Source organism: Tenrec ecaudatus, chromosome 2 (genome assembly GCF_050624435.1).
Source record: "Tenrec ecaudatus isolate mTenEca1 chromosome 2, mTenEca1.hap1, whole genome shotgun sequence".
Taxonomy (NCBI): Eukaryota; Metazoa; Chordata; class Mammalia; order Afrosoricida; family Tenrecidae; genus Tenrec; species Tenrec ecaudatus.
Window position 1 is genome coordinate 166565857 of NC_134531.1, and position 1140042 is coordinate 167705898.

A 1140042-nucleotide genomic window follows, 5' to 3' on the forward strand; every position below is an offset into this window, starting at 1 on the left:
AGGATCAGAAAAAGAGAAACCATCTAGTTAAATTCTCTCATTTAATAGATGTGAATACGATGGCCCGGAAAGTTCAAGGGGCTTTCACAAAATTACAAACTGGAAAACAGAAGTTCTGTCCCCTCATTCCTCTCTCCGTCCTTTAAAACACTATTGTCTGCTTGTATGTAAGACGCAACTATGTGAAGGAGGAAGACAGTGACCAAACAGACAGAAAGCATAGCAGTCACCGAGGCTAACACGCTGTAATGGATTCCTTGCTCGCTCTATTCTCAATGTCGCCGAGCCAATTGGCAAGGCCACTTGGTCTCTTATATCAGTGATGGCAGCCAAGGAAACAACCTTAATGCATGGCACCTTCCTTGGTGACATTCTACCAGGAGAAAAGTGGGTCTCAATAACCCAAATGCACAGCTGGTGTATGATGATGTACCCTAGGGACAGTTTTGACACACTACCCTGGCCTTCTTTAAGTATGCCTTGCCAATTTTTAACAGGTCCTTTTTCCAATTCTACTCCTCACACTTGAAAAAACACCATTTATCTCCACAAAAGACTCCAGCCAAGCTGAAAAATGCCTTCTTTTGTTTTGTCTGCTAGCTACTTACAGGTGAAGTATGGGGCAGGAAGGAATGTGCAGGTGTTTCTTTTCAGGGTTTTGAACAAGCGCGTGACCACTTCTGGAACACAGGCCCGCGACATTGGCTCTGCAGTCTGTCTCTCTTCTGAGGAGCCTTCTTCTGTCACTCCAGCATTTCACCAAGCAGCAAAAATGAGATCTGGACTCATGCAAACTAGGTGAGGAGGCAGTAACTCGTTCATAAAATCAGGTCATGAGATCGGGAGTGAAAGCAACCTGGGGTCAAATGCCAACTTCACCACACACTGATTTGTGCATATCACTCAATATTCCTCATTCTCAACTTTGCATCTCTAAGAGAGAGCTTGTCATACTTTGTTTGTAAAACGGTATATTTCTTTTTTTCTTTAAAGATTTTACTGTGGTAAATATACACACATATATGGAATGAAACTTTTTGCCAATTCAACAATTTTTCCCAGTGGACTTCAGTGATGTTGATCATGCTTATCATGTGATACGATCATCGCCACTTGTTCATTTTCACAGGATTCTACCACCAGCAACAGAATTTCAGAACCCCTGTCAATGACTTTCTTGCTTCCCCACCTTCCCACCCTTGGTTTTACCTAATAAACTTGATCTCTATGCATTCTTGCTTTTCTTCTTGGTAGAACTTACTGCTAATTATTATGTATTGGGTAATTTGACTAATCGAGGGAATGGAATGGGGGACACCCCTCACCCCATCTGGCTGCACAAAGGAATAGGAGACCCCAATGCCACTCCAGCCCAAAGCTTATTGCCACAAGTCCGAGGTATGATTGGCCTTTAGTCCCACTTCCTGTATATTATTCTGACACCAGCGTTCCTCCCACAGCATAGCATTTTCCCCAGACTCTACTTTTCTGCTGAGTTCGCTAACCTCTTGCAATGACAACAGAGAACTCAGGCAACAGTCATGAATATAGAGGTTTATTAGGGAGGTTAGTAGGTTACCACCAGACTGGATCAGAGAGCACTAAAGATACACTCTTTTGTCCACAGCAAAGCCTCTTCTCAGTCAGCAATCAACTCCCCCTCTGGCCTCTCTCTCAACAAAGTGGTGCCTTGCTATGCGGGCCAGCAAGCCCTCCACAATGCCTCCTAGCCTCAGCAGTGTTGCTCTGCTCTGTCTTCTGGTCTCAGTGGTGTGGCCTCTGCTGCATCAGACAGAAATCTCACACACACTCTATGAGTGACTCTTCTTTTGTGACGGTCATGGGATTCTCTCTCTTTGAGATGGCTCTCATATCCAGAGGAATGGCAACACTGACCCATCCTCACTGTGAGTGTCTCATGCACTCTTTGTTTGGTCTCAACCAATAATTTGGTGGGATTTACAAAGACATGGATCTATAATTCTCTGCTATCAAATTGATGCTGACTATAAGACAGGGTAGACCTGCACATGTGGATTTCCAAGACCATGACCCTGTACAGGATTAGAAAGCCTCATCTTTCTCCCACCAAACAGCTCGTGGTTTTGAGCTGCTGACCTTCTTGCTAACAGCCCACTGCATCACCACGATGCCGTCAGGATTACTAAGGCGTGGATCCCATCAAGCTAAACTCCCTATGATCAACTTGATGGCAGCTCACAGTAAACTATAGGACTGGGTTGAACCGATCCTGTCAGCTTTCAAGACTATAACTATTTATGAGTAGACATTCCCATGTCTCTCCTGAGGAAAATATGGTAGTTTTGAACTGCAGACCTTGTGGATCACAGCCCCGATGTGTAATCACTATGCCACCAGGTCTCCTCCAAGACATGGATAGAAGAGCCATATTTAAGCTATTTTACTTCACCACGTTGACCAACTCTCCCCCTTTTCCTAAGGAGTCTCATAGATTAGCTGAGCTTATTGGCTCACCTTAGATTATTCCGGGAAATTTAGGAAACAATTCCCTTACTGTATGGTGTGCATCCTGAGGGCACTGACTCATTCTCTCTTGTTCTAAGTGCCTTAACCATAGTAATATGCACTCAGTAATTATTTGTTGAATAAATATAAGATCCACATAAAAGTAAATGAATTAAAATGTCCAGTACAGAGCATAGAATATTGTGTTTTAGACATGTAAGCAAGTCTTGTTTTCTGTATGAACAATCTCTAATCTCACACATTTTATTATTAATATTTATTTTATTTTACCATCTTTGCATGTTTCACTATGTATAATAAGGTAATTATCAGGATGTAATGGCTATTCTTTTATTTCATGAATTGAAGCACTTCAAAGAATTTTGTTCTAAGGTGTTTCTTAAACATTTCCCTTGAAAGTTTTACTCTTTGCTTTTTTACTTTGAAATGCTAATGTAACTATTCCTTGTTCTCTTTTACATCTTTTAATTTGGGATTGACTTCTACCATCTCTCAGTGCAATTTAAACTTTCTACCCACACTTCAGCAGAGTGGTTAATGTATGTGAATTTATGATCCAGGTCAGAGGACTGGGTGGCTATCTGGAAACTGAAATGAAGCATGCTTGCATGGAGCTGATTCTGACTCACGGTGACCTCCTTGTGGTTTCCAGAGAACTCTGCTCTTGAGGGTTTTAAATGGAAACTTTCTCCGAAGTGCATTGCCACATCTCACTTTGAGGTGGTCTTGGTGGATTTTTGCTGCCAAACTTACTGTGATCAGCTGAGAGTGACCTGTGTGCCCCTCCTCCCACTGGTAGCCCAGGGAAAATGGATTATAAAATGACTTCTTATTTATTTGCTAATATACATTGGACATGTACTCTTGTGAATATTAATAAATGCATCTTCATTCTTACATTAATAATATAAATGGAATTCAGAATGTATGTCTTGAAGTGTTGAGACATTGATGAGGAACATAGCAAAATGGTATCTAAGCATTGTTATGTGTGACGTTGATTCATTACTGGCTCATAGTGACCCTGTAGGACAGAGTGGAGAGCCCCTCAGGGTTTCCTAGGCCGAAATCATTATAATAACAAATTATTAGCACTCTTCTCCTTTGACTTGGCTGGATGATTTGAATTGTCCACCTTTCAGCTAAGCCATCACACACTCAATGATGACACTACTAGGGCTCCCAAATGATATTTAGGGATAGGGATATTATAGTATAGAAACTTGTCTCTCAACTCTTATGAAATGCCTAGAAAGATACCGTGCACACAGTACTCACCAGACACTGTTATGTGCCTTTGCCTGCCGTCTTGTTCCGCTCTCGTAGAGCTGCATCTTCATGCTGCGCTATTACCACCATGGCTAAGAGCCTCGGTTAGTTATCCGCGCTCACAGAGAGCTAATTACAGAGCGGATGTTTGAACGCAAATGTGTGGGGCTTTGCAACGTGTGGTTCGTCTCCTCCTGCCGCATCATGTTGCAGTCATTTGCTTACTCCGGCTAGGCATTTCACCAAAGAGCCCCAGATCAAAGGACACACTGGCCCTTGTACCATAGACACTTCTATGGAGTGCCAAACAGTTCAGAAACTCATATTGAACTCTCGGTATCTCAGGATCTCTGAAACTTTGTTCTGAAGTATAAATGAGGAGTTTTGTGCTTGGCACGCAGAGAGAGTACCAACCAGTTGCTGGCACCATGATAATTGATAAATTGTAACACAGCTATTTAATCATAAATGTTAAATGTTCTGAAGGAAGAGCGCATGCCATTATGGGGACATAGGAAGGAGAAGCTGGTGTACTGTATGAGCTGGGTGAAGGCTGTCGTGAGGCAGGGAAAACTAAGGGGAGGACAGAGCCAGCTGGGCAGAGGGAAAGCACTTGCAAAGGCTCCACGGCACAACCGAGCACTTTGCGCTCCAGGACAAGAAACAACTGTGCTGAAGCCTGCCAGCAGCACCATGACCAGACTTTCCAACTCGGGATGTCCCAGACCTAGAGACTTTTTCAAGTGTTTGAATTCCATCAAATGCATTTTTAAAGCATTCATTTCACCATTCCCAAATAATTTTGCCACCATTTTAATTTTCCTGGACCACTTACTTAGAGACATAATCTTAGTGCACACAGAAGTTTTCCTTCTGTTGTGTTCCATCTTTACAGGTCCCGACTTTAGGTAGCATGTTGATGGGCATGATTTAACACGGGGAGACAGATTTATCTTCAATGGCAAAGGTAATTGGAATGAGTCACTGTCTTTGTAGAGAGCAAGCAGTGAGGTCTAGAAACTTGCAGACACCGTCTTGTGTGTCAATCCCACCAATGCAGACCGACAAGGCTACCTAGCAAGAGATTCCTTGGGGGAAGCAGTGTAGCAGAGTGTGGGAATAATTATGTTAAAAAGAAAGAAAGAGAACACTTATGTGAAAGGTAATGCTTATGTCATTATAGACCTGCTGCATCTGTAGTGGCTTCAAATTGCCAAAAAATGGGATTGGAGGGAGAATGCAAGAAAACAAATTGAACAAATATGTTTAAATAATGAAGTGCCTTAAAAAAATACAAAAACTGGATAGGGATTTACATAGGACTTCATGGGACTGTCATATATTAAGATTCTTTTCAATTGTATGTAGATTATTCTGGAGCTGGTAGAGCAAAGGGAAGGATAGGGACTGGAGAAATGGGTTTATTTTTAGAGGTTGGAGCTAGTAAGGAAGTAAAAATCACATGACCAAATCAGCACGTGAAAAATGCTTACCATCATTTGTCATTCTCAATGTCTCCGTCAGGTTAATTTATACTCTAGTGATCCTACATGGGATTGCCAAGGCTCTACAGTTTTATGGGGCAGATAATCTCACATTTCTCCCTCAGAGCTGCTGGTGGGTTTGAAATACTGACCTCGGAGTTATTAGTCCAGTGCTTACCCAAGAGAACCACAGGGACTCCATCCGTTAATCATTAGGAAATACAAATGGAAATCACAATGAGATGCCAATAAATAGCCACGATGCTTGTGATTATCAAAAACTTAAACAACAACTGTTAGCAAGAATATGGAAAATTGGAACCTTTGTCCATTACTGGTAGGAATATAAATTAGTATAGAAATGTAGAAATAGTTTGGTGGTCCTCAAAATATCAAACATAGAATTACCGATAGCCAAACTTATAAGCATACTTGTATACCCCAAATAATAGAAGCAGAAACTCCCAATAGATTCTTGCATGCCAATGTTAGTTTAGCCTTATTCATGATAGCCGAAAAATGGACACCAGCCATAAATCCAGTGACATATGAGTGGAAAAACCCAATGTGTTGGATAGCCAATATAATGGATTAAATGAATATCATATGATCCTACTTATAGGAAAATTTAGACCAGAGGTTACCAGATGTTGAGGTGTAGAGAAAGGTACAGGTGAGTGCTTACGGTGTACAGACTTTCTATTTGTAATGATAGGGCATTTTGAAAGTTGCTGATTGTGATGGTTACATAATTTGTGAACCTGTAAGATGTTGCTAATTTGTACATTTAAAAATGACCCCTCAAAATCATGCTAACAAAAAATGAAGTTTAAAAGATTAACCAATGTTTTACTGACTTTATACTTAGAACATAGGTTCCCAAATGAATTTTTCCAACTGCCTCCTTTTCAGGAAAAAAAAGTTTTTCAGGGTTCCTTGGCAACTAAGCATCTTTCTCTTTAGCTCATCATCCAGTATGAAGTGTAGGTTTCTGATTTTGCAATACCCGCATTTCCAGCACCAACAGGGACGGTATTGCCCTTTTAGGGAATACTATTGTTTTAAGAAGAATATTTTTCTTTTAAATAAGAAAATTGAATTCTGATCCATCTTTGTTTATAGTTAAATATTTTTAAAAGTCTAAACTTAAAATAGAAGTGAATGTAATCTAAAAATAAGCACACAAAAACCCAAACCAAAATCTGCACACAAAAAGCAAATCCCCAAACATTACATGAGAATTGAAAAGACCAGATAATCCCTGTAGTGTTACTCATCACATTCTATCCCCAGTCTAATCATGAAGCAGTATCCGATAAATCCTGACATGAGAGACATTCTACAAAACACCAGAAGAGTAACTTTCAGAAGTTGCAAGGTCTTGTAAGTGAAGGAAGGGTGGTGAGGGAGTGGAGGTGATTTGGGAAGACTAAAGATGCAAGGTTGACCCCTCCATCGCTTGTTGGCACAGCAAAAGAACGTGAGTGGAAAAACTGCTGAAACCTTAAATAAAGCCTGTACTTTAGTGAACAGTACTATACCATTGTTAATTTCCTACTTTTGATAAGTATACCATGGGCATAAGATGCTAATTGTCGGAGAAGGTGGGTCAGGTACATATAGGAACTCTCTACTGGCAACTTCACTATAACCTAAAATTAATATTCTTTTCATTAACAAAACACAAAAAGAGCCTGCATACAAAAACACATCTGCCCCAGACTTTCACTTTTCTTGTAATAAACTCCAGACTCCGATAGCATGCCCGTCCAGAGCATTTCCCTTGGACTTCCCGTGCTTGGCAAGGGGTTGCTGGAGACGAATAACTTGTTCCCATCCTAGAGAAGAATTATGTGTCTGGATTCCTACGAAAGGCTGGGGGAATCCACAAATGGCTCTGTTTACCATAGCAGGCATTGAAATAGTCGACAGCTTCCTGCCTAACGTAAAATGATTTATGTTCAAATACGTGCGCATTAGGCAAAAGTCACAGCCTTACAACAAAGCAGTTGGTTGCCCTTGAGTCAATGCTTAGTGACCCCAGCCAGGTGTGGGCGTGTAACACACTCGAAAGGGTTTTCAGTGGCTGGTTTTAATTTGTATTTTCTATTGTGAGTTGGATGATGGCTTACCAAGCAAATAACCAGATTTACTCTCCATACGTATGCGCATTTGATTCCAGCTTGCCTATTGCAGTCTGTCTTCCCAGCGCTTCATCACTTCTCCCACTTTCTCGCTGGGTCTCCAGGTTCCACTCCACCTTCCAAGCCCTCTGAAGCTTGTCCTTGGGGAATACTGCCTTTTTTATCTTAAGTGGCTCATTTTTCTAACATAGACTTGACAGCTGAGAAGTTTTACTACTTACCAACCAGGAACAAGCCTTTTAATGACTTCATCTCAGATGCACCTTCTCGATCTGTCACCCAGCCATCTATGTCTTTGCTCACCCCATCAAGAAGGCCTAGCACTTTCCTGCCTCAGGATCTCTTACCTGTCTGAAGAGCAGCAACCCCTTCCACAGACACACACAAACAAACATACACGGACACTTCATTTACCCAAATTTCAGTGTCAAATGGCAAAGTCATGCTTGCTGAAAGCAAAGCGAACTTGAAGCGATTACTGATGAACACTAAAAACTACTATCTGTAGTATGGATTAAAGGCTCAATTTAAAAAAAGAACTCATAACTGTATCAGTAAGTAACGTGATGAATAGAGAAATATTGGCATTATGAAGAATGTCATTTTATTCGAATCCACAATTAATACCCCTGGAAGTAACAGTAAATTAAGTGGCAGATTTCAGTGGGCAAATCCAGTATTAAAGTATTAAAAAGCCAGCTGGGTTTCTTGAAGACTGAGATGTGCCTGACCTGAGCGCATAGTAGGTTTAGTTGCCTCATATGCAACTAATAACTTAATGCTAAACAAAGGAGAAAGAATGTAGAAGAAGGACAGGTTTTCTTTTCAGGAAGGAGAGGTAGTTTCCCCCTCTGTGTCAGGATCCTGAAAGAGAAGGAAGGAGAATTATTTGCAGGAAAGCTTCAGTTGACTCCTGTCATGACTCCAGTCAGGTAGGGATGGGGAGGGGTGGGTGGAATGCAGTAGAAACTTTTCAAATGCTCTGGAAATGAAAGTGATTGAAGTGCAGTCCCTCCAAATTCTTCTAAATGCTACACCGTGAAGCTAAGTTAGAGTGAGTGGCAGGCTATTTGTAAGAGCAGCAGGTTCCAGACAAGGGGTTATGTTGGAAGAGCGTAGAAGAGAGCGGAGCTACATCCGTAGAATTGAAGCTCACAGAGGGCATTTTCCGGGGCTACTGATATGACTTTGCTCTGGCTAAGGGCAAGAGTTTGAAATGATGTGCAAGCATGCTCTTTATATGCCATTATCTTCATCCTTGTTTTTATTTCTCCAATTTTTATAAACACTCAACAGGCACTGACCAGAAGACTTTAGTAGGGCGAGTATGATTGTGGTGTGCCCCAGGAGGATTTGCTGAGAAGCAAAGGATGCATTTCCCTTAGTGTCTCTGATTTCCAGGGACCTTTTCAACCACACTTAAAGCCATTTGTAAACTATTTCTTAAAAAGTGGCTTTCCAGGTTGTATAAGCTTAAGATCCATAAAACCTGGATCTGCCCCTGATTTTTACTTTTCTGATCAAGGACCTTAAACAGAAATACTAGCATCAAGGACAGTGCAAGCTAGGTGGCATGTGTTTTATGCCCCAAGGAACCCACTATTAGTATGTTGCATGCTGAGTAGAAAGTTATCAGATCTTTGTTGAATTAAAACCAAACCCTGTGGAAAGCCCCCAATTTACATTCTGATTTTACAGTTGGGACACATGAATTCAAAGAGTACATGGGGGAGGAGGGTGTTAACATGCTCAGGAACTCTGATTGTGCTGTTTGTGATAACCCCACTCCCTCAGTCTAACCTCCACTATGCGTGTCAGCAGATGCAAACCCTCATTTCCATTTAGATAATGTTTGCAGTCTCTTGTAGTGAGGCATCTTGGTACTACATCAGATTATTTTCTACTTTTAACATTCTTGACTGAGTCAAGCACCGACCTGGTAGAGCTGGTTCCAATGATTAAACCTCAAAGTTAGGGGAGTGCACTGGACTGAAGCTCAAGCTGATTTTATAGTATCTTATTAATAAAACATATCATATTTAGAATCTTAACTCAAGGAAGGGATGTAGCTCATGGGATGTGCAAACTGCAGTGTGGTACATATTTTTGAATGATCATATTTTGAACTATTGGTTTCTTGGCAGCATTAACTTAATGCTAGGACATGTCAAATAACATGAGACGTGTGTTCTGGGTCAGAGAACACCCACCTGCCTCTTATAAATTATGGACCAATGACAAAGTAGGCACAGGCGTCATTAGGAAATTACTTTAGGCTCAACTTATGCAGGGCAGAACTGCTCTTAGGGTTTTGACTGCTGTGACCTTTCAGAACAGTTTACCAGGTCTGTCTTCCCACAATCCTCGGGGTATGTTCAGCTCACCAACCTTTCACTTAATACTAGAGCCCTTTAGAGCACTTGAACATACTTGGATCATTTACAAACCTCCCTGATGAGACTGGGTCAACCCTCATCATTTGTGTATGAGTAGAATGGAGGGGGTAAGTTGAAATAACAGAAACCAGTGAGGTTGGAGATAGGGAGATGGATGTTTCTAATGTGCAGACTAAGTTTTAAAATTGAGTCAAAGATATAAAAAAAAAACAAAAAATGAGGCAAAGATATAATTTTACTTATGCATTTATTTACTCAGTAGTCCATCATTTAGTGAGCTTATACATTTTTATTAAGGTCGAGACCTAAGTATCTTTTATATTTTTCTAAGTGTGAAAGATTCATACTTGCAGAATGTATGCTCTCTATAAAAAAGATAAATCATTGAGAATTTAAGCATGTGTTACTAGGGATGGAAAATGTGTGTAAAAATTATCATAATCAAAACTAGATGGAAGTAAACATGAAGGAAAAGCACTATCTTAAGTGTGGTGAGGCATTTCAGGATCGATAGGTGGTTCTGACGTGGAAAGTGATGGGATTCTGCTATTTGAGAATGGCAGTCAAGGATGTGGTAGGTGTGGGGTATGAAACAGGTGAGATGGCAAAAGTTTAACCAAAATGACGACTAATGATCATTAGTTGGAATATTGAAATAGGGGGACTCCAAGAATCTCGGATTTAGGTATCTGGATCTAGATTTATGGACTTATTTCTATTGTTTTCTAACATTCTCTAGTTCAACCATTTCCTCTGAAGCTGGAAATTTGATGTAATCACAATATTGAACTAAAAACATTTAGTATAGTTATATTGGTCACATATAAAGCAGAAAACAATAGAACCTTCATTTTGAAAGCGTATGGCCAGACATCCTCAGAATGCCACTTGCCTTGCCCAATTGTCACAATAATATTTTGTGGTATCCCTATTGTACTGTTGTTCAGTTCACAAATAAACTGGGAAACAGAAATGCTAAGGCACTTTCCCAAGTCCACATAGATAATATTTCATAGAAAAAGGAGTTTAACCAAACTCTGTTTGATAACTAATCAAAGGATTATTAATAATTAAATTCATGATCAGAGGAGGGGACTGTATGTGAGCCTACATACTGAACACTCAGTTTGCAGAAGGCTATGAATAACAACGGAGGCCCTGAATCCATTTACAGAGTGGCCACATGGATTAAGTCTCCTCTGAATTCTTCCTGATCGTTATTTAGGGATGTGAATCTTATTGCTGTCAGGCAGAGTGTGTTGAAAAATAGATTACCATCACCTCACATTGAGCCCAGGGAGGGGCAGTTTCTTTTAGGGCCTTGCCTAGGTGAATTCTTGATGGAGACTGCTCTACTGGGGTTAAAAAATTGTGAGGCGTGCCCTGACTGCCTTGGCCAGGAGACCCTGAAACAACCTTGTAGCTCTTCTACATAATGGATATATCTCAATTATAGTACAGTTCCTGTTTCCGTGGTCCCACCGGTAACTGTGATGTATTAATCTGCCTCTAATCATGCTTTGTGACAGTTTCCTTGGCTCTCCCGTGTTCTTTTTGTTTGTTTGATTGTTTATTTATTATTTTTAATCCTTTTATTGGGGGGCTCATACAACTCATCACTGCATGCATACATTCATTGTGTCGAGCACATTTATACATTTGTTGCCATTATCGTTCTCAAAATATTTCCTTTCTACTTGAGCCCTTGGTAACAGCTCCTCATTTTCCCTCCCTCCCTTCCTCCCTCCCTCACGAACCCTTGATAATTTATAAAATACTATTATTTTTTCCATGTCTTCCACGGCCCGATGTCTCCCTTCACCTACTTTTCTGTTGTCAGTCCCCAGAGAGAGGGTTATATGTAGATCATTATGATCGGTTCCCCTTTCTCCCCCACTCTCTCCTTCCCCTCCTGGTACGTTCTTTTAAAGTTAGTGAGTTTCAGCAAACGTTGGACACCATCATGACCTCTTGCTGATGGTCTCTAATATTCCAATGGTGTGCCTTTGTCTTTGTCCTGTGAACTCACTGTCACCGAGTCAATGCCAACTCAGATTAACCCTGTGGAACAAGTTAGGACTGCCCCTGTGTTTCCAATACTGTGACTTTAGAAAGACTGGCATTTCCACCCAGGAGCATTCAGCCCCTATACCATAGGGGCTCCTCTTGTCCAGCATAAGATGTAATAAATGTTATCCTTAGATCATATTGGAGATTTGTGGTTTCTTTTGTACTATACTACATGTATCTTATTTTAATCATGTCTAGTTGCTGCTGCACAGCAGAGTAGCCAAAACTTCGCATACTCTCCGTGTCTGTCTGGAAGAACAATGGAGACATGCACATCCTCCCATGTTCTAATTGTATGCTCAGACCAGGGAACAGTGTGATCTTGCTGTCAATGTGCATTGCCTAAAGAAAATGCGAATGGGTGGCACATGGCTCTCCAGCTCCGTCACACAAACCCGGCCCAACTGTTTCCCCTTGATTTGCTTCCCCCTCAAACAGATGGCACATTGGGCAATTCCTCAATTAAATGTCACCAACCCTCTTGTATCCCCAGGAAAAAATGCATCCTTTCTCAAGGGTTTGGCAAAAATTCACATTTCTAGTATCTCATTTTCCTGGCTCAGCCCTGAAACAATGGGGACAAAGAAACAGCATTTATTCTGGCTGTTGCTTGCTTAAGACATCCTCTCAGAACAGAAAGACCCGTTTCATTGCTCAGAAAAGCTGCTCTCTAGTCACCTGGTGCATGACTGTGCAAATCTCCAGTTCTCATTAAGCATCTCAACCCAGCTGGCACCAACTGGAAGGAAGAGATTTCTTCTTTTTCTCATAAATTAACAAATCAGCCTTATGCCTTTTTAGAGCCAGTTAAAAAACAGTAAAATCCAATGCTGTTTATTAAAGGGTTTAGTACCTTGTTAAGAGACCAAGAATTGGCATCCATTTCAATAAATATTAACTATATGCTAACAAAGTTGGTGCTAGACTTTTGGACCAAGGGAAAGACAAGTTCCTTATCTGTCAGTTCATCAACTAGAATTATTCAGTGTTTACCAACTGTGAACATTCTGTGGTGGGCACCAGACATTTTTTAAAATTCTATAGTCCATCTCAGAGGGGGTTGGTGGACAGTGTTTGGGCATAAATCAAATAATGATTCTTAGAGAACTTGCAATTAGACCAGGGTCGCTAAAAATAAGTAAAACTCAGAAACTGAAGAATGGGACATTTAACACAGGAGAAAGTGAATAGAATAAAGCCCCACATCAGATTTTAATGATGCCGTGTACCCCATGTCTGAAGTTTTCTTGAATATTTTGATTGCAGGCCAGAAGATGGCCTCATTTAATATTTAAGGATATATTTTCATGTTGTTGCTGTTTGGCACCATCTGGTTGTGGCTGACTCAGAATTCCTGTGCACAGCAGGAGGACACACTGCCTGATCTTTGGGCCTCCTCAGAACTGTTCCCCTGCTTGAGCACATTGGTGTCACTGTGCTTATCCGTCTTATGGAGAAATGTCCTCTTTTCTGCTGCTTCCCTGCTTTCCACAGCATAATGTCCTTCTCCAGGGACTGCTTTCTCCTCACCAACTGTCCAATATATGTGAGGTGACATCTCACCCTTCGGCACTCTAAGGCATATTCTTGCTCTGATTATTCCAAAACAGATTGGTTTGGTTTGTTGAAAGTCGGTGGTACTGTCACTATTATTTGCCGGAACTATTATTCAAATGTAGTGATTCCTCTTCAGTCTTCCTTATTCAGTGTCCGACTCTCACATGCACATGACACTATTGAAAATACCCTGACTTGGATCAAGTGCACCGTAATCCTCAAAGTAATCTCCTTGCTTCTCAACACTTTAAAGAAGTCTTCTGCAGTAGATTTACTCAACAAAATATGCCATTTGATCTCTCGACTGCTGCTTTCAAAGAAGGGGTTATGGAGCCAACCAAGACAAAATGCATGCCGACTTCAGCCTTTTCTCCATCATCATGACGTTACCTATTGGTCCAGGTATGAGGATTTTTGTTTTCTTTTCATTTAATTCCAATCCATTAGAAGACAGCAACCCTTGGTCTTCATCAGGAAGTGCTTGAAGCCCTCCTCACTTTCAGCAAGCAAGGTGAGCTGTTTGCATATTGCTGGTGGTTCATAAACCTTCTTATAATCCTGATGCTGCAGTTGTCTTCATATAATCCAGCTTCTCTGATGATTTGTTCTGTATTTTCCTGAGAATGAATTAATTTACCCAGGAAGTTTGCATTTGAGTTATATTGAATATTGGGTTGATTCAATCACAAATGAAGGGAAGCTTGCAGTCTAATAGATCATTGAAGCTTTCTATCTCTACTATTTCATAAGGTAGAATGTCCATGAGCAGGCGTTCTTGCTAAAAGCTAGTTGATAGTAATTGTTGGGACATTAGCGTACAGATGGACCAGTGTGAATGATTCAATGCTAGGCATTAAAGATAATGAGAAGCATCTCACAAATGCACAGATATACAAATGTCCCCCTTGATGTGACCTTTACATACTTTACATACATTTTAAAAATAATAAATTATTTCTATGACAGCAAGGTAATGTGTTGTTAGGTGATGTCCTGTTTGCAAAAGAAGTAAATGCTGCCTATTCCTGACCATTCTTCATAATTGTTACTATGGTTGAGCCATTGTTGCAGCCACTATGTCAATCCATGTATTGTGGGTCTTCCTTTTTCTTATTGACCCTCTACCTTGCCAAGCATGATGTTATTTTCCATGGACTAGCTCCTCTATGTCCAAGGCACATGAGACAAATCCTCTGCATATTCGCTTCTAAAGAGAACTCTTGCTGTACTTCTTCCAAGACACATTTCCTTGTTCTTCTGTCAAGTGCATGACACTCACTCTCCAGGAACGTGATTCATTCGCATCAATTCCTCTGCAGTCTTTGTTCATTGTCCAACTTTCACATACATTTGAGGTGATTAAAAGTTCTATGACTTGGTTCAGGAACACATTAGTCCCCAGAGTGACATCCTTGCTCCTCAACATTTTAAAGAGGTCTTTTTCAGCAGGTGTACTCAATGCAGTACATCATTTCAGTTCTAGACTGCCACTTCCAGGAGACTTGAGTACGGATCCCAGAGAAGTGTAGTCCTTGACGATTTCAAGCTTTTCTCTGTCTTTCAAGATGCTGTCTCTTATTCCAGTTGTGATGATTTAGGGGTTCTTTACATTGAGCTGTAATTCTTACTAAGGGCTGAAGTCCTTGATTTTCATCAAGAAGTTCTACAAGGTATTCTCACTTTCAGAAATTAATGCTATATAACCTGCTTTTTTTGTGATCCAAGTGAATTTAATGAGAGTTAAAAGAAGCTTCAGGTTTTACGCGGCACCCATAGGATTCCTCTGACCCTGCGGCCTGGCAGAGACTGCCCCAGGTCACGCAAGGATCTCTTCCCTCCCACAAAGACGACCAGACCGTACATGCAAGCCAAGACCATAACCTGCTTCTATAGGTAAGGTATAGAACATTAGTGTAAGGTATAGAAAGTTAGTGAATACAAACAAGTAAAATTAACCACAGATCACATTCATACTACAGAAAAATCAACATTCCATGGGTTGGATCTCTCTCTCTCTTTCACACACACACACACACACACACACGTGTACATATACACATGCATCGATTCTCCTTTAGTCTTCTTTAATCAGTGTTGAACTTTTACATTTCTATGAGGCCATAAAAATACAATGACTTGGTTCAGATGCACCTTATTACTCAAAGTCACATCTTTGTTTTTCAACACTTTATAGAGGTCTTATGCAACAGAATTCCCCAATGCAATGCATCACTTGATCTCTTGAATGCTGCTTCCATGAGCATTGATTGTGAATCTTAGCAAGACAAAATATTTGAAAACTTCTGTCTTTACTGTTTATCATGATGCTACCTATGGTCCACTGTGAAGATTCTTTTTTTCTTTAAATTGTGCGGCAAAAACCCGTATTGAAGGCTTTAATCGTCCTTGGTCTTCACCAACAAGTGCTTCAAGTCCTAGTGACCTTTATCAAGCACGGTTGTGTCATCTGCATAGCTGAAGTTCTTAATAAGCCCTCCTGCAATCCTAGTGCTGTACTCTTCTCCATGTAAATCCAGCTTCTCTGTTTAGTTCCTCAGCTGAATAAGCGTGATGAGACTATTCCACCCTGATCCATATTGTTCCTTATTTTAAATCATGCATCATTCCACTGCCCTGTTCTCGCCATTGCCTCTTCATGCATTTACAAGTTCTCCATGAGCACAAGATGCTCTGGAATTTTTTCTCTTCTCATAGTTTGTAAAGATCCACACAGTCAAGTGCCTTGACCTAGTCAAAAAAACAACATACATAAGTAAACCTCTTTCTAGTAGTCTCTGATTTCACAAGCCAAGATCCATTTGCTATCAGTAATGATATCCTTTATTCCAGGTCCTCCTCTGTGTCTGGCTTGAACCTCTGACAGGCCCCTGTCAATATACTGCTGCAATCATTGTTGGATGATTTTCTGAAAAAGTTTACTTACATGTGATAATATATGTGTTCTTCTATAAGTTGAGTATTCTGGTAAAATAATTGATGGATTTGAATTATTGTGCTGGTGAAGAATATTAAAAGTACCAAAGACTGACAGAAGGAAAAAAAAAGAAAGAAAAAGAAAAAAAGCCCAAGAAACAAACATGTGTTTTGGAAGAAGTCCAGCTAGGATGCTACTCAAGAGCCAGGTGATGAGACTTCACCTCATGTCCTTTGAACATGTCAGGAGAGCTCAGTGTCTGCAGAAGAACCTCATGCTTATTGGATGGGGCAAGGAAAGAGGAAGGACTTCAGCAAGTTGGATTGACACTGTATCCACAACAATGGGCTCAAATATAAGCCCGAGTTTTACCTTTTTTCTTTAAGTACCCAGTATGATATTTTTGTTGTTTATGCCCTGTATTGCACTAAGATACTTGAATCCAAATGTTTACGAAAGGGATACAGAATATTAATATTTTGAATAAATGTTGCATGAATCTAATCCTAAGTGTAGATCACTTATCATATACCAGCTGAGGAGACAGCAGTGTAGCTCACATGTACTGAGTTTTGTTTTTATCCATCCTGATATTCAGCAGCACTGATGACACAATGGGTAAGCACTCTGCTGCCATCTGAAAGGCTGGCAGTCCAAGCTCACTCAGAAGCTCCGCAGGAGCAAGGCCTGGTGATCTGTTCCCATGAAGATTGCAGAGGAGAAAAACGATGCGACTTCTCTATTCTAACAATAGTTGCCTCAATAACACCAAACAGCAACATGCTGCTGCTTTGCCTACATGCCTGAGCTGGCTCTCTCATTGCACCCACGTCCACAGAGTCCATTTGGACACACTCCCTTGTAGGAGTCCCAGACTGTACACTTTTATGGGACCTAACAGTCTCTATTTAGCTCTCTTTAAACTCTTTTGTATTTAGTGCTATTTAAACTCTTTTTCTACTGCTGATGTAACAAAATACCATATATGTATTGGTGTGAAATAGCGCTGATTTATTACCTTATACTTTGAGAAGTCAGAAGTCCTAAAATCAAAGAATTAATGCCTTTTGAGATCCAGGGGAAATTTTTCCCCCCCATAACGTTCTGAGCATTGAGGGCCACAAAGCTCTTGCTTCCCTTACATGCCCACGCCCCCTCTTCAAACCTAAGCTTGATGTCCCCCCAGGCTCGCCATCTGACTCTGATGCTCTGCCTCTCCTATAAATGTCCCTGTGATTATATTGGGTCTATCTGGATTAGAGTCTTACTTTACTCATTTTAGCATAGCCATTTTTTACATCTATGTTAATATATTATCTTTTTCCATGAATAAGGTGGGGTAGGAAGTGGCCAAGCTGCACTCGGTCAGGAAAATCCAGCTAGCTCCATCAAGCTCCAAATCGCAGGTTTCAGTATGTATTCACATTCCCTGGGAATAAAGGCATAAACATCTTTGAGAAGAGTGGACCAGCTTTCAACTTAACATATACACTTTTGTTGGAAACCAAAAAGAAAGAAAGAATATATAGCTTACATAAGTATTGGACATTTCCTTAAAAGATTTTTTATTATTTTCTTAAGCCATATTATGAGACATGAAGAATTATTATGAGCTGTTACTGAAAAGAAAAAAACAATAAAGAAATGGACAGAGGCACAAAGGATAAAAAAGGAAGCAGAAAAATGTACTTAAATGAGAAGTTTGGTTTATAAACATATACCCTATATAATTTCCCATTTATCATAAAATTCACTTACGCTTTTCAGAAGAGCACTGCATTTTATTTCTTCTACATAAGACTCACTGAGAGTTGAAAAATTGATATGCAAACTTCTATCTGACTACAAGGAGAGAGATAAGAGCTATCTTCTTGGTATCAAATTCCATAACTGTACGTAATTACTCAGAATACCAGTGTACCAAGTCTCCAAATTTATATGAAATACAGTACATGAAATATCATAATGAGTATTTATTTAACAACTAATTAGTGATCACTCTGTGTGAGGCCCTCGTTAGGCAAATAATTGAGTTGGTTAATAAAAGACGTGCTTATCCTTATGAAACAAATAAGCTAGGGAAGAAGGCAGACAGAACACAAAACAAAACAAAATCCACCAAATAAATGTATGAATCAGGTAAAGTTGCATAAGGGAAATGACACTGTATAGTAAAAATATTTACAAGGGAGGTCTGGGAGGTTCTTACTGAGGTTAGACCTGCAGAGTGAAGAGTGTGTGGAGGGATAGGGGTGAGGAAATCAAAGGGAATCATATTGTAGTGCAGGCAGAGGCTGGTGGATGCAAAGTTTGATGTGTTAATTTGTGACCAGGGGTGTGAGGGGCGATGCTGGGAGAGTAGAGGGAGAGTGGGTTGGAAAGGGGAAACCAATTACAAGGATCTACATGTGACCTCTTCCGTGGGGGACAGACAACAGAGAAGGGGGTGAAGCCAGATGCCAGATAGGGCAAGATATGACAAAATAATAATCTATAAATTATCAAGGGTTCATGAGGGAGGGGGAAGTGGGGAGGGAGGGGGGAAAAAGAGGACCTGATGCAAAGGGCTTAAGTGGAGAGCAAATGCTTTGAAAATGATGAGGGCAAAGAATGTACAGATGTGCTTTACACAATTGATGTATGTATATGTATGGATTGTGACACGAGTTGTATGAGCCCCTAATAAAATGTTAAAAAAAACAAAAGAAAAAGAAGTCATTGTGGCTGAATATTCTAGATGAGAGAAGGTAGATGTTAACCAAGAGTGGATCACATCTTGCCCTACAGGTCATGAGAAGGTCTTTGAATTTCATCTTATTGGGAAACCTTGGGGCTTAAGAGTTCTCTGAGCATTTCAAAATGAGAGAAAGGATCATCTTTGAACCAAAACTCCAAGATTCCAATGCATGTGCCATTGCCCATCAGCCTTCCAGTATACACATTAACACTTCAAGATGGCAAGTAAAGAGCCGTCAACTATGACTGAAGAGTCCTTCTGAATCTGGGCCCTCGGGAGCCACGTTGTTGGCATTTCCCCATCTAGTTGTCCTGAAACCCACCTTTCTAAAGTAAGGAATTTGGTACATATTGCTGCCGTTTGCTGAGATGGATAAAGGATGCAGGCAATTCATTCTGCAAGAGAAAGTCAGGTCTTCATTCTGACCATACTAACTTCCAAATGCTTTTTCGTTTATCTGGAGAAGACAACAAGCTGGAAATTGAGTATGTATGATTTGAGTTTAGAGAACTTCTGGAGATTTTGAAATGTGACCGTGATGTCTATTATGTCGCCCAAAAGTACATTGAGCACATGTTTGCTTTCTAGATAAACAAGAATTTCTCTATTACTTAGATATCTCAAATCAATTTTCATAAACTTTTTATTGCTTTACTACATTAATGCGTTTTCTGGATTCTTTCATTTCCATAAACTTGCCTGCACTCATATTCCCAAGTCCATGTTGTCTCAGATTTCCAAATAGTATTTGCGTTGGTCACAATACTATTCCGCTAATACAAATTCCTGATTCATTTCAGATCGCAGTGTATATGATTCTATCTGCTGTTGTGCTTTCTTCGTATGATAGACTAAACATTCAGAGGTTGGCCACATCCTCTGCACAGAAATATTGTTTAAACTAGAAAACTCTTACCAACATGCTCATGATTTTAACCCCGACACTCTGAGTTTATTGAAGAGGTTCAAAACGAAGCAATTTTGGACACTCTGTTCCTCCCCTTGTTGTATAGGAGGGGAGGGAGAGGTCAAAAAATAACTGAAAGTCAGATCTATGCCCTCAAAGGAGCTGCAAGATGCGTGCCTTCAGGTCACGTGTGATAAAACCCTTCTCCAATATGCCCCCAGAGCAGTGCCGGTTTCCATTATTTAGCTCTCCCCAAGGGAGAGATTCAACCACTAGGCCATTTTCTTTACTTTTCTTTACTCGAAAGCAGTGGTTCTCAAACTTCCTAATGCCGAGACCCTTTATTACAGTTCCTCATGTTGTGGCGATTCCCCCAACCATAAAATTATTTTCATTGCTACTTCAGCACTGTCATTTTGCTACTGTTATGAATGGGGCAACCCCAGTGAAAGGGTTGTTCGACCCCACCCCCCAAAGGGGTCACGACCCACAGGTTGAGAACCCCTACTCTACAGGATCAAATGCAATGATGTCCAATAAACTAGATGCAGGTGCAGATATTATATGTACACACATTATATGCATTATGTATATTACATACACCTATATCATTAAAATAGCATTTGTGTCTTTGGCATTGATTCAGTGTACTTCTAAATGATGTGCTTCCAAATGAAGTCAGAGAATATTAGAAGTGTGTCTATTGAATGCCCAGTGTTACTATTCTGGAGTTCCTTTAACCATCATGCTGTAGGTAAGCCACTGGGATCATGTCGGACAGGACAAGATATGACAAAATAATAATTTATAAATTATCAAGGGTTCATGAGGAAGGGGGAAGCAGGGAGGGAGGGGGAAAAAAGAGGACCTGATGCAAAGGGCTTAAGTGGAGAGCAAATGCTTTGAAAATGATGAGGGCAATGAATGTATAGATGTGCTTTATACAATTGATGCATGTATATGTATGGATTGTGATAAGAGTTGTATGAGCCCCTAATAAACTGTTTAAGAAAAAGAAAATATGATCAAGTTTATATCGGTCCTTGCAGATGAACATAAGACTTAATGATGACTGCTTTGAGTTCAAATAGACACAGTGACCTAGTTTTAAAGAAACGCTCTACAGTATTACGTGGTAAGGGAAACATGGTTCAGGGCACAATTTTTAGATGATGTGTTTTCATGGTAACTTTGTCCTCTAACAAACCTAATTTATCTAAAAATTAGGTTTGAGCTGGCGCGGTGTCTTGTAAATAAGAGACAGTCAGTAAATATTTGTAGGACTTAAATTGGGCATGAATATTTCCTATACGCAGAGCTATATTCTAGTTCAACAGCCAGAAGGGAGTTTGAAAAGTTAATTCAGCATGCAGGTAATGAAACTCATCGCGAATAAGGCATAATATTAGGTGCTAAGTGGGAAAATAATAGTGATAATAAAAGAATATGTAAGTAGAGTAATAGTCTTGACTTGTAAGAACAAAAACAACACTAATGCCCCAATGTGTTTTTTAGAACTACGTTATTTTTTAAATGGAAGGGGAAAAATAGAATTAGGTTATTTTGAAGATGCTGATCCACTCCCTTTGCTTTTACAAACAGGACAATGAGGCCTAGCCACTCAGGCTGAGTCAACTGCAGAATTAAGACTAGAATGATGCATCAAGTGCAGATTCATTAATTGTATTTTCGTTGAAAGTCTTTATGAGGGTCATCATGGTTCAATATACATAGAATATTTAGTGTAATCTAAATAACACCTAATTAGTGCAAGAGTTTATTCAAATCTGTTATCAAGCTTAAATGGATACTAGTCTACAGTCAATCGGGCCTGAATCAGTCAGACCTAGTGTTCTACCTAGCTGACTAGTCATTCAAATATTTGAATATGCACTACATAGAAAACTGTTTGGATGCCCAGTAATAAGGGAAAAATTAAACTAAAAATCTCATGGCCATAAAAAAATGACAAGAATATTATGTAATTATATATGCCGCTTTCAATATCATACCTTTGATAGATGTATTGCCAATCATTGGATATACCAATTACTTTTTCAAATGTGTACCAAAGACACACATGCAAAACTGTGCCAGGTGCCATGTAAGAGTCTGTTTACCACAGCACTGGTTGCAGTTGCAGAAGTCTGGAAGCACCTACGACTCTGTCATTGGGGACCATTGAGGAATCATGCTGGTGCAGCTGAGAAATGAAAAGGGGCAGTGAGAGAGTTTGTAGAAAATCCGGGTAGCTCTGATTTTGATTATAAGCATGTATTTGCACTTAAGGTGGCTCTATCACACATGTATGTAGTCCATGTATCCTCTGGAAAGGGCTGTGGGGAAAAGACCACCTGAAACTACCTGGGCTCCTTGGGAAATGACTGATCCAAGTCTAGTGCAGAAAATATCTGTGCTGAGCCTGGGACATATTACCCCAGCCGAACACAGGGTCGGGATCAAGAGCTACTGAAGGCTGGTCAACAGGCTGAGGGGGTAACTTAAACTTAACCATTTATTGCCTAAATTACTTTGTGTTTTGATATGTTTATTGCTATCATGTTTGTTCAGCAATGGGAGGTAAGCTAAAATTGGGTAGAGCAGCACCAATTTTGAGGTGAAAATGAATTTTGACACAATTACGTGGGATTCAAGTGTCTCTAATAGACTTTGGTGGTAGAACCTAGTGGGGTGAGCCACAATTCATAGTCATCAGGGTCCTGCCAAGAGGCAACACTTAATAAGCTGGAATTGTCCCTTCTTAAGAAGGAGAGCCACATTAGAATATATAACCCTTAATGAAATCCTAGATCCACCGCGTGATCATGAATGGCAACCAAAACACACTTCACACAAAAGAAGAGGTAACCAGACTCTACGCACTGGCTGATTTCCAATGCATTCTTGCCTCCAAATCAATCCTGATTCTGATCAGGCCTTTACTTCTAATTTTCACTCTATGCTAAACACAAGAGTTTCGGAGTACAGTAACATGTTAACAGCGATAGTATCTTGTCTACACTGTGTGAAACTCCATGTTTATTCTAAAACTGTTGTATAAGGAAGAAAAACGGAGGTAACATGGAATGAGAACCTGTAGAGGAAACGAGCCACAAGCTGTGTGTTCTGTAGCTGTCCAGTGATGGGAATCACCTGGGGACCCTGTAGAGCTACGATTGTTAACTCAATTGGTGGGAGGGGCATGGCTTTAGCAGCTCTCGCCAACTCCCAGGTAAGAAAATGCTGCTAGCCCGCTGACTACACTCTGAGTAGTTAAGGGTCAAGAAAAACACTTCCCAGTGCCGTGTGTGAGCCAACAGTCATCTTAATTTAAACAATCCCAAACTATGAGATAAGTGAAACGATGTGCCTACTGGAAGTGCAATGATAATGATGAACTGTTAAACGTGTGGATGAAACACTGTGTGCAGTTGAAATGATATGCCTGAGATCACTTGAAAATAACCTGCAAAGCCATAGAGATGAAACCAACTTGACCACAGGAGAAGGGTGGGGCTCTCTATCCCCACAAAGAGTTACCGTCTGTGAAACATCAGGGGCAATGCTACCCTGTCCCATAGGGTTGCTATGAGTCAGCATCTGCTTGATGGCAGTGAGAAGAGAGATATGAAAAAGAACCTACAATATTACAATAGTAAAAATTTTAACAGTGCTTTGATATGCATATTTTTTTCTTCTTGGTACTTTTCTGTTCTCTCAAAGCCCTCATGTATATTCCTTTTATAATCAAGAAAATGTTGGGTATTTCTGGTTTTGATGTTGAGAGAACCAATGATTAATGAGTCATCTCAGCTGGGAGTAGCCCGCTGCATAAATGGGTGACGAGGTTTCACAGGCAAAACCCAACCTGGAATAGAGGAATACGCGTTGATTTAATAAGGTTGTTGCAGAAGAAGAAAGAAATGAGCTTAGAGAGAAAGTTGCTGCTTAGCACGTTCCCCTACTGAGGTGATTGGTTTTACGTGTGGAGTCATTGCTGGACTTTTACCAAGGATGGAGGATGTAATTTAAGAATTCAGGACTTGAGGGTTGGGAGAGAATCCTTTGAGAAATCTGAGTTATTCAAGTTTAGTCTTTATCTAAAAGAGTACGTCAATCAGCGTGAGGCTCTGCTAGGTTGGCTCCGTGGCATGGGAATGGTAAGGACAATACTGCGATTAAGCTCAGATACTTTAGCGGCATTGCAGTTTGGATCCTGATTCTGCGCCTATCTGCTGGGTGGCCTTGTGTTAGTTACATAATCTGGTGTCACCTGTGGAGAGGTGGAGTCTAGTCTGTCAATCAGGTCGCAGCTTGATGGCCTCATTTGGAGGTGCGAAGGAGATAAATAGCTCTCTGGAGGCAGGACACAGGCTCACCCCCTGGAAGAAATTAATGACAACTAGCATGATGGAGCTGCACTGATGGAACTGGAGCCCTGGAGCTGGAGGAGCCACATGGAGACCCACGCCAGTGCTGAGATGCGTCCACCACCACTCGATCCACAAGACTTTCCGGCCACTGACTGTGATTGTCTTGCATTCAGCACCATTCCATGTATTTCACGAGTCTCCAGAGGGGTTAATAGATTGGCTCAGACATATGGGTTAATATCGAACTTATCGACTTGATCTGGACTGGGCTGGGATGTTTTCTCAATTTTCAGTTGCTCTTATATATAAAGCTCTTGAATTTGTTTCTCTAGTCTGCCCAGACTAACACAGGGGTTGACAATATAATTTGCCTTCTTTGAGGTCTCCACTGGTAAAATGGGGAAACAACAGGGCTGTTTCTCAGTCTTAATAGCTAGTACCTGTAAATAATACACATGTAATACCTGGAAGCTCGTTGTGCGGCTATTACCAGTAGAATATAGACTATGTACACCTCTTATTTAAACCATTCTCTGAACTATTTCCCAGTTCACTGATTTTTTATTTTTCTATTTCTCCTTTTTAGCTGCTAATGGACCTCAGCCTTGAATGATCTCCCCAAAGGAGTGCTGAGTTGTTCTCAGACAATCAGTTATTGTAATGCGTATGGTGGTCACAAGATTGTTTGGTCAAATGTTCTCCCAGGATGCTTCTAAGTTAGTGAACAGAACCATGTAAAACAGAAAACTCTTGCTACAGAATTATTAGCCTGAAATATTAGTCTGGGATTTCTTTTTTTACATTATTTTAAGACATATTTTTCAAGCACCAAATAGTCAAATTGCCCACTTAATTCACTCCCTGGCATATAAGGAACCTGTCAAAACTGAGTATGAGGATGGATGGTGGATCTGAGGCCAAGTCCTGGGGAAACATTGATCTCATGCTAAGAAGTATGATCTCTATTCAATATCCAGTGAGGCACACGTCAACATGGTTTGAGCAGGAATATTACTGGATAAAAGTGACTTGGTGGTTTGGCTGATGAGGACGTGGAAAAGGTTTGGAAGAACTAAGGAGGGTCATTTGCTCTTTGAGGTCTAAATGCCTAAAACCCTTCAAATATCTAGTGTAATTTTTAAAATGAAATGTTAAGAGAGGACAATTTAGGGAGCTGAACTGACATACCAATATATTTCATTGGAGCAATTGCTTAAGCGATATTGTAAAACTTAGTTTAAAGGTCTAAAATTTTAGGGAATGGACTAACTAAGGTCTAGGTTAGAAGAGGCTTTCAGGAACATTTTCTGGAGGAGAGGGCACTCTGCCTAGTCTTGAAGGGAAAATAAGATTAAATAAATAAAGAACAAAGGCTATTTTAACAGAGGTTGCGATGAAAATGAGGAACAGTAAAAGGATGATAGGACAGCAGACTGATAGATGTTCTTCATGGCCTGGCTAGCTGGCATTATCTGGTTGCTATAACTGTTTACTTGTTGCCTGTCTTCTGCAAGCACAAGGTAAAATTACACAAGTGGCAGTGATTTGGAGGTATATCACACAAGCTTAGTCCAACTGGCTGGCATCTTGTACACAGGAGATTTTGTGCTGTGGGTGAAAGATTAAATTGATGGAGGTTATAGGGATTAGGTTGGATTATTAATTTAGAGTCAAATTGAGGGAACCAAATTACCAGGCTCCAAGGTTTAGAATTTGCCTTAATGAAAAGTTTTTTAATAGGTGAACAAGTACTGCTGATAATGATAATGCGACAAAGAATCCCTGCATGGTGTAAGCAGTTAAGGCACTTGGCCAATAACCAGATCTTGGTGGCTTCAGTCTACCCAGAAGCACATCAATAGAGACGCCTAGATGTCCACTTTTATAAGTCAGTTATTGAAGACTCTCTGTAGCACCGTTCTACACTGTCACACACAGGCTCCCCGAGTCAGAATGGACTAGGCGGTAATTGGCACTGGTTCGATCACAAGGGGATTCCTGGTAGATGTAGGTGGGTAGAAAGGAAAATATTAGTCAGTGAAGGTTGGTGAAAAGCCTTTTGTCACATCCGAGGATAATCAAGAGGATTCAGACAGGGCAGCTTGGCTCGAAGAAGCCCTGGTGGTGCCGTGATTCGGTCCAAAATATGGGTTGTTCAGGCCCACCATCAACCCCCTGGGCCAAAGAGGTGGTAGTTTGGTTTCCTAAAAATTATAGCCTTAGAAACCGTGTGGGGCCATTCCGCTCTGCCGTACTAGATCGCAGGCAGTGGGCTTGGGTTCTTCGTGTTTGCTTTCAGTGCTGTTGTGGTTAGGGAAGCAGAGCGAACAGAAAATCTCCCAGAGGCAGGAGTTAAGGAGATTTCAGTGACTGGCCTGAAGTAGTTAAAGAATCAATTGGGTCTTTTTCATGTTTTCCATTTTCAACCTGCATCATCTCTCCATCTCTCAGCTGCTGACTGTGGTAACAATCAAGGTAGCACTTCAAAACCTGTTTTAGGCTTTGGGACTTCCACCAAGATGGAATCCCACCCTAGTCCACACTGGTTCAAAACCTGGAACCTTTCCCAGATTTGCTCTTTGGATGCGTAAAATAACACAGACTATTTTGGAGTTTATTTTGGATTCAGGTGCTTGTTTCAGAGTAAGTTTTACGACTTGGCGGGAATACATTTTGTTGTTGTTATGAGTACGCTGAAATGGGGAAAGAAATTGGATCCCTTGGGGAAGCAAAGTGGGTCAGTGCTCTGACAATTCGATTTGTTTTGGTTGTTTCCAGATGTACAGGTGTTCTCTGTATGCACACTCCTTCTCTCCACGTGTCTTCATCTTGATATAATAGGAGACCTCCCTCCCTGCCCAGCCCTGGGTTTGTTCCTGGTTTTGTTTCTTTAGATAACAGCTCCTGGGCAAACACACTTCTGCTCATTCTAGTCTTACAAAGGGGTGCTTTCTATCATTTCATATAATGTGTTAAACGTTTACCACCTCATTCAATTCAAACTTAAACCCCTCAAAACAAAGGGAGAATTCACAGATTTTCTAAGAAATTTGCAGAGGGTGAAAGTGAGGGAAATAAATACACTTTGTGCTGAAACAGTGCCAAACTGGGAAACTTTTCCCTAGATTTCCTTAAAATTTCTTAAAATTTTGGTGTTTAGTATTTCTTGATGATGTCACTTAGATATTAGTTCAGCAATAAGGAAATAATCTCATTCTTACCCCAATGTCTTCTCTCCTTCCTTCATGGAATTTTTATTTTTATTCAAATTTTTATAAGTTTTACAGAGCTACTTTGGATTTAGAAATTCTGTGTCCAGGTAATAAGCTACAAATGGAAATTGTCAGTTGTATCGTAACCTCAAAATGGGCATTTGTTAGGGTCATTTTGTGATATGAGTCTGAATACTTCATACAAAATGTCTAGTAACTATATAAAGGGACCAGTAGATGAAATCCATCTTCCATCGAATTTTTCCCATAAGCTCAGCCATGGGCTAATGGCATGTGGCATGTAGCATCTCTTTTAATATTCCCAAGATTCCGTGGAGGAAATTATGATGGTTAATTTCATTTTCCTTTGGGGAAAAATCAGATGTAGTCCAGCAAAATGAATAGTTCAAGGTCAGACAACTAGTTTTTTTTGGTTTGGGCTCTCTTGAAAGCAGCACCAAGACACAAGCTTCCTTATGAAAATGTCTTGAAATAATAATTATGTTTCTATAACAGGAGCAGAGTGGTGGAGAGTGAGGGAGAGAGCCTGTACATGGGTATTTTATTGAGTTGATGTCACTAAGCAGTACTGCTGTCAATGCCATGAGGATTTCAAGGAACATCAGGAAGGGCAACTAGGGACTGGCCACCTGCTATAGTAAAGGGGAGCCTTTACAATCAACTTCTGTCTTACATTGGCTTCCAGTCTAGACGTACGTATCTGAGGACCAGTATTACAGAGGAACCTCATAACCCTTCACTTCTCTCATCTTCTTCCCAGACTGAGCTGCTGGCACCCTAATTGAACCTTTCTAAAACCTTGTTATTGCAAAATATTATATATAAGTGGGAATGGTGGTAGCAAAAGGTTAAGGGAAAAGGGGAGAAAGGAAGAGAGAAAGGGGGTACCGATCACAATGATCGACACATAACCATACACCTCTTTACAGGGGGAAGAACAACAGGAAACATGGGGGCAGGGAGACAGCAGTTGGCGTGAGAGATGAAAAATAACAATGTACAATCAGGGCATTATGAGGGAGGTGGGGAGGGAAGTAAGGGAAAAGAGCTGATACGAAGGGCTCAATAGAAAGTAAATGTATCGAAAAAATGAAGACCGCATCTGTGCAAACATGCCTGGTTCAATTGATGTATGGATTGTGATAAGAGTTGTACATGTCCCCATTATAATGTATATATAATATATAAATTGAATCATAAAGTTAAGAATCCTTTTGGAATTGGCCCTTTTAGTCTGAGAATCATTCCCAGAGATTCACCCAAGTAGTCTTGTATCTTCCTATGTTGTTTGTTCCTTTTTAATTAAGGAATAGAACTGAAGAAGTATGGCCAGAGTGCTCCTTCGTGGTACAGACAGCAAGATTTCGTCTTAAGTAGTCGCTGGAGAAGGGCGTCACGCGGGGTGAAGTGGAGGGGCAGCAGAGGAGGGCAGGCCCTCCAGGAAACGGGTTGACACAATGACTGCTTCAGGGGACTCAGATCTAGGAACAATTGTGAGGGTGGCACGGGACGTGCATTGTTTCGTTCTGTTGTGCACATAGTCGCCATGAGTTGGAACCCACTCGACACCAGTGTGTGAAGTCCTCCTATGGAGGACAGCTAGGCTGATCCCAGTTGTTAGCTACTGTAGTTAAAGCTGTGCCCCTTCATGGACAGGCATCTATATGGTCATGGTTTCACTTCTCTGGTAGACGTGCCTAGGAGTTCAATTACCAAGCCATATGATTGAAGTTTTTAAGAGAAGAAAACCCTTTTTGATTTTTTTTTTCAAAAGAGGCTCTGCTACTTTATATTTCCACAGCAAGGAATCAGTGACTCTGTTTTTCGGCAACTTTGGCAGTAATTTGTGCTCTCACTTTTTTCTTTTTTAATACATTACAGGCATGACAAGAGTGGTTTTGTCCGCTCTCACTGGGCTCTTTTATTTACAACACGTGAAGGGGGTAGTTTGGACGTGGCTAAAGCTATGTGGATCTGACGTCCTCTGGCTTCCCTCTTGCCACAAAGCACAAATCAAAGATTCCCCTATCCTCCATCCGTCTTGAACTATTCTGAAACCAATTATCCCACCCAAAGCACAGTACTTTTCTGCTGCGTTCACTAATTCAGTACAGTGGACACAAAACACGTAGACAATATTCAAAATACAGGGGGGAGGGGTGCTATTCGGGAAGTCGACAAGTTGCTGCAAGTCAGGAGTGGCAAGGCAGGTAGCATTTATTTGGTCCGCAGCAGCGCCTCTCTGCGGCTAGTAGCCGTCTCTCTCTCTGGTCCTAAGCCTCTTCGCCGCATGGCCCCTTGTCTTCCACCTCAGTTGTCCAGGAAGGCCGCTTGCTGCTCTGCTTCGATGTCTTAGTTAAGCTCAGCTCATTTGTTCTGTCTCATGGTCTCCTTTCCTCAGCCACTACTTTTATTCGGACCCCTTTGCTTCATCCCTTGGTCTCTGCATGCTATGGCCTCCGGTGCCTCTGGTCTCAAACAGAGATCTCAAACGTGCTTTCTTGGTGACCCTGGGATGTACCTCTTGGGTTTCCAAGATGGCTCATACAGAGGAATGGTTTTGGTGGTAGCATGTTATTATCTTATTTTTTTTTTTTTTTGTCATTCAGCGGGTTACACCCCAAGGAAGCAAAAGACATCACTTGACTCATCTTCTCTACTAAAGTGGAGACTTAATCCCACTTCAATCCTGTCTATTATCATACCAAATAGTTCCTTATAAAAGAGGATTGTAGCCCCTGGCATGTAGACCAGGGTTTATAATACATCCCATAAGGGATTATGCCTAGAAAGGCCATATTAATTGGCACTACCATAAACATTCTGGAGAGGCACAAATTTTATTGCTTTTACATGTACTTTGGGTTTGGGGAAACACAGAGTCTAAAAGTATAAACTCAGGGCCATGGGGTGAGTGGGGTACATTTCTCAGTGAAATCCTCAAAGATCACCTGCCCTGCTGGCCTTGAGGAATGAGTGGTTGTGTTGTCACGGTGGGGAGACATGTACTGTAGAAAGCTTTCCTGCCCAATTGACAAGTACCTGAAAACTTACCTGTTTACTTCTGTAATTAGTCTATGTCCTTCAAGATCACCTGCCTGTCCAGATTATTCCTAGGAGTCCACCCCTGTCATCACCTCCAGCACTATCACCCCCACCCCCACCACACACCCACACACCTGGCAACTTACCCTTCTGAGCTGACTTCTCTGCTTTGAATTTAAGTAACTCAGACAATCTCCGCAAAAGTCACTGTTTTAATTGACTATGTCAGGCCAGGTGGACTAGAGAAACAAATCTAGTGACACTCATATATGTGTCAGTAAAAACTTTATATTAGGAACTCATTATATATTGAGAGAACATAGTAACCCTGTCCAACTCAAGTCCATAAGTCTGATACTAAGCCATAGTCCCTATTCAGATATATGCAGCCGCATGCCATGATGCAGAATGCAGGAATATCAGAGGCCAGGGCGTGCAAAGTCTTGTGGATCCAATGGTGGTGGTCGCATATCCAGGGATCTGGCAGGTCCCTGAGTGGTTTGCCAGCAGGAAGGTGAAGCAGAGGGTGAGAGAGAAAAAGAGGGGCTGGCCTCCAGAGAATAATTCATCTCACTTGCATGTCCAAAGGAGGCCATCAAGCTGCCACCTGATTAACAGGCTAAACTCCATGCATACATTGTTACAGGGCCCACGTTGGCACAAAAAACCTATCACGTGGAAAATTTTTTTGGTTTTGCTTCTGAAACTCACCTGTATGACATTACCAAAAAACAAAAACAAATTCACTTCCATCAAGTCAATCTTGAGTCATGGCAACCCTAAAGGACAGCGTCAGGTGCCCCTCTAGGTGTCTAAGACCGCAGCTCTTTAAGGGAGTCAAAAAGCCTCATCTTTCCCATGCAGTGACTGGTGGTTTCAAACGACTCACCTGGTAGCAGCCCAAGATGCAATCACTATATTACCAGGGATCTGAATGTTACTAAGACAACTGAAAACCAAACCAAGTCACTGCCATTGTGTCGATGCTGATTTTCCGGGACTGGAACTGTTTACAGGAGTAGAAAGCCCAGTTTATTTCTAAGAAAGCTGCCGTCAGCCAACTACCACTTGCAGAGACACACTTAAACCTGTTTTCTTTGGAATACATCTGTCATGCCTGAAGTAGACCCTAAGTTGCAGTACTTTTGGATTGACTGTCTCATAGTTTGCTCATTTTCAAAATGTCTTTGTTGTTGTAATTTCATGTCAAATAAATTTTAATTGATTTGTTTTAATTACTGAGTTTATAAGTTTTTGCATATAGTATGTGTACAAATCTTTTCTCACATTTTTATTTTATACATATTTGCTCATATATCACCTGTCTCATCACCCTCATAGGGAATTTCATAGAGTTAAATATTTGAAACTTGATAAGATTAAATTTTTCAATTTTTCCTCTCTTGATTTATGTTTATGATATCAAATATATAAAACCCTTAGCCATGCCCCAGACTTCACAGATACCGTTTTTTGAAAAATGGTATAGTGATTTGCTATACATTTAATTCGAGAATCCATTTTAGTTCATTTTTAATATAAGGCATGATAGTTTTACCAAGATTGTTTATCTTTTGCATTGATTTTGCTTTTGGCTATCTGGCTGCTCCAGTAGTATTTGCTGAAATGACAGCTCTTCCTCTGTGAAACTGCCTTTGCAGTTGTTTCAAAAGTCAACCAAACACATTTGGGTCAATCAATTCCTTTGTTCTCTATTCTATTCCATTGATCTTCCAATAATATTTGTATGTCTTTAATTCATATAACACTGTGCTGTTATCATAATGCTGTGCTAAATCTAGGTCATTGCATGGCAGAAACGCCTTATACGCAGCTATCCCCAAAATGCTGGCTATTCAAATCCACCTTCTGGTAGCACAATAGAAGGCCCGCCATCCTACTTCTCGAACCTTACAGTCACTGAACACTCTGTGTCGTCCAGCTCTGCTCTGACCCATGTGCAGTGGTCATGCGTTGGGATCAACTCTCTGGCAGCAGGTAATCATTCCCTGCCATTAGGCTGATGCCAAGTCACAGTGATCCTGTAGGACGGGGAATACTGGCCTCTTTGAGTTTCTGAAACTGTAACATCTTTCAGGAGTAGAAAGCTCTGTCTTTAACCTGAGCAAGAGATAGTAGTAAGCCTTTTATCAGGTAGACATTTTACCTACTATTTTCTGTGAAGATTTTTTTAGCTATGCCAGACTTGTGCCTTTTAATTACATTTCAAAATGAGCTTCTTTATAAATGTTGCTCATTTAAACTTATGGAGCAATTTGGGAAGAGTAGACATTTTGACTATGGTGAGATTTCCCGCCAATTTGCATTGTGTATTCCTCCATTTGCTTAAGTCTTCCTTGACTCTTTTTAATATAATTTTTATTATTCAGATACTAAATATACATTGTGCCTAAATATTTTGTTTGTTTTCCTTGGAGCAAATAAAATAAACCTACATTTTTGTATTTTCATGTGGATTGTTAAAATGTAGAAATGTGATTGATTTTTTTATGGAAACAACCCAAATGTTCATCCACTCAAAAATAGATTTTAAAATGTAATTATATATCCATGTAATAAAATTTTATTTGATCATAGGAACAAATGATATACATACATATGTATGTATTAATATATATGTATTTCTAAAATATATGCGCTACAGCAAGGATGAACTTTGAAACCATTTATGGTAAATAAAAGAAAACCTGAAACACGGTGTCTACACAGTTGATTCATACCCATAGTGGGTAGATAGAGTATAGGGTTTCCAAGAATATCAGTCTTTATGGGAAGAGTCAGTCTTCTCCCTTCCCCCTTCTCCAGTTCAGCAGCTGGAGCTTTTGGAAAGCCAGTCTAAAAGACCACATATTGTATAATGTCATTTTTGTAAAATTTTCTATGTGGAAAAATCTATATAGAAAGTATACTAGCAGTTGCCTTGGTATAGGAAATATGGGGAATTGGGAACTGATGTCAAAGAAAGATCCATATTTCATTTTGTGGCAAGAAAATGTTCTAATATTGATTATGGTGATTGATACATGCTTTCTGACTGTAGAAGCAGCCATAGACTTGTATACTTTGAAAGTGTGAATTTTATGATATGTGATTTATATCTCATTAAAGTTAAAATAAATACATAAAGCATTTTAATTGATAGGGTAAGGCTTAAGTAGGCCATTTATATATTTTTTCAGTGGCTCCTTTTTTTCTGATTATCTTTTCTTGCAGTCCTGCATGTTAACAATGTCAATAATTTCATCTTTCACCTTTTGAAACTGCTTCAAAGCTATGCTTAAGGCTTTCGGTGATTTCTGTCTCCAAAGTGGGCAGCTGTGTCCTTCTTCTTGTCTGTCCTTAGTCTGGAAGCTCCATGAAAAACTGTTCCCTCTGGGGGACCCTGCTGGCATCCGAAACAGCAGTGACATAGCTGCCAGCATCGCAGCAACACACAAGTCACCACAGCCAAACAAACTGAAAGACAAGGAGTGTGTTTTTAATAACCTATCACATATGAATGGCAGAACCTCACTTCCTGAAAGTGAGAAAGCTTTTTGATGAAAACCAAGGGTTGAAGCCTTCAGTATGGATTTCAACTCAAGGTAAAGAAGACCGAAGTCCTCACAACTGGACCAATGGATACAATCATAATTAATGGGGAAAATGTTGAAGTTGATAAGGATTTTGTCTAAAGCTCATAGAGAAACAGTCAAGCGAGCAAAAGACATATGGCGTTAGGTAAACCTGTTGAACAAGACCTCCTGTAGCCCAGGTGGGGACAGAGCATGGTAGTAGGGCAGGAGGAATGTCAAGGGAGATGGAGGAAAGAGCTAGGAGTCAAGGGGCATTTATGGAGGTCTAGACTAAGACGTACATGCAAATATATATATGAGGATGGGGAAATAGATCTATTTGTCTATATTTATAGGTTTAGTATTAAGGTGGCGGAAGGACCTTGGGCCTCTACTCAAGCACTCCCTCAATACATGAATACTTTCTTTTATTAAATTCTGCAATGCTCAGCCTCCTGACACAACTGCTTGAAGCCAAAGCGGGTGAACAAGTAAATGTGGTGAAGAAAGCTGATGGTACCCGGCTATCAAAAGAGATAGTGTCTGGAGTCTTAAAGGCTTGAAGATAAACAAGCGGCCATCTAGCTCAGAAGCAACAAAGCCCACATGGAAGAACACACCAACCTGTGTGATCGCGTGGTCCCGAAGGGATCAGTTATCAGGCATCAAAGAAACAAAAATCATATCAGTGGCTGCACACCTCCATGATACAATCACTGAAGACAAACGGGTGCATAAGCAAATGTGGCGAAGAAAGCTGATGGTGCCCGGCTATCGAAAGAGATAGTGTCTGGGGTCTTAAAGCCTTCAAGGTGAACAAGCTGCCGTCTAGCTCAGAAGCAATAAAGCCCACATGGAAGAAGCACACCAGCCTGTGTGATCACGAGGTGCCAAAGGAACCAGGTATAAGGCATCATGATTTATATATATATATGAAGGGGGAAGTGCAGATTGGAGACCCAAGGCCCATTTGTCGGCTACTGGAGATCCCCTCATAGAGGGGTTTAGGAAAGGAGATGGGTCAATCAGGGTGCGAGGTAGTACCGATGAAGAACACAGCTTTCCCCCAGATGCTAGATGCTTCCTCCCCCCAACTACCATGATCCGAATTCTACCTTGCAGGACTGGATAGGGCAGAGGTTGTACACTTGTGCATATGAGAGCTGGAGGCACAGGGAATCCAGGGTGGACGATACCTTCAGGACCAGGGGTGTGAGGGGCGATGCTGAGAGAGTAGAGGGTGAGTGGGTTGGAAAGGGGAAACGGATTACAAGAATCCACATGTGACCTCCTCCCTGGGAGATGGACGGCAGAGAAGTGGGGGAAGGGAGACTCTGGATAGGGAAACATATGACAAAATAACAATCTATAAATTATCAAGGGCTCATGAGGGAGGTGGGTGTGGGGAGGGAGGAGAAAAAAAGAGGACCTGATGCAGAGGGTTTAAGTGGAGAGCAAATGCTTTGAAAATGATTAGGGCAAAGAATGTGCAGATGTGCTTTATACAATTGATGAATGTATATGTATGGATTGTGATAAGAGTTGTATGAGCCCCTAATAAAATGTTTTAAAAAAAAGACTTCCTTATAGTATTGAGGAGCAAGCCTGTTACTTTGAGGACTAAGGTGCACCTGACCCAAGTCCTGGGATTCTCTATGGCATCATATGTATATGAAAATTGGACATTGAATAAGGAAAACTGAAGAAAAGTAGATGTATTTGAATTGTGCTGCTGCTGAATCATATTGAAAGTCCAATGGACTGCTACAAGGACTAACTGATCTGTATTGGAAGAAGTAAGGCCATGGTGCTGCTTAGAGACAAGGATGGCAAGACTTCGGCTTACCTGCTTTCCTCTATGTTGTCAGGAAAGACCATTCCTGCAGGAGGACATCATGTTTGGTCACGTGGAGGGTGGTGAAAAAGAGGAAGACTTTCGAGGAGAAGGATCGGCACAGTGACGGCATCAACGGGCGCAGACATGGGTGTGGGCTTTTAGTTCTATTTAGAGCCCACTGCATTTTTCATTTTTAAATATCATCGGAGGAAGAGGTGGTTATGCAGATTTTTCAATCATAAAATATAACTTATAAAACTTCTAAGGATGCGATCTGTTCTTTCCCTTTCCTTCTTCTTACTGCGGTTTCAAGATTACTTCTCTTATTCTTTAATTTCTATTTGGAAAACTTCCTTCAGTATCTATGGGTACCTCAGTTAAAGACCAAATATTTTTGTTTTTCTTCATCTGCGAAGGTTTTTGCTTTAATTTGTCTTTCATTCCTAACAGTTGACTTCTTTATATGTTATTACATTTCTTTTTTTTAGCATTTGAAGCATTTTGTGCCATTTCCTCCTGGCCTCCGTAGTTTCAGATGGGAACCTGCTGTCATCTGAATTGGTGTTCCGCTGTAGCCACTGTGTGCTCTTTGTTAAATGTTGCTGTCAACCTTTTTCTTCATGTGCAGTTTTCAGGAGTTTTGATTATCTTCTTATTCTTATTTATCTTGGTGTATATTAGCGTTCCTTCGGCTTCTTAGGTCTGTGAATTCATTTTTTGCCTCATCTTTCAGCAGTCGTAATTTTTCAGAATACTTTTTTTAACCCTTCTCTTTTCTTTCTGCAACATGAATGATACAAATGTTGGAACTTTTTTAGTGTCCTTTCACTCTTTGATACTGAGCTTCCTGTATTTTATTTTTTAGTCTATTCTTTCTGTTTTTCAGATTGATTAAAATTTCCCTGCAGGTTCACTGATTTTATCATCTTTCACTCTTCCATTCAACTATTGTGTCCCTTAGCAATTTCTTCATCTCTTCTGTATATTTCCCTATACCATAGTGGATTCCATTTGAGCTGTTTATATATATAAAACTTTCATAACTTCTATTACTTTTATAATATTGTTTATTCACTTTTCTTAGAGAATTTATCATTTATTTTGGATATTTTTGAGAACTGTTTTAAGCTCTTTGACAGAGCATTTCAAAAGCTGATAAATCTCAGAATTGATAGTAGTTGATTCCCTTTTTTTGTATTCTAGTTGTGATTTTTTTTTTATTTGTGAAATGTATGTTTATTTTTCCAGTATATCCTGGATACTTTGTTTATTATGTTATAAGAATAAATTCTCTTAACATTTTATTTTTATTTAGCATAAAGTAATTTGTCAGCTTAGAACAGAGGCCTTGGCCTACTGTGGGGTTTTATTGTAAATGGGCATTTACTTTTCAGAGCCTATGTGGCCCTTTGGCCTGGTGGTTCTATCTGATGTGATAAGACTACTACCCATTTCTGATTATGCTGCATTCTGTGTTTCCTCAGGCAAGGTTCCTGGCATTTCTCCATGGAGAGGAGTCTAACTCTATTTGGGATTCCCTAATTGAGGCCTGCCATGTCATTATCCAAGTAGGGGAAGGAATCTTGGCCCTGCTTGGACAAGTAGCTTCTCAGTATCCGAAAGTATGGTTCTGACTGATCTGGGCCATTGACTGAGAATAAGAATGGAGAATTACAGGCTCTGTTTACAAAAAAAAAAAAAAAGTGTCTTGTTCCATGACAGGAGTTGAGTCTCGACTGCCAGTACTTCCCACCTGTCTTTCATCTCTTGGCAGTTAAGGGGAAGATCGGAGCCTTCAATGGACAGTGTCTGTTATGGCTGCATATTTCAAGCTTGGCTCTCCATTGATCTGCCTTGGTGGCGGTGGTAGTGGTTTGCCTGATGTTTGTAGAGAGAGTCTCATTTGATCCTAGGAATAAGTTAGTCCAATGCCGCCTCCTCCTTTTCCAGGTCAGAGGATAGCTTCTTCTGTTGGATTGGGGGGCATAAGATGCTTGCCTGCTATCCTCTTTCTCCTTTCACAGAATCCTGAACCAGGTGATCATGTTGATCTTTTCTCTAGGAATTCTCCTTTGATTGCCTCTTGTATGGTTTTCAAGGTTTATAGTTGTGGTTAGTGAGGAATGGCAGGGGTAAAATTGGCTTATGATATCGTGTTTCATCTCTATATTATAGTTTTAATTGATTACTTGTTTATGTGAAACTCCTTCCTCTAAATGCATATCTCATAAAGAGATATATTAACTAATAAGTTTTCTGCCATCATTTTTTCTATTATCTAACAAAGTTCTGAACAATAGTAGATTTAGACTCTTTATGTTCCCTGTAAAATAATCTACAATAGAAATGGCAAAAAAAAAAAAAATAAGAAACAGGTATGCCTGTGCAGCCAGTGTCAGGTTATATGCTTGAGTAAATCCTGCCTGCTGAACCTGCCTACAATTTTGCCAAGTGAGCTAGTGCCTACACCTTAGAGAATACTATGTTCATTAAGTGCTGATTAAAATCTAAAATACCTAAGCAAAATTTGTAGTGAGAAAGAGAAGTGAGTTGCTTCCTACTCCGCTTTTTAAAAATTTCACAAAATTTATGTGAGAATTACTTTTGAATCACCTGATCTCTATATTCCTGGAACTACTGAGTCATTTCTGTAGAACTTTTTAAAGAAAGTATACTTGAATTTGCATCTCTGTGTAATATGGAACCTTAGTAAGTTCAAAAAGTAACATCAACCTAATTAAATGTCCTGCCAGAAGTTCTCCTCACTAGGCTATATGATATATGATTATCTCCATTTCCTGGGTCTAAAGAGGAGAAGACTAGAACAGAGGGAGTCATTTGAAAAGATTAATTACCATATATACTCGATTATAAGCCGACCTGAATATCAGCCAAGGGACTTAATTTTGCCACAAAAATTGCATTAAAAATGTGCTGAAAAACTTGGCTTATACACGAGTATACACAGTGTCAATGGTAACTGCTATGTGATTATTTATGAAACTAAAGAAATCTTATTTGTAACCAATGGGGAAGGATGTTTATTATATGATTGATTTTTGGAGCCCCTGCATAGATTGTGGCTCAGAGTGACCCAGTGTGAAAGAGTGAAACACAGTTTTGTAGACTTTAGTCATTATGAGAGCAGAGCACAGTGTAGTTCTACAGAGTTGGTGGGTGGATTGAACTACAAACCTTTCATTTATCAGCAGAGCACTTAAGCATTATGTCACTAGGAATTCTTGGTTGTGATGCATTGAGTGGAGGGGAAAGAGTTGCCAAAGCACATACAGACAAATGAAATGCTCTCTGAATGTACATGCCCACTGTGACATGAGATGCCTCTACTGTTCCTCGTCTCATTATGTTCTTCGCATCCGAGGGCAATCCTGACCCTTTGAGTTCTCCTAGCTGAATGGCTTAGTTCTAACCAATAGTGCGTCACTAACGTGTGGGAGGTTTATAACTGATCACAATCTGAGAGATGGTGACTTTGTTCTTGCTAGCCAGCTCTAGCTCGTGCCAGTCTTCATTGCTGGCAAAAAGAAGTTGAAGAAAGCAGCAACTGTTTCTGCAAATCTGTGATGGTGTGAATGTTGTTCTGTTAAGGATTGGATAGGTTAGCATGCTGTTCAGTTTTAGAGTAAAAATAACCCCACACATTCTTCCTGGTGCTTTCAGGATGCCAACAAAGAATAGGATTGGCTTACAACAGAAAAAAATGACTTAGAGTATGAAATTTATTAAAAATTTATTAAATTTTGTCTCCTGGGAATTTCAAAACTTTGTTCACTTTTATGGCTATTCTAAACAGTATGTTCAACATCTCAACAGGTGCACAAGCATATATGTGTTTTGTACTTTATGTCTTTAACATAGAGTAATGGCCACTGGGCATCTTGCCTTTGGCTCTTGTAAAGAATGATACCTTTGTTTAGATATTCAGGTCAAGTTGTCATCTGCTATCTCATTATTTATTATCATTATTTATGCCTATGGGGATTGCGATTTACTTTAATCATAACTATTAGATCAAAATCCTATTTTTTCTAAATAAATACACATGCACATATAAACTCACTGACATCAAGTCAATGCTGATTCATAGTAACCCTGTAGGAAAGTCACCCTTAGAGTTTCTGAAACTGTAACTTTTCCTGGAAGTAGAAAACCTCAACTTTCTCCTGTGGAGCACCTGGTGGTTTTGAACTTCGGACCTTGTGGATACCAGCCCAATGCATAACTGCACCACATATAACTACGCCATTAGGCTTACACATACACACACACACACACACACACAGCCCTTTTCCTCTTCAACCATTTTCATTGTATCATTTATGAACATTAATTATGTTTACCCTGCTGGACAATAGCCTCCAGCACTCATTTCGAATTTTTTTTTCATCACCCTTAATTTGAATCTGACTCCTAAGCATAAAAATTGATTGAATGGTACTGGATTTTTGAAGAGGTTTCAGGAACGCTGTACCCCTTGAGAAGTAACTCCCCTTTTCCTCATCTGCCTCTAATAAATTTGTGTTCTGTGCCTTGCATCTGCCTGTAATAGATATTTAATATTAATGGGCATATAAAACTTTTGCCCATTTGCTTTGGATTAATTTCACTCGGCATAATGTTTTAAAAGTTTGTCTATATTGTCGCATGTATCAAGATTTCATTTTTGTGGTTGAATAATATCACATTATATGTGTACCACATTTTGTTTGTTTATCTGGATATAGGTTTAGTTTGTGCTACCTGTTGGGTGTTGTGAATAGTGCTACAATAAAAATGGAAAATTCCAAGTGTTTGAAAAGGTAAGTTAGAGAGAGGTGAATCCTTTTTAGCATGTATTCATTATTTAACCTGCTGTATGCTGGAGTCTCAGGTGTGAGCTCTGCTGAGTGCTCCTTATTGGCAAACCGATTTTCAAATCTCTGAGTAGTGTAGTTCAAAGAGATGTGTATACTAATTGATAAGCCAAAACTGCCACAATGTACCTTGATTTTAGAGACAAACCACAGAAAACTCCAACTACTATTCAGATAAGTGAAATTAAAGTGATGGAATCGCCTTCTGGGGATTCAGCTTGACATTTTCCAGCTAATTAGTTTGATGCAGGATGAGCTCTATATGGTCTATGCAGTGAAATCTGAAATGTTGCATATACTCATGACATTGCTTAAATGGACAAGTGAAAAATCTCAGAGAATTATAGATTAGGTAGAGGGAACATTATTACTTAACACATAAATGACATACTACGTTTAGGAATATGCTTTTGTCTAATCTAGAGAAATTCTTGCTGTTGAATTCTTATTCCTCTACTGAGTTATCTATAGATGTATATGGCTTTCACATACGAATTTTACATGATTGCCAACGTGCCGTTTCTGAGTCTGTCCTTTTATTACTCCATTTTCCCTTAATTTTTCTTTGATTTATTTGCTATAAGCCATCATTGGTTTCTGTTTCTATATTAAATTACAAGAGAGTTTTAGACTTTTGAGATTTTTAGCAAGTCAAATTTTAAAAGAAAAGGGCAGGGAGATAGATGAAAAAGATCCAAAGTAATCCTACAGTGGACTATAAAATATTTATTTGACTAAATTGCAGATTTGTAAATGTCCCAGAGAGTTTAAACATGAGTGGCTCCACACCTCTCATCTTGAGAGATGCCTTGTGTGAGTCAGTGTTGTATATAGTACAAGCAACAAGAGTTTACACTGTCATAGGAGTTTACTTCCCTTAATTATACTCATAGGCCTCTTATCAGCACTGTATTGCATCGTTTTAATACCATGTTCAATACATTGTGTGGAATAAATTCCACAGATAGAAAATTTCTGATTTTTTTAGATATTGTATTTCTGGAAGCAGGAAAAAAAAGTATCTTTTCAGATCTTTTGAGCTGGTACCTGTTATGAATTAAACTGTGTCATCCCAAAACATTTACTGAAACCCTAATCCTGGTACTAATGAATGTAACTTGGATTAGAAAGGTTTTCCTTTTTATGCTAATGAGGCCGTAGGAGGTAGAGTGGGTCCTAAACCTGCTATCTTGAGAGTGATGTTTTATATACTGGAAACCAGACCAGGAGAGTTGAGCATACAGGAGAAGGAGATAATGCCAGGAAAGGTCTCTAAACCTGGAAAATGTGGGTTATCAACATGGAGGGTGGGCCTCCTTCAGAGTTGATGCCTTGGTATGGACTTCTAGCTTCCCAAACTGTGAGACAATACTCAAACAGGGGTGTGTGTTTGAATTAAAAGTAGAGGAATGCTAATGCATCAAAATATTTATCCCAAATAATTTCCCTTGATGGAGTCCTGGTAACATAAGGAGGAAACTACTGGGCTGCTACCAGACTGTTAGCAGTTTGAATCTACTAGCCCTTCCTGGAGAAAACAAAGAGGCAATCTGCTTTTGAAAATATTTATAGCACTAGAAACTCTGTGGAGCAGTTCCACTCCGTTCCCCCGATTCCTCTGGGTAGGAATCCTCTGGAAAACATGGGTTGGATTATCGGTTCCGTTGTCATTGACTAACCTGTTATCGCTTTATGCAATGAGATATTTGCCCTTCTAATGCAAATAAAGATTTCATGGCTATTGTTTCATGTGAAAGAAGACGTAGTTTGTTGGAAAGGAAATGGTTTATTTGACTGTCTAGAGTTCACGGACATTTCTGGAGGATTTCTGCATAATGTCCCTTTCCTTCTTTAGCGGAGGTGCCTGTTATTGAAATGCATTCAATGGAAGAGTCCAGTGCCCTTGAGAAGTTTTTGTCTCAAGCAAAGGTTTGAACTGGTTCATCCTTGTGTGATCACCCTACTAAGAATTTTCATTTCCAACACAAATGTATACAATCAGTGTCTGGGCGTTGACAGGCTTCCCCAGGTGATTCTGGCTAGCATCTGATTCAGTATACCTGGCATGGAAATGCAGATTCTGAGGGATTGAACCAGAAGGAATTAGTTCAAAGCTTTCCTCTCAAGTTAGCTGTTGAATTCTTTCAGATTACAACAGTTTCTGAGAAATTTTTCAGAAGTCACCCGTGTCAAGCAATATTGGTGCTTGTTTGCTTCGCATCGCTTGCGTCTGATGCTGGATCCTGCACAGTGCTGGTTCTTTGTTGACAAAAGTCATCGTGTATTCTATTTCTTGCTCAGAAAGAATTTTTAGTTGGCACAGAGTCTTAGAAAAGCTTTGGAACATCAGTTCCTTGAGAACACAGTGAGAGAGAGGCCACCTTTGAATATGTTTAATTTTCTTCCTCTTTTATATTTTCTCTTCCTCTTCAAAAAACAAAACGAAAACAAATTCCCTCTTACCCATGGTTACAGTTCAAAAGAAGCAAAACCATATTAGATGAAGTGCAAATTTTCTACCAATGTTCAATCAACATCTTTTAAGGATCACAATATGATTAAGTAGCTCATCCAAAGGTCATATCTATTACATTAGCTGTAATTGATTACTAGGATTTTGTGCAATTATTAATGGTAATAATCATGTACAATTTATTAATTAGATAAGATTTTCTAGATTTGCTAAGTTTTAATTACTTCTAGTTGAAGGTCAATGTGTATGATGCTATTTCAAACTCAGAATATCATGACATTAGATAAGTTAGGAGAATTCAATAAGAAGTAATGTCCACCCTCCCACTCTCATTCCAAAGGTCATAAATGAAAATAGAAGATTAGCCCATAGGATGTCATGCCCAGTTCAGATGTGGAAAGATGTTCTTCTGCCGTGCGAGATAGAAATGAATTATTGTTAAAGGACAAGGAACTTTTCATGAGCAATCTCATGGTTTTGAAAACATTGTTAATAGTACAGCACTGGTAATGCAGTGATCTAGTACTTCGGTGCTGACAGAAAGGTATTGCTTTTGAACCCAGCAGCTGTTCTACTGGAGTAAGGTGTGGCAATCTGCTCCCTTAAAGATTCCAGCCTGCACGGCCCTGCGGGACAGCTCACTCTCCCTGACAAGGCTGGTGTGAGTCTAATTCAACCCAGTCAATGCGTTTGGTGTGTGTAGTAGGTAGTCGTCCTGGATTAAGTGCTGTATGGATTGACTCGTGCTTTTATTTTCTTTCAGTCTAACATACCTAAAAATGTTTAAATTTTGATGATAGAACGGACATAAAATATATATTATCCTTTTCTGTTTTTGGAAGGGCCCTTTATCACATGTAACATCACGTTGTTTAATTTACAGTCATAAAATAGATCAACTGTAATTTAGAATTAGTCAGTTTGTGTTAGCTCCCCACCCAGCACACAGAAAACCTCCACCATAATCAATAATGAATGTTATATGCAGTTTTCCATGGTTATCTAAGAATATAACATTATGCTATATTATAGTTGGAACTACTATAAAAACAACCTCTAAAATTTTCATGGCACATTTGGAAATGTTTCTAGGAGTTCATCTAAGGTGGACTATTGTTTTACTTCCCAGTAGATTTACAGGCATATGAATTCTAATTTAAATCTCTCTTTAAAAATGCAGAAACTTGCTTTTCATTGCATATTATTGCAACCCTAATTGCTCTGTAACCATTAGCAATATAGTTGTATTATTTAATGTGTGCATGAATAAATACATGCTAAAAATTTTGGTTTTTCCTGTGTATAGGATGCTGGTTTAAAATATTAATGGATACAGTGACCCAAGACCTTTTGAAAGCATTCTTATTTGTGAATGCTTTACTGAGAGTTAATTAAAGAATTCTCGTTAAGAACACAGATTCATGGATTTTTCCTATGCATCAGATACTGACGGCATTTTGAATCATTTTATAGCCTTTTTTTAAAGCCCATTTCACATTTGACGAACCTATTATTGTCATGAGTAGTAACACAGACATTTAAATCTCAATTCTCTAAACCTCTCTATTCCCAGCATTGACATTAAGAAGTACTTGCTTAAAATTGGATACCTCTTTAAAGATAAGGCTTAAGTATATTAGTTGAATTTTTCCTTTTATTATTCTTTATTGAGATATTTAAAACCAACCCCACCCCAACCCCTGCCTCCAGGGGACCAAGACTGAGCAACCTACACAGGGTTTCCCAGATGGAATCTTCGCAGGGGGAGATTGCCTCCTCCTTCTCCCTTGAAGGGGCTGCTTAGCAGCCCGAAGCCACGCGCAGGTGTACCTAGGAGGCTATGGTCCAGAGGCATCTCTGAAATCCATACTTTCAAGTGTATTCTTTACGTCTTTTGCTCCCTCTTCCCTTTTTTAATGCTAAGCGAACGATGCAAATAGGGATTCTTAATGACATGTGGATTATAGAATTTGATTTAGACAGTAAAGCAAATCTTCTGCTTAGGAAATCCTAATGAGTCAGTAAGTGTCAAATTTGCTGTGAATTGTAGACACTCAAACCAGTATCCTATCAAGGCGAAGCTCTTTGTTGTTTCTAGAGCAAGACTGGGTCTGATTGATGGTTCAGCTTCTTGCCTTGGCAAATGATTTAATTTTTGTAAACCCCTTTTCTCACCTCTAAAATGTATATAATGCTGGTTATTTTATTAAGGTGTTGTGAGGTTAAATGGCATAATCCATGCAAAAAATGAGGCTGTGCAATCATCAATGTTAGCCACTCATTTTTTTCTTTCAAAAAATGTCTTAACCTAGAAAGAAGAAAGGTGGAGAGTCAAATAGATGAAGAACGTATTTTACACACATTGCCGTCTAATCCAGTAAGAAACAAGCACCCTCCCCATACAAATCAGTGAACAAACTTGTTTCTAAGTTTTTGGCAGACTTATGCTGCCAATTAGCTTGTTAATATATATTCAACTTTAATGGGCAAGTAAATAATTAATGTTATTGCCTTTGTAAATTTAGCCTTTTGCTTCTAAATTAACATAATTAAAAGAGTAATGCTTCGTATGCATTGTACTAGCCAAATTTAAACCAAACAATTAAACTGTACGTTTCCACACCAAATGAGCTTAGCTCATAATGACAGAGCCGACAGACGTAAATCTGTGTTTTCTTGGTTAGGTTCATTATAAAAAACACGAAGAAAAACGCTTGCAGTACGTGGAATCAAGTGAATTCCCCCAAGCACCACTTACATGTTTTTAAATTACTGAGTATCACTTTATTATACGAACATAACACAATCTGGCTAGGTTATCCATTTTTCCATTGATAAACATTTGAATTCGTTCTATTTTTTGACATATTTGAGAAAAGTTGTTCAAAACATTCTTGTAAGTATCTTCTTTGAACATGTATCTGGTGATTTGTTTTTTTTTCTTTTTAAATCATTTTTTTAGGGCTCATACAACTCTTTTCGCAATCCATACATACATCAATTGTATAAAGCACATTTGTACATTTATTGCCCCCATCATTCTCAAAACATTTGCTCTCCTCTGAAGCCCCTGGTATAAGCTCCTCATTTTTTCCCTCCCTCCCCACTCTCTTCCCTCATGAACCCTTGATAATTTGCAAATTATTATTTTGTCATATCTTGCACTGTCTGACATCTCCCTTCACCCACTTTTCTGTTATCCATGCCCCAGGGAGGAGGTCACATGTAGATCCTTGTAAATCAGGTCCCCCTTTCAATCCCACCTTCACTGCACCCTCACAGTATCGCCACTCTCACCACTGGTCCTGAAGGGATCATCCACCCTGAATTCCCTGTTTCTAGTTCCTATCTGTACCAGTGTACATCCTCTGGTCTAGCCATATTTGTAAGGTAGAATTAGGATCATGATAGTGTGTGCTTGTGGGGGGGGTAGTCTTTAGGAACTAGAGGACAGTTGTATGTTTCATCATTGCCACACTGCATCCTGACTGACGTGTCTCCTCCCTGTAACCCTTATGTAAGGGGCTGTCCAGTTGCCTATAGATGGGCTTTGGGTCTCCACTCCACACTCCCCCTCATTCACAATGTGAATTTTTTGTTCTGATGATACCTGATACCTGATTCCTTCGATACCTTGTGATCGCAAAGGCTAATGTGCTTCTTCCATTTCGACTTTGTTGCTTCTGAACTAGGTGGCCGCTTGTTTACCTTCGAGCCTTTAAGACCCCAGATGCTGTATCTTTTGATAGCCAGGCACCATCAGCTTTCTTCACCACATTTGCTTATGCACACGTTTGTCTTCAGCAATCGTATCAGGGAGGTGAGCACACAATGATATGATTTTTTGTTCTTTGATGCCTGATAACTGATCCCTTCAGCAACTGGTGGGCACACAGGCTGGTGTGTTCTTCCATGTGGACTTTGTTGCTTCTGGGCTAGATGGCTGCTTGTTTACCTTCAAGCATTTAAGACCCCAGACACTATATCTTTTGATAGTTGGGCACCATCAGCTTTCTTCACATTTGCTTATTCCCCTGTGTTGTCTTCAGCGATTGTGTTGGAAGGTGAGCATCATGGAATGCCAGTTTAGTAGAAAAAAAGTATTCTTGCATTGAGGCTGTACTTGAGTGCACCACTAACCTTTTTAAGGACACTTTGTTGGTCCCATATGAAATTCAGAACGTACACACTGTCACATTTTCGTCCCTCCTGATGTGTGAGCGCTCCTTGCTGAGGAGCACTTGGGTCTCATCAGGGTGAGATGATGCTGGTAGGGATGCGAGACAATCCACATCCTTCAAGATGATCTACGTAATTCCTAGTACCTCCACCTCTAAACCAGAGTTGAGGTTCTTTTAAGAGAAAGCTTAGCAATTTTGCCTGGTTTCAATTTGAAGGTGAGCTGGGTAGACATTGGCATTGTGATGGTAGTGATGTACAGAAGGCAATGTGTATGTATGTGTGGAGTGGGGTAGGTGTGGTCTGATTTACTTGAATTCCCATGAATATACACAGGTTCAAAGCAGTAGTTTGTATTCTCCCAGAACTGTGTAGTGTGCTTTTGTTTGTGTTTTTTTCCGTTGAAATTAACATCATGGATTACTTTCCAATAAAATTTAATCTAAAATAATATATATTTTGTTCCAAGTTGAATGGGTAGAAAATGAGCTCTTCTGCATGTGAATAATCAACTGAATATTTTGTTGTATCTTCAAGAAATGATGGTATGTAATTAAACATGCACTAAGGATCTAGATTTAACTGATCCCCACTTTGAAGTAGAACTTCAGAGGACACTAGGATGTGCACATGCCTCATATCAATGTCATCGAGGAAAGAAAGACAAAAATGCTTCCCTCTCTTGTCCAGTGCAATGCCCACACAGCCATCCCCTCCTGCATGGTGTGCTGATTAAATGGAATCGCAATACTTAGACATGTACTTTTAATTTGTTTTCCCCCGAGGGATGCGTTCTTTTGGCAGCTCCAGCAGCTTCAATATGAAAGACTTTTTTTTTTAACCCCAGAGAGGCTCACTTTAAGACAGTGTCTATTACAGTGCTTACTTTCCCTCAGGTTTGCAAAAGTAATCTTTTCACCCAGACTGTGATCGCCAGGTTAAATGGGTCTAATTGTTGGGTTAGTTCCAATTAAGAGGTTTTCTAAACATTATATATGGTCACCCTTTTTAATTTTCTCAGCATTGTTTTCCTTCATTCCAGAGGTACTGTCAATGACTTTTAATACCGAAAACCCCAAACCAAACTTACTATATTCTGATCAATTATGATTCATAAAGACACTGTCAAAATGAGGAGGTTTTTCAGTCTTATCAAGATTCACAGCGTCAGAAGCCCATGGAGCCAGTTCTACTCTGTCCTAGAGGATTGCTAACAATTATGTTTGATAGTGGTTAAGACTACTTAAAAGTAAGCTGGGAATCAAGACTAACTTATCATATTTCTAATTGTGGGGAAGAAGCAGGAGAAATACCATTAATACATTAATTTATCGTGGCACAAGTCTATTGGTCAAGGGTTTTAAAGTATTTTGGATTAGAAGCTATCATCCATATGTATAGAAAATCCAAGTGACACATTTTGCATAAATCACAGAGAGTTTATAGAACCTTTACCATCTATCTATGGCCTCAGATTAAAACCTTGTTGTAATTAAAGTTACTTGGATTTAGTAGTACCCCATTATTCTGTTGCCAGTCAATAGCCTCTTCTACTTTTTGTCCTATTCTTGGGTAGCTTAAACCAATAGTCTATATTTAGTGACACTCATTTAAATTTTATTCTTCTTTCCAAATACTACTCATTTCCAAAGATTAAACCAAGTAGTACCTCTCTGTTTTTGCAAGCATCCCATAAATCAACTGAGAGTAATTTTTCTTTGTCTCTCTGTCATCCTGCTCTCAATTCCTATGGTGCATTAGAGATGTATCTTTCTCAGAAGGTGATATTTTCTGCCATTTTATGCATTTGATATTCTACCAGTCTTACTCTGTTTATTCTCCATGGATGGAAATTCTGTCTGTTTACTTTTTATCCACACATTTTATTGATTTGCATCATGTGTAATATAAATATTTCAGAAATATGTGCTTTTACACAATTACAAACCAGAAAAACAGAAGTAGGTTTGGGAACAAATGCAATCGTTTCTTGGTTTGTGTGCATTTCCACTGATCAGGCTGGCCCTCTGTGAGCTGTAGGAGAGTGCTCCAAGTGTCTCAGCACTCTATGGCCACTCGTTAGTATCCCTGAAAAAAAAGGTGAAGAGCATTATTTCATTCAGTGAGTTGCTATACTGTGCATTATTTACAGTATTATGGTTTCTATTACATTAAGAAAAAGTTAAACTTTTTATCCTGTTGTTGTTGTTTGAGTTTTGGATGCTGAAGGCATTTTTCTTGTTAAGTTTCTGGAAAACTAAAGGACAATAACATCTACTTATTAGGAAAGTGTATTGAACAGGTCAAGACTTTAGCAGAAAAAAATGTCCAGGACAGGACTTCACCAGAGAGTCCTTGTCCACCAGGACACTGCTCCCACCTATTTCTCTCATCAAACAAGGAGAATTCTGGGGAAATTTTCATGGGAAATCGTTAGGCATCCATCTCACAGTTCTGATCTGTCTCCTTCTGATTTTTTGTGTGCATCTTTTGATATTTTTTAAGGGTCACCTTTTTTTTTCTTTTAGTTAATAATGTTAAAACAAACTGACTGAATTGACGGCTTAAATTCCCCTTACTCTCGGGTCTTTATAAATGGACTAAAGGGCTCGTATTATTGCTAACAAAAGTACCTTGACATTGATGCATCTTCTACTGTGATCAAGTGGATTTTGACTTACAGTAATCCCATAGGACAGGACAGAAGTGCCGCTTTGGGTTTCTGAGGCTGTAAATCTTTACAAAAGGAGAAAGTCTCTCTTTTGTGGTAGCTGGTGAGTTAGAGCTACTTATTTTGTAGTTTGTAGTCCAATACTTTACCCAATATGCTATCAGGGGCTCACTTAAGGAGTTTAGCTTGCAAAATAAAGTTGATATCTTTTAATTATATTTCTCCATGAACTTGAAATACCCGCATACCATCATCCCTCATACCATGCCTTCCCATCCTCCCTCCAATATAATATTCTGTCCTGGATTCCTTGTGTTGTGGGCTCTTATCTGTAGCAGTTTGCATGCACTGGTAAAATCTGATTTGTAAGGAAGAATTGAAGTCATGACAGTGGGGGGAAAGAAGCTCTGAAGAACTAGAGGAAAGTTGTCTGTTTCATCGGTGTTAAACTGCACTCTGACTAGCAACTCTCTTCCCGGTGGCCCCTCTGTGAGAGATGTCCAATTGTCTACAGACAGGGACTGGGTCTCCACTCCGTGATAGCACCGCCCCCATTTACATTGGGTCTGTTTTTGTTCTGAGTCTTAGGTGCCTGATACCTGATCCCATCAACACCTATGACCACACAGGCTGATGTGCTTCTTCTAGGTGGACTTTGTTCTTTCTCAGCTAGATGGCTGCTTGTTTATCTTCAAGCCTGCAAGACCAAGATGCTATGTCTTTTGATAGCCAGGCACCATCAGCTTTCTTCACCACATTTGCTTATTCACCCATTTTGTCTTCAATTTCGGGAAGGTGAGTATCACAGAATGCCAGATTATTAGAACAAAGTGGTCTTGTGTTGAGAGAGTACTTGAGTCAAGGTCCAATGTCCATCTGCAACCTTAATTCTTAACATATAGATATGAATACATAGTTCTACTCCCTTCTTGTTACACACACACACACACACACACACATTTACCTGTATTTAGACCTCTAGAAATGTCCGTTGCCTTCTGGTTCTTTCCTGTATTTCCTTTTACTTTCCTCTTGTCCCAACATCATGTTCCACCTTAATTCATGTTTAGTAATTCCTTACTGCTACATGGCCCCTGATTAAGTCCCACTACGCATACTACACCCTTCTCTCCATTGATTTTAGTTCACTTGTTGTTCTCTTGTCCCTGGGTTGGTCAGGGCCAGCAATGAGAATAGGGATTAGAGGAGGGTGGGTAGAGAAAGGGGGAATCTATCCCAAGGATCAAACTGTAAGCCTCTACCAGGGGAATGAACAATGTAAAAGTGGGTGAGGGACGATGATGTAAGATATGAAAATAATAATCTATAACTTATAGGGTTCATGAGGAAGGGTAGGTGGGGGAGGGAGGAAGAAATGGGGAGCTGATATTAGAGACTCAAATGGGAAGAGAATGCTTTGAAAATGATGGCAGCATATGTGCAAATGTGCTTGACACAATGGATGAATGTATGGCTTGTGATAAGAGATGTAAGAGCCCCCAATAAGAGGAGTTAATAAAAAAATAACTCACAGAAGGGCAGGCTCTATTAAAATGATCACATCTTGACTATTTCCTCGTGTCTTGCAATCTTGCTATCAGAAATTTTTTTTTTCAATTCATGTATGAATAAAGTGAGTCCCTGGTGGGATCATGTTGCATCTCTTTAAAAAAATAAATAAATAAACGCTATTCATGGACTTCCACCTGTACAAAGTAATAAAAGTGCCTCCAACTGAGTGCAGCTTCACACTCCATAAAAAAAGGATATTCTGCCTGAAATTCTTCCAAGATACATTTGTTTATTCTTCTGGTAGTTTGTAATAATTTAATCTCACTTGCTAATATGATATTCAAATATATCAATTCTTTGTCACTCTTCCTTATTCCTTGTCCAACTTTCATATGCATATGAGGTGATTTTAAATACCCTGGCATGGGTCAGAAACATTTTAATCTTCAAAGTAACATGTTTGCTCTTTAAAGATGCTTTTTCATTCTGTTTATCCAACATCTCTTTAATTTGACTGCTACTTCCATGAACATTGAGTGTGGATCCAAATTAAATAAAATCAACTTTTTTCTCCAATTATGATACTGTCTACTGTGAGAACTTTTTGTGTTCTTTAAATTAAGATGAAAGCCATATTGAATACTGTAGTCTTTAATTTTCCCCAGCAAGTCCTTCTAGTCCTTAAATTTCTGCTTGAATGTGTCATCTGCACATTGCAGATTGTTAATGAGTTTCCTTTAATTTTGTTGCAGCATTCATCTTTTTATAATCTTGGATTATCTATTCAGTATACAGATTTAGTAAGAATGATGATAAGATAGAATCCTTGGCACACACCTTTCCTGATTTTACATCTAGTATTCCCTTTTTCTGTTAGAAGGACTTAATCTATCTGTTGGTTTCTCATGAACATAATTGTTATTTTTGTAACGTTGAAAGTTTTGTAATGCTGTCTATAATATATTGTCAATATGGTTGATTGTCTTGCATGGTCAATATAACACATCCAATCACTCACTCACTGCCATCAAATCAGTGGTGACTTTATGCATCCTTATAGACCAGGGAAGAACTTCTCCTTTGAGTTTCTGAGACTGAAACTATTTACAGGGATATGAAACCTTTTCTTTGTCCTACAGACTCGTTGGTAGCTTTGAACTGAGGACCTTGTGGATTCTCACCCAATTCGTAACCACTACACACCACCAGGGCTCCTCATAAATAATTTTCTGATATTTCCTGCTTTCTCCCAAGATCCATATGACATAAACAATTATCTTCTCCATTGCATGTCCTTATTAGAATTTGGCTTTAATTCCTGATGTTCTTTGTTGTTGAAAGGCTGCAGATGTTTTTAAATTATCCACAGAAAAAGTTCAGTTGTGTGTGATAGTAAAGATATTATTTGATCTTATATTTTGCCTTTCATTGAGCCGCCTCTCTTTGGAATGGGCACATGTGATAATTACATAATCTGGTGTCAACTTAAAGAGGGGTAGAGTCTAGCCTGTCAAGCAGGTTGCAGCTTGATGACCTCATTTGAAGGCGCAAAAGAGAAAAACAGCTCACTGGAGGACAGACTCTCTGCTTCTTCTCCCTGTGAGACATTCCTGTTGATAAGCCAAATGGAGGGACATTGATGGAGCCCGAGCCCTGGAGCTGGAGGAACCACATGGAGACCCACACCAGGAATGAGATACTTCCACTGCCACTGAATCTGAAAGACTTTCCACCCACTGGCCTCTGATCTTCCTGCATTCAGCATTATTGTATTGCTGTGTGAGTCTAAAGAGGAATTTATGGATTAACATTGGATAGATGGGCTAATATTGAACTTATGGACTTGATCCGGACTGGGGTGGGATATTTTCTTAATATACAATTACTCTTTGATATAAAGCTCTTTCTTATACACATATGAGTGTCTATGAATTTGTTTCTCTAGTCTATCTAAACTAACTCAGCACATGTATGTATCACTTTTAGTCTTCTAAATTTCTTTTGCATCAGTACAGGGACCATGTACAGGGACCATTCATCATCCAAACAGGAGAATTTTGGCACTGCAAAAAAGTTTCCAATAATTATGCAAAAAAGAAAAGGAATAAGCCATGCTGCATGTATTTTAGTTGATATTATTAATGTTTAATTTTAGTAAAACTAATTTTCAATTTTGTAAATTAAATCATTTTACTAGTACATGCCCTACTGAATTGGTATTATATTTGCAATATTGTTAGGTTTAGGATGTACTTGTTTTTGCTATGGAGTCAGTGACTGGGAACTTTTTCCTTTTAATGAACATGTAACTTTGGGTCAGCAATTTATCCTGGAAGTCTGGATATTCTCAACTGTAAATTGAAGATAATAGTTGATGCCTAATGTAATTTAGCACACTGGACACATGGGACACACAAGCCACCCAGTCATCACGGTGATTCTGGCTCAGAGGAACCCAGTGTCTGAGGAGACTTGTATTTCCTGGTGTTCCCTGGCTGATTTTTCAGAAGTAGATCTCTCGGTCTGCCTTCCAAGGTCTGTCTGTGTAGACTCAGTTACCTAGTTTTTCAGTTAGTAGCTGTTTACACCACCCAAGCACTCTTCACATTTGCTAGCAAATCCGGCTGACTCACGGTGAACCATGTGTGTCAAGTAAACGTCTCTGGTACACACAGCAATCATTAAATGAATATAATGCTATAAATATCAATAACTAAATGTACTGGGGACACATTTTTAAATGTTGCATCAACTATACATATCTTTATAACATGTTCTTAATGTTTATTTTATTTCTTTATTTTACTCATAAATTACGAGTTTTAGTTCTATTTATTTTTTACATGTTTTCTATCATTGATGTTGTTATTCATCTCATTAGGGGCATGTTAGGAGTCATTAATAAAACTTCTACCAAGTCTGATTGTCTTTCCTGAGAAAATATATTGCTTTCCCCCCCATAGATTTTTTGGAACTATATATCTAAGTAGAGGGATGAGTGGTTAAAAGGTATGATTAGCTAAATAGCAAAGACAAAAAAAAAAGAGAGAAAAATCCACCGCCATCATGTGAACTCTGACTCATAGCTACTCTATGTAGGAATCCCAAGGCTCTAAATCTGTACAGGGACAGACGTCTTCACCTCTCTTCCATGGTGGATTTGAACCGTTAACCTTGAAGTTAGCAATTAAGCACTTGTGTGACAGTGCCCCTAACTTCATGAAGTATGACAAAGAGATGTGAGAAAGTCCAGCTTAGCTTTGATATAAATGGGCCAAGCCAGTGCAGGGGAGGAGGGGAAATAAACTGCTCAGCAGTTAGGCATGAATTCAAGCTTTTCTCACATATTTAAAGACTAAGAAAGCATGTCAGAAATAATCCCTTTGTGTTATTTCATGTATCTCCTTCCAACACCAAATCTGCTGTGAGTTTAGGTAGCAGTGAAATAGTAAGCTAGCTTTCAGCTTTCTAAAAAGCATCTGCTTTATAGTGTTTTCTAATTTCCATGCTGTATTGGTGGTGCTGTAGGATAAGCAATGAACTCTACTAAGTTCAATATTAGAGGTTCAAAGCCACCAGCTACCCCGTAGGGAAAAGATGAGCATGTCTGCACTAGTATAGCTTTACAGCCTCAGAAAGTCTGTGCAGAGATGTTAGTACTGAGAAGAAACTCAGTGGCAGTGGATTAATACCACTAGCATGGCTTATTTCACATTACCCAAAACAACCTAAAGCATTTCCTGTGACTTAAGACCCGATTCATGAAATTCTTGAAAACTTAGAAAGAAACCCTCAGCTAGCTGGCTTGTGTGCCATGCTCTGATGGGTCCCTTGGTCATCAGCATTGCCTACCTTACTGCCTGCTGTTTGCTAAGTGCATTCTCTTTGGGGACATAGCATTCTTCTTGCTACGGGCCTTCTCGTCTCAGCTTAGGCATGGTTTAGTCATTGGGTGCTTTCCCAGTCTTGTGTGGTAGGAGTAGTGTAGTAGGGTGTGCAATGGGGATTCAGGAGGAAACCGTTCTATCAAGAATTTCCATTCTATCAAGAATTCCTTGTTCATCCTCAATGCTCAAATGATGTAGCCAGCAGGTGTCTGTGTCATTGCACCCCATTTATATTTTAATGTTTACCCTTTAAAATGCTATATCCTCAGTATTTTCTTATCTTCCTTCCACATAAGACATCTTGAAGTTTCTTAAGAATGTATTGTTGTTATTAGGTACCTTTGAGTCTGTTCTTGCTCATAGCAACTAGCTGAAAACATAGCAACTAGATGCATGCATTTTAATTGATATTATTAACTGTTGGTGTCAGCTGATGCCACTGTCTTCAAAATTGTTCTCGTCCTGAAGCCCTTTGCTGTAGCCACGGTGTTAATCCATTCTGCCAAGGGCCATCCTCTTTTTCCATACCCCTCTACTTTACCAAGCCTGATGTCCTTTTCCAGAGCCTAGTCTCTCCTGATAACATGTCCAAAGGGTGAGAGGTCATATTTTAATATCCTTGGCTCCAAGAGCATTTTAATTGTACTTTTTCTAAGACAGGTTTATTTTTAATTCTTTTGAAAAGCCATGGTACTTCCAATGTTCTCCACTTGAACCGTAATTCGAATGCATCCATTCTTCTTCAGTCTTCCTTATTCAATGTCCAACTTTTAAATGCTGAAATTATAAATATCATGCCTTAGTACTCAAAGTAAAATCCTTGATTTTTTTAACACGTTAAAGAGATATTGTGCAGCATATTGATCCAGTAAATGCATCATTTGATCTCCTGACTGATGCTTCCATGAGAATTGATTGTGTATCCAAACATGATGAAATCCTACACAACATCACCCTTTTTCAGGTACACCGTGATGCTACTGGTCCAGGTGTGAGGATGTGGGTCTTCTATACATGCAGCTGTAATCCACACTGAAGGCTGTAATCTTTGACCTTCGTCAAGTGCTTCACATTTTCCTCGCTTTTGCTTGTAAGGTTGTGTTATCTGCATGTTGAAGGTTTTAATAAGCCTTCCTTCGCAGCATCCTTTTTCATTAAATCCAGCTTCCCTTATATTTCCTCAACATACAGATTGAACAAGGAGGGTGAGAGGATGCAACCCAGGCACACACCCTTATTGGTTTTAAACGCTGTTTGCAAAACTGCCTCTTGATCCATATGCAGGTTCTGCAAGAGCACAAGAAAACGTTCAGAAATTCTCGTTCTTCGCAAGGCTATCCATAGTCATGGTCCTCGTAGTGTTTACATAGCCAATGAAATAGAAGTAAACATCTTTCTGGTAGTCTCTGCTTTCAGCCAAGATCCATGTGGCATCAGAAATGAGATGCATTGTTTATTCTACATTCTCTTCTGAATCTGACCTGAATTAGTGGCAGATACTTGTAAATGAACTGTTGCAAACAATGTTGAATGATTCAGCAAAATTTTACTTGCATATGATACTAATGATATCATTCTAAACTTTGCAAATTCTGTTGGGTTACCTTTCTTTGGAATGAGTACGGTTGGGCAGGTAACCCTCATCCAGATTTCATGACATAGACAACTGAGTGTTTCCAAATACTTTAGCATCACGTTGGAACATTTTGATTGCTATTCCTTCAATTCCTGGAGCCTTGTTTTTGGCTAATGCTTTCAGTTTACCTTGAAAATCTTCCTTCCATATCATTTATTCTTGATCATATACTCTCTCTTGATCTGGCTAAATGTCAACTAGTTATTTTTGTATACTTATTATGTGTCTCATTTCTATCTTCTTTTGATGTTTCTTGAGTTAGTAAATATTCTGCCAATAAAATCTTCCAATATTGCAGCTCAAGGCTTAATTTTTTCCTTCGTTCTCTCAGTTTAAGATATGCTGAGCATGTTCTTTCCTTTCGGGTTTCTAACTCTAGGTTCTTGCACATTTCATTATAATATTTCACTTTGTGTTCTCGAATTACCTTTTTACATTTTCTGCTCAGCTCTTTGTCGCAATCATTTGTTCCATTTGCCTGCAACTGAGAGCAGGTTCCAGAGTCTTTTTTGACATCCATGCTGTGCTGAGTGCTTCTAATTCCTGCGATGTCCCAAAATTCAGATGAGGTATCCGAAAGGTCATATTTTAACTCTTGTGGATTTGTTTAAATTTTCTTCTACCTAAAACTCAACCCTCAGATGAGCATTTGATGGTTGTTTCACAGTCGGCTGCTGGCCTAGTTTGAGTTAATTATGTTGAGCTTCACTGCCATCTCTTCCCATCGATGTAGTACATTTGGTGTGCTGTATCTAGAGATGTCTACGTGTATGATCAACTTTTTGTGTTATTGAAAAAAAGATATTTGTGATGAAGAAGTCATTGGTCATGTAAAATTATATCATGTAGTCTCTGGTTTCTTTTCGATCACTGAGGCTATATTTTCACAACTATTTTTCCCTCCTTTTGGTTTCCAGGTTCTTTTTATTCCAATTGCCAATAATTACTAATGTATATTGGTTACATGTTTAATCAATTTAGACTGAAGACCCGAGTAAAATGCTTCAGTTTTGGTATCACCAGTTTAATGGTTGGTTCATAAATTTGAATAATAATTATATTAACTAAATTTCCATTTTATCGTATCAAAAATAGCATTGTTCATCAAAAAAGATCTTGAAGTATCCTTTTTGATGATGAGTGCAATTCCATTTTTCTTGAATCTGCCATTCCCATCATAGTAAACCATGTAACTGCTTGATTCATAATGGACCAATACTTGACCATTGCAGCTCACTAAGGGCTAGAATATCAATCTTTTTGTGTACCATTTAATTTTATAACTTCTATTTTCCTGGATTTGTATTTCATAATTCCAATATCCAATTATTAGATTTCTGCAGCTAATTATGAGTCGCACCCAACCAGCAAATGAAGGTCCTAAAAGATTAACTCCTGAAGAATGTACTCAGTTCAGCTCACTGTGCTCCACTCTACTTAGGAAAATACAGCTCTTCCTCCGTCATATTTTGAGTGCCTTCTAAGCCTGGCCCTTAGCTTCTTGCACTACTTCTTGACAATATTCTGGTGCTGTTAAATATCTAACTATTTTCTCCTGTTATCCACAAGCTTTTCAGTGACTAATTCCTCTGAGGTAAACACCGATTCCTACTTCTACTCTGGAAATTGTGTTCACTTTGGATGACCCTGCTGGTATTGGAGAGTGACAGAGTTCCCAGCATCAAATCAACACAGCCCTCACAGTGGGGCAAATTGACAGACAAGGACTGGCTTGAAAGCAGACTTAATTTTTAAAAAATCATTTTATTGGGGGCTCATACAACTCTTATCACAATCCATTCATACATCAGTTGTGTCAAGCACATTGGTACATTCATTGCCATCATCATTCTCCAAACATTTGTTCTCCACCTAAGCCCCTGGCTTCAGCTCCTCATGTTTTCTCCTCCCTCCTCACTTCTTATTCCCTAATTAACCCTTGATAATTTATAAATTATTACTTTGTCAAATCTTACACTCTCTGCCATATCCCTTCACCCACTTTTTTGTTGTCCCTCCCCCAGGGAAGGAGCTATATGTAGATTTTTGTGATCAGTTCCTTCTTTCTACCCTACCTTCCCTCCACCCTCCTGGTATCGCCACTCTCACCCTGGTCCTGGAGAGATCATCTGTCCTGGATTCCCTGTGTTTCCAGTTCCTATCTGTACCAGTGTCCATCCTCTGGTCTAGCCAGATTTGTAAGGTAGAACTGTCATCATGATAGTTGGGGGCTGAGTGGAAGGGGTGGGAAACATTTAGGAACTAGAGGAAAGTTGTATGCTTCATCATTGTTACACTGCACCCTGACTGGTTCGTCTCCTTCCAACAGCCCTTCCAGAAGAGGGTGTCCAGTTTTCTACAGATGGGCTTTGTATCCCCACTCTACCTCATTCACAATGATATGATATTTTATTATTTGATGCCTGATACCTCATCCCTTTGACACATCATGATCACACAAGCTGGTGTGCTTCTTCCGTGTGGGCTTTGTTGCTTCTCAGCTAGATGACTGCTTGTTTACCTTCAAGTTTTAAGACCCTAGATGCTATATTTTTTGATATAGGCACCCGCTTTGTCTTCAGCGATTGTGTCGGGAAGGTGAGCATCATGGAATGCCAGTTTAATAGAACAAAGTGTTCTTGCAGTGAGGGAGTACTTGAGTCCATCTGCTACCTTAATACCAGACCTATAGCTATATGCACATAGATCTATTTCCACATCCTCATATATAAATGTATTTATACATGTACATGCCTTTATTTAGACTCTATACATGCCCTTTTATAAAGGCAAAGGACTTATCTCTTTTTAATGAAGTTTGTTCTACCAGAATGTTCTTTAACACCACTGTACCTTTAATAAAAACTTTCCTACAGCTTTCCCCTCTTTACTCTGGTATCTAATGATAACCACCTCTTTGTTGCCCCAATGTGGGCTGCTTCTTCATTTTGACCTCACAAGTTCTGGTATCCTTTGTGTGGCACCAGTAATCACGCACTAGCTGATTTATTTGTCAAGAATGTGACATGTCTTTCAAATGTGCTTTACATGCATTTGTGCAGTTGGGTACCATGTCTTAGTAAGACAACCTGACTAGAAGTTAGGAGATCTTGTATCATTTGGGAAAGTTAGAAGATCTTTAGAATTTAATTGATCTCACTTATACAATATTTTGTGAGTCTATAACTGAACTGCTAGGAGCTACTAATTCATGTGTGTTTCGAGAAGTAGTGGCCAAATAGAAAATATTTCTGTGTATCTGTTTTTCTTTTAGACATGGGAAACAGGATCAGACCAGGTTTATGAATGTTGTACTCTGGGGACAAATTACCTCGATTTAAGTCTTAGAATTGCTGTTTTGGGCAAGTGGCTCATTTTTGCCATATATGAAGTGGGATCATAATGAAACACTTCTTATAGAGTTTCAAGAGGGAAGAAATCAATCAACCTATATGAATAAGACTCAAGATTCATTATTACTTTAATACTTTATTTTCTTCTGTTTCACTGACTGCTACAAAGCTTTGTAGTTCCTCTTTGCAATTATAATAGATATTTTCTGATTTGAATTTATTATCACGAGTCCTTATCTCAAGGAATACTGAATGCCCTAGGGACAGAGTAGTTTCCAGTTGGGCTGCAATCCACATGATCTGAGGTTTAAATCCACCAGCCATTTCTTGGGAGAAAGACAGGGCTTCCTACTTCTGTAAAGTCTCTGAAACTCAGGGACAATCCTGTAGGGTCAGTACATATCACCATCAAACTCAACAGCAGTGAGTTTTCAGTCACCTAAACTAGTCTTCCTGACTTCTGTCGATATCTTTCCGACAATTTCATCGAGGTTTCTGTGAGACACTGAAGTGCTGGGTTGGTTATTAGCATCAGGATAAAGAATTTCAGAAAGCATGAAACGTTTTTTATTTTTTTATTTCCTCTAGCAATGAGATTTCCCATGTATGCTGGTAATATTTTTTCAAAAAGTATATTTTCAGAAATGTACTCTTTCCCTCATATTTAAGATAACATTTCACATTAATTGGTTCCATTCTAAAGGGGTAATTATCTGTAATGTTTTAGTGTCAGAGTAATATCCACTAATTTTCAGAGGCTGGAGCTTGTCATAAAATCATTGAAAGATAAGTAATGTTCTTCCAGCTACTGCAGGAGGGGAGCCCAATTGGTTCCACTGCTACTCAAGAAGTGAGTTTGTGTCTACATTTTCAGGTTACATATTTTGTGAAGGTAAATATGCTACTCTGTGTCTGAGATCTTGGGGTTTGTGAAGTAAACAAATAAGGGATGAGGAGAGAGATAAGAATACTTAAGTGAAAATTATTCCTTTGGAAATGTGTTTCCAGCAAATATAATTTATTCTGTCGTCGCAAAAGGAAAAAATAACACTCAAAATATGTTCTGTCAATCTTTAAGCCAATGGATCTAACCTCTTTCTGAATGAGAAAAAGGGATCAAGTTATTCCTAAATCATTGCAAACATTTTCTATTTCTAAACCTTTTTTTGAGAACATATTTTCACCACACTCAAGAACCTTAGACCAGAGTTAGTGTGTCACATGATGGTCATACAGAGGAGTCAAATATGGCAGCCACACAATGCGCGACAAAGTGGAGGTGCTACAACATGAGGCAGATGAAGGAGTTGGAGGCCAGGTCTCAGATGACTACGTAAGTCACGTTTTCAGTTTATAATCTTCTATTAAGAGTATTCCTTTGAGGTCTTTCAGACTGAGAGCTGGGAATGGTTTCTTTGTGGAGGCTTACTTAGCTAAAAGTACAGAATGAATTTTAATGAGCTGCAGATGATTTATTTGGTAAGAGAATAGTTTCCATGGCTGTTGACTGATTTTGACTCAGCAATCCTACAATTGTGTCAGACAGAGTAAAATTGTTCTCTAGAGTTTCCAAGATGATTGTTGGAAAAACAAATAGCCACACCTTTGTCCCAAGGAGAGGCTTGTGGATTTGAACTGCTGATCTTTCAATTAGTAGCTGAGCAGTTAACCACCGCAGCCCAGGGGTCCACAGAGACAAGTAAGAAGGTGCATATAAGAAAAACAAACCAAAAAATTAAGACCGGAGTTGCAATATTGAAAAATTCTACGGGCAAAATACTGAATTATGGAAGAATCATCAAAAGAAAATGGACATCATGGTGGGAAAAGTCAAGGGCAGAGAAAAAGAGGAAAACCCTGACAGGATGAATTGACACAGTGGCTGCACCAAGTGGGTCCAAACTGAACAACAGTGAGGTTGACATGGGACCTGGTAGCAGTTTGTTCTCCTGCATGATTTGCTATGTTTTGGAGGTGCCTCGCTGGCATCTAAAAAGAACATGTATCAAGTTAAACTCTTGACTGTCCACAGAATGTGTCAAAGGGTCTCAAATCAGACTTTTTTTTTCCATTTCTCCCTAAGAAGTATACTTATATAGTGTTTTCCATTGAGAACTGCCTTTTCTATTTCTCAAAATGCTTTGAAGGAACAAATAGTGTACACAGGGCTACGTGAACCTGTATTTTCCTTCCCTTATTGAGTTTAAATGATAGAAGGAATTTTTTGGTCTGAAAAAGGATAACAATAAATAGCATTGCTCTCCACCGCGTCCCACCCCTGGCCTGGACTAAGTTGAAAATAAAACAGACAGCCAAAAAAAAAAAAAAAGAAGGTGCATATACTCAGAGACATGTCAGAGTGCTGTTGTAATAATAATAATCTGTGGCTTTGTTTGGGGAGAAGAGAAGCCATGAGAGATACAGAACTTTATAGGAGAGGCTTTGGAAACAAGTCACTGGTGGACAGCTTGGGTTGCTGCTTAGAAAGATGGCGTGTTACTCCTCACGAGAAAGGACTGTGAGAGGAGAGCAACAACATGCTATCTTTCACAATGTTGATTCCACCTGTGTGTGTGTGTGTGTGTGTGTGTGTGTGTGTGCGCGTGTTTGCCAATGAAACAGACTTCCACTTTCATCGATTACTATAACTACAGCACACTGGCATGTTTCTATGTACATGTGCTTGAATGACAGAGATAGAGCTTATTGATTATTATTGGTTGATAAGGGTACCGTTTTTAGAAATATTCTTCCTGTGTAAATGTGAATAAGTTCAAGGATCTGCCCATTTGTTTTCTTTTTTTTATAAGCCATTTTCTTCTTTTGGAAATTTCTCAACTTGGAACTTTCAGTAAGTGAGATGTAAAATTAAGATAGACACTTTTGGATTTTTACCAAATGGTTCATGTAAGTTCGTGAACATCACTTGGAGCCAGATGGCTAAGAACAATTATCAAGCATTTCTTTAGACTTTAAGGTTCTGAGAGAACTTTATGATCAGTGACTAATTTAGCTTCACATTTGCCTGGTAAGAAGGGTGTGGGCAAATAATAGCCAGCTATCGAAGCCACATATGTTATGTATTTTGTTTGGAAGACTGTGGATTCTTAATAAAAACAGAACATTCACTTGCACTGTGGATGGGAAGCATAAAGCTCAGGGAAGGTTTAGACGCATAATGGTATGAAGACTAAAATAAGTTCTCAGTACTTCATACCTAGAGTTAGAGATTCATTATTAGGGCCACTTCATTTTGTGAGCTGAGAGCCAAGGCTTTCAGCAACCACATAGAGTAGACACTATTGTGCCCCTTTTAGAGTTTATGAAACAGGCAAGATGGTTAGGGGATTTGCAGAGTGCCTGAAGTGTTTGAAGGTCAGACATTTTGTTCAGTGGTTTGAATGAGTCCATAGTCCTTGCTTTGAAGTTAGAGGAGAACTTTCCACTCCTAGTTGAGATGAGGATACTGTTTTGTTCCCTACCCAGAAGCTTTGCTGGCCTATAATGAGTGTGTTGTTTTATAAACTTTCTGTAATCTACCTCTTGATGGGGCTAAATATGTTTCCAAATCTAATTTAATCTTTCTCATTTCTAATGTGATTTCAATGAAAGCTTATTTCCCATGCAATGGTTTTGCAATTATAGTGGAGTCTCAGCTTACGTTCACATACTTCATATAAATTCAACTGCATGTGCGTGGCAAATACAGACAGAACTCTTTAAACAGTGCAGAGGCTCCTGTCCCTGTCCCACACAATGAGCACATGACCCAGAATAAGAAAAATGACTGAATTCTGCTTCCGTAAGAAACGCGGTCTTTTCATACCTCTTGCAGCGTGAAGACTTTACCTACCTAAGTGGGCTCCTACTGCTGAGCAATGTTGAATTTACACAACATGGCCCCGAAAGATGAGTTTCCAGTTTACTGTTCAACCAAAGAATTCTTTCCTACAAGTGGTGAGGAATGTTTTGTTTTGTTTGGATTTTTCCATTTATTTAAAGAACATTTAGTGAGGAGTTGGTGGCATAGTGGCTGGGGTGCTATATGCAAGGTTGACAGAATCCATCTGCTCTGGTAAACAGCTACATCTCGGAAACTCAAAGGAGCAGACCTACCCTGTCCTAAGTCCTGTTTACCGATGTCAGCATCGACCCAGTGAGGATGAGTTGAGACTGTGTGCGTGTGTGGTTCTTGGCACTGGGCGTAACTTCGGGAACACGATGCGCTATGAAAAGCACTTCTTACCTTACTGAGCGCTGGCTTAATAAACGAGATACAGAATGTCAGCCCCAGCATGTGGTCTTTCTGAGGAATTTTCAAGGTGAGTATTGGTTGTGTGCAATTGATACTTGGCTTCTGGGTTTTAAAATTAAGCTCTTTCTCCCCACCACAAGGATTCTTCCACAGGAAACAGTGCCCCCTGTGTAGTGTGTTTACTTAATCATTTTTCTGATAATATATGAAAATGTGGATTTCTAGTCTTTTTTCAGAACTATAAAAGCATTTTAATATGTCTTATTGCTTTGAAATATGGGTTTTGGGCATTAGAGACCCAGGTATTGGCTAACATCTGAGCCATACTAGTTCTGTGACTTGGTCATCCATTCTCTCCTCTCATTTGTTTAAAAAACAAACAAACAAAAACAGCAGCAACAACAACAACAGCAGCAGCAGGAAGGCATTCAACAGTGTGATCCCTATGGCCCTGTGTATTTCTCTGCCATATTTTTTACTTGGATGATTAAGAATTATTTCCTAATTGTTTAACAATATTATATAAAATTCCTCCAAAAGCATGAGTAATAAGACATGTTTTATTTCATTGGAAGTAAAAACACTTAAAAATACCTAGACTGCTTACTGTCCTTTTGGGGGCCCTCATGGCTCAGTGGTAGAATCCTGTCCTCCCGTGTAGGAGGTTTGTGTTTATTTCCTGTCGGATGCACTTCATGGCGCTACTCATTTGTCACTGGCGGTGTGTGTTGTCAGGTGGATGGTCTAGCAAACATGACATCTTCTTAGAAAAATGAGGCCATGGCAGCCCTATGAGTCAGCACTACCTAATGTGTATCTCATTATGGTGATGATACGGCACCAGAGAGTGTGTTGTCCCATTTGGGGGGAGTTGAGGCCCAGCTTAATGGCTCTCCTAACAGAAATTACCCTTTTGACTTTCTCCATTGGGAAGATTCCTGGTGTCTCGAATATAACCCATTGGAAATAGTTGCAAGAATGTTTTTTACTGGTTTTAATGTGGATAATCTAAATTTTAAGTACTTTGTCATATTTTTTAGGGTTTATTTGGAAATATTTTTTCTGAATTTTATGCATTATGTTATAAATTGGTACCCTTTAAAATCAAGCAAAATTATATAATGAGCACTTGCATGCCTACTGCCCAGCATAAGCATATCTTACCAGTTCACAGTACCTGCTTCCAAAATATTTAAGCCATGAAACATTCCTGATATTTGAAGCCTCCTGTGGGGGAAAAATGTGTTTTTGCAAAAACTCTCCCTTTTCTATTTGTAAATCTGTTATATACGCTCGTTGAGGAAAAACATTGGTATGTGAAAAAGGTTAAAAACATATCATCCTAACACCCAGAGATGCTTTAAACATTTTCCTGAATTTCCTTTGTTTTATAACTAATATGTGCATTTGAATCTGGAAAAGAGATCTTTTCAATCTAAATTTACTTGGAAAAACATGAAGCTACATGTTAAGACAGTGAGAACAGCATATTTATGCCCTACATGCACATAAGCCAACTTCAAGAGTTACCAGTCCGTGACTCCGTCTTGCTTAGCACTCCTCTCAATTATTGTGGGAGAACTTTCCACACATAATAAAATGTTGTACTTAAGTGGTTCAATATTCATATCTAAAGGGTAATGCTCCTTTATAAATATCACAATGCTGCTTTATCACAAAGACGTTACTAACCCTTTGTTTGAAGAGCGGTCTGAAAATTCACGGAAAAGGAAATTCAAAGATGGTGGCGCTTTCCCACACACTTTCGGAGCCCCCTCATGCCATTAAATGCCCACTTTAATAATTATTGGTTATATATTTTTTCTTATTAATTCATATCCAAGTAAGTTCCAGCCATTAAAATTGGCTTTCAATCCAGCTATTTTCTGTTACTCTTTATGATTTTCCTTGTAATTTATTTGCTAAAGCAAATGGTCTCATTTGCCACATGGACAGGCCCACAGACTCACTGGAGTGGATTGCATCCTGTAACATGATGTTAACCAGATTGCTCAGTCCCCTGCAGTTCTGGTAAGCATGTAATTGTAGCTACCAGCTTGATTGGATTCGGGCTCGATGTTTCTAGCTAGACAATTACATAGGTAGCGCTGTATTCTTGTGTTGTCTTTCATTTTCAATGCCACAGTTTGGATAATCAGTGTCTACATCCAGGTTTCATAGTGGTGGTGGTGGTCAGTTAACTAGTGGGTCATCTCCTCCTACTCAGGATGCCCTCTTGTGTGCAGAGTAGAATATCTCTATAAGCTTTCCAAGGCTGGTTGTCCAATGCACTTCATGGACAGGGGCTGTTCATTTGTCCCTGGTGTTGTGTTGTCATACACAGACCAGCAGTTCTATTTTTCAAGGCACCTCTGAGTGGATCCAAACCACTAATCTTATGTTCATTTGGGTGCTTAATCATTTGTGCCAATCATTGATAATTGTTGCCATTACTACTATTTTATTAGGGCTTATAAAATATTGTTATTCAAATTTTTCGAATTCTTCCTTCATTTCTGGTGGAATCTATTACAAGGAGATACTTTCTTTTAATCAGTGTTAGTTTACAAGTCATGTAGAAAACCGTTACTTGGTTTTCACAATAATGAGTTGATTCTCTACCATTTTCCACTGGCGACCAGAGAGGTATTCTGATGTTGTTTTTCCCATGAGAATAATTATTAATTCATAGACTTAAATGCATCTGAAATGGCTTAAACCTTTGTGGTTATTATTCTCAAGAAGGTTCTAATTTTCCTTTCCTTAATTTGCATTTCTCTTATTATAAGTGATACTGAATTCATATCCCCTTCTTTTTCTTTGAACTTTCTGTTTATATCCTTTTCCTACTTTTCTAGAACTTTGTTGATTTTTTTGTGAGTGATTTTTTCTTTTTCATATCTTTAGAAGATCCTTACTAATAGGAATATTATTTTTTGGCTCATATTGAATTAAACATTTTCTCTTTACAAAATTCCTAAAACAATGTCAGAAGGCAATTTACAAACAGGAAAGCATGTCTAAATTATTTATCAAAAACAAAGATGACTTCATGATTCAACAGGAAGGAGCATGCAACACAGTGGTTGGAAGTCCACATTCTAAACTCAGAATTTTTTACATTACAATTCGGTCCCTACTTTAGTATTCAGGTCCTTCAAATTCCTTAGGTGCAAAAGAGGAATCCTAATAGTATAACTTCATTAGCTTATGAGAGAATTCCTTGGGAAATATATATGTATATATAAGCTCCACATGATGCCGTCACATTTAAGCTCCTTTGGTTTTAGCCTTTGTGATTCTTCTTTATCACCAGTGAACATGATGCCGACAATTTTCACTAACAGCTGGGAGATGAGTACTTCAACCACTCTGAGTTTATCCAAAAGATTCTTTGAATTTACCTGATATATCATTTGGGTAGAAGATATGTTGCCTGTAAGCCAGCATTGCTTCTTGCCACCCCAGATAGCAAGGAAATATAACACAGTCTCTTTCAGATATCAATTAGTGAAGGATACCATGCATGCAGTTATGTCTAAGTACAGTTACTGTCAGTGTTTTACAGTGTCTTTATTGCATTCTTACTGTGTTATCCTGGTTGACTAGAGAGGCATATCCAGAAACATTCATATGTGTATAAGAAAGAGCTTTAGAGGTAAGTGCAATTGAATATAGAGAAACATTCCAGTCCAGTCCAGATCAATTTCCTAAGTCTGATATCAGCCCATATGTTTGATACCAATCTATAAATTCCCCTTCAGAGTCATGAAACACATGCAATGATGCCAAATGCAGGAAGATCACAGGACAGGGGGTGGAAAGTCTTGTGGATCCAGTAGCAGTGTAGGCATCTCAGCACTGGCAGGGTCTCCATGTGGTTCCTTCAGCTCCAGGCCACTAGAGTAGCTCCATGTGTCTTGTCCACAAGGAAGTGAAGCATGTGTCCCACCTTCAGCGAGGTATTTATCTTCTTAGTGCCTCCAAATGAGGTCATCAAGCTGCGACCTGATTGACAGGCTATACTCCACCCCTTCACTCTTAAGTCTCAAATTTACAACAGATTATGTAACTACCACACTTACCTATTAGTAAACCATGGAACATAAAGCGCTATGATGTTCAAAAAGACTTAGTCTAGTATGTGAGACAAGAATACGTGTGATCATACATACCTAGCAGGTGAAATACCATGATCACAAATGTGGTTTTCCCAGCACGAGGCTCATCTATATTACATTCAGGATATGCTGACGCCTGTGATAGCCCCCATGTGGGAAACGCAATTGCATGATTTGTGGTAGTGGGGGACTGCATCGGCACTCTGCCTTGCAGTTAAAAACAAGAGAATACATGATCATATAAATGACCATTTTTCATTCTCAAAATGGATAAGTTAGTTGCTATTATGTCCATTTTATAAGTAATAAATGAAGAACAACTTTGGAACCATTGCCAGAATTGAAGTTGAAGGCCCGGATAGATTTATAGGAGCCCTGGGGGTGTACTCAGTACATATTGGACTGCTCACTGCAAGGTCAGCAATTCGAAACCACCAGTGGCTTTCTACCCCACAGAGTTGCAGCCAGGGAACTCACAGGGCAGTTCTGCCTTTCCCTATAGCGTCACTATGGACTTGATTTCATGGCAGTGTGTTCAAGGTTTGGGGGTAAAGTTACTTGGGACCCCTGATGTAGAGTGGTTAAGTACTTGACCGCTCACTGTTAGATCAGCGGTTGAAACCACCAGTCTCCCGCAGGAGGAAAGGCCTATAGATCTCCTTCCCTCAAGCTTAGAAACCTGAAAGCCATTTAAGGAAAGTTGTACTTGGGGCATGTTTAACCCAAAAGGAGAATTCTGAGTCAGCCCTCGATGACTCTTAATAACAAAAGAAGTTACTGCGCACATTTAAGACCCACCACTCTCAACTACATATTTCTAGCTCTTGAGAGATTTGATGCCCTACTTGGATAAGTCTTTATTCATTTTTTAATGTTTATTTCTTTCTATAGCAGATAAACGGACATATTTTGCTTTAAAGGAAAATAACAAACATTAGAGCAAAAATATCAACCAGATTTTTATGTTCTGAACAGAAATTACTTGCATACTTACTGGTTGCTGGACCCTATTCTAAACACTTTAAAATTAATCTATTTATTTCTCACAAAACCCCTTGGAGGTAGGTGTTATTATTATTTTTTTTTTTTTACAGCTGAGACAGTGACAGAGACTACAGATTACTGAAGGACACATGTACAGGTAGCTCAGACAGAAAACATACACATATGTGATGTGATACCCTGAAATACCATTGCTCTTTTATTTTATGCTGTCAAGCTACAGAGTGCTCACTGGTGGCTACCCATAGTCATGCAGCTTTCCCCTGGACAGTCTTCCTCCATGTCATTGTAGCGTAATAACGACCATGCGGCGCCAAGAATAGGAGATCAGAGGATCGTATTGTAGAATACCTTCTGTTATCTCTAATAGCAGTAAAGCTAATCAATTCCTTTGTTGTATTGAGCATTTTATCAGTTCCCTAGAGAATTCATTTTAAAAATTCTACAAGCCGGGTGATTTCAAACAACACATTTATTCTTTCATGGGTCTAGAAGTCTGAAGTCCAAACTCTAGGCAATCAAGGCGGTTGGCTCCTGCTAAGGCTCTCATTGGATCATCTATTCACGCCTTACACAAATGTCGCCATCAGTCCTTGGCATTGCTTGGCTCACAGATGCATCCTGCCAGTCTCTGTCTCCCACTTTACCTGACATTCTTTCTGTGTGTCTGTGTCTCTGTGCCTCTCCTTTTCATAAGGTTAACAGTCATGTTTTATTAGACCTGATGGTATTCCATTATAACCTCATGCTAACTTAAATAATTACATCTTCAAAATGTTGTTTTGAAATAAAGTCACTTTTATAGATATTGAGGGTTAAAATTTAAAATTGTCTTGGGGATGTAAATCAATCACAACTAAAAACCATAGAAATAAACACACTGCCCCTGAGTTGATTCCAACACATGACTCCTATAAGACAGTGCCTAAGTGCTGCCTAAGGTTTCTGAGACCAAAACACTATAAGAACAAACAGCCTCATGTTTTTCCCTTGGAGTGGCTGGTGGCTTTGAATTGCTCTTCTTGTGGTTATCAGCCAAATGCCTGACCACAGGCCACCAGGGCTTCCCAATCCATAATCAAATCACTATACAAAAGGGTGTGTTCAAAACTGACCCTTCTTAATTTATTCTCTGGTCAACCTTGCCATGCGAGCTAACTTTCTCTTTGGGTTACCAAGAAAGGACGCATAGTAAAGTGAGCTGTTATCTACGCTTGTAGAAACACAGACTGTCCAATACCTGGGATTGAGGACAGGTAGAATCACATGCTGTCACTGCAAATGTTGTTGGTATCTCTGTGGTATGTTGATGCACAAGCATGTACAGAAGTGTATGTGGGATTGTGACAGAATAGGTATATATAATGCAAAGAGCAATGTATTTACAGAACACATACTCTTAAGCCAAGTTCAGTGTCATTGAGTCAGTTCTAACTCATAGTGACCCTATATAACAGGGTAGAACTACCACTGTGGGTTTCTGAGACTAACCCTTACAGGACTAAAAAACCTCATCTTTCTCCTGAAGAGCAGCTTGTAGTTTTGAACTGATGACCTTGTGATTTCTAGCCTTACACTGAACCTCTACGTCACCAGGGCTTCCCTGAACCCATACGAGGGGTTTCAAAACATTCTTGGACAAATGGATAATGGAATGTGTATAGAACCCATTAGCATACTGGCTTTTAGGTTAGGAAACCGGGCTGTTTCTCTGGTGACAAAAGCCATTGTTCTAAATCAAAGCAAAGGCCTATATCCACATATCCCAAATAGTAAGTTTCAGAACATATAGGGTGTTGGGTAGGTAGGTGCATAAGAGGAAAGTGAGACTGGGGCATCTATCCCATGCAAGGAAACCTGGCTTAATTGCTCAGCTGCTAACTGAACAGTTGGCGGGCTGACCCACTAGCCTCTCCTCGGGATAAAGATGTGGTCATCTGCTTCTATAACTATTCAAAACCAAACCAAAACCCATTGCCAACTAACTCATTATAATTCATAAGCTAGGTTCTTATGCAGTTCTGCTCTGTGTTCTAGGTTTGTTATTAATCAGAGTCAATTGCAACAGGGTCCTGGTATGCACACTCGATTTGAAAGGAACATTCTCTCAACCACTTCTGTTACTACGTACAAATTCCCAGCGTTTGACCTAATTCATGACATAAAGATGTTGCTGTTGGGTGCCGTCGAGTGTGGTCCAACCCATGGGGACCCTCTGAACAATAGATCCCAGCACAGCATCCTCACAATTGTTCCATTGAGGGAAACCATATGAAGTCAGAAAGATAAGCCCAGGTGCCAATGCCTTTCCTTCCGGTGTCTTTTTAAAATTCCATCCTTTGATTCCAGACGCTAGCCTGGTAAGCCCATCGATGTTCATGCATTGCTAAGTGGTCAGGATGTTTTCTATAACCCTCAAGATCCAGTGGGACAGGATTTTTTTTTTTTAATCAGACTAGGACTAAACAGAAGGAAAAACGAAAATCTCACTGTCATTGAGTTGATTCTGACTCAGAGTGCCTCTGCCAGACAGACTAGTGCCCCTTATGGGTTTCTGAGATTAAATCTTTGGGGGACTAGAAAACGCCATCTTTATCCTGTGGAGTGCCTGCTGGATTCAAAGTACTAACCTTGCAATTAGCAGCTCACATTGCAATCACCAAACCACCAGGGTTCTGGAAAAAAAAAATCCATAATCGTTAGCCAGAAAGTAGTGATTTCCGTTACAGTTAATTGCTTGACTCTGAATGTATGTTAAGAATTATAGACCCAGCTTTGTTTCAGTGCTGTCAGCTGCTTGCAAGTGCGATGACTATTCGCTCAGGAAGTCTCAGCTCTACTGCATGGTGGCCTCTCTGTGGCTTTGAAGGCTTGACCCCTCTACGATCATGTTGCTTTCACCCACCTCTTCAGAGATTGATCTCGCCGAACTTTTACATTTAGATTTCCGTATATACTCATGTATAAGCCGAGGTTTCCAGCACATTTTTTATGCAGTTTTTGTGGTAAAATTAGGTGCCTGGGCTGATATTTGAGTCGGATTATACTCGAGTCTATATGCTATTAGGAGACTGACTTGCTCACAGTTAGGTATGTGGAAACTTGACTTAACCAGAAATAAAATGGAAGGGGAAAATAAAACCCCATGATTTTCAGCATATGAAGGGAAAGGAATCTGTTGCTGTGTACTAGATTCAGACTCACCCTGATTCCCCATAGTAGAGAATAGGGGCTTCTCGCCTGTATCTTAAGACCACAAGGCCTTTCCTTGGTTGTGCCCCTGAGTTGACGTGAACCACCAACTTTTGGGGTAGTGAGTGTGAATGCAAACCACTTGAGGGCCGTAGAGAAATTAACACCACTGTACTCTGGGCCAGGTGTGAGTCCGAATGCTGACTGTTTCACTTTCTAATTACATGGTTTTAGGTAAATAAGATTCTACCTGAAAGTGTGAGTTACTGTGCACAGAGTGAGAGGGCGGCTTTCCTGTGGACATGAATGTTACACGTAGGTATGTCAACACCACCCTCTATGCCTCTGTGGTACAGATAAAAGCTCTGCTCCTTTAGAAATTACGTCCCTGTGACAGTGTTTCCCCAGGTCCCTGCTGGTTTGTGTCGTTACATCTAAATTCACAGGTCAGTCTTTCCCTTGTTCTCAAACTCCGATGTGATGTTCTTGAGGCTGTACTTCGGCGCTTGTTTAATTTTATTTCTAAAGTGTTATCCTGAACTTCTAAATGAGCAATTGGTGGTTGGTTCCAACGTCAGGCCCTGGCCCCGTTTTACTGCTGATGTTGAACTTCTCTGTCATCTCTTCTTGCAGCGTTAGTCCATTTGATTTGCGTATGCAGTAGGACCGCGGTCCACACGCTGAGCTGTTCTAGGAATTCTGATGTGGGTGCAGTCGAGGTCTGAATCTATTTTTCCCATAAGAAATAACTGAAAATGGTTTAATCCATTCTCATCCACCAATGTTTCACCCTAACCTTGCCATTTTATAAAAACCATAACACAGAAATTTCACAGTAAATAAGTTCAGAGTTAAATAATATATTTTAGATAAGAAACAACATTAAAATTTTCTTTAACAACTACGCTATGGCCCAGACCTTGAGATTGATGAGGATCTGGATCTGCAGAAGCGGATGTGAAGAGGAGGAATGCAGCAAGAGAGAGTCATTGTTTGGAAGGGAATCCCTGTCCATGAAATCAACTGGTAGCTTCTATTCAAGAGTTTTTTCCCTTCTTTGCAGTTTTTCCCTAGGAGCTGGCTAGCCTTCTGTAAAAAAAAAAAAAAAAAAAAAAAGGCTGTCTAATGTGGTCAACTGTTGGTGTTTCCTTTACCTTTTTCTAAAAGGGCTTACTAAATTATCATCTAGAGTATCGATAACACAATTAACCAGTTCCTTATCACACTGACTCTTTACATAAAAACTCTTTCTTAGGACCCATTTTTTATCTAAAACAGTACCCAAAAAACACAAAAGCTAAGAAAATTATAGAAAAATGCTTAGAACACAGCCCCAAAAGGTTTAAACAACGCGTACTAACAAATCCAATTAACGATGTGTGACTGAAACACAGACTGCTTTTGTTTACAAAAATAACATGTCGGGCTGGATTCCGATGTTTTGCTCTAGTTCTGGTGCAAAATGTTCTCGACATTTCCCATGAAAATCTGAAGGGGATGGAGCACTGATGCGGGAGGACTGGAGTTCTACTGACATGCATCTGGAGAATCCCACACCTATAATCACTTTTTGAGTTGTAAAAAGGTGGTTGTGATGAAGTCATTGGTTTTACAAAATTCTGTCATGCAATATCCAGTTCCATTTCTATCACCAAGACTGTATTTTCTAACTATTAGTTTTTCCTTTTTGTTTCTGACTTTTGCGTTCCAATTTCTAATAATAATCAATGCATCTTGATTGCATGTTAGAACAACTTCTTACTAAACATGTTGGTAGAATTCTTCAATTTCTTCTTTGTATTTGGATAGAAACACAAAGCATGATATTTCAAAATAGATCTTGCAGTGATACTTCAGACAGCATGATACTTCAAAATAGATCTTGCAATGTCCTTTTGAATGATGAATTGAATGCCATTCCTTTTGATTGTGTCAGCCTTGACACAGTAAACTGTATGGTTTGCTGATTCAAAAATGTTCAATACCAACTGATTTGACCTCACTCATAGTGAGAATATTGATATTTATGTTTCATTTTGCTTTTAATTACTTCCAATTTTTATAGATTCATGCTTCATCCATTTCAAATTCAATTTATTAATTGATATTTGCAGTTGTTTCTTCTAATTTGGAGTGCTGCCCCATCAGCAAATGAAGGTACCAAGGCTTCACTCTCCCATGGCTTCACCTGTGCCATCATGGTCCAATCTACTCTGAGGAGGCAATTCTTCCTCGCTCACAGTTTTGAGTGCCTTTGCCCCTGAGGGGCTCACCTTCCGGGATGATCTATGACAGTGTTCTGCTTCGACGTGTGAGATTTTCAGTGATGGACAGCTTTTCAGTGTTATTCCTAGGGTATCCAGTAGCAGAGTCCTCTGAAGTGGACAGCCTAGTCCTTCTTTGCAGTCTGTTCTTTGTCTGGCAGTCTACACAAACTTGTTTCCTTTGGGTGCCCCTGCTGGTATTTGAAATGTCCGTTACATAGCCTTCATCACAGATACACACAAACCACCACAGCACAACAAACTGACAATTGGTGCAAACATCTTTCTAGCGACCCATTTTTTTAGAACACAGTACAATAACGTTGTACAAGGGGCCTTCATGCCACAGTGGTCAAGCGCTGGGCTGCCAACGGAAAGGTGAGCTGTTCAAACCTACGAGCTGCTCCCTGGTAGAAAGATGTAGCCATCTGCTCCCGTGATGACTGCAGCGTTGGAAACACCCCGGGGACGTTCTGCTCTGCCCTACGTGGATTTGAATCAAATGGATGGCAGTGCTATTTGGATTGGGATTACCCTTGCGTACCTCTCCCCTTCTCTATATTCTGTCTTCGTTAAATATCTGCTTATCTGGATACTAACATGTCTGTGGTTAGTGCCTGTGTGTGCTGTAAGCTCACAGGAATAATTTCTTTTGTGTTGTTTTTGTTTTTTAAAAATCATTGTATCGGGTGCTCAGACAATTCTTATCACAATCCATACATTCACCCGTGTGTCAAGCACATTTGCACATGTGTTGCCCTCATCATTCTCAAAACATTTGCTTTCTACTTGAGCCCTTGATATCAACTCCTCATTTTTTCTCCTCCCTCCCCGCCCCACCAAACCCTTGATAATTTATAAATTATTATTATTTTGTCATGTCTTACACTGTCTGACATCTCCCTTCACCCACTTTTCTGTTGTCCATCACCCAGGGAGGAGGTTATATGTAGATCCTTGTAATCCATTCCCCCTTTCTATGCCCCCTCCATCCTTCCGGTATCACCACTCTTACCACTGGTCCTGAGGGGTTCATCTATCCTGGATTCCCCATATTTCCAGTTCCTAGCTGTACCAGTGTCCATGCTCTGGCCTCGCCGGATTTGTAAAGTAGAACTGGGATCATGAGAGTGGGGGAAGCACTCAGGAACGAGGGGGAAGTTGTGTTTTCTTCTCCAGGGTAGCAGTCCCACTGCTAGAGTTAGCGCTCTGTCATTGGAGAAGCACATAATGGATCCCTCCGGAAAATGACATGCCCCTGGAGGATCGAAGCCTGAGCTTGTCTCTGACGGGCCAGGCTGCTACCCACCTCCGCGATTTGAAGTCTTACCCACGTGCCTCTGGAACTTTCAGATGGGAGCTGATTCTGTCTTGATATGGCTCCCTTTGATAATAATACTGGCATGTGTGTGTGTATTATACAGGTATATATCTATAGAGAGATATTTACATACACATACACACATATCCTGCTATATATAGGTAATCCTCTATTTACATATATTTATAAACCTTATACACACACGTGTGTGTATTTCAACTATTATATAACTACATTAATCTATTTCTATTTCTAAAGATTTCAAGCAAATTTCTGGAAACTTCGAGCTTGTTGCCAAATGTTCTCTTTATATTATGTTGCTATCATTTCACTTGTACCCAAAAATAATCTACTTACAGGGATTGGCTATTTTAGGCACGGCTTTATGATGGGGGAAGCACGAAGTGAATGCTAGGGCCATGCGAGAGCCGAGTTCTCCACACTGTACCATTTTGCCTAACTTTCTATTGTGTTAATGGATACTGTCTTTATGTGTTACTTGATTTTTTTTCTCGTTGTTGGAATAGACAACTAATTTATGATCAATTTAGAAGGTATTTGTGTCAGTGTTGAGACCCAAACAAAGGCAAGGAGGCAGTCATTCTCCTGAGAAAAAACAAGTGTTCCGGTTTTGTCTCTACACATGAAACATAAATGAGGACACTTGAGTTAGCAGACCCCATGTCACTACCAACAACAATTTTGTGGGAGTTTTTTCCCTGCCTCTCACATTCAGATATGTGTTAGGAAATTGCAGATTATGGACAAAAACTGAGCAAACAAAAATCATCATGAGGGTAGGAATATATTCTTTCTTATTTCCCACCATATCTATAATCCTTAAAGTGTACAGAAAATAAATGAACCCAGTAAATAATCCATTGAGTAAATGCATTTCTGGGCATGCCCTTGAGTGACTTAGAATGGATTGTAAGTTGCTTTGCCCTAAGGCATCTTAACTTTTATTAGGCTGTGTTATAGCCAAACCTGAAAGGTAGGTGACTATTTTTATGTTGCCACTCCTGAAGTATAGACGGTTTTTAAATATAAGTTAGGAGAGAGACATAGAGAGACAGAGAAGGGGGTGTGAGAGAGAGAGATATGTGGATAGACTTGAGGTCTGAATTCTCAAAGCAGCCAGCACAATGTATTTAATAACATCATATATCATTGTGCTGAATTGCAGCGTTGTTTGCTTCCCAAGTTGTGTCTCTTGGCTTAGAATGCAGGAATAATTGTGGACTGTGGCTTGGTAATTATCAGTCTGCTCTAATAGTAGGACCAATATCATCCTCAAATTGTTGGGCATTAGCATAAGGACAAGAAATGGACTAGAAAACTTGAGTATTCCACATTACAAAACCCGACCATCTGCCCCGGAGTATGGGGACAGTTGGGGTAACTGCATACATCTGAGCTGGGAAAAGTTGGCTTAAAGTCATAAAGGGACAAAGAAAATGAAAGGAAAACTCCCGTCAGCGATAGGGAGTGCGATCCAGGTAGATGAAACCACATAATATCCTGGAGAGGGTAAGCCTGCAACACTCATCATGAAAAATTAATATGAAGAGCAGCAATCATTTATCGAGTGTGTTTATGCCATGCAGAGTAATGAATTATTTACCCTGGGAATCCAATTTCATCTTCATCAACACCCTAAAGGGATAGATATTGCTCTCATTTTGATTTCACCAAATAGTAATTTGATCCTTAGGTCAAATGTCTTAGTCAGGTTTTCATAATGGTAGAATTAGGACTATCCCAAAGCCTTGTCCTAAAACATCGAATCATATTCCCTAAGGATATTATAAGCCACTGACAATAGTAGGGGATCAATAAGAAAAGACAGACCTTCAGGAAGATAGATTGACCCAGATTCTCCAACAATGGGCTCAAACCACTTGTGAGAATGATGTAGGACTAGGACGTGTTTGGTTCCTGTACATGGTGCTACTCTGAGTCAGAGCTAACCGGATGTCATTTTCCAACCATGCTACTGAAAAGAAGAGGTCATTTATTAATTAAAGAGGAACATCAACATTAATTGAATTTGAAAGGCTCTTTGAAGACCACACATTTGAGCCGAAAGAGAAATCAGACTGACAGAGAGGGGAAGGGACAGAGCAAATTGCTGATACATCTTGGATCCAGATTCCTAGGATTACTGCCCCACACATTTTCAATATACATCTACTTCCTTAACCTTGTCTGACCTTTGGTCTCTCTCCCTCATATATGCCTCATGACATCAGTGACAAACCTGAGAAGGAAAATTAACAAAGGCATGGAGGAAAAGAGAGAAATGGACAATCTGAGAGTGAAAATCAGATTGCAGTATGTCGATATAAGCAGTCCTTGCACATATGCAATACATGCTCTTTCACCATTTCCAGGAGAGTTTGGGACTTTTCATTCGTTAGAGTCATAACTATGTACATGACATGACACATCTTCTGGGCCACATGCCAGACTGCACTGGACCTTTTTGTAACCCCAGCACTAAAAGAAATTCCTGAGCTAGGAGAAAAGCTCTATAGAAAGAATACATTTGGTTCTAACCTGTCTGTGTCAGTCTGGGTAGACTAGAGAATCAAATCCATGGCACTCATATGTGTATAAGAGAGAGTTTTATATAAAGTGTAATTGTACATTAAGAAAGCATCCCAACCCAGTCCAGTCCAAGCCCCTATACCAATTCATAAAGACCTCTTCAGACTCAGGAAACACATGCAATGATGCCGAATGCAGGACGAACAAAGGCCAGCATGTAGACAGTCTTTGGATCCGGTTGCATCTTAAACAACTCAGCATGGGTGGGGTCTCTACGTGGCTTCTCAGGCTTCAGAGGTCCGGTTGTCTCAGTGCAGGTCCATGTGACTTCTCCAGCTCCCAGGGCACAGCACCATGTGTCTTGTCAGCAGAGTGTCACCTCAGGGAGTGAGCAGACAGAGAGATAGTGTCTCCTGCCTCCAAGAAGGAATACCAGATTTCCCAGAATTCTCAGGAGAAGGCCATGCCCACACAGAGTGCTCACTGGCTATGACCGGATTGACAGACTAGACGCCACCCCTTTTCTAATAATCCTCCCAAATTGACCCCAGATTGTGTAACTCCACACTGGCTCAGCCACTCGTTAGTGGAGTGACCTTTAGAAAGTTACCAAGTTTCTTCTTTTGCATTCTAAAATATTTATATAGTTCTGCTTTTGTAATAGATTGTGATCTATGTGCTTTGGCTACAAGGCTACCAGAAATCCAGTCCTTTGTCCCCATGGGGAGCTTTATTTTCCTTTAGTGGAGGGGGACATTTAGTAGGTAATGTGATGGGCAGCTTGCCTCAATATCAGGCTTCTGCTCAGGAGAAAGACCCACCTTTCCACTCCTGTAGATAGTTAAAATTGCAGAAACCCCGTGGGACAGTCGTACCCAACTCTTTAGGGTTTCTTTGAACCAGCATTGAATCCATGGCAGTGGGTTTGGTCTGAGTTATGTAGTATAATAGAAGAGCTTTATCAAGTTTGAAGCAAACGAGGGGAATGTGGAGGCAGGGTGAGGATTTAGAGTTTGAAATTGGGTGATTTAAAGAAGACGTAGCGAAAAGGTATCGTTTGAGAAAAGACAACAAAAGAGTAAGGAGTAAAACTCCCCAGGTCAAAACACAGCAGTCTCCGTAGAGTGTGATTGGCACATCGGAGGAAGAGCAAGGGTAGCAGTCTCACTAGAGAGGAGTTGATAATGTGAGAGGACTGGGAGACAGATGCCAAGGTCAGCAGGCTTCATTCTGCAGCCTTTTTCTGACGAGATCTCTTGTGCGACTCTGTGTGAGGTTGGAAATTGTGAGAAGAGGGTCATTCCCTTAAATGAGGTCTAGTTGAAAGTCACAACCACAAGTCGGCAGGTCTGCAGTATAGCTGTGGCTCATGATGCCTTTGACCAACCAGGGCCAATGGAAAGGAGGTGGTAAGAAGTAGTCAGCCGCTGGACTGATTCTGTAGCTAGAGCCCCCTGAGTTTGCTGGTGTGATAGCTATGGGACACATGGGAAAGAGAAGAGTTGAGCTTGGCCTTAAGTCTTGACCATTTTGATGGATGAAGTTGCTGTAACAGAGAAGGGGAACACTAGTAAGCATTATTTTCCTTTATTGAGGGGAGGGAAGGGATTGTATGATGGAAGCCAGCGGAGGAAAGTATTTCAAGATGGAATGAATTATTGTACCAAATACTGCTTGCAGACTAAGGTTACATTAAAGTACATGGCATTTCCCTTGATTTACTTTAGTTTAGTTTATAGTGTTAGACACGCTGTTTATATTTAATTTGCTTGCTTCACTAATTGAAATATGCTACATGTAATGAATGACTCATCATAGGAAAGAAAATCACTTTCCCTCACCCTTCCTGAGGTTTCTTATCAGTGAAACAAGTGAATTTGGCCAGACAGTTTCCAGAAAACCTTCTATACTTGGAAGCTTCCCACCTGTAAATGTTTCTTTGGGGGGTGGTGTGGTGTGTGGGTGAGTGTGTGTGTGATATTTTTATTCAATTCAAGAATGAATCCATTGGAATATTAGACATTTTAAGGACAATCAGAATTATAATGTAACTTCTGTTTGGTCTCTCTAAAACAAGTGGGCTTGAATTTAATATCATTTTTTCTTGTTTTGTTTATCTTTCTGGATATCTTCCTTCCTCCTGTGGCTTTCAAGACCAGTAAGAAACTTCTATCTTCTGGAACCTGGCGAAGGTTATACTGGAGCTTGCTTGGAACTTAGCTCGATAGTCTTTGGTGGCGGCCTGAGGAGATTCTCAACCCCAATGTTGCCCTGAAATTTGTGTCCAAGTTTCAAGAAGATTACGACTCCTAAGGTATGGGCTGGCGCCTTCGATGCATATGTGACAGAGCTGAGCATAATCGTTTTCACACATTTCCCTCCTCCCTTTTTTCAATTCCCTTCTTTTCTCTTTTCAAGGAAGACTCCTTCTGCTTTCAGTGTGTGGGATGTGGGGGGATGAATAAAAACACAGTGGTAGAATAATTTGGAGAGGGATAGCAATGATGGTTGTACAACATGCAAAGTACAACCAATGGCACTGAATTTATACATATAGATGTGGTTGAATTGGTGACGGTTTTGTAGTGCATATTTTTGCCAAAATTGGAAAAAAAAAGAATGAATAACCATGAGCATTGGGAAAAAAATGTTCTAAAAATGATTGTGATAATGATTTTTCAACTCTTCTTGATATAGTTGAACTATGGAATTATTTGTTATGTCGATAAAGTGCCAAAACTGTGTATGTGTGTGTGTCTGTGTGTGTGTCTGTGTGTGCGCACGTGTGTGCATGCGTGTGTGTGTGCGTGTGTTGGGAGTAATTAAAGGAAGCCTCAGTGGCTACAACAATAGAGACGTGGCCAGTGAAACAATCAGAAGTAAAACACAGTGTGGGCACCTGGATAGAGATTTGTTCCCTCAGCAATGAAATAGAAACTAGTGAAAATGAGCTATATATTCAAAGATCAAACCTTTGGAAAGACAGAAAAGAAAGTAATGTTGCTGTGTGCTCTCTTGTTTATTCCTATCCTCAATATCATTGGGAGACTTTTTACAAAAAGTTTTTTATTTATTAATGTTTTAGGGGATAGTCTTTTGAATACATACCCATGTTGGGTAAATACTGAGTTTCAAGGAAGAGGTTTTTTAAATTGTGGTTACACTAATAGTTACTGTGGTTACTATAACTAGGCACCACACACACACTTATGCTTATATAATTATATTCATACACAACCATACATCCATTATGTATACCCACTTAGGGAGTAGGTGATGAAGAGAGGAGGCAGAAAACAGTGCACGACTACCAGTCATGGACTGATTATTGTGAGTCCTAAAAAAATTACAGATGTAAACTGTAGTAATCATCAGGAATAAAAATGTTTGCACTGTGAAGCCAGCCAAGTGAGGAGTCATGAAGGTCTTCTACTGCAATATGGCAACCAAGGGACAGGAACCAGACTTATTCTCAGACTTCTCAGAGCTCTGCCTACTGCTCTATATGAGTGACTTCAACTACTGTTTAGAAACATTGGGTGGAAATATTTAACTGCGTAGGACCATATGACATGCCAGGAGAGATGATTAGGTGCTCTCTGACAATTCTGTTAATAAATATTATGATGCCCTTTTACTCTTGTTTAATATATATATGTATATATATAGTCTCATATGATAAAGGAATTCTGGGAAATAAGCGTGCAGAATTGATATGGTATTGAGGTGACTCTCTTCGCATGGAGCCATGGGCTTTCTGTCTATCTAAAATGTGTGCAAGGCAGAGAGGCCCAGAGTTAGTGAAAATCCACTTGAGGATCGTCATAGGCCTACCCACAATGTATCACTGTGATTCTCACTGCTGCAGTCAGGGTGTGGGTCTGTTTGGAATATATGTTCTGTTGAGGATGAAGTGCACCCATTTTCTCTCCAGTACTAGGAAAATCCCCCAAATGCCACTGCAGAAATGATTTGCTCTGCTGTTCACATTGCTTTGAGTAACTCTGAAAGAATATTAAGAGATTTGCGAGAACAAGGGGAGCTTTATAAGCAAGCGCTCCTCCTTTCTCTATTCAGGTGTGCTGTTTTATGGAGAACATGTAAATTGTTTTTCCCTTTTGTATCAAAGGCATTTTCAAAATACTTCAAATACAAACATTAATTAAGAATTTGTTGTCCATTAACATTATTTTGAAGGTTAAATGGATAATTTGGAAACAATCAAAAACCCCAAACCAGAAATGCTACACCTTTTTGTTGTGTGTGTCTACGCCTTTTATGAGTCCTGAAAGAAGTATAAACATTCTACATAATAGAAGTTGAGTTGTGATTATGATCTCTGCTCACACAGCCTGGATCTACGGGGATGAAAAGCTATAAAGCTCATCTCTGCTTGGCCTAAAAAAACAAACAAAACCCTGTAAGAGCCTAGAGCTTTAGATTGGCATTGTGATGACTGAGTTCTATACTTCGAGAGTGTTGACCTTTAATTCACAATGTTTGCGTTCTGTCAAGAATATTCACCTACATGCCAATTATCTAAACTATAAATTCCAGGAAGAAATGTTTACAGGATTTTACCATAACATTTTTTCTAGTTAAAAGACTAATCAATCCATAAAGGGACAATAAACTTCTCTTTGACTGTTGGCAAGAGATTCCAGGGTTACTTTGCAATACATGTCCACTGGCAGTGCCTGCATTATGTGCATACCCCTGCTCACAAAGCAAAACCCAATGACCAGGACAAGAAAGAAGGAAATGAGACGGTGTGGGTGCCATCAATCTAGTACCATGTTTTCTGGCTCCTATTGTTCTAGTTTATTGAGCTTATTTTTTCATGTGCCACTCTAAGTGAGCCTAGTAGACTGTAATTTGTGGTTAAAAGCCCAGACTGTAGAAAAAGGCAAATCAATGTTCCAATCAAAGTTCTGTGTGAACATTAGAAAAGTCATTTACTTCTTATAGGCCAGTGATGCCCAAAGTGTGAGTTGGTTTGGAATGAAGATGCTCAGAATCTATCCCAGATTAACTGCATCAGAATGCCTGATCCCACACACCAGGAATCTGTGTATAAACAAATTCCCCAGGTAATTCATATGCTTTCTGAAAGTTTGAGAGCTACGACTGAGCCTCAAGAGATGACTACAGTAGGCTAAAATGATAAACATGACTTGAATGGTTAAAACCTTGTTATCTGAACTCCCTGTTGGGTTTCTCTCTCTTGTATTGTGTTACTATTGGTAGCATCCTTGACTCTTTGTTGTGCATGTTTACGTGTGTTTTGGTGTATGAACCCAGTTTGGGTGAATCTACAGAGACGACAATTAGAAGTATGCCCGGAGGGTATGGCAGGGGAGAGGGTGCAAGAAGGAGCTGATATCAAATAATACAAGAAAGGAGAATATGGTTTGAAAATGACTGTCACAGCACTGCTTGAGATGAGTGAAGTATTGACTCATATGATGTCTGGATTATGAGGGAATACCCCCCAAAACAAATTAATTTTTTTCAAAGCGATGTATTTGCATTTTTTTTTTTACAAAACAACCTCATCACCTTTAAAGTACTCTGCATTACACTTAATCTATTTGTCAAATCTGTGATTCCCTTTTTGGAAACATTTTTCAAATGTTTGGATGCGTGACAGAACCTCCCTCATTTTTCCTTCACCTTTTCTACGTAATCAAATTGCCGACTTTTCATGTTCCTCCGCATTTGTGGAGACAAAAACAGTTGCACAGAGTGGGGTCAGGTGAGTAAGGTGCACAGGGCAAGAGGCATGCTGTTTTTTTGCCAAACACTAGTAGTACACGGAGATGACTGCGCGAGCAGGTACACTGTCACAGTGGCAAAGGCATTCCCCATCTGCCACAAATCAGGCCTTTTTGTCCCATACTGTATGCTATCTTTTCAGAACCTCTAAACAGAAAGCTTGATTAACTGTCTGACCTAGTAGAATGAACTCCAAATTCACTAGGAATTGAAATTCATATCTGCTCACGAAGCTGACAGATGTCCGGAACAAGGTTTGTCCTCAATCGACATTTCATTTGTTTTGAAACAATAAAGCTACTCACACACTTGAGTTTTCCCCATAGTGCTGTACTTGTAAGGTGAGCTGAACATCACAACAATGTCTGTGGCCTTTTCCCCCAGCAGGAAACAAAATCTCACAGCCACACCCTAGTCTCTTAAATCAGCCTTCACAAAAAAAACGAGGTTCTAGTGAAACTGCTTTTACAAAAAAATGCATTGTGAGCAGGTGGAACCTTCCCAGGCAAGGCCACTGGGTGCACTAATTTAGGGAAAGTTGTCTATGGTCGCCGAGTGGGAAAGATGCATACAAAGAAAGCTACACTTTCTAGAGCCTTCCTTTTCTGTTTTTCAGGGGAAAATAATAGAAATCTGAAGAAGATAGTTTATAAAAATCTCTCATGCTCATAAGGCTAGAGATATCTGAGAATATTACTGATTTATATACCCTCCTTTTTTGTACACATAGAAATGGAAAGGAAAACATTTTCCAATCCCTGTAGACAACGTCCCTGAGGGTCAAACATAGGCATGATTATGAGGATAGCATGGATTAGCCAGTGTTTGGCTCTTTTATACATAAGGCTACATTTCCACTCTTGTACGTTAATTGTACTTTTCATCAACTACAACCTGAACTTGCCCATGAGTGAGCAGTTGATGGGCTTGTTCATAGTCTGCCCCTAGCCCTGTTTGGGCTGATTCTAATGTGCTTCTCTGGAGTCGCTTTCCATTGATGAAGTCCAATGGACTCCTGTCCATTCTATCTAGCAAGGTACTCAAGTATACGCACCATGTATGTTTGAAAAGTGGTATTTGCAGTGAAGGTGTTGGTCTTATGAAATTCTACCATGCCATTTCCAGCTTCATTTTTATCACCAAGACCATAATTTTAAAATATTGTGTTTTTATACATTAACATTCCATTCACTACTAATTGTCAAATTAATTATGATAGCAAGTTTGATCAATGTCTTACTTTAGAAGTTGTAGAAGTCTTCGGTTTTTATCACCTGCTTTAGTGTTAGAGTGTAAATCTGAGTAGTATTTATATTAATTGCATTTCCTTCTTTGTGAAAATATATAACACACAGCCCTGTACATAAAGATAAATCCTGGCATGTTCTTTTTGAGAAAGAATAAAACACCATACCCCTAGAATTGTTATTGCCAACATACTAAACCACATAATTGTGTGATCTAAATGGTCAATAGTAGTTCATTGCAGCTCACTAATTCCTTCATGCATTTCATGTCAGTTTAACCAATTCCAGTTTTCTTGGCTTCAAACTTCATCCATTGCTTATTCTGATGGTTAATGGTCGGTTGTAGCTATTTATTCTTATTTTCAGTCGGGCTCCCTCAGCAAATGAAGGTCCGTAAGCTCTGTTCATCCATGTCATTTAGGCTCGCTCACTTTGAGGGAGCAGTCATCCTATGACTGTCTTCCAGTCTCTGAGGTTTATCCTCTGACACTAGCTCAGACCATGTTCTGCTTTTCATAAGACTTTCAGGGGCTAATGCCTTCAAAGTGGCCTGCCTATTCTTTCTTTATTGGCTGTTCTTACCCTGGAAAGTCCACTGAAAACTTTTCATCCCGGTAGACCCTGCTGTTGTTGAAATGCCTGTGACAGCTTCTACCACCACAGCAACTTGCAATCCACTTAAGTACAACAAAATTACAGGCAAAGGGGCAATTTGGGGAGGTACAAGTTAATATCAAAGATTACTCTTGGTCTCCAGGAACATTGAGTTAAAGCAAAGTAAGATACATCTTTGCAGTGCGATCTTTTTGACCATGACCTATGACCTATGTCAAGAGAGACCAGTCCCTGGAGAAGGGCATCACACTTGGTCAAGTAGAATGGCAACAAGCAGGCCCCCCACTCCGGTGCGACGGATTGACACAGCAACTGCCACGATGGGCTCACGTGCATCAACAATTGTGAGGATAGTACGGGACTGGGTGATGAGCCCTTCTGTAGTGGATAAGACCACTGTGTGTCAAAACCGCCTCCGTGGTGCCTAACAATAGCAGCCTAGGGCATGTGTGTCCGGATTATCTTGATTTGAAAATTAGAAGTCACTATATATGACTAGCAGAAACAAATCCTAATAAGAAATATGATAGTTCCCTGGTGGTGTTGTCAGTTAAGTGTTTGACTATTAACAAAGATCACTAGTTTAAAGCCCCGGACTACTCTGGTCCACAAGAAAACCCGAGTTTGTCTGTCCTGTAAAGGATCATAAGGAATTAAAACCCCTCTATCGAGTCATTCTGAGTCAGAATGAACTTAATGAAAGTGGGTATAATTCCCTGGGTGTTGTAAGTTGTTTGTGATTGGCTTCTATCTAAAGATTAGAGGTTTGAATGCAGCCTTTGGCACGTTGGAGGAAAAGCCTCATAAACTACTTCTGTAAAGAATACAACCAAGGAAGTCCAATGAAACTCAATTCTACTCTGCAACACAGGGTCACCGTGAATCAGAATTGACTTTGGTTTGCTTGGTTGCTTGTTTGTTTGGGGTCAGACTGGCTTGGTTCAAGTCTACTTTATGAGCCTATAATCAATAGCAAATCTTTGAACTACTCTAAGCCAATTTCTTCAGAGGTGGTATGATGTTAATTCTTATTCCTACCTGATATTAAAAATAAAGTGTGTTTCTCTTAATCCCTCCATAGATATTAAGTTACTCTGGTTTTAGCGAGTCTGCACATTATGAGATTCCTAAGGGAATACTACCTCATTCGCTGCAGCATTTGAGTTTGTTTGCATTGACTTAGCACTGCCTCAGAGCAAAATGCCATCGTTTTCAGAAAGTAGTATTGGGGTCATCGTGATAATTTGGAAATTTGACTGAAGTTGATATTGCCCTCCCACCCCCAAATAAATTAATAAATAGGAAATTGTGTTGAGGGAAAACTGTCCTTAAATGCCGATGTTACATTTTTTCTGCCCAGAGTGATTGGAAAAGAGCCTGAATGTACTTAGCACATTCAACAGTCACTAACAAGGTTAATTGGCTGGAGAACATTGAGGAGAGGAATTCTTCCACGTGGCTCTCTGATTAAGGTTACTGCCCGATCAGGGTTCATGCGCTTTCAGTATAAATCTTTATTTTAGCTGTGCTTCTCTAAAGTCCCAAGTTCCACAGGGCAATTTTACAAGCCAGAAAAATTACAAATATGTTCAAGATAACAGGACTTTTCCTGTATCGACAGATTACTCAGTTTATTACCAAACTGCTATAGAAGTAGAACATCTCTACCTGCCTTTAAGAAGCATTCCCGAAGGGTCATTGAAAGCTGAGTTGACATCTGGTGATTGTCACCATTTCTGATGGTCGTCACCAAAGGCAGTGAGGTGGGTGGCTGGGGGGAGAACACTGATGACACAGGTACACAGTTGTGTGCAGGGCCAACACTGACGTGTGTTTTCTCTTAGGAGATTTTTGTCGTCAGTATAATCGGCTGCTGGTTTGATTGACTTGGTAGTACTCAAGCAGCTTGCTTTTGCACTTGTCTCTTCCCGTTGGATGTGGAAATGATGCTTTTTCCCTATTTTCTGTGCCTCATAGCACATCAGCCAAACTGCAGCTAACTTATCAAGCCATCTGACGGCTTTTCTCACATGGTTTTCGTCAGCCTTCACTGAATTCCCCCTGAAATGCATCATGCATCAGAATTTCATCTCAGATAATAAATAGCTTAGTGTCAAACAAGAGCATATCAGCAAAACCGAGTCACACATGCGAGAAGAGTCTGACTAGGGAGTACAGACCTTTGTTTTGGACAACTAGCTTTCTTTCTTTATTCAACCAGTTTATCCTAAGCTCAGACTCTCTCTCCCCCTCCCTCCCTCCCTAGCTCTCTCTCTCCCTCTCTAACTCTCTCTCTCTATCTATCTATCTCCCTCTCTCTCTCTTGCTCTCCTTGTCTCTGTCTCTCTCTCTCTCTCTCCCTCCCTCCCTCCTTCTCTGCCTTTGAGAGAGAGTCCTCTGAGGGAACCCTATCAGACAATGCAGGAATGCCTCTGTGGGTTTTCAAGAATGTAGCTCTTCACAGCAGGAGATAGCCTTGTCTTTCTCCCTCAGAGTGGCTGGTGGTTTCAAACTGCTGACCTTTCTATTAGTTGCGCTACCACTAGTATATGCTGACACCTTCCTATTCTTTTAAGTCTTAATTTCCCCACTTGAAGAATGGAAGTTGGGATGAGAAAATATGACTACGTCAAACAAATGTGTAAATAATTTAATATTTAGTGATGATATAGCCAACAGTCTTTGTGCATATGTGATAAATATCTGTAAAGATGATTCACATATCACGCCTTAAAGTCCAAGCAAATTGAGCTGATGAAATGATATGAACTCTCTTACAAGATTTCTCCTTGAATAGTAACTCTAACCTTGTGTAGCAAAAGCTAGGAATTTCACTCATAAAGTATCATTGAGAGCATTGTCTCTTTTTTATAACCCATATTCAGAGGACCTTTGATGGTGCTGTGGGGTAAGCATTGGGCTCCTAAACACAAGTTTGAGCAGTTCAATCCCAGTAGCCACTCTGTAAGTGGAAGTCCGACTCTTGGTGCCTATGATTACAGCCTCAGAAACTCTGGGGCCCTATCTGGTCACTATGAATCAGAATGGACTCAATTGTTATAATAGTTACATATTTTAGAAGTCTTGTCTGTCACCTTCTTTCTACCTCCAAAGCTGACCAATTTAAAGATGAGTAAATTAAGGCTCAGTAAGGGTAAGTAATTTTCTTAAGCGTCATCCAGACCAGATCCTAAGTTTGGGCCCCTAAAATGTACCTCATGGGCCAGCCCTATTCTCTGAATTCTTTTGTTCTGACCTGCGAAAGGACATCTGCTTTTGTGTTCTTTATTTCAGCTTCTGAAAAAACGGTAGCATCCCTTGCCTTTACTGTTTGGGTTTCTAATTCAAATAGCTACCATTTTAGGAAATGTTTCCTGTTGACAGTTACTGAAGAAAAGATTTGTGTTTTTCCCCTTGGCATTGTGTTTTGCAGTCTGTTTGTTTACTTGGACTGAATTTTACCCAAGGCCTTTGAAACTTAACAAAATCTGAGTTGCTGCTATGGATAAAATCTTGTACAAATGTAGGTCTTATTTGCTAGGCTAAAGCCCATGCGCACACACTATGACCTTTCCACTTTTCTATTCATCTGCAATTTGACATATGTTGTATTCCCCAGTGGAAAAATATACCATGGTTTCAAAAGCTCAACACTGCAAATTCTCATCCTAGGAGTGATCCCCCTGGGGCTAGGGGCTGGGGACTGGGGACTGGGGGCTGGGGCTGGGGGCTGGGGGCTGGGACTGGGGGCTGGGGACTGGGGGCTGGGTCTGGGGGCTGGGACTGGGGCTGGGGTCTGGGACTGGGGGCTGGGGACTGGGGGCTGGGGACTGGGGGCTGGGACTGGGGGCTGGGACTGGGGACTGGGGGCTGGGGACTGGGGGATGGGGGTTGGGGGCTGGGAATAGATATACTCAAATGCATATTCCCTTCTTTGGCTGTTAAACTTACTCTACTTTACTTTTTCATGAGCCTTGGCCAGAGGCCCACAGGAGCAGTGTGCTCATGTAAGTAGTTAGCTTGGGTCGTCCAGCTATGACTGCCTTGTGTATTTCTTGTTGCAAAGACGAAATAGAGATAAACATGAGAAACGTCTTGGGGGCATTTATCCAACCTCCTGCCCCTGTTTCCTAAAGAGCTGGCCGCCTGAATGAGGGATTCATTCTCCTCCTGTTTATTCTCCCTCTTTCAGCAGTTGTTTCTCTGCCCTCTCCCCACCCCTTAGCCCACTTGTGCCTTCCCCAGCCAAAATAACTGAAAATTACCTCGTGTGGTTGAGTTTATTCTGACTCAAAGCAGCCCCATGGGATAGAGTAGAACTTCCTCACACGCTTTTCAAGGCTGGACTTTGATGGTGGCAGATTGCCAGTTCTATTCTTTGGGAACCTGGGTGGGTTTGAACCACCAACATGTCAGTTAGCAGTCCAGCACTAGAGCTCCTTTCCCTAGCCGAGAGACAGGGCATCTCTCCATTTTCTTGAAAGATACCAAGACCTTATATCACCATATCATTGAATCCTTTGTCTGTAGTTCCCCAAACACTATTCCAAACATCTACTTCATGGAAAGGCTTAGGTCATTTATTTTCCTTTTTTTTAACCCATTGCAATTTTTCTCAGAACTGTACTTTAACTCTTAGTATGGCAAAAGGGCATTCTAATCATGTTTATGAGTAATATTCTTCAATAGAATCCCAACTTTTCAAGGTTGATATTATAGTTTTTATAAACATATCTTCTAATTCTCAACTCTGCCTGATAAATGCTGAGTATTATCACAATAAGCAGGGAAAAATAGGACTCTCAAACACAGTGTCAAGGATTGGATTTTGCCTTCCTCAAAAATAAATGTCGACTTGGAAGGGCAGTGATACTCAGCGGATTGGGAATTTTGATACTGTGATTTGGAAGTTTTATTTATTATTTTTTAAATCACTTTATTGGGGCTCATACAACTCTTATCACAATCCATACATACATCAATTGTATAAAGCATACTTATACATCCGTTGCCCTCATCATTCTCAATGTTCACTTTCAGCTTGGGTTCCTGGAATCAACTCATTTCCCTTTTTTCCTTCCCCCTCCCTCCCCGCTACCTCCTCCTTCATGAACCCTTAATAATTTATATATTATTATATTATCTTATCTTAAACTGCCCGGCAGGCATCTCCCTTCACCCACCTTTCTGTTGCCCATCCCCCAGAGAGGAGGTTATATGTAGATCCTTGTGATCCATTCCCCCTTTCTACCTCCCCTTCCCTCCCAGTATTGCCACTCTCACCACTGGTCCTGAGGGGTTCATCTGTCCTAGATTCCCTGTGTTGCCAGTAAATTGGAAGTTTTATAATAGTGTAATCCTGCCTCGTGATGGGAGGCTGATGAAACCAATCAATGCGTTGTTAGGAGATGCAAGTGGACGGCCGTAATTAGGTGCCATTGAGTTGGTTCTGCCCCATAGGAACCAAATGAAACAGTGCCTGGTCCTGTACCATCCTGAAAATCACTGGATCAGTCTTTCTCATCAATGTTAATACCCACTTACTTCTGTAAGACTATTAAATAATATTTTAGATTCCAGAAATGGGAGTCCAGTCCTGAAGGGTAAATTCAGTAATCTTCTGTTGTGTTTTCTGACATATTTTCTCTTATATACAAGTAATATTTTGATGTTATTATTGCTGTTTATTATTATTTTTTAATTTAGCATTAGAAACTCACAAATACTCCTTTCCCCAGAAATAAAATATATAATCCATTCATTGTGGTCAAAATTTTTCTGGCATATTACTTCATCACATTACTGAATCTATAGGTGTACCTTCCAGAAAAGACCACAACATGTAAATAAACAGGATAAGTAGGATACAGCACCACTGCCCAGGGGTGTTTCCAAGGCTGGAATTTCTAAGGAGATCTCCTCTCCTCCCCCACAGAAGGGTTATTTGCATTCAGATAGTCAACCTTTTGCTGATCCATCAAGGGCTCTATCTACTATCAGTCAAGGGCTCTATCACCAGCATTCCTTTTCTTTTATATCCTTAATGGTTAATCCTTAAATGGTGGAAGGCATAGGAGGACAATAAACAATGAGAAGATTTTAAAACTTCTTCAGAAGATATATTGAGGAGATAGCCATTTTTGATAGCTAAAACATTACTCAGTACAGAAGTCAGAGAAAACCACTCAGCACAGGCCCTAAGGTTAGGAAATATGTCAAAGTAAAGGCATCAAAGGAGAGGAGCACAAAGAAGCGATTAATTGAACGTCTATCCATGGTGTGAATGATGGTTCTTTCTCCTCTCCATTGCTACTCTTTAACAAAGCAAGTGCGAACATTTCACCCTAGCTAAAGACTGTGGAAAGCCTTTGATTGAATACACTTTGACTAAGTGAATAAAGGAGAATACTCACTTGGAAGGTGGGGTGTCCATTTGAGACCCTTTCATAGAAAGATTTTTTGGACAGGTAGACTGGGCCAGCATTCTTGGTAGTTTGGCCTTAGAGACCACCCTCATTATATAATCTAACATAATGTAATCATTTCCCTGTCGGAATTTGCTGTGAACAGCCAAGCAATTGTGGAAAGATTATGGTGGAATGCTATGGCTTTAATCAAATCAAAGCCCTGATGAAATTGGAAGGAACTTTTATTGGCAGGGAAGGTATGTGCATATGTGGCTTACTCTTATTTGAGCAGAATCTGTGAAAAGGCTGATCTCTTCTTGCAGGTCTGCATCCTGCATCAATCTCATCAACTCTTGATTCTTTGGACTTTAGCTAACTACTTGCCATATTGCCTACCCACTCTTGGAGCTGTTGGCCGGTTGTACTTCCTGCCAACCTTGGCTTCACTTGACTGTGTACCCACTATCATAATATGCTCACCTGGGCGTCATTGGCCACCGTGGCCTTCCTGCTTCCATTTTATCTTCCTACTTCATAATTCATCAGTCATGGTAGCTCCATCAATCAAGAAAAGTTTCCTGCTTAATATCTGACCCACAGACTTCAACCAGACTGGATTTAACCCCTTCTACTTTGAACTGTGAACTACTTTCTTGGCATACATTTCTTTCTCTACATACATATATAAGCATCACCGGTTGCTTCTCTATAGAATTCACTTAAACAAAGACCCTTATTTTTTTTCTCACAATTAAAAAATTTGGGAATAAAAGGAGTTTATTTAAGATAATAAAATTTATGTCCAATAATTTAAGCCACTTATTAACCCCTCAATAGCGTACCCTACTCTGATAACTTATTTCTCTTGTCCCTCCCTGGTTACTATTTCCCCCTTTCGTGCAAGTTATTACCTCTCTACCCTCTAGCCATTGCTTAATATTATTCCCCTTGCCCTCGCCCCAACATGGTAACCTTCAAAGCGTGTTACCGTTGGTATGAAAATCACTGTCTTACTTTTATTTCCTTTATAACACTGTTTTCATGTAATCCTGGTCTTTTCATGATTGACTAACTTCACTCAGCATATTGTTGTCCAAGTCAGTTCATGATATGAGATGCTTCCTGGCTTCCTCATTGTTTTAAGTGGTACATAGCATTCTATTGTTTGACTGTCCTAAAGTTTCTTTTTCCAGTCTTTTACAGGTAGACATTTAGCTTATTTCTATCTTTTTGTAATGGTGAACAGTATGTCTATGCTATGATTCTTACCTGTTTTGTATATATACCCTGCAGAGGGATTTCTGTGTTGTATGGAATTTCCATTCCTAGATGTTTGACATAGTACCATATTGTTTTCACAGTGGTTGCACATTTTCCCACATGCACCCAAAGTGTATAAATGTTCCACTGGCTCTGCATGCTACCCAGCATTAACACAGGTCTTCTCCCTCATGTCCTTCAGGACTATCAGAACTCTCGAGCTAGTTTCTTGTGTGCTCAGTCTTGAGGAAAGCCAGCACTGTCAAACACACCAGCAGCCATCACATTCATTAAAGAAAAGAGTAGAAATCTGATCTGCATATATGAATGTTGTGTATTGTGTATATTTAACTTATTTCAATTCAGCTATATGTGATAGGATAGGAACTTGAGAAAATAAATGAAGTACCTGCCATTCTACTCAATAGGAAACATATTCCAGATAGACAATGGAATTGCAAGCATAGATGTGGTAATTTAGTAGGTCTCAGTACCTTCATGTTTTTTATAATGTGATCATCTCACTAATTGAATGTGATTTTAATAATTAAAATATGCTAAGAATTATGTGATTAGATTTTAAAATAATATGTAGTGTAGGTACTTTTTGTAGTGTTTAATTTCTGTTGTAGAGCAATACTGTAAAATATTAAGACAGTTTTCTAGGGATTTTTCAAGATTGATTTTGAATGTATATGCATTTTGTCTCATTTGCAATAAGTTACATCGCCTGACCTTCAAATAATATTATTTCACTATAAAAGAGCAAATGAAATATTACCTGAAACAACAGAATAGTTAATTCACTTGCCCTCTGTGTCAGTCTAGGTGCTTTAGAGAAACAAAGCACAGAAACTCATGTATAAGAGAGAGTTTTCTATAAAGGGTAAGTTCACATCAAGAAAAACACCCCAATCCACTGTTGCCCAAGCCTACAAGTACAATATTAACCCATTAACTCATATGTCCAATATCAATCCACAAAGTCCTCCTCCATCTCACAAAACAGATGCAATGATGCCAACTGCAGGAGGAAAGCCAAATCAGTAAATATGTAAGCATCTCAGCACTGGACGGGGTCTCAGCACAGCTGCTCTAGCACCAAGGGCTGCATTGGGATAGGTCCATGTGGCTTCTCCTCAGGGATGTCTTGCAGGAAGTGAGCCTTGCCAGCTAAAGCAGGGAACTGGCTAAGGCAGTTGCACCCTGGTCTGACCATCACAAAGCAAGAGACCTGAGAACTAAAAAGCTGAGGCTCACTGAGCCATTTATCCCTTTGCCATTAAATTAAACCCATGTGTTTATCAGCCAGATTGACACAAAAAAACCAACTATACCTTACCCTCACTTGGATTTACTTAGCATTATTCAATTGTCTACATGCAATGAAAATAGTTTAAGCCCCAAACCAAGAACCCATACCTGTTGAGTCAAATCTGACTCAGAGTAGCCTTATAGGATGAAGCATAACTTCCCCGTGGGATTGCCAACACTATAAATCTTTGCTTTGGTAAAGTGCTGCATCTTTTTCCTGTGAGAGACTGGTGGAGTTAAACTGTCCACTGTTTATTTAGTGATAAGAGCAGTAATCTCTGTACCAACAGGAATCCAGGTATCTTAAGTATAGTTGTTAATTTATATATTACACACACACACACACACATATACTCACCCACCACAGTAATAAATGTAGAACATTTCCATCACCACAGTACCCACTATTGTACCTTTAATATTTCAATGTGTTTTTGTGGTTTTTCAGTTCTTGTGAGTATCTGTAGATCATTTATGTTTATTTTTATCATTGTCATTGAATTAATAAATCATAATTATTTTCGGAAATCTCCTTCACCATGCACCTGGCTTATTTTTTGATTCGTACTGTTAAGAATCATGGTATCATGAACAAGTTTTGTGTGAATATCTATGGTTTTTTTGGAATTGTTGGGTCATATGATAGGTGTAAATTTCTTGCTATAACAAAGTGCCAAACTATTCTTCAATGTATTTTAATTCTATTTTATACACTTAAAAGCAATGCTTGAGAGAAATAATTATAATACTTTTGTCTATAATTGGTATTATTTGTCTTTCTAATATAAACCCACAGTTTCTCAAAGTGATTAATGCTACCACTCTGGGTGGGGTGGTCATGAACTAGAATAATACAGGAGGCCTGTAAAAACAGATACCTACACCTTATCATAGAGTGTGGGATGTAATACAAAAGTTAATTTCCAGGGGGACTTTAATTATTTTTTCCAAATAGAGGGCAGTAGGCCAAATAAATTTTGAAACTTATAATTTAAACGTATTCTTATAAATGTGACCACACCTAGTCCATCCTTTCTTATTGTGGTGGCTTGGAAGTTGCTGCAGTGCTTGAAGCTATTCTGCCAGTATTTGAAATACAAGAAAGATTGGTAATGGTGGATTAGTTTAAGCAGAGTTTCCAGGATGAAACAGACTAGAAAGAAGAAATAGACTGACCATTTTGGAAAAGTTAGCCTTTGTAAACCTTATGAATGACATCTGATGTAATGACGGGCATTTAATAGCTGCCTTGGAAAGAGCTGCCCCTTTAGTCGAGTGCTTGGTGCAAAGCTTTGTGGACCATCATTTGCTGATATGGCAGGATTAAAAATGAGAATACATACCTGCATACATACATAAATTATCAGAATATTGAATTTATTAAATATGAATATAAGATAATTAGAAATCACCAAAAATGAATAAAATTAAAAGATTAATATCCTAGAAATTAATTAGTTAACTGAAATGGACTGATATTGGCTATTTCGAATCAGATAATCATGTGGTTTATTATGTTGGAACTGAAACTTTAAAGCAGAATGGGATTACTCATTAAGTCAAAATTAACTTTTCAATAATTACCTTGAAATGCAATGCTGTATGTGCTAGTATAATATTTATATGCCCCCAGGAAGACTGATAAATAGGGATATTATTCAAATTTACTCACCAACCACAAATTCCAATGATTAAGAAATTAAAGTATTCCCCCTCAGAAGAATTTATTTCAGAGGATGACACTGAATCTTCAGTTCCAGGAGAGGGACATTTCTGATCAGAGCACATGGGAGCAGATGAAGGGGGAGGAGGAGAGACTGGAGCACATCCTGGCCCACCAGGCCTTGAGGATGATGTTCCCAATTAGAGCAGCCAGTCCACAGAGAGGACCACATGGCCTGCCCCACTATGACACACGACGTTCCTCACTGACCCCTAGCCCTACAGGGGACAACACTGGAGACACAGTGTAGGAATTGCACCTGATTTGATCCGGCCACACTGAGGCAAAACACTGAGGGGGTGCAGCAGAACAGCGAGGGAATGGGGCGGTGAGGTCCCCAGGGAATGCTGAAGGTGGGCGTTGGGGCCAGGGCTTGGTGCCCTAACAGACTGGATTGGAAAACACTCCTAAAGGTCATCAAACAGTCCTTGAACTAACTATAAAAAAGAAATTAAGGTATTATTTCAATATCTTCAGTCTGACATTGATAAACATGCAAACAAAATGCATTGATAATTACTGGGAATTGAGGTTGGCTACTTTGAAACAAAGAGAAAAGACCAGTAGTTAGGAAATATGCCATAGTGATAGACATTAAGTTGCAGATCTCAAGACCAATGACTTATTCTTTGTAGATTTACATTTTTAATGGAATAAAGAATGATTATAAATGTGGACCTCACTTGATGGATTACACTAGAAACAAATTTACTACATCTGTAGTAAGAGACAATAAAGAAACAATATCATCAGGCAAAACAAGACCAGGGACTGACTATGGAAGATTGTCAATTGTTAACATGCTAGTTAAGGTTGAAGCTTAAAAAAAAGAACAACAACAACAAAAAACAACTACCAAAACTCCACGAGAGTCCAAATATAAACTTGTGTATATGTCACATATGTTTAGAAAATATCTCAAGGAAAGCCTTGCTCATTGAGTACTGACGATCAAATATAGACCATAGGGGATGACATCGAGAACAGTAGACACAATGAAAGCAGAAGATCATAAAAAAGAAACAAAACAAAGGCCAAGATGGATGCCAGGAGTCTGAAACTTATTCTTGAGAGAAACTAAAGCAAAAAAGGGAAAATATGAAGTGAAAGACCTGAATGGATAACTTCCAAGAGGAAAAACAAACCTAAAAATGAATAAGGAAGGACACACTGAGCATTTTTCAAGCTGAAATAACAGGAAAACTTCAAGTCTCGAGTTACAGTGTTGAAGGGCTCTTTGGGAAAACATAGGCAGCATCAGCTGCAGATGAAACTAATACGCCAAATCACCGATTCCGGGCCATTCAGGGCCAGAAAGGATTGGACACGATTCAGCTATTTCAAAAGGTTACATGGTGTCAACATATTGACAATGAAATTGAAAAATGTCCAATCTTCATGAAGATATTGAACACAGACAAAGCTACACTAATTGAAGGAATACCAGCCTGGAGTGATTTTTTGATTTGTAGCTTAATATCTACCTGTGTTATTGGAAAGAATGCCCTTCTGGTCATTCAAAAGCAATGCTAACTTCAGGTTCTTTTAAGAGAAACATTTCTTTATGTTCATTGAGAGTACTTTGAATATCTCACTTAAAGAGAAAATAGAATGTTCCCAGGTTGTTGTTATTCACAAAATTTACTGTTATTTGCAGTTGAAAAGGCTCTCCAAACAAGTTTAACACTCGATGGACAATATATGTAAATATACTTGAAAAACCACATTGGAAAGGGAAACAAAAATAGACTTTGCAAGTCTATATACAAAAGGCTTTATTAAAAGTTAAATGTTTAAGGTAAAACAAAATAAAAGTAAATACAAAATTAAAATGTTCTGGAAACTAATGATGTTCACTCATGAAATTTGGAAGACTGGTACCTGACCAAAAATTAAAGGTGATGCCCAAACTAGTGCTATTATTAAAGAATACCTGAATTATATGCAAGTAAAATTTTCCTGAAGAAAAAGAAAATGCAGAAGTACTTCAAAAAAGTACCCAAAATTTAAGCCTGATTAAGAAGTTATAGAATGAAGGATATCATTGTGACTGTCAGATAGATCTTATCTGGAAGAGGAGAATAGTAGAAATATGTTTACTTGTGTACTGTTGACTATTCAAAACATTAAACTGTAAGGATATAAGAAACAAAGTACAACATTGAAAAGCTTGAGAATTCTAGAGCTTTTCATTGAACTCGGACAGAACCTGAATGTAGACCAAGTTAGTCATTTGAACAGAATAAGAGGATAACAAAGTACTTAAAATCAACTTTGTGCTAAATTCAGATCCTTCCACCATAATTATTCAATATGTGTTCTGAATGAATAATCCAATAATATTGGCTGGATGAAGAAGAACATGGCATCAGGATTGGAGGAAGCCTCGTTAGTAAACTGTGGTTTGCAGTGGACACAACTCTGCTTGCTACAAGTGAAGAGGAGTTGTGCTTACTGATGTAGGTCAAAGACTATAGCCTTCAGTAGGGATTACAGTTTGGAAGCAACAATCAGGAAATCAAATGATAAATGTCATTGGTAAAATCTGCAAAAGAAATCTTTAAATGTTAAACAGCAAAGATGTCATTTTTAGGCCTAAAATATATCTAGCTCAAGAGGAAAACTGGACAATAATTGGGAAAGTAGAGAAAAAAGTGATGCATTTTCCCTCATGTTGGTGAAGAATGTTGAATATAGCAGGGGCCATCAGAGGAATGAACAAATCTGTTTGAAAAGAAGTCCAGTCAGAATACCCTGCAGGAGGGAGGACACAGAGACTTCCTCTCAAATGCTTTGGCTAGGCTCTCTAGAGTGAGTTTTACCCACAGAAGGGCCTCATACGTGGTAAAGGAGATCAGCAGAAAAAAGAGAGGCGCTCAAGAAAAAGGATCAACTAATGGCCGTGTGTCATTTTACTGTGCATAGGGTGCCCTGAGTCAGAATGGTTTGAAGGCACCTAACAACAAGCTGAAGAAGCACTGGAAACACTCACTCACCTGTGGCAGAAAATTGGGAAGAGAGATACTTGACCAATTGTGGACCATCTGACTGGACAAGATCCATATTTGTACTCATTCCAAAGAAAAGTGACCCAACAGAATTTGAAAATTATAGAAAAATAGCACGGCAATCCTAGATCAATAAAATGTTGCTTTCGATCATCCAACAATAGTTGCAGCAGTACATTGACGTAGACTGGTAAGAGGTTCAGACTGGACTCAGAAGAGCATGTGAATAAAGGGATCTCATTGCTGATGTCGTATCTTGGCTCACATCAGAGAATACCAGAAAGATGATAGTTTGTGTTTTATTGACTGGGTCAAGGTATTGCAATATATAGATCCTAACAAGTTATGGACAATTTGAGAAGAATGAGAACTCCAGGACCCTTTTTTTGTGCTCATGGAATTTGTATCAGGAACCAGGCAGGTGTATGCAGAGAACAAAGATTACTGCATGGTTTGAAACCTGAAAAGGTATGCAACAGTATTGCATGACGGCACCATAATTATTTGATCTGTATGCTGAGTAGATTATTGGAGAATCTGGCTTATGTGAAGAAGTATTTGGCATCAGTATCAATGGAAGGTTTATCAAAAACCTGTATCATGCAGATGACACAACCTTGCTTGCTGAAAGTGAGGACTTAAAGCACTTGCTGATGAAGATCAAGGATTACAGGCTTCAGCATGGATTGCAATCAATGTAAAGAAAACCAAAATTCTCAAACTGGACCAATAGGTAACATCATGATAAATGGAGAACAAGTTCAAGTTGTCGAGAATTCTGTCTTGCTTGGATCCACAATCAATCCTCATGGAAGCCGCAACCAAGAGATCAAAAGACATTAGGGATATGAGTTACATAAGACCTCTTAGTAGTATGGAAAGGCAAAGGCATTACTTTTACGACTAAGGTTTGCCTGACCCATCATGGTCTTTTCAGTTGCCTCATGTGCATGTGAAAGTTGTACATTGAATAAAGAAGCCTGAAGACGAATGGATGCGTTTGAATTGTGGTGCTTGCTGATGAAGACTGTTGAAAGCAACATGGGCTGCTGACACACAAACCAATTTGTCTCAGAAGGATGGCCACAGAGTTCTTTCGAGGCAAAGATGGCGAGACAAAGACCATATTGTCAGGGGCGACTGGGGAGAACATCTGTTAGGTAAAGTGGAGGGACAGCAAAGGAGAGGAACACTCTGGAGATGGATTGACACTGTCCTTGCAACAATAGCTCAAGCACAGGAAGAAGTGTGAGGGTAGCACAGGCCAAGGACGCGTCTCCTTGGCTTGGGTATGAGGTTGCGATGGGTTGGAACCAACTCAATGGCACCTAACAACACAACAAAGCAACAACAAAAGTAAACGTGAATATAATGTACATTTGGATTACACTCTATCTTGAGTTTATATTTGTGTTTGAAACCTTTCTGATTTCAAAATCAATGTGATAACTTTCAAGTTCATCAAATGTTTATCTCTATGCACCCAGTCTAAGCAAATTTTGAACAAGTCTTTGGTGGGATTATTCCCATTGAAGGCTTCACCCAAACCCCAGGTGTGAGACCATCTTCCGTATTCTGCTCACTAAGAAAAGGCGTGTCTGTCTTTAGTGTGAATATTTTAGACTTGGATTTATATTTCTATTTGCAAAATAGATGTTACGTGACTAATATAAACATGATTCATGTTGGATCAGAGAGTACCTTTAAAGCGCTGTACTTTGTGGTCTCAGTGATAGTGAAAAGGGCTCATCGACCCACTGAAACAGTATGTAAGCCACAGAGAAGGGAGAGCTGTAGAATAAGAGATATATCTTATAAATGCATTATAATGTTTACAATTAATATGGGTTGAAAAATTCAAAATCTATTACATGAGAAAATATTTAGTAAGAATAAAACTGAAATAAATATAGTATATCAATGTCAGGTTTTTTTATTTCTTTAAACAGAAGTTCAAAGATACAGATTTAAAAGGATGAGGGTTTATGAAAGACATTTTCAATGCAGTGAAATGGATAAGAAAGTGTGATCGGTAGGTTTATTGTGCCAACCTGGCCAATAGGAACATGGGGAATTAATCAGGTCACAGTTTGATTGGAGGGCAAACAGATAAAAGCTTCCACAAGGCAGCCCCCTCTCTCTTGCTTTCTAGTGATTGGACCAGTGGGGGGCTGCTGTAGCTAGTTCTCTGCCTCAGTTTGTGAGCTATACTCCCTGTGGGACAAGTCAACCCATGGATCATGTAGCTAGAGCTTGGAATTCTTTCTAAACCTGCTTTGCCATGCTACTGGTCTATACATTGCTTGGGCTTGAGGCTGGTGGATTCTGTCATCTTGCATTGCTTGAGTTCAGTATTCCATCCAGGACTGCTTATCTAAGCTCCTGAGCTGCTGACTGTTGGTGACGTGCCCTGCTGTTTGTTGTCTGTGGGCAGACTCTGCCTGAATTGTTCTAGGGAAGCGGAGTCTTCCTTAATATTGGACCACAGCCCTCTGGAGTTGAAGGACTTCCAGTATATTAACTGTCCAGGGAAGTGAGTTGAACTGAGTCCTCTGTACTGCTGTGTGGACTATTAGCTGTCATATTCCTTCATGTTATAAAACATATATGTGTGTTTATATAATCATAACTGTCCTCGTTTTGTTTCTCTAGAGGACCATGCCTAATAGAGAAGGTCTCTAGATTGAATTTACACAGCAAGACCAAAAAGAAATCACTTAAGAGAGAGACCGTGGGTGTTTTTTATGCTTCATCTTTAATTTTCACCAATCTAAGAATAAAAGAAACTTATATGCTTCTAGGAGGAGAAAAGAAAAATTTGGGTATCAAGAAATTAATTTTAAATTTGTATTAACCTTCCACTAGCTACACTAGAAGTATGAAGGGAGACGGAAGATTGCCTTGTGTAATTAAAACAACACAAAACTATTCTGACCCTTTAATTCAGTGTCTGAGTTTTTAATTCAACCCTTCTGGGAATTATAAAACAATAGTAATATTTAAGCCAAACATAAGCTGAAATAAGATAAATAGATTTTAAAATATGTAAGTATCCAGACCTCTCTTAATATCTTTCTAATTTTGAAAATTGAGAATGGAAGTCAATAAAAGATTATTTAAAAAATCATTTTATTGGGGGCTCATACAACTCTTATCACAATCCATCTATCCATCCATTGTGTCAAGCACATTTGTATATTTGTTACCATCATCATTTTTAAAACATTTTCTTTCTACTTGAGCCCTTGCTATCAGCCTCTCATTTTTTCCCTTCCCTCCCTGCTCCCTCTCCCTCATTAACCCTGGATAATTTATAAATAATAATAATTATTTCATGTCTTACACTTATTGATGTCTCCCTTCACCCACTTTTATATTGTCCATCGCCCTGGGAGGGGGTTATGATTAGATTATTGTGATCAGTCCCCCTATATCCCCCCACCTTCCCCTTACCTTCCTAGTATGGCTACTCTCAATATTGCTCCTGAAACTCTTTATCTGTCCTGGATTCCCTATGTTTCCAGCTCTTATCTGTACCTGTGTCCACACTATGGTGTAGTCAGATTTGTAAGGTATAATTGGGATCATCATAGTTGGTGGGGGGAGGAAGCATTAAAGAAGGCGCGGAAAGTTCTGTTTCATTGGTGCTATGCTGTACCTTGATTGGCTCATCTCCTCCCCAAAACTTTTCTGTAAGGGGACGTCCAGCAACAGATGGGCTTTGGGTCTCCACTCTGTACTCCCCCTCATTAACAATAGGATGTTTTGTTCTGGGTCTGTGATGCCTGTTTTCTGATCCTATTGACACCTCATGATCACACAGGCTGGTGTGCTTCTTCAATGCTGGCTTTGTTACTTCTCAGCCAAATGGCCGCTTGTTTACCTTCAAACCTTTAAGAGCCCAGATGCTATATCTTTTGATAGCCTGCACCATCAGCTTTCTTCACCACATATTCTTATACAACCACTTTGTCTTCAGCGATTGTGTCAGGAAGATCAGCATCATGGAATGCCAGGTTATTAGAACAAAGCGTTCTTACATTTAGGGAGTACTTGAGTAGAGGCCCAATGATCATCTGCTACCTTAATACTAAACCTATAACTGTATGTACATTGATCTATTTCCCTATCATCATTTATAAATATATTTACATATGTACATGCCTGTATTTAGACCTCACTAAATGCCCTTTGCCTCCTGGTTCATTCTTCTATTTCCGTTTACTTTCCTCTTGTGCCGGTATCATGTTCATCCTTCATTTAGGCTTCAGTGATTCCTCTCAGTTACATTGCCCTTGATTAAGCCCTTAGGCCTCCTACACCCGCCTCACCATTGATTTTAAAGATACCAAGAAATGATGAAATTAATGAGGAGCCTAAGAAAATATTCATGATGATGAATGTGCAGTAAGTCGGGGAATCATTTGGTTGGCTCCAATTAGTGGAGATGCCTGAAACATCAAGAAAGACATCTCGAAGAAGATAAAGGAGCCCAGTTACTGTCAATAGAAAGATTGGTCAGTGACCCAGTGATATGAGGTAAACAGCTGTCCTTTCTAAGCAAGAAAGAAACAAGATAATTAGAAATTATAGAACGAACATCAACTATAGAAGTAGCACATGTCCAACTAGGAAACATAACAAAATTAGTCAGGAGAATGAGGAAGGAGGTAGTATTGAAAGGAAACAAAGAGAGTATCTCAGTTATTGTGGTTTACAAGTTGTGCCATTGTAGTTAAGAGAACTAAATAAGCTCTTACTTAAGTACCTGGCTACCCACTGAACCATTTATATACCATGGTAAGAACTCTACCAACTTTAAAGTTAACCTTCAAGCAAACCTGCGGGCAGTGCTATAAGGTTGTCGGTGAAAGCAAGGGCATGGCTGACAGAGGATGGCAGATAAACTCCAAGGGAAAGAGAGTGGATGGCATGAAGATCTTTAGCATAATTTCAACAATGACATTCTTTGTGTTTTCTTTTTTTAAAGTCAATAACAAAAAGCTGTAAGGTCTCTCTCTCTGGGCTAGATTTCAGCCTCGGTCCTTGGCTCCCCATGAGAAAGATTTCACGCCGAAGCCGGGTTCGTGATCCAAGTAAATCTAACGAGAGTTCAAAGAAGCATCAGGTTTTACGCGGCACCCATAGGATTCCTTTGACCATGCGGCCTGGCAGAGGCTGCTCAGGGTCACTCAAGGATCTCTCTCCTCCCAGGAAGATGACCAGACCAGCCCCTCTCCCTTCCGGTCCCTGCCTTTTCAAGGGTTCCCGGGGAAGGCGTGGTGAACGACCCCAGGTCGATCCCATTGGCTGAATTGCAATCACCTGGCCCAGGTGGGCTGCTCCAGGTGTAACGCCCATCCACGCCCACCGGCGGGAAAATCCACCTTTGTCCTATGCTGGCTCTCCTGGGCATGTGTAAATGGACTTCCCAATTCCCTAGGCTAAGCTGCCTAACAAAGACAACAATTTAGATACACAATTTTAAAGTTAGAAACATAACCAAAGGATAAAATAAACCTAAGAAGGGTAAATGTTTTTGTATGTAAATTAAATCTTCAGATTTCACCCAAACGAAAAACCACAACAAGCTCACTTCTGTGAAGTCCATTCTAACTTAAATTAACCCTATAGGGCAGGGTAGAGCTGCCCCTGTGGGTTTCCAATATTGTAATTCTTCATGGAGTGGAAAGCTTCATTCAGAGTACCTTAATATATAATTTTATGAAAAGGTAAACTCAGAAAGACTATTTAAGAAAGGATAGTTAGCAAGCAATCCACAAGGGCATGAAGTACAGAAATGTTTGAAAACAGCTGTTTGTAGAGATCAAGCCCAGGCATGGAAAGCGAAGGACCAGCTGTTACATTTCAATACTACTCTGCTGTACAGTGTGTTCTTTTGAGGGGAAATGAACATCCAGAAGGAGGGGCCCACCTGACTTTTATGGTGGACTCCAACTTACCCTTAACATTTGAATTTTACCAAAATATAATCAAAACATAAATTGGACATTTACATCTCAAATATTTTAATCCACTCAATAGCTAATGAGGATAATGGAAAGAAGCTAAAGCTAACATAACAGCTCACTTAAAGGAGCAGCATAACTATTTACATCTCAACAAAAGAATTTTAGGATAAATTTTAATTAAACATACAATGGATTCATGTCCTAAACTTCAACTTTTAAAGTTAACTTTTTCTATGGGAAATGAACAGCCCTATTAACAAGTAGCTTCTCAAAGATGAACTAGTAAATGAAAAGTCAAACTGGTGAATTTTTCTACAGAGTTAAATAGCAAAGCCCACTATTTTTTTCCCCTTTGTGTCTTGATTTGTAGGCTTGTTTCTGGGTAATTTAGGGCACTGATTTTGAAAATTCCACTGGATATACTGCAGACGCTATACTTTCTTAGATATGGTGTTCCATTATATTTTCCTCTATTAAGGTAGACTAATTTATAAATTTTTCATCGTGGTTTAAATATGAAAAGAATTCTGATCCATAAATTACAGGATAAGACAAAAATAAGATGTATTTTTAAAAGAATTAAGTATTAAGGGACATCCAAGGAGAGTTAGATGTGGACCCATATAAAGTTTGTTTGTTACATGTTACACTGCAAATAGAAGGTCAGAGGTTCGAACCCAGCAGTGATCCGGCAGCCTTTAAAATATTTAAATGTTTGGAAACCCAAAAAGGCAGTTCTTCTTTTTCCTAAAGGGTCGCTATGAGTTTGAATGGATTCGATGGCAGTAGATTATTTTCTTTTTGGGATGAGGAAATGTGTTCCATTTACAGAGACTATAAGTTAGATTCTGCAAAGCCAGAACACAGCTTGAGAAGAGTGGAAAAATTTTTAAAAGAAAATAGAAAAGGTACATATATAGAAGATAAGTGGGAAATTTAGAATGCTAAAAAGTTAAGACTGCATAGAAATTATCATACATTTTGAAGCTCTAAATGTTTCTTAAAGCATGCAGTAAACATATTTTAATATATTCAAGTAAACATATTTTAATTTCTTGAGAACAAAGTTTAATATGTTCAAGTCAATGGATAAGTCATATATTTCAGAGGTGAGGTTGGTTCCAAGTTTCATTACAAGAAAAGTTCTAATTTTCTTGTAAGAGTTTCTGTGCTCCGGTGGAGAAGTTATACATCTTTTAACATGACCGGAACGGACAGTCCCATGTTTGGTTTCATAACATTTGAATTTCTATATATTGTGTCAAACTTGCTACCAGTCAGTCGATTATGACTCAGAGTAACCCTCTAGAGCAGTATGAACTTCTGTGGCTTTTAGATGCTGTAAAACTTTACGGAACATCAGAACTCTCATGGCAGACCATCAGAACTGTCATGGCAGAGTGGCTGGTGGACTCAGTAGCTGACCTTGTGGTTAGGAGTCATCAAACATGATCCACTGCTCCATCAGGGCTCCATATTGATTTTACAGTAAGGCCTATTTTGGGTACCCTTTTAAGATAGCAAATTGGAACTGCCTTTTACTCAGTTCCTAATAAAAGTGATGGGATACTTGGGGAAAATTTCTGAGTTCATGTAATTTAAACTGTTCAATTAAATCTTTGGATCACAGAACGCCACATAAAGAATAGCTTGCCCGAACTACATTTGGTATAAAACAAACTATTTTAAATACAACCAGTGGGCATTTCCTCCATCTCAGGCTAGCTAACACTGAGTCAAAATACCCTGGCTTTTCCTAGACAGGAAGCATGAAGAGTGGAATATGACATATGCTCTATATCTCAACAATGAGAGCTGGCCGAGGGCAGTTGGGGCAATTGTTGGAATCAGCAGGTCAGCTATCCCCAGAAACAAGTCTAACCTTTGAACCACCAAAATATCTGCTGGGTGGATTTCATAAACACTGGCCCCATCTGACATTGTGAGGCCGTTTGAACTGTCTTAAATAGTTTTACTATATTGGCCGAGTAACTTGCTTCAAAAAGAGCTCAAATAATATCTGAATCAGGTTTCCTGATTCTTTCAAGGAAAGCATTTGCTTTTCCTTCCACCTGTGTGCATTTCCACAGCGTGTCTCCATGACAACCACCACCACTGTTAGTGACAGTGTTCATGCTTTCTTGCTGGGCTCACTCTTCCACTGAAAGGCCAGTTTTCTGTGCACAGACTACTGGATAGAAAGTTCTCAGGCTGTTTGTGGAATTGATGACTTTACTTTAAAAGTTATTGGCTGCATTTATCAGGCAAACATACAGAAAGTAAGGAGAGCTCAGGAAAAAGAAAGATCAGTAAATGAATAGCTGGAAGGGAATAAAAACTTTACCTCTTTTAAAAATCTGTTGATGTGGCAGTTTTCAAGTTGTCCATAAATAGCTGGGAGAAATTCTGCTGTCTTTTAATACAGCTACATTCAGATGTTAAAGGAAAAGGAATTCACCTAGAGCTACTGCCAGGCTAAATGGCTTATGGAAGTCTGTTCTCTCCCTTAGATCTTTTATAATCCTTTCATCTTGATGCCAAACATGCTCCTGATTGAAATGAAAAGGAAGATTTCTGGGAGAAATGCCCTTGTCTTTATTGAACACCTGGCGCGAGGAAATGGTCCCGCTGTAGACACCCTGGGTTACTACTCTTAGAGTGATCCAGGAGATTGCCAGTGGCACAGTGGCTAAAGCACCTGATGGTAATAAAAAAGTCAGCTGTTCAAATCCACTAGCTACTATATAGGGGAAAGCTGTGCTAGTCTGTTTCCATAAAATTTAACCTGTGGAATCCCAAACTTCCCAGAAGTGTGAAATGGGATTCACAACACAGTATTTCATATTTTATTAGGATCCACCCAATTGAATGCTTTCCCATAGTCAATAAAGTTACAGTAAAAATCTTTCTGGTGTTCCTTTTGTTCCCTCTCCTCTTCTGAATTACCTTGAGGTCGTAGGATTCCTTGGATTGTGGTAGCCATTTTTCAATGATCCTCTACAAAATTTTACTTGAATGTGACATTAAAGATATAATTTTTTATAATTTCCATATTTTGTTTGGTCACCTTTATTTGGATGTGACACAGACATAGATCTCTTCCAGATAAGAGGCTAGATGCCTGTCTAATTGAGCTCATTGTTATAGACGCTATAGGGATTAGACAAGCACAGAGAGACAGCATGCAATTACAGTAGTGTAACACATCGGAAAGGAAGGGTTAGTGTTTGTAGGTCATCACAGGGGATAACCAGGGTCATGGAGTTGGTTCTGACTCAGAGGGACCCTATAGCACAGGGTAAAGCTGCCCTGGTGGGTTTCTGGTACCATAACTCTTTATAGGAGCTAGGACAGGTCATAGCTTACTTTATATACCTGTCACTTGTTTGTTTTCCCCTTCAGGCATTTGTGACCCTTAACCAGAATGATAAGGAGAAGATAAACATGACATTTATGAACTAAGGTGAAAGAATGTGTCTTTCAGAGTCATTGGCTTATATTGACAGCACTGCAATTAGAACGGTTGTATCAACAACTGTTTAGAAGACAAATCAAAGATGATAATTTTCCAAAAGAGATTTGATGTTATGAACTCTCTGTGTGATGCAAAAGCTTCACACATTTTACTCCTAACCAATAAGTCGGAGGTCTAGTCCAGCCAGAAATACCTGAGTAAATAGGCTTTAGGATCAGTTTCTGGGAAAAAACAGCCTTTTGGGAGTCCTGGAATCCGGTGTTCTCATGAGTGATAGTCAACTTGATACTAATGTACTTGGTTTTTGGAACATTGTTGGGTAAAATAGAACTTGAGTTTGGATTTGAATTGTATTTTGTTTGCTCATTTTTCCTTTGATAATACATGGCTCTAACATGTATTACCTTATCTAGAAGGAAATTTTAACTATTCTTATCTAAATGATTACCATAAATAGTTACAGTTTTGGAAACCCACAGCAGCAGTACCACCTTGTCCTATGGGGTATCTATGAGCTAGATTCAAGTCGACAGTCAGATTTTTTTTTAAGACCTTTTAATGGGAACCAATCACAATGATCGACATATAACCACAACTTTTCCCCCTCCAGGGGATGAACAACAGAAACCTTGGGGAAAGGGAGCTAGTGGTGCAGGTTAAAATAGTTGTAAGATATGAAAATAATAATTTATCAAGGGGTCACAAGGGTAGGGGAGAGGGAGGCAAAAAGGAGCCGATACCAAGGGCCCAATAGAAAGTAAAAGTCTAGAAAATAATGATGGCAACATATGTACAAATATGCTTGATACAATTCATGTGTGGGTTGTTATAAGAGCTGTAAGAACCCCAATAAAATGATCTTTTAATAATGATAAAAAAGACTATGGTCATCATATACAGTGAAATAAGCCTATCACAAAAGGGCAAACAGTAGATGATCCCATTTATATGAACTAGATAAATATATAGAAACCAAACATTTTCAATGGTTTCCAAAAAGAGGGAGCATTTTTGCCTAGGGAGCACTGAGTTTCTTCAATGACAGTTAAATTATTTGAAAACAGAAAGTAGTGATAGTTGCACATCAGGATTGTTGTGAGCACCAACGGCACTGAATGGTATGTATGATATAACTGAAAGTGCAAATGTTTTGATATACGTGTGTAAGTGAAAGTATATTTTTACCGTAATGAAATCATTTTTAACTAATCAAAAGATCTATCACGAGTCATATGCAAATAATCTCTTGCAGGGACCCTCCTTGCGAGTGCATCAACAATTGGTTTTCCTGCTTTCAGGCGTGGGACTGCGGCTCGCTGGAGTGACCGTGTAAGGGCAGCCTGGCTGTGATTGTATTTGTTCTTGGTTTTCTTTCTTCCTGCGGACTTTGGTTTCATAAAACACTTTTGAAGCCCCATTTACATTTTATTTTACAATTTCTGTGAGGGAAAATTATTAGAAATGGTGTCTTCGAGAAAATATGCCAACATCACTGTCATTCTTTAGTGATTTGGACTCTCCTTTAAGTCTCCTCCAGGGATTGATGTTTTCATTTTCATATGCTTCTCTGCTTTGAGTACACGGAGAACACATGAGTTGGTGACCCGAGTCTTGTTTGGACTGGTGTTTTCATTAGAAATACAACAAAGACAAGAAGCTTTTAATTATATCTCGCTTAGTTTCTGCTCCTTGGCACTTGTTCAGGTGTCAGCAAGTTGGCTCACCCTCGTGGCAGCAGAACCAGTTATTTCCCGATCCTGTTCCATCCATGAGAGCTGCGCTCTTTGACTCCACTGTTGTGGTTTTTGTATCAATGCATCTCCCTGATGGTTGCCCTTGATTTAGCTGATCCTCTACAAGCATGATGTCCTTGTCTAGTGACTGGTCTTTCCTGACAACATGTCAAATTAAGTGGGGCACAGTCTATCCTCCCTTATAAGGTGCATTCTGGTCAGGTATTTTATGTAATGCTAATTCTTCCTTCTTCTGGAAGGCCACGGTATAGTCATTATTCCTCTCCAACTCTATAGCAATTCATTTAGAAACAGGATGGAAGGATCTGGCTAGAGTCCGGGGCAAGGATTTCAATACCACCATTATTTGGAAATCAACTTCCAAAAGAATTTGCAGACTTGCCTGTCCAAGGCCACGCCTAAAACCAACTAAATAAATCTTTGGGTAAGTCCACCCTAGTGTATGAAAATTCCTCAGGGTGGCTCCAGTATATGTCAGTATATGAGAAGCACTGCTTTAAAAATGATCTATTTAGTCATCAAAAGCACTTGGAAGAAATACACACACACACACACACACATCCTTAAGAACTACACTGTCTTCAAAAAGCAAGATTGGGTTAGTGTTAAGGACATCCTATAGCACAGTGGCTCTCAATCTTCCTAATGCCTGGATACTTCAATACAGTTCCTCAAGTTGTGGTGACGCCCCAGCCATACAATGGTTTTTGTTTCTCCTTCATAACTGTAATTTTGCAGCTGTTATGAATCAGGCGACCCCTGTGAAAGGGTCACTCGGCACCCAATGGGGTCACGATCCACCTGTTGAGAACGGTTGCTCTAGCCCATTCTTTGTACCTTATTCCTGTATGATCTCAAAGGTTCTTTCGTGAAACCATAGGGATTCCTTGAAACACTGGCTGATGACCGGAGATCTGGTCTTAAATCTTTCCTTCCCACTCTGAGGCTCATCCTCTTCAATAGCTTGCCTAAGGGCATAGCCTTATCTTCTCTAATTTTCTCTCTGCGTTCTCCACCTTCTCCCACTCCCACCTATACATGTCCTGGATTTGAATAGCAATTTTCCCTCTCAGTCACCACTCTTTCACTTTTGACTTAAGACAACTTTGACACAATGAGAAAACTAGGTTAGAACTCGTGAGCACACATATTATTAGTGGACTAGATAACGAGTGTCTGACAGATACATGTGGCACTGTATTTCATTTTTATACAGATGTATTTATAATTAATGGGCAAAAATCATTTTAAATTGACAATGTATACATACTAGGTTTTGGTCATTATGCATTTTATCAATCTATAACAGTAATATTAACAACCCATATTGAGGATTTCCTCTGAGCCAGCTTCTATATTTAGTGTTTTACATGTATATTATATTTGAGCATAATAAGAACTCTAGGAAGTAAGAATTGTTTATTATATCCATATAGAAACAGAAGAACTGAGGGGTTAAATACATGGGCCATTTTTAATATAAATAAGGCTGTCTGACTTTAAAGACTTTCTGCCATTTCTCAACAGATACTAGAGTAGAATTTTATTTTTGTCGCTTCATTAGATTGTGCCTCTGTTCTTTTTCATACTTAAAAAAAAATCCTTTTTTTCCAGAGAGCAAGAAATCACTGCTTTGAAATGTCTAGTTCCTTAGTGAGGGCTAGACATTAATGAAAGAATGACAAAGTCAATGGCCACAGGAATAAGACAATAATGTTAAGGAATGAAATGGTTCAGGTTTGTGTCTTCAGCATGTGAGTAAATTGTGTGGTGTCGTAAAATAACGCATGATCTTTATTTTTCTATCTCTGGACCCAAATCTTCTTCTTCTTCTGGCTGTACTAGATATGTAGAAACCAAAGTATTTTCTACATTCTTCTCTCTCTCACACACACATCTGTCTTGTCTGTCCATCTAGCTAGTTGTAATAGCCATCAAAGTTTATCTATTATAGTCTATCTATCTATCTACTATTATCTAGCTCAGGATTAAGGTAATAAATGGCCATAGACATTACATTTTAGTGTCAGGGAGACAATAGAGAGTAGTGGAGCTAAGGGAGTTTAAATAATATACCTTCCTTCTAAATGGGACAGCCAATAAATTATTTCTACAATTGTGGCTGGTCTTGTATTTCCAGACCTCTAGTGTTTGTTGTTTATTTTTCAAAAGCATCTGGAAAATTGAATTGTCATATGAACTATTCCAATTACTCAATGTCATCTTAAATGATGTAAAAACGCAGGGAGCACATGAATTAATGTCTTCAATCTATATGAAAAAGAATGGCAAGGAGGCCACTTCTGACTTCTGACTACACAAGGAAGGAGAATCCATCTCCACTTCTTCCCAAGGTTGAATATCATGAGACAGAGATCTGACGTGCCTCCACCCTTCTTTCTTTTACTCTATTCTGGCATCAACAGTTCCTCTCAAGGAAATCTACTTTTCTGTGGTGTTCAATAATCTGTTGCCATGGCCACACAGAACTCACAGGCAAAAATCACAAATATTAGGGTATCTTAAGGAAGTTAACAGGATAAGCCTGGATCGATAATAAGTAAAAATACAGCCATTTTTTCCCCAGTAGTGCCTCAACTCAGTCAGTAGACACGTTTCTCTCTCTGGCCCTCAGCCTCTAAGCCAAGTGATCCCTTGGCTTCTTCTGCTGTGCGCCAGAAAACCAGCCTGCTGCTGACTCTCCCTGTCGCACAGTCTCAGGTGTGCACCCCGTCTGCTCTGTCTTGGTGAGGCTCCTTTGCTCTGTTCCATGACAGAGCAAAGCCTTGGTCTTTGTGCCACAGCTTCTGGAGCCTCTGGTCGTGATTGCCCACAGTTTAGGTGGGGATCTTGAACTTGAGTTGGTTTTATTTTTTGTGGTTGCTCCCAGGAGCCTTTATTTCTGTTTCTGAAATGCCTCATTCTCATACCCACTAATTCTTCCTAGTGTTTCACACACCCTGTTTGTATGTTTATACCCAATAACTCCAGCACTTCTCTGACAGTTTGTCATCTGTTGTGAGTCAGGTGTTGCTGTAAAGCTAAACTCTGTCCCTGGTATTTCAAATGCAAGCAAGCTCACCCACAGTGAACAAGTTTTAGGGACCTCCCAGTCTAAAAAGGAGACAACAAAGAAGCGCTCAGCTCCCCATTTCCGAGGAAGGAACTGCTGAAAACCTTGTGCACAGTTTTGAAACATTGTCGGACAGTGAGGGGCCTAATGAGCAGAAGCAGAGATCCTCCCAGGACGGACCCCTCAGGTCCGAGTCACTGAATGTGACTGAGAAGGAACTGGTTGACCTTGGTGACATGGGGAAAGCCTGTGGGAGGGGAGCCTTTGGGAGCTTCATTTCCTGATGAGAAATGACTCAAGATAAAGAGAAACAGCCGCACAAACAATCTGCTAATGATGGGGACTTGAAATGTGTGAATCTAGGAAAAGTAGAAGTGCTCAAGAACTAAAGGGCACAGAGAGATCAATATCCTAGACATTAGTGAGCTAAGATGGACTGTAACTGCATATCTTGAATCAGAAAACACGATTGACAGTGCCGGCAATAACAAAATCAAGAGGAATCGCGTGGCATTAATTGGCGAAAAGGAGATTGTAAAATCAACCATGAAATGCAATGCTGTCTGTGATATGATTATATTTATTCACCTTTGAAGAAATCAAAATAATATAATTATTTTTCAAACTTATGCACCAACCATGAAAACTAGTGATAAAGACATTGAAGAATTCTACCAAAGACTTCAATCAGAAACTGCTCAGACATGCACTCAGGAGGCATTGCCAATTATTGGTGATTGAAATGCAAAAAGCTGGAAATGAAGAGGAAGGAATAATAGAAAAATCTGACTTAATATTAGACTTGAAACTGGAAATCATATGATAGAAGTTTGCAGAGCCAGCAACTTGTTCATAGCAAATACCTCTTTTCAATACCAATAATTTAAGAACAGAAATAAAATTAGCTGCATCTGTGAGAGGAAGCCCTGGAGCTTCTTCATACAGCAGCTAAAAGCAGGCAAGGATCTGACTGTTGAATAACCTACCAATTGCTCAAATGTAAGTTCAGGATAAAAGTGCTGAAAATTAAAACCAGTCCAAGAGAGCTGCAATAGGAACTTGAGCCCATCCCACCTGAATTACAAGAACATCTCAATAACAATTACATCAATACATTAAATATATTAAACACTAATGGGAGAAGACCTGATGAGCTATGGGAGGACACAAAGAATATCATTCATGAAGAGAGCAAAAGAGTCATTAACAAGACAAGATAGAAGAAACAGATCAAAGTGCATGTCAGAGGAGACTCTGAAACTTGCTCTTAATTGTAGACTAACTAAAGCAAAATGGAAGAAAGGATGAAGTCAAAGGGCTGAATAGAAAATTTCAAAGGGCAGCTCGAGATGACAAAGCTAAAAGGCATACTGAAATGTGCAAGACCCAGAATTAGAAAGCCCAAAGGGAAGAACACCCTCAGCATATCTGAAACAAAAGATCCAAAGAAAAAATTCAAGCCTCAAGTTGCAATCTTAAAAGATTCCATGGATAAAATAGTGAATGATATAGGAAATGACAAAAGAAGGTGGGAAGTTGCTCAGAGCAGCCCATGCACAGGGCAGACCCTAGGGCCGGCCCCCTGGGAAACAGAACCTCCCCTCGCTGACCCAGAGCACTACAGGGGACAGCACTGGAGACACTGTGCACGAAGTGTGCTCAGTCTGCCCCCCCCCACCCCAACACACACAGCAGGGCGAAACCCAAAGGGAGTGCAACAGGGAAGCTAGGGGAACAAAGTAGCCAAGTCCCTGAGGAATCCTGAAAATAGACTTCTGACTTGGGGGACAAGGCTTGGCATCTCATCAGACTTGATCAGAAAACATTCATAAGGGTCAGCAGACAGACCTAGAACTAGCATGTTTTTGTTTGTTTGTTTGTTTGTTACTTTAATTTTTTTGTCCTATGTCTATCTACATAAGGTAGGCAGGATGAACAATCCTGAGCAGAAAACAGCAGCACCAGCAGTTCTATGGGTGACAGGGGAGAGGAGGGGTGGGGGTGGGGAGCCAACAAACTCAGGAATGAGGGAAAAACAAGATGGCAAGGAGGTCGTATGATGCAGAGGGGAGGGTAGGGGGAGGGATGGAAATGGGGTTAATCAAGTGCAATGTATCTGAGAGGAATTACTGAGACCTGAATGGAGGGTAAGCATGATAGTGGGATAGGAGGGAGTTGAAAGGAAATAGAGGAACGAAATAGGTGGCAAAAGCTATTTATAGAGGTATAGCTATAGATATATATGTAAATATACTAATTTATAATGAAATAGAGAGACAAATATACATATATTTATATGTTAAGTATTAAGATAGCAGATGGACTTTGGACCTCTACTCAGACCTCTTTTAACACAAGAACACTTGGTTAATAACCTGGCACTCTTTGATAATTACTTTCCTTACAAGATTGCTGAAGACAAAACAGATGCACAAGCAATTGTAGTGAAAAGAGTGGATGGTGCTCGACTATCAAAAGATATAATGCCTGGGGTCTTAAAGACTTGAAGTTAAACAAGCAGCCAGCAGTGAAGCAAATAAGCCCACATGGAAGAAGCACGCCAGCCTATGTGATCATCAGGTGTCTACAGGATCAGGTATCAGGTATCCCTAACAAACAACAATAGCAATGCGAATGAGGAATTTTGGAGTAGAGACCCAAAGCCCATCTCTAGAAAAGTGGATATCCCCCCACAGAAGGCTTATAAGGAAGGGATGATTCAACCAAGGTGCAATATAGTACCCATGAAACACACATCATTCCTTCCCCCCACCCGCAATATCATGGCCCAGTTCTATCTTACAAATCTAGATAGACTGGAGAAAGAACGTTGGTATAGATAAGAGCTCTGGACACATGGAATTCAAGACAAATAAACCCCTTAGGAACAGTAATTGGAGTACTGATATCATAAGGGAAGGAGGATGTTCGGGGAGGGGGAAGGGAGAGAAAGGGAGGACCCATCACAAGGTTGGATATATTGCCCCCCAAGGAGGATGAATATCAGAAATGTGAGTGAAAGACAATAGACAGTATAAGATACAAAATAATAGCAATATTTAATTGATCAAGGACTCGTTGGGGTGGGGGGAGAGAGGGAAAGAGGAGCTTATACCAAGGGCTCAAGTAGAAAATGTTTTGGAAATGATGATAGCAACTTATATACAAATATGATTGATACAATTGACATATGGAATAGTATGAGTTGTAAAAGCCCCAACAAATTGATTTTTTTGTGTGTGAAAAAAGAATGGGGGAATACCGAGAATCACTGTACCAAAAAGAACGAGTCGAGATTCCACCATGTCAGGAAGATGTAATGAGCAAGTTACAATGGTGCTGAAGAAAGAAGTTTAAGATGTACTGTCAGTATTAACCAAAAACAGGTCACTGGGAATCGATGGAAGACCAGTGGAGCTGTGTCAACAGGCTGATGAAGCACTGGTAGCACTCTTTCATCTGTGCCAAGAACATTTGAAAATAACTGTTTGGCCAACTGACTGGAAGAGATCCATATTTGTCCTCATTCCAAAGAAAAGGTGACCCAACAGAATGCTCCAATTATATAACAAGATCATGAATATTTCATGCAAGTAAACTTTTGCTTAAGATCATTTAACAAGTATTATAGCAGAACACTGACTAGGAATTGCCAGAGGTTCAGGACCGATTCAGGAGAGCATATTATTTCTGATGTCAGATGGGCATTGGCTTAAATCAGAGAATACCAGAAAAATATCTACTTGTGTTTTATTGATTGTGACAAAGCATCTGTCTCTGTATATCCTAACAAAGTATAGATAAACTTGAGAACAATGGGGATGCCAGAACATGTCATCGAGCTCATGCAGAACTTACACATAGATCAAGAGGCAGTTGTGGGGATGGAACAAGGGAATGCTGCAAGACTTAAAATCAGAAAATGCGTACCACAGGATTGTCTCCTTCACCAGACTTATTCCATCTGTATGCTGAGAAAACTATTCAAGAAGCTGGCTTATACGAAGAAGATGGTGGTATCATGACTGGAGGAAGGTTAATGAACAACCTGTGATATACAGATGGCATAACCTTGCTTGAGGAGGGTGAAGAAGATTTGAAAAACTTCTTAAAGAGTAAGAATTACAACCTTCAGTGTGGATTACAACTCAGCGCAAAGAAAACCCAAATCCTCACAACTGGACCAAAAGATTACATCATGATAAATTGAGAAAATGTTTAAATTATCAAGGATTTTGTTATGCTCGGAGCCACAATCAGTCTTCATGGAAGCAGGAGTCAGGAGACCACACGCGAGTTGCATTAGATTAGGTTAATCTGTTGCACAAGACCTCTTCAGAGAATTGAATAGCAAAGATATTACTTTGAAGACTAAGATGTGTCTGACCTAAGCCATGGTATTTCCTTTCTCATGCCTGTGAAAGTTTGACATGGAATCAGAAAGACAGGAGAAGAATCCCTGCATTTGAATTGTGGTGCTGGAGAAAAATATATAAAGTCCCATGGGCTGCTGAAAGAGAAAACCAAATAGTCTTAGAAGAAACACAACCAGAATGATCCTTAGAGACAACACTGATGAAAGTTCATGTTACATAATTTGAAAACGTTGTCAGAATGGGCGAGGCCTTGGAGAATGCCATCATGTTTGGTAGAGTAGAGGGCAGGAAAAAATCAGAAGGTCCGTAAGGAGATGGATTAGCGCCACGGCTTCCACAAAGGCTCAAGAATAGGTACGCTTACGAGGTTGACTTCTTGTTGTTGTATGTAAGGCCCATATGGATCTCAACTGACCGGATGGTACCTAACAACAACAACCGAATCATGTGTTGGGAGTCACAAAGTCGGGGGCAGATGAGCTATTTTTAACAAATTTACTTCAGCATAATGGTCTTGGATATTGAGCTTCCAGATCAGTGTTTGGAATAGGAAAACCTAAAACCCAACCAACAGCTACCCAGTCAATTCTGACTTATGGCACTCTAGAAAAGAGTAGAACTCCCTAGGATTTCCACGCTATAAATCTTTGTAGGAAGAGATAGCTTAATCTTTCTCCTGTGGAGCAGCTAGTGGATTTGAACAGCTGACTCTGTTGTTAGCAACCCAAACATAACCAACTATGACACCAGGACTCCTTAAATGCAGAAACAACATAGCAAAAGGGATAGATTGGATCTTTGCCTAGAGTATAACATGCTCAGGTTTACCTAGTGGGTAATTCATTCTTCCAGTGTGGTGGCTGATTGGCTGGTCTTTGTCAGTGTCAATGAGGGCAGATGGAGCCCAGTAGCTCTCCTCCCTCTTAGACAGCAGGCTTGTTATCTTCTCTTGCTTAGGACCAGCAGGGTTGAGGTGGCAGTGGGGTTCCTGCCAGAGTTCAGCTTCTCATTAACGTTAGCTCCATCAACATTTTAGTACGCAGGAGCCTGGCAGCTTTGCTGCAAAAGCAATACACCTCAGATGTAAAAGAAAAGAGAAAGGTCGGATAGCGTTTGACTTCATATGGCAAGAAGGCCACCCAGAGGGTTATCAAAATTCAATTGACCTGCCAAAATTCCACCTGATAAGCCAAGTGTACATTGACCTTTTCTGTATTTACCAGGGAAATTTCCTCCCTTTCTCGCTATTTCTATTTATTTTAGCTCTTCTTTTCACACAGAGGAGCACTGGTAGTACCGTGAGTTGTGTGTTGGGATGGAAACCAAAAGGTCAGCAGTTTGAAATCTACAGGTGCTCTGCAGGAGAAAGGTGAGGCTTTATACTCTTGTAAAGATTTGTAATCTTGGAAACCTGAAGAGGCAATTCTATCCTGTTTTAGAGAGGCACTGTGAATTGGAATGGGCTCTATGGCAGTGAGTTTAGTTTGGATTTTTTAGACTTGTACCAATCAAGTAATACTGGCAAGAGCTCAGAATATCTGATTCAAGTTGAGTTCTTAAATATTCTATATGTCACCCCTTTCATACTGCATAAAAATGTGAAGTGAGGCCTATAAAGGAGAAAGGCATTGTACAAGTACACTGTGCAGTGTGCCAGATGGGAACCCTGGGTCCCTGTCTCATAATCCATTAGTGAGGAATTCCCAAAGCTGGTTATGCAGCAGAACATCATGGAGATCATGAAGGCGCATATGGCTACCAAGGACCTAAATAAACCCAAACAAAACACATGTGGCAGTTGATTCTGTTTCATGGAAACCTGTGTGTCATTAAATAGAACTGCTCAAAAGAATTTTCTTGGCTCTAATCATTAGAAGTAGATCACACGACTTTTCTTCCAAAGAGCCCCTGAGCAGGTATGGACCTCTTTTTTAAAAATCATTTTAATAGGGGCCCACACAACTCTTATCACAATCCATACATGCATCACTTGTATATTCATTGCCCTCATCATTCTTAAACCATTTGCTCTCCACTTAAGCCCCTGGCATCAGCTCATCCCTCGCTCCTCCCTCATGAACTCTAGATAATTTATAAATTTTTTTGTCATATCTTAAACTGTCCAACATCTCCCTTAACCCATTTTTCTGTTTTCCATCCTCCAGGGAGGAGGTTATATGTAGATCCTTGTAATCAGTTCCCCCTTTCAGCCCACCCTCCCTCCACCTTCCCCGTATCGCCACACTCACAATTGGTCCTAAGGTATCATCTGCCCTGGATTCCCTGTGTTTCCAGTTCCTATCTGTACCAGTGTACATTCTGTGGTCTAGCCAAATTTGTAAGGTAGAATTTGGATCATGATAGTGGGGGAGGTACGGAAAGCACTTAAGAACCCGAGGAAAGTTGTATGTTTCATCATTGCTACACTCCACCCTGACTGGTTTGTTTCCTCCCCGTGACCCTTCTGTAAGTGGATGTCCAATTGCCTACAGAGGAACTTTGGGTCTCCACTCCACAATGATATGAATTTTTTTGTCTGATGATGCCTGATTCCTGATTGCCTCAACACCTCGTGATCACACAGGCTAGTGTGCTTCTTCCATGTGGGCTTCGTTGCTTCTGAGCTAGAGGGCCGCTTGTTTACCTTCAAGCCTTTAAGACCCCAGATGCTATATCTTTTGATAGCTGGGCACCATCAGCTTTCTTCACCATGTTTGCTTATTCACCCACTTTTTCTTCAGCGATTTTGTCGGGAAGGTGAGCATCATGTTATGCCAGTTTAATAGAACCAAGTATTCTCTTATTGAGGGAGTACTTGAATGGAAGGAGGCCCAATATCCATCTGCTATCTTAATACTATATATATATATATATATAGTTCTACATCCTCATATAAAAATATATTTACATATGTACATGCCTGTATTTAGACCTCTATAAATGCCACTTACCTCTGAGCTCTTTCCTCTGTTTCCTTGTACTTTCCTCTTGTCTGACTGTAATGTTCAGTCTTCATTAGGGTTTCAGTAATTCCTCTCAGTTACATTACCCCTTTTCACACACTGCCAGGCCTCCCCTACCCTGCTCATCACTGATTTGGATCATTTGTTATTCCCTTGTCCCTGGGTTTGTTAACACCACTACCTTTCCCCCCACCTCCCTGTCTCCCATGTTCCCCCGAACTGCCAGTCTCGTTGTTTTCTCCTCCATGTTGTTCATCCAGCCTATCTTATTTAGACAGACCTGCAAAGATAATAACATGCACAAAAACAAGACAGAGCAAAACCAAACAACACAATAAAACAAAGCAACAACAAACCAATGACAAAAAAACACAAAACACCTTTAAAAAAAAGGAATAGCTTGTCATTAGTTCAAGAACTGTTGGCCTTTAGATGTATTTTCCAGTCAAGTCTGTTTGGGCGCCAAGCCCTAGGCCCAAAGTTTATTTTTGCTATTCCCTGGGACCACATTCCCCTTGCTGTCTGTTCCATGCCCTTAGTGTTTTGCCTCGGTGTGGTGGGATCAGATCAGGTGGAATTCCCACACTGTGTCTCCAGTGTTGTCCCCTGTAGGGTTATGGGTCAGTGAGGGATGTCGTGTCTCATAGTGGGGCTAGCCATGTGGTCTTCTCTGTGGATTGGCTGCTCTGAGCAGGAATATCATCCTCAAGGCTTAGTGGGTCAGGATGTGCTCCACTCTTGCTTCCTCCCCGTTCAATTGCTCTCATGTGCTCTGATCAGACATGTCCCTCTCCCGGAGCTGCAGATTCAGTGTGTCCTCTGAAATAAATTTTTCTGGGGGGAGGGGCAAGTGTCTACATAGTTGGGATTGGGACTGGCCCCTCAGACATCTCCACTGGTTCCCTACTCCACGCTAGCATGTTGCATTCACATTTTGGAGTGCAGGTGTGGACCTCTTATGGAAACTTATGACCTAAGTTAATAATGGAACATGACAGAAACAGTTGTGCCTCCCAGGGAATTCAGCATATCCAGGCCTGCTTCTAATGTGGACTGGTGAGAACCAGGAATGTGCAGTTTATGTGATCTTTAAGGCAGTCCTTTGTTGGACAGGTGGTTGGAAATCACCGACGTTTACTTGTGGGACCCCACCTAGATTTGTCACAGCAGAATTCTAGTAAGGCATTCTTAGTAGAACACTTTACATTTCTTGTGGATATTTGATTCTCAGGTAGAATGGCTTCCTTTTGCCTTCTGAGACAAAGCAAAGAACGCAGAAATGGCCATTCCCTGTATGGAAATTGTTGTCCTGTAGGTCTCTGGCGTTAGAGGAACTTTAGTTAAAACATGCTTATAGGTTATTGCATTTCAGATTCTGAATGATGATGTGAACCACATTTCTAGGCTCTCACTAAGGCACACAGGATGAGATGATAGTAAAATTGGTAGGAAACATATTATTGATAATATTCTTATCTTTACTCACTGAAGTCTTTAATGCCTGTCATCATTGTAGTTAATTAAAACAGTCAATATAATATACTCCGTAGTGACTGTGAGTTTGGGGATTAGACTAAATGTTTTACATATGTTTTAGTCAACATGAGTACTGTAAGGCATGGGTGTTTTCTTTACCACTTGGAACCAAAGACTGAAGCTCAGATTAGAAGACTTGCTGAGGAAACATAATTAAGGATTCAAAGCGCCAGACTGTGTTGGAAAGCTGGACCGTAAGCCTCTGCCCAGTTCGAATAGGTGATTACGCACTCAATGTTCCTTCCGCCTCATCTGCTCAAATCTTCATTTTACATTCCATTTCCTCGCCCTTCAAGTTGCTATCGACCCTAGACATATTTTGTAATTGTCACCCGCAGGTGACATCGAGTTGGTGCTGACCCATTGTGACTTCATGCACATCAGAACAAAACAACGTTTGGGTTTGTGCCGGCTCATGATTGGTCCTGTGCTTGAGCCATTGATTCACCCATTGTATCAATCCATCTCCTTGAGGGCTCTCTCTTTTTGGGGGTCCCCTCTACTTTACCAATCATGATGACTTTCTCCAGGAACTGGTCTCTCCTGACATGTCCAATACATGTGAGATGAAGTCTTACCATCTAGCCTCTAATGAGCACTCTGGCCATCCTTCTTCCAAGATGGATCTGTTGGCCCTTTTAGTGATCTGTGGTACTTTCAGCATTCTTTTGCAGCACAATTCAAGCACACCCATTCTTCTTCCATCTTCTTTATTCAATGGGTCTACCTTTGGTTTTAGTTACAGGCTAGGGGTAACTTTCCCCTCTAGCTATCTAATCTCAAACTCACTGGCGTTGACTCAGTGAGGACTCATGGTGACCCCCTATGGGTTTCCAAGACTTTAACCCTTTTACCAGACTGGAAGGCCCAGTATTTCTCCCGTGAAGCTGCTGGTGGTTTTAAACTGTTGACCAAGCTGACCTCAGGCCAACAATTAACCACTATAGCACCAGGGCTCCTCCCCCTAAATATACAATTGTAAACACAAAGCAGGTTTCATTAGTTTGTAAATAAAAAGACATTTGTCAATCTGGGTCACTTTTCTTCTTTGTCAGGGTTAAAAAAATAAAAAGCCATGCTTTGTAGCTTTGTTTCAGCAGCATGTGCACACTCTCGAGGCAGCAATGTAGTGGAGAGGAGGAGTGAAATGTTATTTACAGGAAGAGGAACTATGATTAGTAAAGCCGTTGAGTGCTTGGAATGGGTTCCAACGTTGTGTTAACTTACCACTCCTAGAAGATATGATATTACAGTGTTTACTACACCAGTTTTGTGATTTTAAAATAAGGTGATATCAAAATATTAACTTTGAAATTCAGGCTCAAATTGCTAACCATTATGAATCCATCAAGCTATCATTCCACAATAAATGAATAGCATTGAAGTAGCTGATCCAAATGAATAGGGGCTTGTTTGTTATGTATTTATTATGGTTACAGTTGAATCATTAAGCTAAAAATATCTCGTCCTTAATTGTGAGATTTACTTGTGATGGTTAGGTTTTAGTTATAATTTCATGAAGGCTACAGATAGACACCACTCTCTGGACATGTTATTAATTATACACATAACTTATGAGGTATTTTTGGTAAGCTTTTCGGTCCCCAGGGATAGTGAGGCCTATTCATCGGATACTGGAGTTTCACATACGACAGCAAATCACTTCGGGTGATACATACTTCTACTGTACAATTGCTATGCCTATAGAACAAAGGAATTGAATTTTATAGGGTGATCTCAGAGGCTCATCCTTTCCTTAATCCTCTATGAATCGTATGAGTATCAATTCTAAATACTGTTCATCAACCCCATTTTGAGAAAGAACATCTTTTATTCTGTGAAGTTGCAAGAGAAGGATGACTCTCATTTGTTTTTCCATATTACCCATTAGGAAACAGATGGCAATTTTAACCTCAGAGTGCTGGAGAGTCTGTATAAATAAACTGTGGGTTGTGGCCTACCATTTTCCTGAGGAAGACCATCAGTTACCAGAACCACCCAGCAAGGAAGGAGAGAGGAGTAGGTGATGTGCTCCATTCTATTCTTGTTTTTGGATCTCTTTCTGATTACTAAACCCAGAGCAAATGTTGAAGACCAGGGAGTCTATTTATGCAACGAATTGGGCCCAGCCTTTCAGGACACTGGCACCACAGCGAAGGGAAGGCTAAACTTGAAAGAACAAAGCTCAGTAGAGTTCCATTTTCTCTGCTGTCTATGAATGTATGAGCAGATGCATAGAATCCTGAAACAAGTTGGGATTTCACAAATGTAAACATTCACAGAGTTGCTATAATCAGCAGTGACTCCATGGCAGTGAGTGAGTGCGATTTGGGAGACAGTGCCAATCACACAGCACACTAACATGATAGTTGTTATTATAGGAACTTACACTAACATGATAGTTATGATAGGAACTTACACTAACGTGATAGTTATGATGGGAGCTTACACTAACATGATAGTTATGATAGGAGCTTACACTAATGTGATAGTTATGATGGGAGTTTACACTAACGTGAGAGTTATGATAGTTATGATACATCCACATGTAGCAACTCTCATTACATTTCACATCATTTTTATTACATTAATTTAAAGGGGGCACTTTTTCATTAATAGTTTGTCATGTTCTTTTTGTTATTAGCCTTCAACACATCAAATCTATTATTTTAATATTCTTTAAAGCCATGGTATTTTCAGTATCCTCATATGCATGTGAAAGTTGGATAATGAGTAAGAAAGACCACAGACGAATTGATACATTTGAATTATGGTTCTGGAGAAGAGTTTTGAAAATGGGCTGACAGGATAATAAACAAACCCGTCTTGATATCAGTACAGCCAGAATACTTATTAGAAGCATTGATGGCTTCTAAGTAATATAGGGATTCATTTTACATAGTTTGGATCTCATATCATTTGACATCCAATCCTGGAAAAAGATATCATGCTTGGTAAAGTAGGAGGTACGAGAAAAGAGGACCTTCATGGAGATGGATTGACACAGTTGCCAACGAGTGGGGGCTGAAACATAAAACATTTGAGGATGGTACAGCTGTGGGCAGGGCTTCGTTCTGTGAATACGCATCTGCTCCGCGTTCAACTTGTCAGCACCCAATAATGAAAACGCGCTATGTTTATGATTTTATATGACAACACTGTTTTGAAAGAAAATGGATTTGAAGTTTCCGTCCTACAGTTTTGACTGGCTTTTATGTGACTTCAAGCCTCTCTGTTCGGGTCTGTGGAATGGAAATTTCTGTCTTTCCTATTTAATGGGATTATTTTACAGATAAACTAATCTTAGACACATACAATATAAAGTACTCTATATAAAAATGACTAATCATCAGAATATATTCAGAAATAAAAGCCACCAATTATCCTTGGAGACTTACAGTATGTATGCTTTTTTGGATATACAATATATACTCATATAAGCCGAGTTTTTCAGCACAGAAAATGTGCTGAAAAACTGGGGTTTGGCTTATACACGGGTCAGTGGTACACCAGGGAGGTGTAACATCTCACGGGTGATTGCCGTTCCTCCGCTGTTCATTCAAAGCCCCGCTGACACTGCAGGGCTTTGAATGTTTGCTTACTCACATCTAACCAATCAGAGCCATCCTATGACATGGACGGCTCCAATTCGCAGAAGCACCCGTAGTGATTCACTTACACCTGTAGCTGAACTGGTACGGATGTGTCTGTGGCTGCGCTCAGTCTCTCCCCTCTGGTCTCTGTGTTAATTCACATCCTGCATTTCCCACCCTAGGCTTATACTCGAGTCAATCAGTGTTTCTGGTTTCCCAGGTAATAATTAGGTGCCTCGGCTTATACGCGGGTCAGCTTATATTCAAGTACATACGGTGATTTGAAAGTCAGGCAAATACTTGGAGTAATTGAACTGTGAATTCAGAATATATTATTAATTTTTAATTATTAAATTTTTGATATTAAGGCTCAGGTAGGTTGAAAGAAAAGTCTAACAATATACACAAAAAATATCGAATCCTAAGCACCACATTTATTTTGTACATTCTATTTCAACTACAATGTTTAAAAATAAAACATCATAGCACTGGATTCAGACAGGTTATAGTTTGTAAAGTTAACATAAAGTAACCAATTGTGTTATATTCAAAAACTATTTATAAAATGTTTAATGTCATTCACTTCCTTTGTTAACTACAGAAGGAATATGCATGTAATAAATATAATTTGTAAAATAAAAAATCCAAAAGAAAACAAAAATCCCTCATAACCTTCCAACCCCAGGGGAAATTTTTTCCTATTTCCTAAAGATCAGTTTAGATTCTCCCTTTGGCAGTTACAGTCCATTTTTCTAGTGTTTCCAGGTAACATGCTATTAACATGTTTTCCATGTCATTAAACATTTAAACTTAATTTTAATAGTTATATTACATCAATTTAAGTGTTTTTAAAAATTCCACATTTGGATTTTTTTGAAAAGTGATATTATTTTCAAGAATAGATGACTTCTTTATTTATTAATTACTCATATTAGAATGGTATCAGCAATAATTGACAATTGCATTTTCTCTTAAAATGCATTAAATTCTTTAGTTATTTAGTTTTCTATAATCATTTGAGTCAATATGGGTCATTTCATTAAATCAGTTCAGATGTTTATAACAGTTCATTAAAATTTTTCACTAGCACTAATAAATTTTTTTCACTAGCGCTCTACAATGATACAATAGTTATATAAAGAATAAAATTATCATGAAAAGAAAATATATCATCTAAAATAAGCTAAATAGAAAAAATATACACTACACACAAGAAGAAACAAATATATTTATCTTTACAAAAGATCAATGCACAGATAAATTTCTATCATCAATCTTACAAATACTAATTTTGAGATTCACTTATTTAACTGATTTCTTTACAAAACTAACTTTTTTAATTCGATTATAAAATAAAACTGTACTTCCCCTTTTATATTACTTCAGTGTATTTATTAAAATAATAAAGTGAAAATGCCCCAGAATCATATATTATTTACTCTCAAGTGGTTCTACAAAAATATAAACCAACAGCCAAAGAACATTAAATCCAATTACTATTCATTTAGTTTATATGAGGCAATCTCTTACCTATACACACCTCCTTTAGCTAAATTTCCTAAAAATTTTCAACATTTTAATTTTAAATCTTAAGAGATGCTTCTGCATTCTTGGTTTCAATATTTAGTCTTAAGTCGCATTGATGCATTTAATCTTTTGCTAACATTGTGCTTGAATTAAGTTGATTATTTTTCTGTCTCTTCTTTATTTACATTCATCCACACATAATAAATATTAGCTTATCATTTGAAGCAATCTGACTAGACATTTTCCAAGTCTTTCCTTGCAAATTCTCTTTCTCTTGGCTCTTGGTGAATTTCTTCTATTACATACGGCAGCTTCACACTTTTCTTGTAAAGAAGCAGATAGTGGATATCTTAGGATTTTAAGGCGATCAATTCTCCAGTGCAACTCGTATTGCAAAAGCAGCCACAGACTGAATGTAAAGGAGTGGGCCTGCCTGTGTGCCAGTGAGCATCACTTAGGCATCAGACAGTTTTCTGGATTGCACCCTTGTGCTTGTGTCTTTGATGTTGATACTTGTTTATCATGTTTTTAATGAATACCTTTCTTTCCAGGTACTTGCCATTAATGTTTTTAAAATTAAGAGATCGATACTTAAACATCTCATAGATTAGGAGTTACTATTTTATAGTAAAACAATTTTATTTTCTATTTTCATAAAAGCAAAATCAAATTATGGCACAGTGGTTTGGCATTGGGCTGTGACCTGGAAGGTCAGCAGTTCCATAACCACCAGCCCTTTTCTGCCCTCTTTCTACTCTCATTAAGAGGTACAGTCTTGGAGACTCATAGAAGCAGTTCTGCCCTGTCCTGTCGGGTTGTTATGAGTTGACATGGACTCAATGGCAGAGCAAGAGAGAGTATGCTTACTGGTCAGACTGAAACTGAAAAGACTCCCAAAGACCCCAAATCCAAACCATCCTCACTGCCCCTGCATCGATTCTGATTCACAGTGACCCCAGAGGATGGAGTAGAACTGCTCCTGTGGGTCTCTTTACAGGAGCAGAAAGCCTCGTCTTTTTTCTACAAAGCAGCTAGTGGGTTTGAATTCCTGTTCTAGCAGTCAGCAGCCCAGCATGTAACCCACGATCACTCCAGGGTTCTAGTCACCCCCAAGCCTCCCTCGAACTGAACTCACATGTGTAGTTTGCCTTTTTAGCAAAATAATAGACGGGCTTTAAGGTGAACAAACCTTGGTGGTGTAGTGCTTATGCTGTGAACTGAAATCTATGTGGTTGGAAGTTCAAAACCACTAGGATGTCCAAGGACAAAGACTGATTTTCTACTCCTTTGAACAGTTAGAGTCTTGAAAACCCACAGGGAGTCGCTATGAGGCAGCATTGACTCAATAGCATCGAGTTGGAGAACGTTAACAAAAACATACGGCAGAAGAACCCACCATATGAGATGAAAAGAGTAGTATTTGCCCAGGAACAAAGCTCAGAGAGCAGAAAGGGATGGGAAGGAAGGAGGAAAGAATGTGGGGTCAGAAGGAAGTGGAAAGAGTGGCGTTAAACTGTAGGGATACAATCAGTGTCACAAAACAACATATATATGAATTAATTGTTCAATGCAAAAGCAATTTATTCTGAAAATTCTTACCTAAATTACCCCCCTCAAAAAAAGCATTATCCAGATGGTTCAGAGTAAAACTGTCCCATTGTGTTCCCAAGTTTGTAACTTTTATGCAACATCCTTCTCCCATGGACAGGCTGTTGGATTTGGACCAACACTACTTCAGTTCAAAGTTGAGTGCTTAACCACTGAGCTACCAGCGCTCCTACTGTAGCAGCCGGGGAGGGAACCTGACAAGAAGGGTGGAGAATGATAGAATAGATGCTCCATTCTAATTCGGTAAGAATGTGTTCTTAGTTGAGAAAGGAATCATTGCATCTCAGTGATTAAGCACCTCCCTGGAAAGAGAAAGGTCAAAGATTTTGACCAACAGCACAACGCTCTTTGGGAGAAAGATGTGGCAGTCTTCTTGCATGTGAATACAATTTGAGAATCCCTACGGAGCAGTTCTACTCTGCCCTGTGGGATCACTAGCAATCACAATCACCTTGAAGGCCACAGCTTGTGAGTTGTCAGATTTAATTCTGACTTCACTGTTACTCTTGACAACTCTGTGTACTAAAGAGTGACCTGCTGATTCGACCCATGCTGTCTACAGGATCACTGTTTATTTTGAAAGCCTGATTCTAACCATTTTCATATAATGGAGTTTTCTTTAAGTGGTTAAAGTCATCAAGTTTCACCCAAAACATCCCTTGGTGATGATAATTCTAAAACCATTCAAACCTAGAAACAGTTGTCCTCCAGTGTCCTCAGCCTCCTGGTCAGTCCATGTGTGTCCAAGTAGAACCGTGTCCCTTATGGCTTCCACCTGGTATCAGGAGTGCTTCTAGAGAAATAAACTATAAATATGGATTTTTTAAATTGGTTTTCCAACCTATTTAGTCTTGACGTGGATACGTCTACTACCCTTACTAATCCATGGTGTGAAATAGCAAAGATAATACCTAAAGTAGCACCTAAAGTAGATGACGTGCTAGAAAAAGGAGACTAGCTCTCATGTAGGTAGGGTGCCAGAACCGTGGGCTCAGAAGGGCAGAGGGATAAATGGCTCGGTGAGCCTCTCCTTGTTTGTTCTGTGCCTCAGTTTAAAGGGGTACACTACCTGGGGGATGCCTAGCCTGTGGACTGTGTCGCTGTAAGGTGAGGTCCCTTCAAGCCCACACGATTGGAATGTTCATCTCTGGAGCTGGGGACCAACAGTTGATGACAGTTGGGGAACTGTCTTGATGTTTGCTGCCTGGATATATATTGCCCAGCTCTCTCTACAGAAGGGGACTGGAAATTGGCAGCTCTCAAGCCTTAAAGGACTGCTAGTGTCTCACTGCTTTATAATTTAACTGTTAATTTCTTGTATTATCTATCTGTTTATAATTTAACGGTTCATTTCTTGAATTATATATCTATCTTTATAAATATATTTATATATCATTACTAGAAATCTGGTTTGTCTCTCTAAAGAACCCTGTCCAATACACAGACACAGAGCACCGGGGCTTTTGCTGAATTATCTCGGGTGGAGCTTGACCTCCCAACTTTTCGCTCACAGTGAATACTCAACTGTCTTCTGGATCCAGGTACTCCGAAATACGAATCACAAGTCATATTAAGAGCTTATTACTATGGAGTGCAGGCTTTGTGTTCCCAACTGGTCCCAGATTGATTTGTTCTGTGTCCCTTTATGAATAAGAAGACTAAAGGTTCAGTAATTATCCAAAGGCTCACAGCTGGTGGATTGAAGGCCTAGGACTGACTGGAATGCGTCAGACACCAGAAATTCTGCTCTTAACTGTTGCCTTAACTTCTTAGCTACTGATTACGGTGCTGATTCACCTGTAAAGCTGGAGTGAATGGCACAGGAAAACTGAATGTTTTCCGTTTTGATCAGAGCCTTTTGCTGCCCTCTTCTTTTTTGGGTACTTATGAAATTATCTTTAATTTTGAGTCATGTGTTTTAAGCCTTTAGACAAAGGATTTTCATGAAATTAAAATTTTTTAAATCTTACTAGGTTGTCACAGTGGTTTAGTTGTTTCTCATCCCAATTCATATCCACTCGATGGTAGTGGGGGGGGCAATACGTCTCCATGAAGCTCCATAAAGTGGGGGGGCAATACGTCTCTATGAAAATAGGCAGCCTCATCTTTCTCCTGTTAAGGGGCATGTGTGCTATACTGCTGACCCTCCTGTTGGCAACCTGACACTTGACGGTGCCACATGCTCCATTTTCAGTGGATAGCAACTGTCATATTTAGAAGTCAAAAAGCCAGGTGATTTAAAATGCAACTTCCTTTTTCTGTTATCTAAATTTTTCTATAGGTGTCCTCATTTAGTTAGGATTATTACACTCAGACTAAACTATCCCTTCGGTAATTTTAGGTCAAGTTTAGGATTCTTCCTCTTTTTATTTCTTCCTGGTGTAAATCTTCAACTATAGGGAATTTAACTGAGATTCTCCAGGAAACAGAACAGGAGGCGTTTATATCCTGACCACTTAGTCCACTGAAAATGGGGGGAGAAAAAGGTGAAGTGATACAGGGAAGTCAGTAAAAAATAAAAGCTGGAGCCTTACAGAGCTGACTACAATTTCTCAAATAAACACACTTGGTTCTCTCTCACTGGCGGAGGCCTGCTCTCCATGGGTGGGTTTTGTCAAGTAGCCTGTGTAAGCAGCTAATAGCTTTCGATCCTGTCTAATGCCTAGCATCTGATCAGAATCAGGGAAGAAGACAAATCCTCTGAGTTCTTGGGATGAGAGGTTTCTTCAGAGATGTTCTCCCTTTGATAGGCCGATGTGATGGGGGCTTTGCTACAGCCTAACCCACACCTGAGTGAGACGGCACGTGACATTAGCATGAGGCGATGCTGGTTTGAGCCATAGCTCTCCATTGAGCAAGTGATCAAAGTTAAGAAAGACTGAGTGAATCTAAGGAGGTCAATGAAATGGTTCTTTTTAACTAGCTTAATATGTAGAGGAATTTAGCGCTGCCTGATTAGTTTTGGCTTTGCTTTTTTTCTGGTTTCTGCTGATGTGTCCAGTTATCCTCTGGAGTCCTAATATGTTACCCATCATCTGTCCTCATCCACTCTAGCTCCCATGTTCATTTTACCATCTTAGAGACTCACAGGGGCAGCTCTATCCTGTTCAATAGAGTTACCATGAGTCAGAATTGAGTGGTTTTTATTTTTATTGGTTTGATTGAATTTCCAGGTTAGTCTCTCAACTGATGCTTCCCACTCCTGATCAGAAATGGAAGTTTTAGTGTTATTCCAGGTCTATAGAAAATGATTCATATATAAATTAAAGCATTAGCTTAGAACATACCCCCTACACATATCCTTATAAAGAATATGGGCCATAATCTCCCACTGTTCTGTAATCATTAAACCTAAGTTGAGTCCTATAGTCACCACCCACACTGAGCCTATGGGAGGGACGAAGGCAGAAGTTCAACATCATTACCACATCAACATCTATTTGTCTTGATTTTTATTTCACTTCCTCTCTTTCACCCTAGATAACAGGCTCCCTTTTCCAAAATGCGTTGGTAGAGGTTGAGCAGTTAGTCATGTAGCCTGACATCTTTATGAACTTTATTTCCCATGGTAGTTTGCAGAAATTTTAAAACTTACTAGCCAATTATTTTAATGCTTTTTTTCTTCTCATGATCTGTGATAAATTTCCTCTCAGTTGGAGAAAGATAGATTCTGCTTTCCTGAGTGGAGGATCATCTAGAGATGCTCAGTTTATGGGCATTGCAGGGTTGTATCTCATTACTTGTTATGGTGAGGTCAAAATTTTTAAGATGGTTCCTTGATTCATGTCTCTCTAGTTTCCTCTAAATGACTGTATGGGACCATGAAATTAGGGTGTTTGAAAGACCAATAGAGGGGATTGGTCAATTTTAATGACCAATAAAAATAGAATGCATACCTTATTCCTATTGCCAAGGATCTTATCTACTTTGGCAAGGACACTGGGATTGCTACATGTTTTTAGTAGAGACAAGACCTTGGAGAAGGACATCGTGTTTGGTGAAGTAGAAGGGCAGGTAGCAATCCCAGTAGCCTTGCCAAAGTAGATAAGATCCTTGAACCAACTCAGGAGCAGGAACAGAGATAATTTCTGAGACCATCAAGGGAAAAGTGCCTATAGCAGAACATGATCAAAATTCCTCTCTGCTTGACATGGAGGAGAAATAGAGTCCATGCCAAACCAGCACCAGAGGCTGAGGCAGGAGCGCCAGGAAACGGCACAGAAAAACAGTGACAAGCCTATGAAATCATGAGTGTGATTCCTGGTGCACGGGGGCAGTGGTCATGGCCCATGTTGCTATGATGCTATATCCTTAATGTTTTCTGATCATAGCTTGTGGGCAACCTGCTCAGATTTATCATAACTCCCTTCTAGCACGTCCATTCTTACTGATAGTGACCTTTTAGGACAGGGTAGAATTTCCTTATTGATTTCCTGGACTGTAACCCCTTACAAGAATAGGAGAACTCATCTTGCTCCCAAACTGCTCGATTAACCCCCCTCTCCCCCTTAATTGTCAGTTCTGTGTCAACTGTATGGCTTAGTAAACACAGCAGAGTGGTAGAGTACCATGGGAGGAATGGTCAGTGGCAGAAGAGGGTGAGTGGAGGCATGTCTGAACAAGTCCATACATTGGACGGCTGAGGAGCTGAATTCTCTTCTCTCTTGTGTAGCCAGAAGTCAGATATGTCCTCTGATTTTACACTTCTGTAGGACATTAAAGGGTGAGGCAATCAGTAATGAACTCCTCTTTGGGAAACACAGTCTGAAGGAACCAGTTAGGGGTCAGTGTGTCTGCAGGAACCAATAGAAACTCACAAAGTAGTCTTACAGCTTGGCAGTAACCCTTAACGTCTCGCTCAAAATCCATGAACAGATACCTGCATGAATCGCACAGATTTCCCTGCAGAGAGAGAAACAGAGGGAGAAAGTCATATCCAGTCCCCAGCTTTGCTCATTAAGCTTCCTCTACTCCACCTACAAGGCCATTTTGTCAGAGACACTATACAATAGAGCCCCTAAAATAGTTTTGTGATTTCTGACCTGGGGTCCGATGTACACTGCCTCCTCTGGTTGAAATGTTGTCCTTGGTCACCAAGCCATGACCAAACAGCATTCGACAAGTTCTCAGAAACAAGCCCGAGCTGATTTCTGGATGCTGAGTCTACCAGAGCTGTTAACCAAAGAAATCATTTACATTTCTTGCACGTGTGAACTTTGTGGTTCTTGGAAAATGTCAAGGAAGGAAAGCTAATGCAATTTGATAAAAAGGCTAAAATGAGTCTATTTACAGTCTTGCTGCTTTTAGAGCTGAGGATTTAAATATAGCCACAGAGTCCCCCATAAATATAAATGTGTGTGGATTTGGGTAGACAATGCGAGCTAAGAGTCATTTTGGGACTTGAGGTTCAATTTTTCCCCAGAATAAATATAGAAGCTTAGGTGGACTGCATGGAAAACTCTATCACGTATTACACCAGGCTTCTTATTCTTCTCTCATTGGAGTTTCAATCCACAGAATGTGACTATCTGACCACCTCCCCACCCCCACATCTCTTTCTTTTCTGCCTTTTCAGCCTGTTCCCCTCTCGTGCCTTCACAGTTCCCTTCCTGAAATGGCACTGAACCCTGGTGTCAGCATCATTGTTTTTACAATGAGGGATCTGGCTTTCCTTACTATTTCCGCTGTGCTCCCGCCCATGTGAGAAATACCAAAAGACTGGCAGGCATGGAAATGTTTCCCATTTATATTCATTTGGTATTTGGTTTTAGTTCCTAATATGAATGGGTCTTGAATTTTATTTCCAAGTCAATATTGAACTCAAATGTCAGTCATTTGTAGAGAGTACATTTTTTTTCTCCTCCTAAACATTACGTGTCTGGTCTTTTCAATATGAAATCAAACCACATTGGCATATTGAGAACACATTGTGTTCACGGCACTGTGCTGTAAGTTTTCCAACACAGAACCTCCTGATGCTGGTACCAGCTCTGAAAGGTCTCAACACAGGATGAGGTACCGATGCCAGGCAACCTTTTCGTGACTATGAAGAAGATAATCCCCTTATTTTTCTTCTCTGGGAAATGGAGATGAGAATGCTTTCTATTTCATAGATTTATTGTGCTTCTTAAAATTGTGGAAACACATAATGGCATTTCAAAAGGTTCAAAATATAGAAAGTGCTCAATGCATGATAAACCAGACGCAAACCAAGCCCACAGCCCTTGCGTGGTTTCAGATTCCTGGAAACCTCATGTATTACAGGGTTGAATGCACCATAGTTTTGTGTGGGGTGGGCGGTTAAGGTGGGTTGTTGGCTATCCTCCTCAGGGAAGCACATCAATGAGCTTCCTTCTCTGGGATCACTAAGATGATTAAAACCCCCAACTTTTTGGTTAGCAGACAAGCCCAAGCTGCTTGTGCTATTTAGGGAGATTTCAATATTACACAGCACTATGGAGATTCAATACATTTGTGGGAAAAAAACTCGTTATTTTTCAATTCCATTTTCCATGAGCTTTCTGAAGCCCCCTAATGTGTGTATACATATATGTACACTCAGACATATATGTATTACAGAGGGTTCAAAAAGTTCCTGGAAATAGTGAATGAACTAATTATTATTTTCCTTGGATTTTTGGAACTTTCTTTGAGTGTGTGTATATATATATATATATTACATACATATGTATGTATATACCTATACATGTATGCAAACCTAAACACAAACATCTAAGCACATAGATGTATACATGTGCTTATTGTTTCCCTGTTTTAAGTGCATGAGATCTCACAAGATAGGACAGGGTTCAAAGGCAGGGTGATGATAGCAAGGACAGCAGGGATTCAAGTGAGAAGGGGACTTGAAGGGTGAGGTTAGTAGAAGTTTCATGGAGGTAATAGGGATTCATGAATGTCATGTGCGAGCAAATCAATTCCAACTCATAGCACCACCGGGCAACAAAGTAGAATTTCCCTGTCAGGCTTTTCTTGGAGGTAACTTTTCCTGAAATCGGTCTTTCCCTTGTCCAGGCTCTGGCTAGACCCTCACTCCTAACCAGCCCTTTGCTTAGCAGCCAACAACGTTTCCATTGTGTCACCGGAGCTCCTACTGGAGATTGAATTCCTCCCCCCCACTATCATGACCCCAATTTTACCCTACAAATCCGGCCAGACCAGAGCATGTACACTGGTACAGATAAGAGCTGGAAACACAGGGAATCCAGCACAGGTAAACCCCTGAGGACCAATAATGAGAGTAGCAATACCAGGAGGGTAAGGGAAAGGTGCGGGGAGAGGTAAGGGGAAGGGGAAACCTATCACAATGATTTACATATGACCTCCTCCCTGGGGGACAGACAACAGAAAAGTGGGTGAAGGGAGACATCGGACAGAGTAAGACATGAAAATAAATGATAAATTATCAAAGATTCATGAAGGAGGGAGGGGAAAAATTGAGGAGCTGATACCAAGGGCTCAAGTAGAAAGCAAATGTTTTGAAAATGATGATGGCAACAAATGTGCAAATGTGCTTGACAAAATTGATGGATGGACAGATTGTGATAAGAATTGTAGTAGCCCCCAGTAAAATGACTTAAAAATAAAAGAAAAGAGATCTGTTGCAGCAGATTTGCCTGATATAATAAAAAGACGAAGAAGAAGAAGAAGAAATAAAAAGAATGGTTGGCAATAAGGAAGGGCAGACAAGAAGATTTCCCCAGGGTCCTTCAAAGTGGTAACACAATATCTCCTTAAATTCCATCTGCTATCTATTGCAGCTCAACATTTCATGTGAAAGAAACACTTTCTGAAAAATTAGGACAAAAAAAGGATTAAGAGATTGAATCTCATTCAGAGATTAGATCATAGTAAGGAAATTGCTCAGCGGAGATCTTTGAGCGAGCTGATGAATTCCATTTTGTGTTGCCTGCAACATCGGGCAACCCTTTCATTTCATTCTGCACAGCACTCTGCTGGGAACAGGGGCATTTCCTTGTTGCTGTTGACTCTGGAGTCTGCAGCTGGAGGAACTTATAAGGGTGTCCTGGTCCTGCATGATGTTGACAGTTGTCTTCGGCTTTTATTTGTGGGATTTTCAGTGACTTTGAAATGCCATTTTGTATTCCGGTTTACCTATTGCTTTTAGCCTCAAGTGCCTTTTGTATACAAAAATTTAGAATGAGTTGTTTTTTCAAAGGAAGGTTGTGACAATTTAAGAAAATAGGAAAACCACGTTTGAGCGGGTTATTTAAATATGACAAGGCACTGTTTCTGTTCATCCTTGACTGAACTTTGTGAAAGAAAAAAAGTCCCATTGTAGCTGCCCTTGGCAGCTTTTTACTCCCCTGGGTTTCATTTTCTCTTCTTTCTTTACGTTACTATTTTTATTCCCTTTCTTTGACTTACCAGAAGACATTAGATGGAATTATTGTTTTCCTCTTGTTGTTATATGCAGCTCTTTCTTTTGATATGTTAATGAAGTGTATGCCTCTTTAATGTGTCTTTTAAAAATAATGACTAACCCTCTCCTTAAGGGACATAAAGCCAACTGCTAAAAGGAACTCCAGGCTGTATTGATGAAGCATCATTAATCCTCAACCACCATAGAACAGAACTGTCATATTAGTCTTTTTGACTGAACAAAGATTTATGCCAAAAATGTCACTTGATTTAAGAAATACATTGTATGTGAAGTTTCAGGGTAGAATTTTACCATACATTACTCAAGCTTGTTACACTAAACTAAATAATTCAATCACACAAGTAATTTTTCCTTGTTATTTTCCCCATTTCTATAACTTAGAAACAGTTTGCACACCTGGGGAAGGTAATTCCATCCCACAGTGGCCTAACAATTGTAAAACATTTTTCTGATGAGTGCGCCCTCTGATTTCCCAGCATGTTTCTCTACTCCCCTTTCACTTCTGGTTTCTTCCCCCTCATTCTTAGGCCTCGCTCTTTCTTCAACGTGGCATCTTCATAAACTTTTGACTCAATTGAACGTTCTTTGCCTCAACAGGCCCTGGTAATCCTTATTTGATCTCTGATCATTGTCTTTTACAAGACCAAATATTTTGTTGTTGGGATTCACCCTGGAGCCCTGGACTATAGGGGGCCCATTCACAATGGCATCCAACCATGAATTTCATAGGATTTCCATTGAATGATTTTTCTAAAGTAAATACCCAAACTTATTTTCCTCCTCAGTTTTCATCTGGATAATTCTATTGAAACCTTATCAGTATCATAGCACTTCGTAAGCCTCCACGGACAGAACGGGGTCATTGTGCACTGGTGGCTTGGCCTGTGATTAAACCCTGGTGTCCTACACGGAAGGGGAGAATTCTGCCACTGAACCATCCATGTCTTTCGGTGTTCTCCCGTGGCTGTTAGTTGCCATCAAATAAATGGTTTCAACTCATGGAGACGCCATGGGACATTGTGTTAGTCCAGGTAGACTAGAAAAAGAAATTCAAAGACACTCATCTGTATGTCTGAAAGAGTTTAATATAAAAGAGCAATTGAATATTAAGAAAACATTCCAGCCCAGTCCAGATTAAATTAATAAGTCCAATATTAGCCCATATTTCCAATACCAAATTATAAATTCCTCTTCAGACTCATGCAACACCTGCATTGACGCCGAATGCAGGAAATCACAGGTCAGTGGGTGGAGAATCATGTGGATCCAGTGTCAGTGTAAGCATCTCAATGCTGCCAGGTGTCTCCACATGACTCCTTCAGCTTCAGGGCTCTAGCATATCTCCATGTGTGTTGTCAACAAGGGAGTGAGTGTGTGTTCCATCTCCAGCAAGCTATTTATCTCCTTAGTGCCTTCAAATGAGGTCATCAAGCTGCAACCTGATTGGCAGGCTAACCTTCACGTCTTCACTCTGATGGCTCAAATTGACAACAGATTATATAACTAACATAGACATATTAGACTGCTTTCAAGACTGACCTTTCAGAAGCAGATTGTCAAGCCTGTCTTCTAAGGTGTCTCTTGGTAGATTCAAATCACTAATCTTCTGGATAGCAGTTGAGTAAGTATGTAATTGTTTGTGACACCCAGGGATTTCATGTTTTGTGTGTGTGTATGTGTTCATACTTGAGTTACTACCTGTTTAATGCTATTATCCTAGACTAGATTTCCATCTCTCTGTCCTTTTCTTCTCCTGCGTGATTTTCCAGGAGGTACTAGTTGCATAAAGCATTGTGTAAATATTTGTTGCATGGATGGATGAATGAATGAATGAATGATTCATCTTTGTTGATTTCAAGGAAGCATGTAGTGTGTGTTTGTCACAGTGCATGGGTTTGATTAACAACTTCATCTCTTAAATGCTCCCTGTACAAGGAGCTTAAATGCTTGGAGCCTCAGATAAATGGGGGAAAATCATGCATAGCAGCATGATTTTAAGAAACAAAGGAGATAACCCATATGAAGAAGCCTTTAAGACAGAGCCTAATGCAGAGTGGGCTCTCAAACAGTAATTTAAATAATGGGAAGACGTTGGCCATGTTATCAAGAGGAATCGTCCCTGGAAAGGGACATCATGCTTGGAAAAGTAGGAGGTCAATGCCAACGAGAAAGCCTCTCAGTGAGAGATTCATTGACACCGAGGCTGCAGCCAGGGCTCAAATCTCAACCAGTATGATTATGAGGCAAGACTGGCAGCAGCTCGTTCTGCTAAACCTAGGGCTTGTAGGAGGTGGAGCCAGCTCAAAGGTACCTAACAGCAACAACTTAAATAAAGGTATCATTTCTTCCTATAATAAATACGAGATCGACAAATTCTACTACTGGTATTTCCTGATTTGCACGATCTTGTCCCCTGGGGTGGGGATGGGGATGGAAGGATGCAGGAAAGCTAAAGCTTCACAAGCAGGTACCAACACTTTATTCTGGATTATGGGCTGTTGTGCGAACCTTTTCAATTGGTGGGTGGAGGGGGACAAGGGCTCCAGAGTCTTTTTTATGTTTTTTTTTTCCTGAAAAGGGTGTGGTAAACCAAATAAGTATGAGAGCCTATGTACTAGACTAATGCAAGGCAGTATTATTAATTCCTCTGTGTGTGAGATGAGATTGAAAAATTTAGAATAATTGTTAACTCTTCATGTGAATGTAGAATCTAATGTCCTTTGGCAATATGGTCAACCTTTATCATTCATTCATTCTTGATTTATTTAACAAGTAGCTTGACGCTTTTACATCTCCCAAACTGTCCTCCAGGACCAGTGATGAAAGCGTGCACAGCCGCGTAGTTTGAGAGTGGAAGACGGCCCCTGCCTGTGGTGTGTGGCGCTAAGGAAAGCTTCCCTTTGATTTCACTTGTTCATCATCAGAGCCCTTGTACAGGGCGCCCCTATCGCCCATGACAGATAAGAGAGTCAGGCCTGCGCTGATTAAGCGACCTGCCCATTCCATTTAGCAGCGGTGGATTGAACATCTCTTCTGTGCCAGGTGCTCCGGGAGATAGAGGAGGAGGCCTTGCGCTCAGCTCTCAAGGAGTTGGGGTTCTGAATCCGGAAGTACACGTGAGGGACCAGCAGTCCCTGGACCGCTTAGCTGGGGCCATGCCACCAACCTTGGGCCTGGCCCGAGTGTGAGGAGCAGGCTCACGGAGGAAGGGAAACTGAGGGCATCATTCCCTGGAAGGAGGAACTTGCGACCTCTGATAGGAAGCCTAAAAGAAAAAGAAAAAATGCCCAAGCACGGCGGCAACCCTAAAATGCGTAATCTTTTCTGCTTCTCGCTGTCAAAACAGCGCAACGAATTGCCCCCAGGCTCCTTGATATCGGCAACACAGCTGCTGCCCTGACCGCTGGAAAAATGAGCAGGCCTCCCCGAAGGAGGCTTGTTTGAGGAAGCGGCAGAATCATCATCGCTGCTTTGTCACCGGCCTGCTTACTGTGCCCCCGCGGCCTCCTGGGTCCCCAGACGTGGTGCTCCCTGCCCTCTCCCGCAGTCGGCACGTAGACTTGTTACTGCAACCCCTGCTTTACACGATCACATATTCAGTAACTTTTCTGTCTCTCTAGAGAGAGAACGACAGCTATCCTCAAAGTGCAGCCCCGCAAGTCATTTAACGTCACTGAACTTCATGTCCGCACCTGGCCCGACAGCAGCTAACAAGAGCAGCCACTCTGGAGAGTGTTTGCTGCCCGGGAAGCACAATTGGCCGTTTGAACATCTGCACTGATGGGATTTATAACCTCATTGGGAAGACGAACTACAAACAAATAAAAAAGCAGATAAGATGAAAGATGATGTGAAGAAAAGTGGACCAAGGAGAGGCTGGAGGGGACAGGTGGGTTCTAAAGAAGGGAGGGTCGAAGTCAATCCCAAACGAAGACATTGCCCGGCAACTCGAAAGTGAGTTTTGGAAGGCTATGTTGGAGCCCGTCTAAAAGGTCAAGAGCATTTGCAAAGCCTTCCAAGGTTCCAGTGGGTTGACTGGCAGAACAAGCACAGGTGGCCCATGCCGTGGTAGCTGAACGCGAAAGGGGAGTTATAATCCGTTAGTCTTTGTGGGAGCAACGGTCAGATCACAGAAAGCCTTTTGGAGCTCTGCGTGAGGGGTTCAATCCAGGGCCAAATGGAGAGGTGCGAAGACGCTTAGCAGGGCTCTGACCCAATCTGATCGGCACTATAAAAGGCTGACTCTGTTGGGTTTGCTGAAGAGGGGCAATGGTCCAGGGAGAGCCGTTTGTATGTGTGAGCTGGGTATGACATTTCTGCGATACTAAACTCATGGGAATACAGAATTTCAAAGGTGGTTCATTCAGGAGCCAGTGATGGACTAATGTGCTGCATCTTCAGTTGCTGTCGATAAGAAAGTGGAGATATCTTGAAATACTGTGCGGTTACCTAAACTTACCCATTCCTCTCCCAGAATCAGGATGTTTAGGAATGGGCCATAGGAACATGGTGAGTTCTATTGTGGAGAATTAAAAACAAAACAAAAAATACATTTTCCCCACTTCTGGGTTGTAATGGGTACATTTTTAGGTCACCTTTGAATAGTGTTGTGTAGGCAGAATCGATGCTCATTCAACGTTATCGTGGTTCGTGCAGCAGTAATGAGAGAAAGCAGTGGCTGGGAGATGCCGCTACTGGGTTAGTGCTCCCTCCCGGGCCCCGGGGCTCCTGTGGGGCCTGAATTTCCAACATTAAGTCTCACCGGTGCCCTTTTCCTCCGATGTGAAACAACCAAGTGGAGCCAGAAGTCAACTCACTGTCTGTTTGGTTATTCTTCAGTGGAAAGATGGGGTTAGGTAAAAGAAATGAAGAGGAAGGAGGCAGTAGGAATCATGTGGCACCTCCTGGAGCTTATTCCTTACCAGAGTCATGGCTGAAATCCGGGCTGTGATCCCATTCCCCTCTATTTCCCCAGAAACTCCAGCTCTTCACAAGTGCTACGCGTGGAACAGACACGTAGAAGAACACCATCTATTAGGCAGCTGCCACGCTTAAATCTCCTTGTAGCTTTGGAAAAATGGCTTCCTTCCTCTATGCATGAGAAGCCCTTGTTAGGATCTGATTTCTGTTGGTGAGAGACTTCTCTTCTAAGTTAAATCTTAGATGTTTGTGACTTTGGCCTTAGCAATGTAGGCCAGCCCAAGTGAAAGATGGTTACCAAAGCACCTGATGAAAGGTGCTCATGTTTGCCTTTCTCTCATGAATGTGCCAAGCTTTACCTTCAGTGCAAAAGGCACCATGCCTCATCTGTATTATAGTAAACGGGTCTTGTAAGAACCAATGGCATTTCAATTGAAGTGGTTGGTGGAGTGACAATGCAACTCTATGCCGCTCATTATAACAAGGAAGTGGATCCACCCAGAGAACTACTGCTAGGATATATTATGTCCCTCCTTCCCCCTCTCCGACCAATGGTCTCTAGTTACCTGTGATCGCCTTCATTTTGATTAATATCTCTAAATATTCTTAATTAGCCTAATTTGCAGTCATTGAACTAAATGCACTGTGGTATCCTGCACTTTCTCCTGGAACAGAAGAAGAATGTTAGCAGAGGAGACTGAGGAGCCTGAAATTAGTTCTGTTGTGAAGAGGATTGTGAGAATGGTTGTGCCTTCAGTTTATTAAATGTAGCAGGATCATATGATGTTAACACGAAGGGAAGCTAAGCAATGGGCTTAAAGGAACACATTGTATTATTTTCACAACTCTTTTTAAATATCTAACATTACCTAAAAAGAGAAGTAAGAAATAGGCACAAGGATAAGGGAGATTCTTTGGGGATCCTCTGTGAGCTTTGCAAATCTAGGCGCAGACTCAAAACCCCTGTGTCCATGCAGTTCTGTGAAAAACAAATATGACTGAGTTATGATGACAGGGATAGCGGAAAGGGATGAAGCTGGAGCTATATAAACCCACACAGAAGGAGAGATGGCGGGGCAGTGGTTAAGATCGTGGCTTCTAAGCAAAATCTGGGTGGTTGGACGTCACCCATGAAGCTTGGTAACATGGTCGGTCGTACATTAGGCTGCTAACCACAAGGTCCACGGTTCAAATTCACTAGCCACTCCTAGGGAGAAAGATGAGGATTTGTATTCCTGTGAAGAATTACAGTCCTGGGTACCAACCTACAAGGGCAGTTCTACTCTGAATTACGGGGTTGCTGTGAGTCAGCATCAACCAGATGGCAGTGAGTTTTGAGTGGTTCTATGGAAGAAAGACTTGCTGATCTGCTTCTGTCACAATGACAGCCTACACAACCCTGAGGAGGCCGGTCTACTCTGTCAGATTGATTCAGAAATCAACTCCAGGGAATCTAACCGCAGCATATCTGTGCAATAAACCTAATTGAACTCTCACTGGTGTGCAAGAGGTGCCTCTGGCTTAGCGATCGGAAGTCGTGCCTCCAGAATCAATGGTGGTGAAGTCAGAACTCCATTTCTGACATGATTTCACAGCTCCTTGATTCCATAGCCCTGCTCCTCACCAGGCAGCAAAGCAGTGTTCATCTCAGCTAGGTCCCTGACCTTTACCAACTGTGACCTTGGCAAATCCCTATACCTCTCTGCTTCTCACTTTCTTCATTTATAAAAGAAAGAGATTGGATTAAATGGCCCTAAGGCTTCTTCCGGTTTGAAGTCCTTTGACTTGGTGACCGACATACAAAGTATATATTAATTGAAATGTTGCCATTGAACTTTTCCATCAAGTGAAATCCCTTTAAGACTTAGGGAAAATACCCCTTGATCTGAAGGGGGCTTATGCGGCATGCGAGTTCCCGTCTACGTTCATTTCTTTTTATCTTGAATGATACTGCTAACTTCTTATTCAGTTGCTCATTCTGGGAAAGTGAGTAGTTGTTCAGAGCCTATTATCACCAATAGTTGATGATAAGTGTTAAAACACTGGCTTTGTTTAGCACTCTTTTAAAATCTCACCCGCATCAGATAAGTAGTGATTGACAGGGATAAAGTATCTTGAAAGTAATTACATATTAGTGGTATGCATCTAAGAAAAAAACTCACCATCAATTTACCAAAATTTAACTATGAAACAAATAGAAAATTACTTTCTAATCCATAGGATAACAGAGTTTGATAAGATTTATTGGAGTTCAAATACCACATTAATAACCTATTAGCTATTTTAAATAACACTCGTATCAATCGATCAATATTAATAAAAATAGGATCAACAGGTAAGAAGAAAGATGATTTATAATTCCTAGAGGAAATTAAGCCAATATGAATGGATTTGTAAATTTAAATACTGCTTGAAAACAAAATTTTGTTATATCAAGTCCAATTTAGTGGTTAAAAGAAAAAGAGTCATGTGCATTTGCCAAACGATATTTTCCTGGTATGCAACATAAAATTATACTAAGTGTTTTTCTGCTTGCCTCCTTCTCCAGCTACTGATGGTAGCTCTAGTACTTCAATGAATTGGTGCATGCACAAATACACAAACACCCACATTAATGACATTTCTATTCTTGATGGTGTAAAATGAAAATACAACTGCATAGTTATTCAACTGAAAGGAATAAAATTGAAAAGGAAAATAATTGGCATTTCGCTAAATGCTGTTATATCTCAGAGAAAAACAAGGGGTAAACTTAGTAAGTACACACACTTTTGCATCCACTTTAATAAATCGGGTTAAATGAATATCTTTATATGTTCCTTTAGTGTATTATTTCCCACATTTCAATGCCCTTTTCAATAATTGTGATGCTGAAAAAAAATCTTATTAAAATCCTAAAATTTTCCCAGGCATACTAAATATCTAAATTTATTTCCATTTTCTCTTAGATATTAAAATAGTAATTTATTTTATAGTTAAATTGACCTTTAATACTTATCCCTTTGATAGTAAATTAGGTTAAAAACACACACTGTGTCTGAGGGCTTTTTTTAATGATCAATCACGTGGAAAATTAAGTTCTTTGTGTCGCACCGCAATTACTAGTTGTCTGACTTTACAAAGTCAAGAAAACCTGTTCAGTCGCCGTTTTCTTATGCATGATACGAATCTAATCTTGCTGAACTTATATGACAGACTTAATTCCAAATCACCTTGTAAAGTATACAAGGCCAACTTCTAGCAGTAAAAACAGTTCCATCATTCAATATGTACCGAGTGCTTATTAGATGCCAGGTGCTACATAGAACAAAGTAAAACTATCTCAGCGTTCATGTAGTTGGTATTTGATCTAGGGTGACAGCCAATGAGAAATCATATAAGGTGTTTTGAGATAGAAATTTAAAAATACATAATAAATTATAGAGAGTAATGAGTTTTCAACGAGAGAAGGCTGACGTCCTTAAGTTCCGGTAAGACGCGGTTGCAAGGAAGCAGGAGTAGGGGAGCTAATGACAGGTCATCCCAAAGGAGGAACAAGCTAAGATTCTTTAAGGAAAAAAAAATAGCAATGTGGATGGAGCATGGTGAATGTGGAAAGACGTGGTACAAGATTATGTCAGAGTTCTAGGCAGGGACGAGATCATGCTACATCCTCTACCCCATGCTGCTTTGGGATGTTAGGTAAGCTTTCTCTTGTAAAGAATGGAGATTTTCCATGTAAGTTCTTTAAAATACAGAGATGATCACCAAATGAAGCAAGAGGCACTCTTGCTTTGTGAAGAATTAAGTTCTATTGACAGTTCACTTCTCAATAGCTATGGCTTTTGTCAGGACTGAAAGCAGAATGTTCCAAGGACAGCATCTGACATTTGTCTAGACTCCTTCCTCGTGGTGCTGGGTGCCGTAGAGAGGGCTCTCCCGTAGCCGTCCCATGTGTTACTGCCTGGGGCTCAGCCAGTTTCACAGTCGTTGTATGTTTGAAACCATTATTACAGTCCATCTCACTGAAGGGCTTTCTCTTTGACACCGACACGCGATACTTTACTAAGCATGATGTCCTTTTTCCGGGAACTGGTCTGCTAACAAGTGTGTCTAAAGTATGTGAAACAAAGTCTCACCATCCTCTCTCTGAGGACTACTCTGACTGTACTTCTTTGAAGACACTTTTTTCATTCTTTTGGAAATCTGTGGTACATTTTCTGATATAGACCAGTGTAGCATTTTCAATTTATGTCCATTTAACGGTACCTCTTTGGAAGTGGGGATAAAATCCAACCTGTCAATCAGGTCACCACCACTTGGTGAGGCCTCTTTGGGAGGGGTGGGAGGAGGGGACATTGTAAAAGAGAAAAATTGTGAATTTTTCCTCCTCTCTGGTCCATCACCCTTCCTATTTGCTGGGAATCTGTATCTGCTTCCAGGGCTGACCCCCCATGGGTCAATGACCCTGCTAATCCACTCAGGAGTTCATGGCACCCTGCTTTGTTTTTTGTGGACCTTGCTTCCATACAACTCAACACCCATTGGCCTGTGATCTCCCGTATCCTGAGTCACCTTTCTGCTTCCGGCTGACATCGGATTCAAGGACTTGAGTTGCTCAGGGCTGAGATGCTTTCTTGATGTGAAATTCCTTCTTGATATAAAGTTCTCACTTACACATATATGAGTGGTACTGGTTTTGTTTCTCTAGACAACCCAGCCTAATACAACCACTATTTCTACCTCCCCGGTATATGTTGCATCCATCTCATTTTCTTTCTTCCAATTGCCAGTATTTAAATCTGGCCAAACTTTTTTTTCTCCTGGTCCAATGAGCCAGACTCCAAAATTGTTCTAGTAATCTATCCGGACGGACTCTTAAGCATTAGTTTCTGGGGCAAAACTTGACCCTGGCCCATTCTCCCATTCCCACTGATGAAAGCCTCATCGTTAATGAAAATCCAATTCCTCCTGGTGATGAATGAGGGCCTTCATTATTTTTTTCTTTCAACTTCGCACTCATCACCACTAATCCTTAGATGTATCGCATGGCATCTGTGTATGCCTCCTTAAATAGCATGTCCCTACCACCCTCTCGTATACCCCTGTTCATGTTTTTCGTTCTTAGAATAGTTTGCAAATATTCATTGAACCCTCAAAACTCAGGTTCTCTCAGTTTTCCATAGAATCAGAAATCCCATGTGGCAACCGTGAGAATACTGTTGTTGGTTGGTAACCATTTGTTTCCCAAGGTCTTTAGGTAGTTCACATGATTTACACTTGACAATAAGCTGAAGCGGGACACGGCGGTATAGTGCTTACATGTGGGCTGCAATTCACAAAGTCCACAGCTCGAAACCACTAGCCACTGCACAGAAGAAAGAAGGGGCTTTCTACTCCCATAAATAGTTACAATCTCAGAACCCCATGGGGGAATTCCTCCCCTGTCTGATATGGACACAATGAGCATCAACTCAGTGGTAGTGAATTTTGGTTTGGAAATTAACCTAAAATTGGAGGTTACAACCTACCCAACCACATCGTGGAAGAAACTTTTGGAGACTGATTCTGTACACTCAAATACCAAATTGGTATCAGCTCCTCGTTTTTTTTCCCTCCTTCCTCCAAACCCTCTCCTTCACGAACCCTTGATCATTTATAAATTATTATTATTTTCATCTCTTATACAACCGCTGTCTCCATTACCCATGGTTCTGTTATTTGTCCCCTTGGTGGGGAGTGGGGGGGTGAGTAGTTATATATCAATCATTGTGATCAGTTCCCTCTTTCTCCCTACATCTTAGTCTTAGTCATATAATCCTGAAATGTTATCATTTTTATATATGAGAACTCATTACAGACTACATGGCAGCATGTTCTGAATACAGCAAAAATGAATAGTAAACTAAGGAGTTAAACCAAAGCAATAGACTACAAAATGTACCAAAAATGTACTAATTCATCTGGAGGGAATTCTGTGCACAAAAACAAAATTTTTTTATCGCTTTAATATTTGCCATCAAGTCAATTCTTGGTCATGGTGATCCCAGATATTGCAGAGTAGAAGTGCTACAGAAGGGTGTCTTGTCTGTAGTTCTTATGGAAGCAGATCTCTGAGTCTCTGTTCTCCTGTGCCTCTGAGTGGGTTAGTACTTGAGAACAAACCATTCATGTCACCCAGCGTCTGTCTGCACCCTCTTGTTGTGAGATGCCATCACATTGTGTCACACTCATAACTACCCGCAGTTCAACACAACGGAACACTGTTCCATCCAGAAACATCCCCACAATATTTCTATGCCTGAGCTCACTATTTCAATCCATCTCATTAAGGGTTCTGAATCCTAATACCTTTGAAATAGGTAGCTATTCTAAGATTTTACTACCAATATACTTTTATTTCTATAGTGCACTCATTCCATGTTTTCAACAATCATATTATTTTTCTCCTGCAAAGATGATTACCCAAAGATATGAAATTTAGTCTAGTGAAATGAATTGTTTTAAGAAACTATGTCTCAATGGAAAATAAAATACTATAAAGAGTTTATTTCAATTTATCCTTATAATAAAATGAGCTAGTAGTTATTTGTGCATGAAGAAAAAAATATGCCGAATAAATTCACTTGGAAGACATATTCTTGGAAAGATAAGTTGTTATTTAGATTTCCTTCAAAGGTCAGTTAATATAATTTTGATAGTACTAATCAATAATGAGGAAAGTGAATTAGATTATAGTTTAAGAAAACAAAATTACTGTGGCCTCAATTAATCTGAAGATTAAACATTTGTGCTCATCTCAAATGGGTGCATTCTTTCTTTTCAAAGCAGTGTCAAGGCAATTTTCCGGTGGATCATTTATCTTACATTTTTGAATAGGTAGAAGAATTCCCTTGTCCATCATACTATGGGTAGAATTATTATCCCCTGTCAAATTAATCACATTCAGAAAGGTAACTGAAATCCTTTTAATTCCTCCAGGTTTTCACCTCGTATGGTGGCATATGGGTGATGCAGATAGTTACTGTGCTAATTTGCTAATCAGAAGATTGAAGGTGGGGCAGCGAATGTACAAATGTGCTTTATACAATTGATGTATGTATGGATTGTGATAAGAGTTGTATGAGCCCCCAATAAAATGATTGAAAAAAAATGATGGAAGGTGTGAGTCTACCTGGAGGCATCTGAGAAGAAAGGCCTAGAACAAAATCTACTTGTGAAAAATCAGCCCTTCTCTGGAGCACATGGAACACAGTAATTGGTATTCTGGTTCTATTTAGTGGTGGTGTCTGGGCTTCACTTTGGTGTGTGTGTGTGTGTGTGTGTGTGTGTTTTAGTGGTTGAGGTAGGCTCAACATTTTATAATAAAATGACTAAATCTACTGAGTTAATAGACTTGAAATACCATTGGGTAGTTTCCTATTTTATCAACTTAAGCCAGGCAAAACTACCTACTATCTTATTTTAATATGTTGGAGTAAATTCTAATGACAAAGTACATTGACTTATTTATTTATTTTTTTGTCCTAGTATCAATATATGACAGATAAGAACAAGAAGGAAAATAGGCTAGAAACATCTCTTAGGGAAAATTATATGCCATCATTTTTTATGTGCCAAAGATAGATAATCTTAAAAAGGTTAAAAGAGAGAATTTTCACTCTGTTCTATTGCATGTCGTGTTCTATTTTCAAGCTCCTAATTTCAGTCTGGTTCTTGTATTTTATTGTGATTATTGCTGTTTAAACTTTTATGTGTGGTTGGATGGTATTATTAAATTTATCCTTTCAGACAAAGGAGTATTTCACTAATAATATAGAGTAACAATACTCTTTTTTTCACAGGCATTTAGAGTCTGAGGTTTGGTTTTATCATATCATTAATTTCTAAATGATTTTTAGCAATATTTTCAGAAGTATACTTGAAAAACTTTTGGTAAACTATGAGTTTTTCAATTTAAATATGTCTGCCTCATCCATTTTCTGCTTTCTCATTCTGGTTTGAATATAGTTTGGGATAATCACAGGTGGCAAATTGACTAGGACAATTTGAAAATGTAATATGGGTGATTTTACAATTCGTCATTTTTCCTTAACATTACATAGTATCCTATGGTGTGTTCCAAAGGTGATGTTTCCATTAGTCCCCGGGTGGACATTTAAGTTGCTTCCCTCTATTTGGAAAGCAAGTAGTTCTGAGATGGACATTTTGTTATTGTTTTAGGTTCCATAAGATTTGGTTCCAACCCATCGCCACGTTATGCCCAGTGGAATAAATCGCTGCCCAGTCCTGTGCCATCCTCTCAATCGTTCCTATATGTGAGCCCCTTGTGGCAGCCACTGTGTTAATCTACCTCCTTGGGCACCTTCCTCACCCTTGCTGCCCTTCCACTTTACCAAACACGTTGTGCCTTCTGACTGCATGTCCAAAGTATGTGAGAAGTCTCACCATCCTTGCCTCTAAGGAGCACTCTGGCCATACTTCTTGCAAGACAGATCAGTTTGTCCTTAAGTAGTCCATGGCACTTTCGTTTTCAGCACCACAACTGAACCGCATCAATTCTTCTTCGCTCTTCCTTACTCAATGTCCACCTTTCACATGTATATGAGGCAATTGAAAATATCAGGTTTGGGTGAGTCAGGCCCACCTTGATCCTCAAGATAATATCTTGGTTTCAGTACTCTGAACAGACACAGTGGTTAGGCATTGGGCTGTAATCCACAAGGCCCAGGTGGAAACTACTAGGTACTCCATTAGAGAAAGATGAAGCTTTCTATGGATGGATGGATGGATGGATGGATGGATGGATGGATGGATGGATGGATGGATGAGAGAGAGAGAGAGAGAGAGACAGAGAAAGACAGAATAACTTCACGCAGGAGGATCTTCTCTAGGTTCTCAGAGGAAAGGATCAGAGTGACTGAGAGTAGGAAGGAGCGGTGGTCAATCATGCTCGCCACAGTGCACATGCGAGTGTGGCCTAAGTGTCGCCCAAATGGAACTCCTGTTGGTTCCCCCTAGCAGGGACAAGAAGGACAAGATCCCTTCTTGAGGGCTGTTGGTCTACCCACCTTTCGCATCCAGGGAGGCCTGGGGTTCCAGGGCAAGGCTGGCGGGGTTGTGGTGCACGCCACAGGGGCAGTTCTGCTCTGTCCTATAGGGTCGCCATGAATCATTACTGACTCAATGGCAGTGAGTTTAAAGAGGTCTTGTTCAGCAGATAAACCTCTAACGCAATGCGTCTTTTGTTCTCAAGACTGCTGCTTCCATGAGCATTGATTGTGAATCCAAGCAAGACAAAATCCTTGACAGCTTCCACCCATTTCCATTGATGATGATATTATATTTTGGTCCTATTATGAACATGAATGCACATATATTTCTCATGGTCCAGCTCTTATTTCTCTGTGATATATACCAAAAAGGGGAAATGCAGACTAACATGGTATTTCTATTGCCAACTTTTTGAGAAAGTGTTATATCACTTTACACAGTGCCTATTTCATTTTTGTTAATCATTGTATTGGGGACTCATACAACTCTTTATCACAATCGATACATATATCCATAGTGTCAAGCACATTTGTACATTTGTTGCCATCTTCATTCTCAAAACATTTTTTTTCTTGAGCCCTTGGTATCCATTCCTCATTTTTCCCCTTCCTCCATACCCCCCTCTCTCACAAACTCTTGACAATTTACAAATTATCAGTTGTTTCATTTTAAAGCCTCACAAGCAGTGTCTGAGGTGTATGCATGGAGGGGCAGGGGGGAAAGGAGAGTCTCAAAGAGATGGATTGACATAGCAGCTGCAGCACAGGAACGGGTGTCAGGATGGTGCAGGGTCATATAATGCTTCCTTCTGTTGTGCATAAGGGCGCTACGGGTTGGAACATACTCTGTTGCACCTAACAGCAACGAGAAAAATAACATTTTTCTGGTTGTGTATTTAAGTATTTAATTTTTCTATACATTTTAGAGATTGGTCCCGTGTCCAATATGGCACTGCCCTGCAGTTTTTCCATTCCAGAATGTTTTTATTCTTGGGGAAATCTTTTCCTGCACATGAGTGTCTAAAATTTTTGAGGTGTTGGTTTTTAGTTGCTTTTCTATACATGTAATTTTTTAATTATACTGCATTGTATATTTATCCCATGCATTGGGATCCTGCATTTGTCTCATTTTTTTCTCCAATTGATGATTGCTATCTTGTGCTGTGTTATATCCCGGTCTTTGATCCATTTTGTTCTTGTATGTGTTGTAAGCTATGGGCCCGGTTTCATTCTTCTGCAGGTCGATATCCAGTTTTTAGAGAAGGATTTGTTTAGAAACTATCCCCCACCCCCCACCCCTCTTTTGTGTTTCAGGTCTTTGTCAAAGATCAGCTCTCTGGAGGTGGGTTCTCAATTCAATTATACTGGTCTGTGTATATTTAGGACCCCTGGTGGTGTGGTCGTTATGATTTGGGCTGTTAACCACAGGTCAGCAGTTTGAAAACACCAGTTGCTTCTTAGAAGAAACACAGGACTTTCTACTTTCAAAGAGTTACAGCCTCTAAAATTCAGATCAATTCTACCCTTTCTTATAAGGACTGTGAGTCAGCATCGACTCAATGGCAATGAGTGTGCATTTCATTTATTTATTGATTGGTGTCCGTATAGTTGTGCCAGTACTCATCTGTTTGATTACTCTGGTTATATACTAAGTTTTGAGATTGGAAAGTGAGAGGGAGGCCTCTTACTTGTTCATAATCTTTAGTAAGTGCTTTGCATGTCTTGGATCTCTTCCCTTTCTATATAAAAAATTGGTAATTAGTTTCTCCATCTCCTTTATATACATAGTATAAATTATATATCCTTTCTTCAAAATAGAAAGGGTCTTGGTAGCAGAATGCTAATTTCTTAACTGCTAATCAGAAGGTCAGAGATTCATAGCCACCAGCTCTTCATGGGAAAAAATGTGACAATCTGCTTCCCTAGAGACTAGAACTTTGGAAACTATATGGGGCAGTCAGTTTTCCTTCAGAATCTACTCTATGGATGTGGTCTTTTGGGGATCTATGTAGTAGCTAAAGGGAATGCTGTTTTGATAATGTTTCAAATGCCTCATTCTGGATGTATATTAACCTGACCTGCTGTATGATAATTTAACAGCCACTGGCATGTCTAGGGTTTACTTAGTTCTCTAAATGTACTTTCTGACCAGGAAGAGATGAATATGTGAAAATAGGTGCACAAATCCTTTTACAAATTAGAGTTAATTTTTTATAAATTAGAGTTTATACATGCAGGTCTCATCGACTTTCTGTATGTGTTACAAATGTTCTAAATGAATTTCTTAATATAATTATATTTGTGCAGATAAATGATAAATGTTAACAATTAGAGTCTTAGATTTTTGTCAGCTACGCAATTATGGGAATAGCTAATATGAATAAAATACTTATTAATATATGGCGTATACATGCTTAGTAACTGGTAATCATTATGATGCTTTGGTGGCACCACAGAAGAGATGAGAAGACACATTTTATTGAATTCATTGATTGTCAATAGGTAAGGTTTGAGTTCCTAACCATGTCTGAGTATTTCAGATAACTAATATTTCTCCATCGCATCAAATGTTCAATCATTGTTCTCAGAATGGGTACTTTAAGAAAGGGTGTAGTTCTGTATTAGGCTCATAAATGACAATTTTAAAAAAATGAAAATAGTGAAAGGCAGCTTACATGGGGGAGGTAATATGGTTTCCTGCTATCGTCATTGCTCCTCAGAGTGCCACCATTAACATGGACATTAAGGGTATGTGTTTAGATATTTTGCATAGTTTATTAGATATTACATGTTAACATTTTATATGTACTCTTACATTATATAGACACATTTAAAGAAAAATATATTTCATGTAATTTTTAATTCAAACTTTAGTATGAGTTAGATGGTTTTGCATTGGCTACCTGAAATGCACAGACAAAGTTCATGAGGAAAGAATTTCTTTAGAAAGTCAACAACTCACAGTGCCAGAGAAAAATGCTCAAGGTTGAGTGGCTTATCAGGACACGTCACGAAGGTCTCTGTGGTTGGCAAGTAAATGACCAAAGGGACATACCACTCTGTCCTAAGCCTTAACCCACAGGCATTGAGGTCAAGCCCAGTGGTTCAGCCAATAGTTACCTGAGTTAAGTCTCCAGAGGCACCTCACTCCAGGTCACCTCTGAGCTACACTTCCGTAGGCCAGCAAATTCCGCTTCCCCAAGTAAAGGCTCAGGAGCACCCAACTTTGCAAGCCAGCCTCGTGTACCAAAGCACTCAGTTTACTTGTTCTGTAGGTTCGGAAGCCCGTCACTCTGCTCCATGTTCTGGCTCCCGGTTCTGCGGCCGCTCCCCTGAGGGCATAGTTGTCTGCTGGATCCAGGAGCCTCACTGCGTCGGGAGGGGTTTGAGGGCCAGAGGATGTGTGCCCATTCCTATCTCTGTGGGTAATGAAATCCCTCCTCATTTTATACACAATAGGAGGCATTACAGGCAATACTTGCATAAAGAAAGCCCAAGTAGAAGCACTGCATTTGAATTACGTTGCTGGCAAAGAAATCACCATGAACTTCCCAAAATGAAAACATATCACCCTTGGTACTACTGCCCCTAAGCTCCTTAAAAGTAAAGATGACAAGACCTTGTCTCATTTGCTTTGGGCATGTTTTAGGAAAGATCAGTCCCTGGAAAAGGACACCGTTCTTGTGAAATATAAAGACTTCCAAAAAGAGGAAGATCCTTGACAAGATGTGCTGACCCAGTCCCTGCAACCATGAGCTCAAACGGGCAAGGGTTGGGGGCTGGTGCAGGACAGGAGGGCTTCCTTCTAGTGCATCGGGGATTGCTAGAGCTTTGAACTGACTTGAGAGCAGTTAACAAAAACATACGTTGACAGTCCATTTTTGCCCTTGATCAAAAATAATTGCCGGAATGTTATCTGACTTTCACAAATTAACTTGAACTTAAAGAGAATCTAACTTTCCTCAAAGGAAACTTGCTAGAACTGTGATTCATGTTTTTAGCAAATTTCACAAAGGCCCTCTCTGGCGAGGCCTGGACCAGTGTCTCTTCCATTGTAAGGCATTTAAGAAGCCAGCAATGTGTTATTTTTAAAAACAAACACATCGCCCCCTGTGACTTCTTTATTGCAATCATTACTACCGTGTGCAGAACTCATTTAGGGTTTTGATCTATATCACACATCTGTGATTAGATAATGAACTGTGATGGATGCACAAACTTCTAAATTCTTCTAATTGGTCTCTCTGATAACGACTCAGGCCATTGGAAGTGTTTTTGTTGTTTGGTTTTCAGAAAGTAGCTATTTTCAAATGTGTGGGATTATCTCTACATGATTCTAATTAATTTAACAAATACTTTTTGAACACTTCCATGCTAAGGCTTGGACTCTGAAGGAGAAAACAATCATGGGAAACATTTTGATGGCCATTTAAAGTAAAGCATAACTGTTAGATGAATTGTAGTGCTCAAAGACATCAGTGTTGTAGCTGTTAAGGAGCTGGTGAGAAAAATGGCATAACCATGAGCTGTGTTGATACTGGTCGTGGTGCTCTGGTTCTCATGTAGTTTCTAGCCCTTGGAAGACACCGGCCCATCCTTTATCCCTATAGTTCAAGTCCAGCATTTCCCATACATTCCTAAATTACAGCCCGATTGCTATATTTGGTTGCAAAACCTTCTGTGACTTTCTCTAAGACTGCATGTATTTTGTACTACTCTTGGATAAATCACTTGATCCATCACTCTGCTTTGGACTCAGATTCTGGTGCTGCTGGAAAAAACATGTGCAGAATAGATTTTCATTGGATTCTGCTGCTTCTTGGTGCTTGACCTTGGACTTAACATACAATAAAGGTACTCTATACTGTCTCGTCTCCCCAAACATAAGTTAGCCTCATCTGCTATATTTTCAGTGAGTCCCTCTTTTTTTTTTTTCTAGAACCTAGAAGTATCTGTTTATTCTTGAAGCCACTATAAATTTTCATCCCAGAAGGGGCTTGCAACCAATTTGGTGTGTAGTTTGGGGAACCAGTCAGGTAACTTTTGCCTTTATGAATCAAAACATTTTCCAAAAGAGTGATCTTTGCTCATTCATAATTTCGTTTCCTCCTAGGAGAATCTGCAAGGCCAAGAATTTACTTTTTTTGCAGAGAAAACTTAACAGTAGATTTAAAAGTGCTCGGTACAAGTTTAGCCCTTCGTCTTAGAACTTAGATTTTAGGAGGGTCTTGCCGCTCCTTAAGATGAGAGTGGTTCACTCTGCATACAGCATTTATAGAAATGATATTGTTTATGTTGAACACATGCATAGCTTCTAGAAGTGTGGAAAGTTTGTGTGTGCAAAGTAGACTTTACTAATGTAACCAGTCCCCCCCCACACACACATACACCCCACACTCCACCCCTCTCCATGAGTACTGAACCTCTAATGAGCATATTTGGTAGTAGCACATCACATGTGGTAATAGAACTTGTTTGTAACTGGGGAGTTCAGTTTTGTGTCACTACAATAAGAAAGGACTCTTGAAAGCTAGCACCTGGTGTCCACTTGGCTTTACCTTACACACTTTTCCTTTCCTTTTGCTTTATATTCTTCCACTGTTATGAACCGTGACTCAGCACATGACTAATGACAAACCCCAAACCGAACTAACTGCCATTGAGTACATTCTTACTTACGGCCTTTACAGGACATGGTAGAAGTGCTCCTGCGGCTTTCTGAGACTGTCACTCTATGGCATGGAAAACCTCATCTTTTCCTGTGGAGAGGCTGGTAGAACTGCTGACGTTGTAGTTCCTAGCCCCGCCCATAACTACTAATCCATCAGAGCATCCTCCAAACACTTGGGGATCTCTCCTTGTCTATTCCTCCTAGGATCCAGCTTCAATGGCAGTTGGATGGGGTCTTAGGCACTCCAAAGTCTGCGGCTTTTCTCTCTTGGTTTTCTCTCTTCAGAGTGTAGAATCTCTGGGTCACTACATTAACAACTGAAAGGGCCAGGAGGGCAAAGGAACTAGGATATGGTAATTATCATTGCTGTGGTGGGGTGCTCTATTCGGTGGGTTCAAACTCACTGTGACTCCAACAGAGGGACACTGCCTGGTCCTGGGCCGGCACAATGGTTAGGTTTGAGCCCATTGTTGCTACTACATGTCAATTGGTTTTGTTAGATTTTCCTTTTTTTCACTGTCCTTTTACTTTACTGGGTTTGATGTCCTTTTCCAGGCCCTGAACTTTCCTGACAACACGTTCACAGTGCATGAAACGAAGTCTTGCCATACTCAGTTCCAGTACACATTCTGGCTGTACTTCTTCCAAGATTGTTTGTTTGTTTGTTCTTCGGGAAGTCAATGGTACTTCCAATCGTCTTGACTAGCAAAATAATTAAAGTATATCAGTTCTTCTTCAGTTATCCTTGTACATTGTCTAACTTCTACATGCATTGGATGCAATAAAAAATACCATGGGTTGGGTTAGGATGGATATTTCTACAGCAAAGTTTAATACAGATATAATAGAGAAATGGAATCAAACAATAACAATAATGATAAAGCTGCTTCATTCTAGAATTTGAAGATGGCTTCATAGAGGAAATAGAATTCTGCTTTAATAATGGCGTAAGGATGTGAGTTTCATTTAAAAATAATCTGTTGGATTAGTAACTAGGAAAAAATACATAAGAGAGAAGAGCCAACTAAAGAGAAGTCTAACAAGATCTAGGAATTTATTGAAATCTTCTTTTGAGCCGGAAAATTGAGAAAAGTCTGTGACAGTGGTTCAGACCAGCCTGTGGAAGCAGGCCATCCATCTTTGCCTCCTACATCTACTTTACTTGCAGTGTAATCATAGGTGAATTCTTTAACCATGCTGTGCCTCATTTTCACATATGTAAACAGAAGTACTAATAATTCTTACCTTATCGGTTTATGTGATGACAGGGTACACTATATAAAGTGTTAATGCAGAGAATAAGGTAGAGAAAGCACTGTGTAACTGTTAGCTTCTGCTCGGTAGGAAGAAGAGGTGCAAAACTAAGCCATGGAAAAAAGGTTGTGACAAACCCTGAATAAGATTAAAAATGAACTAGATTGAAAAGATAGATGGGACATTTATCAGGAGTGTTCTTTAAATCTAATTCTCAGCAACAATTCTTAAGTACGGCTGTGGATAAGATGGCCTAAGAGAGTAAGCCGAGTAAACACTTTCTTAAATGTTGCCCTCTGTACGTCTCCCTTACCTCACCCTGGTCTGGGCTCTAAATTTCAGACACCAATGGAAGAAGAAACCATTCATTTAGTCACCACGGTTACTGAGTGCCAGGCATTATTTCAGATGCCGGAGATAAATTGTCTAACATAATATACGTCAAAACTTGCCCTTGTAGAACTTAACATTTTGGCAGGTGGGGCAGAAAACAGGAATGCTAAGTTTTAAAAAAGGAAAACTGTTAGAAGTCAAAACACGTTCTAGGAGGTGGGAGGAAAACAGGCGGGGGGCGGGGCTGGGGGGGCCAGCTGGTCCAATATGTCGGCTCTGATTCAGAGATGCCCTGTGTGAAAGAAGCACTCTAACAGCTGGAAATGTCTCCCAGCCCTCTGCCAACTCCGGACCGAGGAATGGCGATTGGAGAACTCTTATTCTATGTGGGGACTTTGCAATAACTTCCTCCTGCAACAGGAAGTGCGTTTTATGACCTCTTAGCAGTGTCTGCCTTGAGATCAGTTAGGGAGAAGATCATTATTCCTATCAGTTTCCCTCCTCTGACAAACAGACATTAAAAGTTTTAGCTCTTGGGGGACATGAGGAATCAACATCAATATGTTAGAGAAGGGGGAGGGGGATAAGCTCCCAAATCGATTGTAAAGATGATTGCACATACCTTCTTGATATGATTAAACCATTGAATTATATGATATAGTAATTATAATTCACTTTTAAAAAGAAAATATTTAAAAAAGTTTTACGTTTTTCAGCTACCTCCCTCAACAGTTGTCACCAAGTTGATTCCCATTCAGGACGCCCCCATGTGTGTCAGCTTAGGACTGTGTGTCAAGTTCTCACCAGCTTATTTATAGGAAAGAGATCAGCAGAACTTCTAGATAGTCTTGAACCGTGGACATTTCAGCTAGCAGCTGAATGTGTTTGTATGACCGAGGGACGCTAGCCTTGCTGATACCTGACATTAGAGTGACTATAGAGAATGCTCGCCAGTAGCACAGATGTTCTGCTTTTTGGGAAAGTCAAAACTCTCTTGTAGTTAGAAATGATTCTGTGAGAAAAATCTAAAGGCGAAATGACTGTAAAATATCACCAAAATGAGAAAGCAAGCTATGATGCTGAAACAAAATTAGAGAAAAGAAATACATATCACGGCTCCCTTAATATTTGTCATTCACAAATGTCATTGAATTTTAGAATTGTGTGGAGACCTTGGCAATCAGCTATCAAAGCAGATATGAAATTAGATTTAGGAAATGTTGAGTGCAAAGATAATTTAATTAAGAAAATCTCCTTCGTAAAAGAATTATAAAAGGAGAGAACCTCTGTTACTAAAACCCGGGGATCAGGGGGCTATCCATTAGAACACATGACAATTAGATGTTTGGAGACAGAAAGCAGAGGAGAAGAAGGGCATGGAAAGATAGGAATAAATCAAGAAAATAAATGAGACAGAGAACAGTGCTGAAAATTACTAGGGATTTGCAGTGTGTTAGGTTCTGGTTTATGCCTTTTGCTACTAGGCAAACAGAGGAGCCTGTCTTTGAGTGCAGGGCATCTTAGAGTGCCTCATGACAGCCATTTGTTTGAACACTACATTAAGTAAATGAGCCACAATTAGCAGCCACAGATTCCGTGGTCTGGAGCAGATAATGCCGTTTACTCGTTGCTTCAACAATTGGGCATCAGGAAGCAATTTTCTCTCCTTTAAATATATTCATACTATATACAGAACAGGAACTATAAGCTGGGTAGCCTTGTTTATAGTTTAATTTTTCCTGATGCTTATGACAAGCCTGTACAAAGCCCTGGTCAGCAAGAGCCACTCCACAAGAGAAATAGGGGCTTTCTGCTCTTGAAGATGTCTGTCATCTGGGAAACCCACCGGGGCTGTTCCATCTGCCCTATAGAGTTAGCCCACGAGTCAGAGTTAGCTGGAGGGCAGTGAGTTGGTGGGGGGGGGGGGGGGAGAGGAGGGGAGGGAGAAGGAAGAGTTGCAGCTGGGCTTTTGCTTCATTCTATTACCTAGAGGGAGCTTGAGCTATGGAAGCATTGGATGGTCTAGTGCGTTCAGTTCTTTATCCATTTGGTCACATGGATCAGAAAGTTTTGTTTGATGATAGACATCTGCTCTGTAAAAGTTGCAGTCTGTTCCGCTCACACGGAGAAACATCATCATACAGGAACTCATCTATATAAGTGCCTAGGACACAGTAGGCACTCAATAAAATGTAAGCAACTCAAGGGTTGGTGACACATCTATCACCTATTACATACAGTGCCAAAGGAATTATGTATGTGGAAGAAAGTCTACCAGCCGCTCTATAAATGGTCATTTGTTCACACATCAGTAGTGTAAGACCTTAGGTAAAGGAGAGTTTTTATATTTTAGTCCCTATGACTTATTTACATATTTGGGGGTAGATAAAAAAGTGTCCAAAACAATAGTATCTGCTTTTTCTGCTATGTTCCTGGTACTAATCAGGTGCTTTGAATAGGTCCATGAACATAATACACAATGATGTTTGACTTTGTTGAGCATATATTTTAGCAGGGGAGACAGAATAAACACAGCAATTCAGTCAATAATATGCTAAATTGGTATTGCTGTGGAAGAAAGCATAGAGGAAGACAAATGTGGCTGCTGATAGGTTGAGCTCCCCTCTTATGAAAAGAGAACCCAAGCTCAGTTTTAAGAGGTTTGGTGTCTCAAATTCATCAGGAGTAATTGCCTCCTATGGTATTATATTCTTTAAACTATGGAACCTGTTAGGAGATTTAGCTCTTGAATATTTTTCCCTTAAGTAATACTACCTTGAATATGTATGATTTTAAGATTTTTAATATAGGTATTATGCACAAAATAAAGGATTGATTCTCACAACTATTCTGTGAGTTAAAGGGGCATGTCAAAGGGTGAGTTCATCTTTATTTAATAAATGGGAGCTAAGTGATGGATATTTATGTTAGAGAGTAAGTAATGTCTAGAATAATAACTTAAGATCACCTGATCCCTGGTCTAATAATTAGAACTGTACTACAGAATGGTGACAAAGAAAAATATCACAAACTAATGAGGAGATGATATCACTGTTGTGAGTTTGAAGAAATCAAGATCTGATCTGAGTTTCTTGCATCCAGATACTGTATTTTTGTCAGTTAACCAACTAGTGATTGAGCCTCACATAATAAGTTTCCCCCTGTCAGGATTAGAAAAGGTAGCTCATTAAGAGGAATTTTAGTTTATTAATAATTTCACTATATATTTATCATTTCTAAAATATGTGAATCTATATTGCAAGATATTCTCTCCCTCAGTCTCTAAAATATGGTTCAAAGTATGTTAGGTACATTGTTAAGACTGAACCCCAAGGTCCACAGATGTTAATTGCATCTGCCTGAGATTTTGTTCTTTATGTTTAGTCGTTTCTTTCTTCTAAGGATCCTTTCCTCCTCCCATCCATTTCCATAAGAGAACACCAGGAAAACAAAACTGTGAGATATGGCTCATGGTTCTTTCATTCGGATGTATAATGATGCTGTATAGGTGTATTGCTAAAGACAAGCAATCATAGGCAAAAAGTTCAAAGGGTGGGAGAGAGAGAGAGAGAGAGAGAGAGAGAGAGAGAGAGAGAGAGAGAGAGAGAGAGAGAGAGAGAGAGAGAGAATGAGAGAATGTCCATCAGGATCACAGCTCTGCAGGAACCAGACAATCCCCTTAACAACTCAACTGCAGGAGAACCTGGCTGGCAGTTAGGGGTTTGGGGGTTCCCTGATTAAGTTCCATCTGTCTCTCCTTCAGACTGCTACAAAAATAAAGCGAATGCTATGCTTTGATGCACTTTTATAAGCTATCATAGCCAACGAGGCCATTGTCAGGTGACACAAACAGACAAGGGTGACTGGGACGACTCCAGAAGAAGATGCTGGGGCCCTTGTGTAAGACGGCATATTTTGGAGGAGGTTGTGATCATTTTAGCATAATTGTTCTATCTTATAATTCTGATAGCAATGCATTTGGTCACTTAGCAGGTGAATTGAAGGTAATATTCTAATATTTTGTCATTTTCATTCATAAAACTCTAATCTGGGAATGCATCTACAAGGAGCTCTACTGCTTTGGCTAACCTAAGATTAAACAAGATTATTAGTTTCTGTGATGAGCTAGAAAATACACATTTTGGTTTTTTTTGGACAAAGAGCCTCTATTGTAAGTACTGCCTTGTTGTAGAACAACAACAACAACAACAAAACACCAGCAGACAGTATGTAAACTAAGGAGCCTGGCTGAGCACAAATACAATGTGATGTATAGATATTGAAATTTGAATTTTATCTAACTTCCATGTGTCATGAAATAATTTTGTTATTGTTTTTAACCATCTGAAAATGTTATTGTTTTTAACCATCTGAACACCATTTTTGGGTGTTCAGATTTAGTTTCTTAATCCCTGTCTAACAGAAGCAAATGAATACAATCAACAGTTTTTCATTCTATAGTCAAATCTTAATTACCAAACATAGTAATGTAGATAAAATACTTTTATACTTAAAGCTTATTTAAAGAGCTTTATCAAGCAACTACTGTAATTACTAGACTTACCACTACTCTTGATATTCTGGCTTTTCAGGAATACATGTCTTCTCTCTCTTGTCCTGTAGCAAAGCCGAGGTCGTCTTAAGCAACACACAGGAGCCAATATCTTCTCCAATTTTTCTTATTTTATAAAAGTGGATAATCCTACTCTTAACATAATTTGTATATTTTGAATGTAATGATTCCATAAACTACTTTCCTTGCCTCTGAAGGGTACAGGTCAGCCATATTTCTCTGGCTCACTCAGTGTGTCCAGCATGTCTAGCCATCTTACATAGCCCACTTAAGAGAAAAGAGCTCAAAAAGAGAATATAGTATTTGTTTAAGCACCAACAGAAGCCTAATTTCCAAGCCTTGTCACAAAATCTTATTCTTGACCATACTGATGTCAAGGATTTCCACTCTATTTAAAGGAGAATCAATCTTGTGCCTACAAAAACGAAAAATGAACAACCTCTCTACCATTGATTCTGTTGAAATCCAGGGAACCCATGTAGGGTTTGTAGGACTACAGATATGTACAGGAACAGAAAAGCTCATTTTTCTCCTGGAGAGTGCTGGTAGGTTTGGGTCACTGACCTTGTGATTAGAAGCTCGCCATCTAGCCCACAGTCCTACCAACGGTCCTCCATGTATCAACAATGATGGGGTTTACTCTGTAAATTGAACAATTAGAAGTTCTATCTTTTGGGCTAATTCTGATTAATCAGTACTGCTATTTTGGAACATGGTTTTGCAGGTTGACACATTTTTTAAGGTCGTAAATGGGTCCCATGGAAATTAGTTCAGTGATTGATTTTGATGGCTGCTACAACAGCAGGGTACAGAATGATAGAGCTCATGGGAGGCAACCCAGTCCTAATCACTTCTACATCAACTTCTTCCAGTGTAGACTGTGAAGGATGTTGCGCGCTCCTTGAAAGAACAGAGTCTAAAGGCCAAGTAGTCTATAGCGTGTTCCCTGGGTCACAAATATCTATATAGAAACTAGGTCAATGAAGTCCATTTAGGAACATAATACCAGGCATATTCTCCCCTTTGGTTCTATGCATTATTAAGCTTTATCCCCTAAATGGGGAGTTAGTTATCTCTGTTTTCCTACATGCAAAAATTTACTCGCCTTCTCTTGAACATACATGCTCCCCTCCCCCTCTCTTGACTTGATTTTCCAGTAAGAGTGTATTTATCAATCTGGTATGAGTGTCTGTTAATTGGGGCTGACCTTAGAACAATTTTGTATGATAGCAATTGAATGGTCATCTCCTTCTCCCCAAATCTTGAATAACTGACCCCAGCTGAAGTGAGAGCTCCTCTGTCAAAGTGGTTTCTAAGATATACATATAGAGGAGGTAATATATGGTGCATGGGTTCTAGGTATAATTTCTACCATGTTTCCTGGCAGAACAGGTTAGAAAATTGAAGGACCTGGTAACAGAGGTTTGCCTTCATCTTGATGTTCAACCTCATAATATTGGACTAATACAAATACTCTTTTCATGATCGACTAACTTCGCTCAACATAATGGTTTCCAGATTCTTCTATGTCATGATATGTACAATGGTGTCATCACTAACCAACCCCCGATGGATGCATACTGTTACATTGTGTATATGTTTCAGAGTTTCTGTGTATGTATCCGAGCTTCATTATCCATTTCTCTACTGATGGGTACTTGGGCTGTTTCCACTCTCTTGCTGTTGAACGATGCAGGGCGCATCACAAGAACATGGAAGGAATACAAAGAATTACCGCACCAAGAAGAAGTAGTCAACATCCCGCCATTTCAGGAGGGAGTACATGAACAAGAACCAGTGACGCTTACAGAAGAAGTGTGAGCAACACTGAATGCATTATCCCAAAACACGGCTCCAGGAACTGATGGACTAGCAATCGAAATGTTTCAACAGGCTGATGAAGCACTGGAAGCACTCACTTGCCCATGCCAGGAAATTTGGAAGACGGGTACTTGAGTCAAGAGGTCCAAACTGGAAGAGATCTATATTTGTACCTATTTCTAAGAAAGGTGGCCTAACAGAATCCTCAAATTATATAACAGTGCCATTTATATCATATGCAAGTAAATGTTTACTGGAGATCATCCAACAGCAGTGCATCAATGCGTTGGCAGGGAACTTCCAGAGGTTCAGATTGGATTCAGAAGAGGATGTGGAATGGAACAAGGGATATCAGTACTGAAGTCAGATGGATCTTGACTCAAATTGGCACTATCAGAAATATATTTACTTGTATTCTATTGACTATCCCAAGGAATTTGACTGTGTGGATTGTAACTGGGGATAATGTTGAGAAGAATGGGAATCGAGAACACTGCATTGTGCTATTGCAAAAAGTGTACATGGATCAAGAGGTAGTTGTGTGAACAGAGCAAAGGAATACTGCATGGGTTAACATCAGGAAAGATGAGGTGAATGACAGGTAAACATAATAGTGGGATAGGAGGAAAGTGAAAAGAAAAGAGGAAAGAAAATGTGTACATAAATACAAGTGTATTTGTTTATGTATTTATGTATATATGCAAATGAAACAAGGAAACAGGTGGACTTTGGGCCTTAACTTAAATCTTACCTCAGTTCAAGAATGGTTTGCTCTCATAATGCAGCATTGTGTGATGCCTTCCTGACACAATTGCCGAAGACACAATGGGTGTAGAAGCAAATTGTTGAAGAAAGGTGATGGTGCCTGGCTATTAAAAGATAGAACATCTGGAGTCTTACAGGCTTGTACTTAAACAAGCATCCACCAAACAAGAAGCACACTATCCTATGTGATCATGAGGTGTCAATGGAAAGTGGTATCAGTAGTTCAAAAACAAGCAATCAAATCAATATAAAAGGATGTAGATGCAGTAGAGACCCAAAACCCACCTGTAAGATAATTGGACAGTCCCTCTCAGAAGAGCCACATGGAAGGGATGAAAAATCCAGGGGGCAGTATAGCATTGATGAACCGCATAACTATCCACTAGTTCTATATTTCCTCCCCTTACTGTTGTGGTTTTAATTTTTTTACCTCATTAATCATGTTATATTTACCTATGTTCAATTTGTATATTTAAGATAATTTGGTACATGAAAACCAGGTTAGATAACTGTGTTAGTCTGGGTTGACTTGACAAACAAATCCAGAGAGACTCATACATGTATAAGAAATAGCTTTATATACAAAAGCAATTGAATATTGAAAAAACATCCCAGCCTAGTCCAGATCAATTCCATAAGTCCAATATTAGCCCATATGTCTGATACCAATCTATAAAGTCCTCTTCAGACTCAGGAAACACATGCAATGACGTCAAATGCAGGAAGATCACAGGCCAGTCGGTGGGAAGTCTTGTGGGTCCAGTGGCATTATAAGCATCTCAGTGCTAGCAGGGGTCTCCACATGGCTTCTCTGGATCCAGTCATGTGGCATCATCAGCCTCTCTCCATGTATCTTCTCCATAGGGGTGTCTCACAGGGAGTGAGCCAGTGTCCCACCTCCAGTGAACTATTTATCTCCTTAGATCATCAAGCTACAACCTGATTGACAGACGACTCCACCCTTTCACTCTCAATCCTCAAATTGATAACAGATTATGTAACTACCGCAATAACCCTTCAGAAACTGTAACAGGAGTAATGGTTCCCTAGGGGACAAGAAGAGGGGGGGGTAGCAGGAGGGAAATAAGGAACTGATTGCCTTGATGACTGTGTAACTCCAGTCACTAGCACCAAAGAGGAGAATTGTATGTGAAGGGGTATATAGGATTGTGTAAGATATGGGAACAAAACAATTATAGGAAAATAATAATCAGTGTTCCTGGAGGGTAGAGTCTGAGGGGAGAATAAAGGGGGCTGATATCAAGGAGTTCAAGAAGAAAGAAAAAAATTTAAAAACGGATTGTGGTAGCAATTGTACAATACTGCTTGATGTGATTGAACTAAGGATCATTATGCTATCTGCAACAGCTCCCAATAAAATGATTAAAATTTAAAAATAATAATAATAAATCAGGAAAGGTGTGTGACAGGGTTTTATCCTCTCACCATGCTTTTTAAACCTGTATTTTGAGCAAGTAATCCTAGAGGCTGGATTATATGAAGGAAATGTGGCATCAGGAGTGGAAGAAGGTTTATGAACCACCTGCAACATACAGATAACTCTATCTGGCTTTGCTGAAAGGGAGGAGGACTTGAAGACTTTGCCGATGAAGATCAAGATTCCAGCCGTCAGTAGAGATTGCAATTCAATGTAAGAAGATCTAAATCCGTACAACTGCACCAATAGATTACATCGTGCTAAATGGAGAAAAAGTTGAAGTGCAGGGTTTTGTAGTGCGTGGATCCACAATCAATTCTCATAGAAGTAACAGTCAAGATCAAAAGATAAGTTTCACTAGGTAAATCAGTTATACAAAACCTCTTTAGAGTATTGAAAAGCAAAGATGTTCCTTTGAGGACTAGTGTGCACCTGCAGGTGAAATTTGGACTTTGACTGAAGGAGACAGGAGAATAATTGATGTGTTTGAATTACGGTGCTGGAGAAGAGGACCGCAAGTGCCGTGGACTTCTAAAAGGACAAAGTGATCTGTCTTAGAAGAAGTATGCCCAGAATGCTCCCTAGAGGCTAGGATGGCATGACGTCATCTTAGATACTGTACACATGTTGTCAGGAGGGACCCATCACTAGAGGAGGACATCCTATTTGGTAAAGAAGAGGGGCAGCAAAAAGAGGCAGGCCTTCAAGGAACTGGATTGATCGCATGGCTGCAGAATGGGATCAACTAGTGAGGAACAATTGTGAGGATGGCCAGGACCAGGCAGTGTTTCAGTCTGTTGTGTGTAAGGTTTCTGTTGGTTGAAACAAACTCAGTTGCACCTACGAACAAAAAGAAGACCATACTTCCATTGCCAGTTGTTTTCGATATCACCATATGGCTTTCCCCAATGGTTGTACACACCCACCAGCATTGTTCCAGAGTTCCAACCTCTCCACACCCTCTCCAATATTTGTTGCTCCATTTTTAAATTGGACTAGCATTGTGGCATTGTAGTATAAGATGATATCTCACTGTCATTTTAATCTGTGTCTTCTTGATGTTTAGCGATCATGAACATTTTCTCGTGTTTATTAGTCATTCAAGTGTTCTCTTTTGTGAATTTCATATTCATGTTTTACATACCTTTAATTGATTTATTTGTTTTATTGATATATTGCAGGCTTACGTAGATTTTAGTTATTAGCATTTGTATATTATGTATGTCATTGCTAATTTTTTTCTTAATCTGCAGGTTGTTTTATTCTTTTGATGAAGTCTTTTGATGTGCATAAATGCTTGCTTTTTAATAGGTCCCGTTTATCTATTTTGTCTTCTGTGTGTTTTCTTTATTATCCGTGTATCCACTGAAAAATGGCTTTTAAATTTATCTTAATTTTCTCATTGATGATCTTGATAGCTCTACAATTTCCATTTATTTCTCTAAACAATCTTGAGTTTGTTTTTGTGCGTGGGGTGAGGTATGTTTCATTCTTCTGAAGATGGAAAGCCTACTTTACCAATACCATTTATTAAAAAGGGTGTCCCCTTCTCACTAAATGTTGTGGGGCCTTTACTGAAAATCAAATAAGTGGATGCTTTAATTCTGCATTTTATCTCCTTTTTCATTGGTCTAAACATCTATCATTATACCAGTACCAGGCTGTTTTGACAATTGTGACTATTAATAGATTTGGGGGTTGGGAAATGTAAAACTTATTTTTTAAGTGTTTGTGTATCCAGGACCTCCTCTTTATATGTAACTGGTACTTTGTTTTCACATTTCTGTAAAGAATCGGTTTGGGGTTCAGGTGGGGATTGAATGTATGTGTAGGCTTGCATCTTTAGTTTCTAGTGACATTTTCACATTGTCTTCCAATCCATGAACAAAGGATATTCTTCCATTTGGTTAGGTCATTTTTCCTTCTTTTTAGAACGGCTTGTACTTTTCTTTGTACAGGTCTTTCTGTGTGTGTGTGTGTGTGTGTGTGTGTGTGTGTGTGTGTGTGCTGTAAATTAGATTGTGTTCTTGATGTCTTCTCTGCTGTTACCTTTGCTGGTATATGGCAATCTGATATATTTATGTTTGCTAATCTTGGCTCCTGCTACTTTACTATATTCCTCAATTGTTTCTGGTGATCTTATTGTTTAGTGAACTTAGACAAGATAGTTATATCACTTATGGTTCAATTGGTTAAACTAAAAAAGGGTGATGAGAGCATAAGTCCTTTGCATTGCTGTGAGGAGTAAGTGGGTCAACATATAGCAGCTACGGAGCACACAGGAAGTGCTTAGCAAATGATAGCAATAGTGACAGTAGGGTGGTAATGGTTATTATGACAATAATTGTAATCATCAGGTTTGAGGAAAACTGAAGAAAGCCATAGAAACGGAGATAACGTTCATTGCTGCTAAGTCACAATGTTTATTATGAAATATTTTTCTAATCACCATTTCATTTTATGTTACAGTTTTCATGGTAATTGTTTTTGCCAAAATTATTAACCAGCTGGTTAAGATTTCATTTTAACCTGGTAGCCTTAAATGCTCCCTGTGTCAGGTCATTTCACAAAGCCATTAACACATTTAGGCAGAGAAGGCTGTTGATTTGTCATCCAATATGCTTCCATATGCTTCACATTAATCACTGCTTAGCTGGGTAAACAGAGGTTTGCATTTTATTCTTGATGCCATTAGGGAAATTAGTGTAAATGAGAAATTTCATTCCAAAAACAATACAAATACACTAGAGGCTTTCATATTCAAATGTTAGATGATATCATTTAATATTGTTTTAATCAGAAGTCAACTTTTGTGTATGATATTAGAATATGGTGACTTATTTTTGTGAGAGATTAACTAGAAAATATAAAACTGCATCAAGAAAATTAATTGATCTATATAATCTCTCATTATTGAGATATAATCACTGTTAACATTTAGACTCTGTATCAGCTGGAAGAATGGATATTTCTGATCATAGGAATATGCTGCCTGTCATAGAATTTTGCTTGCATTGGCAATATTTTCACACAAAGATGTTTTCAACTTCTTAATAGTATGTGAAATTGGTCCTTCTTTTATAAAACTGAAAGAAAAGAGAAACTAGGGAAGGGGTTCATAATAAAAGTATAGTTGTGATGATAATACTAATTTAATTTAGAGATCAGAAAAGTGAAGGAGATGTATGTTTCATCTCAAGGCGATATTTGTCCTTGAGTCAGTCAACACTTTTATTTTAGTATAAAGGGAAAGAGCAAGTATAACAAGGCATAATAATAGATGCTAGAAATAAATCTTCAAAGACTATGTTCAAAACCTAGTTCTAATGAGGCTTATAATAAATAAATATTTTCTCTTTCTGGGAATAAGATATACCTAACTATGCCAAGTTAGTTGTGGTTAAATTGCCCCATTTAAAAAAATTAAAGTGATACATAGAATAGGTGATGTTTTATGTCCTGCTTTATCAATTAATCTAGGACCCCTGTTGGGCTAGTGGTTATGTGTTGGGCCACTGACTGCAAGGTCAGCAGTTCAAACCCGCCAACCGTTCCAAAGGAGAATGATGGGACTTTCTACTCTCGTTAGGAGTTTTATTCTCAGAAACCCACAGGAGCAATTCTCCTCTGTCTTACAGGGGTGCTATGAGTTGGCATCTACTTGATGGTTGTGAGGTTAGCAATTAATCTATTTTGAAAACATTTACATGTCATTCATTATTTTTCCACAAAATTATTCTGAATGTTCATTTAATTATTTAAAATCTCCCATTGCTGGCTATTTATTTTCTAGTTATATAATATAAAACTTTCTAAGAGATAGACATTCTTAATCATTACCATAGTAAATTTACACTAATGATGAAACTGAGGGGTCAGAAGACACAGGAATATTTTACCCATAATTTCCTTCACCAATGGTATCCCATTGACCACTAGAATGAGGATGAATGTTTTCCTAATTCTCATTTGAAACAACACCATAAAGAATTTGAAATATTTTCTTCATTGAATGTATAGTACTTTTCTGACTTAGCATATCTTAATATATTTTATCTGTTCACTGAAGATGTGTGTGTGCTAAAGCAAAGTATGGTGAAGAACAAAGATGATACCCAGCTATAATTTTTTTAATAAAAGGTCTGTGATCTTAAAGCTTGTCTTAAAGCAAACAGCAATATAAGGCAAACATTGGCTCAGTTCACATAGAAAAAGCACACCTGCGTGTATGATTCAAGATATGTAACTAATGAAATCCAAACTCAGAAGAGATAACAGTATTAGAGCTTAAATTCTGAACACCTGGTTTGTAAAAAGCTACAGATGACAGTGAAAGTTCAAAACCCATTCTTAGGATCCCCCATGTGGATTAAGCCTCTGGTGAATTCCTGTCTGACTGGACCAGACATGGGAAAGGCTTTGTGGCCATAGTCCTCGGTAGAGTATATCACTGCAATGGTAGTTAGGTCAAAGTATGACACCTTGTCATCGATGCCCCTCTTTATCCTATTATAATTACTCCTGTTTTTAATATTTTCTATTTTGTCTTTGATTGAGATTTTGCTCTATTTCATTCTGTCATTGTGGTTGGGTCTGATGTTTGTCTTTTTTCTTGGTTTTATATGTTTTTATGTATATGATAGAGATAATGACTGATCTGACCGGGGAGGCTGGCGGTAGGTGGCGAACTGACAACAACAAGTACAAGGAAGAAGACGTTTCCTGCAATGGCTTATGGGGCTGGCTGCACAACTCTCATGCGTGTGATTGAACCATCCATATGCATTGTACACTATGTGAGATGCACTGTATTACATGCAGTATGTTTCAGTGAAAAGGTTAAAAGTAAACTAATTTAAAAATAAAAATAAACTAATTCACCTTTTGATTTACTATGCTCAGATATTAAGTGTTCATTAATTATTTTCACTTGAATAATTTTCTCTCTTCCCCCCTCACCCTTCTTTCTTTTTTTGGTAGATAAAACTTTTATAGTTGTACAAGGATTGAAAGAGAGCCAAAGAAAGAAAATAATGAAAAGGAAAAGTAGAAAACAATTTAAGATCAATTGAAAGGCTGAAGCATAGAATTGTTCACTGGATTTTCAGCCAAGAGCCACGAGGCTTCCTTGTTCTTTTACATAGACCTCAATTCTTTTTTTTAAAATCATTTTGTTGTGGCTCATACAACTCTTATCACAGCCATAATACACCCGTTGTGTCAAGCACATTTGTACATGTGTTGCCATCGTCATTCTCAAAGCATTTCTTTTCTATCTGAGTCCTAGGTATCAGCTTCTCATTTCCCGCCCTTCCTCCTCACTCCCCCTTCCCTCACGAACCCTTGATAATTTATAAATTATTGTTATGTTGTCATGTCTTACACTGTCTGACGTCTCCCTTCACCCACTTTACCCTTGTCCACCCCCCGGGGGGAGGGGGGTGGGTGTTATGTAGATCCTTTACCCTCGTTGGCAGTCTTATTTATCTCAACCTGCTGGTTCCTTTCTCTCTGAACTTGCCTTTCTCCTTGGTTCATTCTGAACTAATAGTCCTGTTGTGGTGGTGGTTGCTGTTGCCAGTCACCACTGGGTACATTTCAATTCTTGGTGACACCAGGATGCAGAGAGTAGAGCTGCTCCATAAGGTTGCCAAGACTGTCACAGTTCTGAAGCAAATCGCCAGGTCTGTCTCCCAAGGTCCATCTGGGTCTGTTTGAAAGATCAAACTTTTGACTAGGAGGCCAGTGATTAACCCCAGGACTCCTAGGCAACAAGAAGTCTCAAACAATGAAGAAAATAGAGAAAAATTTATCCAATTTTCTAAACCCCAAACACACTGGCTTATACTTTCTCCCCCTCACTCTCTCCACCTCTTTCCCTTCCATCCCTTGTAAAAATAGTGGGGATATTAGTAGTCAAGTAAATGCTTTTTCAAGTTGAGAGTCACCAACATCTGTTCTATATAATTTTATTCCTTCTCAGGGTGCTATGTGTGAATGAACAAAACATAATCTTTACCTATTAGGAGAAGTATAGAGGATATGTTAATAGGCTCAATGTTTTTAAAACAGGCCCAAGTAAAAACGTGGCCTTCTACAAATTATATTGGGGGAGTGTGTGTGTACAATTGCCTAAAAAATAAAAAGCAACATTAATTTATTTTGTATTGATAATTTACCAAGTGCTGGCAATGTGAGTTAGACACACATATTATGGATTCATTTAAAATTTGCAACAGTCTAATTATCGAGGCATAGAAAGCTCCCTGCTTGAAGCTGAACTCTGGAGGAGTCAGGTGACTTCGTGAGTAAATGGCATTCAGCCTGGGTCTTGCATCTGCAGTGTTTGTCTCTTCACTCAGTAGCCTCTGAGAAATATGTTGTGCACTATGGATCTGTGAAAGTACTGATCATTTATTCCTGATAATTTATTAAGTACTCAAACAACACAAATCATTTCTTACTGGGATCTTAATAGCTATCCTATAGGAATCTCTCACACAACAACCACAAGAAAACTATTTAGTCGTGACAGAATCCCCCTTTTGTACCCTTTTCCCCCAGAGAGTTACAGACTTGAGACACACTGAACATGCTATCTTTAGAATCAAGGTTTTCTAACCCATGTGTGTTTTAATAATAACCTACTGAAACAGTGGTACTGCTGTTCTGACAAATTCAAACACTCCGTTCCCATCCCAATGGAAGTCCCTATCAATCTGTACTGTCTCCCTGCACAGCCGGGAGATGGCTATTTAGATCACCTTGTCATTTTAGTGGCTTGAAGACAGGATTAAAAACTGACTCATCCTCACGTCCTCAAAATAACAGCAAATTGAGGCCAAAGAGATTCTTGACTGACTGACTTTGGTTGCAAGCTTTAAAGAAGCCTTTGGCAACCTGTAAGAAGAGAGGGGATGTCTAAGGCCAGATTTATAAGTCAAATGAGCTATGCAAAGCTCTGTACATAGAACCCTCCACTTCGGCCCAGTCGGCTTTCAGGAAATCCAACCGATAAGATAAATTGTTGGCCTACCCTCCCCCAACGCCACTGTTGGCAAGAGTAGCAGTCAAGGTAGCGATAAAAGGAAGAAAGGAGGGAAGAAAAGCACAGGGGCAGAGAGTGAGAGTTCTAATTCTGGCGGTCACTTTTTGGTCTTCTTACTATTTTCAAGTGATCTCTCTATGCATTAATTTCTTTGGATCAGTTCTTTTAAAAAAAGTTCGGATCATTCATCTACCCAACATTTGTACATTTCAATTTCGCAACAGTATTCCCAGTGCCAAGTTTATACTAAAATAAAACTAAATTAACAAAACCCCACTACTGCTAAGTCAACTCCAATCGATAAGGTGGAGAACCAGGGTTCCCGAGGACCCAGAGGGCACTGAAGCAGAAGCGTGCGTCTCTCCCAGGGAGCGGCTGGATTCTGAACCACCCACTCTTCATTTGGTGGCCAAGTGCTTAACCAGCAGGGCCTTTCAGACTCGTGGGAGATACTTGCATTTTGAGTGAGAAAAGGACTCCTCAATCAATGTTACCAGTCTTTCTCTCCTCTCTCAATGGCGACAGACAAGGGGAAAAAAAGGCTATGTCGGGGCTTCATGGCACTCCCCTAGGTAACTAGGCCTCAGGCTAAGTAACCTATTGGCTATAAATATTATCTTAATGTTAATGTTCTAGAGATCTAAAGACTAAATTGAAGTGGTCAGGTGGAACATGTTACACCATGCGCCACACAATAAATATCAGCAAGTTGTGATTATTTTTAAAATGGTACATTTGATATTTTGAGAGAGAAGGGGGAAAAAACAAGGAACAGCACGTATCGTCTTTCTGCAAGCTGTGGGCCGGAACATCGTCTTCATAAACATGTTGACTTGCCCGCTTCCCTCCCACTAGAGCAGTGAGCAAGGTTCTAATCAACATGCAATGCCAAGAAGTCTCACAGTGATATTAAAGCATAGCCATAGGAGGTTCGGGTTGGAAGCACACAGTTTGACAGGGAAGCCACAGTCTGTTGGTCCAGTTGCCAACAGCATGGTAATTGCAAATGAGTCCGGTCTGGTAGGTAATGTGATGGGCGCTTTCTAAGGGTGAACTGTGTTATGACGGTCTATCGAAGGCCCCGTGCTGTACGAGGGAAGGGGACATGCACATACTGTCCAAGGCTTGTTTGTTTTGTTTTAAATCTAATAAGCACTTTATCACTTGCAGTTTTCTCAGCCACAAGCTAAGGGTATTTGGGAGTTATTAGGAGATTTGAAAGAATGCTGCATTTTTGATCTAGTCAGGATGGAAAGTGCTTTATAAATGTCAGAGTTGGTGTGTGGGAATCTAGGACACAGCTCTGGTGTGTACCTTGGGAGAAGCAGCTAATGAGGCCACAGGAGAGCAGCCATCTGAGCGACTCCTGTCGTGGTCCTGACTTCTAAAACAACTCTTTGGGACTACTTGCAAAAGGCATTCGGAGTTGTTGCTGTTGCTGATTTATAAGCAAATGTGTATGTTTAAATTAAATCATGTTAACACACCTTGAGGACACTTAGATTTCCCAGAAGGTCCTTTATGTGAGCGAGGACGTCACAAAGATACTTCTTTCTTGGTCCTTACTGCTAACATTATTGCTCTAAACTGTGTGTGACGCCATTCAAAGTTGCGGCCCTCTGGATAGTTTCCTTGTACCCTATCACCGTGCTTTCATTCCCCAGAACCAAGAGTACCATGTGCCCTAGCTCCGTGCTATGCCTAACACATGGCCCATTGCCTCAGAGTCAATCTGACTCATAGCAACCCCATAGGACAAAGTAAAACGACCCTCAAGGGATTGCAGCAGAGCCCTGGCGGTGCACTGGTTACACGCTGGCCTATGATCCGCAGTCCCAAACCACCAGCGGATGAGAAAAACTGGGCTTTCTACTCTGGGAAGCAGCTACAGTCTTGGGAACCCACAAAGGGTCACTATGAGCCAGCACTGACTCAATGGCAGTGAGTGAGGGATCATATTTGCAAGGATGTGAGTCTTTCTAGAAGTGGGCTGCTGCAGGCTGGGTTCTAAGCACTGGCCTTTGGATGAGCAGATGAGTGCTTCACTGCAGAGCCACCAGGGCTCCTTATGCTCAGCAAGTAGTAGGCTTAAAATGAATAATTTGCTCAGTGAATGAAAAGGAGCCAAACTGGTTTATAAAATCAGCACTAGATGCTGTTGTTACTTGTATGGCCTATGGTTAAATGGGTCTGGCCTATTGTTAAATGGGTCTGGCCTATGGTTAAATGAGGCTGCTCTTCATGGTCTTGTGGCTTAATTGGAAGTGGTACAGTGTTTATGATGAACTGCTGTAGTTTGTTTTTAGCACTGATATTTTTTGACCCTCAGTAATCAAATAAGATAAGGCCAGAAACATTCATATTGGAAGACACTTTTAAAGTGGCTTGTGTAGCATCTCAGAAAGGAAGTGCCTGGTCCTAACTAGGATCGCAGGTGTCAGGTCTTGAAGATGTATATCAACTGATGGTTGTGAGGGGTTAATACTGAGGTACAGTGGCCATTACTCACTGTGTTCATGGGAAGGACAGTAGGATCGAAGAGTTTGTTTTGAATGATAAGTTCTACCATTTGAAACTGATTAGGGTTTATACAATTGTACATAGCAAGGATGTAGCTCCTATTTTTCTCTATGTCTCGGACTCAGGCTCAGTGCTACTCAAAGTAAGTACTAGGAACATAGTTTAAAATATTTAAATTGATATGTTCTGTGAAAATTGGAATTCTCTGTGCAATAATTGGACATTTGACAAATATTGGATCTAAAAAGGAAGGCATCACAACATCTTAATATGTTTATGTGCTTTTTATTATCTCCCAAAGTCCCAAAGATTTTAATCATAATAAAAAATCCTTTTGTCTATTGAGAATTTTACAGAATTAGTGTGTTAGTCTGAGTACAATAATGAAACAAATCCACAGAAACTTGTATGTATAAGAGAGAGTTTTATATAAAGGGTAAGTGCACATCAAGAAAACATCCCAACCCAGTACTGCCCACGTCCACAAGTCCAACATTAGCTCATATGTGCGACACCAATCCACAAAGTCCTCCTCCATCTCATATAACAGAGGCAATGACACCGACCACAGGAGGAAAGCTGAATCAGTGAATGTGTAAGCATCTCAGCTCTGGCAGGAGACTCCACATGGGTGCTCCAGCACCCATGGCTCCATCAGGGAAGGTCCATGTGGCTTCTCCTCAGGAATGTCTTGCAGGAAGGGAGCCTTGCCAGTTGAAGCAGGGGAGTGCCTAAGGTAGCTGCACCTTGGTTCCACTATCAAAAAGCAAGAGACTTGAGAACTAGAAAGGAGAGCCTCACAGAGCCATTTATCTCTCCATCCTTCAATGAACCCCGCATGTGTTTATCAGCCAGGTTGGCACAATAAACTTTAACTATCTCAATTAGTGTTTATAAAACACATCTGGATCAACTAAACACTAGAAGTATGAGTTTACAATTACATATACTTATTGTGAGCTTGTGTAATTTGCTTTGGCATTCCCTCTACTTTTTTCCAATTGCCGTATGTCTGAATCCTTTAGTTATTGTCTATACCTAATTGAAAATCAAACCTGTATTACTGGTACTTAAATTTGTGTTTAACAGTTTTATTGGCACTTTATCCACATAACATACAATTTAATAATTAAATTGGTATTTAAATTTTAAATTCTTATAGATTACTAGGAAAAAAAGATTGAACACAATAAAATCATCCACTGGTCACACAAATATGTAACTGCGAAGGACTAGTTTTCGTGTAGTTTGTATTGTGAGATCATAGGGCTCTAAGTACTTAGGAATAAAAACAGGTCTTTAATGGCTGCGTACCTTTTTACGTTCTCATTTACTATGTTGTAAGGTGCCTAGGTGCCATCAGGTTGATTCAAACTCCAGCGTTCCTATGCACAACAGAATGACACTGTGACTTGACCTGAACCCTCCTGACCGTGTTCCTTATGCTGTAGGCCATTGTTGCAGCCCTTGTCTCAATCCATCTTCTGGAGAACAATCCTCTTTTCACTCCCCCTCTACTCTGAATTATGATGTTCTTCTCCAGGGACTCGTCTCTCTTAACATCAAGTCCAGAGTATGTGAGGCAAATTCTCATTGGCATCTCTGTCTCTAAGGAGCATTCTAGCTATACTTCTTCCGTTTGATGTATACCCAATATTTATGAAATATGTTCTGTGTTTCTCTTGTTATGGTGTATACAAGGTAAATTAAAATAGATAAAGCTTGGCCCCGTCCCCATATGATTCTTGACTTCCAGTGTGTGTGTTTGTCATTCATGGAGGTTTCTAGTTAGAATAGAGCTCTCCATTCCTATGGCCCAAATTTCTCAATTTTGTGCATCTCATTTTATGCAAACTGAAATATAAAGTAATGACATATCTTGCCAAATATTACGTAGGTGACTACTGATGGTGTAGAAAGAAGAATGTATATTATTGAGTTACATAGTCTACTGCTTCCTCTAGTATTGAATGTTATGACATATCTATAAGTGGGTAATTTTTTTAAAAAACATTGATTTTATTTGTATGACTAAAATAGAAAGGCTTCAAAGTTGGTAAAAATCAAATCACAAAGTTCTCAAGATACAATTTTACTAGTTCATTGGATTATGTGCCTTTCATGTGGTAAATACTGTACAGCTTTGAAAACAATATCATCATTGAATTTGTATTATAGATTTTTCCATAGTGCTTACCGTTATGGACTTTATTTAAAATCATTACTATTTGGTTTGCTTAGTGAGTGTTTGAATTCCCTCATTGGACGCAACAGACCCTAATTAAACACAGATTACATTTGAAGCAGAAGAACTGTTAGCATGAAAGCAAATAAATGAAAAATTACATGGCACAGTGACTAGACCACGCTAAAGAAAGTCTGACTGCATGCGATGGTCACTGACGACTGAAGAATAGCAGAAGATAAGGCTAATATATTTGAATGGAGGTAGGCAGGGGAGCAAGTTAAAAGACGCTTTGGAGAAACAATCGACAAGGAGCATATTCAAAGCTGTGTTATCAATGAGCTATGTGAACATGGAACAGTGCGTAAACAACTCTTTTGCTGTTGTTGTTGTTGCTGTTAGATGCCATAGAGCCCATTCTGACTCACAGCGACCCTCTGTACAAGAGAACAAAGCACTTCCAAGCCTGCACTGTCCTACAGTTGTCCTCATGGTTGAGCCGACTATTGTAGCTCTTGTGTCAGTCCATCTTGTCAAAGGCCTTACTCCTTCACACTGCTCCTCTACTTTACCAAGCGTGGTGTCCCATTTCAAGGATTTGTCTTTCGTTATAATGTGTCCTGAGATAGGTAAGGTTTATTGTGCCAACCTGGTTGATAAACATATGTGGGGTTAATTAAAGGGTGGAGGGATAAATGGCTCGGTGAGCCTCTCCTTTCTAGTTCTCTGGTCTCTTGTTCTATGATGGTCAGACCAGTGTGCGGCTGCCTTAGCTGGCAAGGCTCACTTCCTATGAGACATCCATGAGGAGAAGCCACATGGACCTACCCTGGTGTAGCCCTGGGTGCTGGAGAAGCTGCATGGAGACCCCTGCCAGTGCTGAGATGCTTACACAGCCACTGGATTAGAAGACTTTCTATCCACTGGCCTGTGATCCTCCTGAATTCCACGTCATTGTGTGTATTTTGTGAGTTTGAGGAGGACTTTGTAGATTAGCGTTGGACATGTGAGCTAAGTCAGATTCATGGCCATGGACTGGACTGGGTTGGGATGCTTTCTGAATGTACACTTACCCTATATATAAAACTCTCTCGTATACATATATGAGTTTTTGTGGATTTGTTTCTCTAGTTTTCCCAGACCAGCACATGTCCAAAATATATGACAAAATCTTGACAAGTTGGTCTCTAAGGAGCTTTTGGGCTCTATTTGTTCCAAGAGACATCTGTTTCTTTCCCTTTTTTTTTTTTGACATTCCATTGTACTTTGAATATTCTTCATCAAACCATAGTTCAAACGCATGGATTCATCTTCAGTCTCCATTATCAATGTCAAGCTTTCACATGCATATGAAGCACCTGAACATATCATGGTTTATTATGCTCCCAATAGGCCATATTGGTCTGAGTTTCTGTACATCCCCTGAGGACCCAGGCCATGTGCCATAGAACACTGAGACATTGAACCCTGGATCTTCAAAGCGCAGAACATGATCCAAAGGCCACACCAGGCTTGTGCAATGTGGAAACCACCGAAGGTATACTAGGTTCTACCACAAACACAACTGTAACCTGAGGGTTTGAGACTGAAACTACAAGGTGTGTGAATAAGAAGAAAACAGTTAGACCAAGAGTATTGAATGTGGGTAAGCAGACTAACATTTATTTCCTACTTCATGTAAGATTTTATTGATATGTATTATTCTGGCAGACATGTATTTGACATTGTCAATTGATATTATTGTAAGATTTGTTTATCAACTCCCATTGTTTATGCAAACAGTTTCCAATCATGTAAGGATTTATTCTGTACAAGTGAATAATTTATGTTTTGTGATATGTAGTTTGCTGACACTTACTCAGTCTCCCTCTGTCAATGGTGTTTTAAAAATTAGTACCACGGACTAATAAATGATATTAGACACAAAAGGTCCTTATCAGCAAGGGATATGATTGATAAGATTCTTCACCATAAATTAACAAGTATGGCTCTGAGGTGAACCAGAGGCAGGCAAAAAAATAAATTCAGCAATGGATTTGGGGCTCGCACTTAATCCCAGCTCCAATCTTAGAACAATTTGTTGTTATCATATAGCCCTGCCCACACTCACCCTAGGAAGGAAGAATTGAATATATTGGTGCTATAGCAAAATTTGGGTAAAGAAATTAGATGGTGCCTGGCTATCAGATAGAATACTACATAGGTCTTAAAGGCTTGTTTCCACACAAGCAGCCCTCTAAGTGACATGCCACCTAAGCCAACACAGAAGAAGCACACCAACATTGTGATCCTAGGATTGTAATGTATACAATTCAAATCCAAAGGAGGGAATAAAGACAGAGCTTAAATTATGAGATTCTAGTGTGCAGACGGGTATGGATGACAGTGGAAGCCCTAAATGAATTTGCAGGATCTACGCAAGGAATGCAAGGAAGCCTCTGAAGATTTCCCTGTAACCATAATTGACGGATGGGAATAACCTGGTTATCAGAGAGAGAGTATTGGAGACACAACTATCATCGATTAAAATGATAAATCTGACTGGAACAATTAAAACCTTGTCATTTGATATCCCTTGTGATAGATTTTGGGCTTGATCTGGTTTTTAATGTTGTCTTTGATATTTATCTCTGTTGTATTTTATCATTGTTGGTAGCTTGCTTAACTCTGTTACGTGTTTTTCTGTAATTTTCAGTATCTGAAACCCAGGACAGGCGGCTCTATAGAATCAACAACTACAGTAAAGGTTCCTAGGCCTAGGGTAGGGGAGGTGGGAGAGAGAGTGAGAGGAGCCAATATCAAGGAATTCAAGAAGGAAGAAAAGGTATTAAAACGGATTTTGGTAGCAGTTGTACAGCACTGCTTGATATGTTTGAACTATCAAATGGTATGCTCTCTGAATTATCTTTAATAAAATGTTTAGAAACAAATACCGTGGCTTGCATCAGGCATACCTTAGTGTACAAAGCAACCCCCTTGCTTTTCAACACTTCAAAGAGGACCCAATGCAGTGAGTCATTGATCCGCTGACTGCTGCTTCCATGAGCATTGACTGTGGATCCCAGCAAGATGAAATCCTTGCCAACTTCAATCTTTTCTCCATATATAATGATGTTACTTATTCAACCAGTTGTGAGGATTTGGGTCTTCTTTACATTGAGTTGTCATCCATATAGAAGGAAATCATTGATCTTCAGCAACAAGTGCTTCAAATCCTCCTCACTTTTAGCAAGCAAGGTTTTGTCATCTACTCTCCACAAAGGTTGTTAATAAACATCCCTCGGATTCTGATGCCACATTCTTCTTCAGGTAAAGCAGCTTCCCCCATTGTTGGCTCAGCATACAAGTTGAATAAATATGGTGTTAGGATACAACCCTGATGCACATCATGATTGTAAACCCAGCAGCATCCCCTATTTCTGTTCCCCAAACTGCCTCTTGATCCAGAGATACCTCTACTTTGTCAATTGTTCAAGCTCAATACAATTCAGGCTCTATTGTAATGATTGACAATTTCTCTCTAGATAGATATATGGATAAATAGATATAATGTACATATGTTCATTTTGTTTATGGATTTCCTTACCAATATATGATTCCATGGATATCTGTTACCTATGCCTCATTTAGCATAGGAATGACTATCATGTCATTTTATATAAACGTATATCCATATTATAGAATCAGAAGGTATAACCTGTCCCACAGACATCTAAAGAGCTCTGGTAATACAGTGGTTAATTACACAGCTCTTTCAGGAAATGAGCTACAAACCCAACAGTCAGCCCCAGAGGAAAAAATGAGGCAGTCTGCCTCTTAGAAATCTACATCCTTGGGAACCCTATGGTGTATTGTATAGCTACTCTTTCCTCTATGGTCACTATGTGTCGGAACGCAGTCAGTGGTATTGAGGTAACAACTGTGTGTGTGTGTGTGTGTGTGTGTGTGTGTGTGATCATTTTCAGAAACAGACTGCAGCTTTATTCAAACTGCTCACCCTGTGAGCAGGTGAACACTTAACCACTGGGTCGTCAGGGCTGCTTCAGATGTTTGTAAAGTAGTCTGCCCCATCTGCGACTGTAACTCAGGTACACTTATCCACGAAATGGCATGGGAGTCACTTCGCCTTCCCAGAACTGTGAGGGACTGGTAACACTTTTAAAGGTTCCCGTGTCTTGTCAGATGCAATATATTCTAATCATTCTCTGAGTGGAGTAGGTTGTATCCTATGAGGGAAAAACAATGTGCAAGGTAATAGTTAGAACCACAGGAAAATAATCTTAGCTCCAGTGCATGCGCCTTGCGAATATTGACTACTTCTTCCTCACGTCTAGGCCTCTGTTTTATCCATTGCTCCTTGGAGATGATATGTTGGGTAGAGTTATTGTGAAGGACATTGAATATGTAAATTCAACCCTTTGGAGATCCCTAAGAGATCCTTCTATGTACATATGTGTTGGTCATACATTTGTGAAGTGATTTCGATACATGTACCATGATTTATCAATATGATTGGAGCATTTGGGGGAACTTAAGCTCATGGTTTACAAACTATTGATTATGTTATCGGATCCAAATATTTGGTTCCAGTAGCATTTTATTTGACAATAAAGCAACAAAACATGACATCTAGTATTTGGTACCTAGTTACTGGCAGAGAAATGACAGGACTTTCTACTTCTGGTCTGAGTTAAAATCTCACAAACTCACAGGTATAGATCTACCCTGTCCAAAAGAGTCATTATGAGTTGGCATAGACCGGATGGCAGTGAGGTTTTTTATTAACTGTCTGTGGGAGCACTGATTGTGTAATAGTTATACACAGGCCTGCTGACCACAAAGTTGGCAATTTGAAACCACCAGCTTCTCCTTGGGAGAAAGACGAGGTTTACTATTGCCATACGGCTGCAGAATTGACCCTGGCAATGTGTCAGTAGTCACCGCCTTTGGGGTTAACATTACACTGCTCACCACAAGGAGGATGCTCTTGTGTTTGTCATGGACTTTCCCCATTAGCAAGCATGATGTCCTCTTCCAGGTGCTAGTCTTTCTTGATGACACATCCAAAGTGCATAAGAAGATGCTTCTCAATTGTCACTTCTAAGGACATTCTGGTTATACTTCTAATAAAAATTTGTTGGCTCTTCTGGCAGACCATGGTATTTTAAATATTCTTTTATAATACTCTAAGTCAAAATAATCAAATATTTTGTGATCTTCCTTATTCATTGTCTGACTGTCATGGGCATATGAGGTGATTGAAAATACCATGAATTTGGCCAGGCACACCTTAGTATTTAAAGTGACATCTTTGCTTTTTAACATTTAAATAAATCTTTTGTAGAAGGTGCCCCTAATGTAATGAGGTTTTTTTTGTTTCTTGACTGTTTCTTCCAGGAGCATTGACTGTAGACCCAAGCAAAACAAAATCTTTGACAACTTCTATCTTTTAACTTCAGAGAGAGAGAGAGAGAGAGAGAGAGAGAGAGAGTATTAGTTTCAAATCTTAATGAAAATACTTTTTTACTAGACCTCATGATAAAGTTATTTTTGACAGTGAAATCTGGCAACAATGTCATAGAAAACTAGTTGAAAACACTATAGTGTATCCACACAGTGAAATATTATCTAGTTATACTAAAGAATTTTTAAAACCTTCATGTACCAGTATGGACATTTTCTAAGATATACTGCTCGGTAAAAATCTATTCTGAATGCAAAACAAAATAAGAATAAATCTTAAACTTCTCTTAGCATGAAAAATTAAAAAGAAATTTAAAATATCCATAGTATAGATTTTCTCTAGACCTAAATTATAAATCTGAGTTTTTATGTATGGTATCTAGGTGTGTATACACACACATATGCATATACAACAGGGAAATTAGTTGCAGTTTATATAAATATATATAAATATAATTTGTAAATCATATATATATGACATTTATATATATGACATTTTAGAAATTAAATTTTTGCCAACGCAGTGTAGGGCACCTTAGCAATTAACGGGAGAGTGTGATTATTATTATGTACTTTAGTGTTGCCAGAAGGGGTTGTTTTGCTCATTTGAAGCTATCTTTCCTTTGGTTCTTAGTTTTTCCTTAGACTAATTTATGACAGAGGGAATATATAGATACATATCCAAAAGAAATGATCATTTTGTATATTAAATCACTTCATATTATTCAAAGGTGACTCCCCAGGCTCCTGATGAGACTGATAAGTTTTTTTCCATGTGCTCAACCACGTGTTTACAGACTCCATTATCAGGATACTTCCATGATAAAACCTAAATTGAAATGTTTATTTTATCAAAAAGTTCTTTTATTGGTGAACATGCCCCTTGTACCTTGCCAGCCATGGATTATTTGACAGGCATTTAGAAAGGAGGCATTCTATCAGAGAAGCAACTGCCTTTGGAGGATTTCTCACCGTCTCAAGCAATGGGCACGAAATCAATGAAATGGGCAGGTCGCTGGTTCTATTCTTCATAGGGATGTATTGCACCAGCAAGCTAATTTTATGTAGACGGCGACTTGATTAGACGGATGTGTTAAAGTGACATGTTGTGGAAGGACAAAAATGAGTGAAAGAGCAGGGAAGTACAAAGTGCATTTTTGACCCATCACAGGGTAAATATGTCACCCAACGACACCCATTTAGCATTTCATCAACCTTTCCACATCCAAAATCTGAAGAGTTTGGACTAGATGATCTTTAATAGTTTTATAGTTTTATAGTTTAATTTAAATTCTATCAGTAATCCCTTCTACATTTAATTAGCCTATAGTTAGCCACTTCTTAGGAACAACAACTCTTTCCTAAACATATTTGATACCAGTTACATGTAATCGATTATGATCTATTAGTTACTATGTACCACAAAGTTTGAAACGTTTTTTTTATAAAGAGACTAACATTTTCCAAAAAGGAACCAGTGGTAAATGGATGTGTTTGCATGTTACGATGCATTTGTCACTCTAGTAACTGGTCACTTCAATATACTTCACTTTTCTGAATAAGAAAATCACAAAGTGAGTTGAGAGGCAGAAGTGGTTGGTATGTTCACTGATGCTCTTTTATTCATTAAATCAGAATTTAGAGAAACATATTAAAGCATGATTTTAGATAAAATAGACATAGCACTCAGCATTAGCAATGTGTCATAATTTAACTGTAAAATGTAGCACAAATGAGTTCAGAACATAAGAAGTAGCTACAGCATCGTTAAAATAAACAGCTGATTTAAAACAATTTTTTAAAGTGGAGTATATAGTGGGAGCTGCAGACAAAAGGTACAGAAATATCTACCTCCATACTTTTAAATACATTCATGTGTGCTGGTGTAAATGATCAGTGTCAGGCCAAAGACGCAGAGAAAACCCTTTCTGAGCCAGGCATTCCATGCCTGTATGAACCTAAAAAGTATAATCATTGTGTTGGGACTATTTAGAATAAAGTCGAGCAATCCAAGAACGTTTCCTTTTTTATGAGAATAACTTTTGTGCAAAGTTTGAACATGCAGCTCGAAACCCCATTTTATCTCTCAAATCCTTAATGGAAATGCAGTGTTTCCCAAGTAGTTGATAATGCCCCCTGGAGGATAATGGAATAACCCAGGGAGGTGTATTAAAACATCTGGCTAATTCTGTACCCTGGAGTATGGGCTATCGTACAAAAAATATATAATTGCCAGCGGTCACTAAATTACATTTTTTGGGGGGACAGTATGCCAAATAAATTTCAGAATGTGTAAAGTTATCATGTGACCCTAAAGAAAGCATGTGCGTTGGACTTTGGTTTTTATTATGTAGCTATTATAAATTTCATGGGAAAGGACTACTGAAACAGTATTATTGGGTGATTTAGATACCCACAATTTTTTTCTCTGCAACTTTTAATTTGGAGGTTGAATGAAATAAATCAGCTTTTTGATACTTCATAGGAATGATGAGACTGACTTGTGGTTCAGGACCTTGGAGAGCGTCACATGAGCCGTGTGTGTGTGTGTGTGTGTGTGTGTGTGTGTGTGTGTGTGTGTGTGTGTGTGTGTTTACTAGCTGTACAGAACACCTGGGTGGATAAGGTTCATTTGAAAATGATGAGCAAGTTGCCTGAAAGAGAAGCGTGACCTCTCTTGGCTTCCTGTACCAGAAATGGCATAATTCTCAATATCTAAACTGGTGACCAATTTATAAGCTATTTCCTTCTTAATATGTGAGACAATTTGAACATATTTGCAACATGCATGCCAGATGATGTACTGAACCCAATGAGGTCTAGGTTAGATTCTGACTGCCAAGGTGTAGATAATATGCCATAGTATTAGGCTTTCAGAAGTGGAGGAAAACATTGATTTAAAATGATCTAGTACAACATGTAATTTAGAGATTAGAGATTTCACCTGAAGCAGAGAAGGGCAGCTAGGTTCAGACTTAACTAGAGTAGTTTTAGAAAGGTCATTGCATTTTATATATCCAATTCCTCATCTTTGAAATGGAGTAAAATAAAACATCTGGCTCACCAAAATTGTCCTCATAATTTCAAACTGTATTTAGTATATTTCAAGTATATAGAAAATATTTCCTAGCTTAAGTAAAAACTAAATTTATCATTAAATTGTTTACCAGTGAAAAAAATAATCAAGGATGCACAAAGTATAGAAAATGACATTAGCAAAGGTAAGAGGAAGTGGAAACAAAAATGTGTTTTGGGGCAATAGCAAAATTAATTTGTGCATGTGTGCACACTGTAATACAGTGCATATCAATATATAGAACAATTTGTCATGCATTCTATGCAACTTCCTTTATTCTGTTTGATTAATAAAAAATAATAGGCTATATTATTTTGAGATTGGCTCTTTTAATATGTCATTTTTTTCCAGATAAAATTTCTATATATGGTTTATTCTCTTTATTGTTTAATATTATATAATTTATATATTCGACAGAGGACATTTGATTTAACTTAACAACTAGAATACCTTATGATAGCATTATGATAGCAGTAATATCATAAAAATGGAAACAAGGTTGATAACCTACAGTATAGTTTGTTTGGTTTAAGCCCAACAGAGACCTAAAGTGACGACGAAAATAAATCACTAAAATCCAAAAGGTAATTAGTCATCTTGGGACAAAAGAGGATCCTAGTTGTTTTATCCTTGAAAGTATAATAGAAAGAAGAGTGACTATAGTATTGTTATTGTATAGTACAGTACAGTATAATATAATATAGTATAGTGTAGTATGAACTTTAAAAACATTTTTAAAGGCTTGGTATATACTGGGAGCTGCTGACATAAGGTGGGAGGACCAACCCAGAGACAAGGAAACAACGAGTGAACTAAAATCAATAAAAGGATGGTCCTAGAATGCCTAGTAGGGCTCATTCAAGGGCAATGCTAACAGCGAAGAATTACTAAACTCAGTGAAGGCCACACATGATAGTGGGAAAAGAGGGAAACAATTAATAAAATAAGACTTGCATATGACCCAGGTCCTGGAAATTTTACACAGGAAGTTTGAAATAATATGATAAATATAGGAAAGAAACTGGTAGGTGGAAAAAAGGCAACATATGTGATCAGATGGGGAATTTCAGCAAAGAAATGTGCTCTGTGAAAATGGGCTTAAACATTACATTGTGATGAACAATATTTCAGGAATATTATCTGAATATTAGACACATCAAAAGAAGATCCAGGTTATCAAAACTGAAACAAAAGAGCAAGCATAGATCAAAACCTATGGGAGCATTCAAATGTGCCCTCTCATAATGGGTTACATCCCAGGCTGCTTACCGCAAGGTCAGCAGTTTGAAACCACCAGTTTCTCTGCTGGAGAAGGAGGACTTCTTTCTACTCCCATAGAAATTTACAGTCTGGGAAGCTTTATAGGGCAGTTCTACTGTTCCCTATAAGGTATTTATAAGTCTGAATTAACTCAATAGCAGTGAGATTGGTTTGGGGAATAGCAATGTAATTTGGGACCAAGAAGGAAAATAAACAGAATCTTTTATAAGAAATATTTAAATATATTAGGAGTAAGAAGAGTACAAGATTAATGAAAGTTTTCAGCTAACGTTGTTAAAAATATTTTTTTGAAACTTGAGGGAAAAGAATACTGTAATGTGAGCTTTGGAAAAAGTAACATGGATGTAAGAAAATGAATTTAACCTCCATTATAAAGGGTTCTATGACAAAGCAATGTTCGATGAAAAACGAAATGATTCCTTAGAACAAAGATATTTCTGAAACAATCTAGCTCTGATCATTAGCTTTCCGTTAGATATCTTAGTGTCAAGCTTAATATGTCCAATCATGGAAAATAACTTTAGCTTTGTCTTTGATAGTGTATGAAACATATTTAGGCTGTAAATGCTATGTCAAAATCTATTCTGAATCTTTTATTAAAATACTCTATCATACTTTGAAATGTCAACAGTAAGTATTGTTTGGCATGGGTTTTATGAATAAAAGGAGGTGTGATGCTCCAGGGTGTGAAGCATCAACATGTTAACTGCGAGTATGGCTTTCGAACCCACCAGCCACTCCATGCAAGGAAGACGAGACCACCTTCTTGCCTGATGATTTACAGTCTGGGAAACACTAGGCAGCTGTCCTACTCAGCCCTATAGGTTCACTGTGAGTCAGAATTGTCTCCACAACAGTGCATTTATAAAGCAAACATACCTTTTCTTCATTTTGGGGAGCTTACTTTATATTGTTGAATTTTAAGTACATACAATTGATGTTAGTAACCTTGTGAGTGATTTTACATTTCCTTCATTTTAATTTAAATTGAATTATCTATAGATAAATATATGTTCTTATTCATTTCTCTTTTGCTTAGGTAAAGAGCTAAGAATATTTTAAGCCGAAGATACATGGCTTTGATAAAACTTCAACTGCCACAAATATTTTAAATATGACAGGGTCTAACTACACTAGAAATAAAGATATTAATCTTTTGACCCACATATATTAGTTGTTACAAAATGAGCACAACTTTAAAGATGCATGGAAAGAGTGTGTGTACATGATAAGTGTAAGACTGTTTTATATTAATTGTACATTTAATTTGTTTATTATCTATTATCCAACAATGGGCTAACACTTTGGAATGATCCATTAATAAAAAATTAACACAAATAGCAATTTTGTAAATACTGAGATTATTTCAATATTGTCATTCAAACAATTCAAATGTCAAGATATAAGTTACTCCAATAAGAAAACAAGACAATATGAACAAAGAAAAGACCAAAGAGGCCAAATGCCTTAAATTCATATCAAGGTTGGCAAGAATGAAAATTGTTCTATATTTACTGGATATTGTGGAAGATAGCAACAGTTAAATAGAATTTAATGTAATCATATTTTAAAGCCAAACTGGAATGATATCGAGACCAGCATTGATGAAATTTAATTTGGCCCAATTGCATTTTCTAAATATGATTTTTACTGAGATCACTCGTACCGCTCGCACTCTCCTCTGAAGTCTTGATGAGGCCTTCTGCGAGAATGGCTGTAATCACGGGTTGGATGTCATTGCTCTATTCCCAGTTAAAATCGATGCAATTATACCCGGCCTTCTATCTGCAACCCCTTTGACTTTGTTTACCAGTGAGCTGAAAGCATAGCTTAATGCTATTCTCTGCATGTGGATTATATGTACAGAATCTGTCTGATGGCATAAAGAGTAAATGCATTCAGATATTGAATATGATTGCCCTGCTTATTATCTGTAGGAAATAAATTTTCTTGAAAACAACTATACCCTATTTATATGTAATCATTCTCGTTGCCATCCTTTTTAAGCAAATAGTATGTTTTCCATGTAGTAAATTGACTCATTTACTCACTCATTCACTAGCCTGTCAGTTACCTAATAATTGACCTGTCACTCCATAGTTACACTGATAATTGACACATGATTGAAAGAGTAAGGTCATTCATAAGGAAGGATGATACATTAGTTGTGTAAATGTTTCTGGGCAGTTACATACTGTACTCTTTGTAACCGTGTTTAATTGAGTTTAAATACTATGGATTTAAAAAATACAATGTATTACTTGGTGAGCCTGAAAAATTCAGTTAACCCTCATGTCGTCAGTATATTTATCTTTAAGGGCCTCTCATATTTGTTCAACTTTCCCTATAACAAAATTGTAAGGATGAGATGAAGGAGAAAATCAGGTAAATGCTCTTGAAAAATAGATTTTTTAAAAAAATGTTCATTTATTTGGGTTAAATCTCCAGAGTAGCATATATGGGTTATTTATATTTGGTAGGATTTCCTAAATTAAGGCAGAATTATTAGCCTAGTAGTCAGATTATTAATTATACTGTTCTAAAGTTTCATGGATGCACTCGGAAGTGATTTTTAAAATATAATTCATACATGAAGAAAAAAAAGGAAATATTTCTACTTGCTTCAGGATCACCAATTCTGTTGAAATGAGACCTTGTGATTTGAATAGCTGAAGCTTCATGGAGAAGTGGCTATAACTGTATAATACTTTATTGAGGTCAAACTCAAAATAGAAGCCAAAGCCTTATTTATATTGCTATCTCTTGGTGCCATAGCTGCAAATGCCATTGCTGCTGTCGAGACCTGAGCTGATTCAGTGACAGCTGAGGCCAGCCATAGATTTAGAAATTGTTGGATACAGTTGATAAGCAGATGTGCATCTGTGTAGATTCAAATATCAGTCCATAATGGAGATGCGTTTTAGATCAAAATAAACAAAAGTACAATTTACAGACATGTCAAATAATTAATGTATATTTTACATTGGTAGCAACAATGGCAATTTAGAATATCATCTTTGTATTTACATTCCCCATATTTAATATAATAGGCTATCTCAACTTCTCTAAAGATTTTGGAGGAGACGGGATAGGAAGCAAGGAGTGACAGGGGTGGAGGGAGGAGGGGAGGGAAAGGCAGGAAGGCAGGCAGGAAGAAAAGAAGGCAAAGAGAGGGGGCAAGAGAGATAGATAACATCTATCCATTCATCCAAAACCAAACCCAGTGCTGCTGAGTCCATCCTGACTGTTATGATCTTATATGGGGCTTCTGAGCCTGTCAGTCTTGATAAGATCAGATACTCACATATTTCTCCTATTTGGTGGCTAGTAGTTTTGAACTACTGACCTTGTCATTAGCAGTGCAACATCTACCTTACAGTGACAGCAAAGCATAGGCAATATAGACATAGATACGCTACTGCCTTTACTTAAAACCAGATATATTTTTTTAATATTTGAGAATTCAAACATGTAGGAACTTCCTTCATAATGCAAGTTCTGGGGAAGGAGTTTTTCCAGCTTATTTGGTATTTGCTTTAAAAAAGGCTGCTTTTATTAGTAGGTTTTTCTGGGGTTTTGTTGCTATTGAAGTGTTACTCCTCAGGTTTTTCACTTACACTTCAGAGTTGTAGTATTTTACTTAGAAATCTATTCTACTTTATTGTTGTGGTTTGTGTGTGTGTGTTTGTGTGTGTATGAATGTTTGTGTGTGCTTAGAACATAACATTCTGATGACATGAGACTGTAAATCATATACCCCATAGTCCATTAATTAAATGTTTCCATGATGCTATCACTGTAAATAAAAAAACTTGAGATCCAAGAATGGGATTTTTGTTGAAAATTATCCAAAATAAACCAAGAGAAAATTATAAATGGAAAGCACTAGTAAATTGTGGTATGAATGATTATTAGCCAACTATATAGATAAAAGTTCACAAGAGGAACTCACGTCCCATGGTTTGATTCATTCCTACTGTAAAACAAGGATAGTCCTAGGACAGTCATGTACACTGAACCCTCCAGGAATAAATACTAGACAGTTTTCTGACCACTGGTAAGACAAATTTCTCCACTCACCTGTAAATTTGTTCTGCTCTGGGGGCTTCTGTGTTGTTGTGTTTCTGGAGCTATGCACTCAGTGTTTCAATGCCAGCGAGATCACCGTGGTGCGCAGGTTTCATCAGCGCACCCATCAGAAGTAAGGAAGGGAAGGTCCATGTGTAGCCACTGAAAACCACGAAGAGCAGAAGAACTTTATTGTTTTATTGTGCACATTAATGATCGCCTCAGTTTGAAATACACGCAAAATATGAGTGGGAATGACCTACATCTTCAGAGTAGAGTTGACTGTTTTTCTAATCATTTTATCGGGAGCTCATACAACTCTTATCACAATCCATACGTCCATCTGTTGTGTCAAGCACATGTATACATTTGTTGCCATCATCGTTTTCAAAACATTTTCTTTCTACTTGAGCCCTTGGTATCAGCTTATATTATTATTATTTTTCATGTTTTACACTGACTGCTGTCTTCTTTCACCCACTTATGTAGATCATTGTGTTTGGTTCCCCCTTTATCCTCTCACCTTCCCCTTACCCTCCAGGCAGTGCTTCTAGTAGAGCTGACTTTTATGATGTGGGTAGAGCAGGGCTGTCAAGACCTTCTTTTGCTGATGGGGCATAATTCAAAATGAGAAGAAATGCTAACAACATGCATTATTAATCAGATTTTGAACTGTGCAAATATGCATGTAAGACTATTAAAAGCCATCACAATAGAGTGAATATATAAAGAGAGATATTCTAGGAGTGAGTGAGCTAAAATGGACTTTATGTTAGACAATTATGTGATTCACCATGGCAGGGACGACAAATTCAATTGAAACAGTATCACATTCAAAGTCAAATAGAAGATTTCAAGAGCTATTTTGAAATACAATGCTCTCTGTGCTCGGACAATATCAACACACCTACAAGAAATTCAGTTAATACAATAATAATCATATATGCACATCAAATATTGAAGACAATGATGAATACATTGAATAATAGTACTAACTTTTTCTATCTAAAATAAAATGTAAATTATAATGTATTAAAGATCTAGGAAGCAAAGGTTTGGATAGAGGTATAAACATAGGTGTGCACATGTATAACTATATTAATTCATAAAAATTGAGGTTTGGGACTGTATATTCATATATATATGGCAATACATTGAGGTAGTGGATGGACCTCAGGTCTCTGCTCAAGCCATGCCTCAACACAAGAATAGTTTGTTCTAACAACCTTGCATGCTGTAATGTTCACCCCCCCGGCATGATCACTGAAGACAAAATGGGTGCATAAGTAAATGTGTTGAAGAAAGCAGATGATGCCTGACTATCCAAAGCTAAGCAAGCAGCTGTCTTGCAGAGAAGCAACAAACCCACATGAAAGAAGCGCATCAGCCTGTGCGATCGATCATGAGTTGTCAATGGGATTGGTAACTGGCATCAGAAAAAATCAAAACAAGCAACATAAAATATATTGTTCAGAATGAGGTAGATCAGAGCAGAGACCCCAAAACCCATTTTTAGACAATGGGACATCCCTTACAGAAGGGTCCCAAGGAAAGGATGGGTCAACCAGGGCGCAGTATAGCACCAATGAAACACACAATATTCCTCTGTTCCATGAAGCTTCCTCACCCCCCCCCCACCATCTTGACCCCAATCTTGCCTTTCACTGCAGACTAGGCTGGAGCATGTAGACAGGTACAGATAAGAGCTCCTGACACACGGACTCTAGGTCAGTAAAACCTCCCTGCAACATAAGTGGGTGTAGAGATATCAGGAGGGTGGGGGAAAGATGGGGGGAGGAGGAGAATAAGGGGGGGATATTTCAATGATCAACACATAACCACACCACTCACACCCCTGAGGGGAATGAACAACAGAAACCATGGGGGGAAGGGAGACAGCAGTTGGTGTAAGATATGAAAATAATGATTTATAATTTATCAAGGGGACACAAGGGTAGGAAGGACGGAAACAGGAAAAGGGAGCTAATACCAAGGGCACAAATAGAAAGCAAATGTTTAGAAAATAATGATGGCAACATATGTACAAATATGCTTAATGCATTTGATGTATGGATTTTTATAAGAGCTTTAAGAGTCCCCAATAAAATGGGCATTAAAAAAATTAGTAGTGACTTGAATGAGAAAGTTGGAAACAAAGAGAAATCAATAATTTGAAAATATGCCTTCATGATGGACAAAAAGCTAGAAATGATAGAATGTTTAAGACCAATTGTGTTTCTGCAGCACAAATAGCAGCTGTATACATCGACTCCAACAGATGGGATGCATGTGCATTCCTCTGTGGGAAGAGATGATGAAAAAAGTTCAGCATTGTCAGCCAAAAGAAGAGCAGAGGCCAACTATCAAACAGATCACAAATTACTCATGCTAATTACTCAAGGTAGAGCTGAAGAAAATTAAACTTAGTCCATGAGAGCCAACAAGACAACCTTGGGCACCTTCTACTTGACGTTAGAGAGCGTCTCACGTCAAGGGAAAGAATGATGACGTGAAAGCTGCACGCAGATTTCAAAGGGCCGCTTGCGAGGACACGGGAGAGCCTTATAATGACGCGTGCGCAGACGTGAAGTTAGGAAAGGGGGAGAACGCTCAGCATGTCTCCTTAATTATGCTCATGTGACAGCTATACATACACCAAAGACAAGGAGGTTTCACTCGGATTGAAATTAGAAGGTGTTCATTAGGGTTATGATCTAGCTCGTATACTGCACATATGGTCAAGAAAACTGGACTGTTTGAAGAAATACAGTGCATCAGTCTTAGGAAGAGGCTCACTTCCAACTTGTGATGCGCGGATGGCACAATGGTTTTTTGAATGTGAAGATGATCGAAAACTCTTAGCGATGAAGAATTCAGTCTTAAGTGTGGATTAAAGGTCAGCATGAAGAGACAAAAGTCCTCCCAGATAAACCAATAAGAAATAACATGATCAAGTGAACAATGAGTAAAATTCTCAAGGATTCCATTTGACTTGGATTCAATCTAATCACCCTGGAGGCAGAATTCAAAACATATAGGATATGTTGTTTTGGACAGATCTGCTGCAAAATACCTCGTTAAATGTTAAAACGGAAAGATGTTGATTCTTGGGTTAAATGATGCCTGTGTCCTGCCTTGATATTTTAAATGTGCTTGCATGATGTGAGTGAAGGAGCCGTGGTGACTGTGTGGTTACCAGTTGTCTCCTGACTGTAAGGTTAGCAGTTGGAAACCACAGTTGCTCCAAGGGAGGAGGAGGAGGAGGTGGAGCAGGAGGAGGAGAAGGTGGAGGAAGAGGAGGAGGAGGAGGGGAGGAGGAAGAAGAGGAGGAGGAGGAGGAGAAAGAGGAGGAGGAGGAAAAGGCTCACTCCAGTTTCAGAAACATCCAAGGGAGTTCTCACATTTCCTGTAGGATCTCTGTGATTCAACATGGACTCAAGGGCAGTGACTTTGGTTATTTATTTGGATGTGAAAACTAATCAATGAGTAAAGAAGTCTAAGGACTAATTGGTGTCCTTGAATTGTGGTATTGGTGGAGAATATTAAAGCGACTGGAGCCCTAGAAGAGCAATTTAATCTCTTCTGGAAAAAGTGGGGCCCAAGTTTTCCTTAGGAGTAAAGATCTTGAGGATTCATCTCCCATATTGTTCCATGTGACTTATCATTAAAATAATCATGCTTTTTGGGAACAGTTCACATAGCAAATAAAATTCATTTTCTATAATTTCCACACAATTTGATGAAGGGCATTACTTGCATTATTTTTTTTAATTTACATGGTGACTTAGCTACCTAGTCTGTGATCTTGCTGGAAGTCCTGAAAATGTTCTCAAGAATCGCCACACCTTTGGAAGGACAGGATGATTGGTAGAGGGTCGTGGAAAATGGGAAGACTGTAATGAGATGAATTGGCACAGGAGCTGAAAAGTGGGATCACACATAGCAATGACTGGCAGACGGAGCAGCAGCAGACACTGTTTCCTTCTCTTACTATGAATCTGACGTAATTCAGTGGAACCTAACGACAGCAGAAAAGCTTTAGGAAACACAGATGTACTTTGATGACTAAGGTACATTTGTTCATATCCATCTGTACTTACTATCACCTAGGACTGTCAACGTACTAAGCTTCCTTGAGGCATTTCTTTGAAATGAAGATAACACCAACTGCCCAAAGAAAGAAACAAATTGTCATGAAAGAAGTACAGCTACAATGTTCCTTAGATGTAAGGATAATGATACTTTGTTTAGCTTACTTCCAGTACGTTAACTGGAAGGCCAGTCCCTGGAAAAATGATATCATACTTGGTAAAGCATAAGATTAAAAAAAAACAAGAAGATCCTCAATTTATAGATTGACGCAGTGGCTTTAATAAGGCATTTGAGAATGGTGCAGGCCAAGGCAGTGTTTCTGTAGTGTAGAGGTCCCAGTGAGTCACCACAGAACAGCATCTTCGGACTTTGCTTGAATGTTGGTTGAGGTAAACATACGCACGCATAAGACAAAGACTGGATGCTAATAGGAACGTTTCATTTCTACAACTTCCTATTTTGTTAAAATTAGATGATCTAACTCAGCTTCAGGAGCTACCTTCTTTCCTTGCAATAAGTGTTCCTTTCGGTAATTACACAAAAACAACTGTGCAGGGACCCCAGCTCTCAGGAAAATTTGTACTACTTAATGAAACCCTCATATTCACTCTACTTTTAGCAAAACCTCCTGAATTGTACCCCTGATGATAGGCAAGAAATAAGGAAGGCTGAGGTACTTATCCACAAAAGGATTTAAGTTAAATTAGGAACTAAAATTTAGAATTAAGTATAGTAATTAACAACATGAACTTTACAGTCAGACAAGATTCCAGCTTAGCTTTATGACTTCTTGGATAAAGCTTGGATAAGTTGTTCAGCCTCTTAGAACCTCAATTTTCCCATCGATATGTGGAGAATAATACCTACCTGGTGTAGTTGTGAGAAGCACATAAAAAGAGAAAGACCTTGACAAGATGAATTGACGCCATGTTTCCCAATGTCCTCAGACGGAAGAGCAATTCTGAAGACGGCACAGGGCTGGGCAGTGTTTCTGGTGCACATCGGGTCACAGTGTTTCAGGATTGATCTGGTGGGACCTAGCAACAACATGGGCTGCTGGGAGAATCTAAAGGGGGAAAAAGTCCAGCAAGCACTCTTATAACAACTGCAATCACCTCCATAATAATAGCGATAATGATGGCGGCAGAAGCAATAGTATTTGTGTTATGATTAAATTTGTTAGGTTGCTAGGAGTGGCATCTATAGAAACAATAGTGTACAATAATAATAACAGCAATGATTTTTGAGAAATAAATGCATGTGAGTAATGTCTGCTAAGCAAGCACATTATGTAACAATACTTCTTAACTTTGAATTAAATAGTATTTCTTGGAAATTCTGCTATGCCCACACAGTTGCTGTGAGTGGGAATCACTTTGATGGTACTTGGATTGAGGTCAGTGACCTTATCACAAGGACATGCTACTAACACAGAACAGTGCTGGATATCCAAAACTAAATCATTCTGATTGTGAAGCACACACTTCTAACTCATGGTTGCAGTTCTTAGAAAAGGTTAAACCAACTGGTAGCCAAGGGAATGTGTGCATTGTAGAAAGTGGAATATTTGAGAAGACGTCATGCTGAAATAGTCAAGCTTATTTAGTGTGGTTTCATGTGGCACGAATCACTAGGAACAATGGGAAGATGTTGTAAAAAGGAATAAAAGTTCTTCTCTTCCTTGAATACATGTTTCAAAAACTCTTTCTAAAAGTTGTGATCACCTTGTCCTTGAAATAATTGATCTTAGATATCTAGATGGGGTTACCCTATAACACAGAGATATTGTTCTAAAAAGCTTCTTAAATTTGCATCCAATGCTAATATTTTATATTTCAGATTTCAACCATTTGTAAGTAATGATTAGTGGAGGCAAACGGAAAACTATCTACAGTTCCTACCTACATTCTGAGAATTAAATATATAGGCTTTTCTTTATACCAGTGGATGTTCTGTCACTCAAAGAGCATTCTCTACATTCATGTTGTGGTTTTAGGAGGCATCAGGTCAGCTCAGACCCACAGCTCCCTATGAACCACAGCATGAAACAAGTCACAGACCCACAACTCCCCATGAACCCCAGCATGAAACACTTCATGGTCCTGTGCCCTCCTCACAATTAATTGTTCCTTTGCTTGAACCAATTGAGGTAGCCACTGTGTCAATTCATCTCATTGAGGACTTTCCTCTTTTTCACAGCCATCCCCCTTTCCCAAACATTAGTCCCCACTCCAGGGCCAGGTGGCACATGACAATATGTCCAAGGGAGGTCAGAGGAAGTCTTGTGATCCTTGTCTGGAAGGGGCACTCTGGCCTTGTTTCTTCCAACACAGAAGGATTTGTCCTTGTAGCAGTGCAAGGCACTCTCAAAGTTCTCCTCCAGCACCACAGCACAATGCATCTATTCTTCTATGGTCTTTATTCAATATCCAACTTTAACAAGCATATGATACCATGGAGACTATTATGGCTTGTATTAGTCACAACTTAGTCCTCCAAGTACATCCCTTACTCTTCAATACTCTAAAGAGGTCTTGTGCATCAGATTTAAATAATGCAACTCATCTTTGCATCTCTTGGCTGCTGCTTCTCTGAGCATTGATTATGCATCCAAGGAAGACAAAATCCTTGACGATTTCAACCTTTTCTCCAATTATGATGTTAGTAATTGGTCCCATTGTGAGGATTTTGGTCTTCCTTAACCTGAGTTGTCAATCCATATTGAAGGTTACAACCTTTGATCTTCATCAGCACATTCTCCATGCACAGTTGTGTCATTCGCATATTACAGGTTATTAATAAGCCTTCCCCCAACCTGATGCTACATTCTTCTTCGTGTAACCCAGTTGCTATGAGGATTGCGCAGTGTACAGTTTGAATAAATATAGTGAGAGGGTAAACCTGGCACACGCTTTTCCTGATTTTGAACTACGTACTTTTCCCTTGTTCTGTTCACACAACTGCCTCTTGGTCAAAGTACAAGTTCTGAATAAGAACAATGAAGTACCCCGGAATTCCCATTTCTTCAAAGTTATCAACAGTTTATTAATGTCCATACAGTCAAATGCAATTGCATAGTAAATAAAACACAAGTAAACATCTTTCTGGTATTCTCTGTTTTGTTCCAAGATTCATCTGATACCACCAATGACATAGCTTGTTCCATGTCATCTTTGAATCCAGCCTGAACTTCTGGAAGTTACCAGTCAACGTGTTCCTGCAGTTGCTTCTGAATGATCTTAAGGGAAATGTTAAGGGTGTGTGATATTGATGATACTATTCTGTAGTTTGAGCATTATGTTGAGTCGCCTTTGTTTGTAATGGGCACAGTTATTATCTCTTCCAGTCAGTTGTCCATGTAGCTCTCTACCAAATTTCCTGGACTAGATCAGTGAATGTGTCCTGTGCTTTTTCAGCTTATTGAAATGTTTCGATGGACAGTCCATCACTTATTGGAGCCTTGTTTTTGTTTAATGCATTCAGTGCAGTTTGAACTTCTTTTAGCACCATTGATTCTTGCTCTTTTGCTACATCTTGAAATGGTGGAATGTCAACTAGTTCTTTTTGGTACAACTTGTTCTACTTTCATTTCTAGGTATTAATATTCTGTGCGACAGTCACACAGAACTCAGAGATAATATTAATGACTATGGGGTTAATTAAGGATGTTAATAGGGTGAATTGCAAGTGAGAAATGCTCAGGATACACTTGTTCATCAGGACATATTACAAAGCATTTCAGGGCTGCTAAACAAACAAACAAAAACCACCGAAAGGGTATGCCACTCTGCTATAAGCCTCCACTGGAAGGCATCCCGTTCATCCTCCTGGCGTCAGAAAACCCTATTTCCTGAATTAACTCCCAAGAGACACATCACTACTGTAAACCTGTCCTGCAACCCTCAGACTGAAGGCACTCATCTCTATCTCTCTGGTTCAGCAAGCCAAGCCTACAAAATCAAGTACCCACAGACAGGCCAGTCTGCAAGCCAGCCTCCTGCCCTAAAGCATTTGTCTTTACCTGTTCCATGTGCGAGGCTGCCCACCACCCTCTTTCACACTCCGGCTCTTGTCTCTGCTGCTGCTCAGTTGATGTCATAGCTGTCTTCCGGAAATAGGGGTTGCCGGGCATGGGAATCTAGGAATCCAGAGGATGTGCTCAGCTCATGGATTTTATGGGTAGTGAGATCCCCTCTCTTGCGTCTCAGAGGGCTCATTTTATACCCAGCAAGATGCAATTCAAATAAATCCTATTTACAGTTACTCACAGATGAATCCTTTCAGTGTCTTTCCCCACCATCTTACCCAGACCTATGAAGGATATGATGGTTTAGTGGAAATGAGGTACTTGGGATGGAAGAGCCACATTAAATAAACTTCTGCTCCTGAAACAAGTTATCCCACTGATTTTTCTTTAATTTAAAATTAAATGGTGACAAATAAGTACATTTTGTAAGTTGGTATTGGAGATTAATTCGCAAGTAATGAGAGACATTTGCACTTTTGGTGATAGAAAATGATAGAAATGTCAAGAAGCATTAAAGAACTCTTGAATTTAAAAAAAGTTGTTACTTTTCGAATGAGATTTGTTCTGAATTAGTTTTTCCACATTTTATAAGTTCAGTATCTTCATGAAAAGTAGCATAAAAAAAATCAATGCCCGTGTCTAATGTTAAATAAAGTTTAAGCATAAATTATGCACAACATAAATCAGGAAGAAGAAGAAAGTAGAATTTATTTGATTTTGAAAGATGCAAAACACTTAAAATTTTGGATTGAATCATTTCATTGGAAACCATGTGGCCTGTCCATTTGTCCAAATTCTTTTTTTGTACATAGTATGAAAGACAAAGCAATGTGCAGGTTATCTTGCATGTCAATCGTGTTTTAATTTCAAAATAAAAATAGATTTTCTCTCACTTGGAAATTCTAATGTACCAACCCTGCCCCATCTCCCACATACTATTGTTTTCAATTCAATATAAATAACAAAGTATTTGTGATACACCTGAAAGTAAGATTTTCATCTAGAACATTCTAAAGGGAATGCATGATTAGCAGTGGGTAGTTTTCTTCTGGCTTGAATGAATTAGTTTATCAAATGGAGAAAACACAGTGGTAGTACAGAACTTTGGTGCCATTTGAATAAATTAAAAGTAGTCAATAAATTGATGACAAAAGATTGTGAAAATTCTGATACAGTTGGATAGATTGACTCCAAAGTAATTACATTTTAGTGGATCATCAGTGGATGATGCAGGTAGTCAGAATGATAGGCACATCTGGAAACTGGACTTTACTAGAAGTTGTTAACCCAGAATGAAACACCCACACATACACCCCAAAAATAAAGCAACATAAAAGAGCCTGGCTTTTGTTATCAAGTAATTTAGTAATTCAAACCACAGTCATTCCTCGGGAGAAAGATGAAGTTATCTGCTCATGTAAAGATTTAAAGTCCTGAAAATCCTCTAAAGGGTTACCGAAGGAAGTTTGTTTGTTTTTGCAATATATATAAGCAAATCCAGCTACATTGACTTATTGTAACAAGGGAGAACGGTCAACAACAATTTCAAAATGAAACTTTTAGGGGAAGTAAACACATGTTTCTAGTGCTTGTTGTTTGGTTTTGGAAGTTTCTTAAGACAGAATTTCAGATTGCTCATCTAACTCTGAATAAGTTGATCACTTTAAGAGGTAGTTGATGCAAGTACGGCGGATTTGTGGGAAGCGGGTCAGATTTGTCGGGAGTGGGGATGACAAGGTCCAGAATGATGCATTGCTAGAATGGAGAGCATGAGGCTGACATTAATACTGCCGTGGAAGCAACAGGGTACTGTGACAGATTGAAAACCGAAGGGGACGTTGATGGCATTACTGCCCTCTTGGCTGCCTGGAAAACATAACAGCAGGCTGTAGACTGGGTTACAATTGCTTTCTGTCCAAGGACAACCACAAATAGAACAGTGGTCACAATGGGGCATATTTCTCTAAATAAATCTACATATGTGATGATAAAGCATGTATGCCATAAAGGTAAAATTAAAATTGGACCATACTTTAATGAGTCCAATTATGATCTCTATCTTATTTTGATGTCTGCTTGGCCACTGTAACAATTGTCAGCATAGAAAAAGCATGGATTGTGTTAATTGTAACAACAACCCCTAGTTATTGTTTGCTCATTTGCTGTATTACTGGTATGGTTTTATGCTTCATTTTATTTAGTCTGAAAATGTACATGTTTTTCCAAAATAGAGGCAATACTGAGACTCAACTGCCTGCTGTTGAGTGGATTTCAACTCACAGAAGCCATGAAAGACAGTGTAGAACTGTCCCTGCAGGTCTCAGAGGCTATCAATTTTCAGGAGAGTGTATGGCCTCCTCTTTCTCCCACGGAGAAGCTGGTGGGTTTTCACTGCTGACCTTTCGGTTCACAGTTCAAAGGGTAGCCCACTATGCTATTAGGGCTCCTATATTGAGACTTAATGAGGTAAAACCTTACCCAAAATTATGCAGTCCATAAATAATAGAGAAATTATTGAAGACTAATATTTCAGACCCAGAAACAATTTTTTTAAATATTTGACTTCATGCCTTGTTATTAGCTTTCTGGTCACCACCTACCCTGGAGGTAAAATCATTATATCTCCATTAGCCTTAGAAATAGACAAGGCATGAAAGGGAGGCCCTAAATGAACAGGGAAGATAGTCTAGTAAAAATGACATAGAAACAAAAGGCTCAAAAGATTTTTAGTGTTCCAACCTACATCATCATTACCAACAACATCATACCTACCACATCATTCCCATGGTTACACAATGAGATGTATTTCCAAATTATATTTCAGACCTAGATTGGTGACATTTTATTTGGACATTTTCAGTTTTTATAGGATCTCTTAAATTCTTAAATGTCCATTGTTAAATGACCCCCAAAAAATCACAATGGGGAGAAGGATTATAATCAAGAAAGTAGTCTTAACAACATCAGAAAGTTGCTGCATGTATTTTTAGAAATTAAGTGTGGGTTTGGCATTTCTTAATGAGCTATAATTCAAACTAGGAAAAAATGACAATCACATAGTCTCTACACATAATAATCTATAAGTTATCAAGGGTTCATGAGAGATGGTGGGTGGGGGAGGGAGAGGGATGAGGGATATTAAGGGCTCAAGTAGAAAGAAGACGCTTCGAAAATGATGATGGCAGCATATGTACAAATGTGCTTGACACAATGGATGAATGTACAGATTGTGATAAGAGTTATAAGAACCCCAATAAAAGTATTTAATAGTAATTTTTAAAATCCGGAGCAAAAGCAAAGATTTGTAAGCTATTGTCCCAAGTATTAAACTTCTTGATTGAGTAATAGTTGACCCCCTTTCTTGACTCAACCATGCATAATTTTTCTTCCTGTTCATTTTGTATAAGATAGAAAGATTCTTTTTCAACTACATTTTAAATAAATTTGGGTGAATATATTTTATGAAAATAAGTATTCATTATAAATCATACACTTTATATATGAGTTATGTTTTACAAATTGTACACAGGTCTCCTAACTTCTTTGTGCCTTTGTTGTTAGATGCAACCGAGTTGGCTCTGATATATGGAAACTCCATGCACAACAGAACAAAACACTGCACCATCCAGTGCCATCTCACAGTTGTTCCTGTGCTTGGGCTCATTGAAGCAACAACTGTGACAATTCATCTCACTGAAGACTGTCCTCTTCTTTCCAAGTCATTCCACTTTACCAAACTTGATGTCCCCCTCTAGGAGCTGGTCCCTCCTGAAAATATGTCCAAATCATGTAAGCAGTTTTGCCATCCTTGTTTTTAAAGAGACCTCTGATCTTACTTCATCCAAAACAGATTGGTTTCCCCTTTAATAGTGCATGGTACTTTCAGTATTCTTTGTCCAGCAGCACAATTCAAATGTATCTATTCTTCTCCGGTCTTCCTTATTTAGTATCTACCATAACTTTCACATGTATATGATGCAATGGAGAACACCGTGGCTTGGGTGTAATGTTCCTTAACCCTTAATGTAACATCCTTGTTCTTCAATACTCTAAAGATATCGTGTGCATAAGAATTGCCTAATGCAATATATTTTATGAACTTTGAGTGCTACTTCCAAGATAATATATTGTGGATTCAAGCAAGACAAAATCCTTGACAAACCCATCCTGTTTCTCCGTTTATCATGATTGTACCTATTGGTTCAGTTGTAAAGGTTCTGGTCTTTCTAACATTAAGTTGTAATCCATACTACAGGCTACAAATTTTTATTTGCATCAGAATGTGTCATTCAATTCCTATTCACTTTCAGCAAGCAAATTGTGTCATCTACATACCATCTACAATACATGTCATCTACATACCATCTACAATACATGTCATCTACATACCATCTACAATACATGTCATCTACATACCATCTACAATACATGTCATCTACATACCATCTACAATACGTGTCATCTACACACCATCTACAATACGTGTCATCTACACACCATCTACAATACGTGTCATCTACACACCATCTACAATACGTGTCATCTACACACCATCTACAATACATGTCATCTACATACCATCTACAATACATGTCATCTACACACCATCTACAATACGTGTCATCTACACACCATCTACAATACGTGTCATCTACACACCATCTACAATACGTGTCATCTACATACCATCTACAATACATGTCATCTACACACCATCTACAATACGTGTCATCTACACACCATCTACAATACGTGTCATCTACACACCATCTACAATACGTGTCATCTATACACCATCTACAATACATGTCATCTATACACCATCTACAATACGTGTCATCTACATACCATCTACAATACATGTCATCTACACACCATCTACAATACGTGTCATCTACACACCATCTACAATACATGTCATCTACACACCATCTACAATACGTGTCATCTACACACCATCTACAATACATGTCATCTACACACCATCTACAATACGTGTCATCTACACACCATCTACAATACGTGTCATCTACACACCATCTACAATACGTGTCATCTATACACCATCTACAATACATGTCATCTATACACCATCTACAATACGTGTCATCTACACACCATCTACAATACGTGTCATCTACATACCATCTACAATACATGTCATCTACACACCATCTACAATACGTGTCATCTACACACCATCTACAATACATGTCATCTACACACCATCTACAATACGTGTCATCTACATACCATCTACAATACATGTCATCTACATACCATCTACAATACATGTCATCTACATACCATCTACAATACGTGTCATCTACACACCATCTACAATACGTGTCATCTACACACCATCTACAATACGTGTCATCTACACACCATCTACAATACATGTCATCTATACACCATCTACAATACATGTCATCTACATACCATCTACAATACGTGTCATCTACACACCATCTACAATACGTGTCATCTACACACCATCTACAATACATGTCATCTACATACCATCTACAATACATGTCATCTACATACCATCTACAATACATGTCATCTACATACCATCTACAATACGTGTCATCTACACACCATCTACAATACGTGTCATCTACACACCATCTACAATACATGTCATCTATACACCATCTACAATACATGTCATCTACATACCATCTACAATACATGTCATCTACACACCATCTACAATACGTGTCATCTACACACCATCTACAATACATGTCATCTACATACCATCTACAATACATGTCATCTACATACCATCTACAATACGTGTCATCTACACACCATCTACAATACATGTCATCTACATACCATCTACAATACATGTCATCTACATACCATCTACAATACATGCCATCTACACACCATCTACAATACATGTCATCTACAATACTGATGCCACACTTTTCTTCACACAGCCTGACTTCTCTGATGACTTGCTCAGCATACAGATTGAACAAGTATGGTGAGAGTCATGACACAAGCCTGACACACCGCTTTCCTGATTTTAAACCATGCCTTACTCCCTTGTTTGCTTGGAACAACTGACTCTTGATCCATGTACAGGCTCCACCTGAGCACAGTGAAGTGTTCTGGAATTCACATTCATCTCGAGGTTTGTTTGTTATGATTCACATATTAGAATGTCTTGATATTGTCAATGAAACACAAGCAAAACTTTTTTTCTGGTATTCTCTGCTTCGAGCCACGATCCATCTGACACAGCAATGACATCCTTTTCCCACCTTTTCTTCCAAGGCATTCAGTGCAGTCAGAACTTCTTCCTTTCAATGCCACTGGTTCCTGCTCATGTGCGACCTCCTGAATAGTGAAATGTCAACTAGTTCTTTTTGGTATTGTATCTCTGTGTATTCTTTCAATCTTCGCTTCATGTTTTCTGCACCATTTAATAGTTTGCCAGTAAAATCTTTGAAAATTATGACTCCAGGCTTGAAATTTTTCTTGAGTTCTTTCAACTTCAAATATACCGAACTTTTTCTTCCCTTTTGGCTTACTCTATGTCCTTGTGTATTTTCTTATGATATTTGGCATTGCCATCTCAAACTGCCCTTTGAAATCCTCTATTCAGTGCTGTGACCTTGCCATTTATCCCATTTGCTTTAGCTCCTCTACCTTTATGAGCAACTCTCAGAGTCTCTTCTGACATTCACTTTGATATTTTCTTTCTTTTCTGTCTTTTTAGTGATCTTTTGCTTTCTTCACAAATGATGGTCTTGATGTTCTCCCACGACTAATTATCTTTTAGGTGGGAAGGATAATATCTTTAATAAATGTCAATTCACAACTTGAAACCAAGGCAACATTGCCTAGCTTTCTTCAGTAATGTTGTTTAATGAATTTCTTCTGTCTCTTGGTGGCTCAGTTATTTGAATATTAGTATCCATTAAAATAAAAGACTTACTTTTGGATTGAAAACATTTCTTGATGTTAAGAACTATCACTCTTGATCTATCTTGAAATATTAGTTTATACACATAAAGTAATTGGCATTCAAAGATAATAGGATGTTTATCAAACACATGAAACCATGCACAGAACCCATTTTTAGATGAACAATTATGCTAATAAATGAAAATCTTATTATATTGTAATTGCAGTATTATATTACATTAAGATATTAAATATGCACCTATATGGTAATCTAAAGTAGAAGAATATATAAAACCATTCATTGGAATTCTTCCGCAATTGTGTCTCAAGGCCACTTGCACGACATGCTGAAGTGCCTGCTGATGGTACTAGCTCAGAAATAAAAAAGTGGTTAACACAATGAATTCCAAGTTTGTGCGTACTTGCCAAATTTCAATTTGTTTTTAGTGTATATCGACCATATCTTTAAAACCTCTACCCAATTAAAGGCAATGAAAATTAGTATTTACTAACATATTAATTGGAACTGAGAGAAACATTTGGGTTTAAAAACAGAGATAAAGCATAAATGATACAAGGAGAATTGAAACCAGGAGAAATTAATTTATCTTTTTACTTAAATTTGTTTCAATTTTGCAAAATTGTAGCAACATGTATAACATAGAAGATATGCAATTATATGATATCTACATTTGTCAGGAAAATATATGAAAAGATGTTTTGTTTTTTTAAAAAAAGGTATTTTTATATAGGGAATTTATTTGCATCACTTTCTATGCAAGTATTGGAATCATGGTATAATTACCACTACTCACTGTGTCCCCTGTGCCTCTCAGAGTTCTGACAATGTAATAAATACTGAATATATATATATATATATATGTCACTTATGAGAGAAAATTTTTGCTTTATTTTTATAATTATAGATGTTATAGATTCAAAATGTGATACTTAGAATACATACTAATATAAAATGAAGAAAAGAAAAACTAACCCCAATTCAAGTAGCCCAATAATTGGTGACTATGTTTTTTCCACCCGAAGGTATTATCTCCCTATCATCATTAAGAATGACATTCCGAGACTTCAGAAGAGGATTCTAATCAATTTTCCACATTTGAATTAGGATTGAGTGCTGTTTGATATGTTTCTTGGTCTTGATCAACTTGATGAAACTGTGACAGATATCTGCTGTCACTGGTCTACGTTTAGTAACAATTCAAAATAAATGAGTTGAAGTTTATCACTTTCTTGGCAGGTACACTGAGTCGATCGTCCACATACCATTACTTTCATTCCCCTGTATTATCAGGTATTTCATAGTATGTGCATTTATTTCTCATGGACCATAAACACTCCATTGACGAAGTCTCTGGAACTTCAAGTGAATGTGAATGATTTGAGAAGTTGCATTTTCATTTTTAATAAGATCTTGAGAGCTCCATTTTTTGGGTCAACTTTATATCAGAGACATTGTGAGACCGTGAACACCTCCAGGAAACCATTTTGAGCAGAATAATGTGATAGTGCAATGAGCCTTTTGGCTGTGCATTTCTCCTTCAGGAAATTATCAAAAGCCGTCAGAAGGAAGCATTCACTTTTAGTAGACACTGCGCCATGAAGCATATTTCTCTCCTCTCTGTATGAATGTGCAAATAGATTTGATGCTCTTAACACCAGCATGTTTGGGAGACCCTTATGGATACCCTCTTCTCTAGAAGCTTCTTTAGAGTCCATCTTTAATTTCAGGTTTTTTGCACTATAAACTCCCAGGTGGGGTTTGGTATATGTCAGCACAAATTAGGTTTAGTGCTTAACAGGAGGTATAGCAGATAATGAAGTATGTTCAAATTTTTCTGTCCCTAAAATGACCTCATGCATTTGGATTGACAAGGTTTGGTGATTTCATTATTTATATTCTTTGATGTGATCTTAATAATACAATTTTAATAGGCAAATGGATCAGTTCAGTAGGCCATCACTAGTATCACCATCACCATAACTGATCATCACCTATACCAGTACGATACATAAAGATAATACACAAGCAAACTGAGAGAGAGAGAGAGAGAGAGAGAGAGAGAGAGAGAGAGAGAGAGCAGTATCCTGGTCTGCCAAACCCCGAGGATGACATTTGTGCTCAGAGCACCCAAGGCACAGAGGACCAGCCCTGCCATGAGACACTACATCCCCTCACTGACCCATAGCACTACAGGGGGCAACATTGGAGACACAGTGCAGGAGTTGTACCAGGTCTGACCCCACCACACCCACACCGGGATGAAACTTGAAGGGAGTGCGACAGAGCACTAAGTGTAGAGAAGCAATGAAGTCCCTGAGATATCCTGAAAAGAGACTTCAGACTTGGGGGCAGGGCTTGGCACCTTATCGGACTCCATGAGAACACATTCACATGAGTCAGCAGAAAGAACTGGGACTATGTATAGGTCTCCTTCTCCTCCTCCTCCTCCTCCTCCTTATCCCCATGCTATCTATATAAGATAGTTAGGATAGGAGGAGAAAACAATGGGACTGACAGTTCTGGGAAGACATGAGAGGCGGGAGGTGGGGGAAAGGAAGGGGAAGTCAACCATCCCAGGGACAAGGGAACAACAAGTGATCTAAAATCAATGGTTAGGATGCCTGGTGGGGTTTGATCAAGTGCAATGTAGCTGAAAGGAATTACTGAGAGCTGAATGAAGATCAAAAACAATAGTGGGAAAGGCAAGAGGAAAGTAAAAAGAAATAGAGGAAATAACTAGGAGGCAAAATTAATTTATAGGCACATACATATGTAATTATATTTATATATAACAATGGGAATATAGGACTATGTACAAATATTTATATGTTAAGTATTACAGTATCAGTATGAAGTATTAAGGACATTGAGCCTCCACTCAAGTACTCTCTCAATTCCCTCAAGTAAGAACACTTTGTTGTAACCTGGCATTTTGTGATGCTCACCTTTCCAACATGATCACAGAAGACAAATGGGTGCATAAGCAAATATGCTGAAGAAAACTGATGGTGCTCAGCTATTAAAAGATAGAGCATATGGGGTCTTAAAGGCTTGCAGTTAACCTAGCAGGGAAGCAACAAAGTCTACATGGAAGAGGCTCACCAGCCTGGTGGTCAAGAGGTGTTGAGAGGAACAGATATCAGGAATCAGAAGATCACAAACAAGCATATCCATGTGAACAAGGGGCCCAGAGTGGAGATCCATAGCCCATCTGTAGACAATTGGACATCCCATCACAGAAGGGTCACAAGAAAGAGACAAGTCAGTCAGAGTACAGTATAGCACCAACAAAACACACAACATGCCTCTAGTTCTTTAATGCCCCCCTCCATACTATCATGATGCCATTTCTGCCTTACAAATCCAGCTATACCAGTGCATGTACACTGCTATAGAGAAGAACTCTCAACACATGGTATCCAAAACAGATAAACCCCTCAGGAACAGTAATGGGAGTAGTGATACCATGAGGGTAGGGGAAAGGTCAGGGGGAAAGAGGGATAAGGGTGAACGGACTGCAATGATCTAAGTATAATCCTACCCCACCCCACCAAGGGGGAAAAACAACAGATACATGGGTGAAGGGAGACAGTGGATGGTGAAAGATATGAAAATAATAATAATTTATCAAGGGTTTATAAGGATTGGGAGGGTGGGGAAGGGAGGGATGAAAGAAGAGGTGATAATCAAGGGCTCAAGTAGAAAGAAAACGTTTTGAAAATGATGTTGGCAACATATATACAAATGTGTGATATAATTGATGTATGGACTGTTATAAGAGTTGTTAGAGCTCCCATTAAAATTAATTATAAGGGGGAAATGGGGGAAGATTATACACAATATGTGGATGGTTAATTATTCCCTAAAGTAAAAGTATTTGCTTCTTACAATCCATTGCATACATATAATCAGACAATGACAGTGCCCCTCACTAACGCAGAAAATCAGGAAAAAGGAAGTTAACACAGCTGAATTTGAAATTTCCCACATGAGTAACATGTAAAAAAAAACTGTCAGAAGAGTTGTGGAAGGGATGGAGTAAGAGGGAAAAATGGATGCTGAATTGCATTTTGCCTATAATGAGTTTTAGATGCCAGTATGCTATCCAAGGTTGAAAATGCTGCAGGTCAGATTAATCCACTTGACAGAGCCTGGACCCCTTCCTTGGAAATGGCCCTGTGCACCTCACTGACAGAGTGCCACATGAGGTACTACAACAAAACAGGAGCTTCCCGTCTGCATGCAGGCACCGCAGAAGAAAGGCTTGCTATTGGAAAGCTTGTACCAGAGATTTTCTCATATACATAAAAAGTCCACGTGAGTTAACTTGCTTCCAGGGAGGGGATGTCAACTCATAGCAACCCTACAGGACAGGGTGGAACTGCCCCTGAGAGGGTCTGACATAGTAACTGTTCTTGGGAGTAGAAGAAGCATAAGTCAACCAACCAACCAAACAAACAAACAAGCAAACAAACAAAACACACACTTGTTATACCTTGTTGAAAGGTGTGCTGTAGCAACATATTTATATAGGTGACTGCAAGGTGACTCTGTAAAAGTTTGTTTGACCAGAGGATCTATTGAGAGAGGTTAAGCCACTCAGGCCTGATCATTTTGACGAAGGTTTAGAAACTCGAGCCACAGCATGGAGCCATAGCACCCCAGGCTTATATAAAGTTGCAAGGTTGATACGACATGACCCAAACTGTAGATTATGTATTTCTGTTTAGTGGGTGCAGATCTCGTGTACCATATAAAAGTACCAATCAGGGAGAAGAGAATGCTTTAAAATATGACTTTTCTTCCTTCCAGATCTTTATGGATTCCCCAAACTCAACTTCCTGCCCAGGACATTTCTGAGATATCACTGCCATTTTTTAAGTGGATTAAATCACTAGAACAGCATCGGTTAAAAATTTATTCTTACTACTTTTAGAGCAGTAGATTGAGGAACTGAAATAATATATTCAGGGACCATGGCTAATAGTAAGCTGAGTGATCCAAATGATTCTATCAATGAGAAAGAAAATCGAGTATAGCCTAAATTTCCCTTAAAACCTACATGTTGTCATTGTTTGCTGCTGTCAAGATGGTGCTGACTTAGAGCAATCCTGTGGAGAACAAAGCAAAATATTTCCCATTCCCAAACCACACTCACAGTTGTTATGTTTGAACCAATTTGGGTTCAAACCAAAATTGAGTCAGTGAGTAACCCATTTCTTTGAAAATCTTCTCTTTCTCTTTTTATTTTTTTTCCCGACCTTCTACCAAGCATGATGTCTCTCTCCAGCGCTTAGTTATCATTGGTAACATGTTGAAAGTACATGAGACAAGATTTGTTTGCTCTTTATACAGTCCATGGTAGATTGAGTATTCTTCACCAATATGATAATCCAAAGGCATCCAATATGTTTGTCTTTATTCACTGCTCATAGTTTGCATTTATCTTAGGGGATTGGACATACCATGACTTGGGGCAGGTTCACCTTAGTTCTCAACACAATCTTTTTTTGTTTGTTTGTTTAATCCTTATAGTGCTCTTGGGCAGCAGATTTGTTCAATACAAAATGTCAGTTGATTTATTGACTTATTTAATATCCTTAGGATTTATATAGTTGCTTTCAGTTTTTAAATTAACCATGATCTGGCTTATCACTCTCTTAGATTAAGCATCCCACTGAGGGAAACCTTCCAGCATCCCTGCAGAAACATAGATGCTTGGACACGTCCACCATTTGCTTCTCAATATAAACCTTTTCATCCTCAGATAACAATAATAACAGAACAAAAGCCCTTCCTATCAGGTCAGTTCCAACACATGACAACATAGAAGTATCCCTTTGGGGTTCCAAGGTTCTAAATATTTATGGAAACATAGATTCTCATCTTTCTCCTGCTGAGAAACTGGTTGATTCAAACAGCTGAGTTTGCAGCTAAAAGTTTAAGTCATAACCCATAACAGACCTATAGGGTATTTGCAACTTAAATTTAATGAGAACAGACAGCCTCTTCGTTCTCCTAAAACTTAGCTAATGAGTTTGATTCACTAATGTTGTCATTATCAGCTTAACACCTAACTCATAGCACCAACAAATACTGGACACACACAGACACACACACACATTTGCTTTCAACTCAGTTACTCCCTGAGCGTCTGAACTTTTCTCCATAGGAATTTCAATGGCTCCGGTTTCTGAAGTAGATCACCATAGCTTTATTCCATGTACTTTTGGGTAGACAGACCCAAACAAATAACTTTTCATTAGCTGTCCATTATGTTAACACAGAGTTGCCTAACTGTTGGGCAGTTGCTGAATACTCAGACAATTCTTCCTTCTGTTTTACTCACCCATGAATCCTTTGTCTACCCCCTAAAGAATCTGAACAAACAGTCTAAAGGCTCATCATATAATTGTCTTTAATATTCTGTCTGATACCTTGGCTCTCAGTTATGTTTCTTGGCTCTTAGTTTTGTTTCTTTGCAAAACTGTTTATAAATTATCAGTAAGCTGTGTTTCCTTAATTTACATACACAGCACTGTGACCGACATATAGAGCATGTGTCATTAGACTCCACATACTTCAAACCTGGAATATTTGGCAGACCGTGAAATCTTACTGGAATTGTAACCCCCTCTGACTATATTAGCACATCTGTTAGTGGCTCCTGAAATAAACGTGTCACATGTATTTTAAGCAGTTCTGGATCTCTGACTTGCCATTATTCACAATTCACTCCATGTATACTTATTGAGTAATGTTATCTGGAGTTCCTTCTGTACATTGCCTTAGCGCCCAAGTCCTTTCCTCCCATTAAAAGGACCATTCATCCCAACACAAAAGAATTGAGACAATGACATAGGAATTTTCTTTGTACATAAACAAAACAAATACCTTTCAGCACATCTCTGATGTGAGGTGGCTGAAGAGAAAAAGCTACCACGGGATTGGCTGGAAGGATATATTTGATGCACTGATTTTCCTTTTTGGATTACAATATGTGTATTTTATTCACAGCCCCAAACTCGGGGAAGCTAGCTAAAATAGAGTCTATTTTTGAATCTTCTAATAGAGCCATGATGAAATTTGTAGCCAAATAGAAATATATTGCATAAGAAAAATGAACGTAGGCTATAGTCATGAACTATGTAAAAGATCAAGATTTGCTCCAGACTTTATCCAGAGAAAGATGATTATTTGTACAATGCATTTGCAATAAAGTACAATAAAATAAAGTAATAAACGCTGTATTTGAAAGCGGCTGTAACTTCTAGTAATTAAGCATTATAACTGGAATGTTCTAACCCCAACTTGCCTGACGAGTCTACGTGTGGATTCTCAATTCCTTCAGCTAAATAATGTGTTGATGAACAAGGCTGTGTCCAAGAGGCAAACACTAAATTCTGTGACATTTAGTACTAGTAGAGGCAAAAAATAGGTTCACGGGGCCTTTAAATGTACTTCTAAGACCATTCGTTTGTCTTAGAACTAGCTAGAGCTGTGACAGATGCAGAGAAATTTGGGGGAGGAAGAAGGTAGAGACACTGATCATATAGTAGCCACATTAGATACCCACCATTTACATATGCAACAGAGGGGAATGGGATAATGCTGCCCCAAAGTTGTTTACAAGTCAGTACATTTCCAGAAGAACAGGAGGTTCTCCCTTCCAAAAATTTTGTCATCAGTTTAATGAATGAAATTCAATCGTGTAGTTTAAATGCACATCTTAGAGTAAAGAACAAGCACACATGGAAGACTTGAGTGTCCCTCCAATAATACCACCCCCATTGCTTTCAGATGGACTCAATAGAATTCAGGACTCTGCTGTACATTTGACAATTTGTAATCCTACCATTTCTGCAAGCACTGATCAGGAAAGTCAAAGTATCAGAATCAACATGTATCAAGAGATGTATTTCAAGGAGATAGTTAATGTGGTTGTAGAGACTAACAAGTTGCAACTCCAAGGTTGGACAACAGGCTTTTGGCTCCTTGTGACTTACATAGCTCTAGGTGAGATGGCATATGGCAGACACCCAGTCTCTGGCTCTCCAACAACAGAGATGGAGGAATCTAAAGATCTGTAAGAAAGAGCAGTAGATGGTTATGAGTTAGATGCAAGAATGTCTATATTTCTACTAAATATGGACCACCTATCTGAGGACACTCTCCATATAACGAATAGGCTTATCACATAATGGGACATGATTATTTAACTGCCAATTTACATCGTTACATCAAAATGAAAATAATCATGAAGCATGGCCCAACCAGGTTTGTCTATACCCTTAACCATCCTAGGTTCTAATATTTGTAAGTGCGCTTGTAATACCTTTCAAATAAGATACCTTAATTCTTGGTTTCTTTGTGAATTAAACAGGTATCTTGATGGCATGATGGGTCACAAGTTGGGATTGCATTAAGGGCAGTAGTTGAAAGCCACCAGTTGCTCTGCAGGAAGAAGATGAGGCTTTCTACAGCAGTTAAGAGAGAGGTTTTGATCCCAGAGGTGCAGTTCTACTCTGTCCTGTAAGGCGGTCTTGACTCAGAATCAGCTCAATGGCTGTGAGTTCGATGTAAATGAAAGGAACCTGGGTTTCCCTGTGTAGTAAGCACTCTGCTGCTAACCAGAAGTTCGGTGTTCAAAGCCTCTAACCACTCCAGGAGATAAAATTGAGGCTGTATGCTCCATTAAAGATGTATAGCCTCAGAACCCTTATATAAGGTGGCTATGAGTAGTAATCAATTTAGTGATAATGGATCCTTTTGTATTTGAACATTCTTGACTTCTCCTCTGGTTACTCAGTGACCTCGCCACAAATTTGACCCCATATCCCTCCACTGCTCTTTATTATAAGGACTTGATTACTTCAGCACTGATCTTTAGAGAAGATATTTCTTTCTTCATGCTTACCAAAACTTCAGTGTTTAAGTCCACTTTGAAACAATAATTTTCTTAATAAATTAAGAAAATTACAAAGGTGCATGTGGTGTAACCGAGTAAGTGTTGGATTAAGACTTGCAAGCTCTGTGGTATGAATTCACCAGACATTCAATGAAATAAGAAATTATTTGTTCCCGTAAGATTTATACACCCAGAACTCAATACAGGATTGCAACGAAAGTGTTTTTTGTTTGTTTGGTTGGCTGGTTGGTTTTGTTGGTTTGTTTGGTTGGTTGGTTGGTTATCCCTAACAGCAAAGGGATTTAACTGTATGGACTATTGAAAACTTGTGGTATCCTTGAGGAAAATAGGACATCCAGAACACTTAATCATGTTCATGCAGAACCTGTACGTGGGCGAGGGACAATTGTAGAAAGGACAAGGGAGTACTGCATCCATTAAAATCAAGGAGGATGCAGGTCCAGGTTTTGTCCCCGTGCTACACGTGTTCACTCTGTATGCTGAGTGCATAATCAGAGACGCTGGAGTAGATGAGAAGAATGTAGCCTCAATATTGCGGGAAGAGTTACTAAAAAATATGATATCTAAAGATGACACAGCCTTGCTTGCGGAAAATGAGGAGGACTTAATGGACTTGCTAATTTCAGCCATCAGTGTGAATTACAACTCACTATAAAGAAACCAAAACCCTCACAACTGGACAATAGGCAACATCAGGAAAACAGAGAACAGACTGAAGTCACAAAAGATTTAATCTTACTTGGATCCACAATCAATGTCCATGAAGCAGAAGTCAAGAGATCAAATGACGCATTGCATTGGGCAAATCTGCTGCACATAACACTTTAAATTGCCAACCCAGGTCATGGTATTTTCAATTGCCTGTATGTATATGAAAGTTGGCTATGGAATAAGGGATACCAAAGAAAGATTAATGCATTTGAATGATGGTGCTCATGAAGAATATGGGAAGTGCCATGGATTTAGAAAAGAACAAGTAAATGCATCTTGGAAGAAGTACAGCCAGAGTTCAAGGCTTCATCATACATTCTGTGGACATATCAGGAGCAACCGGTCCCTCAAGGAAGACATCATGCTTGGTAAAGTAGCAGCACAGCAAACATGAGGAAGGTCTTGGAGGGGATGGACTGAAGCAGCGCCTACCACTCTGGACTCGGGCACAGGAACAATTGTGAGGATGGCGCAGAACTGGGCAGTGGTCCATTCTGCTGTGTATCATGCCATGCTATGGGTCAGAACCAGCTCAATGTCACCTATCAACAACTATGAGCTGGAGTGGCCCACCAAGGTTCATTAGAGCATTGGATTTTAGTGGGTTTGTCTTTCGGTGATGCTAGAAGCTATGTCCTGGTATTTTAATGACCAGCAGCGTCACCAATAGTTAACAGAATTCAGCTGAGCTCCAAATGAAGAGCAAATATAAATGTCTGCCCATTTCTGAGCGATTGTTTTTCATTGCTGTGGAGTCAGATCTGACTCATAGGGGTTCAAAGTCTAACAGAACCAACGGGTTCCCAGTCCCGCATCATCCTTACTGACTTTTCCTGTCCACAGGCATTTGTTTGCATATGGAAATGTCAATCATGGCTAATCCTTAAACTTTTGCAGGAAACCCTGTCAGAACTCACACTTCTCTGATGGCTTGAGACCTATGAAAAAAGTATTGCAGTGCTTCTGGAAGCCAAAGTATTATCATATGAAATTATCATACCAACGTAGAGAGTAACAGAGCCTAGATACAGAGGAACTATATACGGTAATCATCACCCAAAGCCAAGGCAAACATGCTGGATGTAAGATCTATACCCTGGCTTTTGTCCACTGCAATCTAAATATCCCTAACTAATATGCCCAGGTCTTAGAGATTGTGGATCTAAAGAGAAATTCTGATAATACTAGTGAGAACTGTTTATGCATTAAGGTTTAGGACTTGAGAATGTAGGATGTTCTCCTTGCTAACTTTCTGATAAATAGAAGGGAAAACAGTTTCACTGAGTAGGAATCACAGTAAGCATAGTGATAAAAGATACATTTTGAAATAAATGATGTGGGTCACTGTTGAAAATCACCTGGGTTAGCTACAGGTTTGAACTAGTTGACGTGGGCTCTATGTTTCCATCTAAGGCAAAAAGATCAATCCTTGCCACGTGACATTTGGATCATTTGTGTTCGTTATTGTTAGGTGTGAGTATGAAGCAAATTCTGATCCTTACCCCTGTACAACGGAGTAAGACACTGCCCAGCTCCATCCCAAGCTCAAAGTTGTTTCTGTGCTTGAGCCCATGGTTGTAGCTGCTGCGTCGGTCCGTCTCATTGAGGGCCTTCCTCTGTCTCACTGACCCTCTACCCTGTGAAGCATGGTGTCCTTCTGCAGGACGGAGTGTTCCTGATAGCATAGCCAATGTTTGTGAGATGAAGTCTCCCTACCTTCATTTCCGAGGAAATTCATGGCTGTCATATGTATTAGAGTGAGGATAAAATTAACAATCCAATGCACATCTTTGTCATTTCTTACAAACAGATTTTGTCTTTTGGATTTGACTTGACATGCTCAAAAACAACTTGTCAAAAATATATAAGGGAAGATGAAACCAGAGATATGAGCAGAAAGTGATAGGCTTCCATCACCCAAATGTAAACATATCTTTGGTGAGTACAATGTAGTTCAGAATTTGTCACAAATAAATAGACTTTTTGTATTGATTATAAATTAACTTTATTAATAAAAGAGGCAACTCTTCTCTTCTTTGTTTTACAGATAATTTATGTTAAAATACAACCAGGTCTGGTTTATGATCAAAACACTGCAATTAAATAAATCAAAATCTTAAAATTTGTATTAATGTGAATCTGTTATATAAAAGTTTGTTAGAAATTTGGGTATGCTTCAAACAACAGAGTGAAAATTGGATGTTTTATTTCGTGTGTGATTTTCTTTCATTTTTTTCTTTCTCTTTATTGTATCAGAGAGTTTAGTGGTCTCACCTCTCTCTCTTTCTCTTATGGAACTTGGTAAATCTAGAAACCAGGAAAGACACAGAGTGCCATAAAATCAGTCTGATTACTGAAGTAAACCAATGCAATTTAGTGAATGAGGTGTACATATGTTGGTAGGATTTTTCTCTACTTTTGAAAAATTACAGGTATGCTAAATATATATGCCTTACATACTTCGGACATGTTGTCAGGAGAAACTCGTCCCTTGAGGTGGGCACCCTGTTTGATAAAGTAGAGGGGCAGCAAAAAAGAGGCAACACCCACCCTCTCGAGGATGACTGACACAGTAGCTGCAACAGTGGGCTCAAGCACAGGGACAATGGTCAGCAGGGCTCTGGACCAGGCAGTGTTTGTTCTGTTGTGCACAGGCTTACTATGCGTCAGAACCAACTAGATGCCCCTAACAATAACAATCATTTACAGAGATATAGATAGATAGATCTCCACATGCCTATATCTACATCTACATACATATATAGTGATTGATTGTGCTTGAGATCCTCTTGATACTCTTTATGGATAAACTTACTCTTCCTCCAGTTCCACTACCCACACTAGCATCACCGTCAGTGTAGAGGGAAACAAATCACCAAGCAATGAAAAGATGTTTTGTTTGGGGGATTTTTTCCCCACAGAATGTTTCACAGAATGTTGGGCAGTAGCTCAGGAACACTGTACTCCCATTCCTCACTTATCATCATGTATAGGATTCAAAGTCTAGATCATTATGCAAAAATCTGCATTATGCAAAAATGGAGCTCACACATTGAAGAATTACTATATCATTGTTTACTATTAAACCACAGAGAACCATGGTCCAGCCAAGCAGAATTATAATATTATAGTGCTAACCATCACAACCAGTGTCAGCCTAGTCCATAGGTTCACAAAGTTATTTGGCCTATGGTCCCCCTTTCAGAAAATACTATTCAACACTACCCTTCACTCCCCGCCCCCAGCCCCTGAAACACAAACCAGAACAAGAGCCCTTTTATGCGGTAGCGCATAAGGAAGGCTCCAGTGTGTGGTTATCTGCTTCTGCAGCACCCCTGGATCAATCTAGCGCCCTCATGGGAGCAGTGTCGCCCAATTTGGGAATCAGTGCTCTAGACAGACATATGTTGTTAATGTGCAAAACAGTTGGATAGTAGAGTTTTCACTGTGGGTGTAAGTGTGTAATGTCAGATGAAGAGATAGTGAATAAGTCCATGTGCCCTATTTTACACCACGCCTAGCATAACTGAGCTTGCAGCATTGGTCCTTTGAGTTTCCCATTCCAGAGCAGTGAATTCAGTTCTAGTGAGCTCTCCCTTTGTTCCAGTTAACTTTGCTATGACCTGAAGTTAAGAGTATTGACCAGACGCTTTATACATACAATGGCTTACTAATAAGCCAAAGACCAAATTTGTTGCTGTATAATCAAGTTCAATTTCTAGTGCCCATATATGGCAAAGAACTGTCCCTTAGGGTTTCCAATGCTGTAATCTCTATGGAAGCAGACTCCCACATCTTTCTCTCAAAAGGCAGCAAGTGGATTTGAACCGAAAACCTTTCAGTTAGCAACCAAATGCTTTACAATTCAGAGCACCTCCAAGGCTCCTGATACACCAGTGGATGCTACTGATTTTATGTGTTTATTTTAATGCTCTTCCCTCTAGCACTAAAGAAAAAAGATTGTGAGCAGGAAGATAACATCGCAGCAGAGTCAGAGCAGCAAAGAAACAAACAGTAAGATCCAATGAGCGTGTTTTACCTTGAAGAGAGCACCTGAGCAGGGAGATCAAATAGGGGCGGAAAGCTGGTGCTCTGAGAGGGCTCACTGCAGTCCTGCTGAAAGCACTGCTTGCATTCTCACGGTTCTCCTGGCATCTTGTGTGCATCTCCTTTCAGCTAATGAATCTGTAATTCATAAAACAAGCAGGGAAGCTTTTTGGAGTGGAAGAGGGTGCTGTTAATAAATACACCAGACCATCTGGCATATATTAGAGTGGACTTGGCAAAACAGACCATGTGTCCACTCGAATGATAATATATTAATCTTTGTCATCAAGGATACCTATTGAATACCAGGGGAGTTGTGGTAGGAGAGTGAGTTATGCATTGGGTTGCTTATCACAAGGTCTGTATTTCAGATCCATCTAAAGGAATAAATTGTGGCTTTTTAATCCTGTGAAGATGCATAATCTCAGAAATCCACAAGAGCAATTCTACTCTGTTGTACATGGTCACGGGGAGTCTGAGTCAGCTCAGCGGTGGGGCGTTCCTGTTGTTGATTTGAGTTTGGTTGAACACCTGTTTGGTACAAAGTATCACTTTCAACCCAACAGTCATTTTCCCTGCCTTCAAGGTAACTATGGTTAGATGGGGAAATGCACAGGCAAGAAATTTGCCAAAGCTGTTAAGAAACTCCAATAAACATTAAGATGACATATTTCACCTTTTGATTGTGCATGTGCAATGCTATGTTTTTATTCATTTTTAATGTGAATGTCATAAACTTCAGCCTTCTGTAGTAGGCACCTTTAGATTATCCTGACTGAGCAGGATATCCACCTGCTGACACGACTGTCCCGAGTCTCTAAACAATCCCATTTGAATATTGGAATTACATGTCACTACCCCATTGGGGAAGAATGACTCCAGACCCCTCCCTGTGAATTAGGCCACGGTTTATGTTTATTGATGTATATGACTCTTGAATGAATAAAATATGGCTGTAAGCTGAGGATTCCGTTTTATTTAGCTTGAAGGTAAATGACACGTGCAGAGGCAGGTGTTTCCGGTGGTTATAGCATCCCTCAGAGTTTTTATTTCAGACCAAGGCTCAACATCAGCCCCATTGCTCATGTGCTATGATCCCCGCACCGCAGCACTGTGCAGCTTCCTCTACACAGTTACCAGTGGACGTGTGGAAAAGCTTCCTTCGCTCTCGTAGTTGCTCCTGGAAGAATCCCCCATCCAGTTTTACGCAGGAAATTCAGAGGGAGTCTCTAGAGTTGGTCCAAGACCACGGATTGGAAAACTTTTGAGATGGAAGAGCCAGTCCTCACAGCAATTTATACATTACACAAGCACCATAAATATATTTTACAAACAAGTGAAATCATCATTCTTTGAATAAAATCCTTCAAATTTTCAGTTTTCCTTCAGTGCCACATACACGTACCGAGAGCACTGCCTATGGCTCTAGTGCCACAGTTTGCCGACCCGGGTGGAGAACAAACCCAAACCTCGGTACCATTGAGTAGATTCTAACTCACAGCCATCAATAGGGTGGAGCTGCCCCTTGTGTGTAGGATAGAACTGCCCCTTTGGGCAGTCCCATGATTGTACCTTTTACAGGAGTAGAAAGCCTCGTCTTTCTCCTGTGGAAAAGCTGGTGGTTTTGAACTGCTGCCCTTGTGGTGAGCAACACAACATGTAGCCCACTACACCACCAGGCCTCCTCAGGAAGCTGGCATTGCATTGCTTGGCAGAATAGCATTTGAACATTTGAACGGTGGCTTCACATTGTAAACGTGTGAAGCCTCCTGTGAAGTCTTCATATATTTCTAGGGTGATTCCACTTTGAGTCTGGGCCCACGGGGACATCTTTGATTTGGATATAAGCCATGGAATTTGATATAAGACAAAATTGGGGATGAGAAAAGCTTAAAAACAAATGAACAATCTATTAACTAAAGAAAAATCCCTTATTGCAGATGGACTGGGAAAGTTGAGAACATAAATATGAAAATAGATTTTCTTCACTGGAGAAGAAAGAAAGAAAGAGAAAAGAAACAAAGAAGGAAAGGAAGAAAGAAAGAAAGAAGGAAGGAAGGAAGGAAGGAAACCTTTTTTCCATCGCAAAGAACTTAGAAAATGCTTAGGAAATTAAACCACTGAAATCAGGGTTCAGGTGTACTATTTAGAGGCTTGGCTTTAAGTTTGGTTTTTCTACATACTTGCTGTGGAGCCTGTGGTATTTACTTATCACCGCCCCCCCCAGGCCTCAGTTTCTCTCTCAAAAACCCTCTCAAAAACCCTCTAATACTTTCTATTTGACCTCTCTTCAATGGTTTTGTGAAACTCAAAAGAGCTAACAAGGCATTTTTATGGCTCCTTGATTTGTCGTGGGAACTTATTCTCTTGCAACTAACTGTTTGTTGGATAGCATTAGTGCTTTCGTTTATTGTTGCTGTTCAGAGGGCATTGACCTTGACTTTAGTAATCTAGACTAGTGATTGCCATTTCAAAAGTCTAATGATCCTGGGCCACGAACTTCAGGACCTGGGAAGAACTGCAGTTGGTTCCCCACTTAAAAGGCACAGCCTTACTCAGCTTCAGCACCAGTGCAAATGTGGCCCAAGGGTGCCAGTTTTGTTTGCTTCATTGCTTCTTTTTCCCTTTTAATATATTAAAGACTTACCTCCACAACATGGTGGCGGGGAAGCAAGAAAAGCTCACTATTGTCCATATCAAGTGGGAGGACCATCAGCTTGCAACTTCTGCTCCCTTCTGAAAATGGTTTCAGTGTAGACTGCAAGAAGGGAAACACATGGAGGAGGGTGTCAGTGGAATAAGAGAAGCTGTTTTCAGATAATTAATACAAATCCATTCAATGCCACCAGACTGAAAACTTTCGGGAAGGCTGACAAAATCAAAAACATCATCTTTGTTCTGAAAGAAATGCCTATGCAAAGAGTCTTGAAGGATGTTCAAGAGCTGAGATGTAATCAAGTGTGAGGTGGGGCCACAGAGGCTGTTGCCATGCAAAGTGTGCTCTGCTGACTGGTACCCAACGGTGCTGTTTGCTACTGGACGGTGATGAGATGAGAGGAGGTGCTTAGGACCTGTCCGAGTCATGTAACAGAGGACTCAGTGTCTGCTGAAGGTAAAAGAAAAGTGGATGCAATATTCTAGAGGTCTTCGTGTCTGTTTTGTTTTTCCATGTCCTTTATATTGGGGTTTAAGCTAGTGTGGATTGCTTGCAGACTTGGAGGATCGGGGTACTTACCCTTCTGAACAGATACGTTGAGAAGTACTACTTAAAAACAAACCTGTTGCAATCCATTCAATTCTGGCTCATGGTGATCTCATGAGCTATAGGTTAGAAATGCTCAATAGGATTTTTTGTAGGCGTGACCTTTCTAGAAAGAAATAAAGGTGCCTAGCCTTTTGGCTGCAGTGTAGCTAAAGTTGGTGCTGCTCTTAAGGCTGCTGCTATTATTAGGTGCCATTGAGCTGGTTTCAACTTAGAGCGGCCCCATCAGGACAGAATGAAGCCCTGTCAGTCCCGCACCATCCTCCACATCATGCTTCTGTTTAGCCCATTGTTGCAGCCCCTGGGTCAGACCCTCTTATTGAAAGACTTATTTTTCACACCCCCCTCTACTTCACCAAGCAGGATGTCCTTCTCCAAGAACTGGCTTCTCTTCACAATATGTGGATGACATTTCACCATCCTTCCTCTTAGTGGGGCTGGGTGGGTTGAAACCACTCATTTGTAGTTAGTTGCAGAGGGGAAAACCTTTGACCATCAAAGGACCTCTTGAAGCATTGGTGAACAGTGGTATTTGAGAAGTGGGAAGACAGAAAATGTACTATGAGGTGGGTCTTGTTAGTTCTACATTAATGACTAACCGACTTTTTTTTTTAACTCTCAGAAAAAACTCCTTAACTGTGTTTTAGACAATTCAGATAAAGCTATTGCCTTATGAGAGTTCAAGCAGAAGCTGAAAAAACTATAGAAGACAGTAAGCTGTATGTAAGGAAAAAATGTATCCAATTGCTGAGAAACCATTGCGAATTTAAGGTCAGAGTCTGAACTTTGAAACATGTGGTCAGTTGACATTCAGCGGAGCTGCTCTGGCAATTCCAAAGCTAAATAGCCATAGGAAGGTCATCCTTGGACCAGCATTTTGGGAAGAGAGTTTTAGTTTATTTTGCCAGTTAATAGTATGGGGAAAAAATGATCATTCTGCAGAATATTTTCCAGTGAATCAACTTAATTCCAAAATGAGAGGAAACTTTGTTGAGGCAGTTGCCAAGAAAATTAATTTCTGTCCAGTTTGGCATGGAGGGTGGACTCCCAGAAGATAATCAATCCCTTAATGCCATGTATTGTCAGTAGGAGGAAGCAATTAGGATGGAAGGGTTTGCTGGTTCTAGGCTTCTCGGTCCATATTTTTCCATCATACTTTTCCATTCCTTCTCCTTATTTTGGGTGCCATGTGTTTTTATTCTTCCATGAGGACTTCATATTAACTAATTACTAGATTGAGAACTATCTTCTCTGTTGCCTTTGGAAGAAAATTCACTTGTGGTTCTTCCATCAGAGATAGCTATTGAGTGCCTACTTGGTACAAGTCCCTGTGCAGAGAGGAGTCGTAGGAACAATAGGCAGGACTACCTTGAAATTTCTTCCCCAAATGCTTGTCTCACAGTGTTTGCAGTCATTTAAGCCCTTTTACGTTTACCTGTTGAACTGCTCCAGCCTATCATCTGTGAGGCAGGGCAGAACAAAGAAGATATCAGGTTTGGAGGAGAAGAGGTAGATCAGGGCGGTTACAGGACCCCATGTAGATGATGATGCTGAAATAGAGAGAGGAGAGCAGACTGGGACAGGATGGAGTAGCCATGTATATCATTGATACAGAAAGCTTTTATATAAATGATCATAGCGTCTTTGTTCATAATGGCTCCGAACTGAGACCAACCCAGCTGCTTTCAGTTGGTGACTGGTTGAGCAGTGGCACCTACATATCCTGGAATACTAACCCCAAATCCCACTTCCATCAAATGTATTCTGAGTCATAGTGATTACATATTGGGTTTCGGACAGTAAATCTCGATAGGAGGAGACAGCCTTGTTTGTATCCCACAGAGCAGCTGGTGAGTTTGAACCCATGACCTTATGATTAGTTGCTCAATTCCTAACCCACACCACCACCAGGGTTCCATCATGGAATATTTTTCAGCAATGCAAAGGAGCACACTATTGATGCAACCACAAGGAAGATAGATTTCTCGGGAGTTAGGCTGAGGAAAAATAGCCAAGATCCAAGAGCCACTTGTATAACATCCTTTAAACGATACTGTTATAGTGGCCTGAAGAACCAATTAGTAGGTGCCAGGGAGTGAGTCGTAGGGAGGGTGCAGAAGGAAGGTGTGTGTGGTAATAAAAGGACAGCCAGAAAGATATTTTGTCATTTGGGAACTGTTCTGTATCTTAACACTTTTGATCAAATGAAGCCAAACTCGCCACCATCAAGTCAATTCTGACATATACCAACCTTATAGGACACGGTAGAATTTTCCAGTGAGTTGCTGAGGCTGCAGTTCTTTATGAGAGTAGAAAGCCCCATCATCCCCCTGCAGACTGGTGGTTTCAAACAGTTGACCTTGTAGTTAGCGCAGCCCAGCTCAATACCACTATGCCACCAGGGTCCTCAACTGCACATGAACAAATTCACCGAACTAAGCACACAGACACACACGAGAGTGTGCAGCACAAGGGGAATCTGCATGGATGAGTTCCATTAATGTCTGTGTCCTGGTTCTGATATTGTATTATTAATTGTAATATGTCACTGAGAGAAACAGCATAAAGATAAGATTATAAAGGACTTTTCAATATTAGGTCTTATAATTGTACATACAGATTTGTAGTTACCTCAAAATGAAAGTTTTAAATTAAACTAACAAACATAATAACAACAATAACAACAGGAAAATGCAGCCAAGCAGAGTGAGGATATTCATGGAGAAGGACCACCAGTACAGGGTTTCAGCATCGACATCGCATCAAGTACAAAGGGAGAAAAGCCGTCTTCACTAGGTCGAGTTGAACCTAGTAACAAAGGTAGGATTAAAAGTGAAAAAGAAATGAAAATCAAAGATTGCAGCCTTCGGTAAGGATTATATATTAACATAAAGAAAACCAAAAAGAAAGGGAGATGTCAGACAGTGCAAGATATGACAAAATAATAATTTATAAATGATCAAGGGTTCATGATGGAGGGGAGATCAGGGAGGGAGGGGGGAAATGAGGAGCTGATGCTAGGGGCTTAAGTGGCATACAAATGTTTTGAGAATGATGGGGGAAATGAATGTACAAATGTGCTTTACATAATTGATGTTTGTATGGATTGTGATAAGAGTTGTATGAGCCCCTGATAAAACGATTAACAAATAAACAAATAAAGCTTGCCTTGGTTTCTAACCTAAAAGAAAACAAAACCCTCACACAACTGTACAAATGGATGACATCATGATAAAGGGAGAAAATATGATTTTGTTTTATTTAAATTGATAATCCATGCCCACGGGAGCAGCAATCAAGAAATCAAATGATATGCCATTGCATGAGCAGATGTCCTATAAAATATCTCTATGTTGTTAAAAAGAAAACGATACAGTCACTCGAGGACTAACGTGTGCCTGGTGCCTGGTCCAAGACCTGATATTCTCAGTCATCTCACACGTTTGCACAAGCTGGACAATGAATAAGGAAGATCAAAGAAGAAATGATACATCTGAATTATGATATTGGTGAAGAATATCCAATACCAGGAACTTCCAGAAGAACAGACAAATCTGGGTTGGAAGATGTAGAACTAGAATATTCCTCAATGGTGAGGCTGGTGAGACTTCCTCCCAATTACTTTGGACATGTTATCAAGAGGGATCAGTCCCTGGAGAAGGACAGTGTGTCAGTAAAAATGAAGAAGACCTTCCACAAGCTGGACTGGCCTCCTGGCTGCAATAATGTACTTATATATAAGGACAACGGTGAGGATGGCACAGATTATTCTGTTGTACTTTGGGTTGCTGTAAGTTGGAACCAAATCAAAGGTCCGTAAAAAGAACTAACATAACAGGTTTTGGGTGTGTGTAGGGTGCATAGAAGCATATGTGAAAATACATGCATTTCCTGCCTAGGTCTACTGGGATGGCCTGGGAGCAAGGACACAGCAATAGAAATATACATGCGTAACACTCAAGGTCAAGGTTTGCACCGACCATTATCTGCTACAAGGAACTAGAGCTTCTGTTATAAATGACTGATTCTAAAGCAGGGACAAGAATGTACCGGAAAGGCGGCATCTAAAACGTTTTAGTTTGTCAAAGGAAGCAAGAAAACACTCATAATTGTAAGGACAGGATGCAACAATAGAACTATCTGGAAATACCTTATACAGGATACATCTAGAACATGAACAATAAAATGAATGGCAGTTATAGATGGTAGCTTCTTCACCAAGAAACAAAACCGTGGTTCTATATCAATGTAAATAACATGTGAATGTCAAGATCGTTTCAAAGTGCCTCTCCCTGGATTACTCACTGAGTGTAAGCAACTGGCTTATGTTGGAAAAGTTTCACAGAATCTCCCTAATTTAAGTGTTCAAGGTCATCAAAAGGTAGTTGTATGAGCCCCTGTAAAATGATTTTTTTTAAAAAAAGGTCATGTTGACAGTTTTACAAAAAAATAAAAAGTAGTAACAGGATAAATGTTGGAAAAGGGATGTAAAGGTTGTTTCCATGAATTTAAACCTAGTTGAATGTTTAAACAAAGTAAAACAACTTTAAATAAATATAATAGCTCAATTCTTAGATAATGGGGATTATAAATATTAGCATAAAGAAAGTTTTGCATTGTAGCTGGTTATCTGAAATATAATGTACTGTTGTATGTAACACAATCTTATTTCAAGTTGTTTTTCAATCATGAGTATATGAATCATCTCACCTCTGCCTTCAAGCCAGCTCTGCCGCGTGGTGACCGACAGGGCAGAGCAGGCCTGTTCCCTTGTGTCTCTGAAGCTGTCAATCTTAATCGGAGCAGACAATGTAATCTTTCTTCAGCAAATTTCAGTAATAAAGATTGAGCCTCTGTGTCCCTCTCATTCAATTGTAATAGTCATCAGACATGGCCATGCTTGTTTTCTCTAGACCTCTTGCTTTCCCGTAAAGGATGATTTGGTCTCTGAAGGCACCAAGGTTACAGGGTTCCGCTGCTGTGGGAAAGGTGTGCAGTCTGAACCCCTTAGCCAAGAGAAAGGTGTGGAAACTTCTGTACATTTCTATCTGACATTACATCTGCACTGGACTTGTCATATGTAATCATAATCTCATAATATGTCATCACAATACTGCTATCACGTCTCCATTTCTTGCAGTGAGAGTAATTTACCAGCAACCTCAGAGAATAGTAGATAAGCTTTTCCATTGCTCATATAAACACATTTCACAATTCCCCTATTCAAAATAAATAATAATGAAGTTTAAACACGCACCTGGCTAGTACTTATCCATTGCTTACATTTTTAACTTATAATTGTTTCCCACTTCTTCCTCCATTTTTCCTTCTTTCTTTTTGGGGATGGGTGGGAGGTGAAGTGGGGATGTGAGAGAGTTCCTCACGTTCTGGGATTTTTCTTCCTTAAAGTATCAATTTGAGGCGTTCCTTTACTGTATTTATGTACATTCTCCTTTCCATTCAGGGATTTATCAGATTCAGGTTAAAGTTTCTGGCTTATTTTGGAAGTAATTTCCAACTTCTCATTGGTTTTACATTAGGACGTACAGAATATTCAATTGTCTTACTTTTTATTAAATCAATCATTGGATTCCTGTACTCACTCTAGCCCATCATTATAAAATTTCTTATAGATTTTCAGTTTATAGTGTGTTAATAAATTTATTATTATTTTCTGGATGCATGATTTCATCACTGTTTTTGCACACTGTCGAGTCACCAAATGGTGACGTTCAAATTCTACCATTCCTCCCTTATTTATTAGCTGGAGTTCTGTAAAGCATAGCTTTCCCTCAGCAAATATTTTATTACTCTGAACTGCAGTTCAAGAAAAACAAATACAGAACAAGTGTGTGACTTTCCTTTATTTGATATCATCAGGTTTTTCGAGGTACTATAATGATAGGGCAGTTGCTAGGACAGATGTGGGCAGGGGTGGGGGAAGAGAATGGGGGGAATCAGAAGACTGCAAATAGGTGACTGGTACCTTTTTCAGGGATCTCTGTTCTCTAACCAGCCTTCTAGTACACGCTTGTTCCATGCAGCCCTCTCACTCTACCCACCTCTTACCAGGCCATACCTCCAGATGTTACCAATTGGCTTCTGCTCTCACTGAACATATGGGTTGAAATACAGGTACTTTTACCATCTCCTTAAAGGAAAGAATCTGTATCCAAGATTGCTAAGTTCAATACTCATTGTCTTCACTGATGTGAAACACAAGGAACACTGGGCAATGAGACTCGGGGTGGGGGGAGTGCAACCCACACTTGCACCCACAAAGGCTGATTTGAATTGCAGTATGTTTACACCTGAGAGATAGGAAACGAGAGAGACCACAGTGCGGAATAAGACCGTCCAGTTGTCAGGATTCCAGTTATTCTGCACTGTGGTTTCCCTCTTCTCTCCTGCAAGACCCTGGGAGGGTTGATTACCAGCTCCTTACTGTGGATAGTCCATCCACTAAGCATAATTCATCCCCACCATCAAAATCGCTCTTCATGTTTCTGCGATCTAAATATTTTATACTGCTTACATTTGTTTGCTTTGCTTCTGTGGAGAGCTCTCTTGTCAATTGTGTTGCATCAAATCAGCACATTTTCATCTCTGCCTCACTGAGCGTGGCTGAGAGAGATTGTGTGTGGGGGGGGAGGGGGCTCTTAAAACATTCAAATTCTATTGAAAAAGTCGATACTTTGTTTTATGTTTGGGAAAAAATGTGTGTGTAGATTCCCCCTTTCAACACAGAGTATTGATAGATTCCATTAAAGCCCACGAGAAACGTGATTCCTAATGGAGCTGTTCTTTCACATGTGCTGAGCGGATTGAGTGAGGTTCTTAGTCACACCAGTTGGGAACAAGTGTGGAAACTGCTTCAGATACACAAGGAATGGGCTAGAGCAAGGGGGCACTGGTTGAAACCAAGAGTAAATGATGTAAGATCACTCTATTCCAATAGAGGAGAATATATTTTGCATAAAAGCATGGCTGTGGAGAGTTAAAAGATAACCCCGGTAGCCTCGTGGTTCAAGAGGCCACTCCTCGCCACAATCTGACAGTTTGAACCTCCCAGTTTTTCTCCTAGAAGAAAGTAAAGAGACAAGAGGAGCCCCTCTGTTTCTGCAAAGATCTGCAGCCTCAGAAACCCGACGGAGCCACTCTGCTCTGCCCGGTGAGATCGCTCCGCATCGTTATGCACTTGACGGTGGCTTTGCGGTTTGTGTGTATACTCAAACTCAGTTTGATTCAACAAAAATTCACTGCCAGCCAGTTAATAGCAGCCCACAGTGACTCTGCAGGGCAGAGGTGTAGGGTTTGTGAGATGTCACTCTTTACAGAAGTAGAGAGCCTTCTCTGTCTTCTACAGAAGAGCTGGTGGTTTTGAGCTGCTGACTTTGGGGTTAGTAAACCAACATGTAACAACAATGCCACCAGAGCTCTTTTTAGGTACTGAAATGACACTTTAGGTAGTAAAATACCACTATGTAACTCAACACACCTTTCCACCAAGTCTAACCGCACCCTAGAGTTTTGCCATGCCAGATCGCAGAAACACTGCAAACAGGATCTAACCCATTGATACTGGCTGCTCACTGCTCACATTGTACTAATGGCCACTTTTAACATACAACTAAGCCCAGAGCATCTCAGGGAGGAGTATTGCTAAGTGCTTAGTAACTGATAGACTATTGACCTAATTAGCACTAAACCAACTACACACACACACACACACACACACACACACCACTTAGACTAGCCCTCTGGGACACTAGTGAGCCCCTATTCATTTGTCGTGCTCCAAGTGCAGTTTTGGGAAGAGAAAGAAAGATAATGAAGATTATTTCCCAGTCACTCTGTTAGCTTTAGGACAGAAAAGAATAAGAAACCAGAGGGTTGGCTGACTTTCATATGAATTCTGAAAGTCATAACATGTGAAATTGCTATGAATCCAGCAGCCTTATGTGTAGGCTCAGCCATCAGAAGCCATTTCTGAGACCTGCTTGAGCTGCTCCTACTTGGTGAAGATCAGGCTGAGGCTCAGTGTAAGAAGCGCTGGACTGTCCTTAATGAGGAAGCTCTTGAGAAACTTCCTTCAAGGCGGGAAAGATGATTACATTTAAGACCATATTTTAGACTAGGGTTTTGGTAAAATACAGAACATCAGCATTTATTCACTAATTTCATAATAGTTGTTAAGACGCATGTGACCACCATTACAGGTCCTTGACCTCAATATGTTGGCATTCTTGTCCAAGTTTATAAAGAGAACTAACTGAATTAAACAATCCCAGGTGATGCTTAAAGTTTCCAAAGTAGTCACAGATGATAGAAACAGGAAGATTTTTCAAAATTATTCAATGGTTTTCAACAGGAGAGTGAAATGAACTAGTTTACACACTGTACATTGTCGCTCTGGCTTCTGTTTAGCAAAAGGATTCGAGGAAGACAAAGAACAAATTTCAAAGTTGCTAACAAGAATAAGAAGTAAGAAAAACTAGGATGTGTGTTGGTGGTAAAAGCAATATGACCAGCTAATGTAGGGAAAGACAGGAACAAAGATGATTCCAAGACTTCTACCATAGACCACATAATAGATGATGTTTTCAGTAAAAACAATAAAAAAGAAGTCAGTTATTTTCAGAATGCTATTGGAAACAATGGATTTTCTAATAGTGTTGCCCTGTTCTCCCTTACTCTCAAGCCAGGCCCTCTTTGGTGCAGGGCTTCATGTTTATCCCCAGTGCCTTGTATTGCCATAGGCCGTGGGGACATGGGCATTACTTCAAGGTGTAAATGGACATTAAGCAAGCACACACACACACACACACACACACACACACACACACACACATACACACACGGGACATACTGGATAAATGTCCGCCGGAACAGAGCCTTGTCCTCTGGAGCAGGTGATAGACGTGTCTCTGGTATGTATGTACACGGTTGTGTGAAATGGCTTCTTCCAGGTAGTGTGTCTTGAGCTCCAGCGGGAAGATAGAAACAGAAGCTGAGTGTGGGTTATGTATGTTCATGAACAAATGCGAGAGAGAACAGGAGAGTTCTGGCAGTGGAGAGGGATGAGATATTCCAGGTAGAAGGAACAGAATCTGCGAAGCCCCTTTGTCCAAAGGAAGCAAAATTCTAGAAATTAAAATCATGGTTAATGAATTCCACAGAACAAGGAGTACGCAATGAAACGCTGTGTCCCAAAGTGGGCAATGCCGCCCCCTGGAGGATACGGGAGCAACACACAGAAATAAACAAAAGGCAATTGTGTAACGCTTTATCCTGGATTACAGGCTAGTACAGAAAGTTTTCATTGGCAGAAAGGTACTGAGTTTGGGTTTTTTTTTTTAAGGTGGGTGGTCTGCCAAGTAAGTTTAGGAACACGTGCTAAGGGAAAGCAGTTCATGTTAGGTCTTGTAGCACAATGATATCGATTTAGCCTCTTATCCTGAGATTATATGTGAAATGGAGAAAGAGAATCCTGGCCACTGTATGAGAAGTGGATTGGGACAATGCTGAGAGAGCATTTTGGGGGGAAAGAAGGTACCCCTGCAAAAAGGGTTGATGGTTTTATCAAGTATGGCAGCAATAGAGGGGGGACCTGATCTTGATTAAAACCTGCTGTAGACGGGACTATTTTTATTGTGGTGGCGGGGTGGTGAGAGTCTGACAAGCAGATGTCCGAGGTGATTACAGGTTTTTGGACTTAATGTGTAACTAAATATGAGAATGTCTGGGATAGTTCATGAGAAAATTCCATTATCGTTTAATACCATTTTTCCATTAAGTTTTAAAGCCGCCTTAGAGAATGAAGTTGCTACTCACAGAATTACGAAAAGTGAAGATGAATGGGTTTGGAGAAGGTACATATACCATATTCTTTAGGAGGTTTTGAGTACCTTGGAGACACTGAACTGAAGATGTTGTAGAAGCCTTCGAACATCTCCCCTTAGAGTCTGGGGAGGATATTCTTGATGCGTTCCTGTGGGTAGGGGAATTTTAATTTACTGGTGTGAGTGGTAAAAGGATAGAGTCAGCAAAGACCAGTGGCTGAGATGCCAGGAGTCCCAGGATTTAGGACTTGAGGAAAAGATAAGCTTGTAATGGCAAGAAAGAAGGAGAAAGTGAACTCCCAAATGGGAAGTAAACAGCACAGTGAGATGCTATGGTTGTCAAGATGAGATCGTGTTTGGAAAAGGAGAGAGAAATACTATTAATCACCACTGAGAGATCAAGCGAATGAGGATTAAAAATGGTTAAGATGATCAATAAGTAAATTGGGGTTCTGATGGGAATGGATGTTTAATTAGAAAGCATTATATATTATCCTTTTGGTTTGTTACTTTCACATACTTTTATTTAACACTCCATGGGGGCATTCTTTTATTTTAAAATTTTCTAGCATTTTTATTGACATAATTCATATGTCAAACAAGTCAATTATTTACAGATATTAAAAATAATTGTGCAATCATCACTATAGTTAATTATGTAATTTTTTTCTTTATTGTACTCAAAATGCTTACTCGTTTTCCCCAAATCTTCCTTTAACATAGCCCCGAGAATGTGTTAATCTAGTTACTGTCTTTATAGATTTATTTATCCTGGATTTCTTATAAAGAAAAGCATACCAAAAACGTACACAATAACAAAACAAAACAGAGAAAAAAAATCTCAATCCAAAAGAAAATAGAAAGTAATAACAACCAGAACAAATTTAAAATGAGTCTAAACGGAGAAGAAATGAGGAGATGGTAAATTTTAATCTAGTTGCATCTGCATGAGTCCACTTTCCAGTTCACTCTGTCTGGTAGCCAGGTTACTCACATCCCTGGCCAATGATCAGAGGGGGGTCACCTGAGGCTCGCTCCATGTGGACAACCTGCAAATTGATTTGAGGAGTTCACTATCATCCACAACCTTCTGCAAGCCAGATAGATGCTCAGAATTTAAGCCCTAATTTCATTCCATCCTAAATTCTTAGATTTTATTATTTACAATGCATCAGTCACACAGACTGATGTGCTACTTCTGGGTAGACTTAGCTCACACTTCACTTAGATGGCTGTTTGTTTTATAAAAAGCCTTTAAAACCCTATTTGCTATTCTTTCTGATAGCTGGTCAACATCTGATTTCTTCACCACACTTTGCAATAGTGCCCATCTTTTCAGTGATCTCCTCATGAGAGCAGGTATCAAGAAGGGTCCTGTTATAAGAATTCATGATTCTTGGATTAGGGCTATGATTATGTAAGTATGAGTTCAAAATTCAGACACACATCTATGTATGTATGTCTATATAGATGCATACATAGATGTGTGTATGTATATATACATACATATATATAACCCTGGTTCACTTTAGAGACAGCTTCATCATTTTATTGGGGAACATTATAAATCATCCCCATGGGACATATGATAATTCCATTGATAGAATAATTGATTTAGCCAATGGTCTACAATTTGAAATACTGTGTACAAAAGGGGAGCATGCATCTTTTTAGACTAAAATACATGGATTGATGGCTTGTACAGAAAGAAACTCAAGCGACAGGACTATATACACAAACAATGAGGGTTGGAGATATATCAAACCTTTCAATAACACATTCGCAAAGGCAGAATGATAGCTGACAGACATATATGAAAAAGTAAAATATATGAAAATAAGAAAGACATGATGATCTTGAATTGCCATTGATTCAGTACTCTCCACACAGGAGATATAAACCGAAGTCCAGTCATCACGTCCATAACCTTAGGATAGGACTCATCGGCTTCTTCTCACACTGGGGCATTTCAGCCTTCTCTCCAAAGGAGGATTTCAGTCCCGCCAATCTACTACAGATGTGTTGAAGGTACAGTGTAGCTCGCTTAGTGGGGTTTCCACATTGGTTTCTTCTGGTGTGCCCTGTGAAGGCTGGTCTGCAACCCTAAAGGACAGAATCATTAGACCCAGCGGGTGGCCCGGGTCACCAAGAGCTCGTATGTATTGTAATTGATAGAAGGTATAAAGCTACCCAAGAACTGGGTAGAAACTAGGTCAAACGTGCTTAATTAGGAACAAAATACTGGTTATATTCTCCCCTTTGGGATCTATATAAATAATAATTTCCAGTGGTAGATTGCCCCGCTGGTTGACCCCTCAACAGAAGGGAAATCTTCTCCAAGACGATATGCTCCCCATTCCTTGCCCCACTTTCTGGGTTTCAATTGCCCCTTCAGATTCACTGAGCACCCTTGGAGTAGGTTCTATTGAGTAATCATTTTATTGGGAGCTGATATTTGCCAAGGGAGCGCTGGTGCCATAGAGGTTACATGCTAGGCTATGATCCATATGGTCCATAGTTTGAACCCTCTGGTGCTCCTCGGGAGAAAGCCATGGATTTCTACTCCCATAGTTGCAGTCTTGGAAACACACAGGGATAATTACACCCTGTTCTATAGGGTCTCTGTGAGACAGGTTGACATGATGGGAGCGGGTGGGATAATTGCCAAACTCCTAGGACCTTTGATTTTTCCCTGTGTTCGGAAAGTGACAAGTTCTAAGACAATCAAGGATACATAGTAAAAAGTTTTAGACCTGATGGCTGCTGTTATTGGGATGCCCCATCAAGTTAGCTCCAACTCATAACAGCCCTATGCAGAAGTGACCCAAATATGGCACGGTCCCGCATCATCCTCAACATGGTTCTTACGTGTCAGCCCATTTTTGCATCCACCATGCCAATCCAGCTCTCTGAGGAGCGTCCTCTTTCTTAGCTTCCCCTCTACTTTAGTAAGCCTAATGTCTTTCTCCAGGGTCCGGTCTCTCCTGACAACATGTCTGAAGCATGTAAGCCAAGTCTTGCCATCCTTGCCTCCAAGGAGCATTCTAGTTGTCCTTTTTCCAAGACAGACCTAGTTGTTCTTTGGGCAGTCCCTGGCTTTTGCTACTCCTCACCAACACCACGTTCAAGTGCATCAGTTCTTCCCTTGATCTTGCTTATTCAATGTCCTACTTTCATATGCATATGAGACTATTGAAAAGACCAAGGTACACCTTAGCCCTCAAAGTAATATCCTTGGTTTTGCAATATTTTAGAAAGATCTTGTACAGCAGATTTACCAATGGAGTGTGTCATTTGACCTCTTGACGGTTGCTTCTGTTCGCCTTGATTTTGGCTTTGAGAAAGATGAAATCCTTGACAACTTCCATTTTTTTCTCTGTTTATCATGGTACCTCTTGGTCCAGTTGTGTGCATCTGGGTTTTCTTTACAGAGTTGTAATCTGTACTGACGGCTACAATTCTTGATCATCATCAGCAAGTATTTCCAATACTCCTCACTTTCAGCAAGAGAAGTTGTATCACTAGCTTATCACAGGCTGTTAATAAGGTTGTTAATGAGCCTTTCTCCATTCCATAATTCCTGAGGACCTGATGGCAGAAATCTGTATTTCTAATCTTGGTACCTCTGCTTATGACCTCAAACTAAAAAATGAAAATACCCCCAAAACGTATTGCTATCAATGCAATTCTGGCTCATAGCAGGGGTGACAAACTGGTGGCCCACGGGCTGCATGCAGCCCCCCAGGTAATTATTTTATGGCCTGTGATGCTTGGACACAAAAGGAAAATAGAAAAAAATTGTTATGAAGAAAACAGCATTTAGGGGAGATCGAGGCAATGCCATATGCACAATTCCCTCATTAACCCTTTTAACTACTGAAGATGAGCATACACATGGCCCAGTGCCTTTCCTGGGGACCCATGGACATGTATAAATGCACTGACTCAGTTCTGGCGACATTTGAAAGTGATATGTCTGCCACTCTCAATGTCATGTAATGTAAACAGATCCCAATATTGAAAAGGTTAAAAAGAGCACTCTGGGTTGTGCTGTTATGAATTATACCGAGCACCAGCACTAGTTAACATTTTTAGAGGGAAGCCATTATGATTGTGCATCACATTTGTTGGCTGTCTAACATTTTGTGTTTTTTATTAGTTACTTTGCTATATTTTCTGATCACAACATAAGAGGTAAGTGAAAACAAGTTAGAGGAAAGTGCTGGCAAGCTTCGGGTAAAAAAGAATAATTTTAGTTGTATAATACATTAATTAAATAAATGTGTTTTTTAAGGATTTATTTTTTAAACATTTTATTAGGGGCTCATACAACTCTTATCACAATCCATACATACATCAATTGTGTAAAGCACATCTGTACATTCATTGCCCTCATCATTCTCAAAGCATTTGCTCTCCACTTAAGCCCTTTGCATCAGGTCCTCTTTTATTTTCCCCTCCCTCCCGCTCCTCCCTCCCTCATGCACCCTTGATAATTTATAAATTATTATTTTGTCATATCTTGCTCTGTCCGACGTCTCCCTTCACCCCCTTTTCTGTTGCCCGTCCCCCAGGGAGGAGGCCACATGTGGATCCTTTTAATTGGTTCCCTCTTTAGTGTTTTAATTATCCTATCCATATTCCTGAATCCTCACTTCAAAATATAAATTTAACAAAATATTTAAATATGATGTGGCCCGTGTGAATATTGCCTTTTGTACCAAAGGGCCCACGTTTAAATTGAGTTTGACCCCCTGCCCTATAGGATACAGTAGAACTGCTATTGTGGGTTTCTGAGGCTGGGAACCTTGACAGAGGCCCACAGGCTCACCTTTCTTGCATGGAGCTGCAGGTGGGTGTACTACTGACCTTAAGCAAATAATTTCAATTTCTCTCTCTATCTCTCTGCCTTGATTATATCATCTGCATAAATTAGTATAAAATAATTATTTTGTAATGTATTTAATAAAACAGGTAATATGTGCATTTATTCGAATGCCTAGTGCCTATGAAAAATTCAGTCTACACATATATGTAATATACATAAATATTTCCCCTTACATTTCAAATTTTATTAAAAATACTAATATTGCCTTACTTAGAGAAAAGGTAAAATCAGAAACTGTAATTTTAAAATAACAAGTATAGTAATACAATATTTGAAACATCTGGCTGTACAGTGGATAAGAACCACTCCCTTGGCAAGTGCTTACATAAGTTTGAAAGTACATGCACATAGAAGCTGCACATTAAAATATTATAAGAAAAAGAATGGTTTTATGTGATGTAGCTGCCTCTTAACTCTTCTGCACTCTTTAACTATAATGAGCATTGAAACTTTGATTGATTTTCTTGCTTAGGGATTCTTTTGTGCCCATAAAAATCAACACAGTCAATGTTTCCTCTTTTCTAGCATTAACTTTGAAGGCAGACATAATTTATAGAGAAACATGGAAAAGTACTTTTTGTCACCACGAATATTTCCAAAGATTGTGAGGCACCTTTATTAAACAAAAAGGGATTTTTACACAAAGCAGAAGTGATAGTTACTCATCTTATGAACAATATGGAAACGCTGTGAAATTCATAAGGATCTTTGGGGGGGACATGAGGCTTCAATTTAAAGATGTCAAAATCTTATATGTAAACCCCCAAATAATTTGCTGTACTCACAATGCTGTCACAGCCTGAAGAGCAGAGGGAGAACCGTGGGGACGTGGCATCTAGTGCCCGCCCTACGACTAATAGAGTCTGAGAGCCGGGACACGTCTCCAGGGGGCTTCAGTACAGTTGGCCCTGGGAATGAAAACAGGTAAGTAGAATAATTAAAGAAAAAAAGTAGAGCTGATGTTCCTTTTTTTCTATAATATTCACCAATTCTAAGATTTCATAATGAAATCCCAACATCCTTTTAAGGGAGGCTCAGCTAGTACATTTTAGTGGTGTTTTTAAAGCAACAACAGATTACTAAGTGCTTGACACAAACCTGGAAATCGGGAGTGGGCAATCTGGGAAAAGTCAAGCCCTTCGTTTGGCAACCATGCCAACATAAGACGACTCTAGACAGCAAAGAACGGATATCTAAAATGCCATGGGAGCCGATGGGAAAGTAATGGCAGTAAAGAGCCGGCCAAGTAGCTTGTTGCTCTTTTTATAGACACTTCCCCAAGAGCTTGGAAACAGACAATACCCTGGAGATAGTTTAATGCTTCCTTTTGCTTTAGTTTATTGAAGTTAGCTCAGTTTTATGGCTTGCCAAATTACTTTTATCAGGAAACTTAGGTTAAAATGTTATTAAAATATAAACATTTTGCATTAATAAAATTTTAGTGGAAATTAGAATGCAAATCATTAAAGGATCTCTCAATATTTTTAAAGGCAACTTTATATCATATTTATTTAGCTTTCGCTTGTGTGTTGTAAGTACCCAGATCATCCTTTATATCTCTATATTTATATATATAAAGTGTTAGCATTGCCCAGAGCAGATCTGAAAACTGTGGTTGGTGATTGTTCACTAAGTGTTTATGAAAGGGAAAACCATGCTTATACATAGGGAATGTATGATCATAGTAGACCTCGTGTCTTCTTTTTTCTTGTCACTACAAAATAATTAGAATTTTATTAAACAAAAATATGAAAAGGTAAAAATAAAGAATGTTAAGCTATTATTTCTTTACATAGTCTCCATCTAAGTGTATGTACTTAAAATATCATTTTATTGGGGCTTTGTACAACTCTTATCACAATACATACATACATCCATTGTGTCAAGCACATTTGTTTCCCTCATCATTCTCAAAACATTTGCTTACTGCTTGAGCCCTTGATATCAGCTCCTCATTTTGGCTTCAGTATCTTAATTCCCTTCTACATCCTAGTATTCCTACACTTAAATTAATCCTTCCTTTTCCCAACATTTTCTATGGATTTTACACATATGGAAAATGTATGCAATTATTTTTAAATTTGTACTTTAAACAAATTATTTTTACATAAATACAAGCATAATTTAAAAAATTTATTTTCAATTCCATAGTAAATGTTCTGGATCTACCAATAAGATTGACTTATACTGCTCAACTACTGTATAGTACTCATTCAACCATATTTTGCTTCCCATCTCCTCTAAGGAAAATCTTTGAAGGTTTTATTTTAACACTCAAGTTTTACTTTAAAATTATAGCCTGCCAGGAGGAAAGTTAAGGGAAATAGAGGGAAGAGCTAGGAGTCAAAGGGCAACTATAGAGGTCTAGACAAAGACATGTACATGTGCAAATATATGCGGATGGGGAAATAGATCTATGTGCCTCTATTTATAGGTTTAGTATTAAGGTGGGGGAAGGACCTTGGGCCTCTATTCAAGCACTCCCTCAATGCATAAATACTTTCTTCTATTAAATTGGCATTCTATGATGCTCACCCTCCTGACACAACTGCTGAAGCCAAAGCTGGTGAACAAGCAAATGTGGTGAAGAAAGTTGATGGTGCCCAGTTATCAAAAAAGATAGTGTCTGGGGTCTTAACGGTTTGAAGGTGAACAGACAGCCATCTAGCTCAGAAGCAACAAAGCCCGCATGGAAGAAGCACACCAGCCTGTGCAATCGCGAGGTGTTGAAGGGATCAGGTATAAGGCATCATCAGAAAAAAAAAATCTTACCATAGTGAATGAAGGGGGGAGTGCAGAGTGGAGACCCAAAGCCCATTTGTTGGCTGCTGGAGATCCCCTCACAGAGGGATCTAGGGGAGGAGCTGAGTCAATCAGGGTGCAATGTAGCACCAATGAAGAATACAGCTTTCCACCGGTTCCTAAATGCTTCCTCCCCCCCAACTACCATGATCCAAATTCTACCTTGCAAGTCTGGATAGAGCAGGCACAGGGAATCCAGGGCGGATGATACCTTCAGGACCAGGGGTGTGAGGGGCGATACTGGGAGGGTAGAGGGTGAGTGGGTTGGAAAGAGGGAACCGATTGCAAGGATCTACATGTGACCTCCTCCCTGGGGGGATGGACAACAGAAAAGGGGGTGAAGGAAGATGCTGAACAAGGCAAGATATAACAAAATAATAATTTATAAATTATCAAGGGCTCATGAGGGAGAGGGGAGCGGGGAGGGAGGGGAAAAAAGAGGACTTGATGCAAAGGGCTTAAGTGGAGAGCAAATGCTTTGAAAATGATGAGGACAAAGAATGTACAGATGTGCTTTATACAATTGATGTATGTATGGATTGTGATGAGTTATATTAGTCCCTAATAAAATGTTTTAAAAAAAGGTTACATTTTGTTCCCTGAAAAAATTATAGCCTGCAACCTTCTTAAAGTTGTTATTGTAACATTCCCTGTGATAGTAGTATCCCAGATGCAGTAGTAGGGGTGCAGTACCATCCCTGGTGAGACAGTGTTCACACCTTCGGGCTGCTAACCAGCAGGTCAGCGGTTCAAACCCACCGGTGATTCCTTGGAAGAAAAGTGAGTCTGTCTACTGGACGGAGTCACAGTTTCTGAAACCCAGGAGTAGTTTTGCTTTTCCCTCTGGGGTCACTGTGAGTTAGAGTTTTGAGTAGGAAGGTGCGAGACCCTGTGTGATGCAATGAGTACTGGACTACTAATACAAAGTTTGATCATTTAAACCCATTATAACAGTACCTTGGGAGACAGGTCTAAATTCATAACCTTGTAAATCCTGTGGAGCAGTTCTATTCTGCATACATGGGATAGCCATTGGTCAGCGCCAATGATGTAATTGAAAAACTATGACTCTGGAGTCCCAGGGCAGTCACAAGGAGCCCTGGTGGTGTGGTGGGTTGTGCATTCCTGGCTGCTAACTGCAAGGCCATTTGTTTAAAGCCACCTGCTGTTCCATGGAAGAAAGATAAGGTTTCTGCTCCCGTAAAGACGTGAAGCCTCAGAAACCCACAGAGGTCATTCTACTCTGTCCTTTAGGGTCACTATGAGTCATGGTTGACTTCATGATAGTGAGTTTTTGAGTTTGGGTGTTGAAATGTTCAACACACTCAGCTGCTAACCAAGTGGTAAAAGGTTTGAATATACTCAGTGGTGTCTCAAAAGAAAGGTTTGGTGATTTACTCATAAAAAATCAGCCATTGAAAATTCTTGGTAAGACAACTCTACTCTGACACACATGGGATTTTGTAGGTCAGAGCCAACACACTGGCATTGGAGTTTCATGTAAGCATATGTCATGGAAGACAGCAAATAATAAGGATTGTTACCCCATGCTTGCATTTGCCTCCAGATTATTTCTGTCCTTTCCCCTTTTTCAAATAAAATAACTGCCAAAAATGAGCATAAATTTTAAATGTTGGGAAATAGCATTACTTTTTGGACTATTCCTATTATTAATATTTTAATATGTGAACATTACTCAAACTTTTGTTCTAAAGAAACCCTAATGGCAGAGAAAAGCAGTAGGGGACCCCAGAGACTCATATTTAACCTCAAACAATCTTCCAGCAAGCAGGAAATTTCTTTGAAGTCTAGTATTTTATCTTGAATATTCATATAATGTCTTAGTTTAATAATAAGAAGAATATTTAAATTAATAAGTATCTAGTAAATTTTATAGTCCAGGAATCTAAAGCACCTTTATCTTATGCTGTTGCTTAAACCTTATTCAATTCACTTCCATGGAGTCAATGCTGACTCATAGTGACTCTGTGGTACAGACTAGTATTGCCTCTGTGAGTTTCCAAAACTGTGACTGTTTACAGGAGTAGATAGTCTTGTCTTTCTCCCATGAAGTGACTGGTGGTTTCGAACTCCCAACCTTGTGGATCACAGTCCAACATGTAACCACGAGGGCTCCTAGCCTTTGCTTACTAGAGTACTATTGGAAGCCATTCGAAGTCATAGCAGTTGCAGACTAACACAAAATTATACCTATATGTGATATTACTATTTCAAAGTCTCTAGCAAAGCATTAGGAACTCCTGGGATGTGCAAATAGTTATTATATTGAGTGGCTAACAGAAAGGTTGGTTGTTTAAGTATACTTTGGGGGGAACCGATCATAATGATTTACATATAACCCCCTCCCTGGGGGACAGACAACAGAAAAGTGGATGAAGGGAGACATTGGTCAGTGTAAGATATGAAAAAATAAATAATTTATAAATTACCAGTGGTTTGGGAGGGAGAGAAAAATGAGGAGCTGATACCAAGGATGCAAGTAGAAAGAAAATGTTTTCAGAATTATGGTGGTAACAAATGCACAAATGTGCTTGACACAATGGGTGTGTGTATATATTGTGATAATAGATGTATGAGCCCCCAATAAAATGATTACATATAGAAAAAGCATACCTTGGAAGAAAGCCTGACATTCTCTTTTGGGGAGAAAAAAACAAACAGATATTGAAAACCCATTAAAGCACAATTCTTCTCTGATACCCAGAGATCACCATGAGTAGGGACTGACTCATTAGCAACTGGTTAGCAGAGTCAATAATACCTGTTTTTTGTTGTTAGTTTTGCCTTGTTGATGAAAGTATACACTCATTCAGCAGTTTTTACATACACAGTTCATTGATCATGGTTCTATATTTCACATGTCTCTATTCTCACTATTTCTGCCCGTATGGTTTCATCGCCATTAACTTGGGCTCTGTGGCCCTTAATATTCTCATCTGGGCTTTAGGGTTTCTGTTGCCAGTGTGGTCTCCTGTGGGTTATTATTTTAAAAGGTACAGTGCTCAAGGCAAAGATTATGTACTGGGCTACACTGTTATTTAAAGATGGTATAATATTGTCTTAAAGTTCAAGGGAAAAGATACAGGGTTTCCTAGTGTCCTGTCAGAATGTCAAGTCACATTTCTAAGTTTTCCTTCTTTGGATGAAGACCTACCGATTATTTTCCTAATCAAAATGTTCACTAATGGTAGCCTGGCACATCCACTTCTAGTAGCCCACTAGTGAGGGAGCTAATAAGCTATGGGCTTTCTGCTGCAATGTCACTGGACTCCCACTTCCTGTCATTCAGCGAGCAGCCTGTGCTCTGTTAGGCCCCTCAGATAAGAGAAATAAACCCAGAAAGCTAAGTCAAAGAACTAACAGGGCTTGGTTATCCCAGATCTGTCATGTTGTGTTCGGAACAGAATACGCCAATAATCATCCTTTCATTGGAAGACGTTTGCAAGCAAGAAAAAAAAACAGATTTTTATAACTCAAAGTATAAGCGTTCTTTATGTTTCAGCCAATTGTACCAAGATAAGTGGTCACAATTGATGAGTAAAAATGAATCTGATGACAATGCGAATGGCAATCTAATGGCCAATAATCTATAGATATATATGTTTGCCATAACAAAATGAAATGAAACAAATATAGTCACAGTTTAAAAATAATAAACAATGATGAGAGAAAAAGAATGTTCTTTTAAAAAGAGTGAATCAGAATACTTCAGAAGACACAATTTAGAGAATGCAAGAGTAAACCCTGGAGAGAAGGATGTAATTCTCAATACATTTAAACAACAAAAGGCTTATATTCCCTGTATATAAAGAGTTCCTAAAACTCAAAGAAAAAACAAAACAACAACTAGGCAAACTAAGAGAAACAGGGGCAAAAATAATGTAACAGGTTTTTAACAAGAAGCTTTCTAAATGAGGACTGGATATTGTTAACATAGCCAATATTAAAATACATAACAGAAACAAAATCTCAAACCACAATGAAAGAACACAAGATACCCCAAATTTAAGACTACCGTTCCAAACATTGACAAGTTAAAGCCTGTGAGAGTGCTCGTATATTGCTAGTGTGAGTGTAAGTAGCATTACAGTGTGACAATATCAATTGTAGCATCACTCGGCCACGCCTGCACCAGAAAGTGCCACTTCCTCTGTGGCTTTGTAGGGATCCACCCTCCTGCACGGCCCTTAGTAAGCCTGCAGAGGGAGCCACACACATGTAGATCTGGCACTGGATGTAGCACCCCCAACCCACTCCCAAGTCAGGAGGCAGATGAACTGTCTCAATAAGCCGGTAAATGTTTACTTCCAGGTTCCTGGTCATCCATGTTCTGCAACAACTCTTCTGCTCCTGGGTGCCCCCTGGCCTCAAACTAGTTCCTTCTAGGAACAAGGATTTTGACATCAACCACCAACTGAGCTCATATGAAGGACTTCTAAACTGGGTACCCAGACCCCAGACAGCAGGTTGGCTGGCAGGCATTCCATCCAGAACTGAAGGTCCCCAGTACCACCCACCTCCCCAACCCTGCCAGCCCATGAACTACTTGGAATTCACAGGATACCAACCCATACCTCATGCTCTGAGATACAGAAGTTTTCCATCTCTAAATCCTGCCCCCGCTCTAATTTTCTCCTGTGTTTCTTTTCTTGCCTTCCACTAATTTTCATAGCTTTATTCTGTTTTCCACATTTCAAACAAGAATGAAACAAAAAATACCAAAACCTTTGGGATGCAACTAAAGCATAACTCAGAGGTTGCTTGAAAACAATAAATACACACATCAAAATTAATAAAAGACCAGAATCAACACCTTAACCCAACATTTTTTTTATAAATCATCTCATTAGGGCTCATACAACTCTTATCACAATCCATACATACATCAATTGAGTAAAGTACCCTTATACAGTCGTTGCCCTCATCATTCTCAAAATTCGCCTTCAATGCAACATTTCTAACAATTATGGAAAAACTATCAAAAGAAAGAAATGATAGCACAATTAGAACTGAAACAAATGAAAGAATAAAGCAATAGAATGAATCAACAAGACAACAAATTGGTTCATTGAAAGGATCAATAAAATTGAAAACTCTGACAACTATAAGGAAAATAAGATAGAAATAATAAAAGAAATTAAATAGGCAGCACAACAAAACCAGTGAAACCAAAATCTACAATATGAGAGTACTAAGACAAATTGTTCTCCACCAAATTTGAAAACCCAGAAAGATGGGGAAAAATCCTAACAGCACCCTGCCACCCTAAACTAACACGGACTAAAGTATAAAATGTTTAAACAAAAAATTCAATACTCCAATTAGAGAGCAGAAAATATGATATTGAGGTAGCTAACAAACATAGGAAAAATGGTCAATGAAGAGGAACAATGCAAAACATCTATGAAACATTGTATCAAGCCAGAATTAATAGCAAAGCTCAAAAGATGTTGTCAAGGGTGTGGATAGACCCAAACCTTAATACACTGCTGATAGACTGCAAATTGTGCAACAGAACTGTACACCATAAGGCACAGGAATTTGTCGACTCAATATGTATCACAGGAAAAGAGAATAGAGCATGGATATTGCATAGCAACAGTCATTGCAACACTGTTTACAAAAGCAAAAAGTTAGAAACAACAATAAGTACACATTAATGGGGAAATGAGTGAACTTTGGTACATAGATACAATGGAATATTATGAAATGTTAAAGAATGACTGTGGCAGTTACATAACATCCTGTCAACTTGAGTGAAGGGGTGGAGTCTAGCCTGCTAATAAGATCAAAACCAATGATGCCTTTTTGTGGGCATGGACTTCTCTTGAGGATTCTGGGAACTCCTGTCTTCCTCCCTAGAAGAGGAACACTCTCTCTCTCTGCTTTACCTTCCTGTTGACAAGCCACATGGAGCCATACTGATGGTAGCCAAAGCCTTTGAGGAATTTCCACCGACTGGTCACGTGATCTTCCTGCATTCGGCATCATTGCATGTGATGTGTGAGTCTGAACAGAAATCCATGGGCTAATATTGAACTTAGAGATTTGATCTGGACTGGGCTGGCCTGTTTTACTGGTGCAGAATTACTTCTTGACATAAACTTCTCACTGACATATATATGAGTGTTTCCGTATTTGTTTCTCTAGTCTACCCACCCTAACATATAGTGCCTTGGGAGTGGGGTACTAGAGGAGCAAATCGTGAAGATGCATAATGGGTGCTTGTTTGACCTCTACCTCATGATAGTTGCTCTTCTTTGTCTAGCCAGAGGTCAGATATGACCATGCAGTTTACTGAGTTGTTTTCTAGAAAGAAAATGGGAAGTTAAATTTTGATTATTTTCTTTGGTTATTCCTTTTTGAAATGGTGAAAATAAATGATGAATGTATACTTTTGAGTTCAGGGGGCAAAATGGCTGACAGAAGGTTAAAATGACTGACAGAAGGCCCCACCCTTGTGACCCCTACGGGGGGTCAAATGACCCTTTCACAGGGGTCACCTAAGACCATCAGAAAGCACATATTTCTGATGGTCTTAGGAATGGAGATACTGCTCCACTATCCTTCTCCAGGTGGGTCTTCCCACATGCATATACGCCCACATATGTCAACCCCATCACATATAACTTGTACAAATACAGGTGCATGTGACAGGATTGGCGCCATAATGTATTTATGCAGACCATTCACACATGTGTAGAGAGCAGCTATTGTGTGGAAAGCAGCTGTTGTGTTCAAAGCAGCTACTCTAATAAAAGAAGCTACTGTGTTGAAAGCAGCAGTATTGGAGGTAAAACAACCGTCATGAATTATAATTACTGAGTAAATGTAAGATCAGGTACTGTAAAATCATCAACTGCAAAAAAATCTGTACAATGGGAACTTAATCTGGATGCTGATCAGTCTTTTTATATTTAACTGTGGTTGATGCGACTACTGCCCCCTTTTGATAGTAACAGGTATGTAAAAAACAATACAGAATGGTAAATCATAGGAAACTTTAATGAACTGTATTGTCTGAACTATGCTTGCATCATCTTTTATATTATTAAAGCTATTTTTATATATTATTTTCATTAGCAAACCATCACATGACAATGGATCATTTGTTTTGGTTGTTTTGTTGTCTGGTTGTATACTGTTGCTTTGTGTTCCTCTGTCTAGTTTTCGTGCATGTTAGTGACTCCACAGGTCTGTCTGAATAGGACAGGCTGGATGAACTATCTGGATGAAAAACAACGGGACCGACAGTTCCGGGGGGACTTGGGGTGGGGGGTAGGGGGGGGTAAGGAAGTGGTGTTAACAAACCCAGGGACAAGGGAAAAACATGGGACCCCAAAGGGTAGAGAAGGGGGAGTGGCAGGCCTGGTGGGAAATGATCAAGGGTAAGGTTGCTTAGAGAAGAGGTATACTCTAGCCCAGGTGGCAATGAAGCATGGTAGTAGGGCAGGAGGAAGGTCAAGGGAGATGGAGGAAAGAGCTAGGAGTCAAAGGGCATTCATGGAGGTCTAGACAAAGACATGTACATGCAAATATATATAGGAGGTTGGGGAAATAGATCTTTGTGTCTATATTTATAGGTCAAGTATTAAGGTGGCGGAAGGACCTTGGGCCTCTACTCAAACACTCCCTCTATGCATGAATACCTTCTTTTATTAAATTGGAACTCTATGATGCTCACTCTCCCGACACAACAGCTGGAGCCAAAATGGGTGAACAAGTAAATGTGGTGAAGAAAGCTGATGGTGCCCGGCTATCAAAAGAGATAGTGACTGGGGTCTTAAAGGCTTGAAGATAAACAAGCGGCCATCTAGCTCAGAAGCAACAAAGTCCACATGGAAGAACACACCAGCCTGTGTGATCGAGTGGTCCCAAAGGGATCAGTTACCAGGCATCAAAGAACAAAAAATCATATCATTGACTGCACACCTCCATGATAGGATCGCTGAAGACAAATGGGTGCACAAGCAAATGTGGTGAAGAAAGCTGATGGTGCCCGGCTATCAAAAGAGATAGTGTTTGGGGTCTTAAAGGCTTGAAGGTGAACAAGCGGCCATCTCGCTCAGAAACAAATAAGCCCACATGGAAGAAGCACACCGGCCAGTGCGATCACGAGGTGCCCAAGGGACCAGATATAAGGCATCATGCAAAAAAAAAATAGATATAAGTGTGTGTATGTATGTGTATTTATGTGTATATGTATATATGTATGCGTATATATATATTATATTAAATGAAGGGGGAAGTGCAGAGTGGAGACCCAAGGCCCAAGTGTCGGCCAATGGAGATCTCCTCATAGAGGGGCTTAGGAAAGGAGATGGGTTAATTAAGGTGTGAGGTAGTATCGATGAAGAACACAGCTTTCCCCCAGATCCTGGATGCTTCCTCCCCCCAACTACCATGATCCGAATTCTACCTTGCAGGGCTGGATAGGACAGAGGCTGTGCACTGGTACATATGAGGGTTGGAGATACAGGGAATCCAGGGTGGATGATACCTCCAGGACCAAGGGCGTGAGGGACGATGCTGGGAGAGTGGAGGGTGAGTGGGTTGGAAAGGGGGAACTGATTACAAGGAGCCACATGTGACCTCTTCCCTGGGAGAGGGACAGCAGAGAAGGGGGGAAGGGAGACCCCGAATAGGGCAAGATATGACAAAATAACGAGGTATAAATTACCAAGGGCATATGAGGGAGGGGGGAAAAGGGAGGGAGGGGGGGAAAAAAAAAGAGGACCTGATGCAAGGGGCTTAAGTGAAGAGCAAATGCCTTGAGAATGATTGGGACAGGGAATGTATGGGTGTGCTTTATACAATTGATGTATGTATATGTATGGATTGTGGTAAGAGTTGTTGGAGTCCCTAATAAAATGTAAAAGAAGAAAAGAGGAGAAAAAAATGATTAGGGCAAAGACTGTACAGATGTGCTTTATACAACTGATGTATGTATATGTATGAACTGTGAAAAGAATTGTATCAGCCCCAATAATTTGTTAAAAAATAAAAAATAATTAAAAAAAAAAAAGAAAGAAAATGATTAGGGCAAAGAATGTACAGATGTGTTTTATACAATTGATGTATGTATATGTATGGATTGTGATAAGAGTTGTATGATCTCCTAATAAAATGTTTTTAAAAAAAAAAAAAAAGAAAAGAAAATATAGTGAGGATTTTTTACAATACGATTATACCTCAATAATTTCAGCAGGAATTGAGAAACCTCAATGTGTTATTTGTTGTGAAGTTCTATCAGCCAAATCTATGAAGCTGAACAAACTAAAACGCATCTGTGCTTTGCCAGCAAGGATACCAAGTATTTTAGAAGCAAAGCAGATGGACTCAAGAAAGCCAGACTTGACACTGGTGGCAAATACCACAAACAAAATATAGCAGCCATTGAAGCTTCACATTTGATAGCACTCAGAATCACCAAAACTACAAAACGTCACTCCATTGATGAGGGCACTGGCCCAAGACATTGTTCGAGTTATGACTGGAGACGAATTTGTTATGAAATTTAGTGCAATTTCCTTATTTAATGACACTGTTAACAGAAGAATAGATGACATATGTACTGATACTCTTGATCAGGTAATCCAGGAAATTAAATCTGCTCCACCTCCAATATTTGTCATCCAGTTGGTGAATCTACAGACATTGCAAACTGTTCACAATTACTGGTTTATGTGAGGCATATTATTGATGGTGACTTTAAAGATGAGTTTCTTTTTTGCAAACCTTTTGAAATGACAACTACTGAACGTGATACAGTTGACACAGTGGTTCATTTCTGAGAAAACATAAGATCTCTTGGGAAAAAGTTTGTGGTGTTTGCACAATTGGTGCTCCAGCTATGCTAGGATGTCGTTCTGGATTTCACCATTTGGTACTGAATGAGTTACCAAAAGTCATCAGAATTCACTATATGATTCATTAGCAAATATTAGCAATAAAGACGCTGCCACAAGAGTTACAAAAGTACTGAAAAGCATCATACATTCTGTCAATTATGTAAAGATGAGCACTTTAAACAGTCAACTTGTTTTCAACACTGTGCAACAAGTTGGATGTGCTGAATAATGCTCTGCTATTTCACACTGAAGTGAGATGGGTATCGAGAGAAAAAGTTTTAAAATGTGTTTTAGGGCTCCGTGATGAACTCGAAACATTGTTTAATTGGAAAGCAAGGTCACAGTTTGAAGTACTTTACAGCAATAAAAGTGAACTCCAGAAAATAACTTACGTGGTTGACATCTGTGCCTTCTTGAGTGAGTTAAATTTATCACTGCAAGGACCAAATGCAACCAAATGCCTCGATTTGTCTGAAAAGATCTGATCGTTCTAAATGAAACTTCAGTTTTAGCCAAAAATATTGGATTAAAATAAAATTTACATACTGCCTACCTTATCTGCTTTCTTTGAGGAACATGACATTGAACCAGACAAAAGGATTATTATAATTTCTGTGAAAGAATACTTGCACATGTTTGCAGACCAAATTTCATCTTACTTTCCAAATCTATCTGACACCTCCTTTGCACTTGCCAGAAGCCTATTCACAATCAAAGTTGAAGATGTACCTGAGACTGCACAAGAGGAATTCATTGAACTTAGTAACAGCGATTCAGCGAGAACTGATTTCTCTACGATGCCAGTTATAAAATTCTGGGTCAAGTGTTTGTAGTCATATCATGTTCTGTCTGAAACTCTGTTGTGCCTTCTTCCATTTCTAGCAACATATCTTTGAGAAACAGGGTTTTGCAGCTTGTTGGTTATCATGTCTAAATGCAGAAGTAGGCTTGTTGTAGAAGATGATCTTTGTTGTGCTCTGGCAAAGAATGCCCTGACAATTTCTGATCCAGTGAGAAAAAATTTATCTCAATCTTGGCACTGACTTTGGCTTTTTATGCATACTGTGGCAAAATGTAGCAATGTTTTTTACTGTTGTTATATTAAGACTGTTACCCATGCTATACCATGCTTCCAGACAAAAATTCATTTATTTTTAATTAGAAATAAATATTTCACAATATATAATTACATATTGTTTTTATAATTAATCACTATGATTTAATTCTGTTCAATTTACAACAATGAAAATACATCCTGCATATCAGATATGTACATTACTATTCTTAACAGTAGCAAAATTACAGTTATGAAGTAGCAACGAAAATAATTTTATGGGTGGAGGTCACCACAACATGAGGAACGATATTGTGTTAGTCTGGGTACTTTAGAGAAACAAACCCACAGAAACTCATACATAAGAGGGAGTTTTATATAAAGGTTAAGTGCACATCAAGAAAACATCCCAACCCAGTGCTGCCCAAGGCCACAGGTCCAACATTAACCCATATGTCTTACACCAATCCACTAAGTCCTCCTCCATCTCACAAAACACACACAATGACTCCAACTGCAGGAGGAAAGCCAAATCAGTGAACATGTAAGCAGTTCATTGTTGGCAGGGGTCTCCACATGGGTGCTGCAGCACCCAGGGCTGCATCAGGGTAGGCCCATGTGGTTTCTCCTCAGGGACATATTGCAGGAAGTCAGCCTTGCCAGCTAAAGCAGGGAACTGGCTAAGGCAGCTGCACCCTGTTCCGACCATCACAAAGCAAGAAACCTGAGAACTCGAAAGGCGAGTCTCACAGCCATTTATCCCTCTGCCCTTCAATTAACCCCACATGTGTTTATCAGCCAGGTTGGCACAATAAACTAACTACCTCATGTATCAAAGGGTCACAGCATTAGGAAGGTTGAGAACCACTGCTGGAGAGGCCTCAGGCCATGTTCTGTATCAATGAAATAGTTTAGATAAGAATTACTGTGTATACTTGAGTATAAGCCTACCCGAATATCAGCCGAGGAACCTAATTTTACCACAAAAACTATTTAAAAATGTGCTGAAAAACAGCTTATACACGAGTATGTATGGCAAGATAAAGATAGATAAGAATTGAACTTGACTGTTTTAAGAATTGAGTTTCAGATATGGCTGTACACGGTTTATACTGTTTTTGTTTGACTACCGTTATTGATATAACGATTGGTAGAAATGGTCACTGAGAACTATAGAGAGTTTGTAAGCTCACTGTTTCAGTCACAAATTGGAATCTTTAAATAGTTGTAGAACACACCTGCAGAGAAGGCTCTGAAAAGCTAAGCTCTTTGCTCAGGACAATTGAAGGTGAAGAGACTTGCCTAGGGAGCTATAACAGATTGCAGGGAAGTGGGGGGGAGCTCAAAAAAAATTTTTTTTGAACTAGTGGTTTGTGTCAGAAGTTAGAAAAGAAATTGGAGCCAGGAAGAAACACTCCTCTGTAGGAGTAAATGCTAAAAGGAGCCTGTGGCATCCTGAAGTGCTTGCTAGGTGATCCCCTGGATCCACCTGTTGAGTGGAAGTGGGAGAAAAGCAGCAATAGAGAGACATGTTGAGTGTCCACTGTGGCCACTGACACCCATGGACATGGTTTACAGGGACTACAGGAGAAGACAAGAGCGATTGACTGGTCTGAAGTTCATGACCTAGCCCAAGGGGGCTAGGCTTGTTGAGAATTTGTGATTGGGTCTATGGTCTAAAGGTGATGCAGCTACTGGACCCCCTGATGAGGCTGAGTGGGGCAGCCCACATTGAGCTGACCAGAACCTCATCAGGTGAAGAGATTTTTGAGCCCAAGGATTGGTGCATGTGGCTGCTTACTGTATGACAGCCTCTCCAGACTTGACTTTGCTTATGGATGTGAAGACTCTTTAAATCAAAGAACATAATTGTCTTCTCAGAGCACTGGGTTGATGTAAGTGGGCAGAATAGAAATTGGATACCCAAAATTATGTAGATAATTACATGAAGTGTTTGGCATACAAACTTTCATTGGTTGGGGAATATATTCATAGAATTAAGATGTAGATATCCACTTAACTGCAACTGTTAGGCATAGGATATTGTTGTTTTGTTCACTGTTATAGAATATTATGCTTAAATGAGGCTGTCACATATTGAATTGTATAGTTTTAGTTTTATCCTGTTAGGTACAGATATGCTTTTATTATTTTTTTGTTTAAAATTGTATATGGCTAAAGAGTTGTGTAAGAGTGTCACGTTGACAAGGAATGGTATGTGGTAGTTACATAATCTCCTGTCAATTTGAGCAAAGGGGTGGAGTCTACCCTGTCAATCTGGTCATAGCCAATGATGTCTCTTTGTGGACATGGCCTTCTCCTGAGAATTCTGGGAACTCCTGTCTTCCTCCCTGGAGGCAGGACACACTCTCTCTCTCTGCTTCACCTCCCTCTTAACAAGCCACATGAAGCCATCTGATGGTATACAGAGCCCTGGAGGTACATCCACTGACATTGGACCCACCAGATTTCCACCCACTGACCTGTGATTTTCCTGAATTCAGCATCACTGCATGTGATGTATGAGTCTGAAGAGGAATTCATCAGCTAAAATTGTACTATGGGCTAATATTGAACTTATGGACTTGAGTTGGAGTGGACTGGATATTTTATTGGTATAGAATTACTTCTTTAGATAAAGCTCTCTCTTGCATATATATGAGTGTCTGAATGTGCTTCTCTAGTCTACCTAGACTAACACAATAATGATGAATCTTCTAAATATTCATAGCATGAATGAACCTACAGGACATTATACTGATTGAAATTATTTAATTACAAATGGACAAATTTGTATGTAATCACTGTTGTAAAATATATTAAAAATGAACACTAAAGAAACATGTTATGGTTACCAGTGGTATGAAGTAAAAGGAGAGGAAGTCACTACTGAGAGGGTAGTTCTGTGTAATTTGAGTGAAGGGGACAGTAATTTAAAATAAGATGGAGATTGGGGATAAAAATGATTAAGGTAGGACAAGATACCGGGAAAATTATAAGAGTTAATAATATGCACATCTCTGTAAGTCTGTCTAGATAAGACAGACTGTAAAAACAATCAGGAAAATAAAACAATGCGACCTACACTTTCAGGGGGATGTGGGAGAAGCAGAGGTGAGGGAAAGGAAGTGGTGTTAACAAACTCAGGGACAAGGAAACAAGTGATCCCAAATCAGTGGCAAGGAGGGTGTAAGAGGCCTGATAGGGCTTGATCAAGGGCAATGTAATGGAGAAGAATTATTGAAACCCAAATGAAGGCCAAGCATAGCAGTGGGACAAGAGGAAACTAAAAGGAAATAGAGGAAAGAACTAGGAGACAAAGGGTTTTTATAGAGGTCTAAATACAGGCATGTACATATGTAAATATATTTATATATAAGGAAGGGGAAATAGATCCCTATGCATATATTTATAGGTTTAGTTTAAGGTAGTGGATGAACATTGGGCCTCCACTCAAGAACTCCCTCAATTCAAGAATACCTTGTTCTATTAAACTGGCATTTCATGATGCTCATCTTCCCATCACAGTCACTGAAGATAAAGCGGTGCATAAGCAAAATGTGGTGAAGAAAGCTGATGGTGCCCGGCTACCAAAAGATATAGCATCTGGGGTCTTAGAGGCTTGAATGTAAACAAGTGGCCATCTAGCTGAGAAGCAACAAAGCCCACATGGAAAAAGCACACCAGCCTGTGTGATCACGAGGTGTTGAAGGGATGAGGTATTAGGAATCAAAGAACAAAATATCCTATCATTGAGAATGAGGGGCAGTGCAGAGTGGGGACCCAAAGCCCATCTGTAAGCAACTGGACATCCCCATACAGAAGGTTCGCTAGCAGGAGGTGAGTCAATCAGGGTACAGGGCAGCAATGATGAAGCATACAACTTTCCGCTAGTTCTTAAATACTTCCTCTCCCCACTATCATGATACCAATTCTACCTTACAAATCTGGCTAGACCAGAGGACGTACACTGGTACAGATAGGAACTGGAAACACGGGGAATCCAGGTCAAATGAACCCCTCAGGACCAGTGGTGAGAGTGGTGATACCAGGAGGATGGAGGGAAGGTGGGATGGAAAGGGGGAACCAATTACAAGGATCTACATATAGCCACCTTCCTAGGGGAAGGACAACAGAAAAGTGGGTGAAGGGAGACACTGGACAGTGTAAGACATGACAAATAATAATAAGTTATAAATTATCAAGGGTTCATGAGGAAGGGGGGTGCAGGGAGGGAAATGAAAAAATGAGGAGCTGATACCAAGGCCTCAAGCAGAAAGCAAATGTTTTCAGAATGATGATGGTAAAAATTGTACAAATGTGCTTGACACAATGGATGTATGTGTGGATTGTACTAAGAGTTGTACGAGCCCCCAATAAATGATTTTTTTAAATGCAAGAGTTAAATGCATAGATAAACATATAACCTGAACAGATGTAAGAGGGAAAGTGGGAGAATACATATACATGTTTGTTTATTTTACAGAGGATATTTGCTTAAATGTATTTATCTTAGATGGAAATGTATCCATGAGTGTGGTGGAGCATACAGTGAACACTGCTATGAAACTTCTTAGGTAAAACAAAAACACCTTGCGGGAATGAGTCACTGGACCAGAGGCTCAGGACCACAGGCTTGGGGGACACCACAGTCAATTGTATTACAGTTCACAAGCACCTTGTTCTACACCCTATTTGGTGAGAAATTACAGAAAATGTAAGCCCAGGAGTGCCATTCAAGGTACAAATATCGGTCTCTTAATATCTGGAGGAAAGAAGATTGATGGAAATGAAATGGCAAATGGGAACAATTAGCCCATTCAAGCACACAACCACCAGCCTCCACAACCCTGAGACTAGAATACATCAAAGATTCCTGGCTACCGCTATGAACGACTCTGAAGGGAATCACAGTGGAAGATCCTGATGGAGTGAGAAAAAAAATGGAACAAAACTCAAACTTCTAAACGGCAGGTTTATTGGTAGAACAGAACTGATAGAACTCCCAGGACTCTGACCCTTGGTCACCTCTTTGGACCGGAGCTGGAATTGCCCGCATAGCTCCATTTCAGCCAACAATCGATTCGTAAGAGGACTAGCCACTCGGCAGCGCTGTCTGTTCTGGAAACTGAGAGGGCCATTCTCCCCTGTCGGATAGGATGACCAGGAGTCTACATTGACGTGATGGCCGTGAGTTTGGCGCAGAGTTTTTTTTTTTAGTTTATTTTCTATAAGGGAACAGTAACACTAGTATGTAGAGATCCCTCAGAGCAATCAAGCATGTCTGATGAAAAGGGCAGCATTTAACCACCACGAAGTTCAGATAGTTAAGAAAGGAGGAGAATGGATAAGGAAAGAGAGCAAGGATGAGGAATAAGTGATGTGAAGTTGAAGAGAGAACAATGAATTATCTAAGGCAAAATATATTGAATTTAAAACTGTTTCTATGCTCTGTAGAACCAACCAATTCACAATACAAATTTTATCTTTTCTTTAAAAAACAGCCAAACACGTACAATTGTACTGTCCCCACTGCTATCCAGTGGTTTCAGAATCATCGTGACTGTTCAGGCTATTCAAGGCTGCAAATCTTGAAGGGTGTACCTCGCTCCCACTTTCTCCTGGAGGGAAGTTCTGGGATTTAAACTCGGGCCTGCTCGTTAGCCGTCTAACCGCTTGTTCAACAGCACATGCAGGACTTCTCAGTTGATACATATGCACCAGAAATGTGCACATAGATTTGTTTCTGAAATCACTTCAGAATGTGAATAGCATTCCTCTTCACAGTAACTCATAACTGGAAACACCCAAGTGGTCATCCACACAGTAGAATGAATAAATGAAGTGCGGTCTATTCATATAATGGAATACTACATAATAATGAAAATTAACGGTGTACAACTATTCACAATTACATAGATGTAGCCGCATGATGTTGAGCATGTTGAGTGAAAATAACCAGACATATAACCATTTCATTATTGGTCATTTCAGTTGGTTTGTCTTAACTGTAATGCAATATCCATTGTGTAAATGTACCACAACCTAATCATTTGTGTCCTAGTAGTGCACATTTGGATCGTTTCATGAATTTTGAGAAGAGAGTGAGCCATTCTACATTGTCTGGTACTTATATGTGGATACATGTAAGGGAGAAATTCTGTTTGGTACAAATTTAGTTTGTTACTTGCTGATTTTGAGATATATTTTGATGACTATAAGCATGTTTTAGTTTTTATTATAATATAGTAAAATTTTACAATATTTTAAAATGTATTTTAAAGTTTTATATAATTTAAAGATTTTGCCTTAAGTTTTCTTACTCTAAGTTGCCTGCAGATTTTTAAGTGTTCTGTATGTAGCAAGGAACTCTGGAGGCACTCTGCTTTAGGCTGAGAGCCCCAAAGTTGTTAGTTCAAACCCACGAGCTACTCCAAGGAAGAATCATCTAAAGCTGATTTTTATAGGTGGTATGAGTGAAGGATCCATTATGTTTTTTCTTGTTCAGATAACAATATTTATATTCATTTTCAGAAGAAATTATCCAATTCTTATTAATCATACTATCTCTGTGATATGCCAGAATTTCACAAATGGATGGATTGGTTCTGGTTTCTATCTTTACTTCCTAGATCGGTGTTTCTCTACCTACTAAACACTTCATTTTAGTTTATGCTATTTAGCTCTGGTATTTTATAGACGGAGTGAGTCCTCAGAGTGTTCACCACTCTCATTTTTCTTTCAGAACATCTTGGTTATTTTGGGCTCTCTCCGTCCCAGTGTAACTATTGATGAATTCTTTCATCAAATTCCATAAAGAATCCTGTTGTGATTTTCATTCTGGTTTGTCTATAAAAGTAGAATAACTGCTGTTATTGTGATATTAAACCTTTACATTCATCATGGTCTTTTTTATCTATTTGATTCTTTAATATTTCATCTTTAAAGTTTTATCATTTTCCTCAGAGAACACATATTTTGTCAGATATGTTCAAATATACTTGATGGTTTCTGATAAAAATTGTAAATCTTCTCATGGCTTATGTAGTGTATTAATATTAGTTATCTGTCTCTTTCATTCAATGTTTCTATCACTTAATGATTTGACTATATATTTAAGGGAAAAGAGTTTTATATAAGTAACCACATAATCTTCAAATTTCAGCATTATTCTCTTTTTGTCAGTTCTTTCACAGCTAGCTGTTTAATAACCAGTATTTCTGTAGATTTGTTGAATAATTGGTATTTGAATAATGTTGAGTAATCATATTTGGCATCTTCTTTCAGATTATAAAATGAATACTTAATATATTTCATCATTTTAGGTGATGTTTGCTCTAATTGTTGTTTTTAGTAAGTAGAGTTTATCAGATTAAGGAATTTTCTTTGTTCTTCATTGAATAAAAATTGGTCTAGTATTTTGTATTTTGTGTAATTTCCACAAATGTATAAAAAGTCCTATAATTTCCTGGTGTCAGTCAAGATGATATGTTTTGGGGTGTTTTTTTTAACTAAAAAGATATTTATTTATGAAACACAATTATTAATGTTTACTAATAAAACATTCTTGTAAAATTGAGAGTAACCTGTATCAGTGAATTATATGATTTACATTCCATAAGTTGCCTTTGTTGCTACGAAGCGCTATGGAGTCCATTCCAGCACATAGTGCTCCTTTGTGCAGCAGAACACGAGACCTGCAGGACCTGCACGTCCTCACAATGGCTCTCACGCTTGAGCCCATTGTTGATTTGCAGTCATTGTTCCAGTTCATCTGTTGGGGCTCTTCCTCCGTTTAGGTGCTCTCTACATTACCAAGGAAGATGTTCTTTTCCAGGACATCTCTTCTGGAAACATGCTCAAAGTACATGAAACAAAGCTTTACCATCCTTGCTTCTAAGGATAATTCTTCCTGTACTTCTTCCAAGACAGATTTGTTTGTTCTTTCGGCAGTTCATGGTACTTTCAATATCCTTCACCAGCACCATGATTCAAATGCATTGATTCTTCTTTGGTCTTTTTTATTCAAGGTCCAACATTTACATGTATTTGAGATGATTGAAAGTACCACGGCTTGTGTTCGGTGCCCCTTAGTCCTCAAAGTAACATCCTTTCTTTTAAACACCTTAGTGTGGTTTTGTGGAGATTTACCTGATGTAATGTGTCCTTTGACCTCTGACTTCAATCTCAGGTGTAATCCATTCTGAAGGCTGTAATCCTTGATGATCATTACGTGCTTCATGCCCTTACTTTCAGCAAGCAGCGTCGCATTACCTGCATACAAGATTGTGCCATTTGCATATCCCAGGTGGTTAATAATCTTCCTTTAGTCCTGGTGCCACATTCTTCTTGACATGATTCAGTGTCTCTGATTATTCACCAGCATCGAGTTGAATGCATACTGTGAGAGAAGTAGCACCTTGCTTGATGTTAAACCTTCAAGTATTCCCTTGCTCTACTCACACCGCTCTTGCTCCTGATAGTGTTTCCGTATGAGCACAACGGAATATTGAATTTCCATTCTTCTCACGGACATCTACCATTTATTAGAGTTCACACATCAAATGCCTTTTCACACTCATGGAAAACACATGTAAACATCATCCTGGTATTCTCTGCTTTGAGCCAGGAGTCCTCTGACATCAGCAATGGCATTATGTGTTCCATATCTTCTTCTGAATTTGACCTGAGGCTCTGGCAGTGCCCTGGCAGTGCACTTCTGTAATCGTTGCTTGATGATCTGGAGCAAAATTGTGTGTGCATTTTATATTAATTTTATTGTGCTATGTTTGAATTTGAATGTTCTGTTGGGTCACCTTTCTTTGAGATGGGCAAAGATATGGATCTCTTCCAGTCACTTAGCAAGGTCTTCCGAATTTCCTGGCATGGACAAGTGACTGCTTCCAGTGTTTGTTTTTTTCAGGTTTCTGAAACATTTCAATCAGTATCCCATCAATCCTGGTGCCTTGGTTTTGGCTCATGCATTCAGTGCAGCTTGAACTTCTTCCTTCAACACCATTGGTTCTTGCTCATATGCTACTTCCTAGCATGGGCTGTTAAAGAGTTCTGGTATAGAGACTGTGCATTCGTTCCATTTCTTCTTGATATCTCCCATATCGTTAAATATTTTGCCCATAGAATCATTCAAAATTACATTTCAAGGCTTGAGATTGTTTCTTGGGTTCTTTCAGTTTCAAATATGTTGAGCATATTGGTTTTCTAATCCTAGGTCCTGGCACATTTTGTTGTAATACTTGGCTTTGTCTTCTTGTGCTGCCCTTTGAAAAATCTATTTAGCTCCTTGACTCATATTTTAAATCTAAGAGTATGTTATAGTTTCTATTTTAAAACTGAACCTGTGTGTGTGTGTGTGTGTGTGTGTGTGTGTGTGTGTGTGTGTGTGTGTAGCTTTTTATTTGCCAAGGAGAGCCATCTTTGGAAGCTACTTTTGGAAACAGACCACGATCCATGGGGCATGTTCCAGAGCACATGATGGATTCCTGCCCTCCCCTTGCTCACGGACTAAAGTTAGCTCACCAAATACAGCAGCAGCTCAGGACATGCTTGACAACAGGTGCTGTGGGTAAGCCCTACACTTGACACCACTCTCTCGATGGGACACCTCCAAGCCCAATTCCTCACTCCAGTAAAGGAATGCTACTCTTGGCAACATCTGTCATAAAACTATGCCCAAACGGGGAAGGTACAAGGAATACAATGTACATTTTTTGCTAAATCTCTTTTAGCAGATGCAAAATTTCATTTGGTTTAGAATTGTCTATTCCAGCGAGCGTCCTGTGGAGGTCCTGTGCTAAGTTTCCCAATTAGAGGACCATCCGCAGAAACACACAAACTCAGAGCTTCAGAGCAGAGGAGGCCTTTAGCTCCGGTAAAGAGCTGTGCTCGGTTCCTGCTAACCACTTTCTGTTTCTTAGGAGTAGAGTGTTTGTTTGCTTGCTGTTTGTTTTTAATGTTCACAAATCAAGAGGGAATCAAGCCAATCACCTTCTGGAGCAAAAGGAGAAAATCTTCAGTCCTCAGTCCACATGCTCTCTGCAACCTATTTTTGTAAATGGATTTGGTTGAGGTCTTTGTTTTAAACATCGCCAGGCCGGTGTTTATGTATCCTCTAAGCCTGCTTTTGTGCACTACATTAACAAAGTAGAGTAGTTGAAAGAAGACAATCTTGTTTGCAAATCCAAAAAAGCTTTTAATCCCTGACCATTTGCACAAAGTTTGCTGGCCCGGGTGGAGAGTGTGTAAAATTGCACCGAGGCAACTGCAGTTGTTATCTCTTCATGCTCTTCCACGATCCGTCTCTGGGGTGACACGAGAGGCGTGCTGGTGGTAGGAAGCCTGGAGGTCAGTGGGGAGGGCTGGGGACCACAGGGACACACCATAGTCCATGATTATGTCTTCTTTCCTCAGCGTTCCCTGAACTTGACAGAAGTGGATACAAATTATTGAGAATGTTTGTCGTGCTTATTTATAGCCTATCTTGTCTCACGTAAAGAAAAAAGAACAAAACCCCCAGCAGGCTGATTTGAACTAATTTTTCTGGCGAGTCAGTAGGAAGTAATGCCAAGATTAGTGATAGGGAAAGATTCTGACAAAATGGAAATTTGGCTCACAGCATCGTGTTAGCTCCCTGCCACGCCTGTGACTTCTCTCACTTCAGATCAATAGAGCCGTCCTGCCACCAGCACAGTTTTTCAATCGGGCCCTGGTGTAACTCTGTGATGAGATCTTTCCTTCTAGTGTGGGAGCTAAATTTATTTCTCCCCTGACCTTTCAGAGTGCCTAATCATCTGGAATAAAAGAATGTTTAGCACCCTTTGTGCCAGGGGAGAAGAGCAATCTCAACTATTTGAGTTTGGAATTTTTTAAAGTGGGTAAGTAGTCATGCTGGGAAGTAGAAATGAGTCAAATGGAGTTATCACAGGATCCCAGAATGGTGAGAAACTTAGATTTAAAAAAACCTTAAAGAAAAAAAAATCAGTCACTAAAATCAGTGGTAAAAGAGCCGTGACTGCATCTGTCATTTCCTTGTTGGGAGTGCGGGAAACTGACAGGTCAAATTATGTCCTCAGTAAGAACGAGGTAAATGCCATGGATACAGAATGATGGGGCTAGTCAATCAGGCTGGTGAACCTCACTGCTGCCTGAGTGCCCACTGGACCCCTTTGGCACTAGCTTCCTATGGAGCACTGCTCAGTCCTGAGAGTGGATGACTTACCGTCCCCTTGTCCTGAGCAAGACCTAAGTGTACCTCCATCAATGGACCCCAGGGCACTAGAGGGGAGGCACAACGTCAGGGACAGGGAGGAGAAAAGACACTATTGGCACAAAATTTAAGGAGACATAAAAAAAAATCAACCCTCAGTTGACCGTGCATTATGTTTCTGTTTCTCATGACTGTACAGTTGGCAATGTAGATGAGTGATGCTTACACAACACAATGAATTCGTGTCACTAAATTATATAGGTTGGGAGCTTGAATTCACAAATGATGTGTTATATGAAGGGATTTCACAGCTCATGGAACATATCCATTATTTTTAATTCCATGTTTCCACCAACTACTTGAGGTCCCTTTACAACACATTTTTAAAACTCAACCTTCAAGGTGACTAGTATTTTAAGGACTTATATGCAACTATCAAAATTAATACAAGATGTCTATAATTTTAAAATACCAAAATTAAAAATAATACCAGATACTGTGTATTGAGAAGAGTTATTTCTAATTAGCCCTGGCTTCTAGGTCCGTAGGTGAACTGTGCATGCCCCCATGGGTTGAGCAGGAATAACAGTGGCCCACGAGTGAATTGGGTAATGCGAGGATTTGTATACAGTCATGTGCTTAATTATAAATAGGTTATTGACCTTGCGTTTTCTTGGTTCTAAACATGAGATATTTTTTCTTAAGTATTTATAACAAGTTAGTGACAAGTTGATTCAATCCCATGTATGTCCGAGGATTAGTGTACTTCACAGCATCTCTAGTGACAGTCATCTTTCAGAAGCTGGACACTAGAACTTTCTTCTGAGGCGTACAGTTAAGAAATAGACTTTGATGTTTACTGGGGAGTGTGGGGGTAGAAATTCACAACAATAGGCTGGGTAATTGGGTGTTAGCTAGTGTGATAAGGAAGATAATGGTCTACAAGAGGAAGATTTTAAAAGGGTGGAATAAGGCAGGGTATTAGGAGGTTGGAAAACGGTTTGGCTTTTTGCATATATAAATGATTATCTAAAACAGCCATTCTCAACCTGTGGGCTGTGACTCCTTTGGGGGTCGAATAACCCTTTCACAAGGGTCACCTACTACATCCTGCATATCAGATATTTACATTATGATTCATAACAGTAACAAATGACTGTTATGAAGTTGCAATGAAGATAATTTTATGGTTGGGGGTCACCACCACACGAGGACCTGTCTGTATTAAAGGGTTGTGGCATTAGGAAGGTGATCAAAAATATCAACCCCCACCTAATTTATAATAAAGGCTTTTTTGTAAGTTCACGTTCTTTTCTTCATTGTCAGTAAGTGTCAAGTTACAGAGGGAGAGGTGTGAGAACTTAGAGTGATAATATATTCCATCCAGACGACATTTTATTTTATAGATATAAAAATAGGTTGTAAAGAGCCAACAGTATCTTCTCATGTTTCCCCTTTGTTGAGAAATATCTGAGATTATTGAAACTTCATGTTAGTCCCATCAATGGCTAGAAACTGAAGCAACTCTAAATGAATACTCAGGTCATAGATTCTTATCAGGGCCTCAGATAAAATGATGTCACTCCCATTTACTGAATACTTACCATGTGTCAGACACTGTAATTGTCTATGAAGATGTTCACTTAATTCAGAAAATGAGTTGCTGTCAATTTGAAGTATGATGTCCTTTCTGTGAAGTGGTAACATTGAGCCTCATAAGGAGAAAGTGATTTTTCCAAGGTCCTATAGCTACAACGAGTGATTTTGATCAGAATCTCAAATGCATACTCATAACCCTTGTGCTCTATAGATTCTTAGCACACTGGTACACATCATTAGGTAGACGACAGGTAGCCATAGTCTCTGTGCATAGAGGATGGTGGCACACACACTGGATGTGTGTAGTTATTTTAACACACACCATAGTGTCATCGTTGAGTAGTGAAGAGATTACCCAGAGGCTGGTCAAAATTACAAACAAGTAGGCTCTGGCAATATTTATTGGCTTTATTCAAGGCTTTGCATTTAAACCTCCCCTGCTCCCCCCCCCCACCGCCCATGGTTCGTAAGTTTCCATCATGGTAGAAGCGTTCACTCTGAGGATCTGAGACCAATTGGCGCTCAGCGTCAGTCTTCCCTCGAATGTGCTCTCCAGCACTGCATAGGCTGGGAAGCTGAAAACTGTGCTTTCCCAACCATTATGCATCACCTACCCTTGTTTTATTTGTTTTACAAAAAAAAGAACAATTTAAAAATCCTTCATCTATCAGTTTATGTGGATTTGTGTTTATAAAGTGGTTACAGGGGGTGCAAGGAGCCCTGGTGGAGCAATGACTAAGTGCTTGCTTGGCTGTTCCCGAAAGCTTGGAGGACCAACTCACCCAGGGGCTTGTGGCAAAAAAGCTTCCAGCAGATGACGGTTGATAGAAAACCTTGTGGGCAGTTCTTCCTGTGTGGATTTCATTTGAAAGTTGAACTTAACAACCCTCAGTGCCAACAATAGGCCATATTAATTCTTCATGCACTCAAACAATCTTCATTGTGAGTCTATTAGGTCGTCCACATGATTCTAGACACCAGGTCTCTGCCATCGCGGCTCTTACACGCTGATAATGAAAAGATAAAATTAGTACACCTGGACATGTGCAGTGCAATGTTGTAAAACGCTTACTTCCATCAAGTTGATCTGACTCATAGCAACCCTATAGGGCAGGGTAGAAGTTCTCCATTAGGTTTCTGACACTGCCTTTTTGTGGGCGTAGAAAGGCTTGTCTTTCTCCCTCAGAGCGACTGCTGGTGTCCAATGATCAATCTGGGGTTAGCAGCCCAAAGCATAATCACTCTGCCACCAGTACAATGTAAATGAAAGGTAATTTAAGCATTAAATTAATAAATAATATAAGTTTTAATGTTAACACTTTTACTGACCTAATTCATATATCAGACAAATCAATGGTTTAAACATATTAATAAGAGCTGTGCGATCATCAGCACAATTTTAGAACTTTTTTCTTATGCTCATTATTAGCTCCTCATTACCCCTTAATCTCTGCACCATAACCCCAAGAATCCATTTACTGTAATTATACATTTACCTATCCTACATCTCATATAACGAAAACATGAACATTCTTCTTAATGAGCCCCTTTCTGCCAGTGGTGGCAGCTGTTGAGAAGGAGAGCCAGATTCCCAGGCAAGCCCTGTGAGTTTCCCTTCTGCCAGTGGGGCCTAGTTCCACTGCCTGTGAGACATTTCTGTTAAAAACAACAACAACAACAACAACAGCAAATGAACAAAAAAGAGAAAAGCCTCAATTGAAACAAAAACAAACTTGGAAGAATAGCATAAAATAAAGACTAGAGCAGATTTAGAAAGGACCAAAGGGAGGACAAACGATAAAGTATTAACTTTTAACCTGACTACATCTGTGCATTAGTCCACTGTCCAATGCGCTCTGTGTGATAGCAAGGTCAATGGTCACATCCCGGTCAATGGTCAGAGGATAGGAGGCTTTATCTGAATGGCGACGCCATGTTCCCTCCTCAAGTCTTGGATTTTGCAATCCAAGACAATCCATGTGACTCCGCATTTAGTTGGCTGCTTCTTTTCAGACAAAAGAGTATTTTTAAGAGGCAGAAACCACGCAGTCAACTCATGACCTGTGCATCAGGGCAGAGCTCTGCTTCACGAGATTTTCCATAGCTCGTTTTTCAGAAGCCGATCACCCAGACTTCCTGGGGCTCGTAAGAGTCCTCTAACTTTTGCATAGCAGCTAAACATCCTGTAATGATGAGACTTTAATTGTAGTCATATGTTTTGTATTAAACGACAAAGCTATGATCACCCTTTGAACTGCCTCTTTATTTTTTCCTTATCTAAATTTTTTGTCATGAAAGAATTTTGACGTTGCAGAATTCTGGGCTTTATTATTTGTCCAATGTTCTTAAATGCCTATGGTTGCTTAGAATATGAAATGCGAAACCCCGCAGGCGGTGAACCTTTTCTAAAAGTTATTTGATGGTTCAGTGGTAGAATTTTCACCTTCCTTGTGGGAGATCTAGATTTGAGTCCTGGTCAGTCACCTAGTAGGTTGCTACCCATCAGTGAGAGGAGGTTTGAGTGTAGATGTGATGACAGGGTTCAGGGGAGCGTCCAGGCTAAAATGGGCTAGGGAGAGAGGTCTGGAGTGGCCTAAAGTCAGCCACTGTAAAAACTGGTTCACAATGGATCCTGGTGATGCTGTCGGTCTCAGGAGCGTGTTGTTTTTGTTCCGCGTGGAGTAACTGTGAGCTTGGAGATAGCTTGCTGGAAACTGACAACAACAATACCACTGTTAAAGATTTCTGGCCAGAGTTTAAGAGATAGAAATTAAGGTGTATTCCAATGGAAGGTGGGGGCTGGGGGTAGTGTTACGGGAAGTGTCTGGCTGTTTTCATTTCTACCAGGGAGTTGATTCCAAGTCATGGTTACCCAATAGGACTGGGTACAACTGTCCCCATTGGTTTCAGAGACTGTAATTTTTTATTGGAGTAGAAAGTCTCATTTTTCTCCCACAGGTCTGGCTAGCCTTTTCTGTCCATTCTCCCTGGGATGATGTCCTTGCTGAGTTCAAGCCATCTTGTATCCTTTCTAACACTTTCCTCGGCCTCCTCTCTGCTCCCTCTCAACAAGCACTGCAATTAAAGGTGTCTGGCTCCAGTACAAGCAATGTTATTGTTACCTCTCTTGACCCTTGTCATATCTTATTCTGAGCCTGAGATTTTGCCAATTGTTAGCAGCTAACAGGTATAAAAATAGCCTACTTGTTGTAATGATGGACCAAAAAATGCCAAGAGAGCTGTGGGCTCTTTGGGCTGGCCTGTGGAGCTTTGCAGGATTTGCTGGGGAGTACTGAACACGGCCTGTTAAAAGGTGGGTGAGCAAAGCAGCAGCAGAAGAGAACACTTCAGAGACACGTAATAGGTCAGTTCCACCCTGTGAAGGGGTAGCAAAGACCCCACATGATTTTATGATCAAGCACGCTATCCTAGATTCTCCTGCCTCTGTCTTGGAAAAGCTCAAACTAGAACATTAATTTTCATTTGGATAATTAAATTAACGAGCCTGAGTGAAGGACAGGTTGAAAAGCAAGGGAGCCTTTACTATTTGTTTAAGACAGATGAGGGAAATGGAAGAGGCATTGATCATTCATCTCTCTAACTAACTTTAACGGGCGTCTTCTCGGGTATGGCACCATATTGTTACCATACCCAACCAAGACAGATTGGTCCCTGACCTCATGGAACCTTCAGTCTGATCTGAGACATGAGTGTTAGTAAATGAAGTATTGGATCAGGTTAGGTGTTATGTTATGAAGTCGCCGACTGTGAATGCAAGTGTTATTCTAGTACTCTCAGTGTTTGCTTCAGAAATGAGACGACTTAGAAAAGTTCATGGTAAATGGAAATAAAAGATTATGGAACAAAGTAGATAAAGTCTCTTATTGTGAGGGGGCTGGGGGGTGGGGGCAGGCTCTGAGGTTGAATATGTTATGCATAAAGGTCTGAATGGTCATTATGTCTTCTTGAGAAATTGCCCCTTTAATAAGTTTATGATTTGCCTGTTATAACAAATCATATTTTGACTTAAAATCTGTGTTTGCATGGTATCAACATGACCATCCTTATTCTATACTGATTACCATTTGTGTGGGTTTTTCCTTTCATTTTGCTTGTATCTTCTAGTTGGAGATACAGGGGTAAATCAAAACACACTACTACTAGGGTTTCAATCAGATATGTGGGAGTTTATTCCAAACAAAACTTGTTTATATAAGTCTCTGTAATCAGTAGATGATTGCAGGCAAGTTCTTTCGATTTATTTATCTTAGTTTCATAAAGGCGTCTTCAGAAATAGAGTGGCTTCTGCGGAGAACCGCTGAGCCAGTCTCATTCGTGGTAGAGAGGCCAGTTTAGAAGGTTGTAGCAACTGAATTATTATTCTTTATTTAGTTACTTTTAGCGGGGGAAAGGGCGACCCAAACAGGCAACCTTGAAAGATTTTCAGGAATTACATGGGATAACCATGGAGGCATATTCCGACAGGATTTTCAGAAAAATTTGTGAGAAAAAGTTTAGAAAATGTGTTTTTTGTCTATTTGTTTCATCATGGCTGTAGTAGTTAGATGATTTTATGTCCACTAGACACTCCTGACTAGGTATGGAGTCAAGATACTTCCTTGGGGGTGTGGCCTTTTGAGTAAGAGGGAGGGGCTTAGAGCACTTGCCCCTCTCTCTGTCCTTCCTCTTTCCTTCCTGCTGCACCTTTTCTTGCCTCTGGAACTCTGCCACTTGGGTCCACCCAGCCCTAAAAACTGCTCGTGCCCTGTTAGGTCGCATGGACCTTGGATACATACATGTGATTCTACACCCACCAGCCTGCTAGCTCCCTGCATTCCATACGGCCTTTCTGAATCATCACCTACAGATACATGAGTGTGAAGACAGACTTAAGGAGTTGCATTGGACTGATGGACTTGAGTTGGACTGAGTTGGGATACTTTCTTGATATACAATTACTCTTGCTATAAAGTTCATTCATATGCATAGATGAGTGTCACTGGATTTGTTTCTCTAGACAACTCTGCCCAACACAATGGCAATGCACCTCCTCATTCTTCAAAGATAAGAGCTAGGAAGACGGAAGCACTGCCTTCAGAACTATGTACACCCAGGTGGACGATGCATAAAGAAGCATTAACTTCACTTTTGGATAGTTTTGTGTAATAAAAGTTTCTATGAATTTGTACCAATATTTTTCAGCCTACCTTCGTAAACATTAGTTCAGAAAGCGGTGTCTGGGCTTTTTAGGAGATAAATGTGATAAGGATAAATATAGGTTGGAGGGAAAGCAGCAGGCTGGAAAGTCGGACAAGGCAATGCTTATGGAGAGACATAAGGACGAGATGGAGTCAGTCCTGACAAGACTAGAAGGTCAAGCATTTGTTGCTGGCTAGGGAAAGGGCATATGTTAATGTTCTGAGATGGAAAAAGAAGTGAACGAAGGTTATTGTGACTGACAGTAAGCAAGGGAGAAAGCGGCCAAGAACACTGAGACTGCAGTTAGTTGGTGCCCTTACCTGCATAGCATTTGAACCATGGCGAGGGTCTTAGGCTTACTCTCCTGCCATGCGTGCCATTGAAGAGTTTCAGGCACAGGGCTAACACGAATGGAATTACATCCTCTCAAGGTTACTCGGGTTGTCCTTGCTTGCATAGATTGGAGGGGCACAAAGATGGATATGAGGGCAGTGTTTAGGAAAATAATAGATGACGGCGGCTCAGTCCAGAGGAAGATGATATGGGGGAAAATGATCGACTCGAATACAGGTTTTCAGGCTGAATCAAGGGGTCCTGATGACAGACTAGAAACCTGATCTGAATATGAGAGAGATTGTGGGATACAGGACTTGTATCACTGTTATTTTAGTGAAGGAATGCATGATATAGTCATGCGGTGGCAGTTACACAACTACCTTTCAAACCCATCTTCTAAGAAATTGTACATTACTCTTTGATTTACTTTTTCCAACTGTGTAATATGGTTAACTTTTCTAAAGTTACCTGTAATATCTCACTGCCATCGAGTCAATGCTGACTCATGGCTACCCCCTGCGGCTTTCTGAGACTGTAACTGGTCACCGGAGTAGGAAGCCCACTCTTTCTCTTGAGGAGCTGCCCGTGGTTTCTAACTGCCACCCATGCAATCTCAGGCCAACTCATAAACACTACACCACCATAGAACCAGCAATCTCCCCCAGTTTCCTTTCCATGGTCAAGTTGCTTGTCTTAATATTTCTGTTTCATTTGGAGAAAAGTTTTATGTGGCAGGTAATGTTTTTTTCATTTTCAAGTTTATCAAATATTTTGAATCCACTTTAAAAAGTGGACCAGCTGTTCATAACTGGAGGTGACTTTCGGCCCTCAAGCATGATCGACAATGGGTCTGGAGACATTTCAGTTGTCACATCTGAGCACTAATCTGAGCACCGAGCAGGTAGACGGACAGGAGCGTTCTTACGCATCTTTCCGTGCCAAGAATAGTCATGCTCACAAAAAATTACTTGGTCAAGGTCAAGATTGCTGTGGCTGTGGAAACTTCAACGGGAAGGTTTACTGACTATATATGGTTCTGTATTAGCTAAAGAGAGTTGAACTTGCTTCTGTGGTTATAGTCTGTGGTGGACAGGACAGAAACACCAAACTCACTGCCATTGAGTCAATGTCAATCCATGATGCTACAGGATAGGCTCGAACTGCCCTTGGGGGTTTCCTAGCCTGCAGTGCTTACAGGAGTTGAAAACCTTATCTTTCTCCCTTGGAGCAGTTATTGGTTTGGAATTGAAGACCTTGCATTTAACACAGAACCCATTTTGCCAACAGGACTCGTATATAAAAATGACAGAGGGACCCGAAATATTTCTAATCTTCAGCAACTTACAATTCCACAGAGCATTGACTACATAAATAAAAATATTGGCTGGGGAAATGAGTGGAGAGCGGTTGTAGCTATTCACAACAATGGAAATATATCACTGGTAGTTCATATTTCCAATTTCGACCATGTGGTTGCAAATATAATGCTTAGAGCTTACATCTAACAGCTATGTCAAAGTTCTCCTAAATTAGACCTTACTTTGTCCATACTGACAGATACTGCTCCATGAGAACTACTTTCAGAGCACTATCCAACAGAGAAATGGACTAAGCATGAATGGAAGGTGCAGGGGGAGTGGGGGCGGCACGTATCGAGAGCTCCAATAATCAGAAATGCAAACTCGGCTAACTTCTGCATAACAAATTCACCTAAATTTTAGGAAGAAAGAAAACATACAGGGATCAGAGGAGGACTTGAAGGGTAGGCAACATTTGCTTCCCCTGCCTACCAAAATTCTCTTCTCTTTCTTTTGGAAATTGTGGCCATGAAAAGGCTTGGAATAGTACAAGCATGCTCAGCTGTACCCCCGCCTCCCCTCTCGTGGGGAAGGTTCGAGGAAGGGTTCTTCCTTGTTATCTTCAGTCTTCTTGTTACCAGGGCGAGAGGAGATAAGAAGTGATGAAAGCAAAGAGAAACCTCTTCTTCCCACATTACCCCTACACATCAGACATCTCCCAAAGAAGCTGTAGAGAGGACTGTGCAGGCACAAGGGAAGGCGGAAGTGATGGCCACAGATAAAACCACGCTGTGCTAATCTATTGGGCAAGAATCCCACAGACATCTACTGACCTCTGAAATCACTGCAGCCTACATTATGCATGATCCTTACTCTTGCACTGCTTAAATAATAGGCTTTTGGTGTGTGTTTGTTTTTCATTTTTAAATACTCTTGCAAAAGTGGAGTGTTCTTTATAGGCCTTGTTGAGTCTTCTTGTGTTTTCCTTAAAGATAAAAATGATGAGAAAGGATGGTGACTGATAAGCACCAACTTGTGCACATGTTTCATTGAGAATGGCGTGGGGCGGGAGGGATAACCCCCATTGGCCGGCAAGGTTTTCCACAGTTCTGTGTTAACAGGCATCTGCTGTCATTCCACTGGAAGCCCATGCTGTAGAGTGTGTCTGATTCGGCGAGAAGCGCTCACACCACAATGTGCCGTTAGCACGGAAACTGAGAACACTCACCTGCAGGTTCAAGGTAGAAAGTAACAAGCGGTTTCATGAGTTCTTCCTGAACCACAGAGACTTTTGAGCAGTTTATGTTTCAGATGACCACCCACCCCCCACTGGTGTCTTTATTTCCTGGTTCTTGAATTGGTCTAATGGGAAACCAGGTTTTAGGAAACATTCCTTCTCTATTTGGATTCTGCAGTTATACTGGGAACAGAAGAAACAATTTTAATGCTCCAGTGGATATTTACAGGCGGATGATATTTTCCTTGTGTGAGGGCTGCATATACCCCGGTGTGTGTGCTGTTTTGGAAATCAGAGATGCATTTACATAGTTACCACAAGCACAGGCAATCCACAGAGGGGGCACACTTCAGAGCTGAGATTAAAAAAAATTAAGAATACAGTTTCTGCCAGCAATACTTTGGGCCAAAACTGTTCCTCCTTCTTTCCCTTTAATGCAGAGACCTGTTTACAGTGAAATGGTTTTCCCACTGCATTGTATTAATTGGAATCAAAAGTCATTATTAGAGCCAACCCATGGAGCAAGACTGCTTAATTAGGAGGCTGTTCTCAGAATTAAAGACATAGGCATTAGTGAAAACTCAATGTAGTGTTACAAAGTGGAAATTTAACCTATTAATTTATATCTATTCAACATTCATTAGACATGTATTAAGTGCAGACCTAATCCTGCAACTATTTAGGTGATGTTGATATGAAAATAGTGAGGCGGAGAAGAAGGGGAGTTTTTAGGTCATAAGGAAATAGAAATGTTGAGATTTCATTTCAGTCCATTTATTTAAAGATTGGAGGTTATTGAGCTACTAATTGAACATGTATTAAACGCTATTTTCTATAGGGCAATTCTACCCTGTCCTAGAGGGTTGCTGTGAATCGACATTGACTTGATGGCAATAAGTTTGGTTTGAGTTTAGTTTTCTTTAAGATTAAAATAGTCGTATGCAACTATTGACTTCTTAGGTATCTCACTCTCTTTAATGTGGTTGAAATATATATGACATATACAACCTAATCAATCTCTTTTTGAGAATGGAGATTAAGAGATTATGTAAAAATAAATTTATAGCTGCAATAAAAGGAACAATAATATGAAAGTAAGTTAGGGCCCAATAGCAGGATCCATGAGAGGGCATCATCGATGCAGATAGCTGCTGGAAAAGGGTGGCGGTAGTAGTGGAAAGACACATTCAGGATAAAATGGTGCTTATTTATACTTTCAACAAATAATCACTAATGATTGTTATGTACTAGACTCTATGAACTTTATATTACAATTAAGGGGCGTCCTGGCAACAAATGAATATGTAAAACATATGGAATGTGTGGTAAAATAAAATAAATCAAGGAGAGCGAGAAGGATTTTACTTATGTGACGTTGCCATTCTTATTTAAATCTAAAGCATAACTTAACTACAGGCATGGTTAGACCAGAAAATGCAACAACATATAACATTCCATCTTGTGCTTCATTTCTCATTCCACCATAGGATCTTTCACTATTTTAATAACGAAAATCTAAAAACCAAATTAATGGTCATCAAGCAATGCTGACTCAGAGCCCTGGAGGCAGATTGGCTATGAACTGGCCTCTTGGAAACCACCACCTTCTCTGCAGGAGAAAGACAGGGCGTCCGGCTTCTACAGAGTTAGTCTCAGAAATGAGCAAGGGCAGTCAGGGTTGCTTTGAACTGCCAAGTGAGCCCAGATGGTGTAATGGTTATGCATTGGGCTGTGATCCTCAAAGTCTGTAGTTCGAAACCACCAACCACTCCTCATGAGAAGAACAAGACTTACAGTCTTGGCCACTCAGAGGGGCAGTTCTATTCTGCCTATGTCGTTATGAGTTGACATAGACTCAATGACAGTGAGTTTGGGTTGGTTTATGAACTCTCAAGATTTATCCCACAAAAGTAGCAATTTCGTCCACTAAAATTTGTTTACTAGAAATTTTAACAAAATCTCAGTGTGAGCCTCTGACTGGTAGGGTCATACTCCCAACACAAACGAATTGCTATGACTGATGGACAGAATAGTTGATAGGCTAGGCCAGGGTCAGGTGATCATTCCGGGTACTAAAAGGTAGTGTAAGTTCCCCACCATAAACCACAAAAGTTGGAAATATGGAAGGGCTGTTCATTAGGGAAAATGAGGATTCTGTTCTTAGAGGAAGAAGAAATGCATGTTTTGAAGACAAAAAAAATCTACTGCAATTAGTGCTTGCTTACTAAAGCTACCCCTATTAAAAAAAAGAGCTACACTGTTTGCCACCCTTACCCCACTATTAGCACAATCTCGGAGATGTGGCAGGAACTCAAGAACCTGTACTTTCTGAATGAGCAAATACATACATGAATGAGTTGGATACAGACTACTTTCTATCATTTGGTAGCACAATAAACTTGTAAGGCACTAGTGTATATTTCACTGCCTTATGGAGTGAAACACCTCCTCCCCACCCAAAAAGTCAATTAGTTATAATGTGGTTGGGTGCTGTTAGAAACCTAATTGAATAATTATTGCTTCGAGCCAAGGATATTTTTATCCTTTCCTCTAATTTTCTGATTTTCCTCTCTCTGGTTTTTGGACATTCTCTAAACCTCTTTTTATTAAGAAAAGGATAGAGAATTCCCTTCTTTAAAAGGGAAACCAACATACTTTGTATAGTTCTTCATCGTCTGAGACATTCACTTGAGCATGTACGATGTGTAGTGTCTATTTACTATTAATCAAGTATATTGACTGATTAATATCTTCAGTGAAAAGATAATAAATAGATTGATTTTTAAAAGCTCTATAACTGATAGCACTGCCAGAAAAATGTTAGTCCGATCTGAACTTCCAAAGGATCCCGTGGTTAAATGGCTGCTACTAAAAAGCTGAAAGGAACACTTCCCTTGTGTCCAGTAACGAACCACAGGTGGCATTCCTTAATTTATTGACTTCAGAAAATACTAGGAACATGCTACTATCTATAAGCAAATTCACAGAGGGGGCTCCTAAGGGAGGGTGGTCTAGGGTGTGTCCAGGATTATATAATCTTTTAACAAAAAGGTGATTAAATATTGGTTCTAAGGAAATAGCTGAAGCATTTCATTCACAAATAATATTTGGAAATATAGTTATTGTACTTTGTCCCCAAATGGGCTCTACTCGAACTCACCTTATGTACTGATAGCCTCAGGAGAATTATCAAATGGAGCTCTATTTTTTAACTGCAATGAAAATATACATCTCACAAAACATATACTGGCTCAACAGTTTCTGTATGTACAGTTCAGTGACAGTGGATCCTTTATAACCTTCATAATATACAGTTATTTTGCTTTCCAAAGCGTTCCTCCATTATTGCCATCAATCCATTACCTATCAACAAACCCCCCCGTCTTCATTAAGAATTCTGATGATCCCCATTCCTGGCAACCCAACCAGACAGAGAACAATCTGGGGTTTCCTAAATGGAAAACCATTCAAGAAACAGACTGTCACTTACGTTTTCAGTGGAGTGGGTTTGAACTGCCGAGATGTATGTGAACAGCCTAGTGCTTACACACTGGGCCACTAGGACTCCCTACATTCTTCATATGAGAAATCATTTTTCTTTTCATGGTAGCACATTGTCCTGACCCAGTGGTTATATGTGGTGCAGATTCACGGGGGGAGGGGGCGGTGTGTGAAACAAATAGGTGGCCCTTCTTCACAATTGCTCACTCCAAGGTCTCAGTGAGACAGCAGTTTGAATTTCGATTAAATTCAGTGATACTGATGATGGGTACCACACTTTCCAAATTGTTGCTGAGCCACAAAAATAGTAAAAGATTATAATTTAAAACTGTGCTTTGTGTTATAAAAGAAGGGTTTGATTTTGAATGAGAAGTGTGACTTCCATCCCAGTTTATTCAGTTATGGAATATATAATTCATTTCACTATTATGAGCTTTAGTTTTCTGAATTGTTCATGTATCTCACAGAAAATTTGTAGGGATTAAATTGTATCCCAGCAAGAGATATGTTGGAGTTCAAATTCTTGTAGAGCTTTTGAATGCACCCTTGTTTGGAAGTAGGATCTTTGAAAATGTTACATTTCACATGGGGTTATAGTGGATAGAAAAACTCCTGAGTCAGTATGTTGTTGTTAGGTGCCATTGAGCCCATTCCAATGCATAACAACCCTGGGGAGCACAGAATGAAACACTGCCTCCTCCGGGGCTCTCCTTGCCATTGTTCTAAAGTTTAATCCATTGTTGCAGCCATTGTGTCATCAATTTTGTTGTGGGCCTTCTTTTTTTAATTTTATTTTGCTATCACACTGCCAAGAATGATGTTATTTTCCAGGGACTGTTCTCTGCTGATCCCGTGTTCCAAGCATGTAAATGAAGTCTCGCCATCCTTGTCTCTAAGTCACATTCGGGTGGTGTTTCTGCCACGACAGATGCTTGTACTGTTGGAGGTCCACGGTACTTTTAACCTTCTTCACTAGTACCGTAATTCAAACATATCAATTATTCTCCAGTCTTCCTACTCAATGCTCAACCTCCCTACGAGGCAATTAAAATACCATGGCTTGGGTCAGGCACACCTTAGTCCTCAGTGTAACATTTGTGCTTTTTAACACTTCAAAGCAGCGTTGTGCAGCAGCTTTCCCCAATGCAATGCATCCTTTCATCTCTTGACTGTGACGTCCATAAACATGGATTGGGAATCCAAGCGAGGCCAATGCCTCCACAGCTTCAATCCATTCTCTGTTTAGCATGATGTTACCTGTTCTACTTGTGAGGGTTCGGCGTTCTTTTCATGGAGTGGTGACCCAAACTAGGGCTGCAATCTTTGATTTTCATCCACCAGCGCTCCGAGTTCTCCTGACTTTCAGAAAGCAATAGTCAAGTCCATCTAGCGGGTCCTAGACGAATACATGGAAGGAGCCCTGGTTGCATAGTGGTGATGCTTTGGCCTGCGATGTGTACGGTCAGCAGTTCCAAACCGCCAGCAGCTCTCTGAGAGCAAGAGGGGACTTGAACACCTGTAAAGAGTTACAGTGTCAGAAACTCACAGGGGCTGTTCTGTCACATCCTATGAGGGTCACTAAGAGTTGGCATCCACTCGCAGGCAGTGAGTTTTAGAGAAACCAAGCTAGAAGGAGCCCAGGTGGTGTAGTGCATAAAGGGTCAGGATGGTAGTGCAAGGCCAATCATTCAAACCACCAGTGGCTTTGAGGAAGGAAGATGAGGCATTCTGATCCTGTGAAGAGGTGCAGTGTTGGAGTTCACGGGGAGCTTCTCTGTCCTGTCGGGTCGCCGAGTCAGCAGCAAATCAATTGCAGTGATTTCGCTTAGTTCTTGAAACCAATTTTTAAAAAAGCCCAATACAGTGGATTTCACTGTGACCCCTAGTGACTTTATAGGGCAGAGTAGGGCTTTGAAGGATTTTCAATCTTCATGGGAGGAGATGTCCTCCCTTTTCACCTGAAAAGCAACTGGTAGGTTGAAATTTCTGGTCTTTTGATGAACACTCCAATATTTAATCCATTGCACCACCAGCACTTCTTTCAATATCTATCTATCTCTATCTATATCTATCTATCCAGAGAGATAGAGAGAGAGAGAGAGAATGCACTGTGAAGACATAGATCCAGAGCAAACGGGGCCATATGAACCTTCAAGCAAAGATTAGACGTATACTTCAAAAAACCAAGGACTTACTGAGGTTACAGAATGTGGGAAAGACCAGGAAAGACCCTCCTCCATGGCTTTAGAGAGAGCACACTCCTGCCTGTGCCCTGAATCCATATTTCTAGCCTCCAGAGTAGACTATAATGAATTTACGTTTTTGTAAGTCACTTAATTTGTGGTACTCTGCTGTGACAGTCCGGGTGATTTCTGTAGCCATTTTGTGAGACTTAGAGTCAAGGAAGGTATGAAATGCTCTGGAGAACTACGGGTACTACACAGAAGCAGGGTGGCAGGAGGGAAGTAATTAATCGAGCATTTAGAGTGCTGAGACAGGACTGGGCACCTGTGTTTTGCGGTGCTGGTCACGAGAAGACCGGTTAGGTGTAGAATGATGCCTGTTCATTTATTCAACCAAATTCACAAAGGGAGATCTATTCTGCCCTACAGGCACACTGAGTTGGCATCAACTCAATCGTAGGGAGTTTGGTTTTTCATTTATGCGGCCCGCAAAAGGAGCCCTGGTGGCACAGAGGGTTAGGTGTTGGGCTGCTGAGGCAGAGATTAAAACACTGTCCCAGCCAGCATTGTGTCTTCAAATGAAAGGTGCAGACCCAGGAAAGCCACGTCATGCTCTTCATTTCTGTGCAAAGTCAGGCAGTTTCACAATGGTTATACATGGTTCCCCATCAGTTAACCTGGTTTGGGGTTAGTGCCAACTCGATGGCAGTGAGTTTTAAGGGACTTACTTTTCAGTCAGCTAGAGGGTTGGACAGCTACATACAAGGTCAGCAGTTTGAAATCACCAGCTGCTCTGCAGGATAAATGACAGGCTTTCTACTCTAAAACTTTACAGATTGGGAAACCCATAGGGTTGCTATGAGTCTCAGTCAACCTGAGGGCAGTGCTTGATTTGTTTTGGGGTGCTCCCAGCAACTTTCTCTTAGAAACGTGTACAGATGGCTGGGGAATCTTGGTTCCAGTGCTACTTCACCACTTACCCAGCCACTCAGACTTTGCAAGGAGCCGTGATGACACAGGGCATTGGCCCAGAGATCATCAGTTTGAGCATACCAAGTGCTCCAAGGGAGAAAGAAGAGGCAAAAGCTCTTGACTGGAATCCAGAAGACAAACAATAACAAGTGTTAATTAGGACATAGAGAAATTAAAATCCTCATGTTCTGAGAAAGGTTATATTCAAAGGAGTGAAGTCATCGTTGAAAATAGTCTGGCAAATAATTAAACACAAAATTTCCAAAAGACTCAGCTGTTCTATTCCTATTATCTTAACAAGAAAAATGTAAATGTCTTGCAACAAATAAAAATATTATATGTATGTACACACACACAAAGATGTATGAGCTCAGAACCCATGTGGCAAAGTTATACATTGTCCTATACTATTTCTCTGAATAAGACTTGTCTACCCCAGTGGGTTTTAGTTATGTTTTCTAAGCCTTAGTGTTCTCAAGGACAGTGCAGGACCTTTCAGTACCTTACTAAATCCAGCCTTTATAAGAATTAGATGAATCATTATTCTTTACCTTTGATAAATATACCTCTTCTTTATCTGTGTGATCCTCCTTTCTCTTTTTAATAGGTTATTGAGATGAACAAAGAATATAAAAATTAGATTAAATAAAAATATGCCTGGAATGATTTCTCCAAGAAGTCCTCACATTTAGTTCTGTCCACTTATTTGGAATGTGGAGTGACAAAGCTTTCCATAAAGAGTCAGACAGAAAGTTTTTTAGATTTTTAGATCAGATTACAATTATTCAATGTACTATTATTGGCAAAAACAGCCATAATTACGTGTAAAGAAATGGGCATGATTGATTGTGTTTTGATTTGGTTAAAATTTAAACAATAAACAAGCACCAGGAAAGATTTGACCCACAAACCTTAGTTTGCCAACTCTTGATTTAGAATAATAAACTTTTTAGCTACCATAAGGTAATCAAAACAGCTCGGTATTGGTACAAAGGCAGATATATAGACTAATGGATTAGAACTGAAAACTCAGATACAACCATGCATCTACAAACACTGACCTTTGACAAAATACATTAAGTGGGGAAGAGATAAGCTTTTCAATAAATGGTATTAGAAAATTTGGATCTTCATCGGTGAAGAATGAAACGGGACCCATCTCATATACCAGGTACTAGAAGGAACTCAAGATGGAGTGAAAACCTGAATATAAACCCTAGAACAATCAATGAAAAAACAGGAACAAATTTTAGGGACCTAATACAAGGCATTAGTACACCCCCAAGTACAATGAAAAATAACCACACTGCAGAGGACAAAATAGAGAGCTGGGACCTTCTTGAAATATGGCCCGTACATCAACAGACTTCATCAAAAGAGAACCCACAAACTGGGGAAATAACATTTTGCAATTATATATCAGATCATGAGCTATTCAAAAGTTTATAGGAAATAAAGTTTATAGAAAACTATAAGACCTTAATAAGAGAAGTACAAAGAATCCAATTGAAAATGAACATAAGACATGAACAGACGACTTACTAAAGACAGTATCCACGCAGCCAACAATATGAAGAAATGTTCACATTCATTAGCCTTAACAGAAATATAAATTAAAACAACAACGAGATAGCACCTCACACTGACACTCTTAGCAAAATTTAAAAGCAGACAAAGAAACCAGAAAATAATAAATGTGAACAGCATGTGGAGAGATTGGAACACTCATACATTGCTGGTGAGATTGCTGAATTGTACAATCACTATAGAAATCAATATGACACTTCTTTAAACAAATAAAAATACAAATACCTTATGATCTTGCAATCTCTCTACTTGGTGTATGCCTTAAAGAAATAAAAAACAACACATGAACAGACCTATGCACACCCATGTTTATTGCAGCAATTTCTATAATAGGAAAAAGAAAGAATAAAACATCCTGTCTGTAGAGGAATACATAAACTCTAGTATGGACTCACAGTGTAAAATATACATCCTTAAAAAATAACAATGAGTCTATGAAAAATTAACAGAATAGAGTACATTATGCTCATCAATGTTAGTCAATCTCATAAACATAAATATTTCATGACACCAAAAGGGAAAAATATTTTTTACACCATGTTAGAGACTGTGAAGACTATACTAGGACAGGCGTAGAAGGAAGGGAACATGGAAGGAACAGGAAGGCAGAGAGAAGGAGGTGGCGGGAAGAGGGAGGGCGAATAGAACAACAAAACGCCCTCACATACACAGGGAGCATCGTGGTGTACTTTCCCTGTTTCATTGACATGGACTATGCAGTTACATATCATACGATAGAGTCCACATACAAAAAGGGGAAAATAATAAGTAAAGTTAAAATTTCAAGAGAGAAGGGTCACAACCTTAAAAATCCTCCTGATTCCTTACGCACCTTACCCACCTGTGTGAGTCTGGGAACATTAGAGAAACAAATCCACAGAAACCGTATGTATCAGAGAGAGATTTAGATGAAGGGTAGAGTACATTAGGAAAGCATCCCAACCCAGTGTTGCCCAACTCCTTAAGCCGACTGCTGGAGGAAAGCCAAATCAGTGAATGAGTGAGCATCTCAGTGCTGGCAGGGGTCTCCACATGGATGCGCCAGCACCCAGGGCTGCATCAGGGTAGGTTCATGTCACTTCTCCTCAGGGATGTCTTACAGGAAGTGAGCCTTACCAGCTGAAACAGGGAACTGGCTAAGGCAGCTGCTTCCTGGTCTGACCATCAGAAAGCAAGAGACCCAAGAATTAGAAAGGCGAGGCTCACTGAGCCATTTATCTCTTTGCCCTTCAATTAACCCCACATAGGTTTATCAGTCAGATTGGCACAATAAACCTTAACTATCTCACCACCAGACCTAAATGCTGACCTGAGTGGTTGTAAAAGGAGAAAAATTCAAAGTGAAACTGACTTCTGGGACAGACAAGCTAATTTTAAATGAACAATGAAGAATAAGAGTAGATTTTTATTTAAAATGCACACATCATTATTAAGTCATTCATTCATGTTTTCCATTGGTTTTTTGAAATTGTTATTCCAAGGACCCAGTAGATGATCCCTGGTTAGGTACTGGTTATGCTTTGGATGGTAATCACAAGATCAGCGGGTTGAAACCACCAGCTGCTCTGAATGAGAAATATGAGGCTTTGTACTCCTGTGAAGAGGTACAATCTCAGAAACTCACAGGGGTAGTGCTACCCTGCTCTACAGAGTTGCCACGAGTCCCCATCGACTCGATGATAGTAGCACAGTAGGTTAAGCATTTGGATTGCTAACTGCAAGGTCAGATGTTGGGCCCCTTGCTGTTATATAGAAGAAAGATGAGGATGTCTGCTTCCATAAAGATTTATAATCTCAAAAGCCCTTTGGACCAGTTCTACTCTATCCTACAGGGTCTCCATGCATTGGAAGACAGGGGTATTGCAATTCTAATGAGCCCCACTTGCCAAATGTGAATCATGATTTACTAAAAAGCAGTAGTTTGGATTCCATTTAATGATCCTGATTCAGAAAGACTTGTTGATCTAATTCCATATAGAATAGAGTCAAGAGCCTTCCCTTCTGGGTTACTAAGAGCTGGAGTTGAGTTGATGACAATTAACAATAACAAAAACACTTTCATATACAAAAGAGCCATAGGGTGCTTAAAATGCACATAGCAGGTGCACATTAGCATTAAGTGGCCAGAAACTGATTCCTATTGGTGCTGCGCTATATAATTGGCCGTGGTAAAAAGAAGTAGGCAGTGTGTGCAGGAAAGAGAACACATCTGCAAAAATTACAATGCAGGAATGAAACTTAGGAGCTAATTACAAATTTTATCCTAATTCATGGAGTTATTTTTAAAGTAGATGAAATTTGGGGTTGAGAGGTATAAAAATCATTAAAGGTTATACTAAAAGTATGGTGGCTTTCTCTAAGAAGTACTTTCTCTCCAACTCCCTGCTTCTGTGAGGCTGGGTTGTCCAGAGAGACAAGCAGTCAGATTCATCTATGTACAAGAAAGAACTTGATATCGAGTTGCAACGTTATATCAAGAAGGCAGCCCAACCCAGTTTAAGTCTAGTCCACAGGTTCAATGTTGGCTAGGGCCCTCTTCAGACTCAGGTAACTGCAGGCTGATGGTGGCGAGAGATGGACCAGGATGCTAGAAAATCACAAGCCGGTGAGTGCAGTCATGGAGATCCAAGGTCACTGAAAAGGAGGCGGGGTCTTGACAGCTCTCAGAGTTGGGTGGTCCACATGAGGCTGCGCCCAGAAGCGGACAAAGTATCCTAGTGAAAGGCTGGTGAGGAGGAAGGCGAACTGGCAGAGAGAAATTGCCTCTGTTCAATCTTGCTCATATACAAAAGGCCACACCTCCCAGGAGGCGGCATCAAGCTTCCACTTAATTGACAGGTTTGATGATCTCTAATCAGCACACTGCTTGGAAATTGATTCACTGCTGTCTAAAAGTCAGTCCTTTGATAGGAGGCTGCAGAGCACTGGTCCATGAGCTGGGCTGCTATAAGTAGGGTCTTAATGTGTCAATGTGCCTGTTCAGCCAGGACAGGGTGTTCACTTGATCAGGTACCACAGCTCTTTGGGCAACTCTGTTTTGTTTGTTAGATGTCAGTGAAATGTATGCACTTTATTGTTTAAAAATTCAATTGGTTTAATAAAAGGATATAAATTAATAGAAGAAAATTTCTTTTCCCCAAATGATAATCCAATAGGCCCCAAATTATATATCTATTAATACAACTGGATATATCAGTATAGAACATGAGTTCTGGAAAGGACCCTAGGAAATGACCCAACCAGACCGCTCCTTCAGAAGCGTTTTAGAGCACTCCCCAGAAGGGAAGTGTGCGTGTGTAGGCAGAATACCTGAACCTGCTCGACCCAGCACATATGCCATTGTTTCAGGGTTCGGTATTTTAGCTCCACACAGTTTAAACTTCATCAAAATAAGAACAACTAGCTTCTCTTGAAACAAGTAATTGAATAACTTGCTATGATCTAATACTTTTACTCCTGGGTGTGAACACTTACTGATGAGCATTGATGCCGCCCCTTTCCTTCTAGCCCCGCTTCTGTTATTTGAAAGGAGCAAATGCCACAAACACCTGTCAACATCCAGCCCACTTCTCTGAGCCAGGTTATCAACCTGTGGCTACACATGAATGCAAAGTTTCAGTTTCCTGTCGCAGCTGACTGACAGCAGTGCTGGGGAAAAAAGCTGGATTTCCTAACCCTGATTTCAGGGCTATCTCTGAGACAGGCTGCATGTCCACAGGCAGGGCAAGGAAATTCACATTTCCCAGAGGGGCTCACTGAGGTTGAATAGTTTTATTCTACAAATTTTTTTTAAACCCTTATAATTCTATCCTCATTTATCAAGCAATATACACAGGTTTAAAAAGGTTTATTCTCTAAAGGCATCCATTTAAATTTTCATGAACTTTTGAACCTCCTAATATATTTATATGTATGTTTGTATGTATTAAATACATACAAATAAAGGGGCTTCAATATGTTCCTGAAAAAATTCTACTCTCTTTTAATTATAGTTTACATGAATTTATGTGTTTATATGTATATAAAATATATATGTGTATTTTGTTTATATGAGTATACATAAGAACATATATGCATATATGTATATGAAGTATGAATCAAGAGAAATTGAAGTAATCAAAAATTAAATGAAACACATAAACATCTATGTCCTAAGTATAGTGAGCTGGACCATTTTGAATCAGACAATCTTATGGTTTACTAAGCCAGTGATGACAAATTTAAGAGGAATAGCATCACATTCATCATCAGAAAGGACATTTCAAGATCTATTGTGAAATACAATGGTTTCTTCAACAGGGAATCTATGTGCATACCAAGAAATTGAATCGATACAACTAATATAAAAATTACAAGCCAATCACTAAACTAGCAATTAGGAAATTGAAGAATTCTACAATTCTTTCAGTATTAAATTGATCAACTGTGCAATCAAGATAAATTGACAATTATCAGTGACTGGAATGTAGAAGTTGGAAACAAAGAAAGGAGTAGTAGATAGAAAATTGATGGTAAAAACAAAGTTGGAGGTGACGTGATAGAATTTTGGAAGACCAACAGCTTCTTCATTGCAAATACCTTTTCAACAACATAGATGGTGACTATACACATTACCTTCTCCAAATAAAATATGTAGAAATCATAAAGACTACATATGTGGGAACAGATGATGGAGAAGCTTGATATCAGCAGCCAAAATGAGGCCAGAGATGGAGTGAGGGATAAACTATCAATTACATATATCTAAGTGAAGTTGAAGAAACAGGAAACATGTCCACAGAGCCAAAATATGCCATTAAATATATCCCACCTGGATTTTCAAAACATCTCAAGAATAGATTTGACTCATTGAACAGTAATAAGAAAACCTGACAAGTTCTGGAATGGCATGGAGAACCGTATACACGAAGAAACCGAGAGGTAATTTTCAGTTGCCTCATGTGCATGATCAAATTGGACATTTAATAAGGAAAACTGGAGAGGAATGTGTGCATCCAAATGAATGATTTGAATGATGATATAGGTGAAGAATATGGAAAGTACCATGGGCTGTCACAAATGCAACATCTGACTTGGTAGAGGTACCAGAACAGTCCTTACAGGCATGGATGGTGAGACATTGTCTCATGTACTTAATACATGCTTCAGAAGAGACTATTCCTGGAAAGGGACCTTAGCCTTGAGAAAGTAGAAGGGCAGTGAAAAAAGAGGAACATGGATGGACAATCCAACAACATGGATTAACACAGTGGTTGTAACAATGGGCTCAAACATATCAACAATCGTGAGGATTTAGTATAACCCAGCAAGCAGTGTTTTGTTCTGTGGTATTCAGGGTTTCTGTGATCCAGCACTAACTTGAGGGAACCCAAAACTCTGTGTGTGTGTGTGTGTGTGTGTGTGTGTGTGTGTGTGTGTGTGTGTGCGCGTGCGCTCTTACTCATCTGTCACTGTGGTGGTTCACATATTGCTGTGATGCTCACAGGTATGCTCTGTGTGTTTCAAATGCTAGCAGGGTCACACATGAAGAACACATTTCAGTGGCGCTTCCAGACTAAGAACAGATAAGAATGAAGGACAAGCTACTCTAGTTCTGAGGAATTAGCCACCGAGAACCTTATGAAATGCAATGGAGCATTAACACGAGTCCATCAGGTTTCAAGGCAGCCAAAATACATCTGGGGAAGAGCTGCCTCCTTAAAGTAGACTAGGTGTTAAGGATGTAGATCTAAAACAACTTTGAGGACATTTATTTGCTGATGAGGCATGACTCAAAATGAAAAGAAATAGCTGCAAATATCTAATAATAATCAAAGCATGGCACATACAAAGTCTAAATCTAAGAAAATTAGAAGTTGCCAAAATGAAATGAATAAAGATGGATACCCTACACATCAGTGGGTTAATATGGACTGGTACCGATCATTCTGAATGAAATGATCATATGATTTACTATGTGAAGAATGGCAAATTCAAAAGAAATGGTATCACACTTATTCTCCAAAAGACAATCTCAATATTTATCTTGGAGTACAATGATATCTGTGAAAAGATAATATCTGTGCTTAAAATGAATACCAGTTAATACAACTATAATTGAAATTTATACAGAAACTACTAAAGCCATTAATGAGGACATTGAAGAATACTATTAATTTCTTCAGTCTGAGATTGATCAAACATACAATCAAGATTCATGGGAGATTATTGGTGTTTGCAAAGTGAAAGTTGGAAGCCAAGAGGAAGGTCTACTAGTTGGAAAATATGTCCTGGTGATAGAAACAAAGCTGAAAGATCACATGAAAGGGTTTTAGAAGACCAATGGCTTCTTTATTGTAAATTTCTCTTTCAATAACTTAAAGAGCAACTATATTTGCAGACCTGGTCAGAAGGAATACACAGGAATCAAATTGGCTACTTCAGTGGGAAGGGACAATTGAAAGCTTAGTATATCACCCAAAAGTAGATCAGGCCTGAAGGTGACGCAGATTGTCAATTGATAATGGATAAGTTCAAGTTGAAGCTAAAGAAAATTAAAGCAGGTCCATGAAAGTCAAATCACAACCTAAGAATATCTCAACTGAACTCCAAGAACCTCTAAAGAACAGATCAGAAGCATTGAACTAATGAGTAAAGATGACATGACTTGTGGGATGAAATCGAGAACACCATATACAAAGAAAGTAAAGGTCATTAAAAAGAAAGGAAAGAAGAAAAAGACAAAAGTGGATGTCAGAACAGACTCTAAAACTTGCTTTTGATTAAAGAGTAGCTAAAGTTAATGGAAGTAATGATGAAATTAAAAAGGAAACAGAAAATCTCAAAAAGTACTTTAAAAAGACAAATTAAAAGATTATAAAGAAAGCCCAAAGGAAAGAACACAGTGCATCTCAAGCTAAAAGATGAAGAAAAATTGTCTTGAGTTGTAATCTAGAAGAATTCTAAGGGCAAAATATCTACTGATACAGGAAGCGTCAAAGGAAGCCAGAAGGAACACAGCAAGTTCCCGCACCCAAAAGAATGGGTTAATAGAGTTAGCATAAGATCGACAATACAATATTCAAAGAAGAAGTACAAGTTAAACCAATGGGCTTAACAAAAAACAAGGCTCCAGAAATTGACCAGGTATCAATCAGAATGTTTCCACAGATTGATGCAATGCTGGAAGCGCTCATCAGGCTATGATGTAGAATTTGGAAAACAACCTGTTCAAACAGTTGGAAGAAGTCTATATCTGTGCACAACACCCCAAAGGTTACTCTAGAGAATGCTGAAAATATTCAACAACATCATTAATACCACACGCAAGTGAAATGTTGCTGCAGATCATTCAAGAATCGTTGAGGCAGAACATTAACATGGACGTTCCAGAAATTCAAGCTGGATTCCAGAGAGGATTTAGAACCAGAAACAGATCATTGTTGATGTCACATGGATATTGGTTGAAAGTAAAGAATATTAGAAAGATGTTTGTATTTTGAATGCCAGGAAGATTGTTATGCTTATTTTATTGGCTATGCAAAAGCTTTTATACTGTGGGTCATAAGAAACTATGTGTGGCATTGAGAAGAATGGGAATGCTAGAATACTTGATAGTTTTCAGGCACAACCTGTACAAAACCAAGAAACAGTTGTTTGAACAGAACCAGGAAATGGCACATGGGTTCAAAATAGGAAAGGTGTGTGTCAGGGTTGTAGCCTTCCACCATATTTCAGTCTTTATGCTGACCTGATCATCTAGGAAGCTGGACTACATGACTGTGACACAACCTTCTTTGCTGGAGTGGAGAAGACTTGAAGTACTTAGCAATGACCATCAATGAGTGCAGCCTTTGATACGGCTTACACCTCAAGTTAAATCAAACAACAATCCTCACAGCTGAATCAGTAGGCAATATCATGTGAAGAAGAGAAAACACTGAAGTTGTCAAGGATTTAATTTTTCTTGGAACCAAAATTAATGTTTATGGAAAGAGCAGCCCCAAATCATATGATTCATTCAATGGTAAAATCTGCTACATAAGACCTCTTTAGAATGTGAAAGGGCAAAAATGCCACTTGGAGAACTAAGGCTTAGCCTGAGCCTTGGTGCTTTCTCTTGCCTCATAAACATCTGAAGGCGGAAACAATATGAATACCGGAGGAAAATCGATGCATCTGAATTGGAGTGCTAATGACACGTATTGAAAATGGCAGCAATTGTTAGAAAAATAAATAACTCTGACTGGCAAGAAGTACAGCCAGAATTCTCCTAAGACCCAAGGATGGAGAGACTTCATCTCACATGCTCTGGACATGTTAGAAATCATGCTTAGTAAAGTTGAGGGTTCACGATCGGTGCATAGGCTCAGGCATAATAAATGTTTATGAACATAGTACAGGACAGGGCAATGTTTGCTTCCATATGTGGGCATTGCTCAGAGTTGGCACCTAATTATAGATGTGTGCATATTCTCATCCATCAACAGCTTTTAGTCCTACGACCTTGAACAAGTCATTTACCTTCTTCAAATATACATACAAGTGTTTTTAAGCCAGTATCATACATGGGTATTACAACGCAAATAAAATTGCGTGTGAATGCATTTCAAAGTACTATTAAAATTGCATTAGTCCGTTGTGCATGTAAAATATTAAAACGTGGCACCTGTCTACTTCTAGTTCATATTTATTATTAGAAAGGAGAGGCAGTTTTGCATAGCAATTAAAGACTCAGACTTCATCATCATCAAGGCCTAAGTTGAATCTTATTTTTATTTTTTACCCATTATATGATTTGGGGTAATTACTTAATATCTGCGTACATGTTCCCTATTTATTAAGTGGAGATACGTCTAGCACCTAATTCATAGTCTTATTATAAAATTTAAATAATACATGAAAAGCACTTAATAGAATGCTAGATGAAGCTTTAACTTTAAAGGGAAAATTGATTATTATTGTCACTTACCTATCTAAGATGTTCATATCATTTCCTAACTTCCCTTATCCCACAGATATTGAACTAGTCTTCTTTACACTCAAGTCAAGGTTAATTTGTTTAGGAAGCCTTATCAGCTTTTACTTTCAAGCAATGTTTATGTTATACTTTTCTGATTTTCTTTAACTTCCTAACTCTGCCAAGCATCCTAAACTTACAGATCAATTCTAAGTCATTTTGGCCCTCCTGTCAGAGGCATCCTTCTCTTTCCTTGCTCTACTCCCGCTTCCTCAAATCTTTGAAAATGCATTGATTGTCTTTGTACCAAATTAACAGATATTAAGTCATGATGCTAGAAGTTTCTGATTGGAAATAAAACACATCACTTTCACCTTGGAATCTGTAAAGAGGTTTATTTTTAAATCTGCAGATTTAAAGATAATTCCAAAATGGAGCATGATTTATATTCAGTTTACCCTATTTTGTCCTTCTAACCATTTAAAAAACATTTTTATCACTTTCCTTTAAGAAGTTGGTTTCAATAGTCTTGAGTTTTACAAGAAGAAAGAAATAAAGGGAAGGAGGAAGGGAGGAAGAAAGGAAGTAAGGCAGGAAATAGTGTTGATCACTAAGCCAACATCAAACACACTGCCATCAAGTTGATGTCCACTCATGGTGATCCCTTAGGGCAGAGTAGAATTGCCCGCCCCCCACCCCCCTAGTTTTCAAAACTGTAACTCTTTGTGGGAATATAAAACCTCGTCTTTCTCCCCCATGGCAGCATGTATAAATAAAATAGATAGTAATATGAAAACAAAGTTGTTTGTATTTTAAAACTACTGAGTAAATACGAGCCTAATTTATTCATTCTGATTTGTCAAAATAACTATTCATCCTAGTGGGGTAAAAAAGTCCATTGAAGATAATATACTCTTTGGTTGAATTTAGCATTACTGAAGTAAAATCATATCAACTGAGGCATAATCCATTGTGTGTCAACTCAACTTTGACCTTGGCTACAGGAAGATTGGAATATTAACCATAACACAGATAGAGGCCCAGGAGTCAAAAGCAGACAGAGCTTTTGAATCAGAATTGGCTCTGTGCTTCTTTCTAGCAATTGGATTTCTCTGGGCTTCCTTGCCCAGAAATACATGATTGTAGAGGAGTTAGTAATGTATGGCTCCTATAGGTCACATCTGGGCTGCCCCCCAGTTTTGTATGACCTGTAAGATAAGGATGTCTGCATACACAAACACACGCACACACACACACATATACATGCATGCCTATATAATTGAAAAGAAATAATAGAAGAGTATCTGGTGGCACATGAAACATATGTGCCATTCAAATTTCATTGTCCAGAACAAAGCGGAACAAGACACCAATTTCTGTAGGTATATTCGATAGCTGTAACACCTGGATGTGTAACCTGAACTACCTTTGAAGAAAGGTGTAGGGATCAAATACTGAAAACTCAGCCACAAAAATTTCCTTAGAGCATACTTCTACTTTGACACCATGGATCTGTCATGCATCAGAATCAGCTCAATGGCAACTGCCTTGCCTGTGACTGCTACAAGGGCGGAATTGAGTGCTTACAACAGACTGTGCAGCTCAGAGAGCCAAGAATGTTTACTATGTGACTCTATTCAGTGAAAGCATGCCGATCCCAGAGAGCGTACTAACCACGCAGGGGTTCAGGTGATGAAGATAGATCCTGCCGTTAAAGCACCTGGCTAACAGTGGGGTCTCAATACAGGGTGGCTGCTATGGTTCTAGTTAAATACTGTCTTCATGTAAACACAGTTCCTTTGTCCTCTCCAGTTCTAGTTACAAACAGGGTTCAATAACATCATGTTTCCGGAAGTAAAACTCAGAATGCTGGTGGAGTGATGGTTATGTGTTGGGCTAATGGTTAGTTGTTTGAAACCACAACACTGCTGAGAGAAAGATGAGGCTTTGTATTACTGTAAAGAATTACAGGCTCATAGACCCATGGAGGCAGTTCTACCCTATCATTTAGGGTCACTAAGAGCCAGAGTGGACTCAATGGCAGGGAGTACCTTACTTCTCAATGGCTATGTGAAATAAGATTTACGTTGCAAAGCCACCTGAGTTAGAGGGGTAAAGGAAAATTTTTAAGTTGTTGTCATTTTGGGTTCATAACAGTGTAGGGTACTGGGCCATAGTTTGTTAAGTTCATAGCTACCTTCATTAAATAAATCCCATTAAGAGTTCTTTGCATGTTTAAGTGTAAACTCCCCATCAGATTTATGTTTCCTTGCTAATAGAACTCATTCTTGAATTTGTAATTGCTGCTCAGTTTGGCTTCTGTGAAAATATGCATATGAAATGAAGCACAGGGCAAGCCTTCTTGGTATTTTTCTATTAAATATTTAGACATCTGTTATGATTTTTGCCTTTTTGTATTTCCTACAAACCTTGCTCCAGAGTTCCTGAAACTCTTCAAAAATTACAATTCCGTAAACATTGAGTTGGTGATAAGAGGTCTGAAGTTCCCCATAATTAAATACAACCATGAGTTCTTAGGAGGAAAGGCAATTTAATCAAATAATATAAAATTAATTAAACATAAACCAAAGGCTAAATATAGAGGAAGGTTACTGGCTTGGTGAGGAGTTTATTCTGGTTGGACTTCAAGGATGGGATGAAGCTATTTCCTCATGTTAATTAAGACAGCAGCTTAACAGTTTATTTTCTGAAACTAAGTTTGCAAAGACTAAACTAAAGATTCCATTTATATGGAAGTTTCATTGGTCAGTAAATACTTTCAGTGTGAGAATAAGCACAAAATCAATTTTAAGACTGCTCATGATGAATTGAAATTAATATATATTATTCAAACATACATATGTTACATGGGTGCATTGTTGTTGATATTTTATTATTATCATAAAGCTTTTCTGCCCCACTAGTACCTTCATTACCAATTTCACTAAACAAATCTGCACTCGTTTCAGCCCTGCTTTTGTCCTTTTTCCCTTACCTCCTCCCTCTGTCATTCCCTCCTCCCTTTCATCCTCCGACAAACAAGGCAGTGCCTCCTCTGGCCAAGACCATGTACTAGGCTCTGGTGAACAAGACAGAGAAAAACACATTCTCAAGAGGTGACCATCTAGTTCAGTATTTAGACAAGTCTAGAAGCCATGGAGAAGGCAAATAATGTGAAAAGAAAAATGCAAAGAATTTTGAGTAGTACATAACAGAGGTCGTGTGATAGAGCAGGGGAAGGAGGCAACGAGTTTCCTGGAAGAAGGCATATGTAAGATCAAGTTCAGCCTTGTAATCCAGGTTAGGAAGATTGCATTCTATTTCAAGGAAAAGGAGAGGCCTTTAAAAACAAATCAAAGGAAACCCCTTTCCATTTATAGAACCCCTTTTTAGTGTTTCCGAGACTAAATCTTTATAGAAGTAGCTAGCCTCATCTTCTCCTTCAGAGTACCTGGTGTGTTTGAACCACTAACTTTGAAGTTAATGGCCCAATACCTAACCCATAGCACCACCAGGGCACCTTTGATAATGGTATATTTCATACCAAACTATGGATAACATTGTAGAGAATGGAAATTCCAGAATACTACAGGGTGCTCCTTCAGAAACTGAACACAGACCAAGAGCTTATAAGTGTACCCTGTACGGTACAGGGAGAAAATAATCTGATTGACTGAACTACATGAATACGAGCACAGTGTCAGGACTGGGGAGCTCTGGTGGTGTAGTGGTCATGAATGGACGGCAGTTGGAAACCATCAGCAGCAGCTCAAGGGAGGAAGACAAGGCCTTCTACTCCGGTCAATAGTTTCAGTCTTGGAAACCCACAGAGGGAGTCACTGTAAATCAGCATTGACTCAATGTCAGTGAGTTTGGAATTTGGATAAGTATTAGAAGAAGGATTATTAATTACCTGTAATACAAATGACACAATCTAACTTCCTAAATGCAAGGAAGAGTTCAAAGCACTTGGTGATGAGAGTGCCATCTTCAGAATGGATTGCATTTCAATGGATTGTAGTTAAAAAAAACTACAATCCCCCAACCAGACCGATATTCAACATCATGACAAATGGAAAGAAGATTGGCATTGTTAGAGATTTTACATGGATCCATAATCACTCCTTATATAAGCAGCAGTCAAGAAATCAAATTATGTGTTGCATCAGGCCATTCTGCTACAAAAGACCTCTTCAAAGTTTTAAGAAACAAAGATGATCCCTTTTAGGACTATGGTATTCCCAGCCACACTGTGATGTTGTCAGTTGCCTCAGAATCATGTGCAAGTCGGTCAATGAATAAGGAAGACCTCAGAAGAATTGATGCATTTGAATTAGAGTCTTGACAAAGAAAATTGAAAATGTCAGAAGGAGCCCTGGTGCTGTAGTAGTTAAAAACTGAGCTAATAGCTACCAGGTCAGCAGGTTGAAACCACCAGATGCTCCAGGGGAGAAAGACTAGATGTTCTACTTCTGTAAAAAGTTTCAGTATCAGAAACCCACAGGGGAAGTTCTACCCTTTCTGATATGGTCACTATGAGTCTGAGTGTGATGGACCGTCAGAAGAACAGATAACTCTGTCTTGGAAGAAGTACAGAAAACCTGCTCCTTAGAAGCATGACTTGGGAGACTCCATTTCACTTGCTTTGGACACGTTATCTGGATAGACTAGCCCCTGGAAAAGAACATCATGCTTGGTAAAGTAGAGGAGGAAGAACCTCAATAAGTTTGGTTGATAAAGTGGCTGTAGCATGGCCTCAAACCAAATGATTATGAGGATAGTACAGGACCAAGCAATGGTTAGTTTTGTTTGTATAGAGTGCCCCAGACAGGGGTCTTCAGACGTCTTGGAGGGCCAGACTATAGTTTAAAAAACAAAACAAAACTATGAACAAATTCCTATGCACACTGCACATGTCTTATTTTGAAGTAAAAAAAACAAATGGGCAAAAACACCCGGCTGGCCAGATAAATGTCCTCTGCGGGCTGCACGTGACCCGTGTGCTGTGACTTAGGGTGCCTGCTCTAAGAGTTGGAGTCAACTTGAAGGTAGCTAATGACAAAACTCCGGCGAGGATGGGCTTTTTTTTTTTTTTTTTTTTTGCGAAGGACCATTTGAATATTTATAACATCATCTGCAGGCCAGACTAATCACACATTTCATAACGTCATCCCTAATGTGATGGCTGGAACAGCTTCCATTTGGTGAGGCACGTGATGTGAGCTGATATTGATGATTTTGTGGGCCTTGTACAGCCCACAAGGGGGACATACCCCACCCTTGCTTTAGTGAACCATTCCTTCAAGCATTGGCTCCAGAACTCCATTTTTACTCATCTGAGCTTTGCCAATTACTTCAGCTTTCTCTAGCCTCCTGTTAGTCCTTCATAAGTAAAATAGGCTTACATAATTTTGCTATGTATATGTAGAGCAATGAGTCTGGCGCTGTATGTGTATCAAAACAAACAAAATCCATGCTGTTGAGTTGATTACAACCACAACCCATGGCTTTATTGGACAAAGTAGAACTATCCCTTAGTAGTGACCGACTCTCAACTTTTTAAAAAATAAATTTATTGGGGGCTCGTACAACTCCTATCATAATCCATAAATCCATCCATTGTGTCAAGCACATTTGTTCATATATTGCCATCATCGTTCTCAAAACATTTGCTTTCTACTTGCGCCCTTTGTATCAGCTTCTCATTTCCCCCCTCCCTCCCTGCTCCCCCTTCCTCCATGAACCATTGATACCTTATAAATTATTATTTTGTCATATCTTACACCATCCGGCGTCTCCCTTCATTGACTCTCATCTTTATTAAGTTAGACTGCCACATCTTTCTCTTCAGAGCAGCTAGTGGGTTTCAATATTAAGCAGTCAATGCTTGACCAATGCAATGCCTTCTGTAAATGGATCGGCCTAAAAACAACAACATGATTTTATTTGTTCAGTAAGAAAATTTCACTTCTCAGTGGCAGAATCACTAGCCGAACCCATGAGATTGATGTCTAAGATTGGAATACCAATCCCTAAATTTATGAAAGAACTATTAAAATGATCAAGTAATACTTAAATTGCAATAATTAAGTTATAATAATATCAGTGAATAATTAAATGATAAAAAATAATGATCTTGGATCATGCTGAATCTAAACTCCTGCTACTAAGACATACCTATTTTCTCCATGTACAAAAATATTAAAATGTGAGATGGCTCAAAATTCATAATCATGATACAGAGTTTAGTAATATCAACTAATAAATAGTTGAGCTCTTACTATGTAGCTGTACAGTAAGCCCACACTGCATGATAGCTATTGAATATTTATAAAAGCTACTTTTATCCAAAATTCTTTTGTTAAATTCTTGTACAAGTACAACCTTAGCACACAGCTACTATGATCCCCACTGCACAGAAATCTCCGGGATCAGAAAATGAAAGAGTCAGTGACCATCTTTCTCTGGCGAGGCTTATGCAACTCAGGGACGATAATCCAGGTCTGTCCAATTCTGCCCCAGAACAAAAATATTCTAACCCTCATGAATCACAGCTGTGGCGGTTGCTGTGAAACTCGATCCACACAGTGTCCCAAAGCGGAGTGCCAGGAATACGTTCAAATTTACAGTATTAAACTTCAAAGGCCACAGTTTCAAAATCAAGGAGGAGTTTTGAAATGCAGTGAGTGTTGAAAAATCTTTCCAGAAGTTCAATTATATACAATTTGAGAACATTTTGTGTTTCATATTTGACTCGTAAAATGTACATTTTTATACTGATTATATCACTGAAACACACCACTGACTTCACTTTCCCACTGAGCCTCAATACTTTTGTAGTTGTTCTAATGGCGGAAGTTGTCATTGTGTCTGTAGTGAAAATATTGATACAGGATTATATGTTTGGAATAGAAGATGGAATAAAGTAGCTCCATTCCCATTATCTTTTATACATGTGTTAAATGGAGTGGTTAAAAAATTACCCCATTTCTTCGGCTTGCCAATTCATTATTCTGCATCCTAGGTCTAGAAATTTATAAACATGACAGTGATTATTATGAAGACGTCTCCTACCCTCGAATCCTCACACAATGTCTTTTCTAACCTCAGTGAACAAGCTTTGAAAGCGGATTTTATCAGCAAAAGGAGTTCCATCTCTCAAGAGCAGCCTCACAGTGAGAGTGATGTCTAAGTGAGCCAAATCAATTTAAAAATGTACAGTAAAATATGCATATTGCATGGACAGAGACAGCTACAAATTCTGTCTCTAGGTATAGTAACACAGGAAGAGGAAACAATGAGAAGGTTATTTAATGTATTTGAAGTCAGAAGGAGAGTTAGTAGTTCGAGGTCTGTTTGTTGGCCTTTAGGAGTGTTTTCTAAATGACATGTTCCTATGTGCCACTGGGGTGCTGTCAAAACCATCTGCATTTGTATGCACATATTACTATATCTGCAGGTCCACCTAGATAAGATAGGCTGGACAAACAATGTGAGAAGAAAACAACGGGAGTGAATGTCCTGGAGGGACATGAGAGAGTGGGAGGTAGGGGAAGGGAGGAGGTGTCACCCAACAAGGGACATGGGAACAGTGAGTGGTTCAAAACCAGAGCCAGGGAGGGGGTGGGATGACTGGTAGGGAGTGACCAAGGGCAAGGTAACTGAGAGGAATTACTGAAACCAGAATGAAGGCTGAACATGGTAGTGGGACAGGAGGAAAGCGTAAGGAAATAGAGGAAAGGAGTAGGAAGCAAAGGGCATACATAGAAGCCTAAATACAAACATGTACATATGTAAACATATTTATGATTATGGGGGAAATAGACCTATGGGCATATATTTATAGGTTCAGTAGTAGAGTAGCAGGTGGGCATTGGGCCTCCTCTTGCACACCCCCTCAATACAATACCACCTTGTTCAGCTAAACGGTCATTCCATGATACCCCACCTTCCCGACATGATGACTGAAGACAGACATGTGCATAAGCAAACATGGTGAAGAAAGCTGATGTCTGGCTATCAAAAAGATATAGCGTCTGGGATCTAAAAGGCTTGAAGGCAAACAAGCGGCCAGAGAGAAGAAGCACAGAGAGAAGCCCAGAGAGAAGCCCAGAGAGAAGAAGCACACAGCCTAAGCGAATACAAGGTGTTGAACGGACCAGGTAGCAGACACCAAAGAACAAAAACCATCATTGTGTGATCACCTTCCCCACATAAACACTGAAGACGAATGTGTGCATAAGTAAGTGTGGTGAAGAAGGCTGATGGTGCCCGGCTATCGAGAGATACAGCATCTGGGGACTTAAAGGCTTGAAAGTAAACAAGCAGCCATCTTGCCCAGAAGCAACAAAGCCAAGGAGCACACCAACATGTGTGATCATGAAGGGCCGAGGGGACCAGGTTTCAAACAACAAAGGCGGGGGGAAAAATCATATCACCTTGAATGAGGTGAGTGCATGATGGGGACCCAATGCCCATCTGTAGACAGCTGGACATCCTTTGTAGAGGAGTAGTGAGGAGGAGATGAGTCACTCAGGGTTTAGTGTAGCAACAATGAAAATTAAGACCTTCCTCTAGTTCTTGAATGCTTTTTCTCCCCCCCACCCCAATTTTCATGATCCCAATTCTACCTTGCAGACCTGGTTAGACCAGAGGATACACAGCGGTGCAGTAGGGATCTGGAAGCACACAGAATCTGGGACGGATGAACCCCTCAGGACCAGCCCTGAGAGTGGTGACACCGGGAGGAAGGGGGTGTAGAAGGGAGAACAGGTCTGGGGGATCTACATGTAACCTCCTCTCTGGGGGATGGGCAACAGGAAGGTGGGTGAGGGGAGACGCTGGGCAGCATAAGATAAGATAAAATAATAATTTGTAAATTATTAAGGGTTCATGAGGGAGGGGCAGCCGGGAGGGAAGGGGAGGGAAAAAAAGGAAAATGAGCTGATTCCAGGAACCCAAGTGGAAGGCAGGTTTTGAGAATGATCAGGGAAATGAATGTATAGGGGTGCTTTATTCAATTGATGTATGTATGGATTATGATAAGAGTTGTATGAGCCCCAATAAAATGATGTATTAAAAATTAATAAAATAAAATAGAAATAAAAAAGGAGAGTTAAATTAACAGAATTCCTCAATGACATTGAACAAAGCCAGCACAATGGATAACTCTTGGCAATGATCCCAGACACATTCATGTTTCCCACAAAGATTGTAAGTACCCTGAGGTTAGGGGCCCTAGCCAATGAGACCACTCAAAATATGAGAAGTGTTCATGGTTTAAGACCCTTTCCTTCAGTGCTTCAGTGCACCCTGCCAGTTGTCCCTTTCGATGATCCCCTTTCTTATGTGCTAGCATGGATGATCATTTAATGGCAACATGTGTCAATAGGAATGCCAGTGCGGTCCAATTAGAGTTGCATACGCTGACGGCCAGCTGATCTGTCTTTATAGTACCTTGATAATTTTTTGCTCTCGTCTTTTTGGTATTTATGCTGCTTCTTACTTTGAAGAGTGTGGAGTCCCTGGTACTATAGCGGCGTGTTAGGCTGGGTTGTCTAAAGAAACAAAACCATATATATCCATATATGAAAGAACTCTAGATCAACCAGTAACTAGATTAAAATGCTGTCCCAACTCAGCCCTCCACAGGGGCAATGCCAGCCAGAGCCCTCTGCAGACTCACGGAGCAGCAGGCTGATGAAAGAAAGAGGTAAAACTGGAAGCAGGGAGATCACCATCTGGAGAGTCCGAGTCTTAGGCACACACATTTGGTGGGAGCCTGGCAGGGTGCCCACAGCTCGGAGTTGACAGCCTACACCGTGCCACCCTGGAGATAGACACAGCATTCAAGAAAGGGGGAAGAGAGTAAAGAGCACAACCGAGAAAGGTTCTTGCTGTCTCTCTTATAAAAAGGCCACGCCCCCAGGGAGATATCCACTTGATTGACACATTGAGCTCTACGCCTACTTCCATACAGACACCTTGAAGTTGGCATAAAACCTGATCACCACAAGCACTTAGTACAGTTTTACACCGTCATTTTTATGAATCAATTCTATTAACCCTTAATCTAAGCCTATGAGCCAGATTGTCTCAGTCTGTTGAATCTAACAGTTTCTCCTAATTAGAGAGAAAAGGCTCAGGATATTAAGACTTTGTTAAAGTAGATCAAGATGGAAGACTTGGGGAAAATCAGCTGAGCTCTGAACCAAACAGTTCATTGAAGACCCGCTAATGTTTCCCGTCAGTTCCGGCCAGCAGATACTTCATGTGAGCTCACTCATGTTAAATGTGAAGTTATAGGAATATAAAGCAATAATGTATTCACTTATACAACTATTCAAGTATTCACTCATTTTTAATTCACCATTTAATATAGGTTTTTAGCAGCCTTAACTACGGATCTCTTGATGCTAAGAGTAAGCATGTAGAGTTGGGTGAGTAGGCAATATATTTGGAATACCAATTGTATTCAGGAAGTGAATTTCCAATAGAAAGTACCAAAGTGAAGAAGTGATACCATGAAACATCTCTTAGCATGTGATGGGGCCAGGAAACAACTAGATCTGAAAAAAACGGAATCTTATTTCTCAGTTATAAAGAGACATACTGTCTTCTTTCATGCTATCACATGGATGAATTTTAAAAACATTGTTGTAAAATAAATCTGACACAACAGAACAACTATTGTATGATTTCATTTATATGAAACATATGAACTAGGCAAGTGCATAGAGACCAAAGTTTCTTGGTGATCACATGTTTCATCTCCTAACAGTCCTGCATACAAATGAAGAAAACAGTGTATGATCCTGCACTCACAATCATGCCTCTATTAAGTCCATTACAGCCATGGTATCATTCTGTGTCCTTCAGGGTCTTCCTTTTTTTTTTTTTTGCTGACACTGTGCCTTACCAAGCATAATGTCTTTCTCCAGGGATGGGTCCCACTTGATGAAGTGCAGAGGGGGACAAAAAGAGAGGTGGTGATGGCAGGAACCTGGCAGAACTGCTAACTCAGAGAGAAGTGGAGCCGTTTCCACACATACCTCTCCAGCACAAAGGAAGGTGAAGGGCAGATAAGACATATGTTCTTATCAATGTTCGTGAAAAGGCTGCTTGGAACTGTTCACACAATGACAAAATAGACTCTTGGGTTTTGGGTCTGGAGGCAAGGGTAGAGCATGAAGTCTGAGGGGCTGGACAGCAGGGAGTCACCTGGAAAGAGGAGGCACAGCACAGTGGACCAGCTGATCATAGAGTCAGCCAGTGGTTGGAGGTCCGCCATTGGCCAAATAAAAAGTCCAGCCCTGCATGACTGCCAGGCCTTTGAAACTAGCAAAGGGCCCTTTGGACTTCTTTTCAATAAACTCACCCTTTTGTTTCAATCCTTTTCTGACTCTGGTCTGAATTTTGTCCCTCGCCTAATATTGTTCTTGCTTGTAGGACAAGAATGGAGACGTGTGGAAGCGCAAACCCTTAAGCCAGCCCTAACTCTCCCTCCACGCCCCTAACAATGTGCATGTGAGGCAAGTCTCACCACCCTTGTTCCTAAGGGGCATTCTGCCTTTACTTCTGCCAAGGGAGAGGTTTCTTCTTTTGGCAGCACTTAGCATGTTTAGGAGCTCTGGTGGTATGCTGGTTATTATGCCTTGGGCTGCTAACCACAAGGTTAGCAGTTCGAAACCACCTGCCCTTCCACGGGAGAAACTTCAGAAGTTCTGCTCCGGAATGTGAAACCCACAGGGACAGTTTTAATCTCTCCTATAGCGTCACTATGAGCTGGAATCAACTCAGTGGCAGTTTGTTTTTAGTGTGGTAGATTTAATATTCCTCACCAATATCATATCATTCAAATGCATCAGTTCTTCTTTGGGCTTCCTCCTTTATTATCCACACCTGCATATGAGGCCAGAGAAAGTACCATGGTTTGGGGCTGGTTCTCTAAGTCTTCAAAGTTACCTTATATTGTCTGTTGTTGTTTTTTAACATTTTAAAGAATTTGTTTTTGTTTATATCAGCAGATTTACCCATTAATGCAATACTTTTTTTGAATTCTTGATTACTATTTCCATGAGCATTGATTGGAGATACAAGTAAAATCAAATCCTTGACAACGTCAATATTTCCTCAGCTTAACATGGAGTTGCTTAGTGGCTCAGTTGTGAGGGTTTTTGTTTTCTCTATGTTGAGATGTAATCCATCTAGACCAGCGGTTCTCAACCTGTGGGTCCCGACCCCTTTGGGGGTTGCATGACCCTTTCACAGGGGTTGCCCAATATATAGCAGTAGCAAAATTACAGTTCTGATGTTGCAATGAAACTAATTTTATGGTTGGGGGTCACCACACAGAAGGAACTGTATTAAAGGGTCACCAAATTTGGAAGGTTGAGAACCAATTCTAGGTTGTGTCTTTGATCATCATTAAGTAAGTCAAGGTCTCGCCACTCCTAGCAAGCAAGGTTGTACCAGCTGCAAAACAGAAGTGTAAAGGAGCCTTCCTCCAATCCGATGCTGCATTCTATTAATAGAGTTTGGCTTCTCAGAGTACTTGCTCAGCATACAGGTTGAATCCTATGGTGAAAGGATACAACCTGACACATACCTTTTCTGCTTAGGGTCATGAAAACATTTAGAAACAACTAGTGGTATAATTGTACAACATGGTGATTGCAGCAATGTCACTGAATCATACACTTAAGAATTATTTAAATGGTAAATATTTTGTTATCTAAATTTTATCATAATTTTAAAAACCTAAATGTCAAGAACATTTTGTCTAAATCATCCATTGCCCATTTGCATGACTGAGCAGGTGACTTCCTTTCTTCAACGCTCCTTTTTCTCCTTTAAATAATGAAATAGTTAGACATGGTGACTGATAAGTTCCTTTTGTACAGAATATGATACATCCCACAATTTGTGAGCTTTAAATGCTATTTGACATTCTTTGGTTTGCAATCTACTATAAAAGTCATCTAGTCCTCCACCCCCGCCTTTCTTTTCCTTCCAGCCATTAAGTTGGTTGTATGTCACCAAAGCAAGCCTGTCTCAGTCCTATACCATATCCATGACGATTGTGGTGCTTGACTCTGTCATTGTGGCCATTCTTTCAACACAAACTAGCCGTGATCACCCTCACTTTCAAGGACTCTCTTCCCATTACACCCAACACGGTCTCTTTCCTCAGTGATGAGTTGTACTTGAAGGTATACTGTAGACATCTTGGACAATATTCTGTGATCCAGACAACTTTCATTGACTGAGTTTCCAAAGTAGAATACCAAGCCTTCCTTCCTAGTCTGTCATAGACTGGACGTTCTGTTTAAACCTTTTTACAATTGGTGACCCTATTGTGTTTAAATAATAGTGGCATAAATTGTAGCCATGTAGCAACATAAAAGCCATCATAGCATGATTAACTGACATCCAGGTGATGGATTAGAAAAGTAATAAACATTTATTAAGCAATCATTATGTGCCCATCACATGGTGATCTACATCATGAATTGTAGATGTACCCACCTTAGTATGTCTCTTCCACATATTTAAATGAGTTCCTTATAAGTATCCAAAACTTAAGCCCTTTAATGTTGACATTTCTTTATGTGGCAGTTCTTGATATTTTGGTGTCTGACTATGCCATTGATGATGGATTCTAGAGGTTAGACTTTGGTTTTAAATAGTCCATCTCATTCAGGGAGCTCATAATTAGCTTAGAATGCATGCACCGGACACTTACCGCTTACGGAATAAGGATGGCAACTCATTTGAACACTAGTATGGTTATGAAAATTAATCGTTTTGGAAGGAATATGACAACACTGGTCCCAGTGATATGGAGGTTAAAGCTGTTCAAATGGGCAGCTTTCCAAAATGCTATATTGCTCCATGATCTCTGATATCACTCACCTTCCCCAAGCATTCTGCCTTAGACCCCAGGGTTGCAGAGTTTACCACAATGCACAGACTTCCAAAAGAAATGGTTTGCAAGTCCCATCTCTATATTCCAAACTTTGATCTAGAAGTTTCTTCTCACTCGCCGCAAAGCTGACCAGGCAAAGGCAGGCACCAAGATGTCTCCCCAAGTTCAGGGGAAGGTGCCTTTTTAGGGTGGTAACCCTTATCTGACAAGTGTTCATAAGATTAATTTAACTTCAGTCTTCTGCAGCACTCAGTGGAGACGGACGTGTCTGCCCATGTCTGGAGCACTGGTGCTGTTAGGTGCTGTCAAGTCAGTTCCAACTCATATCATGCATGTGCAACAGAATGAAACACAGCTGGATTCTTCACCATCCTCACAATCGATTTTATGTTTGAGGCCATTGGTGCAGCTAGTGAGGCAATCCATCTCATCAAGGGTCTTCCTTTTTTCACTGTCCCTATATTGTATCAAGCATGATGGCCTTCTCCAGGGACTGATCTCTCCTTATAATATGCCTAACGTACATGAGACAAAGTCATGCAGGCTTGTCTCCTCAAGTATTCTGGCTGTACTTTCTTTCTTATGAGACCAATTTCTTTGTTCTTTGGCAGTCCACAGAACTTCCACTATTCATCATAGTCCAAATGTATCAGTTCTCCTGCACTGTTCTTTATCCAATGTCCAATTTGCACATGCACAGGGCGCTCCTGAAAATACAAAGCTTGGGTCCAGCACACCTTAGTTCTTAAACAACATTTTTGTTTTCCAACATTCTAAAGAAGTCTTGTACAGCAGAGTTACCCAAGGTAATGAATCCTTTGATTTTCTGAATGCTGGTTCCATGAACATTGGCTGTGGATTTTAAGGAAGACAAAATTGTTGACAACTTCAAATTTTCTCCATTTATCATGATGTTTCTTATTGGTTCAGTTTTGAGGATTCTGGCCTTCTTTACATTGAATTTTAATCCACACTTAAGTCTGAAATCCTTGATCTTCATTAGCAAGTATACAAGTCCTTATTTTCAGGAAGCGAGACCATGTCATCTGCATATGACTGATTGTTGATAAGCCTTCCACCAGTCCTGATGCTACATTCTTCTTCATATAATCCAGTTTTTCTGATGACTTGCTCAATAGACAGATTGAACAAGTATGGTGAGAAGAGACCACTATTATGCTCCCCTTTACTGATTTAAACCATGCAGTATTCCCTTTTGCTGTTTGCACAACTGCTACTTGATCTATGGACAGATTCTCACGAGCTCAATGCCGTTATCTGGAATTCCCGTTCTTTCCAAAGCTACCCATAGTTTTTATGATCCACACAATCTAATGTCATAGTTAATGAAACACAAGAAAATGTCATCAAGTTATCTCTGCTTTCAGCCAAGATCTTTCTGACCTTAGCAAGGATATCCTTTCTTCCTCGTTCTCTTCTGAATCTGGCCTGACCATCTGTAAGCTCCCTGTCAATGTACTACTGCAACCATTTTACTTGCTTATGATATTGCAATGATCTTGTTCTCTAACTGGAGCATTCTGTTGGAGCAGTATTCATTGAAATGGATATAAATATGGATCTTTTCCAGTTAGTTGCCCAAATAGCTGTGTTCCAGAGACAAGTGAGTGTGTCTATTGCTTCATCAGCTTGTTGAAACAGTTCAATTGGCATTCCATCAATTCCATGAGTCTGTTTTGGGCTAATGTTTTCAGTGCAGCGTGCACTTCTTCCTTCCACTTCATTATTTCTTGATCATACATTACCTATTGAAATGACTGAATGCTGACTAGTTCTTTCTGGTACCATGACCACCTTCCCATCTTCTTTCTATGTCCTGCCTTGTTCAATATTTTACCCATAGAATCTTTCAATATGGCAACTCGAGACTTGGATTTTAATTATAATAAAATTCATTATATTTTTTCTTCTTGAGCTGACCATTGTAATTTTCTGTTCAGCTCCTTGAATTCATCATTTCTTCTGTTTGCTTTAGCTAATCTATAATGCAGAGTGTTTCAGAGTGCCCTCTGATACTCACTTCGAAATTTTCCTTCTTATGTTTTCATTGACCTTTTGCTTTCTTCATATATTTGACATTACCAACTGCTCATCAGGTCTTCTGCCATTAGTGTTAAATATATCAAATCTGTTGCTGAAATATTCTCAAAAATTTAGGTGGGATAGACTCAAGGTCAAATTTACCCTTGTGAAATTGTTTTAATTTCTTCAGGGTCATAACTTACAGCTGAGCAATTGATGGTCTTTCCCACTGTGAGACCCTAGCCTTGTTTTGGAAGATGATATTAATCATTTCCTTCTTATCTTCCACAGATACAGTCAATTTAATCTCTATGTATTCCATCTGGACAATTCCACATGTATAGTTACCACATGTGTTGTTGGAAAAAGGTAATTGCAATGAAGACGCCATTGGTCTTGGAAGAGGCAACCATGTAATCTCCCGCTTCATTTTTATCATGTAGGGCACATTTCCAAATACTTTCCCTCCTCTTTATTTCCAATTTTTGGAATTTAGTTGCCATTAATTATCAATGCGTTTTGATTGCTTGTTTGATTAATATGAGACTGAAGATGTTGGTAGAGTTCTTCAATTTCTGCATAACTAGCTCCAGTGGTCGGTGCATAAATTTGAATAAGAAATGTAGAATGGAGTTCCTTGTATGTGGAGAGACATTATCCTGTCACAGACAGAATTGTTCTTCAACTAGATCTTGAAGCATCCTGTTTTGACAGTGGATACAATGCTATTCCTCTTTAACCTGTAATTCCCGGCATTGAAAACCAGATGCTTTTCCTCATTCAGAATTATCAATACTAGCTTACTTAAGCTCATTCACCTAGCATATTGATCTTTAGCCATTCAATTTTTCTAGTTTTTCTGGGTTTGTATTTTTTACAGTCTAAGTTCCAACTATTAATATATATTTGCATGTATCTTCTCATTTCAAGTCATGCCCCATCAGCAAAGGAAGTTCAGGAAGCCCTTATTACTGCAAGATTTATGCCATCAAAGTCATATGGTCAACTCTACTTGGAGAAGGCAGTTCTTCTTAAGTCATATTTTGAGTGTCTTCTAGCCTAAGGGACTGATCTGGTACTGTCTTCCATAGTGTTCTGGTGCTGGTCGTTAACTTTGCAGTGTTTTGCTGCTGTCCATAATGTTCCCAATGGTTAATTCTCCTGAAACCAAGAGCCTATTCCTTCTTTGAAGTCTATTCTTAGTCTAGTAGCTTTGCTGAAACCTATTAACTTTGGGTGACCCTCCTGGTATTTGAAATACCAGTGACGTAGTTTACAGCATCACAGTAACAAGGCACTGAAGTACAACAAACTGATATACAAGAGGTGGGCGGCCTTGGCAGAGGTTTGGATTTGCCTTCTGATGTCAAACATTTCAATAGAGGACATACCAATCACTTCCACACACATTTGCCTTGCCAGGTCTAGTATCAGCCAGTTCTGCAGCCCAGGTTTTCTACTTCCTCAAATCAAGTAGGAAGGGTTTATCTATTAAGAAAATAACTTAAAGGAGGAGATTATTTCTTGTTTTAACATTCTTTATAGAGCACACCACTAAAGGAACTAAAGGTGGTTACTTTGGCACAGTGACTTATACAGTGGACTGATAACCTCAAGGTCAGGAGTTTGAAACCATCAACCCCTCCACAAGAAGAAGACAAGGCTTTCTATACCCAGGAAGACTTACCGTCTTGGAAACTCATAAAGACAGTTCAACCCTGTCCTCTAGGGAAGCTCTGAGTTGGAATCAGCTTGACGACAGTGAAGTTTTGTTTTGTTTTGGTGTAGTAAGGTGGGGACTTAAGAAATATTTCACCGTAATCCAGCCTTTTTGGCATAACAGGCAAAAAATTCCAAAATAGGACTATAATTATAGGTATAAAGCCAAGATTGATAATACATTAAAAAATAGATTACACTGGCTAGAAGGATCATACTAAATAATTAACTATACCACTGGGATTATGAAAATAAATATCAATGACACTATGCTTTTTTCCCCAGAAACAGGCCTTGTTTATTTCTACCTCCTCAGTGCCTAGCCTAGAGTCTGGACCATTTTTAGTGATCATCAAATTTTATTTCGAAATTGAAATGTGATATATTAAAGTTTTTAACTTCAAAAAGCAATAGTACAATGAGAAATCATGGATCAGAAAAGATTACAAAGATACTGATCAATATTTTGCACCGATCTCAAATGATTGTGTTCAGGAATACATACATTGCTCGTGTTATCGTTCACCAGTGCAGACTCTCTGTTGTTTGGCAGAAGATTGTGCCTAAGGGATGAGTCCATCTTCAGTCCAATGACAACATTCAGAGACAGGAAAGGGTGGGAAGAAAGGGAGACATTGGAAATACGGGGAAGAACTAGAGTAACTGGTATGATATTACCTTGCAGGCATTGCAATCGGTGCTATGAAATCAGAGATGTAGGAATTGTTGAATGGAAAACTGGTTTGCACCACAAACCTTCACCCAACCCACAATAAAAGTTTAAAAGAACATGTTTTCTTTTCTCTTTTTTTAGCATTTTATTGGGGGCTTGTACAATTCTTATCACAATCCATACATACTTCCATTGTGTCAAGCACATGTGTACATTTGTTGCCATCATCATTCTCAAAACATTTGCCTTCTACTTGAGCCCTTAATATCGGCTGCTCATTTTCTCCCTCTCTCCCCCCTCCCTCATGAACCCTTCATAATTTATAACTTATTATTATTTTGTCATATGTTGCACTGTCTGATGTTTCCCCCCACCCTCTTAACTGCTGTCCATCCCCCAGGGAGGAGGATATAAGTAGATTCTTATAATCGGTTTCCCCTTTCTACCCCACATTCCCTCCACTCTCCAGGCATCACCACTCTCACCACTGGTCCTGAAGGAGTCATCTGTCCTGGATTCCCTGTGTTTCCAGTTGCTATCTGTACCAGTGTACATCCTCTGGTCTAGCCAGATTTGTAAGGTAGAATTGGGATCATGATAGTGCGGGTGGGGGGTTGTAGTATTTAAGAACTAGAGGAAAGTTATATGTTTCATCATTGCAACCCTGCACCCTGACTGGTTCATCTCCTCCCCATAACCCTTTCAATGATATGATTTTTTGTTCTTTGATGCTTGATACATGATCCCCTCGACAGGTTGGTGTGCTTCTTCCATGTGGGCTTTGTTGCTTCTGAGCTAGATGGTTGCTTGTTTATCTTCAAGCCTTTAAGGCACCATCAGCTTTCTTCACCACTTTTGCTCATGCAACTTTTGTCTTCAGTGATCGTATCAAGAAGGTGGGCACCTACTGATATGATTTTTAATTCTTTGATATCTGATAACTGGTCCTTCTACACCTTGTGGTCAGACAGGCTGGTGTGCTTCTTCCATGTGGGCTTTGATGTTTCTCAGCTAGATGGCCACTTGTTTATCTTCAAGCCTTTAAGACCCCAGACGCTATATCTTTTGATAGCCGGGCACCATCAGCTTTCTTCACCACTTTTGCTCATGCAACTTTTGTCTTCAGTGATCGTATCAAGAAGGTGGGCACCTACTGATATGATTTTTAATTCTTTGATATCTGATAACTGGTCCTTCTACACCTTGTGGTCAGACAGGCTGGTGTGCTTCTTCCATGTGGGCTTTGATGTTTCTCAGCTAGATGGCCACTTGTTTATCTTCAAGCCTTTAAGACCCCAGACGCTATATCTTTTGATATCCGGGCACCATCAGCTTTCTTCACCACATTTGCTTATGCACACATTTTTATTCAGCAATCGTGTCGGGAAGGTGTGCATGCTGGAATGCCAATTTAATAGAACAATGTGTTTAAAACAGCATGTTTTCCATAAAAAGGAAAGACTGCATGGGGTCAAGCTAACTAAATATAGAAGTGACTATTTCATCTAGTTCAGTTAATTTTGTTTTTAAGAAAGGTGTATTTTAATATGTTTGTTACAGTTATATTATTATCAAATATATTAATTCCTTCTCCTAATGGCTGAGTGAGAATCCTTTCTTGTACATCATGCATATATTTGAATTTCCAAAACAGAGAATGACTTCAGTTTAAAAACTGCATCTGGCCAATGGAGACAGATGTTTGGGTCATTGACTTGTCATGGAGACAAACTTCCCTTTCTAGAGTCCCTCCACAGAAAGCTCTCTTCAAAGTCAACCAGACAATTTTGCCCTTGGCCCTTGAAAAGCGGCAGTCAATCTTCTCCATTTGGGAGAGCCAAAGCAGGGGAGTGTCATTTCCCTTTAGGTGTTCGTCATGAAAATGAACCCTCAAATGGAAGGATGGCTTAATGTCCCTGTGTAATTATCTCCCATTAGTTTAACTCTAATTCAATTGTCTGGGGTCTAGATAAAATAAATACCTTTTCAGTCTGTTAATTAAATATGATGTCATACTATTTCTTAAAGGACCATTCTTGGACAAAATGATATAGTATGTTGTCAGTGCCCCGCCATCCATATAGTAGACAAGGGGCGAGTGTCTGCCTACCACTCTTTCTCAATCCCTTCATAAGCCTACTCAGTCCATGTGACACAAGTAGAGCAGACTGCTTTTCTTTTGTCTCTAGAGTGTCCTATGCACCCAACATGCCCAACCTGAGAATTCCATCCCCCTAGAGATTGTTTTGGGATGAGCATGTTACTACTTCATTTTTTGTTGTTAGGCATCATCAACTTGGTTTCAAGTTTGAGTAACCTTATGCGCAACAGAAGGAAATCCTGCCCAGCCCTGTGCTACTCTCACAATTACGTTTGGCCCATTCTCACAGCCATGGTGTCAATCTGTCTTCTCAAGGGTCTTCCTTTTTTTGGTGCCTCATCATTTTACCAGTCACGATGTCTTTTTCCCAAGGACTAATCTCCCTAATAACATGTCCAAAGTACATGAGAAAAAGTCGCATTCTGGTTGTACTTCTTCCTAGACAGATTTGTTTGTTCTTCTGGCAATCCACAATATTTCCCATATATTTCATATAAATGAGATCGTACATTATTTGTCCTTTTTGTGGCTCTTTTGTTTTACAACCTAATGTTTTCAAAGTTCCTCTATGTCCTAACATGTATCAGCACATACTTTCCCTTGACGGATGAATAACATTAAGACTTCTGGGCTTTGGGGGGCTTTTTTGATACTCTGCTATGGTTGTGGGTTATATACCAGATTTCTAACCTCAGGACTAGTGGTTTTGTGTAGTTTAGTTGATTACCAACAACATTGTAAAGAACTAGGAATCAAGAAGGACTTTTTGTTTCTCTCTAAGATGAAGTTGGACACAGGCATAATTAATAAATAGTTGTTGGAACAATTGCAACAAATAGTTAAACAGTTTTCTCAGCACTTCATTCATATATAATATAATTCAGTAGTTCAGTCATATCAAGAAGAGTACAAAAAAAAGCAACCCAATTAAGAAGTTGGAAAAAGACATGAACAGACAGTTCACCAAAAATGAAGTACAAATGGCTAACAGACACATGAAAAAATGCTCATGATCAGTAGCTATCTGGGAGATACAAATTACAACCATAACGAGATGCCACCTCCTACCCACAATGCTCTTCTAGTTCACAAGGAAAAAAGAAAGCAACAAGTTCTAGAGAGGTTGTAGAGCAAATGGAACTTGTGTACACTGCTGGTGGACTTGTAAATACTTCAAACCACCATGGGAAATAATATGATGATACTTAAAGCAACAGAATTGAAAACCCATACGACCCAGCAATACTGCTATTAGGCAAATACTTAAAAGAAATGGGACGCAACATGAGTGGAGGTGTGTTGGCCTGTGCTCACAGCAGCGCAGTTCACAACATCAAGGAACTGGAAGCAGCCCAAATACCCAGCAGTGGAAAAATAGATAAAGAAACGGTGGTACAATTAGTTTTAAGGCAAAGACTGTGAAGCCCCAGATAGGAAGGTGTTCCATTAGAACATGTAGCCGCTCTACTCTCAGTAAGATTTTCTTCTTAATGTGAGACTGTTATTGTTGTATTGTTTGTGTGTGGGAGAAAGATGAGGCAGCATGCTTCCATAAAAACTTATGCAATGCTACTGGACCCTACTGGTCAGAGTGCTCCTGAGAGGCAAGGATGACGAGATTTATATACCTTGAACATGTTGTCCCTGGAGAAGCAGAGCATGCATGCCAACGCAGAGGGGCAGTGAAAGAGAGGAGAGACATCCAGGAGATGGATTGACATGGTGGCTGCAACAATGGGCTCTAGCATAGGAACAATTGTGCGGCCGCGTGGAGGACCAGGCCGAGTTTTCCTCTGCTGTGCCGAGGGTCGTTGGTGGTCAGAACTGACTGGTGGCACCCAGCAGCAGCAAGAATACCTGGGTCCCAGGAGGGAGGTGTGCCTTGAGGGCAGTAGGTTTTGAGTGGTGCTTTGTGCTCACTTAGGACCTTTTAAATTGAAACATGGTGCAGGATGGGACAGTGTCAGGTTCTGTTGCACATAGAAGCACTATGAGTCACAACCCACTCAATGACACCTAATGGGAAGAGCAGCTTCTAAACATAGGAATTGAAATTATTCATGGTGTTTCATTTTCAGAATGGTAATGTTGAGCTTTTATGGCATGGGATGTCCAGTTCTTTGGAGATGGTATGTAGTTCAGTCTCACAGAAGTGACTACTAGTTTCTTCTCAACCGTTTTTCTTTCCTGTGTGTCAATCTTGAGGAAAGTGTCACATTTAGGGACAAACAACCAGGAGCTGTTTGGTTGGTTTAATGTTCGAAAAAGGGATTAAAATGGGTTCCTGTGTTTAAAGGGATAGGGACCTATTACCTATAAAAAGATAAAGTAGCAGAAAAGTTAACTAGGGAAATAAAATTGTTTATACTTAGAACTCACACTAAATGTGAAATTCAGTTTTGCTTTTAAGTAGGAAAAAATCTGATTGTTGCTCAATTAAAACAAAACAAATGCTGACATTTGATGAACACTGATAAGGTTGCTGTGACTCAGAAGCAGCGCACTGGTAGTTGTTAGGCGCCCTCAAATTGTTCCGGATTCATAGTGGCCTTATGAACAATGTGCAGCCACTGTGTCAGTCCCTCTTGCTAAAGGCCTTCCTCTTTTTCACTCTCCCCTTCTTGTATCTAGCATAGTGTCCTTCTTCAGGGCCTGGCATGACCAAAGCATGTGAGACAAAGCCTTGCCACCCTTGCCTCTAATAACCTTTCTGGTTATACTTCTTCCAAGATGGTAGTAGGTTTGATATATTTGGTATCCTGCTAGGGCCTGTAATAAACACACTACTTGTGGATTATTTTACCAAATTCTCAATAATTTTATAATATAGATTTTGCTGTATAGATTTCATTCTCATATACAAATGAGGAAACTGAGGTTGAGGCACATTATACAAGATCTACAATAAATGATAGTGTTCAGTTTAACCCCAGGCCAACCTATCTATTTTCAAAAAGAATTCACCCTGGAAAACCCTCTGGAAGAATGTTCTACTGTGACATACATGAAGTCAATCAAAGCATTGGCTCTTTGGCGACTGGCTTTTTCTGATGAGAAACAGTACTCTCATGGTGGTTGCATGATACCACATGATGCTGGGCTAGAGATTGCTCAAGCACAAGTGCAAGAGTCCAATTTTCTTGCCTCTGTTCTGGTATTAACTGTTCTGTAACTCTGGATGTCTTTGGTCTGAGCCTCCGTTTTCCTTTGTATAATGAAAGGTAGAGACAGTTTAGATCAGATAGTCCCTGGGGTTCTTTTCTACTCTAAGGTTCTCTGACTCTATAATTACATCCTGGCCTAAGACTTACACACACACACACACACACACACACACACACACACACACACACACCCTACTCCTCATCCCAAGGTTACCCTTTAATCCCACTGAAAATGCTCCTTGCAACTTGACCCCACCAATCCTAATATTTACATTATAACAGACTCTCAGGCACATAACATAATAACATGTACCACTTCGAAAATCTGACAAGCCAACTCTTTTGAATAAACTGCTAATGGGGTGTGATTTTTGGAAGTAAAATGTTAGTACAAAAGGGGAAAAAAAGAGAGAGCGGGAGGGGAAGAGAAACTCCACACAAATGCTGCTCTCTCTTTAAATCATTCTGTTCTACAGTGTTACCTTGACAACTTAGCTTTGGCTCTTTAGCAGGGGGGTTTTCAGTGTGGGAAAAGAGGGGTGTTCTCCTGTCTTCTGAGGTTTCCTCTTTGTGGAGAGACGCAGTGTCAAAGGCAGACCCCCAAACTCAGGAGAATGCACACATGAGTTCGTGGTGGAGTGTCATCCAGAAAGAGCCACAGGTTCACAGAATTCGGGAACCAACTCATTAAAGGGACACTGCCTTTTGCTTGCTGCTCCTCATCGCTATGATGCGGATGCCAACAGCCTGTGAGATGTTACCTTTGGGACCCGCATAGCGAGAGGGGCACCCAGCAACAAAAGTATCTGAAAAATAATTGCATTGTTTTTAGTTGCAGCAGCGACAGATGTACCTATCAGGATGAGGGGACAATTCTGAAATGCTGAACCAGTCTGAAAATGCTAAAAATATTGTTCCCCCTCTGGCCATTGAAATTTCCAGTAAAGACAGGCAACAGCAGGTAGGGAGATCAAATTAGAATCCCTATCTCTCAGCTGTCATAGGCTCCTTATCAGGACTGGCAAGAACTCCGGGGACCAGGGGGTCAGTCTGGGGCTCAGAGTGGAAGGAGCATTTTACAAAGGAGCAGTGTTGAGTATCAGCAGAGCCTGTGTGGAGCATGGCTGAAACATCCTCCTGGTTTCTAGAAGCGGTTGCCTTTCTGGTTGTGCTTGTGAGCCCAGCCGCCCCACAGGCGCTGGTGCTGGGGAGCGAGCCTGGCGTGGACACATGTGTTTCCCATTGAGAGCTGGAGGCGGCCCAGTAGCTGCGAGTTGGGCGGACAAAGCCCACTGAAGGAGAGAGTGCAGTTTCAAAGCCATCAGCAAAGGACCAGGAATGCCGCGCAGGAAATGCTTCAGGCATGGGCAGGGCCTTGGCTGTGTTTTGGCACTTGGAAAATGTGACGGGGGCAGCTGGTGAGCACGCGCTGGGCCTGCTCGCTCTCCGCCCGCCCGGGGCCACCGCCCGCCCGGCTCAGAGCAGGGCCAGGAGCCCCGACTGCGCGCTCCGCTCAGGCAGCCGACTCCAGAGGTAGGGACCGGCCTCTCGCTCTGGCGTTTCCCTGCCGCGCCCCGCTTTAGAAGCCGCCTACCTGCCATTGTTTGCAAGAGGTCCAGGGTGTGTTTGGGAGCTGGGTGGGGAGGGTGCCTGGAAAGGGGGGGGGGGGCTGTGCGCGGGGGAGCTGGGGCAGGCATTCATGAAAAACTCATGAATATTTGGTGTGATGTTACAATCTTCTTCGCACCCCTTCCTTCGGATCTGATTTTCCCCGGGAAAGAGGCACTTTTAAAAGTTTTAGCAAGTCCGGCAACACTGAGGTGAAAGGGGGGAAAGTGTGAGAACTCCTAGGATTGGGACCCTGCTGCAATCTTCCATAACTTCTCTTTGCTGCGTGGAAGGACCGACTTCATTGGCCGAAAGATAATTTTAGATGCCGTGTCTGTGTTCTTTGCTTCAGAGCGTTGCGAGAGGAGGTTTTAGCAGACAATGACTCTCTTTTTAGGAGGAAATCAGAGTTTGCAGTTTCTAGTTTGGATCACACTTAGGAGTGAGGGAGAGTGAGTCCCAGGCATCCTGTATTATGAGACTGGATTTTGACTGTTAAGGAGCCCCGTGATATATTTACCCAGCAAGATGCTGGATCTACTCTTGTCTTTCTGTCTCCATAGGCATTTTCGGTTTTCATCACTTGACGAAGTAACGTGCAATAGTGGACTCAAAACTTACTTCTGTATTTTACAAAGCGACATAGCAGAAAAACAGTGATAGGAAATGATAATAGTCTAACTAATTGTTTTAAAATGGAGAGAAAATGCTTTGTTTTATTTTGATGGATAATTAGATGCAGTACTAAAAAGAGCACTTTAAAAAAGCCACCTGGAATTTAAAACATGGTAAATCCCATAAAAGGCAGATCTTAGTTTTCTTTTTCTGATTGTGGTAGGCACTCTTTTTGCCAGTGTCTGTCGGCTGAAATGGAATGTAGACACCTTCCCAGGGGCTATAGTGTATTCATTGTGCGTGGGGTGGCCGTGAGTCACAAGCAGACATGACAACATTCTCTGTATTGCATTGTTGGTAAGGATGTGATATAGTATCGTTGCATGTATACATATACATGTAAAACACTGATTCAACTCAGATGAAACAGAACTAAGCCTCACTATTGTTTTCTGATAACTGCTAGAAACTAATGGTCCTTTTCCGAAGGAGGATTGGTCCAGGGTCTGATTGGAGAGACTGGTGAATACAGACTTGTTGAATAGTCAAAAAGCGACTCAAACGGAAAACCTAAATCACTACCATTAAGTTGAGTCTGATTCATAGCACCCCTATAGGACAGGGTGAACTGGCCCTGTGTTTTACCAAGACTGGAACTCTTTATAGGAGTAGAAAAGCTTTGTCTTTTATATTTCCCCCCACTCCCGCCCCACCCCGAACTACCCCACAGAGCAGATAGTGGATTTGAACTGCTGACCTTGTGGTTAACAGACTAAAGCATAATCATTACACCACCAAGACTCAGTTTGGGAGGCAACTTTTAAAATTAAATCTTCATGAGAACGGGTGTGTGCATACTTCAGCCTTTTCTAATCTTTAAATAAGTAGCTAAACAGAAAGTAAGGTGAATGAAGAGAGAAGGACTCAGACTGAGCACCCCAAATAATCTAACCCAAACTCACTGCCATCAAGTTGACTCTGACTCACTGCAACCCCCAGGACAGGGTGGGTTTCCCAGACTCTAAATCGTTACAAGAGTAGAGAGCCTCTTTGTTCTGCAGAGCAGCTGGTGATTTTGAACCGCTGACCTTGCAGTTAGCTGCCCACTGTGCCACTAACCACTGGGCCACTAGCACTCCTCATAGGATGGATAGAAGCACAGGTTAAGTCGGCGGTGGCAGAGATCCTGCCCTCTTGATGGAAGCTCATGAGGTCCAGCTGACAATTGGATCCTCTTCCTTCTTTACACTCAACAGGGAATATAGCGAGGTGGACATGATGGCAGCAGGTTTTCTCATTCTAAGATCTAGTTCACCTTTCTTTTCTTTCTAACCAGTCTCACATTTGTGCTGTTTGGGGTGGAGAAGCATTTGGGAATTGCAGGACTGGGACAAAGAAGAGTGCAGTGGGAAGTCACGATGGCCAGTGACTAAATTTTGTTCTTTTTTTATCTTTATTTTTTCCGAAATGCCTACTGAGTGAGCGAAATGCCACGACCGATCAGGAACCTCCACCAAGCCTAGCCAAGCTTACCGCCAGTGAAAAAAGAGACTCCACTGAGATCAAATGTGATACTCCTCTAAATTTAGTGTGCTTCAAGCGTGCAGCAGGAGAGGCATGAAATAGAAACTTCAGGTTGGAGGATTATGAAGAGCAGGGCCTAAAACTTGGGCGTCCGTCCAGAGGTTCTCTCTTTAGAAACAAGAGAGAGAAGGATCAAGGCTCCCGTGGTGGCATTTGACTGGGGTAGAGCTAATTCAGGGCAGAGTGTAGGCAGTAAGGAGAGAGGAGGGACTATCTACAAAACCGGACAGTAGAGGGTAGAGAGAACAGAGATCTGTGCTCAGGAACAAAATACACATATTGGAGACACTGTAGAAATCACCAGACCCTGCTGTGTTCAGCTGCATAGATGTGGAGGAACTGGGACCTCAGAGAACTTTTATTTTACCTTCCTGATAATAGGAGACCTCATGGCCAGTCTGTCCTGCCATGCCTTCTAGAAGTGATCAGATAGCACATTTTGTAAGAATGGCAGCACTGAGGGTTCAAGTTTCCTCAGCAGGGAGAGGCAGGCCCTTAAGATTTTATTTTTAACCCATATTTGTTCCTTCCAGAGATAATTCCTGCTGGGGCTGCTGAGTGAAGGGACCAGGTGGAAATGGGTACGTGAGCACAACAGTGAATAAAGTTTACCCAAAGTCCTGCCCATGGGCATTTTACTATTAAGACACATTTTGTAATGGGATAAAAAAATGTTGCCTGTTCTTTATTTTAGTGAACAAAACATTTCTCTAATTATTTTATTTCTAAAGAAGATCCCAGAGTAAAATCCACATTTTTGGTGAAACTATTTATTTAATACTAGCTCCATCAGATTTGCTGGTTCATGGAATTTGGGGGTTGACCATCTTGAAATGACCAATTCTCTAGTTTAGTTTTTCTTCATTTTGAGTTAAATCATGGTTGCTTTTTGTATAACAGAAGCAAGCATTGTCTTGTCTTGAATAATCTTCATGGTCATTATATAAGGGGATTCAAATAGTTTGAAGGAAAAATATAAAATTGACAGATAATGCAATGACCTCTTTTCAAGACTCGTATGTTTTGCACATATTGATGTAGGGACTGTGTCAATCTATCTCATTGTGGGAATCTTTAATATTTGCTAACCCTCTATTTAGTAATGAACCCTGGTAGGTGGCATAGTGGATTACACAATGAACTATTAACTATGAGGTAAGTAGTTCAAACCCACCAGCTACTCCATGGGAGAAAGATGAGGCTTTCTCTCCTGTAAAGATTTGAAGCCTCAGAAACACAGAAGGAAGTTCATTTCACCCTATAGACTCACCACGAACCATAAGTGACTTATGGCAGTAAAGTTGGTTTCTTTGAGTTTTCTCTTCAGGAAACTTGATGTCCTGGTCACATACAGATCCCTTTTCATCAGGGATAAAAAAACAAAACAAAAAACATGGCCTTGTAGTTATTTGTGCTATAATAGTATTATGATACATTTTGTTCTAATGCTTAGTATGTACAAAACAAAAAAGGTGTTTTTAATTGCCTCTTTATTTAATTATTATCAAGCAAATATGACTCAAAAATTCACAAAGGACGTTTTTAAAAATCTGAGTTTGGAGAAGAGTGAGCAAAAAGTCCCCATGAACTACACCTTCAGGAATACAAGTGCCATGAACTGCATTGCCTGGCCCGGACCACCTCTGAAAATACCCCCCCCCCAAAAAAAAAAGTAATGAGCCCTACCTAATTTAGAGGATGTTATACTAGAATCAAATAAGCTTCACAATGTAAACATGGCATTGACAGTTGTCTAGAGGTTACCTTTAATACCATATCCATTCTGCTGTACTCTACACAGGCACTTGTTTATTATACTACTGTTGTCTTGTCCGCCCTACTTCCCTTTACTTGAGAGCTATTATACCATTCTTTGACCTGCATCTAGAAAGAATATTTTTTGGTGATATTTCACACTCTCTTTTCATTCTTTATGATCATTAGAATGGGACCGCTTGTTGCCTTGATGAAATCATGGGTCCAGTGAATGCAGTGGCAGACACTAAAGACAATGGAAGACTGGCTCAGAGAAGACCTCTGTCGGCATTTCTACTGTAGCCCAGCCATTTCTTGGTCCCAGAAGGGGGGGGGGGGGATTCTGCAGGAAATGGGATTTGAAACTAGTATTGTAATGTTTTATCAGTGAGGAATCTATTTGGCTGCAAGTAAGAGAAACTCAGGTCCTTGTTCCCAAGCCTGATGTTCAGTGCATATTAGAGGAAGACCCTGGCTGCATAATCACTGCTGAGTGTTATTGGGAAGCATGCTAAAGAAAGTAATAATATAACAGTGTCTTTGTGTTGAAAGGTCCCTCAGAAATTACATACTTGCATGGCTTCCCAAAACTTACTGAACTTAAATCTCTCAGATTACAGCTGGAGACTCTCTGTATTTGAAAATCCTCCTACCCTCCACTCAAGTGATTCAGTTGCAGCCAAGCAGACACTGATGCGCAGAACTGAGCCTGTTAGATACTGTGGTGATTGACTCTTCCATCCACCTCAGGAATTCCATCTGCAGCCTTCCTGACAGATGCCAGCCAGATGTAATGTAGATGCCTCCAGTGATGGAGAACCCCAGTACACTGTGAGACAGCTGGGCTTGCTCTTTCTCATCTCAAGTATCCTTAGTGTGAGCCAAAGTTGCCCCTGTGTATGTTCTGAACTTGGCCATTGTCATGGGATGCATGCAGGATGAGGGGGGGTTGTGGGGCAGGCGGTGGTGGGGCCAGGGGAGGAGTAATGATGGCGGTGGTTAGAATATTGATATAAGCCTTGGTTCTGTTCATCTCTAGAATTTTATTTTTCCATCTGTAAAATGGGATCTGGCACCTCTAAACTGTTTCATATTGTTTATGATCTGTGATTTAAGAATTTGGCATCAAGATTGGAGGCAGGCTTGTTAACAACCTGCAGTGACATACCTTGTTAGCTAAAAGTGAGCACCCCTTGAGGTACTTGCTGATGAAGATCAAGGATTATAACCTTCAATATGGATTATAATTCAATATAAAGAAGACCAACCTCCTCACACCTGGGCCAATAAGAAACATCCTGACAAACAGTGAAAAAATGTAGTTGTCAAGGATTTCATCTTTCTTGGTTCCACAATCAGTGCTCATGGAAGCAGCAGTCACGAGATCAAATGAAACATTGCATTGGGTAAGTCTGCTGCAGAAGACCCCTAAAATGTTGTAAAGTAAGAATATTACTTTAAGGACTAAGATGTGCTGGACTGTGGTAGTTACGTAATCTGTTGTCAATTTAAGACTTAAGAGTGAAGAGGTTGAGTCTAGCCTGTCAATCAGGTTGCAGCTTGATGACTTCATTTGGAGGCGTTATGGAGATTAATAGCTCACTGGAGGCAGGACACACACTTACTCCTTGCAAGACAATCTTGTGGAGAAGACACATGGAGTTATACTAGAGCCCTAGAGCTGAAGGATCCACATGGAGACCCCTGCCAGCACTGAGATGCTTCTACCTCCGTTGGATCCACAAGACTTTCCATACTCACTGGCATGTGATCTTCCTGCATTCAGCATCATTGCATGTGTTTCATGAGTCTGAAGAGGAATTTTTAGATTGGTATTGGAAATATGGGCTTATATTGGACTTATGGACTAGATCTAGACTGGGCTGGAATGTTTTCTCAATATTTATTTTCACTTGTATATAAAGCTCTTATACAAGTGTCTCTGGATTTGTTTCTCTAGTCTCTACCCAGACTAATACACCCACCCAAGTCGTAGTATTTTAATTGCCTGTTAAGTTTGGGCACTGAATAAGGAAGACATAAAGAAGGATTGGTGCATATAAAGTTATGGTCTTGATAAAGAATATTGAAAGTACCTTTAACTACCAAAAGAACAAACAAACTGTCTTGGAAGAAATGCAGCCAGAATGCTCCTTAGAGACAAGGATGTTGAGACTTCATCTCATGTACTTTGGGCATGTTATCAGGCAAGACAAGCTCTGCAGAAGGACATAATGAATCATGCTGAGTAAAGTGGAGGGGCAGTGGAAAAGAGGAAGACCTTCAATGAGATGGATTGACACAGTGGCTGCAACGATGGGCTCAAACAAGGACAATTGTGAGATGGTACAGAACCAGGCAATGTTTTGATCTTTTGTATAGAAGGGTTCTATGAGACTGGATGGCACCTAACAACATGATTTTTGTAGTTCTGTATTTATGTTTCTTTAAGAATGATTCTTGGGCCCTCTTACCCAAATCTGGACATCTCAAGTTACTTGACCGATTCTTTATCTTTTTGATATACTTTCAGTTTTTTCTATACTATTCAAAACAAATTTCAGTTAAGATGCTCCTAGAAAAAGTATGTCATCAGACATTTATATAGGACATGAGGACAAGAGGGAGATCATAAAGATGAGAAAACCCACCAAGACGTGGGATGATCTGGCAGCACAAGAGAGATTGCACATGATTACCTCAGAGCTATTGCTGGTTCCATTCCACATCACTACTATGAAGTGAATATCACAAGAAAGCAAGCCATATGGACAAAAGCTGTGCATGTGCGATATGATAGCTATTCAATATGCACTAGCGCGATGGAGAAGTTCAGAACTTGTGAGAATTACCAAAATGGGACATTGAAACATGAAGTGTCTTTTGGAAAAATGGCTCTGATAGTCTTGCTTGAGATAGGGTAGCCACAAACATTCCCTCGGTCAAAGACATGCCATCTATGATGTGCAAACAAGAGAAGCACGGTACAATACGGTAAGCCTGAATCTGGAACTTCACAAAAACACAGGCTCCAAGACATGCAGACTTAAGTTGGAACCTGACTTAAGAGTTGGCCCATCTTCTCTATGTGCCCCATTTCCCCGGCTTTACAATGGGCACGATATAAAGGTATAAGCTTGTGCACATAAGATGTTTACTATATTGAACCCCAAAAACATGTACATACATTTGTTGTTAGCTACAGTTGAGTCAGTCAACCACATATAAGTCAAGTCAACCATGCAAAGGGTATTAAACCATTGTGTCTAAGGGGTTTTCACTGGCTGATTTTCAAAGGCCATGAGGCCCTTCTTCCATTCTAGGCTCCCCTTATATGGTGAGTGGTGACTATGCGTCACATTCATTAGCTGCGTGTCAAATCTATCGCTCCCACTTGGGAGGCAAGACTGGTACCAAGCAAAATAAACCCATTGTAATCAAGTGGATTCAGATGTTGAGTGACCCTATAGAACAGAGTAGAACTGTTCCATAAGGTTTCTAAGCTTATACTTCTTATGAAAACAAACTGCCAAATTCCCTGCCCTCCCCCTCCTCCCCACTCCCCAGCAGCTGGTGGGTTCTTTGCAGCCAAAGAATTGAATCCTTGTCCCTTCATGGCACAAAACTGAATCACCACTGCCTTTGAACCCATCAACTGCCATTGAGATGACTTTAACCCGTAGAGACCCTATAGAACAGAATAGAACTGCTCCCAAAAGGTTTCCAAAGTTATCAATCTGTACAGAAACTGTCTGACTCATATTTCCTCCTCAGAATAGCTGGTGGTTCAAACTGCTGCCAATCCTCCAGTTAGCATCCAGATGCTTTAACCACTGTGTCACTTGGTCTACTTAGGAAACTGCCTCTGCTTCTTAATTCTATACTTTAGTCGTCAATCATTAATGTCACCTGTGCAATAGCACTGGGCAAGCTTATTTTTTTTAAAAACCATGAAGATAAAATGAGAAGACAAGCAACAAAAGAAGTGGAAATGTTGTACACTGAATAGTTCAGGCTGCCTTTCCTAGATGGTTCATGCTTCTCTGCAGATCCCATTAGCCCTTTTACTTCCTCTTTGCTTCAACTCAGGGACTTGATGGTCTTCATTTTTGTTTCACATTCCTGTTGCAAACTGTGAACTGCCTGGAGTAAAGCAGGCCATGTAAGCTGAGGCCCTGACCTGCTGTTCAGACTGGTCCATGGGGCTCTGGGAGGACTGTGTCACCACGGGTCACTGGTATCTAAACGCTGCACGCAAGGTTTCATTGCTTTGCTCTGAAAGTGATGCTGGGGGTGGTACTAATGGAGTTCCACTGTGTCCAGGTAGACACCAAAGCCTGCAATTAATTCTTCTCTTATACCAGATAAAGCAATGGCACCTATTAAAGCAAGCACCAGTCACTGATAAAAACTGTTTTCCCAGGGATTAGTGCTCCCTCCCCCCGCCCCTCTGCTCCTTCAGCCCACTTTCCTTTGCCTGTGAGCACCCTGACTTCCAAGCAATGCAGTTCTGAATGGCTGCAAATCACACAGATATCTGCCAGGGTTGAACTATTCAGCCACCAACCCAGCTATTCCTTAAACTCCTACTTACTGGTAATAATTACCAGGGCTGGCTCCTCTCTGCAAGCAAATGGATTAAACCCCTTGCTGGATTAAATCTGATTCGAGTTCTGGGACTGGGCGTAGTGTGTTCAATGACGAGGAGACCGGAGTGAGGAGCAGAACCATGCTATGCTTCAATTGCATGCTACACGCCGCTTCAGACACATGTTGGTCTTTCCCCATCCTGCTTGCTCTTGTTCTCACTCTCACCCTTCCTTTCTTTGCCCTGTTCCTTCTTCACATTGCCCCCTCTTTGCTCTCTCCTCATGTGCATTTGCCATGGGTATAGCCTGAATATAGATAGGATGATACCGACATACTAGGAAATCCAATTGATAAAACCATTCTTGATGCACCATCCACTAGAGGTGGTGTTACAGAACTTGAGACATTCTAATGTCTTCATCGTGCAGTTGATCATACATGCAGGCAAATGAAATAATAATTATTGCTGATTGGAATGCAAAAGTTATAAATAAAGAGTAAGGAACAAGAGTTGGAAAATATGACCTTGGGGATAGAAATAAATCTAGAGAGTACATGATAGAATTTTGAAAGATCAATGAAATGTTTATTTCTTTCAAAAAAAGTAAAAGTTGACTATACACATGGACTTCGCAAGAAGGAATACACAGAAATTTACTACATTGAATTGCCTGCACTTTTGGAAGAGACTGTGGAGAATCTCATTATCACCAGCTAAAACAAGGCCAGGGGTCAACTGTGGAACAGACCATCCATTGTGCATATGTAAATTTAGGTTGCAGTAAAATTAAAACAAGCTAATGAGATCCAAAATAGGACCTTGAGGATATCATACCTGAAGTTCAAGAACATCTCAATAATAGATTTGATGCATTAAACACTAGTGACACAAGACCCGATGAGCTGTGGGATGACATCAAGGACATCATACATGAAGATGCAAAAGGTTATTTAAAAGACAGGAAAGAAAACAAAGATCAAAGCAGATGTCAGAAGAGACTCTGAAACTTGATGTTAATCATAAAGTAGCTAAGGAAAATGACAAAATGATGATGTCAAAGAGCTGACCAGAAATTTTCAAGGAACAGCTTGAGAAGACAAAGTAAAATATTATAAGGAAATGTGAAAAGGCCCAGATTTAGAAAACCAAAAAGGATGTACATACTCTGTATCTTAAACTAAAAGAATTATAGAAAAATTTCAATCCTCCCGTTACAATCTTGAGAGATTCTATGGGCAAAAAGTTCAATGATACAAGAATCATCAAAAGAAGATGGAAAGATTATACAGTCACTGTAACAACAACAACAACAACAACAACAGAACCCCAGAAAACAAAAACAAAAAGTTAACATTCAATGATTTCAAGATGTAGCATATAAGAAAGAACCAATGGGACTGAAGGAAGAAATCCAAGCCACACTGAAAGCATCAACCTACAACAAGGCTGCAGGAATTGAGGAATTACCAAGCGAAGTGTTTCAACAAGCTGCTGAAGCCCTGGAAGTACTCAGAGGTCTATGCCAGGAAGTTTGGAAGACAAATTTGGAAGAAAAACTCAATCTGTATTTTGATCAAATTATGAGAGATGCTGGATTATATGAAGAATACAGCATTAAGATTGAAGGAAGGTTTATTAGCAACCTGTGATATGCAGATGACACAGCCTTGCTTGCTACAAGAGAAGAGGACTTGAGTCACTTGCTGATGAAGAAAAAGGATTGTAACATTCACTATGGATTACAACTCAACGTAAGGAAGACCAAAATCGTCACAACTGGACCAATAGGTAACATCATGATAAATGTAGAAAAGCCTGAAGCTGTGAAGAATTTTGTCATGCTTGCTTCCATGATCAATGCTCGTAGAAGCAGCTGTCAAGAAGCGAAGGGTTGCACTAGGTAAATCTGTTGCCAAGAACACTGTAAATTTCTAAGAAGCAAAGATGCTACTTGAGGACTAAGGTGTGCCTGACCCAAGCCATGGTATTTTCAGTTGCCTCACATAGATATAAACAACGGACACTGAATAAGGAAGACCAAGAAGAATCGATGCACTTAAACTATATTGGTGTCAAAGAATACTCAAAGTACCATAGAATCCCAAAAAGAACAACCAGACGTGCTTTGGCAGAATGACAGTTTCACCTACTTTGGACATTTGTCAGGAGAGACCAGGCCTGTTGGGTAAAATGGTGAGGTGGTGCAAAAGAGGAAGCCCCTCATTATTGATTGACCCAGTGGCTGAAACAATGGCCGACACAGAAGAGCAATTGTGTGGCTGCTGCAGGAGCAGGTGGTGTTTTGCTCTGCAGTACATACGGTCGGTATGCGTCGGAACTGACTCGACAACACCTAACACCTATAACATGGCCTGCCTTGCTCAGGGACCAGGACAGCAATGCTTTTCCAGTCATCACATGGCAAACACGAACATTGAATTAGCAGTGATCTTATGAATTCTGTGCTCCATTTCTGTCTCTAGCAAGGCCAAGTATCCAAACAACGGGTTACACACCAGCATCTTGAGGAATGGCCTTTGTGTGTGTTGTGTCTCAGGATATGTTCTTTAAAATATTGACTCAGCTACAAAGCAGTTAAGCATTGGGGATGAGACCTAAAAGTCTCCATACTTAGATTCTGTTGGAAATGTCCAGGAGCTGTGTCACAAGGCTGCTTTCACAGCAGGTTGCAGGTCACAGTGAGGTCTAGCACGTCATGTGCCGATGCATGCATTGACTCCCCTTCCCGATCGCCGTGCATGCTCACAGCAGTCAGCTTGGTCTTTCTCAGCAAGGTGTTCCCCCTGTCCCCTAGGAACACAGAAAATGATATGAATGGCATGCTCAGGTCGCAGGGATAGAACACACAGTATAATCCTGTAGGCCCGGGAGAGAAGAGAGGTCATCATGGCTCTGCGCTGTCAGAAGCCCCGTGGAAATGGCAAAGCCCCCAGGAGAAGAGATATGATAGCATTGTATGGTGGCCGTGAGCACAATTCTCAGAAATTAAACATGTCTTAGACTCACCACCTCACTGGGCTAGGGAAAGGATTTAAACTATTAAATGTGATACAGATCAGAACAGTGATTGCCTCTGGGGAAGAAGGTTGCTTAGGAAGGGGAACAAGGTAAGATTCTAAGGAGGGGAAGTTCCTTATCTTTTTCTTGAATGTTTACTGGGAAGAGATAGTTGCTGAGAGTGTACTGACCTGTTTGGTTAAGATCTATGTATTCTACAGAGAGTAAATTATATTTCAGTAGCCACGCATGCATACCCTGTTTGCAGGCACACATGCATGGTGATTTTCAAAATCCCTGGTGCTTAGTAAGGACATAACTTTTAATGGTGTCTGTCTTTATGCTTATTCTGGAGATATTTGAATTTAGAAAAGCCAGAAACAAGCATATCGCATGACTAAAAAATATGAAATTTTCCTTTAGACTACAGTTAGTATTACAAGCATTTGAGAACACAGATGATAGCTAAAGACCTTCACCAAGCAAAGTTATCAAGGGAGAATCTACTGGATCAATGATCATTATATGGATGTATTGAATCACTATAAAGGGATGTGTCTCATTTGTTGTTACTAGGATTTCATGGTGCTGTAAAAATACAAGAGTTTCAGAGACATCAAAAAATGACTTAGTTGTGTTAGGGAAAATTCCAACACTTGAGTAACACACGCCCTGCCAAAAGGAATGATCATTCAGTAATCAACTGGATTCAACTCACTTTAACTGAAAATTAATAACCATGTTGTGAAATTTGAGCTATAATGATTATAAAAATGTTTTAAATTAGTACCATACTGTTCTCTCCAAGTATCCATATATGTCCTGAGCTTTTAACATGTTAGTTTAGTATTAAAAGGGAGATTTAGCAGCCAGGTACCCTTGGTTCAAAATCGTTTTGTGTGTTTAGCAAGCTGAGTGATTTGTGAAAGATAATTTAACATTTTGTGGTTATGCATTGAGCTTCTAACCTTGAGGTCAGCAGTTTGAATCTACCAAACACTCCTTGGGAGAAAAATGGGAAAAGGGTAGGGCTTTCTGTAACTCTCAAGAGTTGCAGTCTCAGAAACTCACAGGGGCAGTTCTGTCCTGTCCTATAAGGTCGCTAGAGGATCACTGTGAGTTAGAATTGACTCGGTAGCAGCGAGTGTGGTTTTGGTTTGATGCCACATTGGTGCAAGTCTAGAATAGTGATAATAAGTGTGCCTACCTTGTAGTCATCTAACAGTAAGGGATAACTAAACCGGGCCTGTAGAACGGTGATGGCCATGTTTTGTTTCTTGAAGTCAGAACTGCCTTGAGGGCAATGCACGCACACATCCTGCATGTGCACCCAGACCCATATGCAAGTGTTTGTATGGTTTCTTTATGCTGGCTGGGAACCTGGTGATTTTATTGTGATTTAACTCTGATACTTACTCTAAAACCAGATATAAGGAGTGAGATGAAATGATATAAAATAAAAGTTCAAGTCGAAAAGGCTGAAGGCTGGAATTTGTAGAAAACGTACTCCTTTTCCAGTTGTCAGACTGATTTTTCCACTTCACTGTGACTTTGGTTCCCTTTCACCTATCTGAATCTGGTCTTATCATGTTTTGGGGAGCATTTGGACTTCATATTGTCCACCTTCCTTTCAACTGATGTGTCTGATTTTCTGATCTTAAATGTTTGTGTCATGTTCCTTATTAGTTGATCACTGAGCTAGATATCTGTTTCCCAAAATAGCTATGGAGTTTTTGTTTTGTTTTGCTTTTTTCCCTGCTGTAATTGGCATTGTCTGGTTTTATCGAGAGTCACCTGTAGAAAAGTGTAAAGCTCTTGATTTGTCCAACACATGGTAGCACATTTACTGCTCAGGATCATCTGCCCCTTCAGAAACAAGCACCAGAGACATAGCCAATGAACATTGTGAGGGAACATTAATAAGTCTGTAGTCAGGTGTTTGAGATGGTTTTTCTCATTCAAGAATGCTGTTCACTTGACACATTCTTATCTAATTCTCAACTTACAGCATCAGGGACCATATTTTAAATACTCTAGGAACATTATAAAAGCGAAAACCTCCATCTCCTCTGAGATCCTTCAAGTCTTTGCTCAAGTATCACTTTCTTATGACATCAACCCTCCCCACGCTTTTAAAATGGAAACCGAGTCCTTCCTTTCCCCTAGCATTCCTGGTACCACATTTATTATCTTTTAACATTTCTTTCTCCTCATACAACTCACCCCTTTCGGACATTACTATAGTGTTCTTTTACTTTTATATTGTTGTGTGTCTTTCGCAAAACCACCCCCCACTGCTGCCATGAAGCTATGGAGCTTGGTTTCGCTATTTCATGATCCCCAAACACCTCCAACAATGCCATGGGCAAGACTGAGAGCAGACACGTGTTTGCAGGTGGTGGCAGTGTTTCAGTGCTTTTAAAAGCATCCCTCGTTAATACACCTGCATGGCTATGTCTCTGGTGCTTGTTTTTGAAGGGGCAGATGATCCTGAGCAGTAAATGTGCTACCATGTGTTGGACAAATCAAGTGTTTTACACATTTCTACAGGTAACTCTCGATAAAACCAGACAATGCCAATTACAGCAGGGAAAAAAAGCAAATCAAGACAAATGCAGCAGAGTACATGTGGGTGATGCTGAGTCTTTGCCTTGTTCTCTGTGTGATGAAAGAAAATCACTCCTAAACTTGGTTTCATTCTTTCTTAGACTTACTAGTGAAGAAGCGTTGAGAAAATCTCCTTATTCTTTAGGGCCTCCGTTGCTTTCATTATAATATATTTTAATAATATAAAGGATCTTATTGGCTAAACTAATGTTATTGTCAATAAAGTCACCTTATGTTCCAGGGAGGCTATTAGAATGTTCTCAAGTAAAATGATAATGGTGTTTTTAAAATGAATGAGAGCTTTATATAAACCACAGATATATGAATGGATTTGGGGCTCACACTTAATTGTAGCCCTAATCTAAGACAATCGATTCTTATGACATGTCTCTACTTGATACTGCTCTCATGGAGAGATCACTGAAGATCTGGACACTACAGCAAAGTGTGGTGAAGAAATGAAATGGTGCTGGGCTATCCGAAAGAATAGTGTGTGAGGCATAAAGGCTTGTCTTTAGCCATTATCTAACTCAGTCCACAAAGAAGAAGCACACTAGGCTGTATGACCAAGGATTATAAATAATAAAGTCCAAATCTGGAGTAAGGAATGACATAAGCTCTTAAAATGTGAACACTCCATTTACAGAAGAATATGGATGAGAGTGGAAGCCGCAATCCATTTGCAGAGTCCCTATGTGGATCAGTCTCAGGTAAGTCACCTCTGACAGTAGGCCAAAGAGGTGAATAGCGTTACTGTAAGGCAGAGCGCGTTGTAAAGTTGATTAGGGCAGATAAAGTTCGGTAAAATGTAGCACCTTATCATTTGATCTCCTTTTGAACCCATTTTAAATTTGTTCCAGTCTTTAATATTTTTTGTTTCTTTTCCATTGAGTTTTTTTCTGTTTTATTTTGTTATTGTGGGTATTGTTTGTTTCTTGACTGCTTTGCATATTTTTTCTGTATATGAAATCTAGGATGAGTGAATCAATAGAAATGGTAACTTTATTAATAATTACCAAAGGACGATGGCAGGATATGTTGGAATCAGTGAGGAGCTATCAACAATAACCATAAGACAAAAGAATATGTTCTAATTATGTGAATGATCACTATAAAGCTCTTCTTAACATGATTGAACTATTGAATGGTATCACCTGTGAATTATATACTAAGAAAAATAAGTGGGTTCTTAAAAAAATTTGTGGAAAAAATGGAGTTACAGAATAAAAAATCAAAACATATATATACTTGCTTTTTCAACATTAATGCCATCAAGTTCAAAACGCTTTTGTAAGTGATAATACTAGCCATTTATTCTTTGCCTAAAAGAATTGTGGATCCCGGTGTGTTCGTCTGAGTCGAGTAGAGAAACAAATTCATAGGCACTCATGTGGAAAGAGTGCTATAGAACGAGTAATTATACATTAGTAAAACATCCAGCCCAGATCAAGTCCATAAGTCCAATTATAGCCATATGTCCAACACTAGTTCATGAATTCCTCTTTAGACTCATGCAGCCATGCAATAATGCTGAATGCAGGAAGATCACAGGCCAGTGGTGGAAAGTCTTTTGGATCCAGGGGCAGTAGAAACATCACAACACTGACAGGAGTCTCCATGTGGTTCCTCCAGTACTGAGGGCTCTGGCTATATCAGCATAGCAACATCAGGTTCATTATCAGAAATGTCCCGCAAGGAGTGAGTCAGTATCCTGCCTCCAATGAGCTATTTATCTTATTAGGACCTCCAAATGAGGTCATCAAACTATGACCTGATTGACAGGCTAAACTCCACCCCTTCACTCTTAAGTCTCATATTGACAACGGTTTATGGAACTATCACACTTGTGTATATAGCGATGCCAATACAATTTTTATTATATCATCAACTGAAGCAAAATCCCTTTAAAGAAATTATTCTTTTTAAGATTGGGAAATAACAAGAAAATTCAATTTTGTAAGGTGGCTCCCTAGTGATTTAGAATAGGAACTTTCATCAAACTGCCATTGTTCTATGAAAAGAATGAGTGGGAGCATTGTGATGGGGGAAGGACTCATGGTGAAGCTTTCTGGGCATTTTTCTGCTAAAGCTTTGGCTAATTCAAAACACTCTCCTAATAAGCAGCTGTTGACCTTCTTTGGCCCTCCAGAACATCAACAAACACCCCCCCCAAGCCCCCACCAAAAAAAGTCCAACAAAAATATGTCCCCATGATTCTGTTCTTGGCCAGTGCCATTTGAACTTGACTGGACAACTTCCACCTCTTGGTGGCCACCGCTTGGATTGTGCTTTGTTTTCAGGATCCTTTTGGCAAAGCCAGGCTTCATATTTCTGCAAAGAAGTGCTTCCGCAATTTGATCCCATTTGCTTAAAATCTCCATTGAAATCTCTATTCTTGCCTGTAGCTTATGAGCTCCAAAGTTGTGCCATCCATGAAGTATGAAGTTCACTTGACATTAATATTTTCAGTCAGAATTGTGTAAGCTAAGTCAATAGAGATGGTATTGGCTCTTGTTTCTCCTGTTAATTGTTGGTCTCGTCCATGATGAACACGGACAAGATTTTCCTCACAAATTGATATGGGTGGTTTGCCACTGTAGGCTTCATTTCCACTGTTATCTCAACCTTTCTAAACACCATTTCCCTGTTTATCAACTCTGATTCCCTTGGTGCATCGTCACACACTTTCCATAAAGCAGCAGGAATTTCATCATGCTTCCACCCTTGTTTCACTGTAACATTGATGTTGGTTCTTGCATCAATATTTTCAGAATTCATGTTGTTCTGGTAGCAATTCTTTTCAAACTAAGGTCTTCCCGATCTTAGTGCCTAAAACTAGATCCAGTTCAGACATGTTAGTAAGAGTTTATTTTAGTACAAAAAACAAGAAGTACGTATGGAGTTTTTTCATGTATTTTCCATGAATGTTTTGAAGATCCCCTTTAGATTGCTCGATGAGAAGGTTGAAGAGAATGTTGTACAAGCTCACCTACGTGACAATACGTAGTATAATTATATGTGTATGTTCCACGATAAAACTTATGTCTGTAACTACTTCAGCTAGTTACTTCACACAATAAATATTGAGGTTCAGATTGATATACTAAAGTATATTTTTGTATATCTGAAAAATATTTTTATATATAATCCTATTGCACTTAGAGTATTTTTTTAAAAAAACTTTAAGAATGTACAGATGTGCTTTATACAATTGATGTATGTATATGCGTGGATTGTGATAAGAGTTGTATGAACCCCTAATAAAATGTTTTAAAAAAAGAAATAAATATTTTACAATATAAAAAAATATATCACAAGCTCTGAATTACATTATAAAGAATGGGAATTCCAAAACATTTAATTCTGCTCATGTAGAACTTATAAATGGTTGTTTGAACAAAGTAAGGGAAAACTGGGAAGGGTGTGCATTGAATGCACCAAAGCTGTATCTTTTTACCATACTTATTCAATCTGTAATAATTTGAGAAGCTGGATTATATGAAGAAGAAAGAGGCATCAGTGTTGGAGGGGGTGGGTATAATAACTTGTGACATATAAATGGTAAACCTTGCTTGCTGAAAGCCAGGAGGATTTGAGAAAGAACTTGATGAAAATCAAAGGCTAGCATTCAACGTAGATGTAAAGATACATAAAGAAAACCAAAATCCTCACAGATTAACCAAAGGAGAACACCACTGTCAATGCAGAAAATACTAACATTGTCAAGGAGTTCATTTTACTTGGATCCACAATTAATGCCCCGGAAAGAGCTGTAAAGAAATCAAACAACACATCGCATTGGACAGAACTGCTGCACAAGCCCTCTTTAAAAGATAAGATCAAAGATGTCCCTCTAAGGCCCCTGGTGCTCCTGACCCAAGCCATGGTATTTTTAGTCACTTTAGATGCGTAGGAAAGCTGGATTCTAAGGAAGACTGGAGAAAGCTTGATGCACTCAGATTATGATGTTGGTGAATGATGTTGAAAGTACCTTGGACCTCCAGAAGAAAAACTCAATCTTTCTCGGAGGACGTACAACCAGAGAAATGGTGGACAGGAGAGACCAGATCCTAGAAAAGAACATTGAAACAGAGGAAGACCGACATGGACAAGGGTTCATAGAGTGGCTGTAACCGTGGGCTCAAACGTAACAGATGCGAGGATGGCTCAGGGCTGGGTAGTGTCTTGTTCTATGGGGCATAGGGTCTCTATGATTTGTAGATGACAACAAATCCTAACAACAACATAAAAAATAACTACACATGCCCTGACCTAACCATTTGGTTTGTAGGACTCATCTGACACATATATTTGCATGTATGTGCCACATGTCTGCTCCGTTCCCTTTGCTTTATTTGTTTTCAGTCATTTTACTGGGAGCTCTTATAGTGATCTTCCATTCCACAGCTCAGTCACAGTAAGCAGGATTGTACAATTGCTGCCACAATTAGTTTCAAAACCTTTTCTTTCTTCTTAAACTCCTTGATATCAGCTCCCCCTTGTCCCCTTCCTTCCCCACCCTACCCCCTCTGGAACCTTTATTAATATATTTATTTTTCAAAATAGTGTTTCTTTTGCCATTTCTTATAAAATCCAATATATCCATTTACATACAAGTCTCTTCTATCCCATCACGTGGGCTTATACGGTCATCAATGATCTCAGCTCCCCCCTTTGCTTTAAATGATCCTTGTATATGGAAGGCTTAAATATTTTCATCTGTAGCTCAAGCCTTTCCACTGAATATCAGACTTATTTTTAAGGGCCTTTGTGACACCACCATTTGAGTTAGTGTGTGAATTTCAAAGTTAAGGTAAATAAATAGAACTTTCTACCTGAGTCCACACACTGCCTATGATTGCCCTTACATCTCTCATCATAATTTACCTAGCTTTAGGTATTAGAAAACTTGTCCTTCACCTCCTCTCCTGTTCTGTTCTTTCACTCCATACCTGTCTATTAGTGAACTATTACCTCTATTTTCCAATTTATTTCCAACACAGCTGTCTTTCATTTTCTCACCAGCATCTACCCTAGTCTGGATTAGTCTTCTCTCTCTGGATACATGTACCAGTCTAGAATTGGCAACCCTACTTCCATTCTCATACCCAGCAGACTCTCTTCTCACAGAACAGAAAGAGTGATCCTGATTGACAGTCAGATGCATTCACACCTCAGGCCTCAGTTGTTTCCTAGTATAAGTCATTTTTCTCTGTAGTTGCTAAGGCTCGATGGAGCCCAAAGGTCATACAAATGGTTAGGGGCAGGGTTAGTGACGCAAAAGTCAGCTCATACCTATCTAGAAAGAATAAAACCCCAAACTCACCGCCATCCAAATGATGCTGACTCATAGCCACTCTACAAGACAGGGTAAAACCGGCCCTGTGGGTTGCCCAACCTGTACTCTTTAAGGGAGTAGGAAGCTCGGTCTTTCTCCAGCAGTGGTTGGTGGTTTCCATCTGCCAGTCTTTGAAGTTAGCAGCCCAACCCATAACCACTATGTCACCAGGCCTCCTTAGACCTATTTATAGACACCTCAAAATTAAGGCATAGCAGGCCGCTTCTGAAAAGCCCGGCCATGGAAGACATGTGGGTTGCAGTTTTACTCCGAGCATGAGGGGTTGCCCTGAGTGGACATTAATTGTACAGCAACCAACCACAGCTACGGAGGCCCCTGCTCCTGCTGCAGTCTGCTTCTGAGCTTCTCTGCGCCAGGCCTTGTTCCACTCTGATCCGGCCACACTACTTTTCTGCAAACATGCTTCTGTCGCAGGTCTTTTTGCGGATGCTCGTGTGCTCTAAAGGAGAGAGATTGACATTGCAGCTGCAGCAGCAGCACCACCCCCCAAGAAAATCCTACTTCATATGTGTAAATTAAAGTTTATTACAGCATTATTCATAGTAACCCCAAAATGGAAATAACCTAAATGTCCATCAGCAGATGAATAGCTCAAGGATATGTGACACTTGTCTACAAAGGACAATTACCCAGTCATGGAAATGGCATTTGTACAGGTGTTATAACATGGATGAGTAACATACGCCAGACATGAAGGGGCAAATATTGTATAATTATATGTAAAATATAAAATAGACAAATGCAGAGAGATTAAAATAGACTGGTGCTTTACAGAGTGAGAGGGGGGCGGAGAATGGGGACTCACTATGTAGTAGGTCCTGGGCTCTGTTTGGGGTAATCCAAAGCTACTGCTTCCATAGCCCACAAGTCCCGGTCAGTGAGATGTCACCGGCTCATCCCCTCTCTCTGAGCCAATGCCAGGTCAGCCCTCCTCTTTGACTTGGACCCGTGTTCCAGGCTTTAGTGCTTGCTGCATCTCTGCCCAGAACGATTTCCACCCTTGGAACTCGCTGCGTCAACTTCTCAGATGGTCTTTCCTTGTATGCTGTACCACAGATACCCCCAAAGCCACTAAGTTGGTTCCAACACATGGCAGTATAGAAGCCAGAATAGAACCAGTCCACTGGGTTGCCAGTGCTGCGCCTCTTTACAGGGCAAGTAGTCTCCTCTTTCTCTGTAGAGCATGTGGTGGATTCAAACCAGCTACCTTTTGATGAGCAATCCAACACTCAACTTGGACTCCTTCTTTTCCCCTGTCACTTAATGCTAGCACGCAGGCTTCATTCCTTTACTTATTTCCTGTCTCTCCTATTAAGATGCAAGTATATGTTTCAGGAGAATGGGGATATGCTCAGTCGCATCCTTTTGTAGACCTCGTTGGAGCTCCAGAACTACATGTGTGTCTTCCCTAACAAGGTGGCCAAAGCTGTTTCTTTTACTTTTGAAAAAGTGTTAAGACAACATAAACTAGGAAAATAATGAAGTTTCCTTGAAGACCTCTGAGTGTGTATGTTTCTTTCTCCCATAATCTGTAACAATTAAGGAGAGACTGCACTCAGCAGAATTCCTATAAATCCCTTCACAACCAAATATTATGAAGCCTGGGAAGCAGACTCCAACAAATAGTAGAAACATTCCTAAAAATACCTCCGTCTTCCCATTCCCACCTTATTAGCAGAACCAACCCTTGCCCATAAAACATTACAGGCCCCAAAGAAAAATTACCACGGAAGGTGATGGAATTAATATGTATTTAGCAAGTGTTTTCAAAATCGTCTCTGAAGCCATAGTTCATTCTTGCACAGCAGATTCATAATGAAGATACTGTAACTCTGTTCCAGGTCTCGTGCGTGTGTGTGTGTGTGTGTGTGTGTGTGTGTACCGGTGTTTGGTGGGGCCAGGTAATAACACAACAATAAAACATTTTATCTACCCTCAAAACAAGAGCCCTGGTGACCTCGTGCTTTACAAAGTGGGCTGCAGTTCTGCTGCTGTCCATAATACAGACATGGAAACCCACACGGGCGGCTCTGCCCTGCCCTGCAGGGCCCCTGTGGATTGGAATGGACTCCCTGGCAGTGAGCTTCATTCAGTCTTCTCTTGAAACCAACCAAACAACAAACATGATACACATTGAAATCAAAAGGAAAGGGCTAGCTTTAATTCAATAGTGTAAAACTAGAATACAAAAGAGCTTTAAAAAGTTCATGGAAAAATGCAATTAAGCAGTAATGTGATTTTTCCATGGACTTTTTCCCCATAGCCCTCTTTTACATCTTTAAACATACAAAATATGCTATCTCAATTTAAGTTTCTGCCCTAATGCCTTATTTCCTTTGCGGATATAGAGGAAGCCACACAGTAAAAGATGGACTTTGTCGTAGTTACTTGTAACTTAACCGATTTAGTTGGAAGCATCAACAAGATGCAGACTTCATGACAGCTTGATCATAGTCAGGCCAGATAACTCGTGCGACGACAAAGACTGCAGGAAGTGTGGAGTCACCCCTTGGGAAGCTCAGTGTAACTGAATATAAGCTGGACATAGAGTGTAGTTTCATAATTATCAGGGATGACAGCTCTGGGTTCACAATTCATATAGTTGAAGCCTCTTGTGACTGATGTTGAACTTTTTGAAGCGCATCCAAAATAAGCAGTATGGGTAGCCAGAAGTCACCAAGGCATTGTCGTGACTACACAGGGAGAAATGAAACAGGACCACACAGCCTTGACTCATCAGCTCCAGTCCTCAAAATGAATGCCTCCCTCACGGTAGTCACATACAGTTAGTATCAGGTCTTGATTCTGCATCTTTTGTGACCCCGAGCAGGAATGTCTGCCTGCGTGAAACCATGCAGTCAGAACACACAAATCCAAGCAAAACCTGTGGCCACTCAGAAGAACCTTTTTTGGAAACACCACATTGATTATAGTTGGCTTTTCTTTAATTAAAACTAAAAAGTGCACTGCCATTGAATAATTTCTGACACATAACAGCCCTATAGGACAGGGTAGACCTGTTCTTATGCGTTTTCAAGAACTGCACCTCTTTTTTATAAAATCATTTTATTGGGGGCTCATGCAACTCTTATCACAATCCATACATGCATCAATTGTGTACAGCATATTTGTACATTTGTTGCCCTCATCATTCTCAAAACATTTGCTCTTCACTTAAGCCCCTGGAATCAGCTCCTTATTTTACCCCCTCCTTCCCCTTCCCGCCTCTCTCCTGAACCTTTGATAATTTATAAATTATTATTTTGTCATATATTACACTGTCTGAAGTCTCCCTTCACCCAATTTTCTGTTCTCCATCCCCCAGGGAGGAGGTCATATGTAGATCCCTCTAATCGGTTCCCCCTTTCCACCCCTCCCTCCCTCCACCTTCCCAGTATCGCCACTCTCACCACTGGTCCTGAAGGGACCATCCATCCTGGATCCCCTGTGTTTCCAGTTCGTTATGAGAATAGCAAACCTCATTTTTCTCCTGTGGAGTGACTGGGTAGTTTCGAACCGCTGATCTGTGGTAAGCAGCCCAATGCTTAACTATCTCATGGTTTTATATGGTTATTAAGTTATGACACTACTTTAAATCTTTGAACTCCCATGCTATCCAATGTTAAACTAACTACACATTTTCACTTAATGCACTCCTTCTCTGGTAGATATAAATTCATTGCATTTTATGTGTGAGAAATAAATTATCTTGAAATCACCTGGATTTGTTCATAAACAGGTGAACTCTTAAGATGGCCACATGGGGAAGTAACGTGAGCTTTGGTCACGTATCTCTTTGTTGTTGGGGGTCATTTTTTGTAGTGACTGTATGTATGACAGTAGACCTTCCCTACAGACCTTCCTAGTCTATCATCTTCATGGAAGCAGATTATTTGTTCTGATAATGCCTGAAACCTGATCCTTTCAACGCCTTGTGAACGCACAGGCTGGTGTGCTTCTTTGTTGCTTCTGAGCTAGATGACCACTTGTTTGCCTTCAAGCCTGTAAGACCCCAGATGCTATATCTTGTGATAGCCGGACACCATCAGCTTTCTTCACCACATTGCTTATTCACCTGCTTTGTCTTCAGCGGTTGTGTCGGGAAGGTGAGCATCATAGAATGCCAATTTAATAGAAGAAAGTATTCTTGCATTGAGAGAGTACTTGAGTGGAGGCCCAATGTCCTGCTGCTACCTTAATACTAAATCTGTAAATATATGCACATAGATCTATTTCCCCATCCTCATATATAAATACATTTGCATATGTACATGCCTCTATCATCATCCTCACTTTTAAGGAAAATTCTGGTGTACTTCTTCAAGTTTGTTTGTTCTTTTGGTAGTCTGTGGAACTTTTAGTGTTCGTTCCCAGTGATTATACTTTTTCAGTCTTCTGTATTCAGTGTTCTTCTTTCACATGCTTACAAGGATATTGGAAATGCCATTGGTTGGGTCAGGTTCACCCTTGTCCTCAAAGTAGCCTCCTTGATTTTCAACACATTAAACTATACTTGTACAGCAGATTTAAATAGTGCAATGCATCATTTGATTGCTTGAGAATTGCTTCCATGACCATTGATTGTAGATCCCAGCAAGAAGAAATATTTCAAACCTCAGTCTTTTCTTCATTTATCCTGATATTATCTCTTGGCTCAGTTCTGAAAACTTTGGTATTCTTTCCACTGTAATCCATATGAATGGCTGCAAGCCTGGGTCATCAGCAAATGATTCCGGTCCTCATCACATTCAGTAGTTAGGTTTTGTCATCTATGTTGTGTTAGTCTGGGCACTTTAGAGAAACAAAGCCCCAGAAACTCATGTATAAGAGAGAGCTTTATGTAAAGGTTAAGTGCGCATCAAGAAAACATCCCAACCCAGTGCTGCCCACGCCCACAAGACTAACATTAACCCATATGTCCTTCACCAATCGACAAAGTCATCCTCCATCTCACAAAAGACAAGCAATGGTGCTGACTACAGTAGGAAAGCCGAATCAGTGAATATGTAAGCTTTTCAGTACTGGCAGGGGTCTCCAGTGTCCAGGACTGCATCAGGGTAGGTCCATGTGGCTTCTCCTTGCAGATGTCTTGCAAGAAATGAGCCTTGCCAGCTGAAGCAGGGAAATGTTAAAGGCAGCTTCACCCTGGTCTGACCATCACAAAGCAAGAAACCCGAGAACTACAAAGGCAACGCTCACTGAGCCATTTATCCCTCTGCCATTCAGCTAACCCCACATGTGTTTTTTGGCCAGGTTAGCACAATAAACTACCTTATACATATTGCAGGTTGTTAATAAACCTTCATCCATTCCAGTTATGAAATTGTTCCTCACATTGTCCATATTCTTTGATTATTTACTCAGCATACAGGCTGACTATGGTGAATGTGATTCACATTTTTCCTGATTTTAAACTATGTAGTATTACATTACCCTGGTGAATCTCTTGATTCCACACGAAGTGTTCACGGGCTCTTATTCTTCTCAATGCTATCGATAGTTTGTTATGATCCACACAGTAGAATACTTGTGCATAGTGCTTATTTCACCACTTAGCACGGACTAATTATGTATGCCTTTGTAAAGGGTGGTAGGAGCCCGGGTGGTGCGAAGGCTTAAGTCCTGGGCTGCTGACTCAAAGGTTGGTGGTCCAAACCCACAAGCCACACCATGGAAGAAATGCGAGTCCGTCTGCTTCCATAAAGATTTGTATCTGTGAAAGGTCTAGGGGCAGTTGTGCTCTCTCCATTTGGGTTGCTCTAAGATGGAATCGACTTGTCGGCAGTGGGTGTTTTGTGTGTTTAGTTTGGTTTGGCGGTGTGTTTCTGTGTGAGTGTGTGTGTTTTCCAGAAGAGGAGTCTAGTTGTGCAAATTGTCACTTTTATTATTAGAGGATTTGCTTTTCTATTTATTTATTTTTAACCATTTTATTGGAGTCTCATGCAGCTCTTATCACAATCCATCCATGCCTCCATTGTATCAAGCATATTTGTACATTTGTTACCATCATCATTTTCAAAACAGCTTCTTTCTACTTGAGCCTTTGGTATCAGATCCTCATTTTTTCCCCTACTCGCCCCCCACTCCCCCTCCCTCACGAACCCTTGACAATTTATTAATTATTTTTTTCATGTTTGCTTTTCTCTTTAGTGTTAACTTGAATTTTATTCTTTTATTCATTGTACAAAGCAGTCATGTGCTACTCAGCCTCTGTCCCAGCAGTGAGTAACTACATCTCTGGCCTGGGTCCCAGCCCCTGTACAATCTGTGGTGTTAAAAGTCTGTGCTACAGATGAGAGTAAGTCTAAAGGTTTTGCTGCAGAATCAATCAGCTCCTCTTCAGTCGCACCTCGAGTGCCCTCAGATCAGAGGAGCCCACCTTCCAGCAGCGTCTCCAGTAATGTTCTGCTTCCACTGATTAAGCCTTCGATCTCTGGCAAATGATTCCAATCCATGCACACAGCCCTTAGCAGCAACCTCCTCTGAAGTGAAGAACCGCATCCTTCTTATTGTCCCGTCTTCGTCTGGAAGGGCTGCGGAAATGTGTTCACTTGGGTGACTTGCTGGTGCTTGAAACACCAGTGACATAGCTTTCAGCATTCCAGCAACACACACGTCCCCACAGTACGACAAACTGACAGACAGGTTGTGGACAAAATAATAGAAACCATTAATTAACGAAACTATCAACATGCGAGTTATTTTTCCTCCACATATCCTCAGACTAGTTCTCTATATTTCTGAAGGCAATGTGTCCATCCCTCCAATTCTTCCTCGAAGAATTCGGATTGGTACTTGTTGTTGTGAGGGTGCGGCCATCAAGTTTGGTTCTGACTCATGGTGACCTTACGCACAACAGAACGCCATGCTGCACAGCCCTCCCAGTCTTTCCCACACCGCACCCATTGTCTAGGCGCTGTGCACACCCATCTTGCTGAGGGCCTTCCCCTTCTTCACAGCTCCCCACTCTACCACACATGTTGTCCTGCTCCAGGGACTGGTCTCTCCCAACAGCATGTCCAAAGCATTTAAGATGAAGTCTTGCCATTCTTGCCTTTAAGGAGCACTCTGGCCATACTTCCTCCCAGACAGGTTGGTCTGTCCTTTCAGCAGTTCATCATACTTTTAATAGCCTTCTTCTGCACCACAAGTCATATGTGAATGTTGGCAATCATGATCAGACAACAAATATTTATTCACCACCTATTGTGGTTCACACACGCCTCTCCTTTTCAAAATTAGAAATCAGATTTAACTCCTTTTTCCTTCAAAATGCCCCATTTCAACATCTGACCTTCTTATTATGGCCCCGAATGCCTAGCTTTGTCTAATTCTAACCAACTTCAATCCACCCATCTCACGCTATCCTCTACCTCACTTGTTGTGAATCATTGTACTGACTTCGTCCACATAGGGCCTTTGCTTTTACTTTCTCTCATCTGCCTAGATGCCCTTTCCCCCGGATCCTGGATGCTTCCTCCCCCCAACTACCATGATCCGAATTCTACCTTGCAGGGCTGGATAGGACAGAGGCTGTACACTGGTGCATATGAGGGTTGGAGGTACAGGGAATCCAGGGTGGATGATACCTTCAGGACCAAGGGTGTGAGGGACGATGCTGGGAGAGTGGAGGGTGAGTGGGTTGGAAAGGGGGAACTGATTACAAGGATCCACATGTGACCTCTTCCCTGGGAGAGGGACAGCAGAGAAGGGGGGAAGGGAGACTCCGGATAGGGCAAGATATGACAAAACAACGATGTATAAATTACCAAGGGCATATGAGGGAGGGGGGAATGGGGAGGGAGGAGGGGAAAAAAAAGAGGACCTGATGCAAGGGGCTTAAGTGGAGAGCAAATGCCTTGAGAATGATTGGGGCAGGGAATGTATGGATGTGCTTTATACAATTGATGTATGTATATGTATGGATTGTGGTAAGAGTTGTATGAGTCCCTAATAAAATGTAAAAGAAGAAAAAAAAATAATATTAGACTAATAATAGAAACCAATACCTTATTCAATATATTACTTGTAAATTTACCAACATTCCCAAATAAAAAGTGAAAAATGTTTCTAAGAAAAAAAAAATGTTTAAGTCCCAGCCGTCACCAAAATGTTTTTTTTTCTTCTCTGTCATGTTTCAATTTAAATGTAATATCTCTCTTCCTTGGTGATTCTATGTAAACAGTCTTGCCCCCTCAGATAGTTTCTCTACTATTACTAGATACATATTTAACTCAAGGCATTTAACACTGTTAACTGTTAGTTAGTTAGTTAGTTAGTTAGTTCGTTTTTAAGTCGTGTACTGTGTTGCCCCTCACCATCCATACTGTTAATTTAATAAAAGCACGGGCTTAGTAACTCTTGTTGTATATGGCTATAAGAACATAGGATATTAAGTAGCATTGATCAGCCCTCAGTAACGTTCATGAGGGAGCAGATGGATTAAAGATGTTAGAGAGGTTCAATTTGAGGTGGAAATTAGAGACGCAGTGCTAACTGCATCCCTACATCTCAAACTCTCACTGCCATCAAGCAAATTCCAACTTACAGATACTCTGTAGGCAAAGTAGAACATCCCCTGTGGGTTGTCAAGAATATAAATCTTTATGGGAGTAGGAAACCTCACCTTTCTCCTGAGTTGCTGTTGGTGGTTTCAAACTGCTGGTCTTACAGCTAGCAGGCTGTGCTCCCAGGGTCCCATAGAAGTACAAAATGAAAGCATGTCATTGAACATTGTCTCTGAACTGAAGGAGAGATAACACTAATCCCTAACATGGACTTAGAAGACAGAAGCAGAAGGAGAATTGAGAAAGACAGGATTTAGAGATAGAGAAGAACCGTGTGATCCCAATTTGCTCCAGAAGGACAGACTTCCACATGACAGGCGAAGTTGGCATAACTGAATGCCTTAGGACAGCGGTTCTCAACCTGTAGGTCAAGACCCCTTTAGGGGTCATACTACCCTTTCACAGGGTCACGAGATTCATAACAGTAGCAATATTACAGTGATGAAGTAGCAATGAAAATAATTTTATGGTTATGGGGGTGGGGTTCACCACAACATGAGGAACTGTATGAAAGGGTCCGGGCTTTAGGAAAGGTGAGAACCACTGCCTTAGGGGTCCAAAGAAATTGGACATCCTGATAAAGACATTGTGTTTTGTAATCAGCAATATCACTGATAGCTTTTGAATGGTCTGTTTCACCAAACTGTTGATAAGATGAGATTTCCAGAACTGGGAGGGGAAAACTGGGCATTAGCAAGAGCAGCATAGAGCAACACTTAGAGAAGTCAAAAGAAGGGAAGCTGAGGTTTATTTTTCTTCACGTCCGGCAATGTGTGTGTATTTAAAGGCCAAGTAGCTGAAGGCTACAAAGTGTGCAGCCCTGCATGCATTCCTGAAGGGTGGGAAGTGAACTGTGCATTCTAGCAAAGTAAGAAAGCAAAAATAGGATGGATGCAACATGTATCTTTGAGAGATGGAAGAAATACAGGTGAAACACTAGTAGAGGCAAAAACGGACCTAAAATGTGTGTCTATGTAGAATCTAAATTAATCTTTTAGAAACATGGTCTGTTGGCCATTTGACAGTGCTTTGAAGCTATGAATCAGGTTTTCAGGGGCTTCTTCCTCCAAATATTGAAAGCACCAGGGACCGCTAAAAGGACAAAGTGACGTGTATTCGAAGATGTAGGGTCAGAGTGCTCCTTAGAGGCAAAGATGGCAAGACTTCATCTTACATACGTTGGGCATGTTGTCAGGAGAGACCAGTCCCTGGAGCAGGACGTCATGTGTGGTAGAGTGGAAGGGTGGAGAAAAAGAAGAAAACCCTCAACACCATGGACTGACACAGTGGATGGAACAGTGGGCTCAAGCACAGGAACAATTGTGAGGATGGCGCAGACCTTTTGCATAAGGTCTCTGAAGGTCAGGGCATATTCAATAACACTGAAAAACAATGGGTCATTATGTTTATGCTTTTAAAAATACAGACTCATAGAATGACCCTAGACTCGTGGAATTAGACTCAGTGAGTGTGAGACATAGGCTTTGTGCTAACCTTTCATATATGCAGCATAAACAAGCATGCCTTCAGAGTGCACCTTGGCGTAGTGCCTGCGATGCTCTTGCACTGCTCTTGGTCTACACCTGGGGTCCTTGAAAGGAACAGAGCAGAAAGATTCAAGATGTTTTGAGATCTGAAACTTAATGAACTAGGATGACAGTTTTAAGGAAAATAAACTGAAAATTGGGAATGCCAATAAGTTAAAACACTTTTTTGAATGGGAAAGTAAAATTAAATCACCAATTTTAAGAAGGTGAGAGTGCAAAACTGCAAAAAGTAATTTGGTAAGCTCTGAACTCTCTGACATACTTCCCCAATGTTTTACTCTCCCCAATGACTTCTTTATGTGACGGACGTTTTGTACTATAACTATATGTAAAGACGACAGAAAGATCATTGTTTTACCTACAGTAGTTTTGATGCTTGAATGCTGCATAAAGCAAGCACATTTACATTTAGTCCCTTATAATGTAAATGCCCTCCAAACACAAGAATTCTGATTAATCCTGTTTCCGTGATTTCTACGAAAAATGGAAAATATTGGAAGCATCTATGAACTGAGTATGTTCCTACCAAGAGAGGATTTCTGTTTTGAGTACAAGTCAACAAGAATTGAATCCCCCATATGATGATAAGAAAATCACATTCATAGAAGGACTGTTAGCTCCTACACTAGCCACATATTTCTGGAGTTCACGATCATTGGCTATGTTGATCTGGCATTGTGACTTTTGGTTTTGTACATTTGTGTCCCCACAATTGGAGTGTTGGCACCATGGGTGGGAGAGTATTTGTTGAAAGTACTTCCCTATCAGGAGAGCTATCAGGAAAGTACATCCACATGAACGTGCCAACATGCTTCTGTCAGTATTGTGCTGTGGTGACTTATGTGTTGCTTTTTTGATTGAGGTTAGGCTAGTATTGTTTCAAGTACAAATAGCAGCACCCACGGTAGACAAGGTTCAGTAGTATTTCCAGGCTAAAGCAGACTAGGAAGAAAGTCATGGAGTTCTACTTTTGAGAATTAGCCAGTGAGATGATAAGGATTTTTCCAAAAGAATATTGTCCACTCGTGCTGGAAAAAGCCCCCGAGATCAAAAGCTACTGAAAACACAGTGGCTGCCACAATGGCCTTGACTGTACCAAAGATTGTGAAGATAACACAGGCCCAGGCATTGTTTTGTTCTATGGTACTTGGCTTTGAGTTGCCTCTCCGCTTCCTCTTAAAGCCAACAATAATAAAAGACAAGAGTGACTGCAAATTATAGAAATATCTTCCACTGTACCTAAATTATGTGAACCCTTACTTTCCAAAGACACTCAAAGTGAAAGGAAACTAGAGTCAGGAAAATAGACTGGATGCTGCTTGCAGTGAACACATCTTGCTTCAGTTTTACAGAACAGTCTTCCCTCCTGCATGTATCCCCAGGGCTCCTTCCAAGCTATTAGAAGGGAAAGGTTACCAGGGAAGGCTCTCTAGTTTCAACATCATCACTTTCTCTCTCCTGCTCTCTCTTTCTGGGAAGGAACAAGAAGAGTGAGAGACCAAACTTTGCTCTCAAATATCATTTTGGCATGTTTTAAGGTTTGACCAGGAAATTATAGCATAACTAAAATATCCCCTCTGTTGAAGGATTATTGGTAACAGATGTATACTTCATCTTATGTTTGGCTAGCAAAGGCTTCCTGTTACAATTGTTTGGACTAAATTGTTCACTACACTCTTATTTCTTATTTTACTGTTATGACAGAGTTGGAGACAAGGGCCTCTTTAAGATGGGTGGGGGAGGAGGTAGTGGAGATCCAGGGATCTCACAGCAAACTATGTTGACCAAACCCTGTAGCAGAGGATCTGAGTTCTAATGTTATTCAGCTTCTAATTTACTGTGTGACTTGTAAAGAAACACATTCCCCTTTCTGATCTCGGTCTCAGGTGCATAAGGGTACTGGGCAAAATGAGTGGATCTGAAGAGGCCAAGGGCTCTGTAGAGTTCCTTAAGGGCAGTCAAGCATAACCGTCTTATTTTAAGTAGAGTAGTTCTGCTTTTTTAACTTCCTATTTCACATGCTGTTTCTTGTAGTAAAGTTACACTTCTGAAGGAGCCCTGCTGGTATTAGAGTTAGGTGTTGGGTTGCTAACAGCCTGGGGAGCAAACTAAAATCAAGGTCTGCTCCATCTGATTTGGTTTGGAATTTATTACACCTCCAGGCTGCAGCAAAGATAAAATTGTTCATTGTTTCCTTATTTATGCAATTGATATTTTCAATCCCCCTCCCCTCATTTGCTGAACATGCACACACATGTAAACACATGTCCATGTTAGATTACTGATTTTGGTTCTTGGCCTTGTTTTCCATGAGCTAGAGATCATGTGATCTTCAAGGAGCATGTTACAGGAGCATGCGTTTCAAATAGAATTCTCCTGACTTCCTCACAACCATGCATTCTTTGGGGATATTTGAAGTAAATGTGTACATTTTGTGGTTACTTAAAAACCATATGATAAGCATATCTTAAACCATCTAGAAGATAGCCAAATAACCAAGAATGTGATTTTCAGGCACAAATATCGATTTGTCAGTTTGGTCATTTTGGTAGCACGTTAATTTTTGCTGACTAAGAAGGGAATTCTTCCACTTGTCTGACAGTTTGTCATCATGTGGTGGCTTGTGTGTTGCTGTGATGCTGAAAGCTATGTCACTGGTATTTCAAACACCAGCAGAGTCATCCAACACGAACAGATTTTAGCAGAGCTTCCAAACGGAGTACAGACTATGAAAGAGGAACGGGCTATCCACTGGAGAGGAAGTAGCCACTGAAATCTCTATGGATAGCATCAAAGCATCTCATTTGCTGATAATCTAATGAGTTGAAGCAGAACATTGTCAGAGACAGCACCAGAAGATGAGCCCCTTTCTTAACGTAGAGTGAAACGCAATACTGTGTATTTAATAAAGTCTATGTGAATAAAGCTTCACGGTCTTTATTTCCTCATAGGGCATGATTCAAAATGAGAAGAAACAGTTGCAAGCATCAGTTAAGAATTGAACCTTGTCATGTACCCAGTATGAATCTAAGAAATGGAATGCACAATGATCATTATTCTAGGCATTGGTAGTGGTATTGTTAGGTGCCATTGAGTCAGTTCTAACCATAGGCACAACAGAACAAAAGACTGCCCGGTCCTGTGCCATCCTCACAAGTATTCCTGTGGTTGGACCCATGGTTGAGCCACTTTGTCAACCCATCTCGCTGAGGACCTTCCTCTTATTTGCCGCTTCTCTATTTTACCAAACCTGATGCAAGACAGGTCTTACATCAAAGACAGGTCTCCAGACAGTATGTTTAAAGTATATAAGACAAAATCTTTCCATCCTAACCTCCAAGAGCACTTCAGTCTTACTTCTTCCAAGACAGATTGATTTGTCCTTTTAAATTATAATTTGAATATTTCTCTCCACCACCATAATTCAATTACACCAATTCTTCTTCAGTCTTCTTTACTAATCGTTGAACTTTCACATGCATGTGAGGCAATTGAAAATAGCATGAGTTGGGTCAGACCCACCTTAGTACTCTAAGTAACATCTTTATATTGTTAATCCTCAAAAGAGGTGTTCTGCCTCATATTTAACCAATGCAATGATTCTAGATGTTAGTGAGCTTCATTGGACTTATATTAGAAATTTCGAATCAGAAAATCATACGGTTTACAATGCTGAGAATGACAATCAAAAGGAATGGTCTTGCATTCATCTTCAAAAAGGTATTTCTTGAAGTACAATGCTGTCTGTCATAAGATAATGTCCATCTGCATACAAGGAAATCAAATCAATACAACTATTATTCAAATTTATGCACCAACCAACCACTGCAGCTAGTGTTGCAGCAATTAAAGTATTCTACCAATATCTCCAGACTGAAATCCATCAAGCATGAGATCAAGTTGCAATGATAATTCTTGACAATTGGAATACAAAAGTTGGAAACAAGAAGGATGGGTAGTTGGAAAATGTGGTCTTCCTGATAGAAATGAAACTGGCGATCATATGATAGAATTTTGGTAGAACAACAACTTGTTCATACTTGTTTTGAACAACATAAAGTCAACTATACATGTGGACTTATTGAGTTGAAATGCACAGAAATCCAAGTGATGGCATCTATGGGAAGAGGCAAAAGAGAACTTTAATATCAGCATCTAAAACCAGGCCAGAAAGCAACTGTGGAACAGTCCATTGATTGCTCAAAAATTCAGGTTAAAGTTCAAGTTGAAGCTGAAGAAAATTAAAACAAGTCAAGTAGAACCCAATTAAGACCTTGAGACTAACCCACCCCCATTTCAAGAACAGATTTGACACATTAAAAATAATAACAGACTACATGGTGAGTTATGGGATGACATCAAGGATATCATTCCTAAAGAAAGCAAAAAGACATTGAAAAGGAAAGGAAGGAACCCCATAGAGGATGACCGAAGAGTCTCTGAAACGTGCTCTTAGATGGAGAGGAGCTAAGGCAAGTGGAAGAAAGGATGACATCAAAGACCTGACCAGGGGATTTCAAAGGACACCTTGAGAAGGAAAAGTAAAATATTATAATGAAATGTTCAAAGGCCTAGAGTTAGAAAACCAAAGAGAAAGAACACACTCAGCCTATGTTAAACTGAGAGCTAAAGAAAAACATCAAGCCTCGTATTGCAATCTTGAATGATTCTATGTGCAAAATATTGAATGATTCTAGAAGCAGCCAAAGAAGATGGAAAGAATATACAGAATCACAATATAAAAAAAAATAGTTAAGGTTGAACCATTCCAAGGGGTAACATATGAACAAGAACCAGTGCTACTGAAGGAGTAAGTCTCACCAGCACTGAAAGCATCCGCCAAAATAAAACCTCATGGAATTGGTGGAACACCAATTTAAATATTTCAAAAAGCTCAGTAAGCAAGGGAAGCACTCATTCATCTGTGACAGGAAATTTGGAAGATAGCTACTTGGCCAACTGGCTGGAAAGAGATCCTTATTTCTACCTCATCCAAAGAAAGGTGACCTATTCGAATGCTCAAATTATAAGACAGTATCATTGTTATTATATGCAAATACAATTTTGCTGAAGATCTTTCAACTATTATTGCAGCAATATCTTGACATGAAACTGCCAAAGTTCAGCCAGGACTCAGAAGAGGACATGAAACAAGGAATATCATTGCTAACATCAGATGATCTTGACTGAAAGTAGAGAATGCCAGAAATATGTTTGCTTGTATTTCACTGAATATGAACAGACGTTTGTGTGGATCATCAAAAACTAGGACAGTCTTAGGAAGAATGGAATATCCAGAATACTTCAGCGTGTTCATGTAGAACCTGTACATGGATCAAAAGGCCGTTGTGTGACCAGAACAAGGGGGCACTGCATAGTTTAAGATCAGGAATGATATGGGTGGGCTGTATCCTCTAGCACCATACTTACTCAGTCTGTATGCTGAACAAATAATTCAGAGAAGCTAGATTATATGAAGAAGAATATGGCATCAGCATTTGAAGAAGGCTTATTAACAACCAGTGGTATACGGATGACATAATCTTGCATGCCTGCAGTGAGGAGGACTTGAAGCACTTATTGATGGAGGTCAAGAATTGCATCCTTCAATATGGATTGTATTTCAATGTAAAGGAAACAACAATCTTAACAAATGGATTAATAGTTAACATCATAATAAATGGAAAAAAATGAAAGTTGTTAAAGACTAAAGGATTTAATCTTGCTTGACTCCATAAGTAATACTCATGGAAGCAGCAGTCAAGAGATTAAAGGACACATTGCATTGGGTAAATCTGTTGCAGAAGACCTCTTTAAATTGTTGAAAAGCAAGGGTGTTACTCTGAGGCCTACGGTATTAGGCCTCAATTCATGATATTTTCATTTGCTTTATTTGAAAGTTGTGCACATTATATAAAAATGAAGATTAAAACAAAGTTGATGTATTTCAACTATTTCTTTGGCAAAGGATCTTGAAAGCCCGTGGACTGCCGAAAGATAATACAGCTCTGTCTCGGAAGAAGTGCAGTGGGCACATTCCTTAAATACGAAGATGGGTAGACTGTGTTTCACATGCTTTGGCTATATTGTGAGAGACTCATCTCTGGAGAAGGACATCTGCTTGGTAAAGTGGGACTAAAGCACACCAAACTAATTGTCTGTGCGTTGATGTTGACTTCCAGTGACCCACGAGGACTGTGTAGGAATTTCTGAGGCTGTAACCCTTCAGGGAGTAGAAAGTCTCATCTTTTTCCTGAGGAGTCGCTGGAGTTTCAAACTGCAGACTTGCAGATCACAGCCCAATATATAGCCCTCGTAACACCACGTGCTGGTAGCGTGCAAGGGGGCGGAGAAGTGGAAAACCTTTGAGGAGATTGATTGAAACAGCGGTTGCAGCAGTGGCTTAAACATGGGAGTTAAGAAGACGCCATCGACTGGGCTGTGTTCCTTTGGTTGTACATAAGGTTTCTATGAAGTGCAACCAACTGGATGACACCCAACAACAACCAGCCTATTGGGGTATTGGTATTTTAGTGGCAGAATTCCCACTTGCCTGTGAAGGAGACCTGGGCATTATTCCTGACTCATACACCTCCTGCACAGCCCATCAATGTCTGCCATGGGAGGTCGCAATGTTGCTATGATACTGAAGTGGTTTCCGGGGCACTTTCAGCACAGCCAAACTTAGGTTTGAGGACTGTCAACTTTTAAAAGCATCCAGTCAATGCAAAAGCCCTGTGGATTATAATTATCTCATCCCATTCCTTATGGGCCTCTTAGGGGTCAAGCAGCAGCTCAACAGCACATAGCAACCGCAGTATCACCCTAGGCAATAAATAGGGGAAAGCCTTATTTGTTCAGCACTCAGTCTGTCTACACACAAACCAAATGAAATTAGAATGTTCAAATTAAGGTTATGCAGTAGTCTGAGCATTCCAAAGTAATAGCTGACCATGATGGTACATAATGTGACAGAGTAGGGATGCTACTCTTAGAAGGCCTTGTGTCATAACAGATGGTACCACTCTCTTGCAATTTAGTTTCAGCAAAGTGCTTTCATTTGGAGTACTCAGTTACATTCTTTTTGTGTGTGTGGCATGGGTTTTGTAGCATGGTTTTCCATTGTTTCAAATTTTTCTTGGTTTTATAATTTTAAAGAAATTATAAAAATCAGTGTTAAAATATTTTTTCTCTCTTTTTATGATCTGACAAATATCACGAACACGTGCTCATCTCTTACTTGACTCTGGTCTTCATTTATGTTGATTAATTGAAATGTGTCACGGTATATAGATAGTACTTCCTATCCAAACTCTCCCTAGGACCGCCTCAGACAGTAGTGAGTTCTCTGCCAGAAAGGCATGCTGTCATGCGCTCTCACTCGGTGTAGAATCTCAGACAAAAGAAACTCAGGATCTGTCCACTGAGATCCCTTTTAACTCTGGAAGAAAAGGCTGACACAGTTTTTTTTTTTTATCTGTCTGAAAATCCACAATGATTGAATTCCAAATTTTAATTTTTAGCTTCACAATAAATTATAAAAACAGCATTGTGAGTCCCCAAAATTAACTTCCAAATGGGCTTAATTTCTTTTCCAAGTTAAATTCCAAGTTTTGGTCCTCAGGCCTTTGAGAGTTGTTGTTTTTTTAGATGCTCTCTACCACAGATGTTGGTGTTCTTAAAGTCAAGTGGAAAATGGCATCCTCCGCTCATTGATCTGTGCACATGTGGATGCACGGATAATTCCTCAGAGTGAGGGCAGTATAGAAGGAGGGGGCTAAGGTGAGCATCTGTAAGAACCATAGTTAGTTTTTCAGGGGACTCAGAGTTTGATATTCGTCAGGAGGGTGGAAACAAGCAGCCAGCAGCTAGCCATATCTCTTCATCAGTTGATGTTTCCTCTCTCTCTCTCTCTCTCTTTCTCTCTCTCTCTCTCCATTTAAATGTGATGCTTTCCTCTCGCCTTGTTTATTTCAGATGCCTCAGGAACAGTACACACACCACCGGAGCACCATGCCCAGCTCGGAGGGGCCACAGGTATACAAAGTGGGGATTTATGGCTGGCGGAAGAGATGCCTGTACTTCTTCGTCCTTCTCCTGATGATCTTAATACTGGTGAACTTGGCCATGACTATCTGGATTCTCAAAGTCATGAACTTCACAATTGTAAGTAAAGCTGCACATATGTTTCTTTAGTTCTTGTTTTGAGAACTCCGGGAAGATGGAGCAAGAGGAAGGACTATCAAAGAGTGACGGGAGTTGAATTCAACCTGGAATTTTGCTTCAAACGTGGGTCTGTTCTGATCAAATGCAGGGTTGGCCTTCTATCTACTCTCACGGTTTGGTTGTCTCCTAAGTCCTTTTACAAACATGTCCTTCTTCGGGCTCTCTGGTATCATTCCCCTCTTTTTGGTTATCAGCATTTCTGTATTCTGTAGCTTAACTATTTTGAGTCAATGATGAAAGGATCAATTCAAGAAATTTCATTTTCTCAACCTTGTGTGGTGATGGGGAAAGATTTTGTGAGGCTGGGGGCTGAAACTTTTGAATAAAATGAGACTGTGGGGATTCTCAGGGCATGTGAAATATACTCTGTATACCTGGTAAGCCACCCCCGTAGTTCATTGAGAGCCTCCTTGATTTTCTGGAGAGCAATTTGACTTTGCTGCTGCATGCTTTAAATTGCACCCCTTTGTGCTCATTTTTGTGTTTACCCATCTGTGAAGAATATTTTGCTATTTGATGTTTGAGGGCCACTGTACAGGCTGGGCATTTATTTTGTGAAGTGAAAATATAAAGACAATTTTGGCCAAATGACTTCTACATTTAAGTTTGAGGTTTTTTGTTTTTGTTTTGTGTTTTTCTTGGAGGTTCCTGGTCTAAAGCAGAAATACCCGCAATTGAATTTCAAAAGGCAGAGGCAGCAAATAGCCAGTGGTTTGCAGCCCTGAGAGTATGTTCTTGATTTGCTCCGGTGTCAAAAGTACATTAATAGTTTGCCAATAAAAACAAGTCCCCTTTGATATAGGTATGTGACCATAACTGAGCAGTAAGCTTTTCGTGTGAAAAATCCAAACTGGGATGGTGAAGTTATGCCATTTCAGAGCGATCAAGTGATCGAGGCCTCAGCAGCCTAGACATAAGTCACACTTGTGAGGCCTGACTCCGACCCTTTCTTCTGCTGGAGCTATGTGTCTCTGGCTCTTCTGCCTGGGAAAGCTCCCATTACTTCCCCTCTAGCTCCACTTATGTACCGATTATTATACTTCACACCCCCTGATCATCATTTTTGACAAGCATTTCCCATACATACTGAACACTGGAAGGACAGGGGCTGCCCTGCATCCATGGTTTCTGGTTCCAAGTTTCTGGCCAGGGACGTGGTCACATAGCAGTGACTATAAAGGCAGGTTGAGTCTGTGGCTCTCCTATCAGACTATCCCTGGAATGTGGGCACTTCCCCAGCCCCAGGTCTGAGGATATGTTTGTTGTAAGGTTGTAATTGTATATAGTTTGGAACAAGGTAAAGGTTTAGAATCTGGAAACTTCCTAGGCACGAAAGCTGCCGAATTTGAGCTGAAACTCTGATAACAGCAACATGATACAAACACAGCTTCTGCAGTGTGTGTCTGTGTCTAGCAAGCTAACTAGTAGGGAGTGTGTGTGAAAGTAAGTCCCTGTAGACAGAGTGACAATTCCCTCTGTATGCAAGCTGGGGAGCAATATGACCTCAAGGTAATAATCTATACAGAATCAGCGATTTCCTGTGGTTAACTAAATTGATTGCCGTAGTTGAAAGTCCTTAAAGCTTTACCAAACCAAGTACTTACTGAGGTGAAAATAATGCCGTCATTAGCCATAATTGGCGCTTTATAACAGTAATGCATTTGAGCAAATAGAGCTGAAGTGTTAGAAAATTGGTCTTGCCCTGAAAGTTAAAAGCATATTTTCCCATCAATCATAGTATAAAACATATTCTTTTAGAATTATAATTCTATTGCATAAATAATAATTTACTGACATCAAAGATCTGGATTAAGAATAAGATTAACCAACTAAGTCTTATACCAGAGAACTGGGGGAATTGAAATGGCAAAAATCCCATTGCCATTGAGTAGATTTCTACTCACCGTGACCTTGTGGGCCAGAGTAGATTTGCCCCCTCGGGTTTCTTAGGCTATAAACATACCAGAAGAAGACTGCCGCATCTTTCTCCCCACAGTGCGCCAGAGGAGGGTGTGGAAGCAATGAGATGCCAAGTAATCATTTTATGTGAGGGTTTATGCATGTGGTCTGCAGGAGTGAGTGCTGGAGTTTTCCGCTCAGATTGCTCAGGAATTTGAGATTTGGGGAAGTGACATTGCGTTCACGGTCTGGGTGTAATCGTGGACCCTGGGCGTGGTGTCACCTGCCACTGTTTCTGAGGACTGGAAATCCACCGTGGTGCTTTACTGTCAGGCTTGCGTTCCGTGCCATCCCATGGATAGGTGCTGGAAGAGTTCTTTCAGGACAGCAATCTGGACAAATATCCAACCATGTTTTCTTTGTCCTAGATATAAATCAGGAGAAAAATGATGTTGTTCCCCTTTGCTTTAGCAGGATCTCCTGGTGTTCATCCCTGGGTTGAGGAGTTTGGTTACAGTTTACTCGCCAACTTTCCTGATATTTACCTGGGCTCTTATTCCCCAAATTCCTAGCCCACCCAATCCTAGAGTATCAGGTGGTATGTTCTATGAAGGAGCAGATAATTAGTGTACTCTGTGCTAGTCTCCTTTCTTGGTACTTAAAATCTACCTTATTTAATTTGCAAAACAACTCTACATTTAGCAATGGCATACTTGCTAGGTGCTGACAAGGCTGGGTTCGCTCATATGTGACATACGACCCTACGTGCTGGGGTACACCTGCCCAATAGGTTTTCTGGGCTGTGATGTTTCTGGGAACAGATAGCCTGGTCTTTCCTCTCACAGAGCATTGGGTAGGTTTGAACTGCATACGTTTTGGTTAGCAGTTGAATGCTTCATGATTGAACTAGTGGGCCATTTTCAGTCGGAATCCTCCTTGTAGTAGAAGGAAACCCCAGGCTCAGTGAAGGGAATTGACTTACGTAAAAGACACACAGTAAGTAATAGAGGTGGCCGTTGTCTAAAGACCCAAGCCCTGCCACCATACTGCGTGGCTTCCCAGTGGCTGCAGCAAGCTGGCTCTTCTGTAGCAAAAATGTGAAGTTGGTGAAGTGGTTCAAGAAGTTTGTTACCCATCCTGTGTTGTCATCTTACACATTTCCTCCCCTTTTGAGCCACCAAGTGGCCCGATCTCTTTATAATAGCAGCCTGGTAGTGCTGACTGTTCCTGAGTCTATCTCATCTAGTTGAGGGCCCTCATCCTCCTCCACCTCCACCTCCACCTCCACCATCTCCACCTCCACCTCCACCTCCACCTCCACCACTACCTCCACCACCTCCACCTCCACCTCCACCTCCACCTCCACCTCCACCTCCACCTCCACCACCACCTCCACCACCTCCACCTCCACCTCCACCTCCACCTCCACCTCCACCACCACCTCCACCACCTCCACCTCCACCACCACCTCCACCTCCACCTCCACTTTGATTATTTCTTCATTGGATGGATACACCACAAGTCAATTAACTGACAGCCGCCATGCCCGGTCCATAGGAAGCACTAAAGACTGGCAGCGCTGAGTCCTGAGAGGCCCTACATAATGATATCATGATAAGGACCACAGGCTCCTCAGACAGCTGGCACAAGTACAAATCTGAGTCCTGCCATTCACTGTGGAATCTTTGGAAATACCACAACTTCTCCGTATTGTGATGTTCTGGTCATGACAACAGTACTCACCTCATGGGGTGGATAAGAAAAGGATCAAGGTGAGGCATCTGACCCCCAAAGCCATGTCATTTTCACTCATCTCACGTGGCATGCCAACGCTGGACAATAAATAAAGAAGACAGAAGAAGCATTGATGCCTTTGAAGTCCAGTGTCAGAAAAGAATATGGACTAGAACATGACTTCTAGAGGAGCAAACACGTCTTTCTGTGAGGATGCAAAGCCAGAATACTACTTAGAAGCAAGGATGGTGAGACTTTGTTTCACGAACTTTGGTCATGTTTTCAGGAGGAAACAGTACCTGGAGCAGAGCATCTTGCTTGATAGAGTGAAAGAGAGGAAGATTCTTAACAAGATGAATTAACAGAGTGGCTACAAAAATGGGCTCAAAGGTAGGAAAGATTATGAAGGTGATGCAAACACTGGCAATGTGGCATTCTGTCCTATGTAGTCACTATGAATCAGAACAGACTGGAGGGCGTCTAAACAATAGCACTGCTCATAAACAGAAAGGACTGGATGGAACAGAGGTTGGCCTATAGAAAGCACTTTATATACGTTGTTGCTATTAGTATTGATATTTATTGAAGATTTATTTTATGGCATACATTATGCTGTTATAATTTTCATATGTTATCAAACAATCCTTTTGAGGTTTGATATTAGTAGAATCATGGGGGATGGTGCAAGACCAGGCAGCATTTCTGTTCCATTATGCATAGTGTCACTGCGAGTTGAGGGCTAACTCAACCACACCTGGCAACAACAAAAATAGAAACTTTAATTTTACAAGTATGGGGAGAAGCTCAATAACTTCATTGGGGATCACAAAGTTATAAAGTAGCAGAACAAAGATTTGAATCCAATATCTATGGAGCCAAGTCTACTGGCCACCATGTTCGAGTTCTCTTTCTCTCTCTCTCTCTCTCTCTCTCTCTCTCTCTCTCTCTCTCTCTCTCTCTCTCTCCTTCTCCCTCTCCCTCTCCCTCTCTCTCTCTCCCTCCCTCTCCCCCTCCCTCTCTCCCTCCCTCTCCCTCTCCCTCTCTCCCTCCCTCTCCCTCTCCCTCTCCCTCCCTCCCTCCCCCATCAAGTCAATGCCAACTCATAGTGACCCTATAGGACAGGATGCCCCTATGAGTTTCAGAGACAGCAACTGTGGAAGTAGAAGGCCAAATCTTCATCCTGCAAAGAAGCTGGTGGTTTCAAACTGCATGCCTTGCAGATCACAGCCCAACACATACCCACTGCACCACCAGGGCATAGTAACTGCTATGTTATGGAGCAGTGTAAAAGGCCTGACTTCAGTGTGAAGGGACTGGGTGTTATGCCCTAACAGTTTATGAATCATATCATAGAGGTCTCTGAGACTTTAAATAAAAATAACTAGGTTGAGCTAGATACCTCCTAAGGTATCCTCCTGCTGGAACACTATGATTTTGTCTTTTTATGTCTCCCTTAGCTTTGTGAAATCTTACTCCGTTGGGGGGGGTATTACTTCTACCAATGTCGTTTATCTAGCAGCTCAGTCCAAATAACCTGGTCTCAAAGACCTTTCAATATACTGTAGGCATTGATCTTCACTGTCATTTAGCGGATGTGGCTATTAAGTGGCAGAACTTAAGAGCCTGGGGCTTGACCATCAATGATTTGATCTCCAGCCTATTGTGTATTGTTGAATGAAGTAGAAACCTTTGGAGTCACCTCATCAAACATCCTCATTTTATAGACGATGAAACCAAAATGGGGGTCATGGTTTTCGGAACCAGCTAGCCCAGGAACTTCTCAAGAGCAGGGGTTATGCCCTCTTCTTCTTTGTGGCACCAGCCCAGTGCCTGGCATACAATCAGGATCCAATCTTCTTTGCTTTTTAGTTGTCAAAGGGCCTTTTTCAGAACACGCAAATGAGAAAATGGATGTCAAGTGCTTGGTCGGGCACGTGGCCAGTTCTCAATAAATTACAGCTATTTATAACTGTGGGAAGTAGACCTCCTAACTTCAAGTTCAATGCTCTTTTCACTTGTGGTCATTGTTAGCTGCTATTGATTTGACCTGGACTATCATGATCCCAATTCAAAGTGACCTATCATCAATGAAAGAAAATGCTGCCCAGTCTTGTGCCATGTCCGTGCTCCATTTCAAATGGGCCCCTGGGGGCCCATCGTGCTCTCATTGGTTGGTGGAATGCTAGGTCTTTTTAGTTCGTATGCCTTGATCTGGAAGCTCCACTGAAATCAGTTCTCCGTGAGAGAAACCAGCAAGTGTCCACTGACAGGGGCGGGTGGCAGTCCGTGTGATGCACTGGCCAAGAAATCCAACTCTGGTCTCATGCATGGCGAGGAGGCTTCCGCGGACCCATCAATGCTCCCTTCTATTCAGCAGGATTACAAAATCAAAACCATTGTCATTTAGGAACATGGAAAAAGAAATCTCCAGTAGTTTAAGATAGTTACATAGCACATACATTAAATCCCTAGGGTACAATCGATAATTGTACACCCATATTCACTGCCACATTATTCCCAAGAGCTCAGAAGCAGAAGTATCCTACAAGTCTGTCACTAGATGAATGGATGAAAAAATATGCTATATCCATGCAGAAAATTCAGCCAGAATTAGTAAAATTCAAAACGGAATTAAGTTCTGATATGTGCAACATTGATGAATTTTGAAAACATAATACTTATATATGAGCTATCTAACATAGGCAAATCCATAGCTTGAGAGGGTGGATTGGAAGTTGCCAAAGGCATGGAAAATGGGGAGTTATTACTCAATAGGTACTGAGTTTTTGTTTGGAGTGATGAAAAGGTTTTGGAAATGGAAACCGCTGATGGCTGTACAACATGTTGAATATAATTAGTATCACTGAAAGGTATCCTTAGGAACAATTAATGTGGCATATTTTATGGTGGATGTATTTTCCTCCAATTAAGAACTAGAGATGAAGCAGGCAATGTCCGTATCCATGTTTCATAGTTGAGGAAACGGACTTCTCTGAATTGAAGACAGTCGCCCAAGGGCAGGCAGCAGAGAGCAGTGCAACAGGTCTGGGTCACGGTGGATCTGGCACGGCAGCCAGTGTTCTTCATCAGTACAGGATGCTGTCCATCTTCCAAGGGTTATTTTTCATGAAGACAAATTGAATTTGCTCAGTGCAATGTCTGAAACATGATTTATTGACCCTAAAGTAAGATAAAGATCCACTGAGGGTCAGAGGAAAGCATTCTAATACTTGTAAATTAGATACATTGTAAAAGAGTAAAAGGCAGAGACAATGTCCAATAGACTCTATAACTCAGGATGCTGGCTCAACCTCTACTTAGAGAAGGCCCCAGAAACTGAGGCTCCGTCAAACTAAGATAGGAATGCAGGCAGCCATGAATTGTACACAGAACCCCAGGATGTACAGGTGAACGTGGGTAGGTCTTACAGCCAAGGGACCTAAAATGCAGTATGAAACAGAGGTCATGTTAGCAATGTCCTCCACCTAGCTTCTCTAGACCACTTGGCAGCAGTACTGCCTTACAAGCTTAACTTCTCAATCTAGGCTAGTTCAAAACCACCAGCCTCTCCAAAGTAGAAAGGTCTTTCTACTCTATGAAAGATCTATAGTCTCTAAAACCCACACGAACAGTTGTACCCTGTGCTGATATGGTCATGAGGAGTTGGAATCAACTCAATGAGTTGGAATCAATTGGGTTTGGCTATTTTGTGTCTCTCCCTTTTCTTTTGCACCCATTAACTTTCTGAATGTATTCATCTTTTCTGCTTCTTTTCACCTTCATCTTGTATCTGACTGCCCCTCTCTGTACAGTGCCGTCCCCTTTCAACCCCAATCCCTGCTGGTCACAATCTCTTAGTGATGCTGTTCTTTGTTGCCATCCAGTCGGCTGACACATGGTGGCCTTATGGATAACAGAACAAAACATTGCGCCATCACGATCCATCTTTGTTGCCCACTGGTGTGCCTAGGCTCATTATTGCAGTGAATATGCCAGTCCATCTCATTTAAGGATGATCCCACTGTGGAGCATCTACTTGGTATTAACAGAACAAATCCGAGGGAAGCAACTTCATGGGCCCAGGTATATTTTCACATCAGATCCACAAGTAGTTTGCTCACACCATTCACAGCCTGACTCTAGGCCGACTGAGGGCAAACTCGTAGGGGAATCAGAATCTACTATCCAAGCCTCCTGATGCATTAGAGAGGTTGAGTCACTTGAAAATCTTAGGGATGAAACTCACACATTTGTTCTGGAAACTTTAATGTTGATAAGCTTTTCTCTGGCCTCTTATTTATTTTCTGGAACGGTCCATTGGAGCTGACTATTTCCTCCTTTGTTATCGCCGACACCTGTGTTAGGCAGCGGGGAGGGAGGGGGGAGGAAGCACTGCATTTATTGATTATCCTGCCACCCCTACTGGACTGTGAGCTCCAGGAGATAGGAACCTTAAACAATTTATCTTTGTATCCACAGATTTAAGTACCCTTCCTAGCACTCGGCAGCCACTTAGACCGTGTTTATTGACTAAATGAATAGAGGGGGAAATTATGAATAGGCAGTCACTTTAAATTAAAATGTATAAAGATGGGTTAATAGAGCTTTATATGACTTTTAAAATGAAAAATGACTTGATTTATTAAGGTAGACACATTATAAATGAGATGAGTGCTTAAATAGTATTATGAGAAGGTATTTTTAATACAGACACTCCCTCTTGTGCATCAACTTCCTGCTACATTTTAATTACATGAGACGAGAAGGATAATAATGGAGTGTGAAATAGAAGCAAGAGGTTTCATCCTCGCTAATACACAGATTTGCTCAGCAAATGAGAGAAAATGATATTATTGGTTTTAGTTGTACTTTTCATTTAACACTGCTAATGAATATGTAGTGTGTGCCAGCAGCATCCACTGAGTACTAATGTCACTTTCACATGCCGGTTTGGACTTTGAAAGGCTTCTTGCATGTGAGTAGCATGCTTCCATCTCTCACCGCTTTGAATTTTGTGGTTCCCTCTAAACCATTATTTCACATTCATCAACCTGAACAATTGCCAAGGTGTTCTTTTTCTCAGCAGTATGAAAATTGGAAAGCATGGAAAATGAAAGTGAGAGTGAGCGTGAGTGTGAGAGACAAACAAAAATGTACTCTATTCCACTAATCAGTGCGAGACTATCGCTTTGTAATGTCCCATTTGGTGTAAACCTTGCCAAATTCCATGTGTTTCCAAGAATATAAATCATCGAGGAAGATTTTGGTCAGTGTAATTGTTGCAAACTCCTTCACCAACCATTCTATGCATTTATACAATATATTGGATATATTTGTTTCAATTCAATCCATATTTTAAGCATATAGTACACTGTTCTTAGTGTGGACAAGGGAGGTGTATAATAAACATAAGCATATGCTTTAATTGCTCCTAGGTTACTAGGCAGAAAAGAACACAGAGGTTATCCTGATAAGTATTTCCAGGAAGCCTGCAAGAGGAGATCAGTTGCATCTACAATGCACTAAAAGGCATCTTGAGTTGAGTCCTTGTGAAGGGATGAGCCTTTACTGAGAGGCATGTAGAGCAGGAAGAACAGTAGGATTGAAGCCTGGACACAGATTCACACAGACTGAGTGGGATACTTCTGACACTGCCGTTCTGAGCTGGAAGATGAACCACTGGGGAGGACGGAAAGAACTGGAGAACGCGCTTGGAGGAGCTCTGAGTGGACATGTTGAGCAGCAGTAGTTTAGTGGAACACTCAAGAGGTCAGAACAAAATTCTTAAATTTAAATTGTAAACATATTAGTGCATAATTGTATCCTTTTATTTGGTTAATACTTAAGCCGTTGATTGGGAGAAGGATGGGCTTTCTACTCCCATAAAGAGTTACAGTCTCAGAAGTTCACATGGGAGTTTCTACCCTGTCCTACAGGGTCGTCATAAATCAGAATTGACTCTATGACAGTGAGTTTGGTTTTAATTTTACCATTTCCTAGATTTTCAGATATTCCAAACCTAATTTTATCATGCCCTTAAAATTGAGGAAACAAGAAAAATGTCAGAAAATCTCCCTGGAACTGTTTCTATCTGCCTAGATCTCATGCAGCTGCTCACACATGGGATGTTAACTGCGGGGCGGTCATTTGGCTGTGAATGTTGGAGCGCTCTCAGAAATCCGAGGTCATGACCACATCTCAGAGCTCTCTTCACTTTCACGGAAGCAGTAAGTAATTGTGGGAGGGAAGTTCTAGTCCCAAGAGGTACTGTATGTTACCAGGGAGAATCAAGGGTCAGTCCTTCCCCAGCAGATGGCTGCAGGGGTGGCAGCTGGTTACTCACACAGTGCAATGAAGCGCAATGCATTGGAAAGGGCTTCAGAACAGTTGGGTTGCCTGAGTCATGAGTTAGGATTTTTTTGGCGTGCTTCCTCTGACTAGAACCGCATTGTTCAACATGGAACCAGAATGAAATAAAACTTACAATTCCTCTTGCCCCCTTGCTTAATTGCTCACTACCATGGAGTCGATGCCAAATCAGAACAACCATATAGGCCAGAATAGAATTGTCCCAGCAAGTTTCAGAGAATGTAACTCTTTAGAGGCGTAGAAAACCTTGTTCATCTCCCTTTGTCACCTCAGTCGCCTGGCAAATGCTCCTGGCACATGTAGCCTGTGTGGCCACCTTCTTTTAGAGGAAAAATAAGGAATTTACCATCATTGCAGAAGGTTCTCAGCCACAGGTCTAACCTGGCATCTACTTCCCTATCACTCAATTAGGCCTGGGGAGGCCATGCTAAGTGACTCAGTTCTTGTTGCTGCAAGGTAAAACTCTCAATCCAAGAAATACTTTGTTACTTATCACAGCAGAGTGTTGGCTTTTTGTTTTCTGTGTACTGCACACTTTTTTAAGATCTGGAGACTAAGATGAAATTAGAAAGATGAAGAAACCCACAATGACAACTCAGTGCCATCGAGCCATGCCGACTCTTAGCGGCCTTGTAGGAGGGGTTCTGACACCCCTGTAAGTTTCTGAGAGTGAAACTCTTTATAGGAGTAGAAAGTCCTGTCTTTCTCCTGAGCGGCAACTTGTGTTTTCCAACTGTTGACCTTTCAAACCCCAGCCCAGCATGCAACCACCACACCAGCAGCGATGTGAGGAGGCGCGGGGTGGAGTGGGGCTATCAAAACAATTTCCTGTAACAGAAAGATGCAAAGAAAGCAACATTTTTAATGACAAAAAAACTGTTTATAGGACAAAAATAACTCCTTTTAGTGTCTTTTCCATACCCCCATTTTCTATTTCTTTCCATCTCCTCTCAGTCTTCCTAATTGAGAAGGTCGTGAGACTTTCAGAGACTTTCTACCTTGCCTTGTAAGGGCCAAGGTGGACTTTTGCTTGGTGAGAAGCTCAATTGCAGTGGGAGGTTCAGGGGCTCTTCTGTGGTCTTCCCTCAATCTGAGAAAACACCTCTACAGTGCTCTTAATTTGTATCTACTTATTGAGCTACGCAAAGAGCTATGACATCTTATTTTTCCTGTAAAGGTAAGCACACGAGTCTGTGTGCTTGCTATTATTGGCATTTGTTACACTCCTTTTGGCCACACTGGGCTCTAACATGCTAGGTACCATGTTCTTCTTGTATGGGTATCTTCTATTTTTAACTTTATATGTCTTCTAACTTCTATTTTAACTTTTATATGTCTTCTAACTTCTATTTTAACATTGATGAATCTCAGTCATGATAGTTGGGGGAGAGAGTGGAGGAAGCATTAAAGAGCTAGAGGAAAGTTGTATGTTTCATTGGTGCTATACTACACCCTGGCTGGCTCATCTCTTCCCTGTGACCCTTCTGTAAGAGGATGTCCAATTGTTTACGGATGTTTATAAGCCACAAATTTAGTGGCAGCTTATCATACCAGTCACAGAAAACAAATACTGAAATATCATTGTGGTTGTCATTGAAATGCAATCTTGCCAGAATCATAGCACCAGTAGGAAATGAGGGCATGCCAGCAAATACTGGTCAGTAGCCGGGCGTCCGGCAAGTACCACCACATTACTCTCAATGACAGGGAAGGCGTTGCCTCCTGGGATGATGACAAAGGGAACTTTCGCTAGTTATAATACTGGTTTAAATACTGGTTTCTCATGTAGCTGTATACTGCACAAATATTTTATAGTGTCATACTAACTATGAGCACGACTGGACAATGACAGCGTGATAAAGGTCTTGGCTGGCTTGTTTACCTAATTCCCTCTCTACCTCCTGTCTTTTTTTTTTCCCTTTTAAATTTTATTGTGGTAAAATATTTAAGCCATAAAAGTTTTCATTTGAGCCACTGTTAATTTTACAACTCAGTGGCCTTCCATGTGATCACAGTGCTGTTCACGACCTCTCTGACCCCTCCCCACAGAACCTCACTACATACTAAGCAATGACTCCCCACTTCCTCCAACCCTGGCCCCGGGCTAATGCCTATTTCTGCTCTTTCTCTTCTGAATGAGTCTATCTGAATACGTCCTACCAGTATTTTCCTTTTATATCTGACTAATTCCACTTAATGTAAAATTTTAATATGTTCCAGCTTCATTTATATGATAGCATGTATGGAAACTTTGCTTGACTGCTGTTTATACGTATTTTTCTGCTTTTAATAAAGTACATATGAGTAACAAAACTACTCATAACTTTTTACGTACAGAGTTAAAGTATAGGAAAAGATTTCTATATAAGAGAGAAGACTTACTATTCTTTTGTCAGAAAGTTTCTAAGTGGAACGTATGTCTGCATAAATTATGCATGCATTTTGGCCAGGTTTTCAATCTCAGCCATCTCTGTTCATGGAGAACATTTCAATATATCTGAATATTTATTTTGCTAGTGGTAAAAGCTGCACAAAATGCATGTTATCAAAATGATCAGTTAGTGAATGCAATTTGTCATCATTTAAAACCTTTTCAGGACGATAGAGTATTGATCCACTTAATATACACTTTTTTGGCTAGTGTAGTGGTTGACCACTTAACTGTTAACCAATAGGTCAGTAGGTCAAATCCACTAGCCATTCTGTGGGAGAAGGATATGGCATCTGGTTCTGGAAAGATTTAGTGCTGCTCTATTCTGACCTATAATATCTCTATGAGTCAGGATTTATTGTATAGCAATCTTTTTGTTTCTTCTTTTCTTTTTTAATGACACCGATATGGAACCCTAACCTGCCATTCCCTTAACTAACGACTAACCATCAAAATACCCATGAAATCATTAGCAACACCATGTTAGCATGATCGCCCTTTAACTTTGACAAATATGTTTAGGTTAGCCACTATTCTCCAAGGGACATGATTGAGAAAAAAGACCCTTCTTCTGCCTTCATCACATACTTCACACTTGTCAGAGCTTTCAGACCTTAGAAAGCCTCACACGTCTACTACAGGCTGGGATGCTTTGCAGACTCCCTCTGGCAGGGATCATGTCATTTTACCCTGAAGATCATGAGGCCAGCCAAGGCTCATTGACCTGCTTGCGGTTGCATTCCTAATAAATAGCATGGTCAACCTACAACTTTAGTTTAAATAAAATGAGCAATGGGCAGTAGAACTTGGCAGCATTTGCCTTTTGCCAACTCAGGCTGCTCACAGAGCTGGGGTCTATGGGTAAGCCCATTCATACATCCTGGCTGGACATCAAGTTAGGGTGGGCCATTTATCAGGGATTATCAATGCATCTGACTGCAGTTCAAACTGTTGAAGCATTTTGCTTTCTCTAGACATTTTCTTAATTTATGAGGTTAAAAACAAAGGACACACCATCCCTAAAGCTCAATGATAGAGGGAAATGATCATTCGGGTCAATTGTTTGCTCCCTGGGTTAATTAACTTCGTGCCATACATAGGCAATTGCTATCTAAGCTTAGAATGCTTTTGACTCCACATTAGCAATTTTCTGCAGTCTCTGTTGAAACCTGCATTGCAATTCTTGGCAAAGAAAGTGTTTTGAAAACAGGAAGAAGTTGCCTTGTTCATTCACTAGTAAAATGCCTTGTGCTTCTTTTTGAAAGGATTTCCTCCGCTCGGTCAGGTGAACCATTTGTACTTGAAATGCCCAACTCTTCTGCTTCCTTATAACATCCACGCAGGAGCCAGGAACCAGAACTGACTGCATGGTACAAACAAGGTTTTGTGAGGTGCCACCTAGTTAGCACAGACTCACAGTGACCACGTTCACAGCAGAACAAAGCACGGCACCAGCCCCACAGTTGTCCTATTCGATTCTGTTGTTGCAGCTGCAGTGTCGATCCACCTCCTTAAGCATCTTCCTTTGCCACTGACCGTCCACTTTACCAAACAGGAAGTCCCTTTTCAGGGACTGGTCTCCCCTGATGATGTGTCCAAAGTACATGAGACAAAAGGCTCACCTTCCTTGGTTCTAAAATCCCTTTCTTTCTAAGTGTACTTCCTCCCAGATAGATGTGTTTGTTCTTTGACTCCTTCTCAAAGTGACCTCTTTGCTCTTCCCACTCCAGCATATTTTTCCAGTGGTGTCAGCATAGATGATGAGTCAATTTACATAAATAAAGGTGGGGCTTTCAAGACAAGATGATTGGACAGATGTCAAAGTGGAAGCTGCACAAGGGAAGCAAAAAGAAACATAGCAACATATAGGTGGATTCCTAGAAAACCTGCTGGCCGGGGGTCCCTCTGAGGAAAGCAGCTGAGCGGGGAGGAAGGTGGGAGAGGACAGAAGAAGGAGACTCTCCTTCCTTGTCCTCCCTTTGTGCAAGTGGCAATGACTTGCTGACGTGATACACGCGGGGTTCAAGAGAACGAAAAGAAGCTGAAAGGACAAAGAAGAGCACTCCTAAATAAACAGAGAAGAAATAAGGATAGGTGTTAGCGTTCTTCAGGGGTCAGTTTATTGAACTGGAAACCTTGCATCTAAAGAGAAATGTAGACCGCCATTCCCTGCACTCAGGACAATCACTTTGTGCATTCGCAAAGGAAGCTGGGATGCAACAAGTCTTGTGTAGGGGGGTGGGGGGCGGGGGTGATTTAAGGGAAAGTTTTCAGAGCAAATTGCGTTTCCATTGAACAATTCATACACATTTGGCTTTGTGACATTGATTGCAACTCCCACAAATTTCCCATTTCCTCTAGCTACTTAGCATCTCCCTTCATTCTTTCCTAGCCCTCCCTGCCTTCTGAGTTTCATTCCCAGACAAACGCTGCTCTTCTTTGCTCCAAATGGGAGGAGACCAATATTGTACCTCAGATGGTCACCCACAAGCTTTAGAACAGTGGTTCTCAACCTGTGGGTCAAGACCCTTTTGGGGGTCGAACGACCCTTTCATGGGGGTTGCCCGATTCATAAAAGTAGCAAAAGTATAGTTATGAAATAGCAACAAAAATAATTTTGTGGTTAGGGGGCGTCACCACACATGAGGAATTGTATGAAAGGGCCAGGGTATTAGGAAGGTGGGGAACCAGTGCTTTAGATGATGCCAGTTCCTGTTCATCAGAGTAAGCTGTAGACCATTGTCTTGGTGGATTATGTTGTGCCAGGTGGCATGTCTTCCTTGAGTGTATGGTCCTGACCCCAGACCCAGTGACTCATATTTTCAAGGTGCTTGCTTGTGGCTGAGAAGGTTGCGTAACTTTGACAGAGGGTATCTCCATATAATTTTAGATGTCCCGCAAATATATTCATGAATACGGTAGCGAGTACAGAATATAGTCCAGCAGGTCATTTTATGTCCTAGTTGGTGCACAAACAGTATGTGACTGTCACGAGTTCATTGTCCACTGAATTTGAAAACAGATGACTGTAGTTTACAGGGCAGCGTGTTTTGAGAGCTTCTCTGTGTCAACTATGGTACTGAGCACTACGTATGTAAATCCTATGAAAATTCTAGTAATTATCCTATATGTATCCTCCTTTCCCAGATGAAGTACTTGAGGCTTTGAATGGCAGAGCAGAGAGATGGAGCCAGTCTGAACGGCTTCGCTTATCTTCCCAGTCCCGTTCTGTCGGAGAAGTCACTGTCTTCATTCTTCATCACCCGCAGTTCCCGTGCTCGTGGAATTGCTGCCTTATCTCACAAAGTCAACAACCCGACAACGTGCAGGGCATGCTGATGGTCTGCCGTAGCCCTCAGATGCATTTATTTCTAGAACCTTCTTAATGCCCACACATTAGAACGAATACTTCTTATCCCCCGATGATGGGATACCTTCTACGTAGTTTATTGAAAAATGGTCTTCCCTGTGTTTGTAATGGCTCTTATTGATTCTCTTCTCTCATATTGAATCTTGAGAGGTTAAGAGGCCTCCCAACCAGAAGACTTAATTATCCTGAAACAGATCCTCTGCTGTCCAGACTGGCCAGCATCTCGGCTCATTTTCCATCACACGTTCATTGTCCAGTGTTCCTCTTACACTGTGGTGCGAATGGATGCTTTGCAGAGGGACTACTTTGGGAAAATGTGGTCTTGGAGAGGTGCACTGGAGCTTCACCAGCTTCACAACTGACGTGCTTGGGCCCAAACCTCCGCTGTGATGTTGATGATTGGAGGGATATTGAAGAGGAGCAGAACTTCTTGGAGCTACTCTTTCTTCATTTGTGGAAGTGGTAGGAATTCAAACTACTTGGCAGGGTTCCCTAGATTGGTAGCCAAGTAAAATGTGTTAGACAACTCAGTAAGCCCAAACTCTTGGGCGACTGCTACGTAAAAGGGAGAGGGGCCCTGCTCAGCTGCTAAAATTCAGCACAGGTCATAAGCTGCCTTTTAAAGGAATGAAGAAGAGAGTCGTAAAAGCATATGGAGTGCAGGCATTGCTGCAAGTTCTCATTGCTGCAAGAATGACAGTCATGCCAGTAGTTGTCTTTAATGCACAAATCACTGCAGAGTCAACTGGAAATGGAGCTGAAAACAGCTGGAACTATTGGAGTGGGTGTGAAAGTCTACAAAGAAGCAAATGGCTAAAGAAAAGCATTCTTGGTTGTGAGAGGGGTCATTGGGCATGCCTTTCTGGAGTGGTGAGTTTTTCTAGAGACTTGAAGCAGGAGATGGTGCCACACCACGGGAAAAGGTGAGAGTCCAGACAGAGGACTTGAATGGAGACAATGGCTGGAAAGGAGTTTTTGAATAGTGACAAGAAGAGGAAGAAAGAGGAAGGACTAAGTCATTTGGAGACTGTCGATTGTAGGGACACCTTTCCTAGGTAAGAGGCAATGGATGGAACAGCAGACATACGGTGTCACTCACTCATTAATGAGAGCTCATTTGATTCCCCATGGTTTACTTCTGCTTTGTACAAAGGGGCACTTAATACCAACCAGTTCAAAATTCACTGCTCTCTCTGACCCTCAAGAGGTGCTGCGGCTTGTTTTTGCAAGTTGATTACCAGGCTTTTCCTCGTAATTTGTCCTCACCTGGGTGCTCCTGTCCATTCAGCATCATTGGAGCCTAACAGCCTCCACTGATATATGGGCTTTGGCTGTGCATGAGGTGCATTGATCAGCAATCCTGCCAGGCTCTCCCCGATGAGAGAAGTGCACTTTACTACTGGACCGACGCCGCCTCCACAGCTAACACATTCAAAGCTGACATCCATACATGTCCAGAGGATTGACTTTCCAGATGTCCTAGAAATAGGGGTCTTATCATGACCCCTTTGAGCTAGCGTTACTGTGAAAATCTTTTCCATTGAAGGATGCATTGGAGAGCGTTGTGTAAATATACATACCATTTGGTTTTTCTCAGAGTCCATAGCCACCCTTTAGTATCATAAATGGGCTGCACCACTTAACTAGAGTACTATAGCACTCTATTAATTGCTATTTTCTATAATTTGCATTTAATTAAGGGGTACTTTTGAGAAAATGAAGGATGGAATAACCTCAAAATATACATTTTCATCTTAGATAATTGACTATAATTTTTGCCTTTGCAGCTTTCTCTAAACTGTTTATTTCTCCAGATGGTTCCTAAAAACTATGATTTTACCTCTGTTCTTTTAATGGATGAGCAGAGGTTTCTGATAAAACTTATATAGTTTAAACTTGCAAACACAGATGTTCTGCGTGCACACCCGAGCATACTCCAAGATCGGGTCTCTGGGTGTGAAAGCTCAGGGGCACAGTGCTGTGGGACAACTCATTCAATTGGTACAGCCGCTTGCAAAGGTCATGGTCCGTATTCTAATGAAATAAGTGTTCTCTCGAGGTCTTCTAAAAGCTTCTGAGGTGCAACACTGGTCTCTACTGTCCAGCAGCTAAACAGTAAGAAGGTGTCTTAAAAGCTCAGGGAAAAAAACAAGTTTATATAAATGATGATTTCCATCTACCTTCAGACCAAAAGAACTAGATGGTTCCTGGCTACCAGCACTAGCTGTCACAATAGATGGCCTGAGAGAAAACATGAAAATGTGTAACACAACTCAAATTCTTATTACCGCCCCCCAGACACACCTACCCACCCCCCGCCCCCCTAAAAAACACAAACCTGGAGAAGTAGAGAACAGAGGACTCCCTTGCTGGGACTATTTCCAATAGACATGTATTAACCTGTACATGCAGCTCATCCCCTGGCTTTTTAGTGATAGAGCAGAGTTGTTCACAAAATAAAGTAGCTATTACTCATTAGATCAATGCCAAGCTTTAAAATCATCTATATAAAAGAAAAAGACCGATTAATCAAAAACGAAGATGAGAAGGTAAAAAGGCAGAGATATGAGAGTGTTGAAAATGGAACAAACAACACAAAGAATGTTGACAAGTGAGAAGTGCAGTAGCTAATATCACCAAACAATTGGTCCAGAAATTGTCAAATGGAAACTCAACTTGCTATATAAAGTCTCACCAAATATTCAATAAATACTTATTTAAAACGTGTGTATGGAATCGTTTTGTAAATTAAATTAAAATTTAATTAGTCAAGAATCCATACCTTTGATATGCTTATGAAATTTATATAAGCATAATTAATTGCACAGATAGTTTGCAAATGACCACCTTTTACTACTGACCTCCAAGCATTGGATTTCAATTTATATACTTTTCTAGCCTTCTGTGATAATGTTAAATCATCTCACATAATTAGAAAAGTATTTATTACACTTTCCTTTGATTTATTACTCTTGTCATGTGGAGTCCATGTCTGCAGCCCATGTTTCATGTTTTGAAATACAATGAAAACATCATGAAAGAATAGTGTGGCTTTTGTTTGGTTAGAAGCAAAAAAAAGTAATTCGAGATATGATTTGAGATATTCCCTTAAATTTAATACTTCTGATATAGTAACCAAGGCTTTTTTCAGTCGTTTTGAATGACAGTCAAATTACATTGATTAGTTGACTGTCAAAAAGAACAGTTTTCTTTTAAGTCTCTTGATAGCCTCCACATTTTGGTTCCTTAGAAGAATGGTGGCTTTACCATATACTGGGCCTCATGCTCCTGTTGCATGAACTGCTTGTTCCCTTTGAAAAATTCCTCAGAAAGCCATATTTAATCCTAAGACTGTCTCACAGTGAAACAGTAAGACATGGGGCAGTTCAATCATCCTTACACGCATAGTGTTTCAGGTTGTGCAAACATGCTGTGACTCTTGCTAAAGGATTTCACACCGTTACCATAAGCCCAGTGTTGTCAGCAGAAGGTCTCCTTCTGCCTCCCTGCCACGCTTGATAGCCATGGACACTTCCTGATTGCTAAATAGGAGGGAGCTTTCACAAGTGTGTGGGAAAATTCCATTATCTTTTAGTTTGCTTTTTCAGGAAAATTTTAAAATCTTATATTTGCTTTTTTCATGTAAGTGAGATTTGATAGTATTATGACATCCTTGTACAACTGACTTATTTTTCTCAGCAGGTTGCTTTCCCAATGAATCTTGCTGTGATATGCATCTGGACTTCGTTCATTTTCATGACTCAGTAATATTCCACCATGTGTATATATCACATTTTCTTTATCCACTCATCTTTCCATAGTCAGTTGCTTTCTCACTCTGACTGTGGTGACAGGCGCTGCAGAGGACACAGTAAACAGGAGGAATTATCCTTTCAAAGCTTGTCTTTACATTGTTATTGTTCTAAATCCCAAGAGGCCTCATTAAAAATACTTAGATATGAAGATTTTTATTTTTGATAAATCCTCCTTTTACACAAATAATTCACATACCATGCAATTACATGGTTTAAATATATTTAAAAAGAGTTATACAATCATCACCCCCAAAATTTTAGAACATTTTCTTCATTTTTTTCCTCATTATTGGTTCTCATTTCTCTCCAACCTCCCCTACCACAACCCTAAGAGGAAATTAATCTAATAACTAGCTCTGTATAGTCACCTATCCTGGATTTCATATCTTAAAAAACCATACAAGAATACCCCAATGACAATAACACACACACAAAGCAATCCAAAAGAAAGCCAAAAATAATAAAAATTATAACAAATCTAAAATGGGTGAAAATAGAAAAGAAAGGATAAGATGTTTTATTTTAACTGTGAGTACATTCGTTTAGTTTCGGATTCACTCTGCATGAGGTCAAGACTATTCGTATTCCTGGTCAGTGGTTCTGAGAGGCTCAATGGAGGCTCAATGCATGAGGCTTTCACTGTATCTACAGCCTTCTCCACACCAGATGCTCATGTTCTCCAATCTTGGATTTTATTATTTATAATTGTTGAATTACACTGGTGTATGTGCTTCTTCTTTGTGGGCTTAGCTGACACCTCACTTAAATGGCTGCTTATTTTAAGTCAATCTTGTAAGGCCCTAGATCAACAGTACTCAACCTGTGGGTTGCGACTCCTTTGGGGTTCAAACTACCCTTTCACAGGGGTCTCCCAGTTCATCATGGTAGCAAAATGACAGTGATGAAGTAGCAATGAAAATAATGTTAGGGTGGGGGCTCCCCACCACATGAGGACCTGTATGAATTGCTCCAGATGCTCTGCTTTCTGACCGACGGGCTCCAGCTGATTTATTCTGGAGCTCATGTCTTCATTAAGCTCTTCATAAAGGTCCATATTGAACACGGCCATACCCTAAGAACTGATTGCTATGTATGAGCTCAAAGATCCTTTCAAAACAGTTTATTTAGATCTTTTTTCTACTTTAGTGAAGCATGCCCTTCTAGTTAATTAACTATTAAAGTGTATTATTTATTTCCTCATCATTTCCTTATAGATCTTACAAATAGATTGAGGCTGTGTAATTCCCCCTTTGCCTTTCTTCCTTTGTTCTTATTCTAGAGAAGAGAGGAAGTAACATCAAAAAGTTTTTTAGGAGAGTTTTTGTTATTCTTAGGTCCTATAGAGCTTGTTCTGACATAGAACAGTCCTATACACAACTGAATCATGCACCACACACACACACACACACACACACACACACACACACACACGAGCACCTCACCAACTATGTCACTATTCTGAATATAGTCACATACCGTATGTCCAGAACCACAGCTTGTGGGTTGTGCAGGGGAGATATAGTGAGAAGAATAAAATTGAACTGCAGATTGTGTGGTGAAGGGCCTGATGAGAAGCCATCACGTCTCCGTCTCACTGAACTGAAGTTAATGTGCTATACTAAGATTGCACCCGCAGAAGCCTGGGGAACCTTTTGACTTTAGAGTGACTTTGTCTTCAAGATGGTCAGTGTATGTGACTGTGACTCTGAAAAGGGCTCTTCCTTACAATATTTCTCCAAGGTTCATTAACAACCAGTATTATAGAATCAATTCAAGAGGAACATGTTTTCAGCGCCTATCTTATTATTAGCTTCGGGGCTACATTTTTTTAATGCATAATGAAATCCCTGGAATATTTAGAAAGAATGTGGTACTTTGTAAAATTGGCTTTGGGGGCCGTACTTGGCTTACAGTTGGAAGGAAAAGTGTTTGGAATTTCAGGTATTGAAAAACCTTTGGTCCGTCTCTAGGCTGCAGTTATTGATTGAAAAAAAGAGAAATCCCATATATATGTGACTTTCAAAGTTCTGTAAGGTTCAGTACCTTTTCTGTCTTGTACACATACTATAGGAGGGTCACCCCCCACTAACCCGATGGAAGAAGTCAGCCTCCCTTGTCTTGGAGTGTTTGTTCATTTTGGAGGATAAGAAATGGGGCCTTGCTATTGTTACTGACAGGACAGTGCTTCAAGAACAATGAGAGGTGCTCCTCCATCTCCCCAGGGATTGCTGAAACAGAAGTACACTCAGACCGAGTAGCTTTTTTAAAAAGCTGTCCTTACCATTTCCTCCCCAGAACCTTGCACACCCGCATCAGCATGAAAGTCAGGACATACAAGTTGTGGCCTGGACTTTGCTGGTAGTTGTGGGACCTTGGACACGGGGTCCCTGTTGATAAAACGGAAAGTTGCAAAGTTAGACCAAACCAAATTACCTACCAGGTAGCATTACTCCCTAAATACACCTACATTTTGCAATGAAGAGATGTCAAAATGGGACTGCTGGTTTAAAATGACACCTTGCTCTAATACCCAGAAGTGTATCGATCCAGCTGTTGAAGATAAAATAGAGAGTGAGAAAGAACTAGGCCTCCTACAGCTGAGACTGGCAATCCACCCTTTGCCAGACTTTGGGAATAACTGTTATGACCCTTTACAGTGAATGAAACTGCCTTGAAAGACACCGTTAAAGTTATGATGTGGTATACCGTTAGACACGGAGAATTCCTCCCAGCCCCAGGAGGAACTGAGAGAATGCGTTAGTTATCCTTTGACTTTGGGGGATCACTGTGCGGTGCTCCTTCTCTTCCTCCTCCCAACAGAAAGCCGGAGAATAGAGAGCTGCCAGGTCCACCTTATTTACTTGTTTTGTCTTTTCAAAGTTTTCCCATTTACTCCAGTTCATTTGTAACCCCCCAAACCAATACTCCTGGAACTTTCGCCGTCACCTGCAGACACATAATACTCAGAGGGTTGAAAAATTTGAGCTGCTTGATGTACCCATCCTCAGTTGAGGTCAAACAAGTCTGGTTCAAAATTTGGCTAATGAAGTGTTGGGGGAACCTTATAGGACATGACTAATCATGAGAAGCACAAACTGAATGCGTGGATACACTCACATATCCACTAGTGTGGCAGTTGGGAGGCTTTATGTCAACGGGATAATCACCGCAAGGGATAGATCCAAACCTTCAATCAAGTGGTAGCTTGATGATACCTCCTTGTAGTGTGGCTGTTTTCCTAAGAGTGAGGGGGTTGCTCTGGGAACTGCGACTCTCTCTGGCCCTTCCCCTTCCTGTGTGCTGGAATTTGCCTACCTGGAGAGGTGGTGCCATGTGGACCACTCACACCTGAGAGCTGTGGGCACCCTTCCAGGTTCCCGCCACCCTTAGATCCATGCAACAGTTCACTCCGCAGTTCACCCAGCAGCCTGTGATCTTCGTGCTCCCTGGTTCACGGCTCTGCATCCCCGGTATGCGGCTTGTGAGTCTGCAGAGAGACTATGGACTGGCATCAGCCTCACAGACTCGGATTGGACTTACTGGGATGCCTCCTTGATATATAATTACTTCTTGATATAAAGTGCTTTCTTATTTAGAATGAGAGTCGCTGGATTTGTTTCTCTAGACATCCCAGTCGAACACAATTAGATAGAAGCTGTAAGCCTTCCAAAGTAGCTGAACCAGAACTAACATACAGCCTGCCAATAACATCTCGTATCTTAGAAAATGTCTCTCTATATAAAGCAAGAAAAGCCACCAGAAGATGTGAGCAGCCATGCATTATACACAATGGTGCTCTTCAAGATTGACACCTGTCAGATCCTAATTCAGAAGGATGGGAAGCGTAGACTAGAACTCAAACCCACATGGAAGAGGACTCCTGCGATCCAGTGGTGTTGCCCGTAGAGAACGCCCAGGATGTCCATCACTGTTTTAGCCAATGCTAGAGACCAGATTGATTGGAGAAACTGACTTCTGCAGGGAATTAGTGGGATTTGGTCCCTCCAGAATGGTTTGAAAGTCTCAGTGAAAATTAAACAAGTTGTATACCCTAAACTATGTGGCAAGTTCAAAGAGATGTTTAACAGGTTTGTTAAAATGAACAAAGATATCCAAGCAATGGGACAAAAGAGGCATCCTTGTGCCTGTCACTCCCTGACCTCAGGCTCCATAGCTGATCTAAATGGCCTTGCTTGCCTAGAAGATTTGTTCTACACCACTTGCAGAATTAGAACATCCTTACGGATTACATTTAAAGAGGATGTTTTTTAACAATAAATTGGGATGGTTACATTTTGGGTGTTAGCAAACTGCTAACAGACTAGATCCCAAATTATTTGCATTTCCAGTATTTGATTAAACTTGGGCTAGGAGAGAAGGACAAATGGAAATGATAAACAAGGAGGAAGTGGGAAAATATTGTTAGATTGTGCGGATTGTAATCCTGGTCACAAATCAAAATGCATATGAACTATTGAGTGGAACATCAATTTTGCTTTGGAAACTTTTACCTAAATCATATATATGTATGACAAAAAACACTAACCAATGAAACAAGCACGAAGGATGTTCTGATTAAGTTAGAAGGCACACTCTCGTGATTTGCCTATGCTAATATGAAACAATCATGCATGGTCATGGCATATTTGAATACACAGAAAAGCACTTAGTTCTAGAAGGCTCGATGGGGAAAGGAGGTTTAGGTATTCTGCACTCCTCCCTCACACAGTACAGGGAAGGTTGGGGATGTGCGTGACAACGCGGCCGGGCTGGGGATTTGAACTCACCATAACCAAGCTGCGAGTGAACTGCAGGCCTGACTGTTGCCTTCTCTTTGCACTCGGCGGGGGTTCCTGCTGTGAGCATTTCTGGTAGTGCCACAAAGGCCACATGATGTAGCCTGGGCAGTGGCCCGGAGACACATGCATACGTAGCTACGTTGAAATGCCGTGGAATCTGTGTTGTTTTGTGTTAACCATTGTCCATGGTTCTTTGCCTCTGAAAATTTCCCAGAAAGTGCTGAGGCCCATTCCAGCCAATCTTAACCCTTGGGTTTCACTTCAGTGTCTTCGTCACGCAAAGTCTGTATGTATGAATGAGCACTTGATTCTTGCTATCACGTTCTACAGAAAAGCTCTGCCCTAAACGACAGGAAGAGAGTTATTTCTTACAGTCCAGCTCTTCCTCTTCGAGCATCATTTCTAAAAGAGGTCATGGCAGCACTGTGTGCCTGAAGACTAGATGTTTCTCGGAAGTTCTTTTCCGCTCTGGGATCGCAAGGTGTTTGGATGTATGAGAAAAGGGGTGGCTACATCCTTCAGGGTGAAGGTTATACAGGGACAATTTCTCTACCCACCTGTGGGCTTAGCACTGACTGGGAAATGTAACTGATGCTCCTCAGACTTGTCTCTGGGATGTTGCACTCTCTCAAGTCACGTTATGTTCCGGGAGGAAACCTCAGAGGAAAATGAGAGATGTATATTAGAATTCAAGAGATCCCACCGCAAATCTGTATCTATCTTGTATTTGGCCAAATACGATCCACATAGATTTCACAACTGCTCATTTATAAAATGAAGTAACTAGCAGGGTTAGTTCACTGATTATCACTGGTAATTGGTGAAACCTGTTAGCCGATGTGTCTTCTTAGGTCTATAGTCTAGTGGTTCGCAACTTGTGCGTCACGACCCCTTTGGGGGCTGAACGATCCTTTCACAGGGGTTGCCCGTTTTGTAGCAAGATCACAGTGATGAAGCAGCAACGGAAATAATTTTATGGTTGGGGGGGTCACCACAACATGAGGAACTGTATGAAAGAGTCAAGGCATTAGGAAGGTTGAGAACCACTGCTTTAGAGGTTTAAAACTATTTGACTAATTAGAACAGACCGATGTGGAGGGTGGGGGGAAGAAAGTCAACCTGAAAAGGCACACACACCCAAGAAATTCCAAATGGGGTTTCAAACGGAAATAGAAAGCTGAATCAGTCTGCTTGTTTCCAGGTGCTTTCTCTCCACAGTCATTAGTTTGGCCTGAACTGCACCAAAAGGGCCCTAATGGTCCCAGTCGCAGCGCTATCACAGGTTGTCTGACTTGGTTAAATTCTTTTCTGCTTTAAATTGTTAATGATTCAGCATTTCATGGCTTGAGTCAGGTGCTCTCCGAGGGCGCCTTCCTTAAAGGTCAGCCACTCTCCCGAAATCAGCATCCAAGATTAAGATTGCAGGTTTTGTTCAGTGACCTTGGGAGAATAATGATTTATTAGACCGCTGGCCTCAGAAGGCACGGCTCTGTGGCAGAGATGCCTGGTTGGCAATGCCACCAACAGCCCAGAGGCTGGAGATAAAGACAGGGGCTAGGAGCGAGGCTTGATGGCTGGAGGACTGCCCTTCAGCCCGGGATTCTTACTGCTAATGAAGAGGCTGGAAAAGCCCCCCTAAACTAAATGCTCTTAAACACTTCCACATGTCTAATCCCTGCCATCCTCACTAGGAGCCCTGTTAGCATAGGAGTGAAGTGCTTGCCTGCTAAGTTAGCAACAGGAGTCCGGGAGATCCTGTATGGAGAAAGAGAGGATCTTCGGCATTGACGACCCCATGAGGCAGTTCCCCGCTGCCCTATGAGTCACAATTCAACAGGTTTTTGTTTTGCATTTGACCCTGTAGGACAAGGTGGAACTGAGAGGTAGGACCTAGGGTAGATCCCGTGAGTTTCTGAGACTGTAGCTCTATATGGGAATAGAAAACCTCCTCTTTCTCACTGGGAGTGGCTTGTGTTTTCAAGCTGCTGCCCTGACAGGAGCCCAGTGTGTAAGCACTAAAAGAACACAGCTGGCGCAATGGTGAATTGCCTGACCGATGAACAAAAGGTGGGTGATCCCAGCCCACCATCCACTCCACAGGAACAAAGACCTGACAAGAGGCTCTAGGAAACACCCCAGAGCAGTTCGACTTGGACGTGAAGAGTGATGAGGTGTCTGATTCGGTGGCAAATGTCAACGATGAGCACAGGGATCCAGCAAGTAAAAAGAAGGTGCAAGATGAGAGGCAGTCCCTCAATGGTGGTAGCAGGTAGCCAGTTTGGCTACTAACCAGAAGTTTGGCGGCTGGAGCCCACCTAAGGTGCCTTGGAAGAAAGGCCTGATGATCCAGTCTCAAGAAATCAGCCCTGGCGAAATCCATGGGGCAGTCACATGGCATCACCAGGCGTTGGAATCCACTGGGCAGCTGCTCGCCTAACAGGTGAGGAACTTCAGCTTTGCAGTGTTACCATGGCCTGCTTGGGCAAGAACTTTTTCAGGGTTTGTGGAATATTTTATGAAGTACACATTGCAATTCTCTGCACACTAGTGACTGATGGATGATTCATGCATTTTATTCACTTATTACTATCTTACAATGTCTGAATTTAAGCTTCCAGTAGGTGTTGACAGAGAACTATTTTGTCGCCTGTAACCCCTGTACACTCTTAAGATAACATTGTGGATGCATACCACCTATTATTACTGTTGGGTTGCAAGAATATGTTAGCGATCATTTCATGATATCACTAGATGCCATTTGGTTGTTGGATACCATTTCATTTCCTCTAGTTCAGAGCAGTCCACTGGACAACAGAATAAGGCCCCGCCCGGCCCAGTGACCTCCTCACAATTGTTGATATACGGCAGCTGATGGCTGCAGCCACTCTGTCACCTTGTCCTGTATGGGCCTTTCTCTTCCTCTGGCCCTCTCCTTGACTAAGCATAAGGGCCCTCTCCAGGGACTGCTCCCTCCTGATTACATGTCCAAAGTATGTGAGATGGAGTCTCACCACCCCAGCTTCTATTGATGACATTGAGAGGAATCCAAAAATGGGGAGGGGAATTGTTAACCAGAAGAAGAATGGTGAGGAAGTAGAATATTAATTTAGTCAGCAAAGCAATGTGCAGTTAAAAATAATTGCCCTCTGATTCCCAAGATTTTGTGGGAGTCTGATAGAGGAATTTATTATTATTATTATTTTCCTACTTATAAACCAGTAAGTAGATGACTCATGACTCAACTGGAGGGAGGGGGGGCGAGAATGGCTTCCCCCACCACCACATGAGCTTACCAATTTAAGTTTCTATTTTTACCAATAGTCTCTGTGCATGTTTTCCCCTTATTTAGGAAACCTACAACTACAAATATGTTGAATTTATTTTCTTACCATCCTCCTCGGTCTAGAGAACAATGCATATATTTTCATGCCTAGGGATTATTTTAAACAGGATTGAGACCTATTTAAATAGGAAGTTCTTTAGTGTTTGCATTGTGCAACCCAGGTGTTTGTTTGTTTTTTAATTCACATATTCTAGAATGAAGAAGCCTAGTAGTGCATCAGTTAAGCACTTGGCTGCTAACAGAAAGACTGAAGATCAAATCCTCCTCTTGACCCCTTGGTAAAAAGGCCCATTGAACTATTTCAGGAAAGGTAGCAGCCAAAAAAATGCTCGGGAGCAGTCTGACTCTGTCACATGGGGTAAGAAGGATCACAGTGGACTCCGCCACACCCAACACGACAAGAGCGACTCTGGAAAGTGTCTGTCCCTAAGGAAAACTGCCTGATATGGAAACGGAAGAAAAGAATCTGTAAGGTTCAACAGTTTCTATGAGGCTTGTGTGCAAAGACTGAATTCTCCTGCCTTCCAGCTAACTGCTTGGCGTTTGGCATTTCCAACCAATTGTCCCACCCTTCCGCTCCCATTGAGGTGTGCACGCTCCCTTGAATGAGCTCCTTTTGATCTGGAGGTCTTTGCCCCTGATGCTTACAGTACATTTTTGACTTTCTGATATCACAACATATAGGTCTTCTTAACTGCCTCGGCCTGCCTTTCATGTGCTGGATTTCAACCTGAGGGCAGCACTTGGCCAGCACGTCCAAGTAGTGCATAGTCATTGCCTATCCTGGTCTTCAGGGCAGAGCAGCAGGGTTGGTGCCACACTTTTTAAAATGGGCTTCGCTTTCCTTGGCCCTCTCTCATTTCTATGGATATGGAATATTTAATAATTTAATGTAATGAACCTAAAAACAATTTATTAATAATTTGTTGCTTATTTTATTTTTCAACTATTTTATTGAAATATACTCGGATATAACCCAGGGGTATTAATAGATTGGAAAGAATCGTCACTGAGGCAAATGGGGTATGCGTAGGTGTGCAGACAGTGGTGACATGTGTTCTCTGCCAGAGACTCTACCTTGCACCAAAAAAAAAATTGAACATGTGCAGGGATTATGGAAAGGAATGTGATGGAATGCAAGAAATTTGTTCTTGAAGGTGGCACTGAAGTTCTGGCATAATCGGATGTATGTTTGTGATATCTTTTGGATGCACTAATCCATTATCTGATTGGCATCACATGCTCTGCTTTTTTTCCCCTTTTCCTAATGAAATGCAATCAGAAAAGATCATCTGTATAAATCAATGATGGGCATCTTTTACTGGTATTCCCTCCAGTTAACTCTCACCTCTCTTTAGTCCTTTAAGAAGCCACCAGTCAAAAAGTTGGCTTTGGTTGCTTGAAGTTTTCCTTTGACCCTCTCTGTGTTGCCTATGGTCACACTTCACATTTTACTTGTTGGTCATTTTGTATCTGTTCTTACCTGGGGAACCCAGGTAGTAATCCCTGGAAGGCAAGCTGAATGATTTACCCACAAAGGAATCTTTGGGAGTCCATAGGGCTGTTTCGTAGAGTTACTTCAAACTGGAGAGGGAGGGTGTTGCCTCCCGTGAATCAGACATTTTGAAGCCTTTAAAACAGCATTCAGCGTTCTTTCTGGCTGCTGGTTCACATCTGGTGTTACATTTTAGTTTGTTTATTCTGTGTCTCTTTCAAGCTTAAGGAGCTGCGGCTGGAAGGATAGTTGAAACACTCATTAGCAGTACTACTCTCACAGAGTCACTGTGAGATGGAGGCAACTTGATGGTCTGGGTTTGATTTTGGTTTGCATTTGACTTTGTGGTTCTTTCTAAGGTTTCTGAGATTTCAGTCATGCATCACTCCTTTACCCTCAGGGTTTTCAACTCGAGACACACTCATGAATACAGCATCCTATGAAGTGCAGGGAACCACAGTAATGTCCATCTCTTCCTGTACTATCCAGAAGGATGGAAGAAGGATGTTTGATCCTTAAGAGGTGTGTGATGTTTAAAGGCACAGTTAACAGTCTGTTAACGGGCACACACACAGAGTTACTAGACCATTAATTAACTGTCTGAGCATTAAAAGTGCTAATGTTCATGTCTTCAGATAATTTATAGGAGAACAGTATTTTCTTTCTTTCTTTAATCCTTTTACTGGGGGCTCTTACATCTCTTATCGCAATCCATACGTTCATCCAGCATGTCTAGCACATTTGCACATATGCCAGCAGCATCATTTTCAAAGCATTCTTTTCCCACTTAAGCCTCTGATATCAGCTCCCCATTTCTTCCCCCTCCCTCCCTCACCTGCCCTCCCTCACGAACCCTTGATAAGTTATAGATTATTTTTTCCATATCTTATCTATATGGGAGGATACTTGCCAAATCATTTACATTTCCAATTTCTCATTTCTTCTTTTATAACCTCCAATAGTGTTGTTAGACTTTTAAAGGAAGACACACAAATAATATTTTTAGATCTCTCCTCCATTACTGCTAACTTTACTTTCCATGTTCCTTCTCTGGTGTCTCTTCAGCTATGGGTGTGATAAGACTTACCTTTAATCACTTAAAAGTGAGTAATGCATTAGGACCCCCAAAGCTTAGACTATACTTTTGGGGGGAAATCACTCCTTTTGAGAATTAATTTAACAAGCATCTATTGTACCTTGTACATCAGAAATTCCCTGTTGTTTCTATCTCTGTGAAACCATACATTATCCAAAAGTTATGGTGCTTAGGTTGGGAGAACGCCACAGTGAGCAAAAGGTTTGTACATTTCCAGAAACTGCCAGGACTCAGAAAATAATAATCATCTTCATGGTTTACAGGATTTTAGCGCCAAAAGGAAGCGCATGGCTGGCAATTGTATTCAGAATACCTCCACCCCCATCAGACATGCTAAACCAATTGCACAGTGGAATGAGGAGCGCAAAGGGAGCTGTTTCATGTAGGCTGAGAGTGTGCCCTGACTTTGTAGAAATTGTTGTGTGAGCTTATTTTATGTTTATAACTGTCAAGAACGGTGTATCTGCGTGGGGGAGGGAGGTGTTGAAGGTCCAATTAGGCGATGTCGTGGAGGTGTTGCCATAGAAACAAAGACCTTAAATGTCCCTTTTCAAAAAGTTTGGCTGGAAAGAGAAGAGAAGCAATTGAACAGTAGGTAAAAGTAGCCTGGACTCAAGGGGCTTTATGTTTTTATTGAAGATAACCGGTCGCTATGGTGGAAGCAATTCACTGTGTAGAGAAATTCATAAAGCAAAACAGGGAAATTCATAAAGCCAAACAAAAGCAAGGAGAGTGTTCAAAAGACAAAAATAGCTACCAGTATCCTTGGTGTTGAAATTATTCTTTCTGTTCTCGAGTCGGACATCACGATACGTCTAAAGGGGCTTCTTTACCCAGAAGTTGTCTGAGCAGCAAGTATGTCCACGCTTTGCTCAAAACAGTAACTGGAATCTCTGGACCTTCAAAGCTACAGAGGAAATAGCAAAACACCCCGGCAGCACAATGCCAAAGCAATCCCAGGACCGCCCAGAGACCCTTTCCCAAGAGCTGTTGGTGGTTTTCCCCATTGGTTGTCATTCCCACTGTGGCCTTCTCTCCCCACCCGCTCTCCTTGGCCCCTTTGCTGCCTTCTCCTTTTTCCTATCCTTCCTCTTTTATATATACTTTGTTGTTTGGCCATTTGTGAATAAGTTGGAGATAGCATATCCCTTAACCATTGAAGATTTCAAAGGACATGTTTTAGTTAAAGAATATTTTCTTATATATATAGCCAAGCATAATAATTAAATAACCACACAAAACTAAACCTACTGAAATCAATTCATAGTGTCCTTGTGTATTATTTCCAGGGCTGTAAATCTTCATAGGAGCGGTTCTTGTCCATGTTCCTCCCCAGGTAGCAGCTGGTAGGTTTGAACCACCAACTCCACAACTCCATGGTTAGCAGACCAAAACTTACCCGACAGCAGCATCTGGGCTCTTCGATTAAACATCAGGGCACCTACAATTGATATAATCCTATTATCTAATCCAGGGTCAGTAATGGCTTATAGCTGCATCCCCAGCTCACCCCCCCCCCATACTTTAGCACTCATTAAAGTTTTATTAATGTGGCCTGTGATCTCCTAACCTAACTCTTGTAAAGACATTGACAGGCTTTGAGAGTGAGCAGAATGGTTACTCTTGTGTAATATTAATCTCAGGGATATGGATATGCTGAATCAGTATGTCCTCAGTGTGCGCCACAATACACAGGCTTCAGGAAATGCTATGAAAAATGGAGACATAGAGGCCAAATTTGGGTAGTAGTTTTACAATCTCACACCGAACACCTCCACACATTCATTCACTGCTTAAAAGTTGTCAGTGTGCACTGACACCCTACCACCCACCACCACCCACCCTCTGCCACAAACCAAACCAAATAAAAACAACTCCCTGCCATCAAGTCTGCTTACTCACAGTGACCTTATTAGACAAGGTAGAACTGCCCCTGCAAGTCTGTGAGAGTATAACTCTTTAGAGGAGAAGCAAGCCCCTTCTTTCTCCTGAAGAGTAGTTAGTGGTTTCAAACTGCTGACCTTGTAGTTAGCAGCCCAACATATAACTGCTTCGCCACTAGGAACCCCCCCCCCCACACACATATACAAAAATATTCTACCCAGTTACAGTTATTCCATGAGAATACCTTATTATTTATTTAACCCTGAATTTCTCTAACTCCCTTGACCATAGGGCACCCACCTGACATACCCATCTCTATGGCTCAAGGTGAGACATGTTTGTTTTGGTTTTAGAAATACTGATGTTACTTTAAAAATTCATTTTGCTCTTAATATTTGTTCCTAATTGTGAGAAAATCAACACCTTTTGCCTTGGAAGGAGGATATTGCAAATATTTAAAATAACTAGTATTTAATAGCACACAGTTTAAGATCTGTGCCTACAATATTTTCGACATCTCCATACGCAGTTGTAACTGTATCTCCCGGGACTTGGCAGCAGTGCTGTGCTTTAGGAGCAAGGCAGCAGCGCAGAGCAGTAGCTTCTGTAACAGATAAGCACGAGGTCAGGAGCTCCACAACCTCAAGGTAGTTCCTCACTTACACGGAGTACAGTGCTGGCCATCAGTCTCCTTTTTGCTTCTCAATTCCTCAAAAACCCAAGCTACAGAAAGTTCTGCCATTTTGCTGGGCTCGTAATATCACCTGATCTGTTTTTTATCTAATATCGCCTTATCTAATCCCTATGCCTGTGGATGCCACCCCGTGAGGGAACAGGGTTTCTTTGTTACATTAATGATGCCATGAGAGTGTGTTGTGCTTGTTAGCCAGTGGGTTTTGCGATCTAGAAAGAGCAGCATGAATACAGATAGAGGAGGATGGAGGCCAAGCCCCCTGAACATGACCAAGGAACCAAGGAACAGAAGCTGGAAAGATGCTGACATTTCTTAAGAACCCAAAGAAAGAGAAAGCCGTCCCCAGAGCTTTCAGTTCAGACTTCCAGCCTCTTAAATGCTTAGGCAATAGATTTCCGTTTATTAATGACATGGTATTCTCTACTAGCAGCATTAGGTAAGGGTGGCTCTCTCTACATTATCTACTAAGACAGTAGTCAACATCCAGTCATTAGCACAGAGTGAGCACAGAACATGGAGAATGGTGGAGACGGTTGTGATGGGACCGGCCTGTATCCTTTACCCAGGGCATCCCATCAGCATGACTTCAGCCACAAGGCCCTGTGTGGTGAAAGAGGAGCTCTGAAAGGTGGTTCCCTACTGGCTAGTTTCTGCCTAGTGACTGCACAACATGAAAGAGGGCACAAATCTGTGGTAAATAACTCTCTAGAAATCTGGGTAGAAAAAAAAAAAGAAATCTTGGTAGATGTACAAAGCGCTTGCAGGTTTCTTGCTTTACTGTTTGTGTGAAGGTATGATGTTATTAGAGCCTTAATGACAACTCTCTCTGAATCAGAAAAACAGGGATGAGCGTTTTCCAAATGGAACAGCTAATGTTCAAGTTAAGTGATAGGCATACACAGATTTCAATGTGCTAGATTTTAATCTTGAGGTTCCTTATTGTTTTGAAAAGTTTTTTCTATTTTTAGTGTGAATTGTGCCCTGACTGGGAGGAGCTAGTGAATTTTCTAGTTTCCTGAGAAGTTATCATCAAACAATGATGCAAGCTACTCTCTAGTGGAATAGTTCAACTACAGTTTTTTTTATTTATTTAATATTTAAAGAGTTTCTGCTTCTTTGGGGGCACAGCTGGCTGGTTAGCAGATCAAAGCCCAAAGGGCACATCAGGGAACAAGAATGGTGACAGGTCAAAGTGAAAGCATACCTCCTCAACAGTTTCAAATAAGAGATACATATTCTACAATCATTCAAATAGAGATGCATATTCTACAATGATTCAATAGAGATGCATATTCTACAATCATTCAAAGAGAAAATACAAGAAGATAGAAGAAAACCATGTAAAATCACACATGTATCTTTAAAATTGTTATGCTATGTTGTTAATAAACTTAATATCTACTATTTAATTAAAGGTGGAGTTAATTTAGTTAATTCATCTAATGAATATTTTAATATTGCCAGCATTATTTTAAATCACCTGTAGTATAGTTGTGAAATCTGGAGGGAAGATTTTTTTTTAATAATTAAATCATTTTATTGGGGGTTTGTTCAACTCTTATCACAATCCACACATACATCCATTGTGTCAAGCACTCCTGTACATTTGTGTCCTTCATCATTCTAAAACATTTGCTTTTGACTTAAGCCCTTGGCATCAGCTTCTCATTTTTTACTGCCCCCTCTACTCCCCCTCCCCCATTAACCCTTGATAATTTAGAAATTATTATTTTGTCATATCTTACTCTGTCTGACATCTCCCTTCACCCACTTCACTGTTGTCCATCCCCCAGGGAAGAGGTTATATGTAGATCCTTATAATCTGTTCCCCTTTTCTACCCAACTTTCCCTCCACCCTCCCGGTATTGCTATCCTCACCAATGGTCCTGAAGGGACCATCTGCCCTGGATTCCCTGTGTTTTCAGTTCCTATCTGTACCAGTGTACATCCTCTGGTCTAGCCAGATTTGTAAGGTAGAATAGGGATCATGAGAGTTGGGGTGGGGGAGAGGAAGCATTAAGAACTAGAGGAAAGTTGTGTTTCATCGTTGCTACACTGCACCCTGACTGGCTCGTCTCCTCCCCGCTACCAGAATATATTAACGATAGTCAACTTTGGTTGTTTATATAGCAAAGTAGTTTTGATGTTTTCATAGGTTCACAACTCCCTTTACTTTAAAGATTTACCCTCATTCTTTCTGAAGCCACTCTGCACCCGCACCTCCCAGGGCAGCCGTAGCGCATTATAGGTTAGTTTATGTATTATAGCCACAAAGGAACGATTGATTATAGTATGATTTATGCTTGTATAAATCATCAATACATCTTCTCTAAGTGAAGCAAGAATTGTTTCTATCGTGGTCATTGTGTACATTTTCAGAGTCTAGTTAATGGTAGAGATACTACCAATTGGAAAAGGACATCATGCTTGGTAGATTAGCAGGGCAGCAAAACTGAGCAAGACTCTTGACAATATGGCTCAACTTAGAGGCTCCATCAGTGAGGGCAAAGGTGACAACAATCGTGAGGACGGCTCGGGATTAAGTAGTGTCTCCTTCTGTTGTACTTAGGGCTCTTATGAATCAGAAGTAACTTAGGGAAATGTGAAAGTTGGACAATGAATCAGGAAGACCCAAGAGAACCCGATGCCTTTAAATGGTGGTGCTGGCAAAAAAAGATCGCAAGTCCCATGGACCACCAGAAGACCAAACAAGCCAGAATGTTTCTTAAACCCGAGGATGACAAGATTGTCTCACATACGTCAGACATGTTCTCAGGAGAGACTGGCCCTGGCAGAAGGACCTCATGCTTGGTAAAATAGAAGGGCAGTGAAAAAGAAGAAGACGCTCAACTAGATGGACTGACAGTTGCTGCAGGGTTGGGCTTGAACATTACAAGAATTGTGAGGGTGGCAAAGGACGGAGCAGTGTTTCCTTCTGTTGTACCAGGTTTCGCTGTGTGTCAGACTGCACTGGAAAGCACCCAACAGCAACAGTGGGTAGCAAAAGCCCCTCCGTGGTACATCTGGCTCATACTGGTCTGCTAATGTGAGAGTTGGCTATCTAAACTCAGCAACACCATACCAGGCCTGGTAACCTGCTTCTATAAATATAGCCACCAATGCCCATGCAGCAAGTCTCGCCATGCCACAGAGTGCCATTAGGTGAGGTAAGGAAATAAAAAGATCCAGGAATGACTGTTTCATTCAAAGGAAGCAGTGATGTTTGGGATGAGGACCATATGTTCCATAGTGTTCTGATATTCAGGCCCAGTGAAGTACAGACTGAAGTACCCACCCCTCTCCAGTGATGCCCATGGAGGACTCGTATCTTTGTTTAAGTAAATAGCCCTGGGTGGCACAAACTAACTGCTAGACAACCTTTGGTCCTTTAAACCAACAGAGCAGCCTTGGCACAGGGGCCTAGTGATCTGCTTATTGGAGCCCACAGCCTTGCAAACCCCTAGGAGCAATTTGACACTGCAACATAGGGTCGCCATGATTTATAATTAACTCAATGGCACCTAACAGCAGCATTAATTTAGACAGACACACCAACAACAACAACAAAAAACCTACCATTTATCATCTTATGCCCGGTGATATATTAATTTCATCCCAAGTCTAGTTCTACCACCCATAACACCTCCAGCACCATGTACCAACCATCTCCCCCTTCACATTACCTACCACATCACCACCAATGAAATACTGGTGCGTATTCCAATCTAAGCCATACTCTGTGCCCTGGCCAGAAATAAAGGTTTTAGTGGTTAATTTTTGTTCAGAATTGTACTATCTTTTTCTAATTTATAGTCTGTCTTATTTTGGAAGCTCCACTGAAAACTGTTGACAAGTGTTGTCCCTGCTGGTATTTGAAATACTGGTGTCATACCTTCCAATAGGAGAGTAACACATAAGTCACCACAGTATGAAAACAGGACAGATGGGTGGTGGACATCTATGTACCTACTTGTAAACCTATATATTAATTGCTTGTTCAGCCATTCTTTATGCTTAATTATTTATAGATTTGTGTACTCTTCTATCTTTTGAAGGTGTGAAAGAATCACAATGCAAAACAATTTTCTAATAAAGCTTTCACTCTAGTGTGGTGTCAGATAGTCAACAAAATGAAAAGTGAAATACATAGTATTTTTTAAAATTTATTTTTTCAATCATTTTATTGGGGGCTCATACAGCTCTTATCACATTCCATATGTACATCCATTGCATCAAGCACATTTCTACATTTGTTGCCAGCATCATTTTCAAAACATTTGCTTTCTACTTCAGCCCTTGGTATCAGCTCCTCTTTTTTCCTCTCCTTCCCCCACCCTCCCTCCCTCATGAACCCTTGATAATTTATAAATTGTTATTGTTTTTTCATGTCGTGCACGGACCAATGTCTCCCTCCACCCACATTTCTGTTGTCCGTCCCCCATGTAGGGGGTTATATGTAGATCATAGTGATCCATTCCTTTTTTCTCCCCACACCTTCCCCTTCCCCTCCTGGTATTGCTACTCATGAATGGTCTTGAGGGGGCTTATCTTTCCTGGATTCCCTGTGTTTCCAGATCTTTTCTGTACCCATGTGCGTGCTCTGGTTTAGCTAGATTTGTAAGGTAGAATTGGGGTTATGATAGTGGAAAGGGGGAAGCATGTAAGAACCAGAGGAAAGTTGTATGTTTCATCAGTGCTATACTACACTCTGATGCAGTAAGTGGGTATCCAATTGTCTACTTATGGGCTTTGGGTCTCCACTCCACACTCCCCCTCATTCAAATTGATTTGATTTTTTGTTCTGGGTCTTTGATGCCTGATACCTGATCCCATCGACATCTCATGATCACACAGGCTGGTGTGCTTCTTCTATGTAGGCTTTGTTGTTTCTCAGCTAGATGGTCGCTTGTTTATCTTCAAACCTTTAAGACCCCGGGTGCTGGATAATTTGATAGCTAGGCAGCATCAACCTTCTTCACCACATTTGCTTATGCACCCATTTTGTCTTTAGTGATTGTGCAGGGAAGGTGAGCATAATGGAATGCAGGTGTTAAGAACAAAGTGTTCTTGCATTGAGAGGGTACTTGAGTAGAGAACAATGTCTGACTGTTAACCTTGATACTTAACCTATAGATATATGTACATAGATCCATTTCCCTATCATTATATAGAAATATATTTTCATATGCACATGCCTGTATTTAGACCTCTATAAATGCCCTTTGCCTCCTAGCTATTTCCTCTATTTCCTTTTACTTTCCTCTTTTTCTACTATCATGTTCAGCCTTCATTTGCATTTCAGTAGTTCCTCTTGGTTACATTGCTCTTGAACAAGCCCCACCACTCATCTTTGGATGATGATAATTGCTAAGGAAGAAAAATAAACCATACATGGAAATGTCATCAGAGCTTTGCAGTTGAAACTTTATATAGTCCACAAAAAAACTTCATTTAGGTTACTGTGAGTAAAGATCTTCAGTAAGTGAGAGAATTAGCCAAGTAGATGTCTGGGCAAAGAGTATTCCCCGCAGAGGGACCAGCACATTCAAAGGCCCTGGTGGAAGTGTGGATGCCCTTTTTCAGAGTGTGTTCCAGTGTGACAGAGACAGTCGTGATGGAGAAGGTAGTAGAAACAAGACCAGGGAGTTAGCAGCGCCATATCATGAAGATCAGAACAAGGCTAGTGCTGTTATACTGAGTGACAATAGGCAGCCTTCCATGAGCTCTAGGCAGGAGAGAATCTATTGGATTTAAATATATATATGTATATATATACATATATATATTTCACTTTGGCTTCCATGATGAGAATCTGATGCAAAATTTCAAGGAAGAAAGTCTAACAAATTAGGGACTATTATGGTCATCCAAGCACAGATGAATATTGGCTTGGAATGAAGTGATGACAAAACCATCCACTCACTGCCTTGTTCTGACTCATTATGGCCACATAGGACAGAGGGGCAGAACTGTCCTTGTGACTTTCTGAGATGGTAACTTTTGGGGGGAGTAGAGAGACCTGAGGAGCTGGTGATTTTGAGCTGCTGACCTTGCAGCTCACCGCCCACTGCATAACTACTGTGCCGCCGAGCTCCCGTGATGACAAAATAAGAAGGGATCTCATTTAAAGGTAGAGCTGATAGACTTTGCTGCTGGATAGGACACCAGTCTCGGGAAGAAGGAGAGGAATCCAGAATGTCGACAACTCTTTCCTTTGCATGTCTTTTCAGAATAGTTTCAGAACTGTATTTTTTGGAGAAGGGGTGGGGGGCGGGGAGCCAAAGTCATATGTATCTGCTGTTAAGGAGTGATTTTCGGTTTGAACAGAAGCAAAGAGTTTCTAGTTTGAACCCCCATGAGCAGAGCGCATACATGCCACCGCATATATGGTCTTGCGTGTTCCTTGCGGGTTTTGGTGGCTGGCTGTTGAGCCTCACCCTTTAATTTTCTGGTCTCCGTGGAGGGCGAACATCTGCTTTAGATAATTTTGCCAGGTCACTGTGAGCTCACTTGGGCTCCCTCTGGATCTCAAAGGGAATTGCTGTGGTAATAAAGAATTGACTGTTCTACACAGACTTCACCAAATCCAAACCCAGGCATTCAAAATAAAACTATCCCATTTACCACATCTGAAAGAATCCTAACTTGATTGAGACAATTCATATTTTCATGTTTTTCTTCAGTCTTCCTCCTCGAACCTACAATAACAGGGCTCACCCAGTCTGAAATCATAGGAGCTGAAGCACCAGACCTTCAGGCACCTCATTTTCCCCTTGTCCACCCGCAGACCCACCCACAGAAACTCGTACCCAAACAGCCATTCTGACATAGAACGCTAGAAGACTTTTTGTTTCGTTGTTTTGACGACGGTGGCAGACACCCAAAAGCAGACATTTAGAACAAGCTTCTGGACGTTAAGACTATTGTGGATTAAAAACGAGTTCAACCACATCCTAGCCATATGCCAGTGACTCTCTGAGCGTCTCTGAGCTCCCCATCCATCATCTGCACTGGGGATAGTAGCGCTCATCGCACAAGCTGGTTGGAGAAAACTACTGCATCATTATAGGAATTTGTGGAGTACAGAACTGGGATATAGCTTGCTTCAAAAGTTCATGAAAAAAATGGACTTAAAAGATAATAGATTTTTTCCAAAATGTTTTGAAGCCCCTTTGCATCTAGGAAGGTGGTGGTTTTACTGAACCTTGACCTAGATGAGAAAGAGCCCCAGCCTGCGAAGGTAGGGCCGCTGTGGTGGTGCCTTCTCTCTGTGCAGTAGGAGCAGTATGTGATTTCAAGAAGCGCTGGGTGAAATTACTGGTGTTGGGGATAATGATTCAACCGCTTCAGTAACAGAATAACTTGAGAGTAAATGATAAGCATTTCTTCTCCTCTTCCCCACACCAGCTCAAAGTAATGGCGTTTTAGAAATCACAAACACAAAAATCTCAAGAAGGATTGAGGTGGAGGAGTCCAAAGAAACGCAGGTGGAGACCCAGGTAACCAGGTTTGAGAACTGGCTGCAACTTTGCCGCGATTGGAGGGCCTCTAAATAAAGTAACGAGACTAAGAAGGGAAAAAACCAGCGCAATGCACAGCAGAGCCTTCTGGAGTATGTCTCACACCGTTATGTAATCGGCTCGGGAGCGGGAAGAAAAATCTCCTGGAAAAAAGGACACTGATGTCTGCTGATGCGTAGAATGGGGTGGCCTTTGCGAATTTTAATCACAGCAGAGCATCATTTTTCACTCTTTGAGGAAGAAAAATCAATCTTCAGCTTTTACACAGATTATGAACATCCATCTCTACCCTGGGGAAGGCTCATGGGGGAAGGGTACTGGGCCATGGCAGAAATGTTTTATTATAATCCACCCATAAGCATTAGGTTCCCATATAAGAGCATTTTTGCTAAGATTGATATGGGCTCTCATGTAAGCAAAGATGAGGAGGCTTCATAAAGATTGCGGGGGGGAGTAGAATTAAAGATTAATGGACTTCCTTCACAAACTTTATGAAGCCCCCTCATATAAGCTTAGACAGGGCATATACTTGTAATGTATTTTTATACAAATAACACATGTTATACTTCTGTGGGGGGTTCAAACCAAGCACCCCTTTCATACATTGGTATCCTATGTACACTATGTAATATTATTACCTATGTACATATTATTTATGTGGTCATATTGTTTCCTTTAAACTACACCTCTGATTTTTAGACGTGATAAACTTTGTAGACCTTTCTTGTGTGCTACAGTAGTTACGTCATCTGCTTCTGTGTTGATAGCTATATTTGGTTATAGACTTCATGGAAGCATCTCAGTTTCGGGTTGAAAGGGATCTGCAAAGGCTTTGGCACGTAACATCCATGGTTGTGGACTCAGAAGGCAATCTCCTTGAACTGGGATCCCAACTCCACTATTTAACCCTCTGATTTAGTGGCAGAGTGGGTTTCACATTGAGTCGTTAACCACAAGGTCAGTGGTTCAAATCCATCAGTTGTTCCATGAGAGAAAGATGAGGCTGTGCACTCCCATAATTATTTAAGGTCTCAGAAACCCACAGGGGCAGTTCTGCTCTGTTCTGTGGACTCTCCGGTGAGTCCAAATAGACTCTATGGCATTGTTTGTTGTTGTTGTTGTCTTTGGAAAGTCAAATAAATCCTCAGTTTTCTCAATCAAAGAGTAGTAAACTATGTTTCGTTTTCAGGAGATTTGCACCATATAATTTCCATAAAACAGTTAGCACCTAATAAGAGCTCAATATGTTTTTCTATTAATGTAAACACCCCTTTTAGTCTTCTTAAAGTATGTACTGAGTTCATTCTTGTTTTGTAGCCACAATAACCAAGCTCAGGAATGTTAATTGTATCAGTAATTATTGTGGCAACAGGAATCAAATCCAAGTGTGTCTCACTCTGAGGCCTCCCCACTGGTGCACTTTAGTCCTCACTGGTCAGTCTCCAAGTATTCAGTCCACGCGTCTGCAGTGTTCTGGCTCCTCTCTTCTGTGCCCTTCTCCACCCTGAACTGTCCCCTGCCCAAGCAATGAGAAAAGTAATGGGGAAAAAAATGTTTTGCAGGCTTCAGAGGCTTGTAGGAAGTCATGTTGCTGTAAGTGACAAACAAGAGTAAAAATTCTACCACGATACTTGCAATTGGTATTGCCAGGGAGCATCCAACGTCAGCCCTCAGCAGACCCCAGGGAGTTTCCTAAGCTGAGGTCTTTTCGGAAGCATGGGTTCAAATTGCCAAACTGTCGAAGAGTCAGCTTTAGGGGCCTTCCAGATAGAGAAAAGGAACGAAGAGAAGAGCCCACTTATGTCTTTGTTTCTATGTAGATCGAGGCTTATTAACAATTCTGTCTCATTTCATTCCAATTCCAATAGGTTGTTTCTCAAAACTTAAACATCAATATTATGGTTTTTCAAGAGCCTTGTGAGAAAATTGAAGACAAAAAGTAGTAATAGCTGGGACCTCTCCTTCCACTTAGCCTAATGATATTAGCAGGAGCGTCACATGTTCTAAATTCGTTTAGGGAGGTATTGCCACTGGCATCTAGTTTGTCAGCTTTTCCAAAATCTGCTCACTGAAACAGGTAAACAAAATAAATTTCTCTCATCTAATTCGAGGTTACTGGCACTGGTGATTTACATAACTTTCAAAGACTAGAGCACACGTTCAGGGGGAGGGAAAATACCTATTAGATTTTAAGCTAGTGGGTAAGGGCACTGTAGCAACCAAAACTAAGGCTTTCCATTCACAGTGAAATCTCTATTGAGTATAATTGATTGTCTCCTTAACCACCATGCTCATTCTTGCATCTAACAAGCCCACCAGGTATTTCTGATTGCAGTGATTATGGAGTCGGCAGTTATCGATGCGCACGAGCCGGTTTAACAGACTGGTATTGCAATGAGAAGTCTGACGTGAGTCAGGAAGGCTAACCCTAATGCTGCAGTGCGGCTCCAGCCTGGCATCTAGGAGTTATTCTGTGGTCATCAATACCCGTAGTGCTTACTCCCATGAGGAGTGCGATGCTGGGAGAGAAAGAGAGACAAAGATTATTGAATGGAAAGACTGGATTCCTACAAGTGCTCCACGTCTGACCCACTGTGGAACTTGCACTTGACATTCTTCCTCTGACTATCTTGTGGGGAACTCGGAACCTTTCATTGAAGTCCAGAGTTGATCCACTGCCCATAAGGTAAAATGCAGACGTGTTTAAGATGACCCTTGGTTTCCTATAAGGGAGGGAGGTGCTACATTGGGAAACTACACATCCTCTCTCCAGAAGTCTGACACAGCCTAGTACTGTTTACTGGAACAGAACGTGGTGCCTTTGACTGAGCACCAGGTGCCAAGTGGAGTAGTGGGTGCATGCTTAGGAGAAATCACATGGGAGAAAAAAAGTATCAAAAATACCAGTATGAAACCAAGGTAGCAAGACACGCTGAGTGTGAGAAATATGTGTAGTCTGAGATGGACTGGTTATCAAACCTCCATTCATGCCACTTTGAAGCATAAACTGTCTATATGAAGAAAATTAAGTGTGTAGAAATGGCTTAGGAAGCGCAACATTCCACATGAAAGTTCTATCCAGTGTTGGGGGGGTGGGGCTCAAGTCGGACTGCTCTGCAGGATTGTCCTTCTTCTGGGAATAGCCCAAACCGGTTCAGACTCATCCCGATCCAGATGCTCTTTTGAAAGTTTGAAAGACCTACATTGGTACCTTTAATTCAATAATACAAGTAATCTGAAGAGGACTATGGCTTTTTCCAACAACAATGAAAAGCAAAACTAGCATTTACGGTGTGTATTTGGCAGGGATCCATCGAAGAGGCTGCGTGTTCCCCGGGCAGCGAGGCTGGTGTGACCAGCGCCTTCCCCGGGGCTACACTCAGCACTTGAGCCTCAGTCTGCCACTGCTGGGGACTGTGTCCGTGGGCGCTGGATGCTCGCGTTAGTTCAGGGCTAGTGTGCTCTTTGGTTTGACTTGGTAAACAGTGTTTCAGCTCTGGGAACACTCAACAATGCTTCCCATATAAAGTAATAGAGATCTCTGCTTCATCGTTTGCCACTTTGGCTTATGAAGTTTTCATCGGAACATGCTGCTTTCTGAGAGTATTCGAAACCCGTACTTCAAACATTTTAGCACTGTCGAAGTGTTTCTAAATGGGTAGCTAAATTAGGATGTGTTTACCCCTGGCTGCTTCTTTCCATCGTGTTTTGTGTGGAGGAAACACACCCTTTCCAAGTGTCCTCAGCATTTCGTCAGAATGGCCACTCCAGACCCACTCTGGGATGGCTCAGTGCTGGCGAGCCGGCTCGCATAGACGGTCCCATCAAGCAGGCCTTTGGGAGTGAGCTTCAGGTTCTCCCGGGCTCTTGTTCACACTCAGGAATAAATGGTTTCTTTGTGACGTGAGTAACACAAAAGCATGTGAGTCTCATGGGTTTGGCTGTGTGACAGTTCCAAATGGTGTTGCTTAAAAGAGCGTGCTGTGTTTAATCACAAGTATAATCGATATGCGGTGACATTTTAAGGTTGTGGGAATTCAGATTCCACTTCCATGTGTGATATTAAACACTGGATACAGAAACAACTGTTGTCTCTATTGTTCTACACCCTGCCAGATGATTAATGTGCTCTTCGTTTAAATAATGGGGAGGGGTGGCACCTCAGGGAATGCTAAACATATTTTTAATTGCTATATAAATATGTCATTTCCTTGCCAATGCAAGTTATGCATGGGAGGTTATATAATACCAGAGGGCCTCTAGGCATGATGTACTGCACCTCTAAGATGAGCCAAAGGACTAACAGGGCCCAGTTGAAGGTAAAATATTCTTTGCTAACTCCGCACAAATGAAGACTTAGATGTGGAAGGATGACATTGCTTTATAAGAGCAATGTTTGGCATAGACTATGGTCTCTAAATAACTTTGTGAAATGTTGGCAAGAAAAAGCCTTTACAGAAGAAGAAGGGGGAGGGGGAGTGCTCAAGAACAATCCCAAGAAAATATCCTTATTTAGGAGAATTTACGGGTTGGAAGAAAAGTGAGCATTGTCTTTGTTTGGCATGAAGTAAAATATACAAGATTGTGAAGGATGCTTGCCTTTCTTCATCCACATTCATAACAGAGTACTACAGCTGAGCTCATGGGTTCTGCTATCTCTGAAAGCACAATGTCATTTGACTTCAGTTTTGTGTGCTTTACCCTTATTTCATCCCAATGCCTCATCTAGAGAGAGGGTCCTCATCTTAGATGGAGAGATGAGAAAGAGAGAGAGATAGAGGAGAGGAGAGGAGAGGAGAGGAGGGGAGTGGAGAGAGGGGAGAGAGAGGAAGATTGTAAATAAAACTCTATAGCTCTGAACTTGTTGCACTCATCTTGTCAGGCTTAGTGGGTACTGAGTGGACGTCCAGCCAAAGCAGTTAGACTCCTCTGACTGCAAAGCATCACGTTAAAAGTGCAGAGTGAGTGTACTGCACTGACGCCACTACCCACCTCTTCCTCTGGATAACCACTGGAAACAAAAGTGCGATCAAGTTGTAATTGAGAAATTCAAGGTGTGAATACAAGAATGTTATGCTTGTTCTTTAGAGAAACCTCTCTTTTGCAGTGAACCCCGCTCCATTAACAGAGAGACCATTGTTTCTTTAAATATAGAAGGCAGATCAGTACGACGACTGGGTGCCAAGCAAATGGCAATCTTTGGCAAAACCAGTAGCCTGATAATGGACAGCAATCAAATTGCTATCAGATGTGTCCAATCAGTGATCATTAGTTCATTCGCCAGGCTCTGAAGGTGTCCTTTAATTTAAAGAAGAATGGAATCAGATATCAATTAATGACTGATTGCTGTTTCTCTTACAGCAATAGATTTTAGGATTGGCAGCCTAGAGACCCCACTGTGCCAGAATCTCCACGTGGGCAGCACCAAAGTAAAAACAAGAGCTTGGGTAAACTAAGCCGGCCGATTCCCCCAACACAGGGGTTCTCCACCTTCCTCACGCCGCCACCCTTTCATACAGTTCCTCATGTTGTGGTGACCCCCCCAACCATAAAATTATTTTTGTTGCTACTCCATAACTGTAATGTTGCTACTGTTATGAATCAGGTGACCCCTGTGAACGGGTCATTTGAACCCCAAGGGGGTCGCGACCCACAGGTCGAGAACCGCTGCTATAACACCTTCAGTGAACTTCTGGTTCTTTTTAGCCAAATCAGATCAAACTTCTAAAATATCTTCACTTCCTCCTCTTGTTAAGTTTCCATCATGCTGTTAATTTATACCTTTTAACAAAATGAAAGGCATGATGGCGATCCTGTTGTGTTTTAAATGCCTCCCTAAGCATTTGTGGAGGTAAAAATAGAGATATGATTTTGAAATCTAGAACAAATGAAATCAGGAGCCCCAATGCTAGCCCTATAAAATCTGTGCTGTTTGTACAACCTACAAACCTTTCCACATGTAGTACACATGTGACATGTTAGTTGGATTATCCAAAATGCATGATCCTTATCTAGTGTGAGCCTGATACCTACTTGTGTGTCCCTTCCCATTATGTGTCCATGTCCACATGCATGTGCTGAAACACTTGAAGAAGCAGACTTCTGAAGCTTGCCTTTCCCAGCCTTCTTGAAAAGGTGTTTCCTTTATGTCCCCTTCCCAGAGACTACCTTTGAGATACTTAAACTTATGAAGGATCCTTTCCTGAAGCTCGCAGAGAGGAGAGGTGACATCAATAGAGGCTTAATAAAATCTTCCTCCCATCCATAAGACATCCCATTGTGTTAGCCTCGGAAAGAGCTTTATAGACAAGAGGAGTTGAAAATTGAGAAAACATCCCAGCCCAGTCCAGATCAAGTTCATAAATCCAACATTAGCCCATATGTCTGATACCAATCTATAAAGTCCTCTTCAGACTCACAAAACACATACTGTGACGCTGAATGCAGGTTGATCACAGGCAAGTGGGTGCAAAGTCTTGTGGATCCAGTGGCGGTAGAAGCATCTCAGTGCTGGCAGGGGTCTCCACATGGCTCCTCAAGTTCCCAGGGCATGGGGTCTGTCAGTGTCGTTCCATGTATCTTCTCAGTAGAGCGCCTCTCAGGGAATATAGAGAGAGAGCCTGCTGCCTCCAAGAAGGAAATAAAGGAATTCCCAGAATCCTCAGGAGAAACCCATGCCCACACAAAGGCCTCATTGGCTATGATCTGATTAACAGACTAGATTCCACCCCTTCACTCTTAATCCTTCCAAGTCCCAGATTGACACCAGGTTACGTAACTACCACACCCACTTGAAATGGTGCCAAGGAGGATTTGTCCGAAGTTGAGGAGATAATAGGGATCCCTGATACTTTGTTGTTCCACTGTTCAGGGGAGACATTCAGGTGGACCCAAATTAGCCTTGGTCATGCCTCTACTCATACAGAGAGACCAGACGGCCCTTCCAAAGATCCACTAAGAAGGTAAGAGCTCTGGCTCCTGATAACAGAGCCTGACTCCAAAAGAGCCTCACCCTAATGACATCGAGGTATTTTTTGTTTGGTCAACAGTTGTATAGCATAATAATTTGAGCAGTAGTTCTAGAACCATACTGTTATCACTTTTTAACTCGGGATAAGGTTTTATTTCATTTATTTACTTTCCTTTACCTCAATTTTCTTATAATAGTTCCAACACAAGGATTATGTGGCCGAGTGAATTGATATACACAAATCACCTATAATAGTGCTAGGAACTGAGTATATTTGTATATATGTGTCTGTATGTCTGTGTATATGTATATGTATAAATATATGTAACAATGAATGTGTGTGTGTGAGAGAGAGAGGTAGATTTCAAAAAATTTGTGGATAAATTCTATAAGCTTTTCATTCTATTTTTCCATGAACTATTTGAAGCCCCACACTTACCCATATCTCTGTATATGCATAAGGAGCCCTGGTGGCACTGTTGGGTAAATGTTGAACTGCTAACTTCAAGGTCACCAGTTCAAACCTACTCGCAGCTCCATGGAGGAAAGTTAAAACGATTTGTTCCCATAAGAATTTTAAAGCCTTGGAAACACTGTCCATATGGTTGGTATGAATCAGAAGTAGAGCAAGAATGTTCCTTCGAAGCAAGGATGGCAAAACTTCATCTCATGTACTTTGGAAATGTTACCAAGAGAGATCATTCTCTGTAAAAAGAACATCATGCTTGGGGTAGAGTAGAGAGGAAGCTAAAAATGGCCCCTCAACAGGATGGACTGATCAGCGGCTGTCCCCATGAGCCTGATCATTTGATGCCAGCAACAGGAGTCAGAATGGCCTTGAAGGCAGTGGTTTGTGGAGAGAGAGATTGAAAGAGAGAGCTGGTCTCATTATCTGAGATTACTTGAAGGGACAAAGAGGTGTTGCAACCAGCTTCTGTTTTCGACTTTGGTTGGTTTATGCTCATACACTCCGTGTGCTCAGAGATATTTCTCAAATGCAAGGAAATATCAGGTCACACTGATAAGAAGACCTTGTTTTTTAAGGAAGGTTCTTGTCTCGGGTGCTGAGATGTTCTCTGTCTTACAGCATTATTGTTATTTTGATCTAAAAGCATATTGATAGAGTTGCAACAAAACACAACTAAGAGCTCACAGACTCACTTTTCCCAGCCAGCCATTCACCAGGCATGTATCAAGGTCCTGGTGTCAGGATCAAGTGCTGAGGAGCATACAAGCTCTTCAACCTCATACAGTCTACAGCCTGGCTGCTCGGGGCCTTGAACCCGTGTCAATGAGGTGCTCTAACATTCAGGAAAAGACAGAGGATGATGGTGGAACTTGAAGAAGGTAGTCAATACCCCTGGTTTGTACATGGGAAAAACACTGAATGGAGATATGTTCTTTTTGCATGTCCTCCACAGCAAGAAAAAATATTAAAATACATTTTAAAGGGTGAGGGCAGTACTAAAAATATTGTAAGTCCTGGGCCCGGTGTGGCTTGAACTGAAGGCAGGGGAAGCCTGCACTGTCTTTGACCCATTCACAAAGTTAAGGATCAAACAAAGTAGGTAAATTCGCTGAAGAAGAGTAAGCACTACAAGCATGGAGTCTTGTTGTGTGTTTGCTTTTAGAAATCATCTTGCACAGATCAGGCTGCAGGAACCCTCCTCTGTCTTTGCTTTCTTTGCTTCCTTTGCCCTCAGCTTTATCCAGGCGCTGAGAAGCCCAGCTGCGCTCTCAAGGGTCCGACTCCCTCTGGCTGCACAGGTGGCAGAGTGTGGGTTCTCAGGCCGGGGAAGAGGGGGTGTCTGAAAGTTTGTGGAAAGTGGAATGAGTCCATGAGCGCTTTTGAAGTCCCCTCATCCACTTACTCTTTCCAAGCTTTGTACTCTGCATGCTCTTGATAGCCCTCTCCATTTCATCTGCCTTCTCCCCTCAGTGGCAAAAAGTGTGCTAGCACCTATAGAGAAGGCCCCTTCGGAACCTTCAGGTGATTGGTGAGCCTGGGCAGAGCCTAGGTTCGATCGAGGGCACGCCAGTTTCCAAGGGCTGAACCAGCATGTGTGAATGACTAAGGGATGGCTTCCTCGCTTTCAATGCGAGGCATCAGCTAACATAATCTCTGCAATCCCTTCTAGGGCAAACTCACCGACTGAAAAGCTTAACTCAAGTCTCCCTTCTCAGTTACATCCCTAGAGGAAGATTCCCTTCTAGAACAAGTGTTTCCTGCCTCCTGAAGACGCCAGTGTTTTCCTTTAGTTGTACCCACCGTGTCTTGAGCGAGTTCCTGTTTCTGCACCTAGAACTTGAAGAACTCCTAGGAACTGAAGTCAGCGTTCCACACCAAGAAGCGAACCGTTCCATGCAGCGAGAGCCCTGAAGGAGTTCAACTCTCCCACTTCCCCTGCCACTGCACGCTGCTTTCCCCGGAACAATTTAATTCCATGCACACAGAGAGATTGGGCGTGGGCGGAGAGAATGCACTATCATGTCATTCAGTCATGTCTGCGATTTCTCAGCCTCTCCCCGGTGCTGTAGAAATGATTAATTCCTCAGGAAGGAAGCCAAGGAAATCATGAAAATAGCAAAAATATTTCGACTGCGATTGTAGAGCACGTAAACTTGTCACTGGAGTGGGGAGAAAACTGGTGGTTGCCTCTCATTAGCAGCACGTATATTTTACTTACACAGGCGGCTTGCATGTGTTTCATTGTTGCAGTACAGAGGGGATTGGGGGATTCTGGACTTCGGTAAGTAAGCAGAGAGCTGGCACGGAATGCAAGGAAAGTGTTTCCTGTCCTGTTCGGGCTTCTCAGCCGAGGGATGCTGAGCCTTTTGCTGGCATTGCTGATTGGTTACTATGCACCGAGTGCCCCTGGTGTGGCACATGGAGGGCGCCCTACAACGTGTGACATGGTGACCTGTGGGCAGTGTTGAGGCTGTTTCAGAGACAAGCAGATGTGAAAGGCAGAAAAATCGAGTGTGTTCTTCCAGTCACAAGGGAAGCTTGCATTGATTGACATCTGATGGGCGAGGCTTTCTGCTAAATGCTTTCCATGCTTTACTTCAGTGCACCTTCGCTGCAACCCCCACCAAGGACAAGATGCTGCTGGCGGCTCCCATAGAAATGTACGGCCTTTGAACCCCTGAGAAGCAATGCTTTGGCCTATCAAGTCTCTCTGGATTGGGATGGAGTCAACTGCAGAGTTGTTTTCCTTTTGTTTCAGTGGGTTCTTGTTTGTTTGGTAACCTTCGAAGTAGACACTATCATGATTCTTATGAGGAAGCCATTGAGGCTCAGAGAAGATAAATCCTTAAAGAAAACAGCTGCCATCAAGTCAATACTGACTTTTGACAATTCCACTTGTGCCAGGATAGAACTGCCACAAGCGCCTGGCTTTCCAGTGCCTGGTCTTTTTTTTTATATATATGCAAAGCTCCCCAGGCCTTTCTTTGGGGTCCCCCTGTCCAGAATTCAACGCCTAAGTCTATATTTATTAGCAACAGAGCACAGTAAACTTCTGTTAGAGTCAGACTCAACTTGGCGCTCCTGGGTTTACCGATATTGTGAACTGAATGTCCAGGGACCCAAGGGATTTCCTGGAGAATAAGGAGCTGATCAGGCTTCCAACCCTGTGTCATCCGAGCAGCCTAGCAGTTGAATTCTGCATATTGTATGTCGACTCCGTGTGCAATCTCCTTTAGAGGGAGGCACGGGTCTGAGCAGAGTGGGAAGGGAACAAGTTTGCTATGCATATATACATGCATATATGCACCTGCAGATACACACAAACATATATTTTGAAAACCTTTTCTGGTGAATTTGGTGAAGGTTTGCAGATAATCAGTTGTGCATTCCACAATATAGACACATTTTGTTTCAACTTACCCATTATATTTGGTCAATATAATGCTAAAACATCATCTTTCCAATGTTTCCTGTTCCCATTCCTCCTCCTTACCTAATCCGCTGAACGTAGTCCTTGGGTAAATGTTGCCCTTTTCATCTGAAATGCTGAATTATTCTAACACGGTTCCAAACCTGGAGCGTGACTACAGGAGTCCCAGCGGTTTCTCACCAACCAGTATTCCCCCCCACTTCCATGGATATCTAGGCAGTAAAGGTATCTAATACCCAATATCAAACCTATATCCATCAGTACTGGTATATTCCTACCCTCCCTCCCATGCCTGTTCAATGTGTGTGTGTGTGTGTGTGTGTGTGTGTGTGTGTGTGAAAGAGAGAGAGAGAGAGAGAGAGAGAGAGAGAGAGAGAGAGAGAGAGAGAGAGAGAGAGAGAGAGAGAGAGAGAGAGAGGAGTTTAGCAATGCAGTAAGTCACTTGGAAGTGAGGTTATATCTGACTTCTCTGGCTTTCCTATTGCTACAGGGCAGAGGTCAGACAAGCCTCCACGTTCCATCCTCCTTAACCCTATTCAGATACCCGCTGCAGCTCCCATGGCACCTTACTGCCATGCTGGGTTCAATAGTTCCTTACAGTGGCCACACAGAACGCAAAGACAATACTTGTGATTAAAGGGATTTATCAGGGAGTTTACACAAGGCAGGATCAGTAAATAGTAAAGACAGTCATAGTCCACAGCAGCATCCCTCCTCATCCAGAAGCCGAGTCTCTCCCTCCAGGCCTCCGCCTCTCAACCTAGTGGTCCCTTGGCCCCTGTTTGCAGGAAGCCAGCCTGCTGCTCTGCCACTTCAGAGAGAGCTTTTGAACGTGTCCTTCTTCCAATGGTTCCAGGGGTTCTCTTTGTGTCTGAAATGGCCCTGATAGAGGGAGGATTGGCTTTGATGGAGATGTAGTTTTTGTCTTTTAGCAGATCATACCTGAAAGGAAGCACAAGGTTTGACTTGATTCACACCCTTTACTAAGTCAGGACTTAACCTCACCCTAATCCTGCCCATTACTTTATCAGAGAACACCATACAAAATGGGATTATAGCCACAGGCAGGGTCCAATTATAATACACCACACAAGGAATTGTGGCTAGCAGGGCCATATTCATTGGCTGTAACTGAAGTAGGAATCTGGAAACTCTTTCTGTAAAAGGCCAAATAATAAAATATTGTTTAGGCTGTATGGGATACATGTGATCTTTGTTACATTATTTTTATTCCCATTTTGTTTTGTATTTTATTAAATTCTAAGGAAGTAAAATGCATTCTTCAATTCCAGATTACACCAAAGTAGACTCGGTTTGGCCTGTAGAGTCTTAATCTTGTTTCCAGCGATAAATTTCAAAGCTCAGAAGTGACTTTCCTAAGTCACACAGCAGTAGCCAGTCCACAATACACAGGTAGGCTTTGTGAACACTGCCGTGCTTACTGGGCGCTGTGGCATATTATCCAAGAAGTGCTCAAGAAATGTGTGGAGTAAACACCTCTGCCTCCCCCAGCAGTTGAGTGTCTGTGAAGGGAAAAGACTCGAACCCATTAGCCGAGTAGCATACTCCCACTGTGGTACTAACTGATTGCTAGGACTGCCTGTGGCCAGTTACATTCTGAATTCCTCGGAAGAGCGACCTCTGCAGGCAGAATGGTTTTGACAGCTCCTAATCACAGGCGAAGAGCAAACTAGGTTTCTGGACATTCACCGTGGCTCTCTGTCTCCTCTTACCTACTGGATCGTCCCTGAAGTTGCCGGAGAAGGGATTTACCACCAGAGGATCCTGTGCTTTAAGACCAACGTCCACATCTTTTAAACCCTTTTTGGCAAGTGTTTCAGGGACTTTGAACACTGCCTATCTTAAGAAGATGAATATATTTCCCAAGGCCTTACCTTAAGTTTCCCAATGGGCAATTCCTTCGACTCAGACCTTAAAGTCCTTAGTTTGATGTACAACTACATCCATGTCTGGGGCACCAGACAGTATCAAGTGTAAGACTGTGGGTATTCTTATTCACAGGAAATTTTGATCAGAGTAATGCCTCTTGCCAGCCAAGCTCTAAGAGAATGTGTCATTAAGTCTCATTTGAAGACAATGGGAGGAAGAAATCTGGAGAGAAGACTGCCTGAGGGAGACCTGCCTCCCTGGTGGTGACTGGAGGAGTGCATTTAGAAGCAGACAGGCCCTTTACTGGGAAAGTTCCAGCAGGGACTGCCTAAATACCCAGTGACCACTGGGATGCAATGATCTCACAATCTATCCAGTGCTAATATTCCATAAACAAAAGGCACTGCCATCGAGCCATTGACCATGCACAGCAATGCCCTGGGGATTTCCATGACTCTAACGGTTTATGGGAATAGAAAGTCCAAACTTTCTCGCTTGGAACTTCTGGTGGTTTCAAACTAACGGAGTATAAATGTAAAGAATTTGCCACTTATAGGCTAGGCTTATAAAATTTCCCCTCCCGTATTTCTCACTGCTCGCCTCTTCCAGCTGAACAGAGAGAGACCATTTCACACACTGTTTGCTCCTTGATCGCCATACAGAGAGGATGGCAGAGCTCCCTTAACCCAGATCCTAAAGCCTCCGTGCTGCTCTCTTACTGCACAGCCCTCGGGAGCTATTTAAATATTTTAAAATTAAAACTCCCTGCCCTAACCACATTAAAGATACTTCATAGCTACAGATCACTCATGCCTATCATACTGCAGTGTGTAGGCAGAGAATATATTCCTCATTGCAAAAATCTCTACTCGATTTTCTTTTTTTTAAACTCAAAAGAGTTTCCATTTAGCCAGCTCTAACTGGTGTTATGGCAATCCCACGTGTCAGTCAGAGGAGAACTGTGCGCCATAGGGTTTCAATGGCTACATTTTTAGGAGACGAGAGCCAGGCCTTGGTTTGGAGGTGCCTAAGGATGAACTATACTCTCCAATTTTTGTTTAGCAGCTGAAAGAGCTAACCGCTGTACCACTCAGAGACTTCCTCTGCTCTATATTGGATTTGACCTCTTAGACATTTTTCAACCATTGTATTGGCATATAATTCACATATTAAACAATTCAATGGTTCAGTCCCATCAAGAAGAGCTAAGGAATCATCATCACAATCAATTTTAGAACATTTTCTTTATTCTTGTCCTCGTGGTTATTAGCTCCCCATTTCCTCCCAGCCTCCCCTGCCAGAACCTCAAGGAACCATTTAGGTATCTTTTCTCTATAGAGCCTTCACCACCACTTTTAGGGACCTTGAAACAACTTGTTTTACCACTTGGAGCTATTGAGGTGCAGTGTGTAAGCACTAGTCTGTCGACTAGCAAGTTGGCAGTTCGAGTCCACAGCCCACTTCACAGAAGAAAGATAGCTTATAGTTTGGAAATCCTGTGAAGCAGTTCTACTTTGTCCTCAGGATCACTAAGTTGTCTAAGATGACTAAGAAGTCAGCTCAGTGGAAGTTCACATGCGTGCGTGTTTGTGTGTGTGTATGTGTGTGTGTGTGTGTGTGTGTGTGTATGTGTTTGGTGAGGGTTTTGCCAGCTAGTTTATCCTTACTCATATAAGGCCAAAAAAAGACTGATAAGGAGAATTAGATGAGCCATACAATACAAATATTTGTTGAATTCCTCCTATGCATCAGGCATTGTTCTACAATACCTCAGGAATCACAATAAACAATTCCCTGTCCTAATTGAGTTGACATTGTGACTTGACTTTAAGATATTTCAAGGCATAACTCCTGGCTTGTGCTTTTATCTACAGCAGTAATGTTATTCTCTTTGATCAGTTTCTCACCCCAAACATTTTCCTACTGGTAGGCAATAAAGCCAGAGGCCCAGTCCAGAGATCCACATGGTTGGATAGGAGAGCGTGACCTCAGAGAACACAGGCTTGTTGGGCTGAGTGTGCAGTGCAGGTGTGCTGGCCAGCCATGACCATCACATTCCCAAAGCCCTTGTCCTTGGGGTTTCCTGGAAGTGTGTCTGAACAGCGTACTCAGTTTACCTCTGCCAGATGCTTGTTCTTTATTCCCTTGGCCAAAGCAATGAAGGCAAAAGAATGAGTCTAACATGCAAAGCAGATTAATGATGCTAGTCATGCTCAATGTCCTCATGTGCTCCACCATCTTCACAAAGAGCCTTCTTCATGTCATTGTTACTCTACAACTTGAGGAGGAAAGGATTCTGTCTGTGAGGTTTATATGGTATTCCCAGGCTCTGGAAAGTAGTACGATGCAATAATTATCTGTGACCATATATTGCCAGTCACAGAAAATGTTGCATTTTCATAATCTGCTGCAGTGATTTCTGATGTGCAGCCCATAAACCATCAACCCCATGGGGCACAAGTAGCCGTTTCATGGACAAGATGTGTAGGGTCAACTGTGCTTGACTAATGCTCCCTTACACAAGCATGCTTTGTTCCTGCAGGACCTGTCAGGACCATAAACAGGGTCAGAGAGCCTCATTAGAAAAAGCACCAGACCCACTGGTGACTTGCTGACACACAGTGAGAATCAGTGGGCGGGGGGGGGGGGGAACGGTGCTTATGACTTTATGAGAAAAGATGCACACGGTTTCCACTGTTTCTTCAAAGGTTTTGCTAAAGGGCTCCTGAAATCTAGTTTCTGTGTTACCTTAGTACATGCCGACCTAGTTTATACCAAGATGCCAATGAATTATAAATTAATGTATCCACATTTTAAAGGGGTCACTATTTGAAACAAGCACACAAAATTGTGCTTTTAGCAACCTTGAGATATAATTCCAAAATTATTTCGACAAAATTTTGGGTGGTGTGGTCAAAGACAGATTAAAAAAAGATCACTCTTCAGAGATAAAAAATGGAACTGATCACAAACTATACCTCAAATCATTGATATTCCTGTTGTTGAAAGCTATGCTGCAGCTTTGTATACACAGCTGGTCTAGTTTAAACACACATTGCTGGGCCCTGACAACATGCAGCTTTTTGCTTCCTGGACTCACTTATGATTTGAAATGAGGGTTTCATGAGTCTGTGGAATTCCAAGTGTTCGAAAGAACAGATGTGGACCTCGAGGAATAATCAGCTCTTGCTTACATTCCTCCAGAAAGCAATAGATGTATATTTGCATTCAAGTGAAGGGCTGTTTGAGGGCCTTTCTATTGTGAGATGATGGGATAGTAAATGGTGGTCATAGGAAAAATCAGAGCTATAGGCCGCTTTATGGTCAAAGTTGAACTCTGTGTGTGTGTGTGTGTGTGTGTCTGTGTGTGTGTGTGTGTTTGGTGGGGGTGACTGAAGTTTTTTGTTTTGTTTTTTAAGAAATCAATCATCAGGCTTTTCTTCCTAGTGCTTGTGTATAGAATAGAACCTCAAACCTTATGGTTAGCAGCCAGAGTCATTACCAGTTTTCACCACCCAGGTTGGCAGTTCAAACCCACCATCCTGGAAGAAAGATAAGATTTTCTGCTCCAATAAAAACGTAGTTCTGTTCTCTGCTTTAGCATCCTTTCTTTCAAGATGCCCTGAGTGGATTCAGACTACCGACCTTTCAATTAGTGACCAGCCACTTAATGTTCTGTGCAACCCAGAGCCTCCTAGAGCCCATGGTAGACCTCCTGCTCAGATCTCAAAAGAGTAGGGCCTGAGAACAAACCATCTAGTTTTATTTGATGACCATGCAGAACTACAATCCCCTAAAATAGAAGTACAATTTTTATTGTAATCCTTGAGGTGCTATAAGCAAGTCTGGGTTTTGCTATTGATTGATGCTGCTAGTGATCGCAAGGTCAGTGACTGAACCCCACCAGCTGTTCCCTGGAGAAAAATGAGACTATCTTCTCATAGAGATTACCGTCTCGGAGACACAGGTGACGTAGGGGGCTACACGCAGGGCTGCTAACCACCAGATCAGTGGGTTGAACCCACCCATTGTTCCTTGGGAGAGAGAGGAGACCGTGTGTGACCCTACAGAGTCAATGTATCAGCAACTCCGGAAGGATGGTTTCTGTTCTATCTTACAGCATCTCTGAGTTGGATGGACACAATGGCAGTCAGGTTGAAGTTTGAGTTTGTGCGTGGCAAGAGATGCAATGGCAGTAGTTTTGTTTGTGTGGGTTTGCGGTGGTGCTGTGTTTGTACCATTGCTGTAAGGTCTTAGCTCAGATGACGTACTCTGTGTATACATGGTCTGCAGCAGAGCGCCTACACTGGCAATCCTGCTCCTTTTCTGGTAGATGGGATGGAAAGGTAGAGAAGTCAAGCAGAGCCCTGGTAAGCTCCGCTTCAGAGATATGCCTGACGAGAAGGCTCTCCAAGTAGAGCCAAGAGACCATCAGCGAATTGTCAAAACACAAAGCACGATGGCGAAGGAAGTCACAGATCATCGTGCTCAACACACTTTGGCCCAGGCCAATTCCCTTTCTTAATAAATCTTCATTGAGAACTGACCATGTGGTCCAACCCTGTGCAAAGCACCAGGACCCAGATAAAAACACAGCCCTACCTTTGTACATCCTACAGTTAAGGTACATCAGCCAGAGAATAGGAGGTTCATGCCTGTAAGAGTTATGTCTATGTCAGTCATAAAAATTTCACAACCATCGAGCTTGGCTACTTTGGAGTAAAACTGTCCCCCAGGCCTCACCCTCCTCTTGCCTTCACCTATTTTTTGCATGCATCGTCCCTGGTGTGGAAGAGCCACAGGACTGCCGCTCCACTTTCTGAGCAAGAAACTGAGACCAAAGACTTGAAGCCACGGGTCAGGTGGCCTCTAGCAGAGCCCTGGGTACCACAGCTCTTCCATCTCTGCGACGTGCTCTGCAATCCTGAGACCTGGCCCCAGAGGAACAGCTGCTGGTTTTAAAGCATGTGGGCTCTGTTCAGGTTGAGCTCCAAGGCCTGGGGCAGAGACACTGGGGAGTTCTACTCTCAGCCTTGCTCCAGATTGTATGGTAGCCGCAGGCAGGTCATTTAACCTCCACAATTCCTCATACTTTCCGGCTCACTGAGAGGATTGTAATGACCTCCCTCCAGAGTTAGCGGTAAGAAACAGGGAATAACAGACCAGGGGTTGTGCCGAGCCCTTTGCAAGGTGTGTACTTGGCTACTAAAGTCTCTGACTCTCTGGCTTCTCTATGTCTCTACCTTTCGAATTGTGGTCCACAAAGGGTAGCCACAGCATCACTCTCAGCAAACTCCTTTTCCTCCGCAAAGGGGAGTAACCTGTATGCCAGGTCAGTGAATTATTAAAAGTGGCTCTTCTGGCCAAATTCCATAACTCTCACCAAATGATCTCTCCCCTCATGGGTCTGGTAAGACGTTGTGGTAGAAAGGGAGATCCTGACAGGATCGACCTATGAATAATTATAAACAGGATTTCCTGAATGTCTTCCTATTGTGTATACAATGAGCCCTCTGAGAAGGAAAAGGAGGGGTCTCATATGAGCAAGAGTGGAGTGTATCCTCTGGACCCAAGCTTCCTGCACAGGGAACCTCCTGTATCCAAAAGACAGCGACACCATCAGGGGATAGCAGCAGAGCCTGGAGCAGAGTGATGGGCGTCCCAGCCCAGGGAGCATGCAGAGCTGAGTGCTTCTGTGCAGGAGACTGTCTTGTGAAGTGGTGTGCCTCTGGGAACTTTGTTGGGGGTAGTTGGTTTTTGTAAGCCACAGAAGTGAGGGTGAGTGTGTGCCTTTGGGCTGGGACTTACTAGTGTTGGGGTGCTTCTGGGCATTTAATTCAGGCAGCTGGGTTTGCTAACCCATGGAGCTTGAGCTAAGTGCCTTTGGGTTCAGGTTACAGCACAGTGGTAGGCCCCTTTGGGCATTTATTAGCAGATCTGACACAACATTGTAAGATGTCCTAATAAACAACTCATCCCTGAGTATGTCTCACTGACATCACAGCTTGCTAACTTCCTGAATAAACACTTTAATCATGAATTTTGCCTGTGAGTTCTATGTAACCATTCAACAGATATTAAAACCTAGAAACTAGGCAACAAAGGGCATTTTAGAGGTCTAAATACAGGCATGTACATATGTAATTATGTTTATAGATGATGATGGGGAAATAGATGTAATGGCATATATTTATAGGTCTAGTTCTAAGGTAGCATTGGACATTGGACCTCTACTCTAGTACTCCCTCAATGCAAGAACACTTTGTTCTATTAAGCTGGCATTCCATGATGCTCACCTTCCCAACAGGATCGCTGAAGACAAAATGGGTGCATAAGCAAATGTGGTAAAGAAGGCTGATGGTGCCCGACTATCAAAAGATATAGCCTGAGGTCTTAAAGGCTTGAAGATAAGCAAGTGGCCATCTAGTTGAGAAGAAACAAAGACCACATGGAAGAAGCACACCAGCCTGTATGATTATGAGGTGTCAATGGGATCAGGTATCAGGCATCAAAGAAAAAAAATCATATCATTGTGAATGAGGAGGGGTATGGAGTGGGGACTCACAGTTCACTTGTAGACACCTGGACATCCCCTTACAGAAAGATCGTGGGGAGGAGATGAGCTAGTCAGGGTACAGTGTAGCAACGACAAAACATACAACTTTCCTCTAGTTCTTAAATGCTTCCCCCCCCCCCCCCCGACTATCATGATCCCAAGTCTACCTTACAAATCTGGCTAGACCAGAGGATATAAACTGGTATGGATAGGAACTGGAAACACAGGGAATCTGGGACCGATGAATCCCTCAGGTCCAGTGGTGAGAATGGCTATATCAGGAGCGTGGAAGGAAGGTAGGGTAGAAAGGGGGAACTGATTACAAGGATCTACATATAATACTCACTTTAGGGGATGGACAACAGAAAATTGGGTGAAGGGAGACATCAGACAGTATAAGACATGAACAAATAATAATTTATAAATTATCAAAGGTTTGGGTTGTGGGAAGGGAGGGCTAAAATGAGAAGCTGATACCAAGGGGTGAAGTAGTAAGCAAATGTTTTGAGAATGATGAGGGCAAAAATTTTTAAATGTGCTTGACACCTGGATGCATGTATGAATTGTGATAAGAGTTGTGCGAGCTCCCAATAAAGTGTGTTTTTCAAAATTAAATAAAACCAAGAAATTACCTCAAGCATACTAGTGTAAATACACAACAAGGACTAGTGCAGACAACACATTCCCTGAAACGGACATCTCTGAGGGGCAGGTCCTGCTCATTTGCAGTGAAACAGCCCATCCATGAAGGTGCTTTTCTCCCAGATTTTTGAGAAGATGGAACTGCACCTCAAAGAGAGTGACTCAATATCTCTTGGTATCGCTCATATCATCTAGAGCATTTACAACTGGGTACCAGTAATATTTAGAGTGTTGTCTCCACTTTCCTCTTCCTCACCTTTATGTGTATAAGGGGCCCTGGCTACACATTAATTGCAAGGACAGCAGTTGAACACCACCAGCAACTACAAGGGCAAAGATGAGACTTTCTCCTCCCACAAAGAGTGAGTTTGAAAAGCCATAAGGGCAGTTCTCCACTGTCCTGTAGGGTCTTGGTGAGTTGCAGTTGACTCGCTGGCAGAGAGAAGATGACCTGCACGTGTCTGCAGTGTCACTGTGGTCCCATACACTCCCTGTGTGTCCGAGAACTCAGCGCGTGTTCGCATTTAGCAGGAAAGTGACAGGCATACGGAAGACAGTAGAAAGGAATGCCCCTTCTCCTGAAGATTCCTTAGGGACACTGGAGTAAAGGGCTTGTCATAAAAATTCTCATCTCCCAGAGAAAAGACCTCAAATCTCATCTCTATGTCTTCTCTTCTAAGTCCATCTTTCCCTCTTGATCACTTTGGGGTCACCGTGCCTCTGACTTCATGCCCAAGTACATCCAGGACCTCATTTGTAGTTTTCCCCTTTATCCTTCTATCTCTTTAATTTCAAAGAAATCGAGCAATTCAGCTGTCTCAGGTTCTAGGTCAGCAGGCCTTTGCATTCGCATCCTTTCTCAGAAAGCAATGCTAAATAAAGCATTATGTAAACTTTTGTATATTGAATAAGTTTCGGGGATCATTTTCCAGTGTTCATAATATTTGGAGATTTACTTTTGAAACATTGTGGCATGCTTTGGCACTTCTTTCCTGTGGAAGGTATATGTCGTGGCAGGCAAAATTTTAATGAGGGTTCTCTAAGATAGTTCCACTCCTCAATGATTGTACCTGGAATAATGTCCTACCTGGGAGTATGGGAGAAAATTGGGATGTTGACAAGATAGCTACTGTGATTATATTGTGCTACTATTGTAAGAGATTTTGTATATCTAATTAAGGCTGCTAATTAATTGTCTCTGAGTTCATCAAAGGGAAATTCTATGGGTGGGCCTGAAATAATCATATGAGCTGTGTCCATTTGGGCCTCAAGGACAGCACAAGTGGCCAGGAAGTAGAAGCATAGACACATGGAAGAGGCCATGCGAGAAAGTCCTTCTGATAACTGAGAGCAACCCTGAGCCTTCAGACAGCAAAGAACAGGTGCTTCCGGTCCTTGCATTCTGCCAACAAAGTACTCTACTCGAAATCCCCAGACTAATGTAGTCGAAACCGTCCAGGAAAGGTTGCGTCCCAGCTGAACCCTTCACTGCAGTCTTGTGAATTCCTAAGCAGAGTTTTCAACTCAACATGCTTGTGCTTCACAAGTGGCGAAACAATGGGTGTTGATTTAAACTGCTAACCCATCGTCTGGAAATAAAGCTGTCATTTGGAAATGAGAAATGAATCCCTACACTTTATTCCGTGCTTGTTTTCTTCCCAATTTAGATGTTGGCATCTTCTTTCCTTTAGGACACAGGGGTGATAGTAGAACACAAGTTGTTGCTCTTCCCCCCCCCCCTTCTTCCTGTTTTTAATAAAATGTACTCGCCTTGACATATAAACAGTTCACAAGTCCGTGTAAATGTTCACCTGCCATTTAAGATTTGTTTGAAAATTTTTGTAAACATTAACATTTCCAAGTCTGGAAATCATGAGTTGAGAATATCCTATCTCCCCTTCAGCCATTTAAATTTCCACCATATCAAAAATGCCATCAATCTTTTTCACAAGGCCTTCTAAATATTTCCTGCCCTGGAGAAATCGTAATCAACACAGAATCCCTCTCCCACCCCTCAGGAAGTCCTGCTGGGCAATAATGGCCCTATGGGATAGAGTAGAACTTCTCCATAGGATCCTATGGCTGTGGCTCATTATGAAAGCACTCCACCACACCCCCCTCTAGAGCTTGGCTAGTCCTTCAGCAGTCAAGCACGTAACCATGTGTGCCCCAGGGCTGCAGTCTAAGCCTGGATGATAACTTCCATTTTGTTCTCAAGCTGGTTTTACATTCTGTGTAGGTGAATGTCCCCACGTTTTCTCCTGCCTCCACAGCTGAGGCTCTTAAGGCAGAACGACAACATCTAGTTTTCTATTCTGCATGGAGCCTAACTGCATGACTGTTGGTGCTCTCTTATACTTTGGGGTTGAATGTTTTGTATGTCTCAAGCCTAGGACCAATAATCCCCGCTAAGCAGAGCCAATGGACTCACCTGTCAAGACTTCCTCAAGAAACCTCCTGCAGTATTTGGTCCTACTTTGACTAAAGGGGCCAAATACCTCTGGATATAACCCCTTCTTTCTGAGAAAAGTAACTTTAGAAGCAGCTGGTCATGGCACTAAAATGGAATGACCTCCATGTATTCAGACTATGGTCCTTTTGTTCGGACTTCTGTGTAATGTCAGAAATGATGCAGGAGCCCTAGAGCCTGGGACTGAGGAGCTAGGAGAGAAGAGGGGTGACCTCTCCAGAGGTGGCAGGTTATGATCCTGGACCATGAGCATGGACATATTTTCATGGCTTCTCATTAGTTGCAGGAAACTTCCAACGTTTCTGTGTAATGTTTTAGGTTCTTTCCATCAAGTCTCACCTTCTTCTGTTCCTATGTAAGTTTGGGATCTGCTTTTATTCACTACTTGTAACTCTCTGCACCCCTGAACTTCCTCTGCTCCAAACCTAGTACCTACGGTTGATGGCCTGTGAGATAGTTTATTGTGCCAGCCTGACCGATAAACACAAGTAGGATTAATTGAAGGGCGGAGAGATAAATGGCTCGGTGAGCCTCGCCTTGCTAGTTCTGTGCCTCAATTTAAAGGGTACACTCTCGAACACAGCCTGTTCAGGAGAACTTTCCTACAGCCTGATCCCCAATCCCAGTCATCCAGTGGTATCTATATTTATCCATCAAGACTCCGCTCAGATATCCCCAACCCCAGAATCTTCTCTAACATTCCAAGGGAGGAGACTTTTCACGGACATTTATTTATTACTTGTGTGGTTGTTAAGCACCTTGTACATTTTATCTCACTGAATGCTCCCAAGAGCCCATTGAGGTGGATGTTTTTATAGAGGATGAAGTCAAGGTTTAAGCAGGTTAGTTTACCTGCCCACATATTTATCACTGCAAAGTCAGAATATATAAACCCTGGGATGTCTTAGTCCAAAAATCATGCTTATAATGCCAAGGTCATTTTAAAACTAATTAATCTATTTAAATTACCATTTTACACACTCAAAATTTAAAAATTCAAACTTGCTTCCATTGAGTTGATTCTGACTCATAGAGATCCCACAGGACAAAATAGAACAGATCCTTTGGGTTTCCAAAACTGAATGTTTTAGATATATGTATCATTTTATTGGGGGCTCTTACAACTCTTATAATATCAATTATATCAAGCACATTTGTACATATGTTGCCATCATCATTTTCATAACATTTTCTTTCTATTTGAGTCCTTAGTATCAGCTCTTCTTTTTTCCCTCCCTCCCCCGCCCTCCCACCTCGTGAACGCTTGATCATTTATAAATTATTATTTTCATATCTTAAATCATCCACTGCCTCCCTTCACTCATGTTTCTGTTGTTCATCCCCCTTTGGGTTGAGTGGTGGTTGTTATATGTGGATCATTGTGACCAGTCCCTGCTTTCTCCCCCTTCTCCCCTAATCTTCCTCCTATCCTCATACCTGTTCCTAAGGGGGTTATCTATCTTGGATTCCATTTTTGAGAGCTCTTATCTGCACCAGTAAACATGCCATGGTCTAGCATGTGGATTTGTAAGGCAGAGCTGGGGTCATGATAATGGTGGGGAAGAAACATTAAAGAACTAGAGGAATGTTGTGCGTTTCATTGGTACTACACTGCACCCTGGCTGACTCATTCCTTCCTTGTGACCCTTCTGTGAGGGGATGTCCAATTGTCTACAGATAGGGTTTGGGACAAAATTGGTGCATAAGCCAGTGTGGTGAAGAAAGCTGATAGTGTCCGGCTAAAAGATATAGTGCCTGGGGTCTTAAAGGCTTTAAGTTAAACAAGAGGCCATCTAGAAGGGAAACAACAAAGCCTACATGGAAGAAGCACACCAGCCTGTGTGATCATGAGGTGCCGACAGGATCAGTTATCGGATATCAGAAGACCAAAAGCAAATAAGTATATCAATGTGAACAAGGGAGGCTGGAGTGAAGACCCTAAACTGATTTTTTTTAATCATTTTATTGGGAGTTCGTACAACTCTTGTCACAATCTATACATACATCCATTGTGTCAAGCACATTTGAATATTTGTTGCCTCCATCATTCTCTTGGAATCAGCTCCTCATATTTTGCCCCTCCCTCCCCGCTCCCCTTGCTTCATAAACCCTTGATGATTTATATATTTTTTGATATCTTACATGGCAAACGTCTCCCTTCACTCATTTTACCGTTGTCCACCCCCCAGGGAAGAGGTTATATGTAGATCCTTGTAATCGGTTCTCCCTTTTTACCCTACCCTCCCGTATGGCTACTCTCACCACTGGTCCTGAGGGGTTCATCTCTCCTGGATTCCCTGTGTTTCCAGTTCCTGTAGACACCAGTGTGCATCCTCTGATCTAGCCAGGTTTGTAAGATAGAATTTGGATCATGATAGTGGGGGGTAGGAGACATTGAAGAACCAGAGGAAATTTGTGTGATTCATTGATGCTACACTGCACCCTGGGTGACTCGTCTCCTCCCCGCTACCCTTCTGCAAAGGGATGTCCAGTTGCCTACAGATGGGCCTTGGGTCGCCACCCCACACTCCCTCTCATTCATGATATCATTTTTTGTTCTTTGGTGCCTGATACCTGATCCCTTTGCCATCTTGTGATCACACAGGTTGGTATCCTTCTTCCATGTGGGTTTTGTTGCTTCTGGACTAGAAGGCCGCTTGTTTACCTTCAAGCCTTTAAATTGAAGTTTTATAGGAAGAAGCAGCTTCATTTTTCTTCTGCAAAGGGTATAGTGGGCTCAAATCACTTACCTTGTGATTACCAGTTCAATGTATGGAAAAGCAAGGATGTTACTTTGAGGACTATGGTGGACGTTAATCAACCCAGGGTGTGTTCCATTCTGCTGCTGAAGATTGGATGCATTTGACTTGTGGTGCTGGAGAAGACTCGTGAAAGCATTGAACACCACGGAAAGGACAAGCCAGTCTGTCTTGGAGGAAGTATGGAAACAAGGACTATGAGACCGTCTTGCATATTTTGGACTGCTGCCAGGAGAAAGCGTCCGTGGAGAAGATCACGTTGGGTAAAGTAGAGGGGCAGTGAAGGAGAGCAAGCCGTCAAGGAGTTGGATTGACACCGTGGTTGCAACAATAGGCTCACACATAGGAGCAGTTGTGGGGATGGCATCGACCCTGGCAGTGTTTTATTCTTTTGTGCGGAGTCTTTGTAGTCCTTAGAAACATAGGCTCTTATAATTCTTAAAACTAGACTGATAAGACAAGATCATGACAAATGGATGACATTGTCTAGGATTTTAACTTTGTTTAGATCCACAGAATCTAAAAATCTGTATACTTCTACCATGATCTATGGAAGAAGAAATCAATTTCTCTTGGAAGAAATACAACCCCAAAGAGAAGCTGATACCAAGGACTCAAATAGAAGGAAAATGCTTTGAAAATGATGATGGCAATATATGCACAAATGTAATTGATGTATGGATTGTTAAAAGAGCTGTAAGAGTCTCAATAAAATGGTTTTTTTTAAAGAAAAGAAATACAACCAGAATGCTCCTTGGAAATGAGAATGACTGATCTTCATGTCATCCTTTGGGAATCCTACCAGAGGAGACCAAATAAAATAACAAAAACTAAAACAGTTCCGCCTCAGAGTGATCCTATTGGTCGTGGTAAAGTCCACTGATAGGTTTCCAAAACGGCAGGTATTTACACGAGTAGAAAGCCTCGTCTTTCTTTATCCTGTGGATCAGCCAGTGCTTCTGAACTGCTTCCCTTGCAGTGAGCAGCACACCACATACCCACTCTGTCACTAGGGCTCCCGCCGGAGAGACCAGCCCCTGGAGACAATGCTTGGTAGAGAGTCAGTGATAAACGTGACATTGCGTGAAGTGGATGAACACAGCGGCTGCGACAAGTGGTTCGCACATAACAGCTGTGACGATGACACAGATCAGGCAGGCACTGTTCCATTCTTTCGTCGATAGTATCATCATGAGTCAGCATCGCCCTGATGGCACCTATGCCCAGCAACAAAAATACGTTCATTAGTTGATTCTTATCCATCCCGCCCCCTCTACTGACCCACACAAGCACCTGTCTGCCTTATTTTTCTATGGGTTTACCTATTCTGGATGTTTCATAAAAATAGAATCACATAGGATGTGAACTTTTGTATCTGAGTTCTTTCATTTAGCGTGATACCTGTCAGGTGCAACCGTGTAACGTGTGTCAGCGTGTCATTCCTTTTATCATGGCTGGATAAACGAAGAGAGCCTTATCTTTTAAAGGGAAATAGAATTTCTTAGACTCTGGCATACTTTAAGACAGTATCTTTCTTTCTCTACTTTGCCTATATAGTAAGATAATAAACCTTTTTAGCTGTCTTCATGACCCTAATACCCATTTATTCACTTCTTAACCCCTTCGAACACTCCCTTCATTAATTTTGTAATTTATTTTTCCTTTCAAATTGTTTCCAGGTGGGTCATGAATGATGCTATTTCCAAACCCCATAGCCTTGTTTCACGGTCACTTCTCCTCGATATCTGTGCAGTAGTTTGCATTGTGATGGTCCAATTCCTCTCTTTTAAAGCATTGTGATCATTTTTTCTCTTTATTCAGTCCACATGGGAACCTCCTCCCTATTTTCCTTAGAGCTGACACAATTACTGTGCTTCCCCAAGCTTCAGACTGTGGCACAAACATGAACTTCCCATGTGTTTCCTTGGCTCAGTGCCAAACAAGCACAGTGCCCGGCCGGGTCCGTCTGTGCAATGCTTTCCCCAGGTGGCTCCTTTTATATTTTCCATCCTCTCTCACAGGTCAGGTGTGTTCAAATCTCTACTTGGAGTCCTACTTTTTTGTTGCCTTCCACAAGTTATGTTACTTATCTCAGCTTGAGTTTCCTCATATGTATAGGTATAACAATAGTAATATTCTTTAACACAGAGTGTTACCATAAAGATTAACATTATATTAAATAATCCTCCTATCAATACATACACTTAACAGTCACATTAGTTAACGTCATCCCCATCCGGCTTCAATCCCCTGGTTAGGCCGTTTTCACTGGAGCAATGCGGTTCCCAAGCCTTTAAATAATTGCAGGAGCCAACAGTTTAGTCCTCAGCTACTGTCAGGTATATCGCCTGGTTTGATGCTTATTATATTATACCTTTGTCCAACCCTCCCCCCAAATAATAGCCTAAATTCCATGTGAAAATACTAGAACAGTTGTACTTCTGCTAAATTGTGAAGGTGTAGAAAGTGATGCATTCTTGTAACGGGACTATAGAATTATGAACTTTAAGTGTTGGTTTGAATCTTGATTCTGCAACTTAATAGCTGGGAAACTTTGGACTGGCTTCTTAATCTGCATTTGAACACCTCATCTTTATGTTACAGAGAGCATTGCCTCATGCAAGGATGATGTGGGAATTAAAGATATAAAGCGGTTAACATAGTGCCCTTATGCTTGTGAAAATAGAGGGTCAGAGAAAACGAGGGAGACTGAATTAGAGAGATTGACACCGTGGTGGCAATGATGGGTCCCGGGATCGTGAGGATGGTAGGATGGTGCTGGACTGGTCAGAGTTCGGTTCTATCTCTGAGACAGCACCAACTTGACAGCACTCAGGAACAACGCATCATGGGTGCCTTGCTTGTACAGTGGTCACATCCAGTAAATGGTAACAGCTGATATTATATTGATCCACTGCCCACATACCAAAGACTCTTTAGCACAAGGAACAAAGTCCTAAGTGCCTCCTTTCAGTTCCCCTTGCTGCCCTATTTCCTAGGATCACCTTACGTGAGCTGCACGGCCCATATGGACGACCTCACTTTTATAAGCCTCTGCCCTTTTCCTTTCCCTCTCTTTTCTGTCTGGAATCCCAATCTCTTCTCCCACCCAATTCCCAACCTTCTTATTACCCAAAAAGCAGATCAACTGATACTCTTCAAAAGAAAACGTTAGCAATTTGGGGTGGTACTTTACCATGCCAGTCTGTATCTGGAATCTTTTCACATTTAATGTGTAAGCAAATCACATTACAATATTACTGTTTAGTAAGCTTTATTTTGCTTTATAACCTTACCTCTGCTGACTTTGTTTCACCCATAATGCTCAGGTAGGTGTTGAACAGATACATAAACATACTCACACACACAAAGTGATTTTCTCTAGGTTGATTTTCCTGGGATGTGCAATTTTTATAGCATCTGACCCTTAGATTGTACTATTTATTTTTTGGCCCCTGCACAGAACCTTGTTCACCAAGAAGTTCCATCTGTTTTTCAAAAATTAGCTCATGAGTCATTCCCTTTTAAAATCTTTCTTATAAATTGCAAAAGCAGTGGGAGAGTCCCCAGTGGTAACTTTAAGTCGGGGTCAGATGGAGCACTCGAGAGTTAGAAGTAAGCTCAAGTTTGTCCAATCCTGCTCCAGGTTAATTATCCCCAAGACACCTTGGGAAATTAGGCAGCTTCAGTGCTGTTCAGCGGAAAGAGCAGAGTGTGCTGGCACGAGACAGGACTGGGCTCGGATACTGGTTTTGACTCATCAGTACTTCGAGATCTTTGGCAAGTCACTTACCCTCTCTGAATCAACCTGGCTCAGTCCATAGAATGGGAACATCACCCCCTGCCTACCAGTTGCTGGCGAAGTAGAGAGGTTGGAGGGCGGCCCCTAAGCCATCCCTGGCACAGAGTAGGCACTTAATGCCATTCTTCCTTTGCCCCAGAGATCTTTGGGTGCCTTCGCAGATCACACTGCAGAAGTGATTATGTTTATACCAAGTGATCTCGCGGTTAAATAACTTCCCACTCGCCTTCAGGCCTGCTCTACAATCCATTTTAAAAGCTGATTACTCTGCTGTTCTGTCTTAGCGGGAGGGGAACTTGACAAAGTACTGATGTACATTATGGCTGTTATTGTTAATGGCTACCTGACAGCCAGAAAGACCCATCTGGAAATTACCTTTCTCCCTCTGTGGTGACTTTTCCAGGGCTGATCAATTTTTGAGTTCCCTGAAGAGTAGAATTCCATAAGCCGGGCTGCAATTTGGCAGACATGTTAGAGCGGTGCGTGCTGAAGCGGAAGCCGAGAGCATGTTTGCTCCACGTTACGTGGTTTCGGTTTGCCCCTTGAATGCGCCTCTGAGAAAGTGCACTTTGAAAAGCTGGAATGGGTCGGGTCAGGGCAGCACTGGCCACGCGCAAAGTCCTACTGGGTGCCACGCACTGGGGCTGTGGCCTTCATCTCTTCCTCTGAAAAGGGATGTGAATAGCCTCAGCTCACCACAGGCACCAGCATTCCCCAGTGTCAAGGCAGACCATGTATGTAGGGTGGCTCTGGAAATGGGAGTTCCGTATGAATACAACCAGCAAAACGGACAGTGGTTTTCTCTCCTCACTTGTAAAATGGACAATAACGTTGCCCCGAAGAAGCAACTAAAGGTAGATGAACTTTTTCTTAGAGGAGATTCTTGTGCTTCGTTCATTAGCCAATGAAGGCCTCAAAGAAGTTGCTTCCCCTTGTACAAATACGGATAAGGCAGGCACAGAGAAATGAAATTCCTCCCAACAAAGCTCTGAACAGCTGGTCAGTAGAGGTGCCGGTCTTCCACCGGGCAAGGGGCCTCTAGAGATAACACATTCACGGCCATTCGGAGAAGGCCCTCCTCCCTGGGCTCTCCTCGTCCTTCATCCAGCTGGCATGCGGTAGTCAACTGTAATGGGTCAGGTGATGGGGCTCCCAAGAAACACCAGCATCAATCCAGAAGGCATAGTTCTTATGCTCGGAGTTCATAGCCTCATGGGGTAAACAGATGGAAAGAAACATGTGAAAGAGGAAATAGAAGCATTGAACAGGTGGTAGCTAAAACTAGCAGGTGAGATGAAGAGCCAAGGGTCAGGGGAGAGGCCTTTGGGAGGTCAGATGTGCACCGTAGGTGTCTTGGAAAGGGTGGCTTTTAAACTATGGTCTCATCGCCCTGAAGGAGGAGGCAGCCCCAGAGCACATGGAACAGCACATGGAAGATGTCACAGTAGTTGCTAGATTATATACCATGGAGTCAATTCTGACCTTAGCAACTCTATTGGACATGGTGGAACTGCACCCAGGGATTTCCAAGACTGTAACTGTTTACAAGAGTTGAAAGCCTCATCTTTCTCCCCAGGAGTGGCTGGTAGGTTTGAACTGCGGACCTGACGTAGCAGCCCAATGTGTAACCCCTACACTACCAGGGCTCCTAGAGGGAGGACAGAGCAGATGAAACCAACCACAGTGCTTTTGACCAAGACGAAATTGCACCTCTCAAATCTAGCAGGGGAGAGCCGAGTACCTTACAGACTGAGGGAGGAGTCCTGTCTTGTCACTGAAATGTCAACCCTCTTACAGTCCCGTCACTAGTCTTTGTCTGGTTCTTCACTCTCCTTGACACGTAAAACGAATTTTGGTTTGGAAGTTAAGACATTCTAAATGGATTTCTAATAGGTTAGCATCCTGCAACTGATGCTGGAAAATTGGGGAAATGGAGCCTTTTTAAGAGAAGCCTGGTCCTTCGTGAAACACTGGGAATGAGTCCATGGAGAGCCAAGTACTTGAACTAGCTTCTTGAAGATGGTGGGATGTGAGAGCAATAATGAATTCATTTGAATCTCCAAATCCCAAACTCACTACCATCAAGTCAATTACAATCAAAGTGACTTAGTAAGGCAGACAAGAACTGCCCCCTGTGGGTTTCCGAAACTGTAAGTCTTCACAGGTACAGAATGCTACATCTTTTTCCTGAGGAGCCAGCTAGGGGTCTTTTGAACTGCTAAACTTGAATTTAGAAGCCCAGTGTGTAACCCACTATGCCACCAGGACTCCATTCATCTGCATTTTGTTAACAGGAAATATCTGAGCTTTCAGGAAGACGGAGTTTTTAACTTAGTGTTGCTAACTGTTTCCTCTGAAAGAGCCTAATATGGTGTCCTGGAAATCCCTTTCTCTACTCCCAGGATTTCTAGAACATGTAAAACACTTAAAGTAATATTTCGCATAAAACTGCTCATAAACACTGGAGAGAAAGCCCATTCTCAAATGGTTCTTCAGAACTTGTATAGCCATTTCCTCGTGAAAGTGTCTTGTGGACCTCTACTGAACACCACCTTTGGAAGTCCCAGAAATTCCCTCTTTTACTTGAAAGTTAGAAAATCAGCTGTTATAAATAACTTAGAATATCTATTGCTAGATAACAGTGGAATTATAAACATTCCACACAATTCTGTAACTTGAAGCGTGTATAGAGAAGGAGAGTAGATATAGATAACACTCTCTTGAAAAGTTAGTCTTGATACCATACTGTTGGCAGGAAATAATAAAAGATGATAGAGAATGGGGGGGGGCATATTTTTTGTTTATCTATAAAGGGCCAGATAGGTAAACATCTTATGTTTTGTGGGCCATATGAAGGTAACTTCAAAAATTTCATGGAAAATCCCACTATGTTTCAATTCTATTTTCCTATAAACTTACTGCCTCCACCTCCACCTCACATCCTTAGATGGCAAAATGAATAATTAGCATGTGTGGCTGCTTCCAACAGGTGAATGATTCAGATGCACCCAGAGGTGCCTCAGAAGAAGACCTGTCAATCTTCTTCAAGGAGATCACAGCCTTAGAAAACCCTGTTGATGGAGTTCTATTTCAAAACACCCATGGTTGCCAGCAGTTGGAATCAACTCTATAGCCACTGCTTTTGTTTGTTGGTTGGTGGAACGTATGGCCTCTGGTGCAGCGATCTGCTGTTTAAGCGTAAAAGCAGCCAGAGTCTTTACCTGAACAATTGAGCCTGGCGGTGTTCTAATAAACTTATCTTTACAAAAACAGACCCAGGAGCCACAAGCCATTAGTATGCTGATCCCTACTCTAGAGTATTTGGGGTGTGAAATACGTTGTTATTAAACAACAATTACATATTTAGAAGAAGGTGTTCCAAATTACTAAATTTTACAGGTAGAAGAATGAGGGAATTTTACCAACATCTGATGTCCTACAATAAGCAATGATTGCTTTCATTATCAGCAAGGAAACGGAGATACTAAAATTTTAAAGGGAGGGAGAAAGTGAGGCTGTGCAAGAATTCTGGGTAGCTTAGACCAAACAAGTAAAGCTTAATTGTATTTTTACTATCTCTTCAGAGTACATGCTGGAGTTTTATTCTTTGGCGGCAGCAACCACAAGCGTAGACTCTAATTAAGTTTCCACAAGAGCAGAGTGTCATTACCCTAACTTGTGGGGAAGTTTTCAAAGTCTTGAGTTATCGAATCTCCAGATATGTAAAGAAAGTCTCTATCATTAGTTATACTCTGCTCGCACATCACTGGGGAAGATGAAACCTGATACAAGTCACTTAGGGAACATAAATTTTAAAATACAATAACACTTGATAACAGGAACTGGTCTGGGGTTTTCCTGCAATCTGAGATGTGCGTTTTTGCATTATTGCCCTTCTTTTGCAGGACATCGCCCTAGATTAGAATATGGCCTTTTCTACCATGCCTTCTTGGATGGCAGTCATAGAATCGATCAGAAGGAAAAAGCAGGCTCTCTTCATGGTTAGTGACTTGACTCAAGGACAATGTGGAAAACAGCATGTGAGTGCTGATCACATGTGTGTAACTCCGCAGGCCCCTAGGAGTCCTGATGGCATAATGGTGGTGTGTTGGGTGCTAACTGCAAGGTCAACAGTTCAAAACCATCCACTACTCTGTGGGGTCAAGGGCAACAGGGCTTGCTATTCCCATAAACAGTTATAGTCTTGATAACTCGGGGGGCAGTTGATCCTGCCCTCCTAGATGGTCAACAGGGGTCAGCATCAGTTCACGGGCAGTGCATTTGGTTTCTGGTTGGGTCTGCAGATCCCTAGTGAACCCAAGGTTCTCTGATTTCATAAAGGACCAGACTACATGTTTTGCGGGGGTCAAGTCCTTGATTGGTCTTGAGATGATGTGGATAAATGTAATTGGGTATTTATGATTCAATGTCTAGGTCAAGTGGACAGGATAAGAAAATGGCAATATAGTTCAGAAGAGGGCTTCTTTTAATGAAAATGGAAGCAGAAAGTAAACGCTCAGCATTGTGCTCTGTGACGGACTGACAGTCTGACTATAGAATGCCAGCCAAGCAACCCCCTACCTGGTGACAGATCTCTATCAGTGAAGCCTGCATGCATTCAATGGCTTTCAAAAAGTAGTTAAATGCAGCAGAGCTCTGGTTTCTCATGTGCTTCTAATTAAAGACATCCTCCTTAAAATGTATGACTAAAATATGGTTTTTGTTTTGAAATGCAGAACCAAGGGCTGGCACTTTATATGTTTAGTTAATGAATGGTTAACTGTTAAGTTCCTAGGAAAAGAAATTAGTTAAGGCATTTACTTACTTTATGGCAGTTGTTCCATTATGTTTTCACAATGATGATGGACTCTCCAATAAACATTGCTGCATATGTCAGTGTGTTCTCTTTCTCCCCAGCCCAGGGAAGCTGGCAGGAGGGGAGCCCAGTACTCTAGAACCTAGATGTGTTTCTCAGTTCATACGCCGGCGTTTGATGAGGTTGTCTTATCCCACAAGGTAACAAGCCCTGTGTTATGTGTTGCAGATTTAGGACTCATGAACTTGCTGCTGTCCTTCAAGTGGCCACTTCCTTCACGTCTGTGGTCTCTTGGGCATAGTGACCTCCGAAGAAAATCATGTAAAAGTGCTCACAACCCCAGGAAGGTCCTAGCACTTCACATTGGCGAGTTGCTCTCTGAAAGTTTGGCACACCATCCCGTTGCTTTCTACAGTCTTGGCATACACAAATTGAATCTTCGTATTCCCCAGAGGACTTTGTTCCCATTTAAAACGTGTCGTCATGTAAATGAGTGAAATTCAGCACCTGCTTGTTTTGCCTTTTTTTCTTTTTCATCACTCCTTTCTTTTTAATATTACCAATAAGCTTTAAAATGCACGGCTTTGAGTCTAAGTCAAATACACCTTCGACTCCGGACCATGTTCTTAGTTTCCTTACAGGGACAATGCTTTTGTAGTGGCAGGAGGTAGAAGAAAGGGCAGGGAACAACGGCACTTTTTAAAACCCATTTTATGGGAAGGGACTGAGACGACTATTTCCACGACACATTGCACATTGATAATGCAGCGATGCTTCAAATGCTTTGATTGAATTACTTCATCTCATTCTCCAGGGAATATCCTCAAATGAGTCTGCCCCCCCCACCTTATCCAAAACACCACTTGCTATTGTCCACCCCCTACTTTCCCTTTGGGAGATAATACCCCTAGCAACCAGGCAGTGGCAACCCTCCATAACAAGTAATAAGTGATTGTGTGTGCTGTGGAGGGAAAAACACTATGTCAATGCTCTACAGTACTGATGACAGGACCCCCTTGCAGGCAAGCGGAGAAAGTAAAATGAAATATTTGACATCTAGTTAGTCCCTGTGAGCAATTTTTAGGCAAAAGTCCTGAGTGTATGCATAGGAATCAAGTGATGTCCTAACTCAAGCTCAGGGGCCGATTTGACACATCTCCTTCTTGCCTCTGCTCCTTGTCGCAGTTGGCTCATGAGTATCTGCAATGTTTTCGGACTTCTTCCCTCTGAGAAGCATGGGATGGATGAAAATAGTCAAGACAGAATTGAGGTAACTTCTGCCCACTGCTGGGACAGCCATCAAAGGCAGCTGTGAGGGTATATCAAGACCATAGCCTCATAGACTCAAACATCATCTAGACCGGAAGTTCCCAAACTTATTTGGCCTACCACTCTCTTTTCAGGGGATAAAAACAATTGCTACATGCCCCTCTGGCAATTACACACTTTAGCACTTCAGTCCATAATCCAGGATACAGTGTAACTATCTGTTTTTGTCTCCTCCTGGATTGTCCCAGGAGAAAGCCAGGGCTTTCTACTCCATTAACTAATATGGACAATTTTACTTTGGAAGTTTTACTTAGTTTACTATGGAAACAAATAGGGGCAGTCCCATCTTGTCCGACATAGGGTCTCTATGCATCAGAATTGACTTGACGGCAGTGAATTTGAGTTTGGATCCGTTCAGCCCCGCCCCCTCCCCCAGTGAACAGTATCACCCATTTTGGGAAGCACGGATTGAGACATGACACTGTTGTGAGCTCCCATGAAGCTGTCCCTGGACCTTGGCAGCCCTGTAAATGATGGCGGTGCCTGTGCCATCCCCACGTTCACCTGAAGATCGAACCATTGTGACCGAGGTCATGTTCACTGCTGTCACTCAGTATCAGACCTCTGGACCTTCCTTCTTAGTCGGTCGTAGACTGGAAGCCCTGCTAGAACTTTCTCAGCATTATAGCTGCATGCAGTTCTGCACTGACAGAGGAGTGGGAGCCGTTTGTGCTACTTCTCAGTTGAATCCATTGTCACGGAATCAAACTAGATCTCTTCCATGGAAGACGAAAATTCTACCACTGAACTCCCAATGCCTCCGGTCAAGAATTATGCTCAAGTTTTCAGACGGATAACAAAGGTTCTGCGTGATGAGATGCCTTGACATCCTCATTTTGGTAGTCATTTACCTCTATGACCCTGGAAGACTCCTAGCTCCCGTTAAAGTGTTCACTATGGGAACGGATATGGTTGTGCCTTCAAATGGTGCATCTCATAGAAATTAGAATCAGCTTCATGGACTTAGTCTTGAGATCAGTTATGATAGCTGTGGTTGCAACACTGTAAATTGACTCATGCCAGCGTCGGTGACCAAAGGAAAGACTGGACTTGGTGAGGAGATAGGGACCCTGGCGGCTCCATCCGGCCATAGAGCAGTGTTGCCCAAAGTGGGTCTTACCACCCCTGAAAAGAACCAAGGGGCTCATGAAAGCAGATACCTACACTTTATCCTAGATTATAGGCTATTGTACAAAAGCTTTTTAATTGCCATTGGTAGGGAGAACACTGTGAAATTGTGTGTGTGTGTGTGTGTGTGTGTGTGTGTGTGTTTCAGAAAAGATGACATTTGTCCTAATAAATTTGGGAACCTATGCCTAGCATAAGCAGTACCACGGATGCCATTTTACAGGCTACCATGGAACTGCTGGAGGGGCAGGATGCCACCACCATCGCCTGTAGGAATTAAAACCAACCCTTTAACAAAAGAAGGTGCTCAGCCACTCTATTCTAGATCATGCACTTATGTTTCCTGCGTAGGCATCAAAGGGGAGGGTCTGACCCCTACAACTTCTGCAGGGGAATGTGGACCCCATCACTTCATGCAAATGGGAGATAGATCCTCTCAAATAATAAGTTAGCTGCAAGATAGTTCAACAACCGCACAAAGTCAAAACAAACCTGCCAGTCTCCAGCAGAAGAGCGACTGTGGGACTTTTTATAGTTCAAGAAACAGCTGGTTCGTGCTAAGATGATTTGAAGTTCATTTTTCTCCCTGCTCTCTGGTCTAGTCCTAGTGCCTTAGTTTTTCAGTGCGCCTGTAGCATGCGTAGCACAAGTGGGTGGGTGGCTTTAACAAACTGAAATTTAGTTTCTCACAATTTAGGAGACTAGAAGTCTAGAATTTTGGCCCCCAGCAGTAGGGGAAGGTTTTCTGTTACTGTCAGTGCTGGGGCCACGACGTTTGTCTCTTTCAGTCTCTCTTCACCGGCTACTTAGTTAGCATCACCTCATGACATCCACCTTTGCCCACCTGTGCATCGGTGCTTCCTCTGCTCCTTTTACATTTAAAAGTGAATCGACTTAAAATAAAGCCTACCCTACACGGATAGGGTTTTCCTGGCTATAATATTTTTAATGGAGCAAAGCGTGGTCTTTTCTCCTGAAGAGGGGCCCCTGGAGGTACCCCCACAGTTCTGTCCTGAAAATATGGGGGTTAGATTTTGTGACATGTATTTTGGGGGAATACAATTGAATCCCAAACAACTTGTGTGCATTTAATATGACCATTTATTCCCCCCCCCATGTCCTTCCCATTCACAATGACATCCAGTGCTGGGTTTTCTTCTACCCTAAGTGCTGATTTTAAACTTTTACTCCCATTGAGACCCTAGAGATAGATATGAAGCCACTAGGCTGTTTCAGACTAGAAGTCAACATTCTTACCCTACCTTATTAATGTGCTACAGAGTTTAAAAGGAAAACTCTCAGTGTACTCTTGGGGGTGCTTTGCCATTCACCTACAGAAATCTGACAAAGGTGTTCATTAGTGGTCTGGCTACCAAAAACAGCTGTATACACATCTTACTGTTTGACCAGATGGCTTCATTTCCTCACTTGTAGATTGGGATAAAACAGAAGTAACCAGCTTCATCACCCACCACTTATAAATGCAAAGATGTGTTCATCTTAACAGAAAGAAGAGGGATTGGTTATGGTCCCCAAGGATATCCCTACCAAGTACTTTTGGTACCCTACTGCACCTAATCCTGAGAGCATAGCCAACCAAAGGGAGTCAGGCGTAGGTGTCCTGCAGAGAGAGACTGTTGGATTTTCACTTATTCCCTACCATCTTCATCATTGGCGTTCTTAGGATAAGATTTATAGTTTCTGCAGAATAGGCATGCTGCTACTCAGAATGACCTGGCCGCTTACTCTTGGATCAATTTAATAGTGGCCTGCGCTTGCCCTTCTCAGTACATGCAGTCAGCGAGGGAAGAGACTGGGACACTAGTCTTCAGGAGGCAAGGGAGTGTAGGAATAGGGAGCCATCTGTCTTAGGCTGAGCTGACTAGAAACAAATCCAAGGGCACTCACGTATGTGTAGGGAAGAGCTTTATATCAAGAGGTCATTATTTATAAGGAAATCATCCCAACCCAATCCAAATCAAGTCCACATGTCCAATACTAGTCCATAAGTCCCTGTTAAGACTCACAAAGTCGCCACATGCACTGATGCAGAATGCAGAAACATCACCCATTGGTATAGGCAAAGTCCCCGGAATCCTGCTCTCTGAGTGACTAGATAGCAGAAAGGTGAAGGCATAAAGAGGGGGAAGGTCCCCAGGACCCTCCTTATGAGGAGGTATGGTCACAAAGAGGCACCATCAGACTATGACCTGATTGACAGGCTAGACTCCACCCATACATTTCAAGTTGGCACGGAATTATGTAATATCACACCCTCATTTGCACCATTGCTTGTTTTTACAAATGGACAAGAAAAAACAGAGGGCTGTCTTGATGCATATTCTGGATCTTTTACTGCAATATTTCACACACATCTTTTTGGAGTAAGATCTATTTTCCTTTGCATAATTGGACAACAGAAAACACGTGCCATCTTGGTAAATGATCCATGCCAAACTAAGTGTTACTTACCCTAAACATCTAGATGAACATGTCTACCAATACACTGGGGCCATTTTCCCATGCAATTTCATGACAGCAAATAGCTGAAACTAACAGATCTCTAATGGCTTGGTTTGGTCCCCCTCCTTCACCTGAAAGGCTTTAGGATAATGCAGTCGCAATGGCATCTTTTGCATTTGTTTTCTCATTCTCTTCCCAAGGTCACCTTGAAGAAAAGAAAAGGAGTTACACTTGACGTCAACTGTTTCTTTTTCTTGATAGCACCTAACATCTCCTCCCAGAGTATTACCAGTGCCCTGTATTACTCCCTGTCCACGGCACCCGTGGCCCTGTCATTGTGGATTATGTGTAGTTAAACTAAGAATAAATGTCCAGTGAGTCACCGTCATGTGACTTGACATCCCCAAATGTTGGTTAGTTCACACATGCGAGGGAGGCTATTCCACAGGTGGAACACATAATCTATATGCGAAACATGAGGGAAACAGCGAATGGAATTTGTTCTTGGGGCATGCTTACTAAGCCAATCCCATTAGGAGCCTAGAGAATATTGAAAGAATTCTCTATAATGTGCCAAATAACTCAGGTTCCTAATTCTTTGTGAATTTCACAGGGCTGTGAATTTCTTTGCCTGGTATTTCTGTACAATTTACATAAAAATCCATCTCAACGGAAGCCAGATTCTAATTTCAATTCCGACTTCACAAAGACACTTCAGCTGCTTCTCTCTGTCGGTGCACTGGGGCAGCAGGGCTGGGGTTTTTGCTGAGATAAGAGATCACCGTGATATCTCCTTCATGGCTTTTGAAAGATAGTCTTTGCTGTGTAATTGCCAAGACAATTAGCTGCAAGCTACAGCTTCTGTCTCATAGAAATGAAGGCCGCTTCCCTGTGGAAGAATGGTGCTGCTCCTCAGTAGTGGCAGCGACAAGATGAAGAGCTGTTTGGGCGGTAGTGATTCTGAAATGGCTATCTCTCGGTGATCCATGCTTCAATGGGGTTATGATTCAACTGACATCTATGGCTTTTTGGACCTGGATGGTGGCTTTCAATTCAGCTTAGTCAGGTGCATCTGTTAAATGTAAGTTTCCTGATAATGTCTTTCTTTCAAGCCTGTGACTCCCCTTAAATCAGATGCTTAGTTCAGCAGGGCCTGGAAACAACACCACCACACACAACCACCACGCGCATCTAAATGTTTTCAATGGGACACTTTACAGAAAACTATTATGAAAAGATACTCAAGAACCTGTGCGTAGGGATTTAGACTAGAAATGGCCCAATTTCTCTCTGGCTCTCTAAACTGTCATTAATAGATAACGTGATCATTCAGACTAGATTGGACTGTGTATTCCAGGGTTTTATACTAGATCAGCTAGGTTGCCAGTATCAGAACTAGGACACAGAACTTTCCGTGCATGAGGGAAAGAACAACGTCTCCACATCCTGGACAGGCTTCCAACTCTGAGCTTACTCTAATGCCGCGACGATGTTGCTGAACTGATATCAGCATTGATTTCTTCATCTGTGAACTGGGGAAACTGAGGCTCTTATTTGGCAGGCTGAGGTGCATCTGAGCCAGACCAGGGCATTTTTCAGTTGCCACATATGCATGTGAAGTTGGACATTGAATAAGGAAGACGGAAGGAGATTTGAGGCTAGTGGTATGAGAGAAGAATATTGACAATATGGTGGACTGCTAAGAGAACAAACAAATCTGTCTTGGAAGAAGAACAGCCAGGCTACTCCATAGAGGAAAGGCTGGTGAGACTTCATCTTTCACACTGGGGGTGTGTTACCAGCCAAGATCTCCTTGGTCTCTAGAAAAGGACATCATGCTGGGTGAATTAAAAGGACAGCAGGAAAAGGGGAAGGCCATCAAGAAGAGGGATGGGCACAGTGGCAGCAACAATGGGCTCAACCATAAACACAATTGTGAGGATAGTGCAGGATGGGAGAGAGGTTTCATTCTGGGGAATGTAGGTTCCTGTGAGTCAGAACTGACTCCATGGTAACTCCCACTAACAACAACCTTAGGTGAGCAAGCCTTTCATCCAAACTCACATATCTAGTGAGGCTCTCTTTGTTCCTGCACACCTAGCAGTGTTTCATTCTCAGGTGGTTTGTGTGCAACTCCACTCGGGAAGCTTTGCCACTGGAATTCCAAAGATTGACAGGGAAGGTGGGCAAGTTTCAGCAGAGCTTCCAGGTGAAGGCAGTCTAGAAAGAGAGGCCTGACAATCTACTTTCAAAATAGTAGCCAATTGTAAACCTTATGAATCATAACAGGACATTGTTTGACTCACTGGCTTCGAACACTTCATGAGGAAGGATCAATTGCTGGAGAAGGATGTTGTCTTTGGTGAAGGGGAAGGCTGCCATGGAGGGCTAGGGAGACCCTCAGTGAGATTCATTGGCACAATGGCCACAGCTGTGAACTTGAACTTGCCATTGATTGTGAGGACGACACCAGACTGGGCGGCATTTCATATTGTTCTACATAAGGTCACTATGAATCAGTGTTGAATCAACACCAGCTAACTAGCTGTCGGAGTGCTTTGCTATATCACTCTCTTCTTTTATCTACTATCTGTGTGTCTGTCTGTCTATCATATAACTGGCACAGCAAAAATCATTAGTGATTTAGGTAAAACAACAAACACCAAAATTAGGCCAGTCTTGGTGTGTTCTTGATGAAAGTGTGTAACAAGAGGGCCCACGGTCATGGCCATGCCCTGACTACCTCAGGGAAGCTGCAGGACCAGCATTGTAAGTTCCTCTCTGTAACATAATGCATGTGTCACAATCATGGCCCTGATCTGGCTCTGAGAGTCCCACCAGTAACTAGGTTATATTTATCTGCCATCAATCATATGTATGTGACAGCTTTCTCTGACTGCCCATATCCTTTTGAAAGCCAATCCTCACGCATCTTTATGACAGCATGCAAACTGTCTCCCTCATACAGATGATATGTTTCTGTAGTTGTCTTAGCCTTGTCCCATTTAAGATTTAACAAAGGTTCTATTTATTAAAAATAAATAAATAGAAGGTCAGGTCTTTGTTCTTGTGAAGCTGATCTTCTAAAATCTTAATAAGAATCAATATTATTATTGTATCCCAGCTATCTGCTGTTGCCAACTGCCCCTTGAAGGTTTAATTTAAATAGACTTAAACTTCCTAAGCCATATCCTCCTGAAATTCTGTGTCCTTTTTGCTATCAACAGGAGTGATTTAGGAAAGAAACATATGATGAGATGTATATGTGTTTAACTTCTGACTCTGGATTCTTGCTTTTATTGTATTAGTGAGGTCCATGAGGCTTCTCACTGATCAATGCACATGAATCATATTTTGTACAGTGGACACAATACAAATCATCAACACTGTGACACACATCCTGGCACCGAAGTTCCACTAGCAGAAATCTGGGAAAAGTTGTTCTCACAGAGGGACATCACACATTGCTTAGAACGTGAGAGCGGATGTTACCATACTGGTACTCAAGTCCATGAGGCATTTCTTGCTTCCCTCTCTCGGCAGGGCCTGCCTCCACCATGTAACTTTACTAAGGCCCTCCTTCGCGTTCAGTCCATGCACTTGAACTCTATTGTATCACATGCTCCTGGTCAGAGGAACTCCGATACTCGTTGTTAAAGTATTTGTATTTGGCCCTCAAACAATTTGTGTTTTATGCTATAGCTGCCAACAGCTTTGTTCCTGATAGTCAATGCATTGGACCAACATAGGTCAGCAGGGCATTCCCTGTGACTCGGCCACGTGTGTGATTTGCAGCCTCCTGGCACTGTCCTCAGAGTCAAACCACTGGGGGTGGGGGTGGAGGAGTAAGTATGCAGTATGTCACCTGACACTGCAAGAGTGGGAGACCCCAAGAGCTACAGGGCACATCTCAATAGCCATAGAATCGAATGGATAAAATGGCCCTTAAGCAAATGAGAGCTTTGAGGAGTACTTGAGATTCTCAGCTGTAGCCTGAAGAGGCTCAGTATGAAATCACAGATGGCATTTATAAAGCCCGGGGAATTCCTTCCCTTACTCCTTATTGCATTTAGAAATTTCTCTGATTGAGCTCTGGTTTAAGTACAAATCCTAATAGGAAATCAGCCAGTCTTTTGTTAGCCTGGCACTGGGGACCAATGTGAAACGACAGCATGTGCCCTGCGGAAATTAGAGAGAGAACTGCAGCCTGGTTTTCTGCTGGGCTTGAGAGTCTGCGGAGTACTGTTTGAAACATACACCTTCCACCCAACGGCTCAAAGTGTTTTATCAGCACTTTACTAATGTGGTTTCCAATCAAGGTCAGAAAGTTAAACTTATCCCCCGGTAGCCAGGGTTGATAGTTCAGATCCTGATCTTATCAGTGAGCTTCTTGTTCCCGCTCCAATTGCTTTTTGAGGGCTTAGAACTGCGCACTTGGGGGAAATGCTTGCAGCAAGCAGAAGCTCAAGTAAAAATAAAGATCAAGTGGCATAAGGAAGAAACAAAACCTTCTAAACAATCTCTCCACCATTTGCCCCCAAACATGGGGTCTGACCCACGCATGCCTAGCACAATGATGTAGCCCGAGAACAAAAATAAGAAACTCACTGGAGGAAACATACTGAAGAAGTGCCACCGGATTTTGAGCAGGTGTATAGTAGAGGACCCACCCCCACCCCCCACCCCCGCTCCTTATTTAGTTATTTCGTCTGGCTTTCCTCCCCTTCCATTCCAGCGTAATTGATGGCAGTATCACTTTTACAGGGATCCACCTGTTGACATATTGTCAGGCATGATGAGCCCTTGGAGAAGGACCCCATGCATGGGAAAGTGGAGGGGCAGCGAAAAAGAGGAAGGTGCCCAATGAGATGGACTGACAGAGTGGCCACAACAATAGGCTCAGGCGTGGGAACAATTGTAAGGATGGTGCAGGGTACTGTAGTGTGTCGTTCTGTTGTGCACAGGGTCACTATGTGACGGCATCTAGCAACAACAGCGCTCAGAATGGGTGGGGCAATGCTTAAGGGCTTGGCTGTTAACCAAAAGGTTGGCAGTTTCAACTCCAAGTAGAGGCCTCGGTCTCTGCGGGAGAAAGGCCTGGCACTTTGCTGCTATACACATGACAGCCCTGGGAACCCCGGGGGCGGGGCGGGGGGGAATCTGCTCTGTATAGGGTATCCCAAGGAGTCGGAACTTAGAACCGATAGGACACCGGACTCAGACTGGAGATGGATTCACAGAGCCAGAACATTTGGGTAGATCCTTGACACTCACGAACAAGATTACCCGACACCTTGTCCCATTTCCGAACCCATGAATGCCGTAGTACAGTTTTCTCAGTTCCTTATTTACAAAGCATGGATTCAGTTACAGCACCGTTCTTCTTCGTTGTGGGGGTCACCCTGCTCATTAGCAGCACCCCCTTCCACCCCCATTGCAAGCTGTTGCTATAAAGTGAGGCTCCTGCCTCCTCCGGCGGGGTGCCAGTGGGGTGAAAGAAATTTTGGACGAGATGAGACCAAGAAATCTGGGAATGCTAGGGGGGCCTCCCAAGTTTATTCCCAACCTGAGGGAGTCATTCCGATATTAGGACTCGTGGTTTGAGGTTGGTCTTTGAAAGGGTGCATGGTGCTTCATTTCACAAGGGCCCCTCGATGCAGCTAACAAGGGCAATGTAAGATCAGCCAAGGCCACACATGCACCGCAGTCCTTGGCATCTGGATATGAAGATGTGCTTGGTATCATACATCCCTTCTCCTTGGAGTATCACGATTTGGATGGTGAGAAATGGTAATGCTATCTTTCTAAGATAAAAGTGCCCAGCACTTAGTAGGTGGTCAGTATATGTTAAACAGAGGGAAGTAGGAGAGCCCCACGACCCGGTCATAGAGGCAAGACTGTGTCTGCAAACCGTGCCACCTTGGGAAAGTTACTTGACTGCTTTGTGCCTCAACTTGACGATCTGCCAGGTGATGTAATAAGAGTACAAGTCTCCCAGACAGACGGGGTTCTTCTATGAGGATAAAATGAAGTCGCGTACCTGGCCCAGTAGATGTGCCGCTCACTTTATTCTGCCCTGAGTGCTTTGGGGGTTCCTAGCTGGTGCACACTGTTACCAGGCTCAGGTGCTGCTTGATCGGCTGGGCACTGAAATCCGCTGCGAGGCATCTTCGAAGACAGGCCTGGTGATGTGCTTCTGACACAGCCATGGAGAGCCCTGTGTTCAACTCTGACACAGCTGGGGTCGCCCCTTAATGGCAACTATCTGGATTAATATACTTACTGTCCTCACCACCATCCTGCTATCAGTATAAACTAAAATCATTAAAAACAGTTCCACTGCAGTCAAGTCGATTTTGACTCACAGCCACCAGACACTGGGTTTCCAAGAGGGCCTCCTCTTCCCTTAAACTGGCGGGTGGGGCTGCATCCTGGCCTATCAGTGAGCGGCCCAACACCTGATATACAGCTTCTACAGTGCTGCTTGTCATTCGTACAGTGAGGAAAGAAACATTTTCAAAGACCTCAGCTAAAGATTGGCAAGTTATTAAGAATCTTCCCTTTGTGGCAGATTTGAATTATTAATCTGTACAAGGCTCTCCTCTTACCATGTGTACTCATGGATAAGCCAAGTTTTCCAGCACATTTTTAATGTCGTTTTTGTAGTAAAATTAGGTGCCTTGACTGATATTCGGGTCAGCTTATACTTGAGTAACTACACTATTTAAAACCCATGCTCCTTTATTTCCTTTTATCTCCACGCTCTATTCTCATTTTTTTCCTTTGTCCCTAGAAAGTGACTCAAACATTGTCAGTATCTTTTTGTTTGGATGTGTCCTTAGAAAATGTGTGTTGTGTGAGAGTTGTGGTTGGTTCTGAACAAAGATGGCAGGGTCACCGTACGGTCGTACTAGAAAAGGGGAAACAAACATCCAGAATGGAAGGCCTAATAATATTGACATTGTGAAATGCCGAACCACTGTGACTTAACAATCTGTGTCGCACTTGTTAAGTGAGAACATCATTTGCTTTGTCAACGTTCACCAAAACCACTTTTTTCTCACTGCAAAAAAAAAAAAAAAAGAGCATTGTATGGACATAACTCGATGGTCACCAGTTGATAAACAAACACCTCAGTGGCTTTGAACTCCACAGAGAGTAGTCTAACCACCCCAGTAGTCTCAGTCTTAGCCCCATGAGCTACACGTGAAGATTCATTTGAGAGATGGCATTTTCACACATTCCTGTCACAAAGCTGAAGGAGGAAGCCATTGCAAAATGTCCGTCTCCCCATCCATAGAACTCTTGTGTATAGCGTCATTCAGAGCAATGTCATCAAGAAGCGGATGCTGGCTCCCTCCGATGATGTCTGCCCGTGTTGTAGGCTAGTGTTGTGACAGACACGTTACCTGGTGCGGTCTTGACATCTCCCTCAGACTCACTATTTCCCTGGACGGGCACACACGAGTCAGCTGATAGTTCTGGTCATGGCTACGGCTCAGTGCGGAACAGAAAGACCACCGAGCACAGTCAGTCAGCACAGGAAGGAGGCCCGGGCCCCGTCTGCAGGAAGCCAGGTGCCGGCTTCCAGACTCCTCTTCCCCTGCAGTCACAGAGGAAGTGCTCAATTGTCCCAGCAGCGCGTTGTGACAGCATGTGTGAAATAGTGCAGTCAAGGAAGCTCCTTAGAGACTGGGGACTCAGGATTTTTGTTGGGTCTCCTCCCGTGGGTAGCCTCCACCTGGCACATAACAAAACGTCTGGCTCCCAGGGGGCAAGCAAGTGCTCAGCATAATCCACGTAGTGTTTGTCAAAATTGTTTAGGTACCTTAAGGGACTCAGATCAGTTAGGGAATGGTAGGAACTTTTCTAAATCCAAGTCCCCAGATGCCAACCCAGAGCCGAGCTTGTGCTGACCTTTCAAAAGACATCAGTCAGGACTGCTCTCTGCACACTTGGTGCACATTTTTCTATCATTTCTGTCATGCACACATGGCCCAGGAAAGCAGCCGATCATATTCTCATTTAAAAATGAGGAAACGACGGCTGAGGGTGGTTCAGGGACGTGCCCCAGATCTCTGAGGGAAGAAGAGAAAGATGGACTTGCTCTTCCGGATCACCACGCTGCCTAGAAACCAGCAGCTTTGTTGAAACTGCCTTCACAAATGAACCATTCTCTTCCATCTCCTTAGGCCGATCCCTGAGAATTTCACATAGGAACTTTGAAAGCGCGTCTTCCCTGGCTGAAAGTAGCCTGATCCTATCACTCCCTTACTTAGGAAGCAGTGTCTGGGAACAAATATCAGCCAATTAAATGGACCCACCTGCTGGATGTGGTCATTGTTACAGTCAGTCCTGAGCAAGGCCACTTGTCTGACAGTAGACTCACTGCCATTGAGTCGATGCCGACTCATAGTGACCCTGTAGGACAGGGGAGTACTGCCCCTGTGGGTTTCTGAGACTAACTCTTGATGGCAACAGAAATTGCCATCTTTCTCCCTCAGAGCAGCGGGCAGTTTCCAACTGCTGACATGTAGTTAGCAGCCCAGAGTGTAACCACTGAGTCACCAGGGCTCCCTTTAAATGCCTTAGACCAGGGGTCCTCAAACTTTTTAGACAGGGGCTCAGTTCACTGTCCCTCAGACACATTGGAGGGCTAGATTATAGTTTAAAATAAAACTATAAACAAATTCCTATGCACACTGCATATATCTTATTTTGGAGTTAAAAAAAAAACAAACGGGGCAAAAACCCGGCAGGCCGGATAAATGTCCTCGGCCGGCCGCATGTGGCCTGCGGGTGTCGTTTGAGGGCACCTGGCTTAAACCGTGGGTATTTAGAACCACCAAGAGCAAAGCACAACTCTTGCTATTCACAGCAATACAGCGTTAGGTGGATTCTGAAATCACAAACAACGTAAAACATACAGTTTTTTTTTTCCTGAACGCTTTTCTGTGCGGAAGAACTACTTTCCGTGTGCCAAGTACTCTCTTTACGTTAGCATTATCCCCATTACAGATGTGGAACCCAAGCTTAAGGCTGTGACATTTGCCAAATATCATGTAGTCTAGAACAGAGTAGGGCAGGAATTTGAGCTAGGCTTATGCTGAGGTACAGCTAAACTACGTACTCAACTGCCATCCACAACCACTTCTTTTTCTATCTTTTAATAAATCATTCACTGGGGACTCTTACAGCTCTTATATCAGCCCGTATATCAATTGGATCAAGCATATGTGTAATATGTTGCCATCATTGTTTTCAAAACATTTTCTTTCTACTTGAGCCTTGGTATCAGATTCTCTTTTTTCCCTCCCTCCCCCACCCTCCCACCTTCATGAACCCTTGATAATTTATAAATTATTTTTATATTCATATTTTACACCATCTGCTCTCTCCATAGACCCATGTTTCTGTTATTTGTCGTGAGGGGGTTATCTGTCCTGCATTCTGTGTGTTGAGAGCTCTTATCTGTACCCGTGTACATGTTCTGGTCTAGCCAGATTTGTAAGGTAGAACTGGGGTCTTGATAGTTGGGGGTGTAGCATTAAAGAACTAGAGGAATGTTGAGTGTTTTGTTGGTGCTACATTGCACCCTGGCTGACTCCTTTCCCTGTGACTCTTCTGTGAGGGAATGTCCAATTGTCTACAGATGGGCTTTGGATCTCCATTACAACCCCCTCATTTGCATTGAAATGGTTGTTTGTTTGGGGTCTTCTGATTCCTGATACCTGCTTCCATTGACACCATGTGACCACATGGGTTAATGTCCTACTTTCATGTGGGCTCTGTTGCTTCCCTGCTGGAAGGCTGCTTGTTTAAGTACAAGCCTTTAAAACACAAGATGCTATATGATGTAATAGCCAGGCACCATCTGCTTTCCTCACTACATTAGCTCATGTACCCATTTTGACGTCAGCAATCATGTCAGAAAGGTGAGCACCACAGAATGAGAGTTTATTAAAGCAAAGTGTTCTTGCATTGGGGGAGAACATGAGTAGAGGACCAGTGTCTGTCTGCTGCTTTAATACTTAACCTGTACATATATGTACACAGACCTATATACTTACTGTTATATTTTAATATATTTACTTATGTACATGCTATGTTTATACCTCTATAAATGTATTTTGCCTCCTAGTTCTTTCCTCTGTTTCCTTTTACCTTCCTCCTGTCCCACTTTCATGTTCGACCTTCATTCAGCTCTCTGTACATCTTCTCAGCAACATTATACTTGATCGAACCCTGCCAGGCATTTTATGCACTCCTCGCCATCAATTTTGTATCTCTCGTTGTTCCCTTGCCCTGGGTTTTGGCTCCCCTCTCCTTTCTCCAACCTCCTCCTCTCCCCTTTCCCCCTGGAACCATCAGTCCTATTGTTTTCTCCTTGGGATTGCGTGTCCTGCCTATCTTATATAGATAGACCCAAAAAATTTTTAAATAGCCTATGAATAGTTCCAGATCTGTCTGCTGACCCTTATCAATGTTTTCTGAATGGGTATGATGCAGTCCCAAGCCCTGCTCCCCGAATCCAAAGTCTATTTCCAGAATTCCTCAGGGACTTTGTTGCTTTGCTCCCCTTGCTGCTCTGTTGTGCTCCCTTCATGTTATGCCCTGGTTTTGGTGTGTGAGGGTGGGGGTAGGGTCAGAAGAGGCACAATTCTTCACTGTGTCTCTGATGCTACCACCATAGCGCTGTGGGTCAGTTAGGGGACATTGTGTCTTGTGGTGAGGCTGACCCTACAGTCTTCTCTGTTACATTGGCTGCTCAGTGGAATGTCAATCTCAAAGCTTGGAAGGCCAGGATACTGTTCTCTCTCTCTCTCTCTCTCTCTCTCTCTCTCTCTCTCTCTCTCTCTCTCTCTCTCTCTCTCTCTCTCTGTTTGCTCCTGTGTGGTCTGGGCAGACCTGTCACTCTCTCTGGACTGTGTCTTCAGTGCTGTCCTCCATAGTGCACTCTTCTGGGGAGGGGAGGTCGAGGTAGCTGGGTTAGGCGGGGCCCAGCTTGGCTCCACAGACCTCTCTGTTAGTTCAGTGCTTCATGATGGTATATGTTGCCCTCAATGCTTGGCACACCAAGTTAAGGTCTGGTCCCCCTCTCCCTTTCCTGTGGAGACATAAGCAGTACCCTCCCCATGGTGAATCAGTGCCTTATTCCTCCCATTGGGGTTGACATAAATTAGAGAAACAAGCCAGATGAAGCAGTGGAACAAAGTGCAAATGGATAGCTGAGTCTACGTGAAGCAACCCCGTGTAATGTGTGGGTGAGTGCTAGCAATCTCTGTACCCTAGTCCCCTTGTTTCTGAAGTGAGCGACACAGTTTCTCCTCTCCCCACAGCATGGGGGTGGTGGCGGCATCCTTAAGTACTGTCAAATCAGACTTGACTCCTAGCCACCAGATGTCAAACCGAAGGGAGTACTTCCCAAGCCTACACTCTCCTCAAAATTGTTGCTGTGTTTGAACCCATAACAACCACTGTGTCAGTCCAAAACCTGGAGAGCCTTCCTCTTTTTCATTGCCCTTCGACTTTCCCAAGGATGTTGTCCTTCTCCAGGGACTGGTCTCTCTTGAGAACATGTCCAACGTACATGAGCGAGAAATCTTGCCGCCCTAACCTCTAAGAAGCACTCTGGCTGTGCTTCCAAGACAGAGCTGTCTGCGGACATCAGAAAGACAAAACACAACCTGTCCTTCTCAGGTCAATGCTAACTCGTGCTGGCTCTACTTGGATGAGCTTTCCAAGCTTTGACCTTTTGAAAACAGATCACTAGATCCTTCTCTTAAGGGATTCCTGGGTGGGTTCAAACTTGAACTTTCAGTTAGTAGCTTGACATTTAACATCTTATGCCACCCAAGGACCATGGCGATCTTAGAGGATGGTATTTTTTAAAGTGTTTCTAGTGACTAGAAAGAGTTATATCAGTTACTACTCTTTTAATTGTTTGTGTCTTTTAGTCAAAAGATCATGTATCATGGCATAAAACTGTAAATTCTGGCATTCTGCCTGTCAGCATACAAGGCGAGCTACAAGAACTGAATTAAAACTCAACATAGCTTCTTTTCTCATAGGTACTTTTATTGCTATCCAGTTTTCAAGGTCTATTTTTCTTCATGTTAGAGCCTTCTAGCAAAAGTAACTTTCCTTGGGTTAAAAGGTACAGTTTCAATTAATCCATTACCCTCTTGAAGGTAGGAGCTGCTGTCTTCACGGCTCAACCTGAAATCCCCAGAGTTAGTTTTCACTACCAGTGATTGGCCTCAGTTGGACCACATTCTCAGTGATAGACCAAGCGCTGTACTAAGAGATGTCAAATACTGATGGGGTAGGCCAGCTGCCACATGCCATCTGTCTTAGTTATATATTGCTGCTGTATCAGAGAGACCATCAGCAGATGCCTTTAACAACAGAGAAGCCAGAGATCCAAATTTGAGAAGATTTTCACTCTGGGGCAAAGTCCTTTGTCTCCTTTCAAGTCTCTGTGGGCCTGGCATTCCTTAGAGATGTCCAAGTGTCCTTGGCATCAATCTAGGAGATGCTCAGTGCAGGGATCCTCGGCTTCAAAGAGGCACCCATGTCCCAGTTCTTCTCTCTTGGTGGCAATCAAGTCTTTCTGCTCTCCACTCCATCGTTTACTCTCTTTTAAGTCTCAGAAAATATTGACTCAGGGTACACTCTAATTTGTATATTTCATCCTGCCTTACTAACAACACTCTCGGCAGCCCTGCCTTATGAACATCGTGAAGATGAGGATTGATAATACACCAATAATGACATCAACAATTATTTTTTTAAATCATAAAAATGGAGGGTAGCTATGTAACTGCGAGAATCATGGCCTCGCCACGTTGACACAGATTTTTGAGGGCTGAGGTGCCAACCATTCCACCGTGCCTATAGCTGAGGGTCCAGAGGCCGCTGGGAAGTGTGTGTCCCTCAGGTCAGGAGGAGGCTCGTTGTATTGCTAAGGACGATTCAGGGGTGTCCTTGTAATGTTACATGTGCATCACAGACACTGTCATTGAGATGATCTATGTCTATAGAGTAATCTTACCAAATAGCATACACTAATGAAAGCAGCGTCTTCTATTACCTGGCTGGTGTGTTACCTGTAAGTGAGGGTGAGGAGGGAGGGGCAGCTCCCTACGGACGCACACCGTTTACTAAACATGCAGGGGAGAAATGCAAGTCAGTAATCCACACCCTCCCTCTCTAACCTCACTTAGGCTTTCCTTTTCAGCCCTTGTCATATTGGCCCACTTGGGGAAGGGTAACTATATAAGGTAATTACAAAGATAGTGTTTAATTAGTTTTGGTTTCAAATCAAGGTATTTGCTGCAAACCTGGCCAGCAATGCTGATGGACATTAATGAATGAAACGGTGTGATTAAAACGTCTGTCACTGTCAAACAGGATCTATCAGGGTGGGGATTGGCCATCCCTGGGAATGTGATGATGGCCACAGAAGGCAAATTAGACAGACTTAATGTTCCCCTAATCATTAGACGATTCAGCTGACAGTGATTGGTCGCAAACATGCACCGATGAGCAGTAATGAAGTTGCTAGCAGATCATTTCAGCATAGGTTTTTCAGGCTAATTAGCTAGACAAAAATGTTAATTTAATCAAAGAAACATGTATTCATTAAAGGTGTGTAAGAGAGCTGGAGGAGAAAATTGGCTCAGTCATTGAAGAGGTAAAATTATAGCTGCCAAGCAAGTCATCTCCTCGTCACAAAATCATTCCTCAATTTACAGTATCTCTCAGAAATCACTCTGGTTACACTTCAGCAGGCCACGTGCTCTTTTTCTTCTCTGGATCGGTGTATTGCACAGAGGAGACAGCTCCAGAGCAAAGTAGAATCAAAGTAGATGCTAATCTCATTTTCTCCCTGAAGGACTCATTCCTTCCTTTCGGAATGTGTTTCTTCTTTGATTCGTGGAATGTTGGAATAGAAAGCATGCTCCTGGTTAATCTACTTCACGTAGTTCTGTTTACAGGAAGCGAATGAGGCACAGAGAGGCCATAGCCCTTGTTCAAAGCCACAGAGCTACCACATTTTCTTTCTTTCTTTCCTGTTTTGTTTTTGCCTTGGACACAGGGCCCTCCTGTGTCGCCAGTAAAGTAAAATGTGTGAGTTAGGAATTATAAATGGTAATTCCCCCATTTTATCACTGTTCTGAGGGCATTTTCAAACATTGTTACAGCAACATTTATCTCAAAAGATATGATCTAGCTACACGTGTAATTGGGAAGGAAATGGAAAAATCTATATGATGGACAAATGCAATTTGACGGTTTCCTTCTGGGCCTGGGATAATACATGTGAGAGTGCTGGAAGTAATGAGTACTATCTCAACTGTTGACACATCAAGAATGGAACGATTTTCTGCTTGTACTCTTGAACACTCCTTTGGCAAGTGATGCAGAGATAGAGGTGTGCCTTTACAAGGTCCGAATCCTGTTACCACCATACAAGACGGCTTCAAGAAAGATCCATTTTTCCACTGCGGTGTTTACCCACTTCATTAAGTAATCCATGCACGTTCTTATTAGCTCAATAATAGGAGTTGGTAAAGAACCTGGCTCCATCGGGAGAGTCCTGTACTGGGATCGGGAGACTTTGGACACCCAGTGTTCCCTAGGATATTTTTGCTACTTCAAATAAAGATCATTCTAAATCTCATTCAAATAAACCTCACTAACTCAAGTTAGTGCAATTCTCCTCATCTTTCGATAGCCACCAAAGACCATCTTTCCTAGAAGTATCTACGACTAGAACTTGGACCAGGGAGGGGCCCCGTTAAACTCCAGCCTTTTCAACCTGTATTGATCTCGGGAGCTCTCTTTCAGATTGAAAACAGACTGCTGCTTCCCTTTGCTGTTACTTCCAGGGCACTGTTGGCCATGTTTTGGACTGCTCAAATGCACCAGCCACTTTTGGGGAGAAAAGTAAAAATCTATCTGCTCCTGTAAATAGGTCTAGCTTCAGAGACCCTGTATTAGGGTCTCCGTGAGTTGGAATCAACTCAATGGGAGTGGGTTCCCTCCCTCAGGATTCACTGGGTGGGGCAAGCATTGAACGCCGTGCTCTGTCAAGTCATTTAAGTCAACTCACAAGGACGTTGGGGAGACAAAAGTCTGCTGATCTGTTTCCTAAAAATCAGCCCTTGAAGAGCCTGTGGAACATAATCCTAAACAGCTTGCTTGACTGTCTTACTAAAGCATAGTTCCTCAAATGACAGCCGATGCACCACCCACCTCAAAAATCACCTGACGTGTGTGTTAAAAATGCAAACACCTGGTACCTTAGGAACCTAGTGCTGTGATAACAGAATTACCACAAGTAGATGGCTTTAACCAGCAGAAATGTGTTCTTACAGTTGAGGAGGTAAAAAGTCTAAGTTCAGAGCCCTGGGTCTAGAGAAAGGTGCTCTGTCTTTGTGTCTCCTGTTTCTTGGAGGTTCCCAGCCCAGGTCCCCCAGGTTCAAAGGAAGTGTTCTGCTCCTGCATCTTCTTTCTTTGTAATAATAGGTTCCTCTCATCTTCTATCTTCTCTTTCTTTGGCTCTCTTGTACGATGAAAGATGATGTAGACCCCCCCCCCCACCCAATGGATGACCCTCTTATACCCTTAGTTAGGATGTGGCATCCCACCTTAATCCTCTTAGAGCAGGCTTCTCAACCTGTGGGTCGTGACCTCTTTGGGAGTCGAAACGACCCTTTCACAGGGGTCACTTGATTCATAACAGTAGCAAAATTATAATTATGAACTAGTAACAAACATAATTGTATGGTTGGGGGGTCACCACAACATGAGGAACTGTATTAAAGGTTCACAGCATTAGGAAGGTAGAGAACCACTGTAATGAGGGTATGAACCTCATTACACACTTGATGATTATCTCATTCTATACCTACCACAGTACATTTTTAACCAACTGCTCGACCACTTGGAATCATGGCCCTCCCTAAGTTAACACATGTATTGTGTGTAGGTGGGGGGGGTGGCACAAACTCATGACATTTGTCTCTACCCCAGTGTCATGATTACCTTGTGGTGCCATAACAAAAGATATCACAAACGGGTGACATTTAAAGAACAGAAGTGTATTTTCTCAGTGTTCTAGATGGATCTCTCTGGTCTTTTGACAAACAATTCTGACACTTATTTACTTGTAGACAGACTTTCACAGAGTTCCAATCATCCCTGTTGTGTGTATCTGTGTTTATTCTGCTGTCTTTGTAAGAGAGTGCAAGAGTGATTAGGTTTAGGACCCATCTACTTTGTCTGACATAAACGAATTTAATGCAACAAAAGAAAACCCATTCCCAAACAGACTCACACAGTCAGAGATATGGAGGTTCAGACTTTTATATTAGGGTGGGTGGAGAGACAATTCAATACATAATACCCAGACTTCCTTGATCGTCCACCTCTTGGAGAAACAGGTATAAACTCAAATTTAACAGGTTTCTTAGGTGAGCCTTTGCACCCAAGATTTGAAAACATGCTCTTCAAATCTCTCAACTACCTAAGTGGGGTCTAGTATATATAGGAAGCACTCGGCACATACACTCTCTAAATAATGAGTAAATTACTTTTTATTACACAATGATCACTCATCAGATCCTAAAGCATTCCCAAAGTTTTGGGGTTTTGCTTGTTTGTTTTGTAGCTTTGCGAGTATAGATGCTGATTTCATATCTCAGGTGCTACAGAAGCTTAGAGACAATATAATTTTGGAATGTAAAGGAATTCTTGATGATCCTTTACTCCACCCCTTGTCTGAGGTAAACAGATGGAAAGAGACTTGCCTAAGGTCACAGAGAACATTAACAACAAAGACTGAATCGGAAGCCATATTGTCATATGGGTCCCTTGCCTTTCCTACTGTACCCTGCTCCTGCTGTGGCAATTCTACAGAGCAGAGGAAGGAGAAATTATTTTTGCTACTGTGTCTTTCCAGAAAAAGACCCAAATCATCTCTTGTTTTACACAGAATTAGAAATGAATCCACCATTTTTTGACAGTTCCCATACAACTAACACCTGCCCTTCCCAGAGACTCATCCCTTAAGCTAAGCAACTCAGTAAAGCATAATGTTCAGAGAGGTCCATCAGGATGCCCCAATGCTGATTATTTCACTGTTAGTAACAATGAGGAAGTGTGGCCTCCTGGCATTGTGGCACTTGTGGCTAGAAAGTACCCTGGCTTCTACTCCATCTCAGATAGGATTCATTTCAATCTTTGCAGTTATTTCTATATACAAGTACCTAACCCTTTTGTTCGAATGAATTTAAATACATATATATTTGATGCATACAGAATAGCATTCTTTATTACTCTTGGGTTTAATGGCTATTTTCCCCTAATATATATTTCAAAATATTATATTGTTTGCCATTCTTGTTCTATTTTAGATGCAATTAATGATAACCCTATTCTGCTTTGGGATCCAACTTTCCATTGACAGAATAGGGATGATGTTGTTTTGTGCAGTCATGAGTCATAATAACTTATCTGTCAAGGTTAGGCTGCACCATAGGGTTATTTGATTTTAATCTTAATAGAAGCAGATCACCAAGTAAGTCTCTCTCTTGTAGAGACATTGTGTTGGAACATCTGGCCTGAATGCATAACTGTTTCACTACCTGGGCTCCATAGAATGGAGGTTACAACTTATATTTTTAATTGGATTCCAAAATCTGTGTATTGGGCAAATCTGAAAAAGATCCCTTTAAAGTGTAAAAGATCAAAACCTTACTTTGAGAACTACGGCACACCTGACCGAAGCCCTGGTATTTTCCATTGCCTCCTCTGCATGTGATTGTTGGGCATTGACTAAGGAAACCCAGCAAAGAACTGATGCATTTCAATTATAGTGCTTGAGAAGAATATTGAAATAACCATGGACTGCCATAAGAACAAACCAATCAGTCCAGGAAGGTGTACAATCAGAATGTTCCTTAGAAGCTAAGATAGTAAGACTTCATCTCATGTACTTTGGACATGTTATCAGGAGAGACCAGTCCCTGGAAAATGACATCGTGACTGGCAAAGCAGAGGGTCACTGGAAAAGAGAAGGCCCTCAATGAGATGGATTGACACAGTGGCCGCAACAACGAGTTCAAATGGAAGAACAATTGTGAGAACGGTGCAGATGCAGACAGGATTTAGATCATCATGAGTCGGAACCAATGAGACAGCATCTAACAAAAACAGCATAATCTTTGCATATGTACCCAAAGAAGTGTCCATTAGGTTTAGGAAAGAATGTTTTATGGGCTAAAATAATCGAAAAGAAAGATACTATCCATGGAGTCATCCTAATTCCTCTGGCAAGCCACAGTTGACAATCTTCTACTTCAGCACTGTGCCCAGAGCCACTGGGTTATTTTTAAAGAACGACAGATGGCACAGGGGTTGCTAAGGTAGAAACTCAGGTTTCTTTTATGTCTGGCAAATTTTACAGCCTATAAAAGTGGTTTCATTTGTATGATTAAACAATGAATATAGTGTTGCATTAACATATAAATATCACATCATTTTCAAGAAATCAGAGTCCTACTAACACTTGGAAATGATTGATATTTGTACAGCAACTAAGGGGAGTCAGAGTGTGACTGCTGGGGTTAAATCTGAGCCAGAGAGAGAGGTGCCGTCTCAGGGAAATTGAGAGAGCTGACATCATTCTCTCGGAAGAGAACGAAACGATCTATGTGAGGTGGCTTTTTAAAGTTCTAGCAAAAAAATGTCTTTTTAACTTTTAATTTCCCCATGAACTTTCAGAAACCACTCCTCTAAACTGTCATAACTTTGGGAAATGTAAGCCCAGGACAAGTTTGGGAATCCCCATTTTGGACACATTAGGAGGGGGTGTTTGAGCACTTCAAATCTCTCTGTGTTGCACATTTGCTCGGTTTGCACACAGAAGCTCTGAGAATCCTGACAACCTAAAAAAACCAACACATTTACTGGGATGGAAAGCTTATGGCTAAGTGTGTACTGTGCACATACATAGGAAGGCTGGGTTTGCAGCCTTGAAATGGCACCACAATCAATTGGGAGTTTAAAAATCTCCATGGAGTCTTCGAATTAGGAGAGCATATTTGTCACATTTGAGGACAGTAGGAAATCGAGCATTTTTGGAAAACCATAAATGAGTTAATGTAGTGTTCAGGACAAGCTGTGCGTTGGCCTCTCTAAGGAGGTTTGTAGTAATAACCTGCTATAAAGCTTACCCCGCCTCTCTGGCAGACTTCACCAGATGCCAGCGCCCCAGGAGCTGGCAGTTCCTAGCAGTCACTCTCGCTTAAGGACCTCTTGTTCTGTGAGGTGGGCCTTGGCTCCATTTTCAATGTGCTTTCTGGTGGGCAATTTGCAAGCAGGAAGGAAGACCTGTGAGAAGTTAAGTAAAAATGGACGAATCCTTGTCAAAGGTTGTTTTCTTGTGCAGCAGCAAGAAGAACATAGCAAAGAGAGGTGTTTCTGTTTCCAAATGATAAAAAGAGCCTCCACCACAATCCCTGCCTCCTGCTTTCTTAAGCTGGACAGGCTCATGCAGCTCCCTCCTCTTTATACAGTTTCATTGTGTAGGAAGTGCCTTGGTTACGTTCAAAACCGTGCCTAACGATGTCTTTAAGTCAAATTTGTAGGTACGTTAGATCCAATAAGTAGAGATTTTATCCCACCTTAACCATAGTGCAAGGAAGAGCTCACAGCCTTTTGATGGTTTAAAATCTGGAAGTGTGACAAGTGAAGGTGATGGTGATAACTGTGGATGGTGCTGATGCCTTCTGTCCTTTCAACCAACTCTTACAGAGTTGACTCCAACCTATACTGGCACTGCATAGGGTTTGTGAGGGTGTCAATCTTTCTGGGAGCTACTGCTCATCCTTCTACCTTTGCAGAGCGGCTAGTGAATTTGAATGACTGACTTTGGAGTTTGCAGCCCAAACTCCGCTATGTCACCAAGGCTCCTTACGCCTTTAAAAGTTATGGCAAATTTACATAATATTAATGAGAAAGTAGAAGTCGCCCTGTTAGGGACAACTAGTGGTATAGTGTGGGAGCCCTACTGGCACAGTAGTTACACGGTGGGCTGCTAACCTCAAGGGCAGTAGTTCATATCCACCAATTGCTCTGCAAGGGGGAAAAAAATGAAGCTTTCTACTCTCATTAAGAGTTACACTCTCTAAAAACCCTGTCCTGGAGGGTTGCCACGAGTCACACTTCTGGTCGTGAGTTCGGTTCTGTTTTTGGAGGAGTTGACAGTAAGTCTGAGAATCTTAACCTGGACACTGCCTGTGCCTGTCATCTCCATGGAAGATGGAGCAGCTAGTCATCTCATATTATTCCTTGGCTCTTTCCTGTCCCTCACAGGGAAAGCTAACTAAATGGTGTCCTATTTTCCACATCTTTTAAGATCCCTGTTATACCATTTATAGCATCCAGTTTAATTATGACTGTCAGATTGACTTGTAATAATAGCTACTCTAATAATGTGGTAATAATGGTCATCACAACTTACATTTGTTAAATGCATTTTAGGCAGTGGGAGGAATTGAAGCTTGTCTGTGAATTAGCTCTTTTTATTTTTCAACAATATTAAGAAAGTTAATATTATTTGCTTTATTTGAAATGTTACAGAAGCACTAAAAGTGACAAGTGTTAAATTACTGACCCAAAGTCAAAGGGAATACTCAAGACCAGACAGACTGTCTTCCAAGCGCCCATTTTAACTGGCTGGTCTTTCTTTCCACAACCCAAAATAAGCAAACAAACAAACCTAAAACACCTCATTGCCATCAAGTCAATTCTGACTCATAGTGACTGTACAGGACAGACCAGACCTGCCCCTGAGGTTTTCAGTGACTGTAGCTGTTAACAGGAGTAGAAAGCCCCATCTTTCTCACAAGGAACAGCTGCTGGCTTTGAACTACTAGCTTCACAATTGGAAGTTCACGGTGGGACTACTAAGCCACCAGGGAAACGTCTTTTTCAGGGAGGGAAAAATAAATAATAGCAACTAACAATGCTTCAGGAATACTAACAATGCTAAGTACTAGATATTTTCTATTTCCATTTTTTCCTTTTCATTGGATAAAGTATTGAATAGGGGAAGCTTTTATTAATACCCTTGGCCACAGACCTGAAGGTTAGGTGTTAGAATTCTCCAGTTTTCACTTGGAAGAGAGACTGGGTGATCAGGTAGCCATTGAAGACCTTGTGGAGCAGAGTTTTACTCTGAAACATTGGGGATTGCCATGACTTGACTCAGCACTCTGTTTTAGAGGAAAATCAGGTCTAGAGAGCATGTAACTTGTCCCAGGTTATGTAGCTAGAGCAGATCTCATTGGCCACCCTCCATGGCAGCATTCTCTAGCACCTACTTGGTATTTACCTGGGTGGTAAACAAGTCCTATTTACTTGAAGATTCCTCCTTAAGAAAACTTAGCTCATGTCTCAAGATATTTGGATGGTTTCCAGTTTTCTTTGTCTTTGTAGGGTGGTGTTCCAGAATCCCTTAATGATTATTGCATCCTATATAAGGAGTCTTTTTGAGGCAATTTTTTCCATCCTCTTTCCATGCACACTTATTTTTAAAACGTATATCCCAACTGAATTTACAAACCATCTCAAGAGTAAATTTGAGATCATCAACACAAATGACTGAAGACCACATGCACTGTAGGATGGCACCAAGACACATGGGGGTGGGGGACTTGCTAAAAATATAAGGGAAATAAAAGAAAAGACCAAAGTGGATCTCAGAAGACCCTGAAACTTGCTTTGGAATATAGAGCAGCTAAAGCAAAAAGAAGAAACAATGAAGTAAAACAGCAGAACAGAAAATGCTGAAGGGTAGCTTGAGAAGACCAAGTATTCTCATTCAATGTGACAAGAACCCAATTGGAAATGAGGGTCAGCAGACAGATCTGGAGCTATAGATTGTTTGTTTTCTGCAGCCTATGGCTATCTATATAAGATGGGCAGAGCAAGCAATCCTGAGGAGAAAACAATGGGACCAGCATGTCCCTGGGGGATGTGGGAGAAGAGGGAGGGCCAGGAGCTAACAAACTCGGGGATAAGGGAACAACAAGAGATCTAAAACTGATGGTGAGGAGATCATGTAATGGCTGGTGGGGTTTAATCAAGTGCAATGTATCCAAGAGGAATTACTGAGACTAAAAAGAAGATGAGCGTGATATTGGGACAGGAGGAAGGTAAAAGGAAATACAGGAAAGAAGAAGAAAAAGCTATTTATAGAAGTATAGCTATAAGCGTGTGTATATGTAAATATATTAATTTTAATAAAAGGGAAAGAGGTCAATGTACATATATTTATATGTTAAGTATTAAGATAGCAGAAAGACTTTGGACTTCTACTCAAGGCCTCCCTAAACACAAGAACACTTTAACACTTTGTTCTAATAACCTGGCACTCTTTGGCACAATTGCTAAAGACAAAATGGATGCATAAGCAAATGTGATGAAGAAAAAGGATGATGTCCAGCTATCAAAAGATGTAGCATCTGGAGTCTTAAAGGCTTGAAGTTAAACAAGCAGCCATCGAGCAGGGAAGCAAATAAGCTACATGGAAGAAACACACCAACCTGTGTGATCATGAGGTGTCAACGGGATCAGATATCAGGTATCAAACGATCCAAAACAAACAATTATGTCGATGTGAAAGAGGGGGCTTGGAGTGTAGACCCAAAGCCAATCTATAGACAGTTGGACATCTCTCGACCAAAGGGCTATAAGGAAGGGACAATCCAACCAGGGTGCCATTATGGCACCGATGAAGCGCACATCATTCCTCCAGTTCCTGAATGCTTCCTCCCCTGCACTGCCATGACCCTGCACTGCCATGACCCTGCACTACCATGACCCTGCACTACCTGACAAATATGGTTAGACTGGAGCGCACACATTAAGGTAAGAGCTTACAGATAAGAGCTCTGGACACATGGGATTTGACACAGATAAAACCCTTAAGAACAGTAGTGGGCATAGCAATATCAAGAGGGTAGGGGGATGGTGGGAGCCTAGGGGTAGGGCAAAGGGGGAGGAAGGGGAAACCCATCACAAGGTTGAATATACAGCCCACCCCCAAAGGATCAGGACAAATAACAGAAATGTGGAAGAAGGGAGAAAACGGATGGTGTAAAACATGCAACAACAGTAATACGATATAATTGGTCAAGGATTCATGAGGGTGGGAGGGTAGGGAGGGAAGGGGGAAAAGAGAGGAGCTGATACCAAGGACTCAAGTAGAAAGCAAATGTTTTGGAAATGTTGACGGCAACATATGCATGAGTGTGCTTAATACAATTGAATGAAGGCTTGTTAAAAGATTTGTACGAGCCCCCAAGAATATGATTCTTTAAGAAAAGAAAGAAATGTCCCAAGACCCGAAGCTAGATACCCAAAATGGAAGAACATGCTCAGCATTTATTAAAAGCTGAAAGAACTGAGGAAAAATTTTGAGTCTCAAATTATAATATTGAGGTATTCTATGGACAAATATTAAACTACACAAGAACTACTAAAAAATGGAAGGAACGCACAAAGCCACTGTGCCAAAACATATTGGTCAACACCCAACCATCTCAAGAGCTAGCATATAATCAAGAACTGAAGGTATTGAAGGGAAATGTTTAAACTGCACCGAAAGCATTGGCGAAAAATAACGCTCCAGAAAGGGACAAGATGTTAAGATGTTTCAAAGAAGGAGTGCAGCTCACTGCTGTACAGCAAGCAATGTGCAAGGCAGCTATCTAGACTACCGATTGCTAGAATGAAGAAAAAGCCTTTGTTTTCGTGTAACACCTGCAAGATAAAGAGGAGCCCAGTAAACTCCCCTCAAAAGCACATAGGCTAAAGACAGAACAACCAAAAAGACCTCGGTTTTTCACCCACACCTCCACTCAGTGTCTCAGGGACACCCCCCACCCAACCCCCCACCCACCACCAGTGGTTTGATGCAACCTAAAACTCTGATGATCTGTTCAAAAGAAGGGCTTCCCTCAGGTCCCTGGGAGTGGGAACGAAGTCGAGGCACCCAAGAACAATGGTTACTCTGCACTCTCCACTGCAACCGCGACCACCATCTCATTCCAGAGCGCGTGTGTCATCCGCACAGGATCCTTGTGTTCATTAGCACCCAATTCTCCTTTCCTCCTGCCTGTAGCCCCTAGCAGCCGCTACCTTGTCTTTCTATGAATTTTCATGTTCTGGCAATTTGATATAACCAGGAGCATGACACACAGACTTTCGTATCTGACTCCTTCCACTGAGTGGGTTTGCACTAATCATCCATGTTGCATCACATATCAGCAGTGCATGCCTTTGTTTTAACTTGTGGATATGCCACATTTTGTTTAACCAGTCTTCAATTAATGGAGGCATAATTAATGCTATCATGATCAATGCTGTGATAATAAAGACTAGGCAAGCTTTGTTTTCCATGATCTTGGATAATTGTTGGATCCTAGACACTATGCTGCTAACCACAAGGACAGCAGTTCAAATCCACCAGCTGTTCCAAAGGAGAGAGGTGTAATTTTGTACCCATGTGAACAATTATGTGCTGGGAAGCCTACAGAGGCATTTTATCCCATTCTATTGGGTTGCTGAGTCAGAATGGACTAGACGTCATTGAGGTTGTTTTTTGTTTTGGTTTTTTTTGTTTGTTTGGTAACTCTATGCTTAATTTTTTAAGAAACTATGAAACTTTTTCCCAAATTGGCTGCCCAATTTTCCATCCCTCCAAGCAATGCGTGAAGTTCCAGTGTACATACATGCTATGCCAACATGTATATTGATTTGTTTTTATCACACCCATCGTAGTTCTTATAAAGTGGTATTGTGGCTTGGATTTGCATCCCTCTAATGACTACTGTGCAGTCCTGGTGACAACACTGGTTAAACATTCAGTGACTAGCCAAAAGGTCCGCCTATCGACCCACCAGCTGCTCCATGGATGGAAGATGCCGCGGCTGGTTCAGTGAGCACCATAAGTCTGGAAGCCATCGAGAGCCCTTCGAGATCGCCCTCTGTGGTCACTCCCGCTGAGCAGGAATGGACTCCATGGCAACGAGTTTGTTTTTGCTTGAGTTTCATGAAGAGTGAGTTGATTATCTTTTCAAATGCATTTTTATCCTATGTATGTCTTCTTTGGAGAATGGCTATTTAAATCCATTGTCTATTTTTAATTGGGTTATATGGGTTTTTGTGTTTTCTTTATTATTACTTGCAATTAAGTCATGTGAGATTTTATATATATATATATATATATATATATATATATATATATATATATATATATATATATATATCCTAAGTGAAAATCCTGTATTTTGATATATGTATGCAACTATGTTCCCATGCTGTGTGTTGTCTTTATGGGTGGTGTTCTTTTGGGGGGATAAAAAAATTGTTTTAAATTTTGGTGAAGTCGTTTGCCACTTATGGTCTTAGTATTGTCTCAAAAGCATCCTCATTTCAAGGGGATACCTGCAGCTATGAAACCCATAGCCCAAAGGCTGTGAGTTCTGGCCTTAGAGAGAGGGATGAGTTATGGCCAATTTTGGTGTAGAGTCTTTGTCTCAATGACCTCAGACTTTTCATTAGCCACATATTCTAAACTTAAAGTATGTCATGCTTATGCCATAGTCCTGCTTGAAAAGTATCATTCTGCTATATGATCACAGGGTATGAAATATCAAAAATAAACCCAACTCACTGTCATTGAGTCAGTGTCTATGCAATATGACCCCACAGGACAGGATAAAATGGCTCCTTTGAGTTTCTAAGACTGTAATTCTTGAAGGAAGTTGAAAAAGCTCCTGGGGAGTAGCTAGTGGTTTTGAACTGCTGACCTTGCAGTTAGCAGCCCAACTCAAAATGACTACACCACCAGGACTCCTATACAATTTCTGGTACATAGCATGAATGTAACCTGCCTTAAGAGATAGAGGGATATAACCATAGAGCAAGTGTAGCACGTGATCCACAGGCATAGCTTTGGAACCAACTGGACTGGGTTAACTTGTTTGCTGGGTGTGTGCCCTTGAACAAGGGAATGAATCTGTTTTGGTGTGCTTATTCTGTGAAGGGCGAATGAGAATACCGCCCTTCCGGGGTGTTCTGTGAATAGGTGAACATAGTGTGTGGTACTTAGCACATCCTTGACCATGTGGCTGTTCTTCTCCATTATTATCAACAATTATTGCTTTATTCTTCACTAGTCATTACACATGTTAGAAAATGAAAAAAATGCATTGTCCACATTCAGTGGTTCCACATTATCAATGCAAGACTTCCTCTCTTTTAGTGTGACTAATTGAAAGTGATTGCACAGATAAACCCTCTGTATTTGGAATCAAAATTCACCATTGCCATGTCACTCGCTTCCCCCTTTCCCCATGGGTTTTATAATGAGAGCCATTTGGTCACCTGTAGAAGAGCAGATAACGTTTGCTGGGAACGTGCATAGAATCCTGCCAACGCTGTTTCTTTCCCTCAACTCTGAGATTTAGTCTGGGGACGTCATCAGGCCGTGGGGTTAATGCCATGCACTTCCTGAGTGCTACAAATGGGTACATTGCTTGCAGCCACCGAAGTTGGAAATAGCTGATTTGGATGGAAGAGATGGCTTGAGTTCTGTCATAAGAGCACTTTCTTCCCGATGAAATTAGCTCCTTATGAAGTTATGGAGGAAGCAGGTTGCTGCTTGAGAATCAGAGGCTTGGAAATGTGGCAGGCCACTTGGGCGCCAAACGATGCGCATTGGCGTGGTGCTGTCACGATTTAGCAGGCTTTGAAACACAGGAGACTTTGCTCAGAATGTGGCATCAGGGCATCCCTCCGCCCCCGAGGGGTTGGGGTGATGGAAAGTAATTCTTTTTCTACAGAATGGGGCAATGTTTTTCTTTATTCTCTCGGTTGATGCAATGCGTTCAAAATGCTGTGAACGTTCTGTAGATGTCACGGAGCGCTGTGAGGAGGACTGCGAGCATGTTCAGAGGTGTAGAAGGCCGCGTAGAGATGAGGAGGAGCACGGATTGACAATGGGAAACCCGACTTGAACTTCAGCTCTCCTAATCTCCGCCACCGGCCCTCCTCATCCCTGGAACTCAGTTTCCTCAAATACGTGATGAGAACACCAGAGAGAAAAAAGTTCCCTTGATGAGTTTAAAAGTATTTCTTGTTCAAAAGTTAATCCATACACATTGCTTGGTAATCCATGCACAATCCATACACATTGCTTGGTAATCCATGCACAATCCATGCACATTGCATGGTAATCCATGCACAATCCATACACATTGCATGGTAATAATGCACAATCCATACGCATTGCATAAAATGAAATGCAACTGGACAAAAGCATTTTTTTCAGCTCGACATACACTTTTTTTACCTGCTCTTTTCACTTTCCACTACAACATGAGCATCCCCCAAAGTTCCCAAACCATCTTTATAGTGATCATTTACCGTGTGCCTAGGAAGCTCTATTCTTTAGCATTCATCTAGGTTAGTGGTTCGCAACCTTCCTAAGACTGCCACTCGTTCATACAGTTCCTCAGGTTGTGGTGACCCCCCCCCAACCATACAATCATTTTAATTGCTACTTCATAACTGTCATTTGCTACTGTTATGAATCGGGCGACCCCTGTGAAAGGGTGGGGTCGTGACCCACAGATTGAGAACTGTGATCTAGGTCAAGCCATTTTTTTTCTATTGGAAATCACTTGAAACTTTTTCTCTCTCCATTATATAAACTAATGTATCTATTGCTTTGGCTTTTGTAATGACCCAGACACCATGCAAGATGTTGAGGGTTTGGTAGTCTTTAGGTGGACATGGTCCCTGCCACATGGAGCATGTGTTCTAATGGGGTGACAGATGACAAACAGGAGATCAGATGAAATGAACCCAGATGGTGCTGGCACTGGGGAGGTAGTGGAGAATCTTGATAGAGCAGAAGAGGGAGAAGGGGGACTTCTGAGCAGGTGCATGCTCCCATGTATCCTTCTTAACATTTAGTGGACGCTTTGAAAATATCTTCAAATGTGATCCTCGCATTTCAAACGTTATTAATGATCCCACAAGCTCTTGTTCAGGCACAATTGTAGTATCCTGAATCAGCCAGAGCAATCGGTCCCTGCCCTCTGTAACCAAGGGTGAGTCGCCTTTGTTGATGTTCCAGACTGGGAGTAATGGAAGTTTGACTGAACCAACATTGAATTCCACATCCTGTCATTCAGTTGCATTTACAGATATCTGCTGTACTACACTCTGGTTCACTGCTGATGTGTCATCTAAAGAATCCAGGCCTAGGAGGTGAGAACACATCGATTCCATTTCAGTGTTTGGCATTAACTTATATCACTCAAACTCTTCAGGAATCAGTTTTTCCACTATAAAAATGAGGGGATTGTATGGCAAAGTTTCATCAAAAAGTTAGCAGAAAAATCCCATTTTCTTTAATCTCTCCCCTTTTTTCTTGAATTTTAGAAATCCCCATTGTATTTGGTACTCTATACCATCTAGATTCCATTCATGTGCTATTGATAGCAAGGGACATTGTGGGGATGCTCAGTGAGAAAGAGGTCCACTGTGAATTGGTTATGTCTCCTATGGGCAAGGGATAAAAGGGAGCTGGGATAACTTTGACTTGCATTTATAAACTGTAGTGCCTCATCAAACCATATAAATCAGCCATCTTTATAAATAAGAGTCTTAGGTCATTGAGATTTCTTGCACTCTAAAAACCAGCCTGAACGAAGGCATACTGGCTGCTGTGGGAAATCCCCACAGGTTTTCAAGACGTTTCCCCCACTGTCTGTGTGTTTGTTGTTTCCTTTAACCTGCAGCTGTCAACTAATCATCATGAGAGGAACGGCTGTAACCATCTGGCTTTGTGTAGCCCCTTGAGCTCCATGGCGCCCTCCTCCGAAAAGAACGTGTCCATCCTTGGGGCTGGACAGGCTGCCTTTGCAGAAATGCCTGCCTTAGATGCTGGTTAGGCTTGCAAATGGTGGAGACACAGGAGCTGGTTCTCACTTTCCAAGCAGGGCCTCTAACAATGCTGCTTGAAGGTGCACAGGTGGCTTGAGGTGTTTAGAGGCTTCTATTCTGTAGAGATATGCTTCTGTTGAAAAGAGCGACAGTCCTGAGCACATGACTCTCTCTGTGCCTCGCCTACCTCCTCTCGCACCTCTAGAGCTCTATGCCATCCACAGAAGCACCCAAATTGGAGGGGGAAATGGTCTTCTCCAACCGCCATAAATAGCTTTTCCTTTCTTTAGAGCTCATGGCTAATTTCATTACCCAGTATAATGAATGAAGGACACTCTGCGCAAAAATGTATCCATTTACTGTAATTACAGCAACATTGTTAAGCTGGGGGGAAAAAGTGTCAGAAAAAGAACTCATTTTGCATCTATAACTAAGAATACGCCATGTGTTTTTACAAGAGGATAATAAAGACATAAATGGGATGGATGGGGCTAAGTAGTTTTACAGATGGTGGTTGCATATTAAAGATTAAATTGCTGTCTATAAATAAAACCACTTTTACAGTAACTAGGTTACTGCTTTATCTTAATTTAGGTGTAATTGAGAGCATTAGCATTCTTCATAATAGCCCGGTGAATGTTCCTGAAGACTGTAAACAGGACTCCATGGAATGGTAACTGATAGATTCTCTTTGCCACAGAGAGGCCTGACCTTAAAGGTTACATGGCAGGCTTTCTAATCCTTACCTTTGACTTCTCTGATCCAGAGGATTTTAGGAAGATTTTGTGGGGCTCCACAGGAAGACAGAAATAACTCAGTTTATATTGTGCCATGTGTATGATTGAGTGTGTGTGCGTGTGTGTGTGTGTTTTTGAGACAGAGATACTGATGTGGTTTTTATCTCTGATACAGTATTAACCTTATTGCCTGATTTCTCTGTTTTATCAAAGTTGGTGAAAGCTAAAGATCTATAAAGCTCTTGACCAATATGTCATGTTGATCAAGAGAGACACATATATATTAAAATAGTTCAAAACAAAATAGAGTTTGTTCAATTTGAAACTGAGGACTTTTGGATGATAAAGGGAGGGACTGAAAACTTAACTTTCCAGCTTTAATACCTTGCCCCTCCCTCTCTGGTGCTCATGATCAAGACAGAAATAATGTCACACTGGGGTCTTAAAGGCTTGAAGGTGAACAAGCGGCCATCTAGCTCAGAAGCAAAAAAGCCCACATGGAAGAAGCACACCAGCCGGTGCGATCACAAGGTGCCAAAGGGACCAGGTATAAGGTATCGTGCAAAAAAAAAAAAGAATATATATATGTGTGTGTGTATGTATATATATGTGTGTATATATGTATATATGTGTATATATGTGTGTGTATATATATACCATAGTGAATGAAGAGGGAAGTGCAGAGTGGAGACCCGAGGCCCAAATGTTGACCACTGGAGATCCCCTCAGAGAAGGGTTTAGGAGAGGAGACGGGTCAGTCAGGGTGCGATGTAGTACCGATGAAGAACACAGCTTTCCCCCAGATCCTGGATGCTTCCTTCCCCAACTACCATGATCCGAATTCTACCTTGCAGGACTGGATAGGGCAGAGGTTGTACACTGGTACATATGAGGGCTGGAGGCACAGGGAATCCAGGGTGGATGATACCTTCAGGACCAAGGGTGTGAGGGGCGATGCTGGGAGAGTGGAGGGTGAGTGGGTTGGAAAGGGGGAACTGATTACAAGGATCCACATGTGACCTCCTCCCTGGGAGAGGGACGGCAGAGAAGCGGGGGAAGGGAGACTCCGGATAGGGCAAGATATGACAAAATAACAATCTGTGGTTTATCAAGGGCTCATGAGGGAGGGGGTAGCGGGGAGGGAGGGGGAAAAAAAGAGGACCTGATGCGGAGGGCTTAAGTGGAGAGCAAATGCTTTGAGAGTGATTAGGGCAAAGAATGTACGGATGTGCTTTATACAATTGATGTATGTATATGTGTGGATTGTGATAAGAGTTGTATGAGCCCCTTATAAAATGTAAAAAATAAAAGAAAAAATAATAATAATCTAGAAAGATCTAGACTAAAAAAAAAGAAAGAAAGAATGTCACAGAGTGATCAACCTGTGATCTAAGGAGCCAAGCTTCCTGAGTTTCGGCATTCTCCCATACTCAGCATTCCTCATTCTGTGACCCTGGGCAATTCAATAAATCTCTCCCACTTTGGTTAACTTCTTTTTAAACCAGGCATCATAAAAGAATCCATCATATGTAGTGTCTGGGATCTTAAACGCTTGAAGATAAACAAGTGGCCATCTAGTTGGGAAGCAATAAAGCCCACATAGAAGAAACACATCAGCCTGTGTGATCATGATGTGTGGACGGGATCCAGTATCAGGCATCAGAAGACCCAAACAAACAACCATTTTGATGTAAATGAGGGTGAATGGAGTGGAGACCCAAAGCCCATGTGTAGACAGTTGGACATACCCTCACTAGGAGTCAGAAGGAAGGAATTAGTCAGCCAGGGTGCAGGATAGCACCAAGGAAATACACAATGTTCCTCTAGTTCCTTAATACCCCCCCCCACCCTTCCACTATCATGACCAGAGTTCTATCATACCAATCCGGCTAGACCAGAGCATGTCCACTGCTACAGATACGTGCTTTCAAAACACAGAATCCAGGACAGATAAACCCCTCAGGAACAGTGATGGGAGTAGTGATACCATGAGGGTAGGGAGAGAAAGGAAGAATGGGGGAAGCAATCGCCATGATCAACATATAACTCCCCCTACCCAGGGTGATGAACAACAGAAACATAAGTGAATGGAGACAGTGGATGTTGTAAGATATGAAAATAATAATAATTTATAATTTATCAAGGATTCATGAGGGTGGGAGGAAGAAAAAGGTGAGGTAGAAAGAAAATATTTTGAAAAGGATGATGGCAACATATGTACAAATGTGCTTGACACCATGGATGTATGAATTGGTATGAGCTATAAGAGCCCCAATAAAATGATTTTTACAGTATCAATCATATAAGATTGTTGTAAGAATTAAAGGCATTAACCTCATCAACCCTTTAAGAAGCAGTCCTGGCAAATAGTGATGACTCAGTAATCATGCAGACACACATACACACACATGTACCCTTGATCTTCATCCATTCTTCTTTCATGAACTCGTGGGTGGATATATGATTTATACTATAATCCATATGATGTATTGTTTTCCTGGTAAGGATAGAAAAACAGCAAATCCACAGTCTCCAATCTCCAGGAGTTCCCAAAATGGTATCAGCTCAAGAAAAGCAGATTCTTGCCATTCTAGTCCCGTGTCGTCAGTGGCAGGCACATAGAAGGCACGCAAAGGCTGCTTGTGGAATAGAGGAATTTGGACAGCCCAGGTCCTGAGCTCTGCTCCCAAGTTGACAGGAAACACTCCCAGAGGATGTTTGCCCAGACCAAAAGCAGCTGGCTTTTGTTAAAAGAAGGCAAAATAAGTGCTGAGCAGCAAAAATAATTTTACAGGATAGCACATATGTCTAACTACCAGAAGGTCACAGCCTCTGCAATACTTGGGGTCACCATGAGTCAGAATGGACTCGATGACAGGTGCTTTTTAACTTGATTTTAGTGGAATGACAAGTCAGTCACAAAAGCAGACATAGTGGTATAGGAGGTAAGAGATGTTTTGCTGAAAATGTGAACAATTCCAATAGACCTTAGACGTGGGGAAGTTTCTGATGACTGTAGGGGACTAGGGCAACACTCGTATTGTAAAGCCAAGGGCAGCCTAGATGTTTAACTAGCCATCAGAGTGGTATTATAGAGGAAAACAAATCTTCAAAATTCTCTTTTTATTTTATGGTTTCACGTCTATTATGTGATTCCTCCCAACAGGTTTACTCTCCTAATTACATTTGAGCTAATACAACCATTCAGAAACCCAGTACATACTGAAGAGACAGATGGCCAGAGTTCTGTCTCCTGTCCCTGGCCCATCCAGGAGCCAAATCCAGAAAAGGCTGGCTGGGTAGGAATGATAATTGTGTAAATTAGCCCTTGGTGAGATTCCTGGAATGGAACAATTTCACTAAGAAGGAATAATAAAGGATACGTCCTCTAACCATGGTCCTTTGGCACAAGAACACAAGTATTTTGTTACATTGTTGTCACCAGGGACATCAAGTCTGTTCCAAGTGATAGTGACCCTCTATTCCACCCAGTCCTGCCCCGTCCCTACCAAGATTGCTGTACTTGAGGCCATTGTTGCAGTACCACTGAAAAGTCATCTGGCTAAGGGCCTTCCTTTTTCTGCACCAAGATTGAATAGACGTCAGTAATGATATGCTTCCTTCCATGACTTCTTCTGAATCTAACTTGAGTTCCTGATGTTGCCCCTGGGGTGAGCTATTACAATTGTTTCGGAATTTGCTTCAGTGTAATTTTACTTCTCTATGGTGTTAATGATATTGTTTGATCCACTGTTTGTTGGATCAACTTTTTGGTGATAGAATCATAAAATTTTAAAATCAAAAGAGTTTTAGGAAATCTCTTGCTTTGCATGTACAGAGGCCTGGATATGTGAATTCTACAAGGTTATCAGCAAGTGGTGGCAGAACTAGGTTTTTAGGCCAACCATCCACAAGAATAGAGACCGTATCTACTGTGCTTAGAACAAGAGCAGTTGAAGTTGAATCAGTTCTGACACTGGAAAGCTTATATGTATCAGAATTGAGCTGTGTTCATAGAGTTCTCAGTGAATGATGTTTTTGTAAGTAGATCGCCAGGCCATTCCACTGAGGAACCTGCTGCAGGTGTGCTTGAACTTCTAACCTACCAATTAACAGTCAAGTACATTAGACAAGGAACAGGCTTCTAGATGTGATGAAGTCACTGTGTTAGTCTGGGTAAACTAGGGAAACAAATCCCCAGAAACTCATAAAAGAGAGAGTTTTATATAAAGGGTAAGTATGCATTAAGAATGCTTCCCCGGGGAGAGAGGGAAAAAAAAAAAAGAGGACCTGATGCAAAGGGCTTAAGTGGAGAGCAAATGCTTTGAGAATGATTGGGGCAGGGAATGTATGGATGTGCTTTATACAATTGATGTATGTATATGTATGGATTGTGATAAGAGTTGTTTGAGCCCCTAATAAAATGTAAAAAAAGAAAAAAGGAGAAAAAAAAGAAAATGATTAGAGCAAAGAATGTACAGGTGTGCTTTATACAATTGATGTATGTATATGTATGGATTGTGATAAGAGTTGTATGAGCCCCTAATAAAATGTTTTTAAAAAAATGTTTAAAAAAAAAAAAGGTCAACAGACTGACCTGGAATTAATATGTTAAAAAAAAAAAAAAAGAATTCTTCCCAACCCAGTGCTGTCCAAGCCCATAAGTCCAACACTAGCCCACATGTCCAACACCAATCTACAAAGTCCTCCTCCATCTCACAAAACACACACAATGACACCAACTTCAGGAGGAAAGGCAAATCAGTGAGCGGGTAAGCATCTCAGCGCTGGAAGGGGTCTCCACGCAGCTGCTCCAGCACCCAGGACAGGGTGCTATCTCGGTAACATCTTTGAACAATCCAAAGAAAAATGCATATTGTTTTATTGGGAGTATTTAAGAATGGGAGAAATAATAATGTGAAATTAACTTATACTGCTTCTACTCATCATCAAAAATTTCCTTAAACCGGATGGGATTGGTATGATTTAGGGTGTATTGTCCCTCTGTGAGGTATACTATATAAAATTGCTGATATTTGATCATTTTGTACATATAAAATTAAAACTTCTCTCAAATACTCTCTACTATAATATTCATATAAAATAATATATATGACATTCTAAATACATTGAAGTGTTACTAAGAATAATTAACATTTACTGGACTCCCTCACCAAGTTTTCTGGTCTTTTTATGGTCGTATCACCTTACTCAAAATTTGTCTTCCTCCTATAATTTTGGAAAATCTCAAAAAATCTAGATAATCCCAAGGGGCAACCTGGATGTGGCTTTATTTATAACTCTGAAAAAGTAATGATAATCACTGACTGCCTACCCTATGCTAGGGAGTCCTGGTGCCATAACTGGGACACAATAGTCTGCTAACTATAAGGCCTTCCATTTGAAACCATCAATGACTCTGTGGTGCAAAGACTGAACTTTCTACTCCTGTAAAGAATTATAGTCTCAAAGACTCACAAGGGCACTTCTACCCTGTCCGTTGGGCTGTAATAAGTCTGAATCACCTTGAAGGCAGTGAACTCATATAGGTTTTTGGACCATATGCTGGTACCATGCTAAATGTTCCATCTACGTGACTGTATTTCGTTCTTACTACTATCCTATGAGATATATATATATATATATATATATGTATGTATGTATTTTAAAGCAAACTCATTGCCATTGAGTCTCTGTCAACTCATGTAACCCTATAAGACAGGAGAGAGCTGATCCTGTGAGTAGGAAGTTCCTCTTTCAAAGGAGTAGAAAGTTCCTCTTTCCCTTATGGAACAGTTGCTGTTTTTGAACTACAGCCCTTGTGGATCACAGCCCAATGTGTAACCACTGCACCACCGGGCTCAGTACATTCTATGAAGTATAGACACCATTATTTAAATCAATATAATAAGAAGAATTTAGAAGAAAGAGTATTTAAAGGGATTAAGCAATTTTCACAATGCTAGATCTGTTTTCATACTCAGATGACAGCATGCAGACCAGGTATTCTTGAATCTAGGACCAGACTCAAAGTCTGCTGTGTTCTACCTATGTAAAGTCCTACCCAACAGTGTCTTCAATGTTAGTCATCATTTCCCTGTATGAAGCCACTTTGTGGCTTTGAACTGAGCACTCCCTGAAGCACAGCTACATCATGGGATGGCTTCAGCTACCCAACAGTTCATCCTAATCTCATCCCCAGATGCTTCCCATTCACTTTCCAGCTCTGTGCACTGGCATTGACTGAATGCTGTGTTATACTTGTTACATAATATGTCAGTTTCAGTGTGACCACCTGCTTGGATTTGCACAAGGTAAATTGAGATCACGTTCATTAGAACACTCTATTGGGGATGAACTGTATTGATTTCCCAATCAGAGCACGACAATGGAAAGCAGTTCTTTAATTTCCTTATTTGCGTGGTTTGGGAGACAATGTTAAGTGGCAACAAGGCCTCCGTGGGAATCCTTTCTCTTTATGGAGTGAAGCATGACAAGGTTGAAATAGCTTCATTTTGCCTGTGAGTTAATTCTCAGGACATTTCTGCTTGCGGACAAATTTAATGTCCTGGTAGTTGCCTAACCAAAATATAGGCAGCTGCCCTTGAAGGTGTATATGCTCACAGACAAAGGAGTGCTTGAAAGTGTGTGTTACATAATCGCCTGTCAACTTGCAAAAGGGTGGTGTCTAGCCTGTCAATCAGGTTGCAGCCTGATGAGCTCATTTGGATGTGTAAAGGAGATAAATAACTCACTGGAGGTGGGACACAGACAATCTCTGCTTCGCCTTCCTGTTGACAAGACAAAAGTAGCTATGCTGATGGGACCAGAACCCTGCAGGAGGGGGAGCCACGTGGAGACCCATGCCAGCGTTGAGATGCTTCCACCGCCACTGGATCCACAAGACTTTCCACCCACTGGCCTGTGAACTTCCATTGTATGTGTTGCATGAGTCTGAAGTGGACTTTATAGATTGGTATCAAACACATTGGCTAATATCAGACTTATGAACTTGATATGGACTGGGCTTGGATGTTTTCTTAATATACAATTACTCTTTCATATAAGGCTCTTTCTTATACACATATGAGTGTCCTGGTTTCTCTAGTCAACTTGGACTAACAGGGAGTGTGAAAAGTTTCAAGTTCACCGTTTCACTTTCCTGGAAAAGCCTTTCAAAATACCTTGAAACATGTTTTCTACCCATTCTTTTTGACTACCACGGCATCCACTGAAGTATACTCATAAAGATTATCTCCATAAAGCTGAATAGATATTACTCTTAGAAAAAATGTTCCTGGGGTCAATTAAGTTTATTAAACAACATTAAATAGGTTTCTTTATCTCACCTTGAAATTTACTTTCATTTGCCATTTATTTGGTTCATGTTTGTCTCACAGTAGGCTTTATTCTTTGTAAGGACAGATTTGCTCACCATTGAACGTGTGGTATACAAAACCCAAACCCGACCTGTTTCTGCTAAATCACTTCTAACTCAGGGTTAACCCTCTGGGTTTTCTCCTCTGTAATCTTTAGGGAAGTGTATCACCAGGTTTTTCTTCTATGGTGTTTCTGGGTAAGTTTGAACCACCAACCTTTCAATTGGTAGGCAAGCACTTAAGTGTTTGTGCTACCCAGGGATTTACCTGGTACACAAAACCTATTACCTTAGAGTCCACTCAGAGTTTTAGCAAAGCTATGGCGTAGAGTAGACCTGCCCTACGGAGGTTCTAAGGCCACAGTCTTTATGGTGGAACCTTCATGACAGTGGGTCAAGCATTCTGCTGCTAATTGGTAAGTTTGGGCTTTTAAGCCACTAGCTCCTCCATGGGAGAAAAACAGTGTTGGTGTCTATGGAAACACACAGATTCTATAGCCCTGTAGAGGGTTTTTGCTTGACATTGTTGGGTCCCTGTGAGTCTGAATCGACTCAGCAGCCATGGGCTCGGTTTGGTTTTAATCTTTATGGATGCAAACTGCAACATCTCTCCCTGGCAGGTGGGCTGGCTGGCAGGTTTGAACCGGCAACCTTTTTGCTTAGTAGTCAAGCTCTTAAACACTACCACGGGTAACTGATATATGAGCCCTTGCCATCAAGTCAATTCCAACTTATAACCGTCCTATAGAACATCATAGAACTCCTCCCTAAGGTTTTCTAGACTGTAACTCTTTAGTGGAGCTGACAGCATCATTTTTCAGCCACCAAATGGCTGGTGGATTTGAATTGACGACTTGGGGGTTAGCAGCCCAACTCACTATGACACCAGGGCTCCTCTCCGGGCATGTGGAAACACCTTAAGTACCAGATCTGTCTGCTAACTGAATGAACTGACGGGAGTACGGCAAGCAGGTATAGGGAGGTGGCCTAAGAAAGGTACCCCAAAGAGCGACATCAGAAAATGAGAAGAACACAAAGAAACTTGGCCTTCAGACTTTCTCCTGAGCTGGTTCTGTTACGAACTCCATGAGTCCAAGGAAGGTTGGATCTGTTTGGCTTCCATAAGATGGATAGGTATATTTATTTTTAGTTTCTGGAAGTATGAAACTGTGTATCCTCCAGATGGGAAGGAATGTGCATGCATCTGGGAAAATCCTATTGTGAGACCCTCCTTACAGTACCCTCCACAGCCAGGCAGCTTGTCGGGTGAGCCCCATTTACAGTTACTAGTCTATTTCAATATTGTTCTGTCTTAGTCTGCCCAGGAAGCTCCAGTTGGCTGTGATTTGAATGGCCCATTTTTCCTGAAGATTGGATTTTCCACCTTTGCTGGCAGCTTGGCTGATACGATTGCCCCAAACAGTCCATTTTTCATGTCCACACCGTCACTAGGAGCCCAGGTGCCGAGCAAGGAAATGCGGGCAGGTGTTTCGAGGCTGCCGAGCTCCTGTTCACTGCCCTGTGCACGCAGGATGGCACAGCGGGATGAGAACCAAGCTGCCCCAGGCAGGGATTTAGTGCAGAGAGTTCCTTAAAGCACTGTTCAAAAGTCCCCCCCAAACTCAGCATTTGTCCTGAAAATGAAAACGAATCGGATGCAAGAACAGAGTGCAAACACTGAAATAATCATCACAGACCCTTTGGATGAACTGTCTTCAGAGCCAGCGGCCTGCTAGTTTTCTGCTGTTCTTGTGGTGCATCCACTATCAGTCAGAAACCACGCATGTTCATGATCCAAACTAAAGAATGTAAAGCACGTCTAGAAGTTCAATTACTTTTCAAATGAAAACTAATTAAGAGGAGGGTGGCTGGAACTTAAATCAATAATAAAAACAAATTAATGGAGTGAATTAATAGGCCATGGGGGGCCTTTCTTTTCATGTTAAGGCAATATAGACATATGTATGAAGTTTGACAGTCAGTTTAGGGAAAACAAATGACCCAGAATGCCATCGTCCCTGAAGTAACATTTGTCAGTTAAGCTTAACAGCTTATTACTTACAGGCTTGCCTGTGTGTGTTGCATTGTGGGTTATCATCTTCCCATACAGTCTCCCATTTGCGCTAACAAATGCTGGGCTTTGATTAGTATATCAGTTTAGCCCCATCGATGTGTTGGGTCTGGTTGTACTGAAGCATTTGACCAAGTCCCTTAATACATCCTTGCAGAAACGATGGAAAAATATTGTCTAGATGGCAGGACAATTAGGTGAGTTCACAGCTGGCTGCACAGTTGTACCCAAAGGGTCTTGATTAATGCATTGGTGTCAACCCACAGGGAGGTCCCAGGTGGTGTTTGTAAGAGTATGTTTAGCAGATATTATGCTTAGACACAACCCGGGAATATGCTCAGTTAAGGCATTTTTAAAGACGTTCTGATCTGTCCACCTGGGATACCAAAATGTTCACAGCAGGTTTCAATCAAAATCTATGAGCTAATGATGGAACAGTTTTCCCAAAACAGAAACATGGAAATAGAGCCAGGGACACACAGAGACATGCTCTCTAACATTGGTGATACAGAATCTGAAATAGTGTTCATGACTGATAGTATTTCCAAGAAGACAGAGACTGAAAATTTAGCTAAATCCATAGTATCTTCCTGTTTATTGTACTGTGGTGGCCTGCGTGGTGCTGGCATGCTGGACACTCTAGCAATGGCACTTCTAACTCCAGCAGAGACACCTGTGGTGAACAGGTTTCAACAGACATCCCAGGCCGAAATGGAGGAGGAAGAAAGCCCTGGTTATCTACTTTAGAACATTTTCCAATAGAAATTATATAGATCACAACGGACTACTATACAATATATCACGGGAAGATGAACCTGCTAGGCTGGAAAGCACTGTAAATCCATAGTCATCGCAATCAGGCACAGATGTAGAGAGGGTGCAGGACTGAGCAATGTTTCTTTCTGTTGTAAGGAGCCAACGAGGTGGAAGCTAGCATCGTCAATACTCCTGAATGAACTACCAAACCCCAACCAAACTTGCTGTCATCATCAAGTCAATGCTGACTTGCAGTGACCCTAAAGGACAGGGTAGAACTGCCCCTGTGAGTTTCTGATAGTTATTCTTTGTGTGGACTATACTATTGTCAGACTGCTTCAGACCAAATCACCTTCCCCAGGCTTCATCTCATGCTCAGGCTCATCTGGGCTTCAGGGACTGCTCCTATAAGTCACCCTCTGTCAGCTGAATGCAGAAGTCATGGTCCAGGTTCAACTTGCTCATTGAATTTTCTGCCTAAGGCTTACTCTTTGCATAACACAAGGTACGGATCTCTAGTTTTCTATCTGACCACATTCTCCACCGGTCACACCATTTTCCCCAATGGGGCTACCCCAGGTAACAGGCTTTTCAAAGGGAAAAAAGCAAGTTCCCCTTTTTGAGGGTGTGAAACCTGAGGCCTCATTTGGCAGAAATCAAATGTGCTATGATATTTCCCAGGTAACCTTAATAATTCCCTTCCCCCTCCAGCCACTAGAGTTTACCAAAAACATACTAGATGTAGCCAAACCTGTACCCACAAACAGATTTGCTTTCTCCTCATCCCCAACGTCTGCTCTATCAACAAGATCACAGATCACGTGGAGAAGTATGGAATTGTGTATTTGTGCCTCCTCCTGAAGAGTTGTAGGAGAGGAGGCTAAATGAGACACCAATGACAACAATTGGTGCTCATTGTAAAGGACCGGTGACAGGGTAACTCAAGCCTAAGTTCACTGCAAACCAACTCGGTCTGAAACTACCTTGAGGGGGAATGCTGTTTTTGTCAGTAGAGTCTGCCCAGTCACCTCTGGCTCATGGGGACCCTTGTGAAAATCTTTTACTTTATAAGGACAGGTGCTCATCCTTCTCCCCCTTCTATTTATAAAGGGCGTCTGAACTGTTCATTATGTTTCAAATATCGCATTCTAAAAGTGTCCTTGCCAACTTTTAGTGTGCTCGAGAGAAGGAAAACAGAAAAGTGTGGCTTGAGAACCTGTGCTATCTGAAGGAACGTGGAGCCTAATAATTCTGGAAAAATAAAAGTCTAGCAGTTAAAGAACTCCCATAAAAAAGAGGAAGCAAATTATTATATGTTGCTCTACTACAGAGCAAGTAGATGATGTTCCCTTCATGTGGGGAATTTTCTCACCGTTGTAGCCTATACTCACAGAACAAATGGCTTTACCAAGCAGCAAGCCTCCGCCATGAGAAGAGTTCATGAGATGCTGGAAAATAGGACATCTGGGCTGCTATAAAAGGCTGATTAGCAGGTATTGATTAAATATGCAGTCGTTATTTGTATGAATTTTTTTAGATATTTTATAACTCAGAACCATAATTAAGACCTAAAGAAACTGTGCCAGTAGAAAACACAAATCAGAAAATATTTTAAACTTTCCTTCTAGAATGGATCATGCATCACATCCCTAGATGGATCCATCAAATATTTTGGAATACATCTACTCCTCACTTGTTGACTACCTAGTTCTCTGACATTTTGCATTTATAGTATCTTAGAAAAAATAGCAGGATGTGTCTCTGATTGTCTGAGCCTCATGTGGGGCTATGGCCAGTCCTGGGTGCTCACTAAGGGCCGTCGTGGCAACAGCCAGGCCTCACATGGAGACTGATTGGCTATGAGAAGTCTTACTCTGTTCATGGGTGGTGGCCTGGTCCCCAGGGAGAGCACAAGGGGTAGAACAATACAAGATCACACAGACAGGAGGGAAGGCATGAGTAGGCCAAATGGAGACCCAATGGTGTTGAGGAGGTCAGAGGGAAGGAAGGCAAACAATGGGTATGAGGCCAGAGGACCAGGGTAAACAGAAGACAGACAGAGTTCTCCATATGGGATGGGCATTAGGAGACAGTAGGTAAAGGACAAGTGATGTCCCACTTAGCATGAGTGGTCAGCAGCCCATCTTCACTCCTCACAGCCCCCATAGACTCTGAGATTAGAGGGGAGACATTGTGGTGAGGTAGTGCTGGTAAAGGGAACTTCTGTGCCACCCACGTTTTGAGGTGCTTAGGGGATACCCGAGAGACAGCCATCAACAGGAAGCTTATATGTGGGGGCTCTGAAGATGGGTGTGGCCCCTGATCTTTGGAGCTTAAGTGTCAATAGGTGAGGACTGGGTATTCATTAAGGCACTCAAAGTATGCCGTTATTTTGGTTCATATTAAGAAAACCACAGAGATAGAACTCCTACAATGTCTCCCCCTTTTGTGTCATTTGGTACAAGGATGGGGAGACTTTGCCTTACATATTTTGGACATGTTGTTAGGAGAGAAAGTCCCTGGAGACATCAGGTTGGTAAAGTAGAGGGGCAGCGAACAAGAGGACGGCCCTCAAGGAGATGGACTGACACCGTGGCTGCACCAAGGGCTCGGGCATAGGAGCGATTGTGAGGATGGCGTGCGGCCACATTATGCTTCCTTCTGTTGTGCATGAAGTTGCTATGGGTTGGAGCCACTTGGTAGCAGTTAACAACAACAAATTTTTCCCGGGTATCATTTCTGCACAAAACCCTTGGGCTACAGTGGTTAAGCATGTGGCTTAACACCTTTCTTCTGTGAAATAAAGGTCTAGATGTTTACTTCTGTAAAGATTTACAGCCATGGGAACACACAGGTCACAGGATAAGCTTATTGGCAAAAAGGTTATCCTTTCTACCTTTACCTCAACTCTCCCTGTGTTTGGTGTCTGATTTTAATGCACACTGAGTACCTTCCGTTCAAAAGCCAAGTCCTGTATCCCTCTTAATGCATAGACACCAGCTAAACACCACATAGTAGCCCCATGTGTGTTAGAGTAAAACTGTGCACTAGAGAGTTTGATAGCTGATTTCTCAGAAATAGACTGTCAGGCCTTTCTTCCAAGGCACCCGATGTAGACACGCCCTCTAATCGTTCAGTGAGCAGCAAAATAAGTTAACTATTTGTACCCCCAGGGACTTCCCAGGTAAGGATGAACCCCAAACTAAATCCACTGCCATCAGGTCAACTCTACATAGGGTTTCTAGGGTTGTAGATCTTTACTGGAGTCAACAGCATCGTCTTTTTCCAGCAGAGCATCTAGTGGGTTTGAACTGCCAACCTTATGGTTAGTGGCTTCTTGTTTAACCTTTGTTTATGGTTGATTAGAGACTTTCCTTTCTAATCCTTGTTTTGGAGTTTAGGTGCTGAGAGGGCATTTGACATCTCCCCCCTCCCTTTTTTTTGGTTATGTGTGGTACTTATGAACACGTGGTGGGCACAAAAAACTGGGGACCAGCCCAGGCTCTTCTCTAATCTAGGAGAGTGACTTTGAGTAGGTTGATCCACTTCTGTAAACCTCAGATTGTAAAAAGGAAAAATATAACCTTGAGTTCATGCAGATGTTATGGGGTAATTCAGATAAATGATCAACTCGAAGCCATCACATTGTAAAAGCCTAAACATCACAATGAACAGCACCTGAACATTAGGAGCAGTGGTGATTTAACCTAGTGGGTATTATGATGAGTATCACATGAAGTGCACTTCTATAACGATGTATGTACCAGTGACTGGTACATAGTAGATGTTCATTATATTTTCATTTCTTTTTTTCCCATCCACACATAAAATGAAAATATCCATATCATCAGGGGATTCTCAGAAGCTAAAAGTAGTTTTGTTTGCAGGGCAGTGAAATGGAATCTTCAAGAATAAAGTAAAATGATCTAGAGAATATTGAGACTACCTTATTTCTCTGTAATAGATGCTGTATCAAAGAATTGGAAACTGTTAATTGGATACTAAAGTTAGAGAAAACTTGAGCTCTAGAGGAGAGAATCTATGATTGACTCATTTTCTCTAGATCCTGTTTGATTTTCCCTCCTTCCTCCCTTCACCTTCCAAGTACATATTGGGTGCACACTATGTGGCCAACGTTATTCTCAATGCCGGGGCATAGAGATAAGGTAGATAGGTTTCCTGCAGAACAAAGCTTACAACATGAGTGGAGAGTTATAATCTATTTGAGTCCCCTAGACATGCTAATACTTTAAGATGGTCTTTCTCAAAGTTGACAGTGTTCAAAAGTATTTTTAGTCATGAGCTTTTGGAAAACACATGTTTTTGTTTTGTTTGTTGGTTAATAAGAAATTTTGGACTTGCCTCTTTCTGAATATCTGAGCCTTGAAGAACCAGCCAGGGCCAAAGACTGGGCACAAGAAAGAAGGAAGGGTGGAGGTGCAGTGTGCAGTTCCCAAAGTGAAGGGTCCCACTCTTCTGCCTGGCATCATCTTTCAGGTGAAAATTGCAAAGAGGGAATAAGACTACACTTGAACCCCGTGTGATGTGGTAGCACACAAATGGGGATATTCAATGTGTCTAAACTTCTCACTACCAAGGAGAAGGTGACCTCTATCTCTCACTTTCTCTCTCTCTCTCTCTCTCTCTCTCTCTCTCTCTCTCTCTCTCTATATATATATATATATATATATATATATATATATATATATATATATATATATATATATATATATATATATATATATATATATTTTATTTTAAAAATCATTTTGTTGGGGGCTCATACAACTCTTATCACAATCCATATATACATCGATTGTGTCAAGAACATTTGTACATTTGTTGCCATCATCATTTCAAAATATTTTCTTTCTACTTAAGTGCTTAGTATCAGCTTCTCATTTCCCGCCCCCCTCCCTCATGAACCCTTGATAACTTATAAATTATTTTTTTCATGTCTTACACTGACTAATGTTTCTCATCACCCACGTTTATGTGGTCTTTCCCCCTGGGAGGGGGTTATATGTAGATTATTGGGATTGGTTCCCCCCACTCCTTACCCTTACCCTCCTAGTATTGCTACTCTCATTATTGTTCCTGAGGGGTTTATCTGTCCTGGATTCCCTGTGTTTTCATATCCTAGCTGTACCTGTGTATATGCTCTGGTCTAGCTGGATTTGTTAGGTAGAATCGGGGTCATGATAGTGGGGGGTGGGAAGCATTAAAGAACTAGAGGAAAGGTGTATATTTCAATGGTGCACCATGACTGGCTCATCTCCTCCGAGTCACCCTTCTGTAAAGGGATTTCCAATTGCCTACAGATGGGCTTTGGGTCTCCACTCCGCACTTCCCCTCATTCATGATGATATGATTTTTTGTTCTGGGTCTTTTATGCCTGATACCTGATCCTATCCACTCTTCATGATCACACAGGCTGGTGTGATCTTCCATGTGGGTTTTGTTGCTTCTCAGTTAGATGGCCGCTTGTTTATCTTCAAGACTTTAAGATCCCAAACACTATATCTTTTGATAGCCAAGTACCATCAGCTTTCTTTACCACATTTGCTTGCACTTAGTCTTCACTGATCATGTTGGGAAAAGGTGGGCATCATCGAATGCTAGGTTATTAGAACAAAGTGTTCTTGTATTGAGGGAGTACTTCAATAGCTGCCCAATGTCTATCTGTTACCTTAATACTGAACCTATAAATATATGTACATATATTCATTTCCCCATCATCACCTATAAATATATTTACATATGTACATGCCTGTCTGTATTTATACTTTTTTATTTTGTTTTAGTCATTTTATTGGGGGCTCATATAATTCGTATCACAATCCATACATATATCCATTGTGTCGAGCACATATGTACATTTGTTGCCATCATCATTCTCAAAACATTTGCTTTCTACTTGAGCCCTTAATATCGACTGCTCATTTTCCCCTTCCCTCCCCACTCCCCCTTACCTCATGAACCCTTGATAATTCATAAATTATTATTATTTTGTCATATGTTACACTCTGTGACATGTATTTAGATGTCTTAAAATGCCCTTTGCCTTCTAGTTATTTCCTCTATTCCCTTGTACTTTCCCATGTCCCACTATTATGTTCATACTTCATTTGGGTTTCAGTAATTCCTCTCAATTACATTGCCCTTGATCAAGCCCTACCAGGCCTCCTACACCATCCTAGCCATCAATTTTAGATCACTTGTTGTTCCCTTTCCCTGTTAACACCTACTTCCTTTCCCCCACCTCCCCCTCTCCCATGTCCCCCCAGAATCATTGGTCCTGTTGTTTTCTCCTCCAGATTTTTTATCCCGCCTATCTTATGTAGATCAACATGCAGAGACAATAATAAGCACAAAAAGAAGACAGAATAAAACAAAGCAATAAAACAAACAAAAACAACAAAAAAAGAAAAGCCTATAAATAGTTCAAGGTCTATTTGTTGATCTTTAGGAGTGTTTTCTGGTAGAGTCTGGGGGTGCGTGCTGTGCCTTGGTCGCACAGTCTATTTTTGGTAATCCTCAGGGACTTTGCTCCCCTTGCTGCTCTGTTGCACACCCTTAGCGTTTCACCCCAGTGAAGTGGGGCAGATGGAGCACTATTCCCACATTGTGAATCTGGTGTACTCCCCTGTAGTACTATGGGTCGTTAAGGGAGAATATGTCTTGTGGTGGAGCCAGCCCTATGGTTATCCCTCACTTTCCAGGGCTAGAAGATCATAGATTTAGGGTGTGGTAGAGAAGCCAGATACTTAAGTGGGAGTAGGGGAAGCCATGTCCAAGTCAATCAATCAAGCATACAAATACACATACATGCATGTATTGGACTAAATGAGAGCTGAGGTGTTAACAAGTAGGCCCCATTGTGCCAGTGAGTGTTTGGAAGAATTATTTTGCTTTGCTGGGTTCACAAAATCCTAGGCTAAATCCATGTTGTTTACTTTTAAAGAAACTTAAGAAGGGGTACCCCCCAAAAAAGGAAATTATTTTCAAAGCTATATATTTAATTTTTTTTGCACAACAAACTTCTCACCTTCAAAGTGCTCTCTATTACACTTAATACATCTTTCAAATCTGAGATTCCATTCTTGGAAACATTTTTCAAACTCATTTGTTTGGATGGCTAACAGCACCTCCCTCATTTTTTTCTTCATCTCTTCTAAGTGGTGAAATCCCTGGCCTTTCATGTTCCTCTTCATCCGAGGAAACAAAAAGAAGTTGCACTGAGTGAGATCAGGTGAGTAAGGTACATGGGGCAAAGAGGTATGCTGGTGTTTTGCCAAAAACTGTTGCACATTGAGCAACTTCATTCTCATGGTGGCAAAATCAGTCCCCCATCTGCCACAAATCAGACCTTTTATGTCACACGTTATTACACAATCTTTACAGAACCTCTAAATAGAAACCTTGAGTAACAGTCTGACCTGATGGAACAAACTCCAAATACACTATTGCCCTTCATATCAAAAAATCAAATGAGCATTTTCTTGATCTTTGATTTCGCTTGATGAGCTTTTTTTTGGGGGGGGGGGGGAGCAAGATGACAATGGTGTCTTCCACTGCCTTGATTGATGTTTGCTTTCAGTTGTGAGAATAGCAACATGCCTCCTCACCAGTATTGACCATGGGGAAAAGAAAGTCCCGGTCTCTTCAGAACTGTGCCTTCAAAGCACGGCATTTTCCCACTGGATGCTCTTTTTCACGGTCAGTCAGAACCTGAGGCACAAATTTTGCAGTGACCTTGTCATTCCTAAATCTTCCTTTAAAATTCTCTGAACTGAGCTCCAATATGGTCCAGATAACTTACCCACTTCTGCAATAGTCCGTCATTGGTCTTTGAGCCCAAGTGCTTGGATTTTATTGACATCTTCATCCATTTGGGAAGGTGACAGCCATCTAGAATGAGGTTTGTCATCAATTGACATTTCAGATTTTCTGAAGTTAGAAAACCACGCGTACACTTGAGTTTTTCCCATAACACTGCCCATGTAAGCCATTCAACATCAAAACAGTTCTGCAGCAGTTTTCTCAAGCAGAAACAAAATTTAACAGCCACATGCTTTTCTCCAAAATCAGCCATCATTTTAAAAAATGAGGTTTTAGTAAAACTGTTTTTATAAAAAAATTCACTTTGACCAGAGAGAACCTTCCCAGGGGACCCCACTGTGTGCACTCACTCAGGGCAAGTTACAGAAGCTTGCCTAGTGGAAAAAATGCATACTACGGAAGCTCTGCCTAGCAGAGCCTTTTTTTGGTCTTGTTTTACGGTTTTGCTTCAGGAGTATCCCATCATATAGCTTTAAACTTTCTCTCTTTCTCATGTCTCTCCCAGTAATCTCTTGGTAAGTGTGTGTCATCTTTGATAAATACCTGATGGCATGAGAAGAAGGATAATACATTTAACATATCATCACCACACTGAAAATTGAAAATGATCAACTGATATCTTCAAGTATTTTTTATGAATTCATCAAATGGATTTTGAAAGTCCCAGGAGCCCTGGTGTAAGCTTACCTATAGAGTAAGCACTGCACTGCTACCTACAAGGTCAGCGATTCAAACCCACCAATTGCTCCTTGAGGAAAAACGATGAGGCTTTCTGCTCCTGTAAAGACTTACAGTCCCGAAGATCAAGTATAGGATGCTTGGGAGTAGGAATTGACTCAGTTCTAGTGGTTTGGAGGTGGTGGTGCAAACGGACCGTCTGTATTTAGCGTCTTTTGTTGTCCTGTGTGTGCAAGCTAGGATTTCCCCTCTATGTTCCCTGCTAGTTTGAATTCAAGCAAGAGACAAGTATTCATGTGAAAGTTTCCCTGTTCATTTACTGGGAAACCTTTGTTACACACACCCCACAGCCACTATCAACTCGGGCTATTGAAACATTTTTCTTTATTGCATATGGCATCATTGTAATGAAACCAAAGGCAACGGTAATGGATTGATACCATCAATAACGCTTTTGTGAGGTTGAGGTCTTTTCTTTCAAACCTGAGCTGAAGGTCAATTAGAGCAATGATGGGAGGCAGTTAATTTCCTGTTTATAACTACAGAGTAGGATGCAGTATTGATTGCAACATTTCAAGGAAAGGATTGCTTCCCTCTACGGCAGGCAGTGCAGGAGGTGGTCATTTATAAGGCCAGGGAGTAAGTGCAATGTTGCTGCATTTATAAAGGCAACAATGATTTATTGGGTCCAAGACTGCAATAAGCCTATGAGTCTAAAGTATATAAAATATAGCCCCTGACTGTTAAGGGCTTAAAACCATAAGTGGCAAATGAAGACTTAGGAATAGTAAAAGTCATTATCAAAATTGGGAGTAAATACTTTTTGGCGTTAAAAGAAGAAAAGGATACATAAGATAATAGGCATTTCAGTAGAATGAGAAAGTTGAGTCTCAGTACCATGTGCCAAAGACAGAGAATAAGGGGCTGACAATGAAGAATGTACACATGGTATCTGCCCCAGTTGTCATTGAATGAATGAATAATGTTCTGAATTGGTTACTTATAAGCCCATTCATTCTATTTCCAGAAATGATTTAAAATAAGGTATTACTCAACCTAGGATACATCAACCCTAGCTGAATGCTGTGGAAACCTAAGAAAGAGCAATATTTTCTGAACTATACTTTATAGGATGTTAAAAAATGAGCTGACCTTGCTCAATATAGTTTCCCAAACACTATATTAAACAGGTCATGCTTGACTATAGGTGGCTCAGAATTTTGCTACTGTGACTTGTCACATTCTCAGTAGTTAGTAGCATATGTAGCAGCCCCCAAGTTACTTGTCCGCAGAATGAAAGAAATTCATTAACTGTGTGTGTGTTCATGCACATGGATCCGTGTTCAAGGCTTTGAGAGCACTCCACACCACCACTTACCTTTCTCTTGGTCTTTGCAACACTCATTAGGCCCCTCGATGTCAGCTTTTAGTTACATCCAGACTTTCCTTTTCTTATGAAACTTATCCTCTTCATAACATCAACTCTAAGTAACCCCCAAAATGTCAGATTATGGGTGTGAGATATGCATGGCATTCTCAAGAACATGTTTTATTTTAAAATTTGCATTGAGAATTCAGTGTAGGCCTACAGAGTAAATCAATGCTCCATTTAAAATTCACACACATTTTGTTTCAGCTCATTAATTACCACCCTACAAGGTAACATCATTTCTCCCACTTCTTTCCTCTGTTTTCTGGTTCTATTTCTCCTTCTTCCTAACCTTCTGAACTTTGTTCTTTTGATTTCAGGGAGTTCTTGGTTCTAAGATACTTTTACCTCTTTAGTATTATTGTTCCTCTAATCCAAACCAAACTTACTGCCCTCCCATGGATTCCGACTCATGGTGAACCCATAGTAGAACCTCCCCTGAGGTTTCTGAGATTGTAACTATTCACAGGAGTAGAAAGGCTCATCTTTCTCCTATGAATTGGCTGGTGGTATCAGCCCAATGCACAACCACTATGCCACCAGATTTCCTACTGTATAATGTCTGGGTCATGTCTATTAACTGTGCAAAAATGTGGTTTATTATATATTGATTTATGGTTATACATGCAGCATACTTTGAAGATATTACGGATTTGGTTCTAGGCCACCACAATAAAGCGAATATCACAATTAAGTGTCGTAGATAATTTTGGTTTCCTAATGCATATAAGTTATGTTTATACTATGAGTTTATTAGGTATGTGATGTGACATCATTATGAAATGTTTGAAATATCATGAAAAGTATTAAAATGTGTCACACGGGTTTGAAGTGAGCCCTTGTTGGACAAATGGCAGTCATAAACTTACTCTACAGAGCGAAACTTCCATTTGTCAGAGGTACATCTGAAAAGCACAATGATGTGAAACGCAATCCAAAGAGCTACGCCTGTGTGCTCTCATGCCTATAGCTGCACATCCAGTACTCACTGTGCCTTCCTACATACATACGTGCATGCATGCTTACCTATGTAAGCACACATATTTCTGTTTGCTATACTCATTGTGAAATTGTGTAAAACAGCATTTTCTTAAATTTTCTTTTTTTGTTGCATCTTTCTTCATGTCTTCATTGACATTGGCCAAGCTGTGAAGACTTCACCCGCAGCATTGAGCCTTGCTTTTCACGTCATCAAAAATAACAGATTTGTATGCTCTAGAAAGGCATTGCCCTTCTATCTCTGGTAACCGCCATGGAGCTTTCATTTCTGTGTATAAACCTGTTCTTGACTTTTTTTTTAATAAGCGTGGCATCAGACAATATTTTATCATTTCTATTTTAATTCATTCAGGAGAAAAGTTACCCATGAAGCAAACTTGTTTCTCTCCGCTTCCACCCCCACCCCCAGCCCCTCCCTGGCATTCTTCTCCACATTGGGAGTGGCCACGGTGACCCTGGGAAAGAATGAACAGCTTATGAAAAAGGGAGAACGTGCATTAAAAGAGCAAAGAAAAGGTGTCAAATTTCCCCAAATCCTCTGTATGGATCACACATGCAAATCTTGGCCTTGGAGCCAGTGGAAGGTTTATAAGGAAGCTCTATAGCAATAAGGCTTTGAGCTACATTTCTGACCTACACTGTACTCATATAGTCCCTTGAATGAATTAACATAGAGCCCGTTGGGTTTGTGCTGAGTCAGTGTGGATACACTGAGCTAAAGGCAACTGGTAGGAAGGTACAGGGCCTTGCACGTGTCACTGAACTTCTCAGAGTCTCAGTGACCCTACCAACATGGGCATACTAAAATCTGCCGGGCTGATGGTGGCGGCAATGATAATTACGGCCGTGTTAACTCTGCACCATTTATATGCCTAATACCTTCTCTAGGCCATCTTAAATAGAGCACAACAACCTATGAAACAGCTACCTCTTAAAGTTCCATTTTTTAGATGAGGAAACTGAGACTCAAATCATACAACTTGCCCCAAATCACACTCCTACTAAGTGAAATAACACAGATTTTTATCTCTATTCTTAATCACCACTTACTCTAGGGAAGCGTTTTGAGAAAAGGGCACAGTCGGAGATGCAGGGAACTGGTCATGTGGCATTCTCAAAGGCACTTGTTCAAATCAAAGCAACGACAAGAGCGCTTGAGTCCCCAAATCTTTTTGGATTTTATTTTGAGAAACATACTGGAGATCATGTTTTAACTTCCCCTTAAGCCGTCTTTCCCCCTGAACAAAAACAGCTTGTTCAACATGCCCCAGTTCATGAATGTTCCATGTTCCATTTGTCCAATAATGTAATGACATTTAGGATTGTACAGATTGTAGCAGAAGTGTGTCGGCCCCCAAATAATTGAAAAACTTTTGTATTGCTATTGATTTTTTTTAAAGTACAAACTTCCAACGCTGTCCTGGCTCTCACATTAATTACAGCAGTTTCCCCCTGCAGTTGAACTGAAAGGTAACTCTTGCTTTACCCGAAGTAAAATAAGCCCCAAATTCTGCTGTGGGGTTGATTCTGGCTCAAAGCGAGCCTATAGGACAGAGGAGAACTCTTCCAAAGGGTTTCCAAGGTTGTCAGTCTCTTCTTTGTTTCCGGTTGGTTAGAACAAGCGAGGTTGTCAGTCCTTAGAGAAGCAGACTGCCTCATCGTTCGTCCGACGAGTGGCTGTGGGTCCAAACCGCTAACCTTACGGTTAGTAGAGGAGAGCTTCAACCAATGTTGTCACGGGACTTCTTATTGTAAAACAAGGATGATTACATTAAATACCCTCTTTGGTCTCCAGTTATAAAGTTACAAATGTTGTGAATTTGGCTGAGAAGCATCTTAAGTAGGGAAAGGTATCAAAAATCAACTGAAATGCAACACTCTTTGTAGCAAAGTCACAGTTTCAACTTGAGGATAAATTAGATGTCACTGGGAACGCCGCTCTGAGCCCACAGAGGTGCGTGCTTACCAGAGAGGGTCAGTGTCTCCCCTTCTGGGATCCTCTGCAATAAATCACCCAGCTACATCTTAACAAGTCCCTGCATCCCATGCTGTGATATACGTAGCAATCATTGGGGCTAAAACTGGTTAAAATAAAGATTGAAATTCAGTAGGTCTAGAAGGGAGCCTTTACCAAATCTTTTCATAATGCTTGATAAAGCAGAGGGTCCGTGAAAACCAGATAGACCCTCAATGAGATGGACTGTCATGGCAGCCGCAAAAATAGGCTCATACATAATAATAATAGTAATAATAATAGGAGGTACATGACTGGCAGTGTTTTGTTCTATTGTTCTTTGGGTCAGTATGAGTCAGAGGCAATGTGATGACACTTAACAACCACAGCAATGACAGGGTGGATCCTGAGTGACTTAGAGAGTTCCGTAGATGCTGCTGCCACCACTGATCCCCGACCAGAATCCTTGTTGTTAATCACTGAGTAGATTCCAGCTCGTGGTGAGCCCATGGATACAGTGGTTTCAAGCATGTGTTCTTCCAGAAACAGCTTTCTCCATCTGTCTCCCAAAATGCCTGGGGGAGGGGTAGAGGGGGTAAGTTGCTTGTGCCACCAAATAAAGACTTGTGGATCTTTGGGAAAAGAATGGGCGTAGGACGTCTACTGGGAGTAGATGCATCTTTGGACTACTTCTTACAATCCAGTTTAAGGTTCGTGGGAGCGTTGGAAAACTTTAATATAGAATGTCCCCTAAATGCACACATACACACACCTCATCTTTCCTTGTGTAACACTCACGCCAACCCATGCTGTCCGCCTCCTCCTTTGGTTGTTCCCCTCTGCCTTAAGTAGGCTCTGCCCCTCTAAAAGAGGCCCTGTCACTCTCTTCATCCTTTCTGGACTTCCTGAGTGGGGTAAAGTCTAAGTGCTTTCAAAGCTCCAAGTTTCTGTCCACTAGAAATGCCCCGGGAAAAGAAAAACACGTGATCCTCTTCCGAAGAACCAACTTTGAAAGCTTAATAGTACACAGGCCGACTCCCGCCCAGAGGAAGTGCCGTGAGTCAGAAGTGATGACTCTGAGGTAACCCTCCTTTTCTTAACCCACCTCACACGCTCTCCCGGGACTTTCACTCAAATGTTCATCCAAGCTGGTGCCAATCCAATCAAGCCAAGCCTTTATTTCAAAGCAAACCAGTGGGAGGATGGGCAAGCGAATGTGGGACGCAGAGAAGCCCTGGAGCCCTGCAGAGCATGCCACACCGTGGTGGTTACTGCTCTTACAGACAGGGCTCACTCTGCAGTCACGCTCTCCTTGGCTGACAGTTCCTTGGCTTGTTCCCTTCTAGCCTCTACCAGGCTTCCCAGTTACCAGATATTTTATTTTTGTTTCAGCAGTTCTTAGTTAGGCCGTGTTTGGGAAGAAAAAGAAAGTAATATGCTTACACCTTCCCCTCTGGGACAATGTCTTCCAAATCTCTCATTTCTGTGCAGCCTCCTGAGCTCTCTGCAGCCGGCAATGTCATCTACAAGTGGGAGATAACACCAGAAGGCAGCTTCAATTATTTTTCAATATATTCTGGGAGTGAAAACGCCAAGTCATATATTTTACCGAACAGATGCAACTATACAAATGCAGCGTTTCTTTAACTGGAGAACTGGAGAAGAGGACTCGGTGACAGTGGAAGTCATTTCATCTCTGCTCTGAGTAAAAGCTTCCACAGACTCAGGGGAGTGAAGAGCAGTCTGAGAAGCACACCAGTTAACCCTTGTGCCCAACTATTTAGTCTGAAAACACTTTGAAAACAACTAATTAAACTACCTGCCAACTTGAAAAATAATAGGGACCACAAGGCACTCACTTAGCCCTGCTGCCTTAATGGAGAATTGTTCCTTCTACTTCTGGTGGCTCTTTATTCTTTTGCCCAGTTATCTCTCGGGTCACTTCAAGAGTCACAAAAGGGCTAGGATAATGTATGTAAACGATTTTGCATAAGGCCGGTACCTGGGAATCATGTAACAGTGAAACTAGAGGCTGGTGAACACTTTTTGTAAAGGACCACATAGTAAATATTTCACATGTTGCCAGCCATAGTCTCTGCTGCAGTTACTCAGCTCTGCCCCTGGAGTGCGAAAGCAGCCGCAGCCGGGCTGCAAGCACAGAGGTGCGACTGAGTGCTGCCGTCATGACAGGATACCATAGTAGGTGGTTTTACGGAACAGAAATTTAGTTTCTTGCAGTTCTGGAAGCTTCAAGTTTAAATCAGGGTGTCTGCAGCGTCAAATCCTCTTGTGGGCCTCTCTCTTTGTTGTGGATACTTGCTTGCAATCCTTGTTATTTCTTTGCTTGAAGGTGGATTCTCAAATTCTCACATGCCTTCTACCTGCATCTATCTCTGGATCTACTCAACTGTCCTTATACATTTGTATAATTCAGAGGTGATTGAGGATAAGGCCCATTTTACCTGCTATGGAGCTCAGGCGGCATAATGGACACACCGTGGCCTGTGACCCCCAGGGTCCACACTGAGTTTGGTTTTGCTCTGGTATGGCCTCATTAACATAAAATACAATTGTCCGCAAATAGAGCGGCCAGCACCTTTGTTGCAGGGGATTCCATTCCTCCCCTAAAAGCTGTCTTTCAATAAAACTTTATTTTCCAGAGCAGGCAACAGCGAGATTGGGTTCATTGACCTTAGTTTTCTGACTCCTTCCTTAAACCAATATTCTTGTTAATGCAATTACTGAAGGTAATTTTAATCTCAATGATCCCCAAGAGAATGTGAGCAACCTGGGAAGATATAAAGGCTATAAGAGCCAAAACATAAGAGCCTCATTAAAACCTCAGTTATTCAGGACTTACCTAGCTTGAATAAGCCATCAAACATGTCTGTGCCAGTGCTCCAGGAAGAAGTCAAGTGTAAGATACCATAATACAATGGTCGCACTTCAGTGTTCCCAGAGACCACTTTGAAGGAAAGTCAAGCACTCAGAAATGCCAACAATCTGTGTTCAAGATAAAAGCGGTATTTATACAAATGCACCAGCAGACTGCACATGCAGCATATCCAGCCCTCCCCTGGACTCGCTATTGTAATTCGAGTCAGTGAAATGTTTTCTGTGTGATTATTCTGGCAGGTCAAACAGTGGATCTGTGATCATTGGGTAGGTGAGGCTGCTGGGTCGTTTCTGCTTGCTAAACATCAATTACTCTAAGAAGCTATGAGCCCCTGAGATAATGATCATGAGCCCAAATGTCAAAGGAATGTGGTCGAAGTGAAAATCTTCATTTTCATCAAATTTGATCTAAACAAATCTTTGTTCTCATCAACTTTGAGCTTAACAAGTAGCTCAACTTGTTGGTAATATGTAAAACTAGTGGTGATTATTAAAAGTAGATGGAAAGAAGAGTACATAGGTATAGGAGTGGATTTCTACTTGAAACTAAGATCTGCTACTTGCTTTCTGGGTGGAGTACACGCTATCTCCCTCACCACCAATTGCCATGTCAACTCTGTGCATGGCGGAGAATAGCTGGGTTTCGTGGGGTTTTCAATGGTAATTCTCAGAAGTACATCGCCAGACATTTATCCAAGGCACCTTTCCAAAAGCATGAAGCGTCTGCACCACCCAGAGACTGTGGTTTGCATGTAGGCTACAAAACCTCAAAATGCAAATAGACAACTGTCCAGTCAGTGCCTCCTTCCTGCGACCTGGAGGGCAGGGCAGAACAGCCCTGTGCATCGCCGAGACCCTGAATCTGCACAGCTTTCTCCCTGGAGCAGCTGGTAGTTTCAAGCTGCTGACCTGGTAGTTAGCAGCCCAGGGCATCACCAGCACACCAACAGGGATCTGTTATTTTAATCTAAATATCAGTGATTTTAGCTATAAAATGGAGTCAAGAATATCTAATTTATACATTGTTCCTACCAAATGATATTAGCATGGTAAAGTGCCTATATAATTAATTTGCATGAACACCACACTCAAAAAATAGTTCCATTTGGGTTACTAGAGGCATTGTCAGTCACTGCTGGAACATGTGGCAGCAGAGGAAAGAGAATACAGGCAGAAATGCTATAAATTGGTGCTCCGGGATTCCGTTGTTTTCTAGGTGTGTTGTGCCACTCATCTTCCTGTGTTTCTTATCTTGAATCTCATCATCTAAACTAGAATAAAAAGCAAACATCCCTCATAGAGCTGTTTGCAAGAATGGCAAGACTTGATCTCGTGTAGTTTGTCCATATGACTAGGAAGACCAGTCCCAGGAGCAGGACTTCAGACTTGGCAAAGAGAGGATCGGGAGACACACAGTGGCTGCAACAGTGGACCCAAACATACCAACGATTGTGGGGGTGGCATAGGACCAGGAAGTGTTCCATGTTGTACAGAGATGGTTGTGAGTCAGAACCCACTTGGTGGCACATACAACGAGAACAGAGGCTGTTAGGAACAGTAAAGATGATGCACGATGACAAATCCTGTTGCAAAATTCTTAGCACATGAAATATGTACCGCCTCCCCTCAGTACCATTCCACCTCAAAGAGATGGATTGACACAGCCTCAGAAGCAATGGGCTTAGGCAAAGGAACACGTTTAAGGATGGCACAGCACGGCACAGGGTCTGTCCTGCTGTGCCTGGGCTTGTTATAGGTCAGAACTGACTTGAAGGCTCCTAAAAACAACAACAACAGTATCGCCATTTTTTTTCCAAATGCATTGTGGCTTTTGGTGGCACCTGAATCCACTGAGAACTGTGTACACCAGAGTTTTTGCTTGTTTGCTTGTTTATACATTTTCATATAGTTCTATAATTCTCATCTACTTTTCAGATGGAGGTATGCCCCAAACACATTAAGAATTGTATCATTAGAGCAAACAGACTACAGTGTCCGGAGGGCATTTACAATAACTTCTTTTATAATTGCTTAGACTGATAACCCAAGCTTTCAATATAGTATTCTCTTTTACTCCATTCAAGGAGATACCTAAAGATGCATACTAATACATTTAGTACTTATTTATATGTGATGGATACAATTCATCAAATGGTGTGAATCTTAGTATTTTGGACAACCAATTTAAGATTCTGAATTAATGCTACATTGTTTTTAAAAGTGCCATAGCCGGTATGTCCATGGCATTGTGCAGATTCTTTCCCCCCTGTTATGGGAGAGCAATTTGAGGATATTGTACCATTTATTCCTTGCAGCAACCGAGGATATTTCACAATCATTTTAGGTTTCCTGATGGACATCATTCATGTAAGGGTTTGTATCAGTTTAGAGTCCTAGATCGAAAGCAACTGCAAAATCAAAGCGATTGCAGCAGCTATTGTTAGTAATGACTGCTTGCCTGGACTTGCTGTGAAAGAGATATTGTGAAGACCTGAGCTGTGTGCGGGTTGAAAATGCATTCAGAGAGGTGTTGACATGGACCGGCTCAAGCTCAGTTCTCTAGTGATGCCGGTTCTGTGCCTTCCAAATTCATAGTGGCTTACTAAGTTCACAAAATGTGCTGGCCATACAGAGGAGCACATTTTCTGAAGCGATATGCCTCTGTGAGTACATGATCTATAACTTACCGGCAATATTTCCAAACTCCAGGGACCTACCTCAAGCCTTTGGGGGGGGCGGGGGGAAATGTTTCTTATATGAGGAAATAGCCTCTTTATAGAGGTGAGCAGACTCTTGCTAAATTCAAATTATTCCTTGAGAACCTTGGAGAAAAGGATTTCTATTTGAAAATACTTGTACATTCCCTATGTGTTTCGTAGCTTGTTTCTGGGATATGATCTAAAAAGCATATTAAAGCAGAAGCATTATGCCACAGGCTGCACTCTAGTTCACCATGCGTGATTGCGATGATTCATGAAGTTGTTGATGCTTTAACATTATCTCGGCCCCTCTATTCCCTTTGTTCTGAACTGTCTCTAGAAGTCTTTTTTCCACCTCAAGCTACAAATTTATACCATATTAAGAAACTTAAAAACTAGTTAAGATAGATTATTTCAAGAGCCATCTTAAAGGGTTAAATTTTTTAAACAATTTATTGGGGCTCATACAATTCTTATCACAGTTCATACATATACATACATCAATTGTATAAAGCACATCTGTACAGTCTTTGCCTTAATCATTTTTTTCTCCTCTTTAAAGGGTTAACTTGATTCAAGTTGTTTAATCTGAAGTAATGTTAATGCTGCTATAATTACATAACATTATATGATATATAATGTTAAAATTATATAATATTAATTATATATAATTTTAAATTTATCTTACAATTCCATGATTCTCATCTACTTTTCAGATGGATCTATGACTCATGTCATAATGTACATTATATTACATATAATGTTAAAATTATAATGTGATATGATATATATAGATGTATTAGAGGTTTTAGTTACAAGCAGGGATTTGTCTTCTATGAGGAAGTATTTAGAAGGTTACTGATGACTCTTAAATTAAAAAACAAAAGCTTAAAAAACAAAGCAAAGCCAGAAGAATCATTGCAATCCAAGTGATCTGGACCTGAAGTGACCCCATAACCCAGGGAAGAACAGCCCCATGAAGTGTCTCAGGCTGTAAGTTTTTATGGAAGCACTGTCATATCTGTCTCTACAGAGAGGTTGATGAGTTCGAATCTCCAATCTTTAGATTATCTCCTGAGCACTTTTATCATTGCACCACTAAGGCCCCTAAATAACTAAATCTATCGAAATATAGGCATTAGATGATCTCTCAGGAAATCACTCAAAATATCAAAACTATTTATTTTGGATACTGAATCTGAACACTTTAGTTCTTTATCAGTTAAATTCCCAAATGTGTGGCATAGTTGGCTGATTTCTTACTGTTTGCTCCCTGATGAGTATCATCAAAAGGGATAAATCCAGCCATACTATGGAATAGGAAGAAGGAAATCCTCCAGAAGGGAAATGAAGGGATACAGAAAGAAATGAGTATATACACTGTGGTGGTTATATAATTGTCAATTTAAGGAATAACGTGTAGGGTGGAGTCTAGCCTGAAAGTTAGGTCATAGCCAGTGAGGCTTGTTTGTAGGCATAGCCTACCCTAAGGATTCTGGGAATTTGGTATTTCCTCCTTGGAGGTGGGAGACTCTCTTCTCACACCCCGGGAGACATAGCAGCTGACAAGACATATAGACCTACCCTGATGCAGCTCTGGGTGATAGAGAAACCATACAGAGACCCCTGCCAGCACTGAGATGTTTCCAATGCCACTTGATCCAAAGGCTTTCTACCCACTGGCCTGTGATCTTCTACATTCGGTGTCATTGCATGTGTTTTGCGACTCTGAAGAGGATTTATATATATATATATATATATATATATATATATATTTTATATATATATATATATCAGACATATGGGCAAAATTGGACTTATGGATTTGATATGGACTGGGCTGGGATGCTTTCTCAATGTTCAATTGATCTTGTATATAAATCTCTTTCATATACACATATGTGTGTGCATGGATTTGTTTCTATAGTCTATCCAGGCTAACACATATACTGTAGTCATAAGCTAGAAATATCAGTATAGCTATGATGACATTTCTCTTCAGATTTATCCACAGGTTTTACAAAATGGCACAAAAGAGTGTGCTTCTGTGTCTATAGATTTGAAGAAGAGTTTTAAGTAGTCTCTGTGATAGAAATCAGAACAACGTTTGTCTGTGGTAGGTAGTCAGGCATGGCCTGGAAAAGGGACCCACGGGGACATTGTCGAGTGGTGGTATTGATTGAGGTGGTGGTTTCATGGGTGTGAGTTACACATGTATAATCTATGCATTCCACTATACTCATTTATCAAATGTCCTGCAATTAAAATAAAACAAAACAAAAACCCAAAATGAAATGGCAGGTGGGATTCCAATCCTGTAAACCAACCTTCCCTGGTAGTGAAGCAGTTACCATGTCGGGTGGCTAAGGGAAGGCTGCTAGTTAGACTGCACCCTGAGGTCCCTCTGGACAGCTTCTGGCAGAGCAGCGTTGGAAAAGCCTGCATGTCACAGCTCGACTCTCATGCTCACATGGCGGCTCTTGCTTTGGTTTTGTTTCTGATTTTGATATAGCCCATCGATCACGTATCCTGCAAATTCTACCTGGAGTCTCATTGCTGACTTGACTATTTCATCCACTGTCTACCTTTTCAGCAACTGTGCAAAAATCTGCCTTAAAGACATAAAGCTTTTGGTCTTTTTTCAACGGTTGACTCTGTTTCCACAGAGATGGGAAATTCTCTAGGAGATTCTCTATAGCAGTGGCTCTCTGCACTATGCACAGGAATTACTTGGGAGCTCACTAAGGTGCCGATTTTTCCAGACTCACGCTGCAGCTATTCGATTTGGCATTGAGCCAAGGGATCGACTTATAATCAGCATCCAAGGAAATGGCTGCTGACCCAAGTTGTTTACATAAGAGCCACAGAGTATGAGTCCGATATACTAATAAGTGATGTGTTCCGCAAACTAAACCTTTGAATCATTCTGACATCAGTTTTCACCTGCAACTACAGTTTTGTTTTGCTTTTGTATGGCACGACTAGAAGCTTCAGCCATTCTCACAAGAAGGGAGAATTCCTGGATAACTCCTCGGTCCCTTCTTGGGACCATTGTAGAAACGGAAGCTATCCACACAATATTCATTTGTGTACTCATCCTGCCGCTAACTCTGAAGCCTGGTTTCAAGCATCTCTGCCCTGAACTAGTTGGCTTGACTCTCCTATGGGCATCTGGGACTGACTCCTTAGTGTTTCATGGAGCTCATCCGTCTCTGGCAAAGCATCTGCCAGCGACAGGGCAGGGACCTGTACCCCAGCCTTGCTGACAGCTCCCTGGTGAGGGAGGAGAAGCTCCAGCTGGTAGCGGGGAGAGCCAGCCAGCTGGGTTTGAAAGGAAACACATTTCATGCTGTTCCTGCTTCAAGCAGAAGCTGGTTTAGAGATGCTCCCTCTCTGATTTGGGATTCCTAAGAGGATAATTGGGGTAATGAGTAGAAAAGAAAGCTGATAACTCAGGCTGTAGGGGAGGGTAGATGGTTAGTGTGTGCTGAGAGTACATTTTGGGCCATGATGTCCATAAAGGGTGAACTTGACTGATGTAGGTTGTGTCTCAGTGGGTCAAGACTTCCTAGTTCTGTGACCTTGTGGTGAATTACTAAGCTGCTCTCAGCTCTGGTCTCCCCACTTCCTAACTGGTGAGCATCACAGTAACAAGACACTGTTGTGAAGACAGGGATGCACATAGAGAAAGGTTGTAGCGTAGCGACTCAATGCAACAAATAACAAATGAGAACGATTGTTTTCCTACATCACTACCTTCCAAGAAATGTCAGACTCCACCTACCTCTGGCGTTTCAGTAAGTCAGCCTCCTTTTCCTTAGTATACCAACAGTCTGTTGGCCCATGATCGTCCTACCTTATACTGTGCATTAGGCTTCCCCCGCTTCCCCCCTCCCCCCACGCTTCGGATTGTATCCATTTGTTATTTCTAACTATCCACAGAAGGCTCTCATAAACCAGTTTCCAGGTGTAGTCACCCTGTTTAGTTTTCTGTAACAAAATGACGACTGCAAGTGGGTGACTTTGGACAAACAACTGTTTAGGAGACTAGAAGGTCGAATCCCGAGAGCTGGCTCTAGGAAAGGCCCATGTCTCTTCAACTCATTGCTGGTTTCTTGAAGATCTCAATGTAGCTTGACCTTAATCTTCTCCCATCTCTATTGTGCTCACAATTTAAAACTCTTTGTATCTCAAAAGAAATTGACTCTACCCAAATCTGGTCTCCTTAATACAACAAAGATGGTCCGTTCCCAAATGGGCTTATACCAGTAGGTGGAAACCCACTGCCCTCCAGGAAATGGACACGTTATAGGGTTTCTAAAGCTGTCAATCTTTATGAGGGTAGAGAGCCTCATATTTCTCCCAAGGAATGGCTAATGGCAACGTCTCCTCCTTTGAGCACCCTCCCCTGCCCACCCAACTGCCCCTTCCCTACTACAGCATGCCTTGAGAATACCAAAGTTCATGTTACATGTTCTCTCACAGCTGATCATGTTGGAGAGGCCAGACCAGACTAGACACATGCACAAGAGGAAGAAAAGCCTCTTGTGTCCCTCTGCCTTCTGATGCCGATGGCCCACATAGAAGTGCGCCTCTTTTTGGAAGTTTGTATGCGCCAGTTGTTTCAAAGTCCCGTCAAAGAGCCTTCAATCTACACATAATATACAGGGTCGCAACTCCATGACTCCAGGACCTCAGATTGACTAATGTCGTCCATTCCCTTCTGTCAGCCAGTGCTTCGAGGAAGCGCTCTCAGAACTACTGAGCAGCCCTGAAGGGTCCTGCAGCTGCACTGAATTCTACACGGCGCTTGGTGGTTCTGTGTAGCATCCCAACCCTCCATGCAAGAGATGTAGGTTTGATTCAGTGTACCTCGTGTACAGCCACTGCTGGTTTGTCAGACTAAGATGGACTATGTAGAAAAGTGGCTAGTGGTCTACTTCTGAAAAGCAATACTGAAACCCCTATGAATCATACTAGCCCTTCCTGCGGTGCATTGTGGGGATGGCAAGGGACTGAGCAGCAGCCCTTTGGTCCATTGTACTTGGGGTCTCCGTGAGTTGGAGGCTGACGCCACACACAGTTGAGTCCCAAAGTCTGGGGGCAGAAGCACAAGAAGGGAAGCTGTCAGGTTCTCACTGGAGAAGGTGGGCGGCCAAAGAAGAAAAAGGCAGGAAGGAGAACATAAGATGCAGAGAGAGGCAGCAGAGTCACCAGAGCGGGTGCCACAGGGCTTGAAGGGTTAAGTTCCTAAGGAGCACAGAGTGACCTCTCCCTCACAGCAAACACCTGAGCAGGGCTGGCTTACCCAGACTTCCACATGGTTTGGCATCAAACCCAGCCAAGAACTGGACAGTTTTGGAGGAGCGTCCTGAAAAACTATTTCTTGAACTTGAGATAGAGGAGGATAGTCCAGAGATGTGGGGAAGATCACACATCTGTGTTACTGTTGACACTTCACTTGCCATGATCAAGGTTGCATTTTAACCAATAAATCTATGATTTTTTTTCAGTTTGTCTATGAAAAATTAGCAGTGTTTCTAAAAAAGAACAGTGATTAAAGTACTCAACGTTTAGTTAAAACTTCTGCTTCCAGCCCGCTAGCCACACTGAGGGAGAAAAGTGTGGTAGGGTCCTTCAGGACAGACTTTCCGTCTTGGGAATCAGTTCTCCTCCATGCTACCTGGTCTCTGTGAGTCAGAATCGACTTGATGGCAGTGGGTTTTGGTTGTGAACATCTAGAATGGCCAAATTCAAGTGTAGCTATAATTTTGAAACGTGGCCATTAGCATATGGTTTCTTTTAAAGATAGGTATTTAAAATTGCTTTTGAGTTCAGGTTGTACATGAACTGTATCTGCAACTGGAGTAAAGAAAATAAAAACACCTTCAAGAAAACAGGACAGTGTATGAGACGTGAACAGCTAAATGTTGAATATCAGTGAATTGAAACACAGTGAATGGTACATCCTGAACTCTTTCAGCAGCATCATTGTGGAGGAAAATTGTCACCCCGGGGAGGAACCCATGCAGGCAGCTCCAGCTTTTACAATGACTCTGAAAAGTCTAATCAGATGTCTCTTGACAGGTAAAGAAAGTCCTTGCACCTTAAATATACACACCCAGAGCATCCCATATGGCCAATCTAAGTCAAAGGTGTGTCCCCAAATAGATCCTAGCTCTGTGATCCCGGCACGGATTTCCTTTTTAGAGAACAATATTTTATGGGCCTAGAAGCTTTGTGGAGGCTCCCAATGTCCAGAACTGCAAGGGAAAGCAATTATGGACACCGAGTGTCAATTCAGTATAGTTAAGGTGGAAAAAAGAAAGGAAGAGTGACAGAAAGAAAAAGGCAGGAAGTCATACAATTGTCGGTGCTGCATGAACTGAAGAGCGCCTGGAGAAATCATTCCAGACTCCGTTCTCTCCATGTTCTGCTTTTACGTGTAAGGATACCCTCAGTGGTACTGAGCTCCACCCAGTGGAATGGTACCAACAAAATGCACTATTTGTTTAGGCGGAGCTATGCTTTTTATCTACTACTGTAATGGGACCAGTGCACTCAAGTGCGATGTAGAGCATTGCCTCCCAAGACCGCATATCCCACTGAGACCCCTCGAGACACTCAGCTTGGTCCTGTGGTTGCATGGAATGGTGGGCTGGCCAGTGACTTTCTTGGTCTCTTCCAAATAATGAAAAATCATCTCAATACTTTAAATTCCTAAAACAGGCTCATTTCTTTAATTTCAGAAGGAAGGGGAGAAAGGACAGAGCATTTTTCCTCAATCAGAACTCTTGTAGCTAGTTCTAGAGGGCCCTGGCCTTGGTGACCAATCGGGGACTTTGTGGGGTTCTCTCACTAGCTGCTGCCTCAATATTGACAACTTCTTCTCTCAGAATGATTGCTCTGCCTCCCTCACCCTTCAAAGGGGGGAAGTGTTCGCAGGGCCCGTTTCTGCTAAGAAGGACCTTCTTCTCCAGGTGGACCTCTCAGGTAGGACCCAAAGCCAGATACTCTCCACCTCAAGCATGATCCCCATTTGGTTATTGGAAACCTGTACACACGCCACAGCTCTTTGTTGTTGTTGTTGCTTTTTGCCAAAGGTTATATAGCCAATTTCTCAACAATGATCCTTTTCTTCCTGCCCCCCACCCTCCACCCCCCTGCAGCTGTGTCAAATGTTTTCCTTCTACAATCCCCACACTGAAAAATATACCTTCAAGAATGCCTAATGTCACTAAAGCCCTCTCAGAGTCTTCCCAGTGAGAAACAAGTATTCCTTATCTTACTTTATCCATCAGACTAGGGAACGAAAGGGACATCTTGGCACTCTTGTACCCGAACAATGTTTACTCCTAATTGCTCTCTTCCTTCTTTCAAGACGCACCGTCACTGGATTGATTCCAGCTCACAGGGACTTTACGTTGTGCTTCCCAGGCTGAAAATCTTTACACAGGAGACACCATTATCTTTCGCCTTCAGATGGTGGGTGGGTTTGACCCAAGGACTTTGTAGTTAACAGCCCAACACATAACCCTCAGCGCCACCAGGGCTGTTTCCCTCTCTCAGCTTCTCTGATTTCTTTTGTAGGCTATAGTTAAGAGATGATGCAAGAATCACAAAAACTCATTTTCTACCACCTTCTCTGCAAAGTATTCACCTCTCCTTGAAATGTGAGATTCTTATAAAATATCTTTTGCTTCCAACATTTTAGACAAAGGTTGAGAAACTTGCTTAAGATGACCAAGTTATTTAATAGTAATTACTTCAGACACCACAATTCTGATGTAACACAAAAGCAACTTTAATACTATATGTAAACAAAGCAACTGTTGTGAAGAAAGCTGATGCTGCCTGGCTATCAAAAGATATAGTATCTGGGGTCTTAAAGGCTTGAAGGTCAACAAGCAGCCATCTGGCAGAGAAGCAACAAGCCCACATAGAAGAAGCACACCAGCCTGTGTGATTATGAGGTGTTGAAGGTAACTGGCACCAGATCAGGTAACCCTTATGGCCTAACAAAACAAAAAACATATTGTTGAGGACAAGGGTAGTCAAAGCAGAGACCCCAAACCCATCTGTGTGATACCAGTCTATTAATTTCTCTTCAAACTCACGCACATCATGAAATGACACTGAGTGTAGGAAGATCACAGGCCAGTGGATGGGAAGTCTCGTGGATCCAGTGGTGGTAGAAGGATCTCAGTGCTGGTGTGGGTCTCCACGTGGCTCCTCCAGTTTCAGGACTCTGGCTGCCATCAGCATGGCTCCCTGAGACTTGTCAACAGGAAAGTCTCAGAGGGAAATAAGCAGAATTTCTGTGTGTATCTGGCCCCCAGTGAACTATGTATCTCCTTGGTACCTCCAAATGAGGAAATCAAGCTGCAAACTGATTGACAGGCTAGACTCCACCCCTTCACAAGTTGACACCAGATTATGTAACTACTATACCTTGTTTACAGAGGAAAAGCCCCTTTCCATTGGAGGACTAGTCTCTTTTGTAATGCAAGTCCTTGTCAAATTTAGAAAATGAGAGTTTGGAATTTGATGGGACAAAAGGTAAACTTTCTGAGAAAAGTTAAGTCAAATTGAGAATGACATTGATGGGTTGCATCTGTGGAAACTAAGAACTGTGACTTTTAAAACTCAAGTTTTATTAGAGTATAATAATTTTTTTTCAAAACACATATTTTATTTTTGATGATTGTATTACATGGCCACTACAACCTACAAGGAATTCTGTAAAATGGGGAATTTGTGGATGGATTGAATGGATTTTCTTATTCTAAGAAATAAGAAAACACTTGTCAACAATCACAACATACTAAAAGTATCAATAGTAGTCGATTTTAAAAGCAAATGAAGAAAAATCATTTCCTAACTATGGAAATTTGAACATTAGAATCAAATCCAATAAAGAGACACAGTAGTTAAAACTATGACCCCAATGAATCATCTCTGTTCCATGTACACGTTTTTTTTAAAACAATTTATTAGGGGCTCATACAACTCTTATCACAGTCCATACATATACATACATCAATTGTATAAAGCACATCCATACATTCCCTGCCCCAATCATTCTCAAAGCATTTGCTCTCCACTTAAGCCCTTTGCATCAGGTCCTCTTTTTTTCCCCTCCCTCCCCGCTCCCCCCTCCCTCATGTGCCCTTTGTAATTTATACATCGTTATTTTGTCAAATCTTGCCCTATCCAGAGTCTCCTCTCCCCCCCTTCTCTGCCGTCCCTCTCCCAGGGAGGAGGTCACATGTGGATCCTTGTAATCAGTTCCCCCTTTCCAATCCACTCACCCTCCACTCTCCCAGCATCGCCCCTCACACCCTTGGTCCTGAAGGTATCATCCACCCTGGATTCCCTGTGCCTCCAGCCCTCATATGTACCAGTGTACAACCTCTGCCCTATCCAGCCCTGCAAGGTAGAATTCGGATCATGGTAGTTGAGGGTAGAAAGCATCCAGGATCTGGGGGAAAGCTGTGTTCTTCATCGGTACTACCTTGTATAATAATTTTTATGAAGCCGTAAGTAATATTTCATAATCTGATAAAGCATTTTTGTGAAGTGAAGTTCTGGTGACACAACCTTTTGATTCAGGATCTAATAACAAATATAGTCTAAATATACTTCAGAATAGGAAAAAGTTACATCAAACCCATAGCTACTTCATACACATTTTATTTTAATAGCTGAACTAATATTAAATCCCCAAACCCAGCTTACTACGCCTAAATTGATGTTAACTAATAGTAACTCTATCTGTAGAACTCCCCCATGGTGTTTCTTTCCAAGGCTATAAATCTTGCCAACAGTAGTAAATCTTTGCGAAATAGTGTGCTGTATCTTTCTCTCAAGGCTGGTGGGTTAAGCCACTGCCCTTTGGGTTGGAAGGCACACACTTTAAGCCCTGGGCCACCAGCTACTCTCTAGAACCAATAATCATCTAAGCAAAATGGGCAGCCAAATTTAACCTTTAATCAATTACTTTCTGAATCATTAATTGCATAATGTATCATTTCTCAAAATATGTTCAGTGGAACACTTTCATTACACAGATGATTAACATATAGTGGAGAAAAATTTTAATCAGATACTTTTGAAATCTTTGGATCAGATTTCCATCCCGTTGCAAGTAGCACAAGAAGTAATAAAGGAAGGGAAACGTCGGAGGAGTGCACAGGGAGGCAGGGGGATGGGCAAGGACCAGGGGCAGGCAGGATGCAGGATGCAGGTGCACCCTCCAGGTGCAGTAACTATGTGAACTGTGGAAGGTATGTTGTACTTCTAATCCTTAATTTCCCCATCTATAGAGTGGGAAGAAGGTTTCTGGGAAACATAAACTGTTTGTGCTTGACTATTCATGGAAAGTTTGATAAATCCAGGTAGACACGTTAGAACTCTCTTCTCTCAGTACATAAAACGTCTGAGCTTAGTTGTGGTCAGACTACCTAATCAAATGAACCAGGCGGTTTTAAGTCCATCAAGTTTTTCCTCAGAGCTGGAAGGAATCCTACCCACTCCAATTGCATACTTACTACTGCGTGTGGTCCCTGGGTGACACGTGCACTATTAGCTTATTTGCTTCACTGGATTCTATGGTGAAGCAAATGAACGTTCTTTCAAAGCACACTGTGTTCAGAAATAATCATAGGAACTTTATCTACCCTTAATTGCTACTACTGAAATTGAATTGTGCTTTCTCAGAAAAATCTGGAAGCTAAATTTTATGGAGTTGAGAACTTGCTCAAGGACTTTCGAGACCCCTTAGACAGTAAGACGGATTGTATTGCCTCCCAAGGCCATCCCTATAGAGCATCAAGTAAAAGGTCACTAATAAAAAGGCCACTGGGTGAAGAGAAGGAAGACCATGTGGGGAGCTAAACCCAGTCCATCTCTAACAATGTTACCTTTACTAGACCTCTAAATGGTTAGGAGTATAGTTTTCTCACTTACAAATACAAAACATAATAATGGGACAAAGGACATCATTTGGGGCAGATTAGAGTAGCACGTACTGATTCAAAGGACGGAAGAGGTAGCAAGGGGAGCACAGTAGCCAAGTCCCTGGGGAGTCCTGACAATAGACTTCTGACTTGGGGGTCAGGGCTTGACAGCTCATCAGACTTGATCAGAAAACATACATAAAGGTTAGCAGACAGACCTGGAACTATCTACTTTTTTGTTTGTCTTGTTTTCTGTTTTTGTCTGTTTGTTTTCATTTTTCCCTGCCTGCAGTATGAATAATCCCGAGGAGAAAACAACAGGACCTGCAGTTCTGGGGGGACATGGGAAAGGAGAGGGTAGGGAGGGAGAGTGGGGAGCCATCCCTGTTCCCAGGGATAGGGGAACAAAAAGAGATCTAAAATTGATGATGAAGAGGGTGTACAATGCCTGATGGGGTTTAATCAAGTGCAGTGTATCAGAGAGGAATTACTAAGAGCTGCATGGAGGTGAGCATGAGAGTGGGATAGGAGGAAGGGGAAAGGAAACAGAGGAAAGAAATAGGAGGCAAAAGCTATTTATAGAGGTATAGCTATGGGCATGTATATATGTAAATATACTAATTTATAATGAAAGGGATTGAGGCCAATGTACATATATCCGTATGGAAAGTATTAAGAGAGCAGACAGATTTTTGGACCTGTACTCAAGGCCTCCTTTAACCCAAGAACATTTTGTTCTAATAACCTTGTACTCTTTGATACTCACCTTCCTGACATGATCAGTGAAGACAAAATGGGTGCGTAAGCTAATGTGGTGAAGAGACCAGATGGTGCCCGGCTATCAAAAGATATAGTGTCTGGGGTCTTAATGGCTTGAAGTTAAACAAGCATCCATCTAGCATGGAAGCAAATAAGCCCACATGGAAGAAGCACACCAGCCTGTATGATCATGAGGGGTCAATGGGGTCAGGTATCAGGTATCAAAAGATCCCAAACAAACACCTATAGTGTTTCAAAGGAGGGAGTTTGCAGTGGAGACCCAAAGCCCATCTGTGGACAATTAGATACCCCCACAGAGGGTCATAAGGAAGGCATGATTCAACCAAGGTGCAGTATAGCACTGATGAAACACACATCACCCCTATAGTTCCTGAATGCTTCCTCACCCCCACTACCATGACCCAGTTCTACCTAACAAATCTGGCTGGACCAGAGAACACACATTGGTACAGATAAGAGCTCTGGACACAAAAGACCTCAGGACAGATAAACCCCTCTGGAACAGTAGTAGGAGTAGCAATATCATGAGGGTAGGTGAATGGTCGGAGAGGGGGAAGGTAGGGAGAGGGGGAAACCATCACAAGGTTGGATATATAGCCCCCCTTCTCCCTCTCCCGCCCTCTCTCTCTCACCCCCTCCCTCTCTCCCTCCCTCTTAGTTAGCACTGGTGAAACTCTCACTCTTTATGGGAGTAGAAAGCCTCATCTTTCAAACTGCTGACCTTGCTGTTAGCAGATCAGTGCATACCCCACTGTATCGCCATGGCCCATTGGGTTCATAGATACTGTTCATACATTCAGAGGACAGAATATTTTGTGATAGCATCCCTTACCTACCCCCAGATTCTCTAGATCCAAAGCCAGGTACAGTAATTTCAGAAACATTGGTTCACATTTTGCTTTGTCTTGTCTGTTCTTTGTCAAGTCTTAGTGGATCGAGGTTTTTCATTTGTTCACCTCTCCCCGGCTGAAAGATTAATTTCATAAAATGAGAGATCATCATTTGAGCCATAGGTTCAGCCTGAACCTTTAGCCTGGGGTCACTTTTTAGGCTGTTTGTTTTGGCGGGACTTGGGGGTGCCTTTGCATTTGGTTTGAGCTGTTAGCATATCCAGTGTTTTGCTTAAATTCCCAGCTTTGTGAGTTGTATTTGTGCAATTTACCTAATTTCCGTTCCTTTTACACCCCTCCTACAGGTGTTTTATTTGTCCCTTCCATCCACTTTTTTATTGGCCCATCCGACAATATAGTATTGTGTTTATTACTCTAGATCAGCTTGTAGGGAATGAGCCCAGGGCCTATAGCCCCATAGTAAACACTCATTGGGGTTGGGGGGCATTGCTTCTGACCCAATTGTGTTTCCATGCTATCTGAAACAAACAAGCAAACAAACAAACAAAGAAATTTTTTGTTCAGTTTTCAGAGAGAACAGGAAGGACATCATCTCGGAAGTTTGTTTCTTTGATGCCAGTTGCCCTTGGCTTCCTTGGTTCGCTGCTCTGCTAGTAGGTCCGTCTAGCTTGATTAGAATGGTATGATATCTCTGAAAGCGCGTTGGGACTCAGAGTCCCAGGTAGTTGGGACCACTTGTACAAAGTAATATAAAACTGTGTGTGTTAGGGCGGAGGTCTTGCATCTTCGTTTTAACCGGCTGTTTATACTGCGAGAGTAGCCCTCGAAGCCTGATTTCATCATCGGCAAAATTGGCGAAGTGTACTTCATGATTCCTAGGTGGCCTCCCAGGTCGCGAATAAATTCTAAATAACTCTGGGAACATTGTGGTTCATGAGTATCTGGGGCAACCTTACCAATAGATTCTACAAAGCACAGTTCTGCAGTGTGAGGCAAGGCCTATGTTTGAGTTCAGTTACCTGACATTTTGTGTTGCTGTGTTCCTGGCTAACTTTGAAACGGTCTCGCTGGATGGTTTGAGCATTCTTCTGCACACTAGCAGAATAGTCACATGGAAAGAGCACTGGGTGGAGAGTCAGGAGCCTAAACACGGGCCCAAGTTCTGCCCCTCATGACTTGTGTGACTCTGGGCAAGCACTCCCGGGCCCTGAGCTCGAATTTACCTTCTTATTAGATGGCAAAGTTGGGTTATAGGATCTCTAAACTCATTCTTCCTTTAGAACTGTAGTTTCATGCCAAAGCATACATTCGGTCTATTGCTGATCCAATCTGTCATCATAAAATAGAATTCCAGGCAGGAGTGCATGTTGAATGCAGGCTTGCCTATATTTATTATGGATTGTACGAATTGTGAGAGGTCAGTGTGATTGTAGTTATGGGCTGCCATGGAGTCGGCTCTGACACATGGAAACCTCCTCTCTCCATCACACAACAAGGTGCCACCCAGCCCTGCATCTGGTGCATGGTCACTGGCCTGCTTGAGTCCACTGTTGCCTTCTAACTGATAAGCTCATCTTCCACTACTTTTGTCAGGCAATATTCTTGTGAACGCTCGGGCTTTCATTGGTTAATTTTCAAAAGTAGAATTCTGGACCGTTTTGTAGTCTTCCTCAGTCTAGAAGTTCCACTGAAACTGGCCACCTTGGAGTCCCTAGCGTTCAGCATCATAGCAACACGCCAGTCACCAGAGCACGGCAAACTGGCAATGTGATGAGAGACATGCGCATCCTGTTGAATAAGGTCTTCCTGTCGGATGGCCAGTTTGGGTGAGAGGACTCACTCAGAGACGGATATGCTGTCACTGCTGAGTAAACCCAGTTACTCCTGCCATTTCTCTCCCTTTCTGTTGAACCTGCCACAATCTCTGGGTCTTGTCCTATCATGTCCTATCTAGCCGTAATCATGTTAAATGCTAAGGGCCAGGCATTTCCCTTTCTACCTCTGGCCAGATAAGCATAGTTATTTAGCAGACTTGGGGGTGACTTCTGATCCTGAACATGTGATTTGACCAAGGATTTAACTTGAGCCTCTGAATTGTATCTCAGTCTACGCCCTCTTTGGGATGTTTGTGGTGACGGGTTTGAGGCACTGGTTTGTTACTCTATCCACTATTTTGTCTTAATTCTCAGCTTCCTGACTCAGAACTTTACTCTTAGGCCCATCTCCTTTTTCTTCTTCTTTTAACCCCTAGTATAGACATTGTATTGCTTCATCCATCCACATTTCTATTTTCCATTCAGCAAGAGTCTGTTAAGTGTCTTCAGGTTTAAGGGAGAGAGATAAATAATTAAAACAATATCAGGGGTTTATTTCCTCACAGACAGGTTGATAAATCAAGCCAAAGCCTCAAGATCCATTGTTGCCTGGGGCTCACATAGTGACCAATATTTTATATGCATTTTATAGTTTGTCAAGTGGGTTTTTTAACTATTCTAATTTTCATGTAAAGTTTAGCTTTGGTAGCTTTGGTTTTACCCTTATTTCAACTTGTAGATAGACAAAAAAGATGCTCGGCTTTAGTGATTAGCCTCTTGGCTAAAAACACATGTATTTTTTAAAGCTGTTCATTGATCTGTTATATTTTGAGCATTTTTTTCCAGCAGCAAGCAAAGCAATATCCCTCTTTCCATGGAACTACATTCTTTTGAAAAATCTCAATCATTTGCCATTAAATAAAAATGAATGGTCAGATGCAAAGCAATCTAAGAAAAGAGATGAGTCTAGGGGTGCTCCTTTATATAGCACTGTCAGGGGTGGCCGGAACGAGGAGGCAATCTTTCAACAGAACTGAATGGAGCGAGGACCCAGTGAGACCGAGTTAGGGAGCAAGTTCCAGAGACAACAATGAGTACAAAGGACCTGGGGTTAGGGCCTGCTCAGTGTGTCCAGAGGACAGGCAAGGCCAGTGTATCTGGGGCAGAGATGTGTTAGTTAGAGTTTGCTTCCCAGCCCCTAGGACTTTGGGATTGGCTTAAAGAATTCCTATCTTTCTTCTGTGCACACTTGATATTTAATAAGCCTCAGATCGTGACATTTGTAGAAGACAACAAATCTTAGCTGTCCGATTGTGAAGCAGAAAGGAGCCATCGAAAGGTTGGGGAGAGAGAATTGATACAAATTTCAGTTGACACAGCATGTCCATCTTAAAGGCTCGCTGGCTCCAGCTACCTGCACACATGCAGGGGCTGCCTCTTGTCTGTTTCCATGCTCAAGCAAACAAACGGAGTGGGAATGCGGAAATGTCGGCATTCTGAAGTTTCATTTGTCTATGTGTAGCCACCCTGGGAGGAAATCCAGGCCCCCAGTGTTTTTCGCCTGTGTTTTTTTTATCTCTCTTCTGAGAGCAGTAACTGTACTACATAGACCGGTGCCTTGTGCCTGCTGTGTGTTGAGTGAAGTTGGCCATTCTGATGCCCAACCTAAACGCTGAATGCATCTTTATCCACGTAAATGCTCCTGTTAGTCTGGCAGTTGCACTCAGTTGTTGAAAATGTCTGGTTTTGATTTCTTTTTTAGGCATATGTAACTGATACAACAAGCCCATTTCCTGGCACTGAATTCAGGTAAATATGACGGTGCCTCATTATAACGCCTCTTTTCCAAGTGTGCAAAGTTGATATCACCAAGGTTGTCAGGGCCAGCTGTTGGGCATCCTCATTGTCATTCTTACCAACTTTCGAACAGGGCTCAACGAAAGCCTCAAACTCGCTTACCTGGGCTTTGCTATGAAATCCAGGCGGGACAGGGAATGGCCTGATGTCACTTAGAACGTCCATCTCTGACAGGATAATGTGTGTTTTAGGATTTGAAGCTTGAATCTACAGCAACAAAAAGAAACGTCATGTATCCGTCTACCAGTCTGAAATTGACATCCCAGAAGCCAGGTCTTTCTCACAAGACAGAAACTAACTCAGATATATCCCACCAGTCAGACCTTGACCTAAGGGAAATCAGTCTTTGGGCTTCTGTCTAGGTCCACTAAAGAACCCATACTCCAGTACAGGACGTTATGAAAGAAAATGGAAAACTGAAGTAAAACTAACCTCGAGAGCCTACACTCTGAATAGGGTCTTTGTCTGTAAAGGGAGAGCATTGTAAAGCTATATCTCTATTTTCTAACTGGAAAAATGAAAGGAACATTTATGTTGTGCTTGTGGTGTGCCCTTTCCTGTGGTCGCTCCAAACTCTTGGCCATGGAGTCCAGGATGAGCCACGGGGACCCTGTAGGACAGGGCAGAACCGTCCCTGTGAACTTCTGAGGCCGTAATTCTTTACTGGAGTAGAAATCCCCATCTATCTCCAGTGGTTTCAAACTGCTGACCTTGCAGTTAGCAGCCCAATGAATAGCTACCATGACACCAGGGCTCCTCCTTCCCGTACTCGGTGACTTAAACACATTAAATGCTTGCATACATTCATCTAGAGGATGTTAAATGCCGTTGACATGGCTCCAACTCATGGCAGACATTATATACCAGAATGAAACACGGCCCACTTCTACATCATCTTCCTAAATGTCGCTATGTTTCAGGACATTGTTTCAGCCATGGCGCCAGTCTTTCTCATTGAAGAGTGCCTCCCCATCCCCCACCCCAACTGACTCATTATTTCACCAAGCACGATGTTCTTTCTAGTGATGTGTCCAAAGTTGTTGCCATTGTTAGATGTCATCAAAACAGCTCCCAAAGTGATCTTTGCACATCTTCACAATAGTTCCTGTGCTCACTCTTTGTGGCAGCCACAGTGCCAATCCATGTGGTTGAGCGCATTCCTCTCCTTCGCTGCCCTTTTCCTTTACCAATCATGATGTCCTTCTCCAGGGACTGCTTTCTCCCAACCTCATGTTCAAAGTACGTAAGATGAAGCCTCACCATCTTTGTTTCTAAGGAGAATTTGGGCAGAACTTCGTCCAACATAGACCAGCCTGTCCTTTTAGCAGTCCATGTTCCTTTCAATATTTTTCTCCAGCACCATAATTCAAATGCATGAAGTCTTCTTCAGTCATCTTTATTCAAATCCAACTTTCACATGCATATGTGGCATGGGAAATACCATCGTTTGGGTTGGGCACAACTTAGTCCTCAAAGTAACATCCTTGCTTTTCAGTACGCTAAAGAGGTCTGTGCAGCAGATTGACCTCATACAACCCGTGTTTTTATCTCTTGACTGCTGCTTCTTAGAACATTCATTGTGGATCTAAGCATTTATGATGATGTGACCTATTGGTTGAGTAGTGAGGATGGGGTGTTTTTCACAGTGAGGTGTAATCCATACTGCAGTCTGCTCTCCTTGAACTTTATCAGAAAAAGTGGCTCATTTCCCCTCCCTTTCAGCAAGCATATTTGTGTCATCTGCATATTGCAGTTTATTATGAAGCCCCGGGCTTCTTCATATAAGCCAGCTTCTCTGGCTGTTTTCTCAGCATCTGGATTGTATCAGTCTAGTGAGAGGATATGGCCCTGCCTCTCAGCTTTCCTGATTTTGTGTCATGCAGTATTCCCTGGTTCTGGTTGCACAACTGCCTCTTAATCCATGGACAAATTCTTAATGAGCACAATGAAGTCTTTCAATTGAGCAGAATTCCAGTTCTTCTCATGTTTGGTTAATATTCACCGTCGAATGCCTTTGCATAGTAAATGAAACTCAAAAAGCATCTTTCCGGTATGCTTTGCTTTGAGACAAGATTCATCTGACTTCAGCAATGCCACCCCTTGTTCCACATCATCTTTTGAACCTCTGGCAGCTCCCTATCAGTATTTTTCTGCAGCGGTTGTTGGATGAAATTCAGGAAAAAACTTACTAGCATTTAATATAAGTGATATTGTCTTATAGTTTTAGCATTCTGTTGGGTCACCTTTCTATGGAATGGGTACAAATATGGATCTCTTCCAATCAGTTGATAAGTAGCTGTCTACCACATTTCCTGACATGGGCCAGTAAGTACATGCACTACTTCATCAGTTTGTGGAAGTATTTTAATTGATATTTCATCAATTTCTAGAGCCTTGTTTTGGGATAATGCTTTCAGTGCAGCTTGATCTTCTTCCTTTGGCTCCATTGGTTCTTGCTCATATACTGCCAGGGGAAGCCAGCCCCTAACACATCATTGCGGGTCCAGTAGGTGCAATTGTACAGCGATAATAAGTAAAGATTATAGTAAAGTCATAGAGAGCATGAGAGATAGAAGAGAAATATTGAAATAAAAGGAGTCAGACACATTTTATGGTAGCATGCTCACCTCAGCCCCGCTTGGTGGTCCACATGGAGTGGGAGAGAAACTTTAATGCAAGCCAAGGCTTTTATATTCTCTGGGGACATGCAAGCCCCCTAATTACAAGTGAAGACATAAATCACAGGAAGGGGTTGTGCTATAGGTAATACAGTAATAGGAGGGGTGATCTAGGGGTATCCACGTAATAGGAAGAGGAGGTTTTGGGGATATACATGTGGCAAGATGGGCGGATCCTAGATACAGGATGGCAGCCAAACTTTGGATGTCACAGAACTAGTTTGGCCTGCCTCCTGGCTCAAATGATAGAGACCATTATGGGTAGGGTGTGAACTCCACCAATAGGAAACAAGCTAATAGTGGAGGCCTCAGTGAGAAGTAATCCATTGTCCCCAGCAGCAGGGAGCAGACCCACCCCTGTGGTGTGGGGAGACAGCAGTCTGGCAGTGACTGCCTTCAGGAAAGATGTCCCTAAGCATCTGACCTCCCCCCATACATATACAACCTCCTAAAAAGGTGGGATGTTGACTAATTCTCTTTGATACAGTGGCTGTGTTTTCTTGCCCTCTTCACTTGCTGCTTCGTGTATCAATCAATATTTTTCCCAAAGACTCTTTCAAGATTACAACTGGCGGCTAGAATTTTTGACTTCTTTGTGTTTCAGATACACTTTGAGCTTGTACTTCCTTTTTAGTTTTCTGACTCTAAATCTTTGCACATTTCATTATTTTACATATATTGACTCTCATAGACTTGTTCCAGTTTTCTTCAGCTTTAACCTGAGTTTCCATGTGAGCAGTTGATGGTCTATTCAAAGTAAGCAAATGACTGTGATTTGTCCAAAGTAAGCAAGGCAAGATCTCACCATCCCTTACATCTAAGGAACATTCTGATTGTACTAATTGCAGGACTGGTTTGGTTTTTCTTTTGAATAGTTATTTAATATCCTTGTCAGCACCTCAGTTTGAAGGCATCAATTTGTCTTTCTATATTCCTTGTTATTACCCAACTTTCACATGAATAGAAGACAATTGAACAAATCCAACGCTTGAGCCAGGAGCCCTTAGCCATGCAAAGTAATATCTCTGGTTTTTGACACTTTAAAGAGGAGTCTGTTGCAGCAGATTTGCCCAATGCACGAGTTTCATTTCCCAACTGCTGCTTCTATTGCCTTTGAGTCTTGGTCCAAGTGTAATGAATTTACTGATAACTTTTATGTCTTCTCCAATCCACTTAGTAGCTCACATTTTGTTGATAAAGATACTGAGATTTGAAATAATGCAATTTGTCCAAGGTCCTAGAGTTAATAAATAGCAGAGAGGCCTTTGAGAACTAGGTCTTTTGAATAATCCAGCTGATCTTCCATTGCTCTGTAAAAAAAAAGGGGGGGGGTTAAATTTAAAGTTAATGAGGAAAAATAGTTTTGTGTTATTCACTAAGTTAATATCTTTATTGTACAATCGTTTGTTAAAGTATGCGTTTTACAAGCTATTCATAGTCTCCTCTTAGTCGGCCGCTCTGAAATGACTTCCTTTGTGTCCCCAGACCTGGCTTCATTCTCTCACAAGTATCCAGTTTGGTAACAGGTAAGTTTTTGCAGCCTGGCCATTGCAAGCCATTGTAGGACCAGAAAGCCGGCTTGGATGATAAAAAGTTATTGGAAAGTTTTCCCTGCACTCGCTGGAAGGGATGAATAACACATGGTCATTTACATTGAAGAGTTCCCTTTTACAGGTGCTTGGTAATTTCCAGAGGTCATCTGGTTAAATTATATTTAATTCTGAAATATTCTTGCTGGAAATGTTCCCACTGGCCAATTCCTATTTCCAGAATAAGAGGATTTGGGCCAAAATTGAAAGTGCTAGTGAAGTAAATGAGCAATGTCTGCCATGTAACCTTTGGGAACACATTTCCTTTAACATGAAGAGCTTTACAAGTCTATGGAGACATAATTATAACGCATGTTCCTGACATTGCTGACAGGCAGAGGGGCTCCTCGGAGGAGGATTTTCCAGTTAGCGGAAGGCTCCCCTTGCCCAATGTGAATGTGGAGTTAGAATTTCTTTGGTCTAATAAAGAGAATTTATGCTGACTACTTGTATACAGCTCCAGACAGTGGATTAAACATTGGGCTGCTAACAGAGAGGTTGGCTGTTCAAACTTACCAGCCACTCTCTGGTGGGAAGAAGTACCAGCCTACTCCGGTCAAGATTTTGAGCCTTGAAAGCCCTTTGGGGCCATTTCACTGTGTTCTCGTCGGTGGCTATGAGTCAGAGGTTTTGCTTTCTGCGATACAGTGAATGGAAGAAAGGGAGGAGGCTGGCTTTTGAGTCTCTCTGAAATACCCATGCTATGCAAAATGCACAGGGGGTAAAAAAAGCCTCGCTTATCCCCAGAATAGAGTCGTTAAAATAGGAGAGAATCCCCAAGACCCTTCTATAAGGGTCATAACTTACCTAAGACAATAAAGTTAAAACAGTTGCCTCTTTGTATTTTTCAGAAAAACAATAGTTTTCAGTAAAAACAGGCAGCAAACAAGAGCTCTCAGAAAAAAATAGACAAAAGCAGAAGCAGCAGCAAACATAGTTTCCACAAGTCAATTCTTGTGTGCCATTGCTTAACTGCGCTTTAGGTTTTTCAATGGCTGATTTTTTTCTAAAGTGGTTCACCAGACTTTTCTTCTGAGGCACCTCTAGTGGACCAACCTTGTGGTTACCAACTGAGGAAGCACCTCAAAGTTTCACCCATTTAGGGATAGCATAGCTCCCTTAGCTATATGGTAATCTAAAACCTGATAGCCATTCTGGGAGAAGGCCCAGGCCAAGGAATGCCATCATATAAGGGGACTTGCTCTTCGTGGCTGTAGAGGTGACTAGGGTTGTGATCATTGCGACTACTGCTTTCGAGGAAGGTCTAGTTCTTGTGTCCTCTTTGAGAGACAGCTTAGTTGTTGTTGTACTTCTTTAAAGAGGCGTGGTAGGCATGGATTGGTGCTCAAGTATGAGTATTTTTTTTAAGTTTCTTTTAATTCTGAATCACACTTCCTTTATTGCTCTTGCTTTAACACACACACACACATACACACACACACACACACACACACACACCACACTTGTCTTCCTATGAATTGAATCTGGGGATAAACTGCTCTATTTTTATCTCAAAGAAAGTGAGTAGTTTGTTACAATTGGATTCCTTCAGGATTTGTATTACTTCTTTTTGTATGGTATAATATGCACTTTGTATGGTATAATATGCACAGCATACATGTTTATATTTGAACCATTTTCCAATATACGATCAGTGGCATTTGTCATGCCCATGGTGTGCTCCTCACTAATATTTGTTACCCAAACTTTTTCAGTATCCCACAACAGAAATACAGTATATATTAAGCAATGCCTCTCCATTCCCTTTGCCTCACGCCGTAGAGAGCTCTGATTTGTCTGTTTTAGAGACTTCAGATAAATGAGCTCTCACACAGTTTCTTCTTTCTTGTCTCGGTTATTTTACGTAGCATAATGCTATCAAGATTTATCCATGTCATAGCATGTAACATAACTTCATTCCTACAGACTAATGTTTTATTGTATGACTACACCACATTTTGCTTACCCATTCATAAGTTGATGACTATTTAGGTTGTTTTACTTAGGGGATGTTGGGAATGACGCAGTGGTGACCATTTTTGTATGTTTGTTAATTATGGATTTTTAAATCTCCACTGCTGTCCATCCTTATTGTCCAGAGAATTACCAAAGCAGCGCACCTCTGAAACTGTATTTAAAAATCACTTAAAAAACAAAACTGAGGGCAGAGTGAAGAGCAGGGCCAGAATAATTGCCCCCGATCTTACCAACAACTCCTCCTTGCTCTGTAGTGCAGGCCTGCAAACCTGCCCTGGCGTGGCTGATGAACGAAAGAGGACCCGACCGGAAGCTGTGTAATTTGTGTGGTTCTCCAGGGTGACCAGAATGAGGAAGATTATGGTTTGGACCCTGGTATGGGAGACTCAGAAGAGAAATAGCAAACCCTTTCAGGAGCTTATGAGGTGAAACTAAATTGCTGGCAAGATTCTAGATAACATTATATATTCAAAGCGGCACTTTCTCTGAAGGAGACGCTGCCAGCTGGGAAGTCCAGCTTGAAGTACATGTCGCTTTCCTTCCTCGGGGTGAAATAAGGGAGCTGACGCCTACTCACAACAACTTCTTCACCACAATCAACTTCACTTGCTGTGTCCTCGGCCTCTAAGTCATAGACCGCCCTTCAAGCTTTCCCTGCATGATGAAAATCCGCTAAACAAGAGCTGCGTACACCTGTGCCAAGTGGGCCCAAACCCACTGCCTTCTAGTAGATTCTGACTCACACAACCCTTTAGGACGCAGAAGAACTACTTCCATAGGGTTTCCTCTACTGTCACTCTGTAAGAAAACAGACTGCCTCATCTTTCTCCAGAACAGCAGTTAATGGGTTTGAACTGCCAACCATTTGGTTATTAGCCAAGCACTTTACTTCACCACCAGAGACTGTCTAGAAAAGGTAAACAGAGAGGGAGCTCATCCTCCATTTTGGCAGATCCTAAGATCCCCATGTCATTCAGTCTAGACTTCCAACTTTGTAAGACTCGGTGAGTTCTACTCCCTTCACTTGCTCCAGGAACCAGGTCACACTTTCTTGCAAAATCCTTTTTACATCTTCAGACATGGCCTTTACCACCCTCCTTCCCATTCTCTCAACGCTGGCAGTTTCATTATGGACGCTCATTCGCTTTCCTGTTACACAAGCCTCTCTGAGCGCATCAAATCAAGTACATGCTGAATGAGGGTGACGGAGTGTAACTACTAGAGCAGGTAATCAGAAAATGGGGCAAGAAGATGTGAGGGTGCAGGAAGGGGATAGATGGGACCTTAGAAAGCTGCCATTTAATATTAATGTGTTCCGGGCCCCATGCTTAGTTAAATGCACATACGATTTAAAAGGAGAAGAGCTATAATCCTCGTGGTACCAACGAAACCAAGATTCAGGGAGATATAGTAAAATTTCCTAGGCCTTATGAGTAGTCGATCCTGGATTCAAAAATGGGTCTTTTTGATCCTAAAACCTATGCTCTGGAGCACCGTACTGTGTGGATTTGCTCAGGTAAAAGGAAGCAAGAAATAGATTCAAATGACACACACACATGGAGACTTCAAAATGTACCTGCAAAAAGAGAATGAAGAGATAATATAATTTGTCCATGAACTTTGATATACTATTTTTTGTTCATATAAGCATAATGTATGTTTTCTGAACAGTCTTTGAGAAAATTATGTTTGGAATTACTTTCAAAATAAAATCGCAAAAAGGTTTGTTTTTTATAGGGGTCGTGTTGGATCTCCTCACCCTTTTGCTAATCAGCTCCCGGTGGCATCAGATCAGAGGAGGGATAGCTAGCCCCCTTAGCAATCTTCTCCAAGAGACTTTATTGAGAGGGTCCTTTGCTGCTCTCTGAATTCATATCCCTCTGCTCTCTGCCTCACACACTCCGTTCTAAGCTCGCATTAGTTTTCTCGGTGTTTCTCCAAAATGCCAAAGTCATTCCACCTTTCCCCAGTGTTCCCAAGGCCTAGCTTGAGTTTCACTTGAGTTGCTTGGATGCCCTCCATCATCATATAAAGTATATCCCATCATGCCTTTCATGTTTCATCCTTTCATCCTGCCTGGTTTTTCATCATAGTAGTTCATCGGTATGGATGTGGAATTTTCTAGGTTCAAGAATCAAGGTCATGTCTGTGTTAACTGACAAGGCAGGGTTCTACCTGCATTCAGTGATTTCTTAAGCCATGTCCAGCTGTTCTACTATTTGAAAACTGCACGTATGAAATATGGGAAGAATATAAGGTTTAGCAGTACAAGCCAGGGAAATTTCAATAGACTACACTTTCAGTGAACTCTCTTATCTCTTTAGTGTGAGACTAAGCGTGATGGTGGAAATGAGAAATGTACCTGAAAGACCTCAAGTTCATCTGTTACAATACTTTGGAAGTCCAATTTGGACATCAAAACTCGAGCAGCTGGTCCAAATTAATAGGCAAGATAACTCTAGTGTGGAGGCTGTAAGTATTGCCCTTCCTGTTTCTCAGATAGTTTATCACTGGAAATATTTCTCACAAGGATCAAAAGCCTCTGGGCCTTTTGAAGCTGCAACTTGAAGTCTCATAAAAGACTCCATCATGTAAAACTGACAACTTTTCCTAATGAAAATAGAAAAGAGGCAGGACAGGTGGTTCCCTCGGGATGCATCCCCATCAGATCATCTATTTGGGGAAGGATTTTCACAGTGTGCATTTGGAATATTACCCAGGCCAGCGTCTTCATTGGGATTTACTGGTGGGGCAAGCTCACCCAGCAGCCGGGATTGCCACAGTAGGAATTTAATCTGAACACTTGGCATCAGCCTAATCATATTTCACTTATTTTCTTTTATGTGTCTGCCTAAGATAAATAGGTCCCCTCCTTTATCAACAATAGCTCAAGATTCATAAGTTCACATTTTTCACCAGGGACAGGGAATGTAGCAACTTACACTTGATTATCCATCTCTCATTTTCTTCCCTTCAAACAACTGATAAATTTTCCACCAACGTCTCTTTTCAAAGGTGCTTACAAGTTTCCGTTTCAGAACAATGTGCTGCATTAGTTTTTATACCCGAGTCTTCCCTGAATCATGGTGTGGAGGCAAGTGGAGCCCTTTGCAGGACTTTTACAAGAATGGCTTGGTTGAAGTGACATGTTACTCGATGTGACTTAATTGTAGTCCCTCTGAACCATGAGCACTGCTTTCCAGTGGTATCTGGTATTTGTTACTGCCCCAGGAACATTCACTTCTTTGATTCATAGATAAGTCCTTTAGCTATCCTTAATGGAGAAGATGTTAATGTCTCTACTACCCAACTACCCCAAAGCCTCCTCTTCTCTCTGGGAGACCTAAGACTGACTCCAGGCCAAGTCACCATATACATAAACGTGTTGTTGTTCTGATGCTGTGCGGGAGGTCACTGGAATGTCTAGGCTAAGAGGATCTAGGAATGAAAGTCTTGGCTTGCTTCTAAAGGGCACCTGTAAACCCCCATGGGTGAAAATGAGCTAATCTGAAATGACCCAAGAATGCACCCTGTTTTGTTTCATTGTCCCCAGGAGTCAGGACAATAGATGGCAGCTAACAACAGCAGCAGCCCCTGCTGGTAGGTGAGAGAATAGATTTAAAGGGGCTTTGTTATTATTAGTTGCTTTCAAGAGAGTTCTGAGTCCTGGTGACCCCATACATGCAAAGGAGAACTGCATTCCAGGGGGTTTTCAAGGCTGCGATCCTTTAGGGAAGATTGCCCGACCTGTCTTCCTAGCTGCCCCTGCGTGGGTTCAAACTGCCAACCTAGGAATAAAAGGGAGTTGATGTCAAGGAGTTCAAGAGGGAAAAGAATGTTCTGAAACAGATTGGGTTAGCAATTGTAAAATACTGCTTGATGTGATTGAATTATGGAATGATGTGATATCTGCCTTAACTTCTAATAAAATGGTTTTGAATAAACAACAACAACAATCCTGCCAACCTAAGTGAGTAGTTGATCACTTAACTGTTTGTTACCCCCTAAAGACTCCTTAGAGAGCTTAGACCGTTGAAGTTTACATAGATGACTAGTGGAATAGCCAAGGCCAGAGACCCAGTGTGTGTCTTCCATGCTTCCAGAAAATGCTATTACATTTCCTTGGAAGTACTCTTTAAGGACAATCTTTCCGTAAACAATTGTTTCCAATTCATTCAGCTGTTTTCCCAAATGGACAGCAAGCACAGTGCTGATGTGCAGCAGTGCTGCCGAGAACATGTTGATTTTTAAGCTAGAATGAGCTTCGCTGGAAGTTTCATTAAAGCTTCTTTCTAGCTGAAGAAGAATTTTTATTCAGTCGGTCAAAAGTCTTTTCTACTCTGTGCCAGCAATTAGGATTGGTGATTTGATGCAAGATAGCTGAAATACTTGTAAGAGCGAGAGAGAGAGAAATAATAGAGAAGTAGAGCCCTAGTTAATATCAATGGAAAGTGTGAGTAGTCGGAAAACTCACTGCCATCGAGCTGATTCCTAAGCATAGAAAATATTGAAGTTGAAAGGATTTCATTTTACTCCAATCCCCAAACAACACTGATGGAAGTAGAAGTCAAGAAATCCAAAGGATCACAAGGATCTACATATAACCTCCTCTCTCGGGGATGGGCAGCAGAAAGGTGGGTGAAGGAAGATGCCAGGCAGTGTAATATAAGGTAAAATAATAATTTATAAATTATTAAGGGTTCATGAGGGAGGGGAGAGCGGGAATGGAGGGGAAGAGAAAAAAGGAAAATGAAGAGCTGATTCCAGGAACCTAAGCGGAAAGCAAACTTTGAGAATGATGAGGGCAGTGAATGTATAAGTTTGCTTTATACAATTGATGTATGTATGGATTCTGGTAAGAGTTGTATGAACCCCAATAAAATGATTAAAAAAAGAAATCAAAAGACATGTTGCATTAGGCAAATCTACTTCACAAGACTGATTTAAAATGTTAAAGAGTAAAGATGTTGCTTTAGGGACTAAAATGCACCTGAATACAGTAGTTTCAGCTGCTCCATATGCATATGGAAGATGTTCGATAAATAAAGAAGAATTGATATATATGAATTATGGTGTTGACAAAGAATATTGAAAATGCCACAGACTTCCAGAAGAATCAACAAATCCGCCTTGAAGGAAGTATAGCCAAACTGCTCCTTAGAAGTGAGATGGTGAGGCTTGACCTCGCATGCTTTGTTATCCCGGGAGTCACGGGCCTGGAAGAGGGCATTGTGCCTGCTACAGAGTCTGTCAAAAGAGGAAGGCCTTCAGTGATGTGGATGGACATGACGGCTGCAACAATGGGCTCAGGCATAACAATGATTGTAGGAGCGATACAGGACCCGACAGTGAGTTCTTCTGTGTACATGAGGTCACTATGACAGGGAGCCCACTGGATGTCACCAAGCAACAAAAGTTTATAGAATGATATGCTTGTCATTAGGACTATTTACAAATACCTGCACTCTCTGAGTCTTTGGGCATGGAGGATGGCAATTCCCCGCCTTCTTGGGCTTGCCTTGGTCGTGACCTAAGCTCTAGCAAATGAAAGCTGAGCATCTGTTCAGTGAACAGGTGCATTGAGAATTAAGCACGCTTTGCCATGGTCTTCTTTCCCCTGTGAGGGCACCAGCAGAGGCTGATGGCAGCTGCTGGTCATCCGTTCTTCCCTGAGTGACTACAATGGCGGAGTCTCTCACCAACTCTGTGGACCTGAAGTTCACTGTGAGGCAAATCCTTGTTGTTTGAAGCCATTGAGAGTTTTGCTCTCTATTATAATAGTTATAATTTAACCTCTTTTTACTGATATATATGGAGTGGCTGATTTAATCCTCAGTTGAAAGGATGTTACTATCAAAGTATTCATGTAAAGAGCTTATGACTTAGAAAGGATACCAGTAAGTGATTGAAACAGCATTCTGAACTATGAAGTCTGATTATATTGGGTACATTCGAAGCCATTACACCACAATTCTGTGGTGTGTATGCGTGTGTGTGCACACATGTGTGTGATCCAGTAGTTGATAAAAGAATTGTTGCTACATTGTTAAGGTGAATCAATAAACTATTCCCAAAGAAAGTGATACCCGTGTATTAAATAGTGAGCAAGAAATGTGCATTTTGAAAAACAGAGAGAGTGCCCTCTTTGGGATTGAATCATACCCAGGAAAAATATAGCACATAGTGTCTATTGATACATTATTATTGGCAATTAGGACATGCAAAATGCTTCAAATTCCATGGCCTTGACCCATAAATAATTAAAATCAATTTTGTGTGATTATTTTACAAGTGAAAAATCACAATCAACTTACTGAGGCACCGAAACAATAGAACTTTGTTACTCTCTCTTGTTCTACCATACAAAGATACCATTCAAATAGATAAATGCTCAAAGCTTTATAATTAGAGGAAAGAAAACTCAATATAAAAGATTGACATCACTGGTAAAATAAGAAAACATAAATGACATTGAAATTAAAAAAAAACAAATGACCAAAAATAAAATCAGATGTCGTAGTTCATATACCCAAAGGCTAGCGGAATCCCTTCCTTCCTGTTGAATGACTCACCCACCAGTGGATCTAGAAACTGCAGCGCTCCCTCAAAAGGAACGTCAGTCTCTATCTTTGTCAACTGGTCTCAGAATTGAATGTCCTTCATCACACTACCTTTCCTACATGCAAGCAGCTCTATCTTGCGTACCTTTAGACACCCTTCCTCGAGTTTGGTCCTGGATGGGATCAGAACACTTCACAAAATATTCCTTTTAGAACTCCACCCACGCGTAGGCAAATACAAAATCATCTCTCACCTCTTTCCTCCCTAATCTACTACTTCTCCAGAACAGGCCTCTAAAATAGTTCTTTTACTGATACGGGGAATTCCAAAACATGGAAGTCCATGTTTTCTGACTGAACTGGATTAATCTCTTTTGGTGACTATCATTTGAACTGTGTTATTGTGTTTTTTTTCCTTTTATGCTATTGTCCTTTTTTTTAATGGTTTTATTAGGGCTCATACAACTCTTAACACAATCCATACATACATCAATAATGTAAAGCATATTTGTACATTCATTGCCCTCATCATTCTCAAAACATCTGCTTTCCACCCACGCTCCTGGCATCAGGTCCTCATTTTTCCCCTCCCTCTCCTCTTCCCCCACCCTCATGAACCCTTGAAAATTTACAAATTATTATTTTGTCATATCTTGCCCTGTCCGACATCTCTCTTCACCCACTTTTCTGTTGTCTGTCCCCAAGGGAGGTTGTTATATGTAGAGCCCTGTAATCGGTTTCCCCTTTCCAACCTACCCTCCCTCCACCCTCCCAGTATCGCCACTCACACCACTGGTCCTGAAGGGATTATCCACCCTGGATTCCCTGTGTTTCTAGTTCCTGTCTGTACCAGTGTACATCCTCTGGTCTAGCCAGATTTGTAAGGTAGAATTGGGATCATGATAGTGGGGGGTGGGGTGGGGGAAGGAGCATTTAGGAACTAGAGGAAAGTTGTATTTTTCATCATTGCTACATAGCACCCTGACTGGCTCATCTCCTTCCCGAGACCCTTCTGTAAGGGGATGTCCAGTGGCCTACAAATGGGCTTTGGGTCTCCACTCCGTACTCCCCCACCTCATTCACTGTGGTAAGATTTTTTGTTCTGATGATGCCTGATACCTGATCCCTTCAACACCTCGTGATCACACAGGCTTTTGTGCTTCTTCCATGTGGGCTTTGTTGCTTCTGAGCTAGACAGCCGTTTGTTTACCTTCAAGTCTGGCTATCAAAAGATATAGCATCTGGGGCTATTTTTTTTAAGACAAGTCTATTAAGTTTAAATTTACACAACTATACAGTTCACTAATCTTAAGTCTATCATTCAGTGATTTTTCTTAAACTTTTAGAATTGTGCTGCTATCATCACAATCTAATTTTGGGACATTTCCATCCCTTCCATGAGCTCATTTACAATCACTCCTTCTTTCATCCTCAGCCTCAATAATTTACTTTCTGTCTCTGTAGATTTGCCATTTTGTACACTTTTACGGAAGTGTAGTCATATAATGTGTGATCCTTTGTGTCAAGATTCTCTCACTTAGCATAATGTTTCTGATGTTAATTCATGCCATAGCATATGCAAGTATACTGCATCCTCAATTAATAGTTTGTTGAGGGAGATTGCACATTTACAACAATAATTTAAACATCTTCCTATTTCACACTTTAAGGAGGTGCTTCTAGCAGTAATGAATGCTGGGGGGCATGGCGAGAGGAATCCTGGACGTGATGGCCAAGGTGATATGTCAGCTTGACTAAGGAGCGATTCTCAGTGACCTGGCAGTTTTATAATGACGTAACATGGGAGATGTACAATGAGGTCACCCTCCAGTTTGTGATCTGATATAGTGACCCTCCATTTTCCTGTAACACTTGTTCAATCACATGAAGCAGAATTATAGTTGCTACCACAATCCATTTCCAAACATTCTTTTCTACATGGCCTCCTTGATATCATCTCCCTTTTACCCACCACCACCATCACCACCACTGTACCCGCCGCCCCCGAGCCCCTTCTACGTGCTGTCCCCGTAGGTTCACCAATCCTGGGTTTGCCCTTTACCTGTACCGCCATCTTTCGATGACTGGGGTCCTGTGATGATGACTCAATGGTAGAAGAGCCCATCGATAGACTTAAGAGAAGGAAAATCAGAGCATTTAAAAAATGAGAACACACCACAATAGTTTTATGCATTATTATTTATTATTATCTGTGACTATCTTTCCTCTTCCCCACATACCCAGGGGAAATTTGGGGTCATTTTTTTCTTTAATTTTTCCTCCCATTAATGTTTAATACCATAGGTAGACTCTAGATAAACTATTAAACTATTCCTATATAGCTGTGCTTTCTCCCTATAAACAGGATAATTTTTCACTTAGTGACCAGATTTGATACCCTATGTGTTTCCTATCTATGGTTGGGAATATATATTGTAAAGGATGGTAATCTGTTGTCAGAATAGCTTTCAACTTTTATGTAATAACCATAAGCCAAAAAATCAAACCCACCGCCAAGAAGTCAGCGTTAACCCACAGTGACTCTACATGGCAGGGTAGAGATGCCCCTGTGTGCTTCCCAGGCTTTGAGTGTTTAAGAGAGTAGCTAGCCCTGTCTTTCTCCTGGGTGACTGCTGCTGCTTTGGAACTGCTGACCTTGCAGTTCAGCGCCTAGAGTGTAACCACTACACCACCCGGGCTCCCTTGTAATAACGTAACTTCTTTTAAAATGCAACGCTTTCGAATGAATGTGTTTCCCCGTCGTCGTCAGGTATTTGCTGCGCACCTACTTTGTGCTAAGCAACAGTTTGAAAGCTGAGAATACATGCATGAAGGGCACCTCTCTCGGAAACCCAGTCCTCGGGAAGTTTGCGTTTGAATGCAATTTTTGGTATAGATTCTATAGATAGAATTGCTTCAATTCTGTGAAGGAGATTAAACAATGCCTGCCATTAAAATTGCTCCCCCGAGCAATGGTCTTGAGACTGACTGAAGCAGGGCCTGGCAGGCTTCAAGCACGGGAATGTGCTGACGGAACCAAAACCTGGCTGATGCTGAGGCCGCAGGAAATTCAGAGGAGCAAGAAATAACACTTTCCTTAAATCAACCTAATACAGATTTCCAGGCCTCATCCCCTAAGATCCAGTAGGACATTTAGCCTCACTTGTGGATGTCCCGTGTCTTTGCTGTGATCAGTGCATAGTCCCTTGGGACCACCAATCCATTCCACTCACCCCACCACCCCATGCCTCCCCAACCCTGGCTGTAGCTGCGGGAGCCAGGATCCCATTCACGTGGGCCCTTTGGTCTGACCGTTCTGCTGCATCTCTGCCTCTCCTGGAAAAGGGACTCTCTTCGTGGCTGGAGCTGAGTAGCCTTTGCCACAAAAGTCTCTATTCTGAGGACATTGGAAAGACAATGGCGAATGGGACTCAGATGTGGGCGTGTCCTCTCCTTTCCTCCTGCCTTTGATTCCAGCACAGCCGCCATAGTCCATTCAGGAGTTGTCCCTTTCACAGGTGACAGCAAAGCCTTTTCTTTCACTCCGCTTCTGTTTTCTTGAGCTGAAAACCGCCAAGCCAAGTAATTGCAAATCCTGGCAGCCTGTTTGAAAGGATGATGAAAGGGGTTAGTGGTCAGCACAAGAAATGTGAGGAAGGAGACAAATTAATTTTTCAGTCTATTATGCTGCTCTCTGAAATCTCTTATACATTCATCTCATACAAAATTTCTGCTAAAAACAGTAACAACAACACACCCAACCAACCAATCAGAACTCAATAAGAACTGAAACTCAAGTGTCGCCATCCGTGACCAGCTATGAAGATGGGGTCTGTGGGTGTCAACGAAGTGAGTCGCAAACAGGAAGACCAGGAAGCAAATATAACGTGGTACTAGCAGGTCCGAGGAGGAAACCACAGCTTGCCTTGACTCAAGGAAACAAGAGTTGGTTCTAAAGGAGACAGTGACAAGTTAGACTTATGGGAAAGGAGTTATGTATGGTAAGCAGGGTGGGGGGTCCCAGGTTATTGTATACTGTATTTTGATGGGTCAGTTAAAAATGTTGTAATGAATGGACGTTTCCATCATGGGAACCCATAGGGGTCTGGCTTAGAGAGGCAAGGCGGAACTACAGCTATTGACAAAGTTCCTTGTAAGATAAGAACAAGGTCCAGTCACAGGAAAGCATGGGGCTTCAAGCCAATAAGGGTCAGGTAGCGATCACTGGCATTGAGGGAGGTTGTGGGATTAAATAGTAGTGGCTGAGTCAGAAACTAGATGAAAGGACAGAAGGAGAGATGAATGCACAACAGCAGAAGCAAACTTTGTAGGCTGAAAACTGGCAGTACAACGCCAGCCCAAAGGGAGATCCCAGAACCCACCCACCTCTGCCCTGCCCCCGCCATAGATCTTCTGAAAGACCTGACTGGAATCACAGCGTGTGATCAGTCCATTTTTAACTCATAGCAAATCTACAGGTCAGGGGCAGATGGCCCCTGTGGGTTGTAGAGAGCGCACAGCAGAACCCTCGACGCTAATCTGTTCTAGAAGGAGCGTCGAGATGCCACGCAGCTGAGTTCTGCACCATTTTTTCCCAAAGGAAATAACTGAAAATGGATTAATCAATTCTCGGCCGCCAAGTGTTTACCCTAACCTTGCCTTTTTATGCAAAACATTACACAAAAATTTAAAAGTAAATAAGTGCAGAGTTAAATAATATATTTTAAGTAAGAAACACAACATTAGGAAGTTTTTAACAACTGCAGTATGCCCCATACCTTGAGAATGATGAGGATCAGGATCCATGGACAGGGATGTGGAGAGGAGGGATGGAGAGAGAGTCATCGTTTGGAAGGGGACACACCTTCCATCAAATCAACTGATAGCTTTTTTTCTGGAGTTTCCCCCCACCCCCACTTCTTTGCCTGTTTTCACTAGGACCTGGCTGGCATGCTCTTTAAAAAAAAATGTCTAATGTGGTCTGCTTTTGGCGTTTCCTTCACTGTTTTCTAAAAGGTTTTACTAAATTATCATCAACAATATCAATAACACAGTTAACCGGTTCCTTATCATGATAATCTTTTAAAAAAACTTCTTAGGACCTATGCTATGCTACGCACACACACACACACACACACACACACACACACAAAATTATAGTAGAACACTTGGAACACAGCCACAAAAGGTTTAAACAATGAAGCATACTGACAATGGCAACTAACACCAGTCACCAACACACTAACTGCTCTTGTGTACAAAAATCATGTGCATTGGGTTGGATTCCAATGTTTTGTTAGATGCAAAATTTTCTCAACATCTCATGCCAAAATACAATTATGTCAAGTACTGATGCGGTCGAATACCGGGTTCAACTGTAATTGTTTGCAAGCATAGAAAGCTTCATCCTCCTCTGACACTCACTGGACAGTCACCCTAAAAGAGAAAACTGTAGGCTTCCCTTACTTATTTTTTGAAACACCTGGTAGAAGAGTGGTTATACCTGGGCTTCTAACCTCTAGGTCAGCAGTTTGAATCACCAGCTGCTGCACAGGAGAAACATAAGAATTTCTACTCCTGTAAAGAGTGGCAGTCTCAGAAACCCATGGGCAATTTTACCCTGTCTTATTGGGTGGCTGTGATGTCGATGTAATGAGATTTTTTCCCTTGTTACTGTTGTTGCTGCTGATTGTAAGTCTCACGTCCTAGATAGGGTCTCAGGCAGTGGTGATACTGAGAACAATGGGGCAATTAGATATCTTCCACTCACTCGAATTGCAACAGGAGCCTGGCCCCCCATTTCTGATGAGCCTTCAGACACTGCTAAGGTGGAATACAAGTGTTTGACCATAAGAATGGATGACATTTAATCTTGAGATTGAAGAAGGTCCTACCTAGAATCCTTAGGGAGGCTACAAATTAACTAAAATCTAAATGACATTAAGGGGTGCATCAGCTACCTTAAATATTTTCCTTTTCCATCTGTTAGAGTCAGATTAAAATAAAAACTAAAAGTATGTGGTCTATATTAGGTTTTAATATCATATTTTGCCATTAACTAGTTGTATCCTTTAGAATAAGTTGCTTACCAACATTATTTTTCACATATAGGGTAACATAAATGTTATCTTATATTGTCATTGAAAAGATGACATGACCTAATATATGTGTAGCAGTTACTGCATGACATATAATGCATATGCTACATGAATGCTGGTATTTTAAAAATCATAAATTAGTAAGGAAAACCTTCTTTTAGAATGTAAGCTTTGTATTTGCTACATCTCATTGCCTTTAGTATCTGTTCAAAATCGGTGCTTGTTGCTCTTGTGAGGTGCCCTTGAGTCGGATCTGACTAAGTGTCAAGGGGACCCTACATAGTGTGACAGATGGAAACACGCCCACTCCTGCTCGCTCCGGACCACGCTGTTCCGTCTGAGCACATGGCTGCAGACACCGTGTCAGTCCATATTGTCTGGCGCCTTCCTCTCTTTCCCCGCCCTGCTCCTTTACAAAGCACTGTGTCCTTTTCATTTCTTTCGAAAATTTAGACAGTACAAATTTGAAACAGGAAGAAAACACAATACACTCTCAACCCCGGCACCCAAATATATGAAATATTAATATCTAACCCATGAATTTGCCCTAGAAAATGCCCTCTGCAATTGTGCCCGTGTGTGAGCTTGTGCTCAGATGTCAACAGGAGTGTCACTGTACACATACACATACAGTCATAATCATGGACTTACTATGTACACACAAATGGATTCATTTAATGATACATTAGGAATATTTTTCTGTGCTCTTATTCTTCTAAAAGACCTGTATATTATCCCACCATAGTATATTCAATTGTATTGTCCTTGGACCACAGGACTTTTAGACAGTTTCTAGGTTATTAATTTCTTTCTCTTACAACTGCCATGGTAACAAATAAGTCCATAGCAAAATGTTCTCACATTTAAATGATCATTTCCTCATGATAAAAGCCAAGAAGTACCATGGTAGTTTTTAGAATAATAAAGGTAAACAAGATAAAATATGAAAAGCCCAGTAAGAGCATGTAGGGAATCTTCCGTACATTTTATTTTGTAGTAGCAGGCAAGGAGCTAGCCTTTATTTGGAGTAGACTTGCTAATTACATCAAATATAACTGTTTATTGATGAATATTTAAGCATGCTTGATTATTTCCGTTCTGTGAAAAAATAGTCTTCTTTCTCGTTGCTTGGATTGATCGAGAATAATCTGAAACAAGACATAACACTGGCCAGCACACACTGTGGTACCTCAAATACTAGCCTTGTTTCCAGTTATATGTGGCCTACCGAGTCAAAATGGCATCCGTTTTCCTTTATCCGCTCTAGTTTTTGAGATACAGAACAAATACCATATACCACACTTCACTCTCCTTATCCATTAAAAAAACAAATAAACAAAAAGGATATTTTAATGTAATGTTAGTGAGACTAAGATAGAGGAAGTCCACACTGGCTTTACTTAAAGTAATTTGTGTTGTACTGAATATTTAGATTAAGTTATACTTCACATGGTGACCTTTAATCTAAAGATATATTTGAACAGTACCAATGGCATGAACTCAGAACGTTCCCGAACATCACTTTGCCTTTATTAGGAATGGACTACCAGGCAGTTACAATTTGTCATCTTAAAAAGAGGCCAATAAGAATGACTGCACAATAAATAAGGAGCCCCGATGGCATAGAACAGCGGTTCGTTAGCTTTCACAGGGCTCACCCGATTCATCGCAGTAGCAAAATTACATTCATGAAGTGGCAACAAAAATAGTTTTATAGTTGGTGTGTCACCACAACATGAGGAACTGTATTAAAGGGCCGCAGGATTAGGAAGGTTGAGAAGTGCTGCATAGAAGGTTATGTGTTTGACTGGCAACCACAAGGTCAACTATCCCAGCCCACCAGCCACTCTGCAAGAGAAAGAGAGACTTTCTGCTCTCCTGCAGATTCTGGAACCTCAGACGCACACAGAAGTTCCAGTGTGCCAGACAGGTCACTGTGAGTCATAACTGACGGACGGTGGTCAGTTGGTACAGTCAATAGAGATTCAAACATTCTGAAACCCCTAGTGGTTCTATAAAAGTTCAAACTCTTATTAAAATTAAAATGTTCCAGTCTTGTTATAAGATGCAACTTCACCACCTGTGCACAGGAACTCTTAAAAGAAAACTTAGAGGTTTTCCTTATAAAGAAGCTTGGAGTCAACCTCACCACTGAAATATTTAGCATGAAATATCCATTGCCTTCTATATGTCAAAATGTGTTCTGAAATGTTTACTGTATAATTTGAAAATATGTTTAAATCTTCAAAGTATTCACGTAAATTGGTATGAAATATTACATTTTTGGCATTCTAAATTGCTCTCATTTTGTATTTTCTTTTTTAATTTTCCACTCTTCTCAAGCTGTGCTTTGGCTTTGTCATTTCTTGTAGTCTCTGCATATATTGTACAGCGTCCCATACCAAAGGTGCCATATAATCTATTCTAACTCCCAGTGACTCTACGGGACAGAGAAGTGCCCTTGGGTTTTCCACATCTTTACATCTTTTAAAACCTGCAGTTACTGTTGGTTCTAACCATTAGTCCACACACAGCTTCCCTGGGAAGTCCCTAATACCTAATTCTTTCTTCAGAGGTTTTTTTTTTTTTTTTTTTGTCTTATCCTTGTGGGTCTGAGTTCTCTTATTTAAGACTAGCATGCAAAATTAATAGATTAGTATAACCTAATAACTGAAAACATAGTATAACACCATATTAAAGACCCTAGAAATGCTGTGGTCTACCCAGGGCAGTGCCCCCGTGTTGTTGTTGGACGGTCTAACCCATGTATGGTTTCATTTGGGTTGTGAAGTATCCTTGAATTGTTGCATTCTCTCTTTTTTTCCCTTTGTTGCAGATTCTACTTGCTACTAGTGACAGGTGCGTGTGCCCCAGCCTACTGCTTCTCATGCTGGGTTCTAATGCCTAGGCTGGGGTCCTTTTGGCAGAGTTGTTGTGCCTACAGGTGCCAGGTCAGAAATATACAGATGGCACACTAGCTGTGAAGAAACCAGATTGACTTGCTAGCTCTGATGGACTTATGAAGGACAAGTGGAGAAAAGGGCCCATTTCTCACTAGGTCATTCAAAACCTCTTTGTGATATTTGTACTGAATGTACAGAGCACAATGGCAGTGCCCATGAGAAGAGGCCACAGACCTGAGGAGGAGACACAGTAACATAAGATGATCAGTGGGGTAACATGGGTGTAAGGGAAACTGGAAAACAGGAGAGGGTCCATGTGTCCAGGCTGGATAGCTGCTACTCAGTTCCATGAGTAGTCATGTGAGAATGTAGGCCCAGGCTTATGCAACATCCCAGTTATCCCAAGAAGCTGGGAACTTGGATTATGCATTCGCATGGTTCAATTTTAGAATTATCATTGGAAAAATGAAGGCATAAATTAAGTAAAATTATATACACATATACAGACATTTCTTGGAGGAGAGAACAAACAAACTAGGTGGAGGGGCAAGGACAGATGCTAGACTTCTTTGAGTATATCTTGTTTTGTCCATTAAATTTTTTCCATTTAATTTTTTGTCATGAAAAAAATATCTTGTAAATCTAGGGGTGGAAATAGATTTTGGCAAAGTGGTGATTAAGAATTGAAATAAGATCAAACTGGACCTCACTCGATATCCAGGGTAGCAGCATAGTCAGGTAGAGTAATTATTTCAAGCAACTTTAACAGCCTCCTGGCTTGTCTATGCTTTCTTACAAGGATGTACTTGAAAAAGATAAAATGTAAACAAACACTTTGAATTATTTTATTTGTCATAATGTCACTAGGTTGTGGCTTTGTTGTTCTGAAATTTTTCTCTGTGTATGTATGTTCCTGTTAACTGAGAACTGGAGATTTGGGTATGGAAGAAGGCTAATAAAATCCTAAGATCTATGAAATGAAGCACAATCCTAAACTAAAAATCATGAATGGGAATTGAAGTGTCAGGTGAATTCATGATATATGCTATCTTAACACACACACACATTTACTTATTATCTCTGTCTCTTGAAAAATGCCTAGAAATATTAATCCAATAGCAATGAGATCCCAAAGCCATATATTTTGGTCACTAAATACCACAAAAATGAGCCAGAGCTTCTGATTCTGGGCTGCGGGGAGGAAATGTATTTAGTAAGTCTGGACTAGTCTGTCACACTAGATAGCAAGAAGACTATCCAAGACTGTCCCAATACCAGTCCCATTAAGTCCCATCATGTGTGTCAGAGTAGAATGGTGCCCTGTTGGGTTTTCAGTGGCTTTTTCTGGGAAGATCACCAAGCCTTTCCTTTGAGAACACTATGAGTAAAGTCCATTCTCCAACATTTCAATTAGTAGTAAAGCTCATTAGCCATTCACCAATCAGGATATCCTTTCAAAGGTACTCTGAGGGCCTGCTTGAAAAAACCTTCACTGACCAGAGGGGCTGATAGAAAAATGCAAACACAAAATCAAAAGTACTATTTGAAAAATAAAACATTTGTCATCTTTGGATGATATTAGTAAACAACTCAATATTTTTAAAATCAATTAATAAAGGATAAGATGAAATATCTGTCAAGTTTGCATATTACTTGTGATTTAATATAAACAAATAGTTGAGGAGATCAAATTTCTCCTGATAGAAATAGTCTAGTTAATAAGAAATGATAGAATTATTAAAATCTAAACTTTGAGAAACCCTATTGAATAAATAGCATATTTAATATTTCAAATAGTCTGTGTCCAAGAGAGACACAAATAGTCTAATTGTGCCTGGCATGAAGAAGAGAGGTTGCTTTAAGAGGTCCATAAAGGGGTGAGGTAGAGAGTGAACAAGCTTTAGAGTGACTGACTAGGAATACACAACCAATTACAGTAGGACTCATAATTGTAATAAATAAATTATAAGGAAGAAGACAATATTAAATATGTTAACATCAATGGAGTATTTTATAATATTGAGGATTTTTAAAAGTGCTCTAAGAAGCATTGTTAGGTGTTACCCAGGTGTGTCCAAGGGTTGTACGACTGGTAGGTTTAAAGCCGTATTGATGGCATAGTGTTAGTTGTTGTTAGGTGCCATCCACTTATCTTGAACTCTTAGTGAATCTATGTGTAACAGAATAAAATATTGGCGGGTCCTTTACCATCCTCAAGTCTTATATTTGGGCCCTTTGTTGCAGTCACTGTGTCAGTCCATCTGGTTCAAGTCTTCTTTCTTATCTTCGACCTTCTACTTGACCAAGCTGATGTCCTTCCCAGGAACTAATCCCTCTTGATCACATGTCCAACATCTGTAAGACAGTCTTGCCGTCCTTCTATGTCCACGCTATACTTCTTCCCAAATTGATTTGTTGGTTCTTCTGACTGTCCATGATCCTTTCAATATTCTTTACTGAGACTATAATTAACATGCATCATGTCTTCTGCCGTTTTCCATATTTATTGTTCAGCTTCTACCTGCACAGGAGGTAATTGGAAATGCTCGGGCTGGATCAGGTGCACCTTAATCCTCACCGTGACGCCTCTGTTCGCCAATATCTTTGCTTGCTCATGGAAGCTCATTTGTATGTTTAATGAACAGTGAGGATGTGTGGTTAAGAGTTGTAAGAGCAATCAATAAATTATTTTTTAAGTGAGGATGTGGATAGGTGTAATACATAATAAGATTAGCCATGAGTTGATCATAGGTACATAGGTGTTTACTATGTATTCATTGTTTTTATTTTTGTAAATACTTGAAATTTTTGAAAATAAAACACTGGAAAAAGATTAGCAACCAACTTAACTTCTTGAATGTTTTCAGAGCCAGTCAAATATGTCCAAAAGCTGGATGTGACCAGCAGACGACCAGTTTGAAATTCCGCATGGGGTTTTAGAACTATGATCTCTCCTTTAAACAGGGGAAATTCCTTTCACCCTCTTCCGTTTACGCCCTGCCTCCGTTCTTCCTGCATAACTTGGCGAAAAGAGGCTAATGGATCTGTGCACGTGAATGACCGGGCATTACAGATTAGCTGGAACAGAACGTTCTCAGAGTATGTGAACAGCTGAGTGCATGGAGCAATGCCTTCTGGTATTCCTGCCTTCCCGTGGGCCCTTCTTCACTCAGCACTCTTTTCAAAACAGAGTGGGAGTGTGCAAGAACTTTGTTTCACTTTGTGACCACAGGAGGGGTTTCCAAATTTGCCTAATCACGTTTTCCCTGTTTTCTTTTGGTTTTTCTATTTCAGGATGGAATGGGAAACTTGAGAATCACAGAAAAAGGTCTAAGGTTAGAAGGAGACTCAGAATTCTTACAGCCGCTCTACGCCAAAGAGATCCGGTCCCGGCCAGTAAGTTTCTGCTGAAAGAAGGAATGATTGCTTTGTTGCTCTGATGGCTGCAGAGTGTGGAGTGTCGGAGATGGGAGGATAGTATAATGTCAGAGATGGGAGTATAGTATAAAGTCGGAGATGGGAGTATAGTGTAATGTTGGAGAAGGGAGTATAGTGTAATGTCGGAGATGGGAGTATAGTGTGATGTCCGAGATGGGAGGATAGTATAATGTTGGAGATGGGAGTATAGTGTGATGTCGGAGATGGGAGTATAGTGTGATGTCAGAGATGGGAGTATAGTGTGATGTCGGAGATGGGAGTATAGTGTGATGTCAGAGATGGGAGGATAGTATAATGTCGGAGTTGGGAGTACAGTGTGATGTTGGAGATTGGAGTGGTGCTCAAATCTGAAGCTGTGGAGTGTCATGCTGGTCTCTCTGAGCCTCTTTCCACTCCTGCTTAAAGAGGGGGCAAGAACCCTCTCTAAACAACCTAAGCACCTTAAGTACTATACAAATGCAAGGTCAAATTGGTATCATTTTTTAATGAAGACAAGTGTTTCCAGAGCACTTTTTATTTCATTTTGTGTTTCATTAGGAATTTGGACAAGGTCGCCTGTGTTAGTTCACATCAATGTAGTATCAACAGCTATGCTCTGATATGACATTGAAATAATTATTATGATGTGTGTAGTACATATCCAACATATACCTGCTCTGCGTTCATGATTGTGGCTGATGTTGGGTGCTGTCCAGTTTGCTTTGACGCATGGCCACCTAATGCAGAACAGAAGGAAACACTGAGCCATCCTCACAATGGCTGTTAGGTGGAGACCATTGTCTCCACCACTGTGTCCATCCAGCTCCCTCTCCATTCTCATTCACCTAAATTAATTTAAAGAGCAGTGAGATAAAGGGAGGACTATTGTTGCTCCCGTTTTACAGATTACTTCTTTGAGACTCAGAGAAGAAATTTGAGTCAATACAAATGTTTACTACAGAAGAGAGTAAGGATTTGGACTCAAGAAAGCTAACTTTATAGCCTTTGTGTTGAGCACAGCTTTCCCTCCCCAGGTTTTTGCTGTCTTTCTTTGTTTTAATGGCAATCCTAGTGATTCCTAGGGACCTGGCTTTTATTTTTAACCATTCTTAGGAAAATTCACTTTATTTTCCAGTGGGCTTTCTTAATTGACTTGTTTGTTGCTATGATCTTATTTTTGTTTTTCAATGATATTAGCATGTTTCTCAGTGAAAATGGTTATGAATGCATTTACTGTCTCTGGATTCCATATAAGCAAAGAATGACATGAAAATTCCCCAAAGCATTATTTGCCTTATTTTCATTGATAAGCATAATTAATGGAATTCAGCAACTTGATATAGTGGGTCATTTTTTCCAAATGCCATTTAAACAGTGAAATTATAATGCTAACCCTTATAACTATTGCATAATTATGATGTAACTCCTGAGCTTCCTTGAAAAGCAGAAGGGAGGGAGCCAGGAGGTTAACATGAGCACAGATGGCAAAGCAGACGAATCACAGAATAACTACAGAATTTAAGAAGAATGGGTAATACATTGGCATGGGCAATTAAAGTGTAAAACTATTACAAAAATGTTTACTATCTTTGAAGAACTTCCACCCTAGGATATTTTATAATAACAGTATACGCTACAGTGAAATATGTCAGCCCTGGTCTAATTTGGTGATGCTGCTGCCTATGGCTGAATGGCGACCATCAATTTCAAACAGTAAAAAAAATGCAGGTTATCTAAATTGTTCTTGATCAGTAGTTAGTTTTCCCAACCTGGAAAATCGGTTCTTAAGTCATTGGTTTGAATTATGAGTTGTTTTCTAGATTAATAATAGTATCTATATTAAAATTCTTTAAGTCACTTGTTTTGATGAGTAATTTCCTCTTTTGAGATCAACAAATTTGTTCTATAATGGACCACATTGTAAATATTCTAAATGTGTAGGATTTTTTCTTTACTAGTTTTAATAAGTAAAATTTATTCCTAGAACAATGTCCATGGAAAAATATCCATGGACCAGTTTGACAGCACCTTTGATCTACATACACTGGGGATATTCCCCTGAACATATGTGTAGTGATTAGGTTACGTATGGTTAGGAGAATGGATTTAAAAATTGTGGGTAACACAGTATGTTAAGCAAAACATCCTGAAATTGGTTCTGGAGTCAATGTCCTATAAAGCATTTGACTAATACGCTTCACGTTGGAAGACTTGAAAAAGGATGGCGGTTATATTTCTTAGGCCCATGCACTGGAATTCCACTGTTAGCAAATGAAAGAGAGTTTCCAATAGTTCTTGAGAAGCTTCTATTATCTCTTATGTCTATTTTTCATAAGTTTTGAAGCCTCCTCATAGATCAGCCAATCTATGTGAGAACGGACAAAACCTGCTGACCAATTTAGAGAGATAAGTATTCTTGATTGGAAGCTGAAAAAAAGTAACACTAATTTCAAAATAAATTTCCGTATTAAAAAATCAACTTGTGAAATCCATTCCTTTTAAATTACTGTATAAAGTAAATAAAATTGTGTTACAACTCATTATCTTTTTCTGATTTATCAGTAAAACAGTTTTCCTCCCAATAAATATGTAATCTGTAAAATATTTTATCCCTTTTTATGATAACAGAAGACTTGCTTTCTAGCTGAACAATAAACACGACATACAGATATGTGCATAGTAACACTGATGTGTAAGTCAGCTCTACATGTGACATGTGTTCTCCATCATATGCCACCTCATAGCTCCAGACCCTGTCCTCTTCTACCTTCAGTGTTGTTGTTGTTGACTTTTCTTAATGCACCTGGATAATCCTTGAGCACCACGTTTGAAGGACTCTTCACTGTGGAACAACCTGCAGTATAATTTCTCTACAGGTCACTGTTTCTTCTTTTATTTTACAAGGCAAACACTTCCCTCTATTTTCCCCATTGAAAGGAGATCAGTGTCCAGTGAAACCAGATTAGTCAGCCATCCTAATGGAGGATTACTAATTAAATCACACTTGGCTGGTTTGCATTTCACTGAGCTGAGGGGAATTGAGATTGGTTAAGTTGCCCTCGTAGTGTTCGATACTGTATCTGATTTCATTACTGAAGGTTACAACCTGGATAAAGTCACTATAAATTGATTAGAACGATAGCAATCACATAGGAAGATAAGCTAATGAGAAAATGTTCATCTTTATAAAAACCTCCATCTGGGAATTCCATGAAAGTGGTAGGGCCTTCTAGCTGCAACCTTAGGAATGCATCACTTCTATTTGATAAGAAACATCCCATTCATAAAACAGATGGAGATGGACACACATTAAATGAATGGATTTACTATTACAATTGAAGACTAGTCTATTCCTAGAAGCACCACTTATATGTGTTAATATAGAAATGTATAAATCAAAGGCATTTGATAGCATAGGAAAACTTTTATCTTTGTATCAACTTGAGGGGTGTTTTTCATTTTGTATGTACTATAGTTTCTGGCAGGAAGCTAAAGGTTCACAGAGTGAATTAATACACAGTAAAATGACCTTTGCCACAAAGAATCATTTGGGACAACAAAATTTGCATCTCTTCTTGAGAGCAGTCCCTGGCCTACCTTCTCTTGATGCTCGACTAGACGATGTTTGATAGAATGCTCTGCAAGGGAAAGTACGCTCGTATTTATGAGGCACCAACTATGTGCAGGCACTACGATAACTGGAGGAGACGAAAAAACAATTAGAAAGTAAATTACAAGTGAATTTATCTCCACTCTTACCTCACACTAAGCTTGAAGCCTTGGCCCCTTGCTGTACGGAATTTAGAAGTTCAAGAGATAAGAACATAGGAAAAGACATTATAAGAGGGATCAGACAACGAACTCCTATTGGGAAAACGAAGGAGAGAACTCTTCTATTAAACTTAAGAATAGTTTTTCTATGAAATCATTCAAATGTGTATTAAACAAAAAATATCCCACTAAGAGATCTTGAGGGCATTCAATAAGGAAGGCCGGAGAAGCAGCGGTGAGCTTGAATTATAGGGCCAGCAAAGAATGCCGAAAGGACCATGGACGTCTGAAAGAACCAACAAATATGTGTTGGAAGAAGTATTGCTAGAGCGCTCTTTAGAAGCAAGGGTGGTGAGACTTCATCTCATGTACTTTGGACATGTAATCAGGATAGACCAATCCCTGGGAAAGGAGACAGGTCTGGTAAAGAAGAGGACAACAAAAAAGAGAAAGATCCTTGACAAGATCGATTAGCACAGTGGCTGTAACATTGGACTCCAACCTTAGAAGAGTTGTGAGACTGGCATCGGACTGGGTAGTGTTTCATTCTGTTGTACTTGGGTCACTGTGAGTCAGAACCAACTCAACACACCTGACAACAACAAGAGAAGGAGAGGAGGAGAAAATGTGGAACAGACTACCGTCTTAAGAGACAGATATGCCTAATGATTGATAGAGACTGATAGAACCTCCCCTGTGCCCCCAAAAGCTTGTTACCTTTCAGGTCTTGAATTGGACTCAGACCCACTCGAGAGTAATCGAGCATTTAAAATGAAAGGGCAGCATTTACTCAAAGACGAGGAACAGAGGGTTAAGAAAGAAGGCGAGATGGAAACAGAAGATAGAAAGGAAGTGGGATAAATGTACATTGAGAAGATTGCAGTGGATGAATGGAATCAAAATGTGTATGAACTGAATGTAAAACTGATGAACTGCTCTTTACACTTTCACCTACTTCAAAATAAAGTGTTAAAAATAGGAAGGATTTCTTGACATATCCTCCTTCTAAGTTTCAGTTTGTAACATTTTATTTTTAATTAGGTTTTAAGAGCAGATCAACGGTCTTATTTTCCTCAATCAGCACATATTTTGTTTCAGTTCATTAAATCCCTGGAACTATCCTCCATCCTACTCCTTCTTGTGTTATCTTTAAAAAATGTTTATTACCTACAGAACTCACATATTCTAAATGGTTCACCGTTAGCATAACCTATCTATAAACTTGCTTAAAGGTGTGTTTGGCTGGATTCTCTAGAGAAGCAAATCCAGTGATCCTTATATGAGTATGCATATATGAAGAAATATCAAGAAATCGCCCATTCAGTTGTAGAAGTAGGCATGTCCGAGCTGGTTTAAACCCAGGGATGAGATGTTAGGAAAGTTGGAGACCTCTCCCAACCCATGTAGCTGCTGGAGCCAACATACAGGAAGCAGGAAGACAAAGCAAGAGGACCTCACACCTTTCTCTCTCTCTGTCTTCCCCTTTCTGTTGAGGAGCCACATGGACACCTACACAAGCTCTGGAGATGCATCCACAAGACGTTTCACCCCCTGGCCAGTGATCTTCCCACATTTTGTATCATTGCATGTGGCTGCATGAGTCTGAACAGATATTTATGGACTAGCATTGGCCTATGGACTAGTAACGTGCTTACATTACAGGCTTGATCTGGACTGGGCTGGGATGTTTTCCTGAAACATAACTACTTCTTAATATAAAGCTCTCTCTTACACATATATGGGTGTCTCTGTATTTGTTTCTCTAGTCAACCTGGCCTAACACAAAGCCATTACCATTAAGTCTATTTGTATTCTTAGTGACACTGTAGATAGAACAATCATAGTGATGCTGTAGGGGAGAACTGTCCTTTTGGGTTTCAGAGGCTGGAAATCTTTAAGGGCTTAGAAAGCCTCATCTGTCTCCTTGTTTAAATAAGTAAGACTTCAAAGGGAGTTGGCTTGATCTCATTCTGAGCCCCTTTGTAGAGGTGTAGAAATGTGCTCCGTAGGGTTATTATTCGTGGCTCGGATCTTCCTTTCCGCCAGTCAGGCTTGTCTTTGGAGCTCCCTCTGGGTGAACCCAAACCAACCAACTCTCAGTTATGAGGTGAGTGCTTCATCATTTGCACTGTGCAGGAATTCATGAAGGTGAATGATAAAATTTGTTTGATACTTAATACAGAAGTTGTCTTAAAGTTGGTGTTCTAGAAATGATAGCTCCTCTCTGTATCTTGTTCTTTTGACGTCAGCAAGGACATTAATAATTATAGGGATGATTTTCACAATTAACATCATCTGTTCCAAATCTGGGAGCCCCGGTGGCATAGGAAATTGTGCTCTGGGTTGCTAATCGCAAGGTCAGCAGTTCAAATCTACCAACCATTCCGTGCATGAACAATGAGGTTTCTTCTCCTGTAAAGAGTTACCACCTTGAAAACCCAAGTGAGTAGTTTTACTCCGTCCTGCGGAGTTGTTACCAGTTCAAATGGACTCAAGGGCAGTGCATTTGTTTTGGGTGGTCCTTTTTACCCCTCCTTTTTTATTTATCTACTTATTTTTTTAAATTATGGCAACATTTAATAGTTTTCCTGATATAATGTTCCCATATCATACACTTCCATCATTAACTCACTTTTAAAAGACTTGTATATACATCATCGTAATCAGATCTAGTATTTATTACCTCCTGCCACATTCATTGTTGGCTCCCCAATCCCCCTTACCCTCCCCACCTCCTCACCTCCTCACCTCCCCACCTCCTTACCTCCCCACCTCCTCACCTGTTTCTCCTGTGCTTCATAAACTGAGAAGCCCAGAAGAAATCATAAACAACCAAAGCACAATGAAGCTGAAAAAAGAAAATAATAATATAAAGATAAAAATCAAGGTAAAGATTACGAAAGCAAAAAAAAAACGCCAATAATATTTTAAAAGCAGAGAAGGGATTTCTGTCCTGGAACAAGTGAGGAATATTTAAGCCTAGAGCAAATTCTGATTGGGTCAGAGGGAGGTCAACTGTCCGATATCGTACCACGGTTTGATCCACTAGAATCAAGTTTATACTCATCTGTGTCTGACAGCAAAGCTGCTTGTTTAGTTCAGCTATCATCTAATGTTTGACTTACTTAAGCCTCTGCTTGGGAGGATTTTTAATGACAAACTCACTACCTTCTGAGGAAGCAAGCCAAATATAATCACTTTGTGTTTAAAATTATTTTTCTGCCACTGAAATTTGTCCTTGCAATGTTCAATACCACCTCTTCACTCATTCTTCTAATTTAGTTTCAGATACCTTTGGAATTCATAGAGAATTGGCAGAATCTTTCTCAAAAAAAAAAAGTTTAACAGTATATGTCAAATCCCTTAATAATGTATATATATGTGCTCTGATCCACTAATGACATTTCTACTCATTTTATAAAACATAGCAAAGGCAAAATGTAATAAAATCCTTAAAGGTCAAGAAGCACACACATGCCAGTGCTGTACAAAGACCAGTTGAAATTTTGGTTCTTTCGAAAGCTGAATTTCCACATTACAATGAACTTTCAGGATATTCAAGTTTGCTAGCATGCAGAAACTAGAGAAACACTGACCAGCATGCGACACGAACTGTAAACTCTCGGCAAGTCATTTGGCCACATCTTCTCTTTGTTTACAGAAAAATGTTCTTCAAGATCCATTTTGATTTCAGAGTGATGTGAACTAAAATTTATTCCACACGCCTGAATTGACAGAATAACCTAGGCTTGAGGTTGCAAGTTATTAAACATTCCATTTGAGAAGTAATTTTATTTAAGGGCAGCAAGTACTAAGCTCCAAACAAGATAAGAAATTACCCAGACACTCCAGCCGTACTTAACGAGCTCTCGGGGTGCTGGGGGTGTTGTGTTAGCTATGACACGCGGCACTTGCTTCATGGGGAAAAGATGAGGCTTTCTCTTCTCATGAAAATTTACAGCTTCAGGGCAGTTCTACAGTGCCCTGCATGATGGCTGTGCATCATCATTGCCTAAAAGACCGTGTATTTTTGTGTGTGTGTTATACTGCTCTATCCAGAGAAGGACCCTGGGGCCACTAAGGGTTAAGTGCCAGGTTGTTAGTCACAGCATCAGCAATTCAGACCTTCCAGGGTCCAAGGAGAAACATGAGGCTGGATGTTCTTGCAAAGATTCACCACTTGAGAAGCCTAATGTAGGGTTTTGATGAGTCAGACTGAGGAGTCCTGGTGGCAAGCATAGTGGTTATGCATTACGCTATGATCTGCAAGATCAGCAGTTCAAGACCACCAGCTGCTTCACCGCATAAAGAGAGGAGCTTCTACTCCTGTAAAGATGCGTCATCCTGGAGCGTCACAGGGGCAAGTCTACCCTATCCTAAAGGGTTGCCCTAAGTCCGCATGGACTACCTGGCGGTGAGTGGTGTGAGTTGGAATCAGCTCCGTAGCAGTGAGTTTGGTTCTTGCATGTAGCCAGATGAGACACCCCGGTGCTAAAGTGGATAAGCACCCAGCTGCTAACTGAACTATTGGAACTTTGTATTCAAAGCCCTCTCCATCAGAGGGACGTGGTAGTCTGCTTCTATTTAGATTCACAGCCTTAGAAATCCTGAGGAACAATTATATTCTATCTTATGGGATCTCTGTGAGATGAATCAGCTGTGGGTCCAAGCTAACTCGATGGCATATGAGGGGAACCCAAAATAAATGAGATAAAAGCTCCACTGGGCGGAGCATTCTCAGTATACATTGTTCCAGCTAGGTGAGCATCCAGCAACTTACTCTGAGTTAGTGCACCCAGTGGTGTCCCCTGGGAAAGTTCTCTCTGATCACAGTGAATGAACTTTTTCCCTAAAGCAGTTTCATTTGAACCTCTTTTTTTTGTGATGGCCAATTTAAGAAAATGGCATGCGGCTGTGAAATTTTGTTTCCAGCTTGGGAAAAGTGCCACAGAAACTGTTGTAATGTTGAGTACAGCTTACAAGGACAGCGCTATGGGAATAACTCACGTGTATGAGTGGTTTTCTCATTTCAAAAAAGGTGAAATGTTGATTGATGACAAACGTTGTTTTGGACATCTGTCAACTTCTCAGATGAAAATGTTGACTGGTAGTGCACTTGGTGTTCATTCCACCAGGACAGACTGTTAATTGAGCTTTCTATTTAGAGGTTCTGAAAAGAATGTGACAAAAGAGGCCTGATTTGTGACAGACTGGACTGGTTTTGCCACCACAGCAAAGCACCTGCTCACTCAGCCGTCTCAGTGCACCAGTTTTGGGCAAGAGATAGCATGCTCTCTTGCCCCTCACAATTTGCTTGCTTGATCTTGCTCTGTGAAAGTTCTTTTTGTTTCTTCAAATGAAGAGGGACATGAAAGGACAGATATTTGATGTTGTAAAAGAGGTGAAGAAAAAACACAAAGGAAGTGCTGTCAGCCATCCAAGCAGATGAGTTGAAAAATGTTTCCAAGAATGCGTCATAGATCTGACAAATGTATTAAGTGTAACAGGGAGTACTTTAATGTGAAAAGATTTGTTATATATTAAAAAAATTTAAATACATAGTCTTGAAAAAAAACAGTCTGTTTTTGAGGGGTGCCCCTTGTGTAGCACCAACAACCTAGAATCTCTGTGAATATGAATCAGATTGATAGCAAAGGGTATAAATAGCAAAATTCACAATTAAATTCTTTTTTATTTTAATGCTTCAGCTTTAAATGCTGCAGCAATGCTTTGTTTGTCTTACGACAAAGTTATCCTTAGCCATTTCTCTCTCAGGCTGGATCACTTTGAATGGCATGTTACCACCCTCAGAGGATTCATTAACACTTGCAATGGAAACCAAAATAATGGTGGAAATATAGAGGAACCAAGCTTCATTATGACTGATAGAACCACTGGCGTGATGTTTTCTACAATTTTATTGTGAGCACTAAATGACATCGTTCAAATGACATTACCCATAAACCATTATGATTTAGGACAAATTTTACAAACTCAGCCCAGCCTACAGAAAAAGTTTCTTTGCCTCACACAAGTATTTTCCTTGCAATAGGCATTACTTCCTAATATTTAAAGTCCTGAATATACAGTTTTGGAAACCTACACTTCCTGATCACCATAAAAGACCAGTCCTCACTAGTCATGATTGTCTCTCACCCAGACAGCGTCACTCACATTGAGGGTCTAACTTCCACCAGAGAGACATATCCTGAGTATATGGAGTTGTGAATGTATATGTAGTCCTATAGGGCTGTTGTGAGTCTTCATTCTTTGCTTCTCATTTATCAATTTTGTCCCAGTTTCCTCTAGGATTCCACAAAAAGATCTCCTCCTGTGGAGATGATCGCTTTGAAGGCAATGGCATTGATGGCCTTGAGGCCTGGCTGTGCTAAATCCCCCAGAGAGGCAGAGGCCCTGGCCCACAGCATCCACTCCCCACTCTGAATTCCCTAGAACAGTCCTGCCTTTGATCTTTTCCCGCTAATGATTGCAGAGCATGAGCTGAGGGAGGGGAACAGACAGGGAGAAGAAAGTATGGAAATTTGCATTCTGCATGCTCTGCATGAGGTAATCAACCCAGAAGTAAAGGGGGATCCACCCACACAAACACACACACACACACACAGGCTTCGACCGCAAGACACCATTGTCAATTTTAGTTCCAGTGCACAGAGCCGTGTCCCTAGTTAGGCCAGAAACCAATTGAAGGCTGGGATGGCTTCTCTTCGGTGAGCAAAACAGCTTCAACTCCCAGCTGAACATATTGCACACAAAACAGTATTTTCCATGCCACTTGCATGGAACATGAGCATCTTGCTGTCTTTAATTAAGAAGTTAACTGGACCATGAAGTATCGCCCGAGTAAATAAAAGTGATTTGTACTGTCAGAGGGGTGCATTAGGCATCTTTGCATTTCTTTGCTCACACATAAATTATGGAAATTATTAAAAATTGCATTTCAAAGTTGATTGGCGCTCCCCAAGTATATCTATCTTTTTAAATGTCGTAATTTATGGTGGACAGTTGTGTGAGCCATCTGCCGGCTTCTCTACGTATTTATTTATTTTAAAAGTAAACATGCCCAAACTTTGAGTAGACTGACATATAATACTGTGATTGGTTTTTTGTTTATCTTGGAAAACAGAATTATTTGCCTTAGAGTTAAAAACGGCCTGATGAAGACTTTGTCGTTTCTATAATTTGGGGGAAGTTGTGCGTGTTTTTCTTCAATGCAAACCAGGCTGGAAGTGTAAGACTACCTGAGTGCTTCGATCCGAGCTGAGGTGGACTGTTCTGGAGAAATGGGGCTACATTTAAAATGAATACGAGAATGCTAAATCCCTTTGATCTAAGTGGCAATGGGTAGGTATTGCCTCAAATTGTTTTCTGCTGTTTGTACTAGCACCTAAACACCTGTCGTGAGAATCGGTAAACTTGTGTGGCAGACAGTTCCCCTGTCTTTCACCACTGCTTATTGATCCCGAACTCCTACTGTACACACTCCCCGTGGTCAAACACATTTCTACAAAGGATTTAAAGCACCATACAAGAAACATGAAGCATAGCAGAGTGACAGAAAAGATACGATGGTGAAGGCTGGGGAAAACCTCAGTGAGAATAGTAGGCAGAGATGGTAGCAGTTAATGGGGACAGGCAAGAATGTGTCATATTCCCTACACCTGGGGGTTGGCTTTGCCGTGTTCAAAAACACACCGTATTGATTGAACCCGCCTATGTCCTATAAGAAATTCAGATTATACTAGATGAGGAAGTGAGTGAGCTTGGCAGTTTGCTATTCTAAGAAGTACACGCATTATAAAATTAGGCCATCCGGGATTTCTTCAGCCCTCTCACTGGCCAGTAGTGAGAGTGCAAGGCAGTCATTTCTCACGTCTCAATGTACCTGTGTACTATTGAGGCTGGGCCTAACTAGTCAGTTTCTTATCCTCTTTATCTAAGACCATTTATGTACTTTTCTTGACATCTCAGAATAGCAGCTACAGAAAAGCCATACTGCAGAGGTTGCCCCAGGGTTGGTCCCTACAGCCCTGTCTCCCTGGCTGCTAGGTCTCCTAGTCATCATCCCCAGGTGACTTTATAATGTCAGTGCCATCCATGTGGGAGGTTCCATGGACCACAGCCTGACAACTATCAGACTGGATGACAGTTAGCCCTAAACTCCATTCAGTTCCTTGCTTGCAGCACCTCAGAGAACACTTTACAGACGATGTGATCCCAACTACGGCCTTTACCCTGTAACTTTACTTTCCTTCATAAAATTATATTACACTATGTTACACTCTACTTCATTGCACATATGTTTATTTTTATTATTCGTCTGTCAGTCTGTCATACTGTGATGAATAATGTATTTCAGGGATGCTGGAAGATAGGCCACCAGTACTTCAAATACCAACAGAGTCTCCCATAGTGGAATGTGGGGGACCAGCCTCCACAACCGAATGGGTCCAAGGGGGGTGGTTGTGTAATTGAGGGGTAAATTAAAGAGATGACACAGGACATGCAAGGGTCACCTTCGCAATGATTTCAGGAACCAAGTCTGAGCAGAGAGAGAGAGATTGTATTCTCATCATCATTTTATCTACTCTTGGCGCATGCAAGCTCCTCTAAGTACAGGTAACCACATACATAGCAGGGAGGGGAAGTATTAGGGCCTTGCATGTAACAGTAGGTGGATGAACTAGGGAACTCAAAATATGAATGGGAGGAGCTCTCTCATGGAAGAGACCTTAATGACAGAGAAGCAATGTTTCCAGAACATTCTTTGGTTGACACATGAATGAAAATGAGAAGAAACCAGTGTGAACATCCATTTATAATTGGAATGCGTAATATACATAGTATGAAATTATAAAATAGGAAGCCAACAAAAATTAAATGGAACACCGAGGTCAGTATCCTAGGCATGTCTGAGCTGAAGTAGACCGGTGTTGGCTAGTTTGAGTCGGACAGCCATACGATCTCCTATGACAGGAGTGACAAAATGAAGAGGACTATTGTCACAGTATCATAAAGATGAGCACTTCGCGATCTATCTTGAGAGGCAGCACTGTCAGCGATAGCATAGTATTTGCTAGTTAATATGACTATTATTTAAAGTTACATACCAATCACTGTGCCAGAGATGAAGAAATTGAAAATTTTAGACAACTTTGGGAGGTACAGATTAGTGAAATATGCAATCAAGATACATTGGTAATTACTGGTGATTAGAATATGAACATTTCTTAAAAAAAGAAGAAGGGTTAGTAGAAACCTATGGTTTCATGATAGAAATGCTAGAGATCACACAATAAAATTTCACAAGATCATTGACTTATTCATTTCAAGCATTATTTTTCCAGTAATGTGAGCTGCCTTTATAGAGGTAGACATCACACAGGAATACAATAGATTACGACCTCAGAGTGAGGGCCTAGAGAAGCCAAATATCTATCAACACAGCCATGGGCTGGCATTTAGTACTCGGATTTAACTCCAAGTTGAAACTAAATAAAATTAAAAACAGTTGACAAAAGCAGAAATGCAACGTTTGGTAAAACCCCCAGGAATTTAGAGACCACTTCAAGCTTAGATTTCATGGGATAAACACAAGTAACTGAAAAATGAGCTGTGAGATTGTATCAAGTTCATCTTATTTGAATAAATTAAAAGTTATGTTAAAAGGCAGAAAAGAAAAACAAAAGATAGATGCCAGGAGAGACTCTGAAACTTGCTCTTAAATGTAAAGTAGCTAAAGCAAAAGGCAGAACTGTCATAAAAGAGCTAAAGAAAATATCTTAAAGGGACATTCAATAAGACAAAGGAAAGCACTATAATCAAATGTGCACTGATCTGCAAAGAAGAACCTTTTGGCATTTCTGAAGCTGAAAAAACGGAAGAAAACATTAAAGCGTCAAGTCACTCTATTAAAGGAGTCTATGTGCAAACTGCTGACTGACATACGAAAATAAGATGGAAGGAATATACAGTGTCCAAAAGAAATTTTCAGCTAATTTGAGAGGTAGCATATGGTCACGAATCCATGACATTGAAGGGAGAAGTCACAACTGCACAAAGCACAACATGGCTCACGAATTGAGGGTGTCCTAATTGAGATGATTCAGATAATGGATGCAGGACTGAAAGTGCTCGCTCGTCTGTACCTCAAAATTTGGAAGACCACTACCTGGCTGTCTCCTGGAGGAGATCCGTATGTCCTTGAAAGCAGCCTGGGCGTGGGCGTGGCCATACATGACCTCTCTGGCTTTCCTGTTGTCCTGAGGGAGGGGCCTACCATGCCTCCATTCTTCCTCTTTCTCTATTCTGACACAGACTAACCCTCCCACAACCCTCTACTTCTATGGTGGGTTCAATGATTCATTGCAACGGCCACAAAGAATTCACAGACAATACTGAAAATTAAGGAGATTTATCAAAGGACGGAATGGGTTGCCACAAGTGAGCATTGTAAACAGTGAGGGTAGAGTTATTTTCCACAGCGACACCTCTCCTTCGTCAACAGTCAAGTCTGCCTCTAGTCCTCAGACTCTCAACCATTTGGCCCCTTGGCCTCTGCCTCAGGAAGCCCACAGGTCACTCTGCCTCCCAGGCAAGTCGTCTTGGTGCTGCCTTCCCCCCCCCACCCCCCACCCTCCTCTTCCCAGTCCTCTGTCTTGGGTCCCCTGCCTCAGCCTCTGGGCTCGGCCCCACAGTCTCCATGTCAGTCTCCTGCCTCTGGTCACAGCCTTTGTCACTTCAGACAGGGACCGCAAAATGTGCTCTTCTTCCAAGAGTCCTGGGATTTCTCTCCCTGTCCTAATGGCTTGTACGCACAGAGCAATGGCTTTGATGGAGATGTGTTATTTTGTCTTGCTTCAGACCCTAGCCTCTCTCAGACTCTGGTCTGAATTTTGTCAGTTGCCCGCACATCAAGGAAGGTGCTTGATAGACCTGTTCCTCCTAACTTGCACAATTTCTCCCAAGTTATGAGCGTAGCCCTGTCCTTTAACGCCATCTGTCCGGCAGTTTCTCAGAGTCTAAGTGTGTGTGCTTGGTTAGTGCTCTCTCATGGAGGCACCGTCTCCTGATTGTGCTCAATCTGCTTCTGCTGAGAGCCTTTCTTTCCTTGTGAAATTCAAAGGAGCATGTGGTCTCTTGAACACTTCATTTTGCTGAATCATAATCCCACTAGGATCATTTTACATATTGTTTCTGTCCCCAGTAGATAATTGTCCTTTTCAATAGGCACATCATTAGCATATGCCAAGGCCTTTCCTCTAAGACCCTCACTCTCAGAGGTGAGGAAGGCTTCTTGAAAGATTAGATGAACATCTTTCCAAGACAAGTAAAAAGTTAGTTACCATTCTCCATCCCTTAATAAACTTACTGGGGTCACCTGTAAAGCTCCCTAATTTATCTTTAATGCTTAGTAAATCCTGCAGGGTGAAAGGAGCCTGCATCCTAACTACGCCACCTGACCCTGGTGTTTATAAAGCAGCGGTTCTCAACCTGTGGATCGCGACCCCTTTCGGGGTCGAATGACCCTTTTACAGTGTTCACCCAAGTGATAACAGTAGAAAAATTATAGTTATCAAATAGCAACGAAAATAATTTTATGGTTGGGGTCCCCGCAACATGAGGAACTGTATTAAAGGGTCACAGCATTAGGAAAGTGATGACCACTGTCAGGAAAAAGCTGCGGGTACCTCAGCTGAGGGTACCCAGGGCAGCTGCTGGGCGGCATTTGCCTTGCAGCCTTGCTTTCCCTGGGCCTTGCAGGTTCTGGATTAGGCAGCGTCAGCTCCGAGGCTGAAGGAACCATTGGTGCCTGGGCTCCCACATGGGAAAACTGGGAACAGATGTTTGCACTCTCAGATTCTGAGTTATTTTCCCCCGAAGTCTGCAAGAAGATAGGGTCTGTTTTACAAGTCTTGCCCCGTTAGGGATCATACTGCCAAGCCAGGAGAGCCTGTCTACAAGGGACCTCTGTCTACTTTCCTTGCCTTTTGCAAAACCAGTCAAGCTGGAAGATGGCATCCTAATTTAGGCTACCGGTTTGGGGCCAGTTTCCCACTCTCTAACTTATACTATGCCCAAGCTGTGTTGCGAAAGAATATAAGTCTGTTTCTTTTGAGGTTCCGAGGATACAACTTGTCCCAGTTTTTCAGAATGCATCCTAGAGGTGCATCAGAATGCCAGGGTTTTGGTTTCCCATGTGAGAAAGAGCAGAGGAGAAGGTAGAGACTTAGAGCACCCTTTACTTCTCTACTATGTTGCAAGACATCTGTTTGGGAAAGAAGGTTCTCTCTCCAAACTGTGCTTCCAGAATTAAACCACTCTTACTGGGTAGCTCCTTTCCTCCCTCACTCTTATCTAGTGAGGTCTATCAGCCCTCTAACTCCCAGCAAAGTATACCACCTCACAGGAGTCTCAAACTTGTGGGAGAAAGTGGCCTGAGATATAGCCCTACACCTCTTTTAAAATTAATTCAGGCTGCTGCCACTAAGTCAGCTCTGGCTAGCAGTAGCACCACAGGGCATGCCGACCTGCAAGTGCTCCCAAGGGCAGAAAGCTTCATTCATCCTATCCTGCCACCATGGAGCTGCTGCTAGTCCTACACCGCGGACTTCACAGTTCACAGCCCAGAGTGTAAATCACGAATCCACCAGAGCTCCTCACCCACGTGGAACAGGCACCCTCCTAGAGAGAGAAAGGTAATATCTTCATGAGTGACAAGCCTCTGAGTGCCCCTTTCCTTATTGCCTAACAAGACAGAACACATTTTACATCCATCCTACAGTGAGGGTAACATTGCAGGTAGACCAGGAGAAACAAAGAGAGACTTAGAGGTATACACTGACTCCCCCACACACACACTGGACATGTTTCAGAGACAGAAGCTAGTGACATTGTATTGTAGGTAACACTGCTGGAAAATGTCACTTTTCTGATAGTCATTTACCATCTTACTTGTCTGGGAATTCATGGGCACCTAATAATCCAGGATGACTCAAGAGTACTTGGCAGACCACCCCTATTTAGCACCCTTCCAAAGAGCCTTATAGTGTCTTATGGGGTTCCCAATAAGGCACCTTAACAATGTCGGACTCACACTTGACACCCCTGAGGAATGTCCAGGAGTCCAGGCCAGCGGGAGGACATGCCCCTTTATTCTTTGGAGTCCAACAAGCCTGTTCACTCCTAACACACTCCTGTTTCCAAATTCTCCCTGTGGGACCCCTTAAAGACTAAATTAGTCCCTTAATACAAGAACACTGTGTTCTATTAAATTGCCATTCCATGATGCTCACCTTCCCAACATGATCACTCAAGACAAATGTGTGCATAAGCAAATGTGGTGAAGAAAGAGGATGGTGCCTGGCTATCAAAAGAAAGAGCGTCTGGGGTCTTAAAGGCTTCAAGGTAAACAAGCGACCATCTAACTCAGAAGCAACAAAGCTCACATGGAAGAAGTACACCAGCCTGTGTGATAACAAGGTGTCGAAGGGATCAGGGATCAGCTATCAAAGAACAAAAAAAAATCATATCATTGTGAATGAGGGGGAGTGCAGATTGGAGACCCAAAGCCCATCTGTAGGCAACTGGACATCCCTTTAACAAAGGGTCATGGGGAGTAGACAAACCAGTCAGGGTACAGTGTAGCAACAATGAAACATACAACTTTCCTCTAATTTTTAAATGCCTCCTTTCCCCGACTATTATGATCCCAATTCTACATTACAAATACAGCTGGACCAGAAGACGGACACTGGTACAGATAGGAACTGGAAACCCAGGAAATCCAGGACAGATGATCCCTTCAGGACCAGTGGTGAGAGTGGCAATACTGGGAGGGTGGAGGGAAGGTGGGGTAGAAAGGGGGAACCAATTACAAGGATCTACATATAATCTCCTCCCTGGGGGACAGACTGCAGAACACTGGGTGAAGGGAGACATCGGAAAGTGTAAGACATGATAAAATAATAATAATTTATAAATTATAAAGGGTTCATGAGGGAGGGGGTGGTAGGAAGCGAGGGGGAAAATGAGCTGATACCAAGGGCTCAAGTAGAAAGAAAAAAATGATGATGGCAACAAATGTACAAATGTGCTTGACACATGGATGGATGGCTGAATTGTGATAGGAGATGTACAAGCCCCAAATAAAATGAATTTAAAAAAAACGATTTAAAAGGAAAACAAGAACAAGAGAAGTGGGAAGAAAAATCAGAGAGTAAGTTTGTTCCCCAAGGAACAGCTGCTCACTGGGTGTCCATTGATGGGCGGCTATGGGTGGAACTGCTTCACAGGGCTGAGTCAGCAGGCACCAAAAACATATTACCTGGAGGAGGCTCAGCATTTCCAGGCTCTCCACTGCTGGCTTCTTGTCCTGCTCATAAGAAAGATTTTGGGTAAGGGACAAATTCCAGACCAGAGTCTGAGAAAAGGTTTGAACAGAACGAGTGACTTCATTGAAGGGAGATACTTTGGAAAAGAAGTCCAAAAAGGGCCTGTAAAGGACCAACAAAATGGAATGCTGGACTTAAATTGCCTAATGATGGACTTCCCGCCCACGGCTGTCTGTCTGGGGTTTTCTGCCATTGGCTGGCCCTCTGTCGGGTCCCTCCTCCCTGAAAGTACGCATACTCTGACACTCTTGTCAACCCAGTTCCCCAGACATCATGCTGCTCTCTTGCCTCAGACTCGACACTCAAGAGCCTATCCATTCATTGTGGGGTTCTGTGAATATCCTGTCATTCTTTCTTTCCCCGGCCATTTCATTAAGAACATTTTTTTCTATTCTGCCCTTCACCTTCCTTTGTGCTGGAGTGATATGTGAGGAAGCCTGGCTCCCCCTGTTGTGCTTTGAAGATTCTTACCAGTTTCCTTCCATTGATCACCTCTTGTACCCTTACCATTTGGGGGCTAGCTGACACCACTACATGGACTTTCAACAGAGGACACTTGAAATATTAACTGCCTTCAGTTTCAGTTACCCCTTTTACAATTACAGTGTTTACAGTCACCATGAGCTGTGTTGATTGTCAAACCTAAGTCATAGATTCTAATCAGCATCTTCCCCAGCACTCTTTTTCCCAGATCCTCCTTGTTTTACTTATTTTAACTAAACATACCCAAGAAAGATTATAACCAGTCACTTCATGCCTTTATAGTCCCCATTTGGGATATCCAAATGGAAAACAACATCATGCTTGGTACAGTGCAGGATGGTCAAAAAAAGAGGTAGACCCTCAACAAGATGGATTGACGCAATGGCTGCAATAATGGGTGCAAGCATAACAACAGTTGTGAGGGTGGCTCAGGATCGATTATACATAGGTTCACTATGAGCCGGAACTGACTCGAAGGCACCTAACAACAGGAAAAACTTCTAAATTACGTATCCCTAACAATCCAGTACTCTGAGGAGGAGAAGACATGCAGATTATTTCATCTTCATGTCATCATTCCAGTGGGAACTTTGAACATCTGCATCCATATGCAAATGTTCATACACAAAGCCTGTCTCTTCATTGTTGCATTTTTCCCACTTCCACTGCACAAGTGGATCCAGGTGGTCACCTAACAAGCATACCAAGCTCCCCGAAAAGACTTCCTTTAGCTTTCAGTCCTAGGAGGTGCTGTCTTCTGATGGCTTTAGACATTGCAGCATAGCGGGGATCCAGATCCCTCACACAAATGCCACAAAGTCACTTTCCCCTCCCTGTAGGTCTCCCTCCACATTTCTGGGTGGGTCATGTCTTCTCAAATGCAAATGTAATCAAGGCTCTGGGCAGGGCTCAGCTTTTCTAAATCCTCCTTGCATTTGCTAGAAACAAAAGCCTCTTAGTTATGGGAAATCTGGAACCAACAATAACAAAATCAATCTGTATGTTGAAAGGCAGATTCACAAGTTTTCTTTAATCATAATTTCCAGTATTCATTTCTTTCACACATTAAGACTATCATTAGGTAGGGGAAATGAACATTGTCCTAGTATAGTCAGCTAAGCATTCCTTTTAAAACAGAGATAGGGGTGGGGTGGGGGGTGTGTCCAATGACCCTTTCACAGGGGTCACCCGATTGATAACAGTAGTAGAATTACAATGATGAAATAGCAATGAAAATAATTTTATGGTTGGGGGGGTCACCACCACATGAGGAACTGTGTGAAAGGGTTGTGGCATCAGGAAGGTTGAGAACCACTGTTTTAAAACAGCCCAGTTCAGTGTTCCCTTCTCCAGACTTCCCATTCAGCTGCAGATCCCTTTAGGCCTCTTGCAGGCTGCATCTTGCAAGCTCTCTGACCAGAGCATTTTAATACCCCTTATATTTCTTTCTGCAGTTATTTATTGGTAAGAGTAACCAAAAACACCCATCAGCTAATCCATTTCACTTCTAATGCTCCTTGGCCTCTTTTCCTCACAAAGTCACTTGCTTCCATGCGTCTAGGGCCATTTTAAGGAATCCCTCAGATTTAAATGAAACTATGACCATCTTAACCCATCCACTCTGTCAGAGCAGTCTGCCTTTGAAAAGACCTAGAGCTTTTGAAATACTCAGTCTTATAGGTTCAGAGTCAGAATCAACTTCATTAAATGGACTTAAAAATTCCTTTATGTATGTACTTACCTGTTCGCTCCCCCTACAAAAACCAGACTCACTGCCATCGAGTCCATGCCAACTCAGAGGACACTATAGGACAGCAGAGTTGCTCCTGGAGACTGTAAGTGTTTATAGGAGTAGGAAATCCAGGTCGATAACTTGTCCTGAGTAGTATTTAAGACCAAGGTCTAGCGCATAGACCTGGATTCAGATATCGACCTCACCATTTACTAGCGATATGAGCTTAAGCAAATTATTTAATCTTTCAGTGCCTCGCTTTCCTTTTCTGTAAAGTAGGTGTAATTGCAGTACTGTCCTCAAACTTACCACAGCTTACCAGAGTTATTTTATATAAAGCTTGTAGCACACTGTATTGTATATAAAGCTCTCTATATAATCTGACTGTTACCATCATGCGTTATTATTAGCATTTGTTGATATATGTTTAGCATTGTATTTCTAAATTCCAGGATAGTTCCTGTCACATGAAAAGAATCAATACAGTTTTTTGAATGATTAAATGTTCAATTAGGATCCTTCTGGCTCAAAGAGTCTTTCTTTCTATTAATTTTTTTTATAAATCATTTTAATGGGGGCTCAGACAGCTCTTATAACAATCTATACATCAATCGTATCAAGCACATTTATACATATGTTGCCATCATCTTTTTAAAACATTTTCTTCCTACCTGAGTTCTTAGTATCAGCTCCTCTTTTTTCCCTCCCGCCCCCACCCTCCCCTCTTTTTTTTCCCACCCTCCCTTGATAAATGATAAATTATTATTGATGAACCCTTGATAAACCCTTGATGAACCCTTGATAAATGATAAATTATTATTATTATTTTACAGCTCAAATATTCTATGAGAGCCTCTCAAGAAGACAGCAAGAGACAGATTCCTCTTCAGGAGGAACTTAAAGGCTGATTAATCATCATTCTCAGCATTCAGCTCATTAGAAGAGGGCGTGGACAAGTGTGCGGGGCGATGCCACGGGGAAGGAGCACACACTAGTGGGAGAGAGAGATGGTATTAAAGTATGGAATGCCTGGTGTTAGCTACTTTGCAGTGTAGCAGTACTCTGAGCCTGAGCGGGAGCTGCCCAGTGGGGAGCTATGTGTTACCAAGAGGACAGTTTAATAGACCAAAATGTGCAGCCCCCACCCCTCACAATTTGGGCTTCTCTTCATCCGCTGGTAGCGCATCCATGCTACCTAACCCCGTTAGCATCACGGATATCCCAGCCGCTGTAATCATTATTTGCTGCTGAGACTGCTTTTTGCTTATGTCATAAATAACTTTTAAGAGAGGAAAATGCACACTGGAGTCTACTCTAATGTGTTTTATGTTCCGTTAATGATCAGAAGAGCTCGACTTCACTTCAATGGCATCTCTCAACCAACAATACTGGTGTAGTCCTTGCAGAGAATTATGGATGCAAAAACTAACTTTAAGGGAGAAAGATGTTTTAATATATTCTTATAAATACATTGTTCTTCACTTGTGAAGGCTTGGCAAAAAATATATTTGATGCACTAAAAATTTATTTTCTTAATGCCTCCATCAAAGCATACTCCTCTCCTGGCACCTCTTGCCATACCACGTCCTTCTAATTGGTATGGGCGTGTTACACTGTAAGCCTTAATTTCTAGAAGGCTTGTTCATTGTCCTAAAAATTTAGTTCTTCTCAGGAGATGTAACTTCAGAGGCTGAAAAATTAATTTCCTTACCATAAAAGTTATAAATAAATACTTTTCTTGCTTTGATTTTGTGAGCTTTGTCAGTATCTAAGGGAGCCCTGGGGGCTCTGTGGCTTAGGCAATGGGCTGGCTGCCTGCTTATGGCAAGCAAGCAAGTTCAAACCCACCACCTCTGGAGAAAGCTGAGGCTGTCTGTGCCTGTCCCAGCTGTTATGAGCAGGAATGGATCTCACAGAAAGGGGTGTAGGAACTCAGCATTAACTTTCCTACCCACAGGGCTCTATACACTATTGCCACCCTGCCACCATGGAGGGGGTTCACAGCAAGCCTGTGCGGGGTTTTCGAGACTGTAACTCTTTATAGGACCAGGAAGCCTCACTTCTGCTTCACAGCATCTGATGAGTTTGAACTGCCCACACTGTGTCAGCAGCCAAACTTGAACCACAGAAGCACCGGCACTCCTTAGAATGATTATTGGTGATGTTTACAGGACAGTTGCTTCAATTAGTAGGGGATTTTCTATTTCCACCAACGAAACTGTTTTTAATGATGTTGACTCTGTCTTTAGGCAATCATGACATGGGCCACAAAGAATATGAAGCTTTTTAAGACTGATATTAATTTTGCACATAAACTTGTTACATGTTGGAGAGAGAGATAAAGTAGATTTTGACCAAAATAGCCATGTTAGAAGAGTAAAAAGGAGGACTATTCTGTTTCTGTGGTAGTTACATAAGCTGGTGTCAATTTGAGAGGATGATGAGTGAGGGGGTGGAGTTTGGGCTGTCAATCAAGATATAACCAATGAGGCCTCTGCATGGGCATGACCTTCTCCTGAGAATTCTGGGAACTCCACTTTTTCCTTCTTCGAGGCTGGAGATATTCTCTCTCTCTGCTCACTCCCTTGGAGATTCTCTACTGAAAAGGCTGACTTCCTGCAAGACATCCCTGAGGAGAAGCCACATGGACCTACCTTGATGTAGCCCTGGGAACTGAAGAAGCCACATGGAGACCCCCGCTAGTGCTGAGATACTTACCACACTACTGGGTCCAAAGACTTTCTACCCATTGGTCTGTGGTCTTCCTGCACTCAGCGTCACTGCATGTGTTTCTTGAGTCTGAAGAGGACTTTATAGATTGGCATCGGACATATGGACTAATATCGGATTTATGGACTTGATCGGTACTAGGTAGGGATGCTTTCTTAATGTAGATTTACTCTTTATATAAAACTCTCTCTTACACACACATGAATTTCTGTGGATTTGTTTCTCTAATATACCCAGACTAACACAGTTTCCTTTTCCTTTTTGTGCAAAAAGGCAAAATATATCACATCTTCCATTTTGCAACAGCAGATTCACAGGTTAGCTCTCAGTTAAGGTGTAAGCAGTTAGGCTTTGTATGTTTGTGTATTACACACACATGCATCTATCTATCTATCTATCTATCTATCTATCTATCTATCTGTCTATCTATCTGTCTATTTGTATGAAATGAATGGACAAAGGTTAATTGCTCTTAGGTAGTTGCTCATTAGGATAAGAGAGGGACAAGACTTCAACCCATTGTTCCAAGATGTGAATGCAACATACCAGCAGGAAGCAAGGAACCAGTAGAGAGGTCTGAGGGGCTGTCCCCAATCTCAACTATGTGGACAGCTACCCCTCCACTCAGAAGAATTTGCTTCATAGGACATCACTGAAGCTAAAGATCAGGGAGAGGGACATGTCTGATCAGAGCACACTGGAGCAATTGGAGGGGGAGGAAAAGAGTGTGGAACATATGCTTGCGCATCAAGCCTTGAGGATGCTATCCCTGCTCAGAGCAACCAATGCACACAGAGGACCTTGTGGTCAGCCCCACTGTGAGACACGTCATCCCTCACTGACCCATATCCCTACAGGGGACAACACTAGAGCCACAGTGTAGGAATTGTGCCTGATCTGACCCCACCACACTAAAGCAAAACACTAAGGATGTGCAACAGAACAGCAAGGGGAACAGAGCAAGGAAGTCCTGAGGGAATACCAAAAATAGACTTTGGAGTCAGAGTGTGGCACTTCATCAGACTCAACCAGAAAACACTCCTAAATGTCAACAAACAGAACTTGAACTATTTAGAGGCTTTGCTTTTTTTTTTTTTTGTCATTGGTTTGTTGTTGTTTTGCTCGGTCTTGTTTTTGTGCATATTATTACCTCTGCAGGTCTATCTAGGTAAGATAGGCTAGATAAACAATCTGGAGGAGAAAACAACAGGACCAATCTTTCAATGGTTCTGTGGACATGGGAGAGGGGTAAGTGGAGGGAAAGGAAGTGGTGTTAACAAACAAGGGAACAACAAGTGATGGAAAACCAGTGGCAAGGAGGGTGTAAGAGGCCTGGTAGGGGCTTGATCAAGGGCAATGCAACTGAGAGTAATTCTGAAACCCAAATGAAGGCTGAGCATGATGGTGGGACAAGAGCAAAGTAAAAGGAAATAGAGGAAAGAAGCAAAGAGAGTTTATAGAGGTATAAATACAGGCATGTACATATGTAAATAAATTTATATATGATGATGGAGAAATAGATCTATGTGCATACATTTATAGGTTTATTATAAAGGTAGCAAATGGACATTGGGCCTCCACTCAAGCAGTCCCTCAATGCAAGAACACTTTGTTCTATTAAACTGGCATTCCATGATATTCACCTTCCTGACACGATCACTGAAGAAAAATGGGTGCATAAGCAAATGTGGGGAAGAAAGCTGAAGGTGTCCAGCTATCAAAAGATATAGTGTCTGGGGTCTTAAAGGCTTGAAGGTAAACAAGCAGTTATCTAGCTGAGACGCAACAAAGCCCACCTGGAAGAAGCATATCTGCCTGTGGCATCACAAGGTGTCAGAGGGATCAGGCATCAGGCACCAAAGAACAAAAAATCATATCATTGTGAATGAGCAAGAGTGTGGAGTGGGGACCCAAAACCCATCTGTAGGCAACTGGACATCCCCATACAGTAGGGTCTCAGGGAGGAGATGAGCCAGTCAGGGTGCAGTATAGCAGAGAAGAAACAAACAACTTTTCTCTAGTTCTTAAATGCTTTCTCCTACCACCTCAGCCCCACTATCATGATCCCAATTCTACCTTATAAATCCAACTAGACCAGAGGATGCATGTTGGTACAGATAGGAGCTGGAAATATGGAAAATCTAGAACAGATGATCCATCCCTGCAGGACTAGTGGTGAGAGTATCAGTATCAGGAGGGTGGAGGAAAGGTGGGTTAGAAAGGGGGAACCAATTATAAGGATCTACATATAACCCCCTCCCTGGGGGACAGACAACAGAAAAGTGGATGAAGGGAGACATCAGACAGTGTGAGACATGACAAAGTAATAATCATTTATAAATTATCAAGGGTTCATGAGGAGGGGGACAGGAAGGGAGGGGAGAAATGAGGAGCTGAGACTAAGGGCTCAAGTAGAAAGCAAATATTTAGAGAATGATGAGGGCAGCAAATGTACAAATGTGCTTGACACAATGGATAGATGGATGGCTTGTAATAAGAGTTGTATGAGCCCACAATAAATGATTAAAGAAAAAATATGATAAATGGAGCTGTGTTTTATTTTAAGATAATTAATACATTGGTGTTTCTATCATTAGATGAATACACAATTTTGGCATTTGCTCCTAGCTTTGGTTATGAACAATGGAAACTCCTTCACATGTTTCTTAGCATTCCAGGTAACATTTGACTTGTCTTATCAGGATTTCCTGAGATATATACTATTTTCTCTAAGAGCATTGAGCTGGTTTGTATACCTTCTACATTATCAAGTGCGTCTTTCTTTCTCATAATATCTTAGCAACACATTGTTAAGAGAGAGGAGGTACAGGATATAGTTAATAAAATAAAAATGGATTGAACAATATTATAACGCAAATGAGTATATAAAGATGGCTAGCACCAACATGGGCATAGATCACAGAAAATAATCACCAGTCTTTCAATGAATGGGTAACCCACTGCCATGTGTTTGTTTCTGAGCCATAGCAGCCCCGTCTAGGGTTTCCAAGACTGTATGTCTTTACAGAAGCAGAATGCCCCCCCCCACCCTTTATCCATCTGAAAGCTGGTGGGTTGGAATTGCTGACTTTGGAGGCAGTAGCCCGGTTCTTGAAGCGCTGCCGGGCTCCGCGAGTAAAGGTCCTGGGAAATCCGTCCACTGGAGTCTTCACCGTTACAGCGCCTCACGGTGGTCATGCTCCTACGGAACCGGCGGTGCTTATTACACAAGACAGTCTCTTGTGACATTTTTTAAGCATACATGTATGGCAGAAAATGTATTTATATTTTTAAATTACACTTGAAAACCCCTTACTTATAGAGTAAGTACTTATGGAGTACAATATACCCAACACTGTATATGTAACTCGTACTATAAATCTAATATCCAGGAAAACCACTGGATTTCTTGACAAATTACTTCCAGGGAATGGAAGATGATTAGAAAATGTTTAAGTGTTCTTAAGTGCCTGAAGGATTTAACTGTTCAGTCATAACATCTCATATTTTTTACTTTAATCTGTATTTTTTGTAATTGTGTATATAATGAGGAAATAGGTGTAAAATTACCTGGCAGAGGACTTGGTACATAATAATTGATCAGAAATGCTCCCTGAGTTTGAATTTAAATAAATTTGAGCAAAATTCAATGATGTGTGATTCAATGTTCATATTGCAATAGCTACTATGAATTGAGTGTTCATCAAAGTTATTTCATATATTTCTTACAGTAGCCCAACTCTTAACCAACAGAGCCGCTTAGTTAAAAAACAAACCAAACAATAGCAACTACCCCTCACAAAAATTTATTGCCATTGTTTCTATTTCAACTCCTAGCTACCTGAAATGCCTGAGTAGAACTGCTCATGCACGTTACTGAGACAATGAAGTTTTAGAGAAGCAGAAAGCCTCCTTTTCCCCACAAGAAGTGTCTGGTGGGTTCAAGCTGTTTACACCGTGGCTAGCAGCAGAACGCAATGTCCACTAGGTGAAATATAATTGGCCACTGCTATTATTAAAGACTTCAATGTAGAAGAAAAATCTGCCACGAGTCTTGAAGGACTGATGCATAGCACTTGCCTATGCCACTGGAAAACGAATAGGAAGTTTCTGCTCTTTTGTCTCCATTTATTACTTCAAGGTATACTAGTCAGATGACTGATTTTTTAATCCCACTAAAATTGTACCTTCTGCACTGAAGTAAAATCGAAAGAGAAATCTCTTTCCCAGAAGCCAAATGCCATTGTCCAAGACGTATCTCTTCAACCCATACATGCAAATGTACCTGTGATGGTTCCATCAGAGGTTGTTCAGAATATCACACACTCGCGTTCACCGTAAAGAAAGCTACCAGGGCTTGGTGCCTCCTGCCCCACGGGTATACCCATCAGGAAAATAGACACAAAGCAAAGGTAGGTAGCCCCAGTTGGCACAGTTGATTGACTTTAATAGGTCCTGATTATGCTGCTCATATTCCATGAAATTAAAAAGCTTACAAATGTTATGAGCCATTACCCTTCCATTTAAGGAAGCTTATGACATGTTAGCAACATTTAATGAAATTCTTTTCAAAATGCCGTCGGCAGACTCAGTGAGATTCCATGTTCAGATTCAGCTTGAAGAATTGTTTGGGTGAGTTTGTTCACTGCCTGCCTGCCGTGGTAATATGTGGCAACCCCTGAAAGCAAACAGAAGTTTCTTATCACTTAAGGGGTGATGTGCAAATGTCAAGAAATGCTTTGCTTTGGCCAGGAAGGAATGGGTCTTCTCCTTTTATAAAAGATTGTTAAGATGTTCTCCCATGTTTTGTGGTGACAGTGGGAGTTTGGAATAGCTCAAGCTTTCACATAGTGACAGATTTTAAAACGGAAGTTTTTATATGAAATATAGAATAATGAACTTAGTTTTACCTTTACAAGTAAGTTCCCAATATATGAATCAATTCCTTGTTATCCTCAAAAATCAGCCAATTATTTTTTAATATCATCATTAACTTCAGACACTCTGCATAGCTTTGAATGCATTCCAATGTCTGTTCTTTTTTAAGCATTTTTTTGTGTAGATTATGTTGGAACCTTACATTTCAGATCAACTTTTTATTCAACAGTTTAACTACTAATCAAAACCCCCAATAGTTAACTGCTCCTTGATTTTTCTCCTTCCTTCTTTGACTTCTATTTTCCATTTCACCCAAGTTAGCACTCATCATCTGCAGTCTAACACATTGCTTTATCTTCCCTCCCAGGCCCTTCCCCACTGGGTAATTTTCAAGGAGTGTACCACCGGGTGAACAAATGGTAGATAAGAGAAAGATCTCTTTATAAAATAGAAAGATGTTTGATCAGCAAATAGTAGGCTCTTGAGATATAAGACGTTTATAATACGGCCACACAAATTGGATATCTGTCTGTCTGTCTATCTCTCTACACACACACACACACACACACATGTACACACACACAAAGACAGGTGGTGCTGTTGGTTAGCCATTGGACTCCTAATTGTGAGACCAGTAGTTCAAATCTTGGACAACCCTGGCTTCTCAAGTAAATATTACAATTTTTAAAAAGGTAGTACTATAATATCAGCATTTACATGTAAAATTGATCCAGGGGATGAATGATCTCCACCAAATATGTGACATTATTGGTTGCTTATATCACAACATTTTGCCAAATCAAATTTTCTTTTCTTTCTCTGCATAGGAGAAATATAGAAATGCCATTTATAAGTAATATTGAAATAATATTATTAAAGCAACAGCAACCAAAAGAGTTCTTTCTAGTCTAATCAGTGTGTGTGTGTTGAAAGTCTAAAGCATCCTAGCAAATGTTGCAAAATGTTGCTGCCTGTCCTGCCCTCAATGGGCTCTTACAGTATAATTTTGTGAAATGACTTCATGTGAGAAATATAAAGCATTAAGAAATGAGATGACTGACTCAAACTTTAGATGGCACGAATTATATTTACAAGTTCAGGAAATAAAACATTAAATCAAATTCAGTGGGGAGTGTTTTTATGGAGTGTAGGGAAGACACCTATGGAGACATGTTTTTATAGAGAATTCTTTATTGAACTTTCATTTTGTGCTCATGATGGCAATGTCATTTTCCTTTGTTAGTTTGGTTCTGATGGATAACTGCCTTAACCATACCTTGATGGTGGAATTCCCCTGCACTGGTAGAGACCTTATGGGGAAATCTTTTATGTGGCACAGTGGTTATATGTCAGACTGCCAACTGCAACATTAGCAGTTCAAAACCACCAGCTGCTCCAAGGAGGAAAGATGAAACGTTCTACTCCCATAAAGAGATGCAGTCTCGAAAACCCATGGGCATTCTTCTACCCTGTCTTCTCGGGTCACTGTGTGTCGGAATTAACTCTATGGCAGTGAGTTTGTTTTTTTATAGGACTTTATGTGCATTCTCCTTAAATTCTCTTGGCAATCTTTTTTTTAAAATCTTTTTATTGGGGCTCATAAAGCTCTTATCACAATCTATACATACATCAATTGAGCAAAGCACCCTTATACATTCGTTGCACTCGTCATTCTCATAATTCACCTTCCACTTGGGTTTGGCAATCTTATAAGGCAGTTGCATTGATCTTCATTGTGTAGGTGAGAAGCAGTGAGGTGCAAAACCGGTCATTCTTTGCAGGTTGTGGGTGGAGGAGAGCGTTCATGTGGTGCGACCAGGATGTACTTCGCTGTTCATGGAAAGGTAGCAGCTCCTCTGCTGAAAGACCTAGCACTGTAGTTCACGCGAAGATCGCAAACTCAGAGCGCCTGTGCGGCAGTTGTGTGTGACTCCGCAGTCCGGAAGGGGAATGCCGGCAGCAAATGCGTGGGCGGATTTGGGCGCTTAGGAATTACCCACAAAGCCTGTGTTTTCAGTGTCGATACTGATCTTCTTTGGGGAACAGACCGGGGGACCCCCTTCCTGTTCACTGGACGGTAAGATGATTGCGGACTGGCATCATGTCCTGTTTGTTCACTTTTGTGTTCCTTTGTCTATCAAACGTTTGGCATTCGACAAATACTCAGTGAATGACCATACACTTGGTCGATTAAACAGGCACAGCTCACAACACGATTCAAATGCAACTCCATTTTTGTTCTCACTGCTCTTGAAATTTGACTGGGAGGTTGTCTTCTCTTTCCCTTCCCAAGAAAAATCCGGGTAGGCTACTAGGTTTTTGTCTGCTCAAAGCATGCAGGCAGTCCTTTGTTCCTAGAAATGACAAACTACAGGCTCAATTCAGACATTTAAAATCTCATCTGTGATGTTTTTTAATACTTCAAACCTTATTCAAAGTTAAGCGCTTATTTTGATGCCACAGCTACTGCCTTCACGGGAGCTCCTTATCTGGATGGGCGCGCTGGCAGTGCGGGTTTATCTGTGGGCTGGGTATTTCATTCAGCACTCTCTATCCACCGTATCCTGGGCTGCGCATTCCTAGGGGTGGTTTTCAACCATCCGAGTGAGGTGTGCTTTGTGTCTGATACACAATCAAGCTGGCTCGTACCCTCAAGAGGCATTTTCTGGATTCTTTGGAGAGTCCCCACCCTGTAATTATGACGCATCTCCAACAACTCCTACTGAGGGGAAAAAAATCAGTGACGCCTTCCATTTCTAGACATGTTACTTCATCTCTCCTTCCATCCTATGCAGAGACTTTCTGCCTCCGAAAAGGACCAATTTGAAAATATTTTTCAACATATCGAGGACACCTTCCCTGTACCCTACCCTCCTGGTTCCACTTCTGTTTCCTAGAAAACAATTACTTGTCTTTCACCTGACAACTTCTGAGCATGCAGGTCCTTTCTTTTAACCCCCAATAGCTTTTTTGAGATATAATTCACATGGCATACACTTCCATATTTCTGATACATTTAAAGAGTTATATATACATCATCATAATCAGTTCTAGAACAGCCACCTCTCTCCTGCATTAATTATTTGCCCCCCATTTCCCTCCAATCTCCTGCTACCCCATTAAGTCATTATAATCCCCGGTAAGCCATGATACCAATGATTGTGCCTATACATCCACTGTTCTGGTGCTTCATAAACTGGAAACAGGCAAAAACAGTTAAACAGTAAATATATATTTACATAAAATATTATCTATAATATAAAAATACTGTATGATATATGTTTGTGTCATATAAATATTTAGTCATATGTCATTTAGAATACAGTATATATTATATATGATAAACAAAGACCACTGGCAATATTAATGTAGCACAGAGAAAAAAACCCTCTGTCCACAAAAGCAAGAAATATTTACAATTAGAACAAATCCAAAGGGTTTCAGAGGGAGATCAAAGGGCGTTATAACCTGGTTGCAGTCATGCCAGCTCTTTCTAACGAAGACGCCCTCTCCTGTCTCCAATACCAAAGCAAGTCAGTGTCTGGCCCTCTGCATTCCAGGCCGGACAGTCAGCGGTGACGTCTGCACTCGGAGCCCCTTGACATCAAGTTCAACACTTTGATCCTTTTATCAGTGGGCTTGTGATTAAGTCCCCTTCTGCCCTCCTTTAACCCTTATATTATAATTATGTGCATAATGATGTTACTAATGACTAGATAGATCATTAGTCAGTTCTGTGTATTTCTAGCTGGTGCCTTACTTTGGAATTTCACAGCAATTGTGTCTTGGTGCTAGGTTGAAATTTCATTTAAAAAATCTTTGTACATATTCCCTTGTAATTGGCTACATTTCAAATAAAATACTTGGGGGTACTGCTTTCCCTAGCCCTATTCCATCCTGTGTATAAGGTTCTTGTCTCTGTGGTGGGAGGAAAATAAAATTTCTACCCGCTCAGTACCTACAAGTGAAGGAATAGAAAGCTAAGCACATCCATGATTAGACAAGAGATGTTTCTGTCTTTATGATTTTCTTACTGCCCCGTTCCTCTGTGCGTGGAGAGCCATAGTGACTCCTCTCCGTAGGAAAGTTAGGAGGGAGATGCACCTGGTTTTGCTACTGAAAGGTTCTCAGTCCAAGGCCACTCAGAGGCTTCTCAGAAGAAAGACCTGGTAGTTCACTTCTAAAAACTATGTCACTGGAAAGCCCAGGGAGCAGTTTTCCTCCAACACACACGCAGTCACCATGGACCAGCAGCAATTTCTGATCAGAAAGAAGATGGTGTTTTTATTTGCAGCGGAGCTTCTGTGGGCCTATTCTAAGGTGCTTTCTCAGAAGGCATCTTGGTTAGTAACTAATATTTCTTGGCTTTCAGGAGCCCCAGAATCTCTAGACCAATATCTTTTGGCAACAGCTGTCATTGAACAAGTATAGGATCGGTGTCTGGCTGAAAGTGGATTCTCAGTCGATGCTATGGTGATGTCATTTGTAACAATTCACTGTTTGTTTTTTCATAGACAGAAATAAATATTTGGAGAGAAGATGAGAAAACCTGCATCGGAAAGATGTTGTTTCAGTGTAACTGACCAGAATTGGGAGTAGAAAATATTCTGTTTCTGTTCATTAGTGCCTTTTGCTACCTTGCTTTGCTGATTCGGTTGCCTTGGAGTGTTTGAGACTAAGAGGCAAGAAAAACCATTACTCTCTGTGCCTGGAGGCTCGCCTCTCATAACTGACTGGAAATCCACTGCCATTTCAGCCCCATCACCTCTTTTCTTAGACCCTTGCTCCCAGTATCTCATATAGAGGAGGCATGCAGTAGTAAGTGTTTATGGCAATAATGTGAATTGAACCACTTTATTTCTTCTTACTCTGAATTGCCTAGTGTTCAGCACTCACAACTATGTCTCTGGGCTCCTTTTATTGGTCAAGGATTCTGTGCAGTATTTAGATAGACTCTCGCCTAGTAAATGCTCCCTCCATGAAGAGAAGGCGCGAGTGGAGAGAAGGAAGGAGGGAAGGCGCCACAGGAGAAGAGCATGCTCTCTGCTATGGCATCTTGCCCTGACCTCCTCCTGCAAGGTCCACACGATCGCTTTCTAGTTTCAAATCCTTCTGCGATGTTCTCCATGCCTTCCTTATGCAATTTCTGATTTAATTCCAATGAGGGCGTACACAATAGCTAACATGTTCATGTATGGGACTCATGGGACATGTGTATTGTAGCAAAGGACCAGAAGAGATAAAAAACAAAAGTGATAAAAGAAAGTTTACACTTTGATGATGTCTTTGGAGAAATCCTGGCCGCAGGTGCCATGGGAGCCTTTTCAAATCATGGCAACCAAAGCTGCAATTTATGCTACCAGTCTCATTGTCTGGGATGTGCTAAGTCGTGCTTTTGAGAGCGGTTGGGAGAAGGAAGGCGGGGTTGGACTTAGCAGCTCTCTGTGTATGAGTCCTCCCTCTAGTCCATTGTAAAGGGTGGAGTTCATGTGCAGGCAGCTGAGTGTGTCTGTACACGCATGGAAGTTAGATAAGTCGTGGCTAAAGAGTTCAACTTTTTGTTTCATCTGTAAAATATGAATATGATCTCATGAAATCAAGAACCAAATAAACATCAAGCAGTTCATTAAATGAATAATACACTTTTCTCTTTTATGTATATAGCACCTCTTAAAATATGAACTTATAGGTGAGGAAACTGGAGTTCTGAGGGACTGTTAATTTGTCTGAAGTTACACAGGAAGTTTGAACTTGAAGCATATGCTCCTTAACTCTAAAAGTCCATATTTCTGACCATGGTGCCATGTTTCCTAATTATCTCAAACTCAAGATAGCTAGAATATAAATAGAGACACTATGTTAGTGTGAGTTGGCTAGAGAAACAAATCCAGAGACACTCATAAGTATGTAAGAGAGAGGTTTATATCAAAGAACAATTGTATAATGAGAAAACAACCCAGCCCAGTCCAGATCAAGTCCATGAGTTCGGTATTAGCCCACATGTCCAATATTAGTCCATAAATTTCTCTTTAGACTCACACAGCACATGCAAAGATGCGAAATGCAGGAAGATCACAGGCTGGTGGCCAGAAAGTCCTAGGGATCCAATGGTGGTGGATGCCTCTCCAATGGTTCTGGCTGTCATCAGTATGGCTCCATGTGGCTTGTCAACCAGAATGTAAAGTAGAGAGAAACAGAGAAAAAAAAAAAAAGAAAGAGAGAGGGAGTGGCTGGGCCCACCTCTTTTGATGGCAGAATCAAGAGACAGGAAGTTTCCAGAATCCTCATGAAAAGGAGGGTACCAAGGAGAGATTTTCAGGTTGTAACCTGATTAAGAGGCTTGACTCCACCCCTTCATTTTTTTAATCAAATTGACATGAAATTGTGTAAGTACCACAGACATGGAATAGAATACACACTTTTGCTCTGTAGCATATGCTAAGGTCTCAAACAATAGGAATCTATAATTATTCATTATCATATTTATGATTTCCTGCTGTATTTAATAAGTTAGCCATTTGAGAGAGAGGTCAAAATGATAGCTTCCTCTCTGAGGGAAATAATTGTTATAGCACACATTTTTTTTCTCCACAAATAGGTCTGTGGAAGTACTTGGAATGAACAGAGCTAGAGAGAAGAGGGGAGATGTTATTACTTTTTGCATGCATAACCTTAGTTAAACCATATAATTTAAACAGACATTTAGCTACCATTCCCTCTGAATATTTACATGAAAATATTGAACTTTAAGTACTTCTGTGCCTTAAACTTGTGATTAATATAACAAGTATTTACTGATACTGTTAACTTTGCAATGTACAGTTGGCTCCTTGGTCTCAGGGTATCTCCAATTGCTGGTCAAATCTTCCTGAGCTTCGTTCTCCAGAATAGAAGCAGTCACTCAGAAGTGTGGTGTTTATCTAACTGTCTTGTCATGCACATGGCCGTGCACAATGGTGATAGCAGATATTCTTTCCACAAAGATTTACTGAGATCCTCCTGGGTACTGGGAAGGAGGATATGGGATTGGTGTACAGTTTTCTCAATTGATAATCATATTCCCATTTCCATGGAGCTAATGATCCATTGAGAAGATAAACCACCAAAAATGCACGCAAGTAAGTAATAATTACATTAAAGGCTGTAAAGAGCACAAAGGTTGAAGTGCTGGAAATAGAATGCCCACTAGGGGCTAACATAGATACTCAATGCCACAACTAGTACCTCACCGAAAAGTTGGAGGGTCAAGTCCATCCAGAAATGATGAAAAATAAAAGCCGAGAAATATACTTTGGAAAAATCAGTGCTGTGAAATCCCTGTAGAACCCAGTTCTACAATAACACCCAGGGACAACTTGAATCAGAATGGACTAGACATTTTTGGGAAAAAATTCTCAGACACCCTAAGAAAGAGATATGCTGTCTTGTCACGTCACTGTGAGCCAGAATTGACTGGACAAGTGTAGGGTTAGTGTGTGTTGGGTCTTCTACTAACCCTGCAGTGATCTTTAGTCCTCTGCTTTATAGCGAGCCTACAGGGTAGGCATGTGACACATCTTTCAAAGATAAAGAAGCAAAGTTTGAGGAAAGCAACTAGTGCACAAAGACCATAGAGCAGATACATTAGGAAACTGAAAATTGAGTAGATTTTTCTATGAAGCCTTTTCTCTTTCTGCATTCCCATGACGCTTCAAAGGACTAAGTTAGTGTTATTGACCGGGAGCTCTTTCATTCCTTGAAAGTGGCGCTCATAGTGCTGTGTTTCTGTTGTTCTTCACGCGCCTGGGTTACCGACCTCTGACTTACAGACCACCACACTTATCCTTTCGTGCTCTATAAACTTGTCGCAATTTTGAATTAATTGAATCAACCCTCCAAAAATAAAAATGAAAACCTCACTGCCATTAAGTCGATGCCATATCATAGCAGGCCTGTAGGAGCAGAGCAGCACTGCTCTCTGAGCTTCCCAGCCTACGACTGTTTGTGGGAGTGAAAAGCTCCATCTGGCTTCCGAAGAGCTGCTGGAGGTTTCAAACTGCTGACTCTCTGGATCACAACCCAACGCAGGACCGTGTCACCACCAGGGACTCCCCCATAAACTCGTCATCACAATTACCTTCCCTTCCCGTCGCTTGCTGCACATGCAGCCTGTAGATCCCTGTAAAGGCTTCCAGCCTGTCCTTGCACTAAAGCAATGCTGAATAAGAACCACACGCATATGCTCCAACTGACCTACAAATCCACCTGAAAGACGTAGGGACGGACCATGTTTGTAGACTGAGGGGCTTCCCTTTTTTTTTAAATTAATAATCTTTTTATTGGGGCTCATACAACTCTTATCACAATCCATACATACATCAGTTGAGCAAAGCACCCTTATGCATTTGTTACACTCGTCATTCTCAAAATTCGCCTTCCACTTGGGTTCCTGGAATCAGCTCCGTTTCCTTTTTTCCCCCTCCCCCTCCCTCCCTGCTCCCTCCTTTCCCCTGGTCCCTTAATAGTTTATAAATAATTATTTTATCTTATCTTACACTCAGAGCTTCTCTTTGTAATCTGTGTTGAAAATATAATTTGTAAATGGGAGTAACATTTATATTAAAGGGTCAAGCATGTTCCCAAGATGAAAAGAATTTCCCAAACTTCTTACATCCGATTTTATCAGCGTTTCCATGAAAAAAAAAGAGCAGAGCATTATATTCTAGTAAAAGTTTACCCTAAAACACAATTTCTAGTTCTCCCCAATACTGAATTTCCTGTTTCTGAAACTGACTGCACATAGATAACGTCTTCAAAAGAACCCACTAAGCCAGCCAGTAGGCTCTTGTTTGACATGAAGATGGCTCAAAGGTCAATGGGACTCTCAGGGCAGTGGCCTAGGTGGGTCACCCTAGGAGTGTAAATCCTAGGAAAAATAAGAAACTGATTAAATAATAGACTTAAATAATGAGTGCAAACCTTTGGTTTGATTGAAATACCTATGACTTTGAATGAGTGTGAGTCTAAGGAAAAATTGTGTATTTGAAATGAGTTACTCGTAGCATTAGAACAAACAAACACTGCTACTGAGTTCGTTACAACTCCCAGCAACCACTGCTGCATGGATTTGGGATCTTTACGGAAGCAGAGTGGCGGGTGGATTCAAACTGTTGACCTGTTGGATCGCAACCTAAAATGGAACCCATGGTGTCATCCGATCCCCTATCTGAAGTAGCCGAGCTAGAAAGGGAACGTGTCTGTATGCGCCTATTGTGTGGAGGGGGCGGGAGCGGTTGGTATAACCCCCCTGAATTTATAGAACTGGTGAAAGGAAGCATTGTTTCAAAACATACATGTATTTGCCTTTAAATACAAGCCAGACTAAACATTGTCAGCAGACATGTCTGGATAAATCCGCTTAGGGTGGGTCCTGGAGGACTGAGAGGGCGCACGCTGAGCGTCTGTCTCCCAGCTGGCTGGACGAGCCACGCGGCTCTGGGAAGGAGGCAGTCTGCTATGCTTGGCTTCGCGTGTGTTTACTGGCCATGTGCTCTGGGTCAGACCACTCCGGTTCTAATCCGCTTAAGAGTCTGAGCATCTTTACCTTGGAACAGTCCCTGCATGCACTGGAAAGAGGATACCTTTGCAGACGAGGAGTAACTGAAACATTTACATTTACAAATTAAATGATAACTAGCCTAATTGGGAGGTTTATTTTGTGTTGTATATGTGTGTGTGCACGTGCACATAAGTGTATTTGCATGTGTTTGTTTTGAGAGAAAAAGGAGCGTGTGAGTTTTTCAAACATTTTTATTTAATTATGTATGTGTGTTATGCTTTAGGCAAGGCCTGCAGTCGTCAGGTTAGCACAGCCCCTGCCTTTCCTTTTCCATCTTGCCCCGTCCATGTCACTGATTAATAATAGCAGTGCTGCCCCTCGAGGTAGTTTACCTTGAAGTGGATGTATTCAATATAGTCACCTCTGTAGTTTGCATCCAAATGTACAGATTGAGCAGAGCAATTGATATGCATTATGTGAGTGTAGCCTGGCTTTCTGGAACCAGCTCATTATATGGAGGCAACCAGCTTTCTGGAAAAAGATATATAACTCCAGCACTTTTTCATATACTGCCAGGCAATATGCATTATACATATTGACTCATGTAATGCTCCTAGCCATCCGGTGAAGTAGGTCCGATTAGGTTTCCTGTATTACACGTAAGAAACACAAAAGTGAGTCTCAGAGAGATGGAGTCACTTGTTCACAGCTATGAAGCTACACAATCAGCATTGCTGTTTTGTCAGACTGACTGTAGAACAAGGTTTAACTTCTGTGATCCTGTCCCCAGCAATACACAACTCGATGAGTTCTATACTGCCTGCCATAGTCTGGTTTGAGATAGAGAATTGTGCAGAGTATCACACTCAACCAATGGCAATCACAGAACGAAGATTCAAAGACGGATGAACTTTATATTAGAGCATGAATTTTTAGATAAAGGGGCAGACCATGTATCCTTTGCAGATGAAGCCAAGTCGAGAGAGGCGGGTGTCCCACGTGCGAACGAGCCCAGATGGTGCAAGAGTAAGCTCTCACTTGCTAACTGAAAGGTTGGGGGTGCAAGCCCGTCCAGTCGCGCTACTGGATTGGGACCCGATGATCTGTACCGGTAAAGACACAGCCTGGAATTGGCTGTGTGACACCTCCAGTGTGTCAACTGAGGTCACTAGGAGTGAGAATCAACTCAAATACCCACAACAACAACAAATCCCACACTGCAAACAAACAGACCTGCATTTCAAAGAAAGGACAGGCCAAGCCATAGATGTAAAAAAATCAGAAAAATCATCCTGATTCTGAGAGCCTTCTCAAGGGTAGGAGCGATCCTTTAGATCTGTAGGCCCTCGCAGGAATCCTGTCTAGCTTCATGGAGACCAGGGGTTTCTCAATCTTAGCATTACAAATGTTTGGGGCTAGAAAATTCTTCATGGTAGGAGACTGCCTTGTGCGATTATAGGATCACTAACTGACCCCCAGCCCCTAGATGCCCGTAGGACATCCACACATACCAGTCGTGATAATCAAATGCTGTATAATGCTCTCTAGGGGCTGAAATTGCTCTCTTCTCGAATTGATAACCATTGCTAGAGATGTAGAAATGCTACAAGAAAATCTGTCCCTTCATTCATTCAAGTGCTAGCTCAGCACTATTCGGTTTTAACCATTAGATGACCTCAGGCCCGTTTCATAGTATCAATGTAGAACTCATGAATTAGAATTGTAGCTTGGAGACTCTGGACATGATAACACTGTCTACACTGGATTTGGTCTGCTTAGGGTTTGAGTATCTTTACCTTGGATAGGGCACTCTCTGAGAATCATTATCCCTCCGCTTCAAATGAATGGTAAGAGTATAAATATTGTAATACCTTGTCCATGGGTTTTAGGTGAAGATCACATGGGATAAGAAGAGTCAGACTATGGGCCAAGTGTCAGACATAGTGAAAGTTCAAGTGATTCCAATGCAGGGTGATGGCCGAGAGACGGTGTTCAAGGGGACCCAGAGATGTCGTGTGGTCCTTGGTCCAGTGATTCCTGAACCCAGATTGCTTCAGTTTGGGGACAAAGTTCACAGAAGTGGTCTCTGAAGCACCTGCTTCTCCTTGACTGTAGGAAAACCTCACAGACTCTGGTAGACCTGGTGGAGACAGCCAAAGTGTTGAATGGCTCGGCCTCCACTGCAGTTTTGTGATTAAAGGATTTAAGAGATTAACGGCATCTACTTAGGAAGCAGCTTGGAAAGCTCTGTTGGGTTTATACCAGTGAAGAGAGAGTTTATGAATAAAATCTCCTTTATAAGGAAGGAGCCGCATGTTTGTATATAGGCAATGTGTAGGGGGACTTCAATTTCAAATGAACAGACAGTTGGTGAGCTTGTCTAAATGATAACCCTTACTCTAGGTCATACTCGCATGACTACCAGAGCAGCCAGACACGTTGCATCGTTCTCTCCCGTCTCTAGGCAGCACGAGAAATTTGGATACAGGGCAGTGAAACGCCATCTAGGAGGCTTGCCATCTAATCCTCAGTCCTGTGAGTGATTTCCTGTGGGGACTTTGGCAGGTCATTCACCCTACCTGGACATCCGTTTACCTCTAAATTAAATAAAAGGATTATTTGAGAACTGCCAGATGGTGAAATTTGAAACTGGCTGAGTCAGAAAAGCTGAAATGTGACTTTGTAACTTTGTGACAAACGTGACCGTGCCTACTTTAAGAATTGTTTCCAAAGCCCAGCACTGATTGTGGCACAAATTGACTGCGTTGAAATGAATTGCTGGGTAGTGACGTTGAAATATTCCAAAGTCATCAACTGGCCAACCATAAAGCCATCAAAGTGATGGATTCCCAAGGCATCAAGATTCCAAGACCTGGGACCTGGGCAGACACTCCCGGCTTAGAACTCCTTCCGGTAATATAAAAGCTACCAAATGAGCTTCTAGCTGCTTTTGCCAGGTCATTCTGGAACCACTAGACAGGGTTTTTTTTTTTTTCCCGCCAATCCTCATTGCTCATCCTCACATCTCCAAACAAAATTCAAAAGGAAGGTTCCAGAAAACTCCCGAGAAAGCAATGGACTTTGGATGGCCAGAGGGAGGGATTTTATATTTTGGGCCTAGAAATGGACATTTTCAGAATTACAATAAGCCGCACTGAAGAACAAGGATGTCACTTTGTGGACTAAGGAGCTCCTGGCTAAACTCGCAGCATTTTCAGTCTTCTAATTTGCCTAATGAATAAGGAACAATAAAGAAGAATTGCTGCATTTGAATTTTGGTTTGGGGACAAACATTGAAAGAACCATAGACAACCCAAGGAACAAACTAATTTATCGTGGATGAAGTACAACCAGAATACCTCTTGGAAGCAAGGATGCTGAGACAGAGTGTCACATACTCTGGACGTGTCGTCAGGAGAGACTAGCCCCTGGAGAAGGACAGCGTGCTTGGCAAGGTGAAGGGTGAGCGCCAAGGAAGACCAGCAAGAAGCTCCTCAGTCTGCCAAGTTACATCCTTCTTCTTCAACAGGCGGGGGGTAATAATTCAGAAAAGATGAACGTTGAGCCTTGGAAAATAAAGAAAATCCTTGCTCTGGTATTCAGTCATTTGGGGGCTGCAAGAAGAGGATAACAAGGCATTAGGAGAGGACACACGTATCCAGGGAAAAAACAGCTTTTGGGCAGCAAGTGTGTTCTAAGACCCAGCCCTCCTACACAGTGTTTGCCAGTCAGTCTTTTCCAATGCCAGAGTTCCTGGTCTGTCGGGTAAATCTCGCATTACTACGCTTGCATGCTGGGAGCACAGCAATTTGAGTTTGTGCATCCACTGAATTTGAGCTAGAGTGGTGGAGATATGGTAGCTGCAAATGAACTAGCAAATAATAATGAAAAAAGGTCAATATAGTTTTACTTTTGGCCAAGAAATTAAAATGCTACTTGTTTTAAAAGGCTGAAAAAGTCAGGACATGACTCAGGTATAAATGGAAAGCATCGTTGTGGACATTGTGTAGTAATCAAAAGATGCCCACCCAAAGGGACCTTAGTGGAGATTCCTTAGGTCTCTTTCTAAAACAATGAGCCACTGGAAATCTGACTGGGGACACGTGGGTTTCCTTGAGTCAGGGTTGCCTTGAAGGCAGCCAGTAGTGGTAGAGAAGAAGCAGTCTTCTGATTGGACGTTAGATGGCCCTTACAAATTCTAGCTCTACTAATTACAATAGGTTTCATTTCCTTTAAGATGTCAGCTTCTCGTACTGTTAAATGAAGTGATTGGATCAGATTTTTGTTTTAATCTCATTATTCTCAATGTGTGTGTATTTACATTGGGATGATACCTAAAGAAATGTAATGCTATTAGGATATGCTTTAACTTAATGCCAAGGATCGACAGGTTACAACTCTTCCCCCTCAAAATTTGTTTTAAAAAGGGTGTATTGTTACAATGAAAAGAAAGTGCAATATCCTAAAAACTAAGGACTGGCATGGAGTGAGGAGCCTGCGATCTGCATTCCTGTCCTAGCCTTGTGATGGCTTACAGGGCTCTGCCCAAACCGCTCAGTCTCTCTAGAGCCTCTGGTGACACCTAGAACATTGGGATCAAGTTTGTCCCACAGGGGCTGTCCATTGTAGAAAGCTGAAATCATGTTAGGAGCATCAAGTACATGGAATGGACGAGAATTCCACAGCAGTAAGCCTGTGGCTTCCGATTCTATAACGAATTAGCCAGTGTCTCGAGGGTCCGGTTCCTCCGTTTGAAAATAGAAGCATTAGTCGAGATCAGCATTTCTAAAACTGAGTCAGGAATGAATAGCCCTCCAACAGCCTTCTGAGGACAGCAAGTCTGGAAAATCCGAGTGAACATGCCTGGATATGCTCTCAGGAAGGAAACACGTTTTGTTTTATTGACCTCGTCTGGCCAATTAAATGGGCTAGAGCACTTGTGGCACCGTGGACTAAACAGCGGCCTGCTCCCCACAAGGTGGACATTTCAACCCCCTGGGCTGCTCCCAGGGCCAGATAGGCTGCCTGTCCCTGACCATTTACAGCTCAGAGACGCAAAAGAACAGGGCTGGTCTGTCCGATGCTGTCAGTGTTGTTAGTGTCATTGAGCCAGTTCTGACCCACAGTGCCCTTCGGCACAACAGAAAGAAACACTGCGCGGCCCGTGTCTCCTCACATTTGTTCCTATGCCGAATCCCCTTGTTGCAGCCACGGCGTGAATCCATATGTTAGAGGGCCTTCCGCTTTCTCACAGCCTCTCTCTCTACCATACGGAGCATCTTTTCTAAGGACTGGTCTCTCCGGACGACCCAATCACCATGCTCTCCATATGCACCGCACCCCCGGGGTGTAAGCAACAGAAATATGGGTGAAGGGAGACAGCAGCTGGTGTAAGATATGAAAAAAAAAAGAGTTTATAATTTAACAAGGATTTATCAGGGTGGGAGGGTGGGGAAGGGAGGGAAAAAAAGAGGAGCTGATACCAAGGGCTCAAGTAGAAAGAAAATGTTTTGAAAATGATGACGACAACATATGTACAAATGTGCTTGACACAATTGGTATATGGATTGTTAGAAGAGCTGTAACAGTCCCCAGTAAGATGATTTATAAAAGAAACAAATATGATATAATGGCATTGTTCAATGCAAGACAATGCCTCTAAGGAGCACTCTGGCTGTACTTCTTCCAAGAAAGATCGGTTTGTCCTTCTAACAGACTATGGTACTTTCAATATTCTTCTCCAGGCCCACAATTGCATCGCTGTCCTATAGGGTGACTGTATATTGTGATCCTCTAGGATGACTATATGTACCATGGTCCTATAGGGCAGCTGTATGCATCGCTGTCCTATAGGGTGACTGTATGTATTGTGGTCCTGTAGGGTGACCATATGTATCATAGTCCTAAAGGGTGACTGTGTGCATCATGTTCTTTAGGGTGAGTCCTTTAGGGTGACCATATGAATTGTGGTCCTATGGGGTGACCATATGCACCGTGCTCCTATAGGGTGACCATGCATACTGGTCCTATGGGGTAACGGTATGCATACTGGTCCTATAGGGTGACTATAAGTCAGAATTGACCTGATATCTATGGTGTGCAACCCATTTTTGCTGGAATTTATTTTAATATTTCATGCTATCCACTTAGAAAATTCAAGACAGGGTGTTGTTTTTCTCTGGGGAATTACAATGTGCCTGTTCTGGAGCTGCATGTACGCTACGTCCACCAGTGGTAGGGGTCACTTTTTTTCTTCTTACCTTTCTTTGCCTTCTTAGTTTGTGTACCTTCAGTTATGTTTATGTCTGTATTTTATCAACAGTTATTGTGAACATCCCTGTGCTTACTGTTAAGGTAAAGTCCATGGACAGCGGAACAACAAAAATAAAACACAGTGCCCCCTTGATGGCATCCAACACCAACAATAATAACGGTTATTGTAGACTTTGCCATTTTTGAAAGAACTTCTAATGACAAATGACTTACTGGTTATTCATTGAATTATGTGGCATTAAATACTGTCAGAGGAAAAATAGAGCTTAGGATGGGCCGAAGTGATTATCAAAAGCTTTGTAGAATAAATGCAGATTTGCTAGACTTTGAAAATATGGAATGAGGTAGTGGACGTAAGAATAACATGGACTAGAAAGGAATGGACACAGGACTTGAGGGGCTGGAAAAGTATCTTGATTTGTTACAGTGAAGCCTAATGGCAATCATACATCAGGGAGCACAGTAATATGGTAGTGAAGAAAAGCTGGGAGGTAAACAGGTAGGCATTTGAAGTAGTCCTAAGATAGGAGTGGATATAGTAAGGCACGGTCAGACTAAAACACAAATAAAACACTGGATTTCAAATAAGAAGAATTATATCTGTGCCCCAATTCTTTAAAAAAAAATATTCCAACTACTTTATAAAACCACCTTTTTACTTTTTAAAACCAACTACTTATTAATTGGTTTTAATGATTGAATTTAAATTAACTGTATCACTTTTTTAAAGTGGTCATTATATTTACCAGTGGCATATGCATACGCTCTTCCAGAGCAAGTTTCTCAGGTTGGATACTTTTGCCATTTGGGGCCAGATAAGTCATGGGTGGTGTGTGTGTGTGTGTGTGTGTGTGTGTGTGGTGTGGGGGGTGGTGGTGGTGGGGTGTGTGTGTGTGTGTGTGTGGTGGTGGTGTGTGTGTTTGTGTGGTGTGTGTGGGGGGTGGTGTGTGTGTGGTGTGTGTGGTATGTGTGGTGTGTGTGGGGTGGTGGTGGTGTGTGTGTGGTGTGTGTGGGGGGAGGGGTGGTGTGTGTGTGGGGTGTGTGTAGGGGTGGTGGTGGTGTGTGTGGTGTGTGTGTGTGTATGTGGTGTGTGTGGTGTGTGTGGTGGTGGTGGTGTGTGTGTGTGTTTGTGTGTGTGTGTGTGTATGTGTGTGTGTGTGTCTTGGAAGGCAGTGCAGAGCTAAGAGCATGGGGGTGGGATGGTGTCTTAGACATTGTAAGCTGTTTATCTGTATATATTATCTCTATTCACTAGGTGCTAGCTCCACTCCAATTGTGAAACTAAAACTGCAAGGAAGCCTAAAAAATTCATGGAAAAACAGAATCAAAGAAAAAAATTTTACACTAACATTTGAATCCAATTTGTATCACAAAACAAACCTGAAAAATTCACTGTTGTTGAGTCAAGTCTGACTCATAGTGAGTCTCTTGTGAGGGTAGAGGGATGTCTGAGGCTTTAACTTTTTACAGGAGTAGATAGAAAGCTTTGTGGTTCCCCCCACAGAGTAGCTGGTAGTTTTGAACAACTGACCTTGAGGTTAGCAGCCAAACACATAACCAGTAAGCCACCAAAGCTCCCCTTCTTTGATAGGCATTGTCAAATGTCCTTTAGGAAGCAAAACCACAGCTCCAGAGGCATTATGTAAAGTGGAATCACTATCTCAACAGATGGTGACAATGTCCCTATTGTTCTTGCCGACTAATGAGACTGAAAGTGACTTCAAGGCTCCAGCCCTCTGTAACTGAGAAATGACTATCATATCTACCAGCGATGATGCTTTAGGATGCAAGTCTCAAATCTGTAAACTGAAAATAGGCTCCCAGCTTTCTGGAACCATGGGGACTAAATGACTCCCAAAACTCTGACCCGGAGATAGCCTGCAAACCTTAACCACCCCCCCCAAAAAAAAATTGTCACCTGAAGACTCCTTAAAGCCTCACAACAGTTGGGTTAGCTCCTGAAAAATGCCCGTGTTGAGCATTATGCAGAAGCCTTGCTGACGCAGTAGGTTAATCACTGGGCTTATAACTAAAATCAGAGGTTCAAACCCACCAACTTCTCTGAAGGGAAAAAAGAGGAAGCTTCTGTGAAAATCCAGGGCAGTTCTCCTCTGCCCTAGAGCGTTGCTGTGAGTCCGGGCAGACTCAGTGGTAGTAGAGGCTTGAAAATTATGCTCTTTTAAGACCTATTTATATGGTATCAATTGGATAAAAGTATCTCAAAAGATTAAATAAGACACTTGAGAGTAGGGAATGTATTTTAATGGGAGGAAAGCAACTAGGTGAAGAAGGGCGAGCATGGTTGTACAACTCCAGGAATGTAACCAGTATCGCAGAATTGTATAGGTGGAAACAGTTTCTTCTGCAGTGCATACTTGAAAAAGCAATAATTTGTTTTTATTATGATGTGAGCAAACCCCCAAGCCCCAAACACATTGCCATATAAGCAATTCTGACTCATAGCAAGCCTATAAGGCAGAATAGATCGGCCCTTGTGGGTTTCCAAGACTGTAACTCTCTTTGTTTCTGAAAAGCTTTATTGACTTATAATCCACATATCATACAATTCATCTGTTCAAACCTATTAAGAATCGTATATGTTTCACCGCATGTAATTTTCTGACATCATCTTCTTAATGGCAGAAGGAAACCATCATTTGAACTGCCGAGCTTGCAGTTAGGAGCACAATGTATAATCACCGTGCCACCAGGAGCCCCTGTATGACCAGAATCACAGTGAAGTGTATTACCTTGCTCAGGTGATCTTCAGGCTAGTCAACTCCAGGTTCTTTTGATCCAGTAGCTCCCAATGTCATCATGATCCAGGTCCATTCTGGGTCTTTAACCTGCCACAGGTAGCATCAGACAATTTCCCTTCAGGGGTTTAAGACAGAATCCAAAAGCAACTTTGTCTATTTGCTTCCTTATTTGTGTCTATGGGAGGTAGACAGGGGGGCACACCAAGTATTGAGATTACTCTCCCCCAGTAACCACTGAGAACCTTCTCTTCGTGTGTTATTGGCTCATGTTGACTTAGTTCTCTGCGTCTCCAAGGCCACCATCCCGAGCCTCTAACCAGCCAGATAGTAGGAGCAGCCATGTAGTGTGGATGCTACGGTCTTAACCACCGTGAAGTCTGTACAACCTCTGGAAGGAAAGAGATAGACAATTTTGGAGAATTAAGTTTAATATGGTGCCGCATACATTGTGAGCCACATTGAATTCTTTATTTGTGAAAACACACAAAGAGAGAATTTGCTGAAGGAACAGAGGAAATAGTATAAAGGCCCACGCACCATTATGGTGGAGGGGATGGAGAAAGGTAATTGAAAGCATTGGCCTTGATTCTATATATCCCTGGCTCAGCTACTTACTGAGTATGTGATGTTGGCCAAATCACTGGTCTGTTATCTTCTTGATGTTGCTCCCCTTAATTCTCATGGTGGGAGCATCAGACCATTGTCATAATGCTGATAGGAGAGTTAACTGGGACAAAATGTACTAAATGATGGATGTGGGAGAGGCCCATCTCTCTAAATGCTCTACTCCATTAAATGGGCTCAAATAGAATATGCTAGATAAAAAATGTGTATGATTTTTTGTTTAATCCACTAGCGATGGTGAGGAACATGACTGGCACTTCTGGGAAAAGTTCTAGGAAAGGGTGATGGAAACACAAGGCAGGGCGCTCTGATATGGTGGGAGGAGATCAAACGTCTCAAAGCATCCTTGAAGAACTTTAAATAATGCTGTAGGTTACCCGTATCTCCAGGTACATGGCATAGAATTTTAAAAGGGTGGCCCCAACCCTGTACTGTTTAAGGTGCAATCAAATTATAAAATGTATCCAGCTCAGACTGGAAACTGGTTAGATCTCCAATCCCTTCCCCCACCTCATTATCGTCCTCAGACCAAAAGGTAAAATTCAATTATTGAAACTAAGAAAAGAAACAACCTACGTCTGGAAAATATGTCCAATGATTTTGGACATAGTTAACATTCCCTGATCATTTGAATATGATATTACCTTGCCCAAGGAACAATATTATCTTTGATCACAGACTGCTACTAACGAAAAACATCTGCTTCCATAGAATTTTCAGAAAACAGTGTAGAAAATTTACATTACAAAAGCAGAATAAACACAGATCATCAGTTATGATGTCAATATTGTAGTATTTTACAACCTTGGTTTTTATAAACCTATATGAAATATTATTTAAAATGGTCTCCTATTTAACATATTTGATTACAAATATCTTTCATTCCATCAAGAACTCATATGGTAAGCACCTGTTTCATAAAAAGTATGGACTGTCCTGTGTGCCAGTACCATGATTCCTACGCAGAGTAGAGGCTAGAGATCCTAAAGGCTTGTTTACTGAGCATCTGCTGCAGTCCGTTAGAAGGGCTATAAATCAAATAAATAGGCAGAATTCATATCATCTGCATGACCAGCTTGTTGCTGGAGACGGTGCTTACTATGTGTATTACTAATTGAGCCATCTGTGTTTCTTTGCTCATATGGTCCGTCGACATTTTGGTTAAATGTTGTTGTCAGATGCCTTTGAATCAGTTCATAGAATAAAACACTGCCTGCCCTGTACCCTCAAAGTTATCATGTTAGAGACCATTGTTGCTGCTGAAATCTTGAGTGTCCATGAACATCCTTTCTGTTGCTTCATTCCTTAATCAGCTGCCTAAGCGCACGGAGCTAGTAAGTGACCATAAAAATGGTGTGGGGGTGGTCTCTGACCTCTTTAGACTTCAAAAGGAGAAGGAAAATCAAGTTCACCAGCTCACAACCAATTCCTGTGAAGGCAAAGGTTCAACATGCCTCCCACCATTGTTATGGGTTCTGACTCCAACCTTCCCTCCTGTGGCACTCTGTACTCCTCAGCCAGCTTCATTGTGATGGCCACAAGGAACGCGAAGGACATACCGTCATGGAGCTTATCAGGAAAGCTGACAGGCTCGTGGCACGGTGCTTTGATCAAGACAGCCTTTCCTCAGCTGTGTCAAAGGCAACTCTGCCTCTGGTCCTCAGCATCTTAGGTGCATGAATCCCTGCAATGTTACGAAGCTATTTGAGTACTTCTGATGACGGCCAAAGGACGTTCCACCCCATCACAGGTGTGATGATTTAATGCCATATATACTCATGTATAAGCTGAGTTTTTCAGCACATTTCAAATGCAATTTTTGTGGTAAAATTAGGTGCCTAGGCTGATAGTCGGGTCAGCTTATACTCGAGTCTATACGGTATTTGTCCCTTTGTGGTGGATTATCTAGATGGACATTATGTTTCAAAGATCACCATTCTTGTAGCATGTTAAAAACTTCATTTCTGTTTATGACTAAATAATATTCCATTGTGTAGATATACCACTGCTTATTTATCCATTCACCTGTGGGTGGATACTTCATGGTTTATGCCTTGTGACTATTGTGAATAATGCTAAAATAAACATTGTTGTACAAGAATGAGTCACTGCTTGTCTTAGTTATCTAGTTCTGCTGCAGCAGAAATATCACAAATGGGTGGTTTTACCAAACAGAAATTTATTCTCTCACAGTTTAGAAAGCTAGTAGTTTGAATGTAGAGCAAAGTCTCGAGGGGAAGGCTTTATCACTTGGTTGGTTCTGGAGAAAGGCCTTTGTCTTCTTTCAACACATATGGGACCTGAATTCCTTAGAGGTCTCCACCCGTCTTGGTATCAGTGTTTCTCTGGGTCTAGGTGGTTCCCTTGGCTCCACTCCCAGCTTCCCTTACTTGGTGGTAGTAGGAACCCCTCCACTCTGTACTCTCGAAAGAGATTGACTTGAAATGCAGCCTAATCCTGTAGATTGTATCCTGCCTCACTAACCTCCAAGAGGGTAAGATTTATAACACAGGGGATAATTAAATCAGATCATGATGGTGAGGATAACTACATAATACGGAGATTCATGGCTTACTCAAGTTGATACACAGTTCAATCTACAACACTACTTTCAAGTCATTTGGGTCTATATCTAAGTAAGGAATTGCTTGGTCATCTCTGAAGATGATTCTATGCTCTACATTTTGAGGAACTGCAAAAATGTTTTCCACATCCTGCATAATTTTATGTCCCCATCATCCATGTGTGACAAGGATTTTAATTTCTCTACATGCTCACCGACATATGCTATTTTTCCTTTCTTTAGGGAATCTGGGGGTGAAGGTGGAAGATGGCCACCCCAATGGCTGTGGCTTTCATTTGCTTTACCTTAATAACTATTGAAGAAGTTCTTGTTTGCTATTAGGGAAGCTTTGGATTGCTAAGCACAAAGTCATTGGTTCAAATCCACCAGCAGTTCCTTGGGAGAAAAACGAAAGCTGTCTACTCCCAAAAAGATTGACAACCTTGGGAATCCTGTACAGGGCTACTATTACTAGGAACCAACTCACTGGCAGTGGTTGTGCTTGTGGGGAATGATGAATGGGAATCTCAGGACAGTTCACTGTGCTTATGCAGCACTTGTACATGGATCGAGTGGTTGTGTGAACAAGGGCATATTGCATGGTTTAAAACCTGGCAAGGTGTGTATCAGGGTTGTATGCTCTCAGCATATTGTTCATTCTGTATACTGAGCACGTAATTGGAGAAACTGGACTATATGAAGAATGGACTGGGGGAAGGCAAGCTAACAACCTTCAATATGCAGATGGAACAGCCTTGCTTGTTCACAGTGAGAAGGATTCCAAACACTTGCTCATGAAGGTTAAGGATTGCAGACCAAAATTCTCACAACTGGACCAAACACCATGATAAATGAAGAAAGGGTTGAGATTGTCAAGGATTTTGTTTGCTTTGGATCCACAGTCAATGCTCATGGAAGTAGTAGTAAAGAGATCAAAAGACACATTGCATTTGGTCAGTCTGCTCACAAGACCTCGTTAAAGGATTGAAAATCAGAGATATGATTTTGAGCACTGAGGTGCACCTGACCCAAGCCATATTCTTTCCCATTGCCTCATACGCCTGTGAAAGTTTCACACTAGATGAGGAAAGCCGAAGAAGAAATGATTCATTTGAATTGTGGTTTTGGGGAAGAATATTGAAAGTACCACAAACTGATAAAGGACAAACTGATCTGTGTTGGACGAAGTACAGCCAGAGTACGGCATCCTTACCTGTAAGGAGCACTCTGGACATCTTGTCAGATGAGCCCAATCCCTCAAGAAGGACGTCATGCTTGGTCAAGTGAAGGGCAGTGACAAAGATGAAGGCTCTCAATGAGATGGACTGACACAGTGGCCGCAACAAAGGGCTCAGGTAGAGGAACAATTATAAGGATGGCGCAGAACTGGGCAGTGTTTCTGTTGTGCTTAGGGCTATTGTGGGTTGGAACTGCCTTCATGGTACCTAACAACAACAACAATGAATGATATTATTTTTTCATGTGCTGGTTAGTGTAGTTGATGATCAGTAGATTATACCTGGGGCTGCCAACTACCAGGTAAGCAGTTTGAAACCACTCTCCACTCCAGAAGAAAACAAGGCTTTTTACACCCATAAATATGTACAGCCTCAGAAACCCAAAGGGACAGTTCTACTCAGTCTAATGAGCTTGCTCTGAGCTGGAATATGACTAGTGGGACCGAGGGTTCTTTTTTCCTTTTCTTTTTGCTGCAATTTGCCTGTCGTATTGGAGATGTATATAGAAGTACTCAACTCCTTTTAATTGAATTATTAGTCTTTTTGTTATTGACTTGCAGCTTTAGATATGTGGGATATTATATCCTAATCAGAGCAATGGCTTCTAAATATTTTCTCTCATTCTATATATTATCTCTTTAACTTATTTTAAGAGTTTTGATTAAAGTTGAATTTATCTTTTGGTTTTCTGTTTTTGTTTTTAGTATCATATCTAAAAGTGCATTGCAAAAAGGAAGAAAAAAGGTTCTGAAGATGTGTCCCTATTTTTCTTGTAAGAGTTCTATGCATTTGACTCTTGTATTTAGGTTACTGGTTTATTTTTAGTTATGTAATTTCTATGTCATGAAATAAGGGTCCAATTTCAATTTTCTACATGTAAAAATCTACTTGTCACAGCATCTTTTGTTGAACACACTTTTCTTCCCCCATTGGACAGACTTAGCACTGTTGTTGAAAATCAGTAGACCATACTTGTGGGTTTATTCCTGGACTCTCAATTTTGTTCTCCATTTGTCTCTATGTCTATCTTTATTTGAGGGCCTCACAGCTTTGATTATAGCTTTATAAAAAGTTTTGAAATTAAGAAATATAATTATTCCTACTTTGTTCTTTTTCAAGATTGTTAAGGCTATTTAGGACTCCTTGAAATTCCATATGTCTTTGAGAACAGAATTTCCCATTTTTGCATAGACTGTCCAAATTTTGATGTGAATTATTTTGAATCTATAGATAATTTGAGTAGGGTTAACATTTTCATAATTGTAATTCTTCTAATCCATGGACCCAGGATGTCTTTCCATTCATGTGGATCCCTGAGCTGAATTTGTAATTTATGTCTGAGGTACTTGGGAGTTCCTGCCACTTCCTCCCAATCACTTTGCTTCAGAGATGGACCAAGAATAAGTCATTGTGACCAAGGGATATAGATGAGGTGAAGCTGAATGTAAATAACCAGTCACCATCATCAAAATAATAGCAGTGTTAATCCCTTAGTATAAACCAAGCACCATTCCAGATGCTTCACATACACTGATTCATTCCATCTTCCCAATGACCCTCATGAGGCTTCTACCATAATTACAATAATTTCACAGATAGGGAAAACTGAGGAACAGAAAGTGGGAGGAAAAATGATACATAAAGAGTTGGAAAGAGGTGGATTCAGGATTCTAAGGGAGGTGGCACCTCTGGGAAATCCTAGCATGTAGCCACTGAATGACCACACATGACTGTACCACAAGGTTAAATGTGAGGATGAATCAAAGAGAAATACGGGCATATTTTATTTCTTATATGAGTTAACGTATTCGCGGGAGGAAAGTAGGATCCAGTCTAGTCCACAAAGGGGGAGTTGATCGTGTAGAGGTGCAGAAATGATCTTCAAAATTAAAGGCATTCTAGCCATAAGCAAAAAAAGGGGGGGGGGAGAAATCATAGTGCCTACTTAAGGCAGTGTCATAGTCTATGAGAGAGTTCCCGATAGTTTGTGAAAAAATTCCATTAGTTTTTAATTCTGTTTTTCCATTAACTTTTTGATGTACCTTCATGTGCTGTGGGATAACCTTGGATAGAGCTTTGGCTAGCTATATTCCCTTCTACTGCTCCCAGTTGGCCTGCTTGCATTGGTTTCTGGGGAGCCCTGAGCCTGGGACATTATTTTCCCCAGTGCAAATTGGGGGAGCTGACTTTGTGTCCACTGATTTATCCTTTGATCTACAGATATATCACCAAGCACTCCTGCCTCTGAGTCAGTGAAGGGAGGTTTCTGACTCAATTTTATTAGTTTGCTTGTGCAGACAAGTAGCTTCAGTTGTGAGGGAGTTATTTGAAAGAAAACACCATTACAGACATACCTTGATTTTCAAAGGTCCACGTCACATCATTTTGCTTTCAGGAAAAACCTACATTATTACCTATTTTCACTAACAAAAGAATACCCAAAGGAATTTCATTTTTATGAAAAACGTGCAACTCGTGTGCAGACTTTGTTTTGCAGCCGTTAGGTAGAGAGGTAGCTCACATTCAGAGCAGCAATAGCAGTAGCATGGCCAAATCCCTTCCCCAGAAACGGCACCTAGCGTGGCAGCATCAAGGTTTACATGGTATATGCTTGTATTGTTTTAGTTTTTCTGTCTTACTCGGTATGATTTGCCAGGGTTTTTCTGAGTCAGAATACTTAAAAACGTTCCCCATATAGATCAAAGGGCTAAAAAGCCCTGGGTAGAGTGGGAGAAAAATGTGAAACAAAATTCAGAAGTATAAAACACCCTCCAAGATTACTGGTTGGATAGCGACTGGTAGACTCACTAAGAGTAGGTTCTTGATCACCTTTCCAGCTTGGAACTGAACTGAACCTCTTCCCCTCACTCCGCTTTGCTAAATCTTTCAGGCAAACTCCAGACAGGTCTTAATGATGCGCAATTATAATAGGAAGGAATTTCTCCTTGTGATAGTCCACTACTTGAGACCCAAAGGGGAGGATTTGCCCTAGAATGAAGTTTAGACGGTGTGAAGGATAAGGACAGAGCGGGCAACAGGAGCACAGGAGGAAGTAGTGTCACAGTGTGGGATCATTGCTGCTAAGGGGGTGAGGCTGGCGATCCAGGACGTGAAGCAAAATAGGTATGCATTGTTGAATGGAAAACTTATATGCTCTGTCAACTTTCATCCAATTTACAATAAAAAGGGAAATAATAATAATAGTGTCGTGTCTGCTATCAAACCTGCACGAGGAAACCTGGGAAGATGGGAGTCTTGCTTCTTTCATTTCCACTTGACCTAATCACTTACACGGGGACATTTGACTACTCTTGTTTCACCCTCCGGAGTGTCACCTGGTTTGCACCATTCAGGCCTTGGTCCATAGCATGGGTATTTGTACGCAGACTTTCCATTTATGCATTCTCTATGTAAATACTGACGGTGTACTTGAACTGCCTCTAGCTCATGCCATGGAGATAAACACAGCGTGTTTTTCTCTAGACCTATCAGTCTCCTCTTCCTTTCCCTTTAGTCCATTAGATTAAGAGCTTGTAGTACAAGTGCACAGATAGATCCTTCTTGGTTATCAACTGCAGGAAATCCTGGGATGTTGTAAATAGGCAATGACTGCTGACCAAAAGGGTTGAGGTTCAAGTACACCCAGATACCTTGAACGCAAGAAGGGGTTGCTATCTACTGCTAAAACATCATCCATTGAAACCTTAATGAGCATAATTCTACTCTGATTACTGGAAGTTGCCATAACTCAGAGTCCACTCAATGGAAAAATGGAAAACTTTGGATCGGATCTGGGTCCAGTGAGGAAATGAAGCAGTTCTCAAATGCTTGCCAAGGGTTCAAGCAGGTTTCCATGTTTGCCATTCACTCCGAGTAAGCAAAAACATTCTACAGTTCCTCAATCAGCATCAGCAGGCCTCCATTAATCACTCCTCCATCTTGCAGTAGAATTAAATTCAAACAGAAAACTTTTCCTTACCTACTGTCTGTATGCTCCAAGTACAAGTGGACTCAGAGGCCTTATAAATGGGGGAAGGTATCTAAACTACAAGCACAGGATCAATTTATTAGCAAATAAAGCTGTTCTACTACCCTCTCCCTGGAGCATCTCATCCCTTCTTTCGCTCTGAGGTATTATTATCAGTCGTGGCACTAACAGTGGTAGGGTTTGCAGTTTACAGAAGGACAGCCTATCTTGGATGCTTATTATCAGCCGGAGACCTTTTAGTTCATCTCAAAGCTTCTCAAATCTTATTTCATCCTCAGCTCAATCTGTCTTAAGGGTATCAAGTTATACAAATACATTTCTCCTTTTGCATTGTTATTGTTTGACATGTTATTGGTTTTCACTCATAGGGACCCTAGATGAAAGAAAACTCCCTGAGGTATTCTCAGGATGGCATTTTATGGACACGGACTGTCAGGTGGTTTCCCCACCTAAAGATGCCCTACAATCACTTGTTAGCACACTTTGCCTACGGTTCTTTGCTTGTAATTCATTTAAGAACCAGATCGTGATCAATCTTTTTCCTATCTTTATATGCTTTTATGAAAATCAAAATAATTGACATAACATGAATCTCAAGATTTAAAAGTGTACACGGCAGTTGTGGTTTTCATAGTCCTTGTGCCCTTTGCCTACCCTCCCTGCCCCACAACCGCCACCTTGCCTAGAGTCCATTCCGACTCAGAGAGAACTTGCAGGGCAGGTTAGAAGTGCCCTCTAGGGATACCGTGAATATTGTCTTACCGCACCTTTGTCCCACGGAGCCACTGAGCCCTTAGCCACTGCAGTCTAGTTCCAGAACATTCACATGTCTCCAGAAAAAAGACATTTACCTGTTAGCAATTTATCCCAGTATCAGTAATTACTCCCCTTTCTGATATAATGATATTTTATTGAAAGTATACGTCATATTTTGTTTATGCATTCACCAGTTGATGAGTATTTGTGAGTCATTTCCACCATGGAGCTATTATGAAGTCATGCTTCTTTGAACTGTCTCAGAAGATTCTGTGTGGACATGATGTTTCCAGTTCGCTTTGGTATAAACCTAGCATTGGCATTGCTGAGTCATGTGAAAACTGTTTAACTTAATGAGGATCTTCACTTGCCACATTCAACACTTTCTGTTGTTCTTGTCCCCTGGTTTATGTTTTGGGTTGGAGGGTTTTAATCATAATCATCCTGGTGAATGTGAAGCTGCATTTCACTGTAGTTGTGATTTGCATTTCCCTGATGACAGGTAGTTGTATCTTGTGGTAGGCTATATTCCCTGGCCTCTTGGATGGGTACGTATGTATATTAATTATATCAAGAAATGGCTCACGCAGTTGTAGAAGTGGCTAAGTCCAGTCCAGGTCAAATCCATGACTCAGATGTAACATGAAGGCTGCTCCCGACTCCTGTAGCTTCAGGGGCTGACAAACAGGAAGCAGGAAGAGAGGCAGGAAGAACACACGCTGGTGGATGCCTAGCTGAATAAGTCCTAGGAGGGCTGAAAGAATCCAAGGTTGGAAATCAGAGAGTTGCCGGTATGTAACAGAAGACTGACAAGTCAGCAGTAGTTAATTTCTCACCCTGTCAGGATGCCCTAAGTAGGACATACTTCAAATGACACCTTCTTCATTGTTTCAAGACTGTGACTCGATTAACTGCTTAACTGCTTCAGTGAAGATCCCATCACGGAGTTGATCACACTATATTAGAGTACATCGTGAGAGAATTCTGCCCTGAACCAAGTTGACATAAAACCTAAACATCACAGGTATCTTCTCATGTGTTTATTGGCCATTTATATATTTTGTTTGAAGAACTTTCTAGTCAAATCCTTCACCTACTTTTCAGTGCTTTGTTTTTGTTGAGTTGTGAGCATTCTTTATACAAAGATGCTTCAAAAAGTTCAAGTATTATTTCCTTAATATCTCTTAACTTTGTCACATGCTGTTTGTAGGCATGTTCATAGAATACACTTTTATGATAAGTTGAGTTTAAGGGCTACTCCTTTGCTAATTGTTTATCATGTATGCAATATTTTGCATTTGTAAAGGGCAAGTGGATATATAATTTGATAAAGTTGCAATTATAACATATTAGTAACAGAACACGTAAGACACTTCTGTATTATTTAACTTTTTGTGTATATTATTTATAAATTATTTGCTCAGGAGTTTAGAAATAATTTCTGAATTTAAAAAAAAATTCCTGGAGTCATACAGTCAATAGTTCAGCTTATCAGAGACCAAAGATTATAATAATAGCACATTTTATAAATTATAAACAAAAGGCTATTTTTTAATTATATACTATCTAATTTTCCACCCTTTGTTTTCATCTGTCATGGAAACTCAGTAAGTGCCTTGGAGCAGTATTGAATTCTCTTCACTTGCATGTGTAACTTTAATATTTGAACTCACATGAGCTTAAAACACTATCAAACATGTGTGTGTGCTTCAGAACATTTGACCTGCTATTATGAAAACAAAAACAAATTTACACTGCAAAAAATCAAGTTCTGGGAAAAAATTCATTACTTTTTAAGTTCATTATTTTTTCCACAACTTTTTTTAATTATTAAAAGATCATTTTATTGGGGGCTCTTACAACTCTTATTATAGTCCATTCATCAATTGTATCAGGCATATTGGTCCATATATTGCCATCATTCTTTTCTAGACAATTACTTTCTATTCTGTCCTTGGTATCAGCTCCTCTTATTTCCCCCTCACTCCCCTCATCACCTTCGTGACCCCTTGATAGATTATAAATTATTATTGTTTTCATATCTCACACCAACCACTGTCACCCTTCCCCCATGGTTTCTGCTGTTCTTCCCCCTGGAGGGAGGTGGGTGGTAAGGTGTCGATCCATTCCCCCTTCCTCCCATCCTTCCCCTTCCCCTTACACGTCTGGTATTGCCAGTCCCATCCCTGCTCCTGTATTCCATGTGTCATGCGCATGCTAGTGGGGCATGAGGAAGCCTCAAGGAACCAGAGGAATATTGTGTGTTTCATTGGTGCTTTACTGCACCCTGGTTGACTCATCCCTTCGCTGTGACCCTCTGTGGGGGGATGTTCCATTGGCTACAGATGGGCTTTGGATCTCTGCTCTGATGCCCCTTGTTCTCAGTGACATGTTTTTTCACGATCTGTTTGCTATGGGTCATCTGATGCTTGTTACCTGGTCCTGATGACACCTCATGATCACACAGGTTGGTGTGCTTCTTCCTTGTGGGATTGTTTTTCTCCTGGATGGTCACTTGTTTCACTTTAAGCCTTTAAATTCCCAGATGCATACCTTTTAATAGCTGGACACCATACACTTTCTTCATCACATTTGCTTATGCACACATTTTTTCTTCAGCTATTAGACTGGGAGGGTGAGCATCACAGATTGACAGTTGGTACAGTGTTCTTGTACTGAGGGAAGGTCTGAGCAGAGGTTCGAAGTCTATTTACTAACTCAGTATATTGCCATATAAATATATGTACATTGTCCAATACCTTTATTTTCATGGGTTAGTATATTTACATATGGACACACCTCTGCTTATACCTCTATCCATAACTTTGCTTCCTAGATCCTTCTGTTTCCTCTTACCTTCCTCCTGCCCCACCATCATGCTCGCCCTACTTTTGCCTCAGAGTACTTCCTCTCAGCTAGATTGCTGTTGCTCCAACATCCCCAGGATCTCTACGTCCTCCTTGTTGTTGATTTTAATTCCCTAGTTGATCCCATGTCTATGGCATTGTTTGCTCACCGCACCCTTATCCTGCTGCTTCTCCCCACCAAACGCCTCCGGGACCGTTGATCTCATTGCTTTCTCCTCAAGCTTGCTTCCCATGCCTGTCTTATGTAAGGAGGCAAATCAACAATAGCATAGACAAAACAAATAGAAAACAAAAGATTGAAAAAAACATACGGTATTTACTCAAGGATTAGCTGACCCAAAATTTTCAGAATAAAATACAATTTAGAAAATTTTACTTTGAAAGTTTTGGGTCAGCTTATCCTCATTTAATTCCAGGACTGTCCATTGAATTTTATGATTATCTCCCCACTGGTCCTGGAGGAATTCTAAGATCTGCCTCTCCTAGCCTGAAGTCTGTTTGGGGGACTCTTTTGGGGGCCTTGTGGCTTTGCTCTGCTCCAGTTGCTGATCTATTTTGTTCCCTTTTTGATTTGTCCTGCTGTGGGGGGTTCAGACTATAATACCTCCCTGCCATGTGTCCCCAGGATTGTCCTCTATCCCAGTATGCTCCAGTGAGGGCACAAAAAATCACGAGCTGCTGTTTACCTGACAGTCCTCTCTGTGCCTGAGCAGCTCCATGCAGGGACGTCGTCCTCTAGACTTGGTGTGCTGATATGGAGTCTAGGCCACCCAGCCCTTTCTCTTTCCTTCTTGGTTTGCTTCCATGTGGGCGTGGCATGCTGGCCCTTCACCACAACCTCTAGGTTAAGTGTTGTTCTCTGTTGCACACACTTCTAGGGAGGGGGCCTGTTTGGCTCTGGTTGGGGCCAGCCCTGTAGCCCAATCTTTTCATACATTCCCATGGTTATGTTACCCTCGTGGCTTGCTGTGCCGTGGTGGGGTCACAATTCTGTGGAGACATAACCAATACTCTTCCCCTGGGTGGCTTAATGACCTGATTCTCCCCATGCCATCATCTCACTTTCGATGCCCACCCTCATTTTCGCTCTCCTTTCCCCCCCTTTCTCTTCTTTGTGTTGGATTAACACGTACCTCCTTGGGTTTGGTCTGACCTCCACCCTGTCGACTGCCTGTATCTCAACCCGTATATTGTGAGATAAGTGGCGTTTCTTCTATACTTACTGTGCTGGTTAAACCTACCTCAGGGTGCTAATGTTGTACTTGGCCTTTTGTGATTGGCTGACTTCGCTTAGCATAATTTCCTCCAACTCTTCCCATGAAGCTATATATTTCATGTGATCATTGGTGCATTTTATTGATGCATAGTACTCCACTGTGTGTATGTGCTAGCGTTTATTAATCCACTCGTCTATCAATAGAAATTTAAATTGTTTCCAGTTCTGTGATTGTGAATTGTGCCGCAATAAAGATTCAAGCACAGACAACAGGTTGTGTTTTATGCCTTACCTCTTCTGGGTGTATGCCCACTAGTGGGATAAGCTGGGTTATAAGGTAGTTCAATTTCCATTTTGTTTCAATATCACCAGATGGCTTTCCACGGAGGCTGTATCCTCTTCAACACATGCTGCTCTCTGATTTGAGCTGGTGTCTCTGATTTGAGATGGTGCCTCATGGTCGTTTTAATTTGCTATTCTCTGATTGCTAATGATTGGGAGCATTTGCTCATATGGTTATTGGCCATTCTCCTCCCTAGTGAAACTTTTTTTCCAGTTCTTTTGCCCACTTCCTCAGGGGGTTAACTTTTTTCCTCTTTATGCAGGCCAGGAGGGTATTGTAGATTTTAGTAATAAGCCCTTTGGCTGTTGCGTTATTGCTAACAATCCTCTCCCAGTCTGTGTTTTTCCCCAACTTTTTGATGTCTTCTCTTACATTCTGTATGCTACATTCTTATTAGCTATATAATTTGAAAATATTATACCTTGTTCTGTCAGATATTGTTTTGCTTTCTTGATAGTATTTGATGACATGCAAGTTATTTTCATTTTAATAAGGTTTTACTTAGCTGTTGCTTTCCTTTGGATTACTTGTGCTTTTCATGTCATTGCTAAAAAAATTGCCTAATCCAAATCAGGTAGATAACCCCCGTTTTGTTTAAGTATTATATATTTGTAAGCTCTTAGATTTAGAACTTTGATCTATTTTGAGTTATTTTTTCTGTGAACTGTAGTGTTCGTTGTTGTGTAAAGTGTAAAGTAGGCGTTGAACTTTATTTCTTTTGCATATAGACATTGAGTTGCCCCAGCATTATTGTTGAAACGACTATCATTTACCTTTTTCATGATCTTGGTATCGTATCAAGAAAAATATGAGTATATTGTGGCTCTCAATTTAACTCCTTTAGTTTATCTATACTTATGCTGTTTTGCATACTTTAAATTAGTAGTAAGTTTAGAAATGGGGAGATATGAGTCCTCCAACTGTATTTTTCTTTTGCAAGATTGTCTTGTAATTTTGAATTTCCCATGGCTTTTAAGACCAGGAGAGAGAATATTTTCTCTTTTACTTTTTATTTTGGATGGTTTACAAAACAGAAAATCAGTTTTACATATAATGATTCATGAACATTCTAATTTGTCTCGTCAATGTAACATTGCCCATCCCACCTCCTACCCATATATCTAATTTTGATTCTGCCTATTTCCTAACCCTTCTGAATTTTGTCCTTGGGTAAATTCTGACCCCTTTATCCCAAATGGTCCATTTTTCGAAGATGTACACCCATCAATATTGCTATTTTCTTTACAGACCTCTCTATTGCTTGGTTGGACATTGAGCCAGAGGGGTTAGTTCAGTTACAGAGTTTTCAAGGACTATAGTCTTGGGAACTCCACCAGTCTTATCTGACCAGCAACCCTGGCCTCCATGATTTTGAATTTATTTCCACAAGGAAGATATAACTCTGCTAGATATTACATTGAATTTGCTGATCAATTTGAAGAGTATTGCTATCATTCCAACATTTTGTCTTCTAATCCATGTATGCAGGATGTCTTTCCATTTATTTATATCTTAATTGCTTTTCACAGTGTTTTCTACTTTTTAGTGTACAAGTCTTATACTTACTTAGTTAAATTTAGCTAAATGTATTCCTAAGCATTTTATGCTAGTTCATGGAATTGTTTCTCATGATCTTTTAAGCCTTTAGTGTATCTACTTCTGAATATTCCTACTTTCTGCCTGAAAATTTCCCATCTCTCAGTCTTCACATCTCATATGTTTGTTCAATTGTCTAAAGCATTGACTTCAACACCTGACATATTAGAAATACTTTCTGATTCAGATAATGAGAAAATGAGATGTCAGTAATGGACTTCTGAGCCAGTCTTTGTAAATGCTTTTACCCCCTTCTAACTAAGCTAAGTGCAATCACATATTGCCTTGTTCTCTAGCAGAGCAGGTTACTTCCCCCTAAAAACATCCACATCTAGCCTGTCTCTCCTTTGGGGTGGGGGGGGGGTCTTCTTTCAGAATGCATTTTCTCTTGGGACTCCAGCCTCCTGCTATCCCAAGATCTGCTTTGCATCTGCCTTTCACTGTCGTGCTCCAGAATTTTCCTATGTTTAACTTATTCCACAGCATAACTTGGCCTTTATATCTTTCTTTCACTCTGTGTACTAGAGATAGTGGATTCTAATTTAAAAACCAAAAAAAATAAGCCATGGCTTAAAATAACTCTTGGCTAGCACTTAGGTTCTCATAGATTATAACTCTGTTTGTTTTTCATATCCCTACAACTCTTCAATTTTGCCTGATATATGCTGAGTAAATATTTGTAAAAGAGACCAGGCAAGGAACATCTGTCTGGTCTCCAAGCAGTTGAATGTGGAATAAGAACACGAATGTCTAGTCATTTGCATTTATTCTTGGCTTGGCCAAGAAATACTTTAGGCCTTGCTTAAGTTTTTATTCTTTTTCTTTTTGATGATCATCTATTTTATCAGGCTGTAATGCGAGAATGTTCACACACTTAGAAGAAATATCTGTTTTGCTAACAAAAGGAATGTTGGCATGGGTTACATTCCAGAAGGACACGTTTATAAACACAGTCATGTGTTTTGTCACATAATTGATTTATTTTGTTTACTTAGCTAATTTCAGAGTCTGGAATTAAGAAGACATTGTAAGTGATAAGTGCATCTTTGTTTGTCTACCCTTAATTGCTTTGCTAACCCCAATTTTAGTCTAGGAGCCCTGGTGGAGCAGTGCTTATGTGCTTCACTGCTAACAGAAAGGTTGGTAGCAGCAGCCCTGAGACACAGCGATGCAGCAGGCTGCTTCCAAAATGCTTAGAACTTTTGAAACCCGATGGGGAAGATCTACTCTGTTCAGTTGGATTGCAAGGAGTTAAAATCAATTTTGAAAAGAGAAATCAAGTTCTCTCTCTCTCTCTCTCTCTCTCTCTCTCTCTCTCTCTCTCTCTCTCTCTCTCTCTCTCTCTCTCTTTCCTTATGAGTACTCGATGTGAGAAATTCAACTATGGCTGTGAATTTCTAATCTGCAGAACTTTCTACATTTTAGATATTTTCCCAAGAATCCCTCTCTGAGTTGGTCATTTTCAGCCTGAAATCCACATGGTTACATCTGTAGTTTGGGATGATGTTGAAGACTCCGTAACCACACCATCTGTTGGTACACAGAATGTTTTCTGTGCAATGGGAGGTGTCAGGCATAATTAGGCAGGTTGCATGGTGGGATCAGAAACAGGATTGATTTCTCAGGATTTCTGCATCTATATATACTGTTGCCCATGTGTGAATTCATAAATTTGGAGGAAGTTGGCTTTTAATATTACTATCATGGATTACATTTCATATACAATAGGGCTTGGCAAGGTAACACCTATGAACGAGACCCAGCCATCAGCCAGGTTTTATAAAGAAAGTTTTATTGGAACCTAGCCACACTCATTTGTTTGTATCCTCTATAACACCTTTGAAGACATGACAGAGTTGAATAGTTGTATCAGATGCTGTGTGGCCTATAGACGCTATAATGTTTATAACTAGACCCTTTATAGGAAGTCTGCTAAACTCTACTAGAAAATCATTAGAAATAAATGTTATACTCTTATTAAATTGCTATGACCTCTTGGGGAGGTATATACCTATTTTAGATTTGAAAATGTTTACTTATTCTAAAAAATCACCACTTCCAAGAAGTCTTCCATGATTACCCCCACTACCTCCCCCACACATAATTCAAGAGCTGATCATAATGCTCTTTGCTGTTTTCCTCTAATGCCACTGATATGTTCCAAGTATTATGCGTGTAACTTTAATAACCTATTGATGTGTCTGCTTATCCCACTGTGTATTATTATCATTGAGGGGAAAACATCTTTCTTATTCTGGTGTGTCTTTCTAATCCTTAAGATCAGTTAAGATACCAAAGAATGCACTAAAACATGTTGAAAATTAGTACAGTGTTATTAATAAAAAGAAAAAAGATGTTATTTGACTTTCTTTTAAAGGTATTTTGGCTAGTGATTGTGTATGTTGTCTCTGCACATCAAGTCCCTAAGGTAAACCCCATTTCTGCTACTGACTAGCTCTGAAACCTTAGTGAAGTTGCTTCTCCTCGCAGACTTCAGGGTCTTGCTCTACCAACTGGAGGTAAAACTATGACTTCCCTCCAGAGCTGTTGCTGATGACACCATGCACAGGGCCTGACCCGTGTCAAGTAGTCACCATTAGTGGTCATTACTGGTGACTCGGTATTTCTTCTAAACGAAAGTCAGCTCCCTACTATGTCCCTATTACTTTTTAAAATCACTTTATTGGGGGCTCGTACCTCTCTTATCACAATCTATATATCCATCCACTGTGTGAAACACATTCATATTTGTTGCCATCATCATTCTCAAAACATTTTCTTTCTACTTGAGCCCTTGGCATCAGCTTTCATTTTCCCCCACCCTCCCCTCACAAAACCTTGATAATTTATAAATTATTATTATTTTGTCATGTCTTACACTGTCTGACATCACCCTTCACCCACTTTTCTGTTGTCCATCCCCCAGGGAGGGGGGTTTATGTAGATTCTTATAATCAGTTCTCCCTTTCTACCCCACCTTCCCTCCACCCACTAGGTATCACTACTCTCACCGCTGGTCCTGAAGGCATCATCAGTCTTGGACTCTTTGTGTTTCCAATTCCTATCTGTACCAGTATACAGCCTCTGGTCTAGCTGGATTTTTAAGGTAGAATTGGGATCATGATAGTGGGGGGGAGGGGGAGAAGGGAGGAAGCATTAAAGAACTAGAGGAAAGTTGTATGTTTCATCATTGCTATACTGCACCCTGACTGGTTCATCTCCTCCCTGAGACCCTTCAGCAAGGGGATGTCCAGTTGTCTACAGATGGGCTTTGGGTCCCCATTCCACACACCCTATCCTTCACAATATTATGATTTTTTTTGTTCTTTGATGCCTGATAACCTGATCCCATTGACCAACCTGTGATCACACAGGCTGGTGTACTTCTTCCATGTGGGCTTTGTTGTTTCTCAGCTAGATGGCCGCTTTTTTATCTTCAAGCTTCTGAGACCCCAGATGCTATATCTTTTGATAGCCAGGCACCATCAGTTTTTTTCAACACATTCGCTTATGCACCTGCTTTGTCTTCAGGGATCGTGTTGGGAAGGTGAGCATCATGGAATTCCAGTTAATAGAACAAAGTGTTCTTGCATTGAGGGGGTTCTTGAGTGAAGGCCCAATGTCCATCTGGTACCTTAATACTAAACTTATAAATATATGCACATAGATCAATTTCCCCATCATCATATATTAATATATTTACATTTGTACAAGCCTGTATTCAGACCTCTATAAATGCCCTTTACCTCTTAGTTCTTTCCTCTATTTCCTTTTATTTTCCTCTTACTTTCCTCTTGAACCACTATTATGCTCAGTCTTCATTTGGGTTTCAGTAATTCCTCTCAGTTACATTGCCCTCGATCAAGCCCAACCAGACCTCCTACAACCTCCTCGCCACCAATTATGGATGACTTGTTGTTCCCATAGCCCCCTAACCCCCAGGACTATCAGTTCCATTGATTTCTCCTCCATACTGTTCTTCCCACCTGTCATATCTAGATAGACCTGCAGAGATAATAATATGCACTTAAAAACAAGACAGCAAGACAAAGCAAAAAAGAAAACAACAAAACCAATGACAAAAAAAGAAAAGTCTGTCTGTTGACCTTTCAGGAGTATTTTCAGGTTGAGTCTAATGGGTTGCCACGCCTTGTCCCACAGTCTATTGTTGGTATTGCTTCAGACTTCCTTATTCTGCTCCTCTTTCTGTTCTGTTGCATGCCCTTAGTGTTTTGCTTTGGTGTGGTGGGGTCAGATAGGGCACAATTCCTACACTGTCTCCAGTATTGTCCCTCATAGGACTATGGGTCAGTGGAGGGTGTCGTGTCTCCTAGTGGGGCTGGCCATATGGTCTTCTCTGTGCATTGACTACTCTTAGAGGGGATACCATCATCAAGACTCGGTGGGCCAGTATGTGCTCCACTCTCTCTTCCTCACCCTTCATTTGTTCCCATGTGCTCTGATCAGACACGTCCCTCCCCCTGAGCTCTAGCTTCAGTGCTGTCCTCTGAAATAAATTCTTCTTTGGGGAGAGGGAGGGTCAGGGGGATTGGGGCCAGCTCTGCAGACCTTTCTAGGCTTTCCCATTCTTACTTGCATGTAAGCATCGCTATTGCAAAAGCCCTTTGCATCCTATTCAGTATCAGATACTGAATACGTTTATCACTAGGCATAGAAAGATGCTGTGTTTGAGCTCATTGGTTACAAACACTTTGTCCATCCATCTCATAGAGTATCTTCTTTTTCTCTGACCCTCCACTTTACCAAGCTTGATGCCACCATAATCCATAAAGGTTCCATAATCTGGTCCGTTGAGACAAAACCTGCCACTGTGCAAGGATGTGTAAAAAGTGACAAAGGGGCAATTACTAGGTATCATGGTCCTTTTCAGATATTTTTATAAGAACAAAATTATAAGCCAATGAATGAAGCTCTATCCAAGGAATTACAGAGTTTGAGGGCAGAGGAGCCTACTAATTTCCAAGGCTGAGGGAGACACTGTTTTTGTCTGCACTAATGCTTGACCCTAACTGTAAAGACTCTCAGGCTTCTGCCATATTAGTTTCTGATTGTGTGATGTCATTAACAGTAATCTGGAAGACAAAAAATGAGCAGTTGATGGGTAGATTTTCAAGGCTTTGCTATGTGAAAAGTAAAATACGAGAACCTGTTCTGGATCAGATAGTCCTGGATTGAAATCATAGCTCCATTATTCACTAACTGATTGACTTTTGTGATTCTCGTTACTCTCTCTCAGTCAATATTATTATCTGAAAATTGTGCATGGTAGTAGTAACTTTTGACTTTCCATTAGTTCATGAATTTTTGATGTTGCCTTGTATATGTTGCTTCTGTGAGGTATCATCTATTGGTCATCACTCATAGTGACTCTGTATAACAGTGAATGCCGCTGTCAGGTCGTATGCCAGCCACACAATTGTTTTGATGTTTGAGCCCATTGGCAAAGCCACTATGTCAATCTTTCTCGTGAGAGTCATTCTCTTTCTCAGCGACCCTTTACTTTACCAAATATGATGCTCTATCCCAGTTATGGCCCCTCCTGATGATGCGTCCAAAGGAAGCAATATGAAGTTTTGCTGTCTTTACTCCTCTGGGGCATTCTGGTTGTACTTACTCTAAGATTGAGTTACTCACTGTTTGGCAATCCATACTATATTCATTATATGAGATAATATATGTAAAACATTAAATAGTGCCTGCTTTATAGTAAGAATCCAACAAACATTATCTTTAACCGGAATGAAGGAGTTACAATTGGGGGAAAGGAAAGGCAGTCTGTATTTGTGGTTCGTTATTCAGACTGTTAAGGTGGCCTTCTTCCTAGTGAAAGGAGAGACAAGGCCAGTCTTATATTTCCACAGCAGCCTTACTAATGTGAGTTCAGTTTTAAAAACACACCTGATTTTCTCAGATGAGGTTTTTCTATCATGAAGGCAGACAAGCTGAGACTCCCATGCCAGTCACCCTCTGCTTCCCTGGCTCACTCTCTACACGGTTCCCTTTACAGGCTGTGGACACGCCAACACTAAGGGTGGTGGTGAGTAGTTAAGTCAGCAAACGCTGTCCCCCAACCCCTCCAACCTGGGACTGTTAAGCTTGCAAAGTAGAACTTGGGTCTAGCCCATTTTAGAACATTAAAAATACCCCCCAGAATGTGTGTTGGGCTGGTAGATATAGAGGTAACTTCTGCATGAAAACCCTATGGTGGACCACATGTTAGCATGTGAGAGAAATTACAACAATAAATAGACAGACTCAGGGAAAAGGCATAACAAATTTGCCACTTTTGAGCGGGAAGACGTTAACATCCAACCTTTCCTTGATTTTCCTATCTTTACAGTACTGTCGCTTTTGTGACTGTGAGAATGAAAGAGGCTCTTTGCATAAATAGTCCTTTGTCACAGTGGCTGTTGGGCAAGGCGCTGGATTTCTGAAACTCTATAGGAGACACCTGATTTCTCCTCTCGAGAGTTCAAGACCACAAGTGCTCTTCAGGAGAATGATGAAGTTCTCTGCTCCCATAAAGATTTTAAAGTCTTAGAAACCCACTGGAGTTGTTCTGCTCTGCCCCATAGAGTCGATATGAGTCTGAGTTGATTCAATAACAATGAGTTGAGTTGAGCCACCTGTTACCTGGGTGAGGGCATCTATCTTCCCAAAGTCTTCTTTTGAGGGTCCTAAGCTCTAGACCAGTGGTTCTCAGCTTTCCAAATGCCACAACCCTTTAATATCATTCTTCATGTTGTGGTGACCCCTGCAACCATAAAATTATTTTCATTGCTTCTTCATATCTGTAATTTTGCTACTGTTATGAATTGGGCAACCCCTATGAAAGGGTCATTAGACTTCCAAAGGGGTCGCGACCCACAGGTTGAGAAGCACTGCTCTAGACCCTGAGGGGACTGAGAACATTGGCATTACTATATTGCAGTAGAAGGTTTGTTCTGATATTTATGACCTGTTGTTGTTAGTCACCATCTATTCAGCTCTGACTCATGACAACTTTATGTATTTATGTGAATGATACTCGGTATGTTTGAATTCATTGTTGGAACTGATGGACCAGTCCATCTCCCTGAGGGTTGCCCTCACTTTTGTTGGTCCTCTTACTCTAAAAACAGAAGGTTATTTTTTAGCGATAGGTGTGTCCCAATGATGCATCCAAAATTCTGGAGTCAAGCCTCACCATCTCCTCACTTCTAAGGAACATCTGGCTGTATCACGTCTGGGACTCAATGTTATCGATCTTTTTGTTTTTTCCTTACAGAGTCAGAGAAAAAAAGGTCAACATCAGAAATGTCCATAATAGGCCCCGCTGGTTATTGAGGGCAGATGATAGATATATAAATATGCATTGACATGGTGATCATGTTGCTTCTGCTATTGGCAAGCTATACTAGGGAGCATCAAAAAGTTCTTGGAAAAATCTATTTTCTTCTAATTTCATATTTCAACAAGCTTCTCGAAAAGCCCTCTTGTATTTATGATTAACCATTTCTAATGCTTTTGTTACTTTTGGTTTTTCTCAAATTACAAACAATTAAAGAACGTGGCAAGAAAATGGAGCCAGATGCAATAATTGCTTCTGTATAACTCCTAATAGAAGCAGACATGCTGTGGTGTCATTTTTCTTCCCTGTGCCAAACTGCACCCTCCCCTGCACGCTGAGCTGCAAAGCAGGACCGAAGCCCCGGGGACGTGGGAAAGTCCTTATTTGTGTGTGGAATGTAGTTAAATGTAAGTAATGCGCCACCAGCCTTTTGGAAGCGGGGAGCCACTAAAGCAATTCTCCCACTTCTGAACGTGACCCCAGCCTCCAAGCAGAAACCTCGAGGTGCTGTCCACTGGTGGTGGGGTTCCCGTATGATGGCGGGCTGTAGCTATTCCAAGATGAAGGAGCTAAAGGAACCATGAGCAGCGGAAAGACTGTCGTCGCGGAGGTTTGAAACTCAGAGCCAGATGTAATTTGTAATCAGTTAGTAAATTGATACTAGTTAATCCTGAGAGTTTAGGAAAAGATTGCTTATGCTTCTCACATCAAATGAAGGGAAGATCATTTTAATGAGGAACAGAGAGCCATAAAGTGATCGTGAGCAATGACTTTGGAACTAGACAAACACTTGCCAAGTTCTAATCTACATGCTGCCTAGAGTCCTCTGGATGAACTTCTTGTTGGTTGCTATCCCGTCTGCTCCAACCCAAGGCCACTTCATGAAGAACACATTACTCAGCCCTATGTACCTTCACGATTGTTGGTATGATTGGATCCCTTGATTGATCCTGAGTGTACTTTCAGTGCCTTCCAAGACAGGGAGCTCATCTTTCAGCTCTAAATTGGAAAATATTACATTGTCATCTATAGGGTTTGCATTAGTTAGCTTTCAGAAATACATTACCAGGTATTTCTTCCTAGTCATTCTTCGTTTACAAGCTATGGAAATCTGTCCATCACAGGTCACTCTGCTGTGATTTAAATTACCAGCAGAATAAATTCCAGAATCATTAAAACAATCAAGCTACCATGGAAAGACAAGCTAACAGATGGTGGCTGGATGAACGTAGGTAGAGTCAATTTCATTGCTTTGGGTTTAGTTTTCCATTCTAAAACAACAACAAAACAATGAGCTATAATAATATCCCTAGCTAAAGACACTCTTGTTTGGTTTAAATGACCTAATGCATGTAATATGACCCAATACACATAGTAAATATGCTTGGTAATAGGTGTCATTGAGATGGCCCTGACTCATAGTAATTTTACATACAGTAGAACAAAACATTTCCTAATCCAGAACAATCCTCAAAATTATTGCTACATATAAGCCCATTGTTGCAGCTACTCTGTCATCTTGTTGAGTGTTAAATTTGAAGTGAAGAACTTGGGTGTGAGTCCCAGCTCCAACATTCATGATCTCACACAAAGCATTTATTTTATTTTTCCTTGAATCTCACCTTATCTTTGAAACTGGGGCAGTGGTTAAGTATTACTCATATTGAAAGATTGTTAGGAGGATTAAATCAGAAGACTCAGGCAAGGCTCCAAACTTGTGTGCTACATGTGACACACAATAAATAAATAATGCTCATCTCTTTATTCTTTTGTCCAATAATGACTGAATATTTTCTGTATATCAGGCTGTGTTTTAGTTATTTGGACTTTATTAGATGCTAAAATAAACCACACTGGGGAGTTTAATTTATAGTGGGATAAGTAGGCAATAAAACAATAGGGTAAATAAAGTGTGTTTTATGTGAAAAAAATAAAAGTAATTATTGTGGAAAACCAGTAAAATGTGGCATAGTATGTGGGATATAATTGGGCAAGGACATGGAACAAGGGAGGTTGTGGAGTGAAGTAAGATGGTTATGTTGGGCTCTTGAGAAGCTGATATTTCAGTACTTTCTTTGGAGAAAGAAGAAGCCCTGATGGAGTAGTGGTTACTGATAGAGTAGTGAATCATCAAGGTCCCATACCATCAGTCGCCCTGCTAGAGAAAGAAAGGGCTTTCTCCTCTCATAAACAGTTACAGTCTCAGAAATTCACAAGATCAGTTCTACCCTGTGCTATAGTGTCACTGTGTGTCGGCATCGACTCAGTGCTAGAGAGTCTGGTTTTATTGATTTTCATGAAAGAAGTGAGGAATGAGCCTTGAAGCTAATTGGCAGAAGATTTCTGGTTATGGGACCCACCAGTACGAAGCCGGAGGAAAAGCGTGCTTGCGCGTTGTGGAGCAGCAGAGGGCCAGTGTAGCTGGAGAGGGCAAGCAGAAGGCGCGATAGTAGAAGATGAAGCCAGAAAGGTGACGTGAACCAGACTCAGATACAAACTTACAGAATATACGCCTTATAGAGAAGGAGACTTTGCAATTGTTTTTAAGATACACAGGTCTTTATTTGTATCATAATTATTTCCCTTGCTGTACTACCTGTAGCCCAAGTATCTAATATTTCTAAGCCTGTTTTCTCTTCTTTAAGATGGATCTTATTTAAAAAGAATGAAAATAAAAGCCAAACTGAAACTTAAGAGTTTCTTGCCGTAGCATTGTTTTTGATGATTAGGAGCAATAACAATGCTTGTTTAGTAGGGGGCACTCAAGAACCCACGTGTTAGTTTGTTAGGAAATAGTTCCCCCGTGGCAACTGCACGACAGAGTGAAACACTGCCCAGACTTGCACCACTCCTGCGATTGGTCCTATGCCTGAGCCCATTGTTGCAGCCCTGTGTCAATCTATGTCACTCTGGGCCTTCCTCCTTTTTGCCTTCCCTTCAAGCATGATGTTCTTTTCCAGCGACTGGTGTCTCCTGAACTGTATGTCCAATGTATGTAAGACGGGGTTTTGCCATCCTGGTCCCTAAGGAGCACTCTGGACAGACTTCTTCCAAGACAGATGTGCTTTTCCTTTTAGCACGGTTCTTTAAATATCCTTGCCCAGCACCAACATTCAAGCGCATCAGTTCTTCCTTAGTCTTCCATATTCAGACACTGCAATTTTGAGCAGGGAAAAGAGAGGATCTTTCATTTTTTACAATGTTCACTACGGTTCCTATTTTAGAATAATAGTGTGTAGAGCGGTGAGGAGAGGGGGAAAGGTTTAAGCATTAAAAGCAATGATGAGGTTGGGGCCAACTTTCAAATGACAGGTGATGGTGGTGGGAGCTGTGGGATGGTGAGAAGTGGTTAGATTCTGGATGTAATTTAAAGGTCCCTCTTTCTATTTAAGGAGTTGCGCTGGTGTAATGGGTTACTTGTGGGGCTGCTGACCTCAAGATCAGTGGTTTAAAGCCAGCAGCCCTTCGTGGGAGGAAGCTGAGGCTTTCTCTTCCCATAAAGAGTGCTCCAGAAACCACAGGGGACCATTCTTCCCTGGCCTATCGGGTCACTGTGCATCAGAAACAACTCGATAGCAAGGAGTTGAGTGAGTCCTTTTATTTATCTTCAATTTACTGGATTTATAATCCTGTCATTGCTGGGTTTTTTTAATCTAGCTAAATTAAGAGCACTATTAACAGGAAGAAGATGGTAATGATAATCAGTGACCATTTATTCTGAACCAGACAGTGTGCTAAGTACCCATCAACCTAGGAAGTTGGTGTAATTCTTTACACTTTTAGAAAGATGATGATTCTGAGACAGAAAGAGACCAAATAAAATGTCCAAGATCACCTACCTCCTGAGAATTACCATTGAGATTCAAACTCACTTCATGTTATGCTTACGAAGGTGCTTTGTGCCACCTGAAGAGCCGGCCAGGGTCACGCTCTGCACTTTCCTCCTTTCGCTGAAAGACATTTTCCTCTCCCTCCTTCAAGTGTTTCAGACTCAATGACAGCAATATTTGCCAAACAGTCATTTTCCTTTCGAGAACCATCACCAAAGGATGGAAAAGGGAAACACGATGCTTTGTGGTAGAAAGCATTTGCTCTTGAGGATTTCATAGACAGGTTGGTTTATCAGAAAGCAAGAAAGAATATATAGAACATATGGTAATCGTATAAAGCCACTTAAAGAATCTTTTAGCACACGAAACTGTTTAAAATTGCGAGGTCACATAATTTTATAAACAAGTAGAGTCAAAACAATGCCATGTGTTCATTGCTCCAGTCCTGTAAGAGGAGCCATCTGAAGGTTGCAGGACTCAGCAGATGAACCATCTCAACTAACAGGATGGGGCCATAGCTCATGGCTCAGACAGCTGTTGAATGTTCTTCCATTGAATCATAAATGTGGAGCACGTGACCATTTCCCCATATAAAGTTTCATTTCACTTATGTTTCATTTGTTCTCAATTAAGCTCATCATTTTATTTGCACAGTGCCTTACTTTTGGGCTTATATTCAGGTTGGTTGAAAACTTTATTCTTCATAATAATTAAGTAATAGATTTGTTAAAATATTAACCTGGAAAAATGTGATGCGACAGCTCTTCAAAGAATGTATAAAAGTAATTATAAATGAAAGTAATTTCAATTTCATTTAAAAAAAAGTGCTTTCAACTCATATCACAGACCTATCCATCATAGAGCCAAACATGTTCATTGACCAAATTATGAATCAAAGCAAAGGACACATTTCTTTGTTTTCTTTTTCGGTGTTATATTCATACTTTATCCTAAAACAATATTTTTATAAGTTTAGTGTTTAAAAACTCATGCACTTCTATCAAAATAAAGGTACTTTAAATGTTTCTTTACTTAAGAAAGATTGTTATGTCATGTTACAAAAATCACATGCAAAAAATCTAATTTTATGACTTTAGGAATAAGAGAAGAATGTTAATATTTAAAGAAATATACTTTCAATAGACTTCTATATAAAACATTAATGGAAAAATAAATATTAATACTACTCTAAGTGAAAAATTAGCATGAATTCCCATAAATAGAAGGCCAGCATAAAAATAATTATAAAGCGTGAAAATTAACCTGGAGGCCAGTCTTGTCTTTCATTAAAAATGAAGGTGTGGAGTATTAATGTCATAAGAGAAGCAGAATGAGACATTATCGTTAACATTACTTGAGCTATTAAAAGAGAACTGGAAAGAAAGATCCCTCTTATACACAGAGCCATGCTCTATCTCAGCTGAAACCATCATGCTGACTTCTAAAGTTAGGGAAATACCACCCCCAAAGCTGAGATCCTCTCCTCCTCTAATTCCAACTTTTTGATGGTGGTTACTGGGTTCCTTCGAAATCAGTTCTGATCCACAGTGACTCTGTGTACAACAAAAGAAACAGAGCTGGGACATGATCACAGCTGTTACGTTTAAGCTCATCTTCACGCCACTGTTTCTATGCATCTTGTTGAAAGCCTTCCTCTTTCTCACCATCACTCTATTTTACCAAGCACCATGTCCTTTTCCAGGGACTGGTCTCTCACGCTAATATGTGCAAGGTATGTCAGACTAAGTTGCGTCATCCTTGCTTTTAAGGAGCATTCTGGCTGATCTTCTTCCAAGCCAGTGTGTTCTTTTAGCAATCCATGGTACTTTCAGTCTTCTGCACCATCACCATCGTCAGATGAATAGATTCATTTTCAGTCTTCCGTATTCAATGTCCAAATTTAACATGCAAATGATTGGAAATACCATAGCTTGAATCAGAAACACCTTATTCCTCAAAGAAATATCCTTTCTTGTTAACAGTTTAAAGAGGTCCGTGTGCAGCATATTTACACAATGCAACGTGTCCTTTGATCTCTTACCTGCTGCTTCTGTGATTATGAATTATGATTATGACTATTGATGATGGAGCCAAGCAAGACAAAATCCTTGAAAACTTCCATGTTTCCTACCTTTATCATCATGGTCCCGACTGGTCAGTTTGTGAGGACTTTGGCTCTCTTTACATTTCGTAGCCCATACAGGTTGCAATCCTAGCCTTGATCTTCATCAGGAAGTGCTTCAAGTCCTCTGCACCTCAGCAAGCAAGGTTGTGTCATCTGTGTATTGCAACTTGTTAATAAGCTTTTCTCAAATCCTGATACTGCATTCTTCTTCAGATAATCCAGCTTCTCTGGTTATTTGCTGAACATACAGGATGGATACGGATAGAGAAGAAATCCAACCCGATATGCACATATTCAATGATTTTCAACCAGGCAGTATCCATGTACAGGCTCATCATGAGTAAAATGAAGTGCTCTGAGATTTCCGTTCTTTTCATGGCTATCCATAATTAGTTTTGGTTCCCACAACCAACTGCCTTGGCATAGTCAATAAGAAACGTGAAAACATCTTTCTGGTACTCTCTGATTTCAGCTATGATCCTTTTGACAGTAGTGTCTCTTGTTCCACATTCTATTCAGAATCCAACCTAAATTTCTGGTTGTTCCCTTCCAATGTACTGTTGCAACTGTTGTAGGACAATCTTCAACAAAATTTTATCTGCATGCGATATCAGCCATGTTCTTCTATGGTTTTCACATTCTGCCGGGTCCTCTTTCTTTTGCATTTGTGCAAATATGGATCTCTTCCAGTTGGCTAAGTAACTGTCTTCCCAATTTCTTGGCATTGGCTAGTGAGTGATTCCAGGCCTTCATCAACTTGTTGAAACATTTAAATGACTCTTCCATCAGTTTCTGGAGCCTTATTTTTGGCTAATGCCTTCAATGCAACTTGGACTTTCCCCCTCAGCACCCTTGGTTCTTCATCATGCTACCTCTCGAAGTGGTTGCATATTGACCACGTTTTGCTACAGTGGGCAGTGTAGTGACCACCTCTTTTTGGTCAGTGACTCTGTGTTCTTTCCATCTTCTTTGGATGCTTCTTGAATCATTCAGTATTTTCCCCTAGAATTTTCCATCTTTTTTTTCCTTTACTTCTTTCAGTTTAAAGTATGCTGAGTGTTTTCTTCTTTTTCAGTTTTTAATTCTAGGTTTTCATATATTTCACTTTAATATTTCACTTTGTTTTCAAGATAACCTTGAAAAATGTTGGTTCAGCTGTTTTACTTCGTTTCTTTGATTTGTCTTAGTCATTCTGCATTTACGAGCAAGTTTGAGAGTCTCTTCTGACATCTACTTTGTTAAATTCTTTTTAATGATATTTCACTTTCTTCAACTCATCAGGTCTTCTGTCATTACTGTTAAGTGCATCAAATGTGTTCTTGATATGTCCTCAAAATTCAGGTAGGCTAAAGTCAAGGTCAGATTTTGGTTCTCATGGATTTGTTTAAAGTTTCTTCAATTTCAACCTGAATTCACATATCAGCAATTGGTGGTCTGGTTTCCGAGTTGGCACCTGCCCTCTCTGCTGCTGATCTGGGGCTTCTCTTCCAATCTTCCCCCTGATGTGTTCCATTTGCTGTCTGTGTTTTCCATCTGGAGATGTCCGTATGCCTAGTCATTTTTGTGTTCTTTAAAAACGGAATTTGCAATGAAGAAGTTATTAGTCTTTTTTTAAATTATTAGTCTTGGAAAATTCTATCATGAGGTGAGGCTTTCTGCTCCCATGGAGATGTGCAGCCTCAAAAACCCACAGGAGGAGTTCAGCTCTGTACTGCTGTGTCACTATGAGTTGGATTTGTTTTGATGGCGGGGAGTTTGGAGCTTCTGAGAGTGGGAGGTGTTTTTTTTGTTTGTTTGTTTGTTAACATTTTATTAGCGGCTCATACAACTCTTATCACAATCCATACACACATCAATTGTGTAAAGCACATCTGTACATTCATTGCCCTCATCATTTTCAAAGCATTTGCTCTCCACCTAAGCCGTTTGCATCAGGTCCTCTTTTTGTTTCCCCCTCCCTCCCTGCTCCCCCCTCCCTCATGAACCTTCAACAATTTATAAATTATTATTTCTGTCATATCTTTCCCTGTCTGTCGTCTCTCTTCATCCCCTTTTCTGTTGGCCATCTCCCAGGGAGGAGGTCATATGTAGATCCTTGTAATCGGTTCCCTCTTTCCAACCCGAGAGTGGGAGGTTTTAACAAAAACCTATTTCAAAATAGGATACTCTTCCAATCCAATAAAAGCAAGGATGAAACTGGTCTGAACAACAATGTTTAACTAGTGTGAAGTAGTGGTTATGTAGAACTCTGTATCAAACAAATTGAGGATCTGATGTACTTTCAATACATTAAAAGCACTTTCCAAAATTGATGTGCTAATTCAGAAAGGAATTTTAAACAGCCAGTGTCGTCCAGGACACATTTCCTGACCACAGTGAAATTAAATCAAGTGCAAAAGATAATTAGAAAACAGCTCTTGGAAATGTAAAAATAGCTGTTTTAGTCCATATTGATTTCCCTGCTTTCCACTCTTGTCTCCAAATGTCTATTCTTGTCCAGCAGCCAGAGCCATCCATTCAAATCCAACCCAGGCTGTCATTCCTGTACAGCAGGGTCTCCACCTTCCTCATGCCACCACCCTTTCATGCAATTCCTCATATGGGGGTGACCCCCAACCATAACATTTTTGTTGCTACTTCATAACTGTAATTTTGCTACTGTTATAAATCGGGTAACTATGTGAAAGGATCATTCGACCCCCAAAGGGGTCACGACCCACAGGTTGAGAACTGCTGCCAGAGACAAAGAGAGCAAGAGAATAGAGGGAGGGGGGAGAGAGAGCAACCAACTGGCCCTCCAATCACTTCCTGTTGTAATTGGTTTTGAATTTTAAAAACCTCTCATATAATATCATACAAGATCAGGCCCATTACTTTCTCTCAATCTCTCCATGTCAATTGGATCCCGAGTTTTGTGGGTCTTTTCTTTTAAATAAAAAGCTTGATTGGCACATCATCCACATATTTTACAGTTCAGTCATTCAATCACATCGTGTTTGATTTTTATAAAATCTGAGCAAATTTCCTAAGGTACGCACCCATGGCCAGAGTCCTCGAACACCTGCAATGACAAAGGGCCCTGTGTGAAGAAGGAACTCCACACAATGGCTTTGCTTTCGGCCTGAAGGGACAGTCTTACCATCTATGTATGACTTATTTTAGTGGAATGTGTCTGGAGTTTAGTCTTCAACTGGTTTCTGTCTTACACAGGTTCCAGCATTCAGAGGTTTTACCAAAAGATTTTTTTTATGGAATGAGAACGGACATGCTATCTCTGCAAAGTGACATGGAGATATGGCCTGTACCAATTTAATCGGAAGCTAATTCATTCGATTTCCTTCTTTCATATCTTCTCCTTTAAATCGGAGTGATAGTCCTAGAATGCAGACATTACGTAGGTTAAATGAGGGACGTGGAGCACACATATACTTTCCCTACAAAAATTGAGCCGTTTGTGCACCTTTTCCAAGGTCCAGTCACAAGTACAAAATCACTTCTCCTCTCTCCCTTTCGACCTACTCAAGAAAGTAGACAATTTGACCTGCCAAGAAAGAAACTGAGAGCACACAGGAATAACTAAGAAGCTTATATATCGCCTGAACATCTCAGGCGTCTCTGGTTTGGTAGTTTTTCATGTTCTTTTATGAACACATTTGATATTCATGATTATGAGTATATTGTATAGTCAGGATTGTTATGATTATAAAAGTAATACAGGCTCATTTATTTTTTGCTGGAAAGAAAATTAAAAAGCACATATGCACTAGCTCTTTTTCCGGGCTGTGAGCACTCAGAGGCGCCTGGGTAGGAGAATCATTGTGATGAATTTGAAGGGTGAGATTCAGTGTGACCTAGGAGCCACTGCTCTCATTTTACATATTGTATACACTGACATGTAGGCCCATAAGTAATTGTGTCTTCCCTCATACATGTGGCATAAGGAGACACTCGGTCTTGACATAAATTCTATGCACGATGCTCTTCTTCAATATCTCTGATTCATAAAATGAAGAAAGCAAACTCGCTGCCATTGAGTCCGTTCTGACACAGTAGAACTGCCCCTGGGGGCTTCCGAGACTGCAGTTCTTACCTGCGTAGAAAACTGCAAAGTGGTTCACACTGCAGACTTCGCCGTTAGCAGTCCAATGCTATTACTGTATATAAGGTTCTGAAATGTTTTCATCTTTACGGGGGAGGACTGCCTCATCTCTCTCTCTCGGAACAGCTAATGGGTCATCGACTTTGGGGTCAGCAGTCAAACATTTACTGAGAGTGGCTCCAGGACTCCTGCAATGTTGATTTCGCACCCCGCCCCCCCCAGCATGGAGTCCTGGCTCGTTATTAGGTTTCTAATCTATATGCTTCATTTATATTATTTTACCTGGTTCTCACAGTAATCTCGTAGTTAGGTACTGTTTACTTCCAATTTGCAGATAGGAACACTGAGCTACAGAAAGATCACCTGTGTTCACACGGCAAGTGTCTCAATCAGCTAAGTCCCATGCCACCCTCTGCCCAGACCCATGCTCTTAGCTTCAAGGGACAGCGTCCGAAATAGTTCATGCTCTAATGCAGGGTTTCCCAAACTTTAAACAGGGGCCAGGTCACTGTCCTTCAGACCCGTTGGAGGGCTGGACTATAGTTTAAAAAAAAAAACAATGAGCAAATCCCTATGCACCCTGCACATATCTTATTTTGAAGTTAAAAAAACAAATTGGACAAAAATACCCAGCAAGCCAGATAAACGTCCTCGGCGGGCCGCATGTGGCCCGCGGGCCGTCGTGTGAGGATGCCTGCTCCAATGGATTCACAGTTTGGTGCGGCACGCAGGGCTTCTCCGCCAACAACATCAATGATCTAACACTCTTTAATAATATTTTCTTTCAGGAGCAACACCTGATACTAAATTCCTTGCATGTGCTAAGTTTACTTCTTAGAGTGGAGTGTGCTGCCAGTATGCCCATTTTGTAGACTATCATCTGTCCTCCAGGTGACGAAAAGGAGGTTGTATGGCCTAGAGTGACTGCAGGAGAAATGGCACGTCTGGGACCCTAGCTCAGTTATGTCCCTCCAGGACCTGGCCTAGTCAGGACGTGACACCAGAAAGGGGCAAGCTCTCCACAGGCTGGTCGTTTAGGGTCTTGTTTTGTTTCTCATGTCACTCCAACCAATCTTTCAAGGGACAAACGAATCCCCTGTCTGGTCTGGCAGGAATGGGCTGTCCATGTTTCTCCTAAAACACATCAAATCATGTCGTGTGACATAAGCCAGGTCTGCACAGCAGTGTTTTCCTCGGAGTTAGCGATTCCAGCCTCAGCGTTCACTCATTCCCTCCCGCAAAGTTCCCATCATCCTGATCCACACTTTCCCTCAGACGTACTCCGCATTCTCCAGAATGCCACACACCGTGGAGGGAAAGGTCAAGGGTCAAAACAAAAGGCCCTCACTGATGAAGGCAGGGTGGCCACTGTGTCCAGAGAGCTAAGGAATGTGTGGGGGCCACCACAAAGCCTGGCCTGTGCTCCCACACTTCGGGGTGCTCTCCAGCCGCAGCAAAACAATGACAGCATGTGCAAACAAGCTTGGAGTTTGACCTATGCCATTTCTACAACAAAGAACAAGAGTGGGAGCTTCTGTCTGCGCTGCTTTCTGTATCCTGAAAAGCAACCTTCAGTGAGAAAAGGCTTTAATAATCTTCTTGTCTGCTGGGTTTGCATGTTTCATAGTGGACTCAGGGTGACCATAGGGAAATGGCTGCACTGCCATTTGGTACTTGGGATGCGACGGGGTCTTCCTTGCACATTGGCTTTCTCAGAGACTGCCCAAGCGCCCTCCCATCCACAAAGGACTTTCTGACTGTCCCAACCAATGTGACTTCTCTCCTGCATCGCAGTAAAACACTGAGGGTTCATACCACAAACCCTTAGAACGGCACAGGAGGAAAAGCCCAGAAGTCTGGTGGATCATGTGCTAGACCTATCTTTGCAATTTATCAGTAGCTAAGTCTCTGTAAGCTTTCCTCCATGCTGAGTTCCAGTCTCCTAATCTGTACAATGGCAATAGTACCTGTCCCTAAGTTGGTGACATCAACCTACCCAGAAGACCACTTTGAAAGCCTTCAGGCACCAGCCCTCATGTGGTTTTGAAGAAGTGTGAAGATTAAACTGTTTCCTGAGAAAAGGTATAAAAGTACATTACGAAGTTCCACCTCTGAGTCTGCCTCTGATGTCACCTTGGTTTGGGGGTGTTCCTTAAGTATTCATCTGGGCTGTCCTACCATGGTGGAGGACTATAGCCAACCTCTTAAACTTCTTGGTGACAGCTCTCAGCACTGGGTGGGGTCGATGGAAGGATGATCAATTGGGCTCTAGGCCTTGCCTTCCCCAACCAAGTCAGAATAACATATTTGCCTCTTTGCACACCCAAAAAGCAGTTTCTGCACCAACTGTACCCCTACAAAATTGTGTTCAGAGTACACTATATCACAATCGATTTTTAGGAACACCTCAAAAATAGATGAGCCCATTTTCATCTAAACCATTCTCATATTAAGTCAGTTGTTAATTTTCATTTAATGTTCATATCTGGACCTTAATCCCCAAAGAGGGGACTCTACCAGTATGTTTCCCTGTATTAGAATTTGCAACATTTATAAATCAATTCATAAGTGTATATCCTCTGCTGTTTTGGTTTATTCATAGATCTCTCTCTCTCTCTCTCTCTCTCTCTCTCACACACACACACACACACACACACTCACACACACACACACACACACACACGAACCACTGAACTTTCACGTCCTAAAAAGTTTCTTGGAGTTCTTTGTAATCTTCAAGCTGTGTAACCTTGGACTAGAGACATTAAGGTTAACGATGCATTTTAACACGTCTGCCTTTTCATCGGAGCCCCACAGGTGATGCCTAGAGAAAAAGAAAGCAAATTTCAAGTTCTCTAAAGAGAATCACCATGGAGAATACACAGGCTTTGTGTGAAACCTGTCAACTGTGATAGAATAATTACGAACATTTTGTAGTAGTGCTTTTAATATCCAGGAAGAATACATTGAGTCTCTTAAAACGTTAGCCTGTGGACCTGGGGAAAAACACCATCAGGAAAAACATGTGGGTTTTCTCACCAAAATACTATTTCTGATTCTCAGAAGGCGGCATGGGCAATGTTAGCAACCTGGTGGCAGACACGGGAGTGGGCAGGGAAGTGAGTTTCCCACCGTATCCCGTCTCCGTAAGCTCTCACCATTGGGGGCTTTCATTCTGGTCCTTCTATGTACAAAGCTCTGTCCTGTCCCGCAGTCAGTGCACTCACCCGGCCCACTGTCTGAACAGTCTGTGCTCGGGCTCAGCTGACCAACGCCCACTCATGCCCGTGACCACGGTGGCAATGCCTCCTGCTCTGGAGGAGGGCTCCGCATGAGGCCAGATCCCCCCACCCTGCGCTCTCCTTCCGTCTTCTACTCTGCATCCTGGGCGCCCATTGCCATTGCCACCAGCTAGCTCTATATGGCAGTAGACCTCAGTTCAAGTCCTGTTCCCCTGACTGGACTACCAGCTCCGGAGGAGCAGGGGGTTACATGCTCACTTTTATTTATGTCCAGAAGATACTTTAAAAATGTCAGTGGAATGAATTTCTAATAGAAATTTTGAAAGAGGGCATATTTGACCCATCTACTGACGGGTGCTGTTTTCTGGCGGAGATTCTAGGCCTCACTTGCACTGGATTTCAGCGGGAATGTTGAGTAATGGACCCATGCTACTGCTTCTCCCTGCCAGTGGAGACCCCACACCTCTAGTGTTCATTTGTGACACTCACAGCTTCTTGCATCGCATTAGGTGTTAAACAAACATTTGTTGGCTACGTAGCCACACACTCTGTTGCCATCCCACTCTGGTCTCCATCTTTAAACTGCCACGTCACCCTTGCCTTTGAAAGCGCCCACTGACAGTTATCAGCCTTCATTTAAACTCTCCTTCTTGTTGACAACTCTCGCTCTTTGTTGACTCCCTCTCTTTTCCTAGTGGTTGTCTGTTAATTTTATCTGAGCACTCAGAGTCTAAAATGTGTATTGAAAGCCCAATGGGTGCTAGACACCGGGAAAGCTTGCAGTCTGCTGTGTTGACACGCGAACATAACACATCGAAGGAATCATTAGAACAGAAAGTCGTAACTTAGGTAAGTGTTGAGAAATATCTAAATACACCCAAATTGGAGCATAGGGTTGAGAGTAGCTTAACAAGAACGCTAGAATAGAAAAATTGGACCATTGCCCAGCTTTGAGTGTGTTTTACAGTGTAACCTGTTAGTCATCACTTGAAAAGATTTTCAAATTATGAAAAGGTATTGCAAAGGAAAATAGAAATGATCATACCATCGCATTGTGTTTTGAATACCCGGCATGCCTTTAAAAGGACTGATTAAGAAGTTGCTGAAGCATTGAAGCATATTACTAAAAACTGTTATGATTACAGTAGAAATGTTTAGCACTTGGTGAAGATAAACATCCAAATGTCCTTTGGGAATGATAATGACTAATCTAAGTTTATGTCAGTCTTGGTCTAGGTGCTGTCCTGTATAAGCACTAATTTATAAAATATCCATCAGTGCAGCAATACATTGTGACGACCAGCTCAAAGAAGCTGGCAACTTCTGGTTCCTGTGCTGTCCCTCTGTTGCCTGGGGGAGAACGCCTGAGGATCAGAGACAGAGGCTGACTGGAGAATTGCCTATGAGAGACCGGAGGCAACCGTGCATTTCTCTGCTCCTAAAAGCGAAGTCCCACAGACATAGCTATTTGTCTCAGTATAGGGGAGACTTTTCAACAGTATGGTCAGCTCCAGGGCTTAAAAGATATCCGTGATATAGTGAGCACCTTATCTAAACAGCGATGGTCTCCTTTGTAATTCATTTCCCTTTGATTCTAGAAGCTTAGAATTTAGGGGAGGGGGCTCCCATTTTATTCGTTTGTTTATTTTTATTGAAATGTGGGTGAAGCTTCCACAGCCATTCAATTGTCTATTCAAGAATTCATACCTGTTCTGTTTCGTGGCATCGATTGCGACCTCCAGTCTGTACCAGTGCTCTTCCTCCTCCTGCCCTGTGTTTATCTTTTCCAACCCTCGTCCCAAAAGCTTCCTGCATTTTGGTTTTCTTCCTGTTGTTGTCGGGGCTGTCGTGTTGATTCCAACTCATAGCAGTCCCATGTGCAACAGAACAAAACATTACCAGTCTGCACCGTCCTCCCAGCTGTTGTTGGGTTTCAGCCCACTGTTTCATCCACGGTGTCAATCCATCCCATCAAGGCTGTTCCTCCTTTTGGCTTCCCTTCTACTTTAACAAGCATGATGTCCTTTTTAGGGACTAGTCTGCAGGACCGGTGAATTTTTCAATGTTTTTTTTTCTAGCCAAAGCCTCTAACTCCAGCCAAATGAATTTGACCTGCATGAGTCTGGGTAACAAAGATACTGATAGGATTCACCTGTGAACAAATGATGCCATCCTGTTGGGTATAAAATGAACCCACTGACTAGCAGGAGAGGTGCTCTCACTGCCAGCAAGGGCCAGCAGTGGAACATGTCCTCTAGACCCCCAAATCCCTGTGCACTGAGCCTCCTAGATCCAAAAAAACAGCTGTGACATCTGAGGAGCAGCAGTAGAACCAGGAGCCTGAGCGTGGACCAGTGGTAGACTTCCCACCCTACAGACCAAGTAAAGCTGAGTGTTTGGGGCAGGAGGCTGGCTTGGAATGGAATGCCTCTGGGCACATAATTAGGAGAGCTACGGTTTACAAACCCCTAAAGGTAGAGCCCAGTGTGTGCCCTCAAGTTGAGGTTTCCTGGAGTGGTGTGCCTCTGGGCACTTAATCCAGGGACCTGGTTTTGCTGGCACATGGAGCTGAAGTCCAATGCCTTTAGGTGAAGGTTTACAGCAGAGTGGCATGCCCTTTGCGCATTGCTTAGCAGCCCTGAGAAACCCTTGTAAAACATTTTCACGAACAACTGTATTCTGAGCATTTCTCATTTGCATCGCAGCCTGTTAACTCCCTTAAGAAATCCTTTCATCATGAATATTGTCTGTGAGGACTGGGTAGCAATTTCACTGGGTTATGGAATCTAGATAAAAAGCACAGAGAACATTTTTGAGACAGGACACAACATGGTCTCTCTTGATAACATGCCTAAATTAAAAGACAGAGTCTTTCCATCCTTGCTTCTAAGGTGCAGTGTGGCTGTGCCTTCTAAGAAGGAACTAACTCTTTGTTCGTTTGCCAATCCATGGTACTTTCTGAGTCCTCTTCCCTCTTGCTTATTCCTTGTCTAACTTTCACATGCGTATGAGGTGACTGAAGAGACCATGGTTTGGATCAGGTGCACCTCAGCCCTTAAAATTACATGATTGTTCTGTCAACGTTAAAGACGTCTCACCAGCAGAATTGCCCCATGCAAATATTGTTTGGTCTCTTGACTGCAGCTGCCATTAGCAGTGATTGTGGGCAACTCCACCTTCTCTGTCTCTCATGAGGGTTGTCTTTGGTCTGTTTGTGAAGGTTTGGGTCAGCTTTCCATTGAGTTTTAATGCATACTGTAGGCTGTAGACTTTGATCTTTATCAGTCAGTGCTTCAAGCCCTCTTCACTTTTAAGAAGCAAGGCGATGCCATGTGCATATCACAGGTGGTTAATGAACTTTCCTACACCTTGATGCTGTGTTCTTCATGTCGTCCAGCTTCCCTGATTATGTTCTCAGCCTACAGATTGAATAACTAGAGTGAAAGGATTTCACTTTGAATCACACGTTTCCTGATTTTAGACCATTTGGTATTCCTTATGTTTTCTCTGGCCCACTGTCCTGGTGTATGTGCAGATTCTGAAGGAGAATAGTTGAAGTGTTTTGAAATTCCTGTGTGCCAACATTGATACACCATTACCAACTAAAGCCCATACTTCATTCAGATTTCCTAAATTTTCATCTAATTCCCTTTCTCAGCCCAAAGATCTCATCCAGGATACCACATTCCATTTAGCTTTTATATCTCCCTAGGCTACTCTTGGCTTTGAAACATTCTTAGATTTAACTCTTTTTTATGACATTGACAATTTCACAGAGAACTGATCAGATATTTGACAGAATAACCCTCAAGTGATATTTTCCTGATATAGTTTTTTCATGATCACACTGGGGCAATAGGATTTTGGGGGTAAGGACGCAGGTAATGTGAATTTTCACTGCACGGTATGAGTGTTGTCAGCATGACTTGGCGCGGATGATGCTGAGCTTGACTACACGGAGGAGGTTTTGTTTGTTGGGTTTCTCCTCCATAAAGTCATTCCTTCATGCCTCTCTTAGCTTTCTCTTTGGAAGGAAGCACTATGTGTAACTCATACTTAAGCAATTGGAAGTTGGTCTCCACCTCATGGAGGGGGAGAAAAAGCCGCAGATGAACTGGCATCAAGTCATTCCTGATTCATTGCGACCCCTGTGGGTTTCTGACACTGTAACTGCTTATTGAGGGGAAAGCCCAGTCTTTCTCCCAAGGAGCTACTGGTGGTTTTGAACTGCTGACCAGGTGGATCACAGTCCAAGTCATAACTACTCTACCACCCAGGCTCCACAAAATTATTGTTAATATTTCTCCTGGGGCTATTTGTTTATTCTCCCCCAAGTGTTGGTTTATGCAGTAATTCATGAGGGGGCTATAAAAAGCTGATGGAAACATTCCTTTTTTTTTTTTCTGTGAAACTTTTGAAACCCCCCATATATTAGTGTGGATTCTGAGATACAATAAAACATTGAATTATTTTGTTGCTCACATTGTTCCAGAATTGGTTATTTGGGAGCTCTTGTGTCCCTTTGACATGCTTCTATCATTGCAAATTTTTATTCTGGGTGGTTAGGATGGGGTTGACATTTATTTTCTAATAAGGAGTCTTGGGAGCTCTGTGGACTAGCTGTTGGGCTGCTAACAATTTTTGTGGCATTTAATCCCCTGTGGGACTAAAAAGAAAGAACTGAACAACTAGCCCACGGGCTGGAGGTTAGAATCTACCCAGGGCGGCCGTGTAAGCAAGCCCTGGAAATGGGCTTCTAAAACTCTGCAGAGTTAGGGTGGTCATGAGTTAGAATCAAAGAAGGAGACTCACTCCAGAACCAGTTCCACATTAGGAGGAAAACAGAGTCAAATTGTGAGCGGGCGTACCTCAGGAAGAGATGATCTCTCATCAAGGACTCGGGAACGTCTTTGAAATATTCTACATACACAAATTTCAAAGCTTCAAGCTGTTCTTTTAAATCAGCCATCACAAAAATAAGGTTCAAGCAAAACTGCTTTAATGAAAAAAATTCACTGACCACAGAGAACCTTTCCAGAGGATGCCACTAGGGTGCACTGACTCAAAGTCGCTCTGTGCTCATCTAGCAGGAACAAAATGTGTAATGAAAGCTCCACCTAGTGGTCATTTTTTTCTGGGGTTTGCGGGGGGGGGGGGGGTGAGGATACCCCCTCATAGAAAAGTGTGAGGGTGGCATTCAGTCTGTCAATTGGGTCACAACCTGATGGTGCCTCTTTGTGGGCGTGGCCTCCTTATAGGGAGCACCCAGGAAACCTGCCTCCCTTCTCTTCCTTGACCCTCCTGCTTGCCTACCCTGAGCTCCGGCAAGAACCCTGAGGTGTTTCCACTGCCATTGGAGCCACAAGACTTTGCACTCACTGATCTGTGATAGTCTGGGCTTTGTCTGAAGAGAGCCTTATGGACTAGTATCAGACTTATGTATTTGAGTTGGTTTGGGCTGGGATGTGTACTTGATGCACACTACTTGAGATATAGCTCTTTCTTATACAAATATGAGTGTCGTTACTGGGTTGTTTTTCTCTAATGAACCTGGCCTAACACGCTTGGAAACCCTCAGAAGAGCCAATTGTGAATCAGAATTGACTCAATGGCAGTGGAGTTTCTTTACGATACTATAAGATGCTCCCAGCTCACCTTGTGTATTTCTTTCCCTAACGCAGAGTTTGTTTGTCTTTGTTTCCTGTTTATGCCATTTCTACCTTATGTTTTATTGTAGTCACTGTTCTGGGTACTTTAGACAGGAGCCCTGCTGGCATCGTGGTTCTGTATTGGGCTATTACTTTCAGGTCAGAAGTTTGAAACCACCAGCTGCTCCCCCGAAGACAAAGCTGGCTTCTCCTGTAAAGACTTAGAGCCTCAGAGAAACCCACAGGGGAAGCTCTGTCCTTCCCTCACAGGGTCAGCATTGACTCAATAGCAGTCAGTCAGTCAGTCAGTCAGTTTGTTGCTTTAGGGACAGCATTATATAGTAGTCTAGGCTTCAAAGAATGTGAATGTCTTAGTCAAGGCCACACAGTTTTTTTGAAAAAGGTGTATCTATGAGCAGATTAACTCCAACCCTTTACTGGGCAAGGGCAGGGTCTCTTGTTCTCTAAATTAACATCAGACAGAAACAATGCTGTGGGGAAGCACCCTGCTGCTTCTGCTTTGAAGGGGACCACAACAGGCCTCTCTCCTATGGGAAGCCTTCCCTCAGGATGCCCAACACCCAGTCCCTTCCTTCTCCGAACTTCAACCACATTGATGATTGGAAGTAGTTTCTGAAATTGGAAATCTTTTGTGTGTTGCCTTGTGATTTTTGTTTGTCTCAATTCCCTCATCGGACTGTTAGCTCCTGGGTGGGGGTGGGGGGTGGGGAGTAAGGAAAATAAGCGGCAGTGTAGGATTTCTCATGACAGGGAGCTTCTTGGGGCCATACTTGAGCATTGGAGCCCTATCACTGGAGTGATATGGTTTGCTATAGAATGGAGATAAGAAATCTGTATCATTCATACAAAGAAAGTATAAATATCTTCAGAAGTGATAGCATATCATTTTTTATCAGTTTTGTTTTCTTTTGTTGGGGATTTTGCACTGACCCACTCTCATCTTCACTAAGCTGCTTCTCAAAGATACAGGATTTGTCCTTCCATTCTGCAGACTCCAGGAGAGCAGCTAAAGAGTCCCTTGATGTGGTTAAGTGTTCACCTACTAGCCCAAATGTGCGTGGTTCTAGCCCACTCAAGAACCTCAGCAGATCCGACTAGTCATCTTATGCAAAGCCGTAGTCTGCAAACATCAGTGCAGTTCTTTTTGGCACACATGGCACTGGCTCGATGGCAATGAGCTACAACAAAAACAGGACGCTATTTCACTAATTTTAGACCTTCCATTTGTGTATCTAGAACATTTCAGAGTCGTTCCTGAGTCCTTGATGAGAGACCACCTCTTCTTGAGGTACGCTCGCTCACAATTTGACTCTGCTTTCCTCCTAAAATGGAACTGGTTCTGGAGTGAGTCTCCTTTGATTCTAACTCATGGCCACCCTAACTCTGCAGAGCTTTAGAAGCCCATTGGCAGGGCTTGCTTACACGGCCACCCTGGGTAGATTCTAACCTCCAGCCCGTGGGCTAGTTGTTCAGTTCTTTCTTTTGTAATCTACTGACATTTTTATAGTTGACCAACATTCATTTTGTTCCAGTAAAACCTTGAAATGGGGATAATAGTATAATAAATATATTTTTAATTCTTCCAGAATCCAACCAAAGCACAGGCAAAGAACAAGATCATGAAACTGTTTTTCATTTCTTTCAGTAGTTCCAGAAGCTGGCATGGATTCATATTATTTGTGTAGGTGTACTAAATTATTTTAACAACAGTGCCCCTGAAACAATTCATTATGTTTGCTTCAGAAAACTACACATGGGTATTTTCTATATAAGCCATAGAATGGAACATAGCCAAGACAGATGTACGCACATCAGTCTTTGGTTTTGAAATTCCGCTAAATCACGATTTTTAAAAATAATTTTACTGGGGGCTCATACAGCTCTTATCACAATCCACATATATATCCATTGTGTCAAGCCCATTTGTACATATGTTGCCATCATTTTCAAAACATTTTCTTTCTACTTGAGCCCTTGGTATCAAGTCATTACCCCCTCCCCCCATGAACCCTTGAGGGAAAAAATGAAAGTTGTCCAATTCTTAAACCTTTGTTTCACTGGAGGACGTCATGTGATGTGCCTCTTGAGGTAGGTATACTGACTAATAGCACTGAGAGCTCATCGGCCTCTGTCGCTTTGAAAACCCCACTGAGAAATGGAGGAGTGCAAAGGGCACAAGTGCATGTGAAAGGGAGACTGTGATAACAGAGGAAGCATGCAAACAAATGTTTCTGTCTCCGCCAACGTTTCACAATGGAAAATGAATAGTCAAGAGGTAACTGATGTGCCAAAGGTGTGAAAGCTAGAATCTACAAGCTTGCGATGGAAGCAAAAGAAACAAGAGTGAGATAGTTCATGGTGCTGAATCCTTGTGAGCCTTAGGAACTACTAGATACCCCTTGGGGTCTGAGGGGCATACTATGGATAGGGACAGGCCAGGGTTATCCATTATTCACACTGCACATGGAAGTCATTATGTGGTCTTCGTGGGACTGGTAAACAGGATTTGTTTTAAAACCTGCATAAAACTGGGATGAATCATTTCTAACCTCAAGATCCCACCCCGAGTGATCTGGGTGTTTTTGTTAATAGTCCTCCATTCACAGAAACCCCACGCACAACAGAACACTACCTGTCCTGGATGCCCCACGATTGGTTATGGGTTGGATCATTAACAAGATAATGGAAAAGAAAACAAAATAGATCAATTGAGCAATAAGAGAAAAGAGAATCAGAAAATGGAGTAATTTTTTTAAATGATGTATTTATTGACTCCAGGGAGAAATAACTGTGGAACAAAGAAAAATGAAATGTAGTCAAAGTATACTACCTGCTTGACTCATTTCTGAAAAAAAGATATAGACTCTTAATGGTGTAATTGGACTGTTGTTTTAGTCAATGGTAATGGGGCATAGGAAGGAGCAAGTGTTTGTGTGTATGTATGTGTAGATCTAAATCCCTGACTTCAATGGAAGAAATTCAATGGATGCTATCTTAATCGATCAAGGAATAACACGAACATCATTTGGAAACTGGAATCATCCGAGTCGCCCGCGCTGCTGCCGGGCTCCTTTGGCTGTTGTTAGGTACTGCCAAGTGTGCTCCTCCCACCCCGACCCCCCAGCAGCCCTCTCCACAGTCAAAGGCAAGCCCGTCCAGTTCTGCACCATCTTCACAGTTGTTATGCTCAAGATTGTCATTGATGTCAGTGTCAATCCGTCTTGTGGAGGGTCTTCCTCTTTTTTTCTGCCCCTCTACTTTACCAAGCACAATGTCCTTCACCAGGGACCGGGCTTTCCTGATGATATGCCTGAATTGTATAAGCTAAAGGTCACCAATGATGAGGATCTTGGTTTTCCTTACATTTACATCTTTGACCTTACACTAGGCTTACAATAAACTAACTTTTCTCTTTCTCTATTTTAACAACATGCATATATACCATAGTGCAGTGACAGTGATTTATTTAATGTGGTTTTTCTCTAGCCAAAGTCTAATGACCAAACGACCTTTCCCTACATGGTTTTGATAGGAAGGTGGGGCAACATACTGATAGGATTCATCTGTGAATCATTATGAACAGGATTTGGTTCAATGCCGCCCTGGTGTGTATAAAATGAGCCCACTGAGAAGTAGCACTAGTAATCTCATTACGAGCAAGAGCTGGGACTGAATCACAGCCTCGGGGCCTGAGATTCCTGGGTGGGAAAACACTTGGACCCAGATGGTAGCTATTATATTAGAGGAGGAACAACAGAACGGGAAGCCAAATCATGGAACAGTGATGGACTTACCAACCCACCTAGCAAGTTAAAATGAGTGCTTTTTGGCTTGTGGAATGGGGTGTCTCTCGGCACTTAATTGGGGAAGTTGGACTCGCTGACCCTCAGAAGTGGATTTGAGTGCCTTACTGAACTCTGAGGTGCCTCTGGGGACTTAATTGAGGGACCAGGAGCTTGAGCTGAATGCCTTCTGGTTAAGGCTTCGAGCAGAGTGGTATTAGCAGACCTGAACTTGGTAATGTGTCCTCATAAACAACTACCCTTAGCATTCCCTGACTTCCTTGATAACCTTTTTAATCATGCATCTTGACTGTGACTTCGGTGTGGCATTGCAATGGATGTTAAAAGCTAAAATAATTTCGGTTGCACGCCTCATGCATTTGAAGTAATATGGACTGTGCCGTGGAATCACCGTGCTGCAGGAGTTCCGCGCTCAGCTGCTAAGCAGCCTAGTGGCCACGCAGAGAACAGACTTACTTAATGATCTGCTCAGAAAGATGTCCCCGTCATTGTTGAGTTGACTCCGACCACAGTCTTTACAGAAGCAGACTGCGACCTCTTTCTCCCACAGAGCAGCTGATGGGTTTGAACTGTTAACCTTTCAGTTAGCAACTTCATCATTGTCACCTGGGCTGCTTCAATAGAGATTTCAGCCTAGAGAATCCTACAGCTCTTATGAACTTGACAACATAAGCAAGGTGGAAGCTCTTGGAAGACTCGGAAGTCTGCTCTTGGTCAGACTCTTGGAGGCGCTGGTCTTTTGTATGTATCGTTTTTGATTGAAAAATAACTAGTGAATTTCTGAGAAGCAGATACATTCATTTAGAAATGTCCACCAGAGGAAGTCATTTCACGTTCGGATCCTCACATGCCCACAGTAGGAGCACTGTGAGGGCCCCTTGCATTTAGTGTTCATTGCAATGGCTCCAGGTCCCAAAAAGAAGTTTTGGTTCCATTTTGCATGTTCTATTTTAAAGAAAACTACATGTACTTTTACGTTTTCCTTTAAAGCAGAATTCAGTGTTGAGAATTTTGGCTCCAAATGTCAACGCTTCAGTTGTTGGAGAGGGGGGTGTTGATGTGGACCACCCTGCCTGCCCTGTGGGTGAGCTCCGGTGCCTGACCTCCTGCCTCTCCCAGGTGACCTCACCCGGTGCTAGCGGGATTTATGAGCTGATAGACTAGATGCCTTTAACCTGGTCCAGGGCTCTGACATCATCATTTGGGCCTGAGTTGGTCAGAGATTCCTTTCTGCCTGCCATCGCTGTTCCGTGGTGTGGTTCCTTCCTTCTCCTTGGCCTGGAGGGAAAGTCACCCATCCCAGAACACTGTCTTCTCAACAGAAATGAACTTCCCCAAGCTCTGGAATGTGAGTACGGTGGGAGGAAAAGGAGGGACCAAAAGGAACTGAGAGGACAGACAAGCTTCTCTTCAGACATGCGAGTGTCTCTTGTACATGTGCTCATCCCACAGAGGCCTCGGGGCCACTTAGGTTGGCTGGTATGTCACTGGTGTAGCCTCAGTTGTCCTTGTCAGATGCCTTTCAGTCAGCCCCAAGCCACGGGACCCCTTCCACAGCAGAAGAAATTGCAGTCTGTTCCTTCGCCATCTTTCCTGTTGGCCGGGGATCTGGCCTTTGTGATCCGCAGGGTTTTTATTGACCGGTGTTCGGAAGAAAACACTAGGTTTTCTTCCTGTTCTTTGGCCGAAGCTCTGTTGAAACTTCCCTCGGCATCACAGGAACATGCAAGCCTCCACTGACAGATGGGTAGTGACTGTACATGAAGTGCATTGGCTGAGGACTGAGCTCAGGTCTCCTGCAGCCCATTCCAAACCCACGGCCATCAAAGTGATTCCAACTCAGTGACCCTATAGATCAGGCGTCCTCACACTATGGCCTGCAGGCCACATGCGGCCCTCTGAGGACCTTCATCCGGCCCGCCAGGTGGTTTTGCCCCGCTTTGTTTTTTACTTCAAAATAAGATATGTGCAGCGTGCATAGGAGTTTGTTCGTTGTTTGTTTTTTTTTTAACTATACTTCGCCCTCCAACGGGTCTGAGGGGCAGTGAACTGCCCCCCTGTTTAAAAAGTTTGAGGACCCCTGCGATAGAGCAGCGGTTCTCAACCTGTGGGTCACAACCCCTTTGGGGTTTGAATGACCCTTTCACAGGGGTTTCCTGATTCAAAACACTAGTAATATTACAGTTATGAAGTAGCAGTGAAAATAACTTTATGGTTGGGGGCTCACCACAACATGAGGAACTGCATTAAAGGGTCACAGCTTTGGGAAGGTTGAGAAGCCCTGCTAGAGGGTCTCTGGGGACTGTAAATCTTTTGGGGAGCAGATAGCCTCCTCTTTCTTCTAAGTATCACCTGGGGAATTTGAGCCTCTAGTCTTCTAGTGTTTCAACCTGACAACTTTGCATAGCGCAAGGTGGAAACAACATTGACCTGGCTTCAGTGTGAAATCCTAGAGCTCGTTAATGCTTTCTTCTGGGGATGTTTCAGTAATTGGCTGCATGTGAGCATTATAGCAACTGGTTTCTGGCTGGCTAGAATGAGGCCCTGTGTTTAAATTATGCTATGGCAAAGTTTCAATTTCCCAAGATGTTCCTGTATTAGAACAATTAATGCTAAACTATAATATTTTGACATGGTGATAAAAAAGAGTTGGTGGTTTTATTATATATCTTGTAGTAAATCTTTAGTAAAGTGGTTATGAGATTTTTAGTGATATTAAGTTAATCAAATAGCATGAAGGGTAGGTAGGCAGATAGCAAAGGAAATATTTGACATTTGAAAGACAACAGTGTACAATCACATGTGAAACATGGACATGGAATCTTGAAAACAGATCATTCCACCCACGTATTCAGAGAATTAAAGAGTGCAAAGGAAGAACTTCTGATTTCCCTTCCTGTCTCCTGCTCTCTCCTCCTCTCCTCCTCCTCCTCCTCCTCCTCCTCCTCTCCTCCTCCTCCTCCTCCTCCTCCTCTCTCCTCCTCCTCCTCCTCCTCCTCCTCCTCCTCCTCCTCCTCCTCCTCCTCCTCACCTATTTGTTCCTCCTCACTCTGTCCCTCTCCTTTCTTCCTTTACCTGCTCCTCTCTTTCCCCCTTATCCTAACATATTCTAAGGACTCACTATGAAACCAGCACTGTGCCATGTGTATTTTATTACATGTGCAATTTAATAATGTCGATACCTGCATTTTAATAATTTCACAGCTTACATTTGCATCATCATAATATTAAGACACCACTACACAGCTAGCATGTGGCAGAATTGGAAGTGGAAATGAGGCAGTCTGCACGAGGCTCTTTTTGTGCCTGGAACCCAGTGGGTGCTCACTGAAGTTAGTGATGCTCATGGAGAAGGAGGTGGGGAAAGAATGGAACACAGAATGCCCCAGAGACTTTCTCACGGTCGCACACTAGTGGGTGGAAGTGCAATTCATCCAGTTTCCTGATTCCAGTTTGCTCCTTTCTCCGCAGGGCCAAGTTGCTAAATTCACAAATAGAACTGTTGGTGCATTAACTTCTGGCAACACATAACACACGGACCGTGTTCCTTGTTCTAAATTACTTTGTTACCTAAACTGTGTTAACGTTTGAATACGCAGCATAAACTGCTAAATACAGCAATGTAGAAGAAAATATTTAGGTCTAACATTTATGGACAAATGTACAGATATCTAGAGAAAGGTATGATGATATAAGATTTAATGCTTTATTTATATTTCCCTGACTCAATAACACAAACATGTGTATATGATTTTTTTATTTAAATTCACTGTGGAGATTATACTGAGTCTGGGGTGTTCAAAAGGTTTCCCCCCCTGGGCAGATGGACTCTGCTCTCACTGAGCCTCACTGCTTGTTCATGATCTGGGCAAATCATGCCTGTTGGTTATCCATGTTAGCAGTTCACCTTGGATCAGAGAGACCCTGACTCCAGAATGTCAGTGTGGATGTTAAAATACCTTGGTGGCTACCACATCACCCCCATTTCTACTTGTGAAAGTCCCCATAGTTGTCAGTATTGATGTCATCTTGAACTGATGCCAACATGAAATGATAATACCTATATCCTATTCTGTTCCTATGATCCAGTTGTCTGTGATATAACTGGGATAATCTACATGTCTTCATCCATGGGAAGTGTTTTAGAGAAATCTATATTTGTGTGTATGTATGTGTGTGCCTGCCTGTCTTTGGGGGACATCTATTTTGGATGAATGTTCCATTTAATATCATGTGTGTGGAACCCATTAAACATTTGGAGTTATAAAGTACAGACAAATCAAGTGGAACTTGTGGTACAGTCTCTTGGAGAGTTGGGATTATAATTTTGTGATGGTGAGTTTTTAGAAATCTGCAATTATCCTCTCTCTCTCTCTCTCTCTCTCTCATTATAGGGCAATGCTCTGTACTTCAAATCTGCCAGAAATGTCACGGTGAACATTCTCAATGACCAGACTAAAGTGCTAACTCAGCTGATAACAGGTAAGAGAAGAGCGCACAGTGCACACTCGGAAAATGGTGATGGTTGAGTCGAAATGGAATCCAACACCATGTGAATTTTGGGGGGAAATATCTGCTAACATAATCTCTGGTTTGAGAAAGAGTGTTGCATAGGTTTTATGATTCTACTAAAGTACGCAAACACATCATAAACAGGCATTTAGCACACAGAAATCTAACTATCGTCATTTTTAGGGGGAACCTATTTGTCCTATGACATGGCCCCTAACCATAAGCCAGCTGCTTCATCTGGTGCTCAACCACAGGAAGCTCTCTGCTCCAGTGCCAGCGGGGAGCCTGACTGTGCCAGGCTGATTGGGAGCACAGTGTACACAGAACCACACACACCCTACTGTGAGCGTTATCAGAGGGGTGTTCAATGGTCGATTGAATCCATGCTATATCTTTACTGCATGTGCTGACTTCAAACCTACCTCCATTGCAAGACTTGCATGCATCTCCCCTAAATGTGTTTGTGTGGCTCCTTTAGATACCGCAGATCTATCCTCACAGCACTGGAAAGCACTCCCTGGGTTTAAGCTTTGTGTTCCTGAAATTGAAAAAGAACTTGGTTACTCATAATGATTGTTATCATGATAAAAGTGCGGCTGGGGTACTGTGTTGCACTCTGTGATCCATGCCCCCCCCCCGTAGGGCAGAAGCAGCTGTGAGCAGGTGGCGCTATGCACCCCCACACTGTCAGGGAAAGGGGTGGGGACGTGTGCATGGCATTGTTATACTACCAGATAGAAACATGCCATTTGTTTAGCTTCGGGGTTAAGGGAAAGTCTGCAGACAGACATGTTGAGAAGTCAGCTGCCCAAATGCCCTGAAACTTGACTGTGACTGGAGCCCCACTCGGGAACGAGCCAAGGGAAACAGGTGCCTTTGTGCCTACAATCTTTTCTGCTGAGGAAGGAGGCCTGCTCACACCTCCTCTCCAGACCTCCTTCAGACTGTCTGGAGAAGCCTCAGAGGGAACACCAGAGGAACTGAGGGATTGAAGCAGCTGCCCACAGCAGAGCCTGGAACCCATAAACATGTTGTTTGGGCTCAGAGCAGTGTGTCAGCTTTGCTTATATAACATCTGGCCCACAGTCACAATGCTCAATAATTAAATAAACAGCTTCAGTAAGCAATGATTTAAGCTGTTGTATGTGAAAATTGCCTCCAGGAGGGAAATAAATCCAACCTCTAGCTCCCAGACTCCTGCATTCAAAAGGAACTTATTTAGCCTGTTGATCATTTGCCATTTATTTGCAGTGGGAGATTTGGTTTCCTTGAGAGATTTTGTTTTGATAAAGCTGGAACTGCCCAAATGACTATTATTCAGCATAAGAGTCAACCAGTTTCTCCCTCCTTCCCCCCTCCCATTTTCTCTCTCCACCCCTTCCTTCCCACTGCCTCCTCTCCATTCACCTCCCCTCCCTCTCCTTTCTTCTTGCGTTCTGTCTCTTCATCCCCTTCCCATTTTCCTCTCATCCCTCCCTCTGCTTTCATTCCATTCTTTTCCCTTTTCCTCTCCTCTCTCCTTCCTTCCTCCATGCCTCCCTCATCTCCTCCCTCTCAGCCTGCTTTCTTCCCTTCACACGCTTGCTAGCCCTCCCCACTTACTCTCACGTTTTTCCTGCTCTTCCTTGTTTCTCTTCTATTGACTCCTCTTTCACTCTTCCATTCTCTCCTGCCTTTTCCCTTTCCCCTTCCTTCCGTCTGCCTTTCCCAAAAGGCCACTCAGGGGAACTGTGAGACACATATCACAAACTCCAGGAGATAACGTGAAAACAGTACTGGCAAAAAGCCACTTAACCTTCACGATGATTTCTAGCAAGGTATTAGCGGTGCTCAAAATATAATTCCTCCAAACACAGAAGCTCGAGTGTGTGCACACACCAAACACCACCTCCGCCACCTCCGCCACCAAACACCACCTCCGCCACCAAACACCACCTCCGCCACCAAACACCACCTCCGCCACCTCCGCCACCAAACACCACCTCCGCCACCAAACACCACCTCCGCCACCAAACACCACCTCCGCCACCAAACACCACCTCCGCCACCAAACACCACCTCCGCCACCAAACACCACCTCCGCCACCAAACACCACCTCCGCCACCAAACACCACCTCCGCCACCAAACACCACCTCCGCCACCAAACACCACCTCCGCCACCAAACACCACCTCCGCCACCAAACACCACCTCCGCCACCAAACACCACCTCCGCCACCAAACACCACCTCCGCCACCAAACACCACCTCCGCCACCTCTGCCACCTCCACCAAACACCTCCACCTCCACCCCCACCTCCACCTCCACCCCCACCCCTTCCACATTTTAAGCACACAGTAGAAAGCAAAGAGCCAGTTCAGAGGGCAGGAGCTTCTAATGGCTCTTAAGCTTGGCCTTGTACTTAATCAAATTGCTCCTGTCTCCTAACCTCTGTTGCGGAGGGAGGCAATCCTGAGGACTCAAGAACACCTCTGCCTTGCCTAAGGAAGGCCTCGAACGTCCGTTACAGATTCCAATGTTAGCAACTCAGGAAAGTTTTCACAAAAAGCAATGCTTTAAATGAGCACAGGTTGCAGCTGTATATTTTACCCACAATGTTGCTGATGTGTCAGACCCGTAGTGGGTTGATCAGGGGGCCCACTGACCCGTATGGGGGAGCTTTTGACAGCCTGGGCAGCCTTCGGGGGTTGCAGGAAGGCATTCAAGTAAATGACCATCAGGCCTTGCCAGCTCCCCCCTCATGGCTGCTAGGACGGGCAGACTGCTGATTCATCCGTATAGCCTCTGCTTCTCTCCATTCGCCACCCTCATGCTCCTCTCTGTTTAGTGTATTGATTAAGGAGGCACATAGACTACCAAACACAGAGGGGGATTAATTGAACATTAGTTGCAGGTTACAAATAGTGATTTTTCTCCTTCCCAAGAGGAACAATGAATTCACCAGGAGACCTCTCTCTCCCGAACAGTCTGGACTGCCATTCGATTTTCCCTCTAGAGTCATTGTTTGTTTGTTAAGATTCAGAACTCTCCTAGGGACGTTTGGCAGTCCCAGGTGAAATCAACAAAGAGCAAGCCGACAAAGAGCAAGCCGTCGGCACCAGTGAGCCAGCAGTTTCTTTGTGGGGGGGGGGGGGTGGTTGGCAAAAACTCCCAATTACTGAGCTTGATCCACCCAAATAGTTCTGGCCCTTCGTGAATTTTATTGTGTGTCCTGAAAATCAAAGGACTTAATCGGGCTCTGTACCGTCTGATGGTTAGTCTCTTTAGTGTATTTGCCTGTGTGGCTCATCAACCCATTCATGCCCTTGGCTCCTTGGAGACCAAGCCTAATGTCCGTGAAGGCAAAGTCCCAGACATACACAACTTTGTGTCCTCCAGGCATGCCCAACTTTTGTCGTGTGATTTATGAATCCTGATTAGGCAAATAGCTCACCTGACACCCTCCTGGGGCCAGTGAGTCATTCATTATTTCTTTATTACTCTCCCCTCCCCAACAAATGGTAACCATCCCAAACGAGATTGCTTTTATTAAAGGTTTAGGTGTAATCAATAAGACAGATGTATCTTAGCCATCACATAAAAACGAATGCACAAGTTGATAATATTGATGTGTGTATAACCCCACTCGTGGGGATTGAACAACAGAATTGTGTGTGAAAAGATATATTGGATGTGCTAGATATGGACCAACAAAAAAACTATTAGAAAAGAGAAAAAGAATGGAGATCCCCTCATAGAGGGGTTTAGGAGAGGAGATGGGTTAATTAGGGTGTGAGGTAGTATCGATGAAGAACACAGCTTTCCCCCGGATCCTGGATGCTTCCTCCCCCCAACTACCATGATCCGAATTCTACCTTGCAGGCCTGGATAGGACAGAGGCTGTACACTGGTACATATGAGGGCTGGAGGTACAGGGAATCCAGGGTGGATGATACCTTCAGGACCAAGGGTGTGAGGGACGATGCTGGGAGAGTGGAGGGTGAGTGGGTTGGAAAGGGGGAACTGATTACAAGGATCCACATGTGACCTCTTCCCTGGGAGAGGGACAGCAGAGAAGGGGGGAAGGGAGACTCCGGATAGGGCAAGATATGACAAAACAACGATGTATAAATTACCAAGGGCATATGAGGGAGGGGGGAAGGGGGAGGGAGGAGGGGAAAAAAAAGAGGACCTGATGCAAGGGGCTTAAGTGGAGAGCAAATGCCTTGAGAATGATTGGGGCAGGGAATGTATGGATGTGCTTTATACAATTGATGTATGTATATGTATGGATTGTGGTAAGAGTTGTATGAGTCCCTAATAAAATGTAAAAGAAGAAAAGAGAAAAAAATGATTAGGGCAAAGACTGTACAGATGTGCTTTATACAATTGATGTATGTATATATATGAATTGTGAAAAGAATTGTATGAGCCCCAATAAATTGTTAAAATTTAAAAAAAAGAGTTATAAGAGTCCCTAATAAAATGATCTTTTAATTCAAAAAAAAGAAAAGAGAAAAAGAAAAAGGGAGTCCTGGGGGTAGATTGGGGAGGGCGGGTATAAAGGGAGCTGGTATCAAAGAGTTCAAGAAGAAAGACAGTGTTTCGAAACTGATGATGGCAGCAATTGTACATTACTGCTCCATGTGGCTGAACTCTAGAATGTTACGATAACTCAGTTTCCAATAAAGGGATTAAAAATAAAATAAATAACATTTTAAGCAAAAGCAAACAAAACTCATGCACATCCCCTATTATACACCTTGAAAAAATCCATAAATTCTCAGCACTAGCGTGCGCGCGCACATACATACATACATCACTGCCATCGAGTTGATTCAGTTGATTCTGACTCACAGATACCGTAGCTAGGGTTTCTGAGACTAAATCTTCATGGGAGCCGAGAGTCTCATCTTTCTCCTGCAGAGAGTGATGAGGGTTTGAGCCGCCAACCTTAAGGACAGCAGCCCAATGCCTTTAAACAACCGAGATCTATATTGGGGGTGTTGCATTAGGTTATCTGCCAGGGATGAAATACAGCTGTCTTCTTGAGCATAAGGTCTTCACCCCGGTTCCCTTAGATTCCTTTTAATATATCTAGGCCATAAGTTCTCAAACTTACTTAGCCTACTACTTTTCAGAAAAAAAAATTACCCAGCACCCCATTGGCAGTTAACACTGATCTAGCTAGGCTATATTTGGTCAGGATGATCCCCAGTGCCGTGGAGTGGATTTTAGCACATGGCAACCCTGTGCCATAGAGGATAACTGCGCCATGGGGTTTCTGAGACTGAACCTTTACGGGAGTTGGCAGCTTCATCCTTCTCCTGATGGGTTTGAGCCACCAACCTTGTGGAGCAGCCTAACACGTGACTATAACACACGAGCTGCTCTGTGAGGATGCTAATACCTTCAAATTATCCCTAATACTTTCAGGCAACCCATGTTTGAGAGACACCTGAGCTCAGGTAGCTCCAGCTCCGGTACACTGAATGGTCTCCTTTTCTAGAAATTCTAACACAAAAACTTTTATTTTCGGATAGCACCTACAATTCTCTGCGATTTTCTCATGTATTAATAAATGTATTACTTTCTATCATCATCATTAACATGAAGTGCTATGAAGGCATAGAATTTGTGGGCCACGATAGCCCCACCTCCATAAACAGTAACCTGTTGTCTTGGGATAATTCATCTTATTTTATTATTGTTGTTAGCATCTGAAATGCATTCATGGAAAACGGAATTGTTTCACAAACTCATGCTAGCATATAAAATCAACAACTTCTAAGGAAATTAATTGCAGTAAAGGCTTTTCTGCCAAGAAATCATCTGTCTACTGAAGAAATTGGCTTCACCTGCTGTCAAATATGGCTAATGAGTCCATTTTGAGGCAGGCAGATTTCAGCTGAATTTGAAGAATTTGAAGAAGCCCTTTCTGACAGTAAGATAGGAGGGTTATCTCAAGTGGCAGCGAGCTTCCCATGTACTTGTAGTCTGAAGCAAAAAAAAATTACAAATCTAGGTGAGAGGAAGGACACGAAGTCCTTTCAAAGTCATAGCTTAAGAGCCTATGATTCAAAGTAACTGACAAGATATGACTAAACTCACAGGGCTGGTTTTCACAAGTGGCTTCTGAAAATCGGTTTACTTTATTGAAATTTAACATCTTTTCAGAGGTGTGTGTTCTATGAAAAGCTTTTTGTTATCAAAGGCAGTGGGACTCATGTTTTCTGTCTCTGCTTTCTAGGTCCAAAAGCTGTAGAAGCTTATGGGAAAAGATTCGAGGTGAAAACGGTCGCTGGGAAATTGCTCTTCTCTGCAGATGACCATGAAGTCGTAGTGGGCGCTGAGAGGTTAAGAGTTTTAGGTAAGGCACTTGTAATTGTGAAATTGATTTGATGCTGCCCGGTGTCTTTTAGAAGAAAAGTAAACTGCTCGGCAGTAGAATGCAGGCCAATTACTTCGGACTTTCAAACAAAACAGTTGAATGTGCCTGGACTCCAATCCCCTGGAGAACATTTTCTCTGTCCTAAACCCTTGTGGCATGCCTACCAACCCTGGACTCGGAGTTAGGATGTGGGGTTAATTGAAGAACCACAATATAGCCTTATCCGGTCCTTATAGACCAGTCCTCTAGCCATCGTACTAAGGTAAAGATTAAGGGCACCAAGGAACCTCGGAACAATTGAGATCCAAACCCTGGCTTACTGAATCAGAAGCCGTGGCAGAAGCACCTGAGAATCTTTTTTTTTTTTAATTTCAGAGAAGTAGTAAATCTATTATTGTCTATAAGTGGATTGATAATTTCCTAGGACATGACAGGGAAGATGGAGAGCAGAAACAAGGAGCCAACAATAATGAATACAGAAAAGAAAATGTTAAATAAAATTAAGGTGATGCTTTCACAACTCTCCTTACTGGGATTGGAACATTGAGCTGTAGGATATGTGAATTATATGCGATTAAAACTATTTTTCAATATCTCAGGAACTTCTATGGCCACACAATTGGGAACCACTTAATAATCGCACTCAGCAAATTGATCGACCGCAGCTCTACATTGAAACAATGTAGCAAGGTGGTTTAAGAGTCCTGCTGCTGGACTTGACCTGACTTAAAATCCCTGAGCTGCCAACTACTAGCTGTGTGACCTTAGGCAAGTTTTTTGTCCTGTTCACGTGGACTAAGGACACTCAGCATTCCAAGTTGTCCCAGAGGTTAAATGAGATCGTGTTAATACACACAGCCACAGAACCTGGCCCTACTGCCAGTAACAATCATTGCCAGCCGAGTTCCAACCATGACAAGCCCATGCGTGTCAGAGTAAAACTGTGCTCCACAGGCTTTCGGGTGGCTTATTTTGGGGAGGGGGGAAGTAGATCATCACACCTTTCTTCCAAGTTATGTCTGGAGAGGTGTGTAAGGGTGGATAAGAGGGGCACCATCCAGGAGGAATGGTGGTGAGCGGGGTAAGAGGCAGCGCCGTTAATACTACATTTATTGCTACTTCTCTCCATTCCTAAGATTGTTGAGAGTTTGATGGTTTGAAGGTCTGTCTCTCTCAGTAGTGTATCCACTCTGATTTAACCTCATTTCTATCTTCTACTTGCTGTGTAACCTGAAGCCAGTTCTCTAACCTCTCTGTGCCCGTGTTTTCTTATCTATAAAATGGGAGTGTTGGAAGAACTGAATGGAAACAGTCATGTGAAGTATAATTTGGTAGAATGTTGTGCTTAGTAAGTAATAGCTGTTATTACCTTACATTATTCTGATTTTCATGTGAATTGCTTATTTGTACTATGTATCTTCTTTCTCCTCTTTTCCTGTTGTTACCCTGACCTGCCCCAGATTCAGTCAGTTTGCTTGCTTTTCCTCGCGTGCTCACGTCATACAGATTCACGTTTAACATCTTAAATGAAGGCCTACATCATTGCCTACGTCTTCATCGCTGGTCCTTCAAATTCAGGGAGTTTCTGGCGCCTCGCACGGTCTTTCTTTACACACTCTCATGCCCCTGCATGGATCTACACGCACTTGCCTCATCTCTTTTTGCCTCCTACCACCCAGTTTGTATTTGCGAATCCCCATCAATCTTCTCCATCATCTCAAAGCTGTAGCATTACTCTGCTCACTGGGCTGAGTGAAGCTGTAAGATGGAGCTCACCCTGCTGAGGGTCTGAGATGGAGGCTGCAGGGCCAGGTGCAGGCATCACCAAGGGCAGCACAGGCGCTGGAGCTGCTTACCAGCTGCAGATTCTGAAATGGCCCCCTTGGTTTGTTATGTTTTGTTTTCAAATGAGAGTTATCTGGGGCATACATTTTCTATTTTTTCAGCAAAATGAACTTTTCAGAACCATTTTATGTTGAACTTGAATGGATAAAATATACAAAAAGCAAGACTGCCCTGAGTTGTGGAGTCTTAGCTGCATGAGTGCATTCTCAGTCAACGAGCTCACATGCTCTTACAACTCATTTCACAATCGATCTCAGAGGGTCTTTTACCAAAAAAAAACCCAAAAAAGGTGAAAAATAAAATAAATGCTATAGGCACTTGCTAGGATCCAGGCAGGGTGCCTCATACGCATTCTTGAACTGAAACTTCACACACCCTCTGCTGTGGCACTATTGTATCATTCCCATTCTACAGAGGGTTGCTGGATCGAGCCCTGGGTGAGACTCGGCAGGGGGTTTTCCTTTACAGCATTACACTTTACTGGTTCCTGCAATCACTCCTGTTTTCAAATGAAGAAGCTGAGCCTTGTAGAAGTGCTAAAATTTGCTCTAAAAGAAGTAGGCAGTCAACATAGGATTGACATTCAAATACTTGCCTACCGAGGGTAGCCTCAGTGCACTTAAAAATATGCAAGTGAAAATCCAGTTTTTATCAAGTTGTTTGACCGCACCTGTCATATTTGAACGCTGCTCCCCAGGACTTTCAAAGGCTGATTGGTGCTAGAGGTGGGGCTGGGGGATGTCAGTTAACCGTCATTTCTTCTGAGTCATTTCTTCTGAGGCAACGCTGGGTGGACTTTGAACTGCCAACCTTTCATTTGTACCACATAGGGCCTCCTCCCTGAGTCGAACCACATTTCAGTTAGTTTGTTACAATTCTTCCAACTCCTATAATTCATACATTTCTCTGTTATTTATGGAACTTGTTATTTACTACCTCTTGCTTGCTGTGAAAAATGACAATATCCAGCCACGCTATTGAGCAAGCTGCCCCATCTTGAAAATAAAATTTCCAGGGGTTGGTGGGGTGGTGGCGTTGATCATATTTTGTACAAGCAGGGTTTGGTGCTTCCTATCGGTTTCTTGGAGCTTTATGAATCACTTAATTGCTTTAAAATCTGTTTTTGCGAAGCTCGGGATAATTTTAGATGTGCAATTAATCCTAGTGTACACTGTGATGGCATCCCTCAAGAACTTACCTCCTCCCATGATTATTCATAAATTCCCCAGCTTATTTGGCTTACCACCCTCCTTTAAAAATAATTACTCCTATCCCCACCCCACCCCCCGGCAAGTACAACCTTTTTTCCCTGTACCCCACCATCAGCATACAGCAGAGGCTTCTGTGTTTGCAGGCCCCGGGAGGGGCCTTTCCCTCTGAGCAATGCCAAGAGATGAAGCAGGGTCCTGTACTTCAAGTGCAGAGGATATTTGTGTTGGTATTTCATTGACCAAACCACATAAGGTAACATCTGCCTCTCCCCATGCTTAGGAGCATTTGCTTTTCTATGCAAAAAAACGGGGTGGGGAGCTGCATAGCAAATACAGGGCTGCTACCAGTGTTAAGTGGACTTGGAAATGACCACCCTGCGAGTGTGCAATCAACCAACTTGGAGAAATGAGCCTCCTGTCAGCTGGGAACTGTCCCTGGGGTGTGGGCAGTTCCCTTTTCAGTTGAATGTCATTCAGTTGAATGACAAGTTTGCCTCTTTGAATGGGTCACCGCATAGACTCGGCTGTGGTGCACACAGCTGCGTGCCATGCACAGCCCAGGGCCGCACCTACTGTCTGACACTTAGAATCTGCGCGGCTCCCATACAGGCTAGCTCCCTCTGCACTTGAGTTTCCACATGTAGGAAATGAAGAGGAAGCAGAGGCCTTGGCTGGAAAGATAGAGTTGGAAGAGGTTTTTGTGTGTCTGCCTCTGTTCTGATTCAGGCACTGCTTTCCACAGTCATTTAAAAACAAAAAACAACCCACAGGCTGTCCTCTTGTTAATGAGTACTTTGCTGCCCAGCACTAAAATGATTGTCCAGAGGGGAAGATCTGATTCCATCTCAGACAGGAATCGTGAAGGGATGGATCTGATAAACACCCTGGGATTCATTGTTTTCGTTGGTAGTCGAGTAGGAAATACGGTGCTGTTGTTGCTGTTAGCTGATGTCAGGTGGACCCTGCTCACGATGGCCCTGTCTGGCCACAGGGGAACAAAGTGCTGCTCCATCATGGGCCATCCCATGATAGGCTTGGATAAGCCCATTGTGTCCCGGAAACGTTTCCCTGGCTGGTTTTCAGTAGAGCACCAGCCATCCCCAGGCCCTTCTTCCTCCATTGGCCTTCTTTTAGAAGATCCATTGGGTTGGAAGGTCCATTGGCACGTGTTCACAACCACACAAGACTCGCTTTCAGAGGAGGAGGACGGCAGTGTGTGAAGCACATTGGCCAGGAACTGAGTCTGGCTCTCTCCCACCAAACCCACTGCTTGTGAGTCAATTTCGACTCCTAGAAAATTTATATAGGGTTTTGGAGGTTGCGAGCCTTGAAAATAGATTGCTTCATTTTTTCTGCAGCTGATGGGTTTGAACTACTAATCTCAGCATATCAACTTTATGAGGGCGGTTCAGGCTTATCACTGTCATTTAGGGATAAGCAAATTGAGGCACCCAAAACTTACTGCCACTGAGTTGATTCTTTCCAACGAAAGGTGACTTTATAGGACAAAGTAGAACTGCCCCATAAGATGCCCAAAGCTGTCATCGCTATTAAAGTGGGCGGTCTTTTCTTTGTCACCGGAGGCTAGTGGATTGAACTGATGGGGAACAGTGACTCCTCTTGTGGGTGGATCCCACTGCAGTGGGCCTCTCCTTAGAGCCCGTGTGTGGCAACAACAAAAGGAGTGGGAGGAGGCAGCACAGCAGGTTTGTTGATCAGTAAAGTGGGGATACATGGGGACAGGCCCCCAACAGATCTACACTACTCAAAGCCAAAAGTCGTGAGACACCATCCAGAACTGGCAGGCCCTTTTTATATGAGCTCGGGGCTGGATGTTTAAAAAAAAAAAAACAAATACACCCCAACAAGGCAGTTGCCCCTGATTGACTGGGACTCAACTGTGTCCTTATTTGGCAAGGGCCTGGGCGCTCAGGCGCAGGGCCTCTGGCCAGCCTCCCCATTTCTAGTGTGTGGTGGTGACTCATCTGTTACAGAGGCCCGGCTGCTGCTCCTGGCCTCGTCAGAGCCACCAACTTCTTCGGTTAGCAGCCAAGAGCGTAACTGCTGCACTACAGGGGTTTCGGTGTGATCTAATAACTTGTCTTGCGGGGAGGGGGTGGCAGAGTAAATGGCTAGTCCAGGATCCCACCCCATCTTACATGTCCACTCTCCTGACCACGAGTCTGTCGCAGTGATCTTCAGCATCCCTGGACTCCAAAACATGCATCACAATGAGAGGGCAAGCACGGTGGGCAACAGTTTTTCCAGAAATTACCTCCTTTTCATTGTATGCTGGCTCTACTATTTGTGTAATCCTTCTCTCTCTCCGATTGGTCCTCTGCTTTTATCACATCTGCCACCTGTTGAGCCATGTGGACTCGCCCTTAGGTTCACTCAGGGGCTCCCTCAGTGTTCAGTTCTTCATTTTCTCTTGGGGTATTTCTGTAAGAAACCCCAGAATGATCTCCAGTTTCAATATCTGCTTTATTGCAGATAGCTCCCAATTCTGCACAGCTGTGACTTTCTCCATTCTAGTTCTAAATCCCTGTGGCGGTCCTGCACATCACTTCCGCCACATCACCTGTTGTTGTGGGTGGTGGTGGTATCTAATGGAGGCCTACTCGTAGCGACCGATGTACATCAGGATGAACTACGGCCCAGTCCTGCGCCATCCTCACCACCATGCTTATGCTTGAGTCTGTTGCGGCAGCCACTGTGTCGGTCCATCTCCTGGAACATCTTCTTTTTCATTGATCCTCCACTTCTACCAAGCACAGTGTCTTTTCCGGGTCTCATCACCTGTAGCTGGCCTTTGTCTCCTCTGACAAGCTCCCGGTCTCCTCTGCGTCCCGACTCTTTTTAGTGCTATCATTCTGCTTCTAGTCTGTAATATCTTGTCCTCAGTCAGCCATCCAGCCCTGTCACTCTGCCTATGAACACAAATGTCTTTGTCATTTGGGGAACAAATTTAGGTTAGTCACCAGGTCAATTCATTTAATGACCCAAAAGGTAGAAACTCTGTATATAATATATAGGTTTGCCTTAATTACAGAACAAAGTTATTACATATCAGGCAGGAATGGTCTTCAAAAGGCCTCACAAAAGCAGAGAATGCAAAAGCTGGTGCATCTCATGGGCGCCTTCATGGAGACACCAGGGAAAATGTAACTTTGATTTTAATTAATGGCCAATTTAATTTTAACAATGAATTGGAATTGGACATTACAGCATGTAGAAACAAGGCATAATTATGAAGTGCTATTTTAATTGTTAATTAGTTCTATTTATACTCAAGATTAGTTTTTTTAAATATGTCCTTTAGATGCCACTTGGTGCTAATTATCTGAGTTACATTATTATCAATTGAAAAACATTTTTAATTAAATCTAAAACCAGTTAAACTGGCATAAGATTTATAGAAATTTAAATATGGTCTGATGCCTAACTCCTTAATTTTCTTAAGACCCCATTCAATGATACATTGAGCCTTTTAAATCGTTTTGGATGAAATTCTCTACTGCAACCTGGCAATTGATAATTATATGAAACAAGTGGCATTGTTCTGATTACTGCTATTATATTGGTCCATGTGAATACATACATGTATGTATGTGTGTATGTGCTTATCCATACATATACCAAACCACACACAGCCTGCTGCCATCATGTCAGTTCCGAATCACAGTGACCCTGTGTAGGGTTTTCGAGACTATACAACTTTACTGGAGCAGACAACCTCCTGAGAAGCTCCTGGTAGGTTTGAACCACAGACCTTGCAGTTAGCCTAACACCAATCATTTCTAACCCACTGCTACAGTGCTGTACTGACAGGAGTGCTCGGCCCTCAAGAAGCACCTGGCCTACTCGGGGTGAGAAGCACAGGCAGGTATCTGAAAGCCCAAGCTGGAAATAAGTGGCCTCAGAACCACAGGAAGAGCAGTGGACTCCAGCTGCGGTGGGCTGGTCAGGTACAGAGTTTTCAAAGCAGCTTCAATGGGCTAGCGGTGGGGACAAGTAAGCTTGTCATTGGAATACTTTCCTGGGGAAGGAATTAGCATCAGTTTCAGCCAAGTCTCTCTTGTTTAAAGGTGACACAACTCCCAACCCTAGGGCTTGGATGTATTTATGGCCTCATGTAATTGGCAAGTCTAGGGCTTGGGGCTGGATTCTGGGGCTCTGTACTTGACTAAAATCCAGTCTCCCACCCCCCCCCCCCCTTCTGCTGTAGCCCTGTGTTCCAATCTTTTGTCTTCAACTCCTTACCAGCAGAGAGAGTTTCGCCTCTTGTTTTATTACCTGGTACTGTTGTAACAAGCAACTGCCACCAATGGGTGATTTCAAAGGGTAGGAATTTACTTTCTTCTGGAAGCTGACAGTTCACATTCCTTCAGGGGCCTATCTTCTGTACTTTGGCGGCTGCTGGCAGTCCTTGACCTTCCTTTGGCGTAGCTGCACCCTCACTAGACGTTGCCATCCCCCGTGTGTGCCTGTGCCCGTCCTACTCTTCGTGATACGCCAGTCAGAAGGCTCTGGATTTAGACCTATCCTTCTAGTCTGATCCCATTAACATAGCACAAATAAAAACGAATTTCCAAATTAAGGGGCCTTGGTGGAGAAGGAAGTGCCACTTTGAGAGGTGAGCCACTGCCCAGGGAGTGCGTCCTCCTTTGTAGAATCCTCTCTTCCAGAACATGCTCACTCACAGGCCTCTTTCTTTGGTACACATGTCGCCTTCTCAGAAGAGTCTTTCCTGATCACATTATAAAATACCACGTTCTCCTCACCACTGTCTACATTTCAATGCATCCACCCACTGCCAGGGGGTACTTCTAGCTCATAGAGACCGTATAGGTTGGGTTTAAACTGCCCCTGTGGTTTTAAATCCTCAGAGGTGGGGCAGAAGCCTCGTCTTTCTCCTGCGTCTTTCTCCTGCAGAGTGGCTGGGGAGTTCTAACCAATGACCTTGCAGTTATCAGCCCAGTGCAGCAACCACCACAGGACCGGGGCTTCTAGCTCTGGGGGATCGGCAGACAACAGCCAGTCACCTGGTTTTGTAGATCATACGAGAACACAGGAAGGCCCATTAGCCTAGGCTTTAGTTATAGTGCCCTGCAGGGACATTGCACATGTGTTGGACTGCTAACCACAAGGTCAGCAGTTTGAGACCACCAGCTGCTCCTCTGGAGAAAGGCTTTCTCTTACTGTTAACAGTTAGTCCCCGAAACACAGGGGCAGTGGGGAGTTGGCTGTCTTGGAAACCCAAAGGGGCAGTTGACTATGAGCTGGCATTGACCCGATGACAGTGAGCTTATTTTGGTTTTTTTTGGTTACGTAGCCCACAAATATTTGCTATGAACCTTAAAGGATTTGCTTTTGGGCCTTTTATAGACGTTTGCTGTTTCATGGACTCTTACTCTGCTTTATTCTTCTCTGTGGCACTTACATTGCATCCAATTATGCCTCAACATGGCTGCTTCTGAGCACCTAGTTCGTGCTCAGTATTATTTGTTACACGGAAAGGTTGGCGTATTCACAGCATTGAAATGTCTTACGGTCAATCTGATGGCAGTGTGTGTCGTGACAAGGAGAGAGAGAGTCTAAATCAGGATATTCTAAGCCCTTGACTAGAAGGCCTAAAGAGCCCTGGTTGTGTGCGTGTTGAGGAGTTGGGCTGCTACCTCATAATGAGCAGTTAGAAGCCACCATCTGCTTTGTCAGAGAAAGAGAAGCCTTTCTGCTCTTCCAGAAAGCTGCCGTCTCTGAACAAGCAGGGCAGTTCTACCCTGTCTTTTAAGCTTGCTCTGGCTTGGACTCAATCCAATGGCAGCGAGTTTGTTTGTTTCAATTGTAGTCTAAGGCCCAAACTAGTGAACACGTGCAAAAGAGCCCCTTAAGATAGAACCAATGATACTTGACATCTGGTCCAATGTGACAGGTCAAGAAAGAGAGATCAAGGATTCCGTGTGCTTGAGCCTCCATCTCTAATCTATACCTGTGTATGTGCTCCGCTCTAGTCTGAATTGAGAAGCAGCGATAGGGTCAGGATAGTGGAGGGTGAGGAAGCCTCAGGGAACCAGAAGAAAATTATGTGTTTCATCGATGCTTTCCTGCCTCCTGCTTGACTCATCCCTTCCCTGAGGCCCTCCTATGGGGGGATTGTTCCATTGTGTGTACAGTCGGGCTGTGGGTCTCTGCTCCACTTCCCCTTAGTCTCAGCAATATGTTTTTGTTTGTTTGCGGGGGTGTCTGATACCAAGGGCTCAATAGAAAAGATACCAAGGGCTCAATATCTAGAAAAGAATGATGGCAATATATGTACAAAAATGCCTGATGCAATTCGTGTATGGATTATAACAGAGTTATAAGAGTCCCCAATAAAATGATCTTTTAATAAAATAAGACACACAACAAACCAAGGATGACTGAAGCATTGTGAGCTTGCCAGTCCATCTGTTAGGTTTTGTTCCTACCCGGCATGCATTGGCGCAGCATCAGGTTTAGAATCACAGTAAGGAGTTCACTTTGGATATACTAGCTCTTGGGGTCTGAGGTCCTCTGCACAGGAGATGCCCTGCTTCCTGCTCAGTGGGAAATGCCAGAGCCGAGCCCGAGAGAGACCCAGACTGAGCAGAGTGTGCAGAGAATCCGCCAGATAGACTGAACAAGTGAATTCTAGACAGATGGTCAAAGAGACAAAGCAATTGAAGCTCATGAAATAGGGCTTCACCAAACTGCTGTCATCCTGCCAACGCATTTCTTTCTCTGAAGTGCCTTGGTCACTGAGGCCATGTGAGTCCACTAGGAGCTGTCCTCAGAAGTTTAGAGCCTTATCTTATGTTGTCTCCTGGGCTTGTTTTTGCCTAACTTCCTCCAACTTTCACCAGGGAAAAGGGAAGGCGGCATCCAAAGGCTTCAGAAAGTGGCAGAATGTGCTCCACCACCCTTACCAGCCATATGAGAAGCACCATATTTTGTAAATCATCTAGCTAATGTCTGTAGGCTCTGGCCCCATCTTTTCACGGCAGTTCCCCTTCCTTCCTCCAGCGTCTCATCGGTGAATAGGTGGGGAAACAAGAGGGGACCATGGTTCCACTTATGTGGAAGCAAAGGCAGAGTAATTCAGTCATCGATCCTGAGATTCAAGTCAACCAATCTAATAGTAGCATTGGAGCCACAAACCAGAGGAAACAAATCCCAAGAGCCCTGCCGCTTGAAGTTAACCTCAGCAAAGCGAATCTGCTGGGGATTCAACGATTTACAGAGAATCACGGGTTGCATAGTTTTTGTCTGGCACCTCATTCCAAAGTCAGTTTATTATTTACAAGGATACAGGAATAATGTATCATAAAGATATGTTTTCCATAAATAATGCAGCGTGAAAGCCAAATAGAAAAGAGTCTCAGATGAACAACCTCAACCTAATAAACCAGAGATCCTTAACGAGAAGACACACGAGTCCACACTAGAGAAACAATAATCGGGTTTCACTTGAAATGCTACATGGAGTACAACTCATAATTCTCCAACAGTATCCAGAGAGCCAGTTCAAAAGCCTAGCTGATTCAGCTACCTCGTTTCCAGTGATCATCTGCTCGTACACAACAGCATTACACGACGTTGTTAGGTGAGTGGCTCAGTGGTAGAAGACTAACCTTCCTTGAAGGAGTTACGGGTTTGAATCCCAGTTAGTGGCCCTCATGCATGGCCATCACCCATTTATCCGTGGAGACCTATGTGCTGCTGTGAAGCTGAGAACATTTCAGCAGAACTTTCTGATCAAGACGAGCTAGGAAGAAAGGCCTGGTTATCTCTACTGAAGATCAACCAATGAAAATCCTATGGATTATAGTGCTTCCATCCATCACCAGTTCTGAGCCTGGCACAGGATTGGGCAGCCTGTCTTTCTACTGTGCCTGGAGTCACCAGGAGCCAACTTGAAGACAGCAAACAGCAGCAACATCACCCCACAGTCTATGTTACATCAGTTCAAATTTTCCCCCAAATCTGAGAGGTTACATCCCAAGGCAGGCGGGAAAGACATTTTCTGAGTCCCACTTATTTTCTCTCTGGCAGGGAGGTAGTTGTAATGTAACTTGTGAATGTATCCCACTGTTAAACCGCCTCAGCTGTCCCAGCAGCACTGCCTGGGCGGACTTCCCCCTGGAGCTCGGCATTGTGGAGTGGGTGGGGGTGGGGGAGAAGACCAGGCAGTTTGGGGCTGTTTGTCAGCCTTCAAGCTTGATTAAAGAATTGATGAGCTTCACTATTTGGAGATTGTAGCACCCACCACAGGAGGGAGAGGCATTTGTTTGGTTGCTTGTTTGTGTGTGGAACCAACATTCTCTTTGATTTCGCTATCAAGCGGCAGCTAATGTGTTTTCCGACATCTGTTGGTTTGTGTTCATCATCAAAGTGTTCTTGTTCCTAGTGAATGGCAGGAACAGAGTACTTTTAAATAGAGAGGTAGACATTTGCCGGGCCATAGTCAATGTCAAGAGGCGCTCCCTATGGTTTAGCAGCATTGTCTCTTTTCTCATGAATTATGCTGACTGTCACAGAATATTCTTATGCAACCAAAAGCCACCAGAGTTGGATTTTTTTTTGCTTGCTTTGTTTTTAACCAGAGGCCAAAGGAAATTCTCGAAATTTAATGAGATGACAATGTGACTACATAGAATAGGGAAGGAAATTAACTTTATTTTCCTTCATTAAAGTAACTTGGATTTTGTACTGCTCATTTGAGTGGGAGAGGAAACTGCTGAAAATAGGCTGCTCATACCTTCTCTCCTCCCTAGCTCCCTGCCTTTGCCAGGTGCTGCCATTCTGGGTGTAGCACCTTTTGCCTTCTCTATTCTTTTGAAATAGAGGATACGGTGATGAGAGTGAATTCAAACAAGGGAAATAAGGAGAGGTAAAGAGGACCCAGAGCCAACAATAGAAACCAGTGCCCGGGCTTCACTCTTGCGGAACTGGATCATTGCTGCTTGGTTGAGTGAGTGTCGGCTTCTAAGCGACACTAACTGGATTCTACTCCTGGTCCATTGATACAGCCTTAGACGAGCTTTTAAATCTCGCAAGGTCTCAGGCTGCCCAATAGGGATGGTCAGAGCACCTACATAATGTATCCGTGGTCTCACACACATGTGAAAACTGGACAATGAATAAAGTTGATTACCCCCCAAAGTGAAGCATTTAAATTATGGTGTTGGCAAAGAATATGGTAGGCTTCCAGAAGAGCAAATAAATCTTCCTCAGAAGAAGTTCAGCCAGAATGCTCCTTCAAAGTGAGGCGGATGGAATTTTTGTCTCATGTGCTTTGAACATGTTATCAGGAAAGACCAGTCCCTGGAAAAGAACATCATGCTTGGTACTGGGTCAGTGACTTGATGATGGACCGGCACAGTGGCTGCACCAATGGCTGCAAACATAGCAATGATCGCGAAGATGGCGCGGGACCGAGCCGTGTGGGCTTCTGTTACACACAGGTTGGCTATGAGTCCTGCGTGGCTCTACAATCCCAACTACAGCACAATAGATGGAAAGCACTCGGCACTGGGGTGCAAAAGACTGCATGTGAAGTGCCCGCTCATATTGCTCGTCCTGTGTAGTTCTATTGCATCCCATTTGTACCGCTGTCATCAAACTAAGTTTAATGCAGCTGTAAAGACTCAGCACAAAAGCCTACTTTATATTGAATAGATTGTAGTCCAGTCAGCACATCAAAGCGTATATTCAGTGAAATAATAAAGAACTGAAAAATTTTAAAAAAACAAAGTTCTAAGTTAACACTTGGCCTCATTATGTACTGAGAGGATTAGGCAGCTTGTGCTGGAGCTGGGGTGACGGGAGCAGGAGACCCTCACTGGAGGAGAGATAGAGGTCAAACACAAGGAATGAACTTAAGCCCTGGACTGGAGCAAGTACAGGGATTGAGCCTTCTTTCCCCCAAGCCATGAAGAGTTAAGCAAAAGGCTCAACAGAGCCAGAAGCATAAACATGTGGAGCACAGGAGTCAGGAAGAGCTGCTTCCCTCTCCCTCTCTCCATCCCTCCAGGAAGTAAATACCATTAAATGTACCTTTCAGAAAGAGATCGTCATTATCAGCATAGCTAAATAGGAATTGCTTACTTCCCCAAAAAGCTTGAGTTAAGGAGTTGTCTCGGGTTTCTGCTGGAACCATCAGGACTTTGTCTTGGCAGTGTACAGTGCAGGATGTGGCAGAAAAGTCAATGGCGGTATTTGATTGATTTATTATTATTTATGGCAAGGATGATGAGAATGTAAGCCAAACAGGGAAGTCTGATAGCTTTGAGATGAGTAGAGGTGACTTAGGATACTGGAACCCTCCTTTGTGGGTCAGAAATAAGAGAGAAAGCCACATCAGCATGAAGATTCTTGGCACTTTTTCAGTCAGTCATAATAGGTCCATTCTCATCCAGGAAGAACTTCAGCTGTGTTCACTAAATATCGATTGAGCACGTACTCTGGCCCGTACTATGCTAACAAAATGGACACCCAGACGGGTCCCAGCCTTTCTGGAATGCACAGCCAAAGAAGAAAGGCAGATGCTAAGCTTTTAGGTGAGGCTCACATGTGTTCCCACAGGGGAGGTAATAGATGCTGTGGAAGCCTAACATCTGGAGATGTGAACCTGATTCTGGAAGGGGATGTCTTCAGGGACGGTGCTTTGAGACTTGAGTGATGACGCACTTGGAGAGCTGCAGGACTTGCTGCTTTAGGCATGCGGAACAGCGTGTGCAAATCCTAGAGAAGTAGACTTCTCTGAGAAAATTCTAGAACCCTACACAGTCAGAGGGCAGAAGGGCTGAGTGCCCAGGTGTGAAAAGGAAGGAGGAGGCTAGATATAATAGTTAAGATTCATTAGATGACCACCATCTAAGGAACTCCAGTTGCTCAGTGTTTGGGCATGAACTGCTTATTGAGAGGTTGGTGGTTCAAACCCACCCTGTAGCTCTGCAAGAGACAGATCTGACCATCTGCTTTTCCAGGGAGATTCCAAAACAAACAAGCAAAAACCCCAATTCACTGTCCTCGATTGTATTCTGACACATAGTGACCCTACAGCAGAGAATAGAACCGCTCCTGTGGGTTAATGAGGCTGTAAATCTTTCGGGGAACATTCTGCTCTGTTAAAAGAGGTTGCTATGAATTGGAATCAAGTTAACAGCACTCCGAAAGAATTTATACCAGGTACTGTTCAGGTTCTGTAACATGCCTTATGTTCACTTAATTCTCACGACCACCTTCTGAAATAGGTTTTGTTATTATGTTCATGAGATGAAAACACTGGCCACTGGTGATATAAGTTCCCCAATGTTAGATAGCAAAGCCAAGGGGGGAAGAGGCGGAGATACAAACATAGGAAATCAGACTCAAGAGCTTGCGTCTTGTTCAAAAACTTTAACAACCCTGTTATTGGAATTGAATCCACACATTATAGCATATTACCTGTCAAGTGCACAGTCCATTGCTGTGTTTTAGTATGTGTTGTTTTCAGAGTGTGATTGTAACATAAATCACACACACACACAGCCACATATGTCCATGTCAGTATTAAACGTTTTATGTTACATGGGGGGATCTTGGTGGTTTAGTAGTAGGTAGAAGGCTTGCCTTCCAGCCAGGAGACCAGGGTCTGATTTCCAGCCCGTGCACCCCATGCCCAATCACCACCACCCATCTGGCAGTGAAGGGTTGAGTATTGCTATGATGTTGGACAGGTGTTAGTGAAGCTTCCAGGCTAAAGTAGAGCTGGAGCAAAGCCTGGCAGTGTACTTCTGAAAACTGGCCTGCAAAACCCCTGTGGGTCATGGAAGCCTAATCTAGAGCCCATCAAGATTGGCGCAGAGCTAGGCATTTGCTCCATTGTGCATGGGTACCCTATGAGCCAAAAGCTTATTTAAATATATACAAATATTCCACTTTTATGGCTTTATTTTGGAAATACACACACATGCATTTATCTATACTATGATGTGTTATAAACCAGAATATGATAGTGATCATTGTGTGTAATGTTAAAGTATTTAGATTTTATTCTGAGGGTCATGAATGACTGTGAAGTCCAATCAGGAAGTGAAGAGATTCAATTTAAGTTTTAGCAGAAGTCCTCAGGAGCCTGTGAGGGGAGTCACCCAGGACAGGAGGTGGGAGTGACTCCCCATCGTTGAACGAACCAATAATGGGTCCATGAGGTCTGTGCTCAGTGCTTTGGTTGGAAAAAAAACAAGACTAAACTCATAGCAAGTTGATGCTGACTTGTAATGACTCTACATAGGACCGAGCAGAACCGTTTCACAGGGTTTCCAACATTGTAAATATTTATGGAACAGAGAGCCTTAGCTTTCCCTCACACCCGGCAACTGGTTAGCAGCTTCATGCTTCACTCGCGGTGCCAGCCATGTTTCTTTGGGTGCAAAAAGACACCCTCCACCCACCACCCTCACCCAAAAAGGGGTCCTGCCATCATAACATGCTGAGTCCCATATGTGTACCTTCTAAAAGCATTTCACCATGTTCTCTTTCTTGCTCAGTCCCAAGGAAGCAGGCCAGGCACACGAACAAGGAAGGGGGAAGTCAACTCCTGGAAGGGACTAGGCAGGGGCGGCGATCAGCTTAGAATGTCGTGTTGGCTGTTCTCCCACCACCTGCTTGATGGGAGGTGCTCAGAGGTCAGAGCACTTTCAGAGTCTTGGCATTGTATCATGTGCTTGGGACCAGAGTGCGTTTAACCAAACAAAGGAGAGAGCCGATATGAAATCAATATGCTGGGTGCCTATGAGCTATGAAGGAAGCTAATGTGCTTTTCTTCTTTGGCTGTGAACATGCATCTCAGCTGCCAGGGAAAATGACTTCCCCTCCCGACTTCCTATCTGTCTAGCTGAGTGGTTCTTGGGGAGTGTGCAGGCTCCAGTGGCTTGGCTGTCTAATGAGGACGCCCTTGCATGAGATCCAGACAAGTTCCTCTAGCCTGCCTCGTCCTTGCAGGACTCTGGAAGCGTGTGTCTCCTTAGCAAACTCTCTGCAAAGATTTCTGGCAAGGCAAAGAAAGGTGCTAGGGCCCTAGATTGGTAAGGTGTGGCCTCTGCCTATCTCTGGAACTGAAACTAGACTCTGAGGTGTAAAAAAATGTACAAAAGGGATTCATGTACAAAGTTAAGGTACCTTCAAAGTGCTCCAGAGGTTCAGACCAAGAAGTGGTTCACCCAAGAGAGGAGACTTGTGCGAGTCCCTGGGGAATTGCTAGAGGCATCAGGAGAAGCTGTTTTCATTGCCCGAAAGTACCATCCACAGCCACACTCTTGTGGGTCAACCTTGATCTTGAACTGAGCTTTATAAGTTACTTCCATCATGTCCGAAGAACAGTCGAGGAACGGAAAATGGATTGTAGGGTAGGGGTTGAATGAGTTGATGTTTGTCAAGTGCTCCCTTTCATTTTTCCCTCCCCATCTTCTCGTGTTCCTCCTTCCTACTTTTCCTTCCACGTACCAGACAGAACAAGCACGCACGTGTGAGGAGCCCGTGTGGAGAAGCTCGGCTACCACAAACCTGAGGCAGTCCAGTGGGCCAGGGCTGATGGACTCCTAGAGAATTAGCTATAGAGCCACCAACTGCAGAGGTGCATTTCAGGGAGAGGAGTTTTGTGCCCTCACCCACTCCTCCCTTCCCTCCTCCTCCACTTCCCCGCTTTTCTCCCTCCTTTTTAAAACCCTCTTGAAATGGACTTAGGAAAAAGAGAAACCTACAGTTTATCAATCAAGCCTATGAAGGCATAATGACTCCCCAAGGTTTCACAGCTCCAGGGCGGTGTCTCAGCCCTTAGGGCCAGGCTCAGACTAGTGATGATGCAGACACCCAACAGAGCAGAAGTGATTAGGCCCCATCTGTGAGGAAGACACATGATGGTTTGAGGTGTGCGCAACCACGACAACCTGAGATGAACTCCTTCGTGATCTGTACTGCTGACAGAGCCACCGAGATGGGTAATTACTCGAGATCATTTTCTTTGTTCTATCACAGGAAAGATTATATTTCTGTTTGAGATTCATGAAAATAGATGGAAATGCCTCCCTCCCACAGACCTACTGGGTTCTACCTATGAATCTGTGGGGTTCATTTTCCCCAGGTGTCCCCTTTCCCCTGTTATGTGCCATTGTGATGAAAAAGCAGCGAGCCTAGTTCCACATAAGCAAACTCTGTGTGTAGCCTGGTCTCTGTGCCCCTCATCTCCTTGGAAGGTTGCATCACCTTCTTCCTGACTTCCCGAGGTTGAATAGTAGGTGCGTTTTTGTTTGTTTTGCTCTTGGCATCTCCCTCTACAGTGCCAGGTGTCAGGCGTCAGGCCAGGCATGCAGCAGGAGCAGAGTTAGCGTTAGCTACTGGCAAGGATGACTCTGTTTCATTATCCCAGGCCTTGACCTCAAAGTAGAAGCAGAAGACAAGAACTCAGGAAGCCTGCTCTGCAGCCACGCTCTTTGAGCAGGGAGACTGGAAGCGATATGAATCGGGGTTTGACCCCTCACTCTCTTGTGTGAGCACAAGGCCTTCTTTTGTTTGTGAAGCAAAGAATGTGACAATTCAGGCAACAGATTGCTAATGGGAATGTTTTATTTTGTCCCTGTGTATATCATATTGCTATTGAGGTTAACCTATGGGAGAAGAGAGGCCCAGGCCGATGCCATCCCATGCTTGTCTATGCGAGTCCCTTGTGGCCCATACGCTGTATTTCCAAGAGGCCTTTTTTCCTAGTCTATCTGGATGCCTGTTATAAAGGGTGAGCATCCAGGCTCCTTCATTAGAGTTGACCAGTCAGCAATATGGATGTGAGGGGTGCTAGTCCCCTCCCCCCAACACAGGTAAGATCCACATATAACTTTTGACATCACCAAAAGTTAAGTACTGTTGACCAGAAGCCTAAGCAGTAGATTAGTGCATATTTTGTGTGCTTTAGGGACTGTCTGTTCCACCCATATAAAAGCTGCATGTTCAATGTGAGATAAAAAGGTGCTTGGTAAAGGGTGCTCTTGTGAGGTTTTCATACCCACTGGCACTTCCTGTGGGTGCCATGGTGTTATGTAATATTCATGGTGTGAGAATACATTGAACTGTGAGAAAGCATCTTTTATCAAGATACACAATTTGCTGCAGAGAGAAACTGATTACTGTCATCTCTCACCTCACATGGGAGTTTTTCCAAAGGCACATGTAAGTGGACCCACACAGTTCAAAGCCATGTTGCTCAAGGGTCTACTGCATACAATCCTGGAGTTGAGTTAGAAAGGCCTTTGTTGAGCACCTCATCTCTCCTTAGCCTCTGACACTCTATGGTCATGACTTCACTTAACCCCGTGATGTGGGGCTTGGATGCTTCTTCCATTGACAGACTTTTTCCTCATTTACAGAAAACTACTTGCGGTGTCCTGGTGGTAAGATGGGTTACAAATTGGGCTGTTACCTGAAAGGTGGATGGTTTGAACTCACTCACCCCTCTGCAAGAGAAAGCGGGGCTGTAATGATTTACAGCCTCAAAAATGCTAGGAAGTGGCTCTACTCTGCCCCTTAGGATTGATTGCGCTAGGAGTTGGCTTCATGGAAGTGGGTTAAGGTCATCAAGGTCTTTGAAATGGTGATGGCTGAGTGCCAACTCTGAGAAGCATGCCATGCGGATGACTGCGGCAGCACGGGTGTGATCTCTGGTCTCATTCCTTAAAACTCGGAGCTCTGCCGAAGTCAACATTCTCCTCTTGGAATGCTGATTTGGCCAAATCCGGAAAAGATTCTCTACACTGTGATCAATAGCCCTGGGGGAGGCTGGCTTTTGTGGGGTCCTCAGGTCTCCGAAACTCCTTTGCTCTAATGGATTGGGGCCATGTCAGCTTCATCCATTTAGTGAGCCATCTCCTTGAGCTTTTTCCATTTGTCATGAAAATCTAAATGAGCCGAGCCTCATTGATTTGTTAGTGTCTAACATCCCTAAAATTGGGCCAGAGGGTGGGATTTTTTTTTTGAGAGCTATAAAAACATACAGTGAGTTTAACGGGGCTAGATTGAAGTCACACTTTAATCTCAAATTAATCATATTTAGCTTACTCTTCCGACTTTAAAGGGATCTACTCATAAAAGAGGCAGCTTTCAAAGATTAAAAGCGTCTTCAGTTGATCCAGGGAGAAATTCCCTATGTAGTGCTATGTATCACTAGCATTTGTATTTTGCAATACAGGCTAAAACGCTTCTTCACCTCTCATTTAGTCTTCATGATGAACCTGAACCATCATCGGATAGGGGATTATGCAGACTTTGTAGATGCGGGAGCTAAATCCAGACACTTAAAAGGCTTAGAGAACCCCGAGATGAGAACTGTAATGAGGACATAGTGACAATACCGGTGCTACAATGTAAGGGTCCCTGGCAGCCGTGTGGGTTGAGCTGATTTTATTTTATTTTATTTTAAAAAGTGGATTGCCCAGTGGCCTTACTCCTCGGTTCATCTGGATGCCTCTTATTTAAAAGAGCTATCCAGTCCCTTTCCTGAGAGTTGAACTTTGAATTATATGCAAAGATAATTGGCAATCCAAACCCACCAGCCCCTCCCGGGGAGAACAATGAGGCATCTCTGAACTCCTACAGAGCAGTTTTGTTTTATCTGAGAGGGTCACTGTGAATTGGGATAGATTACAAGGTAGTAGCCTTTTATTTGTCTGTTTTTACTGCAATAGTACACAATGTGGCTACAACAATCTGCTCAAATACAGTAGCTGTGAGGGTGGCACCGGCCTGCAGTATTGACTTCTCTTGTACGTGGGGTTGCTATAAATTGAAGCCAACTGACGGCCCCTAATGGCAATAACGTGTTACAATGTGTAATAAAAGAAACCCGGCCATGATTAGAAGACCCAGTTTCTAGAAACAACCCTACTTAAAGGTAGCTATTAGGACTTTGTATAGAATCGGAATGTACAATTTAGAAAGGCTCCTTACATTCTTTCTGCGCCTCACAAAGATGAAGCTATGAGTGCTAAGCATGGTGCCCTTCAGCTGTGACAATATATGGGATGATGAGCTACAAAAGGCTGCCCATCTATCAGCCAAATTCAGTGACTCCTTGCTAGCTTCTCATTGCGACCATGCATTTCTTAATGTACAGGTGTTCGATATAAGCCTTCCTCTGACAATCAAACCATGAGCAGAGATTAGTTTTTACAATAAGAAATCAGAAGGAAGCAATGGGAGCAGGCATCCTCGAGGGCTCCAGGCTGATTCACGCTTTCACATTTGTGCAGAAAGCATCATTCTGTCAGCTTTTATCTTCTCCTCCTGCACCAAAACATAGAAAGCGATCAAAATATTTTAAAAGGTATTAATTCAATGAGGGAGCTGCTTGTAGACACCACATGAGAATTCGGAGCAAGTAGCCATGTGTTCTGAGTGAACTTTAGGTGGGGTTTGAACTGAGTGTCCCAAGAACCCATCCCCTTGACCTCAATCAGATTTGAATATGGAGTTGTGATGCTCCATCTGGCTGGTGGCGGTTGTGACGGATACCACTGGATTGAGTCCATCCCCGTGCAAGAGAGCAGTACTCCCCAGAGAGTTTTCTTGGCTGTAACGTCTCATATTTTTGAAAGCAAATTACTGAGTAGTTGGGTAGGTTCAAGCCACCAATCTTGTAGTTAACCATCAAATGCGTGACTGTTTGTGCCACTAGGCCTCCTCTACAATCACTTCCTGTTGTCAGGTGCTGGTGAGGCAGTCTAATGCATAACAACTTGGTGGACAACAGAATGCAACACTGCCTGGTCTTGCACCATCCTCAAAATTGTTGTGATGTTTGAGCCCATTGTTGCCACCATTGTGTCAGCCCATTCATCCCGCTCACTAAGGGCCTTCTTGTTTCACTAAGCTTGATGGCCTCCTTCAGGGATCAGTCTCTCTTGATAACATGTCCAAAGTCCATGCGATGCGTCTCGCCATCCTTGCTTCTAAGGAGTGCTCTGGCTGTGCTTCTTCCAACAGAAGTGTGCGTGTGCTCTGGGCAGTCCGGGGCACTTTCAGCATTCTTCATGGCACCATAAGAGGCGAGACAATAAGCCACTTGGTAATCTCACGGTCTTTTGTGTACAAGGGGATTGCTAGGTAATCTGATGTAGGAATGAAATAAGCACACCCAAGCAAAGTTGTACCATAGTTCCTCAGAATTACGTTCTCACTTGATATAACATTTTATTACTTAAAAAACAAGTTACCTCTCCCATAACCTCCTTTTCCTCCTCTGCAAGTAGAGATTACAATGGTCTAGTCTGTACTGTTACAACAATTAAATGATAAACAACAAGAGCCGGGCATACAGTAAAAATCACTCGATATGTGTTCTTACCATTAAATGAATACCAGCAACAGGTTGATGCAACGTAATGCAAACAGACGATGCAAAGCGCCAAAATAAAATGTCAGCCAGCAGTAGTCAAAGTAAGATGGATCCAAACGACTGGTGGCAAAGTAACAGAGGACTGGAGCTCTTTGTCCAGTGAGTCACGCAGTGGGAAAAGGACTAAACAGGAGATCAGAAGAGAACCAAGGATTACTGCTAGGTGGGGGCATAGTAAGGAGATGATATCAAGGAACGAACCAATGGGACCACAGGGGAGCAGATTCAGGCTTGGCTAGAATGAGTATATTGTTAGAAGGCTCCCCCAAATCCTGTGGAGTTCAGTGAGGGGAACTGGCCAAGAAGATGAGTCCTACGAGCATCCTAAAGTGCTTGTCTGCATTAAGGGCTTAGCATCAGATAGAAGCAGACTGGTGGCTCATGCAGTCCAGCAATCTTCTTTTCACAGTTCACTAGGACGAGCAAAGGGAAGAATGGATGGAATGCAAGAACTAATCGAAGCAAGGGATCTGCAAACGTTTCTATAAAACGCCAGAAAGTAAACATTTTAGTCTTGGGGTCCTGACGGAGTCCAGCTCCGGGAGGGTTGAACGGGCTACCTGAAGGAGGGGTGGAGTCGGCGGACACAGACGAGACAGACACGAGAGATGTTCTGGTGGAAGTAATCTGCTGAGTTCTTCCAAACAGCTTTATGTATACCATAAAACGCTTTTAAGCCCCCTGTGCTGTTTGTCTTATATGTCACGCACTCTTCTTGACTGAGGGGTTCAGAAAATCCCGTTATGCTCATATCTACGCCCTGCCCTTTTTTTGCTCACAGTGTTGCTTTCCTGGTTGACTCACTTAACATAATGAAACCACCTCGTGTGCTACTTCAAAGCCTAATATCTACAAGCAGAGTTAAATGCTTCTCAGAGTTAAATATTTTCCTTTACAAAGCCTCCCATGGTACCTGTTCTATTGTCTACCTATGTCTCTTTTATTTTTTAGACTCCTGAGGCACCATGGGGCCAAACCATCTGATTCCTTTCCAAAGACTTAATGTTTCCCCTTTTACATGTTTTCTACTACTGTTAACCACTCTCGCTCCTTCTATGTAAGCCCCTGTCCAAGGTAAAGGGGCATCAGTTGGGGGAGGCAGTCTATAAGGTCTTCTATGTTGGGGAGGCCAAAAGAGCCCCCCACTACCTAATCTGAATGGAATCCACGGTTTTTTGGTGGGTTTTGTTTTCTCCTCTGGCCTCAACTTTTGGGTTTCTCCCTCACTCAATTCCCACATATCCGCCTCAGAATTCCCAAAGATATGTCTCATGTCTAAGCCTCTCCAATGCCTCAATTAAGGAAGTTTTACATCTGGTTTCATTCGTACTTCTCAAGATGGCCCTGGCATCCTCCCCAGGTGCGGTAAACATGACAAAGCACAAAACTCTTAAGAATGGATTTGACAACAGTAAATAACTGAAGGATGTTGGAGACCCTCCCTGGGAAGCTCTGCTCTGTAGATGCTTCTTTCACCAGGCTGGACCTTTGCTAGACAGTATGGCTGGGATGGCTCCCGACAGGGATCCATAGAATCTCAATGACAGCTCTGCTCTGTAGATGCTTCTTTCACCAGGCTGGAGCTTTGATAGACAGTATGGCTGGGATGGCTCCCGACAGGGATCCATAGAATCTCAATGACAGCTCTGCTCTGTAGATGCTTCTTTCACCAGGCTGGAGCTTTGATAGACAGTATGGCTGGGATGGCTCCCGACAGGGATCCATAGAATCTCAATGACAGCTCTGCTCTGTAGATGCTTCTTTCACCAGGCTGGAGCTTTGATAGACAGTATGGCTGGGATGGCTCCCGACAGGGATCCATAGAATCTCAATGACAGCTCTGCTCTGTAGATGCTTCTTTCACCAGGCTGGACCTTTGCTAGACAGTATGGCTGGGATGGCTCCCGACAGGGATCCATAGAATCTCAATGACAGCTCTGCTAGTCTCGCAGGAAAGCAGCTATATAGATTATATGTTTTGTTTTTAAAGGTCTAATGAAAGTATTCTAATAAAACTTAATCTGCCAGGAAAACAAATGTTGGGGCAGTCTGAGCCCGTAGGACATTGTTTGCCAACCCCTGGTCTAGAGTCTGGTTCTCCTTATTTAGTTTGTTTAAGTCCAACATCAAATACACTTCTGTCTTCAAGTCAATTCCAAGTGATAGTGACCCTATGTGATTGAGGTGAACTGCCCTGTGGCTTCTGAGTCTAAAAATCTTTGCAGGAACAGAAAGCCTCGCTTTTCTCTGAGCAGCGACTGGAGGGGATTAAGCTGCTAAGCTCACTCTTAGCAGCCAGCCCAATGTGTACCCACTACAGCATCAGAGCTTTGTCAAAAATACAAGGTAAACAAAAATCATGCTGATTCCTGGCACCCCGCCCCCCAGTGGGTTTCTGAGACTGTAACTATTTACGGGAGTAGAAAGCCCAGGTTTCCAACTGCTGACCCTGTGGATCGCAGCCCAACTCATAACCACTACACCACCAGGAAGGTAGATTGTAAATGTTACCCTGCACCTAGAGATATGAGAGCACACGCTTGTTCAGGGATGAACCTACAGCATCTTGTCTATTGCCTGGTATATGATAGCTGCCCGAGAAAAGCTGGCTGGCTGGCAGACTAGATGGGCAGACAGACAAACTGCTAAAGTGGCCTACAGTTACCTATTTCTGAACAAGAAGATGATAATCACGGCATTTATTGAACTGTTAGTGTGTGCCAGGTACTGTTCTATGTGCTTGGCACGTACTACTTCCTTCAGTCTGCCTAATAGCTTGTTGGGCAGAGCCCCGAATGCTCCATCAGGTATTACTAGGATGGGGTAGGCCCGGCACTTAGTAGAGCACTCAACCTTAAACCTTAAATTAATTTATATTTATAAGAACTAAAATGTCTGTATAAAAATCCTCATAAATGTAAAAGAGTAAATAATTTTATAAATTAAGTATTTTTTGCTTTAACCCAGCTCCAGAGTACATGACAGATTAGGATACTCAAGAGTCCTGTAGGATAGTGAGTTGCTAACCACAAGGTCAGCAGTTCAAACCTACTAGCTGCACCAAGAAAATTGAGGAGGCTTTAAAATCCAGTAAAGAGTTATAATCTCAGAAACCCACAGGGGCGGTTCTACCTCACCCTCCATGGTTGCTATGAATCAGAATTGATTGGAGGGCAGTGATATTTCAGAATTGACCAGGTGGTAATGAGTTTGTTTTGTATTTTAATGGCATTAATCAAATGGCTGTGAACAAATTGGGACATTTTAAGGCATAATGTGGACTTATTGGGCTGCTAACCTCATGGTGAGCAGTTCACAACTATGAGCCGCTCCATCGTGGAAGGATGGAGCTTTTCAGTTCTGTAACAATGTACAGTCTCAGGGACCCACAGGGACAGGGTTACTCTGTCCTGTGGGGTCTCTCTGTGTCAATATCAATGAGACTGACTTGTGTTTTTATAGAAATTATTAGCCCTAGTACAACAATTTTTAAGTGCTTGGCTGATAATCAAAAGGTCCTAAATTCAGACCCTCTAGCCACTCTGAAGGAACTGCAGTCTGCTTCCTTAAAGATGACACCCTTGGGAACCCCGAGGATGAAGGATTGTTATGAGTCCGTTTTTTTGGGGGGGGGAGGTAGGGTTTTTGTTTGTTTATAATATACAGCTGTTCTTATTATCTCCAGTACCCAGAGTTGGACCTAACCCAGACAAACAATAAATATTGATTGAAGGAAGAAATGAGGGAATGAATAAATAAGCAGATGAATCAATCCCTCTCCTCCAACTTCCAAAGGGTGGTAATATAGATATTCAGTGTTAAGTTAATTGCTCCCCCCCCCAACCTGGGATCTACATAGATCACAATATAAAATAATGGAACATGTCTTGAAAGCTGAGACGTTTTCATAAAGGGTCAGAAAGGCATTTTCAGGACAACTTGGTAATTCATCTTTATTTCCTTGTATACACAGTGCGTTACATTTTTTAAAAGATGCTAATGCATTTAGGTTAAAGCATATGGATTTGCAGCCCGGAAAGAAATATATTCGCAGATAGCATCCTTAATCCTGTTGAGGGAAAGAGAAGAATCAACTGGCATGAGATTAGTATTGACTAACTGTCACTTGGATTGACAAAGCAGCACATGATACACTTAGCAAATACCCACGTCAAGCGCTGCAGATTTGGGTTTTGACACATGTTCTTTCTCTCTCTCCTTGAAAAGGGATAATCAGTTCAGTATCTAAGAACATACTCGTAGGCACTGAATAATTCAAGTCTCATAGGCACTGTTTGTTTTTCCTTTACTCTGTGACATTGTGCTGTTTATAGATGGAAGGAAAAGCTATAAAATGCTCAAGAAACAGGTTACCCTGTTGTTATACAGAGAATGAGAAATGCTAAACATTCTCAAAATGATTTGCACCAATTTGGACCTGAAAGAGACTTGGAGGGTATTCATTTTCATTGCTCTTGTCTGGTAGTGAACATTGACTGGCTTCCGCACTCTCTGTTGATGAAGTAACCATTTAATGGTGAGCTGTCTGGTAGGTGTCACTCAAAAGACCTCCTTGTTTGCAGGCTCCAGGGCAGTGTCCTCCCTGCTTTAGAGAGAGAGAGAGAAAATGAGAGAATCAGCGACAGTCAAGGTAGGCTCTCCCACAATGGAAGGAATATAATGCTTTCTTCGGGGTGTTTTCTATTGCAAGTGACATAGAGCGTAGTTAATTTAGCTTACTGACTCACATACTTGAAAAGTGCACACATGGCGGCCTGCTGCTTTCAATATCTCTCCTCCTCTACTGGTTCTTTTTACGCTTTAGTTGGCCCTTCCAGGCAACTACTTGATAGAGATTATCTCAGAAAGAGGAAGACAGAGATAGTCTTGTTCCAACATCGGTGGCCATCTTGAAAAGAACTCATCAACCTTGCTTGCATCATATAACCTTCTGGGCCCAATCACTCTTACCAAGGAACTGAATTTTCTGACTGGTCAGCCTGGGTTGCATACCTTCTGCGTTTATTGCTAAGAGGCCATGCTGTTGTCAGCTCTAATGAGTTTCCCCTACAGCAGATAATTTGTATAAATCGGAAGGGATTTGGGAGAATATTGAACAAAGATATTATAACTTTTCTCCTCTCTTTCCTTACCTCATATTCAGTCGTGAAATCTTCGGAAGAAACGTTTTCTTCAAACATTTGTGTCTTAAAAATCTATAATGATATTGCAGTGTAAATACAAGCTTAATTTTTAAAATAATCCTCTCTTTTCTCCATAGCTATATTACCTACCTTGGGTAAGTTCAAACTAGAAATCAGCTTGTTAGTGGGAGAGAGATGGGGCTCTCTGCTCCTATCCAGAGTGACAGACTTGGGACCCCCACAGGGGCAATTCTACCCTCCTCCGGTCGGGTCACTCTGAGGCAGTGAATTTGTTTTTTGTTGTATGAATCCCTGGAGTAAGGAAATGGGAACTCACGACAATGACGGCATCTCAGACTTGGTTCTAGTTGTGCCCTAGAAAGCTGATATCACACATCAGAGGCCTCCATTTCCTGGAGCATTGAGCACTGAGGTATTTCTCTTCTCTTCAGTGAAGCCAAGGTGAGTGACGGCTGCTCTGTAAACCTATCTCAGGTCTCCGTGAAGGTCTGCTAGATTTGGATGTGTGGAAACAGAGGAGGCGAAAGAAACCCAAAATTAAGGACACTCATTTCACAGGTACCTAAGGGATGTTTATTCATACCAGAAACCGAGTCCACCCCAACTGATCTCTCCAGAAATGTGAGCATTCTAGGTACGTTCGTGAGAAGGCAACTCATGGGCAGAGTATCTAATTCAGTCCAACGTCATGAGACCTGCTCCGGCCAGCAGGAAGGGGTTCCCTCCGCCCCTCAGGCGAGTGGACCGCTTTGTGTCTCTGCTCTAATCTCCTTTCACAATGGCTGCCAAGCCCCACATCTCGGTGGAGCCTGAAAGCTGCGAGCCCCTAGTGTTGGCCTTCTAATTCCAGCTCTGTTCTTAACTAGCTTTGTCATCTGGCCCAAAAGATCACTTCGCCATGGCACCATTGTGAAGAGAAAAGGGCCGGTAGCGATGAGAGCACTTAGCACGATCCGCACACAAAGGCGATCCGCAGTGAGCACTAGTTGCTCTTGTCTAGCGTGCCCTCTCTTGGCCTCCCCTGTCCTCTGGGTTCATTGCTATCAGTGCTCAGGTGAGAGTCTGATTGGTCAGTCCAGTGGGAATAGGCCGTACTCCAAACCAACCCACCCAGACGGAGCCTCTCGAGAAGCGGACCGCGAGCAGCGTGTGCGCAGCCAGCAGTGCGCAACCCCAAAAGGAGATCGATGGGTCAGACTGAGAACTCCCAAGCCCAGGATTGAGCAAGGAGCATGTGGAAGATGCCCGCATGCTCCAAAGCCGCATTTACCTTCACCAGTCACTGAGTTCAGATCTCCTGGTTCAGTCTCCGAGAAACCTTTCTGCGCTGCCATTTCCTCAGCCAAAGACAGGAAGTCAGAGGCCCATGGCCCTCCCAGGTGTGAGGTGAGAATTAAATGAGATGATGTGTGTGAAGGGCTTTGGGAAACCCCAAAATAACAATAAGCCCATTGCCATGGAGTCGTTTCCCAGGGTTTCTGAGGCGGTCAGTCTCGATGGGCGCAGATCTCCCCATCGCTTTTAGGCCGAGCAGCTGGTGGGTTTGAAACTCTGACCATGGGGTCAGCAGTGCAGTGCTTACACAACAGTGCCGCCACGGCTCCGCGAACAGTGCGGCCAAACCGTCAGTTCTCCTTAGATGTCAGCCACGGCGATGGCTTTTATCCGCTAAATCTGACTCTTAGCTCCCACCACCAGCGTCTGGGCGGAAATCCCATCTTAGCCATTCCCGCGGTGCGGAAGAATGGAGGGGATGTATGACGTCTGGGCAGAGCTCTTTATCGTTGCTCATGAAGACCACCCCTAGCATCTTTAGTTCGCTCCTGTGTGGCTACTTAAGGTCTGTAGGCTTCAACATTTTATGCCGCCGAGAGGACCCTGGATTCTCTGCTGGGGCCATGGGCCTCTTTTCCTATGGACTTGCCTCCTTGAGGCACCAGCTAGCTGTCCCCTCTGAAAAAGTTTGCCATGTACTCCTCCTCCAGAGACTCCTGATCCCTGGGTCAGACGGGAAATCCACCCCTCTTTTTTGCTTCTCCCCAAGCTGCTTCCTTCTCTCTCCAGTCCTGGCAGGAGAGCCAGCACATTCCCCAGTAAGGTGGTGGTGCTCACTGGATGTTCCAACCCCCAGTGACCCTGTGTACAACAGAGCAAAACAGGACACAACCTGATCCCTAAGGTCAAGCCAAAACCAATCTCATGCCATTGAGTCATAGGGACCCTATTGCGTGTTTCTGAGACTGTTAATATATGTGGCGGAGAAAGCCCACGCTTTCTCCTGCAGAGTTTGGATCGCAGGGGTTAGGTTTCTATGGAAGACAGTGAGAGCTGTTGATTTAAGGCAGGTTTTTGTTTTGTTCCTCTAATTCTGTAAAAGCCATTCACCATGAATCTCCGATGCACTTTGCTAAGTGTAGGAAGACAAATGTAAAAGGAGGTACATGAAATAATTCCATTTATATGAGATTCTTTAGAAGGCAAATCTCTAGGAGCCAGCCGAGAACATTAGTACAGAGAGAAGGGGGGTGGCAGCATGGAATGCAAAGGGGTCCTTCAAGGGGATTCTGAGAACTATAAAATGTGCCATATTTGCTTATCGTGGAAGAGAGGGGAGATGTAAAAGAGCACGGCTGCTTTTCTACAATCTCAACAGTGAGGTTACTGTTGTCCAGCACACCCTCCATCTGGGGCTGTGCTGCTCTGAAGATGGAACTTCCCCGAAGACCTTGCTGCTCTCTGGTTAACACCAGGTCAAAATGGCAGATTGAGCACCTTTGGAGGATTTGAATCATGTTCCTTTTAAATATTGTTTTGAGTTTGGGGAATGCAAAGTCTCAAGGGTAAAGAACGGGGCTGGAGGGTGGACAGAACAAGGTTTCCCCAGAGAATTCCCATAGGACCGGCCTGGGTACCCTCAAAGAACAGCTCCGTATTTGGAACAGTATTTTTAATTACTTGACACACTTTTCCTGGCCTTCTCACTGATGTTTTCAATCTTCTTACCACTTCTTCCTACTAAAGTCCCATGATGGTAAGGCATTATCTGAGAAAATCCACTAATAGAATGCCCTTGGAATCCTAAAAAAAAAAGTCACCTTAGCCTTCTGAGTTAGGACTGAATGGGCCTAGCAGAGCGCCTCAAAAGCCACTGTTTTTGTTTTTGTTGGACTTTGTTTGGAAGACCCCTTACTGATGCTAAGACAAGTAAGTATCTTTCCGAGAGAACAAGTCTGCCGCCTTCCGCTCATCTCCGAGACAGACGTGTTTAACCATGTTTTCTTGTATTGTTTGAAAAACCTGCGCGGGGGTGTGAACTGGAACCCCAGTATCAGCACCTTCTGAGTTGCCCTCATAAATGAGTGTGTGCATTTCTCAACACTCAAAACTGAGCCCTACAGTACATTTTACTCTACGGAGTCAGGCAGGCACGCTTCTAATGAGGATAACCAAAGAGATTGCCTGCTTGTTTGAAACAGAAGTAGAGATACATTTAGGGAAAAAAAAAAATCAACATTTCAAAATATTCATCCAAAGAGAGCTAAAGAGGTTGGGGATGTGCTGTTTAAAAGGTGGGGTTCTCCATGTTGGAAGCAGGAAGTCATCAAAAGCTGAATGCCAGCCAAAGTGTCTGCCATACTTGAGCTTTGGGCAGTTGCATTGACTGTAGTGAATTGGAGAGATTATTAGAAAGAACTATTAACACTGAAAGAACAGTTAGGAGACTATTGCACTGAGACCACGTGGCTATAGATTACCCCTTAATTTCCTGGCCAACAAATTGTAGGTGGTCTAGCTGATAACGACCAGTTCGTGCCTCTCCCCACCAAAAGCTTCTTTATCATTCTGGAAGTGTCCCTGTCTAAGTACAATTGGATAAGTAAAATCGGATCCAAAACATCTTCTAAACTTGTGTTTTTTGGTTTGTTGTTTTTTCTTTTTTTTAATTTTTAAAATCATTTTAGTGGGGGCTCGTACAACTCTTATCACAATTCATACATATATCCATTGTGTCAAGCATATTTGTACATTTGTTGCCATCATCATTCTCAAGAACTTTTCTTTCTACTTGAGCCCTTGGTATCAACTCCTCAGTTTTCCCCCTCCCTTCCCCACCCTCTCCCTCATGAACCCTTGATAATTTATAAATTATTATTTTTTCATGTCTTACACTGACCAATGTCTCCCTTCACCCACTTTTGTGTTGTACATACCCCAGGGAGGAGGTTAATATGTATATCATTGTGATCGGTTCCCTCTTTCTCCCCTGACCTTTCCATTACCCTTCTGGTATAGCTATTCCCATTATTAGTCCTGAGGGGTTTATCTGTCCTGGATTTCCTGTTTCCAGCTCTTATTTGTACCCATGTCAGTACGCTGGTCTAGCCGGATTTTTTCAGGTAGAATTGGGATCATGATAATGAGGGGGAGAAAGCATTAAAGAACTACAGGAAATGTGTATGTTTCATCAGTGCTATGCTCCACCCTGACTGGCTCGTCTCCTCCCCGCAACCCTTCTATAAGGGGATGTCCAATTGCATACAGATGGGCTTTGGGTCTCCACTCCCGCTCCCCCTCATTCACAATAATATGATTTTTTTTTGTTTGGGGTCTTTGATGCCTGATACCTGATACCTTATCCTATCGCCACCTTGTGATCACACAAGCTGGTGTGCTTCTTCCATGTGGGCTTTGTTGCTTCTCAGCTAGATGGTTGCTTGTTTATCTTCAAGTCTTTAAGACCCCAGACACTATATCTTTTGACAGCCAAGCACCATCAGCTTTCATCACCACGTTTATTTATGCACCCACTTTGTCTTCAGTGATCCTGTTGGGAAGGTGAGCATCACAGAATTCCGGATTGTTAGAACAAAGTGTTCTTGGATTGAGGAAGAACTTGAGTGGAGGCACAATGTCTATCTGCTGCTTTAATTTTAAACCTATAAACATATGTACATAGATCTATTTCCCCATCATCAGAGATAAATATATTTACAAATGTACATGCCTGTATTTAGATCTCTATAAATGCCCTTTGCCTCCTAGTGCTAAGCTTGTGTTTTGTTGATGGTTTCCACCAAGTCCACTTGGACTCATGGCAATAACATGGACAGCAGAGTGAAAAATGCCTGGTCCATACCGCTTCCCTGGTCAGATAGGATGCTCAAGTCCACTCTGCAATTTGAGTGACCCGTAGGTTTTGCAATGCCTTACTTTTGAATATAGAGTGTCAGACCTTTCTTCTTCTTCTTCTTCTTCGTTATTCTGGAAACTCTACTGAAACCTGTCCACCATGGGTGACCCTCCGATTATTTGTTAACAGTCCCATAGCCTGCAGCATCATAGTGGCAGGTAAGCTACCACATTATGACAAACTGACATGCAGATGGTGGAAGTGTATGCTCCTTGTCGAGAAAACCACAGAGCCTTCCATCTCTGGCTCAAGGTGGCTTATATTGTGGTGAAGGATAAACATAATAACTCAATAGTATCACAGGTTCAAATTAAATAAGTCCTTAACCAAGATGTTATTGTTGTTAGGTGTAATCAAGTCAGTTTTGACTCAGCGACACAACAGAAGCATCACCAAGTCCTGTACCATCTTCACAATTTTTGTTATGTTTGAGCCCATTGTTGCAGCCACAAGGTCAATACATTTGAGGGTTTTCTGCTTTTTTGCTGACCCTTTGTGTTACATAGCATGATGTCCTTCTCTGGGGACTGCTATCGTGTGTTTTATGGGAATAGTTGGGAGGGAATATCTAGAAGAAGGCACGGGAGGATACATTGTGGAGGTGATATTTTATCTGGGCTGTAAAGGATTTGCCAATCTTGAAAAGAAAAAAAAAAGATATTTTCTGACTAAAAACATTATGTGCAAAGCTAAGAGAATGGAAAAACCAAATTCCACTCAGGAATCAAGAAAAAGATGTTTACTTTAGTATAAAGTTACAGCCCTAGCTATTTTTAACTTTGGCTCACTGGCTTAGTGAATATGGGTTCTTAGGGCAAGAGTCGGACTCTTGTGAAGGCCCTCTTTGCTTCTTCCTCCTGGGCTATAGTAGTGTGGAGTCAGGGACAAGGACCAGACATTCCATGAAGTGATTCCAAGAAGTAAGGAATGGGGGCCTACTTTTCTCTTAGAAGGAGAAGTCAAATAGGAGATAGGTACTGGTGGCTTAGTTGTATCCCACTTGTTACTAGTCATTGTTCCATGCTGTCTAGGCTTTTCCGATTCACAATGACCCTGGGCACAGCTGCCTGGGCCTGACAACATCCTCACACTCGTGAACCTTTAAGCTCCTCATTGCAACCAGTGTCCTTCCGTCTCCTGAAAGGTCTTCGTCCTTTCCACTTTGCCAAGCATGACGATGTGTCTGCTTAAGTGATCCTTTTTCTCCTAGAGTTAATACTGGAATTTTGTTGGCAAGGGAAAAGATGAAAATGGATGTTGATAAGTAGCTCGCATGCTGGCGATACTGTGGATAAAGTCAGTGTCTGAGATCAAACTCATTTCACCACAATCACTCTTTCAGTCACCTGGAAAGTGTGCCCATTAGTTGAGGATTTTTTTCCTGATGAGCTTGCGTTCAGGAACTAAACAAGGGCGTGCAAGGATTTTAACGCTTTGAAACCCCCAGCACTTTCATTAAGATGTCAACTTCCGGGTTCTTACCTTTCAAGTCACCATTATCTTCATCTTCCATCACTGGTTTTATAAGTTTCTCCAATTATTTTTCAGACAGTGTTTCTCTGTGGTCCTCAATTAATGTTTCCATTTCCTTCTCCACAGGACGGCACCACCACCCACTTGCTTGACCACAGGAACAACTCGTTTTACTTCCTTTCCAATGACTGGGAAACCCTTAAACCATGCGCGCGTTGTTTTCTTAGGTTTCGCCAGCATCTATTGGCTGTCTGAGTGTTGATTGCTCTCACACTGTGCGAGACGCTTGGAAAGAAGGTTTCCACTGAGGAAACAGTGTGTCCCAGTGTCCCCTCCCTCCAAGTCTGAAACTCTTGGAAGGGCAGGAAACTGCCCTTCTGTCCTTGACTTGTTCACATTGCTCATATTCGCCCTCTCTCCGTGCACTGTTAGTCTGAAAATGGCACCTGGCCTGCAGAGGTCTGGAAGGAAGGGAGGGGAGAGCGATGCGTTCATCTCGGTTACTGTGCACACAGTGCTTCGCCTCTGAGAACCTAGGGGTCTTCCTGTGAGCAACTCTGCTCTGTTCATACCACACCATCTTCTCGGCTAGTTGTTGAGGCTCTCTTATGCATGTGTTGTTGTCAGTGGGAGGCTGCTGTTTTCCAGAATGTACCATCAGTGTTCTACACCATCAATGAGCTGAAATTATTTGTTTTACTCTGTGGTTTTATTTACTATCAAAAATAATGTAGTCATAAGAAACTGAAATGAGGTTGCTTGCTGCTCGACTGCTTGCTTTTATTTTTTTCCAGTTCGGGCTTAATGATACACCAAGTGTGAGTTCTGCTCCATTGGTTTCGAGAGAAGAGTTTGTTTAATTAAACGACTTATCTCCTCAAGTATCTTGCCAGGTTGTTGTTGCTGTGCATGAATCTGAAGTTTCTCCGAGGTCTCGCATTCTACACGAATGCTTGTAATGCATACGTTGGTGGCATAGCTGGCTCAGTTACATTGGTAAAATGTTTGAAAGGAACAACTCTATTTTATTTTATTCCTCTCTGTTGTTAACCTTCACCTTACTTAATGATAGGCTAATGTAACTTTCCGAGCTCATCTACCATTGTCATGGATGCCAGCATCATTTGTTCTGGTAAAGTGAATAATAGTATTGAATATTTGGGTGGGTGTGTTAACGTGTTAACATGGTAATGGTTGTGAGGACAGTGCAGGACCCAGCAGCAGTCTTTTGTTGTGTTGCACGTGGGGTCATTAAGCATTGGGTCTGACCTCCTGGCCCACCACCACCAATCACTCTTTGAGGACTTTGATGTGTGTGTTACCAGGCATGGAATGTGTGCGCGCGCACACACACACATCTATACTCTAATGTTTACAACAGCTTTATGAGAAAGGTTGATGTTATCTTCGTCCTATAAATGAGAGAATGAATGCTTGAAGGAGCTAAATAGCTTGCCCAATATTATATACTTCTTCAAGACGTTGCTGTACATCTTCGAACTTGTCCCAGTGCCCGTTCAGTATGCCTGTTTGTCAAAAGCTCCAGCCTAAATCAGCCCACGGTGTGCTTCCCTGCCTCAGTGCAGCTAAGCACCGGTCCTTCTCCAAGCCTCTCAAACAGATACATCACATTGGTACCACTAGAAAAAAGCTGTTACTTACCATGGCTTCATCTCCAATAGAGAGCATCTAATATGCAATACCCAGCTATCTTACAATTCTTAACAAAAATGTCTACTTTTGTATAGCCATTTTTAATAGTATTATTGAGTTAAATTCACATATCATATACTTCCATGGTCGCTTTTTAAAAGAGTTGTAGATACATCATTACACTGAGTTCGAATGCCCCCATCCATTATTTGCTCCCCAGTTGCCTCACCCTGCCCATCCCCCCATACCCGATAATCCACCGCATCGATTACTGTGTTTGTTGTTTACATTGTTTTTGTTCTCGGGACCATGTATTTCATTTGTGTTCAGAAAGAAGTGGACAGTGTAACAGCAAAGTACCTTATCATTGGAGTTCCTTACTTTTGTTCAAAAGAAAAATCTCTCGCAAGACACTTCCACCTACATCTCATTGTCCAAAGCTCTGTGTGCCATAGCCAACCATGGCTGCAAGGGAGTCTGGAAAGTTCACTCCTGTAGCTTTCTAGCCTCATGGCAGGCAGAGAAAGGCAAGTGGAAAATGGGACTATGCTTAACATTTAGGTATAAAATCCATAGTATTTGCCACATTAATTTTTGAATAACACATATCTTGTTCCTTTGTTCTTTTTCCATGTCCTTTTGATCTTTTTGTAGCTACCCAATGACTTCTGTTTTTGTCTTAGGTTAAAAGTCCCCCCATTTACCATGGCTTCCACGATCCTACCCTGATGACTTCTTCAAAATCAGCTGGTTCCACTGTCATTCTTATTTCTATACAGCTCTCCGGAACTTCTTAAAATCCCTTAAAAACAGCTTGCTCTCTCTTGTCTCAGAGGCTTCCCATACATCCCTGAGGTGTTGCCACCATCTCCCTCTACCTTTCTGCTGGACAAGCTCCTCCTTCTCCTGGAGATGGCAGCTTAATATCGCTTTCCCAGAGAAACCAGTTCAGATCCTTCCAAGCTAGGGCAAGCCCCATGGGCTCCCTGTACTGACTCATAGTATTCACAAAACTGTTCCTGAACCTTTGTCTCAATATCGCTCTTGTAAGGAAGCTTCCTAGATCAATATTTCCTAATTGTTCCTCTCCTTTGCTATTTTAACACTAAACATAGATATACGTCTGTTCATCTACTGTGTCTATGCTTTATAAAAAGAAAGAGAGCTGTTTAGCTTTGCTTTTGCCCTCAAGGACCGATTTCTGTCTCTGGGAAGGGTACCAACACCTGCATTGAACATGCTGGTAGTGTAGTAGTTACAGGTTAGGCTACTAAGCACAAAGTCAATAGATCCAAACCACCCGCCTTTCCTTAGGAGAAAGATGCGACTCTCTAACCCTGTAAAGAATTGTAGCATTGGACACCTGTAAGTGCAGTTCTATCCTGTTCCCAAGAGTCGCCATGAGTTGAAATGGAATCAATGGCAGGGAGTTTGGTGTTTGGGGTTATTAAATAATCAATTTTAATTTGGTTTCCAATTTCTGTCTTGTCACAGGATAGACCTTAAATCTTCCTACTGAATGCTTACTGCTCAGCACTGTGCTTTGTCCATAGCCAGTTGTCATCAAGTCTAATACAACTGAGGTGTCCCCCTGTGTGTCCATGGAGAACTTGAAATGATGCTCCGTAGGGTTTTCAATGGCCAGTTTCTCAGAATTAGATCGCCAGGTCTTTCCTCTGAGGACCTCTGGAGAGACTCCCATCAGCCGCTGAGCAGGTTAGTTGTTGGGAGCCCCCCAGCAGCTCTTACACCTCGCACATAGCCAGAGTATTTACTACATGTTTCTTCACAGTGAGTGTTACAGTACTTAGAATGGCTTCAGCATGCAGGACCACACTTTAAGTGCTTGCTGGGAGTGCTTGATTCATCTGTGAGCCCACAATGAGGAGAGTGTGAGTTGACTTTCCCCACAAACCCATTTCTGGAGGAGAGCCTCCGTAAATATTTGTTGAACGAACCAAGTATCTGTATGTTTTTTAGGTTCAGGGCATCTATCCTAATTCCTACAAAGAAAATATTTGGTTTGTGTCTTAGAAACGACTTGTAATGACTACAAATGTTTTTCATTAGCACTTTATTAAATGCCACCAGCAGCCTGGGGAGACACAATGGGATTAAATTATGACAAGTGATTTTTTTCCCCTAAAAGTCACTTTCTGGAGTCTGTCGGTTGCTCATGTGTGGAACGGTTTTCAGAAGCTGACAGCCCCTCCCATGTGCTTAATCCTAATATTACGGAAATTGTGCATCCTCATTGATTAAAAACAACCTGACTCGTTTCCTTAAAAGAAATTTTCACTGCATATTACGTTTAGAGAAAGCCAATTAGGAATTCAATACACAAATTTGTTTCTGGAGAATCTCCTGTGACCAGCTTACCCACAATCAACGTTCTCTTACTTGCCTTCCATACAGTGATGCAAGGGATTTCCATTGATATTTTGGAAAATAGACCTCAGCCCCTATAGTACCTTCCAACCATCAAAATGTGGTCATGTTCACCGGCATAGACTTAGAGCAACCAAAACCTTTTTTAAGCAATGTCAGATTCATCAAAGTGTCTTTATTTTTTAGCAGCAAATCATCTTATTGGGGGCTCTTAACAATCCATACATCAATTGTATCAAACACATTTGTATATTTGTTGCCATCATTTTCAAATATTTGCTTGTGCTTGAGCCCTTGGTATCAGCTGCTCTTTGTCCCCTCCCTCCCCCACCTTCCTACTCTCACGGACCACTGATAAATGATAAATGATTATTATCTTCATATCTTACACCATCATCTCTCTCCCTTTGCCCACGTTTCTGTTGTTCGTCCCCCAGGGGAGGGTGGTGGTGGTGGTGTGTTATACATCAATCACTGTAGTCTGTTCCCTGTTTCTCCCCCTTATCCTCCCACCTTCCCCCTACCCTCATGGTATCGCTAATCCAATTACTACTGTGGGACATCAAAGTGTCTTTAGCTAAAACTTTGTGATAACCAGAAAATTATTTTATACAGAAGACAGTATTTTTTATTTGAGAACTTATTGGATTATTCATAGGTGTTTTTTTAATATTGCTCATAAATAAAAGAGACAATTTAAGGGTTCTTTTATCACATTGCTTGCTTCTTCTAAAGAAAAATATACGTAATAGGATTCAGAGTAGCAGTCTTTAGTAACTAACGGCAAATTGTGTTGTGATTAAAATATCATATATAAAAACGCTGGCTACTACCAGAGAAGAGGAAGGTCTCGGGGAGCCTAGCTGACTGGAGCCTTCCTCGCTGACCTCCACCATCCACATCAGCTCCTCCCCTCTGCCTTTTGGTCACCTTTGGTGCCCCTCTCTGCTTATTCTTAAATATCTCTCAATCTGTCCATTCTTCCCAGGCCTCACTGGCAATCCTGTACTCTGGCCTCCCATGCCTCTAGCCCTGGTTCTCCCCTTGTTCCTACTCAAACCTCTTCTCCATGCTCCAGCCAGGGGGAATCTTCAGGAAAAAAAAAAAAACATCCGATTTGATCTGCCCCTCACCTCGGCTTACAAGGCTCTGTGTGACCAGGGCCAGCCCCTCTCTCTAGCCCCATGACATGTGGCTCTCCCCTTGCTGAACACGCTCTGGCTACGCTCCCCTTGCTGAACACGCTCTGGCTACGCTGTTTTCCTATCATGAACTTGAACTGCCTAACCCTGAATCCTTTGTATCATCTTTTCCTCTGATAGGCCACATCTTGAAGAGTTGAAGTTTCCGAATTCTTCAAAGATCAGAAAAGCTTTACATCTTCAGGGTAACCTACCCGCTAGTCCAAATACTGGCCCCACTTTGTGTACTTCACAGCAGTGTTTGCTTTCCCGTTCGGGCATTTATCACCATTTATTAATTATATTTTAATGTGGGAACCCTGATGCCTGCCATTGGCAGGCACCACTGGGTCAGGCTGTGCAGCTGCAGAAGGACCCGCCAGCTCCCCTGGGTGCTCTGAGTGCGGGCTCAGCTTCCGCAGCAGGCAGCAGTGGTACCAGCAGACCCACCCAGCAGGGCTTCTCCCCCAACTCAGGAGCCCAAGGACAGCCTGCAGCCGAGGCCTGACTCAAGCCCCAGGCCACAAAGGCCCAGCGGCACCTGTGTGGCCTGTGCTCACAGAGCTTCAGTTGCAAGGTGAGCCTGGCCACCCACCGGTGGGACCTGGTGCGGCACCAGCACATCCACAAGGGCGAGTGGCCCTACAGCTCCCTGAGCATGACCAGAGCTTCCTGCAGAAGCAGCACCTCCCATGGCACCAGAAGACCCATCTGCACAGCAGGCTGCACCGGCCCTCAAGCCCTCCAGACCCAAAGACCTGCCATAGGGGCCGCCCCTGCCTGCGGGCCACAGGGGGTGAGGTACTGTGCCTCGCAGTCACTGCTCTTGGCCGGACAGCTGGAAGGGACTTGCCTGCTCTTAACCAGGCCCAGGGCATCCACTGACTTCTGAGGCCATGCCAGGCATGGAGCAGGCCCGGGCTGGAGGTCCAGCCACACAACGCCACTGCGCCTCTCTGTGGCCGTCTCTGCCACCCCTGAAGGACTCGGTGAACACACACCCTTTTTTGAACCAGATGTTTGTTGTTACAAATCTCCGGCTCTCTCGCACACACAAAGTGGGGGTTTGGGGTTGGACTGCTAACTGAAAGTTTGGCAGTTCAAAGCCACCATTTGCTCAAAGGGAGTGGGATACAGTGGCCTGCTTCCGTAAAGACTTACAGCTTTGAGCAGTTCTCTTCCGTTCTACAGGCTCACCGTGAGTGGCAAGGACCGCCACAGCAGAGCAGCGGGTGTTCCAATGTGTGTGATACTTTGATTGATAAGCGTTTCAAGCAGTCCCTGTATGTAAGTGGAGCACACAACGCTGTACTATGAACTCCCTGCCTCTTTGATTCACCACGAAGCCTCCTGTTCAGCACCTTGTTCGTTCAGTGCATTCAACTGTAGGTTATCCAACCTGCTATTGGCATCTCTTACCCATACAGTTCACCCAACCAGCCTTCTCTATGAGTGTAGAATAGCAGAACTGGAGGAACCCTGGCAGTCAAGGTAAACTGCCCAATTCCCACTTTCTATAACAGACAGGAAGTAAGGCTAGAGAGAAAATTGTCCACAGCCACATGATGAGTTTATGCTAAATCAGAAATAAAAACGGGGGTATGGGTTTTCTAGTTCTCTGGAGTTTCAGGAGATCAAAGGATCTCTCCTTATTGTCTTAAGACTATTTTTTACTGACTGACTCCTTTTCTTGATTTTGTAGTCTAATAACTCAAAAACTCACTGCCATCAAGTAATTTCTGAATCAGCGAGAACCAACAGGGAAGAGTAATATTGACCCTTGGTTTCTGAGACTATAACTCTTTACAGGAGTAGAAAGAATACCTTTCTTCCTCATAACAGCTAGTGATCTTCTCTGCATTAGCTGTAGTGAGCAGGAATAGCATCCTTGGGCTTGATGGGCCAGGATGCAGTATTCTCTCTCTTTTACTCTTGTCCGCTCGCTCTCCCTCCCTCCCTCCCCTTTCCGTTTTAATATGATCCTATGTGTTGTAAGCAGACCCACCCCTCTCCTCAAGCTGTATCTTCAGGGCTGTCCTCTGTAGTGCATTCTTCTGGGGAGGAGATCTATGTAGCTGGGATAGGGCCGGCCCTGCAGACTTCTCGGTTGGTTTGCTGCTTCATATCAGTATGTTGCCTTCAAGTCTTGGCACACCAAGTTGAGGTCTGGTCCCTCTCTCCCTTTTCTGTGTAAGCATAAACAATACCCTCCCCATGAGTGGGTTAGTGCCCTGTTCCCCCACCCCTACCCATGTCCTTCCCCCTCCCCTTTTATTTGACCTTTTGACTGCTGCTTTCATGCATATTGATTGTGGATCCAAGCAAGTTGAAATTCTTAACAGCTTCAGCTTGATCTCCCTGTATCACATTGCTTAGGGATCCACAGTGAGCATTTCTGTTTTCTTTACATTGACTAAAGCCATACTGAAGGGGTTGCAATCTCGATTTTCACCAGCCACTGCTTCAAGTCTTCTTCAATTTCAGCAAGCAAAATTGTGCATTGACAAATCACAGGTTTTTAATAAGCCTTCCTGCAATCCTGGTGCCACATTCTTCATATAATTCAGCTTCTCTGATTATCTGGTGGGCATGCAGATTGAATAAGCATGGTCAGAGGACACAACCCTGACAGCTTTCCTGACTTTAGGCCATGTGTTATTCTGTCGTCCTTTCCGCACACCTACCTCTTTGTCTGTGTATTACTTCCACGTGAACAACATGACGTATTCTGGAACTCTTACTCGTCTCCAGGTTATCCAGAGTGTTTTATGACCCACACAGTTGAATGCCTTTGCATAGTCAATAAAACACAAGTAAATCTCTCTCTGGTATCCTCTACTTTCAGCCAAGAACCATATGACATCAGCAAAGATATCCCTTGTTCTACATTGATTTCTGAATTCAACCTGAACCTCTGGCAGCTCCAACAATGTCCTGCCACAATCAGTTTGGGATGTTTTTCAGGAAAAAAAATTACTTGCTATTACTAATATGGTTCTATAATTAGAGAATTCTGGAAGGACACTGTTTTTTAGACTGAGTTCAAATATGGATCTCTTCCAACTAGTGGCCATGAAGCTATCTTCCAGATTTCTTGGCGTAGACAAGTGAATGCGTCCAGTGTTACATAGGCTTACTGGAACATTTCACTTGGCATTCCATCAATTCTGGCAACCCTGGTAAGGGTGAATACTTTCAGTTCAGCCTGAATGTCTTCTTTAATAATATTGGTTCTTGCTCACGGACTTCATTATTTCTTCCATTTGCCGTAGCGATTCTAGGATTAAGACCAAAGTTCGAAGTATTTTCTGACATCAACTTGATCTTTTCTTTTGTTCCCAACTTCTTAATGACCTTTTGCATTCTTCACTGTATGATGTTCTTGATGTCCTACCATAAATCATCAGGTCTTCTCTGATTAGAATTCAATGCAGCAAATCTCTTCTTCACATGTTCTTGAAATTCAGGCGTGATATACTCTAGGTCTTATTTTGATTCTTGTGGGCTTGTTTCAATTTTCTTCAGCTTTATCCAGAACCTACATATCAACCATTGATGGTCTCTTCTATAGTCAGCCCATGCCCTGGTTTTAACTGTTGACCTTGAGCTTGTCACTCACCTCTTCCCATAGATGTTTCCAGTTTGATATCTGTGTAATAGTCACCTTGTGTGTGTTGAAAAGTATTTTCAATGAGGAAGTCCTTGGTTTCAGAACATTCTATCATGTGATCTGTAGGTTTGTTTCGCTCACTAAAACCGTACTGTTCCTTCATTTTGTTTACAACTTTTGCCCTCCATTCGCCAATATATATTAATGCATCTAGCATGTTAGATAAATGTCATACTGAAGGTGTATAGTGACTGTATTTCATCCCCACGAGTTTCAGGTTAGTGTGTAAATTTGAATAATATTTGTGTTGATTAATTTCCTTTTATGTGGATATGCATTGTATCACAAACAGCATTGTATTTCCAAATAGTTCTTGAAATTTCCTTTTTGGCTATAAATGTAATGCCATTCCACTTGAATCTGTCATTCCTGGCATAAGAAACTGATCTTCTGATTCAAAATGACCAATACCCATCCACTTCAGCTCACTAATACATAGAACTGGATTATATGAAGAAGATTTGGCATCAGGATTAGAGTAATGCTTATTAACAACGTTGTCTGTGGTATGCAGATGACACACCTTGCTTGCTGAAAGTGAGTAGGAAATGGACCATTTGTTGATGAAGGTCAAAGATTGTACCCATCAGTAGGGCTTCCAACTCATTGTAGAGAAGACCAAAATTCCCACAACTCTGCCAACAGATGTCATGATAAATAGAGGGGGAAATGGCATTGTCAAGGGTTTCAACTTGCTTTCATCCACAGTCAAGAGCTGTCAAGAAATCAAATGATACATTTCATTCAATATGTTTGCTGCTCAAGACCTCTTAAAAGTGATGAAAAACACGGAGTTTACTTTGAGGAGCACGAAGGCATGCCTGACCTAAACCATGCTATTTTCAATAACCTCATACGCATGTGAAAGTTGGACTTTGAATGAGGAAGACTGAAGAAGAAAGGATGCATTCAAAGTATGGCGTTGGCAAAAGAATATTGAAAGTACCATGAGCTGCCAAAAGAACAAAAACTTGTCTTAAAAGAAATAAAGCCAGAATGCTCTTAGTGATAAGGATGGTGAGACTCCATCTTACATATTCTGGAAGACACTTCATCTTGCATATTCTTACATCTTACAGCATAACAGGAGAGACTAGTTCCTGGGGAACTATGCTTGGGATGGTAGAGGAGAAGCAAAAATGAAGAAAGTCCTCAACAAGATGGGCTAAGAATGGCTGCAAGAGTGTGCTCAAACATAAGAACGATTATCAAGATGCTGCAGGACTTGGCAGTGTTTTGTTCTGTTGTGTGTAGGGTCTGACTCAGAACTGACTCAATGGCACCTAACAACAGCAACAGCATATAGAATATTGGTCTTTTTTTTGTTTCATTTTGACAACTTCAATTTTTTTCTTTTATTGGGGGCTCTTACTTCTCTTATCACAATCCATACATTCATCCAGTGAGTCAAACACATTTTCACATATGCTGCCATCATCATTTTCAAAGCATTCTCTTCCCATATGAACCCCTGATGTCAGCCTCCCATTTCTTACCCTTTCCTCCCCTACCCACCCTCCCTCCCTCCTGAACGCTTGATAAGTTACAGATTATTATTTTCATATCTTTCTTGTCCTCCATCACCCTCACCTACTTTTCCATTATTTGTCCCCCTGGGAGGGGGGGTATAGGTTGATCCTTAAGATCCATTTCCCCCTTCCCCCCCACCCTCCCCTGATCCTCCTGTATTTCTACTCTCATTGTTGACCCTGAGGGGTTTATCTGTCCTGGATTCCCTGTGTTGTGGGCTCTTACCTGAAGCAGTGTGCATGTTCTGATCTAATCCTATTTGTACGGTAGAAATGAGGTCATGATAGTGAAGGGAAGGAAGCACCAAAGAACTAGAGGAAACTTGTGTGTTTCATTGGTGCTACACTGCACCCTGACTGGCTAATCTCTTCCCTGTGACCCCTCTGTGAGGGTATGTCCATTTGTCTACAGATGGGCATTAGGTCTCTACTCTATGGCCCCCTCGCCTCACCCCGCCCATTCACATTGGGTATGATTTTGTTCTGGGTCTTAGATGCCTGAAACCTGATCCCTTCGATACCTCATGATCACACAGACTGGTGTGCTTCTTTCAAGTGGGCTTTGTTGCTTCTGAGCTAGATGGCCGCTTGTTTATCTTCAAACCTTAAAACCCAGACGCTATATCTTTTGCTAGCCAGGCACTACGAGCTTTCTTTACCACATTTGCTTATGCGCCCATTTTGTCTTCTGCAGTCATGTCGGGAACATCACAGAATGCTAGGTTTTTAGAGTGTTCTTGTGTTGAGGGAGTACTTGAGTTGAGGCCCAATGTCCATCTGCAACCATAAGTCTTAACATATAGATATGAGTATATAGTTCTCTTCCACTCATTATATATATATTTACATATGAATATGCCTGTATTTAGACCTCTATAAATGTCTTTTGCCTCCTAGGCCTTCTATTTCCTTTTGCTTTCATTTTGTCCCACCATCATGTTCGGCATTCATTCAGGTTTAGTAATTCCTCACTGCTACATTGGCCTTGATGAAGGCCCACTAGGCATCCTACGCCCGTCTTTCCATTGATTTTAGTTCACTTGTTCCCTTTCCCCTGCATTGGTTTCCCCTCCCCTTTCCTTTCTCCCACCTCCCCTTCTCCCGTATCCCCCAGAACCATTGGTCCTGTTCTTTTCATCTCCGAATTATTTATCCACCTGTCTTATTTAGATAGACATGCAGCTACATTAATAAGTGCAAAATCCAGGCAAAGCCAAATAAAACAACAAAGGAAGTGGAAACAATAACAACAGTAAAGAAAAATGACAATAACAAAAAGAAAGCCCCTGACAAAAATGGAAAAGCCTACAAATAGTTCAAGGTATGTTTGTTGGCCTTTATGTGTGTTTTCTAGTCGAGTCTCAGGGAGTGCACACTCTGTCTACAAAGTTTATTTTTGGTAGTCCCTGAGGATTTCATCACTTTGCTCCCATTGCTGCTCTGTTGCATGCCCTTAGTGTTTCACCCCAGCATGATGGGGTCAGGTTGTGCTCTATTCCCGCACTGTGTCTCCAGTGTAGTTCCCCGCAGTGTTATGGTTTAGTGAGGGATATCATGTCTTGTGGTGAGACTGGCCCTGTTGTCTTCTCTGTGCATTGTCTGCTCCAAGCAGAAGTATCGTTCTCAGGGCTTGATGGGCCAGGATGTTTTTTCCTTCCTCTCCATCCCTCTTAGATTCTCCCATGTACTCTAGTCCAATGCACCCCTCTCCTCAAGCTGTAGCCCCAGTGCTGTCCTCTGAAGTGAATTCTTCTGAGGGGGCAGGGTGTCCACATAGTTTGGATTGGAGCTGGCCCCGCAGACCTCTCTATTGGTTCCCTGGTACATGCTGAGATGTTGTATTCACATCTTAGTGCATCTGGTTAAAGCCTGGTCTCTTGCTCCCTCTCCTCGGGAGATATAAACAATACCCTCCTCTTGGGTGGGTTAGTGCCCTGCTACCATCTCCATCTCTCTCTCTCGCTCTCTCTCTCGCTCTCTCTCTCTCTCTCTCTCTCTCTCTCTCTCTCTCTCTCTCTCTCTCTCTCTCTCTCCTTTCTCCCTCTTATTTAGTTGACTGCTGCCTGTATCCCTAAATTTGGTTTGACCTCTGCCATCGTTGATGGTCTTCACCTCAGGGATGTATGTATATAGTAGCTTTCCCCCTATGCCCTGGGGTTTTTTTTTTAAGCTTACCTCGGTAATACTCATATTGTACTTGTTCTTTTGTGCTTGGCGTACTTCACTTATCATAATTTCCTACAGTTCCTCCCATGCGGCAATTGTGCTTCATACATACAGCGGAGTACTACGCATTCCTAAAAAGCAGCGATGATGCATTCATCGCTGCTTTTTAGGAATGCGTAATGCTCCGTTGTATGTATGAACCACAGTGTTTTGATCCATTCTTCTGTTGATGGAAATTTGGGTTGTTTCCAACTCTTTACAATTGTGAACTGTGCCACAGTGAACATTGGAGCACAGATGTCTGGCCGTCATTTGTCTCTTGCCTCTTCTGGGTATATGCCCAGTAGGGGGGATTACTGGGTCGTATGATAGCTCAATCTCCATCTGTTTTAGAAGTCACCAAATCGATTTCCATAATGGCTGTACGCACCTATGAGCCCACCAGCAGTGGACGAGAGTTCCTGTCTCCCCACAGCCCCTCCAACACTTGTTACTTTCTGACTTTTTGAGTTGGACTATCTCTGAGGGTGTTACGTGGTATATCATAGTTACTTTAATTTTCATTTCTCTCATGACTAATGATCAAGAACATTTTCTCAGATGTTTATTGGACATTCGGATTTCTGCCCATATGAAACTTCTGTTCAGGATCTTTTCCCACCTCCTTAGTGGGCAGTTAGTTTTTTTCTTATTGTAAGAATGCAAAGTATTGTAGATTTTAGTAGTAAGGGTATTGTCTGATGTATCATGGCTAAAGATGTTTTCCCAGTCTGTGGGCTCTCTTATTAGTCTCGGTGAATTCTCTTGATGTACATAGATGATGTATCTTCAGTACACCCCACTTGTCAGTTTGTATCCTTGCCTATTTCTGATAGCCTGTGTATTTCCTGTGCCAAGGTTCTCAGGTTTGTCCTCATTCCCTCACTAATGGTCCTAATAGTTTGGGGTTTTACCTCAAGATCTGTGATCTACTTTGTGGACAAATACCTGGAAAAACAATCCCTCCCTAGACTATCCCAGATGGACATCAAGAACCTCAACAGACCCATAGCAATAGAAGAAATAGACAAGGTTATCAAGGGATTACCAACAAAATAATCCCATGGGCCAGATCGGTTCACAGGAGAATTCTACCAAGCATTCAGGGAAGAACTTACACCAATCCTACACAAATCTTCCAGAAAATAGAAAAAGACGTCAAACTCCTGAACTCCTGTGAAGCTAGTATAACTCTGATACCGAAACCAGTTGGGCAAGGATCCCACAACACTCAAGAACTACAGACCAATATCTCTAATGAACATAGATACAAAAATCCTTAACAAAATACTGACCAGTAGAATATAAAAGCATATAAAAATAATTCACCAGGACCAAGTGGGATTCATACCAGGGATGCAGGGATGATTCAACATATGAAGGGCAATTAGTATTATTTGCCACAATGACACAAGAAAACTTAAGGAACCACATGATAATGATAGATGCAGAAAAAGCATTTGACAAAGTCCAGCACCAATTCCTGTTTAAGACATTCAATAAGAGGAATGGAAGTAAAATTTCTCAATATAATACAAGCTATATATGAAAAACCAACAGTCAATGTGGGAATCAGTGGAGAAAAGATGGAAACAATCCCACTGAAAAAGGGGACCAGACAAGGATGCCCATTGTCCCCACTCCTATTTAACATCATACTGGAGGTCCAGCTAACAACATAAGACAAAGAAAAGACATCAAAGGTATTTGGGGAAGGAAGAGGCAAAATCATATCATCGTTATTTTCAGATGATATGATTTTATATATCAAGAACCCTCAGAACTCCACAAGTGGAGAGTTGGAAGTGATAGAGGAATATGGCAGTGTGGTAGGATATAAGATCAACAGAAAGAAGTCTATCAGACTGCTGTACACATCAGACAAGATCAAAGAAGAGGCAATTAAGGTATAACCCTTTACAATAGCCAAGCACAAATTGAAATATCTGGGGATATACTGACTAAAAAAATAACAGATTTGTACAAGGAGAACTACAGAACACTATTACAAGAAGGCAAGAGTGACCTCAACAAATGGAAGAATATCCCATGCTTGTGGATTGGAAGACTCAATGCAGTAAAGATGTCAGTTCTGCCCAAGGCCCTATATAAGTTTAATGCTATCCCAATATGACTATAACCATCCTTCTTCAAATAATTGGAAAAGCTGATTATCCACTTCATATGGAAAGGGAAGAAGCTCAGCATTAGCAGAGAACTCAAGAAGAAGGACAAAGTAGGAGGGCTTTCTCTACCTGACTTTAGCACTTATGATACAGTCACAGTGGTCAAAACACTGTGGGTCTAGTATCATGACAGATATTCGGACCAATGGAAAAGAGCTGAAACCCCAAAATGAAAACATCAGCACACAGACAACTGATTTTTGATAAGGGCCCCAAAATTATCAAATGGGAAGTAGATGCCCTCTTAAGTGGTGCTGAAAGAGGATATCTACCTGCAAAATTATTAAGCAAGACCCTTACCTCACTCCATGCAGAAAAACTTCAAATAGTTTTACATTCATAAATTATTCACTTGATGTTCCAACAACTATATATATTTCAGCGGTTTCCTCTCATTTTGAGGTATCCCCCCTCAGCAAATGAAGGTCCTGATGGTTTTACTCCCTCAGACTTTATGCACATCATTGTGGTCCACTGTAATTTTAGAAGGCAGATCTGCCTCAGTTATATTTTGAGTGCCTTCCAATTTGGGGGACTTATCTTCTGTACTTCCTTTGACAATATTGTTTCTATTCATTAGGTTTTCCGTATCTAACAATATCTTGATGCTACCCATAAGGCTTTCAGTAGCTAGTTCCTCCTTCTGAATGGATAGACTATTCCTTCTTCATGATCCATTCTTAGTCTGGCAGCTCTGCTGAAACCTGCTCACTTTGGGTAACCGTGCTAATACTTGAAATACAGTGACATAGCTTCCAACATCACAGCAACACACAAGCCACCACAGAACAACCAGCAGACAGACAAGTGGTGGTATATTCTAATAGTAGTATGAGTATGTACCCATATTAACTAAAACGTCATTGTTAAAAAAATTCCTTCTAGGCTGTATCTGCACATTACATGCATGCTGTGATTTTGAAACAGTGCTGGACTTCACACAATAGTTATCGTACATGTTAATATTGAGACCATGCAGTTTAAACCCAAAGATGACTCTTAGTCCATGAATTTAAAAGAATAAAAATCAAATAACATTAATAACAATTATATCATATTAATGAATGTTCATTAAGAAGAAAATATTTAGTTGTGAAGATTCTTTATTAGGTGTTTAAAAAGTACCATTATCTTTCCTCAAATTAAAAAAAAATTATTATCCTTAAGATCAATTATTTTCTATCTATAACAAAGATTTGATTTATCAAATTTTTTCTGTGTAAAATTTTACTGGGTATAGGTCCTATTATAGTAATTTTTGCTTGTGTATCTAAGATTTTTCACAAGTCCAAGTTTTTGATACCAGATTATGCAGACCTATATATTTTTTTCTTTCAGCATTAAGCCTCTGTGACCCAATTGACAAGGCAGACTCCACCCCTTCACTCTTAATCCTCAAATTGACAAACGATTATATAACTACCTCAGCGCCTGACTGGCTTTAAGCTAGGCTGTTTTTGGCACTCTGGTGTTCATTATATTTGACAAAGTTTCATTTTCCCCAGTCAATTTTGGAGATTCTCCCTGAGTTATCATCAACATTTTATTTTACATCTTAGTTTCAGCCACAGTAAAATCTGTTCTTTGTAATTTATTGTGCACAAGATGTGTTTTCTGGTGATTATTTCTATGAATGAAATACTAGTGTGTTTGGACACAAGTTGAATTGCATGTATTTGCTTCTTAAATCCTGAGAAAATGTAGTAGGAATTATTTTGTTATTCTGAGTTGATCAGTTTTCCTGACAGGGGAACAAGCCCACTGTTATCAATTCAATTCCAACTGAAAAAGACTCTCTAGGACAGAATAGACCTGTTACCTTACTAACCCACAGCTCCTTATGGCAAAGAAACACGGATAAAGACAATGATCTGCTTAAATTAAGTGAAGCTTCATGATATTCTATATTTGAGGGGAGGAAACACTAAGTTATGGTATTTCTCACCCCTTCTCTCATAAGACTCAAGATTGACTCAATATCAGTGAATTTGGTTAAGGTTTGGGTTACTCTCAACTTACTGATTTCCCTCTGGCCTGGACTTCTAGTCTCTTGACAGGACAGTTCCAGGGGGAAGTCTGGCCAAACTAAGCTCTCTTCTTCAGTGGGACTTTCAGACAGGACAAGCTGACCCTCTGTTACTATGGCAACCAAGTGACTGAGATTTGTTTTCAAGTGGACCCCCACCTGTGTTAAGAAAAAGAGCCATTGAGCTGATCTTTATGGTGATTCAAAATACTTTAGATAAATCCTGTCACATGCTTTATAAGTTCTTGAATGATTGTGTGGAATTAAGTTATTGGGCACAGAACCAGCTAATGGAAACACATTGATGAAATCATTTTTGAGGGACATTAAATGGAACTTAAAATAAAGCTGAAATGGCTTTATGGATTTTCACTCAAACTGTTTATGAACATTTATTGCCAGTAAATTGTATTGTGTCAAAAGAAGGAATCAGTCGGTAAGGCTTTAATGGAAACCTTTATGAAATAATAAAATTGAGAATAATTTATTACTCAAGAATGGGTAGAGGGAGGGATGGGAGAATTCGTCCTGGAGGATAGTAGTCCACTCTGCCCTTCTAGCAATGTGAAAAATGGTGTGACTATCAGAACTGTGATAAGGCTTGGAAAGAAAATAGACCCTTTAGGAAGTATTATTAGCTCATTTCGTTGTACATGTGAATTATTCTTGGATAGGAGTAACTAGGGATTTAGCAAGTTCTAATTGAGGATTTAAATATTGGCTTTCATTCACATTTCATAAAAAGATGATCAAGGAAAGAGTGACTTTATCTACTGAAGTTATGCTCTAGGGCTAGGCTCTAGTGTAGCAATTAGGAGATTTTGGTCCCTGGTTGAAATCCCAGCTGTCCTCCTTCACACGTGACCTTTGGAAAACTACTTAACATGTCTGATCCTCAGATTCCACATCCATGAACTAGATGCTAGGATTTCTGTCTCACAGGGATGTTCAAAAAATCAAATTAAATACTAGCCTACTCACAGTTCTGAATTTAGAGTGTTTAAACGCTTTTAACAGACTCTCTGCTAGTGGGTTGCTGGTTCATAGCAACCCTCTAGGACAGGGTATAGCTATCGTGTAGGTTCAGAGATTTTAACTCTTTACGGGAGGAGAAAGCCTCACCTTTCTCCTGGTGAGTAGCTGGTGGTTTGAACTCATCTTGTGGTAAGCAGCCCAACATGTAACCAAAGCTACCAGGGCTCCTTATAGTGTTTAGAGAACACTATTTTTAATGAGCCATAGAGGACCCAGATAAGAGAAAAAATGAGTAGAGTCCATAAATACTTTGTACTTGTAGTAGTATTTTAGTAACTATTAATCATGTTTTGATCGCTCTGTGTCAGACATCCTCTCCATGCTCCTTCCACAAACGTCTTATGAGATATAGGTGCTAACAATATCCTTTCTTCACGGAGAGGGAAGTGAACATCATAAAGATGGAATCTCTTGCCCAAGGTTACTTGATTATGGAATGACTGCTACCTTCTCCTGGGAAGTCATATCTGGGCGTCTTACTTTCATCTGGGTACCAGTGATCAAAGGTCAACAGAAACAAGATGGAAAGTGTCTGGTTGGAAAGTAAGAAGGAGCTGAGGGAATATGAGTGGTTTCCCCTTTCATTTCTCTCCCACATCTAGAGCGCAGCCTCTCTGGCTTCTGCTGACTTACCAATTAGTAGGTTCTATTTAACATGGTTTAGAATACCTGGTTGTCATAAAATTTGAATAACTCAACTAATAACCAAACACATGGTGACTCAAATCCACCCAAAGCTACTTGGAAAGGAAGGCCTGGTGGTATGTTTCCCAAAGGTCACATTCCTGAAAACCCTATGGAACACAGTTCTGCTCCACACAATGGAATGGCCATGAACCTGAAGAGACTTGCCAGCTAGCAAGGAATTGGCTTTGTTGGGTTTGGTAGGTAGCTCTATTGATTTGGCATTCAGGAAACAAGTAAGATGCTACACACACTGACAGCGGGTTCTAGAATCCAGGCCATGCATGCGAGTCAAGCTCTAGCACTCAAGAGCCACCCAACTTTTTCTAAGCTCCAGCCTCTTATCCATAGAATTAGTAGTTTCCCTGGTCTGAGGAAGATACCATATGCCTATAAGTTGCAGTGTACTATAAAGACTCGAGTATTAAGCCTAAACAACCTTCTTTTTATTAGCAGAGTCCTTGTTTTAAAACTTGAACAAAAATAAACTTTGTAGTGTGATTTGGGGCATCCATTCAAAGCCAAATGCATTGTATGAGGAATTTTATAAAAACGAATTAGTTTTTCCGTGAAAACATCAGTACTAATTGGAAACGAATCAAGAAGACTTAAGAACTTAAGGTGGGAACTGACTACATTCTATATGATTTCATCCCTGGTTCCAGGAAGTTTACAATCTAGTTGAACAGTTGAGATAAAAGTTTTCAAAGAATGTAAAATGCATCCCCAGTAAGTGTTGTAATTGGTTTACAAATATGTATTTCCAGCTAAATAATGCACCTCATGTGCAGCCACCACCCAATTGACCTTGGAGGCCTATGTATTTCTACGACACTGAACAGGTTTCAGTGGAGCTCTCAGACTGAGATGGACTAGGGAGAAATCTATTTTTGTAAATCTACTTCTGAAAATCAGCCAGAGGACACCTTATGGTCAAACTATGAACTGATCAGGGGGATGATAAAGAACCAGCTAGTGTTTTGTTCCATTGAGCACAGGGTCATCATGGTTCTAGGCAAGTAACTAGCCCCTGGCAACAGATCTGTGGAAGGGACTGTAATGGAGCGTGTGGCATGCAGAGCCCAGAGGATGGCAAGCAGGATGATGAGAGCAGAAACTGAGGACTTGACCCCAATCATCCAAAAGAGACCTCAAACACCTAGTGAGTATCGCTTGGGTGCTAGATAACTTTGCTGTATCTTTAGACCTTTTTAGAAGGAGCTAGAGGTTTCGTGGAGCAGAGGGCTTCCAGCTGCAGGGATGCAGCTCCTCTTAAGCTTTGTACAGACATCAGAAGGGAGAGATTAGGTGGGTTTTCCTCATTATACCTGGCAAGGGAAGGAACAGGCAGAGCACAAGGTTTGGATGTGATAGAAGCAATGTCAAGGCTCATTTTACATGAGACAATGTCATTCAGCCCTTCCGATGAGTCACCTGGGTAAATGCAACATATATCTTACTGTGCGTAAGAATTGCCCACAATCAAAAAGTTGTGAAGTATCTAGTCCTCAGCTTCAAAACCATGCAAGTTGATGGGAGGAACAGATAAGCAAACCAGATGGAAACTAATTTACTGCAGCCGTTAAATACTAAAAATTTAGAAGTAATGGTTATTTCTGTGGCAATCTTGGTAGAAGAAGGGATATGAGCTTAGAACCAATGAGTGTGAACAGTGTAAAACCACGAACTGTCCTTCCACTACTGAAGGGGAAGATGTACCTTTTAAAACTCTAAGAATTTCAAAGTTAAGTGTCTTTGAATTACAACTGTGGCCTGTTGGAGTCTTACGATAAAAGAAAAGTTGGAGATGGTACAGAAAAGTGGGGAAGGTCTTGCCATTGAGCCTCAGACTACCCAGGGCTACATTCTGGTGATGCAAAAGTTAATGTGACTTCAGCTCACCTAGGTTATCCACCAGGTAGCAAGCAGGTGTTGGTTCTGACTCAGGGCGCCCCATGTGTACAGCGCAGAGCTCTTCTATAGGGCTTGGAAGGGTATGACTTTGGGGAAACAGATTACCAGGGGTTTCTCCCTTGGTGTCTCTGGATGAGTTTCCACAGCCTACCTTTTGGTCGAGTGCTTAGCTGTTTTTGTCACCCTGGGACTCTTGCATACTTACCAAAGGCCCATGCAAAAAGTGTTTATTATGGGAAAGGTATTCAAGTGTGTGTGGAACAAAAGCTAACTTAGGCTCACAGTCATGGTCAGCTACAAGTCGAGACATTTCTATTCAGTTACAGAGAATGCAATAAAGCTTAAATCACCATAAATGCATTTAAGGTTCCTCTGTCTTTTCTTCATAGCTTGGTAGTTCTTTTTTGTTTTTGTTTATTTTGTTGTTAATGTGTGACTGAGACCAGGGGTGGGGAGTGTTGTTACCCGGGAGAGCAGTCACCTTTCCAGAAACCCAGCACCAGACCCGTCCTTTCTATGGGGCCTCCGGCTGGATGGATTCAAACCCTCCTGGTGCTGGGTACTAGCTTAGGGACAACCATTCCCTCACCTCTCTCTACAGCAGAATAATACTCCACTCTATGGAGGTCTCAGAGATCATTTATGCACTTACCTACTCGAGAACATGTTGGTGCCTTATAATTTGGGGGCTATGATGACTAAAACTGCTGTAACATTTGTGGGGGGGAACGCCTAAATCACAAGAACAAAATAAATACTTTATTCAGAGAACAACAGCGATGAACACTGTTTTGTTTGCTTATTTCAAACATTCATGTCACAAAAGAATCAAAGTCTGCTTCAGTTTACTTTCCCTCCTTTTACAGCCACTCAGACCAGTGGTTAGAACTGAAGGGTAAGGAATTGGGAGCATTTTTAAGGCTGTGACTCTTCTCTCAGTCTCTTAAAAATTTATATATAAATAAATAAAAACCAATTAAAATTATCTTTGTTTATGGAGTATAATACTCACCCCCCCAAAAAACGAAAAGAATCATTTTCTGTGTAGCTGATTTCATCTAATCTGATCAGTGACAAGATCCCATGAATCACTTTGTATATGTGGATCTTCTTTATCCCTACACCCTCGCTCTCTTCTCTACCTGCCGCCCACCGCAGCCTCACTCTAGTCTGTAAAGTCTTGTCCTTCGGTGTGAAAATCATTTTTATTTTTCGTTATATTGCTTTTTAATAGCAGTGTTATTTATCTTCATGAGGTTGACCTACTTTGCTAAGTGTGGCATACTCTAATTTTGTCCACGTGTTAAGGTATTTGACAGACTCATCATTGTTTTCTTTAGGATGCAAAATATTCCACTGAATGAATGTATCAGTTTGTTTATCCATTCCTCTATAGTTGAAGTCTTTGATTGCTTTCATCTTTTGCTGTTTTAAAAATGCTTCAATAAATATTTGTGCTTTATCCTTTTTTCTTTATAGAACAAGTAGAGGGAATGTAGGATCATAAGGTATTTGAATTTGCATTTGTTTTTAAGTAGTGCCGAACTGATTTCCATAGTTAATATAATTCTACAATCCCACCATCAATATATTACTATTCTAAACTCTCTAGATCCCATCCACCATTTATTATTTTCTGTTTCTTTGAATTTCACTAAGAGTGTCAGTGAGAGGTCATATAGCATTGTTGTTTTAATTTCTATTTCACTTGTTACTAATGAATGTGAACCTTTCTTCATATGATTGTTGGCAACTTGGACATCATTTTTAGTAAGTTGTCTGTCTATTCATGTCTTATGCCCATTTTTCCCCATCATTTTATTGGGGTCTCTTACAGCCCTTATTCTATACATCAATTGTATCAAGCATATTTGTCCATATGTTGCCATCATCATTTCCAAGACATCTTCTGCTTGAACCCCGTGATATAAGCTCCTATTTTTTCCCCATCCTTCCCCGCTCCCATCCCTCTGTATCCTTGACCAATTATGTATTGTTATTATTATTTCATATCTTACACTGTCCTTTGTCTCCCTTCATCCACATTTCCTTTATCTGCCCCCTACTTGGGGTTTAGGGGGCTATGTATCCAATCTTTGTGATGGGTTTCCCCTTTTCTCATCCTTCTCTCTTACCATTCCCTTGCCCTCTTGATACCGCTATTCCCATTACTGTCCCTAAGGGGTTTATCTTTGCTGAATTCCCTGTGTCGAGAGCTCTTATCTGTACTAATGAGCATTCTCCAGGCTAGCCAGATTTGTAAGTTAGAACTGGCAGTGGGGGTGGGGGAGTATTCAGGAACTAGAGGAATGATGTGTGATTCTTTGGTGCTATACTACACCTTGACTGAATCATCTCCTCCTTTTACCACTTATGTGGGGGGATATTAGTTTGGATCTCCACTCCAACCTCCCCTCTTTTGCATTGATATAGTTGTTTGTTTTAGATCTTTTGATACCTGTTGTCTGATCCCATGGACACTTCATGATCACACAGGCTGGTGTGCTTCTTCCATGTGGGCTTATTTGCTTATCTGCTAGATGACCACTTGTTTGACTTCAACCCTCTAAGACTCCAGATGCTATATCTTTTGATAGCCGGGCACCATCTGCTCTCTTCAGCACATTTTCTTATGCACCCATTTCATCTTCAGTGATTCTACTGGGAAATTGAATATCAAAGAGTGCCAGGTTACAGAACAAAGTGTTCTTGTGTTAAGGGAGGCCTTGAGTAGAGGCCCAAAGTCTGTCTGCTATTTTAATACTTATCATATACATATATGTAAATTGACCTATATACCTTTCATTATATATTAATGTGTGCATGTATATATGCCTATAGTTATACCTCTATAAATAGCTTTTGTCTCCTACTACTTTCCTCTATTTCCTTTCACCTTTCTCCTATCCCACTATCATGCCTACCCTCCATTCAACTCTCAAGATTTCCTCTCAGATACATTGTTCTTGATCAAGTCCCACCGGTTATGCCCATTTTTTATTGAGTTACTAGTATTTTTCTTATTGAAATGTTGTAGTTTATGTATAGATTTTGGAAATCAGCCCTTTTTCTATTGTTTATCATTGCTGAAATATTTTTCCTAGTATGTACCTTCTCCTAACTCTTTTAATTGTCTTTTGATGTGCATAAATGTTATCATTTTTTAATTGTGGAAAAAAATCCCATTATCTTTTTAAATTTATTTTTTAAATAATTTAGAAGGTTCCAGTTCTCAGTTTTGTATTCAAAAGTGCTGGCATCTTCCATTATATTCAGAAGTATATTTCTGCCTTATATTGAGGCCTAAAGTTTATCCTTATTTTCTCATTGATGGTCCTATGGTTCTAGGATTTATATTTCAGTCTTTAATCCATGTTTAATTCATTTTTTCATATTAAGGGTCGGTCTTGTTCCATGCTTTTGCAGGTAGATATCCAATTTTTCTAGCACCATTTGTTGAAAGACCTCTCGCCTCTGCACTTAATGTATTTTAGTTTTTTGTGAAAGATCAGGTATCTGAAAGCACTTGGTGGTATTTCTGGGTTCTCAATTCTACCCAGTTGGTCTTCGCATGTATCATTGTACCAGTAGCAAGCAGTTTTGATGACTATGACTGTGCCGTAGGTTTTTAAATCTGAAAGGGAAAGCCCGTATACTTTGCTATTTTTTTTTAAGAATTGTGTGGGGTTTGAATGAGAATTGCATTGAATTTGTAAAGTGTTTTTAGTAACGATGACATTTTCACTATGTTTAGTCTTCTCATCTAGGAATAAGTGTGGGTGAGTGTCTTTTAGTTCCTTGCAGAGTGTTTTAAAGCTTTCATTGCATACGTCTTATTCTCTGAGAAGTCTTGTTCCTGAAGAGTCTGTCTTTTGAGTAGTTATTGTAAATGGTGTTTTGAATTTCTTCTTTGGTGTCATCTTCTTTAATATACAAGAATCTAACTGACTTCTGTAGATTGATCTTATAGCTTGCTACATTGCCAATTTTTTCAATTAGTTTGAGCAATTTTTCAATTGGGGTTTTTCTGTGTGCAAATCGAGTTTTATTTCTTCTGTGCCATTATAGATTTCTTTAATCGTTTTGCTGTCTTACAGCTCTGACGAAACTTCCAGGATAATCTTAATAAGAGTGATGATAAAGGGCAACCCAATCTGGTTCCCTTTCAAAGGAGAAAAGTTTCATTTTTTTCTCCACTCAATGAGATGCTAGCTGTTGATTTCACATACATGACCTTTGTTATGTGGGGAAATATACCTTGTAGTCTGATTTTATTGAGTTCTTTTTTCAAGAACAGATGTTAAGTTTTATCAAACACCTTTTCTGCATGTTTTAATATAATTGTATGGTTCTTATGTGGTAGATTAAATTGGTTATCTTTATATTATTAAACCATCCTTGCATACCTAGTATGACTCCCACTTGATTGTGATTTTTTTTTATGCTTCATTGAATTAGGTTGGCTAGAATTTTGTTGAAAATCTGGGCACCTACATTCAGCAGGAATATTGGTCTAAATCTTTCAATTCTGTTGATGCCATTGCCTAGCTTAGGTATCAGTGTTAGACTTATTTTAAAAAAACACAAATAAAAAACAGTTTGATAGTATATTTTCTGTTTCTGTATTGTGCAGTAGTTCATGTAAGATTGGTATTAATTCTTCTCATCTGGTCCCAGACTTTCTTGATGTTGGGAGTCTTTTTAATGACCTGACCTATTTCTTCTTGTATTGCAGGCTTTTTGAGATTGATTTCAGTTGATTCTGTTGTAATGCCTCCAATTTCATGTCTTATTCATAATATTTGCTTTATCTACCTTTCCTTTTTTAGTTAATGTTTTTGAAGCACCAACTCTTTGTATTGTTTTCCCCTCTAGTTTGTAAGAAAAAATTCTGATACATTTTTTTTTTTACTTTATTCTTCCCGCTCCCCCTAGTGTCTGAGGAAGTGTGCTGGTGATGTTTCAATTGTAGTACTACGTGCTAAGGTGTTTAATTCTTTCTTCCTTTTTGATGTGTGTATTTATTACAATAGACTATCCTCTGAGTGAGTACTGCTTTCATTGTTTCGCAGACATTTTGATATGCTGTATTTTTGTTCTCATGTGTTTCAAGGAAATTTTCAAGTGTATTCTTTATTTCTTCAGTTGCCCCATGGTTTTGAAATAATATGTTGTGCAAACTCCATGTATTTGATGTTTTGAGGTTAAGCATCCTGTGCTTGATTGCTCAGGGGTGGTCCAGATCTCAGGCTGCTGAATTCTGTGAGCCCACCCCCACCCCCGTCCCCCTCCAAAGTTCCTTTATAAAGGGTTACACAGAGGCTCAGACTTCCCAGCCATATTGGATTCCTCATGATGTGTAAAACATTGTTCCATTTACATTAAAATGCGTACTTAATGGAGGCTGTGGATATATTGAAAAAGCTGTGATGATGTATTTGGCTATGCACTGAAGTGCTAACCACAAGATCAGTGGTTGGAAGCCTTCAGTCATTACACAAGCGAGATATAAGACTGTCTACTCCCATAAAGACTTGAGTCTTAGCATCCAAAGGGTTGTCATTCATCGACCTATAGGGTCACTATGAATGGGAATCACTTGATGGCAGTAGGCATTTTTTGTGGATGGGTGCATTGGATCATTGGTGGCACCGTTTGCTGAGGATTTTACAAGCAAAATATGGAGTGATGAGGGAATAATCAAAAGAAGATGCCAGGCATACACAGAGTCAGTGTACCAAAAACAATTGATTGATGTTCCACCATTTCAAGAGATGGCACATGATCAAGAACTGATGGCATTGAAGGGGGAAGTCCACGCTGCACTGAAGCCATTTGTAAAACAAAAACAAACAGGCTCCGGGACTTGATGGATTCCAATTGAAATGTTTGAACAACTGAATGTAGCCCTGGAAGCACTATAAGAAAAGTGTAAGACAGTCACCTCGCCAATGACTGGAAGAGATCAATATCTATGGCCATTCAAAACAAAGGTGACCCAACAGAACTGTGAAATCATTAAACAAAACAAAACATTAATATCACAGGCAAATAAAACTTTGGTAAATCTAGCCCTACCCTAATCTCAGAGCAATTAGTTCATGTGAAATACCCTGCTTGATGTTTACCCTCATGAAGAGATCACTGAAGATATGAAGACTATAACAAAATGTAGCAAAGAAATGAGACAATGCTCAGCAATCAGAAAGAATAGCTCCTGGGCTAGGGTCGTAAGGCGTGTTTTCCAACAAGCAGCCAATCTAAGTGAGGGATCAATTAAATCCACATGTAAGAAGCATGCCAGCCTGTGTGATCCAAGGATCATAAATAATGATATGTGAATCTGAAGAGGGATTGATAACAGATTAAATTGTGTATACCAGTTTGCCGAAGGCTATGGATAACAGTGAATGCCCACAATCCATTTGCAGGGTCTGCAGGTGGATTAAGTGTCTGATGAATTCCCTCTCACTATAGTGAAAGGGATGTAAATAGCCTCATTATCAGACAGAGTATTGTAATGTTGATTATGGCAGATATAGTTTGATTACAATCTAATATCATTTGATCTCTTTTTTGACCCATTTTAAACTTATTTCAGTTTTGGGTTGTTTTTTTTTTTAAGAGAAGGGGAAATATACTCAGATTAAGCTTCCAGTGAATTCCCTCTGATCAGACACCAGAGATTTGAGTATCCTTGCTGTCATTCAGAGTACATAAGAAAGTGAATTATTGCAGGTGCAATTAGGTTAAAATTTGACCTTAACATTTGACCTCCCTTTGGGCCTATTTTTAATTTTTAGTTTTTTAATAAAACTAAAAAACTGCTTTCTTTTTATGGAAGTTAGACGATTTTATATCAACTTGAAGATCTATGAAAGTTAGGAATAGAATCCAACTTGTCAATCACGTCATAGCCTGATTGTGCCTCCTTGGGGGGGAGGGGGTTGTAGTATTATAAGGAGAACCCTGGGAGTCTCCTTTCTCTCTCCCCCTTCATCTTCCTGCTTGCTGGCCATCCTTAATGCTATAAGATCCCTGCCAAGCTTCCACCAACCATGGATCCACATGACTCTGTACCCATTTACATGTGATCTTCTTGCACTCTGCATCATTACATCTGGCTGCAAGTCTGAAGGGCTTATGGACTAGTATTAGACTGATGAACTTGAGTTAGTGTGACAGTTAGGTTTATTGTGCCAACTTGGTCAATAGGAATATATGGGATTAATGAGGTTGGAGTTTGATTGGAGGACATAGAGATAAAGGGTTCTGCAAAGCCCACCCACTTCTCGCTTGTTCTGTGGTGATCGGACCAGTGTGTTGCTGCTTTAGCTACTTCTCTGACTCCACCTGTGAGCTGTACTATCTGTGGGCCAAGCCAACTCATGGATCGTGTTGCTAGGGCTTGAGGCTCCTTTGAGACCTGCTTTGTCATGTTGCTGGCGCATCCGTCTCATGAGCTTGAGGCTGGTGGATCCTATCATTTTGCATTGCTTGAATTTGATATCCCATCAGGGCCTACTTCACTATGCTCCCAAACTACTAACTGTTACTGACTCACGCTGCTGTTTGCTTCCTGTGGGCAGACTCTGCCTGCCTTGCCTTAGGGAGGACTCTGCTTCCTTGACCTTTGACCTGGCAGCCCACATGCATTGAAGGACTTCCAGTACATTAATTGTTCTAGAAGTGATTTGAACTGAACCATCTGTACTGCTGTGTGGATTAATTAGATGTTAAATTCCTTCTTGCTGAATAAACCTATCTTCTTACATACATATAGTCATTGAGTGTCCTGGTTTTGTTTCTCTAAGAGAACCCTGCCTAACACAGATAGACAGCTGGGATATTTTCTTGATAGGTGCTGATATATAATCATGCCTTGTTATAAACCTCTTTCTTATACACAAATGAGTGTCACTGCATTTGCTTCTCTAGTCAACCTGGCCTAACACACCTTTCAATTGAGTTTTTTCCCTGTTGTACTTTGTTATTGTTTTGGTTGTTTTATATGTTTTTCAGTATGTGAAATCCAGGATAGGTAAATCTACAGACACAGTAACTGGATTCATGGTTTCTTGGTGGTATGGCAGAGGAGCTTGAGGGCAAATGGGAAGCTAACAAAAAGTGCTTGAGAAAATGTTCCTAAAATTGGTTGTAGTGATGATCGAACAACTTTTTAAAATATGATTGAATAATGGAGTTGTATGATACGTGAATGATATGCCAATAGAACTATTAAAAAACTTTGATGAAGAGAATTTAGAAAAGGTTGCAGCAGTACCTTGACAGGGAGCTGCCAGAGATTTAAGGTGAATGCAGTAGAGGATGTGGCATGAGAGATATCATTGCTAATGTCAGGTGGTTTATGGTAGAAAGCAGAGAATACCAGAATGGTGTTTACTTGTGCTTCATTGATGATACTAAGGTATTCCGGAGTGTGAATCCTAACAAATATGGATCCCATTGTGAAGAATGGGAATTCTGGAACACTTAATTTGCTCATGTGGAACTTATATATAGACCAAGAGGCAGTTATTTGAACAGAACAAGGTGATGTTTAAATGCAGAAAAGGGAAATGTCAATGTTTCCCTTAGTCAATCTGTATGTTGAACAAAAATCTGAGAAGTTAGATTATACAAAAGAAAAAGGCATCAAGACTGAAAGAAGACTCATTAACGACCTGTAGTATGCAGATGACACGGCCTTGCATGCTGAAAGCAAATAAGACGAGATGCACGTGCCAATGAAGAACAATAACTTTTATAGCCTTCGCTGTGGGTTGCATCTTAAGGAACGTGGATATGAATAAATAAGACTAGAGAAGAATTAAGGCTTTGAATTATGGTGTTGGCAAAGAATATTTAATATCCTATGGACTTCCAGAGAATGAAACAATCTGTCTTAGAAGAAGGATAGCCAGGATGCTCCTTAGTAGAGAGAATGCATCTCACATACTTTGGACAAGTCCTAGGAGAAGGGCATCTTGCTTGGTAAGATACAGCGTCAGCAGGAAGAGTAGACGGATTGGTCTAATGAGATAAGCTAACTCAGTGCCTCAAGCAGCAGGCTCCAGTGCAGGAATAAGTTAGAGAATGCACAGGACTGGGTGGTGGTGATTACTGTCATCGATAGGCGCTGTCAGTTCAGTTCTGTGTCATTTTGTCCCCATGTGCAAATAGAACAACAGAGTTTGTTACAAGGGGGAGTTGGTTTATGTATTTTACTAGAATCAAGCTTATGCAAGGATAAATCTAGATGAGGACTATCCGTGGTCAGTAGAGAATGTCTAGGCCTCCTCACATTGCAAACAACTTCTGGAAATTCACATATACAGGAAAAATATTATCCCCTTGCAGCATCAAAGAGTACACTGATTGTATAAAAATAAACACTTCTTACTTTAAAGAACTGGATACTGCCTCAGCTACCTTTAATTGAAAATCTAATGCCCAGTGTAATTGTGTGTGATAAACTGAGCTTTAAATGATTTGGAAACACTTCGGAGTGGACAAATCAGATAATAACAATCTTTATGGCTGGAAAGAGTTAGCTGGTGTTGACAAGTCGTAAAGATAAAAGCCTATAGGACAATGAAGAACTAAATATCGAGTTTGGGTCAGGAATCGATCCTAATGCCCAGAGTGGAAAAGCAATGCACTTCAAATGATTTCTCCTAGTCCTCTGTTGGGTTCAAGATAAGAGAGGTGAACGTTATTTACTGAAAAACTTGTGCTTGTCATTTGGCAAATACCTAACAATGTTTCCTACCCTCTGTTATAGTTTGTGCCCTGCACTGCATTGAGGGGGTTTCTGCCGCTCTTTGTGGAAACATTTCCAGCTGCGTGGTTATTCATAGTTTATGAGGGAGAAAGAGTCAGTTCATACCATTTCTAGCCACTTTCATTTAATTTTTTAAAAAATGATTCTTCCTTTTTAAAACTCATGATTGCATTTGCTTAATGGCCTCACTCTGGTCTCAGCAAGAATGTTTTCTAAAGAAATTCCTGATTTTTTCAAAGGCCCTTTGCATGAGTGGGTTCCGTGCTCCTCTAGCGGGAAGCCCTCAAGCCAGCGGCAGAATGTGTGTGAACTGGGCCGGGAAAGGGATTCACTCCATTTCGCTCCAATCAGTGTGCTGATTGTGCCCCCAGGTGACGTCTCCAACGCCTCCAACTTGTGTTTGCTTTTTTTCTTCTTTTGTTCTTTCAGGAGCAGAGGGTACAGTGTTCCCTAAGTCTATAGAAACTCCTAATGTCAGGGCAGACCCCTTCAAGGAACTCAGGTAAACTTTTGACTTTGGGTCGCGTTGACGGGTGGCTTTCTGTGCATGCCAGCACAGCTGGCTGTGGCTGCATTTTGCATCTACAATGTCATGACAGGAACACAGAGCCTGGGGAGGAAGGGTGGGGCGAAAATACGCCAAAACCAAGAGAGGAGGCTCTCTGGCAGCTAGAGAAGAGGGAAGCACTGGACAAGGCGGGGGAGAGTGTTCTAACTGTGCGGTCCACAGAATTCACTGGTTTGTCATGTGGTTGTTTCCTAAAGTACTGTTTCCCCCAACAGTTTTATTGGCATGTTTTCTGGAGTAGTTTTATCAAAAAGCTAGCCTGTAGAAATGAGGGAAGCAGTGCTAGATGATCTACCTTCTATGGTGGAGGCATTCCACCTGCTCGTGGTCAACCTTTGGCTCTAGATGAATGCAATTCTGTAGAACAGAGAGCTGCCTCATTGGGTTTCCCAGAGTGGAAGTGTATGGGAGCAGGCAGCCCCATCTTCTCCTCTGGCGCCGCCGGGTAGTCAAAGGACCAGCCTTCCAGTTAGCGCCAAGTGCTTAACTACCGCGCTGGAGGGCTTTGTAAACAGATAGGTAGCTAGATTGAGAGGGACGTAGATAAGTAGTTAGGGATGTGGACAAACAGACTGTGGGAAACTGCCTAAAAGACCGTTATAGAACAAAAGGACCATTCCTCATCCCCAAATGAAGTACATAAAAAATGGCACATGAATGCAAACGTAACTATAAATTTTCTTATATATTAATCACAGTGATGAAAAACTTGGTGAACACTGACTTCTTCACTGTCGATATTACTGTTTTAGCTAAAATTAATCATTAATAACCCTCCCCCTAAGATCCAAACCCACTGTCATTGAGTTGATTCTGATTCATAAGGACTTAATGTATGGGTTTTGAGACTAAATCATCAAGGAAGCAGACTGCCTCATCTTTCTCCCTCAGAGCAGTTGGTGGGTTTGAACTTTTGACTTTGTAGTTAGCAGCCCAACCCACAGAGCCACCAGGACCCTACATAGCAAGGACGACTATTCCATAATGGGAATCCATTGCAGAAGTCATATCTGCAATTTCAGGATGCAGTTCCGATCTTTGGTTTGTTGAAGCAGGAACAGCCATGGTGGAACTAGTGTTTCCCCAAAGAGAAAAGTGTTCTCAGTAAGTGGAAAACGTATCACCTCATTCCAAAAGCTGCTGCCTTCATGCAAATCCTGTGAATTTTTATAAATGCAGGGAATTGCATTGGACCCGAGGAAGAGGATAATTGGTGGGAAATGAGAAGTTATAGATGGCAAACCCCACAGACAGCAAGCTGTATTTAAGACGACACACCTCCCTGCCAGGTTGCACTAGCACGACTGTTTCTAGGACAGCTTCTATGAGCCAATAGTTACCAGACTCTGCTGTCCGTGTTTCGTTTTAAGTACTATAGCTGGAATCTTTTAAAGAAATCTTCTCAAGGAACCTTGTATTTTAGGATTGCGGGAGAACTCATTCTCTGAGAGCTCAATAGCTCCTTATATCAGAGATGTAAAAGCATTTTCAAGACAAGCTAATGGATGTCCTGACTCCCTTTCTTTACACAACCCTCCTTAAGAGCCAGTTTCTTTCAGAACTAGTCAGTAATTGGTGCTGATCAGCCCTCAAGAACAGTGCTGTCTTAAAGAAGCCGAACTCTAAGAACAAATCATATATATATATATATATATATAACAAACTCTCCTTAATCTGGGAAACTTGGGAAATATAAATGGGAAAGCATTTAGGCTAACTTGACTTTAAGCAGATAACACTTTTGCTATAAAATCAGCAACCAAAAAATAACTCTCTGTGCTTTAGCCCCCTCAAAGATACATCCTGAAGAGCAGAGAGCGCTTGTTCTCTTAGCTCCTGGGGTGTTGTAGACATCATTAGGGTCCTCTGTACATGAACTAGGTGCCTTGTTGGCACAGGTGTTAACGCACTGGACTGCTAATCAAATGTTCAGTGATCAAACCCACCAGCAAGAGTAATATAAGGCAATTTACTTCCATAAAGACTCCAGGCTTGAAAGCCCAATGGGGTGCAGCTACTCTGTCTTAGAGGACCACAAGGATGCACTTACAAGGTTTCCATTCTTGCAGGGCAGGGAAAAGTAAGTAACCTGTGGGAAACCTGGAACTTGCTTAAAACAATTAAGCCTCCTAAGTTCACAAGGAAATCTCCCAAACCTTGGACAACAAAATAAAGACATTAGCTAGTTGCTGCATTTTCATAACTTATTCTAAAGGTGAATGCATTTCCAACTAGGCTAGACATAACTATTTTATAGGATGCATAAAATGATTTTAATGTGTAATTCTCAGACATTTCTCTATGCATTCTGTCACTGTTGTCCAAGTCATTCTGATGCTTAGAGTCTGGACTGAGGGTCCTGACATGTGACCAATATGGCTCCTTCATACTTCTAGAATTACTATTTTTATTAGTATTATTTTCTTTGTACTTTGTGGGAGGGAAAATCTCTGACCAATTGAAAGGTAATAAAATATGATCGATGGGTTAATTTATACCAGTGTCTCTGTGAATGTTCCCCATTTTTCCTTTAATGGTGCCTCATGTTTGTCTCTTTTGCTGATAGTATTGATCTTGGATATCAAATAACTGGGTAATGAACTTGATGACTAAAGCCTTCTGGCCTCTAATTTTTGAGTTGGATCAGTATTGCTTGGCCACATTAAGTGCCATGTACTGGCCAGCCTTAGGAATTCCGAGTCACCAAGGGAGGAGGGTAGGTACCAGCAGATAAAGAGGAAAAAACACTTTCTGTGAAACGGAAGGGATCCCAGAATGGAAGATCATGGGATGGAGGGGAAGATCACTGTCCTGAGAAGCAGGTTCACACTGCAAACCTTCAATAATGTGTAATCCTGGAGCCCTGCTGCCCGTGTTAGATTAACACAAGAGGAATTATAACAGATTATGCCTTTGTGCCCCTCACCCAATTTTCTCTTACGGTAACCTAACAATGATATTTAACAAAACTAAGAGATTAACTTAGCGCCACAGTGTTCTATTTTGTATCAGATTTGTTTTAAAGGATGGTTATTCTTCATAGCTGCCTTGGGCTTGGTCTCCTGATTCATATCAACTCCATAGGCAACAGGAGCTGACCATTGTGATCCATAGGCTTTTCAATAGATTATTTCCAGAAGCTGATTCCCTGTCCTTTCATTCTAAGCCATGTTAGTCTAAAAACTGTGCTGAAATCTGTTCAGCCTTACAACAAGACATAAGCTTCCACTGACAACCAGTAGCATTGACTAGGAACGGAACCTGTATTACAGTATATGTTTTATAGATTCCAAAGATATATAAAAGAAGAGCGAACTGGAAATACTATCTGTTGGGGCATGAAGTACAGGCAGTCCTGGGCCGTGGACATGTGAGTAGCAGTACATGTGTACTTGCCCATTTATGTAGCACACATTTGCCCTCATGTTGAAAAGTGAAGCCAGCCCCTTCTCCCAGAAATGTTTCATTACAGTCACCTTCACTTACTGTGCCTACAGCTTTTAAATGACTGAGGAGCTATTGAGCTTTTCTCTTGCACTAAAAACCCACTGCTATGGAGCTGATTGAAACTCCTCGCGACTCTGTAAGAGAGAGCAGAACTGTTCCTTACAATTTCTGAGACTAAATCTTGCAGACAGACTCGTCTTTCTTCAGTGAGAGACTTGTGGATTTGAACCACTGATCATTAGCAACCCAGCTCTGGACCTGTAGCACCTCCAAGGCTTCTTTAGGCGCACTGAAGTAAGGCAAGTCAGAACTGTTGGCACTTCTTCTGACTTACCACCAAATCCGACTTAAAACACACTTGGGGACAGATCTCATTAGTGACCTAGGGATGGTTTGAAATGAGCCTTTAAACACATTAACATTAGAATGTATTTGATGTGGTTTATTTTTTCTTCATGCCTTCTATTCAGTCTTTGATTGCTCTTATTATCCACTGCCATCAAGTCAATACTGACTGATAGTGAACCATAGGGTTTTCAAGTATTTTTGTAAATCTTTCCAGGAGCAGACAGCCTCATCTTTCCGTGTAGGACAGGTGGTGGGTTTGAAATGTCAACCTTTCAGTTAACAGTCAAATACTTATCCATCAGTGCCACCCAGGTTCTTATTAGTGAAAAGAGAATTGAGAGCTCTAAAAGCAAACGGACCTAAATTATAGATATACATATATATATATCCATACCTATACACACATATGTATATGTATGTGCATAGGCATATGTATATTCCCATTGATTGCCAGCCTCTCTTCCATGGTAACATCAGGTTTGTTTGACTCAACTTTAGATTAGTAGTTGAGGACACCCTGTGCTGAATAAATGGACAAAATTCAAATATCCCCCAGGTATGCAAATGAAAGTGAGAAAACTGTATCTGCTGTAGGGAATGTCTGCCTTAGAATGACTTTGCTCTCTCACCTTCATCATTTGTTGTTTGTGTTTTATTAAGACTTAAACCAAGGCCTCTTGCATTTCCTCTTGAAAGATCTCAGCTCAGGGGCGGGTAGCTGCTTTTCTGCCACAGTTTTGGTTCACTGCTTTGCTTTTGGAGTTACTATAATGACTACATTTTCAGTCTTGCTTAAAGTGTTTGTAAATAATCCAGGGTTGAGCACAGAATCACAAAAGAATGCTGTTTCTCTTCAGACAAATAGCGGAGTATTATAAAGATCCCTGCCAGACATCCATTTCAGGCAACATTTATTGACTTTACCCCTACAGGGTAATTCTGAAATAATGACATGTTGTTCTAGATTCAAGACTGTACTTTAAAAACACACTCTGTATACCCTTTGAGAAAAAGAAAAAAATACCTTCAGTAGAAATTGAATTTTGATAAATTTCTGATCTTACTATGTGAATATATTAACTATTCACTGTGATTTTTTTTCCTTGTCTTTTTCTTCCTGGAAGAAATGGAAAAATCCCTGATCTCAGACTGTTCATGATCTGAGACAGGAAGTAGGTCACTCAGTTTTGCATATGTATTTTTTGTGAGAACAGAGGCTGACTTTGAATGCCTACCTTGCTCTAAAGATTCCTTTCAACCGTAACGTTTCTTTGTAAGATCCTGCTCTTACAAGAACGGGAACTAGACTGTGAAATCTTATTTCCCGGGCGTGTGCCATGATGACTGAAAGAAGGGGAAAGTTTTATAGACCACCATATGGATGTAGCTCATTAGATCACCCAGAATTTGGAAGAAGCCACTAAAAGGCAAAAAAGCCAAAGATCTTCATAAACTTAACTAAAATAAGTATTGTACTCCTAACCTCCAGGTCAGTAGTTCAAAATCACCACCTGTTGGGAGAAGATCAGCTGCTCTGTTCTTGTAAAGAGGAACAGCCGCTGAGGCCTTCTGTGAGGTCTCCGTGAGTCAGAACGGATTCCATGCAAAAGGGCTTCTTTGGGTTTCCGTTCGCTGAAAAAAGTACTGGTTCTTACTTTAATTATGTCAAAGAGTATCGGTGTTGTTAATTGCCACAGAGTCTTCCCCAGCTCATAGGCTGTCGCCTACACAGACCTGCAGGTGTCACCTGATCCTGCACCATCTCCCAGATGTATGACAGGTTTCAATCTATGTAGTTGCCATGGTGACAATCCATTTCAGTAGTGATTTCCCTCCTTTTCTTTGGTACTCTACCAAACATGATTTCTCTTCTAGCAATTAGTCTTCCTTGAAGACTTGGCTATGGAGGACAGTATTCTTCTGTGACCCGGAAGGCTTTCATTGACTGATGTCCAGAATTAGATCACCCTGGTGAAGAATGCAGACGGGTCATTGATGGTGCAGTGTGGCAGCTTCCTCAGGAAATTGCAGGCAATAGAGCTGAGCCCGTAGACTGATGAATGTTAGGAGACATGTCCCTGACTTCAGGAGACACAATACCAGTCAGAGCTGAGAGCCAGTGGGCCCAGAAAGAATCAAGCAGTGCTAATTCACTACAGACTTTGTCATTGGCTGCACACAGGACTTTGAAAGACAATCAGAACAAGCTCTCCGGGAATCTGAATTCTCTCATGCCTGTCACCACAAGATTAACTAAGTTCCGTCTTCCATATATTTGTAAGGCAAGCCAAAGAGTGAGAGAAAATCTAAATGTCTTTAGGATATTTATCCTTAAGTGAAAGCTTAAATTTCAGCTGTGATAGAAGTTTCTAGAATAGATTAAGTTCAATATTTCCCATCAATATATAAGTTGAAGGATTTGGGTCATCATGCCAGGTGAAAAAACAAAGAAATGATTTGATTTCCATGTTTGAGTATGGTGTCTAAGTCGGCTAGAATGCAGCACAAGGTATTACGCCAGCCAGATTCCCCAGCGTGTTGTGTATGGACCACTCAAAAAATAGCCTCCAAAGTCACTGCCATCAAACTGATTGTGACTCTTATAGGATAGCTTAGCACTCCCCATTTGGATTCCTGAGGCTGAAATTCTGTACAAGATTAGAAAACCAAATCTTTCTCTGTAGTAGCTGCTGGTGGGTTCAAATTCTTCACCTTGAAATTAGCAGCCCAATGTGCAACCTACTCCATAACCCTCTACAGACCACTAGTATGATCAAAAGGAGAAGATGTTTTCTGGACTCATCAGCCCCCTGCTAATAATAATTTCACTCCTCCACAACTCTGGAACCAGTATTGATTGCTGATTCTAGTCTAGATCTAGTGCCCTAACATCCTCCCCTGAGTGCTTCTGATTTTCAAACTAGTAAGAAATGCATGGTGCCCTCATGGCACAATGGTCAAGGATTCAGCTGTTTACCAGCGGACAGGTTAGCCGTTGAAGCTTGCCAAGTGGCTCTGAGGGAACAAGACAAAGCAATTAATCCCCATAAAGATTACACCCTAGCAAATCCTATAGAGTAGTTCTGCTTTGTCACACGGGGTCTCCATGAATAAAGAAAAAAAAATCTGTTGGATAGTTCCCAGTGACAACAAACCATGAAGATAAGGGGAAGTACCTTTAGAACCCAAATATTTCACAATCCTCTCTCAAAGTTATCAGTAGACTACCTATGAAAGCCAAATCCATCAATGGTGTACAGTAAGATGCCCCATTATTCCATGATGGGGACCCTTGCCATCAGTTTTGGAGAGGAGTAATGCAGCATCAAAGGCTTGGTCCCACAGTGGCTGAAACTCAGTAGCCTCTCTCTGGGAGAAAACGCGAAGTAGAGGTGGTGACGAGTGATATCAGATTTGAAGCAAAAAGTGTCTGAATCACTGACTAGAAAACATATTTGCCGTTAAAACCATTACCCAATTTACAATGTAAAGTTATTAAAGAATAAAAAGATTATAGCTTTGGAGACCCTGTTTGGCACTTCTACTCTGTTCTGTAGTCAGAATCGACTCTAAGGCAAGGGGATAACTATACATCATTATCATCCTCCAAGAAAAATTCGTTTTTGTTCAAGATTTATATACCGTAGATTACCGTATGGGATGTAAAATTGGACTTTGATCCATGTTCTCTGGACAGACACTGGAACCCTTAAAAAAGCCTTTGCTTCCCTTTTAAGTCTTTTAGAGCAGACAGACCGTGTGTTTATTTGCTGAAACTTCTGAACCTGGGCTGCATTCTGCCACTAGAGAGAACACTGTGACTTCATTATTGTTTTTAATCTTGATTAAAATGTCAGTAGCTGCCATTTATTATGTAAAGTGTGCAGGGTATATTGTTCTGTTATTCTTGAAAAAACATATACTTGCTTCTGAAACTCCCTTTTATTTCCTCCTCAGTAGGATAGTCCTGCTGAGTGCGTAGACAGAAAATCTTCCTTAATGACACCCTTCATGATCCCGGCCCAGAGCCAGCCTTATTTTATTCCAATTATAACCTTTTCAAAACAAAGAGTAATGGGAGTTTAGAGGAACAAGCTGACATCAATTTTTACCTGAAACAAGTGGCAGGAAACAAGTTTTGTTTTGTGTGGGTGTGGGGGTTTTAAAAATCAGCCCTTGGATTTCATTTCCCCTTAATCCAGAATTTCCCACCATTTGTTAGAATTTAATATGAATAAGAGTGAGACAAAGTTTTGAGAGAACTAGATAATTTTGTCTGATAACCTTGCCATGAGCTGTGTGCCAGGCTGAGCCAAACATCATTTCAAATGTCGAACACATGAGGGTAAAGTTGGAAAGCAAAGCACTCACACATGGAACCCGAAGGTCTCCCCATGCTGCAGCCTCTCATTTCCCATCGCCCTCACTTCCTCACCACCTCACTGTCAGTCTTTTCACTTCAAAAATATCTCCTCCAGCTGCCCCCTCTGTATTTCCCAGCCTACTTTCAAACTAGCCCCAAATTTCAATTCAAGAACTAAACTAGTTGGTTTCTCTATAATTGGACATGGTTGCTTTATGACATCTCTATGAGTTTTGTAGATGTGCAGCGTTCTCCTATTTCTTTACTATATCAGAGCTACAATTCATGACTACCTTGGGTAGAACAGAACTCAGTCCTGCCAGGTGCTAGACCACCTTCACCACCACTGGTATGTTTGAGCCCATGGGTGTTGGTATTGTGTCAATCCATCTCCTTGGAGGTGTTCCTTGTTTTCACTAACCCTCTGCCAGCCACAAAGTCCTCTTCATGGTCTCTCCCAGTGATAGGTCGAAAGTAAGTGAATCCAAGTCTTGCCACTGTGACTTCTAAGTAACCCTCTATTTATATTTCTTTTAAGGCTGATTCTTCAACTCATACTTTAAACTTACTTTTTTCTAAAGAAAGCCGTTTAAAACATGTTCACAAGGTTCCTTGGTTACAAAAGTACTGAGCATCTTACCATCCTATTTTATTTTTTAACTCACTGGGGGAGACGTCTTCTACCTTTACTTGCCTACGATACTCAAGTCAGATGGGTTGTTAAGCATCCATTCAGATCAAAGGATGTGCTTTATCAGCAAAAAGATCAGTAACTTATTCCTCCCCATTCATGAACGAGAACTACCAAGGCCTTCTACCCTCTCTGGTTTTGGCCAAGCATTTGTTGACCCTTTCATTTTCTAATCCATAATAAGAAGTCACTTCCAAAAGAGCATAATTCACTCCTCTTGCTTTCATATGCAGTTACAAAATTTTAGATTCCTTTTTTTCATCGGTTGTACAATGGCCAGGCTCCAGAAGAATTAACTTGACGCCTGTGGCCTACAGCTTCTATTCAGCTTCTATTCATGCTTTCAACCATGGTTGTAGAAATTCAGAGAAAAGCCCAGTTCCCATTCACTAGTTATACATTTGATCACTGCTTACTATTCACAAAGGAAAATGAGCTTCCAATTCTTTGGGATTTGTGTCACTAATACAACCTGGCTCATTAATGATAATTCTCCTTTCCTGGTGCCTGAGCTTTGACACACTCACTCTGAAATGACAAAGCACAGAGGAATTTGAATCCTTTGACAATCCAAGTGCCATACCTCTAGCCTTGAATAGAAAATACATGCTAATAAATTCAGGGTCTAAAAAATGTGAATTATAGTCATTTCACACTTTGTGGCAGCTTCATGCTGAAGAAATAACTTAACACTTAATTACTATGCCTGTCCCTTCTTTGAGTGCAGATGACATGCCTTAGATAGACTTTGGCAAATGACATCGGAGGGAAAGGGTTGAGGAGCTAATTAGTTATTCATGATGGAGACTATTGACTGTGTACTGATTAAAAGGAAATGTTGACACCCGTCCTAACATGATGCATCTGTCTATTAGTTTAGGGATCTCCCTCTGGTACTCTTGCCGAGCTCTCAGGGAAATGATGAGAATGCCCTTCTGCTCTGAATGCAGATGAATGTGAGGAATATGCATCATGAGTGGGATTCAAATGGAGCGCAGGAGACATCGGCTGCTGACTTTTCCACCCCCACCAGTGGCTGGGCTGTGCCATTTGTGATCATCTGTGAGACAGCAATAATGGATCGGCCGCATCCCGTCTTGGCTGTTGAGAAGTTATTACAAAGCTATTTAGTTCAGCATTTGCTCATTTTAGAGCTAGAAGCCAGGTTTCGGAGGAGGAGGTATAAAGGATTCTGTCTCCTATGGCATAGCAATTACTTAGCTTGAGCCATGCAGTGATGAAGTTAAACGGCATGGTGAAGGCACAATATGCCTCTGTGCAAGGTGTGATACTCTTGCAACAAGAGAATTTTGGTCTTTATTCAAATAGCCTCGGATGGCTAAGGAATGAAGGGCTCAGAGCCACAAGCGAAGCAGCTCCGTCTTAGAAAGTGGTTTCTGGTGTTGGAACTGGTAGGAAGCTCCTCTCAGTAGGAGACTCAAGGCGAGGCTGGCTTGCGCATCACGGCTGTTGGAGAGGTTCATCAAGCATTAGACAGAAGATTTTAGCTAAGTGACCTTTCAGATCTCCTCCTGAATGGTGCTTCCAAGGCCCAGGTTTCAAAGTGTTGCTCGCCCAGGGACTCTTCGCATCAAGTTAAAATTCCATGAAAATCTCTCCTCACTGCGTAGTGAAGGGTAAAGTGGATGGCCAGCATCAATTCTCTTTTCATTTCTTGCTCTGTAAGTGGTTTGAGAACAATCCGGAGTCTCAGAAACACTCTTGTTCAAGACTCAATAGTAGGGCAGGTGGGAGCCCCATCACTCTCATTGCATCAATGGGCACACTAATGAGTTACCACGAAACACCTCGCTCTTTCGAGTATCAGAGGACCATCCGCTTTCTGACATCTCAGTAAGATTTTGAAGTGCTGGTGTATGGGGCAGAAGGTCCCCAAAGTAGCATCAGCATCATTTAAAGGGATCTGGAGCTGGATGACTGAAAAAAAAAAATCATCCTAGCTGCACCCCTGCTAGGGTGTGAGTGTAGGCAAGGCCTAAACACCTCTTGCAGGCTCAGTGCTCTCGTTTGTGAAAAAGGGGTAAGAACATAAGCAACCTCAGAAGACCTTCTTGAGAATTAAGTGATACGATGTCTACTTCAATCATGATGTAGAAGCCAAAGCTCAATAAGTACTCATTTTAGGGTCTTTCTTATCGAAGCAACAGATCATTATTCTTTCTTAAGGAAGGCCAAGGAGCCTGTTGCACTAACTGACAGAGAGGTTTTCTTATAGATCATGGTCAGCAACAGGTTCATAGCCCACTTTGCATACGTTAATATGATCAACGTACCAATATCATCAAGGTAGTAGTAAAACAAATGTTAGCCAACTCATTCACCACATCAATGACAATATTAAAAATAAGCATTTGCCTCGCTTTGGGAGCTTCCTTGTAGCAAAGATGTTTCTGGTTCCCATAAACTTTGGACAGAGGCAACTCTTGTCCTACAGAGAGGGCAACAAAGAAAATTAAGCCCTGTATCAACAGGATGAAGGGATAAGCCTTAAGGTTAGGAAAGGAGAACAGCAACTTTTAAGCACTCATGTCGCAAAGGGCTTTTGAACTTTTTCAGAATCTAACAGGTTGGTGAGAGAAGAGGTAGAAATACTTGAAAATGGATACAAATGGATTCTGGATGGTGCAAACAGTTTGCACCTGACCATTAACAGAAAGGCTGATGGCTCTCTCCTACCTATCGCAGAAGATCCTGGAACTTAGATTCTGAGAAATCAGCCAGTGCAGACCTTGTGGTATATATACAGTTCTGCCCTAGCACACATGGATGTGCCACCGGTCAGAGATGAATGAACAGCACCAGATACACGGGGTGGGACTCGGAGGGGGAGGATAGCATTTGATGGCCCAAATGTTTTAAAATTCAAGAGCTCAACTATTATAATGATCAAAGGACTCTCTCTTCAGCCATTTGTAGGAGGGAAATGGGAACTTTCAATTGACCTTGCTGGAGTTCAGGTCAAGCAGAAAACCCACGATGCCTTGTGCAGTCTCTTGTCAATAATTGACAGGTCTCTCATCACCGTAGCAAAAAATTATGCATCCAACTCTAATGATTCTTAAATAATTTTTCAGAATAGAATACTTTGTATTATACCAGTGAGTACTCATTTTTTACCCACCTTTATCATTTCTTCCCTCAATTAAATGTTACCTGCGTTAGGCTGTCGTCTTTCTGGACAGGGCCAGGAGAGGCACCTATTGCCCCATGGCTGGGGTGGATTTTATCTCAGGAGCACAAGTTGCTCTCCTTGAAGCCTGGCTTCCTCCTTGAACCCTATTGCTGGGCCAGGTTAACCAGAAAAGTATCTTGACTGCTGTGGGAAAACCACATCTTTTGAGATAACAATAGGGAAGTAGGCATCCATCTGGCCATGAAAAGAAGGCTCCAACAGTGTTTTTCAGAGAAGAAGCATCACTTAAACAGACACTACTAATAAGGTCTAGTGGACGAATAGCACACAGATCAAGTTATGTTTCCGGTCTCTCTGCAGCAGAGCTTAAAAGAGGGTTGAAGGGTTTCAGCCTGGAGGATGGTGGGACCTCGCAGCAGGCCAAAGAGCAGTAGCTCTTGTTCACCTATACGCCGTGGGCTCTCTGAAAACTGGACACATACATGTCAAGTGGGATGTTGGGAAGCGGTGGAAAGGACTGCCAGGTCACATGGAACAAGAGGAGCCCCTGGGGGTGTGGTGGTCACGAGTCAGGCTGAGATCCTCAAGATCTGCACTTTGAACCCACTAGCGGCTCCGCAGCAGAAGAGAAAGCTGGGTCTTTCTTCTGTGAACAGTTACAGTCTCAGGAACACCCAGGAGCAGTTCTACCTTCTGTAGAGTCACTGGGAGTTGGCATTGACTCGATGGCAGTGAGTTTGAGGATTCCAATTGGCACTAGCAGGCTATGCTTTCAAATGCAACCGCAAATGAATTGCTTCTTTCCGCACATAGTCACATGCTTCCATGTGTATGACATAAATGCCCCAGATGCAGTGATGAACAAGATCGATTCAGCCCTGACCATCATGGAGTTTGTGTTGTAGCAGGGGAATCCTTAAGTACCCAGCGGAAGGCTAAGTATGTATTAAACAACCTCCTGCCCCTAGGCCCTAGTACCAACTTGTTTCTTTGGCACACCTTACCTTATTTAAGCCTTGCATAACCAGAGCTCTCGCTTCGAAATAGTACTATAGTCATCTTCATTTTGCAGATGGGGTAGCAGATTTATATAAGGTAGCAGTCTTGCCCTTGGGAGGTGAAGATGCCCAGGAGTGGGAATGGGGTTGTTTACCCCGTTGAGGGCCTTCCTATTTTATCACTGTCTCTCTACCAAACAGCATGTGCTTACCAAGCACGATGTCCTTCTCCAGGGACGGGTCTCTCCTGACAACATGTCCAAAGTTGGTGAGACAGTCTCATTACCCTTGCCTCTAGGGAGAATTCTGGCTGTACTTTTTCCAAAACAGATTTGTTTGTTTCCTGTGTGAGTGCAATTCATACACAAATGAATGCCTTAGCACAGTCCATAAAATGCAATTAAATAGGGCAGGTGCACCTCAGTCTTCAAAGGAACATCCTTGCTCCTCAGTACTCTAAAAAGATCTGTGTAGCCGATTTAACCGAATGCAGTGTGTCTTTGGATCTCTTGACTGCTGCTGCTCTGAGAATTGGTTGTATGTCCAAGCAAGACAAAATCTTTGACAACTTCAACTTTGTCATCATTGATCATGATGTTATCTATCGGCCCAGTTGTGACAAGTTTAGTCTTCTTTAGTTTTTTTAGATTGATAGTCTTTACAGGAGTAGAAATGATATTGTTCTATAATTTGAGCATTCTATTTGATCATCCTTCTTTGGATACGTGTGAATCTCTTCCAGTCAATTGGTGAAGAAGCTCTCTTCCCGATTTCCTGCATCAGCTGAGTGAGTACGTGCAGTTCCTCATCAGTTTGCTGAAACATTTCACTTGGTAGCCCATCAGTTCCTGGAGCCTTGCTTTGGCTAATGCTTTCAGTGCAGCATGGACTTCTTCCTTCAGTAGGACTGGTTCTTGCTCATGTGCTATTTCCTGAAAGGGTTCAATGTTGACTAGCTCATTTTGATACAGTGGCTCTGCATTCCATCTTCCTTTGACACTCCCTTCATCATTCAGTACTTTGCCATCAGAACCTTTAAATATTGCACATTTCATCATAGTATTTTGCATTGTTTTCTCACGCTGCCCATTGGAATTTTCTGTTCAGCTCTTTTACTTCATCATTCCTTCCACATGCCTTAGCTACTCTACGATTGAGGGCAAATTGCAGAGACTCTTCTGACACCCACTTTTCTTTTCTTATCTTTTCAATGACCTTCCTTCATATACAATGTTCTCCCACAGATCATCTTCGGTCATGAGTGTTCAAGGTGTCAGATATTTCAGGGTTCTTGAACTATTATCTTGGCATTCAGGTGGGATAGACTCAGACCCTGTTTGGGTTCTCATGGACTTCTTTTAATTTTTGTCAGCTTCATGAGAAATGGGGGGTCTGGCTCACAACAACCCCTTGCCTTGTTTTCGCTGCTGATACTGAGCTTCTGCATCGTCTCTTCCCACAGATTTTGTCCATTTGGTTTCTGTATATTCCATCTGGAGAATTTCAAGTATATAGTTGCATTTTGTGCTATTGAAGAAATGTATGTGGAATCAAGAAGTCTTTGGCCTTGCAAAATTCTATCATACAATCTTTGCCTTTGTTTCTATCACGAAAGCCATATTTTCCACTTATGCTTCCCTCTTTGTTTCCAAATTTTGCATTCTAATCCCCAATAGTTATCAGTGCCTCTTGATTGCATGTTTGATAAATATCAAATGGAAGATATTGCTAGAAGTCTTCAATTTCTTCATCACTAGCTTTTGTGGTTAGAATATAAACTTGAATAATAGTTTTACTGATTAGATCTCCTTGAAGGTGGATAGATATAATCCTATCACAAACAGCATTATACTTTAAGATAGTTTAATGTCCTTTATGACGATGAATACTTCACTCCTCTCAATTCTTCCATTCCCAGCGTAGCAAGCCATGTGATTTTCTGATTCAGAATAACCAGTACAAGTTCGTTTCATCTCACTAATATTTAGAAGGTCAGTTTTTATGCATTTTACTTCATTTTTGCAACCACTACATTTTATACATCCATATTTTGAAGATTCCAAGTTCTGATTATTAATTGATATTCAATGCTGCTCCTGCTTATCAGCCAATGAAGATTCCTAAGGCTACACCCTCAGGTTTTTCTCCATCCACATCATTATGGTCGACTCTCCTTTGAGAAGACAGCTCTTTCTTAGTCATAGTTTTAATATCTTCTTACCAAAGGCTCATTTTCTCACATTTTCTCTGACAAGGATCAGCTTATTGTCTTTGTCAGAGAAAATGCCAGAAGATGAGCCCCCTTAGATCAATAGGTATTCAAAATATCTGACGTTTCCATTCTGCCATAGAGATTTTCCTAGTCTGGTTCCTCAGAGGTGGGCACGCTACTCCCTGTTCATAGTCTGTCCTTCATCCGGAAGCTCTACTGAAACCTGTTCACTGTGGTGAGCCTGCTGCCCTTGAAATACCAGCGACAGAGCGTGTGGCATCACAGCCTCAGACAAGCTCTCTCAATACGACAAGCTGACAGACAAGTGGTGGTGAATTATTAGAGAAGTTATGAAATCACAAGGAGTCGGGATCAGAACATATTAAGGGTATAGTTATTTTGTCCCCAGTGTTCTTCTCAGCCATGCCAGCAGGCTTATCTCTCTTGGGTGATTGGCCACTCAGCCAAAGGCCCATGACGTCCACACCTGTTACCTGGGTGAGTGTCACAAAGCTCTCTCAACAGAGAGAAGTGCTGCAAGGACTCTCCCCTCTGCCAGCCCGCCCTGCCCAGAGCACTCAGGTCTCCTCACTCTGTGGGCTGGATTTCTCAGTGGTCATTGGATGGCAGAACTGACCAATGCCCACCTTAGAGTCCTCTACACCATATCTATGTCCATCCAGTCATTTGAGGAGAGTTACAAAAAGTATGCATAGAAAACACATGCCAAGTAATTTCGATTCACTGCACAGCGCTAACCATAAAGTACAAAATGCTGAGCTTTGTGTCTTTTGCATTTCTGATTATTACCCATTTTTCATTTATTTTTTGTGTTCAGTTCCCTGGTTAGATTATGTACACTAATCCAGTGATTCTCAACTTGGTTTTGTATTAGAATCACCTCAGGAGTTAAAAGAGAAAATCAAAACTGATTCCTGGTCTCCTTTCCCAAGCAATACAATTAGCGTCCATAGGGGTGCAAACAAGACATTCATATTATTTATAGTGCCCTACGTGGTCCCATTGTATAGCCAAGGTTGACAACTGGGGCCCAAGGGGAAGAGGAACTATGCTGGAGGCCCTTATCGTTGTACGTACATTGTGTGTTATAAACTGTGTGGCCATGCTTACCATATCAGTGGACACTCAGTCAATGTGCGTGAATAAGTGAGCGGGTCGATAGTTGGAAGGTGGTTGGGTCAGTGAGTGGATGAATAAACCAATGATTATAACAGTTATTAGAGTTAAATTAGAATAACTGTTAGATAATAGTTTGATGTTGACATTATAATTGTTCAGATTCTACCCACTGCAGTGCTAAAAAAAAAAAGGTTCATTCAAATATGTGATAAGTATATGCAAAAGTAAACTGAAAATTGCAGGGTTTTCCCATTATCTAAAAGTGGAATCTACTTTCCCTTCCTTAAAACTGCATTCATCTCCAGTCTTGGCACACGCCCATCTCGGCAGTGGAGGCAGGCATTACATCAAAGGTAATGGTTCATTATTATTTCTTCAGTGAGTCGTGTTTGTCTGAAGAATGCAAGGATAACAAAGAGGAGATTATAGTTTGTGTGGAGTGATATGATTGCTGGTAAGCCAAGCAGTAACAGGGATGTCTACAGGAGAATGGAGACTTCCTCCTCGTCCTCCAAACGCACACCACAGGCAGAGAGCCATTTATGCCCTGTTCACATTTTAATTGGAGGCGGGAGAAAGAAAGACACCGAAGCATCTTCCACACCTGGGTGACCCCCAATTTCCTCGTTAAAGCGTCACTACACTGATGGATAATTCTGTGGAACACCAGCGCCGTGTTGAGCGCATCAATTTTGATTCTATCCCTTATCCACGAACAAGTCCAGGCAAATGGGTTAATTTAACAATGAGCAGCAGCAGTGCTGAAAGCAACAGTGTTTGCATGAATTTCTGTTGATGTACCTAGTAGTGCTTGGCCAGGATGCTAACTGGATATCAGCTGGTGATTGGCATTGCACTGCTAACCACAGGTCATCAGTTCAAACCCACTAGTCACTCCTCAGGAGAAAGAGAAGGCTGTCGCCCTATAAAAATTTACAGACTCAGAAACCCTTTATAGGTTCCCTGTGACTCAGAATTGACTGCCTGGCAGAGGATTTGGGTTGGTTTTGGTCAATGCCTACAAGTGACTGATGCAAATCCCATGTGACAGATTCTAGAATGTATAATACCCTTCTCATTTCACACTTATCTCTGCTTGTGAAACTACTGTTCTGTTGAATGTGTTCAGTTTAAAAGTAAACAAATCCTTTATGGGAAGTAGGAAAAGATACCCTGTATTATTCTGGGTAGACTAGAGAAACAAATTCATAAACACGCATATGTATATAAATGATAGCTTTATATACAAGAGCAATTGAACATTAACAAAACATCCCATCCCAGTCCATATCAAGTCCATAAGTCTGATATTAGCCTATATTTCTGATATCAATTTATAAAGTCCTCTTCAAACTCACAAAACACATGCAATGGAGCCAAATGCAGGACTATCACAAGCCAGTGGGTAGAAAGTCTTTGGGTCCAGTGACGTTGTAAGCACCTCAGCACTGGCAGGGGTCTCTCTGTGGATTCTCTGGATGCAGAGGTCTGGTTGTATCCATGTGGCTTGTCTTCTGAAATGTCTCCCAGGGAGTAGCAGAAAGAGAGAAAGAGGCGATTTCTGCCTCCAAGAAGGAAGTGTCAGATTACCCAGACTTCTCAGGAGAAGGCCATGCCCACAAAAGTCTCATTGTCTATATCCAGATTGACAGCCTAGACTCCACCCCTACACTCTTAATCCTTAAATTGACACCACATTAGGTGACTATCCCAGACCACCCCTTGTCAATTTAACCCCTTTCCCTCTGCTAGTGCTCTCCCCACAAAGTCAGCAGTTCAAGCCCACTAATGTGCTCCTTGGGAGGAAAATGGGGCTGTAGACTCCTGTAAAGATTTACAAAGCCTCAGAAACTCCATATATATATAGGGTTGCTATTAGTCAGAATCAACTTGAGGGCAGTGGGGTTGGTTGATTGACTAGGTTAGGAAAAAAAGTCACTTTACACTCAACTCTCAGAAAATTTTAACCTTGTGATTTTGTTAAAATGAGACACTTAATGTTGTGTTCTGTAACATTACCATAACAAATGTATGCATATATGATGACTAGGGTTCATTGATCCCTCTTCACACACATATATATAAACACATCTTTAAAAAAAATCATTTTATTGGGGTTCTTACAACTCTTATAATAATCCATATATCAATTGTATCAAGCACATTTGTACATATGTTGCCATCATTGATTCAAAACATTTCTTTCTTCTGAGCCCTTGGTATCAGCTCCTCTTTTTAACCCTTCCCTCCCCCATTCTCCCACCCTCATGAACTTTTGATAACTTTAAAAAATATATTTTTATTGGGACCTCATATCTCTTATCACAATCCATACAACCCTCCATTGTGTCTAGCACATTTGCACATATGCTGCCATCATCATTTTCAAAGCCTTCTCTTCCCACTTGAGCCCCTGATATCAGCTCCCATTTCTTCCCCCTCGCTCCCTTGCCTGCGCTCCCTCACAAACCTTTGATAAGTTATAGATTGTTTTTTCCATATCTCACATCATCCTCGGTCGCCCCTCACCCATTTTTCCATTATTTTTTCCCCTCGGAGGGGGTTCTAGTTTGATCCTTTCTCCGCCCACCCTCCCCTGATCCTCCTGGTATCTCTACTCTCCTTGTTGGCCCTGAGAGGTTTATCTATCCTGGATTCCCTGTGTTGCAGTCTCTTACCTGTAGCAGTGTGCATGCTCTGGTCTAATTTGATTGGTAAAGTAGAATTGAGGACATGATAGTGGGGTGAAGGAAGCACCAAAGAGCTAGAGGAAAGTTGTGTGTTTCATCAGTGCTATACTACACCCTGACTGGCTCATCTCTTCCCTGTGACCCCTCTGTGAGGGAATGTCCAATTGTCTACAGATGGGCATTGGGTCCCCATTCCATGCCCCCCCCTATTCACATTGGGTATGGTTTTAATCTGGAACCCTTGATAATTTATCAATTATTTTTATTTTCATATTTTACACCATCCACTTTCTGTTTGCCCCCTGGGGGAGGGGCTTGTAGGTCAATCATTGCGATTGGTTCCCCCTTTTCCCCTCTTCTCCCCAAACTTTCCCCCTAACCTCATGGTATCTCTACTCTCATTATGGGTCCAGAGGGGTTTATCTGCCCTGGATTCCGTGTGTCAAGAGCTCTTATCTGTAGCCCTGTACATGCTCCGGTCTAGCCAGATGTGTAAGGTATAACTGGGGTCATAATAGTGGAGGGAGTGGGGGAGGAAGCATTAAAGAACTAGAAAGATGTTATGTGTTTCCTCAGTGCTATACTGCACCCTGGCTAGCTCATACTCTTTGTAACCCTTCTGTGAGGGGATGACCAATTGTCTACAGATGGCCTTTAGATCTTCATTCCAACCCTGCTCATTTACATTGAAATGGTTGTTTGTTTTGGGTCTTCTGATGCCTGATCCCATTGACACCTCCTGGTCACAAAGGTTGGTGTGCTTCTTCCATGTAGACTTATTTGCTTCCTTGTTAGATGGCTGTTTGTTTAACCTTAAGCCTTTAAGACCTCAGATGCTATATCTTGTAATAGAAAGGCACCATCAGCTTTGTTCACCACATTAACTTATGCATCCAATGTGTCTTCAGCAATTGTGTCGGAAAGGTGATCATCACAATGTCAAATTATTGGAACAAAGTGTTCTTGCATTGAGGGATGACTTGAGTGGAGGCCCAATGTCCATCTGCTACCTTAATACATAAGCTATAAATATATGTACATAAACCTATATCCCCATCATTCATATTAACACATTTGTGGAGTGTGTCATATGCTTTACCATGTCTGGGTACCAAGGATGGGTCTTTCCCAGCCTCCCAGTTGGTACACTTGATCGTTCATGGACATGGATTTAGAGCTCTCTCATCACTTTTAATTTTAACCTGCAAAGCCACTCCCACAATGTTTTGGTGTGTGAAGACTTTATTAAAGTTTTGAGAAAGCAAAACAAACTAAAGTTTAATATTAAATATTTGAGTTCTTAAAATGTTCTCTGCCATATCATATAGTCCCTCTGTTCTTTCTCAGTCCTGCTTGCCTGTTTCCCTCCTGCTTTCCTCTCTCTCTCTCCCTCTCTCCCTCCCTCTCTCCCTCTCTCCCTCCCTCCTCTTCTCACTCTCTCCCCCCTCTCTCCTCTCTTCTTCTCTTCTCTTCTCTTTTCTTTTCTTTTCTTTTCTTTTCTTCTCTCTCTCTCTCTCTCTCTCTCTCTCTCTCTCTCTCTCTCTCTCTCTCTCTCTCATCCCCTGGTCTTGGCCTTCTGACTGGCTTCTGCCACTCCTCTTGGTTCAAAACTGTCTCCTGGATCAAGGAGGTTCAATGCACATAAATCTCAGGATCCAGAGGACACACTCCCTTCCTGGCCTTCTCTTTGGCCGGCAATGAGAATCCCTTCTCCTGCTTCTGAGATGGATCATTGTTTTCTCAGATAATCAAAATCACCTAGAAGAGCCCCATTGACTAAACCAGTCTACTGCCCACGGTGAGCCACTGTGGGTCAGAATGAAAGTGTGTCCCTGGGATTTTCAATGTCTGATTTGAGGAAGTACATCAACAGTCCTCGCTTTCAAGGAATCTATGGGTGGACTCAAACACACAACCTTTTGATGAGCACAAGCACACTGCACAAGCATTTGGAACAGACACATTTTCATCTACTGCAGCAGTTCTCAATCTTGGGATTGGGACCCCTTTGGGGGTCGAATGACCCTTTCACAGGGGTGGCCCAATTCATAACAGTAGCAAAATTACAGTTATGTAGTAGCAATGAAAATAATTTATGGTTGGGGGGAATCACTACAACATGAAGAACTATATAAGAGGGTCACAGCATGAGGAAGGTTGAGAACCTCTGATCTAGGCTAGTAGAGGTGGGGCTGTGCAGATGGCATGTTGGCAAGCAGCATGGTGGACCACTAACAGTTCCCTGGGTTGGCAAGGCATATGGCAGACTGCTATCCCAAGACCCAGCAAACCAGGACTTAATGTGCCATGCCTAGGATTTCATGTGGCTCAAACATAATACATGTTCCTGACTGATTCAAGGAGTTACAATTTCTAAAGGAGAAAAGTAATGTAGCAGACCAGTTTACTCTTTAAAGTGCCCAGTTATCATGTTATTAAATGTGCAAATGGAAGGTATTAGAGACCTCTTCTTAGAGAAAGATCATCTTTCTTTTTCTCATGGGATGCATAGCCACCTGAAAATTTCAAAATGAACTTTCAGCAGGCATCCATTAACGTGTAGATAGTGAACAGTGTGGGCACAGAGCATGAAAACAAACGTCTTTGGGAAAACATTCACACACTGGAATGGGTTAGAAACAAAAACAACTGCTGTCTTTTGCTTTCCCCTTATTCTCCAAAATCAAACTGCGTAAATGCAACAATCTTTTTAGCTTCTGCCAAAAAGGCAGTATCTCCGGGCTACATAACAGCTTGCTCTAGAGTTTAGCACAGCAACCAAGATAAAGAAACAGAATGCGGTATGGACAAGGAATGTTAAAGTGCTCGGCACAAAACTAATTGGAAATGTAGGGAGAAACCAGCACATCCAACTGTGAAGAGACACAGAGGACATCGTTTCATCAGCAGAGGCTTGTTCTCCAGGGCTTTGAGGTATTAGAGGTCAAGGATGGGGGAAGCTTAGTTTTACACTTGAAAGCGCTTAATAATGACTTGAGGTGCAGCATAAACACCGAGGGTCTCCAAAGCAAAGGCACCGAATATACACAGGCACACTGTGGATTAACGGGCGTTTAGTAAAGCCAGAGTGAGTTCCCCTTTCTCAGGCATCCCCCTCCCAACTAATGTCCACATAGGAAGTCTAACTTAAAATCTTCAGGAAAGTAAACTGTATTAAAATAATAGATACACTTTCAGGCAGGAGGTCAGTGGCCAAAGCTTGATGAAGAAGGAAATGTCTAGAGAGTGTAAGGTCTGAGAGGGCCACAACCAAACACGGATCCTAAAGGAACATAAGGCCCAATACAGAAATGTCTATAGTTCTTGCAAGAGAACCGCAGTAGACTGCAGCTGAATGTGAATTCTCTCTGTCGGTCACATTTCACCGAATCTCCCACCAAAGGCTTCCTCAGTCCCTTCTCCACATTCTCTGAGCTTAAACGGGGCCTTCTCAGGCCCCTGACCCACCTTAGTTCCTAAATTCTCATCACCCCTGTTGTTATTCTTCATGAATGAGACCTTGGGGCACAATGGGCTCAGTGCTGGACCATTAAACACAAGGTGTGTAGTCCTTGAGAGAATGATGAGGCTCTCAGCCCTTGTAAAAACCTACTGTTTTATCCCACCCTGTCAGGTCAGCATGAGTCGATTTGCCTGAATGGTAGTGAGTGGGTTCTCCTTGATCCCGTTTGCTTTCATTTGTACTGCGCTTTCACTTTTGTTGTGGTTGTAGTTGTTGCCCTGGAGTCTTTAATCATGCCTGGCCGGTTTCCCCTGCTTAGCCCAAAATAGCACGAAGACAGAGCAACTTGCTGTTCTCTTTTAGCCCCAATATTCAACACAGTTCCTAATACAAAGTACCATAAACCAAGGCCATTGCCATAAAGCTAACTCGGAAGTTTAGTGATCTTGAATGGGAGCTGACCAGATAAGAAAAATCAGAACCAGGCAGTAAGGTTAACCCTCAGGAAGTGAAAAGATGGATAGTCCTAGAGCTACAATCATAGTTTGCTGGGCTATAGAACCTCACATACATGTTTCTGATACAAATCTAAATATCTTTATTAGACAAAGAGAAGTAGAAAAACTCAACCTTCTGGGAGATTAGTAAGAACAACAAAGTCAGCACATGCCACGTGCCTAAGCCTAGACTGCGATGAGCTTTTGACTCACGTGGATTCTGGCTCTGTGTCTCACTACCTGTGCGACCTTAAAGAAATCTCCTAACTTAGCTGCTTCGTCTATAAAGGATATATCTCATATGTGCCATCCCATAAGGCCTCGATAGGATATAGAAGAAAAAGTGGAAATATGGAGGCATACGGAAATATCTAAAGTTCCAAAATAACCATAGTGTTAAAAGGACACTTTGAGAGTTTAAGTTGGATTTCAGGACAGCCAACCAAAAGAGGAGACCAAACTGTAAAAAGAGCAGTCCGACGAGCGTTGTTAATGCTTTTGTTTTCTAGTTCATTGTCTTTTTCAGGAAACTAGAGGACCCATAAATTGGAGTTTAAGCCTGTCTGATTTATTGTTTTAGTTTTTGTACGAGAAATTCACTGCCATTGAGTCGATTATGACTCATAGCAACCCCATAGGACAGGGTGAAATTGCCCCTTTGGGCATATGACACTTGAAATCTTTATGGGAGCAGACAAGCTCCTCATTCTTCTTTGGAGCACCTGGGGGGAAGGGGGTCCAAACCACTGACTGACCCAGCTGGTTAGCAGCTCCGTACATAACCCACTATGCCACCAGGTGTCTGACATATAGCAATTCATTAGTAAACATGAGTGAATGAATAAATATATAGGAAGATAGTGTTGGGTAAAAGTTTCTAGAAACAAACAAACAAAAAAAAGACCTGATGCGTAGGGCTTAAGTGGAAAGCAAATGCTTTGAGAGTGATTAGGGCAAAGAATGTACGGATGTGCTTTATACAATTGATGTATGTGTATGTGTGGATTGTGATAAGAGTTGTATGATCCCCTAATAAAATGTTTTTTAAACAGTTTCTATAAACATATATACTCCTAACTGAGGAAAACTTCTCTATAAAATCCTAAAGGGAAAGAAAACTTTTTATTAATAACTAAGCATTAAGCCAGGATGCAATGCATTACAGGCAATCTGCTAAAGAGATTACAAAAACAGAAAGGAATCTTAACCGTTTTATATATAGCTAAGGGGATTTAACCCATTGCATATGTTCTCAAGATAATATTCTTAATATTATAGTATCAATATTGCAGGAGATGGACTTGTAATTTGGATCTGGACCACTGAAAACAGTGCTCCGCTCCTCCCAGGCACTGGAAGGCCAACGAGGAGCCCTGAGGTGGTAGGGAGTCGTGGCCTGATCACCAACGAGAGGCCTGAGATTTAGAGTGACTTCAATGATTTGCAATGACAAGCTATCACACGTGTTCTGAACCTGGAGAGAAGGGGGAGCTTCTTCCTGCATTTTCAATGGGGAGAATAAAAACTTCCTGTATATTTTCTTCACTAGGCACATAGATTGTGGGGAAGTAATCATGACTTGCCAAGCTATTTCAATTTCTTTTAATCTACACTGGACTACGGAAGGAAAACCAACCATGGTGGTTTAGAAAAGTCCAAATAGTGGTTACGAGAAAGGTAAGAATGGGCTAGGAGTTGACTGTCAAGGGTAAGAGATGAACCCAAAAAGGTGAAGTCGTTTTAAGAGGCTGAGCGGTGGTGCTGAAGTAGGCACATTATGATGGGGAAGAAAACCTAGCTCTCGGGACTCCTGTGTGGTCATGTCCACAGATGCTTTCAGTGGGGACTATACATACAGCCTTGCATGACTTGACTTCGTTGTTCTGTACTTTAGGCGCCTGCTATGGTGAAATGTTACCAGATTCTTTCTTCCCACTTGGTCTTTGAACCATCCTTTGCCTGGGACATTTCTCCATCCTTTTTTTGACTAACTTCTTGAATTCTTTGGGTCACCATTTAGACTGCATCTCTTCCTGTGAGTCTCTCCTGTACTCCCAGACTGTTTTCAGTCTTTAACATACTCATAGCAATTACTCATCTGCACTGTTCCTCATGGGTGGCTGCCCGTTTCCCTTGACAGATTAGAGAAAGACAGGACAGTCCCTGCCTCATCCACCTTCACACAGCCTCTAGCCTCTAGTCGTACTGATGGCAGGAGTAAGCTCAGTCGAAGACTTCAGGCCTCAAAGAGAGAGATGTTGCTACAGACAGAAACAAGAAGATTCTAGAAGATGACTGAGGCTTAAAGCTGGAGAATTTCAGATTTTTGTTTTCTCTGAAGTAGCAAAAAGCTAAACAAGTAAAAATCCACAATAAGCAATAGAACAGAAAAGCAGGAGAGAAAGCTGCAAGGCAATGGACGCCGTCTCAAGAGGAAAGAACAAAGGTTACAAAGACAGACTTTCCGGGAACACAAGAAGGAGAGAGGCTGACCGCAGAGCAAGTTACAGAAGCCTGGAAAGAGAAAATGTTTTACTCAGGAGTAGAAATTTTTCCTCCGCACAGTAGAATTTGTAAAAATCTTTCAAGCAAATGGAGCAGATGCCAAAGGGAGGCAGCTGCAATAGCATTCCAGGGAGAGACAAATGGCCGGTACAAACCAGCCCTGGATGCCTGGAGCAGGGCAGCTAGAATAAAAACAAGGCAAACTTGCCTCTGGGAAAGCTGGTGCCTGGAAAGGGCTCGCAGGAAGGTGGGAGAGAAAAACAAAGGAAGGTGGGTGAAAAATAAGAAGCCATTGGGGTTCTTCTGTCTGTAAGCCTGCTTTTGTTCCTATGATGCGCTCACTCGGGGAAATGGACTTGACATATTGGTGTGTGGAATTCTTTATTGGCTCCCAAAGCGTTGATGAAACATGCACTGGGATGGCTGGTGAGGAGAGGCTAAGACTCTCAATACTCTGAAAGATGTTCCTGGCCTTGCTTGGAAGCTCCTAAGAACTTGGGGATTTCAATATTCCCAGAACCCTCAGCTGCCCTGATGTTGCCTAGAAACCCCCCCTCCATGTTCTTCATACATTCTTGCCTTGTCTAGAAATTTGTACTACCGCTGGGTGGGGGGAATGGGGCAACACATGTATTATCAGATTGTTAGTGTTGGCATGAACCAGAATCCACGTACCTACTTCACAAATGTTTGTTCAAGCCAAGTCAGGCTAGGTTGAGCTCATCTATGCCGTGAAACTCAACTTGCTTTCATTTTTTTTCTAAGTGGTAAAAAACACTTTAGAAAAGAATTCATTGACATTCATGAATTATAGTTGACACTTGAACATCATAGGTTTCAACTGCAAGGGCCCACTTTTACATGGATGTTTTTTCCCTGCTACTAGTGCAGTCTATAGAGCAAGAGACAGTTGTTCAAAAGAATAAGGGGATGCTGGACAATCTAAAGTCAGAAACAATGTGTATCAGGGTTGTATCTTTGCTCCATATTTATTCAGTGAGTATGATGAGAAATAATCAGAGACGTTAGACTACATGAAGAATTATGAGGCCTTAGGATTGGAGGGGGAGAAAGACTGGGCTTTCGACTCTCTTCGGTAGTCAGAAACCCACAGTGGGTCGCTGTGAGTCAGCATTGACGAGATGGCAATGAGGAGTAGAGGAAGACTCATTGTGGTATTTACATAACCTGGTGTCAGTTTGGGGTTTGAGAGGATTAAGAGTGAAAAGGTAGAGTCTAGTCTGTCAATCAGATCATAGCCAAGGTGGCCTCTGGGTGGACATGGCTTTCTCCTGAGAATTCTGGGAAATCTGGTATTTTCCTCCTTTGAGACCGGAGACATCTCTCTTTCTCTCTGCTGGCTCCCTTGGAGATTCTCTACTGACAAGACTGACTCCCTTTGAGACATCCCTGAGGAGAAGCCACATGGACCTACCCTGATGCAGCCCTATGTGCTGAAGAAGCCACAAGACCCCTGCCAGCACTGAGATGCTTACAATGCCACTGGATCCAAAGACTTTCTACCCAGTGGCCTGTGATCATCCTGCATTCGGTATCATTGCATGTGGTTCGTGAATCTGAAGAGGACTTTTGAGATTGGTATTGGACATAAGGGCTAATATCAGACTTATGGGCTTGGACTGGCCTGGGTTGGGATGCTTTCTTAATGTACAATTACCATTTATATATTACTCTCCCTTAAACACATATGAGTCTTCATGAATTTATTTCTCTAGTCTACCCAGACTAACATACTCATTAATAACCTGTGATACATAGATGACACAGCCTTGCTTGCTAAAATCAAAGAGGACTTGAAGCATTTACTGTAGAGACCAAAACATGCAGCCTTCAATATGGTGTATACCTCAATATAAGGAAAAGAGCCGTCCTCACAACTGGACCAATAGACACAATCAAGACAAATGGAGAAAAGGTTGACATTGTCAAGGATCTAATTTTATTGGATCTATGAGATCAACAATTGTGGAAGCAGCAGGGAGCTCATCAAAGGATATACTGCTTTGGGCCAGTCTACTGCACAAGACCTCTTCAAAGTGTTAAAGAACAAAGATGTTACTGTGATAACTGAGATGCGCTTGATTATAAGCCATGGGCTTTTTCAATGCATAGCATATGAAAGCTAGATGATGAATAAATAAGACTGGAGAAGAATCTCTGTAGGGTCACTTTGAGTCAGAATCTACTTAATGGCAATGGATTTGACTTGAGTTTTAGGGGATCCATGCATTTGAATGGTGGTGGAGAAGAAGATTGCAATCACCATGAATTGACTAACGAAAGAATACTTCTGTCCTGGAAGAAGTACAACCAGAATGCTCCTTGGAAACTAGGATGTCCAGATGGGCTTTCATCTCCCATACTGGAACATGATATAAGGAGAACTCAATCTTTGAAAATGAAATCACGCTTGGAAAGACTGTCAGTCAAAGAAAGATGATGGATTGACACAATGGACACAATCATATCAATTGTGAGAATTGCACAACCAAGCAGTGCTTTATTCTATGGTGCATAGAGCATGATGAATCATAAATAACGTCATGACTCCGAACAACATAACTGATGTAAAACCCATTGCCATTGGGTCAATTCTGACTTACCGCAACCTTGTGGAGGATTGCTGAGGCTGGTGACTTTCCAGAGCAGACAGCCCCATTGCTCTCGCACGGAGTGCGAGGTGACTTGTAGTTAGCAGCCCAGGGCTTACTGTGCAGCACCGCGGAGGGTTCTTTCATGTTGCAAGTCAAACTTCCCGGTGACAGTAATCATCCCCCTGTGGGCAGATGCTGAGGAGACAACTGCCCCAGTGGAGGTGATCAGTACCACACAGTATGTTAAGTGGCTACTCCTGCCACTTAAACTCGCTGCAATAGCAGCAAGGAAAGGATCTGTGTACAAGGGGACTCACACGGTTCAAAACGCTTGTTCAAGGGTGAACTGTAAATTAGTCTCAGATTTTGGACTCCACCAAAATCTGGTACTCTTAATCCCCACAGTGCCTGAGTGTCCACTGTGCTAAGAACAAGACATGTGAGGAGGCTTCCAAACTTGGTGGGGAGTTTTCATTCATTTTTTTATTCCACTTTTCACAAAGGTTTGGAAGCCCCCTCATGTTGAGCAGTGTTTGAAACATTTAACATTCCAACACTTAACATCCCAAACAATTCCATGAGGTAATATCTGAGTGATCTAGTGCTGCCATCATAGAAATACCCAAAGCAGATAACTTTAACCAGCACATTGATTCCTTCTCAGTTTCATAGCAACCCAATCAGACCAAGTAGAACGTGCCCTGTGGATTTCCAAACCTGTACATTTTTCTCCTGCAGAGCACCTAGTGATTAGTGACCTAGTAGGTCACCCACTAAGTCACCAGAGCCAAGATCAAATTTGGAGTGCCAGCTCGAGCATGAGGCTTTCTCTCTGTACCATTATGGGGAAAGGCCCCTGGCCCCTTTCAGTGTGTGTAGGCCCCGCATTCCTTAGGGAAGTGTGTCTTGGCATTAATTTCCTCTAGGATCTTGGAGCTCCAGAATGCAGGGACTCCATTCAGTTGGGTGCATTTCATTTCCAATTCTTCTTTTTTGATAATCGCAGTTCCTTTAATTCTGCTTGCCTTCTTTATCTCTTGTAAGATAAAAGGTACTGTATCTCCCCTCAGCGAAACTATCCTTACATCAAATCATGGCTGTGACCGAAGATGTTATATGCCACCTTAATCCTCGTATTGTTTTATCACATCAGATCCTATCATAGGGACTCATTACACAAATGTCACAGAGCTGCCAAACCACTGAGAATCATATTTTGAGGGGCAGACTGTAATCCATGGTAACTCCAATCTTAACCCAATTTAATTGATAAAGAAGCAGAGACTCTAGAGGTAAAAGAATTATCTATTCCAACATCATAGTGCAAGTCAATGGGTCGGCTGCCATAGGGAACGAGTGTGGTTCAAGTGCAGAGACCGCCATAGGCCAGACAGGAGTACCTCCTCTCCTCCCCAGTCCTCCACTCCCCGGCTGCTCTTCGGTCGGCCTGCATGCGAGAAGGGCCGCGCCATCTGAATCATCCCCCTTCAATGACAGGATCTCTTCCCTTGTTCTTCATTTGCCCTCCAGCCCTGGTAAAAGCCAAGGTTGTGGCAGTAACTAGCACAGGCATTGCCCCATTTGGCAGGCGTGCCCTGCGGGATAGTCTCCGTAGGTAGGCGGTGGGTCCCCAGCTGTCTTCATTCTTGAACAGAATTCCTGCTGAAAACAGCCAACATACTGTGCACAGAGCTTCTGTGGTTGCTGATGGGGTTGCAGGTGCCCAGAGGACAAAGCTTGGTTGACTATTAAATTAACTTTAGATGCATCTCATGATTTAAAGAAGGCTCTTTGTGGTCACCGATTTGGGTAGCTCCTTTGAGTGACTGGAGAATGACTGAATCTGTGATCTGCTTTGCTTTAGGCAATTCTGTCAGCAAAGTCAAAGTCAGAAGCGAAGTTTGATCTTAAGGACTTCCCAGGGCCAGTCCTTAAAACTGACCATTTCTTCTCCTCGTTGTAAGCCTCTGTCAGGACTTAACAACCGTGGCGATGATTTATTAGCATGTCTGATTCACTCTGGAGACAGTCCCATTTTTCAAAGATAGCCCAGCTCCAGGCTGCTCTTTGCACACCGACCGTCCATCAGAGACACCTGCTTCGGCAATCAGCACCTCCAGAGATGCCCGGGCCTCGCCAGCCCAGGCAGCAATCTTCTGGGGCCTGGCACGCAGAAGAATAATGGATGTCTAGAAATGTACTATTGTGACAAAGTAATACAACAGATTAGCAGAAACGCTAAAGCAGGCCAAAGGCTGAGGACCACGGAGTCAAATTCCAGGAAACTGGGCCATACAACGAGCTGCAGCAATCGGTTTCCAAACATCCCTGCGCTCGAAGCACTCTTTCATCCTGTTACCCATGAAGTCTCTCCATGAATCAGAACCAAAGCAGCAGCAATTGACGCAAAGAGCCAGCCAAGAATCGCAGCACTTCACACTCGGGCCGCCGCGTCATGGTATGTCCCATCCGCACAGCAGAGGTCTTGCGTAAATGAGGGACCTCAAGGACGGGGAAAGCCAACCAGACGGAGGCAGTGTAGATAGGGACGGGATTAAAAGGATGCATTCATTCAAGTGGAATACTCTTGCCTGGCTTCTTATCTTTTGATTCCGTTGCACTTCTTTTTCCTCTTGAAAAACCAACCACTCAGCAAGAATCATGAAACTAAGAGAAAGGGGTTGGCAAGCTGTTTACTGGAGGCAGACATTTCCCTGGCGTGATATCGCAGAACTGACTAGCTATCAGAGTCTCTCTTCCTTTAAACAGACCCCAAATGTCACTTACCAAAGCTGCCTGCTGAAGAAGACTGAAGATAATGTGCCCGATCAAAGAGACAGCCCCAGCCATGACCCTCTTATAGACATCAACTCCTATCATAAATTGCTGTTTGATGACAGCAGTGTTAGTGTGAACCCCAGGCTGAGAGAAGCACGCCATTTCCTTGGCTCCAGTGACTGTGTGCGCCTTGCTCACTCCAGGCCAGTCACCATGTGGCTGGCTACTCAGGGCAGGGAGGGGAGAATCCTCACTATCCCAGTCCAGTGTCCAGATAGGTGCTGCAGTAGCTCCTGGGATCAGAGCAGAGAGATTCACCGCTTTCTATGGAAAACGTGAAAAGTGAAGCTAACAGTGCCTCTTGAACCTCCATAATATAGGCAGGGGTACCCCCCAAAAATGGAATTTTTTCAAAGCTATATATTTAATTTTAACAAAACATCACCTTTAAGTACCCCCTATTGCACTTAATACATTTGTCAAATCTGTGGTTCAGTTCTTGCTTACCTGGTGGGAAAAATGCATTGTATGATTTTCCCCCTTTTTTGGGGGAGTAGGGGGTACTCGCTTGTATATCCACATACATGCATGTATGTACTCAGGCACACATACCATTACCTTGATGTAGAGCAGTAGGTACTATTGAACTTTTAAACCTTGAATTGCCTTGATAATTATATTCAAATATTTGGTGTGTGCATATTTATCATAATGGCTGGCATGTTTAAATATTTGGTATTTCAATATTTATTCAATGAAGGCATGACTAACTAGATTTTATCAACTAGGAGATTCATAATAGCTCAGTATATAATGACTTTCAAAGATATTAATTATCTCGTGTGATATTTACAATAACCAAAAAACAGCAGCTACTCAACCTATTCTCTTAGGATTCACTGCTAGCAACCAATCAAACTCATTCTGGCTTCATGGCCTAAAGGGGAATTTATCCCCACCCCCACCAAGGATGTCAGAAACCTTCCAAAATCAACAAGAGACAGGAAATGCATCTTGTTAAGAAGTCATTAAAAGGTCTTCAGAAGGCTAGGAAGTAGAGATCTGGGGACCAGAAAACTCCAGCCAGGATGCCACTGCTAGTGTGGGGGAACTTCTGCTGTTTCCTTCCTCCTTTCTACTCAAGGCTCCTGCTCCAAGCAAGGAGTGCCCATTGTTTGCAGCCAGTCCTGCACGTGGGTTGACTTCAAAAGGAATTCAGGGTGGTGAGAAAGGGGAGCTGGATGCAGGGTAATAAAAACAAAGGAACACGAATTCCTACTGTACCTCCTTCACAGATAGAAATACCAAGGCTCAGTAAAAAGATTAAAAAAAATAAATCCAAATAAAAAAATTAAAAAAAGAAAATGATTAGGGCAAAGAATGTACAGATGTGCTTTATACAATTGATGTATGTATATGCATGGATTGTGATAAGAGTTGTATGAGCCCCTAATAAAATGTTTTTTTTAAATAGTAAAAAAAAAAAGTTGATAGTTGCATGCATTTATCAATAGATTGACTTTCAGCCATGGGTGTCTAAACCATACTTTCTTCACAAATACAAAAAAAATATTTTTCTGTCATTTATATAGATTTATCTCATGCCCAGAATATTCTGTAAAAGACGATTTCAAAAGTATATTATCTTAAAACTAATTTTATTTCATAAAAAAAAATATCAGGGCTCAGAATGAAGTTGATTTCTTCTAATTTGCACATAAAATGTTTCAAAGAAGTACATCAAATATTCTCCTCTCAAACTGCGCGTTATTTCCTTAATGCCAGAGTCATACACCGTGCTCAGAACATGCCACCCAGTCCAATCAAGTGCCCTGGATCGATGCTAAATAGAACACGGACATGGGGGGAAGCAGATTAAATAAGTCTCCATGCTAGTTAACAGTATTGAACCAATGTTGTACTAATGTCTCACACTGAACCAAAATAGTACCAATGGTCTAGCAACTATAGATGGAGATAGAACAGAGAAGGAAAATAAAATGATGGCTCCACAGTTACATGTGATGTTGATACAATTTTAGTGGAAGCTGCACAGAGTACCCAAGAGCATTCTGAAGTACCTTTGTAACTTTTCTCTAAATCTGATATTAAGCCAAAAAATGTTTCTAAAAATATATATCAGCTAGGTAGCTGTCTTATAACTTCTTGGGGCCAAAGTGACACATTTATGGATAGCCTTCTAGATGCAAGGCACTATAGAATTCCCAAAGATCTTGAAATCTCAGCTTTAAAAGAGTTGTAAAAGTGCAGTAACTACACCAGAAAAGAACGCGAAACAGGCATCATGCTCAGAGAAGGCAAGGAACTCTTGTTGACAATGAAAGATGTTGAACTTTGGATCTCCACATAAAGAGACGTATGCAGCCCACTCCTCGGGGCTGACAGAATTAAACGGTGGGCACCCAGAAGACCCCACGATCTAAAGGAGCATTTGGGAATATTTTGCTTCCTCTATTCATACGCTACCTCTTAAAATGGGTGAGCATTAGCCAGTTCTTCCTAGAACAGTGGCTGTGCCTTCAACCTCCTTTAGATGCTTTCATCATCAATCAACACTCTGCCCGTAGCATTTCTCCATATTTCAACTGGAGGTTTGAAATTTTCTTTAGTTTTTTCAGTTTGATTTATGCTGCGTGCATGCTTCCATTTCTGGCTTTCTAACTCTAGGCCTTTGCAGAGTTCATTTTAATACCCTGTGTTCTTTCGCAAGCTGCCATTTACGGTTTTCTGGTTAGGTCTTTTCATCCATGTGTTTTAGCTATTCTGTATTCAAGAGCAAGTTCCAGAGTCTTTTATGACGCCCTCTTTGACCTTTCATATCAAAATGACCTTTTCTTTCTTCGTGCATGATGTTCTTGATGCCATCCCATAGCTCGTGTCAGTTCTTTAGTGTTTACCGAGCCAAATGTATTCCAGAGATATTTTCAAAATTGAAGGGGGATATAAGGCCATATTTTGACTCTTTTGAACTTGTTTTAGTTTTCTTCAACTTCAATCTGAATTTAAAAATGAGCAATTGAGAGTCTAGTCCACAGTCAGCCCCTAACTGGCTACTGATATTGAACTTCTCCATAATCACTTTCTACAGAGGAAGTCAATTTGATACCTGTGTAGTCTATCTAGCAAGTCCATGTGGAATAAGCACACACATTCAGCTGTATGGACCATAACATAGCCTTGAGAAGAATGGGAATCCCAGAACACGAAATTTGCTCATGTGGAACTTGTACATGGATCAAGAGGCAGTTGTGGGAACAGATCAAGGACATACTGCATGGTTTAAAATCAGGAAAGAGGTGTGAAGGGTTGTATCTTTTCACCATACTTAGTCAATCCACATGCCAAGAAGCAGGACTACATGAAGAAGACTATTGCCTTAATAGTCTAGCTCCAGAATTCATATTCTTGTTGTATAGAATTTTGCCTTTTTATTGTTATGAAATTTTGATTAAAATGAAATGAATGAGTGTGAAAACAGGGATGAAAGAGGGTGGGTGGGTGGGTGGGAGAGAAAGTGAGTGAAGAGTGTAAAAGGCTTGGAAAATCCTTGAAAACAATCAAGGAAAATTAGAGAAAATGTAAAGGTGACCCCCAGCATATGGGCCTTGCAATTGAATGTTGTTGTTTTTTTCTTAATTTAGGGGGGAAATGAGATTACTCAGGCTAGAAAGCGGGTAGTAAAAGATGATCTTGGATTTGTATCTTGGTGAGCTATTTAAACAGAGCTGTAGAGCAAGTAGTTAGACTTGTGGGACCACTACATAGAGTTCCAGCTATGAAGGCCATCTGCTTTGATGTGACAGCCGGCATCACAGAAGTAAATGGCATTGTCAGGAAAGCAATTATAAACAGAAGACATGCTCAAGGCATTAGTAAATGCCTACTTCTAAGGGAAGGGAGGGGAACCTGAAATACACAGACTAGAAAGAGACTTCAGAAATCAAGGAAGACCACGATCACTAAGAAAATGAATACAAAGAACAATATGCTGGGTTGAGTAACTTGAAGGTCAGGGGAGGATAGTAGGATGGCTGATAAGGTCAGGATTAGAAAGTGATAGGATAGTATTATCTTTCAAAGTCAAAACTGGACAGCCTGAGTAAAAGAAGTCAGTCCCGAAAGGACAGCTAATGTATGAGCTTACTTATACGAAATGTTGATAATGTCTTTTATTAGCTCTGTAACAGATAGAGAAACTATTGTCCATTCGTGGTTTCCCGGCATGGGAGAAAGGTGAACAGTGGAAACATTGCTTAGGGGACACTGAGTTCTTTTAAGGGTGATGGGAAAATATGGAAACCCAATGGTGATGGTTGTGCAACATGATTAATGTGATTAACACCACCGAATTGTATTATAGGGAGCCTTGTAATGGTGACTTCTAGCATGAGATATATCTATATCTATATATATATATATATATAGATGTAGATGTAGATGTAGATATATATCACAATTTGAAAAAATAAAAACAAATACAGAAACTGGGCCCAAATTGCCATTTTGCCATTAAGAGAGCTAGATCCACACTGCCCACTAGCAATTTGTGACTATTTTAATGTACATTAGTTAAAATTAAACAAAAATAAAATTCGGTCCTTCAGTCATGCAAGCCATATTTCAAGTACTTCATATCAATGTATTTTTAGAAATATATACACACATATATATAATTTAATTTTGCATTTGGTGAAAGTTTACAGAGAAAATCATAAATCTTTTATTCAACAACTTATCCAATGTCCTTTTCTTGCCCTGTTTCCATCATTTTTTTTTTGCCCACCTCCCTCTTTTTGAATATTGTCTGCTCCTTCCCCCACCCTCTCGAGCCTCAATGACTTCACGATGGGTGATAGTTTACAACACAGGTACGAAACATTTCCGTCATCACAGAAAGTCCTCTTGTACGGGTTCAACTAAAATAGGGGTCGGGGAACTTTTTCTGTAAAGAATCATATAATAAATACGTTCGGCATTGTGAATCTTAGGGTTTCTCTCACATTTCCCTCTGCCATGGTTGCTCAAAAGCAGTTATAGAAAATACATAAAGAAACGTGTGTGGTTGTGTTTCAATAAAAATTTGGATCGTGTTTGAATCTCACATGGTTTCCATATCACATCTAGTGTAGTAGTGGTTACATTAGGCTGCCTACTGCGAGGTCAGCAGTTTGAAACCACCAGCCACTCCTCGGGAGAAAGACAAGGCTTTCTACTCCTGTCAAGAGTTCCAGAACCCCACAGGGGCAGGTCTGCTCTGTCCTATGAGTTGGAAATTACTCGATGGGAGCGAGTTTGATTTTAGTTGTTTGTTTGCATTAGCCTGTGTGCCACACAAAAAGAGACAGATCTGATGAGGCCAGCGGGATGCCATGTACTCTCTGCTGGGCTGGATCCTCGTGGATGCGAGCTGCAGAACATGCACACGTGTGCCACCTAGCTGGACATGAATAAAAGTGCACAGTGAATATAGATCAGTACTGCGTACATCTGCTCTTCATCAGCCAAGCAGATAATGCAAATCAGGTGAAAATGCAGATTAAAATTACAGGAGCTGCGGTTAGGATGTAAAAGGAGAAGCTCTTCATACGTGCTGATGAGAAGGAAGTCTTCATGTGCAGAGTGGCTTTTAATAGGCTAGAATTTCAACTTGTGACTAGATTTGTTGCCTTATAAAATATCAAATTAGAGGTTCACTGAAAATAATTCCCATTTTCAACTCAATTTTCTAAAATATCAACATTTTCTATCTGGAACATTAATCATCCCAGGACTCTACTGAGCCTTTTGGGAAAAGGAAGTTAAATGTAATAACAAATGGCCTTGGTAGGAAAGTAGTTTCTCCTCATCTACCTACTCCCATCCATGGGCAGTAAGTACCTGGGGCCTAGAGTGTTACAATTGAGTATTGAGCCCTGGGTGAGAGTGTGGCTAGATGTAGCCTAAGTGCTACTCATTTGTCCTCTTTGTGTGAGCAGCAGGGGACAGTGGGAAAGGGGAAAATGAAGAAAACATTAAGTTTTGAACTAGCTGAAGATTTGGCTCTGTCATTCATGAGTCACTCCTACCCCTACCCCCACCTTTTTGTTTAACATTTCACTGCAAAAAATGAGACACAAGAAACTGAGAACAGTACAGTGAATGCCTGTGTACCCATCACCAAGTGTCAACAATGATCAACTTAGTCAATCTTTATTTCATTTTCTCACCTCCATATTATCTTACAACAAATCATAGGCTCCATAGCATAATAGGCTATGATGTCGGCCTCTGACTGACCTTGCTTTATGTACCTCAGTTGCTGTACAGTACGTGCTTTTTTTATAATTCATTTTATTGGGGCTCATGCAACTCTTATCACAATCCATACATACATCAATTGAGTAAAGCACCCTTATACACTCGTTGCCCTCATCATTTTCAAAATTCGCCTTCCACTTGGGTTCCTGGAATCAGCTCATTTTCAGTACGTGCTTTTCATTGGTTATTCTTTAATGTGTAACATTAATGCAAATTCAGATTGAGCTATTTTAGAAAAAATCAAAACACACTCAATTAAAAGAAAACTTCATTTTACTACATAGTGATTTAATTAACACTGTAATTCAATTACTGTACTTCTAGGTAGGAGCTTGAAGACATAATTTATAGTGTATATGCATTTCTAATTATGCCTTATCTTCAGTTTCAACTAGCAGTTATCACGTGCCAACATTGTACCATATTCTGTGTAGCCACATTCCTACCCAAGCCCTGATGGCTGAGTGAGCTACAAATTAGACTGTTAACCGCAAGGTCCACAATTCAAGTTTACCAGCGCCCCCAAGGGTACAAGGTGAGGCTTTTCTCCCCTCATCGAAAGGTAGTCTCAGAAACCCACAGTGGCATGTCTACTCTGTCCCAGAGGGTCACATTCTTTCTCCTTCCCCAGATCCTTGGGCACACTGGTCTTATCTGGTGCTACTATAGCAGAAGTCCACCTAGATGTCTTTACCAAGCAGACGTCTGTATCCTCCTTTTAATTTGGCTCCAGGTTTAGCGGCAGACTCTTTGTAAGCTCTCGGGGAGTCTTTGCCTCTTGAGTGATCATTATGTACTTTGGCAATCTCGCTCCCCAAATCTCTTTTTTGCTTCTTCTATACCTGATTCATTCTTTTTAGATATCAAAAGGTGATTAGCATAGGACACAACTTACTCTAAATGTCTCACTACCCTAACAAAGAAAACATTTCAAACTGGAATTATAACTGCAGGTATATCACAACAAACCCCCACAACCTGACCATTCCTTCTGGCTTACAGTGACCCTGGAGGACAGGAGAGAACTGCCCCAGTGGGTTTTCAGGGATGCAAATCTCTAAGGAAGCATTCTGCCTTAGCTCCCTTCTACAGAGCATAGAGTGAGTTTAAACCTCCAATCTTTCGGTTAGCATCCAAGTGCTTTAACCGCTGCACCACCAGATAGGGATCTGGATGTAGGGACTAGGATTTGCCGCACATACTTTGGAGAGACATAATTCAACTCATAAAAGCATTGTCATCAGAAAGCAAATTGAAGCAAAAGCATACTATGTATCTGATCTGAGGTCATTCCACGAGAGGGACAGTTAACGGTATAATTTATAATTAAATATCACTTCCAATGCACATGAGCTCTCTCTGTCTCATTTCACCAACTCTCTGATGTTCCCTTTGGTATAGTGTATTTTTTCTATTCAAGACTTTGAAACTTGAATGCAGTGGCTATGTGAAGTTCAGATATGCTTGACAAAAGCCGTGAAGGAGAGACCCGGAGGGAAACAAGTTAGTTTAGAGCTAATATTTATAACCATGGAAATAAGGAAAGCAAGTAATCGCATTACATGCTCTGACGGCCTAGGGCAAAACAGACCGGTGCATCCTGCAGCCCAGACTTCAGAAAAGAACAGTGTGATCTGACCTCTGAACCCTTAGCGTCTTCCACAGCATTTTGACTTCTTTTTATATCGGGGGCTTTTACATGTCTTCTCACACTCCATATATTCAGCATTCTCTTCCCACTGGAGCCCCTGATAGCAGCTCCCCATTTCTTCCCTCTCTCTTACAGATTATTATGTTCATATATTATCTCATCCACTTTAACTTCTAATGTGTAAAATTATTTGATATTAAAATGAGAAAAAAATGTCCATCTTAATTTCAGGAAGATTTGGGATCAATGACACATCCATGTTCTATAATTAAAATGTTGGGTTTTGTATAATGCCAGGGAAACGTAGATAGAATATACTTTATATACTTGAGTGTAAGCCAACCAGAATATCAGCCGAGGCACCTAATTTTACCACAAAAGCTACATTAAAAATATGCTGAAAAACCTGGCTGATACACGCGTATGTACGATATACATATTTTTAATATTCTGGGGCAACAGTGGTCTTTGGTAGAACTTGTGTCTTCATTTCCTGAGAGAGATTCCGGGGTGATTTCTGGACAGTGTACCTCATGGGCAGCTACCACTGACTTGTCAAGGGAGGCTGTGTAATGCTGAGCAAGTGTCAGCAGAGCATCCTGAATAAGTCAGATGAGAAAGAAACCTTTTGAATCACATCATCTCTTGGTCCACAGCGATCAGGAGGATGATGCAGATGCAGGTAGCAGTGTATGCTGTTGAGTATCGGGTTGCTAGAAATCAGGCTCTGATGTGATGGCCGTCTGACAAAAGCAACAACAATTAAAACTTTGAAGGAGGCATACATCTGCTGGCAGGTCAGTAATGAAAAAGAAAGAGCTAGGAGGGAGGGAGACTTGACCTCCAGCAGGTTGGTCACACCTGAGAAAGTCATTTCTCTCTGGTTTTTTTTCCTCCTTAGTAAAATTAGAGGTTTAGACTCTATTGGACATTGCAATTGATACCCTACAAATTTACAGTTGCGCACAGAGGTTGTGGTTTGTTTCATTTTAATTGGTTGCCACTGTTTACACGAGGAATTTCACATCTGCTCTGGGCCCTATTCCTAGGTTTCCTGTTTGTTTGAGATGAACTTGTTTGGCATTAACGACTCCACGTCCATTTCAATTTGCTTTTTCTTCTCCTCTTTATTTTTCATCTGCTCAAACCACTGCTTAGGGTTAAGTGATAAGGACTCTGGAGGGATTTTATTTTGGTTTTTAGAGGATATATATATAATCTCCTCTTTGTTTTGTCTACCCCAACTTCTCCCTTTTCCATGTTCCTTCCCCCATCCCTGGCCTCTTCATAATCATCAGAGTCTTGTCTTTTGGTATATAAACCACGTTTCTTCTTTGTTTTTCCGTCTAACAATGGAAGATTAAGTATTTATCTTTGTAAAATTGAGTTTGCTAAACAATGTTGTCTAGTTTTGTCTATGTCATGCAGTGTTTAAGCAAGTAATTGTTATTGATGCATGAAATTCCATAGTATGACTGTGTCAGAGCTTGTTTATCCCTTCCTCTATAGTTGGGGTTTGGGTTGTTTCCATATTTGTGTTACTGTGGAAATTGCTGCAATAAACATAGGTGTACATATGTCTATTCATACTGTATACTTGATTTCTTTAGGGTCTAGATCCATTAGAGAAATAGCTGATCATGTACTTGGATTTGCATTTGTTTAAGGAAATGCCATTCTGACTTCCATAATGATTGTACAGTTCTATTATCCCACCACTAATATGAAATTGTTCCTCTCGCTTCCCATTCTCTGAAGCATTTGGTATTTTGTTTTATTGAACTTTTCCAATAGTACCAGTGTGAGGTGACTTGCTTTCATTTCTATCTTATGGTTAGTACTCAAGAGCATTTCTTCATATGGCTGTTGGCCACCTGTATCTTGTCTTTGGTAAATTGTCTATTCATGCCATGTGTCCATTTTTAATTTATTTTTATTTTCCATGTTAGGATGTTGTAGTTTTCTATAGATTCAGGAAATTAGCCCTTTATCTGATATATAATTAAAGAACATTTTCCCCAATGTGTGTGTTCTCTGTTGACTTGTGGTTAAGTCTTTTGTTGTGTATAAATGTCATGTGTTTCGTTTGTCCTGGTTTTTATTTTGTCTTCTATTGTGCAGATATTTTTCTCTTTTTAAAATTTTGTGTGATATTTTTCATTATGTTGGTAAGTATTTATGCCTTGTATTAGGATTCTTAAACTCGTGCTTATTTTTCCATTATTGATCTTAAAAATTGTATGATTTATATTTAGGTCTTTGATCCTTCTTGAGTTTGTTTCTGTATATGGTGGGATGTATGGGTCTTACTTTATTCTTTTGCAGGTGAAGATCCAATTTTTCTAGCATCACTTGTAGAAAAGGCTGTCTCTTGCTCATTTAATGTGTTTTAGTTCTTTATCAAAAAGTAGGTGTCTATAAGTACTTGGTGGTTTGTCTGGGTTTTCAATTCTAATCCATTGGTCTTCATGCCTATCATTGTGCCGGTATGAGGCTATTTAATTACCATGACTGTATAGTAGGTTTTATGGTCTAGGAGTAATTGGCCTCCTACTGGTTTTATATTTTAAGAGTGGTTTGTTTATTCCAGGTTTCTTTCCTTTCCATATGAAGTTTGTAATTAGTTTTTCCATTTATTTGAAAGATTATCTTGGGATTTGGATCAGAATTTCATTGAATTAGTAATGTATTTTGTCTGCCTATCCAAGAACCTGGTAACTTGTTCCATTTTTATAAGTTCCTTTCAGTTTCTTGAAAGCGTGTTTTGTAGTTTGTTTTCTTTGTTTAAATCTTTTGTTTCTCTGGTAAGATTTATTATTGACTATTTCATCTTTTGTGTAGTTACTATAAATGGTATTGTTCTCTTGATATGATTCTTTATTTTTTAAATCATTTTATTGGGGCTCATATAGCTCTTTTCACAATCCATACATCCATCCATTGTGGCAAGCACATTTGTACATTTGTTGCCATCACCATTTTCAAAATACCTTCCTTCTACTTGAGCCCTTGGTATCAGCTCCTCATCTTCCCCTCCCTCCTTTACCCTCCCTCCTGCATGAACCCTTAATAATTTATAAATTTTTATTATTTTTTTCATGTCTTACACTGACTAATGTCTCCCTTCACCCACTTTTCTGTTGTCCATCCCCCTGGGAGGAGGTTAGATGTAGATTGTTGTGATCAATTCCCCCTTAATCCCCTCATCTTCCCCGTACCCTCCTGGTATCACTACTCTCATTTTTAGTCCTGAGGGGTTTGGTTTATCTGTCCTGGATTCCTGTGCTTTGAGATCTTATCTGTAGTGCACATGCTCTGCTCTAACCTGATTTGTATGGTAGATTTGGGGTAATGATAGTGGGGCGGTGGAAGCATTAAAGAACTAGAGGAAAGTTGTAGGCTTCATCAGTGCTACACTGCACCCTGACTGGCTCTTCTCTTTCTTGTGACCCTTCTGTAAGTGGATGTCCAATTGTCTACAGATGGGCTTTGGGTCTCCAATCCATACCCCCCACCTCATTTACATTGATATGATTTTTTTTCTGGATCTTTGATGCCTGATCCCATAGACACCTCATGATCACATAGGTGGGTGTGCTTCTTCCATGTGGATTTTGTTGCTTCTCAGCTAGATGGCCGCTTGTTTATCTTCAAGCCTTTAAGACTTGAGATGCTATCTTTTGATAGCCGGACACCGTCAGCTTTCTTCACCAATCAGGTCTGAAAGGTTAGCATCATGGAATGACAGGTCATTAGAACAAAGAATTCTTGTGTTGAGGGAATACTTGAGTAGAGGCCCAATGTCTGTCTGCTACCTTAAAACAACATATAAATATATGTACATAGACCTATTTTCCTATCATTATATATATATATATTTTCATATGTACATTCCTGTATTTAGACCTCTATAAATGTCTTTGCCTCCTAGTTCTTTCCTCTAACTGCCCTTTTATCCCACTATCATGTTTGACCTTCATTCTAGTTTCAGGAATTCCTCTTGGTTACTTTTCCCTTGATCAAGTCCTACCAGGCATCCTATGCCCTCCTTGTTATCAATTTTAGATCACTTTTTGTACCCTTGTCCCAGGGATTGTTAACCCCCACTTCCTTTCCAACTGATTCCTGTATGTTGGTCTTATAGCCTGTTACACTGCCAAACATTTCAATTAATTCAATTAATTGTTTAATTGAATCTTTGGAGTTGTCCATATATGTCATCTGCAAATAAAGAGATTTTTATTTCTGTGCCTATGTGGATACTTTCAATTTCTGTTTCCTTTAGAAGGGATGGGTGGTCTTTAATCTCTCTAGTCCCCATTACTCCTTCTTGTTTCCCTGATGCCAAGATGGCGAGTCTATAGTCATTTATCATTGTTCTTGCATAGACTTCTGATGTAGTCTGTGCCCAGTCCCTGAGACATCTGCAACCTGGGCTCTATAAGCTGGAAGGCTCCTCCAAGCGGGGCGGGGCTATGAGCGCTTGGTAAAATAGAACATCTAAAATGGCTGCAGTTGCAATATGTTGTCTAATTAAAGTTTTCCAGCAGTAGGAGCTTTGACGTCCTATCCACCGGGCTAACCTCTTCACCGAGGTCACGATAATTTCCAGGGGGAAATGCTGACTCCTGGATTTGGGAGGTGAAGGTGAGCCAGTTGCTCCTGCATTCTGCCTAATTACATTTCACCTGCCTACACTTTGGCTTGGTATCCAGGCCTTCACAAAGGGTTGTTTTTCCCCCTTGGGTACTGATATTCACATCTGAACTATAGCCAACTAGGTGATTGTGACCATTTGCTTTTTCATTGTATATTTGAAAAGAAACTTTTACCGTTTTCTAAAATTTCTCCTAAATATATTATTTGCTTTTCATACTGACCCTCTGAGAGAAAAGGAGGCAAGTAATATTATATGCACTTTCCTGAGAAGAGCTGAAAAGAAAAATCGGATATTGTTAGCAAAGGTTTTTGACATTTCAGCCTTTTCCCTTGAAATCAAATCCTAGTACTTTTTCCCCCAGGAGACTTTGTTTTTTGGCTGCTTCCTAATACAAAAATAAAAATGTGTTTATTTAATTAAAACATCATTCTCAAAGGCTTAAAGACTTCCAGATTGCATAATTCTCCCTCCCCACTGAGACATAATTGAAGATTGATATGATACATTTTATTAATTAGACCCGTCTGGTTTTCCCACAGAGAAAAAAGGGAATGTGTCATCTTTTATGCCAGCTGATTTAAATAAAAATCCACTTGGATTTAGCCTTTTCATGCTGGTGTTACACCAAAACGACCAGGATGGGAACAGTGAAATATGTACTGTTATCATATTCTCTGTTAGAGTAATGAGTCAATTGCATATTATGTAGATTTGTGCATATTCTTTCTCATTGAATTAAAATTAAAAAGATAGAGCGAGGAGAGGACCCTCTCACTGGTGTCACAGGGAGGGAGTTGAAAAGCTTTATGCTGGAAACTATTCGCTCACTGCCCTCGAGTAAATTCCAACTCACGTTGACCTTATAGCAAAGGGCAGAACTGCCTGGGCAGCCTTCTGAGACTGTAACTCTTTACAGGAATAGGAAGTCTCGTCTTTCTCTTTCAGAGTGGTTGGTAGATTCAAACTGCTGACCTTGTGGTTAGCAGCACAATGTGTAACCCACTATACTACCAGGAATCGCTAAAGCAGCCATTGACAGAAACATTGTTATCAAGTTGATTCTGAATCATGGCAACCCTATCCCGTATAGAACTTCTCCTTTTTGGCTTTCTTTCTTTTTCTTTTGGTCTCTAATCTTTAGAAAAACAGATCTTTTTTTATTCACAGAGCCATCTAGTAGGTTCAAATAGTGAACCTTTTGGCCAGCCGTTGAGGATGAACCTTTTATGCCATCTGGGGCCCTAAAGCAGGGTCGACATGATGGAAACAAACTGGCCGGGCTGTGTTTCAATAGCACCTTTACAGAAACAGGGAGCATGTCAGAGGCTCTGGCCCTGTATTGTTTGTGGACCTCTGCTGCTCACTTCAAAGGTGCCATCTGATCTTCTGTGCAGCAGCAACTGTCTGATGAATAAAATGTACCAAGTGCCCAAGCACTTTGTAAGTGTAAAGAAGGCAGAGGTTACTTTGATGGTGGCACTGCTGTCAGAAAGATTAGTAGCTAAGTTTAGGTTACAAAGACTAATAGGATTACTTGATAAGTTATGAGGAAGAATTCCATATCTTGTCTTGGGAAAAATGACTTCTGAGGGCGATCCGTATCTATCCATTTTTATTATTACCATTTTCTGGCCCATTCATGGAAAGAAAGATTTATACTGGGCTTGTGAGCAAATGAAAAGATAGGATTGAGAACATGTTGTTGTTCTTATTGGTGCCATCCAGTTGGCTCCGTCACATAGTGACCCTATGCCCAACAGAACAAAACAGTGCATGGTCCTGTGCCATGCTCACAGTTGTCCCCCTGCCTGAGCCTATTGATGCAGCCACTGTGTCAAAACATCTCATCAAGGACCTTCCTCTTTTAAACTGCCCTTCAACTTTACCAAGCAATGGTACCTTTCTCTGGGGACTGGTCTCACCTGACAATATGTCCAAAGTATGTAAGATTAAGTCTTGCCATCTTTTCCTCTAAGGAGCAAGCACTCTGCCCTTACTTCTATCAGCAAAAATTGGTTTGCCCTTTTACAGTTTATGGTGCTTTCGATATTCTTTTCCAGCATCAAATCTACTACAGTCTGTCTTACTCAGTCTCAAATATTTGCATGCATCTGATGCAATGCCACAGAGCGCCTTAGGCCTAAACGTAATACCCTTGTTCTTCAGTATGCTAAAGAGGTCGTGGGAGGTAGATTTACTCAATTCAACCCATATATTGATCTCTTGACTGCTACTGCCATGAGCATTGAGTGTAGATCCAAGTAAGACAAAACCCTTGAACTGCCCACCTTTTCTCCCTTTATATGATGTTGCCTATTGGTCCAGTTGTGGAGATTTGGTCACATCAAGGTGTAAGCTATCCTGAAGCTACAGTGCTTTATCTTCATCGCCAAGTGCTGCAAGTCCTCCACACTCTCAGAAGCCAGGTGATCTCTATAAGTTTTTAGTCAGCCTTCCTTTGAGCCTGATGCCACACTCTTCTTCATATAATCCAGCTTCTCTGATGATTGCTCAGCACACAGATTGAACACTATGGTAAAAGGATACAGCCCTGACACACACCTTTCCTGATTTTAAACCATGCAGCGTTCTTTTGTTCTGTTTCCACAACTGCTTTTTGAACCATGTGCAAGTTCCTCCCCAGCACAATGAACTGTTCTGACATTCCCATTCTTCTCAAGGGTATCCAGAGTTTATTATGGTCCACATAGTCAAATGCCTTTACATAGTCAATGAAGCATAAGTAGATATCTTTCTAGTACTCTCTGCTTGGAGCCAAGACCCATCTGACATCAACAGTGATATCCCTTGTTCCATGTCCACTTCTGAATCCAGCCTGAACTTCTGGAAGTTTCCTTTCCAAGGTACTGCTGCAACCATTGCTGGATGGTATTTATCAATATTTTACCATGTGTTATGTCCGTGATATCGTTCTATAATTTGAGCCTTGTGTTGGGTCACTTTTCTTTGGAATGGGTGCAAATATTGTTCTCTTTCTGTCAGTTGGTGAAGTAAATGTCTTCCAAATTTCCTCGCATAGGCGACTGAGTATTTTCAGTGCATATTCAGCTTGCTAAAACCTTTCAATGGGCATTCCATCAATTCCCGGAGCCTTGTTTTTGCTAATGCACTCGGTGCAGTTTGAACTTCTTTCTTCATTGGTTCTCACGTGCATGCTACTTCCTGAAATGGTCGATTAGTTCTCTTTGGTCCAGTCACTCTGTATTCTTTCCATCTTCTCTTGAAAGAAGCATCACTCAATATTTTGCCTATAGAATCTTTCAAGACTCCAGTTGAAGGCTTGAATTTTTTTCTTGAGTTCTCTCGATTTCCAACATGCTGAGCATGCTCTTCCCTTTTGTTTTTTTAATTCTAGGTCCTTGCACATTCTATAATCTTTGGCTTTGTGTTCTTGAGCTGACCTTTGGAATTTTCTATTCAGTTGCTTGACTGCATCCTTTCTCTCATTTGCTTTAGCAATGAGAACACAGCCAGCAGTAAATTCCTACACTACTCCATCAGTTGAGCCTAGTAGTGTGAAGAGATGGTCCAAATTAATCCTCCCAAATTGGGAGTAATCTCTAGCACTTATCCAACCAAAAAAACCAAAGTCACTGTCACCAAATCAGTGCTGACTCATAGTGAAACTCCTTTAGGTTTCTGAGCCTGTTTACAGGAGTACAACACCCAGTCTTTCTTCTGCAGAGCTGCTGTTAGTTTCTAACTGCCAACCATTTAGATCACAGCACAACAAATAACCCCTACACCACCAGCACTCCTCACTAGCTACATGGAATAATGTGTTCTTTCCATCCTTACTATAAGACCTCCCAAGACTTTCCAGTCAACTATTAATCCCTTATCCCCTTCCTGTCAATTCTTGGGAAATGTTAGGAAACTCATCACCTTGAAATGCTATGAGACTATCCCAGTGAAAGCAGGACAAGAGGGTCCTGTCCCTCGACGTTACCAGTAAGCCATTGCCATTTACACACCAATAAAGAACTGGGATTTCTCATTGAGTTTAATTTCCCCTGGAAAAACTAACCTATAAAACTAAGCAATGGCTTATTTTACTGTGAGAATTATCCTTTAAAACTTACATATAGTTCTTATTTGTAAAACCTACACTCATTGTGCTGGGACCCTGGACCATGGGGAGTGTCTTAACTTTTGAATTTGCATCCCTTCTCATTCTGCTTATATTGGTTGAACTACTGTCAGTTTTTAGGTAGGAAAACTCATGTAAAAATGCATTCTTTTTTCCATATGCTTGAAATATACAACCGTTAGACTTTGACAGTTCCACTGTAACAAAGAAACCAACAAATAAAATATAACCCTTCTTTCAAAATATCAACTCTTATATTTGAATGCCTCCGCTTTTAAGAGCTGTGTTAGAACTCAAAGTGACGAATCTGGCCCATTACTCTAGGCCGGTGGTTCTCAACCTTCCTGATGCTGTGACCCTTTAGTACAGTTCCTCATGTTGTGGTGACTCCCCAGCCATAAAATTATTTCCATTGCTTCTTCATAGCTGTGATTTTGCTACTATTAGGAATCAGGTGACCCCTGTGAAAGGGTCATTCAACCCCCAAAAGGGTCACAGCGCATAGGTTGAGAACCACTGTTCTAAGGTCTCTTAAAACCCTCTTCTCCGCATACTTCATCTCCATCACAGAAGTGGAGAGCCATTGTTGCTTCTGGAAACTTGTGTTTTGTTCTCTGGATATGCTAGATGGCTAATGATACTCAGGCATTTTTGCTTTTTTAACATCTAAAAGTTCCATGCTTTAAAACATAAAGCTTTGGTGCCCAGGGTTGAAGGGTTCAGAATTTATTTGGCAATGACGAAAATGTTCTAAAATTGATTATTGAGATGATTGCCAGAATCTCTGAGTATCCAAAAATCCATGAACTATTTTAAATATGTGAATTATATTACGATAAAACTGTACAAAAATTGATTTAATTAAAAACAAAATCAAGTAAGGATTGGAACAATTAAATTTTACTCCTGAGCATACTTCTCCAGAATCCCTATCACTCTGTGTGAGGTTGTGAACAGAACACCTCCAAGTGGTTTCCATCCCCTACACTCAGTACTTCATTATCCCCCCAACATGTTTCTAATGCGAGGAAGTTCTCCCTCATCCATCCCCCATCCCCCAAAAAATCGGACACTTGCGTGCTTGCTGTGGAGCATTCTGGCTCATGGGGGGGAAAAAACATGGAAATTAGCGACCTGAAAGAAGTTGTCTTTGGCCAACCGAGTGTGAGTTCAGAGCCCCTGCCTTGTGTTCCCTGCAACCTTTTACTTGTCCTATCACTGTACTCTCTTACCACGATGGCCTGATCACCTGACTTTGTGAGATTTGAGCGAGCAGGACTTATCTTTAAGGTGGCCGCTGTGAAGTCCTAGGACTGCTACTCTGCTTGGAAGGCAGTACAGAGAAATGGATAGAGGAATGAATGAATAGAAGCACAGACCCTCTCCTAGTGCGTGTTTTAGTATATTCTTTTCAAGAGATTAAAAATTGGTGTAAAGTTTTTAAAAGAAAGGTATTATGCTGTCTTAGATCAGGAGATCAAGGTGAGAATCTTAGCACATAGATTTGTCATTTCGTTTTTCAAAATTTAACTTTTTTTGAGTGGTGATAAAATTTCAGAAGTGATAGTGGCTCATCTACATTTGCTATGATAAGTGACCTAGCTTTGCCTCAGTTCTGCTTGTTTATAAAGTATAGAACGTTTTACAACCTGGGAACAGGAGGATGATAGTCTATGCAGGACACTTCAGAAACATCACTGGGCCTCAAATGGGAGATCCCACACTTTTGTCCAGGTGTGAAATCATGAACTACTTACTGCAGGACCAGAAAGGGAGAGCTGATTTACAGGACCAGTGCTTTCTAACTGGACTAGGAGCAGGGATAACGTGTTACAAAAATATCTGCAGTACTTAGTTGCCTTTTCCTTGTCTGTCTGTTCTCTCCCTAATAGCTCCCAAAATCATGGAAAGTGGCCGCCAACTCCATGCTCTAACCCTAGGTTTAAAAGCATGCTAACCATTCACCTAAACAGAACAATCACTTGGAAAGCGTCTCAGAAGTGACCCTGCTTCAGTCGGCTGTGCAGGCGCCCTTTCCACCGTACTGTGAACAGTCGCTTTTCCTCTCCAGCAGTGGCCACTTTTGGAGGCAGCTGAAATTCCTGTTGGATGAGACATAAAGTTCATTTCAGAGAAGCAGTAGTGAAATGTTCAGGTTCTGGAAACTGTCTCTTTTGACCCCTGGCTCAGTTCTTTGGCAATGGGGTACCGTTGGTCAAATAATTTTACCTCTCTAAGCCTTATTTTTGTTGATCCATTTGTAAGAGATTTTTTAATATCTGACTTGTTATAAGAGGAGGCTTCAAAAAGTTGGTGGGAAAATTCTCTCATCTTTTAATGCCTTTTGTCCATGAACTTTTTGAAGCTCCCTTGTATAATGAGGACTAAATGAGATAATATTTGCAAAGCATTTAGTATGCTGCCTGATACTTGTGTGATAAATATTTGATAAATGGTGGCTTATGACCCAAATAAGTCAAGAAGATTTCTCAATAGGCTGTAAAACTGATGATTTGCACATAGGATGCTGCTTAAGAACAGAATGAACTGCAGCTACCATGATGGTCAAAAGTCACACCAATGTAATATTCTAACCACCACAGGGACCTCTGTCTCTACATGGATTTGAAATGAAGGTTTCTGAACTGGTTCTCCATTAAGACAGACATGGCGATTAAGAAGATATAAATTTTCAGGGTAAAAGATAGTGGTCTCAATATAAAAAGTATGTTCATTTTGTGGGACTCACAATGTAGCCTGGATTATGTCATTTCATTAAGGGGGAAAGGAGGGTAGAAGTTTATGGAAAGCCTTTCAGGGTCCTGTATGTATTCTTTGGTCCTCCTGCTTTGTCAGGCATTCTGTTATTTCTACCACCACTGGTGAATACTATGAATCAACACAAAATCAAAGAAATCAACTAGTTGGGGAGTTGGGGGCTTGGGGGGTGGGGTGAAGGCCATTTCTTTACTATCAGTTCCTGCAAGCAGAATTTGATGACTGCAATAGTGATTTCAGTTAATTTTCTTTTCCTATTTCCAAGACTTCAAATTACCTAGCTCATCAAGGTGATAATTGGAATCTTGGCCTGATCTCTAAAAGCAATTGGTTTGTTCTTCTCAAACAAAAGACCATTGTTCTTGATTTTGCTGAATTACCTTACATTATAATCAAGAAGTATCCTTACAAGTCTGAAAGTAAGCATAGGGCCTCGTGCTCAGTTAACCATGGCAAGATAAAGTACTTGTTAGAGTGTGATGAAATGAATTTGGGGCCCCATCTTACCTCCTCCAACTCTCAAGGCTGATTGCCAAAAGGCAGGGATCAGACATGCCCCCACTCTGCATGGTATTTCTCAATCCTCTTCTGCCACCAACATTTCTCCTGCTCAACTCCATTGTCTCTACTCTGTACTTTCCTGCTACCTTCAATTATTCATTGCTCGGGGTACATAGGACTCACAGCCAATACTTTGGGAAGTTGACAGGTTACAATTCCGGTGAGACAAGCTCAGGCTACTCTAGTTCAGTCATACAGGCTACTCTAGTTCTTCTATACAGGTCCCACAGGCGAGGCTCTCTTTGGCCTGAAGCCTCCGGCCTGGCCTCAGCCCTGCTGAAACAATATTGCAAAGCTATTTTGGAGACTGCTAATGAATGCAGGGAAGGCATGTCTTGGCCCTTTAAGCCTTAACCCAAAGACACCTCTGTGAGTCAGCAAACCCAGCTCCCCAATTAAGTGCTCACCCCACACGCCAGCCTCCTGTCCAAATAACCAGCATCTTCCAAAAGAACACACAAATCTGCCTTGGAAGAACTACAGCCAGAATGCTGCTTAGAAACAAGGATGGCAGATCTTTGTCTCACATCGTTTGGACTTGTTATCAGGTGTGACCAGTCCTGGGAAAAGGAAGTTGTGTTGGGTAAAGTAGAGGAGAAGGGAAAAAGTGGAGACCCGCAACAAGATGGATGGACACAGAGGCGGCAACTACAGGCTCAAGTCGTGAGGGTGGCGGGACGGGGCGGTGTTGTGTTCTGTTGTACTGAGAGTACAGCAGTCACTAAGAATAGAGCCAGCCAGACTGAAGCTAAGAATGGCCTTGTTTCTATTTCAGAAATTAATTAGCGTACTTGGTTTTCCATTCAACCAGAATTCTTGAATTAGTATAGCTAACTTGAAGCAAACCTCCCTGGCATCAGGTGGATTCCAACTCACTGTGACTAATATAGACCAGAATAGAACTGCTTACTTTCAAGGCTATAAATCTTTTCAGGAGCAGACCCAGAGTAGCTGCTGGTTTTGAACAGCTGACCTCGTTGCTATCAGCCCAACATACACCCCACTACGCCACTGTGCCATACCTAAGGGGGGTAGCAGATGATAAAGCAGTGAGAATCCAAAGTCCAAAGAAAATAATAAATGAAAAAAATAATAAATGACCCTCCCCAAACTCTTTACTTGCACCCATGTCACATGGTTTGTACCTTCGACCATGTGTGCAGTTGGAGGTGTGAGAGCCGCTGAATTAGAGGAAGAAACAAAGAGCTGCTCCAAACACAGAAATCTTGGAGGCCAGACTATTTTACCTTCAAAGTGACTACGACAGCCCTCATTCAAGTTTTGGGGTTACTAGCTATGAAAGGTTGGTAGTTTGAACCCAGCCAGAGCTACCTCAGAAGCAAGACCTCCCCATCTGCTTCTACAAGCCACAGCTAAAGGAACGCCGTGAGGTCCAGTCACACTCGGCACACCCTGGGACACTGGAACTCACGGCTCACTCTGAGGAGATATCCACGTCATCGCAACTGGTTTGGGCGTGGGAAGCCATCAAGGCGAATGGAGAAGACAGAGTTTTCCTACAGAGCTTCTGCTTTCTTTCACCGCTGGGTCCTAACGTTCCTAACATGAATAACCATACTGAAATGAGAGAAATGAAAAACACACAGCATCTGTCCTAGCACCTGGAAGATGCTCAACAGATGTTTGCTGAATTTAAGTTAAAATCAGATCCAGTGAGAATGCACCCTTCTTTTGAAAGTGACAGAGAACTGACCCATTTGCTTTTGAGTCCTTACTGTGACTTCACTGTGAGCAACCACTGCCAAGGCCCTGGGTCTTGGTGTCTTTGAGATAAGCCAGTAGTGGATTTGGTTCAAATGACAGTTCTGGGTTAGATGTGTAAATCACATCACTGCACAATACTTGGCTTTGCTCTAGGCCAGGCACTATAGTGGTAATGGTGGGCGAGAAAGATGTGTAGCTGTCATTGAAAAATGCCTAGTCTGGGGAGGAAGACATGCCGTAAATCGTTGCCAGAGAGTCCCTTTTATAGTAAGGTGACCCAATTTTAATATTGGTAAAGCAGGAAACGATTGATAAAACTCATATCCTGGCGAAATAGCTACATAGCAGCCCAAAACCATATACCCTAGCTTGTCATGCATTCTTTCCAAAAATCTGGACTTTTTAAAAATATGGGAAAAATTGATTTAAATCGGGACTGTCCCACCAAAAGTAGGACATCTGGTCACCTTATATAGGAACTTAAATTCAGAGTAGCCAGGAAATGTATTATAGGGGAACAAAAATCTAGTCTGAGGGACAGCCCAAGATTTCCCTGAGGAAGGGAAAATTAAATAGCAGTTAGCTTCACCACTTACCTGTCAGTGGGTCATACTGTGGATGCTGCTGTGATTCTGGAAATAGTGACAGGGCATTTCAAGTGCCAGCAGGGTGTCCACAGACACTTGTATGGTAGAGAGAGCTTTATATCAAAGAGCCATTGTATATTGAGAAAGCATCCCAGCCCAATCCAGATCAAGTCCTTAAGTTTGGTATTAGCTCATATGTCCAATACTAGTCTATAAATTCCTATTCAGACTCACAATGCACATGCAACGATGCTGAATGCAAGAAGATCACAGACCGGTAGATGAAAAGTCTGGTGGATCCAGTGGCAGTGGAAGGATCACAGAGCTGGTGCAGATCTCCACATGGCTCCTCTGGCTTTCTGAGGGTGGGTATTCAACAGGAAGATGAAGCAGAGAGAGACACTCTCGCAGGGCTCAGCAAATCTGTGTGGCTTGTCCACAGGGAGACAAGGCAAACAGAGAGGAAGTTTCCAGAATTCTCATGAGAAGGCCACGGCCACAAGGAGGCATCATCAGGCTGTGACCTGACTGACAACCTAAACTCAACCCCTGCACTTATTTATCAAGTTGACCTTAAATTATGTAACTATCGCACCTGGATAGACATATGCATATTATATGTTTTCAACATGGACAAAATAAAAGTCTACACAGTTGGAAAAAATGAAACATCATGATAAAATGACAAAATATTGAAATTGTCAAGGATTTCATTTTACTTGGATCCATAATCAATACCCATAGAAGAAGCAGGTAAGATAACAGATAATGTATTATATTGGGTAAATCTGCTGCAAACTACTTTGAAGTACTCAAAAAGGGGAAACTGTGACCTTGAGGCCTCTGGAGTCATTCATGTTTTTATTGTTTATAAACAAATGCATGTGAAAGTTGGACATTGAACAAAGTAAACTGAAGAACAATTGATGCATTTGAACACTGGTGCTAGAAAAAGTACCAAGGACAGATAAAAGGACAAACCAATCTGTCTTAGAAGAAGTGTGGCCAGAGTGATCCCTAGATGCAAGAATGGTGAGACTCTGTCTTACACACTTTGGACATATTATCAGTCAAGACCAGTCCCACGAGAAAGGCATGGTGCTTGGGAAAGCAGAGGGGCAACAAAAGAGGAAGGCCCTTGAGATGGATTGACACAGTGGCTGCAACAATGGGCTCAGGCATAAGAACAATTGTGAGGGTGGCGCAGGACTGCGTAGTGTTTCATTCTGTTGTGCAGAGGGTCACTATGGTTCAGAACAAATTCAATGGCACCTTAACAACAACAACACAAAGATGAAAAAAGAAATCTTCCCTTAACTCCACATTTTCAGTGATTACTATATATTTGCTCATAGCTACCAGCAACATTCTTTCACAAGAAAATCTTGTAAAGATATCTTTACTACCTTCTCTCCTGTATTTTCTTGATTCTGAGAACACTCCGGAGAACACTCTATACATATCCAATGCAGGGCTTCTCCAGCAGAGATGCACCTCTAACAGAGATGGATTTACCTTGACACCAGTGAAGTAGAAGTCTTAGGGATCCCCATTTGTTCAGGAGCCTTCAAGACCCTATATTAATTCTCTATTTTACCTCATAATAAAAGGGACACTGCCCCGCTCCCACTGAGATTACATGGAGCCCAACCAGCCTGGTTCCCCACTGCGTTCCACGGTGCCTTAACACGTGGTCAGTCTTTTAGCTCCTGTCATGGCATCTCTATGTGTTTTGGTAGCATTTGACACAGTTAATCTCTCGTGTGTTAGATGGGGTTGACTAGAGAAACAAATCCAGAGACACTGTGGGCGAGACAGCTTTATATCAAGGAAACCTCTCAATCAAGCCCATGAGTATATTAGCCCATATATCCAAAACTAGTCCATAAATTCATCTTTAGACTCATGCAGCACATGCAATGATGCTGAATACAGGAAGATCACAGGGTGGAAAGTCTTGTGCATCCAGTGGCGGTGGAAGCATCTCAATGCTGGCATGAGTCTCCACCAGCTCCCACTCCACAGCAAGGTGAAGCAGAGAGGGAGTGCGACTCCCCTCTGGGAGAAAAAGAGGAAGTTCCCAGAATCCTCATGAGAAGGTGCCCACCAGGAGACACAGTCAGGCCAAGACCTGATTGACAGGCTAAACTCCACTCTATCTATCAAGTTGGCATGAAGTTATGTAACTACCACGTCTCCAATTTGCTTGGTTTGGCTGCTCTTTCTCTAGATTCCCTTCTACTCCGCTGGCTACTGTTTTTCCTCCTCTCCTTTGTACCTTATCGACGCTCATCTCTTTGATCATCTCTACCCCGTAACTGTCTGTTCCCCTTCATCATGACATTTTATGGCCTCAAAGTCTATATATGGTTGCTATGAATCAGAATGAGCTTGTTGGCAGTGAGATGGCTATATGTATATACCCACCTACATATGTATATGAAGTTGGCAAGGATTTCATTTTGCTTAGCTCCACAGCCAATGCTCGGTCAAGCAGCAGTCAAGAAATCAAAGCATTGGTATTGCAATGGGCAAATCTGCTGGACAAAACCTCTTTAAACTAGTTAAAACCAGGGATATCACTCTGAAAACTAAAGTGTGCCTGACCCAGGCCATACTATTTTCATTACATGTGTGTGAACGTTGGACAGTGAATAAGGAAGAGCGATTGATGCATTCAAATCATGTTGATGAATATTAAAAAATACCAGGGACTGCATGAAGAACAAACAAATTTATGTTGGAAGAAGTACAGCAAGAATAAGCTTAGAAGCTAGGATGTCAAGACTTTGTCTCGTGTATTTTTGACCATGTTAATTAGGAGGGGTCACACCCTGGAAAAAGCAGTGAGGCATGGTAAATTAGAGCGGCAGTGAGAAATGGAAAGGCCCTCAATGAGATGGATCGACATAGTGGCTGCCACAATGAGCTCAAACATAAACAACAACAATTACTGGTATGATGCAGGACTGGGCGGTGTTTTATTCTTTTGTTCACAGAAACATTATAAGTCAGAACTGAATCAGCAGCTTCCTAAAAGCAAATATATATAAGTGTATTTCATGTGGTAAAATATAATATCATTATAACTACTTTTTGCTTTTAAATGATTTATTAACCATTTTATTGGGGGCTCACATGACTCATCACAATCCATCCATCCATACATACATACATACATACATACATTGTGTCAAGCACATTTGCTGCCATCATCATTCTTAAAACATTTTATTTCTACTTGAGCCCTTGGTATCAGGTCCTCAGTTTTCCCCTTCTTCCCCCACACTTCCTCCCTCATGAATCCTTGATAATTTATAAAATACTATTATTACACTGTCCAATGTCTCCCTTCACCCATTTTTCTGTTGTCCATTCCCCAGCGAGGGGGGTTATATGTAGATCATTGTGATCGGTTCCCCCTTTCTATACCACAGTCCCCTTATCCTCCTGGTATCACTATTCATTATTGGTCGTGAGGGATTTATCTGTGCTGAATTCCCTGTGTTTCGAGTGCTTATCTGTACCAGTGTATGTGCTCTGGCCTAGCCAGATTAGTAAGGTAGACTTAGGATCATGTTAGTGGAGGGAGGAATCATCAAAGAACTAGAGGAAAGTTGCATGTTTGATCATTGCTATACTGCACCCTGACTGGCTTGTCTCCTCTCTGCAACCTTTCTGTAAGGGGATGTCCAGTTGCCTACAGATGGGCTTTGGGTCTCCACTCTGCACTCCCCATCATTCAAAAGGATATAATTTTTTGTTCTTTGATGCCTGATACCTGATCCTATCGACACCTCATGATCACACAAGCTGGTGTGCTTCTTTCATGTTGGCTTTGTTGCTTCTGAGCTAGATGGCCACCATATTTGCTTATGCACCTACTTTGTCTTCAGTGATCGTGTCAGGAAGATGAGCATGATGGAAAGCCAGTTTAGTACAACAAAGTGTTTTTGCATTGAGGGAGTACTTGAGTATAGGTCCAGTGTCCATCTGCTACTTTAATACTAGTCCTATAAATATATGCACTTAACTCTATTTCCCCATAATCATATATAAATATATTTACATATGAACATGCCTGCATTTAGACCTCTGTAAATGTCCTTTGCCTCCTAGTTCTTTCCTCTATTTCCTTTTACTTTCCTCTTATCCCACTATCATGTTCAGTCTTCATTTGGGCTTCAGGAATTCCTCTCGGTTACATTGCCCTTGTTCAAACCCTACCAGGCTTCCTATATCCTCCTCGCCATTGATTTTGGATCACTTGTTGTTCCCTTGTCCCTAAAGTGGGTTTGTTAACACCCACTTCCTTCCCTCTGCCTCCTCTTCTCCTATGTCCCCCAGAATCAATGGTCCCGTTATTTTCTCCTCCAGATTGTTTATCCCACCTAACTTATCTAGATAGACCTGCAGAGATAATACTATGCACACACACACACACACACACACACAAAAAAAAGACCAAGCAAAACAAAGCAACAAAAGAAAACAAAACAACAACAAAAACCAATGGGGGGGGGGGGGAGAGAGAGAGAGAAAAGCCTGTAAATAGTTCAATGTCTGTTTGTTGACCTTTAGGAGTGTTTTCCTATTTTATGTGTATGATTTAGTGAAATTAATTACATTCTTCATGTTGTAGAACCATCACCACTATATCTAAAATATCTTTATCACCCAAGTAAATGTTGTACCCAGGAAGCACTAACTTCTAATGCCTCCTATCCCCTATCCATAGCAGCTACAAGGTTAGCTTTTGTTGTTAGGTGGCATAGAGCTGTTCCGACCTATATTGACCTTATGTACAGCAGAATGACACATTGCCCAGTCCTGCCCATTCTCACATGTGAGGCAAATCCTTTATTATTTTAAATACTATTTCTCTGATTGTAACTCTCAGTTATTTACCTGTAGTCCAAAGTTCTCCCCCTGAACCACACATTTGTATGTATAACTAGTTACTCAATTTCCCAGTTGGATGTCTAATAGGTATCTCAAACTCTAATTTAGAACTCCTGATTTCTCCCTCCAAAACTGCCTTCCTACATTTTTTCACATCTAGGTAATGGCAATTCCATCCTAACAATATCTCAAATCAAACATTTATTTTCTTTCTTTAATGTATTATATCACATTGGTCTGAAAATTCAATTGTATCTTGAAAATAGTATCCCAAATCTTACCACCTCTCACTGTTACTGTCCTGTTACTTCAATATACTAATTGAGAGTACCTTTTGCCTATATTAGTAAAATTGCCTCCTAACTGATCTTCTGGCTTCCACAGTTGACTTTCTACATTTTCTATATATCAGAGTCAGAACAGATGGCTTATTTTCTCAAAGCCATCGGATGGGCTGTGTAATGGCATATTGAAGCAGGAGAGGAGGCAGCACCACCTATGAAATACCATACGGGGGAGTGCTTTCAAGGAGTTAGAGCATCACGTTCCGTAGAATGGGAAAACCTCAGAAGAAATTTAACAAGGGAATTACTCTGATTTTTTTTTTCATTTAAAGGGTGTTTTTCAAATACACACAGGCGTGGGAGGTCATAGGCACAAAATTTTGAAGACCCTCTAGACTTGGTAATGCTGTACATCTGCCATAGCCAATATTGTCATTGAGGTTTTCAAAGAAAGCTAAAATGATAGCATATATACCCATTGACTATGAGGGTTCTTTTTATTGCTTTACGTGGAGAAGACATTACATAGATTTTATCTCTCCCAATATTTACAATTTTGTAAAAATGTAAAATCCCCCAAATTCTGATCGAATTGCAGAAAATCAATAGAGAGATTTAAATGATCTTGCTTTCTCTGCTTGCTTTATTTGTGAATAAGTCACATGCAGATAAGGTTCTTATCAAAGAAAATTTTTAAATAAATAAATAGATTCTTATTAACTCAAGTGAAACTCCCCGACCCTTCTCTGTAGTCTAGGTGCATTTGTGTTGGATAATGTAAGATGCTATTGGCTACAAACTGTTGACTGAGTTCTTCACCTATTCTTTAAAATAGAACTGCTTTATTCATGTCATTGTGCCTGTGTGTGGGGTTAATTTTCCACTGTGAAAGGTACAACCCAGAATTTTCAGCTATCTTAACTTCTTATTTCTTAGCTCAACACCTTTCTCTCTGTGAATTCTTTTACACATTTACTATAATTTCTATCTGGGCATCAAGTTAGTGGTCCAGCAAAAATGCAGGATCTTTCCCTCTTGAAATACAAAAGTCATCCTAAAACACACTCAGGAAGAAATGTAGTGAGATGCAACCTGATAAAACCAAAGCCCAAAGAATTGAACTTTCCTTGAAAAAAAAAACTCCAAAAAAAGGGCTATGGTTTTTTATTTTTATTCTACAGACAGCTCTAGATGCAAACAGGCCATATTTAGCTTTTCTTTTTGCTATGGTAGAATTTCTATTTAAGAAGAAATACCCAAGGTGTTTTAAAATCAGACTTTAATATTTTAATTTAGATTTTTTGTTACTTCCATTACATTCCATCACCACCACTGCCATCAGCCCTATCCCAACTCATATCACACTCATGTAGGCTTTCTATGGTTGTACGTTTTTATGGCAGCAGAAAGCCTCAACATTCTCCCACAGAGTGACTGGTGGATTTGAGCCACCAACCTTGGGTGTAGCAGTCCATTGCTTACCCAACATCGTCACTAGGCATCGTTTCTGTTACACTAGTGAGAAAAAATTCCATGGACCATTTACACTTCTACATATCTTATAAGACACTAGCTACCCTGTGTTTTGAACTTTCTTCTCAATGATATAAATGGTGAATCACTTTAAAAGTTAAGACATACCATCTCCCTTCAGAGCAAAGGGAAACTATTACTCTCTCTGATTGTCATTGATGCACTTTTGACTCATAAAACCCTTATAGGTCAGACTAGATTTGCCTCTGTGGGTTTCCAAGACTGTAAATCTTTATGGACTTAGAAAGCCTTAACTTTCTCCTGAGGAGAAGCTAATGGTTTTGAACTACTGAGCTTATGGTTTACAGCCCAATGAGCCCCACCCCTGTGACTCTAGGGTCCCTCCACTATGTTATATTACTGATTTTAAAATATCTGTATTCCCTAAGCCCAGAGGTCCTCTCCTGTACCCCAAACCCCTGCCTGTTCAGGCATCCATCTGGAACAAAGTTTGTAGACCCTTCCTTTGGGCTTTGGGGTCAAGGGTAGCTGACATTATTATATTAACAGTAGCGCCACCTGCAAGGAGCCCTGATGGAACAACCAGTTAAGCACTTAGCTGCTAACCACAGGACTAATGGTTCAAATCCACCCAGCAACTTTACAATAGAAAATCTGTCATCTGCCTCCTTAAAAAATATAGCCAACCTTCAGCCCATTCGCAATAAAAGGAAAGGAAGAAAATCCTGCCAATAAAATCTTATGGGACCATCCTACTCTGCCTTGTAGGGGTCCCTTTAACAGTAATCTTGCTTGCAATGCCATGAAATTCTAAACTCCTTTGTCTCTGACCGAGGAGTCTCTTTCTTCCACCAGCCTCTGTGAAGCTATGGCAGTCTATCTTGTTAATGTGCCAGTGGGCTAAAAACTCAAGCTCTAAACCGAAGTCTATGAAAAGCAGATTTTAAATAACAATAACACACAGTAAAATAAAACGTAATCTTAAAATGGATGCTGGATGATGTGGGTACATGCAACATATGCTTCTGAGTTGACCATTTATTTCACCTTTTTGATTTTCCTCTGGCTATTCCCTTTGCCCGGAGCTTCCTATCTTCCATGTGCCTTATCGAAGACATTCAGCAGCTAGAATTTGAACATTGTTGGAGTAGCATGGAGGAAAGAAATGGAGCATGCTGTAAAACTGATTCCAATCAAGTGATTCCCCCTTAATCACATTTGTGTACTATGCTAGACAATATTTCAAACACATGAAACAAAGAAACTCACTGCCTTCAAGTCCATGCCAACTCAGAGTAACCCGATAGGAGGGTGGAACTGTCTAAAACTGTAACGCTTTCTCCTACTAGAGTACATCAAAAATTATATTGTTACTAGGTTGTCATACATACATGCACATGTCCACTTCAAACAAACATGTTTTCAAAATTGCCGCAATCAGTAGATAGTAGCAGACAAGTTCTTTCTGTAGTACACTTATCTTAGTCTCATTAGCCTACCTAAACACAAGGAAAAAATCTAATGTTTATGATATTAGAAATAACCAAATAGGTGGTAAAAGATATAATTTTAAAATGTACTTGATTCCCCTCTGTGGAAGAGGATTACATTGTTCTTCATATGTCAGCAATCACACAATTTGCTTTGACCAATGAAAATGTGAAGGGAATTACCATGCGCCACTTGTAAGTAAAAATTTTAAAAGCCATTGCCTGCTTCTGCCATTTTGTCTCTCTTCTCTGGCCCTGATAATGGGGAATTGTTTTTGCTAGCTATTGGAATTTTGGTTCCTTGTGATTGCAGCATAATTTAGCCTGAGCATATTGATAGAAATCCAAATACTTAAAAGAATATGGTATCCATTAAATTTAAGTACCTTTTTGGTCTACAGATAGAGCCTGGCTATCCCTCCCCCACCAAAGGTCAGAGATACTTGCCCTGCATTAAGAACTCAATACTTTCAGCATTCACAATGAACTCGTATGACTAACTTGCATTGATTCTGCATAGACATTGCATACCTCTCAAAGGTGATGTGTCCCTTGTCCTGACTCCACAGTCGTTGTTATTGAACTGTCACTTATTACTTTACTTTAAAGAACTCTAATATTCGATTTTGTGTCTTGGCTAGTTCTTTAAACATGATGCAACCTAGCTCTTGTCCTTCAGCAGTAGTTTATAGCATTTTCTTTTATTAATGGTGAGTTGAGATATGTAAGCCTTATTTTTCTCTCATTTTAATGAAAGTAGAATTATTGTAACTTGCCAGAGTCAGCCACAACTCATAGTAGTGACATGAACACAGAACAAAACACTGCCCCTCCCATGCATTTTTATGACTGTTGGAATGCTTGAGTTCACTATGTGCTCACTATATATTTTGAGTAGCTTCCAACCACGAGGGCTTACCTTCTAGTACTATATTACACAATATCCCATGATGATTCTTAGGAATTTACTTTAGCTAATTTTCTGGTGTAGATTACAGGCTATGTAATCAAATAGCATATTTTCTATATCCAAAGATGTATAATTCCAAATTATATGAGTATAAATCAAAAATTACAATGCTGTGTATGATAGGATGATATATGTATTCCAACAAGGAAATCTAGTTAATTTAATTAATATTCATATTGATGAACCAGCCTTGAAAGCCAATGTTGAAATTGAAGAATTCTACCGACTTTAGTATTAAATTTAAAAAACCTGCCATCAAGTTGCATTGATAGTTACTGATGATAACAATGCAAAAATTGGAAAAAATGATAAATAGTTGGATAATATGGTGTTGGTGATATAAATTATTCTGAAGATTTCATAATAGAATTTTGTGAGAACAATGTCTTCTTTGAAAATAGCTTTTGTCAACACCATAAGTGGAAACTATCCCCAACAGATGGAATACACAGGAATGAAAGTGAGGAACCTTGAGTTACTTGCTGAGGAAGATTATGGATTACAAATCAATGTAAAGCAAACCAAAATCTTCACAACTGGACAAATAGATAACACTGTGATAAAGGGAGAAGAGACTGAAGTTGTCAAGAACTTATCTTGCTTGGATGCACAGTCAGTGCTCATGGAAGCAGCAATCAAGAAATCAAACAAAGTATTGCTCTGGGCAAATCTGTTAAACAGGGCTCTTTAAGGTACCAAAAAGCAAGGACGTCACTTTGAAAACTAAGGTGGGCCTGGCGCAAGCCATGGTATTTTCATTCACCTCATTTACATGGGAAATATCGATACTAGTAAAGAGCACCAAAGAAGAATCAAAGCATTTGATTTATGGTGCTGGAGAAAGATACTGAAAGTACTTTGGTAAATTGAAATCATTCCCCTTTGAATGGGAACCACTTTTATTTAATATATTTCTAGAAGTCTTAGCTGGAGGTATAACACATTAAAAATGTATTGAAGACATCCACATTGACACAGAAAAAAACAAAAATCTCCTTATTTGCAAATTATAGAATCCTATACATAGAAAACCCCAAAGATCCAATTGAAATAAATTGTCAACAAATGTACATATATTTATATGCTAAATATTAAGATAGAAGAAGGACTTTGGGCCTCTACTCAAAGCCTCCCTAAACACAAAAACACTTTTTTTCTGATAACCTGTGACTCTTAGATAACTTCCTGACACGATCGCTGAAGAAAAAATGGGTGCATAAGTAAATGTGGTAAAGAGAGTGAATGGTGCCCAGCTATCAAAAGATATAGTGCAGAGGTTCGCAGCCTGTGGGTCACGACCCCTTAGGGAGTGGGGGGTTGATCATCCCTTTCACAGGAGTCGCCGGATTCATAACAGTAGCAAAATTATAGTTATGAAATATCAACAAAAATAATTTTATGGTTGGGAGTTACCACAACATGAGGAACTGATTTTAAGGGTCACGGCATTAGCAAGGTTAAGAACCACTGCTATAGCAGCTGGGATCTTAAAGGCTTAAAGTCAAACAAGCAGCCATCTAGCAGGGAAGCAACAAAGCCCAAATGGAAGAAGCACACCAGCCTGTGTAATCATGAGGTATCAAAGGGATCAGGTATCAAAATATCTAAAACAAAAAAACTATATTGATGTGAAAGAAGGTGGTTGGAGTGGAGACCCAAAGCCCATCTATAGATAACTGGACATCCCCCCACAGAAGTAGTATAAGGAAGAGATGATGAATCACATATCATTCCCCTAGTTCCTGAATAGGCTCTGCACCACCCCAACAACCAGGAGCCAGTTCTAACTTACAAATCTGGCTAGACCAGAGTATACACATTGGTGCAGATAAGAGCTCTCGACATGTGAAATCCAGGACAAATAACCCGCTCAGGAACAGTAATGGAAATAGTGATATCATGAGGGTAGGGGGATGGTGAGGGAGGTGGAAAAGTGACCAAGGGGGAACCCATCACAAGATCGGATATACAGCCACCCCCCAAGGGGAGGAATAGCAGAAATGTGGGTTCAGGGATACAATGTACAGTGTAAGATACGAAATAAAAATAACAATTATAATAATTGATACAGGATTCACAAGAGTGAGAGGATGGGGGAGGGAGGGAAAAAAAGAGGAGCTTATACCAAGTACTCAAGTAGAAAATGTTTTGGAAATGATGATGGCAACATATGTACAAATATGCTTGATACAATTGCTGTTTTGAATGTGATAAGAGCTGTAACAGACCTCAATGAAATGATTTTTTTTTTTAAATTACAACCTAGTACATCTTAAAAACAGAAAAGAAAGGCAAGAAAGAAATTGGCAAGAGTAGCCAATGTAGAAATCAGTTGGATGCGTCTACAGTAAAGAAGACGGCACCAAAAAAGGAAATCAAAAGAGCAATATAACTTGCACTAGCTACCCTAACGATAAAGCATCGAGGACTAAACGTTGCCTTGGAAACAAAGTACTTACACAAAGAAAACTGTAAGAGACGAACACAAATAGTCTAATACTCCAGAACTAGAAGGCCAAATACAGTGGAAATATCAATGTAACCAAAAACAATTTATAAATTCAATTCCATTCTGATACAAATCCCAGTACAATTCTTGAAAGAAATAGAAAAACTAATCACCAACTTTCTGTGGAGAGAAAAGAAACCCAGGATAAACGAAGTAGAAGGCCTTTCACTACCAGATTTGAAAACCTACTGGATAGCCACAGTAATCAAAAGAGCTTGATACTGGTACATAGATAGACATGAAAATCAATGGAAACTGCAATACAACCATCTATAGATACTTGATTTTTGATTAAAAATAACTAAAACATATTAAATGGAGAAGAGGTAGACTTCTTAATAAATGGTACTAGAAATATTGAATCTCCACCAGCTAAAGAGTGAAATAGGACCAATATCTCACATCACATACAAAAATGAATTATGGAATAAAGGCCTAAATATAATTCCCAGAACCATAAAGAGCATCAATGAAACCATCGGGACAAACTTGCAGACCCTAATGCAAGCTATAAATGCACTAAAAAACATAATGGAAATACCTACACTGTAGAAGACAAAATAGACACCCTGGGACCTTCTAAACATACATTCATGCACATCAAAAGACTTTATCAAAAGAATAAAAAGAGAACATAGATTGGGAGAAAATATTTAGAAGTAATAAAACAGATAGAGGGCAAATTTTAAATATATATAGAAAACTACAAAATCTTAAGAAAATTAGTGTAATTCAATTGTTTTTTAAATGGGCACAAGACAAAAATAGACAATTTACTAAACATGATATCTAGGTAGCCAACAATCACATGAAGAAATGTTCATGTTCCTTCCCCATAAGAGAAATACAAATTAAAACAACAATGATAGACCTCCTCATATCACACTCTAAATCAGTGGTTCTCAAGCTGGGGGTCAAACGACCCTTTCATGGGAGTAGCCCAATTCATAACAGTAGCAAAATTACAGTTATGAAGTAGCAACAAAAATAATTTTATGGATGGGGAGTCACCACGACATGAGGAACTATATGAAAGGGTCACAGCATCAGGAATGTTGAGAACCACTGCTCTAAACAAACAAAAATATTAAATGCTGGGGAGAGGATATGGAGATACTGGAATAGACACACCTTGCTGGTAGGATTTTAGAGTTAAACAACCATGATGGGAATCAGTATGGCAGTTCCTTAAACAAATGCAAACACAAATACTTTGTGATCTTGCAATCTCTTCTTGGTATATACCATATATAAATGAAGAACAAAACACAAACAGATATGCATCCCTAAGTTTATTGAAGCAGTTTCTATAATAGCAAAAAGATGGAAATAATCAGAAACCCTTACTGTAGAGGAATGCGTTGGTACATTCATACAAGGGAATACTCTGCCTCCTTAAAAAACAACAAGTCTGTCAAACCCCTTAAGACATGGACAAAATAAAGGAGCATTATATTCAGAAAAGTTACTTAATCTCATAAAAATAACTTTTATATCACTATTAAATATTAAGAAGAAAATGGTTTTCACACCAATGGATAAGACCATAAAAACTATGATGAGGCCAGCGTCTGTGGTGGGGATGGGCGAGTAGAAGAAAGGGACAGGAAAAAAATTAAAATAACATACCACATAAGAGGAGGTACCCCAAAAAAACTTTTGTAGTCCACTTTTCCTGGTAGGCGACCATCTAGAAACTGGCTCTGAGTTAGTGCACCCAATGGCGTCACCTGGGAACGTTCTCTCTGGTCACAGTGAATTTTTGTAAAAGCAGTTTCACTCAAGCCTCGTTTTTTTGTTTGTTTGTTTTGTTTTTTTACAATGGTTGATTTAAGGGAAAGTGTGTGGCTGTGAAATTTTGTTTCCTGCTCAGACAAAATGCTGCAGTAACTGTTGTGATGTGGAACACAGCTTACAAGGACAAAGCTATTGGAAAAACTTAAGTGTACCAGTGGTTTTCTCATTTCAAAACGTGAAAGGTTGATTGATGACAAACCTCATTCTGGACATCCATCAGCTTCCTCAACAGACAAAGATCTTCGACAGAATTTGTGCACTTGGTCTCAAAGACTGACAGCAGACCATTGAAGAGATGATGAGATGATCTGGACTATCTTGGAGCTCTGTTTGGTGAATTTTAATGGAAGATTGGGAATGAGAAGGGTCACTGAAAAATTTGTGCCTTGGAATCTGACTGACCAGGAAAAAGAGCCTCGACTGGAAATGTGCCATGCTGTAAAAGAGCAGCTCCTAAGTAACCCAGACTTTTCCCCAAGGTCATTACTGGTGACAGACGTGGTGTTATGACCCCAAAAGCAAACATCAGTCATGCCAATGGAAGACGCCATTGTCACCCTGTCCTCCAAAAGCTTGTCAAGTGAAATCAAAGATCAAGATGATGCTCCTTTGTGTTTTTTTGATGTGAGGGGGGGTACTGCATTTGGAGTTCATTCTACCAGGTCAGACTGTTACTCAGCTTTCTATTTAGAGGTTCTGCAAAGACTGTGTAAGTGTGCGACTAAAGAATATCTCAAAGAAACTGGAGTTATGTCCCTTAAGGATGCTCTCACTGCCTTTTCAAGGAAGCATAACTAAGAACACAGGATAGGGCAAGACATGACAAAATAACGATGTATAAATTACCAAGGGCACCTGAGGGAGGGGGCAGCGGGGAGGGAGGGGAAAAAAAAGAGGACCTGATGCAAAGGCCTTAAGTGGAGAGCAAATGCTTTGAGAATGATTGGGGCAGGGAATGTGCAGATGTGCTTTATACAATTGATGTATGTATATGTATGCATTGTGATAAGAGTTGTATGAGCCCCTAATAAATTGTTAAAAAAAAAAAAAAAAACACAGGATTGGCGGGAGCACTGCCTGTTTCAGAGGCCAGTGAATCCAACCAAGATTAGCAGGTCACTGATGGCTCGCTGGGTCAGGGAATATGACAAACCATTAGCTCAATTCCAAGGAAATAGAGGTTAACAAGCCAAGTGCAACATCTTTTTTGTTGTTGTTGCCATCATTATTTTTTATTTTATCATTTTATTGGGAGCTTATACAGTTCTTATCACAATCCATACATTTATCCATTGTGTCAAGCACATTCGTATATAGGTTGCCATTATCATTTTCAAAACATTTTCTTTCTGCTTAAGCCCTTGGTATCAGCTCCTCATTTCCTCCCCTCCCTCCCCTGTCCTCCCTCCCTTCCCTTCCCCATGAACCATTGAAAATTTATAAATTATTATTATTTCATATCTTACACTGACCATTATCTCCCTTTACCCACTTTTCTGTTTTACGTCCCCCTGGGAGAGGGTTATATGAAGATCATTGTGACTGGTTCCCCCTTTCTCCCCCCACCTTCCCTTACTCTCCTGTTATCGCTACTCTCATTATTGATCCTAAGGGGTTTCTCTGTCCTGGATTCCTCATATCTGTACCCATGGACCTGCTCTGGTTTAGCCAGATTTGTAAGGTAGAATTGGGGTCATGATAGGGGGGGAGGAAGTATTAAAGCAACAACTTAACCAAGAAAAAATACAGTATGCTGTCCCATAGTGTCCATATATAAAGTCGGCCACATGACAGGGGAAACCCTGTCCATTGCATCAGAGTTGTGAACTGAATAACAAAATTGCAGAAGAATCTCCCAAATGCTGGTCATAGCAGATTCCATCACAAAGTTAATTACATTTTGTTAAGTCACATCCTATAAGATTTCTAGGCCTCGGTTCTGAAACCACTCAGATGCTTGGCCCAGCCAAGTTGATACAGGTGACACATCTCATTTCTGCTTTCTTTCTCTGTGCCTCATCTCCTCTCCTTAAATCTCAAAAGTGATTGGTCTAAAACACAATCTAAACTGATACAGTCTTATCATAGCAAAACTCTACAGGCAGATAGAATGATATCTACATGCACAGGGTTTATGATTTCAAACATATTTGGGGGAGATTTTATTAAATGAATAAGACAGTAGGCCAAATTTCTCAGTATGATAATGACTGTTGGTTTACATTGGTCTTCCCAGCAAGTCCAGTGTTCAGATTAAGGTGGTGCTTAAGGCTATGTCATGGAACACATTAATTGGCTTCATATGTATTCTATTCAGTAACATCATTTCTTTAGACTTAAATCCACTACTTTCATTGTAATTATTACCCTCAGAAAAAGTACTTGAATGTACTTAAATTCTACTCAATTTAATGCATTATCAGATCTTACAACAAAGAAAAATTTTCTTCTTTTAACAAGGAAAGATCCACTGTAGTTCCAGATTAATAGCTTCTTGAGCTGACACAAATGAACACACTAGATAAAAATCCTGAGAGCATAGCCAAGTGAAAGTGAAAATTTTCTTCCTTTTATGGAAATGAAACTTAATTTGTATAGTAATGAGGAATTATTACTTTCTTTTTAAAGTTGACCTTAACCTGAAAAGAATCTGAGGCTAGATTAATGGACAGGCCTGTGACACTGTAGCGTGTATCAATAATGATAAAACAGGATAGCAAGACCAAACAACCTTTAAATATTACTTTCCTTTTATCCAAATAAGAATTAACAGGAAACTCACTTCTATGTTCTGTTTTCCTCAGCAAAAGAGAAACAGGCCTGTGTTAGTGTTTCCTAATGTGTGGAAATCCATCATTGGTCTCACTTGAGGTGGTTTCAGATGGTACAGGATAAAACAGACAGTGACATAGTCATCCCTTTTCATCTCCTCCATCGTGTTACGCCAAAGGTAAAGTCTCATGGATGCTAGATTTGAGGTCACTAGCTATTCCTTTTTCTAGGATTTTGTTTTTTTAACAGAGAGCAAGCCTTCAATTGAGAACATTTTGTGTGGTTATCTTTTTTGTGGAAAGAAATACTGATTTCCAGTTTATAGTACTAGAACAAAGTTGCCTTTTAAAGGTGAATGGATGTGTTCACTTAAAAAGTGAGAAGTTAATAGTAGCATTGGTAGAAGGTCTATGACAAAATGTTTAATGGCACTAGACAGGGAGTCTATGAGGACTTTGGGGAGATGAAAAATTTGTATTTTCTTTTTTTGTTTGGTCAAAATAAAGACAGCATGGCGTAAGTTGTGTTTCCCTGTCCTGCATTTAGGAGGTAGTGTACGAGGTGGTAAAATAAGCAGTAGAATAAGAATAGGACACATATTCTGCATCATCAGACTTCATTGAAGATTACAGCATGAACCCTTAATAAATTATAAATTATAAATTTTTATTTTATCTTACACTGCCCAGCATCTCCTTTCACCCACTTTTCTGTTGACCATCCCCCAGAGAGGAGGTTATATGTAGATTCTTGCGATCGGTTGCCCCTTTCTAAACCCACCTTCCCTCCCAGTATCGCCACTCTCACTGCTGGTCCTGAGGGGTTCATCTGTCCTGGATTTCCTGTGTTCCCAGTTCCCATCTGTACCACTGTGCATCCTCTGGTCTAAGCAGGTTTGCAAGGTAGAATTGGGATCATGATAGTTGGGGGGAGAAAGCATTTAGGAACTAGAGGACGGTTGTGAGTTTCATTATTGCTACACTGAACCCTGAGTGACTCATCTCCTCCCCACTACCCCTCTGCAAGGGATGTCCAGTTGTCTACAGATGGGCATTGGGTCCCTATCACGCACTCCCCTCATTCACAATGATATGATCCCCCCCCCCCTCCGCCTTTGGTGCTTGAAACCTGGTCCCCTCGGCCCTTCATGGTCACACATGCTGGTGTGCTGCTTCCATGTGGGCTTTGTTGCTTTTGAGCTAGATGGCCACTTGTTTACCTTCAAGCCTTTAAGACCCCAGACGCTATCACTCGATAGCCGGACACCATCAGCCTTCTTCACCACACTTATGCACACATTCATCTTCAGTGTTTATGTGGGGAAGGTGATCACACAATGATGGTTTTTGACCTTTGGTGTCTGCTAACTGATCCCTTCAACACCTCGAAAACACTGTCTTTCAAGTATATTTCTTGCTTGGTTTGAATGAGTAATAGTTAACAAATGGGAAAGTGTTGTGCTAAATAATAAAAGTTGTCACAGTGTTAATAGACATAGAATCTGGTAAATCTTTAATTTTAGGACAGCATGCAAGGATCATGGGTGAGATAGTTAAAATTTATTCTGCCAACCTGGCTGATAAACACATGTGGGGTTAATTGAAGGGCAAAGGGATAAATGGCTCAGTGAGCCTCACCTTTTTAGTTCTTGCGTCTCTTGCTTTCGCGTGGTCAGATCAGGGTGCAATTGCCTTGGCCAGTTCCCTGCTTCAGCTGGCAAGGCTCACTTCCTGAAAGACCATCCCCGAGGAGAAGCCGCATGGACCCACCACAATGCAGCCCTGGGTGATGGAGCAGCCATGTGGATACGCCTACCAGTGCTGAGATGCTTACACATTCACTGATTCGGCTTTCCTCCTGCAGTCGGCATCATGGGGTGTGTTTTGTGAGATGGAGGAGGACTTTGTGGATTGGTGTTGGACATATGGGTTAATGTTGGACTTGTGGGCTTGCACAGCACTGGGTTGGGATTTTTTCTTGATATGCACTTACCCTATATATATAAAAAAACTCTCTTATACATATGAGTTTCTGTGGACTTGTTTCTCTAAAAGGTCCAGGCTAAAACAATGGGAACAGAAGAGGGGGAAACAAACAAGAAGAAGGAGAAGTTTGAAACAGTGTTTCTGGTGTGAGCACAGACCTGAGACAGATAAGGCTGACCTTAAGAGTTTGATCAAAATCGCAGATTGTCTGAATAGGGCTGTGCTGCTTCCATCCACTGGTGAACTGGTAATAACGCCCTTCTCAATGTTAAATGTATTTTAGTCAATGAAACCACAATGATATAAAGTAAATAGCAATTAAATTCAAAGTAACTTGAAGAAATGTGTCTTAAAAGAAGTTCACCTACAAAGTTCCTTTGGAGTAAGGATGGGGAGGACTTCATGTTACGTATTGTGCACATGCTACCAGGAGATTTGGGGAAGAAGAGGAAGACCTTCCATAAGATAATCGACTCCACGGTTGCAACAATGAAATGAAACATAGGGGAGATTGTGAGCAGGGTGCAGGACCAGGCAGGGCTTTATTCTGTTGTGTGTAGAATCACTATGAGTTGGAACCAACTTGCTGGCATCTAATGACTTGAAAGGTGAAGCTCGTGAGCTCTTACATGGGTACATAATGTTTGAGAAAGCAGCAATGAAGGGGTTTGTTTGGAAGGAAAAAACATAACACTAGAGATTGACAATATGAAAGAATTCAAATTAATCTGAAATATAATAGGAAACGCATTTGTTCTTGTACATCTACTTTTACTCATTTATTTTAATCGGTAACACTGCCAGAAAAGAAAACTGAGTTTGAGAAAAGCAGAAATTCTTTCTCCTGGAGGCCTGTAGTTTGGCCTTGCGCAGACCGAGTTAAACTTTTTGCTGCTTTAATCATTTCTCTTTGTGCTCCATTGGTGAGAAGGTTGGGAAGGGAGTCAACAGAAATAGTAGGCTACTTCTCTACATCTGAACTCGATAGTTTCCATATTCTGTAAGAGACCTTTAATAGCAGAATTTGACCCCAAGGGAGTACAAAGGACAGACGCTGGGGCCACAGCATGATACCCCACTGGACCTGACTGAAGGACACACCGTGAGATAAAAAAATCAGACCTTGATCTATTTACACGTTTTTCTTTCTTTTAAATTTTTTTTGTCTTTCAATTAATTTATTCTATGGGTAATTAATTTCATTTTTTGTTGTCATCGCTGTGTTCTCACTCATCGCCTATCTTGCTATGGCTTAATTTTTGGTGCATATTATATTTCTACTGATCTATCTAGATAAGATAGACTGGATGAATAGTCTAGAGGAGAAAACATGGGACCAATGTTTCCAGGGGGGACACAGGAGAGGGGGAGGCGGGCTAAGGACATGGTGCTGACCAACCCAGGGACAGGGTAGCAACAAGTGATCCAAAATCAGTGGCAAGGAGGGTGTGAAAGGCTTGATAGGGATTCAGCAAGGGCAAGATAACCAAGAGAAATTACTGAAACCCAAATGAAGACTGAGCATGATAGTGGGACAAGAAAGTAAAAGGAAACAGAGGAAAGAACTAGGTGGCAAAGGGTATTTGTAGAGGTCTAAAGATTGGAATGTACACGTGTAAATATATTTATATAAGAGTGTGGGGAAATCTATGTGCATATATTTATAGGTTTAGTATTAAGGCAGCAGATGGACATTGGGCCTCCACTCAAACACTTAATGCAAGAACATGTTCTATTAAGTTGGCATTCCAGGATGCACATCTTCCCGACATGATAGCTGAAGAAAAATGTGTACATAAACAAATCTGGTGAAGAAAATTAATGGTGCCCGTCTATCAAAAGATATAGCATCTGGGGTCTTAAAAGCTTGAAGATAAACAAGCGGCCATCTAGCCGAGAAGCATCAAAGCCCACATGGAAGAAGCACACCAGCCTGTCTGACCACGAGGTATAGAAGGGACCAGTTATCAGATATCAAAGAACTAAAAATCATATCAGTGGGTGCCCACCTTCCTGATATGAGCAATGAAGACAAACGTTTGCATAAGCAGATGTGCTGAAGAAAGCTTATGGTGCCCGGCTATCAAAAGATATAGCATCTGGGGTCTTGGAGGCTCGAAGATAAACAAGTGGCCATCTAGTTCAGAAGCAACAAAGCCCACATGGAAGAAACACACCAGCCTGTGTGATCACGAGCTGTCGAAGGGATCAGGTATCAAGCATTAAGGAACAAAAAATCATATCATTGTAAATGTGGGTGAGTACAGAGTGGAGACTCAAAGCCCATCTGTAGCCAACCGGACACCCTCTTACTGAAGGGTTGTGGGGAGGAGATGAACCAGTCAGGGTGCAGAGTTGCAACAGTGAAACATATAACTTTCCTCTAGTTCTTAAATGCTTCCTACCCCACTATCATGATCCCAATTCTACTTTACAAATCTGGCTAGACCAGAGGATGTACATTGGTACAGATAGCAACTGGAAACCTAGGGAATCCAGGACAGATGACTCCTTCAGGACTAGTGGTGAGAGTGGCAATGCCTGGAGGGTGGAGGGAATGTGGGGTAGAAAGGGGGAACTGATTACAAGAATCTACATATAGCCTCCTCCCTGGGGGGTGGACAATAGAGAAGAGGGCAGGGGGAGACGTCAGACAGTGTAATATATGACAAAATAATAATTTATGAATTATAAAGGGTTCATGAGGTAGGGCGAGTTGGAAGGGAGGAGGAAATGGAGCAGCTGATATTAAGGGCTCAAGTAGAAGGCAAATGTTTTGAGAATGATGATGGCAACAAATGTACATATGTGCTTGACACAATGGATGGATGGTGATAAAAATTGTATGATCCCCCAATAAAATGATTTTTAATAGCAGAATTTGAGGAGAACCAAGAAGATCCTTGCAATCTTTGACAGATTGTCTTATATTTTATGGCCCCATTTTTTTCATCTGTCTTGTTCATCAAAGATAGTTGGTAGTGGTAGTTGTCATTGAATTGGCTCTAACTAATGGCAACCTTATGTGTAACAGAGCCAAAGAGCCTGGTCCTCACCATCTTTGTGAATATCAGCATGTTTGAACCCATTGTTGTGGCTACTCTGGCAGTCCATTGCATTGATGGCTCCCCTGGTTCATCAGCCCTCTGCTTCAACAAACATGGTGCCCTTTCCAAATGATCCTCCTTCCCTGAGGGCATGCCTAAAATAAGCAATTTCAAATCTTAGTAATGGGCATTCCCATTAGGTTGTATTTGTTTTCTTCTAAGACTGTCGATTTGTTCAGTTCATGGAATATTCAATAGGCTTGACTCATAGCACAGTTCAGCTCTGCCAGTCTTTTGTCTTCCTGGTGAATAGGAAATGACCCCAAGAGGGTGAGTCTGCTCTATAGCCCTCTCCCATTGTCTAGGATCAAGAGTAAACACATCCAGATCTGTTGCTATCAAGTCAATTTGAACTTGGGGTGACCCATGTATGACAAAGTAGAACTGTGTTGTAAAATAGGACCTTCTTGACTCTTAAGTCACTGGAAGTGGTTCAAACTGCTCACCATTAGATCAGCAGCCAGTGGTGAATGCGTTGGTAATTAGCCTCCCTTGAGCTCTTTACTAATGGTAGACACAACCAAGCAGCACATGTTTCCTCATATATGGATCTTTTGAAAATTGATAGCTGATAAATAACATGCTCAATAAGTACTCAAGGAATGACTGGGTCTCATTACTAATTCCAACAGTCTCACATAAACAAATCAAATTATATCTCTTCAGTAGCTTTCACCAAGGGCTTGAGTAGAAAATGTTTTAGAGATGATGATGGCAACATATGTACAACTATGCTTGATACAATTGATGTATGGAATGTTCTAAGAGCTGTAAGAGACCCCAATAAATTATTATAAAAACAGACAAACAAAACAAAATATATCTCTTAAAAATTATTTGTAACACTAAATGCAATATTCCGTTGTTATACCTGCCAATTATCATTTGCAGACCCAGAGTTCTAGAATGTGTTCATAATGCAAAATCACATTAGAGACAAAGTTCTAAAACATCTAACTTTAGTAAACAATGTGGATACAGCCCCGGCATCCTGCCAAGTTAACATTAAGTTCCTGCAAATGTATCTCTCTCTATCTCCCTCAACTCAGGCAGAGATAAGGAGGAAATCACTTTCTGCTGCCAGCAGCTCTGGCAGCCCCCAGCATCCACGGAAGTACTTTTTAATCCATTGCATTTTGCTGGAGGATGACCCTGCCTGTTAGGAGTAGTAATTTCTGCACTTTACGTCCTGCTGGGACCTCAGAGAAAGCTTGTCTCCAGGCCCTGACCTGGCTTTGCTTGGTGAGAGATCCCTAGGAGCTACTATTTGAGCTATAATCCAGTACATTTTATTTTATCAGATTTTATATTTTAATGGCTTCTTGAAACTCCCCAAAGCAAAATGCATCATAAATATGTATCTCTGTAGAGGCACGATAGTCTAATACTATGGCCAACTAGAAGGTGCACTACAGGCTCTGCAGATAGGAAACGTTTAAGATGAGCTGTTGAGATTGTTTCTCCAGTCCAGGTAATGTTCCCACTTACCTATTCAACTCAATTTTCCTTTAAGGTAGAAAATAGGGGTTGTAAATATTAGAAACTAGACAGGTTATAAAAAATAAATACATATAAGTTTACTCGTTTTATTTTTTTCTCCAAAATATCCAAGGATCAGTATGCAATGGATCAAAGCCCGGGGTTCCTCTATAGATTCTCTCTACTCAGTCCACTGTACAGTCCTCCCTGTTTTTTGCACTTGGGCTCTTGAGGCTCCTTCTGAAATACATTTCCCAACCCTTTTTCTAGCATGGAGTCCCCCAGGGGACAGTTGTGGTTAGAAGTTCAAGTCTCCTCTGAGCTGTCTCAGAAGAAAAGCCTTCAATTTACTGGCAAAAAGCCTGGCCAAAAAAAAAAATCAACCACCAAGCGAGGTCACTATAAGTCAGAAATGACTTAACAGCACGTGCTTTGATTTTTCTGCTTTTTTCCAGAATAACCAGTTGTCTACCCACTTTTTCTCTGTCTGCTCCTGGTGTCCTTCACAGCACTTAAATCAATGGGTACTTCATGTACTTTAAAAAAATATCCGCCCTCTATACTTGAATGTATACTTATGAGAGCTTGTTTACCTCCAAGGGTCCTTCAAAAAATTAAGAGGTATTACAAGGTAACGGACTTTTCCCACAAGCCTTTTGATGTCTCCTGGTGTGTTCCCACCAACTCGTAGGCATTGCCAACCACATTGTAGGTACTTAAAAGAGTGGTACCAAGAGCACCTGAGGGGCCCACTGCTGTGGTTGTGAACAGTTAAATGGGACCGCTGTAAGCTAGGGGAGATGCTGAAGAAGTTCCACCAAGGGTCCTACAGCCAACTTCTGGTATTTCTATAACTAAGTAGAAGCATGTGCAGCCCATACGGGTCCTGCCTTTGAACTGATTGATTTGTATCCCTTCACCAATTCAACCGCTATGTCACTAGCTCAAAGGGCTAAACAAACGTGTCATTCTGAGAGGATCAAGGTGTTGGTGTGTAGTTCCCAGAGATGGCAAACAACCCAAAGTCAAGGTCAATCAAATACATTCTGACTTAGAGATCCTCTGGGCAGAGTAGAACTGCCTTTGTGGGTTTCTATGCTCCAACTCTTTAGTGAACAGAAACTCTCCTCTTTCTCCAGTGGAGTGGCTGGTGGGTTCCAATGACTGACCTTGTGCTTCACAGTCCAATGTGTAACCTACCTACCCTACTAGGATTCAACTCCAACATGTAAAAAAGAATCTTGAAATGATTAATATTTTTATATCCATCAGACTCAGTTCAAGGGACTGTTGATACCTGTTGTTCACCAAATCAAATAGAACTTTCCAAATGCTTATTGGAAGCATCTCTCTCCTCTCTCTCTCTCTCTCTCTCTTTCCAGAACACAAAATCTTTGATTTAAAAAAAGCGCATCCTTTCCGAGAACCAGTTAATTTTTCTTTACCATGTGCCTCCGTTCATCTCAGGTCATGACTGTCAGGCTCGTGAGAACTACATCAACAGCCCTGAACACAGGGCTGCGTGACCACTGCCCCACGGTGAGGAGAAAAGGGAGCCCGTGCTTCCTGTAGTTAAATGTTGCCAAGTTTAGGAAGGGCTCACTGTGTTGGGAAGATTGATATTTGGTTCACTCCATGGCAGTGATGACTTAGGAAAGGGTGAATCATTCTGGTCATCAGATCACTTGTCACAATGCAACTAGCAAGAGCTCATCATAGGGAAGGAGAGGCAGGTAATGAAAAAATTAGATATAATTTAAATGAAAAAATTAGATATAATTTAAGAGTCATCAAGCATTGATTATGCATAGATACCCAGGTGATTTTTATTAATATGTATGTAGACGAATCACATGAGGATCTCATTAAAAGTATACATTCAAGTATAAACCGACCAAAATATCAGCCAAGGCACCTAATTTTAGAACAAAAAACTGCATTAAAAAATGTGCTGAAAAGCTTGGCTTATACAAGAGTATATACCATAGATTCTGAGTCAGTATATGCGGAGCAGGGAATTAAACCAGTTGAAAGTCCCGATTAAAGCTTATCTTCAGCTAGGGCTAATTTGGTTGGCAAAGTGAAGCTTCAAATTCAGTGACTATTATATGAGGGAGAACTGAAACTAAAATTTTAAAAAGATGGCCTTATCACACTTGCACATTGAGAATATACACACTGCCTCTTTAATGGGCGGGGACTAGCTTGCTGATCAGACTGGCTGTTCCCAATCCTGAGTGTGAATCCTTGTTGTCACTTCAGAATCAATTTCACCTCCACCGAGCAAACTTTTGCTTGGAACAACTCTTGAGTTGCCAGAAGGTCAAATGGGGGCTGCTGGGAAGTTGAAGTTTAACTGCCTGGACTGCTGTGTGAGAGAACGTGGGTTTGAAACCCAGCTGTACCTCTTGTTAACTATGCTTACTTAGGCTCCTCCCTTACCCTGCCAGGGCCTCCATTTCTACAACTGTAAAGCGCAGAGTCTTAGCATCCACCTCAGAAGGCTACTGTGAGGATTAAGTGTGGGAATCTGCATGTCGGTATTCCGCACTTGGGAAGCAGAAGGGTGACAGGTGTGCCAGGTGTCCTTAGCTAGGGAAGAACGGGACAAGCAGAGGCAGGTGGCCAAGCTAAGGAGTGTCCATGTCGTTCTTAAGTGCAGTGGTATGGTTTTAAGTGAGGTAGTGACAAACTGATGTGGAACTACATGATGTTTATATTAAATATGATTTCAATACTCTATTTTTAACTAGGAAAAATAGTATTTGGGAGGTGGGTCAGAAATGCCTATCAAGTCAATTGCTTTATTAGCAACCCTAACTCCTCCACTCCGCATGGCTTTCTAGGCTGTTGCCCATTGCAAGTAGATTAGCAGACCTTGCTTCTGAGGCACCTCTGGATAGATTCTGTCAGTCTGTCAGTTAATCTTCATGTGCTTAATTAACCTTTTGTGCCACTCAGAGACTTTAGGAAAGATTTGGAAGACTTACCTTAATTACCTACCTACCCCATAAGGCTCCTAAACACCCTGACATAAAATCTGTTGGGGCCCACACATTTTATCTGATGCTGATGAAGACCGTGTAGGTGTTAATAAAAGTATTAACACCTGATATATGATACGTCATGCTTACCCATGTCAGGCCCTGGTTCAATGTAGCCCTTTGTTCACACCTCACAAAGGCTTTTGTAGATAGCTGAAAAGGGTTCTCTTAAAGATGCCTACACCCTCAGCACCAGAACCTGTGAATATTACCTCACAAGGTTAAAGGAACTCTGCAGATGTGGTGAAGTGAAGGATTTTGAGATGGGGAGGTTTATCTGGATTACCGGGTGGGCCAAGAATAAACAGAGGCCCCCTTATAAGAGGGAGGTAGATCATTGGCTGAGAAGGAGATATGAGAGCAAAAGGGGCAGACAGGGAATTAAAGATGCCTTGATAAGGAAGGCGGGAACCATGCCCACAGAAGGCAAGCAGACTTCACTGCGACAAATAAACCCAAGGAGTGAATTCCTGCTAGTCTCCGCCTTAGAAGACACAGTAGAACAGGCCCATAGGGCTCCCAAGGTCACAGTCATTACTCAAGCAGACTGCCACATCTTCCCTTGAAGGGCTTGATGGGTTCAAACTGCTTTGTGGTTAGCAGCTGTGCTCCCTCACTGCTGTTCCACCAGCATGCTTCAGGTAGCCTCCCACTCAAACTCATTGCCATCTACTCAGTGATGGCTCTTTCGGACCCTATTGGACAGAGGAAAACTGCCCTTGTGGGGTTCCCAAACTGTTTACTCTTTATCAGGGTAAAAAGCTCCATCTTTCTCCCAAGGAGCAGCTAGTGTTCTGAACTACTGAATTTGCAGCTAGCAGCCCAATGAGTCACCACTACACCACCAGGGCTCCTTCAGAAGCAGGAAAAAGCAAGAGAAAATATTTCACTTGAACCTCGGGAGTGAGCACAATCCTAGAAACACCTTGATTTGGGCCCTGTGAGGCCCATTTCAAACATGGGGTTATCCATAACTGCAAGGAGTATGTTTGTGCTGTTTGAAGCCACTGAACTTGTGGCCATTTGTTACAGCAGCTACAGGACACTAGTACAACCTTCCAAGGTTTTATGAGCTTCATCTTATGGATGAAAAACTGAGGCTAACTTCCCAGAGGAAACTTGAATGTAGTAGAGAGAGAGGGCCCTGAAGTTGGACAGACAGTTTTAGCTCTGCCTTTCTGCTCTGAACCCTCAGTTTCATGACTGAAAGATGGAAATGGTATCAACCTTACAGGGTGATTGTGAGGAATCACTGTGGTATTAGAGCAAAGTGGTCTGAGCTGTGATTGACATGCAGTAAAACCATTCCTGGTGAGTCACCTCCAACTCCTGGTGACCTCTATGTGTAGGCTTGTGCCCCACAGGGTCTTCATTAGCTGTTGTTTCATTTGTTGTTGTTTCAGAAGTAGACCATTAGGTCTTTCTTCGGAAGCCCCTCTGCATGGACTTGAACTTCCCACCTTTCATTTGCAGGTCAGCTCATTAACTGATTGCACCACCCAGAGACCATGAAAGCACACAAATATCCAACTGTTTACTTTTTATGTTGTGATGCTCTCATTTTTCCAATATGTTCTCTAGGTCGAGTACATATAAATGGTAGAATGATTTAAGGTGTGTCTTTAAAAGGATGCCTTAAGGCACTCCCCTATATCCCTTGAGATAACATCTCTCAATGAGAAAACTAATCAATCCTGGTAAAAACCAAACTCACTGGCATTGATTCAATTCTCACTCATAGTGACCTTATAAGACAACGTAACATTTCCCCTGTGGGTTTCTGAGGCTGTTCACATTTCCAAGGGCAGAATGCCTCGCCTTTCTCCTTTGGGGCAAGCGATGGGTCTGAATTGCTGAGCAGGCTGACTCCTAACCCACTGTTCTACCAGTTAGCTGGGTAATAGCCTTTTCATCTCTGTTTCCTCCACCCCCATTGGAGATGGACCAGTGAAGCTCTGTGCACATTCAGAAAGCTAAGCCCCAGTTCCTCCTAAACTAGTTTGCTCTATATTATGCTTTTCAATTAAACCTTTCAAGGTTTAATTAGGAAACAACACGAGTCATTTTTGTCTCTGAAAATGTATTGGTGGTTGGACTAATTATGTTGTGAGATTTAATATGATTTCTCCTCAAGTGTGAAATTATTACACTGGATATTTTAAAAGAGAAAATACACATAAAGCATTTACCTGGGCATTTGGTTGAGAGTAGATACACGGTTCACAAGGAGTTCCCCTTAAAGTAATTCTAGGAAGAGCTGGCTGGTTTTAAATGGGTCACTTTATTATGGGAGACCTCAAAAAGATGCAAATGCTGTGTCTGCATCAATAGAAGGTGCTTCCAAAAGTTCATGGGAAAAAAAGAGAAAGAGAAGATCATGGAATTTCCCGCAGACGTTTACAGCTGATCACATGGCTTTTCATGGTGCCCCACTGCTTAGAGATGAAGTCTAGCTTCCTCATCAGAGTACTTTACTTCAATTCCCATCCACCCCATGGAGACTGTGCTCCAACTACATCACACTCGTCCTCCTCTGAAACTAACAGCCTCACAGGCTTTGCATGTGCTGTGGCTCTCTGTGCAGTGACTGTCCCATCTCTTCCAAATAAGGTCCTGAGCCTCCTTCGAAGTGCAGCACACAAGTCACCTCAGAAAGGACTCCCCATCTTCTTGCAAAGCTGGTGACTGCCGGTGCCCCCTGAGTCATATTGTAACAGATGCGGCTCCCTCCCCACATCTGACTGAGCCTCTGGATTGCACATCAGGTTCATCTCTAAAGTCCCAACTCTTGGCACGAGGACCAGAGAAGGGCATATGTTGCATCCTGGTGAGGGAAATCATGACTTGAAGACAGCCCAACCTTTCCAGTGGCATCCTTTTAGCAGCTGAGTCAGGAAATAGCGCAGTATGAAGGTAGACCGAATGCCCCTGGAGATGAATGACACACTGTTTTGGTGCTTAACGACACAGGCTCGGAGATTGATGCTAGCCCCAGCCCCAGCCATTCCATCCTAGCTACCTGGCCTTGGACAGTGCAATTAACCTTACTGTGTTTCTCTGTTTGTCTCCTTTCTCTGTGGAATAGAGATAATAATCATATCTCCAAATGCTCCAAAAATTAAAAGGAAAGAGGCCACAGGCCTGCAAACAAACATTGTTCTCTGCCTTTAATGCCTTTTTATATCTCTCCTTCACCTTCTAACTCCACTTTGCACTTGACATTACAGCTCAGAGTCACTTTTTCTTTCTTTTCTTTTTTCTTTTACCTTTTGTCAATTAAGTCAAGGTTTACAGAGAAGAGCATCTGTTTCACACTGAATGATTCAATCATGTTTTGTTTCAGCTCATCCATTGCAATTCCCTTCAATGTACCATCACCTTTTCCCTGTGTTTCCTATCTCCATTCCCCTTGCCAGAGCATGGCACTTGACTGGAGGACATGCCTAGAAGTCAAAAATCAGACCTTGATCTATTTACAAGTCTTCCTTTCTTTGTTAAATTAAAATTTTTCTTAATTTATTCTTTTCATCATTGTGTTCTCCTTTGTTGCTTATCTTGCTATGCCTTGTATTTTTGGTGCATATTATCTCTGTAGATCTCTCTAGATAAGATAGGCTGGATGAACAGTCTGGAGGAGAAAACAATGGGACCGATGGTTCTGGGGAGACATGGTAGAGGAGGAGGAGGGGGAAAGGAGGTGGTGTTGACCAACCCAGGGAAAAGGGAACAACAAGTGACCCACAATTAGTGACAAGGAGGTTGTGAGATGCCTGGTAGGGATTCAGCAAGGGCAATGTACCCGAGAGAAATTACTGAAACCCAAATGAAGGCTGAGCATGATAGTGGGACAAGAGGAAAGTAAAAGGAAATAGAGAAAAGGAGGTAATAAAGGGTATTTATAGAGGTCTAAATAGAGGCATGTACATATGTAAATATATTTATATAGGAGGGTAGAGAAAGAGATCTACGTGCATATATTTATAGGTTTAGTATTTAAGGCTGCAGATGGACATTGTACCTCCACTCATGTACTTACTCAATGTAAGAACACTTTGTTCTATTAAATTGGCATTCCTTCCTGACATGATCACTTCCTGCTATATACCTTCCTGACATGATCACTGAAGACAAATGTGTGTATAAGCAAATGTGGTGAAGAAAGCTGATGGTGCCAGCTATCAAAAAATATAGCATCTGGGGTCTTAAAGGCTTGAAGGTAAACAAGCAGCCATCTAGCTCAGAAGCTACAAAGCCCACATGGAAGATGCACACCAGCCTGAGTGAGCACAAGTTGTCGAAGGTATCAAGTATCAGGCATCAAAGAACAAATATCATTGTAAATGAGGGGGAGTGGAGAGTGGAGACCCAAAGCCCATCTCTAGGCAACTGAACACCCCCTTACAGAAGCATTGCAGGGAGGAGATGAGCCAGTCAGGGTGCAGGATAGCAACGATGAAACATACAAATTTCATTTAGTTCTGAAATGCTTCCTTCCCCTCCCCCCCCAGCTATCATAATTCCAATTCTACCTTACAAATCTGGCTAGACCAGAGGATGTACACTGGTACAGATAGGAACTGGAAACACAGGGAATCCAGGACAGATGATCCCTTCAGGACCAGTGGTGAGAGTGGTGATGCCTGGAGGGTGGAGAGAAGGTGGGGTAGAAAGGGGGAACCAATTACAAGGATCTTCATATAACCTCCTCCCTGGGGGATGGACAACAGAAAAGTGGGTGAAAGGAGACGTCAGACAGTGTAAGATATGACAAAATAATAACTTATAAATTATCAAGGGTTCTTGAGGGAGGGGGTAGTGGGGAGAGAGGGGGAAAATTAGCTGATATCAAGGGCTCAAGTAAAAAGCAAATGCTTTCAGAATGATGATGGCAACAAATGTACAAATGTGCTTGACACAATGGATGTATGTGTGGATTGTGATAAGAATTGAATGAGCCCCAATAAAATGATTTTTTTTTAAAGAGGCCCCAGTGGTATAGTAAGCACTCATTAGGCTACTAATGGCAAGGTCAGTAGTTCAAAACCACCACCTGCTTCACAGCAGAAATATGAGGCTTTCTATTCCCACAGAGAGAATTCTACTCTTTACTGTAGGGTCTTTCTGGGTCAGAGTTAACTCCCTGGCAGTAGTTTTTTTGAGTGTGAGTGGGGTTTTGTCCCCAAACACAACTTTTATTTTAAAGTAAAGCAGAGCTTCATCCAAATTGGGTCACAAGGATCCCTATTTCACCTAGCCATTAAAAACTTCTTGGTCCCTCATTCCGGAGCACAGTTCTACTCTAAGTTATGTGGAGCCACCATGAATCTGAATTGAGAGAAACTCTTCAAAATGGAAGTGCCTCTGAAGATGTTCAACTTTCCCACTACCAGTTATTCCTACCCATTAATCCCAGAAACTCTGTGTGTGAGGGCGTGATGAGACCAGGACCTTGGGAACCACAAAGCACATTCCTGTCTCTCTTTTGCCTCATACACTTTCATAAAGTTTTCATCTGCTATGCTTTTATACTGAAAGAGGGGGCTTTTGACTCTCATAAAGAGTTAGTCTCAGAAAGCCACAGGAACAGTTCTGTCTGGTCATAGAGGGCCACTGTGTGTCCACATGGACTCAGTAGCAGTGAGCAAGTGGGAGCTATGTTTTTGTACTGCTGTAAAAAGATATAGAACACATTTCCCAATTCAAAATTTGTCCTGTGTATAGTTTAGTGACACTGATTAATCCTAATGGACACATCCCCCCAAAACAAAAACTCAATGCTTCCTGGACAATGGCTGGCCATTCTTCCCTTTCTCCCACCACCAATAAACTTTGATCTCTATATCTTCACTTACTCTAGATATGGCTTATTTCACTCAGCAAGGTGCATTCGCGCTGTAGCATGTCTCAGGACTCCATTTCTCTTTGTGGCTGAGTAATTTTCTGGTGAATGTATATATAACACTTTTTATTCATTCATATTTCCACCATTTGTCTATGGTGCATAGTACTGCAGTGAACATTGATACACATGCATACCTGGTAGCAGCTTTGGTCAGGCATGTAGTTGCCCTATGTCAACTTTGTGAAGACATCAAATGTTTTTTCACAATGGTTATATGTATCTATTCCTTTTTTCTCAACTTTTCATTCCAGAGACACTGTATATCTACTATGTGGTAAGGAGTAGAAATAGATTTTTAAATCAATGATAAATGAGTTGTTTGTACATGTTGGTGAATACTAGGTAAGAAATTTGAAGTAGGGCAATGATGAACACCAAAAGAAGTTTGCATATCGGTGATCAGAGGAGCCGATCTCCATCCTTTGAGTGGGAACCTAACATGAGAGGAAATCATGTGACTGTTTGGAGCAGGGTCCCAAGTGGCAGAAACTGTGCAGGATACTGGTTAAGATCATCTAAGAAGTGACTACAGTTCTCCAGAAGATATGTAGGACCCACCGTGCGAGTATAAGCTGAGAATGAACTTTCAATGAGATACAAGAAGAAACAAGAGGAAAAATTAGTCCACAGTCAAACACTGAAAATTTGGGGAAGGGATTAATGAATGGTGTCAACTATTGCTGAGATACTTACTGACACGGATACAGACCAGACCACTGAATTGTTCATGATAAGAAATGGAGAAGGCAAAAAATAAATATTTGGAGGAATTTTAATATCTGAGGGAGAGAGAGAGAGGAGTCAGCACCTGGAGAAGTATTTGGTATCCACAAAGATGAGAGGGTAAGTTTGGCTACTGAAGAGAATGATGCAGGAGAGAAGGAAAAATTTATGATATTTGGAAATAGGGGAGAATGTATGTAAATGGAGTGGGAACACCGAGAGTCCAGGGAAATATTATATTATGTTCTAATTTTAAAATTTCATGAACTTTTTAAGCCCCATTTATGTATACATATATGCCAGTTGATGGGAACACATGGAAGCACAGATATTAACTCAGAGGAGTATCACTGTTTTGAGTCCAGTATCTTGCATACTGAACTAAAGGGCAAGAACAATTGGTTACAAAATTACTAGACACCTGTAGAAACTTGAGTGGATGTTATTGTTGAATGATTGTAAATGCCTTATAAATCTCAAGGGCCCTGGAATTTAGCCCTAGCAGCACGTTCTGGTACTTTCTTTCTTTTAGCGTTTCGCTTCCAGGTGCAACTCTTCTGCACCTTTTCCTACTCTGCCAGCACTGCAGCCCTTAGAGTGACTGGCTCTCTTTCTGCTGGTTTTCAGCTCTTTGGATTGGCCTCTTCCTATCAAGTCCCTAGGGAAAGAGGACAGAGAGGAGAATCTGGGTGAAAGCAAGGCCATGCTTATTTTGGGCAGACAGCGGGGAAGGCTCCTATGTCAATAACTTTTGTCTTTGATGACAGTATTTTTGTAAAATCTGTGCAGACACTACACTGTGTTCTCAATTTACCATCTAGCCCAGCTTACAGACTTGGAACTCACCGGTGGCAATTTAGGGTTCCCTGGCTTAGCACGTTTTTTGCTCCCTCTTTACACGCTTAAAATGCCACAAAGACTTTACACCAAATCTCAGAGAAGGAAATTTGGGGTTATTTTATTCAACACATCATCCAGTTCTGGAATTATTCTCATAACCTTGCTCTAAATGGTTCATTTAGACTTAGAGACAGCTAGAACTCCAGGCCTCAAACGTCATGAAGCAGCCCATTCGATTGGTGAAAAGTTCTACAGTGTGAAAATGGAAATATTTTCCACTATAACCCTTGATTCAAAGATGCCCTCTAGAGCCAAAGTGAACAGACACATCTTTTTCTTTTCTTTTTTAAACCATGAACTAACCAGCACATGCAATCAATGTTGACTTCAGGAATCCTAACTATGACCATATTCAGAGTAGAAGACTTTTGTCACAGTCTAAACATGCTAATAAATTAAATACTGAAGAAAGGGGATACGCCTACTTGAAGTGCAGTTCTCAATATTCATTTGCCTAGAGAGGATTAATAGCTCTTTTTTAAATGCCAGCACTATCAAATCTGATGGGAAAGTTAGAGTCAAATGAAATTATATTTTTGAGTGATTTATTTATATTCCAGAAATACTGAAAAAGAAGGTGTAGAATGATTATCTGGAACTGATAGACAAGATGAAAGAGTCATTCGCGTCCATCCATTGAATTGTAATCACGGCTGTGCTCTTAACACATCTTTCTCTCCTCCCATATTTGTTCTACACCTGAAGGTCCCAGTCACTGAACTGGATGCTAATGTGTCAATAGTCAGCATTCATTCACTTACTCATTTAATGGATATTTATTATGTATTGATAATATGCGAATACACTCCTACGAACAGGATATAGCAGTCAAAAATACTCAGCTAAAGGGGAGAATGAATCAATATCACAAATCTAAGTAAAATTCCCACAGTTACAAACATCATGAAGGGAGACTCAGAACGTAAGAACAGCATAGACAAGAGCCTGAGACTGTCAAAAGGATCAGAGAAAAGGTGCTTACTTGGGGCTCTAGAAGATGTGCAGTCAAATAGCACATATGATCACAGCCATTTGTGGAGAAGCATGGTAGGTGTGAGGACTGGAAGAAAGGCCAAATAGAGAGTCAAGGTCAGAAACAAAGCACCAGAGGTTGGGGAAATCCAGATATCATAGAGTTTATGGTCCAGCTTGAGGGGTCCTGGTGGCATTGGGGTTAAGGGCATAGCTGCTAACTGAAAGATTGGTGATTCAAACCCACCAGCAGTGTAATGGGAGAAAGATGTGGTATTCTGCTTCCATAAAGATTACAGCCTGGGAAAATCTGTCCCTTCCCATAAGGTCACGACTTGGAACCAACTTGCTAAATACTGGTTACCTAATTATATATTCATTCAAATATTTGAATCATAGCACATTTTTATAAAATAAAAGAATATTTCCAAAATATTCAGTTGTACACATGTACACAGACAAAGAGGCAGTCATTTGAACAGAATAATTGGATATACAGAATGGTTGAAAATCAGGAAAGGTGTCTGTGATGATTTGATCCTTTCAACATATTTATTCAATCTCTACGATGAGCAAATAATCTGAAAGGTTAGACTACGTGAAGAACACAGCATCAGGATTGGCTTATTAACAATATGTCAATGACATAACCTGGCTTGCTGAAAGTCAAGATACCTTGAAGCTCTTACTGTTGAATATTGAAAACTACAGTATGGATTATACCTCAATATAAAGAAAAAATTCTTAAGATCATGATAAACAGAGAAAAGATTGACATTGTTGAGATTTCGTTTTACTTGGAAACCCAATCAACACTCATGGAATCAGCAGTCAGGAGAGAGACTGAGCAGAGTTAAATTCTCTTTGGCCTCTTGCCTTCTGGTGGATCTTGTGTGTGATTCCTCAATCTCCTGTTGTCACTTATTGAGCCCAGGAGCAGTCAGCAGAAGACTGCTAGATTCATTTGGCCAACTTCAGATTCATTAACCTCTACATCCACCAGCCTGTGCTCCCCACCACTAATGCTTCTTTACCTTTCTTCCTGTTCATCAGCTTCCATGAGTCAGGAAAAGGCTGGTTTCTCCCCACAGTTCCACCCCTATATCTCAATTGGATTACTCCATCCATAGGAGGCTGCTTACTCTGTCATGTCTTTCTCCAATTACCTTCTTCTTGGGATCTTCCTTAAGATGTGGGTCCTTCCCTCATCCTATTTCTCATTATAAATGTTTCCTGTGATGTTTTAATAATCAGTTCACAGATTTATCTTCCTCGATTGTAACGAACAATGATTTTTACCCTGGTGGCATAGATAACTACACACTGGGTTATTAACTGCAAGGTCAGCACATTGAACCCACCAAGAGCTCCGAGGGAGGAAGAGGAAACTTTGTTTGCATAAATATCTACAATTTAAAAAACCCAAAGAGGTTGTTCTATTCCATACTACAGGGTCACTGTGAGTTGGAATAAATGTGATGGCAGTGAATTTGGAGTGTGAAAGTGGACAAGTTACCTACCCTCTTTGTGCTTCTGTTTATTCATATGCAGAAGCAGGAGAGTGATAGACTGCCTTGTAGGGGCTTTCTGAAGATTAAATTATATATTATCATTTCCCAGCACTCAATATAGTTCCTAGAACATAGTTGGGGTTCACTATTATCTGTAAACAGCCAGTTAGTGTTTAAAAGTAATTGTTAGAAGGTAGAAAGACGTCTACTAGCTTCTGGTCAATCATTCAGAACATGGGAAATTCAAGAACACTCAATTCTTAAAGTAAATCCAAACATAAGAATCCAGGTGAAGTTGAGAGAAAATGTGAGAATTGTTGTATGTGCTCGAAACTACATTTGAAAATAGTGTAAACTGTGATGTTATCTCTGCCACTTACCTGTGTATTCAGGAGGTAAATAGCATTTCTTCTCCATTCTCAATTTGTGTATAATGATAATAATGTTACAAATTTAAGTCATGTGGTAAATAAGATTTATAGGGATAAATTACCTGTCCCAGTGGTAGACAGTGCATTATATTCCCCTTGATAAATCACTTTCCATCTTTTCATAGCAGCGTGTTTCAATGCAACACAGAAATGTAAATATAAGGAGATGAAAAGGGATGAAAGTTTCCTCTTCTCATTCCATGATCTTTAATTAATTTAATTTTTAAAAAATCATATTATTTTGGACTCATACAACTCTTATCACAATCCATACATACATCCATTGTGTCAAGCACATTTGTACATTTGTTGCCATCATCATTCTCAAATCATTTGCTTTCTACTTGAGCCGGTGGTATCAGCTCCTCATTTTCCCGCTCTGTCCCTCATGAACCCTTGGTAATTTATAAATTATTATTTTGTCATGTCTTACACTGTCCAATGTCTCCCTTCAACCACTTTTCTGTTGTCCATCCCCCAGGGAGGGGATTATATGTAGATCATTGTGATCGGTTCTCCCTTCTTCCTGCATCTTCCCCTTAACCTCCTGGTATCACTATTCTTATTATTGGTCCTGAGGGGTTTATCTGTCCTTGATTCTCTGTGTTTCCAGTTCTTATCTGTACCAGTGTACATCTGGTCTAGTCAGATTCATAAGATACAATTGGGATCATGATGCGGGGTGGGAGAAGGAAGCATTAAAGAGCTAGAGGAAAGTTGTAGGTTTCATTGGTGATATGCAGCATCTTGTCTCTTCCCTGCACTCTTCTGTAAAGGGATGTCCAGTTGCCTATAGATGGGCTTTGATTCTCCACTCTGCACTCGCCTTCATTCACAAGAATATGATTTTTTGTTTTTTGATACCTGATCCTATTGACACAATGTGATCACACAGGCTGGTGTGCTTCTTACATATTGGTTTTGTTGCTTCTCAGCTAGAAGGCCACATGTTTATCTTGAAGCCTTTAAGAAACCAGATGCTGTATCTTTTGATAGCCGGGCACCATAAGCTTTCTTCATCACATTATTTATATACCTGCATTGTTTTCAGCAGTCATGTTGGGAAGGTGAGCATCATGGAATGCCAGTGTAATAGAACAGTGTTCTTACATTTAGGAAGTACTTGAGTAGAGGCCCAATGTCTACTTGCTACCTTAATACTATATCTATAAATATATACATATAGATCTATTTCCCCATCATCGTATATAAATATATTTACATATGTACATGCCTCTGTAAATGCCTTTTGTTTCCTAGTTCTTTCCTCTATTTCCTTTCACTTTTCTCTTGTCCCACTATCATGCTCAGCCTTCAATTGGGTTTCAATAATTCCTTTGGTTACATTGCTCTTGATCAAGCCCCACCAGGCCTCTTACACCCTCCTTGTCATTGATTTTAGATCACTTGTTGTTCCCTTGTCCCTGGGTTTGTAAATACCCACTTCCTTTCCCCTACTTCGCCTCTCCCATGTCCCCCCAGGACCGTTGGTCCTGTTGTTTTCTACTGCAGATTGTTTATCTCACCTATCTTATCGAGATAGTCCCACAGAGATAATAATATGCACAGAAAACAAGATAGAGTAAAACAAAGCAACAACAACAATGACCAAAAAAAGAGAAAAGCCTGTAGATTGTTCAAGGTCTGTTTGTTGACCTTTACGAGTGTTTTCCAGTTGAGTCTGATGGGGTGTCACACCCTGGTCCCACAGTCTATTTTTGGTATTATCTGTGGACTCTGTTGCTCTGTTCCCCTTGCTGTTCTTTAGCACACCTCAGTGTTTTGCCTCAGTGTGGTGGGGTCAGATTGGGCACATTTCCCGCACTGTGTCTCCAGTGTTGTCCCATGTAGTGCTATGGGATCAATGAGGGATGTTGTGTCTCGTAGTGGGGCCAGCCCTCTGGTACTCTCTGTGCTTTGGCTGCTCTGAGCAGGAATATCGTTCTCAGGGCTTGGTCCAGGATGTGTACCACTCTATCTTGCCCCCACTTCCAGTAAATTAATTTTATAAATAATAACAGCTAACCTTTATTGTGTCTCAAACAATTAAGAATTTAACTATTAATGCAGAGGCTGTCTGATAATTCAAACCCATAAATAGTGACTCAGAAGAAGGCGTGATTATCTGATTCCAATAAATGTGCCCTTGCGAACTCTCTAAGCCTGGTTCTACACTAATACATATATGGAGTTACCATGAGTCAGAACCAACTGGATGGCAACAGGTTTTGGTGACTGAGTTAGTAAAATGTGCCAGACTCTTCTCTCAGTGCCTGACATTCAATATCTTGTTCAGTCCTCACAAGAGTCCTGTGTTATCAATACATCCTCGTAGAGCAGATGGATACAATAAAGCTCAGAGAAGTTTATAAAGATGACCAAAAGATCATCATAATTTGAGTTACTTTATGACAAGGTCACCTCTAAAATGCATGGTGGCGAGGGTTCATGGCATTCAAAGAAATGAATAGAATTCTGTGGAAGGAAGCTCTCTTAACATAAAAAAATATTTTTCTTTGCTCAGAAATTGGGTATTTAGAGTGATGGTACTTTGTTCCCTTTACTTTCCCAATTCTTTACTGATATCCCCATTCACAACCAAGTTTTTGCAGAAGATCTGGAGCTGTTTCAGAGACTTGGCACTTGTGAAAGCCAGGCTATTCCTCAATTCCCGCAAAGAACTTTCTTAAATGGTGATAGACATTGACCTGTGACAGTTAGGATCAAATTCACAGGGAAGAACCACCTCATGTTTTTTTTTTTACCACCATTACTCCTGGATTCAACTGCATTAATAAACAAGGTTCAAAACCAGCTGGTTTTGATCTGCAGCATAGCTGTTGGAAGTTACCTGATGATTAATGCTGTCTGAACCAGAGAACTATATTGCAACGTGATTCAGGATATATCGATGAATGTGATAAAAGTCCTCTATCTTTGTTTACATTGGTAATTAATGTAGTTCTGAGGGGATCCCTTGAAACCTTGTATAAACAAGATTTATTCCCCACTGGACGAGATTACAGCCATGTGTCACCATTCTAAAGGCAATTGGTACATTTCATTAGAAAGTAATTGAAAAAAAGATTTATTGTAACTCCTTGCTTTAAATAATCTTAATAAACATTGTTAACAGAGACATCTATACCATATAAAGAATTTGCTTTAAATCAAAAGATGGTATACACTACATATCATTCTCAGATTTTCTTGACAAGTATTTGTTTATTTTGATAAGACACCTCCTTTGTTCACCTTTTCTCCCTCATATTTATTGACCCTCTATGTTACCAAGCATGATGTCCTTCTCCAGGGACTACACCCTCCTGAAAATAAGCCCAAAGTATGTAGAGAGAAATTTTGCCATCCCCACTTTTGAAAAAATCATTTTATTGAGGCCTCTTACAACAATCCATACATCCCCATTTTTAAGTGGCATTGTAGCTGTCCATTGTCTTAGATATATTTGTTTGTTCTGACAGTCTGAACTATAGTCAGTACTCCTGCAGAGATTTCCAAGGCAACCGTTCCTTTTTAGTCTTCTTTAATCATTGTCCAGCTTTTGTATGCATATGAGTCAATTGATAATACCATTCTTGACTGCAGCTTCCATGATTTGGGGTCCAAGTAAACTGAAATCCTTGACAACTTCTTTTTTTTTTCTTTTCTCCAATTATCATCATGTTGCTTATCTGTACAAACCAACCAACAAAGCATACCCATTGCCATTGAGTTGATTCCAACTCATAACAACCCTATAGGTTAAAATAGAACTTCCCCTTTGGGTTACTGATACCTTAAATCTTTACAAAAACAGCTTCCACATTCTTCCATGGAGTAACTGGTGGGTTTCATACCTTTGATGTTGCCATTAGTATTCAACCGACCAAATATTATACCTTTATTAGAGAGTTGACTTTCTTTTATTTTAGCAAAAGCAATATTTTATCTTCTGTTATTTTGTTCCACCAAGTTGGTTCTCAGTCACTGCAATCCTGTGATTGAAACCCTGCCTTGTCCTGTCCCACTCTCATAATTCTTATGTTCAACCCCATGGTTGCAGCCAGTGTCAACCCCTCCCTCCCTTGGAGGGTTTTCTTCTTCTCCACTGCCCCTGTAAGTTACCAATAATGATATCCTTTTCCAGGTACTGGTATCTCTTTATAACATGTCCAAGTATATGAGACCACATCTCACATCTTTACTTCTAAAGAAAATTTCTGCCTGTACTTCTTTGTTCTTCTGGCTATCCACAGTATTTTCAATAATTTTCAACAGCACTGTAATTCAAAGGCATTAATCCTTCTTTGGTCTTCCTTATTGAATCTCCAAGTTGTGCATGCCTATGAAGTGGTTTGAAATGCCATGGCATGGGCCAGGTACACTTCAGTCCTCCAAATGACGTGTTTGCTTGCCAACACTTTACCGAGGTCTTGTAAAGCAGATTTAATCAATGCCATGTGTCGGGATCATAGATCCAAACTAGATAAAAACATTGGTAAATTCAGTCGTTTCTTCATTTATCTTGATGTTACTATTCAGCCAGTTGTAAGGATTTGTTTTTCTTTACATTGAATTGTCATCCATTCTGAAGGCCGCAATCCTTGATCTTCATCAGCAAAAGCCTCAAGTACGCCTCACTTTCGGCAAGCAAGGTTATGTCATCTACATGTCGAAGGTGATTAATAATCCTTTCTCCAATCGTAGTGCCACGTTCTTCATATAGTCTAGCCTCTCTGCTCAGCATGATAGGAGCTATTGGTCCAGTTGTGAGGATTTTGGTCTTTCTTACATGGAAGTATAATCCATACTGAAGACTAAAATTCAAGTCCTCCTCAATTTAAGCAAGCAAGCTTCTGTTATTTACATGCCGGAGAGGTTGTTAATAAGCCTTCCTTCCATCCTGAGGCAGCACTAGTCATACAATCCAGCTTCTCTGATGATTTGCTCAACATAAGGATTGAGCAAGTATGGTGAGAGGATGCAACCCTGATACATATTTTCCCTGTTCATAAACCAACCAGTATTCCCTTTTTCTTTTTGTACAACTGCCTCTTGATCCATATTCGATTTCCGCATGAGCACAATGAAGGGTTCTGAAAGCCCCATTCTTCTCAAGGGTATCCACCACTTATTATGGTCCACGCAGTTGAATGTCTTTGCAGAGTGAATGAAACACAAGTAAACATTTTTTCTGGTATTCTGTGCTTTAAGCCAAGATCTATCTGACATCAGCAATGATACCCTTTGTTCCATGTCCTCTTCTGAATCCTGCCTGAATCTCTGGTGACAGTTCCCTTTCCATGCATTGTGGCAAATGTTGGATGCAGTTTTACTTGGATGCAATATCAATGATATTTCTATAATTTCAGCATTCTGTTGGGTCACCTTTCTTTGGAATGAGCACAAATATGGATCTCTTCCAGTCAGTTGGCCAAATAGATGTCTTCCAAATGTCCTGGCGTAGGCGAGTGATTTTCAGTGCTTATTCATCGTAATGGAACATTTCAACGAGCACCTTTGCCTTCAGCACTATTGGCTCTTGCTTATATCCTGAAATAGCACACTGTCGATTCTTTCTTTTTGGTCAGTGACTATATTCTTTCTATCGTCTTGATGCTTCCTGCATCATTCAATATTTTGTCTACAGAATCTTTCAAGACTATAGACTCTCTCATAGACATGTTTTAATCTTATTATGCTTCATCTTGAACTTGTATAAACCAATTAATGGTTTGTTCTACAGTTGGCCCTTGGCCATTTTCTGACTGATAATGAGTTTCCCTAGTTCTCTTTCCACAGATGTAGTTGATTTGATTACTGTGTATTTTATCTGGTGAGGTCCCTATGTATAGTTATTATTTATCTAGTTGGAAAAGTAACTTTTTAGTCTGGCAGAGTTCTACCATGTGATGAGATAGAACAATAATACATATGTCTACAAGGAAGACCCACTAATACTATTAGTCAAATATGATGCATTCATAACTCCTGATTAGCGTAATGTGAAACTTAGAAAATTTGACCTTGGTGGTAGAATTCTTAAGGTTATACAAAAAAACAAACAAACAAAAAATTCACTGCCATTGAGTCAGTGGAACTCTATAGGATAAGGGAGAGTTGCCCCTTTGAGTTTCTGAAATTGTAACTCTTTATGGCAGTAGAAGCTCCATCTTCCTCCCTGATGGTTTCAACCTGCTGACCTTGCGGTTAGACCCCAAGGAGTAACCACTGCCACCAGACATCCTTAAGGTTATAGCAAGTATTAAATGGAATGATAACCAGATAGCATTTAAGCAAATGCTTGGAAGGTTGGAAGCACTTGGTAAATTTTATAAATAGTATAACAATCATCTCTATCAGTGTCTTGAAGACCCAATTTTCTGTCATAAAATATATAACACAAAATTTACCATTTTAACATGTACAACTCAATGGTAATAACTGGATTCAGAATGTTTAGCAAACACCATCTCTGTAAGTGGAAAGTCAGTATTGCTTAAGCAGTGATTGCCCACAACTTGAACCCTATCGCTTCTCTTCTGCTTTCATCTGAATGCATTTTCTTACTCCAGATCTTCCACAGAAGTGTGATTATACAATATTTTTTTTCTGAGGTTTTTGACTTAATTTACTTGGCATAATGTTTTAAGTTTCTTTAAAAAGTTTATGGGGAAGATACAATTATTTTGAAATCTTCCCATGAACTTTTAGAAACCTTTGTATCAGAACATCCTTTCTCTCTATGTTAATACTATTCATCTGTATAGATTACAGTTGACAATGCTGTGGTGAACGTTGATGTACAAGTATCTGAATTTCTACTTTTAAGACTTTAGGATATATTTTTAGGACTGGGATTGCTGAGTCATATGATTCTCTACTTTTCTGATGAACTTTTTACAAAATGCTGCACTATAATGCATTAATAACAATGAGTAAGGGTTCTGACTTCTCAATATCCTTGCTAAAACTTTTTTATCTCTTTTTCTAATAACCATCCTAATAGTTGTACAGCAATATTGCATTACCATTTTGATATGCATTTCCTGATGTTTTTGAGAATTTTTTAAAATATTGGTTAACCATTTAGGTAAATAAGTAGCCATGTTTATTGAAGTCTCTTGCCCATTTTTTTTTGAATACTTTTATTGAGGGCTCTTACATCTCTTATCACAATCCATACATTCCTCCAATGAGGGAAGTAAAACGGAAATAGAGGAAAGGGCCAGGAGCAAAGGACTTTTATAGAGGCTTAAATACAGGCATGTACATATGTAAATATATAAATATAATTGGGGTATAAAACTACGTACTCCTATCTATATGTTAAGAATTAAGGCTTCAGATGGACATTGGGCCTCAACTCAAGTACTCCCTCAACACAAAAACACTCTGTTCCAACAATCTGGCATTCTGTGATGCTCATCTTCCCTACACGATTGCTTAAGACAAAATGGGTGCATAAGTAAATGTAGTGAAAAAAGCTGATGATGCCTGACTATCAAAAGATATAGCATCTGGGGTCTTAAAGGACTGAAGATAAACATGTGGCCATCTAGCTAAGAAACAGCAAAGCCACATAGAAGAAGCCTTTTATTTTTTTTAAATGAGCTGGAACTCTCTCTGATTTTGTTATCAAACAAAACTTACTGCCCTTGACTCGGTTGTGACTCAGCAACCATATAAGACAGAGTAAAACTGGGTGTCAGAATGTTAATTCTTTACAGGAGTAGAAAGCCACACCATCTTTCTCCTCCAGAGTGGATGGTGGTTTCAGCCTGCAGACCTCATGGATAGCAATGCAATGTGTTACCCATGTGCCACCATGGTGCCTCGTTTTTGAGTTATAGGACTTCTTTATATCACCTTGATGATAAAGCCTTATCAGATATATAAATATTTTCTCTTTGATTCTCTAGGTTATATTTTCATTTTGTTAATAAAACCCTGGAATGCAGGGTCAATAAAGACTCCTGTTTGGCTGGTAACCTAAAGGTCAGTGGTTGGAACCCAGCAATCACTTGGTTGAGAGAAAAATTAGCTTTTTATTCTCCTATAAAATTTATAACCTTATCCCAACATGATCTCTAAACTCTAAATGGGTGCATAAGCAAAGGTGATAAAGAAAGCTGATGGTGCCAGCACTGAAAAGATAGCGTGTCTGGGATCTCAAAGGCTTGAGGTTAATCAAGTAGCCATCTAGCAGGGAATCAATAAAGCCCACAAGGAAGAAGTACACCAGCCTGTGTGATCACGAAATGTGGACAGGATCCGGTATCAGGCATCAGAAGACCTCAAACAAACAATCGATGCAAAAGAGGGGAAGTAGAGTGTAGACCTAAAGCCCACTTATAGACAATTAAACATTATTCACAGAGGGATCACAAGAAATGGATGAGCCAGACAGTGTGCAGTATAGCACCAAAAAACCATACATTCCTCTAGTTCTTTAATGCTTCCTCCCTCCACAATCATGACCCAAATTCTACCTTACAAATTGGCTAGACCAGAGCATGTACACTGGTACAAAAAAGAGCTCTTGACACACGGCATCCAGGACAGATAAACCCCTCAAAAACAATAATGGGAGTAGCAATATCATAAGGGTAGGGGGAAGGTTAGGAGAGAAAGGGGGAGCCGGTCACAATGATCAATGTATAGCACTACCCCAGGGTGATGAACAACAAAAACATAGGTTAAAGGAGACAGCAGTTTAAGATATGAAAATAATAATTTAGAATTTATCAAGGTTTTATGAGGGTGAGAAGGAGGAACAAAAATGAGCTGATACCAAGGGCTCAAGTACAAAGAAAATGTTTTGAAAAGGATGATGGCAACACATGTATAAATGTGCTTGACACAATGGATGTATGGATTGTTAAGAGCTGTAAGAGTCCCCAATAAAATGATTTATAAAATTAAAAATTTTTATAACCCTAGGGCCTCTATGAATCAGGATAGACTTAATTACAATGTCCTGTTTTGTTTTTTAATAAACTCCTTCCCAAGTCACTGATGTGAAACAGCAACAATTATTCCTGGAATTTTGAGGCTTTCTGGGCTGCCATATAAAGTCATTACATTTAGTTCCTCAATAAACAGAGCTAAGAGCAAATATCCCAAAAGACCCTGTAAAGATTGGTATTAAATTATGATTTTAACATGGGGCCAACTGAAGTCTCAACATAATTACTGAAGAAAAATGAGTTATGTACTTTTTATTCTGCAACTTTCACAATCAGGCTGTGGTTGAGAGCATCCCTTCTGTCCGTTTTTTGTACTGTGCTGGCTTGCATGGTGCTGAGGTCCTGAAAGTTATACCACTTGTATTTCAAACCCCAGCAGAGTCACTCTTGGTTAACATGTTTCAGCAGAGCTTCCAGGCAAGGAACAGATTAGGAAGAAGGACTCTACTTTCCACTTCTGATTAACCACTGATAGCTTTCTGAGTCGCCAAGGAATACTGGCTGATAGAGCACCAGAAAATGAGCCTCTCGTGTTGGAAGGGTCTCTACTTATTCAAGTAAGGTCTATCTTAATGGGATAAAGATTTCTGGATATGACCCCAAATAAGAAGAAACAGCTGCAACTAATAATCAGAGCATTATTAACCTAGGAAAGTTGGGAGCCATCAAAAATGAAATGGAATACAAAAAGATCAATATTCTGGGCATTAGTGAACTAAAGAGACTGGCGTTGGCTGTTTTAAATAAGATAATCATCTGGTTTACTATGCCTAGTGTAAGTTAGGTTTTGTAATCAACCCCATAATGGGATCTTCTGTGAACAGCCAATCCATTGTAAGAAGAGTAGGGGGGATGCAGCTTCTTTCCCCGAGATCATAGCCCTAGTGCAATGGAAAGGCAGTTTCCTCAGGGATGTGGTCCTCTTACTGTGAAAGGATGCTGTGGGAAACCTCACTTCTTTTTCTTGAGTTTGAATTCTGCATCTGGCTCTTCACCTCTGGTTATTTGCACTTGAGACAAAGACCTACAAACACTGCATCCATTTACCTCTGGTGTCTGATACCATCCTGTGGTCTTCCTGCTGATCTCCAGTTCATCAGGCCCCTGACGCTACACAAATGGAAAGGAGCCTCTAGCTTAACACCTGACCAATGCACAGACTTGAAATCTGGCTGTTGTTACACCTGTGTGAGTCCTTTTCTTGATATAAGTATTTCTCTCTCTCTCTGTAGATATATAGATATACATATATAATATGCATTACTTATTTTGCTTTTCTAGAGAGCGTAGTGTAACACACAAATAATTATAAATTCAAGAAGAATGGCATTACACTTATTATCAAAAAGAACTTTTCAAGGTCTATCTTAAAATGCAATTATGTCCAATTTCTCACTGTCTATAAGGAAGTCCAATAAAAACAATTGTTCAGATTTACATACCAACTAAACATGAAGAATTCTACCAATTTGTATAGTCTAAATTGATCAAACATGTAATCAAGGTGCACTTGTAATTACTGACAACTAGAATGCAAAAGTTATAAACAGAGGCAAGGATTAATTCTTGGAAAACATGGCCTTGATGACAGAAATTAAGTTGATTATTGTGTGATAAAGTTTTGCAAGACTAATGACTGCTTCATTTTGAATACATTTTTCTTTCTTTATTTAAAAAAAAATAATCTTATCGGGGGTCCTTATATTGCAGCTCTTATATTATACCTTCCTAATGCCATGACCCTTTCATACAGTTCCTCATGTTGTGGTGACCCCCCCCCCAACCATAAAATTATTTGTGTTGCTACTTTATCACTGTAATTTTGCTAGTTATGAATCTGGTGACTCCTGTGAAAGGATCGTTCAAACCCCAAGGGGGTCACAACACACAGGTTGAGAGCCACTGTCTTATACCATACATCAATTGTATCAAGTATATTTGTACATATGTTGCCATCCTCATTTCCAAAACATTTTCTACTTGAGCCCTTTGTATAAGCACCTCTTTCTCCCCTTCTCTCCCACCTTCGTGAATCTTGATCAATTATATATTGTGATTATTACTTCGTGTCTTACACTCTCCTTTGACTCACTTCACCCACATTTCTGTTATTCATCCCCTTGGGTGGTGCTTTATATCCAACCTTGTGATGGGTTCCCCTTTTCTCCTCCTTCCCCCTGCCCCAACATCCCTACCCTCATGATATTGCTACTCTCAGAACTGTTCCTGAGGGGGTTATCTGTCCTGAATTCCATCTTATCTGTACCAATGTGTGTTCTCCTGTTTAGCCAAAATTTTAAGGTAAAACTGGATCATGGTGGTGGGGGGAAGGAAGCATTCAGGAACTAGAGGAATGATATGTGTTTCATCAGTGATATACTGCACCTTGGTTGAATCATCCATTCTTTATAATTCTTCTACTGGAGAAATCCTATTGTCTACAGATGGGCTTTGAGTCTCCACTTCAACCCCCCTTGTTTGCATCAATGTAGTTGTTTGCTTTGGATATTTTGATATCTGATCGCATTGATACCTCATGATCACACAGGCTAGGTGCTTCTTCCAGGTGGGTTTGTTTGCTTCCCTGCTAGCTGGCTGCTTGGTTAACAGCAAACCTTTAAGACCACAGACGCTATATCTTTTGATAGCTGGGCAACATCCCCTCTCTTTACCACATTTGCTTATGCACCCATTTTTTCTTCAGCCATGGGGTTGGGAAGGTGAGTCTCAAAGATTCCCAGGTTATCAGAACAAAGTGTTCTTGTGTTAAGGGAGGCCTTGAGTAGAAGCCCAACGTCCATCTTAATATTTAGCATCTAAAGATACGTACATTTACCTCTCTAAATAACTTTTGACTCCTATTTCTTTCCTCTGTTTCCTTTCACCTTCCTCCTGTCCCACTATCATGCTCACCCTTCATCCGGCTCTCAGTAATTCTTCATAGATACACTGCACTTGATTAAACCCCACCATGCATTATACACACTCCTTGCCATCAATTTTCAACAATGTAAAATGTGTTTATTTATGTGGGCCTTACCAGATGCAATATACAGTTATCAAATTAACTGTATCTGTGGGAAGAGTTAATAGCTGACTGTTGAATAGACCATCAATTGCTCACTTAGACTTTAGGTTGAAGTTGAAAAAAAAATTAAATAATTCCATGAAAGTCAAATGACAATGTTGAGTATATCTCATCTGAATTTAGAAAACACCCCAAGAACAAATTTGAAACATTGAACACTAATGACATAAGACTTGATGAGCTATCAAATGATATCAAGAACATCATAAATAAAGGAAAGAAATACTAAAGTGGATATCAGGTGAGACTCTGAAACCAGGGGAAAGTGATGAAGTCCAGGAGCTGAAAAGAAAAATTCATTGAAGTTTCGAGTTACCATATGATAACCTTAGAAGTCTCTGTTGGTAAAATGTTAAACAATATGGGGAAGCATCCAAAGATATAGCAGGAATAAAGATTCATATATATTTATAGTATAGTATAGTATACAATATATATTCATGGCAAGAGATAGTATTTGATCAAGGGACAGTGGCACTGAAAGACATGCAAGCTGCACTGAAGACATTAGTAAAAATCCTGGGTCCAGGAATACTACTTGAAATGTGCCAACAAACTAATGAAGGAATGTAAGTACTCACTATTCTTTACCAAGAAATTTTGAAGAGAGCTACCTGGCCTAGTAACTGGTGGAGATCTATATTTGTGGTCATTCCAGAGATAGGTGACACAACAGCAAGCTTCCAGAAACTCAAGCCAGCTTCAAAAAATCTGGTAGAAGTGATATCATTGATGAGATCATATATTTCTTGGTGGAAATCAGAAGATGTCAGAGGATGTTTGTGTTTTATTGACAATTCAAAAGCATTGGATTGTATGGATCATAACAAACTCTGGATAGACTTGCAAAAAATTCAGAATTCAAGAAACTGTTCTGCTCAGGTGGAGCCTTCGTAGGTCCCTAAACTTATTTGGCCTATAGCTCCTCTGACACGTAAGAACTTCTGTATGCAGTCATAATGCAAGATAAAGTATAGGTTTCTGCATTCACAACCCCCCCCCAAGGGACCAGCATTATCCATTTGGGGAAACACTGCATAAGGCAGTTATTTGAACAGAACAAAGGCATACTTCATGGTTTACCTATATATTCAAGTATAAGCCAAATAGTCACTGAGACACCTAATCTTACCACAGAAACTGCATTAAAAATGTGCTGAAAAACTTGGCTTATACTCGAGTATATATGGTAGTTTCAGGAAAGATTTGTGTTAGGATGTATCCTTTCACCATGCTTATTCAATATGCATATGCTCATATAATCTAAGAATTTGGACCACATGAAAAAGAACATGGCATCAGGACTGGAAGAAAGCTTATTAACCATCTTCAAAGTGCAGATTGACACAACCTTGACTGCTGAAAGTGAAGAGACCTTGAAGCAAATCGTGATGCGGATCAAAGACAACAGTACACATTGCCAGTCAGTCTAAAGGAAAGAGAAATCCTCACACATGAAGCAACAGGCAACATCATGATAGCCAGTAAAGGTCGGCATCAAGGATGTCATTTTGCTTGAATACACAAGTAATTCTCGTGGAAGCAGTAGGCAAGAAATCAGAAGACGCACTGCAGGGGGCAAATCTTCACAATACCTCTTTGAAGTGTCAAAGGACACTCTGAGAACGAAGATGTCCTGGACACTCACCACTGTATTTTGAATTGCCTCGCATGCGTGTGAAAGTTGAAAGGGGGAACAGATCACAAAGATGGACATGTAACACCTCCCCCCAAGGGGACAAACAACAGAAACATGAGTGAAGGGAGACAGTGCACAGTGTATGATATAAAAATAATAATCTATAATGTATCAAGGGGTCACAAGGGTGGGAAGGAAGGAGAGGATGGGAAATAAAGAGGAGCGGATACCGAAGGCCCAAGTAGAAAGAAAATGTTTTGAAAATGATAGCAACATATGTACAAATGTGCTTGATACAATTGATTGTGGAGTTTTATAAGAGCTGTAACAGTCCCTGATAAAATGATTTATTAAAAATAAGTTGACAGGGGCTTAAGTGGAGAGCAAATGTTTTGAGAATGATGAGGGCAATGAATGTACAAATGTGCTTTACACAATTGATGTAGGTATGGATTGTGATAAAAGTGGCATGAGCCCCTAATAAAATGATTTATTAAAAATAAGTTGAAAAATGAATAAGGAAGACCACAGATTCATTTGCATTCAGTGTTGGTGAAGAACAGTGAAGGTGCTGTGGGGCATCAAGAAGAACAGACAAATCTGCCTTACACACAGCTCAAAAGCGAGATGGCAGGACTTCATCTCACCGTCATTTGACATGTTATTACTAGAGATCAATCCCTGGAAAAGGGCATCATGCTTAGCCACAAGATGGATCAACACAGTGCCTGCATCAGAGGGCTCAAACATGAACAATTGTGAGGTTGACACTGTTGTACATGAAGTCACTATGAGGTGCTACACACTCAATGGTAGTTAGTACCACCACCTTCACAATTACATCATGGCATTACAGTTATTGATGTCTACACCCAACTCATAAAGAGCCCATGCAAAACAGAATGAAATACTGCCCGGTATTGTGTCATCCCCATGATTAGCTGTAGATAGGGCAATTGTGCTCAATAGGATTGTCATTTAGAAGTAGCTCTCCAGCACTTTTTCCCAGTCTTGAGCTGAGAGCTCTGATGAAGTTTGTGCAACATTGTAACAACACACAAGCGTCATTGACAGATAGATGGTGACTATACCTGATGTGCTTTGGTTGAGAACTGAATCTTGATTTCCCATTGAGAAGGCCACTTCCCCAGAATATTGCAGATCCTATACTAAACTCTCTGTAAATCTGTATTAAGTGATAATCTTATAACAAGGCTATTTGAATTCACATTCTCTGTATTTTATAGCTCAGTAGATTGAAGCTCAAGGAAGATAAGCACTTATTCAAAATTTGTATGATGCTTCACCTGATACTGCACAAAGCCACAGGACAAACTTGGCACATCTTCCATCGAGTGTTATTCCCAAAAGCTTTAGAAAGAAATCATACAATTTTGTTGTGGCTAGGTGCTTATCAAGTCAACTGAGACCCATAGTGCCTGATGCACAACAGAATGAAACATTGCCTGGTCTTGTGCCATCCTCACAAAACATTCCTATGCTTGAGCCAGTATTGTAACCACTGTGTCAATCCATCTCCTTGAGGGCTTTTCTCGTATTCTCTGCCCTACCTTATCAAGCATGATGCTCTTCTCCAAGGACCAATCACTCCTGACAACATGTCCAAATCATGTAAGTCTTGACACTCTTGCCTCTACAGAGCACTCTGAACATGGTACTTTCAATATTCTTCTTCAGTCTTTCTTATCCAATGACCAACTTTTACATGTGTATGAGGAAATTGAAAATACCATGACTCGAACCAGATGCATCTTAGTCCTCAAAGTAATAGCCTTGCTTTTGAGAATCATTTGATCTGTTGACTGCTGATTCCATGAACATTGATTGTGGGTCTAAACAAGACAAAATCCATGACAACTTCAATCTTTTCTCCATTTTTCATGTTGTTACCTGTTGGTCTAATTGTGAGGATTTTGGTCTTCTTTACATTGAATTGTAGTCTATACTGAAAGCTTCAATTCTTGATCTTCGATTTTATGAGGACTTAAATAACTTCTTCTTCTTCTTCTTCATTAATCCAAGTTACTACCTTAGAAAGTTATAGCTTTATTGCTGAAAAGATTTTAAAGAAGCTTTGGCCTTTTAGTAGCCCTGTGCTCCAGGCTCCAACAGAAACATTCCACTTCCTGAATATGAGTGATAGCCAACAGGGACTATTATAGAAAGTTCCTTAAAACCAGACAGCCCTAGTCCTGCTGCATTCATTGAGTCAGTTCAATGTGTCACTGGGCATCCTTGGGTCAGTTGCTCTTCTTTCTGAGGCTTATTTGCCCAGTGAAGATACTCCCACAAACTCTATAGGACCCCTCTGAGACTTTGTAGACTAGATGAATATCTTAAATTTAATAGGTGCTCTGTAAACACCAATGCTTGCATTAAATATTTACAGATCACTAAAATCACCATGTTTGCTGGGATTGTTCTTCCTATTGCTTTTGTTTTTGATTCATAATGCCCTGGGGGGCAGCGTTGGCCTGCCCATAGGGTTTCAAGGTTGAAGCTTGAGGAAGCAGGTGTCTGTATCTTTCTCCATCAGACGCAGTTGGTTCTGAACTGCTGACACTCTGGTTAGCAGCCAAGTGCCACCATAGTTCCTCTTTGGAATTGTTTAGCTCCTGGCATTTTATATAATCTACCAGCTGACCTTGAGACCAGAACCAATGGCATGTCAATCCCAAATATTATGTTAGACTTTCTATGTTCTCATTCTCAATAGAAGAGGATACAGAAAGGGTTATGCAAAACTGCAAAATAATAGAAGGATCAATATTAACCAGATTTTTTTTTCATGACTAGACCAAAAAGAGTAATTTTCAATGAATATAAAGTAGAAAACTATTTACTTTCATTATAAATTAGATACCTTCACATTAACCACATTTTGTTTAACATAAATAAGGTATTAAATGTTTATTATAATTTTCTTTTCCCTCAAGGCCCTAAAATCTAGTTCTATTACTCCAACATTTGTTACGTGTTGATGAATAGAGGCCATTTTGAGATACTATTTTAAATTAGGGGTTCTATAGAGAGAGCGGTGGTGGGAAGATTCAGTAGACTAATAGCTACTGATTGTGAGGAGCCCTGGTGGTGTAGTGGTTATGAGTGAGCTGCATGATCCACATTGCTCAGCAGTTCAATGCCACCAGCAATTCCTCAAGAGGAAGACTAGACTTCCTGCCCCCATTAACAGTTACAGCTTTGGAAACCCAGTGAGGTGCTATGAGTCATCAGTGACTCGATGGCAATGAGTTTGGTCTTGTTTTGGTGTGAGCTTAGATTTAACAGCTCCCTGTCTTTTTTTTCTATTTGTAAAATGAGAATAACTAATAATAAATGTTACTTAACCCAATGCCATAAAGTGACCCGACATTAGAGAGTAATACGACCCCATAGGGTTAAAAAGGCTATCATCTTTACAGAAATAAACTGTGACATCATTTCTCATGAAGCAGGCAATGAGTTCAAATCATTGGCCTTTTGGTTAGCACCAAATTCTTCTTTTTTTTTTAAATCGGGTTTTTTTTTCATCTTTTTATTGGGGCTCATAAGGCTCTTATCACAATCTGTACATACATCAATTGAGCAAAGCACCCTTATACATTCGTTGTACTCGTCATTCTCATAATTCACCTTCCACTTGGGTTCCTGGAATCAGCTCGGTTTCCCTTTTTTTCCCCGTCCCCCTCCCTCCCCGACCCTACCCCTGGTCCCTTGATAGTTTATAAATAATTATTTTATCTTATACTCCCTGGCATCTCCCTTCACCTGCCTCCCCATTGCCCATCTCCCAGAGAGGAGGTTACACCTAGATCTCCGAGATCGGTTTTCCCTTTCTACACCCCCTTCTCTCCTGGTGTCGCCACTCCCACTGCTGGTGTTGAGGAGTTCGTCTGTCCTAGATTCCCTGTGTTTCCAGATCCCTACTGCACCGCTGTACATCCTCTGGTATAACCAGGTCCTCAAGGTAGAATTGGGGTCATGATGGTTGGGAGGGGAGGAAGCATTCAGGAACTAGAGGAAGGTTTTTAGTTTCATTGTTGCTACACTGAACCCTGAGTGACTCATCTCCTCCCCACTACCCCTCTGGAAGGGATGTCCAGCAGTCTACAGATGGGCATTGGGTTCCCATCATGTACTCCCCCTCTTTCACGGTGATGTGATTCTCACCACCACCAACACACCTTTGTTGTTGGAGACCTGGTCTCCTCTGCCCTTCACGATCACCTATGTTGGTGTGCTGCTTCCGTGTGGGCTCGGTTTCTTCTGGGCTAGATGGCCGCTTGTTTGCTTTCAAGCCTTTAAGTCCCCAGACTCTATATCTCTCAGTAGCCGGGCACCATCAGCCTTCTTCACCACACTTGCTTGTGCACACTTTCGTCTTCAGCGATTATGTGAGGAAGTTGATCACACAATGATGGTTTTTGTTCCTTGGTGTCTGCTACATGGTCCATTCAACACCTGTATTCACTTAGGCCGTGTGCTTCATCTCTGTGGGCTTTGTTGCTTCTGAGCTAGATGGCCGCTTATTTGCCTTCAAGCCTTTAAGACCCCAGACGCTGTATCTTTTTGATAGCCAGGCACCATCAGCTTTTCTTCACCACGTTTGCTTACACACATGTCTGTCTTCAGTGATCATGTCGGGAAGATGGGTATCCTGCAATGACTGTTTAGCAGGACGAGGTGCTCTTGTATTGGGGGATTATGCATGAGGAGGCCCAATGTCCATTTGCTACCCTACTACTGAACCTATAAATATATGCACATAAGTCTATTGCCCCCATAATCATAAATATATTTACATATGTACATGTCTGTATTTAGGCTTCTCTGTATGCACTTTCCTCCTACTCCTTTCCTCTATTTCCTTTCGCTTTCCTCCCATCCCACTACCATGTTTAGCCTTCATTCTAGGTTCAGTAATTCCTCTCAGTTACCTTGCTCTTGGTCATTCCCTACCAGTCCTTCCCTCCCCTCCCTCCTCTGGTTTTGAACCACTCGCTGTTCCCTTGTCCCTGTGTTGGGCGACACCTCCTCCCTTCCCCTACCTCCCACACTCTCATGTCCCTCCAGGACCGTTGGTCCTGTTGTTTTCTTCTCTCATTATTTGTCCAGCCTATCTTGTCTAGATGGACCTGCTGATATAGTAATATGTGCATACTAATGCAGATGACTTTGATAGCGCCCAAGTGGCCCATAAGAACATGGCTTTGACAGAAGCAACATTGACACGCTGATAAGCAGAAAAGCCACTAACATACAAAATTTACAAGGTAAAAAACAAAAGACAAAGCAAAAAGATAGCAAATATTAAAAGAAAAATTGCTAGTAGTTCAAGGTCAGTTCGTTGGCCTTTAGGAGTGTTTTCTAGAGGTAGCTTGTGAGGTACCACGTCCTGGCCCGGAAGTCTATCCTTTTTACTCCCTCGGGATCCCTTTGCTCTGCTTCCTCTGCTGCTCCATTGCCCGCCCCCAGTGTTTGCCTCAGTTAGCACCAAATTCTTAACCACTGTATCACCAGAGCTCCTAGAACAATGCCTAACACATGAGAAGTATGTAATAATCCTAGTTATAAGTATTTATTTTCAGTTCTTTTAAATGAGCTCAAGGGGAGTACAGCTGCTCCCATAAGAGGCCTTAATATCCATTTTTCAGACTTTGTAGAGTCATGCGGCTCACCTGTTTTAGTCCCCACAGTCAGTCATTCTGGTAGAACAGCAGACCAAAGTGATGTCTATTAGTGGAAGCAGTGAGAACAAGGAGAGATCATCAGGGTCACCTGAGTAGGCAAGCTCTTTTCTTAGGAACATATAGCAGGCAGCATGCTCATATGCTGTAAATCTTCTCAAACGTATGTGCTGATAACCAATATACACTATATTTTAGTCCTAGAGAGGTACCCTTTCAATTCCTTGACCAACCGTCTCATCATGCAGAGGAGACATGGGTGTCCTGTCCACCTGGTCAATAGTAGCTGCATGTGACAAGCATCTGGGCTCTACTGCTCCCTGTGCTGTATCACCATTCCCCAGCATCTCAAGTTGGCATCTGGTCCAGATCAAATCTGAAAGATTCATTTGAACGAGGAAACCAAATTCCATTTGTGGGTTTCTGAATTTTTATCCTGAATTAAACCAATCAACAGCCTAATGCTCTCTTCCGCACGAAGTAAGGTTAACCACACCAGTCTGAAGACACTGAGCGCAATCGATTTTACTGGGAAGACTTGAAAGTTATTGCACTCATTAAAGCTTGGGATGTTCATAATTTCTTTGATATCTGCATCAATTATTTATTTTCTAGCACACTTTAGAAAGAATCACAGTGTGAAAAATGTAATGATGATCGGGCCAAGGGAGGGCCAGAAAGAGAATTACTCTGGAAACTGCAATTATGATGCTCATAGTTTCATATGCCATCACCTTGGAAACCTCAGATTCTGAGTAACATGATTTGCTCCAAAATCCAAGCTTCTAATCACAATTCAGTTGCTCATGTTAGATTGCTAAGGCACAATATTTGTGATCAGGTTTTGCCTCTGGCAAAGATAATTGACAAATTTTATAGAAATCTTGTCAAACTTTTCCTTTCTCAAATCACAGAGATTTTAGAAAACCTTGTAGCAGTCAATCACATAGCATGGAAGAAGAATGGACTTCTTCAGCTTCTTGACTTTGAACATTTGACACCGAAATTACTCTACATTCAAGCTCTTCGCCCTAAACTCTGTCAAGTGGACACTTGTGAATAATGAAATGTTAAGAAATTCAGTAGTTGTCTCTGAATCATGGTAACCACATGTACAGCAAAAGGAAAATATTTCATGATCCTATGTAATCCCCAGGATCATTGTATGTTCGTGTTCTTTGTTGTGGCTATTGTATCAAATGCTGAGTGACCTAAAAACAAAACAAAAACCAAGCCAATTAATTTCTCGGAAGTCTATTTTGTTTCCTTATCACTAAAATAGATATGTTAGATAATGGTGGGTGATTTAAACGGATCTTAATAAGTTTAGTAGAGGGAATGGATTGGACTGAATTTTTATCATCAAGATAAGAATAATAAAAGCTATATGTTGTACCCTGGATGACTCCACCTATACATCCACATTCCATGTTACTTATGATCCTATGAAGGAGCTGCTGTTGTCCTCTGCTGAGCATGTGCACCAGAAAGCCTCAACCAAGTGTCACGGTTGTTGTAAAACTCCATCAGGAGACGCAGGTCATCATGACTGTAGGTGAAGCTTTAAACCACTGTTCTAGAGTCACCTGAACTGGAGCTCAGGACTATGGTCCAAAACATAACAAGATCAATTGGCATAAGAAACATGCTACCTACTTTTGCATGCCAACTGGATGAGTTGCAACAGGGGCTCTAAAAATGCATGAGCAGCCATGTAAGGTGCAACTACTGGTCTGTCCGGAGGAAAGAATAGTGAAGTATGTCAAAGACAGGTTAAGACAATTAGTCTAATGGACTGCATGAACATCAACCTTCATGCCACTGAAATCAGAACTAGATGGTGTCCGGCTACCACCACCAACTGCTCTGAAAGGGACCACATTAAATGGTCTGCTCAGAGTGGTGGAACCTCTGATACGCTAGCCCATAGTCCCTCTTCCGCTCGGGAAATGAACTCACCTCATGGTTCAAGTTTCAGCGAAGCAATAGGCGGCTTTCTAAGGGGAACGGTAACACTAGGGAGACATGCACCACTTACAATAACCAATCATTTGAGATGAAAAAGACAGCATTTACCCAAGAACAACATTCAGAAGGGTTAGGGAAGAAGAAGGAAAATACAAGGAGGAGGTGGGTCAAGTGAAGGTACATTGAGGGGATTGCAATGGATGACGTGAACGTCAAACTGAGCTATTCTGCAAACCTTCAATTTGCAAAAAAAAAACCAATTACCGTAACTATTCTTCTACCTTACCTCCCAATAACTTTAGAGTTAAAGCTATTAAAGGTCAATAACTTCAGTAATTAAAAAGGAAACTATGGACATAATATAAAAACTTCACCACCCCATGTCATTGGATCGTGCTCTGGTGGCTCACGCATTGCCATGATGTTAAAAGCCATGTCTACAATATTTGGAATGCCAGCAGGGTAATCTATGTCCAGTTTTAGTGGAGTGGTCAGACTAGGAAGGTAGGCTAGAAATGTAACTTGAAAAAATGAGCCAATGAAATTCTATAGATCATACAGAATACAGTCCAATATAGTGCTGGATGATAAACTTAAGATACACAGTGGAAGGTGCTCAGGCACACAAACAAGCATGACAATGGTACCGAGCGGAGTCATGTGTCATTCTGTCATCCATGGGGTATCCATGATTCAGAGCCAATGTGATGGCAACTAATAAATGTAAACACCAAATATGGTATCAATTACAACAGATAAAATATGACAATAGAAGCACAGACGAAGGTACCTTTTTTGTCTAAACTCAATCTGAGAATACTAGTGTGTACAATTTTAATATGATTAGACTGTAATAACAACCTGAAATTGTCTTTAACCATACCAAGAAAAGTGGGAGAAAAGAATGTTTCATGGTAGTACTGAGTCATCAGAACTTAAAAGAAGTATCATCTTCAATGTTCAGTAGCAGATTCAAGTGTTTCCATTCATTCAACAAATATTTATTGTCAGGCAGCATCCGCGGTGCTGGATATAAATCTAGACAAGCCACTGCTCTCACCATGCTTGTTATATAAGAAGGGAGAGGTTAAAACAAGGAAACACCTATAATTGTGAATTGTGTTCAGTGACACAAATGAACTGTCATGGAGTGATAGAAGGAGTGGCAGGGAAGGCCTCTCTAAAGAGGTGGCACTGAGTCATATCTTGAAGGATGAGAAGAAACTAGACACAGGTAGAGTAGAAGTGGAGGCTGGTCGGCCCTCGGTATTGGAAAGCCCTGACATGAGAAAGACAAGGCTTTGTTTAAACTGCCACACCTCCCACCCCTGGAAAGACCAATATGGCTAATGCAGCCTAACATGTGCTACAGGCAAGGATAACGAGGAGGGTCAACTGACCACAAGTCCACTAACTGGAAGGTCCTGGATAAAGGAAACCTCAAGGTGGCCAGGGCATGGTCTTTATAAAGTTGGAGCATTTCCAGTGGCAGCTCTAAAGTGACGAGAAGGTTATAGGAAGACAGATGGCCACTAGTTGTATGGAACTATTTTTCAAGAATCAGAGCCGTGGGATAGTATGACACATACTGGATCGGGAGCAGAGAAACTGGTTTGATCTACAACTCCCCTGAGATATAACCAGAGCCATGACATTTAGCCTGCTTCAACCTTCACTGCCTCATCTCCCAGATGGGGCTGGCAGAAAATGGCAGATGGGAGAACATAAGTGAAACTCTCCCAACGTGCATAGCATATAATATATATCCACTAACTGATGGGCGACTTGGAATCTGCCACCGGAACTTGACACTGAACTTTGATTTGAAACTCTTGGGCTTTTGAAACTATGAATTACATTCTATAAAAGTCTAACTTAAAATACAGAATGAGTCACGGGGGTAGCAAGAAGATGAGGTCACAGGGAAGATCATGAATGTTGAAGCTGAAAACTAACTAATTGGACCGCAGTGCTTAACAGGATGGTAGTCAATAGTGTGCTTTTAAAATTGTCTAGCATCAAAATCTCACCCTTTATTACTTTAATGGCACATTACATTGATATAAATCAGGTTCTTCACAAAGGCTGTTGATTCATTTCTGTTTACCAACAGCAGAATTAAAATATGGGAGCAATTGTTAAAGCACTTTTTTGTAAAAAAAAAAAAAAGTTAATTAAAAATAAAGCTCTTAAAATTCAGAGAAATCCAGTGAGTTTCAAATAAATGAAGACTAACAGGGAGAAAATCAACTTTAAAATTTGCCATAAATACTGCTACTATCCTAGATCTGGATGCCTTTTGAATAAAGAATCCTACAAACATGCTAAGGATTTTTCGTATGCAACATCATTAACTCAGCAACACAGAAATGCCGGAGTCCACTTAATCCAACAGACCCTGGTGGCAAGGACTGCCTGTCTGCGTTTTACCAGGAATATTCACTGAACCACAGTAGTTGCCACCCAGGTTCCTTTTCCTCCAGGTGAGACATCATCGTCATGCTGTTCCCATCAGTATAATGGTAGGGCAGAGTGTCAAGATTCATAGATTTGCTAAAGTAGTCCGTCTAAATCAAGGGCTTCAAATATTTTCATATAGAGAAATTTTAAAATACAGTGGCTCCAACATTTATTTAATTAATATGCAATGTGACCTCAGCTTAAGTACTTTAAAAGACTTCCCAGGCAATGTGAACCAACTGGGAATTTCCCGGTATCACGTCTAGCCAATGTGAAGGGAACTCATGCGGCTACTTTGAATGACCAGAACATATCATTAACTATACAACCCCTCCCACCAACTCCCTGGTAAATTCCTTCCCTGTTAAGCATAATTCCTCTGATTTTTTCCCTCTGAATAAGAACACAAACCCATCCTAGGTGTTGGTGTTGGCAAGAATCCTGGCTGTTTCTGATGAAAGCGTGGAGCAAACCCTCTCCTATTTCTGTGACCACATATATTATGGGTTTTTTATGATGTTCTGAAGGTCGCTCCCCAAAGTAACAAAAGCCACCATCTGCCACCGGAGAGGATGGCAGGGAAATATGATCTAAAAGCTTGTCTAGCTTTGGAAGTGATTAATGTAGATTCTTATGATGAAGGAAATGAAAACGAGAAATCTGGGTAAGTAATCGCTGTTTCAACAAAAACAATTTCAACAAAAAATGAGCCTGAAACAGAGAGAACAAACTGATAATGCCAAGAGCAAATAAATTATTCCTAGACTTTTCACAACAGACCTTGCAACAGCATTTAAAGTTTGAGGGGTTTTTTGATTCATGAGACTTCGAGTGGAACAGAGGAGGAAAGGCAGGCGTGCTGTCGCCACCCCTGTAACACACATATCCTTGAAACAGAATTGGAGCCAAGAAAGAGAGGTTTCCAATACATGCAGAAGTGTTGTGGGAAATGATGCTTCAGTGGAGAAAATCTCTCCAGGGTGTCATACTCGTGGGGACTCGCTGATCTTCTATTTGTCATATTCCCAGGGTCAAATTCTGGACTTCCTTAAGCAGGAGTCATGAAAAGATCTCAGGGTGTATACTGATCCTGGGCGCTTAGGAGCTCTGCCTCACCTCTAGCCTTACAATTAGAACATTTCAGAGAAAATGCGCACGCTGGTGGGATGAAAACTGCATCCCACGTTGGTGAAAGATGTCGCATTCATGGAAGGAAGGTACCTTCTTAATTCTACCTACCCACAATACTCAGCTGATGTGCTGAGTACATTCTCAAATGTAAGTGAGAATTTCTATATACATATCAACTTCCACTACCTCACCTGTCAGTGTGGTACTATGGTGGCTTGCAGATTGCTTGGATGCTGGAAGGTATGTCACCAATAAGTCAAATACCTACCTACAAGCTTACCCCTGATGGACTGGTGTCAGCAGAGCTTTTAAAGTAAGATGGACTGGGAAGAAAGGCATGGCAAGGTACTGCCAAACTTTAGCCAATAAAAACTTTGCATTTCCGGCATGTGCTTTGGAAGAATCAATTATTAAAGAAAAACATGTGCTTGGTGAACTCTAAGGCCAGCAAGGATAGAGGAGACCCTCAGTTGGACTGCACATAGATTTGAACACGCAGCCAAGGACTGGGCACTGTTGCGTTCTGTTTAGCTACGATCACCCTGAGTCTGAGTCAGTGCCCCACCAGCTGCCTACATAGGCACTCTGGAAATGTCTGTTGATTAAATAAGTGAGCCAGTTTCTCGTGGACCTTCAAGACCAATCCAGACTCGGCCAATCTGAGACATGGTCCCCTTCTCTGTGAACCCTTAGTCCGGGTATAATAATTGTCTATTAAGTCCCTCAACAAGCCCTGCACTGGGAAAGAAGGTTTGGTTTTAATGAATGTGTTGTAAAAGTCTAGCTTACTTTCACAAATGCAAACCTCAAATTGGGGTTCTCTAGAGGATAGAATATCACTACTTTTCTGAGAGAAACCGCCTTCAGATAAAAATATCCCATCTATTTTTTAAATCTTTAAAGAGGAACCCCAGAATACTCTGCATAGATTTTTCAGCTCAGGATTTAAAGATATCTCTAAAACCTGTGCAGCTTTGTACATAAAATTTAAATATATACCGCAAGACATGAGGTGCTTGAATTTCAAGTTACCCGAGCTTGACTTAAAGGTAGAACCTCCCTACGGAATTAGGACAGCTCGGCTCGCTTCTTACCAGTTTATGAGTGCACATTTTATTTCAGCCCGTTTCTATGTTGAGAGTTGACGTTGGCTCCATGGAGTGCAGGGTTCTCAAATCATAGCAACTGTTTAAAAACAAGATAGCATGGTGCGGTGGGCTTGTAATAATGGGTTAAGCCTTAAGATGATAACCATAAGGCCACTAATTCAAAACTACCAACCAAATATGAGGCTTTCTACTCCAGGAAAGGTTTTCAGTCTCAGAAACCCACAGAAACGGTTCTACCCTGTCCTGTAGACTCTCTCTAAGTCAGAGTCCACTGGATGGCAGTGACAACATAGCTCAATGGGAACTGCATGTCCTAGAAATCCATTCCCTGACTTAGTTGGGTCCCATGTGGCTTAGAAGGTGGAAAAGAAAGATGATCTTTTACACTAACATGTTGGTGCTTTGGTGGAGTGGGCAGCAGTTTCTCCAGCAGAGCTTAAACACAACTGACTTAGAGACCTGCAGGTAAACGACACCCTCACTGTCCCCACTTCATGTCTCATTCTCAGTCCCTGGCCACTCACCTGATTTATTTGAGATTAGATACATAATCTGTGTAACCAGCTCCTATAATTGGGTAAAATAAAATTCCTGTGGAAAACTTACCTCTTTCTCAAACAGGTGCTTGTTCTCTGATTGCACATAGACCTATAAATTTATAGTTTCTAGCAATTTGACAGCTTCTGGACCGAATCTATCTCTCAGAAAGTTAGCATACTCATGATTCTATGGGTATGGAACAGATTTTCTATCTAAAAGATATAATTTCTCTATACAATTTCAAATTCTAACTTCTTAGAAAAAGTCGGAAACCTAGACCTCTAGTGTAAGTACCTGTTTGTCCCACTTGCTGAGTACAAACAAAACTATTGGATAAAATATATATTTAGTGCTTTGATGAGCTAAAAATTACAAGTATCTAGGATAAAAAACTAAAATAAATGGAAATCTAGAAATGTAATTGGAGCATTGAAGTCAGAGTTGAATTTTAGCTTCCCTTTCTTGGGCCTAAAGGATTTCACAGATGAAACTTGAAGACCAAGTACCATGTCCCACTATGTAAAGGTGAGCTAAAGTTCCACCTGCATTGTTTGACCCACCCTGGCCTTCCATCCAAAATACATGCAAGGGAAAGTACCTGTCTCAAATGGCACCACTGAATGGAAGGGAAAGAAATAGGCTTCAAAACTTTAAATTTGCCTCAAGTCTGGTTTCTGCCGAGATCCATACTGCCTGACTGACCTTAAAATACACGGCGAGCAAGGAAATCAGTGCCCAGGTGGCACCGGCACTTCATGGAGGCGAACACAGAGTCTTCTAAAGAAAACCACATTAAATGCAGGTGTCAAATAATTTCCGCTGATCAAGATCCAGAACTTGGCACTCACAGGCCAGAAAATCAAAACACACTCAGAAGTAAGTCACCACGTGCAGGAGAGAAAGCAGGAAGAAAGGACACTTCAGATATAAGATTTATCAGAAAGAGAGAGAGAGAGAATACAAGTAAATTTATGATAAGTAACGAAATAAGGAATAGAAAACAATCTCACAAAACAAAGCTTCAATGAATGTGGTTAGGCATGGGTGAAGGGGAAAATTGATGATTATGAAACTTAGCTGAACACTTACCGAGAAAGCACTCATAGATACTCTCCTAGTGAAAACGTCTAAGCCAAGTTGCAGAAGGAGAGAATGGGGCATAAACAAATGTCAACAACATACTGACAGTATCATTCCCTACATAATAAACAAAACCACAAATTCAGAAGTCCAAATTCAAGCCAAATATAAAACCTCTATCGGGACACATAAGAATAGCATTGTAGAACATAAAAGAAAGATAGCAATATGAGCAAAATGTATAGGTCAATTTATAAATTGATTTTCGATTGACAGGTGACTTCTTAACCACACACAGGAATGAGACCAGAACAAAGATGAATAATGTCTTCAAAGGGTGAGATTTTTTTTAACTGACAACATAAAGTACATCAGCCAAAATTCATTTCATAGAGGCAGGAATATTAAAGATTTACTTCAGAAAAAAGCAACTACAGGTTTGCCCCACCAGGCTCTCAGAAAGAAAACAACAAAGATTTTCTAAGTGCAGGGGGATGCTAGACGATCTAAAATGCGTGAAGGAGTAAGTAAAAAAAGAATAGCCCATTCAGGCCTTCCAGGACCTTTGACCACAGGAAACGTGCATTTTAACACCAGACCACTCACCTACATCACCCTGTGCCTTGATACTGTGGAGTCAAAGCCCCGTTGGCCAGTTGGGACGATGGTCAACACCTGCTCCAGACTCTCTACAGCTGAGGAGCGATTGCATTCACAGGAAGAGCCCCAACCAGGTCTTGGGAGCAGACAAGCAACCTGATCCTCGGGAATTGGAATCTGCTTCCCCGTGACCCGCCCTTATTGGGACCCAGGAAAGTGTCTGTTATGCATTGTCCTGGCCATCAAAAAGGAACATAACCCAGTAGCCCTAGGCAACCGAAAGGCAGATAAAGCAACTTAAGCTGCAGCTTTAAGAATGGACCTGGTACGGACTGCCAACATGGTTAACTAGACAGTGAAAGTAAAGGCTCAGGAAAAAGGTACACACCTCCACCCATCTAGGCTCTAGAAAACTGGCAGGACTAGTCCAATTCGATTATTGGGCCCCCAGCTCACCAAGACAGTTGAAGAAGTGGTGACTGCCTGCCAGGGCTGCCTGCAAGTAGGCATTCCACCTGTCCACGCTCCCCACCCTGTCTGTCAGGACCAGAGGACGAAGATGCGAGGTCGGAAAGCAGTAGGAAGTAGATTTTACAGAGATTAAACCAGGACAGTGGAATTGTAGGCATTTGTTAGTTTTTGTAGACACTTTTTCAGGTTAAGTAGAAGCATTCCCCACCAATAAAGAAACGGCTCAGGTAGTAGGTAAAAAGTTTTGAGATGAGATAATCCTTAGGTGGAGGGTGCCTAACACCATTGGGTCAGACAGTGGACCAGGATTTGTTGCTAAAACTATGTAAACACTAAGGGAAATTGTAGGTACAAACTAGAAATTACTCAGTGCATATCACCCTCAGAGCTCAGCGCAAATTGAAATACTGAATCAAACCCTAAAAGAGACTTGGGCTAAGTTAACACTAGAGACCAGCCCCTGGGTGAGTGGCTCTCCTGCCTTTAACATTGTTACACGTCCGTTGTACCCCATTTAAAGCCCTAATCTATATGTCCATTTTCAACCAAAACAGGCCTCTGAGCTGTGTTATTCGTTCATGTCATCGTCCCAGGTGCACCGATTTAGTGGGACGGAAGGAAGAGAACACCTGGGCATAATCGCTGGACGCATGCGATCTCGCAGAGCCGCTCCTGTATTAGTGCCCCCCTTTTAGGTCTAAGAGTGATGGGATGCTCATCCCTAGGTGCCTCCGCACTTGATAGAGGCCAACAAGGTAGCTTATGCATGGCCCCTACAGAAGATTGTTGCTTTTATGCAAACAAAACTGGAATTGTTATACAGACCCAAGCAGAAGTAAGAAAGTTGTTAAAGTTTATGCAGGAGCAAGTCAAACTGAGTCAGAAAATTCAGTATGCTCCCCCCCAAAACAGGAAAAAATGTGGTAAGAAATGTGATGAGGAATGTGAGTAGCAAAGGAGTGTGGTAGGAATTGATAAGGATGTCATAAGAAGTTGAAACTGTTCGAGGTGATAAAGAAGTTAGACTTGTTCTGGGTGAAATCGTTCTAGGTTTGCAGTAATAAGAACAAAGAAAACAGGATGATCCCAAGCTTATGTAAGGATCAGCCTAACTGCTAAAAGGTTCCTCTTTTTAGAAAAACCACAGCTTCAGTACATAGCTGCTCAGCAGTAACTATTAAATAAAAAAGGAGGAATTCTAGAGAGTCACTGAGTTTTATCGGTGACTCTCTGGGCGCTTGGGGACAGTGTGTAACCCAGAACACTGGGACAATGATCATATGTGTCCCCACATTCTGAGATGCCCTGAGTACACTGAGAACACAGCTGCATTAAGGTCAGTCCCCAGGAACTGTTTGTGCTCAGAGCAATTTTATCACGATGTATTGTTACACTATGCACCCTTGCCTCATTATATACAAAGCTGTACTTTGGAAATAAAATTGCCTTTAGATCATCAGTCCACTGGCCAGTTTTTCTTCAGGTTGTCACTCACTGAGGGCCCACACCGCTGGGCGGTAACACCCTCCCCTCATGTTACCGCTATTCTCATTACTGTTTCTGCGATGTCTTTCTGTCTTGGCTTCCATGTGTCAAACGTTCTTATCTGTACCGATGTATATACTCCAGTCTAGTCGGATTTTTTAGGTAAAACTGGGGACATGATAGTGTGAGTGTGTGTGTGTGTGTGTGTGTATGTGTGTGTGTTGGGGAGGGGGGGCCAGGTGGGGAACGAAGCATTAAAGAACCAGAGGAATGTTGTGTGTTTCGTCGGTGCTATACTGTACTCCTGACTGAATCGTGTGACCCTTCTGTAAGAGGATGTCCAATTGTCTATACACAGGTTTGGGGTCTCCACTCTGACCACTCTCCTTCACACTGATATACTTGTTTGTTTTTGATTTTCTGATACCTGATCCTGTTGACACTTCCCTGCTAGATGGCTGTTTATTTAACTTCAAGCCCTAAGACCACAGGTGATATATATTTTAATAGCCGAGCACATCAGCTTCCTTCACTACATTTGCTGTGCATCCATTTTGTCTTCAGTGACCATGTCAAGAAATTGAGTATCACAGAGTGCCAAGTTATTAAAATAAAGCATTCTTGTGTGAGGGAAGACTTAAGTACAGGCCCAAAGACTGTCTGCTACCTTAATAAGCATATAAATATATGTGCATAGAGCAATACCCCTATCCTTATATAAAAATGTATATATGTACATGCTTATATTTATACCTCTGTATATGGCTTTTGCCTCCTATTTCATTACTGTTTCCTTTTACTTTCTTCCTGTCCCGCTATTACATTCACCCTTCATTTGGTTCTCAATACTTCCTTTTGGCTACATTTTAACTGATCAAGCCCCACAGACATTCTACACCCTCCTTGCCATCAATTTTAGATCTTGTTGTTCCCCTTGTCCCTGAGTTTGTTGGCTCCCCACTCCCTTTCCTTCATCTCTGCTCTCCCATGCCCCCCAAACCATCGGTCCTGTTGCCTTCTCCTCAGGATTCTTTACCCTGCCTATGTTATATAGATAGGCATATAAAATAATAAAAAGAAAAAGGCTATAAATAGTTTCAGGTATATCTGCTGTTTTTTTTCACTATCTTCCAACTAGGTCTAATGAGGCACCAAGTACTGACCCCCCCCATTCAGAAGTCTATTTGGGGGATTTATCTGGGACTTCATCACTTTCCTCCCCTTGCTGCTCTGTTGGGCTCACTTTGTGATTCATCCCACTGAGGGGGAGTCAGACAGTTGTTGTACCCCGTAGTGCCATGGTCCAACGAAGGATCATGTGTCTTGTGTTGGGACTGGCCCGACAGTCCTCTGTGTGATTGGCTGCTTGGAGCACGAATGTTGTCATCAAGGTTTGGTGGACCAGGATGAGCTCCATGCTCACTCACACACTCTCCCTTAGTTTGCTCCCGTGTGGTCAGGACAGACTGACCACTCTCCGCAGCTTATACCTTCAGTGCTGTCCTCTGTAGTACTAGGAGGGGGATCAGCATAGTTTGGATTGGGGCCAGCCCCCAGTCCTCTCTGTTAATGCACTGCTCCACGCCCATGTTATCCTCAAGGTTTGACACAGCAGAATGAGTTCTGGTTTCTCTCTCCCTTTCTTGGGGAGACAAACAGTACCCTCTCCGTGGTTGGATTCGTGCCCTGTTCCCCAACTACCATCATTCCCCCAACCCTTCTTTTTAGTTGGATGCAATATGCATTCCTGGTTTAGGTCTTACCCCTGCCAGGGTACCGGGACCTTGACCCAGAAATTATGCATTCAGTAACTTGTCCTCTATGCCAATGTGCTTTTTGTGCTTACCTCAGTGAACTCATGTTGTACTTGTCCTTTTGCGCTTGGCTAATTTTGATTAGCATAATTTCCTCTAACTCTTCCCATGAGATGATATGCTTTATGCATTCATCATTGCTTTTTAGGGATGCATAGAATTCCATAGGGCATATATACCAGGGTTTGCTAATCCATTCATCAATTATTGAACATTTAGGTTGTTTCCAGATGTCTGGTTGTGGTCTGTTTCTTACTTTTTCTGGGTATACGCCCAGCAGGGGGATTGCAAGGTCATATGGTAGCTCAATTTCCATTTGTTCTAGGTACTCCCAAGTCAATTTCCATAATAGTTTTACATACCTACGGGGCCACCAGCAGTGGATAAGAGTTACTGTCTCACCACAAACCCTCCAACATTTGTTGCTTTCACATTTTCTGAATTGGACTATCTTTGAGGGTGTTAAATGGTATCTCAGTTGTTTTAATTTGCATACCCCTTATGGATAATGATCAGGAACATTTGCTCATGTATTTATTGGCCATTCAGGTTTCCACCCTTGTGAAAGTTCTGTCCAGATCTTTGCTCACCCCCTCAATGGTCTGTTTGGTTTTTCCTTATTGTAGGTTAGCAGAGTATTGTGGGTTTTATTAATAAGGCCTTTGTCTGATGTGTCATTGCTAAAGATGTTTTCCTAGTCTGTGGGCTCTCTTATTACTCTCTTGATGACGTATTTCAATGCACACACATTTTATCTTTGGTATATCCCACTTGTCAATTTGTGCTGCCTCTGTGCCTGTATCCTTCCCAATTTCTGGTAGATTATATATACTCTGCCCCAAGGTTCTTAGGTTTGTCCCAGTTCCCTCACTGATGGCCCTAATAGTTTGGAGTTTTATCTCAAGGTCTGTGGTCCAGCTTAAATTTATGCTTGTGCATGGAGTGAGGTAATGGTCTTGCTTTATTTATTTTCAGGTAGATATCCATTTTTCCAGCACCACTTGTTGAAGAGGGCATCCACTTCCCATTGGATATATTTTGGGCCCTTATCAAATATGAGTTGTCTGGTTGCTGCTGATTTTATTTCTTGCTTTATGTTCTTTTCTATTGGTCTGAGAATCTGTCATTATACCAGTATCACGTAGTTTTGACTACCGTGGTTATATAATAGTTGTTAAAGTCAGGAAGAACAAGCCCTCCCACTCCTCTTCTTGAGCAGTTCTCTGCTTATTGTGGGCATCTTCCCTCTCCATAAGAAGTTGGTAGTCAATTTTTCCAATTCTTGAAGAAAGATGTTGGTATAGCATTAAAGTGTTATTGTGCCTTGGGTAGTGCTGACATCTTTATTACAGTGAGTCTTCCAACTCATGAGCATGAGATATACTTCCATTTGTGGAAGTCTCTTTTGGTTTCTTGTAATAGTGTTCTGTAGTTTTACTTGTACAAATATTTTTGGGTTTTTGGTTAGGCATATCCTTAGATATTTCAATTTGTGCTTGGATATTGTGAAGGATACCTTTTCTATTTCCTCTTCCATGATCATATGCAATGTATATAACAATCCAATAGACTTCTGTCTGTTGATCTTATATCCTGCCACTCTACCGTATTCCTCTATCGATTCCAGCACTCCTATTATGGAGATTTTGGGGTTTTCAATATGTAGAATTATGTCATATTCAAATAACAATAGTTTTACCTCTTCTTTCCCCAGAAAAATACCCTCAAAGTCTTTCCTTTGCCATATGTTCTTAGATAGGACCTCAATATGATATTGAATATAAGTAGGGACAAAAGGTATCCTGTCTAGTCCCCTTTTTGAGTGGGATTGTTTTCATCTTCTCTCCATTGACTATAATGTTGGTTGATTGTGTTTCATATGTCACTGTATTATATTATATTGAATTTTCATCCCATTCCTATCTTCTTGAGTGTCTTCTACAGGAATGGGTATTGGATGGATGTTGAATGCTTTTACTACATCTATTAATGTTATCATGTGGTTTTTATCCTTTCCCTTGTCCATGTGGTAAATAATGTTGATGGACTTTTGGGCATTGACCCTCCCTCCATCCCTGCAATATATCCCATTTGGTCATGATGAATTATTCATTTATATACTTGTGTATTCTATTGGTGAATATTTTGTTAAAGGATTTTTGCCTCGATGTTCATGAGCAATATTGGTCTGCCATTCTCAATTGTTGTGAGATCCTTGCCTGCTTTAGGTATTAGTGTTATACTAGCTTCATGGAAAGAGCTTGGAAGTTTGCTGTCCTTTTTTATGCTCTGGAAGAGCTTGCATAGGATTGGTATCAATTCTTCCCTGAATGCTTGGTAGAATTCTCCTGTGAAGCTATCTGGCCCACGGTTCTTTTTAGATGATAGTCCCTTGATAAACTTATCTATTTCTTCTATTGCCATGGTCTTTTGGGGGTTTTGAAGTCTATCTGGGATAATTTAGTGAGGGATTATTTTACAAATATTCATCCCTATCTTCCAAGTTGTGAAATTCATTGGGCTTCAGACCTTTGTAGCACTGTGTAATTAGGCTTTTAATTTCATTAGGGTTATTTCCACTGTGTCATCCCTCATTCTGTCTATAGGTGTTTGTTCCTTTCTTTCTTTGGTTAGCTTTGCCAATAGTCAGTTCATTCTGTTGATTCTTTCAAAGAACCAGCTTTTTATGCGTTTTTTTCTATTGTTTTATTTTTTCCTCACTCATTTAAATCTGCTTTTTTATATTATTTATTTTCTTTTGCTATTAATAGGATTGTTCTGTTGACTCCTTTCTAATTGCTGGAGATTTGCGGACAGCATATCAATCATAAGGCTCTCTGCCTTTTTTATGTGTGCATTTGTTGCTCTCAAACTCCTCTGATAGCTGTTTTTGCTGTGTCCCAAAGGTTTTCATACATTGTATTTCATTTTCATTGGTTTCTTAAACTTTCCTAATTTCATTTCTACTTTGGGCCTGTACCCACTCATTTTGCAGAAGAGATGATTCGTCTTCCTGTTTTTTGCCTTTCTTTTCTTGATTGTCCTTTTGCTGATTTCCTGTCTGTGGTGTAGTGGTCCAAAGGGGAGATTTGAGTGATTTCTATGTGTTTGAATTTAATCAGGCTTGACTTGTGTCCAAGCATGTGGTCTATTTTCAAATATTTGCCACGTGCACTTGAATAGAATGTGATTTTTTTTTTTTTTTTTGCATTTGGGTAGAGAGTTCAAAAAATATCTGTCAGGGCAAGTCACCAAATTGTATAGTTCTGTAGCCTCCTTTTTAAGCTTCTTTCTCAGTGATCTATCTTTCTCAGAGAGTGGTGTATTAATGTCACCTATGATTGTTGAGCCTGTGGTTTCTTTTTTCATCTTTTGGAGGGATGGATTGATGAATTTTACAGGTCCCTCATTGGGCATGTTCACTGGTTCTTATTCTACTGATCCCTGGAACATTATATCATGCCTAACCTTAGGTCTTGTAATGGCTTGCACCTTGAGAACAATTTTGTCAGAGATTAGGATCACAACATCTGCTTTTTTTGAATTGCCATTTGCTTGGTATATTTTTCACCAGCCTTTCATTCTCAGCCTTTTTTTCTGCCTGCGAGCTTGAGATGTGTCTCTTGTAGACAACTGATGGTTATATTTCTAAGTCAGTTTGATAGTCTTTGGTTTTTAATGGATGAGTTCAGACCACTGACATTCACAGTTATTACACATATCTGTGGAGTCTGATGTCATCTTATACAATTTTGTTGGGTGTTTTCCTACCTCCCTCCTTATCAGTGTGTTGTGTTTGTAGGGCAGTTCATTTTGCCTTCTTTTCATCTCATCTTCAGTGTGTTGAATTCTGCTTATAGTTGTGCTAAGTGGTGGTCTTCTATTTTTTTTCAGTGAATGTTGTTCTTCTGACCTCAGTAGATCACCAAGAATTTTTGTAGCGCTGGGTTTATCAAATTCTTCGAGTTTTTCCTTCTCTGAGAAGACTCTTACTTCCCTTTCTATCTTGATAGTTTGGCAGGTTAAAGGATTCTTGGGTTGGCTATGTACTCTGAACTTTTGGAAGATGTTACTCTACTCTCTCCAGTTCTTCATGGCATCAGCTTATGGGTCTGAGCATATTCTTTTCTGAGTACCTTTAGAGGTAACTGATTTTTTTTTCCCTAGCTGCTCTTATGATTTTCTGATTTTCCCCAAAGTTGTATAATTTAATTATTATATGACTTGGTGAATTCTTCCTGGGGTTCAGTCTATTTTGTTGCCTGATTCTCATGCATTAAGTTGGGGAAGTTTTCTTCAGGAATTCCCTTGCTATTTTTGCAATTGACTTCTACATTGTGTTTTGTTCCAGAATTCCAATTATTCTAATGTTGATCCCTTCATATCATGGGACATCGTTCATTCTCAAGTTTTCTTCAATTTCTTTGATTCTCTTGTTTGACTTTCTCATTTTTTGAAGTCTGCCTGATTATCCTTTAGGTCGCTGGTGCGGTTCTCCACTTCTATAACAGCGGTTCTCAATCTGTGAGACGCAATCTCTTTGAGTGTCAAATGACTCTTTCACGGGGGTCACCCAATTCTTAACAGTAGAATTACAGTTATGAAGTAGCAATAAAAACAATTTTATGGTTGGGGCCACCACAATATGAGGAACTGTAGTAAAGGGTCACAGCATTAGGAAGGTTGAGAACCACTGTTCTAGACTGTTGATGATGTCTTTTAACTTGTTATTTGCTTTTGTTTTTCATCCCTTAACTTTTATATTTACCATTGGTGCATGGCCTTTCTCTCCTATTATCATTTCATCCTTTTTTTTTTCTGTTGCCTATATGACTCTAAGCATCATTTTGAAGATTTATTTCTGCAATAGAGCAACATCTGCTTTTTCTGTACATGTCCTTAGGTTCAGAAATTCCTCTGACACTGCATTTTGTTTCTCCTCTTTTTGTATTAAGGTTGTTTTGGAGGAACTTGATGCCATTTTTTTCTGGAAGTCAACGAGCCTTGGGCTTTCTCTTTGATAGGCTGGTAGAAATGCTTCTGTTGACTGCCTATATTCCAACTCTGCTAGGTGGTCAGGCCACTGCTTTATCTCACTGGGGTTTCACTCTCTCCCTAGCCAACCAGGATTTCCTCTTTGGGGGGCAAGTTGGATGGCCCTCTGAGGAAGTATGGGCAGTGGGAGGCCCCTGGAGGCGCCATGGACCCGAGCAGGAGGAGAAGCCACGTGCCGACAGTTGAAGGGATTCAGGCACAGTGAGGAGGGAGGGCGACTGCTGGTAGGAGGTAGGAGGGTGCTGGGCATGACCAGGAAAGCCATGAGCAGACACCGTGGTATGAGGGCTGAAGCCATGGCAGCACGGGAAGCTCAGGCTGGGGTTGTCCTTACACCAGGCTGCAGGTCTCTGAAGCGGGCATAGGTGTGCTTCCTGGTTTGGGAAGTGCTCTGGGTTGTTATGGAGATTAACCATTGGCCTCCTGATCCCCACAAAGCTCCAACACAAGCTGTTTACCTGGGTGCCATTTCTCCAGAAGTCCCACCTTTGATTTTTAAACCAAAATTTTTCTTAAGCTTACTCTTATCTAAGTAACAAAATGGCTCATAACAAAAAGAATATTATATGTGGCTAGTGAGATTCTTTAAAATTTTACCTATATGATAACAAATGGTCAAAAATTATCCTAACGGAAAAATGAAAGGGCAAGAGGACAGGAAAATCCAAGTAGTGGCAATGGTATAACCAGAATGAATGAATGTCTCCCCACGTTTATTGGTGTGATATCTTCAGGAAAATGTACCCATTATTACTGAATTGTTTGTGTAAAATTGTTAAGAGGGTACCTAATCTGCTGTGTAAACTTTCATTTTAAACACATTTTTAAAGCATATTGTAAAATATCTTTCAACTAATAAACACAGTAAAACAGCTGATGCTGGCAGCCAGAGGAGACCAACAAAATCCATCTGAGCAAATTCTAAAAGGGTGAACAATCTCAGGAGCTTAGGTATTTCCTAAAGAACCTGTGAGGCTGTTTGGTGAGAGCAGTGGTACATTCAAAGCTTGTTGTAGGGAACTAGATTCTTCTGCAAAGTATATTATAGAAAGAAGGAACTAGACAAACACTTGGGAATCAAGTATAATAAAGGTTAGAAAAGACCTAATATACTATATTATGTGGTAAAAGCATATTTAACTGATGAAATCATTGAGGAAGGGAGAAAGAAACTTATATGTAGATGCCACTGGGGGAGGTGGCTATTGGAGGTGCCATTGAGAGAAGGTGAAGAAAGTTGGACTTGAGAAAACTATTATTAAAGAGGAAATGTGTAATGAGAAAGACATCAACCTTACTGTAAACAAAGGTAGCAGGAAAACTCTAGATAAACTGTACAAATCAGCCAGACCTTATGGAAAAGAAATAAATAGCAAAAGCTGAACCGTCTTGATATGTCAAAAGTGAGGTGGAATCAAGAGCATAAAATTGGTGAATTAAGTTGGATCATGGTTTGGGGGACACTGAATAGTCCTCACTTCCTGTTGTCCTGATGATATAAGACAGCACCCCTCCAGCTCTATTGTTATTGCCATGATAGCAACAAAAATTATGTGCTAAATGGAGTAAACCATACATAAATAATAGAACCACACATGGATTATCCCAGACTTGATGGCACACTTATGCAGAGCAGAAAAGGAGGTTTGTGCCACACAAAAAGGCATGAGGTTAGGAATGGGAGAATGGGTTCACTAGAAATCCTGGCCAATCCATTTTCAAATTGCTGGTGGCACTTTGAAATAAGCATTGGGCTTCCAATCCCTAGGTCAGTGTTTCAAACTCACTAGCCAGTCCACAGGAGAATTATGAGACTGTCTACTCCTGTAAAGATTTACAGTCTCAAAAACTCCATATAGGCTGATAGTGTGTTGAAATCAACTCAGTTACTGTGGATGATAAGCCCACTGGAATCGATAGGTAGTGCAACCAGGTAACACACTGAACTGCTAAACTAGACTCTGGAGGTTCTACTCCATGGAGACTCCATACTTTTGGAAGCAGCAGCCCCTGGAGCTGCTGTCCCAGTGCACAGTTCTCAGACACATGTGGTGTCATCAGGAGTTGGAAGTGACTCAACAGCATCTGGTTATAGACCTGTTGTTTCTCTTTATGGCGCTGGTTGGGTCATCGAAAGAAAAATAAATCAATGGAGAACACTGGTGCCTACCAGGAAACCTCAGGAGCCCAGGGGTGAAAAGTGGTGAAGTGTCCTCTCTGGGCAGCTGAGGCAAAGTCTGTGACTCGCTCCGTCTTGGTAGCCTACTGGTTCTCTGGCTCTTCCTGCCACTGATGGGAAACCTAGGGGCTTTAGCCCTACTTTGGGAATGTAGTTCAGGGGACAAAATTGCCAGCACTTAGAGAAGATACTTTGTTATTTTTTAACATAGCTGAGGTAGCTACAAGTTGGAAATATAGGGGTAAAACTAAGGAACTTAGTCTGACTTAATGAGATGTGAGTGCTATTGCTCAGGTCTTATGCTTACTGCACTGAGGTGCTTTGATTGTTACAGAGAAGAGGCTCTGCTTACGTTTATACTTAAGAATATGTTAAACACTGTAACATGCTGAGAATGGTTGTGCTTCAGTTGGAAGGTTTCTTATTAAATGATCTGGACAAACACCTTTAAAGGAGCCGTGCCCCTCAAGCTGCAGAAATAATGTAGGCTGAGTGTGGCTGATTCTTCCTCTCTTGTTGGTTTATAGGCAATTTAGTTCACTAGGGGAAGGGGGCATGGTTATGTGAATTTTTACAAATGCTTAGAGTTATGGAAATGGTATTCATTTCTATCATTCAAAATATCTCCTTTGCTATCCTTTGTAATCAAACTACGCCCACAGTCTCTAACCCCTGACAACCTCTTATGTGTTTTGAATCATTGTTTAAGTGTACTACTGCACTTTAGAGAAAGAAATGATATGCCATTGAGATTCATTCATGTAATAGCAAAAGTAATACTCCTTAATGGCAAACTTCAGATAGGTTACGTGTTTCTAAGAGGCCAGGCAGAATGTGAAGCACCTTATTGATGAGGAAAGTATTGGGAAAGAAAGACGGTTGAGGAGGGCTGTGGAGGGAAGAAGAAGAAGAAGAAAACCCGCCTGAGAATGGCAGTCCCTGGCTTGGCCCCAGGCCTGTTGGACTCCAAGCTTTATTCGCTTGATTTCTGTCTTTTTTTATTTCCAGAGAAGACACACAGTGGGGAGAATTTCAGGTAGCTCCATTTAGAATTTAGAATATCTTACTTTAAAATTACATATAAGCATTTACTTATTGATAACAACACAGCCGTACTTTGGTATAAGATCACACCCATCTGTCTTCTCATGGTGGCTTGCATGTTGTTATGATGCTGGCCACTGATATGTCAATACTAGTCAGGTGACTGTGGTAAACAGGTGTAAGCAGGGCCTCCATTGCCAGATAAACTAGGAAGAAAGGACTAGCACTTGACTTCTGAAAATTAGCCAATGAAAATCTTATATAACAGATTATTTCCCCATATAGTGCTGGAAAAAAAGAGTCCCCTAGGTGAAAGGGCAAGATACATTAATTGCAACAAGGGACTCAACTATACCAGCCATCATGCCAATGCTATAGAGCTGGTTAACATTTTATTTTTCGGTACATAAAGTCACCATTAGTTGAAGCCCACTTGCCAGCAACTAACCACAACAATGAAAATAAAATGAAGCCCCGCTCCCTGAACAAACCTCCCCAAACCTGGGTAATAGGCAGGAAGATAAGAGCCACAACTGCTATGTGATCCCTCCTTTAATTGCCAGGTTTATAAGCAAAAACTAGAAAAAAATCTGTTTCAAAGCTAAACTGCTTTCTCAATGCTCCAAGCACCAACGTGTCCTTAGATTTACCAACAGTTGAACAGACTCCCTAAATTTCATGCTTGTCTATTTCAGGTTGGAGTCCCCCACCCGGTCTCTGGTGATGGAGGCCCCCAAAGGAGTCGAAATCAATGCAGAAGCCGGCAACCTGGAAGCCACGTGCAGAACAGAACTGAGGCTGGAGGCCAAAGATGGAGAGGTAAGGGAAGAGAAGAAGGGAAGCCCAAGGAGCGTTCACTGCCAGTCCACCAGCCCTCAACCCCCAGTTTGTCAGCCAGGTTGATCCTCTCCTGTAGCAACAACCACAAAAATGGCCAACCCCAAGATTTCGTTTTCCAGAATGAATTATTGAACATCATTTTATAAACTAAATCCACCAAATATTTATCATTCATTGTTCATAAAGTGCTCAGATAATAAATGTATTTCAAGGGCAGAATTATGCAGCTGTACAAAAGGAATGCTATTTCCAATTTTCCTTTCTTGTCTTCATAAGGATGACAAGACATAGTGCAACCCATTAAAATACCCACTGCCATTAAGTTGATTCCCACCATCAACCCATTAAAATACCCACTGCCATTAAGTTGATTCCCACCCTCTAGGAGAGATAGGTCTGTTTCTTGGGGTTTCCTGGGCTGTGATCTTTACAGAACCAGACTACCACATCTTTCTCCCGGGAAGCAGTTATTGGATTCAAAACACCGCCCTTTCAGTTAGCAGCCAACCACTTAGCCACTGTCCTACCGGGCTCCTTAAGGTAGTTCATCAGCACAGCTAAGCTGTAGACCATACACATCTAGCTAAATATGACCAAATTACCTGGTTACTTTCCAAACTTCACTGTGTTTCTATTGTTCACTGACAATGGACAGCCATATCCATTAACTACTCCAAACCACATCTTAACTAGGCCAAGACGCAGGACCAACTTAGAGACTCATTCTCTCACTTCAACACAATCACAGTTGGGCGAACAAAACCATGGTTTTGTGTTTTTGCTAACTAGTAAGTCGAGTCTTCAAGGAAAATGGAATGACTCTATTTACAAATAAAAAGAGCAGGAAAAGAGCGTTTTTGACTATTGCTGTTGTTTTCTTAAAAGAAAAGCTCAACTTACCACTCATCACTGCTGTACGCACTTGCCTCTGTACAACACGCTACCCTTTTGATTGGCTTGGCATTTACTCTGGTTGTCTCAGAACACCAACTGGACAGAGCATTCCATGCCCAGAACCCTTCAGAACACTGTAAGCCATACACAGTAAGAGCGGTCACCACATCACGCAGTGACTACCTCACAGCTCGCAGTTGGCATATTTGGGAGCTCGCATAGAGTGCTCTTTCATTATAAAGCTAATAGCACCTTCAACCATTGCTCAGTTTTGGGCCTGTATTTTTCAAAGAATTACTCTGGGGCCCACCAGATAAGTTGTTTTTGAAAAGGAGAGGTTGTTGCTTTGGGGTTTTGTGGGGGGGGGGGGGAGAAGCTCACTGTTTGTTTTAACACTGAGAAATGCCAAATACCCAAGTCTCTTCTTGAAGACTCCACACGTACACGGACATATCTGGGCTCTGAGAGGCCCATAGTAAAGAGAACAGGTAACCTGTTTGCTTCATGATTATTTAACTCTAGGACTCCACTCACATCTCTCATCGGACACTTGGGCAAAAATATCAGTCTAGGCCAACACAGATTGCTGTTACAATAAATGCTTTCATGCAGATAAACACTTTTCCCCATTTGCATGAATCTCCCACTGCCTAGAACACTCCTAACGCTCCTGGCTGTTAACTGAAAGTGTGGAGCTTTTAGTACCCGCAGAAGTACCTACGAACAAAGGCCTGGAGATCAACTACTGAGGAAGCAGCCATTTGCAAACCCTAGGGACACGGTTGTAAATCCTATGACACCTAGAGCTCGCCTGAGTCATAATCGACCCAATGGCGCATGGCTACTGGTTAGAACACTCAGCAGGTTGTAAGTGGCCACTAAGGTTAAATTGAACAAGTGATTACTCATTCACTATTTCTGAATGTCCGAATGCATGACAGCCTCTGATTGACTCTTTCCTTCCTATTCACTCACTTTAGATTAAGTTAGATGCTGCGAAAATCAAACTACCTAGACTGCCGCATGGATCCTACACGCCTACGGGAACGAGGCAGAAGGTCTTCGAGATCTGCGTGTGCGCCAATGGAAGACTATTCCTGTCCCAGGCAGGAACTGGTTCCACTTGTCAGATAAACACAAGTGTCTGCCTTTGAAAGACTCTCCATAGTGGACATTGTAGGCAGCATAAAGGCCTTTTTTTGGCTTTAGACACTGGCTGCCAGCTATTTTTACTAGAACACGGAAAGCCTATCAAAGACCTTTTGCGTGTGTGTATGTGTGTGTATGTACATGCGTGTGTGTCTGCGTGTGTGGGTGAATATAAATATATATAAATATATATAAATACATATATATATATCCTCTGTATAAAATGAGGTTTCAGTACAAAAGGCACCATGGGTGACCCTGTGACATCCACTCTCATTTCCCAGCCCATCTTCACCACCTACAAGGAGGAGACTGAAATGTCCTAGAACACGAAGAGGAAGCCCAACTTTTCCAGACCACTCAAATCACAAAAGGGGTTGAACACCAACAGCAGTATTTTCCTACAGTATATCTTTTCTTTAGCCACATATAGAAAGGCAGTGATGGCGGGAATCTCCAAGTCACAATTGGGACCCTTGTGTTAAAAGCAGAACCAAGTGTCCATTTTTCAGTTTTACGTAAGCCTGGCCAACTTGCCCACCCCTCTTCAGGGAGGCAAGGGGCAGTGCCACACGGTTAGCCATAGGGCCTCGGAAGTGCTGGCCTACATTTGTAGTGAAATGTGATGGGGCCTTCTGCAGTTTAATACATGAGGGGGAGGTATTGTGGCTGATTTTTAAATGCTTCCCCAATTCCGGCTCTCTTCCTCTCTTCTTCCACTGTCAGACTGAGGGTTGTAAATCAGCACACAGTAGGGAAGCAGCTGCCCCTCAGCTGGCTAGAAGCTATTCAAAGACCTGTCCTGTCCGGCAAAGAACACATGGGCAGTGTGCCTGTGTTTAAAGAAGAAGAGCAAGAAGGTGGGGGGGAAAGGCTCTAAAGCTGTGTCCTCACTTCTGATTTTACCCAGTAACATCTAACCCCCAAAAGATCAAGGGGGTCAAAATCCTTAAGAGCAGAAACACCACCCCATGAGAAGCCATTTTGAGCCAGAAGCCCAATGACGAGGTGCCTAGGAAACCTCATTATTTTAAATGTCTTGGGAGTGGGGGGCATTTCAAGACATGCCTTTAATTTTTAAAGGCATGGGCAAACTATCTGGCTCTGACCTTTTTTTTCTCCCAGTGTGAGGATTTTTATCAATCCATTATTACATTTTCTCCAAGAATAGTTACGGAAGAACTACAGATGTCAATTGTTCACTGGAAGCTAATGGAAACAGCCCAGTGTCTTTATCAGAATCACTGTGTCCCCTGGGTCCCAGAAGGGCCCCTATAGATATAGATATGTCCCCTATTGATAGGAGCAGCCCTCTCATTCCCGCCATCAGCTACCTCTCATCATTTCACCTTCATCATCACGCTCCAGGGTCACCCTGGCCACTCTTGTGCTGGGACAGGGGTTACACCATCTCTGTTCAAAGAGGGGGAAATGTGCCTATGCCTTAAGTCAATGCACTCAGCAAGGAGAAGCACATCCTATTTATCTTGTCCTTACCTGTAGTTTATTTTGGGTGATTGGAGGGAAAGGACTTAGGAATGACTGAGTGTCTCAAAAGCTGGTAGCAAACCAAGTGGCTGTCGGATGTGGATTCTAAGGAATTGTGAAGGAAAGTAACTGGCCAGCACAGTCCTGAATACCGGTTGACAAAAGCAGTGGCCCCACATTCACTATTGAACTTGGATGCATATTTATGGACAAGATGGATTTTTTTTCCTTCAACAAGGTTCTAATTTTTCCTAATTCTCAACAGGAGAAGGCTTATTATGAGAGATGCAACTACTGAAAGGCTATTTTTGCGATGATGTTCAAGCAGGAGACATTTGCATCTGTGGGAGATAGAAGCTGTCGCCACTCACTCACTTAGTTGGAGGGGTCAGGAATTGAAGCGGATCTGTGGCCCTGCCGGTTTACACGCTCCAAGCTCCCTCCAGCCGCTCTCGCTCCAGCCCCTGTGGAAGAGTTCAGTTGTTCAATGGCGAGGTCGTAGACGGCCTAGTCTGCAGCACCAGGGTCTAAAACGGAAAACCACGAAATGACATCAGGTTACTATGGATCATTCCGATTAAGAGCCCGGAGGATCATGCTCCAGAACCTGCATGTGTCATCTCCAGGGTCTTTACAAGCCAGAACAGGGTCTTTTTGACTGTTAGGAGCACCTATTTATTCCATGTCTTTCTGATACACAGTGGTAGCTATGAGGTTTTTCGTGGCTAAATAACTTAAGACAAGCTCGTTTGGGTTTTTTAGGAAGACAGAGACTCTTTGTATTTTGCTATCTCAAGTACATAATCTGTGGAGGACTTTTTCCTTTGATTTTGTTCTAACCATTACAGGGAAGTCTGAGAACAATACCTTGGGAGTTGTACCCAAAATTTTTTCTTAAAAAGAGGAATTGATATGACCCTACTTGCAAAATTTAATCCTAAAGATATATCAGAGGCTGGAATAAGAATAACAATAGAAAACAATAATGTAATCACCTACCTTTTGGGGACAGATGTGATATAAACTGATTTTTATTTGTCTTAAGAAACCTTAATGTGTAAGGGAATAAGCAGGAAATTAATCACAAATTAAGTTTTGTATTTCACTTTAGAATGTAGAAACCTGTACAATGCATTCTAAGTTCTCCAATGTACTTTTTGTTTCTCTCTCCCAAGTCCTTCCAACTAGAGTATTTGTCCATGGTCATGAGAGAAAGCTTTATCTGAATTCTGGAAAAAAAATAGCTTTTACATTAAAATTTGCTAACCATTAATAAAAACTGAGCTTCTTTCTAATCTTTATACACAATATCTTCTAGACAATCATACTTTGCAGTCTATTAAGCAGCAGGTGGCAAAGCAGAGTTCAAATGAATCTTCAATGTTCCAAAATTTCTAGCATGCTAATATTCTTCAGAGGACTTTTATAAATTAAAAGGTTATCTTCAAATATGTTTATCAATTAGTTCTACTTGATATCTTCTCACTATGTCATAAAACTGAAGTCTTAGGAAACTGCTAAAATCCAATCGAGGTGCTCTAGGGGGAACTTTGATGTATAGCTTCACTATTGTCTTACCCAAGAGGTAGAGCCTGTCGACTTGAATTGGCTCTTAACTTCCTTTACATCATTTCCCCTTTGGATAATTTTCATTACACATCTTAAAAGTTCAACAAGCCTAGACCAAAGACCGCTTGAGGTATGACTCTAGAGTAGAGGTTAGAAAACTGTGGACAGAGAACCAATTTGGGCCCATCACCTGTATTTGTCAATAGTTTTATTAGAACACAAGTACATATTTGTTTATGTGATGTCTGTGGCTGCTTTTGTTCAACAATAACAAGGCTGAGTAGGTTTGAGAGAGACTGTGTACCCTGAAAAGAGTAAAATGCAACAGTTTGTGGAAAAAATGAAATGAAAAGGTAACAGATCCCCCCCACCCAAACTTCTAGAAGCCTCCTCCTACTTACTCCTTGGTCATTTATATATATAAAAAGCTTGCTGACCTCTGACCTAGAGCATATACTTGTGGTCTGTTTCTGATGGAGCCATGAAGAAATCAGAGTTCATGAAGTTCATTTTCATGCATGATATAAATGCTTGGTTATGAAAAGAAGATTGTAAATCCCACCTTATACTATATGTGGAAATTATCCACATGTCTGGGTAATTTAGGTTCAAAGGATTTTTAGGAATACGGAGGATGAAATTAAAGCAAGATTTATTAGGGGTGGGGGTGCAGAACCTGTTACTTTTGATTGTATTCCCCTGCCCTGCCCCGCCCCGCCCCGCCCCAACCCAAGACCTCAGTAGATAAGTGGTTCTTCAGCTTAGCACCACTGGTTTAATTAGAAGGAAAGCAGGAGTCCTATGATTTAAATTTATACTTTCATTCCTAAAGGGTTTCTTTGTGCCATTTATCCTCAGAAGTTTCTACCTCACCTTCCCATATTTCAGAAAGATACCCATTTCAGTACCTCTATAGAGTATTTGTTATTTCACATGTTTCTTCAGCATCCATCGCTTTAGTTATCCATACCTCACAGGGCTTACTGGAATGAAAGGTTAGTGAAACCAATAAACGAATATTGGAAAAAATCATCGTAAATACATGGGAGGAAGGAACACAATAAAATCCTTTTGAGAAGCTGTTGCTATATGAGGAATTAGTTTAAAGTCAACTGGATTCTGTTTTCTAGAATCTGAGTCTCTGTTCTTTGGAGTAGAGAGAGGGGAAACTGGCATTGTTTGAACTGCACTTTCTTTGACACTCTGTGGAAAGGCAGGGTCTAATCACAGAGATTTGTCCATTCAATCTATTTCCCCATTTTTAATCCAGAGCTTCACATTCATATTTAATAATGTTAAAATATAATCCCTAATGAATGACAAGATTTCATGATGGGGAGGAAAGGTTTTCTTTTTTTCTAATGAAAATCACCACCATATTCCAGGCCCTGATCAATGTCACTTAAGAGAATTTTCAGCATTTTTTTTTCTAGACACACAGAAAGCAGATTAAGCTGACAGCAGTGCCCTGGGCCAGGGCAGCAGCTTTGGTAGGAATATGTTGCCTTTGTTAGGACCAAACAGATAAACAGATCTATATAAACATCTAAATCTTACTGCTAAGGGATCTCATTTAAGTGAGTTGTAGCATAAATTCAGCTTCCACTCTTTCTCTTGCACCAGGAGATCTTAGGCGCAAAAAGAATAACAAAGAGGTTCCTGGAATGATACATTTGCATGGCACCGCAGTAGCTGGGCACAGGGAAAAGTCATAACAAAAGAAATAACAGGAGCAAATAGGCCTTTCATCTCAAAGATAAAATGTCTCTCCTCTTTGGGCCTTTCTTCACTTTCTCCCAGGTTCCAACATATTTCCATGAAAATAGTCTAAGCTACTGCATGGGGATGTCAGATGCATCTCTTTCTTTTGAATAATCCGAATTTCAAATGATATAGTTGCTTCTGAATTCCTCATTCACAAAGCCAAACCATCCGTGAGCGAGAAAGCCACCGGAAGTCTGCTGCTGCTCAGCCAGCACGGCACACCACAAGCACTAGCGCTTTCAAAAGCAATGTGATTTCTATGGCTCTTAAAGGCTTTCTTCCTAACGGAGTCCTGATATTTTTTCAGCAGGTCTGAACAGCAAAGGGAAAATAATAATTTGTGGGAGGCCCTCGCTTTGGGTCTTGGTAGAGCACAAGTGGTGACCCACGTTCAACCCACGTTCACACATTGTCTTCTTAGTTTAGACTCCCCTTCCCTTGGAAAGTACTGACTGGTAAGAAATTAGCATCTCTGTGAAAAAGAGATTAAGTCAAGAATGAACCCTAGAAGCCTTAGGAAGTATGATGTCATTAACAATTGCAGTGACACCAATTCTGTCAGTAAATAACTTCAACTCTACCAACAGCAATGTCTCACTCCTCCCTCAGTTCAGCCTAGCAAGCTGCAAGGCACTATAGGCACCCCTTCCCTAAGGTCGGTAATTTGAATGGAACAAAGGAAAATGTGCCACAGTCAAAGGTATGCTTAGAGTCCAAGTCTGTCCTAGTCCCTTGGAAGCCAGGGTAGTGATCTAGGTGTCTCCTTAAGGTCATCGAGTTTCTCACAAGCAAGCGAGGGGGTTGTGCTTCAATACTAAGCGCGAACTCTATTCAGTGACATAAAACAAAGATGAGGTTGCCTCTTTGGGAGAAGAGAATGGAAAGTCTTTTACCTAAAATCGCTCTTCACTCCCAGAGATGTACAGTAGTCCTCCTCCTTCAAATGACTTTACAGCTGACATTTAGATAATCTCAAGGAAATCAGAGATCTCACATGTTTCATGGTGTGAGAAAGGGCAAGCTGCTCTGCCAGATTACAGCAGCTCTAGGTCAAGGGATCCTCCAGGGCAGCCGTGCTCAACCTTCCTACTGCCGCCACCCTTTCATACAGCTCCTCATGTGGTGGTGAGCCCCAACCAAAACATTATTTCCGTTGCTACTTCCTAACTGTAATTTTGCTACTGTTAGGAGTTGGGTGACCCCTGTGAAAGGGTTGACTCCCCCAAGGGAGTCATGACCCACAAGTTGAGAACCACTGTGCTAAGGGCAAGAAGACAACATGTGTAGACAAGCGAAATGTCTGGGTCTCCATTAATCCTCATATTCATGCAACTCATAGGGTTCTATGAGAATTTCAAAAAGTTCATGAGGGAAAAACCATTATCTTTCCATTCCATTTTCTCACAAACTTGTATTATTGGAAGGGCATCATGGATCTCTTAGAGAAGTGGGGCAGAACTACAGAACCTATACCCCGAAAGCATAACCCTTACAGATTTCTGTAGAAAATTAATTAGGTTTTCTTGAAACCAAAGCCATGTTCTAAAACATGAAAAGAGTTGATTGGGATTCTATTCTCCAATTATTATAATAATTATTAGTGTTGTTTAGTAACTAATACCTATTGAGCATTTGTTCTGTGCTGGGCAATGGGCTATGTGTTTTACATATGGTAGCTTATTTTCTCTTCAAAGCAGTTCTTTCAGTTAAGTGGGTTTACTTGTTCTAGGTTGCGTAGGCAAAATCATGAGAGTAAGAAATGCTAACTAACTTTCCCAAAGCCCATATTAAGGAATGGCAGTGCATGCTGGGATGTGCAACTGATGCAAACCATGAAGCTATGGCCCATCCCTGGTTACTAACATATCGAATTCGTTTTCAAGCTAGTTGGAAGTGGCTCCAACCACTTTAAAATCAGACCGTTTTGAAGGAGGCATGGAAACTTGGCTCTCGTTGCTTTCTGGAAGCTCTCACCTCTGGTGACAGCCTGTGGGAAAGTATAGATCCATTCCCAGAATGGCATTTTATATCAAAGGTCTGTTTGAATAATACTATCTAGAACCAAAATATAAGTTAACCCTGTGTGTGGTTCTTGTTAAATCGGGTGTTATACACTGAAAAACACCAGAGTAGCCATCTTCATATTTGAGAGAAAATTGTAATGATTTTTCGGTATGACAACAGCAAGTCAGCATTGCCACACATATTTCCTTCCCAGACTCCTCATTTCAGAAGACAAATGTTGTCTCTGATGATGTCTTTGACCACAATTAGCTATCTCTTTCCCTACTCTCATTTGTGGCCAAATTCAAGGAAAGACTCAAATATGAGGGGGATCATTCCCTCCCATTGTCATTATGGCCCTGCTATGGGACATGATTAACAAGGCTCTCATAGTATTAAGCATTCAGTTCTTGGACACTACCTTGGACCCCACACCTGGTCAGCCACCACTAATGTCCCCCACCCCTCCCACATGCATATTATCTTCACAAAGACACCGAAGTCATGACTAACAAGTGCTCTGATATAAGAATAAAACCCATCTGCTAACTGAACTTGACCTTGTACATTTTATACTGGCACACTAGCTTCGACAAGGAGACTCACAGCATACCAACGGAGAAAGGGACAGAGAGGTGCATCACAAGGTCCGTACCACGAGGTGGCTTTGGAACGCTTTCATCTTAGGAGCAAAGGGATAAACGTTTGATGTATAAGAGTTAAAAGACATTAGATCATTTTGAAGTATTAACACATCCAAGGATTTTTCAAACAGGTTATAAAGCAATGTGCCCTTGGTAAAGTCCTGCTGTCATCCTTCCCACCCAACGTGAAAGGCCACAGCGGCCAAGAGACTGGGGTTCATACTGCTTTTATGAGTGACTCACTGCTCCCAATAGACTGAGCCCAGTGCGAGTCGGGGTCCTGTGTGCACCCTAGTGTGACTCAACCTCCCCATTAAACTTTATTCAGGGGATGAGCTAGGCTAACATTAAGACCCCATTTTGAAGAAAGTGAGTCAGGGATCTTTTTTGATGGTGTGTGTGTTCAAACGGCAAGCCAAACCTGGGTACATTTCAGTGGTCTTATGGAACTAGCAGTAGCAGGATCAGAAAGTATGTTCTCGGCTAGGGGAGGGAGATTCTAAGGAAAGGGAAGAAGCAGCAAATTTGGGTGGAAAGAAAACCTAATTTTAAGCTCATAGTTTATGGAGGAGGGAGATGTTTCCATGAGTTCAGTGCCTCCCCAGTTCCTTTCACACACCTCTCATGGAGGTCACGCTGTAGACAGAGGACACCCACCCTTGTGCTGATCTGAGGCTCTCCTAAAGCCACTGGTGCTGTCAACAGGGAACAACGGTCACAGAAGTCCCATTTGCTTGGAGATTTTGAGAATGGAGCCTCATTCTCATTAAAGAATAGAGTTCAACTTTTCAATGGTTTTTAGTTTTCTTTTATTTTGTTGTTTTCCTCCTGGTTTGGGTGTGATATAAGAAGTTTTCTTTTTGTTTGGTTTTATTTTCATTTGTTTAGTTTGGAATAACATCAATCCTTGCACACTCTATGCAAAAATTTTGTAAGCATTGCAATAATGCTATGAATTACAAGGAACTATTTTAACTTTATTACACTTTCTGTATAAAAAATTTGTATTTAATATGATTTCAATTGCAGTCTTGTAAAATATATTAATAAAAATAACGATTGGTAAGAAGGAAAGCACCCTTGTCCACTTCTTGAGGGATTTCCTCTCTCGCAATCAGTCACTGCTGTTGACTCTACCTCAGGAAGGAACTTCCAGATTGACTTCTTTTCCCCTCACTCCCATGCTAGCGACCTAATATTTTGCCTCTCAGGATGAGACTAGCAGAGGCTTCCTTAAGAAAAGAGGACGCATCAAAAGTGGCATGTGCCCTGCAAGTGGAGACTCCTTAGGGTTAGGAACAAGGCTGCTTTCCTAATGACCTGTAAGAACTCCTCTTGCTATAGTTTACTGATTCCTTAAGTCTTTGATCATGTTAGTCTCACTGATCTCTGTTGGGAAAACTTTTTCAACCATGCTATCTCCTGGCCAGCCTCTAACAGATTTACCTTCTGAATCAGGTACTCATCCGTGATCCAATCAGTGTTCATTTTCTTCCAAATACTATCCTAGCCCTGCATCCTTAGATGGGACCATGGATGAGACAGTTTATATTAGAAAGGGAAGTTGAGATGACAGGCACAATGGCATACATAACAATAGCTTACATTATAACAATGATCTATACATAACAATGGATATTGTTATGAGTATTTTATCTCTGTTGGTCTTTACCACACTGAGCTGCTGCACATGCGATTCCATCTGCCGAGAATGCCCTTCCCTCAACCTCATGTCATTTCACTAAGCCAAACTTCAATATTCCATTCAGATAACATCTTTCTGTGGCCTTCATTATCCCTCCTTGCTTCTCTCATTAATTTGTGATAATCTCTTTTATAATCCCACATTGAATTGTGATTTATCTACGTGCCTGTCCACCTCAAACCCTGATTGCGTATATCCGCTTTTGTAGCTTAAAATAATCACATATCTAAATAGATACTGACAGTAAAACTGTGAGATAGATAATTTCCTTATCTAGAGAACTGAAGAGAAATTTCATATATCGAATGTGAGGCAGAACTACCATCAACACCCAACTGTATTTCCAATGTAGGCTACATCTTATGAAATTTAGCTCCTGACTCCAATGATGCTGAAGCCGTATTATGGGATTCTTAAAGATTTCCCTATTTTTGATGTAAAATTTTATTGTCAGGCAAAGTACACTTTATTTCCAAAGATGTGATAATTATACTACCTGATATCTTTTATGGAAAAATGTGTACACACGCGCACACGCACACACACCAAAAGGTCCAAATCAAACTTAATGAATTCAGAAAGATCACTACTCAAAAGACCTAATGGGCTGATGATAAAATGTTGAAGCTTAGTTCAGAAGATAAAGGAAAATTATTAATATTAATGAGAGATATAGGCAGTTACAAGCATGTTAAATTAATTGACATAATGGTTGATACAAAATTAAAAGCAAATGAAGTGCCACAAAGCTAAAGCATGCTCAATTCCTTTCTTCCTAAGGAAATCTTTGAATGAAAAGTAATAAGAGAGCAAATTTTAGATTTTTTCCTGATCTTGACTGCTTTAAAACACAGATAAGAATCTGCATCCTATTTGTGATCACAGACCAATGTATCCAAGACCAGAACAGAGAATGCAAGTTTGGGGACTGCGGATTAGGTGAATTAATCAAAATCATTTCAGAAAAACTTGTAGGCAATGTGTTATTAGCAGATCCAATTAAATCCAGTGATAGACTAAGTTTATGAACACCTGATTTTAATAACCCTCAATATCACTAAACACAAGTAGCCAAGGATCAATTTACAATCTCAAGAAACAGGTCCCTGGCGAATCAAAGACAATAGATATGCCTTTGAGACTCAATTGCAAAAATAATAAAATATAACTATAGATTTCTATGAGATCTGCCAAGGCAATTCTTACTAAAATTTAAGATGGGTATTTATGATAGAAGATTAATTTTAGAATTATTTCCGTTTTAAAAAGTATTAGATATTTTTAATCAGTAAAGTTGATCATAGATATAAAAACAAGGATAGTAATTGTAACACTAAATCTATTTAACTCTCAGTAAAAAGCTAAGTCAGGAGTCATATTTGAAAAAAAGGGGCAAAAATCAATCTATAACACCAGAATCAAAGGGAAATAATTATTTTAAAATAGACTCTAGAGTAAAATATTACTAGAGGAGATTCAGGTGAACTAAGGACAAGCATAAACAGTTCCCCTAATTGATCATACATAATAAATCTTTAGCTTAAGGAGCCAAGTAACAACAATAAAATCTCTTAATTTTTGAAGCATGAAAAGAAAATTAACAAATGTAATTGCACTGAGGAAATTTTAACCACTCTATATTATAATTTATCAAATTGGCAAGCACTAAAAATGAACACACACATCTACACATAGCAAGTAAAAAGAGAAGCTTCTCTTTTGTTACCCAAGATAATATATACTGTACAAATTAGCATAATACCAAAATGAAAATTTAAAGAACTTTTTAGCCTTAATACTCTGAAAATAGAAACATACATTTTATATCAGCCTAAAAACATAAGAATCGCAAAACTTTTGTGACAAAATAATGCTTTGAGACATGAACTCTGCTATTTTGGAGAACAGTAATTTAAACTCTTAAGATTCTTATTTATGTAATTTGGACAAAGCTGTCTGCTAAAACAAAAGCATTTAAACCTATCAATCAACAGAGAAATAAATAAATGAAGCATTAGGGCTTATGTTCCCACAACAGTGAGCAAAGGACAAAAATCAACACTACAAATAAAATGGAGAAAATGATCATAAATATTACATTAAAAAATAATGAAACCAAAAGTCTAAAACAAAGCTGCTAAAAAATATTGAAAAACAAAAATAATTTTAACACACATAAGCAATGAAAATGTATGATAACAACTGATTTAACAACTTAATTCTGAGATAAGAAAAAATAGAAAACCTCCATGAAATGTGAAATTTAAAATATAGCACAATTGACAAAATAAAAATTGGGTTTTTTTTCCTTAAGCAAAGTAAAATCATTTTGGTTTGGAAATTTTTCCAAAAATATCTTTTCCTGATTTGAACAAATAACCAAGGGCTCAAGTAGAAAGCAAATGCTTTGGAAGTGTTGATGGCAACATAAGTACAAGTGTGCTTAGCACAATGGAACGGTGGGCTGTCATAAGATTTGTAAGAGCCCCAATAAAGTTATTAATAAAAATAAATAAATAATAAAACAAATAGCATATTACATGTGTAATTCATCTGCCTATATACATACATTCAAAATTTAAGTGGAATAATATGACACATTTGCTTTAGCATAAGTATGAAATATTTTTAAAATATACAACTCACAGACCAATTCTTAGTCATATAAATAAAACTGATAAAGGTTTTTCCCCAAATTAATTTATATACTTATCAAAATGCCTATCAAAGTATCAACAGAAACTTTTTGAAAAGTAAAAATAATTTAAAAACGCATCTGGCAAAATGAAAGCTTTCAAAAGACATTATAATTAAAAATATAATTATGTAAACCTGAAAAAGCAATGATGAAGCTTCTTGCTTCAGAAAGAGAAGTACAGATGAACAGTGTTTACTAATTTTCCCTACCTGGAAAACAAGTTCTCCTTGTTTAGCTGACTCTGTTTGCTGTTCACGGTTTGATTTGGACATTCCTTGACTCCCAGACCACTTGCTCTCCTGAGCTCTCTGGGCACACTGGACATACCTGTATCACAGTCTGAGGTTGTTTGCTGAGTCCGCCCAGATAGGATCGCTCAGCTACCAGCTGGAAGGGTTGCAGTTCAAATCATCTGGATATGAGAACATGTGCTACTTATTTACAAGATAGTAAGTATTTAATAGATGCAGAATGAAAAAGATGGGTCGGTCTGTGTCAATATAGATTAAAACCAGACACACTGCCATCAAGCTAATTCTGATTCAGAACAACTATGGAGGGCAGAGTAGAATTGTTCTTCGGGGTTTCTAAGACACTGGCTCTTTCAGGGAACAGAGCACTTTAACTTTCTCCCATGGTGCAGATGCTGGGTTTGCACCAACCACTGTCCTTGTGGTTAGCAGATCAATGGCGGCCCCATTGTCCCACCAGAGCTCATTTCCATAACAACTATAGGCTTGAAAATCTTATGCCTTATGGGAGAGATCTGCTATATTATGTAGACTTGCTATGAAGCAACCTACTCATGATTTTTCTTGTTTCACTAATGCATGGTCTAAAGAACAAAGGTGTATTCTTCATTACTTTATGTCAAAGCTAGCAGGGTACCAAGCACCTAAATAGAAATGGCTGAACCCAAATGCCTTGGCATTACGAATCAGTACATAGATCAAGAGGAAGCTAAAATCAGGAAACATATACTTCACCATGCTTTCTCAATCTGTGTGCTAAGCAAATAACCCGGAAAGATGGATTATATGAAGAAGAATTTGGCATCAGGATTGGAAAAAGCTTTATTAACAACCTGCAATATGCAGATGACACATTACTTTCCCCAAAGTGAGTAGGACTTGAAGCACTTTATGAGAAAAATCAGGGAGTGTAGGCTACATTATGGATTACATCTCAATGTAAAGTAACCCCATACACTCACAACTGTAAGTAACATCATGTTAAATGGAGAAAAGATTAAAGTTGTCAAGGATTTTTTTTACCTTGCTTATATCCATAATGCTCATAGATACAGCAGTCAAGAAATCAAAGGACATATTGCTTTGGGCAAATCCTCAGCACAAGACCTCTTTAAAATGTTGAAAAACAATGAGGTTACTGCTGAGGACAAAGGATCACCTGACACAAGTCATGGTATTTTCAATGGTGTCATATACATGTGAAAGTTAGGCGTTGAATGAGGAAGACCAATTAAAAATGCATATGAACTTGAGAAGATAATCATGCTAAAGTAAAAAACAGGAAGGCCTTTGACAAAATGGATTATGAGAGTGAGTGCAACATGGGTTCAAATATCACAACAATTTTGTGGATAGCACAGGACCAGGAAGTGTTTCCTTCTATGTTGTACATGGGTCAATATGAACCAGAACCAACTGGACTGTACCTAACAATAGCAGGAGCAGCAGCCTTGTCGGACGGATTTATCAATTCTATCTACTATGAAATTTTATACACTCCCAACCAGGCAGAAAGAACCAGATGCTGGTCTCTGGAACTAATGCAGTTCACATAATTAGTAATTTTGACAACAAAATGAACTGTCATGATCTATGAAATAAGCTATGATGAGGGATGTATATAGGGAACTAGGTAGCTGGTATGTTATTACAAATCAATGGAAAGGGGTAATAATTATTTTACAGTTATAAGGAAAATTAGCCAGCATTTTTTTGGTAGGGTAGAGGACTTCAGAGTCAGACCTTAAATTCGCCTCGCTGAACCAGAATTAAATATATTTCTTATTTACAATTAATTGAATGTTTAATGTCTTGTAAATACCTAACACTTTCCCCTTGCTTCTGAATGTCTGAGTCGAGTGGGAGAGACAGGTATCTCAAAAGGCCAACTGCACCATAATACAGAAGAGCAGAGGGAAAGATAAGGCAAAACAAAAGGAAGTTGAACAAAACTATGATCTATGGAAGAACAAAGATAAAGGATATAACAAAGAGGAGAGATTGTCAGATGCAAGCCTATACAATTAAAAAATTCTTTCCTCTCTCACACCCTTCACTACATATAATAACTTCTTAAATTAGAATAAAACCCAAAAAGTTGATAGCCGTAGTTTAAACATTATGTGTTTGTGGTTAAACATGCAAATTAATAAGCTAACCATTATGGCATCAATAAATAAATGAGAGATAATGAGCACTTAATTTACACAAAATACTCATGTTTTCTCCATTGGTAAGCACCTCAAAGATGTTACACAGAATTAATCATATTTCAGGGAAGTATATTTCACTGTACAGTGAAAATTGTGGCTACCAATGAGGAGAATGGAAATTCCAGAACAGTTGATTGTGTTCACACAGAACACATATACAAACCAAGAGACAGCCAGGCAAGCAGAACAAGGGGTTACTTCCTGGTTAGAAGTCAGGAAAAGAAACGAGTATAAAGATTGTATCCTTTCCGCATATTTATTTAATGTTTGCTGAGCAAATAATCAGAGAAATAATTTTCCAAAGAAGATCACAGCATCAGAATGGGAGGAAGAGTCATAAACAGGATGATACAAATTTGCTTGCTGGAAGTGAAGAGGAATTGAAATACTAATTGCTAAAGATCAAAGACTATTTTCAGTATGAATTATATTTCAATGTAAAGAAAGCAAAAGTTCTCACAACTGAACCCATAAACCACATTATGGAGAAATAACCTGATGTTGACAAGGTTTTCATTTGACTTGGATCCACAGTCAACCATATAGAAACAACTATAAAGAAATCAAATGCTGACTGCAATGAACAAATCTGCTGCAAAGGAATCTTTAAGGTATTAAAAAAGCCAAGATATCACACCGAAAACTAGCTGACCCAGGCCATAGTATTTTCAGTTGCTTTGTACACATGTAAAAACTAAAAAATAAACACAAAAATCTAGATGATAATTGATGCCTTTGAAATGGGGTGTTGGTGAATAATACTAAACATAGCAGGGACTTATAGAAAAATGAATACATTTATCTTGAAAAGACGCTTAAACAGAATGCTCTGTTGCAGTCAGGATTGTAAGACTTGGTCTCATTTATTTCAAATATGTTATCAGGAGGGGCCAGTTCCAGGAGAAGGATGCAATGCTGGGTAAGGTAGAGCGTCAGTGATAATGAGGAAGACTCTCAAGGAGATGAATTGACACAGTGGTTGCAACAAGGGGCTCATACCATGGAGATGAGGATGCAGGAGAGGGGAGTGTTTCATTCTGCTGATCACTGGGTTGCTGGGAGTTGGATCCTACTCAATAGCACCTAACACCAGCAGCACCAAGAGGTAAAACAGGGAAATGGTATGTATTAAATATTATATTGACTTTAAGATACTTAGGTTCAGATATTTGATATCAGACTAAAAAAAAGTATGACTTGGAATCTACTAAAATAATTTTTTGTTTAAATCTATAAAATAAATGCAATTAACCTTGCTCATTAATTTGGGAAAATTTTTATTTTTACCTACCAGATTAATTAAATAATGGTCAAACTAAAATTTCATGTTTAATCCTAAAAAAGATCTGAAAAGGTACCACAAATATTGCATATGATTCCCTTTATATAGTGGTAATGCTTCTTCCCTCATCCCATACACCAAATAGGGAACTACTTAGGGCAATTTACTAGAATGGCAAAGCTGAATTACAATTTCAAATATATTTTTTCCATAATATGATGTTTTCTACCAGTTTCTCTAAAAAAATTTGAGTCAAATGCATGTTTGCATCACCAATAAAATGTCCTTTGGTATATTCTTTCACAAAGAAATTAGTATTTTCAAACAGTTGTAAGCATGTTCACATCTTTTGGCCTAATAATCCCATGTCTCAGATTCATCAAAGGCAATGATATTTAAACAGGAAAAAGCTATCAGCAACACTATTACGCATTTAAAGATCAGAAATTAAATAATTTTAAAATGTGAAAAATAGAATAGTATTATATAACCAGGTAAAAGGAAAACCTATCTAGATCACGACTATATCATTTTTATAGGTTTTTAAAAGGTTCATGAGGATCTAATTTTAGTAAGAAAAATACAATGTTAAATATGGATATAGGACCTATGCCCATGAGCCAAGACTCTAAGGGTGAATAAAAAATGAAGCAAATTGATTTATATGCATAGAGAGATTATAGGTATTTTTAAATGATCGTGCTTTTACTTAAAATACTTGTAAAATAAACATTTTTAAGAATAAAAAACTAGTGAGGGACTTCTGAGAAGATGGCAACTGAGTAACACATACCTGAGGGTTTCCATAGAAATCAGGCCAGGAGGAAAATTCTACACCGCTGGGTTGCAGGAGGAACATTATAAAAATAAGTAGACACAGATCCACTAGGTTTTGAGGACCTGGGGGCTTGTGACATACCACAGTGAAGACTTGCTAGGATTTGACCTTAATCCTGCCACTGTCTTGACCAGAGCCTGGATCATTTGGGTTTTTATTTCAACACAGCCATGGCTTGCCATTGTCCCCGGAAAGGGTTTAAACCCCTCCAGGCACACGGTCAGGGCTCAGGGCTCAGCTGTATTGGTTTTTTTTTTCTCTCTCTCTTCTCTCTCTCCCACCACAATCTCAGTAGACTTAGTTTTTGTTATGTTTTGTTTTTCTATTCCCTTTCCTCTCACATGCCACTGCCAACTGCCAGACCACACCTTAACCTTGGATATTTATGTCTCACCTCCACCCAGCTGGGAGAGATCCACCCTCAGCAGCATAACCCTAGGCTGGGGAAAGCCCACCCATCCTCCACCATGGGATATCCCATCCATCTTCTGGGGAAAATCCCAACGACCTTCTTCCGGGTAAAATTCTGCCCCTGCGCCATATGCAATGCTTAACATGTGGCTGGGGAAATCCCACCCACCTTCTTTGGGTAAAATCCTGCCTGTGTGGGTGGGGGAGCTCCTCCCTGTCCTCTGTGGTCCCGCATGACTGAGGGAACTTCCTTCCACCTACCATAGTGCCTCACATTGCATAAGGCAGCTTGACCAACAATTACCAATGTTCCATGCTATTGCGGGAACCTCTTCCCAACCTCCGCAATGATGTACCTGACCAGGGCAATGCCACCCACCATTCGCAGTGCTCTACATAAAAGTGGGCAAACCCACTAGCCATCTGTGGCACTCCCACGACAGGAGGCACACATACACACCCTCTGCAGCGCCCAAAGCTGCTGTGGGCCACACCATCATAGTTTCTTGTGAGATCACTGAGTACCGCACCATTTTCATGGGTCCACAACCACCCAACCAATGTCCCGAGAGGACAATCCAACTTGCTCTCCAAATAACAGAATAGTGGTTGACTAGGGAAAGAGTGAAGCCATAGGAGGATAAAGTGGTAAGCAAATTCCATAGTGAAATTAGCTGCAGGTAGTTTGAACATGCATTCCTATGAGTCTACCCGAGAGAGACAGTGCTCTTTGACTCCCTGTAAAATGGCGCCTGCTCCTCTAAAAAAATGCAACACAAACAGCAATAAGTTCCAACAACCTCAACAACAACAACCACAAAAAACACAGGAGAAGCAAAAGACAATGGCAGAAGATGTCCTAAACCTTACAATGAACATATAAGAAGCAGATATTGATCTGCCACAGAAAGAAATTTTCAGAATGCTGCTAGGATTCATACAGGATATGAGGAAAACAATACAGAAAAAGGATGAAATGATAGAGGAGATTAAAGACAATACAGCAAAAAGAAATACAATTATTTAGGGAAGTGATAATAAAAACCAGTAGCAGTCTCATGGACATTGCCAACCAACTGGAGGAGGCAGAGAACCACACCAGTGACCTAGAGGACAGCCATGCAGACTTTAACATAAGTGAACAAAACCTAATAAGATTATCAGCAAAGATGAAGTAAACCCAAGAGCTATGTATGATGCTATGAAGAGGAACAGCATCAGAATAATTGGATTACCAGAGGAAGACACAACAAAGAAGCCATCTCCAAAAATAGAGAATTCATGTAGGAAAACTTCGACAGTTGAATGAATGAAAACCAGGCAACCATTCAGGAGGCTGAAAGAACACCAGCTAGACGGAATCCCAAGAAGAAGTAACCAAGGCACATAATAGTTAAACTATCCAACTTTGAGGAAAAGGAGTAAATCATGAGAGCAGCTAGGGAAAAACAAGCAATCCCATATAAAAGTTCCCAAATAGGAATATGCTAAGACCCATCAGTGGACAATATGAAGAAGAGGAGAGAGTAGAGAAACATATTCCAAAAATTGAAGGAAAACAACACAAACCCAAGAATATTCTATCCAGCCAAATTATATATCAAGATAGATGGAGATGTAAGAGTCTTCCCAAACAAGAAAAAACTCGAAGAATATATTAAAACAAACCCAGCCCTACAAAATATCCCTGCCAATTCAGTATTGGCAGAAGAACAGCACTCAGCACAAATAAGAGATCACCACAAAGAACAACCCCACCCAGAGGGCAACAAAGAGAAAACACTCCCCAAGATCGCATTGGCTTAAGGGTGGAAAGAAGTGAAGAATTAACCACACACACACACACACGCACAACACACTGATAAGAAAGGGAGGAAGGAAAACACCCAACACAAAAGGTGTAAGATGACAACACAGAGTACAAAGATGGAGGTAATAACCATGAATATCAATGGACAGAACTCAGGCATTAAAAGAATGAAGCTAGCAACTCATCAATCTGCTGACTACAAGAGAAATATCTCAAGGCTACAGATAATAATTGGCTGAGAATAAAAGCCTGGAGAAAGGCATACCAAGCAAAAAGCAATTCACAAAAAGGAGGAGTTACAATCCTAATCTTGAATAAAATTGACCTCAAAGTGCAAACCATAAAAAAAGATAAGGAAATACACTATATAGTGCTCAAGGGAACGGTAGACCACTTGAGCCACTAAGAACCACTAAGCATTTTAAACATATATGCCCAGAACTGGAGACTCACTGAATTCGTTAACCAAACATTCCAAAAGATGAAAAAAGAAATCAAAGCCTCAACAATTATAGTACATGACTTCACTACATTGGTCTCTGAGAAAGATAGATCACAGGGAAAGAAACTTAACAAGGATGCTAGAGAGCTAAACACACTACTATTAGAAAATTTCACCTGATAGATATTTATAGAACTCTTCATCCAAATACAAATAAATTCACATTGTTTTCACACCCACGTGGCACATATTCAAAGATTTACCACATGCTGGGGCATAAAGCAAATCTGCATAAATTTAAGAGCATTGAGGTCATACAGACCTCTGTGACCACTGTGCCATCAGGCTGGAAATCAATTAAAGGAAGGTGAAGAAAACAAGAGCAAACAATTGTGGGATGAATAACTCTCTATTGTAAAAGGAGCGTGTACTGGCACAGATCAGAGATGAAATTCGGAAATTTCTAGAAACCAATGGGAATGAGAAGGTGACATACCAAAACTTATGGGACACAGCAAAGGCAGGTATCAGAGGAAGTTTCATAGCAATACATGCACACATGAAAAGGGAAGAGAGATTTATGATTGATATGCTGGCACAAAATTACAGCAACTAGAGCACAGTCAACAGGACAATCGGAATAATAGCAAAAGAAAATCAATAATAAAAATCAGGGCTGGGATTCAGGATTCAGGAGAGTGAACATAAGAAAACTATAGGAAAAATTAATGCTGCTAAAAGTTGGTTCTTTGAAAGAATGAACAGAATCGACAGACCACTGACAAAACTAACCAAAGAACAAAAGGAGCAACTTTCAATTGTAAGGATGAGGGATGAAAGAGGGGACATTATAACAGACTCTAATGAAATCTTAAGGATAATTATGTATCATACTACAAAGGACTGTAATCCAATGAATTCAACAACTTGGAAGACATAGGCAAAATCATGGCAAAACAATCCATCCCTAGACTATACCCAATGGATGTCAAAAATCTCAACAGACTCATAGCAATAGAATAAATAGACAAGGTTATCAAGAGATTATCAACAAAAAATCCCCTAGACTAGATGGCTTCACAGGAGAATTCAAACAAGCATTCAGGGAAGAACTGTCACCAATCTTACACAAAATTCTAGAACACAGAAAAAGACAGCAAACTCCCGAACTCCTTTCATGACGCTAGTATAACTCTAATACCGAAACCCAGCAGGGATCCCACAAGAATCAAGAACTACAGAATAATATCCCTAATGAACATCACTGTAAATATCCTTAACAAAATACTGGTCATTAGAATACAAAATTATATAAAACAAATAATTCACCATGTAGCAGATGGACATTGGGCCTCCACTCAAGTACTCCCTCAATGCAAGAATATTTTATTCTATTAAACTGACATTTCATGATGCTCCCCTTCCCAACACAATCGCTGACGACAACATGGGTGCATAAGCAAATGTCGTAAAGAAAGCTGATGGTGCCCGGCTATCAAAAGATATAATATCTGGGGTCTTAAAGGCTTGAAGGTGAACAAGCGGCCATGTAGCGGAGAAGCAACAAAGCCCACATGGAATAAGCACACCAGCCTGTGTGATCACAAGGCACCAAAGGGATCAGTTATCAGGCATCAAAGAACAAAAAATCATAACATTGTGTGCTCACCTCCATGATACGATCGCTGAAGACAAATGGGTGCATAAGCATATGAGGAGAAGAAAGTTGATGGTGCCCGGCTATCAAAAAATACAGCATCTAGGGTCTTAAAGGCTTGAAGGTAAACAAGTGGCTATCTAGCTCAGAAACAACAAAGCCCACAGGAAGAAGCACACCAACCTGTGCGATCGTGTGGTGTCGAAGGGATCAGCTATCAAGCATCAGCAGAACAAAAAATCATATCATTGTGCATAAGGGGGAGTGCGGAGTAGAGACTCAAAGCCCATCTGTAGGCAATTGGACTTCTGCTTATGGAAGAGTCGAGGGGAGGAGACGAGCCAGTCAGGGTGCAGTGTAGCAATGATGAGACATACAACTTTCCTCGTTCCTAAATGCTTCCTTCCTGCTCCCACTATCGTGATCCAAATTCTACCTTACACACTGGTATAGGATGCACACTGGTATAGTTAGGAACTGGAAACACAGGGAATCCAGGATGGATGATCCCTTCAGGACCAGTGGTGTGAGTGGTGATACCGGGAAGGTGGAGGGAGGGTGGGGTGGAAAGGGGGAACTGATGATAAGGATCTACATATAATCTCCTCCCTGGGGGATGGAAAACAGAAAAGTCGGTGAAGGGAGACATCTGGCAGGGTAAAATATGACAAAATGATAATTTATAAATTATCAAGGGTGCATGAGGGAGGGGGGAGCGGGGATGGAGGAGGTAAAAATGAGGAGCTGATGCCAGGGGCTTAGGTGGAGAGCAAATGTTTTGAGAATGATGAGGGCAATGAATGTACAGATGTGCTTTACACTATTGATATATGTATGGACTGTTATAAGAGTTGTATGAGCCCCTAATAAAATGATTAAAAAAATATTCACCATGACCAAGTGGGATTCATACCAGGGACACAGGGGTGGTTCAACATATGAAAGACCATTAATGCCATTCACCACATACACTGACACGAAAAATTATAAGAACCACATGGTAATATTGATAGATGTGGAGAAAGCATTCGACAACATCCAACACAAATGCCAACATAATGGAAAGAAAAGTGCTCAAGATAATACAAGCTGTATATGAAAACCCATCAGCCAACGTGGTAGTCAATTGATAAAAGATGAACAGAACCTATTAAGCAAGGGGACCAGACAAGGATGTCTGTTGTCCCTCTCTTAAACACCATACTGGAGGTTTTAGCTAACAGCATAAGGCAAAGAAAAGGCATTAAAGGTATTCATCTGGAGAAGGAAGAGATGAAACTATTGTTATTTGCAGATGATATGATTTTATATATGGAAAAATCCCAAAAGCTCTACAAGTGGAATACTGGATGCAATAGAGGAATATGGCCGTGTGGAAGGATACAAGATCAACAAACAGAAGTCTATCAGACTGCTATATACATTGGATAAGACCACAGAAGAGGATATCAAAATGGTGGTACTCTTCACAATAGCCTTGCATAAATTGAAACATCTAGGGACATACCTGACTAAAAGAACAAAAGGTTTATGTGAGGAAAATTATAGAAAACTATAACAAGAAACCAAGAGTGACCTCAACAAATGGAAGAATGCCCCATGCTATGGATTGGAAGACTCAATATAGTCAAGATGTCAGTTCTACCTAAGGCACTATATAAATTTAATGCAATCCTGATACAAATACCCTCATCTATCTTCAAAGAAACGATAAAGCTGATTAGCAACTTCATATGGAGAGGGAAGAAGACCAGAATGTGCAGACAACTCCCCAAGAAGAAGGACAGAATGGGAGGGCTTGCGTTACCTGACTTTAGCACGTATTATGCAGCCATAGTGGTCAAAACCACTGGTATAATGATATAACGACAGATACTCAGACCAATGGAAAAGAACTGAAAACCCAGAAATAAAAGCATCAGCATGCAGACAACTGATCTTTAATAAAGGCCCCCAAAAATATCAAAAGGGAAGCAGATACCCTCTCTAATAAGTGGTGCTAGAAAAAAATGGATATCTACCTGCAGAAAAATGAAGCAAGACACTTTCTCACTCCATGCACAAGAATAAACTCAAGGTGGATCACAGACCTTCAGGTAAAACCCCAAGTTATTAGGGCCATCAATGAGGGAATTGGGACAAACCTGAGAACTTTGGTGCAGGGAATACCTAGGCTATCAGAAACAGGGAAGGACACAAAAACAGATGGGTCACAAGTTTACCAGTGAAATATACTGCAGATAAAAACACCTATGTACATGAAAAGAATTCACAAAGAGAGTAATAAGAGAGCCCACAGACAGGGAAAACATCTTTAACAATGTAACACCAGACAAAGGTCTTATTATTAAAATCCATAATACTCTGCTAGCTGCCAAAAAGAAAAAAAAAAATTGCCCACTGAGTAGGTCGGCAAAGGACCTGAACAGATTTCACAAGGGCAGAAATCCAAATGGTCGATAATTTGGATTGAGAAAATGTTCCCAATCATTAGCTATAAGAGAAATGCATATTAAAACAACTATAAGATACCACCTAACACCCTCACAGATAGCCCAATTCAAAAAATCAGAAAGCAACAGGTGTTGGTGGGGCTGTGGTGAGATAAGTACTCTCATCCACTGCTGATGGACCTATAGGTATATACAGTCACTATGGAAATCGATTTGGCGATATATAAAACAGATAGAAATTGAGCTACCATGCGACCCAATAATCCCACTACTGGGCATATACTCTGAAGACACATGAAATAGATCATGGCCAGATATTTGTGCTCCAATGTTCATTGTGGCACAGTTCACGATTTCAAGTTGGAAACAACCCAAAATATCCATTAACAGACAAATCGATTAAAAAACTGCGGTACATACATATAATGGAGTACTACGCATCCCTAAAAAGCAGTGATGAACACATGCAGCACATGGGAAGAACTGGAGGAAATTATGCTAAACGATGTAAGCCAAGCACAAAAGGACAAGTACAACATGAGTCTGCTGGGGTAATCTTAAAAAAAATGCAAAAGGGGCACAGGGAAAAAGCTACTGTATATAAACATTCCTGGGGTGTGGTATAGGTGTATGGCAGGGGCCAGACCAAATCCAGGGATTCATATGGTAGCCAACTAAGAAGGAGGGAGAAAAGGGGGAAAAAAAAGACATGAGTATCAGGGGAACAAGGCACTAACTCACCCAAATGGAGGGTTTTGTTTATATCTCCATAGGGAAAGAGGGACCAGACCTCAGCCTGGTGAGCCAAGATGTGAATGCAACATACTTTCATGAAGCAGTGAACCAATAGAGCACAGCAAGGAAGTCCTGAGGGAACACCAAAAATAGACTTTGGGGCCAGGGCATGGCACCCCATCAGCCTCTACTGGAAAACACTCCTAAAGTTCAACAAATAGACCTTGAACTATTTACAGGCTTTTCCTTTGTATGGCATTGTTTTTGGCTCCTGTTGTTGTTTTGTTTTCTTTTGTTGCTTTGTTTTGCTCTGTCTAGTTTTGTGTGCATGTTATTACCTCTGCAGATCTAACTAGATAAGATAGGCGGATAAACAATCTGGAGGAGAAAACATTGGGACTGATGCTTCCAGGGGACCATGGGAGAGGGGAGGCGGGAGAAAAGAAGTGAGTATTAACAAACCCAGGGACAAGGGAACAAGTAATCCAAAATTGATGGTGAAGAGGGAGTAGGAGGCCTGGTAGGGCTTGAGCAATGGCAATGTAACCGAGAGGAATTACTGAAGCCCAAATGAAAGCTGAGCATATTAGTGGGACTAGAGGAAAGTAAAGGAAATAGAGGAAAGAGCTAGGAGGAAAAGGGGATTTATAGAGATTTAAATACAGGCATGTACATATGTAAATATATTTATACATAATGAGGAAAAAATCTATGTGCATACATTTATAGGTTTAGTATTAAGGTAGCAGATGAATATTGGGCCTCTACTCAAGTACTCCCTCAATGCAAGAACACTGCTCTATTAAACTGGCATTCCATGAGGCTCACCTTCCTAGCATGATTGCTGAAGACAAAGTAGGTGCATAAATAAATATGGTGAAGAAAGCCATCAAAAGATATAGCATCTGGCACCTTAAAGGCTTGAAGATATACAAGCAGCCATCTAGCTGAGAAGCAATAAAGTCCACATGGAAGAAGCATACCAGCCTGTGTGATCACATTGTGACGATAGGATCAGGTATCAGGCATCAAAGAACAAAAATCATATCATTATGGATGAGGGGGAGTTTGGAGTGGAGACCTAAAGCCCATCTGTAGGCCACTGGGCATCCCCTTACAGAAAGGTTGCAGGGAGGAGATGAGCCGGTCAGGGTGCAGTATAGCACTGATGAAACATATGACTTTCCTCTAGTCCTTTAATGCTCCCTCCCCTCAACTATCATGATCTCAATTCTACCTTACAAATCCGGCTAGAGCAGATGATGTACACTGTACAGGTAGGGACTGGAAACACAGGGAATCCAGGACAGATAAGAACCTCAGGGCCAATAATAAGGGTAGTGATACCAGGAGGGTAAGGGGGTAACTGATCACAAGGATCTACATATAACCTCCTCCCTGGGAAAAGACAACAAAAAAATAGGTGAAGGGAGACATCGGACAGTATAAGACATGACAAAATAATAATAATCCATAAATATCAAGGGTTCGTGAGGGAGGAGGGGTGGGGAGGGATGGGGAAAAAATGAAGAACTGATAGCCAGGGGTCAAGTAGAAAGCGAATGTTTTGAGAAGGATGATGGCAACAAATGTACAAATGTGCTTGACACAATGGATAGATGTATGGATTGTGATAAGAGTTGCACATGGCCCTAATAAAATGATTTTTAAAAGAAAAGAACAAAAGACTGGCACCTGCTCTTTATTTTAAACAGAAGCCATGGTAAATATGAGGGAGCATAAAAATATTTCTATAAAATCATACTAACCTTTAGTAAGCAAAAAATATCAAAATGTCAAGCAATTGTTCCCTGACCTATCCATCCTCAAGAGCTAACCACTTTTGGAGGTGGTGTTTGCAGCTCTAAGCCTTCCCCAAAGACGTCAATTTGCAATATGTCAAAAAGGCAGTTTGGGGAATCCTGGAGGGGCTCAAATCATGTTCCTTCTTAATGTTTTTGGAGTGCAGGAAACAAAATAAATTCTGAAAGGGGAAAGATCAGAGTATAGGGGGATTGGGTAAGATGTCTCAAAGAAATGCTCATGGGATAGCCCTGCTGTGCTGCATTGTCATGATGGTATAAAACACGCTCCACACAATTTTCCTGGCCTTTCCTCACCAATCCAGGTTTTATGTTTCAGAAAACTTCTTCCTAATAAGTCCCTGTGATTGTTCTGTGACCTTTGAGAAAATCTAGCAAGTTTTCCCCTTGGGAATCCCACAATGAATGTTTTAGTGAGAAAACTTGTCTGTAGTCACACACTGACCCCAAAGACATGGCTAAACACATTGTGTTTGGAATAAATCTATACATGTATCAACCAGAACCCCAGTAGCAATACTATCTTAATTGCCTTTATGTTTTGATCTCATAAATAAATAATCTGCAAGATGGAAAATGCAGAGGCCCAAAGTTGTTTACTAAAGTATTATTTATATAAAAATAATTTCTAGAATTTGTTAATTTCCAACAGAGAAATAGCCCAAAAATCAATGTCCTTATTAATAAAATAATCTCAGAAACTATGTTCAATGTTTTCCAACTGAATGTTTAAAATTCAAATGCTTAAGTTAAATACACCATATGTTATCTGAAAGCTAATTAAATTATATTTTAAATATATATTAAAAATAAAAGAGCTCACTGATAATTTTTTAGTCATGTTGTTAAGTTAACATGGATGTAGCTATTCTGTTTTCCCTTGTGCATAAAAATATGGTTATTATGTAACCATTAACTTTATAAATACATTATTAGAAAAAAACAGTTCCCAGAAGAGGACATCGCACTTGGTAAAGTGAAAGGTCAGTGAAAGAGAGGAGAATCCTCCATGAGATGACAGCTACACCAATGGGCTCCAACACACACAACTGGGAAGAAGGCACAGGACCCGACAACATTGTGTTCTGTTATGCAGAAAGGTGCCATAAGTTCTGATAAGTCAGAGCCAACTAACAATAACTAACAACAGCAACAATTTTGTAAAATTAATGAACAAAAATGATTTTTAAGTTTGGTTAAAACAAAGCCAGCCATTGATTCTGCTAACTTGTATTGTGTTTCTGCAGAAATTTAGAAAAAGCTGGGAATAGCAGTAAGGCCCTGTTATGAGCCTTAAGGATAATTGAGATCATTAAGGTCCCTGAAAGTGGCTACATTAAAAAAAAAAAAAAGGTTTGTTAAAACAAAAAGATGATCTAATTTCCAGGTTGGATCCATTTATTCAAATCCATCATTGGTTTCAATTGAACAGACCTCTGAACACAGAGATGGCCTGGACATTTAAGGATGCCCCTCCTTCCTTTCCACTGAAGCATGAGACCTTTGAAAATATTTTCCTGATACCTAAGGTGGCTACGAAGCTCCCCTACAGATTTTACATCAAATAACAGACCACATATCTAAGTTCAAGATTGTATGAACACAGTCCCCTGCTGGGTTTCAAGCAAGGACCAAGTGAAATAGGGATCAGCTCTATTTTCTTTCAAAAGACATGAACCAAGATAATTTTTAACCACAACTTGAAAATGAATAGCTGCCTGTGAATTACATCAGTAATAATTGATGCAGCCGAGTTTTAGGAAATCCACCCAGAGATCTGTCTAATCATCCACTTTGTCACTCAGATGCCTACAAACCCATCTGCCAAGCACTTGAGCTTTGTTTGGTCAAGTTGTTGCAGCCACTCTGTCAACCCATCTCCTTGAAATCCTTTCTGTTTTTCACCACCCCTCGACTTTACCAAACATGATATCCTTCTCTCAGGACCGGTCTCTCTTGACATGTCCAAAATATGTGAGGCAAAGCACTGCCATTCTTCCCTCTAAGGAGCATTCTGTGCATACTTCTCCAAGACTTGATCTTGATGCGACATTCTTCTTCATGTAATCCAGCTTCTCTTTTAGCAGTCCATGGCGCTTTCCATATTCTTCCCCAGCACCACAATTCAAACGCATCCACCCTTCTTCGGCATTCCCCATTCAATGTCCAACTTTCACACCAGGGCTCAGGTCAGGCTCGCCTTAGTCCTCAAAGTAATACCCTTGATTTTCAACACCCCAAAGAGGTCTGTGCAGCAGATTTGAATAATGCAATTTGTATGTTTACCTCTTGACTGCTGCCTCCATTAGCATCGACGGTGGAACCAAGCAGGACACACTCCTTGACAACCTCAAACTTTCCTCATTTATCATGATGTCACCTATTGGTGCAGTTCTGTGGGTTCTTGGTCTTCTCTACATTGGGTTGTAAACCACATCGAAGGCTACAATCAGCAAGTATTTCAAGACTGCCTCACTTTCAGCAAGCAAGGTTTTTTAGTTGCATATTGCAGGTTGTTATAATACGCCTTCCTCCATCGGGATGCCGCACTCTCCTTTACTCCAGCTTCTCTGATTATTTTCTCAGCATACCGATTGAATAAATATGGTGAGAGGGTGCCACCCTGTTATACACCGTTCCTAATTTTAAACCATGCGATGTTCCTTTTTGGGTTCCCACAACTGCCTATTGATCCCTCAACAGGTGCCACAGGCACACAAAGTGTTCTAGAATTCTCATTCTTCTCAAAGTTGTCCATACTTTGTCATGATCCGCACAGTTCAATGCCTTGGCATAGTCCATAAAACACAAGTAAACAAAAAAAATTAAAAAAAAAACACAAGTAAACATCTTTCTGGTATTTTCTGCTTTCACCCAAGGTCCATCTGACATCATCCATGATATTCCTTGTTATACACCCAATTCTGAATCTGACCTGAACCTCTGGCAACTCCCTATCAATTTCCTGCTGCAACCCTTGTTGGATGATCTTCAGCAACATTTTAATGGCATGTGATATCAATGATTTTGTTCTATACTTTGGATATTCTGTTAGTTTACCTTTCTTTCAAATGGGTGTAAGTATAGATCTCTTCTTGTCCATCAAGTAGTTGTCTTCCATATTTCCTGACAAAGGCAAGTGAGTGCTTCATCAGTTGAGATAAGCAGCATATTACCTTATTTTAAATGTTTCCATATAAATTTGATGCATTGGAATCCATTTCCCCAAAATTTGGGCTTTATAACCCTTTACTCTTGGCTCCTAAGATACTGCAGTTCATTGTTTATCTTCCAACCTCTGGCCAATATCTCTCCTCTCTGTACATGATGCCATAAATAGTAAATCTCTGGGTCCCTGGATCCCAGTGATTAACCACTTTTCAGGCACTATAACCAGTTATCATGGGGTTCTTCTCTTCTCTTCAAAAGGTAAATCATCAGTGATATATTTGTAAAGGGATACAACTAGCCGGAGTCCAGCCAGAAAGCCTGGTGCCATCTAATTAATGTTGACTCGTAGTGACCCTATACTTTCTTTTAATCTTTCTTTTTCTTACCATATAGGTATTCTCCAGTAAAATGATATCTTAACAGGAAAAGGATGCATCAGAGAATGATGGGTAAAATATGAGGGAATGACATTGGTTTTGTACTCCATCAAACCTGTGTCCAAGGCAGGCTTCTCTCAAAAAGAATGCAAATACGTTCTAATCTCGGCAATCTGAGCTCCTGAAACCTTTAGCCAATCTTGCCATTCATTTTCTAGTTTTCCTTAACACCGTTCATAGTTTACTTTCTTCTTTAAAGCGTTTATAAAAAAAACCCATCTGAGAGATTCTTCCTTATTTTCTTCCATCACTTGTATTTGTTGTTCCTGTGTGCCTGCCAACATAGTTACCAATTTCTGGTAACTAAGAGACCCCTGTGATCTCTGTACTCTGACCCGCTAAAGAAAATCTAACACCCCAATTCTTGAGAACATAGTCTTTACTCATTTCAGTGTTTTTGTGCTTATCCATAAAGTTTTGCCCCATACTTATGATATGATTCTGCTTTCTCACAAGAACCCTTTGATTCTAATAGTCAAATGTGAATATTTTCCAATAATCAATCTCCACTTTGACCACCATCCCGTCCAAAATCCACTCTGCACTCAACCCTGTTGAGGGGCAGCCCCGCTTTACTTTCGGTATTTTCAGAATCCTATCTGGTCAGGCTACTGCCTTGTTCTGATGTTCGACACATACCTTTTAGGGAAATGTGAAATATTGTCAAAAAGCGGTAGATGAGTAAACAAAAGTTCTTGAAGCTGTTCATTTTGAATTTTCATTCTTGACGAAAAATGTGGCAATTCCACAGCATCACTGACTATTCTCTGACATATAAAGAGAAGTTGTGCAGGCTGGTTTCCTGTTCATGCAGGCATAGGTCTATTCCAAGCACAACAGTTAAGTGTGCCTCTGTGACCAGTGCATAGATGCAGGCAAGTTCTTGTAGAAATACACGTGTTTCCGACCTGTCAGGTGCCTTCAAATAAGGGGAGCCCAGTCCCAAGAGTGGCTTCAAGAGGATGGTTGCATTGACAACAGAGAGATCTGCTAAGAAAGTCACGGCAGCTGTTGTAGGCGATGCCAAAGGGGTAATCTCCATAGGGTTTCTAAAAAAACACGAGATGAGCACTTAGGCCTATTCTGAAGAGGATTTCAGAAAATTAAACATAGCATTCATGAGAAAAAAGTGAAGAAGAGTGTATCAAGGACCACGCCCCCCATCTCCTCCCCCCACCCCCTCCCCATGACGACAATTCCTGTTCCGCCTTCCAGGATAGAAAGAACAATCCCACAAAATTTTCATGGGGAAAGCATCAAGTACTTCACAATTTGCATGGCTGAGTTCATTAATTCTGGTAGCTTTCTCACGATCCTAATTTTCACAAAATCATTTTTGCAAAGACACAAAGAGGGATCCCTTCGCCAACTCCTTAAACCATGATAGTAAGTTTATAGTGTAAACTTTTCCTTTCACCTTTCTCTTTGCCTGTTAACACTTATGTCAGGTCATAATCATCCTTTAGTATACTATCCAGTTGTTTGCTATTTATCTCCTTGCTGTCAAAAAGTACAATTGGTAAAAGGATTATGTATGACATTTCTCTTACGCTATTTTGTCTTCTGCCAAACAAAGTCTCTAAATTTGTTGCCAAATAATCATTTAAAATTATTTTCCTTGTCACATATATAATCTTGCAAAATGAGGAAACTAAGTCCCAGACAAACCTAGTGACTATCCAAGAATTTATTGCAAAATGCACTGAGGTATGTCTGGAATCTGCACAGAACAGCTCAGTTTATTGAGTACCAAATAGGTGGCAGAGAATATTGACCCAAGGACCAATGTTCTTTCAAGAACTTTTGACATGACATGGAAAAAAGAAAGTCAACTTCATCTCCAGTCTTGTCCCTAGTTAGTTATGTGGCTCTGATAAGTCTTACACCTTAGCACCAATGGTGTCAGACAAATGATCTCCTGGAAATACAAACTTTCATGTTAATTTTGAAAAATTATTTATAAACAATCATCAGTGGCCAGTGCTAAGTTATGACTTCAGTTCTCTCTCTCTCTTCATTATCTTATAATAAGATTCGTCTATTCATTCATTGCCCAAATATTGAATAAATACCTACTGAGTGCTGATTATACCTCTCTGTGTTGGCATTATAATGAATAACAAGGCAGATACACCCTTCACTAGCATGGAATTTACAATGTAGTGGGAAGAAAGGGGAGAGGCAGTATAAAATATGCAAGTCAATAGTCAAGATAATTTCCAGATACTGAGAATGCAGTAATGGAATGAACCCACTCCCTGAGAAAATGACGTCTGAGCTAACCGTTAAGGAGGAAAAGTCAGGCACGAACTGTACCAACAGAAGGAACAGAAAAGTTCTTGGGAAAGTGACATGGTTCATGAGCTTCAATGCCTAGAAATACCAAAAATTCACCTCCTTTGCTTTTTAAAAAACAATTTCCTTCTGTGAATGAGACATATGGAATTCAATTACTGCCTTTTAAATGCTGAGAGAATGTGAATGTTAATGCTTCATCCAGGAAAAGAGACTACCTTTTTAGGTTCTAAGAATGGCTTTTTAAATTCACCACTCAGGGCTGAAATGAAGAAACAACATATACACGGAGTGTCTTCAGTTAAAAAGAAGGAGAGTGGTGATCCTCTGAGGTCAGCAAAAATGGGAAAATAAATCACAGGTCACAAGTAGCAGATATGCCACACACCACCATGCCAGGAAGAGTTCAAATGTCGAAAGCTAAGACACAACATCCCCCTAAATGACAATCAATATAGGTTTTGTTGTGTATGAGGAGGCTTTGAAGAATTTGAAGAAAAATTCATTTCTCTAAAAATGTTTTGTAGTCACTATATAAACACACACATACACGTGGATATCAGAAAAGAGTGCTGGTGGCATGGTGGATCACACACATAACTCTGAACCAAAAGATCAGTAGTCCAACTCAACAGCTGCTTTGAGGAGAAAGATAAAGCTTTGGGCTTCCATAAAGGTTTGCATCCTCTGTTTGTATGGATTGTGATGAGCCATATAAGTCCCTAATAAAATGATTTTTTAAAAGACATGGGGAAAAAATGAGATTCACATCCTCGGAAAATCAAAGGGGTATTTCTACTTTGCCCAATAAGTCACTATGAGTCAAAATCAAATCTGTGAGAGTAATACATATATGTATATACATTGTGGATTATATTTCAATGCAAAGAAAACCAAATCCTCATGATTGAACCCACAGACATGATAAACATAGAAAAGAATAAAGTGTTAAGAATTCCCATTTACTTGGATGCACAATCAAAACTAATAGAAGCAGCAGTCAAAAAAATCACACAAGGCATTGCACTAGAAGTGTCTGCTACACAACACCTATGTAAAGTGCTAAAGCACAAGGATGTCATTTTGAGGTCTAAGGCGCACCTGACCCCATCACATGATATACACAAGAATAGAGGAAAAGTGATACATTCGAAATATGGTATTGGAGAAAAATATAGAAAGTACTGTGGACTACCAGAAAATAAACAAATCTGTGTTGGAAGAAGTCTAACCAGAATGCTCCTTAGAAATACAGATAGTTCCTCCTACAAAGGCGTGTCTGTGGGTCCCTGTCCTTGTACACATAAGAATTTGAGGCAAAGAAATGTGGATTTGGAGAAGTTTGGGGCCAACTTGCTCCTCGAAGGCTCCAGCGCCCCCATCCACACTGAAAAAAAAAAAGAAATACAGATAGCAAGAGTGTGTCTCACATACTGTGGACTTGCTATTAAGAGAAACCATTCCCCAGAAAAAGACATATACTTGATAAAATATAGGGTCATCTAAAAATAAGGACATCATAAAATATAATGAACTAAAGTATATATTGATTTCATACTTATAAGGGCATTTCAAGATATATCTGAGAGTATAAACCCCTAAGGGCTAATAATGAGAGTAGTGATACCAGGAAGGTACCGGGAAGGTGGGGGAGAAAGGAGAAACTGATCACAATGATCTACATATAGCCCCCTCCTTGGGGGACAGACAACAGAAAAGTAGGTTAAGGGAGACATTGGCCAGTGTAAGACATGAGAAAACAATAACAATTTATAAATTATCAAGGGTTCATGAGAGAGGGAGGGGAAAATGAGGAGCTGAAATCAAGGGCTTAAGTAGAAAGAAAATGTTTTGAGAATGATGATGGCAACAAATGTACAAATGTGCTTGACAAAATGGATATATGTATGGATTGTGATAAGAGCTGTATGAACCCCCAATATGTGATTTTAAAAATACAAATGAAAGAAAGATATATCTGAAAGTAAAATGTGGTCTGTGACAGGATAATATCTATCTGCATACAAAAAAATCCAGTTAACACAACTATTATTCAAATTTATGCACCAACCACTAATCTGATTATAAAGAAACTGAAGAATTTTACCAAGATCTTCAGTCTAAAATTAATCAGGCATATAATCTAGATGGAGTAATAATTCTTGTCCATTGGAATGCAAAATTTAGAACGAAGAGAAGAGAACCATATTTGGAAAATATGTCTTTGGTGATAGAATCCAAGATGAAGAGCCCATGTTGAATTTTGCAAGATCAACGACTTGTAAACTCTTGTCAACAGGAAAAAAGCACCTATATCCAAAGATTTCTTCCAGAGGAATGCAGAGGAATCAAACGAACTACCTCTATGGAAAGAGAGGATGAAAAATGGCTACCAAAGTAGCACCATCTATCAGGCACCAGCGGCTGCCTGTGGAACCAACTGTGCATAGCTCACATATAAAGTCAGGAGCCCTGGAGGCATAGTGGTTCCATGTTGGGCTGTGATCTGCCAGGACAGCAGTTCAAAACCACCAGCAGCCATGCCGGAGAAAGACAGGATTTCTAAATCTTGTAAAAAGTCACAGTCTCTATTCCTTCTTTGTAGTTCATTCTTAGTCTGAAAGCCCTGCTGAAACCTGTTCACTTTGAGTGACCCTGCTGCTATTTTCAGGAAAAAGGTGAAGCTTTATATACTGTTAAGAGTTACAGTTTTGGAAGACCATAGAGAAGTCTTAGCTTGTCCTGTAAGGTTTTCCATGAGATGGAATCAACTCGATGGCAATGAGTTCGGGTTTGGCTGGTTTGGCTGGTTTGACTTTGTTTGGGGGGTTTGGGGCTGGTATTTGAAATACCAGTGAGCTTTCAGCATCACAGAAACACACAGCACCATAGAATGACAAACTGACCCACAAGTGATGGGTCAAAGTATTAGAAGAAGAAAAAGAGGCATAGGCAAGGAAAGCACTCTCAAAATCTTAGATATTACCAATCCAATTCTCTACACTATTATGTATTTTACAAAACTCTCAAATTTGCATCTTTTCCTGTATTTTAAAAAATTAACACATTACAAACACATTAAAATAAAGAGCAAAAATACCTTTTCTCTACTGCAATAACAAAGTAAGAATTTACCATTTGACTTAGATGTTAACTGATATGTTTCCTTTCTGTTTTGACAAATGCCAAGTCTGCTTCAAGTTTTAGTCTTGATAAAAGAATTATATTTTGCTTATTTATCTAGACATTAGAATATGCAGTCCACAATATCAGTCCTCATCTTTTAAAAGAGAATCATTCTCTTGTCTAATCAACATAGTCTCTTACCAAGCTACCCAGCTGGGATCTGACACCCTGGCAGGCAGATACTTCAGGAGTAACACATTCAATGTTTAAAAATTTTACAATGTTATTCTTTAGAAAAAGGAAAAAGATAACCAAATAATCAAATCAAGTATGATGTATATGCTAGCTCTTCACCTGCTCTTTTATGAATATATAGGAAAGGCAAAAAGGAGAAGAAGAGGAGGCAAGAGAAATAAAGTGGTAAGGAGACAGAGGAATAAATAAAGAGGGAGGGAGGGCAGGAGGGAGGGAGGGAGGGAGGGAGGGAGAGAGAGAGAGAGAGAGAGAGAGAGAGAGAGAGAGAGAGAGAGAGAGAAGAAAGAACAGGCTAGATCAACCCCCATGATTAAATTCAGCCCCAAATCACTGATTATATTTGTCATCTGAAAGTTGCAAAACATACTTAAAATTATTGGGGTGAGATCAACACAGAGGTACAGAAACAAGTTTGAAGTTAGATTAGATTGGGGTGGTTGGAAAGAGACACAATGAATGTTCTGTATTTGTTGTCTCATGTGGAAAAGGATTTTGATGACTGCAAGGCAAGCATCACGTGTTTCCAGTCTCTTCAGTGTTAATACCTTGAGGGGTCAGCCTTTCCTTATTCTCTGGGGTTCTAGAAGAACTGCCAACCATAGGCTTATGCCTTGCTACTCTATTGCTCATTTCCTTGGCCACTTCACAAGATGCTGGGGAAAATATGTAAATCATTACTTGTAACCAGAGGCTTTTCTGTGGGATTGTTCCATTTAGAGCTATAGAAGAAGTCTTTGGGGTTGCAAGACTAGAACTAAGTTTCTATATTCCCAGCCTTGTAGACAAAGACTACAATAGGAGGGAATGGAAGCAATCCACATACAGCAGGGAAATGATTGAGACAGGGGAAGAAAAGTGGGGCCATGGGACTGAGTCAAGAGCCTCATGAAAGAAGCAAGGAGGCATAATAATCAACGCATCTAGAATAGTTGGATAACTAAAGAATAAGATAAGGAATAATTGAATCAAGAGCTAGCTGTAAAAGATAATCTATAGAGAGTACTGGAGCTGAAGAATACCAAAAAAAACAAAACAGAAAAACCAAGGGGGGAAAGAGTCAAAGAGACCAAAGAGATGGTGAGTAGGAGAGTAGATGATTATCTAAGGAAAGAGATGGGGATGCAGAAAGAGAGGAGGGATGTAAGAGGTCGGGAGAAGAGAGAAAATAAGACAGGAAAAGTGAAGGTAGAAAGAGTAAAAAGTCCAAGAATGAACTCAAAGGTCTTCTGTACCTGCTTCTAACATTCAAAATAAAATCAGGGATGCTTATGCTTTGGTTTTGGATCAAACTTTCCAGCCTTATTTCATTGTTCACACTAGCCACGCGCTTAGTAGAGTTTCTTGAACACAGTCTGCCGTAATCTACTTCTTTGCCCAAGCTTCATACTGTTTCCTCAGTCAAGAGCACTCTCCCCTACTACTTCTAAGAAAGTTTCTAAGCCAATTTCATTTGGATTTTTTTCTCTCAAAATCATCTAATAATGCTAGTTGATAATACCACTCATTAAGTTGTTTTTCAAGACTCTAGTGTATGGAGAAGGAACCAAGGTGATGTAGTGTGTGTACACTGGGCTCGTGGGAAAGTCAACAATTCAAAACCACCAGCCACTCTGCCTTAGAAAGATGAGGCCTCTGTTCCCATAGAGATCGACTGGCTCAGAAACCGAGAGCATCTGCTCTGCTTTGTCGTTCAGGGATCTGCTTGAGTCAGATGCCTCAATGGCAGTTAAGTTTGATTTGGTATGAGTCTGTGGAGATTTCTCATTTAATATGGCCAATGAAGTAAAACTAGGCAAACTTAAATTTCTAAAACATGGGAGTTCTGGTACAATCACCAGAAGAGGAAAAGCTATCGGTTGATATTCTATTAGAAACGTAATCTCCCTCTTAGAAACAAGGACGTCCTGTGTGTTATATAGGAACAAAATCTCTTGAATGACAGAGTCAAAGACAACTCTATCCAGCTGATAGATGGCTCATTGCTGTAAAGGTCTGTTGCTCGCCAGAGTTCAGGCAATAACTCAATTTCCTGTCCCAGAACCCTGGAATTACTTACTAGACCTAATCCTAGTCTCCCATTCCAGGGCTCCAATTTGTCTTTTTCCTCATTCTGGCTATCATTCTAGCACACCCATTTCATAAATTTGGGTTTGTTCTGATTTTGCTGTGCCAGCTATAACTGAACTGGTTCTAAGTGACCTGAAGCCCTGATAGGACACTGATCTATAAGTCAACAGAGCTAATCCAGCTAAAGAAACATTGCCTTTTAAAAGATCCCCTCCCCCCCAAAAAAACAACCCCAAAACAGGGCAACAGAGACTAATGACACTGCATAAATCTTGAGGTTTGCTTCACTCCAAAATTTCTCTGATGTGAGCCAATAATTCCTCTGTGTAAGCCTGTTTCTGCACCACCAAACTCGGAGGCTCCTGATTAACTCTGGAGGCATACATAACTTTGTGGTTTTCAAGAATCCTCCTCTTCTCTGTTGACCCTCTACCACGTAACACAGACAGAGAGATTTTTGTTAGCTGAAGCTACGCCTTGCACTTTGCAACGCAGACCTTATATTGCTCAGTTACATCTTTTGAACTGCATGGCAACCTGGTCCCAAGATTAAAATTCACAGGAAGTCTCGAGAGGCCAATTATGCCCTTTGGTGATGCATGCTCAAAAATGGATACAAGAGAAAAAAATTACAGACAGCCATTTGGGAGATGATAGAATAGAAAAACATTCACACGATCCCTAGCTATCTCTTTCAGACTCTGGAAATGTTCTGGGGGCTATCTGATAATGAAAATGAAAGCTATGAATTCTTTCTGGAAAAAAAATGGGAAAAAGACAATAAGAAAAGTTCACTTCTCCTAGCAATGGGGTGACATTAACTGGCTTCTAGATGTCATGCAAGGTGCCTACTGAGTAGGTTGGTGGTTTGAAATCACCCAGAAATTCTTTGGGAGAAAAGACCCACAAATCTTAAAAAAGTAGTGTACAAAAACAGATAGGGCATGTCTATATTGTCACATGGAATCGCAATGAGACAAAAAAAATCAACTCAATGGTCCGTAATAGCACAACAGAAGTCAAGCCACATTACCTAATCCCCCTCTGATAATAGAAGGGTTCCATTGGCTTCATGGGCCAGTCTTTTGTGACCTCTGCTTCCCAGAGTCATTGGGTTCTGATGAGATACAGTAAGGGCCTCCTCCAAACAGAGGAGGGGCAAGGAAAGGATGCTGTGGTGCCATCTTGCATCAATCAGCACACACCTTAAACAATTTTTCTTCTGCATGTATTGCACTTCAAAAATTCCTTCCTTGAAAAGGGCTTTCACTATTTAAGGAAATCTAAATGACTGCTCTAACGAAAGAAATAGCATAAAACCAAGCAGTGATTCCTCCAAGTCTTAAATGACGGAAGGAGGAAGTTAAGGATAAATGTGGTTTCATACAGTTCCAGGTGACCCCTGATACGGAACATCACTTGTAATCCAAAAGGACTTCTCTTTATGACAATCCTTTATTAGGTTATGTATACATTGCTGTTGTTCATCTCACTCTCATGAGTCTGTTCTGGAGTTTTCTATCTGTTGGTATATGAAATAATGATTTAGAGCAAGGCACTCAAAAAAAACAAACAAACACACAAATCACCATCACTGAGTCAATTCTGACTCATGGAAACTCTATAGAACAGAGTAGACTGCCCTTATAGATTTTCACGACTGTAAGTCCTCAAGGGAGTAAAAAGCCTCATCCTTCCTGAGGAGCAGCTGTTGGTTTTGAACTGCTGATCATCTGGTTAGCAGCCCCACACATAACCCACGACACGGCCAGGGCTCTCACGTGACCTCAACTCAGTGGGGTTTATTAGACATTCTTAATATGAAATTCTACCATTTTAATCAAAAGCTCAGCATGCAAACATACTCTCTTGTTCCGTCAGAGAAACTCTGTAAGTAACCTTTTCTTCAAGGGATTCTCTTTGTAGCTGATCAATGATGCAAACAAAAAAACCACACCAAAAATAAAACCAAACACCTGTGCCAGCATTCTTTACTTATATAAAATGATATAAATCACGTTATTAGGAAGCACTGGTATAACAAGTCTTTAGATATATTATCGGAGAATTCTTCCTCTACACACATAGAGCTCAAGCTTATTATGATCTTGTTAATTTCACACGCTGCCTTTCTCTGTAGCTGAGAGCCCTTAAAAGAGAGGAATCCCTTAATTCTTGATCTTTCTCCTCATCTTCAAATGGACTTTCATTGCTCCCTCGCATTTAGATTTCATTCTTTTGTTGAGATAGGAAGTTCAGGAAACTTCCAAAGAGACAAAAGCTACTCAAAATAATATAAACGCCAAGCACATGGAAATTTCTCCAGTTCCATTTTCCTCAAGGCAGGAATGGCCTCTCGTCTCCTCGTATGTTTCAGCTGTCTGACATCTCTGGTTGTGGAGCAATCGTCCGGGCTGCGTCCTCACAATATAATGACAATCGGTTTCCGGAAATGTGCAGGAAATGATAACGGGATTCAGAAGGGTCAGAAATGAGCAGAAGAAAATAGGCCTTTCAAACAGTGCGCAGGAGCTGCGGCTAACCTTAGCTTAATATTGCATCCAAGGTGTATTATTAATTTTCTGCTGTAAAACAGAGGAAAGCCAACTGGAATTCAAATACAGGGTCATTTTGGGGAGGGGGGAGCACTGTCTGTCTGAACAGTGTTCCTGCAGTTAAATTCTCTCAGAAATGACTCTCCTCGCACATCCATCAGTTCCGCCAAGATGAGGGAGGTGCTAAGAAGGAGGTGCTAAGCTTGTCTTCAGATTTATTTTTCCTTTGGAAATGGCCCTACAGATTGTTTACGGAGTTGAACGACTACGTCAGTTGTACATTAAGGAACAGACACACAGAGATTACAGCAAGTCTTGAAAAACACCCACTCTGGTCTCTCAGTCAGAATGGACTGGAAGGCAGCATGCTTGGTGAGACCAAAACCCCAACCCTTATCCTACCTGGAAGCTTTGTCTAGGAGACGGGAAGTATACACAGGAATGAAGCTCCATTTATTGAATACCGCTTTAAATCTTTAATTGTAGCACTGCCATTTATTTCAAACAGCTCTGTAAACAAGGTTAAATACTATTTTGCAGGTGAGAAATCAGAGGAAAATTAGTTAACTTGTACAGGGTCAAGCAATTAATATGATACAGATTGAGGATTGAAAAGCAACATTGTTAGACAAATCCAGGAGTCATAATCTCTGTAGTCTTCATTAAAAGATGAAAAAGATACACTGGGCAAACAGAATGGTAAGGGTATTCTGCTGAGTTGAAAGAACTGTGTCCATTTAATCGAGAGAAAAAGAGTCTTAGGAGACTTTATAAGCTATTTGATAAGTATCTCAATGATGATATTTGAGGCAGGAGATGCTTTAAAATTTTTGTTTTATTAAAAACAGAGGGCTCTACTTATAACTATGGCTGAGCAGCTTGTTTCAGATTAAACTTTCCACTGAGAACAACTATAAAAGCTAGAATTTAAACAAATTAAAGAGCTGTTTTCATCAGAGAGTAACTAAGGCAACCAAGACTCCATTAGTCAGGAACCTATGTGATGTAAATGTGACGTAAAAAATCCTAATTTGCAACTCCTATGATTTCCCTCCACATGCCACTCGCCAAGTCATGGAGAAGCGCGGAACACTGGATCAGAAAGTGTCAATCAAGGCACTTGCAGAGAACAGGAAGAACATGGGTCCACCACTGCCACTGAGACATTTTTGGCCTACAGAAACTTCAATGGAACTAATGGGCTAGTATCGACTGCTTAATGTCTTTAGAGGCTCAAATGCAAAGAAAATGTTCTTCTTGTTTGCCAGCTTGCCCACTTGAAAGGTGGTGAGTGTGTGGACGCAGAGTTGGAAACCAGAGCGAATGTTCTAGGGTCCATTAGGGCTTAGCTCCCAAAGTCCAGCTAGAAGAATCAGCCTGTGATACGTGCAGGAGCGATTTCATTCTAAAGACATTTGATAACACAAATGAAGTGAAGCTAAGGCTGTAACCCCAGTTTCAAACCAGCTCCAATCCTGATTATGTTTATAAAGATTAATCCTTCCCCTAGCTGACTGAGAGGGACGTAGGCACGCGCTTCATTTGGGAAGCCACTACAGGCAGTGCACAGCTGAAGACGAGGCACCCTCTTGATGACTGTGCCAGAAGGTGGTCCCAATGCAAGTTGAATAATTCTTTTTTTTTTAGTTTTCATTATTATTGTACTTTATTATCAGCATCTTTAGAAACCTTTTCTTAATGTGCCTTTGCAACTGGGAAGCATTACATACAGACTTAAGTATATATTTTCCCCACCTCCCCCCTACAGTATTATTGGCATATAATTCATATATCACACAACTCAGTAGTTCAACCACTTCAAAAAGAGTAGTACCATCATCACCACAACTAGTTTTAAACACGTTCCTCAATGCTGGACTCATTGTTATTAGCTGCTCACTCTCCCCCTCCTGGATCAAGGTAAGGTGAGTAACGTGCATGAGGCAAGAGAGGCATGCTGGGGATTTTGGCTAAAAACTGGTGCAATGAGATGGCTATGTGAGCAGGTACATTGTCTTTGTGGCAAAACCAGTCCCCAGTTGGTCAAATATCAGTTTTTTTTTGTCACACACTGTTACCCAATCTTTTCAGAACCTCTAAATACAAAGCTTGATTAACAGTGACCTGGTGGAACAAGCTCCAAATGCACTATAAGTCAACATTTTCATCCATTCAGGAAGTTGACATTCAGAATGAGGTTTGTCATCAATGGCCAGTTCACCTTGTCTACAACAAGAAAACCACTTGTACACTTGGATTTTTCCCATAGCCCTGTCCTTGTAAACATCATCCATGAAGAAAGCAAAGTGAAATTTAAGAGACAGGAAAGAAAAGCTCAAGGTAGAGGTCAGAAGAGACTCTGAAACTTGCTCTTAAATGTAGGATAGCTAAAGCAAATGATGAAGAACCAAAAAGAGCTCTCAGAGAGCAGCTTCAAAGGACAAAGTATTGTGGTGAAAGACTTGAAGTGAGAAAGCCAAATAGAAACAGCATGCTCAGTCTATCTCAAACTGAAAGAACTGAAGAAAATATTCAAGCGGTGCATTGAAATATCGAAGGATTCTATGGACAAAATATTGAATGCTGTAGAAAGCATCAAAGGAAGCTGGGCGAATGTACAGGGTAACTGCGCAGTAAGAATCAATTGACAGTCAATCGTTTCAAGAAGCAGGTGACCGAGAACTAGTGGAACCAAAGGAGGAAGTCCAAGCTGCACTAAAGGCATTAGGGTAAACCAGGAATTGACAAAATATCATTTGGAATGTTTCAACAAGTGCGGAAGCACTGGAAGCACTCACTCATCTGTGCCAAGAATCTTGAAGAAACTGACTGACTGACTAAATTGGATAAGTGACTGGAAAAGATCCATATTTGTTCCTATTTCAAAGAAAAGCGATCTAGCAGAATACATAAATTATTGAATATCATTAATATAAAATGCAAGTAAATTTTTGTTGAAGATAATTTTAAAATAATTGTAGCAGTACATTGATGGGAATTGTCAGAAATTCATGCCAGATTGAGATAGTTAACGTTTATTGTGCCAACCTGGCAGATAAATGCATGTGGGGGTTAATTGAAAAGCGGAGAGATAAATGGCTCAGTGAGTCCATCCCTTCTAGTTCTTGGGTCTCTTGCTTTCTGGTGGTCTGACCAGGGCGTAGCTGCCTTAGCCTGCTTCAGCTTTCAAGGCTCACTCCCTGCAAGACATCCATGAGGAGAAACCACATGGACCTAACCTGATGCAGCCCTGGGTGCTGGAGCAGCCACGTGGAGACCCCTGCCAGTGCTGAGATGCTCACACATTCACTGACTCAGCTTGCCTCCTGCAGTCGGCATCATTGTGTGTGTTTTGTGAGATACAGGAGGACTTTTTGGATTGGTGTCGGACATATGGGTTAATGTTGGACTTGTGGGCTTGGGCAGCAATGGGTTGGGATGTTTTCTTGATGTGCACTTACCCTTTATAAAAAATTCTCTCTTAAACCTATGAGTTTCTGTGGATTTGTTTCTCTAATGTACCCAGACTGACACACAGATTCAGAAGATTGAGCATATGCAATAACACTGCCGAGATCAGATGGATATTGACTGGGCACAAAGAATACTAGAAAGATGTTTACTGTGCTTTGCTGACCCTTCCAGACCCTTAACTGTGTGGATCACAGAAATGCTATGGATAACACTGACAAGAACGGGAGCTGCAGAACACGTCCCTGGGCTGATGTGGCGTCTGCACGCAGACCAAGAGGCCATGTGTGAGCAGAACAAAGGAATGCTGCCTGGTTGAAAATCAAGAAAGGTTGTGTCAAGATTGTAGCCTCTTACAAAACGTATTGAATCTGGATGCTGAGCAAATAATGCGAGAAGCTGGACTACCTGAAGAAAAGCATGGGACCAGGATGAGAGCAAGGTTCATTACACACTGAGGTATTCAGATGCTACAGCCTTGAAGAGAGAACGTGAAGCGTTGCTAATGAAGATCTAGGACTACAGCCTGGTGTCTATATTATAAATGTTATACTATTTTAAAGATTATCCATGAAAATAAAATAAGAATCCCAACTAGATCAGTAGCATCATGATAAATCGAGAAAAGATTTAATTTGCCAAGGATTCTCTCTTCCCTGGAGTCACAATTAATGCTCATGGAAGAAGCAGTCAAGAAATCAAACAGTAAATTGCATTGGGCAAATCTGCACAAGACTTCTTTAGAGCGTTGAAGAGCAAAAGTGTCACTTTGAAGACCGGGGTGCACCTGACTGCACTTATGGCATTTTCAATTGTTTTGTACACCTGTAAAGGTTGAACAGAACATGTTGCTGTTGTCTTCGGTTCTGTCAAATCAGTTCAGACTCATAGGTAGCCCATATACCGCAGAAGGAAACCCTGGCCTGTCCTATGCCACCCCGACTTTTTGTTGTGCTTCAGTCATTGTTGGAGCCACTACGTTAATTCATCTCCTTGACCATCTTCCATTTTTTCACGGCCCCTCCACTTTACTCAGCATGATGTCCTCTCCAGGGACTGGTCTCTCCTGAAAATATACCCCAAGCATATGAGATGAAGTCCTAAGGAAGTCCTGTGACCTTCCTTATTCAATGTCCAATTTTCACATGGAAAGACCAAAGAAGAATTGAACCATTTGAATTAGGGTGTTGACAAATAATACTGAAAGCACCATGGATTTTCAGAAAAGCAAACATTTCTGTCTTGGAAGAAATACACACAGAATGTTCCTTAGAAGCTAGGATGGAGAGATTTCTTCTCATTTACTATGGAAACATTATCAAAAGAGAGAGGTCCCTCGAAAATGACATCATCTTGGTAAAGTGAAGGTCAGTGAAAAGGAAGACTCTCAGTGAGGTGGATTGACACCGAGGCTGCAAGAGTAGGCTTAAATATAATGATTGTGAGTCTGCCATATGATCTGTTCAGTTGTACAAAGGATTCCTAGGAATTAGAATTGACTCCATGTTTCACCTATAGAGAACCATGTAAGAGAACAGAACTGCCCCACAGAGGTTTGCTTGCTGTAATGTTTCAGGAAGCAGATCTTACTTACAATTGAGATGTCAAACTACAGCTAGCAGTCAAGCAGTTATTCATGGTGCCACCAAAATACTTGTATAAGAAAGCTCATAGAAACTTTATTCATAATATCCTAAAATGAGAAATTATTAAAATGTCTGTCATTAGGAAAATTACTATAAAAAACCTTGGTATATACATGTAATGAAATCCTATATAATAGACTGTATTTTTTAAATAAATCATTTTATTTGGGGCTCGTACAGCTCTTGTAACATTCCATACATCAATTGTATCCAACATGTTTGTGCATATGTTGCCATCATCATTTCCAAACATTTTCTACTTGAGTCCTTGATATCAACTCCTCTTTTTTCCCTTCCTTCTCCAACCCTTCCACCCTCAGGGATCTTTGGTCAATTATATATTATTACTATTGTTTCATATCTTACACTGTCCATTGTCTCCCTTAGGCTGTAAAATTTTAAGGAAACACACAGCCTCTTCCTTCTCCCAAGGAGATCCTGGTGGGTTTGAACTGCTAACTTTATGGTTAGCAGCCCAACATCTAACACACGGTGTCATCAAGGCTACATTATTGTAAAAACAATATAACATAAAAGAATATAAGAGCACTGGTAACCCACCCCCCAAAAAAAAACCCAGTTTAGCCATTTACTGAAATGAAACACAAAATACTTAGATGACTACATTTACATGGTGTATAAGAATAAGTAAAGCTCATCCATTGTGATATACTCACCTGCCACAATAGTGATTGACTTTGGAGGAAGGGGACTGGTTGTGAGGAAGAAGGTGTAATGAGGCAACTTTCTGGAGCGATAGATCTATAACTTGGTCTAGGTGACTTCATGCAGTATAATCAAAATAGAAGGAGTCAAGATGGTACAATGGTAAATAATAATCGTGGGCTGCTAACTGAACTATTGGCAGCTCAAACCACCAACTTGTCCACAGGACAGAGATGTGGCAATTTGCTTGCATAAAGATTCCTATTGTCCTGAAATACAGTCCAATAGGGCCAGTAGAACTGATCCATAGGGTTTCTAAGACTCTGAATCTTTAGATGCCCATGACCTCCTCTAATAAACTAAAACATACAGAAGAAAGCAGCAGAGATGATGGAGGTAATCACTAATCCACTGCACTTTGATGTTCTTGAGTTTATGAGGATTGCCATTTATTTAACAAACATGTTTTGGACTCTTCTGTTGGCAGGCATCTGGGGATTATAAAATGGGCAGGATAAGGTTCTTGAGGGAAGCCATCCGTGATATTGCCATGACATGTGGTAAGTGTGATAAACACTCAATGAATGATGGGTTATGTAACAATTCCAAGAAGTATCTAACATTTTTTGTACAAGTTGGGGAACACTTCATAGGCAAAGCACAATAAGAGAATTTGCATTCGAGTTGTTCTTACAACATGAGAGTTTGCCAGTCAAGAAAAAGAAGGACGAGCACAGCATTCATTGGAGGAAAAGTTTGGTAGACCTGAGAGCTGCTCGTTTGCAAAGTTTCATCAAACGGTCCGTACAGCTTTCCTAACTGCGGGGCTTCTCAGTCTTTCATATATGCGTTATATTTCATCACGAGGAAGGGAAACTTTTATCACTTTCAAATCTTATTTCCAACAGATTTATCCACTACTAATGATTCATTCCGACTCACAATGACTTCTGATACTATACATTTCTACGGGAGCATATACCTCATCTTTCTCCTTCAGAAGAGCTGGTGGGTTTAAACTAGCAACCTCGAGATTAGCAGCCTAAATCTAATCCATAAAGCCACCTGGGGCAGTACTTTTTAATGGCTTTTAAAAATTGATGGTATAATATCTAATTATGAAGTGACTGTATGTCAGACTGAAGAATTATAAAGAACTAGAATGTACTTTAAGGAAATATACAAACATGACTAGAGTAATGTTATTGAAAGCTAATTCTAATAGACTAGATGTTATGCTGAAATTACACAACAGGATTTAAAGAGATCTCGTAATCTTTGCCAAGAACCAACCCTAGTCTTAAAAAATTTCTCTAGACAAGAAGTTCTCCAGTGCACGTAACTTAAGTCCTTCTTGCTGAAAATTAAGTCCATGTATCATCCCTAAATCCTCCTTTATAATTAATGTTATTCTCCCAGCAGATTATGATGATAACAGACTATTTTCCTCCTTTGCTGACTCTAGCAGAAGTCTCACTAAACAACTAACAGTACACCAGAATAACGCAGGTGGTGAACGCTAAGAATCAGTTCATTTCCACACTCAAACATGTTTTTTTTTTTTTAAATGATACAGCTTTCTGTGTCTTTGCTCCAGAGTCTGGTCCTTTCTACACATGAATAGGTTAGGTTTCTGGAGTGGGGTAAGTCTCGGTTCTTGCCACACAGTGCTGACAGAATTCACAGCGCAAGTGGTCTTTATAAAGGAAAGCAAATGTTTCAGGTTTGACAGTCCTAACCGTGCACAGATTGCTGGAAAGCGTATAATCCACGTGGAAATCATGGGGGGTTCATAACTGGCCACGAGAAACCAGGTGGAACAGAACACGTGCAGAACTCAGGAGTCCCCGGGGACGAAGGGGCCAATAGCCAAAGCGCATGTGGGCCCCGAGTAGGTACGGCATACCCGTCTGGGAGAGGCCCCCACCCTCGGCCTGCCGCAGAACAGGAGCAGAGTTAAAGAGAGCTGGCCTTCCTGCAGCCAGGGTTTTTAACACCTGTGGCTGGGGAGGTGTGGTTGAAGTTACTGGCTGATCTTATTGGCTGCGCTTCAATGCACCTGGTGATGACCTGGTCTTAGGTGGAGGTTAGGTTAGGTTTCACCTGTGCTAGGGGGTCCTATTCTGTGCATGCTCAATTTGGGTCTCCCCAGAGGTATCCAAAGGCTGCCTGATTTCGATCCATCTCCTCTATGTAGGCCTATGCAGGCATATGGGAGACGACCCCTTTCCTGAAATCCAGTCACCTTTCAAATACTTTATTTCTCCTCCACAGGTTATGTTTTCCTCTGTATAAATAGGGTCTTTTTCCTCCTGAACACTATTGTCCATACTTACTTTTGTGTAACAGATCAAGTTGATCAAGGACCAAGCTGCATGCTTTTTCTCACCAATCCCCTGTAAGGATCCAGCAGTAGGTGTTAGGAGAGCTGGACGCAGGAGTTCCCTTCCACCAGCTCTGTGACTTGGAGCAGAAAGGCAGGTGTCCAGAGTCAACAGACTCTAAAGACTGTTCCCTATGAGTCTGCGAGCAACTTTCTTCTTTTGCGAGCTCTCCTGCGACAAAACAGGTGAGCCGCTCAGAGCTGAGAGAGACTTTATATGCAGCCAAAGGAATCCAATTCAGAAAGGACAGTCTTCCAGTTCAGTACAATGAGCATAGAGCTCCTCCGACGAGGAATTCCATATCTGGCCCATAAAAGGGCTTGGAGGAATTTAAAAAGTTTGAGCCCGTTTATGTAAAGAAGTCTGATAAAAATCAAGATTTCCTTTTGTGTGTGAAAATCTGATTATCTACCTATTGCAGGTGCCTATTATCTCGCAAACACGTGCAGCAGCTGGACTCTTTGAGTGGAGGTCAGAGGCTCCATTGTCTTTGCCTCACGTGGCAAAGGGCAGCTTGTCTTTTGCAATGTTTAAAAAATATTTTTAAGATAAGAGCTGGAAACGCAGGGAATACAGGACAGAAAAACTCCTCAAGATCAATATTAAGAATAGCCATTCCAGGAGGGGAAGGGGAAGGTGGCAGGGAGAAAGCAAAAACTGATCACAAGGACCTAACTATAACCCCCTCCCAGGGGGATGGACAACAGACAAGGGGGCTAAGGGATACATCGGACAGTACAAGGCATGAAAAAATAATAACTCATAAATTATCAAGGGTTCATGAGGGAGGGAGAGGGAGGGGAAAATGAGGAGCTGATACCAAGGGCTCAAGTAGAAAGAAAATGCTTTGAAAATGATGATGCCCACGTATGTACAAATTTGCTTGACACAATGGATTGATGGATGGATTATGATAAGAGTTGTACGAGTTCCCAATAAAATAATCTATAATTTAAAAATATTTTTAAGACCAAAAAATAAAAACAAAAAATTTCTCTGGATCAATTTTTGGAAAGTAAAAAATAACCCTAGTACACTGACCAAGAAAATTGAGAAACAGTTTATTTCCATGTAGGAAACATGCTCATCCCTTTTTTATTAGGTAAATTCTGAGCACACTTGGTCTTTTACCTGTCTAGCCCACTGGGTGCTACTTAAGTTTCAGACCAGGAGGTAGTCTGTGTTGGTGGGAAGCATCCTGGACTGGGAATTAACCGCCCAACTGCCCCTTCTCTAAGAATCAGTCTCTCTATCTTTAAAGTGGTTTGACTAGATGACCCCTCCTTGCTTGCGTAGAAAATCTATGATCCTGTGTTCGAAGTGGAAAAGCTCCTGAAAAGGACAGGAGAAACCTGAGGTGGATGTGGCCGGGGTAAGAAAAGACAATACTGACACCCAGTGGTCCACTAACCAGTTCTCTTCTGATGTCCTAAAATTCGGGATGGCTGCTGCGTGTGCAGGCTCAGAGTTTTCTTCATTTCTTGAAGAAACAGGAGACAAAAGACTACCTACCAAAAGCCAGTGACAAGCAAAAAAAAAGCAACAGCATGTACGGGTTTGGTTTCTGACTCCTAATGATAGGCATTAAATTGATCCATAATTTCAAAGCATTTGTATTCTACAATGTATTTCTCTTAAGTAGTGGAATCAAGTATGCTTTTGAAGAATGCAAACCTTATTTCCCAGGAGGTCAAAGCCTAAATATTCCAAACTCTTCTATAATGATTTATTCGATTTATTGGTTAGGCATGGATCTTGGTTTTCTAGTGCTACTTTAACAAAAATAGCACAAGTGGGTGACTCTAATGCAGAGACATTATGTAGGGGCCACAAGTCCCTAGCAGGATGTGTGGGCTCTGGAGTAATGTCCTTGTCTCCTTGAGCTTCTTCTCCTGGGGGATCGAGCTTCATGTCACTTAGCATCTCTCCTCCCACCTTCTTCCCCACGTGTTTAATCTCTTTCATAGCTCAAGTGAGATTGACTCAAAATGTGCTCTATAAACCCCTGCCTCATTAACAAGGATAAATCATTTCCAAATATAGCCATAAGTATAAAGGTTAAGATTAAGAACACAAAATTGCAAGGAGGCAGAATGTAATTCAATCCATAACAGTTTCTATATCCTAAAAAAAGTAACTAACAAGCATTTGAGTACAGGGACTCTGTCTGACTAATTTTGTGAACCTCTCAGCACAGCCACAAATCTTAAACTTGGAATACTAATAAGATTACTGTAGGCGAGGCTGAAGCAGAATCCGTGGGAGAAATACATTTTGAGAATGTCTTTCACTTCTAATGGGCTAATAGTTACCAGAGTTTTTAAATCAGCCAGATCCAAAATACAATGAATAGTGACATTTAATCTGTCAAATGAATGAAAGAAAAGAGGGGTGAAAATATATTTTAATAATTATTATAACACATCTAAAGTCTTGGGTTTTGACAAAAAGGACAATTTGCCTGGCCTCCAATTAACATAAGTTGTCAGTCTCATTGTAATATTCTAAATCAAACTTCAGATTAATGGCTTTGGGGAGAACTATGAGGAGGCCTGAACACTAGCTACAAAAATTATCAAAGGATCATGCAATCTTATTAGAAAAGAATCCAGCAGGTAACTCAAGGCTCATGACAGATAATCTGCTCATGACAGATTAAAGACAGCATGAACCGAAACATTGCTCACCTTCTCCTCAAACTAATGAAATCAAAAAGAAAAAGGAAAGCCCACCCCCACACAGCCAAACCAAATAAGTAAATGTAATGTCAATCTCCAAAAGCTAATGGCTAACAATGATTTGTTCCAAAATTCATTACTGAAAAAACATATTAAAAAATTATGAGAGTTGATTCTGACTCAACACCCAGAAAGATGTTGAAAAGTCTGACAATCCTGAAAATCCTCGATACTCCCCAATTTAACAAGATTAGTGACACCTATCATTGGCAAAGTTGTGAGGAAGTCAACGCATGCAGAGGCTTGGGGATTGCACATGGATGCAATACCTGTGGAAGGCAGGTTAGCAAAAGTTCCGCACACTGCCCTGGTGCCCTTGTGCAATTTTGTGTGTCTATCAATAAGAAATATTGAATTTGCATTCCAATAAGCATCCAAAAAGGATGGTTACCACTGCACACCCAAACACTGAAAACTATGCCCTAGATGATTTGGATAGAAGAGAGACCTAGCAGTCAGTGAAAAGATCAGAAAAAGCAGTGGCACGTTGCCTGATACAGCTCCGGAAGATGAACCCCTCAAAACATGACTGTGGGAAAGCTTCCTCATCTAAGTGTAGTCAAGTTCAGTGGCAGTAATGGAGTAAAAGTTTCAGTTCCTTCCATTTTTGATGTTGCACAACTCAAAAGAAGAAACAGTTATAAACACCCATTAATAATCATAATTTAAATGTACAAAGCAGGAATCTACTGTAATTGGAAGGTCTGAGTGTAAAAGTTTTTTGTCACCTTGGCTAGCCAGTATTCCCAGAAGTTTTCCAGTTCAGGCCTACAATACCACAGTACTCCATGAACAGATGTCCTTGGAGGTGTAGCCTGCTTCCCACAGAAATGGATGGTGTGGGGAAAAGCTTGCTGGTGCTGCATCTGGTTCATTGATATAGCTACCACTGATTGACCATTGATTCTTTGGACTGGAGCCAATAGCCTGTCACATTACCTGCCAATCCTGGGCATTTTCAGCAGCCAGAGCCCTGCCCTGCTGACTTTAGACTTATTGGCCTGTTCTGTCACAAGATTGTCATAATCCTGCCAATTGTGGAGGCTTTATCAGCCCCCCACTGCTCTGGAAGTTAGGAGAAGCCTCTAGCCCAATGGTTCTCAGCCTTCCTAATGCTGTGACCCTTTCATACAGTTCCTCATGTTGTGGTGACCCCCGCAACCATAACATTATTTTCACTGCTACTTCATAACTGTAATTTTGCTACTGTTATGAATCTGGCGACCCCTGTAAAAAGGTCGTTCAATCCCCCAAAGGGGTCGTGACCCACAAGTTGAGAACCGCTGCTCTAGCCTAACATCTGTCCCACAGAATTGGAACGTGCCTGTTTCTGTAACTGTGTGAGCCATTTTCTTGATATAAACCTTCCTCTAAATACACATATGTATGATTCACTAGTTTTGTTTCTCTAGAGAACCCAGCTTAAGACAGAAATAATTTTTTAAAGTATATATAATGCATATGAAACACTATCCTAGGCAACAGTGAGCTGAAATCTATTGATATTGGTCATTTTAACCAGATAAGCATTGGGTCTACCATTTTGAAAATGACAAGAAGGAATGGTACCACATTCGTTGCCCAAATCAACATCTCATGATGGTGAACTAGGCAGAACGCGCTACACAGATCTTCTACAACAATGATGTGGGCAATCAGATGAAACCAGTGCAGATGACAATCCTGGAAGCCCGCAGTTCAAAGGAAAGAACAGAGGAGGAGACTGAACACTGACTAACAGAAGAAGCTGAACAAAATCAGCGAGAAAAGGAACAGGTGAGTCAAGTGCTGGCTGGCCAATGGCAGCATGGCCACCTTGCTATCTTGAAAGCAGCATTACATCAAGACCGTGACCTAGCATCCTGGTTGCTGACAACAATAAAGTTGGGATCCTCTCTTCTACACCACACCCTCCTGGAGACCAGACATGTGGTGAGAGCCCATACTCACCCATGGGCCAGCCATACACACATGCCCTGCCCCCACTGCCAAAGCAGCCTCTGGTCTACCTGAAGTCAGAGCCTCACCCTCACCCTCACCCTCGTGTATCAGGCATCAGGTGCACCACCCAGGTCTGGGGGTGTATGAATGCTACTTTATCAACGCAGAAATTACAGTGCAACCCCAGGGCAATCAAGAACCCCTTATTTAATCATCTGTCCTGTCCTCAACTTCCTACTGGGCCTTAAAAAGTTCCTAGACTAGGAACAAACACACTGGCTTCAGCCACCATGTTGTCAGAAGACACCCTGATCCAAGACATCATCTAAGCTGGGACCACCCACTCACCCTGCGCTCCATGATTTTCCTCCTTGACTGGCAGAGTGTTGAACCTTACTGGGTACCTTGTCCCACACAATTTTCTTCTTTCTTGGTTTTCATTTTCTTAACTTGATATTGTTTAATCTTTCTTTATCTGCTTTTCCCTTTTCTTTTTCCTTTTTTTAATCGTAATTTTCTTTACTCTTCTTTCTCCTTTTCATCTAGTTGTTGATTATATTTATCTTTCATTTATTTCTCTTTCCTTTATTTCTTCATACTTATTAAATATTTTTTCTTGCTTTTGTTTGCCAGAGTCGGCCAGTATTTTAAAATATGATTTTCTTTTTTAATGCTCATTGTATTTGCCTTTTCTCTCATTTCATTTGTTCAATTTTTCTTCTCTCTCCCAATGGGAAACACCTACCATGCCCGCCAGCCCAGCCACACTGATACTTCCTGCACTTATTGCATGAGGCCCACTAAGCAATAGTATAACATTTTATCCTTGACAAACAGGAGCTAACCGCTTAAACTGCCCTAAACTGGGTGATATAAACACCAAACAGATGCCATACTCACGTTCTCCGGTACACCCACCAACAGATAAGTGCCTATCTCACCACCATACAGTCACCAACATACTATCACCAATTAAATAAAAGTACGATATAATACCACAATGTCTCAAAAGCAACAGACAATATCTTAATTTCTTTAAAGTCATTTTATTGGAGGCTCTGACAGCTCTTGTAGCAACAATTGTATTAATCATATTTGTATATATGTTGCTATCATTATTTTCTAAGCATTTACTTTCTATTTGAGCCCTTTGTATCAGCTCCTCTTTTGCCTCTCCCTCCCCTACCTCTAGTAACCCCTTGATAAATTATAAACTATTATTTTCACGTCTTAAACCGACCACTGTCATCCTACAGCCACATTCTGCTGTTCGTTCCCTTCAGGGTGGTGGAGTGGTGTTGGTTACGTGTCCATCATTGCAATCAGTTCCCGCTTCCTTCTCCCTCCCCCACTGCCCCCACCCTCCTCACTTATTTGTACCAAAATACATACTCAGTTCTAGCCCCAAATGAAAGGCAGGACTAGAGTCATGACAGTGAGAGGTGAAGAAGCATCAAAGAACCAGAGGAATATTTTGTGTTTCATCAGTGCAGTACTGCACCCTGGTTGACTCATCCCTTCCTTGAGGATGTCCCATTGTCTACAGATGGGTTTGGGGGTCTCTGTGCTGAACCATCCTGTTCTCAACAAAATGTTTTGTTTTGGGTCTTCTTATGCGTTACCTAATCCTGTAGACACATGATCACAGAGGCTGGTGTGCTTTTCCATGTAGGCCTTTTGCTTCTCTGCTAGATGGTCTCTTGTTTAACTTCAAGCCTTTAACACCCCAGATGCTGTGTCTTTTGATAGCTGGGCACCATCAGCTTTCTTCACCACATTTACTTATGTACCCATATTCCTCTATCACTGCCAGTATTCCTTTTGTGGAGCTTTTGGGATTTTCAATGCATAAAATCATGTGGTCTGCATACAGGGAAGTTTCATCTCCTCCGCAACCAGATGTATACCTTTCCTCTCCCAGACTGATGCCCTATGCTGCCTTCTGCTGTTAGCAAGGACCTCCATTAGGATGTTGAACAGAAGTAGGGACAAGGGGCATCCTTATCAGGTGCCCCTTTTCAGTGGGATTGTTTTTGTATTATCTCCATTGATTATGATGTTGGCTGTTGACTTTTCATAGATAACTTGTATTAATTTGAGGAATTTTCCTTCCATTCCTATCTTCTTGAGTGTCTCATTTAGGAATGGGTGTTGGATGTTTCTTCTTATCAATGTCGTGGATACTATTGACGACCTTTCGGATGTTGAGCCATCCCTGCATCCTTGGAATGAACCTCGCCTGACCATAACAGAGGCTTTAACAACGGACAACTTCAATTTACAAGAAAAAGAACTAAAGTGACCAAAATATGGAGCCAGAAGAACTTTCTAAAGAATAAATGGCATTAGAAATACCTGAAAAGGAAATCAGAAGAATGATATCTAGGTACTTTCCATAGATTAAAAGAAATATTGAGAAAGCTACAGATGAAAGAAAGGAAAACACAGAAAAAAATTTAGAAAAATTCAGAAAATGCTACAAAACTAAAACAAAATAAGTAAAAAGCTAGAAACCATACAAAAATAGCACATCAAAATCCAGATCAATACTAAGATTTAAGAAATTGATAAAATATTTCAAATATGAAGGAATAGAATTAATTATTGGAATATCAGACTAGTAAACCTGATGACAAATACTAATTTGCTAGGAAAACAGTCATATAAAATAAATAAAAAATTCAAAGAAAGCCTAATAATTATTGAGAACACAATCTAGAGGAATAACCTGTGTGACCAAAACTCTAGAACAATAGCAGATAGCAGAAAAGTAGCAGAGAAATTTTCAGAAGTGTTAGTAGAAGAAAACTTCCCCAATATCATGAAAGATGAGAATATATGTATCCAAGAACCTGAACAAAACTCACAAAGACATTGGATAGTGTCAGATATGACAAAATAAAAATAATTCATAAATTATCAAGGGTTTATGAGGGAGAGGGAAGTGGGGAGGGAGGGGGAAAATGAGGAGCTGATACCAAGGTCTCAGATAGAAAGTAAATGTTTAGAGAATGATGAGGACAACAAACGTACAAATGTGCTTGACACACAATGGATATATGCATAGATTGTGACAAGAGTTGTATGAGCCCACAATAAAATGAATTTTTAAAAACATCACAAAGGATAGATTCCAAAAGAAAATCTCTATGACATATCATAATCAAACTTTCCATATGGAAATTGGCTTAAAGCTGAGAATATATAAAGGTTGTTTGCTTATGTTTATTGGTTACACAAAGGCATTCAGCAATATGGACCATAACTAATTATGAATAGCATTACAAAGAATGGGAATTCCAGAGTGAATTGTGTTCATGTGGAAACTGTATGAACCAAGAGGGAGTCACATTCAACCAGAACAAATGGATACTGTATGGTTTAAAATCAGGAAAATAAAGCCTCGGGGTTGTATCCTTTTAATAAACTTACTCAGTATTTATTCTGAGCAAATAATTGAAGAAGCTATATTATATGAAAAACAACATAGTATCAAGATTGAAGGAATTGTGTTAGTCCAGTTGGACTAGAGAAGCAAATCCAGAGACACAAACATATACAAGAAAGAATTTTATATTATATTGCATGCTCATCTCCATGATGATTGCTGAAGACAAATGGGTGCATAAGCAAATGTAGTGAAGAAAGCTGATGGTGCTGGCTATCAAAAGATATCTTGTCTGGGGTCTTAAAGGCTTGAAGGTAGACAAGCGGCCATCTAGCTCAGAAGCAACAAAGTCCACATGAAGAAGCACACTAGCCTGTACGATCACAAGGTGTCAAGGGATCAGGTATCAGGCATCAAGGAACAAAAAGTTTTACCATAGTGAATGAGGGGGAAGTGCAGAGTGGATACTCAAAGTCCATTTGTAGGTCACTGGACATCTCCTTACAGAAGGGTCTTGGGGAGGAGACGAGACAGAGTGCAATGTAGCAACGATGAAAAATACAACTTTCTTCTAGTTCCTAAATGCTTTTCCCCTCCCCCACCCCACTGTCATGATCCGAATCCTAACTTACAAATCTGACTAGACCAGAGGATGTACACTGGTACAGATGGGAACTGGAAGCACAGGGAAGCCATGGCGTATGATCCCCTCAGGACCAGTGGTGAGAGTGGCGATACTGAGAGGGCACAGGGAGGGTAGGTTGGAAAGGGAGAACCTATTTCAAGGATCTACATGTGACCTCCTCCCTGGGGACATACAACAGAAAAATATGGAAAAGAGATATGGGACAGAGCAAGATATGACAAAACAATAATTTATAAATTATTAAGGGTTCATGAGGGAGGGGGGAGGGGGGAGGGAAGGGAAAATTGAGGACCTGATGTCAGGGGCTTGCGTGGAGAGCAAATGTTTTGAGAATGATGAGGGTAACGAATATGTACAAATGTGCTTTACACAATTGATGTATGTATGGATTGTAATAGTTTTATGAGCCCCTAATAAAATGATTTTAAAAAAAAAATATCAACTAAAAAAAAGAAAAAGAATTTTATATAAAAGAGCAATTGTGCATTAAGAAAACATCCCAGCCTAGTCTAGGTCACCTATAAATCTGATATTAGCTCAGATGTCCATTACCAATGTATAAATTCTTCTTCAGACTCACACAGCACATGCAATGATGCCAAATGCAGGAAGAAAGATCACAGGCCAGTGGGTGGAAAGTCTTGTGGATCCAGTGGCAGTAGAAGCTTCTCTGCACTGGCGTGGGTCTCCACATGGCTCCTCCAATTCCAGGCCTCTGGCTCTATCAGCAGCATAGGTCCATGTGGCTTGTCAAAGGAATGTCTCACAGGGAGTGACTGTCTCACAGGGAGTGACTCCAGTGAGCTCTTTATCTTCTTAGTGCCTCCAAATGAGGTCATCAAGTTGTGACCAGATACAGGCTGGACTCCACCCCTCTATAAGTTGACATCAGATTATGTAACTACCACATTCATTAACATCCCATGATATAAAGATTATACAACATATATATTAAATTATTCCTATACATTTACATATATAATAAGATAAAATAAAACCATTCACATAATAATAAAGACTAGAATCAAAGAAACACAAACCTGAAAATGAGTAAATTCTTCCTTGGGTCAAAGAAGATCAAATAAATTACCACCTTTTGCCCATTTTCCTCTGGCCTCTCAAAATTTCACTAATATTACACAAAATTCTATGTCTCTCCATTGCTGACACTCTGCCACCCCCCCACAATCTCTATTCTCTTCTCACTCTATTCTATTTTTTTCTCACTCTATTCTACTCCTTTTTCCACTTTCTTGCACATCAGTTATGTCTTCTCTGATGAATTTGCATTTATCCATCTTAGTCTATGTCAGAGTTCTGAGGTTTCCAGAGAAAAAGAACCAGTACAATATACCTATATACATTTTTTAAAAGAGAAAAAGCATTAGAAGAGCTCATCTTTATGCCACAGAGTAGCTTGTTGTTTCGAACTGCTGACCTTGTGATTAGCAGTCCAACTGTGTGGGATAAAAAGCTAATGATCTAAGTTACAAGGGGGAAATTGGCATTATCTTTTCACTTGATTTTTTACACAAATTTATCAGGGCTTCAAGAAGTTTGTGGGGAGGCAATCAAATTAAAAGGTAATGGAATTTTCCACAGACTTTGTGAAGTACTCTCTTATAAATCACAGCGTTTACAGCCCCTAGATGGCTCACATGGTTAAGCACTCAACTATGAGTTGAAACGCTGGTGATTCCAAATGACCAGAAACACCTTGAAGGCATTCTGCCACTGAAAGGTCACTGTCCTTGAAAACCGTATGGAAAACAGTCGTGCTCTGCGTCCTGGGGTCAAAATGGTCAGACGTGGCTCCATGGCAACTGACAAAAACAATGTATGTATCCATGGCTATCCCAGGTGAGACATTCTACATACACATATACAGAGAGAGAGTTCATTCACTTTTTTCTTATGCTTATATGTTACCTAGTATTATACCAGGGAACATAGTTTATGCTGAACTTTAAAAATACATGTATATTATATATGTGTGTATACATTGAAAAATAAATTTATTTATGAAGACTTCAGTAGGTTCAGGGAAAATAGAATTGAAAGAAAATGGATTTTATCTGGTGTCAATTTGGGACTTGAGAGGATTAGGAGTGAAGTGGTGGAGCCTAGTCTGTCAATTGGATCATAGTCAATGAGGCCCCTGTGTGGGCATGGTCTTCTCCTGAGAATTCTGGGAACTCCTGGATTTTCCTCCTTGGAAGCAGGAGACCCACTCTCTCTGCTCACTCCCTTCTAGATGCTCTGCTGACAAGACACATAGCACTGTGCTGAAAACCTCCCTGCCCTGAGAAATGGAGGAGCCATTCCCACCAGCTCTGAGATGCTTACAACGCCACTGGATCCAAAGACTTTCTACTCACTGACCTGTGATCATCCTGCATTTGGCATCATTGCATATGTTTTATGAGTCTGAAGAGGACTTTATAGATTGGTATCAGACACATAGGCTTGGACTGGGTTGTGCTAGGATGCTTTCTTAATGTACAATTATAATGTATATAAAACTGTCTCTTATACACATATGAGTTCCTATGGATTTGTTTCTGTAGTCTACCCGAAGTAACACTCCCACCTAATGGATGTGGATCTGTATGTATGTGTATGTATGCATACACACACACACAGCCCTGGTGGTGCTGTGGGGTCAGTGTTGAGCTACTAAACTCAAGGCTGGCAATTCAAAGCCATCAGTCATTAATCATGAAAAAGATAAGGTTATTCTTTTTCTTAATGTCTACAGATCCCTAAGTAGGGTTTCTTTGAGTTGCAATTGACTCAATGGCAGTGGGTTTGGTTTTAGTATATATATACACACACACACACACACATATATAGTAACTTGAGGAATAGACATGTATGTGCATGTATATGTGGTTATGTATGTACATTTTGATACATACATATATGGACAGAAAAGATCATTTTAATTGTCTCATTCAGTTGTATGGGGCTGATGAGTTCAAAATATGTAATTCAGGTAAAATGCTAGTGATTTCTTCTTTCCTATTTGACTAAATATGTAGGTCAAGACAAAATGAATAAAGAAAATCTGACACATTATTGAGGCATAATACACTCAGAATGATTCCTTTTTTCTGAAAGCATTTATCTGATTAGATGAAACCCATCCATGTTTTGGAGGCTTATCTGCTTTAAAGCCTACTGATTTAATCGCATCGTGCTTTGTAGGGAGAGAGAGAAGGCTTTCTACTCCCATAAACAATTAGTCTCCGAAGCCCACAGAGCAAGTACCTGTCTGTCCTATAGGATCACTATGAGCCGGGAATTAACTCAATGGCACCGAAAATGCCGTGTTAGTACTTTCTAACAGCATCTAGTGTTGGACCAAAAGAGTGGACAGCACAGCCTAGCCATGCACACTCTCCAAAGACAACCCAGGTCTTCTGTGATTCCCTCGTGGCAAGCGAGGAAAGGGACAGGGAAGTGAATAAATGAGATGTGACATAGGAGGGAAATTCCTAGAAAGCAACACTAAATTTTTCTAAAATATGAAAACTGGCTTTAGGCTGTGAGGGGTAGTGGAGGTGGGGGGCTAATAATGAGAGGCAGTATGAGAACACTTCTACAGAGATAATTCTCTTCTCCATTAATTATTTATTCATGTATATATATGAACAAAGCATATACAACAAACATTGAGGGTAAAAATATAAGTAAGTTTACTTTCTTCTTTATAGACTTCTAGATTACCTAAAATTATTCCAGGAAATACACTTAACTTTTTATTATTATCAAAAGATCATTTTATTGGGGGTTAACTTTTTAATAAGGAAGCAGAGGGACTCTTTCCATCTAAAAAGAACACAAACTCAGGAATTTTTCTGAGAGGCAAATGGGTTTTTTCATATATCTATACCACTGCTAATGAGTTGGCTCCAACACGCAGACAGGCTTCCCAAGGTTAGGAATCTCTATGGGAGCAGATGCCTCATCTAGCTCCTGAGAAGGTGCTGGTGAGTTTGAACCACCGACTTTGTGGCGAGCAATCCAAGGATTACCCAGTAGTGCTATTAGGACATTGTTTCCATGTACAACTCAAATATTTTATATTATATAAATTATATTTTTCTTCTATGTATAAAAGGGATTCACCACGATTGGGGGAAATTAAAGCATGTTTTAATTCTATTTTCCACAAACCTTTTGAAGTCCCTTCATTTGAAGAGAAATCAAAATAAGACCATAACATTTAAAGTGTAACCTTCACAAGAGCCCTAATGCTTATCCCTCTGTTCATCTATCTAAACTATGAGCAGCTCCAGTGAGGCTCCAGTGTTCCATAAAGATGTCAAAATGATCCTTGTTAAAAAACATAAGGCAGATCATGTCCTCCCTCCAGATGGCTTCCCAACATATGTACAATCCAGGCGAAGTTCCCTTCTGCGTCTCACCCTGCCCCTCCTCATCTGCAACTTCACTTCCAATGTCTCCCTGTAAATTCACTCTGTTTGTGTCATGCTGGTCTTCCCCTCTGTTTGAATAGCCAACCTCAAGACATCCATTCCCGAACCATTTCTTCTGCCTGGAATGATTTCCTACCAAATCTACAAATAGCATGTTCCCTAATGACTCTAATTATCCTGCTTGGCTTTTCTTCATAGCATTTTCCTCCCCTGAACCCATATATATTTCCATTCTCATTTATTACAAGACTGCCTATTGGCCTGTCAGTTCCACTAGGGAAGGAGCTGTGTTCTGCTCATCATTGAATCCCCAGCATCTATGACTCCTGACAGCTATTAGGCACAAGCCTGCTTTAATTACAATCTCTATATAGTGAGACCCTGGTTGTTGAACTCAATTAATTCCAAATTCATGTTCAAAAACACAGAAAAATTCAAGAATGGAACATTTTTTTTCCTTAAGAAATAATGGGGGGCGCCGAGGGGTGAGGGGTTGGCATACAAAAAAAAAAAAAAGAAGAAAGAATGGAAAGCCTACTAATTGGTTCTGAGGCCCAAAAATTATACTTACAAATTTGCTTTTCTAGGACTTTAACACAAAGTTAATAGGCCTAGGTTGTCAAAATAGCCCTTAAACCAATACATATAACACATTAAATATCAGAGCACAATAACAATAAATAAAATGAACCTTTTATTAAGTTTTGTTGTTTAAACACCCATGGTTTTTCAGAAAGGTACAGAAACCTGGGCTTCCTTTTAAAATCCCCAGTAGCCTTCCCACTCGACAGAGTGAGACCATCTTGCTTGGCTTGTGGCCTGGCAATGCCTTTTCCTCTTGAGACACGAATTGCCTGTTTGGCAATTTCCCCCCCCCCAAAATCCAGTTTTGTCACAGTTGAGCTCTGCTGGGGAATGAAACCCCTAGCCACCCCAGGTTCAGCCAAGTCAGCCATGAATGTATGGGAATCGTGTTTATTTGCACTGGTTGCACCCCCCACCCCCACCCCCTCACTGCCGTGGAGGACTCTTCTGTTTTCCAATTTCTCAAACCAGTCCTGGCTGGCACTTGCTCCTGCAACATTTTCTCATTAACTCACTGTGGAGGCCTTTAGGCTTCTTGCCTGACACTGTCTTGGATACGCTATCGCCTTTGAGCTCTTTTAAATTTGTCCCAGTTAATCGTAACTTTCCAACCACGGTGATGGTCTGAGTTCTTAGTTTCATGGTTAACAGTTTCACGTCTTTTGCTACATTTGCCGCTTTAATCATTTCCCCCCCAAAATGTTGATAATATTGACTTAGCCGTGTTGTATTCAGCCGGTAAATCAGACAAGCAGCGACCCGGTTCAAATTTTACAATGATTTCTTTCTCTAACTACATCGTGGTTCTCACGGCTTTTCTCTTAGCTTTATTGCTCGTATCACTAACTTTCTTTAGAGCTATGGATACGATGTTTTATGCAAAAAGCATAATGACAAATGCTTTGAAGTATGCACACGAGCACTCTAAGTTATCTGAGTGCCACGGCAGCTGGATTGAAGCATCACCCCTTTGTATGGGTAGCGAGACAGACACCTGACTCTCTCTTGGCCCATACCGTTCAACTACCAAGCAAAATTATAAACCTTAGCATATATTTTTTAGAACTTTGATGTTTTGGTTGTGAAAAGTTCAAGTTTGGAGCGATTAGACAACTGAGGCATCACTCTACCTGTCTGGTCATCTTCACATGTGGGTACTGACAACTTGAAGTCACATGCAATATTTTTCCCAATTTCATCATCTCTTCCTTCCATCCTACCACCTCTCCCATACTGATTACAGAGTTCAGAGCATCCAGCTCCTGGTCAGATGCATGAATCTTGATCTTTCAGGTTTTGTGTTTTGACTGTAGGACGGTCAGGAATCTCTTGATTAATCTGCGATCTTTCTTGAACTAATTGAAAGCGCCCTTCACAAATTGTAGTAACTACTTCTCTATCACGGCACTACTTGATATCCCTTCTCAAAATCATTTTGGTATTAACGATTGAATCATTGAGCATTCTTTTTCTAATTTTGTTATAAAAAGCTAAGCTACTTCAAATTTTTGTTGCAAAGATGTAAATATAGATTTAAATACAAAAGCTGAAACAAAGTTGAAAAAACAAATATAAATAATGATGTGCTATTTAAAAGTTCAGGTTCACAAGGAACCATAAGACTGTATATTAAAAGGAAAAAAAAAGTTAAGTAGTCTTGCTACTACTTATTTCTCCTGAGTCAATCAATCAACAAGGTGACTGCTGCTGAAATCTAGTTTCCTTGTTCCACGAGACTTCATTTCTAATTCCAGTTTCATTCCAGAAAGCAAATCTCATGGAACTCTGCTTGTGATTGAAGTTCTGAAGGCTGAAATCCTTAGCAGTGCTACTACTTCATAAAAAATTATTAAAATGATAGATCCTCTTAAATATATATTGCTTAGTAGACGAAGCCAGTCTTACAAGACTGCGTAGTGTATGATAGCAACTGTATGACATTCTGGAAATGGTAAACCATTAAGATAGCTAAAGATCAGATTTCCAAGGACTTCGATGGAGAATAGGTGGAGCACAGAGCATGAACAAAGCAGTGAAATTATTCTATAAGATACTACAAATGCTGGGTACCTGGCAATTTATATTTGTTCAAAAAACATAAAACTACAACACATATAGGGTGAGCCCTATGTGAATATGTATCAATTATCATTTTACCAACTATAACAAAAGTACCATATCAATACAGACCTTAATAATGGGAGAGACGGTGTAGGGAAAGAGAGTGGCCCATGGGAACTCGGCACTTTCAGCACGATTTTCTGTGAATCTAAAATTGCTCAACAAATAGATATATTCATTTTTTTTCCTTTTACAATCATCAGTGTCTCCTTGTTGGGTTCCATCGAGTGGGTGCCAACAGAACAGAACACTGTCCTGCCTGGGTCACCTTTATAACTGTTCTTATATTTGAGCCCATTGTTGCAGCCACTGTGTCACTGCATCTGATTAAGGATGTTCCTCTTTCTTGTTGGCCTTCTATTTCACCAAGAAAGATGTTCTTCTCCAGGGACTGGCCTCTCCCGCCGTGTCCAAAATACACAAGACATAGTCTTACCATTTTTGCCTCTGAGAAGTAGTCTGATTCTACTTCTTCCAAGACAGATATTTGTTTGTTCTTTTGGCAGTTTTTGGTTATTTCAATATTGTTCTCCAGAACCATAATTCAAGTACTTTGATTATTCTTTGGTCTCCTGTATTCAATGTTTAACTTTCACAGGCACATGAAGCAGTGGGAAATACTATAGCTTGGGTTAGGGGCACCTTCATCCACAAAGTAACCTCCTTGTTTATCAACACTTTAAAGAAGTCTTATGCAGTGTATTTGCCAACTATAATACACCCTTTGATCTCTTGTTTGATGTTCCTATGAGCATTGATTGTGGATCCAAGCAAGTCAAAATCTGGCAACTTCCATCTTCTCCTTATTTATCATGATGTTATCTATTGGTCCATTTGTGAGGATTTTGGTTTTCTTTACATTGAAGTGTATTCTATATGTAAGACTGTAATCCTTGATCTTCATCAGCAAGTGCTTCAACACCGCCTCACTTTCAGCAATCAAGGTTGTGTCATCTGCATATTGCGAGTTATTAATAAGCATCCTTCCAATCTTGATGCCCCACACTCCTCCATGTAAGCCAGCTCTTCTGATGATTTGCTCAGCATCCAGATTGAGTAAGTATGGTGAGAGGACACATCTCTAATGCACACCATTTCTGATTTTAGACCACCTAGTATACACTTGTTCTGTTCACACAATTGCCTCTTGATCCATGACCAAGCACCACATGAGCACAAATGCTTTGGAATTCCAATTTTTCTCAAGGCCATAGCCATAATTTGCTATGATCCACACTGTTGAATGCCTTGGCATAGTCATTAACACACAAGTAAATATCTTCCTAGTATTTTCTGCTTTCAGCCAAGATCCACCTGACATCAGCAATGACATGTTTTTTGTTTCAGCTCTTCTTCTGGATACAGCCTGAATGAACCTCTGGCAGCTCCTTGTCAATGTTGGATGATCATCAGCAAAATTTTATTTGCATGTAATAGCAATAATACTGTTCTATAGCTTGAGCATTCTGCTGAGTCACCTTTCTTTGGAATGGGTACAAATATCGATCTCTTCCCATCAATTGGTCAAACAGCTGTCTTCTAAATTTCCTGGTGTAGATGAGTGTGTGCTTCATCAGCTTGTGGAAACATTTCAAGTGCTATTTTGTCAATCCTAGAACCTGGTGTTTGGCTAATACTCCCAGTGCAGCTTGGACTTCTTCTGTCAGCGCCACTGGTTCTTACTCATATGCAACCTCCTGAAATGGTGGGATAGCAACTAGTTCTTTTTGGTACAGTGACTCGGTATATTCTTTCCATCTTCTTTTGATCCTTCCTGCATCATTCAATATTTTCCCCACAGAATCTTTCAATGTTGCAACTTGAAGCTTGAATTTTTGTCTTGAGTTCTTTCTGTTTCCGACATGCTGAGTGTGTTCTTCCTTTTAGATTTTCTAGTCCTATGTCTTTGCACATTGCATTATAATACTTTGCCTTCTCGAGCTGTCCTTTGAAATTTTCTATTCAACTCTTGTCTTCATCATTTTTCCATTTGTCTTAGCTACTCTACGATTAACAAGTATCTTTTCCCACTATATCAAATAACATACTTTATTAATATAATAATAACAACAATATGTGTCACTTGGCACTTACATTATTTGTCAGACACTAATCTAGGTGCTTTAACCCCAAATGAAAACAAAACAAATTCACTGCCATTAAGTTCATGCTATCCTATAGGATAGGGTAGTACTGCCCCAGGGGGTTTCTGAGACTGTAACTCTTTTGAGCTCCATGGTATAGTGGAGAACAGTAGGCAGTCTCTTCTGACATCCACTTTGATCTTTTCTATCCTGTTTTATTTTTTAATGACCTTTTGTTATGTTCTTGCTGTTCTCCTACATTGCATCAAGCCTTCGATCCTTAGTGATCCGTGCATCCAATCTGCTCTTGAGATGTTTTAAAAACCTATGTGGGATATCCTCAAGGTCATATTTTGACTCTGGTAGATTTGCTTTCATTTTCATCAGCTTCAACCTGAACTTACACATAGGCAATTGGTGGTCTTTTCCACAGTCAGCCTCTGGCCTCCTTTTAGCTGCTGATATTGAACTTCTCCATTGTTTCTTCCCATGGATATAGTCCATTTAATTTCTGTGTATTCCTTCTGGAGAAATCCATGAGTATAGCTGACTTTCTTGGCCCACATTCTCACTCTCCAAGATTCGCCATGTCACAAGGGGTCCAGACTCTGATCTTGGCAGCAGAGCTAACCACAAACATTCCACATAGCCAGCCTCCAACCTCCAGCAAAGGCCACTCTGCGACTCCCAGCAGGCCTCATTGGCCTTTTAAGGAGAAGCTTGCTGGAGACTGCAAGACCCGCACCAGGTGGCCAGTCAGGAGGTACCAAGGCACCTACCTTTCCAATGTCTGTCTCTCTTTCTCTGCTCCCCTTTACCTTCAACTCTACCCCAGCTACTGTCAGTCCATGTTGTTGATGTGGTAGTTGCTTCATTTAGCAATTTAAACCAACGAACCAGCAATAGTCTGCTCCCTGGAATCGTTAACATGCTCTGTTTATATCCATCAATGCACGGAAGGAAAACCAACTAATGCATTAAAGACCATTTTAAAGTTAAAAAGGCAAAACAAAAACCTATTGTTGTTGGGTTGATTCTTATTCAAAGCTATCCTGTAGGACAGAAGTATCCCATAGGTTTTCAAGGCTGTGGTAGTTACATAATTTGGTGTCAATTTGGGACTTGAGAGGATTAAGAGTGAAGGGGTGGAGTCTAGTCTGTCCATTGGGGCATAGCCAATGAGGCCTCTGTGTGGGCATGGCCTTCTCCTGAGGATTCTGGGAGTGCTTGAATTTTTCTCCTTGGAGGCAGAAGTCCCTCTCTTTTTCTTGGTTCACTCCCTGCGAGACATTTCTGAGAAGCCACATGGACCTACCCTGATGCACCAGAGCCCTGAGAGCTGGGAAAGCCATGTGGAGACCCTTGCCAGGGCTGAGATGCTTACAATACCACTGAATCCACAAGACTTCCCATCCACTGGCCTGTGACCTTCCTGCATTAGGTATCTTTGCATGTGTTGCATAAGTCTGAAGAGGACTTTATAGATTGGTATCTGACATACAGGCTAGTATTGGACTTCTGACCTTGATCTGGGCTGGGCTGGGATGTTTTGTCAATATTCAATTTGTATATTGTATACATATTTGTATATTGTATATAAAATTCTTCCTTATACACATATGAGTGTCTCCATGGATTTGTTTTTCTAGTCTACCCAGAGAAGCACAAAGGCTGTAATATTTAAAGGATCAGGATGCCACATCTTTCTCCCACAGAGGAACTGGCAGATTCAAACTCCCAACCTTCCACTCAGCAGCCCAGGACTTAACTGCTGTGCCACCAGGTTTCCTTCTCTTTCTTATGCCTCCTTAAAGATGACACACATCATTTGGGGGAGATAGCAAGTGCCTACTAGTCACCGAAGTTCTGTGCAAGGCACCTGTACATGTTTCAGTAAATAAATATTAAGATACTTGTGCAAAATCATCTTTATGGGTGGGAGAGATTTCCGTGGGATTACCTCAGAAGTTTTCTTCAGGGTATGCAGGTCACCTTGGCTCCAAATCATTCCCCACAGCTCTCTCACAGGAAACTGGGACTCTCCTATCTTCCGCACATTTTTAATGGATTCCTCGTGCCTATCAACAGAAAGAAGATAATTTCTCAGAGCAAACGGCCACATTGATATTCATAGGATAAGCAGTTTGTAACCGAACAGCAACACCCCGCTAATGTAAATTTCATACACAGCTTCCAAAAGGTTAAACAATGCCGCTTGGCTCTAGTGCCCAGAAAGCAAATGAAAGAGAGGGTCAACCTTGGTGCCGGGCTGAGTCTTTATGCAGAAAGTTTTCTCAGTCACAAGGTCTTGCTCTCTGTTGGGAGAGCTATTCAATGTCTTTCACCGGTCAGAGTCTCCTGGAAACAAATGACTGAGTGTACACACAAATGCGCCACACTCTACTCAAATATGAAGGCCCACATGAAAGAAATGGAGGCAAGGCAAAGGTGGAACTCTTTCCCCAAGTATACTTTTATGAGTACATATTTTTTCTATTTTTTTGAGAATGATGAGGGCAATGAATGTACAAATGCGCTTTACACAATTGATGTATGTATGGATTATGATAATAGTTATATGAACCCCTAATAAAATGATTTTAAAAAGAACACATATTTTTAACAACTTCCCTCCTCATGCTTGGCAATATCCTGTCAGATGGGATTCTCTGACTCCATCTTTGACTCATCAGCCAGTGTTTACTGAGCGCCTGCTGCGAGCCAAGGGCCACTCCAAGTGTTGGTGGAAAAAGTGAAGAATTCAGACAACTGCTTTGCTTCTAAAAAGTTTGTATTCTTGGCGAGGCAAAAAGGACACAAGTTAATTTCAGATATTAAGCTCTATGAAGAAAAATAAAAGTAGGGGATGGAGTAACCAGAGAATGATGGTGGGGGTGAGCTGTGGATTGAATTGTATCCCCACACACACGAAAATCCTGTGTTGGAACCCCAACCCCTATATCTGTAAACGCAATCCTATTTTGGAATAGAGTTTTCCTAGTTATGCTAATAAGCTGTGCTAGTATAAGGGTTAGCCTAATCACTTCTATATTATGCAGAAGACAGGTTATGTAAAGAAGGCAGGACAGATGAGAGAAGACAAGCAGTCAGTGAATATCACCAAGGAACTGTGGAAAGTTGGAAAAGACAAAGATCTTTCTTTGGAGCTGGAACAGAGAGAGAGGGAAGGAGGGAAAGGGAAGGAGGGAGAGGGCAAGAGAGAGAACACCCTTCCCTGGAGTCAACCTATTCTCAACTGTGACAAAAAGAAATCTCTTTTCTTAGAAGCTAAAGCCCCGTCTTCCTTCTGCTGAAGCAACTGGTGGATTCAATCTGCTGACCTTGCAATTAGCAGCCAGATCTGTAGCCTACGACGCCACCAGTATTCCCGGTTTCAACAAAGAGGTAGAATTTAAACTGAGACTCAGATGAGGCGAAGGACCTTCTAGAAGATATGTGAAGGTCCCCAGGAAGGAATAACTTTGCAGGCTCAATTCCGGAAAGGAAGCCAGTGTGTCCAGAGCAGTATAGGGCCAGATGAGTCATCGGCAGGGGCTAAATTGTGGTAGACCTTGAAATCAGAGTGATAGGATTCTGAGCTTGTGCTGCATATAATAGGGAGGAAATGAAGGATTTTGATGCCTAAAATAAACTATGTTTTTAAAAGATCAGTTTTAGAAGAATAGTGTGTTGTGTGTAGAAGAGCTTGTGGGTCAAGGAGGGGAGCCAGGGGCTGTTCTGGAGGAGGCTTCCAGTGGACCAGAGGAGAGGGAGTGGTTGCTTAGACAAGCAGGGCTTTGGTGTTCCACTGCACCATCTACACTATCAACCCAGAGGAAAATGGGGACCCAAATCTAGCCCTCATCCATGTTCCAAGCCCCATGCTCCAGCTTAGCAAATGGCCAACTAAGTCTGGAGGGGAATTCATTAGACAATTTATCCATTCTGAGAGGAAACACTTTCCCCCGACTGCATACATGAAGGCAATGTCTCTGCTTCTAGAGCCTACTGGAGCAGGAGAACTCACTTATGATGGGAGAAAAGAGGATACCTGAATATGACGTGCTCACTTTGGGTGGCGAGGGTTGGAGAGGGCGTGTCAATGGAAAAGAAGACCTATGGCTGACTCCTGGATTATTGGCTTAAGCATCACGAAGGCATGTCTCATTCCCTGGGATGCAAAAATACAACAACAAAACAAACAAACAAAAAACCCCAGAGCAGAATAGCTCAGTGTGACTAGAAAATGAAAAGTTTAATTTCAAACAATTTCATTTCAACTGTTTACCAGATGCCAGACATAAAATTCAGTAGAAAGAGTGGAAGGAGAAGAAGACAGGGAAAATCCCTTTTGGGACGCACCGATGCATAGAGGTCAGGCAGAGGAAAAAGAACCAGTCAATGGACACTTGCTTCACTGGGCAGCTAACACGCGCTCATGTAATGAACCAGAACTTGAAGACTATTTGTTCCAGAAACAGCTGCCTGGTGGTTGAAGGCTGGGGTGCTCATTCCATATGTGTTTTATAGTTCATTTTCAATCAAGGGCTCCAATATAAATCCAGACAGAAGATCATCTACAAATTTAATTAACTGTATTTGTGCAGAATCTCTGTTTGATCATAAAAATTTAATGCTTAATATAGTTTAAAGTTCAATGGCCTTTCTTCTTACCAAGAGACAGATGAAATAGCCACAGATTTATTTTTCCGGTCATCCCCAATATATCAGACTTATGAAGACAACGGAAAAGAGTGTGTGTTACAAGTACCCTCTGAATATTGGATTAAAATATAGGACTTAACTACCTTCTACTAAACTCCCCTTAAATAAGGATTATTTTCTCTAGTCAACTCTTGGCTCACAGTCACATCTGTGCAGCCCCTCCTGAAGCTAATAGTGTGAAGCCCAACAGTCCAAGCCCAGGCAAAGCAGCCATGCCACCATCCAGTCTCTGCTTGCCTTGGGGAGCATACATGCTACGTCCACTTGCTAATGAAATTGAAAGAATATAACAGCATTACATAATTTGGGTCAAATGAACAAGTATTTATAAGGTCTGCAGTGAAGTCATTCAGATGTTCAAATCTTCTCATTTACAACAAACTGTTAACAAAGAGCTCTAAACCTGGATTTCAGTCTTGAGTCTAGTTAGTTACGCTCTCTCTCGGGTAAATCATTGAGCATGGGTTTCTTCCTCTGCAAAGGGGAAATAGAAATGCTTACAGTAACAATTCACAGGACAATTAAGCAAACTAAATGAAATGAAGGGATAGGAAAGCAAGTGTTATCCGTGTTGCTGTGAGCAGTTGGGCCGTGAGCCACGAGGTTAGCAGTTTGAAACCACAGCCACTCTGTGGAAGAAAGTTGAGGCTTTCTTAACGGGGGATAGTCTTAGAAGCCCACAGGGGTAGTTCTAAGCCGTCCTATAGGACAGATTGTCACAATAAGTGATGACAGATTTGATGGCAATGGGTTTGGTTTGAGCGAGAAGGAAAACTAGAAACATCAAAAAGTATGTGCTGTCCTGTAATAAGTAATCCTGTAAATAATGGAATAGCAGATATTAAATGTGTCTCGCAGAGCTGGTGACATGCAACACAAGGTCTGCGTTCTCCGATGACCTTTGACCAATAACTATTAGTTTTCTTCCATCCATCTTTTTGCCATTGCGTACTAGCAGAGACTTCAGCGATGAATTAGTTTAACATTGCTATTTTAAGTATGGAGGAACCAATGTCCCAACAGGTAAAATGACATACTTTTGGTTACAGCGTTATATCTGGATTTCACTGTGATGGAGAGGTCAGAAGCATAGCAACCACAGAGAAACCACCCCACGGGCTCCCAACACTGTGGGCTTTAGCAATGCAGACTGCCTCACACAAGGCAGCTAGTGTGTTCCACTTACCAACCCTTTGGCTAGCAGCCAAGTGCTTGACCGCGGCACCACCACTATTCGACTCCTTGTCCAGTAGCCATGTTCCCTGTAAACTGCGCTGCAGAAAGAGCTTGCCCTTGTGCGACCTAAGAGGGCGGAGGGTTTCAGGAATGCAGGCACAGGAGGGATAGGACCTCCACTCAACCAGAGCAAGTCTACTTTTCAGACTCTCATATCCAGCTCTGCATAAGATGATTTAGAAAGACTATTCTGTACCGATGAAAATAACAACTTAAAACCAAGTCTTTGTACACGAGAATTGACAAATGGGCGTGGCTAAATCAGAGTGTTTGGGGAAGACATGTGGCCTAAATGTCATGGCTCAATTGCTCATCTGAGCTCCACAGAGTACTTAACTTTAATACTACAAGTCCGCTTCACTCAGTCTAGTTACCTGTCTGGCCTCAGGACTGCCACCTAATTCTCACATTTTGGAGAATCCCATGGCTCATTTGTGTAAATTCTTATTTCCATAGTTTGGATTCTCATTTAGGTACTATAAATCATCATAACCATGTAAAAAATGATTGCTTCTCACAGAACACTTTGAGTGTAAGCAAGGCAAAGCTGATGCGGCAGCTCCCTGGGAATGCTCCAAAAAAAGTGTATTCATGGAATGTTGCTCCCTGGGAATGCTCATGAAGACTCATCTTGAAATTTAAGGGAGAATGTAAGGTCATCAAGGGTGGGGGAGGGGGAGGTACAGTAGAAAGGTGAGAGGATTGCCGTGCTGAAGGTCCAATGTCTTGGAGTTGAGAAGTACAGTGAGCTAGAGGTCATCAGAGAATGGGTTCTTAAAAAATGAAGATTATGGGAAACACAGCCACATGCAGTGAGTGAATCTGAAGCAGGATGTTCTCTTGAGGACAAAGCTTCTCTTGCAGCCCTGCCAAATGACGACCCTTTCACCCTACTCATCACCATTGGGCCTGGAGGGGCTTAGGGTTTTTTTGCTTCTCAGGTTAGCTTCCAGAAAATCTCCTCCCTTTCCCTTTTTTCTTGGAAGAAATTGTGTCCCACCCAAAAGTTATGCTGAGTCCCAATCCCCAGTGCCTGTAAATATGACATTGTTTGGAAAGTGAATCTTCAAGGATGTTATCTGCTAATGTGAGGTCATGCTGGAGTAGGGTAGATCCGAGTTTAAGATGAGTGATAACTTTTTTTAAAAAGGATGAGCCATAGAGGTGCAAAGGCAAGAATGTCATATGGTGCTGCACTTGCAAGCCACACAAATCCTGTTGTTGTTAGGTACCATGGAGTCAGCTCTGACCCATAGCAACCCTATGTACAACACAATACATGCTGAAGGGTCCTGCTCCATCCTCACAATTGCTCCTACATGTAAGCCCACTGATGCAGCCACTGTATCAACCCATTTAATTGAAGACCTCCCTCTATATACCTTCCCTCTTTTTCACCAAGCATGATGTCCTACTAGCCTGATAAAATGTCCAAATCATGTAAGATGAAGTGTTGCCATCCTTGTCTCTAAAGCAGTAGTTCTCAACCTGTGGGTTGCGACCCCTTTAGGGATCACCTAAGACCATCAGAAAACACATTAATATTTCACAATATATAATTACATATTGTTTTGTGCTTAATCACTAAGCTTTAATTATATTTAATTATGTTCAATTTGTAACAATGAAAATACATCCTGCATACCAGATATTTACATTACTATTCATAACTAGCAAAATTACAGTTATGAAGTAGCACCAAAAATAATTTTATGGTTGGGGATTACCGTAACACAATTGTATGAAAGGGTCGCGGTGTTAGGAAGGTTGAGGACCACTGCTCTGAGGAGCACTCTAGCCTTACTTCTTCCAAGACAGATCAGTTTTTCCTTTCAGCAGACCATGGTATTCTCAATACATTTCTCTAACACCACAGATTAAATGCATCCATTCTTCTATTGGCTTCCTTATTCAATGTTCAACTTTCACATGCATATGGGATATGCTCCATTGAGGTTACCATGTCTTGTGTCAGGTATACCTTACGTCCTTGCTCTTCTATACTCTAACTAGGTCTTGTTCAGAAGATTTACCAAATGCAATACATCTTTGATCTCTAAACTGTATCCATAAGCATTGATTATGGATCCAAGTAAGACCAAATCCTAGACAACTTCAACCTTTTCTCTATATATCATGATGTTACTTATTGACCCAATTGTGAGGATTTTGGTCTTCCTTACCATTAGTTGTCAAGGCTGTAATCCTTGATCTTTATCAGCAAGGCCTTCAATTCCACCTGACGAAAGCAAGGCTGTGTCATCTGCATACTGAAGGTTGTTAATAAGCTTCCTCCAGTCCTCATGTCATACTCTTCTTCATACAATCCAGCTTCTCTGATGATTTGCTCAGTGTACAGATTGAACATGTACGGTGAAGGGATAATACCCTGATGAAAATGTTTCCTGATTCTAAATTCACAATTTTTAATTCACAATTCCGGGGTTACCAGAAACTGAGAGAGATATAGATGAACATTTTATAGAACTTTCAGAAAGAGTACAACGCCATAGAGGATTTGAGTATTTCGTCTTTCGGACTGTGAGATAATAAGCCATCCACTTTGCAATACTTTTCGACAACAGCCCTAGGGAACTAATGAATAGACTGAGGACATTTTTGTCCAAGTTCCAATTTAGAATCTGTTGTTGTGAGGTTCTGTTGGGCTGGGCCCCACTCACAGTGACCCTGTGGACCACAGAATAAAACGCTGCCCAATCCGGGGCCATCTTCACAGTTGTTCTTATGTTTGAGCCCCTTGTTGCAGCCGTGTGTCAGTTCGTCTTGCCCAGGGACTTCTTCTTTCTTGCTGCCCCTCTACTTTAACAAACACGATTTCCTTTTACAGGGACTGGTCTCTCCTGGTAACATATCCAAGATACATCACACAAAGTCTCACAACCCATGACTCTAAGAAGCACTCTGGTTGTACTTTTTCCAAGACAGATTTCTCTCTTCTTTTGGCAGTCCACCCACAGTACTTTCAACATTCTTTGTCAGCACCATGATGCAAATGCATTGATTCTTCTTTGCTCTTTCTAATCCAATGTTCAACTTTCATATGCATATGAAGCAATTAAAAATGTCATGGCCTTGGGTCAACCACACCGTAGTCCTTAGGTCTCAAAGTAATATCCTCGCCTTTTAGTATTTTAAAGGTCTTTTGCAGTAGATTATCCATCAATATAATGCATGATTTGATTTCTTGATTACTGCTTCCTGGAGCATTAGATCCAGGCAAAATGAAATCCTTCAAAAATTTTAATCTTCTGTCTGTTTATCAAGATGTTACCTATTGGTCCAATTGTGAGAATGTTGGTCTCTTCACTTTGAATTGTAATCCATACTGAGGGTGATGATCCTTGATATTTAGCAGCAAGGATTTCAAGGCCTCCTGACTCTCAGTAGGCCAGGTTGCCTCATCTTCGTATCATGGTACAAAGGTCAATAACTAGGAGGGTTTTAATTAGAACCCAACAGTGGCTTCAAGGGAGTCTTAGCAACTGCTCCAAACTGCCGTCTCTTGGAATTACAGCCTACAAAATGCTTTGACTAGTTCTACTCTACCATATAGGGTTGCTAGAGGCTGGAAGTTATCAAACCGCACACAGCACAAGAAGCATTTATGAGGTAATTGACCTCAAGCAAACTCTCTCATCTCAACTTCAATTTCCTCTTTGTAAAAGGGAGGATAACATCACTTTTTCACAGGGTTGTGTACAGATTAAATGGCATTATGTATAAATGGCATTTTATTTTGCCTGATAATTAAAATATATGATCATTTCAAACCGAGATACATTTTGTTACCTTTTTCACTAAATAGACAGTATGATACACAGGTTAGCATAACTCCAGGCTGACTGCCTGGGTTCAAATGCCCGTGCCATTGCTTTCCTCGTGTGACCTTGAGAAAACATCTTAATTGTTATATGCCTCACTATTCATATATCTAAAATGTGGGCAGCCGTAATACCCAGGCTGTTGTGAGAACTAAATGACAGAGCATATAGCAGGAGAGAGCAAACCAGCCCAAGGGCCAACATTTATTTTCGAAAGTAAAGTTTTAGTGGAACACAGGCACATCTATTGATTTAAGTATTATCTAGAAGAGCTTTCCTATACAATTGCAGAGCTGAGCAGTTAAAACAAAAGTGATACAATCTGATATACCAGTTATTATCTGGCCTCTGTTTATAAAAGTTTTGCATACCCTTCATATCACATTTGAAAACTTAAAAAAATTTTACTGTAAATTAGTTGGAGTTTGCAGATCCAGTCATCATATTTTGCATTCAGAACATATCAAATCTCCCAAATGGCTGACCCTGTTTCTGTTTTTCCCCATCTCTTTCTTGCAGAATGTGACCTTCCCTTCACCCAATCATCCAAGTTAACACCTGTCTACCCTCTAGCCTAATATTCCCCCTGTCCTCTCTTGCCCTCTCACTCTGGTAACCATCAATGTCTGATTATTTTTATATGAAAAACTTTGGGGTCCTTTACATAACAGTGGTCTCATACAACACTTGTCCCTTTATGGTTGATTCCCTCCACTCCACATAACGTCCTCCCAAACCACCCCTTTTATGAGGCGTCACTGTTTCTGACTGCTGTCTAGTGTTCCACTGTGAGTATATTGCAAAGTTTATCCATTCACCTTGGATGGGCATTTAGGCTGTTTCCATCTTCTCCCTATTGGGAATAGTGCTAGGTGCACATGGTGTTCATAAATCTGCTGTCTTGTGTTCTTTATTTCTGTAGGGTGTGTACCAAGTAGCACAGACTCTGGGTCACATGGTATTTCTATTCCTCGTTATTTGGGGAAGTACTGTAACACTTCTCAGAGTGGGTGAACTGTTTTACAGCCCCACCTCTAGGGAGGGGTGTTCCCATCTCTCTGCAGCCTCTCCAACACTTGTTGCATTCTGTACTGCAATTCTGACCTGCACTGTCAATTCTGGGCTGAGATGGTATCTCAGCATTGCTTTCCATGTGTCTTTCAGATGCCCAGTGATTGTGAGCTGCATGCAGGCTTTAAAACACAGCGTGTGTCAGCTCTCAATAAACTCCTCTCCCCACTACCTCTGTCTTTCTCTCCGCTTATCTGCTCCTTCCCAAAGTCTGTCTCCCCTCTCTTAATTTCCAACCGACTTTAATTTACTCAGCACTTACGGGGGAAGTTGGATAAAGGAGGGCAAGTACAAATGAATTATTTGCAGTGGAAGTCCAACAGTAAAATGCTAGAGCATACAGCCTATATAGAAGCTAGATTTCCCGGGGGGCGGGGGATGTAGCAGCATTTTTACACTGGGCATAGAGCTGGCTTGGGCTTTTATTGGTTTTTCATACGTCTGCTGATGTTCTGACCAGCGTTCCAGGTGCTAAGCATGAAATATGTTTTCAGGTTAAAACCTGCAGAAACTTTCTAACTAAACTCACGAGTCTCAGAGTGAGGCAGGAAACACAAGCCTAAGAGTCAAACTTAAAAGAGCTTGCAAAGTACAGCCACTCCGTAATAGAGTTTGACTTTTCTCCCACCATGTGGCTGCCAGTGTCTCCTACTGTGGGGGCCTCTGTGTTGCTACGAGGCTGTCACTGGTTTTTCAGATACCAGAAGGGTCTCCCAAAGTGAGTAAGTTTCTGCAGAGCTTCTAGCTTAACAACCGACTACTAGGAAGAAGCAGGCTGTCCACGGCTGAGGAATTGTTGCTGTTCCGTGCCCTCCAGGTGGTTCAGAGGCATCGAAACTTGTGTTCAGCAGAACGAAACGCCGCCTCTTCCTCCACCATCCTCATGATGGTGCCTCCACTGACGAGTCAATCCACCTCATCCAGGGTCTTCCTCATTTTGCTGCCCCTCCACTCTTCCACGTATTTCTTTCTCCAGGGACAGGTCTCTCCTGATACATCCAAAGTCTGTGAGACAAATTGTGGCCATCCTTCCAAGGAGCATGCTGGCTGTACTTCCCAGACAGATCAGTTTGTGCTTTTGGTATTTTTTCCAGTATTTTTTTCTGACACCATAGTTCAAATGAATTGACTTTTCTTCGGTCTTCCTTGTTCAATGTCCGACTTTCACATGCATATGAGGTGACTGAAAATACCATGGCTTGAATCAGGCATGTATTATTTTTCAAAGTAACATCCTTGCTTTTCAACACTACAGTGAGGTCATGTGCAGCAGATTTACACAATGCAAGGCATCCTTTGAGCTCGACTGCTGCTTCGATAAGCTTTGATTGGAGATTTAAACAAGATGAAGTCCTTCGCATCAATCTTTTCTTCATTTATCATGATGTTACCTATTGGTCCAGTTGTGAGAAAGTGGGTCTTCTTGGCATTCCGAGTTGTAATCTATACTGACAGCTGCGATCCTTGATCTTCATCAGCAAGGGCTTCAGATCTTTCGATCAGCAAGCAAGGTTACGTTACCTGCATATCACAGGTTGTTATAAGCCTTCCTCTGATGCTGATGCCGCCTTCTTCTTCATATAGTCTAGCTTCTCTGATTATTTTCTAAATATGCAGATTGAATAAATATAGTGAGAGGATGCAACTCTAACACACACCTTTCCTGATCTTAAAACATGAAGAACTAGCTGCTAAAATTTTTATATGAATAGCAGTGGAATATTGTCAGATACCAGGATGCTTCTTCGAAGCAAAGATGACAGGACTATTTCAGTTATAGATGACCTAATTTCTGCTATGATTTTAAAAAGCCAGCATTGTTTGATAAATGGAAAAATAAAAGAACTCAGTTATTGCATTCCTAAAGTAGGTGTGATAGTTACATAATTTAATGTCAATTTGATAAATAAGTTATAGGGGTGGAGTCTAGTCTGTCCATCAGGTCACAAGGTAACAAACACCACCAGGAGGATTCTGGGAACTTCCTCTTTTTCTCCAGGGAGGAGGACGGACCACCCTATGTGTTTCACATTCCTGTTGACAGCCACATGGAGCCACACTGGTGGCAGTCAGAGGCCCGGAGGTGCTTCCACCGCCACCGGATGCACAGCACGTTCCACTCATGGCCTGCAATATTCCTACATTTGGCACATTGCACGTGCTACCTGGCTCCGAAGGGGAATTCATGGGCTAATATCAGACTTATGAACTTGACTTGGACTGGACTGGGATGCTTGATACATAATTATGTCTTGATATAAAATTCTCTCTGACACGTATATAAGTCTTTCTGGATTTGTTTCTCTATTCAACTTGGACTAACACCGTAGGCTAACACCATAGTTTAGTATCTTATATGTATGTCAATTTTATAAACCAATATATATCTTTATTGAAAATTACCCTGCACTAAAAATTAGTTATTTTAAGCAAAATATTGATTGTCTTTGATGAAACCACATAAAAAGATACTGGAACATATGAAAATAAATCCCACATACACACCAGTTGCCACTGAATTGGCTGGATGTTCATGGGAACATCATGAATGTCAGAGTAGACTATGTTCTAGAAGGTTTAGGATTTTCAGTATTTATTTTCCAGGCCTTTCTTCCAGGATGCAGCTGGGTGAGATGGACCCCGCCCTTTTGGTTAACAGATGAACACTTTGTATCACCTAGAGAATCCAAACCCACGTGGTAAAGCATCTTAAGGTGCAACCATTTTTGTTTGGAATATTCTTGTTGTTGTTAAGAGACACTGAGTCAACTCGGACTCATAGTGATCCTATGCCCACTTTTTAGGATTTTACTTTAACTGAAATGGAATCTATATCGGAAGTTATTGTTTTTGATTCCCACCAAGGTACTTCAAGTCCTCTTCCACTCCAGCAGAGAAAATTGTCTCATCTGTGTACCCCAGGTTGTTAATTAGTCCCTTCCCATTCTGATGCCACATTCCTCTTCATAGATTGGAACTTCTCAAGTTATTTGTGTGGGGTTATAATTAGCGTTTGCTATTTTACCTCTCCGAGTTCTAATATCTATTGCAATGGTTACGCCGAACTCACACACAAAATACATGCTTAAGGAGTTTATTAAGGAAGTGAACATGTAATGCCAGTAAGAAATGCTCAGGGTTGAGTTGTTTAGCAGGAAATATTACAAAGTTCTGTCAAGACTGGTAATAAACTCTCAAAGGGGATCTCACTATGCTATAAGCTCACTCCAAAGGTATTCAGCTTAAGCTCCAGGAGTCAGCAACCCAGCTCCCTGCGTTAAGTGCTCCGAAGCACTATGGTAAGCCCCCGTCTAAAGGCATTCAGCTCCCCTTGTGTGGGTCAGCAAGCCCAAGTTCCCCTATTAATTGCCCAGCACTTTCCCCACTCCACAAGCCAACCGAGCACATGGAAGCACTCATCTTAACTTGCTACATGGGCTAAGAAGTCCATCACTCTGTTCCATGGTCTGGACCATGTACCTACTGCTGTTCCCCTGGTTGGATAGCTGGCTCCTGGATTCCGCAGGTTCACTGTACAGGAATCAGCTTCAACGGATGCTCTCTACCCCTGGATCTTGCTGGTAATGAGATTCCGTCCTCCTGTTTTTCAGAAGGCTCATTTTATACATAGCAGGATGGCACTCTAGAGAATCCTGTTCACAATTACTCACAGGTGAATCCTATCAGTATCTTCCCATAACTTCTTACCCAAACCAGGCAGTGCACGGTGGTTTGGTGAGAGTTATGGACTCTGGCTAGAAGAGTCACATTAAATAATGTGCTGCCCCTGCAATTTTGCCCAGGATACTTACTAAATAAGTATGGTAAAATGAAACAATCCTGATACATACCTATCCTGATTTTTTAATGTTTAAAAAAATCATTTTATTGGGGCTCATACAATTCTTATCACAGTCCATCCATTGTATATCAAGCACATTTGAACATATGTTGCCATCATCATTCTCAAAACATTTGCTTTTTACTTAAGCCCTTGGTATCAGCTCCTCATTTTGCCCCTCCCTTCCCGCTCCCCGTCCCTCAGGAACCCTTGATAATTTATAAATTATTATTATTTTGTCATATCTTACACTATCCGAAGTCTCCCTCCATCCACTTTTCTGCTGTCTGTCCCTCAGGGAGGAGGTTATATGTAGATCCTTGTAATCGGTTCCTGCTTTCTACCCCACCATCCCTCCACCCTCTTAGTATTGCCATTCTCACCACTGGTCCTGAAGGGATCATCATCCTGGATTCCATGTGTTTCCAGTTCCTATCTGTACCAGTGTACATCCTCTGGTCTAGCCAGATTTGTAAGGTAGAAATGAGATCATGATAGTGGGGGTGGGGGTAGGGGTGAAAGGGAGGAGCATTTAAGAACTAGAGGAAAATTGTACGTTTCATCACTGCTACGTTGCACCCTGAATAGCTCATCTCCTCCCCTAGACGCTTCTGTGAGAGGATGTTCAGTGGCCTACAGACAGGCTTTGGGTCCCCATCCCAGACTCCCCCTCATTCACAATGATATGATTTTTTGTTCTTTCAAAGAGATAGAATGGCGCAATGGCTGCGACAATAGGCATGAGCATATGAACAACTGTGAAGATGGGAAGACCCAGGTAGTGTTTAATTCTGTTGTGCACATTGTAGCTATGGGTCCAAACTGATTCAAGGGTACCTAACAACAATAACATATTCAAGGTCATACTTTCACCCTTGTGGACTTGTTTTCAATGTCAGCAGCTTCAATTTGAACTTATATTTAAGCCTTTGTTTCACAGTAGGCCCGTTTTCTTGTTCTGACTGATAGTATTGGGTCTCCCCATTTTCTTTCTCCACAGATGTAGTATATCTGATTCCTGCATTCTATCCAGGGAGGGTCATGTGCTTTTTCACCATTTATATTTTTATGCTGTTTGTAATAAACCATGCATGTATAAACTAAAACTCTGGTAGCAATACTCTTTTACTTCTCATTTACACAACACACATTTGGTATACATACATACATACATGTCCATGTATATGTGTGTGTGTTTTTGTCTGTATATATGAGTATGGAATGGTAAAATGTGAGGATTGCTAATCAAATTTATTTCAATTTCCTGACTTGTTCTAAAATACCTTAAGTTTTACCCACCATTACTTTTGCACCCTTACTACAAATGCCAAACACTACGGAACACAAGATCTTAGTGCTATCCCTCCCTGGGTATCATAGTTACACAAATGGTGACTTCCAGAAGGCTGGCGATGTGGATGTCCCTAAACAAGCTCTGGTGACATAGTGGGTCACATACACAGTGAGTTGCTAACCACAGAGTTTGCACTCTGCCGAAAAGAGAGGAGGCTGTCTGCTCCAGCACAGATGGACAGCCTGCTCCCTGAGTCAGAATTGACTCGATGGCAGTGAGCTGGGACAAGCCTTGGAAGAAAGAATTAAGAACTGATGGTCAGGATTCAAATGATCACAGTCCTTGAAAACTTGATGACACTCCTTTCACGTCTCACAGACATGGAGTGGCCATGACAATAGGATGACAAGTGGTTTGTTGGTTTTTTTTTATTATTACTAGGTGTTCCTGGAGATAAAAGACATTTCCCCCTACACCTAACCTAATTCTTTAAAGTATTTTTTTGTGCCATAAGACGTATTCCCCTAGTAGTGCATGTGTGAATTGGACAGGTTTCGCCTTTCATACCTTCACTGGGAAGTTTTCAAGTACATTCAAGATAGTGAAATATTCAAGCTAGTAGTGAGCCTTGACAACAAATACACGAGAGAAGCAAAATATAAAACCTTATTTTCCTTTGTTATTTTCAGCAAGTACTTTTATTGTATATTATCTTGCTTATCTAATTTTCTTAACTTAATTAACTTTTCCTACATTATCTTAAATTACAACCATTGATGGATAAATTAAATAGCATTGATTATCTATTAACACGTTTTAAGGCAAAAGATGAAAATATACACAGAGTATGATTTAGGAGAGTTATAAATGGAAGAGATAAACATGGTAATGGGGAAGGAAAAATGAAATTATTACACAGAAAGGACATTTTTTATTTTTAAATTACAGATATTCTTGCCCAAGGTAAGAATAAACATGAATCACTTATATTGCTTTCATGTCTAAAACATAATTTGCTAGAATAAAAATAAAGAGGATTATGATAAAAACAAAGGAAAAAAAGATGGGCAATATGAGTGGATAAAGAGAAGACTAAATTGGAAGTAGGGGTTAAAAGTGAGAAAGAGATTAAGAAATTATTAAAACCGAGGCAAGTGTGTAGAAGGCAATTTGTAGAGGAGGTCATCTTTGAACAAATCTCCTCATTCCAATCTGATGAAGCCGCTTCTCTCACCTCTCTCTTCATGTCCTCCCTGTGCTGGAAGGTTATTAAGTGAGAGAGATGGATGTTTGAAGAAGTGGGCCTGCGGAGAAGCAGGTGTACAGCCTCTCCTAGGGCAACCAAGGTGCTCTTTAAGGGCTGGGTACCACAGAATATGGGTCAGACACTCTAATGTCAATGAAGATGGATGTTGTCTATGTCAATTACCCTGTAAAAAATTCTAATTTTAGAAAAGGAAATAAGTTTTCTCTTCCCTCTGGAGTGTAAGGGGAAATGAAAGAAGGCAACAGTGAGATATCATTTTTGCCTTTACTCTCAGGAAGAGGTGCAGGGTTTTTGATCAAGGGAAACAGACTAGTCTTTACTACAAGATTTTATTTTGAGGCATTAGGACAAAACAGGACCGAGGAAAACTGTCCCTGTGGGTTTCCTAGACTGTAACTCTTTAACAGCAGAAAGCCTCATTTTTCTCCTGGTTGACAGTTGGTGGTTTCAAACTACTGATCTTTCAGTTAGTAGCCCAATGCATAACCCACTACAACAAAAATCAGAAGCAATTCAATGTCAATTAGTTTTCGGGTGTTTGGGGACAGTTGTTATCAAGAAAATATGAGGCTTTCTACTCCCATGGAGAGTTACAGCTATAGAAACCTGAAGGGGTAGTGCCACTCTGCCCTAAAGGGCCACTGTGATTGGGATTTGATGACATGCGGGGACAAGGTGGCAAATCTACAAACTAGGGTCAAGGAGCTCTCCTTGGCTTATGCGAGGCTATTTTCTGAATGTTCTTCAAATCCTTTTAATAATTGTTAAGTATCCAGGAAAGCCTATTTTAATTGTACTCTGGAGATGCCAAGCCAAAAAACAAACCCACTGCAGTCTAGTCAGTTCCAATTCATGGAGACCCATTTAGAACAAAGTAGAACTGCTCTATAGGATTTCTGATATTGTAAACTATTACAGAAGGGGATCAATCTTACTCTCACCGAGTGATCTGTCAGTTCAAGCTGCTGGCCTTTCAATTAGCCATCCTAAACTTAACCCACAGCGCCACCAAGAATCTTTCACAGGATGACAGAAGGATCTAAGTCTGTATTGAAGCAGGAGTGTTGCCATCACTGTGCAGAACACTGGACCTAATGGAGCAGTGCTACCCTGAAGGTCGCCTGCAGCAGAGGCAATAATGAGGCAGAGCAGGAGACCCACAGAGCCAAAGGTCAGGCTTATTTCTGAACCTTTGCTACTGTTAGTTGTCCCAGAGGGATACTGCCTCATGGCGACCCCATGATCTACGGCGTTTTCAAGGTGTTGACTTTTTAGAAACACATCACCAGGCTTGACTTTCAAGGTGCCCTTGGGCAAGTTCAAACCACCAAACTTTTGCCTTGTAGCTGAGCATTTCACCAATTGAATCATTTGTGAACTTCTTAAGCGAATATAGAAAAAGATAAAGACTCCCTTTTTTAAAAAATCATTTTATTGGGGGCTTACGCAACTCTTATCACAATCCATACATACATGAATTGTGTAAAGAACATTTGTAGATTCGTTGTCCTCATCATTCTCAAAACATTTGCTCTCCACTTAAGCCCTTGGCATCAGCTCATTTTTACCCCTCCCTCCCTGCTCCCCGCTCCATCATGAACCCTTGATAATTTATAAATTATTACTTTGTCAAATCTTACACTTTCCGCCGTCTCCCTTCACCTACTTTTCTGTTGTCCGTCCCCCAGGGAGGAGGTTATCTGTAGATCCTTGTGATCCGTTCCCTCTTTCTACCCCACCCTCCTGGTATCGCCACTCTCACACTGGTCCTGAAGGGATCATCTGGCCTGGCATCCCTGTGTTTCCACGACTCCCTTCCTCCCCCTTCAAGATAAAGACCCTTTGAGGAGAATTAGCTTTCAACCAGGAAGTTGAGAGGGCTCATTTTCTCCTGCTGCTCTCGTTCGTTAGGCGTATCATTAATGAACGTCTGTAAACAGAGTGAAACCTGCCCGGCCCACACCTTCCTCATGCTCTCTCCTATGTTCAAGCCCTTTGTTCCAAATCATCTTGTTGAAAATCTTCCCCTTTTTCTTGAACCTTCCACGTAACCCAGTAGAGGAGCCATGCAGCTGCTTGAACGTTTTTGTCAGCTTGTTAAAGGACGAGTGTGAGCTGTTTCAATGTTTGCATTTTGTACACGTTATCGTGTACACACAAACAACGCTCCTGTATGTGATGGGAACTTTACTTCTCCAACTTGAAGCTGCTTAACAGCCCTTGTCGGCTAATACAGCCTATAGCACACAAGGAAAGTGATTGAAAACCCCATAAAGGCCCAAACAAAGGAAGCTGATTGAAGTGAAAACAAATTTCAGCCTACATCTCTATCAACCACAACAGTAAGTATAAAAACCTACCATGTTTATTAGCTTCCTTTGATGTTCAGTCATTATTACTGCACTGTTTCCACACCTACTAGCAGTTTCTTTGTTGGGACCTTCCAGTAAAACACGCAAACGGAGGCATGGCTAAAGAGAAAGGTGCTCCTGTTCTCGGATTCTAGATGCACAAAGTTGATACATTTCCAGGGATCGCTTGGGACTATTAGTGTTCACTTAAATAAGGCTGTGCCCCCAAGTTGATTGCAACAAATGGCGACTGTGTGCACAACAGCACGGAGCCCCACATGGTCCCATGCCATCCTCGGAACGGTTGCTACAGAGGAGCTCATGTTGGCAGCCGCTGTGCCAATATGTCTTGACGGGTGCCTTTGTCTTTTTCAACACTCCTCCACTTTAGCACGCATGATCTTTTCTCCAGAAACCCGTCTCTCCTGATAACGTGCGCGAAGTACGTCCAATGAAGTCTTACCATCCTTGCCTCTGAGGAACATTCTAGCCATATTTCTTCACAGACAGATGTGTTTGTTCTTTGGGCAGGCCACGGGACTTCCACTGTAGTTTGCCAGCACCAGCAGACGGGTGCATTGATTTTTCTTTGGACTTTCTTAGCCGATGTCCAGCTTTCGCAAGCATATAAAGCAATGGTCAGGGGCAATTCAGTCCTCAAAGGAACATCCTTGTTTTCCGGTACTTTAAGAGGTCTTATGCAGCAGATTCACATAATGTAATAGATCTTGTGTTCTCTTGACTGTTCTTTCTATGAGCTTTGAATGTGGATCCAAGCAAATTAAATCCTTGAGCACTCCAATCATTTCTCCATGTACCATGACCTTGCCTTTGGTCCAGTTGTAAGGAGCCCTATGGCCATTTGGGTTATGAATGGAGCTGCTAACCTGAGAGTCAGCAGTCAGAAACCACCAGCCACTGCTCAGGAGAAAAATGAGGCTTTCTACTCTTGTAAAAAGTTACTGTCTTAATACCTCCCAAGGGAAGTTCTACTCTGTTGATTAAGGTCACTATGAATCAGAATTGACCTGATGGTAGTGGATTTTCACAATGAGAATTTTGAAAACTAAACTGTTTTATAAAATATTTGTCTGTTATATTTGATAAGTAAATACGATCCTCTAAGAAAGCAGTCCTGTGAAGAATATATTTTCAGAAGGTAATACAGTAACTACAAATGAATACAGCCAATTAAACATTAACTCAGTGGCTCCTTCTTATAACGTGATCGTGTTTTAACTGCATTTCTATACCAGAAGCAAAAACCCCAAAGTAATTAGGATAATTTCTTCCGGGGAAAAAAAAGTCCGTAGGATTACTTATTCTGGAAAAGAGAAACCCTTCATAAATTTTAACCTCCAAATGTGATATTAAATGAAAACATTTACATATACTCTACTGTGGTATAACTTCTTGTCAACTTGATAAAGTGAAGGTGTGAAGTTTAGCCTGTCAATAAGATCTTGGCCTGATTGTGCCTCCTGATGTGTGTGACCTTCTCCTGAGGATTCTGGGAACTCCTGTCTTCCTCCCTAGAAGCAGGACACACACTCTCTCTCTGCTACACATTTGGTTCACAAGCCACATGAAGCTATGCTGATGACAGCCAGAGCCCTGGAGCTGGAGGAGCCACGTGGAGAGCCGCACCAGCACTGAGATGCTTCCACAAGACTTTTCACCCACTGGCCTGTGATCTCTCTGCTTTTGGCATCATTGCATGTGTGGTGTGAATCTGTAGAAGAATTTATGGACTAGTATTGGAAGTATGGGCTAATATCAGATTAATGGGCTTGTATCAAACTTACAGAATTGAACTGGACTAGATAGAATTTTTTCCTAATATACAATTACTCTTGGATATAAAACTCTCTTACAAAAATGAGTGTGTATGAGACATATGAGTGTCTCTAGATGTGTTTCTCTAGTCAGCCCAGGATAACACACTCTATGTAAGCTCAAAGGTAAGAACTTAGGTACTTTCAGAAAAGGTCAAAAGATGAATATTTCAATGAAGAATAAGAAAGAACCATTATTACTCAAACATAGTATCCAAATGTCAAATGTAAGCAATGAGAAATACTGAGCTTCCTGTCACTATTCAAATATAAGCCTTTGGAACATTTCAGTGGTTCCTCAAATGTGAGTTATTTCAGTAGGCTGTTGAACTAGGAAAGTGATCGAAGCTAATTTCGTATGTCTCAGAAGCTTCAGTAAACATTAAGTCTTGACTTTTGAGTGCCCATAAAAAATGCCTAAAAAATGAAAGCTCTCCATATCAGGTTCTCCATGTTCTCCAAGCATGAATACAAATAAAAAGTCATGACCTTTTACTAAGAAACAAATAAAATTTCAAAATTCAAGTCACGTGTAAGTCTGGAAATAGAATTTCTCAAAGCAAAGCCTGTGTGGAGTCGTTCGTTGTCAGAGCAGAGTCGGGCATTCCCTGTGTTGAAAATCAGGAAGTGGAGTGGCTGCTGACGCTGGTGGAACAGAGGTAAACTTACTCCTGAAGAAAGAGACCCACGTCCTGAATAGCAAAGTTCTGGAGGCAGTGGATAAGAAGACGGACACTGAGAAATGCTGACTGCTGAAAGGACGCTAGGCCCTTGGAATCAGCTCCTCTTTTCCCCTCCTTCCCCACCCTCCAATGCTCGTGGACCTCTGATAAACACTAAAAAAAATTTTAAAAACACGCCAATCATTTCTGTATTTTTACATATTGCACACTCAAGCAGCATATAAACACATGATGTGCATAGCACACATAAGAAACTAATGTATGAGGGGGTTCATGCTTTGCAAAAAATTATATAAAAATTATATATCTTGCATATTATATATCCTGCAAATTATATATCCTGCATATATATCCTCAAAATATTGTAATTAGCATTAAAATCTCCAAAAAATATTTTTGAGAAATTGAAGGAGAAAAATTTGAACCTTAGTTTTTAAACCTAATCAAACTACTCATCAGAAATCCAAGCACTGTTACATCTGAAGACTACTAAACCCGCATGATCTCACTGAAAGCATTGCTGCTGACATGTCGCCGCCCACAGGCGATCTGCAGCCAACAGCTCAAAGTCACTTAGAAACCTGCTGGAAATGCAGAATCTAAGGTCCCACGTTTAACCTTCCGACTCACACCTGCCTATTAACAGCATCTCCAAATGACTATTATGCAATTTACAGACTAGAAAGCTCTGTGTAAAACAAGACGCATCCAATTAAGAGATGACTGTGGAAACGTATTTACATTGGGAGGTAGTCTATTGATATGGCCCTTCCAGCCACAATAGCTTATGTGCTAGATGACAACCCAGGGCTCTGTAACAGTGGCTATAACCCCATTTTGGAAGGAGTTTTCTACTGTGACAATGGGGACATGTTATGGTTGTTTTAAAATCATTTTGTTGGGACTTGCATAGCTCTCATCACAGTCCATACGCACATCCATCATGTCAAACACATTTGTACATATGTTGCCATCAAAAATTTCAAAATATTTTCTTACTACTTGAGCCATTGGTATCAGCTCATTTTCTATCTCCACCACACTCCCAATCTCATGAACCCTTGATAATTTATAAATGATTAGTTTTTCATGTTTTACACCAACCTCTGTCTCCCTTCATCCATTTTTCTGTTGTCCGTCCCCCTGGGAGGGAGTGCTATGTAGATCATTGTGACTGGTTCCAGCTTCCCCTTACCTTGGTATTGCTACTCTTCATTATTGGTCCTGAGGGGTTTATCTGGCCTGGATTCCCCGTGTTTCCAGCTCTTATCTGTACCTGTGTGCATGTTCTGGTCTAGCCAGATTTGTAAGGTAGAATTGGGTTCATGATAGTTGGGGGAAGAAAGCATTAAAGAACTAGAGGAAAGTCATATGTTTCCTTGGTGCTATACTGCACCCTGACTGGCACGTCTCTTCCTTGTGACTCTCTGTAATGGGGTGTCCAATTGTCTACAGAGGGGCTTTAGGTCTCCACTCAGTGCTTCCCCTCATTCACATCAATATGATTTTTTGTTCCGGGTCTTTGATGCCTGATACCTGATCCCACTGACACCTCATGATGACACATGATGGTGTGCTTCTCCCATTTGGGCTTTGTTGCTTCTCAGCTAGATGACCACTTATTTATCTTTAAGCCATTAAGGCCCCAAACGCTGTATCTTTTGATATCTGGGCACTATCAGCTTTCTTCACCACATTTGATTATGTACCCATTTTGTCTTCAGGGATCATGTCTGGAAGGTGAATATCACAGAATGCCAGGTTATTAGAACAAACTGTTCTTGTGTTGAGGGAGTTCTTGATTAGAGGCCCACTGGGGGACAGGTTTAAGGTGGGATTAAGGATCTAACTTAGTGAATGATTTAAACCAAGTCACATCTTTTGGTTCCTTGATGCTGAAAGCCAAATCCATACCTCGAAGTCATTTCTCTGTATATAAGGCATCTCTGAAACAACCAGGACCACTTTCCAGATCTCTGGCTGAGCGGTGGAGGCCAAGAGCAGCGGCTCCAGAGCCTGTGGGCAGATGAAGAGGAAGAGTCCTGAGATCATGAGGCTGTGTCAGAGAGCAAAAGGCAGGCTTCTGCGTGGACAGAGGCCGAGGCCAAGGGGCCATGTGCCCGAAAGGCTGAGGACCAAAGACCACCTTGTTTACTGGCTGAGGTGATGCTGTATCCCTATCATTTAGTTAGCCTGACTTTTGGTAACCTGTTAACTCCCTGAAGAGTCCCCTTAAGCGTAAATGTTGTCTGCCAGTTCTGGGTGGCATTTACAATGCATTTTCAAAGGCAGCATATCTTTACAGTTCAACAATACAAAATGGTGATTTCTCTGGATGGAATACACAGAAGTCAATTGACTATGTCTGTGGGAAGACCTGAAAGAGGAGCTCAATCACAGCAGCTAGAAAGAGACCAAAGACTGACAATGGACCATATATATTGTTCCATAATAAGTGCTCATCTATAAGTTCAGGAAAAAGCTGAAGAAAATGAAAAGCAGTCTATGAGAGCCAAAATACTAACTTCAGTCTACCCACCTGGATTTCAAGAATATCTCCAGAACCAATTGGACCCAGTGAATACTAATGACAGAAGATTGCAGATGCTGTGGGAGGACATTAAGACCATCATTTATGGAAAAAGCAAAAATGCATTAAAAATATAGTAAGAAAGAGAAAAGATTAGCATGGATGTCAGAAGAGACTCCAAAATTTGCACTTAATTGTAGAGAAGCTCAGAAAATGGAAGAAAGGGTGAAGACAAAGAGCTAAATATAAAATTTCAAAGGGCAACTCAAAAAGACAAAGCTCAATATAATGAAATGTGCAAAGAACAAGTATTAGAAAACCAAAGGAAAGAACATGCTCAGCATATCTGAAACTGAAAGAAAAAACGCAAGCCTTAAATTCCAACATTGAAAGATTGTATGGGCAAATTTTTTTAATGTTAGAGGAAGCTTCAGTAGAAGATGGAAAACATATGTAGTCATAGTGTATCAAAAAGAACTAGTCAACAGTCAACACATTTCATGAAGTAGAATATGCGCAAGAACCAACGGTTCTGAAGGAAGACATTGAAGCTGCAGTGAAATCATTAGGCAAGGTTCCAGTAATTCATAAAAACCAGTTAAAATGTTTCAAAAAGCTGGTGAAGTGCTAGAAGAACTCACTCATCTATGCTAGGAAGCTGGGAAGAAAGGTACTCAACCAACTGATTGGAAAAGATCTATATTTGTGCCCATTCGAAATAAAGGTGACCCAACAGAATGCTCCATCTACAGCACAGTACCATGCATACTGCACACAAATAACATTTTGCTTAAGATCATCAAGGGTAGCAACAGTATATTGACTGGAAACTGCCAACAATTCAGGCCGGATTCAGAAGAGACCATAAAACAAGGGATCTCATTGCTAGTGTCAGGGAGATCTTGGCTCAAAACAGAGAAGACCAGAAAGATGTTTACTTATGTTTTATTGACTATGCAAAGGTATCTGGACCATAACGAACTACGGAATCCCAGAACACTTCACTGTGCTCCTGATGTACTTGAACTATGTAGATCAAAAGGCAGCTGTGTGAACTGAACATGGGGACACCGCATAATTTAACATCAAGAAATTGTGCATGACTGTTTTATCCTTGCCCCATACTTTTAAAATCTATATGCCGAGCCAATCATCAGAGGCGGTGGATTTTGAAGAAGAATATGGCATTAGAATTGGAGGAAGACGTATCCATAACCTGTAGTATGCAGATAACACAACCTTCCTTGCTAAAAGTGAAGATGAATTGAAGCACTTGATGATAGACATCAAGGATTGCAGCCTTCAGTTTGGATTATGATCCAATGTAGAGATGACCCAAATCCTCACAATTGGACCAAAAAGTTGTATCATTATAAATGGAGAAAACATTGATGTTGTCAAGGATTTTATCTTGCTTGGATTCACAATCTATGTTCATGGAAGCAGCAGTTAAGAGTCCAAAAAATATGTTGCATTAGACAAATCTGCTGCACAAGACTCTTTAGAGTATTTAAGTTAGACAGAGTTCTCTAGAGAAACAAAACCAGGACACTAATGATTATATATATATATATATATACACATAGATATATAATATAAGAAATAGACAGTTAATCTATAGAACAGTACAAATGGCTCAGTGCAACTCACTTCCATGAGACAGGTACTAACTACATTGGCAGTCCTTCAAGTGCTGAAGGCCCCCAGGTAGTCCTCTGTAGAGCAATTCAGGCTATCGGGCCACAGGCAGCAAACAGCAAGGCAAGTCACCAACAGTCAGCCAGATGACAGGGTCCGACAGTCCCCAGTTCAAGCGATGTTTACTCCAGTAGTGTAGCAAAGCAGGTCTTGAAGGGAGATCAAACTACAGCGATACAGTCTACAGGTTAGGTGTCCTACAGGTAGTACAGCTTGGAAATTGAGGCAGAGAATAAGCTAAGGCAGCTGCACACTGGTCCAATCATCAAAGAGCAAGAAACAAGAAAGGCAAGGCTAACCGAGCCATTTTTTTCTCCGTCCTTCAATTAATCCCACATGTTTACTGGGAAAAGCAAGGTTGTTACTTTGAGCACTAAGATGCACCTGATCTAAGCCATGATATTGTCCGTTGCTTCAAATGCATGTTAAAGTTGATTAAATAAGGAAATCCAAGGAAGAACCAGTGCATTTGGATTGTGGTGCTGGAGAAGAATAGTGAAAGTGCATCAACTGCTAAAAGGGCAAGCCGATCTGCCTTGGAAAAAGTACCGCCAGGGTGCTCTTTAGAGGCAAGGGTGGAGAGACTGTGTCTTGCATACTTAGTGCTTATTACCAGTAGAGACAAGTCCCTGGAACAGGATGCCCTGCTTGGTAAAGTGGGGGCAGAGAAAAAGAGGACGCCCTCAGTGACATGGATTGACTCTGGGGCTACAAGGGGCCCACACATAGGAAGCATTGTAAGGATGGCACCGGACCGTGCAGTGTGTCGTTCCGTTGTATGCAGTCACTATGGGTCCGAATAGACTGGAAGGCACCTAACAAACAGAGACAAAGAGACGTGGTGTGGGAGGAACGGTTGGTGTCCGAATAAGTAAAGAAGGCTGGACTGTGGTAGCAAGTCTGATTCCTACCACGCGGCATTAGGAAAACCAGAGGCGGTCAGGTGTGGCTTCCCGTGCCCTTCCTAGCAACTGTGTAAGGAATACATTTGGTTACAGATCTAAAAGTAAAGCAAATGGGCTAAGGGTAGAAAAACAGGATGCAAATATTAAATGTTCCGTCAAAATTGAAACATCGTAGCTTAAAGACATATAATATGGAAGAAAGAAAGGAGAAAAATAATAATTATTGTCTCAGGAAAAAGGAGGCTGTCAATAGATACTAGTCTGCAGTACCAGCATTTTTTGAACTGAGCAAAAGAAGATTATACAGAAAATACAGTGAATTCTATATAAAATAGCATAAAATACTTTAAACCAAACATATCAGTCATATACAAAATGTCATCTATCAGTAAAAAAGCAATTCAGATGGACTAAAAAATGCAGTCGTCTATCTGTTGTACACAAGAGGCATACTAAAAGTGATTTTAAAAGACGGAGAACCAAAGATGGGGAAAGGTATACCTGGTAAGTGAAATAATAAACTAGCAGGAATGTGTTCCTGATATCAAACAACTTTAGATTACATTCAGACCAAAAATAAGGACCTTTCATCATGTTCAAGGTCACAGTCCACAATTAAGGCACAACAGTTATGAATATCTAGACTTCAGGTAATATAGCCATCTCTGTTATACTGTAAAATCTATAAATGTTGCAGAGAGAAATAGACTCATAAACACACTAGCAATAGATTGAGCACACTACACTCGGTCAGAGAGAGGTCAAATGGACAGAAAGATAAGTGTATGCATAGAAGCCCTAAACAATAAAATCAATAAAGTATATCTTATGAATATATACCAAACTTTATATCATGATAATAGAAAATATACCTCTAATTTAGTCATATATAACAGTCACAAAAATTAACTATATATTATTAGATCACACACGTAAAAATAATCTCAAATTCTAAAGTAGAGCAATGCATATTGTAATCACAATACAATAATACATTGTGAAAATGTCATAATATACTGTACACATAAGCAATACAATTAGAAATTAATAACAAAATTTAAAAATCTACTCCCTTCCTAGTGGAGTTATATAAATGTGTGTGTTTATGTATATATATATATATTTTTTTTCTTACAGGTCACTTCAACTCATAACTGTTTTGTGAACAAATTTGTCATTTATGCCCCTTCTGCCTATGCTAATTTCTATCAGGTCAAGTTTCCCTTTCCCTTAAGATTATTTATATATTTGAGAGATTGACCCTTGATGTTACAAATATTTTCTCTCAGTGCATTGCTTGTCTTTTGACATTTCTTTACACGATTCTGGGAAATGCACTGGGCTTGATAAAGCAGAGAGGCAGCGAAAGGAGGAAGGCCTCAATGTGACAAGCAAGGTTTCAAACATAGAAACAACTGGGAGGATAGCGCAGAAGCAGGCAATGGTTCGTTCTGCTGTGCATTAAGCTGCTATCAAAGGGAAGCAGGTTGATGGCACCTGATAACACACTTTGAACCCAAACGCCAATTCCAAGAGAAATGAAAACAATCTTACAAAAACAGCTGTGTAAGTATTTCCATGGCAGCTTTAAATGAAATTGGTCACTGTAGTGGTTGCATAATTTCATGTCAACTTGAAGAAACATGAAAGTGTAGGAGTGGAGTTCAGCCTGTCGATCAGGTTACAGCCTCATAGCAACTCTTTGTGGGCATGGATTTCTCACAAGGTGGGTCCTGAGAACCTTCTCTTTCTGTGCCATCGCTTTCCTGCCTGTGGGGCCTGGTCGCTGCCAGAGCCTGGGAGATGCATCCACCACCTTTGGATCCACAGGACTTTGCACCACCACCCAGCGACATTCTTGCATTCTGCATCGTCATTGACTTCATGAGTCTGAAGAGGGACTTACGGACTAGTATCAGACTATGGACTTGAGTTGGACTGACAGGAGGTGTTCCCTTGATATTCGCTTTCTTTTTTGACAAAGCTCTTTCTTACACATAGAAGAATGCCGCTGGATTTGTTTCTCTGGTCAACCTGGCCTGACACTAACCAGTTCTGTCTATCCACAGGAAACCGGACAAACTGTGGTATATTTACAAATGGTAATGTTTGTAGGTACTATTGAGTCAGTTACAATTCAGAGCGACACTGTGTGGAACAGAGGGAAACACTCCCATTCGGTGCCACCCTCACAACAATTGTTATATCTGAGCTCTCTGCTACAGCAACTGTGTCAATCCATCTGCCTGATGGTCTGTTACTTTACATGCTGGCCTTCCACCACACCGAGCATAAACACCAGGGACTGGTCTCTCCTGACACTATGTCTAAAGTATAAAAATCTTATCATCCTGAATATTAAGGATCATTTTGGTTGTACTTTTTCCCACACAGATTTGTTGGTTCTTCTGGCAGGCAGTCGTATTTTCGATCTTTAGGAATACCCTAACTAAAATGCATCAATTTTTCTTCAAACTTACTTATTCATTATTCAACTGCTTTTTTAAAGCATTTTATTAGGGACTCATTCCACTCTTTTTACAATCTGTACATGCATCATTTGTGTCCAGCACATTTGGACACATTATTCAACTTTTATATGCATATAAATCCATGGAAAATACCATAGCTTGGGTCAGGAGCACCTTAGTCTTCAAAGTAACATCCTTGCCAAGGAATAAGTGATCTAAAATCAATGGCCATCTCCTTACAGAAGGGTCCTGGGGAGGAGATGAGCCAGTCAGGGTGCAGTGTAGCACCAATGAAACATACAACTTTCCTCTAGTTATTAAATGCTTCCCACCCCCCCACCCCCCACTATCATGATCCCAATTCTACTTTACAAATCCAGCTAGACCAGAGCATGCACATGGGTACAGATAAGAGCTGGAAACACAGGGAATTCAAGACAGATGATCCCCTCAGGACCAATAATGAGAGCAGCAATACCAGGAGGGGAAGGGGAATGTGGGGAGAGAAAGGGGGAACCAATCGCAATGATCTACATACCCTGTTTCCCCCAAAATAAGGCAATGTCTTATATTAATTTTTGCTCCCAAAGATGCATTAGGTCTTATTTTCAGGGGATGTCTTATTTTTCCATGAAGAATATGGTACACATTTATTGTTTCTTTTATTAAGAGACCTTGCACTTCCTGTCTGCTCCAGCTGTGCTGCAGGCAACAGTGAGCTACATGGTGGTGCCTGCCGCTGCGGTCCAGAGTCCAGAGTTACAGTAGCTTCAGGGGGCCCTATTTTCAGGGCGATCTTATTTTGGGGGGAGTGCCTTATATTTCAGCAAGAGGCAAAACTGTAAGTAGATCTTATTTTCAGGGGATGACTTAATTTGGAGGAAACAGGGTATAACCCCCTACCATGGACAAACGAAAAATGGGTGAAGGGAGACAGCAGTTGGTATAAAACATGAAAAAAATGATCAATTATCAAGAGTCCATGAAATCAGCTGATAACTAGAGCTCAAGTAGAAAGAAAATGTTTTAAGAATGTTGATGGCAACATATATACAAATGTACTTGATACAATGGATGAATGTATGGATTGTGATAAGAGCTCTATGAGGCCCTAATAAAATGATTTTTTTAAGTGACATCTTGCTCTTTGTGTTAGGTTAAGTTCTCTTGAGAAGCAAAACCAATGACACGTACGTGTTGTACATAAGATGAGATTATGCCAGGAAGTGGCTTCCACAGTGGTAGAAGTGGGTTAAATCCAGTCCAGTTCAAGCCAGGTTTCTTCCCAACTTGTAGAAGTTGTTGAACAGGAAGCAGGAGAGTGAAGCAGAGACAGCAGTGGCACAGGCTGGTGGGTACAGAAGTCCAAAGACAGCTGAGTGAATGCACTACGGACAGTCCACTGACAACTCCTGGGATTGACAGGGGATGCAACAGGACTGAGATGCAAGACCCAGCTCCAGTAGAAAGCAGAGGACCAAAGAGAATGTGACTCAAGTTGGTCTCTCTCTCTGTGTTATACACAAAGACGGTTACATCAGGCTACAATCCAACTGATAATCTGGGCTCTGTCCCTACCCTTACCTAGGAGTGTCTAGTAGACCTAATCCCCAACCATCACATTCTTCAACACTTTAAAGAGGTCCTGTGTAGCTGATTTTCCCAGAGCAATGTGTCGATGATTTTATGACTATTCCTTCCATGTGCACTGATTGTAGATCCAAGGAAAATTAAATCATTTACAAGTTTGATCTTTCCTCCATTTATCATGGTGCTGTTTATTGGTCCGGTTGGGAGGGATTTTTTTAAGTGAGTCAGACACAGTAAGACTACTCAGCATAAGAGAACTACTGCTACCCTCAACAGGGATGAATATAAAAAATATTATGCTAAGAACTGCCTCACACAAAAAATCATCGTTGACCCTGGACAATAGAGGTGCTGACCACCCATGCTGTTAGTTAAAAATCCAGGTAGAACCTCCAGCTGAACTTTGCAAAACACAAGTTTGAACTGTGAAGGCCCAGGGCTATTGTGATGAGCTCAAGTGTTGAGAGGACCCACTTCAAACCCTGTCTGAGCAGTTTATCTTTTCAGTGACCGATAGCCCCTCACCCTCCCACCCCAGCAAACTAAAAAGATGACCCGCTCATTCAGGGATGATAAGTAGGATCGGACAGTGTTTTAAAGGGACACTCGCAGTGCTGGAGCTCACCAAAAAACTGTAGGGAAAAAATCCAGAGATAGGTGGGCCTGTGCTATTCAAGCACTGCTGTTCAGGGTCAACGGGACATGATTTCTGAGGTGTTATATGATTTCCTTTAACTTGACAAAGTTCAAACTGGTGTACTGGTCACACTCATCAAAGAGTAACTTGAACTTTATACATTTCATTATGTGTTAAGGGGAAAAGTATAAACAACTATTGAACTTTAGTTAATGACATATATGATAAATTATTTAGGGGGGAGTAACCATGTCTACAACTTACTTTGCATGCATAAAAAACGCCCATGAAATAAGAAGGGGATAGTGGAATTGATATATAGAGATATGTGATAATATATGTATAACAAATGGTTCAATATGTAAAAAAAATTTTAATCTTTGTGTGTTTAATTTTTTTCATATTGTGCTATTGAGACAAGGTAGATGTGTTTACAGGACTAATCACTAAATAATATGTAGGGAGGTTACACATATACCTCCACATGTACATATGTTAGATTTCAGGTTGGATGCATGGGAATTTAATTACTTTTACTTATACAGAATAGGAAAAGATGTTTATAGTAGAAATAGTGTAACTTTCACTTCCTAAGATGAAACAGTTAGAAATAGCAATACAGTCAAAGTGAAATTACATTGCAGAGGAAGTAATGACCCAAAACAGCCAAAGGCAAGATCAGTATTCTATGTAATGATATGTGTGTTGGAATGCAATACAAGCATGTAAGCTGCTTTGGGCCTTTATAGCTCAAAAAAACACTAAATACTTCCCTTGGGTCCATTGTTTTGTGCAATCAACTTTTATTATAGAAAGAAAATATAAAACTAATTTAAAAAATTGAAATCAACACCCTACCAGGTGCTAGGGTATAATAAAATAATTGTGTCTCCTAGCACTTCTATGAGAATAAAAAAGTTTTTTGCGCTATTTTTTGCTCTGCTTTCAATGGAGAGATTTGGAATCTCTATGAGGTTGTAAGATAGGAGAATCTCATTGATTCTCATTCAAAGGATTATCTTGATCATAAGACTTAGCATTACAATTGTCCTATGAGACAAAGTTCATATATACCCGTAACTCTTACCCCCATTCTCCAACTTCTTTACTACTTGTGACAGGAGCCAATTAAGCATCCTGGTCCCATGTCACTCATAGAAACAACATACCTGCAACAACTTTAACAGCAAAGGCCAAAAGCAAGCTTCAGGTGATGTCCCCCACCCCCACCCATGGAGCTTCAATGTATGAAAGGAGACTCAATTTGTGAAAGGAGATTTGCATTTACAAGGGGACTCACTTCCTGAAAACCATTATCCATTCTTATAATTCTTCAGTTACCTTTCACAGAAGAAACTTGGTGAGTTCAGCTACTGAGCTCTAAGCTGTCTATCACAGTTTGATCTTTGGCCTGTTGCCACACTTTAAGGTCTGCTTATTTGTCCAGCTTCTGGTAATACAGTTGTCATTGCCTCTGTTTCTGTCTAGGAAGTTGTGTTAGACTGGGTTGACTAGAGAAACAAATCCATTGACATTCATATATGTGTAAAAAAGAGCTTTATATCAAGAAGTTTTCCTAGTAGTACCAGGAAAACATCCCAGCTCAGTCAAGAGCAAATCCATAAGTCTGATACTAGTCCATAAATCCCTCTTCAGACCCACACAACTACAAGCAATGATGTAAAATGCAGGAAGATCATTGGCTGGTGGGTGCAAAATCTTGTGAATCCAATGGTGGTGGTGCATCTCCAGGGCTCTGACATGTCTTCAAGTGAGTCCTAGCAGGAAGGTGAAGGCAGAGAGGCGGGTGGGTGGAGGGTGGTGGTTTCCAGGACACTCCTTATGAGGAGGCCACATTCATCAGGAGGCACCATCAGCCTGTGATCTGATTGACAAGCAAGACTCTACCCCTTCACTTCAAGTTGACAAAAAATTATGTAACTACCACAGGTCATAGCACATGACTCTTGTCCAAAGGACACACTCCTCTCTAGGCTCTGCCAATCAGGAAGCCCCATCTGTGCCTTTTTTTTTTTTAAGGTTTTTAATCAGTCACCAGTGAACCCCAGTCAATCCACTTAAGAGATGAAATTTGCCAGGCCAATACTCTCAGCTTTCAACTCACTTCAGTCAAGTTCATTATGAATCCTAGTGACCCTATAGGACAGAGTTGAACTGCCCCTGTGGGTTTCCTAGACTGTAACTCTTTATAGAAGGAGAAAGCTTCTAGTAGAGGTTAACTACTGGGTAGGGCCTAGGAACTCCAAAGGCCAATTGTTTTTAGTAAAGTGATTCCACACCACGCATGGATTGTTTTAGTTTCTAAATGCTCCCATAAAAACTGACACAAATGGGTGGCTTTAACAATAAATTTATTTTCTCACCATTTAAGAGACTAGATCCAAGTCCAAATTCAGACTACCACTCTACAGGCAGGCTATCATTCCATGTCAGTTCTATGAGCTCATTGTCTCTTTTCAGTTTATAGTCCTCAGCTCCTTGGTGATGCTTCACAGGGCCTGACATCTACTGTCCCCCATCTGTTCTTGTTTATGTGTCTAACTTTCTTCTGTATCTCAAACGTGACTTGTTTGAAACACACCCTATTCTGATATGACCTCATTAACAACACAGAGAAAACCTTATTCCCAAATGACATTATATTTATTGTTATTGTTGTTGCTAGGTGCCTTCCAGGCAGGCCCAACCATGGCAACTCTGTGTACAGCAGAAACACTGCCCAATCCGCACCATTCTGTGTTAGAGCTAACTGTGGAAACAACATTGTCATTCTATTTCCTTGAGGGAATTCCTCTTTTTTGCTGACCTTCTACTTTACCACGTCTGGTGTCATTTTCAAGGAACTGGTCCCTCTTGATAGCAAAGTCAAAGTATGTGACATGGCATGGCCATCCTCTCAGGAGGACTTTGGGTGGACTTCTTCTAAGACTGATTTTGGCAGTCACGACACTTTCAATATTCTTCACTAACATCATAATTTAAGTGCATCAATTGTTCATCAGTATTCTTTATTCATTAAGTTTCAAGTCCAGCATAGTCCTCAAAGTAATTTTCTTGGTTTTCAGTACTTTAGTTTTCTGCAGCAGATTTCCCCAGTGAAATATGCCTTTTGATTTCTTCAATGTTGCTTCCATGACCATTAATTGTGAAGCAAAACAAGATGAAATCCTTCATGATCTCTTTGTCTATCCTAATGTCACTGCTTGGCCTAGTTATGAGTATTTTTTTTCTTTTACAGTAAATTTTAATCCATATTGGAGGTTGCACGCTTTGATCTTCATCAGCAAATGCTTCAAGTCCTCCTCAATTTCAGTTCACAAAGTTGTGTCATCTGCTACCACAAGCTAATAAGCCTTCTTTCAATTCTTATGCTTCTTATTCATACAATCCAACTTCTCCAATTATTTGCTCAGCATATTGAATAAATATGGTAAAAAGATAACCAGATACACATTTTTTTCTGACTTTAAACCATGTAGTATTCCCTGGTTCTATTACAGCTACTTCATCTTGATCCATGTAGTTTCCACATGAGCACTATGAAGTGTAATGAAGCATTCTGGATTCTCATTCTTCTCCATGCTCTCCATAGATGTTTATGATACACACCGTCAAATACCATCAATGCCATCTGTTTTTGATCATATGTTACTCTCAAAATGGTTGAATCTCAACCATTACTCTGTGGTTCAATGACTCTTGTGTATTTATTATTTCCACCATCCTTTGATGCTGTGTCAAACAATATCTTCTCAATACACTCTTTCAATATTGAAACTGAAGGCTTCATTTTTTTCCCCTTAGGTTCTTTAGTTAGTGATATATTGAATTTTTTTTCATGTGACTTTCTACTCCAGGTATTTGCACATTCCATTATACTTGTTCTTCTCAAGATGTGCTTTGAAATGTTCTGTTTTGCTTGTTTCTTCCATTGCTTTCGTTTTTTGCTTGTTTTTTTTTTTTTAGTGTTCAAGAAAGTGTCTGAGTCTCTTCTGATACCCACTGTGGTTCTTTCTTTTTCTTGCCTTTTAAATGACTCTTTGCCCTCTTCTTGGATGATGCTCTCTATGTCGTCTCGCAACTGGTCAGGCTTGCCATCATTAGTACTCAGTGCAACAAATCTATCCTGATGATGCTCTCAAAACTCAAGTGGGATCTACTCCAGGTCATGTTTTGGCATTCGTGAACTTGTTTTAATTTTTTTTAAGTTTAACCTGAATGAACTTTTATGTGAGCAATTGGCAGTCTGCTCCATAGTCACTCCCTGGCCTCATAGTGGTTGCTGATGCAGAGTTTCCCCATCATCTCTTCCCACTTATATAGTCACTTTGATTCCTGCGTGCTTCGTGTGGCCAGGTCCATGTGAACAGTCATAATTTGTTATTGGAGAAAGGTATTTGAAATGAAGAAATTGTTGGTCTTGCAAAATTTTAGTATGCACTCTCCAACTTGTTTCTATCACTAGGGCATATTTTCCAACTATTATTCCTTCCTCTTTATTTCCAGCTTTTACATTCCAACCACCAATAATTATCAATGTAGCTTGAGTAAGTGATCAATTTCAGACTGAGGAAGTTGCTGGAATTCTTCAGTTGCTTCATAAGTAACTTTAGTGTTCGCTGGATTCATTTGAATAACATTTGCATTAACTTGTCTTCCTTGTAGGCATACAGATATTGTCCTATCACACACAGCATTTCGTTTCAAGACAGATCTTGAATTGTTCTTTTCGACTATTAATACCATGCTAATCTTCATACATTTGTCGTTCCTAGCATTGTAAACCATATGTTTGTCTTATTCAAAATGCCAGCACCAATCGATTTCTTCTTACTCATGTCTAGGATATCAATCTTTATTTATTACATTTCATTTTGGATAACTTTAATGTTTCTAGATTCATACTTTGTACTTTCTACATTTTTATGAGTGTTTGCTGATGTTTCTTCTCATTTCCAGTGGTTTCAAGTCACCAAATGAAGGTCCTAAAACACTACTGCACCCTCATCACTGTCATGTGCTTTGAAAAGGAACTTCTTCCTCAGTCATATTTTGAGTATCTTCCAATCTGAGGAGCTTATCTTCTGATACTACATCTGACAATGTTCTACTGTTACTCATAAGGCTTCCCAAGGTGGATTTTTCAGAAGTGAACAACCTATTTCCTCCTTATAATCTGCTCCTCTTCTGGAAGCTCCAACAAAATCTGTTTACCAGGAGGAAACATGCAGATGTTTCAAACAGAGACATACCTTCCAATATCGCAGAAACGTGCAATCCACCACAGTCCAACCAATTGGCACAGAAATGGTAGCCCACAGACATCAATATTGGAATTCACAAAATATATTTGGGGATGGGGATGGGGAGGCACAATTAAATGCATTAATACCAGTTAATAGCTCTTTTAATGAAATGGCTTCATACAGGAATTTATGCCTTGGCCAATATTTCTCACTTCTTCCCCATTGACTACAAAGTTCTCACCATTGTTAATTAAACCAGGGTGGATACCTGTATACAAGATGATTTAATTCAATTTTCACTCCCTTGAGCTCGTAACAGAATTGATAGGGGTGGACCTGGGAAGACATGCTATCTTGGAGCATGGAGATAAGTTCTACCATTTGCTATTGAGCAAAGAAAACTGGTCTTAAAGAAGAGAAGAACATGAAGGATTGATACAACAAAATAAAGATAAGAATCAATAAATGTCCTAAAAAAAACTATTAAGAATATTGACCTGGACCCAAAGTCTGTCTGTAGACAATTATACATCCCCTCACAGAAGGGTCACAAGGAAGGGATGTGTTGGCCAACGTGTAGCATAGCACCAACAAAATACAAAACTCTCCTCTAGCTCTCTAGTGCTTCCTCCCCACCCCACTATCATGACATCATTTCTACTTTACAAATCCAGCTAGAGTGGAATATGTACATTGGTACAGATAAGAGCTCTAGACACACTGAATCCAGGACAGATAAACTCCTCAAGAACAGTAATGGAAGAAGCGATATCATGCGGGTAGGAGGGATGTGGGGGGAAGAAGGGGGAGAAAGGGGAAACCAATTGCAATTATGGACATATAACCCTCCCCAAGGGGGGCGAATAGCAAAAACAGGATGAAGGGAGACAGCAGATGGTGTAAGATATGAACATAATAATAATATATAATTTATCAAGGGCATCTTAGAGTGGGAGGGTGTGGGACGGAGGGGAAAAAGAGGAGCTGATACAAAGGGCTCACGTTGAAAGAAAATGTTTTGAAAATGATGATGGCAATATATGTACAAACGTGCTTGATACAATTGATGTATGGATTGTTATACAAGCTGTTAAGAAGCCCCCAATAAAAAAGAGCCCCCAATAAAATGACATATATCTTGGGGGAAAAAAGAATATTGACCTGAATTAAGTTAAATTGGCAATAATAAATAAAATCCAAAGAAATTCTAGCTACCTGGCTACCTGATTTTGAGTCATACCCCATGGTACTTTTCTGTCTAGTCCCTTATAAAGCCCACTCATGAGGCATTGTCCTGGGTTCAAATAGGTAATCTTGACACTGTTCATAAAATGTTCTTTTTTCTTCAACAGTATGAGTACTTTTTTTTTTCAGCACTAAGACAATTATAATGAAAAGTTTGCAAACTGCAATCCAGGAAGCCAGAGGAGATACCGTTGGAGACCCTGAGAATTCGGAAAACTTCAAGCCAATGGGAGAAGAAGTCTATGGGCCCTGATGTTTCAACCTCCTCTTCCTGGGAGCTGCGTAGCACAAGCTTACTTCATTTCGCAGATTCTGTATTTCTCAGATACTGTGTTTTTTACAAATTGAATGTCTGTGACCACCTGCGTGGTGCAAGTCTAGAGATAGGCATAGCTTTTCAGAAAGCATGTATTCACTTTGTGACTCAATGTCACATTTCAGGAATTCTTACAATATTTCAAACATTTTCATAGAGTTATTACACTCTTAATGAATGACAGTTTAGTGTAAATAAGCATAGCTTTTATAAGCGCTAGAAACTGAAAAGTTGGGTGACACCCATTACCCTAATAAAAATATTTATTAACACAATAGCCTGAAAGTGAGCCTGTAAAATCTTGGCGGTATCCTCTCTTTAGGGAGCCCTGGTCGAGTAGTGTGCAAGGCTGTGATCCACAAGGTCAGCAGTTTGAAACCACCAGCCTCTCTGCTGGAGAAAGACTGGGCTTTCTACTCACCAGCTACAGTCTGGTGAAACTCACAGCGGCAGTTCTACCCTGTTCTATAAGGACATGATAAGTCAGCATCAACTAGATAGGAGTTTATTTATTATTATTATCCTTATGTAACTCCTTGAGATCTCTGGTTCTGTAATTCCACTCCTCTATCCCTTTACCCTCATCTGGAGGTCCAGAACGGAAGGTGAATGAGGGTAAAGTTGTAGCAATCACCATTCAAAAGTAACATTCTTGCTTTTCAAATACAGCCTCAAGAAAGGTTTCTAGCCACCACTTATAAGCAAATGTTCACCCCCAAATCCTTTTCACATAGAAATGTTCAAGGTGCCAATGTGGGGGTAGAGCCTAGTAGAGAATCTTGTCATTAAAAGAGAATTGCAAATTATAATTCATGAGACTTATTGTTTTATTCCTCATATCCCATGTCCTATTCATGGAAAAGTAATGATTAGTTGTAGGTTCAGACAAATAAAGACTTACTATTTTGTAACATGAGATCTCTCATACTTTAAGAAAAAAAATCTGACAGTTTCTACATGCATCCCTTTGGATGTGCACATGAGAAAACTTGTTGGTTCATACTTGACTTCCTAGCCCTGAGTACTAGTCATAACCCTCTGGGATTTCTGGGTCAGTGCCTTCTTCATTGTAGAAAGAGGAACATCTCTCAGACAGAGGTAACCTTCACTAGATTCCAAATCTGGTTCATACTCTCTTAGGACAGATAATAATAAAATGAGGTCACCAAGTGTTTTTGTTTACAATGGAAGAATTCAAAGACTTGCTCACTTCAACAACTTTCTTAGTTGGGTGCTAAGAATAAGTAGTAAAAATGAGTAAATGGCCGATTTGTTCTTTTAACAATCCATATGCCAGGCCATATTCTGGGCACTGAACCCTTAGAATTCAATGGAGAAGTATAATAATGTTAATAAGTGACACATTCTTCACAAGATAGGACCATGAGAAGAGAAAAGATTTCACTCTTATTGTGTTGTGTAAAATACACAGTTAAGTCCAAAAAGTATTGTTACAAAATCATGGGACTATTTCTTAAACAAAAAATATCAAAAAGTGAAGCTATTATTTCTCAATATATACTCCATTTCTTTGTACACATCTCTGAAGGTATGTTTCCGTATTTCTAATTCTTCCCCAAGGATCCCTAGTGGCACTGTGGGCTAAGCATTTGACTGTTAATCCCAAGATTGGCAGCTCAAGTACAGCAGTAACTTTGGGGAGACAGAGGATGCCAGCGACTCCCACAGGGTTAGCAGTGTCAGAAACCAGAAGAAATAGTTCGGCTCGACCCTGTGTAATGTTCCTAGGACTCTGCACCCTTGGGTAACTCTTCCCAGAAGAAGTCTGCGCTCTAACGTACATCATGGCGGAGTGGAAGTTTGAATCTAAGAGACACAAATCATGCTCATAGGGTGTAGTTTCCCAGTGAAATTCTCCCGGCACAGCTTTTGCTGTCCTCAAGAAATGAACACATGCATTGTCATGAAGAGAAGAAAACATCCCTGGTGCAATTTCCCTGTCCCTCGCCAATGCAGTTTGCTATGTTCCCCAAACTTCTTAATAAGTCCCCGTGATTGTTCTATGTTAGAAATTGTATCAAGATTATCCCTTTGGAGCCCCCCCCAAACAGTCACCCCACTCTTCTGAGCAGTCTTGCTGACCATGAATTTAATTCACCCAGATCTCCTTGGGAGAGAAACCTTGGTGGTGTAGTGGGCTATAAACGGAGCTGCTAACCACAAATTCAGGGGCTCAAACCCATCAGATCCATGGGATAAAGAAGATGCAATCTACTCCCATAAAGATTTAGTCTCAAAAAGCCAGGGCTGTAGCTCTACCCTGTCTAATAGGATTGCCATGTGGTTAAAATAACTTGATGGCAGTGAGTTTGGTTTGGAGTTTTGGATCTACGTGAGAGTCATTCTTTTCACTGTCATTGTTGAGCACTCTGAAGAGTCTACAAACACTGGTAGAGTCGTGGTTTCTCATTGGGCTGCTAACTGGAAGGTCAGCAATTCAAAACCACCAGTCACTCTGCAGGAGAGAGATGGGCTTTCTACTCCCTTAAAGAGGTACAATCTCAGAAACACATGGGGCAATTCTATCCTGCCCTGTAGGGTCACTATGAGTCAAACTTGACTCAATGGCCACGATTTTGGCTGCATTTTTAGAAGGAGACTAAGACAAGTGTATTGTTTGCAGCTACCTACTGATAACATTTTGCTTAGAATAAACCTGGATGCCATGGTTGTCCCTGTAAATCAAAACAAACTCAAATTCACTAGGTTGATTCTGATGTATAGTGACCCTATGGGATAGGGTGAAATGAGCCCTGTGGGTTTCTGAATCTGTAACTCTTCACAGGAGTAGAAAGTCTCCACTTTCTCCCAAGAATCATATAGTGGTTTTGAACTGCTGACTTTGTGGTTATCAATCCACTGCAAAACCACTATGCCACTTGGTTTAGATTCACACATATAAGGATAAATATTGTGTGACTCAACTTATATGAAAAAATCTAGAATAATCAAATGCGCTGACATGAAAGCTTTTTAATGACTCCCAGGGCCTATGGAGAGGAGGAAATAGAAAAAAGTGCTGAAAAGACACAGTTATATTTAGGGTAGTAAAGCTATTTGGAAATGGATAGTGGTGAGAGCTATCCAACGCTGTGAATATAAGTCACTGAATGATAAACTTAAAAGTGATTATTTAAAAGGTAATTATCATGGTAAATGTTCTATGTATTTTAACAATTTTCAAAAGTACTTTAAGTAGAGTAGACAGGAAAGGACTCTCTGGAGAGAAATTCAAATAGCAGGAGGGAGCAGCTGTTTTTCAAAAGCGTATTAGAAGCAGAGACGAACAGTAAGTGCAAAAGTGCTGATGAAGGGCAGTGTCAACAAAGGAGCCACGATGGAAAGGGTAGTGTTACCATGACTGAAAACTAGCCTGGATCTGTATAAGCAAAGGACACCGTGAATGAAGAACTGCCTGAGTCCTTATCGTGTCACTTGATCTTCATGAATCTCATCACTATCTATGCATGGCCTCATTTTTCGTCAAATTTATTATTAGAAAATAGTGTTTATTGGAAATAAACAATGTGTTCTCCCCATTTTCTCAACCTCATTTGATTTTCAGGTAAAATAAAATCTGTCATGTAAGCCCATTATTTCCTGGTGTGGTGCATAATGGTGAGAAGATAACAATTATGGGGTGTAAAATAATGTGATCTTTATAACTTCTGTTTGATTCAGCGTAGCAATAAAATTTTGAATATAAACTCAGGATCAGGTCTAACTTGTATATGCAATTTTCAAATTGTGCTGTTCACAACTGATATTTGTAATTTTCTAGCTTGTATATGTAATTTTTAACTTGTATATGCAATTTTCAAATTGTGCTATTCATAGGAAAAGGTGGAGCAGTGACACAGAAATGAAAGTCAATAGGTAGGCTCATCCACACATGGAATCACTTATCAAGTTCCATTCTAACGTATGTCATTATAATTACTTTTTAAAAAATTAATCACTTTTAAATCTATAATTCTAGCATGGGAAGATTGGTCAGTAAGTTATGCCTGGCCAACAGATCAGAAAGTTGAGGGAGGTGGGAGTAAGGATATATTATAGCTACTCATACAAAATCATTATAGATGAATCAAAATGCAAAAAGAAATGAGTAAAATTATAGTCATTAAAGAAAACATTGCAGCATAAGAAAGGAATGGAGAAAATAAAAGCAAGTACTTAATTCAGATACCTTCCTAGAAAATATTAATAATTGTAATGATGCGAAATTGTTTTAAACTATAAAATGTAGAAAGACAAATATAGTCAGGAAATGCAGGATGAATTCCTCAAGCCAAAAAAAGTCCTGATAGAGAATCCAGGGCGGATGATCCCTTCAGGACCAGTGGTGAGAGGGGTGATACCAGGATGGTGGTGGGAGGATGAGGTAGAGAGGGGGAACCAATTACAAGGATCTACATATAATCTCCTCCCTGGGGGGACGGGCAACAGAAAAGTGGGTGAAGGGAGATGTTGGGCAGTTCAAGATATGACACAATAATAATTTATAAATTATCAAGGTTTCATGAGGGTGGGGGAAGCAGGGAGGGAAGGGGAAAAATGAGGAGCTGGTGCCAGGGGCTTAAGTGGAGAGCAAATGTTTTGAGAATGATGAGGGCAATGAATGTACAAATGTGCTTTACACAATTTGATATATGTATAGATTGTGATAAAAGTAGTATGAGCCCCTAATAAAATGATTGTTTTAATGTCCTGATAAATCAATTTCAGAGGGCAAACTACCTCTCATTCCCTATAAAGTGACACCAATACAAATAATTGGTGGAAAAGAAATATAATTTATTTTTTAAAACATGTGCAGATGGACATTCAAAATTTGTTTAATTTATCAAGAAAAATGAAGTAACATTCTATCATACAGGCAAAATACTTTAATACTGTTAAAGACAAGGTATTGGTAAGGATGCAAGAAACAACCTTTCCTATTATGGAGGACAATTTATCACATATCCAAGAATATTAAAAATTTATCTGTTCTTTGACTTACTTAGCAATTATATTCAAAGCATTTATCCCATTGTGTTTGCTCTCAGACATATACAAAAAGGAATATATAAACACTTAACAGGATATATAGCAATGAAAGTATGGAAAGAAACTTTCATCATTAAGGATGAGCTAATTAATCTGGACAGAGAAGGACTTCCAAGATATATTGTTAAATAGTAAAAATAGGACAAGGATATTATGGGAATTATGTATATATATATTTGTACATCCAAGAATATAGGACTAGCAAGGACTATCCTAGGAAAATATCTATCATATCCATATGTGGCCAAAGGTCATTGGCTTTATTAGCCCAAGATCACATTGCCAATGAATAGTGAGCCAAGGACTAAAACCCAGATCTGTCAGATTCTAAAGCTCATGTTGTTAATCATGATGCATTGTACCATTTGATGATGTTAAAAGGCCAAGAAAACAAATGGCAAGACATTCCCCACTTTCGACTTTCTGAACAACCAGGTGCAAAAATGAATAGCCCTGTAATAATGGACATAATGGGATTTTACCAAAAAGAGGCATATTCACCTGTACGTCCTTGAAGGGCAGAGGCAGATTTAGGGGAAGAATGTTCAGCAGCATCTCCGCTTTCCAGGTACCACCCGAATAGATGAGCAGGACTGGTCAGCATTTAGGGCCTTCTATCATCGCACACTCAAATGCATTAGGCGGGACCCAAGGCTTCAGGGTGCTGGAACCTGTCACGTTCCCCATCCCTACCCCGCTGTGAAAGAGACTGCACCAGGGCCAGCAAGCTCAGCATGGCCAATCAAGTTCTATCTGCGGTACTTGCCTTATTTTATGGCAATTTGATGACATTTAAAAGTGTAGGCGTGGTAGCTAACCTATCACTTAAGTCACAGCACTGCAGTGTCTCCCTGTGGGCACGGTTTGCTCATAAGGAGGGTCAAAGGAAGCTTCCTCACCTTCCTGCCTGCTGACCGAGAGCTGCCAATGTCCTACCATGTTTCCACCGATATTACATCCACGTGACTGCACCCACCAACCTGTGATCTTCTTGCATTCTGCATCATTGCAGGTGACTATGTGAATCTGAAGAGGGACTTAGGGACTATTAACATATTTATGGATTTAAGTTGGAGTGGGCTGTTTTCTTGATATAATTACTTTTCTTGACATAGAGCTATTTCTTACACGTAGATGAGTATCACTGGATTGTGTCTCCAGTCAACTTGGCCTGACACACTGTCCTAGGAATATGAAGTGCAGAACAGAAACGAGCCTAATTGATTAATTTATTGCTATGTCAGGTCAATGGCAGTACCCTAGAGAGAAAGCCAGTGCCCACAATTCTAGCTGCTGGCATTCCCAGAGTTCCTTGCCACCAATGCTGAGGGTTGGCTAATGGCTCTTTAATGGCATGAGCTGGCTCAGTATCATTTTTCCTTAAGCTACTCTGAGTCAGCTTCTGTTGTTTTCAACAAGAAAACAATGTAAATAAGTACATTCCTCTGCTTGTTGCCTATGCAATATCCATGTCCTCCTTTTTCTTACTTGACTTTGTTGGGTATAAGCAATGTATCTCTCTGAATATTCAATCTCCCATCCATTGTGACCCAGTCCCGACCAATGAAAAGAGCAGAAGTCCCTGGAGGTACTTTTGGAACATTTCTTTAAAAATTGTTCCGTTCTGTAGTCCTTTATCTTTTGCTCTTTGCCCTTAACCTCCTATTCGACTGGAATGCAAGCGTGCAAGTTCAGAATGCGTTTCTGTCTGACTCTGAGGTTAACTGTAAATGTGGCATTCTCTCCTGATTCTCACCACCAAAGCTAGGTCAGATCTCACAAGTTAAAGGACATAGTTCTTCAGACTACTAAGTCCATCCCAAGCAGTTGTAAGCTCTTAGGTCTGCGAGCACCCCATGCTTATGGCCAGGATGCCCTTACTCTCTCAAATTGGATAATTCGCTAGAATGAATGCTGGAACTCAGATAAATGTTTTATTTGTAATTATAGTTTTACTGTAGCAAAAAATGTACAGAGACCCACAAGGCGAGGTCTGGGAAAATCTCCAATGTGGAGCTTCCATATCCCATCACCTTCAAAGCACCAATGCTTTTTACTAACCAGGAAGTTCATGAAGCTTCAGAGTTAAAGTTCAGAGTTTTCAATGAGGTTTCATGATATCAACATAAGTGGTTGAATTATTGCTCACATGTTTGAAATCAACTATTAGCTCGTTTCCTCTGAGGTCAGATCAATAATACATAAAAAGTCTCTCTGGCAGGGCCAGCCCCCATCCAATATAAGCTATCTTTGAAGCATAAACCCTCAGGTATGGTATTGGTAACATGACACTAATACCAAGGGCTTAGGGATTACCCCCTAGTAACAGGTACAAATAAATTATTGTTATTATTTAGCTAAATTTGGCTAATACCCAGAGAGAGAACTACCACTCTGTCTAATACTGAGGGTTAGCGCTACACACTAAGGATGGCAAAATAGGAATAGAGATGCTTCTCTTCCTGAAAATTTACATATCTTAAATAATGATAGCAAACATCAGTCCCATTTTGTGATTTCTTATATGAGAAAAAGGGCTACCTTTGGTTAAGCAGTTTGGTCAGTGTGGTAGTTAAATTCTGTCAACTTAAATTTGTATGCAAGTGTAAAGGTGGAGTCTAACATCTCAATCAGGTTACCGCCTGATTCCTTATGGTTGGAGCCAGTGAGAACTTCTCTTATGCTTCTCCTTCCTGCCTGCTTACTGGGACTGTGGCTGCTTTCAAGGGTAGCCTCATGGAGGCCACTGACCCTGGGAGTTGTCCGTACCCTACCATGTGCATCTGCACCCGATTCATGTGCGTCTGCACCCAGCAGCCTCTGACTCCTGAATCCTGCTTCTCCTTTCTGCATCACCAGCCTGCAGCTAAGCAAGTCTTCAGGAGCATCAACTAGCATTCAGACCCATGGGCTTGAATTGGACAAGGCTGGGATGCATTTTCAAGGCAAAATTACTTCTTGATATAAAATTCCCTCATATACCTGTGCAAGTGTCACTGGTTTTGATGATGCAGACAACCCAGACTAACACAGGCAAGTTTCTTAAATGAACAGTTAACTACATTTCCAAGGTATGTACCACTTATCCCTACATGAAGTCTCTCTTATGAATTTAACTCAACTAAAAAACAGTCCTTCGGCATTTGATGGCATATTAGTTAAGTTTGGGCCTGCTAACCAACAGTTGCTGCTTCAAATCCACCAGCTGCTCCAAGGAGAGAGGTTTGGCAATATGCTTCCATAAAGATCGCAGACTTGGCAGACAGGGGAATATGGCCGACAAATAACAAGCACGAGACAATCATCTCAGCAATGACTGGCGAGGTTCACCTAGGAGATGTAACCTGCACTTCCTGGCAGAGAATCAACTTAAAAGCTAAGCAGACCCAAGTTGCTTAAAGTGGGAATGCAGAATGCTGCTTACAGACTCACAATGGCTTCTATGAGCCAAACTCCTCCCAGGCGTAGCTGAGTTTTCCTAGGCTCCTGAGGCAACCCAGCCAATCCAGCTTCTTACCTAACAGGCCTCTGGGGCGACTGCCTGGATAGCAAATTGTGTGGACAGCTTGATGCCCAAGCTGTATGTTTTGCTTTTTCTATTCCTCCTTCTTCTTTGTCCTCTGGTGCCCACACACCCATGTGCCCCACCTCCCTGACATGCACATGCAAACACACAATAACACAACCAAAGAGGCACATGCACCTCCCCACGCACGATGGTTTTATTACTTTTTTGATATTCTCACCAGTTTTGTACTTTTATTCTATTATAACATTTTTATATTTTTTCTAGTGCTCTCATTTCCTCTTCTGATGTGCTCCTCCAGTGTAAAATGCTCTTCCAGTGTGATGTGCTCTTCCTAAGGATACAAATGCTCATCACCCCAGGCACAAACAGGCAGGCCTATAGCTGTCTGGTTCACCAAAAGAAGCACCACTATTCAGATGCAAGGATTCTTCTTCTGTTTCCTCTTTTTCAAGAGCCAACTTTCATATGTATATGAGGCGATTGAAAACATCATTTGAATTGAAAAAAATGCATTTGAATTGTAGTGCTGTAGAAAAATAATGAAAGTACCCTAGATTGCTAAAACTATAAACAAACCCCACTTGCAAAAAGCACAGCCAGAGTGCTCCATGGAGGCAAGGATGGCAAGACTACATCTTAGATGCGTTGACCGTGTGGTCAGGAGAGACCCGTCCCTGGAGAAGCACATCATGTGTGGTAATGTATAGGGGCAGTGGCAAAACAGGCAGGCCCTCAATGAGATGAATCGACACCACGGCTGCAACAATGGGCTCCAGCCTATGGCACAGGGCGGGGCGGTGTTCTGACCTGTTGTGCATAAGGTCTCTGTGGATGGAAATGGACTTGATGGCACCCAACACCAGCACTACCACCACCACAAGGTCTTGGTGGTTGTTCCTTTTCCTCTCGGAGGGCACAGACCCACCCACATTCATGCTGCCAAAGCAATAGCCTGGAAGCACCCACACCCAAGCCACACCATCTTTTGTCTTTTTCTCCTTCCTCTTCCTTACACATCTACCCATGTTCTCTTTTTTTAATTTAATTGAAAACCGTTATTTTCCATTTTGTTCTTCACTATTGTCTCTCTGTGATCTCTCTCTCTCGGTCCTACTGAAATATATTTCTACGAAAGCTATCACTAACTCAAATATATACCTGTCTTAAAATCTATTTTCTTGTTATTTTTATAAAGCTGTTGACCTATCCCGTCAGCGGCTTATTACTACTATTATTTTAATTTTATTTTCTCTTCTTACTCCCCCACCCCACCCCACTTCTCCCACTTACTCATCTCTCTCCCATTTTCTCCGTTTCACCAGTGTGTGCTTTCTGGCTTCGATTAGTCCTCATGCACAGCAGTGGACCGAGAACAACGTCTGCACGGCCCAGCAGCTCACACACCAGTAAGAGCTGGACCCTGAGAGTGAGGAAGCAGGAGGCAGCCACAATAAAATTGTAAAATTAAATTTAAAAAATTCTTAATACAAAAAACTCAAAATAAAATTTTAAACACAAACAACCAAAAGTAACACAAATCCAATGGAGTACTCTGGGAGGAACAAAAAAACCCTTTTAACTACCAGAAACAAACTTCAGAGGACTGATGTTTACACCTCTCCAAGGTATCTAAGGGACACTCAGGATAACAATGTAAGAAATTGAGAAACTGAAACTGTTAAACCAAAACAAACCCAAGAAGCAACAAGATTTAGCAACATAGTACAAGAGCCGAGGAATAGAATGAGAGAAAAGGGAAATTGATTTTATGAGCTCACAGATCATCACTCTGACTACAATTGGTAAGAGAAGCAATCAACGAAAACCGCTAAGAAATCCAAAGAAAGGATACGAAGGGTGTGAGACGCTATAAAGGGAAACAACCTACATCTTACAGGGATCCCAGCACAAGAGGGGAATAGAATCGGCAGAGAAATAATGCAGAAACAATAGAGTTCACCAACACAAGCAAACAGCTCAGCCTCCTAGACATATGCAGAGCACTGTACCTAATAAAACTCAATATGCATTCTGCTGCACAGGTCCTCTTTAGAGTGTTGAAGAGATTAAAGATGCTACTGTGAAAACATTTAAAGAAACAAAAGCAATAAAAAGTAAAAGAATGTTTCCAGAAAAACAAGCTAATTCTTGTAAGTGGCAAAGAGAATATTTATTAGTTTGAATTCATCAGCACTTTTTGCACGTTTGATAATGATATCAGGAAGGAAATTACTGAAACATGCGAGTAGCGACTGGCACGTAAGACCCCATGGCCAAGACACAAAATGTTCAAAAGCATTGTTCTGTCAGGGACTCACTGCCATCAAGTCCACTCTGATGCTCAGAGACTCTGTGGGGCAGGCTAGAACTCCTCCTGTGGACTTCCCAGATTGCACCTTTTTGGAGGAGTAGAAAGCATTATCTTTCTTCTTCAGAGGAGGTGGGGGTTCCAACCGCTGGCCCTGGAGTTTGCAACCAGCATGTAATGCACTATGACACCAGAACTCCTGCTGTACTACGGAGAGCTGGATTAAAATGGTCCCTCAAAAAGTTCGTGGAAAAATCGCCTTCTTTTCACTCCATTTTAAAATACACTTTTTGACGCTCCCTTCACGAAGAAACTCTTTACAATTTACAACCACCCTAGGATGCCCAAGTCATATTGTTCAGACAAAATGGAGCCTAGACCTCTCCCACGTAAGATGTGTTCATTAATCCACCGTAGTTGCGGCCAAGGAAAATAAAGGCAGGGGCAGTGAAGAGGAACGTACTGGCAACTGTAAACTGCTAACACTCCTGAGAGCATCACTGAAGCTTCACAAAGGAACATTTTCCAACACCAGGCTAGACGGTCCTCAACACATAAGCCCAAGAGCCATTCGGGATTGCTTTAGATCAGTAATTACTGTACAATCCTTCAATCATTTTCATTCCAGATGGGATTAGTATTGACCTTATCCTAACTCTCCTGTTCTATCACTATATTTTGGGAGTTGAGAAAGGGCAGATTACTTCACTTTCGAGTTTTATGGATCTCGAATCGGGAGGAACCACCACCAAATTAAATGAGAGACCGCCACATAGCCGGCACCCTACACTTTGAGCATAAATAAGATGGAATCTGTGAGTTGTTTCTCTTGGGAAGAGGAAGTCTTTGAGCCTAGGAGAAGCGTGGACCAAATGAAAGGTTATCAAAAGATTTGTGGACTGAGTTAGGCATAAGTACTAACAACCAATAGACCAGTTCTCCTCCTCTGTGTCAATTCCAGGCTGGGACATTTAAATGAGAATTCGACTCAACAAGGTGAACTTTCCCCCGTAGTTCAGTAATGTTTGCGATGGTGATGTGGATTGGCCTGGATCCCTAATTGCAATGAACACAGACTCTTGTTGATCTGTGATAAGATGGATAGCATGAGTAGAAACAAAATTCATTATTGTAAGTCGCTGGTGCTCCGGGAGCTGATTTACATGTGTTTTTTACAGAAAGGTAAAGCTTCAGGAAATGTATCTACCATCTCACAATGGCGAGATGTTGAGCTGTTGCTGCTGCTGTGCGATGCTCCTTTCAAGTTGGACCCGGCTCCCAGTGACCCTGTATACAAGAAACAGAACAGTGCCCAGTCCACGCTTACAACGATTGCGATGTGTGAGCCCGGTCTTGCGCCCACACTATCAGTCTCTCTCATCAAGGGTCTTCTCCTTTTCATTGACCCTCGACTTTACCAAGTATACTGTTCTTTTCCATGGATTGATCGCTCCTCATGTTATCCAAAGGACATGAGATGAGCGAGTATTCAGGCTGAATTTTCCCTATTTTACAGGAAGTTCATGGTACTTTCAATATTAAAAGATTAGGGGGAAATGAAACAAAGACGAGCTAATACATTGGAATCACGGTGCTGGTGAAGAATGTGCAATATAACCTAGACTGCCAGAAGAAGTAGAAAACCTGCTTTGGAAGAAGTACAGTCAGAAGGTACTTTAGGAGGATGGTGCCATTTTGCCTCAGGTGGTTTGAGCGTGTAATCAGAAGAGACCAGTCCCTGGAGAAGGACATGATGATAAAGTAGACGGTCACTGAAGAAGAGAAAGAGCCTCAATGAGATGCACTGATTGACAGATTGGTTGCGGCAATGGTCTCAAGCATTCCAGCGGTGAGGATGGTGCAGGACAGGACACTGCTTCATTCTGTTGTACACAAGGTCATTATGAGTGGGAACCATTTCTATTGTACCTCGCAGCAACAACAACTGCAACTGACAAAACTACATTATTAGAGAAGAGACCAAAATAAAAAGCCTATCAAGACATTATTTGGATTAATAATTGTGTCTAGCTAGGTTACAGGCTACAAGGACAATATACAAAAAGCAATTCCTTTTTAATATGCCTGCAACAAGCACTTAGAAAATTAAATATAAAGGAAACATAAAATAGCATTTAAAAAACCAAGATGAGTCTCCAGTAGGGACAGAAAAGAAGAAAACGCTCAGAAAGGTAACTAGAGGGCTATGTCAAAGGGGAAAGGAGGCATCTATAAGACCCCTCAGTGCCTGAAATCTGAGACTGCTTAAAACAAAAGTACAGTGTTTGATTATATCTCAAAGTGTGAAATAAATATTCATGAGTCCATACTGATGTAAACAAATGATTGAATAAGTAAGTGGGACAGAATAGACAAACCTTCCATACAAAATAAGTCTAAATAATTTATACAGCTACTCCTGTAGGGTGACTATGAATAAGAATCGACTCAATGACAATGAGTTTTGTTGTTTGGTTCTCACAAGAAGGGGACAGTGATTTTTTTCCAAAGACACTCGTATGGCAAGGAGAGGAGAGGAGAGGAGAGGGGGAGGGGAATAATGTGATGTGGATAATTGGGACAAGTACTTTCTCATCCAGGAGACCAGGCTTAGCAGTGTCAGTGATATCATTCTTTCCTATGATATGAGAACGATGCTTTGTATCTTCTTCTCCAAGAATTGACTTGTTGGCTTGGTTAGTTGACAGTCAGCTCATTACAGCTCACAGTGACATCATGTAATAACACAGTAGTGGGTTTTTGGGGCCGTAATCTTACTGGGGAAGATTGCCCAATCTTTCTTCTTTGGAGCCACTTGACTGAATTAGAACCTGCAACCTCTTTCTTAGCAGATGAGTAATTGACCATGCAGCAGGTATAAAGACTAGAAGACACAAGAACTAGCAATATTCACAAGAGCATGATGCTTTTACAGAATAGATTCAAAGTATCTAAACAAAAGTGATCAAACCTAGAAAGTCCAGAAAGAGTTTGGGGGTACAAAATCAACACACAGACATCAATTATGTTCATATATGTAACCTGTTAGAAATGACAACTAAAAAAAAGGAATGGCAATTTTTAAAAGCATGTATAATATCAATATATATAAAGTACTTTGAAATATTAAGTATAAAATTTTAATACTAATAATGATAAAACTTTATAAAATGATTTTAAAAATCTAAATAAATAGATTTTATCAATGAACATTATAGTTTGTATTTTATTATAAAGATACCAGGTCTCCTCCAGGTTATCTTGATAAGGTTATCATTAATGATTTAGTTTTTACAACTATTTTTTAAATAAACATGTGTGTAAATGGACGGGCTGAATCCCAAATGTATATGACGAGGCAAAGAACTGGGAATAAACATAGCATTTCTTAAACAGACTTTCCTGACCAAGTATCAGGACTAATTACTAAGCCCTAGTAATTAACACAGTGTATAATGTGGCACAGGATTAGAATAAGCAAATGTTAGTAATTATTTTATCAAGTGGATGCTTTTGTCTGCAAATAATTGGAAAGCTGTGATTCAACTGGCTGAAAGAAAATTTCATCATAGATACGAACGTGGAACATTTTCAGGGTTTATTAATTTTGTGGCTTGACAGTATCACCTGTCTCGGCATTCTTACTGTGCTGGCTTTGCCCTCAGTCTGCTGTCCTGCCCGGCCCCAGGACGGCCGCCCCAGGTCCAGGCATCACAGTAGGATACATCTAGGGCAGAGGCAGAAGAACAAATATCTTCTTTTGTTTCTTTCTCAGAAGTTAGTAAACCTTGCTAAAAGTTCCACAGCATGTCTGAATGGCTAGATATGGGCCACACACTCAATTCTTAAACCAAACATATACATTTCTAAGTCAAATATGGGCAAATAAACTGGAATCAGCATACTGTCTGAGAAAAATTCTCCCACTGTCTTCAAGCTACAAGGGATAACCTACAAAAAACGGATTTTTTTCAAAGCTATGTATTTCAATTTTTTTTACCAACCAAACATCACTTTCAAAGTACTCTCCATTACAGTTTATATGTTTGTCAAATCTGTGATTCCATTCTTGGAACCATTTTTCAAACTCATTTCTTTGTTTGGATGGCTAACAGCACCTCCCTCTTTTTTCTTTCACCTTTTCTACATCATCAAATCATTGTCCTTTCACGTCCTTCTTCATTCGTGGAAACAAAAAGAGGTCACATGGAGCAAGGTCAGGTAAGTAAGGTGCATAGGATAAGATAGGCATGCTGATTTTTTTTTGACAAAAATTGATGCACTGAGATGGCTGCGAGAGCAGGTAGATTGTCATGGTGGCAAAACTAGTCCCCCGGCTGCCACAAATCAGGCTTTTTTTTGTTTTGCACACTTATGCAGTCTTTTAGAACCTCTAAATAGAAAGCTTGATTAAGTCTGACCTGGTGGAACGAACTCCAAATGCACTTTGTGTTGGCATTTTTCATCCATTTGGGAAGTAGATGGACGTCCACAATGAGGTTTGTCATCAACTGATGTCTCACCTTTTCTGAAATGGGAAAACCATTTGTGCACTTGAGTTTTTCCCATAGCACTGTCCTTGTAAGCTGTGTACAACATCACAACAGTTTTGTGGCATTTTTCCTGAGCAGGAAATAAATCTCACAACCACACACTGTTCTCATAAATCGACCATCACACACACACAAAAATGTGGTTGGAGCAAAACTGCTTTTATGAAATAATTCACTGTGACCACAAAGAGAACCTTCCCAGGTGAAGCTAATGGGTACACTAACTCCAAGGGCGTTACTGGATGCTCGCCTAGCTGGAAAAATGCAGAGGTTTTCTGGGTGTTTTATTTTTGGTACCCCTGTATAATTCTACTCATAAAGACCTTAAAGTACAGAATAGAACTGGCGCTGTGGGTTTCTGAGACTAACTCTTTATGGGAATAGAAAGCCTGGTCTTTCTCCCACAGAGATACAGGCAGTTTTGAACTGTTGATCTTGAAGTTAGCAGCCCACTGCTGACCATGCCACCTGGGACAAACTATTCTAGGTAAAATGGCTACTGGAGAATCGACCACAAGAAAACATGAAATTTGGTGAGAATAGTCTTAACATTCTTTGCATATTTGTGTTTTCTCTCAAAATTGACAAGTAAATTATTTCATGAGCATATGAAACTCAGATGTCTTAATTACAGCTAATATTCTATCCCCTCTTATGGATGAGGGACCAAATTAGAAAGATTTATTGACTGACTGCTAAATATCAGGTACTGTGTTAAGTCCATCAATTCATTTAATTCTCAGAACACCTTGGGGCCAGTAATTCTCATTTTAGGAATGATGATATTTAGCCAGAGAGTTAGGCCAAGCTTTCCGTTGAATATGTAAGACAGCTGGGACTATACTCAAATTGTCCTCAGGATAGCATTCTTTATGCGGAGAAAACTAAAAGTCATCATTTGAGAACTAGATTCCCGTGCTCAGGGAGGTGGCAAATATGAAAGAACGCCCAAAAGTTCTCGTGAAACTAGACCGAAATGATAATAGAATTTTGCGCAAACTTTTTGAAGTCCTTCATATATATCCCAGAATAAGATGTTTTCTTCTCCACAAATTGAGCAAGAAGAATATATTTCTGCATTCTCAGAACCTACGTTACACTCAGGCAATGCAGGGGAGTGGAAAGGGGTCTTGTTCAATTGGAAACAACTTAATCTGTTGAACCAGCCAAAAAGGATTTCCCAGGAAACACCAGTATGTCATCCCCATTGGGCCCACTCATGCGCACAGCATTTATAAATAGTAGGACACCTTGGCTTTATTGAAGGGTGTATTATGGATGTCAGCAATTCAAGGTGACTACGGGCCGAGAATTAAGGGGGAGGCAGCAGTGTGGCAGGGAAAAATGGAGAGGGGACAGAGATGAAGCTGGCCGCTCGGAAGGAACTAAACAGCCCAGTGCTGCGGAGAATTGCCAGGCCAGTGGCGCGGGTGTGATGGATAGGCCCCTCTGAGGCTGCCTCTGTGATTGAAGGCAGATTGTCAAAAACAGACAGTAAACCAGGAGAGAGGATCCAGAAGTTAGATGGTGCTGTCAACTTGCCGTGGGTTATGCAGCAAGAGTATCGGACATGCATGAAGAGCGAGGGAAAGCAAAACAAAACAAAAAAGCAAAGGGGAGGCAGTGGACGAGGTATTTAAACAGCCTCCCAGGACTCCTGGGAGAAAATTGGGGCCTGTGATATGTTATGAATGATGAGTTTGCAAACAGGTCATCTTATTGCCTTCCAGGAACTGAGGCACCAGGATTGCAACTTCAGGGGAATGAGCTGTGGACCCCACTTTCTAGCAAACCTCAAAAACTCAAAGACGAGGCAGCAAAAGGCAAGAAGCTCCTAGAACTCTCGCTTTCAGACCTGAATACCCGGGAGTGAGTGCGAACTGCCAGCCTGTCTGGCCCCACTTCATGAAGAAAGGAAGGGACACACTGAGAATCATTACCAGTGACTCCTAGGAACAATGGGACAGCTACTTCATGAACTTCATCGTAAATATTGTAGGAAGACAAGCTGGCTACTCCTCAGCCAACCAAGGAATCCAAAAACCACAGGGGAACACTCTTGTCCAGTATTTTCACACAATGTTCTGGTGAATCCTAGGGGTTCTGCGGAAATGTCTGCGAGTCAGAAGAGTAGGCAGTGGGGGAGAAAGGACAGACGGAGCCCTAAACAGAGCAGTTGCGCTCTCATGGATTGGAGCCAACATTTACTGAGGACTTACATAATGCCAGGCACTGTGCTCAATTCAATGCCATCGAGTGGATTTTGACTCATAGCGAGCCTATAGAACAGCAGAGAACTACTACTCCCTGTGGGTTTCCTTACAAGAACGGAAAGCCTCATCTTTTCCCCACAGAGCAACTGGTGGGCTTGAACTGCTGACCTTGAAATTATCAGCCCAATATATAACCCACTGCACCAACAAGTCTCCTTAGGAACTGTGCTAGTCATTTAAAAATATCTCAGTTCTCATAACCAAATGAGATGACACTATTATATTCCTATGCAGAGATAAGGCTCAGAAGCACACAGAGGGTAAGTAACTTATCCTGGATCACACAACTAGTCAAAGGTAGCAATATTACTTAAACCCACCTCTTCACCATTGAGGAAGTTTATTGTGCCAACCTGGCCAATAAACACATGTGGGGTAAATTGAAGGGCAGGGGGATAATTGGCTCAGTGAGCCTCCTCTCTAGTTCTCAGGTCTCTTGCTTTCTGATGGTCAGACCAGGGTGCAGCTGCCTTAGCCACATCCCTGCTTTAGCTGGCAAGGCTCACTTCCTGCAAGATATCCCTGAGAAGCCTCATGAACCTACCCTGATGCAGCCCTGGGTCCTGGAGCACCTGTGTGGAGACTCCTGCTAGCGCTGAGATGCTTACATGTTCACGGACCTGGCGTTCCTCCTGCAGTCGGCATCATTGCATATGTTTTGTGAGATGGAGGAGGACTTTGTGGATTGGTGTTGTAAATATGGGTTAATGGGTTAATGTTGGACTTGTGGGCTTGGGCAGCACTGGGTTGGGATGTTTCCTTGATGTGCACTTAACCTTTATATAAAACTCTCTTATACATGAGTTTCTCTAAAGTATCTGGACTAACACAACCACTGTGCCACATTGAAACCCTCTGTAGGATTTCCTCTGATGAAAGGGGGTTGCCCCACTCTCATCAGAAGATTTATCTAAGGTTCCTCATAGCACTTTAAGACGGGGAGTAACCCTAAGATTGACAGCTTGGAGCGTATCCAAACCTCTGACAGTTGGTCCTGAGCGGTACGAGTCACAGCTGTTCTCGCTTTACTCTGCCATCTGTTAAAAGGAGGAGAATATTAAATATTGACCCCACGTGACTTGAGCAGCCTCTGCAAGCTTTAAGGATTTAATGTCTGAAAAATCACCTCCTACGGATCCATTAGACACTGCACTGTCATCTCCTGTGGGCATCATTATTTCTCTGTCACGCCTCCAGAACAAAGGGCGGGGCAGGGCCAACCTGAGGGCTGTGGGCAGGCCTGCATCAGGAAGCACAGCATCCAGAGAGCAGCAGTGAGAGAAGTCAAGTAGGGAGAAGGGGGCGGTTGGAAGAGGTGATGGAGAAGCTCTGCTTTCCCAGGTTTCAAGTTAGCTGCATATCCACACAAATGGATATTTTCTTTTAAAGATGAAGACAAGAGGTCATCCCCTGTAGAATCGCTTGATAGCATTTATGAGACTATGGAAGACACTCGGGGTTTCCTACCTTACAAGCTGAGGCAGTTACATTTTATATGTGATGTTATTCTATTTCTGTAGCTTAAGCCTTGGGTGACTAGGCTCTCCCTGACAATACAATTGAAAATTATCCAAAATGAGGTAACTGTGTCTTGTTGGGATCTGGCTTCATATTCTTTTGGGAAGTGGGCAAATCACTAATTACTATGCTAAGATGGAAACGATGGTGCACTGCGCCAGAATGCAGACTCCTGTCCTCAACCAATATTTTCTCAAAGCCCAAGGAAATTGCTTTTATTATGTTAATTTATAAATGTTTATTTAAAACACCACTAGAATGCTTATAATACAAAAAATAAAATATCAAATGACAAGATTGACATTTGTCCCTATATATATTGGCATGTCGTTTTAGCCTCTATTCTGTTTAAAATATATTGTAATTTTAAATGTAAATACAAATTTGGGGAAGAAAATCTGATCTAAGAACTCACCTTCAAGCAACTATGCAATGCCTCTCAATTTGTATGATATAAAGAGCTCGCATTTCAAATCCGAAGGCTAGTGGGATGATCAAAAAATAGCATTCTTAATATCTGGTCTTCCGTCATTGAGCATTCAAAGGTACTTATAGAGCTCCAATGTTTACCTGTGCTTTGGTAATCTGAAGGGTGACCCAAATAAGCATGGTCCCTGTCTTTATGGTGTTTTTAGTCTTTAGGAAGGAGTAGATACGAAGTTTAAGGAATCAATGGACAAATAATTACACACAGTGAAAAGTGTTCTGAAAACAACTGAATGCTGGGATAGAAAGGCGAGGGGGGTCTTCGCAGGTGCTTACAGGTGCATCTGTGAGAAAGTCATATTTTTGCTACAATCTCAAGGACAAGGAACAAGTGCAGACCGTTCCAAACTGAGGTAATCTTGGATGCAAACGCCCTTAGAACAGGACTGACGTCCCAAAGGCAGATGACCAGAGTAGACGGTACACATGGTTACAGAAGGAGAGTCAAGTTGAGGTTCAAGAGGTATTTGAGGTGCACACTTTCCCATGGAGGGTCCATGGGAAAGAGCTGTCATTTTATACAAATTAGTAAGGCAAACACTAAATGTCTCTGTGTAGGGGATATATAAGTAATGGAATACTTTGAAGAACATTATTTTGGCTGTTGTGTGAAGAATTGGAATGGAAATTGGTAAGAATAGACTTAGGGGGCTGAGAGGGGACAGGAAACAGCAAAATGCAGGCCAAATGGCCCACTGTTTTTTTAATTAAAGTTTTATTGCAACACTCATTTTGTACAAATATTGTCTATAGATGTCTTCTCACTACGAAAACCTTCAGTAGTTGCTACAAAAATTATGTCATCTTCAAATCCATTTTTAAAAAATCATTTTATTAGCAGTTCGTACAACTCTTATCACAATCCATCCATCCATTGTGTCAAGCACATTTGTACATTTGTTGCCCTCATCATTCTCAAAACATTTGCTTTCTACTTGAGCCCTTGGTATCAGCTCATTTTCCCTCCTCTCTTCCCACCCCCACCACGATAATTTATAAATTATTAATTTGTCATGTCTTACACTATCCGACGTCCCCTTCACCCACAGATTCTTGTGATCAGTTCCCCATTTCTACCCCATCTACCCTCCACCATTCTGGTATCGCCACTCTTACCACTGGTCCTGAGGGGTTCATCTGTCTTGGCCTTCGATCTAGCCAGATTCGTAAGGTAGAAATGGGTAGATAGTGGTGGGGAGGAAGCATTAAAGAACTGGAGGAAAGTTGTATGTTTCATCATTGCTATACTGCACCCTGATTGGCTCATCTTCTCTCCACTACCCCTCTGTAAGGGGATGTTCGGTTGCCTAAGGATGGGCTTTGGGTCTACAATCCGCACACCCCCTCATTCACAATGATAAGATTTTTCCTTTGATGCCTGATACCTAAATCCATTTTTTCTTTATCTGTTTACAAAAAAACATGCACCAACTCAAGTTAGAAAGCTGTAGCAGTGACAAGTATAATATAAGCCAAAAGAAGCCATTGAAACTGAGTTAACGCTGCCTCACAGTCATCTAATGACTGCTATTTTGAACATTGATTGAGTGTTTAGGATAAAAGTAGGTCCTTGGAAAGATAATTACTATGTAAAACCAACTTTCCAATCTTCTTGTTGTCCGGTGCCATCCAGTTGGTTCCAAACTTTATGACTTTCAATCCGATCAAGTTCGTCCCTTCAAAACCATACTCTTTTACTCATTGAAACCTATTACTGATGAGTATATTCAACGCACAGCAATATGGTAAGGCAGAATAGGACTGCCTCATAGGGTTTCCAAGCCTGTACGTCTTCACTAAAGTAGATTGTCACATCTTTCTCCCTCAGGGTGGCTGATGAGTTTGAACTGCCAGCCACTTAACCACCAGTGTTCTTTTGTTGTTAGGTTCTGTCAAGTTGCTTTCAACCCATAATGACACATATTATCATCGATTCAGGATAAAACAGAAAAACACTGCCCAGTCTTATGCTATTCCTTGGTCCTCAAAGTGATATCCTTTCAATGAAGTATTTTTAAGATTTGCCCACTACAATACACTTTGTGATTTCTTAACTGCTTCCTTGCATGTTGATGTGGATCCAAGCAAAATGAAATCCTTTACATCTTCAATACTTTGTGTTTATCATGATATCACTTATTGGGTCAGCTGTTAGGATTTTTGTTTTCTTTATGTTGAGGTTTAATCCATACTGAAGGTTACAGTCTCTGATTTTTATTAGTAAGTGCTTCAAGGGCTTTTATGACTCAGTAAAATCCCATTCTAAACCTCCAGGTTTGGCATGAGTTCTACTCTTTTGGTAAGTTTTGCTGACATTGCCGTCAGATCTTATTCTGTATTTTACAATTATTTCCTGTCATATAGGAACCTTAGTGGAGCTGTTGGGTAAACACTGGACTGCTCACCTCCAGTTGAAGGATCAAAGCCACCAGCCACTCCATGGGAGAAAGTTAAGGCTGTTTGCTCCCATAAAGACTTACAAGCTCAGAAATGTAAAAAGGGTAGTTCTATTCTGTCCTAGGGCTACTATGAATTAAAATGGACTCGGCGACAGTGGGAAGTGGGTTCCTTTCATATATATTTCAGGCTTGATTGTGCCAGGCACATGTCTGGTTTGGGATGACAAAAACATTTTCCCCAAGGGTTATGAAAACAGCTTTTTCCTCTTTGATGTATAGTTCAAGCCTGTAACCAGACAACTCCAGCCCTAAGAATGGAGTCAAGCCTAAGGGTATAACAGTTGGTTCAGAAAAGAAGCATGACTCTAACAAAATCTTCCCCTAGGAAATTTTGCTAGAAACCGGTAAGAATGACTGCCTCATCTCTCTGCTAACCTTCCCGGATTGTCAACACCTCACCAAATATACTCATGAGATTTCACACAGCAACAGACAGAGAAGTGACACAGGGCTGGGTGTTCAATGGCAGTCCCTGAGCTCTACATCCAATAGCATTTATCCTTACTAATAACAGCCAAACATTCCTTACTGTTTCAGCTGATTGAATTTGTCACAGGAGAAGGATTTCTGGTAACACAAATATACTTCAATGGGCAACTGTCGCCTCCAAAGGAGACCAAGTCACATTTAGTTGGGAGGCCCCAGCACACTTAGCCTGGTACTAACGTCTTCCCTTCAAGTCTAGTTCAACTCATGGGGATCTCATGTGCCAACCATGGGCTTCAATGAATGCTTGTTTGTTCATTTGTTTTTGTTGTTTGATTAGATGGTGAAGTCTTTCTCCTGAGGTGAATCTGGGTAGACTCAAATTGGCATTTGACTGTGTTAACCACGTGCAGCCCCCAGGAACTCATAGAATAATGGTGGTTGTTAGGTGCCATTGAGTCCGCTCTGATTAGCAGCAACCAGATGTAGCTAGCAACCATATGCACAGCAGAATGAAACACTGCCCTGTCCGGTGCTATCCTCACAAATGTTCCCAGGCCTGTGCCCCTTGATGCAGACACTGTATGAATCCCTCTCGCCCAGCACTTTCGTCTTTCTTGCTGCTCCTCAACTTTACCAAACATAATGTCCTTCTCCAGGGACTGGTCTCTCCTGACAACATGTCCAGACTAAGACTAAGTCTTGCCATTCTTGCCTCTAAGGAGCACTATGGCCTTGCTTCTCCAAAAACACACGTTTTTCCTTTTAGTAGCCCACAGTACTTTCAATATTCCTCCCCAGAACCACCATTCAAAGGCATCAATCTCTACAGTCTTCCATGTTCAATGTCCAACTTTCACATGCATATGGGGCAATGGCTTTTTTCAGGTGCACCTTAGTCCTTAAAGAAACATCCCTGCTCTTCAATACTCTAAAGAGGACTTGTGCAGCACATTTACCTAAAGCAGTACATCTTTTGATTTCTTGCCTGCTGCTTCCATGAACATTGATCAAATAGCCAAGTAAGACAAAATCCTTGAAAACTTTGACCTATTGGTCCGGTTGTGGGGAGTTGGGTCTTGCTTACATTGATTTATAATCCATACTGAAGGGTACAATCTTTGATCTTCATCAGCAAGTGCTTTAATTCCTACTCACATTCAAGTTTTGCCATCTGCATACCAGAGAGGTTAATAAGCTTTCCTCCAATCCTGCTGCCTCTCTTTTTCATATATTTCAGTACCTCTGATGATTGGCTCAGCATACAGATTGAACAAGTATGGTGAGTGGATACAACCCTGAGGCATGCTTTTCTTATTAAATTATGACCTGTCTCCTTGTTCTGTTTGTACAGCTGTCTCTTGATCAATGTGTGCACAATGAAGTGTTCCAGAATCCCCATTCTCCTCAAGGTTATCCACAGTTTCTTATGGTTCACACAGTCAAATGCCTTTGCACAGTCAATGAAACAAAAGTAAGCATCTTTCTGACATTCTCTGCTTTGAGCCAACATCCATCTGACATAAAGAAATAATACCCCATATTCCACTTCCTCTTACGAATCTGGTCTGAACATCTGGTGTTTTCCTGTCTAAGTGCTGCTGAAACGCTTCTAGGATGATCTTAATCAAAATGTTACTTGTGTATGATATCTTTATACAGAGCATTCTAGTGGGCCACCTTTCTTTGGAATGGGCACATGTATGGATCTCTTCCAATCAATTGGCCAAGGTATCTGTTGCCCAAATTTCCTGGCATGGATGAGGGAGTGCTGACAGTGCTTCCTCAGCCTTCTGTTACATTTCAAAGGGTCTTCCATCAATTCCTAGAGCCATGTTTTTGGCTAATGCATTCAGGGCAGCTTGAACTTCGTTTTGAACCATTGGTTCCTGCTCAGATGCTCCCTCCTGAAATGGCGGACTGGTGACCAGTTCTTTCTGGCACAGCGACTCTGTGTATTTTATCTTCTCTTGATGCTTCCTGCATCAGTGAGAATTTTGCCAATAGAATCTTTGAAGCTTGCGCTTCCAGGCTTGAATTTTTCTTGATTTCTTTCAGTTTCAGATAAGCTGAGTATGTTCTTCATTTTTGTTTTCCTAATTCTAGGTCTTTGCCCCTTTGGTTATAATATCTGCTTGTCTTCTCCAGCTACCCTTTGAAATTTTCTTTCAGCTTCTTGACTTCATCCTTTCTTTCATTTGCCTTCACTATTCTATGATTAAAAGTAAATATCAAAGTCTCTGATGACATCCAGTTTGATCTTTTCTTTCCTTCCTGTCTTTGTAATGATCTTTTGCTTTCTTCATGAATGATGATCTGATGTCCTCCCACAGCTCATTAGATCTTCTATCATTAGTGTTCAGTGCATCAAATATGTTCTCAGGATGTTCTCAAAATTCTGGAGGGAGAGAGTCAAGCTCTATTTTTTGCTCTCGTGAATTTGTTTTATTTTCGTCAGCTTTATCCTGAACTTATATATGAGTAATTGATGGTCTGTTCCACAGTGAGCCCCTGGTCTGTTACTGCTAATATTGAGCTTCTTCATCATGTCTTTCCACAGATGTAGTCAATTTCTGTATATTCTATCTGGGGAAGTTCATATATATACAGTTGCCTTTTGTATTGGTGAAAAATTTCAACTTGTGAACAAGTTGTTGGTTTTGAAAAATTCTATCATGCAATCTCCAGCTTTATTTCTAGCACCAAGTCCGTATTTTCCAACTACAGTTCCTTCCTGTTTCCAACTTTTGCACTCCAATCACCAGTAACTATTAACACATCTTGATTGCATGTTTGATCAATTTTCTACTGATTTCCTTGCTAGGATTCTTCAATTTCTTCATGACTAGCTTTTGTAGTTGGTGCATGAATTTAAATAACAGTTGCATCTTTGGAACTTTTTTCTTTGAAGGGGGGATAGATATAATCCTATCGTAGAATTGTACTTCATGATTAATTGAGCAAGATATTCTCTGACAATGAATGCCAAGCCATTCCTCTTTATTGTATTATTCCCAACATAGCAAATCATTTGATTTTCTGATTCAAAATGGCCAATACCAGTCCACTTCATTTCACAAATGCCTAGGATATTGATCTTCATGCATTCCATTTTAGTTTTGACCATTTCCAATTTCCTAAATTTATACTTGGCACATTCCAATTTCCAATGATTTTGCAGTTTTTTTCTCTTTGAGTCATGTCGCCTTAGCCATTTTAGAACGTGAAGGCTCCACTCCCACAAACTTTTCTTGACTTTGGTCACCATAATCAACTGCCCTCGAAGAAATCAGCTCCTCTTTGATCAGTTTTCAAGTGGCCTTGGACCTGAAGGGACCATCCTCCTGCAGTAGCTCTGAAAATATTCTGTCTCCTTTGTTTAGGCTATCAGTGGTTGAGAGTGCTTCAAAGCCTTGCATAACATTTCAGTGGTTTCTTTGCCCACCCTGAGGAATCAAGTCTATCTTCATTGTCTGTTCTTTGTCTCAAAGTTCCGCTGAAATCTGGTCAGTTTGAGAGGCCCTGCTGGCGTTTTAAAGATCACTGATATAGAGTTCAGCATCACAGTCACACACAAGCCACCACAGTAGGACACACTGACAAGCAGTAGGAATGACATTAAGGAAATTCAACTTAAGACATATTAAAGTTGGTTGAATGATTGATACATAAATTCTTTATACTTTGACCTTTGCCTTTAGGATTTGTAATTCATACAACAAAGAATATCATGAGAAATAGAGAAGAAATTGAAGTGGTAAAGGATTTCAGTCTATTGGAATCAACCATCTACACCCACAGATAAAGCAATAAAAATCTCAATTTATTGCACTGGGCAAATCTGTTGCAAAAGATCCCTTTAAAATCTTAAGAGCAAATATTTCACTTTGAGGACTAAAGTGTACTTAACCCAAGCCGTGATAGTTTCAATCACTCCATATGCATGCAGAAACTGGACAATGAATAAGAAAAACCAAAAAGAACTGATTTCTTAGAATTATGTTATTGTCAAAAATATTAACTATACCGCAAACTGCCAGAGGAAAGAACAAAGCTGCCTTGGAGAAAATACAACCAAGAATGCTGCTTCTAAGTAAGGCTGGTGAGAGTTTGTCCCACTTGCTTTAGACGTGTTATCAGGAGGGGCCAGCCCCTGGAGAAGGAAATGAACCTTGGTACAATAGAAAACCAGTCAGAGAATCTCCTCAAGATGGATTAACACTGTGGTTACAACGACGGACTTCACCATAGCAACAGTTGGGAGCCTGATGCAGAACCGGGCCATTATTTTGTCCTGTTATACATAGATTGTTGTAAGCTGGAGCTGGTTCTATAGCACCTAACAACTAGCAAATAAAAATTAGGGCCTTCCTAATTGATAAGAAACCTGGAGCAAACTGGGTCTTCTTCTCAAATACTGTGGCTTTCACTTGCTGTGCCACTTTAAGCATGTCCTTACCTTACTACTCTCAACTTGTCCACTTGTCCAAAAGAACTTGGTCTCACTAAATCAACTTCCCCATTCTTCAATTCCTGAGCTTTGGACAGAGCTTTATTTTTCTATGGAAATGAACATTTTTTTTAGCCCACCACTATGGGGCCATGGTGACCATTTTCACAGACCATTATTTAATTTTGTTCTGGAAAAAAAATTAATCTCTGTGGACATTGAGCCTCCACTTAAGTACTCCTTCAATGCAAGAATACTTTGTTCTATTAAAATGGCATTCCATGATTCTCACCTTCCAGACACAATCACAGAAAACAAAGTGGAAACATAAGCAAATGTGGTGAAGAAAGTGGATGGAGCCCGGCTATCAAAAGACATAGTATCTGGAGTCTTAAAGAATTGAAGGTAAACAAGCGGCTATCTAGCTCAGAAGCAACAAAACCCACATGGAAGAAGCATACCAGCCTGTGTGACCACAAGGGTTCAAAGGGATCAGTTATTAGGCATCAAAGAACAAAAAATCATATCACTGTGTGCTCACTTCCCTGATAGGATCGCTGAAGACAAGTGAGTGCATAAGCAAGTGTGGTGAAGAAAGCTGATAGTTCCCGGCCATCAAAAGATATAGCATCTGGGGCCTTAAAGATTTGAAGGTTAAACAAGTGGCCATCTACCTCAGAGGCAACAAAGCCCACATGGAAGAAGCACACCAACCTGTGTGATCATGAGGTGTTGAAAGGATCAGTTATCAGGCATCAAAGAACCAAAAAATCAAATCATTGTGAATGAGGGGGAGTGGGGACCCAAAGCCCATCTGTAGGCAACTGGACATCCCCTTACAGAAGGGTTGTGGGGAGGAGATGAGCCAGTCAGGGTGCAGTGTAGCAACAATGAAACATACAACTTTCCTCTAGTTCTTAAATGCTTCTCTCCTCTGCCCCCCCGCCCCCCCCGCCGCCCCTCTCCCCCTACACACCACCACTATCATAATCCCAATTCTACTTTACAAATCTGGCTAGACAGGAGGATATACAGATATACACTGGTACAGATAGGAACTGGAAACACAGGGATTCCAGGATGGATGATCCCCTCAGGGCCAGTGGTGAGAGTGGTGATACCAGAAGGGTGGCGGGAGGGTGGAGAAGAAAGAGGGAACCGATTAGTCGAACCTACATATGACCTCCTCCCTGGGGGATGGACAATAGAAAGATGGGTGAAGGGAGATGTTGGACAGTGTAAAATATGACAAAATAATAATTTATAAATTATCAAGGGTTCATGAGGAAAGGGACAGCAGGAAGGGAGGGGGGAAATGAGGAGCTGACGCCAGGGGCTTATGTGGAGAGCAAATGTTTTGAGAAGGATGAGGGTAATGAATGTACAAATGTGCTTTACACAATTGATGTGTGTATGGATTGTGATAAGAGTTGTATGAGCCCCCAATAAAATGGTTTTTAAAAAATGAAAATAAAAATTTAATCTCTGAGCCAAGTTTTCAAGCAAGTGTCTTGCTAATTACACTGGATTGTTCCTTCTCTCCTGATCTTGCGCTGCAGACTGAACAGAGTGAGTAGGATATGAGCACTTTGTTCTTTGCCATAGCTTTGTGGCCAAGTGGAATATATCAGGAGCTTCATGAAAAAGGTAACAAGGAAATATGACAAGAAGTTGTGCAATTGTCTGAGAGGCCAGCAGGACCTATGAAGAATTCGAGAGCTGACTAAATATGTATTTTTCTCTTTTCTGGAAGAGTACCTGGTTTTAATGTTAATGGTTGCATAAAAATAGGATTATGCATGTAGAAATTGTTTAATTTGCAAATGCTTTACTGCATGTACAAGGGGGCTTCAAAAGATAATGGAATTTCCCCACTGTTTGGAGGACTTTCATATTCTCACGACAATTTAAAGAAAGCACTGTGTTAAAACACACAAACGTTACATTCTCCGGCAGTGGTTTCTGGTCACCTACTTATAGCCCAATTTCTCATGACCTCTTACTCATGGACTGTCAGGGCTACAGCATAGGTCGGGAGTATCAACTGTTTCTCAGCAAGGGCACGATTAGCATATTAAGCGAGCTAATTCTTCTTCAGGCTTCAATGTCCCCTGCATTGCAAAACACTCTGGCCCCCACCAAATGTCAATTGCACCTACTCCTTTATTGGGATGCTGTTACTTGACAAGAGCCAGCTCCTTCGCATGGCATCCTCATGTACAACAGAGGCCTGCAGCACCTTCACGAGGATTGGTGTTAGTGTGACGGTTGCTGTGATTGGCCATCAAGAGGTGCATTCGTACATTTCGAATACTCTTAGGGGCTGTTGCTGGGTGCTGTCCAGGTGATTCTGACTCCATAATGCCAAGTGCCGGAGTGGAACAGCCTTCAGAGAGTGTTCTAGACTGCAACTTTCACAGCAGCAGGTCTTCTGGGTCTTGCTCCCGAAGAGTCCCCGATGGGTTCAAACAGCCCCCCTTTTGACTAGCAGCCCAGTGCTTTAATTATTGCACCACACAGGCTCCTTACAATCTTTTACCCAATTTTATTGAATGGGCTCTATCACGAGGCACACACAGTGGTGTGACATGACTTCCCCGAACTCACACAAGTGGATGAGGGCTAAAGGCTAGATTTGAAGCCACATATTTTGACATCCGGTTCCAGTGATCTTTGTACTAACTTACCCTATTTCTGATATCTTTGGATTTGAATTCTATAACTTGCTTCTCTTCTGAAACTAAGAAACAAGTTATTAATATTAATACCAACCAATTACCTTCCAATTATAATTTAATTGCATTTGATGCATTCTTACACTCTAGTTCAGGTTTTTTCATATTCATGAGGGCCTTCATTACCATAAGTAGCTCATCACATTTGCATTTTTTAGTGGACAAGGGACACCTCTATCAGAATTCAAAAGGAGCACTCTAATTCCTCCCATTAGCTCTCAGGGAACAGAGAGGCGAGGGAGTGGGTCTTTACCCAAAAGTTAGATATCAGAGATATTCACCAACTGAAGATGATAGTTAATCCATAACATTATAGAATCTCTCTAATTGCGAGCTCTGCTGGCCAGTGTTTGACTTTTTCTCATGTGTTGTTTGTATTGGAAGACTCCTGTAGTGTTCTACACAAAGCCCTGGTAGTGTAGTGAGTTACAAGACAAGGAGCTAATAAACAAGATCAGTAGTTCAAGCCTACCAGCTTCTCCACAGGAGAAAAATGAGGTCTTCTGTGAATGTAGATTTACAGTCTCAGAAACCCATAGACCCATTTCTACTCTGTCCTATCGAGTCACTACAAGTAAGAATTGACTCTATGGTAGTGAACAGGGTCCAAAATAAGAGTGAGGTGGATTAAAGTTTTGATTTACACTTTTAACAGTAATATTGTGCCTAACTCATCATCTTCCTGTTACCGCACTCAGTACCCACTGTCTTCGAGTCACTTTTGACTCCTAGCTACCCTCCGAGAGAGTGTAGAATTGCCTCCTTGGGCTTCAGGGGCTGTGCACCATCAGAGGAGGCAGCCTCATCTTTCTACCAAGGGCTGACTGGTGGAGTCCAACTGCTGACCTTGCGGTTCGCAGCCTAGCATGTCACCCACAGGTCGCCAAACCTCTTACTGAGCTCAATATGCCACTCAGTCCCCAGGTCCTGGAGGAGGAGATGCATTGATACAAAAGGCAGGATGCTGAATCCATTAGAGCGCATGGGATTGCCATGGCACTGCCCTTCTATGGAGTCACTGGCAAGCTGGCCAGAAAACTCTGCACAGCAAAGGGACTCTGACTCTTCCAGGCTCAGGCTCCCTAACCGGCTCCATCAATATCGTAGAGGTGAAAAAGGACAGAGCCTTCAGGTATCTGCATTCCATTGGTATTTTCCGAGCAATTCATAAACCTCTGTTAATGCATTTACCTCCTCAGAGATATGACTCACACAAGTCGACATGATCAATGATCAAGTGATGCCCAGGCACTGTTTCAGAGTTCTGCTCAACCAGTAGGTCTGGAGTTGCATTTTAATAGCAAGATGCGCCTGTAGTCTAGGAAGGATTTTTTTCTCCTTGCACAAAAATACTGAAGCCACAGAAAATGGATTGCATTCAAGGGCTTATAAACGTATAAAAGACCAAAGCTAAGCCCCTGCATTTGGATGCTTCTTAGTCTAAAGTATTTATGCAACAAAAAGAAATCCACAGATGTACCAATTCATAGTTAGTAATTATCAAGAGAGAGTGGGGAAGAAAATGTACACACAAAAGGAAAATGTAATAATTGTAGAGTGTGCTCCCCTCATATTTTCGCAGTATTATTAGGATCTCATTAAGAGGCAATTATCACTTAATTTCTTTCAAATATCCAATTTTGATTTTGCTGTCCAGGGATATTATTTTTAAAAAACCCAAAACTTTCCTTCATAATCCAAAGGTCACATAAAACTAAAATATTGTCCTTACTTCTCACCCAAAAAAGGGCTAAATGTGGTCCTCAAGCTCCCAAAGCCCTTATTCTATTGTTCAGAACAATTCTCCATGGAATCAGGAAAGCGTGGCCTCAGTCCCACAAATGCTGGGAACTAGGACAGGTTGCCCTGGAATCCCCCCTCCTTCTGTGGAGCTGAGAGCTATTCAGTACATTATGTTTTGTTTTCAATATGTTTATCTAAGTACATTCTTCACCAAATATTTGTTGCAAACAAGAAGAAGGCAGACAGATATTTAATATTACAGAGTTAAAAAAAGATCATGAGGGAAGTGGCAGGAACTTTAAAACATGAAATTATCAGGCAAGTCTTAGCCATTTAAAAATACCTTGCATATAAATATCAGTTACTCCAAAGGGAAAATGTAAATCCTGAAGAGAAGTGCCTATGGATGATTGAGTTATAAATCTGGTCTTTTTGTTGTTAGTTAAGCAGTAGAGAAATGCAAAATCCCCTTCCTCGTGTCCTATCCCACCTTCAATGCTTTCCTGTGAAGCGCGTACGCAAAGTAGAACTTTCAGGTAGTGAAAGGCAAAAAACAAAACAGAACTAAAAGATCTTGGAAGTAAATGAATAACTGCATCAGGCAAAAATCAATGAAACTGATCTTCAACTCAATTATTCTCCCTTGGAGGGAGACTAGCTCTCACAGCAAATTATTCGTAAATGCTCTAGTGATGTATACATGGTTTGCCTGAACCTGGCTTCCCCTCCCAGTCCATACTACCATTGTACTCTTGTTCTCATGAGGGCTCACCTGCCTCTCCTCAAGAGGTAGAATCAATCATAGGATTATTATAAAGGAGAAGGTGGTTGAATTGCCTCAAATTGCAGATGCTAAAAGAATAGATCTTATTTTGAAAAAAAGTGTGTCAGGGTACATGAGGGAGTGGGGAGAGGGGAGGGAGGGGAAAAAAAAAGAGGACCTGATGCAAAGGGCTTAAGTGGAGAGCAAATGCTTTGAGAATGATTGGGGCAGGGAATGTATGGATGTGCTTTATACAATTGATGTATGTATATGTATGGATTGTGATAAGAGTTGTATGAGTCCCTAATAAAATGTAAAAAAAGAAAAGAGGAGAAAAAAAATGATTAGGGCAAAGAATGTACAGATGTGCTTTATATAATTGATGTATGTATATGTATGAACTGTGATAAGAGTTGTATGAGCCCCTAATAAATTGTCAAAAAAAAGTGTGTCATAAGGAGGATAAAAAGTGTTTCCAAAGTTTAACTTACTGCAACACAAACAACTTATATTCCAAACATGCTTTTCACTAGTAAAGAGGAACCTCAAATCACCAGTCCCCCAACCCCCAGAATCCTACAGCAAAAGAAAAGGCTCTTAGGATTCCTTTCAGGCCAATTGCACATATCAGGATGTATCAAGAGCAAAGAAGAACAAATTTTGGAAGAGCAGACATGAGAAATGTAGCAGATGAGAAAGGTGAAAAATCACAGACAAGATAAAGATGTTTTTTTAGTTGATGACTCTGAATGTTAACATTTCCTTTTTTTTAATATTAACTCAAAAATTCTTTCTCTTCTTCTCCTCAATTCTTCTCTCCCAGAGAAATCTATGATGTGTCAAAACAAAAAAGAAGGAAAAAATCTGAACATAAATTGCGTTATAGGAAAAAATGGGAATGGACAGTGATAAAGTCTGAACAGCATGAACATAATTAATGTCATTGGACTGTCTATTATAGATCATTGAAATGGCAAATGTTTTGTTGCAGATATATGTATACACACTTATATAAGAAATATAAAAAGATTAGTTTGTAAAATCAGCAAATATCTAAAGAATTGGGATTTTTTTTTTCTTATGTAGCAACTATGAGCTAGGCCAGATCCAGGGAAATAGGAGGAATCGGTGACATCACTGAATGGTAAATCAGAAAGCATTTCACATGAGCCAGGCCTATTGTCAGGCAACAACCCTTAAAGAGTTTGCTTGTTGGTTCAAGCTGAGGGTGAGGGTGCGCACAGTCCCAGAGACTTATGGTAGAAGAGGGTAGCCAAAGTTTAGTTAACTAGCTTTTTAAAAATTATTACTATTGATCAGTAGAAACCAACAATTCAGTTACTGGTTTATGAGACAAGGGATAGTTATGTGGACGGATGGTCTACACCTGGCATAAGTAACCCCGGTAATGTAGGGGTTAAAGTGCTTAGCTGCATTCCAAAAGGTCAAAGACTACTAACCCAAGGTTTGATGATACAAATCCATCACTTGTTCAATGGGAGAAAAACAGATCAATGTGCTTCCCTCAAGACTCCAACCCACTACCATTGCGTACACTCCATCTCATAGGGTTTCCAAGTCTGGAAGTCTTGATAGAAGAATACAGTCTCATCTTTCTCCTGAGGAACAGCTGGTGGGTTTGAATCGTCAACCTGTGGTTCACAGCCTAACGCCTAACCCTCAGTGCCACCAGGACTCCTCTTGTAACTCTCACAGTCACGCAAACCCAACGGGACAGTTCCACCCTGCCTACAGGATAGAGATGGGTTGGAATCTACTTGGTAGCAACTAGGCTTGGTGTTTGGCATCCACAAGGGGATATCTGCGATCTTATGGAAGTCACAGAGTACTAAAGTGAAGGGCAGCTCTTTATTTACACACACACACACACACACACACACACACACACACACACACACACACTCAAAAACCAAACCCACTGCTATTGAGGAGATTGTGACGCATAGTGATCCTCTAAGCCAGGGTAGAACTTCTCCTGTGCAATTCCAAGACTGTGACTCTTTACAAGAGTAAAAAGCCTCTGCTTTCCCCCACAGGCAAAGCAGCATGTAGTTTTGAACTTCTGACCTGGCAATTAGACGCCCAAAACATAACCACTATACATACCACCAAACACTGCTGTTTAAATCATTGCTGTTTATCAGGATCAAAGGGCTCAGACAAAATCCAACATTTTCAGATGGCTACAGGAAAGCATGGCTTCTATGTACCATGCCTTAAAAGAGAGCTCTTTTTGAAAGTGGGAGACAAATTACAGGAAAGCCCGTCTATCCTGGGTAACTGATATAAAAAGAAACATTCAGAGTCAGGATTGTTGTCAGGCCTGATTGCCACGGAACTTAACAGCTTCAGCTGTCCTCAACCTCACGTCTTCTTAGCAATCAGTGCAGTTCTGAATGTACTTCTGGCATTTTCTTTGATGCAGCTAAGGGCTTTGAAAGTGCAAAGAGAATCTAGGATTAGATCTCTATCATTATTTTAAACATAATCCTGTGATTAGAGGGTGGACCAAGAGGGACAGAAAATACAAATTATAGAAGAAATGCAATCAACTCACAAAATGCTAATGCCTTATATTCTAGATTATTAAAGACATGGGATTTGCTTTTGAATGTGTTTGCTTTGAATTAAGGACAAAAAGCAGCGATATAAACCTAGAAAATGACCGAGGCAAACCCACCAAAATTGGATGTGTATTGTAGTTTCCAGGCTGCCCATGATCCCAAGCTCATGAGGAATAGAAGGCGCGAGACCTGGAAAGGAAGGCAAGGAGGAGAGGACGCAGAGACCTTTAAAGAAGCAGCTGAAGACTGGCTGTAGTCTCTGAGCAAGGTGAGCCACCAGAGGCGTAGAAGAGAGAGGCCCTGCAGGGGAGCTGATTTTAAACGCTTCCCGGCAATTTTCTGCTTGAAGAGTCACCAATAGGGTAGAACACCATGGGTAGATGGGAGGCTTGGGGGCTGGCAGCAGAAAAGGCAGTGGGGACATAATGAGGTGAAGGGTAAGAATGATTCCTGGGAGGAGAGGGCAATGCCCTCTGGAACATCCTGGCTTCTAAATGCCAGTGGGCCGGGAGGGCAAGAATCAGAACCAGCTGAAATCCACTGAGTTCCTGCCAGGCACCAGGCCCCTTTCTATAATGTAGCATTGAAGCAACAGAAAATTATTTACTAAACTTATACAACCTGCTAGAGAAAAATAGGGAGGGGGTAGGCAGGGTCACAGATGGCTCTTAGGAGCAGACCCGCTTGTGGGCCAGGCATAGAGTTGGGTTTCATTTAAGCCTTCTCCTCCCTCCTTGAGTCTTTGCCCTTGCCCCTGAGCTTCTTGATGGTAGTATCTCGCTCACCACTATTTGATCTGCTGACGGAGGGCCTCTCTTCCTAGCCGAAGGAATTGCTCAGGCTGAAGGCAGGACTGGGCTCCCCACAGATATTTACATGATGCATCTCCCTCTCAGCCACCATCCCTTCAACACCGGTGATTCACTCCTCAGCACCAGCTGAGTCTTAGTTTCCTCTGATTTGGGGGAAAAGCCTCTTTCAGTAAGGCTTTCTAGAATACTCAAGAAGTCCCCAAAGCCCAGGTTGGACTCATCTTCATTCAGATTGTTGCTTCGCGTCTTCTTAGAGAACGAACCCTGCGTTCCCTTCCTTCTCTGTCCTCCTCTAAATTGCTAACTAAAGGTGCTTGGACCCCTCCGAGTAGTCCCCAATTGGTGATTGACTTAGAAATCAGCATCTTCCACACAGTTACACACCATTTAATCCTTTAAAAATCAATGAGGGGCTTCCTTGAAAAGCTAAACTGAGAACAACCACATGACCCACCAATCCCAATCTTAGGTGGGTACCTGAAATAATTGCAAGCAGACGTGCCAACAGAAGCCTCTACTCTAAGCAGGGCTTCTTAGATGTTTCCCGCTCTTGACCCCCTTTTGCCTGAGACATTTGCGATGCAGGCCTGTGTGCCTCGCGCACCTTGATTTTGAATTCATGAATGGTTGTGGCAGCTTCAGAAAACGTTTACTGCTGGCGAGTGCTTGTCAGCCCACCTTCAGTTAGCAGACACCACAGCTTTTCAGAAGTGATGCTCCGTGTTCCCTGCAGTACTATTCCCAATGATCCACAAAATCTAGTCTCTACATACCAGGGGGCTTCAAACAGTGTGGGGGAAAATATCTATGATCTTTTTATTCAATTTTTCCACGCACTTTTTGAAGTCCCCCTCATATGATAGAAAAGTACTTAGCCATAGAGAGAAATGACATCCTGACACATGCTATAAAAGGATGAACCCTGAAAACATGCAGAATGAAAGAAGTCCATCACAAAGGGACCAGCACTGCATGAACTTAACCCTGAACTTGCAGTTCAGTAACAGGCAGCTCTAGAAGGTCAACAGTAACGCCAGGGAAGGATACAGTACTTTAACCATTCACGGGTAGCATTTGCCAGGGAAGGATACAGTACTTTAACCATTCATGGGTAGCATTTGCCTGGAGATAAAGCTCAGAAGGCAGAAAGGGATACCAAAGGCAGGAGTGGAAACAGTAAGCATGGGGGTTGGAATAGTGTGGTCCCATTGTGGGGTCTGGAAACAGAATGTGTATGAATTATTGAGTGGAATGCCAATGTTTTTTCTAACCATTATTCAACTCACAATAAAAAGTTAAGCAAAAACAAAAGCAAGCCTTTGGGTGTAGGGGAATGTCCTGCTGGCACTGGGCAATCGCCAAGTGCAAGGTCAGTGATTCACTGTCACCAGCCAGTCTGAGGGAGACAGAGAAAGCTGTCTGTTTCCATTAAGAGCATTGGTTTAGGAGTCCCCTGCGGGTCACTATGAGTGGGCCGTAGGTTTGATGGGGAGGTGGTGGGGGAGAGGGGGCTCTTCACAAGTCAGGGGTCAATGGGAGGGCAGCTAACCGCAGCCACCATCTCAATATGGAAAGCTCAAACCCAAATGATTTTGTCTCAGCCCTGTATAAGTCAGAGGAAAAGAAATACATCATGAAATGATTCTAGTCACTACTTAACTTCTTCTTTCTATGGAAATTGGTTACAAATAATTTTCTGCTAATGTCTTGTTACCAGGATACCATTTTTCCAATTACTCACAAGAGCAGAGAGCATTAACCCTGTGATTTTATTCCAGTGGGGCTGCTTAAAATTGTGCTTCCTGCCATCCACGGAGGTTAAACAATGAATTATAAATGGTGCAATGATAATGACACCCTTAGAAGGCACCTGTGTAGGCGCCAAATACATTTTCTTGAGAGGGCAAATGGGGGCAAGGAGAGGGAAAGTAAGTATTAATTGTGTGACAGTTTGATTCAGTCATTTTGATTTTATAGAGCAACGAGGAAGCCCGCAAAGCCTCCAACTGAATCTGATTCTTATTTCACTAAAAAAAAAACAACAAAACAACAATGTGATTAAACGCTGATGTCTGGGTGATTTCAGAATAGACTACAGTGGGGACTCTTTGCATCCATGGCGCCTCCTTCCCTGAGCCTCTTTAAGCCCACCAGCCACTCCTTAGGGGACAGATGAAGCTGTGTTCCTATAGATTTCCAGTCTCTGAACCGCTTCCCGGGGTCACTGTGAGTCGGATGGAGTCGAGGAAAGAGGGTTTGTGTTTGGCAGCAGACCGTCAACCATTTTCTCCCATGGACCTGCCGGTGAAGTTAAATGGTCAACCTGCTAGCTATTAGCCGAGCCCTTAACAATTATGCCCTACCAAGGGTGAAGCAGGGAGAAAGACAAAAGGAGATGCCAGCAGAACGGGAAGGAGATAGAGGTGATTCCCAAAGCAGTGACCTTTCCTGCGCTGCTCAGAGATGCTGCTGAGCCAGTGGTCGCTGACGTGGCTGGACTCCAGCCTGGAGGAATGTGCCTGGGTTCCACTTAGTGGAGAGCAACCTAAGGATTTGTCTTCAAGTGACTTGTCCGTCCAGCCTCAAGCAGAACAGATGGAGATTTCAGCGTAGCCGTGATTAATTGAAAATGAAGGGTCTTTCCAGCATTTCCTGGCCACAGCCTACCCCTAAGGGTTAAATGTCACCCTTGGGGTGTAGAAGGAAGCCCCCAAAATGACTTGAAGTCACTTTGCTCCCAGTCCACTGGGATGTAGTCTTAGATGCTGATTTAGAGAAAGCAAAATACTTTGGTTTTTTTATACTTGCATTTAATGTTAAAAAAAGTCATTTTATTTCCATTATAACTGTGTAGAGTGGAGAGGCTCAAAAAAGGTTTCTTGCCCATATGAAAATATTATCCAACCTAGACATATGTGGATTTATTTGGGTGATAAGAATAAAGTCCAATATAAAGCAAGCTATCCTGTCATTTTTACCTCCCTGTATCTTATTTTTCTCCATTGATAGAGATTATAATACTGTGACTTCCCCAAAATTACTGCTAGAATTCTAGACTCATGGAGAGATGACCATGCACCATTTTCAATAGATATGAAATGTGTAGAGATTGCACAAAATATGGGTTAAATGCTTGTCCTCCAGAACTAGATCTCCTGGGCGGAAACCCTACCCCTATCTGAGTCTGTGCGTTGTGCTACAGAAGTGTTACCGCCCTCCCAACATTTTGGTTTTCTCCTCTATACAATGGGAGAACAATGCCGGTACTAGCTTGGAAGGTTTTGGAATCGTATACCCCATATAATGTTCCTAGCAACGTGCTTGCTATAGGGTAAGTACTAATGAGCTGATATACATTGAGGAAATTGAAACACTTTACAAGATCAAACACATCACACAAATGTAAATCATCATTATTTAGTTTCTCCATTAAACATGCATTTCAGGCTCAATATGTGTCAGTTTCTACATTTCTTAGTCCTGAGGGATATGCAACCCAGGTTTCTTGGAGTCTCTTTGAAGCTGCCAGTTCCACTGGACTGAACACAGGTAAACTAAAAGGACAGCTTTGTGGATACCAAGAATTTAGTGTGCAAAGACCTTAAAGCAACTTTTCCTGTCATCATCTCCCTAAATATCTGAGCTTCTGCTGTCTTTCAGTCTTGGTGACTCAGCCAATGTCACTAGAGTCTGGTGTTCTAGAGAAAGGAAACCAGGACACTTATCATTAAAGCAAAATAGATGATAGAGAGGTTTGTACAGCAAGAAGGAATATAAAAGCTAGTTCGTCCACACAGCAGTACAGAAGGCTCAGTTCAACTCATTTCCATTGAATAGTTAATATACTGGAAGTCTTTCAACTCACGTGGGCTGCTGGGTCCGAGGTCAGCAGTCTTCTCTGGGACAAGGCAAGCAGAGTCTGCCCATAGGCAGCAAGCAGCAGGGCGGGTCACCAACAGTCAGTAGCTCCCGAGCTTAGCAAAGCAGGCCCGGATAGGAGATCAAATGCAAGCAATACAAGGTGACGGAATCCACCAGCATCCAGCTCCAGCTGTGTACACACGAGCAGTGTGGTGAAGCAGGTGTCAAAGGAGCCTCAAACTCTAGTGCCACAATCCATGCATTGGCCTGGCCCACAGGTAGTGTACCTCAAGGCTGAGGCCGAGAACCAGCTTCAGCAGCAGCACGCACGCTCCAACACGCCGATCACCAGAGAGATAAAGTGGGGGGTGGGCCTTGCAGAGCCATTTATCTCTTTGCCCTTCAATCAAACTGTGGCCTGATCAATCCCACATGTTCCTATGGGTCACGTTGGTATAATGAACCTACCTATCACAGGTGTTTCTACACTTCTAATGAGGGGGTACTCTCCCCCATGGAAAAATTCTTCATAGTGCACCCAGTGGCATTCACACCGTGCATTTTTTCGTAAAAGCCATTTAACTCAAACCTTGTTTTTTGTGCTGGCCGATTTAGGAGAACAGGGCATGGCTGTGGGATTTTGTTTCCTGTTTGGGAAAAGTGCCTGAGTTAATTAGTTAGTTTATTGTGTCAACCTGGCCCATAAACAAATGTGGGGTTAATTGAAGAGCAGAGAGCCAAATGGCTTGGTGAGCCTCGCCTTTCTAGTTCTCGGGGTTCTTGCTTTGTGATGATCGCACCAGGGTACAGCTGCCTTAGCCAGGTCCCTGCTTCAGCTGGCAAGGTGCCCTTCCTGCAAGACATCCCCAAGGAGAAGCCACATGGACCTACCCCGATGCAGCCCTGGATGCTGGAGCAGCCGTGTGGAGACCCTTGCCAGCGCTCAGATGTTTACACATTCACTAATTGAGCTTTCCTCCTGCAGTCAGAGACATTGCGTCTGTTTTGTGAGATGGAGGAGGACTTTGTGGATTGGTGTTGGCTATATGGGTTAATGGGTTAATGTTGGACTTGTGGGCTTGGGCAGCACTGGGTTGGGATGTTTTCTTGATGTGCACTTAACCTTTATGTAAAACTCTCTCTTATACATGAGTTTCTGTGGATTTGTTTTTCTAAAGTACCCGGACTAACACAGTGCCACAGAAACTGCTGTGATGTTTAACACAACTGTACTCCCACGCCCAACCCCGCAAATTACAACTCCCCTGCCATGGGAAGTGGCACTATAGCCTTCCGTTCTCTCCTTTCAGGCCAGAGGGAAGATCAGCATTCTTGTAGCAAAGGAGGCATTCGAATTGTGCCTTTTTTGGCCCAAACTGGTCTACCATGAGTCTTGTGCCTGTTCCAGGACCGATCTTTTTTATGAAATTTTAAAAAGAGGAGTTATGCAATGCATATTCCCAGGTGTGGCTTACATGGTCTCAAGAGTCAGCCCTAAAGAAACTATAAATAGTGAAAGTGCAGAAGAATGATAGCAAGGAAATCAGTCCAAATAAAAAGTAGAACAAATCATTGCCATGTAACTAACAACATACTTGCCAAACAATATTTACCACCATATGTTATTCTAGAAAATCATTCCCTTAGTTAGGTTTGAAATTTGAATTTTGGGATGTCCATCTTCAGCCCTAAATTTAATTACTGAAATTACATGGAAATTCTTCTTCTTTCTCTTTCCAATGACAGACCTTCAATTATATGTAGACAGTCACCAATGGGCCCATGGTCTACTCTCTTCAAGTAATGTATATCAATATACCAGGAAGTAGACTTTTAGGACTAGAAGTAAATCTATACATGCTATTAAGTAGGCACCAGAACCATCATATGAAAACTAAATATCACTTTAATTATTCTGTTTATCTTTGCTTTAACGAGATTATTGTATTAATAAATTTGATAATGATTAATATATTGATAAGGCTATTGGGGAGATTAGCATTATCAAGACATTCAGTTCTGATAATGCTGATTAGGTCATTGAGACCAACCATTCTTTGTAGATACAAAAGATGCTGAACAGAATACCTTTTTCTTTTTTTTAATTAAAAGATCATTTTATTGGGGGCTCTTATAACTCTTACAACAATGCATACATCAATTGTATCAGGCATATTTGTACATATGTTGCCATCCTTCGTTTTAGACATTTACTCTCTATTGATCCCTCGGTGTCAGCTACACTTTTTCCCTCCCTTACCCTGCCCCAACCCCCTTGTGACCCCTCCTGTTGTCTTCTTTCTCCCATGGCTTCTGCTGTTTCTCCCTGGAGTGGGGTGTGTGGTTGTATGTCAGTCATGATCAATTCTCCCTACCTCCCCCACCCCCTTCTCCTTGGCCTTCTCTTATTGCTATTCCCATTCCTGTTCCTGAATTTGGTGTGTCATGAGCTCCTATCTCTTATCTATACCTGTGTACATACTCCAGTCTAGTCAGAAGTGAGTAGCAGCAAGGGAGTCATGATAGTGGGGGGTTGAGGAAGCCTCAAGGAACCAGAGGAACATTGTGTGTTTCATCAGTGCTTTACTGTGCCTAGTTGACTCATCCCTTCCTTGTGACCCCTCTGTGGGGAGATGTTCCATTATGTACAGATGGGCTTTGGGTCTCTCCTCTGACCCCCTTAGATCACAACAATGTATTTTTGTTTGTTTGTTTGGTTGGTTGGTTACTTGGTTGTTCTGTGTCTTCAGACACCTGTTACCCAGTCCTGATGACTGCCTCCTGCTGGTATCCTTCTTCCATGTGGGCTTGTTGCTTCTCTGCTGGAGCATCTGCTGGATGGCCAATTGTTTATGTTCAAGCCTTTAAGACCTCAGATGTTATATCTTTTAATAGCTGGACACCCTCAATTTTCTTCACCACATTTGTCTGTGCACCCATTTTGGCTTCAGCAATCATGTCTTTAGAACAAAGTAGGAGGGTATGAGCAAAAGCCATGTGCTACCTCAGTGTATTGCAATATAAATATGTGTACATAGGCCAATAACTCTATTTTTATGGATTAGTGTATTTACATATATACGCACCTATCCCTATACCTCTATCCATAGCTTTGCTTCCTAGATCCTTCCTGTTTCCTTTTACCTTCCTCCTGCCCCACCATCACATTCCCCCTACTTCTGCCTTTAGTACTTCCTCTCAGCTAGATTGCTGTTGCTCCAACACCCCCAGGATCTCGGCATCCTCTTTAGTGTTGATTTTAATTCCCTAGTTGTTCCCCTGTCTATGAAGTTTGCTCACCGCACCCTTCCCCCACCACCTTCTCCCCACAAGTCCCTCCAGAACAGGAGGTCCCATTGCTTTCTCCTTGAGCTTATTTCTCATGCCTGTCTTATCTAAGTAGGAAAACTAATGATAACATATACCAAACACAAAGAAAACAAAAGATTGAAAAAGGAAAAGAAGAGAGAGAGAGGAAATAAAACTTAATACCAGGTCTGTCTGCTGACCTTTATGACTATCTCCCCACTGGTCCTGGGGAGTTCTGGGAGCTACCCCTCCTAGCCTGAAGTCGATTTGGGGGACTCTTTAGGGGCTCTTTGGCTTTGCTTTTCTGCAGTTGCTGATCTGTTATCTTTCCTTCTTAGTCCCCACTGTGTGTCCCCAGTATAGTCCTCTGTCACAGTATATTCCAGTAAGGACCCAACATGTCATGAGCTACTGTCAACCCTACAGTCTTCTCTGTGCCTTAGCTGCTCTGTGCAGGGACATCTTCCTCTGGGCTTGGTGTGTCAATATGGGGTCTAGACCATTTCTTTCTTTCCTTTTTTGGTTTGCTTCCATGTGGGAGTGGCATTCTGAGTCTTCTCCCCAACCTGTAGATTTGTGTTGCTCTCTGTCACACATATTTCGAAGGAGGGTGTCCGTTTGGCTCTGATTGAGGCCAGCCTTGCAGCCCAGTTTTTTCATCCATTCCTCCTTGTGGATACCTTGCCCTCATGGTTTGGTGAGCCATGGTGGGGTCTGTATGCGCTATCCCCATTCTGTGGAGACATACCCAATCCTCTCCCCCTGGTTGGGTTAGTGCCCTCCTCCCCCCGTTCCATCATCTCATTTTTGCCCCACCCCCCACCTTTTTCCCCTCCCTGTTCTCCTCTTTCCCCTTCTTTGTGTTGGATTAACATGCATCTTCTTGGGTTAGGTCTGACCTCCACCTGACTGCCTATATCTCAATCTGTATATTTTGAGATAAGTGGCTTTTCTTCTATGCCTACTGTGCTGGTTATACTTTCCATTGGAGCCTCATGTTGGACTTGGTCTTATGTGATTGACTGACTTCACTTAAAACAATTTCCTCCAACTCTTCCCATGAAACGACGTGTTTCATATGATCATCAGTGCTCTATAGTGATGCATAATATTCCATTGTGTGTATGTGCCAGAGTTTACTAATCCACTTGTCTAGCAATGAAAATTTAGGTTGTTTCCAACTCTTTGCAATTGTGAATTGTGCCTCAATAAACATTGGAACACAGATGACTGGTCATGTTTTATTTCTTACCTTTCCTGGATATATGCCCTGCAGATGGGTTGCTGGCTCATAAGGTAGATCAATTTCCATTTGCTTTAAATATCACCAGATCACTTTCCACAGAGGCTGTACGTATCTTCCTCACCACCAGCGGTGGAGGAGAGTTTCTATCTTGTCACATCCCCTCCAAAATTTGTTGCTGTCTGATTTTCTGATTTGGGCTAACCTCAAGGGTGTCAGATGGTATCTCATGGTTGTTTTAATTTTCATTTCTGCCATGGCTAATGATGGGGAGCATTTTCTCATGTTTATTGGGCATACAGGTCTCGTCCCTAGTGAAACTTCTTTCAGTGTTTTTGCCCACTTCCGCAGGGGGGTTAACTGCTTTCCTCTTTTCGTAGGTCTGGAGGGTATTGTAGATTTCAGTAATAAGCCCTTTGTCTATCATGGCATTGCTAAAAATCCTCTCCCAGTCTGTGGGTTGCCTTGTTACTACTCTCTTGGTGAAGTCTTTTGATGAACACAGGTGTTTTATCTTTAGTAAATCCCAGTTGTCATTTTCAGGTTCACCACTGTGTGAACCCTTCCCTATAACAGGGAGCCTATGTATTCCCTGGGCCAAGTGAACAAAATACGTTTAACTGTTCATAAAAACATCAAAGACCTAATAAAAACGAAATTTTTCTAAGACTAAAGCTAAAGAATTTGCTAAATTAGAGAGGTCAGTCCAGAACTCAGAGTTACATTTGTTTTGAAAGCAGTTTGCAATGTAGACAAGATGGTTGCAAAACTAACCTCTGATTTGGGCTGCTTCATGGGGCTAGTGGAAGAGTTATGGCCTAAAACCCACTAAATTTATGAATTTTTACAAAGCACTACCAAACACATATTAGAACCAAAGGTATATACTCTGAGGATGAAGGTGAATTAATTGGAACCATATTCTTAAATAGGTTTTCAACCTACCCTTGAGTCACCTACATAATCCATGGAATTTAAAGCCTTGAACTTAAATTATGGTGATCCTACAGAGATGGAACCTTAGGTGTCTGCTAGAAGTAAATGTAGATTCTTCCTTCGGATTATCACATAATGACCACCTCACATCTTTCCTACAAATAAATTTTGAAATGCAGCAACCTTCACACTACCAAAGATAGCCATGCACCTAAGAAGTTAAGATAGTGTGTGTGAAATCCAGCAAGAGATCAGAATAAAGAGAGGTTCCTAATGAACTTGGTGAAGTCGTATGACATCCCTACTTAGTAATTCTAAAGAAATACAAACCAACTTTAAAATTTGGGGAAGGAAACTAGGTACATATAAAATTTGACATACTAGATTCAAAAAAGTACAAAACCCAAATTCACTAACTGACCTTATGAATCTGAAATCAAGAGCCCAAAAGATGATTTAAACAACACATTGCCCATGGATATTGAGTCTATTCCAACTGATAGCGATCTTATGGAGGGTTTCTGAGGCCTCAAATCTTTATGAAGGAGATAGCTTCATCTTTCTTTTGAGAAGCAACGTGTGACTTTGAACCGCTGATTTTGCAGTTAGAAGTCCAACACTTACCCAGTAGCACTACCAGGGCTCCTTAAACAACATATTAGACTCAGTTTAAAGAGAATAGACCACTAGTATGTAATGCTATGATATCTGTAAGAGCTCCCAATAAAAAGATTAAAAGACAAAACAGCACCGTGACACAGCAGTGAACTTGGACATACGAAAAGTTGTGATGATGGTGTTGACCCGGGCAACATTTTGTTCTAGTTAACGTGAGCTCATAATGAGTTGGAGCTAATTTGTTGGCTGCCAGCTGCAAGGCCAGTGACTCCAATTCAGTAGCTGCTGTGAAGGAGAAAGATGAGTTCTTTTGCTCTTGTAAAAAGTAGAGCCTTGGTAACCCTTTCGGGCAAGTCTGTTCTGTTCTATAGGGTTGCCATGAGTGGGATTTGACTTGATAGCAACAATTTTGTTTACTTTTAAAATAATAACAAAACCTCAAAATATAATTCCTATCAGCTCTAAAATAAAATAAAGGAATACAGCAGAAGGAACATTCATAATGTTCAGAGAGACAGAAGAGGGCACATCCAGAAAAGAGATCAAGAAACAGAGAGGAAAATGTGAGAGGCCTAACATTTGTTTTAACTGGAGTTCAGAAAGAGAAGAGAAAAACATAGGATTAAGGCAAAACTTGAAGAGATAACAGCTAACCATTTTCCAGGGTTGATGAAAGACATCAATGTACAGATTCAAGAAGCCAAACACATCCTGAACAGTATAAATAACAAGAAGTATAGACCCAGATACATCAAAATGAAAATTCAGAAAACCAAAGACAGGAGAGAAATCTTTAAAGCAGTCTGAGATAAAGAGATGAGCTTCAAAAGAGCAATGTTAGATCGACAGTTGACCACTCTCCAGCACTAATAAAATCAGAAGAGTGCTAAGTTACCTTCAATATGCTGAAAGAAAGTAACTGCCAACCCAGAATTCTAAGCTGAGAGAAAATATTCTCCCTAGAATGAAAACCAAATAAAGGCATTTTGAGATACACAAAAACTTTCAGAGACATTTGGCAAATAGACCTGCACTAAAAAAAAAGGTAAAAGCTGTATTTTAGGCAGCAGAAAAACAATTCCAGATGGAAACTCAGATATTCAGAAAGGAAAAAAAAGAGCAAAGGAAATGGTAAAACTTGACATCGATGGATAACAATGAAAGTATCCTGTCAAAACAACCACTATGGAAATGATAGGCACCTCCAGAAGCAGTTGAAAATGGAAATACAGTTTCTCTAGCAGTCCCATTAGTCGATAGACTGCAACATTGAACTATGACCCAAATAAATATATGCATACGCATGTTCATCGCAGCACACCAACATTAGCAAAAAGATGGAGACAACTTAAATTCCCATCAACATACGAATGGATAAACAAAATATTGTGCACGCAACATTAAAGCGTAACGAGGAATATCTGAAACACTACCTAACACAAATGAACCTGGAGGACATTATGCTGAATGAGGTACAAAAAGACAAATAGTGGAGACTACTATTACAAAAATTCAACAAGAGATTTTCACACAGAAAGAGACATTCTTTGATGCTTTCTAGGAGTAAGAGAGAAAGAACTGGTAAATAGCTAACTAGATAAGCCACTTCTATTGAGTCAAATCTAATTCATAGTCACCCCAGATGTTTTGAGACTATAAATACTTAAGGAAGCAGACAGCCTCATCTTTTTTCCCTTCGAGTGGCGGATGGCTTGGAACTGCTAACCTTGTGATTAGCAGTTCAGCACCTAACCTGCATAGCCAACTGTGTAGACACATGGATTTGAGTATAGAAGAAGGAAGGAAGGGCAACACAAAATGATCAAGGCGAAGGGAAAACAGAATTAAAGGCAACAAAGGTAAACAATATGACATACACAACCCTGTATTTATAGTGATAAAAGTAATATACAACTGGAAACATAGATTAACAAGTTGGACAGGTATAGGAAGGCAATGGATATACATGAATATACTCATGAATATGTATTAAATTGAGACAATTCTACAAAGCAATCCATAAATCTAGCAGTGCAGCTCACAGCTATCGAGTTTATCCAGACTCATAGCGACACAGCAGGGCGGGAGAACTGCCCCTGTGGGTTTCTGACACTATAACTCTTTGCAGGACTAGAAAGCCTCATCTTTCTCCCAGTGGCAGAAGATATAGGGTGTAGTTTATTAAAAATTACTAGTCATAACAAATCACTGGAAGAGAATAAGGTCAGGTGACATCAGGTTAACTGGCGCACCACAGTCCACAGAAAGTGTTCTACATTCGAAATGGTGAATAGTGACCAGGACCCTAAAAACTTGTGAGCAGCTACCGAAGGTGCCAACTATTGGCCTTTCCCAATCTGGAGCGAAGAAGACTGAAAATGTCACAGACAAATAAAAACAATTAGTCCAAAAGATTGATGGACCATATGAACCAGCCTCCACAACCAGAGACCAGAACAACTAGATGCTACTCAGCTGCTGCTATCGGCCACTCTGGAAGCTATAACATTAGAAGACCCAGATAGAGTGGGATAAAATGAAACAAGACGTCAAAAAGACCTGGTTTACTGGTTGGATCGATAATGGTGGAACCCTAAAACTGTGGTCCTCAGTCACCCTTAACTCTGGAAATGAATGAACCCCGTGGCTCAAGTTTCTGCCAAATGATAGTCATATAAGTGAACAATAACACCAAAGATACACATATTTCTTAGAAAAATTAACCATTTGAGTTCAAAAGGGCAAGATTTGCCCAAGGATGAAGTTCAGAAAGCAAGAGGGCGTAGGGAAGGAATAACAGAACTAGGAAACAGGGAGAGAGTGAGATGAGGGAAAAAAATAGTATGGCGGCTCCATTAATATATATAATAACATTGATAACATTAAAGAGCCCATTGTCATTTAGTTGATTCTAGCTCATAGTGATCCTATAGTCCAGAGTACACCTAATTTATAGATTTTCCAAGGCTATAATTTTTATGAGCCAGATGACCATGTTTTTTTTTTTTCCTGCACAATTGCTGATAGATTCAAGCTACCAACCTTTCAGTCAGCAACTGAATGCTTAACCACTGTGCCTCCAGAGTACCTCATGATAAAGATGGATGGGGTCAGGCTGCCTCTGGGTGGGGCCGGCCCTGGTGTCCAGTCTTTTCATGCAATCCTCCACTGTTACATTGCCCTCCTGGTTTGGTGTGCCGTGGTGAGGGCTGTATGCATGCTCCAGTTCTGTGGAGACACAACCAGTACTCTCCCCCTTGATGGGTTAGGGCCCTGTCCCCCAGGTCATCATCTCAGTCTCTCCACCCCCATCCTCACTCCTCTTTCCCCTTCTTTATGTTGGATTCGCATGCACCTCCCTGGGTTTGGTCTGACCTCCCCCGACTGTCTATGCCTCCACCGTACACTGTAAGATAAATGTCTTTTCATCTATTCCTGCTATGCTGATTATACTTACCTCAGGGCCCTCATGTTATACTTGTCCTTTGAGATTGGCTGACCTTGCGGCCATCTAGCAGAGAAGCAACAAAGCCCACATGGAGGAAGCACACCAGCTTATGTGATCATGAGGAGTCGAAGGGATCAGGTATCAGGGATCAAAGAACAAAAAATCATATCATTGTGAATGAGGGGGAATGCAGATTAGAGACCTAAAGCCTATCTGTAGGCAATTGGACATCCCTTACAGAAGGGTGACAGGGAGGAGACGAGCATGTCAGGGTGCAGTGTAGCAACGATGAAACATACAATTTTCCTCTAGTTCTTAAATGCTCCTCCCTTCAACCCCTACCCCCACCCCCACTATCATGATCCCAATTCTACCTTACAAATCTGGCTAGACCAGAGGATGTACACTGGTACAGATAGGAACTGGAAACACAGGGAATCCAGGACAGATAAGCCCCTCAGGAGCAGTGGTGAGAATGGCAATACACGGAGGGTGGAGGGAAGGTGGGGTAGAAAGGGGGAACCAATTACAAAGATCAAAATATAACCTCCTCCCTGGGGAACAGATGACAGAAAAGTGGGTGAAGAGAGATGTTGGACCGTGTACGATATGATAACATAATAATAATAATTAAATTACAAGGTTTCATGAGGGAGGGGTAGTGGGGAGGGAAGGGAAAAATGAGGAGGTGATACCAAGGGTTCAAGTAGAAAGCAAATGTTTGGAGAATGATGAGGGCAACAAATGTGCTTGAAACACAATGAAAATATGTAGGGATTGTAATAGGAGTTGTATGAGCCCCCAATAAAATGATTTAAAATAAATAGATCATCTGGTGTGGGAAAGGAACTGACCTACCACACCACACCCCGAAGGAAGCTGAAGCAAAGGAAGGAGGAAGAATGGAGCGGAGCACACCTGGGCCCACCAAGCTCAGAGGATGATAGCCCAGCCCAAAGGGCCCAATGTACAGAGAGGACCATATAGCTGGCCCCACGGCGAGATGGGACATCCTGCACCGACCCATGGTCCTACATGGAACAGCACCTGAGACACAGTGGGGAATGTGCGACTGAGCTGACCCCACCACACTGAGGCAAAACATTGGGGGCATGCAATGGAGCGGCAAGGAAAGCAGAGCAAGGAGGTCCCGAGGGAGTATAAAGGATGGACTTTGGGGCCAGGACATGGCACTCCACCACACTCATCTGGAAAACACTCCTAAAGGTCAACAAACAGACCTCGAACTACTAATAGATTTTTAAAATTTTTTATCTTGCTTTCTTTTTGTTTTGTTTTTTTCTTTTGTTCCCTTCTTTTAAATTTTGTATGTCAGTGGCTTTTTTGTTTGTTAGCTTGTCCGTGTTGCTGCTGTCGATGCCATGTTCTTATGAGCCACTTTGGTGCTGTCAAAGCCATCACATTTTTATGCGCAGATTACTATATCTGCAGGTCCACCTAGATAAGATAGGCTGGACAAACAATGTGAGAAGAAAACAATGGGACCAACAGTCCCAGAGGGACATGAAAGTGTGGGAGGTAGGGGAAGGGAGGAGGTGTTGGCCAACACAGGGACAAGGGAACAATGAGTGATTCAAAACCAGTGGAGGGAAGGGATGGGAGGACTGGTAGGGAGTGACCAAGGGCAAGGCAACTGACAGGAATTACTGAAACCAGAATGAAGGCTGAACATGGTAGTGGGACAAGAGGAAAGCATAAGGAAATAGAAGAAAGAAGTAGGAGGCAAAGGGCATACATAAAAGCCTAAATACAAACATGTACATATGTAAATATATTTATGACTTTGGGGGAAATAGACCTATCTGCATATATTTATAGGTTCAGTAGTAGGGTAGCAGGTGGACATTGGGCCTCCTCACGCACATTCCCTCAATACAAGAGCACCTTGCTCAGCTAAACGGTCATTTCATTATACCCACCTTCCCGACATGATCACTGAAAACAGACGTGTGCATAAGCAACCGTGGTGAAGAAAGCTGATGGTGCCTGGCTATCAAAAGATATAGCATCTCAGGTCTTAAAGACTTGAAGGCAAACAAGTGGCCATCTAGCTCAGAAGCAACAAAACCCACAGAGAAGAAGCACACAAGCCTAAATGAACATGAGGTGTTAAAGGTATCAGGTAGCAGACATCAAAGAACAAAAACCATCATTATGTGATCACCTTCCCCACATAAATGCTGAAGACGAATGTGTGCATAAGCAAGTGTGGTGAATAAGGCTGATGTTGCCTGGCTATTGAGAGATATCGCGTCTGGGGACTTAAAGGCTTGAACGTAAACAAGCAGCCATCCAGCCCAGAAGCAACAAAGCCCACATGGAAGCAGCACACCAACATGTGTGATCATGAAGGGCTGAGGAGACCAGGTTTCAAGCAACAAAGGCGTGGGGGGTTGGGGGAGAATCATATCATCGTGAATGAGGGGGAATGCATGATGGGGACCCAATGCCTATCTGTAGACAACTGGACATCCCTTGCAGAGGGGTAGTGGGGAGATGAGTCACTCAGGGTTCAGTGTAGCAATAATGAAACTCACAACCTTCCTCTTGTTCTTAAATGCTTCCTCCCCTCCAACTATCATGATCCCAATTCTACCTTGCAAACCTGGTTAGACCAGAGGATGCAAAGCTCTACAGTTGGGATCTGGAAACACAGGGAATCTAGGAGAGATGAACCCGTCAGGACAAACGGTGAGAGTGGCGATACCGGGAGGGAAGGAAGTTTGAAATGGGGAACCGATCTCGGGGATCTACATATAACTTCCTCTCTGGGGGGATGGGCAACAGGAAAGTGGACGAGGAGAGATGCCGGGTAGTGTAAGATAAGAGGAGGAGTGGGGAGGGAGGGGGAGGGAAAAAAAGAAAATGAGCTGATTCCAGGAACCCAAGCAGAAGGCGAATTTTGAGAATGATGAGGGCAACGAATGTATAAGGGTGCTTTACACAATTGATGTATGTATAGATTGTGATGAGTTGTATGAACCCCTATAAAATTATTTAAAAATAAATAAATAAATAAATATAGGAAAAACAAAATAAATAAAAATTAATTAAAAAACAAAAACCATTCTTTCCAACTCTTCCTATGAAACGGCGTGTTTCGTGTGATCAGCCATGCTTTTCAGTGCTGCATAGTACTCCACTGTGTGCATGTGCCAGTTTACTAATCCATTCATCTACTGATGGAAATTTAGGTGTTTCCAATTCTTTGTGATTGTGAATTGTAATGCAGTAAACATTGTGGTGAAATGACCAGCCTTGGAAGTGTGTGTCTCAGAGGATGACCCTAGACCTTCAGGTGTGGGGAAGGAACCGCCTTACCATGCCCACCGGAAGCAAACCAAGAAGGAAAAAGAGAAAGGGCCAGTCGGCCTAGACAATATATAGACACATCAAGCCCAGAGGATGAGTTCCCTGCATGGAGCTGCTAAGAAAAGAGAGGACTGTGGCCCTGCGAAGACAAGGGACAATAATGGGGACACATGTCAGGGAGACAGGGACTGGAGCATAACTGATCATCACTTGGAGTAAAACCTATCCAAAGAGCCCCTGAATAGCTCCAAGAATGGACTTTGGGCTAGGAGGTGCAGCCCCCAGATCTCTCCCAGAACCAGGGAGGAAGGCCTCATGGAGGCCAGTAGGGTTTTTTCCTTTCTTTTTTGTTTTTCTTCTTTTTCTCTCTCCTTTTCTTTTTTCAACTGTATGTTTTCTTATTGTTCAGACCAGGACATTGCTGGTTTGCCTACTTATGTGGGACAGATATGAGAGGGACCCTTGCGGACATGAGAGAAGGCAAAGGAGCCAAAGGTCCCTGAAGGTCTAGGACAGTGGTTCTAAACCTGTGGGTCATGACCCCTGTGGGGGTTGAACTGAGACCATCAGAAAACACATAAACATATAAATATTTCACAATATATAATTACATATTGTTTTGTGCTTAATCAGTATACTTTATGCTTATTTATGTTCAATTTGTAACAATGAAAATACATTCTGCATATCAGATATTTACATTATGATTCATAACAGTAGCAAAATTACAGTAGCAACAAAAATAATTTTATTATTGGGGTCACCACCACATGAGGAACTGTATGAAAGGGTAGTTGCATTAGGAAGGTTGAGAACAACTGGTCTAGGGGGAAGAAGGAGGCAGGGAGAAGGGTCTGGTGATCAAAGGCGTCATGGACAGGGGAACCACTAGGGAATTGAAACCAACATCTAGGAGAGGGTAGAGAACCTGTGAGTATTAGAGCAACACCAATACACCGAAGAGGAAGCACTGAGAGGTGGAAGAAGGAGAAAAGTGATGGTGGGACTGGAGGAGGCAAAAGGATACAGAGGTAAGCTCTAGCAAGCAAAGGTATAGTTAGAGATATTAATAGAAGTGTGCACTTATGTAAATAAATTAATCCATAAAAATAGAGGTATTGGCCTATGTATATATATCTATAAGGCAATACACTGAGGCTACAGATGGGCCTCGGGCCTCGGCTCATACCTTCCTTCAACACAAGAACACTTTGTCCTAAGAAATTGGCCTTCTGTGATGTTGTCCCCTTCCACACATGATCGGTGAAGACAAATGGATACATAAACAGATGTGGTGAAGACAGAGGATGGTGCCCAGCTATTAAAGGATATAGTGTCTGGGGTCTTAAAGGCGTGAAGTTAAACAAGCAGCCATCCAACAGTGAAGCAAAAAGCCCATATGGAAGAAACACACCAGTCAGTGTGATTGCAAGGTGTCATAGAGACCAGGTGTGTTAATCTGTGTAGACTAGAGAAACAAATCCATGGACACACATATGTGTATAAGAAAGAGATTTTTATATAAGAGCAATTGAACATTGAAAAAGCTTCCCAGCTCAGTCCAGACCAAGTCCATAAGTCTGATATTAGCCCATATGTCCAATACCAATCTATAATGTTCTCTTTAGACTCACGTAACACATGCAATGATACCGAATGTAGAAGATCACAGGGCAGTAGGTAGAAAGTCTTCCGATCCATTGTCATTGGAAACATCTCAGCGCTGGCAGGGATCTCTGCATCACGGTGGGTCCATGTGTCTTGTCAGCTGCTGTTTCCCAGGGCGCGAGCAAAAGTCGCCCACCTCCAAGGAGGAAGTACTGGATTTCCCAGAATTCTCAGGAGAAGGCCATGCCCACACAGAGACCTCATTGGCTATGATCTAATTAACAAGCAGGACTCCACCCCCTACACGCTTCATCCTCAAATTGACAAACTATTTTATATCTACCACACAGAGCAATGGGCATCAGAAGATTCACAACAAACAATAAACAAACAAACAAACAAAAATTCATTGGTGAGAATGGGGGGTCAGGGGACAAGGTGTGGAGCAGAAACCCAAAGCCCATCTGTGGACAATGGAACATCCTCCCACAGAGGGGTCAGAGGGAGGGATAAGTCAATCAGGGTGCAGTGGAGCACCACTTAATCATGCAATATACCTCTGATCCCTTGAGGCCTCTTCACTCCCCCGCTATCATGACCCCAGTGCCGCTTCCCACTCTGGACTAGACGGGAGCATGGACATAGGTACAGGCAAGAGACAAAACTCACGACACATGGAATCCGGGAACAGGAATAGGAATAGCATGCCAAAAGGGTAGGGGGAAGGAGGGGACAGGTGGGGAGGGAGAGGGGACGGATCACAATGAATGGCGCAACAACAAAAACCGGAGAGCAAGGGAGCAGTCAGTGTGAGATTTGAAAATAATTAACAATGCATAATCTACCAAGAGGTCACGAGGGTTGGGGTTGAACGGGTGGAAAGGAGGAAGGGAAAAAAACAAACAAGCAGAGGAGCTGATCCCAAGGGCTCAATAGGATGTAATTGTCTAGAAAAGAATGATGGAATCTATGTACGAATATGTCGGATACAATTGATGTATGGATTGTAACTAGAGTTGTAAGAGCCCTCAGTAAAATAAAATTTTAATAAAGATAAAAATGGATGGTGTTATTTGAATAGAAAATGCTAAAAGAATTGAAACACGGTATGTATTTACCAACCTAATAGAAAGTAATATGGAAAGGTTGAAAATATCAGTCTAAAAGAAATCTAGGAAAAAAAGTAGAGTAATTGGAACAAATAGAAAGCACAAAGTAAGAAAATAAGATGATGGATTTAAACCCAATTTATACTTAAATGATAAGATTACCAGACTAGAAAATAAGTCTATGCTTATACAAAGAAAATCAGGCAACTAGTAAAAACAATTGATAAGGTTATAAATTAGGAAAACATTTGAAAGGGAATTTGGCAATGAGTAAACTACTGAAATTTTAAGTGAGTATTTTCTGGGATCCAGCTTCTCTATCATTGAGTTGTGCTACTAAAATTCACTAAGCTATCAGATACTATAATTGATCATTATAGTAACAGTAAAAATAATAGATTATTAAAATCTAATTATTCACTCATAGGAACCTGGTTAAATAAGTTGACACACTTACAATAGTCAATATAAAGGTATTTTATCTAACAATGGAAGATGGATGTAGAATTTTTACATTTTGGTAAGTAAGAGATAGCCAAGATGAGTTATAAAATGTAAAAAAATGCCAAGTAATTTGTACAATATAATCCTTTGCATATGATAGAATATAAATGGGTGTTTCAGCAAGTTTGTGGGGGGAGTGAAATAAAATAAAAATGGATTTTCCCCATGAATTTTTGACACCCTCTCATATAATATGCATATACATTTAACATTTATACACATACATAAAACATTTGAGAATAATACACACATAGACACATACCAGGCAGTGATGGGATTTCTTTTCGACCTAGGGAAATGATAGGAAGAAGAGAAAGAGATGCAATGTTTACACTATGGTAAACTTTCATTTAAGAAAATTCTTTCAAAAGTTAGATAAACAAAAAGAAAATCCCACAAAGCAACCAAAAGGAAAAAAATACAAAAAATATTTTAAGACTTTGACATGTTCAATGGGGTTGTAACTGGTGTGACTGCGCATTGTCTTTGTCCTCTCGTTCTCCCTTTTTGGCTTCAACATCTACACACACATACACACCCTCTCACTCAGGTATCCAGAGAAGTTGTCCTTCCCCCGGTAGTGTCAAAGAATTGTCTTATGTAGTATCCACACTTACAGAGATGTACCAACGGTATAGGTCAAGAAAGTTTTATTTATTTATTTAAGTTTTATCATCATCAGTTCATTAGGAAGCCAAGGGGTGAGCTATTGTTGTCTAAAATACAAATGAGATCTTATGTGGCATATACTGGAGGCATGTGCCAGTTTCACGGTGGTTATGCAGGCACATTCATTTTAAGCAATACCACTTTTAAGAGCTTTAGTGATATATAATTTATATACCATAAAACCCATCAGTTTCAGGGGTATAAATTAATGGTTTAGTGTAGTTTCCTAATTTAACTTGAGAAAATTTTATCATCCTGCAAATAAATTCCATTCAGTCTTTCCAACCCTTCCTATCTCATTCACCCAGGCTCCCTTAAGCCCAGAGAACCAGCAATCTTCTGTTTCTAAAAGTTTTCAATTCTAGACTTGTCTTATATGGTAAAACCCATGAAAGCCAAAATCTGTGTAATGAGGAAATCTGGAAGAGAAGGAAAAATCAAATATTTTTAAATAAAATGAGCAATATAAAAAGGTAGGAAAATATGGCTCTGTAGCCATATGTACTGTAAAACCACCTAAATGCACGCACGCTCGCATATGCAGAAGATACAGAACCTGAGTTCTGAACTTCCCTGGGAGAACAGATACCTGACCCAAACACCCCCTGGCAACTCAGAGAGAGGAAACTTGCACAGTCACCCCCCCATCCCGCTCCAAAGCCATGGATTCTTAGCTGACCAACAAGATACTGCAGGCCGACCACCCCATCAGTGTTCTGGACGTGCGCAGCAGGAAGAGAGGGCAAAAGGTTAGTTAACTCTTTACTCCATACACCTCCCTGGCCCTGAGACTTAATCTAATGTTTGGATTATATTAAGGACAGTGGTACTTCTCCCACAGCATACCAGGCAGGTGGGATGAAGCTGTGCTGGGCAGGAGTGGTTGATTCCATACTGGGGGAGCACAACTCTGGCTCAAACCATGTAATATTGCTAGCAAAGGAGTGCCACATCCCACAACCCTGAAATTTTAAAAGATGCAGCCTATATACTAGATCCCTGTCTGATAAAGATGATTTAAATTGATGTTGGCCCCTGCTCTGACATGTGCCACCAGTGAAGACACTATCATGCAAGCAGACAGAGTCACTTGGATTTTGTCCTTTCCCTCCCTTCATGATAGCACTTTCTGCACTTCCTGGACATTGCAAGGGCCTGCCTCAAGACTGACCTTGACAAATAAATATTAATCCAGTTTTGTCTGTTATCAATCACTGCTCAGTAAAGGTTATCCCAACATGTTCCTGCCTCTATTGAAGGTCCAACAACTAGTATGAGTGCACAAAGTATATGATTTATTCTCATACCACCTGATGAACAGAGACCAATATATAAATAGTATCATATCATGGAAACAACAAGAAATTTCAGTACACATATGAAAATAAGAAAAAGTGGCACCAAAAAATGGCCCAGCACAGACAAGGACTCAGATTTTTAAGACCAAGACAAAGCTTTAGACCTTCTGATAAGAGAGTTCTGAAGAATGATGATCAGGTTCATTTGGAGGAAAACTTCAATATAACCACAGAAAAATCAGAGGATAAGACAGAAGGCCTAAAGAATGTTCTACAAGAAGAACATAAGCCCCCCCCCCCCCCGCAAAAGAAAAATTAGGAATAATGCAGCAAACCTAAATAAAACTCCAGAAGACAAACACTAAGGTATTAGAACTGGATAACGCTCCAAAAGAACGCAACAGAATAACTGAAAAGATGGAAGCATGAATCAGTGAGTTCAAAGATCTCTTACTTGTCCAGATGTTAAGAAGTCTATATTTTTTTATACTGAGCTAAAGAAAGTCTAAGAATTCTAAGAGACACTAACAAAAGAAATAACTTATATTGAGTAAACCAACATATTAAAAAAGAAAAAAATTAACAATAGAAAAACTAGGCCATGAAATACTAGAAAAAATGTCCCTGACATCATGACAGAACAGAATACAAACCATTCAAGACTCCTAAAGAACCCCTATCAAACTGACTCCAAAGAAAAGCACCAAACATGTCAGTCTAATTCTCTAACATCCAAAAATGAGAGAATGCTGAGCGCAAATTGTTCCCATGCAAAATATTATGTGTAAATTGGGCAAACCAACAAGAATAATCTAGGATGTTTACAGAGAAACCATGAAGTCACAAAGGCAATAGAATAATATATACAAAACTGTAGGAGAAAAAAATGCCAACCAGGAGTCTTTTTTTTTTTTTAATTTTAACAATTTATTGGGGCTCATACAATTCTTTTCACAGTTCATATATATACATACATCAATTGTATAAAGCACATCTGTACAGTCTTTGCCCTAATCATTTTTTTCTCTTTTCTTCTTTTACATTTTATTAGGGACTCATACAACTCTTACCACAATCCATACATATACATACATCAATTGTATAAAGCACATCCATACATTCCCTGCCCCAATCATTCTCAAGGCATTTGCTCTCCACTTAAGCCCCTTGCATCAGGTCCTCTTTTTTTTCCCCTCCTCCCTCCCCATTCCCCCCTCCCTCATATGCCCTTGGTAATTTATACATCGTTGTTTTGTCATATCTTGCCCTATCCGGAGTCTCCCTTCCCCCCTTCTCTGCTGTCCCTCTCCCAGGGAAGAGGTCACATGTGGATCCTTGTAATCAGTTCCCCCTTTCCAACCCACTCACCCTCCACTCTCCCAGCATCGTCCCTCACACCCTTGGTCCTGAAGGTATCATCCACCCTGGATTCCCTGTACCTCCAACCCTCATATGCACCAGTGTACAGCCTCTGTCCTATCCAGCCCTGCAAGGTAGAATTCGGATCATGGTAGTTGGGGGGAGGAAGCATCCAGGATCCGGGGGAAAGCTGTGTTCTTCATCGATACTACCTCACACCCTAATTAACCCATCTCCTCTCCTAAACCCCTCTATGAGGGGATCTCCATCGGTTGACACTTGGGCCTTGGGTCTCCACTCTGCACTTTCCCCTTCATTTAATATGATATATATATACATATATACATACATATATACATATACACATATATACACATACATACACGCACACATCTTTTTTTTTTTTTGCATGATGCCTTATACCTGGTCCCTTGGGCACCTCGTGATCGCACTGGCCGGTGTGCTTCTTCCATGTGGGCTTATTTGCTTCTGAGCTAGATGGCCGCTTGTTCACCTTCAAGCCTTTAAGACCCCAGACACTATCTCTTTTGATAGCCGGGCACCATCAGCTTTCTTCACCACATTTGCTTATGCACCCATTTGTCTTCAGCGATCCTATCATGGAGGTGTGCAGTCAATGATATGATTTTTTGTTCTTTGATGCCTGGTAACTGATCCCTTTGGGACCACTCGCTCACTCAGGCTGGTGTGTTCTTCCATGTGGACTTTGTTGCTTCTGAGCTAGAGGGCCGCTTGTTTATCTTCAAGCCTTTAAGACCCCAGTCACTATCTCTTTTGATAGCCGGGCACCATCAGCTTTCTTCACCACATTTGCTTATGCACCCATTTGTCTTCAGCGATCCTATCATGGAGGTGTGCAGTCAATGATATGATTTTTTGTTCTTTGATGCCTGGTAACTGATCCCTTTGGGACCACTCGCTCACTCAGGCTGGTGTGTTCTTCCATGTGGACTTTGTTGCTTCTGAGCTAGAGGGCCGCTTGTTTATCTTCAAGCCTTTAAGACCCCAGTCACTATCTTTTTTGATAGCCGGGCACCATCAGCTTTCTTCACCACATTTACTTGTTCACACACTTTGGCTCCAGCCGTTGTGTCGGGAGAGTGAGCATCATAGAGTTCCAATTTAATAAAAGAAAGTATTCATGCATTGAGGGAGTGTTTGAGTAGAGGCCCAAGGTCCTTCCGCCACCTTAATACTTGACCTATAAATATAGACACATAGATCTATTTCCCCATCCTCCTATATATATTTGCATGTATATGTCTTTGTCTAGACCTCCATGAATGCCCTTTGACTCCTAGCTCTTTCCTCCATCTCCCTTGACTTTCCTCCTGCCCTACTACCATGCTTCATTGCCACCTGGGCTAGAGTATACCTCTTCTCTAAGCAACCTTACCCTTGATCATTTCCCACCAGGCCTGCCACTCCCACTTCTCTACCATTTGGGGTCCCATGTTTTTCCCTTGTCCCTGGGTTTGTTAACACCACTTCCTTACCCCCCCTACCCCCCACCCCAAGTCCCCCCAAAACTGTCGGTCCCGTTGTTTTTCATCCAGATAGTTCATCCAGCCTGTCCTATTCAGACAGACCTGTGGAGTCACTAACATGCACGAAAACTAGACAGAGGAAAACAAAGCAACAGTATACAACCAGACAACAAAACAACAAAAACAAACCACTGACAAAGAACAGAATAAAACAGTTCACAAGAGAAAAGCTTGTAGTTAGTTCAGGGATCGTTTGCTGGCCCTTAGGAGCGTTTTCCAGTCCAGTCTGTTGGGGCACCACGCCCTGGCTCTAACCAGGAGTCTTATATCTGGTAAAATTTGCCCTCAAATATGATGAATAACCATAGACATTTTCATATAAAATTAAAGAAATTTTAAAAGTAAGACCAATCTTACAAAAATACTCAAACTCATCAAAGTAACATATAAAGTGAGTCAAAACTACAAGAGTATAAATTAGGAACTAGAGATCATTTTACACAATGAATACAATAATAAAATAATAAAGGAAATAAAGTATATATAAAACAGGTGAATGGAGAAGAAATTGAGTAGCTTACAAAATAGAACAAGTTACCTTAAACTTGGAAAGATAATTTTTAAAATTGCATTAAGGAAATTTGATAAACATCCATAAAATATAAAAGAAAAACCATGGAAACATACCCAAAAAAGTAAGATTAAAAACAAAAAAGGAAAAATGGGCAACTAAATGCAGAAAAGAATGTTGCTGTTAAAGATTTCATCGTGCTGGAATAATCCACAATCAATGCTCATGGAAGCAGCACTCAAAGATCCAATGATGCTTGCATTCAGCATATCTGCTGCACATAGTTTCTTTAAAGTTTGAAAAGTAAGGCTGCTACTTTGAGGACTAAGGTGCACCTGACCCAAGCCATCGTATTTTCTATTACCTCATATGCATGTGAAAATTGGATATTGAATAAGGAAGACTGAAGGAAAATTGATGCATTTGAACTACAGTGCCGGTAAAGAATATTGAAAGTACCATGGACTGCCAAAAGAATAAAAAGATCTGTCTTGGTGAAACAGCAAAAATGCTCCTTAGAGGCAAGGATGGCAAGAATTTGTCTCACATACTTTGGACATGTTACCAGGAGCTGCCAGTACCTCAAAAATGACATCATGCTTGGTAAAGTGGATGGGGCAGTATGTTAGCCTGGGTAGACTACAGAAACAAATTTATAGACACTCATATGTGTAAGAGAGAACTTTATATCAAAGAGCAGTTGTACATTAAGAAAACATCCCAGCCCAGTCCAGATCAAGTTCATAAGTCTGATATAACCCCATATGTCAGTACTATTCCATAAATTCCTCTTTAGACTCAAGTAGCCATGCAATGACTCCAAACGCAGAAAGATCACAGGCTAATGGGTGGAAAGTCTTATGGATCCAGTGGCAGTGGAAGCATCTCAGCACTGGTGTGAGTCTCCACATGACACTACCAGCTCCAGGGTTCTAGTGTAGCTCCATGTGTCTTGTCATCAGGAATATGAAACAGAGAGTGTCCCTAGTGAGCTATTTGTCTCCTTAGCGCCTCCAAATGAAGCCATCAAGCTGCGACCTGATTGATAGGCTAGACTCCACCCCTTTTTGAGTTGACACCAGATTATGTAACTACCACAGGCAGTGAAAAAGAGAAAGGGCTTGACAAGATGGTTTGACACAGTGGCTGCAACAAGGGACTCAAACCTAAGAACAGTTGTAAAGGTGTGGTTTGTTCTGTTGTGCAATGGGTCAGTCTCTGTGAGTCAGAGCCAAATGAACTGCACCTCACAGCAACATCAATAAGCACAATCAATGTAAATGGATTAAACTCACTAGTTAAGAGAGAGAGACTAGTAGAATAGATAAGAAAATTAGACCCATTGATATGCTGCTTATAGGAAACACATCTCAGACACAACGGCAAAAATGGACCCAAAAATCAAAGGATGGAAAAAAAGTACCAAGCTAACAGTAGCCATAAAAAGCAGGAGTAGCAACATTAATTTCTGATAAATAGAAGTAAAAGAAAAAGCCATTAAAAAGTAAAACCACAAACAAGAAGACATGACATTAACGAACATCGATACCACCAATAAAAGGCCCTTAAAATACATTACTCAAACTCACACAGAGTTGAAGAAACAAATAGACAATATTCAAAAAATAGTAGGAGACCTCAATTCACCATTCATGAGGAAAGACAGATGAAATTGAAATAAAATCAACAAAGATACATAAGAGCTAAACAACACAATTAATCAATTCGAAATTTTAGACATCTAGAGAACATTTAACCCAACAACAGCACACATTTTTTCTAGGACACATGGAGTGTACTCCAGAATAGATCATATGTTAGGACATGAAGCAAGCATCAATAAAAGATTTAAAATTTGAGACATACAAACTATCTTTTCATATTACAATACTATAAAATTAGGAGTCAATAATAAGAAAGATTTACCTAAATGAAAGAATATTCCATATTTATGGGTAAAAAGACAATATAGTTAACATATCAATGTTACTGAAAACCATCTTAAATACAACACCATCATGATCCAGATCCTAACACAGTTCTTCAAAAGAATGGAAAAACTAGTCACCAACTATATTTGGAAAGGAAAAAACCCAGGATAATAAAATACTATTAAAAAAAAAAGTAGGCAGCCACTCACTCCCTGATTGCAAAAACCTGTTAGAGAACTAAAACAAGTTTGGTGTTGGAAAGAGGGCTACCCTCAAAATCTATAGGAATCTGTAATCCTCAATAGGAAAACAAATAATCCAATTCAAATTTGGGCAGTAAACATGCATAGACAATTCATCAGAGATAGATCGAAGTAGCCAACAATCACTTGAAGAAATGTTTACAATCACTAGCTAAAAGAGAAATACAAATCAAAACACTTGTGAGATACCACCTAGGGCTGGCACTGATATCAAAATTCAAAAAAGTCAGGAAATAAATGCTGGAGAGGATGTGTAGAGATGAAAACACTCATACATTGCTGATGAGATTCCAAAATTGTATAGCCATTATGAAAAATAGTATGGTACTTCCTCAAACAAATGTGAATAGAAATATCACATGACCCTGCAACCAATCAACTCAGTATATATGCAAAAGAAATAAGGAATAAAACACTAGCATGTGTATGCACCCCCACATTTATTGCAAGGTTACCCAAAATAGCGAAAAGAGGGGAACAGCCACAGTGCCCATCTGTGGAGGAATGGATACCCAAATGATGGTACACTGTCGTTGTTAGGTGCCATCGAGTTGATTCTGGCCCATAGTGACCCTGTGCGCAACAGAACGAAACCCTGCCCATTCCAGCACCCGGCACACACTGGTTCTTACGCTTGAGCCCATTGCTGCCGTGGTAGCTTCAATCTACCTTCTTGAGGGCCTTCCTCTTCTGCCTGGCCCGTCTGCTCTAAAAAGCCTGGTGTCCTTCTCCAGGGACTGACGCTCCTGCCCACATGTCCAAAGCATGTGAGACCAAGTCTCAGCATCCGTGCTGCTAAGGAGCACGGTGCCATTTCATGTGATGTGAATCAAAGAATGCGGAGCTCCTGGGGGGGGGGGGGTGAATCAAAGGGAACCAAGCTTTTCTCAAGTACGTAGTAAGGGGTTTCACAAAGTTGGTGGAAAATTTAATTTTCTCTCAACCATTTGAAGTCCCCCCATAGACCTAGATGGAAGGTGGGTTGAGAAACAATAGCTTCACATTTTGATATGTTTGTTTAATCAGGATGTCCATGATTTCGTAGCCATCCTCTTTTATTTATCCTGGTAGATACCAATCTTTGTGTTATCACATATCTTCTTTAGGTATGTACCTAAGAATGGAACTGTTGGGTCACTTAGTAATCATGTATTTGATATTTTGAGATTCATCCAGACTGTTTTCCAAAGTGATCACACCATGTTACTCTCCCTCAGCAAGATCTCCTCGTTCTCACCAACATTGCTATTGACCTCCTGATTATAGCCACTCTATTCAGTGTGAAATACTTTCAATATGGTTTGGGCTCAGCCATTCATATATCTTCCTAGAAAAAAAGTTCTACCAACTCTTTTATGTACCTTAAAATTGGGCTATTTTTTCTTACCAGTAACCCCATTTTAAGAGGGAATAGTGACAAGAATGACAGAGAAGTAAAATGGAATGTTTTGAACTAAATGAACGGACTTTGGAGGCAGGAACGATATGACAATTGCCTGAAAATATCTGAAGAGCTGTCGAGTTGAGAGGGAACAACTCTACTATTTTAGTTCACATGGAGAAAGAAAGACCAAGGCCTGACAAAACCACAAGGAGCAGATTTTTCCTCAGTGACAAAAATAAACTTTCCATCAATTAGTGTCAGGGGGATAGGGAACTTCTGATTGATAAAATTCTGTATCTGGTGTCCCTGTGCGGTACAAACAGTTAACCAAAAATCAACAGTTCCTCATGTTGTGGTGACCCCAACCATCAAATTATTTTCATTGCTACATCATAACTGTAATTTTGCCACTGTTATGAATCCTAATGTAAATATCTGATAGGCAGGATGTATTTTCATTGTTACAGACTGAACATAATGAAAGCATAGTGATTGATTACAAAACAATATATAATTATATATTGTGAAATATTCTTTTCTAATAACAAATACATGAAATGTTGTCTTAAGGCATGGGGTAGCATGGGTGAGTCTTCATGCTGGGTACTTGTATGCGGGCATATCTGCATGTGGGAGGACCTGCCTAGAGACAGGTAGCGGGCCAGTGTCTTGGTTCCTAAGACCATCAGAAATATGTGTTTCCTGCGAAGGGGTCTTTCGACCCCCAAAGGAGCAGAGACCCACAGGTTGAGAACCGCTGTTCTAAAAGATCTCAGCCATCCCAAATGGTATGGGGCAGCTGATGTACATGAGGTCACCAGGAGTTGAAACCAATGTGACAGCAAATGCTGTATGTGCATGTGAGTGTGTGCGTGTGTGTGTATGCATGTGTGCGTTTAACTTGCCAAGAATTTATAAAATTCAACAAAACATGGGAAAATAAATCAACCGGCCCTTATTATGAAAAAAAAAATGGAGCGGGAACATAGTGTAAAGGAGCCACTCTGCTATGAGATGTATGAGCTTACATCTTCCAGCCAGACCTACATGTCATTTTTCTAGTGTTAAGGTCTCCTTGACAACAGGGATTTAGATCATTGAATAACATCTTGCTCACTGAGCAGCAAAATCTTAAATAATCCACATTTAAAATATTGGAAACCCCCCCCCCTGTTCACCATTTAGTGAGAAGGAAATCCATCAAAACAAAAGATACATGAAATAAATTTAAGATGCAAAGAAAGTCTAACTTCCAGCACTTACCTTGGGGACAATGTCCAACATTTAACATGTTGTCTACACGCTATAATCCATGGTTTTTTCAAGAATGATTTAAACTCAAAATGATCACCTTGTCATTTTCCAAGCTCATCTTGGAAGACCAAAGGTGTAGCTGGTACCAGAGGAATGAATGAGATGTAAGAGTGTAAGAGTGCTGGGAGACGGCCCATTTCCTGCAGAACAGGTATGTAGAGACCACAGGAGTATCAATGTCACCTTCGATGAATTTAGGATGGAATAAAGAGCTAAGCCAGAGCCACACCAATCAGGAAGAGGTGTTCAAAAAAAGCTATCTATGAACCTGGAGCACTATTTAAGGGCAAGAACCAGCACATCAAATGAAAAAACATACTTCTGTTTCCTGACTCAGTTTTGGTCGAAGCAAGACAACCTGCTGTGCCTTTGGACATTTGGAACTTCTGGTTCTGGCTCCTGCACTTTCCTTCCCTCTGCCTGAGCTTAGTTTGGGGACAAACAGCACCCACCGCCACGGAAGGCATTTCCTTCAAGTGTGGAAATGAATACGGCACTCCTGGTAGAAAATGTTTGCCTACCTGCATAGAGCACATAAACTCAGAATCGCTTCGTGCCTCACTCCAAGTGGTCTCCCGAGAAGTGAAACCAAGGTAACATACCACCACCATGAAAATGACCTTCTCTGGAAAGCCTGTGGACTAGGCATTTTCATTTAGTGAAATATGGGTCTCCTGCACGGGCTCAACTCAGAGACATGGACTTATCATACGGACTTATGGACGAAACCACCCCCACTCAGTAGCATTCCCTTGTGCTCGAAGTTCTCGCTGTTGCTCTGGGGAAATGTTCTTACTATACTGTTATTTGCTCGGTTAATTAACAGCTGTGTGAAAGAACACAGATCATCATCAATTTATACCTGTCTCACATTGATGAGAGCAATAAAGAACTGCCTTGCAAGACGCCGACCTGCCTTGTAGGACAATGAATGATGAACACAAGGAACTCCATCTTCAAAGAAAAGGAAAGTCCTACAAGGCCCGCAGAAATGCTGAGGCACAGCAAAGAAGTAAACAGGTGGACTAGGAGCCACCCCAGAAAGTCTGGGGACCCTGATAAGACCCAGCATGATGTCAAACGGCCAGCCGAACTGCCTGTATGAACCCGGGTAGAGAGACTGAGAATTCAGAGAGCGAGGAACCAAGGAGATGTCATCTCCTGCTCGCTCCAACTCTACCCGGGGTGAGTACACCGAGGAAGGCAATGCTTAACAGGACTGCGATGCTGAATGGATTGTGTGTGACCCTCATAGTAATAATTTAAGTTCGTTTTAATAGTGTTAGATTGTTTGATGTACGTTTGCAGTGAATAATCCGAGCATTCGAAAATGTCAACAACAAAAAATAGTAAGAACCATACATGATTAAGGCACTTTACCAAGGTGTGACCACCATGGCAAGAAAGGGCTAAGTTAGGTAGAGGGTCTAACGGCAATCCAAAGATAAAACAAAGTCAACGTTCACAAAAGGATTGCAAAATAGAGGGATTAGGACTAGAGATGGCTGATAGGAGTTCTGTTTGAAGGTGAGCCTCTGAGGTAATCTACCGCCCTCTGCCTCAGAACTCCTCCTGGGGAGGTTATGAAAATGTGGGGTGCAGGCCTGCACAATTTGAATCTATTCCACACTCACCATATCAGCATCTCTAAGTGTGGCACCTTTGCATATGCATTCTACCCTTTTCCCCAGATGGCTCTTCCCAAATTCGCTGGCATAGAGTCAATTCTTGCTCACGGTGACCCTAAAGGACAGGGTAGAATGGTCCCTGTGAATTTCCAGGACTGCAAATCTTTATGAGAGTAGAAATCCCCATCTTTCTCTCAAGGAGCAGCTTGTTTTGAACTGAGGACCTGCAGTTAACAACACAATTTGTAACCACTACACCATCAGGGCTCTGAGATAGTCTTTAGACTCTCTAAAGTACAAAATCATAAATCAGGTGACAGAAACTAAACTTCTGAGATAGACCAAAAAGCTCCAGTTTAAAAAAAAATAATTTTATTGGGGGCTCATACAACTCTTGTCACAATCCATGTATACATCCATTGTGTCAAGCACATTAGTCCTCATCACTCGAAATATTTGCTTTCCACTTGAGTCCTTATCCAAGGGCAATGTAAGATATGTTAAAATAATAATGATTTATACATTATCAAGGGTTCATGAGCGAGGGGGAATGGGGAGGGAGAGAAAAAATGAGGAGCTGATACCAAGCTCCAATTTTTATGTGCTAGTTCTCCAACTGGCCTGGCCCATTCTTTTTTTCAGTCATTTTATTGGGGGCTTATGCAACTCATCACAATCCATGCATCCATTGTGTCAAGCACATTTGTTGCCACCATCATTCTCAAAACATTTGCTTCCTACTTGAGCGCTTAGTATCAGCTCCTCATTTTACCCCTCCCTCCCCGCTCCCCACCTGGATAACTATAACCCTTGATAATTTATAAATTATTATTATTTTTTCATGTCTTACATTGATTCATGTCTCCCTTCACCCACTTTTCTATTGCCCATGCCCCAGGGAGGGGGTTATATGTAGATCCTTATAATCAGTTCCCCTTTCTAGGCCTGATCCATTCTTACTGGAAGACTATGGAGGACTACATTGGGGACCTGCCAGAAAACACCATCAACATACATTTACATCACTACCTTTGTTGTGGCTGAGAATGTACTAACCTTACAATAGCAACAATAAGGTCAGAAGTTCACACCCACCAGCTGAGTTGTGGGAGACAGATGAGCCTGTCTGCATCCTTAAAGATTCATAATCTCAAAGTCCCAGTTAATTTGAGTAGAAATTGACTCAATGGCAATACGTATGAGGAGGATACTATTATTAGTCCCAATTTCTAGATATAAAACTGAGACTGAGAAGGACCAAGCAATTTTTTTTGCATCCATCCAATTGGGCAAAATTATATAATGTTCTTTCTATACCCTAACATGTTGCAATAGTTTGAACAACAAATACAATTTTTAAAAAGGTTTTAGCATTGGTTGATAGTGAATCTTTGGTTAGGGAACTTATTTTTAACTTTCTACACAATGGTATACCCAGAGGATTATCGGGAAGCAAACAAGACTCTGCTGTCTTTTCTAATGATCTTGATCCCCAAGCCAGGAGGTATAATCAAGTTCTGTAATTTCTTTTCATGTCAGTGAAGAACGGTCTGAGATTAAATTTGGGAAGAGATTGAAAACCAAAGCTGAGAGGAACAGATTAAAACAGTGCCAAGCATCCCGAGTCAGGAGAGGGAACAAAGACAGGACCTTGTTGATGGAGCAGCTGAAGGGAGATGAGGCATCCATATTCTGTTCAACTCAAGTCCATGAGTCTGTTGTAACCGGAGCCCTCTTCAGCCTCAAGTGGCGGCAGGCTGATGACCCTGAAAGGTGAAGTCAGAAACCCGTAGATCAAAGGCTGGAGCGCAGAGTCACAGTTTGGTGGAAACAGAGCAAGGTCCAGACTGCCCTCAGGGTCAGGTGGCCCACATGGAGTCACCACTGGAAGTAGGCGCAGATTCCCAGTGAAGCCCAGATGGCAAGGTGGCAGAGAGAGTGACAGGTCCCCAATTTTTCCCTTACACAAAAGCCACATCTTTTAAAGAGGCATCATCAGACTGTGACCTAATTGACAGATTGGATTCCACCCTTGCCTGCACACAGTTGACATAAAATCAAGTTGACATAAAATCTAACTACCACAAGGTCTGTGCACAAAGTTAGGTGCATATGGTAGGCATCGGCAAAAGATGATTTCATCCTCTGAGATGAGGACAAATCAGAACACTTATTTCAAGTTCTGGCTCATGAATCACCCAGTGGGAACCACACAGTAATTTTGCCTTTTTGGACTTCCATTTTTCCCTCTGTAAAATGGGGATATAGTCTTCCATTGGTAGAGAGTGCTATATGTTCTAGAATTTCTAGACAAGGATGAAGCAAATAGCAGGTAGGTAGAGTAATTGCCATTACTCTAACATTGTATTTTGACAAAGCCAATTTGACTATGTTCTAAGCTCATAAAGTTGCACTGTGAGAATTCATGCTGTAATCATCACTTCTTAAATCTGATCGTCACCTCTTACATTTGAATGGTTTACCCCCACTTCTTCGTTGACTAGTGGTGCTTAAATAGTAGGCACAATAGACATCCCATAACTTCAGGAAAGGGCAGTTTCAAGAATTTCTAAATCTCGTTTTTTTTTATTCTTTCATCAGTTTTGCCTCTCAACTAAAAATTAAACCTCTTGCTTGTCAAGTCCATTCCAATTTATAGTGATCTGATGAGACAGGGTAACTCTGTTCCCTAGTTTTCAATGCTAATAATCTTCCTGGAAACACACTGCCACAACTTTCTTTCATGGAGTGCCCAGTGAATTCGAACTACTGACCTCTCAGTTAGTAGCCAAGTTATCATGTTCTGTGACACCAAGGCTCCTATGTTTGCCAGTAGGTACGTTATAAATGATAACAATGGATTAGGGTCATTAAATACAGACTGAAATGGCATATGGAGTACATACTGCCTGCAAGCAGAGACTGAGTGTCTGATTTGTTGCTGTATCCCAGCACCTAGCCCAGCCCCTTCACGCATGACAGAAACCCAGTAAGCTTTTGTGTGTGTGTGGATGAAGCAATGGAATGGAAACCACGCTTGTTTCTGTTCCATAGATCCTCCATGCTAACTCCTTCTTTCATTTGAGTGTCGTATATAGTCCAGGAAGATGAGTAGTTATTAATGTTAGCTAGTCACTGTCTTTTTAATATTGTATAACTTGCACCAGAATATAATCAGGCCATTCTGTGCTATTAGTAATATACAGGAGAATTCCCTGTCATTTTTAGGGACAAGGAGAAGGTCACTACCTTCTCAGTATGTCCCTTGTTCTACAGCAAAGCTTTGTATTTAGCCAATCTTCCAAGTGTCTCTTGCTAATTTCAGTGTCAGAACTGCATTTGTCCCTCTGAGGACTCCTGGAGAGATTGATGGCACCACTTTGACCCTTGGCCATCCCTTCTCTGTTTATCTCTTCTGTTTTTTCATTATCACTTTTCCCAAACCAAATATTATATCTTGGTTTTTAATTACTTTAATTGGCCTCTTCCATAGTAATTGGGACATTTAGGTCATTAGCTTGTCTCCTCGGATCTTCTTGAGCAATTTTATTGATCATTTCTTAGAGCAAAATCATGTGGGGGTACTAGACCCACATAAACTCAGAACTTAGGCCAAACTTTATCTTGATTAATTAACAAAATTACTTTGCGGTGCAAAGCTGCCCTTCCTTTAGAACAGTCCTGTGGCTCAGACACTGGGCTTCACGTTACAATCGCCTGACTGACATGCTTTCACAATTCCTGCTCAGGTCTTCCCCAGGTCATTTAAATCAGGACCTCTGCGGGAACTCAAGCATCAGTATTTTTTACTTTCGCTACCTCATTCTGATGCACAGTCAAGTTTGAAAACAAGTGCTCCAGCCGCTGAATTTTCAAACATTGATGTACACATGAATCACCTCGGGATCTTAATTAAAATACAAATTCTAATTCAGTTGATCTGGGGTGGCACCTTAGTGTGGATCTGCACTTTTAAATAATCCCTCAAGGGAAATGGATGCTGCTAGTCTCAGGGCCCTACTTTGGCTAGCAACGGTGTGGGATCTAGGACCAGGTTTAGGTCTCTATCTTTGGCTTACTGCTTAGCCTTCTCCCCTATCAGAGCCTCAGTTTTATTAGCTGAAAAATGGGAGTTGGAATGAAGCATTGTGAGGGTTTTTTCACCTGCTCTCTCCCTCCAACTGTATATGTAGGATAGATAATAGATAGATAGATAGATAGATAGATAGATAGATAGATAGATAGATAGATAGATAGATAGATAGAGTGTATCTGCAGAACAGTGCCTTTTCAACTCAGAGAATGAACCCAGCTTCTGTTCTGTAAGCAGTCATCTTCAGTGCTCCCCAAGCTCTTTCATACCAGCATTAACATTCATCTTATCCGGGAACACGTCCCTTTGCTGTTTCGGATGCTCAGATTGCTGAGAACTCACGGTGCTTTTTTTAAAAAAAGACTGCAACATGTTTACAAATCTAAATGAAACCTATTTCCAGACCCAGTCAGTTTGGTTTCAAGTGGCTTCCTCCTTCTGCTCTTGCCTCCACCCAGGGAGCCCACTTCTCGACTTTCTGTTTTCTTTAGAGAGACAAAGAGCCTCCCAAGCCACCCATTGCCAGATTCCTGTTAACCTTTCATTAAGCTTGCTGACAGCTGGCTTCAGCTCTTCATGAGTTAGTTCAACACATTCCCATGTAAATGTGTCCCACCTGGCTTCATTAAGGTTCCTGCCAGGTCCTCTGCTTGCAGCTTCCTTTGTAAATGCAAATCGGATTCTGAGTAAAGAATATGGGGACCAGGGAAGACTGAGCCACAAAAAGGATGGCATTATAGACCCATCAGTACCCTCCGTTGCTCTGGGTCTGAGCAAAGTGAAATCCATTTGAGTCAAAAGCAGATGACACACCATGCCACACCTATGAAGTCTCAGAATCGGCTCCCTCCTCTGAAGGACAGGACAGTGGTTAGGAGGTTGGAGTGCTTCCAGTTGGTTCAAGACCCAATTCTGTCACAGGGAGCCGGACTATATGATTAGAGCCAAGTCCTTCAGCTGTCTTTCCTTCTATGTTCTCATGTCCAAAATACATATGCATTATATATCGCTTTGCCCAGCTACCGTGGAGATTCAGTGAGATAACAGACCACGCGAAGTGCTTATCATAATCGGGTATGTATTGTATTTAGCTGTGAAAGACTGCAGAATTAGGTTACTCTACAGGGAGCGAAAGCCTTAAAGTCTGATGGTAGGCCCACCACCAAACGTGGTGCAGAACTGAGTACTGTATCAATGTGCTTCCTTGAACCAATGGGAAGAAGCACTGGTCCCTTTCTGCTGCATTTCCCAAGTGTATTTTGTCTCATGTAGTTTTTAAGCTTCTGAAGGGCCACAAATCTTTCTCTTGGGTTATACAAAGTAGATAAGAGAAAGTTGCTTGTAGCTGAGTACCAATTCATCCTGATTGCCCAAAGAAGTAGATAGAGGAGTAACTACATTAACAACCTTCTCTTATCAAGGAATTTCCAGATAAGAAGGATATACATTTAATTAATCCTTTTGTAAAATACTTGTTCTGTCCCAAATCCCACTCATACCCTAATCATCAAGTCTCAAACCACCGCCATCTGCCAGCCCCACAGCCTTGTGTTGCTTGCTTAGGTCATTATTATAAATAATTCAAAGTTTCCATAAAATTTCCTCCTGGAAATGTAGTGAAGAAAGCTGATGGTGCCTGGCTATCAAAAGATACAGTGTCTGGGGTCTTAAAGGGTTGCAAATAAACAAGCAGCCATCCAGTTCAGAAGCATCAAAGCCCACATGAAAGAAGCATACCAGCCTGTGTGACCACAGGTGTCACAGGGATCAGGTATCAGGCATCAAAGAAAAAAAATTCATATCATTTTAAATGAGGGTGAGTGCAGAGTGGAGACCCAAAGACCATCTGTAGGCAACTGGACACCCCTTACTGAAGGTTGCGGGGAGGAGACAAGCCAGTCAGGGTGCAGGGTAGCAACGATGAAACATACAACTCTCCTCTGCTTCTTAAATGCTTACTCCTCCCACTATCATGATCCCAATTACATCTTACAAATCTGCCTAGACCAGAGGATGTACACTGGTACAGATAGGAACTGGAAACACAGAGAATCCAGGACAGATGACCCCTTCAGGACCAGTGGTGAGAGAGTGGCGATACCTGGAGGGAACTGATTACAAAGATCTACATATAACCTCCTCCCTGGGGATGAACTACAGAAAAGTGGATGAAGGGAGATGTCAGACAGTGTAAGATATGACAAAATAATAATTTATAAATTATCAAGGGTTCATGAAGAAGGAGTAGCGGGGAGGAAGGGGGGGGGGAATGAGCTGATATTAAGGGCTCAAGTAGAAGGCAAATGTTTTGAGAATGGTGATGGCAACAAATGTACAAATGTGCTTGACACAATGGATGTATGTATGGATTATGATAAGAATTTTATGAGCACCCAATAAAATGATCAAAAACAAACACCCTTCTGCCTTGAAGTGGAAATTTTAACAAGCCACAACAACCGCCTCCTCTATATTCCCTAACTGGCCTTTGAGGTCATTGGACTTTGCCATCCGGTTTTGTAGGTCTAAAATATTGTGGGTGACAAGGGCTGACTGGACTCGACGTCAAGAGACAAGGATCTCAGGCCTGCATTCAGAAAAATCTCTGCCTCAGCATGGAGCAGAGTGGAGAGGGGAGGAATGAAGCTGATGCTTATAAGGAAGAAGCTTCAGTAAGTCTCCAAACAGAAAGTGATGCCCGATTAAATGAGGTCTCTGACACTGACCTTCCCTTGAACCTTGCCTCCTGACCCTTTGTCTGGCCAAGCCCATCACCATGGAGCCCTGCACAAAGTAGAATCTTATATGGAAATCTCAATCTGCCGGTTAGGGATCATTTTACTATCATAGTTCTCAAACTCCAATGTCTATAGAATCAACTGAAGATTCCTGAAAACCAAGACTGCTGAGCTGTGCACCGAGTTCGTGATTGAGTAGGTAAGAGCTAGAGACCATTCTTACATATCTAAGAAGCTTGAGGTAATGCTGGATCTGCTGGTCTGGTCAACACACATTGAGAACCACTGGATTGCAGCCATTGATTCGCAGCCTTGACTACACTAGAACCCCTGGAAGAGGTTCTGAAAAACATTCAGATACCCATCTCCAAGCAATTAATTACAAAAGCCTCTCTTACAAGGTAGGACTCAGCAGATGGTAGTGTAAAGAATTCCCAGTAGATCGCAGCACTGAGCTAAGTTTGTGAACTACTATAGAAACTCATGGATGATATTACCCAGTGCTACCAGTTCCAATTTATGGCTTACCAGCTGTAAAATACTATGATTAGTTTTAAATGTTTCTTAATCTGATTAAAGGACCCACTGTTACTGCCCATTAGGCATTGGGCTGCTAATTGCAAGTTCAATGGTACAGACCCACCACTGCTCCATGGGAGAAAAATGAGACAGTCTGCTCCCCTAAAGTTTGACAGCCTCCGAAGTTTTACAATCACCATGAGCTGGAAGCGAGTTCATGAACGTGCATTTGATGGTTGGTGGGTTCGCCTGATCCGGGAGTTGCAAAAATAGAGTTGGGAAATATTTGAAGATGGTTCCCTGCAAAACAGATAGATGAGGAAACTGAGGCCCTGGCCCTGGCCCTAGAACCTTTTCGCTCCTGTTTCTAGACTAGATCTTGAGTTTAGTGAGGTTGTCAATGTCATTTCCAGGGTCCTTCTAAATAGCCCTAGTGGTGAAGTGGCTTAAGTACACAATCGTTAGACACCTTTGAGGCCTATTACTGATCCCAGGGGTCAACTTTCAACCAAGTAATAGGCCAATGGAGTACGCAATGCCAAAGAAGAAGGTACAATGACTACTTTGTGTTGTTTGAATTGATGTTTTCTACTTGTTGTCTACATTCTGATATCAATTGCAGTTGCTACACAGAACAGACAAACAAAATACATGATTAAAGGGTTTATTAAGGAAGTTAACAAGCTATAATGCTATGAGAAATGCTTAGGGTTGAGTTGTTGATCAGAGCAAGTTACAGGTGTTTTCAGATCTGCTAATAAATGCTCACAGGGAATTTGCTCTAAGCCGCAACTCAAAGGCATTCAGCTCAAGTTCTGTGGGTCAGCAAACCCAGCGTCCTGAGTTAAATGCCCAGAAGCACCCCACGCCAGTAATCCTTACTCTAAAGGCACACAGCTCCACTTCTGTGGGTCAATGAGCCCGACTTCCCCTCTTGAGTGCGCAGAAGGAACCCCACTCTGAAAGCCAGTCTCCCGCACAAATGCACTCCGCTTTACGTGCTCCGGGGGTTAGGAAGTCCATCACTCTGTTCTCTTCTTTGGCTTCTGGTTCGGCCGCTGCTCCCCTGATGTTGCAGCTGTCTTCTGAATCCAGGAGGGTCACTGCACAGGGAGCTCAGGTCCAGAGGATGTGCTCCACTCCTGGCTGGTAATGAGACCCCTCCTCCTGCTGCTCAGAGGGTTCATTTTATACACAGCAGCAGGGCGTGCCAGGGACTCCTAGTTCCAGTTACTCACAGGGGAACCTATCAGTGTCTTCCACAGCTTCTTAGCAGACCCATGCAGGGAAAGGTCATTTGGTGAGAATTGGAGACTGGCTAGAGAAGCCCTATATAATATTCACTGCCCCAAGGGGCAGCATTTACCCATGAGCAGAGCATGGAAGGCAGGAATGATCAGGAAAGCTGGATGAATGGAAGCATGAAGCCAGGAGGGGACTGGAAAGAGCACAATTACACTGAGGAACTGCAATGAATGTCATAACACAAGATGTGCATACATTATTGAATGAAAAGTAAATTTGCTCTGTAATTTTTCAGCCACACTACAGTAAAAAGTGAAAAACAAAAGAAAAGAAAGGGGAAGGTATTATTTGGGAATTAGGGTGATAGTTGCACCGCATGAACAGAATTAATGTCACAGAACTTCACACGTGGAGACGGTTGAAATGTTGACTGTTTTGTTTCATATCTATATACAACAATAAAAATGTATTTAACAAAATAAAAATTAACATATGACAGTATGGCCACCTCTAAAGATATCGAAAGTGAATAGAAAGTAATTTTAAAATGAAAAGAAATATATGAGCTCTAGCTGTGAGTCAAAATGACGCCATCACTCTACATTTCTCTGTGGATCAGGAACACAGACTTCGCCTACAACACATGCAGTGGATCTTGAATTCGGGAAGCTGAGTGTGCAAGGAAAGAGACGATGCACTAACAACAAAGACAACCGCAGTAATGAAGGAACACAGAATTCTGTCCCACAGGTAAGAAAATAGGGAGATAGGAGGTTTTCCTTCTAATATCTGAAGGTTACCAAGTTCATGATGGATTAGACAATGAGTTCTTGTAGGTCCAGTAGACAGATGACATCTGAAGACAGATCTTGTTTGCAAGTATTTCTAAATCTCAGAACTGTCCTGAGATTGAATGGACCCTTGTGGGTGTGGTGGTGAGTGCACCATCTGGAAGCATTCAAATGTATTGTGGGGCATCAGTCAGCAGTGACACTACAGGATAGATTAAAGCACAGAGGAGGAGAAGGCGTGGCGTCTGAAGTACCTTCCACTTATGAAGGTAAGCAAGATTCCGTCAATGAAACCACTGGGATAGGTGGGGCTTCTTAAAAAATAATCATACCATATCACATCCTAATATTTATTGCGACATTTCATGTCACCACGCCCCACCCTGATCCTAGGAAAAGTCACGTGCTAGAGTGTGAACATGCCGTCTTCGTCCTCCCGTCCAAGCTGTATGTCGCTGAGGACAGTTTTACTTTCTCCAGTGTTGTCCAGTCTGGAAAGAGAAAGAAAAGGCTGAGAGTGAAGAAAACTCCCAGACTAAGAGGAATAAACATAAAAGCTGCTGCATTGAAAAAAAAAAAAAAACAACCAAAGGTTACTAGTGCTGGAAGGTATAAAAAGGGGTTGCCTTATCTATCACAAGTCCTTAATTTCATAGATGGGAAAACTGGGGTCATGGGAGGCAAAGGGTTAATCTACTATCATCCAACTCTCTAAAGTAGCAGAATCTAAGGTAATTGTGTAAATACATTTATTTACCAAAGGTGTTTTCAAGCATGACCTTGAGAAGTCACCTCACTGGGACTCAGTTTCCCTACTTGTTAATCTTTCCTTGTTAATAAAAACAGTGGTATCACTGTAATTGTCAAGGGAAGGGAGAATGTTCATCCACAGTTTGTTCAAAAATATTTCCTTTTCAAAATGCCTATAGAACAAGGTAGATATGCAAATCCCCTTCCAGAGACGCCTCACTATTGTAAAACACAAACATAAAAATCTACTTCGATGGTCAAACTGGGCAGAGGAACCCAATCAAGGAATGACTTTCTGCAGGTTGTTCCATTCTCCATCCTGCCAACCCTCTTCCCCAGTGAACTCCAAGTTCCTAATGTCATTTTAAAAGTGACCCTCTTTTAAACCCAAGAGAATCTGACAGACAACTTGCACCACATTACAGACAGCTGTTGCACCTTCTCCTTTGTGTAGGCCACACTTCAATGAATGCAACAAGACATAATATTTGCATTCTGCACAGGTGTGGCACGTGTACAGAGAGGTTAGTAGAAGATACATCTCCATACCTTTTTCACCTCTAATGCCACACAGCTCCAACCTTGTGTTTAATCAAAACACAAGCATAAGTCATTAAATCGTGGAGTGCTGTCTAATCATTCGTAACAGCCTGGGCAATCATTACAACCATCATTCATGCACGGCAAATTACCTTGTGTGTTTCTTCAAACAGTTGGTTCTCATGACTTTCCCTGAAAAGACAAGTGGTGTGTGAGTAGAGTACGGGGTTAGAACATGTGAATACTGGGGGAAGCCTTGCCCCAAACACTTCTGGCTCAAAGGGGAGAAGTTACGGGCTGGCTTTGGCAATGAAAAACGCCATTCCTTCTCTCCGGCCATAGGATGTTTCTGGCAAATGATTTCTTCTTGGGCTCCCAAAGAAATCCTTAGGTGGTTTAAAGATTAAGCATTCAGCTGCTAGCAGAAAAGTTGGTGATTTGAATTCACTCAAAGGTTCCTTGGAAGGCAGGCCTGGCAACCTCCTTCTGAGAGCCCACAGTCTTGAAAGTCCAATGGAGGAGCTGCTATGAGCAGAAATGAAATCAACTAGCAGGGCGTTAGGGAGGGCCCGCCTAGTGCAAAGTTGTTCAGAGTTTGCAGGCAGTGGGGCCAAGTTGTTCCACTTGTTAGCAATTTATGCACTCACAACTTGAGTATTCCGTTGTGTTTTAAAAACACATTTTTTTTTGGTATGTGAGTCCCATCTGGGATTTTCCCAATTATAACCTGTGTCTTTGTATGAAGTTTTATAGTAGATTGACAGAAAGTCATCAATTTCCCTTTCAATAGTTGCCTGGGATAGATAAATGTTACAGTTTACTCGGTGAGTAAAACAGCATTGATATAAGAGCATAGAAACCTTTATTAAATAAGAATACCAAAGTGTGAGGCTGCCATTTCTTAACCTAGCTCCCCTCTCAGTCTGAAGGCGGGATTTCCTTGTCTCTAGCACATGCCTGAAGACCTCTGTGCTCTTCTTGCTAGACCACATCACAATGGTAGTGCTGGCATTCTCGAGGATCTCAAGCCATGGTCCTTGTCAACGTCTTTGAGTTTGGGGCACAAACAGATGTCTGAAGAGGTGCAATCAGGGGTGGAAGGTGGAAGGAGGACGGTTTCCTGGAGAAATTCCCATACAGCAGTCCTTGCTAACCTCCCCAAATGAGCAAGGACATTAGCATAATGGGGCGGGTGGGGGATTCCTTGGCACAACTTTTCTGGCCTTTTCCTACTCAATGCAGGTTCATTTTCCTTAAAATTTCTTCATAATAAGTCCCATGTTCACTTCAAATTCTTTTAAGAAAATATATCAAGATCACCCACTCTAGAGCCCCCCCAAAACAAAACAAAAACCAATAATCATACATTTGAGCTGGCATCTCTATCTTGAATTTAATTGGTCCCACAGGTTCCCCTAGAAGTCCCTGTTTTTATTGGATCTATTTTCCGAAGGCACTCCAATGAGTCTAAGACAAGTATATTACTGAGGGGCCTTGTCTCCAGCCATCCACTGATTGCAGAAACAAGTTTAAACATAGTTTGTTTGGAATGCCCATGCATGTGTGACTTGAACCCTCGTAGCAAAACCTTTTGACCAACTAGGGACCAACTACTGTTGCTCAAACCAGCTTTTATGGTCACAGATGTTATTCCTCACTTAGCACCTCGAGGAGCCCCTGGATGGTGCTTCTGTGTGCCTAATCTACTCAGTTGATAAGCAAAGATCGGAGGTCCCAAGTAAACCCAGAGGCACCTCCAAAGATAGGTCTGATGATCTACTTCCTGAATCTCGGTCATTGACAATCCTTGGGGGCACAATTCTACTCTGATACAACTGGGGCCACCATGGTCCAATGTAGTGCCTTAAAACAGCTGTCATGACCACAAAGCAATGTTTCTTCATTTTATAGGAAAGTTGGGGTGGGGTGGATGGTGGGTACTAAGCCAAGAACCAGTGTGAGCATCTAAGAAAATTGTGAAAACTGACCCTTGATAAATTCAGTTATAAACCTGCCAGCACTTTTGCACACAATTTCAAAGAATTCACATTTCCCCTGAAGTCCACTTGTAGACCTCACATCGAGACACCTATTATTTTTAAACCAAGGTCTTTCAAGGTTGTCTTCCCACATCCTAGGTTGCTCAGCATTAAGAGAGTAATGTTGATCGTACTTTCCATGAAATGAGCAAGAAATGAAGGCACAGCACACCACAAGTGTGGAGCATCTAGATGGCACAGAGTTGTTGCCAGCTGCCACTGAGTCAGCCCCCAATTCATGGGAATCTTATGTACAGGGCAACAAAATGCTGTCCTGCAGCAGCCCCATGATTGGTTGGTTAGTTGGTTGCAGATCTGACCCTTGTAACCCAAAGGGTTTTTAATGGCTAATTTGGGAGAGTAGATGACGAGGTCTTCCTTCCTGATGCATCTTAATCTTTGGCCAAGAATTGAACTAAGCCCCCTCCCCCACTCACCCACAAGCAACATGATGATTCTACCACGCTCCTCATGGGGCAAAGAGTAAATACTCCATAGTCAAAATTGCTCTTCTATAAAGCATTTGTACCTTATGGGAAATGAGTTATGCTGTAGATTGGGATGGCGAGTTTTCAAAAGGTCAGGAAACAGAAACGAACCATTGCTAAATCTTCCTGTGAGTCACCATGGCTCCAGCCTACCTGATCTTGGCTGTCTTACCTCGCAGGAGAAACCCTACAAGCAGCACCAAAGCCACAAAGCCAATGCAGGGAATGATGATTATCAGCAGGAGGGAATGGTCAAATATTGTCATCTGTTGAAACACGGAGAAGGTGATTATCACTCATTTCTGAACATCAGCCTTGTCTGAAACTTTTGAATCACTGGTATCAGCAAACATTTTAGCACCATTCACACCATGTGCCTCAATAGCAACACAAAGCCATTCTTAAAAATTAAAAATTCCAGAAGATCTCTGAAAATCTTAGCAATGTTATCCATACCCCCAAATTCATTACATCCTTGATATGAAGTACGGTATATGTTGTTGTGGGGCTTAGGACTCTGCAGACAAAAAACAATTGTGTTGCAAATGTTAATCAGCAAAGGAATGGATAAACTGTGTGTCATATATATGTTGTATAACATATATATATGTATGGTAATACATATCTGTATCATGGAAATGAAGTTCTGATAGATGTCACAACATGAGTAAACCTTGAAAATATGCTGGGAAAAATATTTTGTCATTCCACTTTATATGAAATAGAATAGAGACAGAAGTACAAGGGGACACGCAAAAAACACAGAATTCATTTTTCAGGTATATATATTTAAATTGTTTTTACAAAACAACCTTATCACCTTCAAAGAACTCTCCATTATAATTAATACATTTGTCAACTCTGTAATTCCATTCTTGGAAACATTTTTCAAATGCACCTGTTTAGATGGCTGACAGCACCTCCCTCATTTTTTTTCTTCATCTCTTCTACATCATCAAATCTCTGTCCTTTCCATGTACGTGTGTAAATATATTTATATAAAATGATAAGGAAATCTATCTATGTACATATATTTATGTGTTAAGTGTTAAGTAGCAGATGGACATTGGGACTCCACTGAAGTACTCCCTCAATGCAAGAACATTTTACTCTAACAACCTGGCATTTGATGATGCTCAGCTTCCCGACATGATCGCTGAAGACAAAATGAGTGCATAAGCAACTGTGATGAAAAAAGCTGATGGGGCCCGGCTATCAAAAGATATAGCATCTGGGGTCTTAAAGGCTTGAAGATAAATAAGCAGCCATCTAGCCCAAAAGCAACAAAACCACTTGGAAGAAGAAAACTGCCTGTGTGATCATGAGGTGCCAATAGGATCAGGTACCAGGCATCAAAGACCCAGAACAAAAAAATCATATCAATGTGAATGAGGGGGACTGTGGAGTGGAGACCCAAAGTCCATCGATAGACAATCGGACATCCCCTTACAGAAGGGTCACAAGGAAGAGACAAGTCAGTCAGGGTGCAGTATAGCACTGATGAAGCATACAGTTTTCCTCTAGCTCAGCATTTCTCAACCTGTTGGTCGTGACCCCTTGGGGGTCAAACCACCCTTTCACAGTGGTCGCCCAATTCATAACAGTAGCAAAATTATAATTATGATATAGCAACAGAAATAATCTTATGGTCGGGGTTCACCACAACATGAGGAACTGTATTAAAGGCTCACAGCATCAGGAAGGTTGAGAACCACTGCTCTAGTTCATTAATGCTTGCCCCACCCCCCACTATCATGATTCCAATTCTACCTTATAAATCCAGTTAGACTAGAGCATGTACACGGGTACAAATAAGAGGTGGAAACACAGGGAATCCAGGAAAGATATATCCCTCAGTGCCAATAATGAAAAGTAGCGATACTAGAAGAATAATAGGAAAGTGGGAGGAGAAAGAGGGAACCAATCACATGATCTACATATAACCTCTTCCCAAGGGGATGGACAACAGAAAAGTGGGTGAAAGAAGACATTGGTCAGTGTAAGACATGAAAAAATAATAATAATTTATAAATTATCAAGGATTCATGAGGGAGGGAAGGTGGGAGGGGAGGGGGAAAAATTGAATATCTGAAACCCAGGGCTCAAGTAGAAAGTGTTTTGAGAATGATGATGGCAGCAAATGTACAAATGTGCTTGACGTAATGGATGTATGGATTATGATGAGTTGTACAAGCCCCAATAAAATGATTTTTAAAAAGAAAATTATGAAGGCAACAAATGTACAAATGTGCTTGATATAATGGATGGATATATGGATTGTGATAAGAGCTGTACCAGCCCCCAATAAAATGATTTAATAAAAACCAAAACAAAAAAACATCCTTTCATGTCCCTCTGAATTCGAGGAAGCAAAAAGACTTCACACAGAGTGAGGTCAGATGAGTAAGGTGCGTGGGGCTAGAGGCATGCTGTGTTTTGCCAGAATCTGGTGCACGGAGATGACTGTGTGAGCAGGAGCATGGTGGGCAAAACCAGTCTTCCATAAATCAAGCCTTTTTTTGTCGCACACGGTTATGCAATCTTTTCAAAACCTCTAAATAGAAATCTTGGGATTGTGAATCCTGCCTAACTTATATAGATAGATATGGAGAAAAAAGAAGAGGAGGGGAGGGGGCTGCTATCAGTAGTTCCAGGTCTGTCTGCTGACCCTTATGAGTGTTTTCAGATCAAGTCTGATGAGTTGCCAAGCCCTGCCCTCCGAGTCTGAAGTCTATTTCCAGATTCCTCAGGGACTTGGTTGCTTTGCTCTCCTTGCTCTCCCTCTCTCTTTTTCTCTTTCCCTCTTAGTTTGCTCCCATGTGGTCTGAGCAGATCTTCAGTGCTGTCTTCTGTAGTGCAATCTTCTGGGAAAGGGCTCGATGTAGCTGGGATTGGGGCTGACTTCACAGACCTCTCTGTTAGTTCACTGCTTCGTGCTGGTATGGTGCCTTCAAGGCTTGGCGTACCAGGATGAGGTCTGGTCCCTCTTTCCCTTTCCACTGGAGACATAAACACACACACACACACACACACACACACCGTGGGTGGGTGTTCCCCCACTCTACACAATAAAATATTTTAAAAGAAACGATTTAAAATTAAGTCTTGTAAATTGTGTTTTCCATGGTCAAATTGTTTTCCTAAATCTTCTGAACTTTCTCTAACCCTGTAGCGTCATGTTGACTTTGGTCTCTAGAGAAAACAGGATTGGGAAAAAACATTGAACTCCAGTTGAAATGTTCTGGCTATCAAAGAGCTATTTCATAATCATCGTCATATATTTTGCCACTTAGAAATATCTCTAGCACCATGATCCTAAAACTCTCCCTACTGTGAATCTTTCAAATATAATAAGCCATATATTTCAAATAGTTCTCAAACGTTTTACCTGTTCTGATTCAACTTCATTTTGTGGAAGAATTGTTGTCTTAGACACTGGGAAGGAAAAAGAGAAGTAAATGGTTATATTAAGAACATACTACCTGTGGAAGAATTAAACACCATATTCTGAAATGGAGATCTTAACCTGAAATTGCAGATGATATGTTTAATTGTTAAGCCCTTTATTCCTTTTTATATAATGTGTGAATGCACATTTTTCATAGTAGGATTTTATTTCAGCCCTATATATTATTCAATATTATCCAACAGGAGCATTACCATTTCACAGATAGGTAGAGTGAGGCATTGGGACCCCAGGCAGTTTGATAAAAGTTTCTGTAGGTCCCAATAATACATTCAAGGTTTTGATGGGTATTTTTGTATCACATTTGACAGTCTGTCAGTCAACAAATATTCCTGAAAAACTGGTTAGAGGCCATGCATTTTATGACCTGTACTATAAACTTCATGGAATTTGTGAGTGGAAAAAAATGTTAACAAATAATTTAAACCGTAGAAAAATAGTGCATTAAAATAATATAAAATCCTGGGAAGAAATAGTACAAGATGTTTTTCGAGTATGTAAGGAGGTGCCTGACATGTTCTAGAAGGGAAAGGAAAGCATCCTTGAGAAGATGAAGCTGAGGCTAAAACATGGGCCCTAGTAATCATAACCAATAGTTAAGTTCGGTGAGGAAGCCACAGTGAGAATCTAAAAAGTGCTAAGCCACAGACTACACACAGCGGTCAAAACCGCATGATGCTGGTATAATGACAGATACTCACCAATGGAAAAGAACTGAAAACCCAGAAATAAAAGCATCAGCATACAGACAACTGATCTTTGATAAGGGACCCCAAAATATGAAATGAGAATCAAACAGCCTCTTCAACAAGTGGTCCTGGAAAAAAATGGATATCTACCTGCAGCAAAAGGAAGCAAGACCCTTATCTCACTGCATGCACCAAATTAAACTCAAGGTGGTTCACAGACCTCGACTTAAAACCCCAAATATCAGGGCCATCAATGAGGGAATTGGGACCAACCTGAGAACTTTGCCGCAGGGAATACATAGGCTATCAGAAATAGGGAAGGACACAAACACAGAGGAGGCTCAAATTGACAAGTGGGATATACTGAAAATAAAACACCTATGTACATCAAAAGAATTCACCAAGAGTAATACGAGAGCTCACAGATTAGGAAAACATCGTTAGCAATGACATATCAGACAAAGGCTTTATTACTAAAATCTACACTACTCTGCTAGCTTCCATAAAAAAATTAGTTAATTGCCCACTGAGGAGATGGGCAAAGGACCTGAACAGAAGTTTTACAAGGGTAGAAATCCAAATGGTCAATAAACATTTGAGAAAATGATCGTGATCATTAGCCATAAAAGAAATGCAAATTAAAACAATTCTGAGATACCACCTAACACCCTCAAAGATAGCCCAATTCAAAAAATCAGAAAGCACAAGTGTTGGAGAGGCTGTGGGGAGAAAGGAACTCTTGTCCACTGCTGGTGGACTTGTAAGTGTGTACAGCCACTGTGGAAATGGATCTGGCAATTTCTAAAACAGATGGAGATTGAGCTACCATGCAACCCAGCAATCCCCCTACTGGGCACAGACCCAGAAGAGGCAAGAAACAAACCACGGCCAGACATCTGTGCTCCAGTGTTCATTGCGGCACAGTTCACAACTGCAAGGAGTGGAAAACCACCCAAATTTTCATTAATAGACAAATGGATTTAAAAACTGTGGTACATACATACAATGGGGTACTACGCATCCCTAAAAGGCACTGACGAAAGCATGAAGCATATCACCACATGAGAAGAACTGGAGGGAATCATGCTAAGTGAAGTAAGCCAAGTACAAAAGGACAAGCACAACATGAGTCCGCTGAGGTAAGCTTTAAAAAAAAAATGCAAAAGAGGAATAGGGAAAAAGATACTGTATACAAACATTCCTGGGGTGAGGTCTAGGTAGTCTGGCAGGGGCCAGACAAATCCAGGGGTACATGTGGTAGCCAACTAAAAAGGAGGGGGGAAGAAAAAGAGAGAGAAAAATGGGTAGTGGGGGAACAGGGCACTAAGCCACCCAAGGGGAAGGGTATTGTTTATATCTCCATAGGGAAAGAGGGACAAGACTTCAGCCCAGTGCTCCAAGATGTGAATGCAACATACCAGCATGAAGCAGGGAACCAGTGGAGAGGTCTGAGGGGCTGGCCCCAATCCCAACTATGTGGATAGCTGCCCCTTCTCCCAGAAGAATTTACTTCAAAGGACAGCACTGAAGCTACAGTTCAGGGAGAGGGACATGTTTGATCAGAGCACATGGGAGCAAATGAAGGGGAGGAAGAGAGAGTGGAGCACATCCTGGCCCACCAAGCCTTAAGAACGATATCCTTGCTCAGAGCAGCCAATGCACAGATAGGACCATATGGCCGGCCTCACTCTGAGACATGACATCTCTCACTGACCCATAGCTCCACAAGGGATAACACTGGAGAAAATGTGGGAATTGCACCTGATCTGACCCATCACAACAAGGCAAAACACTAAGGGCATGCAACAGGACAGCAAGGGGAGCAGAGCAAGGACGTCCTGAGGGAGTACCAAAAATAGACTTGGGACCAGGGCATGGCACCCCATCAGACCTGACTGGAAAAACATTCCTTGAGGTCAGCAAACATACCTTGAACTAGTTACAGGAGCTTTTCTTTCCTTTTTTAAAAATCATTTTTGGGGGCTCTTATCGTAATTCATACATACATCCATTGTGGCAAGTACATATATACATTTGTTGCCATCATCATTCTCAAAACATGTGCCTTCCACTTGAGCCCTTAATATTGGCTGCTCATTTTCCCCCCACCCACCCACGCCCCTCCCTCATGAACCCTTCATAGTCCATAAATTATTATTGTTTTGTCCTATGTTACATGGTCTGGCATCTCCCCCATTTCTCTGTTGTCCATCCCTCAGGGAGGAGGCTATATATAGATTCTTGTAGTCAGTTCCCCCTTTCTAACCTACATTCCTTCCACCCTCCAGACATCACCACTCTCACCACTGGTCCTGAAAGAGTCATCTGTCCTAAATTCCCTGCGTTTCCAGTTGCTATCTTTACCTATGTACATCATCTGGTCTAGCGAGATTTGTAAGGTAGAATTAGGATCATGACAGTGGTGGGAGGCAGCATTTAAGAACTAGAGGAAAGTTATGTTTCATCATTGCTACCCTGCACCCTGACTGGCTCATCTCCTCCCCACAACCCTTCAGTAAGGGGGTGTCCAGTTGCCTACCAATGGGCTTTGAGTCTCCACTCACTCACATTTACAATGATATGACTTTTTATTCTTTGATGCTTGATACCTGATCCCTTTGACAGCTTGTGGTCACACAGGCTAGTGTGCTTCTTCCATGTGGGCTTGTTGCTTCTGAGCTAGATGGCTGCTTGTTTATCTTCAAGCCTTTAAGACCCCAGATGCTATATCTTTTGATAGCTGGGCACCATCAGCTTTCTTCACCACCTTTGCTTATGCACACGTTGGTCTTCAGTGATCGTATCAGGAAGGTGGGCACCCACTGATATGATTTTTAGTTCTTTGATGTCTGATAACTGGTCCCTTCTACACCTCGTGGTCAGACAGGTTGGTGTGCTTCTTCCATGTGGGCTTTGATGCTGCTCGACTAGATGGCTGCTTATTTATCTTCAAGCTTTTAAGACCACAGATGCTATATCTTTTGATAGCCAGGCACCATCAGCTTTCTTCACCACATATGCTTATGCACACATTTTTCTTCAGAAATCATGTCGGGCAGCATCCTGGAATGCCAATTTAATAGAATAACGTGTTCTTACATTGAGTAAGTGCTTGAGTGGAGGCCCAATGTCCATCTGCTGCCTTAATACTAAACCTATAAATATATGCACATAGATCCATTTCCACACACTCTTATATAAAAATATTTACATATGTAAATTTGTCTAGTTCTTTCCTCTATTTCCTTTTACTTTCCTTTTGTCCCACTATCATGCTCAGCCTTTATTTGGGTTTCAGTAATTTCTCTTGGTTACATTGCCCTTGCTGAAATCTATTCTTTTTTTTTTGTTATTGGATTTTTTGTTGTTTTGTTTTGTTGCTTTGTTTTGCTCTGTATTGTTTTTGTGTGCATATTATTATCTCTGTAGGTCTATCTAGATAATATAGGCTGGATAAGCAATCTGGAGGAGAAAACAACATGACTGATGTTTCCAGAGGACATGGGAGAGGGAAGGAGGGGGAAAGGAAGTGGTGATAACTGATGGAAAGGAGGGTGTGGGAGGCCTAGTAGGGATTGATCAAGGCCAATGTAACCGAGAGGAATTACTGAAACCCAAATGAAGGCTGAGCATGACAGTGGGACAAGAGGAAAGTGCCCGGAGATACAGAAAAGAACTACAAAGTAAAGGGTATTTATAGAGGTGTAAATACAGGCATGTACATATGTAAATATATTTACATATGATGATGGGGAAATATATCTATGTGCATATTTTTATAAGCTTAGTATTAAGGTAGCAGATGGACACTGGGCCTCCACTCAAGTACACCCTCAATGCAAGAACACTTTGTTCTATTAAACTGGCATGCCATGATGCTCACCTTCCCGACATGATCACTGAATACAAAGCAGGTGCATAAGCAAATGTGGTGAAGAAAACTGATGGTGTCCAGCTATCAAAAGATATAGCATCTGGGATCTTAAAGGCTTGAAGGTAAACAATCCATCATCTAGCTCAGAAGCAACAAAGCCCACATGGAAGAATCACACCAGCCTGTGTGATCACGAGGAGTCGAATGAATCAGGTATCAGGCATCAAAGAACAAAAAAATCATACCAGTATGAATGAGGGGGAGTGCAGATTTGGGACCCAAAGCCCATCTCTAGACAACTAGACATCCCATTACAGAAGGGTTGCAGGGAGGAGATCAGCCAATCAGGGTGTAGTGTAGTCAACAATGAAACATACAACTTTCTTCTAGTTCTTAAATGCTTTCTTCCCCTACTCCCACCCACTATCATGATCCCAATTCTTCCTTACAAATCCAGCTAGACCAGAGGATGTACACTGGTACAGTTAGGGACTGGAAACACAGGGAATGCAGGACAGATGATCCCTTCAGGACCAGTGGTGAGAGTGGCAATACTGAGTGGGTAGAGAGAAGGTGGGTTGGAAGGGGGAACAGATTACAAGGATATACGTATAACCTCCTCCCTGAAGAAGGACAACAGAAAAATGGGTGAAGGGAGAGCTCAGACAGCATAAGATACAATAAAATAATGATAAGGGCTGAAGTAGAAAGCAAATGTTTTGAGACTGATGATAGCAACAAATGTATGAATGTGCTTGACACAATGGATGTATGTATGGATTGTGATGAGTTGTATGAGGCCCCAATAAAATGATTTTTTTAAGTGCTAAGCATTGGTGGTGCAAATGGTCCATACTCGGTTTCTAATCAAAAGACTAGAGGGTCAAGTTCACTCACAAGTGCTTTTAAAAGGAAGGAAATACTTTTTTAAAAAAAGCAGGCATTGAAAACCAATAGCAGAGTTCTACACAATATACGTGGGGTCCACTGAGTTGGAATTGGCTCAAAGGCAACTGTCAATACAGTGAAAAGCACTGCTCTAGGAACTGGGTACACACAAGTGAATATAGCTCGGCCCTTTCCTCGAGAAATCTCCAATACATTATGACCTCATTGCCATCATATCAATTACAGCGCACAGTGACTCTATATGACAGGCCGTACAGGTCCTCTGAGTTTCTGAGATTGTCATGCTTTATGGCTATAGAAAGCCCATCTTTCTCCCATACACCAGGACAAGAAGGACAAAAATATCTTTGGCCTCAGTGTATTCATGGCACGCGCACAGGTGGCTGAGGCTGCTGGGAGGTATGGAGGCGCAGAGAGCAGACACGGCCGATCTCAGTGAAAGCTTCCTTACAGTCAAGCCCCTTAAGGACAACGTCCGGATCTGTCTGTTGTACACTGGGATTCCAACGCTGCCTGCCTCATGCTTGCTGCTGCTGTTACTGTTACGGGTCATCAAGTCAGTTTTCCAACTCAAAGTTGAACTGCCAAAGTAGACTCTACTCTTCATGGGAGTAGAAAACCAAATCATTCTCCCTTGAAGTCTCTAGGTGGGTCCAAACTGCCAACCTTTCAGCTAGCAGTCAAGTGCTGAACCATTACTCCACCAGGACTGTTGGGTACATCCTGAGTAATCATTCAAATCTGTTGGGTCAATACACTTGTGCTGAGTTGAGGTTTGTACCAGTATAAGAATTAGTCAAGCAAAGGTGGAAATGGTGTTCCGGGTAGACCAGTGGTTTTCAACCTTCCTAATGCCATGACCCTTTAATGAAATTCTCATGTTGTAGTGACCCCCCCAACTGCAAAAGTATTTTTGCTGCTACTTCATAACAGTAATTTTGCTACTGTTATGAATTAGGCAACCCCTGTGAAAGGGTCATTTGGCCCCCAAAAGGGTTGCAACCTACGGGTTGAGAACGCTGGAGTAGACAGAACAGCTTCAGCAAAATATCGGAAGGAGGAAAGTTTGGTGCCCCAGGCAAATGGCCAGCAGATACTCTGCTGTAAAATGAGGGTGGGCAGAGGAGGAGAGAAAGTGAGTAGGCAGGTATAACTGCGCAAGCAGAAGCACTTTAAGATGTCCTCTGGCTCCAAATCTGGAGCTGGTAGAAATGAAGGTCAAGGAAAAGATTTCGAGTACTTCTGAAGAAGATCTGGGATCTGAGGAGGGTAACGATGGTGAATGTAAGGGTGCAAGAGTAAACTCTTTGATGATGTCCTTCAGATATAACACAGATTTCCTCCTGCAACCCTTGGCCTTGGCAGGAACCATCCCCGAGAGTGAAATGAGGGGAAATAAATCTGAGGGACAAAAGCGAAGAGATCCATTCAGATTCATTGAAGTTAATCATCTAGAGCATATAGGCAAGCACTCCAGCTGAACAAACAGCTGCTATGTTTAAATCTGAATCAAACTTGAGGTAAAATGTTTGAGTCATCAGTATTCAGGCAACAATTCAGCTCTTGAATGTGCAGGAAGCCCCGGGCCTGTGTGTATGGAGAGAAGAGTGGGTGCACTAAGACCCTCAGCACTAAATAGAGGGCAGAGGAGCTCCGGGAGGAGGAGGCGGAAATGCTATGAGACATCAGAAGTGAGAGCTAGGTAATGGAACCAACCTAAGGCAATACACAGCAAGCCAGACCAAACACAACAGCCTTCTGCATGGATCACACTTCAATTTGCTCAAAGTTGACACTACACTTACAACTGAAAAGAACACACAGCCCTCCAGTTGACTCTGACCCAAAGTGACCAAAGAGATCAGAGCAGAACTTCCCCCAAAGGCTTTCCACAGCTGTACACCTTTATGGAAGTGCAGAATCGCATCTTTCTCCCACGGCAAGAAACACCTGAGAAGCCTTTTGGTTAATAGAAAAACACTTCACCCACTGTGCCATCAAGCCTCCCCATAAGTACACCAAAACATTACAATGGAAACAGGGCATTTAAAAAACACATATGCAGAAGAGATAGAAATAACAAATATCTAGACCAGTAAGTACAGTAACTTATCATTAGTTTCTCTAGAGCTTCCTTGCACTCGAAGCACACAGGAGAAAGCGACAGGTTTTGTGGAGCTCATAATTGGGCAGAAGAGAACATATTTGTCCACCAGGGAAAGTGACTTGTTGAATGCTTCAGAGCACAAAAGTCCAAGGGGGAAACTTCAGCATGCTTTTGTGTCCTACCACGAGGGGACTGCGGTTGTTTTCTCTGCTATTATCCCCTAGGGCTGGCAACTGCAGGTAAGAATTCAAAACTCCACCTCCTGTTCTGTCAAAATCCTGTCTTATTACAATCACTTGTGATGGATAAGCCTAAAATTGAAACCATCAAAAGGAAAACCCAGCTTGGGTCAGTTTTATCACAACTAATCTGTGTTTTAAATTGGAATTGTCTAATGGGAGAGATGTTTCGATACCGAGGAGCGCCTGCTTCTTCTTGTGGTTCAGAACGTGCCCAAAGCCCAACTGGGAAGCGCTCTGAGGACGCCGATCTTGTGAACAGAATAACAACAAGAAGAACCACTTCATGGTGATCATCCATCCTTGTCAAACGCAGCATTGCCGATGGGGAGGGGGAGGTGACTCGGCGTGACGGCCAAGACGAGCCAAGACTACTCAAGAGTCTTCTGGGTTGCCTTCGGCCTTTGATTCTCAAGATCTGACACAGTTCATCCAGGCAAAGACAGGAGGAGCTTCCCAGAGCTTTTATGGAAGTTTCAGTGTGCAACTACTGGCCAATAGGTCGACACATGGAGCCCACCCAGAGGCACCTCAGAAGTCTGGTGATCTGCTTCCCAGAGGCTACAGCCATGTAAACCTGATGGAGCACAGTTGTATTCTGACACACCTGCCGCCGCCTTGAGGCAGCATCAACTTGACAGCAACTAACAGCAGCAACACAACATGGAAAGGTGGAATGAAGTCTGATGAAAAATCGGCCTAAGATAGGGGGAGGAAAGAGCAGAGGCAAAAAGACGAAGGCCAATGGGAATTAATACTCAAAAGAGTTTTAATTCTATGTCACACCATTACTAGCACAAACATTTTCTATTTGCTTAGCTCATCTCATTTAATCCTCACAGGCAACCTTATCTCCCTTTGCCAATGAGAAGCCTGAGTCCCCAGGGTTAAGCAATGTAATCGGCGCTGGACAGCCGTACTAGGACTTTGACCTTCTGAAAGCAGAGCCCGTATTCTGACTACTGCTATTACTGCAGGTCTTAAGCACAAACATTATCATATAAAATGCTTGTCCTACCAGACTCTGGTAGCCTCGACGGCTAGAGTCTCTGAGTGGTACAATTGTTAATGTGCTTGGTGTTCACTAAGAGGTTAGTGGTTCAAGTTCAACCAGAGGTACCTTTAAAAGAAAGATCTGACAATCTGTTTTCAAAAAGGAACAGCAGTCCTTGAAATTCTATGGAGCACAGTTCTGCTCTGACCCAGGAGAGATGACCGTGAATCAGAATTGACACAGTGGCAACTGACTTGGTTGAGTTCATGGACTGTGAGGAGAAATGTTCAGGGCAGAGACTTGAATCTAGATAAAGGTTGTGTAGAACGGTGGGTGGTCTCTAAGGTGGGCTCCGGGCTCACCGTGAGTGTGCAAGGTCATTCATTGTTGTTGTTGTGAGGTGCTATCAAGTCAGTTCTAACCCGTAACAACATTATACACACACGATAGAGCAGAACACTTCCCACAATTGGTCCCACAATTGCTCCGATGCTTGAGCCCATTGTTGCAGCCACAGAGTCGATCCACGTCCCTGAGGGCCTTCCTCTTTTCTCTGCCTCTACTTTACCTAACAGCATGTCCTTTCCAGAGACTAATCTCTCCTGATCTCGCCAGCCTTGCCTCTAAGCAGCACCGTGGCTGGACTTCTCCCAAGACAGACTTGTTTGTCCTTTCAGCAGTCCGGGGTACTTTCCACCCTTCTTCCCCAGCACCACAGTTCAGCCATGGGATCCCCATGCTGTATGAGGAAAATGATGACTTCTACTTACATTTCAAACAAGTAGTGTCCTTTAAAATGTATTTGGGAGGGATGTGGGAAACAGAAAGATTTCTCCCAAGTGGTCTCCCCCAAATATATGTTACACTTAGGACACTGCTTGCAACTACTGGTAAATGACTGTCAAGTTACCTCCCTGAAGGCAGTCAGCTGTCAGACTACTGTCTGGTCCCACCACAAGAAGGGCCCACTCCCTGCTGTTAAGGACAATGGGCTACTTCTCCCTAAAGGCTTGTGGCCATCAGTCTGGTCCCTGTAGATGGGTTTACACCCTACTGTTTCTATAGTGAACCAGGGAACAGGTCAAACCGGCTCAATGACATCCAAAATTAGGCTGCCATCCTGAATCTAGGATCTGCTCATCTTGTCACATTTATACCCTGAATCCCTCCTCTTCCTGTTTAATGGATACTCCTAGATCATCCCCTTCCCATTACTGTATTACCTATAGCACAACCCTTTCCTGTGATGTATGTCTTCACTTGTAATTAGGGGCTTGCTTGTCTCCAGAGAAAATACAAGTCTTGGTTAGCAATAAAGATCGATCTCTCTCTCCACGTGGATGTCCAAGTGAGGCTTAGGTGAGCATTGCTACCATGAACTGTGTCTGATTCCATTATTTCAATCTCTCTTCTACCTCTCATGCTCTCTGACTTTACTATAATCTTTACTTTTTATCACTGTACAATTGTGCCTACCGGACCTGTGAGGGTTTGTTGGGGGCCCTTTCCCCCAGAGAGGGATAAACTTTTTTCAAAGCACAATGTAGTATGAAGGAGGTAAGTGTAGACTAAAGAATCCCAGTGGTACAGTGGGCTCAGCTGCGACCTGAGAGGAAGGGGAAGCAGTGTGTTTCATGAAAGATTTCAGCCATAGAAACCCTAGGGGGTACTACTACTGTGCTCTATAGGGGAGCTATGAACTGGAATTGACTCAATGGCAGTGGGGTGGATTGAGGTTTGGGTATATATAAGCAAATAAAAATTAAAATTTACTAATAAAAATACATTATTAATCTGGTATAGAAAAGAAGGACGAGTCATTTAAACTTTCACATATAGTTTGAAGACTTTGGTAGGAAAAAAAAAAGAAAAAGACCTTGATAGACAGAATAATGAGCCCTCAGAGAGGTTCATGTCCTGATCCCTGTGACACATGACTGTGCTACTACCGGTAGACAACAAAAGGGACCATGCAATGTGATTAGGTTAAGGGCATTGAGGGAAGCGATTATCCTGCATTACCTAGGTGGACCCAATGCAAACACGAGGACTCTTACCACAAAGGGAGGCTAAGAGAGAGAAAATCCAGAAAGATATGAAACAACAGAAGAAAGGATAAGAAGAGAAACAAAAACACAGGAAAGAAAGATGTGAAGAAGCAACAATCTTGGGTCTGAAGATGGAGCAAAGAGTCACAATCAAAGATCGCAAGAGGCCTCTCTGTGCTCAAAACAACGTGGATTCACCCCGGAGCCTCCTGAGAGCTTCCCAAGGAACCAGGCTGTCAACATCTTGATTTCAGGACTTCCAAAAGCATCCTAGGGACCTTTGTGTTGCTCTCCATCCTCGTGGTGCAGCAGTGCACCATAGCAGCAATGGGGAATGACTAGAGCGACCAGTCACAAAATCTTCCACGGGCTCATAGGAAAGGAAGAACAGCGATCCCGCAGCTGCCCACTGGGGCTGGAAGGAAGACTGAATTCTCCTTGTTGTGGGAAACTAAGGACCTGGAAGGAAGTGTACCTGCCCTGCGCCCAGCACTCATGACCACGGGCTTGGCACGCCAGTCCTAGTGAGAAGCCTGTCCCCACAGGCCGAGATATGGAACGTGCCTCGGTGCACATGTTCCAGCAAGGCCATTTCTCCACAGCACACCTACCCACCCAGCCCCACCTCCCATAAAAGCTAATCCATTGCTGTCTCCCACAGAGGCCTGGCTCCTCCCATATGCTGTTTAAAGGATGCTTATCTCAGAGCATTGGCTCCGTTTGTCCCTTATTCCTAAGGAGTGATTTGCCCCGGTGTCTCTTACATTCCTGGTACTCTCTTTGAAGTATGGTCCTTGAACACTTGGAACAGTCCAGATTTCTACATTGCCTATTTGTTTGATGTGTTTGTATAACAAGAGACCCGCATGCCTCAAGAGCTATATAAGTCCATTGTTAAATACACTCAAGACTCTTCCTCCCCTTCTTGCTTCTTCCTAAAGTAGAGTCGAGTCCCCTGTGCTCTGCTGTGTGTCATCCTTGTCATCTTTAATTGTGCAAATTGCTCTGCAAGACACTTAGCTAAGCTTTTGTTTTGTTTTGTTTTGACACCATGTATGTGAGTGTGCTATTTAAACCATAACCAATGATGATATATAAATGGTCAATGGGCACCTGAAAGGTATGTAATATCATCAGCTCCCATGAAAATATGAGGGGATCTCAAAAAGTTTGGGGAAGGATAGAATTAAACATTGATTTTCCCCTAAAACTTTTACAACTCCCCTCATGCAAGCCAAAAGTACAGAGAGATACCAGTTTTTACTCACAAATTGACTAGAATTAAAACATCAGTTAATAACAAATGTTGGAAAAAAGGTCCAGAAAACAGACCCTCTTGCACTGTGTTCAGGAATATAAAATAGTTTAAAAACACTGGAAACAGTCTGGCAGTACCATGAATGATTAAACATAGTGACTATCTACCTCTAAATATAGACCCATGAGAAGTGAAATATGTTCATTCTCACAAAAACACAGAAATGTGTATAGCAGCATTGTTCATAATAGCAAAAAGGTAGAAATGACACAAATATCCATCAATTAGCAAATGGAGAAATCAAACATTGCATATTCAATGGAAAATTATCCAGTCATGAAAAGTATGGAAGTACAAAACTGCATATACTAAAAATAAATGAATCTTTCAAATGTTATACAAAATGAAAGAAACTAATCATCAAAGAGCATGTTATAGAATTCCATTCATGTAAAATGTCCAAAATGAAGAAAATCAGGGAAACAGAAAGTGGGCTAGTGGCACTGGAGGAAAGAGAGACTGGAAAGCATTAATGAGCATGGGTTGTCTTGCAGGTAATGAAATATTCTAAAATTGACTGCAGTAAGAGGAATGCATATTTTTAAAAATGATAAATACCATTGGATTATATACTTCTAATAGGTGAATTATATCCTATGTGATCTGTAGCTCAAGCAATGTTATTTAAAAAGAGATATGTTATTGAAAAATAGTGAAAAAAGTGTTGAAAAGTAAATTGATCGATAGCAAACAATCTTAACATTATCCCCACTTCCCTGTATCAGTGTACACACCAGTCCTTCTAAGTGGTCTCAGATACTCCTGCAGGGCGACAGCGGGCTGAACGGGAGAGGGTCAAAGGACCAGCCTGCTGGCAGCCTGAGCTCCCGTGAAAATTCAGTGCGTTGGCTTTCCCAGTGATATTTTAATTTCATGAGTTTTTTGCAAGTATAAGTGTTAAGGCAAAATGGAATCTCTTGACTGGAACCTCAGACTTTGGGGAACTATGTATCTGCCCTTCAAGTTCCCCACTCTGCCGTCCATGGACTTCCTCAACCGTCATTAAAGAATTACTGCAAATTATCTGACTGTCTGAACTTGGGCAATCCACTTCCTTCTCTCAGCCATAATTTCCTCATCTGAAAATTGATCTCTTATGTTCTTTTTACCTGCTTAACTGTGAATTTCCTAGTACAATGACTTTAAATGATCTGATATAATTATCATTATATCAGATGTTTTGGAGATATAAAGCAATACTTTTCTGTATAGAATGAATATGGAAATAATTTAAGATCTATAAACAAACGCATGCACATCTCCTCCTTCCCAGTGAAAACCAAGTGAAGAGCAAAGCATTAATTCTATCTAACTTTGAGTGGTGGGAATGTTATGAACAATTGAGGTCCTCTACAATTTGTAAAATTTACTTAATTTCTCAAATACGCACCCTGCATTGATCATAGGAACTCACTGAGATGACCTGAGTCGAGTGATAACACTGGAAGTTATTTTTCGGAAGCAATGCCATTGTGACCTCCCAAAGGTATGCAATGGCTGGAATTGTGTCCCTCAAAATATGTCCCGGCCAGCGGGACATCAACAACGTGGACCTGAAAGAGGGACTGGGAATGAAGATGGGCAAGGGTGCGGAGAGATGGAGGCAAGACAGGAATCTGATCAAGCCTCATTTTATTGAGTTGAGAGCAGAGGTTTAAATAGCCAGCGAGGGGCTGGCACCATTACCTCACATATAAAATAAGGTACAGCTGAGGTAGCCAATAGCCGTGCATCTCCAAATAAGGAAGGAATGGTGGGCAACTGATCAAACAGGTAAGTATGCTAATGAAGCATTCCTGGTGAGCCTGGGGGTAGATGCCATCGGTCATGTATTGACCAATGAACATAGCAGCTGCTAGTGAAAGAGCACCAATCCTAGCAAGGGTCAAGGCAGCCATCCTCTGGCAGGAATTGAGACAAAGGGCAGTAAAACCTCAGGGCAGTTTGTATGGCAGGAAACCGAGAGTAAATTCATGGCTTAAATCCAGGGTAGGGAGACACGCAGTTCCCTACAAAAATATATATTGATAAGCTCATGTTTGAAAATGGGGTCTTATTTGTAAGTCTCATTGGGTACATCTGAAGTGGGTCTATTTTTAATGTAATCACTTCTGGGTTATAAAAATATATAGAGACACAGATACATACACAATGATGTGAGAAAGGCAGATGGCAGAGACAGGCATGTCTACTAAAGGATTTCTGGCAGATACTGAAATTTTGAATAGATAAGAAAAAACATGCCCCCTAAATCCATGTCTGGAATTTAAAGTTCTAGCCTCCTAAACTGTGAGAAAATAAACTTCTGTTCTTTAAATCCCCCCACTTGTGATATTTGTGTTACCCCAGCACGGGTGGTACCTAAGACAGAATTTGGAACCAGAGAGTACGGGTAATGAATGCCCTAACGAATGCATAAAATGTAGAAGTGGTTTCACAATTACACAACGAGAACAGCGATAAGCTTGAAGTAAGAGCTCAGACTACCCCAAGGAGACTGTTGGTGGAATGATGGACATTGCGGGCTGCGTAGACAAGCGCTCAGAAAGAATTGAGAGCTTGGAATCTTGCTAGAACTGCAGGCATACTGTTCTTCTGGTGAGGTTTTTAAAAGGAAATGGTGCACATATGATTGGATACTAGTGGGAAGAAGATGCTCTTTGTAAAGTGACAAAGCACTTGTCTAAATTATGTTAGAATGTTTTGTGGGAAGTGAAAAATCAAAACAACCTCACTGCCATTAAGTCAATTCAGACTCAGGGCTGGAAGCAGATCTTATAAATGATGAACATAGCAATTTGATTGAGGAGATTTCTAAGCAAGATCTTGAGTAAACAGCATGGTTTCTCCTTGCCAATCACAGTGAAATATGGGTGGTGGAAAGAGCTACATTTCGACAAGAGCTGTGGCCAAAGAAACCAGAGCTAAAAGATCTGAATCTTTTCTTGTTTCTGTTTGGAATTGCCACCAACGGTGTAGCTACAGAATCATCGTGTTGAGGACATGAAACCTGTACCTAATGACTACAATTAACCACGAGATGGGCTGATTATGTGCCCCTGGAAAAGTGTGATTTGGGTGGGGTCATGATCCCCACTAGCATTCTGTTAGGTCACCTTTCTTTGAAATGGGTACAAATATAGATCTCTTCCAGACAATTGGCCAGTGGCTGTCGTCCAAATTCTTGATATCAGCTTGTTAAACCATTTGATACTCCATCAAATCCTAGAGCCATGTTTTTGACTCATGCTTTCAATACAACTTGGACCTCTTCCTTCAGTGCCATTGGCTCTTGATCACATGCTACCTCTTGACATGGGTGATCATTGACCCGTTCTTTTTGAGATAGTGACTCTGTTTTCTTTCCATCTTCTTTTGGAAGATGCTTCCTGCATCATTCAATTTTTCGTCCCCGGAATCTTTCAATATTGCAACACAAGGCTGATTTTTTTTCTTTAGTTCTTTTAGTTTAAGAGATTCTGAGTATGTTCTTCCTTTTTGGTTTTCTAATTCCATGTCTTTGCCTATTTCATAATATTTTATGATATAAAATATATAGTATTTTATAACATTCTTCTGGGATTGCACTTTGAAATTTCCTTTTCAGGCTTTGACTTAATAGTTTCTCCTAGTTTCCTTAGTTACTTTAGAATTAAGAGCCAGTTTCAGTGTCTCTTCTGCCATCCATTTTGAGCTTTCCATCCTTTCTTGTCTTTTTAATGACCTTTTGCTTTCTTCATGAATGATGTTCTCGAAGCTTCCACAGCTCATCAAGTCTCCCATCATTAGTGTTTAATTAGTCGAATCTTTTCTGGGGCTGTTCTCAAAATGCAGATGGTATAAAATCAAAAGTCTTATTTTGACTCTCAGGGAATTGTTTTAATTTTCTTCAATTTCAACTTGAACTTAATGTGGGCAATCGATCATCTGTCCCAGTCAGCCCCTGGCCTGATTTAAGCTTCTCCATAATCTCTTCCCTTAGATGCAGTCAATTTGTATTCTCCCTGGAGAAGTCCATCTGTATGGTGCTTTCGGTGTAGTTATGAAAGGTTTTTGTGATGAACAAGTCTATGATCTTGCAAAATTCTATCATGTGATCTCCAACTTTGTTTCTATCACTAATTGTATTTTCTAACTACTGTTCCTTTCTCTTTGTTTCCAAGTTTTGTATTCTGATGGCCAAAGATTATCAGTGCATTTTGATTGCCTGTTTGATCAACTTCAGACTGAAGACTTTGTTAGACTTCTTATACTTCATTATCACTAGCCATTTTGCTTGGTGCATAATTTCGAGTAGTAGTTGCATTGATTGGATTTCCTTGCATTCAGATAGACATGATCCTATAACAGAGAGCATTGTACTTCAAGATAGATCTTGAAATGTCATTTTTGACCTTGAAGGCAACATCCTTCCTCTTGGCTGTGTCATTCCTGACAAAGTAAACCATATGATTTTCTGAGTCAGAATGGCCAACAACAGAACATTACAGCTCACTAGTGCCTGGAGTATTGATCATTCATTATTCCATTTCATTTTTAATGACTTCCAACTTTCCTAGATTCATATATAGTATATCCAAAGTTCCAATTATTAATAGATGCTTATAGCTAGTTCTTCCCATTACAAGTTGAGCCCCATCAGCAAGGTCCTGAAGGCTTTACCCCATCCTGTCCTCATGGTCAACTGTGAGAAGGCAGCTCTTCCGCAGTCATATTTTGAGTGCATTCTTCTCAGAGGGACTCATCTTCTGGTACTATTTCTGACAATGTTATGCTCCCGTTCATGAGATTTAAGGTATTTCACAATATTTGAAAGTGATCCATGGGGACTTTAGCAGCTAATTCCTCTGAAGTGGACAGCCTATCACTTCTTCATAGTCTGTTCTTAGTCTGGAAGCTCTACTGAAACCTGTTCACTTTGGGTGATCTTGCTGATATTTTCAATACCACAGACAAAACCTTCAACATCACAGGAACACACAAGCCACCACAATACAACAAACATACAGACAAGTGGTGGCGTCGCTGTCCTTTCTGTTGTTAGATGAGCTAAAAGGAGAGAGAACTAAACCAAGAAAGAAGGGATTCCTACCCCCCACTAAAGAGTACAACATATTCTTTGGATCTAGGGTCCCACCATGGGAAGTGTCTAGACTCAGAGAAAGACCGACGCTAAGACTCCTGGAAATCTCCAAGGACTGCCAGGCATCCTGATATTTAACAAAGCCAAAGGCCTACCCCCAAACTCGACAGAGAAAGCTTTCCCTCTGAGGTGCCACCCTAAATTTGAGTGTCTATCCTCAAATTCTGATTGGGAAAGCCATCTGGCATTTCTAGTATAGCATCTCCCGATAACCCAGACCACTTTGTCAGTGGTGCCTCTACTTAAGATGCTTTGGCAGGGAATTGAACCCTTGTCTCTGCATGGAAGGCAAGGCAACAATTCTAACACTAAATCTCCTCTGCTGTCCTCGATAGTCCAACAATGACCACATAGCCAGGGAATGAAATGTTCTGTATTTGTCCACACTTTAATCTGAAGAACTTCCGGACCTTCAGAAACTAACGTGTTAACAGACTTCCCCTTCAATGGGCACTGGGTCTCATCTGTCTCTACTTTTAAAACAAAATCATTTCTCAAATAAGTCAATTGGATGATGCGATCTTTAATACAATCCTAGAATTTTAACAGTGACAACTGCTTCCAAGCTTTCAGCGTTTCTTCCTTGGGCAGCACCTGGCTTTTGCTGCCCTCTGCTGGATGATATATAGCATTGATGATATTTAATTTATTTCAGAGGTTTTATGGAGTTTTTAAGGAAAGTTTACATAGCAAGGTAGATTCCTATTGACAATTTCTGCAAAAATTGTCCGATGACATTAATTGCAACTATCACATTGTGTCAACATTCACTCTCCAATACTCCAGTTTCCCTGGCTCCTTATCTTCTGATCTTTGCTTTTGAGTTAATTGCTAACCTTTTGATCTCAGTTGTTTTTGTTAGTTACCACGGAGTCAGTGCTGGCCCATGCACACGACGACCCTGTGCACAACTGACAGAAACACTGGCGGGTCCTGGGCTACCTCACAATTGTTTCTATGTTTGAACCTATTGTTGCAGTCACTCCTGAGAGCTTTCCCCCTCCTCTGCACCTCCACTTGACCAAGCATGACGTCCTTCTCCATGTCCAAATATAGAAGGCAAACTCTGACCATCATTGCCCCTAAGAAGCACTCAGCCTGTACTTCGTCCAAGACAGCTTTATTTGTCCTTTTGACAGCCCATACCACTTTCAATATTCCTCTTCAGGGCCGCTCTGCAAACACATCAATTCTTCAGTCTTCCTTATTCAAAGTCCAACTGACACACACACGTGAGGCAAATGAAAATACCTCAGTTTGTGCCAGGCGTACCTCAGCCCTCAGAGTAACATCCTTGCTTATGAACACTCACACTGGTAGCTTTAAGCACAGCACCACTATGAGGGACCGTATGTTTTATTTTGTGTTCCTCTTTCCCATCCTCTTCTGATCCCAGCCTGATTTTCTGACAGTTCTCTGTCAATGTACAGCAGCAACCACTGTCAAATGATCTTCAGCAAAATTTTACTTGCGTGTCATATCAATGATTTAAAATAAATAATTCAAGCATTATGTTGGGTCACATTTCTTTGGAATGGGTACAACTACAGATTTTAGTGTAGTCTATTGGCTAGGTGGCTGTCCTTCAAATTTCTTGACATATGTCAGTTGAAACGTTTTCTGTGGTATTCCATCGATTCCTGGAGCCCTGTTTTGGGCTAATGACTTTAGTGCAGCTGGACGTCTTCCTTCAGCGCCATTCGTTCTTGAGCAGGTACTACCTCTTGAAATGGTTTCATGCTGGCTGGTTCTTTTTGCTGCAGTAGTTGTGTATTTTGTACAACTTCTTTTGATGTTTCCTGTATCTTTCAATATTTGCCCATCAAATCTTTCAATAATGCAATTGGAGGTTTGAATTTTTCTTGAGTTCTTTCAGTTTAAGATAAACTGAGCATGTTCTTTCTTTCTGTTTTTTCTAACTCTAGGTCTTCACACATCTCATTATAATACTTTATTTAGTCTCCCCAAGCTTCCTTTTATAGGTTCTATTCAGCTCTTTGACTCTATTTCTTCTACTGCTTGGCTACTCTATCATTAATAGTAAGTTTCAGAATCTTTTGACATTCACTTTGATCGTTTCTTTCTTTCTTGTCTTATGAATGATGTTTTGCTTTCTTTACGTATGATGTTTTTGATGTCATCCCACAGCTCATCAGAGTTTCCGGCACTAGTGTTCAGTGCATCAAACATATCCTTGAGGTGTTACTGAAGTTCAGGTGGGATAGAGTCAAGATGGTTGCTATAGTTTATTGTGCCAGCCTGGCCGATAAACACAAGTAGGATTAACTGAAGGGCAGAGGGATAAATGGCTTGCTTGTTCTGTGCCTCAGTTTAAAGGGGTACACTACCTGTGGGATGCCTAGCATGTGGACTGTGTTGCTATAAGCTGAGGTCCCTTTAAGCCCACATGATTGGAATGTTCATCTCTGGAGCTGGGGACTGACAGTTGATGACAGTTGGGGACCTGCCCTGCAGTTTGCTGCCTGGGTATATATAGCCCAGCTCTCTCTACAGAAGGGGACTAGCACCTGGCAGCTCTCAAAACCTGAAGGGCTGCTAGTGTCTCACTGCTTTAAAATTTAACTGTTAATTTTTTATATTATCTATCTGTATATTATTTAACGGTTTACTTCTTGAATTATGTATCTATCTTTATAAATATATTTATATATAATTACCAGCAATCTGGTTTGTCTCTCTAGAGAGCCCTGCCCAATACAATGGTGTTGGGCTCTGGTAGACATGTTTTCATTTTCTTCAGTCACAACCTGAAGTTGCATATGAGCAATTGATGGTCTGTCCCACTGTTGGCCCCTGGTCTGGTTTCAGCTGCTGATATTCTCCATTGTCTCTGTCCACAGGCGTAGTCAATTAGATTTCTATGTATTACATCTGGAAAACAATTCCATCTGTTGAAAAATGATATTTTCTATGAACAAGTCTTTGGTCTTGCAAAATTCTTGAGAATTCCGGCTTTGTTTCTATAATCAATACCATATTTTCCAACTGCTATTTCTTCCTCTTCATTTTCAACTTTTGCATTCCTATCACCACTGGGTCCATAAAACGTTCCACCCACTGGCCTATGTTCCTTCTGCATTCGGCGTCATTATATGTGCTGTGTGAGTCAGAAGAGAAATTTATAACTAGCATAAGACATGTGAGCTAGTATCGAACATATGGACTTAAACTGGACTGGGCTGGGATGTTTTCTTACTATATAATTGCTCTTTATATAAACTCTTTCCTATACACATGAGTGTCTATGAATTTGTTTCTCTAGTCAACCTAGACTAACACAAACAACATACAATCTATAATCAACAAAATTATATGACCTGTAATAAATATATCATGCTTAATTCTTGATGTGTTGTTTGCATGATTTAGTGACTGCACTTATTCCCTAAGGACATCCTATCCCGTTTTGGAGATTTCATCTTTTATTTTTCTCTCTATAGTTATTTGGAGCTCTTGCATCTCCATTTGGGGCACTCCACGGAGTACTACAAGGTGACTTGAAAGTTGGGAAATTACATCATCCTTTCATTCCATTTTTTTAATGAGTTTTTTAAGTCCCCTCATACTTACAAAGGTGGTCTGGTAGTGGCACATTCCCAGAGCTGATGCTTGTTTGGGAAGACTTAGTTTTCCCTCATCTTTGAATGATAGCTGTGTGGAGCAAAGGATTCTTGATTGGCATTTGTTTTCACTCGGTGTGTTATATATTGTTTTCTCCAGAGTTCCTGGAGAAAAAGCCACACTGATTTTTATAAAAGATGCTTGGTATATGATGCTGCATTCTTCTGTTGCTGCTTTCAGAATTCTCTCCTTGCCTTGGTTCTCAAGAGTTTTATTAGGATATGGAGAGGAACTGATATTTTAGTGGCTTTTCTAATTGGGATTCATATCACTTCCTGTATTTGCAGACTTGCTGTCTGTTCAGTTATGGGAAATTCTCTTTGATTATTTTGTGGAAAACATTTCTATACCTTTACTGTTTCCTTGCATGCTGGTATCCCAAGCATTCTAATGTTACATGTACTCATTGGAGCTCATATTTCCTTTGGGGTTTGTTCACTTTTGTTTCTCCTGGGACTTGATAAATTCTATTATTTTGCCTTCTGGTTAATTTAGTCTATTGTCTGTCTACTCGATTCTTTTGTTGAATGTTTCTCTTGCCCTTTCTTTCTTTCGAGTTAAACTTATCCCAGAATTTTTTCATATATTTTTAAATTTAAAAAAAACATCAACTTAGTAGCTTTTGGAGTGTGGCATAGTACTTCACTCTATGGATTTTATTATCATATGAAACTTAGTTCAAATTCTGTTACTATAGGACTTGAATGAGGAACATGACATAATTTCCCTCAGCTTTGTTGCTCTTACTGTGATAACGGAAATGAAAATGTCTGGCTCCACGTGTTACCAGGAGGTCACAGAAGCTGAGTAGTTAGCACGCTGCCTGGGTTAGAGAAGGTTAGTAATTGGGAGGAAAGAGAAATTTACACCTTTCTATAAAAATTTTTTTAAAAATAAAAGACTAAACTCACTGCTGTTAAGTCTGTCAGACCCATAGCAACCCAGTAGGATAGAGTAGAACTTCCCCTGTGGGTTTTTGAGACTGTAAATCTTTTTTTTTTTCGTTTCAATGCATTTTTCTTATTTAAAAAATAGTTTTACTGGCAAATACTTCACATATCAGGCAATTTAGTCATTCTATCATATTAAAATAAATGTGCAATAATCCACAGTTAATTTCAGAGCATTTTCTTCTCATGGTTGTTAGCTCCCCCTTTCCCCCATCCTCCACTGCCAGGCCCCTAGCGATGATTATTATTCCAGTCACTGTCTCATAGATTTACCTATCCGGGGTGCAGTGTAGCTGTGCAGAAATCATACAAAATACAAAGAGAAAGCCAACAAACAACAGTGACCAGAGAAAACAGAAAAACCTCAATCGGAAAGACAGTAGAATTTTTAAACTGGAACTTTTAAATGAATCAAAAGGGAGATCAAATGATAAGATATTGCATTTTAACCTAGTGGTCATGCACCCTAAAGCACCCCCTTTTGTGAACCTCGTAACACCCACTTCAACAGAGGAGACCTTGCCTCAGCTGGCACCAGTCTCTCAAGATAGAGAGGGGGGGAGGGAGAAGACCATCCCTTGCCTCTCCTGGTTCACTGGCTTTATGCTTCAAACCAAGAGTTCTCTCTGGTTTCTGTTGATATTTACGTTTTCCTTGTTGAATCTAACTTTGTTCCTCCATTTCCGCGCGCCTCCCCCCACATCTGCTAGTTTGTTTCCTGCACTATTTTAAAAATATATATATTGGCACACTAGGTTATGCATTCTGCTGCTAACCATAAGGTCAGTGGTTCAAAATCACCAGCACCTCCGCGGGAAGAGTCTGGGGTATTTACTCCCATAAACAATTACAGTCTTGGAAACCCACTGGGGGGGGGGGGAAGTAAGCTACGAGGCAGCATTGACTCAATGGCAATAAGTTTGATATTTTGGTTTTTACTATACTTTATTGAACCTGGGCTGTTTGGGTTTTTAATTTATTTTTATGCTTTAAATTTTGTATTCCGTTGAGTTTAGGGTTTTTGTTTTGTTTTATTTTTTTTTCAGAAAATCTTCTAATTGGGTGTCCTAGGGTGCAGTAGTCATGAGCCCAGCTGGCACCCTAAAGTTGGGACCCATAACCACAAGCCTCTCTGTGGGAGAAAGACACAGCAGTCAATCTTAATCCACCCCACAGGGTCTCTGAAGTAGACCCCGTTATAATCTTCAGTTCCAAGAAGACCTGAGCTCTAGAGAAGCCAAGAGCCGTAGTGGCACCATGCTTAAGCACTTGTTTGGCTGCTAACCAAAAGGTCAGCAGTTCAAACCCACCAGCCACTCCGCAGGAGAAAGACGTGGTAATAATATGCTTCTTGAAAGAGTCCCACCTTGGAAATCCCGTGGAACTCCAGTCTGTTCTATAGGGTTGCTAAGAGTTGGAATTCACACAATGGCTGGGCGGTGGGGTGGGAGCGGTATTTGGTTTGGTTTTAGAGAGGTTAAGAAACTTTCTGAAGTCACAGAGCTAGAAAAAGAGACAGTGAATCTTAGTGCCCAGATGATCAAATGCCAAGCCCAAGCTCTGCCAGAGCTCATGTACATTTTCTTGGGGAAAAGAAACCAGCTGGGGAAGCCACGGCCACCTTGTTCCATGGCACACTAGGACTGGATCCATTCAGAAGAGAAGCGCAGCTCTCGGATGCCCAGATGTGTATCAGTGAGCTTAATAATTCCTATCATTGATGATAATGCTTGTAAGTATACTGAAAGCATTTCTACATATTAAAACTTCAGAATCATTCTGTAAGATGGGTGAACTTGGACAGAATTATTTAAATAGAGGGAAGGGGGATGGGGGATGAAGCTCAGAGAGGTTACCTTACCTAGCATTGTTTGCTAATGAATGGTAAACAGTGATATCTGATTCCAAATTCCATTTCATCTCCCTTTTACTGGTCTGCTGGTACTACAAGGTTTTCCTTGGGAGAAGTCAGGCCAACGTGCTCCTTAGAGTCAAGGATGTTAGACTTCATCTTACATGCTTTGGACATGCCTCCAAAGGAGACCAGTCCTTGGAGAAGGATGTCATGCTTGGTAAAATAGAAGGACAGCAAACATGAGGAAGGCCTGGATGAGACGGGTTGACACTGTGGCTGCAACAATGGGCCAAAGCACAGAAACAGTCATGAAGGTGGTGCAAGACCAGGCAATAGCCTGTTCTGTTGTGCATAGGTCGCTGTGGGCCGGAACCCCCTGGACTAGGGCGCCCAACAACAGCGCTTCTCAAATTCAGGCTCTAGGTTCTGGTTCCAAGAAATGCGTGCCTTTACTCACTGACTCGTTCTAGGTGGGAAATACAGAAAGGCCTTTTGTCACATGAGTTGATCCCCTTCTCTGCTTCATTCCTGCAATGCCCACAAGTCTCTCTGGAGCTCGGCAGCAAAATGACTCTGTGGAAAGGTCTTGGAGCTCACGCCACAGCCTAGGCCCAAACCTGTATGCTGTTTTGATGTCTCACATCCTCCCGTCTTTTCTCCTAGTTTGCCTTACGGCTGACATGCCTCCCTTTAAACTTTGACAGCTGTCTTTGAATCTATTTCATTGACCTTTCTGAAGGTGAGCTACTAGATGCTAGAATTATACAGATTAATTTCCAACTTTATTAATAACAAATTGAACATTTATATGGTCGGTAGGATATAATACTGTTGTGGGAAGAGTCATGAGAATCAGCTCTGTGCCCTTTTCCTTCAGCCCCGGACCGCAGGGCTACCAACCAATTCCAGTCTGTGACCAGCACTGGGCAAAAGAGATAAAACAAATCTCTTAGCGCCGCAAGAATGATGTTGACTTTGAAATCAGCTGCATCCAATTTCTTTCTTTCTCACAATGGCACTTGGGAGAGAAAATGAGCTTTGGTTCATTTGCCCGCCTTCCTCTGTTCTTCTGTTGAACATGCCCTGGGAATAGTAATTCCTCCTAGAAATTCTTTGTGCCCTTGATCAACTAAGAACCCAGTAAAGTGTCAAGTTCTGACAGGGCACAATTTTCTTTTTACGTTAGTGAGATAGTGCAAAGTCAGGTAAGAAGCTCTGCACCAGGAGCCTGGGAAGAGCTCTAGGACCCAGTCTCATCTCCTAGGAACTGTTAGAATACCGGTGTGCCTCAGTTTGCTTACTTGTAAAATGAGGGAAGCATGTTATTATGGCAGCACTTCCTAAATGCCTCCATCCACCAAGGTTAAAAATAATCTCCCAAAGAAACTTTCAGGGTCCCCGTTCAAGCGGGTTAAATATGCAGTTTGCTGGAGCTTCCTCCAGATGCTCCGAATCTGCAGTCTTGGCTATGATGCGTGATGTCTGTTTTAACTAACTCCCTGTGATTCCAACCAATGGCTCTGTTCAAAATTCATATACTACATAATCTTAAATAACAATGCCTTTGTTTCCCAGCATTTTCAGACACCCCTGATAAGTAGTTCACTATGAAGTTTGGTCTTCCAGAAAGCAAGCAAGCTTTTCTACAGGATTCACTTATAGTGGAAGCAGGACACACACACACACACACACACACACACACACACGCGCGCACACCAAAGAAATACCTTTCAATTGCTTGCAACAGGCATCTGGCTTCACACTCTAATCTTCTTACAACTGATTGACTATTTATAGAGGATCCCAAGTGGAGGCAATTACACTGTGTTAGATCACATCATAGAAATTATGAGGTCTTCCTCGCCAAACCACTGAGAATCCTGATCCAACCAAGTAACACAAAGCCTAACTGCCACAGCCATAAAGTCCATTCTGACTCAGCACTGGGGGCTCCAAAGCTGGAACCAGATGGCCACCTCTTTCGCACATAGAGTAGCTAGTGGGTTAAAAATGCCAGCTTTTCAGTGACCAGCCCAATTCAGAACCCACTCTGCCACGAGGGCTCCTTGTACTAGCAAGTTCCTATTCAGCATCTGCAATGCAGATTATCGTAATAAGTACTCTAATCATCATAGGTAGGTGTCAATCATTCCACCCTATCCAGGCATCTGTGAGTCATCCCAGATCGACATGCCAACTTCCTGTTAGACATTTCTCATAGACATTCCTAACTCAAGATCTCTCAAACACATTTCATCCCCGTCCCTCCACTCCAACCCCTGGAATTTCTTTACCAGTTAATCCACCAAATCAAGCCAATGTCTCAGGTAAGAATCAGTCAACGTTCACCTGTTAGCGTGGCCATCAAGTCCAGGCAGGTCTACCTCTTAAATGTTGTCTGTCTATTGTTAGAGCCTGTCTTCTATCGATCGCTATGGCTGCCATGATTGCACTTTGGACATGCATCGTTTGCTTGATTGCAAGAACCTCTCGGGTAGCCTTCCGGCAGCTAGTGTTCTCCCTCTAGTACAGTAGTGGCCCACACTATGGCCAGAGCAGTAGTTCCTAAGGCAGAAATAAAAATGTTGCTCCATAATGAACAAATATGAATGTGTCCGCATCCTTCTAGAATAAAATGTGATGCCCGTAGGCCATTATTCAAGTCCATTACCAACCTAGACAGGTTTCAGCTTCCTGTATGCATTCCATTAAACTGGACTTTTAAATACTCCCTGAGAGATTCCATGCACTTATTAAATCCCCCCTTTTTTCTTAAGCTGTTCCTCCTCGAGATGGTGCCCTTTCCCCCTCAATGCAATCGTCTCATTCTTGAGTATCCAGCACTACGGTCATTATGTGAACTTCCTAACCCTGAATCTCCCTTCCAGAAGAGTCCATCTCTCTTCTTCTCAGCCTCCCTGGGAAATTTTCCAAGACTCTATCTAAAAAGAGAAAATTAAACATCTGGACTACTTCATTGTGCTCTTGGGTTGGAGTTTACTCGGGGCAACTAACAAGATCTCAGAGAAGGGCACACTGGGCGCAAGTCGGTTTCTTCTACTAACCTGCATCCCCTTTAAGATCAGACGTTGTGGTGTCCTCCTATTAATATGCCCTGGGACACGTTGACTAGAACAAGCAAAACTCAGACCAACTGCTATTGAGTTCATTTCCACTCATGAAAACTTGTGTTATAGAACAGAACTGCTCCTCAGGACTTCCTTGGCCCCGTCTTGGCAGGAGCAGCCCACCAGGTCTGGTCAGGTGTGTCCACCTGGCCAACCTTTAGGTTAATAGTGAAGCGTAAAGCATTTGTACCACCCAGGGGTCTATCAATAAGCCATGTTTTCTGAATGACAAAGCTGAAAGCTCTTTACCAAAAAGCATAGGACCTGTCTCCATGCTTGTGAAACCAAATGGCAGAACTATAACGAAGATATAAAACTCCACCTCCAGTGACACTTCCCGCTGAGAGACTGATGATTCCCTTACGAGGCCAGCCTGCTCTGGACCTTGACGCTTGGCTGGGCTTTGAAAAACAAAAAGATACAAGGATACAAATGAAAACAAATATTCCACACAAGACCCCTTTCTCGTTTCCTGGCCATCAGCATTCTCTGAGACCAAAAGAAAGCTACTACAAGGGTTCAAGGACAGAAAAATTACATTATTGGCAGAGAAATATCTAGTTTCTCTATTGTAGTGATTGACAGCAGTCTTCATCCAAATTTATGTGTATTACACTTGAAATAATTCTCCAACTTTCTTATCATCCAGTGATGATGGTCCACTTGGGGACTGAGAAATAAGTGGATCTTAATATTTTAGAAGCAAATATAAAGGTCTCCCCTGTGGGAAGCTCTGCTGAAAGCAATGACTTCTAGACCTGGAGTAAATAAAGGTCAATTGCACACAGGGTCAGGAAGATGGACTGTCAGTCCCCATTCTCCTGACTCACTCTAAGGCCTCTCTCGATCAATCATCTTCTCTGAGCCACAGATTCTCAGTCTTCCGCAGACACATGCCGCGCATCGCTCATGAATACAAGTTGGAAATCCCTGAAATGTAAGTGAGTTTCAGCTCACCTAGTACTGTGTGACCTGGGGCAAGGCCGTTTACACCTGTGAACTCTTTCTCTGAGCAGTCATAGCGTGGAAGGGAGGCTTTACCACATGGTTGGAATGATGTTTGTGGACCAACCACCTCCACAGTGAAGAAGGCATTGAGGTAGGAAATCATGTTCTTATGAAATAAACAGCACAAAGCTAAAAGCTCTTGCGTGCTTAACAGGGCTACAGTTTTGTCAGCCATACAAGCTGGAATTTCAAGCCTGTATTAGAAAGCAGAACCCTCAAAGATTCAGCAACATGAGGACCTAGCAACTGAGAGGCAGTAGAAGGTTAAAGGCATCTGTTTCCCACAGTAAAGCCAGCAATGGAGAGTTCTGTAGATACGTCCGAAAAGACTCAGAAAAAAAATTTCAGCTTCTTGAAATTATGCTAGCAGGGAGCAGAGGAGCACTATCATGAGAATTTACAAACTTTGTAACTTCCCCCAAATTTGTAATTTTGTCACTGTCCCCAGGGTGATGAGCAGTTGAAAAATTGTAAAACCCAAAGCTGTCCATGTACTGATCAGAAGCAGGGAGGCAGCTGGGAGCTGGTGAAAGTGGCCTCTTACTACATGGCTGGACAGGCCTAAAAACAGAGCTCTGTGAGCAAGAGCCACCGCAGGCACATAAAGAGGAACGGAACACAAATCTACCATGATGGCTACCGCTGGTCAATAATTATTCACCGGGCATTTTCCTCATTAATTTTCTCACTTAACGTCGCTGTGATGTAGATTTTATTATTGCTCCTACATTTTGAGTACACGAAGACTTAGAAAAGTCTAATATTTGCCTAATTTGTAGGCAAAGATTTGTAGGCAAAATTTTAGGCAAATATTGCCTAATATTTTAAAAAAAAACTTAGTAAAATGACAGAGTTGGCATGAAATCCAGATTTTTTTTTTTAAGTAAGTAAAAAGATCAGTGGCGGTCAGGGGGTTGAGGAGAGGCAGAACGGATGAACAGAAGAAAGTCAAGGACACTTTAGGGCAGGAAAACCATTCTGTAGGATATTGTCATGGTGGACACATTACACTTGCCATTGTCAAAACGTGTAGACACGCCCAACAGGAAGCCGTAAGCTGTACACCAAACTCACTGAGGTCAATTCCAGCCGATATGGTCCTGTACTATAGGACTAAGTAGACCTGTCCTAACGTGTTTCCCAGTCTGCCATCTTCATGGGAGCAGCTTGCAAAATATTTTCTCCCACAGAACCATTGCTGGGCTAGAACCACTGACCCTTCAGTTAGCAGCTGGGCACTTAACCATTGTGTCACACATACACTCACCTGAAGACCAAACTCTTAGCCATTGAGTCAATTCCATATCGTAGAGCCCCTTTGGGAGAGAAAGTAGAGCTGCCCCATCGTGATTCCAAGAGTGACAGCTTTGCTGAAGCAGACGACTCCATCTTTCTCCTGTAGAGCCGCTGGTATTGTTAAACTGCCGCCCTGTGAGTGAGCAGTGCAGTTCCTAACCACTAGGCCACCAAAGCGCCTTCATTGTGTCTCACGGCCTACTTTTAAGACAGCATCGAAGAACATGAAATTGTGGCTATATTTCTGGGATCTGACATCTGAGAGCTGTCAGAAAGTTACGTAAAGAGGGGAATGAGGACCTGCCCAAAAGGGACTGAATGAAGAGGACATGAAAACAGCTTAGCGCAAAAAAAAAAAAAAAAAAAAAAACAGCTTAGCGCTTGTTCAATAAACCTTGGTGTCTACTACAACGCATAGATGTTACACAAAAGTCAGCTAACCTCCATAGAACGAGCTCTGTTCACAGTGCAGCCTAGGGATGGCGTCACCAAAGCTTTCTTTCCTAGGACTTGCTCGAGGATGAGTGAAATGAAAATTGTTAGGATTAGTTCAGAAAAGGGTATTATGGCGACATGAAGCTGCAACACTTGTGATTGAGTTTAGTTACTGCTCACAAGCGTGGACACTGCCGGACTTCGGAGACCCCGTGCATGATCGCAGCTGCAGGTAGCCTGTTATCAATTACATTGATAGCAAAGTTGAGGACTACTTAAATGCAGGAGCTCAAGTGCGTAGATGGCAGATGCCTCACAACAGAGTGCTCTATTACTTACCCTTCATTGCTCCTTCAGGACATGGACTTAAACCACTGGAAAGTGAGTGAATGAAGCGCTTGCATGGAAAAGTGAGTGCCATCCCACCTACTGCCAAAGCAGACTTACTCACACCAGGGGGTTATCACTAGTTTAAAAAAACAGATAATTAAAAAGAAATCTAAGTCACAAAATTGAAATATATGAATTTCCAGCAAAATGATGAAGAAGATAATAAGGTAGTTAAAAAGACAATGGACAATTTACCATATACACTGGATTGTAAGCCCATCTGAATATCAGCCAAGACACCTAATATTACCACAAAAACTGCATTTAAAATGTGCTGAAGCCCTATGGAAGTCGATTTGGTGATATCTAAAACAGATGGAAATTGAGCTACCATCCAACCCAGCAATCTCCCTACTGGGAATATACCCAGAAGAGGCAAGAAACAAACCATGGCCAGACATCTGTGCTCCAATGTTCATCGCGGCACAGTTCACAACTGCAAGTGGTTGTAAACAACCCAAATTTCCATCAACTGATGAATGGATGAAAAACCTGTGGTCTATACATACAATGGAGTACTCACATCCCTAAAAGGCAGTGATGAACACATGAAGCACATGAAGCATGGAAAGAATTGGAGAAAATTATGCTAAGTGAAGTAAGCCAAACACAAAAGGACAAGTACAGCATGAATCCACTGAGGTAAGCTTAAAAAAATGCGAAAGGGGCATAGAGAAAAAGCCACTGTACACAAACATTCCTGGGGTGAGGTCCAGGTAGTATGGCAGGGACCAGACAAAATCCAGGCATACATATGGTAGACAACTAAAAAGGAGGGGGGCTGAGAGAAAAAAAGACACGGATAGCAGGGGAACAGGGCACTAACCCACCCAAAAGCGGGGGGTGGTGGTGGTATTATTTATATCTCCACAGGGAAAGAGAGATCAGACATCAACCCAGTGCACCTAGATATGAATGCAACATACCAGACTGAAGCAGGGAACCAGTAGACAGGTCTGAGAGGCCAGTCCCAATCTCAACTATGTGGACAATTCCCCCCTCCCCCCAGAAGAATTTACTTCAAAGGACAGCACTGAAGCTACCGCTCAGGGAGAGGGACATGTCTGATCAGAGCATACGGAAGTAGATGAGGGGGAAGAAGAGAGAGTAGAGCACATCCTGGCCCATTAAGTCTTCAGAATGATATCCCTGTTCAGAGCAGCCAATGCACAGAGAGGACCATGTGGCTGACCCCAAACGAGACACAATATCCCTCACTGACCTATAGCCCTGGGGGGTGGAGGGGGTGACAACACTGGAGACAATGTGTGAGAATTGCACCCTATGTGACCCCACTCCACCGAAACAAAACACTAAATGTGTGCAACAGAACAAACAGCAAAGGGAGCAGAGCAAGGAAGTCCTGAGGAAACACCAAAAGTAAACATTGGGGCCAGGGCATGGCACCCCATCAGACTCAACCAGAAAACACTCCTAAAGGTCAACAAAGCGAACCTGAACTATTTACAGGCTTTTTTGTAATTGGTTTTTTGTTATTGTTATGTTGTTTTCTTTTGTTGCTTTGTTTTGCTCTCTCTTGTTTTTTCATGCATATTATTATCTCTGCAGGTCTATCAAGTTAAGATATGCCAAATAAACAATCTGGAGGAGAAAACAATGGGACCGATGGTTCCAGGCTGACATGGGAGAGGAGGAGGCAGGGGAAAGGAAGTGGGTGTTAACCAACCCAGGGACAAGGGAACAACAAGTAAGCGAAAATCAATGGCAAGGAGGGTGTAGGATGCCTGGTAGGGCTTGATCAAGGGCAATGTAACTGAGAGGAATTACTGCAACCCAAATGAAGGCTGAGCATGATAGTGGGACAAGAGGAAATTGCACAGAAATAGAGGAAAGAACTAGGAGTCAAAGGGTATTTATAGAGATCTAAAGAGAGGCATGTGCATATGTAAATAGATGTATATATGACAATAGAGTAATAGACTTATGTGCATATATGTATAGGTTTAGTATTAAAGTAGCAGGTGGACATTGGGACTCTACTCAAGTACTACTCAATGCAAGAACACTTTGTTATATTAAATTGGCATTCTATGGTACTCACCTTCCCGACATGATCACTGAAGACAAAGCAGGTGCATAAGCAAATGTGGTGAAGAAAGCTGATGGTGTCCAGCTATCAAAAGACATAGCATCTGGAGTCTTAAAGGCTTGAAAATTAATAAAAGACCATCTAACTCAGAAGCAACAAAGCCTACATAGAAGAAGCACACCAGTCTGTGTGATCACGAAGTATCGATGGGATCAGGTATCAGGCATCAAAGAACCAAAAAATCATATCATTGTGAATGATGGGGATTGTGGAGTGGAGACCCAAAGCCCATCTGTAGGCAACTGGACATCCCCTTATAGAAGGGTCATAGGGAGGAGAGGAGGAGACAGCCAGTCAGGGTGCAGTATAGCACCGATGAAACATGCAACTTTCCTCTAGTTCTTTAATACACCCTGCCCGCCCTCGCCGACTATTATGATCCCAATTCTGCCTTATAAATCTGGATAGACCAAAGGATGTACACTTGCACAGAGAAGAACTGGAAACACAGGGAATCCAGGACTGGTAAACCCCTCGGGACCAATAATGAGAGTAACCATACCAAGAGGGTAAGGGGAAGGTGGGGTAGAAAGGGTAACTGATCATAAAGATCTGCATATGCCCCCCTCTCTGGGGGATGGAGAACAGAAAAGTGGGTGAAGAGAGACATCAGACAGTGTAAGATAAGACAAAATAATAATAATTTATAAATTATTAAGTGTTCATGAGGGAGGGGGATGGGAAGGAAGGAGGGAAAATGAGGAGCTGATACCAAGGGCTCAAGTAGAAAGAAAATGCGTTGAGAATGATGGTGGAAACAAATGTACAAAGGTGCTTGAGACAAAGGATGTATGTATGGATTTTGATAAGAGTTGTATGAGCTCCCAATAAAATGATGTTTAAAAATAAAATAAACAAGTAAAACATTTTACATCCTGCTTTGGGGAGTAGGATTCTACAAGGGTTCTGCGTGGCCATCTAAAGCACAACTACTGGCCTCTCCTCTTACAAAGAAAGAGGGAACAGCATAAGAATGCATGAGAGAAACTAGTCCAATGGTCCAACAGACCACCCGCACCTCAGCCACCACCCCCCGAGACCACAGAATTAGATAGGCCCTGATATCTCTGCCAACTGTTCTAAAGAAGGTCACATTAGAAGGTCCTAGATCGAGTGGGATAAAAAAGTGAAGCAGAACTCAAAATCATCCAAAGACCAAGCTTACTGGTTGGAGAGAGTCTGGTGGAACGCCTACCACTGTGGCCCTGTCACCCTTGAAGCCTGGAAATGAATTCACCACCTCTACTCAGTTCTCAGTCAAACGATGGAAAGAGTCAAACAGTAGAGAGAGTTGCACTTCTTAGGATCCTCAGCTCCTCGAGATCAAAAGGGCAGCGTTTACCCACAGACAAAATTCAGTGAGGAAGAGGAAGGAGTGGAAGCACGGGAAAGGGAAGTACAGGGAGGAAGTGGGATCAGCAATGTTATGTTGTATGGAGTGCAATGACTTGGAAGAAAATGTGCGTGAATTGCTGAAGGGAAAGTGAAATCGTTCTCTAAACCCCTGCCCAATCCAAAATTCAAAATATAACAATAAAACCTCTTCCCTCACAGGCCAATGCAAGTTAGCTCCAGATTTAATTAGAATAAGGAATAATGTATTAAATACTTACTCTCTATCATCCAGCACTCTTTTCTGCCAGAAAACAGCTCACTCTTCTTACCTGAGCCCTTAGCAAAGAGGATTTAAATTTATGACGCCCACGTTCCCTCACATTATCGACTCCTTGCTCATTTTTCACATCTTTCCACTTTACAACTTAGCGCATGCCAAAGCTTTCCAACATCAGATCACACTTCTACTCCCTCCTGTTTCTAACTCGATAAACTTTTCTTCTACTCATTCTTGTCTGCCTTCTCAAATTCTCACTTACATGGCCTCCTTCACAGAGTTTTACAGAGACTGTTTGGGCTCTTTAACACAGAGAAAGATACTACTAAGACTTTCAGTAAAAATACCAAGATAATTACTTCTCAGAAAACTGAAAAAAAAATGGTAATGTTAAGTGTAGCGAGGAAATGAAAAAGCAGATTTTCTGAGGGGTGGGGGGTGCGGGGGTTACCACAGCCTTTCTATAAGAAATAAACATGTGTTCATATTAAACTGTTTTCAGCAATTCTTTTTGTTCAGTGCTCCAGCAAGAACTACTTGTATGAATGATTGGGGAGGTACGCATGCGCAGAGATGTTCACGGCAGCATGGTTTAGAATCATGAAACCTTGAAATAATCTAAATGTCCCCTCAGTAGGCAGTGGACAATGTATGTGAGCTTGTCACATAGCATGTTGTTAAGTCTTATACCGTCTTCATAGTCAGTAACGGAGTGCTTGTTGTGGCACAGAGGGTACTGAATGGCTGACCCCCAACCATATCACTATACCTTTCTCCTAGTCTGCCTCAGCCTGGAAAGTCTTTCAGCATCCTAGCGAGATATAAGTCTTCACGAGCAGGTGGTGCCATGATGTACATTGACCAGAAATTGACTTTTGGTCTCTCACATGGAAAATGGGAATTCTACCATCGAACCACATTATGCACCAATTTGACGTAAGGGTATATACATGGAGTGATAAAAATGTATCCAATCTATAATGCTAAGTGAATACAGCTGAGTTCAGAAGCTTCCATTTAATGTAATGCTGTGCATTGTTGTGAGGTGCCATCAATTGGTTCCAACTCATAGCAACTCCAGGAACAACAGAACAAACACTTCCCGGGCCAACACCGTCTCTGCCCCATTGCTGTCTGAGCCCTTTGCCGGAGCCACCGCGGCAGCCCTTTTCCTCAAGGTCTCTCTCTTTCATGCTCTTTTGCCAAACGTGGTGACTGAGAAGAAGGAAGGGGTTGTGACTTTCTGAGGGATTAGCCATGGAAAACTTCATGAACATATTACAGAATGGTATTTATAAACCCAACCTATGTGTTACTTTGTAAAAACATGTAAGAGAATAAAAACAAATCTGAATGACCATCCTCAACTGGTGACAGTTAGTATCTCAAGGGAAGGAGCTGGAATTGAGGACAGGTAGTCAATGGGAATTCTATTTTTATCTATCCTTGAAAAAAGCGCAGGCACCCTTGCTGTGTGGTATTTAAGTATTCAGTGGATAAACAGGTCAGCATTCGAACTCACGAACAACTGTGTGGGAGAAAGACATAGCAGCCTGTTTCCTTAACAACTACAGCCTCAGAATCTCCTGTGGACAGATCTGCTCTGTCTGATAGAGCTGCTTTGAGTCACAGACAACTAGACAGTTTGGGGTATTTTTAACAAAGATGCATTCGTGTAATATTTGGGTAATTTAAGATATAATAATTTTAGGTGAAGAGGGACTTTCTTGTTGACATCTCTAACTTTAAGTAAAAAAAGTAAAGCAAAAAATGGACTAGTGCAGCAGAAGAGATTAAAATGAAGCAGAGGTTGTGAGGCCCTGGCTTTGAGCTTTCAGGGGTGTTTCACTTCCAACCCAGCTTGGAGAAGGACATAGATGCGATCACAGTGGAATTAAAATAGCCAAATTCCAAGACAAACAGGTATATGACAGATTACCCCTATGGCCAATTTTAAAAAGCACTTACAGAACAGAACCTCCTTAACTTTTTAACCCACTGTCTTTGAGTCCGTTCTGATGGAAGAAGACAGATTCGTCTTTCTCCTACGAAGCAACTGGTGTGTTTGAACCACCAACATTGCAGGTAGCAGCCTGATGTTTTAACCCACAGTACCATATTCTTCTTTACCTCTGAGCTGAGAAGTCACTGATTGACTCGTTTTCCTCCTTGCTGTCTGAGATGTTGAATGAAGAATCCAAATTTTGGAATCTTTGGAAAAATGAAGGAAACAAGAAAGTTAATTTAGGACAATGTTTGTCTCCCCACTTGGAGTCCTAGTACCCCCATACTGACTTCTACCATAAAAGGAAGACCAATTATTTATTGAGCAATTATTATGCACTGGTCGCTCTTCTAAATGATACATGGATATTGTCACATTTAATCCTCAGAGGCAACCTCCTGGATCAGTGTTCTTATACCCATCTTACAAATGAGGAAACTGAAGACCAGAAGGAGTAAGTAGCTTTCCCAAAGTCGCACAGCAGACAAGTCCCGGCAAAGTGAAGCCAGACCATACACAGGAATCCCTCCCTCCCCACCCTTTTACTCATCATGCCATGGCACACGTTGATCTTTCCCCTCTGTTGGTCTGCTTTTCTCTAGTAGATTATATGCTGCTTTAGGTGCTTGGTTATATTTGAGTGCTTAGGAATGTGCCAGGCGTTCATCTAAGTCTATAATGCCCATCGATGTTATATTACCTGACAACACACCTGGAGGAAAAACCACCTAGAGATCCACAATAAAAAAATGGTGGAACTAGGAGTCAATTTCACAAAGTCCTATCCAGAATCCCCCAGGGATATGGATTGTGACTTATTTTCCTGGTCTTCTCTGCCCCCAGATCCTAGTAAATTCCTAGAGGTATGTTTGATGGATGGGTGAATAGACAAATAAATGAAATAATTCACTCTCGCCTATAAAAAACCACTGAGTCAAGGGAGTACAACCCTCAGGGAGCTTAGCGATAGCGACTGGTGTGTCTGGAGCTAACATGGACAGCTAACCGCCACCTTGTCTACAGTGTACAGGCAAATATTCTAGAGATGCAATATCATGGAGAATCGTGTCAATCAAGAATCAGTCTCTCTTTTGCTCTCTCTCTTTGTCTGTCTGTCGATCTGTCTGTCTGTGTTTCTCTACCATCAGCTCCAACAGAGGGCACCGGGTTCTCAGCAGCTGACTGAGTCAGAGCAAAGAGAACCGTGAAGAATGAAATGATCCAAATTGCCTCATTTAAAGGCGAATTAACCATGGGGCGGATGGGGAGCCCAAACATAATGAATGTACAATTCTTCTTGAAATGATTGAACTATTGATTTGCATGATATGTAAATTACATGCCAATAAAAGTGTTGTGAAAACAATAATTAAACGATCCAGAAAAAGAAATGCTATCCCGATGCCAACTTTTCCCAGTTGGATTTCTTGTGCCCGTGATTCAATAACACCTTTACTCAAGATCTCCTTCTCCTTGCTCCTCGGGGGAGGAAAGCAAATGAAAGAGCAAGTGGGGGCATACCTTTTGATGTGAGTGAGGTGGGGCTTTCAGAAGTTCTCTCAGCACTTTTCTGGGAGCCACTAGAGAGAGGGAAAGTTTCCGATCCTGGAAGAGGGGGGGAAAGTTTAATAAAAGGTGCTGTAAAAATAGTGATGTTTGTGCTGAGTGATGGGATTCTGGGCTCTTTGTGTAGTTATCTCTGTGCTTTTCTGCATATTTTAGGCTTTCTTCAAAGATTACAGGTGATTTGGACATCAGAGAAACAGCTACAAATATGTTTTAAGATGATTATTTGAAAGTAAAAGACCATCATAATAATAGATTTTGAGTGGCTACTCGGAGTATAATAGATTTATCAAATACTGCACTGTAGAGATATTTAATTTATGATGCTTTTATTGTGGCAGTAGAAACTACTGAGAAGCTAACCCATGACTGGCTTTCAATATTCCTACTTCAAATACAAAGGAGCCCTGGCAGTGTAACAGACTACACACTGAGCTGTTAGCCACAAGATCAGCAGTTTGAACACAGCAGCTTGGACCTGCCAACTCGTCTGCGGGAGAAAGATGAGGCTTTCTGTTTCCACAAAGATTCTCAGCCTCAGAAACCCCAAAAGGCTGTTCTACTCTGTACCATAGTGCCACCAATTGTCAGAATGTGCTCAATGACCGTGATTGAGATGAAGTTAAAACACGTGGGAGCCTGACTGTACTCCCCCAACAACGGAGCTAATAACTCAAAAAGTGGTACAAGTCCAGGGTTATGAAAATTTCACTTTTTAAAAAGAAAGAAAACAGAAGAAACTAAAAAAAGAAATAAGGATTAAAATCAATTTCCTGAAAGGGGATGTCTGGAGGCGCCTAGAAGGCTTTTCTTCAACTAATCACTAATGCCCAGGCTGACTTAACTCTTAGCGGGATGGATCGAGAGTCTGGCCCAAAATAACCTTTCCCGGTTCTTCAATCACATCTCCTTGCAACACTAACGGGAGGTCAACTAGAGAACCAAAACTGCTGACTTTTAAAAGGAACAAACAAAAAACATTTAAAGGGAGAAAAGGCAGGAGGAACTATAAACAAAAGATAAGGTCAGATTTCTAGGAAAAAACAACATAAAAAAATCATTGCTCTAACTTTTCCTCACAAATACACAAAAACAGTGCTGACTTTAAGGGAGTCTGAGTCAGGGAGCAGAGGAAAGAAGTAGGGAACTTCAGAAGGCAAGAATCAGCAATGAGTCACACAGGAAAATGTATTTTCCCACCACCTCTGAATATCTGCTCCCCACCCCCCACCCCCAGCCACATAGACCACTGGCTGTTGTGAACTGGGATACTGACTCTAACAAACAGCTTCACAGTACTTCCCCAACCGTGACTTCTAATGACCACAGTTCCTGCAGAACCCCATGCTCCTGCCTGAAAATGAACTTGGTAGACCTCCTTAGAAATCCATTTGGAGCATGGCGGCTCATCTTCTAAGCAGGCACTGTTTATTGCAAGCCTACGGATAACTGCCACGGAAGACCTGTGCGGTGAAGTGTGCCCTCGTCCCTTGACCCGGTTCCTACACACACCGTAGCACAGATCTCTGAGATCTACAGGAGAAACTTCAAAGAGTCAATTCAGGTCGGTCCGAAGCCTATTTTAGACTGCAGACAAGCTACCGTGTGCTAAGAAGTAGGTATTGGTAGGTGTTGCGGCACCGCAGCTAGCATAACATAGAAACACCTCCCACACGTGTGTTTGGAACAGGACAGCCTCTCCGTCACTTAGACACTATCACCTGTAGTCCTGTTGTGAATTGTTACTGAGGGGCCCAGCAGTTCAGACTTCTCCTACAGCCAGCACTCTGTCTCCCTGTTTCCTGCAGAGACTCCAGCCTCTGAAAGCAACAGGACCAACCACTCTGGGTAGGGAGAGTTTGTCCTCACTTCTGTCAGTGCTGACTGAAGCTACTGCATGTTAGCAAGTAGGAGTCCTGGGTGGAAGTAGGAGTCTTGGGTGCAAGTAGGGGTCTTGGGTGGAAGTAGGAGTCTTGGGTGGAAGTAGGGGTCTTGGGTGGAAGTAGGAGTCTTGGGTGGAAGTAGGAGTCTTGGGTGGAAGTAGGAGTCTTGGGTGGAAGTAGGAGTCTTGGGTGCAAGTAGGGGTCTTGGGTGGAAGTAGGAGTCTTGGGTGGAAGTAGGGGTCTTGGGTGGAAGTAGGAGTCTTGGGTGGAAGTAGGAGTCTTGGGTGGAAGTAGGGGTCTTGAGTGGAGGTTGCAATGATCCACCTGGGAACTCTCCTAGCAATGAGGCAGATCTCCATGGGGATCTGCCCAGAATGTGATGTGCTCTCCCCCACTTGGTAACTATTGGTCTCCAGGTCGCTGCAAAATGCAATGGAAGATCTCAACAGTGCAGCCTTCTCTGATCATTATCAATCTGCCTGCTTCTTTGTGCATCCTGTCGATTAGAACTCAGAAACTAGGAAGACAGAATAGAGATCCATGTGTGTCTGTCTGCTCCTCCTTACAGTTAGCACTGAGCACTGTTGAAGGAGGCTCTTTGTGCCAAGGAGCAGACACCTTTTTTTTTTTTTAACATTTTATTAGGGACTCATACAACTCTTATCACAATCCATACATATATATACATCAATTGTATAAAGCACATCTGTACATTCTTTTTCCCCATCATTTTCAAAGCATTTGCTCTCCACTTAAGCCCTTTGCATCAAGTCCTCTTTTTCCCCTCCCTCCCCGCTGCCCTCTCCCTCATGAGCCCTTGATAATTTATAAATTATTATTTTGTCATATCTTGCCCTATTCAGCATCTCCCTTCACCCCCTTTCTGTTGTCTGTCCCCCAGGGAGGAGGTCGCACGTAGATCCTTGTAATCGGTTCAGAGCAGACGTCTTAAATGAAGCCTACACCACAGCCACTGTACGATGTGATGGACCTTCATAGCAACAAGGCAGTTGCCCTGGGGGATCTGCATGGAGTTTGCTGACCTCTTTCACCTGGTACCCATCAGCTGCTGAGCTGACATACATTCTTACAGACGGCTTTCTGAGGCAAAGTCAGGAGGCGGGTCATCTATGTAGAGGTTGCTCCTTCAAACACCAGAGAGTCAGTGGGGCTCTGACACAACAAGACCGACATCTTGCAGAGGTCTCTTCTAGAGAACGCTAGCTCACCCTTCAGAAAGGGAAGGAAGTCTGCCTGTGCCCCTTCAGATGCCAGGCCAGATGGAGGCAGCCCAAAGAACAGGGAAAGGACCCTTGGGCAAAGCCAGAGGGCAGCACCTGGAGAGGAGTCTTTGAGCTTGGGTTTTCTGACTGAAAAAAAAATATTGCAGAAGTAGATGAAAGAGGCATGTAACCATAGGAAGGCGATTGTATCCCTGGTGGAAAGATGAGTTAGTGCATAATATCTTTCCTGAATGGAGGTGGTCAGACTGATCCCAGCATGTTCTCTCGTGTGTTTGAGAGACTGAAAGTTGAAAAAGGACATCTGCAACCTTTGAATCTCAGGTAAATCAAGATGGAGAAGGAGCTACAACCTAGAGAGAGGGAGAGGGAACAGAAGGCAAAGGCCCACCTAGGAGTTTCTTGCAGAAAGCAATGCTGGGGGAACCACCAAATACTGGGGAAAACTGATAAAACCCTTAGAAATCTTCATGACAAACAATATCAGCAAAAAGAATCGCAAGACAAACAAAGAACAGAGAAGCAATGACTATCAAGTGCAAATCAAAAGGGGAGTGAAAGGGCATCTAGAAATGGGGAGAGATGAACAATATGACAAATGTAAAACAAGAATGAGCACAATTCAATAATTAAGGAAAGACGTAAACAAAAATATTCCATGCAAATAATAACCAAAAGATAGCTGGAATAGCAATAATATCATCAAATAATATAACCTTTGAAACAAATTCTTCAAAATGGATAAAAATGAACATTATATAGTGGTAAAGGGTTAATTAATTGAGACTCAGCAATCATAAATATGAGGTGAACTCAAAAGCCTTATAGAAAATGTATATGGATGTGCTTGATACAACTGATGTATGGAATGTTATAAGAGCTGCGAGAGCGCCCAATAAAATGATTTTTTTAAAGATACGGAACTTTTTGCACAAACTTTCAAAAAACACCTCATATATATGTACCTAACATTACAGTATTTAAATAATTAAAGCAAACACTGATCGAGTTGAAGGGGGATACAGCGAGTACTAAAATAATAATTCGAGACTTCAATGCGCTACTTTCAATATTGGACAGGCCATACAGAAAAGAAGGAAACAAGGAAACAGAGAACCTGATTGACACAATAAACCAATTAAAATCAGCAGACACATGTAGTGCACTCCACCCCAAACAATGCAATACACATTCTATTACAATACACATGGACAATTCTCCAGAACAGACAATATTTTGTGTCACAGGTAAGTCTTGGTAAAGCTTAAAATTCTGAAATCATACAAAGTATTTTCTCTGACCATAATGAAGTCACACTAGAACTCATAGAGAAGAAAAATCTAAGAAATACATAAACATATAGGAATAAAAAATTACACTATTAAACTATCTATGGCTTGAGGAAGAAATGAAAATAATTTCTTAGAGTATAATGAAGCTGAAAGAAAAACAGAAAAACTGTGGGATGCAGTAAAGTCAATATTCAGAGGAAAGCTTAGAGCAATAAATGCCAACTTTAGAAATGAAAAATAAAAACCTCAAATCACCAGAGTTACTTGGCAACTCCAGGAACTAGAAAGAGAAGAGCAAATTAAGTATACACTTACCAGGAGGAAAGAAATAACAAATATCCAAGCAGAAATAAATAAAATTTAAAAAACAATAGGGAAAACCAGATGTTGATTCTTTGAAAAGTCCAATAAAATGAGATTGACTAGATTGACCAGAAAAATAAGAGAAATGATTCAAATAACCTAAACAAGAAACGAAAAATGAGACATTACAACTGACCCAATAGAAATAGAGAATTGAGACAATATTATTAACAATTGTGTAGCAACAGACTGGAAAACCTTGATAAAAATGGGTAAATGCTCACAACCTACCCAAATTAACTCAGGAGACAATATAATGTCTCAATGGATCCCTCATAAGTAAAGAGAAGTAGAGAGATCAAATCAGTAATCGAAAACTTACCCCCTCCGTCCCCCATAAAAACAAAGTCCTAGACCAGATAGCTTTACTTGATACTCCTATCAAACATTTGGAAACTATTTGACACCAATACTATTTAAACCATAGATTCCCAAACTTCTTTAGCTCTTTTCAGGGGTGAGGGGTGGCTGTCTAAAATAGAAAACACTTCCTTGTCTCCCCCATGGAAGTTAAAATCATTTGTACTACAGCATACAATCCAGGACAAAGTAGGTAGCTGCTCTTTTGAAGCCCACCTGGATCCTTCCAGCAACCCACAGGGTGTCACCCAGTTTGGGAAATATTGGTTTAAAATCTCCCCAAATATAAATAAAGATGGACTGAATATTTCCTCTTTCATTCTATGAAGTAAACATAACCTTGATACCACGCCAGACAAAGACACCATAGAAACATGCATGCCAATATCATTTAAGAACATAGATGTAAAAATACTGGCAAAATACTGGCAAAAAATCTAATCATGTATTAAGAGTCATGTACCATAACCAAGTGAGCATCGGTCCAGGAATACAGGAATGGTTCAACATTAAAAAAATCATCCAACATAACACACTACATCAATAGATGAAAGGAAACAAAATATGTGATCTTCTCTATGGCTGCAGATAAAAAGCATTTGAGAGAATACACTACACTTTCTTAAAGAAAACGCTAAAGAAGATTGAAATAAAGGGAAATTCCACCATTTGATTGAGAGCATACATGATCAGGGCTTCTCCTTAAAACAGGGAACAAAACAAGGGGGCTTGCTCTTTCCACCGCTATTCAATTGTATATTGGTAGTCCTAACCAGATCAATAAAATCAGAACAAAATAAATGTTATTCAAATTGGTAAAAGAAGAAGAAAAAGTTTCCTATTTATGCCTGATATAATCCCATATATAGAAAACCTCAGACAGAGTACAAGAAAAAATAGAGGTAATAAAAAAAACTATCAAAGTTGCAGGGTACAAAATCAACAAACAAAATTCTCCTAGGAGAAAACTGAAAAGGAAGTTAAGGAAACAATTCAATTTGCAATGGTATCTAACAGAATAAAATACTTAGGTATAAACCTAACCAAAGATATGAAAGGTTTATATAGTAAAATCATGAAAGGCAGCATGAAATTAAATATTAACTAATGGAAAGATAGTCTACATTCATAGATTGATAGCTATACATTATTAAGATGTCAATACCAAGCAATTATTTGGGATTCAAGGCAATCCTAATCAAAAGTTCAACAGTCATCTTTACAGAAATAGAGAAACCAATCTTCAACTATATATGGAATGGAAAGAGGCTGTGAATAGCGAAAGCAATATTTAAAAAATCATAAAATAGTGGGACTCACACATCCTGATCTTAAAACATTTTGTATAGCTACAATAATCAAAACAGTCTTGTACCAACGTGACAATATACATATGGACTAATGGAAGGGACTTGAGAATCTGGAAGGAAAGTCACACAACTATGATTGTGACAAGGTGCTAAGACAGTTTATTGAAGAAAGAAGCATCGCTGCAATAAATGGAGGTGGAATGTTTGCATTTCCACATGCTGACAAGTGAAAAGTACCAAGCTTCACACCATACATGAAAACAAACTCAAAATCAATTAAAGACCTAAGTGCACTAACTAAAAGCAGAAAATTCTTAGAATAAAAAGCATTGGACAATGCTGTCAGGCCTAGCTTTCAACAATGAATTTTCTAATGTCATAACAAAAAACACACACAGTGAAAGACTAAATAAATGGGACCTTGTAAAGATTTTTAAAAATTATTCATCAAAAGATTTTATCAAAAAGGACAAGCCACAGAGAAAATGTCTTTTAAAGCATATATTAGACAAGAATCTAATAACCGAAATATATATGAGACTCCAGCCACTTCACAAAAAAAGGACAAATGATTCAATCATAAAATTGGCCAAAGAAGAATTTGAACAGTTATTTCACCAAAGAAGGTAATCAAATGAAACACATGAAATATGCCAAACACATGAAAATATGCTCAGCATCATTAGACATCAGAGAGATGCAAATCGAAGCCAAAATGAGAAACAATTTCACTCCGACTAAGATGGTTAGGACTGAGAAAAAATACAAACTATAGTAAGTTACAGTTTCCTCTTACATACTTTGGACATTTTGCCAGGAGAAAGCAGTGCCTGGAGAAGGACATCATGCTTTGTAAAGGGTAGGGGCATGCTTGGTAAAGAGGAATGGCCTCGTCGGGATGGACTGACACATGGCTGCGACAGGGGGCTCAGGCAAAGGAACGATTGTGAGCATGGCACAGGCCCATACAATGTTTCAGTCTGTGGTGTATAGGGTAGCTATGGGTAGCTACTTGATGGCACCTAACAACAACAGATGAACGGATAAACAAAATATGATACAAACATAAAATGGAATACCACTCAGCTATTAGGACAAATGAAGCTTTGATTTGGATATGGATAGAGCTTGAAGACATTATACTTAATGAAATAAGCCAATCACAAAAGGACACATGCATGTCTTCACTGATATGAAAAGACAAATACTAACAAACCCAGGGACAAGTGAACAATAAGAGATCTAAATTTGATGGCCAAGAGAGCATAGAATGCCTGGTGGGGTTGATCAAGTGCAAAGTAGCTGAGAGAAAGTAGTAAGCACTGAATGAAGGGCGAACATGATAGTGGGACAAGATAAAAGTAAAAACAAATAGAAGAAAGAGCTAGGAGGCAAAAGGCATTTATACATGTACAAATATAGGTATGCACCTATGTAAATATATAGATATATTAAAGGGATGTAGATCTATGCACATGTATGTAAATGCTAAGTATTACGGTAGCAGATGGGCATTGGGTCTTTACTCAAGTCCTCCTGCAACACAAGAACACTTTGTTCTAATAACCTGGAATTCTGTGACGCTCACCTTCCAGACACGATTGTTGAATTCAAAATGGGTGCACAGGCAAATGTGGTGAAGAAAGCTGAGGGTGCCCAGCTATTAAAAGATATAGCATATGGAGTCTTAAAGGCTTGAAGTTAAACAAGCAGCCATCTGGCAGAGAAGCAACAAGCCCACTTGGAAGAAGCACACCAGTCTCTGTGGTTGTGATGTGTCAAATGATGGGGATCAGAGAGGAGACCCAAAGCTCATCTGTAGACAATTGGACATTCCCTCACAGAAAGGTCACAAGGAAGGACTGAGTCAGTCAGGATGCAGAATAGCACCAACAGAACACACAATATTCCTCCAAATCATGGCCACAGTTTGACCTTACAAATCGAACTGGACTGAAACATGTAAAATGGTACAGACAAGCTTTTTTTTCTTGTTTTGTTTTGTGTCATTGGTTTGTTGTTGTTGTTTTGTTGTATATTGTTGCTTGGTTGTGCTCTGTCTTGTTTTTGTGCATGTTATTATCTCCGCAGGTCTGTCTAAATAAGATAGGCTGGATGAACAAACTAGAGGAGAAACAATGGGACCAACAGTTCTAGGGGGACATGGGAGAGAGGGAGGTGGGGGGGAAGGTAGTGGTGTTAACAAACCCAGGGACAAGGGAACAACAAGTGGTCCAAATCGGTGGTGAGGAGGGTGTGGGAGGCCTGGTAGGGCATGATTAAGGGTAATGTAACCAAGAGGAATTGGTGAAACCCTGGTGGGGACTGAGCATCATAGTGGGACAGGAGGAAAGTAAAGGGAAATAGAGGAAAGATCTGGAAGGCAAAGGGCATTTTTAGAGGTCTAGATAAAGACATGTATATATGCAAATATATTTATATATAAGGATGGGGAAATAGATCTGTGAGCATATATTTATAGGTTTAGTTTTAAGGTAGCAGGACATTGGGCCTCCACTCAAGTACTCCCTCAATGCAAGAATACTTTTTTCTATTAAATTGACATTCTATGATGCTCACCTTTCTGACACAACCGCTAAAGACAAACTGGGTGAATAAGCAAATGTGGTAAAGAAAGTTGATGGTGCGCGGCTATCAAAAGATATAGCATCTGGGGTCTTAAAGGCTTGAAGGTAAACAAGCAGCCATCTAGCTCAGAAGCAACAAAGCTCACATGGAAGAAGCACACCAGCCGGTGCGACCACACGAGTTGTTGAAGAAATCAGGTGTTAGGCATCATCAAAATAAAAAAATCTTACCATAATGAATGTGGTGGGGAGTGCAGAGTGGAGACCCAAAGCCTATTTGTAGGCCACTGGACATCCCCTTACAGAAGAGTCTCAGGAAGGAGACGAGCCAGTCAGGGTGCTATGTAGAAGTGATGAGAACCTGATGCCAAGGGCTTAAGTGGAGAGCAAATGTTTTGAAAATGATGAGGGCAATGAATGTACAGAGGTGCTTTACACAATTGATGTATGTATGGATTGTGATAAGAGTTGTATGAGCGCCTAATAGAGCGATTAAAAAGAAAAGAAAAAAAAATACAACTCTCCTCTAGTTCCTGAATGCTTCCTCCCCCTCGTCCCCCCACTATCATGATCCCAATTCTACCTTGCAAGTCTGGCTAGACCAGAGGATGTACACTGGTACAGACAGAAACTGGAGGCACAGGGAATCCAGGGCGGATGATCCCTTTGGGACCAGTGGTGTGAGTGGTAATACTGGGAACATAGAGGGAGAGTGGGTTGGAAAGGAAGAACCGATTAAAAGAATCTACATGTGTCCTCCTCCCCGGCGGATGGACAACAGAAAAGTGGGTGAAAGGAGACAACAGACAATGCAAGGCATGACAAAATAATAATTTATAAATTATCAAGGGTTCACAAGGGGCAGAGCAGGGAGCGGGCAGGGAGGGGGAAAAAAGAAGCTGATGTCAGGGGTTTAAGTGGAGAGCATATGTTTTGAGAATAAGGGAAATTAATGTACAAATGAGCTTTACACAATTGATGTATGTATGGATTGTGATAAGAGTTGTATGAGCTCCTAATAAAATGATTAAAAAAAAAAAAAAGCTCTTGACACATGGACTCCAGGACAGATAAACTCCTCAGGAACAGTAATGTGAGTAGCAATACCATGAGGATGGGGAGAAGGGTGAGAAACTGGGAATTGTCTACAATGATCAACATATAACCCACACCACAAGGGGACAAAAAATAGAAACATGGGTGAAGGGAGACAGTGGATGGTGTACGATAGCAAAATAATAATAATTTATAATTTATCCATGAGGAGGAAGGGGCGGAGGAGGTAATACCAAGGGTGTAAGCAGAAAGAAAATGTTTTGAAAATGATGATGGTAACATATGTATAAATGAGTTTGATACAATTGATGTATGGATTGTTTCAAGAGATATAAGAGCATCCAGTAAAATGATTTATTGATTAAAAAGGCAAATACGTAGAGGCTAAAGATTATTCATGCTATCAGAGGTATGGGAAGGGGGTTGTCAGTGATGGAAAAAGCACATTGATTAAGGGTAGGCTGATAGTAATGATTACTGTTATTACTGTCAATTAATATGTATACTTGTAAAAATTGATTGGCAAAAGTTATAGGATAATTATATTTACAAAGTGACCAACAAAACCAAAGATGTAGCATCTAAGTTTGCTTATGTACAACCAAACATCTCATGGGATTTGGTTCCTGGTTAGGAAATGTAGGGTTACAGTTTCATGGACCATATCACTTAATTGGCCAAATAGTGCTTTCAGGATTTCTGTTCTGCCTTCTGGTTTATTGTGGTGCCTAGAGCTTTAAGAACTTCCCCATGACCATCCAAGGCACAGTTTGTCTCTATTTACCAGGAGAAAATGAAGGAGAGTCATAACTAGAAGAAATATATGAAATTTGTGGCTAACTGACCCCACGAACAACTGCCTTCTTTACCATGAGACAGAAGAACAGGATGGTGTCAACTATCATTGCCGAGCATTCTGATCAAAGACAACTAGGAGGAATCCTGGTCAAAGGAAGAAAATGCAAGATAGAAATTCAAGTTCTCATGGGCTCTAAACTTTCTGGAGTAGTGGAATATGGATGAAACTCTGGAACTGCTGGCTGAGATAATCTTCACACTCGAAATCAAAAAATAGCTACTACAGTGTTTTGAAACTGAACAACAGTTTAGCTTAATCAGTAAAAAGGTTATGTCTTGGACTTTATGCTCTTTTAAGAACGATCTACTGGGAGTCAAAGTAGTCACAGTGATCCATCAAGTTAACTACTGGTCTCCTCACTGCCAGGTCAGCCATTCAATCCCACCAGCTGTTCCAGCACAGAACGGCGAGGCTTTATGTTCTCTCAGAATGTACAGGCTTGGAAACCCTGTCAATCAATTTTACTCGATGGCAGTGGGTTTGGTGGTTTTACTATGAGACAAAATATTCCACACTAATTAGAAAAACGATATGCAAACTAGGAAAACTGTACACAAACTAGAAACTATACACAAACCTTAGGGTGCAATGATTTTATATGAACTCAAAAAAGAAAAATGAGAATGATTGCACAATATGAATAAATGTAATCAATGTCTAAATTTTTATGTAGAAAATGATGAATTGGTATATCCTCAACAAGAAGATAAATTAAATTTAGAAAAGGAACAGTAGCAAAACCATATTCTCTCTCTCTTTCTTTCTCTCTCTCTCTCTCTCTCTCTCTCTCACACACACGCACACACACAGAAGCATAAACACTCATTCAGCAGAAAATATCTGTTCCTAAGATCCAGGGTAAATCTCAAGAGAAAAATGGAAGAAAGAGCCAATTGGACAAAATACCTGTGGTTGAAATGGGACTTTCTGCGGCAGACTTGGTGCTCAGAAGATCGGTGGCTACCTCCGAAAGTGGGTGCAGTGTTGTCTGAGTGCACGTGGTGATGGTTGTTGTGAGCACACTGGAGGTTCTGGTCTGAAGTGATGTTACAGTTGGGAGGCCTGGTGTCGTTACGACTGTTGTTGGGTGTGCAGTCGTAGGTGTTACCGTCCGGGTGGTGGTAATTAGATGAGTAGTTGTTGGTGGTGGAAGGGTTGTAGCTTGCGTGGTTGGTGGGGCTGCAACACACGGAAGATGAGTCTGTTACCAAGTGGAGACCGAGGAAAAGGAAAAGAAACAGCACTCTGCCTGGGATCCATCCATCTCTCACCGTTTCCGTTACACTGACCTCATTCACTCAGCTGGTCATTGCTTTGCAGGTTTGTAATGCTCACTACGACTGGGTTTTATCACCCTTCTCTCTTCCAATCCGGTCTTCCCACATTAGCTAGGTATCTCTTAAACGTACAAATCTAATGACAGTAAGCCCCTGCTTAAAACCTTTTGCTGGATCTTTCTGCCCTTATGGCAAACAGTGCAGTACAAATCTCTCCTAGGCCAGCAAGCATCCCGCATCGGAACCTGCATTTCACAGCAATCTTGCTGCCACTCTCCTTTCTTGCTTTCCCCACCCTGCTGGCTTTTAGGTTTTTGAACACAACCGTGAACTTCCAGTCGCAGGAACTTTGTCCCTGCTGCTTTCTGTCCTTGCTGTTCATTAGGGTGGCTCCTACTTAAACCCTTATGTCTCTGCCAAAAGGGTTGCAGCTTGTGTGGTCAGTGGAGCTGCAACAAAAGGAAGATTTGTGCGGAGGCCACCAATTACTCTTCCTGGTTTTGTTTGTTTGTATTCACTGACTGCATGTCATTAACTGCACACTTACTTGTACGGTAACTGTTATGTGTGTTTGTTTGTGTTTGAGGAGGTAACTGTTTTATAACTGCTTCGCCCACTAGACTCTCATCTCCAAGAGGGAAAATCATGTGTCTGTTTTGTTCTCTACCCCGGATGGCACAGTAGTTAAGAGCCCGGCTCTTAATTGAAAGATCAGAAACTTAGACCTTCTACCTACTTCATGGGAGAAAGATTTGACAGTCTGCTTGCGTTATGATCACTGCCTTGGAAACATGGTGGAACAGTTCTACTCTGTCCTATCGGCCACTCTGAGACATAATTGACTCGATGCACTAGGCTTGGTTCAGGTTCTATTCTGTTCTCTGCTACAAGCCAGTCCCTAGCACAGCAGCTGTCACTGATGAGTAGTTGCTTTCAGCTGCTGTCAACGAGACTGTGCCGTGGACACCCTGTGTGCAATGAAACTCATGGACCTGGAGCTTGACAGGGCTGCCTTCCTTTTCCTGGTCTCACAAGTTTCTCATCTTTGTCAGGATGAGTCTGACCACTTTTCTATCATCATGCTGGTGGCAAATATTTGAACTTTCCTTCTCTGGTGGGTTTCTGCCTCACTCAGCCTCTGAATTTCCCAAGTTTTGCTGTGTAACAATAAAAAATGGTGCCTGTCCCTGGCCATCTCCATGGTGGTTGGTAATTGGACACTGTTCTCTTTCGATCCACCTGTTGTGCACTGGCTATGATGCTAAGCTGTTGCCACTGATCATCAGTGATGATCTATGAATCTATGATGGACATCCTTTCCACTCCAGCCTGTCCACCATGGCTCATGCTGCTAATATTTGAATACCTGGAGAATGGTTTCCAACATCATAGTGCAGGCAAGCCACTGCATTACAAGAAGCTGATAGAGAGGAGCTGTCATACATTAGTGACTCAAAGACATGTGATGACACGAATGACTGAATCAATCAATCAATCAATTAATGCATCAAAAGTAACCCAAAATATGCATCATAGGGTGAGAATGTAGTCTCTTTCAGATATGAAAGATTTGTGCTGACACAACTCACCCTTTAAACATTTAACTCTGGGTTCATTAGCCGGATTTATTCTACAGAACTAATCCAAATTTACATTCACTTTAATGGATCAAAAAGGCACCATTTATTCCAAGTGAACTTGGCAATGGATCATAGGTATTAAAGTCACTAGGTATTTTATAAAGTAATAGCTAATTCTCATAAGCTTGAATAAAGAAGACTTGGATTGGAGTCATTTAACTTCAATAAATATCATTTTACTCTTCTGCAAAATAGAAATCATACCTCCTACAGAGGTTGAGAGAAAATATATACATGAAAGTTCTTTAATTAGAACCACATATGTCAATGGTTTTTGGATTTTAGGGTGCATTAGAGTTCCCAGGGAAAGTTGTCAAGAATTCAAAGGCCTGGACCCGCGCTCCAGAGACGACTACATCATTAGGATCTGGGCCCCCGAAGCCATCAGGTAATGTCAATGCAGGTGGCATGCAGAGCTCACTTTGAGAAGCAGTGCTCCAGAGAAGCATTCAAAGTAATAACTGTTGGCATTGATGATTCAGTGGTAGAATTTTTGACATCCATGTGGTACCCCTGAGTTCAATTCCAGGAAATACACCTTATGTCAGCCACCTGACACCAGATGTTTTTATGTTGCTAAACAGGTTGTCAGATCTGTAATCTATCAGAGGCTTGGTGCAGAGATGGGTAGTGTTTTATTTCATTGTGATAAGGTCACCAATAATAGGAACCGACTTGATGAAAGGCAACATATATAACATGTTAGTATAGTTCAATCATAAGCATCACTCCATGCAGCTTAAACCTTTAGGAATTTCCATCATAATCAGAATTTCATCAAAAGCAGCTGATAGTAATGGTAAGAAATCAAAGAAGAGAAAGGGAGGGAATGGAAGGAGAGAGGGGAGGGGAGGGAAGGAGAGAGGGGAGGGGAGGGAAGAAGAGAAGAGAAGAGAAAAGTTCTGAGGCTGTAACTTTTTACGGGAGTAGAAAGCCCCGTCTTTCTTCCGAGAGCAGCTGGTGGGTTCGCAATCACTTTGCCACCAGGGAAGCGCCCCTAAAAATGCCTTTGACTGTCTCAAAACCCCGTATCCCGATCTTTTTCCCACAGGCTACAAACTCATTATTGGCTTATGGCCTGAAAATAGCCGAAGACACATTTTAATTTGCTCACATTGCAGTTTCAAAAGAGCTTTTGCAAGCTTTGCAAACATGTGAGAAATCAGTGTAGTGCATGCAAAAATTAGAAAATATGAAAAAAACAAACAAACCAAGAAACCTGCGGCCGAATTGCTAGCAGGCAACAAGCCTCTAGATAAATGGCAGTGCCATCTTCAGATGGACCCTGCAATTAATTGCCTTGCTCCCTCCACCCCCACCCACTACCCCTAACACACACCTGCAGCCACCCTTCCCTTTGCTTCCTATTCTTTTTTCTGTGCCCTTTCAACCTCGAGGGCCTTGGGGTTTTCCTGCCAGATCCAGATCCTGCCTCCCATAGTCTCAGGCATCCTTTCAAATGTGACCGTCTTCCCATTCGCTGCATAGGCAGCCACAGTCCTCTCTCATCGCGGGCGGGTTGCGTGAGCCCTCTGATTGGAACTATCTGCCCCCAGCGCAGTTCCTTCATTCACTTACCTCTCCTCAGCTTCAGGCGGATGTTCTTCTTCACGTCATTGAACCAGCCAGGCACTTCTACGCGACAGCAATACACATCGTTGTCGCCTTCATTGGTGTTGGAGATAGTCAAGGAAACATCCCCTTGCTGTAAATTCCCTTGAAGTCTGTACTTCATGGACTTCCTTGCGGTCACATGCGTTCCATCCGTGTGGATAAGCGCTTCATTGCACTTGGAACTGGGACACTGGCCTTTGCCCCAGCACATGCTGTTCTTGCTTGTGGACCAGGATGGGTATAGGCAGGGCAATAATACCGACTCACCTACAAATGCTGTTACAACCACCTCCGATGAGACTTGTGCTAGAAGGAAAGTGGGGAAAACAGGCTGAACGGTAATAAAATCTCGCAACTGCCATAGCGTGAGTATTCCAAGAGGTGTCTGCAGGAAGATGAAGTGAGTCACTAGTGGGCATGTTCCTGAAGCATAAACTCTGCCGTGCCCTGAAGTCTATCTCAATTTTAGTCTCACCAGTACCTGCTCTCCTTGTTGCCTTTGACATTCGGATCTTGAGTAGCATCCAATAAACCATTTTTAAAATTTAGAATATAAGGAAATGAAGACTCAGGGGCACTGCTGGGGTGGATCTAGGGAATGGTCTACCCTGATGGAGTTAGTTGTAGTGAAACCAGAGTGTGGATGGGTGTAGCCACACAACGGAGGCAATTGAAGAGGTTTATTTTTTATATATTCAAAATACATGTCTCCTAAGGTTGCCCTAGAAATTTTGCTTCTTGATCATCCTTATAAAAATGCATCAACCAGAAGAGTATTGCAAATGTTTACTACAGGTTTCATTCATCCAACTAGCTAAAGTTGCTACCACCGAGTCTATTACAACTCCTAGCCACTTGACTGGAATATTACCTCTCCCTTTGGGTTTCCAAGGCTGAAAAATCTTTCATTAGTAGTAGCATAATTATCCATTTACAAGTCTTTGCCACTATGCTATGAAATTTAAAAGAAATATATTGTGTTGCATTTTTATACAGAAATTTTCTATCTCAATGTTTATTTGTTCTATTTTTTTAATACTTTAAGTTTTTATTGGCATATAATTCATATACCATATAATTCAATGGTATAAACATATTTAAAAGAGGGGTTTAATCATAAATACAATCCATTTTAGAATATGTTCTTCATTCCTGTGCTCATTATTATTTCCTACCCATTTTCACTGAAACTCCTCTGCCATAACACTAAGAAGCTGTTCATGGTCACGCTCTCTAGAGATTTACCTATTCTGGGAACCATATGAAGAAAAACATACAAAACTCCCCAACATCAACAATTAGGAAATAAACTGCAGACAAACCTCAATCCAAAAGAAAGTGGAAAATAATAAAATCTAGAGTGAATTAAAAATAAGTCAAAGGGGAGAAAAAACAATAAAATATTACATTTAACCTGTTTTTACATTAATCCACTTTCCAATTCATTCTGATAGCAAGGCTGTTCCCATCCCCCATCCTCCAGATTCTCTGGAGGCTCAATCCACATGGGGACCTAGAAATGGATTCAGGGATTCCACTCTTAAATGGAGCAGAAATGTTCATCTCTCTCTCTCTTGAAGAGCAGCTGGTGGGGTGGAACCATTGACCTTTCTGTTAGTAGCCCAAAGCATAACTCACTACACCCCCAGAGCTCCTTCTCTCATACATAAGTCACTTTTTCTTCTATTGACATTGAGTCCATTTTGACTCACGGCAACCCTACGTGTGTCAGAGCAGAAGTGTAACCCATGATTTCAATAGCTGACTTTTTAGAAGTAAATCACTAGGGCTTTCTTCCAAGGCATCTGTGGGTAGAGTGGAGAGCAGTGAACAAATTAAGCTTTTGTATTCCCAAGGAACTCTAATATCTGTGCATGGGACGATGTGACAGTCCATCTTTGGGAAGGCTAAGCCATGGCCCCCTCATGGTATACAATTCTATGTTGATGGGGGATGCAATTAGATACAATCCTATGGATTCACATGAAAGTCATCAAGTCATCAAGATCTGAAAAGGGCATTGTCTCCTTATAGGACAAGATAAAAATCAGTAAAAAACAATGCTCACAAGTCAAACTACAGTGTCTTACACAACCTTGCTCCCTCACAAATGACACCGATCACACGGATGGTTTTCATTCAGCAGCAATGGGACACTGTGCTCCAAGCAGGAACGAGGTGTTAGAATGCAAAGCATTGTTCTTCAAGAGCCTACAGAGAATTCAGAGAGATGGGCAGTTAGGGGAGCAATGACCACTAGGTTGCATGTTCTCTGATGGAAAGCTGCTGGGGAGCCAGGAACTCTGGAGCTGGGCATGGCCTGTGGCTGGGCAGGAAAAGCCTGACGTCAGTGGAGACCGGAGGATGTGTGTTATCAGAGAGAAAGAAAGACAGTATTGTAACTGAATTAGAGGGGTAGAGGGAAAAATTGTCATTTAATTTCGCTGGATTGCTGGTGGTTCATCTTGCAGGAAATTTGAAACATTATAACTAAATACCGAGCACTTCTAAAACTACAAGGCACATTAGATATTGTCTGGTCCTAGACTACTAAAACTGATCTCATCCCCATGCAGCAGAACAAAACAAAAACTAATCTAGACATTTCCTAAGGCCAGAGATTAGTGACCAAGAGGCAACTGCCACTCAGCCCATTACACTGGTCTCTCTCCTACAGGGAAGTCAAAGAGCGTAGGAGGTCAAAACCAAGGGTATACATCCATACCCCCAAAACCTGATGACAGAGTGCAGCAAAGAAATCTCACAATCTCACCTGGAAGCTGTATTCACCAAAGGACAGAACAACCAACCAACCAACAAACAAAAAGAACAGTAAGAATTATAACAATATCCCAGAAAACAAATTCCCTGTATTCTCACTACAAGGCACATTTCTTTCCCCTTAATTTAACCTTTATTTTACATATCCCTTCTTAAATGGTCCTTTTTGATATGAGCACAAATTACTCGGACCCTAAAAGCAGTTTCTAGATAACCCCCTGTATAAAAAGGCAGAAGGGGGGGTGCACACACACTAAAGCATATCCTCCACAACAATGTCCTACTTAAAATCCACCCGTTTTAGACTCGTACATCAACAATTACGAGGAAGAAATAATGGCCAGGTAAGGGAGCAGGAAAATTGAGCTCGGGAAAGGAAACAAACAGGATACAATTAAAGAGAATGTTATCATCTTGTGATAAAGTTAATTAATGTCATAAACTGTGAGGAAATTGTCAAATATGAACTCAACTTGCAGTACACTCCCCAAAACTCAGATATACATACATATATATATATATATATATATATATATATATATATATATATATATATATATATATATATATATATATATATACACACACACAAACATACAGATAGAGATGGCAAAGGAGAGACTTTCCAAAGCAGGAAATTGGAGGGATGAAGGATCGAAAAGAAACAAACAAAAACCCTTACTGTCATTCAGTGGATTCTAACTCATAGCAACTCTGTAAGACAACGTAGAACTGCCCCGTGTGGATTTTCAAGGCTAACTCTTTATGAGAGTAGAAAGCCTCGTCTGTCCTCTATCGGGCTCCTGGTGGCTTGGCACTACTCACCTAGTGGTTAGCAGCCACCGGGACTCCTTGAGAGGAAGGATGGAGAAGGGCAAAGAGGCAGAGAGTTTGGCGCCAAGCAGGCATCGGCAACAGACAACCCACTTCTGACAAGTGACTTCTGGTTCATAGCAAATTTATAGGACAGAGAAGAGCTGCTCCATAGGCTTCCCAGATACACACAAACTCATCTTTCTTCTGTGGAGCAACTAGTGGGTTAAAACTACTGACCTATTGGTTATTCCACTACTGCTTAACCCACAAGGCCACCAGGGCTCCTTCACTCATTCGCTGCCATCTAGTTGATGCTGACTCATAGCAACCCTGTCAAACAAGGCAGAAATGCCTTCGTAAGTTTTTGAGACTGTAACTGTAACTATTTATGGAATTAGAAATTATTTTCTCCCAAGGAGCAGCTGGTGGTTTTGAACTGCTTACCTTATGAATTGCAGCCCAACGCATAGCCACCAGGGTTCCTTACTAAACCCAAATCACTGCATGGAAATCTGTCACAGGCGAACAAGCCCTGCATAGAAGGCTCCAAACACTTACTCAGAAAAAGCTGCCCCAATTCAATCAACAGCCAGAGAAGGAGAGGCCCTTTGGACATTTTGACGGTTGGCAGGACCCAGGACTTGGCTCGTATGTCCCAAGCCTATTTCTTATACTGTGTTAATGCTGACAGGGCGGGACCTTGTAGTTTCATTTCTCTTTTAGCCTCATAATCTTCCCTTTCCTCCCTTCTGAATGCCCTCCCTCATTTTGGAATGTAAGATAAAATGTGCCGAGCACTTTTCTCATGGTCACTAGTTGTGTGTGTGTGTGTGTGTGTGTGTGTGTGTGTGTGTGTGTGTGTGTGTAAAATGGTGTGGGCAGACATGTACCTCTCCACTCCTGCACAGAGGGAGGTTGTCTGTATATGCATGAGCATCCACATGTGTGAGCGTGTGGATGTGCACGTGGAAGATGAAGGAGAACACTGTGTAGCTTGAAATAAAATACAATTAACTGTCCACATTGTCTCCCTGTGGACGCTTCATGGGAACCAAATGAAAGGCTAGGATTTGGCTCCACTCCATTCGGGGTTCTCCCTCACATGACCTTGGGCTCTGATAATAGAGAAAGAGAAGCAGGAGTGTAATCGGCAATCACATAAGCCAAAAACTCCATTAGCGTTTATCAGGCATGGAAAGAAAAGACTTTGTAGAGGAAGCACACTGCGGTTTGCAATACGAGTGTAAGGACAGATTCAGGCACCAAGCAGACCCAAGGTCTAGTCCCAAAGCCACCAGTTAGTGAGGGTATTTGTTGGATAAGAGCACAAATGATAGTGGATGAGCCATATGGCTGTCCAGATGATGTGCATGCACGGCCCCTCTGAACTCGAGAGTTTCAATGAGATTATCAGCATCATAGAACAAGTTACAGGATGAATCAGATCAGTGATCACCAGCCAGATGTGTCTTAAAACAGTATCTTATCAACATCTTTATATTTGAATGTGTATGGTATGACAGACACAAAGTGTATTATCTAAGCCTCATAACCCTAAGAAATAGATAATACTATTTTTCTCATGGAACAGATGTGAAAAATGAAATGTAAGATGATTAAGTAAATTACTCAGGACCCACAGTTAAAGCATTGTAGAAACAGGGCTTAAATATAGAACAACATGATTCCTAAACCCTGGGTGTTAATCATTACACTCTCCTTTGACCTGTGGCCCATAGGATAATTCAGGCATTTTACCACGCCTTACTGTGGCTAGCCCTGCTCTAGTCCCAGAGAGGAATTTGAGGATACTAGAGCGCTCTCGGCTTAAATTCACATTCACCATGGTTCACAACAAAGCTCTCTGTGAAAATATAAATATCAGGGAGATTCCGGACTTGGAAGTCCCTGAAAAGCATGGAATGGGAGTGAAAGCCAGGAGGGAAAATAAAGGGATTCTCGGACTGTCTTTACACTGAATGTCCACTGAGTTGCGGGCTGTCTGCAGGCCCCCTTCAAGGACCCTAAGGGACTTAACCCCCGAAAAAATGCATCGCCCCAATGAAACACAGACAGATGCATACAGAGTGATATGTGCATGTCACTCAGCAATATCACCCATCACTGGTTAGTAAAGTGTCACCAGAGACGACCCTCACACTCACACTCATAATTTCTCATTTGTTTTCAGTGTGTCAAAGTTATATGTCAATAGAAAACTAAAAGCCACCAAACACCCGAAAAGAGTCCACAACATGATAAAGAAAAAGAACGGAAAAGAACCAGCCAACAAAACAAAAACAAAACACAGAGACTACGGAGAGAGCAGAAGAAAACTTAAAATGCTACCATTCTCCTAGAAAGGAAAGAGTTCACATTCATTGGAAAGAAGACAGAGGCTCTCAAAAGGGGAAAAATAATCACAGAACAGAAAGAAGCTCATGGAAATTTAAAATTATAATATCCTCCATAAAACGTTAAAAAGACTTGTTTTAATAGAGTTAATTTTCTATATAAAGTACAGCAAAAATTCCAAACAATGAAAAATAGGGAGGTTGAGAGTGGAGGGACACAGAAACAGAACAAAATTTACAAAACCCCATTTATAAATTCCAAGTGATAGAAGTGTTTGAGAATATTAATATAGAAATGGGAGGGAAGTCATTATGAAATGAATAAGAAAGCAATTTCTCATTACTAAAAGACACATGTCTCTGATTGGGAAAGCCAACCAAATATTGACTCCAAATGAATAACAAAACCCTCTACAGAAAGGTACATTATGAAATACCACAACATCGACTAAATAAAAGATATCAGGATTCCAGAGGAAAAGTAAATTAAACTGAAACAAAAATCCACATTGAAAAGTTTTGAATCAGAATGGTATTGGTCTTAAATGGCAAACCCAGAAAACAATGCAGAAATACTTTCAAAATTCAAAGGAATATTTATTTTAAACCTACAATTCTATACCCTGAAAAGCTGTTACTTAAATATTTTAAAGTACAATAAATGCATTTTCAGACACAGATAGGTTTTATTTATTATCCATAAATATTTTAATTTTTAATAAATCATTTTATTGGGAGCTCTAACAGCTCTTATAACAATCCATACATCAGTTGTGTCAAGCACTTTTGTACATATGTTGCCATCATCATTTTCAAAACATTTTTTTTTTACTTGAGCCCTGGTATCAGCTCTTCTTTTTTTCCCCTCCTTCCCCGACATAAATATTTTCTTAACAAATTGTGAGAAGAGCTACGTAGCCAAAAAGGAGGCTTGAACAGGAACTAGAAAGGCATTTCACTGTTTGGTGCCATAGACCATTCCAACTCATTGCACCTCTGTGTACAAGAGAAATAAAGCCCTAACGTGCCCTCTCTGCCATTCTCACAAATCCTTGAGCCCACCGTCACAGTCACTGTGTAAATCCATCTCGTAGAGGCTTTGCATGTATTTTTCCAATGAAACATTATGTCCTTTTTTTTGGAAAATGGTCATTCCTGATAACATGTCCAAAGCATATGAGATTGGAAATCATTCTAAGCGAAGTAAGCCAAGCACAAAGGACAAGTACAGTATGAGTCTGCTGAGGTAAGCTTAAAAAATGCAAAAGAGGCAAAGGGAAAAAGCTACTGTATACAAACATTCCTATGATCAGGACCAGGTGTATGGCAGGGGCCTGACCAAATCCAGGGATACATATGGTAGCCAACTAAAAAGGGGCGGGGGGGGGGAAGACATGGGTAACAGGGGAACGGGGCACTAAGAGGGACCAGACTGTAACCTGGTGCTCCAAGATGTGAATCCAACATGCTGACATCGAGTAGGGAAGCAGTGGAGAGGTCTGAGAGACTGGCCCCAATCCCAACTGCATGGGCACCTGCCCCTCCCCCCAGAAGAATTCATGTCAGAGGACATCACTGAAGCTAGAGCTCAGGGAGAGGGATATGTCTGATCAGAGCACACGGGAGCAAATGAAGGTGGAGAAAGGACGATGTTCCCGCTCAGAGCAGCCAATCCACAGAGAAAACCATATGACCAGCCCCATTATGAGGCACAACATCCCTCACTGACCCATAGCCCTACAGAGGACAACACTGGAGACACACTGGAAATTCCGCCTGATCTGCTCCAACCACACCGAGGCAAAACATTAAGGGCAGCAAGAGGAACAGAGCGACAAAGTCCCCGGGGACTACCAAAAATAGACTTTGGGGCCAGGGCTTCGTACCTCATCAGACTCAACCAGAAAACACTCCTAAAGGCCAACAAACAGTCCTTGAACTAACTACAGGCTTTTCCTTTTTGTTGTTGTTGTGTTGTTGTTGGTTTTTCCATTGGCATTTTTTGTTGTTATTGTTGTTGTTTTGTTTTCCTTTGTTGCTTCATTTTGCTCCATCTTGTTTTTGTGCATATTATTATCTCCACAGGTCTTTCAAATAAGATAGGCTGGATGAACAATCTGGAGGAGAAAATAATGGGACCGACAGTTCCAGCGGGCCATGGAAGAGAGGGAGGTGGGGGAGGAGGGAAAGTGGTGTTAACAAACCCAGGGACAAGGGAAAAACAAGTGATCCAAATCGGTGGTGAGGAGGGTGTAGGAGACTTGATAGGGCTTGACCAAGGGGAATGTAACCAAGAAGAATTACTGAAACCCAAATAAAGGCTGAGCATGATAGTGGGACAAGAGGAAATAGAGGAAATAGCTAGGAGGCAAAGGACATTTATAGAGGTTTAAATAAAGACCTGAACATATGTAAATATATTTATATATGAGGATGTGGAAATATATCTATGTGCAAATATTTACAGGTTGAGTATTAAGGTAACAGATGAACATTGGGCCTCCACTCAAGTACTCCCGCAATGCAAGAACACTTTCTTCTATTAACCTGGCATTCCATGATGCTCACCTTCCTGACACAATTGCTAAAGACAAAGCGGGTGAATAAGAAAATGTGGTGAAGAAGGCTGATGGAGCCCGGCTGTCAAAAGATATAGCATCTGGGGTCTTAAAGGCTTGAAGGTAAACAAGCGGCCATCTAGCTCAGAAGCAAAAAAGCCCACATGGAAGAAGCACACCAGCCTGTGTGATCATGAGGTATTGATGGAATCAGGTATCAAAGAAAAAAAAATCACATCATTGTGTGCTTATTTCCCTGATACAATCACTGAAGACAAATGAGTGCATAAGCAAATGTGGCGAAGAAAGCTGATGATGCCCAGCTATCAAAAGATATAGCATCTGGGGTCTTAAAGGTTTGAAGGTAAACAAGCGGTCATCTAACTCAGAAGCATCAAAGTCCATATGGAAGAAGCACAACAGCCTGTGTGATCATGAGGTATTGATGGAATCATGTATCCGACATCAAAGAATAAAATATCATATCATTGTGAATGAAGGGGAGTGTGGAGTGGGGACCCAAAGCCTATCTGCAGGCCACTGGACCTCTTATGGAAAGGTTGTGGGGAGGAGAGGAGCCAGTCAAGAGTGTAGCAACAATGAAACATACAACTTTCCTCTAGTTCCTAAATGCTTCCTCCCCCACCACTATCATGATCCCAATTCTACCTTACAAATATGGCTAGACCAGAGGATGTACACTGGTACAGATAAGAACTGGAAACACAGGGAATCCGAGGCAGATGATCCCTTCAGGACCAGTGGTGTGAGTGGCGATACTGGGAGGATGGGTTGGAAAGCGGGAACAAGTTACAAGCAAGCAACTACATATAACCTACTCCCTGGGGTACAGACAGCAGAAAAGTGGGTGAAGGGAGATGTCGGACAGGGCAAGATATGACAAAATAATAATTTATAAATTATCAAAGGTTCATGAGGGAGGGGGGAACAGGGAGGGAGGGGAAAATGTGGAGCTGATGCCAGTGGCTTAGGTGGAGAGCAATTGTTTTGAGAATGATGAGGGCAATGAATGTACAAATGTGCTTTACACAATTGATATATGTATGGATTGTGATAAGAGTTGTATGAGCCCCTAATACAATGATATAAAAAATAAAGCTTTTATTAAGTGGCACAAAAAGTAAACTACATAGCATAAGTAATAAAACGAAGTTTTTATTTCTCAGCAGGAACTACAAATGTAAGAAGGTAAAAGGGTAACATATATACCACTCTAGAAAAAAATTGTCAACCAACAATCATATACCCAGATAAACCCAGGACAGATCAACCCCTCAGGACCAATTTTGAGAGTAGCCATACCAGAAGAGTAAGGGGAGAAAGGGGGAACCAATCACAATGTTCTACATATAACCCCCTGCCAGGGGGATGGACAACAGAAAAGTGGGTGAAGGGAGACATTAGTTAGTGAAAGACATGAAAAAAAATTATGAATTATCAAAGGTTCATGAGGAAGGGAAGGTGGTGAAGGGAGGGGAAAAAATGAGAAACTGATACCAAGGGCTTAAGTAGAAAGCAAATGTTTTGAAAATGATGATGGCAACAAATGTGCTTGACACAATGGATCTATGTATGGATTGTGAGAAGAGTTGTATGAGCCCCCAATAAAATTATGTTTTTCAAAAAATCTAATGAGAACATTAACCAAAGAAAATAATTATAATCTATAATTTATCCAGAGGTCACAAGGGGGGAAGGAGGGTTAAAAAAGAGGAGATGATACCAAGGGCTCAAATAGAAAAGAAATGTTTAGAAAATAATGATGGCAACATATGTGCAAATATGTTTGATACAGTTGATGTATGGATTGTTTTAAGGGCTGTAAAAACACCAAATGAAATGATCTTAAAAAAAATTTTTACTCCTCCCACATCATCATATTCAACTCCATTTTGAGATAGAAGCTCTTCCTCACTAACATTTTAGTGTCATCAGACCTAAAGGGCTGATTATCTGGCACTAGCTCTGACAATGTTTTACTGTTATGCATGAGGTTTTAATCATTTGACAAGATATTACTGCTCTCCCTAAGGTTTTCAGTGGCTAAATCCTCCAAAGTGGACAGCCTGTTCATTCTTCACAAGCCGTTCTTAGTCTGGAAGCTCTTTAACATCGGGTGACCCTGCTGGTATTTGAAATACCTGTGACAGAGCTTTCAGCATTATAGAGCCTCCAGACCCCCACCGTACAAAACACTGATCCAAAAAATATGTAGGCTTACTATGCATAATAAATTCTTGCTGGTAAATGAGTGAGTAAATGAATGAAATAATTAATGAATATTTGTATTCCAAACAAGAGAAAATTGTACAAAGTAAAATAAGACTAGGATAACTGTCAAGGATGGCAATACTTTAGGAATCAGAATCCTTGTCTTGCTTTCCTGAACCTCAATCTGTAAAACCAATTAAATCGTTTTTGCCATGTATTTGGAGACTAGATAAAACAATTGATTTTTAGAGAGTATGAAAATTGAGAGTTTGTAAGCCCACTTGTTAATTTGAATCTTTAAGTGCAACAAAGGCACTCAATAGCTAAGCTCCACCCAGTTTCTTGAGTGGTCAGGTCATCCTTGAAGAGACTTGCCTAGGAGACAGTTGACAGATTGGGAAAAAAAAAAAAAACGAACCCTTCAGTTTTTTTGTTGTTGTTGTTGTTTTTTTAAATTTTGAACTAGGGGTTTGTGTCAGAAGCTGGGGGAAAAAATTTGGATCCATGAAGAAACTCTCCTTTATCTGGAATGGGCTGGGATGTTTTCTCAATAAACAATTGCTGTTTTATGAAAATTGCTTTTGTGTACACATATGTCTCTGGGTTTCTCCAGTCAACCAAGAGGGGTAAATTTTAAATATCACGACTAGCTAGATAAATATCTAGTTAATTTCTAAGATAGATATCTAGATAAATATCTAGGGCTGAAAATTAAAGGGAGACCATGGGCAGGCTGAAATGCTCGCTAGGTGACCACCAGGATCCACTTGCTGTGAGAGAAATGCAACAATAAAGAGGGGTTGAGTCTGCCCAGTGACACCCATGAACCTGGTTCACAGAGACTAGAGGAGAAGATGAGAGCAGGCCGACTGGCCTGAACTACATCACCTACACAAGAGGGATAGCGTTGAGAATTTGTAATGGGGTCCATCATGGTTTAAAGGCAAGGCAGCCAATGGGCACCCTGGAGAGGCTAAGTGAGGCAGCTCACATAATTGACCAGAACCCAACGAGATAAGAAGATTTTTGATCCCTGTGAACTGGTGCATATTGCTGTGAACTTTATGGATGGCCTGTCCTGATTTGACCTTGCTTATGGATACAGATTCAGAAGGTGCCAACTGGAATGAAGATTCTTCACATCAAAGAACATGTTTTTCTCCTTAGAACACTAGGTTGATGTAAGTGGGCAGTATAGAAATTGGATACCAAAAATGGGGATGATAAAGGCATGAAGTGACTGGCTTACAAACTTTCATAGGTGGGGGAATATATTCATAGAATTATAGCATTAAGGTATTAGTGTTAGGCATAGAATATTGTGTTGTTCACTTATAGAATATTATGTTTAAATGAGGCTTTGGCACATATTGAATTGTATGCATTTTACTTTTATCCTGTTAGGTGCATATATGATTTTATTACTGTTTTGTTTAAAAATTATATATGGCTAAAGAGTTGTGTAACAGTGTCAAGTTGACAATGGGTAGTGTGTAGCATTTGCATAATCTTCTGTCAATATGAATGAAGGGGTGGAGTTCTGGAGTCTAGCCTGTCAATTAAGTAGCAGCTTGATGACCTCATTTGGAGACACGATGGAGATAAATAGCTCACTACAGGCCAGACTCAGCCTCTGGAGGAGACATGTGGAGACCTGTACCAGCATTGAGATTATTCCACTGCCACTAGATCCACAAGACCATCTACCCACTTACCTGTGATCTTCCTGCATTTGGCATCATTGCATGTGCTGCGTAAGTTTAAAGGAGAATTTATGGCTAATATCAGACTTATGGACTTGATCTGGAATGGACTGGGATGTTTTCTCAATAAATAATTGCTGTTCTATAAAAATTGCTTTTGTGTACACATATGAGTGTCTCTGGGTTTCTCCAGTCAACCAAGAGGGGTAAATTTTAAATATCATGACTACCTCGATAAATATCTAGTTAATTTCTAAGTAAAGGAAACAGAGATGGGAGGAAGTTGGAGTGAGTCAAGAGGCCTCCACAAATAGAAAAAGAGAAATAGAACCTGGGTGGATTCGTGTTCTGGTTGTTTCAAAAAGTCATTGCTATGTTGCATGTACCCATTGAAGATGAAAATGTTTCCATCTGAATAAATATGAGAAGTGCTGTAATTTTGGAAACTCAATGCTTACCCAGATTTCTGGCAAGCCCAGAACTTGGGTTAAGACATTCAAAGTGTGAAATATAGTGCAAGAAATCAAAAGTAAATAATTCAACTTCCCTGGTAATATCCTCCAAACACCAAAACTAAACTCACTGTCAGGAAGTTGATTCTGACTCATAACGACACTATAGGATAGCTTGGAACTGAATGGGTGAGTTTCCAAGGCTGTAAATCTTTATGGGTCGATTTGAACAGCTTACCTTCAGGTTGCACCCCATCTCATAACCCACTCTCTCACCAGGGCCTACTTGGTGCAGACATGGTGAAACATGACTTTCATGTTATACTGTGGAAACATAGTTGATTATAAATGATTGCCTTTGACAAATGTGTTCAATTTTACTTCATATAACTTAGAAGTCGTTATTTGTATAAATATTCCTGGTATCTTCTGGGCACATTCAACATCCTCTTAATGTTAGGTGCGGACACAGAATTCATCTGCCAGCACATATAAGCAGAAGTACCCTGTGTCATTTGTAACCAAGTGAAAGTCTCCAAGAATTGGTGTGCAATTCACTACTTTCCCTTCTGGCGGAGCAACCGCAAAAAAAATAAGGACTTCGCAAATCTGGGTCACCAAGCAGATACTGCCAATAACCCTCAATAGAAATGAATAAGAAGAAACTCTTTGTCTTTTTGAGTCGCTAAATTGATCGTTCCTTTTTTTAGCAACAATATAGCTCAATGTAGTCTTTAATACCATCTAAATTATGAGCAAGTGGTAATGAAGAGTGGGGAAGGTTCCATTCTTGGGAATAAGGCAGTCTAGGATTGGAGGCTCTGCCCTTGTGGTAAAAGTCGCTCTGCTGGTGGTGCCTTAGGAAAGGGCTGGAGGAGCATTCTCGAAGCTGCAGGCAAAGCAGCTGGATTTCAGCAAGTGGAGAATCAGAGAATCACAGTGACTGCGTGTGAGTTTTCTTCCCGATTTCCCCATCGGTGTACACGGGCTCCTATCTTCTGAGAACCTGGCTGCACTTTCTGGCTTCCTTGTTGTAGAGGAAACAAGTAGCACATCTGTTGGCATCGCCATCCTTTCCTGGAAGTCACGCCTATGTTTTAAGATATAAAGAATTTATATGTATATTTAGTGTACAGATTCTGACTATTGCATAATATCCAAGTGTATATTTTACACTTTACACACCCTGTAAAGACTGAATCTTTACAGGAGCAGATAGCCTCCTTTTCCCCATGTAAAGTGATTGGTAGGCTTGAACTTCAGCTTAATTAATAGGTAGGTTACCTCCAATTTCTCACTAATTTTTTCACGAAATAATTTTGTATAGTCCTTTCAGGGACATAGAAAAATTGTCTCAGAAGTAAGCATCCAGAAAGGTGGTTGCTAAGTCATAAGCTAGCCAAATATTCAGCATCAACAGGTACTAACAGAACTTCCTCTACAGTGACCGATCATTTGTAGAACATGAAGGTTCTATCTCTCTACATTGTAGATAAAATTCTCTCTCTAACTTCTTTTGTTAACTGCTGGGTATAATGTGCTCTTTCTGTGTTGTTCTCTGTGGATAACTGTGATGTAAGTGGCTTCAGGTCTTTATACACATACTTACGTCTTTATAGCTCCCCTTCCGGGAATTGACTTCTTGGATCCTTAAACATCTTTCCTACTGATTTTATTCTGCGTGTGCATATGTGTGTGAATGTAAGTATGTAAGGATACTTCTAACCACTAAAAGTAATTTATTTCCATAATTTCTCTGCCAACATTGTCCATTGTGTACCTCATTAAACTGAAATTGTTGGTAATGAGTTATTAAAAGTCATCAAGGTTTAACCCGAGGACATGTTCTGTAGGAGTCTTGCTTATGAAATACTTTTCCATTCCAAAATTACAATAAGATGACTGGAGAAGAGCTGCCTCCTCCAAGGAACGTGACTTAAATGATAGGAATGGAACAAAGCTGTTGAGACCTTTGTTTGCTAACACATCATGACTCAAAATGAGAAGAAACAGCTGCAAACAACCATTAATCCTTGGAACATGGAAAGTATGAACCTAGAAAGATAAACTTGACATCCTAAGTATTAGTGAGCTAAAATAGACTAGTAGTTGACATTTGAATGGGACAATCATGTTTATTATGCCTGGAATGACAACGTCTATAGGAGTGGCATCATATTCATTGTCAAAAAGAACATTTCAAGGTCTCTGCTGTTGTGACAGGATAGTATCTGTATATTTGTGTTAGTTGTCCAGAGAAAAATCCAGTGACATTCATATATATATAAGAAAGAACCTTATATCGAGAGGCAATTTTATCTCAAGAAAGCATCTTAGCCCAGTCCAGGTCAAGTCCCTGTGTCTGAAGTTAGACAGAGCCCTCTTTAGACTCACATAGCTGCAGGCTGGTGGTGCAGCAAGTAAAGCAGAAGCAGAGAGATCACAGGCTGGTGAGTGTGAAGCTGCATGTACCCAAGGTGGGTGGGAACATGGCAGGGCTCTGACAGCTCAAAGGTTGGCTACCAGGTCAGGGGCCCATAAGGGGATTTCCCTAAAGGCAGACAGTGTCCCAGCAAGAATTATGGTGAAGGGCAAGAGAAAGAAATTTCACTGTGTATTTTATAGAAAAGGCCACCCTTCAAGGAGTTCTCATCCGGCTATGACGTGATTGATAGGTTGCGTCTTACCTCTATCTCCACACAGCTGCATGTTGACATAAAATCTAACTGACACAACACCCCGAGGATAATTCAAATATATACATTGGTCACTAAAACCAAAGATGAGGAAATTGAAGAATGTTACCAACTTCTTCAGCCTGAAATTGATCAATGTGTGATCAAGATGCAGTGATAATTACTGGAAAGTGGTTGCTGGGCTTTGGAACCGACACGGCAGCATGGAAACAAAGAGAATCAGCAGGTGGAAATATAGCCTTGGTGATAAAATAGAAATGAAGCTGGGGACCACAGGATAGAATTTTGCAAGTCAAGTAACTTCTTCAATACAAATACCTTTTTTCCAACAATATGAAAAAAAACTGTACACATGGACCTCATCAGATGGAATACAGAGGAATAAAACTTGCCATACCTTCAAGAGGAGAAAATATCAAGAGAAAAGTTCAATATCATGAGCCAATACAAAACCAGGAATGATTATTGAAAAGGTCATTCATTTCACTTCTTAAAATAGACACTGAAGTTGAACAAAATTAAAACAAGGACATAAAAACCAAAATACAGCTTGAAGTATCTCCCACCTGAATTTAAAACCATCTCAACAACCAATTTGATACATTGAAAACAAATGACCTCAGAACAAATGACTTGTGGTATAACATCAACAACATCACACATGCAGAAAGCAAAAGGTCATTGAAAAGACAGTAAAGAAAGAAAAGACCAAAGTGGATAACAGAAGAGACTTTGAAACTTGCTCTGGAAAGCAGAGTAGCTAAAACAACTGGATAAAATAATGAAGTAGATTTGCTGAACAGGAAATTTCAAAAGGCAGCTCAAGAAGACAATCTAAAGCATTATGAAATTTGCAAAGATGTGGAATTAAAAAAAATATGCTAAGCATATCTCAAGCTGAAAGAACTGAAGAAAATATTCAAGCCTTGATTTGCAATGTTGAAGTTTTTAAAATAGTTTTATTAGGGGCTCATACAACTCTAATCATAATTCATACATACATCAATTGTGTAAAGCACATATGTACATTCATTGCCCTCATCATTCTCAAAACATTTGCTTTCCATCTAAGCCCCTAAATCAGGTTCTCATTTTCCCCTCCCTTCCCATTCACCCCTCCCTCATGAGCCCTTGATAATTTATAAATTATTATTTTGTCATATCTTTCCTTTCTGACATCTCCCTTCACCCACTCTTCTGTTGTACGTCCCCCAGAGAGGTGACCATGTGTAGATCCTTGTAATTGGGTCCCCCTTTCCAATCCACACTCCCTCTACGTTCCCAGTATCACCACTAATACTACTGGTCCTGAAGGGATCATCCTCCCTGGATTTTCTGTGTTTCTGGATTCTATCTGTACCAGTGTCCATCCTCTGGTCTAGCCAGACTTGCAAGGTAGAATTGGGATCATGATAGTGGGGTAAGGGGGTGGGGAAGCATTTAGGAACTAGAGGAAAGTTGTATTTTTCATCATTGCTACATCACACCCTGTCTGGCTCGTCTCCTCCCCGAGACCCCTCTGCAAGGGGATCTCCAGTGTCCTACAAATGGGCTTTGGGCCTCCACTCCACACACACCCCCTCATTCACTATGGCAAGATTTTTTTGTTCTGATGATGCCTGATACCTGATCCCTTCAACACCGCCTGATCGCACAGGTTGGTGAGTTTCTTCCATGTGGGCTTTGTTATTTCTGAGCTAGATGGCTGCTTGTTTACCTCCAAGTGTTTATGACCCCATACACTATGTCTTTTGATAGCCGGGCACCGTCAGCTTTCTTCACCACATTTGCTTATGCACCCACTTTGTCTTCAGCGGTTGTGTTGGGAAGGTGAGCAGGCTGCATGAGCAATCTGGAGGAGAAAACAGTGGGACCGACAGTTCCGGGGTGACATGGGAGAGGGGGAGGTCAGGGGAAAGGAAGTAGTGTTAACAAACCCAGGGACAAGGGAACGACAAGTGATCCAAATTGGTGATGAGGAAAGTGTGGGAGGCCTGGTAGGGCATGATCAAGGGTAATGTAACAAAGAGGAATTGCTGAAACCCTGGTAGGGACTGAGCATAATAGTGGGACAGGAGGAAAGTCTAAGAAAATAGAGGAAAGAGCTGCAAGGCAAAGGGCATTTAGAGAGGTCTAGACAAAGACATGTACATATGTAAACATAGTTTTATATGAGGATGGGGAAATAGATCTATGTGCATATATTTATAGGTTTAGTAGTAAGGTAGCAGAAGGACATTGGGCCTCCACTCAAGTACTCCCTCGATGCAATATTGACGGTTTTATGAAAAACATACAAAATTATGGAGGAAGCATCAAAAGAAGAAAGAAATAATACACAAAATCATCGTACTGTAAAGAACTGATCAACATTCAATCATTTAAAGAGTTAGTATATGATCAAAAACCAATCGTACCATTGAGGAAAGAATTCCAAGCTACACTTTAGGCATTGTCAAGGGGAAGAAAAGTAGCTTCAAGAAGTGACAGAATACAAATTGAAATGTTTCAAGAAATGTATGAAGCACTTGAAGAATTCAATGGTCTAAGATCTGGGCAACCAACTATTCAAGTCCCATATTTATGTCCATTCCAAAGAGAGGTGGCCCAACAGAATGCAGAAAATATTGCATAACATCATCAATATAAAATGTACATAAAATTCTGTTGAATATTATCCAGAAATGGATGCAGCAGTGCAGCGACAGGGAGCTGCCAGAAATTCAATCTATATGCAGTAAAAAATGTTGAATGAGGGCTAGTATTGTTATCAGATCAATTTGACTAAAAACAAAAACCACAAACATGTTTACTTTTATTTTATTGACTATGTAAAGGCATTTCACCATGTAGATCCTAACAAACTATGAATAACATTGATAAGAACTGGAATTCCTAGACACTGAATTATGTTTCTGTGCAACGTTCACATAGACAAAGAGCCAGTTCTTCAAACATAGCATGTAGATACAGCCTGGTTTAAAGTCAGGAAAAGTGTGAATCTGGGATATCTCCTTTCAACTTATTTATTAATTCTATATGCTGAGTAAATCGTCTGAGGATTTGGGCTATATAAAGAATACTATATGGCATCAGTATTGGTGGGAGGCTTATTAACAACTTGGGTTATGCATATGATACAGCCTTCCTTGCCAAAAGTGTTGAGGACTTGAAGCCCATACTTATGAAGATCAAAGGCTGCAGCCTCAGTATGGATTGCACCTCAATGTAAAGAAAACAAAGCCTGTTCCACATAGGCCTATTGCACAACCCCTCCCTGTTACATATGCTGTTAACTGTGATTAGGGGCTTGCACGTCCCGTAAGTGTATACAAGCCTTGATTGGTAATTATTCGCACTCTCTGCACAGACCTGACTGCTGAGATCATGGCTATCCCAAAGTGAACCACTCCATGGACTAAGCACCGTGATGATCATGGAAGCTGACCTGGCAGGCGGCATGGCATAACACAGGGGCTACACCAGAAGGACTTAACATAGAGGCCCGGCTGATTAACTGAACCCTGCCTCCAAGTTTCCTTCATCCTTGGACTAAGGACTTGGGTAATTGGATGGAGAAGAAGCAGAGAGTGGCTGACCGGGGACTGTGGAAGGAGCAGTCATTGGACCTTGGAGTGGGGGGGACCCCTAGTTTGGTGGGTTTCCAATGGAAAGGGACCCAAATCACCATGTATTTAGTACTCGATGCCCTCATCACAGTGACATGGCAGGTTTTGATCTGCTGGGCAGGGATGTTGCACTTGGAAGAATTGGCCCAGGAAGGTCCCCACTGGCACCAACCCCCATGCTTACAGTCAGCAGAGCGTAATCAAATGGGAGATTGAACTGTGTACGGCAACAGCTCATGGGTTGCAGCTCCAGGTGGAAATGTACTCACTTTGACTCCTCATTCCAACAATGCCTGGAGGGCTGTGTCGCTGAGAAGACTGACAATGTTATTAGTGCAATCCTCTTATGGCCCAAGGGGAAAATTTACAATGTTGTTCTTTTTTGTTTCTTGGGTTTTTGTTTTCTTCCTTTTAGCTTGTTTGTTTTCTTTTTTCCCCTGTTTGTTTGTTGCTGGTTGGTTTGTTGCTTTTATTGGTATAGTTGGTTTTATGGGGCTTTGATTTTGTCATATACGGCTGCCAAAGAATACCTGAGTCGTGCATATCCCATGGACTTGCAGATGGATTCTGGGATCCTACTTGATTCCAGCCCCAATACAAGAGCAGTTAGTTCTGCTAACATGGCCCTGCATGGAATACTCACCTACACAGAATGACCGCTAAGATAAGAGTGCTACAGCTAAGTGTAGTGAAGAAAGCAGATGGTGCCTGGCTATCAATAAGAATAGTGGCTGGGGTCTTAAAAGATTGTATTCAAACAAGAAGTAATCTAAGCTAAGAGTCAACTAAGTCCACCCAGAACAAGCACACCAGCTTGTGTGATCCAACTATGAAAATAACAAAATTCAAATATGATGAAGGGAAAGTATCAAAGCTCAGATTATGAACACCCAATTGGTAGAAGGGTTATGGAGGGCACTGGGAACCCCAAAAGCATCTACAAAGTAACTAGTTCGATTAAGCCACTGGCAGACCCCCACTAGCTACAGCCAAGCTTCGCGAGCAGCCTTACTTGCAGACAGAAATCACTGTAATCTTGATTATGCCGGATCGAATTTGAAACTTGGTCAGCTCACCTCCCTATTGACCCAACCTGAATTTGTTCTAGGTACAAGTATCTTTTTCATGTCCCATGACAAAAATTCCCTCCCTTGCTTTTTAAATATATAGGGTGGTCTTTTCTTTCTTGCTTTCTTTCTTTTAAAAAAAATCATTTTAATTGGGGCTCGTTCAATTCTTATCACAATCCACACATACGGCCAGTGTATCAAGCACATTTGTACATTTGTTGCCATCATCACTCTCAAAACATTTGCCTTCTACTTGAGCCCTTGGTATCAACTCCTCGTTTTTCCCCTTCCTTCCCCATCCTCCACTCCCTCGTGAACCCTTGATAATTTATAAATTATTATTAAATTTTTATATCTTACACTGTCTGACATCTCCCCCCCCCCTGCTTCTCTGTTGTCCATCCCACAGGGAGGAGGTTATATGTAGATTCTTGTAATTGGTTCCCCCTTTATACCCCACCTTCCCTCCACCCTCCAGGTATCGCCATTCTCACCACTGGTCCTGAAGGGATCATCTGTCCTGAATTTCCTGTTTCCAGTTCCTATCTGGTCCAGTGTACATCCTTTGGTCTGGCCAGATTTGTAAAGTAGAATTGGGATAATGATAGGAGGAGGAGGAGGAAGCATTTAAGAACTAGAGGATAGTTGTGTGCTTCTTTTGTTTTTGTTTTTTTGAAACTTTTATGTTTCATCATTGCTACCCTGCACCCTGAATGGCTCTTCTCCTTCCCACAGTTGCGTACAGATGGGATTGGGTCTCCACTCTGCACTCACCCTCATTTACAATGATATGATATTTTGTTCTTTGATGTCTGATACCCAGGCCCTTCTACACCTCATGGTCACTCGGGCTGGTGTGCTTCTTCCATGTGGGCTTTGATGCTTCTTACCTATTTGGCTGCTTATTTACCTGCAAACCTTTAAGACCCCAGATGCTATATCTTTTGATAGCTGGGCACCATCAGCTTTCTTCACCACATTTGCTTATGCACACATTTGTCTTCAGTGATCATGTCAGGAAGGTGTGCATCATGGAATGCCAATTTAATAGAGCAAAATGTTCTTGCATTGATGGATTACTTGAGTGGAGGGCTAATGTCCATCTGTTGCCTTAATACTAAACCTATAAATATATGCACGTAGATCTATTTCCCCACCATCCTATATAACTTTGTCTCCGAGTTCTTTCCTCTATTTCCTTTTACTTTTCTCTTGTCCCACTATCATGCTCAGTCTTCATTTTGGTTTCAGTAATTTCTCTCTATTACTTTGCCCTTGTTGAATCACTACCAGATCTCTCACACCCTCCTTGCCACTAATTTTGGATCACTTGTTGCTCCCTTGTCACTGGGTTGGTCAACCCCACCTCCTTTCCCCCACCTCCCCATCTCCCATGTCCCCCGGAACCATCAGTCCTGTTGTTTTCTCCTCCAGACTGTTCATCCAGCTTATCATTTCTAGATAGATTTGCAGAGATAATAATATGCACCAAAAAACAAGGTACAGCAAGACAAAGCAACAAAAGAGAACGCAAGGATGACAACAAAAAAGCAAACCAAAGCCCAATAAAAGAATAAATTAATTTTTAAAAGAAGAAAAACTTTAATAAAAAAGAAAGAAAAACCTGTGACTATATCAAGGTCTGATTTTTGAACAGTACATTGTTTTGCATAAAATTTGTTGTTTTATATTGTAGTCTTGTAATTCTTAAGAAATTACTCATTTTAATCTCTCTAGTAGATAATCCAGGTATGATAAACTTTAATACACAGTTAACATTTACCCTGAGCCACACTCAGGATTACTGCCAGGGAAGTTAAGCATGTCCTCCAGTCAAGTCCGATGGGGTGCCATGCTCTGGCCCCAGAGTCTATCTTTTGTACTCCCTCGGGAGCTCCGTGCTCTGCTCCCCCAGTGGCTCTACTGCACGCCTTTGGTTTTTTGCCTCGTTGTTGCGGGGTCAGTCTGGGCCAATCCCAACACTGAGTCTCCAGTGTTGTCCCAAGTAGGGCCATGGGTCAGCAGGGGACATTGTGTCTCATAGTGGGATCATCCATATGGTCCACTCTGTTCATTGGCTGTTTAGAGGAAGGATATTGTCCTTCAGGCCTGGTGGGCCAGGATGTGCTCCACTATCTCTTCCTCCCCATTCATTTGCTCCTGTGTGCTCTGATCAGGCATGTCCCTCTGCCCTAGCTGCAGCTTCAGTGCCCTCCTCTAAAGTAAATTCTTCAGAGGGGTAGGGGCAGTCATCCACATACTTGGTATTGGGGCCAAGCCATCAGGCCCCTCCACTGGCTCCCCTCTCCATGCCGTCCCGCTGCATTCACATCATGGAACACTGGATTTAAGTCTGGTCCTCTTCCCCTGTGAACACACAAACAATACCCACCCTTTGGGTGGGTCAGTGCCCGATTCCCCTGCCACACATCTCTTTTTTCCCCCCTTTTCTCCCCCCGACTCCTACTTTTTAGTTGCTACCATATGTATCCCTGGATTTGATCTGGCCCCTGCCATACTACCTGGGCCTCACCCAGGAGTGTTTGTATACAGTAGCTTTTTTTCCTGTGCCCCTTTTGCATTTTTCTTTTCTAATATATATGTGTGTGTGTGTGTGTGTGTGTGTGTGTGTGTGTGTGTGTGTGTGTGTTTGTGTGTGTGTATATAAACTTCCTGGGCAGATTCATGTTGTACTTGACCTATTGTATTTGGCTTATTTCACTAAGCACATAATTTCCTCCAGTTCTTCCCATGCGGAGATGCATAGTACTCCATTGTATGCATATACCACAGTGTTTTAATCCATTCGTCTGTTGATGGAAATTTGGGTTGTTTCCAACTCCTTGCAATTGTGAACAGTGCTGCAATTAACATTGGAGCACAGATGTCTGTCTGTGGTTTGTTTCTAGCCTCTTCTGGGTATATGCCCAGAAGGGGGATTGCTGGCTCCTATGGTAGCTCAATTTCCATCCGTTTGAGAAATCGCCAAATTGATTTCCATAGTGGCTGTACATACCTACAGGTCCACCAGAAGTGAATGAGAGTTCCTGTCTCCCCACTGCCCCTCCAACACTTGTTGCTTATGATTTTTTTTTAATTTGGCTATCTTTGAAGGTGTCAGGTGGTATCTCATAGTTGTTTTAATGTGCATTTCTCTTTTGGCTAGTGATCAAGAACATTTTCTCATGTTTGTTGGCTATTCAGATTTCAGACCCTGTGAAACTTTTTTATAGGTCCTGTCCCCACCTCCTCAGTGGGCAGTTTTTCTCTTATTGTACACTAGCAGAGTAGTGTAGGTTTTAGTAATAAGGCCTTTGTCTGATGTGTCATTGCTAAATATGTTTTTTCAGTCAGTGGGCTCTCTTATTACTCTCTTGGTGAATTCTTTCTATGTACACAGGTAACTCATCTTCGGTGTATCCCGCTTGTCTATTTGTGACTCCTCTGTATTTGTATCCTTCCCTATTTCTGATAGCCTGTGCACTCCCTGTGCCAAGGTTCTCACGTTTGTCCCAATTCCCTAATTAATGGCCCTAATTGTTTGGGGTTTTATCTCAAGGTCTGTTTGGGGTTTTATCTCAAGGTCCACCTTGAGTTTATTCTTGTGCATGGAGTTAGGTAAGGGTCTTGCTTAATTTTTCTGTAGGTAGATATCTATTTTTTTCCAGCACCATTTATTGAAGAGGGCATCCGCTTCCCGTTTGATATTGTTGGGGCCCTTATCAAAGATCAGTTGCCTGTATGCTGATGTTTTTATTTCTGGGTCTTCAGCTCTTTTCCATTGGTCTGAATATGTGTTGTTATAGCAGTACCATCCTGCTTTGTGTACTGTGGCCACTTAATAAGTGCTAAACTCAGGTAGAGCAAGCCCTCCCTCTTTGTCCATCTTCTTGAGGAGTTCTCTGCTAATTCTGGGCTTCTTCCCCTTCCATATGAAGTTGATGATCAGTTTTTCCAATTCTTTGAAGAAAGATGGTGCTATTCATAGCAGGATAGCACTGAACTTAAATAGTTCCTTGGGCAGAACTAACATCTATACTATATTAAGTCTGCCAATCCATGAGCAGGGGATATTCCTCCATTTGTTGAGATCACTCTTGGTTTCTTGTAGTAGTGTTTTATAATTTTCTTCATACAAATCTTTCATTTTTTTAGTCAGGTATATCCCTAGGTATTTCAATTTGTGCTTGGCTATTATAAAAGGTACTACCCTTTTAATGGTCTCTTCTGTGATCTTCTCTGATGTGTAGCTGTACTTAAGGGGTCAGACTTTCACTGTATCTTCCTGTGGTTTCATTCTTACTCAAGCTGTCCAGTATTCCGTCATTTGGAATGTGAGTTGGATAGTCCTCTCATGTGATGGTGGTCGCGTTGTTGTGGGCCCACGAGGGTGTCACTTCACTGGCTAATCTTTAAATAGGCCTCACAGTGCTTGGAGCACCTTGGGTGGCCTGGGGCATTTCCCTCTGCAACTGGGGTGCCGAAGAGAGTGTGTGGTGTACCCTCCTTGGTGTAGAGCTCTGTGGCTGGCAGGGGGAATTACTGTAGTCAGAGTGATCACCTTGGAGGTTGGGTGAATGTCCCCGCAGTAGTGTGGAGCCCCACCAGTGGTGAGCAGGAGTTTCCCCCAGTTACTTGCAGGGCCTCCGGGCTTAGGCTGGAGTTCCCCCCACTGTTTGAAGAGGAGAACCCCTTTTTACTTGCTGTATGGACGAGGACCAGCATGATTTCCCCAGCTGCATGCAAAGTCAGCAAATGTTGGTGGAAGCTCCCCCAGTTAAGCATTCAGAGTTGCCCTAAGTGGAGGGGAATGGCCTGGAGGCTGCTATTGACTTGTGAAAGAAAGAGAGGGTGAGGAGAAGAAAAAGAAATAAAGAAGAAAACAAAGACAAGAGCAACCATGCAAAGCAAACTAACACCCCCCCCCCCGCACACACACACACTCAAATCAAATGCAGACTAAACAAAGGTGAAAACAGTAAAAAAAAGAAAAGAAAAAGAAAGAAAACAGTAAAAAAGGAGAAATGACTCTTCTGAAACTATGGCAAGAAATACAGAAGCGATAGAAGAAGAGGAGAAAAGACGAAAATTGAAAGAACAACAAAAAGAAAGAAAGAAGAAAATAAGAAAGCGAAGGAGAGAAAAAAAAAGATAAAGAGATAGCTCAACCCCGTGCTGTGCTGTATGTAGCACTGTGCTGTGTGCAGCTCTGTCTTAGGGGGCAGGCTGTCGCTCTCCCCACTGGGGGGGCAGAGTTGCCCTAGGCAGAGGGTAGGGGCCTGGAAACCAGCAGTGGCATGTGGAAGTGTTAGGTAGCTTAGCCTAGGGTATTGGGAAGTCCATTTACACATGCCCAGGAGAACCAGCAAAGGACAAAAGCTGGATTTTCCCGCCGGTCGGCCCAGATGGGCATTACATCTGGAGCAGCCCACCTGGGCCAGGTGATTGCAATTCAGCCAATGGGATCAACCTGGGGGTCATTCACCACGCCTCCCCCGGAAACCCTTGAAAAGGCAGGGACCGAGAGGGAGAGGGGTTTTTGGCTTGTCTTGCTTGTGCGGTCTGGTCGTCTTCGTGGGAGGAGAGAGATCCTTGCGTGACCTGGGGCAGTCTCTGCCAGGCCGCATGGTCAACGGAATCCTAATGGGTGCCGCGTAAAACCTGATGCTTCTTTGAACTTTCATTAAATTCACTTGATTCACGAGCCCAGCTTCGGCGTGAAATCTTTCTCGTGCGGAGCCAAGGACTGAGGTTGAAATTTAGGCCAGAGAGAGAGACCTTACAGAAGGAAAGAGAGGGAGAGGAGAGAATCATAAAAGCAGAGAGAGAAGAGAACAAATAAAGAGAGAAGAAAGAAAGAAAGAACGAGAAGAAGGAGGAAAATAACTCAACTGTGCTCACTAAGATGGGCTGTGATGGTAAAGAGGGAAGAAGGAGAGAAGCAGGAAATAAAGAATAAAGAGATAGCTGATCCCTGATTGCCTGAATGCGGGGCCAGAGGAGTGGAAACCCTGTCCCACGATGGCAGGTTGATGTGCCCTTTTAACGCAGGGACCCAGTGGTGCTGGGCAGAATTGCCCTAGTTGGCGAGATCACTTTAGCGGTCAGACAGAGGTTCCCTCAGCAGCGCAGCGTGCTGTGGATGACTGTCACGGCTGCCTCGTGTGGTGTGCGGCACTCCCACAGAGGACAGGCTGGAATTCCCCTGCTTTTCGGATTGATTTTCCCTAGGCAGAGGGCAGTGACCTGGAAGCCAGTAGTGGTGTGTGATAGATAAGAGAGGGAAAGAAGAGTAGAAAGAGGGAAAAAGAAGAAAGAGAGAAAAATCCAAAACAAACCTGAGCTCGTTGAAACTGACTATGGTGGGAAAGATAGAAAGACTAGTGAATAAAGCAGGAAGGAATAGAGTGGTAAGTAAGGAGATAACTGAGACTTGATCACCTGTCCGAGGGGCTGGAGGATTTCCAACTCTTTGTCAAGGTAGTGGGCGGTGTGCCTGCTTGGTGTAGGGTTCCACAGATGTAGGGTGGGATTACTCTCAAAGCCAAGATCGCACCAAGAGCCAGGTGTCAGTTCAGACTGAGTGCTGGAGTTTACTGGTATACCTGTCTTGTGCTGTATATAACACTATAGGTGGTGGTGGTGGGGGGGGAGGGGTTCCTCAGCCCCATAGACAGGCAGGATCTGTCCATGGGGACAGGCAGGGCCCCAGGACAAGCAGGATCTCCCTAGCTGTGTGTAGAATCACTGAGAGGGAAGCTGGGTTTATTGGTCTATCTAGACTGCTGGTGCCCTACTAGATCAGAGGATTTTATGCTTTAGTTTTTCCCCGCATGGCCAGCTAGAATAGAATCAAATTAAATTGTCTCCATGTCTCTGGGCTCCAGCTCTGGGTTCTATTAGAAGCTTAGACTTACTTCAGAGCGTCTTTGTTATGCAAAAAGCCTCCAGTCCCTGTAGCTGAGTTCTGGCCTTCCTTAGTGTTGGCTTCTTTTGCTGATTTATGTTAAAGACCACCCCCCTCCTCTATGCACTCCTTGGAGCTAAGCAACAAGACTGAGGCTTGAGTTTTTACCTATAAACTATATTTAACTCTTTTTTACATTATGCTTGTGAGGTGCTCTGATTTGGGGGTTGTCAGGCTGACCCCCAGAGGGGGAGATCTAGCTTATCAGGGGGGTTATTTTCTTCTCAGCCAATTGGAACTGAATTCACCCCCTGGCCTCTGACTATCTGCCTATTTTCTCCCACACCATGATCTACCTCAAGTAAAATTCTGCTTTTTCTTCTACGCCACCACCCCTACTACTCCCAGGCTATGAACTCAAGGCAGCTAACAGCGAGGAGGGCTCCATGGGGGGTGGTGGGTGGGGGGGTGTTCTCGTTGTGTCTGGGATTATGTCCCCTTTAGCCTGGAGAAATCACTACTCCAGCAAAAGGGCACGAAGAGCTTTACAGCTGGAGCCCATGAGGCCAGCTCGCTTAACCTAGAGCTATTTAGAGCATTCCTGGTTCGCTTTGTGAGTGGAAATTACACACAAAAAAGGAGGGTCAGGAGAGAACCTAGTACCCTAATTCTAATTTCAGGACTCCACCTCCCAGTTTCGTTCACCATACCTCCCAATTTTCTGGTCTGGCAGCAGGAGCTCCAGAAGGGTGAGTCTTAACTAGTCACCATTTTCTTCACCTCCAGTGGTCTTTTCTTTCTTACTCATTATTTTTATCTTTACATTATTATTATTTTATCCTTACCACTTTATTTTGGTTTTGTTTTTTATTGTTTCTATTTGGTTTCCCAGTTTGTGAAGCACAGAAGGAGTGGATGCATAGGGATGATAACAGATGCTAGGGTGTATGGGGGATTTAGGGGTGGAGGTGGGAGATAAGGAGGGTGAGGGAATTGGGGAGTAAACAATGAAGGTGGGAGAGGGAGGAAGCATGAGAACTGATTGTGTTTACACAACTCATTTTAAAGGCAATTTAACTATGGGGGGAAAGATCAAAAATTGATTGGGGTAATGATTGTTCAATTCTTGATATGATTGAACAGTTGAACTACTGAATTGTATATGTGGGTTAGGTGGTAATAAAAGCGTTCTAAAAGTTAAAAAAGAAAATAAAAATCCTCGCAATTGGACATCAAGATAAATGGAAAAAAGATTGAAGTAGTCAAGGATTTCATTTTACTTGGTCCAACAGTCAACATTTATGGAAGCAGCAGTCCAGAAACCAAATAATATATTATTGTCCCACGCTGTCATGTCAGTTCCTACTCACAGCAACACTACGTACATCAGAACAGAGTGCTGCCCTCACTATTGTTCCCATGTTTAAGCCCATTGTTGCAGCCAATGCATCAATCCCTCTATAGAAGGGCTCCCTCTTTTCTAGTGCCCCTCCACTTTACCAAGCATGATGTTCTTCTCCAGGGACTGAACGCTCCCTGATACCTTGTCTAAAGTACATTAGACCCGTCTCATGATTCTCATTTCAAAGAAGAATTTTGGCTGTACTTCTAAGACCAATTTGTTTGTTCTTTAAAAGTCCATGGTACTTTCAATATTCTTTCAGTGAATTTCAATATTTTTTAATGGATAGGCATATCTACTATACAAGACCTCTTTAAAACTTTAAATAGAAAAAAATAGCATTTTGATGGCAAAGGTGCCCAGGCCCAAGTTATGGTATTTTTTTAGCTGACTCATATGCATGTGAGAGCTGGACAATGAATAAAGAAATACAATCAAAGAATTGATGCATTTGAATTATAGTGTTGGTGAGAAATACTGAAAGTGCTATCAACTACCAGAAGAACAAACAAATCTCTGCTGGCAGAAATTCAGTCAGAATGCTCCTTCGTGTGATGATAGTGAGGCTTCATATCACTTACATTGGACGTATTATCAGGAGACCAGTCCCTAGAGAAGGAAATCATGATCGGTATATTCCCCAGTTCCTCTGTTGTTCACTTTTGTATATGATATGAGAAAGAGAATCCATTTTTTCATTACTTTTGTATCACAAAAATCTATCACACAATACATAGAAAACTTAGATATTTATACTAATATTACTTTTCTAATGTATGTTAGTTTCCTAACATGCTATAATATTAAGAGAAATGAATCCAAAACCTCCCACTTCCTTTGCTCTAGCTTTTAAAAAATATTATAACTATTTCATCGTTTATCTTTTGTGTACCCATGAATAATCTAGAATCAGGAGTTGAGCCCCTAGAAAATATTCTGTCAATTTTTTATTGACATCACTATGAAGGCCTGAATGATTTTAGAAGAATTTTTATCTTTATAAACAATAAGCCATTCCATTCTTGAACATTGTACAGTCAGGTCTTCTTTGTGATCCTTAACAGCATGGTTACGTTTTCTCTTCATAAAATATTACTGTATTCTTAATTGTATTAATTCCTATGTACATTGGGATTTAATTGTGAATGTAATTTGTACCTAATTTTTATATTTTCTATACAATTTTATTTGAAATCTAAAATATCTTCTTCATGTCTTAGTTATTTTCTATTTTGTATTCAGTTAATATAACTTAGTTCACAAAAGTATGTTTGGAGAAACAAAAGACCACAAATGGGAGAATTTATCCTTCAAAACGAACAAGAGTAGTTCTTCTCTGAAGAAGAAGGAATGAGACAAGAAAGGTGAAAGATACAAGACAAAAGTAGAGGTTTAAGTGGGAGATGTTAAAGAGTTAACCCTTTACACTGAAATCTTTTTAAAACATCATCCTTTAAAGAGAAATATGGAACTTTTAGAAAATACAGTTCAATCAGTGTGAATCAAGAAGCTGCTAAGGAAACCACCATTTTCAAAACTGTTACATAAGTCAAGAATTGAAGTACTAAGCCTTTGGGACAAAATGAAAGAAAAGAGACATTAGAATGAAAACCACACCAAATACTCCACACTGATTTCCTGATCTATAAAATGAGGAGGTCGGACTTGATGGTATCGAAGTCTCTGCTTTAAGTCTCCTTTCTCTTTCTTTCTTTCTTTGAAACACACAGACACACACACTCACACACACACACACGGAAATGGTAGTGGGATGAAAAGAAGTTTAATGTTAAATAAGTAGATCCCCTCCACGAACTGTGCTTTTCTATTATGTTTCTCTGGTAAAGACTTTGAGAGAAGTTGTTACTTAAAGGAACTCAGAGGGAATAAATTTAGACCATGTGAATGCACAGGGGCAGTTTTAGAATGGACATCGCTAGAAGGAATGGAGTTCTTTTTATCGTTGTCGTCCTGGCTGGTTATTGTTGGTCATGAGCGCTGTCCTTGTCACCAGCTCTAACCCCCATTCTAAAATTGAAGGGAGATTTTTGTGGTTTTTTTCTTTTTCTTTTTTCAACTGAGCCCATGTATTTTAAGAGATGTCGGGGTTGAGAACAAGGAAAGGGAGAACTGAAACTTCTGGGCTTCAATTGCTAGGTAAGCTTATTCTTTCAGATTGTTCACTGCCAAGTTGTCACTCAAAGTTCCTCTTTTCTGGCTAGAGTTGTTGTTTTTATTTTCCACATTAAAATCACAAAAATACTTTTAAAAATCGCTTTTGAGAGACTCCTACAGCTCTTATAACAATCTATACATCACTTATATCAAGCATATTTGTACATATGTTGTCATCATCATTTCCAAACCATTTTCTTTCTACTTGAACCCTTGGTATTAGCTCCTCTTTTTTACCTCTCCCTCCACAACCCTCCCACCTCATGAACCCTTGATAATTTATAAATTATTTTTATTTTCATTCTTACACCGTCTGCTGTCTGCCTGCACCCACATTTCTGTGGTTTGCCCCCTGGAGGCTGGGCAGAAGGGTGATGGTTATACATTGGTCATTATGACCTCGTCTTCCTTTCTCCCCCTTTTCCCCTCACCACTCCCCTACACTCATGGTATCTCTACTCCCATTATTATTCCTGAGGGGTGTATCTGTCCTGGACTCTGTGTGTAGAGAGCTCTTATCTGTACCAGTGTGCATACTCCAGTCTAGTCGGGTTTGTAAGGCAGAAGGGGAACTGGGGTCATGATAGTGTCGGGGAAGAAGCATTCAAGAACTAGAGAAATGTTGTGTGTTTCACCGGTGCTATACTGCACCCTGGCTGGCTCATCCCTTCCTTATGACCCTTCTGTGAGTAGATGTCCGGTTGTCTACAAAAGAGCTTTGGGTCTTCATTCCAAATCCCCCCCACCACACACATACACAAATATTTCAGACAAAATATAAAATCCACCCCCTGTGTGCCTTGTAGACATTTGTCTTACTTGTTGAATTCCATTTCTTCATCTGTACACCAAGTTGATTGTCCTCATCAGTGTTCCTAGGCTTACATATAACAGAAGCTAAAATTATGCTTGATACAGATAAATATTATCATCAAATGAATATTCCAAGATACAACTTCATGTTTTAGAACAAGGTAGAGGCACAAATAAAATATTTAAAATGAATATAAAGTTATTGATGACAATAATATAAAATTGAAAATAGCTAAATGTCATATACCGTCAGTAAGAAAATCCTCATTCAGTTGTCAATTTAATAAACATTCAGCAAACATATTTAAAACGTTGTAAATGTATATGTTGATGTGAAAGAGTCTCCAGTAAAGAAAGAAGGAACAGTAATGGTGATTTTTAAATACCACGCCCTCTAGTCCCATTCCCTCTTCAGGGTGTCCACTTCCAGCCCTTTTTTGTGTATGCGCCTAACAAGAAAGAGGTTGTTTGTGCTTCTGGTTTTGACTGTGAATTAGGTGAAGGTTTGCAGAGAAAAACATCCGTTTTGCATCCAACAGTTCATCTATATTTTGTTACAATTCACTCATTGCAAGTCCTCCAATGTACCATCACTCATTCCAACTCCTCCCTGTATTTCCTGTTTGCATACTTCCTTCTTTCCTAACCTTCTGAACTTTGGCCTTGGGCAAACGATGTTCTTTTCATCTTAAATGGTTCAGTTCCAGACCATAGTCTTGAGGATTCGACCACTTTATATCCAATCAGTAAGCCTGGTGTCTTCTATGATTTTGGATTTTTTCTCCACTTTGTCCAGAACATTTAAATGTGGTACTCTTCATAAAACCAGTGGTAGCAAGCACCATCAACTTCTGGTGTCAGAGTCATGGAGACTTTATTTTTATAATCATTTTATTGGGGGTTCATACAACGCTTATCACAACCCATACATCTATCCATTGTGTCAAGCACATTTGTACATTTGTTGCCATCATCATTTTAAAAACACCTTTCTACTTGAGCCCTTGGTATCAATGCCTCATTTTCCCCTCCCACCTCCCTTCCTCATGAACCCTTGACAATTTATAAATCATTATTTTTCATGTCTTACACTGACCGATATTTCCCTTTACCCATTTTTCTGTTGTCCATCCCCTGGGAGGGGGTTATAGATAGGTCATTGTGATCGGTCCCCCCTATCTCCCCCCACCTTCCCCTAACCCTCATGGTATGCCTACTCTCAATATTTGGTCCGGGGGGATTTATCTGTCCAGGATTCCCTGTGTTTCCAGCTCTTATCTGTACCTGTGTATATGCTCTGGTCTAGCCAGATTTGTAAGGTAGAATTGGGGCCATGATAGTGGGGGGTGGGGGTAGTAGGAAGCATTAAAGAACTAGAGGAAAGTTGTATGTTTCATCGGTGCTATACTGCACCCTGGCTCGTCTCCTCCCCACAACCCTTCTGTAAGGGGGATGTCCAGTTGCCTAGAGATGGGCTTTGAGTCTCCACTCTGCACTCCCCCTCATTCACAATGATATGATTTTTTGCTCTGGGTCTTTGATGCCTGATACCAGATACTATCGACACCTTGTGATCATATAGGCTGGTGTCTTTCTTCAATGTGGGCTTTGTTGCTTCTCAGCTAGATGGCTGCTTATTTATCTTCAAGTCTTTAAGACCCTGGATGCTATATATATTTTTATAGTCGGCATCATCAGCTTTATTCACCATATTTGCTTATGTACCCACTTTGTCTTCAGTGATTGTGGTGGGAAGGTGAGCATCATGGAATGCCAGGTTAATAGAACAAAGTGTTCTTGAATTGAGGGAGTCTTGCATGGAGTTGAAGCCCATTGTCTATCTGCCACTTTAATACTAAATCTATAAATATATGTACATAGATCTATTTCCCCATTGTCATATATAAATATATTTACAAATGTACATGCCTGTATTTAAACCTCTATAAATGCCCTTTGCCTCCTAGTTCTTTCCTCTATTTCATTTTACTTTCCTCTTGTCCAATTATCATGCTTAGCCTTCATTTTGGATTTCACTAATTCCTCTCAGTTACATTACCCTTGATCAAGCTCTGCCAGGCCTCCTATACCTTCCTCACCACTGATTTTAGATCACTTCTTGTTCCCTTGTCCCTGGCCTACCCACCCCCAACCATTGGTCCATTGTATTCTCCTCCAGATTGTTTATCCCATCTATCTTATGTAGATAGACATGCAGAGATAATATGCACACCAGCAAGACAGAGCAAAAGAAAACAACAACCAAAAAATCAAAAACAACGAAAAAGGAAACACTATAAATAGTTCAAGGTCTGTTTGTTGACCTTTGGGAGTTTTTCCCGTTGAGTCTGATGGGGTGCCACTCCCTGGCCCCAAAGTCTATTTTTGGTACTCCCTGGGGACTTCCTTGCTCTGCTCCCCTTGCTGTTCTGTCGCACTCCCTTAATGTTTTGCTTTGGTGTGGTAGGTTCAGATCAGGTATAATTCCTGAAATGTGTCTCCAGTGTAGTCTCCCGTAACACTATGGATCAATGAGGGATGTCATGTCTTGCAGTGGGGCGGGGCCTTTGGTCCTCTCTGTGCATTGACTGCTCTTAGCAGGAATATTGTCCTCAGGGATTGGTGGGCCAGGATGTTCTCCACTCTCTCTCCTTCCCCCTTCATTTGCCCCCATGTACTCTGATAAGACATGTCCCTTTCCCTGAGCTGTAGCTTCAGTGCTTTAAAAAAAGTTGGGATTTAATACATATATCATATCAATCCATAGTTCAATCACATGAAGTAGAATTGTATAATTGCTGCCACAATCAATTTCCAGATATCCTTTTTCTACATGAACTCCTTGATATATTCTCCCTTTTACCTCACACCACCACTGTACCCCCACCACTCACACCCTTATTCTACTTGCTATCCCAGCAGGTGCATCAATCCTGGGTTTCATATATTGAAAAATAGAGAAACATAAAACACAATTTCTAGAGGGCGACCTCAAATGACATGACATACCTCTGATATACACCCGAATAGGAACAAGCAAACACCAAACCAAAAAAAAAAAAAACCCAAAACAATCAAACCAAGAATACAAAGCATTTTAGAAGCCAGATCAGGTGCAGCCTGCATAATAAGGGGGATTTACTTACAAAGTTTTAACGTTCAAATCAGATTTATGCTTTGATCTTCTCTATTCATCTCTACAAGGCACTCTGTGTAGTGACCATTTTCCTCCAATTCCTCAATTTTAGATTGTGGGAGATCTCTGGAGATTTATTTCCTATTGTGGTTCCACAAATGAAGTTTGGGTTCCCACTGTCATCCACTGACTTCTGCACATTAGATTCTCATGATTCAGGCACTGATACTGATCCCTCCTTCTACTTCAGATTGTATGGATTATAATCCTTCAGTGACTCGTGATGGTGTGCTTCCATGTGAAGTTAGTTGACACCTACTTAGATGGCTGCTTGTTTGTAGACAAGCCTTTAAGACCCCAGATGTTATTTTATCTCCTAGCTGAGTACATGTAAATCCTTCCCCACATTTTACTATAGCACCTATATCTTCTGAGTTCCCCTCCTGAGGGCAAGTACCAAGTAGGGCCATGATGTAAGAACTAATTATTCTTAAATTGGAGCTAGGATTTTGTGCAACCCCAAAACTCATTACTGGATCTATGTTATTTTTTATTTTCTTTCAGTTTGTTGTTTGGGAGTTAATCAATATATCATAGTTTGAAAATACCATTGTTCAACAACACCAAAGGTCACTGTACACGTGAACTTTTCCAGGATTACATAAAGATCAAATTGACTATGTCTGTACAAAGATATGGCAGAGAAATTTAATATCAGCAGCTGAGATCAGGCCAGAGGCTGAATGTGGAATAGACAATTAGTATGTAAATTCAAGTTGGAGGTGAAGAAAATTAAGACAAGTCCATGAGAGCCAAAATATGACTTGAAGTATATCCCATCTGAATTATAAGAACATTGAAATAATAGGTTTGCCACATTGAATATTACTGATAGAATACTAAGTTTATGGAAGAAATAATAAACCCAAAGGTGTTTAACTTAAATTTTCAGACGACAGCTCAAGAAGACAAAGTATAACAAACAAACAAAACATAATGTTGAGAAAAGTGGGGTCGGAACAGAAACTCAAATCTACCTGTAGAAAATGGGACATCCCCTCACAGAGGGATCACAGGGAAGGGAAGAGTCAACCAAGACCCAGTAAAGCACCAATGAAATACACAATATTCCTCTCGTTCCTTGAGGCTTCCTCACCCTTCACTATCATGACCCCAGTCCTGCCTTTCACTGTGGGCTTGACCATGTGCATAGGTGCAGATAAGAGATAGGAGCTCACAACACATGAAATTCAGGAACAGGAAAGGGTGTATCAATACCAGGAAGGTAGGGGAAAGGTGGGGAGGGGAAGTGGTGGAAACAATCACAATGATCCACATATAACCACACACACACCCTCCAGGGGGGTAAACAAAAGAAATCATGGGGGAAAGGACACAGAGGTCAGTGTAAGATATAAAAATATATGAAATAAGAGGAGGAAAGGGAAAAAGAGGAGCTGATACCAAGGGCTCAATAAAAAGTAAATGTCTAGAAAATAATGATGGCAAATAAATACAAATATGCGTGATACAATTGATGTATGGATTTTTATAAGAACTGCAAGAGCCCCATTAAAATTACCTTTTAATAAAAACAAAGAAGACAAAGTATATTAAAATAAAATGTGCAAAAACCTAGTGTTAGAAAATTAAAACAGAAGAAGTCAGCATATACTAAACTGAAAGAACTCTGGAAATTAACTTCAATCTCAAGTTTAAATATTAAACGATTCTGTGGGCTAGGTATTGAATGATGTAGGAAACACCAGAGAAGATGCAAAGAACCCAGACTCACTGTACCCGAAAGAACTAGTCAACATCCACCATGTCAAGAGGTAGCATGTAATCAAGAACCAATGGTGCTGAAGGAAGAGGCTCAACCTTCACTGAAAGCATTAGCAAAAAAAAAAAAGCTCCCAGAACTGATAGAATACCACTTGAAATGTTTCAACAAGCTGATGAAGCACTGAAGACACTCATTCACCTATGCCAAGACAGAATGCTCAAATTATAGAAAAATACCATTTTTATCACATGAAATAAAATTTTACTGAAGACCAATTGCAGCAGTACACTGAGGGTAATTGCCAAAGGTTTGTGCTGGATTCAGAAGATGACATGGAACAAGGTACATTGATGCTGATCTCAAACGGATCTTGGCTAAAATCAGATAATACCAGAAAAATAGTTACTTAGGTTTTATTGACTGTGTTAAGGTGTTCGGCTGTGTGGACCATAACAAACTATGAGTACCCTGGAAAAGAAGGGGAATTCCAAAACAGTGCATTGGGTTCATCTGAAACCTGTACATGGATCTAGAGGCAGCTGTGTGAACACAGCAATGGAATGCTTCATGCTTTCAAATGAGGAAAGATGCGTGTCAGAGTTGTATCCTCTCACCATACTTATTCAATCTATACACTGAACAAATCATCAGAGAAGCTGGATTATATGAAGAAGAATGTGACATCAGAATTGGAGGAAGGGTGATTAAGGGTCATCTGATATGCAGATGACACAAGCTTGTTTGCTGACAGTGAAGAGGACTTGAACTTGCTGATGAAGATGAAGGATTGCAGTCTTCAATGTAGATTAAAATTCCATTAAAAAGGAGAAGGGGGGAAATATTCCATTAAAAAAACCCTCAATCCAAGAATGTTTCCGGGAATCGAGGCTGATATTTTTTTGTCTTAGCAGAAGCATGGAGTCATATAGTTTGCTGTGGATATTATTTTATTACGGAAAATCTACCTTGCTCGTGCAGTGTGTGGAAAGGTGTGTGTGTGCATGCACGTGTGTGCTCTGATCCCTTGAACACTGAGCCAGCCCCAAGGATTCAGTGTCGCCTTTATGAAAGGTAAAAACCACACAGCTTCAGGAAATTTGCTCCAAATGCTACTTGGCCATCTGTCCCCTTGCCAGTCTTACAGGGTGTTGTGTGTGAACACCCTGAATTGGGGTTTTCTGTCACTGACATGCAGGGCATTTGGAGCTGAGATTCACAAAGCAGAAACATGGTGTCCGTCCCTCTCTGAGTCACGCCAGGGAGATCCTCAGGGCAAGGCTCTCGCTCGAGTCCCCGGGACTGTACGCACCCTTCATGTTGGAAGCGTCTGCCCCTCTTGCCATGTCCCGCAGCTGCAATTCTCTACTGGGCATCTCGGAGTTGTGTAGATCGATGAATTAGAGGGTCCGCTCTGTCATCAGGTGCCACCATCATGCTACTGTGTAAATAAATTTGTTTTCTTGTACACTAAAATAGATAAATAAATGCACCCTAAATCCTCACAACGGGACCAATAAGTAACATCATGCTGAGTGGAGAAAAGAGAAATTAAATGAATTTCATCTGTCTTGGTCCACAATCAGTGCTTTTGGAAGCAGCAGTCAAGACATCAATGAGAAATTACTGCATTGGGTAAATCTGCTACACAAGGCTTTTTTAGAGTGTTGAAAACAGGGACCCAAACTATGATAATTTCAATTGCCTCAGAAAAGTTGGACATTAATAAGGAAGATGGAAGAAGAATAGATGCATTTGAATTATGGTGCCAACTTAGAATATTGGAAATACCTTAGACTGACTGACAGAAAAACAAACAAATCTACATTGAAAGAAGTTTAGCCAGAATGCTCCCTAGAAATAAGGATGGTGAGACTTTTTCCCACACACTTTAGACATGTTCTCAGAAGAAAGCAGTCCCCGAGAAAGGACAGCAGCATTGGTAAAGTAGAAGGTCGATGGAAAAGAGGAAGGCTCTTGACAGGAGTGGATACAGTGGTTGCGACTCTGGGATCAAACCTGAGGACAATGGTGAGGCTGGTGCAGGACTGGGCCATTCTGTTCGATTGTGCACGAGGCTGCCGAGTCGGAACTCACTGGAGAACACCTTACACCAACTAATGCCACGGTGAGGTGGTCCCCATTTGGTTTTGATTTGCCTCTCTCAAATGATTAATGATCAGGAGGATTTCTTCATTGTCTATTGGTTGTCTGAACATCTTATTTGGGGAAATGTCTCTTTATGTTCTCTGGTCATTTTTAATTGAATTCTCTTTCTTTTGGAGGATTTTTGTTCAGGTGTTAAAGTTTTCTACAAATTTTTACTCATTGGATGCAATCTTTTGATGCACATAAATGTCTAATTTTGAGATGGCCTAGTCATCAATTTTATCTTCTGCTCTCTGTTTTTCATTATAATTTATAGTGCATATGTGCCTTATATGAGTTTCCATAAGGTTGTATCTATGTTTTTATTGATGATCTTAATAGTTCTGACTTTTATATGTAGGTCGTTGATTCATCTTGAATTCCTTTTTGTTTACAGTGTGAAATATGAATACTGTTGCATTCTAGTGTAAATACATATTCAGTTTTTCTAGCACCATTTGTTAAAGACACTGCCTCCTCCCCATTTAAGGATTTAATGTGTTTCAGCCTTTTGTCAATATTCAGCTGTCTCTGAGTACATGGATTTATCTCTGGGTTCTCAATGCAGTTCAATTAATCTATTTGTCTACCATTATGTCCGTCTTAAATGGATTTGACTGATGTAGTTTTTTGAGATTGTGGACTTGCTACTTTTTTCCCATTTAGTAGTGTTCTCTTATCCAGTTTCATTCCATTCCATATAAAGTTGGTCATTAGTTTTATATTTTATTTGGACTCTGTATTGGGATTACATTACATTTGCAGATTGCATTGGGCAATATTGACGTTTTCACGATGTTTCATATCCCTGAGCATAGTATAGTCTTCCATTTATGTAGGTTACTTGTATTAGTGTTTTACAATTTTCTTTGTACTGGTCTTTTGTTCCTCTGGTGAGGTGTATTCCTAAGTATTTTGTCTTTAGGGGTGGCTATTGTGAATTTTACTCTTTTCCACTGGTTGTTAACATAAAGGATTCAACTGGTTGTTACATGGTGATCTCATACTGTGTCACTTAGCTGAGTCTTTCAATTGCTTCCAATAATTTTCTTTTCTAGTCTTTGGGATTTTATATGTATATGAGCATGTCAACTGCAAAGAGAGAATTTTATTTCTTCTTTGCCAATTTGGATGTGTTCAAATTGACTTTCTTATAATCATCAAAGGCATCCTGTCTGATTTTTGTTCACAAGAAAAATAGTTTAAGTATCTTTTCAACAAGAGTAATATTGGCTGTTGTGTTTGTATAAGTGCTCGTTATTATGCTGGGTAATTTCCCAGCTATTACTTTTTTGTTGAATACTTTTTATCAAGAATGGGTATTGGAGTTGCCAGTTGTATCAACTGATATGATCGCATGACTTTTTTGCCTCTTATTTTTGTGATGCATTACATTGATTGATTTTCTAATGTTGAACTATCCTTGCATGCCTGATATAAACCCCATGTTGTCTTGATGCATTATTTGTCTAATATATTGTTGGATTCTATTGGATAGGGTTTCTTTAAAGAATATTTGCATCATGTTCATGAGAGATATTGGTTTATTTTTATTTATCTATTTATTTATTTTTAGTGATTTCTCTGCCTGGTTTTGGTTTCAGAGTTATGCTTGCTTCATAAAATGAATTCAAGGCTTTTCCATCTTTTTCTGTAAGCTTAGTTTAAGCAGAATTGGTATCATGTCATTCTGAGTGTTTGGTAGAATTCACTAGTGAAATTGTCAGGTCCAAGATGTTTTTTGTTGGGAATTTTTAATGACCTGATCAAATTTTCCTTTCCTTTTGGATTTGTCCAAATTTCTATTTCAGTCCACATTTATTTAGAAAGGTGGTGTGTTTCCGGAAATTTGACCATTTCTTCAAGGTTTAAAAATGTGCTGGAGTGCAGTCCTTCATTGTGCTGTTGTTATCCTTTTATTTTGGGTGGTTCTGTTGTGACGTCACACATCTTATTTCCTGTTCACATTGTTTAGATCTTCTTCTTTTCCTTTGCTTGACTTACCAATGGTTTTGTTAATCTTTGTAAAGTACCAACTTCTGTCCATTCTTTCTGTTGTTTCTTTTTTAACTTAATTTATTTTGGATGTACACTTTGTAATTCCTTTTCTTCTGGTGACTGAAAACACTGTGGGGTTTTTTGGTTGTTAGAGAGCTTGTTGATTTCAGTTCTTTCTTGGTGTTTGTTTAATCGAGGAAGTATTCAATTTCAATACATTTAATTTCTTCCCTTGATCTTCCTGTTGTTGGCTTATTATTGGTAGCACTGCAATCTGGGAACATGCTTTGTAATATTGTGGTGTTTTAGCATTTAATTCGGCTTCTGAATGGCCTAATAGATGGTGTATTCTGATGAGTGGGCCTGGTGCGCTGGACAAGAATACATACTGTGCTGTTGCTAGGTGACCTGCCATGTACATATCTATGAAGTCAAGTTCCTTGATTGTACTGCTTAGGTCTTCTGAATCATTATGGATTTTCTTTCTAGTTATTCTATAATTCATTGAAAGGGTTGCATTAAAGTTTTCTACTGTTATTGTAGAATTGACTATTTCATCAGTTCTGTTAGAGCTGGATTAATGCATTTGAGGCTATTTCATTGCATGCATACATATTTATTATGCTTAGATCTTCTTGTTAACTTGAGCCTTTAATTATTACGGATCCCTAGTGGTGTAGTACTTACAAGTTGGGCTGGTAACTGCAAGGTCAGCAGTTGAAACTCTCAGTAGCGCTGCTGGAGAAAAATGGGCCTTTCTACATCCATAAAGAGTCACAAAAATGGAAAATCATAACTGCAGTTCTGCCCTGTCCTATAGAGGCATTTCATTGAGTCAGCATCAACTGGATGACTATGAGTTTTCCATCATTGCATTATGTTCTTCTTTGTTTCGTGTGCTGGATTTTGCCTTAAGTCCATTTTATTAAAAATTAATGTTGACCTTCATAGTGTTTTTATTGCAATTAACTTATATTTCTATCCTTTGGTGTTTAGCCTACTTTTGTGTGTGTGTCTAAGGTTTGTCTCTTGTAGACAGGTTCTGTTTTCTATCTCTTCTGTTACTCTCTGCCTCTGAAATCATGCATTCAATCCATTGGCATTCCAGGTCATTATTGAGACATTTAAATTTACTGCTGTGATGGTGTTGTGGGAGTGGTGGTGGTATTATTGCTGTATCACTGGTTTCTTTACTCCATAGTTTCATGTTCTGAGTTAATTTTCTTCATGGCTTTTCTTGGCATTTTCCTCACTGTCATTTTTAGAAAACTCTAATTCATTGTCCTTGAGTTGATTCTGAACGCTAGTGACCCTAGAAGACAGGATAGAAAAGATTCTGAATATTTCTGAGGCTGCAAATCTTTAAAGGAACAGAAAACTTTGTATTTCTCCTGCATAGCAGATGGTAGTTTCTTTCTTTCTATTTTTCTTTTTAATCATTTTATTGGGTGCTTGTACAACTCTTACCACAATCCATAGATACATCCGTTGTGTCAAGCACATTTGTACATTTGTTGCCATTATCGTTCTCAAAACGTTTTCTTTTCTACTTGAGCCCTTGATATTAGCTCCTCATTTTCCTCCTCCTTCCCTCATGAACCCTTGATAATTTACAAATTACTATTATTTTTCATCTCTTATGCTGTCTGATGTCTCCCTTAACCCACTTTTCTGTTGTCCGTCCCCCGGGGAGGGGGTTACATGTAGATCATTGTGATCAGTTCCTCCTTTCTCCCCCACCTCCCTCTTACCCTCCTGGTATCTCTACTCTCATTATTGGTCCTGAGGGGTTTATCTGTCCTGGATTCCATGTGTTTCCAGTTCCTATCTCTACCAGTGTACATCCTCTGGTCTAGCCAAATTTGTAAGGTAGAATTGAGAACATGATTGTGGGGGGAGTAAGCATTAAAGAACTAGAGGAAAGTTGCATGTTTTATCATTGCTATACTATACCCTGACTGGCTTGTCTCCTCCCCAAGACCCTTCTGTTAGGGGATGTTCAGTTGCCTACAGATGGGTTTTGGGTCCCCACTCCACACTCCCCCTCATTCACAATGATATGAGTTTTTGTGCAGATGGTAATTTCAAACAGATGGCCTTAAGCTTTGCAGCCCAACTCATTAACCATTATACCACCAGAGAGCCTGCGTTTCCTAAATATTTATGATACTTCTCTATTTTGATAAGGTTTGATCATTTTCATTTCTTTCCAAGTATAAAACAGATTGCTTTATATTGAAATCTACATAACTTCCCCTCTATTTAAGTATTCTGTAACTATACTACATTCTCTTTTAACTTTGAAATTCTTTTTACACATTGGTATTTCTGACATCAAAGTGGATATCAGAAGAGACTCTGAAACTTGCTCTTGCTAGTAAGGTAGCTAAGACAAATGGAAGAAATAATAAAATGAGTAGACTATTTCAAGGGACAACTCAAGAAAAATTAAGTATTAAAATGAAATATGCCAATACCTAAAGCTAGAAAATTAAAAATCAAGAACACATTCAGCTATCTTAAACTGAAATATATATTCAGGCCTCAACTTGCAATATTGAAAATTTCTAGGATAAAGTATTGAATGATGCAGGAGGCATCAAAAGAGGATGGAAAGAATATGTAGTGTCACTCTGAAAACTATAAACCAAAAACGTGTTGACATTCAGCCATTTCAATAGGTAGCATATGATAAAGAAGCAACAGTACTGAAGAAAAAATTACCACTGCAATGAAAACATTGAGCCAAAACAAGGCTCCAGGAATTGACTAAATGAATGTTTCAAAATGCCAATGAAGCACAGGAAGCACTCACTCTTCTATGGCTTAAAAAAGAAGAAAAAATCAAACTATATTTATTCCATAGAATTACAAAAATAGCAATTATTTTGGTTATTAGAAATATATATTTATTATTATTGTACATCAGACAAACCAATTTTTAAGCAAACTTTGTATTAAGGGTAAAAGCAAATTATTTCTCTAAAATAAATGTAAGTCAAACTTACAAATGGGGGGAGGGAAATGAATATGGGAAACAGCTACATGGCCAACTGATTGGGAGAGAATCATATTTTCACCCATTCCAAAGAAAGGTGACTCAACAGAATGCTCAAATTAAAAACAATGCCTTTGTTAACAAATGCAAGTAAAGTTTTGCTGAAGCTCATCTAACAGCAGTTGCAGCAATACATTGACAGGGAATTGCTAGAAGTTCAGAATGAATTCACAAGAGGATATGGTCATGTTCTTCTTCCATATTTGTCCTCAGGAAGGGAACACAGAAGATATAGGGGTTACAGCAAAATGTGGCAAAGCATCTAGAAGGTGCCTGGCTAGCAAATAAAAGAGTGTCTGGGATCTGAAAGGCTTATCTCCAAGCAAGCAGCCCTCTAAGAGAGATGTCAACTAAGCCCACATGGAAGAAGCACGCCATCATTAGTCATCAAAGGACTGTAATCCATATAATCCAAAATCGAAGGAGGGATTAGTAACAGAGTCTAAATTGTGAGAATCTGGTGTACATAGAGTGATAGATGACAGTGGGAACTCAAGATTCATTTGTGAAACTACATAGGAAATAAACCTCCAGAGAATTCCCCCTGTCTAAAGTTGAGGGATGAAAGGAAAGTTGTCAGTAACAGAATTCTTGGAAGAGATGAGTATAGATGATCAAAGGCATAAATATGACTGAACAGCTGAAACTTTGTCCATAGATCCCCTTATGATGCAGGCTGGACCCGATCTGGTTTCCAAAAGTTTCTGTGTTTTTGGTTTGCATTGTTTGGTTGTTTTTGTTTTTTTAATTGCAGTTTTTAATTTTTATTCATTCATAGTAGAATGTATCTCAGAGATATGATGTCGATTGAAGTCACCTTGAAGCTGTGTTTTCCATTTCCAGTATATGAAACCCAGGATTGCGAGCCTGTAGGGACAGCGAACAGAATAAGGATTGTGGCAAAGGGAGTACAGTGGTGGGGGGGGAGGGGGCGGCATGTAAACGGGAGATGATGTCCAGGAGTCCACAAAGAAAAAGAGTGTTTGGAAACGGACTGTGGTAGCAATTATACAATTCTACTTGATGTGGTGGAAATATGGAATGATGTTATACGTGTTAAATCCCAAATAAGAGACTAAAATAAAACTGTAACCAAATTGGACTTTTAAAAAAAGAAGAGGATGTGGAGCAAAAGATAGGATTACTCATGTCAGAGGGATCTTGGTCGAAAAAAGAGAATATGAGAAAAATGTTTATTTGTGTTTTATTGACTATGCTGAAGTAGTTGACTGTGCGAACCATCACAAACTACGGATTGCCTTAAAAAGAATAGAAATTCCAGAATACTAAATTTGCTCATGCAGAACCTGGCTGTGGATCAAGATTTAGTTGTGTGAACAGAACAAGGGAATACCCCACAGTTTAAAATCAGGAAAGGCGTGTGTAAGGGTTGTATCTTTGCATCATGCCTGTTAAATCTGTGTGCTGAACAAATAAAAAGAGAATTTATACTTTTGAAGAAGAATGCAGCAGAAAGACAGAAGCAGTCTTAGTACCCTCCTTCAATGTGTTTGCTAAAAGTGAGGATGACGAGATGTCTGCCAACGATCAAGGACAGCAATCTCCAACATGGATTCCAGCTTCGTGTGAAAAGAACGAAGTCCTCAAAACTAGCCCGATAAATAGCGTCCTGATAAAGTTTGTGGTCTTTTTACAAGATGGGACCAGGTAGAATCACCCACTGATGGCTCTTGTTGCTAGACAGAAAATTAAGAGAATTGGGAACGTGCATACAAACCCCATGACTGCACACCAAAACTAAAGGGCAACATAACCACGTGGAGGAAGGCATGAACAGAGTGGGCTACAGGGCCGACCCCAACCAGAGCCGAACGGTCTGGCTCCCCAGGAGTGTGTGCTACTGAGGACAATACTAAACTTACAGTTTGGGGAGAGGCGCTGGCCTGCTATGCCCCCACGGAAGCAAACCAAGAAGGAAACAGAGTGAGGTTCTAGAGTATAGACCAATGGTTCTCAACCTTCCTAATGCCGTGACCCTTTAATGCAGTTCCTCATGCTGTGATGGACCCTAGTTATAAAATTATTTTCATTGCTACTTCATAATTGTAATTTTGCTACTGTTATGAATCATAATGTCAATAGATGATATGCAAGATATATTTGAATTGTTACAAATTAAACATAAGTCAAGCATAGTGATTAATCACAAAGCGGTCAGTGTAAAATATGAAATTAATAATAATTTATCATTTATCAAGGGGTCATGAGGCAGAATATGGAAGAGGAGGGAAGGGAGGGTAATAAGAGAAGCTGATACCAAGGGCTCAAATACAATATAAAGGTTTAGAAAACAATGGTGGCAGCATAAGTACAACATATGTATAAGAGTCGTAAGAGCCCCCAATAAATGATCTCTAAAAAAAAGATTGATATCAACAACGAAATTCATTTTGCTGGAATCCATAATCAGTGCTCATGGAAGCATCAGTCAAATAAGTAAGCAACATATTGCATTGAGTCAATCTGTTTCATTAAAATCTCTTAGAGTGTTGGAAAGAAAGGATGTTACTTTAAGGAGTACAGTATGCCTGACTCAAGCTATGGCATTTTCAGTAGACTCCTAAACATGTGACAGTTGTACGTTGAATAAAAAAGAACAAGGAAGAATCCATGCATTTGAATTATGGTGCTGGAAAAGAATACTAAAAGTATTAAGGACTGCCAAAAGAATAAACAAATGTGTCTTAGGAGTAGTACAGTTTGAATGCTTCTTAGAAACAAATAATGATAAGATTTCATTTTATGTACTCTGGATATGTTATCAGGAGAGACCAGTCCTTGGAAAAAAGGCATCGTGCTGGTCAATTTGTTAAGTGCCTGCCATAGACTTGGTTCTAACAGATAGTGACGTTATGCACAACAGAACAAAACACCACCCTGTCCTATATCATCCTCACAATCGTTCCTAAATTTGAGCCCTTGTTGCAGTCATGGTGACAATCCATCCCCTTAGGGGGACTTCCTCTTTTTCGCTGCCCCTCCACTTTACCCAGCAAGCTGTCCTTCACCAGGGACTGATCTATCCTGTCAGTAAAATTTCTTGAAAATCATCCAACAATTTCAGCAGTACATTGTCAGGGAACTTCCCGAGGTTCAAGCTGGATTCAGAAGAGGACATGGAAAAAAGGGATATTGCTGCTGATGTCAGGTGGATCTTGGCTGAAAGCAGAGAAAACTAGAAAGACGGTAATTTGTATTTTATTGCCTATACCAATGTATTTAGTTGTGTGGTAGAGTAGAGGGGCCGTGAGAAAAAGGAAGACCTTTGACAAGATGGATTGACAGTGGCTACAATGGACTCAAACATAAGAACAATTTTAAGTTTGTTTCAAGACCAGGCAATGTTTTATTCTGTCGTACAAAGAGTTACTTTGAGTCAGAACCAATATGGCAGTGCTTAAAAACAATAACAATTTTACTTATTTTGTATACTTCTGTGTCTGGGTTGACTCCCGGACAGCGTTTAAATGTATTTTAATCTCAAATTGTTGTCTACTATTTTTCATTCTCTTCCAAAGAACTCACCTTGTATTTCTTGTAAGGTTGATCTGGTTTTCATAAATTTCATGTATTAAATGTTAGTATATTTTGATAAATATCTATTTATCAAGAAAATTTTATCTGTATTTGTGAATTATTTTTATTATTTATTTATTTATATTAGAATTTAAGTCTGCCATTTTATTTTTTTGCTCTGTTCTCCATTTTTGAGAATCAATTTTTCTGGGCATATAATTCTTGGTTGGCATTTTTTTCCCTTTCTGAATTGCAGATCTTCCATCTTGTTGTCTTCCTGCCTGCATGTTTTCTACTGAAAATCGAATCTTAATCTTCACAGTTTCAACTCTGTAGGTAACTTTTCATTCTCCTGCTCTCTGGATTTTTCCCTTCTCTTTAGTTTCAGAAAAATGAACTATAATATATCCTTGTTGGGGTTGATTCAGCTTCTTGGATGCATACCTTCTAATCTTTCATGATGCCCAGGAAGGTTTCTTTCAACAAAATTTGAGCCATTTTCTCTGTGCTTTTTGTTGTTTATTCCTATTCTGAAGTTCTAATAACACAAGTTGTTCCTTATGACAGCGCCCCACATCATCCTCAGTCTTCAGACATTTCTGTCCTTTACTTCTAATATTATTGTTCCTCCAGCATATGGATACTGACAAATTTGTCTTCAAGGCCACTAATTCTGCCTTTTACCAACTCCTTGCCTATTTAAATGCATGATCTATTTCTTAGTATTCATCTGCATTTTTATGTCTCTTTCTCTTTTTGGGGGGTGGGTGTATGGCTGCTAATATTTAATTTATTTGTCCTTTTTAATGTAATGTTTTCTTGAGTTCTCTAAAATTTCTTCTGTTTTCCTTGCTTTTCCTCTTAAGATGTTCCTCTCAACTCTTATGATGTACTTAGTTATTATTTGGATTCCTCATCAGGTGGTCCCAATGCCTTTTTTCTTTCTGAGGCAGATCTTATGGCTTTGTGGATAGTTCACTTGATCGAATACTCTGTCTTATTTCTTCAGATGGATGGAAATTGTCTGTTGTCTCTGAAATATTGTGGTGGTGTTGCATTTGTATTTGTGGCACAAATCTGTCTTCATTTAGATAAGAAAGAAAAGGACAACAATAACTACAAGAAGAGAAAAAGACAACAGCAGAAATGAAAGCAATTTTTAAAAATTGAAAAACAGGGGAAATGAAGCAAACAGCAGCAATAAAAGAGAATTTAATGACTAAGAAGAGAAAAGGTATAATGACAAGGATAGATATAAAAGAGAAAATGCTAAAAAGCAAAACTGGATAGGGAAAATATAAATATGAAACAGAAAAGGGATAGTAAAGAGAAAAATAAGAAGAAATAAAAAGAGGAAGGGGAATAAAAACAAGAAAATGGAAAGCAAATTTCTAAAAAGGATAAAAACAAGAGTAGAAAAAGAAGTGAAAACAAAGAACGTAGAAAATGGGAGGAGAGAAAAGTGGAGGGCTGAGGAGAAGACTTGGTGTTAGACGTGTTAGTCTGCCTGCTGTTATCTGAGATCAGGGTCCTGATCTGGTAGCATTTCACACTGTTTCAGATCGTTGCTGGGACTTGAGCGCTTGTTTCCAAAAAATAACTCATTGGGACTTAAAAGGATTAAAGAACGTGGTTATGGACAGCATTCCTATTCACCTAGGATGTTCATCAATAGCACTGCACTCTTCTATTCTGAGGGAACAGAGCATATGCACCATTAGCCACAGACTCAAGGGCCATGTAAGTGGTTTTATTCTGGTCACTGGGGGGGGGGGGTTGTTGAACTTGGGAGCTGGCCACTCCTTGGTCACTAGGAGGATATACATAATAAGGAAGGATCCCAACTTACATGTTGTCAGCAACTGATTTAGGTGTTTACGGTTACTGAGAAAGAAGAACTGATTATGGCCACACAGCATCAGGCCAGCTGACAATTCATTTGTATTTTTCTTCCAAAGCAACTTTTATTCAGCTTCTTATTCTAATCAATATTCAATAGACTTCTCTATACTTTCCTCTGAAGTGAATTTCCAGATTCCCACTGCTCTCTGGTGCAGTGGCATATTTATTGTAGAGAGGGTGTTAGCATACATGCCTTGTCCGCCATCTTGTTGAGAGTTCTCAAAATCTTTGTGATCAATGTGATAAGCAAGATACAAAATATTATGCATCAAATAAACCTGATTCGACCACAAGAAACACATTTCATATTGATAAGAATGACATGATATGAAAAACGTTAACAAGGACTTCTGGGAAGTCTAATAGGTAGAAGTCTAACTTCTGACTAACATGTAGTATCCTACAGAGAAAAGTATGAAATAATGCCCGGTCCTGCACCATCTTCCAGTATTTCACGTTTCAGTTCATTGTTGCAGTCCCAGTATAAATCCACCCACTGAGTTCTTTCTCTTTATTTATGGACCCTCTTGCTTACCGATTCCAGGGACTGGTCCCTTTTGGTAACATATTCAAAGTATATGAGTATATGAGATGAAGTCCTTTCTTCTAAGGAACATTCTAACTGTAGTTTTTTTTTTAAAGTTTTATTGATATGTGTCATGTGCCCCAAAATTCAGTAGTTTGATTAAATTAAAAAGAGTTGTAAGATTATCATCACAATAAATTTTAGAACAATTTTTAAATGTTCATACTCATTTATTATTAGCTCCCCATTTCCCCCCAAGCTCCTCTGTCATAACCCTAAGAAATTATTTACTGAAATACCATGTTGTATTCAATATTCTTTGCCAACATCATAATTCAAACGCATCAATTTGTTGGTTCATCTTATTTTGACTTGTAGCACCTTATATGACATGGTAGAACCATATTTCTTAGATTATAATCTTTACAGCATCCGCTTACCAAATCTTTTCTTCCATGGAATTCCTGGTGAGTTCAAATCATTGACTCTTCTGTTGGCGACTCAGATTTTAACCAATAAAACTCAAACCAAGCCAATCCCGCTTCCATCAAGTTTATTCTAACTCATAACAAATGTATAGGCCAGAGTAGAACTGCTCATTAGGGTTTCCAAAACTGTGTCTTAGGAAAACCAACTGCCACATCTTTTTCTCCTGGACTGTCTGGAGGGTTTGAATCGCTAGATTTTGGGTTGCCCTCGGCTTAGTCACCAGGGCAATAGAGATAGTGAAAAATATCTCTAGCTACTTAATGTTGAGACGAAAGGATGACGGCTTGGTGGAGCACAGGGTATTTTATGGGCAGCAAAACTATTCTGCAGGGTACTGTAATGATGAACACAGGACAATATGCAACTGTCAAAATCCATATGTTGTACAGCACAGGGTGAACCTAAACTATGGACTGTTTATCAATTATGACAAACATAATACAAGAATGCAAAATACTAATCATGGAATAAAATGGTACCGAGGACAGGAGTTATTTGGAAAGTGCCTATGCTTTCCACAAGTCAAGCTCATGGCCATGGAGTCAATGCCTACTCAGAAAGAACTTACAGGACAGGGTGGAATGGGTGCCCCTGTGAATTTCCCAGACTGTGACTCTTGATGGGAGTAGACAGTGTCATTTTTCTCCCAGGTGTCCGAAGGGCTGATGCTTGGAACTACCGACTTTGTGGCTCTCAGCACGATGAGTAACGACTACACCATTACCTGACCCAAGCCATGCTATTTCCATTGCCCCATATGCATGTGAAAGTTGGACGTCTAATAAGGAAGACTCGAGAAGAATAGAAGCATTTGAATGATGGAGCTGGAGAAGAGTGTTTAAAGTACCATGGACTACTAAAAGGACAAAGCGACCTTTCTGGGAAGAATTACGGCCAGAATGCTTCTAAGAGGCAAGATTGGCAAGACTTCATCTTCCATACTTTGGACATATTGTCAGGAGAAACCAGTCCCTGGAGAAGGAGATCATATTTTATGAAGTGGAAGGCCAGCCATAAAAAGGAATGCCCTTAAGGAGATGCATTGTCACCATGGCTGCAAGCAATGATTGACTCAAGCATAGGAGCAATCGTAGCTGGTGCAGGACCATGCGGTGTGTCCTGCTGCTGCCCATAAGGTTGCTATGGGTGGGAACTGACTTCTGGGCCCCTCACAACGAAAACATCTATACTTTCTTTGAATTTTTCTGGAGACCTAACAGTGCTCTAAAAAATAAATGTATACTTTTTCAGTTCAGACAAGAAAGACTCTTTATTGCACTATACCATTTATATGCAAATCTAGAGAAAGCACATCAGTGTTTGCCTGAGGTGGGGGTTTATGGGAGAGGAATGCTTGGAAAACTTGCACACAGGAACTAAGGGTGATGGAAATTATCTGAATCTTGAGTGTGGTGGTGGTTTCACATTATGTGCGTTTGATGTAACTCATCGATGATATATTTCAAATGGGTGGATTTTATTGTGTGTAAATTATATCTCAATAAAGCTGTTTTAAAATTCACACAGCAGAGCATGGTAGTGGTGAGGGGGGATATTGAGCAAAGAATATTAAAAAATATTATATAATGTGAAGATCTATAGAAGTGAAAGGATATTTTCGAGAACGCATTTCTTTTCAAATAAAGTACAAGGGAACAACCTTGGAATGCATTTAGTCAATGGGAATTTTCTTTTGATAAAAGGGGAAGTGGGTGTAAGCAAAAAGAAAAGGAACAATTGCTATCTGTTTCTTTTATTTCTCCTAGTTGTGTGAAATTTCACATAACCTTTTAGGGGAAAATATCTATCCCTCAATTATTTTAATATTGTTCTTTGCTAGATGCTTAGTAGGAAAGAAGAGGAGAAAGAGGGAGGAAAACTTGCTCAGTTTCAACCTCAAATCTTGCTATCAGATATTCAATAATTTGGAAAAGCTTCAAATCCACACTTTGGAGAAACTGAGTCCATGATTTTCTTATTTCTTTCTAAGGACACATGCCAACAATTGATAAAGGTAGACTCCGAAGAATGAACTGACCCTACACTTCTTGTCAGGTATCCATCCTGCTTCAAAAAGGATCCCTGGGCAGCTTCAAGTAAGAATCAGTGAGAGGAGGAAGGTCCCTGACTTGGGGAGCTGGTAAAAGATCTTTGAGGGGGAAGTCAATTGAAAATAAGAAGTTGTAAAAGTGGAGAAGATGACAACAGGAAGAGAAGGGGCCCAAAGGGGGAATACAAAGTGCCCCAAATCGGTCCTCCTTTCACAGCTGGGGCCTGAGATGGCCTAGGTTACCCTTACAATGGATGTGGAGGAGGGTGGCCACATGATACAATATGCATTGGATTTGGTGTGACTATTCAGTGTGTCTTGTTTGATGGGAAGGTCACTTTTGCTCTAAAGACTACCTTTGGGTCGAAAAGGAGACGCTAGTACCCTTACTTTTTATTTTATTATTTTTTTAACATTTTATTAGGGGCTCATACAACTCTTATCACAATCCATACATATACATACATCAATTGTATAAAGCACATCTGTACATTCTTTGTCCTAATAATTTTATTTTCTTTTTTTTTTTACATTTTATTAGGGGCTCATACAACTCTTTTTTTTTCTCTTTAAACAATTTTTTAGGGGCTCATACACCTCTTATCACAGTCCATACATATACATACATCAATTGTATAAAGCAATCTGTACATTCTTTGCCCTAATCATTTTCTTTTTTTTTCTCCTCTTTTCTTGCAACCTTACTTTTTAAACTACATTTACATTTTCTTTCTAATTTATGTTGTCTGCTCCCTTTCCATGCAAATAACAGCAACAGTTATATAAGAAGTGAAGAAAAAGTTCAAGCCTCAAGTTGTTATAATATTGATGGATTCTATGGGCAATATATTGAATGATAAAGGAAGTATCCAAAGAAGATAGAAGGAGAATGGATTAAAAATAAAAAGAGAAAAAACATTGGTACATACAGACAATGGAATACTATGCATGTCCTGAAAAACAGTGATGAAACTACAAAGCACTTCATGACATGGACGGACTTGGAGAATAGGATGATGCGTGAAATTAGTCAATCATAAAAGAACAAATATTGTATGAGACTACTATAAGGATAAAAACCAAGGCAAAGAATTGCCTGCAAAAGGAAACAAACTTTGGAGGTTCCCAAGGATAGGGAGGCCAATGCTAAAAAAATGAAGCAACAAGCTAGGATGTATTGGCTTGTGAAAGGGTGAATGGAGGTCCATTAAAGGGAGAATAGAAAACAGAGGAGGATAGTGGTTGGATAGAATATGTGGAGATGGAGTTGAAGAGTGGTTTTAACTGTTGATTGCAAAGTTGATGATCTGAAACCTAAGACCTAATTCAGAATAGTTATTGTGGTGGTTACATGATCTGGTGTCAATTTGAGACTGTTAAGAGTAAGGAGTGGAATTTAGCGGGTCAGTCAGGTCCCAGCTTGATGGCCTTATTTGAAGGCTCAGTGGAGATAAATAGCTCATTGAAGGCCAGATGCATTCACTTCCTGCAGACATTCCTGTTGATAAGCTACAAAGAACTACGCTGACAGACCCAGAGCTGGAGGAGGCACAAGGAGACACAGTCCAGTGCTGAGTTGCTTCCATCAACACTGGATTCACAGGACTTTCCACCCACTGACCTATGATCTTCCTGCATTCAGACTCATTGCATGACTATGTGAGTGTAAAGAGGAATTTATAGATTAGTATTGACATATAGGGTAATATCAGATTTATGGACTTGATACTGACTGGGCTGGGATGTTTTCTTAATGTACAATTTCTCTTTGATATAAAGTTCTCTCTTACACACATGAGTGTCTATGAATTTGTTTCTCTAGTCAACCCAGACTAACAGTAATTCATTAAAAGAAGACAAAAATAGAAAGGATATATAGAATCATTGTTCAAAAAAAATGGTCAATGCTGAGCCATTTTAGGAAGGAGTGTATGATCAAGAATAGATAGTATTTAAAAAAAAAAAAAGCAAGGGAAAAAAGAGGAGCTGATACCAAAGGGCTCAAATAGAAAGAAAATGATGATTGCAACATATATACAAATGTGCTTGACACAATGGATATATGTATGGATTGTGATGATCTGTACAAGCCCCAATAAAATGATTAAAAATAGAAAGAAAATAATGATGGAAACATATACAAATATTCTTGATACAATTAATATGTGGAATATTATAAGAGCATCCAATAGAATTGTGTTTTTGAAAAAAATAAAAGAAAGGAAGAATAGATAGTACTGAAGCAAGAGTCCAAGTTGCACAGAAGGTATTATTTAAAAAAAAATACTTTTAATGGGGGCTCTTACATCTCTTATCACAATCCACACATTCATCCAGTGTGTCAAGCACATTTGCACATATGCTGCCATCATTACTTTCATCATTTTCTTCCCACTTGAGCCCCTGATATCAGCTCCCCATTTTCTTCACCCTCCCTCCCCCACTTACCCTCCCTCAAAACCCTTGATAAGTTATAGATTATTATTTCCATATCTTACATCATCCTTCATCGCCCTTCACCCACTTTTCTGTTATTTGTCCCCCTGGGAAGGGGTTGTGATTAATCCTTGTGATCAATTACCCCTTTCTCCCCCCACTCTCCCCTAATCCTCCTGGTATCTCTACTCTCATTGTTGGCCCTGAGGGATTTATCTATCCTGGATTCCCTGTGTTGCAGGCTCTTATCTGTAACAGTGTGCATACTCTGGTCTAATCCTATTTATGATAGAATTGAGTTCATGATAGTGGGGTGAAGGAAGCACCAAAGAACTAGAGGAAAGTTGTGTTTCATTGGTGCTATACTGCACCCTGACAGGCTCGTCTCTTCCTTGTGACCCCTTTGTGAGGGAATGTCCAGTTGTCTACAGATGGGCATTGGGTCTCCACTCCATGCCCCCCACCCTCCATTCACCTTGGATATGGCTTTGTTCTGGATCATAGATGCCTGATAGCTGATCTCATTGACACTTCATGATCACACAGGCTGGTGTGCTTCTCCCATGTGGGCTTTGTTGCTTCTCAGTTGGATGGCCGCTGGTTTATCTTCAAGCCTTTAAGTCCCCAGACACTGTATCTTTTGATAGCCGGGCACCATCAGCTGTCTTCACCACATTTGCTTATGTACCCATTTCGTCTTCAGCGATTGTGTTGGGAGGTGAGCATCACAGAATGGCTAATTGTTAGAACAGTGTTCTTGTGTTGAGGGAGTACTTAAGTCGAGGCCCAATGTCCATATGCAACCTTAATTATTAACATATAGATATGAGTACATAGTCCTATTCCCCTCTATGTATGTATATACACACACATACATACTACATACAGGCATGTACATATGTAAGTATGTGTGTGTGTGTGTGTGTGTGTGTATTTAGGCCTCTATAAATGTCCTTTGCCTTCTGGTTCTTTTCTCTATTTCCTTTTACTTTCCTCTTGAACCACCATCATGTTCGGCCTTCATTCGGGTTTAGTAATTCCTTGCTGCTACATTGTCCTTTATTAAGCCCCACTAGGCATCCTACAACCTTCCTTGCATTGATTTTAGTTCATTTGTTGTTCCCTTGTCCCTGGGTTGGTTCCTCCCACCCTTCCTTTCTCCCACCGCCCCTGCTCCCATATGCCCCTGAAACCATTGGTCCTGTTTTTTCCCATTTCTGAATTATTTATCCCACCTATCTTATCTAGACAGACATGCAGATACATTAATAAGTGCAAAAAAACAGGCAAAGCCAAATCAAACAACAAAGGAAGTAAAAACCAACAAAACAATAACAAAACAAAATAACAATAACAAAAAGAAAGCCACTGACTAAAATGGAAAAGCCTATAAATAGTTCAAGGTATGTTTGTTGGCCTTTACAAGTGTTTTCCAGTCGAGTCTGATGGGGTGCCACACTCTGTCTCTAAAGTCTGTTTTTAATATTCTCCAGGAATTTCATCAGTCTGTTCCCCCTGCTCTACTGCATGTCCTCAGTGCCTCGCCCCAGTATGATGGGGCCAGACCGTGCACTATTCCTTTACTGTGTCTCCAGTGTTGTACCCCACAGTGCCATGGTTCAGTGAGGAGCGTCGTGTACTGTGGTGGGGCTGCCCCCACGGTCCTCCCTCTGTGTCATCTGCTCAGAGCAGGAACATCATCCTCAGGGCTTTGTGGGTCAGGATGTCCTCTTCTCCCTCTCCATTCCTTTTCATTTCTCCCGTGTGCTCTAATCTGACACACCCCTCACCCCAAGGTGTAGCACCTCAGTGCTGTCCTCTGAAGTCCATTCTTCTGGGGGGAGGGGTGGAGTGTCCACATAGTAGGGGTTGGGGTCAGCCCCGTAAACCTCTCTATTGGTTCCCTGTTACATGCCAGTATGTTTTATTCGTGTCTTGGCACATTTGGTTGAAGCCTGGTCTCTCTCTCTCTCTCTCTCTCTCTCTCTCTCTCTCTCTCTCTCTCTCTCTCTCTCTCTTCCTTTCCTGTGGAGATATAAATAATACCCTCCCCTTGAGTGGGTTAGTGCCCTGCTTCCCCCCTACCCATGTCTTTTTAATTTTTTTCTCTTTCCCCCTCTTATTTAGTTGGCTGCCATATGTATCCCTGGATTGGGTTTGGCCCCTGCCGTTGTTGCTGGACCTCAGCCCAGGGATGTATGTATATAGTAGCTTTTGCCTATGCCCCCTTTTTTTTAAGCTTATCTCAATGGACTCATGTTGCACTTGTACATTTATGCGTGGCTTACTTCACTTAGCATGATTTCCTCCAGCTCTTCTCATGTGGCAATGTACTTCATATGCTCATCGCTGCTTTTAAGGATGCATAGTACTCCATTTATGTGTGTACCACAGTTTTTAGATCCATTCATCTGTTGATAGAAGTTTGGGTTGTTTCCAACTCCTTGCGATTGTGAGCTGTGCCACGATGAACATTGGAGCACAGATGTATGGCTGTGGTTTGTTTCTTGCCTCTTCTGGGTATATGCCCAGTAGTGGGATTGCTGGGTCATATGATAGTTCAATCTCTATCTGTTTTAGATATGGCTAAATTGATTTCCATAATGGCTGTACATACCTACAGGTCCACCAACAGTGGATGAGATTTCCTATCTCACCATAGCCCCTCAAACATTTGTTGCTTTCTGATGTTTTAAATTGGGCAATTTTTGAGGGTGTTTGGTGGTACCTCATAGTTGTCTTAATTTGCAGTTCTCTTATGGCTAGAGATCTGGAACCTTTTCTCATATATTTAATGGCCATTGGAATTTTTTCCCTTGACAAACTTCTGTTCAGGTCCTTTGCCCACCTTCTGAGTGGACACTTGGTTTTTTTCTTGTTGTAAGTTAGCAGAGTATTGTAGATTTTAGTAATAAGATCTTTGTCTGATGTGTCATTGCTAAAGATGTTTCCCAGTCCTTGGGCTCTCTTATTACTCTCTTGGTGAATTCTTTTGATGTACACTGGTGATTTATCTTCAGTATGTCCCACTTGTCAATTTGTGATTCTTCTGGATTTGTATCCTTCCATATCACTGATAGCCTATATATTCCCTGTGCCAAGGTATTCAAGTTTGTTCAAATTCCCTCATTACTGGTCCTAATAGTTTAGGGCTTTACCTTGAGGTCTGTGATCCACCTGGAGTTTATTCTTGTGCATGGAGTGAGATAAGGGTCTTGCTTCATTTTTCTGCAGGTAGATATCAATTTTTTCCAGCACCACTTATTGAAGAGGGCATCCACATCCTATTTGATATTTTTGGGCCCATATCAAAGATCAGTTGCCTGTATGCAGATATTTGTATTTCTGGGTCTTCAGCTCTTTTCCATTGGTCTGGATATCTGTCATTATACCAGTAACACACTTTTTTGACTCTTGTGCCCATATAATATGTTCTAAAGTCAGATAGAGCAAGCCCTGCCATTTTGTCCTTCTCCTTGAGGAGTTCTCTGCTAATTCTGGGCTCCTTCCCTCTCTACATGAAGTTGGTAATCAGTTTTTCTATTTCTTTGAAGAAGGGTGGTGGTATTCATATTGGGATAGCATTTAACATGTAGTTCCTGGGACAGAACTGACATCTTTACTATATTGAGTCTTCCAATCCATGAGCATGGGATATACTTCCATTTGTTGAGGTCACTCCTGGTTTCTTGTAATAGTGTTCTGCAGTTTTCCTCGTAGAAATTTTTGGGTGTTGGATGTTGAATGCTTTTTCCACATTGATTGATATTATCATGTGGTTTGTATAGTTTTTCGTGTCAATGTGGTGAATGATACTAATGGTTTTTCGTATGTTGAACCATCCCTTCATCCCTGGTATGAATACCAATTGGTCATGGAGAATTATTTGTTTTATATACTTTTGTAATCTATTGGCCAGTATTTTGTTAAGGATTTTTGCATTGATGCTCATTAGGGTTACTGGTCTGTAGTTCTTGATTCTTGTGGGATCCTTGCCCAGTTTTGGTATCAGAGTTATACTAGCTTCAGGAGTTTAACATCTTTTTCTATGTTCTGGAAAAGTTTGTGTAGGATTGGTGACAGTTTTTCCCTGCATGCTTGGTAGAATTCTCCCGTGAAGCTATCTGGTCCAGGGGATTTTTGGGGTTGGTAATCCCTTGATAACCTGTGTATTTAGTCTATTGCTGTGGGTCTGTTGAGGTTCTGGACATCCATCTAGAAGAGTCTAGGGAGGGGTTGTTTTTCCAAATATTTGACCATGTCTTCCAAGTTGTTGAATTCACTAGAGTACAGGCCTTCATAGTACTATGGAATTATCCTTTTGATTTCATTAGGGTTTGCTTAATGTGCCCTGTTTAATCCCTTAACCTTGCTATTTAGATTTGTTCTTTCCTTTCTTTGATTAAGTTTTCCAGCAGTCTATCAATTCTGTTAATCCTTCAAAGAACCAACTTTTAGCTACATAAATTTTCCCCATAATTTTCTTGTTTTTCGTCTCCTGTATCTGAGCTCTGATTTTCATTATTTCTTTCCTTTTGCTGTTCGTGGGATTGTTCTGTTGACTCTGCTCTAATTGGTGTAAGTTTTGTGCCAGCATATCAAACATAAGTCTCGCTTACGTTTTCATATGTGCATTTATTGCTACCAGCCTTCGTGTAATAAATGCCTTTGCTGTGTCCCAAAGGTTTTGGTACATTGTATTTTCATTCTCCATGGTTTCTAGAAACTTCCTGATTTCATCTCTGATCTGGGCCAATACCCACTCCTTTTTCAATAGAAAGTGATTCATCCTCCAATTGTTTACCCTTGTTTTCCTCATTGTCCTTTTGTTGATTTGCACCCTTATAATATCTATTTGCTTCAATTTACTCAGGTTTGCCTTTTGTCCCAACATGTGGTCTATCTTTGAGTTTTAGCATTTTGGTGGAAAGCTCTGAAAATATCTATTAGGTCAAGTAGTCCAATTGTGCTTTTTTTTTTTTCCAATTGTGCTTTTTAGATCTGCAGCCTCCTTGTTAAGTTTCTTTCCCAGTCATCTGTCTTTTACAGAGAGTGGTGTATTAAAGTCACCTACTATAATTGTTGAGCCTGTGATTTCTTTTTCATCTTTTGGAGTATTTGATTTACGAATTTCACGGGTCTCTCCTTGGGCACGTATGTATTTGTTATGCTCACTGGTTCTTGGTGAACAGTTCCCTTGAGCATTATATAGTGTCCCTCCTTGTCTCTTGCTATAGCTTGTACCATGAGATCAGTTTTGTCAGAGATTAAGATTTTTGCCCATGCTTCTTTTGCATTGCCATTTGCTTGGTATATTTTTCTCCAGACTTTAATTCTGAACCTGTTTTAGTCTGCAAGATTGAGATATGTCTCCTGTAGGCAGCAGATTTATGGGTTATGCTTTCTGAACTAGTCTGTTAGTGTCTGTCTTCTAATGCCTGAGTTCAGTCCATTGATATTCAGTGTACTACATTCATCTGTGGACTCTGGATGTCATCCTGTACCTTGGCACAGTGGATAATGTGTCTGACTATGGATCAGAAGATTCTGAAGGCATTATTGACAAACAAGGCTCTTGGAATTAGTAGAAAACCATCTGGAAGTTCTCACATTTTATGCCAAGGAATTGGAGGCAGATAATTACCTGGTCATTTAACTGGATTAGATTCATATTCATGTTCATTCTAAAGAAAGGTAATCTAACAGAATGTGGAAATTAGCAAACATCAGTTCTTTCACTTTTAGATATGCTTAATATGTCCTTCCTTTATTGATGTCTAACTTGTGGTCTTTCCACATTTAACTACCATACTTTATTTTGTCTTGACATTAAACTTAATGGTCTCTTTTATTTCATCATTTTTTCCTAGTTTTTCCTTAGGCTATGTTCTCTAGAAATGAAAAAAGTGAAGTTTATGTAGGTATTTATACAGATAAGCTTATATCAAGGAAAGGGCTTACACCATAGGAGAGGTCAGAAAATTCTGAGTCCATAAGTTTTCCTGACTTACATAACTTCAAGGGTTGACGAACCCAAAAGGAGCCAATCAGATGGCCTCAGAGGCTAATGAACTTGAAGTAGGCAAGTAAGATGACACATTGCTAATGACTCCCAAGATAAGTGAGCAATACTTCAGTCGCTGGCTCAAATTCACAGAACAAGATGCAGGATCCAGAAGCAAGATGAGAGCTGCATGCAAGATCAAGACCTAGCAAAAAAGTAAGAATCTCTCCCATAGGTTATACTTATAGTGAAAGCAAGCCATACTGCTGAGACTGCATTAGGGAGTTTTATTAGACCTTAACTGCATTATGACTGAAAATCTGGCACTGCTAAACTGACATAAAGTCTTAACAATTACAGTTGCATTCAATTTTCTATGTACAAAAGCAAGTTTCAGAGTCTCTTCTGAGATTCATTTTTGTCTTGTATTTTTAATGACTTTTTGCTTTCTTCACATATGATGTTTTTATATCATTTTATATAATATAGCTACTTGGTTTAAAATTTCAGGTGGGATATAGTCAAGGTAGTATTTAGGCTCTCATGGGTTTCTTTGCATTTTTTCAGCTTCATCTGAATTTGCCTATAAGCATTTGCTAATCTGTTTCACAATCAACTTCTGGCTTTGGTTGACCTTCTGCATAATCACCTTCCACAGAGGTAGTTGAATGATTCTTCTGTATTCTAGTTGTTGAGATCCACCTGCATATCCACCATTTGTGTTGTTGAAAATAAAGTTGTTCTCAATGAATAAGTTATTCTTTATGCAAAATTCTATCATGGGTTCTCCAGATGCATTTCTATTACCCAAGTTCTATTTCCCAACTGCCAGTCCTTTCTTTTTGTTCCACATTTCTCATTCTAGTAATTATCAATGCACCTCGATTTCATGTTTAATCAATTTCATACTGAAAAGTTGGTAAAATTCTTCAATTTGTTCATCACTTTAGTGATTGGTTCATAAATTTGAATAATACTCAAGCTCACCTGTCTTCCTTGTAGTAATATAGATATTATACCATCACATATAGTTTTGTACTTCAAGACAGATATTGAAATGTTATTTTTGACAATGAATGTGATGACATTTCTCTTGAATTCAGCATTCCTAGCATCCTATTTTGTGACTCATCGGGGTCAATATCAGTCTATTTCAACTTACTAATTCCTATGTTATTGATCTTTATGTGTTCCTTTTCATTTCTGAATACTTGAAATTTTTATAGATTCATACTTTATTCAGTCACATTCAAATTATTAATGGGTGCTTTCACCTGTTCCTTCTCATTTTGAATCATACCACAGCAGCAAATGAAGACCGCCCACCTCAAAGCTTTGCTCTACGCACCCCAGTATGATTGACTCTAAATGAAGGAGGAAACTCTTCTTTCCACTGTCATATTTTGAGTGCCTTCCAATCTGAGAGGTTCATCTGCTGGTACAATATCAAACAATATTCCAGTTCAATTTATAAAGTTTTCAGTGACTTATTTTGTAAAGGCCATCTACCAGCTCCTGCTTTCAAATATATCTTATTGTAGACACTCCACTGAGTCCTGTCTCCCATGCGTGATCTGACTAGTATTTGAGATAGCAGTAGCATAGCTCCCAGCAACATGCAAGGCACCTCAATATGACAGGTGGGTGGTGTTGCTGAAAGATAAAGGGGTATGCAAGAAGTTGCCTCAGGTCTGAAGAGAAGTCTGGAGGCTGTAGGGTTGGAAATATTCAGTGCCAGAGATGAGCATACAGGAGTTCTGCAGCTTCAACCCTGGGCAAGATGATTTAGACAGAGATGCTACCAGAGCCTCTGGCTACAATTGTGGGTGATAATTGGGAGCCTGAGCTTGGGAGAGTAGGTTAAATACAGGCTGGGAGAAGAAACTGAAGAAAGTTAATGAGAGAAAAGAAAGATGGTTGAATTGTCACAGTGCTACCATCATAAAATTTTGCAAGCATAAAAGTAAAACATTATTAGAGATAGTGCCAGAAGATGAGGTCCTCACATTTGAAGTCACTCAAAATGTGAGTAAGGAAGAGCTTCCTTCTAAATGTAGAGTCAATCATACTGGTGTGGATGGAATAAAGGCTGTGGAAGGAAAGCCTTCAGGACCTTCATTTGCTGATGGAGCAGGACTCAAAATGAAAAGAAACAACCACAAGCATCAATTACAATCAGAACTTGGAATGTATAAAGTATGAATCCAAGAAATTGAAAGTTGCTAAAAATGAAATGGAACACATAAAGATTTATTAGAAAAGTATATGGTTCATTATGCTGGGAATGAGATAGTCAAAAGGAACGATGTTCCCTTCATCCTCAACAAGGACATTTCAAGATCTAGCTTGATGTAAAATGCTGTCTATTATAGGATTATATCTATCTGAATACAAGGAAATTCATTCAATACAACTATTATTAAAGTTATGCACCAACCACAAAAGCTAGTGATGAAGAGATTGTAGAATTCTACCAATTTCTTTCATCTGAAATTGATCAAACATATAACCAAGATGCATTGATATTTATTGGTGATAGAGATACAAACGTTGGAAACAAGGAGCATGGAATAGTAGTTAACAAATATGATCTTGGTGATAAAAATTCAGTTGGAGAGCATATTGTAGAATTTTGCAAGACCAATTATTCTTCATCCCAAATACCTTTTCCACAATGCAAATGGTTACTATACACACTGTACTGCTCCAGATGGAATACACAGAAATAAAGGTGACTGCATCTGTGGGAAAAGACA

General features: G+C 41.0%; 2 protein-coding genes and 3 non-coding genes across 6 annotated transcripts; 4 read left to right on the forward strand and 1 right to left on the reverse strand.

The window, feature by feature from the left end:
• Nucleotides 1–69077: 69077 nt before the first annotated feature.
• On the forward strand, nt 69078–69240 carry LOC142441814 (U1 spliceosomal RNA). Its single transcript, XR_012783140.1, has one exon. It is a non-coding gene; the product is annotated as a U1 spliceosomal RNA (small nuclear RNA).
• Nucleotides 69241–317892: 248652 nt separating this feature from the next.
• Nucleotides 317893–835811, forward strand: SGCD (sarcoglycan delta). 2 transcript variants are annotated; one of them, XM_075541882.1, is made up of 8 exons: nt 317893–318252; nt 355861–356049; nt 535114–535215; nt 631516–631603; nt 637865–637984; nt 702020–702092; nt 832758–832881; nt 834777–835811. In XM_075541882.1, the coding sequence occupies exons 2-8, from the start codon at nt 355861–355863 to the stop codon at nt 834948–834950; spliced, it is 870 nt and encodes a 289-aa protein (XP_075397997.1). In that variant the 5' UTR covers nt 317893–318252; the 3' UTR covers nt 834951–835811. The 2 variants fall into 2 exon arrangements, with proteins under 2 accessions (XP_075397997.1, XP_075397996.1); XM_075541881.1 differs by having other exon boundaries at nt 317894–318165.
• Nucleotides 835812–861936: 26125 nt separating this feature from the next.
• LOC142441613 (small nucleolar RNA SNORA33) lies at nt 861937–862071 on the forward strand. The gene has a single exon (XR_012782978.1). It is a non-coding gene; the product is annotated as a small nucleolar RNA SNORA33 (small nucleolar RNA).
• A 5824-nt stretch (nt 862072–867895) lies between these two features.
• LOC142441601 (small nucleolar RNA SNORA38) lies at nt 867896–868025 on the forward strand. Its single transcript, XR_012782967.1, has one exon. It is a non-coding gene; the product is annotated as a small nucleolar RNA SNORA38 (small nucleolar RNA).
• A 148928-nt stretch (nt 868026–1016953) lies between these two features.
• TIMD4 (T cell immunoglobulin and mucin domain containing 4) lies at nt 1016954–1080844 on the reverse strand. The gene is made up of 9 exons (XM_075542719.1): nt 1080787–1080844; nt 1076596–1076937; nt 1073007–1073279; nt 1061104–1061187; nt 1059708–1059788; nt 1023753–1023799; nt 1020537–1020630; nt 1017990–1018029; nt 1016954–1017038 (listed from the first exon to the last, which is right to left on the reverse strand). The coding sequence occupies exons 1-9, from the start codon at nt 1080842–1080844 to the stop codon at nt 1016954–1016956; spliced, it is 1104 nt and encodes a 367-aa protein (XP_075398834.1).
• Nucleotides 1080845–1140042: the final 59198 nt, after the last annotated feature.

Coding starts and splice junctions, on each gene's coding strand:
- SGCD (XM_075541882.1), top strand. CDS start 355,861: ATGCCTCAGGAACAGTACACACACCACCGGAGCACCATGCCCAGCTCG. Junction 356,050..535,113: donor AAGTCATGAACTTCACAATT/GTAAGTAAAGCT, acceptor TTTCTATTTCAG/GATGGAATGGGAAACTTGAG. Junction 702,093..832,757: donor GACCCCTTCAAGGAACTCAG/GTAAACTTTTGA, acceptor TGTCTATTTCAG/GTTGGAGTCCCCCACCCGGT.
- TIMD4 (XM_075542719.1), bottom strand. CDS start 1,080,844: ATGTCCAAAGGGCCTCTCCTTCTCTGGCTGTTGATTGAATTGGGGCAG. Junction 1,073,280..1,076,595: donor CCGCCTGAAGCTGAGGAGAG/GTAAGTGAATGA, acceptor CGTGTGTTGCAG/CCCCACCAACCACGCAAGCT. Junction 1,020,631..1,023,752: donor ATGAAGTTGAATCAGAACAG/GTAAAACGTTTG, acceptor GTGTTTCAACAG/ATGACAATATTTGACCATTC.